Source organism: Homo sapiens, chromosome 3 (assembly GCF_000001405.40).
Source record: "Homo sapiens chromosome 3, GRCh38.p14 Primary Assembly".
In the NCBI taxonomy this organism is placed as follows: domain Eukaryota; kingdom Metazoa; phylum Chordata; class Mammalia; order Primates; family Hominidae; genus Homo; species Homo sapiens.
In genome coordinates this window covers 48,717,428-49,813,121 of record NC_000003.12, presented here as the reverse complement: position 1 = coordinate 49,813,121, position 1,095,694 = coordinate 48,717,428, and the positions used below count along the sequence as shown (strand labels likewise).

Genomic DNA, 1,095,694 nt, shown 5'->3' with positions numbered 1-1,095,694 from the left:
CACCTTGTGTCATAAGCATGGAGTTTGCTTTCTGGCGGCTGACACCCGGGGCCTCGTGGGGTGAGTAAGACTGCCTGCCCAGCCTACCATATTACAGCCAGCAACTGGCCTCATGCTGTCCTCAGCTCCAGGCTTGCTCCAGTGCCCCTCCAACCAGCCTCAGGTCTATCCCAGCATGCCTTTCTGATTCTGGTCCCCAGTCCTGCCCTCTGGTTCCTCCAACCTAGCCTCCAGACCTGCTCCAGTAACCCTCTCAAATTCTAGTTCCCAAGCCTCTCCTTGCATTCCTTTCCCAATTCTGGCCCTCTGGCCCTGCCCTAGTATCCCCTATCCTTAAGTACAATCTGTAAGCCACCTCAGTGACCCCTACCACCCCATCTCAGGCAGTTGTTCTGTGACTTTGGTGAGGACTTCACTGTGCAGGACCCCACAGAGGCAGAACCCCTGACAGCTGCCATCCAGCACATCTCCCAGGTGGGTGCTGAGCTGTAGGCATTCACCTGCTGACCAAGGAGAGGCTGCCAGGGCCTGTGGAAGGCAGGTCCAGGCAACCCTGAGCCAAGCCTCCTCCTACCCAGGGCTCCCCTGGCATTCTCACTCTGAGGAAAGGGGCCAATACCCACTACTTCCGTGATGGAGACTTGGTGACTTTCTCGGGAATTGAGGGAATGGTTGAGCTCAACGACTGTGATCCCCGGTCTATCCACGTGCGGGGTAAGCCAATCCCATTCCAATTCCAGGTGCAGGGCCCAAGCCTCCACTGGAAGTGAGCACAGCCTGGCCCTTGGGATGGGTTTTTCTCCCTCCACCTTCTACAAGGTGCAGCAAGGTCTGGGACACAGATGCAAGATAGGATGGGGTGTGGGAACTACTCAGGCTCAAGGATCATTACTGACTAGACTGGAACTCCCTCAGAGGATGGGTCCCTGGAGATTGGAGACACAACAACTTTCTCTCGGTACTTGCGTGGTGGGGCTATCACTGAAGTCAAGAGACCCAAGACTGTGAGACATGTGAGTGCAAGTGCATCTGAGGTAGGGGAGCTTGGTCGCCTTGAGGGGCCCATAGCATTCTGGACTAGACCCTGAGCCAGGTGCCCTTGCAGAAGTCCCTGGACACAGCCCTGCTCCAGCCCCATGTGGTGGCCCAGAGCTCCCAGGAAGTTCACCATGCCCACTGCCTGCATCAGGCCTTCTGTGCACTGCACAAGTTCCAGCACCTCCATGGCCGGCCACCCCAGCCCTGGGATCCTGTGAGTAGTCCTGTTGCTCCCACCCCCAGCCTCTGTCATTTATTGGGGTCCCACCTGCCAGAGGCAACAATGACCATTCACAAATCCAAGTCTGATCTCCCAACACTGCAGCCTTTAGAGTAGAGACTGGTTCCATGGAAGTGCCAGGCACACATCCTGGGGACTCCTGCTACACCCCGACCCCTCAGATCTGTGCTGGAAGCTGCACTCAGATTAGTGAAGCCTCCTGGACTGCTGTCTGGTACTGGGCATCCTCTGGTGGTGCTGTGCAGGCTGGCAGCAGGGCCAGGCCTTCCCACCCAGGCTTCTGCTTCCTCTTCTGTGGAACAGGGTGGATGGAGGGTGGCTGGAAGGATTTGAGTCAGGAGTAGAGCTCAGGCTGGGGCTACTATGCCCACAGAGTCCTACCAACAGGTTGATGCAGAGACTGTGGTGGGCCTGGCCCGGGACCTGGAACCACTGAAGCGGACAGAGGAAGAGCCACTGGAAGAGCCACTGGATGAGGCCCTAGTGCGGACAGTCGCCCTAAGCAGTGCAGGTGTCTTGAGCCCTATGGTGGCCATGCTGGGTGCAGTAGCTGCCCAGGAAGTGCTGAAGGTGGGCAGAGGCATAGGTGTGGGGGGTACTGGGAAGATGTGGAGATCAGTGTGTGTGTCAGAGGGCACCCAGCGCTAGAGAGCAGCCCTGGAGCCTTCACCAACCTGGGTGAAGCCTCCAGCCAGGATCTGAGGGGGGTCAGGAGGTGGCAGGAGTGCCCAGCCTGAAGTGCTGCCCCTAGGCAATCTCCAGGAAGTTCATGCCTCTGGACCAGTGGCTTTACTTTGATGCCCTCGATTGTCTTCCGGAAGATGGGGAGCTCCTTCCCAGTCCTGAGGACTGTGCCCTGGTGAGAGCCTGGGATAGGGGTGCAAGCCTTGTCCAAAATCAGGACTAGGGGAGAAGCATGAGGAATGCCCTCCAGGTCCTGATTCAGAAAACTCAGTATAAGAAGGAGATGCAGGCCAGTAGCCATCACTGACCCCGTCTCTGTCCCCTAGAGAGGCAGCCGCTATGATGGGCAAATTGCAGTGTTTGGGGCTGGTTTTCAGGAGAAACTGAGACGCCAGCACTACCTCCTGGTGAGCTGTGGGGTGAGACTGGGGGTGCCTTTGGGAGAGCCAGCCCAGCCCCTCTGGCTAAGGCTGTTCCTGCCAACAGGTGGGCGCTGGTGCCATTGGTTGTGAGCTGCTCAAAGTCTTTGCCCTAGTGGGACTGGGGGCCGGGAACAGCGGGGGCTTGACTGTTGTTGACATGGACCACATAGAGCGCTCCAATCTCAGCCGTCAGTTCCTCTTCAGGTCCCAGGACGTTGGTGTGAGTGCTGACCCCTCTCCACACTCCTGCATCCCAGACCGTCCTCCCATACAGCTTCCCACCCAACATCTTCCTGCCTTCTTCCCAGAGACCCAAGGCAGAGGTGGCTGCAGCAGCTGCCCGGGGCCTGAACCCAGACTTACAGGTGATCCCGCTCACCTACCCACTGGATCCCACCACAGAGCACATCTATGGGGATAACTTTTTCTCCCGTGTGGATGGTGTGGCTGCTGCCCTGGACAGTTTCCAGGCCCGTGAGTGCTTGACTTCGGAGGTCAGTCCCTTGCCCACAGCTGTGCCAGTCCCACTTCTGACCCACTGCTCCCTTGCCAGGGCGCTATGTGGCTGCTCGTTGCACCCACTATCTGAAGCCACTGCTGGAGGCAGGCACATCGGGCACCTGGGGCAGTGCTACAGTATTCATGCCACATGTGACTGAGGCCTACAGAGCCCCTGCCTCAGCTGCAGCTTCTGAGGATGCCCCCTACCCTGTCTGTACCGTGCGGTACTTCCCTAGCACAGCCGAGCACACCCTGCAGGTAGGAAGCACCCTGGAGACTCCCACCCCACCCAGCTCAGCCCTCAGCTGCAGACCTGTTCTCCACCTGATACCTCATTCTTCCTCCCTCCTCCACAGTGGGCCCGGCATGAGTTTGAAGAACTCTTCCGACTGTCTGCAGAGACCATCAACCACCACCAACAGTAAGGCCACCAACAGAGGCAGATGGGAGTCCAGGGCTCCAAGCATGAGTCTGCAGGACTCAGTCTCACACTTCCTCCTCTCTCTGCAGGGCACACACTTCCCTGGCAGACATGGATGAGCCACAGACACTCACCTTACTGAAGCCAGTGCTTGGGGTCCTGAGAGTGCGTCCACAGAACTGGCAAGACTGTGTGGCGTGGGCTCTTGGCCACTGGAAACTCTGCTTTCATTATGGCATCAAACAGCTGCTGAGGCACTTCCCACCTAATAAAGTGTGTGGCTAGGGGTTGGGACGCTGGGGGCTCAGGGGGACCAGACTGAGCCCAGCAGCTTCTACTTACCTACCTAGGTGCTTGAGGATGGAACTCCCTTCTGGTCAGGTCCCAAACAGTGTCCCCAGCCCTTGGAGTTTGACACCAACCAAGTGAGTGGGATTCTGTAGGGAGCTCCAAGATAGAGATGTGGCCCCTCAGAGCAGAGGTAGGCATTTCTGCATTCTGCAGAGATGCACAGATGCCCAGAGAGAGCCATGCTTGTGCATATATGGGTGTCTACATGTGAGGCAAAGGCAGGCACTCAAACAGATCCACAAATGGACAGTGACCCCCACCCCATGCACCCATGCCTCTGTTCCTGCTCTTGGTCTGGCTGCAGGACACACACCTCCTCTACGTACTGGCAGCTGCCAACCTGTATGCCCAGATGCATGGGCTGCCTGGCTCACAGGACTGGACTGCACTCAGGGAGCTGCTGAAGCTGCTGCCACAGCCTGACCCCCAACAGATGGCCCCCATCTTTGCTAGTAATCTAGAGCTGGCTTCGGCTTCTGCTGAGTTTGGTGAGGCTCCTGGCCCTGGCCCCTCATGCTGTCTTTCAAAGGCCTGAACCTGTCCTGTCCTCAGCCTGTGCTGCAGAAGGAAGATAGGGCCTAGGGGATCTACAGCCAATTTGCTACCTCTCAGGCCTCCTAACCTCACTCCTCCATAGTTTCAGGCTTATCCTCTGGTCCCTCAGTAGGTCTTCTCCCTGCTGCCTACCCCACATCCCAGTTCTTGTGGCAGATTCTTGGCAAAATAAATAAGTAAATAAATAAAGTCCATTGGTTCCTGGGGAGTGTCTAGCTATGGCCTGCAGGTGAGGACAGGGTCACAGAGGTCATGAGCACACATGGGTGAAGACTGGGGCTTCTAGAGGGGAGATTGTAGCATTAATTAAGGGGGCTTCTTGATTTGATCAGGGAATAGTAAGTGACAGGCTTGGCAAAGACCAAGAATAGGCACAGGGCTCCAAGAAGAGTGCAGGAGACAGGGGCTAAGGACTGCCTCAACATCCCCTCCCCTGACAGGCCCTGAGCAGCAGAAGGAACTGAACAAAGCCCTGGAAGTCTGGAGTGTGGGCCCTCCCCTGAAGCCTCTGATGTTTGAGAAGGTGGGTGCCCAAGTGGCAGTGAGGAGTGGGGCTGGGGAGTTTGTGGAGAAAGGTCAGGAGCTAATAAGGTAGTTTTGGAGCCCCTTGGCCTGAATTCTCCCAGCAAGACCCTGGAAGCAGCTCACATTCCCTGAACCTCAGCCTGTCTGATCAAGAGGAGATGTGGGGCAACCCCCCGACAGAACTGTGTGGAGACTTGTGCAGTGACACGCAGTGGGCCACGGTGAGGGGCACAGCTGCAGTGTTAACACTACTTTGACTTGGGCCTTACAGGATGATGACAGCAACTTCCATGTGGACTTTGTGGTAGCGGCAGCTAGCCTGAGATGTCAGAACTACGGGATTCCACCGGTCAACCGTGCCCAGGTAACCCCACCCCTTGAGGCTTGGGCCTGGAGGTGGAGGGCAAACCCTGGCCCTACGCCTTGGGCCCAGACCAAATCTCTTGTCCTTGGCAGAGCAAGCGAATTGTGGGCCAGATTATCCCAGCCATTGCCACCACTACAGCAGCTGTGGCAGGCCTGTTGGGCCTGGAGCTGTATAAGGTGGTGAGTGGGCCACGGCCTCGTAGTGCCTTTCGCCACAGCTACCTACATCTGGCTGAAAACTACCTCATCCGCTATATGCCTTTTGCCCCAGCCATCCAGACGGTGAGCCCATGATACCCCACCCTTAGCCCTACTAGGCCTGGGTTTCCCCTGCACCTGCCCATACAGGCCCCAATCTAGCTGCCGGCTCTCACTGAAACTCAGACTGTGCAGAAGTCCTGAAGACTCCCTCCAGCCCTCTTCCTGCTATGAAGCCAGGCTGGGACCTGTCAGACACAGGAAGCAGCCGTCAGCCATCCCCACCCCCAATCCTCCAAAGCCCAGGATCTGGGGGAGCTGCAGCTTTAACTCATTAGTGGAGCCAGACATCCCCCACAGTCCCCTCCTTCCTTGGAGTACCCCTGAGGGGTAGGTAGTGGGGAGGGGACCAGGGCATCAGCCCCAGAAAGAGTCTAGCTTCCCCCTGCATGGTACGGGGGCCCTGGCCTACCTCCTACAAGCTGAGTTAAAAGGTAATAGGCTTGCCACTAGAGGTGTGGGGTCTGCAGCCCTGAGTGTATTTGTGTCACAGTTGTGAGTGCAACTGGGGTCTGGGCATCCCCGGAGTGTGGGTATGGAAGGAGCAAGTTTGCACATCTGTGCATCAGATGGGAGTGCAGGGCTCCCATCTTCCTGTGTCCTCAATGTGGGCATGCATGGAGATGCATGTGGGCACACATGTGTGTGTTCCTGGGCTTGTGGGCATTTGTGTTCCTGTGACTGCAGCGCTGTGAATGCCTCCAGCCTTGTGCCCAGGCTCTGCAGTTGGCATTTCCTTGGGGCAAGGATGAGGGTAGAAGGAATGCCCTCATGAGGGGAGAGGGCAGAGGTCATGGGCCAGCACTGGGTTTCTGCTGAGCAGCCTGGGGTCCCTCTGGACTAGCACACAGAGCCCCTTTGTGAGGCACCCTGCCTCTAACCAGCATACAGGCTGCCTTTGTCCACAGAGTGAAGCAGGTGAAGGAGAAGCCCCCATCTCACCTCTAGCCTAGTCTCAGCTTGACCCCAGTGTGTTTTCTCAGGGGCTGATAAGCACCCCCTGTCCTGGTCTCTAGATACCTGCCAGCCATCCTTCTGTCCTTAGCTCTAGGTCCCAGAACCCCAAGACTCTTGGAAGGAAGGAAGGGACAGGAGGAGGAAGCCTCTATGCATTGTATCCCTGCTGGGGTCTCTGGGACAGTGGGGCCCTGGTGGTCACTGTGCCCTTTGCCCCTGTGTCCCAATGAGTAGCCCAAGGCACTGGCAGTACATACAAGATTGGGGGACAGGATGTGCCCCCCAGCTCCCAGCCTTGTCTTTGAGGAACAAGCAGCTTTATCAGAGGCTGCAGGGGCCCTGCTCTGGGTTTCCTCAGGAAGCACCACCCCCTCATCCCCCACTCTCACAACTGGCCCATGTGATGGATCGTCTGTTTCCCTGTGCGGGCCCCATAGCCCCATTTCCTGTGCTGGCCCCGGCCTGGACGGGGAGGGGGCTGAGACTCTGGGCCCAGATCCCACCTCCCCCCCACCCCCCACCCCCTGGCTCCTGTTTCCTGCTAGTCCAGCTCTTCCCCTAGGAAAGGCTGCTGGTAACTGGGATGGGGGTTGGGGGGAGGTAAGAAGTCTCTGACTCCTCCTCTACCTCATCCCAGTTCCATCACCTGAAGTGGACCTCTTGGGACCGTCTGAAGGTACCAGCTGGGCAGCCTGAGAGGACCCTGGAGTCGCTGCTGGCTCATCTTCAGGTGTGCCCTGTTGCTACCCCAACCCCCAGGCTCAGCCCAGCCCGGCCCAGCTGGTGTCTGACCTTTCTCCTCTAGGAGCAGCACGGGTTGAGGGTGAGGATCCTGCTGCACGGCTCAGCCCTGCTCTATGCGGCCGGATGGTCACCTGAAAAGCAGGCCCAGCACCTGCCCCTCAGGTGAGCCCACTTGGGGCTTTAGACAGGCCCCACCAGTCCCTGGAGGCTGGGGCTAGGGACCACACTGCCTTTTGTCTTCCCAGCCCCATTCTGGGCCCCTCACACCTTCCCAAGCATTCTTTCCCCAAATGGAGCCAGCAAACAGGCTGGAGGTGGGGTGAGGGCCGAGAGCCTGAGGAGGAGTCTTCAGGAGCTGCCTATTTGGCCAGCCCCATGGGCTCCCCACATGCTGCACAGCCCCCCTTTCACAGCCCACTCCCAAGGGACCCATAGCTTCCTGCCTCCTGCTTGCCTCATCAGCTGCTCCTAAAATAGTTTCAGATGTTTCCTGTCTTGAGCAGCTCCTGCTCCTGGCTTGGGCTCCTGACGGCCTGCCAGCACCCTCTCTAGTCCATGCCAGGCTGCCTTCTGCTTGCCATGGCTCACCTCTCCAATCTCCCCTAAACCCACCCCTACCAGGGTGACAGAACTGGTTCAGCAGCTGACAGGCCAGGCACCTGCTCCTGGGCAGCGGGTGTTGGTGCTAGAGCTGAGCTGTGAGGGTGACGACGAGGACACTGCCTTCCCACCTCTGCACTATGAGCTGTGACAAGGCAGCCACCCTGTCACCTAGCTCAATGGAGCCCCGGATCCCAAGCCCTGCATTGTAAGCCCACAGTAGGCACTCAATAAATGCTTGTTAAAGGAAGGCATTGCAGAGAGGATGGACGATAGAAAACAGTGCACTAATGCACACGGGTGTGACATGGGCATGACAGGGACCTTCACACAGAGAAAAAAAGCTCTTCAGAAGATTTGTCTCCCTGGGCAGTGCCTCACAGGGCTGGGGCTGCCTCTTAGTGCCTCAGGGGTATGGAGCCAGGACAGTCTAGAAAAAAGGCTTTTATTGTCCCAGGCTGGAGGGCAGGGTCAGAGGTAGCTGACATCATTGCAGATGATGGGCTGGCGGCTACGACAGCTCATGAGAGCTGCAAAGCGTGAGACATCCGCAGGCAGTTCAGGTTCTGGGCGAGGTGGGCATGACAGCCGCTTTCCTGCCATAGCTGTCCGCCGAGCCCTGGCCAGCCGGCGCCGAAGCTGCTCAGAGAGGCCAAGCAGGAACTGAGGGGGCCGAGCACGGGCACGGTGCCCACCTCCGTCACCCCCTTCACTCCCTGTCTCAGGCAGCTCCATCCAGTTGTGCACCAAGTCAGCAAAGCAATTGTCCCCTAGTACCAGGGGCTGGCGACTGCGACCCCTGTTCAGTAGGGCTGCTGTCCAGTCCTCTGCTTCCAGTCCCTGCCAGTGCTCCAGGCAGGCGTCTGGGGTGGACTTGGGCCGTGGATGGTGGACAGGTGGTACACTGGCTACAGGGGCCCTGCTGGGCATGGGGAGGCCACTGACTGAGAGGCACTGCCTACGAAGGGGCTGTGCTGAGGGTGCTGGGCGCTGGGATACAGGCAGTTCTTCCTCTCGCCATGTGCTGCCTGACACCTCCGAGAAGCCAGAGTCCCAGTCCAGGGCATGCTCCCTGGGGCCTCCCAAGGCTGCATCCCTGTCTTCTGTCACCACTGCTTCCTCCTCCTCCTCTTCCTCCTCCTCCACACAGCAGACTGAGTCCTCTTCCAAGGCACCCGAGGCCCTAAGCTGGTGGCTGGGCTGCACATCTGGGCCAGTTTGGGAGGTTGGCTGCAGGGGACCAGGCATTGAGGGTGAGCCTGTGTCCCGACCACACAACTGAGGGGAAGAGAGGGCAGAAGTCGGAGAGGTATCACTTGTCACCAGGCCAGCCCAGAGAACAGAGGGTCCAGGAAGGTTAGATAGGCCTGCTGGCCTGGGCAGCAGGGTGTTAGTGAGCACAGGGCAGGCATAGGGGTGCTGGCACTCGAAGCTGGTGTGGTTCTCATCCACCGACCTGGTGGCAGTCTGGCAGGCTGCAGCATGCAGGGCCGGGCAAGTCGGCACCCGCCACCAGGGCGGGCGGGCAGGCAGGCAGGGTTGCGGGCCTGAACGGGGAAGTAGGTCCTGCCCAGGACTGGAGGGGCATCCCGTGCCTATTGGGGGATTCAGCTCCCAAAGCCCAAAGCGTCTTTCACAGAAAGAGCGCTTGCTAGGTGAGGGGTAGAGAAGGGAGGCATAGGCCAGCCTGAAGTAGGGGGCGTTCACAGCAGCGCCAGCACCTCGTTAGTCCCTTGCCGCCCCATGCCCCGCCCCCAAAGAAGTCCCCCTTCCACTCTCTCCTCCCGCGCCGTTCCAGCAGCACGGCCAGCTGGATGCTGTTATCTGATGCTCAGCTCAGTTCCCAACCGTCCGAAACCCGACGCGGGCCATCTGAGCCATATGCGCCACGCCGCCCCCACCCCGCCTCGGACCGGCACGCTGGAGCCACCCCGCACCCGTCTGTTGTTCCGGCCGGGCGGCAGCCTGGCATCCCGCACGCGTCCTCACTAACCACACCCGCTCCCGAGCCTCACCAGTTCCCAGCGGAGCTGGCTAAGGAAGCTGTCAAGCCGAGCGCTGTGCATGTCCATGCCAGGGCCCCCACCGAACCTACTAGCTCCTCTTGGAACCCCGGCGGAGCCGCGCGGAGAGGGCTGGGAGGGCCGGCCAGCGGCGCCCTCAGCCTCCGCCTGCCTGCGCGACTCCTCGCTCTCCGTAGCTCCCGCCGCCGCCGCCCCGACATCTGGCAGCCGCGCCCCGCCCCGGCCCCGCGGCCAAAGGGGGCGGGGCTAAAGCCCGGCGTCCCTCCCGACTCCGCCGCGGTTCTGGGTGGGAAGGGCGGGGTCATAACTGGAAGCCGGACGGGGCCGGTACGGGGACCCCCCGAGCCCCCAGACTGTTGAGTGGACCCTGCGTTTGCTGCGTGACGCAGGACAGGTCGCCTCCGTGCGGGGGCCTCATCCTCCCCGTTTGTTCAATGGTGAAATAGCGGTCCCTCTCACGGGGCGCCGTGCTGCGTCCGCACATAGGCAGAGCACCCCGGATGGTCGGACCCAGAGAGGTTGTGGACCCTCGGGGCCTGACCCACGGGACCCATTCGTGAGGCTGGCCTTGGCACTCCCTGAACGGGATGGAAGTGGGGTTCAGCCCGTCTGAGGACTCAAGAGAGGGCGGGACTTTGTGGCAGCGCACCGGCGGGGCCTCAGCCGCGTCCCAACCGAGCTAGACGGGACTGCCCTCTAGTGGGGAGTGCTTGGCTAGTCGCGAGTCCAGCGGCGACGCGCGACCGTCGGCATTCCCTTTGCCGGTACCAGGTGCAGACTGAGGGTCGGTGCTGAGGCTGCTCTATCAACACAGGCTAGGCTCAAGGGTAGTGTAGCTGCAGACAGACTGGACATACCAGCAACAGGAAAATACCAGGGAATGAGGGCCGTGGGCTAGCTTGGGGAAAGTCAGTCTCACAGGAGGTGACATCAAGATGCAATCAAGAAGAGGGGCATTCTGGCCGGGCGCGGTGGCTCACGCCTGTAATCCCAGCAGTTTGGGAGGCCGAGGCGGGCGGATCACGAGGTCAGGAGATCGAGACCATCCTGGCTAACATGGTGAAACCCCGTCTCTACTAAAAATACAAAAAAAATTAGCCGGGCGTGGTGGCGGGCGCCTGTAGTCCCAGCTACTCCTGAGGCTGAGGCAGGAGAATGGCGTGAACCCGGGAGGCGGAGCTTGCAGTGAGCGGAGATCGCGCCACTGCACTCCAGCCTGGGCGACAGAGTGAGACTCCGTCTCAAAAAAAAAAGAAAGGAAGAAGAAGCAGGAGGAGGAGAAGGAGAAGAAGGAGAAGGAGAAGAAGGAGAAGAAGAACATTCTAGGCAGAAGGAGCAGCCAGGGAAGAGACCCCGACGGACAGGAGCTGGACAGGGCCAAACATAAAGAAGGCCCAGGTGTCTGTGATTGGTGGTGGTGGCAGGAGGGAAAAGGTCAGCAAAACCAGGCTCTAACGGCCTTAGAGCAGAATGTGGGTTTTGTTCTTGGTGTGATGAGGAGCAATGGGGGCCTTTGAGCAGGAATGACCTGGGCTAGCCCTTGTTTAGATAATCCCAGCTGCTTTCAGAAAAGGATTCTGCAATAAGAGTGGAAGTCCCTGCCCTCATCCAGGCAACGAAGGGGAGGGCCTAGGCCTGGGCAGGGCAGGTGCACTGAAGGGGGTCACTTTGGGGTATGTTTTGGAACTAAAATCAAGTCTTGCTGATGCATGGATGTGGGCAGGAAAAGAGGCATCAAGCATGACTCCTACATTTCTGGCATTAACAGCTGGTTGGATGAAATTGCCATAAACTGATCTGGGAAAGACTGGAGAAGAGTGGGTTTGGAGAGGAAAATCCAATGATCATTTATGGACACGTAACCCTTGAGATGCCTGTTAGACATCCAAGAGGAGTTGCAGAGTCAGCTGCTAGGTGTATGACTCTGGACTTCAGGAGAGAGATCAGCACTGGAGCCTTGGATCTGGGAGGCATAGTGAGTGAATGGATGGTATGTAAGGCCATAGGCCTGGATAAGGTGGGGTGGGAGGAAATCAGTGTAGTCAGAGGGAGACAGCAATCGGGACTGTGCCCTGGGACATTCCATGAGGTGGAGGTAGGGGAGATATGAAGCAGAGCTATCAAAGAAGCTGAGCAGGAACAGCCAGGAGAAATCTGAGAATGTGGGGACTCAGGACCCAAGGGGAGCAAGCATTGAATGCTGCCTAGGCAGTGAGGGTGAAGAACAAACCACTGGATTCGGCAGTGCATAGGTCACTGGGAACCCTGACAAGGGCAGTTTTGTGTAGAGAGGGACAAGCCTGATTAGAGTGTGTGGAGAAGAGAGTGAGGACTGAAGAACTGGAGATGGCAAATAAAGACAACCGTTTTTGTTTTTTTTTTTGAGACAGGGCCTCACTCTGTCACCCAGGCTGGAGTGCAGTGGCATGATCTTGGCTCACTGCAGCCTCCATCTCTGGGGCTCAAGTGACCCTCCTATCTCAGCCTCTCAAGTAACTGGGACTACAGGCATGTGCCACCACACTCAGCTAATTTTTTTTTTTTTTTTTTTTGTAGAGACAGGGTTTCACCATGTTGTCCAGGCTGGTCTCGAACTCCTGATCTCAAACGATCCTCCTGCCTCAGCCTCCCATACAGGCATAAGCCACCGTGCCTGGCCAGAAAACTTAAAAAAACTGACATATAAATACAATAAATAGACAGATCTCAAAGTTACAGCCCAGTAAATGTTAAAATCTGTAGACACTTGTGCAGCTGCCACCCAGATATAGAACATCCTCAGCAACTCCTGGATGCCACCTGGTGCCCTATCCAACTGATATTCCCAACGGTAACCAGTATTTGTATTTCTATCATAAAGGATTCCTTTTGCTTGTTGGATGTAGACAACTTTTTTTTTCTTTTTTCTTTTTTTTTGAGACAGGGTCTTGCTCTGTCACTCAGGTTGGAGTACAGTGGCACAATCATGACTCACTGCAGCCTCGATCTCTTGGGGTTCAAGCAATCCTCCTACCTCAGCCTCCAGAGTAGCTGGGACTACAGGCCTGGATCACCACACCCAACTAATTTTTTGTAGAGATGGGGTCTCACTTTGTTGCCCAGGCTGATATTGAACTCCTGAGCTCAAGTGATCCTCCCACCTCAGCCTCCCAAAGTGCTGGGATTACAGATGTAAGCCGCCACACCCAGCAAGTTTTGAGAGATTTTGTTGACGGTTGGGCTCATTTTTTATAGGCAGATAATGTTCTAATGGAGGGGGTCCAGCTGGAGTTGAGACTCTGTGGGGTAGCAGGTCCTGGGCCAAATTTTCCTGGGTGCTGTGCTTGCTCTATCTCCACGGATTGCATGACCAGTTTCCTCATCTGAACCTTAATCCTCCTCCCCTTCCATGCCCTTAGAGTTGTAATGAATGGGGGCAATGGAAAATGGGATATTCTGAGCCTCTGGAAGCCTGCCAGAGGTCTAGAACTCAGTCACCAGGGATGGGTGGGGATAGAATCTGGGAGGCCCAGGAGTCCCGCCTGCCCAGCTATGTTTGAGCAACTGACCTGGCAACAGGGTGAGTCAGACAAACAGCCTAGCTTTCTGAAGCCTCCTCTGCTGTCTGTGTCTTCAGGTCATCATGGTGCTGCTCAGGCTCCTCGTGTTCCTCTTTGCTCCGGTGGTCTCTGGTGAGGAGGTGGTGGGTGGGGGAACCGTAGTTTTCCCTTGGAGTCCTGACCCTTCCCAGATAAGCTACCATGGAGGACAGGGATTGGGGGAGAGGTAGGAAAGTGTAAGAATCTGAACCCCTGGCCCTCACCCCTTCTCTTGGCCACTTCCTCAGTCAAGTTCTCACTCCCCATCTGTGAAATGCTGGATGCTGGATACAAGGAAAGGCCTTAGCTGCTTGGCCCCATGGCATGGCCAGGCCCTGTGGCAAAAGGACAGGACTATGCTAGTATGTGTGGTTCCATCAGCCTGGGGGCCTCCAGCCTGAATTCTCTGCTCTTCACAGACCTCTGCAGCCTGCCCTGCTTTATAAATGTCTCTGAGAGCCAGGGCCCTGGCACAGTCCTTCAGTTTTTATCCTTCAACTGCTCCTCCTACACGCCCACACCCACCCTGGAGTTGCTCAATGTCCAGCCACCCACCACCTTCTTCAACCCACCCAGCTTGGCCAGGTGGCAAGGGACCTATGTGGGCAAGGTAGGGTCATGTGTACAGCTGGGGACTGTGGGGGCACAAGGGCAGACCTAAAATTTCCAAGCCCCACATGGCACTGTCCACCCACCCCAGTTGACCTTGAGCAGCTCTGCTCAGTTGGATGCCCTGATGGTGAACCACTACAAGGTGCAGCTGAAGTTCACATGTGGCAACCATGTGATGGAGGGCTCACTCTCTGTGGATGTGCAGCGGGACCTTAGCCATATCCAGTGTGCTGGTCAATTTGCCAGCCCAGGTGAGGCCAGGGGCAGCCGGCAGGGTGGGGGCAGGCATGGCCTGAGCAGATCCTCCCTGACCTCCACTCTGGCCAGCTGGGGAAATGATTCAGGTGCCAGAGACAGTCACACCTGGGGCTCGGCTGTACACTCTGCTCCTCCCAGGCCTAGAACTCCACGGAGCGCAGGTAAGCCCAGAACATGGGACGGTGGGTGACAGGATGGGGGTGGGGGGATGGAGAGAATAAATTAACCCCCACCTGGCCAGGCACAGCCTGAAGAGGAACCTTGCAGCAGAGGCATAGATGAGCCTCTACATGATGTATGTTCTTGGAGAGAGCTGCTGAGGGCTGCTCACTCCCCAGTGACCATGGCTGTTCCCACAGGGACATCTCAGGGGCTGAGTTCTTTTTTTTTTTTTTTTTTGAGACGGAGTCTTGCTCTGTCGTCCAGGCTGGAGTGCAGTGGCGCGATCTCGGCTCACTGCAAGCTCCACCTCCCAGGTTCATGCCATTCTCCTGCCTCAGCCTCCCGAGTAGCTGGGACTACAGGCACCCGCCACCACGCCCGGCTAATTTTTTTGTATTTTGTAGTGGAGACAGGGTTTCACCGTGTTAGCCAGGATGGTCTCGATCTCCTGACCTCGTGATCTCCCCACCTCGGCCTCCCAAAGTGCTGGGATTACAGGCATGAGCCACCGCTCCCAGCCAGGGGCTGAGTTCTTTCAAGATCTGCTATGTGTTCTCAGTTCTTTATGACAATTCTGTATCATTTCTGTAATCAAAAAAAAAAAAAAAACAAACATGTAGGTAATGGCCAGGCACGGTGGCTCACACCTGTAATCCCAGCACTTTGAGGGGGCTGAGGCAGGTGGCCTCAGGAGTTCGAGACTAGCCTGGCCATCATGGTGAGACTCTGTCTTTACTAAAAATACAAAAATTAGCCAGGTGTGGTGGCGTGTGCCTGTAATCCCAGCTACTTGGGAAGCTGAGGCAGGAGCATCGCTTGAACCCAGGAGGTGGAGGTTGCAGTGAGCCAAGATTGTGCCACTGCTCCAGGCTGGGTGACAGAACAAGACTCTGTCTCAAAAAAAAAAAAAAAAAAAGTATTTAAAAACAGTAACTGGCTTGAAAGCAAAAAGGATTGAGGACTGCGGCCAGGGCTTGGGCTAGAAGTCAGGGAGCCCAGGCTGGGATAAGGGTCAGTGGTGAAGCATGAGAAAACTGGGTGTCAGGCTGGGCACAGTGGCTCACACCTGTAATCCCGCATTTTGGGAGGCCGAGGCGGGTGGATCACTGGAGGTCAGGAGTTCGTGACCAGCCTGGCCAACATGGCGAAACCCTATCTCTACTACAAATACCAAAATTAGCCAGGCGTGGTGGCGGGCACCTGTAATCTCAGCTATTCGGGAGGCTGAGACTGAAGAATCACTTGAACCCAGGAGGTGGAGGCTGCAGTGAGCCAAGACTGAGCCATTGCACTCCAGCCTGGGCAACAAGAGTGAAACTTTGTCAGAAACAGGAAGGAAGGAAGGAAGGAAAGAAGGAAAGGGAAGGGAGGGAAGGAAATTAGCCGGGTGTGGTGGCACAGGCATGTAATCCCAGCTATTCAGGAGGTTGAGGCCGGAGAATCACTTGAACCCAGTAAGTGGAGGTTGCAGTGAGCTGAGATCGCACCACTGCACTCCAGCCTGGGCGACAGAGAGAGACTCTGTCTCAAAAAAAAGAAAGAAGGAAGGAAGGGAGGGAGGGAGGAAGAGAGAAGGAAAGAAAGAGAGAAAGGAAGGAAGGAGAGAGCGAGAAGGAAAGAAAGAAAGGAAGGAAGGAGAGAGAAGGAAAGAAAGGAAAGAAGGAAGGAAGGAAAATAAATTGGGTGTAGGCAGGTGCCTGCTGGGTTGCTGGAGGGTTGCTGCTGGGTTGTCGATGGGGGTGCTCAGGGCACTGGGGGCTGAATGTGGTTGCCAGCATCTCTGTTCTGTCAGATGAGCATTATCAGTGCCCAGGACCTGCCACACTTCCCTGGACCTTTCTCCATCAATGAGCAAGGTTGGCTGCAGGCACCATCCCAGGGCCTCCTAGGCCAGGCTCAAAAGGTGAGCATGACCTGGAATCTGAGGGTGTTTATGGATTGGGTAGAGTGCCTACCTTTTAGAAATTTGTTTATTCTTGGCCTCCTTGGCCTCCTTGACTAATACTGACTCTCTCAGACCTGGACCTGCTGCTGCATGCTGTCTGTCCTCCCACCTTAGCTTGGTTCTGTGCTGGGCTCTGGAGTTCTAGAAAGAAGAGGAATCCCTCTCTCTGGGAATTCACAAGCCCTCTAATAGAAAGAAAAGTGTTTAGGGCAATCACACAGTAAGAGAAAGTCCTGGGTAATGGCCAGGCACAGTGGCTCACCCACATAATCCTAGCACTTTGGGAGGCCAAGGTGGGCGTTGTCACCTGAGTTCAGGGGTTCAAGACCAGCCTGGCCAACATGGAGAAACCCCGTCTCTACTAAAAATACAAAAATTAGCTGAGCATGGTGGCGCATGCCTGTAATCCCAGCTACTCGGGAGGCTGAGGCAGGAGAATTGCTTGAACCCAGGGGGTGGAGGTTGCAGTGAGCCAAGATCATACCACTGTGCTCCAACATGGGCAAAAAAAAAAAAAGTTCTGAGTAAAATGGTCAGTGCAGTCTGGAGGTGGCTTTCAGCAATTCTAAGATGATAATTCACATTGTCAATGATTCAGATATCACTCTGGGGCTGTTTGTATCCTAATGGAATAATTTATGGCCCAAAGGTATGGGGCTCAAAGGAATACTTGTCAGCAGAGTGACAGGTCATGGGGATCATGGGGAAGAGTGGAAGTTGAAGATCCTTTTGGAGATCCTAAGTGAGGTTGCCTATTTAAGGGGAGGACTGGGCATAGACAAAGAGGTGGACACACACAATCTGGCTCCTTTTCTGTTCTGGGTGCACCACAGGTCTTCCAGCTGCAAATCTCAGTGTCCTTTGGACAAAGGCAAAGCTGCCAAGGGATGGTGATAGTGAAGGTTTTGCCTGTTCCCTCCAGCCAGGTCTCCTTCCTGTAAGGCTCCCCTACCCTGGAACAGTGAGGGAGGAAGGGCCTAGCCCCAGGGAATCAGGTAGGGTGAGGCTGCTGGAGCTGAGTCCCAGCCCTGACAGGAGGGGGCCCAGGGAAGGAAGCTGTGGACCCACAGGTTGAGCAGGAATGGGCAGGAACCAGTGCCCCCCTTTTGGTCCAGCGAGCAGGCTCAGAATATCACCATCCCTGAGAATCTGGCCCCCGGTAGTGAGGTGGTTCAGGTCCAGGCCCGGGGTGTCGACCTGCGCTATGAAATCCTGTCTCCGGTGCCCAGCCCACTCTTCTCCATTGGTCGTGGTGAGAGGTGTTGGGGGGTGGGGGCAGGTACTGGGATGCCTCTGTGGCTGGTCCAGAGGTGACCCATAGTACCTCTTCACCTTCCTGTTTGGGGGCCTGGTCTTGGAGAAGGCAGCAGGAGGGCCAGGCTCAGCGGCCTCCTTTGCCTATGGATCTGGTGGGCTGGCAGGAGTGGGACTGAGCTGGGAGGCGGGGCTGATCTCTGTGTTCCCTGACCCCTGACCTCTGTGTTCTCTCACCCCATGCAGCAGACGGTGTGGTCCGGACCACCACGCCCCTAGAGTTAGCTCGCACCTCAGGCACCGCGGTCTCCAGGCTGCAGGTGAAGGCCTTTGAGCAGGGCCAGCTGTGGGCCAGTGCCAAGCTCAATCTCACCATGAATGTGCAGCTGGTCAACCTCTGGCCTCCACGCTGCCTCCCAGCGCTTCTGGTGTGAGTACCCGGGAACCATACTTGGGCTGCTGGGGTCAGAGCCATGACTCAGGGTACTGCCAGACTCCTGCCTTGCTGCCACTGCATACTCTCAGGTCCCAAATCCCGGAGACTGCACCCGTGGGCACCGTGCTGAATACTCTCACTTGCGAAGATCCGGACTCTGTTGGTGCCACCCTGGACTACAAGCTGTGGTTCCGCAGCTCTTCCAACCCTGCCAGCCTCTGCCTTTATGACAGAGTCCTTGAGGTGCCCAGCCCCAGCTCCCAGACCCACTTGCAGGGTGCTTGCAGTGGGAAGGGGTGGGTGGGCCAAGGGTCTCTGAGACCACGGGAGTGGGGGTGGAGGGATGGCTGTCGAGCCAACCTGTGTTGCAGTCTGGAAAACAGGATCCAGGCAAGATATTTGTGGATGCCCTGGCCTACAGCAGCCCCGTGTGGCTCAGGGCTCTCTCAGGCCCTGGCTGGACCTCACTTTCTAGCCCCTTTGGCTAGGTGAATGCCACACTGGACTGTGACACTCCTGGAGCCTGCTTCCAGCATGCAGCCTCCATCCTGGTGCTCGATGGTGGCCAGCCCCAGATGACCAGTGAGTGACCACACCCGGCCTGGACACCCAGGACAAGGCTGTTCTGTCCTCCCGCTTCCCATGCTCAGGACAGGGTCATCTCTCCTCCTTCAGAATCCAGTAGGGCAGGGTTGTCACCATTTCAGACCCTGAAGATATATCTCTTAGACCCCCAGCAGGGGAAGGCTTCTGCCCTCCCTTTAGACCCTCTCACTCTCTTTTTTTTTTTTTGAGACGGAGTTTTGCTCTGTCACCCAGGCTGGAGTGCAGTGGCACGATCCTGGCTCACTGCAAGCTCTGCCTCCCGGGTTCACGCCATTCTCCTGCCTCAGCCTCCAGAGTAGCTGGGACTACAGGTGCCGGCCACCACGCCCGGCTAATTTTTTGTATTTTCAGTAGAGACGGGGTTTCACTGTGTTAGCCAGGATAGTCTCAATCTCCTGACCTCGTGATCTGCCCGCCTCGGCCTCCCAAAGTGCTGGGATTACAGGCGTGAGCCACCACGCCCAGCAGACCCTCTCACTCTTTAGACCCCCAGGGCAGGGCCCTGTCTCCCTCCTCAGACCCCCAGTTCAGGGATAGTTACCCCAGGCCAGCTCCTTGACTGCCAAATGACTTCCAGCTGAGGTGCCGGTACTGGTGATGGTGACACCCATCAACGAGTTCTCCCCAGCCTGTGCCCCTCGCACGTTCCGGGTTCAGGAGGATGCGGCGCCCCACACTCTACTGGGCTCCGTGGTGGGCACGGATATGGATTACCCTCATGACAACATTGAGTACTACACCTCTGGTGGTCCTACCACCTTTGCTGTGGACCGTCTCAGCGGTACATCCACCCCAGGGCTGGGATGGAAACAGGGAGCCAGAGTTGGCCCTGCAGGCTGAAGCTGTGGTCTCCCCCTCTAGGGGAAGTTCACCTCCTGGGACCTTTGGACTATGAGCAGCAGAGGCTGTACAGGCTCACTGTCCTTGTGATTGACCATGGCCAAGACCAGAACCCCAACCATCACCTCTCAGGCTCCTGTACCATTACCATCGAGGTTGAGGTAATTGCGTCCTAAGGCTTTGGAAATAAATACTTGGAAAGACAGGAGTTCAGATTGCCCTGTGGTGTTCTGCTTTTCCACTCTGTGCCTTGGTTTCTTCCACGAGTTGGCTGGAGAAGAGTGGGGCCTAATTGAAAGCTCTGGAGCCTGTTGTGTGATGACTTCATCACTTGATGCCTAGGCTACGGCTGTGGTGAGAAGAAGTTGAGGGGCTGGCTCAGAGGTTTAGGGGGTGGGTTCCACCCACTCCTAACCTGGTTCCTTTCTGCAGGATGTGAATGACCATGCCCCCGAGTGTGAGCCCCCATTTCAGGAACTCACCATCTATGCTCCTCTGGGCCGTAGCGTGGAGGTGACCAAGATGTCATGCCAGATCCCTCAGGAGCCACAGCGCCTGATCTACTCCTATAGCATCGTGGGAGGTAGGGGACATGGGCACCACCAGGTTGTGAGTGAGGGGCAGGCCAAGGCCAGCAATGGTCTCTTCCTCCTGTCATTCTGCTTTCAGGGAATAGCCAGAACCGATTCATCCTGCAAGGGGCCATCCTGGTGCACAGTGACCTTGTGTTGGGGCCGTTCTGGCCAGAGCAGCCCCGTACCTATGAGCTACTGATCTGTGTGGCCGATGCAGGCCCCTCCACCCCCCACCTCAGCACCACAGCCACCATTATTGTGCATCTAGTTCCCCGGAGGGCCAGCACAGTGGCCACCAGCACCCACAGAACCACAGTGAGGAGGCTCCTTGGGCCCTCAGCAGGGTGGGAAGGGTGGACCTTGGAGAGTGAGGAGACCCAGTTTTTCAGGTGGAACTATGGGGAAGGCAGTTCAGAGGGAAGCGCAGAGTGCGGAGAGCCCAGCAGTGTTGAAGAGCAAATCATGGGTGTGGGGTGGCTTAGCCCGGGGAAGGGTTGGAAGGCTGGATGGTCAGGGCATTTTGGCAAGGCAGTGGTGAGGCTGTGGCCTCCTTTTCAGGTGCCCTCAACGATGACACCCATGCTCGTGACAGACACAGAGGCTTTCTGGCAGCCACAGCCCTGGTTTGTGGTGGTGTTGACAGCAACTGGTGCTCTTCTCCTCTTGGCCCTAGGCTGGCTTCTTGGCAGGCTCCTCCAGGGGTAGGGATCCTATCCTTGTGCTCCCTACTTGCCCCCAACCCACCTATGGACCCCAGTTGTGATGGGTGGTTTCACCCAAGATTAGATGACAATGCCCAAGTAGGTGGGTGACGAACTGATATTGAGGAGGGCTACTCTCCCTCCAGAGGTCTTTAGATTAGGGTCAGAGAGACACTGGGAGGAAGCAACTTCCATCACCGGCAGAATCCAGTCTTGGAATGGGAGGAGGGTAGATAAGCTCAGGGCTTGAAACTGTGAGTCTGTCATACATTGGGCATTTACCCCTATTCCTGACTTCTGCCCTCCACTGGAAAGCTTTCCTGCTCCTGTAGACTCTGAAGTTCCTTGTGGACATAGGACTGAGCCCAGGGAAAGGGGATGTAACAATGTGGGCACTGCATACAGACATTGGTTGTTCCCAATATAAAGGAATGGGTGAATGGTGCTGATTCCTGGAGCCAGTAGGCCTGCTGCCCTCACTGCTTCGTTACTCCTCCTGGCATTTTAGGTTGGCCCAGCTGCTGCAAGCACCCAGCAAACCAGCCCAGGCTTTGCTGCTAAACAGGTCAGTCTCCTTTGCATACTTCTATGCCTGGGATCCCATCTCTTAAACTCAGGTTAGGGCCCAGAGCCTTGCCCTGTACTCTTGCTCGTACTTTGCCCCAGCATCCAGGGAACTGAGGGATCCATCGAGGGTTTCCTGGAGGCACCGAAGATGGAGATGTCCCAGGCACCCAGCAGTGTCATGAGTCTGGTATGTCAGCTCACCATCTCAAGTAGTGGACACCAAGGGTGCTTCAGAGTACTCCCCTGCCCCCTCCAAGCCTTTTTTCCCATGCCCCTTTTCCGATGAATGGGTATCCTTGTGGAAATGCCCACACTAGCACCATCAGAATGGAGGAGGCAGGTGGGCTTCTGGCCCCCTAGGGGCAGGCCTTCATCTGCTCCCCTGTGGGCAGGGTTCAATTCATTGCATCTTTTTTTTTTTTCCCTCAGCAGCATTTTGATGGCAGAGCACAGGACTCCCGTGAGTCCCCCTCTTCCTAAGCTATTCTCTGCCTGGGCCCTCACCCCATCTGAGTATCTCCTCCTCTCTTTACCCCATCTCAATATCTCCTCCTACTCCCAGGAACCCACCATCTATCTGCTTTTTTCCTGAATGGGGTCTGCTCTCATCCCCGCTCACTCTTCATCCATCCTTTGTCAAACGTCTAGGGGGTCAGGAGATGACTCATATCTGGTCTGGTCTCTGCCCACAACGGGAGGAGGGATGATGGTGAGGGGAGAGGCCTCCAGATAGTCCAATGTCACCAGTGATTTATGGGAGAGTAATCTGGTATTGCCTTAGGGAAGCTGGTGTCCAGTGTTGGAGAATCAAGGAGGCTTCCTGTGCATTTGAGTCAGAGTTGAGAGAATTTGCTGAGAAGGGAGGGAGGGGACAGGTTAGATTCCAGCGAAGGTGGGATGTCACACTGAGGGTCCTGGAGGAATAATCTCCTACCCTTAAGTAAGGGGGAGGGAGGCAGTTCTTCTGGGGCCAGCAGCACCCCCTGCTCTCCTCTCTCTCCTACCGGTTTTAGGTACCGGAAGAGACTACCTGTTTAACACACACACAGGAGCCCGGCGCTGGCTCTGAGGCCAAGTAGCTGTCTTACTATGTGTGGAATTTCTTTTTCACACCATCATGGGCTGTATTTTCAAGTTGATTCATAATAAACAAAATTACAAAAAGAAAAGTTCTAGCCTTGTAGCCAACGTGTGGGAGAAGCTCTGAAATCTGTGCCTCCTTGTTCTCACTTGGACAACTCCCTACCTTGTGAGCAGACTCTAGGGAGCAGTAAGGTTTTCCTTTTCTCTTTCAGGGTTTTTTTTTTTTAGACAGGGTCTCACTATGGTGCCCAGGTTGGAATGCAGAGGCTATTCATAGGTGTTATCATAGCACACTATAGCGTCTAACTCCTGGCTTCAAGAGAGCCTCTCATCTCAGCCTCCTGGGTAGCTGGGACGATGGGCGCACCACTGCACCTGGCTTTATTTTTCTTTTAAGAAGGTATTGTGTGATGCTCAGACTGACAGTGTGACTGATGCTCTATAGAAGTAATAGGCTATCATCCTTGTCAGTGACTGAGGGGCCTCCAATCAGCATGTCTCCTCAGGGCCACCTGCTTCCTTTTCCTATCCAGAAGAGAGAGAACAATGCTGCGTGTGTGTGTGTGTGTGTGTGTGTGTGTGTGTGTGTGCGCGCGCGCGCGCGCATGTGTGTGAAGGAGAGAGGGGGCGGGGAGAGGGAGAGAGGGGGAGAGAGAGAGAGAGAGAGAGAGAGAGAGAGAGAGAGAGAGAGAGAGAGAGAGAGAGAAAGATAGGGTCTGGCTGTCTGGCTTTGTTGCCCAGGCTGGAGTGCAACGGTGTGATTGTGGCTCACTGTAGCCTTGACCTCCCAGGCTCAATCGATCCTCCTACTCAGAATCCCAAGTAGGTGGGACTACAGGCATGGACCACCATGCCTGGCTAATTTTTAATTTTTTTGTAGAGATGGGATCTCTCTATGTTGACCAGGCTGGTCTTGAATTCCTGGGTCCAAGCCATCCTCCCCCTTCAGCCTCCCAAAGTGCTGGGATTATAGGTGTGAGCCACCGTGCCTAGCTCACTGTTGCTTTTGTTGTTGTTGTTGTTGAGATGTTTCTCTTTTTAATTTTTTTCTTAATTTTTAATTTTTGTGGGTACATAGGTGTATAAATTTGGAGGTACATGAGATGTTTTAATAAGGCATGTAATGGTTAATAATCACCTCATCGAAAATGGGGCATCCATCCCCTAAAGCATTTATCCTTTGTGTTACAAATAATCCAATTATACTCTTTCAGTTATTTTAAACTGTACAATTAAGTTATTATTGACTACAGTCACTCTGTTGTGCTATCAAACACTAGGTCTTATTCATTTTTCTTTTTTTTTGGTACCCATTAACCGTCCCACCTCCCCACCCCTTCCAGACTCTGGTAACTATCCTTCTACTCACTATCTCCATGAATTCAATTGTTTTGTTTAAATCTTTTTCCTTTTTTTTTTTTTTGAGATGTAGTCTTACTTTGTCACCCAGGCTGGAGTACAGTGGCACGATCTTGGCTCACTGCAACCTCCGCCTCTCATGATCAAGCAATTCTCGTGCCTCAGTCTCCTGAGTAGCTGGGACCACAGGTGTGCACCACCATGCCGGCTAATTTTTTTATTTTTTATTTTTAGTAGAGATGGAGTTTTCCTATGTTGGCCAGGCTGGTCTTGAACTCCTGACCTCAGGTGATCCTCCTGCCTCAGCCTCCCAAAGTGCTGGGATTACAGGCATGAGCCTCCGCACCAGCCAATCTCACAATCTCATTCTTTTTAATGGCTGAATAATATTCCATTCTGCATATGTACCATATTTTCTTTTCTTTTTTTTTTTTTTGAGATGGAGTCTCGCTCTGTTGCCCAGGCTGGAGCACAGTGGCGTGATCTCGGCTCACTGCAAGTTCCGCCTTCTGGGTTCACGCCATTCTCCTGCCTCAGCCTCCTGAGTAGCTGGGACTACAGGCGCTTGCCACCACGCCCGGCTAATTTTTTGTATTTTTAGTAGAGATGGGGTTTCACCGTGTTAGCCAGGATGGTCTCCATCTCCTGACCTCATGATCCGCCCGCCTCGGCCTCCCAAAGTGCTGGGATTACAGGCGTGAGCCACCGCACCCGGCCCATATGTACCATATTTTCTTTATCCATTCACCTGTTGATGGACACTTAGGTTGCTTCCAAATCTTGGCTATTGTGAATGGCACTGCAGCAAACATGGAAGTGCAGATATCTTTTTGATATACTGATTTCCTTTCCTTTGGGTACATACCCAGCAGTGGGATTGCTGGATCATGTGGTAGCTGTATTTTTAGTTTTCTGAGGAACCTCCGAACTGTTATCCACAGTAGTTATACCACTGTTGCTTTTTGAGGGTCCCATCAAACTTCAGGGCAATTTGCCAACTGTATGTGGAGGTTTTCTTGGGAAGGATCTGGAGCTTTTGCACTGCGGTGAGGGGTGATGCAGACTTGAGAATCCTGTGGCATGGCTGGTCCTGGAGGATTAGCAGAATCCCCCTTTTGAGGGTTGTTGGCTTTTCTTCCTGATCTGTTTCTTCTGGTTCCTCTGCTCTCACATCTCCCTGTGTTGACCTGAGCTATTGCATGTAGCCAAGTGGCCTGCAGCAATCTGCTGGTGGGCAGGTCTTGCTGGATGCAGTGTTGGCCCACTCTCCATGCCCAACCTGACATCAGGTCTCAGGCTTCTGCCAGCTCTCCAAGAGGACCTTACTGTGGTAAATCCAAGTTATCACAGTCTTTACTCGTCTGTTGAGTCTGTGGGCCTGAACCCCCTCAGGGTACTGGAGAACCTCCCTTTTTTTTTTTTGAGACAGAATTTTGCTCTGTCACCCAGGCTAGAGTGTGGTGGCGTGATCTCAGCTCACTGAACCTCTGCCTCCCAGGTTCAAGTGATCCTCCTGCCTCAACCTCCTGAGTAGCTGGGATTACAGGCACCTGCCATCACGTCCAGCTAATTTTTGTATTTTTAGTAGGGACAGGGTTTCACCATTTTGGCCAGGCTGGTCTCGAACCTCTGACCTCAAGTGATCCACCTTCTTTGGCCTCCCAAAGTGCTGGATTACAGGCATGAGCCACTGCGCCTAGCTAGGAGGACCTCCCCTTCTGAACCAGTTATGGTATCCCAGGGCCAGGAAGAAGCTGAAAGCCTTCTGTGGGAACAAAACAAAGCAAAACAAAAACGCTTCATGGGGCTTCCACCAAAGTTAGTGTTTTAAGGCACGCCTCAGGAACAGCAACTTGGAAGCAGGTTGTTCCAGGAAGTGGTTGTAGGCAGATTTTTCCTGAGTTCTTCCCCTGCTCTGAGGGCTCATTAAATCTTCCTCTGAGAAGCTCCACTTTTATCTTCATTTTACAGATGGGACAACCAAAGCTAAAGAGAGGCTAAGGCTCAAAAGTCAGAGTTAGCTAGTTGGGGCATTTGGGTGTGGGCCCAGGCCACGTAACTTCATCTGTTGTTCTAAGCCTGAAGCCAAGCCCAGAGTTAGGTGTTCTGTATGGGGAGCAAGGTGTGACCATCTTCCTGGGACCATTAGTCTGCTTGGGAGGCCGGTCATGACAGTCCAGGGCAAAAGATGCTGTCACAGGATCTCAAGACAAGATGCTCTAGGGAAGAGAAAAGGGAGTGCCCGCTGTGTGTCAGGACTTGTGCTAGGCTCTAAACCTCAGGCAGGAAAGCATGGGCAATGAGCCAGAGGCTGCTGTGGCAGCACAGACTGCGGTACCTCGAGGCTAGTAAGGGACAAAGCGTGGGAAGCTGGGATAGAGGCTCCTCACACTCTGAAACCAGCAGGAGGAGGTGCGAGACCCAGCACCTCCATTTCTAGAGGTGGCGTGACCTTGGCTCGGCCTCCCCTCTCTGAGCCTCAGTTTCCTCTCCAGAGTGAACTGGGGGCTGCACCCCCCTTCTCCCAGAGTGGGGGACAAAAAAACGAATAGCACACCGCTGAGATTCCCTGTGTGTGCGCAAGTGTATGACAAGACGCCGCCGGTACCGCACGAGGGCCAGGGACGCAGAGAGGCCAAGGGCGCTCCGGCCTCGTAGTAGCCAGCGAAAACTCCGCCGCCAGCCACTCCGGGAACGAAGCGCATGCGCCAACCCATGCCGTCACAGTCACGTGCCCCACGCTTTCGGCAGAGGCCCTGAGAGGCAGACTCTGACTGACACGTGAGCTGACCTGTCAGCAGGAAGCACTTCCCCTGGCGACGAGCAAAAAGACTGTTGATTGGGGATAGCACCCCCTCGGGGGCGGGTTCTTTGCAGTCCTGGTTACTATGACGCCCGGCCCCCGCCCCCTCGGCTAGCCGCCATCTTGTTGTTGATCCGTACCCAGTGGGCAGCGCCGGGAGCTGGACCAAGCGGCCGGTGAGAGGCCGCTGTAGCGGTGCTCAGCCACCTGTGCTGCCTGCCAGGGGGCGGGCCGAAACCTGGAGGCCCGGGGGGCCCAGCTCCCGTAGGGAGCCGTGGGCGCTCGGTGCCCGGGCCGGGCAGGTGAGTGACAGGAGCCGGGCCGATAGACCGGCCTGACGCCCGCGGGGAGGGCGGTGGCGGGCGCGGGGTTGGAGTGGGCGCGTGTGGGGTCGGGGCTCCGGTGGGGCCATCACTGGAACATCGCTCGAGCGTCCTGACCGGCCGCCCGCCGAGCCTCCCAGATGCTGGCACCGAAGCCGGGGGGACAGCCGGTGTGGAGGACGGAGAGCGCCAGTGCCTGAGGGTTGGCCGGCTAGTAGCGGGAAACCAGCTTCTCTGACCGAAGCTCTGGACTCCGCTGATCCGGAGCGCTAAAGTGTGTCCGGTGCCACCCTGATGCTCTCCTGGGAGTTATGTTGCTCCTGGCTGAGAAATAGACTTACCTCTTTCTTAGATAGCGTTCCTGCGAGTGATTTTCAGGACGCTGGATGCTAAGACTAGACGAAGCAAGCCAAAGCCCCCGCGAGCCAGGCAGGCCGGTGTCACGGCCCTATGATTATGGCAAGGGGGACCCTCTGCCTGGCTGCTGCTTCCTGAGACCCGTTCGGAACCTCACGTGTACCTCGAAGCTCACCGTTTTCCTCGCAAAGAACCTGGTTAAATGTCCATAATGGCTGAGTTTTATTTTGGAACATAATTTCTTTGGTTCTTCACCACCACTTTTTGGAGAGTGGTAATGTCTTCCTCTTTTTGCTTTAGGAGAAAGTGAGTATTATGGTGATGACTTGATTTTATCTCCTAAAGGGATGCTCGCCATAGGAGACAAAGGAAACGTAGGAGTGTCTTAGAATCGGAAAAAGAAACTTGTTTTTGTTGTGGATGATATGGAACTGGCAAATTAACTGTTTTTTTTCTTTTTTTTCTTTTGAGACAGAGTCTCTCGCTCTGTTGCCCAGGCCGGAGTGCAGTGGCGCGATCTCGGCTCACCACAGCCTCCACCTCCCGGGTTCAAGCGATTATCCTGCCTCAGCCTCCCGAGTAGGTAGGACTACAGACACGCGCCACCATGCCCGGCTAATTTTTGTATTTTTAATAGAGACGGGGTTTCACCATGTTGGCCAGGCTGGTCTCGAACTCCTGACCTCGTGATCCACCCCCCTTGGCCTCCCAAAGTGCTGGGGTTACAAGTGTGAGCCACTATGCCCGGCGCAAATTAACTTTTAACAGTACTAAAATTATCTTGCTCAGTGAAAACACCTTCAAGCCCCTTTCCTGTGAATTTGGGCAAGTTGGAGATCCTCAGTAGAGTGTGCAGGTCTAGGAAGAGTTCTCATTGCTCCAAAACACATTTCTCTTGACCTGTGGCCTCTTTGGTTCTTTGTACAGTCTTCTTGTATGTGGTCATAGAATATGCCTGCATGAGATGACTAAGAAGTCAAGCGACAATACTTTGTGCACTTTTTGTTTTGTTTTGTTTTGTTTTGTTTTTTTGAGATGGAGTCTTGCTCCGTTGCCAGGCTGGAGTACAGTGGTGCCATCTCGGCTCACTGCAACCTCTGACTCCCTGGTTCAAGCAATTTTCCTGCCTCAGCCTCCCGAGTAGCTGGGACTACAGGCACGTGCCACCACACCTGGCTAATTTTTGTATTTTTAGTAGAGACGGGGTTTCACTATGTTGGCCAGACTGGTCTCGAACTCCTGACCTCATGATCAACCCGCCTCCGCCTCCCAAATTGTTGGGATTACAGGCATGAGCCACCGCGCCAAGCCTACTTTTTTTTTTTTTTTCTGAGACGAAGTCTCGTTCTCTCACCCAGGCTGGAGTGCAATGGCACAATCTCAGCTGACTGCAACCTCTGCCTCCTGGGTTCAAGCAAGTCTCCTGCCCCAGCCTCCCAAGTAGCTGGGATTACAGGTGCGTGCCACCATGCCCGGCTAATTTCTGTATTTTTAGTAGAGACCTGGTTTCACCATGTTGTTCAGGCTGATCTCGAACTCCTGACCTCCTGATCCGCCTGCCTTGGCCTCCCAAAGTGCTGGGATTACAGGCGTGAGCCACTGTGCCTGGTCACGCGCCTAGCCTACTTTGTGCACTTCTATCAGGATCTTGTCACCTCTGAATGTATAATTTTGAAAGAGGCCAGGTGCGGTAGCTCATGTCTGTAATCCCAGCACTTTGGGAGGCTGAGGCGGGCGGATCACCTGAGGTCAGTAGTTAAGAGATTAGCCTATCCAAAATGGCAAAATCCCATGTCTACTAAAAATACAAAAATTAGCTGGGCGTGGTGGTGCATGGAGGCTGAGGCAGGAGAATCACCTGAACCCGGAAAGCGGAGGTTGCAGTGAGCTGAGATCGCGCCACTGCACTCCAGCCTGGGTGACAGAGTGAGACTCAGTCTCCAAAAATAAATAAATAAATAAATAATAAATAAAATAATAATTTTGAAAGAAACCAGCTCCTTGGTCAGGAGATCCTTTAGGAAAGCAGGTGCTGAACCCAGAGGACGCTGGCAGCTTGTTGCTGTTCGACTGAGTTTATACTGCACTTGTGAGGCAAGGGAGAAGTTGAGTAGTCTTTAGTTATTTATTTCATTGTCCTTCAGGGCCATTTTTTGAATCTTTAGTTCATTATAATCTTGGTAAGACCAGTTCCTTGGGCAGTTCTTGAAAGGAGGGGGATATTAAAATATTAGCTTTTCTTTCTTTCTTTTTTTTTTTTTTTGAGACGGAATCTCGCTCGGTTGCGCTGGCTGGAGTGCAGTGGCATGGTCTTGGCTTACTGCAAGCTCCACCTCCTGGGTTCACGCCATTCTCCTGCCTCAGCTTCCCAAATAGCTGGGACTATAGGCACCTGCCACCATGCCCGGCCAATTTTTTTGTATTTTTAGGAGAGACGGGGTTTCACCGTGTTAGCCAGGATGGTCTCGATCTCCTGACCTCATGATCCGTCTACCTCGGCCTCCCAAAGTGCTGGGATTACAGGCGAGAGCTACTGCACCCAGCAAAAATATTAGCTTTTCAAAATTGTCCCAAGCCCCTGCTTTTTTTTTTTTTCTGAGACAGGGTTTCACCATGTTGGCCAGGCTGGTCACTCCTGACAGGTGATCCACCTGCCTCAGCCTTGGCCTGGGATTACAGGGGTGAGACACCACACTGGCTGTCATTTGCATTTTTAAAAATTACTTATGTAGAGATGGGGTCTCAGTTGCCCAGACTGGGCTTGAACTCCTAGTCTCAAGTGATCCTCCTGTCTTGGCCTCCCAAAATGCTAGGATTACAGGCATGAGCCACCATGCCTGGCCTTTTTTTTTTTTTGAGACAGAGTCTCACTCTGTCGCCCAGGCTGGAATGCAGTGGCATGATCTTGTCTCACTGCAACTTCCGCCTCCTGGGTTCAAGTGATACTCCTGCCTCAGCCTCCCGAGTAGCTGGGACTACAGGAGTGCGCCAGCACGCCTGGCTAATTTTTTTTTTTTTTTTTTTTTTTAGTAGAGCCGGGGTTTTGCCATGTTGGCCAGGCTGGTCTCAAACTCCTGACCTCAAGTGATCCACCCACCTTGGCCTCCCAAAGTGCTGGGATTACAGGTGTGAGCCACCACACCTGGCCACGCCTGGCCTTTTTTAAGAGACAGTCTCTTAAAAACCTCCTAGGCTGGAGTGTAGTGACACAATTGTAGCTCACTGCAGCCTCCAACTCCTGGGCTCAAGTGATCTTCTTGCCTCAGCTTCCAAAGTAGCTAGGACTACACACATGCGCCACCATGCCTGGCTAATTTTCTTTGTCTTAATTTTTTTGTAGAGATGGGGGTCTCACTATGTTGCTCAGGCTAGTCTCAAACTCGTGGGTGCAAATGATCCTCCTGCCTCGGGTTCCTAAAGTGCAGGCATGAGCCACTGTGCCTGGCTTGTGATGGGCATTTTTAAGTGCAAATGTGTCAGACTGTTGTTATAATAGTAGACCCTCCAGGCCGGGCGCGGTGGCTCAAGCCTGTAATCCCAGCACTGTGGGAGGCCAAGGTGGGCGGGTCACGAGGTCAGGAGTTCCATACCAGCCTGACCAACATGGTGAAAAACCGTCTCTACTAAAAATACAAAGATTAGCCAGGTGTGGTGGCGTGCACCTGTAATCCCAGCTACTCAGGAGGCTGAGGCAGGAGAATCACTTGAACCTGGGAGGTGGAGGTTGCAGTGAGCCGAGATTGCGCCACTGCACTCCAGCCTGGGCGACAGAGCTAGACTCCGTCTCAAAAAAAAAAAGAAAAAGCAGACTTTCCATCCACTGTTCTTTATCTTTGCATAATTTATCTGTAAACTTTAGTATTTTTATTTACTTAATTTTTTTTTGAGACAGGTCTTACTCTGTTGCCCAGCTGGAGTGCAGTGGCATGATCATAGCTCACTGCAGCCTCGAATTCCTGGGCTCAGGTGATTCTCCTGCCTCAGCCTCCAGAGTAGCTGGAACTACAGGTGGGCACAACTGTGCTCAGCTAATTTTTAATTTTAATTTTTTTTTTTAATGGACATGATGTCTTGTTTGTTGCCCAGGCTGGTCTCTAACTCCTGGGTTTGAGTGATCCTCCCACCTCGGCCTCCCAAAGTGCTGGATTATGAATGTGAGTCACCTTGCCTGGCCAATTTCAGGAGTTTTTCACACTGTACAGACTACGGAGATCCTGCACTGAAATCAGGAACTGCTACAGGCTTATGGGATGAGATCTGATGTCCTAATGTGGCATTTAAGGTGATATAGTCCAGCTGGCTCCAGGCTACCTCCTCAGGGTTTATCCTAATCCCCACTAACCAAATGGTTTGCTAAACATTCCATACATACTCTTTCTCTGCACAAATCCTCTCATGGCTGAATCCAGTGACCTATGGCCTGTGGAGATGACCTTTTGCTTCAGCTTTTCCCTTGTCCATAGTCCAGCTCCATTTCTACCTACCTTCTTTATAAAACGTCCCCAAAACATTTCTGCTCCTGGGGATATATTTCATACCCTTTGAACTGCAGTTACATTATTGCTCTGAAACAAACATCAAAATAGTATTTGCTCTTTTAAGAATAATTTTTTAGGCCGGCACAGTGGGTCACGCCTGTAATCCCAGCACTTTGGGAGGCCACAGCGGGTGGATCACCTGAGGTCAGGAGTTCGAGACCAGCCTAGCCAACATGGTGAAACTCTGTCTCTACTAAAAATACAAAAAATTAGTCAGGCGTGGTGGCGGGTGCTTGTAATCCCAGCTACTTGGAAGATTGAAGCAGTAGAATCACTTGAACCTGGAAGGCAGAGGTTGCAGTGAGCTGAGATTGCGCCACTGCACTCTAGCCTGGGCAGCAAGAGTGAAACTCTGTCTCAAAAAAAAAAAAATCTTTTTTGTTTCCTCTGGTAGGGCCTAATAATCCTTTTCTGACAGGGACTGTATTTTACACTTTTTGTGTCTTTTTGCGCCTGTACGTAGTAGATGAGGACCAAATATTTATAAAGATGTACTAGATTTGTCTGAGTTGGAAACACCTTTTGTAATTAAACAGGGAAATAGAAGGGAGTGGGCAAGTAGAAGTGGGGATTTGGTGGCTATGAATTTCTGCCTCCACCCTGCCTTGCCTTGAAGTGCTTGCATATGTTAACTCTAGTGCTTTATAGAGGCAGGCCCATCCCTTAGTGCTGCAGAACAGAGACAGAACTTGCTCAAAGGGCAGAACTAAGGCCTGGAAAGAGCCCTTCCTGGTTAAAGTGCCACTTTTCTAGGAAAACATTTCTGTGAGCATGGCACTGGATGCAAACATTTTTAGGCCCTTTTCTTTGTTGTGGCTTGATCTCACTGCCTCCTTGGGCTGCTGTAAATGGCAGTATTTGCTGCCTGCCCTCCTCCCAGTGCAGCCCTGACGCTATAAGGAACAGTGATGGGCAGAGCTGGGGAAAGACGCACAGTACACTCTTGTTTCTGACTTGCAACAAGGAAGCAGTCAGGCATTTTGTGTCTTTGTGGCTCTGGATCTGTGCTTTTGCACTAATTTTTAAATATAGGTTTTCATTTCTCCTACTACAGCAGAATTTGAGCAATAGATTCTGGGTAGGAAAGCCTAAGACTGTGTGTGTGTGTGTGTGTGTGTGTGTGTGTGTATGAAAGATGATAAAGATTCTCGTGTGCTACTGTGGTTTGAAGTTACGTTTATTTAGAAGATGTAACAAATGAGCTTTGATGGGAACACATGTTCACTTCAGTGCTGGATCTCTGTTAGGGACTTTGTTTTGTTGAGTGCCTAGAAAATCTGCTGATCTCTTTTGTAAAATTTTATTTGTGGGTTTAGCTTATTTATTCCTGTCTCATTATATAAAAGGAGGGCAGGGTAGGGGAGCAGGTCTAGGACTGGACTCTTTTCAAGTCTAAAATTCAATGTTGATGAATAAGAGCATCTTATAAATACATAAAAATCTAGGTGTAGGCCAGGTGCCGTAGCTCATGCCCATAATTCCAGAACTTTTGGAGGTTGAAGCAGGCAAATTGCTTGGGCCCAGGAGTTTGAGACCAGCCTGGGCAACATAGTGAGACCCCATCTCTGCAAAAAAAAAGTAAAAGTTAAACGAGCATAGTGGCATTCACCTGTATTCTCGGCTACTTGGGAGGCAGGGGCGGGAGGATTGCTTGAGCCCAGGAGGTTGAGGCTGCAGTGAGCCTTGATTGTACCACTGCATTCCTGCCTGGATGACAGAGCAAGACCCTGTCTCTAAAAAGAAAAGAAAAATTTGGGTGTATTATGATTGAATGAACAATCATTAAACAACTTACTCTGTAGTAAAAAAAATCAGATGATGTCGTATGTTGATGGAAATATGGAGAAATTAGAGACCTCATACATTGTTGGTGGGAATGTCAAGTGGGCCACTTGGGAAAACAGTCTTTATGTGGTTAAACATAGAGTTACCATATGACCCAGCAATCTCCCTCCTGGCTATCTACCCAAGAGAAATGAAAACAAATGTTCACACAAAAACTTGTACATGAATGTTTATGGCAGCATTATTCATAATAGCCAAAAGGAGAAGCAACCCAAATGTCCATCAACTGACAGATAAAATGTGGTGTATACATACAAGGGAACATTACTCTGCAATAAAAAGGAACGAAGTGTGATACATGTTACAACATGGATGAACCTTGAAAACATGTTAAAGTGAAAGAAGTCAGATACAAAAGTTCACATTTACATGATTCCATTTATGTGAAATATCCAGAATAGGCAATTCTATAGAAACAGAAAGTACATTAGTGATTGCTTAGGGCTTGGAGGTGGTTGTAGGGGATAGGGAAAAAGATAGCTTAAGAGTATGGAATCTCTTTTTGAGATGATTAAAACATTCTAAAATTGTGATGGTTGCTCCTATTTCTGAATATTTTATACTTTTTTTAAATTTTATACTTAAAATCATTGAATTGTACACCTTAATGGGTGAACCGTATGATGTGTGAATAATATATCAATAAAGCTGTTAATTAAAAACGTATTGGCTGGACATGGTGGCTCATCCCCGTAATCCTAGCACTTTGGAGGCTGAGGCAGTAGGATCACTTGAGCCCAGGGGTTCGAGACCAGCTCTGGAAACATAGCGAGACCCCATCGATACAAAAAATAAAAAAATTAGCCAGGCGTGGTGGTGCGTGACTGTAACTCCAGCTACTGGGGAGTCTAAGATGGGAGGATCGCTTGTGTCTGGGATTTTGAGGCTGCAGTGAGCTGTGGTTGGGCCACTGCACTCCAGCCTGGGTGACAGAGTGGGACCCTATCTTTTTTTTTTCTTGAGATGAAGTCTCGCTTTGTCGCCCAGGCTGGATTGCAGAGGCACGATCTCGGCTCACTACAACCTCTGCCTCCCAGGTTCAACTGATTTTCCTGCCTCAGCCTCCTGAGTAGCTGGGATTACAGGCACCTACCACCATGCCCAGCTAATTTTTGTATTTTTAGTAGAGACGAAGTTTCACCGTGTTGGCCAGGCTAGTCTTGACCTCCTGACCTCAAGCCATCCACCTGCCTTGGCCTCCCAAAATGCCGGGATTACAGGCATGAGCCACCACACCTTGCCAAGACCCTGCCTTTTTTTTTTTTTTGAGACCGAGTCTCACTCTTGTTGCCCAGGCTGGAGTGCAGTGGCGCGATCTCAGTTCACTGCAACCTCCACCTCCAGGGTTCAAGTGATTCTCCTGCCTCAGCCTCCCAAGTAGCTGGGATTTACAGGCATGTGCCAGCACGCTCGGCTAATTTTTGTATTTTTAGTACAGACGGGGTTTCACCATGTTGGCCAGGATGGTCTCGATCTCCTGACCTTGTGATCCACTCGCCTTGGCCTCCCAAAGTGCTGGGATTACAGGTGTGAGCCACCACACCCAGCTGAGAGACCCCGTCTTAAAAAAAAAAAGTCATTTCACTGTTAAAGAAAATCCCCTGCACACCAGAAATGGCCAGCTGATCTCTGATCTTTGACCTTTATGCTTTATCATTGTTTTTTTTGTTTGTTTGTTTGCCACAGAGTCTCGCTCTGTCGCCCAGGCTGGAGTGCGTGGCGCGATCTCAGCTCACTGCAAGCTCCGCCTCCCGGGTTCACGCCATTCTCCTGCCTTCGCCTCCCGAGTAGCTGGGACTACAGGCGCCTGCCACCACGCCCGGCTAATTTTTTTGTATTTTTAGTAGAGACAAGGTTTCACCATGTTAGCCAGGATGGTCTCGATCTCCTGACCTTGTGATCCGCCCATCTCGGCTTCCCAAAGTGCTGGGATTACAGGCGTGAGCCACCACGCCTGGCCCTTTATCATTGTTTTTAAAGAAATTTCCAACTTTATTGTGGTATAATTTTTCTTTTTTTCTTTTTTTTTTGAGATAGAGTCTCGCTCTGTCTCACAGGCTGGAGTGCAGTGGCGCAATCTCCACTCACTGTAACCTCCACCTCCCAGGTTCAAGTGATTCTCCTGCCTCAGCCTCCCGAGTAGCTGGGAGTACAGGCATGTGCCACCACGCCCGGCTAATTTTTTGTATTTTTAGTAGAGATGGGGTTTCACTGTGTTAGCCAGGATGGTTTCGATCTCTTGACCTCAGGCAATCCATCCACCTCGGCCTCCCAAGGTGTTGGGATTACAGGCATGAACCACTGCACCTGGCCCAACAGATGTCTATTTCACTTCATTGAAAAGATTTCTGTTTTTGGAGACAGAGTCTTGCTCTGTCACCCTGATTGGGGTGCAGTGGTGCCATCTTGGCTCACTGCAACCTCCGCCTCCTAGGTTCAAGTGATTTTTGTGCCTCAGCCTCCAGAGTAGCAGGGATTACAGGCATGTGCCACCACAATGGACTGATTCTTGATTTTTTTAGTAGAGATGGGGTTTTGCCATGTTGACCAGGCTTGTCTCGAACTCCTGACCTCAAGTGATCCATCCACCTTGGCCTCCCCAAGTGCTGGGATTACAGGCATGCGCCACTGTGCCCGGCCCAGTGAAAAGATGTCAGTTAGTCATAGAAGGTACTCTTATTTCCCTTTCCAGTCAACCCCAGCCTGCTTTCTTGGACACAGACAGGTGCCAATCTTTCTATCACTGTAGATTAAATTTGCGTTTCTTAGAAGTTTCACATAAATGGAATCATATTAATATACAGTCGATCCTCATTATTCACAGAGTTTGTATTTTCAAGTTTGCAGACCTGCTAAAATTTACTTGTAACCCCAAAATCAGTACTTTTGGTGCTTTTGCTATCATTTATAGATGTGCACAGAGTGACAAAAATTTTGAGTTGTGTGTTCCTAGCTGAGGTTAAACAAGGCAACATGCTGCTGCCTTCTTTTCAATTATCATACTGTAAATAAGTGTCCTTTTCTTGGTCTATTTAGTACCATGGTTTTTTGCATTTATTTGCTTTTTTTTTTTACTGAGACTGAGTCTTGCCCTGTCACCCAGGCTAGAGTGCAGTGGTGCTATCTCGGCTCACTGCAACCTCCGCCTCCCAGGTTCAAGTAATTTTCCTGCCTCAGCCTCGCGAATAGTTGGGATTACAGACATGCACCACCATGCCTGGCTAATTTTTGTATTTTTAGTAGAGATGAGGTTTCACCATGTTGTCCAGGCTGGCCTCGAGCTCCTGGCTTCAAGTGATCTGCCCATCTCGGCCTCCCAAAGTGCTGGGATTACACGCGTGTGCCACTGCACCTGTCCTGATTTACTTTTTGTTGGTGATTTTTAATGTTTATTTTCATTTTTATTTATTTTACCAGAAAATAAACACTAACTTTATTAATGTAATAGCAACAGAAAGGGTTTCCAATTTCTCAGAAGGAAAATAACATGACAATAGCGCAAGTGTTAAAAGAGTAAATGGCTACATTTCTTGTTCTGATAGCTTCCCACCATACACCAAAGGTTCTTCAAGGACAGCTGCCACCAGAGCTGCTGCAAGATCATGTTTTTCACTGGGTGTAGCTTCACAGTCAACTCCTCAAGCAGAAGACTAAAATATTATTTCTTAGAAGATCTTGGTTGAGGGAGAACATATCAATATGGAGAACAGATCTTTGCTTCTCAAATTCAAGAAAAACCATTAACTAATCTATCAATTTTTCTCCAATACAGTGTGCCAGAGTGCTCTGTGAAGAATCCTTTTCCATCCCTACCACATGTCTGGGTGAAGGGAGGGGAGGGTTGGTAAGCTGCCAGGACACTAGCAGGCACTCCTGGTGATGCTCTGGGCTCTGCTCCCTTTCTGCCGGGAGTAGCAGGCATCTTTTCTAGCCGCTGCAGCAGCTTGATGTTGTGGGGAGGAAGGGGCCACCCACCAATCACCTCTTCTTGAAGCTGCATTTTTTTGTGTTCGTAGAAGAGGTCTGTCTTAGAGCTCCCCAAATTGACAATCTTTGGGCAGCCATCTCTATCCTTCTCCTAGATGGTGCACTCCTTACAGTAATAGGCACCAGAGACCCCAGGGCCTCCACAGATCACACGGCACCCCTGCTAAGATACGTAGTTACACTCATCACATAGCACACCAGAGTGCAGGGACGCACAAAGTCACAAATCACACACTTGCTGTCACATTTTTCACACAATCTTCCAATGACAACACCAGCTGGCTTGCAGCAAAAGATCAAATTAGGATGATGTTTAGCCATAGTTCCCAATGAAGCCGGCCGCTAGAAGCCTATTTTTTTATTTTTTCGAGACTGCTTACAGGTTGTTAGCCACTGCGCCTGGCCTTGTTGGTGATTTTGATGCTTAAAATGGCCCCCAAACGTATTGAAGTGCTGCCTGGTGTTTTTAAACACAAGAAGGCTTTGATTACCTTACAAGGAATGTGTAGGGAAGTTTTGTTCAGGCATGAGTTATAATGCTGTTAACTATAGTTCAGTGTTAATGAATCAGTTATTTATATTAAATAAGGTGTTTTTAAATAGAAACATACCTAAAAGGTTTTATATTGTATGTATGTAGATCTGGAAGGTTGTATATTAATTGGTTAATGAAAATATGACTAGATCATCTTCTACTGGCTGAGAGTTTATTAAACAAAAAAAAAAAGAAATTATGACCAGAGGCCTACAGGAACTTAACCATTTATTTTGTCTAGGTGCAGTGACTCAGTATTCAATAACTCAGTGTACACAATGACTTTATAAAACATAATTACCATCAATAATGAGAATTGACTGTATAGTTTCTTGTGTCAGAGCCCTAGCTAAGTGTTCTAGACTTTAATGTCTGGGAGCCACAGACAGTGCTTTTGTTGATAAGTATTCATCCCTTAAATTCCCTCTCCCATTAAAAGTCATTTCCACAGGTCACCTATTATGCATAGCTGAATTTGTAATATTTCATTGTTTTACCATTAACTTCTTGGGCCATACTGACTTTCAGTTCTCTGAAGGCAGGAATTATTTTTGTCTTGTTAGTAATAATATACTACATGGTCTTACTCTGTAGATACTCAATATGTATTTGATCATGTAAGTACTTAAATTTTTTTTTTCTTTTTTTTTTTTTTTTTTTTTTGAGATGGAGTCTAGCTCTTTCGCCCAGGCTGGACTGCAGTGGCACTATCTCAGCTCACTGCAAGCTCCACCTCCTGGGTTCACGCCATTCTCCTGCCTCAGCTTCTCGAGTAGCTGGGACTACAGGCACCCGCCACCGCACCCGGCTAATTTTTTTTGTATTTTTAGTAGAGATGGGGTTTCACCATGTTAGCCAGGATGTTCTCGATCCTCCTAACCTCATGATCCGCCTGCCTTGGCCTCCCAAAGTGCTGGGATTACAGGCATGAGCCACTGTGCCCGGCCTGCAAATTTAAATTTAATGGTCCCTGACTAATTTGGAGACTTTATAGTTGCAATTCGGACAAAAAATTGGTTTGGTGGTGAGTATTCTGGTTTTATGTGTGTGTTGTGTGTGTGTGTGTGTGTGTGTGTGTGTGTGTGTGTGTTTTAGAGAGAGTCTTGCTAATGTTACTCATGCTGGTCTCGAATTCCTGGGCTCAAGTGATCCTGCTGCCTCAGCCTCCCATGTATACCACCATGCCTAGCTAGTGAATATTCTGAAACTTATTTATAAAGACTTATGCTCAACTTGAAGATGTTGTATGGATCAGGGTCAAGCAGCATGCTAGGCAGGATATACATAGGCTATTTTGGTTTACTGTTTTTGGTACTTTACCTGGAGACAGTGCAGCAAAAATTAAAGTGAGTTCACTAGCATAGAAAATATAATGAATATTAAAAAGCTTCTTCTCTATTTGGGAAGATGTATTATAAAATATGTGGCTATCTTTTTTATTTATTAATTTTTGAGACGGAGTCTTGCTCTGTTGCCCAGGCTGGAGTGCAGTGGTGCGATCTCGGCTCACTGGCTCACTGCAGGCTCCGCCTCCCAGGGTCATGCCATTCTCCTGCCTCAGCCTCCTAAGTAGCTGGGACTACAGGCGCCCGCCACCACGCCCAGCTAATTTTTTGTATTTTTTAGTAGAGATGGGGTTTCACTGTGTTAGCCAGGATGGTCTCGATATCCTGACCTTGTGATCCACCCACCTCGGCCTCCCAAAGTGCTGGGATTACAGGCGTGAGCCACCGCGCCCGGCCAGTATGTGGCTATCTTACATATTTTGCAGGTGTCTCTAAAGTAAGTGCTGACCTTGGTGCCAGGGAGCCCATATTAAGTTTGAGTAATTTCATGAAGCAGAGTGTACCAGGCAGGACCACTTGGACCCTTAAGCATATTAACTTGACTGTTTACAGTATTACTTTTCATTGGTAGAATTGGGACTATATACAAAATTATTAATTGGCCAGGTGCAATGGCTCATGCCTGTAATTCCAGCACTTTGAGAGGCTGAGGCAGGAGGATCAGTTAAGCTTAGAAGTTCAAAACCAGCCTGGACAACCCAGCAAGGCCCGCTTATCTACCAAAAAATAAACAATTAGCTGGGCATGGTGGGACATGCCTAAAATTCCAGCAACTGGGGAGGCTGAGGTAGGAGGATCACTTGAGCATAGGAGTTGGAGGCTGCAGTGAGCAGTGATCATACCACTGCACTCCTGCCTGGGTGAGAGTGAGACTCTGTCTTTAAAAAAAAAAAAAAGCTCAAGAGTTCAAGACCAGCCTGGGCAACGTAGTGAGACCCTGTCTCTATGTAAAAAAAAAAAAGAATTATTAACTGTAACAGAGACTGGAGTAATGAGAAATTGGCTAGTCAGAAGTAGAGAGAGGCTGGGTGTGGTGGCTCATGCCTGTAATCCCAGCACTTTGGGAGGCTGAGATGGAAGGATCACTTGAGTCCAGGAGTTTGAGACCAGCCTGGGCAACATGGTGAAACCTTGTCTCTACAAAAAATAAAAAAATTAGCTGGGTGTGGCAGCATGTGCCTATAGTCCCAGCTACTAGAGAGGCTGAGATGGGAGGATTGCTTGAGACCAGGAGATGGAGGCTGCAGTGAATCATGATCGTGCCACTGCACTTTAGCCTGGGTAACAGAGTAAGACCCTGTCTCAAAAAAGAGAACGCTCTAGAATATAAGAAGACAATATATGTATATATAGCCTTCTATATATATATATTTTATATATTATATAGTCTTCCTATATATTATATATATAAAATATATTAAGTTAAAAAGGAAGACTATATAACATATATATTACATATATATGTGTTACACACACACACACATATATATATATATATATTTTTTTTTTTAAGGGAAAGGGTCTTGTTTTGTCACCCAGGCTGGAGTACAGTGGTGCAATTATAGCTCACTGCCACCTTGAACCCACCTTGGGCTCAAGGGATCTTCCCACCTCAGCTTCCCAAGTAGCTGGGACTACAGGTGTGCACTGCTGCACCCAGCTAATTAAAAAAATTTTCTGTAGAGGTCTTGCCATGTTGCCCAGGTTGGTCTCAAACTCTTGGGCTCAAGCGATCCTCCCTCTTTGGCCTCGCAAAGTGTTGGGATTACAGGTGTGAGCCACCACGCCTGGCCACTCTTGAGTAAGGTTTCTTTCACACAGTGTAGTGTTTTAATTTATACATGCTGTTGTCTGTATCAGTAGTTTATTTTTATTGCTATATAGTATTTCATTGCATTAACACTACAGTTTGTTTATTCTGTTGATAGATATTTGGGCTGTTTCCAGTGTTTGCCTTATGAGTAAAGCTTTTATGAACTTTTTTGCAAAGGTTTTTTGTGTGGACATACACATTCATTTCTCTTGAAGAGACTAGAATTGCTGGGTCATAGGATAGATGTATGTTTAGCTTTATAGGAAACTATAATACCTTTTCCAAAATGGTTGTACCATTTTTACACTCTCACCAGTAATGTATGAGAGTTGTGGTTGTTCCACATTTAGCAACATTAAGTGTGTTGTAGTGTGTTTTTAATTTTAGCCATTTGGGTGAAAGTATAGTGGTAACTCATTGTGGTTTTAATTTTCACTTACCTGAATGCTAATGATATTGAGCACCTTTTCCTGTACTTAATGGTCTTTGTGTATCTTCGTTTGTGAAGTATGTATTCAAATCTGTTGCCCATTTTTTTTTAAAATTGGCTTTTTTATTTTTTAAAGAAATGTATCTTTTAGAGATAGGGCCTCCCTATGTTGCCCAAGCTGGACTTGAACTTCTGGGCTCAAAGGATCCTTCTGCCTCATCCTCTCAAGTAGCTGGGACTATAGGTGTTCACCACTGTGCCTGGCAGGGTTTTTTTTTTTTTTTTTTTTTTTTGTTACTGAGTTTTAGGAAGTTTTTTTGTATTCTGGATACTATATTTTTTGTTTTTTGTTTTGTTTTTTTAGAGACAGGGTCTTGCTCTGTTGCCCAGGCTGGAGTGTAGTAGCGTGATCATAACTTAGTGTACCCTCTAACTCCTGGGCTTAAACGACCCTCCTGCCTCAGCCTCCCTAGTAGCTAGGACTACATGTGCATACTACCATGCCCAGCTTATTTTCTTTTTAAAAATTTTTTGTAGCAACGGAGGTCTCAGCATATTTGCCCAGGCTGATCCTGAACTCCTGACCTCAAGCATTCCTCTTGCCTGGGCCTCACAAGATGCTAGGAATACGGGTGTGATCAAGACTCCATCTCATAAATAAATAATCAGAGGTTTTCAATTTTGATGAAGTCCGATTTATCAATAATTTCTGTTATGGTTATTGCTTTCTGTGTTCTGTCTGAGTGTCTGAGGACACCTTGCCTACCTCTTAAGTGTTGGACATTTCTAGCAAGGCTTGAAGTCAGGTAGTGTAAATCATATAACTTTATTTTTTTTGAGACAGGGTCTGGTTCTGTCACCCAGGCTGGAGTGCAGTGGCATGATCTCCGCTCACTACACCCTCCACTTCCTGGGCTCAAGCCATTCTCCCACTTCAGCCTCCCGCGTAGCTAAGACTACAGGTGAGCTCTGCACACCTTGGCCTCCCAAAGTGCTGGTATTATAGGTATGAGCCACCATGCCCAGCCTAACTTTATTTTTTGTGTTTTCACCTACAAGCTTTCTAGTTTTAGCTTTTACATTTTGGTCTCTGAGTCATCCTAAGTTAATTTTTGTTATTGTGTGAGATTGGGGCTGGTGTTTCTTTTTCCCCCACATAGATAACTGATTGTTCCATTACTAGCAACATTTGTTGAAAAGACTTGTGTATTATCTATTGCTCTGTAACAAATTATTCCAAAACTTAGCAGTTTAAAACAGCAAACAGTTATTACCTCAGTTTCTGAGGGCTAGGAATTCAGAAGTGGCCCAGGCTAGAGTGAAGTGGTGATCACAGCTTACTGCAGCCCTGGCCTCCTGGGCTTGAGTGATCCTCCCAACTCAGCCTCTCAAGCTGGAACTACAGGCATGCACCACCATGCAGGGCTAGTTTTTTCTATGTTTTGTAGAGATGTTGCCCAGGCTGGTTTTGAACTCCTGGGCTCAAGTGATCTTTCCCTGTTGGCCTCCCAAAGTGTTGGGATTATAGGCCTGAGCCACCATGCTTGGCTTAGAGGATCTGTTTTCAAGATGACTTATTCATAAAGCTCTTTGCAGGAAGCCTCAGTTCCATATTGTTTATCTCTACCCAGGGCTTTTGTTTGTTTGTTTTTAAATTTTCCCTACTTTAAAGCTAACAAGTTATACACAGGGCTCTTTGAGTTTCCTCATGGCGTGCAGTTATCTCCTACAGAAATGATCTAAGACAAAGTAAGGAAGAAACCATGAAGCCTCTTATGACCTAGTCATACACTGTCACTTCTGCCATATTCTTTTCATTAGAATGAGTCCCTAAGTCTAGCCTGTACTCAAGGAGAGAGGAGGATTTCACTTTTTAGAGGGAAGAATGTAAAAAAATTTGACATAGTTTAAAACTACCAAAATTTTCTCTCCCCATTGGTTTGCTTTGGTACTTTTGTCGAAAAACAATTGACTGTTATATCCTGATTTGTCGCTGGCAAAAATCCCAAAAACAATTGACTCTGTAGATATGGGCCTGTTTGTGAAATCTGTGTTCTGTTCCATTGATCTATTTGTTTATCCATATGCCAGTACCCCACTACTGTAGCTTTATAGGAAGTCTTGACATGAGGCAGTGTAAATAACCCAACTTTATTGTTTATCAAGATTTATTTGAATATTACAGTTTCTTTTTATTACCATATAAATTTTAGAATTAGCTTGTCAATTTCTGTAAAAAAGTCTCCTGCCATTATGGTTGAGATTCCACTGAATTTATAGATTCATTTGGGGAGAATTGACATCTTAACTATATTGAGCCTTCTAATCCATGTGCTGTGTGAGGCATATTTCTTGATTTATGCCTTCTTTACTATCTTGCTACATTATTTCATTGTTTTTAATGTAGAATTCTTTCACGTTTTGTTAAATTTGACCCAAGACATTTGATTTTTTTGATGCTATTGTAAATGAAATTTTTAAATTGTAGTAAATATACATGAGAAAATGTAGAATTTTAACTATTTTGAAGGGTATGATGCAGTGGCATTAAATACATTCACAATGATGTTTTGAGAACTACTTTCATCATCCCAAATAGGAACTCTCCCCATTATATAGTAACACCCCATTCTCACCTCCCCCAGCCCCTTGTACGTTCTTAATAATCTTTTTGTCTCAATGAATTCGCCTATTTTATTTTATTTTATTTTTGAGACTCAGTCTCACTCTGTCACCGAGGCTGGAGTGCAGTGGCCCAGTCTTGGCTCACTGCAGCCTCCGCCTCCCAGGTTTAAGTGATTCTCCTGCCTCAGCCTCTCAAGTAGCTGGGATTACAGGTGCCCGCCACCACGGCCGGCTAATTTTTGTATTTTTGGTAAAGATGGGGTTTCACCATGTTGGCCAGGTTGATCTCGAACTCCTGACCTCAAGTGATCCACCTGCCTCAGCCTCCCAAAATGCTGGAATTACAGGCTTAAGCAACTGTGCCCAGCCCTGTTTTATTTTATGTAAGTGGAATTATAATTATATAATTTTTTCCCTTTTGTGCCTGGCTTATTTCACTTAGCAAAATGTTTTCAAGATTCATCCATGTTGTGACATGCATCAGAATTTCATTCCTTTTTAAGGCTGAATAATATTTCACTGTATGTATATACCGCATATCTTTATCCATTTATCTGTTGATGGACATGGGTCGTAGACACCATTTGGTTATTGTGAATAATGCTGTGAACATTGGTGTATAAATATCTGTTTTGGATTCCTCCTTTCAGTTCTTTTGGGTATAGACCTAAAAGTGGAATTGTTGAATCATATGGTAATTCTATGTTTAACTTTTTGAGGAATTGCCATACTGTCTTCTTTACATTCTCACCAGCAGTGCACAAGTGTTACAATTTCTTCATATCCTTGCCAACACTTATTTTCTATTTTTTTTTTTTTTTTATAACTTGGATGTGAAGTAGTTTCTCATTGTGGCTTTGATTTGCATTTCCCTAATGACTAATGAAGTTGAGCATCTTTTTGCATATTTTTTGGCCATTTGTAAATCTTCAGAGAAATGTCTAAGGCCTTTGCCCATTTATGAATTGGGTTATTTTTGTTGTTGTCGAGTTATACAAGTACTTTATATGTTCCATGTATTAATCCTTTATCAGATGTATGATCTGCAGATATTTTCTGCTATTCTGTGGGTGATGTTTTCACTCTTTTTAAATTAATTAATCGGTTTTTTAGAATAGAGATGGGATCTCACTATATTGCTCAGGGTGGTCTCAAACTCTTGGGCTTAAGTGATCCACCTGCATCAGCCTCCCAAAGTGTTGAGATTACAGGTATGAGCCACTGTACCCAGACTAATTTTATTTTTTTAAGTTGTTGTTATTATTATTATTATTTTTTGAGATGGAGTCTCACTCTGTCACCTAGCCTGGAGTGCAGTGGCGTGATCTCTGCTCACCACAGTTTCCGCCTCCCGGTTCAAGTGATTCTCCTGTTTTAGCCCCCCGAGTACCTGGGATTACAGGCACGTGCCACCACAACTGGCTACTTTTTTGTATTTTTAGTAGAGATGGGGTTTCACCATGTTAGCCAGGCTTGTCTTGAACCCCTGACCTCAGGTGATCTGCCCACCTCGGCCTCCCAAAGTGTTGGGATTACAGGCGTGAGCCACCGCGCCTGGCCAATTATTATTATTTTTTAAGAGATAGGGTCTCATCCTGTCACCCAGGCTGGAATGAGTGATATGAATGTAGCTCACTGCAGCCTCAAACTCCTGGGCTTGAGTGACTGCCTGCCTGCCTCAGCCTTCCAAGTAGCCGAGACTACTGGTATGAGCCAGTGCAACTCAGCTGATTTTTTAAAAATAAAAAAAAAAATTTTGTGGAGATGGGATCTTGTTAAGTTGCCCAGGCTGGTCTCAAACTGAGCTTAAGCAATCCTCCTGCCATGGCTTCCCAAAACTGTAGGATTTCAGGCCCTTGGATTTCTTTCTTTTTTTTTTTTTTTTTTTTTTTTTTTTTGAGACGGAGTCTTGCTCTTGTCACCCCGGCTGGAGTGCAGTGGCACGCTCGCTGCAACCTCTGCCTCCAGGGTTCAAGTGATTCTCCTGCCTTAGCCTTCCGAGTAGCTGGGATTACAGATGCCCACCACCATGCCCGCTAATTTTTGTATTTTTAGTAGAGACGGGGTTTTGCCATGTTGGTCAGGCTGGTCTCAAACTCCTGACCTAGTGATCTGCTCGCCTCAGCCTCCCAAAGTGCTGGGATTACAGGTGTGAGCCACTGTACCTGGCTGATTTCTTTCTTTTTTTTTTTTAAGATGAGGTCTCGTTCTGTCACCCAGGCTGGAGTGCAATGGCACGATCTTGGCTCACTGCAACCTCTGCGTCCCGGGTTCAAGTGATTCTCCTGCCTCAGCCTCCTGAGTAGCTGGGATTACAGGTGCCCACCACCACACCCAACTGATGTTTTAATTTTTAGTAGAGACAGAGTTTCACCAGGTTGGCCAGGCTGGTCTCGAACTCCTGACCTCAAGTGAGCCACCTGCCTTGGCCTCCCAAAGTGCTGGGATTACAGTTGTGAGCCACAGCGCCTGGCGTTTCTTTTTTTTTAGACAGAGTTTCGCTCTTGTCACCCAGGCTGGAGTGCAGTGGCGCGATCTTGGCTCACTGCAGACTTGATCTCTTGGGCTCAAGTGATTCTCCCACCTCAGCCAGACTCCCGAGATGCTGGGACTACAGGCATCTGCCACCACACCCAGCGAATTTTTGTGCTTTTTGTTTTTGTTTTTGTTTTTGTTTTTTTGAGATGGAGTCTTGCTCTGAAGCCCAAGCTGGAGTGCAGTGGTGCAATCTCGGCTCACGGCAAGCTCCGCCTCCCGGATTGACACCATTCTCCTGCCTCAGCCTTCCAAGTAGCTGGGACTACAGGCGCCCGCCACCACACCTGGCTAATTTTTTGTATTTTTAGTAGAGACGGGCTTTCACCATGTTAGCCAGGATGGTCTTGATCTCCTGACCTCGTCATCTGCCCGCTTCGGCCTCACAAAGTATTGGGATTACAGGCGTGAGCCACCGCGCCTGGCTTTGTGTGTTTTTTTTTTAGATATGGGGTTTCGCTGTGTTGCCCAGTCTGGTCTTGAACTCCTGGTCTCAAGTGACCCACCTGCCCTAGCCTTCCAAAGTGCTGGGATTACAGGTGTGAGCCACAGTGCCTGGGTAATGTAGATTTTTACATAGTTTATGTATCAGTTGACTATTAAGTGGTATATGAAAAAGAGATAAATGATAAACCAAAGGTACAGTGACAGCGGCCCTTTTTTTTTTTTTTTTTTTAAGACGAGTCTCGCTCTGTTGCCAGGCTGGAGTGCAGTGGCGATCTCAGCTCCCTGCAACCTCTGATTCCCATGTTCAAGTGATTCTTCTGCTTCAGCCTCCCAAGTAGCTGGGATTACAGGCACGTGCCACCATGCCCTGCTAATTTTTTTTTTTTTTTTTTTTTTAAGTAGAAACAGAGTTTGACCATGTTGGCCAGGATGGTCTCCATCTCCTGACCTCATGATCTGCCTGCCGCGGCCTCCCAAAGTGCTGGGATTACAGGCGTGAGCCACCACGCCCTGCCTACAGTGGCTTTTATGTTTACTTATGTAGTTACCCTTACCAGTGTTCTATATTTTTTCTTTTTCTTTTTAGCTACTGTCTGGTGTCCCTTCATTTTAGCCTGAAGGACTCCCTTTAGCATTTCTTGTAGATCTGGTCTAGTAGTTAGCAACTCCCTTAGTCTTTATCTGGAAATGTCTTAATTTCTCTTTCATTCTTGGATAGTATTTTCAGATGTAGAATTCTTGGTTGACAGTATTTTCCTTTAGGACTTATATATGTTATCCTACTGCCTTTTGGAGGTTTCTGAGGAGAAATCTGCTGTTAATCTCGTTTAGGATCTTTTGTACTTGAGGCATCAGTTTTCTCTTGCTGCTTTAAATATTCATTCTTGTCTTTTGGTTTCAATAGTTTCATAACACGTTTTTGTTTTATAATGTGTCTCATATGGGTCTCTTTGAGTTTATCCTATTTGGGTTCATTGGGATTCTTTTTTTTTTTTTTCAAGACAGAGTTTCACTCTGTCACCCAGGCTATAGTGCAGTGGTGCAGGTTGCTCACTGCAACCTCCGCCTCCCAGGCTCAAGTGATTCTCATGCCTCAGCCTTCCTAGTGGCTGGGATTACAGGTGTGCACTACCACGCCAGGCTAATTTTTGTATTTGTAGTAGACATGGGATTGTGCCATGTTGGCCAGGCTGGTCTTGAACTCCCGACCTCAAGTGATCTGCTTGCCTTGGCCTCCCAAAGTGCTGGGATTACAGGCATGAGCCACCACACCTGGACTTCATTGGGATTCTTGAATGTATATAGTTGACTCTTGTACAGTGTGGGGGTTGGGGTGTCAACTCCCCACACAGTCAAAAAACCTGCATATAACTTTTGACTCCCTCAGAGCTTAATTATTAGTAGCCTACTGTTGACTGGAAGCCTCACTGATAACATACACAATCAATATATAATTTGTTTGTTGTATATATTTTAAAATTTTTCTCGTTTTAGAGACAGGGTCTTGCTTCGTTGCCCAGGCTGCAGTGCAGTGGTACAATCATAACGCACTGCAGCATTGAACTCCTGAAATTAAGCAATCCTCCCACCTCAGCCTCCTGAGTAGCTGAGACTATAGGTGTGCATCACCATGTCTGGCTATTTTTTTTTTCTTTTGTAGAAATGGGGTCTCACTATGTTGCCCAGGCTGGTCTCAAACTCCTGGGCTCAAGTGATCCTCTCACGTTCACCTCCCAAAGTGTGCAATTACAGGCATGAGCCACCGCACCCAGTAGCTATAGGGTTTTCATAAATACCCTTTATTAAGTGAGGAAGAAGTTTCCTTCTATCTTTAGTTTGTTGAGAGGTTTTTTTGGAAACAGTCTTGCTCTGTTGCCCACACTGGAGTGCAGTGGCGTGATCTTGACTCACTGCAACCTTTGCCTCCCGGGTTCCAGCAATTCTCCTGCCTCAGCCTCCCGAGTAGCTGGGATTACAGGTGCCCGCCACCATGCGCAGCTAATTTATTTTTATTTATTTTTAGTAGAGACGGGGTTTCACCATGTTGGCCAGGCTGGTTTCGAACTCCTGACCCCAAGTGATCCTCCCGCCTCAGCCTCCCAAAGTGTTAGGATTACAGGCGTGAGCCACCACACCCAACCTGTTGAGAGTTTTTAATTATGAATGGGTACTGAATTTTGTCAGGTTTTTTTCCTGTATTTATTGAGATGATTACATCTTATGGCTTTTCTCCTTATTTCTGTTAATATGATGAGTAGTAATACTGATTGATTCTTTAGATGTTTAATCAACCTTGCATTTCCCACTTTGTCATGAGGGATTCTTTCTATATATCATTGGAATTGTTTTGCTAAAAATTTTTGAAGATTTTTGTATCTGTATTCATGAAGGACATTGTTCTAAAATCTTTTTTCTTATTTATTTTGTTAAGGTTCTTTTTTAGGTTTTGTTATTAGAAATAATTGACCTTGGCCGGGCGCGGTGGCTCATACCTGTAATCCCAGCACTTTGGGAGCCCGAGGCGGGTGGATCACGAGGTCAGGAGATCGAGACCATCCTGGCTAACACGGCGAAACCCCGTCTCTACTAAAAAATACAAAAAAAATTAGCCGGGTGTGTGGCGGGCGCCTGTAGTCCCAGCTGCTGGGGAGGCTTAGGCAGGAGAATGGTGTGAACCCGGGAGGCGGAGCTTGCAGTGAGCCGAGATTGCGCCACTACACTTCAGCCTGGGTGACAGAGCGAGACTCCGTCTCAAAAAAAAAAAAAAAAAGAAATAATTGACCTTGGCCAGGCATGGTGGCTCACGCCTATAATCCCAGCACTTTGAGAGGCTGAGGCAGGTGGATCACTTGAGGCAGGTGGATCACTTGAGGTCAGGAGTTTGAGACCAGCCTGGCCAACGTGGTGAAACCCCGTCTCTACTAAAAATACACAAATTAGCTGGGCGTGGTTGTGCGCTCCTATAATCCCAGCTACTCAGGAGGCTGAGGCAGGAGAATCACTTGAACCTGGGAGACAGAGGTTGCCATGAGCTGGGATTGTGCCATGCACTCCAGCCTGGGTCACAGAGTAAGATTATGTCTGAAAAAAAAAAAGCAATAATTGACCTCGTAAAACAAGTTGGGAACTACTCTCTTTCTCTCTCTTTCTGTTTTCTGAAAAAAAATTATGTAAGATTGATATTTCTTTCTTAAAAGTTTGATAGAATTCACTAGTGAAACCTAGTCTGGAGTTTTCTTCGTGGAAAGATTTTTGATCGCAGACTCAGTTTTCTTAATAGATATAGGAGTGTTCAGATTATTATTATTATTATTATTATTATTTTGAGACAGAGTCTCGCTCTGTTGCCCAGGTTTGAGTGCAGTGGCACGATCCTGGCTCACTGTAACCTCTGCCTCCCGGGTTCAAGTGATTCTTCTGCCTCAACCTCCCAAGTAGGGCAAGTAGCTATGATTACAGGCGCCCGCCACCTTGCCAGCTAATTTTTGTATTTTTAGTAGAGACGGGGTTTCACCATGTTGGCCAGGTTGGTCTCAGTCTCCTGACCTCATGGTCCGCCTGCCTCAGCCTCCCAAAGTACCGGGATTGCAGGTGTGAGCCACCACACCCGGCCTGTTCTTTCTTAAAGATGCTTGTGGCTCTTGCCTGTAATCCCAGCACTTTGGGAGGCTGAGGTGGGTGAATCACTTGAGTACAGGAGTTTGAGACCAGTCTGGGCCACATGATGAAATCCTGTCTTTACAAAAAATACAAAAATTATCTGGGCATGGTGGTGCATACCTGTAGTTTTAGTTACTCTCAGGGCTGAGCTGGGAGGATCGTTTGAGCCCAGTAAGCAGAGGTTACAGTGAGCCAAGATCGTGCCAGGCCACTTCAGCATGGGCAACAGTGAGACCCCATCTCACCAGAAAAAATAAATGAAAGAGAGAGAGACAGGGTTTCACTCTGTCACCCAGGCTGGAGTGCAATGGTGCAATCATGGCTTACTGTAACCTCAAACTCCTGGTCTTAAGTAATCTCGGTGCCTCAGCCTCCAAACTGGGACTGCATGTACCACCATGCCTGCCTAATTTTCATTTTTTCTGTAGAGACAGAGTCTTTCTCTGTTGACCAGGGTGCTCTTGAACTCCTGGCCTCAAGTCATCCTCCTGCCTTGGTCTCCTGAAATGTTGGGTTTACAGGTGCAAGCCATCACACCTGGCCTTTTTTCTAAGTTGTTAATGAGAACCTTAGGTTATTAATTTTTTTTTTTTTTTTTTTTGAGACGGAGTCTCGCGCTGTTGCCCAGGCTGGAGTGCAGTGGCACGATCTTGGCTCACTGCAAGCTCCGCCTCCCGGGTTCACGCCATTCTCCTGCCTCAGCCTCTCAAGTAGCTGGGACTACAGGTGCCTGCCATTGCGCCCGGCTAATTTTTTGTATTTTTAGTAGAGATGGGGTTTCACCATGGTCTTGATCTCCTGACCTCGTGATCCGCCCGCCTCGGCCTCCCAAAGTGCTGGGATTACAGGAGTGAGCCACCACGCCCGGCCAGGTCATTAACTTTATAGGTTTTTTCTTTTGGAGATGGAGTTTCACTCTGTCGCCAGGCTGGAGTGCAGTGGCACGATCTCCGCTCACTGCACCCTCCACCTCCCGGGTTCAAGTGATTCTCCTGCCTCGGCCTCCCGAGTAGCTGGGACTACAGGCGCCCACCACCATGCCCAGCTAATTTTTTGTATTTTTAGTAGAGACAGGGTTTCACCGTGTTGGCCAGGATGGTCTCGATCTCTTGACCTCGTGATCCATTCGCCTCGGCCTCCCAAAGTGCTGGGATTACAGGTGTGAGCCACCACGTCCGGCCAGTTTTACAGGTTTTTTGCAATACTTTTAGACTTTAAAACGTTAGCATTGCTTTAGCTGAATCAGTATAGCATATATTTGAAAAGTGTTTTTTCATATATTACCTCACTCTGAGAAGTAGATAAGTAATCTCAAATCTGTTGACAGGGAAAATAGGTGAATTGGCACATTGAAGGGTACATAATTTGTTAATTGTGGCATTGATTTTTTCACATGGTTTCTGACTCCCAGAATCCTGAGAGCTCTGCATGTTCAGGCTGTTTAATTCCTGATGTCACATGAGAGTCAGGAAAGGAAGTTGAGGGAGTGGAGAAATTTGGAGAAATTTGGAAACTGCTCTTAAGGAATGATGTATCTTTGGAACCACCTCTCCGCTTTTTGCTTTTCACTTTTTTTTTTTTTTTTTTTTTTGAGACGAAGTCTCACTCTGTTGCCCAGGCTGGAGTGCAGTGGCACTATCTCGGCTCACTGCAACCTCTGCCTCCCGGGTTCAAGTGATTCTCCTGCCTCAGCCTCACGAGTAGCTGGGATTACAGGTGCCTGCCACCATGCCCGACTAATTTTTGTATTTTTAGTAAAGACGGGGTTTCACCGTGTTGGCCAGACTGTTCTTGAACTCCTGACCTCAAGTGATCTGCCCACCTCGGCCTCCCAAAGTGTTGGAATTACAGGCTTGAGCCACTGCGTCCAGCCTCCACCTGTCTGCTTTTCTAAGTTGGGAAGTTGTTGATGGGTTTGCGTAGGTGAAGGTTAGTCCCCATCTCTCTGAAACTATGGGTTGTCTATGAGGTGGACAGAAGTGCTTTTCTAATATTTAAAGTACTTAACAGTAATAATTAGGCTGGGCATGGTGGTTCAGGCCTATAATTGCAGCACTTTGGGAGGCCAAGGCAGGAGGATCACTTGAAGCTGGGAGATGGAGACCAGCGTGGGCAATAAAGTGAGACCTCATCTCTACAAAAAAAAGGAAGGGAAAATAGCTGGGTGGCCTGTAGTCCCAGCCACTCAGGAAGCTGAGGTGGGAAGGATCGCCTGAGCCCAAGAATTCAAGTTGTAGTAACCCGTGATCGTGCCACTGCATTCCATCCTGGGTGACAGAGTGAGACCCTGTCTCGAAAGAAAGAAAAAACAATAATTCTGGTATTTCACTAGAGGGTTGGAAGACAGCTGGAATCTAATCTGCTTGAAGCAGTCAAACTTGATGGCATTTTGTGAGGCATTATGCTGGTTGTTCACCCCTTGTTATAGGTTTTCTTCACGTATTTACTTCACATAGTCTACTAATTTCCATGTTGCTGATCTGCTTCTGGGTAACCTTTAATAAAGTCGTTTTTTGTTGTTGTTGTTGTTGTTTTGTCCACCTAGTCTAAGACTCTAATAAAATCTTTATCTACATGATGGATGTTCAAATAGATGGTCATTATGTTGCCTCCAGGATGTGTGGTGTCTGAAAGAGGGAGTTTCTGTAGAGTTTGTGCCCTGAAATCTCCTTACACTGTTTTCTAAATGTCTAACTATATAAGAAATATGCTGTTTGGCCCTTGAGATGGAGGTCCAATAGGAACACAGGATGCTAGGAACTTGGTCCTTGGAGGAGAGAACTGGAGCTGGTCCCTGGCCATATGTGGGAGTAACAGCACATTATCTCAAAAGAATAAAACTCATTGGAGTTGTATTTTGTGGTGGACGTTTTGCCTTAGTCTCTAACTGCAGCTGAATACATCTGTGTCTGTGTCTGAAGAATTTGATCTTTGACTATATTTTCAGATAATCTTCAGAGTAGTATAAGCATCAAGGCATTTAAATGATTTCACCCCCAAAGGAAGAGTCCTCCAGATTTTAGCCATATCTGATTTTTAGTGCCTCTCAGAATTCAGTGATTTAAAACTGCTTTGGAGTCCTAACAGTTTTGTGGTGTCATTGAGATACCATAGAAAGATAGAAGGTATTTTTTTTTTAATTGTTTATTTATCAAGATAAACTATTTGCTAGCCCACATATTCATGTTTCATAGTTCAGGAACACAGGTTAGTGACAAAACTAATAGGAAATTCAACCCAAAGAAACTGTTGGGTATTTTTTTTTTTTGAGACAGAGTCTCGCTCTGTCATCCAGGCTGGATCTTGGCTCACTGTAACCTCCGCCTCCTGGGTTCAAGCGATTCTCCTGTCTCAGCCTCCCAGAGTAGCTGGGATTACAGACATGCGCCACCACACCTGCTATATTTGTATTTTTAGTAGAGATGAGGTTTCACCATGTTGGTCAGACTGATCTCAAACTCCTGACCTCAGGTGATCTGCCTGCCTCACCTCCCAAAGTGTTGGGATTACAGGCATGAGCCATTACGCCTGGCCAAAGAAACTCCTTATATTCCAAAATTACTTTGCACTCTGAAAGATACTAGCTTTTCTCATCTAAAATTCTTTCATGAAGTCATAATTTCTGTAGAAATCTGGGTATGCCTTCTTTCTTGGTTCAGCCACAGCAAATTTACAGAGAACTACGGCTCCCAGGGATACAACGAATGCTCCACCAATATGAAACTGCAGACGTGCTGTGGTAGTTACTGTCCTTGATAGGTATGTCAGCCTCATTACCAGTGTTCTTCCTGGCTGATGGAGAAGTGGATGGCCAGCAGCTATTTCATAGTTGTATAATTCCTTACTCTGGAGAGTTTTCTTGTTTAAAGCTAGTAACCTTTTTTTTTTTTTTTTTTTTTTGAGATGGAGTCTTGTTCTGTCACCCCAGGCTGGAGTGTAGTGGTGCGATCTCAGCTCACTGCAACCTCCGCCTCCCAGGCTCAAGCGATTCTCCTGCTTCAGCCTGTCGAGTAGCTGGGACTGACTACAGGCGCCCGCCACCATGCCTGGCTAATTTTTTTGTACTTTTAGTAGAGACGGGGTTTCACTGTATTAGCCAGGATGGTCTTGATCTCCTGACCTCGTGATCCACCTGCCTCGGCCTCCCAAAGTGCTGGGATTGCAGGCGTAAGCCACTGCGCCTGGCCACTAGTAACCATTTTTGATAGGGGGTCCTAAATAAAGCCCCCAGATAATCTAAAAAGGTCAATGCTGTGACCAGAGCTTTGGCTTCACCTTTCCTAGATGTATGAAATTTTATTGCCATGTTTTCCCTTTTTTAATAATAGGACACATGTGAATATTGCTAATATAAGGTAGTAGATTTGTACCTAAGATGAACTCCATGTATAAAACCAGTGTTATAGATAATTGAAATTAGCGTGAGTGACAAGAGCTTTTATTTGTGTTCTGAAATGGAGAGAGAGCAGTTTTTTTATTTTTTATTTTTATTTTTGAGACAGGGACTCACTTTGTTACCCAGGCTGGAGTGTAGTGGCGCAATCTTGGCTCACTGCAACCTCCGCCTTCCAGGCTCAAGCAATCCTCCTGTCTCAGCCCCTCAAGTAGCTGGGACTATAGGCATGAGCCACCAAGCCTGGCTAATTTTTTTTTTGTAGAGACAGTATTTTGCCATGTTGCCCAGGCTGGTCTCAAACTCCTGAGCTCAGGCGATCCACACATCTCAGCCTCCCAAAGTGCTAAGATTACAGGTGTGAGCCACCCTGCCTAGCAGAGATAGTAGAGGTTTTTCAAAAGATAACATGGTGAGGAGTAATTCCCCAGTAGGGAGGTGTGTACACCATTCTCCCAGTAACCTTAGAGCTTGTTTACCTCTGCCTTAGTCCTGTCAACTTGTCCCCACTGTGCTTAACGTTTTCAGTTAAGCTACAGTAGGATAGTGGTGAAGAAAAGGAGTCAGAGTTTACCATTCATGCCAGAAACCTAATGTGTGAGACCAGGCTTTTGCATCTATCTTTCAGTTGTATGGAAGCTTCTCTCTTCAGCTTTGGTCTTCAGTGGGATTGGTGATAGGAAATAAGTCCAGGAGGCTCATCATTTCACATGTGAGCAGTTTAGACAGTTTAATTTTAAGTGCTCTGTGGTTTTGTGTTCCTTTTAGAACCATTTCTCCCATCCTTCTACATGTGTGCTTTCTAGATTTGACCATATTTTCATTCAGTTGTAAATGTGCTAGGTGAGACTTAGCTGATTCAGGGATGGCTCGCATGTACTATTTTGTCACAGCACAGGTAATCCAGTGGCTTCTTATTAAAGCATAATCATGAGCAGAGAATGTTTCAGCACCTTTGTTTCTCCTTTCTTTCTTTTTTCTTTTTTTTTTTTTTTTTTTTTTTTGAGATGGAGTTTTGCCCTTGTTGCCCAGGCGCTGGAGTGCAATGGCGTGATCTCGGCTCACCTAAACCTCTGCCTTCTGGGTTCAAGTGATTCTCCTGCCTCAGCCTCCCAAGTAGCGGGATTATAGGCACCCACCACCATGCCTGGCTAATTTTTTGTATTAGTAGAGACAGGGTTTCTCCATGTTGGTCAGACTGGTCTCGAACTCCTGACCTCAGGTGATCCACCCGCCTTGGCCTCCCAAAGTGCTAGGATTACAGGCATGAGCCACTGCGCCCGGCCCTTCTCCTTTCTTTTTGTGCATTTCATTTTGATTTCCCCTGTATCACTTTGAACGTCAGTTCTGAAAATTCTTCACATATCTCCTTTCCCCCACTTCTTAGTACATTTGACACAGCTGATGTCAAAAGGGTCTTTACTAAAAAATGTATTTAGGGAAGCACATATTTCTAATCTTTAGGAATCCAGTAAAAACAGGAAAGAGGTTCAGTGGACTCTAGATTCTCTCCTTGACCTAAATTAATTCTGTTCTTGCTGTTCGTTGATGGGCTGGCACATCTCAGGTCCCCTGCTAAGTTTCCTTTTTTCCTTGTTCCCTGTTTGTTCTTAGCCAGGTGGCCTCAGGATGCCATGGTTTCCTAGCTCCTGTGATAGGACCCAGGAATCTAAACAATCTTTCATCTCTTCTTTAGAGACAAATGGCAACATAGATTCCCTCTCTTTCTTCTCCCAGATTACTCTAGACATCTATACACATTTCTGGTTTCTGAGGGATGTGCCAGTCCCTAGTAGCTTGGAAGGGTAGGTTCCAAGTAGGGTTGACAGCCCTACTTACATGAAGAACACTCCCTATGTTTCCCTTCTCCTCACGGTACAGGAGGATTGTTCTCTCTCACCCTCATAACTATGCCTAATCTATATCAGTGTCTACAGTCTCATATACAAAGGGAAGAATGGGCTTGAATTTAAGAAATCATTGGATTCCCTTGGTTGTAAGATTTAGAGGACAAACGTGTTTTCATGTTGGTTTTCTGCTATAGTGTTTTTGTCTGTGATTCTTGAAGGTGTTTTGGTATCTTTTCCTGTCAAAGTCCATGTCAATGCTTTTTTATTTCTGAAATTAATTAGAAATTAGTTTTCATAAAATCCAGAGCTGTATAGCCCAAGTTTTATGTGTTGTTCTTTTCTGTTAGAGTGACTTATCAGTTTATTTTCTCTTCAGCTCTTTTCAGTTCAATTAGTTTTATTATTTTTCCTTTGGATTGTATCATACAGTAAAAAACAAATTAAAGACACATTTGCCAAAACCAAAAATACTGTTGCCAGAATTTTACTTAGCATTCCTGACTTACCAAGTTTAACTTTAATTACACAAATTTTATGAATTTTAAAAAGGGTATGATACTTTGTCATGGTACCTATAGTGCTTAAGTGGATATATTTAATTTTAGAAGAGGTAATAGAAATACTGGATTTATAAACTAATTTTTAATGAAATGTTGAGGAAATCTGCAAATATACCTGTGAAATGTGAAGGCACTAAAGGTGCTTCACTTTATTCTATAAAAACATTGCAAATGTGGCTGGGCATGGTGGCTCATGCTTGTAATCCCAGCACTTTGGGAGGCCGAGACAAGTGGATATCTTGAGCTCGGGAGTTCGAGACCAGCCTGGGCAACATGGTGAAACCCTGTCTCTACAAAAAAAAAAAAAAAAAAAAAGCCAGGCTTGGTGGCACACACCTGTGTTTTCAACTACTTGGAAGGCTGATGATATGGGAGGATCACTTGAGCCCAGGAGGTCGAGGCTGTAGTGATGTAGTGAACTGTGTTGTGCCACTGCAATCTAGTCTGGACAACAGTGTGAGACCCTGTCTCAAAAAAAAAAAAAAGATTGCATATCAAACCCAAGTGGTTAATCTGAGGTTGTAAAAATATGTTGGCCAAATAATTTGGAATTCTAACTGAACTTCTTAGAGTATATACCTGCTGATCTGCATTTTTAGTGTGTGTCTGTGCCTGCCCAACTAAAGAATCTGGTGACCAGGTATTGTCTTGCAATTGCTGTAGAGACAGTGCCTTCCTAGCTCTTAAAGTAGTCCTGACCTTGTTCGCCACTATATCTGATTGCAGTCTCTTTTTCCCTGCCAAGGTTTTTTATTCATTGTCACTTTCTAGGCTTGATGTGTTGTTGCATTAAAATAAACACACACAAAAAAAAACTCATATGATTTCTCCTAAATTTGGTTCAACAAGTTCTTTAGTCTGGTTCTTCTCCTTACTATCATTATTATTGTCATTGAGACAGCATCTTGCTATGTTGCCCAGACTGGTCTTGAACTCCTGGCCTCAAGCAGTCCTTCCACCTTGGCCTTCCAAAGTGTTAGGATGACAGGTGTGAGCCACCATACATGGCCTGATTCATCTTTTTTTTTTTTCCCCTGAGACAAGATCTGAATCTGTCACCCAGGCTGGAGTGCTGTGGCATGATTTCAGCTGATTGCAACCTCCACCTCCTGGGCTCAAGCCATCCTCCCACCTCAGTCTCCTGAGTAGCTGGGACTATAGGTGTACACCACCACGCCTGGCTAATTTTTGTAATTTTTTTTTTTTTGGTAAAAGTGAAGTTTTGCCATGTTGCCTATGCTGGTCTCAAACTCCTGGGCTCAAGTGATCCTCCAGCCTTGGCCACCCAAAGTGTTAGGATTACAGGCATGACTACCACAGCTGGCCTGATTAATCTTTTATAGTTGAGATTATTTATGTGTTTGCCTGATTTTTTTCCCCCTTTTTAATCTCTTTTGTATCATTGATAAAAACAGTCTAATTCTCCTCCTCATAGGCTGTCTTTTTCCTTCTGTATTTTGCTTTGATTTTGTCCTTGTTATTGTGGCTATTCTCATTTGGGTGCATTTAAACCTATTTTTCCTTCATATATCAAATCTTAAAAGAGTTAAAACACAATTTTATGTTCTTTTTATTTGCTGACTTCGAATTCTGTCATGTGGCCAACATATTTTGTTTTTCATAAAGCCACATGACCCGTTTGTTCTGGTTTTTGCTAGGTCTAGGTTAGAAATGTAAACTTTTTTGGTTTATAACCCTAATATTTTAAAACAAAAAGAACTTGTCCCTTTATAAACACTTTTTCATATGTTATATATTTACCCTACTATATACATCTGTTATGTATATCATAAACATACATATATTTATTCAGCCAGATTTATTGTGTAGTTACTATATGCCAGGTACTACTCAGGGCACTTAGGATACTCATATAACTGACATCATCATCATAAATAATAAACAGTAGACATTATCAGTAAGTAAAGTATGTAATATGCCAGAAGGGGATAAATGCCTTAATGAAGAAAAGAAAAAGAAGAGCCAATTAAAGGGGGTGGAGGGTGCAGGTGGTGGTGTATTTTAAACTAGGGAGGGTAGGATAGACCTTTCATTGAGAAAGAGACATTTTGATCAAAGACTTTTGAAGGAGGTGAGGGAGTTGGCCATGTGGTTATCTGGGGGAAGAATGTTTAGGCAGAGGGAATGACTAGTGCAAAGAAGCTAGGGAATATATATATGCCTGATGTGTTTGAGGAACATCATGAAGGCCAGTATGGCTGGAGTGGGATAATAAGCAGTGGGGAGACAAGGGTAGGAAGTGAAGGCAGAGAGAAAATGGGGGTGGGAAGGAATGCAGAGCTTGTGGACTTTTTATTTTTTGACAGTCTCATGGCAAAAAGTGAAATGGCGGCCAGGCATAGTGGCTCATGCCTGTAATCCCAGCACTTTGGGAGGCTGAGGCAGGCAGGTCATCTTGAGGTCAGAAGTTTCAGACCAGCCTGGCCAACATGACAAAACCCCGTCTCTAGTAAAAATACAAAAATAAAATTAGCTGGGCATGGTGGGGTGCGCTTGTAGTCCCCACCTACTTGGGAGGCTGAGGCATGGGAATTGCTTGAACCCAGGAGGTGGAGGTTGCAGTAAGCCAAGATCGCACCACTGCACTCCAGCCTGGGTGACGAAGTGAGACTCTGTCTCAAAAAAAAAAAAAAAGGCTAGGCGCAGTGGCTCACGCCTGTAATCCCCAGCACTTTGGGAGGTCTAGGCGGGCAGATCACCTGAGGTCGGGAGTTAAAGACCAGTCTGGCCAACATGAGAAACCCCGTCTCTACGGTAGGAGAATCACTTGAACCTGGGAAGTGGAGATTGAGGTGAGCCGAGATTGCACCATTGCCACTCCAGCCTGAGCAACAAGAGCGAAACTCACACACACACACACACACATGCAAAAGTGAAATGGTTCCTTGGGTTTTTTTTTTTTGAGATGGAGTCTTGCTCTGTTGCCCAGGCTGGAGTGCAGTGGCGCGATCTCGGCTCACTGCAAGCTCTGCCTCCCAGGTTCCACGCCATTCTCCTGCCTCAGCCTCCCGAGTAGCTGGGACTACAGGCGCCCGCCACCACACCCGTCTAATTTTTTTGTATTTTTAGTAGAGACGGGGTTTCACTGTGTTAGCCAGGATGGTCTCAATCTCCTGACCTTGTGATCCACCCGCTTTGGCTTCCCAAAGTGCTGGGATTACAGGCGTGAGGCACTGCACCCGGCCAACCCTGTCTTTAAAAAAAAAAAATTTTTTTAAGTTAGCCGGGCATGGTGAATATACTTGTAGTCCCAGCTATTTTGGAGGCTGAGGTGAAAGGATCCCTTGATCCCAGGAGTTAGAGGCTGCAGTGAGCCATGACCATATCATTGTACTCCAGCCTGGACGACAGACCCCCAACTCTAAAAAGGAAAACAACAACAAAAAATTACATTTCATTAACATGAGAAACTTCTTTTTACTTGAATGGAGACATAATTCCTTTTGGAATTCAATGGTATGTTCAAGGAGTTTGTTATTATAACCAGAAAGTCAACCTAACTATTGTAACTAATATTTTTGCAGTAAAAATTTCTTTCCATTTGTTGCAATTCACCAGTGAGAAAAAAATCAGAATCTCAGCAAGTTCTTTTCATACATAGCGTTCTTTGCATTTTACGCAATAATTATCTTAAAATATGTAACTAAAGTATTACAAAGCAAACAAAGGACAGAGTCTCTATTGTAGCTGAGAGGTGCATAAACTCATAGCAGAGCAATGGAACCCCATAACCTCTTGGGGAGCAGATACTTTGCAGTTGGCTACCTGAATAAGATTGGGGCTCTATTAGCAATGAAGTAGCAGAGAAAGACGTTATGCAGGCAACCAACATCATCATCATCTACGGCCTTCTCAGACAGTAGTTTTCACAGTAGCCTCTGTGGACACCAGACTTCAGGAGTAACCTCTGGTTGATAAAAAAAAAAGTCAGGGTTGGGCATGGTGGCTCATGCCTGTAATCCCAGCACTGTGGGAGGCTGAGGTGGGTGGATCATGAGGTCAAGAGATTGAGACCATCTTGGCCAACATGGTGAAACCCCGTCTCCACTAAAAATACAAAAATTAGCTGGGTGTGGTGGCATACACCTGTAATCCCAGTTACTCAGGAGGCTGAGGCTGAGGCACGAGAATCGCTTGAACCCTGGAGGCAGAGGTTGCAGTGAGCCGAGATCGCGCCACTGCACTCCAGCCTAGCGACAGTGAGACTCCATCTCAACAACAACAACAACAACAAAAAAAAAAGGAGTCAGAGCCGTTGCTATTTCCAGGGATGGGCACTAGGCGAGGCAAGCCCAAGCCCTTTACCTGCATCTGCAAATCCTGCAGGGTTAGGAGTGTGAGGAGACTTGGAGAAGTTAAGTGACTTATGAGGCTCCATCCACACCTTGTAAAGCAAGGCTTCACAGAGCTTGAGAGGGTTCTGGGGTACTTCCACTATTTCAGATTTCAGGGTTATTAAGAAAGTACCATCAAAACAGAGTTACAGATATGTGGTATATTTACTCTTAGGAGACTATTTCAAACACAAAAACAATGCCATGACTTCATGTTGACATCATATGGAAACAAATACCAAATGTCTAGATAGACTGAAGAGTGGACTCTGCCCTCAGTCCTGTGGAAGCTGCAGAAGTTGCCACAGATCTCTCAGAGTCAGGGGAAGGGCTATTTCAATTTTTTTTTTTTTCTTTTTTGAGGAGTCCCGCTCTGTCGCCCAGGCTGGAGTGCAGTGGCGCAATCTCGGCTCACTGAAACCTCTGCCTTCTGGGTTCAAGTGATTCTTGTGCCTCAGCTTCCCAAGTAGCTGAGATTACAGGCATGTGCCACCATGCCCAGCTACCTTTTTTTTTGTATTTTTAGAAGAGACGGGGTTTCGCCATGTTGGCCAGGCTGGTCTTGAACTCCTGACCTCAGGTGATCCGTCCGCCTCGGCCTCCCAAAGTGCTGGGATTATAGGCGTGAACCACTGCACCCGGCCTATTTCCTTGACTCTCCTCCTGCACCATTCTTCTGGGTCACCTGGCACTGTGACCCCTATCTTTTCCCAGCCACCCAATGACTCAGGCTAGAAAATTTAGCACTCTCCTTGTGTCCATAGTCAGAAGCATTCCCAGGGAGAAGCACAGCCAGAGATAGGCCTCCTTCAGCCTGACCGGGGCCAGGGCAGAAGCCAATCTACAGTACTGAACAGGATCCACAGCTGCAATGACCACCTCCAGAGACCCTGACCTGCCCTCCACAATCCAGCAACTCTATTTTTAAGTATTTACTACGTGGTGGAAACTGCCTTGGACTTTTGCTGTGGAAATAAGAGACAATGGTTTGGTGGTGATGACAGTGAGTTAATAGATGACAGCACAGTGGTATATTGATATGGTAGAGCTGGCATAGGGTACCTTAGGAGTCATAGATGTGTGCACTATACTCAGGTTTGGAGAGAATGGAGTCTAGGAATACTACCTGGGGCAGAGTTGCCTTGACCTGAAGGCAGTATTGCCTTGTCCCAGGTAGTATTCCTAGACTTCATTCAGGATAACTAGGCAAAAAAAAAAAAAAAAAAGAAGTGTATGTGCATTAAAATAGTGCAATCTGGGGACTGGGAGTACAGAATAATTGATTTTGGTGATAGCAGTGAAATAAAACATAGCTAGCTGCCTGGGCAGCTTTGGGTTAAGATTTTGCAGTTTTGCAGTAGTTTTTTCTTTCTTTTTGTCTTTTTTGAGACAGGGTCTTGCTCTGTCACCCAGGCTGGAGTGCAGTAGTGCCATCACAGCTCAGCAGTGGTATTTTGTACCCCATTTTGTCCATAATTACAAGATCCAGGAAAAACAACAACAACAAAAAACCCGATGGTTTGTCTCTTACATATGGGACCATATTCCTGCTCTACTAATACTTTTTCTTTTTTGGTCTTAATCTTTCTGATGTATTCTTGCTGACTACATTCCTAATTTAAAAATACACTCAGTGTTAAGAAATTTGCCAACTACTTTAAATATTTTGAGAGAAAATTGACATTATAAAGAGGGAGTTTGAGTACAAGGAGCTTTTCCTTGTCCCACTGGTTGGTATAGAGTCAGACAGAAAGGGAATGGTCATAAATTGACAACCATAGATTTAAAGTAGAAGAAATCTGAAGCCTGAATTCCTTTGGGAAAAGCAAAACCTTAATGATCCTATAGCAGGGGTCCCTGGGTACTGGTCCATGACCTGTTAGGAACTGGGCCTCACAGCAGGAGGTGAGTGGTAGGCGAGCAAGCAAGCAAAGCTTCATCTGTATTTACAGCTGCTCCCCTTGCTTGCATTACCGCCGGAGCTCTGCCTCCTGTCAGACCAGCGGTGGCATTAGATTCTCATAGGAGCATGAACCCTATTGTGAACTGCACATGTGAGGGATCTAGGTTGAGTGCTCCTTATGAGAAACTAATGCCTGATGATCTGTCACTGTCTTCCATCACCCCAAGATGGGACCGTCTAGTTGCAGGAAAACAATCTTAGAGCTCCCAAGGATTCTACATTATGGTGAGTTGTATAATTATTTTATTGTATATTACAATGTAGTAATAGAAATACAATGTACAATAAATGTACAGCCTCAATCATGCTGAAACCATCGCCCCCACACCCGTTCTGTGGAAAAGTTGTCTTCCATGAAACTGGTTCCTGCTGCCAAAAAATTTGGGGACCACTGTCCTACAGCTCAGCAATGAATGGCCTGCCTGGTCCTTGGCACCTTCAGTGGAGAATTTGGGAATCTCATGTGACCTAATTCCTCAGACAGAAACCCTTCCTCTGAGTGAAGGAGAGACCCTTACCAGTACTGGATATCCTAAGGAGTCTGAACAGAACAAATTCCCATTGCCTTCTGTTTTTTTCTGATCTCATCTTTGGGTGTGAAGTAAACCGGGATAGGTGCTTTCCTGATGGTTGTAATGTGCTGTAGCTCTAAAATAAAATCCTTTAGATAACTCAGAAGGGAGGTGGGAACTAGGAAAGGCAGAGAATGTGGGCTTCTGTGCACAAGATAGATGGAAGAGGCCAAGGTTGCATCATTCAGCAAAAATTTAACCAACTGCCTTTCATGTGCCACGTAGTATTGTACGTGCTAGGGATACACATAGTAGGGAACAAAACAAGAGTCCCTGCTCTCACTCATGGAGCTCCAGGGAAATTGTGACTCACCCAGTGTTTTGATTCCTTCTTCCTCTCTTCTTTTCTGTAGGACAGAATAATAAGCTGAATAGAATCTGACCATTGGCTTTCACCTGGCCAGGACCTTCTATGTAGCTCTCCTTTTGTGGCCCATGTGCTGCATCCTCTGCCCTCAGTGTGCAACTGGCCCCCAACGCAATGTGTGTTTGTCAAACCATGGAAGTGGGGCAGTATGGCAAGAATGCAAGTCGGGCTGGAGACCGGGGAGTCCTCCTGGAGCCCTTCATCCACCAAGTAGGCGGACACAGCAGCATGATGCGTTACGACGATCACACTGTGTGCAAGCCCCTCATCTCCCGGGAACAGCGCTTTTACGAGTCCCTCCCTCCCGAAATGAAGGAGTTCACCCCTGAATACAAAGGTCAGTCACTGGCCAGTTTAATGAAAGCAGCAGCCTTGGGCTTATAGACCCCTTGCCACAGTTTTTTCTTGGTTTGTTTGCCATGATATATCATTGTAGGTCTTTTTTCTCAAAGCACGAAGTCACTTTGTTAGATAAAATTAGAGGCTGAAAGCATCAGCAAGGTCTTTAGATCTTGAAAATTGAATTTATTAATAGGTAAAGCTGAGAAAAAGTCATAGCATTAAGTTCCATTGGTGGAAAAGAGCATGCTGTTGTCAGTGAATTTTCCCATTTGCTGTGACACTAGTCTGGGAGAGAAGAGGGAACATTTCTCTCGTCCCGGAGGCGGAATGGATACTTCCAGGTTAAAGCGGTTAGATAGCTGGCAGTGGTGCTGTGTGTATCCTGTGTCTATATGTGCTGGGGCAAAGAATTGTTGGTAAGAAATGCAGGGACTTTCTGGGGCCTGGAAGTCCTGATATTTGAAGGAAAAATAATTTATTTTAAAATATAAGTCAACTTTATAGAAAAGAACCTCATGAATATTAATTATACCAGAATTAACTAACTTTATTTTAAAATCTGATCTTTGTCAGTGTTTATAAATTTTTATGATTGCTCATTGTGTCTAAGTTTTTTTTTTACATTCTGCTTTATAACTTTAAGTTGTATGATTTCAGTCAGGTTAACACTGTCCTTTACTTAGGAGAGTTTCAATTTAGAAAAACCAGTGCTATAGAATTGACTTTTTGTTTCCTTAACTTTTTAAAAAAAATTTTGGTAAAATGTACATAACATAACATTCACCATTTTAAAGTGTATAATTTAGTGGCATTAACACATTCACAATGTTGTATAGCCACTGTCCATTTCCTGAATTTTTCATCATCTGAAACAAACTCGGTACCTATTAAATAATAACTCCCCATTCTTCCATCATCTGATCCCCTGGTAACCTCTTGTTTACTTTCTGTCTCTACAGATTTGCCTATTGTAGATATTTCATAAAAGTGAAATCATTACAATTTTTGACCTTTTGTGTCTGGCTTGGTTCATTTAGCTTAATGTTTACAAGGTTCGTTCATGTCATAGTGTGTATTAAAACTCCATTCTTGGCCGGGCACAGTGGCTCACATCTGTAATCCTAGCACTTTTTTTTTTTTTTTGAGAGTTTCTCTCTGTTGCCAGGCTAGAGTGCAGTGGCGCGATCTTGGTTTACTGCAACCTCCAACTCCCGGGTTCAAGCGAAGCGATTCTCCTGCCTCAGCCTCCCAAGTAGCTGGGATTACAGACATGTGCCACCACGCCCAGCTATTTTTTGTATTTTTAGTAGAGACAGGGTTTCACCATGTTGGCCAGGATGGCCTTGATCTCCTGACCTTGTGATCCGCCTGCCTCGGCCTCCCAAAGTGCTAGGATTACAAGCGTGAGCCACCGTGCCTGGCCCACTTCATTCTTTTTTATGGCTGAATAATATTTAATTGTAAGTGTATACCACATTTTGTTTATTCATTCATCTGTTGATGGACACCTGGGTTGTTTCCACCTTTTGGCTATTGCGAATAATGCTGCTGTGAACATTGTCTTACAAATGTCCATATGAGTCACTGCTTTTAATTCTTTTGGGTATATGCCTAGGGGTGGAATTGTCAGATCATGTGGAAGTTCTTTGTTTACCTTTCGGAGGAACTGCCAAACTGTTTCCCACAGTGGCTGCACCACTTTGCCTTCTTACCAGCAATGTACAAGGGTCCCTATTTCTCCACATCCTTACCAACACTCCTTTTCTTTTCTTTTTGTAGCCATCCTAGTGGATGTGTGTGGTATCTGTGGCTTTGACTTGCTTTTTCCTAATGTCTAACGAATGATGCAGAGGATTTTTTTGTTATTGTCTGTTGGTATACCTTCTTAAAGAAATGTCTATTCAAGTCCTTTGACCATTTTGAATTGGGTTGTTTCTGTCTTTTTTTTTTTTTTTTTTTGAGACAGAGTCTTGCTCTGTCGCCCAGGCTGGAGTGCAGTGGCACGATCTCGGCTCACTGCAATCTCCACCTCCGTGTTCAAGCGATTCTTCTGCCTCAGCCTCCCAAGTAGCTGGGATTACAGGCATGTGCCACCACGCCTAACTAAATTTTGTATTTTTAGTAGAGATGGGGTTTCACCATGTTGGGCAAGCTGCTTTCGAACTCCTGACTTTAGGTGATTTGCCTGCCTTGGCCTCCCAAAATGCTGGGATTACAGTCATGTGCCACCATGCCTGGCTAATTTTTGTATTTTTAGTAGAGACGGGGTTTTGCCATATTGGCCAGGCTGGTCTCAAACTCAACTCAGGTGACCTACCTGCCTTGGCCTCCCAAAGTGTTGGGATTATAGGTGTGAGCCACCATGACTGGCCTGGGTTGTTTCTTAATTGGCAGAAAGAGGTGAACCAGTTTTTAGGACATCTCAAGCTTTTTAAATTTCATTTTTATTTTAATTAACCTCAGGGATTTTACTTATGCTTGGAATGTTCTTTCCAGTACCCTTATCCACACCTGCTCCTCCAACCTTTAGTTTATTAGGTCTCCCCAGACACTTCTTCCCTGATCATCCTATATTATATTCTGCTCTGGAAACCATATTTTCAGTGATAGAACCTTACTTAGTTTCTTCATAGCACTTATCACAATCTGTATTTTTGTCTATGTGTTTGTTTTTCACATTAGTATGGAAGCTCCTTGAAGGTATGGACTTTTTTTTTTGTCTTTTACACTTATGAGTTCAGGGCCTGGCATCTAGTAGATGGTCAGTAAATACTTGATAAATGAATGAGGCAAAGCTTATTTGCATAAATGTACAGAAGCCTTGAACTTCACATTTAGTACTGCAAGCACTAACAGTTGATGATTGTAGCTGGTCATACTAAATAAATGAAAATTTGTTTTTAAACCTGCCAAGATATGAAATATTATTGACACTTTTTCTTAGCTTAATTGAGCTTAAACACCTGTGCTGATAGCAGCAATTAGATGTGTGTATGTGTGTGGGCTAGTAATCATACATGTATTTCTTAGCTCCATGTGCTGAAAGGGCCTAAAAGCAGTGATACTTCAGTAGCAATCAGTATATCTAGTAACCAAATCCTGAGTTTTCTAAATACCATTCTTACAATAAAAAGAAACAGAGCTCCTTGGTGAAATGGTTGGTTCCTGAGTTCGGGCAGGAAAATTATAAGACAAGCCTAGAACATCTTATGGTGACAGATAGTAAAGAAGTGGTCAAAAATCATGTCAGAAGTACGAAGAGCTAACTTTAAAGGAATTGAAGGGCCCAATCTAGAAGAATTTAAATGACAAAATATCCACAAGTCTATACTGATAAATACATGGATATGAAGGGACAACTCTTCCTTATAGAATTCTAATTTCTTTTTTTTTTTTTTTTTTTTTTTTTTTGAGACGGAGTCTCGCTCTGTTGTCCAGGTTGGAGTGCAGTGGCGCAGTCTCGCCTCACTGCAAGCTCTGCCCCCCGGGTTCACGCCATTCTTCTGCCTCAGCCTCCCGAGTAGCTGGGACTACAGGCTCCCGCCACCAAGCCTGGCTAATCTTTTGTATTTTTAGTAGAGACAGGGTTTCACCATGTTAGCCAGGATGGTCTCAATCTCCTGACCTTGTGATCCACCTGCCTCGGCCTCCCAAAGTGCTGGGATTACAGGAGTGAGCCACCGTGCCCGGCCAGAATTCTGATTTATTTTGATTAATAAATATAGAAGGAATGATGGGAATAGAAGTCACCATTAGGCAGACAACACAGTAATACCATTCAGCACACACCATTAGGCATTACACACACCATTAGACATTACAACACAGTAATAATTGTGGCGCATTGTGCAGTGGTGCAATCATACCTCACTGCAGCCTCGAAACCATGGCTCCGCCGGGCATGGTGGCTCATGCCTATAATCCTAGCACTTTGGGAGGCCGAGGCAGGCGGATCACCTGAGGTCAGGAGTTCGAGACCAGCCTCGCCAACATGGTGAAACCCTGTCTCTACTAAAAATACAAAACTTAGTTGGGTGTGCTGGCAGGTGCCTATAATCCCAGTTACTTGGGAGGCTGAGGCAGAAGAATCACTTGAACCCGGGAGGCAGAGGTTGCAGTGAGCAGAGACCACGCCATTGCATTCCAGCCTGGGCAACAAGAGTGAAACTCTTGTCTCAAAAAAAAAAAAAAAACAAAAAAAAAAAACTATGGCTCAAGTGATCCTCCCACCTCAGCCCCCCGAGTAGCTGGGACTATAGGCACGCCACTACAACTAGGTAATTTTTAAAGTTTTTTGTAGAGACAGGGTCTTGCTCTGTTACCCAGGCTAGTTTTGAACTCCTAGCCTCAAGGAATCCTCCCACCTTGGCCTCTCATAGTGCTGAGATTTAAGAGATCGGACCTCACTATGTTGCCTGGGCTAGTCTTGAACTCCTGGTCTCAAGTGATCCTCCTCCATGAGGCATGATACCTCAGCCTCCCAAGTAGCTGGGATCACAGGTGTGAGCCACTGCTCCCAGCTGAAAGGTAAGTGTGTGTGTGTGTGTGTGTGTGTGTGTGTGTGTGTGTGTATTTTGTTTTTGTTTTTGTTTTGAGATAGGGTCTTGCTTCATTGCCTAGGCTAGAGTGCAGTGGTATGAACTTGGCTCACTGCAACCTCTACCTCCTGGGTTCAAGGACCTCAGCCTCCTGAGTAGCTGGGACTTACAGGTGCCTGCCACCATTCCTGGCTAATTTTTGTATTTTTAGTAGAGATGGGGTTTCACCATGTTGGTCAGGTTGGTCTCGAACTCCTGACCTTAAGTGACCCACTTGCCTTGGCCTCCCAAAGTGCCTGGATACAGGTATGAGCCACCGTGGCTGGACTGTGTGTTTTTTTAATATAAAATTTTAGTCCAATTTATTTATTTATATACTATTTTGAGACAGGGTCTCACTCTGTTGCCCAGACTGGAATGCAGTGGCACGATCTCAACTCACCACAGCCTTGACCTCCTGGGCTCAAGTGATTCTCCCACCTCAGCCTCTGGAGTAGCTGGGACCACAGGTGTGCACCGGCTCTTTTTTTTTGTATTTTGTAGAGACAGGGTCTCACCATGTTGCCCAGGCGGGTCTCAAACTTCTAAGCTTAAGTGATCTGCCTGCCTTGGCCTCCCAATGTGCTGGGATTACAGATGTGAGCCACCATGCCTGGCCCTGAAATAGATTAATTTGACTAATAATATCTTCCACTATGCTTCTATTTTTTTTTCTTTTTCTTTTTTGAGATGGAGTCTCACTCTGTTGCCCAGGCTGGAGTGCAGTGGCGCGATCTTGGCTCACTGCAAGCTCTGCCTCCCGGGCTCACGCCATTCTCCTGCCTCAGCCTCCCGAGTAGTTGGGACTACAGGCGTGTACCACCACGCCCGGCTAATTTTTTGTATTTTTAGTAGAGACAGGGTTTCACCGTGTTAGCCAGGATGGTCTCAATCTCCTGACCTCGTGATCCGCCCCCCTCAGCCTCCCAAAGTGCTGGGATTACAGGCGTAAGCCACCGTGCCCAGCCTATGCTTCTATTTTCTTTGACTAAATTGGGCTTCATTTGACTTAGAAAGAAGGGATTAATTTTAGTTTAATTGAATTGTACTTTTGAGCTAGCATATTTATTCTTTCCTAGTGAAAATGTAGCCTAAGCAAAGAAAATAAAGTAGATCCTAAGAATTTACTGTGGCTTTTATTTTTTTATTTTTATTTTGAGACAGGGTCTTGCTGTGTCGCCCAGGCTGGAGTGCAGTGGTACAGTCATGGCTCACTGCAGACTCAAACTCCTGACCTCAAGCAATCCTCTCATATTATGGCCTTTAAAGATACCTGTTACTCAGTTTGAGAGGAGGAAGGTGTGAGGAAATACTGAACCAGTGCTAGAGACTGCCAACCCTTCCCTGGGAGGCACCTTGAAGTTCTAAATTGTCTTGTCCCAGTTCTGATGGTTGTAATTTAGAGAACACCTATCTGGAAGCAGGGCTCATTTACCTTTTAAGGGATTTTTTCCTTAGCATCAGAAGGACTCCATGAGCTGACAGGGCCTATAGTTTTATTTCTGGCTTTGGCATATTTATGGCAGAATGTTTGGCCTTCAGTGTTTTGAATGTGGATGGATAGGTGGCTGAAGCTACATTTATAAAGTGTTTGGGACTGTTAAAGTTTCCTAGCCACTTGGAGAAAGCAGTGTGTTTATTTCTGGCTTTGTTCTTATTTAGCAGCCTTAGAATATTTATTTTTCCAAATTTAGTATTCTTCTGATTATGTTTTGAAAGCAATAAAAATCACCCAGTTTCAAAACTGCACAAAGGGCTTGAATAGAGATTTTTCCAGAGAGGACATACAGATGGCCAGTAGCACATCAACATGATTAGTCATTAAGAAATGCAAATCAAAACCAAAATAAGATACCACTTCATACCAGGTATCTTATTTTACCTAGTATGGCTATAATAGTTTAAAGAAAAAAGGGAAATAACTGTTGGCAAGGATGTGGAGAAATGGGAACATTGCTGATGAAAATGTAAAGTGGTGTAGCCACTGTGGAAAAGAGTTTGGCAGTTCCTCCCAAAGGTGAACACAGAAACCATATGATCCAGCAATTCCACTCCTACATATATATCCAAAACAATTGAAAACAGGGACTGTGGCCAGGTGCAGTGGCTCATGCCTGTAATCCTAGTACTTTGGGAGGCGGGCAGATCACCTGAGGTCAGTAGTTCAAGACCAGCCTGGCTAACATGGCAAAACCCTGTCTCTGCTAAAAAATACAAAAAGTAGCCGAGCGTGGTGGCAGGCACCTGTAATCCCCGCTCCTCAGGAGGCTGAGGCAGGAGAATCACCTCGGGAGGCGGAGATTGCAGTGAGCTGAGGTTGCACCACTGCACTCCAGCCTGGGCGACAGAGCAAGATTCCATCTCAAAAAAAAAAAAAAAGAAAAAAGAAAAAACAGGGATTCAAATGGATTGTTGTAAGCCAGTGTTCACAACAGCATCATTCATAATAGCTAAAAGGTGGAAACAACCCAAGTGTCCATCAATATAGATAATACATAACAGATGTGATATATACTTACAATGGAATACTATTGAGCCATAAAAAAGAATGAAGTTCTGATATATGCTGTGACACAGATGAACCTTGCAAACACTATGCTAAGTGAACTAAGCCAGACACAAAAGAACAAACATTGTATGATTTCACTTATATGAAATATGCATAATAGGCAAATCTGTAGAGATAGAAAGTAGATTTGGTTACTGGGGCTAGGAGGAAGGGAAAATGGGGAGTTACTGCTTAATGGGTACAGCATTTTTGTTTCAGGTGATGAAAAACATTTTGGAAATAGATAATGGTGGTGGTTATTCAGTATTGTCAATGTACTTAATGCCCACTGAATTGTACCTTTAAAAATGATTAAATGGCTGGGCATGGTGGCTCACACCAGTAATCCTAGCACTTTGGGAAGCGAAGGCAAGAGGATTGTTTGAGGCCCGGAGTTCCAGACCAGACTGGGCAACATAGCAAGCCTTGTCGCTACCAAAAAAAAAAAAAAAAAAAAAAGAATTGCAAATTTTATGTTTCTATCGATCGATCTATTGACTGAACACCACAACTTATTTTTATTTTTATATTTTATAGAGACAGGGTCTTGCTGTGTTGCTCAGGCTGGTCTTGAACTCCTGTGTTCAAGCAGTCCTGCCTTGGCCTCCCAAAGAGCTGGAATTACAGTGTGAGCCACTGAACCTGGCCCAAACACCACAATTTTATTTTATTTTTATTTTATTTTTTTGAGATGGAGTGTTGCTCTGTTGCCCAGGCTGATCTTGGCTCACTGCAACCTCCGTCTCCCGGCTTCAAGTGATTCTCCTGCCTCAGCCTCCTGAGTAGCTGGGATTATAGGCACGCACCACCATGTCTGGATAACTGTTGTATTTTTAGTAGAGATGGGGTTTCGACATGTTGGCCAGGCTGGTGTGGAACTCCTGATCTCAGGTGAGGTCCCAGCTACTTGAGAGGCTGAGGCAGGAGGATCACTTGAGTCCAGGAGTTCGAGGTTGTAGTGAGCTATGATGGCACCACTGCACTCCAATGGGACCCTGTCTCTTAAGAAGAAGAAGAATATTATAAAGAACTTTAGGCCGGGCCTGGTGGCTCACGCCTGTAATCCCAGCACTTTGGGAGGCCGAGACGGGTGGATCACGAGGTCAGGAGATGAGACCATCCTGGCTAACATGGTGAAACCCCGTCTCTACTAAAAATACAAAAAAATTAGCCAGGCATGGTGGCGGGTGCCTGTAGTCCCAGCTACTCAGGAGGCTGAGGCAAGAGAATCGCTTGAACCTGGGAGGCGGAGCTTGCAGTGAGCCGAGATCACGCCACTGCACTCCAGCCTGGGCGACAGAGCGAGACTCTGTCTCAAAAAAAAAAAAAAAAGAACTTTAAGCCAATAATTATTCTACAACATAAAAGAAATTGACAAAACATAGGGAGATCCTGTCTCTACAAAAAATAAACCATAAATGCTTCTCACTGATTTTCAGATTATAGAGCCAACTGTGTACATCTGAGAGTATAAAAGCAGAAATGTAGCTGACAGACAAAAGGTGGGATGTGGAAGTGAGACCAAGTTACTTTTTTTTCCCTTCAAAACCTCCTCCTCAAGTTTCTGGATATATGTATTTTTAAATTGTATTAAGAACACTTGAGAGGGGTCTTATTTGTGTTTTAACTCACTAAGATCCAGAAGACACTACAAACAACCCATTTGATTAAAATGGGCACAAAAAACTATTACGGATACAGCACGGCAAACAGAAGGATGTTTTATCTTCGAGATGCCAGGGGTGGAAGTTCTGTGTAGTGAGGCTGGGATAGCCTGATGCTCAGTGTGGGCAGAACACAGATTTTTTTGGACCGTCTTGGAGGGAGAAGTGTTGATGTCCCTTTGGCTGACACTGTCAGGCAGAAGGAAACTAGATCTAAAGGAGGACACACACAGGAAATGGCAGCATAAAGCACTTAAGTAACTAGAGGGTTAAGTGATGCCAGGTGTGGGTGTCACCTAGCGAACACAGTTCTTTTGAATGGTACAAAAAATCAGTAATTGAAAGTGAGAGGGCCAGATAAGAGAAGGGGAAATATAGACTTATCCAGGAACAAAGGTAAGCATCAGATTTAGCTTGGGGATGGACGGTCATCCATTTTCTGGAAGTTACTGTCTGCTGGCTGTTGTTCTGATATTGATCTGTAGTTGGTTCAGGGCAGGTGATGTCTTCATGCTGTGTGGGAAAGTGAGTGCCAACAGTCTGTGCTGCATAGACTCGGCCTGTGTTGACATTTGTTTACCAACTGCCCTTTTTTTAACAGGCGTGGTATCTGTCTGTTTTGAGGGGGACAGTGATGGTTACATCAACTTAGTGGCCTATCCTTATGTGGAAAGTGAGACTGTGGAACAGGATGACACAACAGAACGGGAGCAACCTCGGCGCAAACACTCCCGCCGGAGCCTGCACCGGTCAGGCAGTGGCAGTGACCACAAGGAGGAGAAAGCCAGCCTGTCCCTTGAGACCTCTGAGAGGTAAGAGGTACATGTTTCGTCCTGCTGGTACAAGCACTCAAGACGTCTCCATAGTCCTGACACATCATGGGGAAGCAGGGCTCACAGTCAAGGTTGGATAAGATGACTGGTGTTCTTGGGATACCCACACAGGTGTAGCCTCTTCTCTGTGTCACATCACCCCAGTGGTGCCTCTTTCTGGGTATAGCTGTAGCTGGTTGAGAGAGGAAGTGAAGCTCTCTCAGCCGTTTGGAAGCAGGGACACCCTGTGCTGGTGACAAAAGGTTCTCTGGCTTTTCATTATGTCTTGCCACCCACAGGACAGAAGGTTGAAATACATTAGTTCGTAGCGAGGCTCCAAATGCTTTCTGACCTGCAGGATGTCCAAGCCCAAGGGCTATGAGTCCAACCAGGAGTTCCCTAATGGTTTTTGTGTCAGACCTCTGAGAATCATATCAGTCATTAACGCTTTCCCTGCAACTAAAATTTAGTTTCCGTTGTGTTGGAAATTGATTTTTCTTGTAAGTTCAAATTATGTTTTTTTGTTTGTTTTGAGATGGAGTCTTGCTGTTAGGCTGGAATGCAGTGGTGCCATCTTGCGTCACTGCAACCTCTCCCTCCTGGGTTCAAGCAATTCTCCTGCCTCTGCCTCCCAAGTAGCTGGGATTACAGGCGTGCACCACCACACCCAGCTAATTTTTGTATTTTTAGTGGAGATGTTGTGTCACCATGTTGGCTAGGCTGGTCTCGAACTCCTGACCTCAGGCGATTCGCCTGCCTTGGCTTCCCAAAGTGCTGGGATTATAGGCATGAGCCACTGTACCAGCCTCAAATTATGTGTCTTGATAATTTCATGCAAGAATTAATATGAACTCCCACTAGGATGGGTATAATCAAAAGGACAGACAATAAAAGTGTTGACAAGATGTGAAGAAATGGAACCCTCCTACACTGCTGGTAGGAAGGTAAAGTGGTGCAGCCACTTGGGAAACAATTTAGCAGTTCTTCAAAAAGTTAAACCAGGCTGAGTGCTGTGGCTCACGCTTGTAATCCTAATGCTTCAGGAGGCTGAGGTGGGAGGATCCTTTGAGGCCAGGAGTTTCAGACCAGCTTGGGCAACATAGTGAGACCCCATCTCTAAAAAAAAAAAAAAAAAAAAAAGGCCAGGCTTGGTGGCTCATGCCTGTAATCCCAGCACTTTGGGAGGCCAAGGCAGGCAGATCACGAGGTCAGGAGATCGAGACCATCCTGGCTAACACGGTGAAACCCTGTCTCTACTAAAAATACAAAAAAATTAGCCGGGCATGGTGGTGGGCACCTGTAGTCCCAGCTACTCGGGAGGCTAAGGCAGGAGAATGGCGTGAACCCAGGAGGCGGAGCTTGTAGTGAGCCGAGATCATGCCACTGCACTTCAGCCTGGGCAACAGAGCAAGACTCCATCTCAAAAAAAAAAAAAAAAAAATTAAATCCAAAAGTTAAACCAGTAATTCCACTCCTAGGTATATACCCAAAAGAATTGAATACATATATTCCCACAAAATTTGTACAAAAATGTTCTTAAAATTATTTCTATTAGGGTTGTTTCCAGTTTCTGGCTAACCCAAGTGTCCATCAACTGGTGAATGGATAAACAAAATATGGTATATCCATGTAATGGAATGTTAGCCCTAAAAAGGAATGGAGTGCTGGTACATGCTACAACATGGATGAATCATGAAAACATTATGTTAAATGAAAGAAACCAGACACAAAAGACCACATATGTACAATGCCATTTATGTAAAGTGTTCACATCAGGCAAATCTATAGAGAGAAAAGGTAGGTTAGTGGTTGCTTTCTGTTAGTAGTTAGGAGCTGGAAGTAGTGGGAAATAGGGAGTGACTGCTAATGATGATGGTTTTGATTTTGGGGTCATGAAATGTTCTGAAAATTAGGTAGTGGTGATGTTTTACAATCTTGTGAATTCACTAAAAAACCACAGAATTGTAAAAAATAAAAAAATAATAATAGAATTATGAGCCAGGCATGGTGTCTCACGCCTGTAATCCCAGCACTTTGGGAGGCCGAGGCGGGTGGATCACCTGAGGTCAGGAGTTCGAGACCAGCCTGACCAACATGGTGAAACTCCATCTCTAGTAAATACAAAAAATTAGCCAGGTGTGGTGGTGCGGGCCTGTAATCCCAGCTACTTGGGAGGCTGAGGCAGGAGAATCACTTGAACCCAGGAGGTGGAGGTTGCAGTGAGCTGAGATTACACCATTGCACTCCAGCCTGGGCAACAAGAGTGAAAACTCTGTCTCAAGAAAAAAAGGTTTCAGTAAGATGCTTTTGTGACTTGACTTAGAAGCTGAAATTGGGAATTTCCTTAGATGAGACAGTACATAGTTCATCTGTGATATCAGATCAGTTCACCAATACATGCTACATACCTGTGCCCCTGAAGCTTTGTAAAGGCCTAGGACATTCCAGTTCTCCTCACTCAGTTTGGTGAACAAGGACATGCCCATGTCAAGTACAGTACCCCATGAGACACTGGCTGAGTGGGGTTATGTGTCATTTCCCATGTCCTCAGTCAGCAGATCCTCTTTGGCCAGTCTGCATCTTTCATGCAAGGAGAGAGCTTCATACCCACTTCTTGGTAAGCAGGGTCTTCAAATGTCAAACGTTCTTTGGACAGATGGCTTCCAGTCCACAGAAGCACTTCTTCTAGTGCTTCCCCTTCACTCCCCAAGAGGCTGCTTCTTGACTAATGACTGTGGGACCTAACTTGGTCGTTCAGGTGACAAAGAATGTTCCCCAAGTCTGTAGCTGACAATTGATGGTTCTCTCTGAACAGCGCTTTAGGGTGGGCTTTTCCCCCCACTCTTTTTAGAGACAAGGTCTTGCTCTGTCACCCAGGCTAGAGTGCAGTGGCACCATCAGTGACTCACTGCAGCCTTGAATACTGGGCTCAAGCCTTCCTATCCCCTCTCACCTCAGCCTCCCAAGTAGCTGGGACTACAGGTGCACACCACTGCATTCAGCTAATTTTTAAATTTTTTGTAGAGATAGGGTCTCACTTTGTTGCCCGGGGTGGTCTGAAACTCCTGGCTTCAAGCAGTCCTCCCACCTTGGCCTCCCAAAGCGTAAGGATTATAGGCATGAGCCACTGCGCCCAGTCTAGAGTGGGCTTTTTTTATTGTCCTCCAAAGGTACAGAGGTTGCTTCATGAGTCATCTGGTGAAAAGGTATAGAATAACATCACCTAGAATAACATCACTGTCCGCCTGTGTCCAGGTTCAAGGTCCTGCCCTGAAGGTGACAGCTCTACCTGTACTGACCAAACCTCTGTCTGACCTGTTAGCAGAGAGACCGTCATTCCAGGGGTGGGGCTTGTTTCTTCACAGAGCCAGGGCTGCAACACAAAAGGTGTGATACCAAGTACCGTGGGGGCTTCATCCAGACGCAGAGAACTTCTTTGGGTTTACATGGCAAATAAGTCAACCTTTCTGTTTCCTAAAGGGTTTCACAAAAAAAGGCATCTTTGAATGGCCTCAGCAGTGCTCTCACAGAAGAAAGTAAGGGTTTTATCATTCCGAGAGGCACTGGTGGGCTCCTCTACTTTCAGTTAGGTGGAAATGGGGTCTCTGCCACTACCTCTTCACCAGTGTTGCACAGCTGACCCTTGGAGAGGGTTAGCATTTCCAGCACACACCAGCCCTGGTGTTAGCTTGAATCTGTGCGACTTATGCCACACAGTTAGAGGAGAGGCCTGCAGTTCTGGAGAGGAGAGTGGCATTTGAAGTTGCTGGGCGACAGAGCGAGACTCTGTCTCAAAAAAAAAAAAAAAAAAAAAAAAGAAATTACGGTAATGTTCCACCTCTGCTCTGAGCTGCAGGCTTGCTCTGTAATTTGCAGGGCACATGGCTTCACCAGTAGTTTGGTTTTCTTGGCCTTTCAGTATGATAGACAGTATTGTTGGTTACTTCAAGCAAAGATTTTTATGTTGGGGCATAATGAAATTGTTGGCAAAGTTCCAGTATTTTCAGTTGAAGTTGCTTTCTCACAAAAACTCCTTTGTGGTTTTATTTATTTTATTTTATTATTTATTTATTTTTAAGACATGGTCTATCTGTTTCCCAGGCTGGAGTGTAGTGGCATGATCATGGCTCAGTGCATCCTCAGCCCCCTGGGCTCAGGTGATCCTCCCACCTTAGCCTCCCAAGTAGCTAGCTGGCTGGAACTACAGGCACATGCCACCATGCCCAGCTAATTTTTAAATTTTTTGTACAGATGGAGTTTTGACATGTTGCCCAGGCTGGTCTTGAACACCTGGGCTCAAGTGATCCTCCTACCTTGGCCTCCCAAAGTGTTGGGATTATAGTTGTGACCCACAGTGCCTGGCCTTGACTTATTTTAGAAATAAAATTTCCTTCCTTGGCTGGGCGTGGTTTGGTAGCATTAAGTACATTCACATTGTTGTGCAACTGACTCCCCATTCCTCCTTCCCCCAGCCCATGGCAACCACTTTTCTAGTTTCTGTCTTAATGGATTTGCAGTTACCTCACATGAGTAGAATCATGCAATATTTATCCTTTTGTGTCTGGCTTATTTCACTTAGCAAAATGTTTTCAAGTTCATATATGTTGTAGCATGTATAGGAATTTCATTCCTTTTTATTGCTGAATAATATTCCATTGTATGTATATCCCACATTCTGCTTATCCATTCATCTGTTGATGGATGCTTGTTTCTTCCTTTTGTTTATTGTGAGTAGTGCTGCTGTGAATGTTGACGTAAAGTGTCTGTTTGGATCCTTGTCATTTCTTTTGGGTGTATACCTAGGAATGGAATTGCTGAGTTATATATAAATCTATGTTTAACTTTTTGAGAAACCACCAAACTGTTTGGTGGCTGCATCATTTTACATTCCCACCAGCAGTGTACGAGAGTTCTAATTTCTTCACATACTGGACACTTGCTCCACTTTCTTCTTTGATTGTAGCCATCCTAATGGATGTGAAGTGGTATTTTCATCACATAATTTGACAAAAATGTTATTTTTCAGATAGTTTTAAGAGACATAAGATAGTTTTAAGAGACACAGGAAGAACACTACTCATAACATTTACTCATTTTTATTGGCTCATGGGACCTTAATGCAACCCATTAGCAGGGTCTGTGGGTCTGTCATTGTGGACAGATCTGTGCCCTGTGCAGCGGGACCCCAGAGGATGACTTGCCTGAGTTTCTTAGTGATGTGTATGTTCTTCCTTCTTAGCTCACAGGAGGCAAAGAGTCCGAAGGTGGAGCTGCACAGCCACTCAGAGGTCCCTTTCCAGATGCTAGATGGCAACAGTGGCTTGAGTTCTGAGAAGATCAGCCACAACCCCTGGAGCCTGCGTTGTCACAAGCAGCAGCTGAGCCGCATGCGCTCCGAGTCCAAGGACCGAAAGCTCTACAGTATCCTCGTTGCCCCTCCTTCAGGAGTGTCTACTGGGTCCATAGGTCGTGTGTTGGGGCACCATTCTGCCTATGGCTGAGGTCTTTGTCTAGGGTCCCTCTTCGGTTTAATCTCCCTTTTTCATGGACTCCTCTTCCTTCGTTTACTTTCATCAACATGTTTTTTTCCTGCCTTTTGGATTTGGTAAGGCCGAAGCTTAAAACTTGGCAGTCTAGAACAGTGTTGTCTGATAGAACTGTCTGTAATTCTGTGTGCTTTTCAGTATGGTAGCCACTGGCCACACTGAGTGGCTAAAATGTGGCTACTGTGACTAAGGCAGTTAATTTAAATTTTATTTTATTAATTAAAATTTAAATCATCACATGTGGCTAGTGTGGCTAGTGGTACTATATTGATCATGTCCACAATCACAGATCTGCGTATGTGCCCATATGCGCTTGTGTGCATGTGTGTAGTTTTCCCCTCCCAAGGGATTAATAGTTTAAAGGTGATATATTTGACTTTGGTGAGATTTTTATCTGATGATAAACACCATAAAATAGATTTAAAATGTTAAAGATAGCTGGGCGTGGTGGGTCACACCTGTAATCCCAGCACTTTGGGAGGCTGAGGCAGGAGGATCACTTGAGACCAGGTGTTTGAAACCAGCCTGAGCAACATAGTGAGACTTCATCTCTACAAAAAATAAAAAAATTAGTTGGATGTGGTGGTGTGTGCTTGTAGTAGTCCCAGCTCTGAGGTGGGAGGATTGCTTGAGCCCAGGAAGTCGAGACTGCAGTGGGCCATGATTGCACCACTACATTCTAGCTTCTAGCCTGGGCAACACAGCAAGACCCTGTCTCATCTCCAGAAAAGATAAAAAAGTATTATGGCATAGGAATTCCTTTTTTTTTTTTTTTTTTGAGACAGAGTCTCACTCTGTTACCCAGGCCAAAGTGCAGCGGTGCGATCTCGGCTCACTGCAACCTCCGCCTCCCGGGTTCAAGAGATTTTCATGCCTTAGCCACCCCAGTAGCTGGGATTACAGGCGTGCGCCACCACGCCCAGCCTAGAATGGGAATTCTTACAATTGTTAGTGTTTTGAAGTAGTAGACAAATAACAACTGGATTATTCTAAGAAACTGAGGGAAAGTGTGCTGAACCTTTTGTACGTAGTTAATTTTCACAGCAATCTTTTGAGGAAGGAACTCTCATCATTCCCATGTTATAGATGAGGAAGTGGAAGCACAGGGGGATTAAGTGTTGTGCCTAGAGGTAGTGAGTGGTCAAGGCAGGATTCCAGAGCCCATGCTTCCAGGGTGTTGAGATATTTCTGCAGCCTCCTCCATATTTTACCATCACATGTTTATAGGTAATAGCAGGCAACAGAATTGATTCAGGCCAAATTTAAAAGTTACTTTCAAAAGAATGAAATGTTCATCATCACAGTGATGCTGAGTGTCTATCTGCTAAGATGCGATTGCTCTGTAGCACCCAGAGATGGATTTGAGGGCTGGGCTGTGAAACCCAGTGACTTTGGCAGACATATGATAAGTCTGTACCTTTACACAAAAGTTCAAAGATAAGATTGTTGCAAATAGGATATATTGGAATGAAGACATGTATGTAAATGCCAGGGAGTTAGGACCATAGATCGTTTTGAGCAGAAGGTTATAGAACTATTAAGGGATAAATTTATATTTTATATATAAATATATTTATATATATAAATTTGAAACCAGTGAACGAGATCTCTCTCTCTCATTCACTGGTTTCAAATTGAGTGACAAATGGCAAGACAGAAATATAAATCCAGGCTCATTCCTGTAATCCCAGCACTTTGGGAGGCCGAGGCCGGCAGATCACCTGAGGTTGGGAGTTTGAGACCAGCCTGACCAACATGGAGAAACCCCGTCTGTACACAAAATTAGCCAGGTGTAGTGGTGCATGCCTGTAATCCTAGCTGCTCGGGAGGCTGAGACAGGAGAATCATTTGAACTCAAGAGGCGGAGGTTGCGATGAGCCAAGATTGCGCCATTGCACTCCAGCCTAGGCAACAAGAGTGAAACTCCATCTCAAAAAAAAAAATACAAAAAATTAGTCGGGCATGGTGGCATGCGCCTATAGTTCCAGCTACTTGGGAGGCTAAGGCAGGAGGATCACTTGAACCTGGGAGGCAGAGGTTGCAGTGAGCTGAAATTGTGCTACTGCACTCCAGCCTGGGCAAAGGAGCAAGACTGCATCCTAAAAAAAAAGAAAAGAAATGTAAATCCAGCTTTTTCTAAAGATTCCTATTTGGGAATGTTAGAATCTGGTTTCCTTGTTTTTGTAGTAGTGCTACCAAGATGTCTTCCTTATTTCTTAGGCCTGGGCAAGGTGCTGGCTTGAGTAGGGCCTTGGTTCACTGATGGTGAGGGATGTATCCAAATCTTTAGTTTGCATATTGCCTGCAAGATAGGTCTAAAGATAACATAGGCTGGGTGTGGTGGCCCACATCTGTTATCTCAGCACTTTTGGAGGCCAAGGTGGGAAGATCACTTGAGGCTAGGAGTTCAAGACCAGCCTGGACAACATAGTGAGACCCTGTCTCTAAAAAAAACATTAAAAATTAGGTAGGCGGCTGGGCGCGGTGGCTCATGCCTGTAATCCTAGCACTTTGGGAGGCCGAGGTGGGCAGATCACCTGGAGTCAAGAGTTCCAGACCAGTCTGGCCAACATGGTAAAACCCTGCTCTACTCAAAATACAAAAAATTAGCTGGGGGTGGTGGCAGACACCTGTAGTCTCAGCTGCTTGGGAGGCTGAGGCAGGAGAATGGCTTGAACCCAGGAGGCAGAGGTTGCAATGAGCTGAGATTGCACCACTGCACTACAGTCTGGGTGACAGAGCAAGACTCTGTCTCAAAAAAAATAATAATTAAAAGAAAAATTAGGCATGCCTGTAGTCCTAGCTGTTCCAGAGGCTGAGGGTGGGAGGATCTTTTGAGCCCAGGTGGTCAGTGCTGCAGCGAGCTCTGGATCCAGCCACTGCACTCCAGCCTGGGCAACAGAGTGAGACTCTGTCTCAAAAAAAATAATAAAAAATAAAAATAAATAATAATAATAAGGCTGGGCACAGTAACTCTCGCCTGTAATCCCAGCACTTTGGGAGGCCAAGGCAGGCAGATCACTTGAGGTCGGGGGAGTTCAAGACCAACCTGACCAACATGGAGAAACCCCGTCTCTACTAAAAATACAAAATTAGCCAGGCATGGTGGCACATGCCTGTAATCCCAGCTACCGGGAGGCTGAGGCAGGAGAATCACTTGATACCAGGAGGCGGAGGTTGCGGTGAGCTGAGATAGTGCCATTGCACTCCAGCCTGGGCAACGAGCGAAACTCCGTCTCAAAAAAAAAATAAAATAAAAAATAACAAAAATAAATCAACATAAAAATACCCTAGAGCTTAGGTTAAAAAACCAAAAAACAACAACAAAAAAGTTTGTGATATATACATACAATGGAAAATTATTTAGCCAGAAAAAGGAATGAAATTTTGATACATGCTTACAACATAAATGAATCTTGAATACATTCTGCTAAGTGAAATAAGCCAGACATTTAAAATGACAAATACTGTATAATTCCACTTATGAGATACCCAGGAAAGGTAAATGTATAGAGACAGAAAGTAGACTAGAGGTTCCCAGGGGCTGGGAGGAGGGAAAATGAGGAGTCACTGTTCAGTGCTATTTAATGGGTACAAGCAGGAAAATGGCTTGAACCCCCTGAGACAGAGGTTGCAGTGAGCCGAGATGGCGCCATTGCATTCCAGCCTGGGTGACAGAACGAGACTCCATCTAAAAAAAAAAAAAAAATTAGGCATGCCTGTAGTCCTAGTTGTTCCAGAGGCTGAGGGTGAGAGGATCTCTTTTCATTTTGGGAAGATGAAAAAGTTCTAGCTGGGCGTGGTGGCTCACACCTGTAATCCCAGCACTTTGGGAGGCTGAGGCAGGCGAATCACAAGGTCAGGAGTTCGAGACCAGCCTGGCCAACATGGTGAATCCCTGTCTCTACTAAAAATACAAAAAATGAGCCGGGTGTAGTGGCGGGCACCTGTAATCTCAGCTACTCAGGCAGCCGAGGCAGGAGAATAGCTTGAACCTGGGATGCAGAGGTTGCAGTTAGCCGAGATCACTCCAGGGCACTCCAGCCTGGGTAACAGAGCGAGACTCCGTTTCAAAAAAAAAGAAAAGTTCTAGAGATAGATGGTTGTGAGTAGAGATAGATGGTTGTGATGGTTATACAACAAAGTAAATGTACTTCATGCCACTGAATTGTACACTTAAAAATGGCTGAAGTAAATTTTATGTATATTTTACCACAGTTTTTATTGGTTAAGTAATAAGCCAGTGGTGTGAAACCCATATTTGAGAGTTTGAGACAAGTACATACTGCATTAGGTAAAAGCCCCCTTTTATAGAAAAACTGGGTTGTGCTTTCCTGGCTGGGGCTGATGGTGAGTGTGGTTGTCATTCTCCTTGACCGTGGCCCAGAGTTCCTCCTGCTTGAGAACGTGGTGCACCACTTCAAGTACCCCTGCGTGTTGGACCTGAAGATGGGCACGCGGCAGCATGGCGATGACGCGTCAGCTGAGAAGGCAGCCCGGCAGATGCGGAAATGCGAGCAGAGCACATCAGCCACGCTGGGCGTCAGGGTCTGCGGCATGCAGGTGAGTTACCTCTGCTCAGAGCCTAGGTGCTGCCACTTGCATGATTTGGGTTGTGCTCATACCTGCCTGCCATCTATGCCAAGTGTGTCCTCCTGAGCCCCTCTGTCCTTACCTGTTGACTTTGATATGGGCCTCAGGTGCAGGACCACTGTGAGAGTCTGCTGCCTCGACATTGGGACAAATAAGACTCTTGCCTGTCAACAAGATGTTCCGATGTTGGAGGAGGGCTCCAAAGCTGGGGGCAGGGAACCCATAGGCCTGGTATTGCTTTCTCTTGGTTCTGCAATGGGAAAACCCAGGGTGAATGTGGCCTGCCTGGTTCCACTTAGATAGGTGAGCAGAAAAGCTCAGGTTGGTCAAAGTCCCTTCCAGACAGTGTTTGCCCAGGGCACTGTGAGCTCTTCAGACTTCCCTGGCACTCACCCTGTCTGCCTCCTGGGGTTTCAGGTGTACCAGCTGGACACAGGGCATTACCTCTGCAGGAACAAGTACTATGGCCGTGGGCTCTCCATTGAAGGCTTCCGCAATGCCCTCTATCAATATCTGCACAATGGCCTGGACCTGCGACGTGACCTGTTTGAGCCTATCCTGAGCAAACTGCGGGGCCTGAAAGCTGTGCTGGAGCGGCAGGCCTCTTACCGCTTCTACTCCAGTTCCCTGCTTGTCATCTATGATGGCAAGGAGTGCCGGGCTGAGTCCTGCCTGGACCGCCGGTCTGAGATGCGTCTCAAGCACCTGGACATGGTGCTCCCTGAGGTGGCGTCATCCTGTGGCCCCAGCACCAGCCCCAGCAACACCAGCCCCGAGGCGGGTCCCTCCTCTCAGCCCAAGGTGGATGTCCGCATGATTGACTTTGCACACAGCACATTCAAGGGCTTCCGGGATGACCCCACCGTGCATGATGGGCCAGACAGAGGCTACGTGTTTGGCCTGGAGAACCTCATCAGCATCATGGAACAGATGCGGGACGAGAACCAGTAGGCCCTGTTCTGGGCCCCCAGAACCCCTTCCTCTCCACTGCAGGCAGGGACCATTGTTCTGAACTTGCCGTGAGGACACACAGACTTGCTTTTAAAGGGTTATATTTCTCTTTGGTGTAAACTAAAAGAAATGTTTTTAGCTGTAGCCTGGAATCCATATATATAAAGTGAAGGAGGGCAGACCACACGCCCTCTCAGCCAGGCTCCTCAGCTTTGTGGCTCTGACTGGTGTGTCCAGGCTGCCTTAGGAAGGAAGAGGTGCCCCTGGTGGGCTTGGCAGCAGGGACAGGGTGCCCTTGGACATTGGTTTCTCTTGTCTAGATCTTTGAGATCTGTGGCTGCAGGGCCCTGCTGATTGTAAGGTAAAGCCCTGGGCTGGTGCAGGGCCCCTCCACGCCCACTCTTCCCTTGTTCCCCAGAAGTAGAGGGCTCTGGGTGCCCATTTCTTGGGGGCTTTCCAGTCTTATGCTGTGGGTGTCAGCTAGCTCTTTAATAGGTGCCCTCAGGGCACCACAGGGCTGACTGCACAAAGCTGGACCCATCCTTCGGTCTGACCTTAGCATGGGGCTAGATTAATGAAGCTGGGCTGAGGCCAACTTATGGCAGAGGGCGGCGCCTGGGTTCCCCAGGCACCTGTTGGCACGTGACAGGTTGGCACCTGTCCTATTCCTGAAACAGCCTCTCTCACCAAGTTCCCTTGCCTAAGAAGGCCACTCCCTCCCACCCCACTGAAGTGGGGGATAGTCGGTGTCCTAGCAGGCCTCAGGGCCTCTGGTGGCTCTGGCCCAGACAGTATTTGCAGTTCTTGTGCTATGGGTGGGAGTCTTCTTCCTCAAGTTTCGGCAGCTGTGCTGCTGCTGGATGGGCTGCTCCTCCCAGGGCTCAAGGGCTGTGGTCCGCTCAGGGTCTCATTTCCCCAGGCCAAGTTCAAGGCAGCAGCCCTTTGTGAGGCGCTCTTGGCCCTGGGCCTGGAGGGAGAACTTTAAGCTTTTTTGCTCACAGGGACGTGGTATGGGCCCTGGGTGCAGGTGCCCACATTCTGCTAATGAGAGCTTTGTCTGATCAGTCCTGGGTCCATCAGTTTGTCCATGTGTCCGGCTGCCAGCCCGTCCCTTGGGATCCTTCCCCTGGGGTGTAGCCTTGTTCATTAGTATATACTCATTCCTTCATGCTTTCCTCAGCAGAACACTTCCACTTCTGAGGTGAGCTTTTGCCCCATGCCCTTCCTCCACAGGTGTTGCCTTTTTATAAAGACCTGATAGCAGAATAAATTGGTGTTTCCCTGTTGACCCAGCACCATTTCTGTGGGCCTAGAATATGGCCCTCAACCCTTAGAGTGGGGCAGTGAGGGCTTGAGGAGTGACCCTTCCTTTCTCATGGTTTTAGTCATTTTGGCTGCCAGCCCTTAATGGCACAGATCTGCTGCTTCTAACAGATGGCCAGGAGGTGACACCGATTTCAGCCATTGCCAAGGTTAGCACCCTCTCCTTTGAGCCTAGGGCCACACTGTTCATTGTCACTTTAGGCAAGTGCCTGTTTGGCTTTAAAGGTAAGCCTGCCAGCTGTGAGAAGCCTTGGTAACTGATGGACTCATTTCCTGGTCCTTAAAGATGCAGCCTCTTAAGGGCTCCTTGATGGATGCCATCTCTCCTAGCCCCCAGCCCTGGTGCCACTGGTGGGCAGGTTCCCATTCTTTGGGGCTGGGAGGGACAGCTTGCCTGTTTCTGGTCACAAATTACAGTCTTCTCTCCTGTACCATTCTGTGGCTTCAGCCATGGGGGCAGTAGCCCTTCATTAGTGTAGATAGTCATTCCCTGGTAGGGTGGAGGGTAAGACATAGGGTCTGGAACTGTTTGGGACCTTTTGGGGATGTCCTGTGCCTCCCAGATTCCTCGATTCTGGGAGGAGAGGCTGCCGCATTCTGCTGCTCCTCACAGCGAGCAAAGCTGCACCCACTTACATTCAGTATTTTCCTGGCACTACAAAGAGTGGGAAGGCCTGGGATTTGCTGCTGCTCCCTTAGAGCAGGGCCCCTCTTTTCAGCACTTTGGACACCTGGAGACCCAGCCCTGTTATTTAATGGTAGTGGGCAAGTGTGTGTGCATACTGTCTGCCACTGCTTTCTCCCTGCCCCATGCCAGAGAGCCCTGTCCCTGCCAGGCCCAGCCTTCTTAGCCCCAACTTGGGAACAAAGTGCAACATGGGATCATGGGTTGGGGTGCTCAGGTGAGCCCTCTCTATAGTGCTTCCCTGGGCCAAGCTGACACCAGCCCCTGAGGGTGGGGTGGGACGGGTGGTGCTTAAAAGAGGAAGGGGACCAGTGTAGCAACTTGCCAGGGACCCCACCCCTCCCTCTCTGGGCCTGTGCAGTGAGCATGGGGATTCCCATCAAGGGGCCTGGCACCTGTGCTAGTTACGTAGCCGCTGCTCACGCGCTCACTCCTGACCACATGCACGTTCCCTAGATGCAGACTGCTTTGAACTTTAAAGCTGTACAATTTGGTTATGTTTGTGCTGACTTAAAATATATTTTAATGAGGAAAAAATAATGGAGAACCCTGGGAAGGACCTGGTTCTTTTGCTTCTCGGGGAACTGTAAGCCCTCGCGTTCTGGGAATCGCTCTCTGCTGCTCTTTCCTGGAAGCTAAGCCTGTCTCCACCGCCCGAGGCCTGCGCCGGTGGCTCCCGCCGCAGTTGCGTTTGCTTTGGACCTTGCGTGCGGGGGAGGGGGTGCTCGGTCCGAGCCCGCTCCTTTCTGTACACCTAGCGCTGCCCGCCCCGCTTGTGTCTGAGGTCGTGTATGTCAAAAATAAAGCCGCTAGAAACGGAGGCGAGTCTGTCTTTGTGAAAATCCCGTGGCCCGGGAGCCTTCCCTGGTCACCCTCGGGGCGAGGCCGGGGCCGTGGGGCGGGGCCGGCGGCTGCTGGACCGCGGCGAAGCAGGGAACAAGGCCTCGCCCTTGGCGCCAGTTCCGCCTTTGGATCCGCCAATGGCCAGCTGACCCGCGGGTCCCGGCCCGGGTCTCCATGGCAGCCCGGCGTACTCGGGCGCTCATTGGCTACGTCTGTCGCAGCGCTGCGCTCCAACGTTCCGACGCCGGCGGCCGTGCCACGTACGCGGCAGCCGATTGGCCCGCGGTGGTCGCGTCACTGCCCGCGCCGGGTCCGGCCTGAGTTCGGGGCCAGCAGCCGTCTACCCGGTGTCGCGTTCTGTGTTGTGGCGGCCCTGGATCCGGCGTCAGGGCGACCGGGCGGACGAGGTGGAGCCAGAGTCTGTCAGGCGGGTTGGTGAAGGGCGCGGGGCCGGGCACGGCGTTGGGAGTGCGCGGCAGGGACCGGCCAGGCGGGCTGCAGGCACCTCAGAGCCCGGGACACCCCCTCAACGTCCGCAGGCGCGATGAAGGCACTGATCTTAGTGGGGGGCTATGGGACGCGGCTACGGCCGCTGACGCTGAGCACCCCGAAGCCACTGGTGGACTTCTGCAATAAGCCCATCTTGCTGCACCAAGTGGAGGCGCTAGCCGCGGTAAGACCCTGGGTCGGGATCAGAGTCGCGTTCGGATCTGGCGGGACTAGGGATGGCCAGCGACTAGGGGTCAGGGGCTCCCGTACCTTCTGACTGAGCCCGCCCGTCGGCCTGCGTTCTGACAGGCAGGCGTGGACCACGTGATCCTGGCCGTGAGCTACATGTCGCAGGTGCTGGAGAAGGAAATGAAGGCACAGGAGCAGAGGGTGAGGCACAGACTCTTGGCCCTTATTCTCGGTCCCCGCCCAACTTCCCATCCTGGTAGAACCTGACTGGGGGGGCCTCTTCCTTCCAGCTGGGAATCCGAATCTCCATGTCCCATGAAGAGGAGCCTTTGGGGACAGGTCAGTAGAGGCAGAAAGGTCCCTTGGGGGAGGGTTTAAGGCCAGGAAAAGGGTAAGACCCAGCCTGGAGTGGGCCTGCTGAGCCTGAATCCAGGGACTCAGACCTCCAGCAAGGTGGTGACCTGTCCCCTTCCCCCAGCTGGGCCCCTGGCGCTGGCCCGTGACCTACTCTCTGAGACTGCAGACCCTTTCTTCGTCCTCAACAGTGACGTGATCTGCGATTTCCCCTTCCAAGCCATGGTGCAGTTCCACCGGCACCATGGCCAGGAGGGCTCCATCCTGGTAAGGCGCCAGGTCTTCTCTCTCTTGACACTTTCACCCTCCATGCCCAGCCTCCCATGCCCCCTAGCCTTCATCTGCCTTCGGATGTTATGGATACAGAGCTGTGCAGTATGTATCTTTAAGCACTTGGGGCAGAGTCTCTTGAGATCTGGAACGGCATGTGTATCAAGGCTTAGGAACACTGGACTAGGTCCGAGGTCCCCTTCCTTGCATTCAGGTGACCAAGGTGGAGGAACCCTCCAAGTACGGTGTGGTGGTGTGTGAGGCTGACACAGGCCGCATTCACCGGTTCGTGGAGAAGCCACAGGTGTTTGTGTCCAATAAGATCAACGCAGGCATGTACATCCTGAGCCCTGCAGTGCTGCAGCGCATCCAGGTGTGTAGGAGACAGCTGTTGGTGGGCTGGGGTGGGGCAGGCCATCACCGCCATGACCCTGCTCACAAGCTGCCCACTCCCACAGCTGCAGCCTACGTCCATTGAGAAGGAGGTCTTCCCCATTATGGCCAAGGAGGGGCAGCTATATGCCATGGAGTTACAGGGTGAGGCAGGGAGGCCACAGGGTGGGGGTGGTCTGTGGCTGGGCTGAGGCCCCTGATGCATCCCTCCCTACAGGCTTCTGGATGGACATTGGGCAGCCCAAGGACTTCCTCACTGGCATGTGCCTCTTCCTGCAGTCACTGAGGCAGAAGCAGCCTGAGCGGCTGTGCTCAGGCCCTGGCATTGTGGGCAACGTGCTGGTGGTGAGGCCCTTGCCCAGCCCATCATTAACCCCCTCAGTCTTGGGAGACAAGTGGCCCACTTGTATTTTTCCCACCGCTCTCAGGACCCAAGTGCCCGCATCGGCCAGAACTGCAGCATTGGCCCCAATGTGAGCCTGGGACCTGGCGTGGTGGTCGAAGATGGTGTGTGTATCCGGCGGTGCACGGTGCTGCGGGATGCCCGGATCCGTTCCCATTCCTGGCTTGAGTCCTGCATTGTGGGCTGGCGCTGCCGCGTGGGTCAGTGGGTAAGCCTGTGGGCTGGGCTGGGTGGGGAGAGGGGCGGGGAGTGTGCCTGCCTCCCTGACAAGGCCTATCCTCTCCTGGAGGTACGCATGGAGAACGTGACAGTGCTGGGTGAGGACGTCATAGTTAATGATGAGCTCTACCTCAACGGAGCCAGCGTGCTGCCCCACAAGTCTATTGGCGAGTCAGTGCCAGAGCCTCGTATCATCATGTGAGGGGATGCAGTGGGGCTGGCCGAGCCCCGGTTTTCCCATCAGCAAGGGGAGTGCTGGCCTGACACATCAGAAGACCCTGGACTTGTCATTATTTGTCTGGGGGGCACTGGGTGAAGCTGAAGCTGTTGGACACCTGCCTTCTCATGTGGACATCATCTGGCAGGATCCCTGCTGGGCACACCCCACAAACCCCACTCCCTCAAGAAGGGCCAGGGCCAGGGCTGTATGGAATAATAATTTAATGCTCACTGTGGCCCTGACTGAAAGTCAAGCTCAGGCACAATTAGGGCCATGGCTGGGCTCCCACCAATGAGGATACAGGCAGGCAAGGAGGTTGGATGTGGTGGTGTGGGATACAGGAGAAGGGCAAAGGGAGCTCATAAATAGGGCCCAGCCTGGCTCTGGGTTCAAAGGTGGAGGTTCCAGGATGGCACAGGCTGTGAGGGCTAGGCAGCTGAGGAGGTAGTACTCGTATTGGCTCCCTTCTCCCAGTCCTCTACAGACACGATGGTGGTTTTGCAGAAGAAGCAGTCCTTGTTGTTCATCAGGTGCTGGTTGATACAGGCTCTACAACAGGGGAGGGGATGAGGACTGCCCTGCATGTACCTACTGCTCTCCCCACCACCAAGCTGTGGGGCCCACTTACTTGCAGGACTTGTGGCCACAGGGCTGGAACACAGCAGAGATGGGGTGGGCATAGCAGATGGGGCAGAGGTCCTCCTCACTGGTGGGCTGCAGGGAGGAGAGTGAAGGGTGGGCTGGAGTTGGATGCCTGGCTATGTGGATGTCCGTTGTGCCTGTGTAGGAGTGCACACATATTCAAGTGGCATGGACCTGTGCACCGTGTTCCCACTCACCAGGGAGGCAGCTGCTGCCTGGGCAGATGCAGAGGTCAGGTGCGCCAGCATCTGTTCCACTTGGGCCAGCTCATCGGCACTGATATAATCCGCATCTGGGGAGTGGTAGGTAGTGTCAAGTCAGAGGTAGCTGAGGATGTGATGCCTCTTGAATATTCCCAGCCTAGGACTTTGCTGTTCTTAAGGCTCCTGACCCGACCCAGCCCCAGATTTCCCTGACCTGCCCCACCAGCCCACTCACAGCTCTGCAGGGAGAAGCGCTTCCGGTCAGGGGCTGGCAGAGCAGTGCCAGGTGCTGGGGGCTCTGGCTGTCCCAGGAGATAGCATATTGAGCGTAGCTGGAAGCAGGGATCTGCCAGGAGCACTGATGTGGCTTGCTCTCTCCTAGGTAGGGGAGGGTGCAAGGGCAGTCAGAAGGCTTGGGGCCTGGCTAAAAGTCTCTCTTGGGATTGCCAATGAGGAGTGCCATGGCTCGTACATGATCACCCCCCCTGCATCCTTTCCGTCTCCCTGCTTCCCAAACCCCAAGTCCTGTATTCTAGTAAGGTGCCACACAGCCTGTTTTTTTTTTTTTTTTCTTGAGACGAGTCTCGCTCTGTTGCCCAGGCTGGAGTGCGATGGCACGATCTCGGCTCACTGCAACCTCCACCTCCCGGGTTCAAGTGATTCTCCTGCTTTAGCCTCCCGAGTAGCTGGAATTGCAGACGCCCACCACCACGCCCGGCTAATTGTTGTATTTTTAGTAGAGACAGGGTTTCACCAGGTTGGCCAGGCTGGTCTCGAATTCCTGACCTCAGGTGATCCACCTGCCTTGGCTTCCCAAAGTGCTGGGATTACAGGCGTGAGCCACCGCGCCCGGCCTGGGGTACCACTTTAAGAAGGCTCAGGCGAACCACCTTAAGATAGTGAGAGTCTGCCTGCCCCATAATATTATCAGTCCTTCAAAGTCACTTCAAATAAACACTAACAGCAGCTTGGAGACATTCTTCCAGACTCCCCCTTTTACTCCCCGAGGAAAAACGAGCGGCGGAGAGCTGCCAGCCAAAGGCTGACGGGGACTTTGGGGTTGGCCTTGCTCCCCATCTGGCGGTCATGCGGGGCCATTGGGCACAAAGGGATGTAGCCGCCCCGCCTCCTCAAACGGGAACCAATAGGAGCCCGGGCCCCGCCCCTGGGGGGAGTATTTAGGAGCCGATCAGGAACTCGCTTGGAGAGGGCTAGCGAAGCCGAAGGGAGCGCGGCTAAGAGTGCCGCACCGCCTCACAACCTGGGAACCGGAGAGTAGGGGCCGTCGGCTGGCAAGAACCCGCCGTGCCTCCTCGGCAAGGGCCATCCGGTGCCACCCATGTCGCACTAGAGCAGAAGAGGGTGAGTCCTGGAACTGCAACCTGCACAGAGCTGCTCTGTACTGTCCCTGGTGGTCGCCGCCATGACCTGGTTGGTGCTGCTGGGGACACTGCTCTGCATGCTGCGCGTTGGGTTAGGCACCCCGGACTCCGAGGGTTTCCCGCCCCGTGCGCTCCACAACTGCCCCTACAAATGTATCTGCGCTGCCGACCTGCTAAGCTGCACTGGCCTAGGGCTGCAGGACGTGCCAGCCGAGTTACCTGCCGCTACTGCGGACCTCGACCTGAGCCACAACGCGCTCCAGCGCCTGCGCCCCGGCTGGTTGGCGCCCCTCTTCCAGCTGCGCGCCCTGCACCTAGACCACAACGAACTAGATGCGCTGGGTCGCGGCGTCTTCGTCAACGCCAGCGGCCTGAGGCTGCTCGATCTATCATCTAACACGTTGCGGGCGCTTGGCCGCCACGACCTCGACGGGCTGGGGGCGCTGGAGAAGCTGCTTCTGTTCAATAACCGCTTGGTGCACTTGGACGAGCATGCCTTCCACGGCCTGCGCGCGCTCAGCCATCTCTACCTGGGCTGCAACGAACTCGCCTCGTTCTCCTTCGACCACCTGCACGGTCTGAGCGCCACCCACCTGCTTACTCTGGACCTCTCCTCCAACCGGCTGGGACACATCTCCGTACCTGAGCTGGCCGCGCTGCCGGCCTTCCTCAAGAACGGCCTCTACTTGCACAACAACCCTTTGCCTTGCGACTGCCGCCTCTACCACCTGCTACAGCGCTGGCACCAGCGGGGCCTGAGCGCCGTGCGCGACTTTGCGCGCGAGTACGTATGCTTGGCCTTCAAGGTACCCGCGTCCCGCGTGCGCTTCTTCCAGCACAGCCGCGTCTTTGAGAACTGCTCGTCGGCCCCAGCTCTTGGCCTAGAGCGGCCGGAAGAGCACCTGTACGCGCTGGTGGGTCGGTCCCTGAGGCTTTACTGCAACACCAGCGTCCCGGCCATGCGCATTGCCTGGGTTTCGCCGCAGCAGGAGCTTCTCAGGGCGCCAGGATCCCGCGATGGCAGCATCGCGGTGCTGGCCGACGGCAGCTTGGCCATAGGCAACGTACAGGAGCAGCATGCGGGACTCTTCGTGTGCCTGGCCACTGGGCCCCGCCTGCACCACAACCAGACGCACGAGTACAACGTGAGCGTGCACTTTCCGCGCCCAGAGCCCGAGGCTTTCAACACAGGCTTCACCACACTGCTGGGCTGTGCCGTGGGCCTTGTGCTCGTGCTGCTCTACCTGTTCGCCCCACCCTGCCGCTGCTGCCGCCGTGCCTGCCGCTGCCGCCGCTGGCCCCAAACACCCAGCCCGCTCCAAGAGCTGAGCGCACAGTCCTCAGTACTCAGCACCACACCGCCAGACGCACCCAGCCGCAAGGCCAGCGTCCACAAGCACGTAGTCTTTCTGGAGCCAGGCCGGAGGGGCCTCAATGGCCGCGTGCAGCTGGCAGTAGCTGAGGAATTCGATCTCTACAACCCTGGAGGCCTGCAGCTGAAGGCTGGCTCTGAGTCCGCCAGCTCCATAGGCTCCGAGGGTCCCATGACAACCTAGACTGCCCAGGGCTCCCCCACCCAGGCCCCCACCCTCTTGCTGCTCGCCCTGCTCCCTGCTTCGGTCCAGAGAACTGGCAGATACTGGTGGGAAGCACTGTGCCTGGCCCCCCAGCTTCCTGTATGGGCCTCGAAACACAATGGGCCTTCTCGCTCACTGGTAGAGACAGGGGTTGTGGTCCCCAACCTGCCTTCTGCTCTGCCCCTGCACAGGACCCAAAGGCCCCAGGCCCTGCAAGGTGTGCTAGTTCCTGCTTTCCCGCGGACTTCCTAGTGCCCAAATGCCCTGTGAGGCTGAGAGACCCAGGCCCCTGTGGCTTTCAACACAGCACAGCTGTGGAAGTGGCTGTGTTCTTCTACAGCCTGTGGAAGAACCCCTGTAGCAGAGCCTCCCGTCCACCCTCAGGGGCTGAGACAGCTCTCGAGGAGTGGTGCTCAAGAGCTGACGCAGGGCCACCTCCCCTTCCCAAGGGGGTGGGAGGGAGTGGGCCCACAGGGAAAAGAAGGCGGCTCTGAAGGAAGATCTCGCCCACACCCCAGGACAGAAAGAGGAAACAAGCCCGCCCTCTGGTGAAATGGGACTCCCTCCATCCACCAACACCCAACCTCCTGAAAGCTTCACAACTTCACGCAGAGTCCGGTGGGCAGGCACCAGGCAGGAAAGGCTCCTCAAGAGGTTCCTGGTGGTCTGGCCTAAGCCCCAGCCAGAGGCCCTGCTCTCTCTGGCCTGGGGCATCCACCCGTTGTTCTGAAGGCAGAGCCCATTCTGTGGGCTCACAAGACACAGTGAAGGGGATCATGGCCTGCACCCCTGCTTTTCAGCAGTAAAAAGCCCGAAAAGCCTGGCGAGCATGGCCGAGCTGGGAGGGCCGAGCCGGAACTCCACGTCCCTCGAGAGCAGGAGCCTCTTAAGGGCTGGCACTGGTCTCAGCCTAATGGCTGAGGCGGTACCCTGGCTTCATATGCATCTCACTGCTCCCACTGCAGGGGGGCAGGGAAGGGGGGTCTGGGAGCCCTTCATGTGTGGGGGCCGAGCTGGGGGCCCCCATGGCCATCCTGGACCTCGCTGCTCCAGAGTTTAATAAAGGTAGCACATGCTTATTGCTAGAGCCTTTGCAGACAATGGCGGTCCTCCGTGTGTTCAGCTCTCCTGGCGGCCTGGCCCTGTCCACCACAGGACGGCACACCCTCCGGAGTCCTGCCTCCCATGCCTGGCCTGAGGCATGGCCACAAGCCAGTGGCTCTGTGGGCCAGGGCCACCTGTCCTGCTGGGGTCCCAGATTCTCCTACTTAGAGCAGCTCCGTCTGCCCCCTATTTAGGCCGTTCACACCTCACCACCTTCCCTCTGCCTCAAAACCTGATGCTGAGGTCCATTTTCCAGATGAGGAAACTGAAGTACCAGGAGGCCCTGTCCAGCCCCTCCTCACCAGACACACCCAACTCCCACAGGGGCCCACGGTCCCCAACACTCACTCTGAGGCTGGGCCACGCACCAGGAGCTGCACCAGGATGCCCGTCACTGCCACCAGAATGGGATAGTGGTCCACGCTCTCTAGGCCTGAGGGGAAGGGGAGGAAAGAGATGAGCCACCCACATGCTCCTGCTTCAAGGGCTCCAGGCCTGCCCACTGCCCTCTCTACAGAAGGGTGAGCCGAGACTGCAGAGCACCAAGTCTGGCTGTCCGGGGGCAGAATGTGGAATCAGGCCTCACTGTTCCTAGCAGAGGAACCGAGGCCTGTAGTGTGTTGGGGTGCAGGGCATCTAGGTCCTCACCAGGCAGCCGTAGGGTGACCACACGATCAAACAGGTTCCTCTCAGCTGTCACCCGGTTCAGCACCTGGTTTAGCAGCTGTGAGGGGAGCAGGAGTCCATTGGTGGATGGGGAGCGTCATCAATGGGGCATCCCCAGGGTCCCACCCTTGTTGCCCAGATGGCCACACCTGTGCAAGACGCCGCAGCAGCATCTCAGAGGTAGGCCGGGTCCAGTCAAGGAATATCTCAGGCACCAGTGTGATAGTCATCTCCAAGACACGCAGCAGGCTGACCGAGAGGTCAAAGCAGGTGGCACATACCTTGAGCTGCCGGCTGTCCACAAAGTTCCGCTCCAGGCGCTCAGCAGCCTGCTGGATCTGAGCCACCAACACGTGGGCATGCAGTGGTCAGCACCTGGCTCTAGCCCAGGACCAGGCCTCATCCCTTGCACCACCCTAACCCACGAGGCCCCACCACAGCCCACCTCTTGGATCATGCCAATGAATTCAGAGAAGGCCCAGTTGAGCTGATTGAGGACGCTGTTGAGGAAGCTGGGTGCCACATCAGGACCCTGCTGTAGGAGGTCCGCCATGTGCTGCTGCAGCAGGGTGGAAGGGCAGGGCTCTGCAGGGGGACAGGAGGCGGCATCATCAGGGACTCCACTGCAGTGGCCTCTGCCTGTTTGCCTCTGTCCTCGCCCATTGAGGCTTTGGTATAAGGACAGAAAGATGGCTCCCTAGGAATGCTCAGGTCATGAAAGCAGGGGACAGAGGACAGCTGCCTTGGAGTTAGTTGGGACAGAATCTGTCCCCTCCTTCTACTAGGCAAGCCCCAGGCTGCAGCTGTGTCCAGCCCTGACACCACACCATCCACTCCAGGTCCAGAGCAGCCACACAGCCACAGCCTGACCCTCAGCAAGTTCTGGGTCGCACACCCTTCAGATAGGGTCAGACCTAAACAGGGCGGCTTAGATGCTTCCCCACCGGCACCAAGGCCAGCTCCTCCAAGAGCCTACTCTAAGCCCTGCTGCAAACCTGCTGTCCTCTACTGTCCTCTGCTGCCCTTGGCCTGGCCTTGGCATATGGCCGAGGTGGTGGGCACCAAGTCTGGGCTGGCAGGCAGCAGTAACCGGAGCCCTCAGCTGCAACGGGCCTGGCGCACCTCCCCACCAGCTTGATACAAATCAATAGTTCCCGCAGCAGCAGGACAGGCCTGGCCCCACTGCCGCTCTCCACTTGCAGCTCAGTTCCGCCCTGGACGCAGGACCACGGCAATTGGCAAGGACTTGCTGTGTGACTTAGCAGAAGACACTCAGCCTCTCTGGGGACACCCTTTGGACCAAAACACTGCCCACAAGGGCAGAAACAGACTACATGAGCCAAGAAGAGCCACCATGAAGGGTGAGGACAGTGTGTGGCACACCTGGCACTCTGCAAGGGCCAGGCCTAGGGGAAAGTCCTTGCTGGACCCTGGAGAGAGGGCACAGCCTCTGCTCCCAACTAAATGTCCCTTCCTCCAGGAACTCTCGTGAATACCCTCTGGGGACCTGGCCAACCTCCAATCTGTGCTCCCAGTGGACTCAGGTGTCCAAGGCCTAAGCCAAGGCCAGGGTCTGCCACCAGCAGATAGCAAAAAAGAAGCAGAAGGACATGGTGCTGGGACAAGGCTGGAGGTCAGGGAGCTAGCTTAAAGGGCAAGGGACAGAGTATTCAGTCTGCATGAGCTGTAGCAGGCCAGGAACATGGTGCCGCCTCTCACCATGACCCACATAGAGCATCCAGGCCCAAAGGGCACATGTAGGTAAGACTGTGGGCAAGGCTGGGGAGGGGGAGTCCCATCCCGAGTATCCTTGGGCTGGAAGGAAGCAGGGAAAGTGGAAACCCCAGGGGACACGTAGGGAGTCTGGGACCCAATGGGGGAACCAGAGAGGGGCTGGAAGAAGTGGAGAGTCTGAAAGAACCCATGGGTAGGAGGTAAGCGCCCCCGCCTGCCTTGCCCAGGACTCGCCCAACCCAGATACTCACTCTGGAGGCTGGGCAAATTGGCGTCCTCAAGTTTGGTTTTCAGCAGATGTGGCAGCCGTGTATAGCGGTACCCGAAGCCACAGCCCTGTGGAGGTGGGGGTCAGTGCCCAGGTCAATGGGACAGCGCACCCTCTCCCTCCAGCCAGCCTCAGCCACTTCCCCTCGAGTCAGGCTTACCCTCCAGAGCCGCACCAGGATCCAGTTGGTCTGGGCCCAGGGCCGCTGCTCATAGGGCGCCAGGAGGTTCCTCACCATGGCGATACGCCTGTGAGGGCAAGGAGGGGAGAGACGGGGTGAGGCTGGGCATGGTGCTTGTGGCCAGGGTGTGTGCCCCCCAGGCCCCACTCACTGCTCCTCGGGGATTCGCTCCACAGCCCGCAGGGAGTGTGGGTAGCACACGTAGCTGGCCAGGGCCTGCATCAGTGAGTCTCGGATGTCTGCGGGGACACACCGTGCCTCAGCAGGGGCTTGGCATGAGCCCTGGACCCATACTTCATGCCCACCTGGCCACATTTTTCATAGAAGAAAGCCGACCAGAGGTGCCATCCCATCCCCCTCCCCCTGTACCCTCTGTAGGGGCCCCTCACCAGTGCCCACAATGCGTGCGTCGGCAAAGTGTTTGGCGAGAATGGCAGCCAGGCGGGTCAGGGTCTCTTCATAGCCTGCAAGGGTGGGAAGTGAGACGTGTCGGCTGGGAGTGGGGGCTCCAGAGGCAGGCATGTCAGCAGGGTGGGTGGACTTGGGTAGCAGGCTCTAGAGCTGGCTCCCAAGGCCAGCCTGGACCCAGGGTGGCATCTGGGGACATCGGGCAAAGCATTCATTGGTGGCTGTGCAAGGGCTAAGGCACAGGCTCACTGTGAAGGGATGACAGGCCCTGGCAGGAGCCCTGACCTGGGCTCAAACCCATCTCAGCACACACACCTGATGAGCAGTCAAAGCTCCTTGGGCACTCACAGCTCTGTCTTTGAAGACAAAGCCTGCACTGAGGCCTGTGGCTGGGCAGGGGGCAGGCTAGGGGCCTGACAGCTCACTGCCTGATCCAGACATACACTGCCACGCCCAGCCTGGAATCAGCAGGCTGAGAGGCCCAGGTTCGGATGTGGACCCTAGCAGGGTCCACCCCCTGCTGTGATTTACCAAGACAAACCATTCTGCCCCTGACCAACTGCTACGCTTTGTGACCAGTGCCAGGGAGTCAAGGTGCAAGGCCAGCTGGCTCCTGGACCATGGCAGTTGCTCATAGCACTAGGAAGGAAGTGAAAGCCAAGAGGTCTACACCCACCGTGTTCCATCTTGTCTGTTTTCCTTTGCTAGGGAGCTGTTGGCTCTGTGGCTGCAGGTCCCAGGGCAGGGTGCAGACGTTTGTTTGCTGCAGGGTGAACCACAGAGGAAGCTCCTCCCCTCCCCGCCCCCCACAGAAGTGTGTTGCTGGGCCACAGAGGTCTCAGACCAGGGCTCCTAGGGCTCACACTAGAGACCCCTTTTCTGCTTCTGCCTCAGCCTGAATGGTTCCATCACCTGGGAGCTCCTCCATGCTGTGCACGGGACCAAAGTAATTCTTGAGAGCACTGTAGCTGTTGATGGCCACGCTCAGGTAGAACTCGGGCATGAAGGCAAAGAGAGACCCTGTGCGATCACCGTGCTCAATGGTCCGCAGGCAGACGCGCAGCAGCCAGTAGATGTCCAGCATCTTCTCCTGCAGGAGGCACACGGGGTGCTGCTGGGTTGCGCACCAGTGGGGTCTTGGGGGCATGTCCTGGCCTGGGGATCAGGAAAGGCCTCCCCAGGCCTACGACAGCACAACTGAGACCTGGATTTCAGGAAGCATGAGCAGTAGCTCAAGCAGGGCAATCAAGTCCTCAGCAGGCAAGAGGGACGCACTCAGCCTGGAGGGCGCATTACTGTGACCCAGGCCAGAACTCTGGTCAGCATATTTGTAAGCAAGTTTTTTTTTTTTTTGAGATGGAGTCACCCAGGCTGGAGTGCAGTGACGCCCTCTTGGCTCACTGGAAACCTCCGCCTCCCAAGTTCAAGGGATTGTCTTGCCTCAGCCTCCCGAGTAGCTGGGACTACAGGTATGTGATACCGCGCTCGGCTAATTTTTGTATTTTTAGTAGAGATGGGGTTTCGCCATGTTGGCCAGGCTGGTCTTGAACTCCTGACCTCAGGTGATCTGCCTGCCTCAGCCTGTAAGCAAGTTTTAGGCAAGAGGGTGCTGTGACTGGAAGTCTGTGTGGAAAAGTGGAGTACAAGGTGTGTGAAGGGCCCAAGAGAGCTGGCGATGGTAAGCAGACAGGCAGAAATTTGATCTGGAGTGCAAAGGAGAAGGTGGTGGGAAAGCAGGGGGCAGTGTGACTGGTGGAACAGAGGTCACAGGAAACAGACAAAACCTGCTGAGGGCCCTGCTCCCCACAATGTGGTTTCCACAAAGTCTATGTCAGGGTCTCACAAAGGAGCCCAGGCAAGAATGAGGCCTCAGGCCCCAGCCCAGACCCACAGCACCCGTGTGTCTTGGAGTGCGGTCACAGCACCTGGGCTTCACACCAGCTCTCTGATGTGCCCTAAAGCCCAAGGAACTGAGGAGAAGATGTAAGCAAGAGGTTAGGGGAGGGCCTAGGCGCAAACCTAGGCAGCGATGATCCTGCTGCTACAGAAGGCCAGCGAAGACTGTGTCTGGTGAGGGGCTGGCAATGGCCCCATCAGAGCTAAGGTATCAATGCAAAGGAGATGGAAATGTGCCGGCCGGATTGAGATGGGGGCAGACAGAGACCCTGGTGAGACTATTTCAGAGATGGGGAAGAGCCTGTGCTGGAGGGAGATGAAGGGGAAGATGTAGCAGCTAAGACAGAGAAAGAAGGAGAGAGCATAACTTTTGGGCACATATAGCGTCAAGGCTGGAATGCAGTGGCACAATCACAGCTCACTGTAACCTGGAACTCCTGGGCTCATGTGATCCTCCTACAGGTATGTGATACCACGCCCTGCTAATTTTTGTATTTTTAGGAGAGATGGGGTTTCGCCATGTTGGCCAGGCTGGTCTTGAACTCCTGACCTCAGAGTAGCTGGGACTACAGGTATGTGTCACCATGCCCCGCTAATTAAATTTTGTTTTTTTTGTAGAGATGGGTTGCCCAGGCTGGTCATGAACTCTTGGCTTCAAGTGATCCTCCCGCTTCAGCCTCCCAAAGTGCTGGTTTACAGGAGTGAATCTCTCCATTAATAATGGGATTAGAAAGACACAGGTGAGTTAGTGCTGAAGATGCAGAGAATGAAGGCAGTTCAACATAATAAAGACCATATATGAAAAGCCTCCATCTAACATCACACTCAGTGGTAACAGACTATAATCCCTCCCTCCCTCAGACCAAGAACAAGACAAGTGTGCCACTTTCTCTACTTCTGCTCAGCACAGTCCTGGAAATCCCAGCCAGAGCAACTAAGCATGAAAAAGAAAGGAAACCACACTGGAAAGGATAAAGTAAAATTATCTCTGTTCACAGACATGATTTTATAAGTAGAAAATCCTAAAGATACACACACACACACAAAACCCCAACTAGGATTAATAAATAAATTCAGCAAAATTATAGGATATGGCCAGGCGCGGTTGCTGAAGCCTGTAATCCCAGCACTTTGGGAGGCCGAGGCAGGCGGATCACCTAAGGTCAGGAGTTTGAGACCAGCCTGACCAACAAGGTGAAACCCCATCTCTACTAAAAATACAAAAATTAGCCGGGCGTGGTGGCGTATGCCTATAGTCCCAGCTACTCAGGAGGCCGAGGTGGAAGAATCGCTTGAACCTGGGAGGCAGAGGTTGCAGTGAGCCAAAATCTTGCCACTGCACTCCAGCCTGTGCCACAGAGCGAGACTCCCTCTCAAAACAAAACAAACAAACCAACAAACAAAAGATATGCAAATGGCCAATAAGTGCTTGTAAAGGTACTATTTGTCATAATGTCACTAATCATTAGCAAAATGCAGAACCACAATAAGGTACCATATCCTACCCATTAGGATTTACTATTAAAAAAGTAGAAATTGCCGGGTGTGGTGGCTCATGCCTATAATCCCCGCACTTTGGGAGGCCGAGGCAGGAGGATTCCTTGAACCCAGGAGTTTGACAACTGGGCAACATAGTGAGACCCTGCGTCTACCAAGAAAAAAAAAGGGCAGAAAATAAGAAGTGTCGGTAAGGATATGTATGGAGAAATTGGAACCCTCATGCACTACTGGTGAGAATGTAACAGGCACAGCCACTGTAGAAATGATATGGTAGTTTCCAAAAAATTAAACAACAGAATTGGCCGGGCGCGGTGGCTCATGCCTGCAATCCCAGCACTTTGGGAAGCCGAGGCAGGCGGATCACCTGAGGTCAGCAGTTCAAGACCAGCCTGACCAACACGGTGAAACCCCATCTGTACAAAAAATACAAAAATTGCAGGGCGCGATGGCTCACGCCTGTAACCCCAGCACTTTGGGAGGCCGAGGCGGGCGAATCACCTGAGGTCGGGAGTTCAAGACCAGCCTGATCAATATGAAGAAACCCCATCTCTACTAAAAAAAAATACAAAATTAGGCCAGGCGCGGTGGCTCACGCCTGTAATCCCAGCACTTTGGGAGGCCGAGGCGGGTGGATCACGAGGTCAGGAGATCGAGACCATCCTGGCTAACACGGTGAAACCCTGTCTCTACTAAAAATACAAAAAATTAGCCGGGCGTGGTGGCAGGCGCCTGTAGTCCCAGCTACTCGGGAGGCTGAGGCAGGAGAATGGTGTGAACCCGGGAGGCGGAGCTTGCAGTGAGCTGAGATAGCGCCATTGCACTCCGGCCTGGGTGAAAGAGTGAGACTCTGTCTCAAAAAAAAAAAAATACAAAATTAGCTGGGCGTGGTGGCACATGCCTGTAATCCCAGCTACTCAGGAGGCTGAGGCAGGAGAATTGCTTGAACCTGGGAGGCAGAGGCTGCCGTGAGCCGAGATCGCGCCATTGCACTCCAGCCTGGGCAAGAAGAGCAAAACTCCACCTCAAAAAAAGAAAAAAAAAATCACAAAAATTAGCCGAGCATGGTGGTGCGCACCTGTAGTCCCAGCTACTCGGGAGGCTGAGGCAGGAGAACACTTGAACCCAGGATGTGAGCCGAGATCGCACCATTGCACTCCAGCCTGGGTGACAGAGTGAGACTCCATCTCAAAAAAAATAAAAAATTAAAATTAAAAATAAAATAAAAAACAGAATTACCATATGATACAGTAATTCCACTTCTGGGTATATAACCAAAAGAATTGAAATTAGGGTCTCAAAGAGATCTTTGCAAACCCATGTTCATTACAGCATTATTCACAGTAGCCCAAAGTAGAAGCAACCCGAGTGTCCATCAGCAAAGGACTGGATATATGAAATGTGGTGTCCGTACAACAGAATATTATTCAGCCTGGAAAATGAAGAAATTCTGACACATGCTATAACACGAATGAACCTTGAGGACATTATGCTAAAGCCATACACAAAAGAACAAATAGTGTATGATTCTTCCTAGATGAGGTGCTTAGTATAGTCAAATTCAGAGACAGAAAGTAGGATGGTGGTTGCCAGGGGCAACCTGAGCTAGCCTCAGAACAGGGCCATGGTGGTCCCCTCATGACATGGAAGTAAGGCCCAGCTGGGGGTCTGTGAGCCGCTGGCCAGAGCACTCAGGGACCTGATGCCAGAACCACTGCTCCCCCAGCTGCCAGACCCAGGGATCTGCTGACAGGTGGGGATGGGTGGGAGCTGTCAGGGAAGCTGGGGAAGGGAGGACAGGAGGTTTTGTTCAACAGGCACGGAGTATCAGTTTTGCAAGATGAAATGAGTGTGGAGATTGGCTGCACGACAATGTGAATAGACTTAACACTTAAAAATGGCTATGATGGGTGACCGGGCACAGTGGCGCACGCCTGTAACCCCAGCACTTTGGGAGGCCGAGGTGGCAGGATCACATGAGGCCAGGAGTTTGAGACCAGCCACGCCAACAAAGTGAAACCCTGTCTCTACCAAAAAATACAAAAAGTAGCTGGGCGCGGTAGCACATCTATAATCCAGGAGAACTGCTTGAACCCGGGAGACAGAGGTTGCAGTGAGCCAAGATCATGCCATTGCAGTCCAGCCTGGGCAACAGAGTGAGACTCTGTCTCAAAAAAAACACAAAACAAAACAAAACAAAAAAAACACAGCTAGGATGGTACATTTTATGTCACACATATTTTAGCATAACTAAAAAAAGGCAGAGAGATGAGAGGGCAAGGGTCTTGAGAAGACAGTGTGGGAGAGGGCAGCCAAACTTCTGAGGGAGGTGGGCAGGCAGGAAATCTCAGGGCAGAAGGGAGAGGAAGTTCCCGTCATGGGGCAGTAAGCACGGTCATCCAGGGTAGCAGGAGAGTCACGAATGGGAAAAAGGTGGAGGTGGTTTGGGTTTTGCAAAAGAGCCATGAGAAGAAACAGCAAGCAGAGATGATAGAAATGGGGATACCAAAGGCCTCGATCACCCAGTCATGCAGGGGTATGCCCAAGAAGACAGCAGATACCCTGACCTGGGCACCTGAAGAGACCCTCAGGGCACTCACTGGTTAGGGAAGAGATGCCAAGAGGGGCAGGGAGAGGAAACAAGTCCAGAGAGTCTGAGGCCTGGGGGTGAAACTTCAGTCACAGCAGGAGTGCCCCATCCATCTGTCTGTCCATCCATGTATCTGACCAGGCTGAGTGCCTTCAGAAGGCAGAGGCTCATCTTTCTGACTTATTAATGTGTGTGTGTCCCTAGTTCCAGGACAGCACCTGGCACACACCAGGTTTTGAGTGCATGTTATTGAATGAATGAGCAAGTGAATGAGTGAGTGGGGAACAAGCCAGTGGCCTCGGGTGGTAATGAGTCAGACAGAGGCAGGCACAGATGGTGGAGTGTGCCTCCGGGAAAGACTGCAGAGCCCCTGATGCACTGGGAGAGAAGGACGGGGGCCAAGAAACTGGGAGGGGGTGGGAGCAGGGGAGGCAGACAGACAGAGTTTGTTCCTCGAAGGACAGGTCTATGAGGCGAACTGGAGGTCCAGAAACTGCGCTTCCTCAGTCCACAGAGCATGAGGGGTACAGGGGACATGGCATGGGGTGATGGAGTCTGAAGTGTGGGAAGGGACATGTGTGTGCCAGAGGCCTGAGAGGGTGGGGGCATCAAGGGCCCTGGCACAATCTTGCTAGACCCGTGGCCAGACAGTGAGGTCGGGAAGGGGCAGCTGCAATACCAGCACACCTGGGAGTAGACAGTGGCATGGACCCAGGCAAGACGGCGGCTCAGGTGGTCCAGCTTTTCTGAGAAAACCTTCTGGCTCTTGGTCAACTCTGCAAGGATGTCCTTCCTCTGCCACCCAAGGGGAAAGGAGGACAATCAAGACATGGCCCCATACCCAGGTCCACCCTGATCCTGCAGGCAGCCTAGGAAGGGCCCTCTAGTGCCTGGAGCAGGCAAGGGATTGGGCTCCATTTTTCAAAACCTTCTTCTGCCACTGACCCTCTGGTGACCCTGAGCCAGCCTCAGAACAAGGCCATGGTGGTCCCCTCATGACATGGAAGTGAGGCCCAGCTGGGGGTCTGTGAGCCGCTGGCCAGAGCACCCAGGGACCTGATGCCAGAACCGCTGCTCCCCCAGCTGCCAGACCCAGGGATCTGCTGACAGGTCGGGGTGGGTGGGGGCTGTCAGGGAAGCTCAGCCTGGACACACTGGGCCCCACCTTCCTGGGCTAGGGCAGCTACAGCAGAGGGCTCCGGAGGGTGCAGTGGAGCCAGGCCCTGCTTCCTGCTGACTCTGCAAGTGGCCGAGGAAGCACTCAGGGTCAATGAATAATTGATGAGGAGAGTGGGTGTGCTTCAGCACTTATTGGGCCCAGGGGGTGGGGGGCACCTAGGCACAGGCCACACTGGTGATGGGTGCCAGGCCTTGCTGCCAGCCCCACTCTCACTGGCGTGCTATGGCCAGGGCTAGAGTGGGGATGAGAACTGCCAGGGCAGCCCCCAGAACCAGACTTCATCTGTGGTTACCTGTACGAGTAAGCAAGCTGCCCCTCACCAAGACTATGTGGGCCTTACCCTCTTGGGGCACCGGCGGAGCTTGTCCTCTGTGTCCCTCAGAGCCATAGCGTATTCATTGACATCATCGGAGACACCCACCATCTACACAGCATGGGACCACATGTCCAGAGTGCCCCTTGGGCACTTCATCCAGGCTTCTTCAGACCCAGTCTGGACCCCAGCCCTGCCAAGGTCCCAACCTTAGGCCCAGGGCGGTCCCATTCCCACAACAGTCAGCAGGTCAGACTGAGGCAGCAGGAGCAGAAACCAGCCTCGCTGAGGCATGTGCTCCCATGCACGGTCTTGAACAGGCAGCCCTGCGGGCCCATGTGCACACAGGAATACACACACAACCAAACACGCACAACACCCGCCACCCAATGCGGGGTCCAAGAGTGCACGACCTTGCCCAGCTGCTGGTGTACGCTGAGGTTGTACATCATGACCGCCCCATCCAGGACTTCCAGCAGCGAGTTCTCGGTGAGGGGCTGCTCAGGCTCCTCGGGGGGCCGCCCCAGCAGCAAGCCCTCATTCCAGTGGCTGCCTTCAACTGGGGAGTTGGGGAGGGAAGGGTCAAGGGTAGGGCCATCCCGGCTCTCCTGAGCCTGCCTCACAGCAGGAGAGGAAATCATCTCTCCCATTCCTGTGCCCAAGGAGGGACCCGCGGGGAGCCCATGGGGGCATGGGGGTAGGGGTGGAGTGCAGGGCAAGGCCTGCGGTGCCAGGACCTATTTCTGCGGCATTGATCTCCTGCCCTCGGAGTGTGCTTCCTGCACTCCTGGGATGCTGCCAGGCCACAGGGCTGGGAGGGCATGGGGTGTATTTTGGCTTTGCCCGGATCGGGGACTGTACACTGTGGAAGGGTCCTTCGGGGACCTGCCTGACCCCACCAAGCACCTACTGTCCTCACGGGTCCTCTGCTCCACGCTCAGCGTGCGGACCTTCACTTTCTCCGAGGTGCTCAGAGGCCGCCGTGGGGTCATGAGGCTCACAGCCGCTGTGCTGAGGAAGCGGTTGGCTCGGCCCAAAGTTGGAGAACTGAGCCAGCCGGGCCGGGGCAGGGGCAGTGGCCCCCCAACAGCCAGGGCCTGCATGGGGCGCTGCAGTGAAGAAAGGCGGCCAGGACCAGGGCTGGCTCAGGGTTCCCTTGGCCCACGGGGCTGCAGAATTGTGAGGGAGGGTCCATGCCTCCACCCACAGCAAGGCACCAGCCCAGTGAGAAACCCTTTGCCTGCATGGAGCGGGAAGTGGCCCTGGATGAGACCCCTGCCCATAAGATACAGGATAAGCCCAACACAAATCCCACCGCCTGCCCCCACTGCGGCACCTGGGCCATAGCTGGGGCTGGCTCCTCATCCTCATCTAGGTCATCCATGGCGGTTGACTGGAGCTCCAGTGGGTCGATCACAATGTTGGCTTTGGAAGCAAGGTCATCTGGGAGGAAGAGCAGGAGGGTTCTCAGGCCAGTGGTGGCGCAAGGGGCCACAGTGGAAGTGCCCAGGACGGTGAGAGAGCCCAGCACACTGGGCAGGAGGCCTTGCAGAGCCCGGTTTAGCACCGTATCTGCCCCTCGCCCCTCCGCCTCCTCCACCCAGCCTTCACTCTGCATCTCAAGGGCCCCGTCTAGCTGCCACTCAGTAACAGGAGGCCTTCCCCATCACACCCTTCTTTTTCATTTATTTTCAAATTGACTTTCTTTATTCTACATAGATGTAAGCCCATCATGCCCTTCCTGCTGGTCCCTGGCTTTGTTTCCCAGGACTTCCTGCTCTCCAGGGCCTCCCCCACTCTCTGACTACTCCATAAACAAAAGGAGATGCCAGGGCTGCTTCATTCTGGGCACTCCCAGTGGGAGCCAAGCCTCATCCCAGGCTCATCCCCACCACCGTGCTGACAACTGACCCCGCCTTCGCTGCCCCCCGCCCAGGCCTTGCTCCCCGCTAAACGCGCTGTGTCCAAACAGAATTTCTCATCTCCACCACCTCCTGCAGCCCCTCTCCCTGATGGCACCCCATCCACACAACCTCTGGCAGGAAGCCTGGGGTCATCCTGACTCCTCTCCTCCACCTGTGCCCTCCCCTACCTACCTGGGCAGGCCCTTATCTCCTGTGTGGGGACACCTGGGCTCCCTGTCTCTCAGCCCCTGCACTCCGGCGTATACACTGCGGCAGCCAGAGAGAGGTTCTGACAGCACAGACCCACCCTTGTGCCCGGCTCAGGGCCTTGCTCTCGCTGTGCCCTCAGCCCTGCACCGGGGCAGCTTGTGCTCATCCCTGAAGGCAGCTCCGGCAGCACCTGCACGCCCCATCCACACCTCACCAAGATCCCTGGTCCCCTGCCAGGCACGCCCGACCCCTATGGCGTGGGTGCTGGCGGGAAAGAGAAGCTGCCCAGATGTAGGGCAGGCAGATCAGTGTCTCCCTGCCTGAGTGGGTGGAAAGACTTGGGCACCCTCTGGTGGCCATAGGATGGCTCAGCATCCACAGCAGAGCAGGCTCAGGGACAGTCCCCCACCTGGCCCCAGAACTGCTCCCGGCCCACAGGCCTGTACACACCTTTGAGGGTCTTCCGCAGGTGCGAGAGGAGGCCCCCCAGGCGCTGCAGGTCAAAGTAGTCCACCTTGCCATTATAGAAGACCTGGGGCGGGATGTAGGCCTCTGCGAGGAATTGAGGAGGCTAGGCCAGTGGTCACGGCCCAGTAGGAAGACCCTCCCCACAGCCCTCCCCTCCAATCTGGCCTAGCACAGCCTGGGAATTCTGGCTTTGGCCACTCACCCATCCAGGCAGACAGAGAAACTGTCTCCTGGACCAAGAAACAGACCTCCCCTACCTCTTCTCCACCCCTGCCATTTCAGGTCAGAGCCAGCAGCTGCATAACTTGGGGTGATGGGGGTACTCATGGCAGCCGTTCACTCAGGAGAAGCAGAGAGGCCCAGCCCCAGTCCTGTGGGATATCCCCCAATCCAGGGCAGGTAAGGCTCCCACTGACCCTTGGGGACTCAAACACAGGGCCCCCCAGCACCCACCCAAGGCAGCCCTATAAAGGACGCACAGAGAAATGGGGGGGCAAGGACGGAAGAAAAGAGCCCACAATGGTAGGAGCCCGTGGGACAATCAGAGCAAACACAGGATCGGCAGGCCTGCGGTGCAGGGCTCCTGCTGCCCCAGTGGAGAAGCCGCCTGTGGCTGGGTAGGACTCAACCAGGCAGGATGCCGGGGACAACTCCCCACAGCCCACAGCCTCAGCTCAGCACTCTGCACTAACATTAGGGGCTGCCCTACGCCTGGCTCTGTCCAGCCTCACTGACCTGGGACCCCGGTGCCACTCACCCTCACTGAAGGAAGCATGAGGATTGGAAGCCTTGTATTCATCCCAATAGTAGCGCAGGGCAGAGATCAGCCGGTGTAAGAAGCAGACCATGTACTCAGGGGGGCAGAGCATGGGCATGTTCTGTGGACACCAGGCATGAAACATGCATTGGTGCCAGTCCAGTGCCTTGCCCATTCCTCATCCAAGGCCCTGCCTGAGGGTCGAGGGTTAAGCAGGGAGGGAAAAGCAGCAGAGAAAAGCTTGGGGCTAGGCAGGGATGAGGCAGTCCGAGAAGTGCCAGGTGCTGAGGGCATGGCATGTGTAGTGCAGCCGGGGATCCACAGTGGGCTGGCCTGGAGGACACCTACCCCCCGGCCACTGGCGTTCTCCTGCAGAAACTTGCGAAACTTGGTCAGGAAGATATACCTAGAAGCTTCACCCTTTGAGAGAGGGAAAAGTGAGGCTGTGCTGAGCTGAGAATGCAGGCCCAGACTGGGCTGGCTCAGTGCTGCACCTTCCCCCAGCCCCTGCCATGGGAACCAAACCCAGTTCCCACCCTCTGGGTCTTAAGGCCCAGTGCAGCATCCCTCCCCACAGGGCCCCACCCAGGGCTCCTGGGAGTCACTCACCCCATTGTCATCTTTATTGTCCAGCAGCAGCTTCAGGATCTGGACCTGTAGTTCTTCCACCACTGGAGGTCAGGTGAGGAACATGGCCCTCAGGCTCCAGGAGATGGGGGGCAGGTTTGGGCCAGGGCTCCACCACCAGGGTTCCCCAAGTCCCACCTAGACATGGGCACCTCCAAGCACCCTCATGTGCACACACACACCTCCCACCCTACCCCGTGCCCAAGGCGGGCTGACCTTCGATGCGCTTCCTGAGCCGCTGACAGCCCCGTTCGTAGGCTCGCCGCCGCAGCCGCTCCTCTGCGGTCTCCTCCTTCATCTCCGTGCTCTCTTTGCCCTAGGCAGGGGTAGCAGGTGGAATACAGCAGGGTCACCTGGGACCTAGCCAGGCCTCCTTCACTCAGAACACCCACACTCCATCTCCAGGGCTTCAGGGACCAGGGCCAGTGAAAAGGCCTCATGCTAGATGCCCAGTGGCCAGATGCCCAGGCCAGGGGCCTTGCCATGACCTCTGCCCATCCCACTTGGGGTGCACTCACCTCCCTACTGGAGCAGTGGGGCCACCAGGTGGTGGGAATGAGCTCCTGCAGGCCGGCCTCCTCCACACGCAGGGGGCTCTTGATGTAAAAGAAGACGACGGAGCGGAGCACGTCGAAGCTGGCGGGTGTCAAGGCAGGGCTCTGCTTGCCAAAGGGCACTCTGCACACCCTCAAGAGTCCTTCCCCAGGAGCCCATCCCTGGATGTGCCTACCACAGCTCTCCCACCACCACAGGGGCATGTTGCTGCTATGTGTCTGACCCCCAGGGCATGCTCCCTGACAAAAAGCTGTGGTGGTTAAGCCCACCAGCTCCAGTACCCAGCAGGTGCACGATAAGGGCTTGTCACAGGAACAGATGACTGTGGGACAAGCTGGAGAGAGGGACTGGTGGCCTTTTCTCAGGCCCCAACTCTGACCTCTGTGTCTCCCAGCTTTGTGTCTGCCTCCTGGAGGCTGGAAGACCCCAGACCAAGAAAACGGCTACAAGCTGAGGCTTCCCAGCCAGGGGCTCAAAGCTATGCTCTCACTCACTCATGCAGTTCCCAACAATTCTGGGAAGCAGGAAGAGCTGCCTCCTTAAAGATCTTGCAGGAATCCCCACTGTGGAACATGAACAAAAGTGCTGGGCTGTGGCCGAAGAGGGCAGGCCCTGTGGCCCCTCCCACACCTCTGCGTAGCCCGAGTCTGCAGTCATTCAGAACCCCCTGGCTAGGCTGGCTGGCCAGGCTCAGTCCTTTGCTCTCTCGTCCTTGCTCTGTAGAGAAAATGCCACGTTGGGCAGCTCTGGTCCTCCTGATGCTCCCAGGGGACCCCTGGCCTGATGACACTCCCCTTCCTGGCCTCTGCTGAGTCCAGAGGGCACCCCATGTCTGGCCTGCCAGGCAGCAAGGAAAGGATACAGGACATTGCTAAGCAGAAACTTGCGGGACTTCTCATGCCTCAGGATGGCGATAGTGAGCCGCAGGTAATGGATCTGTGGAGAGGGGGCGTTCAGAGTGGACAGGCGAGTCCCAGGGGGCTCAGGGCAGGGGTAGGGGCTCCCACCTGTAGGCCCAGGTCTGGGACAATGGGTGAGAATCGGTACAGCCGAAGCAGAGACATCATCAACTGCTTGAGGCAATCTTGTACCTCGTAGTCCTGGGGGAAGAGATGCCAAGGCAGCCATGACTGGGGCCTTTTCCAAGATTCTCCCCGTATCTTCCCGACCCCAGTGAAGACTGACAGCCAGGCCTGAGGCCTGAGGTCAGGAGCCTCACCTCCATGAAGAGCCACAAGAGGTCCAGGACCTGGTGCACCACGGACTGTGCCTGTGTGGGTGTGCCCTTCTCCACGATGCCCAGCAAGAAGCTCATGAGCACAGCCTCCACCAGATACACCTTGCGCTGCACCAAGGCCAGGCACTGGTGAGGTGGTGGCCTTCCACTCTGGTCAAGGCACCCCTGCCCTGGCACATGGCCAAGGCACAAGCCTCAGGCACAGAGCCTTGAGCCACTCGAGCAACACCAAACATAGATGACCCCTTCCGGGGTCTGACTGAGGGACAAGAAGGCCATTGCCCCACGGCTCCTCTAAGGCTTGGCACACGCAGTTTCCTTGGCCTGGGATGTTATTATCCTTCAGTCTTCTTTCCAGGACATCCCCTGATGCCCTTGGTTGGCAATGTCCCTGTTTCCCTAGGGGACTGACTGAGGTCTGAGGGCCCTGGTCACATGGGGCCCTCGCCAGGTGATGCTGTGGGACCTCAGCACTGCAGCCCTCAGTGAGGGCACATCTACCACGGGCGTGTCTAGCATGGCCTGTCTCCTCCCCTCCCATGCCCCTCCCAATGCCGCTCACCAGAAGCGGTGCAAAGTGATGGAAGATGTGGGCCAGTGTGAGGAGGACGGTGGGCTGGCCCCGCAACCGCCACTTGGAGCTCTCCTTGTCCAACAGCCGCCCCTCCTGTGTGGAGGGGGAGGAGGGAGAAGTGTGAGGGGCAGGAGGCTGTGGAAGCCCCCCACCCCGCCTGGCCCAGACCCCAGCTCACCACAGGGTCCAGCTCCACACTCAGCACTGCCCGGAAGCAGCCCAGCAACCTCTGTGCCCGCACCAGGTCAGCACTCGGTGGGTCCTGCAGGGGCCGGTAGCCTGCCACTGGGTAGGTGCCAGAGTTAAGCCAGCAACGCCTTATCTGTGGCTCAGACATGCCTACTCCCTCTCCACTGCCCACCCCCCACCCCGGGGCCTGGGCTCTAGGGCAGGGCTGGTTTGCATCACAACTTGCCCACTTATTCTCCCTAGGGAGGATGCTTCACATTCCTCATCTGTTCAGTGGAGACAAGGGCACCCAACCAACCAGGCTGCTGCGAGGAAAGTTTTCTTCGACACTCTACATGGCCCCCCACTAACTCTGCAGCAGCCAGGGCCTGCCACCAGCCCATGGCACCCCTGGGGTAGGGAGCCCCTCATCCCAGCCTCCCCAAGAGCTTCTGAGCAGCCCACAGCCATCTTCACAAAATGATATCGCAGAGGACGGCTGCCAAAGTTGAAGGCCACGGACTCCTTGAAAGAGAGGCTGATGGCTGGGAAGTAGGCCATACCCAGGCCCCTGGACAGGTTCTCAAAGGCAGTGCCCAGTGATACACCGTTCCTGGGGAGAAGGGTGGGTCTGTGAGCCAGTGCTAAGCATGTGGCTGCCCACCCTCAGGCTATCAAACTCAGTCTGGCCCCTTACAGGGCCCAGGAAACTGGGGGCAGTCTGGGGAGGCCCCAGGGGCCAGGCCTGTGCATAGAGATAGGAAACTCACAGGCAGAAGGACAGAGTGCCATCATCCAGGTCAATCAGGCAGCTCACGATGTCCCCCGCTGCCCACGCCTGCCATGAGAGGAGGCCTCACCAGATGCACAGAAGCCCAGCAGCCTGCTGACTCTGAACCCCAGCTGCGTTTCCAGAACCACCCAAGGGAGACTAGCCACAAGGACAAAGGACCTGGGTCCCTGACCCTTCCCTGGTGCCCTGTAGTCCCTTATGGCTGCCCAGTGGCTCCAAATAAGCTGTAGTAACAGTCATGGGGCGGATGACCCACAGGGGCTTGGCTCTCACCTTGCCATAATTCGTTGTGGTCACATTCCACTTGCGCACGCGGTTGCCATCATAGGCATAGGAGTTGTGTGTATCTCCAACCCCCTCCTAGGGAGGAAATGCCTATGAGGTCCCTGGTGAGGCAGGCAGGGTCTGGGCCAGAGCCCACCAATCACCAGCCTTGGATGCATATGGCTCTACAGAAGGGAACAGATGATCTGAGGGAAAGAGTAAGAGGTATTCTCTGAGCTGGGGTGCCTGGGATTGGGTGGGACACGTTTCTTCTCCAGAGGGCAGTCCAGGTTAGTTAGGGTCCTAGGCAGTTCTGAGGGGATCTGGAGACCTGATGAGGCCTGTGGCAGGAGAAGCTCTCCCTGGGCCCAGGGAGGGGTCCCCTCCCCAACGTGTACCTCCTGGTTGAAGCGGCAGCTGATGGTGCACCAGCCGATCTGCATGAGCCCCTGGGAGGAGATGAGGACCTCGTAGAGCCATTTCCCTGGAAAGAGCTGAGTTAGGGCCACGAGGTGGACAAAGACTGCCTCTTGCCTCATGCCTGGGCCCTTAAACTTTCTCCTCACTACCTAGGCCACAGCAGGGTAAGGTCTCACCTTTGTACACGCATGTGGTAGAGCGGATGGTGCCAAAGTTGCTGTGTCCAATCACCTGGGTGAAGAAGAGGGGTGGTGGGCTAGCTCCCAGGCACACAGAGCATCTCCCCAAGGGAAAAAGACCCCATCCCCAACTGAGCCAGCCCTGGTGGTATTTGCCTGTGGCGGCCAACACTGCACTGTGCCTGAGGACGGTGGGAGCGGGTAGGCTTGTATCAGGAAGGATCCTGGGCCAAGGCAGGATGAGAGAGGGACTCAGGGCTGTGCTGGGAAGGGCTGGGGGCTGAGTCCACATCAAGACTGTTTCAGGGCTTTAGTGGGAGAGTTTGAGGACTGAGAACACAATGGTCTGGGGCCACGTCAGGACAAGTTTTGGCTGCAGCCCCATCAGATGAGTAGAGAGACTAGGGCCACATCAGGAGGAGCCTGGGGCTATGTCAGAAGGGGCTGGACCTGGGTCTCCACACCTCACCCTCACTCACCCCCAGCAGGTCATCATCCACCAGGAGAAGCCCCTCAAAGCCGCCTGTGTGGTCCAGGACCACAGTGGATGGGCCAAGCCGCCCTTCAACCTGTCCTGAAAAGAGGAGAGGTGGGGTCAGGCAGGGTGGAGCATTTGACAGGATGCATAGGGTGTCCTGAGCTCACCAGACGTCTCCAGGCCCGCTACGTCCCAGCTCTGCACCTCCCAACCCCACTCCAGAGGTGGCCACATACCCTGGCTTTCCTCCTCCTCATTGTCCACCTGTAGCAACTGGTCCAAATGTTCTGGCAGGTTCTGGAAGTTCAGGGGTTTCCTGGGGAGAGTGAGAGGCTGCCAGGGGTCCACAAGTCCTTGAAATCAGCCAGATGACACTAAATCCCATCCTTTCCCCTGAGCTCACAGGGGGGCTGCCTAGACTCCAGAAAAAGGGCTGTGCCTAGTCCTAGACTCTGGCATGCAGGAGGTCAGAAGGCCGAATTCTCCACTAAACTCAAAAGTATAACCAGTCCAGGCCGGGTGTGGTGGCCCATGCCTGTAATCCCAGCACTTTGGGAGGCCGAGGCGGGCAGATCACCTGAGGTCAGGAGTTCGAGACCAGCCTGGCCACATGGTGAAACCCCATCCCTACTAAAAATACAAAAATTAGCTGAGTGTGGTGGCGCATGCGTATAATCCCAGCTACTCGGGAGACAGAGGCAGGAGAATAGCTTGAACCTTGGTGGGGCAGAGGTTGTAGTAAGCCAAGATCGTGTCATTGTACTTCAGCCCGGGCAACAAGAGTAAGACTCTGTCTCAAAAAAAAAAAAAAAAAAAGTATGTGGCCAGGTGCGGTGGCTCATGCCTGTAATCCCAGCACTTTGGGAGGCTGAGGCGGGCAGATCACGAGGTCAGTAGTTCAAGACCAGCCTGGCCAACATGGTGAAATTGCGACTCTACTAAAAATGCTGGGCGCGGTGGCATGTGCCTGTAATACCAGCTACTTGGGAGGCGGAGGCAGGAGAATTGCTTGAACCTGGGAGGCGGAGGTTGCAGTGAGCCATGATCGTGCCACTGCACTCTAGTCTGGGTGACAGAGCAAGACTCTGTCTCAAAAAAAAAAAAAAAAAGTAGCCCTCTCTAAGTCTTAATTCCTTCATCTGTAAAAACAGAATAGTGACTTATGTTAGAGATGCTGTGAAGAGCCCAGGGAATAACAAGTGCTGTCTGCATAGCACATAACCTGTCCGCTCTCAAAGGTGGCTGTGCTGATGATGTCTGGAAGAAGAAGGCTGGGAGAAATGCTGGTTCCCAAAGTGGTCAGTACCAAGGCCACCTAGTCCAACCCTTGCCCCTAGGCCTGTGGTTCCTTTGGGGCAGATTCCAGTCTCGCCACCACCCAGCCAGGGGAGTCTGTGTTGAATGGGACATGTTCTGGAAGTATGAAAGGCTCAGCCCTCTGAGCTGCTGGATGGCTCTGTCCTGTACCCGCCAGTCCATAAATGGTCAGCGGAGCACATGACCCACCTACCCGAGCCAAAGGAGTTGGGAAAAATCTGTCTGGGTGGCCCCCTCATCCTCTCAACACACAGGCCTAGAGGGAAAAGGGTACTGTCTAATGCCAGTCAGTGCTGTCCTGAGCTCAGCTGCTAAGAATAGCAGGGAGTGAGGTGGTGGTAACCAGCAGGACTCAGGCAGAACAGAGGCCCATTACACACCTGGCTGCCCACAGGGTGCCACCACCTGCTCTTCCACCTTTAATGCCAGTTCTTACCCCACTCATCCACACAGACAGAAAGCTCTGGAAGGGGACAAAGGTTGGACAAGCACCCTGACAAAGTAGCCACTACCCAGGCTCAGGGATCACATATTCCCCAGTGTAAGCCACTCCCAGCCCTGAGCTGTAGGAGCAGAGATGCACAAAGGCCCCTCCCCACTGCTGCTCTGTCCCAGGCCAAGGCCAGGTGGTGGCTATGCAGTCGGGGTGCTCAGCTAGTAGCATAGAAGGCTAAAGCCAACCCCATCTCTGAATACCCCAGTGGGCCCAAGGATAAAGGAGCCTTCCTCAAAAGCAGTTACAGGCCAAGCATGGTGGCTCACACCTGTAGTCTCAGCACTTTGGGAGGCTGAGGTGGGAGAATCACTTGAGCCCAGGGGTTTGAGACCAGCCTGGGTGACACAGTAAGACCCTGTCTCTTAAAAAAAAAAAATTAGCTGGGTGCTGTGGCATGTGCTTGTGGTCCCAGCTATGTGGGAGGCTGAGGTGGGAGGATTCCTTGAGCCTGGGACTTTGAGGTTGCAGTGAGCTATGACTGTGACATAGCGAGACCCTGTCTCAAAAGAAAACAGTTCTTAACAAGCCCACACTTGGAGCAGCTACTCTTGTACCTGACCCCAAAAGTCGTGTGCCTGATCCTGAGAGCAGACTGCACATATCTGTGGGCAGTCGGCCTGAGACAGCCACCACTGAGTGCCTACAGCACTGCCCATTTGGCCAAGACCAGCAACTTCCCTGACCTTTTTGGATCTCCTAGGTCCCAGTTCAGGGCCCTGAATACCCACAACCACTGACTGACAGCCCTACCACCTGCTGTCTCTCCTGGCGGCCACAGCAGCAGCAGCAGCAGTAGGACCATCTCTGGTATCACATGAGGTAGGGATCAGATGGCTCTGAGAACAGGCCAGGACTGAGTATGGGGTGGGGGTGGGCAGGAACTCTCTGCAAGCAGGCACTTTCTGACCACCACAGTTGCTTAAATAGAACAGGTAACGTTGCTGCCTTTTGGACCTGCCTAAAGGGCAGAAGTCGTAAAAGACAGAACAGCTAAGGCTGATGAGGGGGTGAGAGACAGGGACAACCGTGCCTCACTGCAGGGAGGGAGAACCTACTTGATCCTTTGAAGAAGTAATCTGGCAACAGTCTTAAAAGTGACTGCAGTTCAAACACTCTAGCCACACGACTCCAGCCCTGGGCATCCTCACAGCATTGTTTACAAAAGCAAAAGTCCTTCCAAACTAGGGCACTGGTATGGGCCACAGCAGACCCCCTGGCCCTAAAGATGCTCAGTAAGATAAATTGATAATGGGGAAAAATACTCACGGGATAACATTTGATGATAAAAATAGGATGCAAACTTCTATAGACTTTTGGAAGTGAGGGACATGTCCATTACCTTGATGGTAGTGATGGTTTCACGGGTTTTATATATATGTTAACACTTATCAAATTGTACACTTTAAGTATGTGTAGTTTATTGTATATTAATCATAGCTCAATAAAAACGTTTTAAGAAAAGAACTGAAGGTGATAAATTTTTTTAAAGTTTTCTATACAGCATAATCTGAACTACATACATTATAAGATAAACAGACATGAAGTTAAAAAGCTTCTGCATAGCAAAGTAAACGATCAACAAAGTGAAGAGACAGCCCACAAATGGGAGAAAATATTTGTAAACTACCCATCTGACAAGGGATTAATAACCAGAATATACAAAGAACGCAAACAACTCTATAGGAAAAAAACTAATAATTCCATCAAAAGATGGGCAAAAGATACGAACAGACATTTCTCAAAAGAAGACATACGAATGGTAAACAGGCATATGGAAAGGCATTCAACGTCACTGGTCATCAGAGAAATGCAAATCAAAACTACGAGATATCATCTCACACCAGCTAAAATGGCTTTTATCCAAAAGACAGGCAATAACAAATGCTGGCGAGGTTGTGGAACCCCTGTATGCTGTTAGTGGGAATGTAAATTATAATAGTGCAATCACTATCGAGAACAGTTTGGAGGTTCCTCAAAAAACTAAAAATTGGTCAGGTGCGGTGGCTCATGCCTGTAATCTCAGCACTTTGGGACGTCGAGGTGGGAGGATCACCTGAGGCTAGGAGTTCGAGACCAGCCTGGCCAACATGGCGAAACCCCATCTCTACTAAAAATACCAAAATTAACTGGGTGTGGTGGTTTGTGCCTGTAATCCCAGCTACTCGGGAGGCTGAGGCAGGAGAATTACTAGAACTTGGGAGGCAGAGGTTGCAGTGAGCCAAGATCATGCCACTGCACTCCAGGCTGGGCAACAAGAGCAAAACTCCATCTCAAAAAAAAAAAAAAAAAAAAAAAAAAGGCCAGGCACACTGGCTCACGCCTGTAATCCCAGCACTTTGGGAGGCCGAGGTGGGCGGATCACGAGCTCAGGAGATCAAGACCATCCTGGCTAACACGGTGAAACCCCGTCTCTACTAAAAATGCAAAAAATTAGCTGGGCATGGTGGCGGGCACCTGCAGTCCCAGCTACTTGGGAGGCTGAGGCAGAAGAATGGCATGAACCTGGGAGGCGGAGCTTGCAGTGAGCTGAGATTGTGCCCCTGCACTCCAGCCTGGGCAACAGAGCAAGACTCCGTCTCAAAAAAAAAAATTTTTCAAAAAAAAAAAAACTAAACTAAAAATTGAGCTACCATATGATCCAGCAACCCCACTGCTGGGTATATACCTGAAAGAAGGGAAATCAGTATATCAAAGAGATATCTGCATTCCCATGTTTGTTGCAGCACTGTTCACAATAGCCAAGATTTGGAAGCAATCTAAGTGTCCATCAACAGATGAATAAATAAAGAAAACATGGTACATATACACAACGGAGTACTATTCGGCCATAAAAAAGAATGAGATCCTGTAATATGCAACAACATGGATGGAACTGGAGGTCATTATGTTAAATGAAATAAGCCAGGCAGAAAAAGACAAACATTGCATGTTATCACTTATTTGTGACAGCTAAAAATTAAAACAATTGAACTCATAGAGGCAAAGTACTGGATGGTTACCAGAGGCTTGGAAGGGTAGTATAGGGCTTGTGGGGAGATGGGGATGGCTAATGCGTACAAAAAAATTGAATTAATGAGACCTATCTGGTAGCAGAACAGAGTGACTATAGTAAATAATAATTGTACATTTAAAAATAACTAAAAGAGTATAACTAGATTGTTTATAAGACAAAAGATAAATGCTTGAGGGGATGGATACCCCATTTACCATGATGTGATTATTACGCATTGCATGCCTGTATCAAAGTATCTCATGTACCCTATAAATATATATACCTACTACATACCCACAAAAATTAAAAATTAAAAATGTAACACAAAGAAAGAAACAGAAAAGAATCACATTTGAATAGTCATGTTAAAATAACAAGATAGCAGGTGCTTTTCCTTCTTTTTTTAGAGACAGGGTCTTGCTCTGTCACCCAGGCTACAGTGCAGTGGCATGCAGAGGCCAACTCACTGCAGCCTCAACCTCCTAGGCTCAAGTGATCCTCCCACATCAGCCTCCCTAACAGCTGGGACTACAGGTGCACACCACCATGCCCAGGTAATTTCTGTATTTTATTGTAGAGATGGGGTCTTGCCATGTTGCTCAGGCTGGTCTTGAACTCCTGGACTCAAGCAATCTACCCACCTTGGCCTCCCAAAGTGCTGGGATTACAGGTGTGAACCACTGTGCCTGGCCCTCTAAGTTTCTGCTAAAATGTACTTGTAACTTTTATACTGACTACACTTAAAAGTATTAAACTTGTAAAGAAAAGGCCCTGGAGGAGTTTGTTCTTTACAAGGTCAGTCAGAAGCTACAAGGGGCCAGGCTGGGGCCAAGGTGAGGGCAGGTACATGCAGGGGCAGATGCTGGGTATGGAGTAGGTGCCAGGTGCTAGCTGGGCATGAATGTGCACCCGCTCCCTGACCTCTGCTCCCTGACTCTCAGAAGGAACTAGCACTGCCTGGAGACAGGAAGAAGCAGAGTACGGAAGGCAGACTCTCTGGCCAGAGATCTCGCAGCCAGGAGCACAGTGAGAACAGAGCCTAAGCCTATCTGTCCAGAGCCCAGGCTCCCTTTCCCTACAACTGCAGCCTCCTTATTCTGGTCTGGCCCAGCAGAGTGAGGAGGGGCCACCCACCCAGCCATACCTGCTGGTGGCTGCTGGGGGTGCATGTTCAGAAGAGGAAAAGATGCGGTTCAGGTAGTCATTCAGCAGCTTCTCCTGCACAATGCCTGAGCCACAAGTCAGAAGGGAGAAAAGGGCCACATGATCAGTGCAGCTCCTGGCCCCTGCTGGCCCCAGAGACTTCTGGTCCTAGGCCAGCCACAGGTGCAGCAAGGCCTGAGGCCTTTGTCCCTTCCTTCTCCTCCCAACAAGAGGAGCCTCCTTCCTTCCCTGCCAGCTCTTACCTGTGACCCTGGATTTCTCAGCATCTGAGGTCAGCCTATAGCTCTTGCGGGAGAAAGACATGCCGGCCCCCTTGGATGCCATCCTTCATCTCTCATGGGCAGCCAGTGGTCCTGGGGGCTGAGCCAGACACAGAGCCTGTCTACTCAGGGCCAGCCAGGGGCCCCCACACCTGACCTCAGTCCTGCCATGGCAGGAAGGCTTGGGAGCAGGTGAGGCCAGGGGCATGCACACTAACACATAGGGCAGGGGAATGCAGGGGCTCCCAGCTTCCTACACAGGGAGGGTAGCCAGGGTCTAGGCCCATGTAACAGGGACCACTTCTTGTTCTCCAGTGTCCCTGTGCCCAGCACAGGGCTGGGCAGAGAGCAGGTACTAGATATATTTTTGCCGAACCATAACAAAATGTCTCAGCTCTGTGGAAATCAGACCAAAATGTCCAAAGTGAGGTGTCCTAGGGGCAGAGCCCCTGTATCCATCTCAGTTGTAAGCCATACTGAGTCCAGCTCACAACCAGAAGCGACAATCCTACACATTCCCCCAAGTGCAGACCACCACTGGTCTGGTCATCTCTAGCCATAAGTCCCACTTACTCCCCACAAGGCTGGAGCCTCTTTCCTCAGCCCTGGGTTCCTCCCTTCTTTTATCCATGGTCCTGATAGTTTCACCATTCCCACTCACACATGTGGCCTCCCACCTCATCCAAGCACCACCCTTGCCCAGCCCTCATGGCAAACTCCATTGGTCCTCCTAGTGCATCTATCCCTCACATCATGTTGCTGCTGCAGCTGCTCCAGAACCTGCACTGAGTCCCTGGTGCTGGCCTCACTGATGTGTAGCGGTGCTGTCCAACACAGCAGCCGTCATCCACATGAGGTTACTTAAATTTAAAGTTTTAAAAATTAACAATTCGATTTCTCAGTTGCCTTAGCCACATTTCAAGAGTTCAATGACCACATGTGGCTAATGGTTACTCTGTTGGACAGCACAAAGGTAGAACGTTCCCACCATCATATAAAGTTCTATTAGACAGCGCAGGTCTAGAGTTTCGCTCTGCAGCACTGCCTTAGCCAGCACTCCCTACTCTGCAGTTCAGTCTCTTATCTCACCCCAAACAGACCCTCTACTCCCGCCACAAACCCTTGTGGGTCTGCACCACGCCTGCTCCTCGGGAAGGTGATTTTCCCGACCTCGGGCCCTCGGTGGGCGTCCATGATCGGTGCCCCTTCACTACCAGAGTAGTTGAAGATCTGATTAAACTCAGTCATTCATTTGATGAGCAGACCTTCCAGACACCCGGAGTGGGCTCCGGGAGTCAGTTGCTGAGGACCCAGGTGAGAGGCGGACCTTGTCCCCGCCCGGGGACTCCCTGTCACGGCTATCCCGTCCAACCCCGCCGGGGTATCCGGACTCAGAACTGAACCTACTCCGTCTGGGAGCCCAAGGACGGCGAGGGCGGCGCATGGCTCCCCCAAGTCGCCCCCGCCTGGCCCCAAGCTCCACAGGACCTGCCAGACCAGCTTCCGCTCGGAGTTTCGCACCCAGATCCCTGCGCTGCAGGTGCCCTCGCACTGGACTAGCCCGGACCGCGAAGGGAATAGCCGGAACCCGCCAGGCTCAGAGCCCTGCCGCCCCTCACTCACCCGGAGCCTCGGCCGCAGCGACCCGGCTCACAACATCCGCCCAACCTCTTGGCTACGGCGTCCGTTCAGGGCCAAATCACGCGCACGCTTGCGCGCTGAGCCTCCAGCCGCGCACGCGCACTGGCCCGCGCCCAGCCTCCGCTAGGGGACCCCCTCCATGGCTTCCCACCGGGTTGTTCCAGGCCTCAGCTTCGCCGAAAGGCCTCACCACCTCCGACCTCCGCCTGCTCTGGGGATGCTCCCAGCCCTGCTGCGGCAGAACGCGACATGCTAACCGGAATCCCTAGGCCGCCTGTCTCCTACCCATACTTAGAGGCCCCGCTCAGACGGTCCTTAAAACGTCTGAAAGGCCGTTCCTGCCAGAGTCCCTGCTACCTGTTACCTCCACCCCTATTTAGTCCTAGTGGACAGCCTCGCTCACCTTCCCTGGGATGACACTTCTGGCGGCTGAGATGAGCGAGCCTCTCTGGGCTCTGCCGCCGGGTGTGGGCTGACCTGCCTACAGCTGGGGCCTGATAAGGCAGCAGCAAAAGGGTGGAGGGGAGGCAGTGTTGAAGCTGGGGCAAGTAATTTTCCCCAATTTACAGGGAAAAACCGAAATTCAGAAAAGTTTAATGTCACCCAGGGGCTGGAGCCCAGACCTCTGGCAGCTCTCACTTTCACAATGCCCTTGGGCTGACTAGGCTGCAGAGGGGTTTCACCCCAACCCCAGGGCACCTCAAGTGTCCCCACCAAACCTTCCTAACACCTGTCCACTAAGCTGTACTAGGCCCTTGCAACTGACCTATGGGACCTGAGGCCTGGCCCCTCATGGCTCCTGTCACCAGGTCTCAGGTCAGGGTCCAGCAGGCCCTGAGCTGACGTGTGGAGCCAGAGCCACCCAATCCCGTAGGGACAGGTTTCACAACTTCCCGGATGGGGCTGTGGTGGGTCACAGTGCAGCCTCCAGCCAGAAGGATGGGGTGGCTCCCACTCCTGCTGCTTCTGACTCAATGCTTAGGGGTCCCTGGTAAGTGCCCCCAACCCTGATCCCCATCTGCCTTCAGGAGGGGGTTGGCCCCATTCTCCTATTCTAGGATGAGAAAAAAGTCGGGGAGCCAGAGGCTCAGTGGGCATGGGGCAGTGACCTTGCCCTCTTGAGCACAGCTGGGAAGCCCTAGGAACACATAGACATTGCCCACTTAGGCCTCTATTAGCACGTCTGCTCTAGCACTGAAGCAGTGTCAGGACCACACAGATGCACGCACACAGCAGGCAGTGACCCCTCCTGAGCCTGATCTACCCCTCTAACCTAGCATATGCCTTTGTGCAGGTGAGAGCCCAGATTTGGAGTCTGAATGCCTAGCCAGGGCCCCTGGCTGGGTAATGTGATGGCTCTGAGCCTTAGCATTCTCATTTGAGAGATGAGGTGGGGCAAGCTTCATCACCCACTGCTCTCACAGAGCGTATGTGTTAGATCTGAGCCCGGTGCCTGGGCCACTAAACAGAGGCACCGGTGATAACTACCAAGTCTGGGCCTGCTTCCCAGGGGAAATTTTTTTCACAAGTATCTGTGCAGGGGGCTAGACTGGCCCTTGAAAGTGCATACAGGGTCCATCCCAGAAGCCTTGTAGCTTTGATCCCCTGAATGAACAAAGTGTGGACATGCCAATACACATTACTGACATGTATGCCCACCTGACCTGCACCCACTCATGCCTACTCTGCAGGGCAGCGCTCGCCATTGAATGACTTCCAAGTGCTCCGGGGCACAGAGCTACAGCACCTGCTACATGCGGTGGTGCCCGGGCCTTGGCAGGAGGATGTGGCAGATGCTGAAGAGTGTGCTGGTCGCTGTGGGCCCTTAATGGACTGCCGGTGAGTGGCCACTGGGCCTAGATAAGACTGGGGGCAGGGAAGCCTGGGCTGTGGCGTTACCCTGTGCCTTCTTCTCTCCAGGGCCTTCCACTACAACGTGAGCAGCCATGGTTGCCAACTGCTGCCATGGACTCAACACTCGCCCCACACGAGGCTGCGGCGTTCTGGGCGCTGTGACCTCTTCCAGAAGAAAGGCAAGTGGGGGTGGAGAGGGGCAGGGTGGGAGACAGGGGACCTCAGCCCAAGTTGATCTTCTGTCTCTTGCTCCCAGACTACGTACGGACCTGCATCATGAACAATGGGGTTGGGTACCGGGGCACCATGGCCACGACCGTGGGTGGCCTGCCCTGCCAGGCTTGGAGCCACAAGTTCCCAAATGATCACAAGTGAGACAAACACCTTCCCTCCGTCCCGGCCTGGGGCCTTCCCCCAGCACACACTATAGTGATGCTCTGGGCCCTCAGGTACACGCCCACTCTCCGGAATGGCCTGGAAGAGAACTTCTGCCGTAACCCTGATGGCGACCCCGGAGGTCCTTGGTGCTACACAACAGACCCTGCTGTGCGCTTCCAGAGCTGCGGCATCAAATCCTGCCGGGAGGGTAAGCGGCGCCGGGTCAAGCTGGGAGAGTGGAGGGACAAGCCCACGTCCATCCACGAACCCACTGGCTCTTTGTCTCCAGCCGCGTGTGTCTGGTGCAATGGCGAGGAATACCGCGGCGCGGTAGACCGCACGGAGTCAGGGCGCGAGTGCCAGCGCTGGGATCTTCAGCACCCGCACCAGCACCCCTTCGAGCCGGGCAAGTACGCGTAGGCGGTATCGGCGTCCTGGGGGCCGGGCTAGGGAAGGTCCAGGACTCCAGGGGCAGGGCTCCGTGTAGGGCAATTGGGCGGGGCCAGATAAGCCAGAGTCCCAGGGTCTTGTTCACGCCCCATTACCGCCCCCAGGTTCCTCGACCAAGGTCTGGACGACAACTATTGCCGGAATCCTGACGGCTCCGAGCGGCCATGGTGCTACACTACGGATCCGCAGATCGAGCGAGAGTTCTGTGACCTCCCCCGCTGCGGTAGGCGGCGGGGACCAGGCCTGGGAGGGTACCTGGGAACCTTGGGGAGGGGCGTGGCTTGGCCGGGGAGGTAAGAGGGGCTGGGCGTGACCTGAGAGCATACCCCGTGGAGTACCGTACACCTGGGAAAGGCGGGTTTGGTCCCAGCCCCAGAGGGATCTCAGCTCTCGCTCGGGGCCCGACCTATCTCGGTCCATCTAAGGGTCCGAGGCACAGCCCCGCCAAGAGGCCACAACTGTCAGCTGCTTCCGCGGGAAGGGTGAGGGCTACCGGGGCACAGCCAATACCACCACTGCGGGCGTACCTTGCCAGCGTTGGGACGCGCAAATCCCGCATCAGCACCGATTTACGCCAGAAAAATACGCGTGCAAGTGAGGTGGGGGGGGGGGGCGGGCGTTGGGACGTGCTGCTGCGGGTGAGACGGGAGGAAGGTAGTCACGGGCTCAAGGCTGGAGGCTGGCGGGCTAGGGCTGAGTGGAGCGCCTGCTTAGAGACCTTCGGGAGAACTTCTGCCGGAACCCCGACGGCTCAGAGGCGCCCTGGTGCTTCACACTGCGGCCCGGCATGCGCGCGGCCTTTTGCTACCAGATCCGGCGTTGTACAGACGACGTGCGGCCCCAGGGTGAGGCCCAAGCTTGGGGGCTACAGAGCCGGGCTGGAAGCCTGGAACCGGAGGGCCGGGGCGAGGTCTCGGCCTGATGGCTGCCCGCACCCGCCACAGACTGCTACCACGGCGCAGGGGAGCAGTACCGCGGCACGGTCAGCAAGACCCGCAAGGGTGTCCAGTGCCAGCGCTGGTCCGCTGAGACGCCGCACAAGCCGCAGTGAGTCCCTGGTGCTCCCGGCCCCGCCAGGGCCCTAACCCTGGGGCGGCATGCTTTGGTGTCTGGGACCAGAGCCTGGAAATGGTTGAGACTACCCTGCCACGATTTTGCTCCCGCTTCCGCCTAGGTTCACGTTTACCTCCGAACCGCATGCACAACTGGAGGAGAACTTCTGCCGGAACCCAGATGGGGATAGCCATGGGCCCTGGTGCTACACGATGGACCCAAGGACCCCATTCGACTACTGTGCCCTGCGACGCTGCGGTGAGCACTAGTGACGCTTCCCCCATGACCCTGCCTCAGCCCCCACCCAAAGGCTGGCTCCCTTAACCCCAGTGAACTTTGTCTTTCAGCTGATGACCAGCCGCCATCAATCCTGGACCCCCCAGGTTAGGAGTTGGGCCAGTTATGGGTCAGGCCCTTTAGCCCACGACATCCACACAGTCTGGGTTTCATCCAGCCCACCCCATCCTACAGACCAGGTGCAGTTTGAGAAGTGTGGCAAGAGGGTGGATCGGCTGGATCAGCGGCGTTCCAAGCTGCGCGTGGTTGGGGGCCATCCGGGCAACTCACCCTGGACAGTCAGCTTGCGGAATCGGTGAGGCACAACTGCCTGTCTCCCACAGAGAGGAGCTGAGGTTGTGTCCTCTGTGGTTATCCCACTGGGGGCTGGGAATCTATCCCTGCCCCCAGAGGTCCTAGCCAGAAGATGGCAGGTCTAGCATCTGTCCCAGGAGTCTGTTACCTGTCCTAATTCCCCACTCCTCTAGGCAGGGCCAGCATTTCTGCGGGGGGTCTCTAGTGAAGGAGCAGTGGATACTGACTGCCCGGCAGTGCTTCTCCTCCTGGTGAGCCTCCCTTGTGTTTGGGGACCCAGTCTCATCCCACCTTCCCCCTTCCCCAGGCAAGCTAACAAGTGAGCCTTGGGGCAATGGACTGAGAGTCACAAATGACCTAGCAGAGCTTCTCTCCCAGCCATATGCCTCTCACGGGCTATGAGGTATGGTTGGGCACCCTGTTCCAGAACCCACAGCATGGAGAGCCAAGCCTACAGCGGGTCCCAGTAGCCAAGATGGTGTGTGGGCCCTCAGGCTCCCAGCTTGTCCTGCTCAAGCTGGAGAGGTATGTGGACAACCTGGGAGGGTGTGAGGTGGGGCTGGGCCTTGTGGCCTCAGACCCTGAGTGCCCCCATTCTTGCTAAAGATCTGTGACCCTGAACCAGCGTGTGGCCCTGATCTGCCTGCCCCCTGAATGGTATGTGGTGCCTCCAGGGACCAAGTGTGAGATTGCAGGCTGGGGTGAGACCAAAGGTAAGAGCACAGTGCACAGGACTGCTGGTGGCCAGGAGGCCCAGCCCTGGATCTTCCTGCAGGACCCTCTCCCTCTCCCCATTCCCCTCACTGCAGGTACGGGTAATGACACAGTCCTAAATGTGGCCTTGCTGAATGTCATCTCCAACCAGGAGTGTAACATCAAGCACCGAGGACGTGTGCGGGAGAGTGAGATGTGCACTGAGGGACTGTTGGCCCCTGTGGGGGCCTGTGAGGTTGGTGGCAGGGCCCTGGGCCAGCCCTGGAAGGGTATGGGGGGCTAGAAATGAACTATTTTATCATGAAGCAGGCTAGTCATTGCTGTGGCCCGGGGCCCTCATCAGTTCTCCTACCTGCCAGGGTGACTACGGGGGCCCACTTGCCTGCTTTACCCACAACTGCTGGGTCCTGGAAGGAATTATAATCCCCAACCGAGTATGCGCAAGGTCCCGCTGGCCAGCTGTCTTCACGCGTGTCTCTGTGTTTGTGGACTGGATTCACAAGGTCATGAGACTGGGTTAGGCCCAGCCTTGATGCCATATGCCTTGGGGAGGACAAAACTTCTTGTCAGACATAAAGCCATGTTTCCTCTTTATGCCTGTACAGATGCTTCTTAGCCTTTGCTTCCAGGAAATGTGTCAGTGACTCCTTGCTAGGGCTCGGGTGGCTTGAGCCCAGCACACCCTGGGCTAGGTGATCTGTCCAGCCTAGGGGCTTCCCCAACCAAGGCAATGTCCCTGGGACTACTTTTGCCCATGGGTGCCGTGGAAAGACAGGGCCTCACACTAGTCCTCCAGACATACTCTTGGGAAGGGTGGTACAGAGTAGTTGCTAATGGAAGGGGCTGCAGCAGGGAAGCTAGGCTGGTACAGAGTCCTGGTTGCCAGGACAGGCAGAGGCTAAGCCTCTCACTGTTCCCTCCCTTCTCACACTGGAGGCAGATGAAGCCCTTGTGGCTGCCACACCCAGAACCTAGGGTCTCTGCACCCCAGAGTGGGAGGTGGGGTTGGGGATGGTTTGGTACAAAGTACCAGCAGGAACCAGGCTCTGTGTCCTAATTTATTATGACTACATAGCCCACATTCCTCTGCCCACGCATCCGTGGAGTCCAGAGCCCAGAAAGCCTCCTGCTGCCCTGCCAGACCGTTGAGCTCCTCAAGAGCGAAGTGTGGCACAGGCTGATCAGCTCATGCAGAATGGCAGGGCTTCAGCTGCCCAAGTGTGTGCGTAGCCAGAGCACAGCATTCATGAAGCTGTCTGACTCCACCTCCACCTCTGATAATGCGTGGGTGCTTTTGGGATAGAGCAGGAGCCTGTAGGGATTAGTCAGCAACATTTAAGGTTGGAGGGTCCTCCTGTGCTCACCTGCCCACCAGCTGCCAGGGCCTTCATGCTGCACTCACCGAACAGGCACATTCCGGGTCTTGAGGGCACGGTAATACTCCATGCCCTGCTTGAAGGGCACACGCCGGTCCTCCTGGCCCAACATCAGTAACAGTGGTGTCTTCACCTGGGTGTTTGGGGAAGAGTGGGGAGCTGTGTTGAGCTGGGCCCTGGATTCTGGATGGATGGGCAGCACACAGGGCAAGGAGGGGGCTGCATACCTGAGGGATGTATCTGATGGGCGATTTGTCCAGCATCTCAGCCCACACGCTGAGGTCTGGCAGGCAGTCACTGCTGAAAGGAAAGCCAGCCTCCACCACGCACCTGCAAGACACCGAGCTGTTGCAGCCCCAGGAATTCTGGGGCTACGGGGCTCCATGAGAATTTGAGGTAGAGGAGGGAAGGGCAGGGACCTGTGGTGTATGCCTACCAGTCAGGGATGTCAGTGGAGCCCAACATGGAGGCGATGTTGATCACGGGGTTCCGGGCCACGCAGGCCCTGTAGGTCTCTGGGTACTGACCAATCAAGTGGCAGGAAATGAAGCCACCATGGGAACCACCCATAAGGGCCACATGGCTTGCATCAAAGTGTTCCTCCTGGAGCACCTGTTCCACTGCAAACTGCAGGGTGGGACAAAGCATGCTGCAGCCAGCTGCCCGCTCAGCTGAATGGAGGCATCCCCCTGGCAGCCCATGTTTCAGCCTGTCCAGAAGCCCCAGCCCCTGCTACCTGGACATCCTTCACATCCTGGTGGCCCACATTGCCTGGGAGGGAGAGGATGCTGTCCTGGCCAAAGCCCGTGGAGCCACGATAGTTCACTGAGGGCAGGGAGGGACCAGACAGTGTAGTCAGGCAACATTCCCAGCCCCCTCGACGCTCTTTTCACACATCTGTGAAGTAGGCCCTGGGGCCAGCTATACCACAGACTGTCAAGGGGTCAAGGGGAAGGGACTCAGAGATTTGAGGCTGCCACCCAGTGACCACAGCGCCCTTTCCTTGGAAGTCCCGAGTTAGTCCTTGTTATCACTATGCCACAGAACCAGAGGCTGGGCCCCAGCAGTTCCTGGTAGTGGTTACTAGGTCTAGGCTAGAGAAAGTCCTGGAGACTAGAGTGGCACCCATGGTACTTATACAAACCAGGTCCACCCCCGTCACTCCACTGTAGTCCTAACAGAACTGTGGGTCCCTGCTCACTCACCTAGTAGTACCGCAAAGCCCATCTTGCAAAGCATGGCTGGGAACAGCATCCAGGCAGTGACAAAGGATGAATGGGGCCCCCCTGCAGACAGGGAGCGGAGGGTGAAAGGGCCAGCTAGGAAGAGGGCTGGGAGGGCAAGGGCTCTTAACGCCAGATGCCTACCGTGGGGCATGACCACCATGGGCACTTGGGTCTTATCTGGAGGGCTGCCAGGCTGCAGCAGGATTGCTTCAAAGTCAAGGCCAGCTGCAGGGAGAGGGCAGCAGTCAGCAGGGTGAGCCTAGGGGCTTCCCCAACTAAGGCCCCATCTCTAGCTGCAGGTGTGGGGCTGACCTCTGGGTCAGAGACCTGGCCAAGGTAGTCCACACCATGACACATGGACCCCAGAAGGCTCATACTTCTTCTGCCCTCGTCAGGGAACCCCATCCTGCAGCAACAGCATTCGGGATGAGGTGTGGTCACTGAGGCTTGTATGAGGCCTATTTTCTTTGGACCTGGGTCTTCCAACCACAGATGATTTGGCCTGGTGAAGCCCAGGTGATATCCAGAGCAGGCGCTCAGATGTCTAGATGCTACTTCCCATGCCCATCCACAAGAGGAACAGAAAACCTCTTAGAGGTCATCACCAGAAACCCCACAATGTGAGAGAGGAGGTAGCAAAGGTCACCGCAGAGGCTTTGTGCTGGGGAACCTGGAGAAGGCATCCCTCTGCCCCTGGCCCAGCTCACCATACTGCACATTCTCTTGCTCTGGGGGTGGCTGTAGCACCCGGATGCCCCAGTGGATGTCGGGAATGGGCTCGGCCTCCTCCAGGGACACCCACAACACTGACTGCTCCTTCCCTGCAGAAGGCAGGAACCCAACTTTCTGCCAAGGGGAAAGAATGTGTCATAGGTGGCCTGGCTGCCTCCCTGCCCTTCCCTTCTGCCCACAGTGGGAAATAGGCAGCTCTCACTATGCTGGGCCCTCTACCCACCTCCAGAAGGTACAGCATGGCTTCCTGTTGTGGGATGGTATATACCAAGGTATTCATACTCATACAATCACACACAGGCACACCCCTCCCTCCTCAGCTTCTAGGCTCTGCTGTCTCCTTTGCTCTGTAATACCAAGACAGAGCACTTCCCCAGGCACCTTGTTTTGTACGGAGCAGATTCTAGCCTAGTAGTTCGTCCCTGTGAGTGCCAAACCCTCATGGACCATGCCAAGCTGGGCCTGTGTCTTGGCCCGTCTGTATGCTGACCAGCCAGGTCAGACTCTGGGGCCAATTCCCTGACCTGGTGAGCTCTGCCTGCCCAGAACCCCTGCCTCCACAGCCTGGGACCCACCGACACTCACCAGGGTTGGAGGTAGGCTGGGTGTGGAAAACTGTGCCACCATGAGGTCCTGGTCAATTGTGAGCAACTTCCAGCTCCCACCTGACCCTCCTGGAAAAGGCAGATGCCATTAAGTGCTTAGCAGGAGCCATCACCTTTCTTACCTGCTTCTCTGTAACAGAGTCCCAGGCTGGAGACTCTATGGAAAGGTGCCCTTTTCTCCCCGAGAAGTGCCTTTCACAAACACCCAACTGCACATGGCCCCGGGTGAGCCTCCTGCTCTCAGTCTGTTGTTCATCTGACAGACACTGGCTGGGCTGGGAACTGCCAAACCTTAAGACACATCAGACCATGCAGGCACATCTGCCTGTCCCTCGATGGCTGCTGTGTGCAGGGTGGCAGCTGGGACCGGGAAGTTGGGGGTCGGGGAGCGTGCTGATTTGGGGCAGTGGTGTCCAAGCAGTTGTACAATGAGATGTAGCTTTGGAATGATACTTTGGTAGCTTTGTGGAGGAGCGGATACAGTCAGGTCAGGTGGAGGACTCAAAACACATTTCAAAGGCAGAATCACCAGGCCTAAGTATGGGGAAGACGGGGGAGTCAACACTGGGCTTTTCCTGGGCCCTCAGGTGGCAGAGCTGCCTCTGCCTGAGACAGGCACCCAAGGTTTGCAGAGCGAGAAGGATGAGTCTGGCAGATCTTGATAAGAGAGAGTTTTGTGGGTTTTAGGAGCAGAGGTGGGGGCCGTGCTGAGGCTGGGCCAGGACACATGGAACAGAGTTGAGTGCTAAAGGGCAGTAGAGCAGGGAAGCTAGTCTGTTGGTTGGGTAAGGGTCTGCACAGACAGGGGCCTTGGGGACCTGTTAGTAAAGGCTGTGGAACAGTCAGTGGTGCTGAGTGGCTGAGAATGCCATCACTGCCCCACATGTTGGAGCTCCAGTCCCCCGCTGCCTGGTTGGCTTGCTCACCAGCCCTGCCCTTACCCCCATCCCCAAAGCCTTGCTCACCAGCTGTGAGGGAGGTCACAGTGCCCACTTGGGTGTCCACAGCAAACAGGTCCTGAAGCAGAGGCAAGGCCACAGGTGCGACCACATCCAAGAGTACTCCCTCTACCTATGGGTCCCTCCCCTACCTCCTCTCTACCCTCTTGGAGAGCCCTGGCCAGACCAAGGCTGTGGACAGCTATGGTGATGGTTACTCAGTGCAGTAGGGAGTAGTGTGAGGGCCTGGGTTCAAATCCCAGCACCATCACAACTTGCTGGGTGACCCTGGGCAAGGTAAGGAATGGCTTTGAGCCCCTTTGAGTTGGCACAAGGACCAAATATCACACCCAAAAGGAGCCTGGCACACTGTGAGTGGCTTTACTCCATCCCTGGGGGAAGGCCTCAGTCCTGTCCCCATCAGCTGCCATTACAGAGTGTTCAGGGACCCACCCGAGTGGCAGTCCCCTTGACCCCCAGCTAGAAATGCCTGGGAGGGGTTGCATCTCTGCCTCAGACGAAAAGGCCTGAGTTCTGCTGTGGTGCACCAGGGCAGCCAGTCCCCTCCAGGAGAAATGAGTCCAGGATGGGCAGGCAGGGTTTTAAGGGGCTGATGAGACTTTGTGGCTGGGCATTCCACCCAGGGGCATGCACATGCAACCCCCAGGGCTCCTGGGGGTTGACCACAGGGGCTGCCCCTCAACACAATCAGCGTCCCTCACCTGCCGGCTGCGCTGAGCCGAGTCAAAGACCACTCTCTGGCTGTCAGCTGACCAGCATCCCAAAGGCAGAAGGCTGCAGTAGATCCCAGAGAAGTTCTCTGTAAAGATAGGAGGGCTGAGGCTGCATCCAGGAGTGGAGGTAGGGAGGGTAGTCTACAAGGAAGGCTAGGGTACTGGGGAATTCACCCAGGGCCCTACTCAGGCACCAGTCAGGCCCCTGCAGCTTGTAGCACACATGGGGGCACGCTACGCGATGAGGAGCTGCCTGAGTAGGTGGCTGAGGGGCAGAGGCCTCTTGGGACCCAGAGAGGACCCAGAGAGGCAGAGCTCAAGAGCTCCAGAGAGAAACCATGGGTGCTCAGAGGAAAAGCACTTGCTCTCCTGAGTAATTCCAGTTGAACCCAGGTAGGTACCAGGTGCTTTAACCAAGATATCATCTGTCCGTCTTATCTCCACTGTGGTGCTTAGCACAGCGCTTGGCACAGGGGGCTCAGTAAATCCTACCCTTTAATATCATCACTCACTTAACACTCACTATGATCCTATGAGGCAGGCAGACACAATCACCCCTCCATGAAGAAATGGGAGCTCAGGGAGGCCAGGACCCTGTCTGAGGACACAGCTAATTTAGGGCAGAGCTGGGATTCATACTAGGTTCCCACCACTGCATCCCTGCAACCCAAAGAGAAGACAAAGAGGCTATCCCTTGTCCACTGAACTCCTGGAACTGACCGGGTGGCCTGAGAAAACAAGAGACTCATCCTTGAGATGGTCCAGGAGGATCCAAGCAGAGCTATCAACACTCGAGACGGGAGCCTCTCAGCCAAGAGCCACCCTCCTGAAGACCCAGCTGACTTCAGGGCTTAGACTGGACAAAGGTTGCTGGGGTTAGGATGGTGGATGGGATAATATCATGCCCTCGGGTCCAGAGCCTCTCGAGTGTGACATTCCAACCTAGTGCACTTCCTGAGACCCACTTGAAGGAGTCATGGTTTTGGTTTGAACCAGCCATTGGAAAAATAAGAAAACTCTAATTATGACCTGCAGCACAGGAAATAATACATCATCAACTTGGGCCACTCTGATCTCAGCTTGGTCCTACCACTCCTTGCTATTGAACTGTTCCCTACGGTGACAGCCCCGCTCCCTATGGTGACAGCCCCGCTCCCTGAGGATGCTGGGCATAAGGCTGGCCCAGCAGGGAGGTAGGGCCCTCAGAAGGAACCTAGGAAAGAAGAACGGGGCAGGGATGCAACAGACGGCAGGAAAGCAGAGCTACAGGCCCCACTGCACCCACCCAGCCAGGTATGCCTTACCTCCCAGCTGCCGAGGCACAACATCTACCACCACTGAGGTAACCTTGGTATACCAGTCATACTGCAAGAGAACACAATGGTCAGGTCCAGTAGGGGACAGGCAGTTCCCTTAGGGCACAGTGCCCTGTGCCTATCCCCTTTTGCCTCAGGTAGCCCCAGGAGATGGGGGAACTGGAATAAGCCTGATGTATCTCTTTTCTGGTGACCTGGACCAGATGCCCAAGGGGCCTCAGATAGGCATGTCCCTCTGACTTTTACCAGGGGCCCAGAGCTCTTCCTGGGGAGGGTCTGGGATTGTGTAACTCCCCACTATATCCCAGCCCCTTGCAGAGCCTGGCTACATGCAGTTGAGAGCCAAGGGGAGGAGCATTCTTGCAGACGAGCATTCTCTCAAGGTGGAATGCCCCAACAGTGCAAAGCTCTCCATGGCAGCACTCTCAACCTCTAGGCCCTCCTTGAGAGGACAGGCAGAACTCACACCGCTGCTGCATTGAGGACAGAAGGGCACCTACTGAGGGCCTATGGGGAGATGATACTGGCCCTTCAGCTCTCATCCACCATCCCATCTTCTTGCTGACCACCCTCCCATCCCTGCCACCTCCAGCTCACCAGGCACAGCTGGCTGCATTGGTGATGGGGGATCAGAGATGGGTACTGCAGGTAGACAATGCGACATTGGTCTGGGCTCAGCCGGGGAGAAGAGACAGCCAGGGAGTCATCCGAGAGGAGCTCTGGGCCAGATGGAAACATGAGCATCACGCAGGCTGGCAGGGCCAACATGTGTCAGCAAAGCACAGGTGGGCATCAGCCACTTACCACACTTCCCCCCGATGAGGTCCACATAATACAGGGCTGACCTGGAACCACGAGACAGACACTCAGTCTCAAGGCCAGCTGGGCTGCAAGGCCCCTTGCCTTGCCCCACTCCCTCACCTGCGATTGGTGCAAAAGCGGATGCCCAACCGGAAGGGCTCATGCCACCAGCCCACAAACACCACACCAGCATCTCCAGGGGCCCAAAATGCCTGTAAACAGGATCAAAGGGCAGGAGTGAGCAAGGGGTGGTAGCTCAAGAAGGGTCCCAGACTCCAGGGGGGACACAGGCTGTTGCTGCTGACCTGTCCAGGGGACACATTCTCAGGGACCCCCTCAAGCACAGAGATGTTGCCACTCTCGACATCCAGCACGCAGAGCACAGGGATGCTTTTGGAAACCATGTTTTCTCCCCAGTCTTCATAAAACACAAACTGATCCCCCTGAGAACACAAGATACTCAATGCCCAGCCTGTCTATAGGACCTGCTCTGCTTCCTAAAAGCTAGTGCCTCCCCAGGTCTGACAGGCACAGTATGGGAAGGGAGCACACTGAGCCCCAGGGCTGCCCTGCCGGGCCTTCGTGGATTGACCACGAGCACCTTGATGGCTTGGTCTGGCTTCTTCAGCCTGGCTATCTCATCATCGCTGGCACTGACGTCCAAGGCTTTGGTCTGAAAGAAGGACTCGGCCTTGGGGCGCTTCTTCTCTGCCACATACAACAAGTGTGTCTCCGAGTGCGACCAGGACAGGCAGCCAAAGCAGTCTGGGTGCAGGGAGGGCCAATCAGGGGGGGCCCAGGGCTACGGCTACCCCTCCTGTCCACCCTGCCTGCTCACCAGCCAGATGCCTCACCATCCTCATAAACAGGCCCATGTTTCTCCAGCGCTGACAGGTTGAAGCTCTTGAGCTTCCGGTTCTTCTCCCAGACCTGAGGACATCTGGGCATTAGGCTGTTTGCCCGCTAACAGAGCCTTATCTGTGGGGCAGAGCCTCTCTCTTGTCACCCACTACCTGGTCCCATGCAGACTCACCTCCAGGAACTGCTTCTCTTCCCCAGGGCCCGTGCCTCCAGCCTTGCGCAGCACAGCTTTCATGGTGCCTGAAGGAGACTCTCTGCTCAGCAGTCTGTGGACATGGGGTAGCACAGGTCAGGATTATCTTGCAATAACCCCTTCCTGCTCCCTACTGGGCACACCTCTTAGGAGAGATTCTTGAGGCTCTGGCCCCACACCAGCTTCTGGAGCACCTCTAGCCCCACCTTGCCTTTCCTCCCTGAGGCAGAGACTCTACTCTCTGCAACTCCCCAGGCCACCATGGGCTCTAGTCCAGGCTGAGTTTGGAGCAAGCTTCCAGTGCTTATCAGGCCATGTCACCAGAAACTGAATGAGCTCCCAAGGGGGCAAGAACCTGGCTGCTGGCCTCCCTTCTAGGCACATGGTGAGCATTCATAAAAGGCTTGCATTGCGGACGGCTGTGGCCTTGCCCACAAGCTTCCTCCCTCAAACTTACTCCCCCCGGGTCTCCACACTGTTGCCTGCAGGTCCTGCAAACACCACTGAGTCCCCGTCATGGAACACCAGGTATTGGCGGCAGAATCGAATGTTCTCCATGCGTTCCAGGTCCCTCTGGGTCCACTCTGTGAGGGGAGGCATGAGACTGCTCACCTTGTCTTGGCTACTCCTGGCTACTGCCCCCAGCCCCACCTGACCCAGGAAGGCCTAGATCTATCTTCCCCAATCTCTCAATCTGTCTCCAGACACTGACACCCTGGCTGCAGGCTGGACAACACTTGGCCACAACCCTAGTCCAGGCCTCCAGAGCCTGAGCTGACAGCCTCTTTGAGAGAACCCCCTAGTAACCCCAGCATCCACCCTGGAATCTTGAGGGCAGCCTGGCATGTGTATGGGATGGCGTGTTGGTGGAGAGCCCTACAAGGTCCACGCCCTGAGCCCAGGTTTGACTTCTACCCCTACGCCGTCATCTCGTGCACTCATGGCCGCCATTCGATAACGCCCCGCACGCCCCCTCCCCCCCTCCACACACCTGTGTGCAGGGACCTGTGGGAGTGTAACCTCCAAGTCCAGGCCGGCTCCCTATATACCCTTACGCACTGTCAAGCAGCGAGCCCTCCACACCCCCTTCCTTCCCACCCCAGTGCGCGACCCCGTCGCCAGCCAGTTCCCCTTCGCACACACACCAGTGTGCACCGTCCGGTATTGGCCGCCGTACTGCGTGGTGACCTCCGGGCCCAGGCAGGCGGCGCTCAGCGCGGGCTGGCGGCTAAGGCCCCGATACAGAGCCGCCGCCTCCTCGGGCTCGCTCAGCAGCACCTGCGCAGGGGACACACCAGGGTCAGGCCCGGCCCGGGCTGCAGGGACCACGGGGACCGCGGGCCGAGCCCTCACCTGACGTTCCATAGTCTCCTCTCTGCCGCCGGGGCGAGGCGGGGCGTGCTCGCGCCCGGAAGTGAGGCTTCCGGGGGCGGAGCCTGGGACGGCCCGGGCTGTCTCCGCCCCTGCCCTGCGGCAATCTGTGAGGGGCGGGGCCTTCGGCTAATGGGTGAGGACCGTTGGCAGGGGGCGGGCCTTGACGGTGAGAGGACCCGGCCTGGGAGCGAGAAGTCCTGGGTGGGTGAGAGCAGGGGTCTCGCCAGGGGCGGACTAGCCAAGTGGGGGGCGGGGCCGTGGGCTGAGTCCTGGGCCTCTTACCGAGGGGCGAGGCGTTGGATCTCGGAGGAGAGGGGGCGGCCCTGTGGAAGCGGAACCCGGGAGCCCGGCTTCGGGGAGGGTAGAAGGGCCTACGAGAGAAGGGGTTGAGGGGGTGCTGCAAGGCGGAAGCAGCGCGGTCGGACGGGCATGGCCCAAGCACGCGAAGGGCGGGGCCCGAGGGGAATGGGACCAATGAGTCTTTGAGGATGAAGGGCAAGGCGGGCGGGTCCGGATTGGAGCCCTGCGAGGAATGTGGAGCCGGGAGCCTGTGAGCGTGAGCGTGAGCGTGAGCGTGAGCGTGAGCGTGAGGGTGAGGGTTGGGCGGGGCGGAGCCGGCCGCAGCGTGGATCTCCCGCGGCTCTGGGGCTGACTGTAGGGTTCCTTCGGGTCCACCACGAGGCCGACATTCACTACACAGTGCCAGGCCCTGCCCTGGAGGGAGTTCCACGCAGACGAAGAAGAGAAGGGCCAGGGTCCGGGCGGAGGGCGCGAAGCAAAGCCCTGGGGTGCGGGGCAGAGGGGCGGGTGCCAACTCTTAGGGTGCTGCCCGGACTTATCAGTCGCCAGGCCTGCCGCAAGAGCTATCTATCCCCGCAGCCTTTACCCAGCCTTCTCAGTGGCACCTTGTTGGGGACCGTGAGCTGGTGGGTCCCTGCCTTCCTCCCCAGGCCTCACCCTGAGCTCTTGGGTGTGAAAGGCCTGGTGGGCTCAGACTCCACCCAGGACCAGGGAGCTTCCTGTGGAAAAAACCTAGGCAGGCAGGTTCCCTGTGCACGTGGTACAGGATTGGCTGGGCTAAGGTGCCAACAGAGATCAGGAGAGGCTGGACAGTAAGGATGTTCCCTCCATATACCTGAGTCTGGCTGGTCTTCCACATTCAGGGCCCTGGCTCCCTGCTCCATGGCGTGCTTGTGATTGAGAGTCCACTTGTCTGGCCTGTAGCTTCCCCTTTCCCATCAGCCGCATCATTACTTACTCAAGATAACTAGTTAAGTAAAAAAAAAAAAAAAAAAAAAAAAAAAAGTCCCGGCCGGCCGGGCGCGGTGGCTCACGCCTGTAATCCCTGCACTTTGGAAGGCCGAGGCGGGCGGATCACGAGGTCAGGAGATCGAGACCATCCTGGCTAACACGGTGAAACCCTGTCTCTACTAAAAATACAAAAAATTAGCTGGGCATGGTGGCAGGCGCCTGTAGTCCCAGTTACTCGGGAGGCTGAGGCAGGAGAATGGTGTGAACCCGGGAGGCGGAGCTTGCAGTGAGCCGAGATCGCGCCACTGCACTCCATCCTGGGCGACAGCCAGAGTCCATCTTAAAAAAAAAAAAAAAAAAGTGCCAGGCGCGGTGGCTCACGCCTATAATCCTAGCACTTTGGGAGGCTGAGGCGGGTGGATCACCTGAGGCCAGGAGTTCGGGATCAGCTTGGCCAACATGGAGAAACCCTGTCTCTACTAAAAATACAAAAATTAGCCGGGCTGGGTGGCACGCGCCTGTAATCCCAGCTACTCGGGAGGCTGAGGCAGGAGAATCGCTTGAACCTGGGAAGTGGAGGTTGCAGTGAGCCGAGATCATGCCACTGCACTCCAGCCTGGGCAACAAGAGTGAAACTCCGTCTCAAGAAAAAAAAAAAAAAAGAGTCCCAACTTTCTGACGCCACTGCATTTGTCAGTATGTACAGGACTGTATCAAGGCCAGAAACAGGAGTAGAATGAGTGGCCCCAGCCACCAATTTGGGTGGAAAGATTGGAAAATAGGATGTTCATCAAGCATTGTTTATAATAGGAACACTGGGAACATAGTGCCTGTTCCTTAGATTGTGTGTGGTAGACTGGCTATGAACTAATGGTGTATCTCTCTGGAGGTTGAGCACTGGAAGACGAACATTTAAGTACCTGAAATAAACGTGGAAATAAACAGAAAGCTAGAAAACAGGATATATTGCACCTTCTGGCTTCTGTTTAAAATGAAGACTGGAACAACAAACAGGAAAGAAGGACACGCATCAAAATGTTAATTCTGGGGAGAGGGCCAGAGGTGAAGCTGGGATTCCTGTTTATCTGTGTTAAAAAAAAAAAAAAAAAAAAAAAAGGTCTAGCAACTCTGGGTGACTTCGGTAAGGAGGTACTCCTGACCATCTGAGGAAGGCCTAAGGTCTGGCAGCCGGTGAGAGTTTGGGGGTTGGAAAATTCGGAGCAAGGCAGAGAGGTGTAGGGCTTGTTGGCAGCACCAGGGGGCAGCACTTGTTCACTGCCTCCCTGGAACCAGGTCCCAGAAAGCTGTGTATGCAGCCAACACACCTGAAGGCCATGGAGGTGCTGTCCCTCAACAGCCTGCGCACTGACTGCCTGCTCCAGGTCCAAGCTTGGGACCTCCCCTTGGGCACCTTTGTGGAGGGCCCATTGTCTTTGGATGGCTTGGTGTGGACTCAGCCCCGTGCTGTGCCAGCACTTCTGCAACTTTGTCCATCCTTTTCCCTTTAACCATGGACAGGATTGTCGCAAATTTGGGGATTTGCTCCTTCAGCTAAGCCTTCCCACTTGAGAAACCATCCCAGAAACAGTCTGTAGGTTGTTTATATCAAGTCCTTTTATTCTGATACCACAGAATTACCTTGTCACAATACAGGGGGAGGGACACTGAAGTACCACGAGTTCTCACAGAGCACAGAAGGACAGCACACAATTCACAAGGTCATGTGGAGGACTCGGGTCATTGCACTTACAACTGTAAACTTGTTTGTTTGACTTTGTACAGCACTCTTCCCCCCTCAAATAAAGAAGGAGAGAAGGAAAGAAAGGGAGAGAGGGAGGAGGAAGGGGAAAGCAAAAACAAGACATGAAAGCTAGAGGAAAAGGTATTGAGTGGCCACCACTCTCCAGGGTAGTGCACTTGGAGAGAAGGAGCTGATTTGACCCCAGAAACTGAATGAGGCAGAAACACACACACACACACACACGCACGCACGCACGCACATACACACATGATCATGTGCATACACATACAATATCTCACGACTGCCATGGCTCTCCAGTGCCACCCCAGTGCACATGGCAGCAGGGCTGCTGGCACCCAGGGAGACAGAGATGGCATCTCCGAGGAGTTTCAGTTGATTAGGCCTGTCCCTCTAACCCTGTTGGAGTCCATGATGACAAGTATTTACAGCATGGGGGTGGGTAAGAGGAGAGCAGACGGGACAACAGGGCAGGACCATGCTGTCCTGGCAAAGGACCTGCCTGGAAAACTCCCTACAGGCTCCAGAAGGCAAGGCATAGTTGCCACCACTGCTGTTCTTTCACTGTGGGCCCTCAGACCACATGCTCTGCCCAAGGATTGTAGGGGAGGGCTGTCACTGTGAAGTGAGTGCACTGGGCCCTGAAGTGAGCAGAGAGAGGAGGCAATGCCCTTGCTCATGATGCTGGGGAGAGGGGTATGGAGAAGGCCTGGGCTGCATGCTAGAGACTCCTTGCCCATTTGGAGATGTGTCTGTTGCTCTCTACTTTCCAAGGCACCAAGTGCTGGTCCCTCAGCTTCTGGCTGCATTGTCCCCAGAGTCACAACTGCATCCATGCAAGGGCCAGGAAGGACAGTCCATGGACCAGAGGCCTGCTCCAGCCACCTTCACAGAGGGGCGATGATGTATCCTGTGGGTACAGTGGGGGATGAGGAGTGGCAGATGTCAGAATTTCAAACTCAGAGGGCTTGGCCAGAAAGGAAATTTGCTGAAAAGTCAGTACTTTAGAGCCTGAGACTAGGCCTGCTGGAGGCTGACCTCCTAACATTTCCCTGCCTGTTCCCTACTTCTTGTCCCATCCCCTGGCCTGTAGTGGAAAGGACTATTGCCTTGGTCTCCAAGGCACATCCCCACACAGACCTGGTCCTGGGTGGCCAGAGGTGTTAGGTGATGGCTTCCCTCAGCCCTTGCTCAGATGGCTGCATTCAGCCCATACCTGATCTTTGGGATGAGGCAGGTATTCCATGGGTGGGGTGAGGCCAAGTCCCAGAAAGGCAAGGGTGTTAAGTCCAACACAAAGGTTGGCAGCTTCCTGTCCCATCCATAGCTACCAGAGGTGAGCGAGGAGCCCTCTCTGAAGGGGTGTGTAGATCTTATAGAAAAGCATGAGAAATGCGGACCCCTGAGAAATGCATGGTGCAAACCAGAGCACTCTGGACGAAGGTCAGGCCTTGAAGGGTCAGGCAGGTACTGCCTGCCGCACTCCTGGCTCAATGGTAAAAAAGCTGATGAGCAGCGGGACGCTTGGGCTTTGGAGAAGGGGGTGAGCAGGGAGCATAGGTCCTGGGGACAGATGCAGAGAGGGTCACACAGGACCTTCTGTAAGATTTGCTATTGAGAAACTTCACAAGAAACTTAGCTTGAAGCCACTGTTTATATGAACAGTTCCAGATGACCACTGTCAACTGTTCTCACCACAAGTGCCAAAGGCCCAGCTCTTCCTGAGCATCCATTGACCCCCTAGCTCCAGCCCAGATCTCCTGGCTCACAGTCCTTTGAGCCTCCTAGCCACAGAGGAGAGGCATGAAACAGGTGCAGTCAAGAGCTGGGGTCCCTCGGGCACAGCCTGGCTCTGCTCTTGCCTCTGCCTCTCTGGCTGTGGATGCCGCCCAGCTCTGCCCTTGCGTGGTGCCCTCTGGGAAAGGGCTGTCAGATGCCTCTGGCTCAGGGTTGGGGTAGGAAGGGAAAATGACAGACAGACAGATATCCTACAGCAAACCTTCAGAATGTCCATACACACACATCCTGTGCAGGCTCCTACCATTGCGTCTGCTCTGGGGATTCCTTTTTACCTGCTGTCCTGGACAGAGAAAACTGCAGGGTATGTGGGGGCCTTTTACTGCCTGCCCTGCAGCCTGGCACGCTCAGGCAACAATTCTGGCAGGTCCTCACTAGCTTGTGCAGAAGTCAGCTAGAAGTGCTCCTGAAGGAGAGGTTCTGAGGCAAAAAGAACTCCAAGCAAGAGGGTCAAGCATTTAAAATGGATGAAATCGTGCAAAGAGGCTGCGAGCTGTGCATGCTCCACTGCAGGACAGGCGGTGACTCACCTGGCAGCAGCGAGTCCTGCCACAGGTCAAACATGCCACAGACTGAGAATTTCACACACACAATGGGAGCAGGGGTGGGGTGGGGAGGGGTGGGGGTTTTATGAGTGTATCTATCCAGTTTCTCAATTGCATGTTTGCAATTAACTCCTTATACATAACATGGAATTTATTAAATATTAACAGTTGTCATTGAGGGTTTATATTTCATTGCATAGAACGTTAGAGATGAGACTTGTGGCTGTGCCCCAGATGAAAGGAGGCCCCCAAGGGAAGAGCCCTGGGGAGGAATGCTGCCCAGTCCACCGGATGGATAGACAGTGCCACATTCCCCCGCACAGGGCTCTGGGCCTTTCCCTTGGCTGGCAGAAGTCCTGGCCCCTCTGCTCTGAGTACACCCACTGGTGATGGCTTAAGAACGACTGGAATTGCACAGTAAACAGAGGCGGGCTGGGAGGCCTCCCCAGACCTCGCCCTGGGGTTGTGCTCTTGGTGGCCTGCTGCCCCCTATTGCTTCTAAGTCAACATTCTCCCTGTGCTGAGCAGGGGCAGAGCAGAGAGGAAACCAAACCATCAGTCACAAGGTGGTGGTGGAGGGGGAGAGGCAAGGGAGTGAGCCAAGAGAAGAGAGAAAGGGGGAGAGAGAAACAAAAGAAAAATGTTTATGAGGTATACACGTAAATCAAACTGGAATGATTAAGGCTGTTCTTGAAATCAAAAGAAATCCCCAGGTGTACAGACGAGGAGCCGGCTGGTTGAGACAATGGCGGTGCCGCTGGGATGCTCACGATGGCTAGGGGGATGGCTTTGAGATGGTGGCAGTGTGCTAGCACGCTGCCACCCACGGGCTGGGAGAAGCCTCAGCCGGCGCCCACGCTGCTTTTCGGTGCTATGGCCTCTTATTTCAGCGATGAGACAGTGTTAGGTCCTAATGTTTGTAAAGTTCTCCCAACCCCTGGCCACATGGAGGTCTGCTCCGATGTCACCCAGAGGGCATGTGACGGGCAGGGCCCTGTGCCACAGAGGGATCCGGGCCAGCTGGAATGTGAAGGAAACGGAGCCCAGGGCCCCCAGCCCTCAGTCAAAGCCCCTCTCCAAGGCTGTGGAAAAACTTCTGGCATCTCGGAGGGAGGGCAGTGTGTGCCCAAACTCTGTGTATAACGCACGGGAAGCCTGGCCGGCCAGGCCGCAAAAAGGCGGCTGTGGGAAGTACGGCAAGACACCATGGTGGCAGGGTTTCTGGAGAGGGTTCTCCCTCCCAACAAGGGCTGTGCCTTGAAGGTGGTGCCCTGCAGAGAGCAGCATCTCTGGAAAGACAATCAAAGGTCCCCTGGCCAGTGGTCCGACTTGTCCAGCAGATGCTTCACCCAGGCAGCTGCTGTGAGAAAACATCACGTCCTCAACTGAGGCCTGCCTGCCACGTCCCACCTGGTGAGTCTTTGGGCCAAGGGTTTGCCAGATTGTAGATGCTTGAAAGAGAAAAGGAGGGAGGGAGGAAGGAAAGAAGAAAAGAAAGGATTCTGTCAAGAATTGTAGATAGCTGCTTCTCACCCTCACATTCCTCTCAGCCATCTGCCTGTGCTAGCGGCCACCTCCTCACCCACGGGGTGCCATGCCACTCAGGCTTGGGGAGATGGGTGCTTGGGCAGGTTGGAGGTCACAGAGAGGACAGCAAGAAAGAAGAATCAGGTCAGCCAGGAAGGGACACTTCTTTTAATGTAACAAAAGTTCCTTTTTTTTTTTTTTTTTTGGCTTAAGAGTGATGGAGAAGGGATTTGGTTTGAAATGGCAAACCTCTCCAAGCCCATCTCTGAAATTGCCGTAAAGAATTTCAGGAGAGGGATACTCACGGCAGCACTGTCCACTTGACCCAATCATTAGCCGAATGCTAGAACTCAAGGGAGATTTCTTTAACTATAAAGTCAGTGGTCTCAGTGGCCCAACCACACCATGTGGCAGGACGCAGAACAAAGCTGTGTCTGTGCTTCCTTTCCCTGCTCAGGAGCCATACCCTGGCCCCAAACCCAAGGTAGGTACTGTCATGAATCCAGGCCATGGGCTGTCCCTCCTTCCCCCACTTTCAGCACCACTTGTGATTTCACATCTGTTCCAGGGCAACTCCAAGGAAACATCAGCTGAGCGGGAAGCCGCAGGAAGCCCGCTGTGGGAGGGTGAAGGCAGGAAGAACGCTAAGGGCTGCACTATGGCTACTGTAATTAGAATAAATTCCAGGCTCCTTACTTGGCCTGCACAACCCACCCCAGCTGGCTCCCACCCCCTTGGACTTTACCCCTGACCACCTCTCCCCTCCACTGTGGCCCTGGCTATACTGGCCTTTGCCCTGTCCCTGGTCCCATCCCAGCATCCGATCATCCGTCAGTGCTGTTCCCTCCCCTTTTTTCATCCCACCGCAGTCGTCCTCCTCCCTCAAGCTTCCCTCACATATCTTCTGCTCTGAGCACTTTGTCTAGAGCAGACCCCACTGCTTCCATAGCTCTGCTTCTCTGGCTTTATAACACTCATCACTTTCAGAAAGTACCTTTTTAATTGAATTTTATTTTTAAACTTATTTATTCTCTATCTCCTTTAATGGATTGTCAGCTTCAGAGGGCAGGGACTTGGTTTTGTTCTCTGCCATATCCCCAGATCCTGGAAGAGTGCCTGGCACATACCTGGGGCTTGACAAACATTTGTTGAATAAATGGACGGAAGCCTGGGCCTTTCCAGGGCCCCACTGCTTTTCCAGAGAAAGGTAGCCTGTGAGGTATCACACCTAGCTCCTTCCCTCCCACAACCAGTGCTGGCCCGGGCCCAGCATCTGCCAGCCCCAGGGCTCCCTTGAAGTGACCTGCTCACTGACCGCCAGGCCCCGCCATGGATAACACATACATGCTTGTGCACCGTGAGAAGCACCCTGAAGGGGCAAGGAGGGAGAAGAGGAGGGTCCGAGGGCTATGGGATGATGGTCAGTGGTCCTGGCTGTGCACAGAGCTGTACCAACAGCCAGGTGATTCTCCTCCCACCCAGGATGATGCACTTCCTCCTCCTCCCACAGAGGCAGGGCCAAGGCCAGGGCCAGGGCCAGGGCCAGGACAGGCTCCAGGAAGTGGTGTCCCAACCTGCCTTGGCCACTGCAGCCCAGACAGGGTGAGGGCTCCCATCCTGAGGCCCTTCTGCCCTCTCCCTGAGCTGACTTAGTCTGGGGCTGAGACTCCCTTTCCTCTATGTCCCTTCCTGTCTGCCTCTCTACTCCTTCCACTCTTCTATCCTGTGGGCCACAAGCTCAGCCTGTGAAGCCAGGAGTGTTTTGACTTCATTCCCAGAGCTGCAGATGTGACTCTGTGGGGTTTGGGGACTCTAATCTCTTCCAAGTGGCTGGAGCAAAGGCACCAGCAGCAGACATCAGGGAAGAAGCATGTTCCCCTACAGGTGCCACAGACTACCAGGTCCTTCAGGATGACTTTGAACTCAGTGCCCAGCACATAGACTTCAAGTTGTGAGGTGCAGTTAGCCGTGCTGGGCTCTTCTCCAAGGGTGCCACCTGACTTGTCTGGCACCATCTCAGGCAGCTCTGTGGCCCCTGCCTCTGCGGGGTAGAGGGCTGCTGGGCCCATCGCAGCTGAAGGAAACCCAACAGGCCCTTCCCAGTTCACACTTGTCAGAACTGGCTAGCTGTCATCAGCCAGGCCTTGGCCCTTCACCCCTCCTCCGGCCCATCTCACCCTGATCCTGACACTCACTGTTATACGCAGAGTCCAGAGCTGCGCCCAGGCCTCTGACTCCAGAGATTTTTCCACAGCAATGATACCTCTCTTCATTTCTTCAAGAGCCTGTGGAGCATTTAGAGGAGGGCTGGAGAGGAGTTGCATCCCTGGAGGCCTACCTACAACCCAGTGCCAGCCCAGTGCTGTGAGAGCCCTGCAGGGGATGGCAGATGGTTTGAAAGCCAGGGCACTGGCCCTGGCTTTGGCCCCTCCTTTGCTGGGGACCCCTACTGTGTTGGCCCCATGGTAGGGGCTCTGTGCACAGTGTCCCTCCTTTTTCTCCTCCCACATTCAGAGAAGGGAACATTGCAGCTCTGGGTACTGAACCAGCCGAAGACTGGACTCCTCCCAGAGGACCCCTTCGGACTTAGAGCCCCACCCCCACCCCCAGTGCCTCGGGCCTTTCCCAGAAGAGGCAAGGTACAGGCTGCTTGTACTCACCATGCTGGGCATGGTCACCAGAATGAGGAAAATTTTTTGCCAAAAGCAGAGACAGCTGTGACAAAGAAAGAGGAGAGAGCCATCAGGAAATTGGGCCAGACCCCTCCCAGTCAGGGCCACTTGGCATAGTGAAGGCAAGCTCAGCCCAAGGGGCAGAGATTGCCCGGAGAACAACTGGGCATCAGCAGGTGGGCTCTCTGGCTGGCCTCTGCCTGGGTGACTGAGTCTGGAATCATCTCACAGACCCAGCCTGTACCAGAGTAGCCACCCACCACAGACCAGTTGCAGGCAGTGCATACCTTCCGTCAGTTTGCCAGCTTGCTCGGCTGCCCCGCCAGGGAGGATCTTGGAGAACACGCTCTCCCCATCGGCACCTGGCTGGCCGGCGGGAGCCCCTGGGGTTCCTCCAGGCCTGGCTCCAGCCTTCACACCTAGGAGGAAAGAAATCGCCATAATGAGCTATGCACGGCCTGGCTCTTTAGGGTCTAAGAGGGCAAGTACCCACGAGAGAATCTGAACACAGGTACCCTATAAGGTGGGAAGGTGAGAAGGAGGCTAGGGAAATAAAGAGAAGAAGGTAAGAACAGGAAGACAAGGGGTGGGAGAAGGCAGAAAAAAGGAGGTTGAGGAAGGGAAAGAAGAAGAAAGGGAAAAAAAGGCAGAGAAGAGCAGGAAAGGGGAAGGAAGGAGGGAGCAAGAAGCCATGGTCCCCACCCTGTGCTCACCAGTGCCTTCCTGCTTCTCTGCCCAAAGCTGCTTGGGCCCTAAAGCCCCTGTGCTGGTGACCTCATTGGCTTATTCTAACCCCAGGCTTGTTTTCTGCTGGGGAGGTCTACAGCCCCTGGGGCACCTTCTCAGGGATTAGTGAGGGCATGCAGTGTGGGGGAGCTCAGGGCACAGGTGGTATAGAGAGAGAACAGCCTGGGTGCTCTGGGCCACAGCCAAGGGTGTCAAAGGATAGGCTCACCTGCAGGTCCAGGTCCTGGTGCTGGCTGGGCCTGAGGAGCCCTCCCCTGTTGCGGTGCTTTGGCTGTCCCTTTAGAGCCATTTGTCTGTTCTGCCCGTGGCTGCAACACAGAACCTATAGCTAAGATTCTGCCCATGCCCAGCCTGGAACCAAGGGGATGTCCAAGCTTCATTCATAGCATCTTCCCTGGTTACAACCCATGCATGGGAGCTCTGCTTACCGGTCCTGCTGGTTGAGGACCTGTGGCTGTGCTGGGGCCTGGCTGAGGCTTCCCTGCAGGCTGGCTGGCAGCAGGGGCTGAGCCCCGGGTGGTTGGCTGGCTCTGTTGCTGCAGCCGAGCCTGTGTCAGAGCCTGCTGTGGGGGCTGCAGCCCAAGACCTTGCTGCTGCTGCTGTGTCTGTGGCTGGCGTGATGCTGCCCCAGAGGGTATTTGCCTGGATGATGGTGACTGTGACTGCTGTGGTCCTGGAGCTGCCTGCCGACCTTGCAGCTGCGGCTGCGCCTGGGGTTCTGCCTTTGACTGCAGTGCAGCGGGCCCGGAGTGGGCTTGCCGGGAGCCCTTCTTGCTGTCAGAGGCATGATGGTATGCGGATGAAGCACGGGATGGCTGTGAGTACTCAGCAGAGCTGGGATACCCAGGCTGACCCTTCTTCGGCATAGCTGGAGCAGAGCTGGGCTGAGAGTGGGGCCGGGCCTCATGGCGACCCAGGTCCCGAGCGTGTGGTTTGGCAGCACGCCGTCCCGGCTCCTCACCAGTGTGGCGGCCTGAGTGCCGCCCGTGGTCACCGTGCCGGTGTTCCTTGGCTGAGGCATGGCGGCCTGGGCCACCCTCATCATGAGGCCACAGGCCCTCCTCAGGGGGTTCATCGTAGTCATGGTAGCTGTGCCTGGCAGGGCCTCGCTTCTGGGAGGAGGAGGAAACTGCATGGCCCCCGTGGTGCCTGAACCGGTCAGAGCGGGCATCCCGGGGCTTATCAAACCAGTCCGTCTCCTCCTGGCCCAGGTGATACGCTTCAGAGACCAAAAACAGAATACCATCAACCCCCGGGCTAGCCGCAGGGGGAGGCCTAGCTGAAGCCATGCAAAGAAACCAAGAGAGTGGGTGCCACAGCCACAAGCAGATCAGCAGGCCCCCAGCCCACCCTCCCGCAACCACGGACCAGGGCACAGATGGAGCAGGCAAGGGCAGCCTGCCTGCAGCAGGGCCCACCAGATGAGGCGCCAGACCAGACCCTGCTGGGACATCTTAGGGCCCAGGGCCCCACAGGTAGGCAGGCCCCCCAGCTGCTGAGTATCCGCAGAAATCACCCCTGGCTGCCATTACCTTCGCTGTCGGAAACCACGCAATGGGAATCATCCAGGATGTAGCCCTCCTCACGCTTATATGCGTGGGCCCGAGGTCCGTCCTTGACATGTTCCTGGACATCAGGCATGGAGTGGCTGGAGCAGAACTGTGGGCAGGTATCCCCGCCGGGAGGGAGGGGCCCTCCGGCAGGGCGGGGCCTCCCCAAAGGACTGACGGGGCTCTCCTCTTCAGAGGCCTGGCTCCGCATGGGGGGTCGTACCCGGCTGTGGGCCATACTTAGGGATGAGGGCTTGGGGCCCGCTTTTTGAAGTCGCTCCACAGCCTCCCGTTCCCTTTCGTACCCCTTGCCCCAGCCACTGAAGTCGTGGCTGGACAGCTTCTCCCCACTGTATGCAGAAGGTGCCCGGGACCGGCTGCTCCCGCCATAAATGCGGTCGTCCTCCACTGCGTCCCGGCTGGACATCCCATAGTATTTTTGCTGCTCATACACGTTCTTCTTGAGCCCATAGGTGATTTCATCCTGGAACTTCCTGCCCCGAGAGACCAGGCTGCTGCTGACTGCAGGTGGGGGGTAGGACGCCAGGTCTGACTCTACGTCTTTGGCCTCTTCAATAGGCGAGAACTTGGATATCTTTTGCTCCATGCCCTGCTTCCGGTGCTTGCTGCGCTTTGAGGAGATGGCAGCTGGAGCCAGGCTCTTGGAGGGATGCTTGGGCCCCATGGGCCCTGGACCATACTTCTCTACTCGAGCCCCATGCCTGTAGTCACTGTCACCATAGTAGTGGGTACTGGCTGGTCGACCATTGCTCTCCATGCTCCGGAGGTGGCCACCCTTCCCGCGGGGATCGTATGAGTCCTCCTCAGATTCCTCTTCTCCTCTGGCATAGCAGCAGGGCAGTGTGGGCCCGTCAAGGACACCTGGTTCTCCAGGCTCCTTCCCTGGACGCCCACTGCTGCCTGGCCCCAGGGGCTCCAGCCGTTGGCTATCAGGAGCAGTAGAGGTGCTGTCCTTGGTCAGTTCACTGATGTCATCAATCATTACGTAGTTTCGAGGAACGTTCTGCTCCAGACTGGTATAGTGTGAGTCAGAGGGGTAGGTGGGGGCTGGGCTCTGGCTCACACTGCCACGGTCACCAGCCCGGGGCACCTCAGGGACCTTGCCCTGCTCATAGCCGCTGCTCACTGCTGGGCCACTGTAGCTGGTTTCAGATGGGGCTGAAGACATGGGCACAACGGGGCTGGCGATCACCTCATAGTTGGTGGGCACCTTCTGCTCCAAGTCGGCTAGCGATGTCTGGCGTGGCTTCTGCAGTGGGGCACGGCTATCAGCGGGGACTGGAAAAAGGGTGCTCTGTGTGGTTGGCATGGGTGTTTGGCCTGCATAGTGGCCTGTGGGGCGGAAAGCCTGCTGGTTTGGCAGGCCAGGCTCAGCTGGGTAACTGGCACCAGGAGGAAAGGCAGGAGCTGGGTACGTGCTGGGGCCAGGGTAGGTGGGGGCCTGGTGGGCTGGGAATCCGTTCTGAGTTGGCCCACCACTGCCTGCAGAATACTGTGGGGCTGGAGGCTGGAAGCGGGGCTGCTGGAAGGCAGTGGGACCAGAGGGGGTGGCAGGAGCAGCGGCAGTGGCAGGGAAGTCCACAAACTGGCCAGCGGGAGTGGTGCAGCCCTGGAGCCGCAGCTGGTTGAGCTCACTGTCCGATAGGTAGTCACGATGCTCGCCAAGACCACGCAAGGGTGGGTAGTCACGGCCACCCCGGTCTTTGGCCAAAGACTCTTTGCGTTGTGTGATACCCAACTCCAGGTACTTGAGCTTGGCGTCAATCTCCTTCTCCTCCTCATCCAGCTCTGCCTGCTTCTTGCGCAGTTTGGTGGACTCATGCTCCACCAGCCGCAGGTCCCGGTCCAGCTCCCGGAGCAGGCTGGCCTTGGTAGCAGGGACAGTGGTGGGCCCCGTCAGCCCTCGCTGCAGCAGGCTGGCTGCATACAGCTGTGGGGAGGCCTGGCCAGCCAGGGGAAGGTGAGCCTCCTCTGGAGGGGGGCTGGGCAGTGTCCGCTTCACCTTGCGGACCAGGCTGTTGGGTGGCAACGCCGACACCTGAGACAGAGGGAAGGGTGGGCAGCACTGAGACCCAAGGTGTGGTGACTTGATGGGGTGTGGGGTGGCAGAACCCAGGCCTGGGCTGGGGAAGGAGCTGGGTTCCATCTTGCTGGTGCCCTGATTTACCAGGCAGCCTGGAGGCCTACCCTGCCCACCCATAGGCCTTGGTTTCTTTGCCATAGAGGGAAGATCTGTGATTATTTTACAGCCCTTCTCTTTCCCAGAGCTTTGGGAAGCAGGAGGGTACGGGCAGATTCCCTTCATGCCAATGTCCTGTACTGGCCCAGCACATGGCTTTGAGAACCCCTGCACATCTCCAATGGGCCTGCCACCCTCTGCCTCACATTGAGGTAAGAAGAGTACAGCTGTGGCTCTGGGTTTGGGGCCTAGCAGCTGACAGGGGTTGAGATCAGTGGAGTATGAACAGGAGGCATGGAGTGGAGAGGGTCCTGGGCCCGCCAGGCTCCCTAGAGGATCATGGGAAGGGACACATGTAGATTGTATGCCAATCGTGGCAGGCTCTGAGTCATTCTGCATCCTGCCCTAGTCCTCTCTAAAGTGGAAGGCTCCTCAGCTGCCTGCCCACCCTCTTCCTCTAGTGCCCTGCACTGCCCTCTGCCAAACCCTCTGGGCTGTGCTCTTGGCCTGGTCCCCAGCTCCCTCCATGTCCCTCGGTCAACCTGCTGTTCTCTGGAGCCACCAGTGCACCCGTAAGTCCTATCCAGCCCTACCTCCAGCAGCATGGCTTCCTGGTCAAGGTTCCCTAACAGTGCCTACCATGGGGTCCTCCTTGCCTACCCTAGACACTCTGCATTGCCTGAAGGTCCACATTGCCTGGTAGTTCACTCTGTCTTCTCCCTTTTTCTCTCGCTCCTAGCCTTCCCAGAATGCCCCATGCCCTTGGGTTTCATGGACCACCCAAATTCCAATATATACTGGGAAGTGACTCCTATAGGATTCTTACTTTTTACCTTGCCAAGTAACTACCTAAAAACCTCCCACCTACATCCACCATATGTCATAATAAAAATTATAGTGTGCCCTCAAAATTTCAGGGTGGGCCTTTTATGGAATAAATTTAGCCTTTTGAACCCCTCACTCTGTTGTCTCTTTTCTTATTTTGGCCACGCATCATGAGTGCCTATCATGGCCTGGTCTCACATGGCCAGCCCATGGGACCTCTGTGCCTGCAGCCAGGACCACCCTGCCTCTCTGACCTGCCCTCCCTGCCAGCCTAGAGTCCTGATCCCACCCACACCCCTATATGGCCTGCATACACCAAGACTTCACTACCCAAGATTATCACCTCCACAAACCCCATTCTAAGGCTCCACTTTTCTCGTCTCTGTGTCACACCCTGAAAATGGGCAAATCTACCTTACGATGCCTCTGGCTCCTGCCTCCTCTGCCAGGTCTCTTCCTTCAGCCCACCCTCCCACATTCTGCCCAGGAAACTTTCCAAAACATCTGCTTTGTCCCATCTCACATGCCTAAAACCTCCAGAGGCTTCCAGGGTCTTTAGGAAAAGCCCATCCTCCTCAGCCTGGCACTCAGTTGTTGGCATTAGGCCCTCACAACCCTCTATTCTCACTTTGGCTGCAGCCCACAGCCAAGCCACTTCTCACAGTCCCCATCCATCACTGGCAAATAAAGCCACAACCAAGGGTAAGCTTATGCTTCTGAATCCCCTATCTAGGGGAGCAGACAGATGTGTAAACAGATTTACCGAGGGCCAGGTAGGGGCAGAGAACACCCTGGGGCAGAGAGCACACTGCAGCCCGCTGGGATGGGCCTCTAGTGCTAGGCCATAGGGGTGTGGGCTTCCTGTGTGGCAATGGAAACCAGGCCAGGACTGAGAGGACGAGAGCAGCCGCGCCAGGTTCATATGACTGATTTTCTTAGGAAACACCCATAGATTAAGTTTGGAGTGGAAGGGGTCCAGACTAGAAGTGAGAGCTGAAGAGGCCTAAAGGGGGAGGTAGCAGGGGCTGGACCAGGTGTGGGTGGTGAAGGGACAGTGCTGGGAGGAGGCTGAAGCTTCTAGTAGGGTATGTGGCTGGAAGGCTGTGGGGGCCCATGTGTGTGTCTGTATCTGCCAGGCTGTCTGCCGGGCTGCAGGCTCTTTCAGATGTGCACCAGGGAGCATCTGCTCATTGACTCTTTCCCCTGGGCCTCTGGGGCCAGAGATGCCTCTACTCCCACCCCAGAAGAAGCCCCTCCCTGTGGGGGCCCCTCGGGCTAGGCAGAGACCCCTGTCCCACCCTGGAACAGCCCCTGTTCCCATACCTGGCTACCCAGTCCCCCCTGGTGCTGGTAGAGGGAGAATCTCTCTTTGGCAGACTCTTCGGCGGTGGGGCTGAGGGGCTTAGGGTCAGACAGGGACCGCTGCAGGGTCTTCATGGGGCGAGGCAGCGTCTGCTGGCGGAGAGCGCTGTCAGCCGTGAAGTGCTTCTGGGGACTCACGTGAGCTTTGTTCAGCCTCTCACTGGAAGCAAAGGAGGTGTCCAGGAGCCGGTGAGGGGACAGGGGTGAGACTGGTGAGTAGAGGACCTGAGGGGACTTGGGAGGCTGGCGGCTCACAAGCTGTGAGAGAGACTCCGGAGGCAGGTGGGCCTGGTACCCAATCTCCAGGGGATCTGGCTTCTTTTTTTCAAATCTGCCCAGAGGCCCTGGGGTGACGATCTGGATGCCAGGCAGGTAGGGGCTGATGGCAGTTGGCCCTACAAGCTGCGGCCCGGCTACACCCTGGGCCTGCCCATCTGGCTCCGTCTGGCAGGCCAGGCTCTCCCCACGCCCAGTCTTCTCTGGCGCCGATATGTACCTGACGATCTCCACCTTGGGATCGGTGGCAGCTGTGATGTGGATGGCTGGAGAGACCCTGGGCAGCTGGTCAGGCTCCGTCTGCACGGAGCAGTCACTGATGGTCTGGATGCCCACGCTGCTCATGGCCCTCACAGTGGCAGCAGCACTGGATGATGAGGCAGTGGCATCGTGCTTGCTGTCAGAGCCTGAGTCTGAGTGGCGGGGAAGACGAGACCTGCGGCGGCGCACTGGCTGCTCCCACTCAGCACTGTCTTCGTCGTCCGTCTGCACACTGCAGTCAGCACTCCGCCGTGCCCGGCGTCGCCGACTCAAGAGGTAGCGGCTCTCCCCATCCTCATCGTCTGTCTGCACGCTGCTGTCGGCAATCCTCCTGACCACACAGGGCTCAGTCCCAGACTCTAGCTCACAGGCATCCCGCAGGCGTGGCATGGAGTGCCGCTTCTTGATGCCACTACGGCTGGCCTCCCACTGCTCCTCCGTTTGCAGTGACATGTCTGAGGCAGAGCTGGGGAGACCCCGGTGCAGCACAGGCTCACGAGGCTGCCCAAGTCCTTCAGGCCCTGCCATGGCAATGAAGGCTGCATGTGTAAGGGGGGGCCAATACTGGCCATTCTGGGCCAACTCAGCAGCCGCTAGGGGAGGCCCTCGGCCAGGTGCCTCACAGGCTGCAGGAAAGGGAGCCTTCTGCCGCTGCTTCTGCTCCTCTAGCTGCTGCTGCAGCTGCTGCTGCAGCTGCTGGATCTGCTCCAGCTGCAGACGCTGCTGCGCTAGCTGTTCCCGCTGCAGTGCAAATTGAGCCTGGCGTTCCTCTTGCTGCTGCTGCAGCACATGGTGCTTGATGGTCTGCAGCTCCTGCAACTCCCGCTGCACCAGCAGCTGCTCCTCCTCACGGTGCCTCTGCAGCTCCACACGTTCCCGCTCTAGCTCCTCTTGCAGCCGAAGTTGTCGCAGCTTCTCCAACTCCACCCGCTCCCGCTCTAGCTGGAGCAGCTGCTCCTGTTGCTTCCGCTGCCTCTCCTCCTGTGATGCTTCCTCTTTCTCGAACCCTGGCCGGCTGAGGGCCCCACTGCCACCCCCAGGAGCAGCATCTGCTGGTGGCTTCTGGCCAGCTAGTGGGGCAGGAGCTGGGGCTCCTGCAGCCTCCTTGATGGCAGCAGGGGTGGTTGTGGGAAGAGGCTCTTCCCGTGCAGCCCCTACTGGCATCTCTGGCCTTGAAGGGCCCCCAGCCCCAGGGGCCTTGGCAGCAGCAGGTTTCCCCAGATAGACAGGCCCTTCTGCAGGTGGAACACTGGAAGCAATGGGAAATCTACTTGGTGCAGGATAGCGGTACAGCCCTGTGGGTCCAAGAGGTACCCGGGGGGCAATCATGGGCACACGTGTCAGACTGGTGAGTGGCACGGCTGTGATTCCACCAGATGCGTAAGGCCTGTACATGCCACCACGCACCATGGGCCGCAGGACTGAGGCAGGCTGGGTGGTGATGGGCAGTGTTGCAGCAATTGGGGTATTGATAGTCGAGTAGATCATGCCATCAGCTGCACGTACAGTGGCTGTGGACGGCAGCAGCTGTCTGACTGCTGTTCCTTGGCCTGCTGCAGGCCCATACTGGGCCAAGTTCCCAGGACTTGGGTGGCCCTCTGGAAAGGTGGGGTTACCAAGGAGTCCAGGTCTGAGGGGAACCAGACTCTGTGGAGCACTGAGCCCGGGCCCGTGCTGGGGCTGGTACTGCACAAGGTCAGGGCCACCACCACCACTGCCATGCCGCCCACCATACTGGTCCATGGAGTTGAGGGCAGCGCACATGCGACTGATTTCACGGGCTGTGGTGGCACTGTACTGGGCCAGGCTGGCCTCCTGGAAGCCAACTGCATCTCCCCGTGGGCCGTACCTGTGGTCTGAGTAGATGTTCGACACTGAGCTATAGCGCCGCATGGGAAGCGGGTGAGCCAAAAGGTCTGTAGGATGACGCAGGTCCGTGACTGAGCCATACTGCAAGCCCTGCCCTAGGTAGCGTCCATCCGCAAAGCCCAGGCTGTAGGAGTGCTTCAGTGAGCTGAGGTCCATAGCCGAGTCTCGTCCAGGACCCTGGAAGAGCTGCCCGATCCTCTGGGCATGGTAGTTGAGGCCAGCCTCAGCCAAATTGGTGTCAGACATGGAGGAGTACAGCCTACCAGGCAGGCCTTGTGGGTAGGGCCTCTGCTCCTCATGGGGCCCAGGCCCCACCACCCCCTGTGCCCGGTAGGTTGGGGGCTCAGGAGGCTCAGGGTCCCGGGGACCATAGAAGGGGCTGCTGCTTTGGCCAGGTGGGGCAGCATCTGCCATGCTCTTCTCAGGCACACTGGGGGCCGGGTGGAAGGTGCCAGTGCAGCTGCTGCCAAAGGGGAGCTTGTAGACCATGTCACAGCATGCCAGCTGGCTCTCAGGCCTCATCCCGGTAAGGTCCAGGGCACCCGCAGGCTCCTCTGGGAGCAGTGTGGTCACAGTGCCTGCTGTGCCCTCTCCCATCTGCACCACCACTGTGTGTGGCTTCCTGGCACCTGGCAGAGCATGTGACCGCAGCTCTGCAGGGGTGGCCCGGTGGGGCTCGGCACCTGGCTCTGGCACTGGGCCTGGCTTGAGGCCAATGCTCTGGGCGGTGCCCATCTGAGTGATCAAAACGTCTCTTCTGGCCAGAGGAGCTACTTGGTTGGGTAGGTTATATCTGGCAAACTTGGCCTCCCTGGGTCTTCCCCGGGGCCCACTTCGGTATGGGGCTGTCTGGACAGCCTGCTCTACTTGTTTGACCTGGGCCAGGCACACAGGGCTACCCCCACCCTGGCCAAAGTCAAGGCGGCTCTGGTAGGGGTCTCCATAGACCACAGGCTGCTTTTGTTGAGCCATGAACACAGACGAGGCCATGGTGATGCTCACGGTGGTGGCAGTAGCAAGGAAGGTATGCTCCTGGGCATTGAGGTTGATAACCAAGGGCTGCACGGCGGTCGACTGCCGTCCTGGGATTGGATCCAGGGCAAGACCATACTTCCTCGCTTCCACAGCAAGAGAGGTGAGGTCCATGCCCTGGTCAGTGAGGATGATGGGAGTGGGCTTGACAGCTGTACGGAGGTCTACCACTGCAGTGCCAGGGGTCCTGGGGCCTGGCTCAACCCTAGACGTCCCAGGGACAGAGGAGATCCGGCACAGGGAGATGTTCTCAGCAGGGAGGGCACCCCAGCCATATAGTGCCAGGGGCCCATCTGCACCAGCACTGGGCACCCGTGGAAAGCCAGGTGGCCCAGGTGGCTCTGGGGGCAGCTGAGACACACTCGGAGGTGTTGTCTGGCTGTAGCCATGGGTGGTGGGCTGGGTTTCAGTAGGTGAGCAGAGCGGGGAGGTGGAGGCACTGGCATGTACCATCCTGGTCTGGCTGGAGGCGTCAGATGCCAGCGTGATGACCATAAAGGGAGCCTCTTGAGAGGACTCCTGCCACACCAGGCGAGGCGTGCTGGGTCGATGTGGTGTTTGTGTACCCTGGGCTACCATAGGTGATGGAGTGGGGGCACCAGGGCTCCGTGGCATGTCTGAGGCAGGGGCTGGACTTGGCGTCTGTGTAGAGAACTCTGCTGTGGCCCTTGGGCCCATCTTGCCAGGGGAGAATGTGGGACTCTCTGAGGGGGAAGACGGGGAGAGAGGTGGGCTGGAGCTTGCAAAGTAGGAATATGCCCGGGAAGGCTGAGGAGTGCCACCCTCACCGTCACTCGCACTCAAGGGCTTCTCTCTAGCAGCTCGTCCAGCTGCAGCAAGGCCACTGGGGGCCTGGGGTAGATCCTCAGTTTGGGACCCATAGTTTGCAGTGGTTGGGCTGTGTCCATAGCTGTGGGCTGTGGAAGATGGTGAAGGACTACGCTCGGAGCCTGCTGGGGAGGCTGGAGTCATATATCCTCGTGGCAGCCCAGCTGGACAAGGAGCCACAGCTGTGGTGGCTGGGGTCCCAGGGCCCTGGGAAAAGGGCATGCCTATCTCCTTGGAGGCTGAGCTGGGGGAGGCAGGAGAGCTGTGCAGCTTGAGGGGGTCCTGAGTCTCCTTTGCAAAATGCTGAGTGACACGGACATCGGGAATAACTCGGCCCCCGCTGCTGTCTGAGGAGGTGGGGGTAGAGAAGGACACAGGGGCAGCGAGCTGGGTGGGACTGGTACCAGGGGTAAGGGGGCCACCATTTTGCTTCATTGGGTCCATGTATGCACTCTCAGCATTTAGAAACTGCTTCTCCTTCTTTTTGTCCTCAGCAAAAGCCAGGTCTCGTGAGGAGGCCTGCCGCATGCGGACTATGCTCTGTGATGTCTGAAGGATTTCTTCGTACACGGCTGCTCCCAGGCTGGCTGGCGTGCCCTCTGCGGCAGGCTGAGCAGCCTGGCCATACTCACGGTCTGTAGTGTCTTGATATTCGAAGGAGCCCAGGCCCCGGGGGCCTGTGGGCTGAGAGGGGCCGCCATGGGGTCCCCGGGCCCCTGCTGCCTGGCCTTGCTGCCTCTGGAGCAGCTCAGCTTTGCGCATCATCTCCTCATAAGCCTCCTCAGCGCTCTTGAGCGGCCGTCCGGAACTGGGAGTGGTGGAGCTGCCGGAGGGTGTCTCGGTTGGTGAGTAGAGGGACATGAAGGTGGGCAGGTTGTACTCACTGCCTGACTTGTAAAGCCGGCTAGGGCCACCATCCAAGGCCTCAGCCTCAGAGTCAAGGGAGGGTGAGGGTGAGTACTCAGAGCAGGAGGAGCGGTGTAGCTCCTCCATCTCGGCCGCCTGCCTCAGCTCCTCCGTCGGGGAGGCATCCTCGATGGGTGACAAGTTACTGGGTGGTGTCTTGGAGCGCTCTCGCCTCCGCTGGGCCCGCAGTTCTTCCTTGTCCCGCCGGGTCTTGCGGGCCGTGCTGCGGATGCGCTGCTGCTCCACCTCCCGCATCTTCTCTTGCTCACGAAGCAGCTCCTCTTCCTCCCGCAGCTCCTCCTCCTCTGAGGAGTCCTCGATGGTGGGTAGCAGGGGCCCGTGGGAGCGGTGCCGGGCCTTGCGCTGCTGCTTTGCTTCTTCTAGACGCTGCCTGCGGCTGGGGCTGCTGTCACTGTCCTCCTCTAGGGAGGACAGAGAGGTGGGAGAGGTGCCCGAGGTGTAGCTGGGTGTGGAGGCAGGCAATGTAGAGGAGTGCTCACCACGGGAGCGGTCCTCAGGGGAGCCCGTTAGGCTCTCCATCTCCAGCTCAGGCTCCCGGTCCAGACTGGGGTCTGGGCCTTGGCCCAGGTCCAACTCATGACCATAACTTCCCGTGCTGTTGAGCTCAATGGTCTTGAAGCGACGGAGCCCACCCTGCAGGGTCCCACTGCCATCGGTAGCCTCTGCTGAGCCTCCCTCAGGGAGCAGCTCCTCATAGCCCGTGGTGGCATTGTGGGGCAGGCGCCTCTTGGGCAGTGCTGCTGGTTCTTGGCTAGGCTCAGGCCTGGGTCTGGGGCCACCTTTCTGGGTGCCATGTTTGGCCAGGCCACGCCCGGAGGTGGCAGTGTCATCCTCCTCCAGGTTGTCTTCCTCGGCGCTCATCTCGAGAATCTGCCGTCGCATGAAATCCTCATCAGTCAGTTCTGCTGCCCGGGCTGGGGGCTGGGGTGGAAGAGGGGACAGGCCACCCTCACTGCTGTCCTCCACATAGTCGTGCCTCAATTGGCTGCCAAAGTCGTCTGAGGACTCGGCAGTGTCCTGCTGCTCTCTCCGGCGCCTCCACTCAGCAGAGTCTTCGTCTTCCTCCAGGATATCCTCCAGCTCCTCATCAGAGTCAAAGGCCTCAGGCGTGATGGACAAGGAGTGGGGCCGCTGCTTCTGCTCCTCGCCAGTACCGCTGGAGAGTGGCTTGCTCCGCTCACTTGGGGCCAGGCCCTGGGCCTGCAGCAAAGGCCGCATGCTGCTCCCCACCTTGTGGATCTCGGAGGGGCTGGGTGGATGTGGCCCTGTCACCCCTGCACTGTCCAGCTGTTCCACCTCCTGCTGCACGACTCCTGTGATCTCACTCTGGGAGCTAGAGATGCCGTCAGAGGAATAGCCTGTGTCACTGAGGCTCTGTGGGCTCCGAGACGCATCCTGAGAGTAAGGCTTGCCCACCAGGTCCTGCAGCAGGGTGAAAAGCAGACACTGACTCCCCATGGCAAAGCTCGTGGTGGGAACCCAATCCTCCCTGTCAATCCCAGGACCCTGGGGAAGAGTCTGTCCATTTCCCAAGGGTTTAGGGCCCGCCACCCACCCTATCTCCTTCTGGCCTTGAATAACCTGAAGGTTCCATGGCAAGCCCAAACCAGCCCTTGGTCTTCAAAGAGAAACTTTACTAGATCAAAGGGTATCAAAACCCAGCAAAGCATCTGACAAGGTGCCAGACACAGCACCAGTGTAAAACCCACAGTCTCCAAGCGTGCCAGAACCTCATCTAGACTTTCCTTCTACTGTGTCCCTTCCCTCCTGTGTGGCCCCAAGGCACCTGTCCTGAGCCTACAGCCTCAGCCACCCAGGGAGGCAAGCCTTTCCATAGACTGTCCTGTCTGAAAGCTAGGGTCTCTGGGAAGTGAATGGGACTGACCTCCGCCTCCCCACCCTTGGGGGCTTCTGGAACAGCCTTGACGACAGGGGTGGCAGGTTCAGCCCTCCTCACCCCACTCTTTACTTTAGGAGTCGCAGGGGTTGGGGTAGTCTCTGGAGGTGGCTTCGGCATGGGCTCAGCTTTAGTGGGGACTCGGGTCTTCTTTTCCTGGACACTGCTTGGGGTCTTGCTGGGTTCAGAAGCCCTGAGGGGCTTGGCCTGGGGGCTGGCCTTGCTGGGCAGAGGGCTGGCCTTGGTGGATAGAGGGCTGGCCTTGGCAGGCAGGGGGCCTGAAGGCTGGCCCAGCCCCTGTGGCCCTTTCTGCTTCAGAGGGGATGTTCCAGATGCACGGTGAGGGGCCCCTACAGGGGGCTGCTGTGAGGTGGGCGGCGGCAGGGGGGTCGGCTCTCCTAGGCTGCCCTCCAGTAGCCGCTTGGTTTGGCAGTTCAGACAGAGCCACTCTGTTTTCTGCAAGGAAATGGGAGAGGGGGTTGATGAAAATTAAAAAGACACTGAAGTCCTCAAATAATATTTCCATAACTATTTCTGTAACCTTAGGGAGGAGAGAACTTTCAAAGCATAACACCAAAGACATAAGGAGAAAAAGACTGACCAATTTACTGCCCCCAAATAACAAATTCCCCTACCTTTAAGATGAACACACACAAAGTCAGAATGCAAGTAACAACCCCAAAGAAGAGTACTTTCCTTAACCCACAGAGAACTTTTCACCAGGCCAGAAAAGGGGGAGAACTGTGGGGGATGGGAGGGCCTAGCCCTAAGCACAGGGGAAGCTGAGGTCTCAATCTGAGGGAGCAAACGGCTCCTAGTGGGCTGGTATGGAGTCCAGCAGTTGAGAACCCTTGTGGAAGAGGAGTGGCATCCAAGCATGGAGCACTTCCTGGAGGCACTATGCTTCCCCTGCCTCCCAGCTCTCAGGTCTGACTCCATCCTTCCCCACACTCTTTCCCAGGTAAGGGCTATGCTAGATAGGGTGCAGACTCCTGGGGCCAGGGGAGGCTGTCTGGGAGTAACCCTGCTTGGTGGAGGACAGAGGGGCTGAGCAGTCCTCCCTGCTCAAATCCCCAGCCCAAGTCACCTTGTCTAAGGCCAGCAGAGACCCTCAGGTAGAGGCCTCCTCCTGCCCCCAGGGCTCTGGACTGTTCCTCTGATGGGGACTATGTGTGGTGGCCCTTGTGTCAGGGGCCCTGCTCCTTCCAGAGCTGGACTGGGATCAAATTCTCAACCATCAGTCCACCACTCTCAGGATCCTCTACTGTTTCAGGCCCAGTGCTGGGGGCTGAAGACAGCCATGACTCAGCAGACAGACAGGCACTGGCATGCAGCCTTTCTGGAGCCCACAACCCCAAACAGGTCATTTACAAGTATGACACAGGTATCAATGGTGAAGCCCCCAGAACACAAGAAGCGAAGTCCATGTCTCCCAGCCCCAGCTGCTTTGTACAGGCATAGGGTTTGGGCATCTCTGAGGCCTAAATGGGTGATTCCTGCAGCAGGTCTGAGGCTGACAGGGGCATGTCTCCCAGTAGCCTCCTCCAGAGTCAGGGCTCCTCCTTGGCAGGATTTGAAGTCCTTCTCTGGCCCACATGGGATGGAGAATGAGAGTTACAGTGGAGCCCAGAGCAGGGTCCCACAGACACCTGTGCCTGTTCTTACTCTGTGGCGCAGAGCCTTAGTGCTCCATCCGTCCTGCAGGGAACTCACTCATCCCAGGTGCCTGGACATACAGGCTCCCACCAGCAACTCTGCCACCGAGGTGGACCATAAGAACCACAAGGTCACAGAGCCAGAGGACTGGAAAAGGAGGTGACCTTTGGCCCTTGCCACCCCCAGGAAGGCTGACAACCTCAGTACCCTCACTTCACATGCTGCCTCTGGCAGCCTTGGAAGCCTGGTACCCCCAGGGTGCCTGCCCTTAGCCTGGCATCCTAGGGCCACCATGGCAGATAACATGTCAATGATTCTGCCCTGGTTTGCTGTCCACAGAGAGCTACACTCCACTTCTCTGCTCTGGGCTTCAGCAGAGGCTAGGCTGGGCAGGTGGCAGGGCCTTGGTGTGTGTTGAGGGACAGGCCTGCTCCCCAGGCTGGTTACTCAGGGTCGAGACTGCTTCTCTCCCACTGGAGCTTCTGCTCTTCCCCGAGGCCCAACCTCATGCACAAGTCCCAGGCAGAGGAATGGGGCAGTGGCCCAGCTGTGGAGGGGGACCCTTTAGATGCCCTACATACATATACTCACTCTGTTCTCTGCACAGCCCAGCCCTAACACCACTACTGACTCCCTTGAACCTTATCTGATGCTCAATGTGTCTCCACACAAAACCCCACAAGGCAGTAAGTGCTGGCCACTGGCCAGGCCCTGGGCTCACTTGGCCTGGCAGGGTGCACCCCCAGAGGTGCCTGGGGAAAATACAGATAGGTTGAGACCGAGCCCCAGATGAACAGGACATGGGAGAGCACAGAGCCTGATCCAGGAACCCTAGCTCACATGCCCCCAGCATCACCTGTGTACACAATGGAAATTCCCCCATGTCAGAAAGGACTGTGAGATGGCAAAATGACCCTGGAGAGATGGCAGGGCTATAGGCAGAGATCAAGAGAGAGAGCTCTGGAAATGATCAAACAGCCCCTTCCCCAGCCCTATGGTCAGCATGATGGGTTTAGGATCTAGGCCCAGTGGGCTGGCCCAAGGCAATGCTGCCCTAACTCCACTTTGGAGCCCTGTGCACACCCATCCCATGTTAGGCCTCTCAAAGTTTGGATATCTGCCCTGGCCCACCTTGGTGGCCTGGCAAACTCCTAACCCCATCTCTGGCCTGCGAACCCCACACAGAAGCAACAGTCTAAATGAAGCAAGTCACCTTGGAAGGGTAGTCTGGATGGAGGAAGCAGACCTAATGTTAAGTGCTCTGACCAAATGCTGGAGAGGCCAGCTTGCCTGAGCCCAGAGGCCCAGCTCTCAGCAGAGATGTTACCTGTGGTCACATGCTCCCTGGTGCTTTGCTCCTTCACACATTTATTCATGGAGACAGCCAGGTTGCAGGTTGCCTGGCAGGCCCTCTTGCTCCTGGCTCTGCTATAGTAGGCAGTGAGGAAGGGAGAGCAGGCAGGAAGAGGCGTGTGAAGTAAGGGCTAAAAATAAACATTGACCTGGCTGCTGGAGGCCCTTCACAAGCCCTCTGGGAGTGGGGAAGAAGGGTACAGGGCACTGGGGCTGGTAGGAGTAGAGCCAGGGGAGACCTGGCCCAGGCCCAAGTCTTCTGGGGAATGAGAATCGGGTGGAAGGCAGGCCATGTAGAATCTCTGTGCCTGGGGGCTGGGACAGCTGGGGTCCCAATTCCTTTATTCATTCTATTCTCATTTTCTCCAACCCCAACATACCCCTACCTCCATCCCAATCATTCATTCCCTTATTCTTCCGCTCGTTTCCATTCCGCAATTTCAGTGTTCATTCCTCATTCAGCCATCCATTCATTGCACAGCCCTCTCGTACTCTGCCTCACTCAGCCCATGCCAGCTCCAGTCCTTGGGAAAGTGCTGCCTGCTTACCCCTTCGCCTGGCCTCTTTGACAAAAGGGCAGGGGATGGATAATGGGGTGGCTCTGATGACTACTTCTGCCTCATTCCCTCTGTCCAGTTCCTTTCTAGGGCAGGAAGATACAAATTCCCCAAGGACAATCATCAACTAACAGTGGGAGAGGCAGGTGTGTATGCCATCAGATGGCACTCAGTGGTTCAGGGCATCACTATTTAGGGTAAAGAAGGGGAAACGGGATGACTGAGTTAGTGGGGTGCCCTCTAGGCACGTGAGAGCTGCTGCCTTCTGGGACCACTGGCCATTGTGCCTTGTGAGCCAGGACAGATCCTGCACTGTCTGCCATCATCTGAATGAACCTACATTCCACGTAATCTCTTCATGTGTGGAGCTGGCCTGCATGCCAGTATGGTTATGGTGACACCGTTCCAGTCAATGCCCTATGGCCAGCTGCCTGGCCCTAAACACCCTCAGCCCTGCTGCCAGACCAGGGGGCTGTGAATGAGAACTCCAGAGAAAAGGATGCCCAGGGGTCATCTTGGAGGACACTGGACCACAGGGATGGCCATCACTGGTGCTGCTATTCCTCTCCTGACTCTGCGACCCTGAGCCTCCCTGTTGCTGGACATGCCTAAGCTCCTTCTTTCTGGGCCTCTTCCTCCCATAAAATAAACCCACCATGGTGTCCCCAGTGTGTATCCTTGTAGCTGGGCTGTAACCCCCTCACCCCCCAGCACCAAATGTGTTTGTTCCCTGTGGGGCATCCCTCATACCAAAAGCTTACACCAGCCACAGGGTCCATCCACACCCAGATAGGGGCTCATGGGGACGCTTCCTTTCTCACACAGAGACCCTCTTTTAGGATACTCCTGTTCCAAAATCCTGGCTTAAGGGCTGACTGTGTCAGGCCTTGCATAAGCATCTGAGGTACAGCATCTCACCTGGTTCTCACGGAAACCTAAAAGGGAGTATTGTGGTCCCTATTCTACATGGGAGGCAACAGGACCTCTGGCCTGATGCCCCTGCTGCAACCCCTACCCCAATGAGCAAGCCCAGCCCCATGTATCACAGGTGCAAGGGACTTTGCCCAGGGAGGCCCGACTTCTCAAGGGCACAGCTGGAATTTTGGCAATGATGATATAATAAGAGACTGGTAATGTTACTGTCACAATTCCAATTCAACTAATTTCTTCACAAACTCTATTTTGAACTGAACGTCAATTAAAAATTAAGCCAGAGAGTACTATTATCCTTCCAAAAGACAAATAGGTAAAAAAAACTGGAATCAACAACTCTTAATTATGAAATGACTCACTAAATAGCACTATGGTTATTTTTTTTCAGAGGAAAGTTCAAAAGGAAAAAGGATCCAATTCTACTCTCTCCTCTATTGTGTGCTCTGAACTCCCAATCTAGAAAGAAGAAAGATTTCTACAGCTCAGAAATGTTCAGGAAAATTTCCAACCTATGGGGAAAATTCCCAACCCACTGGCCCAGATGGTTGACTGTGGCCTCAGGTGGAGTCCCAGGAGGTCTAACAGGGCTGTGGGAGCTATGAGGGGGGCTCCACGGGTCTGTCCCTTCTTTGTGCACAAAGACACAGCACAGTCGTTCTTAAGCAGGCAAGGTCCAGAGAGAGACAGCCATGGCAGACCCACCCTTAGGACCTGGAGAAGGACCTGCTGGCCTTACCACCACACTCCCAAGGCAGGGTAAGTGTCTCTGGCAAGTGCTGAGAAATCAGAAACCTCTAACCAAGAACACACCAAGTAGGTCACAGAGAAGCACAAAATTGCTCAGGATGCCAAGTGGCCATTGACTGAGGTGAGATCCAAGACAGACCACAGCCTGGTTAGGGGCCTCAGTGAAGAAAAGCAATGCTGAAGGGATGGTGAACATATCAGCACCAGCCCCTTGCAAGACCCAAGGCAGGTGAAGCTGCACAGAGGTTTTGGTCATTGTGTGGGTAAGGGAGGATAAGGACGGAAGGACTAAGGCTGTGAGCATGGGTGGGAGAGAGGCCAGATTCTTGTGACAGTGGGGAGGCAGAGCTGGCAGGGCTTGGTCCATGGAGCAGGTGCAGAGGTTAAAGAGGAGGAGGTGAGGATGACCCCGGGCTGCTGGCTTGCATCTCTGGTGGTGGATGGTGGTACAGTCTCTATGGTGGGAATCATGGGAGAGGCATTATGGCCGCCTATCCACACCTTCCCTAGAATAGCTGCAGGCCCTCTGGGGACAGCAGCATTGATAGGGAGAGCTATGAGAAAGGAGTTAGAGAGACTTCATCACCCCTGACTGCTGTCAGGAGCAGCCTGAGCTGGGGATGAGGTAGGACCAGGACTAGGACCAGGACATCCCCCAGCTTTCTTTCAGGCCCATGGGACCCATCAGACCCTATGGAGATGAGAGTGGTCCTGGCTAAGGAGGGGGCAGTGGGGCAGGACATGGAGACAGCAGGAAATTGAGAGAGGTGTGATGGGGGGAACACCGGCCATCAAGAGACAGAAGCTCCAGGGTCCAGGATAGCCAGAACCAAGCAGCTAATGAGAGGCCTAGGCCAGAATCCAGACGTTTCATCTAGTCAGCGTGTGAACGAAACTCTTCTGTTTGGGCAGAATCAGCACTTCCCGTGGCCTGGCCCAGGGACGGCCAAGAGGAACTGTCAGGAACATTTATGCTCCTGGACAGAGACAGTTTTCCCCTCCCATTCGTGCACATTCTGCTTAATAAGGAAATGTGGGCTGGGAGGTCTCTTGGGGACAGGAGTCCTCCAGGCCAGGCCAACTCAGAAGTCCACTGGGGCTCACAGTCGCTCAGTGTCAGTGTGCCCCACCTGACCAGCAGTGAGCTTGTGCCTGGAGGTCTCTGGGCAGAGCAGCCAGCTAGGGTTCTCCTAGTCTTGTGGTGACACCCTGGTGCACCCCTTTCCCCGAGCCAGTGAGGCAAACTGTCGCCAGTGAGCCACCAGATCTAGAGCTTGGAGAGTTGGCTTCGTGGTGCCTAGAAGACCAGATGGGTGCCACATGAGGAGGTCAGTTGTCTTGCTCAGGGCTGCCCTTCCCTGCATATTGGAAAGTGTGGCCTTTGGTGGCCAAAGTAGTCTTCCTAGTCATGCTGGGGTCCCACGGGGACTCCTGTGGAGTCCTGGCCCAAGGGAAGTCAGAACAAGGTGCCACAGAGGCCATGGCAACATCATGCTCTCCTCTCTTGTCCCATCCTGGGCCAGTGGTGGTTTGCACTCCGCACACCCCTGTGCCACCATCAGCTACAAATGGCTCAGCCCAAGAGACCAGAGGGCTCAGGTGGCTCCCCATGTGCAAGAGGCAGGGCCTTGGCTCGAACATCTCCTAACGTGACACAGCTGGGAAACACATTCATCTATCAAGACTGAGGGCACTCTAAGGAGACACACCAAGCTACGCCCAAGGCAGCATGGTAAGGGTCACATGGGTGACCCTGGGCCAGGGAGAGTGGGCCACAGGACTGAGGGAGGAGCAGAAGCAGCATCTGCTCCTGGCCCAGGCTGGTCTAATTCTGCCAGGGCACCTTCACCTTCTGAGCCTCTTGGGCTGGACTCCAGGCTTCGAGGGAACACTGAACCTTACACTGGGCCTCCTGCTCCCTCCTGCCTAGCACTGCACAGTGCTCAGTGCCCTTCCCTGGAGCAGGGGCTGCGGAGAGAATGGCCACAACCCCAGGTCTGTCTCAAACCTTCCTGTGGGAAAGAGAAGCATCTCTGAGCATCCCCAGTAGCAGCTCTAAGGAGAGCCCAGCCCCAGCCTGGGTAAAACATGTGGACCAAAGGCTGTGACTTTGACAAGTAGACGTCAACACTTATGACCTCAGAAGAGACAATCAAGGTTGAATACCACCTTGCTGGGCTGGAGCCTGGACAGTGGGACATGCCCTGCCCCATTGTGAGAAAGCCTCCCACCCCACCCTGGATGTGGGACGCAACCCTCTGCATCATGGCCATTCGATCCCCACCCCTCTGAAGGTCACAGGTCCATGGCAGTGTGGGACCTCAGGTTCTCCTATCTGAGCAGGGGAGGTTGGTGTCTTTCATCAGGGCCATGCCCATGGTAGCTGGAAATGGGGAGGCCAGCTCAGGGACTCTGGGATCAGCCTTAGGGCACTAGTCTGAGTCAGTAGGCACCATTACCCCCAACTCTGAGTGAAAGTTAGTTCTGAGTAGAACTGGGGCCTGAGGTAGGGACAGGAAAGGGAATGCAGCCCCTCTGCAGCATTAGTTGTACAGGAGCAGCCCCATGGCTGCTGCAGACCCAGAACTCTTTCTGGTTCCCATGACACTCACTACCCAGGCCCGGCCTCTCATCAAGGTTCAAGGGAGCATGCTTGGTCCAGCTCTTACCTCCACCAGGTGGGGTGTTGGGTTGAAGCCACACAGGTTGCACACCTGGAGCCTGCAGGTGGTGCATGTGTTATAGTTGGCTGGGCTCTTGCTGCCCACGTTGAGCTCGGCTTGGCACAGTGGGCAGATGGCCCTTTCCTTCGGCATGGTCTTTGGCTTGGCAGCAGCCTTCGATGCTGCCTGATGTTCTGCTCTGCCATGCTTTGGACTGGTTGTTCCCCCAGTTTTCGGCAGGGCTCCAGGTCCAGATCCAGGACCCATTCTAGCCCCAGGCTCAGTTTTGGCTCCAGGTGCTGGCCCAGGCCCGGGCCCTGAGCCCAAGGGTTTTGGGCCAGCCTCCTTGCTGGCATCATTGAAGACGATCTTAGGTGTCCCCTTGCTGGGGGCAGGCTGGCCCTGGGTGTCAGCCTCGGGCTGCACAGACATGAGGGTGCTCGCCTGGGTTAGCAGTGACGCGCCAAGGCCGAAGAGCTTACCAGTGAGGCCCTCCTGGGTCTGCTCAGTGGCACCAAGCCCAGCGGGCACTGCGGTGGCACTTTTGGCCGGGGCCTCTCCTGCAGGTGGCCTGGGCTCAGCTGTGGAAGGCTTGGTGGGTTGAGGGGGCTGAGGAGACACCCTCCCCACCTCTGGAGGGGCAGCTGCTTGGGCAGGCCCCGGCACTGAGGTGGCCCTGGCTGTCTCAGCCTGGCGGGACCCAGGCTGTGGTCCTCCTGGGCCCCGAGATCTCTCTTGGTCTGGCTTCCCCAGGGGCTGTTTGGCCGGGGAGTGGGCAGGAGACAGGGCTGGGGAGTGCAGCTGCTGCTGGCTCTTGGAGCGAGGTGCAGTGGTCATGTCCATTCCCAGAGCCCTCTGCATCTGACAGTTCAGACAGAGCCACTCCTTCACCTGAGGAGAAAAGCAAAATAGTCAGCAGGGTGGCCAGGATTGGCAGTACTCATGGCCCAGGTCAGTGCAGGCCCCACAGCAGCCAAGGCCACTCCTAGCACAGGCAGGAGCACCAAGCCCTGCTCAGGCATTTCTGGGCTGCCAGGTGGCAGGGCTGAAGGACAGATGGCACTCCCCTGCCCTCTAGGAGTTGCCAGGCATGTGAGGCAGTGGAGGCAGTCCCATCCCCCACCCCACCCCAACCACCAACTCACTGCCTGCCAGACCCTCCTGCTTGAGAGTCCTCCCCGCCACCCCCTGGCAGTGCCTCAGATCTGTGCACCCCAACCTCCCGCTCGGATGAACCCAGTAGCCTTCCCCTGCTTCCCACTTCAGGCCATTTGCACATAGCAGCCAGACTGATCTTTTAAAACCTAACCCAAGAGGAAAGGCATGGCCCTAGAGCAGTGCTTATATGCAATGGGTATTCAGTAAAAACTCACATAATGAATAAATAAGTGAAGAGTAATACGTGGGAGAAGGAGGCATAGAGAATAAAAAGAAACCATGATTCCTATCCTGAAGAAGCTTAGAGTCTAGCTGAAGAAACAAGATACTACAGAATGAAAAATCTTGAGAACAAAATAAGCGAGGGTAAAGTAATGCAATGTAAGTGACTGATGTTAAGTAGAATTTTTTAAAGCCTTTTTTTTTCCCTTAAGGAAGATAGCTTTTTAAAGAAGTGGGATAATTCATGCCTCCAGAGCAAACGAGACATGTGCCGCTATCCATGTGATAAACACATAGTTTCCCTCTGCCATTAGCCCTGTGCAGGGATGGGCACGTGACCTGGCAAACAGAGTCGGTTAGAGCCCTCCACGTTATCTGGTAATGAACAACAGGAGAGAGGGTCTTTATTCGTTTTCCTTTGGATTACTAATCAGAAGGATGTAGCTTTGCAGCAGCAGTAGTCTTCTTTCCCAACATACAGAGAGATGCTAAGAATGATGTCCATAGATGGTAGGAGTCAACGAAAGGAGAAAGGAGTAGATCTGATGACTTCATTCCATTCCCTGGATCTGGCTATGCCCCAAGTCTACCCTTGGACTTCCAGTTACATGACCCAATAATTTTTCTCCAAAAACCCACATGTAAATCAGAGCATCTCACCAATAGGATCAAACACTCTAAGTGGATTTCCACCACACCTTGGGAACTCTTCAGCACAACTCTGTGACCCAACCCAGCCCCACCCCAGCCTCCCCCTCTCTCTGGTCTCTTTTCCTGCCATCTCCCCTTGGCTGTTTCACTGCAGACACTCTAGGCTGTCTGCTCTGCCAAGTGGTCCCCTGAGCTCATTTCTGTACCAGGGCCTTTGTACTCCTTATTCCCTCTGCCCCCTGGCCCAGCTTGTTGTACAGATTTCAGATGAGGTAACACTTTCCCACCAGGACCTCCTCTGGCCACACAATCTAAAATGCTCTCCTTTGGCCAGGTGCGGTGGCTCACACCTGTAATCCAGGCACTTTGGGAGGCAGAGGCAGGAGGATCATTTGAGGTCAGGAGTTCGAGACCTGCCTGACCAACATGGTGAAACCCCATCTCTACTGAAAATAGTAAGAATTGGCCAGGTGTGGTGGCGAACGCCTGTAATCTCAGCTACTTGGGAGGCTGAGGCAGGAGAATTGCTTGAACCCAGGAGGCGGAGGTTGCAGTAAGCCAAGACTGTGCCGCTGCACTCCAGCCTGGGCAACAGAGTGAGACTCCATCTCAAAATAATTAAATAAATAAATAAAAATAAAACACCCTCCGGGTACTCTGTGTCAAATCACCCAGCTTATTTTCTCCATAGTGCTTATTCTTTCCCAAAGTGTCTACTGATTTGTTGTTTACAAGGTGTCTTCTGTGCCCCAAAGCAGCCCATGAGCTCTCGTTGATAGGGTGTTCTCAGGGCTGCACACAACATGTGGTACAGAGCAGGGCTCATCCCAGAGGGGCTTGCTTCATTCATCCTGGCAATTTGGTCATGCAGGTCATAGCTCAACAAGGTGGAAGCCCCGAGATTTGGTGCCTCAATGAAGAGTCTCCTCCTCATCAACCAGAGCTGAGGCTGGAGGCCAAGGTTGTTCTCTGTCTGTGGTTGCAGCCAGAGGTTCTAAATGCACCCTATTGGCCACCCAGTCATCACCAGGGGAAGGTGCCGTCTCATCTCTGGGGCAGAAGGCCCCTTTTATTTACCCACACGTGGCTCCAGCCCTGCTCTCTGCCTTGAGGCCCCAGGGCTACTGCTACAGGTTGACTTGCCAGTTGGGGGACCTGGGCTCAGGTGCCTTATCCCAGCAACCCAAGGGCAGCAGCCAAGAAGAGGGAGAACACTGCACTTTGGCAAGCACCCCCTTGTGCCAAGCACCACATAGGGCATGTTCACAGGCATTCTCTCATTTTGTCCTCACAGGAGAGAAAACCAAGATCTGAGATGTTTTAGCAATGTGTTCTCAATGGTTCCCTGGCTAGGAAGTGTTGCTGCTGGCAAGATCAGCCCTGACAGCTCTGCGTAGCTCCTAAACCACAGCCTGGACAGCCTGGAGCCTGGTGCCTTCTGTAGTCCTGCCTCTTCCAAAGGCCAAGTCAGGCTCTAGAAGTCAGCACTGCAAACCCTGGCAGAGCCCCCCAAAGGCCAATCCCAGTTCTAGAAACTCTAAGAACAGTGATGCCGAGGCAGTGAGGTGAGAAGCCATCCCACTAGCTGGGAACAATTAACCCACCCAAATGCTTTTTAAGAAGCAAGGCAGGCCGTGCACCGTGGCTCACGCCTGTAATCCCAGCACTTTGAGAGGCAGAGGCGGGCGGATCATGAGGTCAGGAGATCGAGACCATCCTGGCTAACATGGTGAAACCCCGTCTCTACTAAAAATAGAAAAAATTAGCCGGGTGTGGTGGCACATGCCTGTAGTCCCAGCTACTTGGGAGGCTGAGACAGGAGAATCGCTTGAACCTGGGAGGCAGAGGTTGTAGTGAGCCGAGATCATGCCACTGCACTCCAGCCTGGGCAACAGAGCGAGACTCTGTCTCAAAAAAAAAAAAAAAAAGAAAAAGAAAGAAAGAAGCAAGGCAGCTTTGTCTATGTTTGGGTAGAGAAAGCCAGAGAGAAAACAATTTCAGTCCCTGAACCCAGTCTAAAGACCTCTTTAGAAAGGTCATTCTTGGGAGGGAGGGGCTTATTCCCATCAAAGTGAGAGTTCCCCAGAGCAGGCCATTTCTACTCATCCAGAGAGGGACCCTGGAAGGGGATTACTCCTCAGAGGGGAAGCTCAGCCTCTGGCCCAGGGTGGCAGCCACAAATTCAGTTCTTCCCGTGGGTGCCCAGCCCACACCCAACGTCCCATCTCTCTCATTCACCTGGGCACTGCAGCATGCCCTGAGGTGAGACTTCTTCCTGGGAAAGGGAATTTAGGAGGTAAGGCTTCTTATCCTGCAACTTTGGGGTGACTGTCCCTGGGGTTCTGAATCAGGCTGAACAAAGGCACGTGCCAAACCGCCTGCACTCACCGCCAGAACTTTCCTTTCCCCAGCCCCTGTCATCCAGGCTGTGGCACAGGCATCTCACCTAAAATAGAACTTCTCCAAGAAAAGGCTGAAACGCCCCTCAGTGACTCATCGCCCAGATGGGTGCAGCTATTTCTATCCAGCCTCTTCCAGACGGTAAGGAACCTTGACCGCACCCTCCCCACAGCCCCTCCCAGGCTCAGGCCCAGCATGCAAGGCCTCCTAAGGAGGACACTGGCTGAGGGAGCTCTCTGAGGCCAGCAATACATCCCCCTCTCTGCCTCCCCGACAGATCCCCAGCAGTTTCCTGGGAGGAGCCCAACCTCAGTCTCTTCCTCCATACTGCAAGGCCCCTATCCCCACACTCAGGGGGATGGAGGCTGTCCACGGGGTAGGGAGAGAGATGATGGCTGTGCACCCCAACCCACCCGCCCACCCAGCCTGGGTATACATGAATAGTTCTGTGGCAGACTCCACTGGCCTGAGTGCCAGTACAGTTAGAGCCTTCCTTAGCTGCACACAGTGATGCCTCCTCATCAAGAGGTTGAACCCAGAAGGCTCCCTGTGGCTCCTAGGCCCTCTCCAAGCTGGCTCTCCATCAGAATCAGAGGGACTATCCTTTTACCAGTGTGACAAGAAGCCTCAGCTAGGGTTCTGCTGTCTAATACCTCCAAGATCCTGATCTGGCACATGGGCAGGAGATGTGCAGGCTACCAGCCACGAGCCTCGTGTCTCAGGAGCCTTCCTGGGGCTACCCTAAGGTGGACAGCTCTGTCAGACATTAGCTTTGAATGAGCTGACTCTTCTTGCTAGCAAGGAAGCCCATCTTGCCATCTCCAAGGACTGGTAGGGACCTCCATGGAAGCCCGTGCACCCCGACCCAGTGGGGGCCTAAGTGGCAGTAAGGATGGGAAGGCTCAGTGCAGTACAAGGTCAAGAGGTGGTTTAAGAGGTGGGGGAAGCAGAAGCTGCAGGAAGCCTTCCTACAGGCTTTGCAGGGAGCCACTGCCACCTGTCTGCTAGGGACTTGGAAACATAGGACCCTGTGGGCTCTGTAGCTCTGAGAGGACTTTCTCCCTGAGAAGAGTCTTTTTTAGCTGCTTCCTTACTCAAACTATTCAGTGTGCAGAAGGGCAGCTAAGGTGGCACTGGCCAAGGATCCAGAGGCTTGGGGCCCAAGCTGGAGGCTGTATGAACTCTAAGTTGAATGAGCAGCTGTGATCTGTCTGCAATGGTCACTCCCTGGTAATTCCTCCACTGGGCTCTGGAGCAAGGAGGGCAGTTCTGGGAAGAGCTTCTACATCTTCCCTGCAGGAACACTGGCTGCACAGAGTGTCTCAGCCCTCAAGGGTGGGACTCAGCCTTGCTTGCCATATCTGGCCCCAAAGGATGCTCACAGGGTGGAGTCTACCTCACGGTCACCTCCATGGCTGTCAGGAAGCTCTGAGAGCCCCCCGAAGTCACATGTTCTCTTCCCACTCGCCTCCTCTCACCCCCCCAGCAGCAAGGAAAAGGAAGGTTGCAGACGTCACTCAGCCTTCTTCCTGTGGAGAGCCCCAGCCCTACCAGGGAGAGCAGGCATTCAGTGTTTCAGATCACTCAGCACTGACATCACGCCTGATGCCGCATTTATGCTTTCCATTTTGGTACAAGTTGAAACATCACAGAAACAGCTCATAAAGGAGCCCTCCCTGCAGGTGCCAAATCTAGAGGTTCCTGGGAGGGCCCCACTGGCCAGTGTGACTATATGCCTTTCTGGGCTATGAGTCACTGGCCAGGTCTCATCAGGAGGAACATACCTTCCCATGCCCCCTGGACAACAAGGACAGGCCGATGTGCAGAAGGGCAGCTAAGGTGGCAGCTGAGAGGGAGGGAGTCAGGCCTAGCCTGGATACTCACCCTGGTACAGCAATAGACATGTTGCCTGCCCCATCTAGCACCTTACTGTCAGCTAGCTGACCTCAGGCTTAGGAAGCAGGTACCACAGGGTCCCAGTGGGCAGGGTCACACTGATCCAGAGCTGGACCAGCCAGGGGAGGCCTGTGCCAATCTATCAGAGCCCTGAGGAAGGTCTTGGGAACCTGCCCAACATCTGAGGTCAGGATCTGGGGAGTGGAGGCTGAACCTAATCGCACCTGGGGCTAGAAGACCTCACTGGCTTGGATCTCCACGAAAGGGAGAGGATCCGTCCCCTTGCTGATCCCTGGACACATCTGTCTCTCTGCCCTCAATATCTCTTAACTCCTCCCACACTGCTCTGGACAGCCCCCCTCCCGACCCAGGATGATCTGGTGTACCCTGTAACACACCCCATCCATGACTGGCCAACTCCCCTGCACCCTCCCCATACACACTCCTCTTAGTCACCAGTAACCCTCTCCAGGAGAGGCTGGACCCTTGGACTAGCCTCAACTTCTCCTTAAAATCCCCAGGACCCTTTGGTTCATGCCCAGCTTCCCCTCCTGGCTTCTGCTGCCCTCCCTCCAGGCCCCTTTATCCTGGCCTGCAAGTCCTTGGCCCTCGCCTCTTAAACTCCTGCTAAATGACTTCCATGGTCACTCCAGATGACCTGCAACCCACATGGGGCTGAGCTGCAGACCACTTCTCAAAGCTCACCGACTGGAATAATTAATTGCTGTACATTGCATTATATGTAAATTTTAGCTAAAAAAGAGAAACCTTAAATAAATACTGAACTCTAGTTAATGATACGCTTGAAGTGCTTAGTGGGAAGTATACTGATATCAGCGATGTACTTTTTTTTTTTTTTTGGAGGGGGACAGGGTCTGGTTCTGAAGTGCAGTGCCATGATCATGGCTCTCTGCAACCTCCACCTCCCAGACTCAAGTGATCCTCCCACCTCAGCCTCCCGAGTAGATGGGACTACAGGCATGGCGCCACCACACCCAGCTAATTTTTGTATTTTTTTTGGTAGAGACAGGGTTTTGCCATGTTACTCAGGCTGCTCCTGAATCCCTGGGCTCAAGCAATCCTCCCACCTTCGCCTCTCAAAGTGCTGGTATTACAGGTGTGAGCCACCATGCCTGGCCCACTGCAATGTACTTTGACATTCAACAAAAAGATGGATGGATAGATGGACAGACAGAAGAACAAATAGATGGTAGAATGGATACGTGATAAAGCCAGGAGAGGAGGGGTTCATTATAAATCCAGATAGTGGCTTTGTGGGTGTTCCTTGTACAATTCTTTCAACAATTTTGTAGGCTTGAAAATATTCATAACTTGAGGTTGGGGGTAAAAATGACTTGTCAACCTGGTTGTTCTGTTTTGCTCCACCCAGCAAGGCATCAAGAGCTCCTGTGATGGGCTCTTGGCAGTTGACTCCCCACTACTGCTCAGATATTCTCCCCTCCTGGATCCCTTGGCCCTCCACTTGCTGGCCTTTCTACTCTTCTTTGCTTATCCTTGCCAGCCACCTTTGCTGGGTTCTTCTCAGTGCTGGGGAGCCCAGATCCTGACACCTCTTCTCTCTGTCCACATCTCTCCTATGGCACTTTAAATGTCACTATATGCTTGTGAATATGAAACAAAAGTCTCCATCCCAACCTGCCTGTTTCATGCCAGGGTCTTAGATTTGTCAGGCACCTTCAACTTGGCAATGGCCCAAACAGAAAAATTCTCTATCTCCATCTCCTACCCTCCACATCCAATCCAATTCTGTCTGTTTAGCCACCCAAACACACCAGGAATCTATCATGGCTCTTCGCAGTCATCATCACCACTACCCCAGCCTCAGCCTCAGCCCCCTCTGCCACTCTGGCTCCCAGAGCCCACCCGCTACCCCTGCAGGCTGTTCTTCACATAGCAGCTGGGCGGGGGAGGGGTGTATATATATGTGTGTGTATGTGTATGTGTTGTTTTAGTGTATATGTATATATATGCACACACATATATAGTGTGTGTTAAAATAAATATTAAATTGTAATTTTAACCATCTTAAAGTATACAATTCAGTGGCATTAATAATTCATAATGTGTAACCATCACCTCTGTCTATTTCCAGAGGGTTTTTAAAATTAGCATTATTTTTGGCCGGACACTGCGGCTCACGCCTGTAATCCCAGCACTTTGGGAGGGTGAGGCGTGTGGATCACTTGAGGTCAGGATTTCGAGACCAGACTGGCCAATGTGGTGAAACCCCATTTCTACTAAAAATACAAAACTTAGCCGGGTGTGGTGGCACATGCCTGTAATCCCAGCTACTTGGGAGGCTGGAGGTAGAGGTTGCCGTGAGCCAAGATTGCATCACTGCACTTGAGCCTGGGCGACAAAGCGAGACTCCATCTCAAATGAACAAATAAAAAAAAAATTTTGCATTGTTTTTATTGTGGTAAAATACACATAAATTTACTACCTTAACCATTTTTAAGTGTACAGGTCAGTGGTATTGTATTCATAATGCTGTACAACCATCACCACCATTCATCTTCGTAATTCTTTCCATCTTGCAAATCTGAAACTGTACCCGTGAAACTCCCCATTCCCCCTTCCTCCAGCTCTTTTTTTTTTTTTTTAAAGGCAGAGTCTTGCTCTGTCATCAGGCTGGAGTGCAGTGGCACTATCTCAGCTCACTGCAACCTCCGCCTCCTGGGTTCAAGCAATTCCCCTGCCTCAGCCTCCCAAGTAGCTGGGACTACAGGCATGGGCCAACACACCCCGCTAATTTTTTTTTGTATTTTAGTAGAGATGGGGTTTCACCATGTTGGCCAAGATGGTCTCGATCTCCTGACCTTGTGATCCGCCTGCCTCGGCCTCCCAAAGTGCTGGGATTACAGGCATGAGCCACTGCACCCGGCTCCCCTCTTCCTCCAGCTCTTGACAACTACCATTCTACTTTCTGTCTCTGTGACTTTGACTACTCTGACCACCTCATATTTGTCTTTTTGTGACTGGCTTATTTCACTTAGCATAATGTCCTTAAGGTTCGTCCATGTTGTATCATGTGTCAGATTGTCCTTCCTCTTTAAGGCTGAATGATATTTCGTTGTGTGTATGTATGTATATACATATATTTTGCATATTTGCTCATTTGTCAATGGGCTGTTGGTTGTTTTCACATTTTAGCTATTGTGAAAAATGCTGCTGTGAACATGGGTGTACAAATATCTCTTCAAGACCTTCCTTTCAATTCATTTGAGTGTATACCCAGAAGTGGAATTGTTGGATCATATGGTAATTCTATTTATAATTTTTTGAGGAACTGCCATACTGTTTTCCAGAGTGGCTGTACCATTTTACATTCCTAAAAACAGTGCACAAGGGTTCCAATTTCTCCACATTCTTGCCAACATTTATTTATTTATTTTTACAGCAGCCATCCTTAACGAGTATGAGATGGTATCTCACCGTAGTTTCAATTTGAATTTCTCTAATGATTAGTCATGTTGAGTATCTTTTCTTTTTTTCTTTTTTTTTTTTTTGAGACAGAGTCTCGCTCAGTTGTCCAGGCTGGAGTGCAGTGGCGTGATCTTGGCTCACTGCAACCTCCACCTCCTAGGTTCAAGCGATTCTCCTGCCTCAGCCTCCTGAGCAGCTAGGATTACAAGTGCCCACCACCACACCCAGCTAACTTTTGTATTTTCAGTAGAGACAGAGTTTCTCCATGTTGGCCAGTCTCAAACTCTTGACCTCAGGTGATCCACCCGCCTCAGCCTCCCAAAGTGCTAGGATTACAGGTGTGAGCCACCATAGCCGACCTATGTTGAGTATCTTTTAGGGAGTTATTAGCCATTTGTATATCTTCCTTGGAGAAATGTTTCTTCAAGTCCTTTGCCCATTTTGTTTTTCAGAGACAGGTTCTAGCTATTTGCCTAGGCTGGTCTCAAACTCCTAGGCTCAGGATACCCTCCCACCTTAGCCTCTCAAGTATCTGGGAAGACAGGTGTGTATCACCACACCTGACTCCTCTTTGCTCCCCCCCACTTTTTTTTTAGACACAGTCTGGCTCTGTCACCCAGTAGTGCGATCTTGATTCACTGCAACCTCCGCCTCCTGGGCTCAAGCGATTCTCCTGCCTCAGCCACCCGAGCAGCTGGGAGCACAGGTGCCCACCACCACGTCTGGCTTATTTTTTTATTTTTAGTAGAGATGGGGCTTCACCATGTTGCCCAAGCTGGTCTCAAACTCCTGAGCTCAGGCAATCTGCCTGCCTGAGCCTCCCAAAGTCCTGGGATTACAGGCATGAGCCACTGCGCCTGGCCTCTTTGCCCACTTTTAATTGGGTTTTTGTTTGTTTATTTCTGTTGTTGAGTTGTAAGACTTCTCTGTATATTCTGGATATCAATCCCTTATCAAATATATAATTAGCAAGTATTTTCTCCCATTCTGTGGGTTGCCTTTTTACTCTGTTAATAGTGCCTTTAGATGTAAAAAATTTTTAAATTTTCATGAAGTCTATTTTGTCTATTTTTTCTTTTGTTGCCTGTGCTGTTGGTGTCATATCCAAGAAACCACTGCCAAATCCAATGTTGTGAAGCTTATCCCCTATGTTGTCTTCTAAGAGTTTTATAGTTTTAGCTCTTATGTTTAGGTATTTGATCTATTTTGAGTTAATTTTTGTATATGATGTAAGGAAAAGGTCCAACTTCATTTTTTTGCATGTAGATATCCAGTTTTCCCAACACCATTTGTTGAAAAGATTGTTCTTTCCCTACTGAATGGTCTTGGCACTCTTATCAAAAATCATCTGACCGTATATGTGAGGGTTTATTTCTGGGCTACGTATTCTACTCTATTGGTCTATATGTCTCTATGCCAGTACCACACTGTTTTGATTACCGTAACTTTGTAGTAAGTTTTGAAATCAGGAAGTGTGAGTTCTTCAGCTTTGTTCTTCTTTTTCACAATTATTTTGGCTATTTGAAGGGCCCTTGAGATTGCATCAGAGGGGTGTTTTAAATGCACATCTGACCTTCCTACTGCCACCTTCCCAAACCTTGGGAGTGCATCAGGAGACCCCAGCAAGCCCAGCAGGACCTGCATGCCTTCTGGTCCTGTCCTGTGGTACAGCTGTCCTGGACCTTTGCTCCTGAACCCTCACATGAACAAAGCACATCCCCTCAGGCCTCCTCTTTTTCCAACTGCCTCCCATCCAGCAATTCTGACATTCTACAGCCTAATGCTCTCTTTGGAGAAGCCCCCAATAACTTTTTTTTTTTTTTTTTTGAGACAGAGTCTTACTCTGTCACCCTGGCTGGAGGGCAGTGGCATGATCATGGCTCATGTAGCCTAGATTTTCCCAGGCTCAAGTGATCTTCTGACCTCAGCCTCCCAAATACTTGGGACTACAGGCATGCACCACCATGTATCTTTGCACCATGTATTTTTTTTGTAGAGATGGGGTTTCGCCATGTTGCCCAGACTAGTCTTGAACTCCTGGGCTCAAGTGATCTGCCCACCTCAGCTGCTCAAAGTGTTGGGATTACAGGTGTGAGCCACCATGCCCAACTACCCCCAGGAATCTTGTCTCAGCATCGTACCAACAGCACCCGCCATAGCCCTCCCCTCCTTGACCCCAGATGTGATTGTGTGTTTGCTTGTGTGGTTCTTGGTGGCAGTGGTGCCTCCTGCACTGGTCTGAAGGCTTCACAGAGCTGAGCAGCACATCTGCTTCATTTCTACCTGTTTCTCCAGTGTCTGGGACAGTTCCCGGCTATCAATAGGACTGAAAAGCACTGTGGAGGGAGGCAAGGACAGGAAGAAGGGAGAGGGCTGCCCTCTGACTCAGTGGGTTAAACATGCCTGTCCAGGCCAAAGGCTGAGCAAAATAAAGAGTAGAAGCAGCAAAACCAACAGGTTACCAGCCAGCAACTGGGAACTTTACCAAGATTTCCTGGTCCCTGCCTCTTCCTGCCTCTGGCTCTCTTTCCATCACCTCCCTTTCCTGCCTCCCCTTCTTGTGCCTTCTTCCACTTCTTCCAACTCCTACTTTATTCATGGATTTCTTTTTTTCTCTACCATTTTTACTGCATTTTCTTTTTATTCTGTTTCCTTTGCCCTTAGATATGAAAACAAGTGTTTTAGGAGTAAAATTTCTTATTTTCAGATCTGAATTAATTTTACATTCATTCTTAGCTTAACTTATGGCCCTCTTCCATAACTAAAAGGTAGAATTCCATGCCTGTTGTCTCCTCACGGCCCCAGTGGCTGTGGCCTCCACCCTGCAGTGGTCCAAGCAAGTAAGCAGGCCAAAGGTCCTGTCTTCTGGGAACATGGACCACTTCGGGGCATGTACTAAGCAACAGGGCTGGCTGCTCCAGAGTGACTAAAGTTTGGAGAGTATTTCTCTATTGACTTGGAGACTGTTTAGGTCAAAGTGGCTACTCTAAAGCAAACTGCCCAAGGACTAGCTATTCGGTGGGAGAAAGGCCTCCTGAAGGGCCTGCCACCTGGAGATCCACTTCCATTTTGTTTGGAGGTGAGCATTGGAAGGCTGGGCAGACACCCTCCTGGGCCCAGGAAAGCAGAAGACACCTTTACCTCCCCTCAGTACACTGCTGGTCCCATGTCCTGAAACCTGCTCCTCATTCCTCTCTGGCCCAGGTGGCAGTGTGGCCAGGAGGGAGTAGAGGGAATGAGACAAGGCTGCTGGCTGTAGCAGAGGGATCTGTACTGAACTCACAGCACCACCCCCGAGCCATCTGGAGCCCTGGCCCTTGCCGGAAAGCAGTGGGATGCAGGCAGGGGAGAGAGAGGCTCGGAGCCACTGCACTGTCTCCCTCCCTTCTCCACGCCGCCCACCCTGGGAAACTGCGTAGGCTCATGGTTTGCCATTGGGTAGGAGTTGGGGATGGTATGGGTTAAATATCCTTGGCTTGGCCTCAGCAAAGTCCAGACCTTGGAATGGATGAGGTAAGACCATGCTTACTCCTCTGTAGTTTTCCTAGAGAGGCTTATAAGTAATTCTGACTAGAGCAAGGGTGGTGGGAGGCAGATGGACCACCTTGGCCTGGAAGGCTGGGGATGGGGTGGCAGCCCTGCTGCTCCCCACAGGGGCAGAGCGTGGGCCCCTTCACTCTAGATGGTGCTCTGGGAGGATTCAGCTGATCAGACTGGAGGCTCGGGCATGCAGGCAACCCTGCCTCTGCACCGCAGTCACTCCTGGGATGCTGTTCTGAGGATGAGGACAGACTGGCATCTGCAGGAGCTCCAGGCCAGGATGTGCTTCTGGGGCTGCTCTGAGTGGGGCATGGAAGTCCCTGAGAAGCCTATAGAAGCAGGCTATGCCTGCCCCAGGCCACGGTTCATATTCCCCAGCAACTCACTCCCATCCCCACTGCCCACCCCAACTGCATCTTCTCATCTTCTACTTAGCAGGCTCAGGCCCATGCCTTGTCTCCCTCCCACCCCCAACTGTCAGAATAGAAGCCTAACAAGGGCAACACGGGCCACCCTTCTGGTGCAGAAAGGGGTGGCGGGCCCACATGTAAGTCACTGAAGAACGGAAAGGTGGACTAGCAGGCCTGAGCAGGCATGGGCATTAGCAAAGGCACTGATGCCAATCCTTGGAATCCTGCTTTTCCTTCAGAGAAATCTGACATTCAGGAAATTCAAGTATTTGTCCAAAACCCCACATCTACAGAGAGAAAAGGAGAATGGTCTTCCTGCCTTCTCCTTGTCAGTAAGGACTGAATGCTAACACCTCTGGCCCCCTGGCATCAGTGCATTGTCAGAGGGAGGGTCTCTTGTGGGTGGTGAGAAATGTTCAGGCCTCAAACAGAAACACCCAGTCTTTCTCTGTGGTTTCGGACAGGTTAAATTACTCGCTTGCCCTGAGCTACGAGGACTGGGGATATCCAGAAAGAAATGGCCTCCACCAAGAAGAGTATCTGGGACTGCCCTATTTGTTCTGAACCAGCTTCAGCCTTAGCAAAATGGACTATGGATGGGGAAAATGAGGCTGCAAATCCCTGGGGGAAAGCTGGAGACCAAGCCACTGGTCTAGATCCACAGCTCTTTTGCTCCAGAATAACCCAGAATAAGCCAAGACTTCCTAAGACTCAGTCTCCTCATCTGTAAACAGGGACTGTGCTCTGAGCTCCTTCCCCAATTTCCATACAGTCTCAACATGCTCTAGGCACTCAGAAACCCAGCAAACTACATGGGCAGGCCTCCTGCTCTCTGCTGGATGGGCAGAATGGTGAGTACCATGTCTGTCTGTGTAAGTGTAGTAGACCTCCAGCAGCCTAGGGCTGATAGGGGAAACTTGGGTCCGCTGGCCAGAAAAACAGTGATTCCAGATCTCAGACACTGCTGCTAGCCAAATGGAGCTAACTGTGTGTGATTCCCATCTCCAGATCTCATCTGCTGTTTCTGCAGCACTCAGCTAAAGTAATAACTCTGACTGATGCCATCATACACAAAAACAAAAACACCAAGTCCTGGTGACCACTGCCCAGTGGGGCCAAGTTCTTTCCCTCCTTTCTGTGCATTTGTCCTCATGCAGCCATTCGGCACAACTGTTCAATCACACTCCAGATCTACACAGCAGCTTGAGTTCCAAACCAGCCAGTAAGTCTCTATTAGTGACACACATGAACAAAGTTCCATTTTCTGCGGTCACATTTCAAAGTTCCAAGCACAGTTTCACTAGTCATCTTGGAGATGCCCTGAAAGCCTCCATGTCACTTGTGTGGCCCACGTCCTTCTCTGGGACTGCTATATCCCTCTGTCCACTGGGAAGCTGAGGAACAACGCATCCTGCCGACACGCCCTGGACACAGCACCCAGGCTGCTGGACCTCCTCAACCAGGCTCAGCGTGACTACACTAGCAGCTCCAGGCATACTACCCAGCCCACACAGGATCCCCAGGACACTCTCCAGTTGCCAGTGTCTGCAGTGCATCTGCGCTGGGACTGGCAGTACCTCTACCTTTTTCTACTCTGATTGGGCCACTCCTGGGAAGTGAGGAACTGAAAAAGAAAGTGAGTGCTGTAGCTGAGTTTCCTGGAAAAGGTCACTCTCTCTGACCCCATCACCCACCCAGACACCTAACTTCAGAACCAGCCCCTTACACATGCCCAGAATCTCAGGCCAGGCAGGAGTTCAGCCCAGAGACACCAGGGCAATCCCAGCCTTCTTGACTGACATAACATCAAGTTAGAAGTGGCCAGGACAGATGTAGTCTGACTAGGACAGATCTAACAGCAGGTGTGTGAGCAAAGCCTGCAAACCTGTTTTCTCATCACATGGAAGCATGACCAGGAAGGTGAACCTGCTCTTAGCAAAGTGACAAAGAGCAACTGCACTGGTTCACGAATTATGCTTTATCACCCCTCAGGAAGATGTGCCAAGGATTATTTTTTCCTTAACAAGAACACCACTGAAAGCCAACTCTAGAGAAGCGAAGGTTCTACCTGAAAACCCCAGCAGAGAAGGGTATTCACCATGTGTGAACTTGGAGAAGGGACCAGGTCAGCAATTCCCAAACTGGGTGCCATGGAACAGCAGCTCCTAAGATGTTCTGTGAAAGCAAGTCTGGGAAAGGCTGCCAACCATAGCCCTGTCCTGGAACTCTGTGATGCCCCTCAGGACACTGAAAATCCTGAGGAATCTCACAGCAAAGAAACATTTCATTTGTCCAGCCCAGCATTTGTTTGAAGTATTTGGCTGAGACCCACTCTTCACCAAACACTATGGATCTGAAGTAAGTGTGAGGCCCCATCTTCTCCTGGCCCTGAGCCTCAGCTTCCTCCCAGCACAATGAGGCAGATGGACTGAGTGTCTCCAAGGTCTTCCTACTCTGCTGTTTTTCCAGGCACAGCCAAAGGCTGGCTCCCTTCCCACCTCATTGAAGGTCCTGGGCTTGGAGAGCCTATAGGCAGGGGCCATGGTTTGGTGAGGAATGGGATGCCCACCAGGAGCCTGGGGCCACCATGTGTGGCTCTTCCTTATCCCCACCCACCTCACTCGGAGTTGTCCAGGTGCTGTGCTGCATCTCAAGGGAGCTGGAACCCAGAGGGGCAAGGCCAGCATGAGGAGGGGATGTCCCATAGCGGTACAGTCCACCTGCCAAGCCTCCCTGTTCCTGTGAGGGGCTTCTGGCTTCTCACTGGCAGAAACACACAGGTGAGCTTCCCTGGCCTTAATCGTATTGTTCCAAATTCTGAACAGCAAGCACTTACCTAACTGAACAGTGCAGGATGGCCTGTTTCTAATCACAGATGCAATAATCACGAGCATGCACGCCTCTTCAGGAAGCCCCCACACTCCAGGAGCAACTCCAAAGGCACTGAGTCATCTCCCCACACCGACAGCTCCTTCCTCAGAATCTCACACTTACCTCTCACAAACCACACGTCCCACACCCACAGCACCTCATGGCATATATAGACCCTGACCTGTGAACAATTATTCTCACTCAGCCCCCTCCCACATGGTCCAAACGGCTCCAGCTGCTGTTAATCCCAGAGGCAGCCATGCCCGTGCCTGCAGCCAGCCTCTCTCCATCCTATCCAAAGACGGATTCTTGTGGGGAGAAACAGAGGCTTCTACTCCCAGAGGAGTAGGAGGAAATCAGCAGACCTACTCTGTTCATTTTAAAGCGATGGCCCCAACTCATTTGGTGAGACATCCCACAGTCATTCAAAGCATCCTGAACAAAGCCAGGCTGGGGCTGTGGACCCAGAGTCCTCTTGTCCTCTTGGGCGAAAAAGAAGCCAAACTCACAGAAATGGTCCTACAGTGGCCTCTTGGTGAGTGTAGGACACTGTCATCCTTGGTGAATGCTTGGTTCCCAGCCTGGTTCTTTACCCCAAGGTCATTTCTTTAGGGATGGGGTAGCTGCCCCACCACCTCAGGTCCCCAGCTGACTAGAACTAAAGCCAAGAAGAGGTGCTTCCCAGAGCCCAGCTGGAAGGCAGTTTCCTGCCTCCCCTGAAACTTTTCTCCCCTCACCAGCATCCCCATCTAGGGCCTGCTGTCAAAGACAGAGGCCTCCTGGCCTAGATCAGGGAAATTTGCCTCCCTCTGTGTCCTAGAGCTGCTCATGGCCCACTCCAAATGAGTTCCATTGGGAAAAATTGTTCATAAGATTGTCTTTGGTCCTCTCGAAGGCCATTTTTCCAGACCAAACTTGGACCAGGTTAGAAAGTATCTTCTACTCTCAGACTCTACCCAAGCTTTCAGGGGATGCAGAAATCCCTTGGGAGATCTGGGGCCAGGCCCTGTTCTTTGCTGCCACATCCTGGAACCAGGACACATCCCTGCAGGAGGACACAAATGCTGGTGGTCAAGGGAAATGACCAGGAAAAGAGAGTTGGTGAAAGAGGGGAAGGGAACCAGGGGAGGTATGGTAATGAGGTAGCAGGTGAGTGGGGAGCCGGCGCAGAAGTGGTTACCTGGGTGAGATGAGGGTTGGGGTTGAACCCACACTGGTTGCAGACCTTGTTGTGACACTGGGTGCAGGTGTTGAAGTTTGGCTGGCTGGGGGTCGACGTGAGGTCCGAAGTCTTGCATATGGGACACAGCGTGCTGCTGGGAAGGGGGGCGATCTGAGGGACGGAGTAGGGTGATGTGGGGGTGCTGCCTCTGTCCGGTGACACTGAGGGGGACCGCCCTGATCTCTGTGTCCTGCTGTCTACCTGCAGCGTCCTGCGGGGACCATCAGCCTCCTGGCCTGCTGGTCCCTGTGCCCTTGTCTCTCGGGGGCTCTCATGGCCAGGAGTGGTAGCAGAAGCCTGCTTCGGAGTTGGGGAAGCTGCTCTCTGGTTACCCAGGGGTTCCTTGGGGTCCAGTCTCCGGGAAGTGCTGAAATGACATTGAAAATGACTGTTAGAGATACAGCTTAGAGAAGCAGCTTGCGGAGGTCTCTACCAAGCTAGGTGACCCTGCCAAGCCCCATCACCACCCTCTTCCTCCTGCCCAGAAGAATCATCATGGCCCTCATTTGCTGTGTCCTGTGCTGAGCCTTGACAAGCATCTCCAACTTGAACCCTTGGCACCAGGGCATGAGGCAGGATTAAAACATGTCCTCTCACATTCTGATAAAGTACAGACTCTGATTCAGTAGATCTGAGTAGGGCCTGCATTGTAAGAAGCTCTAAGGTGATGCCAATACTCTCATCTGAGGCCCATGCTTTGAATACCAAGATTCTAAACCTACATGTTAGAAATAACTGGGATGGGCCAGGTATGGTGGCTCAAGCCTGTAATCCCAGCACTTTGGGAGGCCAAGGCAGGTAGATCACTTGAGGTCAGAAGTTCAAGACCAGCCTGCCCAACATGGTGAAACCCCATCTCTACTAAAAATACAAAAATTAGCTGAGCTTGGTGGCGCACACCTGTAAACCCAGCTACATGGGAGGCTGAGGTGGGAGAATCACTTGAACCCAGGAGGCAGAGGTTGCAGTGAGCAGAGATCGTGCCACTGAACTCCAGCCTGGGCAACAGAGTGAGACCCTGTCTAAAAAAAAAAAAAAAAAGGCTGGGCACGTTGGCTCACGCCTGGAATCCCCGCACTTTGGGAGGCCGAGGCGGGCACATCAAGAGGTCGGGAGATCGAAACCATCCTGGCCAACATGGGTGAAACCCCGTCTCTACTAAAAATACAAAAAATTAGCCAGGTGTGGTGGTGGGCGCCTGTAGGCCCAGCTACTTGGGAGGCTGAGGCAGAAGAATGGCGTGAACCCGGGAGGTGGAGCTTGCAGTGAGCCAAGATCGTGCCACTGCACTCCAGCCTGGGCAACAGAGCGAGACTCCATTTCAAAAAAAAAGAAAAGAAAGAAATACCTAGGGTGATTTTTAAAATTCCGACTCCCAGACTGCACCTCAGTCGAATTACATAAAAATCTATGGAGGCAGGACCCTGGCATTAGTATTTTTTCCTCCCTAGGTGATTCCAACATGAGCCCAAGTTACTATATTGAGATACCATACTGGCCAATCTGCTATATCCTGCCTTGAACCCCTTCAGAGGCTGACCCTAGATTGCTGGGGATGGGGGATACTGCAATGCCTAGTTAATGCCATCTCCTGTATCAGGGGCCTGCCTCTACACAAAGGAGCCTTCCTTCTGGTAGCCCTCTGGCAAGCCTGATGCCAGACCAAATCTACCAAGATGGGATAAAGTGTTACTTTTCCACTAGTGTGAAGCTGGGTGGGGCTGGAGTTCCAGGATCCAGCCTTGAGGAACCACTGAGTGAGGTCCAATGCATCTAACCCTCACCTCCATCCCAATCTGGCTGCAAAGGAGCCAACAGTGTTGGGTAGTTCCATGAGGTAGAAAGCAAACTGTCAGGCTAAATGTCAATCATATATTCCTTCTCCTTTGACCCAACTTAAGTTCATCTCTGCAATTTTCCTCTTTTCCAGTTTGAAAGAGGATGAGCACAAAAAGCCAAAGACAATGCTTTATACTGCTTCCCTGAAATTCTCTCCCTGCTTTAGTCTGTACTCATTGGGGTGAATGCTGGCACTCAGGAAACAGGGCTGACTTGCTGAGAGCAGTGTGGAGGCCCAGCCTGTGCAGGAGACTGCCCTGGTAGCTGCTGCCTCAGTGCCCCAGGAGAAGATTCTAAGTTTGCTGCCCCCATCTGAAGGCCATCTGCTTGCCAAAAAGATTTAAGAGCCAACTGATAGGGCAGCTTAGAACAAGCCATTTCAGGGGGAAGATGAGGAGCCCGCCTGGGGACACCCACCCCAAGATACTCTGCAATCCTTCCTCCCTTCTGAGGAACTGGCGGGTAGAGAAACATATCCTTGGTCTAATAAAGACTCTCCTAAAAAAAAGAAACACTATTAAATAGTGTTTAACATTCCTGTCATCAACCATCAGTGGCACAGACCTAACTATCCAGTCACAGACCCGCCAATTGCTTCTTCAGCAAGACAACCAGAGTTTGAGTCCAACCCCTCAGGGCCATCTTTGCCACCAGCTGTGAAGCCTAGCATGGTGGTGGCCACAGCATCAGTGGCCCACACTGGGAACCTGGGCTTCTCTGGGCCCTTTCAGTATACTAATTTCTAGGTATCCTAAAGAAATATTTCCCACTTGTCCAAATTAATAGTTTCATTTTTTACATAAATTATTTAAGACTGGAGTTTAAAGGCAGCCCTTGAAAGCAAATCAGAAGCTACTGAGAGCTTTTTACAACATGTGAATGGGCTGTGGCCCCCTCTCCAGGTGGTGCAAGCCTTCTGAGAAATGTAGCCATTTCTATTGTATTTGTGTTGCCCAATAAGTAGCAGGCAATCTATATATACAGTGACTTTTTAAATCAATGTTGTATCACAATATAGTCTTTCTGGAGACATTTAGGGTTCTAAACTCAGCTGTGGTGACAGTGAATAAACAAGCAATGTCTTCTGCACCCAGCAAAGTCTGCATGCAAGGGCAGTGTTCCTGGCATTGATGTGCACCCACACACCTCATGGTAGCCATCATGACACCTGGAGATCGCGATATATGTCCACGGTCTTTGTATTCTCCCATCTTCCTAGATGCTTCCTTATATCCTCTCCTTGATCTTCAAGCTTCCAAACACCTCCTTTTGTCTCTTAACTGCCACTGATGACCTGCTGACCATCTCACAAAAAAAGTGGGACCCACCAGAAGAAACCTGCACAACCTCAGCCTCCCTACTCCTGTCCCCCAGTGTTCACCTGCCTCCCAATCCCAAGGCCCACTTCTCACCTTCACAAATTCTCCCCTATCCTTCATCATCCATTTCCCCCTCTCTATTGGATCATTTCAATTATCATACAAACAAGCTTCTCCCATCCTAAACAACAAAAAAGTAGAAGCAGCAGTACTTTGCTCCACTACTCCTTCAGCTACTGCCCCATTTCTCTCCTCTTCTTTACAGCAAAACTCCTTAAAATAATTATCTCCACTTGCCTGGCAAGGTGACTTGCCAGGTTGCCAAGTCATAATCCCAACTTGGGAGACTGAGGCAGGAGGATCTCTTGAGCCCAGGAGATCAAGGTTACGGTAAGCTAGGACGACGCTGCTGTGCTCCAGCCTGAGTGACAGAGCAAGACTCTGTCTCTAAAATAAATAATAAAAGAACTGCCTCCACTCACTACCTCCCACTCCTCTCCTCTCTCCCTCTCAACCTACCCCTCCAACCTGGCTTTTGCCCATCACTCCACAGACATTACTCAGGTCACAGTCAGTAGGGACCTCCACATCATCAAATCCGACAGTCACATCTCAGTTCCTCATCTCATTTGACCATCAGCAGCACTTGATCCTGGGTGATCACTCCCTTCTTCCTGAAATAAGTTCACTATTTGCCTTCGGGAATACCACCTTCTCCTGAATTTCCTCCTCCTGCCTGGCCACACCTTTCTAATCTCTTCTGCAGATTCTTCCTCATCTGCCAACCCCAGAACACCACTCCTTACACTGGAGAGACCCAGGGCTCAGTCTTTACACAAACGTGCTTCTGTGAGTACTCACAATCCCTAAGTCTCAAGACTTACCCAGTCTCAGGGCTTTAAATCCACTTTCCACTGATACCCACCAAATGTCTATCTCTGGCCCAGAACTCTGCTCTGAACTCTTCACCTGTCTAACTGCCAACTCCACATCTTCACAGAGATGCCCTGTAGGCATCTCCACCTTGATACACCCAAGCTGAGCCCCTGATCTTCCCCCTAAATGTGGGCCTCCTAGTCTCCCCCTTGGTGCCGTCTCTGCCTCCCTTCCTGTCTCATCCTAAGTCAATCCAGCAGTATATCTTGTTGGTTTCTGAAGCTGGCCACTACTACCTACTCCCTCCTCCTCACCCCACCTGGTTTGAGCCATTCTCAGTTGCCAGGATAAGTCTTTTTGTGTGTGTGTGTGTGAGTCTCCTTCTGTTGCCCAGGCTGGAGCGCAGTGATGCAATCTCGGCTCACTGCAATGTAGCTGGGACTACAGGCGCACACCAGCATGCTTCGCTAATTTTTTGTATTTTTAGTAGAGTCGGAGTTTCGCCATGTTGGCCAGGCTTTGAACTCCTGACCTCAAGTGATCCGCCCACCTCAGCCTCCCAAAATGCTGGGATTACAGGCATGAGCCACCAAGCCCAGCCCCAGAATAAGGCTTTAAATACACAAGTCAGGCCACTTCTCTGCTTTGCTTAAGCCTTGCACTGGCTTCCTTTCCCTCCCAAAGGAAAAGCCAAAAGTCTTACAATGGCCCATAAGGCCCCATGAGATTTTGCCCCTTTCCCTCTGGCCTCATCTCTGATTATCCTCTCCCTGATTCCACTTCCCTTATGCCAGGCCCACTCCTGACATGTGCATTTGGCCATTGGATTTGCTGTTCTTTGTTTTTTTTTTCTTTTTTTTTTCTTTAGTTTTGTTTTGTTTTTGAGACGGAGTCTCACTCTGTCGCCCAGGCTGGAGTACAGTGCTGCGATCTCAGCTCACGGCAACCTCCGCCTCCCGGGTTCAAGCAATTCTTCTGTCTCAGCCTCCCAAGTAGCTGGGACTACAGGCATGTGCCACCATGCCCAGCTGATTTTTGTATTTTTAGTAGACACGAGGTTTCACCATATTGGCCAGGTTGGTCTTGAACTCCTGACCTTGTGATCCGCCCGCCTCGGATTTGCTGTTCTTTCTGCAGACACTTGCTCCCTCTCAAGTTTTTGCTCTGGTGGCATCCTTTCAGGGACACTTACCCTGAATCTATTTAAAACTGTGCTTGTCTCCCCTGCCTCTTTGTTCTCTGTGGCACTGAGCACCTTCTGACCCATCATATAACAAATTTATTGCTTTTGTATATCCTTTGGGATCCCTGCATTAAACTGCCAGTTCTGTGTGGGCACAGTCTCCGTGTGCTTTCCTCACAGCTGTGTCCCAGGGCCTACCACAGTGCCTGGCACAAACTGGATGCTCAATATTTATTTCCTGAATGGGGTGACTGTAAGCACTAAATGACTCAGAGCAGTAAAATGTGGCCCCAAAGTTTTAAAGCTGAGGAAACACGGCAAGTGCCTGGCATGACACTCGGCCCTTCTCTGGGTCTGACTTCATGCAGGAGAGAACTTCAGGAACAATACCTAAAGTTCCTCCCTATAGCAGTTGGCTACACCCCCAGCCGTACCATAGAAGGCTCTGCTGACAATAATTGTGGTAATGCTGACCGAGCCCTCACCATGAGCCACCTGTCACATAGTAACTGCTTTAAGCCTCACAGCAAATTCACTGGATAGGATCTATTTTGCCCATTTTACAGATGAGAAAACTGCCACACATAAAAGTTAAGTAACATACAAAGCCATCATGACTTGCAAATGGTGGAGCTGGGATTCCAATATCTAGGCCACCAGTCCATGTCCTTAACCACATCCCACACTGCCTTTCTAGGGTAGCTGTAGAGGGGGTAGAAAGCATTGCAGTTTGGGTTCTTTGGATTATTTTTTCTGAAGAGCTGCTTACGTGGAAGCTCCCTGGGAAGAGGTTTCACCATTTTGCTCCCCACTATATCCTTAGGACCCAGCGCCACGCTTGGCATTGAATGGACACTCAGTAAGCACATGCACAACAACCAGAACAATGTGTGAACAGTAGAATGAGCTCACAGAGTGGGGCTGGGCTAGGGCCATGACACCATTCACCTGGGACTTAACTAGCAACGCTGGGAGACTCAGAGAGAAAATGACTCCAACAATAGATATTTATTCATTCATTCATTCAGGAATTCACATTTACTGACCCCTGGATTAGTTCCAGGCCCTATAATAGGTATTGATGGTATAAAGGAATGATATCTCTTCAATGGAAGGTGGGTCCACAGGTGTTCATATTTTATTCTTCACATCTTATACATGTTGTATAGGTATTCTTATATTCTTTATAAAGTCATTTAATATTTAATTAAAATATTTTTTTAAAAAATGATTCATATAGGAGTCCAGTCCTCCAAGAGCCTCTGGTCTAGAGTAGAGACAGATGTGCAAACAAATCCCTGCAAGACACACTGCTGCATGGTCCAGTGATGGACAGAGGCAGAAGTCTTTGAGGATGAGAAGACATTTAAACTGGGTCTTAAAAGATGAGCTGTTCATGCCAAGGTGACAGGGCATGCTAGGCAGAGGCAACAGCATGCACGAAGACCCAGAGGCACAGCAGAGCATGCTCAGTCTGAGTAGCTACGCAGGATAAGCTTGGAAGACGTAAGTCATTGGTGCTCCCAGCACCTAGAACAGCTCCCAGCAATCGTGTGATAGTGTGTGTTGAACTACCTGAGCTAATTGGGAAGCTAAAAGCTAAAATGAGCACAGCCTGTAAGGTTTTCACATAGGGGAATGTTTAGGGTCTCTTCAAGGAGAAGAAGATGATGAGGTAGGAAACCAGTGAGAATAAGGCACTGGCCCAGGAGATAGTCTGTGTGGCAAGAGGAAGGGAAGGTACAGCAGCAGGTATTCTGGCTTTGGCTCCAGGGAGGAGTGTTCCTTTTAATTGAGATGGGGAATCCAGGGAGAGAAGTCAATTAGTGGGTAAGAAATGGGAAGCGAAATCACAAAATCACAAGTTTGGGTTTGGTTTGGTTGTGTTGAGGTGGGGGTAGGGGGTAAGAGACATTAAGAGATGGGTCACAGCTTCAGTTCAATTCAGATAAGTGTAGATATTTTTATCTGGGAGAGTTACAGGTCTTGTTCACAGACAATTCTCAGGCTAGAAATCACCCAGAAAGCTTTGTGGGGAGGACCAAAGTTCATAGGAGTAGAGGAGATGTCAGAACCAGAGAAGTCAGGGAAAGGAGAAAAAAGAGAATGACCCCACAGGGTTATAGAAGTTCCCATGAGGAGGAGCACTCAACAATGCCCCATGCCATGATGAGTCTACGTATGTGAAAGCCGAGAAGTCACAGGAAGAAAGGCTACACCTATGAGTGCCACACACCATAAATGCCCAAGCCCTGTCCCAAACCAGTCCAGCTTGGGAGGGGCCAGTTCCTTCTCCAGCTGAACACAAGGGCCCACCGTGGCAGGAGCTCCAGGGGTCATAACTGTCTGTACCACACACCTGAACACACATTCCATGAGAGCCACAGTGACTACACCCGTCCAAGGCCTCCTCAGGAGGGAAGAGGTAAGCCCTCCAGGAGGCTCTTCTTAAGAGACACAAACAAAGGTCTCCGCCAAAATATGGCCGCTGGGCAGGAGAAAGAAGGGAATGAGGAAAAAGAGAGGGAGGTGTCCACAGGCAGGACCCAGCCCACCCCAAGGAAGACTTGGTCTTGTGGATGTGGCCTCATCAGCAGAGAGGCCCCTTGAGGCCACTGCTCCTCCCAGCAGCCATGGGAGTCCTATTGCTGGGGAGGGCCAGGGTAAGGGTGTGTAAGCAAGGAGGGGAGAGGGGTGCCGCCATAAAGGAGACACAAGAGACAGGAAGGGCAGAGAGATGAAGGAGTGGCTAGAAGTCAAACAGGGAAGACTAGAAATGCCTTATCTAGGGACAAATTATAAAATTATATATATATATATATATATATATATATATATATAATGTATTTTATTTTTTATTTTACTTTAAGTTCTGGGACACATGTGCAGAACGTGCAGGTTTGTTACATAGGTATACATGTGCCATGGTGGTTTGCTACACCTATTAACCCGTCATCTAGGTTTTAAGCCCCACATGCATTAGATATTGGGACAAATATATTTTTAAGATGGCCAAGAAAGGTAAACAATGTACAAACAGCCAGATTTCTACCAGCTTTTCTTCCTTTCAGCATTTAAGGCTATTAGCTGATCAGAAACAATCTTAACTCAGAGCTGTTTGCCAAGGCAGGAAGGAGCCCCCTGGCCACAGGAGGGCTGCTGGGAACGGGAACAGAGAAAATTCAGTTAGCCTCTCCCCCACCAATCCTTAGTACCCTGTGGCCTCCTGTCCCATCCCAGGACCACTGCTGGGAGACATAATCCTGATTGCACTGGTGAGAGGCTGGGCTCCCCTCTGTCAGAAGCCCCCAGAAAGGCACGAGGCCAGCGTCAGTGACTAAAAAATGCTTCAGACACCAGTGACGTCCATAATGGCAGAACCACCAGGAGAGATGTGGCTGCCCTGGTGCACAGTGGGAAGGAGGGCCTGACCAGGCTGATTCAGACCAGACGGAAAAGCAGCCAGGCATGGAGCCAGTGCAGGCGCCAGAGGGAAAACCAAGCTGGGCCCCACAAGGCAGCATTCCAGAGCATGCCCCCCACCGCCTTCAGTTGAGGATTTGAAAGAAATGTTTTCCATTAATAAATGGCTGTCTTTGCTCACCAGGAGGGGAGTGAACTTAAAGAAACTGTTTCTCTAAGTCAGAGTGGCCAGAAGAGCCCCACAGCTTCAAAAGAGGTTTTGATGAATTCATGGCTGACCTTTCTGTAATGGGCAATTAGGGATGGGCAGATGCTGTGGGAGGACCCTCTCCTTTGAGTCCCAGGGCAGGAAGGACTACTGGGCCACGCCAGTGGTTCCTGTGCACCCAGGCAGCAAAGCAGAGGCTGTAGAGCAGTGGGTGCTGGGGCCAGGTCCAGTGTCCTAGAGCTTCTCTCTCAGGAATGGATATGAGAATCTAGAAAGTTTAGGCTTAGAAAAAAATTCCAGTTTTTGCACAAGAAAACATATCCTGGCCTGCCCAGCCTTCAAGCCAGTGGCCTCCTGCCTTTTTAATCATGTGCCTCTATCAATACAACATGTTTCAGCATCTCCAACATATGAATATTCATCTACCAATTATATAAATGCATATTTTTTATAAAACCCACCTCCCCAAGTGGAAAAGTTTTAAAAGATGAGATAGACAATAAATATAAACAGAAATTTCCATATGTTCTGCCTTGTCCCTCCCGTATTCCTCAACCCCTTGGCATATGTGTCCTAGTTGAGGCCACTGCTAAGAAAATTCTTACACTCTTAATCGCCAGTCCTTAAAATAGTCTCTGTTGGTTTCCCAGACCAGATTCAGTCCTACCCTCCACCAGGCTCCATGGAAAGTGTACTTAGGTCAGTGACAGGGAGGCCCCCAGCCATCAAGGGCTGGCCTCATCAGCTTCCTGATTGTCCTAGGGGCCAAAAAGAATTTGCAGTGCTGACGGCAATAGCACAAAGGTAAGGATCTCCATAAAACGCAGCCACAGCCACAGAAAGAGCCTGTGATTGCCCAAGAAGATGGCATCATGGGCTCAAAGCCTCTAAGGTGCTGTCTGCTGGCTGGAGAGGGAAGGTACCACACCCAGGGTTCCTGGGCAGGGTGAGAGGTCATGCCATAGGCAGAGCTCCCTTGAGGCCGACATCTTCTCTTCCTAACTTCCCAGCCCCTTTATGTTGTAGTCCCACTCTGATGGTAAGTTTCCAAGACTCAAAAGACCCCAGAGTAACCCAGAGAGCTAGGTCCTTGGTAGAGCTGGGGACAAAGCACCATGGTGGCCATGCATCAGTATACACCAGTGACGCCAGGTGTATACTGATGCACTTGGGCAGACATGCACTCAACACCCCTGAGCAGACAAACCCACATGAAGGAACCATCAGTGTTACCAGGTACCTGCCACCTCCACTCATCCTTTCCACTCAGAAATGTCTGGCAGGTGGGACTCTTCCTGTGGCCAAATAACAAGGCTCAATTTGTTCCAGGCCAGCCTGTTTGGGCCAGAAGAGAACATGTTTAAGGCAGTGAGCTCTGACTGCTCTGATGTTGCTGAGAGAAAGAGTCCAGCATGAGACTGCAGGTGGGTCAGCAAGGGGAGAATGTGACAAGAGGGACTGGTAGGAACAAGACTTGCTGCCATTAAACATAGGCTAGAAGAAGCTGCCAGCATCAGACGGGGAGACCACCAGGAGTCTGAAAGCAAGGGGAATCCAGGCCACAAATGCCACAAAAGTAAACCTTGGGGACCTCATTCCCCAGCCCTGGGGCCTGAGTGGGTCTACTAGATTGAGAACATCTTTCAGGGAAAATTGATTTGCTTTTGGTTTCCTCTGGGACCAGCTAGTCTCCAGAATCCAGAGCAAGGATAGGAAATAAGGGTAACATAAGGGTAACTTTCCTTTAACCCCAATAAATTGGTAGTGACCGCCTGGGAAGTGGGCTTGGGAAGGATTCATGGGAAAGATTGTCACCATCAATTAAGCACAAAGGCCATGGACTTGTCATCCATGATGTAGAACAAAACCAAACCCTTAGACCTGCCTCAAGTGACATCCATATTCTTGTAGTGTCTCACTAAGAATTGCACCAGGCCCACCTCAGGCCAAATTCTAGAAAGAGACCAGTAGGTATACAGTAGTGGTTCATGTGGCGTTTACCTTTGATCTTCCCCTCAGTCCCATTTTTACCTCTATCCCATGGCTTTTCCAGAATAGCAAGAGCTATATGTGGCCACCAGTCAGCTGACGTGTCAAATGCCATGAGTTCAGTATAACTTTAAAGACTGAATGTCGGCCGGGCGCGGTGGCTCACGCCTGTAATCCCAGCACTTTGGTAGGCCAAGGCGGGTGGATCACGAGGTCAGGAGATCAAGACCATCCTGGCTAACACGGTGAAACCCTGTCTCTACTAAAAATACAAAAAATTAGCTGGGCGTGGTGGCGGGCATCTGTAGTCCCAGCTACTTGGGAGGCTGAGACAGGAGAATGGCATGAACCTGGGAGGCAGAGCTTGCAGTGAGCCGAGATCAAGCCACTGCACTCTGGCCTGGGCGACAGAGCGAGACTCCGTCTCACAAAAAAAAAAAAAAAAAAAAAAAAGACTGAATGTCTCTTGCACCATGGTGCCGGTGACAAGCACTGTGTGAATGACGGCTCATCTGAGGGCAAGTAAGTAGTGGTGAGGTTACTACTCCTTTAATCACAGCATCTCCATGTATGTCTTAGGGAATTTATCTCTAGAAGTTTTTATTCATTCATTCATTTAAAAAGAACTCATAGAAACCACGTTTCCTGAGTTCTTGAATGTCTGAACGCATCTTCATGACCTTTACACTTGAACTACAGCTGGGCATGGCGGTTCATGCCTGTAATCCCAGCACTTTGGGAGGCCAAGGCAGGTGGATCACTTGAAGTCAGGAGTTTGAGACCAGCCTGGCCAACATGGAGAAACCCCATCTCTACCAAAACTACAAAAAAAAAAAAAGAAAATTAGCCAGGCCTGGTGGCACACACCTGTAGTCCCAGCTACTTGGGAGGTTGAGGCAGAAGAATCGCTTGAACTCAGGAGGTGGAGGTTGCAGTGAGCTGAGACTGCACCACTCCACTCCTGCCTGGGCAACAGAGCAAAAACTCTGTCTCAAAAAAAAATAATAATAATAATAATAATAAAAACTTGAACAACAGGTTGGCTGGATATAAATTCTGGGTTTACACTTTCTCTCCCTCAGGACTTCAGAGATATAGCTAGCCCCTCTGTTTTCTGTCGTTGATTATTACTGTGGAGAGCTCTGGGCCAGCCCTTCTCTCTCTCTCTCTCTCTCTCTCTCTCTCTCTCTCTCTCTCTCTCGCTCTGTGTGTGTATATATATATATATAAACTTTTCCCCTCTGGATGCAATAGAGCTATTTTTTTCTCTTTGGAATTGAGTGACACCACCAAGATACGTTTTTGGGTTGAATATGTGTGTTTTTCAAAATTCAGTCTGGCCTTTTTTGTTGTTGTTGTTGTTGTTTTCTTTAGATGGAGTTTCACTCTTGTTGCCCAGTCTGGAGTGCAATGGCACTATCTCTACTCACTGCTACCTCCGCCTCCCAGGTTCAAGCAATTCTCCTGCCTCAGCCTCCCAAGTAGCTGGGATTATAGGCATGTGCCACCATGCCCAGGTAGTTTTTGTATTTTTAGTAGAGACGGGGTTTCTCCATGTTGGTCAGGCTGGTCTGAAACTCCTGACCTCAGGTGATCTGCCTGCCTTGGCCTCCCAAAGTGCTGGGATTACAGGTGTGAGCCACCATGCCTGGCCCCTGGCCTTTCAAACAAAAGATTTATGTGTTCTTTTATTTCAGGGGGAAAGTTTTCTTCCATTATATCTTTGAATATTTTTGTGTTCCTTTTGTTTTGTTCTCTTCTCCAGAGATACCAATTATACCCATTTTGAATTTCCTTTGTTTTTCTATTGTCTGAATTGCTGGCAACCCATAGTTTTCCCCTCACCTGCCACACCCTGCTCAATTCCTTGGGTAATTCCACCTCCCTAGTAACTCCTTGGCATCACACAGGGCTCAAAGATACTCCCTAAGCTTATCCGCATATGTTGGCTTTGCTAACCAGTCCAATAGATCATAATTTGTTTTGGCCCTCTGGACTCTGACAAGTGTCCCCTCCTAAAATCCTCCATCCTGGACTGATTTTGATCCTGGACTTGAAAAATCATTATTTGGCCAGGCGTGGTGGCTCACGCCTTTAATCCCAGCACTTTGGGAGGCCGAGGCAGGCAGATCACAAGGTCAGGAGATCGAGACCATCCTGGCTAACACAGTGAAACCCCATCTCTGCTAAAAATACAAAAAATTAGCCAGGCATGGCGGCATGCGCCTGTAATCCCAGCTACTTGGGAGGCTGGGGAAGGAGGACGGCGTGAACCCGGGAGGCGGAGCTTGCAGTGAGCCGAGATTGCACCACTGCACTCCAGCCTGGGCAACAGAACGAGACTCTGTCTCAAAAAAAAAAAAAATCATTCTTTGTTTGTTGTATTTCAGGTTACAGGTGTTTGTTATTTTTGTTGAAGGTAAAGTTTTCTTTTCTGTTTCTTATTCCTCTTGCAGTTTTTGGAAGGAAAAAATGTCTTTTTTCCTACTTAGTCATCAGACTTGGGTAATAGCTCATCAGCAGGAAATTCCTAGGGGAGCTAGGACAGGTGGGAGCCCATGCTGGGAGCCAAGAGAAATAGAGGGAGGGAAGAGAAGGCAGGCAGATGGCCAGGCCAGAGTCACTACCCAGAGCCAAGACCTAGGTCAGCAGCTCCTTGAGGAGCTCCCCCTATGATCTCCTAGACTCTCCAGATGACCCTGGCCTGGGAAACCAAAAGAACCCAAGACATTGACATTTCTCTGAGAAGTCACAGTGCATTCCTGCACTAAGACCTTCCTGGCCTTTCCAGTCTACAGTGACTGGGGCACTTTTTAAGAGTGTTCTAGGCCAACCAGGTATCTCCATGTGTTCCCCTACTAGGCTCGGCTTTCTGAGGGAACGTCTAACTGGACAGGTAAATTCTCAACCACCTTTCCACAGACTTCTAAGGAGCTTTGGCCCCAGTGCCAGCCCTCTTCACATTTCCCAACCTCGTCTTCTGGGAGTACCATGGCTCTCAAGTATAGCCCAGGAGTTCTGATGCAGCCCAAGTCACGGAGGCTCCTGCTCCCCAGCCAGCCCCAGGCTTATAGACACCTGCATTAGGACCCCGCATGATACAACTTTGGGTTGTGCAGCATCACAGTGTTCTGACCTAGGTCAGCTCCTAAAGCTAGGAAGCTCAAATCGGGAGACTGAAGTCATTACATAAAGCTGAGCCAGCTTTTCCCAGGTTCCAGCTACTGCAAATCCTACTACTACAGCCTTTTACCAAGGGGACAATGCTGTGCTTGTCAGCTCTCTTCAAAATTTTGCTACAATCTGGAAGTCAAGACAAACTAAGAGAAAACTGCAAGCCTTTGTGACTAGGGAGGAAGCAAGCCACTTCCCATAGTCCTGCCCCAAACAGGGCAGAAGCCAGGACTTTGACCCAGAAACCTCAAGTTCCTGACCAGTCATCAGACCCAATACTGATGAGAGACTCAGCACTCAGCCTGCCCTTAGGGGCTGCCTGGACACATCTTTAGCCCACAAAGATGGCTAAGGGTCTACTTCACACTCAGCCCTGCTCTAGGCACAGGAAGAGAGATACAGGCCAACAATGCAGTTGGCAAGATCACCCAATGTCTGCATCACTATGCAGACACTAAATGCATGCATGAATTTGCTGAACATCTGCTGTGCTCAGGGGACTGGACTGGCCCCAGAAACATCCCAGTGTATGAGGCATCCCAGAGCCTCCTGTTTGAGACTTCCAGGGAAACCCTGCCTGGGACCCCTTAATACCTTTCTAATGGGAAGTCAGTGGAATTAAAAAACAATGCCTATTGTCTATTTTGTGGGAGAAAGAAACACCAAGCTAATATCTATTCATCCCATGTTAAAAACTTCTCTGTCCAGAAATCAGGCCTACTTGTTTTTTTTTTTTTTTTTTTTTTGAGATGAAATTTCGCTCTTGTTGCCCAGGCTGGAGTGCAGTGGTGTGATCTCGGCTCACTGCAACCTCCACCTCCCAGGTTCAAGCAATTCTCCTGACTCAGCCTCCTGAGTAGCTGGGATTACAGGCCTGAGCGACCACACCCAGCTAATTTTTTGTATTTTTAGTAGAGATGGGGTTTTGCCATGTTGGCCAGGCAGATCTTGAACTCCTGATCTCAGGTGATCCACCCGCCTAGAAATAACAGGTAGTAAAATAAGAATGAAACCCTCTGAACTCTACCTTTGCCTTGCAATTTCAAATTTATTACAATCAAAAGAATACAAAGCAAGTGTTCTCACACACAAAACTCCATCTATCACATACAAAAGCATGGGAACTTGAACGTGCATGTGTGTGTTTGGTGGGAGGGGTCAGTGGTCTGGGGGCTCCCAGAAGGAGAAATCAATGTGGACTGGCAGAGTCTCAGAAAACCCTGGAGGAAGCCATGGGGAAGAGGGGTGGTTCCAGAGAAAAGTGGGCCATCTGGCTTTCCTCTACACACAGTGACCACAGAGTCCTCAGAGTTTGGCACAGGGCCTGGCCCAGAGCAGGGCTCAGTGAATGTTTGTGGAATGAATGACCCACGGGCTCGGGTGATTGATCAGAGAAGCAGAGGCTCTGTGTGGTAGCGGTGGCTGGCACACTGGGCATAGAACACAGAGGACCCACTGCAATAATCCCGGGGCCTGCAAGGGCATCCCAGGCTGACGATAGACAAGTCTGGGGGAGAAAAGACTCTGAAGTCTGGTACAGAGACATGAGAGTAGGCCCTGCTTAGGAGTCTCACTCAGACAGCCTGTTTGAAAAAGGCCTGGCTTTCCTGTGGTAGCTGCCACAATCATAGTCACATGTGTGAACGCTCATACCAGTTATATTGTGCTAAGTGCTCACTCTTCCCACCTAATCCCACCATATGCATGTCAGGCACAGCAGCATATGCAGGGTTACCACCCGACCCTGGACACCCTTGCCCACAGCCTTCAAAGCACTCTACCATGTGGCTCCTCCTATCCAGGCAGTTTTTCCTCTTCCTGCAGTGCCGTTGGCAGGGATACCTGAGGCTCCTCATCTGACCCCAACTTCTAACAGCTCATGCTCTATTCTCTTTCTACAAGGCAGTTTCCTTAAAAGCCAATTCAGGCCAAGCGTGTGGTGGCTCACACCTATAGTCCCAGCACTTTGGGAGGCTGAGGTGGGAGGATCGCTTGTGCCTAGGAGTTTGAAACCAGCCTGGGCAACATAGGAAGATCCCATCTCTACAAAAAAAAAAAAAAATTAGCCAAGCATGGTGGCATGTGCCTGTGGTCCCAGCTTCTTGAGAGCCTGAGGCAAATGGATCCCTTGAGCCTAGGAGGTTGAGGTTGCAGTAAGCTATGATTGCACCACTGTGCTCTGCAATCCAGTCTATGTGACAGAGTGAGACCCTGTCTCAAAAAAAAAAAAAAAAAAAAAAAGTCAATTTAACCTTCAAAACCTGGTTTAAGCATCCTGCCGTCTATGGGCCCTCACCAGATTCCTCAGTTCCCAGAAATCTGCTATGCCTTCCTGCAGACTTTTCATGGCCTCATGCAGGAGGGCTCCTTGTGTGCTTGTGGGCCCCCTTTGGCCTCCCTCTCTCTCCTCACCTGCATGCAGCATGAAGCTAAATGCCCAGACAGGGCTGATGCTAAGGACGTATTGACCTACTGAATGCAATTCTTTTTTTTTTTTTTTCCCGAGACGGAGTCTTGCTCTATCACCCAGGCTAGAGTGCAGTGGCACGATCTCGGCTCACTGCAACCTCCGCCTCCTGGGTTCAAGCAATTCTCCTGCCTCAGCCTCTCAAGTAGCTGGGATTACAGGCGCCTGCCACCATGCCCAGCTAGTTTTTGTATTTTTAGTAGAGACAGGGTTTCACCATGTTGGCCAGGAGGGTCTTGAACTCCTGACCTCGTGATCCACCCACCTCAGCCTCCCAAAGTGCTGGGATTATAGGCGTGAGCCACCACGCCAAGCCTGAATGCAATTTTTTATAAGGCTTATGAAAGACGTTGAGACTGATTTAAAAATGCCATCTCAAGACAGTAACTGAGACTCAAGATTCCAGCAGGAAAAACATCTCCTCTTCTAAATAATACCCACTGCAACATCAAAGGACATTTAAAAAGGAAAGCCATCCACCACTTTCCAGCCTTTGACATTACCGTGTCCATGGTTCCACATGCCTGTCAGCCTAGTTGCAAAAAAATGTACATAGATGGTGGTCTGTTTTCCTTTCTTGCCAACTATGCAGTCTTTCCTCTGTGGTTTCCTTGTTTTTCACTTCTGAAGGGTCTAACTCAGAAGGAGAAATCTAATACCTATCTGTGGCACTTTGGCTCCTGCCTTTCCTTCTCTCTCAGCCCGTGAGAGTCAGGAAGGTGCTGGGGGTTCATTTCTAGATTCTCCCTGTGGACAATTCCACTATTGGCCACTTGGGGAGATTGCCTCCCGCTGGCAGAGACCACCCAGTGAGAGGCTTCCCGCAGGAGAGGACCTCTATCCCTCCATACCCTCCTCCCATTCTTCCCTCCCACCTCAGAGATTGATTCTCAGTCCCCCTCACTGTTCAGCCTGATGTGGGGTAACAGCCACGAAGGCCTGGCCTAAGGCCAAAACCTCCCATCCAAGGAGCCATCAATCCCTTTCAGGTGGCTGGACCCACCCTTGACGAGAAGAGGCCCTCCCTCTGGTATACTGACCACCAGGAGCTCCCTCCTCTACTCTCTTCCCCTTTCCAGGGCTCAGCGTCTAGGGAGCACAGATTCAGGGATGCCCATGTTCCTACCTGACGTGTGTTCACACATTGAGAGCATTAAATTCAGCTACTGTGGCCTAAATTCCATCAAGACAGATGCTGTCATAAAGGAAATATCTGCCTGAGAGTGGTGATTAAGACCTGAGAAAAAAGTGTGATGAACTACTGTGTGCACACGTGCATGTGTGTGTAGTGTGTGCTCACACGTGAGTGTGCACATGCACTGTGTGCATGTGTGTGTGAGCATGTGACAGCATATGTGATCACACCCTACATGGCACGTTGCTAGCCACTGACTAATGAGTAATATACTGCCAAGCAGTCCTGCTCCCAAAGAGAAGGGCAAGTGCTCTGAGGGACTAGCCCAGCCCTGAATCACCACACCCAGAATGCCTGGGCCAGACTGAGCCAACAGAGGGACCAGGGCCACCCCAGCATGAGGAAATACAGTGCCAAATGCCCAGTAGGCACTGAGAAAAACATTAGCCTTGCCTTCCTCCCTTTCTTCCTTCCCTGGCTTGACAACAAGTGGAGTGGGCAGGAAGCCTGGATTCTGATGCCAAAATCTTCAGAGTAGTAGGAAGTAATGAGAAGTCCAGGCAGCAGTGCTAAGGGAGAGATAATGGTAGAACTGTATGGCCTGTGTCTGACAAAAGAGGAGAGACCAGGGTCTGAGAGCCAAGCTCATGCAAAGGTCCGCTGGCCCAGATGATCAGGCAAGTGCATGGGGGTCTGCACAGCCCTGCTGAGGGAGTAAGGAGAATATTGCAAACTGAGGCGCCCACCACCATGTCCGGCTAATTTTTGTATTTTTAGTAGAGATGGGGTTTCACCATGTTGGCCAGGCTGGTCTCCAACTCCTGACCTCAGGTGATCCGCCCGCCTCGGCCTCCCAAAGTGCTGGGATTACAGGTGTGAGCCACCGTGCCCAGCCTGCAAATAATATTTTGGCATGGTCAGGTTTTTACCCAGCAGAAGGAATGTCTGGGGAAGGTGCTGGGGACTCAAGGTAGCTTGATAGTTCCAGAGAACAGAGTGGGGTACCTGGGATGGAGGATGTGAATACAGATCCAAATACAAAAGGGGGAGGTGGAAGGGGTCAGGGCTCCAATGGTGGCCAGAGCACCACAAGTGTGTGGCTTTACTGCATGTCAGGTCCTCACTGGGAGCTTCACGGTCCCTGGCACTGGGCTGCACTGCAGATGCTGGCTACCTCGTAGTGAGCAAGGCACACAAGGCCACTCAATTCATAGGACTTGCCTTATGGTGCAGGATATAAGCAAAGATCAAGAAGACAAATAGGTAAGTCCAATTCATTCAGAGTATGATAGGTGCTTAGAAGAACAATATGAATGAGAAAGGAGAGAAACTACCCTGGTGGGTCAGGGGGCACTTCTGAAAAGGAGACACCAGAGCAGAGTCATGCCAAAAATATATATATATTTTTAATATATATTATATATATTTTTAATATATATAATATATATTTTTAATATATATTATATATATTTTATATATAATATATACATATATAATATATGTATATATAATATATACATATATAATATATGTATATATAATATATATACATATATAATATATGTATATATAATATATACATATATAATATATGTATATATAATATATACGTATATATTATATATTATATGTTATATATAAAAAATTATATATTTTTATATAATATATTTATAATTATATATAATATAATATATTATGTATATAAATATATATTTCTATGTATATATAAATATATATTTTTTATTTATATAAATACATATATTTTATTATATATTTATATATATTTATATATAAATAGATTTTATATCTATTTATATCTATTTATATAGACATAAATATATTTATATCTATATATAAATAGATATAAATATATTATATATAAATATATATATTTATATCTATTTATACAAAATATATTTATATATATAAATATATTTATATATTATATATTATATATATTTTTATATATATTTATATATTATATATATTTATATATTATATACATTTATATGTTATATATTTTATATATATTATATATAATATATATTACATATATGTAATATATATTATATATAATATATATTACATATATGTAATATATATTATATTTATATATAATATATAATATATATTATATATAAATATATAATATATATAATATATAATATATATTATATAAAATATATATAATATATATTATATATTATATATATATTATATAATATATATTATATATAATATATATTATATAATATATATTATATATAATATATATTATATAATATATATAATATATATTATATATAAATATAAAATATAAATTATATAAATATATAAAATATATATTTATATATTAAATATATATTTATAAATATATATTTATATATTATATATATTTATAAATATATATATATAATATAATATATAATATATAAAATATATATGTATATATATGTATATATATATTTTTTTGAGACAGAGTTTCGCTCTTGTTGCCCAGGCTGGAGTGCAATGGCATGGTCTCCACTGCAACCTCCACCTCCCAGGTTCAAGCAATTCTCCTGCCTCAGCCTCCCAAGTAGCTATGATTACAGGCACCCACCACCATGTCTGGCTAATTTTTGTATTTTTAGTAGAGATGGGGTTTCACCATGTTGGCCAAGCTGGTCTCAAACTCCTGACCTCAGGTGATCTGCCCACCTCAGCCTCCCAAAGTGCTGGGATTACAGGCGTGAGCTACCGCGCCCAGCCTGCAAATATTAATATATTGGGAGAGGCCATGCCAAGGCCCTGGGAAGGACATCCCAGAGGAAGAAATGACAGGGTCTTAGGCTTTGAGGCGGGGTTGTGGATTGCAGGTAGGGAGCAGCAAGCACGCCAGTGTGGCTGAAGGGGTGTAGTCAGGGGAAATATGGGGAGGGGTGGGGGATGTAGGTGTGGGAGGCCTGGGAAATGGGAGCAGACTGTGTTCCTGGACCCATTCTGAAACCTCAGCATCTTGTCCAGTGCTCAAATGTATGTCCCTGCTCCAGCTGTCCACCAGGCTGTTGCAGTACTCAAGAATCTATGCATCATTCACACTAGCCAAAAGGTGAAAGCAACCATGTCCACTGATAGATGAATGGGTAAAAAAAGTGTGTTATATATATGCAATGGAGTATTATTCGACCCTTAAAAGGAAGGAAATTCTGATACATGCTACAATATGGATGAACCTTCAAGAAACGATAAGTGAAATTTGCCAGTCACAAAAGGACAAATACTGTAGAATTCCACTTACACGAGGTACCTAGAATTGTCAAATTCATAGAGATAGAAACTAAAACAGTAGTTATCATGAGCTGGGGGAAAATGGGGAGTTACTACTGTTCAATGGGTACAGAGTTTCTGTTTGGGATGATGAAAAAGTTCTGGAGATGGATGGTGGTGATGGCTAAACAACAATGTGAATGTATCTAATACCACTGAACTGTACACCTAAAAATGGTTAAAATGACACATTTTGAGCTGGGCACAGTGGCATGTACCTGTAGTCCCAGCTACTCAGGAGGCTGAGGCAGGAGGATCACTTGAGCCCAGGAGTTGAAGGCCAACCTGGGTAACATAGTGAGACCCCATCTCTTTAGAAGAAAAAAAAAAGGTACATTTTATGTGACATATATTTTACCACAATAAATAAAACAAAACAAGATAAAACAAAAGCAATGAAGTACTGATACATGCATACTACAATGTGGATGAACCTTAAAAACATTAGGCCAAGTAAGAGAAGCCAGGCACAAAAGGATACCTATTTTATGATTCCATTTATATGAACTATCCAAAATAGATAAATCCATAGAGACAGAAAGCAGACTAGTGGTTAGAAGGGGAGGGGAAAATGGGGAGCAACTGCTTAATGAGTGTGGGGTTTTCTTTTGGGGTGGCAAAAATGGTTTGGAACTAGATAGAGGTGATGGTTGCATAATATTGTGAATGCATTAAATACCACTGGATTGTTCACTTTAAATTGGTTAATTTTATATGATGTGAATTCACAGAGAAAGAGAGAATCCCCGTGTAAGATCAGAGAACCCTTCTAATGGACTGCAGAGATCCTCACCTTGTTCCTACCATGAGGTAGGCTTCACCTAACACACCCACAAACCTGCAGACCTTCATCCTCTTCCTGACCCATAGGGTCTACTCAGCACTCCTCATACATGAGGGCCCTCTTAGACAAAGCTCCAGTCATTTGCTCATTCAATAATCATGGTATAATCTAACAGGCCTACACTGCCTAGGGTGGCAACCTCAGCAGGCAACTCCTAAGATACACCCTAAGAAGTCAGGAACCAAAGAAGGAATTGGGCAAGGCTGGTGACATCTGCTCACCACCACTTCAACTGGCCCCATAGGAGGAACAGTTTACCTAGGTTCCACAGTAGCCAGGTAGCAACCACCAACAAGAGGTGGGTGAGTCACAGAGGCAAGCACACTTCCTGTGACAGCTCAGAGGCTTTCCCCAGGCCTAGCGCAAAGCAGGAAGGCATCAGGGTGGGACCTGCGGCCCTCAAGTTTCCAGGCTGGTTGTCCTTGAGGGGCCAGCAGTGGAGGGGCATGACTTGAGGGGCCCAGCCCTGGCCACAGATGTGGAAGACCAGGCCCCAGCTGCCCAGTGAGAGGCAGGTATGGCCAAGTGGGTCAGGCTGAATCTGCTGGCCAAGCATGAAGTGCCAGGAGCAACACTGCAGGGAGCTGCGTGGGATGTCAGCATCTTCCGTGCCATGCCCTGACTCACAGCACACCTCTCCCTTCACTCTGCCCATGAGCGTGATCTGAAGAAGGGGCAGAGTGTGCAGAAGAGAGGAGGCCAGACTATGGGAGAAGATCAGAAACTGGTCGTTTCTTAGCATGCGACAGACATTTTACACCCATCAGTTAATCATCCTCATAACAGCACTGCACTGGAGGTCTAGACGAGGAAATTGAGATTTAAAGAGAGGGCCAGCTGCAGTGGCTCACGCCTGTAATCCCAGCACTTTGGGAGGCCAAGCGGATGGATCACTTGAGGTCAGAAGTTCAAGACCAGCCTGGCCAACATGGTGAAACCCCATCTCTACTAAAAATACAAAAATTAGCTGGGCGTGGTGGTGTGTGCCTGTAATCCCAGCTTTTCATGAGGCTGAGGCAAGAGAATCACTTGAACCCAGGAGGCGGAGGTTGCAGTGAGCCAAGACAGTGTCATTGCACTCCAGCCTGGGAGACAGAGTGAGACTCTGGCTAAAAAAAAAAAAAAAAAAATTTAAAGAGAGGAAGTGACACATATAAGGCAGAGCAAGGCAGAGCAAGGATTGGTACCTAGGTCTCTCCTTCCCCCAGCTGGTGCCCTTTCCCTTGTATTGTTTCATGCTCCATGACCCTTCCTGACCTGAGGCACTGCCAGTTGCCCTGGGGCGAATTCAGTCAGAATGAGTTGTCCTGCTGCCCCAGGGACACAGAGGAGAGCATCAGAGCACAGCAGGTCAAGAGGACCTGAGGAAATCACCCTGCAATGGATGTTCCTCTTTCTGATCCAAGGGGCAAACTCAAGGGCACTCCAAGGAAAGAGCTGGTGGAGTTCAGTGGATGAGGAGCCCTTGGCTCCAGCCCCTACCCCAACTCACCCAAACACAGTAGGCTAATTAAAGGGGTCCCAAGTAGAGAGGCTCTCAGGAAACAGGGCCCACTTTCCCACATCTCTACTAGGGCAAGGCTTGTGTCAGACAGGCAGGGCCAGTGATGGTGAGCTCAGGGAACACCAAGTTCTCCTGCTTCTCTTATAGCTCAGTCATAGAACAGAACTGGGGACCACGCAAAAGCAACAGATGGAGTCCTCTCTATTTCAGCCAAATGCTGTGACTCATTTAAACAAATCCTACAGTTTTCAGAAATCTAATAACTACCTCCTTTTGAAAAATAAAAGAATAAATACTTCAGAAGCAAACCATGCTAGTGATACATACAAAAACTGGAAAACTGTTCTGGTGTCATTCTGAGACTGGATATAAACCAGGTTACACTCAAAATCAGCCTTCACTCTGAAAGCGACACCATGGAGCAGCTTCAGTAAGAATGACGGCCTCCAGAGAAATCAGCTCCTGGTCCTCCCACCCAAGCCTTGGGCTCTATTTGCCAGACTTGGCTTCACCCTCAACTTTTTGGCCAAGACACAGAGCCACAAGCTGGCACTGGAGGGAGGTGCTATACTCAGAAGACGAACCTCAAAGAAGCCATGCTCTTATTCAGGTCTCTCCAGTCTTCCAGGCACTGGTACACCCCATGAAACCTTGGAAAGGAAGGGAGAGCTGAGCACATGGGATGCTGTCACGCCCAGAAGTACAAGAACCTCCTTAACTCCTGCACAACCTTATAGGGGAAGGTCTCACATGTGACATCCAGGTGGCTCTAACGATTGCCACCTGCACTGCAGACCACTTACTCTGTCCCTCCAGTTTTTCTGGCCATATTTCTAAGCCACTAGCTGCCTTTCTCTGGAGCCCAGGGCACTCCCTACTTGCCTTCCTCTTGGAGAACCAGTTCTCCTGTCTGTTCCCCTAGAGGGGTTTCTCTGAGAGAGCTGATATCTACCACTGGCCACTGACCATATCGCAGGAGCTAAGGATAAAAAACTGGGGCTTCTTGCCCTGCCTTGACTAAGCCTTGGGGATGGCTCCTCACCTACTCCTTCCTCATTCCTGGGGGGCCATTCTTCTGTCTCAGTCACCTCTGTCACTGGCTCCAAGATGAGGCCTCTGGGTTATGACTACAGCCTCCACTCATTCCCAGGGCTACAGGCTCCCCTCCTCCATGCATGCCATACACAGGAGCCAGAAGAATTTCCTTAACAAACCTCAGCAATCTTCAAGGGTTCCTCTGCCACCTTTATTTACTTATTTATTTTTTAGAGATGGGGTCTTGCTCTGCCACCCAGACTGGAGTGCAGTGACATGACTGCAGCTCACTAGAGCCTCGACCTCCCTGGCTCAAGCAATCCTCCTGTCTCAGCCTACAGAGCAGCTGAGATTACAGGCACGCTTCACCACAACCGACTAATTTTTTTTATTTTTATTTTTACCTTTGTGGAGACAGGGTCTTACTGTGTTGCCTATGCTGGTCCCAAAATCCTGTGCTCCAGCCATGGAGTTTGGCTTGAGCAGAAGATCCTTCCACCTCAGTCTCCCAAAGTGTTAGGATTACAGGCATAAGCCACTGCACCTGGTCCTCTGCCACCTTTAGACTCAAGTCTAAATGCTTTAGCCTGACATTCCAAGCCCTTGGCTTCTGGTCTCACCACCCTACTCAACCTCATGTACGGAAATCCCTTAGTCCAGCCTTCCTTTCCAGCCAGGCTGGCCTCCTCACAGCCCCTGCACGCTCCACAGATAATTATCCTTTCGCTGACTTCCTCACCTGGACCCCCATTCCCTAAACACTCCCCCATTCCTCTGCCAACATCCCAGCCCCAGGCCCAGGCTCAAGGCCTGGTTCTTCAAGGCCTGGGCTCAGGCTGCCAATTCAGGATCTGCCTCTGAACTCCTCTCTCTCCTCCTCCTGAACTGACACAGCATTGTCGTGGGAATCATCGACCCACCATTTCATCCCCAATTCATACATTACACAGCAAATTACTTGATGATGAGCTGCTTGCTTGCCTCCCACTGAGGTTTCTTCTGGCTCCTTGAATACAAAGGGCCTATCCCTGTGTAGGCCCCAGAAGCAGGCCAGGGCCTAAGCACACAGCAGGACTCCCTCACTGCTTATACAGGGAAGCAAATTCAGGATGTTTTGCTTCTTTTTACTCCACTGGACAAATCCTTAACGACAGAGTCCATGTTACCCACCCAGGAAAATTCCTAGGGCTGTGCATGGAGTAAATAAGAATTGATAAGGAAGAACATTTGGCTTTATACTGAGGAGTTACAGTATATTTTAAAATAACTTAGGAAACGACTTCTAGAATGGTGGAGAGAAGGGGCTGGTGTACACTTTCTCCAATAAAACAACTTAAGTAGAGGAAATTATAATGAACAATCATTTAAAGTCTCTGGAAATTGTCCTAAGGGCATACAGCAAATGGAAAAATATTCAATCGAGAAAGTCTACTAAATCTTGGTAAGAACAGTGAGAGTCTGTGGTGTTTGGACAACAACTCATTCCCTCCCCCATCCCTAGCTCTGTCTTATGAAAATGCTATTCCAGATGCTCTACCCCCAGCAGGTATGGCCAAGAAGATGGGGTCCCCTTTCTTCCCAGTTTCCAGTTTAAGACTACAATTTCACCCCAAGAGAGGCAGACCTCCAGGTTTCTCAACATCCACCCTCGAAAAGGTTCATGTTGCTGAAGCTCTATTCCAGGGAAAAATATATCCAAGAAGATACCTCTTGGGGTCACTGTCAACCCCAGGGATTAGGAAGGCTGTGGACATGCACTAGGCCACATTCACTCATGAGCAATCAGAGCAGGATGTAAGGCAGATTTGAAAACATTCCCCAAGCAACAAACGGCTCCATCAATAAAATGAGGAAGCCTCACCAGTACGAAAGACCTCAGCACAACCTCTGGCCAAACACTGATGGAGCAATAAAGCTACTCAGACCCAGGGGCAAACAGGCTTAAAAGCAAAATTACACACATCCTTAGCTGCCTGGAAGACTCTATACATACCCAAGGCTCCAACCTCTCAGAAGCAATCAAAATCCAACCTGCTAGTTTCTGGCTGAATGTGGGGCAAAAATGTAAACTCCTTGAACTGTGATAGCAGCCTCCAAAACATGTGCATATCCAATACATTAAATATTAAAAAAAGAAAGAAAGATGTAGTTTTATTTCTTCTTTTCTAATCTATATGCCTTTTATTTCTTTTTCTTATTTTATTTGCCTTATTGCAGTGACTAGAACTTCCATTACTATGTTGAATAACAATAGTGAGAGTATATCTTTGCTTCGTACACAGTTTTATGGGGAAAGCATTCAGTTTTTCACCATTAAGTGTAATGGTGGCGGCCGGGCACGGTGGCTCATGCCTGTAATCCCAGCAGTTTGGGAGGCCGAGGTGGGTGGATCACTCCAACCTGGGCAAAATAGTGAGACCCTCTCTAGAATTTACAAAAAGGCCAGGCATGGTGCCTCACACCTGTAATCCCAGCACTTTGGGAGGCCAAGGCAGGAGGATTGCTTGAGGCCAAAAGTTCAAGGGCAAAAATCTGACTGGTCAAAGAGGCTTAAGCACAAGATTTCATCAATTGTTGACCTTTGATCTCTCACCCAGGGGTGACCCCTAGGATAAAAAATTAAAACAAGAAAAAAATCTGATATCAGAAGTTACACACTTCAGGGAAAACAGACTCCATAGAGTCAGTTTAGCTAGAGTCAGTTTAGTCACATCACTAAACAAATGACCAAGCAAACAACAGCAACAATATCAAACCCTGAAAGAGGACAGAATCAATAACAAGTTGTACAATATATTCCTTAAAATGTCCAGTTTTCAACAAAAAATTATGAGACATGCAAAGCAACAGGAAAGTGTAACCCATTCATACACAGAAAACCAAGTAAGCAATAGAAACTGTTTCTGAGTCTAGATGTTGAACTCAGCAAAGACTTCAAAGCAACAATTACAAATATGTTCAAAGAACCAAAGAAAATCACATCTAAAAAATTAAAGGAAACTATGATGACAATGTCTTATCAGATACAGATTATCAATAAAGAGAAATTATAAAAATAAACTAGAAATTCTGTTGTTGAAAAGTACAATAATGAGGCTGGGCGTGGTGGCTCACGCCTGTAATCCCAGCACTTTGGGAGGCCAAGGCAGGTGGATCACGAGGTCAGGAGATCGAGACCATCCTGGCTAACAGAGTGAAACCCCATCTCTAATAAAAAATACAAAAAATTAGCTGGGTGTGGTGGCAGATGCCTGTAATCCCAGCTACTGGGGAGGCTGAGGCAAGAGAATGGTGTGAACCCAGAAGGCGGAGTTTGCAGCGAGCCGAGATTGCGCCACTGCACTCCAGCCTGGACGACACAGTGAGACTCCGTCTCAAAGAAGAAGAAAAAAAAAGTACAATAATGAACCAAGTGCAGTGGCTCATGTCTGTAATCTCAGCACTTTGAGAGGCCAACGCAGGAGGATCACTTGAGGCCAGGAGTTCAAGAACAGCCTGGGCAACATAGTGAGACCCTGTCTCTACAAAAAAATTTAAAAATGTGCTGGGTGTGGTGGGGCACACCTGTAGTCCCAGCTACTGGCAGGTGGGGAGAGGGGGCTGATGAAGGAGAATTGCTTGAGCCTGGGAAGTCGAGGCTGTAGTAAGATGTGAACATGTCACTTCACTCTAGCCCAGGTGACAGAGCAAGACCCTGTCTCTAAAAACAGAAAAGAAAAGTACATTAATGGAAATGAAAAAAATCCTACATTTGAGCTGGTAGGAGAAAGAAACAGAGAACTCAAATATAGATCAGTAAGACTGGGCAATCTGAAGAACAGAGAGAAAAAAGAATAAAGAAAAATGAACAGGGCCTCAAAGAAATGTGGGACACCATTAAGTATATCAACATATGGGAATACAAGGAAAAGACATAAATTAGGAACATAAAAAATGTTTGAAGAAATCATGTCTGAAAAGTTCCCACATTTGATGAAAACATTAATCTAAACATTTAAGAAGCTCAACTGTCAATCAAGAGTTTAACATCCAGCAAAACTATCATTCAAAAATGAAAGCAAATGGTTTAACTTTTGAAAATCCATTATTGTAAACCACCGCATCAACGATATAAGGAAAACAATATAATAATCTTATCAACTGACACAGAAAAAGTATTTGACAAAAGCTAACACCCATTCATGATTTAAAGAAAAAAAAAAGTTTCAGCAATCCAGGTGCAATGGTGTAGGCCTGTAGTCCCAGCTACTTAGGAGGCTGAGACAGCATGATCACTTGATGTTGGGAGTTCAAAGCTGTAGTGTGCTATGATCACGTCTGTGACTAAGACTACACTCCATCCTGGGCAAAATAGTGAGACCCTCTCTAGAATTTTCAAAAAAGCCAGGCATGGTGCCTCATGCCTGTAAGTCCCAGCACTTTGGGAGGCCGAGGCAGGAGGATTGCTTGAGGCCAAAAGTTCAAGACCAGCCTAGGCAACATAGTGAGACTTCATCTCTACAAAAAATTAAAATTACAAAAACTTTTTTAATTTAAAAAAGTCTCATCAAGTAGGAATAACAGGGAATTATTGCAACTTCATAAAGAGCACATACAAAAAAACTATAGCCACCATTATACTTTTTTTGTTTTTGAGACGGAGTCTCGCTCTGTCACCCAGGCTGGAGTACAGTGGTGCAATCTCGGCTCACTGCAAGCTCCGCCTCCTAGGTTCACGCCATTCTCCTGCCTCAGCCTCCCGAGTAGCTGGGACTACAGGCACCCGCCACCACACCCGGCTAATTTTTTATATTTTTAGTAGAGACAGGGTTTCACCGTGTTAGCCAGGATGGTCCCAATCTCCTGACCTCGTGATCCACCCACCTCGGCCTCCCAAAATGCTGAGATTACAGGCATGAGCCACCACATCCAGCTGCCACCATTATACTTAATGGTGAAAAACTGAATGCTTTCCCCATAAAACTGTGTACGATGCAAAGATATACTCTCACTATTGTTATTCAACATAATAATGGAAGTTCTAGTCACCACAATAAGGCAAATAAAATAAGTAAAAGAAATAAAAGGCATATAGATTAGAAAGGAAGAAATAAAACTACATATTTCTTTTTTTTAATATTTAAACACAACCACTTGGAAAAACTATATATTTGCAGATGACATAATTGTCTATGTAGAACATCCTAAAGAACCTACCAAAAAAATGTAAAATTATTAAGTCAGTTCAGCAAGGTTGCAGGATACAAAATAAACACATAAAAGCCAATGACACATCTACATACAAACAATGAAGGTGAAGAAATCAAAATAAAAATGTAACACCACTTACAATAATTCCAAATAAAATGAAATAGGAATACACTTAAAAAACATTTACAGGGGCTGGGTGTGGTGGCTCATGCCTGTAATTTCAGCACTTTGGGAGGCCAAAGTGGGAGGATGCCTTGAGCCCAGGAGTTCAAGGCTGCGGTGAGCTATGATTATGCCACTGCACTCCAGCCTGAACAACAAAGCAAGACACTGTCTCTTTAAAAAAAAAAAATTGTGAGGCCGGGCGCAGTGGCTCACGCCTGTAATCCCAGCACTTTGGGAGGCCAAGGCGGGTGGATCACCTGAGGTCAGGAGTTCAAGACCAGCCTCAACATGCAGAAACCCTGTCTCTACTAAAAATACAAAATTAGCCAGGGGTGGTGGTGCATGCCTGTAATCCCAGCTACTCGGAAGGCTGAGGCAGGAGAATTGCTTGAACCTAGGAGGTGGAGATTGCAGTGAGCCGAGATCGTGCCATTGCACTCCAGCCTGGGCAACAAGAGCAAAACTCCATCTCAAAAAAAAAAAAAAAAATTGTGGCCAGGCGCAGTGGCTCACGCCTGTAATCCCAGCACTTTGGGAGGTCAAGGCAGGCAGATCACAAGGTCAGGAGATCGAGACCATCCTGGCCAACATGGTGAAACCCTATCTCTGCTAAAATACAAAAAATTAGCCGGGCATGATGGTGCACGCCTGTGGTCCTAGCTACTTGGGAGGCTGAGCCAGGAGAATCACTTGAACCTGGGAGGCAGAGACGGCAGTGAGCCGAGATTGTGCCACTGCACTCCAGCCTGGTGACAGAGCAAGCAAGACTTGGTCTCAAAAAAAAAAAAAAATTGTAGGATCTGTACGTTAAAAATTATAAAATGCTGATGAAAGAAATTTTAAAAAAACTAAATAAATGGGAAGATATACTATGTTCATGGACTGAACATAGTCAATGTAGAAAAGATGTTCATTCTTCCCAAATTAATCTGTAAGTTTAATTCAATTCCTATCAAAATCTCAGTAATTTTTTTACAGACATAGAAAAACTCATTCTAAAATTTATGTAGAAAGGCATGGACCCTGGAATACTAAAATAATCTTCTCAAAAAAGAATAAAGTGGGAGAAATTATTCTACCCAATTTAAGACTTCCTGTGTAGCTACAGTAATAAAAACAGTATACTACTGGTGGAAGGATAAACACATAAATCAATAGAGGATTTAGAATAGAGAATTCAGAAATACATCCACACAGCTATACTAAATTGATTCTTTATAAAGCTGCAAAACCAACTCAAAGGATGAAAGACAGCCTTTTCAACAAATGGTGCTAGAACAACTGGATATCCATATTTGTTTTAAAAAATAAATTTTGGCCTAAGCTTGAAACCTTATATGAGAATTAACTAACAATGGCTAATAGACTTAAATGTTAGGAAAAATTTCAGGATCTACAACTAGACAAAGAGTTCTTAGACTTGATACTAAAAGCATAAGCCATTACAGGAAAGACTGACAAATTAGATCTCATCAAATTTAAAAGGTTTTGCTTTGTTAAAGCCCATGTGAAAAGAATGAAAAGAAAAGCTACAGACTGGGAGAATGTATTTGAAACTACATATTTAATTTTTAAAAACTAGTATCTAGCGGCCGGGCGTGGTGGCTCACGCCTGTAATCCCAGCACTTTGGGAGGCCAATCGCCAGATCAGGAGATCGAGACCATCCTGGCTAACACGGTGAAACCCTGTCTCTACTAAAAATACAAAAAATTAGGAAGGCGTGGTGGCGGGTGCCTGTAGTCCCAGCTACTCAGGAGGCTGAGGCAAGAGAATGGCGTGAACCTGGGAGGCGGAGTTTGCAGTGAGCCAAGATCACGCCACCGCACTCCAGCCTGGGCGATAGAGCGAGACTCCATCTCAAAAAAAAAAAAAAACAAAAAACAAAACAAAACAAAAAAAAAACTAGTATCTAGAATATATAAAGAACCCTCAAAACTCAACAGAAGAAAAAAATTTAGAAAACAGCAAAAAACATGAACAGACACACTGAAGAGGATACACACATGGCAAAAAGTGTATGAAAAGATGTTCAACATCATTAGCCATTATGGAAATACAAATTAAAACCACAACAGGATTCACTACAGACCTATAATGATAACTAAAATGAAAAAACAACCAAATACTTACAAAGATGCAGAGAGACTGAATCACTCTTACATTGCTGGTGGAAATATAAATGGCACAATCAATCTGGAAAAGCTTGGCAATTTCTTTAAAAACTAAGCATGCAACTACCAAATGACCCAGCGATTTTATTTCTGGACATTTATACCAGAAAAATGAAGACTTGTGTTTGCACAAAAATCTGTGCATCAATGTTCATAAAAGGTTTATTTGTAATAGACCAACACTGGAGTCAGCCCAGATGACCTTCAACAGTGAATGGTTGAACAAACTGTGATACATGCATACCATGAAATACTACTCAGCAATAAAATGGAATGAACTATTGACAGATACAACAAGTGGATGAATCTCTAGGGAATTACACTGAGTGAAAAAAGCCAACCCCAAAAGGTTACACATTGTATTATTCCACTTATACTACATGTTTGAAATAACATATTTTGCTTTAATGGAGGATAGATTTGTGGTTGCCAGGGATTAGGGATGGGGTGGAAGGGTTGGGCAAAACGAGGTGAATACAGTTGTAAAAAGACAACACAAAGGATCCCTGTGCTTGGAACTGCTCAGTATCTTGACTGTGGTCATAGATACACAAACCTACACAAGTGATAAAATTGTATACAACTTAAGCACACACAAATGAGTACAAGTAAAACTAGAAAAATCTGAGAAAGATTGGTGGATTTTATGAATATTGGTTATAATATCATACTGCACCATTTTGCTAAACATTACCACTGCGAAAAATTGGGCAAAATGTAAAAGGAATCTCTCTGTATTATTTCTTTTTTTTTTTTTTGAGATGGAGTCTCGCTCTGTCACCCGGGCCAGAGTGCAGCGGCGCTATCTCGGCTCACTGCAAGCTCCGCCTCCCAGGTTCACACCATTCTCCTGCCTCAGCCTCCCGAGTAGCTGGGACTACAGGCGCCCGCCACCACGCCCGGCTAATTTTTTGTTTTTAGTAGAGACGGGGTTTCACCGTGTTAGCCAGGATAGTCTCCATCTCCTGACCTCGTGATCCGCCCGCCTCAGCCTCCCAAAGTGCTGGGATTACAGGCGTGAGCCACCGCGTCCGGCCCTCTCTGTATTATTTCTTACAGCTGCATGTGAAATTCAATTTTTAAAAAATTGAGAAATAATTGGTCGGGCACGGTGGCTCACGCCTGTAATCCCAGCACTTTGGAGGCTGAGGCGGGTGGATCACCTGAGGTCAGGAGTGCCAGACTAGCCTGGTTAACATGGCGAAACCCCGTGTCTACTAAAAATATAAAAATCAGCCAAGCATGGTGGTGCGTGCCTGTAATCCCAGGTACTCGGGAGGCTGAGGCAGGAGAATCGCTTGAACCCGGGAGGCAGAGGTTGCAGTGAGTGGAGATCATGCCACTGCACTCCAGCATGGGACAGAGTGAGACTCCATCTCAAAAAAATAAATAAATAAATAAATAAATAATTGAGAAATAATAATCACAATTTTAAAAAAATCAACTGTCTCTCTCAAATTATCCTATCCCATTGGTTTGTCAGTTTTTAAAAATTGTGAATGAGAGATGTGTTGATATTTCATCATTTTATAATATTACTCTGTCTTTGGCTCTCAACTTTATCAGAGCCAGTGATCTTTTAAATAACAAATATAAAGGCAGTTTGAAAATCTCTGGAAGAGGCTGGGGGCGGTGGTTCATGCCTGTAATCGTACCCTTTGGGAGGCCAAGGTGGGTGGATGGCTTTAGCTCAGGAGTTCCAGACCAGCCTGGGCAACATGCCAAAACCCCATCTCTACATAAAATACAAAAATTAGTTGGGCATAGTGGCACACATCTGTAGTCCCAGCTACTCAAGAGGCTGAGGTAGGGAGGATGGCTTTAGCCTGGGAGGTCGAGGCTGAGATCATGCCACTGCACTACAGCCTGGGTGACAGAGTGAGACCCTGCCTCAAAAAAAAACAAAAACAAAAACAAAAATCTGGAAGAAATAGATTAGTTTTAAATAAAGGCAAAATAAAGATATTACCAGATAAACAAAAGCAGGAAAAAAAATTGTTGGTGGCAGATTGCCTTACAAGAAATAACAAAGTTATTTAGGCAGAAAGCAAGTGACACCACACAATACCATAATTTGAATCCACACAAAAAGACAAAGAGTGCTGGTAAAGGTAATTAGGTAGGTAAGTACAAAAGAAAGCATAATTGCATATTTCATCTCTTTTACTCTCTTAACTGAATTAAAAAGCAATTCCATAAAACAATGTGTGTATGTGTCTGTATTGTTTCTATGTAACATATAGAAGTGTAATATGTTTGACAAAAAGAGCACAAAGGAGGTAAGTGGGAACAAAGCTGTATTGAAGTAAGGAAATGATCAGATAGTAACTTGAACCCACAGGAATGGTAAATAAGAGGGCCGATATACAACAAACTCTACAAATATACACTTGCTCTCCTTTTATTCCTCTCAGCTTCTTTTTTTCTTTTTTTTTTTTGAGATGGAGTCTCACTCTGCTGCCCAGACTGGAGTACAATGGTGTGATCTCAGCTCACTGCAACCTCTGCCTCCGGGGTTCAAGGGATTCTCCTGCCTCCCAGGGCTAATTTTTACTATTTTTGGTAGAGACGGGGTTTCACCATGTTAGTTAGCCAGGCTGGTCTCAAACTCCTGGTCTCAAGTGACCCACCCACCTCGGCCTCCCAAAGTGTTGGGATTACAGGCATGAGCCACTGAACCTGGCCTCTCTCACCCTCTTAAAAAGATCATATAAGGTTATATAACATTATATAATATTACATAAAGTCACAATTATAACTATATAATTATGTGTAATAATTATTATGCTTTATTGGGTTTATAACATATGTAGATATAATATATATAACAATAGCACAAAAATGGGGGAAGTAACGTAGCTGTATAGGAGTAAAGTTTCTATATTTCACTGGAATTAAGTTAGCATTAATTTGAAGTAGATTGTGATAAATTAAGATGTGTATTGTAAGCCCTAAAGCAACCACTAGGCACATAATTTTAAAATATATAATTAAAATGTTACACTAGAAAATGCCCACTTAATAAAAAAAAGTAGTAAATTACAGTGGAAGAGATAAATAAAAAAGCATGAGACAAATAGTAAAAAACCAAAATGCCAGATATAAATCCAACCATATTAATAATGTTAATTAAATGAAAATGGATTAAATAATCTAAAGGCAGAGATTATCAGATTTGTTTTTTTTAAAGAATCCAACAAAAGGCTATCTAAAGGACATATTTTAGATTCAAAGAAACAAATAGGTTGAAATTTTTTTTAATGGGCAAAGATTATCATGCAAACAGCAACCACAGACAGCTGTAATGGCTATACTAATACCAGACCAAACAGACTTTACAACACAAAACAAATGTTATTGAAAATGAAGATTTGGCGGGGCGTGGTGGTTCACACCTGTAATCCCAGCACTTTAGGAGGCCGAGGCGGGCAGATCACGAGGTTAAGAGATCAAGACCATCCTGGCCAACATGGTGAAACCCCGTCTCTACTAAAAATACAAAAATTAGCTGGGCGTGGTGGCACACGACTGTAGTCCCATCTCCTCAGGAGGCTGAGGCAGGAGAATCACTTGAACCTGGGAGGCGGAGGTTGCAGTGAGCTGAGATTGCGCCACTGCACTCCAGCCTGGCGACAGAGTGAGACTCCATCTCAAAAAAAAAAAACAAAGAAAAAGAAAGAAGGAAAAATAAAATGAAGATTGGCCAGGCATGGTGGCTCATGCCTGTAATCCCAGCACTTCAGGAGGCCAAAGGCTGTTGGATCGCCTGAGCTCAGGAGATTGAGACCACCCTGGGTAACATGGTGAAACACCGTCTCTACTAAAATACAAAAAATGAGCCGGGCGTGGTGGCATGCGCCTGTAGTCACAGCTACTTGGGAGGCTGAGGCAGGAGAATCGCTTGAACCTGGAAGGCGGAGGTTGCTGTGAGCTGAGATTGCGCAACTGCACTCCAGCCTGGGCGACAGAGTGAGACTCCATCTCAAAAAAAAAAAGAAAGAAAGAAAGAAAAAGAAAATGAAGATTGAAGATTGATAAAGAGGTCAATCCATTAGAAAGATATAACATTTGTAAACATATACACATACATAGACCTAAGAACAGAGCCCCAAAATTCATGATGCAAAACTGACGGAATTGAAGGGAGAAATAGACAATTCAACAACAGTAATTGGATACTTCAATACTTTATAATAATGGATAGAACAACTAGGCAGAAGATCAACAAGAAAATAAAAAACTTGAGCAACACTATAAACTAATTAGAACTAACGGGTATTTAAAAAACACTCCACCCGGCCGGGCGCGGTGGCTCACGCCTGTAATCCCAGCACTTTGGGAGGCCGAGGCGGGCGGATCACAAGGTCAGGAGATCGAGACCATCCTGAAACCCCGTCTCTACTAAAAAATACAAAAAAAAAAAAAATTTAGCCAGGCGTGGTGGCAGGCGCCTGTAGTCCCAGCTACTCGGGAGGCTGAGGCAGGAGAATGGCGTAAACGCGGGAGGCGGAGCTTGCAGTGCGTGGAGATCGCGCCACTGCACTCCAGCCTGGGCGACAGAGCGAGACTCTGTCTCAAAAAAAAAAAAACACTCCACCCAACAACAGCAGAATGCGCACTCTTCTCAAATGTACACGGAACACCCTCCAGATTAGGCCATAAACTAGGCCACAAAACAAACCTCAAAAAATTGAAAAGACTTGAAATCATACAATGAATGTTTTCTGAACACAATATAATTAAATTAGAAATCAATAACAGAAATAAATTTGCAGAATTCACAAATAAGTGTAAATTGAACAACACATTCCTAAATAACTCATGGGTCAGAGAAGAAATCACAAAAGAAATTTTAAAGTACTTTGAGAGGAATTAAAATGAAAACACTGCATATCAAAACATTGGATGTAGTGATAGCAGTACTCAGAGAAATTTCTAGCTGCAAATACCTATATTCAAGAAAAGAAAGATTCATTTCAATTGATGCTGAAAAAGCATTTGAAAAAATTCAACATCCCTTCATGATTTTAAAAAAAACCCTCAAAAAACTGGGGATAGAAGGAACATACCTCAAAATAATGAAAGCCATATACGACAGACCTACAGCTAGTGTCATACTGAACGGGGAAAAATCGAAAGCCTTTCCTCTAAGATCTGGAACATGACAAGGATGCCCACTGTCATCACTGCTATTCAACATAGTGAGGCAGGAGAATAGGGTCTGGAGGAAGGGAACCTAAGGTCAATTTGCACTGACTTCCTAGAACTGAATCAAAAGGAAAATCCCGGCCGGGTGCAGTGGCTCACACCTGTAATTCCAGCACTTTGGGAAGCTGAGGCAGGCAGATTACCTAAGGTCAGGAGTTTGAGACCAGCCTGGCCAACATGGTGAAACCCCATCTCTACTAAAAATACAAAAATTAGCCGGGCGTGGTAGCAGGCGCCTATAATCCCAGCTACTTGGGAGGCTGAGGCAGAAGAATCGCTTGAGCCCAGGAGGCGAAGGTTGCAGTTAGCCGAGATTGCGCCACTGCACTCCAGCCCAGGCGACAGAGCGAGACTCTTGTCTCAAAAAAAAAAAGAAAAGAAAAGAAAAGAAAAGAAAAGAAAAGAAAAGAAAAACCCCAACTTTCCCTGCCCAAGTAACAAAATGACAGAAGTTACTCCTTTTGCATGGCAGATGAGAAACAGAAAGTACCCCTGATTGGTCCTCTCCCGCAACCAATCAGACATTTGCATAGGGTGTAACTTTGTAACTTCACTTCAGCCTCTGACTGATCGCCTTCCACAACCAATCATACTGGTCACAGGCTACCACTTCATCTACACAGGGAGCAAATCAAGCAACCAATAGGAAACATCTAAAGACTATTTAAACCCCAGAAAATTGTGTAAGCAGCACTCTTGAGCTGCTTGCTCTAGCCTGCTCGCAGTCTGTGGAGTGCACTTTCATTTCAATAAATCTATGCTTTCATTGCTTCATTCTTTCGTTTGTTTTGTGCGTTTTCTCCAATTCTTTGTTCAAAATGCCAAGAACCTGGACCACTTGTAGTCAAGACCCTCCACCAGTAACAACAGTACTTAAGTCCAATCAGACAAGAGAAAGATATAAAGGGGATCCAAAGGGGAAAGGAAGAAGTCAAATTATCCCTGTTTACTGATGATATGGTCTTATATTTGTAAAAACTGGAAGATGCCACAAGAAAACTATTAGAATTGATAAATTCAGTAAAGTTGCAAGATACAAAATCAACATACAAAAATCAGTAGTATTTCTATTACTATATGCCAACAGTGAACAATGTGCAAAAGAAATATAAAAAGTAATCACATTTACAATAACCACACATAAAATTAAATACCTAGGAATTAACTTAACCAAAGAAGTAAAAGATCTCTATAAGGAAAACTATGAAACACTGAAGAATTAAATTGAAGAGGACACCAAAAAATGGAAAAATATTCCATATTCATGGATTGGAAGAATCAATATTGTTTAAATGTCCATACTACCCAAAGCAATCTACAAATTAAAAGCAATCCCTATCAAACTATCAATGACATTCTTCACAGAATAAAAAAAAATCCTAAAATTTATATGAAACCACAAAAGACCCAGAACAGCCAAAGCTATCCTAAGCAAAAAGAACAAAGCTGGAAGAATCATATTACCTGGCTTCAAATTAGACTACAGAGCTATAGTAACCAAAACAACATTGTACTGGCATTTTAAAAAGGCACATACACCAATGGAACAGAATAGAAAACCCAGAAACAAGTCCACACACCTACAGTGAACTCATTTTTGACAAAGGTGCCAAGAACACACACTGGAGAAAAGACAGTATCTTCAATAAATGGTGCTGGGGGTAGGGTATGGTGTCTCACACCAGTAATCCCAGCACTCTGGGAAGCTGAGATGGACGGATTGCTTGAGTCCAGGAGTTCAAGACCAGCCTGGGCAACATGGTGAAACCCTGTCTCTACTGAAAATACACAAAATTGGCTGGTGTGTGCCTGTAGTCCCAGCTACCCAGGAGGCTGAGGTTGAGGCTGCAGTGAGCCATGATTGTGCCATTGCACTCCAGCCTGGGCAACAGAGTGAGACCCTGTCTCAGAATAAATAAATAAGTAAATAGATAATGATAGATAGATAGATAGATAGATAGATAGATAGATAGAGCTGGGAAAACTGGATATCCATATGCTGAAGAATGAAACTAGACCCCTATCTCTCATCATATACAAAAATAAAATCAAAATGGATTAAGGACTTAAATATAAGTCCTCAAACTGTGAAACTACTATAGGAAACCATAGGGGAAAATCTCCAGGCAAAACTTTCTTGACCAATACCCAACAAGCACAGGCAACTAAAACAAAAATGGACAAATGGAATCACATCAAGTTAAAAAGCTTCTGCACAGCAAAGGATACAATCAAAAAAGTGAAGGAACAACCTACAGAATGGAATAAAATATGTACAAACTAACCATCTGACAAGTGATTAATAACCAAAATATATAAGGAGCTCAAACAACTATATAGAAAAAAATCTAATAATCCGATCAAAAATGAACAAAAGATCTGAATAGACATTTCTCAAAAGAAGACACACGAATGGCAAACAGGCATATAAAAAGGTATTCAACATCATTGATCATCAGAGAAATGCAAATCAAAACTAAATGAGGTATCATCTCACCCCAGTTAAAATGGCTTTTATCCAAAAGACAGGCAATAACAAATGCTGGCAAGGATGTAGAGAAAAGGGAACCCTTGTACACTGTTAGTGGGAATGTAAATTAGTACAACCACTATGAAGAACAGTTTGGAGGTTTCTCAAAAAACTAAAAATTGGGGTTAGACGCAGCGCCCAGGGGCGGCTGAAGAAACGTGAGGGGTGTGGACAAATCCTCCAAGATTTAACTTCCAAGGAAACCGGCGGCGGACCGGGTGGAGGAGGCAAGGATGTGTGGCCAGTGCACACGGAGTGCAAGGCCGCCTAGTTGGGAGCCGCAAGAGCCTGCCTGGTGTGGCAGGCACACGAAACCCAATCCCTGTCTGTCCGCTGCGGCCTGGGAAGGGAGCGCCGGCCTCACCAGAGGAAGAAGCACGAGGGGAGGAGTTCCGAGAGGAAATAATTAGTGAAATATGTGCAGAAGATACTGGGATGTGGATTTAATTCCGGATGGACAGTGGTGCTTCTGATTCCCTCAGTCTGTTTCCCCACCCACGATCTCCTCTTTCCTTGACCTAGACACACCAAAAATAATTCAATAAAATAAAAATTAAAATTAAAAAAAAAACAACTAAAAATTGGGCTACCATATGATCCATCAATCCCACCACTGGGTATCCACCCAAAAGAAAGGAAATCAATATATTGAAGAGATATCTGCACTCCTGAGTTTGTCGCAGCACTGTTTATAATAGCTAAGATTTCGAAGCAACCTAGGTGTCTAACAACAGCTGAATGGATAAAGAAAATGTGGCACGTATATACAGTGGAGTACTACTCAGCCATAAAAAAAGAATGAGATACAGTCATTTGCAACAATACGGCCAGAACTAGAGATCATTATGTTAAATGAAATAAGCCAGGCACAGAAAGACAAACATCGCATGTTCTCACTTATTCGTGGGATCTGAAAATCAAAACAATTGAACCCATGAACATGGAGAAGAGAAGGATAGTTACCAGAGGCTGGGAAGGGTAGTGGGAGGGTGGTGGAAGAGGTGAGGATGGTTAATGGGTACACAAAAAAATAGTTAGAAAGAATGAATAAGACCTACTATTTGATAGCACAACAAGGTGACTATAGTCAATAATAACTTAATTGTATATTTTTAAATAACTTAAAGAATGTGATTGGATTGTTTGTAACTCAAAGGATAAATGCTTGAGGGGATGGATACCCCATTCTCCATGGTGTGCTTATTTCACGATGCATGCCTGTATCAAAACATCTCAGGTACCTTATAAATATATACACCTACTAAGTGCCCAAAAAAATGAAAAATAGAAAATAAAACAAAAAAGAGAAAAGACCTCAAACCAATAACCTAAACTTCCGACTTAATACTTAGAAAAAGAAGAGCAAACTAAACACAATGTAAATATAATGAAGAAAATAATAAAGATTAGAGGTGAAATACAGAATAGAAAATAGAGAAAGACAATAAAACCAAAAGATGGTTCTTTCAAAAGATAAAAAAAAAATCAATAAGCCTTCTTTTAACAAAGAAAAAAAGATTCAAATGACTAAAATCAGAAATAAAAGAAAGGATGTTACTACCAATCTTAAATAAATTAAAAGGATTGGCCGGGCGTGGTGGCTCACGTCTGTAATCCCAGCACTTTGGGAAGCCGAGGTGGGTGGATCACGAGGTCAGGAGATCGAGACCCTCCTGGCTAACACGGTGAAACCCCGTCTCTACTAAAAATAAAAAAAATAAAAATAAAAATTAGCTGGGCATGGTGGTGGGCACCTGTAGTCCCAGCTACTCAGAAGGCTGAGGCAGGAGAATGGAGTGAACTCGGGAGGCAGAGCTTGCAGTGAGCCGAGATCGCGCCACTGCACTCCAGCCTGGGCGACAGTGCGAGACTCCATCTTGATAAATAAATAAATAAATAAATAAATCGGATTGCAAGAGAATACTATGAACAACCACACATCCTTAGGTAATTTAGATGAAATTGACAAATTCCAAGATGCAAACTATCAAAACTGACTCAGGAAGAAATGAAAAATCGGAATAGACCTATAACACATAAATAAACTGAATAAGTAATTTTAAAACTTCCCACAAAGAAAAGCTTATGCTCAGTTGTCTTCACTGGTGAATCCTACTAACCATTGAAAAAGAATTTATTTTTTAAAAATTTTATTTTATAACAGACAGGGTCTTGCTCTGTCATCCAGGCTGGAATGCAGTGACACAATCATAGCTCACTGCAGCCTCGAACTCCTGAGTTCAAGTGATCCTCCCACCTCAGCCTCCCACAGTGCTGGGATTAGAGGCATGAGCCACTGTGCCCAGCCAAAAATAAATTAATATCAACAAAGATACTACAAGAAAACTACAGATCAATTTTCCTTATGAAAAGAGATGCAAACATCCTTAAGAAAATACTAGCACACTGAATTCAGCAGCATATTAGAAGTATTGTACATCCTTCTATTGGGCTTTATTTCTGGAATGCAAGGTTGACTGAACATCCAAAAATCAATCAATGTTCCAGACACAGTGGCTCACACCTGTAATCCCAGCACTTTGGGAGGCCGAGGTGGGCAAATCACTTGAGGCCAGGAGTTTGAGACCAGCCTGGCCAATATAGTGAAACCCCATCTCTACTAAAAATACAAAAATTAGCCAGGAGTAGTTGCACGCACCTGTAATCCCAGCTACTCTGGAGGCTGAAGCAGGAGAATCTCTTGAACCTGGGAGGCAGAGGCTGCAGTGGGCCAAGATTGCACCACTGCACTCCAGCCTTGGGAACAGAGCAAGACCCTGTCTCATAAATAAATAAATAAATAAATAAATAAATAAATGTAATACACCATATTAATAGAATGAAGGGAATGAAGGGAAGAAACTATATGTTTACCTCAATTGATGCAGAAAAAGCATTTGACAAAAGTCAATACACTTTCATGATTCAAAAGACTTAAGCTAGAAATAGAAGGGAACTTTCTCAATATGATAAGGACTATTTATGAAAAGTTCACAGCTAACATAATACTCAATAGTGAAAAATTAGAAGCTTTCCCTTTACAATCAGAAACAAGACAACGATGTGCAAGGAAGTTTTACCATTTCTATCTAACATAGTACTGGAAGTCCTAGTCAGAGCTATTGGGCAAGAAAAAAAATAAATAAAGGACATCCAAATTGGAAAAGAAGAAGTAAAATTATCTCTACCTGCAGACCACATGATCTTACATGTAGATAACCCTAAACAGGCCACAAAAAAGTTAGAACTAATAAACAACTTCAGCAAAACTGAAGGATATAAAATCAACACACAAAAGGCAGTTCATTTCAGCTGGGCCTGTAGTTCCAGTTCCTCAGTAGGCTGAAGCAAGAGGGTTGCTTGAGCCCAGAAATTTGAGCCTGTAGTGTGTTATGACTGCAAATGTAAATAGCCACTGAACTCCAGCCTGGGCAACACAGCAAGACCCTGTCTTGAAAACAAAAATAGGCAAAGGACTTGAACAGACATTTCTCTAAAGATTTACAAATGGCCAATAAGCCATTGATTAGAAAAATGCAAATCAAAACTACAATAAGATACCACTTCACACTCTTTAGGCTATTACTAAAAACAAACAAAATAAACAGAAAATAACAAGTGTTGACAAGGACGTGGAAAAATTGGAACCCTCATACAATGATGGTGGAAATGTAAAACGGTACAGCTGCTACAGAAAAATTTTTGGCAGCGCCTCGAAAAGCCTAACATAAAATTACCATATGATCCAGGAATTCCACTCTTAGGTTTATATCCAGAGGAAGTAAAACCAGGGACTTGAACAGATACTTGAATGCCAATGTTTATTACACCATTATTCACAATATAGTAGCCCCCACTTATCCTCAGGGGATATGTTCCAAGACCCCCAGTAGATGCCTATATACACAAAGTTTGTTTTTTTTTGTTTTGTTTTTTGGGTTTTTTTTTGAGACAGAGTCTTGCTCTCTCTTCAGGCTAGAGTGCAGTGGCGCGATTTCGGCTCACTGCAACCTCTGCCTCCTGGGTTCAAGCAATTCTCCTGCCTCAGCCTCCCAAGTAGCTGGGACTACAGGCGCGTGCCACCATGCCCAGCTAATTTTTGTATTTTTAGTAGAGACAGGGTTTCACCATGTTGGCCAGGATGGTCTCGATCTCCTGACTTTGTGATCCGCCCACCTCGGCTTCCCCAAGTGCTGGGATTACAGGCGTAAGCCACCATGCCCAGCCTTGTTTTTTCCTACATATACAAACCTATGATGAAGTTTAATATATAAATTAGGCACAATAAGAGATTCACAATAACTAATAATAAAATAGAACAGTTATAACAATATACTGTAATAAAAGCTATATGAATGTGTTCTCTCAAAATATGATTGTACCATACCGTGGGTAACTAAAACCACAGAAAGCAAGACCGCAGATAAGGGGGGACTACTGGAGTCAAAAAGTAGAAACAACCCAAGTGCCCATCAATAAATGGATAGGCCAGGCGCAGTGGCTCATGCCTGTAATTCCAGCACTTTAGGAGGCTGAGGTGGGCAGATCACTTGAGGTCAGGAGTTCAAGACCAGCCTGGCCAACATGGCGAAACCCAGTCTTTACTACTAAAAATACAAAAATTAGCCTGGCATGGTGGCACACTTCTGTAGGCCCAGCTACCTGGGAGGCTGAAGCATGAGAATCACTTGAGCCCGGGAGGCAGAGGTTGCAGTGAGCCAAGATTACACCACTGCACTCCAGCCTGAGTGATGAGAGCAAAACCCTGTCTCAAAAAGAAAAAAAAAAAAAAGTTAACAGGCGCTGAAGAAAGGGGTCAATGGGGAGGTGCTGGTTAATGGTCAGAGTTTGGGGTGATTAAAAATTTTAGAAATAGATAGTGGTGATGGTTGCACAACATGAATCATGAATATACAGTAATTAATGCCACTAAATTGTACACTTAAAATGGTTAAAATGGCAAATTTATGATATTTATATTTTATCACCATTTTTAAAAGATTAATAATGTGACCAGGCACAGTGGCTCATGCCTGTAAATCCCAGCACTTTGGGAGGCAGAGGCAGGAGGATTGCTTGAGTACAGTAGCTCGAGACCAGTCTAGACTATATAGTAAAACCTGATATCTACAAAATATTAAAAAATTAGCCAGACATGGTGGTGCATGACTGTAGTCCCTTTGGGAGGCTGAGATGAGAGGACTGCTTGAGCCCGGGAGGCTGAGATGAGAGGACTGCTTGAGCCCAGGAGGCTGAGGCTGCAGTGCGTCATGATCGCACCACTGCACTCCAGCCTCGGTGACAGAGCAAGATCCTAAAAAAATTTATAATGTAATACGTAATAAACCACTGAATTATACTCTTTAAATGGGTAAATTTTCTGGCATATTAATTATATCTCAATAAAACTGTCTTAAGATTTCATATTAATCTTTCACAAACTCTTCCAAAAAATAGAACAGGATAAAACACTTCTCAACTCATTCCATGAGGCCACAATTACCCTGATATCAAAACCACACATAAATTGGATGTGGTGGCACATGCCTGTAGTCCCAGCTACTCAGGGGAATAAGGTGGGAGGATCACTTGAGCCCAGGAGTTTGAATCTAGCCTCAGGAACATAATGAGACCCTGTATCTAAATAAAATGAAATAAACAAAATAAAATAATCAAATTAAATTTGTAAAAAAACAGACATAAACATCACAAGAAAACTTTAGACCAATATATCTTGTTACTATAGATGCAAAAATTATAAACAACTACTAGCAAAACAAATCCGGTGACATATAGAAAGGATTTAATATAATAACCAAATGAATTTTTCTCAGACATGCAATTATGGCTTAACATCTAAAAAATCAATTAATATAGCATATTAATAGAATGATGGACAAAAACCATCTATCAAGATTACAAAAACTACATGATCATCTTGATAGATGCAGAAAGCATTTCATACCTTTTCCAATTCAATACCTTTTTATGCTTAAAAAAATTTAACAGACTAGAAATAGAAAGGAATTTCAATTTTTTAAAGCGCATCTAGCCAGGTGCGGTGGCTCACACCTGTAATCCCAGCACCTTGGGAGGCCGAGGCTGGTGGATCATGAGGTCAGGAGTTCGAGACCAGCCTGACCAACATGGTGAAACCCTGTCTCTACTAAAAATACAAAAAAAAAAGAAAGAAAGAAAAAATCAGCTGGGCGTGGTGACGGGCGCCTGTAATCTTAGCTACTTAGGAGGCTGAGGCAGGAGAATTGCTTGAACCCTGGAGTCGGAGGCTGCAGTGAGCAGAGATCCTGCCACTGCACTCCAGCCTGGGCAACAGTGCGAGACTCCGTCTCAAAAAAAAAAAAAATTGTAAAGCGCATCTATGAAAAACCCATACCTAAAATCATACTTATTGATAAATGGATAAAATGTGGTACATCCATACAATGAAATATCACTGGGCAATAAGAAGGAAAGAAGTAACTGGCTGAGTGCAGTGGCTCATGCCTGTAATCCCAGCACTTTGGGTGCCTGAGACAGGAGGATCACTTGAAGCCATGAATTTGAGACCAGCCTGGGCAACATAGGAAGATTCTGTCACTTAAAAAAAAAAAAAAAATTAGCCAGGCATGGTGGTGCATGCCTGTAGTCCTAGCTGCTTGGGAGGCTGAGGTGGGAGGATCTCTTGAGCCCAGGAGTTTGAGGTTACAGTAAGCCATGATCATACCACTGTACTCCAGCCTCCATGTCCTCTGGGTGACAGAGTAAGATTCCCTCTCTAAACAAATAAATGAATAAAGGAATGAAGTGCTGATACACACTACATCTTACATCCTGGATGAGCCTTGGAAAACACACTAAGTGAAAGAAGCCAAACCCCCAAAACACACATTGCATGATTCCATTTATATGAAATGTCCAGAATAGGCAAATCTAGAGAGGTGGATAGTAGATTAGTGGTTACCTTAGGCCTGGAGGATAGATAGAGGGGGGAAGAATGGAAAGTGACATTTTGGGTATGGGGTTTCTTCTTGTGGGTGATGAAAATGTTCTCAAATTGTAGCTTTGGGCCAGGTGCGGTGGTTCACACCTGTAATCCCAGCACTTTAGGAGGCCGACACGGGTGGATCACGAGATCAGGAGATTGAGACCACATGGCTAACACGGTGAAACCCCATCTCTACTAAAAATACAAAAAATTGGCCGGGCAAGGTGGTGGGCACCTGTAGTCCCAGCTACTCGGGAGGCTGAGGCAGGAGAATGGCGTGAACCCAGGAGGCGGAACTTGCAGTGAGCTGAGATCGCACCACTGCACTCCAGGCTGAGCGACAGAGCGAGACTCCGTCTTATAAAAAAAAAAAAACTGTAGCTTTGGTTGTAGAACTCTAAGTGCACTAAAAACCATTGGATGGCACAGTTAAAATGAGTGAATTCTATGGTAAGTGAATTATATCTCAGAAAGATATTTTTAAAAGAGTAACTAGCCAGGCACAGTGGCTTGTGCCTATAATCCCAGTTACTTGGGAGGCTGTGGCAGCATTGAGGGCAGGAGTTTGAGACCATCCTAGGTGGGCAACAAGGACGGTCCTGTCTTTAAGAAAAGGATAGCCGAGCCTACAGCCCCCAAATATGCAATATTCGTTTCTAAATTGTAAGCATGTATTAGTGTGCTAATGTATTAAGCATCCACAAAATTAGAAAATAACAAGTGATGTTTAAAATGAAAAAAGAAAACTTAGGTGTGAAACCTGTAATGATTTAAATGCCTTTCACTGCTGGGAATCAGGACAGTAACCCCGCTACCCCCAGCAGTTCTCAGCTCACTCTATGTAGCAGGCTCTTCCTTTACATAATACCTGCCTAACAACCACACAGGTGGGTATTCTTATCATTTCCATTTTTTCCAAGAAAACTAAAGATTAAAGAAACAAAGCAAGCTGACGCGTTGGCTCATGCCTGTAATTCCACCACTTTGGGAGGCCGAGGCGGGTGGATTACTTGAGGTGAGGAGTTTGAGACCAGCCTGGGCAACATGGTAAAACCCCATCTCTACTAAAAATACAAAAATTAGCCAGGCATGGTGGTGCATGCCTGTAATCCCAGCTACTTGGGAGGCCGAGGCAGGAGAATCGCTTTAACCTGGGAGGTGGAGGTTGCAGTAAGCCATGATCATGCCACTGAGCTCCAGCCTGGGCGACAGTGCGAGACTCTGTCTCACAAAAAAAAAAAAAGAAAGAAAAGAAAAGAAAAAAGAAACAAAGCAGCTGAAGGTCAACAGAAAAACAGGCAGCAAGGCTAGGACCTGGCCTGGGAACTCCTGGCCTCCAAGCCCTGCTCTCACAATCTCAACCCTCTGAAATGAAGTGCTTCCTCTGAAATGCACCAAGAAGGCCAGTTCCTAGGAAACATGTCTCCTAGCTGTTTGCCATTTCATAGAAGATAAAAAATGTTCCCAGTAGGGTAGAATTTGAGTTAAAACCCAGGAACAAACTCTTGTAATTTGATTGCCTAGAAATTCAAAATTCATATTCCTGGGGTAAATTTAGAGGCAGAAGCCTCTCACAAGCCATAGGGAAACAAGCAAGATAGCGAAGAAATTCGGGAGCAGGACATAATTAGTAGCCAACATTAAGTACTGCCTAGAACAGTGTTTGGCATGTAACAGGTGCTCAATACATATTTGTTGAATAAATGAATGACTCCAAGCACTATCGTGCCCTGGAAAGGAGGTCTGACCCAAGGTGGAGATGGACTGCACTAGAAAAAAATTTCAAATTCCAAACACCAAAACCTTTGGAGAAGAGTTCCAGAGAGATGGGAACCACCCTCCTTCCGGATTGGGGTTGAGTCTCTGAAGGGACACAGGCAGCATATACCAATGTAGGGCACCATCTGGCATCAAGAAGAAAGGCAGGATGCTGGCTGCAAATGACTACTCATGCTGCAATGGCCCTGCTCCCAGGGAACCTCTGAAAGCAGTCTTCTGCTCAGATGAGTATGAGCCTGAGCAAGGCAGACTGCCCAGATATGAGGGTATGAATAAAGAAAGTGAGGCCATGCTCAGTGGCTCACGCCTGTAATCCCAGCACTTTGGGAGGCTGAGGTGGGTGAATCACCTGAGGCCAGGAGTTCAAGACCAGCCTGGCCAACATGGTGAAACCCCATCTCTACTAAAATTTCAAAAAATTAGCCGAGCATCATGGTGGGTGCCTGTAATCCTAGCTACTTGGGAGGCTGAGGCAGAAGAATCACTTTAACCCAGGAGATGGAGGTTGCAGTGAGCTGAGATCGTGCCACTGCATTCCAGCCTGAGTGACAGAGCAAGACTCTGTCTCAAAAAAAAAAAGAAAAAAGAAAAAAGAAAAAAAAAGAAAAGTGAATTCACACCTCTTACCAAGGAAGAAACAGGGAATTTCCCAGATATTCCTGCATTCAAGAGACAGCCCTGGCCAGAAAGGGAGACAAGAGCCTGGAAGCTCCCTGGAATCCAAAGGCAGAACCTAGGTGACAAGGCCACTGTCCTCCCCAAGCAGGATGCTGCTGCAGCTCACAGTGCCCTCAGAGATGGAGCAAGTAGGAATCCAGCTAGAACAGAAGATATAGTGGTTTACTTGGAGATTCACCTGGGACACAGGAGTACCCAACAGCCCCAAAAGGCACCAGCGGTTACTCTAATTCAGTAAGAGACAACACCTTGTCTCTTACAAAAGTTATCTGGGACCAAAACAGCTAATTCTCTGAAAAGTGGGAGGGTGGGGAGAAGTATCTCCCGTATTGTTCAGTGAAAAAAGCAAGGTGCAAAGCAATGCATTTAGTATGATCTTTCTTCAAAAAAGTATGCGTGTGTATATTCACAATAGGTTCACAGATATAAATGCATATTTCTAGGATCTTCTAAAAAGATCCTATAATCTTCTAAAAAGATCCTAGAAATATGCCCAGAAAAGTAATAATGCTGGAAAAGGAAGGGGCAGTGGAAGTTGACCCAAGGTGGAGATGGACTGCACTAGAAAAAAAGGGGCAGTGGACGTTGTACTTCAATATATGACTGAATTGTTTGAATATTACTCCAAGAATGTGTCTGTGTCTTACTTGTATATATATATATATATATACACACACACACACATATATATACATATATATACTATATATATACACATATATATGTATATATATTTGACTCTGTCTCAAATATATATATACGCATATATATTTACATCTATACACACATATATTTACATATATACACACATATATTTACATATATATACACACACATATATATTTACATATATACACATATATATATTTACATATATACACACATATATATTTACATATATATACACATATATATATTTACATATATATACACACATATATATTTACATATATATACACACACATATATATATTTGAGACAGAGTCTCACTCTCTTGCCCAGGTTAGAGTGCAGTGCTGCGATCTCGGGTTACTGCAACCTCTGCCTCCCGGGTTCAAGTGATTCTCCTGCCTCAGCCTCCCTAGTAGCTGGGATCACAGGTGCCCACCACCACGCCCGGCTAATTTTTGTATTTTTAGTAGAGATGGGATTTTGCCATTTTGCCCAGGCTGATCTTCGGCAACTCAAGCCTGACCTCAAGTGATCTGCCCGCCTTGGCATCCCAAAGTGCTAGGATTACAGGCGTGAGCCATCACGCCCGGCCTTACTTGTATAATTTTTTAAAATTTTAAGCCAAAAGAAAAAATTCCAGAAGAGTCTCATCAACATAGTCAAAACTCAAAAGTACTGACATACCAGAACTCAGAAGAGTAATATAAAAAAGGGACACCAGCTGGGTGCGGTGGCTCATGCCTGTAATCCCAGCATTTTGGGAGGCCAAGGCAGGCGGATCACTTGAGGTCCGGAGTTCAAGACCAGCCTGGCCAACATGGTGAAACCCCATCTCTACTTAAAAAGAAAAAAATAAAAATTAGCTGAGCATGGTGGCACACGCCTGTAGTCCCAGCTACTCGCTGGGGCAAGAGAATCACTTGAACCCAGGAGGTGGAGGTTGCAGTGAGCCGAGATTGTGCCACTGCACTACAGCCTCGGTGACAGAGTGAGACTCTGTCTCAAAAAAAAAAAAAAAAAAAAAAAGAAACCCCACCTCTACTAAAAACACATAAATTAGCCAGGCATGGTGGCAGGCGCCTGTAATCCCAGTTACTAGGCAGGCTGAGGCAGGAGACTCGCTTGAACCCAGGAGGCAGAGGTTGCAGTGAGCCGAGACCACGCCATTGCACTCCAACTGTGGTCAGGGGTGTCATGGTCACCTGAAAAAAGCTACCATGTGCAGGCTTTCCTGCCCCCACCCCTGCAATGCACTTCCTGTGGGGAACCTGCCAGAGTATGATCCCTGGTCAGCAGTCAAACCTGACTGTACCTCTAGTCCTGATGACTCCTGGGAAAGAGATAATAATTTCACTATGCATCCAAAAACATGTTTTTAAAAGTACTATTAGCTGGTCACAGTGGCTCACGCCTATAATCCCAAAACTTTGGGAGGCTGAGGCAGGCAGATCGCTTTAGCCCAGGAGTTCAAGACCAGTCTGGGCAACATGGCGAAACCCCATCTCTACAAAAAAAAAAAAAAAATACAAAAATACAAAAATTAGCCAGATGTGGCGACGCACACCTCTAGTCCCAGCTACTTGGGAGGATGAGGTGAGAGGATTGCTTGAGCCCGGGAGGCTGAGGCTGCAATGGGCTGTGACTGCACCACTGCACTCCAGCCTGGGCAACGGAGCAAGACCCCATCTCAAAAACAGAAAGGCTGGGCGCAGTGGCTCATGCCTGTAATCCCAGCACTTTGGGAGGCCGAGGCGGGCGGATCACCTGAGGTCGGGAGTTCGAGACCAGCCTGACCAACATGGAGAAACCCCGTTTCTACTAAAAATACAAAATTATCCGGGTATGGTGGCACATGCCTGTAATCCCAGCTACTCAGGAGGCTGAGGCAGAAGAATCGCTTGAACTTAGGAGGCAGAGGTTGTGGTGAGCCAAGATTGCGCCATTGCACTCCAGCCTGGGCAACAAGAGCAAAACTCCGTCTCAAAAAAAAAAAAAAAAACCAGAGAGAAAGTACTGCTGCTACCTCTCTACCTCTCCTCATGGGGGCAACAACTATTTTGGTGCCCTCTCATAGTGGCAGGAGCAACTAGCTGGACAAACAACCCCAAAGCAGGGAGGGGCAGTGAGCTCCTGTTGGAGCCCAGAGGAAAAAGCTGGGGAGGAGTTAGAGGGGACAGGAAAGACAGAACAACCAGTCCCAGCAATCATAGCAGGAGGATGTCCTGGCTAGAAGTAGGCTGTGTGTACCATTGCCAGAACATGTCCCTTTGCTCCCCTCCATCTTTCTGGTCCATCTTCCACTGAAAAGGCATGTCCTATTTCTTTGATCATGAGCCTCAGGGCCTTTGCATGTGTGGTTCCACCTGCCTAGAAGGCTTGACCCCCCTTTCCTCCCCACCTACCTATTTCCTTGACTCCTATTCACCCCTCAGACACACATCACACATGTCTTCACCTGGCATCACTGCCTCAGGGCATTAGTTCTCATGGCTTCTGGTCCTACTCCTTCAATAGAATTTTGATTTGTATGTGATTAAAGTTAGTCTCTCCCATTAGGCCCTTATCTCCTTGAGAATAGGGCTGCACCAGCTTTGCTCACCGCTACATCCAAGACCCTGGCATTGCACCTAGGAAAGACGGAGTGGAGAAGTCTCCATGAGCCTGGGTCCCTCAGGTACTCTGAGACTTGGCCTCCCCCAGTCTCGGAGTACCTGAGAGTCATCCCCAAAAGAGGTACTTGGCAGAGGCTGCCTATTCACCGGCCTTCCTCCTTTCTTCTGCACACACAGCTGAGGGATCTGAGGAGCCCATGAAAATGCAAGGTGGCTGGGCGCGGTGGCTCATGCCTGTAATCCCAGCACCTTGGGAGGCTTAGGCGGGCGGATCACAAGGTCAGGAGATCAAGACCATCCTGGCTAACATGGTGAAACCCTGTCTCTACTAAAAATACAAAAAATTAGCCGGGCGTGGTGGCGGGTGACTGTAGTCCCAGCTACTCGTGAGGCTGAGGCAGGAGAATGGCGTGAACCCGGGAAGCGGAGCTTGCCGTGAGCCGAGATCGCGCCACTGCACTCCAGCCTGGGCGACAGAGCAAGACACCGTCTCAAAAAAAAGAAAGAAAGTAGATACAGGGGATGGTTTCCCTGATTCCTCATTCTTGTCCAAGACCTGGCTGCAAACTATCCTTGAGTTCCAAAGGATACCACTCTGATCTTATAATATCACCCACTTTCGACCTGAGGCTGTCCAAGTTGGATTGTGATATTTTCCCCTAAATGTGTTCCTTGATCCATCACCCACTCCCTACTCAGCTGCTCCCACTGACTTCAAGGCCCTAGGGAGCCCAAACCTGGGTTTGAGTAGAGGTTCCATTCCCAAACAAAAGACTTTTTAAGATCTCTTATGGACAATAAACAAAATCATTTATTTTTGTCCCAAAAAGTTTTTATGTCAGATTAATTCAATCTCCATCATGTTATAAACTAAAGTTTTCCCAAGAAAAGAGCTCCTACAAGTCCAATGGTCAACACTGTTTCAGTATTCAATGCTATATTCAGACTGTGTTGTGCTCATACAGTCTGTGGGATCCAACCTGCTGACTGTTGTGTTTCCGCTGTGAACTCAGAGCCTGCGCAGACTCTGATACACAGCAGGGGCTAAATGCTTGTTGAATGAATGGACAAAGAAACAATATTCTCAAAATGATATGTGCTCTGGGGAGCAAAGCCTTCTCTGAGGATAAAGCAGGGTCTCTGGAAAAGCTAATTTATTGGGGTATGGGGAGTTGGTGTTGCTACCTCTATCCCTTATGCCTAAACCCACCCCCACTGCATGCCATCGAATAATAATCAGTACACGTTACCAGAATCACTTACATGGTGTGGGTCTTACTCCTGATGGCTGTGTGCTCCATATGCATCTAGAACATGTCGGCTTGTTTACAGAGTTATCCCCCATGTCCATGGCAGTTGGAGGAAGAAAGGGATGAACAATCTCTGTCCTCATTCCCTACTATACCCTGAGGCCTCTGGGGCCTGGCTCAGAGTGAGTGCACTACCAAAGTGGGCTGTTCCAAGTAGTCTCACTGTGGCAGAGGCTTTGCCACCAAACTCCATCCTATGAGTCCTGGGCTCTTCTGGCCCTGGAGCCTTATACCCCAAAGCTACTTGAAGCTGCCCACCCCCGTCTCCCCAACCCCAGTCTACTCTACCCAGAGGCCTGTGCCCTGCAACAGGGGCAGGAAGTATGCCATTCTTACCCACTGGATGCCCTGACCCTTCACTGGACACATGAAAGCTTTCTTATTCCAAAGTAGCCAGGGAGATTCACCAAGCAGAGGCTGGAGCTAGGAAACCCAGGCTCCTCTTCCCTGTCCTGCCCCTGACTTGCTGTGGGATGCTTGGAAATGCCCACTACCTCTCTGGAATTAGTATTTCCATCCCACCAGTGCTCTTAACTCTCTATTGGCCAGAGCTACACAGAATTAAAAAAAAAGCACAGTGTATTTTTAAAATTCCTCAGTTACTACTAAGTACTGTTACTATCTTTTCAAAAGCAATGCCTGTCGCTATCTGAACTTCTTGTTTTTTCCTGAGCCACTAGTAGGGACTAAGGAAAAGGAAGCTGAAGGAGTGTGACTGAGGCCCACATTCCCTGCCAAACTTTGCTGGAAGGCTCAGCTCTGGTACTCCTGGGGTCACTTCCACTCCATTTCACAGGCCTGGGAGCCCCAGAGTCAGTGTTCATGTGGGACTGCAGGTAGCACAGGATGCTTTCCAAAAAGGCAAAACTTCTAGTTTCCTCTTTCTTCTTGCCTCTGAAAACAAGTTATTTGCACTACCAGGCAGGCTCAGAGGAGTGAGCCTGGAAGGGGAGGTATTGCCTTGGCATTGGAAGGGAAGGTGTTGCCCCCAAGAGTCCCCACCAGGCTCTCTGGCTAATTTGAATACAGGGAGAACATGTTTGCTTTCCTCACTCAACACTCAGGGGTGTAGAGGTTTTTCTTTGTTTCTTACTATCTAGAAAAGGAGGTGATTGTGTAGCTCTGGCGTCTGCCCCTGGAACTTTGGATGGTCTTCCCAGGGCTCCTCACCCCCAACTGGGGGCCTGAGTAGGGACAGCACAGAGGCTGGTGCCTGCTGCTCTTCAGTCTCTGTTTCCACGGCTCAAACCAAAGTAAACAACAGAATGGCCATGTAGGTGCAAAGTACCAATGACAGCATGGACCCTTGGGTGGGCTCCAACACTCACCCTAATAAAGCTGGGGAGGAAGGGGCGGAGTGGAGGCAGGCAAAGTGGCAAACCGGGTCTGTTGGGAGCACCAGATCAAGCCTCCCTGTTCTGTCTGCTCCCTTCCTCCCTTTCTTCCACTGGCTTAGCCTGCATCATAGCTCCCCAAAAGTGCCCTGGCAGGAAACCCCCTTCTGACTCTGCTCTATGGGTGGTGTATCTTAGGCTGCCAGGCAATCAGTGCTAAGTACCATCATTTGCAAAAAGTGCTTTCAGCACAGGAGGGGAGCAGAGATGAGTGCTTGGCCATTGGGAAAGTCCTATTCCAGTCTGTTGGCTTCCGAGCCAGCTTCGTGTGCTACAGCCTGCATCCTGATCCCTAAGTCCAGAGAAATATACATCCCAAAGTCAAATTATGATATCTCTGCTCAGCTGCCCAACAGCAAATCACAACCCCAGAGCAGCAGCCCCAGACCTGGAACTCCCTCCCTCCTGCCCTCTTCCCAATACTCAAAATCTGTCAAGGGGCGCCTGTCCCACACGACTGTCACTCCAGCTGAAGGCCAACACCCTCCACCTGGCTTCATGAAGTTTACTGAACAGGAGTGAGGGCTAAAGAGTCAAAGTGACACTTTTCCTATAGTGAGAGACTTTTCTCTGTGGCTCTGGTGGCCTGAGCTTCATCTCTGACTAGCTGCAGATTCTAGAGCCAATAGAATGAGCCAGGCCTTTCAAGTGAACTGCCCAGTCTGAGCCTTAAATTCTATAATCTGTTTTAGCAGCTGTCTGTGAAGATGAGGATGGACGACAGTAGGCCCCTGAGCCCTCCAAGCGTCCCCCACTGAGTCAGAGCTCCCAGAGGTCAGGAACTATACCCTCAATCAAGTTTAACTCAAACATGATCTAGGGTAATAAATAAGGGCATAATCTACCTGTTCATCTTTCTATCCTCAGCCCTGGGCATGGAACCTGACATCAACTAGTAGGCACTTAATGGCAGGCCTCATGCTGAGTGCTTTCATTTCCAATGTTTCATTTGATAAGGTAAATATTTGTTTAATTGAATGCACTTGATTCACTCTCTTGGAACCCTAGTATTGCCTCAATTTCCTCCTCTCCCTTATCTCTTTTTCAGGGTACTTGTAGGAACCAGGTGGCATTAATATTAAAGCACTTGCAGGTGAAGTGCTACTTTATTTTTCCAACCCAGACTTGAATACCCAGCTGCCTACCTAACATCTCACTTGGGTGCCTCTAAAAAACAACTTGTCCAAGAACAAACTCCTGGTCTAGGCCCATTCCTCCTCCTCCCTGTGTACACCAGATGCCCAGGCCAAAACTCAGAGCTCCTCCTGACTCCTCTCTTCAACTCTTCACAGCCAACCATTCAGCAATCCTTCTGGCTCAATTTCCAGAATATATTCAGAAGTTGAGCACTTTTCATCACTCTTACTACTCAGCCCCTTCCCACCTCCCTGTCCTGCAAAACCCCGCACCCCACCATGATCATCCTCTCATGCCTGAATATTATTGCTTCTGCCTTTGGCTCTCAGTCTTAGCAACACAGAGAAAAACAACTTATACATTTACCATTTTGCTTCAGCAATCCTACTTCTAGGAAACTATCGCACAGACACACTGGTAAAATTACAAAATGCCACATTTTCCAGATTCCTCACTGTGCTTCTTTTTGTAAGAGCAAAAGACTGGACACAGCCCAATGTCCATAGATAAACCATGGCATATCCACATGGTGAGGCACAGTGCAGATGCAAAAAGGAATCAGGAGGATTTCTATATTCTGCTACAGGGTGATCTTCAAGATTGATTACATGGAAAAAAGCAAAGTACAGAAGAGTACTTAGAGTCTGCTACCTTTTACATAAAAAAGAAAGGTAAACAAATATATTTTTCCCTTAAATTTGCAAAAAGAAACAGTGGGAAAAATCTGATAAAAACTGTTTCTTATCAGAAAGGCAAAGAGAATAAAGTAGAGGGAACAAGATGGAATTAGACTTCTCTCAATATATCTTGTTTTATTTGGAATCATAGGAAAGCTTTATATAATTTTTAAAAATTAAATTTTAAAAAAGTACGGTATATGCCATTGTTGTTTTCAATTCTTTACTTTCCATCGATTTCTGTTCTCTGCCATGTGTCTTTGCAGTTCCTCCAACTAGAGGCAGAATATATTTTTTCCAGCTGTGGCAGACTGTATTTTCCAAAAATGGTCTCAGCAAGATTTCCAGTCCCACATGTACTGACAGAGTCCACGTCCCCTCCTTTTAAACCTAGGCAGGATCTTGTGACTGTGTTAGTAAACAGAATGTGGCAGAAGTGACACTGCATGTCTCTTAAGACTAAATCATAAAAGTCAGTACGGTCTTCCACCTGTCTCCCAACCCCTACCTTGCCCTCTCCCCACCCTTGGAACTCAGCAACCATGCTATGAGGCAGCCCAAATGAGCCCACATGGAGAAATCATATGGAGAAGCCCTGGGGCTCCCAGCTAACAGCCAGCATCGACTCTCAAACATATAATTGATGAGCCTTCAGAAGATTCTAATCTCTGGCCTTCAAGTCTTCCAGCTGAAACTCCAGACATTGTGAAGTAGAAACACACTCCATTCTACTGTGCTCTGCCCAAATTCCTGACCTGCAGAATCTGTGACCAGAATAGTGGCTGTTTTCCACTACTAAGTTTTGGGTTAACATGTTACACAGCCATAGTAACTGCAATACAACTCCTTGACTTGGGCTTAACCATGAATTGCTTGACTACAGGAATGTTAGCAGATGTGTCATCAGGTCAGAGGCTTGAAATGTGCTGTGAGGTTAGGCACACCCTCTTGTGTGTCTCTCATCTCCGTAAGAAGAACATGCCCCAGCTAGACTGCTGTCCAGGGAAGATGAGAGACACACTGATCTGACCTGGACCCAACTGCAGCCTGGAGCCCGGTCTAGATCAGTGAATTCTAGCCAGCATGCAGATGCATGAGTGAGAATAAAAAATTGCTATTTGAAGCTACTGAGTTTGGGCTGGTTTATTGTGCAGAATGACGGTAACAACAGAAAACTGATCAAAAAGTAATCCTTACAAATTAAAGGCAAACTGGGAAAAAAGAGCTTAATTTTATATCCTCTTAATCAGATAACCACAGAGTAGAATCATTTCTAATAACTCTAAAACAGAGAACTATATATCCCTGAAAAGGGATAACCTAAGGGCAAAGGGAACCAGAAGGAAGTCTTAAACTACATTCATGAGTATTATCATTAATAAAAATATCTACATTATTATTTAAAAACAATCCATTGAAAGGAGCATCAAGCATGGAGATTCAACCCAGTTTGGAGGGCATCTTCAGGGTAGGACTGTGTCTTTTTCCTTCTTGTGTTCCTGCTATTGACTGCAATGTTTAATAAATGTTTGGTGCATTAAAAAAAAGGTTGACAGATAATTTTTATAGAAGAATTTCAGCTAATTTTGCAACCTGTTATGAAATAATGGATCTAGCTAAGGATCATTAGTGAATGCTAAATTCATCAGGCAAAAAAAAAACTGATAAGGACTTTATAATGGATTAATCACTGATACTACCTGAATCCCCTAATCCTTTTTTTTTTTTTTTTTTTTTTCCTGAAACACAGTCTTACTCTGTCACCCAGGCTGGAGTGCAGTGGCACGATTTCAGCTCACTGCAGTCTTGACCTCCCAGTTTCAAGTGATCTTCCCACCTCAGCCTCCCGAGTAGCTGGGACCACAGACATGTGCCATTATGCCTGGCTAATTTTTTTGTATTTTTGTAGAGATGGGGTCTCACTACGTTGTCCAGGCTAGTCTCAAACTCCTGGGCTCAAGCAATCTGCCCATCCCAGCTTCCCAAAGTGCTGAGATTACAGGGGGGAGCCACTGCACCCAGGCCTGATCCATCTTTTCATCACTAAAGTAGGTCAAGGAGACAGACATACTGCCTCCTTCTGGGATACAATAGGAAGTACACAATACCAATGAAGTGTTCTTTCCAAAAAGATTGAATCTATTCTGATCTAGATCTAACTACCAGTTTATAGGAAATAAAAGGACACTAGGAAGCAAGAAAATAACTTCAAGAGGATGTGCTTAGGCAAAACCAAAATGAGAGATAGTCTAGGATAAATGTCCTGATGTCTTCACCAAATAAATGGATTTGAAAACAAAAGGAGCAAGGAGACTGTTAGAAACTTACAGAACATATCAACCAAATGCAATATGTAGACGTTGTTTGGATACTGTTTGAACAAACTAAAATGTCATTTTTGGGGCCAGGCACAGTGGCTCATGCCTGTAATCCCAACACTTTGGGAGGCCGAGGTAGGCAGATCACCTGAGGTAAGGCGTTCAAGACCAGCCTGGCCAACATGGCAAAACCCCGTCTCTAGTAAAAAAATACAAAAATTAGTCAGGAATGGTGGTGTGCACCTGTAGTCCCAGCTACTCGAGAGGCTGAGGCAGGGAGAATTGCTTGAACCCGTGAGGTGGAGGTTACAGTGAGTCAAGATGGCGCCGCTGCACTCTAGCCTAGGCAATAGGGCGAGACTCCGTCTCAAAAAAAAATACATTAAATAAAATAAAATGTCATTTTTGGAACAATAAAGAAAAATTAAATATGGACTGGGTATTGGGTTATAGTAAGAAATTAAAGTTAACTTTGTTGGTTGTGATAAATGCCATTGAATTAAATAGTAAAGCACCCTCTAACTACTAGAGGTACATCCTAAACTATTCATGAGTGAAATGATATATTTCTATTTTGAATGAAAATCCTGGCCGGGCGCGGTAGCTCACGCCTGTAATCCCAGCACTTTGGGAGGCCGAGGCGGGTGGATCACGAGGTCAGGAGATCGGGCCCATCCTGGCTAACACGGTGAAACCCCGTCTCTATTAAACATACAAAAAATTAGCTGGGAGTAGTGGCGGGCGGCTGTAGTCCCAGCTACTCCGGAGGCTGAGGCAGGAGAATGGCGCGAACCCAGGGGGCAGAGCTTGTAGTGAGCTGAGATCGCACCACTGCACTCCAGCCTGGGCGACGACAGAGCGAGACTCTGTCTCAAAAAAAAAAAAAAAAAAAAAATTAGCTGGGCGTGGTGGGTGGGTGCCTGTAGTCCCAGCTACTCGGGAGGCTGAGGCAGGAGAATGGCATGAACCCTGGAGGCAGAGCTTGCAGTGAGCCGAGATCCCGCCACTGCACTCCAGCCTGGGTGACAGAGTGAGACTCCGTCTCAAAAAAAAAAAAAAAAAAAGAAAATCCTCTAGTCCAAAAAAAAAAAGTGGAGGAATATAGATAAAACAAGTTGGCAAAATGCTAATCATTGTTGAAGCTACGTGGTAGGTTTGCAGGAGAGACTTCAGCCTACCATCCTTTCTTCTTCTTTTCTTCTTTTTTTTTTTTACCTTTCTCCTTTTATGTGTGTTTGAAATTTTCATCTGCAGAGCACTTGCTGCTCCTAGAGATACCTACCCTACAGAGCCAAAGGCCAATGCACCCCAAAGACAGGCCAGCATAACATGGCTGACCAGGAAAGGACAAATCTGCACAAGGGTTTCCTCTGCAGAGCACAGGGGCTGCCATGGCTAGGGTGCAAGGGGTGGTTGCCTCTCCAATCCAACCGTAGCTGTCATGTCACCTGAACTATGAGTGACATAGTCTGAAGGACAAGGGGCATTCCTCTTGCAGCATGAGAACACCCTTCCTACACATTTATGAGAGTTTTCAGGCAGCTACTCCCACTACTCAGCCATCATCACTCCAAACCTGAGCTGGCAAGGCCTTGGCCTTGAGCATCCAACACTGGCCACCCCACTCCAGGTCAGATGCAGGGGTTTAGAAAGTAGGCTCACAGGGCCTAGGAAGGGGAGAAGTTCTCACAGTATGGTTCCTGAAACAAGTACATTGCCTTAGTTATTACCCCCAGTTCATGGAACACAGTCAGGTTCCAAAAGAGTCTCACTAGGTTGGAAAGGATCTCTAAGTATAACCAGAGAAAACATAGCAGAGACTCATGCAGGCCTCCACAGATTCACACTTGGGCTGTGTAAGTCCAGGATGGAAGGCCCCAGACTTCGTGTGAAGATGCCCAGCATGAGGCTGGATAAGTGTGGGAGTAGCTGCCCAAAAGCTCTCATAAAGGTGTAGGAAGGGTGTTCTCATGCTGTGAGAGGGAAGGCCCCGCATCCTTCAGACTATGTCACTCATAGTCCAAGTGACATGCTGAGCCCTGGACCCTGTTCTCTAAGGCCTCTCTGTACTTTTAGGATACTGACAGCCTTGGGCAGGGCAGTCCAGGCTGGCAAGGGTCTCAGAGTCCCATCACAGCCACAGGAGCTGGAGAAGTGAAGTCCAGAGAAGAAAATCAGGATTGAGGAAGTAAGCGCAGGGACCTCAGCCCTGGCACGTGGCAGGTACAGTGAGCGCCTGCTAAACCTGTGAGCAAAAATAAGTCAGCGGTGCTGGAGAGCAGAGCCAAGACCAGCAGATAGGAGGTGTAAGGAAACCTGATTCAGACAAACAGGAAAAAAGAACTCTCCAGCAGTAGAATCATCTGCCTGAGAAGAACCAAAGGCCACTGATCTTGGGTGTTCACACCAAGGGAGAGCTGTAGCCCCTACAGAGTATGACAGCAGACATTCTGGCATTTGTTGGGGGTTGGATACAATGCTCAAAATAAAAGGATATCAGAGCAAACATATAACCTACTGAAGCCAAACCACACTTCGGAAGGAAGCAGCCTCACATACCGGACTTTGACATTGGAGGAGATCTGGCCTGAGCCCACAGAACCCACACAGCTGCAGAAGCTGCAGAGAGAACCACATGTATCTCTTCATTCTACAAATGAAGGAGTCTGCCCAAACTGGAGTCTGAAGATCTAAAGTCTCTTTCAGGCTAGCCCTTCCCATGCCCCACCCTTCCCCATCACAAAGCGTTTGCCAACCCCAGCTCCCCTGGAAATCATGGCCCACTGGCTGCTGCCAGAGCACCTGTAGGAAGTAGGTGGAACAACACTCAGGAGATAAGCAGCCGAGCACAGCTGAGAACAGGGAGCCTGCAGCAGGCTCTGCAGGTCTGGGTAGGAGCCTTGCTGGCTGGCCAACCAACCCAGCACAAGGAGGCCATCAGTTTTCCGAGAGCCCCTGCCTACCAGAAGCAACCCAGAGGTGGGTTGCCAGCCAGCCCCGCCCCTGGCTCCAGGCTTGAATGTGCAGTCATCTTGTCCATTCTGAAAAATCTCTGCCACACAATGGAAGAGCAAGCCTCTTCATTTAGAGCTGCTACAAAGTAAACTAAAAAGTGCACAATGTACTTTTGATTTAGACCTTGTTTTCTATGCTCAATAGAGCTGAAGAAAAATGGGAAGCATCACCCTTCCTTTTTACACATTTCACAGAAATCAGCTGTCAGAGCTGGAAGGGACTGTGGAGATCATCTAGTTAAATCTCTCATTTTACAGATGAAAAAACCAAGGACATACCCAACGTGCATAGCCAAGTTTAGGCAATGCCAGGATTGATTAAAACCTGAATTTCTGACCCCCAGCCAGCATGCTTCCACTATTCTTCTTCCTCCACATCATCCTACCCTGCCCTTTGCTCAAATGTCCTACTTTCTGACCCTTTCCCACTCCTCAAAGCCTTTCCCATCATCTTGCTAAATCTCCCATCTTCACAGAGGAGGAGGCGGGGAAGTGACACAGTTCTCCACAGCATTCGGCATTTTGGTTTGCTAAAGTCTGCTAGCTGGCTGTTCTTCTACATCACTCCTCTTAGGCCTTTGGAGCTTCCCAACAGAATACGTGAATGTTATGAATGTGTTTTGTAAGCTGTAAAATACCATACAAATATATGCTCTACTATTTTAGAACATGAAATAATGCAACCCCTTTTAATCATACTCTCATTTCTCTTACCTCTGTGAGACAAAGAGAAGGCAGGAGCAAACTCTAATTTAAGGAAGAAGAAGTTGAGGCTAAAGATCTGGACAAGAGTTCTCTCTCCCCACACCATGGGCCCCTTTAGGGCAGAGCCTATTTTATGCTCCTTCTTTTATTCCTCACACTTCACCCAGGGATAGGTATCCAAAAGATGTTCAGCAGAGTTTCCTGAATACATGGATAAAATTTCACTTTAAAATTGTTCCATTTCTATGTAGAATCTAACTGTAAAAATCCCCACAAACACTCCCATACACAAAAAAGTGTAGGTGACACAGTAGGAGGTAGAAGGGAAGGTTGAGGAGATGTTTCAGTTAGATAGGAGGAATAAATTCAAGAGATCTAGGCTGGGCATGGTGGCTGGCTCACACCTGCAATCTCAGCACTTTGGGAGGCTGAGGCAGATGGATCACTTGAGGCCAGGAGTTCAAGACCAGCCTGGCTAACATGGTGAAACCCAGTCTCTACTAAAGATGCAAAAATTAGACGGGCATGGTGGCACACACTTGTAATCCCAGCTACTCGGGAGGCTGAGACATGAGAATCACTTGATCCCAAGAGGCAGAGGTTGCAGTGAGCTGAGATCACGCCACTGCACTCCAGCCTGGGCGACAGAGTGAGACTTTGTCTCAAAAAAAAAAGAAAAGAAAAAATAACAACAACAAGAGATCTACTGTACAACACGGTGACTATAGCTAACACCAATGTATTGCATTCTTGTAAATTTCTGCTAATAGATTTTAAGCATCCTCACCACAAAAATGGTAAGTATGTTAAGTCATGACTATGTTAATTCACTTGACTTAGCCATTCCATAATATGTCATAATATGTACATATTTCAAAACATCAGGTTGTATATAATAAATATATAGTGCATAATTTTTGTCAATTTAAATAATTAATTAAAAAAATTTTTTTAATGGGAGTGACCCTTGTTACCTGCCTGCAAACACAAATGTAACAGTGTAACTATTAGGAAATTTCCTCACCTACCCTTTCTCCCAAGAACCCAAATGCCTTAATGGTTCTTCCAGCATCTTTGGGAGGTTTGGCTCCCCACACAAGCCAGTGGCATTGAAGAGCTCGGGCTCCTCTGGATACAGGGGTTAGTCCCAGATAGGACTGGGTGGGGTGATCCTTGCTGCTGAGGCTCTTGGATCTCCTCAGTGTTTGGGACCAAGATCCAAAAGCCATCCCTTCTATTTCCCCTCAGGGAAAATCTCTTCTTCACCGTTGGCCCTGACAGCAGCCTCACCCACTTTAGGGGCAACCAGGCCTCTCCAGGCCATTCAAGATTTGATCTGATCCTGGGGTGATCTAGAGCTCCCTGGAGGCTTCCCATGTGCCTCCATGTGACCCTCTTGTTAGAAAGAAGTAGGGGCCCCAGGTCTCTGCTAGAGCAAAGCTCTCTTTAGAACCCTATGTGCCCGTAAAGACGAATAATAGGAAGGAGAGATCACAGCAGCCCTGTGGCCAGCCTGGGAGCCCAAGGCACAACACAGATGTGTCAGGGAGTATCCCATTCCACAGCAGAGCTGACCAGAACCTAAAATATAAGACAAATGGGCCAAGAGAATGCTAGGGGGCAACAGACCCCCACTAGAAGCCCGATCTGTACAGAAGGAACCACAGAGAGTGAGACACCAAAATTCTATCACCCCTACCACAGGCAGGAGCCCACAGGCCAGTGTCCCAATTCACTCCACAGCTTCAACCACTGTGCTAGTGAGAGGAGATGGCAGAGGTCCCTCCAGAAAAGGAGCTCGGGCAAGTGCTACAAATGCAGGATCAATACCAGCATGACATGCTCCTGGCACCAAATGAAAGGACTGAGCAGGAGTCCCCCACAGCTAGATTGTTCACCAAGTCCCAGCTTACCCAGAGGGCCTCATGTCCTAAAGTGACAGTCAGCCCTTGCTGTAGGCATGCAGGGCTTAGCCACCATTTTACCATTTAAAAAGTCAGTCCCCAGGCAGTAAGTAAAGTCAGGACAGGCAGGGCCTGCAGAAGCTGAATGGCCAAGCAGGTGGAATAAGAAATAAAACACCTAGCAGAATGTCTGTGATGAGGCAGTCATTCAGTAATGGTAGTCATAACTGCTATTACAGTGTTGCCAACCTACCTTCACAGTTAGCCCCAACTTACTGCACATGGCCCACAGGCTCCAGCAACAGGTTCCCCTCACATAGCCCACACATAGTAGGTCTGGCCTTCCACACCCCCACAACTAACAAGAGGAAAGGGCCCAATTCAGAAATGCAGGACCTGTGATAAGGGGAAAGATTTATTAAGCCCCCAAATGTGAGTAGGAGGCTTCCTACTCACATATGCAGGGAGGGCTCCCCCACACTGGGGTGAAAGGCATGACTTTTCTGGGGGAAAAAAAAAACAACTTTCCTCTGAAAGCTTTGACTTCTTAAACTCAGAACCAAACTGACTCAGAGGAAGGAGATCTTTAGAAAAGGAACAGAAAAGTGGTCCACTGCATTGTTCTTTGGCTCCCAATTAGCCCAAACCCTGGTTCTGCTTTCAGTGAACTCTCAGCCTCTCCATGTCTGAAGCCTTCAATAAACTCTTTTTTAAAAAGCTAGAATTTCTTGACCAAAAGAATAAAATTTGAATCTGATTAGCTTCTAGACAGAATTCTCAGTTTACAAGAAAAACATGGGACAGAGGAACATCTTAAATGACACCACAGGGATGCAATCAGCATAATCCTGAATATGAGAAACCACAGGACAAATGTCATAGTTCTCTAATAATAAACTGCAAGGAGCAAAAAGGAGAGAAAATACATAAAGAAACTAGACAGATGCATCAGACAAATTCAATGTGTAGACCCTGTTTAGATCACAATTCAAACCAATAATAAAAGTAAATTCATAAGACAATCAGAAAAGTAGAATCCTGACTGAATATTTGCTGAGTTTAAGAAGAGATCATTATCTTATTTAGATGTGGCTGTGGTGCTGTGGTTATGTTCATGCAAAGCCCTTATTTCTTGGAAATACAAACTGAAATACTGATGATGAAATTTTGGGATGTCTGGAATTTGCTTCTCTAGGGGGTAGGATGTGAGAGAGATAAATTAAACTCAATTGGCCATAAGTTGATGATGGCAGTGGCTAAGCAATGGGAACACAAAAGTTCATTAGACCATTTCCTCTACTTTCATGTATGTTTGAAATTTTCCATAGTAAAAAAAAAATGTTTAAGATAGCATTTCTCGGCCAGGCACAGTGGCTCATGCCTGTAATCCCAGCACTTTGGGAGGCTGAGGCGGGCAGATCACCTGAGCTCAGGAGTTTGAGACCAGCCTGGCCAACATGGTGAAACCCCGTCTCTACTAAAAATACAAAAATTAGCTGGGTCTGGTGGTGGGTGCCTGTAATACCAGCTACTCAGGAGGCTGAGGCAGGAGAATCGCTTGAACCCGGGAGGCAGAGGTTGCAGTGACCCGAGATCGCGCCACTGCACTCCAGCCTGGGCGACAGAGCAAGACTCTGTCTCAAAAAACAAAAAACAAACAAACAAAAGACAGTATTTCTCCTCCTAATGTCTCCATTACATTTTTACATTTTTTAAATCAACAGCACCTTATTAGTCTTAATGATGCTGTGAGCAACTGTATTATCAAAAGTAGCCTGCTTTCCCTGGAGAAATGCAAAAATGGTTGCCCTCTGGGTAAAATTTTGACATCGTCACCATTCAGATGTAAGGTCACTTTAATTCACACTCCATGACATACCCTCTGTGAGATCCAGCCACTGGGGACAAAGAAGATCTCTAAGTGACAAAGGAGCATTATTTCCAGACCTGGCAATTATGTCCTTTCATTTTATCTTTACAAGTTAGTGCCAGATTTTTCTAGAGGCTGAGTTGGCTGATATAATGTAACAAGTCTGACTAATCCCAGACCAGAGATACTATGCCTGACAAATCCATTTTGAAAAAGGAATTCGGGGTATGGTTCTCAGAGCAGCCTTGCCCACCTTCCAGTAAACAACCAGGTTCTCTGTGCCTAGCTGCCTTTGGCTTAGGGTGTCTGTCTCAATAACATATGGGCCAGGAGTGAAGAGAGGCGACTTTGGCATTGATTACGCATTCTGATGGGCAATGATGGAGAAGGGCCTCTGTTGGCTTTGCCCTGGCTTTCCCCCACCACCCTGCACTCAGCCTCATTCTCTGCTCACTGTCCCTGCCTGTGTAGACCACATTCTTTATGCCATTTATCTCTATCTCTACCTCTCTTAACCCAGTCATTTTTCCAGCCTTACATCTCTACCTCTCCTAAAGCTTAGCTGTGCCTCTCCACTCTTCCCAATTAACAACCCTGTAAGCACTGCTTATTTGACATTTCTCAGATACTGAGCTGCCCACAGTGTCTCTCTTAGGGTTCTTCCATGATTTGGCTCTTCAAGAGCTATCTGACCAACCAGTCTGTGAGGTGCTGAAGGACAGGGAAGCACTATATATCCTTTCCATACCATCCACAAAGCCAATAACTGTGCTTGCTCTTGACAGCTGACAAATACACCTTAGCTGATCGACTAGATATCAATTTGCAAACATCAAAACATGTGCAAGTTGGGCCGGGTGCAGTGGCTCCCGCCTGTAATCCCAGCACTTTGGGAGGCCGAGGCAGGTAGATCACAAGGTTAGGAGATCGAGACCACGGTGAAATCCCATCTCTACTAAAAGTACAAAAAATTAGCTGGGTGCGGTGGTGGGCGCCTGCAGTCCCAGCTACTCGGGAGGCTGAGGCAGGAGAATGGCGTGAACCCAGAAGGTGGAGCTTGCAGTGAGCGGAGATCGTGCCACTGCACTCCAGCCTGGGCGACAGAGCGAGACTCCAACTCAAAAAAAAAAAAAAAAAAAACTGACAGGTGCAAGTCCACAGAGCTGGTGTAAACTAGACAGGCTGCCACTGGTCTACATGGCTCCTTCGTGTAATTATTTTAAAAAGTACTTTCTGGGGTACTGATAAAGTTCTGTCTTGATCTGGTAGTGTGTCACGAGTGTATGTATAAATAAAATCCCATCAATATGTGTGTTCCACTGTACATTAGGCATATCTCCATAAATAAGTAAATGAATTAACGAGTGAATGATGCCCCTTCATCTAAGAGGATGCAGCCTACACCAGGGCACACAGCTTGGAGAGTGGAGCCTGGGTTAGAGTTCAGCTTTCTCCCAAACCAGCACTCCTTGGAAAAGGCACAGATTATATAATTGTACATGGCCACCCTGACACCAGAAGCAGAGAGCCCTTCCTTGAGGGACTCTCCAATGCCCAAAGCTCCACATCATCCCGACGGGCTAAGAGGCACCACTATGGGTGTGGCAGCACTGCTACTCATGGGATTCAAGTCAGGCTCTTCAGCAGCAAATGCTGGAGCCACCCCCTCACAGAGTCCAACTCAGCTCAGTATGAGGATGAAAAGACTAATTCAGCCTGGGATGACAAGGTAATATGGCAATAGCATTTAACTCCCCCAGAATCATCTCCCTTTTACCTGGCCTTCTACCCACCTCTATGAGGTTTCTGACTGCCCCGAAATTCAAAATCTTACTGAAAGCAAATATGTCTTTGTGCTAATGCTCTTTCCTGAATGCCCAGAAGCACATTCACAGGGCTTTTTCCCCATCAATGGGCCAATCTGTTCAGCAGCATCTTAGAACATGCTAAATTTGGCATCAGGTATCTGAGATGCTCTAGTGAGAGGAAGTAGAAGCCATTGCAATACTAAAGGAGAGATAAGCCATGGAGCTGCTGCTCAGCTGAGGTGCTATGATAAAATGAATATCAGCTGGAGGAGTAAATCCCACCTCCTAATGGTCTCTGGTTCTGAGCTTTGGGGACAAATAGCCAGCTCACCTCCTGAGTCTGATAGTCACAGGACCTCAGCACCACAGGCTCAGGTATGAGCCTTGCCCACAGCCAGGTAAGAGATTGTGTGACTACTAAATCCATCAGGAGTCCGTGGTTCGCCTCACCCACAGCAGTTCATGGGTCTGCCTGCAGCAGAATGTACAGATGAAGTACAAATGAAACACTAAAAAGGCATATGAGCAATAGACATCAGCCTCCTTCCGGTCCCTCTGAGCTGCCCAGGTCTTTCCAGAATTTCATATGATTGGCTCTGCAACATCTGATAAACTACAAGCAGAGCAGCCTGTTTGGTTATCAGAAGAGAAATGACAAATTCCCCATACAGGGAACTCTCAATAACAAGGTGTTTTTCCATTCAGCTACAGAAGCTTTCCCTTGGAAGGAGAACACTAAAGCCTGGGTGAGCCTCCCTCAAGCTAAAACCCAAACAGCAACTCAACATGCAGCAAAATGGACAGTGTTTGCAGTGCTAAGAGCTGTGTGCTATCCAACTGCATTACTATTATAGCTAGTATAAAATGGACAAATCCCACCTCTAAAAAGGATGCTCACAGGCTGACCTGTCTGCCGCAGGTTTCAAGCTACTAACAGCCTTTCATTACTGTTAGTTGTCTAAGAAATGACTTCTGAGGAAATAAACACACAAGAGGCACAGTCGGGCAGCCAAAGAATAAAAAATTATGCGTCCTCAGTTTATGTGCTTCCACACAGAAAAGCCAGGGCAACATATATCAGCAGACCCACATGGAGCTGGAAGCACCTCCCTCCCACCCCCTGGGGGTTTTGCTACTCCCCAAGCCTATTTGGTGCAAAGATAATGCCTTCCATTTTATCGTGTCATCTCTTAGTAGTTTTCCTGAGTTTTCAGTCTACTGACTTATTATATATTGGCATTCCCTTACAGCCTTCATTGCCACTTGACTGTTTTTGCAGGACCTGGGTTGGCATACATTTAAAACAAACTGGTTTCACAGTATTTAATCAGATATGTTCTGTTTAAAGCATTCTGTGTGGGTTTCAGCTTTTCCACTGGTTTGATCTAAATCATAAGGTAACGAGAACATATCTGGTGCTGGATGACTCAATAGCATTTTTGCTTCACCCCAAAATGTTTCCCTAAACCTTGGTGAAAGCACATGATCCTATTAGTATTGTTGGGCCTAAATAAGCACCTCTTGGTGTCCAGTGGGCAATTTTCCTTTCCCCCAAAGGTGATTACAGCCACTAAATGCCCAAGGAAAGCCCAAGACCAAGTTCATGGTTCAACTATTTTCATCTCTCTGTTCCTCGCAGTGACACTTATCTTCCCTGACAGCCACTCCCATTGTGCTGTTTTCTCGGCCCAGCACAATGGACACATGCAGACACCAGCAGACAGGGAGGACGTTTTCCATCCCATTGCTCTCCTGTGCGGAGGGACCAGGTTAAGGTTACATAAGCCCCTCCTGAGCAGTCAGGCCCGAGCGTTGGGGAGAAGCGAATTTGGGGTTCGTGACGGAGTCACGGTCTGCAGGCCCCGACTGACCCTGCGCTCGTCATCCTGCCACGCCAAGGCGGGGCAGCTGGAAAGGAAGGGCCGCTTCCCGCGACCACCCAGTTCACGCCAATCCGGCAGGGTTCAGAGTGCGGCCGGACGTCGAACCTCGCTGTCCACACTAGATCGCGGGATCCTGGGCCCGGGTCCCGGCCTCAGGCTGCAGCTCACCGCCCCCCGGGCGCCGAGACACGCGCTTACCTGCCCGGGCCAGGGCCGGGACCGGGGCCGGGGCCGGGGCCAGGGACCGGTGGTACCGCGGTCGACCGCGCTGCTCCCGCCGCGGGGAGCTGTCCGCCACCGGCCGGTGCTGAAGGCGGCTTTCCTGCGCCGGGGCCGGGGCCGGGGCCCGGGCCGGGGCCGGCGCCGCCGGGCGGCAGCGGCCCGTCGCCAGCGCCGCCCTCCAGGCTGACCTCGTTGCCCATGGCGGGCAGGCGGGCGGGCGGGGTCGGGGTCGCGCTGCGCCCGGGCCGGCGGCTCCCGGGCGGTGCTCACACTCTCGGCGCCGCCGCTGCCGCCGCCATCTCCCAGCTCGGCTCGCGCCGCCGCCTGCCGCTGCGCATGCGCGTCTCGCGCCCCCTTCCCTGCACACGCCCCCCTTCCCCTGTGCGCGCTCCCGCCAGCCTCGGGGTCGCTGGGAAACAGCCGCCGGCGCCCGCGCATGCGCTGTCCAGGGCCGACGCGGTTGTATCATGCTGAGAAGGAGCCGGGCGGGGGCCGGCGGGGCTGCGAGGGCCCTGTGAGGAGGGGCACCTGCCACTAGAAGCGGCCTCTGGGACGTCGCGCTGAGCCCTGCTTTGGAGTCAGAGGGGCTTTCCGCCTCGGTGAACTCGAGAGTAGCAACTCTCCTCCGGGTAACCGGAGTGCCACAGCGGGCAGGCGTCATAAGGACAGGCCTCGGAGAGGAGAGGGGCTACCCGAGAATGGCCTCAAAAGTATGCATAGGAGTTGGGAAGGCAGAGGAACAAGTGTATTCAGAGACGCAAGGTCGTAGAGGGAAGGAGAGGGAGGGTGCTGGGTGGTCGGGCCGGATTGTGAGGGTCTTTAAGGCCAGCTGGGGAGTGGAGCCTTTATCCAGATGGCGATGGGAACCATCTGGGATTCACACTGAGGAACTGGGAGTCTCAGGAAGCGCCCCGGGCACAGATGGAAGGTGTGACAGGGCTGTGTGAAGCCAGCTGGGAGGCCACCTCAGTCAGCCCTGGGAGAGTGACCTTGGGGATGGAAAAGAGGACTTGATGGTTCTCAGGCCTGGAGCTGTCTCGATGCGGGGCCGCAGGTTGCCTCTGCATTACCCTGAGAGCTTTCCAAATTACTTCCCCGCTCCCTCACATTTACAGCCGGTTTCTGCCCGCTACTCAGGATTGTCTGCCGTGGTGGCTTCTCACACAAGCCTGTACTTTCCTGTGGGAGAATATTTCCTAGGAGCCTATATTCCAGTTCATCTCTGACGTCATAAATCATGACTGTGTAGAAAGGCGTGAGTAACTTGAACCCATTTTACAAACCCATTCAATTCTCCTAATGTTGCGAAATATATCACATAGGGTGTTAGCAGTTCTAACTGAACCTAGAATAATCCAGGGATCCCAGTGAATGCTGATAGCCAGCCTGCTGGACAGACCGGTGGCTGTGTCAGTTCTTGTGAGGAGGGGCCAGGACCCTCCCTGGGCCTTCCCCTGTGCACTCCGAGCTGCTCCTCCCGACCTCTGGGATGGAGCAAGTAAGAGAAAGAGGAAATGCAGAGCCCCCACTTCCTGATATTTTCTCCTGACTTCATACCTCCCGTTTTCACGCTAAACTGCCTGGCCCCTCTGGGATGACCTAGGATGAAGAGAGCCTCTCTTCCTGCAGATGATGGTCCTTGCTGTGTTTCCTCCTGTGCTGCAGGATGTTTGATACAGCTTCGTGAGTGGTGACTACATGTGCACATTTAGGCTCCAAAAGAGTCTGCACCTCAGCCCCGATAGGACCCTTGGCAACTGACTTAGGCTCACTGAGCCTCCATTTCCTATTCTGCAAAGTTAGAATCTTAGTAGCTCCTCGAATATGGGGGATTGTAAGGGTAGAGTGGCTGATGTAGATATTTTATTTTTTATTCATTTTATTTTTTTTATTTTTATTTTTTGGAGACAGACTCTCGCTCTGTCACCCAGGCTGGAGTACAGTGGTGTGATCTCGGCTCACTGCAACCTCCACCTCCCGGATTCAAATGATTCTCCTGCCTCAGCCTCCCTAGTAGCTGGGATTACAGGTGCCCACCACCACACCTGGCTAGTTTTTGTATTTTTAGTAGAGATGGGATTTCACCATGTTGGCCAGGTTGGTCTTGAACTCCTGACCTCTGGTGATCCTCCCACCTCGGCCTCCCAAAGTGCTGGGATTACAGGCATGAGTCAATGCACCCAGCCTGATGTAGGTAAAACACCAGGACAAGTGCCTGGTATACTTATGACAACTCTGTTATTAGTTGTCTCCCTGGTGATGGTCTGGGATGTGGCGGTCTTGTGCCATATATTTCCTCCTGGGGAAGAATATGCTCACAAACACTATGGGCAGGCCAGTGGCCTGACCTTGTCCCAACCCAGGCTGTTATAGCTTCACAGACCCCAGTCAGTGTGGGTTGGGCTACTTGAAACAGGGGAAAGGATGTTTATTTTTTTGTTTTTGTAGAAACCACAGGAGCTATGGCTTTCCACAGATTTAAATCAACATGCCTCTGGTTCCTGTGTGGTTAATTAGCTCTACCCAGCCTGCAGGCTTGGGGAGTTGCCCTCCTCAGAGTGGATTCCTGGCTGTTAGCAGACCTCCAGGGTCTTTGCTGCCCTGGTGACAAAGGGCACAGCACAGTGGACCCAGGAGACCTGAAAATGTGGGTTAGAGGTGCCCCTCCTCTCCTCTCAAACTCTCCCAGTTCTGTTTCCTTTGAGGAGCATCCCCAGGAACATGCCTGCCCTGTGTTCATTCACCCTTGACATTCAGCCCAGGGACTCTTGTGGACCATGGGATGGTATTGGCCTCTGGTTATCTGGGGCTCTGATTCAATCTCCCATTTCCATTCACTGTCCCAGAGGCTGTTTACCTCCTTTTGATCTAGACTGGGGCTCCTCAACAGCAGGACCTTGTCTGACTGGTCCTATCCCCTGGGCTGGCCTTCAGCAGGCCCTCTGGGGCTCATGGTTGTGCTGGCTTCTCCATGACGCTCTGAGCATTTCCCTCACCTGCGCTTCTAAAGGGCCCACCAATCACCAGGCTTAAAAGCACTCAGAGAGATCTTTGGCTTTAGCTGCTGAGCTAATAAGTAACAGGGAGAGTGCTGGGATTGCATCTGGTTTCTCCTCATGGAGGGGTTGTTGATGAGCTCTCTTCACTCATCCAGGAAAATTCACTAGGCTTGACTATGCTTTATGACAAATGAATAAACAAATCTTTCAGTTTATGCAAGCCAGCTGTGTGGTGTGTCAAGTATCATGTCCTCCTGGGTCCAACTGCTGCCCCACCAGGGACAGGATAGACCTAGAGACCCTGCAGGAGTTTCCCAGTCCCCTAAGCTTCACTTGCTGAAATATCTTCTTCCCACTTCAGCATAACATGTGACACATGGCAGCCATTTTGGAGATGGCCAGATGAGAGGACAATCAATCCACATGCCTAAATGGAACCAACAGACATGTGCCAGCTTGCTTCTCCAGCCTATGTTCTCAGACACTTGTAGAAGACCAGAGGGAAAATGGAATCAGAAAAAACAGCAACAACAACAAAAAGCCATCCAGGGCCATGCACAGTGGCTCACTCCTGTAATCCCAACAGTTTGGGAGGCCAAGGCAGGTGGATTGCTTGAGCTCAGCAGTTTAAGACCAGCCTGGGCAACATGGCGAAACCCTTTCTCTACTAAATACAAAAACTAGCTGGGTGTGGTGGCATGCACCTGTAGTCCCAGCTACTCGGGAGGCTGAGGTGGGAGGATCACCTGAGCCTGGGAGGTTGAAGCTGCAGTGAGCTGTGATGGTGCCACTGCACTCCCACCTGGGTGACAGAGCAAGACCCTGTCTCAAAAAAACAAAACTAAACAAAAAAATCCATGTGGGAAAAGGCCCAATCAGAGCCAACTCACTGCTGGGATTAGTAGAAATGATTAGTCACCAGAAGGCAAATCGTGGAAGAATGAAGAGATGACAGGACCTCAGGAACTACACCCAGAGGTGTAGTTGTGCCGTAGGCAAAGCATCATGCCGGTCATCCCCAAGAAAGGGAGAAGGGGTAGAGCTCAGACTCTTCCCTGCTTCCCCATAAGTCCAGTTTACCCTGGGCTGATCCTTTCAGCATGGCAGCCTCCGTGGGGAGGCACGAGATCCAAAGATGAAGATGTCTATGGGGGTGAAGAAGAATGGCAAACTTTGCAGGCAAGAGTAGGCATTAGAGAGATCAGAGGAGGAAGACAATAGAGAAGGATGACACAGGACAGGCTGTATCTAGAGGATATAATGCCATGGACTTTGGACTATTCCAGAGAGGCTGAGAGACCTGTCTCCTGCCTACAAGGCTCCTTGAACTCTGCACCCTTCTTTTTGCTAAAGTGCTGCTGAGGCCTGTCTCACTTCCCAATGAAAAGCAACTCAGGAAATTGGCTTCCTGCCCCACTCCTTCTTTGGGAGAGAGAAACAGAACTGAAGAGGAAGGAAGGAAGCCCAAAGAAACAGAGGCTTTCTTTCCTGGCTGAGATTTGTTGGCACTGCCCACTAACATAGAGAATAAGGTGGTTCCCTAAGCGAGCCTTAAGCTGGCATGAGGCTACAAACAAGTGATTGTATCTTCGTTCTGCTCAGCAGCCTACCTGGGCTGGCCTGGACAACCTCAATTGTATACTGAGGTCTTAAGCTGGCCATGGCCCTTGGTAAAGCAGGAGAAAGGAATAAGGCTGGAAGGTACAGAATTTGCTTGATGCCTTGCCTACATAATTCCTTTGCTGTTGCAACTGGCAACTCTTTGCTTGCATTATATGAAAAAAAGGCGGTAAAAAATTGTCAGAAATGTTTGCCACCAGCCTAACCCCACTGCCCATGCATTGCTCCCAAGAAAGCTAATTAAGGCCCATTGCTATTAGAGTTACATGATTCTGAAGGCTTGTTATGACAAGAAAAAATAATGAAGACATGGTTCCTCCAAGTCATAAGCATCCAAGTCAAAACATACTGCATCCCAGGCGAGTGTGGTGGCTCACGCCTGTAATCCCAGCACTTCGGGAGGCCAAGGCAGCCGGATCACGAGGTCAGGAGTTCGAGACCAGCCTTGCCAAGATGATGAAACCCCGTCTCTACTAAAAATACAAAAATTAGCCAGGCATGGTGGCGGGCGCCTGTACTCCCAGCTACTCAGGAAGCTGAGGCAGGAGAATCGCTTGAAACCGGGAGGCGGAGGTTGCAATGAGCCGAGATCACACCACTGCACTGTACCCTGGGCGTCAGAGCAAGACTCCATCTCAAAAAAAAAAGAAAAAAACATCCTGCATCCCTTGTTCCTTTGTGTTCCCCTAGACAAGCCTCTGGGCTGGCTTTGCCTATCTCATGCATGCAGGCAGTCATCCTCCTTTGGCCAGTGCATACCTGACTCCTACTCAGTGCCAGGCCTGGAGAAGACTGTGAGACCTGCCCTTGAGGAGTTCTGTTTGCAGGAAGAGAGTGATAGGCACACAAATTATTTCCAATAAACTACAGAAAATGTCACCAGAATCTCTATTGTGATCATGTCCCCCACCCATGTCTGTTTCATAGATTGGGGGAGAACAGGCCCGGGTGGAAAGTCATGCACTTATGCCCTCTCCTGACCAGCCCACATGTCCTACCCCAGCCAACAGTGGTTCAGGCATGACTCTGACTGCTCATGGGAAAGAGCAGCTTGCTCAGCCCCTCCATCAGACTCAGTTCTGCATGTCTTTAGGGAAGTCTCTCAGAGAGGTCCTTACCTCCCGACTCCTCTGTGGCTCTTCTACTGCAAACCCAAGGACACTTCTGAGAATCACCCTTTACCATCAGGAATCTCAGGCCACGGGACATAGCCACTCTCTCCACTGAGCTCTATCTCTGTCCTAATCAGAATGGATTGTAGTAGGGGCTTGTTTGTTCTATCATCTTTACCAAGTGCCCAGGGAGCTCCCAGAAGCCACTGGAAAAGCTTCTGCCTTCCAGGAAAGATAGAATGGGGTAGGGAATGAGTCCCTGATAGTGAAGCAAGAGCCTTGTGGCAAGGAGAAAGGTCCATAGTGCCAGACACGGTGGCTCATGCCTGTAATTCCAGTAATTTGGGAGGCTGAGGTGGGCAAATGGCTTGAGCCCAGGAGTTCAAGACCAGCCTAACAACATAGTGAAACCCATCTCTACAAAAAATACAAAATTAGCCAGGTGTGGTGGCATAAGCCTGTAGTCACAGCTACTCAGGAGGCTGAGGCGGGAGGATCACTTGAGACTGGCAGGCAGAGGTTGCAGCGAGCTGAGATCGTGCCACTGCACTCCAGCTTGGGCAATAGAGTGAGACTCTGTCTCACAAACAAAAAATTGGCACTTTTTGAGCTCTAGGATGAGGACAGCACTGTGCCAGGCCCACAGGATACAGCAGAAACCAAGACTGCTAAACTCTTCTGCCCTCACTGAGCTTGTGATCTCGAAGTCTGGTCTTTGCCTGTCTGCTGCTCAAACCAGGCCCTGAACCTGGAGAGCTTGACTTCTGGCCCTCAGTACAGGACCACTACCCTGCCCTATAGTGGTGGGTGTAGTCACAGCATCACCAGGCCAGGCCATGAGCACTAAAATCATACTCAGGCATCAGGGTTGTCTGAGGAGAACCCCTCTTGGCTCCTCCAGGTTCTGGGCTGGGTGGTAGCAGGTATCAGTCAGGTAGCCACATCTGGGTTACCACAGCTATGTATGTATTAAAAAACCCCTCCAGCTGGAAGGCCTGGCATGGACATCAGCTTTCTGAGAAGGCAGTCTTTCTGACAATGAGCTGACAGTACAGACTGAAAATTCCTTTTAAGGCTGGGCAAGGGACATCATCTGCTACCAAGAGAACAAGAAAGGTCACATATTCAGCTGAGATTCCAACCAGGCCCACCTTCCATCTCCAGCTCTGCTCCAGGGATCTTCTTGGGGCTCACAGGGTTGGCACATTCGTCTCCTAGCCCTGCATGATCATGAGCCTCTCTGAGGAGGATGGAGTTCCAGGAGTAAGCTCATGTGCTGCCTGAACCCAGGGCAGGGTTTGGGGCACAGTGATTGCTGAGTCAGAGCCACTGGGGTCACACTCAGTACCTTTTCAGCCTCTCATATGCATTCTAATCATTACTTTGGACACAGGAAGGCAGAGTTACCCCCTGCCCCAAGCATACCATGTGCTCCTCAAAGAAGTCCAGGAATACACATCTTCAGCATCCCCCAGGAAACTGTTAGGAAGATGCATAGGAAGAGAGCAAGAGACAGGAGGAAACTCAACAGCCAAACAGGTTTATTTACAGGAATAAGCCTGCGAGGCGTCCCAGTCAGGAGTCTGCCTGAGACCCTGATCGATTACAAGCTGAGGCTTTTATAATAAAGTTTCTACTGGGGAGGGGTTGGGGAAGTGCTGGCTGGCTGGGACTGTTGCGGACTTTTCCAGCTGGGGGTAGATGTAGTTAGGGCTGTTATGCTCTGTTGAAGCTATAGGCAGGGTTGACATTTGCTTTGTTTCTGAGAACACAGTAGCCAAGGTTGTAAAATGGCATAACTATTGTTAGTCCTCATATTCTCCCCCTCTTTGTTTTAATTATCTCTTTGGATAGGGTTTTTAGCAGAGGGGTAGCTACTCGTTCTGACTGCTTCCTGCTGGTTTAGGGGTGATGGTGTGGGGGGAGGTAGCCTTCCTCTGGTGATGAAGTCATTCACTCTTTCTGTGGCAGGAATGCCACCTTTATATGTCCCATTGTGGTGGCCTGAGCAATTGAAGTAACTCTTTCTAAAATGAACTTTTGAAAACAATTTAGTGGCCGGGCGCAGTGGCTCATGCCTGTAATCCCAGCACTTTGGGAGGCCGAGGCGGGTGGATCACGAGGTCAGGAGATCGAGACCATCCTGGCTAACACGGAGAAACCCCATCTCTACTAAAAATACAAATAACTAGCCGGGCATGGTGGCAGGTGCCTGTAGTCCCAGCTACTTGGGAGGCTGAGGCAGGAGAATGGCGTGAACCTGGGAGACAGAGCTTGCAGTGAGCCAAGATCGGGCCACTGCACTCCAGCCTGGGGGACAGAGCAAGACTCCATCTCAAAAAAAAAAACAAAAAGACAACAATTTATCAAGCAGGGTAAAAACAATGAAAGGACTGATGAAAGGGAGTACCCAAGGGAGGAAAGAACTGAAAAAGTCATTGGCGGGTTGTTTGCGTAGACGTTCTGCAATCTTTCTAAGTTTGGATATTCCTTCTTTTACCAATCTAGATTTGTTTGTAAAGAAACAGCATTCTTGGCTGGGCGCGGTGGCTCACGCCTGTAATCCCAGCATTTTGGGAGGCCGAGGCAGGCAGATCACCTGAGGTCGGGAGTTTGAGACCAGCCTGACCAACATGGAGAAACCCCATCTCTACTAAAAATACAAAATTAGCCCAGCGTGGTGGCTCATGCCTGAAATCCCAGCTACTTGGGAGGCTGAGGCAGGAGAATTGCTTGAACCCAGGAGGCAGAGGTTGCGGTGAGCTGAGATCATGCCATTGCACTCCAGCCTGGGCAACGAGCAAAACTTTGTCTCAAAAAAAAAAAAAAAAAAAGGAAAGAAAAAGCATTCTTCTTGCAGGAAGAGGCATAGACCTCCCTTTTTTGCAGTGAGGATGTCTAGTCCCCTATGGTTTTGAAGTACTACTGCTGCAAGGGAGTTTATTTGATCTTGTATGTGATCCAGTTGAGTTGCTATTTCCATTAGTCCCTCTTTTAGTTGGCTAGACAGGGAAACTGAAAAAGCTATAAAGTTGTGGAACTAAAGCCTATTGCAGAAGAGATTCCGAGAGCAGCGAGGATTGGAATTACCTGGATTGCCCTTTTTGTTTTGGGGTGTGTGTGTGTGTGTGTGTGTGTGTGTGTGTGTGTGTGTTTGTGTGTGTAGTGGCAGGAGAAATTCTTGGTCTTTTGTGGCAACAGACAAGGGAGGCATAACTAAGCTAAAGTGCAAGTTCCAGTCCAATTAACAGACAGGCAGTTGTAGAAATTATGTCCACATGAGAAGAAATAAGGGCTGGAGGGGGCTACACAGGCAGCAACATCTGCTTGAAATAATATGTGGTAGTTTGAGGCATCCCGACCTGATCCTCCTTCCCATTCAAATGACACAAAAGAGGAAGCTAGGTGGTCATCGGTTAATAGTTGGAGAAGGGGGTAATGAGTTACCAAAGGTATTTCTGAGAATAGTCTGTGTTCAGATGAATCAAGAAAGAATTGGGTTGGACCCGGAAGGGGAAGAAGTTGGCATTTGGATTTTTCATGTCTACCATAGATATTGAATAAAGGCAATGTATTAGCTGGCCCTCACCCACTGCAAAAATCTGACCCTTGAGGCTGGGTGCAGTGGCTCACGCCTGTAATCCCAGCACTTTGGGAGACCGAGGTGGGTGAATCACTTGAGGTCAGGAGTTCAAAACCAGCCTAGCCAACATGGTGAAACCCCATCTCTACTAAAAATACAAAAATTAGCCAGGAGTGGTAGTGGGTGCCTGAAATCCCAGTTACTTGGGAGTCTGAGGCAGGAGAATTGCTTGAACCTGGGAGGCAGAGGTTGCAGTGAGCCGAGATCTCACCACTGCACTCAAGTCTGGGCAGCAGAGCAAGACTCCGTGTCAAAAACAAAAAAAATCTGACTCTTGGTTACATTCATAAGCATTACTACATATAGGGAGAGAAAATCTTAAGGGGTAAGAGGGCGTGGCTTTGGCTGATGAGTTGGGTCACTGATGAGAATGGGTCACTTGCTCCTGTTGTAGAGGAATAACTACAATCTGTTGTGTGAGAGAGAGAAAGAGGCAGGTTACAGTCCGAGCATTTTAAAGACCCTTCTGGAACTCTGTTTAAGGAGCAGGTGAAACATATAGGGGCCTGAGTAGTGAGTGGAGTGGTGGTTCCTATAGGTCCTGTAACCATGAGGCTTTGGATAGGGGATAAAGTTTTTAGTTGTTTGAGAACGGCCTGATGCACCTTTTTGGCTATGGCTGTGGCAGGATCAGTACTTGGTTCCCAGAATGCAGATCCTAAGGTAGTTTTAGTAATGGTGAGGGTTGCCAAGGAATTGGTCCAGGCTTCTAAAGGTCCAGGGAGATAATGGTATATTGGGAACAAAGGGGGCATGCAGACCCAACAGAGTTCTGTGGAGCCTAAGTTGGCCTGTTTTAGTAAGTTGTAAGACAGCTGCAAGGTATGGTTTAAGTAAGGGGAAGAGTGGTACTAGAAGGAGACAAAGAACAAAAGAAAAAAAGGACATTTGAGATGGAGTGCAGTCTGCAAAAGTTTCCTGCAGCCATATCTCATAAAAGGAGGAGAAATAAATTATGGGGGGTGGGGGGAGCCTGGATACCAGGAAAGGTCTTCTACAAGGCAGCAAATAAAATTACTGAAAGAGTTGGTGGTTAAAGAATTGTGGGGAGTCAAGTGATCTTGAGTTTGGTGGGTCCTGTAAGAAAACAAGAAAATTGAGACAGGTTGGGATTAAGAGGAGGAGCCCTTTTAAGTTTTGAGAAATGTATCCAGGGAGCTATGCCCTTTAATTTTGCTGCAGTGGGGGGAATTGGTGGTTGTTAAAATGCCAGCTTTTAGTAATCTGGTGATGATGGGTTTTATTCCCTTAAGTCCAGCCTGACTGAGGGGATATTGGGGTTGTGAAACAATTTGGGAAGGGGCCTTAAGTTTTATTAGAAACAGCTGGTGGTATATGGCAACAGTGGGCTGAGAAGTGTCCCATACCATTGGGTTAACTCCTTGGATTGAAATTGTTGAGGACTGGGTTTGGGCTTCATTGTTTTCTGGCTGGCAAAGGAGCAAGTATGCAGGCACCTACGGTAAGGCATTCAATTGTAATGTGGCCCCAAATTTGTTGATTATATCTCTTCTAATAAGGAGTGTAGGACACTGTGGAATTACTACAAATGAGTGAGTAAAGGCAGTATTGAATAAGGTGCAGTATAATGGAGGTGTTTGAGAGTGAGCGGTAGGGTGGCCATCAACCCCAACAACAGAAATAGAGGAACAATTTAGGGGTCCATAATACTCTGGAAGAACTGAGAAACTTGCCCCAGTATCCAATAAGAAGGAGACTGGCTTACCAGATGCCATCCCAATTACCCCGGGTTCTGGAGACTCACATGGCATGGGTACAAGCAATCCCGGGCACCGTCAGTCTTCAGCTGCTAGTGTCAACAAAGAGGAGAGGTGTCCCTGTGGTGGGTTTGGGGACTGACTGGAGGATGCTGTTGAATGGGAAGGGCATTCTTGTTGAGAGCAGTCCATTTTCCAGTGTCCCCATTTGCCACATATAGGGCAAGGCTTTGTTGGAGGCCATGGGTTTGGGCAAGCCTTTGCCCAGTGTCCCGGATTGCCACGTCAAAAACAGGTGCCGGGGCCCTGAGAAGGTGATTTCTCCTTGGAACCTCTCTGGAGGGCAATGGCCAGCATCTGGTATTTAATCTTAGCCTGTTTCTCCTTTGGCACTTTATGTTCTTCCTCCCTGTTGTTGAAGACCTTGAAGGACAGATTTAAAAGGTCCCTTTGTGGGGTTTGGGGTCCCTCCTCTAGTTTTTGCAGCTGTTTCCTGATATCTGGTGCTGATTGTGAAATGCAATGTAAGTGAAGATAGGTTTGACCCTCTTGTGATTCAGGGTCTAGTTTTGTGTATTTGAGCATAGTCTCTAATAACCTTGATAGGAAAAGAGCTGGATTTTCATTTGGGCCTTGGGTTATTTCTCTAATTTTTTCATAATTTACTACCTTATCGGCATGGGCACATTTTTCCATGCCAGCCACGAGACAAGTGACCATATGGTTACGGCATTGGGTGCCAGGGTCCCCCTGTTGTTAAGTCCATTCGGGGTCGGCTAGGGGAACAGCAATGGCCGCAACAGGATTATGGACTGTATCCTGCTGATGAAGTGTGTCGGCATGGGCTTGAGCAGCTAGCCAAATATGCTCTTTCTCATCTAGGGTGAGAGTGGCTGACAGGATAACATAAATGTCATGCCAAGTAAGGTTATGTGACTGAGTAATATAAAGAAATTCCTTCTGGAAGTGGGATGGGCCAGTGGAAAAGGAGCCAAGGAGCCTCTCAACCTCCGACATGTCTGAGATTGAAAAGGGAACATGAACCCTGACTATGCCTTCTGCCCCAGCTACTTTGCAAAGGGGAAGGGTGGCCGGGGTCTGATTTTTTTTTTTTTTTTTTTTTTTTTTGAGATGGAGTTTCACTCTTGTTGCTCAGGCTGGAGTGCAATGGTGCAATCTCGGCTCACCGCAACCTCCGCCTCCTGGGTTCAAGAGATTCTCCTGCCTCAACCTCCCAAGTTGCTTGGATTACAGGCATGTGCCACCATGCCCAGCTAATTTTGTATTTTTAGTAGAGACGGGGTTTCTCCATGTTGGTCAGGCTGGTCTTGAACTCCTGACCTCAGGTGATCTGCCCGCCTTGGCCTCCCAAAGTGCAGGGATTATAGGCATGAGCCACCGCACCCAGCCCTGATTGTTTTTTGAATGAGTGACAGGTGGATAGGGGAATGAGAGAGATGGCAATGGTGCTGGCGGCTCTTGGGGAGCCTGGGGCTGGAGATATGGTGGACATTCCTCAGCAGGGTTGAAATTCCTTTCAGGGGCTGAAGGGGAGGGGTGAAAAGGGGACTGGGAGTTTTCGTTTAGCAATAAAACTTGATGAGGGGAGCAAGACTGATAGAGGGAAAGTTTTGAGTGTAAATACATGAAATCTTGGATATAAGGGACCTCGGACCAGTTGCCATTTTGTTGTAAGAAATTGTTAAGATTGCTCGGGCTGGGCCGAGCGCGGTGGCTCATGCCTGTAATCCCAGCACTTTGGGAGGCCGAAGTGGGCAGATCATGAAGTCAAGAGATCAAGACCATCCTGGCAAACACGGTGAATCCCCTTCTCTACTAAAAATACAAAAATTAGCTGGGCGTGGTGGCACGTGCCTGTAGCCCCAGCTACTCGGGAGGCTGAGGCAGGAGAATCGCTTGAACCTGGGAGGCAGAGGTTGCAGTGAGCCGAGATTGTGGAGTGCACTCCAGCCTGGTGACAGAGCGATACTCCATCTCAAAAAAAAAAAAAGATTGTTTGGGCTGGGCATTGTGGCTCACGCCTGTAATCTCAACACTTTGGGAGGCCAAGGCGGGCAGATCACCTGAGGTCAGGAGTTTGAGACCAGCCTGGCCAACATGGCGAAACCCCATCTCTACTAAAAATACAAAAAACTAGCTGGGTGTGGTGGTACACACCTGTAATCCCAGCTACTAGGGAGACTGAGGCAAAAGAATCTCTTGACCCTGGAAGGCAGAGGTTGCAGTGAGCTGAGATTGTACCACTGCACTCCAGCCTGGATGACAGAGCGAGACTCCGCCTCAAAAAAAAAAAAAAGAAAAAAAAAAAACGATTGCATTGAAGTTGGGGCTTGAAAGTGCCACTTTCCGGCCAGTAACTCAGTAACTGACATTATCCAGTTTGTACTGTGGCCAGGCCACGGTGCAGAAGAAAATTAACTGTTTAGGTTTTATAATGTCAGTAAGTCCCAACTGAACGTTGATTTTGTTGTTTTTGTTTTTGTTTTTGTATGACAGAGTTTCGCCCAGGCTAGAATGCAGTGGCGAGATCTCGGCTCACTGCAACCTCCACCTCCCGGGTTCAAGCGGTTCTTCTGCCCCAGCCTCTCGAGTAGCTGGGACTACAGGTGTGCACCACCACACCTGGCTAGTTTTTGCATTTTTAGTAGAGACGGGGTTTCACCATGTTGGCCAGGCTGGTCTTGAACTCCTAACCTCAGGTGATCCACCCGCCTTGGCCTCCCAAAGTGCTGGGATTACAGGCGTGAGCCGCTAGGCCCGGCCTCTCTCAAGACCTTTTGCAACGGAAGTGGGAAGTGATCCTAGACTACTGGCTCCAATTCCCTAGAAAGGGAGCTGGTCTGGCGTGAGCTCTGGACCATTTTGGCAGGCTCCAAACTTGGTTTTGCCCTCTATAGCCTAAGGATGCGACACCATGCGGACAGAAGACAACAGCACCCTCAGCCCTGGCCCTGGCCAGCTCCCAACTGGATGTCCCTGCTGTTCCAATGCATGCCTAGAGCTGTGAAGACTGCTTTGGGAAAGGTGTTTCCTGGGGTTTCAGGGTACCCCCACTCAGGGAAAGAGTAAGTCGCCAGCAGCCTCATCCCACGTCTGCTTCTAGTGCCAAGCAGGGGGACCCAATCACACAAGTGGAGGCACCTCATCTCCATCCAGTACCCTCCCAGATCTCACAGTACCCTATCAGGCTACCCCCTTTAGGCGGTGCCCTCAGGAGCTCTCTGGCTGGAGGAAGGAGAGACAGAGAGGCCCTGCAAGCGCTGAGCTCTATCTATACCGTGTGCAGGTCCCGCGCTGGCTCCGCGGGGCACGGGGCCTGGAGGCAGGCAAACGCTAAGGCGAGGGAGTACGCACAGGAGGGCTCCTTATTGGTTCCCCACCTCTGAATTAAAGGTTTGCTGACTGGGGTCTCGGTAGCGGAAGCCTGGGCCCCAGACTCGCCCCTCTTATTGCCTGCTCGCTTCCCTTGCCTAGGGAGAAGGGCACTGGCGAATCACAGGCTCCCCAGTTGCAGCTACACTCGCCCCGATGCCCTCAGGGACTGTGCGGCAGTGGTGGAGAGAAGACAAGTCTAGTTACACCACCAGCTAGCGGCCGCGCTCGGACTGGCTCCCCGCGGTTGGGCTACTCGCGGGCTTCGCCCCGCCCGCCCGCCGGCCCCACGGCCTTAGCCCTGCCCACAGCCCCGCTCGGCCCCGCGCTGCCGGAGATTTTCGTCCGCTCCCGAGCGGCCTCAGCTCGACCCACGGCCGGCCTCCGGAGGCTAGCGCTTTCCGGGAGCTGGCGGCGTTATTAGCCCCGCCCACAGCCCGACTCTTCAGCCCCGCCCACCGCTGGCGACTTAATCCTCTGGCGCCACCTCCTGGGAGGCCGCGGACACTGTCTCCCTCTTCGGCCCAGAGCTGCTCCTGGCAGTCCACTCTGCTGGGCTCACCTGGGGGGCATCTGGAGCCACTACCAAGGTTGGGAGCTCTCCCTATCCCCAGCCCGAACCTGCCCAAGGCCCTGCGTCTCGCCACACGGAGCCTTCACAGGGACATGGACAGAACAATTCGTCTGACCCGAACTGAGACTCTAGGATAATCGCCACCAAAACTGGGGGTAGTGGGGCTAACCAGGGCCCCAGCAACCCGGTCTTCATGCTGCCCATGCCCTAGGCTGTCCTTAGGAGGGCCCCTCCTGCAGGAGCACCCGAACTCCAGCTGATGGGAGCCCCCACTTTGAACCTCTTGCCGAACCTCCTCTAGATCTTCTAGGGTCCCCACAGGGAAATGGTACCCAGCATTTCTCCATAGGTGCTTCAAATAATTCTTTGCTGCTCTACAACAGGAACAGAATTTCATCATCAGAATTAAACCTGGCCGGGCACGGTAGCTCACGCCTGTAATCCCAGCACTTTGGGAGGCCGAGGTGAGTGGATCACCTGAGGTCAGGAGTTCAACACCAGCCTGGCCAACATGGTGAAACCTTGTCTCTACTAAAAATACAAAAATTAGCCGGCCGTGGTGGCGGATGCCTGTAATCCCAGCTACTCCAGAGGTTGAGGCAGGAGGATCGCTTGAATCCGGGAAGTGGAGGTTGCAGTGAGCCGAGATGGTGCCACTGCACTCCAGCCTGGCCGACAGAGCAAGACGCTGTCTCAAAATAATAATAGTAGTAGTAGTAATAATAATAATAATAATAATAATAATAATAATAATAATAATAAAACCTAAAGTGTTTGGGTCATATTTAGAACTGAACACGCCTCACACTAGCCACAAGACCCAGACCAATAACTCCCTTGCCCTCTCTGGGCCTCAGTGACTTTGCCTCAAGGTAGTTGTGAGGAAGGTGAGCAAAACAGGGAAAGAGTCACCAATGGATTTGGATTTTTAAGATATTGAAATCCCAGGCCAGGCGCGGTGGCTCACGCCTGTAATCCCAGCACTTTGGGAGGCCAAGGCAGGCGGATCACAAGGTCAGGAGATCGAGACCATCCTGGCTAAAACGGTGAAACCCCGTCTCTACTAAAAATACAAAAAAATTAGCCGGGCGTGGTGGCGGGCACCTGTAGTCCCAGCTACTCGGGAGGCTGAGACAGGAGAATGGCATGAACCCAGGAGGTGGAGCTTGCAGTGAGCTGAGATTGGGCCACTGCACCAGTCTGGGTGACAGAGCAAGACTCCATCTCAAAATAATAATAATAATAATAATAATAATAATAATACAAAAAATGAGCCAGGCGTGGTGGCACACACCTGTAGTCCCAGCTACTTGGGAGGCTGAGGCAGGTGAATCGCTTGAACCTGGGAGGCGGAGGTTGCAGTGAGCCAAGATGGCACCACTGCACTCCAGCCTGGGTGACAGAGCGAGACTCCGTCTCAAAAAAAAAAAAAAAAAGGAAATCCCAGCGCTTTGGGAGGCCAAGGCGGGAGGATCACTTACTTGAGGTCAGGAGTTCGAAACCAGCCTAGCCAAGATGGCGAAACCCCATCTCTACTAAAAAAAATACAAAAATTAGCTGGGTGTGGTAGCACGTGCCTGTAGTCCTAGCTACTTGGGAGGCTGAGACATGAGAATCGCCTTAACCCCGGAGGCAGAGGTTGCAGTGAGCCAAAATCACAACACTGCACTCTAGCCTGGGCCATAGAGCAAGACTTTCAAAAAAAAAAGAAAAAAAGAAAAAAAGAAATAGGCCGAGTGCAGTGGCTCATGCCTATAATCCTAGGACTTTGGGAGGCTGAGGTGGGTGGACTGCCTGAGCTCAGGAGTTCGAGACCAGCCTGGGTCACATGGTGAAACCCCATCTCTACTAAAATACAAAAAATTAGCCAGGCGTGGCAGCATGCACCTGTAGTCCCAGCTACTCAGGAGGCTGAGGCAGGAGAATTGCTAGAACCCAGGAGGCGGAGGTTGCAGTGAGCTGAGATTGTGCCACTGCACTCCAGCCTGGGCGACAGAGCAAGACTCAGTCTCTAAAAAAAAAAAAGAAAAGAAAAGAAATAGAGAAATGAAGCTCACTCTTGAAAGACTGATGCTTGAATTGGGCCTTCTTTGCTTTAGGGGAGCTAGGAAAGGGCCTCTCCTAGGAGCTTGTTCAACCTGTGGGCAACAAGGGGAGGCGAGGCTGTGGGCTACAATGAGGTAAGTAGTGTGGAGCCTCCAGCCCCCCCAAGACTGGTGGTATTCTTTTCTTTTTTTCTTTTTTTTTTTAGACAGAGTCTCAGCGTTTCGCTCTGTTGCCCAGGCTGGAGTGCACTGCAGTGGTGCAATCTCAGCTCACTGCAAGCTCCACCTCCGTGATTCATGCCATTCTCTTGCCTCAGCCTCCCGAGTAGCTGGGACTACAAGCGCCCACCACCACGCTCAGCTAACTTTTTTATATTTTTTAGTAGAGACGGTTTCACCATGTTGGCCAGGATGGTCTCATCTCCGGACCTCGTGATCCGCCTGCCTCGGCCTCCCAAAGTGCTTGGGATTACAGGCGTGAGCCACCGCGCCCGGTCCCAAACTGGTGGTAGTATTCTAGAGGCCAGGCTGGCCTAGACACACCACAAGATTTTCCAGCTAACAGCCCTTATCCCAAGACTAGCTCAAAGATCTAGGCCTAAGGCAGTGCCTTTATGACAAGAGAAAATGCAGATTCCTCTAGCATTTTCTAGAGACCAGCACTGTCTCCAAGCCAGGCCAGAGTCATTCCAAGTCAGAGGAATGTGGGAAGGCAGATTCCTGTAGGTCTGATGTTCCTTCTTTCCTACTCTCCTGTCTACGACCCTCTAACCCCAGCTTAAAAGACCTGAGCAGTCCTCATCCAAATCAAGGAACAGGGATCTGGCAGGAGTGCCAGGGGTCAAGGGTCTGCTGGGCTAAACAGCGGATACTACCCCATCCCCCAAAAGAGGCAGGGCAGAGCTGAGGCCAGAGGTCCTTCTGGCCTTAATGTTCTCTGCCAAGACCAAGTATTCCCTTACTTGAATTCAGAACAGTGAGTCCACTCATTACCCAGTGGCTTCAGGTTAGATGTTAAGCAAAAGTTCCTGAGGTCAAGAGAATAACGACGGGGTCATTTCCTGGGCCCCTGCTGCTAGGCCTAGGGAGTGAAGTGTGTGCTGGGGACAGCCTTTCCTGGCACTTAGCATGGTGCACATTCAGGTCCTAACTCCAAGTAGTTGTTGGACCTTCAACAACCCCCCCACCCTGGGAATCAGCTCTTATCTGCAATATCGGACCAGCCTCTGTGGGTCTTTGAGCAGAGGAGCAGGGGTCATGGTAAGGAGCCAGGGATGGCAGAGTTGAGCCCAGAAGAGGCACCAGTTGTTCTGTGACCAATCACTCGATTCTGCCCCTTTGCCCCTTGAAACACAGCTGCTGCATCTCCTGCCGCCCACACTCCGAGCAGTGTCCTAGGACAACCCATCTGCCCCTTCCTGGGCACTGAGTCATGATCAGCCTACCCAGCTGGACTGTCCATCCCAAGCCAGGGACTGAAGGTCACCCCCCAACCCCCAGAACCTACAGGCCAACCAAGGCAGAGCAGCCTGGCCAGAAACCATTGTTCCCACCCCAAGGCCAACACAAACCTGCCTTGAGACTACCTGGGAGACTAGCCAGTCCCAAGCCCACAAGATAATGCAGGCAGGAGGTGGGGTAGAGCTGCAGCCAGAGGTATCCCTAGGTCCCCATCTTCACAGAGACCTGGCCTGAAGGAACCCTACCCAGGAGGTACAGGGGCTGACACACTCTGGGGCAGAAAACCCGTGACACTTTCCCACCATCCTCCTTCCCAGCCAGTCTCACTGGTTTCTCTGCTATCCCCCACCCCTTACAGAGGAGGAACTGAGGATGTAGGAGACTTGTCTTAGCTGATTCACAGGCAGAAGAGGGGTGAAGGGGGCATTACATGTTGGCAGAGTTTCTGGAGTGCACACCCAGCCCTCCCAGCACAGAAATGGTAAGGCTTACATGGAGGCCACTGGGCCAACCCCAAGTGGACCTGGCTGAGTCTCCTCTTCCCCGTCACATGAGCCCCCAACCCCTCATGTCCAGGAACCTCTCCAGATGCCAGGGAAACAGATGCCCAGATGCAACGGCGTTGTAATAAAGACACTGCTTTTATTTAGTTTGATATGTTTCTTTACAGAATGCAGAAAACACATCTTAAAATCATATAGAAGGAAATAAAAACACATCAGTGGTTGGTGAACACTTGAATGTGAGATTGGCTCTCCATCTCACAGAGTCCAACGACCATCACCAGCCCAGCGCTCAGGGGAGCAGGCTGCCTGCAAAGGCATTGTTGCTGTTGTTATTCTGTTCACTGCCCCATCGCCTCCAGTTGCTATGGCAACAGGCCATTCTGGGCCAGCCACGTCTCTGCATGGCAGTGCCCAATGGTGGAGTTGCTAGGGGCGACGGAGCTGTTTGGAAGGCCTTTCAAAGCCCTCACCTGGAACATTGGGAATTGTTTATTTTTTGATGAGGTCATCAGAAATAATCTCACCAGGTCAGATCCCACTTGTGCTCCTGTCTCTGGGGCACCAGGGAAACTCTGACTTGGAGGCATGAGCCCAGTCACCAGTGGTCCACTGAGCCCGCATTTACAGGCTCCCCCACAGGGGCACTGCTCACTCCAGAGTACCCCCTGGGGACTGGGGCAGGGGAGAGGGGCTGGGCCCTGTGGGAGAAGGCGCAAGGGGAAATGCCCTCTGGAGAGCAGTAGGACAGAGACCTCTCCCCCCCTCCTACCAGCCCTCCCCTCCTGAGGCAGCACACACAAATCCTCTGCAAAACAGTCGATATGGCTTAGAAGTAGCTGCTCTGTGTGCAAAGGGAGCCTGGGTCCACCCACCCACCCTCAATCAGGGAATGGATACATTATTGCGAAAGGCATTCCTCCCTAAAAAGTACCCAAAATAACGCTTCAGACATCAAGAAAAGTCATGCTCAAAATGGTTTCTTCCACAGGAGGAGAATCGAAGCAGAGTGGGCGCCCCTGAGTCATGGGACAGAGATGCAGATGGACGGACGGATGTTCTGCTAAAAAAGGCAAAAGAACCCCAGTGTAATTCCAGAATTTAAACCATTAGGAAAAGTAGGGGGAAAAGAATCAAAACAAGCAAAGCCGTCAGTTCCATGGAATCAACACTTAAGAGCTCGTACAAACTGCTGTAAGCATCACCATTTTAAATCTTTTTTTTAATAAAACAATTTGAGGCTGTATAAAAACTTTAGTAAAAAATTAGCTTTGAGAGCTAACAGATTTTTATTATGAACTATTGCTGGCACTCCTCCCCAGCCGCCAGACCTTTTCCAGTAGTTCAGGCCCAAGGCCTGGGACTGGAGTGCCAGAGAAAAGGGATGGGGTGGGTCGGGGCAGGACTGTGGACTGTTAGGACAAAGCGGCCAAGGTCAAGTGAGGAAAGAGCATCACATGACATAAAAATATTGCATCTTCACCAAAATGTCCCCCACTGAGTGTTTCAAAAAACCGTGATATTCCTTTTAGGAGGAAAAAAAAAAACAATGCACAGAAAAAGGGTAAAACAAAATAGGTTGATGTGGTGGAGACCTTTGACCTCCCAGGTGCCCCCACAAGCAGCTGGCCCACCCTGGAGCACCAAAGTTGGGGGCCACAGCCACCACTGCCTCTTGGAGTCCCTTTTTCATGGAAATGAAGACCCCTTGGTCGTGGGCCACTAGTGTACATGGGCTGGAAGTGGGGATGTCCATGGCCCAAGAGACCCCTCCAGCTTCCAGCCCCTGGCAACAGCGGGAGAGCAAACCCAGCACCAGGGACTTGGCGTGAGCCAGGGCCGGGAGGCCCCCAATCAGGCTCTGGGGTATCAGAGCAACCAAGTTGACGTAGTGTGAAAAAATAGTATTCCTTTGATAAAAAATACTGTCCCTTGGTCTTCTCTAAGTTTGAAACACCCTGGGAGCTTATTTTTAGCAAAGCAATTCCCCATACCCACCCAAAAATTATACATACAAGTTTAGGTAAACAGCAGATTAAACGTAAAAACTTAACCTTAACTTCTGAAAGTCCTTTGAATTTAATCTTTAGTTACTGTTTTCCATGTTACATCCTGCAGCTAGACACACGTGAATAGAAAAAACAGTACAGTTAGTGTTAAAGGCAAAACGCAGAGAGCCAGGGGGCCGCCCGGCACTGCCTGCGAGTTCATTCATGGTTCCTCGCTCCCTCCACCTCCACTCCACATGGTGCTTTCAGAGCCAGCCATCAAAAATGAAGCGAAGAATTCTCTATGAACAAACCAAAAGCTGTTAGGCAAAAAATAAAAATAAAAAAGTCCCCAAAGTCTCTCCAGCTGCTTTGGGGTTTGGGAGGACCAGAGAGGGCGGGCTTGTCCAGGCCCCTGTGTCAGTGTGTGCTAGGTCAGGTGTCGGCTCCCGGTGGGCAATGGTCTGCAGGCCACCGGTCTCCACAGACAACACCATGTCGTCTCCAGGCCCCTGCCCTACCCTGCCTCCACCCAGGCGCTTGCGGGTTAAGGTGGGACATAGGGAGGAGGTGACCGGTATGGGGTCATGTTCTTGGGACGGGAGCCCTTGCCCTCCATGGGTGCTGTGAAGGGCGGTGGGGGCTGGTAGGGAGGCGCATTGGGATCCTCATCCCGCAGGGGCGTGTACTCTCCCATGGTGTCCTGGTTCAGAGGAGTGGTCTCGGGCACACTCTGGTTGGGGTACTCAGGAGGGGGTAGGGGAGCCTTCTCCTCCTGCAGAATGAGTGGCATGCTGGAGGAGGGTGGGGGCTTGGAGTCGTCCAGTTCGTCTGCAAAGATGATAGGCACCCCCTTCTTGATGAAGGTGGCCTGGTCCTCAAGGGTAAGCTTGCCCTTCCGCTTCTTGCGGTAGCAGATCATGGCAATGATGCCAGCAATGAGCAGGATGGCTGCGACCACCACGGCCGGAATGACTGTGTGCAGGTAGACATCATCCTCACTGCTCTTCTCAGGGTCCCTGTCAGGCACTTCTGTGGGCGGCGCCTCTGAGGGCACTCTCCTGGGTGGTACCACAGGGATAAACTGTAGGTGCCGACAACTGCCAGAGCCCGTCACAGTGATGCTTGTGGCCTTAAAGTCAGGCTCTAGGGCGTTGGAGAAGGCAGGCCGAGGTTTTCCATCATCCTCAGCGATCCGGCGGCTCAGCCCAGCGATCTGCTCCTTGGGGCAGGGCTCCAAGGGCAGTGTGTTGTTGGTCCATTCCACCACGATGGAGCCCCGGGTGATATTCTGCAGGGTGATGGTGCTACAGTTTCGGTCTCCAAAGGCGAAGGCCAGTTTCTTTACCAAGGCAATCTTCTTGTGGATGTCATTCAACACCAGTGCCGGGTCACCCACAAACTTGGCCTTGAACCTTGCAGGAGCCCTATCCCCTTGGGGGCGCCTGTGGACGTGGATCTCGAAGGCATCCACAGCCGACAGGCCCCCCTTGTCTGTGGCATGCATGAAATACTCGTGTTTGCCCACGTGGCTGCTGTCGGGAAGGCCATACATGAGCTGGCTGTTGCTGTTGAACTGTACCCAGGACTTCTCGCCCACCAGCTGCTGCTCCCGCAGTTTCAGGGTCAGCTTCAGCTTGTCAGTGGTGGTGTCCTCATGGTCATAGAAAGTGTCTGACGGGATCTTCACCTCAAAGTAGGTGCCAACCCAGGCATCTACCCTGTCAATATGGTTCTTGAGCTCTGGGCGCTGGTTGGGTTCTCCGCCACGGGGCACTCCACTGGTGGTGGTGCGAATACGAGTAGGCGGTGAGGCAGTTTCCAATCTGGTGATGGAAACTTTGGTGGTGACCCGGGGCACTGGCCGGGGTGTCCGTGGTTTCTTGGTTGGCCTGCGAGTCGTGGTGGTGGTGGAGTCAGTTGAAGGCGTTGCTGGTTTTGGTGTGGATACTCGTGGCTTCTTGGTGGTGGTTGTGGGAGGGGTAGCAACTGCAGTAGGCTCCACATAGCCAGGAATGGTCATCGTTGGGCGAATCTGGCCAGGAACTGTGGTGCCAGCTTCTGACACCCGAGTAGGCTGGATGGGGCCTAGGGTTGGGGTTTGAATAATGGCGCCTCGAGTCCGGATGGTGACCGTGGGTTTCCCAGGAACAGGATCCCTGACTGGAGGAGCCATGGTCTCTGTTGGAGGAGCAATGGCTGGAGATGTGGGGGTTGGCACGATCCTGGATGGGGGCTCCTGGATAGCCGTGGTTGGGGGCCCAATGGCAGTGACAGGTGTGGGTGTAGCATGGATCTGCCTCCGGACGCGTTTGGGAAGAGGGGGCTTCTTATTGGCGATGTGCCAACCCACCACAGGGTAGCCAAGCTGAGCAGACATTGCGCCCTCCCTGGCAGGGGCCTCTACACCATGAATGTCAGGCACACTGTTCTGGTTCAGGGAGCAGCCCAGCTTCCAGGAGAGAAGGGCCCCATTCTCCACCACCTTTTTTGCATTTCCCGGGCCAGCCATGAAGGCCGACATGTCAAATAGTCTGTTATTCACCACCGGCACTAATTTCATGTTGTGAAGCTCTACTTCTGAGAAGCTCCGCATCCTGTGCAGGAGGTCAATCCTTTGCTTTGGGGTCATCTTGGTGAGGTCGGCATCCAAAATCACCGTCAAAACAGTCACAGGTTCATCCGCAGCACAGGCAGATGATACCACCTCACCAGGGTCTGGGGAGGCTGTCCTCACCGACTGCAGCTCACTGTGGTCTTCAGGGTAGACCTCGATGGAGAACACACTGGAGGTCTGGGGGATGTGGCTCCCGTTGGCCCCCAGCCGTGTAGCGCTCACTGAAATGTAATGCACACCCTTATCAGTGTCAAGGGGGAGGCCCTCCAGGGTGTGGCTCTGTGAGTCCCAGTGCAGCCAAGATGGCAAAGCCTCCTTCCCTGCCGCTGATACCTAGAAGAGACACAAGCATAAATTAAAAATACTATTGTCACTGCATAACCTGAATATGATCACAACAGTTAACCTGAATTGTGTGACAGGTTTAAGGTATAATTCAGAATGCCTGCTGGGGAAGCTGATTCCTCCCCCCTAGAGAGACACAACTGAGTTTATTTACCTGTCACAAGACTAGGGCTATGAGATGGGCTAACTTGGGAGGCAAATATCTCACCCAAGGCCACACAGTGGGGAGACAGCAGTGCTGGCACTCAAGCACATGTCTCATTCCCAAGAACTGATGCCATGGAGCTCACGACTGTTGTGGATTTTATAACAGTGACACGCCCTGCCACCTACTTGCCCATTCTACCTGAAGAATCAAGTCACATTCCAGCCCTCAGCATTCCTTTCCACCCTTGCCTCAGACTTCTCCCCGGCCCTCTGCAGACACCACATCTTTGCTCAGGTCACATGCCTGGCCTGGAGGACCATTCCTGCCCCAAAGTGGAGATGCACACAGGTCTGGGTACAAGGGAAGGCTCAACGCTCTGAAGGACTCACATTACAACATCACGTTACATTCAAGTGTAGTGGGGCACATTTGTGTAGCAAAGAGAGTTAGTTGTATCTAATGTTTTCATTTACCCTGCTTCTCAAATCTCAAGACAAACTGTGGTACCCAGGGAGCAGAGACTAGAATCAACTATTCTAGAATAGTGCTTACTAAAGGAATCCCAAGGAGCTCTGGTCTCTCTAAAAGAGAGAGGTTCTACAGTCAATCAAGTACAGGAAATACACAGAGACCTCTTCTGCCCTTGGAGAGACCAGGCACAGAAGCAGGCCTAAGGAGCTCATCACCTTATTCCAACTCAACAGCATCTCCCAGACTTCTTTTGTTGTGGAAGTCCCTTTCCACAGAGATATAACTGGTCATACTCAGAGCACCCAAGGAAATGCCACCATAGAAACCTCCACCAACAGCTGACAAGAGGAAAATATGACTTAGCTCTTGCCCCAGCCCCATCTGTGGCTCCTTTCACTTTTGGGAAACACCTACTCCTGCCCCAATGCAAGAAAAGTGACACCCCCCATTCTCTGGTTGGCCTGAAGGCACTCTCATCTCCATTGTCCTATAACAAGTACCAGAGACAAATTGGCCAAAACACAGTACATCACACTCCCAGACTCAGCTTAGGACTGCCCTTCATGACCACTGCTTATCAATAGGGGGACCCTAAAATGCTTCCCCCTCCCTGTGGCAGGAAAGCTAAAGCCACTGACTGCTGGATTCCCCAGTGCCTCTGGTTCCCTGGGCTTCCTCCTGCCAAAAAACAAAGTACTTGAGTGATTTGGAAAGGAGACCCCAGGCTTGTACCCAGGTGTCCAGGCAGCAGCCTTATCAGAAACTAGATAATTTCCCCCCTTTAAACTAATTTAAACAGGTTTCCTACACCCAGCAAAAATGTATGAGAAAGCTGGGCATGGTAGCTCATACCTATAATCCCAGTACTTTGGGAGGCCAAGGCGGGAGGATTGCTTGAGGCCAGCAGGCATTAGAGACCACCCTGGCCAACACAGTGAGACCCCCATCTCTATTTCAAAAAAAAAATTTTTTTTAACCATGAGATTACTGACATTGTTAGGAATTATTATTATTGGGCCAGGCATGGTGGCTCACCCCTGTAATCCCAGCACTTTGGGAGGCCAAGGTGGGCAGATCACCTGAGGTCAGGAGTTCGAGACCAGCCTGGCCAACACGGCGAAACCCCATCTCTACTAAAAGTACAAAAATTAGTCGGATGTGGTGGCAGGCACCTGTAGTCCCAGCTACTCAGGAGGCTAAGGCATAAGAATTGCTTGAACCTGGGAAGCGGAGGTTGCAGTGAACTGAGATCACGCCACTGCAACCCAGCCTGGGTGACAGAGTGAGACTCCATCTCAGAAAAAAAAAAAAAAAAGGCGTTATTATTATCAGGGTTATCATTTCCTAATTGCTCTCTGAGCCACTCATTAAGGGTTAGCAAATAGTGTTTCTTTTGTGATACCACATTGCATCAACTCTAAGATGTGCCATCATCTAATTAAGAATCTCCCACCCTGTCACTCACCATCAAACATCAGAAATGTTAAAACATCTGTAAACATGGGTGTCTTCAAATTCATGAAAAATGCTAAATATATTTTTCTTTAAAAATATTTTTTAACCATAAAAATCACACTTATTGGCTGGGCGTGGTGGCTCATGCCTGTAATCCCAGCACTTTGGGAGGTTGAGGCGGGTGGATCACTTGAAGTCAGGAGTTTGAGACCAGCCTGGCCAACATGGCAAAATCCCGTCTCTACTAAAAACACAAAAATTAGCCAGGCATGGTGGTGCACACCTGTAGTCCCAGCTAGTCGGGAGGCTGATGCACAAGAATGGCTTGAACCCAGGAGACAGAGGCTGCAGTGAGCGGAGACCACACCACTGCACTCCAGCCTGAATGACAGAGTGAGACTCTGTCCCAAAAAAAAAAAAAAAAAAAAAAAAAAATCACACTATTTCAAATGTTTTGGCTGAAAAATCTAAGCTTTACATTTTTCAGTTCATTTATATTAAATAAAACTGCCACATCCGTATATAAACACATAAAATAAAGGTTGAATGCTCTTGTTTTGCAAAAACAAACAAACAAAAAACCACCATGAAGCAAATAAGTAAGGCCCATGAGATGTTTTACAGGAGTGGGATAGAAGTAGGGGTCCTGAGAGGTGGAGAGTAGGTGAATTAGGGTGTGGACCCCGGTTTTTGGTCACCTGAGGGTTATTTCCTAACTCTACTCCATCCCAATGGCCACCAGTAGGACACGAGCTCACATGGCAGAGGGAGGATGAAGAAAGGTGACAGGGAAGGCCTGGAATAGAGGTCTGGGTAAAGCCAACTAAGGAGAAGCCAACTGCAGAGGAGACTGAACAAGGTTGAGAGGGACTAGAAGAAGGGAGCCAAATGGCTGGCTAGAACCATGGGACATTCCTGAGTGGCTAGGCGCTCCATCAGTGTTGATAAGTCAGCAACCTGTTGCCTCTCCAAGTCTGTCTTCAACTATACAAGGGCACTTTTTTTTTTTAGACAGCGTCTCACTCTATCACCCAGGCTGGAGTGCAGGGGCGTGATCTCGGCTCACTGCAAGCTCCGCCTCCCGGGATCACGCCATTCTCCTGCCTCAGCCTCCCAAGTAGCTGGGACTACAGGCGCCCGCCACCACGCCTGGCTAATTTTTCGTGTTTTGTTGGTTTTTTTTTTTTTTGAGACAGAGTCTCGCTCTTTCGCCCAGGCCGGACTGCAGTGGCGCTATCTCGGCTCACTGCAAGCTCCGCCTCCCGGGTTCATGCCATTCTCCTGCCTCATTCTCCTGTAGCTGGGACTACAGGCGCCCGCCACCGTGCCCGGCTAATTTTTTGTATTTTTAGTAGAGACGGGGTTTCACCGTGTTAGCCAAGATGGTCTCGATCTCCTGAGCTCGTGATCCGCCCGCCTTGGCCTCCCAAAGTGCTGGGATTACAGGCGTGAGCCACCGCGCCCGGCAATTTTTCGTATTTTTAGTAGAGACGGGGTTTCACTGTGTTAGCCAGGATGGTCTCAATCTCCCGACCTCGTGATCTGCCCACCTCGGCCTCCCAAAGTGCTGGGATTACAGGCATGAGCCACCGCACCCGGCCACAAGGGCACTTTTTAACAGAAAATAGAGAAGGGCCCTGCCTTCTCAAGGCTTCCCAGCCTGGCTCACTTCCTATTCTGCTGACCCCAACAGCCAAAGTTCTGCTATCAGGCAGTTCCTACAGAACAAACTCAGGCCATTCTATAGGAAGGCTCCCACAGCGAAGCCATCCTTGAAAGCCATACACTTATTTTAACTATGCCAAGTAACTTAAAAACATGTTAATATTATGTAACAAACAATAAACACTAAAGAAAACGTCAGGTTTCACCAAAGCAAGTTATAATGCTCAATTTCAAATTGGGAGATGGGAGATGAGAAATGAGCTTTATTTTGACTACTGAGAACAAATTCTTTCACAATTTATTTAATTTTATTTATTTATTTATTTTTTGAGACAGAGTCTCACTCTGTCACCTGGGCTGGAGTGCAGTGGCACGATCTCAGTTCACTGTAACCTCTGCTTCCTGGGTTCAAATGTTTCTCCAGCTTCAGCCTCCTGAGTAGCTGGGACCACAGGTGACTGCCACTATGCCCGGCTAATTTTTTTTTTCTTTTTCTTTTTTTAGAGATGGGATTTCGCCATGTTGCCCAGGCTGGTCTCAAACTCCTGGCCTCCAGTGATCTGGCTGCCTCAGCCTCCCAAAGTGCTGGGATTACAGTTGTGAGCCACTGCACGTGACCAAATTCTTTTACTATTGTCTACCCATGGCTTTGCAGCCATGTAAAGTTTACCCATGTCTTTGGGGCAAGTCATGTCAGAAAAACAGAGCTTATATGGTTCACATCTGTGTCACTGCCCAAATCTCATGTCAAATTATTATCCCTAGTGTTGGAGGTGGGGTCTGGGGGAGGGGACTGGATCATGGGGGTGATTTCTCATGGATCGTTTAGTACCACCCCCCTAGTGCTGTTCTCATGACAGAGTTCTCACAAGATCTGGTTGTTTAAAAGTGTGTAGGCCGGGAGCAGAGGCTCACGCCTATAATCCTAGTACTTTGGGAGGCTGAGGTGGGTGGATCACTTGAGTTCAGGAGTTCAAGACCAGCCTGGTCAACATGGTGAAACCCTGTCTCTACTAAAAATACGAAAATTAGCTGGGCATGCTGGCAGGCGCCTATAATCCCAGCTACTCGAGAGGCTGAGGCAGGAGAGTCGCTTGAACCCAGAGGGCGGAGGTTGAAGTGAGCCGAGATTGCACCACTTCACTCCAGCCTGGGCAGAAGAGCGAAACTCCATCTCAAAAAAAAAAAGGCCGAGCGCGGTGGCTCACGCCTGTAATCCCAGCACTTTGGGAGGCTGAGGCAGGCGGATCACGAGGTCAGGAGATCAAGACCATCCTGGCTAACATGGTGAAACCCCGTCTCTACTAAAAATAAAAAAAATTAGCGGGGCGAGGTGGCGGGCGCCTGTAGTCCCAGCTACTCGGGAGGCTGAGGCAGGAGAATGGCAGTGAACCCGGGGGGCGGAGCCTGCAGTGAGCCGAGATCACGCCACGGCACTCCAGCCTGGGCGACAGAGCGAGATTCCGTCTCAAAAAAAAAAAAAAAAGTGTGTAGCACCTCCCCCAGCCTTCCTCCTGTTCCGGCCAGCCGTGTGAAGCGCCAGCTCTCCCTTTGCTTTCCACTATGATTGGAAGCTTCCTGAGGCATCCCCAGAAGCAGAAGCCACTATATTCCCTGTATAGCCTGCAGAACCATGAGCCAATTAAAACTCTTTTCTCTATAAATTACCAGTCTCAGGTATTTCTTTATAGCACCACAAGAACAGACTAATATAAGAGCCAAGTCTCTCCAACCTAGTCACCTGCTTTCCCCTCTGCAAATTTTGGCTCCCCAGGGTCCTGAAGTCCCGGCCACTACCTGGCTGCAGGACAGGTGTCTAGATCTACAGCCCTGAAGCAGGCAGTCACTCCAGGATCATGGGTACTACTCAGGAAGAAAAAGTACTAACCTGAATGTTCTAAAACCCCTGCATCTCCAGTCTTGGTACTGGTGACATCAGGCCCAAGCAGCACTTTGAGTGGTACTGGTGACATCAGGCCCAAGCAGCACTTTGAGTGGTACTGGTGACATCAGGCCCAAGCAGCACTTTGAGTGGCAATGATTCTTTATATACATATATGTATATGTATATATAAGGGTCTCACTCTGTTGCCTAGGCTGGAATTCAGTAGTGTGATCATGGCACATTGCAGCCTCAACCTCCCAGGCTCAAGCAATCCTCCCACCTCAGCCTCCCAAGTAGCTGGGACATAGGCACGTGCCCGGGTATTTTGTGTGTGTGGGTGTGTAGAGACAGGGTCTCATTATATTGCCCAGACTGGCTTTAAACTTCTGGGCTCAAGCAATCCTCCTGCCTCAGCCTCCCAAAATCCTGGGATTACAGGTGTGGGCCACCATGCCCAGCCCTTAAATATACATTTTTTTGAGCCAGGGTCTCACTCACTGTCACCAGACTGGAGTGCAGTGGTGCAATCACAGCTCACTGCAACCTCAAACTCCTGGGCTGAAGTGATCATCCCACCTCAGCCTCTTGAATAGCTGGGACTACTTGAGCCAGGTGTGTACAACCAGGCCTGGCCAATATTTACTTTTTTGTAGAGATGGGTCTTCCTATGTTGTCCAGATTGGTCTTGAACTCCTAGGCTTCAGTGATCCTCCTGCCTCAGCCTGCCAAAGTGTTGGGATTACAGGTGTGAGCCACCGTGCCCAGCCATGATTCATTTTAATAGAAGGGCTACAGGAAGCAAAACAAACCTAATTTCCACAAGGAACCTGGCCAAGTCACAGGCACACTGGCACTTCTGCATTTTCAAGGCCATTTGGGGAAAGCCCCTACCTGGAAAGTCTGAACATGCCTGAAGGTTTGGCAGTGTCCACAGTCCCCAAAGGATTCCACTAGGAGCCCCACCCTCCCAAAGGGACTCAGCTCAGGGCTTAGCTCATCCCGGAGGTGCTAGGGGATAAAGCACCTGCTCTACCCTAACAAAGCAGGAGGCCCTCAGTCCACGGGAACTCTGGATACCTCCTCAGCTTTCAAAACTTATAGGCTCTGGATCACTTCTCTTCTTCTCAGATCCTAAGGGTGAAACAGGATATGAAAGTTCCTTCTCACAGATGCAGCCCAATGACAAGCCAGGACTCATCCCCATAACAATGGGGATAACAATCCTCATTCTTCTACTCCATGAGAAGGCCCATCTTTCACTGCGAATCCCAGCTCCAGGCTGGCTGGCGCTTGACCCAACCTTGGCCCCAGTGTCATCTGTAAAATCAGGGAAACAATCCCAACCTCATATGATTATAGTGCCAGGCACATGATGGACTCTGCCAATAATGGTTCCTATGGCTCCCATGGGCTCTGAGAAGAACCAGTAAGTAATTTGAGGCTACTGCACAAAGGGGCCCAGGGCATGTCCAGGCTCCTCTCCCTAGTTCTCCTTCCCAACTGACCTTGGACCCAGTGCACAGTGGGGTCCTGTCTCCCTGTTCATACCACAAAACAGAAGCTCAAAGCATCTAAGGTAAGTGGGGAGGCAACAGGCAATGAGGGAGCCAAAATCATATAGAGAAACAAAGCTGAGGCTGGGGAAGCTCAGAGAGTTGCCTGTCAACACTTGTCTACCAGAAGTAGATGAAAACACTAAGGGGCATGGGGGAAGTGGGGGACCTGCTGCAGGTGAGAACCCAAAGACCTGCTTTCACCTCTTCAACCTAAAACAGGTGGACTAGGCCAGGCACAGTGGCTCACACCTGTAATCCCAGCACTCTAGGAGGCCAAGGCGAGAGGATTGTTTGAGGCCAGAAGTTCAAGACCAGCCTGGGCAACATAGTGAGACTTTGTCTCTATAATTAATAAAATGGGTGCACTAGATCCTGGCACATTTACACATGGGATTTTGACTATCCTTAGAGTCCTTGGTTTGCCTGGTATAAAGATTTCTGCCTACTATACCACAGCCACCCACAACTAATCCTCTAAGGGCTGCCAGGCCAGGAAGGGCAGAAAAGAGGCAGGAATTGGGGCTCTGAGGTCCTTAGCAGCAGAGGCACAGAGGCACATGAGTTTGGGGTGACAAGCTGGTCCCACCGTGGAACTCCTCCAGCATTTCAGGTCTCTCTACCAGCCAACACCAAACACCAACACTGCCTTGGAGCTGGGAGAGGCAAGGCCTGCTGACCTTACAGTTGCTGTCTTGAAAGAAGCCTTCAGACAGTTACTAGGCACATCTGCAGGAGGCAGAAACTGCCCAAGAAAGCCTGATTTAAGGAGATCACAGGCTGTAGCTCACAGGCCACCAAAAAGGCCAGAAAACTTTCTGGTTTCGGCAACCCTTAGAGACGATGTGCTTCTGAGATAGAAAGTAAGTCTAGCATTAAGGAAAAAAAGATCTTGAAAAGCCTATAACCAGCTTCTGAAATCCTGACCCACAAAGTGCATCCCAAAACATTAAGAATCAAAACCACAAAACCTGGGCAGATCCACAAAAAGTTCCAAAGACTGAGCTGGGCATGGTGGCTCACACCTATAACCCCAGCTACTCAGGAGGCTGAGGCGGGAGGATCACTTGAGGCCAGGAGTTGAGCCCAGCCTGGGCAACATACCATGATGCAGTCTTAAAAAAAAAAAAAAGGGGTGGGAGGGGGGCGGGCGTGGTGGCTCAAGCCTGCAATCGCAGCACTTCGGGAGCCGAAGCGGGTGGATCACGAGGTCAGGAGTTCAAGAGCAGCCTGGCCAACATGGTGAAAGCCCATCTCTACTAAAAATACAAAAAAAAGCCAGGCGCAGTGGCTCACGCCTGTAATCCCAGCAGTTTGGGAGGCTGAGGTGAGCGGATCACCTGAGGTCAGGAGTTCAAGACCAGCCTGGCCAACATGGTGAAACCCCATCTCTACTAAAAATACAAAAAAATTAGCTGGGTGTGGTGGCAGGCACCTGTAATCCCAGCTACTTGGGAGGCTGAGGCAGGAGAATTGCTTGAACCCGGGAGGCGGAAGTTGCAGTGAGCCGAGATCACACCATTGCACTCCAGCCTGGGGGACAAGAGTGAGACTTTGTCTCAAAAAAAAATAAAATAAAGTAAAAAGAAAATTAGCCGGGCATGTTGGTGCGCACCTGTAATCCCAGCTACTTAGGAGGCTGAAGCAGGAGAATTGCTTGAACCCGGGAGGTGGAGATTGCAGTGAGCCAAGATCGTGCCACCGCACTCCAGCCTGGGCGACAGAGCGAGACTCCATCTCAAAAAAAAAAACAAAGGTCTAAAACTGTGATGCCCACAATAAATCACCATGACCAATGACCAGGGAACTGCCAAATTTGAACATTTTGGTCACTCCTCAGTCTCTGGGACACTCCCTCCAGCTGCTTTACTGATGCCCTCTGCACACAATAGACCATCAAACACTGACTTTGATAAAGATACAGCACCTGTAGGCACTAAACACCATCAGCCTGGGCAACACGGCAAAACGTCGTCTTTACAAAAAAGAAAAATTAGCTGGGCGTGGTGGTCCCAGCTACTCAGGAGGCTGAGGTGGGAAGCCTGCTTGAGCCTGGGGAAGTCAAGGCTGCAGTGAGCTATGATTGCGCCACCGCACCTTGGCCTGGGTGACAGAGCAAGACCTGTCTCAAAAAAACAAAGACGGCCGGGCGCAGTGGCTCACGCCTGTAATCCCAGCACTTTGGGAGGCTGAGGCGGGTGGATCACGAGGTCAGGAGATCGAGACCATCCTGGCTAACACGGTGAAACCCCGTCTCTACTAAAAATACAAAAAAAATAAGCCAGGTGTGGTGGCGGGTGCCTGTAGTCCCAGCTACTTGGGAGGCTGAGGCAGGAAAATGGCGTGAACCCAGGAGGCGGAGCTTGCAGTGAGCCGAGATCGCGCCACTGCACTCCAGCCTGGGCAAAGAGCGAGACTCTGTCTCAAAAAACAACAACAACAAAAACAAACAAAAAAACAAAACAAAAAAAAACACCATGAAACTCAAGCAAAGTCTCTCACCCCAAGCCAGTACCATTCCACACCTGAAGAAAGAGCAAATGGCTGGAGGAGCTTCTATTACTTAGTTCTCATAAAAGCAGGTTTCCACCCATAGTCTGAGTCAGTTATGCATAGCTGAAAAACAAAACTGAAGAATTAGGCTCTCTCTAGGGCCAAATAATTATAATTGGCTTATGAAACCAAGAAAACACAAGCTGTATCATTCAGGGCCCACAAGATGATGTCTTATCCATGCAGGAGTTGCAGGACTTAGAAATGGCAAGCAAAGACTCTAGACAGATGTACGAGCACTTTCACAGCTGATGATGGCCAGTAAAGAGGGATCCTAAGAATAACATAATCGAGAAACTGATTTGGTGAGCATTCCTTCTCACTACAAATCTTTTGGAGGGAACTTTGGGCCTTGGTGGTGGCACCTTCCATCAATACCTCTGGACATGTCAGCCCTTAAGGTGTGGGCTGGGCCCTTCCCCGTGTCCCCCAACAGATCCATTTCAAAGTGATACAGACTGCTGCCCCGTGACATCCCAATGCTGGACCTGCAGAGGCCTGCGTTGGCAAAGTCCCTGCTTTCCTTCAGACCTGGTCATCAATTCCCGACCTTTCAGCTCCCTCATCCCTAGTCAGGCTGCAGAGCTGGGCCAACCTGCAGCCATCTATGGCTGGGTACCATAGACAACACCCTGGAGGCACTCCCACATGAGGCAGTCAAGGCCTCCTCATTGCAAGCTGACTGTGTGTCCTCTGCTCAGGGAAGCAGGAGATGGACCCTCTGATGGAGTATCAGCCTTGGTGCTGACTCACACTCAGGGTTATCCTGTGTCTGTGCCATGGACTAAGACAATGAGATAAATCTGCTCTGTGGCCTTCTGCTAATGAGGAACATGGGCAGTCACATGGCTGTGCTGCAGGGAGATGGCACAGACCAACAGGAAGAGCCTCTAGCTTAAGGTCAGAGGGCCAGGCCTTTGTCCCCACCTGAGGTAAAAAATCATGAGGGAAGTTAAGTACATGCGGCCTTAGCAGAGTCACACCCACAAGGGATCATCATTGGTCCTGCTGTTAGACATGCAAACCTCAAAGCAGAACCTGGCCCCTGCCACAAACACCAACGCCACAGGATCAATACTGAACACACTGTTCAGCCCAGTCAATGCCCTTCTGGTCTGAGCTACAAAGCATTTTATCTCATGTTCACTGTTCTCATCTAAAAGCAAAAATTAGTCTTTTTCCCCAAAAAAGTAAAGGGCAGCTTAACATAGTTAGAGCCACTAATAAAATCCTCAGAATCAGTCCTTCAATCTGGAGCCCTGACATCATCTATTTTACTTTGTCATGTTCTCTTTCAGTCTTTGTCAGTGATTTTTTTAAACATAGAAGCCTATATTTTCACTAAGTATTTGAGTTGATGAATCTGGGCAAATGCCATTCTGACAGCCCACCCCCAAGGATGCCTTCCATCGCCAACCCGCATTTCCCGGTGTGCTTTGTTCACAAGGGGTCCATTCAGAAATGCGGAACACCCACTCAAGGCAGGAAGAAACTGCAGCTCATCTCACACAGGCGGGGCTGCCACAAAGCTCTCAAGCATCCAAAGAAATGCTCCTTTCATGAACTCCCCTTCCTAGCCAAAGAGAGTGCCCATTGTTCTCAGGGGAACAATTGGGGGCCCGTGCCAGCAGCTGAGAGCACAGTCCCAGGAAGGGCTGCTCCCAGCCTGCCAACATCTTGGGCTGAGGGAAGGTCCACATTGTCTGCAGGCAAGAAGGCTAAAGGGAAGCAGGGATGAAAAGCCATCCTTGCAGGCTCTACCAAAATGAGACATCTGAGGGGCAGCCTGGGCATTTCATGAAATGTAAAGATGTCTCTCCCTGACCACCTTCGAGGAGAGGTTAGAACATCTCCTGGCATATAATCACATTTCTCAGCCAGTCCCACACTCAAGTCAGAGGAGAGGTGCCTGCAGGGATCCAGCACCAAACCCAAGGGAGACAAGGGTGGCTCATACTGTTGCCAGCCCAGGACAGGCCAGGATCCACTGAGTGAAGGCCAGGTTGGCTTCTGTGGGACCCATCCCCACAGACCCTGATAAGGAGAAAGGGTCCTCTCAGCTCCAAAAGTAGCTGTGAGAGCCAAGGACAGTCAAGAGCTGGGCTGAGCTTTGTATACAGGCATCCAGTCTGATTCAAGGGAGCAAACATCAAGACTATCTGCTTTAGGGTTTCCTAAGGCCACAAGAGAGGAGACAGGGGCCCCATGGCACAGGTCTCTCAAAAAAGCTATGCTGGCCATGAGGACCTTGAGGGAGCCCATAGCCCCTTCTCACACGTCTGGTCAAAGCAGTCCATGTGTGAGTTAAGCTGGGGTCAATAACAGAATATCAATTCTCAAGGCAGAACTGGAGAACAGCATTGGTTAAGCAACAAGTGCTGGCCAGGCTGAGACTGGACAAGAGCTGTCAGAACATGAAGGAGTGTCAGGTGTGGGGCAGAGCAGAAGAGCCAGGATCTTGGGGCTATACCCTCTGCGCAGGCAGGTCCCTTCTTTATTCTCCTGACCCTGCAGACTGACGTGTAAAGTATACACCAATATAAAATGTAGCGAAGCATTTGCTTCAGGCGCTTTGTTGGGTATATCAACAGACTGACACCAGGCAGCACAACCTCCTGAAATAAAGTAACCAGAAGCCCACACAGGTCAGGCCAGGCTTTTCAGGCAGTCAACACAGCTCACTTAGAATGAGAACTTAATTTTCTAGCCCTTCAACAGACCAGCATCTAAGTGTGCTATAAACACTGGATTATTCTACCGTCAACCCCCATGCATATCCCCTAACCAATCAGCAAGTATGACAACTATGCCATCTAATCTCACCAGGTCTTGGGACAGACCATGCAGATCACGTTCCACCTGAGTCTTCATTTGGCAACTCAGCCCTGCCCAAATAGACCAACCCTCATCTGGACATCCCACATGGGGCTTAGGAGGAAGCAGGCCAGGCTCAGTACCTCCTACCTCAGTTCTTCACCAGCTTCTTCTTCCTCTGATACTTGGGGAAGAAAGCCTTTGAAAAGCCCCTTACGGACCCACTTCTCTCTCCATTTACTTTCACTCAAATTGACAACCCTGCCACATGTGGGCACTGGCCTTTCTCTGCTGAGGAGCCCAACTCCATGTGCTCCCAACAACTTCTCAAATTCCCCACATGGAGCTCTGCAACCCACCACTGTCCCACATGTCTTACCGTTGTTGCTCCACCTCTGTTAATGCTTTATCACATAGCAAGCCTTTAATTAGGCATCTACTTCGAAACAGGTCCTATGCCAAGTATCTAGAACCCTACACAGGGAACAATGATAGCTTACCAGCCAGACATCACCTTTCACTCAGACTCTCCTTTCACTTTCATCAAGGTTGGCCCTGATCTTCCAAACCTGTGGTCCTGCAGCCTTCATTCCAAAAGCCAGAACTGTAAACCAGCCATTTACTTAGCAATCAGTTTTGGGCCCAATGATAGGTCAGCTTCTGCTCTGGCTCAAAGATGCCCACATGCATGGCAGGTTGTACAAACCCGTCTCATCACATGTGACACCATCCATGTCAAGGCATACCCAGTGTGTCTCTCTCTTCCACAGCCCTGCAGTGTCAGAGGTCAGAGGCACGGTAACAGACAACTACGAGGGAAGTCTTCTAAAACTGACTAGAACAAAGCATTAAATTATAATTCCAAAGCATGCTGACACACAAAATAAACACAGGTCAGTTACCTGAAGATAAGACCTTATATACTACAGGCTCAAGAAGCCTCTTGGGGGCTGGGTGCGGTGGCTCTCTCCTGTAATCCCAGCACTTTGGGAGGCCGAGGCGGGCGGACCACAAGGTCAGGAGATCGAGACCATCCTGGCTAACACAGTGAAACCCCGTCTCTACTAAAAATACAAAAAATTAGCCGGGCATGGTAGCAGGCACCTGTAGTCCCAGCTACTCAGGAGGCTGAGGCAGGAGAATGGCATGAACCTGGGAGACGGAGGTTGCAGTGAGCCGAGATAGCACCACTGCACTCCAGCCTGGGCGACAGAGCGAGACTCCGTCTCAATTAAAAAAAAAAAAAAAAAAAAGCCTCTTGGGTGCTCCCTACAAACTAACTCTGTCCCTACAAGCTATGTGCTCCGAGATAAGTCACTTAGCTACCACTTTGTCATCTAAAAATGGAGCCACACTATCTGCTGAACGGCTCAAAGAAGCAAGGAAATCCCAGTGGCAATGAACTCACCTAGCACCCAGATCTGAACCCCCAATAACATTCACCACAAAAAGGAATCAGGCTCCTTGAAGAAATGGCTGAGGGAGGGTGAATACAAGACAGGCCTGGAGCATCTTATCCCAGAAAGTAAGGAAGCACTTAATGATTGACAGGGGCATATCACAAGAATACAGGAACCAACTTAAAGGGGCTCCCAATGGTCAAATCTGGGACAATTTGAACACCACAATAATTAAGATGAGCAATAAACTATTGAATATTAGGAAACAGTGAGTTTGTACTAATAATGGATCAATAAACACACAGTCAAGTGTTAGAGGGACAGGGTGGGGCCACTTTCCAATGTGAAAATACAACAAGAAGTCATTTGAAAGTGTGTGTGTCACAGGGCCTGAGGCCTCAAAACACGGCAAGACCATAGTACACTGTGGGGCAGCAGGTGAACTTAGTCTCTTGCTGCCCCAGCACAGGCTAGCATTTCTCCCTGCATACAGCAAGGCAGGCTTTGACAATCCAAAACAGGTTTGCAGGTGCTAAATGAGTCCTCATTCCCTTTGCCAGCCTACAAACATTTGAGGGCCTACTATGTGATGGAAGGCAAACATGACTAACAAAAAACAAGAATTTCAAATACAGAAATCTGCTAAGAAGAAGATGACACAGAGTTTTGTGGGAAAGCTGCTTTTACCAGGGTGGAAGGAAAGGGCTCCAACAGATGATGTCCAAGTTGAGCCTGAAAGATATGGCTGTACCCATGACAAAAGAAGAAAGAATCAAAAGCTTGGGGTGGACCCTAAGCTAGGTGTGTTCACTGGGCAGAAAAGGACCAGTGTGGCTGGGACAAAGTATACAAAGAAAAAGATGTGGGAGAGGAGGTCACAGGCCAGATCATATGGGGTTCGATTCTTGGTGCAGCTCAGTAAAAAGGGATTTTGAATAGATTTAAGCTTTAGAAAGATAAAGACATCTCTTGACTCAATATGGAGAACAAATTGAGAGGTCAAGAACAAAGGCAGGGGGAGCCTAGGAAGAAGTAAGCAAGCAGTAGCTTGGATGAAGGGCAGTACCAGTGGGCCCAAGATGACTGGGGTCGCCTCAACAAGCATCCTTAGGACCAATATCTGAAATGTTCCTCACACACTCAAGAATAGTGGGCAGGCTGGGCGTGATGCTCATGTCTGTAATCCTAGCACTTTGGGAGGCTGAGGCAGTAGGATCACTTGAGCCTAGGAGTTCAAGACCGGCCTGGGCAACAAAGTGAGACCCATCTCTACAAAAAAATTTAAAAATTACCTGGGTGTGGTGGCCCACACCTATAGTCCCAGTTACTTGGAAGGCTGAGGTGAGAGGATTGCTTAAGCTAGGAGGTGGAGGCTGCAGTGAGCCATGATAGTGCCACTGCACTCCAGCCTGGGCAACAGAGCAAGACCCTGTCTCAAAAAAAAAAAAAAAACAACACAAGAATATTAGGCAGCCATTAAAAGTTACATTCCCACATAACATTTAATGACTACAGGTAAAAAAATACTCAAGCTACAGTGAATGAAAAATGTTAAAAAAAAAAAAAAAATAGGCCCGGGACAGTGGCTCATTCCTGTAATCCCAGCACGTTGGGAGGCCGAGGCAGGCAGATCACCTGAGGTCAGGAGTTTGATACCAGCCTGGCCAACATGGTGAAACCCCATCTCTACTAAAAATACAAAACGTGGGCTGGGCAAGGTGGCTCACCCCTGTAACCCCAGCACTTTGGGAGGCCAAGGTGGGCGGATCACGAGGTCAGGAGTTTGAGACCAGTCTGGCCAATATGGTGAAACCCTAGCCGGGTGTGGTGGCGCATGCCTGTAGTCCCAGCTATTCAGGAGGCTGAGGCAGAAGAATAGCCTGAACCCAGGAGGCGGAGGTTGCACTGAGCTGAGATCACGCCACTGCATTCCAGCCTGGACGAAAGAGCAAGATTCCATCTCAAAAAATATATATATATGTGTGTGTGTGTCTATGTATGTGTACACACACACACACACACACACACACACACATATGCCAGGAGTGGTGGTTCAAGCCTATAGTCCCAGCTACTCAGGAGGCTGAGGCAGGAGAATCGCTTGAACCCGGGAGGCGGAGGTTGCAGTAGGCCAAGATCACGCCATTGTACTCCATCCTGGGCGACAAGAGCGAAACTCCATCCCCCCAAAAAAACACAAAAATTAGCCAGGTGTGGTAGCGCATGCCTGTAGTCCCAGCTACTCGGGAGATGGAGGCAGGAGAATCATTTGAACCCGGGAGGTGGAGGTTGCAGTGAGCCGGGACTGTGCCACTGCACTCCAGCCTGGGCAACAAAGTGAGACTCTGTCTCAAAAAAAAAAGGTTAAAAAATATATCCACTATGATCCTAGGTCTGTCTAATATGTTAAGACGTCTGTGTGTGTATGTGGCATGACCATCTCTTGATGAGCATAGAAAACGGTAGAGGACTTCACTCTGAATGGTAGAAACCACAGATTTTTTTTCCCTTTCTATATTTTCCACAATGTACATTTATGCATCATTATTATAATAAGAAAAAAATTCCTTTAATATAAAGACTTTCTAAATCCTGCTTTACAGATGCAGAAACCAAAGCTCTAGGAACAAGATCAGGCTTTCTGACCTTCTGACTCCCCAACCCATATAATCCCGGTGGTTAAGACTGGAACGAAGAGTCACACATCTTCATCTGTTTTTCTACAAGCTCATCAGCTACTAAATGGTCTGCTTTCCACAGATAAATATGCTCAGATAAAATCCTGTTTTCTCAGTAAAATCTCTTCACCCCCTTGGTAAATAAGCCTGTTAAACATCTCTCTGCCAAATACAACAAATATCTAGTTTGCTGTATCAGTTCAAGGCACTTCTGGCCAAGATTAATCCACGTAAAACATTCCAATGGCTACTGGAACAAAGGCAACCAATGCAGGGTATGGATATTCAGGATTAAATCTGAAGCTGAGCAAGAAATGTACCTTCCAGAGCCACCACTCTGTATCTAATGGTCAGATTAGCATCTAGCTTGCTGGGATATTACAAAGATGACAAGGAAACTTTATGCAAACACTCTGCAAACTAGGAAGAGCTCTGTGAACTGCTACATGTGAGCTGCTACATGGGCCAAGATCTTCAGAAATACGGTTGCCCCAGAGACCACAAGGTCACTCTGAGAACAAGCCACGGCTTAAAAAGAAGGTGACCAACAGGGAAAAGGAGGCGAACACAAGAAGGGAGCAGGCTGAAGGGGAGGTCCACCCAGATTCAGGGAAAAGGGCACAGACTCACCTCTGCAAGGAAAGAGTGGCATAGAACTTGTGGCCATTTCTAATCTAGAAGCCTGGGGCTTACGGGTCACGGGGGCAAGCTGGTAAACACCCATCAGAGTCTATATGTGCTTTGACCAATGGAGTAAAATGGAAGTGTTGTTGGGCAAGTTCTGGGCCTTAAGAGATTGGGCAGCTTCCTTTCCTATTTCTTGAAATACCTAATCTTAAAATCCATCTATCGTGCTTTGAGGACACCTAAGCAGCCCATGGAGAGGTCTACATGAAGAGGAATCAAGGACACTGACCAACAGCCCCAGCTAAGCTCCCTGTCAACAGGCAGCATCAACTTGCCAGCCATGAATGAGCCAACTTAGAAGTGAATTCCCCAGCCCCAGGTGAGCCACTCTACCTAGTACCATGTGAAACAGAGATAAGGTTCCTTATCTCTGAATTCCTGGCCAAAAAATGTTGAGTAAAACAAGCTGGTTGAGTTAAACCACTGTTTTGGTGGTTTAAACACACCAACAGAAAGCCAGAGCACTAAATGTATGTAGAAGTCTGAATGCAGAGATCATACAGAAAATACCTAACAAAGTATAGGTCTCAGAATACTTTTAGTTCACATGTAGGCCACACCTCTAGAGAAGGAATGCTGTAGGGCAGGAACCAGAAGTTTGAGACCAGCCTGGCAGACAGAGTAAGACCCTATCTAAAAAAAATTTTTTGTAACTAATTTTTGTATTTTTTGTAGAGTTGGGGTTTCACCATGTTGCCCAGGCTGGTCTCAAACTCCTGGGCTCAAGCAATCTGCCTCCCTCAGCCTCCCAAAGTGCTAGGATTACAGGTGTAAGTCATCACGCCCAAACTAAAAAAAAATTTTTTTTTAATTAGCTGGGTGTTGCGAGGCTGAGGCAGACAGATCACCCGAGATAAGGAGTTTGAGACCAGCCTGGCCAACATGGTGAAACCCCGTCAGTACTAAAAATACAAAAATTAGCCGGGCATGGTGGTGCGCACCTGTAATCCCAGCTACTTGGGAGGCTGAGGCAGGAGAATCACTTGAATCTGGGAGATGGAGGTTGCAGTGAGCTGAGATTGTGTCATTGCATTCCAGCTTGGGTGACAGAGAGAGACTTCATCTCAAAATTAATTAATTAATTAAAATAAATTAAAATTTAAAAATTAGCTGGGCGTGGTGACGTGCGCCTGTAATCCTAGCTACTGAGGAGGCTGAGGCAGGAGAATCACTTGAACCCAGGAGGCGGAGGTTGCAGTGAGCCAAGATTGTGCCATTGCACTCCAGCCTGGGCGACAAGAGCGAAACTCTGTCTCAAAAATAAATAAATAAATAAATTAGCTGGGTGTGGTGGTGCACACCTGTAGTCCCAGCTACTTGGGAGGCTGAAGAGGGAAGAAGGCTTAAGCCTGGGAGGTTAAGGCTGCAGAGAGCCATGGCTGTACCACTGCACTCCAGCCTGAACAACAGAGCAAGACCCTGCCTCAAAAAAAAAAATTGTAAAAGAATATTTCTTTCTTGACATATGAAATTCAAAAATCTGTTTCAAGTCAGAATGGGACTATAAGTGTAAAAAATTAAAAAAGAAAAAGTATCCACCGTAAAGTTTTATTGCCCATTGATTTATATATTGTAAAGGCTACTTTAACACTACACAGGCAGAGTCGAGGAGTTCTGACAGAAACCATATGGCCTGCAAAGCCTAAAATATTTACTGCCTGGAGCTTGGTGCAGTGGTGCATGCCTGCAATCCCAGCACTTTGGGAGGCCAAGGCAGGAAGATGGCTTGAGCTCAGGAGTTCAAGACTAGCTTGAGCAACATGACAAAACCCTATCTCTACAAAAAGTACAAAAATTAGCCAGGTGTGCTGATATGTGCTTATAGTCCCAGCTACTTGGGAGGCTGAGGTGGGAGGATCACTTGAGCCTGGGAGGTCAAGGCTACAGTGAGACATGATCATGCCAGTGCACTCCAGCTTGGGTGAAGTGTGCTGACTTCTGCTCTAGAAGATGTTCATAACTTGAGGGGTACATCCCACCCACCTGTCCATGAAACAAACTCATTTAAGATCTAGGGGAAATTCCATGGTTCCACAAACTCAGACAGAGAGATGGTGCTTCATCACACAAAAGCTTCCTATTTCACCTGATTTCTATCCTGGGTCAACCAAGACACTCTTCTCTACACGGGCCTCAGATTCCATTGTTCTCTGGATGGCTTCTCCAAAGGATATGGGGCAAGGCTGAAGTTTGGGTACTAATTTTGGTTCTTAAGTGATCAATTACATTAGCCAACATACATCAGCAAATCAGAGCAGAACTCCTATATTTATTTATATCTTATTTTAAAAAGTAAGTTCAAAGCATAAAAGTCCTATTTTTTGGGGTTTAACTCTGTGTTTTATTAAAGGTAACCTTTCCCTATACACGTGACAGACCTTTCCAACAAATCCCTAAATCAGTGTTCAGTAGAACTTCCAGAGTAAAGGCTATTACATGGTGATGCCCTCAGAATAGGAACAAGAATACAGTTTAGGATGCTATTCTGAGTATATAGGGATTCTCTTATGAACATCAGTGGCTGTCCCTCTTCTAAGGGGGTACTGGAAGAACTGAGCTCAGAATTGGTGAAGCTTAGACTTGAAAAGGAAAAGCCACCAAAACTAAAATGGAAAATGAGAACTCTTCCTCATTTATGCTTTATATCCAGTCTCACCTTGATGATATCTCCACTGGAGGCAATCAAATCTGTTGGAATGGTCACTCGAAATGAGCGCCCGACGACAGCCGTGCCATCAGGAATGCCAACCACTGTGGGAACAGCCTCGTGGAGGTCTGAGAGCACTGAGTGCATGGATGCCTCAAGCTGGTTTTCCCAGTCCCTGACAGCCTCTGAGGGTTCACTGGGCCAGTGGGACTGAGCCATAACCACAGAGAGCAGGAGGAGAAAGGTCCTCCCCGAGAGGGGCAGCAGCAGCGAGAGGCCCACAGACATCCTCATCCCAGGTCCAAGTTTGCTCAAGTCGATAGTCTTGCTAAGTAAGGAAGCAAGTGACTTGGTCCCAGAGCTGGGTTCTCACCCTCTGCACACCTGCTCCATCCCGGAGCACACAGAGCCTGAAAAAAAAAGAAAAGCAGGTTTAGACTTGAGCAATTCCAGTGGTTCAGTCACATACTATCCTCCAGGAGTTACTGTCAAAAACATCTACCCCGAGTTGGATCAAGCCTCTTACCCCCATGGTCTCTTATACAGAAACCAACAGTTTCGTGCAACTCCTTAGCACTGGAAATGTAGCTGATCCATTAAATATAAAATATACACTGGATTTTGAAAACTTCATAAAAAATGAATGTAAAATGCCTCATTAATACTTTTAAAATATTGATTGCAAACTGAAATGATATGTATTAGTAATATTTTGAATACAGTCAGATACATTCAATAAAATATATTAAGTAAACAATAAGTATTAACAAAGAATAAATAATAAAGAAATGTATTAAACAAGACGGGCACCGTGGCTCACGCCTATGATCCTGGCATCTTGGGAGACTAGGGTGGGTGGATGACTTGAGGTAAGGAGTTTGAAACCAGCCTGGCCAACATGGTAAAATCCCATCTCTACTAAAAATATGAAAATTAGCCGGGCATGGTGGTGGGTGCCTGTAATCCCAGCTACTGAGGAAGCTGAGGCAAGAGAATCACTTGAACCCGGGAGGTGGAGGTTGCAGTGAGCCGAGATTGCACCACTGCACTCCAGCCTGGGTGACAGAGTGAGACTCGACCTCAAAAAAAAACAATAAAATATTAAGTAAAATATATGATTGAAATTAATTTAATCTGCTTTTCTTCATGTGGCTACCAGGAAAATTTAAGTGACATATGTGGCTCATGTTATATTTCTGTTGGGTGGCACTGCTTTAGACCTAACTTCCAATTTACAGGAAATATGGGAGCTATGCAAAGAAAATCACACAAATCTAGAATGTGGGATCTTCTGCCAAACAACTGGCCTGGTCTCTCCAAATGCTGACATCCCTAAACATAAGATGACTGTTCTCGATTTAGAGACAGCAACCAGACTTGATGTGTGTATCTTTCTAGGGGTAGGGGAGTGGGGACAGAGAAGGTTCTTGCTCTGTGGCCCAGGATAGAGTACAGTGTCATGTTCATAGCTCAATGTAACCTTGAACTCCTGGGCTCAAGTAAATAGCTGGGACTTCAGGTGCACACCACTCCACTCAGCTAGTTTTTAAAAATCTTTTGTACAGACAGTGTCCCACTATGCTGCCCAGGCTGGCCTCAAACTCTTGGCCTCAAGTGATCCTCTCACCTCAGTCTCCCAGGATTAGAAAGGTAAGCAATCTTGCCCAGACAATGTGTATCTCTTGACTGGATTCTGGATTTACTTTTTAAAAAAACCCATGAGTCCAGCTCCCAAAGGGGTAATTGAGGAATTTTGCGTGTAAACTGGAAATGGGATTTACTGTTATTTTTCTTAGGTGATATGATGGTAGTAAGACTCTATAGGGAATCATCCTCAATCTTATGAATTGTATTTTGAAGTACTTAGGGATGAAGTGTCAAACACTCTGCAACTCACTTCAAAATGATTCAAAGAAAAAAAATGTATACATGTATATATAGAGATACATTCATGTGGCAACTGTAACAATGAGGCTTAGAAAAATGCTTTGAGGCCTGGCGGGCGGGTGCAGTGGCTCATGCCTGTAATCCCAGCACTTTGGGAGGCTGAGACAGGAGGTTCACTTGAAGTCAGGAGTTCAAGACCAGCCTGGCCAGCATGGTGAAATCTTGTCTCTACTAAAAATACATGCCAGGCATGGTGGCTCACGCCTGTAACCCTAGCACTTTGGGAGGCCAAGGCAGGCAGATCACCTGACGTCAGGAGTTCAAGACCAGCCTGGCCAACATGGTGAAACCCCGTCTCTACTACAAATACAAAAAATTAGCCAGGCGTGGTGGTGCACGCCTGAAGTCGCAGCTACTTAGGAGGCTGAGGCAGGAGAATCCCTTGAACCTGGTAGGCAGAGGTTGCAGTGAGCGGAGACTGCACCACTGCACTCTAGCCTGGGTGACAGAGCAAGACCCTGTCTCAAAAACAACACATACATACATATACACAAACAAATACAAATACAAAAATTAGCCGGGTGTGGTGGCAGGCACCTGTAATCCCAGCTACTCGGGAGGCTGAAGCAGGAGAATTGCTCGAACCCAGGAGGCAGAGGCTGAAGTGAGCTGAGAATGCACCATTGCATTCCAGCTTGGGCAACAAGAGCAAAACTCCATCTCATTATTAAAAAAAAAAAAAAAAAAGCAAAATAAACCAAAAGCAAGCAGAAGGAAATAATAAAAAGCAAAAAACCCCAATGAAACTGAAAACAAAAACAGAGAAAAACCATTGAAACAAATAACTAGTTATTTGAAAAGATTAATAAAATTGATCTCAAGAATGATACAAGAAAAAAGAGAAGACAATTACTAACATCAACAATGAAGCAGGAGATATCACTAGATATTGCAGACATCAAAAGAAAAATAAGGAAACACTATAAACAACTCTACACAGACAAATATGAATCAAACTAAACGAACAGATTCCTCTCAAAAAATACAAACTACTACAACTCATCCAATATGATATAATTTCTATTAAGAAAATTATTTTACAGAGGCAGAAAGGATAAAATTTTTTTTTAAGACAGAAGTCCCAGGTACTCAGGAGGCTAAGGAAGAAGGTTGGCTTGAGCCCAGCAGTTCAAGGCTGTAATAAGCCATAATCACACCACTGCACTCTAGCCTGGATGACAGATTGAGACTGTCTCAAAAGAAAAGGAAAAGATAAAGGAAAGGAAAAGAAAAAGAAAAAGAAAAAAAAAGAAAAAAAAGAAAAGAAAAATATTAAGGAAATTGAATTTGTAATTTTTTTTTAAATTTATTTATTTATTTGAGATGGAGCCTTGCTCTGTCACCTAGACTGGAATGTAGTGCACAATCTCGGCTCACTGTAACCTCCGCCTCCCAGGTTCAAACAATTCTCCTGCCTCAGCCTCCCAAGTAGCTGGGATTACAGGCTCCCACCACTACGCCCAGCTAATTTTTGTATTTTTAATAGAGACGGGGTTTTGCCACGTTGACCAGGCTGGTCTTGAACTCCTGACCTCAGGTGATCCGCCCACCTCAGCCTCCCAAAGTGCTGGGATTACAGGTGTGAGCCACCACGCCTGACCCTGAATTTGTAATTTTAAAACTCCCACAAAAAGAAATCTACAGGCCTGAATGACATCAGCGGTAAGTTCTACCAATCTTTTCTTTTTCTTCTTTTTCTTTTTTTTGGAGAAGGAGTTGGCCAGGCTGGTCCTGAACTCCTGACCTCAAGTGATCCACCCGCCTTGGACTCCCAAAGTTCTGGAATTACAGGCATGAGCCACTGCCAGGCACAAACTCTTCCAGAAAGCAGACAAGGAGGAAACACATCCTGATTCATTTTGTTTTAATATATTGAATTTTCTTTATTTAACTTTTTACTTATTTTTCTTTTTTTTTTTTCATTTTTCTTTTTTAGAAATGGGGTCTTGCTACATTGCCCAAGCTAGATTTGAACTCCTGGGCTCAAGCAGTCCCCACCACCTCAGCCTCCTGAGTAGCTAGGACTATAGGCATTTGCCACCATACTTGGCTCCAATTCATTCTATTAAGGTAGCATTATCCTGATATCAAAATCAAACCAAGATATTACAACAAAACTATAGACCAGTATCTATCATGAAAACAGACACGAAAGTCTTTAAGAAAACATGATCAAACAGAATTCAGCAATATATTAAAAGAAATATATACCACGACCAAGTGGTACTTATTCCAGAGATGCAAGGAGAGCTCAATATTTGAAAATTAATCAGCTCAATATTTGAAAATTAACCATATTAACAGGCTACAGAAAAAAAATCACATGGTCATACCAATTGATGCAGAGAAAGTGTCTGACAAAATTCAACACTGATTCATAATAAAAAAACTCTCAGACAAATAGGAACAGAGGGGAACTTCTTCAACTTGATAAAGAGCATCTACCAAACACCCCTACAGCTAACACTGTATTTACTGGTGACAAACTGAGTGACTTATCCTTAAGAACAGAAACAAGGCAAAGAATGTCCACTATCACCATTCATATACAACATAATGCTAGAAGTTCTAGCTAGTGCAATAAAGTGAGAAAAAAAGTATAGTGGCCAGGCGCAGTGGCCCACGCCTGTAATCCCAGCACTTTGGGAGGCTGAGGCCGGTGAATCACCTGGGTCAGGAGTTCAAGACCAGCCTGACTAACATGGTGAAACCCCATCTCTACTAAATACAAAAAATTAGCCAGGCGTGGTGGCGGGCACCTGTAATCCTAGCTACTCAGGAGGCTGAGGCAGGAGAATCGCTTGAACCCAGGAGGCGGTGGTTGTAGTGAGCCGAGATCAAGCCACTGCACTCCAGCCTGGGCAACAGGAGTGAAACTCTGACTCAAAAAAAAAAAAAAAGAAAAAAAAATAGGCCGGGCGTGGTGGCTCACGCCTGTAATTCCAGCACCTTGGGGGGCCGAGGCAGGTGGATCACCTGAGGTCGGGAGTTCGAGACCAGCCTGGCCAACATGGAGAAACCCCATCTCTACTAAAAAAAAAAAATACAAAATTAGCCGGGCATGGTGGTGCATGCCCAGCTACTCAGGAGGCTGAGGCAGGAGAATTGTTTGAACCTGGGAGGTGGAGGTTGCGGTGAGCCAAGATGGCGCCATTGCACTCCAACCTGGGCAACAAGAGCGAAACTCCGTCTCAAAAAAAAAAGTTTGGCATACAGATTGGAAAAGAAAAAATAAAATTGCCCTTATTTGCAGATGACATAATTGTCTATGTAGAAAATGCCAAAGAATCCATAAGAAAACTCCTTATAGTCCTATATCAGTTCTATAATAAGTGAGTTCAACAAGGTCACAGAACACAAAAACATTCAAAAATCAATTGTATTTCTATATACTGCAACATGTGGACACCAAAATTAAAAATACAGTATCATTTAAACTATTCAAAAAAATTACTTAGGTGCAAATCTAACAAAACATGTACACAATTTGTATGCTGAAAACTATGCATACACCTGTGATCCCAGCTACGCAAGAGGCTGACGGAGGAACCCAGGAGTTTGACACCAGCCTTGGCAACATAGTAATTAAAAAAAAATAAGGGCGGGGTGCAGTGGCTCATACCTATAATCCCAACAATCTGGGAGGCTGAGGCAGAAGCATCACTTGAGCCCAGGAGTTAGAAACCAATCTGGGCAACACAGTAAGACCTCATCTCTACAAAAATTTTAAAAATTAGCCAAGTGTGGTGGCATGCAGCTGTGGCCTCAGCTATGTGGGAGGATCGCTTGAGCCCAGCAGGTCAAGGCTCAGTGAGCCACATTCACACCACTGCACTCCAGCCTGGGCAACGGAGCAAGACCCTGTCTCAAAAATAACAATAGTAATTTTAAAATTAAAAAAAAAAAAAAAGAAGAAGACTGTAATGGTGGAGGGACAGATACATAGACCAATGGAATATAATAGGGAATACAGCTGGGCACAGTGGCTCACACCTGTAATCCCAGCACTTTGGGAGGCCGAGGCGGGTGGATCACGAGGTCAGGAGATCGAGGCCATCCTGGCTAACATGGTGAAACCCCGTCTCTACTAAAAATACAAAAAAAAAAAAAAAAAAAAAAATTAGCTGGGCGTGGTAGCGGGCGCCTGTAGTCCCAGCTACTCAGCTACTGGGGAGGCTGAGGCAGGAGAATGGCATGAACCCAGGAGGCAGAGGTTGGAGTGAGCCGAGATCGTGCCACTGCACTCCAGCCTGAGCAACAGAGTGAGACTCTGTCAAAAAAAAAAAAAAAAAAAAAAAAAAAAAAAAAAAAAAAGACTGTATTGGTGGAGGGACAGATACATAGACAAATGGAATATAATAGGGAATCCAGAAATAGACATACACAAATATACCCAAGTGATTTTTGACAACAATGCAAAAGCAATTCAACGGGGAAAAAATTGCCTTTTCAACAAATGGTACAACCCAGATGTCCTTCAATGGGTGAATGATTAAACAAACTATGGTACATGCATACCATGGAATACTAATAAACAATAAAAATGAATGAACTATGGATACGCTCAACAACTTGGATGAATTTCCAAGCAATCTTGCTAAGTGAAAAAAAAAAGCCAACCCCAAAAGGTTACATACTATACTATATAGTTTCATTTTTATAACATTCTTGAATGACAAAATTATAGAAACAGAGAACTGATTAGTGGGTGCCAGAAGTTACAGAAGGGGGTCAGACTGTGAAGGAGGTAGATGTGGCTATAAAAGGACAACATAAAATATCCTGTGGCAATGGAAATGTTCTGTACCTTGACTATACCATTTCCAATATCCTGCCTGTGATATATATTGTACTATATAGTTTTGCAAGATGTTACCATGGGGGGAACTGGGTAACTGTACATAGGATCCCTCTTCTAACAACTGTGAATTCACAATTATCTCAAAAAATCTTTTAAATCTTAAGATAAATTTGAATTTGAATTTTAAATCTGACACAGTAAGACTCTGTCTCAAAAAAAAACCTTTAAATTTCTTTTTTCTTTTTTTTTTTTTGAGACAGGGTCTCACTCTGTGGCCCAGGCTGGAGTACAATGGCACAATCACAGCTCACTGCAGCCTCGACCTCCCGGGCTCACGCGATCCTCCCACCTCAGCTTCCGAAATAGCTGGGACCACAGGCATGTGCTACCACACCTGGCTATGTTTTTGTACCTGTAGAGACAGTGTCACCATGTTGCCCAGCCTGGTCTCAAAATCCTGGGCTAAAGCAATCCACCCACCTTGGCCTCTCAAACTTCTGGGATTACAAGCATGCGCCACCAGGCCTGGCCAATAATTTTTAATGACTAAAGGACACCTTAAAGAAAGAAAAAAATGGCTAACCACAGGCTGGGAAAAAGCTTTTTCAATGCATGTGATAGGTAATGAATCCTTATCAAAAAATATCAAGCAACCTAAAACAATAAAAATGGGCTGAAGATAGGAAGAACGAACCAACAAGTAATTCACAGAGAAGAAAACCTGAATAGCAGTAAACTTACAAAAAGGATGCTCAACCTTACCAATAATCAGGGAAAAGAAAATTAAAGTAACAGCAAAAACCTTTCCACACCAATCAGATGGGCCAAAATGTTCCAATGTGACACCACTGAGGGAACAGGACCACATGGCTGTTGGTGGGAGCTGTGAGCTGCCCTAGCACCCTGGAGAAGACTCACCATGTAGCTGGGCCCTTCCACTCCTAGGCACACAGACAGGAAAGTGCAAACATATATGGAGAGATGGCATACGCATGTTCACTGCAACACTGGAAAGTTAAAAACAATCCTAATGTCCATGTACTGGAAAATATATCAATAGGCTTTCATGGAATATCATGGAACTCTGTAGGACAATTAAAAAAACTAAAACAAGTATCAACATGCGTAAATCTCAGAAAGTGCTGGCCGGGCGCGGTGACTCATGCCTGTAATCCCAGCACTTTGGGAGGCCAAGGCGGGCAGATCACAAGGTCAGAAGTTCGAGACCAGCCTGGCCAACATGGTGAAACCCCGTCTGTACTAAAAATACAAAAATTAGCCAGGTGTGGTGGCGGGCGCCTGTAGTCCCAGCTACTCGGGAGGCTGAGGCAGGAGAATGGCGTGAACCCGGGAGGCGGAGCTTGTAGTGAGCCGAGATCGCACCACTGCACTCCAGCCTAGGCGACAGAGCAAGACTCCGTCTCAAAAAAAAAAAAAAAAAAGAAAGTTAAAGATGTCTTACAATTTAGCACGATATAGTTTGATTGATTCCTGTCATCAATGTGAGATAAGTAATAGGTAAAACATTGTCCTCTTTCCTCTCTACTACCTTGTTCCACACTCCAAGGCCCATGGGACCAGGTGGCTCACAGGATTTCAGACCCATTCCTCCGCAGGAACCTTCCCTCCCTGCCATCAGTAGATGGCTGGGTCACTTTTGCCCACCACAGGCTCACCAGCAATGTTAAGTGCCACACTCAGCAAAAGGGACCAAATGACCATGTACATAGATGGAGGAGCCCTATGGGCATCAGTTCCAAGAACCATTTAACTTCCAGTGATGTCTGAGGGGTCCTCCACCAGGAACTCCTTCTCAACAACCAGCAGTCCCAGTACTCTGGTGAGGGTCTTCTCCTCAGATCTCTATAAAGTGCTCCAAGTTGAAGGTTTTTCTTCAACTCTTTTCTGTGTAGTTTTTGTTTTGGTTTTTTGGTCACCCAGGCTGGAAATGGTGTAATCACAGCTCACTGCAGCCTCAACCTCTGGGCTCAAGAAAACCTCCTATCAGCCTCTCAAGTAGCTGGAACTACAGGTGTGCGCCACCACACCAGGCTAATTTGTAAATTTTGTTGAAGAGATACAGACTATATTACCCAGGCTGGTTTCAAACTCATGGGCTCAAGCAATCCTCCTGCCTTGGCCTCCCAAAGTGTTGGGAACAGGCGTGAGCCACTGTGCTTGGCCTACAGTTTTCTTTACTGTTGCATAGTGTTTTCTTTACTGGCCTTTTCCTTTCTTATGCATTTTAATCCTTTTTTTTTTTTTTGGAGAGGGAGTCTCACTCTGTCACCCGGGCTGGAGTACAGTGGCATGATCTCGGCTCACTGCAACCTCTGCCTCCCGGGTTCAAGCAATTCTCCCTGCCTCAGCCTCCCAAGTAGCTGGGACTACAAGCACCTGCCACCACGCTTGGCTAATTTTTGTATTTTTTAGTGGAGACAGAGTTTCGCCATGTTGGCCAGGCTGGTCTTGAACTCCTGACCTCGGGTGATCTGCCCACCTCGGCCTCCCAAAGTGCTGGGATTACAGGTATGAGCCACCATGCCCAGACGCATTTTAATTCTAATTTAGTAAATGGCTCAGCTCAACCAACACCCCCACAAGACTATAAGTTGTGGGAGAGCAGGGATACATCTGTTGCAATCACTAATATGTGCCCAGCACTCATCCAGTGCCAGACATACACCATACACCTAATGAATGAATGGGGAGACACAGGACCTTTTTTTCAGGTTCTTCCCATCATCTTTAGTCTTTACTTCACTTATTAGATCCAGCTGATCTTTCACTATTCCAATCTCATTCTCAATTTTAAAATTCTCAGCTTATTTAAAAACAGTCAGTTATGAGACACACCCTGCCCTACCAGGAACTTAAGCTGTCTGCTATCTGCGGACACATGACGACATGGGGTGTCTGTTTCATGGGCATGACTAAGTGCTCTGCATTTAGCAGGCAGGCGATGTTCAGGGCACAACTCCAACTACTATGTGTTGGTTTTCCATGCTCTAAGGAGAAAAATTTTTTGCAACTTGGTAATAAAACACCCTTTTGTCTTTCTGATGCTGGCTTCCTATAAGCAAGGGTCATGTCTGCCTGTGCTAGGAATCTGATAGGCTGCATCCATATACTTGTATCAGAATGTCCCTCTGGAAGTTTTTTTTACACAGTCTCATACTCATACACTCAGTCATTCAGATAGAGACGCTACAGAGATCCTCCTCCTCGTGGTTCAGAGACCAAGGTCCAAACAGAGGTAAATACTCAGTCGTGGTCACATACAGCTTGGTGGCCAGAACTTGTGGGAGAAAAGAGTGCTTGGGAACCACAGAAAGATTCTGGCAAGATTCTGGCCACAGCCACCTAGTCTTCCTGACACAGCTACCCAATTTAACACCTCACACTCATTCACATTATATCCTCTAAAAGAGAGTAGGAAGTGCTCAAGGCAGCCCAAGAACATGTCTTAGCTGGATTCACCACTGGCTGACAGGAGCTACAGAAGCTCTTTTTCGAGTAGTGGGAATGGGAACCTTATTCCTCTGTGCCAGCACCCAGTGCAGTACCCACAACTGAGTCTAAGCTCTCAGCACTGCCCCAGACCCCAGACCCTGAGACTCACTGCAGATAAACACCCTCAGCCAGAAGAACCAGAGCTAGTTGGGGTAGGGCCAGTAAGTGGCTCGCATCTGCCAATGACCAGGCACTCCCTTCCTCCCAGTTGTGATATGTGGGACTCTCAAGTGATGGGCAGAAGTAAAATGTCAGGCCAGGTAGGTGCAGTGGCTCACGCCTGTAATACCAGCACTTTGGAGGCTGAGGCGGGCAGATCACGAGGTCAGGAGTTCAAGACCAGCCCGGCCAACATGGTGAAACCCCATCTCTACTAAAAATACAAAAATTAGTCGGGCATGGTGGCGGACACCTATAATCCCAGCTACTCGGGAGGCTGAGACAGGAAAATTGCTTGAACCCGGGAAGCGGAGGCTGAGACAGGAAAATTGCTTGAACCCGGGAAGCGGAGGCTACAGTGAGCCAAGATCACACCAGTGCACTCCAGACTGGGCGACAGAGCAAGATTCTGTCTCAAAAAAAAAAAAAAAGAAGAAGAAGTAAAATGTCAAGTTATCAATAATACCTAAAAGGTAGTGACCTTTGTAGCCAAAATATATTAAAGCTACCCTAGAGGCAGGTATATTTAAAGTTTATCAGATCAGTCATCAGGGATATAACTAGGAAATCAAAAACATTATACAGTAACTGGCAAGGACACCAGGCATCCAAGGGTAAGGTTCAGCAGGTAAGGATCCCACTGGCCCCTCCCATCACCACCACCAATACCATCCCCCAGGAAGATGCAACCAAAGGATGTTGCTTGGTGGGAGGAAAGGGGAGATGCCCATGAGGAGCCAGGCCCTTATGACCCCATTCTGTCCAGACAGCCTTATGGAACAGGCGGCTCTGTTCCACTCAGGCTGCCTCCCCAGAGCTATGAGTGCCCACGCACACAGGGAACTCAGTTAATAAATGCTTTCCACTCAACAGATGTGAAGAACAAATGCACATGGGGCACCAACTCAATTTGCCATAAACTTAATGTTTCCTCATCCATAGAAAAACTCACAGTGAATGAAACTTTCAGATATATATATTTTTAAGTACCTCTGTTTTTAGTTTTAAGACAGGGTCTCACTATGTTGCCCAGGCTAGTGTGCAGTGGCTATTCACAGAAACAATTATAGCTCACCAGCCTTGAACTCCCCAGTGATCCTCCTGCCTCGGCCTCCCAAATAGGAGACTACAGGCACAGGCCACTGTACCCGGCTCTGAAACTTTCACACATCTTAACCTAAAAACTCTGAAACAACAGCTCTCTATTAGTTTTTGCTTCCCAAGAATAAAAGAAAAGTTGGGAGACTCAACCCATTATTAACCACACAAAATTTGGCAGAGGTAGCCCATCCCACCACTCCTAGGAGCCCCTACTCCCAAATAGCTACGCTACCTAAAAATAGTAGTTAAGCTGTTAAATTGCTATCATTTGCCACAGTCATTAAAACATTTAAGGAATGGCCAGGTGCAGTGGCACACACCTAGAATCCCAGTACTCTGGGAGGCCGAGGTGGGCAGATTGCTTGAGCTGAGGACTTCAAGACCAGCCTGGGCAACGTGGCAAAACCCTGTTTCTACAAAAAAGTACAAAGTTCAGCCAGGCATGGTGGCGCATGCCTGTAATCACAGCTACTTGGGAGGCTGAGGTGAATGAACTGCTTGAACCCAGGATGGTGAGATTGCAGTGAGATTACAACACTGCACTCCAGCCTGGGTGACACAGCAAGAACCTATCTCAAAAAAAAAAAATTAATTAATAATAATAATAATAAAGAAAATGGGATATTCATTTTGAAACCAGATTAAAATAATAAAATACCATGTTCCTATTTTAAATGGTTTTGGAAAACATAAAAAGCAGAAATATTAACCACTTCAGGTTCAATCTAGCAAAAATCACTTTGACAAGTTAAATATTAACTGTCAGTCCAACATTAATATAAAGTTTCTGAAAGGTTAACCAGTTTAAAACTGCTCAATATCATGGCCAACAGGATGTACTCAACACAGTGGAAAACAGTGGTGTGAAGTCATTGTTTATTTGAGCTCCAAATATTAAAAAAAAAAATGGCAAATGTCTCTGCTTCTAGTTAAAAACAGGCCTTTTTGACTCCTTGGCGTCAGATGAGAAAGGTCTGAAGTCAAGTGACTGGTGAAGATTCAAGGTATCACCCTAAAATTAAAAGTGCTCAGTTCAGGGGACAGATAGGGTTTCCCTGACATGGGACAGGTTCCTACCTAAACTGCAGGCAATGTGGAAATACCACCAGTGATATGGAGGGAGCCCCAGGACCATCAGGGAGCTGGAGGACCAACCAAAGGGAGCCAGGGTCACATATACAGCAAGAGATTTAAAGGTAAAAATACGTGGGAGAAAAAATACCACCCCTGAGAGGCAAGCACTACACATTCTATCAAACATAAAAGCTACTTTGAACACTTCTCTCACTTGGAAAATTCTTACAAATTCTCACTTATCACAGATAAACAAAGGGCAGTGGCTTCTGCTGGCGGTGGTTTGGTTTTTTCCAACAAAGACAGAAGCAAAGGTTTAAAACCTAGGTATAAATCCACCCAGGTGCAGACATGTTCTAGGGAAAGGGAAGAAAAGCAAGGTTCAAAACCCAGAACAGTCATTCTCCACTGAACCATGGCTTTTAATCTGAGTAGATTTTAACATGGTACGTAATGGGGCTCACTGAAAGAATTCCTTCTACATTCCACTGAAGTCCATACACTGCGTTAAACATTATTTATTACCGAACAGTATACTTGACTTTGAAGATGGTTAAGTTTTATATTGTGTTTTTCACAATTTAAAAAGGTGGGTTTGGGGTTATTTTTATTTTTTTTTTGAGAGACAGTCTCTCAATCTATCCCCCAGGGTGGAGTACAGTGGTACAGTAATAGCTCACTGTAACCTCAAACTCCTGGGCTCAAGTGATCCTTCTGCCTCAGCCTCCCACAACTGGGACTACTGGTTCACAGCACCATGCCTGGCTCATTTTTTAATTTTTTTTTTTTTTTTTTTTGAGACGGAGTCTTGCTCTGTCACCCAGGCTGGAGTGCATCAGCACAATCTCGGCTCACTGCAACCTCCGCCTCCTGGGTTCAAGAGCTTCTCTCGCCTCAACCTCTCCAGTAGCTGGGATTATAGGTGCCCACTATGACGTCCAGCTAATTTTTGTATTTTTAGTAGGGATGGGATTTCACCATGTTAGCCAGGCTGGTCTTGAACTCCTGATCTCAGGTGATCTACCCACCTCGGCCTCCCAAAGTGCTGGGATTATAGGTGTGAACCATCATGCTCGGCCATTTTTTAGTTTTTATTTTGTAGAGACAGGGTCTCACTATGTTGCCCAGGCTGGTCTCAAACTCCTGGTTCAAACAATCCTCCTGCCTCAGCCTCCTCTAGCACTGGGACTATAGGGACAAGCCACTACAGCCAGCCCCTAAAAAAAACATTTTTAATGGTTAAGATGGTATATTAAAATATAAGCCTGGACAACATAGTGAGACCCCCATCTCTACAAAAAAAAATTTAGGCCAGGCATAGTGGCTCACACCTATAATCCCAACACTTTGGGAGGCCGAGGTGGGTGGATCACGAGATCAAGAGATGGAGACCATCCTGGCCAACATGGTGAAACCCCATCTCTACTAAAAATACAAAAATTAGCTGGGTGTTGTGGTGCATGCCTGTAGTCCCAGCTACTCAGGAGGCTGACACAGGAGAACTGCTTGAACTTGGGAGGTAGAGGTTGCAGTGAGCCGAGATTGTGCCAAAAAAAAAAAGAAAAAAAAATTTAGGCCGGGCACAGTGGCTCATGCCTGTAATCCCAGCACTCTGGGAGGCCAAGGCAGGCGGATCACAAGGTCAGGAGTTCAAGACCAGCCTGGCCAATATGGTGAAACCCTGTCTCTACTAAAAATACAAAAAAAAATTAGCCAGGCGCAGTGGCACACGCCTGTAATCCCAGCTACTCAGGAGGCTAAGGCAGCAGAATTGCTTGAACCTGGGAGGTGGAGGTTGTGGTGAGCCGAGATCGCGCCACTGCACTCCAGTCTGGGCGACAGAGTGAGACTCCATCTCAAAAAAAAAAAAAAAAAAAAAAGTTAAAAATTTAAAAAATTGGCCAAGTACGTAGGCATGGACCTGTAGTCCCAGCTACTTGGCCTGAGGTGGGAGGACTGCTTGAGCCTGGGAGGTTGAGGCTGCCATGAGCCATGACTCCACCACTGTGCTCCAGCCTGGGTGACAAAGCAAAATAAATAAATAAATACACCATCTTTATGTTATGTATATTTTGCCACAATATTTTAGAAAACATTACTTAGTTACACCAATTAGACTTCAGAAGAAAATACTTTAGGAGGCTTTTAGGGGCATATCCCCGTGATGACATGGTCCAGTACTTTAATCACCAGTGCCCAGGTAAGACACTGAAGACAGAAAAGGATAAACTGAGGCCAAAGATAAGGACCAGGCCAAACCATCCATTTGGGGTTTTTTTTTTTCTGTTTTTTTGTTTTTGTTTTTGTTTTTTTGAGACGGAGTCTCGCTCTGTCGCCCAGGCTGGAGTGCAAGTGGCACGATCTCGGCTCACTGCAAACTCTGCCTTCCGGGTTCAAGCAATTCTCCTGCCTCAGCCTCCTGAGTAGCTGGGGTTACAGGTGCCTGCCACCACGCCCAGCTAATTTTTGTATTTGTAGTACAGACAGGGTTTCACCGTATTGGCCAGGCTGGTCTCGAACTCCTGACATTGTGATCCGCTCGCCTCAGCCTCCCAAAGTGCTGGGATTACAGGCATGAGCCACTGTGCCCGGCCCTAACTGTCCATTTGGCTGCAGCAGCTAGAGTAGGAGGTGGAGAGGTGGTGGGGGAATAAGTCTGAGAGGTGGGTGGCCAGCCTCAGCAGAATCCAAGTGGGAATGAATTACCACACCCTTGCACCCGCGTTGCATCAAAAAATGCAATTAAAGCAAACTACAATTCTCTGAAGACAGCCCAACAATTAACACTTCAGCACATGTTTACCAACTACCTACCCTGTGCTAGGTGTGAGGCTTTATTTGCTATAGATGCAGTCTTTCCAAGTTTCACACAAAAATATTCAATTAAGATTTATATACATTACTAAATCAGGAAACACAAGTGGTAACAAACCAAGTATTTATACTAATACATTATAAACAGACATTTTCCAAGTGCTTACTCTAATAGAAACTGAAAGTTGCCTTCTGACTTCCCCAAACTCCCCCTGGCTATCCCATCCCCTCACCAACTCAGTACAAAGGTACAGTGGGGCTACCCTGTGGGGGCTGGATGATCAGTGTCTACTGGGGGTCAAGGCTGGATGCCAATGGTTCCCTTGAGAGAAAAGGGGGAGAAGAGGTCCACTGCAGGGGTCTTGACAGCATTGACTCTGCTGCTTTCTCTCCCAGTAGATGCCTGGCACCAAGCAGGTACTCAGCAGATGCCCACAGAGTACAGGAAAGGAAATTCCACTAAATCCCCTAAATAATTCCCCAAGCAGCCAAGCGCCGGTGGCTCACACCTGTAATCCCAGCACTTTGGGAGGCTGAGGCGGGTGGATCACAAGGTCAAGAGATCGAGACCATCCTGGCTAACATGGTGAAACCCCGTCTCTACTAAAAATACAAAAATTAGCTGGGCGTGGTGGCAGGCACCTGTAGTCCCAGCTACTCGGGAAGCTGAGGCAGGAGAATCGTTTGAACCTGTGAGGCGGAGGTTGCAGTGAGCCAAGATCACGCCACTGCACTCCAGCCTGGATGACAGTGCAAGACTCTGTCTCCAAAAAAAAAAAAATAATAATAATAATTCACCAAGCATAAAGGCAATGATCACTTGATTTCACACTTTGAAGTTCAATGCTGAGCTTTCTGGTATTTTTTCCATTACACTACGAAAGATTAAAAATAAGTGCCATAGCTCAAAATTAATATGCTAATCTAGCAATGATGAATTAAATTTAGAAAAAGTGTGCTGGCTGGTGGCCTTTCTGACCTAATTGGCCAATTAGACTCCAAAACAGAGGAGTGAGGCGAAATGTCAGGGAAGCTCCAGGCAACCCAGCCCTTGACCCTGCCAGCAGCCCCTGTAATAAAGGCCTGGGACCCTAAGCACAATGCCTCAGGAGCCAAACAGGTATGTGGGAATTCTGGCATATTCACTGCAGAATATTTATCTAGGCAAATGCTTCAATCTTCAGTGTTTAAAGTGGTGACTTGCTTTTAGCCACATTCTTGTTTTTGGCTACATTCTTAATGCTCAACCATCAAAAATATTTCACCCATGCCAGGAACTGCCATATCAACACACTGTGTTTATAAAAGAACAAGACAAAACTACCACCCACTCCCTTTGCTCAGGTTTTCCTTCCTGCTAACAGAATTCCTTCCCTCCCACAGATGGTTCTAATTGGCCCTTTTACCTGCTTCAGCCTTGCCACAGCTACAAATTCTAAAAAATCACAAACTTCTCTGACGTACTTCCAAAAGCTAGAGCAGAAGAGCCAAAAGACATTCTTCCATTCTCGCAATCCCTGCTCTGCAAAGCTACAGCCATTCTATGACCAGTGAAATGGTGGGCCAGGCCAACACTATGGACAGGGATGCCCACCACATCTGACTTCAGAATCAGGCTTGCATAGAGGTGCATCAGAAAGCACCAGTTCCCAGTGACCTGGTGAACGCAAGGCTCCTGGGCTAGGCCCCACTAGCTCCCACATTGCTGGCCTTCCCCAGCAAAGGATGTTGGGCTGCTTGTTAAAGACCACAGCACATACCTGGAGATATGTCCAGTTCAGGCTCTTCTATACAAAGTAAAATCAAGTAAATCCATTACTCTCAAGCGCTTTCCTCCTCCTCAAAACTTCAAGGGATCCTCAGAGGCTGTCAGCCACACAGAATTTACACCCAGATTAACAAGACTGAAGAAATCCTTAAAGATGCCCTTGCTCTCAGCTTCTTCTGTCTCCATCTCTTTTCTGTGATCTTTGATCATTCTCTCAGCACACAGGAAAAAGTGGGATTCCATTCCATACTAATTATTTGGAAATTAATTCTTGCATTTTAGAACCCAAGGATTAAAAATGAAAAGCAGGCAAGGCACAGTGGTTCATGCCTGTAATCCTAGCACTTTGGTAGGCTAAGGTTGATGGATTGCTTGAGCCCAGGAGTTTGAAATCAGCCTGGGCAACACAGGGAGACTCTGTCTCTACAAAATATGAAAAAATTGGCTGAGTGTGGTGACGCATGCCTATAATCTGAGCTACTCAGCTACTGAGGTGGGAGGATCGCTTGAGCCTGGGAGGTTGAGGTTGCAGTGAGCCATGATCATGCCACTGCACTCCCGCCTGGGTGACTGAGCAAGACCCTGTCGTCTCAAAAAAAAAAAAAAAAAAAAAAAGAATAAAAATAATGATTTGCACAAAGATGGGAAAGAAATTCTGCAGGGCATTTATGTGCTCACATTAGAAGCCAACTGAAGATACATGAGAAATGAAGATAAAGCATCTGAAGAATTAAGCTGTGGGTTGGTGGGATCTCCATCCGCCTGAACTGTAGGAGTCAATCCATGCCTGAGTAGCCCAACCTGGAAATTCAGGAGATCCCAGGGCTATCTGGAAGAAGAACACACCTTCCATGCATCAGCAGATTAAGGCCACCACTGAAAAGTACCTTGGAGCTGCTACTCCACCTCCCCATCCAGTACTTAAAAATATATAAATTATAACAGCACCCTTTTGATAAGATGGAAGATCTCCTGCATTTATCTCTTTTTAAATTTTCCTTTAAAGATGCAGGGTCTCACTCTGTTACCTGGGCTGGAGTGCAATGACACGATGATGGCTCACTGCAGCCTCACCCTCCCAGGCTCAATTGATCCTCCTACCTCAGCCTCCCAAATAGCTGGGATTACAAACATGGCACCACCACACTTGGCTAATTTTTTATCTTTTGTAGAGATGGGGCCTTACCACGTTGCCCAGGCTGGTCTCAAATTCCTAGGCTCAAGCAATTCTCCCACCTCAGCCTCCTAAAATGCTGGGATTACAGGCATAAACCACCACATCCAGTCCAAATCATTATTTCAACTGGCAGCTAACTACTTAAAGGTCTTATTTTGTAAATAAAACATTTATTTTATGTATTGTTATGTATCTGTCCAGTGAATCTTAAATCAAAAGTTCTGTGGTCTTAAGAATAGACTTGGAGCCAGGCGGGGTACGGTGGCTCACGCCTGTAATCCCAGCACTTTAGGAGGCCAAGGCAGGCAGATCACAAGGCCAGGAGTTCGAGAACAGCCTGACCAACATGGTGAAACCCTGTCTCTACTAAAAATACAAAAATTAGCTGGGCTTGGTGGCCCATGCCTATAATCCCAGTTATTCAGGAGGCTGAGGCAGAAGAATTGCTTGAACCCGGGAGGCAGAGGTCGCAGGGAGCCGAGATCTCACCACTGCACTCCAGCCTGGGCAACAAAGTGAGACTCCGTCTCAAAAAAAAAAAAAAGAATAGACTTGGGGCCAGGCGAGGCAGCTCACGCCTGTAATCCCAGTACTCTGGGAGGCCAAGGCGGGAGGATCACTTGAGGTCAGGAGTTTGAGACCAGACTGGCCAATGTGGCGAAACCCCGTCTCTACTAAAAATACAAAAATAGCAGGACAGGCCGGGCGCGGTGGCTCACGCCTGTAATCCTAGCACTTTGGGAGGCCGACGCGGGCGGATCACGAGGTCAGGAGATCGAGACCATCCTGACTAACACAGTGAAACCACATCTCTACTAAAAATACAAAAAATTAGCCAGGCGTGTTGGCGGACGCCTGCAGTCCCAGCTACTTGGGAGGCTGAGGCAGGAGAATGGCGTGAACCCGGGAGGCAGAGCTTGCAGTGAGCAAGATCGCGCCACTGCACTCCAGCCTGGGCAACATAGCAAGACTCCGTCTCAAAAAAAAGAAAAAAAAAATAGCAGGACATAGTGGCAGGTGCCTATGATCCCTGCTACTTGGGAGGCTGAGGCAGGAGAACTGCTTGACCCAGGAGGCAGAGGCTGCAGTGAGCCAAAAACACGCCACTGCATTCCAACCTGGGCGAAAGAATGAGACTCTGTCTCAAAAAAAAAAAAAACAACTTGGCTGGGAGCGGTGGCTCATACCTGTAATCCCAGCATTTCGGGAGGCTGAGGCAGGAGGATCACTTAAACCCAGGAGTTTGAGACCAGCCCCGGCAACATAGTGGGACCCCATCTCTATTAAAAATAGAAAAAAATGCCAGGCGTGGTGGCTCACGCCTGTACTTTGGAAGGCTGAGGCAGGCGGACCACCTGGGTCAGGAGTTCGAGACCAGCCTGGCCAACATGGCGAAACCTGTCTCTACTAAAGTACAAAAATTAGCCAGGCGTAGTAGTGCGCGCCTGTAGTCCCAGCTACTCAGGGAGATTGTGGCAGGAAAATCGCTTGAACCTGGGAGGCAGAAGTTGCAGTGAGCCAAGATCGTGCCACTGCACTCCAACCAAGACAACAGAGTGAGACTCCGTCTCAAAAAAAAAAAAAAAAAAAAAAAGAATTTAGGAGTAGGCCAGGTTGTGGCTCATGTCTGTAATCCCAGCACTTTGGGAGGCTGAGAAGGGCAGATAGCTTGCACTGATGAGTTTGAGACCAGCCTGGGCAACATGGTGAAACCCCATCTCTACAAAAAAATACAAAATTAGGCCAGCATGGTAGCCTGCACCTGCAGTCTCAGCTACTCGGGAGGCTAAGGCAGGAAGATCGCTCAAGCTTGGGAGGCGGAGGTGGCAATAAGCCAAGATCTCATCACTGCACTCCAACCTAGGTGACAGAGCAAGACCCTGTCCCAAAAAAAAAAAATAAAAGAATAAAAAAATTAGGAATAAAGAGGCATGATTTCTGTCAATTACTCATAGATGGTTCAGAAAAAAAGGTATAGATAGAAAAGAGAATGACAGAGCAAACACAGCAAAATGCAAACAAATGGTGACTCTAGATGGAGTATTTGGGAGTTTCTTGAATTATTCTTGCAATTTTTCTGTAAATTTAAAGTTATATAAAAAAAAAAAACTTTTTTTTTTTTGAGACAGAGTCTCACTCTGTCGCCCAGGCTAGAGGGCAGTGGCGCGATCTCGGCTCACTGCAAGCTCCACCTCCCGGGTCCACATCATTCTCCTGCCTCAGCCGCCCAAGTAGCTGGGACTACAGGTACCTGCCACCACACCTCAGTAATTTTTTCTATTTTTAGTAGAGACGGGGTTTCACCGTGTTAGCCAGGATAGTCTCGATCTCCTGACCTCGTGATCCGTCTGCCTCGGCCTCCCAAAGTGCTGGGATTACAGGCGTAAGCCACCGCGCCCAGCCAAAATGGAAAAAAACAAGTGGTAAGAGAAAGGAACACGGGTCATGGTCCAAGCCCCCTCTCAGGACGTCCATGCCAAAGCAGGTGTATGTACCAACAATTGTGAAGCAGTCAGCAGGTAAGCTCTGTAATCTGTGACAGCTATATAACCCTCCCCCTACCCCACCCCACTTACCTCAAACCCCAGCGCTTTGTCCAGTAGGAATCTGGATTCCAGGCACTAATCCCCCAGACAGCATGATTCAAAACACATACCCCACCAGGTCCCAAGCCCTCCCAAGTTTACGAAGGGAAGTGAGGATACTTTAAAAGCATTTTCCTCTAGAAACATTACAAACACAAAATATACAAAAAAAGGATTTTGTTTTAAAAGTGACTTGGGTTATAATGGAAGAAAATGTCACACTAGGGCCCAAAATTACTACATTGAGCTATGTTTTCTTAAGATTAAAAATAGATTCTATCTTCCCTTCCCAGGAACCTTCCCTCCTAGAGGAAAAAAAACCCAAATCAGATCATTACCAAGTTAAGAGGTCCCAGAGCTAAGGGCAAAATGTGGGCACGCTGCATCCAGTGTTTCCCAGTATCCGATTCCCTACTATTGGTTCCCAGTCTATCTCACAATGATGTCATCAACTATCTGGTCCTCCCCTTTGACTTAATGCAATAAAAGTAATTCAAGGGCCAGGCACGGTGGCTCACACCTGTAATCCCAGCACTACTGGAGGCAGAGGTGGGCAGATCACCTGAGGTCGGGAGTTCGAGACCAGCCCGACCAACATGGAGAAACCCCTTTTCTACTGAAAATACAAAATTAGCCAGGCGTGGTGGCACATGCCTGTAATCCCAGCTATTCGGGAGGCTGAGGCAGAATCGCTTGAATCCGGGAGGCAGAGGTTGCGGTGAGCCAAGATCACGCCATTGCACTCCAGCCTGGGCAACAAGAGCAAAACTGTGTCTCAAAAAAAAAAAAAAGGTAATTCACATGGAGGTAAAATAAATTCCAACACCACACTAGGACACAAATGAAAAGCAGGTCTCCTTCCCAGGTCCTCAGGTGAGCAGACTGAGTTTCTTCAGTAGCTCTCCACAAATGACACATTGAATGTATATCTCTAAACACATAAACAAGCACATCTCTTTTAATTTCATTCTTAAAGTTCAAATGAAATCAAATTCTTCAAAACTGTTCCTTTTTTGCCGGGCGCAGTGGCTCACACCTGGCAAGCAGATCATAAGGTCAGGAGTTCAAGGCCAGCCTGGCCAACATGGTGAAACCCCGTCTCTATTAAAAATATAAAAAATTAGATGGTCATAGTGGCACGCACCTGTAATCCCAGCTACTCAGGAAGCTGAGGCAGGGGAATCGCTTGACCCTGGGAAGCAAAGGTTTCAGTGAGCCAAGACCGCGCCACTGCACTCCAGCATGGGAGACAGAATGAGAATCCCTATCAAAAAAAAATAAATAAATAACCGTTCCTTTTTCTAATTTAGCAGAACTGAGAGACCTCAGCCCCAGTGGGTAGATCCTTCTTCTCATTCACCCCTATTGTGTGTGGCACATCTAAATGTCTAAGTATCTTGCATATCTTGCTCTCCAGGGTGTTCTCACACTCATCCTTGCATTCTTCTTAGAACATATCTAAGGATATAATCCTAGATGTGGAATTGCTGGGTCAAAGGATATGTACATTGGAATTGTTAGATTTGGCAAAATGTCCTTCAATTTACACCCTCACCTAAAGATACAAACGACTTTTCTCTTATTTTCACTAACATTTAAGTATTGTCAAACTCTTTCATTAATAACATAAGATGGAAGAGGAAGGAGGTGGGGCAGTTTGAAACAACATGAGACAGCAGTTTGCCCTGCCCTTATTGTTTGATTAATGGGCATGGTGGGCAGCAGGTGTCATAAATTCAATCTGGGAGTAATGGTACTTAATAGTTAGCCAGAATGATAATACAGGAGGGTGAGCATCTAGACAACTAATGAATCAAAACATGATGCTATGTTTTTCTAGTAAAACTTGAGTACCTCAGGAAAATTGCTATCAAGAATTTATGGGGCTGGCCGGGCGTGGTGGCTCACGTCTGAATTCCCAGCACTTTGGGAAGCCGAGGCGGGCAGATCACGAGGTCAGGAGATCGAGACCATCCTGGCTAACATGGTGAAACCCCGTCTCTATGAAAAACACAAAAAATTAGCCGTGTATGGTGGCGGGAGCCTGTTGTAGTCCCAGCTAATGGGGAGGCCGAGGCAGGAGAATCGCTTGAACCCGGGAGGCGGAGGTTGCAGTGAGCCGAGATCACGCCACTGCACTCCAGCCTGGGTGACAGAGCACGATCCCATCTCAAACAAAAAAAAAAAAAAAAAAAAAGAATGTATGGGGCTAATTACTCCAAATAATAACAAATATGTAGTACTGTTGTTGATTCCATGTGGTTTCCTCCCAGGTATCTCTCTGAACCAAGGCACCTCCTGGGCCAACCCCAGAAGAACTCAGGGCTCAGGGGTAGTGAGAACACAGATACAAGTGCTGAGCACATGAAGGGCAGAAGAGGGAAGCTAGAGAGTAACTTTGGTTCTCAAGTCTAACCTTTATATTGTAGTTTCACTGTTCTGGAAAACATTAACATTTTCTAAATTCATATTACCAAATTTAAGTTTGTTGCCTGTTGTCCTACTGAAGACAGGGTCTGGGAGGAATGCAGGAGCCCAGCTGTTCTGTAGCTTGCACCCTCCAGGGTCTTGACGTACTGGGGGAAGAACCGTCTGTCCTAGGCCAGTGCAGCCATCTGGGATAGACAGTCGTGTGCCTAGGCAAAGAGGAAGAACCCCATCTCTACAAAAAATACAAAATTCTCAATAATTAAAACATCAGGCCGGGCACGGTGGCTCATACCTGTAATCCCAGCACTTTGGGAGGCCAAGGCAGGTGGATTGCTTGAGCAATCCAGGAGTTCGAGATCAGTCTGGGCAACACAGAGAAACCCCATTACTACTAAAAATACAAAAATTAGCCAGGCATGGCACACGCCTGTAATCCCAGCTACTGGTTAGGCTGAGACAGGAAAATCACTTCAACCTGGGAGGCAGAGGATCCAGTGAGCCAAGATCACACCACTGCACTCCAGCCTGGGCAACAGAGCGAGACTGAATCTCAAAAACAAAGCAAAACAAAACAAACAAAAAAAATCAAATACTATATATCTAACAGTTCACTCTTAGGTATATACCCAGAAGACACCGTCAAGAATATTCATATCAGGCTGAGCGCAGTGTCTCACGCCTGTAATCCCAACACTTTGGGAGGCTGAGGTGGGCAGATCACCCGAGGTCAGGAGTTCGAGACCAGCCTGGCCAACAGGGTGAAACCCTGTCTCTACTAAAAATATAAAAATTAGCCAGGCGTGGTGATGCACACCTGTAATCCCAGCTACTTGGGAGGCTGAGTTAGGAGAATCACTTGAACCCACGAGGTGGAGCTTGCAGTGAGCCGAGATCATGCCACTACACTCCAGAGTGAGACTCTGTCTCAAAAAAAAGAAAAAGGGCCGGGCGCGGTGGCTCACGCCTGTAATCCCAGCACTTCAGGATACTGAGGCAGGAGGATCACAAGGTCAGGAGATCGAGACCATCCTGGCTAACACGGTGAAACCCTGTCTCTACTAAAAATACAAAAAATTAGCCGGGCGTGGTGGCATGCGCCTATAGTCCCAGCTACCAGGGAGGCTGAGGCAGGAGAATGGCGTGAACCTGGGAGGCGGAGCTTGCAGTGAGCCGAGATAGTACCACTGCACTCCAGTCTGGGCGACAGAGCAAGACTCCGTCTCAAAAAATAAATAAATAAATAAATAAATAAATAAATAAATAAATAAATAAAAGAAAAAGAAAATAGTGGTATAAATCTCTCTTGCAGAACATTCAGCCCTCCCCTCACCACCCTGGCTTCTGCTGGCAGTCTGACACCACTCCTACAGGCAGTTCCAGAGCAGTGCCTCCCCAGGCCTCTCCCAGAGCACAGCCCATGCCTCCCTGACTCTGGAATTCCTTACATTCTCCTCCTAAAGGACAACCCTCAGAAAGCTTGGATTCAAAACAAGAAAACAGGCTGGGCATGGTGGTTCACACCTGTAATCCCACCACTTTGGAAGGTTGAGATGAGAGGATCACCTGAGGCTAGGAGTTTGAGACTAGCCTGGGCAACATAACAAGACCATGTATCTACAAAAGGAAAAAAAAATAGGCTGGCATGGTGGCACATGCCTGTAGTTCCAGCTTTGCAGAAGGCTGAGGCAGGAGGATTGCTTAAGCCCAGGAATTCAGACTGCAGTGAGCCATGATCATGCCACTGCACTCTAGCTTGGGTGACAGAGTGAGACCTTGTCTCAAAAAAAAAAAAAAAAAAAAAAGAAAGAAAACAAAAACAAAACCTGATCTACCACATTAGGTCTAAGCAACCTAAGTAGACATAAAGATGAAAAATCTGAATTTGGCTTCAAAATTATTTATTTACAAAAATGAAATTAAATGTGAAATAATAGCAAAACAAACAAAAGTACCACAGGCACATGTTAAGTGTCCCAGTACTAGAGAAAGGCTTGATAAATTCTGGTATATTACATGACATTTCTAGGGCAACTTCCACCTCAAAGACTCAGGCCACGGTTTCAGGGTCATTACAACAAAGATAAAGGCCAGACACAACAAAGGCCTTTTGTCTCCAAAAGGTTGCAGTGAGCCAAGATCGCACCACTGCACTCCAGCCTGGGCGACAGAACAACACTCCGTCCTTGGCCGGGTGCGGTGGCTCACGCCTGTAATCCCAGCACTTTGGGAGCCTGAGGCGGGCAGATCACGAGGTCAGGAGATCAAGACCACGGTGAAACCCCATCTCTACTAAAAATACAAAAAAATTAGCCAGGCGTGGTGGCAGATGCCTGTAGTCCCAGCTACTCCGGAGGCTGAGGCAGGAGAATGGCATGAACCCGGGAGGCGGAGCTTGCAGTGAGCCGAGATTAAGCTACTGCACTCCAGCCTGGGCGACAGAGCGAGACTCCGTCTCAAATAAAATAAAATAAAATAATAACAATAAAAATACAAAAATTAGCCCAATGTGGTGGCGCGCATCTGTAATCCCAGCTACTCGGGAGGCTGAGGCAGGAGAATTGCTTGAACCTGGGAGGCGGAGGTTGCAGTGAGCAGAGATCGTGCCATTGCACTCCAGGCTGGGTGACAAGAGCAAGACTCCGTCTCAAAAAAAAAAAAAAAAGCAGCAATGGCTTCCTGAGCTCCCAACCCCTTGGCACCCAGTGACCACAGCAAACTGGGCACAGAGACCACAGTAAGCCTGACACTGAGGCAGAGGACTGTGCCTTTGGGTACAGCCCACAATGGACCCCATTCTTCCTGGAAGCCCATAGCAGGATGGAAGTGAGGAGGCCAGGACATTCCTCCACCCCCTCACACAGATGTAAAGGGCACAGGCAGCTCAGGGCAGCAGAGCCCTCCACAGGAAGAAAGCATACGGAGCCATTTTTATCTTCAGCTATTAGAATCAAAAGGAGACTCTCTTCTCCAAAATAACAGAGGTACCATCTGATTAAATCAGGTAATCAGGTGGCCTACATAGGATATCCCTCTCTAGTCAGCAAAGTCCAACTAGAAGGGAAAAAGGCTCAGGGCTCTGAAGAGACAGGGGTCCCCACAGGACCTGTCAGGTTAGGGCTGGCACTACAAGCAGAAGAACCAACGTCTCCTGCTAAGATTTCTCCCCTACATGAAAGAATCTGGTCACTTTCTAACTACTTTTAAAATTGGAAAAAGCACATCCTCAGACTTGCAAACACAATGTTTTAGGACCATACTGTTGACCCTTCTGACAAAATATTATTCTATTTTCTAGGTAAGCAAACGCAACAGCTGGTAGCACAAACCCAAAGCAGAAGAGAGTCAGACAGGAATCCTACTGTTATCTATTTGTGACTTTAATGAATTCTATTTTTAGGTCTTTAATAAAGAGCCTCTCTTCTACTCTCTTCCTACCAAATTTCTCCACTCAGGCAATTCAATCGTTCCAACACTGCTCAAAAGTCTAAAAATATAAGACACTTCTGGGCCGGGTGTGGTGGCTCACGCCTGTAATCCCAACACTTTGGGAGGCTGAGGCAGGAGGATCCAGCCTGGGCAACATAGCCAAGACCACATCGCTACAAAAAAATTTAAAAATTAGCTGGGCATAGTGGCACGTGCTAGTAGTCCCAGCTACTCAGGAGGCTGAGGTGGGAGGATTGCTTGACCCTAGGAGGTCAAGACTGAAGTGAGCTATGATTATGCCACCACACTCCAGGTAGGCAACAGGGCAAGACCCTGCCTCTCAAAAAACAAAGAAAACACAATTTCTTCAATCATACCTCACATAAGAGGTAGAACTTACTCATTTTCTCCAAGACTTAGAATCCAGTCCCTGCTCAAGGGCTACTCATCAGACTGGTCTCCAATATAAAAAATCCTAGACGGCAACGTATCCCTGACCTCTGGCAGATTGGACACAGAGGTGACCTACAGTCCAGGCATGGTGGCTCACGCCTGTAATCCCAGCACTTTAGAAGGCCGAGGCAGGCAGATCATCTGAGGTCGCAGTTTGAGACCAGCCTGACCAACATGAAGAATCCCCATCTCTACTAAAAATACAAAAATTAGCCAGGTGTGGTGGCGCATGGTGTATCATTCCAGCTACTTGGGAGGCTGTGGCAGGAGAATCACTTGAATCTGGGAGGCAGAGGTTGCAGTGAGCTGAGATCACGCCACTGCACTCCAGCCTGGGCAACAAGACTAAAACTGTCTCAAAAGAAAAAAAAAAAAAAAAAGATGACCTACCAGCCCAAGCAGGAGTGTTTACAGGACATTTACAGTAATCACATGCATGTTTTATGGAAATATTCCATAGTAAAATCAGGGCCCAGAAAATGGATGTTATCCCAGGTTCTGATTAATAGCCAAATAAAAAGGAAATCTTATTTGGAATTCCATTATTGACTGGATCATTTTTCTTGGCAAAAGCTAGCTAGAGAATCAATCTATCCCTGGAGAACAACTGAGCTAATTAACAGAGGTGTTTATGACAACCAAGGCAGAACTGGTTCACTTCTGCCCTAGACAGCCTTGGGAATCTTAAGTAAATCTCCCATCAACCCCTAGGATGCCTGGGGGGGAAATCTTCACAGCACAGTGAAAAGGCTAAACACAGATACCTACAAAATCAAAAGAATTTGATTCCAATTCCACTACTTTGTTTTAATACATTTACAAACTCTTCCCTCGGTATCCATGAGGGATTGGTTCCAGGATATCAAAATCCACAAGTGCTCAAGTCCCTTATATAAAATGGTGTAATATTTGCATCATAATAAGGACAAAAACATGTAAGCAATAGAATCTACGTCATAATTAAGTTTAAGGGAAGGTACTGTGACTGGATGGACGTACACATAAGCCAGATTTATGTTTCTCTCCACCCAAACATCTCAGTGGAGTAAAGAATAACAAGGCAGCATTGCTGCAAACATGTCTCGCCTCCCCCCATAGGGCAGTTTTTCTCCTATCTCAGAATTGAACAAATGTACAATCAGGTTTTACACGGAGACATTCAGTTCCCAAGGGCAGGCAGGAGACAGTGGCCTTCCTCTATCTCAACTGCAAGCGGCTTTCCTCTTTTACTAATCCACCTCAGCATAGACCCTTTACAGGTGTCGGGCTGGGGGAAGGTCAGGTCTTTCTCATTCCACGAGGCTATATTTCAGACTATCACATGGGGAGAAACCTTGGACAATACCCCGCTTTCAAGAGCAGAGGTCCCTGTGGTTTTCCGCAATGCACTGTGTCCCCAGTTTATTGAGACTAGAGAATAGCGATGACTTTTACCAAGTATACTGCTTGTAAACATTTTGTTAACAAGGCACGTCCTGCACAGCCCTGGATCCCTTAAACATCTTCCTGTATACTTTAAACATCCCTGGATTACTTATAACACATAATACAATGTAAATGGTATGAAAATAGTTGTTCTAACATTTAGGAAATGATGACGATGATAAAAGTTTATTCATGTTTCATACGGACGCAACCATCCTTTTTTCCCAAATATTTTCAATCCATAGTTGGAGGAATCCACAGATGTGGAACCTATAGATACAGAAAACTGTGTACCGATTAGGAGAAAGAACTCTATAAGAGGTGCTTGTTTGTAGATTCTCATACCTCATATACAAAAACAACATCTATAGAAATGAAGAGTAAATGCCAAAACAGGGAATCAAGCTGGGCACTGGCTACTGTTTCCCTGAATACGACATATCCTTCCAAGTGCTTCATTCATCCTTGAGCTCCCCACAACTGGCACACTCCCCTATACTTAGGGTATCCAAGGGCCATGACTGCCTCAGCAAGAATGAATCTGTGGCTCCTCATGTCCCCAAGGGCAGGGAACACTGAGACTAGGTCTCCACATGGCTATAAAAATCACAAATCCATGCAAGTCACAGAAAAGGGACTACAGAAAACGTGCACAATACTTAAAAATAAAAATCAGTACAAATCTGCCTTACTTGACATTGATAAATGTGCTTCTACAAAACTGTAAATCACAATTCACTTTTTTTTTTTTTTTTTTTTGAGGCAGAGTCTCACTCTGTCGCCCAGGCTGGAGTGCAATGGCACTATCTCAGCTCACTGCAAGCTCTGCCTTCCAGGTTCACGCCATTCTCCTGCCTCGGCCTCCAGAGTAGCTGGGACTACAGGCGCCTAACACTACGCCCGGCTAATTTTTTTTTTTTTTGTATTTTTAGTAGAGACGGGGTTTCACCATGTTAGCCAGGACGGTCTCCATCTCCTGACCTTGTGATCCGCCCGCCTCAGCCTCCCAAAGTGCTGGGATTACAGGCGTAAGCCACTGCGCCCGGCCACAATTCACTTCTTATGATACAAAAAACTTTTAAAAAACTTTATGCAGGCCGGGCGTGGTGGCTCACGCCTGTAATCCCAGCACTTTGGGAGGCCGAAGCGGGCGGATCACGAGGTCAGGAGATCGAGACCGTCCTGGCTAACAGGGTGAAACCCCCTCTCTACTAAAAATACAAAAAATTATCCAGGTGTGGCTACAGGCAACTGTAGTCCCAGCTACTCGGGAGGCTGAGGCAGAAGAATGGCGTGAACCCGGGAGGCGGAGCTTGCAGTGAGCCGAGATCGTGCCACTGCACTCCAGCCTGGGTGACAGAGCGAGACTCCGTCTCAAAAAAAAAAAAAAAAAAAAAACTTTATGCAGAGATGTTAATTGCAACATTATCTATTACAACCAAAGTAAGAAATAACCTCCTTCCTGTAGGAAATAGCTAAAACAAATAATAAGAAGAAAAACAAAAAAAAAGAACCAAACTGTCTAAGAATTAGGGACAGATTAACCATTAGAAATGTTATATGCGCCGGACGCAGTGGCTCACGCCTGTAATCCCAGCTCTTTGGGAGGCCAAGGCGGGCGGATCACGAGGTCAGGAGATCGAGACCTTTCTGGCTAACAGGTCTCCTGGCTAACACAGTGAAACCCCGTCTCTACTAAAAAAATACAAAAAATTAGCCGGGCGTGGTGGCAGGCACCTGTAGTCCCAGCTACTCGGGAGGCTGAGGCAGGAGAATGGTGTGAACCCAGGAGACGGAACTTGCAGTGAGCCGAGATCGCGCCACTGCACTCCAGCCTGGGCGATAGAGCGAGACTCCGTCCGTCTCCCAAAAAAAAAAAAAAAAAAAAGAAATGTTATATTCATGACCAGGCACAGTGGCTCACGCCTGTAATCCCAGCACTTTGGGGGGCCAAGGCAGGTGGATTACGAGGTCAGGAGTTCGAGACCAGCCTGACCAACATACTGAAACCCAGCCTCTACTAAAAAAAAAAAAAAAAAATAGCCGGGTGTGGTGGTGCGCACCTGTAATCCCAGCTACTCAGGATGCTGAGGCGGGAGAATCGATTGAACCCGGGAGGCAGAGGTTGCAGTGAGCAGAGATCGAGCCACTGCACTCCAGCCTGGGTGACAGAGCGAGACTCAGTCTCAAAAAAAAAAAAAAAGAATGTTATATTCAGGCTGGCGCGGGGGCTCACGCCTGTAATCCCAGCACTCTGGGGGGCCGAGGCAGGTGGATCACGAGGTCAGGAGTTCGAGACCAGCCTGACCAACACACTGAAACCCCGTCTCTACTAAAAATACAAAAAAAAATTAGCCGGGTGTGGTGGTGCGCGCCTGTAATGCCAGCTACTCAGGATGCTGAGGCAGGAGAATCAATTGAACCCAGGAGGCGGAGGTTGCAGTGAGCAGAGATCGAGCCACTGCACTCCAGCCCAGGTGACAGAGGGAGACTCGGTCTCAAAAAAAAAAAAAAAAAAAAAAAAAAAGAAATGTTATATTCAGGCCGGCGCAGGGGCCTGAATCCCACGCCTGTAATCCCAGCACTTTGGGAGATCAAGACGGACGGGATCACCTGAGTTCAGTTCGAGACCAGCTTGGCCAACATGGTGAAACCCAGTCTCTACTGAATATATAAAAATTAGCTGGGTGTGGTGGCACGCACTTGTCGTCTCAGCTACTCAGGAGGCTGAGATAGGAGAATCACTTGAATCCAGGAGGTGGAGGTTGCAGTGAGCAGAGATCGAGCCACTGCACTCCAGCCTGGGCAACAGAGAGAGACTCTGTCTCAAAAAAAAAAAAAAATCTATACTCAAACTTGGTAAGAACACTGCCAAGGGCCATCTCTGGAGGAGACCCCAGGAATCAGGGGGGATCACAACTGTCTCTGGAAAGGTGAACAACAGGCTGAGGGGATAGATGGAAGGAAGGTTTCTTTCCCTCCTTTGTATAACCCTTTTGAACTTTTAATCAAGTTAGTACCATGTGTTGTATTCCCTATTTACAGAAAAAATAAAATGGGATGCCTCACGCCTGTAATCCCAGCACTTTGGGAGGCTGAGGTGGGAGGATCACAAGGTCAGGAGACCAGCCTGGCTAACATAGTAAAACCTCGTCTCTACTGAAAATACAAAAACTTAGCTCGGCGTGATGGTGGGCACCTGTAATCCCAGCTACTCAAGAGGCTGAGGCAGGAGAATCGCTTGAACCCGGGAGGCAGAGGTTGCAATGAGCCGAGATTACGCCATTGCACTCCAGCCCAGGCAACAGTGCAAGATTCTGTATCCAAAAAAAAAAAAAAAAAAAAAAAAAAAAGGGAGGGGACGACAAGAGACTTTTCATTTTTTTATTTTTTGAGCCAGGGTCTCACTTTGTCACCCAGTCTGGAGTGCAGTGGTGTGATTTGCTGTGATGAAAGCTCACTGCAGCCTCAACTCCTAGGCTAAGGCCCAGTGGCTCACATCTGTAATCCAGCAGTTTGTGAGGCTCAGGCAGATGAATCGCTTAAGCTCAGCAGTTCAAGGCCAGCGTGGGCAACATGGCAAAACCCTCTCTACAAAAAATTTAAAAAAAAAAAAAAAAAAAAAAAACTCTTGGGCTCAAAAGATGCCCCCACCTCAGCTTCCCGAGTACCTAGGGAACGTGCCACCACACTCAACTAATTTTTTTTTTTTTTTTTATTTTTTGTAGAGACAGGGTCTCTCTTTGTTGCCCAAGCTGGTCTCAAACTCCTGGCTTCAAGTAATCCTCCCACCTTAGCCTCCCAAAATGCTGGGATTACAGGCATGAGATCGGGCTCCTTTTCTCTTTTCTTTCCACTTTTTTTTCTTTTTTTTTTTTTTTTGAGACAGAGTCTCACTCCATCGCCCAGGATGGAGTGCAACAGCACGATCTCGGCTCACTGCAACCTCTGCCTCCCAGATTCAAGATTCAAACAATTCTCCTGCCTCAGCCTCCCAGGTAGCTGGGATTACAGGCGCACACCACCACGCCTGGCTAATTTTTGTATTTTTACTAGAGACAGGGTTTTACCATGTCGACCAGGCTGGTCTTGGACTCCTGACCTAAAATGATGTACCCGCCTCGGCCTCCCAAAGTGCTGGGATTACAGGTGTGAGCCACCACGCCCAGTCCTTTTCTTTCCACTTTTTTTTTGAGATGCAGTTTCACTCTTGTTGCCCAGGCTGGAGTGTGATGGCAGGATCTCAGCTCACTGCAACCTCCACCTCCCATGTTCAAGTGATTCTCTTTTCTCAGCCTCCCAAGTAGCTGGGATTACAGGCACCTGCCACCACGCCCAGCTAATTTTTGTATTTTTATCAGAGACAGGGTTTCGCCATGTTGGCCAGGCTGGTCTCAGACTCCTGACCTCAGTTGATCTGTGCACATCGGCCTCCCAAAGTGCTGGGATTATAGGTGTGAGCCACCGCACCCAGCCTCTTTCCACTTTTATCTTCCACACTACTTAAATGTATGTATTATCCAATAGAGCTTTTCCTCCACTATTAATGTTTTAAAATTCTAAGTCAGGTGCGGAGGCTCATGTCTATTAATCACAGCACTTTGAGAGGCTGAGGCGGGAGGATCGTTTGAGCCCAGGGGTTTGAGATCAGCCCAGACAACATAGTGAGTTCCCATCTCCACAAAAAGTTACAAAAATTAGCCGGGCATGGTGACATGCCCCTGTAGTCCCAGCTACATGGGAGGCCAAGGTGGGAGGATGGCTTGAGCCTAGGAGGTCAAGGTCTGCAGTGAGCTGTAATCATGCCACTGCACTCCAGCATGGGTGACAGACAGAGATCCTGTCTCAAAAACGAATAAGCTGGGCAGCGGTGGCTCACCCCTGTAATCCCAGCACTTTGGGAGGCCGAGGCGGGCAGATCACCTGACGTCGGGAGTTCGAGACCAGCCCGACCAACATGGAGAAACCCCGTCTCTACTAAAAATACAAAATTAGCTGGGCGCGGGGGCACATGCCTGTAATCCCAGCTACTTGGGAGGCTGAGGCAGGAGAATTGCTTGAACCCGGGAGGCAAAGGTTGCAGTGAGCCAAGATCACACCATTGCACTCCAGCCTGGGTGACAGAGCAAGACTTTGTCTCAAAAAAATAAATAAAAATAAATAAATATAATTCTGTGGTTATCATTTTGGCCAGTATGTGATTATTCCTCAACTTTCTTTTGCAGAAATGTCTCTTTTCAAGTACCTTACCTCACCTTCTAGTGCTAGGCTGCTTTAAAAGCCTTATCTTCCTGGAGAGCAGTGGCCCTGCAGGAAAAGGAGGAAACAATATTGGTGAATGCCCACAACTGAAATAGAATTATACCACACTGACCAACTCCAGAGGAAGTGGGGAATGCCACTGAGTCTCCTGCCCACACCACAAATTACTCACCCTTCTTTGTCAAAGGTCACAGTAAGAAAATGAAACATTTTCTGTACAGTCAATCCAGAACCAAAAATTATAAATAGTAAAATTAATTTCAGTGTATTTTAGACAGTGGTATTTTTTAAAACGATTAGCTCAAAAAGGTATAACTGAGAAGAAAAACCTCAACACTGCAAAACCTCAAACTTGGCTCACTGCAACCTCCACCTCCCAGGTTCAGGCAATTTTCCTGCCTCAGCCTACCAAGCAGCTTGGATTACAGGTGTGCGCCACCACGCCCAGCTAATTTTTGTATTTTTTAGTAAAGAAGGGGTTTCACCATGTTGGACGGGCTGGTCTCGAACTCCTGAGCTCAGGTGATCCACACGGCTCGGCCTCCCAAAGTACTGGGATTACAGGTGTGAGCCACTGCGCCCAGCCCAAAACCTCAACACCATTAAATGTATCTCATGACAAGCAAGATAAAAGACATTTGGTCATAAAAGTAATTTTTTAAATATGCAGCTGATTGTTCCAGTAGAATCCTGCTTTTAAAACATAAATATAAATTAAGTCAACATACTGCTAAAGTTCGTTCAGATTTAACCACTTCAACACAGAACACAGACCAGCTTCACCAACTTTGACACCCTCAGTTTATGATCTTCTACTAATGCATCTCATCCATCTTTCTACCCTGGACCCTGAGTAAAACTAAGAAAATGCTTAGCTATGGCCGGGTGCAGTGGCTCATGCCTGTAATCCCAGCACCTTGGGAGGCCAAGGTGGGCAGATCATGAGGTCAGGAGATCAAGACCATCCTAACACAGTGAAACCCCGTCTCTACTAAAAATACAAAAAATATATATATACATATATTAGCCAGGTGTGGTGGCGGGCACCTGTAGTCCCAGCTACTCGGGAGGCCGAGGCAGGAGAATGTCATGAACCCAGGAGGCGGAGCTTACAGTGAGCCAGGATCGCACCACTGCACTCCACACTCCAGCCTGGGTGACAGAGCAGACTCCGTCTCAAAAAAAAAAAAAAGAAAAAGAAAATGCTTAGCTATCAAACCTAAGAAATTGGAAAACAGAGAACCCTATTCCTTAAGGCTAAATTAAGTCTTCTGGCTGGTGTAATTTTGTAAGCTACTCTAAATTCCTATTTATAGAAATTGCTGGCTGGGCACGGTGGCTCATACCTGTAATCCCAGCTACTTGGGAGGCTGAAGCAGGAGAATCACATGAACCCAGGAGGTGGAGGTTGCAGGAGCCAAGATCGCGCCATGCACTCCAGCCTGGGCAACAGAGTGAGACTCCATCTCAAAAAAAAAAAAAAAAAAGCTGGCCAGGTGAGGTGGCTCACGCCTGTAATCCCAGCACTTTGGAAGGCCGAAGCAGGCGGATCACTTGAGGTCGGGAGTTTGATACCAGCCTGACCAACATGGAGAAAACCTGTCTCTACTAAAAATACAAAATTAGCCAGGCATGCTGACGCATGCCTGTAATCCCAGCTACTCGGGAGGCTGAGGCAGGAGAATCACTTGAACCCAGGAGGTGGAGGTTGCAGTGAACCAATATCGCACCATTGCACTCGAATCTGGGTAACAAAAGCGAAACTCCATCTTAAAAAAAAAAAACCGGGCACGGTGGCTCACGTCTGTAATCCCAGCACTTCGGGAGGCCGAGGCAGGCAGATCAAGAGGTCAGTAGATCGAGACCATCCTGGTTAACACAGTGAAACCCCGTCTCTACTAAAAATACAAAAAAATTAGCTGGGCGCGGTGGCGGGCGCCTGTAGTCCCAGCTACTCGGGAGGCTGAGACAGGAGAATGGCATGAACCTGGGAGGCGGAGCTTGCAGTGAGGCGAGATCATGCCACTGCACTCCATGCAGCCTGGGTGACAGAGCGAGACTCCGTCTCAAAAAAAAAAAAAAACTAATTAATTAATTAATTTTAAAAAAAAGGCCAGGCATGGTGGCTCAGGCTTGTAATCCCAGCACTTTCGGAGGCTGAGGAAGGCAGATTGCTTGAGCTCAAAAGTTCGAGACCAGCCTGGGAAACATGGAGAAACCCCACCTCTACAAAAAATACAAAAATCAGGGCGGTGCGCAGTGGCTCGTGCCTGTAATCCTAGCATTTTGGGAGGCCAAGGAGAGTGGATCACCTGAGGTCAGGAGTTCGAGATCAGCCTGGGCAACATGGCAAAACCCCATCTCTACTAAAAATACAAAAATTAGCCAGGTGTGGTGGTGCATGCCTGTAATCCCAGCCACTTGGGAGGCTGAGGCAGGAGAATCACTTGAACCCAAGGGGCAGAGGTTGCAGTGAGCCAAGATCGCACCACTTCACTCCACACTGGGCAAAGGAGCGAAACTCCACCTCAAAAAAAATTAGCCGGGTGCGGTGGCTCACGCCTGTAATCCCAGCACTTTGGGAGGCCGAGGCGGGCAGACCACAAGGTCAGGAGATGGAGACCACCCTGGCTAACATGGTGAAACCCCATCTCGACTAAAAATAAAAAAAATCAGCCGGGTGTGGTGGCATGCGCCTGTAGTCCCAGCTACTCGGGAGGGCAAGACAGGAGAATCACTTGAACCCAGGAGGCGGAGGTTGCAGTGAGCCGAGATCATACCACTGCACTCCAGCTTCGGCAACAGAGCAAGACTCGGTCTCAAAAAATATATACATATATTAGCCAGGAGTGATGGCGTGCGCCTGTGGTCCTAGCTACTCAGGATGCTGAGGTGGGAGGATTGCTTGAGCCAGGGAGGCTGGTCGAGGCTGCAGTGAGCCAAGATCCCACCACTGCACTCCAGCCTGGATAACAGAGTGAGACTCTGTCTCAGAAGAAAAAAAAAAAAAGGCCAGGCGCAGTGGCTCACGCCTGTAATCTCAACACTTTGGGAGGCTGACGCGGGCGGATCACCTGAGATCAAGAGTTCAAGATTAGGCTGGCCAACATGGTGAAACCCCATCTCTACTAAAAATGCAAAAAATTAGCCTGGCGTGGTGGCAAGTGCCTGTGATCCCAGCTACTCGGGAGGCTGAGGCAGGAGAATTGCTTGAACCTGGGAGGCGGAGGTTGCAGTGAGCCAAGATCACGCCACTTTATTCCAGCCTAGGTGATGTGACAGAGCAAGACTCCGTCTCAAAAAAAAAAAAGGAAGAAAAGAAATGAAATATGCTCTCAACTGCCTCCACAAGGATGAACACACATTGTCTCTCACGGGTTAAGATGCCTGCTGTGCGCAAGAGGAAATGCAGTACCCCAGGTTCAAGTAGGAGATAAAGTTTTGTGTTTTTTTTGTGTTTTTTTTTTGTTTTGAGACGGAGTCTCGCTCTGTCGCCCAGGCCGGACTGCAGTGGCGCTATCTCAGCTCACTGCAAGCTCCGCCTCCCGGGTTCACGCCATTCTCCTGCCTCAGCCTCCAGGAGAATGAGTAGCTGGGACTACAGGCGCCCGCCACCCCACCTGGCTAATTTTTTGTATTTTTAGTAGAGACAGGGTTTCACCGTGTTAGCCAGGATGGTCTTGATCTCCTGACCTCGTGATCCACCCGCCTCAGCCTCCCAAAGTGCTGGGATTACGGGCGTGAGCCACCGCGCCTGGCCAGTTGTTTTGTTTTATTTTTTATTTTTTTTGAGACCGAGTTTTGCTCTTGTCACCCAGGCTTTCAGCTCACTGCAACCTCCGCCTCCCGGGTTCAAGCGATTCTCCTGTCTCAGCCTCCCGAGTAGCTGCGATTAAAGGCGCCCGCCACCATGCCTGGCTAATTTTTGTATTTTTTAGTAGAGACGGGGTTTCACCATGTCGGCCAGGCTGGTCCTGAACTCCTGACCTCAGGTAATCCACCTGCCTCAGAATCCCAAAGTGCTGGGATTACAGGCGTGAGCCACCACGCCCTGCCTGGAGATAAAGTTGTTTTTTGTTTTGTTTTTGAGACGGAGTCTCGATCTGTGGCCCAGGCTGGAGTGCAGTGGCTCTATCTCAACTCACTGCAAGCTCCGCCTCCCGGGTTCACGCCATTCTCCTGCCTCAGCCTCCTGAGTAGCTGGGACTACAGGTGCCCACCACCACGCCCGGCTAATTTTTTGTATTTTTAGTAGAGAGGGGGTTTCACCGTGTTAGCCAGGATGATCTCGATCTCCTGACCTCGTGATCCGCCCGCCTCGGCCTCCCAAACTGCTGGGATTACAGGTGGGAGCCACCATGCCCGGCGATAAAGTTTTTAATAATCAAATGCCAGGCCTCCTTTCCTATGCATCGACGGCAGTCTAAGTGGTCCCTAAGTGGTCCCTCCAAATCCCACCATCCTCAACACTAACCAGACACAAGCAACTCTGTAGGTCACTATACCAGGTAGTCAACAAGGAATTTAAATCCTTGGTTATGCTTGGTCTTCTGGCCCATGCATTCCAGAATGTAGCTCCTCCCCCATCATGGCAGGACATCCCCTCTGTACTACCTTTTCAGTCTCTCTTTTCTGATGGCTCCTTCTCCCTCCCCACCTCTCCTCTGTTAGCTGACTTAACTGCCAGAGGTCCTGACCCCCTCCCTCTTCCTGCCACTCCACCAGCAATATCTTTCTAAACACAGGTCTGGGTCACACCACTCTACTGATTAAAAGGCTCCCCAGACTCCTGCACCCCGCATACAAAGTTGGAACTCCTGAGCACAAGGCAGGCCCAGAGCTCGCACCTGCCAAGCTGGAGGACTCCCAAGCACTATTTTAGGTGCTCATGTACATGTGGTTCCCTGTGTCCAGGCCTTGATGTCCCCCACTAATTCCTGCTGGCCCTGAAAACCACAGCTCAGGAATTCCCTCTCTCCTCAGGCTACTATGTGAGCACGCTTAGCGGGCAGACACTATTAATCATGGGTTCCCTGGTCCCCACTGCCCCCTAAACTGAATTCCTTAAGGGCAGAAGCAGACTCTTTTACATGGGTCCCTAGGATCTACCACAGAATTTGGCAGGTAGTGAATCAAAATATTTGTTCAAATGAATAAATGCATTTTGCAAAATCAATTTTTAAGAACAGTGAGGATTTGCACTGTGCCTCTTTTAACAAAAGCACATGTCAGCACAAGCTTTTATATCCCATAGGGTCTTCACATGATGGATCCAACTCCCTACTGAAATCTGATTTCTCCAAAATACAGGACACAGGCCATGAGCTCTTCTTCCTTAGTTCACAGCAAAAAAAACCCACAAAAGTTCAACTAAACTTCTCCATACTCAAACTATGGATTTTTATGCCTCCAAAATGTAGTACGGTTGAATTCTTTTTTAGAACAGGAACATTCCAAAATAATGTCTCTGAACTTAACTAAGCATAGAACCTGATAAAACTGCAATACCCCATCTACACCAGACTTTGCAAAACACCTGAAAGCACATCCAGCTCTTTATCTGGAATTATGTCCTATAAACACCACCTTCCCTTCACGGAGTCTGGCTTCTATGCCAGGAGTCACTTCTACTCGCTTATTTAGGGAAGCAGCAGGCTAGAATCTTAAGTTAGACTCTGCGCTATGAAGGTGCTGTCCCAGGCTCTTGCCTCAACCAGTCAAAACTTCATCGTCACCATTAAAACTAATTCTGAAGCAACTCGATTTACAAAAATAAGAACTTTTCAAGTTATAGAGATTAAAGGATGCATTTTAAGTTACCAGTTGAGTTTGTAGGAAACTAACTTAGAATTTATGGCAAAAAGATTCCAAGCCGAGACGACATTTTCTGTGGAGACACTATCCAAATACACTCGCAGGTGAACCAGGTCTGCCAAATACAAAGTGAAAAGGTAGTAAGTAAACAAGCTTCCAAAGGAGCTCAAGTAAGGATGACGGAACCCACCAAGGCTCTGAGCAGCTCTGACAGAGCAGTGGCGGCAGCGGTGCCCTTCCCTGCCTCTAGCGGGGCTCGACTCCCCACAGTCGGAATCCGGCCCAACTGGGCCACAACCCCTATTGGAAGCCAGGGAGGCGGCCCGCAGGCGGCTCACGACCGCGGCCAAGGCGCAGGCTCCACGTTCCCGGGAGCGCGGGCCGAGCTAAGGCCTGGCCCATCGCCGCGGCGCGCGGCCCGGGCCTTGCAGCCGAACGCTCCGAGCCTTTGCCTGCGGGACCCAGAGCAAAGGGGCGGCTCCGCCCGGGCGGCACCGCCTCCTCACCCACAAGGACGTCCGCGGCCGTGTCCCCGCCCCGGGCCGAACAGCGAGCAGCAGCAGGTGTTCCGCGGAAGGCTCAGCCGGCAGCAGGGATGGGGGCCCAAGCAGCCAGGCACAGCGGATAGGGCGGGCGGTGCACTCACCCAGCGCCGGCGGGAGGACCGCGGCAGGTGTTCGCTCCTCCTGGCCCCAGGACGCCGCCACCGCCGCTCCCCGGGGATTCGGCGCGAAGCTGCCGCCGCCGCCACCGCCAAGCCTAAGAGGCGCGAGCGCCGCGCCGCAGCCTTCGCGCGAGCACGTACCGGGCGGTGAGAGGGCGCTGAGCGCAAGGGCGGGGCGCGCGGCCGGAGCCTAGCAACCGCCTGACACGCGAGTGTTGCAGCCAATCCAGCGGCCAGCTCCGCGCGGCGCCGACTGGCTGTCCGCGCGCCGCCGGCTTCTGCCTGCGTCGGCCGCTCCGCAGCGCGCCGCACCCGCGCGCAAGCCCCGCCCCGGCCAGCACCTCTCTGCTCATTGGCTAGCCACTCCCCCGCCCTAAAAGTCACGCCCCATTATGGAAGCCTCGCCCCCACGGCCAGGGAAGTCCGTCCCGGGACACACCCCGGCGGTCGGTCCCGGTCACTCGGAGCCTTCAGAACCAGTAGTGTGGGGGAGGGGCTCCCCGCCCAACTTCAGGCCTTTGGGCCTCTAAGACTAATCAAGGGACAGTCAGGACTGCGAACTGGCCCAGCAACTGGCCACCCGTCGACTGCGTTCAGCCCTCCTTATTTCCTTCGAATGCAAATCAAGGGGTATTTCTAAGCCATGAGAACAATCAGGAAGCGTTCTCTCAATTGCAAAGGATGAAAGCCTTGCTGCCCGGCCCTTACACGGATGGGAGACTGAGGCCAGGGACAGGAGGAGCGGGAAGCTAGCTCATCTCCTAGAGCCTCGCCCACAGCAGGCTGGGGAGTCGGAAAGCGCCTCAGGCCTAACCCTCGTCCCCTCCCCCTGCCTGGAACACTGGAATCCGACGCCTGCTCTCCTGCCCAAAATAGCTCTAACTCGCAGGCGCTGGTCACTCACTCCTAGTGGCCTGCATTCTTTTGGTGGGGGAAGAAATAAGAGAGGGGGGTTGCTGCCTGGAACATTCAAGGGGAGGGTCCTAAGGTAGCTCTAGCTCTCCCCAGGACTTAACCTGCAGCCCCCCACCCCAAAAGCCCCAGACTTCACAGTTACTGAAACTGACAGTTACCGGATGGGTCTGGGAATGAGACCCGTGGTGGGCTCTGCTTCTCATCCCCACACCATGCGCAGGATGGGTCCATTCCCTCCTTGGCCTGTGGCCAGGCTGGAATTCCAGGCCTGCACTCTTGACAGCAAGCACATTCTGAACACAGAACTGGCTGCCACCAGCCATGGTTTCCTCCCTGGATCCCGGAGAGCTCTGGGGCTCCCTGGCTTTCCCTCCCTCCTCAGGAGCGTCTGGGAGATGCAAGTTGCAGAGATAAGAAAGGAATGCCCCATCTCCCAAAAACATACCTTTTTGCAATTATCTATACTTCAGTGTCTCGGCTCCAAACCTCATTCACAGAGACAAGAAAAGGAAGGGGCTAGGTGCTGTGCTCCCGCCTGTAGTCCCAGCACTATGGGAGGCCGAGGCAGGTGGATGGATAGCTTGAGCTCAGGAGTTCAAGACCAGCCTGGGCAACGTGTCGAAACCCCGCCTCTGCAAAAAAAGTACCAAAAAAAAAAAATTTTGACCAGCCGCGGTGGCTCACACCTGTAATCCCAGCACTTTGGGAGGCCAAGGCGGGTGGATCACCTGAGGTCAGGAGTTTGAGACCAGCCTGACCAACAACGTGAAACCCCGTCTCTACTAAAAATACAAAAAATAGCCGGGCATGGTGGCAGACGCCTGTAGTCCCAGCTACTCGGGAGGCGGAGACAGGAGAATCACGTGAACCCAGGAGGCAGACGTTGCAGTGAGCCGAGATCATGCCACTGAACTCCACCTGGGCAACAGAACAAGACTCTGTCTCAAAAAATAAAAATTAAAAATAAAATTGGCCAAGCGGGGTGGCACATGACCTGTGCTCCCAGCTACCTGGGAGGCTGAGGTGGGAGGATTGCTTGAGACCAGGAGGTTGAGACTGCAGTGAGCGGGTGTTCACACCACTGCACTCCAGCCTATGCAATAGAGGGAGACCCTGTCTCCAAAAAAAAAAAAGGGGGGGCTAACCATGCAGAAAATTATTTATTTGGGTTTCTAAGCAAAATATATTCTATTCTCTCATTCACTCCTTTGGCTCTGAGAGTGCACCACCTACCCCACCACCGTGCACTGCTTTGCAGCCATACGTTCTGCTGCATATTTTAGTGTCTGACTATATAGTTTTACATCTCAGGTCTGTAATTCCAGCACTTTGGGAGGCCAAGGAGGGTGGATCTCTTGAGCCCATGATTCAAGACCAGTCTGGACTATATAGTGAGACAGCATCTCTACAAAAAAATTTTTTAAATTAGCCAGGTGCTTGAGCTTTGGAGATTAAAACTGCAGTGAGCCATGATCACACCACTGCACTCCAGCCTGGGCAACAGAATGAGACCCTGTCTCAAAAAAAAAGAAAGAGGCCAGGCGTGGTGGCTCACGCCTGTAATCCCAGCACTTCGGGAGGCCAAGGCGGGTGGATCACGAGGTCAGAAGATCGAGACAATCCTGGCTAACACGGTGAAACCCCGTCTCTACTAAAAATACAAAAAAAATTAGCCGGGCGTTGTGGCATATGCCTGTAATCCTAGCTACTCGGGAGGCTGAGACAGGAGAATTGCTTGAACCAGGGAGGCGGAGGTTGCAGTGAGCCGAGTTCACACCACTGCACTCCAGCCTGGGCAACAAGAGGGAAACTCTGTCCCCCCTCAAAAAAAAAAACGGCAGGAGGCTTGGCTGACCAGACCTGAACAAGCCACTTAGGAGGCCTAACCACCTCCCACCAGAACCCAACCAGCCCCCACTGGAGTCCATACCAAAGATGACACAGAAATAGCTGTCTTCATGGTCCCCTAGACTGGCTAGGGGCTGTAAAGTTAAGGCCTTGTTACTCTCTTTAGTTCTAAGAGTCAAAGCCTTTACCCTCAGTGGGAACTGCACAGCCTACTCTAGAGTTCAGCACAAGGTCCCCAGTAACTCACCTTCCAAACCCCAGCAGAGCCTAGGCCACTCCAGGCCAGGTTTGGTGCTCACAACCAGTTGGAGGGCAGAACCAAAAATGAGGTCTGGGCCAGGCTCAGTGGCTCATACCTGTAATCCCAGCACTTTGGGAAACTAAGGCAGCTGGATCGTTTGAGCTCAGAAGTTCAAGAGCTGTCCATGGCCATACCACCCTGAATGCACCCAAGCTCGTCTGATCTCAGAAGCTAAGCAGGGTTGGGCCTGGTTAGTACTTGGATGGGAGAAGTTTGAGACCAGACTGCGCAACATGTTAGCAAGACCCCCATCTCTACAAAAAATTAAAAAATTAGCAAGGCATATGGCACCCACCTGTGGTCCCAGATACTCAGGAGGCTGAGGTGGATCACTTGAGCCTGGGAGGTGGAGGTTGCAGTGAGCTGCAGTCATGCCACTGCACTCCAGCCAGGTGACAGAGTAAGATCCTGACTCAAGAAAAAATAAAAAGGCTGGGCGCGGTGGCTCATGCCTGTAATCCCAACACTTTGGGAGGCTGAGGTGGGTGGATCACGAGGTCAGGAGTTCCAGACCAGCCTGACCAATATGGTGAAATCCCTTCTCTACTAAAAATATGAAAATTAGCCAGGCGTGGTGGTACACACCTGTAATCCCAGCTACTCAGGAGGCTGAAGCAGGAGAATCACTTGAACCCAGGAGGCAGAGGTTGCAGTGAGCTAAGATTGCACCACTTCGCTCCAGCCTGGGCAACAGAGTGAGACTCCGTCTCAAAAAAAAAAAAAGAAAGAAAGAAAGAAAAAAAAAAATGAGGCCTGGGTTACTCCCAGGAGCAGCTACTCAAAGGACCCATGTGGTATGGAATGGGGAGGACTGATCAAGAGGCAAAGAATGAGGATCTTCGGGCCTGTCAGTCCCCAACTCTCTTGGGCCTTCAGCCCCCAGTGTTTCATCCACATAGACCCTCAACCTGAGGATTCAGGAAGATTATCTGATTAAGGTTTGTCTCCTCCACTGAAGTATGAGCCCTTGATGCTAGAGACCAACTTGCTTGGCCCCACATAGCAACCACCACCTAACAGCAAGTGGCAGATAGCAGAGGCTCAATTTTGGTTTTGGAAGGAAGGAAGCAAGTTGCTACTCCAAAGGTCCATGCCCTGTGCAAAGCCCAAGGCAAATGTCCTAGTGTTTGCTTGGGGCTCATGTGACTTAAACTAAGACCTTGATTTTAGTTAGAACAAATCCAAGGGACATTACGTGGACCAAACTTTCTGATGGTCCTAGGATTCCAGGGCTTTTTACCCTGGCGTGTTTCTGAGAAGCTGAGGGTCAAGGACCAGTGCTCATCCTCAGATTCTTCCCAGGGGAGGGAGGCCTCTGCTGCTGATTCCTCTCCAGGCCTGACAGAGAGGGGCAGGGGCTGGTGCTGGTCAAGGGTGGAGGCTCCTGACCCAAATGCCAGGCCCACAGGCCTGCCTGAGGCAGAGGGCTAGCAAGCAGGGCCAGCCAAGTCACGGCAAGGGAGGAGTCCCTTTTGTCTGGATTTAACAGAAGGCTGATTGTTTGGCAGCTCTGGCAGAAAGAAAGGACTGATAAGTTCATCCGAGATAAACTGCCAGTAGGCGTGTTTGTGGGTCACCACCAGCCTTCCCAGAAGCCAGTTCCTCCCCTTGCAGGGCCCTCCACTCCAGCACTTCCACCAGACCCCTCCATACATGGCTGGCAAAGAGCATTCCTCCAGTCAACTGGGCCACAGCTTCCACACCTGTCCCTCTAGGAACAGAGAGTCCTATGGGGCAGGAACCCCATAGCAAGGGGGACTGTTGGTTGAATAAATAAAAGACACCTTTCTTTTTTTGAGATGGAGTTTCGCTGTTGTTGCGAACTCCCAACCTCAGGTGATCCGCCTGCCTCAGCCTCCCAAAGTGCTGGGATTGCAGGCGTGAGTCACCGCACCCGGCCTATTCTTTTTTTTTTTTTTTGTGACAAAGTTTCGCTCTTGTTCCCCAGGCTGGAGTGCGATGGCGCAATCTCGGCTCACTGCAACCTTCGCCTCCCGAGTTCAAGCGATTCTCCTGCCTCCACCCCCAGAGTAGCTGGGATTACAGGCGCCTGCCATCACGCCCAGCTAATTTTTGTATTTTTAGTTGAGACGGGGTTTCACCATGTTAGCCAGCCAGGCTGGTCTCAAACTCCTGACCTCAGGTGATCCATCCGCCTTGGCCTCCCAAAGTGCTGGGATTATAGGCGTGAGCCACCGCGACTGGCCTTCTTTATTTTTATTTTATTTATTTATTTTTTTTAAACATTCTCCCTCTGTCACCCAGGCTGGAATGTAGTGGCGCAATCTTGACTCACTGCAACTTCTGCCTCCTGGGCTCAAGTGATTCTCCTGCCTCAGCCTCCTGAGTAGCTGGGAATACAGGCGCAGGGCCTGCCACCATGCCTGGCAATTTATTTATTTATTTATTTAATCTTTTTTTTTTTTTTTGAGACCGAGTCTTGCTCTGTCGCCCAGGCTGGAGTGCAGTGGTGCGATCTCGGCTCACCGCAAGCTCCGCCTCCCGGGTTCACGCCATTATCCTGCTTCATCCTCCCGAGTAGCTGAGATTACAGGCGCCCACCACCACGCCCAGCTAATTTTTTGTATTTTTAGTGGAGACAGGGTTTCACCGTGTTAGCCAGGATGGTCTCGATATCCTGACCTCGTGATCCACCCTCCTCTGCCTCTCAAAGTGCTGGGATTACAGGCGTGAGCCACCGCGCCGGGCCAATATTTATTTATTTATTTATTTATTTATTTATTTATTTATTTATTTATTTATTTGAGACGAAATCTCACTCTGTGGCCCAGGCTGGAGTTCAGTGGCTCCATCTCTGTTCACTGTAACCTCCGCCTCCCGGGCCCAAGCGATTCTCCTGCCTCAGCCCCCTGAGTAGCTGGGATTACAGGCGCCCGCCACCACGCCCGGCTAATGTTTTTTTTTTTTGAGGCGGAGTCTTGCTCAGTCACCCAGGCTGGAGGGCAGTGGCGCGATCTCGGCTCACTGCAACCTCTGCCTCCCAGGTTCACGCCATTCTCCTGCCTCAGCCTCCTGAGTAGCTGGGACTACAGGCACCCGCCACTATGCCCAGCTAATTTTTTTTGTTTTTTTGTATTTTTAGTAGAGACGGGATTTCACCGTGTTAGCCAGGATGGTCTCCATCTCCTGACCTTGTGATCAGCCCATCTTGGCCTCCCAAAGTGCTGGGATTACAGGCGTAAACCACCACGCCCGGCTTCTAATTTTTGTATTTTTACTAGAGACGGAGTTTCACCATGTTAGCCAGGCTGGTCTTGAACTCCTGACCTCAAGTGATCCGCCCACCTTGGCCTCCCAAAGTGCGGGGATTACAGGCATGAGCCACTGCACCTGGCCTCAGCAGGGGCTTATTCTTTACATGTACACACTGGAGAACGTGACTGATTAGCTAACATTCACCTTTTATTCCTTTATTAGTTCACCTCAAGATGGCCGGAGGACTGCTCTCATTCATCCCAGAAATGTCGAGGATTCCCTACACTAGAGATAGGGCTCTCAGAGGCCCTTCCTGTCTCTGTCAGCACTCAGCCTAGAGGCAAAAGCTATATTTTCACCTGGATCCAACACTTTCCAGTGTTTCAGGGGCATACTCATCAGCCATGACAGCAGGGTCAGAGTCAGTGTTTGCTTGGTGGCCCATCAATGTCTCTGACTAAAGGGCCACTGAGGGGTGCCCAGGCCAATGAGAAGGACAGGCCCAAATAAGATCTAGCCAGCTCTGAAAGAGGTGTTTCTGCCCTAGAAAAGCCCCTGATTGACCCCTGAGCCAGATTTGGACTGACATGTGATGGAGAAGAGAACAATTCTGCTAAACTGGACGAATATGGGTGGTGTCCCCCACGACTTTGGGTTTAGGGGCTAGCTGGTCAGTAACTGAAGAGAATGAACAAACAGACCCCCTACCTTTGCTTGCTTCCACTGACTGCCTGGCTAGACTAAACCTAATCTAGTGTTTAGTCCAGCGCTCAAGGCCACAGACACAGTGTTTTGGGAATAGCCATGCAAAGTCAGTCTTGGGGGACTATCTTATCCCAGAGCCAGCAGGGAGCTGAATGTAGCTAAGGGAGGGGGCATTGGACATGTATGTCCACCCACGGGGAAAGGTGTTTTTTGGCCAGGTGTGGTGGCTCATGCCTGTAATCCCAGCACTTTGGGAGGCCGAGGCGGGCGGATCACCTGAGGTCAGGAGTTCGAGACCAGCCTGACCAACATGGAGAAACCCTGTCTCTACTAAAAATACAAAATTAGCCGGGCGTGGTGGCCTATCCCTGTAGTCCCAGCTACTTGGGCAGCTGAGGCAGGAGAATCGCTTGAACCCAGGAGGCAGAGGTTGCAGTGAGCCGAGACCACGCCACTGCACTCTAGCCTGGGCACTGGGCAACAAGAGCGAAACTCCATCTCAAAAAAAAAAAAAAGAATAAAGAATAAGCCCCTGCTGGCTAGGCACGGTGGCTCACGCCTGTAATCCCAGCACTTTGGGAGGCAGAGGAGGGTGGATCACGAGGTCAGGAGATCGAGACCATCCTGGCTAACACGGAACACGGTGAAACCCCGTCTCTACTGAAAATACAAAACATTAGCCGGGCGTGGTGGCGGGCGCCTGTAGTCCCAGCTACTCAGGAGGCTGAGGCAGGAGAATGGCGTGAACCCGGAAGGCAGAGCTTGCAGTGAGCCGAGATCATGCCACTGCACTCCAGCCTGGCGACAGAGTGAGACTCCGTCTCAAAAAAAAAAAAAAAGAATAAGCCCCTGCTGAGACTCAGAGCCGAGTTCACTGTATGACTTTGCAAAGCTGCTTGCCCTCTCTAAGCCCCTTGGTCACCTCATCATCAAGTGACCTCATATGTGGGCTGTGGCCCTGTCTGCTCACTAAAAATGACAGAAGACCAGATTATGTGACTGAGTCACGGCCAGGGTGAAACATCCATCCATGCCTTGTTGAATCCACAGATATTTACTGAGTCTATTGTATGCTAGGAACACAGGAAGAAATAAAAGGGACAAGCCCTTCCCTTGTGGAGCCCAAATTCCAGACAAATAAGACAGTAAATAAAATAAGTAAATACAAATGTAATAATCAGGTAGTTACAAAGGGGATGAGAGGGAAGGGGGGAACCAGGGTGTACTGTGTGGTGCAGAACATTTGAGAAATCCACTCTTTGAAGGCAGAGCCTATAGGAGGTGAACACGGAGGAAACCCTGGGGTTTTCTGGAGAGTGAATGGAATAAGCCTAGAGAAAGGCCACAGTGAAGGCTTAGGAGAAAGTGGGCAGGGCAGGCCTGAAAGATCTTGGAAATCCCCAAGGCCTGAGCAGTGAATGGAGTGGTGATAAAGGAGAGAAAGCAACAGATGGGAGAGCAGGCACCAGCACTATATTTAACCAGGCTGGGCTTTGCCAGAAAGGTAGGATCCCAGGAGCAAGGGGCATGGTAGCTGAAAGATGGGAGCAAGGAGGAGGAGGAGGAGGAGAAGGAGGGTGGGAGGGCCAGGGCAGGCAGTGCCCTCAGGCCTCCAGGAAGGAATGCAGTTGGGTGAGGGGTGAGGGGACAGCAGCTGAGCTCCAGGCTTGCAGCCCTTCTTTCCCCTGTAGGTGGGAAAAGAAAGGTGGGAGCACAGAGGAGGGGTTGGGGAGGAGAGAGCAGGCAGAGTGGAGGCAGAGATGGGGGTCATGTGGAGGAGGGGCAACAGGCATCAGGGAAGTCAAGTCAGAACAAGCATTTAGAGAGAAAATTTCTCACTTGTCCTTCCTCCACCTTCCCTGGAATGCAGAGAGGCCACTCCCCTCCTTCCAGCCCCAGGAGAGAAAGGTCAAAGGGGAAGGGACATGGTGGAGGAAGGGCTCCCTTGGGCCTGGATATACTCCTGGTATACTCAGTATGTAAGGACTTCAGGGGAGACCCAGCATGGCCCATCAGAGAGGGCCCAGCGTCAACTGCCTGGGGAAAGGAAACCCATGGACTGGGCCAATGGCAGAGGTGGGAGAAAGGAGAGAGTGGAGAGGAGAGGGTAGCTGGGGAGCAGGGAGCAGTTGGGGAAGGTCCTGCCTTAAGATGGATTCCAGGGCAAACCCCCACCTACCTCCCCCAGAGCTACTGCTTGACACAAGCATGCTGGAGGCCTTCAGGACAGGTGTAGGGTCACCTGGTAGGCACAAAGCCCAGGCCAGCTGTCCCATCCATCTCTGGGATGCTCTGGGCCGGTGACCCTCAAACGTCCCTCCCAGCAGCTGTCACTTAACCAAGCTGGACAGAATTTCTGGCTGGGGTCGCCCACGAATATGTGTGACCCTCAGGAAAAGGTCTATGTCCATCAGATGAGTTAACTATGCTGGACCTGGCAGGGGACCCCAGGGACTAGGAAGGCCTGGAGTGGGAAGTATTAGGGGCTGAGCTCAGAACTGGCGTTTAAGGTAAGAAAGAGAGAGACCCCAGCTTGAAGCCCAGGTTGTGGGCCTTCAGGGGTGGGCATGACTGGCTATAGCATGGTAGTGGCTCTCTGCAGAGGCACTCACATGTCCCCAGTGCCATACAAAAACCCATTCATGGTGTGTGGAGGGTTTTTCTAGAAAAGGTTAAAAGAAATATTTCATCATCTCCATGCCCTGGGATACTTAAAAGAATGTAGCAGCTGATATAAAGGTGAGGACATGTAGGTGTGAGGAAGGCTGCTCCAGGGCCCAGCAGCTGCTCCTCCTACCTTGGGGAAATCCCAGGGAGAAAGCCTGGTCTCAGCTGACCCCCTATTCTTCCTCTGCCCAAAACCCCCCTATACTCACTCTGCTGCCTGGGGCTCTCAGCAATTTGTTCAAGGTCAGCAGCACTGAGGCCCTGGCCGGCAGAGAAGTGGGAAATCTCAGGCCTCCTCAGGACACCTACAACCACTGGGAACAGACTTGTTTCTAGTAAGCCCCACTGAGCTCACAGGAGGCAGAGCTCAGGGATGCCCAGGCCCACTTGCTGTCACAGTCAAGGTCTTACCCAGGGTCAAGGCCCCAAGGGCTGGGTGTGCACAAGCAGGTGCGCTGGTGCCTGCCTCTGACTGACTGGGGCCTTGGGCAAAGACTTCTCTCTGTATCCTTTCCCCCTCTGACTCCTGTGGACCAGAGCTTTCCAAAGGGCCCTTAGGAATCCTAGGTTCTGTTTGTTTGGTTTTTTTTAGAGGGTGTCTCACTCTGTCGCCCAGGCGGGAGTGCAGGCACAATCTCGGCTCACTGCAACCTCCACCTCCTGGGTTCAAGCAATTCTCCTGCTTCAGCCTCCCGAGCATCTGGGATTACAGGTGTGTACCACCACACCCAGCTAATTTTTGTATTTTTAGTAGAGACGGGGGTTTTGCCATGTTGGACAGGATGGTCTCAATCTCCTGACCTCAGGTGATCTGCGTACCTTGGCCTCCCAAAGTGCTGGGATTACAGGGGTGAGCCACTGTGTCTGGCCTTCTGTTTGCTTTTCTTCCTAGGAATAGGATCAAGCCACAGGAGTGAATAAGGAAAGAGGAGGGTGGGGAAAGAGAAAATTCAACCCAGGAATGAGGAGTCGGGGGGAGTCCTGAGGTGGGGCCGAGCAGCCTAGGAGGATAGCCTTTGGGGGAACCTCTGGAAGGAAGAGGAGAGCACTTGGTTCCCTCCCTACTCCCAATCCCCCAACCCCACACATTCTTTCCCTGAAGAATTCCAGCTGCATTTGCATGCATGAGAACCAGGCAGTCCCTTTGGCATGGACATGCTTCCGTCCCCGTTTCCTGGGTACCCTCCCTCAATTCCCTCCCACCCGCACCAGCTCTCCTTTCCCATGCTTAGGCAACTAGAGAGCTTCCTCACCTGCTGCTGCCAGGCCTCCTCCCTCCCTCTTCCTGCAGCTGTTCCCAGACAGCTGGATGAGGGTGGGACACTGTCCCTGGCTGACCTGCCACAACCTCCCCCTCCCCTGTCTTGATGGCTTTGCTGCCCACCCTTGCAGATGTCCTTGGCCTCAAATTCTGGAGACCCTCCCCCACTGGCCACCACAGACGTGGGCTGCCTACCCGCTTGCCTTGCCAGCAGCAACAGCTGCTGCTGTTCCCAGGCTCCTCTAGGGCCAAGGTCCCCCTGCCTCCTATCGGCCTGAGGTGCCAGCCTCTACCCTGCACCCCCCGTGTCTTCTTGGGCCTTGGTCGTCTGAATACCTTCTCCCTCCTAAGAACAATGGTCTGCAGAAGGAGGGGCTACAGGGCCCTGTCCTCAGCTGGAGACTCTGCGTGCAGCACACTGCTAATCCAGTCCACTGTGGCACCAGCCAGAGCTAACTTCCAAACCCAAATCTACCTATGATCCTGCTCTGCTCAGCATTCTTCCTGTCTTCCAGCTGCTGGAGGACAAGGATCCCTCACGTGCCCCCTGACCAGCCTCCTGGTCCTATCCCCTCCACTTTACCTCACCTCTTCCTGCTTCTTCACCCTCCACTTCTCCCCATGCCTCTCCACTTCCACATCTTTCTTTTTTGAAACGGAGTCTCGTTCTGTCGCCCAGGCTGGAGTGCAGTGGCATGATCTCGGCTCACTGCATCCGCCTCCTGGGTTCAAGCAGTTCTTCGCCTCAGTTTCCCAAGTAGCTGGGACTATAGGCACCCGCTACCATGCCCAGCTAATGTTTGTGTTTTTAGTAGAGACGGGGTTTCATCATATTGGCCAGGCTAGTCTCGAACTCCTGACCTTGTGATCCGCCCACCGGCCAAAGTTTTGGGATTACAGGTGTGAGCCATTGCGCCCGGCCATGAATGAAATTTTGATTGAAAATTAGGCCTCTAGCCAGTCGCGGTGGCTCACACCTGTAATCCCAGCACTTTGGGAGGCCCAGGTGGATGGATCGCCTGAGGTCAGGAGTTTGAGACCAGCCTGACCAACAAGATGAAACCCCATCTCTACTAAAAATGCAAAAATTAGCTGGGCGTGGTGACCGGCACCTGTAGTCCCAGCTACTCAGGAGGCTGAGGCAGGAGAATCGCTTGAACCTGGGAGGTGGATGTTGCAGTGAGCTGAGATCGCACCACTGCACTCCAGCCTAGGTGACAAAGCGAGGGTCTGCCTCAAAAAAAAAAAAAAAGAAAAGGAAAAAAGAAAATTAGGCCTATTGCCGGGCATGGTGGCTCGTGCCTGTAACCCCAACACTTTGGGAGGCTGAGGCGGGTGGATCACCTGAGGTCAGGAGTTCGAGACCAGCCTGGCCAACGTGGTGAAGCCCCATATCTACTAAAAATACAAAAAATTGGCCAGGTGCGGTGGCTCACACCTGTAATCCCAGCACTTTGGGAGGCCAAGGCTGGTGGATCACCTGAGGTTGGGAGTTCGAGACCAGCATGACCAACATGGAGAAACCTTATCTCTACTGAAAAATACAAAATTAGCCAGGCGTGGTGGCACATGTCTGTAATCCCAGCTACTCTGGAGGCTGAGGTGGAAGAATCGCTTGAACCCAGGAGGCAGAGGTTGCGGTGAGCCAAGATCTCTCCATTTGCACTTCAGCCTGGGCAACAAGAGCGAAACTGTGTCTCAAAAAAAAATTAATTAATTAAAAATACAAAAAATTAGCTGGGCATGGTGGCATGTGCCTGTAATCCCAGCTACTCCGTAGGCTGAGGGAGGATTGCTTGACCCCGGGGGGCGGAGGTTGCAGTGAGCCTAGATTGTGCCATTGCACTCCAGGCTAGGCAACAAGAGTGAAACTCTGTCTCAAAAAAAAAAAAAAAAGAAGAAAAATAGGCCTCTTGGATATTTTAGTCTGTGCTGGAGACCTGTAGCTTTCTGGAAAGACCTTCCACAGAGTCCCATTGGCAATTTTGAGCCCAAATTCCACAAGCCCACACACTTTCAAGGACATGCAAGGATGTCCAGCCTCCTGCAGGATAAATTAAGCCCCACCCTCACCCTACCCTAAGCAACAGGGACCTCCATGTGAGAAGGCCACATGGAGGAGGAGTTGGTCAAGACTTACCAGTCTCCTCCTCTCTCCTCGACCCCCATAGATACTCTCACTTGTGAAGGTTCCTCTTCCACCTACCCAAGTTTTGCCCACCCCACTCAAGAACAACACCCCCAAGCCTTCCTGACATCTGACTCCTCATTGTCTAGGAAACCTCAAGCTTCTAGAGGGCAATGATTGCCCTTGATAATAAGTTACCATCGGGCCGGGCGCGGTGGCTCACGCCTGTAATCCCAGCACTTTGGGAGGCCGAGGCGGGCGGATCACGAGGTCAGGAGATCGAGACCATCCCGGCTAAAACGGTGAAACCCCGTCTCTACTAAAAATACAAAAAATTAGCCGGGCGTAGTGGCGGGCGCCTGTAGTCCCAGCTACTTGGGAGGCTGAGGCAGGAGAATGGCATGAACCCGGGAGGCGGAGCTTGCAGTGAGCCGAGATCCCGCCACTGCACTCCAGCCTGGGCGACAGAGCGAGACTCCGTCTCGAAAAAAAAAAAAAAAAAAAAAAAAAAAAAAAAAAAAAGTTACCATCACTGAGCGCTGTCCTATATCTTTGGCACACGATATCTCACCATGCCTTCCAGCAACCCTCTGTCACAGTTATTATTGGCCCCACGTTACAGATGAGAAAACTGAGGCCCAAAGGTTAAGTCACTTACTAAAAGTCCCATAGCCAGTAAGTGGCCAAGCTATGGATCTGTGCTTATCTTTGTAACCTTTACTGGGCCTGGCCCAGAATAAGAATTCCACTAATGCTTGCTGAATGAGTCAATGAATGGATACAATTCCATCAAAACTATAGCTACCAGGACCTATCCAACCCTAGGGCCCAGGACACAGAGGCCTTGGAGCCATGTAAGGGGCTTCCAGACCAGTCCAGGAAGAACAAGGCTAGGTTTCTGTCCCTCTCCCACCTTGGGCATGTGGCCAGCAGCTACTTTGAACTTACCTTGGTGGAGTCTTGACACTGTTGAATTATGGGAGTAGTTAGGATCCAGAGACAGAGAGAAGAGGTTGCAGGGCAACATCAGTAAGGAAGAAAAGGCAGAGGCCTCCAGGTTGGCTCACCCCCTTAAAAAAGCAGCAAAAAGGCTGGGTGCAGTGGCTCAAGCCTGTAATCCCAGCACTTTGGGAGGCCAAGGCAGGTGGATCACCTGAGGTCGGGAGTTCAAGGCCAGCCTGAGCAACATGGTGAAACCCCGTCTCTACTAAAAATACAAAAATTAGCCGGGTGTGGTGGCGTGCACCTGTGATCCCGGCTACTTGGGAGGGTGAGACAAGAGAATCGCTTGAACCCGGGAGGTGGAGGTTGCAGTGAGCCAAAATAACACCACTGCACTCCAGCCTGGGCAACAAACAGAGCGAGACTTCCTCTCAAAAAAAAAAAAAAAAAAAAAAAGCAGCAAAAAGGCCTAGGGCCCATTGGATGAACAAAGATATTCTCAGGGTGGCCTGATTATAGGGTCTTCTGCAGTTCTGGGGTTTAGTCTAAGCCCACTTCAGTCGTTATTTGTACTCAGGGTAAGGAATTGGGAGGAGGGCAGGGAAGTAGCCAAATCAAATCATAAAGCCCTTTATTGAGCACCTACTCCATTCCTAGACATTCAAGAAGGCAAAAAGCTGAGAAATAGAAGTCATAGGCAGGGCAGCTGAGAAGCATGTGTTTCTGCTCTTGGGTAGCAAAAGCTGCACCCAGGAAACAAGGAGGTGTGAGGGCCTGGTCTGAGAAGGCCACATGGAGGAGGGATCACTGTAGTGGAGTCTTTGGAGAGGGGAGCAGCTGAATTTCCTACTGGCTTGGTGAACTCCCAGGAAGAGTTCAGCAGTAGCAGGACATGTCCAAGCCTGGTCAGATGGACAAGAATGGTGCAGAGGTGATTGTCCCAGCAGGCCTTGACCAGGCATCCTAGACTTTGCTGGAACTTGCCTGACTCTGAGCAGAATGATCTGGAGTATGGGTCAAGCAGGGGGAGCACAGGGAAAAAGATAGGGGAACTGACAAGAGAGCCATCTGGGCAGCCTCCTGCTGGGCCTTGCATTGCCCCACACAAAGGTCATCTCATTCCTGATTCCTTTCATAATGAAATAAAAGGTGCCCATAATGAGGCCCATGGTGGGACGTGGTGGGACCTGGTGGGGCCCAGTGACTTCAGCAGCAGGACATGGGTCCCAGGAAATCCAGGGAAGCACAGGCATTCTTTGGCTCCCTGTTCCCAGCAGCTGCAGGAAGCTGTTCCAAGCTGCTGGCTCTCCCAGCAGTCCCCAAGGACCGGAGAAAATCTTGTTTCCTGCCATCCCCCCTAATTGGACACAAAGAGTCCTGGATGGGGGCAGCTGAGTACTCCATGGCATGCCCCAGGGAGATCATGGGCTGCCAGACTACATTTAGGAAGGCAGTGTGGAGCCTGTCTCGAGACCAAGCCAGGGAAGGGGATACCATGGATTTCATAACTTATGGTAGGGTCTCCAACCTTCCTTATCTCCATTATCTGAAAAAGCTATAGACAATTTTTCCAGAAACACACCCTCTACACACACCATATTGCTGCAATTTAAAAGAGTCCCTGAAAGTTCTGCAGTACTAGGAGCCCCTGCAATGTGCTTAAGGTCAGAGAAATTCCAGTGTGGTTCTGTCTCAACTGGCTGTGAGCCCTGGGCCCACCCTTGGCCACCTTGACTTGCACTGCCCTCTAGAGCCTGAGGGGTTGGGCTAGGAAAGCCTTGAGAGACTCACCTGCTCTGCCACCTGCTTAGAGCTACTTCAAATCATCCTACAAGAGACAGTGGAAAAGAAATGGCAGCTTCTGGCTGGGTATGGTGCCTTGCGCCAGTAATTCCAGCGCTTGGGGAGATCTAGGTGGGAGAATTGCTTTGCTTGAAGCCAGGAGTTCAGACCAGCCAGGGCAACATAGCAAGACCTTATCTATAAAACAAAAAAAAAAAAGAAAAGAAAAAAAAATTAGCCAGACATGGTGGCATGCATCTGTAGTCCCAGCTACTCAAGAGGCTGAGCTGAGAGGATCCTTTGAGCCCAAGAGGTCGAGTCTGCTGTGAGCTGTGAACATGCCATTGCACTCAAGTCTGGGTGACAGAGACCGAGTTTCTTATTTATGTATTTATTTATTTTTGAGACAGAGTCTCACTCTGTCACCTAGGCTGGAGTGCAATGGCTCAATCACAGCTCACGGTAGCCTCAACCTCCCAGGCTTATGCAATCCTCCCACCTTACCCTCCCAAGCAGCTAGAACTATAGGCACATGCCACCACGCTTGGCTAATTTTTTTGTTTGTTTGTTTTGTTTTTTTACAGGCAGCCTCCTGAGCCAGAGTAGACTCCGAAACACCCCTTGCTAATTTTTGTAATTTTTGTCGAGATAGGGTTTTGCTATGTTGCCCAAGCTGGTTTCTAACTCCTGAGCTCAGGTGATCTGCCCGCCCTGGCCTCCCAAAATGTTGGGATTTCATGCATGAGCCACCTTGCCTGGCCAAGACCCTGTCTGTCTCTGTCTGTCTGTCTTTCTTTCTTTCTTACTTTCTTTCTCCCTCTCTCTCTCTCTTTCTTTCCTTTCTTTCTTTCTCCCTCTCTCTCTCTCTTTCTTTCTTTCCTTCCTTCCTTCCTTCCTTCTTTCCTTCCTTCCTTCCTTTTCTTTCTTTCTTTCTTTCTTTTTTATGGAGTCTTATTCTGTCACCCAGGCTGGAGTGCACTGGTGTGATCTTGGCTCACTGCAACCTCCGCCTCCGCAGGTTCAAGCAATTCTCCTGCTTCAGCCTCCCGAGTAGCTGGGATTACAGGCTCCTGTCACTGCGCCAGGCTAATTTTTTTGTATTTTTAGTGGAGACAGGGTTTCACCATCTTAGCCAGGCTGATCTTGAACTCCTGACCTTGTGATCCACCCGCCTCAGCCTCCCAAAGTGCTGGGATTACAGGCGTGAGCCACCGCTCTTTCTTTTTTGTTTTTTTGAGACGGAGTCTTGCTCTTGTCACCCAGGCTGGAGTGCAATGGGCTCACTGCAACCTCTGGGTCCCAGCTTCAAGCAATTCTCCTGCCTCAGCCTCCCCAGTAGCTGGGATTACAGGCGCCATCCCTCCCAAACCACGCCTGCTTAATTTTTGTATTTTTAATAGAAACGGAGTTTCGCCATGTTGGCCAGGATGGTCTTGAACTCCTGAACTCAGGTGACCCACCCGCCTTGGCCTCCCAAAGTACTGGGATTACAGCCGTGAGCCACTGTGCCCGGCCAACCCTGTTTCTAAAAAAAAAAAAAAAAAGAAAAGAAAGAAAGAAAGAAAGGTAGTTCCAAACTCAGTTGAGAAGCTAGGCCTGCACTTGTGAGTACAGAGCAGTCCACGCCCAATAGATTTGCCTAGACTGTCAACATTGCTTCCTTACCTTCTGCCCGTCCAGATGGGTCTGGCTGCCAGTTTGTGGACTCCTGGAGGCTTTTGAGGCTCTGAGCTCTCATCCACAAACACACACATCCATCACTAATCCTTCTGTTTTTCCTTTTATTTATTGGCAGTATCAGTCACTCACTACATTTATATGTGTGTGTGTATGTATGTATGTGTGTTTGTATGTGTGTGTGTGTGTGTGTGTGTGTGTGTGTATATATATATATATTTTTTTTTTGAGACAGAGTCTCACTCTGTCATCCAGACTGCAGTGCAGTGGCGTGATCTCAGCTCACTGCAACCTCTGCCTCCTGGTTTCAAGTGACTCTCCTGCCTCAGCCTCCCTAGTAGCTGAGATTACAGGTACAGGTACAAGCTGACACATCCAGCTAATTTTTTTTTTTTTTGGTTTTTCTTTGAGACGGAGTCTCACTCTGTCGCCCAGGCTGGAGTCTCATGGTGCGATCTCAGCTCACTGCAACCTCCGCCTCCCGGGTTCAAGCAGTTCTCCTGCCTCAGCCTCCCGAGTAGCTGGGATTACAGGCATGCACCACCACACCCAGCTAATTTTTGTATTTTTTTTTTTTTTGAGATGGAGTCTCGTTCTGTCACCCAGGCTGGAGGTGCAGTGGTGCAAGCTCGGCTCACTGCAAGCTCCGCCTTCCAGGTTCACGCCATTGTCCTGCCTCAGTCTCCCGAGTAGCTGGGACTACAGGCGCCCGACACCACGCCCGGCTAATTTTTTTGTATTTTTAGTAGAGACAGGGTTTCGCTGTGTTAGCCACGATGGTCTCGATCTCCTGACCTCGTGATCTACCCGCCTCGGCCTCCCAAAGTGCTGGGATTACAGGCGTGAGCCACCGCGCCCGGCCAATTTTTGTATTTTTAATAGAGATGGGGTTTCACCATGTTGGCCAAGCTGGTCTCGAATTCACAACCTCAGGTGATTCTCCCGCCTCGGCCTCCCAAAGTGCTGGGATTACAGGCATGAGCCACTACGCCTGGCCAATTTTTTGTATTTTTAGTAGAGACAGGGTTTCCCTATGATGGCCAGACTGGTCTTGAACTCCTGACCTCAGGTGATCCACCCACCTTGGCCTCCCAATGTGTTGTGATTACAGGCATGAGCCACCATGCCTGGCTTTTTGTTTTGTTTTGTTTTTTTGGACAGATCTTGTTTGGTGGCCCAGGCTGGAGTACAGTGGGGCGATCACGGCCCACTGCAGTCTTGAACTCCTGTGCTCAAGCAATCTTCCCACCTCAGCCTCGCAAAGAACTATTTTATTTTATTATTATTATTATTTTTTGAGACAGAGTTTCGCTTTTGTTGCCCAGGCTGGAGTGCCATGGCGCAATCTCAGCTCACCGCAACCTCTGCCTCCCAGGTTCAAGCAATTCTCCTGCCTCAGCCTCCCGAGTAGCTGGGATTACAAGCATGCACCACCATGCCTAGCTAATTTCGTATTTTTAGTAGAGATGGGGTTTCTCCATGCTGAGTCTGGTCTCGAACTCCTAACCTCAGGTGATCTGCCCACCTCGGCCTCCCAAAGTGCTTGGATTACAGGCGTGAGCCACTGCGCCCGGCCTATTTTATTTTATTTTATTTTATTTTTTTGAGACATAGTCTTGCTCTGTGGCCCAGGCTGGAGTGCAATGGCGCAATTTCAGCTCACTACAAACTCTGCCTCCCGGGTTCAAACAATTCTCCTGCCTCGGCCTCCTGAGTAGCTGGGATTACGGGCGCCTGCCACAACGCCCAACTAATTTTGTGTGTGTGTTTTTAGTAGAGATGAGATTTCATCATGTTGGCCAGGCTGGTCTCGAACTCCTGACCTCAAGTGATCCACCCACCTCTGCCTCCCGTAGTGGTGCTGGGTTTACACTGCACTCCAGCCTGGGAGACAGAGCGAGACTCCGTCTCAAAAAACAAACAAACAAACAAAAGCTCTATGAGAGGAGAACCTTTGCTGTATGTTTCTGTGAGAAAAGTGTTCAGTAAATAATAGTTTTTTATTTTATATATATATATATTCGTTTGTTTTTTCTTTTGAGACAGAGTCTTGCTCTGTGGTGCCCAGGTTTGAGTGCTGTGGCGCGATCTTGGCTCACGGCAGCCTCTGCCTCCTGGGTTCAAGCGATTCTCCTGCCTCAGCCTCCCGAGTAGCTGGGACTACAGGTCATCATGCCTTGCTAACTTTTGTATTTTTAGGAGAGACGGGGTTTCACAATGTTGGCTAGGCTGGTCTCAAACTCCTGGCCTCAGGTGATCCACCCGCCTTGGCCTCACAAAGCATTGGGATTACAGGTGTGAGCCACCGTGCCAGGCCTATATTTATTTATTTTTTTTAGAGACAGGGTCTCACTATGTTGCCCAGCCTGGCCTCAAACTCCTGGGATCAAGCAATCCTCCTGCCTCACCCTCCCAAAGTGCTGGGATTACAGGCATGAGCCACTGTACCCAGCAAAATATTTGTTAAATAAAAAAAATCATAAAGCTGAAACTAGATCTATATACAATTTGGCAGAAGGATTCTATGACCACTCATCAGCTGTGTGGCTTTGAGCAAGTTATTCAATCTTCCTATTTTTCCATTCAGTTTTCTTACCTTTCCACTCAGTTTCTTTTCTTTCTTTTTTTTTTTTTTTTTGAGACGGAGTCTCGCTCTCGTCGCCCAGGCTGAAGTGCAATGGCTCGATCTCAGCTCACTGCAACCTCCCCCTCCCAGGTTCAAGGGATTCTCCTGCCTCAGCCTCCCGAGAAGCTGGGATTACAGACGCATACCACCACGCCCGGCTATTTTTTGTATTTTTAGTAGAGACAGGGTTTCCCCTGGCTGGGCATGGTGGCTCACGCCTGTAATCCCAGCACTTTGGGAGGCCGAGGCGGGCGGATCATGAGGTCAGGAGATCGAGACCATCCTGGCCAACATGGTGAAACCTCTTCTCTACTAAAAATACAAAAATTAGCTGAGCGTGGTGGCATGCAACTGTATTCCCAGCTACTCGGGAGGCTGAGGCAAGAGAATCGCTTGAACCCAGGAGGTGAAGGTTGCAGTGAGCCGAGATCACATCACTGTGCTGCAGCCTGGCAACAAAGCAAGACTCCGTCTCAAAAAAAAAAAAAGAGCGAGACGGGGTTTCACCATGTTGGCCAGGCTGGTCTCAAACTCCTGACCTTGTGGTCCGCCTGCCTCGGGCTCCCAAAGTCCTGGGATTACAAATGTGAGCTGCCACGCCTGACCCATTTACTACAAGTTTATGCATACATCCTCTGAGGGCAGGAGTTCTTACCTTGAAGGCTGTGGGCAGTCTTTATGGGTCTCTGGAAAGAAAGAGAGAGAAGGAAGGAAGGAGGGAGGGAAGGAAGGAAGGAGGGAAGGAGGGAGGGAGGAAAAGAAAGAAAGAAGAAGGGAAGGAAGGAAGAAAAAAAAAGGGCTGGGCAGAGAATGAATGGGCTTGCAAAATACTCTTTCAGCCAGCCATTTCCAGAATTCAGGTGTGGACCATACAAAAGGGAGCCTGGCACAGTGTTGTTATTTTTCATTGTCTTGGTAATGCTAGGACATAAGAGCAGAGAAAAACCTTTGGAAAGTTGGGGATCCGAGGTTAAGGTAAGGAATATCATTCCAGGCCCCATCAGCCTTGGATAGATGAGCTTGATTCTCAGAGGCAGGTGATGCTCCATCTTCCAGCAGATGGCGCTAACTGTCCTTATTATATCTGAGGGTTGCCAGGTTAGAGACTGTTCTCGGAGACCTGAGATAGGGACTGGTCGCAGGAAATGGTGCCAAGGAAACGGAAGGTCATCATTCACTAATTAAACACCAACTAAACACCTATGTGCCAAGGCCTATTCTAGACACTGAGAATTTGGCCATGAACAAGACAAAGTCCTACTTTTACAAGGGGTGCATTTTAGAGATGTGTTGTCAAATATGATAGTCACCAGTTTACACATGGCTACTGAGCACTTGAAATGTGGCTAGTCCGCGGGACGCGGTGGCTCATGCCTGTAATCCCAGCACTTTGGGAGGCCGAGGTGGGCAGAATACGAACGAGGTCAGGAGTTCGAGACCAGCCTGACCAACATGGTAAAACCCCGTCTCTACTAAAAATACAAAAATTAGCCGGGCGTGGTGGCGGGTGCCTGTAATCCCAGCTACTCAGGAGGCCGAGGCAGGAGAATCGCTTGAACCTGGGAGGCGGAGGTTGCAGTGAGCCGAGATCGCGCCACTGCACTCCAGCCTGGGCGACAGAGCGAGACTCCATCTCAAAAAAAAAAAAGGGCCAGGCGCTGTGGCTCACGCCTGTAATCCCAGCACTTTGGGAGGCCAAGGCGGGCGGATTGCCTGAGCTCAGGAGTTCGCGACCAGCCTGGGCAACACGGTGAAACCCCGTCTCTACTTAAATACAAAAAATTAGCCGGGCGTGGGTGCCCCTATAGTCCCAGCTACTTGGGAGGCTAAGCCGGAAAATCGCTTGAACCAGGAAGGCGGAGGTTGCAGTGAGCCGAGATCGTGCCACTGCACTCCAGCCTGGGCGACAGAGCGAAACTCCATCTAAAAAAAATAAAAATAAAAATAAAAGAAATGTGGCTAGTTCAAATTGAGATGTGCTGTAAGTGTAAAATATACACCAATGTCAAATATTTCGTATGGAAAAAATGACCTAAACTAATATTTTAAACATTAATTTTTATGTTGAAATGATCATCTTTTATATACAAGTGAAATATCCTATTAAAATAAATTTAACCTATTTCTTTCTTTCTTTTTTTCTTTTTTTTTTTTTTTGAGACGGAGTCTTGCTCTGCTACCCAGGCTGGAGTGCAATGGCATGATTTTTGGCTCATTGCAAACTCCACCTCCTGGGTTCAAGTGATTTTCCTGCCTCAGCCTCCCAAGTAGCTGGAATTACAGGTGCCCACCACCACACCCAGCTAATTTTTGTATTTTTAGTAGAGACGGGGTTTCACCATGTTGGTCAGGCTGGTCTTGATCTCCTGACCTCAGATGATCCACCTGCCTTGGCCTCCCAAAGTGCTGGGATTACAGGCGTGAGCCACCGTGTCTGGCCTCACTATGTCGCCCAGGTTAGAGTTTAGTGGCATGATCATGGCACACTGCAGCCTCCACCTCCCAGGTTCAATCGATTCTCATGTCTCAGCCTTCCCGAGTAGCTGGGATTTACAGGCAGATGCTACCACACCCAGATAATTTTTTTTTTTTGAGATGGAGTCTCGCTCTGTCGCCCAGGCTGGATGGAGTGCAGTGGTGCAATCTCGGCTCACTGCAAGTTCCACCTCCCGGGTTCATGCCATTCTCCTGCCTCAGCCTCCCTAGTAACTGGGACTACAGGCGCCCGCCACCACGCCTGGCTAATTTTTTGTATTTTTAGTAGAGACAGGGTTTCTCTATGTTGGCCAGTCTGGTCTTGAACTCCCGGCCTCAAGTGATCCACCTGCCTTGGCCTTCCAAAGTGCTGGGATTACAGGCATGGGCCACCTTGCCCAGCCGAGACTTTTTATTTATTTAGTTATTTTGAGATAGGGTCTTGCTCTGTTGCCCAGGCTAGAGTGCAGTAATATAATCATGGCTCACTGCAGGCTAAAACTCTCCAGCTCAAGCAATCCTCTTGTGCCTCGGTCTCCCGAGTAGCTGGGACTACAGGCGTGTACCACCATGCCCACCAATTTTTTTTTTTTTTTTTTTTTTTTTGGTAGAGATGAGGTTTCCCTCTGTTGCCAAGGCTGGTCTTAAACTTCTGGGTGCAAGTGATCCTCCTGATTGGGCCTCCCAAAGTGCTTGGATTACAGTTGTGAGTCACCTCGCCCAGCCTAAGGGAGACTTTAACTATGAGTTATATCTATCTATGTTTATGATATTAGAAATTAAAACTGAGAAAACTTTAAACTATTTCTTTTTGTTTGTTTTCTTTTTATTGAGACAGGGTCTCACTCTGTCACCCAGGCTGGACTGCAATGCTGAGATCATATGTCACTACAGCCTTGACCTTCTGGGCTCAAGTGATCCTCCTGCCTCAACCCCCTGAGTAGCTGGGACTACAGGTGTGTGCAACCACACCCAGCTAATTTTTCTTTTTTTTTGCAATGTTTGTGGAGATGGGGTTTTGCCATGTTGCCCAGGCTGTTCTCTAACTCCTGACCTCTGGTGACCCGCCTGCCCTGGCCTCCCAAAGTTTTGGGATTACAGGTGTGAGCCACAGCACCCGGCTACTATTTGCCTATAAACAATAGGCCGGGTGGGTCACCTGAGTATTAAATCATATTTATAGCAGGCCATTGGTTTGGGTAGAACTCCTGTACTAGGCCCAAAAGACCAAACCAAAATTGAGTTACTTGTGCTGAAGTGCCATTCCACGAAGCTGCAACTAAATTATTTATCTAATCTTCCAAGAAATTAGGAGAGAGAGGCCGAGTGCAGTGGCTCATGCCTGTAATCCCAGGACTTTGTGAGGGCGAGGCAGGCGGATCACTAGAGGTCAGAAGTTCAAGACCAGCCTGACCAACATGAAGAAACTCCATCTCTACTAAAAATACAAAATCAGCCCGGCGTGGTGGCGCATACCTGTAATCCCAGCTACTTGGGAGGCTGAGGCAGGAGAATTGCTTGAACCCAGGAGGCAGAGGTTGCAGTGAGTGAAGATCATGCCATTGCACTCCAGCCTGGGCAACAAGAGCAAAACTCCATCTCAAAAAAAAAAAAGAAAGAAAGAAAAAGAAAAGAAATCAGGAGAGAGAGAGATAATAGCCAAATCTCCAAACAAGTCAATTTTAGACAACATGATAGAGAAATTCCCTCTGCTTTAACCTCTACAAAGAACATACTTTTGAAAGAACCAATCCCCTTTTGTTCACTGTTTCTGCTTTCCTCAACCCTTTTCTGCCTACGCAGCCAAACTGCTCTGCTCAGTTCATCAGAACACTCACTGTATTTTATTTTATTTTATTTTTTTGAAACAGAGCCTCACTCTGTTGCCCAAGCTGGAGTGCAGTGGCGCAATCTCAGCTTATTGCAACCTCCACCTTCCGGGTTTAAGAGATTCTTGTGCCTCAGCCTCTGGAGTAGCTAGGATTACAGGCATGTGCCACCACACCTGGCTAATTTTTGCATTTTTTAGTAGAGACGGGGTTTCACCATGTTGGCCAGGCTGGTCTTGAACCCCTGGCCTCAAGAGATCCACCTGCCTCAGCCTCCCAAAGTGTTGGGATTACAGGCGTGAGCCACCACGCCCAGCCTCATTCTATTTTATAGAATGAAGTGTTGCCTGATTGTGGAATCATAGATAAAAGCCAGTTAAGATCCTTAAACTAGCTGGGCACTGTGGCGTGCACCTGTAGTCTCAGCTACTCAGAAAGCTGAGATGGGAGAGTCACCTGAGCCCAGGAGTTCAAGGCTTCAGTGAGCCACTCCACTGCATTCCAGCCTGAGCGACAGAGATTCTATCTCAGAAAAAAAAAAAAAAAAGAAAGAAAAGAAAAAAGGAAAAAAAAGGAGATCCTTGCTGGGCACAGTGGCTCACGCCTGTAATCCCAACACTTTGGGAGTCCAAGACAGGTGGGTCACCTGAAGTCAGGAGTTCAAGACCAGCCTGGCCAACATGGTGAAACCCTGATTCTACTAAAAATACAAAAATTAGCCAGGTGTGGTGGCGGGTGCCTGTAATCCCAGCTACTCAGGAGGCTGTGGCAGGAGAATCATTTGAACCTGGGAGGTAGAGGTTGCAGTGACCTGAGACTGCGCCATTCCACTCCAATCTGGGCAACAAGAGCAAAATTCCATCTCAAAAAAAAAAAAAAAGCGATCCTTAAACTAAATTTGTTGTGATTTTGTTTTTGACAAGATTGGAAGATGGATTAAAAGAGACAAGATCCAGCTATATGCTGCCCCCAAGAGTCTTACTTTAAATATAAGGACACTTTGGGAAGTTGAGGTGGGCAGATTGCTTGAGCTCAGGGTTTCGAGACCAGCCTTGGCAACACCATGAAACCCAGTCTCTACAAAAAATACAAAAACTAGCTGGGTAGGGTGGCCTATGCTTGTAGTCCCAGCTATTCAGGAGGCTGAAGTGGGAGGATGGCTGAGATAGGCCACTGCACTCCAGCCTGGGCAACAGAGCCAGACCTTGTCTCAAAGAAAGAATGAATGAATGAATGAATGGCCGGGCGTGGTGGCTCACACCTGTAACCCCAGCTCTTAGGTAGGCAGAGGCAGGAGAATAGCTTGAGCCCAGGAGTTCCAGACCTGCCTGGGCAATATAGCGAGACCCCATTCTCCACCAAAAAAAAAAAAAAGACAATAAATAAATAAATGAACACAAAGAAATTATAAGAAATGGCCAGGCCCAGTGGCTCACGCCTGGCACTTTCAAAATCCTAGCACTTTGAGAGGCTGAGGCGGGCAGATCACATGAGGTCAGGAGTTCGAGACCAGCCTGGACAACATGGGGAAACCCCGTCTCTACTAAAAATACTAAAAATTAGCCAGGCGTGGTGGTGGGCGCCTGTGATCCCAGCTACTTGGGAGGCTGAGGCAGGAGAAGTGCTTGATCCCAGGAGGTGGAGGTTATAGTGAGCCGAGATCATGCCACTGCACTCCAGCCTGGGGAACAGAGCGAGACTCTGTCTCAAAGAAAAAAAGAAAAAAAAGAAAAAAATTGTAAGAAAAAATAGCTCAGAGCAGTCTGAATTATGTGTGGTGTGCAGGCACAGAGAGACTTCCGGTATGAAACTTCAGTCATGCTCCCTCCCTCAAGCCCATGCCTGGGGGCAGTTGCTTAAGGTTATTTTGGGTCAGGCACAGTGACTCATGCCTGTAATTCCAGTGCTTTGGGAGACAGAGGCAGGAGGATCCCTTGAGGCCAGGAGTTTGAGACCAGCCTGAACAACATAGTGAGCTCCTGTCTTTACGAAAAAAAGTAAAGAAAAATATTCTTGCTGTAGCCTGAGCCTGCAGTCCTAGTGCTAGTCCCAAGAGGAGTGCTTGAGCCCAGGAGTTTGAGGCTGCAGTGAGCTATGATTACACCACTACACTCCAGCCTAGGTGACAGAAGCAATAGCTTGTCTTGAAAAAAAAAGTCATTTTGTTCTTGACTGCCTCACCCATTATCTTCATGCTCCTGGAATTTGTGATATAAAGAAGCAATGGGGCCTGGGCAGGGTGGCTCACACTTGTAATCCCAGCACTTTGGGAGACTGAGACTGGAGGATTGCTTGAGTCCAGGAGACCAGCCTGGGGAACATAGTGACACCCTGTCTCAATTAAAAAAAAGAAAAAAGAAACAATATATAAGCAATCAATGGCTTATGTTATTTTAATATAAGTTATTGGTAACAACTCAGGAATTGCTTCTTCTTTCCTTTAAAAATCCACCTGTACAGCCAGCATGGTGGCTCATGCCTATAATCCCAGCACTTTGGGAGGCCGAGGCAGGCAGATCACCTGAGGTCGGGAGTTCGAGACCGGTCTGACCAAAATGGAGAAACCCCATCTCTACTAAAAATACAAAATTAGCTGGGCGTGGTGGCACATGCCTATAATCCCAGCTATTCCAGGGGCTGAGGCAGGAGAATCGCTTGAACCTGGGAGGCAGAGGATACAGTGAACTGAGATCTCGCCATTGCACTCCAGCCTGGGCAACAAGAATGAAACTTCATTTAAAAAAAAAAAAAAAAAAAGACCAGGCTGGGCTCAGTGGCTCACGCCTGTAATCCCAGCACTTTGGGAGGCTGAGGCGGGTGGACCACGAGGTCAGGAATTCAAGACCAGCCTGGCCAAGATGGTGAAACCCAATCTCTACTAAAAATATAAAAATTAGCCAGGTGTGGTGGCAAGCGCCTGTAATGCCAGCTACTCGGGAGGCTAAGGTAGAGAATTGCTTAAACCCGGGAGGCAGAGGTTGCAGTGAGAAGACATTGCGCCACTGCACTCCAGCCTGGGCAACAGAGTGAGACTCAGTCTCAAAAACAAAACAAAACAACAACAAAAAATAAATGGCTGGGCACTGTGTCTCACACCTGTAATCCCTGCACTTTGGGAGGCCGAAGGGGGCGGGATGACGAGGTCAGGAAATCGAGACCATCCTGGCCAACATGGTGCAACCCCATCTTTACTAAAAATACAAAAATTAGCTGGGTATAGTGGTGCATGCCTGTAATCCCAGCTACTCAGGAGGCTGAGGCATGAGAATCACTTTAACCCAGGAGGTGGAGGTTGCAGTGAGCCAAGATCACACCACTGCACTCCGGCCTGGTGACAGAGCAAGACTCTGTCTCGGCCGGGTGTGGTGTCTTACACCTGTAATCCCAGCACTTTGGGAGGCTGAGGTGGGCGGATTATCTGAGGTCAAGAGTTCGAGACCAGCCTGGCCAACAAGCTGAAACCCCATCTCTACTAAAAATACAAAAATTAGCCAGGTGTGGTGGTGGGCACCTGTAATCCCAGCTACTCAAATGACTGAGGCAGGAGAATCGCTTGAACCTGGGAGGTGGAGGTTACAGTGAGCCGAGATTGAGCCATTGCACTCCAGCCTGGGTGACAGAGCGAGACTCCGTTTCAAAAATAATAATAATAATAATCCATCTGTACTTGCTACTAATCAGCATATATATATATATATATATATATATATATTTTTTTTTTTTTTTTTTTTTTTTTTTTTTTTTGAGACTCTGTTGCCCAGGCTGGAGTGCAGTGGTGTGATCTCAGCTCACTGCAACCTCCACCTCCCGGGTTCAAGCGATTATCCTGACTAAGCCTTCCAAGTAGCTGGGATTACAGGCACCCACCACCATGCCCGGCTAATTTTTCTATTTTTAGTAGAGACAGGGTTTCATCATGTTGGCCAGGCTGGTCTTGAACTTCTGACCTCAGGTGATCCACCCACCTCAGCCTCCCAAAGTGCTGGGATTACAGGCATGAGCCACTGCACCCGGCCATCAGTGTATTATTATTATTTTGTTTGTTTGTTTGTTTGTTTGTTTTTTGAGACGGAGTCTCACTCTGTCACCTGGGCTGGAGTGCAGTGGCGAGATCTTGGCTCACTGCAACCTCTGCCTCCCAGGTTCAAGTGATTCTCCTGCCTCAGCCTTCCGAGTAGCTGGGATTATAGGCGCCCGCCACTACGCCTCGCTAATTATTTGTATTTTTTTTAGTAGAGACAGGGTTTCATCATGTTAGCCAGGCTGGTCTCAAACTCCTGACCTTGTGATCTGCCTGCCTTGGCCTGCCAACGTGCTGGGATTACAGGTGTGAGCCACTGTGCCTGACTTTTTTTTTTCTTTCTTTTTTTTTTTTTGAGACGGAGTCTCACTCCATTGCTGAGGCTGGAGTGCAGTGGCATGATCTTGGCTTACTGCAACCTCTGCTTCCCAGCTCCAAGCAATTCTCCTGCCTCAGCCTCCCAAGTAGCTGGGATTACAGGTGCGCACCACCACACCCGGCTAATTTTTTGTGTGTTTTTAGTAGAGACGGGGTTTCACCATGTTGGTCATGCTGGTCTCGAACTCCTGACTTGTGTTCTGTTCACCTCAGCCTTCCAACGTGCTGGGATTACAGGTGTGAGCCATGGCACCTGGCCCAGTGTATATTATTAAGGACAACACAATAGTATGTTCTTGGGTAGAATATTAATCTATGTTCTTGGGTAGCAATCCTCAAGCTTGGCCCAAATAAACTCTCTACTTATATTAATTTTGCCTCAGCTTCCTCTTTTTAGCTTTACATAAGAAAAGGGTGGAAAAATATATTCCATGCAAATAATAACCAAAAGAGAGCTGGAGTGGCTATATTATTGTAAGTGAAAATAGACTCAAATCAGGTTACAAGAGGCAAAGACATTATATGTGTGTCCTTATATATCTGGACAGACACACACAGACACACATGCATATTTTTTCAAGATAGGTCACCCAGGATGGGGTGCAGTGGCATGAATACAGCTCTCTGCACCCTCCACCTCCCAGGTTCAAGTGATCCTCCAACGTTATCCTGAGTAGCTGGGACTACAGACATGGACCACCACACTCAGGTAGTTTTTTTTTTTTTTTTTTTTTGAGACAGAGTTTTGCTCTTGTTGCCCAGGCTGGAGGGCAATGGTGTGATCTTGGCAGCTCACTGCAACCTACGCCTCCTGGGTTCAGGCGATTCTCCTGCCTCAGCCTCCTGAGTAGCTGGAATTACAGGGGCCCACCACCACGCCTGGCTAATTTTGTATTTGTTTTTTTTTTTAGTAGAGAAAGGGTTTCTCCATGTTGGTTAGGCTGGTCTCCCACTCCCGACCTCAGGTTATCCGCCCGCCTCAGCCTCTCAAAGTGCTGGGATTACAGACATGAGCCACCTTGCCTGGCCAATTTTTTACTTTTTGTAGAAATCGGGCCTCCCCAGAGGTTGCAGTGAGCCAAGATTGTGCCACTACACTGCAGCCTGGGTGACAGAGTAGGACTGTCAAAAAAGAAAAGAAAGGGCCGGGCACAGTGGCTCACGCCTGTAATCTCAGCACTTTTGGAGGCTGACATGGGCAGATCACCTGAGGTCGGGAGTTCGAAGCCAGCCTGACCAACATGGTGAAACCCCATCTCTACTAAAATTATCAAATTAGCTGGGTGTGGTGGCGCATGCCTGTAATCCCAGCTACTCGAGAGGCTGAGGCAGAAGAATCGCTTGAATCTGGGAGGTGGAGATTGCGGTGAGCCAAGACCGCACCATTGCACTCCAGCCTGGACAACAAGAGCGAAACTCTGTCGCAAAAACAAAACAAAACAAAGCCGGGGGTGATGGCACGCTCCTGTAGTGCCAGCTACTTGGGAGACTGAGGCAGGTGAATCGCTTGAACCCAGGAGGCAGAGATTGCAGGGAGCCGAAATCTTGCCATTGCACTCCAGCCTGGGCGACAGAGCAAACTCTGTCTCAAAAATAAATAAATAGGCTGGGCGCGGTGGCTCACGCCTGTAATCCCAGCACTTTGGGAGGCCTAGACAGGAGGATCATGAGGTCAGGAGATCAAGACTATCCTGGCCAACATGGTGATACCCCGTCAAAAATTAGCTGGCCGTGGTGGCGTGTGCCTGTAGTCCCAGCTACTTGGGAGGCTGAGGCAGGAGAAACGCCTGAACCCAGGAGGCAGAGGTTGCAGTGAGTTGAGATCATGCCACTGCACTCCAGCATGAGGTCAGAGCAAGACTCTGTCTCAAAATAAAAAAATAAATAGGCCCATGCCAGGTGCAGTGGCTCACGCCTGTAATCCCAGCACTTTGGGAGGCCGAGGCAGGCGGATCACCTGAGGTCAGGAGTTCGAGACCAACCTGACCAACATGGAGTAACCCCGTCTCTACTAAAAAATACAAAATTAGCAGGGTGTGGTGGTACATGCCTGTAATCCCAGCTACTTGGGAGGCTGAGGCAGGAGAATCGCTTGAACTCAGGAGGCAGAGGTTGCGGTGAGCCGAGAATGCGCCATTGCACTCCAGCCTGAGCAACAACAGTGAAACTCCGTCTCAAAAAATATATAAATATAAATATAAATAAATAAATAGGCCTGGCGTGGTGGCTCACACCTGTAATCCCAGCACTTTGGGAAGCCAAACAGGGTGGATCATGAGGTCAGGAGTTCAAGACCAGCCTGGCCAAGATGGTGAAACCCCGTCTCTACTAAAAATACAAAAATTACCTGGGTATGGTGGCAGGTGCCTGTAATCCCAGCTACTCAGGAGGCTGAGGCACGAGAATCGCTTGAACCTGGGAGGTGGAGGTTGCAGTGAGCCGAGATCGTGCCACTGCACTCCAGCCTGGGCAACAGAGTGAGACTCCAACTCAAAAATAAATAAATACATAAATAAGGCCGAGCACGGTGGCCCACGCCTGTAATCCCAGCACGTTGGGAGGCCGAGGTGGGTGGATCACTTTAGATCAGGAGTTCGAGACCAGCCTGGCCAACATGGTGAAACCCTGTCTCTACTAAAAATACAAAAACTAGCCAGGCGTGGTGGCACGTGCCTGTAATCCCAGCTTCTTTTGAGGCTGAGGCAGGAGAATTGCTTGAACCTGGAAGGCAGAAGGTGTAGTGAGCCAAGATCATGCCACTGCACTCCAGGCTGAGGGACAAGAGTGAAACTCTGACTGTAACAAAGAAAATAAATAAATAAATAAATAAATAAAGCCAGGCACGGTGGCTCACACCTGTAATTCCAGCACTTTGGGAGGCCAAGGTGAGTGGATCACTTGACATCAGGAATTTGAGACCAGCCTGGCCAACATGGTGAAACCCCGTCTCTACTAAAAATGCAAAAATTAGTCAGGTGTGGTGGCACACACCTGTAATCCCAGCTACTCAGGAGACTGAGGCAGCAGAATCTCTTGAACCTGGGAGGAGGAGGTTGCAGTGAGCTGAGATTGTGCAACTGCACTCCAGCCTGGGCGACAGAGCAAGACTCCATCTCAAAAAATAAAAATAAAAAATAAAACTATGAAAAGGACAGTGGTAGGCCGGGCACAGTGGCTCACGCCTGTAATCTCAACACTTCGGGAGGCCGAGGCGGGTGGATCACCTGAGGTCGGGAGTTTGAGACCATCCTGACCAACATGGAGAATCCCTGTATCTACTAAAAATACAAAATTAGCCAGGCGTGGTGGCGCATGCCTGTAATCCCAGCTACTAGGGAGGCTGAGGCAGGAGAATCGCCTGAACTCGGGAGGCGGAGGTTGCAGTGAGCCGAGATCGTGCCATTGCCCTCCAGCCTGGGCAACAAGAGCAAAACTCCGTCCAAGAAAAAAAAATAAAAGGGCAGTGGTAGTTATATGTATATAAACAATTTGTTTTTGGAGAGTCAGGGTCTGGCTATGTTGCCCAGGCTGGAGAGCAGTGGCTATTTACAGGTGTGATCAGGTATGTGCAATCTCTTTTGGCTGACTGGTAATTTTGAAATGAATGCCAAACATTGTAAATTTTACCTTTTCAAATGCTGGATAGCATTGTATTCCTATAGATATTTTTGAGCATTGTTCTTTAATACATTTAAACATTTGATTATTTTGAGGCTTGATTTTAATCTTTGTTAGGTAGGATCAGAGTAGATTTTAGCTTCACACAAATTTTCATCCATAATGTATGGCAATACCCTTTTTTTTTTTTCTGGAGACAGAGTATTGGTCTGTCGCCCAGGCTGGAGTGCCCTGTCACGTTCTTGGGTCACTGCAACCTCTGCCTCCTGGGTTCAAGCAGTTCTCATGTCTCAGCTTCCCAGGTAGCTGGGCTTACAGGTGTGCACCAACAATACACCTGGCTAATTTTTGTATTTTTAGTAGACATGGGGTTTCCTCATGTTGATCACGCTGGTCTCAAACTCTTGGCCTCAAGTAATCCACCTGCCTCAGCCTCCCAGAGTGCTGGCCAGCAATACCCTTTTTTTTGAGAAGGAGTTTTGCTCTTGTTGCCCAGGCTGGAGTGCAATGGCGCAATCTTGGCTCACCACAACCTCTGCCTCCCGGGTTCAAGCGATTCTCCTGCCTCAGCCTCCTGAGTAGCTGGGATTACAGGCATGTGCCACCACGCCCAGCTAATTTTGTATTTTTAGTAGAGATGGGGTTTCTCCGTGTTGGTCAGGCTGGTCTCGAACTCCCGACCTCAGGTGATCTGCTCACCTCAGCATCCCAAAGTGCTGGGTTACAGGCATGAGCCACCTCACCTGGCCTTTTTTTTTTTTTTCTGTTTTTTTTTTTGAGATGGAGTCTCACTCTGTTGCCCAGGCTGGAGTGCAGTGGCGCAATCTTGGCTTACTGCAACCTCTGCCTCCCGGGTTCTAGCGATTCTCCTGTCTCAGCCTCCTGAGTAGGTGGGACTATAGGCACGCATCACCACACCTGGCTAATTTTTTATATTTTTAGTAGAGATGAGGTTTCATCATATTAGCCAGGCTGGTCTCGAACTCCTGATCTCATGATCCGCCCCCATCGGCCTTCCACAGTGCTGGGATTACAGGCATGAGCCACCGCACCCGGCCCAGCAATACCCGTTTAAGCATGCTACACAATGCCCCATGAATTAGGAGGGCTTTAGCTATGGCTGGTGGAAACACAATTTCTGGCTCAGACTAAGAGTTGCTGATTGTTATTTTTACTCTTTTTGGGTAATTCTTTCACTGGCTTGGGTAGTTTCCTCACATACTCGTAAGATTTGGTGATAGTTATCTTATTCTTTTTTGTTTGTTTGTTTGTTTTTTGAGACGGAGTTTCACTCTTTTTGCCCAGGCTGGAGTGCAATGGCACGATCTCGGCTCACTGCAACCTCCGCCTACCAGGTTCAAGCAATTCTCCTGCCTCAGCCTCCCAAGCAGCTGGGATTACAGGCACCCACCACCATACCTGGCTAATTTTTTGTATTTTTAGTAGAGACGGGGTTTCACCATGTTGGCCAGGATGGTCTTGATCTCTTGACCTCGTGATCTGCCCACCTTGGCCTCCCAAAGTGCTGGGATTACAGGTGTGAGCCACCGGGCCTGGCCTAGTTATCTTATTCTTTTTGGGTAATTCTCTCCCTGGGGTTGGGTAGTTTCCTCACATACTTGTGCTGATTATCACTCAGCTGAAGCCTCAAGGAACCGCCTTGGAAATCGCCTGTTATCTCTCTATGGAGTTCTGTCCTCTCTAATCTCTAATCATTTTGCCTCTCCAAATTGCCACTTTGTTTCTCTTATTTTTTATTTTTCTTTTTTTAAGATGGAGTCTCCCTCTGTCACCGAGGATGGAGTGCAGTGGCGCGATCTCAGCTTACTGCAACCTCTGCCTCCCAGGTTCAAGAGATTCTCCTGCCTCAGCCTCCCAAGTAGCTGGGACTACAGGTGTGCACCACCACGCCCAGCTAATTTTTGTATTTTTTTTTTTATTTTCAAGATGGAGTTTCACTCTTGTCACCCAGGCTGGAGTGCAATGGCGTAATCTCGGCTTACTGCAACCTCTGCCTTCCGGGTTGAAGCGATTTCTCCTGCCTCAGCCTCCCAAGTACCTAGGATTACAGGCTCATGCCACCATACTGGACTTTTTTTTTTTTTTTTGAGACAGAGTTTCCCTTTTGTTGCCCAGGCTGAAGTGCAATGGCTCGATCTTGGCTCACTGCAACCTCCACCTCCTGGGTTCAAGCGATTCTCCTGCCTCAGCCTCCTGAGTAGCTGGGATTACAAGCATGGGCCACCATGCCTGGCTAATTTTTTTGTATTTTTAGTAGAGACGGGGTTTCTCCATGTTGGTCAGGCTGGTCTCAAACTCCCGACGTCAGGTGATCCGCCCGCCTTGGCCTCCCAGCATGCTGGGATTACAGGTGTAAGCCACCGCGCCCGGCCTTTTTTTGTATTTTTAGTAGAGATGGGGTTTAGCCATGTAGGCCAGGCTGGTCTCGAACTCCTGACCTCAAATAATCCGCCTGCCTTGGCCTCCCAAAGTGCTGGGATTACAGGTGTGAGCCACCTCACCTGGCCTAATTTTTGTTTTTGTTTTTTTTTTTTTGAGACGGAGTTTCGCTCTTGTTGCCCAGGCTGGAGTGCAATGGCGCGATCTTGGCTCACCGCAACCTCTGTCTCCCGGGTTCAAGCAATTCTCTTGCCTCAGCTCCAAGTAGCTGGGATTACAGGCATGCACCACCACCCCGGCTAATTTTGTATTTTTAGTAGAGACGGGGTTTCTCCATGTTAGCCAGGATGGTCTCGATCTCCTGACCTTGTGATCCGCCCGCCTCTTCCTCCCAAAGTGCTGGGATTACAGGTGTGAGCCACTGCGCCCGGCTTTATATTCTTATTTTTTGTGATCTTGGCTCACTGCAGCCTCGAACTCCTGGCCTCGGTGATTCTCCAATGTCAGCCTCCTGAGTAGCTGGAACTACCGGCATGAGCCACCATGCTCGGCTAATTTTTGTATTTTTTGTAGAGACGGAGTTTCACCATGGCTGACCTCAAACTCCTGGGCTCACACAATCATCTTGCCTCAGCCTCCCAAAGTGCTGGGATTGCAGGCATAAACCACTGTGCTCAGCCTTTTTTCTTCCTTTTTTTTTTTTTGAGACAGATTCTCACTCTGTCACCTAGGTTGGATTGTGGTGGTGTGATACAGCCGTGACTCAGGCTCAAGAGATCCTCCAGCCTCAGCCTCCTAAAGTGCTGGGATTATAGGCATGAGCCACTGTGCTTGCCTATCTGGTTCTTTTTTTTTTCTTTTGAGACGGAGTCTCACTCTGTCACACAGGCTGGAGTGCAGTGGCGTGATCTCGGCTCACTGCAACCTCTGCCTCCCAGGTTCAAGCAATTCTCCTGCTTCAGCCTCCCAAGTAGCTGGGACTACAGGTGCGTGCCACCACGCCCGGCTAATTTTTTGTATTTTTAGTAGAGGCGGAGTTTCACAGCGTTAGCCAGGATGGTCTCAATCTCCTGACCTCGTGATCCACTCGCCTTTCCTCCCAAAGTGCTAGGATTACAGGTTTGAGCCACGGTGCCCGGCCGCATTTTTGAGATGAAGTCTTGCTCTGTTGCCAGGCTGGAGTGCAGAGGCGTGATTGTTGCTCACTGCCACCTCTGCCTCCCGGGTTCAAGTGATTCTCCTGCCTCAGCTTCTCAAGTAGCTGGGACTACAAGTGTGCACCACCATACCCGGCTAATTTTTGTATTTTCAGTAGTGACAGGGTTTCACTATGTTGGCCAGGCTGATCTTGAACTCCTGATCTTGTGATCCACCCTCGTCAGCCTCCAAAAGTGCTGGGACTACAGGCTTGAGCCACCGTCCCAGCCTCCATCTTGGTTTTAAGTGGAAGTTCCTAACACCAAGCAATATGGGCATGGTGGCTCTGGGATGAAACCTCAGCAATTAGGGAGGCAGAGGTAGGAGGATTGCTTAAACCCAGGAGTTCCAGACCAGTTGGCAACAAAGTAAGACCCTTATCTTTTTTTTTTTGAGACAGATGGAGTTTCGCCCTGTGGCCTAGGCTGGAGTGCAGTGGTGTGATTTAGGCTCACTGAAACCTCCACCTCCTGGGTTCAAGCCATTCTCCTGCCTCAGCCTCCCTAGTAACTGGGACTACAGACGCGCGCCACCATGCCCAGCTAATTTTTGTATTTTAGTAGAGACGGGGTTTCACCATGTTGGCCAGCATGGTCTGGATCTCTTGACCTGGTGATCTGCCCTCTTCAGCATCCCAAATTGCTGGGATTATAGGCGTGAACCACCGCGCCTGTCCTGTTTTGTTTTATAGAGATGTGTGTCACACTATGTTGCCCAGGCTGGTCTTGAACTCCTGTGCTCAAGCAATCCTTTCACCTTGGCCTTCCTACATGTTGTGATTATAGGTGTGAGCCTCTGTGCCCTGCCTTATTGAGAGCTATTGGACATGGCTGTAAAACAGAGAGAATCAATGAGGATTTCACATTGAAAAACCTGCCTGCCACAATTGGGCAATGTATTGAAGGGGCTGGAGTGAAAGTGGCTGTTTACCAGCAAGCTAAGAGGTGAAACTCATCTGTAATGAGGGGCCATACAGTTCTGTGTCTGCTGGTGGCTGTGCTCACAGAGATGGGACCTAAAGCCAGAGCTTGTCTGGATCCTCCTGATGCCCAGGGGGTCCATACTGTAATCCATGGGATTTGGGAAGGGCTCTGCTTCAGCACGGGCAGGCTTCCTATAGGGGAATATCTCAGGAACATGGAGGGAGCTACACAGTGAATCATTAGCCTGGGTCAAAATGGAGATGGCAATGATCAGACCAGTCCAACATTAGAAATTGTCTTCCCCTGACAACACCCAAGGAGGAGGCAGGGAATGTTTTCTGTTACTTAAGTTCACCAGGCCTGGAGTGGGAAGGCACAGCTCCTCTAGGCCATTCCTTGGGATGGCCTGGAATCATGTGCCTGGGCTTGTTTGACCTCACATCATGAGAGCCCCATAGGCTGTGCAGGATCTGTGTCTCTGGGGCCCCTCAATATAGAGTAGACACAGGTTAACTGAAGCTGACCATTGCCTGGGGGGTTCTGACCTGTGAGATGGGAGCCAAAGGGAGGCCAGGGTTCCAGCTTTACTCCACGCTGTTTTCCTGGGTTGGGGAAATCACTGGACATCTTCTGTCTGAGCTTTGCCATCTATAAAACAGGCTTGGCTGGGCGTGGTGGCTCATGTCTGTAATCCCAGCACTTTGGGAGGCCGAGGCAGGCGGATCACAAGGTCAGGAGTTCGAGACCAGCCTGAGCAACATGGAGAAACCCTGTCTCTACTAAAAATACAAAAATTAGCTGGGCGTGGTGGCACACGCCTGTAATCCCAGCTACTCAGGAGGTTGAGGCAGGAGAATCTCTTGAACCCGGGAAGCGGAGGTTGCAGTGAGCTGAGATCGTGCCACCGCACTCCAGCCTGGGTGACAGAGCAAGACTCCGTCTCAAAAAATAAATAAATAAATAAATAAATAAATAAAACAGGCTTAACTGAAAATCTCTTGGACATTTTTTCCACAAGTATTTGGAAGAATGGTGATGATAAATATGATGGTTAAATTGTGTGTGTGGTTTTTGCTTCTGTTTTGTTTTTGAGACAGGGTCTCACTCTGTCACCCAGGTTGGAGTGTAGTGATGCAATTTCAAGGCTCACTGCAGCCTTGACCTCCCAGACTCAAGTGATCTTCCCACCTCAGCCTCCCAAATAGCTGGGACTACACAGGCACACACCCCCACGCCCGGTTAATTTTTGTATTTTTTGTAGAGATATACTTTCACCATGTTGCCCAGGCTGGTCTCGAACTCCTGAGCTCAAGCTATCCACCTGCCTCAGCCTCCCAAAGTGCTAGGATTACAGACATGAGCCACCGTGCCCGGTCAATATTTACTTTTTTGCTTTACTTTTTCGTTTTTTCCCCCCACAACCACTCCCTCCCCCATCCCCTTCTCGCTGTTTTTTTTTTTTTTGAGACGGAGTCGCCCAGGCTGGAGTGCAGTGGTGTGACCTCGGCTCACTGCAACCTCTGCCTCCCAGGTTCGAGTGATTCTCCTGCCTCAGCCTCCCAAGTAGCTGGGACTACAGGTTCGTGCCACCACGCCTGGCTAATTTTTTGTATTTTTAGTAGAGATGGAGTTTCACCGTGTTAGCCAGGCTGTTCTCGATCTCCTGACCTCAGGATCTGCCTGCCTTGGCCTCCCAAAGTGCTGGGATTACAGGCGTGAGCCACTGCGCTCGGCCCCTTCTCACTCTTAAGATCATGTTTATTGAGGTATAATTTAGATACAATAAAATGAACAAATCATAAGTATTCAGTTTATTTGTTTGTTTTTTTAGAGACAAAGTCTCACTTTGTTACCCAGGCTGGTCTCAAACTCCTAAGCTCAAGTGATCCTCTCACCTTCATCTCCCAGGGTGATGGGATTACAGGCCTGAGCCACCCTGCCTGGCCTATGCATTTCTTTATATTGATGAGTAGTATTCCATTGTATTGATATAGCACAATTGGTTTATCTGTTCATCTGTTGGACATTTGGATTATTTTCAAATTTTGGTTATCATGAATAAAGGACTTTGGTTTTGTTATGCTTTCATTTACCTTGGGTAAATACTTATGAGTGCAATGGCTAGATCATATTGTAGATATAAATTAAGAAAGACCCTGTTTTTCAAAGTGGTTGGAGGCCAGGTGTGGGAGGCAGGAGGATTATTGGGACCCAGGAGTTTGAGACCAGCTTGGGCAACACAGGGAAAAATAAACAAAACTAGGCCAGGCACGGTGGCTCAGGCCTGTAATCCTAGCACTTTGGAAGGCCGAGGTGGGCAGACTGCCTGAGCTCAGGAGTTCGAGACCAGCCTGGGCAACAGGATGAAACACCATCTCGACTTAAAATACAAAAAATTAGCAGGGTGTGGCGGCATGCACCTGTAGCCCCAGGTACTTAGGAGGATGAGGCAGGAGAATCCCTTGAACCCGGGGACTCAGGAGGCGGAGGTTGCAGTGAGCTGCGATTGCACTGCACTCCAGCCTGGGCAAAAAGAGCAAAACTCTGTCTTAAAGATTAAAAAAATAAAAAGGCCGGGCGCGGTGCCTCATGCCTGTAATCCCACCACTTTGGGAAGCCAAGGCGGGCAGATTACCTGAGTTCAAGACCAGCATGACCAACATGATGAAACCCCGTTTCTACTAAAAATACAAAAAATTAGCCGGGCACGGTGGCTCACGTCTGTAATCCTGGCACTTTGGGAGGCCAAGGCGGATAGATTGCAAGGTCAGGAGTTCGAGACCAGCCTGACCAATATGGTGAAACTCCGTCTCTACTAAAAACAAAAAAATTAGCCAGGCGTTGGTGGCGCATGCCTGTAATCTCAGCTACTCGGGAGGCTGAGGCAGAAGAATTGCTTGAATCCGGGAGGCGGAGGTTGCAGTGAGCCAAGTTGCGCCACTGCACTCCAGCCTGGGTGACAGAGACTCCGTCTCAAAAAAAAAAAAAAAAAAAAGGAAAAAAAGAAAAAAAAATTAGCTGGGCGTGGTGGCGGGCGCCTGTAATCCCAGCTACTAGGGAGGCTGAGGCAGGAGAATCGCTTGAACCTAGGAGGCAGAGGTTGCAGTGAGCCGAGATTGCGCCACTGCACTCCAACCTGGGCGCGACTGAGCGAGACTCCGTCTCAAAAAAATAAAATAAAATAAAAATAAGAAATAAAATAGACAAATCTAGCAGGACGCAGTGGCGTGTGCGTGTAGTCCCAGCTACTCTGGAGGCTGAGGTGAGATCACTGGAGCCCGCGAAGTCGAGGCTGCAGTGAACCGTGATCGCAGCATTGCACTCTAGCCTGGGTAACTGAGACCCTGTCTCTAAAACAAACAGAAAACCCCAAAGTGGTTGGAAATCAGCAATGGATGAGGGTTCCAAGCACTCCACATCTTTGTCAGTCTTTAATTTTAGCCTGTCTAATGACTGTGTGGAGGTTCTAATTTGTATTTCCTCTATAAATATTAAGTATCTTTTCATGGGTTTATTGGCTGTTTATCTACTTTTGCAAAGCGCGTGTTCAAATCCTTTTTTTTTCCAACGGCTAATACGTATTTTTGAGGTTAATCTAGGCTAATCACTGCTGATTTGTGTTTATGTATTTATATGCCTTTAACAGACTACCGCCCTAAGCAGTGAAAGAAACCCAAAGGGAGCCGAATGGCTTGCATACAGAAAGGCTGGGCAGTTGCTGGGCGCGGCTCGCGGGTAGGCTCTAAGCCTCGAGCAGTGATTGGCTGAAGAAGAACTTCAGTGGGAGGGGCGCGGTGACCCACGCCTGTAATTCCGACACTTTCGGAGGCCGAGGCGGGCGGATCACTTGAGGTCAGGGGTTCGAGACCAGCCTGGACAATATGGTGAAACCTCGTCTCTACCAAAAATTAAAAAAAAAAAAATTAGCAGGGCATGGTGGCGGGCACCTGTAATCCCAGCTACTAGGGAGGCTGAGGCAGGAGAATCGCTTGAATCCCGGAGACGGAGGTTGCAGTGAGTCGAGATAACGCCACTGCACTCTAGCTGGGGCGACAGAGCGAGATTCCGTGTTAAAAACGAAAAAGAAAAAAACTTCCGCAGGCACTTCCGACTCCCGGCCGATCCTGAGCTTCGGTGATTGGCTGGGCTGGCCGTACGCGGGGCCTCCCGGGATTTGTAGTTCTTGAGGCTCGGCTGAGGATGCCGGGAAGGGCTGGTGGTCGGGGGCCTAGAGCGGCGGTTGCACTTAGTTGCGGCTGCTGTCACCATGTCCCGCGTTTTGGTGCCTTGCCATGTGAAAGGCTCCGTAGCCCTCCAGGTGGGCGACGTGCGGACCTCCCAAGGCCGGCCTGGCGTGCTGGTCATCGATGTCACCTTCCCCAGCGTCGCTCCCTTCGAGGTGAGCAAGCCTGGTGGGCGCGACCGAGGCTCCCGGGCGGGGCCGACCTGGAATCTCGGTCGTTTCCCAGGCATTTAATCTTTTATGGGAAAGCCTCTGCCGTCTTCCTTGCCCTTGCAAATTAGTTAATCATTCATTTATTTAGTCCTTCAGTTAACACATTTTTCCTAGAATTGAGCTTCCTGTCTTGTTCTCTGCTATGTCTCTTGCCCACATCCAGGACAGCGCTGGCATGCAGGTGGCGAGAGTGGGCTAGGTTTTGCTGGAAATACCAAATAGTGAACCAAAATAGAAGTTAGGGGTCATTTTGTCCCTGGCCACAGTTGGGGATCGCTAAGCAATGATTTACCCCAAAACCTGCCTCCCCATTTTTTTTTTTTTTTTTTTGAGACGGAGTTCACTCTTGTTGCCCAGGCTGGAGTGCAATGGCACGATCTCGGCTCACCGCAACCTCTGCCTCCCGGGTTCAAGCGCTTCTCCTGCCTCAGCCTCCCAAGTAGCTGGGATTACAGGCATGCACCACCATGCCCAGCTAATTTTGTATTTTTAGTAGAGACAGGGTTTCTCCATATTGGTCAGGCTGGTCTGGAACTCCCGACCTCAGGTGATCCGCCTACCTCGTCCTCCCAAAGTGCTGGGATTACAGGCTTGAGCCACCGCACCCGGCCACCCCTCCCCATTCTTATAGTCCCTCCCAGAGGTCACTTACCTCATCACCATACCCCCAATGACTCGAGTTGCCAATCTCCAGTTGCACTTCCACATCAGTTGATAGAGTGACTGGACACTGTATGACTCAACAAAGAGGGCAAAACCCACCTCCAATGGCGTGGCATTGAGAGCCCTCTGTGTCTGTGCCCCACCTGTTTCTGTCTCTTTTTTTTTTTGAGATGGAGGTTCACTCTTGTTGCCCAGGCTGGAGTGCAGTGGCGCGATCTCGGCTCACTGCAACCTCCGCCTCCTGGGTTCAGGCAATTATCCTGCCTCAGCCTCCCAAGTAGCTGGGATTACAGGCACCCACCATCACGCCCGGCTAAATTTTTGTATTTTTAGTAGAAACGGGGTTTCACCATGTGGGACAGGCTGGTCTCGAACTTGTGACGTCAGGTGATCCACCCACGGCATGAGCCACCGTGCCCAGCCCTGTCTCTCTTGTCTCAGGAGCTTTGTGCTGTGGTGTGTGGTTCTCCCCCAAGCTGTTCCTTACCATCAAATGGGAAACTTAATTAAAGAGCCCAACCTTGGAAATCCTGACTTAGTAGACTAAGGTGAAGCCAGGACAATTTATTTGGTAACACATTTTCTTGGGTAATTCTGATGAGTATCCAATGACAAGATCCACTGCAGTAGTCAAGCTGAATCACTGGCTGTTCCAGTGGCACACCAGGTTCTCTCACCCTTTGGTAATTATTTGTATATGCTACTTTTACATTATCTACATTTCTTTTTTTTTTTTTTTTTTTCTGAGAGGTAGCCTCGTTTTGTCACCCAGGCTGGAGTACAGTGGCTTGATCTTGGCTCACTGCAACCTCCACCTCCTGGGTTCAAGCAATTCTCCTGCCTCAGCCTCCCGAGTAGCTGGGATTACAGGCATGCGCCACCACGCTCAGCTAATATTTTTGTATTTTTAGTAGAGATTGGGTTTCACTATGTTGGTCAGGCTGGTCTCGAACTCCTGAACTTAAATGATCCACCCGCCCCAGCCTCCCAAAGTGCTGGCATTACAGACAGATGTAAGCCACTGCACCCAGCCTACGTTTTCTACATCTCTTTTTTTTTTTTTTTGAGACCGTGTCTTGCTCTGTCGCGCCCAGGCTGGAGTGGAATGGCGCGATCTCAGCTCACTGCAAGCTCCGCCTCCTGGGTTCACGCCATTCTCCTGCCTCAGCCTCCCGAGTAGCTGGGACTACAGGTGCCCGCCACCAAGCCCGGCTAATTTTTTGTATTTTTAGTAGAGACGGGGTTTCACTGTGTTAGCCAGGATGGTCTCAATCTCCTGACCTTGTGATCCGCCCGCCTCGGCCTCCGAAAGTGCTGGGATTACAGGCTTGAGCCACCGTGCCCGGCCACGTTTTCTACATTTCTTAGTCCACTTGGTGAACTCTTCCTCCTTCAGGCCTCATATGTACATTTTCTGCCTCTTCCAGGGTTAGAGCGCTGCTCTCTAGCAGCATCTTGGACGTGTGGCAAGATCTGCAGTCGTGGTTTGTTTCCAGGACCTACTCATTTAGACTGTGAGCACCTTTAGGAAGGCAGAATTGTCTTTGGGCCCTAGTGATACTTGTTGAAATTGTTAGTTTAGTAGAAGAGTACATTGAAAGGGGAAGAGGCAGGTGGATCACCTAAGGTCAGGAATTTGAGAGCATCCTGGCCAACATGGTGAAATTCTGTCTCTACTAAAAGTACAAAACAATTAGCTGGGCGTGGTGGCACGTACCTGTAGTCCCGGCTACTAGGGAGGCTGAGGCAGGAGAATCGCTTGAACCTGGGAGGTGGAGGTTGCAGTGAGCTGAGATCACGCTACTGCACTCCAGCCTGGGCAAAAGAGCAAGATTTCCTCTCAAAAAAAAAAAAAAAAGAAAAGGTGGGGAGAAGGAAGAGGTGGCACCTTTGATCTTTGAGCTTTTCAGGCCCCTGGGCCTGGGTCTGACTTGTTGTAATGGGTTGTATGTGTTCTAGTTGCAGGAAATCACGTTTAAGAATTACTACACAGCTTTTTTGAGCATCCGTGTCCGTCAGTACACCTCAGCACACACACCTGCCAAGTGGGTGACCTGCCTGCGGGACTACTGCCTAATGCCTGACCCACACAGTGAGGAGGGAGCCCAGGAGTATGTATCGCTGTTCAAGCATCAGGTCAGCTGGGCCTCAGGATGGCCAGGGCAGCCCAGATGAGGACTTACCAGAGGTGGGGGGATTGGATCAATATACCAAGAGGGAAGAGGGGGCCAGTCTGGCCTGAACTGTGACTTCCAGGGAAGTGCCTTGGAGGGACTACTGTTCCTTCCTTCCCAAGGCCTGTGGGGTGGGCAGCATTCTGGCTCATTGCTGGTTGGGAGGCTTCTGGGCAGTGAGCTGGATCCTTGCTGGGTCCTTGTGTGTGTGTGTCAGATGCTGTGTGACATGGCTAGAATATCGGAGCTACGCCTGATTCTGCGGCAGCCATCACCACTGTGGCTGTCTTTCACAGTGGAGGAGCTGCAGATCTATCAGCAGGGACCAAAGGTAAGTGACTAGCTCAGCTGCTGGCTGGCCCTTTCCCCAGAAAGCTTCTATGACTGGGAAAGCTAGGTGGTGGGGTGGGTAATGGGTGAAGATTGTGAATGGGGCCTTCATGGAGGTTAGCTGGGTGTGAATGCTGGAAGCTCACAATGAGAGGTGAGGCCATGTCCCCATATCCCCTGACCTTTGGGGCCACCTGCTACTTTCAGAGCTGGAGCCTTTAGGTGCTGGGAGACACTTTTGAGCTTGTGTTTCTGAGGACTCCGTCTGCACAGCAGGAGAACTTAGGTAGTCTGACTGCCTCTTTAGGTCTCTGTGGGCTCCCTAAACAGGGTTTTCCCAGTGTCTGAGGCCCAGCGGCCCTTCTCTCTGCTCCTAGGACCTTGGAATCTGGTCCCAGAGCTGTCCACTTTGTCTCACTCAGGGCAGTACATCTTTGCTTTGCAGAGCCCCTCCGTGACCTTTCCCAAGTGGCTCTCCCACCCAGTGCCCTGTGAGCAACCTGCACTCCTCCGTGAGGTAAGCCCTCACCCTAGGTAAGAACCATGTGTGAATGGCTCTAGTGTCCAACACAGGCCAGGTAGACCCCTTCCTGTAAAATTCTGGGGCTGGGCCCAGGGCCCTTGGGTGTTATCTTCCTCCTGGGTATTCTGTGGGATTTGAGGCATCTCTGTTGTGGGGCTACATCAGGCCCTAACCTCATGTTTCATAAGCCATCTGAGAATGTTGTTGGTCTCAGCTGGAGGGCCCCTAGCCCAGGTTGGCCTCTCTGGAGCCTGAAGGGCACTGCTGGGGAGAGACCCATGGCCACTGACCCCTCCTTCTGGAGCAGGGTCTCCCAGACCCCAGCAGGGTATCCTCCGAGGTGCAGCAGATGTGGGCACTGACAGAGATGATCCGGGCCAGTCACACCTCCGCAAGGATCGGCCGCTTTGATGTAAGTAATCGCTTCCTTCTGCTTGGCTTGCTTTGCCCTGAGCAGATCAGACCTGATGGTCTTTTGTATTTCAGGTGGATGGCTGTTATGACCTGAACTTGCTCTCCTACACTTGAATGGTTGCTCCTAGCCAAGATGTTGGCCTTTCTGTGCCCACCCAGACTTGGTTTGGGCCACCAGAGGCTGAAGTGTATTTCCTGTGCATTCCAAGTGTTGCCTGCATGCCTGTTCTGTCTGGGCCACATTCACAGATTCAGGATTCTCAGGGGCTTACCGTGTTACTTCAGCATGAGCTCCTGGCATGGGGGTGCTCTGTCTTCGCCTGGCTGCAACTCAATTCTTCCTTCTACCCAAAAACACTCCAGTCAGTTGTACTTACTGAGAATCCCTGAGTGCCCTCTGCCCCTTCTGGCAACATGCACATTCCTGTCTTCTGCCTGCTCCCTCATGTCAGTGCAGTTGGGCTGGGCTGACCTACTAAAACCTGCTCCATGTATGGACCTGGAAGGCCATTGCTGCCATGGCACTTGGGACACTTGAGGAAGAAACAGAAACCTTATTTCTTCCTGTGTGTCCCCTAGTGGTTTTCTTTCCATTTGTGTTATGCCACAGAGAGAAATTTCCTGTCTGAACTCTTCTGCTGCCTGCCTAGGAAGGAAACCTGAAGATTTGGGCAGCCTGAGTCTCTTGGTTTCTGAGCTGGCTCCTGAATATATGTTCAAGTGGGTGTGCCCATAGGGCCTGGGCACGTGTCTCTAGCAAAACCAGGGCCTGAGCATAAGAACTGGGACCCTTCTAGGCAGGGTGCAGTGGCTCACGCCTGTAATCCCAGCACTTTGGGAGGCCCAGGCAGGCGGATCACCTGAGGTCAGGAGTTCAAGACCAGCCTGACCAACCTGGAGAAACCCCGTCTCTACTAAAAATACAAAAAATTAGCTGGGCGTGGTGGTAGGCACCTGTAATCCCAGCTACTTGGGAGGCTGAGGCAGGAGAATCTCTTGAACCCGGGAAGTGGAGGTTGCGGACCTGAGATCATGCCATTGCACTCCAGCCTGGGCAAGAAGAGCGAAACTCCATCTTAAACAAACAAACAAAAAAAAAAGAACTGGGACCCTTCTGCCATCTGACATAGCCCAAAGCACATCTCTATCCTTTCTCCCAGTTGCCCCTCTCCTTTTTTGTTGTTTTTTTTGAGGTTGAGTTTTGCTCTTGTTGCCCAGGCTGGAGTGCAATAGTGCAATCTTGGCTAACTGCAACCTCCGCCTCCCAGGTTCAAGCAATTCTCCTGCCTCAGTCTCCCGAGTAGCTGGGATTACAGTCATGCATCACCATGCCTGGCTAATTTTGTATTTGTAGTAGAGATGGGGTTTCTCCATGTTGGTCAGGCTGGTCTCAAACACCTGACCTCAGGTGATCTGCCTGCCTTGGCCTTCCAAAGTGCTGGGATTACAGGCATGAGCCACCGCGCCCGCCCTGCCCCTTTCCAAGAGATATGCTCAGCATAATGAGAGATCAACCGTGGTGGGGAGTGGGTCCAAGTAAGGGTTCTCATTGTTGCCTTTTAAGAGGCCTAAGTCCTGCATTAACTCAGTCCAACCATTAAGTGATGCAGGCTGCTCTTCCCTCATGTGAGAAAAACCTGTTTCCCTCTGGTTCTTCCTGGCTTTGCACCTGGTGGCTATTACAAAGCAGTACTGCAGTATGTCTTGGACCTGGAAAGTTGGACATGTGTGTGGCTCAACAGTTTTCTCGGGGGAGTTCAGTGACCTTTTGGTGGCCACCCTCTGTTCTCACCTGTGAGTTCTTGCAGGTGGCGACTTCATCTGCAAGGTCACTTACATAGCCCCACTCAGCTGCTTCGGAAAGCGTGACGAAGCAGTAGTCCTCAGTGTGTGTGTAAGTGAAGAGGACCTTGTGGTAGCAGGGACCATGCTTCATTCGTGGCTGTGTCCCCATCTGAGGGCCTGGTATGCAGTAAGATCAATAAATACTTGTGGAATGCATGACTGCTGGCTGCCTGTGTCTGCCTGGTGGGAGAGCTGTGGAACTAGGGGTCCACATGAGGACAGACTACTGTGGTGCTGCCTACCTGCCAGGCTGGCCCACCTTCCCCACCCCCACTTGACCTTACTCTCTTGAGGTCCTAAAGGTATGATTCAGACCTTTCAGCCCTTTCCAGAACTTTGACCCTCTGGAGACAGGGCGGTTCTGCAGGGGGCGGTCTAGCCCCTAGCTTTGTTCTGGGCAGCCCAATCAGCTCTGGATTGCCCGAGCTGCCCTGAAGAGTCAGCCGAAAGAGCTGGAGGCTTCTTCCCTGTGGTTGCGGGTTCCTGCATTCTCTGCTCTAAATCCCAGCCTGCCCTTGGGGCTGCCCACGCCCCCTTCAGATCCTTTGCTCCGGAGAGAGACCTGTCCGAGCAGAGGCCTGGACTACATCTCCCGGCGTGCCTGGCAGTGTGGTGGCCTCTGTGCGCCGTCTGCACTCGTTGCAGGCGACGATGCAGAGGGCTGTAAGTGTGGTGGCCCGTCTGGGCTTTCGCCTGCAGGCATTCCCCCCGGCCTTGTGTCGTCCACTTAGTTGCGCACAGGTGGGATAGAGGGTGCTGATCTTGGAGGGTGGGGGAGGGAAGCGGCTGGGGGCTAGGGCCCTGGTGGCACTAAGCCCAGCCGCCCACAGGAGGTGCTCCGCAGGACACCGCTCTATGACTTCCACCTGGCCCACGGCGGGAAAATGGTGGCGTTTGCGGGTTGGAGTCTGCCAGTGCAGTACCGGGACAGTCACACTGACTCGCACCTGCACACACGCCAGCACTGCTCGCTCTTTGACGTGTCTCATATGCTGCAGGTGAGCCAGGGGAGCACACTGGCCATCTGATCAGGCCTTCCTCCCTGTTTACAGTGGTCCACTCCTTGGCTTTGTTTGCTGTGAACTGGATTCCAAGGACAGCCTTCTCAGAAGAGCTAGAGGTCATGGGGGTGTCATGGATAGGTCAATGGCCCCAAGGAAATGAGCTCAGAGGGTCTCATCATCTCATCCTTCTAGCTTGCCCCCATTAAATGGTGTGCCTTAATGTCCCGGGTTTTCCAGGGCTGACACCCACTCTCATGTATTGGGCTGGATGTTGGTTTGAAAAGGGGTTATTTCAGGAAGGTGCTAGGTCCTGTCCAGTTCCCTGGCAGTCCCCCCACACAGAGTGACTGGGGGAGGTCAGGAAATCAGAAGGTGGTCCTTTGCCACGTGTAGAACCAAAAGACTGGTTAGTCACTTTGGGTGGGCTGGACTGCACTGTGGATGGCAGGGAGGATGCATCCTTGCTTAGTAGCCTTTTGGATTGTAGCTGTTGCAATGGCCTGAGGCTTTCAATCTCTTCCCCAGACCAAGATACTTGGTAGTGACCGGGTGAAGCTGATGGAGAGTCTAGTGGTTGGAGACATTGCAGAGCTAAGACCAAACCAGGTGGGCCCTTTTATTTCTGCTCTATGAGTTTTCTTAGTCATGAGCCAGCAAATGGGCTGAGTCCCTACCTCAGGCTTAGGGGCACAGAGATGAGTCAAACACAGCTTCTCAGGGCTTGCAGTCTTGGACAGAATCCCTGAGTCATTTCCAGAGACACAGACATTTGTAGGGAGGGGAATATCCCAGTCTTACTACATCAGGCTAGGAGGCCAGAAACCAAGGTTAATATGCTGCTCTCTGGCCATCCCTTCTGCTTAACCCCTCTCTATTCAACATGTGGTCCCTGGCCAGGCGACGTGACTCAAACACCTGTAATCCTGGCACTTGGGGAGGCCAAGGCGGGTGGATCACCTGAGGTCAGGAGTTCGAGACCAGCCTGGCCAACATGGCAAAACCTCGTTTCTACTAAAAACACAAAAATTAGCCGGGCGTGGTGGCGCGTGCTTGTAGTCCCAGCTACTCGGGAGGCTGAGGTTGCAGCAAGCTGAGGTTGCACCACTGCACTCTGGCCTGGGCAACAGAGTGAGACTCAGTCTAAAAAGAAAAATAACAACAACAAAGTGTGGTCTCTAAACCAGCATCTTTGGAGCTTGTTAGGAATATAGTCTCAGGCACTGCTGCAGACCTGCTGAATCAGAACCTTCATTTTAACAAGATCCCCAGGTGATTCATGTGACCCCCTCAACCTCAGGCTTTTTGTCCATCCAGTGGGGAGGCTAAGGAAGTTTTTTGGGGGCATTGCTATGGAGTACTTAGGAGAGCCTGCGATCATCAAGATGACCTTTGAAGCTTTTGTCCTGTGGGTTGCCACATGGGCTAAGTCGTCCCAGGTTTGGGTAGGTGAAGCAGCAGGTCCTAGGTGTCATAGATTAAGTGTCAGATGGGACTCTCAGTACAGAGTGGGGAGGGGTGCAGAGGTTGCACCAGATCAGGGAAGCACCCCAAGGTAGGGAGGGGATGAAAACTTACTTGATGCATGAGGATCAAAGACCTTGGACTTGGGCCCAGACTTGTACCTTGCACACCCTGAGTCCTTCACATTAGGGTTCATAACCTTTTGGTAACTAAGTGGGTCCAGGGTTGTGTCTGGCTCACCCTTGGCCTTGCCCTCCTGGACCTGGAAGCCAAAACGCTCCACTTTGGTCCTAGGGGACACTGTCGCTGTTTACCAACGAGGCTGGAGGCATCTTAGATGACTTGATTGTAACCAATACTTCTGAGGGCCACCTGTATGTGGTGTCCAACGCTGGCTGCTGGGAGAAAGATTTGGCCCTCATGCAGGTATACCCCCTCTGTGTTCTAGACACCTTGTCTTCCTTGTTCATAGAGCAGTATCCTTGTTGTCCAAGACAGGGTTGGCACAGACAAGGGACCTGGAAAATGGCTCTTTCAGTGAATGAACAGCTATGAGACTCAAGAGCAGGCCCTCTCTGGAGCACGCCAGGGTTTGGTGGTGGGGGATTACCAGGCATGGGGAGGGGGTCTTGGCCCCTCTGGTGTGAGGTGGCAGAACTGGGCTTGGGTCATCTCTATCACTTAGTAGCTATGTGACCTTGTAAGATGGGAACCAGCCTACTACCTTTTTTTTTCCTCCCTCCTCCTCCTCCTCTCCACTGTCCTACTACTGTCCAGCTCTGCAGCGTCCAGCCCATGGTAGCTGCTCAGTAAGTGGCCCCAGATGCTCTTGTGTTTCTGTCTTTTAGGACAAGGTCAGGGAGCTTCAGAACCAGGGCAGAGATGTGGGCCTGGAGGTGTTGGATAATGCCCTGCTAGCTCTGCAAGGTGAGAGGGCTGGGCTGGGGTTGGAGCCAACCTTTGCCTTCCTGGCTTCATTGACTGCTTAGCACAGAGGCCATACCAAGAAGAATGTGTGGAAGGTGTGATATTTGTGTGCCATAATTTTAAGTTTTGTATCTTGCCCTCCTCCTACCTACCACAAGGCTCCATGGGCTAGGGACAAGGGCATCTTCTCCCACTTGCAGAGTAAGACATGCTCAGGGCTTGTTCTGGTCCCTGAATAAGGCTTTAGTCCAGCTTTGAGGGATGCTGGGACCTGGATACTTGGTCACTGGCTCCCTGGGCCCAGGCCCCACTGCAGCCCAGGTACTACAGGCCGGCGTGGCAGATGACCTGAGGAAACTGCCCTTCATGACCAGTGCTGTGATGGAGGTGTTTGGCGTGTCTGGCTGCCGCGTGACCCGCTGTGGCTACACAGGAGAGGATGGTGTGGAGGTGTGTCAAGAAGTGGTGTGGGGGCAGTACAGGGCACAGGATGCATGTGAGGGGTTGGGGGTATGTGGTACAGGGAGCTTCCCATCTGCCCTCTGGTGTTTCATACAGATCTCGGTGCCGGTAGCGGGGGCAGTTCACCTGGCAACAGCTATTCTGAAAAACCCAGAGGTGAAGCTGGCAGGGCTGGCAGCCAGGGACAGCCTGCGCCTGGAGGCAGGCCTCTGCCTGTATGGGAATGACATTGATGAACACACTACACCTGTGGAGGGCAGCCTCAGTTGGACACTGGGTGAGCTGGGCCAGCACTAAAGGATAGGGTCCTGGAGGTCAGGGTGACCCTTGATAAGACTAGCCAGCCCATGACTCATCCAAAGGTTATGTAGCCTGAAGCCTTCCTGAGCCTCCCTTCCCTGAAGGTGCCACTGTGCCTTTGCCCATTAGAAACTGCAGATGTTGGCCGGATGCGGTGGCTCACATCTGTAATCCCAGCACTTTGGGAGGCCGAGGCGGGTGGATCACGAGGTCAGGAGATCAAGACCATCCTGGCTAACATGGTGAAACCCCGTCTCTACTAAAAATACAAAAAAAAAATTAGCTGGGCATTGTGGCGGGCGCCTGTAGTCCCAGCTACTCGGGAGGCTGAGGCAGGAGAATGGCATGAACCTGGGCGGCGGAGTTTGCAGTGAGCCGAGATTGCGCCACTGCACCTCCAGCCAGGGCGATAGAGCGAGACCCCGTCTCAAAAAAAAAAAAAAAAAAAAAAAAGAAACTGAAGATGCTGCCGGGCATGGTGGCTCACACCTGTAATCCCAGCACTTTGGGAGGCCAAGGTGGGTGGATCATGAGGTCAGGAATTCGAGAATAGCCTGGCCAACATGGTGAGACCCCGTCTCTACTGAAAATATAAAAATTAGCCAGGCGTGGTGGCGGGTGCCTGTTATCCCAGCTACTCGGGAGACTGAGGCAGGTAAATTGCTTGAACCTGGGAGGCAGAGTTTGCAGTGAGCTGAGATCGTGCCACTGCATTCTAGGCCTGGGCGACAGAGTGACTCCATCTCAAAAAAAAAAAAAAGAAACTGAAGACGCTCGGCAGGTGGGCAGCATGGCCTCCAGGGGATAGGAGGTGGTTGGTTGGCTGACGGCAGTGAAGGGAGGAATAGAGCCTGGAGTAGCCCAAGCAAAGGGGCCTTGATGCTAGATAGTGTGTTACTTGAGGACCTCATAAGGACCTCCTGTGGCCAGGGCTTCTATGGGCTGTGGCTTATGTCTCATGTGTCATTCTCCAGGGAAGCGCCGCCGAGCTGCTATGGACTTCCCTGGAGCCAAGGTCATTGTTCCCCAGCTGAAGGGCAGGGTGCAGCGGAGGCGTGTGGGGTTGATGTGTGAGGGGGCCCCCATGCGGGCACACAGTCCCATCCTGAACATGGAGGGTACCAAGATTGGTAGGTGGACCAGGGAAGCTGGGAAACCCTTGTCTCTTCCCAGGAGGGTGGGGGCACTGGCAGGGTGGTGCTGATGCGTGGCTTATGCTTGCTTGACAGGTACTGTGACTAGTGGCTGCCCCTCCCCCTCTCTGAAGAAGAATGTGGCGATGGGTTATGTGCCCTGCGAGTACAGTCGTCCAGGGACAATGCTGCTGGTAGAGGTGCGGCGGAAGCAGCAGATGGCTGTAGTCAGCAAGATGCCCTTTGTGCCCACAAACTACTATACCCTCAAGTGAAGCTGGCTCAGGGTGGGGCTGTCCCTTCCAGGAGTTTTGCCCCTACAAGGGGTTAGTCAAGAAGCTGAGGCAGAACTCACTGGGGGTGGGCAGTTAAGGTGGAGGCTGATTCTAATTGTCTGGTTGAGGGGCCACACCACCTATTCCCCCCACCTAACTCATGCCATTCCAGCTTCCTTCAGGACCCTGCTTCTGAGTGACGGACCAGCTCACACAATGTCTTGTTTCAGTCCATGATCCCACTGACCTACTCTTGCCTGCTGGAGGGTAATGAGAAGCTTTGGTTCTGCCATCTCTCCCACTCTGCCAGGTGCTGGCTGTGGAGCAAAGGCTCACCTTTGTGGAGAGGATAAAACCTGCCCAACCTACCTCACCATGGTTTTTCACATTGCAAAGGGTAATAACATGGGCAGTGCGGACTTAGGCTACCCCCTCCAGTTTGCTTTCCGTAAATGCAAATTGTCCTTACTGCAAGTCAGGAATGATTGCTGACTCACAGTAGGGCTGCTATGCCTGTGTGTAAACTTGGGGATGGCTGAGGGAACATAGACTCACTCTTCCACATTCCCAAGTTGGTCTAGTGTGCTGCCCAGTAGCAAACCATGGCAGACTCACCACCTATTCTGAGTTCCAGGGCTGCTGTAGGGCAGGGTGGGCTTCCTCCCAGACTTGCCTTACCCTGGGCTGATCTTTGCCCCTGGTATGCATTAATGGACTCCACTGAATCCTGAAAAAAAAATTAAACTTCCTTCTTACTTGCCAGTCTCTAGCTTCATTGTTCTCTGTTCACAGGGTTCCTGAAATGCCAACCCAATGCCTGCCTTCCTGGCCTCCAAGACAAGCTTGGAATAGGTTCTCCTTGAAAGGGGCCAGTCTATAAAAATGGAGATATTGCCCCTGTTGGGCACCCCATCCCTGCTCCTCCAGGGAGCTGCATCACCTCTCCCCTCCCTGCAAGTTATTGCATCTGGGTCCCAAGGGGCAACAGCTTCCAGGATGTTCCCTCTCTCACTGCCCCTGTGCATGCACACCCTTGTTCTGTCTGAATAACCACAACAACCGATGCACTTCCGTGTTTAATAAGCCACATCCTCAGTTGAGCCTGGGGTGAAATGTGAGATCCTGACTCTGTGCAGTAGTATTAGTGGGTGGGCCAGGGGCTGTGAATAACATCATCCTCAGTACAGCTGCAATTCCAGGGCCCCTCTACCACAAAGATGGCTTAAGCAAAGGCAGCCAGATGGAAGTATGATATCCAACAGGAAGGAAGTAGGCAGGGGTCACTAAAGTGGCTGGTGGCCCAGCAGATGGAAACAGAAGTATGGCCCCGAGGGAAGGAGGCAGGTCCAGGGCTACAGTGCTTTCAGGTACTGGTGTTTCTATAGGGGCATTTGCCACCCACATCTTTGGAAACTCCCCTGGCCTATTGTGACATGGCAGGGCTGCCTGGTTCTTGAAGGTAGAGAAAATGCTAGTGGGGAGGAGCTGAGCCTGTGACGTGCATTTGTACCAGGTCCAGATGGGAAATGATGAGGCTGCAGGCTATGATGGGGCCACTGTGCACTAAATGCTTGGTACCATCCTATGAGGGGACAAGGTGCAGACCCACATTCCCATAGGCACTTAAGCAGTGGTGGATAGGAGGCTACCCCAGGGGTTCAGCTGTCCTTCAGGTAATCAGCTTACCCCCAAGAAGGACTGAGAGGAATATGAGTAGGACAGTTGGCAGATGACAATTTCCTTTGCCTGGCTCACGGGAGAAGTCTGGTTGGGCCAGGTATGTGGGTGTTTGGTGCCTCCATCTGGATAGTGCCAGCAGGTACACCACCCTGCCTTATACCTGAATGGCCAGCTAAATAACCATAGAGCTTAAGGTCTGGCTCAGGTCAGGATTCCCTGGCTCCTTGCCAACAAAGCAAAACCAGAGATTCAGAAAACTCAGGGCCTAGGAGAAAACAGACCTGCCTTACAAACCCCAGAGCTGGTCAACCTCAGGCTTCCTCTCAGGAAAAAAATTTTTTTTTTGAGATGGGTCTTGCTCTGTTGCCCAGGCTGGAGTACAACGGCGCAATCTTGGCTCACTGCAACCTCTGCCTCCCAGGTTCAAGCAAATCTCCTGCTTCAGCCTCCTGAGTAGCTGGGATTACTGGTGTGTGCCACCACACCCGGCTAATTTTTGTATTTTTAGTAGAGATGGGGTTTTCACCATGTTGGTCAGGCTGGTCTCGAACTCCTGACCTCGTGATCTGCCTGCCTCAGCCTCCCAAAGTGTTGGGATTACAGGCGTGAGCCACCATGCCTGGCCAACTCAGGAAAAATTTTTATGGGGTCACATCTTGGGGATGGAAGAGGGACAGGAAAAGAAACCTAAGACAAAAGAACTGATGGTCTTCCCAACCCAGAGGCTTCCTGAGTTATCACCCCTGAGAGAGGAAGAACACAATCTCTCTCCTTAAGGCACCCAGATAAGAGTACAGGCAAACTCTTCACTTGCCCAGTGCCTGGGTGAGGGAGCAGGCTTAAGAGGCAGAAGAGGCCCAGCCCTGTAGGCACTGGGTACTCCCTGCTACCAACCCTGAACCCCCGGCAGTTGTCCCTGAGGTCTGGGGAGTAGCAGAACCCAGTGTAGAAGCCAGCAGACCCAGTGATGCCCTTGGAGACCCTCTGCTGCCTTCCCTTATTCTCTGTGGGTTTTGAGAGGTTCGTTTGCTGCCATTTCCCTGAAAGTGATGGAGAGAGAGAAGAGAGAGTGGTTATTCCATGGGCAGAACAGTTGCTGAAATTGGCTCTCCCAAGCTCCTTCTTGGGGGCTGAGCTAGGCTCAGTAAGGTCACATAACAATCTAGACCTCTCTGCTGGTCTCCCACAGCCCACCCTGGGCCCAGCACCTTCTCCCTGCAGACTCATTCTTCTTCCTGGTTCTCCATGTTAGTACGGCATTGCCATCCTTCTCTAGTTTTTTTATTCTTTTTATTTATTACTATTGTTATTACTTTTCTTTTTTTGAGACGGAGTTTCACTCTTGTTGCCCAGGTTGGGGTGCAATGGCAAGATCTCAGCTCACTGCAGCCTCCACCTCCCGGGTTCAAGCAATTTTCCTGCCTCAGCCTCCCAAGTAGCTGGGATTACAGGCGCCCGCCACCACACCCAGCTAGTTTTTGTATTTTTAGTGAAGACGGGGTTTCGCCATGTTGGCCAGGCTGGTCTCAAACTCCTGGCCTCAGGTGATCTACCCTCCTCAGTCTCCCAAAGTGCTAGGAACAGGCGTGAGCCACCATGCCCGGCCTGTTATTTTTTTTGAGACAGAGTCTCACTCTGATGCCCAGTCTGGAGTGCAGTGGCGTGATCTGGGCTCACTGCAACCTCTGCCTCCTGGGTTCAAGTGATTCTCATGCCTCAGCCTCCCGAGTAGCTGGGATTACAGGCGTATGCCACCATGCCCAGCTAATTTTTTCTATTTTTAGTAAAGACGGGGTTTCCCTATGTTGGCCAGGCTAGTCTCAAACTCCTGACCTCAAGTGATCCGCCCATCTCAGCCTCCCAAAGTGCTGGGATTACAGGCATGAGCCATGGGGCCTGGCCTCTTCTCTAAGACAGAAACCTGGGCAGTGGCAGCCTTTCTAACCTCTAGCCCTAACTCTTGGACCCCTTTATCTACTTGCCATGAAGTAGGCATTTATAAAGGCAAATTAGATCAGACCACAGCCTTGCTGAGTTAGTCTTTCAATGGCTCCCAGGGTCCAACAAGCTCTCACGTTCAAGCTCCAGCATCACAGTCTTACCTATTCTAATATGTCACCCGTATTCTTCCCTCTTAGCCTTGCTCAATCCATTCCCTTTGCTTGGTACACTTTGTCACCCTGTGGCATTTGATCTCGGCTTAGGTGTCTTTCTTGGGAGAAGCCTTCCCTGACCACCCTTGCCCCATGCACTGCCGCCCTCCCCTAATAAATCCCTGGCTCCCCATGAGCAGGGCCCGGGTTGTCTTTGTTCTCTGGGCCTCGTGTGGCCCCTATCACGTGATAGGGGCCCAGAGATTATCTGAATGAATGCCCTGATTAGTGAGCGCATGTTTTGCAGAAGAGGAGGCTGACCCTGATGAGGTCAATGTGCTCAGGACAGAGATTACTGCCTTCCCAACTGAGGGGATTGTGCAGAGTGGAATCCAACAAACCTGTCATTTCATCTCTCTGAAATTATGACAATACCACCACCTATCCTACAGGCTGCTGAACAGCATGATGATGGACTGTCCAGACCTTGGTGTCACCCTAACTTGAAGCCTGAGCTCTACGTGCAGACTTGAAGCTTGCTGCAAAGGCCATTAAGCTGGTGGGCTTAAAGCCTGAGAACTCCCCTCTCTGTCACCAGCACAGGAGTGTCCTTGGAATGCCAAGCATGGGGTTGCGGTATGGACAGATTTACTCACCACGAAGGGAAATGCGTGGAGCCATCAGGCGTGGATCCATTCTGACCACCCAGACCTGGAGGCAGAAACACATCCAGAGCTGCAGAAGGCTGGGGTGGGAATCTGAGCAGGCATCAGCCCAGGTCAGGTTAGAGACCACTGGTATTGTTTGGTGAAGTCTGGTGAGGGTCCTAAGGGACTAATGGTATTGCCAGGTGAGAGTTCTGAGGAACAGATACAATGTGATGGGTGGACTGGTGGGGATTCTGGCGTAAAATGGTATGGTGGCATGAGTCAGGGCACAACGTTAAGTTCTCCCATCCAAGTACCTGGCTTAGCTTCCGAGGTCAGATGCGTTCAGGGTAGTAAGGCCGTGAACCAATGTTAAGTTCTGATGAGCCTCTTGCAGGATAGTGGGGAACCCAATGGTACAGTCGGGAGAGGGTGGGGGCGGGGGCGGCCAGCCCACGGAGGTTCGTAGGAAGCCTCACCTGGACGGTGATACAACCCGGTCACTGTATTCCCGTAGAACCCCCACGCCAGCTGGATGCCCAGGAGACTTAACACCAACCACAGCAGCAGCAGCTTGAAGAGGGTCACGCGCATGTCCTGCGCCTCCCACTCCCGCAAGAACTCGCTGCCCAGCGCGCCCAGCACCGTGGCCGGCAGAGCCTGCAAGGCCTGCCCAGACCAGGACTCCGCCATGACTGGCCCTCGCCCCACCCGGGGTACTGTCACCGTAGTCCCCACCACGCACGCGTGTGGTCTTCCGGGACCAGGCCCGTTAGTGCGCACGCGTAAACCCAGCCAGGGTGGGGCCTACTTCGCGTGCGTGAAGAGTTGGCAGTTCGGGGAGGAGTATTAAAACCGCGCACGCGCACCTAACCCCACCCTGCTTGCTTAAGGGATGAGTGACTCCGGGAGTACAAAATAGCAACCAGGTCTTTTATAGCCCCGGAGTTCCCGTGATGCCCCACGCGGCTGCAATGATTGGTTAAGGGTTTTGCTTTTAGGGCGTGGACGGGCTCCTGAGCAATAGTGGATGAGCTGTGAGTGCGCGCGCGTGCGCGGGGCCGCGACCTGTGCCGGCTCGAGCCCGCTGGGCACTCGGAGGCGCGCACGTCGTTCCCCGCCCTCCCGCCGCCGCCCGCCCTCGCTCTCTCGCGCTACCCTCCCGCCGCCCGCGGTCCTCCGTCGGTTCTCTCGTTAGTCCACGGTCTGGTCTTCAGCTACCCGCCTTCGTCTCCGAGTTTGCGACTCGCGGACCGGCGTCCCCGGCGCGAAGAGGCTGGACTCGGATTCGTTGCCTGAGGTGAGCGGAAGGGTTCCCTCCAGGCGCCGCGGGGCCCCAGGCCCGCCAGCCCGGTACTCTTCCGGCCGGCAGGCCGCCGCACCGCCGCGGCCGCGCCCCACCGGCTGCTCGTGGCCGAGCCGCCCCTGGCCCCTGACCCTTGACCTGACTCCCAGCCCGGGCCCCGCGCCCCAAGCGGCGACCCCGCCCGCGCAGTCCCCGGAAGCGCGCCCGGTAGTCTCCTGTGCCCCTTCCCCCGCCCGGCCGGGCCTGGTGGAGCCCAGGCTGCCCGCCTGCCCGCCCTCGGTCCCCGGAGCTTCCTCTCCCAGCGGCGCCGGGCAGGGCGGGGGCTTTGGGCCGGGCCCCGCGACCGCGCAGTGTAGCCGGCCGCTGAAAGCGCGCGTGGCTGTCGGAGTTGAAATGGGAAAGAAACTCTTTACAACTCCATTTTGCTTTTTACGTTTAACGAGAAACGACAATCACTGTTTCATATTGATTAAAGTCCAGTTACACTTTGGGTAGGTTTTCTTTTAATGCAGACTTGTTGGAGACTGTGTAAGTAAGTAAAAGATTGTATTGAACGCTTAGGGGTATGATCTACGGCCATACCACCTGGAACGCGCCCGAACTCGTCTGAAAGCTTTGGGGTCTGTTTTGAGTGGAAAAGGGGTATTTTCCATTTGGAAAAAAAAAACAACACACAAAACTGTAAATGATTTAAGCGATGTTGCATGAAAATAGATGCAATGTTGCTTAGTCGAAGTCGCTGTATTGATTAGGAATGATCTAAATATCTGTACCTTAGTTACTGATTGGATCTACAGTTACGGGTCGTCTTCATTGAATAGCGCTATTCGCATCCAAGTTGATTTGTTCACAAACCTTGTTTAGTAGTTTACGGTGGAAAATTGGAATCCTTTTTACCTCAAAGTTGGTTCCACTTGTGTTTTTTAATAGTTCTGATTTTAAATTTTTACCTCTGTTGTTGACTTGTTTGGTTCTGTCTTGAAGAAAGTCTTAAACGTTTCTTGCAGGTGTGTAAGTAGATATTTCACTCTGCCTTTCTGAAGGAGAAAAATTGAAAAACCAAAAAACTTCCATAATTTAAAATGTTGTATGTGGAGAGAATTTTTCAACCACTTAGTATCACCCAGATGTGTAATGTGTACCATGCGGATGATTGTCACCTTAGATGTGGCTAGATTGGCGGAGATACTGTTTTGAGCATTTGGCACAAGTGACATTGGACTGAAAAACTAGTTTTTAATTGTAAAGAATGACTTATTGAAGGATCTCTGGATAACTTGTCTTAATTGGTTCCATCTACTTTTGTGGAGCACTGATGGCTCTTGGGGACATTAAATATATAAGGTGCACCTTGGTTTGAGTTAAAGTCTAGTGCTAGATTTATCCTCTCTGTTCTCATAAAAATCTGTGTTGGAGGGAAGAAGAGAGTAGGAATACTGTGTAGTTCTTGAGTTTTAGATCTAAGAGGAATCTTTCAGGACTGGTTGTCCAACCCCATTTGCAGATGAGCAAACTGAGTCCCAGAGACTTAAGTAAATTTCCCAAGGTTACCTATCTAGTCAGGAGCAGACCAGAACTGTCTGCTCTGTTAAGGTATTCTCCATTTACTCCCAAGCAGTTGGCCTCCAGAGTCAGCTAAAATTCAGGACTTCTAGCTTATTCCATTGTTTCTTCTTTTAAACCTTGTTGATGGTGAATAGTTTGGGAGAAACTGTTCATTTGCCAAAAAATTTCGGTTCATTAGCTTACACAGCACTCTCCCCTTGTTAACTGGATGGTCCTGCCTTCAATTGAGGGAGATAGATGAATGTACGAGGGTCCCTGGTTGGCCTAATCATGGCTTTGTTTGGATTTTTTTTTAAGGGACCAACTTCTAGAGCAAGGCCTACACTTTACTGCTTCAAAACCAAGATATTTAGGTCAGGCTAAGATATTTTTAGTTAACTGTGGGCACTTTTGACTGTTGATTTGGGGTACTGCGTGTATCAAGTAAACAATTCCCTGTGCACATGCATGTGGTGGTGGTGGAGTATTTTCGTAGTCCTGATTTCTTTCCATTTGTCAGTTAACTGCTTTTTAAAAGTTTATTCTGGTCATATGGGGGTGTAAGTTATTAGGAGAGTAAAAACAGGTAGCTCTTCAGGTGTTTCTTGTCCATGGGGTGGAGTCCATGCAGTGACTGGAGAAGGTGCTAGTTTGCGTCTTTTTAATTGTCTTAGAGAGCTGAGAGATATATGTTAACTCTGAGAAGAAAGACTGATCAGCTTCTAAGAGAGCTAATTTGAAGCTGCTGGCCTTCTGTAGACAGCACCTTGGGTTTAATTGCATTGTGGTTACTAGTGATTATGATAAATAGTACATAGTCACTGGATTTTAAAATTGGCCATATAGTTGTAGTTTTATATTTATTTTTATTTTTGAAATGGAGTCTCACTCTGTTGCCCAGGCTGGAGTGCAGTGGCGCGATCTCAGCTCACTGCACCGTCTGCCTCCTGGGTTCAAGTGATTCTCCTGCCTCGGCCCCTGGAGTAGCTGGGACTACAGGCACCCACCACCATTCCTGGCTAACTTTTGTATTTTTAGTAGAGATGGGGTTTCACCGTGTTGGCCAGGCTGGTCTTGAACTCCTGACCTCAGGTGATCCGCCTGCCTTGGCCTCCCAAAGTGCTGGGATTACAAGGGTGAGCCACCACGCCCACCCATATTTGTAGTTTTAAAAGGATCCTGGCAGGGCGCGGTGGTTCATGCCTGTAATCCCAGCACTTTGGGAGGCCGAGGCGGGCGGATCACGAGGTCTGGAGACCATCCTGGCTAACACGGTGAAACCCCGTCTCTACTAAAAATACAAAAAAAATTAGCTGGGTGTGGTGGCGGGCGCCTGTAGTCCCAGCTGCTCTGGAGGCTGAGGCAGGGGAATGGCGTGAACCCGAGAGGCGGAGCTTGCCGTGAGCTGAGATCGCGCCACTGTGCTCCAGCCAGGGCAACAGAGCGAGACTCCGTCTCAAAAAAAAAAAAAAAGGATCTTAAGTATTTTGTCTGACTCTGCCATTTAGTTTATTCCTTTGTTTACCTGCCCAATGGAACTGTTTGCTTGTAACTACACATTAATATAACTAAATTTTGAACTTAATGTTACATGCCTTGCTATACATGGGGCTCTTTGGGGACATGCTCATTTGTGGGATTAAAATTTCCAAGACGGTTTGAAGTTTGTAATTACTATAAAATCCCTCATCTTTAATCTGTGGAGCTGTAGTATTAAGTGAAGGCCTTGGTATGTTCATAATTACGATAGTCATGTGACTGAAAATCAGGCACTGAAGCTGCTCGTTCTGGGTGTTGGTCTCAGTTTATTGATGCTTCATCCAAATACATTTTTATAGCTAATAATAAAGAAAAACATCAAATACTCTTGCTAAATTGCAATCAGTATGCAGTTTATGCCAAACTTAGCTTGATTTTATTTTTTGAAGAGGATGAGTATGTATATTTAAGCATATGTGTGTGTGTGTATATGTATATATACTTGTGTATACGTATATACGTGTATACGTATATATATGTGTACATATACGTGTATACGTATATATATGTGTACATATACGTGTGTGTATGTGTGTGTGTATATATATATATTTTTTTTTTTTTCTCTTTTGAGACTGAGTCTCACTCTGTCGTCCGGGCCAGAGTGCAGTAGCGCCATCTCGGCTCACTGCAACCGCCGCCTCCTAGTTCAAGTGATTCTTGTGCCTCGGCCTCTGGAGTAGTTGGGAGTACCAGCATGCGCCACTGTGCTCAGCTAATTTTTGTATTTTTAGTAGAGACGGGGTTTCACCATGTTGGTCAGGCTGTTCTCGAACTCCTGGCCTTGTGATCTGCCCCCCTTGGCCTCTGAAAGTGTTGAGATTGCAGGTGAGAGCCACTATGTCTGGCCATATTTAAGCATATTTATGATAGTATCTTAAATTTAAGTGAAGGGAAAGAGGAAAACATACACAGCCAATGAAGTAAGTTTGAAGTGGAGTGAAAGGAAAAGTTGGAGGTAAAAAGAGGTTAGAGAGGTGGGCAGGGGCCAAATCATATAGGGCCTTTAGGACATGGGAAATTCTTTGGATTTGTTCTGAGATTAGAAGTCATTTAGATATTCTTTAGAAAGGGAATGACATGATCTGATATTAAAAAAAAAACTAGAATCACTGTGAGTAGGAGTAGATCTAATTCCATTCTGACTAAATAGTAAACTAATATGATAATTTGGACAAATATAAAAAGGAATTCCTGGCTGGGAGCAGTGGCTGATGCCTGTAATCCCAGCACTTTGGAAGTGCTGGGCAGGTGGATCACTTGAGGTCAGGAGTTTGAGACCAGCCTGGCCACATGGTGAAACCCTGTCTCTACTAAAAATACAAAACATTAGCTGGGCGTGGCAGCAGGCGCCTATAATCCCGGCTATTCAGGAGGCTGAGATAGGAGAATCACTTTAACCTGGGAGGCGGAGGTTGCTGTGAGCAGAGATCGAGCCATTGCACTCCAGCCTGGGAGACGGTGCAAGACTCAAAAAAAAAAAAAAAAAAAAAAAAACGGAAAGGATTTCATAATATTAATTTCCTTGACTTAGTGACTTCTGCCTATTTTATTTGAAGTCATTGGTTCTTCTCTTCTCTTCTCTTGAGACAGGGTCTCACTGTCACCCAGGCTGGAGTGCAGTGAGTGATCTTTGTTCACTTCAACCTTTGTTTCCCAGGTTCAAGCGATTCTCGTGCCTCAGTCTCTAGAGTAGCTGGGACTACAGGTGTGTGTGTGTGACCATGCCCGACTAATTTTTGTATTTTTAGTAAAGACGGGATCTCACCATGTTGGCCAGGATGGCCTTGATCTCTTGACCTCGTGACCCCGTGACCCACCCACCTTGGCCTCCCAAGGTGTTGGGATTACAAGCATGAGCCACTAAGGATTTGTTTTTAAAATTTTTTTGCTTTATTTTTTTCTTCTCTTTTTTTGTACTAGAGATGGTGTCTTGCTATGTTGCCCAGACAGATCTTGTACTCCTGGGCTCAAGTTGTCCTCCTGCCTCAGCCTCCCAAAGTGCTGGGATTAAAGATGTGAGTCAAGCGATTCTCGTGCCTCAACCTACCCACTAGCTCGATTACAGGTGCCATCCACCACCTGCCCACCACCCTTGGCTAATTTTTGTATTTTGTATTTTAGTAGAGACAAGAATTTTACCATGTCGGCCAGGCTGGTCTCAAATTCCTGACCTCAGGCAATCCACCCGCCTCAGCTTCCTGCTGGGATTACGGGCGTGAGCTACCCTGGCCAAGATTTTTAATTTCTGAAGCTTATAGCTGCTCTAAAGCACAAGGATTCAGTCCCATGATTTAAAAAAGTTGCTTGTTTTGACTTCAAGTATATGGTTGAGCATTCTAACTTTTGTTATGTATACATTTTTATTTTACTGTATTCTTCTAGCCATTGTATCCTAGTCTGTATGTTGCAGATGAGTTGTGATTCTCTGGTGTCTCTTCCATGGACCTAGAGATCATATGCTCTACTACTGGGATTTTTTTTTGTAACTTTGTTTGGGATATAGGCTTTGAGAGGTTAAGGAAGTAAATTTAAGATGGATATTTAATGTTGTAACACTTTGTTAATGCTTTTTTCTACAAGATAATTTTATTATGTGATATGGCAGCTTTGTTGGAAATACCTGTTTTTTTGTGTGTGTGGAAAATTTCTTTTCTGGATGAAATCTCTTGTTTAACTTTTCCAGTTATTCATAATGAAGCTCTGTTTATCTTTTGAAGATCTTAAGTTCAGAAACAGAAGGCAGGCTGCGTATGGTGGCTCATGCCAGTTATCCCAGCACTTTGGGAGGCCGAGGTGGGTGGGTCACCTGAGGTCAGGAGTTCGAAACCAGTCTGACCAACATGGTGAAACCCCATCTCTACTAAAAATACAAAAATCAGCCGAGTGTATTAGTGAGTGCCTGTAATCCCAGCTACTCGGAAGGCTGAAGCAGGAGAATCCCTCGAACTTGAGAGGCGCAGGTTGCAGTGAGCCAAGATTGCTGCACTCCAGCCCGGGCAACAGAGCGAAACTCCGTCTCAAACATACACACAAAAAAAAGAAGGAAAGAAAAGGCAGTAGAGTATCTTATTTAAGAGCATGGATTCTGGAGAGAAACTGACAGTTAAATACTAGCTCTGACACTTGATGGCTTGAGACCCTTGGCAGTAGTATGTCTCCTTTGTAATTCAGTTTTTTTCTTCTGTAGAAAGGGAATGGTAAGGAAGCGCCATGAGATTTCAGTGAGAGAGAAGCACTTACCTCAAGTGCCAGACATGTAGCCCTTCAACTAACTTATTTTATTTATTTATTTTTTGAGATGGAGTTTTGCTCTTGTTGCCCAGGCTGGAGTGCAATGGCGTGATCCCAGCTCACTGCAACCTCCACCTCCTGGATTCAAGTGATTCTCCTGCCTCAGCCTCCCCATTAGTTGGGGTTTACAGGCATGTCACCATGCCCAGCTAATTTTTTTTTTTTTTTTTTTTTTTTTGAGACACAGTCTCGCTCTGTCACCCAGGCTGGAGTGCAGTGGCGCGATCTCGGCTCACTGCAACCTCCGCCCTCCGAGTTCAAGCAGTTCTCCTTCCTCAGCCTCCTGAGTAGCTGAGACTACAGGTGCCCGCCACCACGCCCGGCTAGGTGTTTTTTTTTTTTGTATTTTTAGTAGAGACAGGGTTTTACCGTGTTAGCCAGGATGGTCCCGATCTCCTGACCTCAGGTGATCTGCCTGCCTCCGCCTCCCAAAGTGTTGGGATTATAGGTGTGAGCCACCGCGCCTGGCCTACTTTTTTTATTATTTTTTTTTTTGGAGACAAGAGTCTCGCTCTGTCGCCCAGGCTGGAGTGCAGTGGCGTGATCTCGGCTCACTGCAAACTCTGCCTCCCGGGTTCATGCGGTTCTCCTGCCTTAGCCTCCCAGGTAAACTGGGACTACAGGTGCATGCTGCCACGCCTGGCTAATTTTTTTTTTTTTTTGTATTTTAGTAGAGACGGGGTTTAACCATGTTGCCCAGGCTGGTCTCCATCTCCTGAGCTCAGGCAATCTGCCTGCCTTGGCCTCCCAAAGTGCTAGGATTACAGCCGTGAGCCACCGTGCCTGGCCTTCTGGCCTTTTTTTTTTTTTTTTTTTTTTTTTTTGAGACGGAGTCTTGCTCTGTTGTCTAAGCTGGAGTGTAGTGGCACAATCTCGGCTCACTGCAATCTCTGCCTACCAGGGTGCAAGCGATTCTCCTGCCTCAGCCTCCCAAGTAGCTGGGACTACAGGTGCGTGCCACCATGCCCGGCTAATTTTGTGTGTGTGTGTGTGTGTGTGTGTTTTACTAGAGACGGGGTTTTACTTTGTTGGCCAGGCTGGTCTTGAACTCCTGACCTTGTGATCCACCTGCCTTGGCTTCCCAAAGTACTGGGATTACGGGTGTGAGCCACTGCGCCTGGCTTTTTTTTGGAGAGATAAGGTCTTGTTTTGTCATCTAGGCTGGAGTGCAGTGGCACAGTCATAGCTCATGGTGGCCTCCAACTTTTGGTGTCAAGGTATCCTTACGCCTCGTCCTCCCTAGTAGCTGGGACTACAGGTGTATGTGCCACTGCGCCCAGCTAATATTTTTACATTTTGTAGAGATGGAGTCTTGCTGTCTTGCCCAGGTTGGGTCTCAGACTCCTGGGCTCAAACAGTCCTCCCACCTCAGACTCCCAAAGTGCTGCAAGTACGGGCATGAGCCACTGAGTCCAGCTATCTTCAACTTTCACTATTCAGGTTACAGTTTGTAGTACCTTTTTTCGGGGGTGGTGGGAGGGTAGTGGGAGTAGCACCCTAAGATTTCTTGGAATAAAACAGGGCTTACTACTTGGTTCCTGGTACTTAAGAACAGTGGTTCCTAGACTCCACTGTTCCCAAACTTGGAATCCAGTTCCCCAAATTGGAATCACCTGAGGTTTAATTACCTTCATGGAGGTTTAATTTGCATACAATAAAATGCACATACTTTAAATGATAGTTTGATAATTTTTTTGTTCTTATTTTTTTTAGACATAGGGCCTTGTTCTGTCACCCAGCTGAAGTGCAGTGTCGGAATCATGGCTTACTACATCCTCGACCTCCTAGGCCCAAGAATTCTCTGCTTTAGCCTCCCGAGTAGCTGGGACTGCAGGTGTGCACCACCACGCCTGGCTACATTTTTATTTTGTAATTTTTTTTTTTGTAGAGAGAGGGGTCTCACTATGTGCTCAGACTGGTCTTGAACTCCTGGCCTTAAGTGATTCTCTCGTCTCAACCTCACAAAGCCCTGGGATTATAGGCATGAGCCACCACAAACCGCCAGTTTGATAAATTTTGATGAATGTGTATACCCAAGTAATTGCCACTCAGTCGAGTTAAAGAGCATTTCCTCAAGGCTTTAAATTTTTATTTTTATTTTTGAGACGGAGTCTTATTCTGTCATCTAGGAGTGCAGTGCCGCAATCTTGGCTCACTGCAGCCTCTGCCTCCCGGGTTCAAGTGATTCCCCTGCCTCAGCCTCCTGAGTAGCTGGGACTACAGGTGCGTGCCACCACACCCAGCTAACTTTTTGTATTTTTAGTAGAGATGGGGTTTCACTCTGTTAGCCAGGATGGTCTCGATCTGATCTTGTGATCCGCCTGCCTCTGCTTCCCAAAGTGTTGGGATTACAGGCGTGAGCCACCGCGCTCGGCGGGTTTCTTTTTTTTTTTTTTTATGAGATGGAATCTCGCTCTGTTGCCCAGGCTGCAGTGCAGTGGCACGATCTCAACTCACTGCAACCTCCGCCTCTCGGGTTCAAGCGATTCTTCTGCTTCAGCCTCCCGAGTAGCTGGAACTACAGGCACCCGCCACCACGCCCGGCTAATTTTTTGTGTTTTTAGTGGATACGGGGTTTCGCCATGTTGGCCAGGCTGGTCTCAAAGGCCTGACCTTGTGATCCTCCTGCCTCGGTCTCCCAAAGTGCTGGAATTACAGGTGTGAGCCACTGCTCCTGGCCTAAAGTTTTTTAGACTAGTTTTTTTGTTCATTCGTTTTATTTGCTTGGCTTCCTAGAATATGACAAGTTTTGGTTTGTTTTTGAGACAGAGTCTTGATCTGTTTCCCAGGCTGGAGTGCAGTGGTGCTATCGTGGCTCACTGCAGCCTCTAACTCTTGTGCCCAAGTAATACTCCTGCCTCAGCCTCATGAGCATCTGGGACTACAGGCAAGCACCACCATACCTAGTTAATTAATTTAATTTTTATAGAGATGACGTTTTGCCATGTTGTCCAGGCTGGTCTCTAACTCCTGAGCTCTGGCCTCGCAAAGTGGTGGGATTATAGGTGTGAACCACTGCACCCGGCCTAGTTTTTTATTTTAAGAAATATATATACTTGGTAAAAGTAAACTCCTGCAATAAGGTTTACAATAAGCATATATAAATTCTTAGCCAGCTCACTGGGAGGTACCTAATGGTTCATTTTTCTTTGTCAGTTTTACTAGATACGCATTGTCTTAGAGGCAATGTAAGTTTGGAATTAGGCCAAACAAAGTCAAATCCTGATTCTGTGCATCCATTGAAGGTTAACCTTATAATATTTACATTTTGAGATAAATGATTTCATGCTCTTATTTAGGAAACTTGACGGTATGTTACCTCAGGGATTGTTCCTTGCCTGTCTTTCCCCAAAGAACTTGAGTTTGAAGTGATTTTCACTTGGCAGTAAATTGAAGGTTTTCTTCATTGCTTACCACCATGTGCCTTATTCCTGCTGCTCTTGATCTCCAAGTGCCCTTACTGCTACAGAAAGGAAAGCTCTTGAACTAAGAGCTTGGCAGCCACTTGATCAGGATGGCCAAATAATGGCAGTACAGGTTGAGCATCTGAAATGCTTCAAGATGGGCGCTGGCATGACATTCAAAGGAAATGCCTAGTGGTGCCTTTCAGACTTTCAATTTTTGGATTTGGGATACTGAACCAGTAAGTATAATGCAGATATTCCAAAATCTGAAGAAATTCTGAAATCTGAAACACTTCTGGGCCCAAGCATTTTGGATAAGCAGTACTCAACCTATACCAGGCTCAAGTTCATTATGGACAGATGGATGGATGGTAGTTTGGCCCTTTCATCAGGAATTTCCCATGCAGTCAGTAAACAAAATAAACAGCTCTATGTTTTCAACTTCATTTCCCCAATTTTTTTTTTTTTTTTTTGAGACAGAGTTTCATTCTTGTCGCCCAGGCTGGAGTGCAGTGGCCCGATCTCCACTCACTGCAACCTTTGCCTCCCAGAGGTTTCGCCATGTTGCCCAGGCTGGTGTCAAACTCTTGGGCTCAAGTGATCCATCCGCCATGGCCTCCCAAAGTGCTGGGATTATAGGCATAAGCTACCTTGCCTGTCCGTTTTCATATTTTTTTGAGAGATGAGGTCTCACTGTATTGCCCAGACTGGTCTCCACCTCTTGGCTTCAAGCAGTCCTCCTGCCTCCCAAAGTGCTGGGATTGCAGTTGTGAGCCACCACACCTGGTCAGGAGTTTTACATACTATGCGTTGTTACTTGTAGGTCTTGTTTGGAAAGAAGTAACTTCCTAAGGTCAATTCAGAAAAGAAGGGTAGTAACTTAGAGGAAGTAAATTTGAAGGCCCTAGTGTCTAATATTAGTAATTTGGGCTTTTGAAAGTTTCCTTTCTAAAAGGTAGGAAATTAACTCTTTTTTTTTTTTTTTTTTTTGAGACGGAGTCTCTGTCGCCCAGGCTGGAGTGCAGTGGTGCAATCTCAGCTCACTGCAAGTTCTGCCTCCCGGGTTCACGCCATTCTCCTGCCTCAGCCTCCCGAATAGCTGGGACTACAGGCGCCCGCCACTATGCCCGGCTAATTTTTTTGTATTTTTAGTAGAGACGGGATTTCACCGTGTTAGCCAGGATGGTCTTGATCTCCTGACCTCGTGATCCGCCCGCCTCGGCCTCCCAAAGTGCTGGAATTACAGGCGTGAGCCACCGTGCCCGGCTGGAAATTAACCCTTTTATATACCATCCCCCCACCTCACCTTTTTGGCTACAATCTTGCTCTGTCACCCAGGCTGGAGTGCAGTGGCATGATCATAGCTCACTGCAGCCTTGAACTCCTGGGCTCAAGGGATCCAGCTACCTCAGCCTCCTGAGTAGCTAGGATTACAGACGCATGGCACCAAGTCCTGATACAGTCTTCTCTGTACCAGAACAAAGTATTCAGTGATTCAAGCTCACATAGGCATGAAACAGCACTGAAAGACGAAGTGCTGTAGGAGTTCAGGGATAAAGAAGAATTTAGAGTAGCCAGGAAGCCACTGAGGCCTCTGGTGGTGAGGGTGTAACTCTTGGCCTTTAAAATGAGGTTTAGGGGAAATGTTATGAGTAGTGGGAATCAACCCTTGGCCTGAACACAGATAATCTTGTTTTATCTCCTTATAGAAACAGGAGGTGGTGGGGGGTGGCCAGTTTTGGTTAGACTAGGGAAGATGTTGGGGGAGAGGGGGGCAGTATGCTTCTGTAGTTTCGTTTTTTTTGTTTTTTTTTTTTTTTGAGATGGAGTCTCGCTCTGTCACCCAGGCTGGAGTGCAGTGGCGCGGTCTCGGCTCACTGCAAGCTCCGCCTCCCGGGTTCAAGCGATTCTCCTGCCTCAGCCTCCCGAGTAGCTGGGATTACAAGCACGTGCCACCATGCCCAGCTAATTTTTTTGTATTTTTAGTAGAGACGGGTTTCACCTTGTTGGTCAGGCTGGTCTCGAACTCCTGATTCGCCCACCTCGGCCTCCCAACGTGCTGGGATTACAGGCGTGAGCCACCGTGCCCAGCCGTTTCTGTAGTTTCTTGAGTTCAGATTCCAAGATGGATTTTTGCATATGTATTGCTTTATTTCTTACCCCCTTGATGTAATCTACTATATAAATCTTTTAAAGTCCCTACATTTAAAAATTTATCTTGTTCGAAAACATAATAGTTTTATTTGGTAAATTCAAACAGTGCAAAAGGATATATGGCCCCTAGAGGTACCTGTTGTGTTTCTTGTAGACCAGTGCATGTAATCCCAGCACTTGGGGCAGCTGAGGGGAGCCCAGGAGTTCTAGGCCGCAGTGAGTCATGATCACTCCACTGCACTCCAGCACTGCAGCCTGAGTGACAAAGCAAGACCCTTTCTGGGGGAAAAAAAAAAAAAAGCTCCTGTGTACTATTCTAGAGACAGTCTATACATATACCAGTGTCTATTGGTGAATATTGTACACCTCTGTCAAGCCCTGTTTTGTATATCTATGTATCCCGCCATTACACTATGGTATGATAGCATATGACATATTTGGCACATCACTTTTTTCATTTAATAATCTTGTCTCAGAGATCATTTGTTAACACACTTTTTTTTTTTTTGAGACAGAGTCTCGCTCTGTCGCCCAGGCTGCAGTGCAGTGGTGCGATCTCGGCTCACTGCAAGCTCCGCCTCCCAGGTTCACGTCATTCTCTTGCCTCAGCCTCCCGAGTAGCTGGGACTACAGGTGCCCGCCGCCACGCCCAGCTAAGTTTTTGTAGTTTTTAGTAGAGACGGGGTTTCACTGTGTCAGCCAGGGTGGTCTTGATCTCCTGACCTCGTGATCTGCCTGCCTCGGCCTCCCAGAGTGCTGGGATTACAGGCATGAGCCACCGTGCCCAGCCTTTTTTTTTTTTTTTTTTTTTTTTTTTTTTTTTGAGACGGAGTCTTGCTCTGTCACGCAGGCTGGAGTGCAGTGGCACAGTCTCAGCTAACTGCAACCTCTGCCTCCCGAGGCAGCAATTCTCCTGTCTCAGTCTCCCAAATAACTGGGATTACAGGCGTGAGCCACCAGTATTAAAGCCCTGTAATAATACTGTAATACTCAGACAGCAAAATTCTTTTTTTTTTTTTTTTTTTTTTTTTTTTTTTTGAGACGGAGTCTCGCTGTGTCGCTCAGGCTGGAGTGCAGTGGCATAATCTCGGCTCACTGCAAGCTCTGCCTCCCGGGTTCACGCCGTTCTCCTGCCTCAGCCTCCAGAGTAGCTAGGACTACAGGTGCCCGCCACCACGACCAGCTAATTTTTTGTATTTCTTTTTTTTTTTCTTTTAGTAGAGACGGGGTTTCATGGTGTTTTAGCCAGGATGGTCTCGATCTCCTGACCTCGTGATCCACCCGCCTTGGCCTCCCAAAGTGCTGGGATTACAGGCGTGAGCCACCGCGCCCTGCCAGCAAAATTCTTTAAGCCCCCACTGGGGCTTAACATCTATTGATGCTACTGCCTACCCTTTCACTGCTCCTTACCTTTAGTTTATCACTGTAATTACCCCCTTTTATGTATTCTCCATTTCTTGTTCTGTCTCTCATTTTATGTTACCTGGCAAAATCTCAGCCCTGGTTTAGATCTTACTTTTTTTTTTTGACAAAGTCTTGCTCTGTTACCCAGGGTGGAGTGCAGTGGTGCGATCTCAAGGCTCACAGCAACCTCCGCCTTCTGGGTTCAAGCAATTCTCGTGTCTCAGCCTCCTGAGTAGATGGGACCACAGGAGCGCGCCACCACACTTGGCTACTTTAGTAGAGATGGGGTTTCACCGTGTTGGCCGGGGTGGTCTCAAACTCCTGACCTCAAGTGATCTGCCCACCTCAGCCTCCCAAAGTGCTGGGACTATAGGTGTGAGCCACCACGCCTAGCCTAAATCCTACTCTTTACCTATTCTGTGCTTTTGACTGAATGTAGCGAAAGAAAAAATTCACTGACTTGTCTCTCTTTGAACTCATGGACCCTTGACCTCAAAGGTGGCTGCTTTTAGCACTGCCTAGCAGTCCCGCTAAGATTCCTTAGTCCGTTTATTCTCCTGCTTTTAGGATAATATAGCACCATGTCCTTTGGCTCAAATCTCCTGTTCCCTTTCCTTGCCTCTATCAGCTGTTATGATCTTGCTTCTTACTTATTTTTCTATTCCTGTGGATCAGTCCCTTGGGAGTCCATTGTTCTATCTAAGGTCAGCCCTTCCACTTGCAAGCGAAATCTCGTTCCCCTCTAATCTCGTAATGTTGCTCTAGCAGTTCTCTGCTCTCCTGCATCATCATTTTCTGCATACAGTCTGTTGGTCAGATCTTAATACCCCACCTAGCTGCAGTGAATGCTGGGAAATGTAGTCTTTATAACTGGCAGCCATGTGACTATGAAGGGGAAAGCTATTGAGGCAGATAAGCAGGCAGTCTCTGCCATACTTTCAACGCTTATTTTTTTTAAAAAAACAAAAACCAACTCTTTTGGTAACAATTTTACTGAGATATAATTCATATATCACACCATTCATTTGAAATGAACAGTTTGGTGGGTTTTAGTATATTCACAGAGTTTTACGTGTATCACTACAGTCAATTTTAGAACATTATTATCACCTCAAAAAGAAACCCTATGTTCTTCAACTGTCATCTTCAATCTCCCTATCACCACGCCCAGCCTTAGGTAACCACTAATCTACTTTGTGTCTCTATAGATTTGCCTATTCTGGATATTTCGTGTAATGGAATCATATATTGTCTTTTGTGACTGGCTTCTTTCATTTATGCAATGTTTTAAAGGTTCATCCATGTTGTAACATTTATTTTCTGACTTTTTTTTTTTTTTTTTTTGAGACAGGATTTTGCTCTGTCACCCAGGCTGGAGTGCAGTGTCTCGATCACTACTCACTGCCACTTTGCCCTCCTGGGCCCAAGCGATCCTGCCACCTCAGCCTGCAGAGTAGGTGGGACCACAGGTATATGCTACCACGCCTGGGTAATATTTTTATTTTTTGTAGAGACAAGCTCTCACCATGTTGACCAGGCCAGTCTTGAACTCCTGGGCTCAAGTGATCCTCCCACCTCAGCCTCCCAAAGTGCTGGGATTATAGGCATGAGCCACCAAGCCCAGGCTGACTACTTTAAAAAAATTTTTTTTAGTAAAGATGTGGTCTCACTATGTTGCCCGGGCTGGTGTTGAACTCGTGCTTAAGCAGTTCTCCCACCTCAGCCTCCCAGAGTGCTGATAACTGCACCCGGCCTGACTTTTTTTGTGTGTGATGTTTTGCTCTTGTTGCCCAGTCTGGAGAGCAGTGGTACGATTTTGGCTCACTGACACCTCCACCTCCCAGGTTCAAGCGATTCTCCTGCCTCAGCCTCCCGAGTAGCTGGGATTACAGACGTGTGCCATCATGTCCGGCTAATTTTTGTATTTTTAGTAGAGGTAAGGTTTCACTATGTTGGCCAGGCTGGTCTCGAACTGCTGACCTCGTGATCCGCCCACCTTGGCTTCCAAAGTACTGGGATTACAGGTGCGAGCCACCGCGCCCAACTAATTTTTTGTATTTTTAGTAGAGTCAGGGTCTCACCATGTTGGCCAGGCTGGTCTCTAACTCCTGATCTCAAATGATCCATCCTCCTCAGCCTCCCAAAGTGCTGGGATTACAGGCGTGAGCCACCAGGCCTGGCCCCGGGCTGACTTCTTGAAAGAACATTTTCCACCACATATCTCAGTGCCCACGTTTTCTCAATTCACTGCCATCTACTCTTGCCTGTGGCTATATGAAAAGGTTTTCTCCTGTTGCTGGACACCTCCTCATAGACCTGTGTTCTTTTTGCAAGCATGTAGTTTGGACTCTTTTCTTGTAATGTGTTCTTCCTTTTTTCTTGGTGTTCATTATCATCATACCTTTTTGAGCATTTCAGTTATTTCTGGCTTCTTCATGACCACCACTTCCTTTGTGTTGGTGGCACTCTTTGGCTAGATCACTGCCCCTCTCCATTCCATACACTGGAAGACTATGCTGTTTTTACCTGTAATAACAGCTTACCTGGGCACTGATATTTTTCAGCTGACTGTGGGGAAATGTTTGTGAGGTTTGGAAAACGCCTCCTTAGATTGTGCCCATTCCACCTCCCCTTCCATTAGGGTTCTTTCTTTTGGGCACCCTCATACCCTTGCCATAGTTTTCTCATCCCTATCCAGTTAACCACTCAATCACTTTTCGTGCCCTGCCAAGGCTCTGTTTCTTCCTCTTCTTTTTTTTTGGAGACAGAGTCTCGCTCTGTTGCCCAGGCTAGAGTGCAGTGGTGTGATCTTGGCTCACTGCAACCTCCGCCTCCTGGGTTCAAGCGATTCTCCTACCTCAGCCTCCCGAGTAGCTGAAATTATAGGCGCCCACCACCACGCCTGGCTAATTTTTGTATTTTTAGTAGAGATGGGGTTTCACCATGTTGGCTAGGCTGGTCTTGAACTCCTGACCTCAGGTGATCTGCACCCCTCTCAGTCTCCCAAAGTGCCGGGATTACAGGTGTGAACAGCCGTGCCCGGCCAGGCTTTGTTTCTCTATTAATTACAGACCTGATTGTGCTGGTCCAGTGGCTTTCCCTTCCTTACAGAATAGAATGCAGATTGCTCTGCATGACATACCATATCCTCTGGTCTAACCATCGCCCCATCTTTCCACCCTTATTTTCAAAAATCTCCTTTCTGAATTCTTTTTTTTTTTTTGAGACGGAGTCTTGCACTGTCGTCCAGGCTGGAGTGCCGTGGTGCGATCTCGGCTCACTGCAAGCTCCGCCTCCCGGGTTCACGTCATTCTCCTGCCTCAGCCTCCCGAGTAGCTGGGACTACAGGTGCCTGCCACCACACCCGGCTGTTTTTTTTTGTATTTTTAGTAGAGACATGATTTCACCGTGTTAGCCAAGATGGTCTCGATCTCCTGACCTCGTGATCTGCCCGCCTCGGCCTCCCAAAGTGCTGGGATTACAAGCGTGAGCCACCGCGCCCGACCGCCAAATTCTTGTGTTACTGGTCATTGAGGTTATTTGCTCAAGCTGTTTCCTCACCTTAGAAAGTATTCCTGAACCATCGTTACCGCTCTTTCCAGGGGACTTGTCCTCCTTCTTCAAGGTCCATCCAGGTCAGATATCATCTTATCTGAAGCTCTCTGGCAGAATCACTTGCCTTTTCTCTGAGTTCATACCAGAGAAGATAAGCTTTTGTTACAGCACTTAATTACATTGTGCTGTTTTCCCTGAGTGTTTTCCAGATAAAGCTGTATCTCTAGTAGCTAGAACAAGGAATGGCCCATAGAAGACAGTGGTTTGTGGCCGGATGCAGTGGCTCACGCCTGAAATCCCAGCATTTTGGGAGGCCGAGGCAGGTAGATCACTTGAGGTGAAGAGTTTGAGACCAGTTTGGCCAATATGGTCAAACCCCATCTCTACTAAAATTACAAAAATTAGCTGGGCATGGTTGTGCGCACCTGTAATTCTAGTTACTCATGAGGCTGATGCAGGAGAATTGGTGGAACCCGGGAGGTGGAGGTTGCATTGAGCCAAGATCATGCCACTGCACTTCAGCCTGGGCAACAGAGAGAGACTCTATCTCAGAAAAACAAAAACAAAAAAGTGGTTTGTATGAGACCAGTCGGGGCAATAAGAATTGAGACAAGGAGCTGGATGCAGTGGCTCACGCCTGTAATCCTAGCACTTCGGGAGGCTGAGGCAGGCAGATCGCGAGGTCAGGAGTTCGAGACCAGCCTGACCAACATGGTGAATCCCTGTCTCTACTAAAAATACAAAAATTAGGCCGGGGGCGGTGGCTCACACCTGTAATCCCAGCACTTTGGGAGGCTGAGGCAGGCAGATCACGAGGTCAGGAGATTGAGACCATCCTGGCTAACACGGTGAAACCCTGTCTCTAATAAAAAATAAAAAAATTAGCCAGGCGTGTTGGCGGGTGCCTGTAGTCCTAGCTACTTGGGAGGCTGAGGCAGGAGAATGGCGTGAACCCGGGAGGTGGAGCTTGCAGTGAGCCGAGATCATGCCACAGCACTCCAGCCTGGGCAACAGAGGAGACTCCATCTCAAAAAAAAAAAAATTAGCCAGGCGTAGTGGTGCATGCCTGTAATCCCAGCTACTCAGGAGGCTGAGACAGGAGAACTGCTTGAACCCGGGAGGCGGAGGTTGCAGTGAGCCGAGATTGCACCACTGCACTCCAGCCTGGGCGACAGAGCGAGATTCTGTCACACACACACACACACACACACACACACACACACACACACACACACACACACAGAGAGAGAATTTGAGACAAGGGACCTGTGGTCCTAACTGTTCTTGAGGCTGAGCCTCTTAAAAAAAAAAAAAAAAAAAAAAGCCAGTGCAGTGGCCTACACCTGTAATCTGAGCACTTTGGGAGGCCAAGGCAGGTAGATCGCTTGATCCCAGGAGTTGGAGACCCGTCTGGCCCATATGATGGAACCCCATCTCTACAGCAATTAGCCAAACGTGGTGGTGTGTGCCTGTGGTCTCAGCTACTTGGGATACTGAGGTGGGAGAACTGATTGAGCCTGGGAGGTTGAGGCTGCAGTGAGCCATAATTACGTCACTGCACTCCAGTCTGGGTGACAGAGGCAGACCCTCTCTGGAAAAAAAAGTTGACACAAGGCCACTGGGCCTGGCAAGGAGAAGATCACCATTATACTGCAGTAGTAGGTGGCAGAGTGACTAAGAAGGAAGCGTAAAAGATGGATGGGAGCACTTAGAATTTATCTTTAAAATACCTGATTTTTTTATTTTTTGAGACAGAGTCTTGCTCTGTTGCCGAGGCTGGAGTGGCGCGATCTTGGCTCACTGCAGCCTCCGCCTCCCAGGTTCCAGCGATTCTCCTGCCTCAGCCTCTCAGGTAGCTGGGATTACAGGCACGCTCACCATGCCTGGGTAATTTTTGTATTTTTAGTAGAGACGGGGTTTGACCATGTTGGCCAGGCTGGTCTTGAACTCCTGACCTCAGCTGATCTACCCCCCTTGACCTCCCAAAGTGCTAGGATTACAGAAGTGAGCCATCACGCCTGGCCTCTAAAAGACCTGATGTTTGTGGTGACCATTTTCTGGAAAAATTTGTGACATTAAATTGTGGATATGTCTTCTTTGACCAATCCAGCAGCTGTGGGAGACATGTTTAGAACAGCGTTGTCTTTCTGTGATGGTGGACGTGCTGTATATCTGCACTGTCCAGTACCATAGCTCCCAGCCACATGTGGCTATTGAGCATTGAATATGGTCAGTGTGGCCAAGGAACTGAATTTGAAAATGAAAAATTTTAGGCCAAGTGCAGTAGTTCACACCTGTAATCCCAGCACTTGTGGAAGGCTGAGGCAGGCAGATGACTTGAGCTCAGGAGTTTGAGACCAGTCTGGGTAACATGGCAAGACCTGTCTTTTATTCAATACTTTAAAATTTTTACTTACTTGATAAAAAGGAAGAATATTTTAAAATTTAAACATCAGTTTTTTGTTGTTCTTGTTTTTGACACAGGGACTCACTCTGGCACCCAGGCTGGAGAGCAATGGTATGATCATGGCTCACTGTAGACTTTACCTACTGGCTGAAGCTGTCCTCTCACCTCAGTTTCCCACCCTTACCCACCCAGTAGCTGGGATTACAGACACTCACCAACACGCCTGGCTAATTTTTATTATTTGTAGAAATGAGGTCTCACTGTATTGCCCAGGCTGGTCTCGAGCTCCTGGCCTCAGACATCCTGGGATTACAGGTGGGAGTCACTGTGCCTGACCAGCATTGTTTTTTTGTTTTTGTTTGTTTTTTTAAAGATAAATTAATTGGCCATGTGTGGTGGCTCACGCCTGTAATCCCAGCACTTTGCGGGGGCTGAGGCTGGTGGATCACTTGAGATAGGAGTTCGAGACCAGCCTGGCCAATAAGGCAAAACCCTGTCTCTACTAAAAATACGGAAATGAGCCGAACATAGTGGTGGATGCCTATAATCCCAGCTACTTGGGAGGCTGAGGCGGGAGAATCACTTGAACCTGGGAGGCAGGATTGTAGTGAGCTGAGATCGTGCCATTACACTCCAGTCTGGGGGACAAGATCGAAACGCTGTCTCAAAAAAAAAAAAAAAAAAAAAAGATAAATTAATTAGGCCGGGCACAGTGGCTCACGCCTGTAATCCCAGCACTTTGGGAGGCTGAGGTGGGCGGATCACCTGAGGTTGGGAAGTTCAGACCAGCCTGACCAACATGGAGAAACCCCGTCTCTACTAAAAATACAAAATTACCCGGGCATGGTGGTGCATGCCTGTAATCCCAGCTACCGGGGAGGCGGAGGTTGTAGTGAGTTGAGATCGCGCCATTGCACTCCAGCCTGGGCAACAAGAGCGAAACTCTGTCTTAAAAAAAGAAAGTCACAATGTGGCTAGTAGCTACCACGTTGGGCAGTGAAGCTGTGACATTACCAGTTGTAGGATTGAATGCAATCCAGACTTTTTGTCTGTTGTGTTCACACTTGAAGCAGTGACTCTGCTGCCTAAGTATGTATAATTTTTACTTTTTTTTTTTTTTTTGACGGATTCTCACTCTGTCGCTCAAGTTGGAGTGCAGTGGTGTGATCTTGGCTCACTGCAGCCTCTGTCTCCTGGGTTCAACTGATCTTCCTGCCTCAGCCTCCCTAGTAGCTGGAACTACACGTGTGTACTACCACACCTGGCTAATTTTTGTATTTCTTTTTTTTTTTTTTTGAGACGGCGTTGCTCTGTCACCCAGACTGGAGTGCAGTGGTGCGATCTCGGCTCACTGCAACCTCTGCCTCCCGGGTACAAGCGGTTCTCCTGCCTCATCCTCCCAAGTAGCTGGGACTACAGGTGCATGCCACCACGCCTGGCTAGTTTTTTGTATTTTTAGTAGAGACGGGGTTTCACCGTGTTAGCCAGGGTGGTCTCGATCTCCTGACCTCGTGATCCTCCTGCCTCAGCCTCCCAAAGTGCTGGGATTACAGGCATGAGCCACTGCATCCAGCCTAATTTTTGTATTTTTAGTAGAGACGGGGTTTCACCACGTTGGCCAGGCTGGTCTCGAACTCCTGACCTCAAGTAATCTGCCCGCCTCAGCTTCCCAGAATGCTGAGATTATAGGGGAGAGCCACCACACCTGGCCCCGTACTCTTTTATATTAATATCCATGACGCCTTTTACCTTTTCTGAAATAGATTTTTTCAGTTTCTCTACTGTCACTCTATCAAAATTTGTAAATTTTCCTTGGAATATTAGACAGAGGATTAAGCCACGTGTTTTTCCAGTCCAACTTTTGTTACATCTGTATTTTCCTTTTACATGTTGACTGGTTCAAACTGGCTAGCATCCCAAGTAAGGTGTGAATTAAATCCTGACATGGGGCTGGGCGTGGTGGCTCATACCTGTAATACCAGCACTTTGAGAGGCCAAGGCAGGCGAATTACCTGTGGTCAGGAGTTCAAGACTAGTCTGGCCAACATGGTGAACCCGTCTCTACAAAAAATACAAAAATTAAGGCTGGGTGCAGTGGCTCACGCCTGTAATCCCAGCATTTTGGGAGGCCGAGGCAGGTGGATCACAAGGTCAGGAGTTCAAGACCAGCCTGGCCAAGATGTTCCCCGTCTCTACTAAAACTACAAAAATTAGCTGGGCGTGGTGGCGGGTGCCTGTAGTCCCAGCTACTCAGAAGGCTGGGACACAAGAATCGCTTGAACCCGGGAGGTGGAGGCTGCAGTGAGCTGAGATTGTGCCACTGCATTCCAGCCTGGGTGACAGAGTGAGACTCCATCTTAAAGAAAAAAAAAAAATTCCTGACAACGGACTGTCAAAGCTATTTGCTTCTCACAGTCTGTGGGTATTATAGATGGACGGGGACCCGCCAATAAAGGAGGGGAAGGCTCCTTTTGTGAAACTGATTTGCTTCTGTCTTCTAAATCAGTATGTGTACTTGGGCCTACTAATCAAGTCTTACTGTTTTGTCTGTAACTTTTTTTTTTTTTTTTTTTTTGAGGTGGAGTCTCACTCTGTTGCCCAGGCTGGAGTGCAGTGGCACCATCTCGGCTCACTGCAAGCTCCACCTCCTGGGTTCATGCCATTTTTCTGCCTCAGCCTCCCAAGTAGCTGGGACTACAGGCACCTGCCACCACGCCCGGCTAATTTTTTGTGTGTGTGGTAGAGACTGGGATTCACTGTGTTAGGATGGTGTCAATATCCTGACCTCGTGATCCGCCTGCCTCGGCCTCCCAAAGTGCTGGGATTACAGGCGTAAGCCACCGCGCCCGGCTTCTGTAACTTTTATTTATTGTAAGTTGTTAGCTATTGGAATTCTGGACAGAACAGAGCTCCTGAGTCTGTTCACTGCTGTAAGAAGTAAGAAGTGTCATGACTCTTTTTCAGCAGAGGAATTAGTCTATTAATGACATGTGGCTGGAAATAGACCTGCCGCTCAGAACCTGTTCTGGAGTTAAGTCCTTCCAAGATGGGCCTAGGGAATCTGAGAAGCACAGCAGGTTCCTCTCAGCAAGTGCTGCTGAACCCCAAACTAAGCTCACACATTCTTCTTGGGTTCTGCCTGGAGAGTCCCTATTAGCCTCATCCCTAAGCAACCACTATGCTCCTTTTTTTTTTTGGAGATGGAGTCTCGCTTTGTCGCCCAGGCTGGAGCGCAATGTCACAATCTTCACTCACTGCAAGCTCAGCCCCCCGAGTAGCTGGGATTACAGGTGGACGCCACCAGGCCTGGCTGATTTTTTTTTTTGTATTTTTGTAGAGATGGGGTTTCACCAGGTTGGCCAGGTTGGTCTTGAACTCCTGACTTCAGGTGTTCCACCCGCCTCGGCCTCCCAAAGTGCTGGGATTACAGGCGTGAGCTACCACGCCCAGCAGCTGCTTTCTGTCTCTGTAGATTTACCTATTCTGGATATTTCATACAAATATGGTATGAAACATGTGGTTCTTTGTGACTGGTTTCTTTTACTGAGCATAGTATTTTCAAGATTCATCCATGTTGTAGCATGTTTCAGTACAGTACTGTACTTCGTTCCTTATTGTTGCTGAGTAGTACTCCACTGTATGGCTATAACACATGGTTAGATATGTAGCTTAGATAGGATTGTTTTGTTAATTAAAAGCTAATGAACAAAGATTTCAAAGTGTGAGATATTAGTCATTAGTAGGCTGGCCATTGAACAGCTCCACATTTCAAAATGTGAGATACTAAATTAGTTATTAGTGGGCTGGCCCATTGAACAGCTCCAGAAGGCCTTCAGGAAGTTGTCCAGACAAATGTGAGTAAGCATCATGGTCACACAAATGTGAGAAAATTACCAAAGACTGCTATGTGAAATGCGGAGAGTTGCTCATTAATGCATGGTTTTAATTTACCTACTGAAGCATAGTCAGTAGCCACTGTAGCATCTGAAGAACATATGATGGACACACCACTCCCACACTCAGCACCCAGATAAGCAAGGCAGGCAGCAATGCAGATGAGCTATAGTTATCCCAGGAAATCACTTTGACTTGTAAAGTGTGAAAAGGACTGGCCTTCACCTATCATTCTTTCTATAGCAGAGCTCCCTAAAGCTCAGAAAGCCACAGCTGGCTGGATGTCATGGCTCCACCTATTATAATCCCACCACTTTGGAAGACAGAGGCGGGTGGGTCACTTAAGCCCAGGAGTTCATCACTGAGCCCAGGAGTTTGAGACCAGCCTGGGCAACATGGCAAAACCCCGTCTCCACACACACACCCACACAAATAGAAAAAAATTTAGTCGGGAATGGTGGCACACACCTATAGTCCCAGCTACTCGGGAAGCTGAGGTGGGAGGGTCACCTGAGCCCAGGAGTTTGACGCTGCAGTGAGCCTTGATGACAGCACTGCACTCCAGCCTGGGCAACAGAGTGAGACCTTGTCTCCAGGAAAAAAAAAAAAAGAGAAAGCCATCCCCTTCCTTGACATCATCTGTAATGAGTAAACAGACATTAAAACAGTAAGAGTAAACAGGTGTAAGACATGCTAGAACCAAAGAACCAAGAGTTGATGATTTCAGAGTGACTCAAACATATGTGACATTGTTATTATTTCTTCCTCTGGTGTGTACAGAAAAAAGATACACACATCTAAAAGAAATGTATGCAAAAACATCATAAAAGCATAGAAAACAAACATAATAGGGTTTTTTTTTTTGTTTTTTTTTTTTGAGACCTGGAGTCTCGCTCTGTCCCCCGGGCTGGGGTGCAGTGGTGTGATCTCACTGCAACCTCTGCTCCCGGGTTCACACCATTCTCCTACCTCAGCCTCCTGAGTAGCTGGAACTACAGGTGCCCGCCACCACGCCTGGCTAATTTTTTTTGTATTTTTAGTAGAGACGGGGTTTCACCGTGTTAGCCAGGATGGTCTCTATGCTGACCTCGTGATCTGCCCACCTTGGGCCTCCCAAAGTGCTGGGATTACAGGCATGAGCCACCGCGCCCGACCCTTTTTTTTTTTTTCCCCCGAGATGGAGTCTCGCTCTGTCACCTAGGCTGGAGTGCAATGGCACGATCTCGGCTCATTGCAACCTCTGCTTCTCAGGTTCAAGCAATTTTCCTGCCTCAGCCTCCCAAGTAGCTGGGACTACAGGTGCGTGCCACCATGCCTGGCTAATTTTTTGTATTTTTAGTAGAGATGGGGTTTCACCATATTAGCCAGGATGGTCTCAATTTCCTGACCTCATGATCCGCCCGCCTCGGCCTCCCAAAGTGCTGGGATTACAGGTGTGAGCCACCACGCCCGGCCTGTTTTTTTTTTTTTTTTTTTTTTTTTTTTTTTTTTTTTTTTTTTGAGACGGAGTTTCTCTCTTGTTGCCCAGGCTGGAGTGGAATGGCGTGATCTCGGCTCACTGCAACCTCCGCCTCCCAGGTTCAAGCGGTTCTCCTGCCTCAGCCTCCTGAGTAGCTGGGATTACAGGCACCCGCCACCATGCCTGGCTAATTTTTTTTTGTATTTTTAGTAGAGACGGGATTTTGCCATGTTGGCCAGACTGGTCTCGATTTCCTGACGTCAGGTGATCCATTTGCCTCGGCCTCCCAAAGTGCTGGGATTACAGGCGTGAGCTGCCACGCCCGGTCATGTAACAGTTTTAAAAAGCCCATACGGTCATACTGAATATAGACATAGACAGAGTTAATCAAATACATCAGAGACTGAGTTTGTGAAGTTAAGGAAAAATATTCAAACTAGTTAATCGCCCTAAGTTGCATATTAATTAATCGAGTCTTTCAGTGTCACCAAGGTTTGCCTGAGTAGGCAAAGGAGAATAATACGCTAAAGCTGTAGAATCACTTCTCTTGACACGGGGAAGGAAGGAGGGTAAGACAGTGGAATGTTTAGAAATGTGTACTCTGAAACGGATTGCTTAATTTACTTCAGTGTCCAATTCTGCCTCTTACTGGCTAGCAGTGCGACTGACGTTGAACAAATTAGCCTTTCCATACTCAGTTTCTTCATTTGTAAATGAGAGTATTAGAACTTACAGGAGGACTGTTGCGAGGATTGTTTGTTTAAAGTTTATAACTGCATTATTTGTTAGCTGTTTCTTATATTTTTCCTCTTCTACAAAGTAGTGGTGGGAGACAAGGCTTCCCTACATTTAGTTTGATGCCTGTGGTTCTAAGTATAAGGAGAAAACGGAAGGGAGGAAAGAGGAAGTAAAAAAATGAAAGATGACCTAAATAAATGGAAAGGCGTCCATGTTCATATGTCAGAAGACTTAACATTGTAAAGATGACAGTACTCCCCAAATCGATCTGTAGATTCAGTGTAATTCCTATCAAAATTCCAGCTGGCTTTTTTGCAGAAATTGACAAACTGTTACTAAAATACATACCAAAATTCAGGGGACCCAGAATAACCAAAATAATCTTGGAAAAAAACAAAGCTGGAGGACTCACACCTCCAGATTTTAAAACTTACTGCAAAGCAACAGTAATCAAGACTGTGGTACTAGTATAAAGGTGGACAATATAGACCAATGGAATAGGATTAATCCAAAGTAAACCCTCAGTTGCTAATTAGTTGATTTCTCAAGTGTGCCAGGACCATCCAGTTGGGGGGAAAATAGTCTTTTCAGTAAATAATGCTGAGGTGACTAGATTTCCAAATGAAAAAGAATGAAGTTGGACCCCTTACCTCATATCATGTATGAAAATTAACTCAAAATGAATCAAAGGCCTAAAGTGTAAGACTTAAAACTATAGAAAGAAGCATATATATTTTTTTTACGACCTTGAATTTGGCTGTGGTATTTTAGATATGCCACCAAACCATCAGTAACCAAAGGGAAAAATAGATAAATTTGACTTCAACAAAATAAAAAACGTTGTGCCCCAAAGGGCATCATCAAAAAAATAAAAAAAACAACTGAGTTTAAAAATGGGCAATGGGGGCTGGGTGCGGTGGCTCATTGCTGTAATCCTAGCACTTTGGGAGGCCGAGGCAAGTGGATCACCTGAGGTCAGGAGTTTGAGACCAGCCTGGTCAACATGGTAAAACCCCGTCTCTACTAAAAATAAAAAAATTAGCCAGGCGTGGTGGCAGACGCCTCCCAGCTATTTGGGAGGCTGAGGCAGGAGAATTGCTTGAACCTGGGAGGCGGAGGTTGCAGTGAGCCAAGATCGCGCCACTGCACTCCAGCCTGGGCGACAGAGTAAGACTCTGTCTCAGAAAAAAAAAAAAAAAGGTAGGGGGGCAATGGACCAGGCGCAGTGGCTCACCCCTGTAGTCCCAACACTTAGGGAGCCAACACGGGAGAATCACTTGAGGCTAGGAGTTTGAGACTAGCCAGGGCAACACAGCAAGACCCTGTCTCTACATAAAAGATAATTAAATTTGTTTTTCCCCCGAGACAGTCTTGCTGTCACCCAGACTGGAGTGCAGTGGTGCCATCTCAGCTCACTGCAACCTCCGCCTCCCAGGTTCAAACAATTCTCCTGCCTCAGCCTCCCGAGTAGCTGGGATTACAGGTGCCTGCCACCACGCTAGGCTAATTTTTGTGTTCATAGTAGAGAATGGTTTCACCATGTTGGCCAGGCTGCTGGTTTCGAACTCCTGACCTCAAGTGATCTGCCCATCTGAGCCTCCCAAAGTACTTGGATTACAGGCGTGAGCCACTGCACCCAGCCAAGATAATTAAATTTTTAGAAAGTGGGGGCATCACTTGAGCCCAGGAGTTTAAGACCATCCTGGGCAACATGGTGAAACTCCATCTTTACAAAAAAAACACAAAAATTAGCTGGGCGTGGTGTGTGTGCCTGTACTCCTAGCTACTTGGGAGACTGAAGTGGGAGGATTACCTGAGCCTGGGAGGTCAAGGTTGTGGTAAGCCATGATAACACCACCTCACTCCAGCCTGGATGACAGTGAGACCCTGTCTCAAAAAAAAAAAATTAAAAGTTGTAAAAGAAATACTGTTATTTGTGTATTGTTACTGGTGACTTAATTAGATATAACTGACTTTTGGTTAAATAAACCTCTACTCCAAACTTATAAGTTATTTCTGAGACTAAACCTAGCCTGGAAAATGACACGTCTGGGAGAGCTAAGCGTGATTTCCTTTCTTGACAAACCATGTACTTGTAAAGAATGCTGCATTATAGCAAAGTGGAAAGGAGAGATAATTCTGCAAAATTTCTCCTGCGTTTTTCAAGGAGAAAACAGCAAGTTTGATTTTCTGTGCTTGTACTTTTTACTTCTCAACTTCTGTGTATTGCCGCACTCCCAGTATCCCAGAAATCACTTAGGCTTTCATTTTGTCCGATAATCACTTGTAATTTTTGTCTTTGTCACCATTAGTGGCTAAATGATTTTATTCTTTTTCTGGGCCAAATGTTCTTTATCAGATATTTTTCTTTTTCTTTTCTTTCTTTTTTCTGAGACACAGTCTCACTCTGCCGCCCAGGCTGTAATGCAGTAGTGCAATCTCGGCTCACTGCAACCTCCACCTCCCAGGTTCAAGTGATTCTCGTGCCTCAGCCTTCCAAGTAGCTGGGATTACAGGCAGATGCCACCATGCCCGGCTAATTTTTGTATTTTCAGTAGAGACGGGGTTTTGCCATGTTTGCCAGGCTGGTCTCGAACTCCTGACCTCAAGTGATCCGCCTACCTCAGCCTCCCAAAGTGCTGGGATTATGGGCGTGAGCCACCGTGCCTGGCTGGACTAGGGTCTTTAAACGTGAATTCCCTCCCTATAAGCAAAGGTGGAGACAGAGTCTGGACATTCTAGGAAGGGAAGGCACAAACAGAATAGAAGACACATGCAGTAATCTCAGACACACCAGAGCACCCGGAAGGAATGGAGTGCAGGCTGAAAGTGCAGAGGGGAAGGTGGGGCTGGAGAGGGCCCAAGGACAGGCAATGATTTATTCCCCATCTATAAGGAAACTTTTCAAACCATAACAGAAGATTTAAGTCAATACTGGAACAAATATTGTGGGCATGTTGAACTATAAACAAAGCAAAGATAGCTCTTTTTTTTTTTTTTTGAGATGGATTCTCGCTCTATAGACCAGGCTGGAGTGCAGTGGTGTGATCTCAGCTCACTGCAAGCTCCACCTTCCGGGTTCACGCCATTCTCCTGCCTCAGCCTCCCGAGTAGCTGGGACTACAGGCGCCTGCCACCATGCCCGGCTAATTTTTTGTATTTTTAGTAGAAATGTTAGCCGGGATGGTCTCGATCTCCTGACCTCGTGATCTGCCCGCCTCGGCCTCCCAAAGTGCTGGAATTACAGGCGTGAGCCACCACACCTGGCCGAAAGAGATTATTTCTCAAGAATTGAATGTCTTCTAGGTAGGGTGCTACGCAAAGGTGGCAGCCTTTTCTTTTTCTTTTTCTTTTTTTTTTTCTGATACGATGGAGTTTTGCTCTTGTCGCCCAGGCTGGAGTGCAATGGCGCTAACTCGGCTCACTGCAACCTTTGCCTCCTGTGTTCAAGTGATTCTCCTGCCTCAGCATCTCAGTAGTTGGGATTACAGGTGCCCACCACCACGCCCACCTAATTTTTGTATTTTTAGTGGATATGGGGTTACACCATGTTGGTCAGGCTTGTCTCGAACTCCTGACCTCAGGTGATCCACCCACCTCTCAAAGTACTGGGATTGCAGGCATGAACCCCAGCACACTCGGCCAAAGCAGCCTTTTCTTGAACTGGGGAATTCCTGTTGACGTTTCTTTGCATCCCATAGGGTCCTGGTTGTTTGACTTTGGGCAAAAGCCCATGCAGATTAGGCCTTATGAGAGATGTAAAGTTTATTAAATCTTTATTTGGTGAGACAGGGTCTTACTGTGTCACTCAGGCTGGAGTGTAGTGGCATGATTTCAGCTCACTGCAACCTCTGCCTCCTGTACTCAAGTGATCCTCCCATCTTAGCCTCCTGAGTAGCTGTGACCACAGATGCGCACCACCACAGCCAGCTAATTTTTTGTATTTTGGGTAGAGATGGGGTTTCACTGTGTTGTTTAGGATGGTCTCCAACTCTTAGGCTCAAGCAATTTGCCTGCCTTGGCTTCCCAAAGTGCTGGGATTACAGGTGTGAGCCACCACGCCCAGTGTCTATTTTTTTATTTTATTTATTTATTTATTTTTGAGACGGAGTCTCTCTCTGTCACCCAGGCTGGAGTGCAGTGGCACGATCTTAGCTCACTGCAAGCTCCACCTCCTGGGTTCACCCCATTCTCATGCCTCAGCCTCCTGAGTAGCTGGAACTACAGGCGCCCTTCACGACGCCTGGCTAATTTTTTGTATTTTTAGTAGAGACGGGATTTCACTATGTTAGCCAGGATGGTCTCGATCTCCTTACCTCGTGATCTGCCCACCTCAGCCTCCCAAAGTGCTGGGATTACAGGTGTGAGCCACCATGCCCGGCCAATATTTTTTTATTTTTATGAGATAGGGTCTTGCTATTTTGCCCAAGCTGGTCTCAAACTCTGGACTCTAGCTGTCTTCCCACCTCAGCCTCCTGAGTAGATGGGATTACAGGCATGAGTTGCCACACTTGACTCTAACTGGGGAACTTCACTCTCTGTCTTTTTTTTTTTTGAGACGAATTTTCGCTCTTGTTGCCTAAACTGGAGTGCAGTGGCACGATCTCAGCTCACTGCAACTTCCTCCTCCCGGGTTCAAGTGATTCTCCTGCCTCAGCCTCCTGAGTAGCTGAGATTACAGGTGCGGACCACCATGCCCGGCTAATTTTTCTATTTTTAGTAGAGATGGGGTTTCACCATGTTGGTCAGGCTGGTCTCGAACTCCTGACATCGTGATCCACAGGCCTCGGCCTCCCAAAGTGCTGGGATTACAGGCGTGAGCCACCATGCCAATCCTTTTTTTTTTTTGACAGAGTCTCACTGTGTTGCCCAGGCTGGAGTGCAGTGGCGCGTTCTCAGCTCACTGCAACCTCCGCCTGCCTAATTCAAGTGATTCTCATGCCTCAGCATCCTGAGTAGCCTTTCAGGGGTTACAGGTGCCTGCCACCAACCCAGCTAACTTTTTTTTTTTTTTTGAGACGGGGTTTTTCTCTTGTTTCCCAGGCTGGAATGCAATGGCGAGATATCGGCTTACTGCAGCCTCTGCCTCCTGAGTTCAGGAGATTCTCCTGCCTCAGCCTCTCGAGTAGCCGGGATTATGGGTACATGCCACTACGTCCAACTTATTTTTATATTTTTTGTAGAGACGGGGTTTCACAATGTTGGCCAGGCTGGTCTTGAACTCTGGACCTCAAGTGATCCGCCTACCTCAGCCTCCCAAAGTGCTGGCATTACAGGCATGAGCCATTACTCCTAGCCTTGACTGCATGCTCTTGTTTGAAGATATGCATTGAGCACATTTCCCTATCATCGATATGCTTCTTATTGTGCTTTCATGATTAGTAGTATCTTCAATTTACTCCCTTTTTGCAAAAAAAAAAAAAGTTACTAGATTTTGTAGATTTGGATAAAATTCTATAATATCTGTATCTATATATATACACACACACGTATTCACTGCTGTATGTAATATTGTCCTGAGAATTCACAAATGAGTAATGGCAGCACTGTCAGCCCTCTGAGTTTTTTTGTTTTGTTTTCATTGTTTATTTTTGTCGTTGTTTGCCCTCTGAGTTTTCTTCTGGTACCCCTGTGGATTGTCTTATCCATTCTGGTTGGGGAACATACCCTTTAGACAATATAGTTTTGATAATGAGTATTTATTATTATTATTATTATTATTATTATTATTATTATTATTATTATTTTTGAGACAAGAGTCTCTGTCACCCAGGCTGGAGTGCAGTGGCATGATCTTGGCTCACTGCAACCTCCACCTCCCAGGTTCAAGCGATTCTCTTGCCTCACCCCACCACGCCTGGGTAATTTTAATATTTTTAATAGAGATGGGGTTTCATATGTTGGCCAGGCTGGTCTCAAACTCCTGACCTCGTGATCTGCCCGCCTCGGCCTCCCAGTGTGCTGGGATTACAGGCGTGAATCACCATGCCCAGCTGAGTGTATATAATTTAGGATTAGTTTGACTATAGGTAACAGAGACTTGAAAAATACCACCTTAAATAAGACAGTCATTTATTTCTCATTCATATGGAAGAAACATGGAAGGTAGGCAGTCTTGGGGCTGAGATGGTGGCTCCCAAGATCACCTGAGATCCAGGCTCCTTTTTACCTTTTGGTTCTTCCAGCCCCACGGTATGGCATTCATTCTCACATACCAGGATGGCTGCTTAGAAACCAGCCCTTACTTTAGATTTAAGCAGCAGGAAAGGAGGAGGATAATAAAGACTTCCCTTTAAGAAAGACTTTCTGGAAGTCCCACAACATACTGCTGATTCTCACATCTCATGGTACATGGCCATGTCTCCAAGGGAAGCTAGGAAGTGTAGTCTACAACAAAGTACATAGCTAAAAATCGAAGTATGGTCTAGGAGGGAAGGGCGGGAATTGGGATGGTTGACCATCACTGTCTGCCAGATGGAAGGAATCTGCAGATTTCTCTCTTTTTTCCCCCCACTGGGGGCGAGAGTGGTGGTAACAGCTTTATTGAAATATAATCCACATATCTTACAATTCACCTTTTTAAAGTGTGAATTATATATACTGTGGGCTGGGTGCGGTGGCTCACGCCTGTAATCCCAACACACTGGGAGAGACAGGCAGGAGGATCGCTTGACCTCAGGAGTTTGAGAGCAGCTGGGGCAACGTGGTGAAACCCGGTCACTACTAAAAATACAAAAAATTAGCCGGGTGTGGTGGCATGCACCTTTAGTTCCAGCTACTTGGGAGACTGAGATTGGAGGTTCACTTGAGCCTGGGGAGGCTAAGGTTGCAGTGAGTGGAGATCGCACCACTATACTCCAGCCTGGGCAACAGAGTGAGACCCTGTCTCAAAATAAATAAAATGTGTGAATTATATATACTATAATCAATAGTTTATAGTATATTCATAGAGTTGTGCAGCCATCACCACAATAATTTTGGAAAAATCTTTTTACCTGAGAAACTCCAGTATTCCATTAGTCATTTTCCATTTCTCTCCACCCCCAAGTCCCTGCCCTAGGCAACTACCAGTCTATTTTCTCTTTCTGAATTTGTTTATTCTGGACAATTTTATATAAATGGAATCATGCATGTTGGTTTTTGTGACTGGGTTCTTTCACTTATATAACATTTCCAAGATCTATCCATACTATAGCATATATCAGTACTTTATCCTTTATCGCTGAATAATATTCCATTCCATTGTATGGATATATTATATTCATCAGTTGTTGGATATTTGGGTTCTTTACATTTTTTGACAATATATTATGAATAATCCTGCTATGAATATTCATGTAGAGGTACAAGTTGTTATGTGGACATATGTTTTTGTTTCTCTTAGATATATACCTAGGAATAGAATTGCAGGGTCATACCTACTCACATCCTTTGCTCATTTTTTAATTGGATTAGATTATTTGTCTTTTTATTATTGAATTGTAAGAGTTCTTTATTTTTTAATTTTTTCTATATACTGTATTTAGGCCTGGGGAGGTGGCTTATGCTTGTAATCCCAGCACTTTGGGAGGCTGAATCGGGAGGATTGCATGAGCCCAGGAGTTTGAGACCAGCCTGGGTAATATAGTGAAACGCTATCTGTATAAAAATTAGTCAGCTGTGGTGGCAGGAGCCTGGTAGTCCCAGCTACTGGAGAGGTTGAGGTGGGAGGATCGCTTGAGTTGAGCCTGGGAGGCAGAGGCTGCAGTGAGCCAATATTGCACCACTGCATTCCAGCCTTGGTGACAGAATGAGACCCTTTCTGAAAATAACTACATAATAGAGAAACACATAGATAGGTTAGATAGGTACATAGATTGGATAGATGCGTAGATAGATGGGCAGTGGCTCACGCCTGTAATCCCTCAGCACTGTGGGAGGCCGAGGCGAGTAGATCACTTGAGCTCAGGAGTTGGAGACCAGCCTGGGAAACATGGCAAAACCCTGTCTCTGCCAAAAATACAAAAATTAGCTGGGCGTGGTGGCGCATGCCTGTGGTCCCAGCTGCTGGGGAATTTGAAGTGGGAGGATCACTTGAGCCTCGGAGGTGGAGATTGCATTGAGCCAAGATCACGCCACTGCATTCCAGCCTGGGTGACAGAGTGAGACCTCATCTCAAAAAAAAAAAAAAAAAAAAAAAAGATAGATGGATAGATAAATAGCGTACTTCATGTCAGAAGGAGTTCTCTCTTTTTTTTTTTTTTTTTTTTTAAGACACAGTTTCACTCTGTTGCCCAGGCTGGAGTGCTCTGTTGCCCAGGCTGGAGTGCAGTGGTACAATCTGGGCTCACTGCAACTTCTGCCTCCTGGGTTCAAGCGATTCTCCTGCCTCAGTCTCCCGAGTAACTGGGATTACAGGTGCCCACCACCACACCCGGCTAAGTTTTGAATTTTTTGTAGAAACGGGGTTTTGCTGGGTTGGTCAGGCTGGTCTCGAACTCCTGACCTCAAGTGTTCTGCTTGCCTCAGCCTCCCAAAGTGCTGGGATTACAGGTGTGAGCTACCGTGCCCAGCCCAAAAAGAGTTCTTTATGATTTCAACCTTGCAAGAGATCCTGAGCCAGACCACCAACCTAAGCTGCTTTTTTGTAGTTGAGTCATAAGAGTTTGAGACAAGGTTCCACTCTGTCACCCAGGCTGGAGTGCAGTGATGCAATCATAGCTCACCACATCCTCCACCTCCTGGGCTCAAGCAATCCTCCCACCTCAGCCTCCTTGGTAGCTGGGACTACAGGTGCATGCTACCACAACTGGCTGATTTTTTTTTTTTTCTTTTCCTTCTTTTTTTAGAGACAGTGTCTCACTGGGGTTCCCCAGGCTGGAGTGTAGTGATGCAATCTCAGCTCACTGCAGCTTCCACCTCCAGGGCTCAGGGGATTATCCCACCTGAGCCTCCCAAGTAACTGTGATTAGCATGCACCACCGCTCCTGGCTAATTTTTTGTATTTTTAGTAGAGACAGGGTTTCACTATGTTTCCCAGGCTCGTCTTGAACTCCTGGACTCTCAAGCAGTCCACCTGTTTCGGCCTCCCAGATTGCTGGGATTATAGGCGTGAGCCACTGCGCCCGGCCCTTTTCTTTCTCCCCTCCCCTCTCATGCTTCCGTCCGTCCTTCCTTTCTCAGTGTCTCACTATGTTGTCAGGGCTGGTCTCTTAACTCCTGGGCCTGAGCATTCCTCCTGCTTCAGTCTCCCAAAGTGTTGGGATTACAGACATGAACCACTGTGCTCGGCCTCAATTGATTTTTCTTTTTTGAGACGGAGTTTCGCTCTTGTTGCCCAGGCTGGAGTGCAATGGCATGATCTCGGCTCACCACAACCTCTGCCTCCCGGGTTCAAGCGATTCTCCTGCCTCTTGCTCCTGTGTAGCTAGGATTATAGGCATGTGCCACCACGCCTGGCTAATTTTGTATTTTTGGTAGAGATGGGGTTTCTCCATGTTGGCCAGGCTGGTCTCAAACTCCTGACCTCAGGTGATCTGCCTGCCTCGGCCTCCCAAAATGCTGGGATTATAGGCGTGAGCCACCGCGCCCAGCCAAGAATGCTGTTTCTTTACAAACAAATCTAGATTGGTAAAAGAAGGAATATCCAAACTTAGAAAGATTGCAGAATGTCTACCCAAACAACCTGCCGATGACTTTTTTGGTTCTTTCCTCCCTTGGGTACTCCCTTTCATCAGTCCTTTCATTGTTTTTACCCTGCTTGACAAATTGTTTCCTTTTTTTTTTTTTTTTTTTTTGTGAGATGGAGTCTTACTCTGTCCCCCAGGCTGGTGTGCAGTGGCCCGATCTTGGCTCACTGCAAGCTCTGTCTCCTGGGTTCACGCCATTCTCCTGCCTCAGCCTCCCAAGTAGCTGGGACTACAGGTGCCTGCCACCATGCCCGGCTAGTTATTTGTATTTTTAGTAGAGATGGGGTTTCTCCGTGTTAGCCAGGATGGTCTCGATCTCCTGACCTCGTGATCCACCCGCCTCGGCCTCCCAAAGTGCTGGGATTATAGGCGTGAGCCACTGCGCCTGGCTCAATTGATTTTTTAATGTTAATATTGTATCCTGCAACCTTACTGAACTTGTTTATTCTAAAAGTTTTCTTTAGGATTTCCCACATTACAAAATCATCTCATGTGTGAATTGAGATAGTTTTACTTCTTCCTTTCCAATTTGGATGTCTTTTATTTCATTTTCTTACCTTATTGCCCTGGCTAGGACCTCCAGTATCCTGCTGGATAGAAGTAGCAAGAACAGGCCAGGCGTGGTGGCTCACGCCTGTAATCCCAGCACTTTGGGAGGCTGAGGCAGGTGGATCACCTGAGGTCAGGAGTTCAAGACCAGCCTGGCCAACAAGGTGAAACCCCATCTCTATCAAAAATTAGCTGGATGTGGTGGTACGTGCCTGTAATCCCAGCTACTTGGGAGTCTGAGGCAGGAGAATTGCTTGAACCCGGGAGGCTGGAGGTTGCAGTGAACTGAGATTGGGCCAGTGCACTCCAGCCTGGGCGACAGAGTGAGACTCCGTCTCAAAAAAAAAAAGAAGTGGCAAGAACAGACATTCTTGTCTTGTTCCTGATCTTAGGGGGCAGACCTTTTTTTCAGTCTTTTACCATTAAGTATAATGTTAGTTACGAGTTTTTAATGTATAACCTTTTGGTGCCAGGTGGATCGGCGTACTAGAAGTTTGAATTTGAGTATGCTAATAGAGGTTTATGCCCCATGGTTACCAAAGCATGTGTCATCCTGTAAGCTACCTATGACTTCTTGTGCATTGCAGGTAATATCTGTGTTTTGTGTTTCAGCAATGGCTGCCATCCGGAAGAAACTGGTGATTGTTGGTGATGGAGCCTGTGGAAAGACATGCTTGCTCATAGTCTTCAGCAAGGACCAGTTCCCAGAGGTGTATGTGCCCACAGTGTTTGAGAACTATGTGGCAGATATCGAGGTGGATGGAAAGCAGGTGAGTATACTTTTCATAACAACTGATGCCATTTTCCATGTTAGAATATTTATGGAGCATGTAGAGAATTAGAGCTTTTTGCCTCTTCAGTATACCATATAACAAAAATGTTGGAAAGAAGAATCCATTCTCATCCTGCCATCTTAGTCCAAGTTTGTTCTTTTTTTTTTTTTGGAGACGGAGTCTCATTCTGTTGCCCAGGCTAGAGTGCAGTGGCTCGGTCTTGGCTCACTGCAACCTCTGCCTCCCAGGTTCAAGTGATTCTCCTGCCTCAGCCTCCCAAATAGCAGGGATTACAGGCATGTTGCCACCATGCTGAGCTCATTTTTCGTTTAGTAGAGATGGGGTTTCACCAGGCTGGTCTCAAACTTCTGACCTCGGGTGATCCACCCACCTCAGCCTCCCAAAGTGCTGGGATTACAGGAGTGAGCCACTGTGCCCAGCCTTCCCCCAGGTTTAAAGGATTCTCCTGCCTCAGCCTCCCCAGTAGCTGGGATTACGGGAATATGCCACCACACCTGGCTGATTTTTGTATTTTTAGTAGAAATGGGGTTTCACTACGTTGGCCAGGCTGGTCATGAACTCCTGACCGCAGGTGATTGGCTGTTTTTTCATTTTTAACTGCTACTCATCCAGACTTTGTTTACATTCATATGTATTTGACATGGTGTCCTTAGCATATGTGTTTTTTTTTTGTTTTGTTTTGTTGTTTGAGACAGAGTCTCGCTCTGTCGCCCAGGCTGGAGTGCAGTGGTACAATCTCAGCTCGCTGCAACCTCCACCTCCCGGGTTCAAGCAATTCTTTTGCCTCAGCCTCCAGAGTAGAGTAGCTGGGATTACAGGCGCACGCCGCCATGCCTGGCTAATACTTGTATTTTGTAAAGATGCAATTTTGCCATGTTGGCCAGGCTGGTCTCAAGCTCCTGACCTCAGATGATCCACCTGCCTCAGCCTCCCAAAGTGCTGGGATTACAGGCGTGAGCCACCTTGCCCAGCCATATGTGCTCTTTTCAAGTTTACGTATATTTGAAGTTTAGTTCATTGCCATATAGATAATGCTCAGATGAACTTCTTTGTATGCTTGGACTTTGACAAAAATTCTGTCAAAGTATTTAATCAGATGTCCCAGTATTAGATTACTAGTTCAAGCTCTGCCTCCTGGGTTCACGCTGTTCTCCTGCCTCATCCTCCCAAGTAGCTGGGACTACAGGTGTCCACCACCAGACTGGCTAATTTTTTGTATTTTTAGTAGAGACGGGGTTTCACCGTGTTAGCCAGGATGGTCTCGATCTCCTGATCTTGTGATCTGCCCGTCTCGGCCTCCCAAAGTGCTGGGATTACAGGCATGAGCCACTGTGCCCGGCCAAAAGATTTTTTTTTACTTTAACATAAAATAGCCTGCCACAGTTGTTTTATTTTATTGTCATTGATGGTGAGAACAGTGCTTCCCCATTTCTGTCCTAAAAGCCCTCTGGCAAGACTGGAACAAAGCTCTTGTGAAATTGGAGGGTTTTTTTGGGTTTTAATTTTGGTTTTGGTTTGTTTTTGTTTTTTTTTTTAATCTTCTGCTTCCTTTTGTTGTCTAAGTAATGCTTTGCTTGGCCTCTCATACTTTTTTTTTTTTCTCTTAAATAAAGAGACAGGGATTGTACTTTGTCTCCCAGGCCTGCAGTGCTGTGACATGATCATGCAGCCTTGAACTCTTGGGCTCAAGTGATCCTTCCACCTCAGCCTCCCAAATAGCTGGCACTGTAGGTATGTGCCACCACACCTGGGTAATTTATGTTTTTAGAGATGAGGTCTTGTGTTGGTCCAGCTGGTTTCAAACAACTGGGCTCAAGTTCTTCCATCTCAGCCCCAAGTGGCTGGGCTTACAGGCGCAAGCCAGCGTGCCCAGCTCTCCTATACATCTTTTGAAGTGGGTCAGCTGAAAGGAAAAAACCCCTAAAACTAGAATGAGGTGCTCTTCTCCAACATTCTCATTTTTCTTGAGCATTCAGTTATATGTCTCATATGCTGCTAACACTTGATATATTAGCTTCCATTCATCCCCTTTCTCCTTTCTTACTTTGTTTTTGTTTGTTTGTCTAGAGACAGAGTCTCCCTCTATCACCCAGGTTGGAGTGCAATGGCATGATCTTGGTTTACAACAACCTCCGCCTCCTGAGTTCAAGCAATTCTCCTATCTCAGCCTCCCGAGGAGCTGGGATTACAGGTGCCTGCCACCAAGCCCAGCTAATCTTTGTATTTTTAGTAGAGACGAGGTTTCGCCATGTTGGCCAGGCTGGTCTCGAACTTTTGACGTCAGGTGATCCGCCCGCCTTGGCCTCCCAAAGTGCTGGGATTACATGCATGAGCCACCGTGCCTGGCCACTTCTACTTGTCCACATTACTTATTTCTTTCTGTCCTAGGGCCACCTAGCCTCCTTTTGTGGCACTGTGTGAGGAATGTGGGTTAGATCAGCTGCTCAGAACTCCAGGGTCCCTCATTGTAGGGCTTCCTGATAGTTGTTTGACCATCAGTAAGCTCCTGACCTTTGAGCCTTCCTCATTTGTAAAACGGTTTTTATAGGTGACATCAAGGTTCTGTGAAGTAACGGAAAATGTTTGGCAGCACCAAAGCGCTTTCTAAGAGATGAATACTGCCATGTTCAAAACCCTCTTTCATAGTTTGTAGTCCTTTTTTTTTTTTTTTTTTTTGAGACAGAGTCTCGCTCTGTCGCCCAGGCTGGAGTGCAGTGGCGTGATCTCTGCTAACTGCAACCTCTGCCTCCTGGGTTCACGCCATTCTCCTGCCTCATCCTCCGGAGTAGCCGGGACTACAGGCGCCCGCCACCACGCCTGGCTAGTTTTTTGTATTTTTAGTAGAGACAGGGTTTCACCGTGTTAGCCAGGATGGTCTGGATCTCCTGACCTCGTGATCTGCCTGCCTCCCAAAGTGCTGGGATTACAGGCGTGAGCCACTGCGCCCGTCCTATAGTTTGTGCTCTTTTTTATTCAAATACAGAGTGAGCCACGATGATTGCTCTTATGCTAATAGGAACTCTAAGATACTTTCTGGCCCAAGTATAGATGGAAAAAATACAACAAATACCAGCCTAACAGAATTTTGGGATGTACCCTGAAGGTGGCAAACCAATACAGAGGGTGTTAATTCAGCCTCAGCCAAGCATGGATGCTTGGACATAGGTGTTTTTGTGGTCCTGATAGGAAAACTGGTTTTATATGGACACAGGGCCCAGTTGTGACAAACTAGGTAGAAATGTGATGACATCTTCAGGATTGGTGTCAAGTTATAGCCCTCTTACCTAACTTAGATTGATGCACCATACATAGAAAGATCCATTGGCTTGGGGAAGCAATGTCAGGTTGGCATTTTCATAGCTTATTTCTCAAAAGCCTAGTAGTGAATGTATATTACTGGTTGTATCCTAACATTTTCTCCAGAGAGTGGCTGTTAATTGCTGCATGTCTGTAAGCATGAACTGGAAGGGTCTTTTCCATCTGTGGCAGTATGTATGTTTTGGAAGCAGCTCTTTGGTTCTCTTGGAAACATTATTTCTGCCTGGGCATCTTGGAACAACCAGAATCTTGCCCATAAGAAATTTAGAGACCTTGACTTAAAACCTTGAGGCATGGTCTGTGAGTATTTTTCTTGTGCTGCAAACCTTGGACATCACTGACCCTCGCAAGATAGGGGGAGGTTCTCACTTGAGGAGAGTCCCCTGGAATAAAAGTGTTTGATTGAAGAGCATATTACAGGCTACCTGCCTGCCTCAGAGCAACTCAAGAGTCCCCAAGATGGGAGAGGGTACTGTGTAGGAATATTCATTTAACAGTATGCAATAGTATAAGGCCAGACGTCGTAGCTCACACCTGTAATCCAGCACTTTGGGAGGCTGAGGCAGGAGGATCACCAGAGGTCAGGAGTTTGAGACCAGCCTGCCCAACATGGCAAAACCCAATCTCTACTAAAAATACAAAAAATTAGCTGGGCGTGGTGGCAGGCACTTGTAATCCCAGCTACTTGGGAGGCTGAGGCAGGAGAATCACTTGAACCTGGGAGGCAGAGGTTGCAGTGAACTGAGACTGCGCCACTGCACTCAAGCCTGGGCGACAAGGGCGAAACTCTGTCTCAAAAAAAAAAAAAAACAGTAGGCAATAGTACAGCCTAGGGAACCATACAAGATTGTAGGTGATCATGGTACCAAGAGTAGGCCTGCTCACAATGAAAAGGCCCCTTTTGATATGAGACAGACTCAACATCTTGGAAGCATTTTATCAAGCGCCAATAGAGGCTGGATATATGACTAAACACCGTGGGGTGGAGGGGGCCGGGAGAGTGGGATTTGCCAGGGAGTAAATGAGCTCCATTATTGTGAGGGCAGACAGATTGTGATAATTGGGCATCAGTATATCTTAGTTACACATGCCAGAATGATGGTTTGCATGACAGAAGTACAGTGGGCCTTGTGGAGGTTATTTGTGATGCATCCTGGGGCAAAAGTTCGGGGGTGGAAGAGCCATCAATTTTAAGGAAGAAATCATTTAGAAACTGAAATTTGGGCTGTGAAGGTGCTAAGAGAAGAAAGATGTGTTCCAAGTATTGGAGGGAGACCTCTTGGGCCTCAAAGGGCCTCTGTACAGAGGATGTTTAACATGGAGTCTGGTGATAAGAATGGGGTAGCAGAGCTGGGTGCAGTGCTGGGCAGTGTTGAATGGGACTTGTATTCAGAGCCCAGGCATCAGTTTACCCTTCTACCACAGGAGGGTGAGGATGTACCCGGATGTGAAAGGAGTACTCTCTCACCTTACGTGATGCATTATTTCAGACATTTCTTGAGTAGTAAAGGCACAGCCAAAAGGGCTTTCCTGTCATCTCAGGCCTTGCCTAACAGCCAGCATGGTGTCTTTTCCTACCTACCAACTCAAAATACAGATTTGTTTCCATGGTTTCCACATTATAGCAGAAAATTTACTTAGTCTTGTATCTTCCTCTCTCGCCTGTATGCCTGGTAGGATGTTATTTAAAATTTGATTTCTTCCCTCCTGTCTGCTTTCTTTCCTAGTAGAATGTTATTTATAATTAAACACTTTTATAAGCTACAGAGTTATTTTTGACTTGACATTTTGAATTATGCCACTTGGTTCAGTTCTAGTATCTGTTTTGTTTTTTTGTTTTTTTCCTAATTGAGTCAAGGTCTCACTGCCTAGGCTGCAGTGCAGTGGCACAATCTCTGCTTACTGCAACCTCCGCCTCCCGGGCTCAAGCAGTCCTCCCACCTCAGTCTCCCAAGTAGCTGGGACTACAGGCGTGCACCACCACAGTCAGCTAATTTTTTTTTTTTTTTAAATGGAGTTTCGCTCTTGTTGGCCAGGCTGGAGTGCAGTGGTGCAATCTCAGCTCATTGCAACCTCCACTCATTGCAACCTCCGCCTCCTGGGTTCAAGCGATTCTCCTGCCTCAGCCTCCTGAGTAGCTGGGATTACAGGCATGCTTCACCACGCCCAGCTAATTTTGTATTTTCAGTAGAGATGGGGTTTCTCCACATTTGTCAGGCTAGTCTCGAACTTCCGACTTCAGGTGATCCGCCCGCCTTGGCCTCCCAAAGTGCTGGGATTACAGGCGTGAGCCACCGCACCCAGCCCACACTCAGCTAAGTTTTATTTTATTTATTTTTTTTTTTTTTAGAGATGGAGGCTCGCTTTGTCGCCCATGCTGGAGTGCTGGAGTGCAGTGGCACGATCTTGGCTCACTGCAACCTTTGCCTCTCGAGTTCAAGCAATTCACCTGCCTTAGCCTCTCCAGTAGCTGGGACTACAGGCGCACGCTGCCGTGCCTGGCTAATTTCTTTCGTATTTTAGTAGGGACGGGGTTTCACCATGTTGCCCAGGCTGGTCTCGAACTCCTGAGCTCAGGCAGTCAGCCCGCCTCAGCCTCCCAAAGTGCTAGGATTACAGGCATGAGCCACCGCGCCTGGCCACACTCAGCTAATTTTTAAGGTGTTTTTGTAGAGGTGGGTTCTCAGATTTTCAATTTTGAGAAATTTCAACCTAAAATAATTTAAATATACTCTCATTTGAGCTTGATGCTCATAAAAGTGAATACTCGGCCGGGTGTGGTGGCTCATGCCTGTAATCCCAGCACTTTGGGAGGCCGAGGCAGGCGGATCACGAGGTCAGGAGATCAAGACCATCCTGGCTAACATGGTGAAACCCCGTCTCTACTAAAAGTACGAAAAATTAGCCAAGCGTGGTGGCGGGCGCCTGTAGTCCCAGCTGCTCAGGAGGCTGAGGCAGGAGAATGGCATGAACCCGGGGGCAGAGCTTGCAGTGAGCCAAGATCTTGCCACTGAACTCCAGTCTGAGCAACAGAGTAAGACTCCGTCTCAACAAAAAAAAAAAAAAAAAAAAAAAAAAAAAAAAAGGCCAGGCGCGGTGGGTCACGCCTGCAATCCCAACACTTTGGGAGGCCGAGGCGGACGGATCATGAGGTCAGGAGATCCAGACCATCCTGGCTAACACAGTGAAACCCCGTCTCTACTAAAAATACAAAAAATTAGCCGGGTGTGATGGCGGGCACCTGTAGTCCCAGCTACTTGGGAGGCCAAGGCAGGAGAATGGTGTGAACCCGGGAGACGGAGCTTGCAGGGAGCAGAGATCGCGCCACTGCACTCTAGCCTGGGCGACAGAGCAAGACTACATCTCAAAAAAAAAAAAAAAAAAGAAAAAAGAAAAAATGTAAATACTCCTGTGTTTTACTGTTTTAGACCGTCTGCCATTTCAATGGTCTGCCATTTCAATGTACTATGGTAAGTGTCACTTTTTCTAAAAGTGGGTGGGGGGATTAACCTTGCACTCTTGTGGTTGTTTTTCCCATTACAGGTAGAGTTGGCTTTGTGGGACACAGCTGGGCAGGAAGATTATGATCGCCTGAGGCCCCTCTCCTACCCAGATACCGATGTTATACTGATGTGTTTTTCCATCGACAGCCCTGATAGTTTAGGTGAGTGGCCCTGCACCCTGATATTTGTCACTGCCTGTGTAGCTAGTTGGCATCTGGTTTCTGGGCATCAAGTGGCTGAAAAGCAGACATGAACTTCAGAGAAGCAATCATCGTCAGTGGCCGGAGTCCTGGAGTTTGGGATTGTAGAGCGTGGGCCTTGGGTCCCTTTCAGCCTAGGTCTCCCATGGGTACTGTATTTAAAATGTATCCACCTAGGCAGGGCACGGTGCCTGACACCTATAATCCCTGCGCTTTGGGAGGTCCAGACGGGTGGATCACCTGAGGGTCAGGAGTTCAAGACCAGCCTGGCCAACATGGTGAAACCCCGTCTTTACTAAAAGTACAAAAAAATTAGCCAGGCATGGTGGTGCACGCCTGTAGTCCCAGGTACTTGGGAGGCTGAGGCAGGAGAATCGTTTGAACCTGGTAGGTGGAGATTGCAGTGAGCCGAGATTATGGCACTGCATTCCAGACTGAGCAACAGAGCAAGACTCTATCTCAAAAATAATAATTATTATTATTATTACTAAATAATATTAAATGTTATTTAAAAATCTAACTGCCTTGTAAACTAGATGAATTCCAGATACAAAGATGAGTAAACTAAGGCTGGTGCGGCGGCTGACACCTGTAATCCTAGCACTTTGGGAGGCCGAGGCTGGCAGATCACCTGAGGTCAGGAGTTTGAGACCAGCCTAGGCAACATGGTGAACCCCTTGTCTCTACTAAAATACAAAAATTAGCTGGGTGTGGTGGCGTGCACTTGTAATCCCAGCTATTCCAGGGGCTGAGGCAGGAGAATCACTTGAGCCTGGGAAGCAGAAGTTGCAGTGAGCCAAGATCATGCCACTGTACTGCAGACTCCATCTCCCAAAAAAAAAGATGAGCAAACTAGATGAGTTCCAAATGTAAAGCCATCTCTTTTGGGGAAAGACTTTCTTTTTTTTGGTTGCCCTGTCTTAGCCTTTTTCTGAAGTGTCTTAGCTGATAGAAGCTTGAATGTGATCATTTCATTAGCCTAAACACAGCCACATAATTCAGAAGTCAGTAAGTCAGTATTCTTTTTTTTTTTTTTTTTTTTTTTTGAGAGGGAGTCTTGCTCTGTCTCCCAGGCTGGATTGCAGCAGCTTGATCTCAGCTCACTGCAAGCTCTGCCTCCTGGGTTGATGCCATTCTCCTGCCTCAGCCACCCAAGTAGCTGGGACTACAGGTGGCCACCACCACGCCCGGCTAATTTTTTGTATTTTTTAGTAGAGATGGGATTTCACCACGTTAGCCAGGATGATCTTGATCTCCTGACCTCGTGATCCGCCTGCCTCGGCCTCCCAAAGTGCTGGGATTACAGGCGTGAGCCACTGCGCCTGGCCCAGAAGTCAGTATTCTTTAGAAAAAGACTGAAGAATGCTAACCTGACATTCTGTGAAACCAGGCTTGAAAAAACTTGCTTTAGGTTTGTGCTGAAGATGATGAGGTATCTATTAATAAACTTGTGCTGCAGCCCTCCCTGTCATGACAGGGCAGCAGGTGGGTCAAGGATGTTGTCGTCATTACCACAAACAGCCTTTGAGGGTCTGCTTGTGGCCTCGGGTTGCCTGGATAGTTAGTGTTAGAGTGATTGTGTTGTTATGGTTGTCCCTACCTTAATGATGATAACTGGGGTTGCTCCAAGATATTGAGCCACTTGTTTAAGGTCATGCTGGCCCAAGGAGCTGAGCTAAGATTGAGTCCTCTGTGCAGTATGTCCCAGGACAGAGAAAGAGCACGTATTCCATGCCGTTGGTTCACTTAGATCATTTTCAGCAGTTATGATTGATTGATTGATTTAGAGGCGGGGTCTCGCTCTGTTGCCCAGGCTGGAGTTGAGTGGCACAATCTTGGCTCACTGCAACCTCCGCCTTCCAGGTTCAAGCAAATCTCCTGTCTCAGCCTCCCAAGTAGCTTGGACTACAGGCATACGCCCCCACGCCTGGGTGATTTTTGTATTTTTAGTAGAGACCGGGTTTCTCCGTGTTGGCCAGGCTTCTCTCAAACTTCTGACCTCTGGTGATCCACTCACCTTGGCCTCCCAAAGTGCTGGGATTACAGGTGTGAGCCACCACACCCAGCCTAGTTTTGGTTTTCAAACTAATATGACTTCCTTTTGTGAAGCTGCTGGAAGGCCCTGGAGGCTGGGCAGAGCTTTAGGCCACAGAGAAAATTTGAGCTAGTTGACACTCTCCTATCAGATACACACATAAATAACTTCACCTAGATCCTATTGGAATGAGAAGGACTGTGTGCCTTTGCCCTCGTTATCTAGTGTATAATTCTTGAGGGAAAAAACTGCCTCCAGAGCAAAACATTTTGTCTCTTCAGTCTCACTTTTTTCTTTTTGAGACAGGGTCTCGCTTTCTTGCCCAGTCTTGAGTGCAGTTGCAGATTCAGTTTACTGCTGCCTCGACCTCCTGGGCTCAAACAATCCTCCCATCTCAGTCCCCACCCAGTAGTTGGTACTACAGGCACACACTGCTGCGCTTGGTTAATTTTTATATTTTTTAGGCCGGGCATGGTGGCTCACGCCTGTAATCCCAGCACTTCGGGAGGCTGAGGTAGGCGGATCACCTGAGGTCAGGAGTTCGAGACCAGCCTGGCCAACATGGTGAAATCCTGTCGCTACTAAAAATACAAAACTTAGCCAAGTATGGTGGCATGTACCTGTAATCCCAGCTACTCAGGAGGCTGAGGCAGGAGAATTGCTTGAACCTGGGAGGCAGAGGTTGCAGTGAGCCGAGATCGCATCACTGCACTCCAGCCTAGGTGACAGAGTGAGACTCTTGTCTCAAAAAAAAAAAAAAAAAAAGTTTGAAAATTTATTCACCAAAAGTGGCGACAGTCAATTTATTCAAATTCTATGTACCTCAAACTCCAGGAAGGGGGTAGACTATTGGTATAATTTCACATATTCAGGAAATAACTACAGCACCTACTAACAGAACATCTATTCTAGGCCAGGCACTGTGGCTCACACCTGTAATCCCACCACTTTGGGAGGCCAAGGTGGGTGGATCCTGAGGTCAGGAGTTCAAGACCAGCCTGTCCAACATGGTGAATCCCTGTCTCTACTAAAAATACAAAAAAATCATCCGGGCGTGGTGGCGAGTGCCTGTAATCCCAGCTACTCGGGAGGCTGAGGCAGGAGAATTGCTTGAACCCGGGAGGCAGAGGTTGTAGTGAGCTGAGATTGCGCCACTGCGCTCCAGCCTGGGCGACAGAGCAAGAGTCCATCTAAAAAAAAAAAAAAAAAACTTCTGTTCTAGATGAGGGAAGACAGAATAGGCTCCCCTCAATGCCCCCAAAAAAGTAAATCAGAAAATAACAACAGTAAACCCAGTAACAGTAAATATTACAAATAACATTTGTAGAGGTGGGTCATGGTTGTATGCTGTTTTGTTTTATTTATTTTTATTTTTGTTTTTTTGAGACAGACTTTTGCTCTTGTCACGCAGGCTGGAGTGCAATGGTGCGATCTCAGCTCACTGCACTCCGCCTCCCGGGTTCAAGCACTTCTTCTGCCTCAGCCTCCCAAGTAGCTGGGATTACAGGCATGCACCACCATGCCTGACTAATTTTTGTATTATTAGTAGAGACAGGGTTTCAACATGTTGGCCAGACTGGTCTCAAACTCCTGATCCACCTGCCTCGGCCTCCCAAAGTGCTGAGATTACAGGCCTGATGAGCCACTGCACCTGGTCTATTTATTTTTATTTATTTATTTATTTATTTATTTTGAGACGGAGTCTCGCTCTGTCGCCCAGGCTGGAGGGCAGTGGCACGATCTTGGCTCACTGCAACCTCCACCTCCCTGGTTCAAGGAATTTCCCTGCCTCAGCCTCCCTAGTAGCTGGGATTACAGGTGTGCACCACCATGCCCAGTTAATTTTTTTGTTTTGTTTTGTTGTTTTTGAGACGGAGTTTCGCTCTTGTTGCCCAGGCTGGAGTGCAATGGCACGATCTCGGCTCACTGCAACTTCCGCCTCCCGGGTTCAAGCGATTCTCCAGCCTCAGCCTCTCAAGTAGCTGGGATTGCAGGCATGTGCCACCACGCCCAGCTAATTTTGTATTTTTAGTAGAGACGGGGTTTCTCCATGTTGGTTATGCTGGTCTCCCAACTCCCGACCTGAGGTGATCCACCCGCCCCGGCCTTCACAGTGCTGGGATTATAGGCATGAACCACTGCGCCTGGCAATCTTTTTGTATTTTTAATAGAGATGGGGTTTCACCATGTTGGCCAGACTGGTCTCGAACTCCTGACCTAACGCGATCCACCTGCCTCAGCCTCTCAAAGTTTTGGGATTATAGACGTGAGCCACTGCGCCCAGCCTATTTATTTGTTTTTAAGAGATGAAGTCTCACTTTGTCACCCTGGCTGGAGTGCAGTAGTAGCGTGATCATAGCTCACTGCTACCTTGAATCCTGGACTCCAGTGATCCTCCCACCTCAGCCTCTCAAGTAGGTGGGAATGCAGGCACATGTACCACTGTAAACTGCTAAGTTTTTGTATGTTTTTGTGGAGATGGGGTTTTTGACTTTTTTGATACAGAGTCTCACTCTGTTGCCCAGGCTGGAGTGAGTGTAGTATTGCGATCTCGACTCATCACAACCTCCACCTCCTGGGTTCAAGTGTTTCTTCTGCCTCAGCCTCCCAAGTAGCTGGGACTATAGGTGCACACCACTGCGCCCGGCTAATTTTAGTAATTTTAGTAGAGATGAGGTTTCGCCATGTTGGCCAGGCTGGTCTCGAACTCCTGACCTCTGGTGATCCACCCACCTAAGCCTCCCAAAGTGCTGGGATTACAGGCACGAGCCACCACGCTGTCTGGAGATGGGGTTTAGCCATGTTGCATAGGCTGTTCTTGAGCTCCTAGGCCCAAGCTGTCTACTTGCCTTAGCCTCTCAAAAGTGCTGGAATTACAAGTATGAGTCACCACGCCCAGCCTCTTTTGGTTATTTTCAAAAGTCACTTTTTTTTATTTGAGACGGAGTCTTGCTCTGTCGCCCAGGAGTGCAGTGGCGCGATCTCAGCTCATGGCAAGCTCTGCCTCCCGGGTTCACACCATTCTCCTGCCTCAGCCTCCTGAATAGCTGGGACTACAGGTGCCCACCACTACACCCGGCTAATTTTTTTTGTATTTTTAGTAGAGACGGGGTTTCACTGTGTTAGCCAGGATGGTCTCGATCTCCTGACCTCATGATCCGCCCACCTTGGCCTCCCAAAGTGCTGGGATTACAGGCATGAGCCACCGCTCCCGGCCAAAAGTCACTCTTCAGCCATTTGAAATACCAGTAAACCCCATAGGGTAGAAGTTATGCTGAGAGTTGATGAACAAGTTAGAAAAAGAACATGTGGACCCTGGGTCAGCTGCTGCCCTAGAATGGGGACCCCTTCTGTAAGCTATGTCAGAATCATCTACCAGCAGTGACAGATGTCCTGTAAAGTGCCTGCCTTTGTGGGGCAGGAAGTGCCCCCCGTGAAACTACCTTGTGTTGTGGATCTTTTGCTCCTCCAGAGCCCTTACTCGGGCCCCACCTACAGAGATGCTCAGCACCACTCTTGGCTGGACTGAGAAAAAGCTGTTGGTTCTCTGTTTAAAGGAAAGGGATTATATTTCCTTTTTATGGTTTTGAAACTAGTGAGTTTCATTAAATGTCTAGCATTTTTCTGAAGCCACAAAGAAAGTGTCTCTGCAATTTCACTGAGGTTCTTGGAAAGTCTTCAAGATAGAATTGTATGTATCCCCAAATTCTCTACATTTTTCTTTCAGAAAACATCCCAGAAAAGTGGACCCCAGAAGTCAAGCATTTCTGTCCCAACGTGCCCATCATCCTGGTTGGGAATAAGAAGGATCTTCGGAATGATGAGCACACAAGGCGGGAGCTAGCCAAGATGAAGCAGGCATGATCTGGGGCAGGACTGTCTTGTAGTATTCTTGAACTAGGGCCCCAAGTTTGGAGGTTTGGGGAGCCCAGCAGGAACCTTCACAGGCCAGGTTGTTTTAGAGGCTCAGAAGCCCCTCTGTGGCCCTCTGACCCTCATTAATTGGGATCTTCACAGAAGATCCCTAAGATAGTTCACCAGTCCTGTGAGATGGAATGTTTTTTTATGAGGTAGTGCTATGCCCATAAGGACTGCTGGCCTGAGAATGAACCATTTCATTAGTAGCTAGTAATCAGTGGCTCTAGATGTAGGAACTTTCTTTTTTTTGATATGGAGTCTCATTCTGTCACCCAGGCTGGAGTGCAGTGGCGCAATCTCAGCTCACTGCAACCTCCGCCTCCGGGGTTCAAGCGATTCTTCTGCCTCAGACTCCCGAGTAGCTGGGACTACAGGCACCCTCCACCATGACCGGCTAATTTTTTTTTTTTTTAATAGATGGGGTTTCACCCTGTTGGCCAGGCTGGTCTTGAACTCCTTACCTCAAGTGATCTGCCCACTTTTGCCTCCCAAAGTGCAGGGATTACAGGTGTGAGCCACTGTGCCTGGCCTCTGTTAGACTCTTTATTTTTATTTTTTGAGACACAGTTTTGCTTTTGTCACCCAGGCTGGAATGCAGTGATGCTATCTCGGCTGCAACCTCAGCCTCCAAGGTTTAAGTGATTCTCCTGCCTCAGCCTCCCAAGTTGCTGGGATTACAGGCATGTGCCACCACGCCTGGCTAATTTTTGTATTTTTAGTAGAGACGGGTTTTCTCCATGTTGGTCAGGCTGGTCTCAAACTCCTGACCTTAGGTGATCTGCCCGCCTTGGCCTCCCAAAGTGCTGGGATTACAGGTGTGAGCCACCACGCCCGGGCCTGTTAGACTCTTGATTGCCTTCCCCAGCTATTACTTTGGTACATGTGAGGCCAAAGATAAATTAGTGGCAACTGAAAGATAAGGAAATCTTGAAGGCTGGGAGTCCAGATAGAAAGCCCTAATGCCTTCCCTCTCCTCCACTCCCAATGCCTTTTTAAAAGTGATGATGGATGTGGCATCTTGGCCTCTCAGAAACCAGCTGGCCTAATGGCAGGGCTTCCTCACTGGAGGAGAAGCATTGAGATCTTCAACCTAAGTTCTCTTACTCAGGTTTCTCTGTCTGAATGTCAAGGGTAGGCTTTATTTCCTTCAGGGCATTTAGTCCTGGATTGGTAGCTTGAGTAATTTTGCTCTTGATTGACTCCTTAACCTTCCAGGGCTCCTCTGACCTCTTCCCTCTACTTCCCAGTGAATACCATGTTTATTAGAGATTTTATGTTTGGTAGGGGGTAGTTACCATATGTCAGTTTAAAAATTTCATAAGTTTAGCAGTTTGTTGTTTTTTTTTTTTGTTTTGTTTTTTTTGAGAAGGAGCCTCACTGTGTCGCCAGGCTGGAGTGCTGTGGCACGATCTTGGCTCAACTGCAACCTCCGCCTCCCAGATTTAAGCGATTCCCCTGCCTCAGCCTCCTGAGTAGCTGGGGTTACAGGCGCCCACTACCACACCCAGGTGATTTTTTGTATTTTAGTAAAGAGGGGTTTCACCATGTTGGCCAGGATGGTCTTGATCTCCTAAACTCGTGATCCGCCCAGCTCAGCCTCCCAAAGTGCTGGGATTACAGGTGTGAGCCACCACACCCAGCCAAGTTTAACAGCTTTTGAAAGTCTTTTTTTTTTTTAGGCTGGGTACAGTGGCTCATGCCTGTATCCCAGCACTTTGGGAGGCCGAGGTGGGCAGATCACTTGGTCAGGAGTTCGAGACCAGCCTGGCCAAAATGGTGAAACCCCATCTCTACTAAAAAATTACTTGGGCGTGGTGGTGGGCACCTGTAGTCCCAGCTACTCGGGAGGCTGAGGCGGGAGAATCCCTTGAACCCAGGAGGTGGAGGTTGCAGTCAGCTGAGATCATGCCATTGCCCTCCAGCCTGGGCGACCGACGAGCAAAACTGTCTCAAAAAAAGAAAAAAAAATCTTTTAGATGAATTTGAATACTTTTTACTTACTATATGTATGCCACACTATTAGCTAAAAGGACTATTTTTTTTTCTTTGCTAGGAGCCGGTGAAACCTGAAGAAGGCAGAGATATGGCAAACAGGATTGGCGCTTTTGGGTACATGGAGTGTTCAGCAAAGACCAAAGATGGAGTGAGAGAGGTTTTTGAAATGGCTACGAGAGCTGCTCTGCAAGCTAGACGTGGGAAGAAAAAATCTGGGTGCCTTGTCTTGTGAAACCTTGCTGCAAGCACAGCCCTTATGCGGTTAATTTTGAAGTGCTGTTTATTAATCTTAGTGTATGATTACTGGCCTTTTTCATTTATCTATAATTTACCTAAGATTACAAATCAGAAGTCATCTTGCTACCAGTATTTAGAAGCCAACTATGATTATTAACGATGTCCAACCCGTCTGGCCCACCAGGGTCCTTTTGACACTGCTCTAACAGCCCTCCTCTGCACTCCCACCTGACACACCAGGCGCTAATTCAAGGAATTTCTTAACTTCTTGCTTCTTTCTAGAAAGAGAAACAGTTGGTAACTTTTGTGAATTAGGCTGTAACTACTTTATAACTAACATGTCCTGCCTATTATCTGTCAGCTGCAAGGTACTCTGGTGAGTCACCACTTCAGGGCTTTACTCCGTAACAGATTTTGTTGGCATAGCTCTGGGGTGGGCAGTTTTTTGAAAATGGGCTCAACCAGAAAAGCCCAAGTTCATGCAGCTGTGGCAGAGTTACAGTTCTGTGGTTTCATGTTAGTTACCTTATAGTTACTGTGTAATTAGTGCCACTTAATGTATGTTACCAAAAATAAATATATCTACCCCAGACTAGATGTAGTATTTTTTGTATAATTGGATTTCCTAATACTGTCATCCTCAAAGAAAGTGTATTGGTTTTTTAAAAAAGAAAGTGTATTTGGAAATAAAGTCAGATGGAAAATTCATTTTTTAAATTCCCGTTTTGTCACTTTTTCTGATAAAAGATGGCCATATTACCCCTTTTCGGCCCCATGTATCTCAGTACCCCATGGAGCTGGGCTAAGTAAATAGGAATTGGTTTCACGCCTGAGGCAATTAGACACTTTGGAAGATGGCATAACCTGTCTCACCTGGACTTAAGCATCTGGCTCTAATTCACAGTGCTCTTTTCTCCTCACTGTATCCAGGTTCCCTCCCAGAGGAGCCACCAGTTCTCATGGGTGGCACTCAGTCTCTCTTCTCTCCAGCTGACTAAACTTTTTTTCTGTACCAGTTAATTTTTCCAACTACTAATAGAATAAAGGCAGTTTTCTAAACTTCCTGTATCCTGTTGTTTGTGTTGCTCTCTCCAGGGCTGGGGGTAGGAGGATGCAAGGACTTCCTGGCCTAGCTCACCCTGGAGAGGTTTGTTGAGTGCAAAGGACTAGCTTGTGCCCCACCTCCCACCCACCCAGCAGCTAATCTGGTCCCTCCCAACAACATGGAAATGATTACCCTGTACCGCATTCTGGTTCAGATTTGGGGGTAGGGTGAATGCAGCCTGAGGAGGCCAGGGAGGGAGGACTCCGGCAGCGTTTCCTTGGCCTCGGCGAGCTACTGGGCTCCACTTAAGGAGGCTGGGGCAGAGCTTCCAGGACTCTGCCCGGTTAGAAAACCCGCACGAGGGCGGTGCCGCTTTGGAGACAGGGAGGAGGGAGACCGGAAGCCTAGATCCCTCTGGCTGTCCCCTGCACTGCCGGTAACATGGCACAGGAGAGGAGGGCTGTTTGTGCACGGGCAGCTCCTGCAGCTGCTGCCGTCGCCCACCAGCCTCCTATGCCAAACCCCACATCCTAACTCAGGAACCTCTGAGAAAAAACGGAGCCCTCGAGGGCCCCAGCCCTTGGAAGGGTAACCTGGACCGCTGCCGCCTGGTTGCCTGGGCCAGACCAGACATGCCTGCTGCTCCTTCCGGCTTAGGAGGAGCACGCGTCCCGCTCGGGCGCACTCTCCAGCCTTTTCCTGGCTGAGGAGGGGCCGAGCCCTCCGGGTAGGGCGGGGGCCGGATGAGGCGGGACCCTCAGGCCCGGAAAACTGCCTGTGCCACGTGACCCGCCGCCGGCCAGTTAAAAGGAGGCGCCTGCTGGCCTCCCCTTACAGTGCTTGTTCGGGGCGCTCCGCTGGCTTCTTGGACAATTGCGCCATGTGTGCTGCTCGGCTAGCGGCGGCGGCGGCGGCGGCCCAGTCGGTGTATGCCTTCTCGGCGCGCCCGCTGGCCGGCGGGGAGCCTGTGAGCCTGGGCTCCCTGCGGGGCAAGGTACTACTTATCGAGAATGTGGCGTCCCTCTGAGGCACCACGGTCCGGGACTACACCCAGATGAACGAGCTGCAGCGGCGCCTCGGACCCCGGGGCCTGGTGGTGCTCGGCTTCCCGTGCAACCAGTTTGGGCATCAGGTGCGCCGGGCGGAGCGGGGCGGGGCGGGGGCGGACGTGCAGTAGTGGCTGGGGGCGCCGGCGGTGTGCTGGTGGGTGCCGTCGGCTCCATGCGCGGAGAGTCTGGCTACTCTCTCGTTTCCTTTCTGTTGCTCGTAGCTGCTGAAATTCCTCTCCGCCCTTGGGATTGCGCATGGAGGGCAAAATCCCGGTGACTCATAGAAAATCTCCCTTGTTTGTGGTTAGAACGTTTCTCTCCTCCTCTTGACCCCGGGTTCTAGCTGCCCTTCTCTCCTGTAGGAGAACGCCAAGAACGAAGAGATTCTGAATTCCCTCAAGTACGTCCGGCCTGGTGGTGGGTTCGAGCCCAACTTCATGCTCTTCGAGAAGTGCGAGGTGAACGGTGCGGGGGCGCACCCTCTCTTCGCCTTCCTGCGGGAGGCCCTGCCAGCTCCCAGCGACGACGCCACCGCGCTTATGACCGACCCCAAGCTCATCACCTGGTCTCCGGTGTGTCGCAACGATGTTGCCTGGAACTTTGAGAAGTTCCTGGTGGGCCCTGACGGTGTGCCCCTACGCAGGTACAGCCGCCGCTTCCAGACCATTGACATCGAGCCTGACATCGAAGCCCTGCTGTCTCAAGGGCCCAGCTGTGCCTAGGGCGCCCCTCCTACCCCGGCTGCTTGGCAGTTGCAGTGCTGCTGTCTCGGGGGGGTTTTCATCTATGAGGGTGTTTCCTCTAAACCTACGAGGGAGGAACACCTGATCTTACAGAAAATACCACCTCGAGATGGGTGCTGGTCCTGTTGATCCCAGTCTCTGCCAGACCAAGGCGAGTTTCCCCACTAATAAAGTGCCGGGTGTCAGCAGAACTGTGTGTATGTCCTGTGTCATTGTCATTTGGGAATTCTTTTTCTTTTCTTTTTTTTTTTTTTTTTTTGAGACGGAGTTTTTTGCTCTATTGCCCAGGCTGGAGTGCAGTGGCGCAATCTAGGCTCACTGCAAGCTCCGCCTCCCGGGTTCACGCCATTCTCCTGCCTCAACCTCCTGAGTAGCTGGGACTACAGGTGCCTGCCACCACGCCCGGCTAATTTTTTGTATTTTTAGTAGAGACAGGGTTTCACCGTGTTAGCCAGGATGGTATCGATCTCCTGACCTCGTGATCCACCCGCCTCGGCCTCCCAAAGTGCTGGGATTACAGGTATGAGCCACCGCACCCGGCCTGGCGATACTTTTTCTAACCTCATTGTCATAGTGGTGGGAACTTAATCCTCCTTCCCTTATCCTAGCCAAGTCTGAACTTTCTGTCCTTTTGTCTGCAGCGTGTAGGATCCACTCTTTCCTTTGTGGGAAGTCTGGCTCCTGGCCTGCATTTCTGCCTTCACCAGAACATGCAAAGGGCCATCTCAAGACCCAGTTACAACAAAGTCCTTACTTCAAAAAAGACACAAGGCAATGGTTGACTGCCTAACTCAAATGATAGACTTCTGACTACTTGCTGCACGCTGAAATGACTGTCACAAAATAACATGAGCCCCCACTCACATTTGGAGTCATGGCCTCTCCAATTGTTAGGTCCACACAATCCCATTTTACACGGAAGCTCATGCAATGTTATAAATTCTGTTATCTGGCTAGATCTTTCCATGTTGCTACCAAGTGCCTGTATCTGCTGTGACGATGATCTTACAAGTTTCTGCCTCATATATTCAAGAGTGAGAAAACTATAATTTAACTGGCCCTTCTGACTATGCCCTGCCCAACACTTAACGTGCAATTAATTGCACATTCAGGCCCAGGATAAGGGCTTGTCTTTGAAGCCAGCTGCTGCTTCTCGGGCACCACTCAGGTCCAGCCTCTCCATCTGTTGACCCTGCTGCCAATAATCTTTAATTTTTTTTTTTTTTTTTTTTTTTTTGAGACAGTCTTGCTCTGTTGCGCAGGCTGGAGTGCAGTGGTGTAATCTCGGCTCACTGCAAGCTCCGCCTCCCGGGTTCACGCCATTCTGCCTCAGCCTCCCGAGTAGCTGGGACTACAGGCGCCCGCCACCACGCCCGGCTAATTTTTTTCTGTTTTTTAGTAGACGGGGTTTCACCGTGTTAGCCAGGATGGTCTCGATCTCCTGACCTCGTGATCCACCCGCCTTGGCCTCCCAAAGTGCTGGGATTACAGGCTTGAGCAGCAATAATCTTTCAAGACAGATTTGGAGCCATTTCCTAACGCAGTGCAGGGGACTGCAGGGCCTGGGTGTAGCTTCCGCTTGTGCAAACAGGTACCCAGAGACATGGTAGTGCTGTTCACCCGCTGACTGTGGACCAGAGGTTCTGGAGTCCCAGCATTTGTGTTCAAATTCGTGACTCAAGGTCCTTCTTAGTCTGAACCAACTCTCAAGGACTTTTCCTCTTGCCCTAAGCAGTGATCTTTGCTGCTGCTTTCCCCCTTTGTCTGCCCTTAGGTCACTAAGGATTGTAGGGCCTTCTGGACCTGCTCTGGCTCCATCCTGAGAACTCCTGAACAGGCCCACCTCCCTCTGGTTCTCTCTGCCCCAGCCTTTGAGTCCCCCTTGGGGTGACCCAGGTAGAACTATCAGCTTCCCCTTTGGACCTCACTCTACTTGTGTTGTTCCTTGGAACTCTCAGGAGTCTCACTCTTGCCCAGGCTGGGGTGCAGTGGCATGATCTCAGCTCACTGCAGCCTCCACCTCCCAAGTTTAAGCGATTCTCCTGCCTCAGCCTCCCCAGTGGCTGGGATTACAGGTGCCTACCACCATGCCTGGCTACTTTTTAATATTTTTAGTAGAGATGGGATTTCGCCATGTTGGCCAGGCTGGTCTCAAACTCCTGACCTCAGGTGATCTGCCTGCCTAGGCCTCCCAAAGTGCTGGGATTACAGGCGTGAGCCACTGCGCCCTGCCAGAATGGAATGTTATTATATTAATAGATCAATATTTGTGATGAATATCATATGCCGGGCCCTGTGGGCCCTGAGATGGCTAGCCCCTGTACCCCTCCTAGACTGTTAACTTCTGGGGAAGAAGATTAGTCATTCATAAATGCAATCAAGGCTCCTGAGTGGCCATTCATGGACGCTCACGCCTATAATCCCAGCATTTTATAATCCCAAGTAATCCGAGGAGGGCAGATCACTTGAGGCAAGGAGTTGGAGACCAGCCTGACCGACATGGTGAAACCCCCGTCTCTACTAAAAATACAAAAATTAGCCAGGTGTGGTGTCGGGCGCCTGTAATCCCAACTACTCTGGAGGCTGAGGCAGGGAGAATTGCCTGAACCTGGGAGGCGGAGGTTGCAGTGAGCCGAGATTGCGCTATTACACTTTAGCCTGGGCAACAGAGCGAGACACTTTCTCAAAAAAAAAAAAAAAAAAAAAAAAAAAATCCACTCAAATGGTACCAAGGCTTTTTGACATTTGTAGACTTCAAATCTGACTCCTGGAATGGAGAATAGCAACCTGTAAATCTGGGTGGACCCAGATTGCCTGTGACCCCTAATGTCCTACATGTCTCTTCCCCAAAAGCACTTTGCTCCCTCATTCATTCATAATCCAGTCCTGTGCCGTGTGCTCTGCCAGGTGCCTGAAGAAGTCAGAAGGACAGTATATAATTATCAAAAAAGCATGTTTTGTGCTTTGAGAATAGGAAAAAAAGACAAGAAAAAAATTGTGCACCTTACACTAGTTAAAAAAAAAGAATAGGCCGGGTGCGGTGGCTCACGCCTGTAATCCCAGCACTTTGGGAGGCCGAGGCGGGCGGATCACGAGGTCAGGAGATCGAGACCATCCTGGCTAACAAGGTGAAACCCCGTCTCTACTAAAAAAATACAAAAAATTAGCCGGGCGTGGTGGCGGGCACCTGTAGTCCCAGCTACTCGGGAGGCTGAGGCAGGAGAATGGCGTGAACCCGGGAAGCGGAGCTTGCAGTGAGCCGAGATTGCGCCACTGCAGTCCGCAGTCCGACCTGGGCGACAGAGCGAGACTCCGTCTCAAAAAAAAAAAAAAAAAAAAAGAATAAAGAAGAGGACCAGGCCCAGTAGGGAGGCTCATGCATGCCTCCTGGAAAAAGTGACAGTGAGGCTGGGTGCGGTGGCTCACACCTGTGATCCCAGTACTTTGGGAGGCCAAGGTGGGCAGATGGCTTGATGGCTTGAGGTCAGGAGTTTGAGATGAGCCTGCCCAACACGGCGAAACCACGTCTCTATTAAAAATATGATAATTAGCTGGGCGTGGTGGCGGGCACCTGTAATCCCAGCTACTCAAGAGTCTGAAGCAGGAGAATCACTTGAACCCAGGAGGTGGAGGTTGCAGTGAGCCGAGATGGTATCACTGCACTCCAGCCTGGGCAACAGAGCAAGACTCCATCTCAAAAAGAAAAAGTGGCTGGGCGCGGTGGCTCACACCTGTAATCCCAGCACTTTGGGAGGCCAAGGTGGGCGGATGACAAGGTCAGGAGATCGAGACCATCCTGGCTAACACGGTGAAACCCTATCTCCACTAAAAATACAAAAAATTAGCTGGGCGTGGTGGCGAGCACCTGTAGTCCCAGCTACTCGGGAGGCTGAGGCAGGAGAATGGCGTGAACCTGGGGGGCGGAGCTTGCAGTGAGCCGAGATTGCACCACTGCACTCTAGCCTGGGTGACAGAGCGAGACTCCCTCTCAGAGAAAAAAAAAAAATTGAGACTGAAAAGAAGTCAAGAAGCAGTTGGTTAAAGAATAAGCTGATGGCGGGTGAGCAGGCAGGGAGTATAGTGTGTGAGATCCTGAGATGGGAAGGTGGCATTCTTGACTAAGTCAGCAACAGGAGGAGCAGGTTTTGGGGGTAGGTGGATGTGTTCAGATTCAGCTATACTGCATTAGACATCCAGACAGAGGTATCTGGGGCAGGCAGTTACAAGAGGCGCAGAAGAAGAGAATGTTGAAAGGCAATGGTCTAGCCACGGGAGCAGTAGCCACTGGAGAGGATGAGGTCACGTGGGGAAAGTGGCAAGAAAAAGATTAGGGGACCTGGGCCTGAGGCCTATAGATTCACAATCCTTCCAGATGAGATGGCAGAGAGAAATAGCTGGGGAGGAACAAGGTTGGAGCAAGGAGCCAAGGGAAGGGACAGTTCCTAAAGAATAGTTAGCTGGAACCCATGCTTCTGGACTGCCTGCAGTCTCGGGGCAGCTGGAACCAAAGCTAGAAAGCCATGTGTCTAGGAGGTACCAGGTCCTATTCTAGGAGATGAATATACAGTGCCCAGGAGTCACCCAGGTACTTGTGAAAATATATGTTCCACAACCCACCTCCAGAGACACCAAAGTGGAAAGTCTAGGGACCTAGGGTCCTACTCAGTGTTCTACCAGCTGGACCTGTGAGAAGAGACATCCCACTTCAACTCTCCCCTTTCCTGTACAGGGTCAATGTGGCCTAGGCCACACTCTCTGGTTAGGCTACAGGATAGGAACCCAGAACTTTCCAATAAACTCCAACTTCTCTCCAGGATGCCTGGTGATTGACCCCTCCTTGCCCCATGCCACCCCCACCATCTCAGTTTATGCCTTGGACTACGAGTGAAGGGAACTTTTTTTGGTTTCCCCTGAAATTACTCAGCTTCAGTAAAGGGAACTTCTGAACTCCCAGTATGCCTGATCCTGGCTGGAGAACATTTCTCCTCAGACTTTAAGCTGTATGCCTCCTCTCTCAACTAGAAGTCATTTCTTTCTTTTTTTTTTTTTGACAGGGAGTCTCGCTCTATTGCCCAGGCTGGAATGCAGTGGTGCAATTTCAGCTCACTCCAACCTGTCTCCCGGGTTCAAGCAATTCTCCTGCCTCAGCCTCCTGAGTACCCGAGACTAATTTTTTTGTATTTTTAGTAGAGGCAGGGTTTCACCATGTTGGCCAGGCTGGTCTTGGACTCCTGACTTCAAATGATCCACCCACCTGGGCCTCCCAAAGTGCTGGGATTACAGGCGTGAGCCACCATGCCCGGCCAGTCCTTTCTAACTCTCTCTTCTCCAGGAAGTTTCAGAGTAAAGCCAGTTAAGACTTCACTGTCTTCCCCCAACACACACAGACACACTCTCACACATACACATTCTTTTCATTCAACCATGCAACTGCTGCTGCTCTGACTGGTACCCACCCCACCCCATTGTGAATCAGCAGCTCAAATAAACAAGTAAAAGAGTAGAAATCACATTCAGCCTATGTGAAGTCCTGGCTTTAAAAGCAGAAATGGCTGCAGAGCATTGCTTGCACAGAAAACACATACAGCATTTAGGCCACTGACCTAGGTTCAGAAACTTCCATTTCAGCAGTTCTTACAGAAGGGCTGCTTTTGGGGTTTTTTTTCAAACATTAAATCTGATAAAATTAGGTCAGGCATTTCTTGCACAATTAGCAGTTGATCAAATGACTTCCTTATTCTGACTCAACGTAGTCCTAAAAACAACATTTAAAACAAGTTTATTTTCAGGCTCAGTGCAGTGGCTCACACCTATAATCCAAGCACTTTGGGAGGCTAAGGTGGGCAGATTGTTTGAGCTCAGGAGTTTGAGAACAGCCTGGGCAACATGGCGAAACACTGTTTCTACAAAAAAATACTGGCCAGGCAAGGTGGCTCATGCTTGTAATCCCAGCACTTTGGGAGGAAAAGGCGGGTGGATCATGAGGTCAGGAGTCCAGCCAATATGGTGAAACCCCGTCTCTACTAAAAATACGAAAATAAGCTGGGCATGGTGGTGTGCACCTATAGTCCCAGCTGCTCCAGAGGCTGAGGCAGGAGAATCGCTTAAACCTGGGAGGTGGAGGTTGCAGTGAGCTGAGATTGGGCCACTGCACTCCAGCCTGGGTAACAGAGCAAGACTCTGTCTCAAAAAAAAAAAAAAAAAAAAAAAGAGCCAAGCTTTGTGGCACATGACTGTGGTACCAGCCAGCTACTTGGGCAGCTGAGGTCAGAACATTGCTTAAGCCCAGGAGATCGAGGCTGCAGTGAGCTGATTGCGCCACTGTACTCCAGCCTGGAAGACAGAGTGAGACCCTGTCTCAAAATAAATAAAACAAGTTTATTTTCAGAAAAGCATTCCTGGCCTGATAAGTCTAATAAATCTCTTACATTTTAACTTTTGGATAAGATAGAGTAAAAAGTACTGGCTAAAGATCTCCCCAAGGGGCCAGGCATGGTTGCATGTACCTGTAGTCCCATCTACTCAGGAGGCTGAGGTGGGGGGAATCACTTGAGCCCAGAGGGTCAAGGCTGCAGTGAACTGAGATTGTGCCACTTCACTCCAGCCTGTGCGACTCCAGCCTGGGCTGTCTCAAAATAAACAAACAAAAAACCCCCCAAAAAACCAACCTGGCCAACATGGTGAAACCTTGTCTCTACCAAAAAATACAAAAATTAGACGAGTGTGAGGCGGGCGGATCATTTGAGGTCAGGAGTTTGAGATCAGCCTGGCCAACATGGTCAAACCCTATCTCTACTAAGAATACAAAAATTAGCTGGGCATAGTGGTGCCCTCCTGTAATCCCAGCTACTTGGGAGGCTGAGGTAGGAGAATTGCTTGAACCTGGGAGATCGAGGTTGCAGAAGCCAAGATTGTGCCACTGCACTCCAGTCTAGGTGACAGAGTGAGACTCCATCTCAAAAACAGAAACAAAATTAGTCGCACATGGTGGCGTGTGCCTGTAGTCCCAGCTACTTGGGAGGCTGAGGTGGGTGACTCGCTTGAACCCAGGAGGCGGAGGTTGCAGTGAGCTGAGATTGTGCCACTGCCCTCCAGCCTGGGCAACAGAGACAGACCCTGTCTCAAAAAAAAAAAAAAATTTTTTTCCCAAGAAAACACAGCATGGGTTTATAAAGAGCAGGCCATGATCCCTATCAGAGTACTCTGAATTGACATGTTTTTGTTACTGCACTCACGAAGTAAGCGGGAAGAGTATGCATTCACATACAGGTGTGACACACCTGGGCGGGCACTGAAATAAAGCCCAGCTCCAGCCAGCCACAGAGATTAATGGGTATCTGCCTCACATCAGACACTGACTGATTGGGAGCTGAGGGGGACAAATGTCAGAAGTCCTTGTCCAAGAAATGAGGTCTCATAGGCCTTGGCCCTGAAATGGTGTAATTCTCACTGCCTCTCAGAGAGGCTGTGTACAGAGACATTGCTTATCTCTACTCAACAGCCATTCCCAAGTCCTTCCTCCTGGCTGGCTGGCAGAATCTACTTTCCTGCTGTAAAGATAGGGGCAGGTGACCTAATCTTGGCTATGAAGAGATGCAGAGGCTCCTGGGAAAGCCCCCATGATCCCAGGAAACAGGATCTTGTTTCCTCTCTCCCTTCTCACTGGTGGGTGTTGTTGAGGGTACCCAAAATTCTGGGAGCAAGGCAGCCACGTTGGAGCTTTGAAGGCAAAGAACTAGAAGGCCCCAGATAAACAAACTGATGTCTTTCAGCTTTGACCTTCCCAAGAACTCAACTCCAGACGTGTCATGTGAAAAAACAAGAACCACCAAATAGGTGGGCCAATTGCTGCTGGGGATTCTGTTAGTTGCATCTAGAAGCATTGAGACTGACATGACATGACAGTGGTGTACTGGGCAGGGGTGCTAGGCAACTTGTTGGCCCTAACTGGCTGGCAGAATATTTTCCTAGCCAGCCTTACCTGTTGTAAATGTAAGGGCAGGTGACCTGATCTTGGCTGTGAAGAGACGCAGAGGCTCCTGGGAGACCCACTTTTAGTGCCCCTCACAGGTCCAGTGTAATTGTGGCCCTCAAGACCAGTAGAGGAGACCACAAAGCAAGCCCACTTGATCCAAATTCCTAGAGCTCTAGCAGCATTCAGGAACACATGTAGCTTACCCTCAGTGGTGTCCTACAGTTCTGAAGACCACCTGGCTTCATAGGGAAGCAAGTGAAGGGAATCTAAATCTCCCTGCAGCAGAATACCCCAGTCACCTTTGTCCCCAGCACATGACTGTGTGTGTGTGCATGTACATGTGAGTGAATCTAAAGTCCAGGTCTCATGCCAGGTACAGTGGCTCACGCCTATAATCCCAGCACTTTGGGAGGCCGAGGCAGGTGGATCACCTGAGGTAAGAAGTTCAAGACCAGTCTGGCCAACATCCAACATGGCAAAACCACATATCTTTTTCTTTTCTTTTTCTTTTTTTTTTTTGGAGTTTTGCTCTTGTTGCACAGGCTGGAGTGCAGTGGTGTGATCTCGTCTCACTGCAACCTCCACCTCCCAGGTTCAAGTGATTCTCCTGACTCAGGCTCCTGAGTAGCTGGGATTACAGGCGTCTGCCACCATGCCTGGCTAATTTTTTGTGTTTTTAGTAGAGATGGAATTTCACTATGTTGGCCAGGCTGGTCTTGAACTCCTGACTTCAGGTGATCCACCCGCCTCATCCTCCCAAAGTTATAGGGTTACAGGCGTGAGCCACCACGCCTGGCCTGGCGAAACCACATCTCTACAAAAAATACAAAAAAAAATTAGCTGTGTGTGGTGGCGCACGCCTGTAGTCCCCAGCTACTGGGGAGGCCGAGGCATGAGAATTGCTTGAACCCAGGAAGTGGAGGTTGCAGCGAGCCGAGATTGTGCCACTGCACTACAACCTGCGTGACAAAGTGAGACTCTGTCAAACACACACAAAAAAAAGTAATAAAAAAAATAGGCCGGGCATGGTGGCTCACGCCTGTAATCCCAGCACTTTGAGAGGCTGAGGCCGGCAGATCACCAGGTCAGGAGATCGAGACCATCTTGGCTAACATGGTGAAACCCCATCTCTACTAAACAAAATACAAAAAATGAGCCGGGCGTGGTGGCGGGAGCCTGTAGTCCCAGCTCCTCGGGAGGCTGAGGCAGGAGAATGGCAGGAGCCTGCGAGGCGGAGCTTGCAGTGAGCAGAGATGGCGCCACTGCACTCCAGCCTGGGCAACAGAGCGAGACTCTGTCTCAAAAAAAATAAATAAATAAAAAAATAAAGTCGGCTGTGTGGGGTGGCTCACGCCTGTAATCCCAGCACTTTGGGAGGCCGAGGCGGGCAGATCATGAGGTCAGGAGTTCAAGGCCAACCTGGCTAACACAGTGAAACCCTATCTCTACTAAAAATACAAAAAAAAAAAAAAAATTAGCTGGGCGTGGTGTCAGGTGCCTGTAGTCCCAGCTACTCAGGAGGCTGAGGCAGGAGAATGGCATGAACCCGGGAGGCGGAGCTTACAGTGAGCCAAGATTGCGCCACTGTGCTCCAGCCTGGGTGACAGAGTGAGACTCTGTCTTAAAAAAATAAATAAAAATAAAAAATAAAGTCCTGGTCTCCTGAGCATCCTTTGTGGATGTCATCATATACCCCCAAAGGCCAAAAGGAATATTAAGTATGCCTTTGCTTTCTACACTAGTTGCTTAAGTTTCCTTCCCAGGGAAGTATCTGCAAGCATGACCCTTCATGTTCTTGTGACACTTTTTTTTTTTTGAGGCAGAGTTTTGCTCTGTTGCCCAGGCTGGAGTGCAGTGGCTCGATCTCGGCTCACTGCAAGCTCTGCCTCCCGGGTTCACACCATTCTCCTGCCTCAGCCTCCCAAGTAGCTGGGACTACAGGTGTCCACCACCACACCGGGCTAATTTTTTTGTATTTTTAGTAGAGATAGGGTTTCACGGTGTTAGCCAGGACGGTCTTGATCTCCTAACCTCGTGATCTGCCCACCTCAGCCTCCCAAAGTGCTGGGATTCCAGGCGTGAGCCACTGCACCCGGCCCCTGTGACACTTTTACCACACAACATACAATACTGTATTACATATGTAACCATCCTTCATCCCTAACCACACTGTGAACCCTGGAGGGTAGGGACCATGAGCACATAATACTCAAGTACTATTAGTCCAGTGAAGAAATGACTAATAGCCGGATCATTCTTTCTTTCATTTATGCAAGAAATGCCTACTGAGAATTCGCACTGTGGAAAGGGCAAAGGATACACGCAAATTAACGTTAAATACTGGTTCATGGTTAAGACTGTGATGGTAATAGAATTACAGGAGGAAGACAAGACACTGGCGGCACCTGGGCCCAGGCTGCCACACCCTCTGCCCGAAGAGGGCTGGCCATCAACACAAGTGGCATAACCAGAATGGAATCTGTCCATTGGCACAACTCCTCCATATAAAAAAAGTGATCCCACTTCCTCTCTGTGAGACTTGTTCAGTTTTTTGCCTCTATTATCTTCTGCAAGAACCTAATCCTTATATAACAGAGGTTAGAAATCACTGAGAAGACATTTAATTCTTCTAAAGTGTGCTTCTAGAATCTTTTTCTTTTCACAGTCCCCTGGGCAGGTTAAGGAGGCACAGGTGAGAAGGAACCAAAAATATTTCTCCCCTGTTGCCACCTCCAATTAAAATATGTCTAATATTTGTGAATACTGCCACGTGTGCTCTGTTAGTGCTGGCCAAGTGTGGACCAAGAATAACTTGGGAGAGCCAAGTCCTATCAGGTGTAAAGAAAACTGTGGTAGCAGCTAAGACAAAAACCTTATGATTTGGAATAAAATAAAGCTTAAAGGCCAGGCGTGGTAGTTCAAGCCTGTAATCCAAGCACTTTGGGAGGCCGAGGCGGGTGGATCACCTGAGGTCAGGAGTTCAGGAACAGCCTGGCCAACATGGTGAAACCCCGTTTCTACTAAAAATACAAAAATCACCTGGGCGTGGTGGCCGGTGCCTGTAATCCCAGCTACTAGGGAGGCTGAGGCAGGAGAATCCCTTGAACCCAGGAGGCGGAGGTGGCAGTGAGCGGAGATTGCGCCACTGCATTCCAGGCTGGGTGACAGACTAAGACCTTGTTTCAAAAAAAAAAAAAAAAAAAAAGCATAAAGTTCACACACCCAGACATTATTAATCTTTTTTTTTGAGACGGAGTTTCGCTCTTGTTGCCCAGGCTGGAGTGCAGTGGTGCAATCTTGGCTCACTGCAACCTCCGCCTCCTGGGTTCAAACTATTCTCTTGCCTCAGCCTCCCAAGTAGGTGGGGCTACAGGAATGCACTACCATGCCCAGATAATTCTGTATTTTCAATAGAGATGGGGTTTCACCATGTTGGTCAAGCTGGTCTCAAACTCCTGACCTCAGGTGAACCACCTGCCTCGGCCTCCCAAAGTACTGGGATTACAGGTGTGAGCCACCGTGCCCGGCCTGACATTATGAATCTTTTTTTTTTTTTTTTTTTTTGAGATAGGGTCTCGCTCTGTCACCCAGGCTGGAGTGCAGTGGCGCAATCTTGGCTCAGTGCCAGCTCCGCCTCCCGGGTTCATGCCATTCTCCTGCCTCAGCCTCCTGAGTAGCTGGGACTACAGGCACCCACCACCACGCCCGGCTAATTTTTTGTATTTTTAGTAGAGACGGGGTTTCACTGTGTTAGCCAGGATGATCTCGATCTCCTGACCTCGTGATCCGCCCTTCTCGGCCTTCCAAAGTGCTGGGATTACAAGCGTAAGCCACCGCGCCCGGCCAACATTATGAATCTTTAATTAGACATCACAGTCCAAGATCAACTAGTATGTGACCAATAAGCCAGGTTTTCTTCTAGCTCCCTTCCTGGTTTCTCTTCTGTTCTTGTGGCCCAAGGTCCTCTGGTAATGGATGGATTGTCCACTTCTGGGATCTTGGTGTCCTACCGGGCCTATGGTTCTCTCTAGGATAAAGTGGCTCAACATAGAACACAGCTCTGGTGCCAAGATGTCTCTGAGCTGAATCAGTCACCCTTGTCATTTCCTCCCAAGTCCCTAGGTCACTACCACAACAGGAACACGCAGGCAGATGTTCATTGTTTCCAGTTCTCTTTTTTGTTTTATTTTTGAGACAGGATCTTGCTCTGTCACCCAGGCTGGAGTGCAGTGGCACGATCATAGGATCACAGCTCTCTGCAACTTCAAACTCCTGGGCTAAAAAGATCCTCCCACCTTGGCCTACTTAATAGCTGGGATTACAGGTGCACGTCACCATGCCAGGCTAATTGTTTTATTTTAAATTTTTAAATTTTTTTTTCCTTTTTTTGAGATGAAGTTTCACTCTTGTTGCCCAGACTAGAGTGCAGTGGCGTGATCTTGGCTCACGGCAACCTCCGCCTCCTGGGTTCAAGTGATTCTCCTGCCTCAGCCTCCCAAGTAGCTGGGATTACAGGCGAGCACCACCATGCCCAGCTAATTTCTATGTTTTTAGTAGAGACTGGGTTTCACTAGGTTGGCCAGGCTGGTCTCAAATTCCTGACCTCAAGTGACCTGCCCACCTCAGCCTACCAAAGTGCTGGGATTGCAGGAGTGAGCCGTGCCTGGCCCTGGTTTTTTTGCCTCCTAAGTAGTTGTGACTACAGAATGAGATTCTGTCTCAAAAAACAAAACAAAACAAAAAACGGCTCAGCGTGGTGGCTCACACGTGTAATCTCAACACTTTGGGAGGCAGAGGTGGACAGAGTGCTTGAGCCCTGGGGAACAGGGCAGAAGTTGCAGTGAGCCAAGATTGTGCCACTGCACTGCAGCGGGGATGACAGAATGAGACCCTGTCTCAAAAACAAAACAAAACAAAAAACCCCACCATTTATTTATTTATTTATTTATTTATTTATTTATTTATTGAGACGGAGTTTTGCTCTTGTTGCCCAGGCTGGCATGCAATGGCACGATCCTGGCTCACCACAACCTCTGCCTCCCAGGTTCCAGCGATTTTCCTGCCTCAGCCTTCTGAGTAGCTGGGATTACAGGCCCATGCCACCACGCCCAGATAATTTTTGTATTTTTAGTAGAGATGGGGTTTCGCCATGTTGGTCAGGCTGGTCTCGAACTCCTGACCTCCTGATCCGACTGCCTTGGCCTCCTAAAGTGCTGGGATTACAGGCATGAGCCACTGCGCCCGGCCACCCCCACCATTTAAATCAAACAAACTGGCTAACAAAGTTTAAAGACTTTGTAAATAATGGTGACCTTGTAGTCCGGGCACGGTGGCGCATGACTGCAATCCCAGCACTTGGGAGGCGGAGGATCACTTGAGGCCAGGAGTTCAAGACCAGCCTGGGCAACATGGTGAAACTCCATCTATACTAAAAATATGAAAATTAGCTAGGTATGGTGATGCAGACCAGTAGTCTGGTTAGCTAGGCATGGTGATGCAGACCAGTAGTCCCAGCTATTTGGGAGGCTGAGGTAGGAGGATCACTTGAGCCCAATAGGTCGAGGCTGCAAGTGAGCCATGATTATACCACTGCACTTTAGCCTGGGCAACAAAGACTCTGTCTCAAAAAAAAAAAAAAAAAAAAAAAAGGTGATCTTCCAACTATGGAATTCACTTTATTCTTCACATTTCAACTACCAGCATTTTGTAATCTTTTATTTATTTATTTTTCTTTTTTTCCCTCCAAATACCCAGATATCAAGAAGAATATTTTGCAATCCTAATATTAATTTTTAAGGGCTACCAATAATTAGTGCGCTATTTTTATAGCTATTAAAAGCACTAAATTCCTGACTTAAAAATATTGTCCAAATTTTTCATTTTTATAATTAGGTTTTGTCCCCTTTTCTAGTGGTGCTGAGGACTTGTCCTACTTGTCTTCCTTAAGACTGCCATAAATGGTTTGGTGAAACTGCTAAAAAAAGAAGAGGGAAGCAGACACCCTGAAATGTAGATTCTGAACCGATGTCAGTAACCAACTTTTTTTTTTTTTTGAGACAGAGTCTCTCTCTGTCACCCAGCCTGGAGTGCAGTAGTGCGATCTTGACTCACTGCTACCTCCATCTCCCAGTTTCAAGTGATTCTCCTACCTTAGCCTCCTGAGTAGCTGGGATTACAGGTGCTCGCCACCATGCCCAATTAATTTTTGCATTTTTAGTAGAGACAGGGTTTCACCACATTGGCCAGGCTGGTCTCGAACTCCTGACCTCAGGCGATCCGCCTGCCTTGGCTTTCCAAAGCCAAAGTGCTGGGATTACAGGCGTGAGCCACCACGCCTGGCCTCAACTTTCTTTTTCCATAAATAACAGGACTAAAGGTAGTGTTTCTTTTTTGATAACATTTTTAAGAGTTTCAGCCGGGCACGGTGCCTCACACCTTTAATCCCAGCACTTTGGGAGGCTGAGGCCAGTGGATCATGAGGTCAGGAGTTTGAGACCAGCCTGCCCAACATGGTGAAACCCCATCTCTACTAAAAATACAAAAATTAGCCAGGCGTGGTGGCGCACACCTGTAATTCTAGCTACTCAGGAGGCTGAGGCAGGAGAATCGCTTGATCCAGGGAGGCAGAGGTTGCAGTGAGCTGAGATTGCCCCACTGCACTCCAGCCTGGGGGACCCAGCAAGACTCCATCTCAGAAAAAACAACAAAACAAAACAAAACAAAAACGAGTTTCAAAGAACTTTCATAGAAGGGGACTTGTTAGGGTTGGCTCTGCAGATGTAGAATCATCATGTGGTGGTGGTAACTCTTATCTACAGGGGATTAATTACTATGTGGTTATTTAAGGCAGTTTTAATTCCATATTTACTTTCTCCTACTATCTACCCAATTGCCAAGAGGCCTTTCTTATCAGATGGTGTGTGATGGATGACCCAGGGAGTGCAAATTAATTTCAATTGGCCAAACCCAACATAAAAATAGTAAATCTGTTCAAATGACCTACCGTATTTTCACTGGGCCAGTTCCCCTTCCTTCACCCCCGACACAAAACATAGCTCATCTTTTCAACAGGAATAGGTAGAAAAATAAGAATAATAAAATAAAATAGACATGGCTTCTCTGTTTCTCCTCTTCTCCCTCACAGCCACCTCCATAGTGAGAGGTTCCTAATGGTTCTGTGTCTGAGTTACACCACCGTGGGCGTGAAGCACCCTCAGCCATTTTGTCTCTGCTTCAAAACTTCCTATAATGCCTGCCTGCCTTTTAAGGCAGGATATATGGTCTGTCTGGCCTCCTTTCTAGCTTTAGATCCCCTTAGGCTGTTGTAGCGTTGTAGTGCCCGCCTCAACTGGCCTAATCCCCACTCTCTGATCCTGTCCTGCCTTTTCCAGAAATTATCTTCTGGTCCCTTGAGTCTCCCCTCCTGTAACATGCATCCTCATCTTTATTCTGCCAGCATTTTTTTTCAATACCACACTCAAATGTTACTCAAGTCAAAGGCTTCCTATGAGAGCAGGGGTTGTGCCTGGCGTTCTACAGCCTTTGGTTCACACCCCCTTTTTTTTTTAGAGGGGGTCTTGCTCTGTTGCCCAGGCTGGAGTGCAGTGGCGCAATCTCGGCTCACTGCAACCTCTGCCTCCCAGGTTCAAGCGATTCTTCTGCCTTAGCCTCCCGAGTAGCTGAGACTAGGTGTGGGCCACCACTAACGGCTAATTTTTTTTTTTTTTTTTGTATTTTTAGTAGAGAAGGGGTTTCACCATATTAGCCACGCTGGTCTCGAACTCCTAACCTCGTGATCTGCCCGCCTCGGCCTCCCAAAGTCCTAGGATTACAAACATGAACCACCGCGCCGGACGCCCGGTCTTTTTTTTTTTTTTTTTTTAAGACATTTCGGTCTCCACGTTGGTCAGGCTGGTCTCGAATGCCCGACCTCAGGTGATCCTCCTGCCTCGGCCTCCCAAAGTGCTGGGATTACAGGTGTGAGCCACCGCGCCCGGCCGGTTCACACCCTTTATTTGTATTTATTTTTTTTTTTTTGAGACAGGGTCTCACTTTGCCGTCCAGTCTCAAGTGCAGTGGCGCCATCTCGACTCACTGCAACCTCGACCTCCTGGGCTCAAGGGATCTTCCTACCTCAGCCTCCCAAGTACCTGGGACCACAGACGCGAGCCACTGCCCGGCTATTTTTTGTATTTTTTTGTAGAGACGGGATTTCGCTATGTTGCCGAGGTTGGTCTCTAACTCCTGGGCTGAACCTATCCTTCCGCCTCAGCCTCCCAAAGTGCTGGGACGACAGGCTTGAACCACCGCGCCCGGCCTGGTTCACACACTTTAATGGCACTTACCACATACTGCTAGGCATTGAGGTTATTTCTGTAACATCTCTTCTTTTCTACTAGATTCTATGAGGGCAGGAACTAGGTCTTATTTTTCTCTGAGGACAAGGACTGTTAGACAAGTGTATGGAGACGCATCTAGACCAACTGCCTGACTTCCTCTTTCCTCTGGGTTTACTTCTCCCTCCAAGAGGAGGGTTGTGTGTGTGAGCGGGGCGACTGGAAAACATAGTGTTCAGGACGTTGTATCTTGTTCCAGGAACTAAGTACACGCCTGGGTAACTAATGTGGAGTACCTCTCCTTCCCCTGTTGCTATCGCCCCTCTGTGGCTGCTTGGCAAGTAGCTCAGTATGAAGAGCTGACGGAATTCTGCGGTGGGCCAGGTGGCTCTGGCGTCGACTGTTTAAGGCGACTGTTAATGACTACAACACACCATTGAGTCTTGGTCCCAAGGCGCTGGTGCACATGGTACTTCCCGAAATCCCTGTAGGGCCGCTGGAGCAGGAGCCCCGATCCCACGTTTGGGCAGCTGACTCGCCTAAGGCCTCCAGCTGAAAGCGGAATTGCAGGGGTGAGAATGAGCAGACCTAACTACCGGGCTTCTCGCACCTGGCCTGCATTTATTTAGGACCACGATAACCTCGAAGGCCAGGCTGGGGTGCCCGATGGGTCGTGGGCTTGCTGCCTAACTCCCTGAGATCGGCGGGCTGAACAGAGCTTCGAAGTGTAGCGCCATCCTGAGCAGAGGAAGGGGCGCCCGAAGGCCGCGTAGCGGGCGGCAGGGCGGGAGGAAGTAGCAGCTGCTGCTCCCCGCCCACCCCTCTCGCGTGTGCCTTTCCGCTCCACTGTTCGCCGGTGAGCTAGGTGGCGCGAGAGCGGAGGGGAGAAAAGACAGCGGCTGCAGGAGCCGAAGGCCGCGGCTCGAGGTGGGGCAGGGGCGGGCACGCGAGCGTGCGTGCGTGGGCGCGGTCTATAGCACGCCGCGCGCGGGGCGGATGTCCGGGCCGGCTGGGCCGGGGCCGCGGAGGAGATGGCGGAAGGTGGAGGCTGCCGTGAGCGACCGGATGCGGAGACTCAGAAGTCCGAGCTTGGACCCTTAATGAGGACCACACTCCAACGCGGGGCGCAGTGGTGAGCTCCCGGCTCGCTCTTCCTCTATGCAGAACCAGGGGCCGAGAAAAAGGGGCCTCCTTTTTCTCGGCTAGAGTAGGGGCTGGGCGGGGATGGTATGTAGTGACCCTGGAAGAGTAGCCTGACACCTGCCCCTCAGGAGAATAACTCCAGGATCAGCTCTGGGAAAGCGCAGGCGGGGCCTGAGTGTCGTCTCAGTTCATTTGGAGCCCTAGGGGGCGGGCCCGGCGGGGGCCAGGAGGAGGGATGTGGAGAAGGGGAAGGTTGGTGGGGACCCTAAGGGTGGGGAGAGCCCTTTACCATGAGGACTCGCCGTGTGACCTTGGGCGAAGGTGTCACAGACCTGGATTCCTCACTGTTAAAACCAGGATAGCAATATTTGGCTCACCGACCTCAGTGGGTTGAGGGGAAAATCAGAAGTAGATACTTTGTAACTTGTAAACTGCCAACAGATGTCAAGGTCAGAAGCTGAACAAATGTCTGAGAACCCCGATTATTTTGGTAGCAAGTGTCAAAAATATTTGCGGCAGCAGTGTCTTGGAGTGGGAGAGGAGGATAGCCTAGGTCCTGGAGCTAGATAGAAGATGAAGGGTCCAGAATTTAGAAGACCCAGGCTGAGTTATTAGGCATCTTAATAGATTGTTTAGTAGAGGGGACAATACTTTGTACTACTGGAGAGATTCCTGGGTGGTGTAATTGTGTAGGAGTAGAAAAACTAAGGCTAGACTTTGCATCGAGTATGATTGTTACCCATCTTGTTTGTTTTGTTTTGTTTTGAGATGGAGTTTCACTCTTGTTGCCCAAGCTGGAGTGCAGTGGCGTGATCTTGGCTCACGGCAACCTCCGCCTCCCGGGTTCAAGCGATTCTCCTGCCTCAGCCTCCCGAGTAGCTGGGATTACAGGCTCACGCCACCACACCCAGCTAATTTTTTGTATTTTTAGTAGAGACCGGGTTTCACCATGTTGGGTAGGCTGGTCTCAAACTCTTGACCTTATGATCCACCCGCCTCGGCCTCCCAAAGTGCTGGGATTACAGGTGGGAGCCACCGTGCTCGGCCCGAGTGTTACCTATCTTTAAGAAATCATTGTGGTGATGATCTGCCGAGGAATTGAGCAGGAGAATAGAAAAATTGGGGTTAGGAGGAGTACAGATAACAGCTTATGTATTCACCTTGAGCTAACCAGTTTGTGAAAGGCAGGGTAAACAGAGGTACTTTTTTTGTGTTTTCTTTTCTTTTCTTTTCTTTTTTTTTTTTTTTTTGAGAAGGAATTTCGCTCTTGTTGCCCATGCTGGAGGGCAATGGCGCGATCTCGGGTCACGGCAACCTCCCCCTCCCATGTTCAAGCGATTCTCCTGCCTCAGCCTCCCCAGTAGCTAGGATTACAGGCATGCGCCACCACGGCCGGCTAATTTTTTTTGTATTTTTAGTAGAGACGGGGTTTCTCCATTTTGGTCAGGCTGGTCTCGAATTCCAGATCTCAGGTGATCGCCCGCTGTGGCCTCCCAAAGTGCTGGGATTACAGGCGGAAGCTACTGCGCCCGGCCTAGCAGAGGTACTTTTTAAGTTAACCTCTATAGGGTTCATAAAGAATACTCAGCAGAAGTAGAGGAAGTTTAAGATAGACTAAAATCATACAGTAAAATTGTATGGAAGGTATTGCTCAAGGGATTTGGAAGAAAAATAGCATTTTAGAGATGGATGTGTTTATGGATCCTTGTGACCTCTGGGAAGCTGCCTGACCTCCTCTCACATTTGTTGGTTATAAAATTTTAAGGATGCACCAATATAATTGTTGATGCTTTGTTGCTCCACAGAGATTGTTTTAATTGTAAAACAGCATAGAGATACTTTTTTTTTTTTTTTTTTTTTTTTTTTTTGAGACGAAGTCTCGCTGCATCACCAGGCTGGAGTGCAGTGGCGCGATCTCGGCTCACTGCAATCTCTGCCTCCCGGGTTCAAGCGATTCTCCTGCTTCAGCCTCCCGAGTAGCTGGGATTATAGGCATGCACCACCATGCCCCGCTAATGTTTGTATTTTTAGTAGAGACAGGGTTTCACCATGTTGGCCAGGATGGTCTCGATCTCCTGACCTCGTGATCCACCTGACTCAGCCTCCCAAAGTGCTGGGATTACAGGCGTGAGCCACCGCTCCCGGCCAGCACAGTGATACTTTAAAAATATAAACAGGTCTGGTGCAGTGGCTCATGCCTGTAATCCCAGCACTTTGGGAAGCTGAGGCAGGAGGATCACTTGAGGCCAGGAGTTCAAGACCAGCCTGGGCAACATAGCAAGAGCTAGCCTCTACAAAATAAAAATAAAAAAATAAATTAGCCAGGCATGGTGGTATGTGCCTATAGTCACAGCTACTCAGAGGCTGAGGCAGGAGGATCACTTGAGCCCAGGAGTTTGAGGCTACAGAGAGCTATGATTGTGCCACTGCACTCTAGCCTGGGTGACCCTCTCTCTAAGGAAATAAATAGGTAAATAAAATACCACATTTGCTTACATTTAAGTAAAAAAGTGGTAAGTTGAATATGAAGCACAAATTAATGCTTTTTGACAAGATGAACAATAGGCACTATTATATGTACATGTGTATGTGTATATTTATATATGTACACGCATGTTATGTACTTTTTTTTTTTTGACAGGGTTTTATTCCTGTCACCCAGGCTAGAGTGCAATGGCATGATCTCAGCTCACTGCAACTTCTGTCTTCCGGGTGCAAGTGATTCTTGTGCCTCAGCCTCCCGAGCAGCTGGGACTACAGGCATGTGCCACCACGCTCAGCTAATTTTTGTAATTTTAGTAGAGATGGGGTTTGTTGCCCAGGCTGGTCTTGAACTCCTGAGCTCAAGTGACCATCCACCTCGGCCTCTCAAAGTGCTGGGATTACAGGTGTGAGCCACTGCGCCTGGCCTTGTGTGTACATTTTTGGAACTCCTTTGGTCCTTAAAGGAAAACTGAAGTGGGTGGTGTTTCTAACCCATTTTCAGAAAGAGCATTAGTTTAGTGCTGTTCATGTCAAGCAAAACAGTGTAACCAAACTGTCTGCCTGGAGTGGGACTTCTGTAAAGATCATTATGAAATTAATGACTTGTGGCCGGGTGCGGTGGCTCACGCCTGTAATCACAGCACTTTGGGAGGCCGAGGTGGGCAGATTACCTGAGGTAGGGAGTTTGAGACTGTCCTGACCAACATGGAGAAACCCTGTCTCTACTAAAAATACAAAATTAGCCAGGTGTGGTGGCACACACCTGTAATCCCAGCTACGGGAGACTGAGGCAGGAGAATCACTTGAACCCGGGAGGCGGAGGTTGCGGAGAGCCGAGATCACACCATTGCACTCCAGCCTGGGTAACAAGAGCGAAACTCTGTCTCAAAAAAAAAAGAAGTTAATGACTTGTTTATTAGCAAACATGATTTTACCCATGAAAAGACTCCATTTAGACTGAGTGTGGTAGCTCATGCATGTAATCACAGCACTTTGGGAGGCCAAGGCAGGAGGATCACCTGAGATCAGGAGTTCGAGACCAGCCTGGCCAACATGGTGAAACTCCATCTCTACTAAAAATACAAAAAAATTAGCTGGGCCTGGTGATGCATGCCTGTAATCCCAGCTACTTGGGAGGCTGAGGCAGGAGAATTGCTTGAACCCAGGAGGTGGAGGTTGTAGTGAGCCAAGATCATACCACTGCACTCCAGCTTGGGCAACAAGAGCGAAAACTCCGTCTCAAAAAAAAAAAAAAAAAAAAAAGAGGCCAGGTGCAGTGGCTCATGCCTGTAATCCCAGCACTTTGGGAGGCCGAAGTAGGCGGATCACCTGAGGTCAGGAGTTTGAGACCAGCCTGCCCAACATGGTGAAACCCCGTCTCTACTAAAAATACAAAAATTAGCTGGGAGTGGTGACAGGTGCCTGTAATCCCAGTTAGTCAGGAGGCTGAGGCAGGAGAATCGCTTGAACCTGGGAGGCAGAGGTTGCAGTGAGCCAAGATTGTGTCACTATACTCCAGCCTGGGCGACAGAACAAGACTCCGTCTAAAAGAAAAAAAAAGAAAGACTGCATTTAAATAAGCATTTTGAAACCACTTGTTTTCTTTCTTTTATTCACTCTTTGAACAATCATTTCACTTAATGGATGCATACCCTGGGCCAGACTCTCTGTGCCATGTGGGGCCTGGGCCCTGCTCTTGCTCTTGTGACAGTGTTTTTTAGTGGGTATTGCATATGCCCCAAGTGGAAGGACCATAAAAAAGATTAAGGAAGCAGCTGCAGAAATTTATAATCTCAGCTTTTCTGCTACAGTAAATTTCTGTCTCTCTCTAGGTATCTTATTGACAGCCGGTGGTTCAAGCAGTGGAAGAAGTATGTGGGCTTTGACAGCTGGGACATGTACAATGTGGGTGAACATAACCTATTTCCTGGCCCAATAGACAACTCTGGGCTATTTTCAGGTATAGTAAATGTTGCTTTTCTAGCTAAACATTCACCTGGGCAGTGGCCTGATGTTATGTGCATCTGTAACATGGACGTTGTGAACTTTCCTAGTGTGAGGAGATAGAAACAAGTATCCTCATTTTGCATCTATAGCAGAAGTCTTTGCAAACCCTTAATGAGAAGTTAAGCTACTTTTTTCCCTTAAATTAACTGCATCTGATAAGAGTATGCTTCTAACATTTTAACTTTCTCTCTTTGCAAATTAGTTCTGCTAGCTATTTCACATTTTAAGTTAGTATATGGAATGGAAAGAAATAGGATGTCATTTTGAAATTGTATCTAAAATTTAAGAACCAGAATTTTTTGTTACCTTTGCAGTGGAACAAATTGTAAACCTGTGAACTTTCATCAAGAATTCCTGTGATGGCTGTTTTTATCATATAACTAGTGTGAGGAGAGGTTGAAGGTCAGTAGACAGAGTTATGACTGTAGTCAGCTCCCAATGGGAACTGTGGGAAAAGCGACATGTAACACACTAGAGCTTGCTTGCACTTGTACATGCACTGAGATGACAGAGTCAGCTTTTCCCAGGCTTTCTTTTGCCTGACTTCAGACCTCTTTAAAGTCATGATAGAGGTGATCTGTCATGGGTGTCAAAAATCAGGGCAGTGCCAGGAGTGGTGTCTCACGCCTGTAATCTCAGCACTTTGGGAGGCCAAGGCAGGTGGATCACCTGAGGTCAGGAGTTCGAGACCAGCCTGGCCAACATGGTGAAACCCCGTCTCTACCATGTTGGCTAGGCTGGCCTTGAGCTCCTGGGCTCAAGCTATCTTCCTGCCTCAGCCTCCTTAGTCACTGAGACTACAGTGTTCTACCACTCTCAGCTGTTTTTTAAGTTTTTTGGTAGAGACGGGGTCTTGCTATGTTGCCCAGGCTGGTTGAACTCCTGGCCTCAAGCCATCCTCCCACCTTGGCTTCCCAGAGTGTTGGTGTGAGCCACTGTGCCTGGCCTAACTTGGATATTTTTAAAACTGAGCAATGCTTCAGCTCAGACCTTGTTTTAGGAGAGGTCTACATGGTATAAACAATATCATTTACTTTGTTTCCTGAAATAGGTCAAATGGTGGCACTATGCCACGAAGTTGCCCTAAGGAATCATTTCATTATGTTCACATTTTGTTCTTTTTCTCATTTTTATGAAATGGAGAATTCTTAAGGTTTTAAATTCAGGCATACTTTGGCTTATTGTGCTTTGCTTTATTATATGTTGCAGATACTGCATTTTTAGCAAATTTTGTAGGTATTTGGCAACGCTGCCTTGACAATCTGTCAGTTCCATTTTTACAACAGCATGTGCTCACTTCATGTCTCTGTTACCACATTTTGGTAATTCTCAAAATACTTCAAAGTTTTTCATTATTATTTGTTATGGTGATCAGTGATCAGGGAGCTTTCTTTTTTTTTTTGAGACGGAGTTTTGCTCTTGTTGCCCAGGCAGGAGTGCAGTGGCATGATCGTGGCTCATGGCAACCTCCACCTCTTGGGTTCAAGTGATTCTCCTGCCTCAGCCTCCCGAGTAGCTAGGATTACAGGCATGTGCCACCACGCCCGGCTAATTTTGTATTTTTAGTAGAGATGGGGTTTCTCCATGTTGGTCAGGCTGGTCTTGAACTCCCGACCTCAGCCTCCCAAAGTGCTGGGATTACAGGCATGAGCCACCATGCCCAGCCAACAGGGATCTTTCATGTTGCTATTGTAATTGTTTTGGGGCATCATGAAGGGAGCCCATGTAAGACAGTGAACTTAATTGGTAATTATTGTGTGTATTCTCGCTGCTTCACCAACCAGCCATTCCATCTCTCTCTCTCTCCTCAGGCTTTGCTATTGCCTGAGACACAATGACACTGAAATTCGGCCACTTAGTAACCCTAACAACGTCTTCTAAATGTTCAAGTGAAAAGGAGAATTGCATGTCTCTCACTTCAAATCAAAGCTAGAAATGATTTGAGTTTGGTTAAGGAAGCCGAAATAGGTTGTAAGCTAGGCCTCTTGTGCCATATAGCTAGCCAAGTTGTGAATGTAAATGTAAACCTCCTGGACTTAAGTGATCCTTCCACCTCAGCCTCCTGAGTAGCTAGGACTACAGGTGCTTGCCAGCATTCCTGGCTCATTTTTGTATGTGTTTATTTTTTCTTTTTGTAGAGATGGAGTTTTGTCATGTTGCCTGGGAGATGGAGGAACCCAGGAAATGGTGGTTTCAGTGAGCTGAGATTGCGCCACTGCACTCCACTCCAGCTTGGGCGACAGAAGTGAGACTCCATCTCAAAAAAAAAAAAAAAAAGTGCTACTCTAGTGAACACATGAATTATAAGAGGCTGAAACAGCCTTATTATTGCTGATATGGAGAAAGTTTATTCATTTATTTTTTTTTTTGAGACAAGGTGCCATCTTGTCTCAAAAAAAAAAAAGGTAGCTACTGCTACCTCGTGCAGTAGCACAATCACACCTCACTACAACCTTGACCTTCCCAGGCTCAGGTGATCCTCCCATCTCAGCCTCCTGAGTAACTGGAACTACAGGCCCCACCACACTCGACTAATTATTGTATTTTTTGCAGAGATTTTTTGTGGGTTTTGTCATGTTGTTCAGGTTGATCTTGAATTCCTGGGCTCAAGCAATCCTCCCGCCTTGACGTCCCAGAGTGCTGGGATTACAGGTGTGAGTCACTGTGCCCAGGCTAAACAACAGGTTTTATTTTATTTTATTTTTATTTATTATTATTATTTTTTTGAGACAGAGTCTCACCATGGGGTTTCACCATGTTGGCCAGGCTGGTCTCAAACTCCTGACCTTAAGTGATCCGCCTGCCTCGGCCTCTCAAAGTGCTGGGATTACAAGCATGAGCTACTGTGCCTGGCCTAAACAACAGATTTTAAATGTAGACAAAACACCCTTCTATTGGGAAGATGCCATCTACCTCTTTGCTGCTAGAGGGGAAAAGTCAGTGCCTGGGTTCAGAGCCTTTTTTTTTTTTGAGACAGGGTCTTGCCCTGTCACCCAGGCTGTAGTGTGTGATCACAGCTCACTGCAGCCTTAACCTCCTGGGCTCAAGTGATCCTCCCACCTCAGCCTCCTGAGTAGCTAGGACTACAGTTGCTTGCCACCATGCCTGGCTGATTTTTATATGTTTGTTTGTTTGTTTGTTTTGTAAGACAGAGTCTCGCTCTGTCGTCTAGGCTGAAGTGCAATGGCACAATCTTGGCTCACTGCAACCTCCACCTCCCAGTTTCAAGTGATTCTCCTGCCTCAGCCTCCCAAGTAGCTGGGATTACAGGTACCTGCCACCACACCCAGCTAATTTTTTTTTGTATTTTTAGTAAAGACGGGATTTCAGCACGTTGGCCAGCCTGGTCTCGAACTCCTGACCTCAGGTGGTCCACCCGCCTTGACCTCCCAAAGTGCTGGAATTACAGGTGTGAGCCACTGTGCCCAGCTTTGTATTTTTTTTTTTTTTTTGTAGAGATGGGATTTTGCCGTGTTGCCCGGGCTGGTCTCCAACTCCTGGGCTCAAGTGATCTGTCTGCCTTGACTTCTCAAAGTGCTGGGATTATAGGCATGAGCCACTCTGTCCGGCCAGATTCAGAGCCTTGAAGGACAGGCTGACTCTCTTCTTAAGGGATACTGCAGATGGTGACTTTAGTTTGAAGCTAGTGCTCATTTATCATTCCAAAAATCCCAAGGCCCTCAAGAATTATGCTAAATCTGCTCTGCCTGTGCCCTACACATGCAACAACAAAGCCTGCATGATAGCATATTTATTTACAGCATGGTATACCGAATATTTTTGTTTTTATTTTATTTTTCTGGGACAGAATCTCGCTGTGTCGCCCAGGCTGGAATGCAGTGGTGCAATCTCGGCTTACTGCAACCTCTGCTTCCCGGGTTCAAGTTATTCTCATGGCTCAGCCTCCCAAGTAGCTGAGATTACAGACATGCACCACCAGTTCTGGCTAATTTTTGTACTTTTAGTAGAGATGGGGTTTTGCTATTTTGGCCAGGCTGGTCTCAAACTCCTGGCCTCAAGTGATCCACCCGCCTTGACCTCCCTAAGTGCTGGGATTACAGGCATGAGCCACCACAACAAGTTTACCGATTTTTTTTTTTTTGAGTCGGAGTTTTGCTCTTTTGCCCAGGCTGGAGTGCAATGGTGCGATCTTGGCTCACCACAACCTCTGCCTCCCAGGTTCAAGCGATTCTCCTGCCTCAGCCTCCTGAGTAGCTGGGATTATAGGCGTGCGCCACCACGCCCAGCTAATTTTGTTTTTTTAGTAGAGACGGGGTTTCTCCTTGTTGGTCAGGCTGGTCTCGAACTCTCGACCTCAGGTAACTGCCCACCACGGCCTCCCCAAGTGCTGGGAGTACAGGTGTGAGCCACCACGCCCGGCCTCCCAATATTTTTTTTTTTTTTGAGACGGAGTCTTGCTCTGTCACCCAGACTGGAGTGCAGTGGCGCGATCTCGGCTCACTGCAAGCTCCGCCTCCCGGGTTCACACGATTCTCCTGCCTCAGCCTCCTGAGTAGCTGGGATCACAGGCGCCTGGTGCCTGCCACCACACCCGGCTACTTTTTTTGTATTTTTAGTAGAGACGGGGTTTCACCATGTTGGCCAGGATGGTCTCAATCTCCTGATCTCGTGATCCACCCATCTCGGCCTCTCAAAGTGCTGGGATTACAGGTGGGAGCCACCGCGCCCGGCCTCCGGCCTCCAGCCTCCAGCCTCCCAATATTTTTAGCTCAGGGTTGAGACCTACTGCTCAGAAAAAGCACTGAGCTAATCTTATCAAAATGTTACTGCTGCCAGGTGCAGTGGCTTACGCCTGTTATCCCAGCACTTTGGGAGGCCAAGGTGGGCGGATCACGAGGTCAGGAGATTGAGACCATCCTGGCTAACATGGTGAAACCCTGTCTCTATTAAAAATACAAAAACAAAATTAACCGGGTGTGGTGGCGGGTGCCTGTAGTCCCAGCTCCTCGGGAGGCTGAGGCGGGAGAATAGCATGAACCCGAGAGGTGGAGCTTGCAGTGAGCCGAGATGGCGCCACTGCACTCCAGCCTGGGGGACACAGCGAGACTGTCTCAAAAAAAAAAAAGTTACTGCTCCATTGCAATGTACCTAGTTACCCAAGAGCTCTGATGGAGATGCATGAGGAGATTAATGTTGTTTCATGCCTACTAAAAACATCCGTTCTGCAGCCTGTGAGTCAAGAAGTAATTTCAACTTTTTTTGTTTGTTTGTTTGTTTGTTTGTTTGTTTTGAGACAGAGTCTCACTCTGTTGCCCAGGCTGGAGTGCAGTGGCTCAGTCTTGGCTCCCTGCAACCTCTCCCTCCCAGGTTCAAGCAATTCTCCTGCCTCCTCCTACCAGGTTCAAGTAATTCTCCTGCCTCAGCCTCCTGAGTAGCTGGGATACAGGTGCCCGTCCCTCCACCTGGCTAATTTTTGTATTTTTAGTAGAGACCAGGTTTCACCATGTTGGCCAGGCTGGTCTCAAACTTCTGACCTCAAGTGATCCTCCCGCCTCAGCCTGCCGAAGTGCTGGGATTACAGGCCTGAGCCAGCGTGCCTGATTTGATTTCAACTTTCAAGTCTTATTATTTAAGAAATACATTTTATAAGACTTTATCTGCCATAGATAGTGATTCTCCTGAAGGATCTGGGCAAATTAAATTGAAAACCTTTTGGAAAGGATTTACCATTCTAGATGCCATTAAGAATATTCATGATTCCACCTGGTGCAGTGGCTTATACCTATAATCCCAGGACTTTGGCAGGCTGAAGTAGGTGGATCCTTTGAACCCAGGAATTGGAGACTAGGGTGGGCAACTTGGCAAAACCCCATCCCTATAAAAAATACGAAAATTAGCTAGGCCTGGTGGCATGCACCTGTAGTTCTAGCTACTTGGGAGACTAAGGCAGGAGGATTGCTTGAGTCTGGGAGGTCGAAGCTGCAGTGAGCTGTAATCATGCCACTGCACTTCAGCCTGGGTGATAGAGTAAGGCCTGCCACTCCCACCTGCCCACACACACACACAAAAATATTCATGATTCATGGGAGGTCAAAATCAACATTAATAGGAGTCTGGAAGAAGTTCATTCCAACACTTACGGATGACTTCAACGGGCTCAAGACATCAGTGGGAGAAGTAACAGCAAAAGTGGAAATAGCAAGAGAACTAGAATTAGAAGTGAAGCCTGAAGATGTGACTGAATTGCTTTATTTTTTATTTTTACTTTTATTTTTATTTTTTTTGAGATGGAGTTTCGCTGTGTCACCCAGGCTGGAGTGCAGTGGCGCAATCTTGGCTCACTGCAACCTCCGCCTCCTGGGTTCAAACAATTCTCCTGCCTCAGCCTCCCAAGTAGCTGGGCTACAGGTGTGCACCACCATGCCCAGCTAATTTTTGTGTTTGTAGTAGAGACGGGGTTTCACTACCCTGGCCAGGCTGGTCTTGAACTCCTGACCTCATGATCTGCCCACCTCGGCCTCCGAAAGTGCTGGGATTACAGGTGTGAGCCACTGCGCCTGGCCTATTTTTAATTTTAATTTTTATTTATTTTTATTTCTTTTGAGACAGAGTCTTGCTCTGTCACCCAGGCTGGAGTACAGTGGGGTATCTCGGCTCACTGCAGTCTCCACCTCCTGGGTTCAAGCAATTCTTATGCCTCAGCCTCCCGAGTAGCTGGGACTACAGGCATGCATCACCATGCCCAGCTAATTTTTGTATTTTTACTAGAAATGGGGTTTCACCATGTTGGCCAGGCTGATCTTGAATTCCTGACCTCAAGTGATCTGCCTGCCTCAGCCTCCCAAAGTGCTGGAATTACAGGCATGAGCCAACATGCCCGGCCTGAATTGCTTTAATCTTATGATAAAACTTGAATGGCTGAGGAGTTGCTTCTTATGGGTGAGCAAAGAAAATGGTTTCTTGAGATGGAATCTATGTCTGGTGAAGATGTTATGAGCATTGTTGAAATGACAACAAAGGAACCCTGCCCTGAAAAAGGTGTGTAAACTAGTCGGAGGGATGGTGGGAAACCATAACCACCTCATGTATGATTTATTTATTTTTGAGATGGAGTCTTGCTCTTTCACCAGGCTGGAGTGCAGTGGCGTGATCTTGGCTTACTGCAACCTCTGCCTCCCGGGTTCAAGCAATTCTCCTGCCTCAGCCTCCCGAGTAGCTGGGACTACAGGTGCCCGCTACCACACCCGGCTAATTTTTATATTTTTAGTAGAGACGGGGTTTCACCATGTTGGCCAGGCTGCTCTCAAACTCCTGACCTCATGATCCAACCGCCTCAGCCTCCGAAAGTGCTGATTACAGGTGTGAGCCACCACACCCAGCCTGGAGTTTTTCTTTTTTATCCTCTTCTCTCCCTCCAATTATAGAAGAAATACAAATTCCTCATAAAATCTTCATGGATAAAGAGAAAACATGGATAAAGACAAAAGTCTGCTCTGTATAATGACCAGTGACAGAATTTTGGAATTTCATTCCTGTTTCTTTCTGTAAATAATTTTCTTATTTCTGAAAAGTACATGGAAATCATGTAAAACCATCATTTCTGGGGTAAAGAGCAGTGACTTATGTGCTCTTTTCCTTTTTTAGATCCTGAGAGTCAGACCTTGAAAGAACACTTAATTGATGAATTGGACTATGTATTGGTCCCTACCGAGGCGTGGAATAAACTACTAAACTGGTACGGCTGTGTAGAAGGCCAGCAACCCATCGTCAGAAAAGTGAGTTATGTGAATTGTCCCACCTGCTGGTCACTGTCTGCAGGTGCTTTCTGTTGGACACTGACTAGTGTTTGCTAGGAAAATGAACATACCTCAGTGGTTGAATAGTGGTGCTTGAGGCCTTGTTTCTGGATCTCTTTTTTTTTTGAGATGGAGTCTTGTGCACTTGTCGCCCAGGCTGGAGTGCAACGGCACGATCTCGGCTCACTGCAGCCTCTGGCTCCCAGGTTCAAGTGATTCTCGTGCCTCAGCCTCCTGAGTAGCTGGGATTACAGGCGCCTTTCACTACGCCTGGCCAATTTTTGTATTTTTAGTAGAGACGGGGTTTCGCCATGTTGGCCAGTCTGGTCTCAAACTCTTGACCTTGTGATCCGCCCGACTCGGCCCCCCAAAGTGGTGGGATTACAGGCGTGAGCCACTACGCCCAGCCTGTTTCTGGTTCTCTTTAGGAAATTGTGGTTGTGAGTGAAGTTGCTCACCCAGAATATTATCATGAGTGGCCTCTAAACATCAGAGCTGCCCAGTGGCTTGGAATGTGCCCAGCAGCGCTGTGAGAGAACTTTCTGGAAAATTCTATGAGAGAAAGTTCACTGGGGGCATATGGACATATAGCTAATGTCCTGCATCTTGTTTATCTTAAAAAACCTTTATGATACTGCTTTTCCCTCTATGCTTAAGAGTCTTTGAGCTAGGCGCAGTGGCTCACATCTGTAATCCCAGCACTTTGGGAGGTTGAGGCGGGTGGATCACGAGGTCAGGAGATCAAGACCACCCTGGCCAACATGGTGAAACCTCGTCTCTGCTAAAAATCCAAAAATTAACTGGGTGTGGTGGCACATACCTGTAGTCCCAGCTACTCGGGAGGCTGAGGCAGGAGAATTGCTTGAACCCAGGAGACGGAGGTTGCAGTAAGCCGAGATCACCCCACTGTACTGCAGCCTGGCAACAGAGTGAGACTCGGTTGCAAAAAAAAAAAAAGAGTCTTTGATCAGGCCGTGCATGGTGGCTCACGCCTGTAATCCCAGCACTTTGGGAGGCTGAGGCAGGCGGATCACGAGGTTAAGAGATCGAGACCATCCTGGCCAACATGGTGAAATCCTGTCTCTACTAAAAATACAAAAATTAGCTGGGCATGATGGTGGGCCCCTGTAGTCCCAGCTACTCGGGAGGCTGAGGCAGGAGAATCTCTTGAACCCAGGAGGTGCAGGTTGTAATGAGCTGAGATCGCACCACTGCACTCCAGGCTGCTGACGGAGGAAGACTCCATCTCAAAAACAAAAAACAGTGAAGAATAGGCTTCTCTCTAATATCATCAAGATGCTCTTGGTCTTAGTGGGTAGAAAAAAAATATATATATATTTTTTTGCGGGGTACAGAGTCTCGCTCTGTCGCCCAGGCTGGAGTGCAGTGGAGCGATCTTGGCTCACTGCAGCCTCCACCTCCTGGGTTCAAGCGATTCCCCTGTCTCAGCCTCCTGAGTAGTTGGGATTACAGGCACATGCCACCATGCCCGGCTAATTTTTGTATTTTTCATAGAAATGGGGTTTCACCATGTTGGTCAGGCTGGTCTCAAATTCCTGACCTCAAGTGATCCACCCACCTCGGCCTCCCAGAGTGTTGAGATTACAAGCGTGAGCCACCACACGCGGCCAGAAAAAATATTTTTAAACTCTTTGTCCAGGTACTGGTAGCTTTAAAAATCTGTTCTTTTGATCCCTTGATCAGTAAAGGAAATGGATTATCATGAGTTTTCTGCTTTTTGCTTCTGATAAGATATGCTACATCCAAGACTGCCCAGCTGCAAAACCGCTATGCCCTCACCCCTGCCTCTTGTTCATAGGTTGTGGAGCATGGCCTGTTTGTCAAGCACTGCAAAGTCGAGGTGTATTTGCTGGAACTGAAGCTCTGTGAGAACAGTGACCCCACCAATGTGCTGAGTTGCCATTTCAGCAAGGCAGACACCATTGGTGAGAGGCTGGGCTGGGGTCCCTGGTATGTGGTGAGAGAGTGTAGGACATTGTGGCTGATGGGAGGGAAGAGGGCATTATTTTATATGCCCTCTTTAGATTTGTTACCCAAATCATCTCGAGCTGTAGTTGCCAGTCCTGACCTGGGGGCCTATTCCTCCAGGAATTCTTATGGAGAGAACACTGGGCCTGCTCCTTGCCCATTTGTCTATGATAATGAAGATAAGGAAATGTAGATCCAAAGAAGTTTAAAAATAACTTATTTAAAAATCTCAGCAAGGTTTACAGTGAGCTACGATCCCACCACTGCACTGCAGCCTGGGCATCAGAGCAAGATCCTGTCTCTTAAAAAAAAAAACAAATCGCAGCCAGAAAATGGTGGAGCTAGCTTTTGAAGCCATATCTGAGTTAACTCCAAAGATAAGCTTTCTCGCTTTCTATGTTGCTTTTGCGCCATAAATGAGAGACACACGTTAGCAAAGAAGCATAGGGATACTTTCCAGGCATATGAGTGCAAGAGGCCACCCATGGGAGATGATTGATTTTAAGAGGTATCAGGGGGTTGATCCAGAGCACCTGTGAGCATCTGACAAGAAAGAGGATGAGCATTAGTTTGCCATGGCTGTCTTTAGCCTTGCATGTGGACAAAGCCCCAAGTGATATTTCTGCCTGTTCCTAGCAACCATCGAGAAAGAGATGCGGAAGCTATTCAACATCCCTGCGGAGCGTGAAACACGGCTCTGGAACAAATACATGAGCAACACCTACGAGCAGTTGAGCAAGCTAGACAACACTGTCCAGGATGCTGGGCTATACCAGGGTCAGGTAGGAGGGCCCTGGCCATTCCCCAGCAGGTAGCTCTGCCCAGGGTGTGTGGCCAGATACTTTTTGCTTCTAAGCATGTTGGAAGTGCGGTGGTTTGAACTCTCCTCATTTGGTTTCCCCTTTCACTCAGGTGCTAGTAATTGAGCCTCAAAATGAAGATGGCACATGGCCCAGGCAGACCTTGCAGTCAAAGTAAGTGAATTTTTTCTCCCTTGTTGTAGGCTCACATGTGCAAAAGAGACAGTCTTTCCTAAGGCAGTACTTGTACTAAGAAAAATTGTTCTGATTCAGATGAACAATGCCTATTTTGTATATCCAGAGTTCATGCTTCTGGATGAAGACCGTGGCTTTTGGTAGCAGGGCAGCATCTAAGGGAAGCCTGTCAGGATATCTCAGCAAGGTGGCGAGCCTCTGCTCGTGGAGAATGAGAAAAGGAGGAAGGGATATGAGGGATCAAGTCTAAGGTTGCTGCTCTACCAGGAGGTTGCTTTGTTTTTGTCACGCTTTTATTTTCTCCACATGTAGTTAGAGGCCTTGATGGATAAGAGGAAGGCTAAGGCATGGGGTTTTATATGACTTAAAAGTGATAGTTGAGGCCTGAGCATGGTGGCTCATGCCTGTAAGCTCAGCACTTTGAGAGGCCGTGGGAGGTGGCTCACCTGAGGCCAGGAGTTCGAGCCCAGCCTGGTCAACATGGTAAAACCCTGTCTCTACTAAAAATACAAAAATTAGCTAGGCATGGTGGCAGGTACCTGTAATCTCAGCTACTCGGGAGGCTGAGGCTCAAGAGTCGCTTGAATCCAGGAGGTGAAGGCTGCAGTGAGCTGAGATCGCACCATTATACTCCAGCCTAGGTGACAGTGCAAGACTCTGACCCAAAAAAAACAAAAACAAAAAAAAAGTGATAGCTTGATTCTACCTGTTTCTGCCCAGTGGCCTGTTACTCATTGTTGCCCTGGGAGCTTGCTGGGTGAATTGTTCAGCTACAAAACTTGGACTAAGGACACATCTGTTTCAAGAGATGTTCATGTGGTATGTGGAACTGTGCATGTTCTTAGGGAGATAAAGAAGTGATTAATTTTCGTTATGGTATAAGTTTTGGAAATTATATCTGTGTTCCAGTAGTTATGGGAATAATGTTGCGCTCTGTCCTTTTCCCTCTGTCAGGCCTTGGACTGTGACCATTACATAGTAGTGGGCTCCTAGGTCATTTGAGAACCATGAAAACTATGAGTTCTTAAGAGAAGAACTGTTAGAACCCCTGAAGTCCAGTCATGGACTCCAGTTTAAGAAACCCCGGTTGCCAGTTGTTGACAAGATAAATAAAATAGCTGTGGTAGGCATAGCTGTGCTCATCTTCACCCTGAGATATCCATATCCTAATTCCCAGAATCTGTTTCAGAATCTGTCATTATGTCAGGTGACATGGCAAAAGGGACTTTGCAGATGGGATTAAGCACAATGGTGAGTGCCTGTAGTCCCAGCTACCTGACAGGCTGAGGTGGGAGCATTGCTTGAGTCCAGGAGTTTGAGGCTGCAGTGAGCTATGATTCTGCCATTGCCCTCCAGCCTGGGCGACAGCAAGACCCCATCTCTTTTTTTTTTTTTTTTTTTTTTTTTTTAAAAAGGCCAGGAGCAGTGGCTCATGCCTGTAATCCCAGCACTTTGGGAGGCCGAGGTGGGCGGCTCACCTGAGGTTGAGAGTTTGAGACCAGCCTGACCAACATGGAGAAACCCTGTCTCTACTAAAAATGCAAAATTAGCCAGGCGTGGTGGTGCATATCTGTAATTTCAGCTACTTGGGAGGCTGAGGCAGGAGAATCGCTTGAACCCGGGAGGCGGAGGTTGCAGGGAACTGAGATTGCACCATTGCACTCTAGCCTGGGGAACAAGAGCGAAACTCCATCTCAAAAAAAAAAGAATGTCTGTTCACCAGTGAGTGAAGACAAGCCATAAGCCATACAGTGAGAGAAGAGATTTGTAATCCATGTCTGACAAGTTGTGTCCAGAATTTTTTTTTCTTTTTTTTTTTTCCCTGTGACGGAGTCTTACTCTCTTGCCAAGGTTGGAGTGCAATGGTGCGATCTCAGCTCACTGCACCCCCACTCCCGGGTTCAAGTGACTGATGCCTCAGCCTCCCGAGCAGCTGGGACTACAAGCTCCCACCACCATGCCCAGCTAATTTTTGTATTTTTAGTAGAGACAGGGTTTTACCATGTTGGCCAGGCTGGTCTTGAACTCCTGGCCTGTAGTTATCTGCCTGCCTTAGCCTCCCAAAGTGCTGGATTACAGGCATGAGCCACCACAGCTGGTCGTATATCTAGAGTTGCAAAGAAATTCCTACTAGTCAATACAAACAAGTCAGGCAACACTAGTAAAAAAAAGAGGCAAAAATGTAGAATTATATGCACATTCTGCTACTCAACAATCCTGTTGTTAGGCATATAACCAATAGAAATATATCCCATGTTCTCTTAAATACATATTTCAGGATGTTTGTGCTAGCACTGCTTGTCATAGTTACAAACTGGAGCTAACCCAAATGTCCATCAAAAGTAAATGGATAAACTGCAGTAAGTGTAAGCACACAAGGAAATTCTGTCCAGCTTTGCACAACAGTGATGAGTCTAATGAAAAATGATGAATGAGAGAAGGTAGACACAGAGCAGGGCATAATGATTCTGTTGACTTAAAACTTTATAACAGGCAAAATTAACCTTGGGGATTCATGGTCAGAACTGGTTAGTGTTGGGAAGAATTGCGACTGAATCGTGAGAAGGACACCTAGGGGTCTGGGGGTGTCCTGTTTCTTGGTCAGGGTAGTGGTTACATGGATGTATCACTTGGTGCAAATTTCTTGATTTTATACACTCAGGGGTTTTGTTTTTTTGTTTTTTTAATAGACGGAGTCTTGATCTGTAGCCCAGGCTGGAGTCCAGTGGCATGATCTCGGTTCACTGTAACCTCTGCCTCCTGGGTTCAAGCAATTCTGTGCCTCAGCCTCCTGAGTAGCTGGGATTACAGGTGCATGCCACCCATGCACAGCCAATTTTTGTATTTTTAGTAGAGACGGGGTTTCACCATGTTGGCCAGGCTGGTCTCGAACTTCTAGCCTCAAGTGATCCGCCTGCCTCGGCCTCCCAAAATGCTGGGATTACAGGCATAAGCCACGGCGCCCGGCCAAAAAAAATCAATAATAGGCCAGGTGCGGTGGCTGGCCAACATGCTGAAACCCCATCTCTTAAAAAATAGAAGAAAATTAGCCCGGTGCAGTGGCACATGCCTGTAATCGTAGCTACTGGGGAGGCTGAGGCATGAGAATGGTGGTGGGGATTGCAGTGAGCCTAGATCGTGCCACTGCACTCCAGCTTGGGCGATACAGTGAGACTCTGTCTCAGGAGAAAAAAAAAAAAAAGGTACAATAATAATCAAGGTTTAAGAAAGCAACTAGTATCTATAATATTCCAGAGATAAATTCTGGGTAATTCCAACATAGGTGAGGAATTAGTATAGAGCAGAGAGAGATGAGAATGTCCAGAACTACTATTCTTGAGGATGAGAAAGGTGAACAATTGTAAGTTTATGTAATTTATGGGGAAAAATAAAAATAGAGATCCTAATAAGTTAATGGAACAACTAACAGAAACGGAAAATTGAATGTATAACTTTGAAACATACTACGTCAGTTAGGAAAGGCTTGCTGGCAGGTAAGAAAAATCTGCAAATTAGCGTATTAAGCAAGATGGAGGCTTACATCTTTCTGAAAAGAATTTCTGACGTAGGCAGTCAATCCATTGCTGACGTAGCAGCTCCATGGCAATATTAAACCCAGCTGACCTACCCCTTCCTTTTTAGGACATTTCTCAGATATCATACATCAAACCTCCTTTGTATCTCATTGGCTAATCATATGACAATACCTGGCTTTCAGGAAGGCTGGGATGTACTGTATAGCAGGACTGCATCATGTCCAGCTAAAAACTGGGGTTCTCAAACTAAGGAAGGAGGGGAAAATAGCTAGCAGGAGGCGACTAGCAAACTGCCACACCTGCAAAAGGAAAATTAATGGAAGGCAAAAATGAAGGGGGGAAAAAATAAGAAGTATGGTAATTAGAAAGCATGTTAGAACATGTGGAAAAAGGGGGAAAAAAAAGAAACCTGAAATAAGGAGGCTGAATTAAATTCAGTGAAGTCTAATAACAGCATTAGAATCACTGTAGATGAGTTAAATTTACCAAACTAAAGACAAACTCTCAGATCAGACTTTAAAAGACAAACCACACCAGGGATACAGTGGTATGTGCCTATAGTCCTAGCTACTCAGAAGGCTGAGGGAGGAAGCTTGCTTGAGCCCAGGAGTTCGAAGTTACCGTGAGCCACGATTGCATCATTGCACTCCAGCCTGGACGACAGAGTGAGATGCTGTCTCTTTTTCTTTTTCTTTTTTGTTTGAGATGGAGTTTCACTCTTGTTGCCCAGGTTGGAGTGTAATGGCGCGATCTTGGCTCACTGCAACCTCTGCCTCCCAGGTTCAAGCAATTCTCCTGCCTCAGCCTCTCGAGTAGCTGGGATTACAGGCATGCGCCACCACGCCCGGCTAATTTTGTATTTTTAGTAGAGACAGGGTTTCTCCATGTTGGTCAGGCTGGAGACCCTGTCTCTTGGAAAAAAAGAGTCAGGCATGGTGGCTTATACCTGTAATCCCAACATTTTGGAAAGCTGAGGTGGGAGGATTGCTTGAGGATAGGAGTTTGAGACCAGCCTGGTCAACATAGCAAGACTCCTGTCTCTACAAAATTTTTTTTAAAAATTAGCTGGGCATGGTAGCTTGTGCCTGCAGTTCCAGCTTCTTGGGAGGCTGAGGTGGGAGGATCCCTTGAGCACAGGAGTTTGAGGCTGTAGTGAGCTATAATTGTGCACTGCACTGCAGCCTGGGTGACAGAGCAAGAGCTTGTCTCAAAACACAAGAAAACAAAACAAGGCTGGGCACAGTGGCTCATGGCCTGTAATCCCACTTTGGGAGGCGGAGGTGGGTGGATCACTTGAGGTCAGGAGTTCAAGACCAGCCTGGTGAACATAGCGAGACCCCCCTATCTACTAAAAGTACAGAAAATTAGCCAGGAGTGGTGGCGTGCACCTGTAATCCCAGCTACTTGGGAGGCTGAGGCAGGAGAATTGCTTGAACTCAGGAGGTGGAGGTTGTAGTGAGCTGAGATGGCACCATTGCACTCCAGCCTGCGTGACAGAGCAAGACTCCATCTCAGAAAACAAACAAACAAACAAACAAACAAACATGTTTAGTAATACATTGTGTGTCAAAGACACAGAGAAGTTGAAATTGAGGGAATGGAAATAGTGGCTTATGCCTGTAATCCCAGCACTTTGGGAGGCAGAGGCAGGCACATCACGAGGTCAAGAGATCAAGACCATCCTGGGCCAATATGGTGAAACCCCGTCTCTACTAAAAATACAAAAAAATTAGCTGGGTGTGATGGCATGCTCCTGTAGTCCCAGCTACTCGGGAGGCTGAGGCAGGAGAATCTCTTGAACCCGGGAGGCGGAGGTTGCGGTCAGCCGAGATCGCGCCACTGCACTCCAGCCTGGGCAACAGAGCAAGACTCCGTCTCAAAAAATAACAAGAAAACGTACATCAAGGGAATATGTCATCGAAGGAAGGTCACTAGTTGGCTTAATAACTTTTTTAAAACCTACCAATAGAGTCAGTTTTATATATTTCTTTTTTTTTTTTTTTGAGATGCAGTCTTGCTCTGTCACCCAAGCAGGAGTGCAGTGGCGCAATCCCTCCCAAGGTGGTGGAATTACAGGTGTGAGCCACCATGCCTGGCCAATGTATTTCTATTTATTTATTTATCCCTCAACAGTCCTCCCTCCAATTTAATATATTTCTTGGCAGAGGATAGTAAATGTTTCCATGGATGGATTCCTTGGTGGTGGTGATGGTGGTTTGTTTTTTTTTTTTTTTTGAGGCAGAGTCTTGCTCTGTCACCCAGGCTGGAGTGCAGTGGCACGATCTCGGCTCACTGCAACCTCTGCCTCTCAGGTTCAAGCGATTCTCCTGCCTCAGCCTCCTGAGCAGCTGGGATTACGGGTTCGTGCCACCACGCCCGGCTAATTTTTTGTATTTTTAGTAGAGATGGGATTTCACCACGTTGGCCAGGCTGGTCTCGAACTCCTGGCCTCAGGTGATCCACCCGCCTTGGCGTCCCAGAGTGCTGGGATTACAGGCGTGAGCCACCACACCTGGCCGGTTGTTTATATTTAATTGTCTTTTTTTCACTAATGAGGACCACCTTGTAAATTCTGGGCATTTTCAGAGTTTTCTCTTCCATGTGAATTGCTCCAGCTAACTTAATATTAGTTTCTCAAGGGTTTGTGTAGACCTGGCTTTGTCTCTTTCCATCTGTTTCTCTCTTTCCCTTTAACGTCACTTGCCTGAGGTCTATAAGGCCCTTTAAGGTTGCCAGCCCAGAGCCAGAAGAGATTGGTGTCCCTGAAGTTAAGAAAGCCACCTTTGCCTACAGATGGTGTTCACAGTGTTGGTGTGGAGTCACAGCTTGACTTTTGGTAAGGCAGCAAGTATTCTGACTGTTAAGAGTTTATTGTAGCTGGGCACTGGTGGCTCATGCCTGTAATCCCAGCAGTTTGAGAGGCTGATGTGGGAAGATTGCTTGAGCCCAGGAGTTTGAGACCATCCTAGGCAACATAATGTGACCCTGTCTCTTAAAAAAATAAAATTAGGTCAGGCACGGTGGCTCATGCCTATAATCCCAGCACTTTGGGAGGCCAAGGCGGGCGGATCACCTAAGGTCAGGAGTTCAAGACCAGTCTGGCCAACATGGTGAAACCCTGTCTCTACTAAAAATGCAAAAATTAGCCAGGCGTGGTGGCGTGTGCCTGTAATCCCAGCTACCTGGGAGCCTGAGGCAAGAGACTCGCTTAAACCCAGGAGGCAGAGGTTGCAGTGAGCTGAGACTTCACCATTGCTTTCCAGCCTGGGCAACAAGAGTGAAACTCCATCTCAGGCTGGGCGCAGTGGCTCATGCCTGTAATCCCAGCACTTTGGGAGGCCGAGGCGGGCGGATCACGAGGTCAGGAGATTGAGACCATCCTGGCTAACACAGTGAAACCCCGTCTCTACTAAAAATACTTAAAAAAAAAAAAAAACACCACGGGCATGGTGGCAGGCGCCTGTAGTCCCAGCTACTCGGGAGGCTGAGGCAGGAGAATGATGTGAACCCAGGAGGCGGAGCATGCAGTGAGCCGATATCACGCCACTGCACTCCAGGCTGGGCAACAGAGTAAGACTGTTGTCTCAAAAAAAAAAAAAAAACAAACAAACAAAAAACAAAACAAAACAAAAAAAGAGTGAAACTCCATCTCAAAAAAAAAAATAGGGGGCCCCAGGAGATGTTGACCCAGCAGGGCATGGCGCTGCAGAACTACGACAACAAGCTGGTCAAATGCATAGAGGAGCTATGCCAGAAGCAGGAGGAGCTGTGCTGGCAGATCCAGCAGGAGGAGGACAAGAAACAGCGGCTGCAGAATGAGGTGAGGCAGCTGACAGAGAAGCTGGCCTGCGTCAACGAGAAGCTGGCCCGCGTCAACGAGAACCTGGCACGCAAGATTGCCTCTTGCAGTAAGTTCTACCAGACCATCGCGGAGACGGAGGCCACCTACCTCAAGATGCTGGAGAGCTCCCAGACTTTGCTCAGTGTCCTGAAGAGGGAAGCTGGGAACCTGACCAAGGCTACAGCCTCAGACCAGAAAAGTAGTGGTGGCAGGGACAGCTGACCAGACCATGGGCAGGGCCTGCCTCTGTGCGCCCCTCAACTCAGCCCCAGCAAGTCTGTCCACAGAGCGTCTTCTTCATGGCAGCAGCTGCCTTCTTTCACTGTCTCAGGTGCTAAGAGGGGCAGCTGCCAACCTCCACTGGCATCAGTGACAAGCCCGGGGCACAGCCTGTGGGTCCTGGCTTTGTGCTCACACAGGCTATGGGGAGGGTGGGCTCTAGGTCAGCTCTGCAAGGGGCCTGTCTCTGCGGCACCCACACTCCTGGGCTGCCAGGGAGGTCCTGGTTGTAGTCTGAGCACCATGGAGGTCCCCTCAGCCAGCAGAGGCCCAGGGCAGGGGGCAGGGGTTCTCCTTCATCCCAGAACCCAAACCTCAGGGCTCACCCCTGTGGCCTGTGACTGTCAATAAAGATTATCTTTGTAAAAATAAATAAATGATTGAATGAATGAATGAAAAATAAGTTAACCGGGCTTGGTGGCTTACGCCTATAATTCTAGCACTTTGGGAGGCTGAGGCGGGCAGATCACTTGAGGCCAGGAGTTCGAGACTAGCCTGGCCAACATGGTAAAACCCTGTCTCTACTAAAAATAAAAAAATAGCCAGGCATAGTGGCATGCACCTGTAATTCCAGCTACTCGGGAGGCTGAGGCATGAGAATTGCTTGAACTGGGGAGGCTGAGGCATGAGAATTGCTTGAACTGGGGAGGTGAAGTCTGCAGTGAGCTGAGATTGGACCACTGCACTCCAGCCTGGGTGACAGAGTGAGACACTCTCAAAATAAATAAATAAAGTTAAATTAAAAGAGTTTATCATTATCTTAATTATAATTCCAGGTACCAGACGCTGGATACTTGAGGTCAGTCTTTATTTTATTTTTTTTAGATGAAGTCTCGCTCTCATTTCCCAGTCTGGAGTGCAATGGCGCGATCTCGGCTCACTGCAACCTCCACCTCCCGGGTTCAAGTGATTCTCCTGCCTCAGCCTCTGAGTAGATGGAATTACAGGCATGTGCCACCATGCCTGGCTAATTTTGTATTTTTAGTAGAGATGGGGTTCCTCTGTGTTGGTCAGACTGGTCTCGGACTCCCAACCTCATGTGATCCGCCCACCTCAGCCTCCCAAAGTGCTGGGATTACAGGCGTGAGCCACCACGCCTGGCCTAGTCTTAAAGGATAGGATAGATTCATCCTCAGAGCAGCATTCAGTCTGGAGAACATCTGAGAAGCAAGTGGAGTGCAGTAGATTAAGGAGGGCAGGGATGGGCTTTGCCTGGTTTGTCCAGAGCCTCACTTTGGGCCTGGGCACAGGGATGTTACAGGGTCCCACCATGGTATCAGGCACACGTTTGAGTTGTAATTGATAATCACGTGACATGCCTGGGGAGCAGGACTTACCAGTAGAAAGGTGCCTGGGAGTCCAGAGGCTTGACTACAGTGTCTCTTAGGAGCAGAGGTATCCTTGTTTGGAGGCATAGTGTCTGTTTTCAGAGTGTGGCATGAGACCCAGTCACAAATCAGAGTGAGATCTTGCTTACCTAATATATATGCCTGAGATTCAGACATTTCTCCTGGCTTCCTATATTCCAGCCTGTAATGCCCAGGGTTTGTTCCACAGTTGCCTGAAGGTCTGGAGACAAGTCCCTGCCCTAGTGCTCAGCATTTCCCAGATTATAGTAAATTTTCTGAAGAGAAGTTTTGCTTCTGACTTGTCTGTCAAAGATAGAGTATTTTTTAATAGATAGGGTCTTGCTTTGTTGCCCAGACTGGAATGCAATGGCATGATCATAGTTCACTGCAACCTCAAACTCCTGGGATCAAGGGATCCTCTCGGCTTAGCCTCCCGAGTAGCTAGGACTGCAGGCACGTGCTGCTATGCCTGGCTTTTTCTGTTCTGTAAAGAGAAGTTCAGCCTCCCAAAGTGCTGGGATTGTAAGCATGAGCCACTGCACCCAGCCTAAGGATAGAGTTTTTTTTTTTTTAAATCTTACTGTGTTAATTTTCAAGCATATAAAAAGTATCCTTATATGCCCTTAATTTGGTTTCTTTTTGATTGAATTTACTATGAAAACTGGCAGTATTTTCTAGAACATTTTAAACATCAAATAAAATTTTTCTTTAATTTCTATCACCCTGAAATGTTGTCTGTTTAAGAAATTGACAGGTCTTGGATATCTCAAATGATTTGTATGGATTTTTGCCCTTTTTAAAAATAAATAAATAAATAGAGACAGGGTCTTGCCATGTTGACCAGGTTGATCTTGAACTCTTGGCCTCAAGCAGTCCTCCCACCTTGGCCTCCCAAAGTGCTAAGATTACAGGCATGAGCCATCAGGCCCGGCCGATTTTTGCCCTTTTAAGCTCAAGAAAATAGATAAGTTATCAATGAATAGTTACTGAGAAGAGGAGTGCCATACTATATATCTTGAGGTTCTGTGCATCAGAATTTGAATTTCAGTATTCTGTCTTACCTCCCTCAGTGCTGAGATGACTGAGTCTGCCATTGCATATCAGACCAGCCTTGGGCAGCAGACTTTCTTTATGCATAAGAGGCTAGGAAATCACATTGGACATCTCACTGGACAGGATTGAACACATGCATGCTTAAGTCTCCCATGTGGTGAATGAGAGTACCCTTGGCTGTGGTGAATCTCACTTAGTGCAGCTGCTTGAGTTCTTGGACTCCTTTGCAGCATGAGGATGAAGCTGTGTGAACCAAATCCTCTTTAGGATTAGAGAAGGGTACATTTCCTTATGGGAAGGTGAGAGACTGAGGAGCCCTCATTCTCCCTTACTGTGACTGCATTGTGGAGCAAACCTCAGTTCAGGTACCTGCTTAGGCCCTATATAATTTCTTGATGTGCCCATTGCTGGTATACAAGATCATACTTGTTTTTGCTGCCATGTTTTTCTTCTCACAGGGAAGCCAAGTTGAGATCAGATCCCATGAGGGTGAACACTGTGTGGGAACAGTACATCTTCTTAGTCATTTTCTGTATTCTAAAAATAACCCAGTATTCTATAAGGGAAATACCAGTTTTATATTTGAAACAATGGAGGAGGATTCACTTTCTTCTTTGGCTGAGCGCAGTGGCTCATGTATGTAATCCCAGCCCTTTGGGAGGCTGAGGCAGGAGGGTTGCTTGAGTCCAGGAGTTTGAGACCAGCCTGGGCAACATAAGGAGACTGTTGCTATGGATTACCAAAAAAAAAAGGTAAAAATTAAAAACTTTAAAATAAGATTTACTTTCTTCCTTATGTCCTTATATAGATTCTAGCAGATTGATGAAATTGATAGCAATTTAAAATTTGGGCAATTAGCCCTTGAATTAATTTGAAAGTAGAAATCTAAAATAAGAGCCTGAAAAATATTAAAACATGAGTTTGAAACAGAGAGGTTACACTGGCAAATTTGAAGAAACAAAATTCTCCATAGAAGGCGTAGTGAAACCAAATTGCCATTTTTCTGTTCTCATGTCCTTATATCCAGCTATTTAATTTGCATCCAGCCTTTTTGGGGAAAGTCATCTCTTATTGCCATTTTTCTTTTTTTTTTTGAGATGGAGTTTTGTTCTTGTTGCCCAGGCTGGAATGCAATGGCACGATCTCGGCCCACTACAACCTCCGCCTCCTGGGTTCAAGCAGTTCTCCTGCCTCAGCCTCCCAAGTAGCTGGGATTACAGGCATGCGCCACTAGGCCTGGCTAATTTTTTTTATTTTTAGTAGAGACGGGGTTCCACCACGTTGGTAAGGCTAGACTCGAACTCCTGACCTCAAGTGATCCACCCACCTCAGCCTCCCAAAGAGGTGGGATTATAGGCGTGAGCTACCTCGCCTGGCCTTATTGCCATTTTTCTTTGCCTTTCACTAATAATTTTTAAAATTCAGGGAAGCAGTCCAGATGTGGTGGTTCACACCTATAATCCCAGCACTTTGGGAGGCCAAGGCAGGCAGATCACAAGGTCAAGAGCTTGAGACCATTCTGGCCAACATGGTGAAACCCTGTCTCTACTAAAAATACAAAAAAATTAGCTGGGTGTGGTGGCACGCGCCTGTAGTCCCAGCTACTCGGGAGGCTGAGGCAGGAGAATTGTTTGAACCCGGGAGGCGGAGGTTGCAGTGAGCCAAGATTGTGCCACTGCACTCCAGCCTGGCGAGAGAATGAGACTCCGTCTCAAAAAAAAAAAAGAAAAAAAAAAAGAAAAAAAATGTAGGGAAGTTTATGATTTGTAAATCAAACCAGGATGCTTGAAGATGAACCTTGTGGGGTTTTTTTTGTTGTTTTTTTTTAAGAGACAGAGTCTCACTCTGTCACCTAGGCTGGAGTGCAGTGGCACGATCTCGGCTCACTGCAACCTCCGCCTCCCGGTTTCACGCAATTCTCCTGCCCCTCAGCCTCCCCAGTAGCTGGGACTACAGGCACATGCTGCCATGCCTGGCTAATTTCTTTATTTTCTTTTTTTTTGAGACAGAGTTTCGTTCTTTTTGCCCAGGCTGGAGTGCAATGGCGCGATCTTGGCTCACTGCAACTTCTGCCTCCCGGGTTCAAGCAATTCTCCTGCCTCAGCTTCCCGAGTAGCGCCATCACATCTGGCTAATTTTTTTTTTTTTGAGATGGAGTCTCACTCTGTCACCAAGCTGGAGTGCGGTGGTGCAGTCTCGGCTTACTCCCGGGTTCAAGTGATGCTTCTGCCCCAGCCTCCCGAGTGGCTGGGATGACAGGCGCCCGCCACCATGTCCAGATAATTTTTGTATTTTTAGTAGAGATGTGGTTTCACTGTGTCTTGAACTCCTGACCTCATGGCCAGGCTGGTCTTGAATTCCTGACCTTGTGATCGTGACCTCATGATCCGCCAGCCTCGGCCTCCCAAAGTGCTGGGATTACAAGGGTGAGCCACCTCACCCAGCCTAATTTTGTATTTTTAGTAGTGACGGGGTTTCTCCATGTTGGTCAGGCTGGTCTCAAACTCCTGACCTCAGGTGATCCGTCTGCCTCGGCCTCCCAAAGTGCTGAGATTACAGGCATGAGCCACCACGCGCGACCTGGCTAATTTCTTTTGCATTTTAGTAGAGACAGGGTTTCACTGTGTTGCCCAGGCTGGTCTCGAACTCCTGAGCTCAGGCAATCTGCCTGCCTCAGCCTCCCAAAGTACTAGGATTACAGGCACGAGCCACTGCGCCTGGTCAGCCTTGTGGTTTTTCACACTGAAAGGGTATGTGGTGGTGTGGACTGATGTGACAGGAAGACCAGTTAATTTGTGGACTCTCACTTAAATAAAGTTTACCTTGAAGTAGTATGAATACAGGCTTTTTGTAATTTATTTTAACTTAATATGAAGAATATTTATTCCTTGAGAAGCAACCTAAGGCATTAAATAGGGCTTGCTCTTTGCAAAAAGTCAGTAGCATTGTTTCTGCTTCTCTCTCCCAGATCAAGCACTGCGCCTAGCAGAAATTTTACTACCTCTCCAAAATCATCAGCAAGTCCCTATTCCTCAGTGTCTGCCTCTCTCATTGCAAATGGTGATAGCACTAGCACCTGTGGGATGCACAGTTCCGGTGTCAGCAGGGGGTAAGAGCAGGTCCTTTCACTCTGCTTCCTTTCCCGTGGTCCTTTCCCAGGCTGTATCTTGAGAGCTCATCTGCTGCTCCACTAAGCATAGTGGGGTTAGAGTTCCTCATGGGAACATGCTACATGTAGTTTCTCACTCCATTTCATACCTACAGTAAAGTGTGCTTCCAAGTTCTGATCTGTGTTGCTTGTCCTCCTGTGAGCTGGTGTTTTCCCCACAGCCTACATCACAGGTAGTCTCGGAGGGTGGGGGGGTCACTGCATTTGTTTATGAAGGGATGGGCTGGCCCGTATGGCAGAATAGTTGTGAAGGGACAGTGCTCAGCTGTGGATGGCCGTGATCCTTTCTCCAGGCATTTCAGGCACACCTGCCACATGGCATAGATGTGGGGAAGAGGGTGAATGGGGTGAGGAAGTGTGCATGAACTTTCAGGGCCAGTCAAGCCTGGGTGTGGCCTGGTGGGTAGTAGCAGATGCAAGCTCTTAATAACTAAAATGGTCTTCCCTAAAGTCACCTGGCAAAATTAGCATTTGCCAAAGCCTAACAGAGGAAAATTCAAGTAGTGTTTCTTTCCTTAAGGATGTGCTTACCAGCTGCTAGTGTGTCAAGTAAAGGGTGGGGCAGGTCTGGAGGGCAGGGGAGGGAGTAGAGGGAATTTGCATCATGGGCTTACTACCACACAAGTTCTAGAGGCCCCCATAGGAGCCTCAAAAAGCATCTTGAGGGCATGTGTTATGCACTTGCTTTTATTGCTGATGTGTGTTGTGTTTTCCAGTGGATCTGGCTTTTCTGCTTCGTATAATTGTCAGGAGCCACCATCCTCTCATATACAACCTGGGCTCTGTGGACTTGGAAACCTGGGAAACACCTGCTTCATGAACTCCGCTTTGCAGGTAGAGGAGAGAACTTCCATTCAAATAACACAGCATCTTGAGGTTTGGGTGGAAGTGGCCTGCAAAGGTACTGGGTGGATCCTCTCCCAGGAGTCCCTGCCTACCCCTTGTTGGTGCTTCAGTAGTCTCTGCTAGGGCATCTCCCACTAGGTGGTATAGAATGGCTTCATCAGTGTTTGTGGACCCCAGATGTCTTTGTAGTCAGCTCTGTGTTTGGTTTTATAGTAAGATTATTTTGAATTTTACTGACTGTTGAGGTATGATCTCTCTAGAAAATATTGGAGTGCATCCCTGATTGGTCTCTGATGGGATGAGGAAAACTTACAGCAGGTGATGCCAAGCTCAATTATGCTTTGCTGAAGGCTGACTACCTTTTCACTAAAAATAGCTGTCCCAGCCGGGCGCAGTGGCTCACGCCTGTAATCCCAGCACTTTGGGAGGCAGAGGCGGGTGGATCACCTGGCCAATGTGGTGAAACCCCCATCTCTACTAATGATACAAAAATTAGCTGGGTGTGGTGGCATGCATCTGTAGTCCCAGCTACTCAGGAGGCTGAGGCAGGAGAATCACTTGAACCTGGGAGGCGGAGGTTGCAGTGAGCTGAGATTACGCCACTGCACTCTAGCCTGGGCAACAGAGTGAGACTCTGTCTCAAAAAAAAAAAAAAAAAAAAAAAGATTAAAAAAAAGTCCGGGGGCAGCACTGTGGCTCACGCCTGTAATCCCAGCACTTTGGGAGGCTAAGGCGGGTGGATAACCTGAGGTCAGGAGTTCGAGACCAGCCTAGCCAACATGGCAAAACCCCATCTCTACTAAAAATACAAAAATTAGCCGGGTGTGGTGGCACACGCCTGTAATCCAAGCTTCTTGGGAGGCTGAGGCAGGAGAATCGCTTGAACCCAGGAGACGGAGGTTGCAGTGAGCCGAGATTGCGCCATTGTATTCCAGCCTGGGCAACAAGAGTGAAACTCCGTTTCAAAAAAAAAAAAAAAAAAAAAAAAGCTGTCCCGCCCCATGCTCCTTACTAGAGAAAATCCAAAATCCCCTCTTTGAAACTTGCTTATTGGCCAGGCGCAATGGCTCACACCTGTAATCACAACTCTGGGAGGCTGAGGGGGTAGTATTGCTTGAGGCCAGGAGTTTGAAGCCAGCCTGAGCATCATAGCGAGACCCTGTCTCAAAATGGAAAAGAAAATAAACCTTGTTTATTAATTCATCAAATATTTATTGGGCATATATTATGTGACAGCACTGTAATAGTCATGGGCTGCAAGGAGTTAAAGTCCAGCTTCAAAGTTAGGAGGGCACAGTTCCCAAGACTGCCCTCATTTCCGAAACCAACTGCAAGTTTGCAGGTTTCCAAGACCACCCTTAGTTTTGGTAATTTGTTTAGAAGGAGTCACGGAATTTACTTAAAGTTATTATACTCATGATGATGGTTTACTGTAGTGAGAGGATGTAGACTAAAATCAGCCAAGGGAAGAGGCATATAGGGCAGAGGTCAGGAGGATCAAAATGTAGAGCTTCTGTTGTTTTCTACCTATGGAGTCAGTACATGGTACTTTCCTTTTTTTTTTTTTTTTTTTTGAGACAGCATCTCTTTCTCTGTTGCCCAGGCTGGAGTGCAGTCGCGCAATCTTGACGCACTGCAACCTCCACCTCCTGGGTTTAAGCAATTCTCATGCCTCAGCCTCCCGAGTAGCTGGGATTACAGGCACACACCACCACGCCTGGCTAATTTTTGTATTTTTAGTAGAGACAGGATTTCACCATGTTGGCTAACCAGGCTGGTCTCAAACTCCCGGCCTCAGGTGATCCACCCACCTCAGCCTCCCAAAGTGCTGGGATTACAGGCATGAGCCACCGTGCCTGGCCAGAACATGGTGATTTCCTGGCATTGATGTGTAATGATGCATATGGAGTACTGCAAACTATGGAAGCTCACGTGAGCTTCAGCGTCCAGAATTTTTACTGGGGCTTCATTATATAAATATGATTGACTGGCAGGGTGTGGTGGCTCACGCCTGTAATCCCAGCACTTTGGGAGGCCAAGGCGGGCGGATCATGAGGTCAAGAGTTTGACAACAGCTTGGCCAACATAGTGAAACCCCGTCTCCACTAAAAATACAAAAAATTAGCTGGGCATGGTGGCGGGCGCCTGTAATCCCAGCTACTTGGGAGGCTGAGGCAGGAGAATCTCTTGATCCCGGGAGGCGGAGGTTGCAATGAGCCAAGATCATGCCACTACACTCCAGCCTGGGTGACAGTGTGAGACTCTGTCTCAAAAAAATATATAATAAAGTATAAATATGATTGACTCATTACCTAGGTGAACTGATACCATGTGACCCAAAGCCCCCACCGTAAGTCACATTTTTGGTTTTTCTGGAGTGGCTAGCCCTTCTCACCCTAGGACTAGACTGTACAGTTCTGATCAGCCTCTTCTCCACCTCCAAAATTGTATTGTTAGGTTATCCAGTATGACCCAAGGCCCACCAGGCAAACAGACAGTCCTATCAGGCATAACATTCCAGGGGCAAATAGATTACCTCCCAGAAGCCAGGGGCAAAGCTAGACCTTCTGTTTGAGCAGAGCAAAATTCATTTTTTTTTTTCTTAGAGACAGGAACTCTCTCTGATGCCCAGGCTAGTGTGCAGTGGCATGATCATAGCTCACTGTAACCTTGAACTCCTGGGCTCAAGTGATCCTCCCACCTCAGCTTCCCAAATAGCTGGGACTACAAGTGTGTACCACCAGGCCTTGCTAATTGTTTTTTCTTTTTGTTTTGTATGTATGTTTTTTGTTTGTTTGTTTGTTTTGTTTTGTTTTGTTTTGTTTTGTGGAAACGGGGTCTCACTTATGATGCCCAGGCTGGTCTCAAACTCCTGGCCTTAAGCAGTCTTCCTACCTTGGCTTCCCAAAGTGTTGGGATTACAGATCTGAGCCACTGCACTTGGCCCAATATTCTTTACATAGGGACTCAGTGGTAAGCAAACCAGCAATGGTTTTTGTCCTCATAAAATTGATAATCTGGCTGGGCACAGTGGCTCACACCTGTTTCCCAGTGATTTGGGAGGTTCAAATGGGAGGATCACTTGAGCCCAGGAGTTTGAGACCAAGCCTAGCTAACATAAGCAAGACCCTATCTCTAAAAATTAAAAAAAAATTTTTTAAAGACTTACATTCTCACTTTTTTTTTTTTTTTGAGACATAGTCTTGCTCTCTTGCCCAGTCTGGAGTGCAGTGGTGCAATCTTGGCTCACAGCAACCTCTGCCTCCCGGGTAGCTGGGATTACAGGCATGTGCCACTACGCCCAGCTAATTTTTTGTATTTTTAGTAGAATGGGGTTTCACCATGTTGGCCAGGAAGGTCTTGAACTCCTGGCCTCAAGTGATCCACACTCCTTAGCCTCCCAGAGTGCTGGGATTACAGGTATGAACTACCACACCTGGCCTACAGTCTAACTTTGAATTTTTTTGTAGTGTGAGCAAAAACATAAAACATTTGTTAAAAGATTAGATAACCCTTGGGTTTTGAAATTATTTTCCGGCTGGGCGCGGTGGCTCCCAGCACTTTGGGAGGCTGAGGCAGGCGGATCACCTGAGGTCGGGAGTTCCAGACCAGGCTGACCAACATGGAGAAACCCCATCTCTACTAAAAATACAAAATTAGCTGGGCGTGGTGGCGCATGCCTGTAATCCCAGCTACTCGGGAGGCTGAGGCAGGAGAATCACTTGAACCCAGGAGGTAGAGGTTGCGGTGAGCTGAGATTGCGCCACTGCACTCCAGCCTGGGCAAAAAGAGCAAAACTCTGTCTCAAACAAAACAAAACAAAAAAATTATTTTCCTCTTGTGGTGAGGTGGAAGTAGCCTAGTACTGAAGAAGAGGTGTGATTTGGCTTCTCATGGGCAAGTTTTTCCAAGTCTTTGTACCCTCAATTTTCCTTAGCTATTATTGAGCGAGGATAATGATGAGTTTTATAGTTCTAAATGTAAATATTAGGGCAAAAAGGGTTAAAATTTCATGATTTAAGCTTCTATCTCATGATGCTAGGAAAAAGAACCCAAAGGAAGTAGGAGAGAACTAATAGCGTTAAGAACAGAAACTAATGAAAAAGGCTGGGCGCGGTGGCTCACGCTTGTAACCCCAGCACTTTGGGAGGCCAAGGTGAGCGGATCATCTGAGGTCAGGAGTTTGAGACCAGCCTGGCCAACATGGTGAAACCCCATCTCTACTGAAAATACAAAAATTAGCTGGGTGTGGTGGCCGGTGCCTGTGATGTCAGCTACTCAGGAGGCCGAGGCAGGAGAATCGCTTGAACTCAGGAGACAGAGGATGCAGTGAGCCAAGATCGCACCATTGCACTCCAGCCTGGACAAGATCGAAACTGTCTCAAAAAAAAAAAAAACAAAAAAAAACACTTTTTTCATTAAATAAGAATTATGCAATTATTCAGCTTTTTTCCTAAGGTAGTTTTTTTCAGAGACAAAGTCTTAGCCAATGCATATGCGGTCCTCTAAGACCACGTCCCTCCGAGATTAGCTGCAAGGGGTCCACCTTGCAGCTTGGCCTCCTTGAGGCTGTGCTTTACTGTCGTGAGCCTTCAGAGAATCTCCTGAGTGCCTCATTTTGTTGGCGTTGTCCCTCAGTGACCCTTTAGAACTTGATTTATCTTGTATCTCTGGTACTGTCTAGAAGGTGTGTAAAGCCCTCATCATGTTCTGTTTCAGTGTTTGAGCAACACTGCACCACTGACTGACTACTTTCTCAAAGATGAGTATGAAGCCGAAATCAACAGAGACAACCCTCTGGGGATGAAAGGGGAAATTGCAGAAGCCTATGCTGAACTCATTAAGCAGATGTGGTCTGGAAGGGACGCCCATGTGGCACCTCGCATGTTCAAAGTAGGTAGACATATATATATATGGGTTGGGTATCCCTGTATATAGATGCCTGGGACCAGAAATGTTTCGGGACTTCAGGTTTTTTAGGATTTTTTTTTATGGTATTTACATTATGCTTACTAGTTCAGCATCCCCATTCCAAAATCTAAAATGTTTCAGTGAGCATTTCCTTTGAATATCATGTCAGTGTTAGGTTATGGATCTTTAAGCATTTGGATTTCAGATTTTTGGATAAGGGATACTCTCCCGTACTTCCTTTTTCCCACTTTGGGGAGAGTGGTTTAGTGTTGTTATGAGGCATTCCTTTCGTTGCATTTTGGGATTAAGATGGGATCTGGGCCAGGCGCTGTGGCTCACGCCTGTAATCCCAGCACTTTGGGAGGCTGAGGCGGGCGGATCACAAGGTCAGGAGATTGAGACCATCCTGGCTAACATGGTGAAACCCCGTCTCTACTAAAAATACATAAAAAAAAAATTAGCTAGGTGTGATGGCAGGCGCCTGTAGTCCCAGCTACTCGGGAGGCTGGGGAAGGAGAATGGCGTGAACCCGGGAGGCAGAGCTTGCAGTGAGCCGAGATTGCGCCTCTGCACTCCAGCCTGGGTGACAGAACGAGACTCTGTCTCAAAGAAAAAACAACAACAACAACAAAAAAGTCCAGGCGTGGTGGCTCATTCCTGTAATCCCAGCACTTTGGGAGGCTGAGGCGGGCAGATCACGAGGTCAGGAGTTCGAGATCAGCCTGACCAACATAGTGAAACCCCGTCTCTACCAAAAATACAAAAATTAGCCAGGCGTGGTGGTGCGCACCTGTAATTCCAGCTACTCAGGATGCTGAGGCAGGAGAATTGCTTGAACCTGGGAGGTGGAGGGTGCAGTGAGCCGAGATCACGCCACTGCACTCCAGCCTGAGCGACAGAGTGAGACTCTGTCTCAACAACAACAACAACAACAACAACAAAATTAGCTGGACATGGTGATGTACCTGTAGTCCCGGCTACCAGGGAGGCTGAGGTGGGAGAATTACTTAAGCCTGGGAGGTCAAGGCTGCAGTGAGCTGTGATTGTGCCACTGTACCCAGCCTTGGCGACAGAGACCCTGTCTCTAAAAAAAATGAAAATTCAGTTTAATTTCTAGTATCATCTGAAGGCTGTTTCCAGGTTCTCTGAGCCTGGATTCTACAGGCTTCGTGGTTTGAGTTGGGACCCCCTAAGTCAGGAATTGGGCTCACATTCTTGGAAGGTGATGTGAGGGGCAGTTATCACTGGGGTCCCTCAGCCAGGAAGGTTTAAGGAGAAGACATGGATACACTCGGAGCAACTTGGGCTTTCCATTGCCCCAACTGCTTTTTCCTGCTGAGGTGGAGGTGCTTTGCTCCCTCCCGCTCAGCAGATTTAAGCTGAAATCTGAAAGATCCTATTTAGCCTGTACCACTGGGATTCATGGAGCTTCATGAAGCATATGATAAGAAAAGACATGCATATTTATGATTCAGAGAGGAAAAAAAATAGCACCTTAGCTCAGTGAGAAAACTAAAATCTCAGGTGGTTTGTTGAAATTGAAAACTAATTATCTTTCATCCCCTTGGTCACATGAATCCCTGGGAAATATATAAATGACTGTTCACATACTAAGTCACAAAGAAACTAGAATTGGGTGGCAACGGCTGGGTGCGGTGCCTCACACCTGTAATCCCAGCCCATGGGGAGGCCAAGGTGGGTGGATCACTTGAGGTCAGGAGTTCAAGACCAGCCTGGCCAATATTGTGAAACCCCATCTCTACTAAAAATACAAAAATTAGCCAGGCGTGGTGGCATATGCCTGTAATCCCAGCAACTCGGGAGGCCAAGGCATGAGAATTGCTTGAACCTGGGAGGCGGAGGTTGCAGTGAGCTGAGATTGCGCCACTGCACTCCAGCCTGGCAACAGAGTGAGACCCTGTCCCAGAAAAAAAAATAAAAAAGAATTGGGTGGCAACACACTGTGCTGAAGCTAATGTAAATAAACAACTGGAAGGTAGTGTTTAGGGGTATTAGGGAAGTGTGGAGCTTCCTCAGTGATGGATGTGTTATATATCTGCACTGTGTTTTGGTAGCTACCAGCTCAAGCACCTCTGAGCACTTGAGATGTGGTTCATTTGACCGAGGAACTGAATTTTTAATGGTTTTTAATTGTAATTAATGTAAATTTCAATTGCCATATGTGGCTAGTGGCTATGGTATTAGAGAACAGGTGTAGAACAGTGGTTCTCCTTTTTTTTTTTTTTTTTTTTTTTTTTGAGACAGCCTTGCTATGTCGCCCAGGCTGGAGCGTACTGGCACAATTTCGGCTCACTGCAGCCTCCGCCTCCTGGGTTCAAGTGATTCTCCTGCCTCAGCCTCCTGCGTAGCTGGGATTACAGGTGTGCACCACCATGCCCAGCTAATTTTTGTATTTTTAGTAGAGACGGGGTTTCACCATGTTGGCCAGGCTGGTCTTGAACTCCCAACCTCAGGTGATCTGCCTGCCTCAGCCTTCCAAAATTCTGGGATCATAGGCATGAGCCACCGTGCCTGGCTGGTTCTCCATAGGATGCATCACAATCTCTGGGAGTGCTTAATACAACACAGACTGCTAGACCCATCCCCAGAGTTTCTGATTGAATAGGTTTGGTGTGGGGCCTGAGAATGTGCTTTTCTACTAAGCTCCCAGGTGATACTAATGCTGCGACTGGGGACCATACTCTCAGAATAACTGGTGGAGAGTATTACTGGACAGACAGTATTTAGGGACCTGAGGGCTGTTATGTACAGGAGGATTCCTCCAGCTGATGAAAGTATTGTTTGTAATGTCCTTATGGAGTTTAAGACTCTGAACCAAAGAAGGACATGTTGGAGAGGGATTCATGTCAGTACTTGGGTGTGGTTACTCAGGGTACTCCACCCTTCCTCCTTAGGACTTAGGGCAGTGGCCCAGGTTCCAGGTTCATCCTCCTGGCTCTCTGATCTAGGCCTTCTTTCTGGTGGGAACCACTGGCCTCCTGTAGGCTCTTCAGGAGTTAATTGGACTACTCAACCAAGTGTTCTCTCTCACTGCCCCAGCTAACTCCTCAGAGCTATTTTTGATGGCAATTCTTTTTTGATTTAACTAGTTCTTTACGTATTATGCCTTCTGATACAGTTGCTTTTGTTGTAGACTCAAGTAGGACGTTTTGCTCCTCAATTTTCTGGCTACCAGCAACAAGATTCTCAGGAGCTGCTGGCCTTTCTTCTAGATGGATTGCATGAAGATCTGAACCGGGTAAAGAAAAAGCCCTACTTGGAGCTGAAGGATGCCAATGGGCGGCCAGATGCGGTATGCCATTAATGATGTCTGAATGATAATATGCCAAAGAAGCTGCCTCCTATTGAGAGTGCAGGGATATTCTTCTGGTCTTTGAGTGTTGTTGCCAGGGCCCTGGTTGCTTCTCACTGTAGCTAGTTATAGGGATATGGTCTCTGGTCAGAAAGGGGCTAACTGTAGTTACTGCTTTTTTTTTTTTTTTTTTTAAATAGAGACAGAAACTTGCTGTGTTGTCTAGGCTGGTCTCCAGCTCCTGAGCTCAAGCAGTCTTCTCACCTCAGCCTCCCAAAGTGCTGGGATTACAACAGGCGTGAGGCACTGTACCCTAGTTACTCCTAAGGCTTCCTCTTGGGCTTTTTCAAATTAGAGTGAGCTTGTTTGATATTTCACTGGTGAACTAGGGACTAAGAACACTCTGAAAACTGTAAAGTACCTATAGTGAGGACCCCTAAGATTGTTATTGCTCACAATAAAATCCATCCATGATTACTTAATTTGTTATTAGTATCATTAGGACATTTATACCTTTTGCCTTGATTATCTGATCAGTGCAAGAGGATTTTAGTATTTCAGCTACCCTATCACATTGGGATAATCAATATGAATGCTTTAAAGTAAAATTTAGATCTTCTTAGAAAAACTATGAGTTAGCTGAGCTGTAGTATAGATAAAAACTTTATTTTTAAAATTTATTTATTTATTTTTTTTGAGATGGAGTCTCACTCTGTTGCCCAGGCTGGAGTGCAATGACGTGATCTTGGCTCACTGCAACCTCCACCTCCCGGGTTCAAGCGATTCTCCTGTCTCAGCCTCTCAAGTAGCTGGCACTACAGCCACGTGCCACCATGCCCAGCAAATTTTTGTATTTTTAGTAGAGAGGGGGTTTCACCATGTTGGCCAGGCTGATATTGAACTCCTGACCTCTGGTGATCCGCCTGCTTCGGCCTCCCAAAGTGCTGGGATTTCAGGCGTCAGCCACCGTGCCCCGCCAAAAACCTTACTTTAGATCACTGGAAACATATAGGGGGGCTTTCCTTGCCCTGGCCATGTCTCTGTACCGATAGTGTTCTCCGGGCTTCTGTTTCTTATCAGGACACACAGACCCCTAGTTTCCAATAGGTCCTATGTTGCCAACCTTATTAAGTGTGAGGATTAGGGCGAGGCGCAGTGGCTTTCCCCTGCGGTTCCAGCACTTTGGAGGCTGAGGTGGGAGCATCACTTGAGGCCAGGAGCTCTAGAACTGTCTGGTCAACATAGTAAGACCCCCATCCCTACCAAACCTAAAAAAATTAGCCAGGCATGGTGATGCATGCCTATAGTCCTAGCTACTTGGGAGTCTGAGGCAGGAAGATCGCTTTGAGTCCGGGAGGTTGAGGCTGTAGTGAACCATGATCACGCCAGCCTGAGCGACAGAGCAAGACCATGTCTCAATCAATCAATATAATATATATTTGAAATATGTATATATATAAACATATATGTGAAATATATATATGTGTGTTGGGGTGGGGATTGGGCGTAGAGCTGGCATGTGGTATGAGTATGATACACTAAGAGTAGTCCTGGCCTTGTTTGTCCTGGATCAAGCTCTTGGCTGTACAGATTGCCACCTGATTCATCTCCAGGTTTGCTGTGAGTCATTCTGGATGCAGGGGCAAGGGGCTGAGAGGTGTTGAGAATGTCCTGTTTATCCCTTTGACGCAGGTGGTGGCAAAGGAAGCCTGGGAGAATCACAGGTTGAGGAATGATTCTGTGATTGTGGATACTTTCCATGGCCTCTTCAAATCTACTTTGGTTTGCCCAGAATGTGCTAAGGTTTCTGTGACCTTTGACCCATTTTGCTATCTAACGCTGCCACTGCCCTTGAAGAAAGATCGAGTTATGGAGGTTTTCCTGGTTCCTGCTGACCCTCACTGCAGACCTACTCAGGTGACAGAATCCACACCCTTATGGCACCCCTCACTGCAAGTGGTCTCCAGATCCCAGTGGGACTGCTCCTATCTGCTGCATTGGCTGCCTCTGAGTCCCCTTGGTACTTGCCTGGGTATGGGCCCTTGGCCTCCATCAGACCTTTGTCTAATCCCATATCATTTAAGGCCTATTGTGAAGGTCTTTGCAGCTTCTTTGCTTCTCTGTCACTTTTTTTTTTTTTGAGACAGAGTCGCTCTGTTGCCCATGCTGGAGTGAAGTGGCATGATCTCAGCTCACTGTAACGTCTTCCTCCCAGGTTCAAGCGATTCTCCTACCTCAGCCACTCAGTAGCCGGGATTACAGGCGTGTACCACCACGCTCAGCTAATTTTTGTATTTTTAGTAGAGACATAGTAGAGACAGGATGTTACCTTGTTGGCCAGAACTCCTGACCTCAAGTAATCTGCCCATCTTGGCCTCCCAAAGTGTTGGGATTACAGGCGTGAGCCACCGCACCCGGCCTCTGTCACTTTTTTGGCCACACTTCATTCACGCGACTAAAGTAACCTGATCTACTAAGTGGTTCTTGAATCTGAATGTTGGGGAACCAGAAGCACGGTTCTTTTCGTACTCAGATATACCCTCACATAACCTAGGACAGCCTGTACAGAAGATTAGGCCAGATGAGAGGTGTGAGCAGCAGGTCTTAGTGTCTTACCCTGCTGATGGCTCACTGAGTAATTGTATTGCTTAGCCTTCTGGTTTTGGTTTCTTTGTCTCTAAAGAAAGTTGAGGGCCGGGCGCGGTGGCTCACGCCTGTAATCCCAGCACTTTGGGAGGCCGAGGCGGGCAGATCACGAGGTCAGGAGATCCAGACCATCCTGGCTAACACGGTGAAACCCCGTCTCTACTAAAAATACAAAAAATTAGCCAGGCATGGTGGCGGGCGCCTGTAGTCCCAGCTACTCGGGCAGCTGAGGCAGGAGAATGGCGTGAACCCGGGAGGCGGAGCTTGCAGCGAGCCAAGATTGCGCCACTGCACTCCAGCCTGGGCGACAGAGCGAGACTCCGTCTCAAAAAAAAAAAAAAGTTGAGGCAGGCTGGGCACGGTGGCTTACCCCTGTAATCCCAGCACTTCAGGAGGCCGAGGCGGGCAGATCACGAGGTCAGGAGTTCGAGACCACCCTGACCAACATGGTGAAACCCTGTCTGTACTAAAAATACAAAAATTATCCAGGCGTGGTGGTGCGCGCCTGTAATCCCAGCTACTCAGGAGGCTGAGGCAGGAGAATCGCTTGAACCCGGGAGGTGGAGGTTGCAGTGAGCCAAGATCGCGTCACTGCGCTCCAGCTTGTGTGACAGAGCAAGACTGTGTCTCAGAAAAAAAAGAAAAAAGAAAAAAAAGAAAGTTGAGGCCGGGCTTGGTGGCCAACACCTGTAATCCCAGCACTTTGGGATGCTGAGGCGGGAGGATTGCTCGAGGCCAGGAGTTTGAGACCCTGTCTCTACAAAAAATAAAAATAAAATAAAAAGGTAGGACCAGATGGCAATTTGAATTTGTATAATTTCAGCAGTTCTTCAGAAAGTACTCTAAAGAATTAAGAATAAAATGAAGCAATGTTTGGAAGAGAAAGAGATGGCCTAGCCCCCATGCTGCTGCCTGTGTATTGAGGAGGATGCTGACATAGAGGTCCTGCTTATTTGCTCTGCTTCTGACTCATCTGTACCCTGACCTCACCATACATTGTTTCTAGAAGGGCTCCTCTGCCCCTAGTGATGCCTGCTTCTCCTAATGCATTTCGCACCCTTTGTGGGGCACCCCTGTGACCTTGACCATCTCTGTCTTGCAGTACCGTGTGACTGTGCCGCTGATGGGGGCTGTGTCCGACCTGTGCGAGGCTCTCTCCAGGCTGTCTGGCATTGCTGCAGAAAATGTAAGGCGGGGTGATCAGTGGCACTCGGTCTATTTGGGATACTTCATAGCATTTGGAGTTTACTTTCAACCTTGAAGCCACTTTTTGGGGTTGTTGTTATTGCCAGCACAAATGTGATTATTTGTGTGTGTCTGGATGCCTCACTCACTATGCACATTGTGACTGAGACTGTCCCTTCCAGCTCCAGGAAACACTATCTTTCCTTCATTGGGTTCACACTAGCCGTGGTCAAAGGACCAGGAGTAGGGCTCTGCTGTCAGATCTGTGCACTGAGGGTGGCATAGAGACTGCAGACTATGGAATACTCCAGAGGCTCTGGACAACTGCTGGTTTCTGGTTAGCACCACACTCCTCGCCCTTCCTGCCAGTCGAGGGCAGATGCTACCAGCATGTTCAATTCTGATGGCAGCCATGCTGCTCCCCCTTGGGCCTTGGCCCTCAGCTCTCTGGGGCTGTTTGTGTGGTGGTTTCTCTAGAGGCAACATTTGAGTATGAGTATTTTTTTTTTCATTTGTTTCTGGGTTTTAAGCAGTTAGTAGGGGCACTCTTAGCCATTCTGTGGTCTTTCTGTTACTGTTCATTCTTAGATGGTGGTCGCAGATGTGTATAATCACCGATTCCACAAAATTTTCCAAATGGATGAAGGTTTAAACCACATCATGCCTCGGGATGACATTTTCGTGTGAGTACTCAGCAGTTTCTGCTGCAGGTCAGGTCAGAGGACACATTCTAGAGACTTTGCTGCATTCATATCTCCAGAACAAAAATGTGGGCAGTCATTGCTCATGTGGATTGGCCCTGACCCCTGGGTGCAAGAGATGGGTATTGAGGGCATCGTGGGCAGCCATCAGTGCTCAACCCCTCCTGCCCTGCAGAGCTAAACATTCTGATAACTCTCCTCAGCACAGCCACAGCCTTTTTTCAACAGTTTTGCCTATGAAGAAGGCCAAATCACTGCTCCTACAGATGGTCCTACCATCAGAGATGCCTTTCTTAAGAGGAATCCCAGCTGTGTGATGGGAAGATGGTAGTAGGGGTGTGGTACGGAAGGATCTTGTCCTTTCTCTGCCACAGGCTGTAGCTTCTCAGCGAGTACCATGATACTACCATCCCCAATGCAGAAATGACAGGGCTGATTTAAACAGCTGTTTTCAGCTCAAACATTCTGTAAGCTCTGAGACTGAGTTTCTTCATCTCTGTGAGGACAATACAAAGGCCTCCTCTGCCTTCCCACATGCTGCTTCATGGCTGCTCTGTGTAATTGTGTGTGTGTCCCTCTTCCAGGCACAGTGGTGTAATAACTTGCCGGCTGCTCCCATACATGAACTTGCCTGCTGCTCCCAGGCAGCCACTTGCCCAGGAAGTATGGAGCACAGCCGTACTGTCCCTCCCTCTTTACCTCTCACTCAGGAACTTGCCTCTGCTGAGAAAGGGTTTTAGGATTTTGTTTTGGTTTTTGTTTTTGGCTGAGGAATTCAGTATGTAAAGGAGATAGTTCCTTCCCTTTACATTTTTGGGCCTATGACTTCTAGATCTCTCTAAAAGGAATAGTTCCTAGCCACACCCAAGATCTATTTCTGTTCTCACTTGCACAGACACAGCCAAGAGCTGACACTGTGCCAAGGGCTAGAACATGGGAAAGTCCACTTTCACATATAACCCCAAGCCCTTAACATGGTCTCTGTAAATTCCAGAAAGTAGTGTTTTCACACACCTGAGCTGAAAGGAACTGGAGGATTACCCTGTGGGGAGCTTAGCAGACCACCAACAAAGGAATTTTCAGAGGGCCTATGGGCCAACCATTGGAAAAACAAATTCTTTTATAGATGAATTTGAATTGACAATTGTTTTATGAAAGCAATAGTAGCATCTGGTATTTTTATTTTATTTTATTTTATTTTTTTAGACGGAGTCTCGCTCTGTCTCCCAGGCAGGAGTGCAGTGGCGCAATCTCGGCTCACTGCAAGCTCTGCCTCCCGGGTTCATGCCATTTTTCTGCCTCAGCCTCCCGAGTAGCTGGGACTACAGGCACCCGCCACCACGCCTGGCTCATTTTTGGTATTTTTAGTAGAGCCAGGGCTTCACCGTGTTAGCCAGGATGGTCTCAATCTCCTGACCTCGTGATCCACCCGCCTTGGCCTCCCAAAGTGCTGGGATTACAGGCGTGAGCCACTGTGCTCGGCCAGCATCTGGTATTTTTTATTTTTTATTTATTTATGTTTTTGAGATAGAGTCTTGCTGTGTCACCCAGGCTGGAGTACAATGGTGTGATCGTGGCTCACTGCAAGCTCCGCCTCCCAGGTTCATGCCATTCTGCCTCAGCCTCCTGAGTAGCTGGGACTACAGGCGCGTGCCACCACACCTGGCCAATTTTTTGTATTTTAAGTAGAGATGGGGTTTCACTGTGTTAGTTAGGGTGGTCTCGATCTCCTGACCTCGTAATCCGTCCCCCTCGGCCTCCCAAAGTGCTGGGATTACAGGTGTGAGCCACTGTGCCCGGCCTGCATCTGCTACTTTTTAATGTGTTGTACACTGTGCTACTAAATTATTTAATTCTTACCACACCTTTTAAAGTGGGTAATCCCATTGTCCACCGAATAAATAGACTAAGAAGTTAGGTGCTTATTACTAGCAGCCAGAAAATGGCAATGTGGACCTGGAACCTGGGGCAGGTGCACTCCAAGGCCTGGTTCTTTACCACTATGCTGGACCACAGTATTTACTCGAGAGCACACCTTGGACATTTTTATGTATTAGAAATTCCTCCTTCATAAACTTCAGTCAGGACTGTTTGCTAGGCATTTGGGGAGGGGGGGGTGTGTGTGTGTGTGTGTGTGCGCGCGCGCGCGCACACGTGCATATGTTTAGTTTCAAAATTTGAATCAGTAAGTTTGTGTCTCCCCCTATAGGAAGAGGGAAAGACTACAGTCGGTTGCCAGCAATTTTGGTAACATCTGTTCCAGGATAAAACATCTATAAATCTCCTCAATCCCATGTATTCACTAAGTAAGACACATTTTTCAAAATCATTGATTTGTATCTAGCAGTTTCTTTGGTTATCTCTGATGTTTTTCAGAATTAGATACGATTCTTTCACTTCAGTGTTTTTGAACAAAGATGACAATTACTTTTATAAATTTGCTTGCTCATTTGGAAAAAAAGAGTTTGGCTAATATCCTAGGTGTACATCTTTGTACAATATTTGGTCTTATTAAAGGGCAGGGCACTCAATGCTTTTTTTTTTTTTTTTTTTTTTTTTTTTTGAGATGGAGTCTCGCTCTGTTGCCCAGTCTGGAGTGCAGTGACAAGATCTTGACTCACTACAAGCTCCGCCTCCTGGGTTCACACCATTCTCCTGCCTCAGCCTCCCGAGTAGGTGGGACTGCAGGTGCCCACCACCATGCCCGTCTAATTGTTTGTATTTTTAGAAGAGATGGGGTTTCACCGTGTTAGCCAGGATGGTCTCAATCTCCTGACCTCGTGATCCGCCCGCCTTGGCCTCCCAAAGTGCTGGGATTACAGGCGTGAGCCACCGCGCCCAGCCAACTCAATACATTTTTTAAAGATGAGCTCTTTGATGACAAAAGATGAACTTGGTGGCTGGACCCAGCTGTGTGCCTTTGTGTTCAGAGTGATGATCTGAATGATGGCTGTTATCTGTGTTGGGTCCCAGTTGAAGGACCACAGAGTTTGAGGCCGTGGTTGGAAGAAGGAGTATCACGGTTAGCCCTCAGCCCCAGGTTGTATAGGTTCACATTGTGCTGACAATGGTCCTTCTAGGGATTCCTGACTCAACCTCTAGAAACGTCTTGGCAATAGTTATAGCCACCTTTTCTACTCAAATATGCTCTGTCCCAGTAATCATAGCCCTGGCCACCACATAGCTTCAGCTCAGATCTCTGTTGTTCACAAGGACCTACTGCTAAAAGTGCCCTCTTGTGTGATTGACGCAGGTACGAGGTCTGCAGCACTTCCGTGGATGGCTCGGAATGTGTCACGCTTCCAGTCTACTTCAGGGAGAGGAAGTCCAGGCCATCAAGCACTTCCTCCGCATCAGCGCTATATGGGCAGCCACTATTGCTTTCTGTCCCCAAGCACAAGTTAACCCTTGAGTCTTTGTACCAGGCTGTTTGTGATCGTATCAGGTTGGTGGCAGGAATGTGATTTGGTTGTTATCTGAGATGAAGATATACCCAGTAATAGTAGTGGCAACTCCTGCCAAGTGGCTGTGTTGATCCTACATGCTCACCTCTGTAAGAAATGCATTTGCCGGGTGCAGTGGCTCATGCCTGTACTCCCAGCACTTTGGAAGGCCAAGGCGGGCAGATCACCTGAGGTCAGGAGTTTGAGACCAGCCTGGCCAAGATGGTGAAATCCCGTCTCTACTAAAAATATAAAATTAGCCAGGCATGCTGGTGGGTGCCTGTAATCCCAGCTGCTCGGGATGCTGAGGCAGGAGAATCGCTTGATTCTTGATTCTCCTGGGAGCTAGAGGCTGCAGTGAGCTGAGATCGCGCCACTGCATTCCAGCCTGGGTGACAGAGTGAGACTCCATCTCAAAAAAAAAAAAAAAAATGCACTTGTGCCAGCCCCTGGATGGGCCAGGGCAGGTGCTATTGGGATGAGCCACCTGGCACATCTTAGGTACCGTGATCCTAGGAGTCCAGTCCTCTTAGAATCATGTTAGGGAGGCTAGCGCTTTGATGGCATTTGTATTTTATTTCTGAAGTGTTCCACTATCGTTCTGAAGCTGGAAATTAGGATTATTGGGAAATACCTTCAAAACTGATGGTGCCACATGACTTTCACATAAGACTCGAGACAAACTTTCTTAAGAGTCTTCATTGGCTAATTTCTTGTGGGTTTTTTTTTTTTCCTTCCGAGATGGAATCTTGCTCTCTCGCCCAGGCTGGAATGCAGTGGCACGATCTCGGCTCACTGCACCCTCTACCTCCCAGGTTCAAGTGATTCTGCTGCCTCAGCCTCCCAAGTAGCTGGGATTACAGGCATGTGCCACCACGCCCGGCTAAGTTTTGTGTGTGTATGTTTTTGTTGTTGTTGTTGTTGTTTGTTTGTTTGTTTGTTTTTTTGAGATGGAGTTTCACTCTGTTGCCCAGGCTGGAGTGCAGTGGCACAATCTCGGCTCACTGCAACCCTCACCTCCCAGGTTCAAGTGATTTCCAGCTAATTTTTGTATTTTTAGTAGAGAGGAGGTTTCACCGTGTTGGCCAGGCTAGTCTCAAACTCCTGACCTCAAGTGACACTCCCATCTCAGCCTCCCAGAGTGCTAGGATTACAGGCATGAGCCACCGTGCCTGGCCAAACTTTTGTATTTTTAGTAGAGATGGGGTTTCACCATGTTGGCCAGACTGGTCTGGAAATCCTGACCTCAGGTGATTGCCCACCTCGGCCTCCCAAAGTGCCGGCATTACAGGTGTGAGCCACCATGCCTGGCCATTTGTGTTTTTAATTTCTTAAAATATTGAGCCACTGTGTTATTTTATTTTATTTTATTTATTTTTTGAGACAGAGTTGCTCTCTGCCCAGGCTGGAGTGCCTAGTGGCATGATCTCGGCTCACTGCAACCTCTGCCTCCCACGTTCAAGTAATTCTCCTGCCTCAGCCTCCTGAGTAGCTGGGATTACAGGCATGTGCCACCATGCCCAGCTAATTTTTTTAGTTTTACTAGAGATGGGGTTTCACCATGTTGGCCAGGCTGGTCTCGAACTCCTGACCTCAGGTGATCCACCTGCCTTGGCTTCCCAATGTGCTGGGATTAGCCACCACACCTGGCCCAGTGGATAATTCTAAAGCACTTCTATTTACATAAATTGCTTTGTCAGTAGCTATCATCCATATAAATTATGAACTACTTCTTAGCCGCATGGTGGAAAAAATAGATAAATGTTACAACTAACAATCTTTTTTTTCTTCTCTTTTTCTCTTTTTGAAGCCGCTATGTGAAACAGCCTTTACCTGATGAGTTTGGCAGCTCACCCTTGGAGCCAGGGGCCTGCAATGGCTCCAGGAACAGCTGTGAAGGTGAGTATGCACCATGCTCTGTGGCTGTGACTGACCAAATACCTCCTGATTTCCCTCTTCTTCTAAAGGTGTTACACACATGGGAGAAGGGGGTTGGGACTGGGTTGGGGCTCTGCCTACAGCAGCAGAGTTAGGAGTTAGGTCTACAACATTCTACTCTGCCAGTGCCTGTTGTCCAACTTTGCTACCTTGTGGAATCTTCCTTTTTTTTTTTTTTTTTTCCAGATAGGGGTCTCATTCCTGTCACCCAGGCTGGAATGTGGTGGTGCAATCATGGCTCACTGTTACTTCAGACTCTTGGGCTTAAGTGATTGTCCCACCTCAGCCTCCAGAGTAGCTGGGACTACAGGTGCATGCCACGACACCCAGCTAATTTTTAAATTTTTTGTGAAGACCAGGGGTTGGCCGGGCGTGGTGGCTCACGCCTGTAATCCCAGCACTTTGGGAGTCCGAGGAGGGCGGATCACGAGGTCAGGAGATCGAGACCATTCTGGCTAACACAGTGAAACCCCGTCTCTACTAAAAATACAAAAAATTAGCCGGACATGGTGGCGGGCACCTATAGTCCCAGCTACTTGGGAGGCAGGAGAATGGCGTGAACCCGGGAGGTAGAGCTTGCAGTGAGCCAAGATCGCGCCACTGCACTCCAGCCTGGGCGACAGAGTGAAACTCTGTCTCAAAAAAAGAAAAAAAAAAGGACCAGGGGTCTTGCCATGTTGCTCAGGCTGGTCTTGAACTCCTGACCTGAAGCAATACTCCTGCCTTAGCCTCCCAGAGGGCTAGGATTACAGGTGTGAGCCACCCCACCTGACATGTCACTCTTCTTTTTGGGACTTACGTGACTCAGTGGCTTTCTGTAAAACCATATATGTCTTTCAAGCTAGTGCTGTAAATTTTTTCTTTTCTTTTTCTTTCTTTCTTTTTTTTTTTTTTTTTGAGACGGAATCTTGCTCTGTCGCCCATGCAGGAGCGCAGTGGCGCGATCTTGGCTCACTGCAACCTTTGCCTCCTGGGTTCAAGCAACTCTCTACCTCAGCCTCCCAAGTAGCAGGGATTACAGGCGCATGCCACCATGCCTGGCTAATTTTTGTATTTTTAGTAGAGATGGGTTTTCACCATCTTGGCCAGGCTGGTCTTGAACTCCTGACCTCATGATTCACCTGCCTCAGCCTCCCAAAATGCTGGGATTACAGGTGTGAGCCACTGTGCCCAGCTTTTTTTTTTTTTTTTAAGAGTAGGGTCTTGAGGCTGGGTGCGGTGACTCACACCTGTAATCCCAGCACTTTGGGAGGCTGAGGTGGGTGGATCACGAGGTCAGGAGATCGAAACTATCCTGGCTAACACAGTGAAACCCCATCTCTGCTAAAAATACAAAAAATTAGGCGTGGTGGTGGGCACCTGTAGTCTCAGCTACTTGGGAGGCTGAGGCAGGAGAATGGCGTGAACCCGGGAGGCAGAGCTTTCAGTGAGCCAAGATCACGCCACTGCACTCCAGCCTGGGCGACAGATTGAGACTCCGTCTCCAAAAAAAAAGCGTAGGGTCTTGATTATCACCCAGTCTGGAGTGCAGTGGTTCAATCATGGTTTACTGCAGCCTCAACCTGCCAGGCTCAGGCTATCCTTCCACCTTGCCCTCGTGAAGTGCTGGGATTACAGGTGTGAGCCACTGCGCCCAGCACATAAATTCTCAGTTGCAGACGGGTGCGATGGCTCATGCCTGTAATCCCAGCACTTTGGGAGGCCAAGGCAGGCAGATCATCTGAGGTCAGGAGTTCGAGACTAGCCTGGCCAACACGGTGAAACCCTGTCTCTACTAAAAAATACAAAATTAGCCAGGCATGGCAGTGTGTGCCTGTAATCCCAGCTACTTGGGAGGCTGAAGCACGACAATCTCTTGAACCCAGGAAGCGGAGGTTGCAGTGAGCTGAGATTGCATCATTGCACTCCAGCCTGGACAACAGAACAACATTCCATCTCAAACAAAAACAAAAACCAGCAAAAACAAAAAATTATCAGTTGCAAAACCAAATGTCCAGATTCCTCCAAGACATGCAGTCCTAGAAAGTGAGAACTGACTTTAACTAATTAATTTATTTCTATATGGAGTCCACTTTGTTGGCCAGGCTGGAGTGCAGTGGCACAATCTTGGCTTACTGCAGCCTCAGTCTCTTGGGTTCAGGGGATTCTCCCACCTCAGCCTCCCAAGTAGTTGGTACTATAGGTGTGCGCCACCACACTTGGCTAGTTTTGTATTTTTAGTAGAGACGGGGTGTCTCCATCATGGCGAGTCTGGTCTCGAACTCCTGACCTCAAGTGATCTGCTCACCTTCGCCTTCCAAAGTGCTGGGGTTACAGGCCTGAGGCTGTCATCAAGAGATACTCCAAATTATTTTTGGTATTTTAGGGTTGAATATGGCTGGAATACAGTGGCGCAATCATGGCTCACTGCAGCCTTGACCTCCTGGGCTCAAGCAATCCTCCCACCTCATCCACCTGAGTAGCCAGGACTACAGGAATGTGTCACCATACCCAGCTAATTTCTTTTTCTTTTTTTTTCTTTTTTGTGGAGACAAGCAAGGTTTTCCCATGTTCCCCAGGCTGGTCTTGAACTCCTGAGTTCAAGCAATCCACCCACCTTGGCCTCCCAGAGTGCTGGGATCATAGGCGTGAGCCGCCACACATGGCCAATATTTGGATTCTCTTTTTTTTTTGAGACTGAGTCTCACTCTGTCACCCAGGCTGTAGTGCAATGGTGGGATTATAGGCGCCCACCACCATGCCCGGCTAATTTTTGTATTTTTAGTAGAGATGGGGTTTCACCATCTTGGCCAGGCTGGTCTCGAATTCCTGACCTCAGGTGATCCATACACCTCGGCTTCCCAAAGTGCTGGGATCACAGGCATGAGCTACTGCACCCGGCCTCAATATTTGGCTTCTTATTCTTGCCCGAAATGTTATGTTCATTTCCCGCTAGGGATAAGTAGGAATACATTTTGTTTATAGGTCCAGCAGCAGAGGTGTTGGAATGGTAATAGGTCTCTGAACAGCCCCTGGGTGATCTGTGGTACTCTGGAAGCTAAGGCACTCTGATCCCCAGCTCAAGGTGTGGGGTGGACTTGAACAAGTCACTTCATCCCTCTGAACCTTGGTTTACCTGTCTGCAAAAGGATATCTGCTTCACAGATCTGCAATTACAATTTGAGGTCATGCGATTAAAGGACAGGGCACATGAAAGGCACTCAATCAGTAACAACATCTTGTGAGTGTGTTTGCTATTTTTACTCCTAACCCTGTTTCTTAGGCATGTCCGGGACAATGAGTGTCACCTTTTGAATCCTACAGGTGAATCTTGGTGTGTAGACTTCAGACCTTGTTTAAGCACAAAGGTTTTTTTGTTTGTTTGTTTTCTTTTGCTCTGTCGCCCAGGCTGGAGTGCAGTGGCACAATCTCAGCTCACGGCAACCTCCGTTCCCTGGGTTCAAGCAATCCTCCCACCTCAGCCTTTTGAGTAGCTGGGAACTACAGATGTGTGCCACCACGCCCAGCTAATTTTTCTTTTTTTTGTAGAGACAGGGTTTCTGCATGTTTCCCAGGCTTGTCTCGAACTCCTGGGCTCAAGCAATCCATCTGCCTCAACCTCCCAACGTGCTGGGATCATAGGCGTGAGCCATTGTGCCCGGCATAACCACAAAGCATTTTTAACCTCTACTGACATGGCTCCTTGTTAGGCCTGTGACTGCTGACCTTTAGGTCCCCTGCTGATTTTCTGAGTGACTTTGGGTAGCTGCTTTCAGTGGATCCTGCTTTTTCTTTTTCTTTTCTTTTCTTTTTTTTGAGGTGGAGTTTTGCTCTTGTTGCCCAGGCTGGAATACAATGGCGTGATCTCAGCTCACTGCAACCTCCGCCTCCCAGGTTCAAGTGATTCTCCTGCCTCAGCCTCCCGAGTAGCTGGGATTACAGGCACCTGACACCATGCCTGGCTAATTTTTGTATTTTTAGTAGAGATGGGGTTTCACCATGTTGCTCAGGCTGGTCTTAAACTCCTGACCTCAGGTGATCCACCTGCGTCAGCCTCCCAAGGTGCTGGGATCATAGGCTGCTTTTTTTCTCATCCTGTGAAATACAGTCCATGGCATTTAATTCTGACTGCATTGGCCCAAGGCTCCTGGCATTATCCAGGTAACTGGCAGCCAGTGGCATGGGCCAGGACAGAGTTCTTATAAGTATGAGGGCACTGCTCATTTCCTGAGTGGGATAGAGGCAGTTTTGGGTTCTGCCCTTCTCCGAGAGGCAGCAGGCAGGGCAGGTTTTTTCTTGCCAGTGTAGGAGGGGGACAGGCTTATTGTGTGTAAAGGGACAGTGTCATATCTCAGGAATTAAGCAAGTTCGGAAAGGAACCTCCATGAGAGCCAGGGGTTGTGGGCTCTTAAATAGCACATTCTCCTTTTCTCAGAATTTCCATTTTTACTGATCAAGTATGTAGATTCTTTGTTTTAAATCTGCTCTTCTCTGTTACTTTTACACCACCTTTTGGAGTGGTCCCCATCTTTGCTAAAGTTACTTATTTGATACTTTAACTTTCACTTTAGACTGTGTGCTCCCCTTATGGAGCCCTGGAACCTAGCATGGTACCTGCACCTAAGAGACCTTTAGTAAATACTAAAGGAAAATTCATGATAGGTTTTTTTCTGGAGGAACGGAATACTTAATATTTGTGTTTATTATAATATTTGAAAATAGCTGGGCCTGGTGGCTGACGCCTGTAATCCCATCATTTTGGGAGGCCGAGAGGGCAGATCACTTTAGGGCTGGAGTTCGAGACCTGCTTGGCCAACATGGAGAAACCCCGTCTCTACTAAAAATACAAAAATTAGCTGGGCGTGGTGGTGCGTGCCTGTAATCACAGCTATTCAGGAGGCTGAGGCAGCAGAATTGCTTGAACCTGGGAGGCGGAGGTGGCAGTGAGCCGAGATTGCACCAATGTACTCTAGCCTGGGCAACAGAGTGAGACTCCACTTCAAAAAAAAAGGCAATTGACCTTTAAGTTGTGTTTCTTGGCCGGGTGCAGTGGCTCGCACCTGTAATCCCAGTACTTTGGGAAGCCGGGGCGGGCGGATCACGAGGTCAGGAGCTAGAGACCATCCTGGTGAACATGGTGAACCCTTGTCTCTACTAAAAATACAAAAAAGTAGCCGGGTGTGGTAGCACGCACCTGTAGTCCCAGCTACTTGGGAGGCTGAGGCAGGAGAATTGCTTGAACCCAGAAGGCGGAGGTTGCAGTGAGCTGAGATCACGCCATTGCATTCCAGCCTGGACGAAAGAGTGAGACTCCGTCTCAAAAAATAAATAAATAAATAGGGCCAGGTGCAGTGGCTCACGTCTGTAATCCTAGCACTTTGGGAGGCCAAGGCCGGTGGATCATCTGAGGTCAGGAGTTCGAGACCAGCCTGACCAACATGGTGAAACCCCGTCTCTACTAAAAAGATATAAAAATTAGCTGGGCATGGTGGCGCACACCTGTAATCCCTGCTACTCAGGAGGCTGAGGTAGGAGAATCGCTTGAACCTGGGAGGTGAAGGTTGCAGTGAGCCGAGATCGTGCCATTGCACTCTAGCCTGGGTGACAGAGTGAGACTCCATCTCAGATAGATAGATAGATAGATAGATAGATAGATAGATAGATAGATAGATAGAGTGGCTAGAGTGAGACTGTCTCGGATGGATAGATGGATGGATGATGGATGGATGGATGGAAGGAATGGATGGAATGGAAGATAGATAGTGTTTCTTACCAAGCTGTCTTCTTGAGTGTTGAGTGTGCGTTTCATTTAAGCCCTTTTCTCTCTGTGGGCCTAATGGTGAAGTTGCAAGAGTGAGAGACCATGTGCTGTGATGGCCAGTAGACAGGATGGCAGGGCTTCTGAATCTCATTGTGCCTGCAGGTGGCTCATTTAAGCTCTCTGAGACTGCCTCCTCATCGTGGAATAGCAGTGCCCAGTCTGCCTGTCTTGCAAGGGTGTGGTGAGAGTCACATGTGAATTCAAGTTAAATGCAAAGGAATAGATTTAACTTCATATACACAGAACAAAATCTGGAAGGAAACACCATAGTTATGTATTAAATAAAATTTTTAACATTGAAATGGTAGGAAATTATATACATATTGTTTTCCATTTATGTGCCAGGAGAAGATGAGGAAGAAATGGAGCATCAGGAAGAAGGCAAAGAGCAGCTTTCAGAAACAGAAGGCAGTGGGGAAGATGAGCCAGGAAATGACCCCAGTGAGACCACCCAAAAGAAGATCAAAGGCCAGCCCTGCCCAAAAAGGCTTTTTACCTTCAGTCTTGTGAACTCCTATGGAACAGCTGACATAAATTCACTTGCAGCTGATGGAAAACTACTTAAACTCAACTGTAAGCACTTTTTCTGACCTTTCAAGCTGGGCTTTAGGGTCTTAGGATCTGTTTGAAAATCCTTACACTTGACACTCACTGCATTGGGCTTTCACAGTCTCTGTGCCTCCAGGAGCAGCACTTGTATGACCCTTGGCTTGAAGCCCCCTAAGGACTGTTTCAGAGATCCCCCTACCTTTCAGGCTTTTCTCCTCAGTCCTCGATGACCTCAGAGGAAAGTAGGTCTCCCTCCACTCCCTCTGCGGGAATTTGCTGTGGGTCGATAACCTTTCCTGTGGCCACCCTTGGCAGCAACATTTCCCCATACTTGCTCACTTATAAGAATAAGCGCATATTTATTTTGTTCATTAATACTCACGAAATGTACCCATTCAGAGGATGGTCATGGATTTTGTAGCCTCACCGACACATGGAGGTTGTAATGGGGACTGCTCTACAGACAGGAAGAGGCATTCTGAGGGGTTGTGTGAAAAGCACAATTGGCCAGTGAGGACACCTTTGCCAGTTAGGGGAGGAGAAGCATCTCTGTCTTTCAGCTCCCTTCCCACCTCACCCTCCTGAGTAGCTGAGACTACAGGTGTGCACCACCACACCCAGCTAATATTTGTAGTTTGTGTAGAGACAGGGTCTCACTATGTTGCCCAGGCTGGAATGCCTTGCAAATTCTAGCCATCTTCTCAAACTCCAGTCTTTGACTTTTCAGCTTAATCTTCCCCTCTCTCCCCTATGCTAAGTCCTGGAAACTGCCTGCAGGCAATAAGCTAGGGCGATGTAGGGGTCTCTTTTTTTTTTTCCTTCTGTCAGGGATCTCCTTCCTGCTCTATCCAATGTCTGAAAACAATTGTTTCATCCATTTTGTCAGTTTTTTTGTGGTTTATGGTAGGATGATAAATCTGGTCCCTATTACTCCCATCTTGACCTGTGCCCTTTCAGAATTCTCCACAGTTAGTTCCTTCGTAGCTTATCTGTATCACTGAGGAAGTCTTTGCCAAAGGCTTTTTGGGGCTGGGGGTCAGAAGGGCTGGCCCATTGCAGAGCATTGCTCTTGACACTGGCTGCTGATGGGGGAGAAGGTGTTGATGGTGTGGCCTGAGTGTGGTCCTTCTCACTCCTGTCACTTGGAGAGCCTTTCCTGTTGCTTGCCATTCCATAACAAGTGACATTTTGGTCCTCCTCAGCTCGATCTACACTGGCCATGGATTGGGACAGTGAAACTCGGAGACTTTACTATGATGAGCAAGAATCTGAGGTAGGTCCCTCGGGGTTCGTGGTCGGTGGTGTCTGCTGGTTTCTGCTCTGGATGTGGACTGCGATCACTTTCACCAGTTGGACAGCAATTTAGCAAGTTATATTTAAGACTGAGAAGGAAAAGCACTTCAAGATTTTGTCATTTTATATTCAGAGGCTCTAGAAAGTGTACTACATTCCAGGTGGGAGAGCCTCTGTAGGCCTTCATGTCTTAATGCAGTAAGATCTCTTTCTCCAGCAGAACTGAGTGCTTTGATTCCCATAGGCCTACGAGAAGCATGTGAGCATGTTGCAGCCTCAGAAGAAGAAGAAGACCACAGTGGCCCTGAGAGACTGCATCGAGCTCTTCACCACCATGGAGACCCTTGGGGAGCATGACCCCTGGTACGCAGCTCCTCACTGTCTGGGCAGAGGCCCCATGCACCCCAGGACTCAGATCTGCTAGGGCCATCTGTGCACATAAACCCCTTTGTATTTGGATGTGTCACTTCTTTATATAGCTAACCCTACAACATAATCCTCTGTGAGTTGAGGTTTCCAAGGAAAGCCGTCACCCCATTTTGGAAGACAGGTCCCTGGCCAGAAGCAGTAGTGTTGAGTGCTGACCGAGAGGATGGCAGCTATCAGGGGACTGCAGCTGTGCCTCCATGCATGAGTGCCCAGGTGGCACTGGCTGCCGGCTTGCCCTGCTAAGTGGAGGTTTCTCTTTTTAGGTACTGTCCCAACTGTAAGAAGCATCAACAGGCCACAAAAAAGTTTGACCTATGGTCCTTGCCCAAGATCCTGGTGGTCCACCTCAAACGTTTCTCCTACAACAGATACTGGAGGGATAAGCTCGACACAGTCGTAGAATTCCCAATCAGGTGGGTCATGGTGACTACAGTGTTAGGAACATTTAAAAACAGGCAGAAAATCTTGGCACTGATTGGCTGAGTGGTTTGCCACCAAAAACTTTTCTGAGTAAGGATGTGTGTTGCCGGGGTCTAGGAGGTCAGAGTTTAGCTGTAGTTACCCCTTCTGTCCCTATCCTCCCATCTTTGGGGAAGAGACTCTCCAGTGGAAGCATTTGCCCAGACACAGGCTGCTGCCAGTCACCCCTGCCACTGCTAGTTTCCCTCTCGAGTCACTTAGGCCACCTAACTGGCCTTCCTGTCCATCATCTGTCACAGGTAGCCTCACCTTAGCAGAGGCAGCACAACAGGGGACAAGGCAACCAAGAATAGCCTGTCAGGTAGAGTTGGGTTATTATTGGGGGCTGCAGGTGGGCTGCACACCTGCCATGATCCTGTCCCTGGGGTAGGGATTGGGACTGGCTGTCTACTCATATCCTCTCAAGCCCCACAGTACAGACTGTAACTAAGAACAGGAAAGTAAGTTAACAGATAGATGTTCCCTGGCTGGGCACAGTGGCTCACATATCATCAATTTGGGAGGCCAAGGTGGGAGGATCACTTGAGCCTAGGAGTTCAAAACCAGCCTGGACAACATAGAGAGACTTCCTCTCTACAAAAAATAAAAAATATATTTAAAAAAATAGGCTGGGCACGGTGGCTCATGCTTGTAATCCCAGCACTTTGGGAGGCCAAGGTGGGCAGATCACAAGGTCTGGAGATCGAGACCATCCTGGCCAACATGGTGAAACCCCATCTCTACTAAAAATGCAAAAGTTAGCTGGATGTGGTGGCGCACACCTGTGGTCCCAGCTACTCAGGAGGCTGAGGCAGGAAAATCGCCTGAACCTAGGAGGCAAAAGTTGCAGTGAGCCAAGATTGCACCACTGCACTCCAGCCTGGTGACAGAGCGAGACTCTATCTCAAAAAAAAAAAAAAAAAAAAAAAAAAGAGGCCGGCACAGTGGCTCACACCTGTAATCCCAGCACTGTGGGAGGCCAAGGTGGGTGGATCACTTGAGATCAGGAGCCGGAGAGTAGCCTGGCCAACATGGTGAAATCCTGTCTCCAGTAAAACTACAAAAATTAGCTGGATGTGGTGGTGCACGCCTGTAATCCCAGCTACTAGGGAGGCTGAGGCAGGAGAATTGCTTGAACCCACTAGGCGGAGGTTGCAGTGAGCCAAGATTGTGCCACTGCACTCCAGCCTCAGCAACAGAGCAAGCCCCTGTTTCCAAAAAAAGAAAAAAAAAAGGGAGTTGCCCACAAAATGTAGATTTTAAAATGCTTTCTGGGGGAAAGAATAGATACATGAAGTATAGCATGTCAGCAGGAGACGCCAGGTGATGGATAATAAGTATTTGTTGTAAAAATTCTTTATCTTGGCTGGGCGCAGTGGCTCACACCTGTAATCCCAGCACTTTGGGAGGCTGAGGTGGGCAAATTACGAGGTCAGGAGTTTGAGACCAGCCTGACCAACATGGTGAAACCCCATCTCTACTAAAAGTACAAAACAAAATTAGCTAGGCATGGTGGCGCATGCCTGTAATCCCTGCTACTTGGGAGGCTGAGGCAGGAGAATCACTTGAACCCAAGAGGCAGAGGTTGCAGTGAGTCAAGATCGCGCCACTGCACTCCAGCCCGGACGACACAGCGAGACTCCGTCTCAAAAAAAAAAAAATTCTTTATCTTTTCTGTGTGTTTGAAAATTTTTAAATAAAATATTGGAGGAAGAAAGCTTTCTGGGGCCTGTTTTGGTTGAGTTTAAATTATTATGGCACCAACTGTAATTCTGTTAAGAACAGCCATTTCTGCATACTTGCTGAAGCCCTCTGTGTGTATCTCTAGACCCTCATCACCATTTTGTCTGGTGCTGGAGTTACCCAGAAAGGTTCTCCCATTTTCTTTTGTTGTTGTTGTTGTTTTTTTTGTTTTGTTTTTGTTTTTTTTTGAGACCGTGTCTCACTCTGTCGCCAGGCCAGAGTGCAGTGGTGCGATCTCGGCTCACTACAACCTCTGCCTCCTGGGTTCAAGCAATTCTCCTGCCTCAGCCTCCTGAGTAGCTGGGACTACAGGCGCCTGCCACCATACCCAGCTAATTTTTGTATTTTTAGTAGAGACGGGGTTTTACCATGTTGGCCAGGATGGTCTCAAACTCCTGACCTCATGATCCACCCACCTTGGCCTCCCAAAGTGCTGGGATTACAGGCATGAGCCACTGTGCCCGGCCTTTTTTTTTTTTTTTTGAGACGGAGTTACGCTCTTGTTGCCCAGGCTGAAGTGCAATGGCACGATCTCGGCTCACTGCAAACTCTGCCTCCCAGGATCAATCGATTCTCCTACCTCAGCCTCCCAAGTAGCTAGGATTACAGGTGTGTGCCACCATGCCCGGCTAATTTGTGTGTGTGTGTATATATAAATGTATATATGTGTGTGTGTGTGTGTGTGTGTGTGTGTGTGTGTGTGTGTATATATATATATATACACATACTTTTTTTCTTTTTTGAGACGGAGTCTCGCTCTGTTGCCCAGGCTGGACTGCAGTAGTGCGATCTTGGCTCACTGCAAGCTCCACCTCCCGGGTTCACGCCATTCTCCTGCCTCAGCCTCCCGAGTAGCTGGGACTACAGGCGCCCACCACCACGCCCAGCTAATTTTTGTATTTTTTAGTAGAGACAGGGTTTCACCGTGTTAGCCAGGATGGTCTCAATCTTCTGATCTCGTGATCCGCCTGCCTTGGCCTCCGAAAGTGCTGGGATTACAGGTGTGAGCCACCGTGCGCGGCCTAATTTTTGTATTTTTAGCAGAGACGGGATTTCACCATGTTGGTCGGGCTCGTCTCGAACTCCTGATCTCAGGTGATCCACCTGCCTTGGCCCCCCAAAGTGCTGGGATTACAGGCATGAGCCACCACACCCAGCCCCATTTTCTAGCCTGAATATGTCAGTGGTCAGAACATGGATCCTAGAGTCCCTTCCATCTTGGTCTCTCTCGAATAGTTTGAGTGCCTCCCTGTGTTCTGCCCTGTTGCATAACAGAGGTTGCTGGGTTACTCTTAACTACTTTGTTTGGGTTTAACATATTCAATAACTATTTTTGTGTTTTGTGCTCAGAGGGCTGAACATGTCCGAGTTTGTCTGTAACCTGTCAGCAAGGCCTTATGTGTACGACCTCATTGCCGTGTCCAATCATTATGGAGCCATGGGGGTTGGCCACTGTAAGTATTGACATCTGCTTCCTTCTGAGATGTTGAAATGTGCTCGGCCATCATCTCTCACCAGTGGACCAGGCATTGCCCTAAATGCTTTGCTTATGCAGTTTCACAGGCTTCATGCTGCACGCTTTCTTCATACTGATTCCCCTCTCTGTTTTTTTTTAATTCTTTTTTTTTTTTTTTTTTTGAGACGGAGTCTCGTTATGTCACCCAGGCTAGAACACAGTGGCGCAATCTCACTCACTGCAAGCTCTGCCTCCCAGGTTCACGCCATTCTCCTGCCTCAGCCTCCTGAGTAGCTGGGACTACAGGCGCCCGCCACCACGCCTGGCTAATTTTTTGTATTTTTAGTAGAGACGGGGTTTCACCATGTTAGCCAGGATGGTCTCGATCTCCTGACCTCGTGATCCGCCCGCCTCGGCCTCCCAAAGTGCTGGGATTACAGGTGTGAGGCACTGTGCCTGGCTGGTTTGCTCTTTTTTTGAGACAGATTCTCACTCTGTCACCCAGGCTGGAAAGCAGTGGCGCAGTCTCGGCTCACTTGCAACCTCCACCTCCCGGGTTCAAGCGATTCTCGTGCCTCAGCCTGCCGAGTAGCTGGGATTACAGGTGTGCGCCACCACACCTGGCTAATTTTTGTATTTTTAGTAGAGACAGGGTTTTGGCATGTTGCCCAGGCTGGTCTTGAACTCCTGGGCTCAAGCGAACCACCCTGCCTTGGCCTCCCAAAGTGTTGGGATCACAGGTGTGAGTCACCGTGCCCTGCCTGTGTTCATTTTTATTTGCTAATTTTTGCACACAAACATACCATTTGGGCAAGTTTCTCATCCTCAGTTTTCTCATCCATGAGGTTAGGCTGGTTGTGTGAGGGTCCACATTGGGCCTACAGTTGGAACTTCAAAATTGAAAGCCACCGTTGCTGCTATTGTGTCAAGCACAGACTGTGTGAACTGGCCTTGGGCACCTTCTCTGTTGCCCTTTCCCATGATCCTCACCACCACTTTGTGCAGTCAATGCTATAGTGAGGAAACTGAGGCTGAAGTGTTAAACACCTTACCTAAAACCACACAGTAAGTTGACACTGGATATCAGATCTCCATTGGGTTCTGTAGTTTCTGAGAGTCTGGGTGGAGCAGGAACTGGGCTGGGATTGCTGTAATAAACACATCCTGCTTGGGAATAGTGTAAAGTCAAGACAAGAAGCATTGCCTCTGGGAAATGCTTGAATCATTGTGGGAAACTGTTACCTAACCACAGACTCTGGACTCCTAGTTTTAGAGAAAGATAAATTTTTTTTTTTTTGGATATGGAGACTAAGGTATGTTGTTCACATCCCAGCTCTGCAAACCCAAACACCCAATGTTCCTCTAACTGGGATTATTCTGTAGGCTCCCGAGGCACTAAGCATTCTGTTGATGTTAGTAGCCACCTGCCTAGATGCAATGGGGGAGACTGACTTGGCATGTCCTTGTGAGAGCTATTGTTTTGCTTAAATCTTAGAAGTTTCAGCTCCTTTTATGGGTTCCCTGGTTTTGGATTATTGCACATAGCCATCCTGAAGATTGGCACTGAATAGCTCTGTTTTTTCTATTAGTTTCCCAAAATTATAGTTTAAAATCTTGGTCCCTGACAGCTCCATTTTTAGCCTTTTGATCCTTTTTGAGAAGGAACAGATTAGAAAAGAAGGTGAGTTGTTTTTTGGTTGTTAAGACACACACTGTAAACTTTTTTAATTTCAGGGGTTTTGTTTTGGGGATTTTTGTGTTTATTTAGTGCAAGCCTAATAAGCTAGCCAGATTAATTCTCTGGAGACCGCTAGAGTATTTTCTTTGTTGACTTGGCAGACACTGCATATGCGAAGAACAAACTGAATGGTAAATGGTATTACTTTGATGATAGCAACGTGTCCCTGGCCTCTGAGGATCAGATAGTGGTGAGTAGGCCATGATATGTGGTTCTTCCTCATGTCGTTATGGATTAAAGCTGGGAAGAGCCTCTATCAGGCTAGTTGGTTATTTCATCATCCTGATGTGATAGTGGGAGCTAGGTGTGACAGAGCTGGCTGGCATTCCTTCAGGGACCTTCATAAATGAGAAGCTCAGCTCTCCTCAGAGTTCTCTGCACAAGGCTCCTTCCATTTCCTGCTGCCTGGCAGGGGCAGCCATCCTCAGGTGGAAGGGTCTCCTCTGTGTGGATATGGCAGATCCTTGAGGGTTTTGGACAGCTAGAGAAAAGCTGGGGAAAATGGGTGATTTTTCCAAGCACTGAATGGTCTTTCCCCCTCTTGTATTTCAGACTAAAGCAGCTTATGTGCTATTTTACCAACGTCGAGATGATGAATTTTATAAGACACCTTCACTTAGCAGTTCTGGTTCCTCTGATGGAGGGACACGACCAAGCAGCTCTCAGCAGGGCTTTGGGGATGATGAGGCTTGCAGCATGGACACCAACTAATGCTGACTCCACGATCCTGCCACCCTGTAGCGCCAGTGTAATCCCCCAGGAGAACATCTTTGACACTCTGCAGACTGCTAGTGTTCTGTCTAAAAACCAGACAAGGAAATACCCTTCTTTTATGAGCAGAAGGAAACAAAAAAAAAAAAAGAAGACCGTTTACCTAGAAGAAGCTATGTCAAGAGGCTGAATTATTTTTATTTTTAAACAGGTGGTGAGAAATTTCTGTGAAACCTGTGAAGCTGAAAAGGGGGTGGGATGGGGGTACTCAATGGAGTATGTCTGATGGATCCCGAAGAATGGAGAGGAACACAGGCGCTGAGTATGGAGCAGCCTGGAGACCCACCCCACCTGCAGGGCTGCCCTGAGCGCCTGGATTTCTGGTTCTGATGCCAATACTAGTCACCCCAAGTAGTCTGCTCACAGTAACCCAAACCTCAAGTAAACTCCCCTTTCCCTCGCTATGTGCACTGATATGGGTTTATAATTTTCTGAAAGTTACCCACTGAAGCCCATTTCTCCGTTGAGTCATCTTGTAATTTCCAGCTTTCTCCCCGCTAAGGAAGATATCTAGTGTTGGGGATCCTGGCCCCTCAACCTCCTGTGGAACCCAGCAGTTCTGTTATATCCCCTGCTACCCTAGATGAATTAAGACGGTTAAATACTGTGTGGAACTTTTATTAGATAACACACTTTTTATTAGATAACGCTTAAAGGAAGTCAGTACATAAAACTGCCCGGTGCTGTGTCCCGTCTAGTTGTTTCCATGTTGGCTTGAGAACAGAAATCTTTGTGGGAGTTAGCCGGGAAAGGGCTCCAGTTCATGGCGATTTAGGGTAGTAATACATTTTGGTGTTACCCAGATGCTTTCTAGAACGGGTTCTTTCCTCATCCCTGCCAAGACTCTTCCCGGGGCCCCCATTCGAAAGCCCCGTCCCCACTCCCACCGCGGGGCCAGCCGCTGCGTGTGGGCAAGGCCTTAAGGAACCGGACGTATGGGTCCGGGATTTTTTGTCTGACCTTCAACCTAATCCGTGGGGGTTTGGGGCCTGCGCGGGGCACGCGCATGCGATGACCGTTGGATGGGTCGGCGTCACTGCGCTGCGGGTGAGGACAAGGACGTGGCTGCCGACTCGCCAAAGGGGGGGTGCCGGTAGGGCCAGCGGCCTGGGAGCCGCGGTGGGGCGGGAGGCAGCGGCGGGGCGGGCCAGGAAGCTGTGGGAAGTGGGGCGGGGCGTCTTTGGGGCTTCTGGCAGATGGCGGGTTCCTCCGCGAGAGCCGAGAACCGCCTACTCCAGGAGGAAAGCCCGAGGGTTGTGGGTCCTGCTATAGCCAGGGCCAAGCTCCAGGAAATCGTGGCCATTCAGGGGTAGTTTGCAGCCTCATTTGTAACATTATTGTGTTGTCCTGTGCATTTCCAATGCATTACATAAAGACATGGTCGCTTTTAGGAGAAATGTCTGAAAAACTAAGAAGATGCAGAAAGGAACTGACTGCAGCCATTGACCGGGCCTTTGAAGGAGTTAGTTATTCCCAGGAGTGCACAGGCCAGCAGAGGCTGGAACTGAGCGCCGCGCCGCTCTCCTTCTCGCTGCCCGTGCACAGGCTCCTCTGCAGAAGACATCCTCTGGCAGCCTGCTCTTCTGCTGCTCCTTTTGCTGCTGTCCCATGTGCTCCTGAGAATGAGAACCCTGCCTTTGCAACAAACCATGCCCCGGTAAATGCAAAACCACATGCTCTGTGCCCCGAGAGAAAACCTCTAACCAGCAAGGAAAATGTATTGATGCATTCCTCCATTTTGGCACCTGAAAGAGAGTCTTGGAGAACTGCAGGAGAGGGGGAAAACTGGAGAAAAGAAAATTTAAGGTGATTCTAATTTTGATGGTTTAACAGCTACAATTAAGGGGATTCTTGTTTCTGAAAAAGTTGTTGAAGATCCTAGATTTAGTTCATGACAGTGCTCTTGCCTCCTCTTGGCAGCTCTGTGACTGCATTTGGGGAGTTGACAGACATTCTTCAGAATCTGGCCTAGGAAACAGTTATATTTTGTGTATATGTTCCAGTTGAGGGGCTAGTTGTCAATCGTTGATGTCAAAAACCAGTCATGGAAACCACTTTGCAGTACCCAAAGGGGTAGTGGATGTAAAATAACCGGGTTTTAAAAATAACCTTATTTTTTAAGTTGCAGAAACAAAAGTCTTAATTCCATCTTAACTCCTGTGTTTGAATCTGGACACTGGGGCCTTTGATACCCTCCTTTGCCCACATTAGGGAGAGGCTTAATTGAAGGCTGGGCCCTACTTCCTGGCTTCATCTTTGCCTCTGCTCCCCGCTCTTACCCCAGATCTTTTTGGACCATCACCAGGTCTCTTCTAGACTTTTTCTTCTCCCGAGTAACTTGAAATTGCCTGGTCCCAGGCACCTTGACTTGGAGAAGGGATGAATGTATGAGATGAAACTTCAGGCCGGGCGCGGTGGCTCACACTTGTAATCCCAGCACTTTGGGAGGCCGAGGCGGGCAGATCACGAGGTCAGGAGATCGAGACCATCCTGGCTAACACGGTGAAACTCTGTCTCTACTAAAAATACAAAAAATTAGCCGGGCGTGGTGGCGGGCGCCTGTAGTCCCAGCTACTCGGGAGGCTGAGGCAGGAGAATGGCATGAACCCGGGAGGCGGAGCTTGCAGTGAGCCGAGATCACGCCACTGCACTCCAGCCTGGGCGACAGAGCGAGACTCCGTATCAAAAAAAAAAAAAAAAAAAAAAAAAAAAACTTCAAAGTTCTGCCATCTTGGCTGCTTCATAGGAAGGGGATAAAGAGGCCATTTAATTGGTTCAACTCCACAAGAATTTTTTTCCTTTCAACTCCACAAATATTTATATTGGTACTCATAAGCAGTGCAGGCCTTGCCGGGTGTGGTGGCACGCCTGTAATCTCAGCACTTTGGGAGGCTGAGGTGGGTGGATCGCTTGAGGTCTGGTGAAACCCCGTCTCCACTAAAAATACAAACATAAGCCGAGCGTGGTGGCGCGCGCCTATGATCCCAGCTACTTGGGAGGCCGAGGCAGGAGAATTGCTTGAATCCTGGAGGCAGAGGTTGCAGTGAGCTGAGATCTTGCCATGGCACTCCAGCCTGGGCAACAGAGCAAGACTCCATCTTAAAAAAAAAAAAATGCTGGGCACAGTGGCTCACGCCTGAATCCCAGCACTTTGAGAGGCTGAGGCGGATGAATCACCTGAGGTCAGGAGTTTGAGACCAGCCTGGCCAACATGGTGAAACCCCGTCTCTACTAAAAATAGAAAAATTAGCTGGGTGCCGTTGCGGCCGCCTGTAATCCCAGCTGCTCCAGAGGCTGAGACAGGAGAATCGCTTGAACCCAGGAGAAGGAGGTTGCGATGAGCCGAAATTGCGCCCTTGCACACCAGCCTGGGCGACAAGAGCAAGACTCTGTCTTTAAAACAAACAGGCCAGGCGCGGTGGTTCACTCCTGTAATCCCAGCACTTTGGAAGACTGAGGCGGGCAGATCACCTGAGGTCAGGAGTTCGAGACCAGCCTGGCCAACATGGTGAAACCCCCATCTCTACTAAAAATACAAAAATTAGCTGGGCGTGGTGGCAGGCGCCTGTAATCCCAGCTACTCAGGAGGCTGAGGCAGGAGAATCACTTGAACCTGGGAGGCAGAGGTTGCAGTGAGCCGTGATTGCGCCATTGCACTCCAGCCTGGGGGACAAAGCGAGACTTCATCTCAAAAAAATAAATAAAAAATAAAAATAAATAAATAAGTAAACAAATGCAGGCTGGGTGAGGTGGCTCATGCCCGTATTCCCAGCACTTTGGGAGGCTGAGGCGAGTGGATCGCCTGAGCCCAGGAGTTCGAGACCAGCCTGGGCAACATGGCTAAACCCTGTCTCTAAAAAAGAAAAAAATTTAATACAGTCTGCGATGCTCGTGAGTCATTATGGTAAAGCTGTTAGTCAATTTCTCCACTGATGTAGCAGTTTCCAATTGTCCTTTAATCAAAGCATAAATGACAAGGTCACCAGTAAGTTTTTGTCTTTGAGATTATCTAAAACTGAGTTTCCCTTCAATATTTTCTTGAAAGAGAATCTAATTCCCCACCTTTTCTTCCCCCCCACCTGGGGGCTGCAGGAAAGATATGGAGAGAGATTTGAAGGCTGACTCAAACATGCCACTCAACAATTCTAGCCAAGAGGTCACAAAGGATCTGCTTGATATGATTGGTGAGTACAGTGGGCAAGTCCATCCTGTCCTTGGGAAGATAGGTCCTTCACATGGGTCTGAGTCAGCAAATATCTCAGATATAAGAAATGCTCTCGGCCAGGCACGGTGGTTCATGCCTGTAATCCCAGCACTTTGGAAGGCCGAGGAGATCGAATCATGAGGTCAGGAGTTCAAGACCAGTCTAACCAATATGGTGAAACCCCGTCTCTACTAAAAATACAAAAATTAGCCAGGCGTGGTGGTGCACGCCGGTAATCCCAGCTACTCGGGAGGCCGAGGCAGGAGAATTGCTTGAACCCGGGAGGCAGAGGTTGCAGTGAGCTGAGATCTTGCCACTGCACTCCAGCCTGGGGGACAGAGTGAGACTCCCATCTCAAAAAAAAACAAAAAACACTCTCTTCTAGCTTGGGTACCATACATAGCGAGATCTGTCTCTTAAAATTTTTTTTAATTAGCTGGGCACAGTGGTGTGTGCCCATAATCCCAGCTACTAGGGAGGCTGAGGTGGAAGGATCACTTGAGCCCAGGAGTTCAAGCTATGATCATACCACTGTACTGCAGCCTGGGCAACTGTGCGAGACCTCATCTCAAAAGAAAAAACACCACCACCACTTTTTGGGGGGAGAGACAGAGTCTCATCATATTACCCAGGCTGGAGTGCAGTGGCACGATCACAGTTCACTGCAGCCTCAACCTCCCTGGGCTCAGGTGATCCTCCCAGCTCAGCCTCCCAAGTAGCCATAGTACTACACTAGTACTACAGGTGCACGCCACCATGATTGGCTAATATTTGTATTAGGGTTTTGCTGTGTTGTCCAGGCTGGTCTCGAACTCCTAGTCTCAAGTAATCCACTTACTGTGGCCTCCCAGTGCTGGGATCAGGCAAGAGCCACCACTCCCGGCCAAAACACTCTTATCTTTTTATTTGGTAGATGTTTTGCTCAGACTCTGCATTGATTAGGGAACTGAATGTTAACAAAACCTGTCCCTTCCCTCATACAACTGATTATCTTGTGAGGTGATAGATACATCAATCAGGTCATGTCATCAATGTTTAGATGCACTGAGTCCCTGAAGGCAAGGGATGGTGGCCACTAGGACATGGTGATTGAGCTTAAATTTTTAGGAAACAGGACATAGGCAAAAAGGAGAGAGTAATTTAGCTGGGGTCAGTAATTAAAGATTAGGAGAAAAGGGCTGGGCACAGTGGCTCACACCTTTAGTCCTAGCACTTTGGGAGGCTGAGGCGGGCAGATCACTTGAGGTCAGGAGTTCGAGATCAGCCTGGGCAACATGGCAAAACCCCTTCTCTACTAAAAACACAAAAAATTAGCCAGGCGTGGTGGTGCACACCTGTAATCCCAGCCACTTGGATGGCTGAGGCATGAGAATTGTTTCAACCCAGGAGGCAGAGGGCAGAGGTTGCAGTGAGCCGAGATCGCACCACTGCCCTCCAGCCTGGGTGACAGAATGAGACTCTGTCTCAAAAAAAAAAAAAAAAAAAAAAAAAAAAGATTAGGAGAAAAATTAGAAGTCAAAAGCTTTCCTATAATTCTACCACCCAGAGATAACCACTGTTAATATAGATATAGTATAGCATACATCCTGTCAGACTTTTTTTCTACATACAAATCTGAATGTCCTGTATGTGAACTACATGTGCTCTATTTTTTATTTTGTCTTTTTATTATTAGTAGTAGTATTTTTTATAAATAGAGACAAGGTCTTGCTTTGTTACCCAGGCTGGTCTTGAACTCCTGGTCTCAAGTGATCCTCCTGCCTCAGCCTCCCAAAGTGCTGGGTTTACAGGCAAACCATGCCAATGTGCCCTGTTTTTAAAAAACTCATACTACAGCTCCTAGTAAAGGGATGTATAACCGTGGGTGCTGCCTGAAGCTGTTGTTTCTGAAGGATCTCCAGGTTATGAGGGAGGAAAGGGAGGCCTGGTGAGGGTAGGGTACACCCCCTGGGCCACAAAGTAAAATCCCTGCCAGCCTGTGACTTCAGTGGCCTGAGTCTCCTCCAGTAGCCCCAGGAGGTAAACTGAAGTCATTACTGCCTCTACCCACCATCTTCCTTGGCTTTCACCAACATCAGGGAGGTTTTTTTGTTTTTTTTTTTTGTTTTTTTTTTTTTTGAGACAGGGCCTCACTCTGTTGCCCAGGCTGGTCTCAAACTCCTGGGCGCAAGTTATTATTCTACCTCAGCCTCTCAAGTTGCTGGGATTGCAGGTTACACACCACCGCTCCTGGCTGGGCAGCAGTTTATTACCCTAAAGACCTTGTTTCCTTGTTTTTTTTTCACATTGTGTCTTGTCATCCCTGAGAGCCAGGACAACCATGTACATTTCTATACCCTCCCACTTATACCTTTCTTGGGGACTGGCATATAGTTGGAACTCACTAAATGCTTGGGCCTGAAAGGAAGGTACCAAACCCACCTTAATTTGGCAGTCTGGCAGCCTGCCTGTCCTGGGGCAGGAATGCCTGCTTTTACACAATCCCTGATAAATGACAACCCATTCATGGTTTTTAACTTGCACCTGAAATGTCTTCAGAAACCTTCCACTGGAATTGTAAAGCTGAATGTTCTTATTTTTAAGACCATACAAGCATCCGAACTATTGAAGAATTGGCTGGAAAAATAGAATTTGAAAACGAATTGAACCACATGTGTGGTCATTGCCAAGATTCACCCTTCAAAGAGGAAGCCTGGGCCCTGCTCATGGACAAGAGCCCTCAGAAGGCCACAGATGCTGACCCTGGCAGCCTCAAACAGGCTTTTGATGATCATAATATTGTTGAGACTGTTCTGGACTTGGAAGAGGACTACAATGTGATGACGTCTTTTAAATACCAAATTGAGTAAGGACAGTTATCTAAGCTTTGATTCCTTACAGCAGGAGGCTGCCCTTGAGCCTGAGCAGAAGCAGCTACAATGGCCGTCAGGGGCCACATTTCTCAAAAGGTTGGCAGAACCTGAATTACCAGACCCTTTTTAAATCCCAGTTGTGTCCCTTTTTAAGCTGTGAGACCAGTTTTTTGAATTCCATTGCTTTGAAATGTTTCCTATTACTGATTTTTTTTTTTAACTTTCCTTGACATCTTGAATGTGTTTTTTTGATTGATGTTCAATATACCCAGTACCCATGGTAGGTGTGGGTCATGGGCCTCTGCTGTGTCTCTTAGTGTTCTTTTCCACGGGCCCCTAAAAAAGTACAGGAGTGGCCAGGCACAGTGGCTCACGTCTGTAATCCCAGCACTTTGGGAGGCCAAGGCGAGTGGATCACTTGAGGTTAGGAGTTTGAGACCAGCCTGGCCAACATGGCGAAACCCCATCTCCACTAAAAATACAAAAATTAGCCAGGAGTGGTGGTGTGCACCTGTAGTCCCAGCTACTTTGGAGGCTGAGGTAGGAGAATTGCTTGAACCTGGAGGCGGAGGTTGCAATGAGCCGAGATGGCACCGCTCCCCTCCATCCTGAGTGACAGAGCAAGACTCTGTCTCAAAAAAATAATAATTTAGCTGGTCATGGTGGTTCGTGCCTGTAGTTCCAGCTACTTGGGTAGGGACTGAGGCGAAAGGATCACTTGAGGCCAGGAGGCAGAGATTGCAGTGAGCTGAGATCACGCCACTGCACTCCAGCATGAGTGACAGAGTGAGACCCTGTCTCAAAAAAAAAAAGAAAAAAAAAGGGAAGAAAGGAAACTGAATCTCAGGGAAGTGCCCACCTCCTGAGCTAATAAGAGGAAGGAATATGGGGGTGAGGCAGAGCTGGCAAAAGGCTGTTTTTTGTTTTGATTGTTTTTAAAGACCAAGTGAAGTATAGTATAAGAAGTGGGGAAGGAGTGGAACAAGGAGTTAGATCTGTAACTGTGAGTAGTCAATTGAGATAACTCAATACCTTTGGACCTGATTGTTTTTAAAGACTGAGGGTAGTATAAGAAGAGGGGAAGGAGTAGAACAAGGAGTTAGATCTGAAACTGTGAGTAGTCGATTGAGATAACTCACTACCTTTGGACCAGCCAGGGCTGTTTATAAGTGCTAAAGCCCGAACAAACCAAAGAGTTGGGGAGAAAGGCCTAACTAACAGCTGAGTGATTGTCTAACAGACTGTCTTTTAGGCCAGTGACTCTGGCATAGGGCAGGCTGCATAGCCAGCAACATCCCTTACCACAGGTCTAGTGATTCCTCTGGGCTCAAATGTGGAGGCTACACACCCACTCCTTAGCAGAGGTTGGCCTGGCACCTGCTGGTGCCCCAAGAACTATGGCATGGTTAGACCCTGGCCACTTGATTGCATGTGCCTCCCCAGTGGGCGTGCCCTGGTTCCCAACCAGTTGTGGCCACTGCCACTGCCCTGCCTGGGGCAGGAGTTGAGGTTAAGGCTAACTACAGGCTCCTTCCAGGCCACCTACCACTCAGACCCTGCAGGAGGTAGCACAAAGCATTCACAGCCTGTGGAGTCAGAGGCCAATTTCTTCTCCCTGAGCAAGAAGAATGGAAGCAAATGAAAAGTGCTCACAGTATGCTCAACTGCCCCTGCTCAGGTGAAGAATAGCCTGTCTGGATGGAGAGATGTCAGGCTACTTGATACTCAGAAAAACAGGTCTCAAAACAGTGCCTTCCAAATAATACATGTGGATGTGGACACTCTTCTATAGACGAGGTGGAGCTTAATTCCTGTCCTTACCCCCATATTCCCACCTCATTACCACCCTTTGAAGGTGAACTAGACTTAATGATACTTCCCACGACTAAAGTAGGGAAAGGGAAAAGTCACAAACTTATAGTGGGGAAGCCTGGCAGACACCTAACCAAGTGATGTCATGTATATGTCATGAGAGGGGTGCATCACTTCCCTGGTATTCCTACCAAAAACCCAAATTCCCAGTGTATGATCTTGAGACAAATGTTAGACAAATCCAGACGTGGGGTACATTCTACAAGATACCTGGCCAGAACTCAAGACTGTTGAGATGGCCGGGTGCAGTGGCTCATGCCTATAATCCCCGACACTTTGGGAGGCTGAGGCGGGCAGATCACTTGAGGTCAGAAGTTCGAGACCAGCCTGGCAAACATGGTGAAACCCCATCTCTGCTAAAAATACAAAAATTAGCCAGGCATCATGGCATGTGCCTTTAGTCATAGCTACACAGGAGGCTGAGGCAGGAGAATTGCTTGAACCCAGGAGGTGGAGGTTGCAGTGAGCCAAGATCGCATCACTGCACTCCAGCCTGGGCAACAAGCAAGACTCCACCTCAAAAAGAAAAAAAAAGACTGTTGAGGTCATGAAAAATAAGGAAAGACTCAAAAACTATCAACAGACCACTAAAGACCAAGAAGACACAATGGCTAAATGCAACATGGAATCCTGGAGTGCATCCTGGAAGAGAAAGAGAACATTATTGGAAAAACTGATAAAACTTGAATAAAAACTAGTGTTTAATGTATTGATGTCAGTTTCTTAGTTTTGACAAATGTGTCAGAGTTATGTAAGATGTTAACATTGGAGAGGCTGAGTGAAGGATATATATGAAGTACATTTTCTGTAAATCTAAAGTTATCCCCAAACTTAAAATGCATGTAATTGCACTTTGGATCAAGTGCAACTGATCTCAAGTTTGTGAAAATGTGTATGAGCTCATGTGCAAAAAAACTTTTGGGGGTGATGGATAGGAGGGTATAGTCTTTTTTTTGTCATCTGTATTTTCTAATTGACCTGCAGTGGACATGTATCACTTCTGTAAAGACAAAAGCAGTTAGTTTAAAAACCCTCATCTCCAGTCAACTAGCCATGGACATCCTTCACAAAGTACCTGTCCAGACCCAACTTTCAGTTTCTGGAGTGGAGCCTAGGGGCCACACCAGGAGGGCTTGGCAGGACCCTGACACGAGGGCAGTCCTTTTCTGGGGGAGCTAGATCCTCAGGAGCTGGGTTATCTAGGTCTCAAAGAGCTGTTTCTCAGGAGCTCAGTTAGTTCACTGGTTTACTACTGGTCAGGGCCTGGCCCCTCCCAGGTGGGGCTTTGCAGCCGTGGCTGTATTAAATAGGGATCTAGCCAGGCAGGGTGGCTCACTCCTGTAATCCCAGCACTTTAGGAGGCTGAGGCGGGTGGATCACTTTAGGTCAGGAGTTCAAGACCAGCCTGGCCAACATGGTGAAACCCTGTCTCTACTAAAAATACAAAAATTAGCCAGCGTTGTGGCGCATGCCTGTAGTCCCAGCTACTTAGGAGGCTGAGGCAGGAGAATTGCTTGAACCCAGGAGGCAGACATTGTAGTGAGCTGAGATCGTGCCATTGCACTCCAGCCTGGGTGACAGAGTGAGACTCTGTCTCAAAATAAATAAATAAATAAATAAATAAATAAATAAATGGGGATCTATCTATCCCTTACTCTAGAAGACTTTGAAATTTATTTATTTTTCCTACCTGGAGTAGAGACGGGAATGAGGGCCCAGCACAGGGTGGGGGTGAGGAATGAGGGAGAATACAGGCTCTCCCTGGCCAGAGAGACAGGTATGTCTTTGCTTAAGCAAAGCCTTTATTTAAAAATTCAGATTTTCCAAACAGGCAATTCATCCTGGAATCCTTGAATGTGGAACTTTTCCTCACTAGAAATGCAGCTGTACAGTCAAGCAGGTGAGTCCTGAGCCTCTCCATGCCAGTCCCAGATTAGCAGGGAGTGGGCACATAGGCCTCCTCATTTCCCTGGTGACACGATCTACTCCCGTCTCTGCATCTCTGGCTCCCTGAGGTGCCCAAGAAGAACTTCCCGCCTTCGTCATCTGAGTCTATACAGTGAGCAGATACACGCTCATTTGCTCAGAACAGGGTTTGGGGAGCTGTTCTCCAGGGATTTAGTTGGAGGGGGAACAAAAGCCCAGAATTTTAATAAAACTTCCTCAGGTTTTTAAGGAGCTAGGACCAAATCCTTCTCAGGGAGACTTGATAGTTGACTTTGATCATGACTGAGAAACTTTAAATATTTTACATCATTCAGTTCTCTCCCCCACAGTTCATCTTGGCAAGCCAAACAATCACTGAATTGTTTCCGTGGAAACACCAAACTGCAATTTGGATTACCAGAATCAAAATAGAAACAAGACAGCTTCAAAAATAAATAGCTTTGGAACTTGCTAGTTGCAAACTGCAAATTCAAGCCATAGCACAAGGCATATGAGAAGATGGACCCATCCAACCCTATGACAAGAGATTTCCAGGATCCATGGCTGCATCCCACCAGTGTTCATGCCAAAGCCAGTAGAAACCAGGGTTGTAAGCCAACTGATGATAAACTTCGTAACAATACTTAAGGGAGGAGCTGGTCTTTAGAAGCTTCTAGAAAGAGAGATTTAAGAGCTGGAAGGGAAGGCTGAGAAGAAAGGGCAGGAACAAGGAGAGAGATAAGTGAATGGTGGAGTGAAGTTCCAGCAGGGAACACAGAGTCACAGCTGAGGCCTGGGAGAAAAGCAGCAATTCTTTTTTTTTTGAGACAGAGTCTTGGTCTATTGCCCAGGCTGGAGTGCAGTGGCACAATCTCGGCTCAATGCAACCTCCGCCTCCCAGGTTCAAGGGATTCTCCTGCCTCAGCCTCCTGAGTAGCTGGGATTACAGGCCTGTGCCACCACGCCTGGCTAATTTTTGTATTTTTAGTAGAGACTGGGTTTCACCATGTTGGTCAGGCTGGTCTCGAACCCCTGACCTCGTGATCCACCCGCCTCGGCTTTCCAAAGTGCTAGGATTACAGGCGTGAGCCACCGTGCCTGGCCAGCAATTCTTTCAAAAGGGAAATTAAAAAGGGCTGGCTGCAGGCTGGAAATGACCCGGCCCTCAGTTCATTCTGATTCCTGTGTTCCCCACACTCACAGGCATCACGCCTGTGTAGTCACGTGGATCTGGTTCTACATTGTGAACTCTTGCCAGTTGAGCTCTGGGAGCACTTACATTAGCACACCTCTGCCTCTGTGAGGCTCAAGCCACCACAGTTGGGCACTGGGACCTACCTTCTCATCTCTAGGACTCAGGGTTCCCCTTACCCATCTATCTGCTGCTCCCCTCACTCTTAGGATAGGGGAGCCAACTCCTGGCACACCTGCCCTGATTCCTTGGCATTCTCCTGGGCCCACCCCACCACCGTCTCTTTCAATCCCAGAGATGATTCCAACAGCATCCACAGACCAGAAGGAAGGAGACAGACAACCTGGAGGCCTGTGTCCCTCACCTTTTCACTCAGGAATGCAGTGATAAAGTAACACCATTCTGCCAACTGGTGAAATTGTGAGTTGTCAATGTTCAAAGGTCAGTGAAGAAGATTTGCAAAAGGGGCCTAGCTCAGGCCAATCTCCCTCCTGAAATGGCTAGACCAGGGGCTCACCTGGTATTAGAGTGCTGTTTCTTTTCTTTCTTTTTTTTTTTTTTTTTTAAGACAGAGTCTTGGCCGGGAGTGGTGGCTCACGCCTGTAATCGCAGCATTTTGGGAGGCCGAGGCAGGCAGATCACGAGGTCAGGAGATCAAGAGGTCAGGAGATCAAGACCATCCTGGCTAACACGGTGAAACCCTGTCTCTATTGAAAATACGAAAAAATTAGCTGGGCGTGGTGGCAGGCGCCTGTAGTCCCAGCTACTCTGGAGGCTGACGCAGGAGAATGGCATGAACCCAGGAGGTGGAGGTTGCAGTGAGCGGAGATCACGCCACTGCACTCCAGCCTGGGCGACAGAGATAGGGTTTCACCATGTTGGCCAGCCTGGTTTCGAACTCCTGACATCAAGTGATCTGCCCGCCTTGGCCTCCCAAAGTGCTGGGATTACAGGCATGAGCCACTGTGCCCGGCCCAGAGTGGTACTTTTTTTTTTTTTTTGAGACGGAGTCTTGCTTGGCCTCCCGAAGTGCTGGTATTACAGGCATGGGCCACTGCGCCCAGCCTCAGAGTGGTACTTCTGATTGAGCCACAAGATGTTTTAATGTGGTAGCAAAGACCAATGAGTCATGCAAACCATGGGAGGACTTGGGAAGCCAATACACCTGATTATAGATGATTATTGAAAAGGCTCTGGGCCAGGTGCAGTGGCTCAAGCCTATAATCCCAGCACTTTGGGAGCCCAAAGCAGGAGAATCACTTGAGCCCAGCAGTTCGAGATCAGTCTGGGAAACAGGGAGACACCATCTCTATTTTTAAATTTTGTGTGTGTATGGCAGGGTCTCACTCTGTCACCCAGGCTGAAGTGCAGTGGTGTGATGTCGGCTCACTGCAACCTCCGCCTCCAGGGTTGAAGTGATTTCCTGCCTCAGCCTCCCAAGTAGCTGAGATTACAGGGGCCTGCCACCACACTTGTTTAATTTTTGTATTTTTTGTAGAGATGAAGTTTTGCCATGTTGGCCAGGTTGGTCTGGAACTCCTGACTTCAAGCGATCCACCTGCCTCGGCCTCCCAAAGTGCTGGGATTACAGGCGTGAGCGACCACGCCCGGACTATATTTAATTTTTGTTTTTGTTTTTTTGAGACGGAGTTTTGCTCTTGTTGCCCAGGCTGGAGTGCAATAGTGCGATCTCTGCTCACTGCAACCTCCGCCTCCCAGATTCAAGCGATTCTCCTGCCTCAGCCTCCCGAGTAGCTGGTATTACAGGCAGGCACCACCACGCCCGGCTAATTTTGTATTTTTAGTAGGGACGGGGTTTCTCCATGTTGGTCAGGCTTGTCTCAAACTCCCGACCTCAAACAATCCGCCTACCTCAACCTCCCAAAATGCTGGGATTATAGGCGTGAGCCACCGTGCCTGGCCCTTTTTAAAAAAATTTTTATAAAAAAAATTAAAAGCTGGGCACGGTAGCTCATGCCTGTAATCCTAGCACTTTGGGAGGCCATGGCGGGTGGATCATGAGATCAGAAGTTCAAGACCAGCCTGGCCAAGAAGGTGAAACTCCATCTCTACTAAAAAATAAAAAAAAACTAGCCGGGCGCGGTGACAGGCACCTGTAATCCCAGCTACTTGGGAGGCTGAGGCAGAGAATTTCTTGAACCCGGGAGGCTGAGGCAGAGAATTTCTTCAACCCGGGAGGCAGAGGTTGCGGTGAGCTGAGATTGCGCCACTGCACTCCAGCCTGGGAGACAGAGCGAGGCTCCGTCTCAAAAAAAAAAAAAAAAAAAAAATTAAACAAAAAAGGCTCTGTCATCCAGAAACAAGATGAGGCTCAGGCTATTTGCATTATCCTTGGAATGTGTGGGAGAATATTAATATTTTAGGTTCCAACTAAATATCTAGAGGGAACAAAGGTTTACTCAGGAAATCTATTTGACAGTGGATCCCAGCCATAGTGGGGAAGGACTCTGTGTTCTAGGCTGTCTGGAAAATGCCTGATTTGACAAAGAGTTTTGGCCTCAGGCCTGGCATAAGCTTGGCTCATGCCTGTAATCCCAGCACTTTGAGAGGCTGAGTAAGGCCGATCACTTGAGCCCAGGGGTTCAAGACCAGCCTGGGCAACATGGTGAAACCCCATCCCTACAAAAAATATAAAAATTAGCCCAGTGTGGCTGGGCCTAATGGCTCACGCCTGTAATCCCAGTACTTTGTAAGGCTGAGCCAAGCAGATCACTGGAGGTCAGGAGTTTGAGACCAGCCTGGCCCACATGGCCAAACCCTGCCTCTTCTAAAAATGCAAAAGTTAGCTGGGTGTGGTGACGGGCGCCTGTAATCCCAGCTACTCTGGAGGCTAAGAAGATGGCTTGAGTCCAGGAGGTCGAAGCTGCAGTGAGCTGAGATCGCACCACTGCACTCCAGCCTGGGTAACAAAGTGAGACTCTGTCTCAAAAAAAACAAAAAAAAAGTCAAAACTAACTTCTAGGAAGCAACTACCATTTTTTAAAATAGAGGCAGAGTCAGACCTGGCGTGGTGGCTCACGCCTGTAATCCCAGCACTTTGGGAGGCTGAGGTGGGCAGATCACAAGGTCAGGAGTTCGAGGCCAGCCTGGCCAACATAGTGAAACCCCATCTCTACCAAAAATACCAAAATTAGCTGGGTGTGGTTGTGGGTGCCTGTAATCCCAGCTACTTGGGAGGCTGAGGCAAGAGAATCGTTTGAACCTGGGAGGCAGAGGTTGCAGTGAGCCAAGATTGCACCATTGCACTCCAGCCTGGGCAACAAGAGTGAAACTCCGTCTCAAAAAAAAAAAAAAAAAAAAAGAGGCAGAGTCTCACTGTGTTGCTGAGGCTGGTCTCAAACTCTTGGACTCAAGAGATTCTCCCTCTTCTGCCTCCCTAAATGCTGGGATTACAGGTATGAGCCACCGCGCCAGGCTGCAACTATCTTTTTTGAGAGTAGACAGGCTGTTTTCTGGGCACTTTGGGTGAGAGGAGTTGCTGGGAACTGACCTGGGAAAGAAAGCATCTTGTAGGAGGCCCCTCAACAGGAGCCCTTTGGAGCTTCTGAGGCAAAAACACGAAAAAGAGAAATTGGCTGGGCATGATGGCTCATGCCTATAATCCCAGCATTTTGGAAGCCAAGGTGGGCAGATCACCTGAGGTCAGGAGTTCGAGACTAGCCTGGCCAACGTGGTGAAACCCCATCTCTACTAAAAATACAAAAATTAGCTGGTGTGGTGGCGGGCGCCGTAATCCCACCTTCTCTGGAGGCTGAGGCAGGAGAATTGCTTGAACCCGGGAGGCGGAAATTGCAGTGAGCTAAGATTGCACCATTGCACTCCAGCCTGGGCCACAAGAGCAAAACACCATCTCAAATAATAATAAATAAATAAATAGATAGATAGATACCTGTGAATGTCAAGAAAATTAGGTACTGCAATCAGCTTCATTTCCATCCTTGGGCTGTAGCCAGAGTTGTATCAGAGGGAGAAGCCCTTGGGTGGCTTGTTTGTTTGTTTTGTTTTTTTGAGACAGTCCTGCACTATTGCCCAGGCTGGAGCGCCGTGGCGCGATCCCAGCTCACTGCAACCTCTGCCTCCCAGGTTCAAGTGATTCTCCTGTCCCAGTCTCCCAAGTAGCTGGGATTATAGGCACCTGCCACCATGCCCAGCTAATTTGTTGTATTTTTAGTAGAGACGGGGTTTCACCATGTTGGCCAGGCTGGTCTCGAACTCCTGACCTCGTTGATTCGCCCGGCTCAGCCTCCCAAAGTGCTGGGATTACAGGCGTGAGCCACCACGCCTGGCCCTGTGTGGCTTTTTGGGCCTCAGGCCCATAGGCCTCCCACCACATCTGCCCCTGGGTAGCCACATACAGTTCCAGGAACATCTGAGGAGCCAAAGATGTTGATTGTTCCAGGGACATGCTTGGATGCTTGGGCTGTGTCACCCTCACCAAACCTGGCAGGAACACAGTAGTTAATTTTTTTTTTTTTTTTTGAGATGGAGTCTTGCTTTGTCGTCCACGCTGGAGTGCAGCGGCGTGATCTCGGGTCACTCCGCCTCTTGGGTTCACGCCATTCTCCTGCCTCAGCCTCCCGAGTAGCTGGGATTACAGGCTCCTGTCACCATGCCCGGCTAGTTTTTTGTATTTTTAGTAGAGATGGGGTTTCACCCTGTTAGCCAGGATGATCCTGATCTCCTGATCTCATGATCCACCTGCCTCAGCCTCCCAAAGTGCTGGGATTACAGGCATGAGTCACTGCACCCGGCCTAACTTTTTTTTTTAAGCCTTAGGAATAAATTAAGAAACAGTATCTTTTTCTGATGATCCCCAGAGACAGGCAGTGTAATTGTAATTAACGCAGAATTATTAGGAGATAAGTTTACTGTTCATTCTACAAAGACACTTAACTCATGGAACACTGAGTCACTCTAACCCTTGACTTCATTACACAAAATGAAACACTTCTGAAGAAATACAGAATTTCTTAACTCACGGCAGGATCAAAGAACAAAGGCTCCTGCTTTGGCATTTCAAAGTTGAACAGAGTTCTCAATAAGAAGGCCACAGTCAAATACTAATGGAATCTCAACTCTAAATTAAAATGACTAATCATTAAACTGTTCAACTTAGAGTAATAAAAGATTTCTAGATACAGACCCCGCTGGCCTATAGTCAGTCTGGGAAGGGCTAGAAAGAACCAACCCATTGTGTGGCTTCCGTATCTTCCTTGCACAAGCAATGAAACCCAGCAGGGAAAGCAGTGGAGCTGGCAGAGGGCAGGGTGAGAAGACACCCAGTGAGGACTGACGGGAGAGGAGAGGCCAGGGCAGCCTCAGGTACAGCTCATACCTGAACTTCCTTGGCCTCAGAGAGGGTTGCTGTGATTGCCCATGGCTCCCTACAGGCCACCAGAGGCCCTTGGTCTGGAAATGAGAGTGAGAGCAGTTTAGGCTGGTGTCTGGCAGCCCTGCCACAGGTGTCCCGGGAAAATTCAACTCCTCCATAATGAGACTTTGATGGGACACACATCCCTGAAAATAATGTAAAAAATAAGAAACAAGAACCATTGCTTTCTACAGTGGTCCACTCAGCGGCCCCAGTGTCATTTACTGTACTGGCTTGGAAATGGGCAAATTCTGGAAACTATCCATCCCATGAGGATTTTCCCCTTCATATAATACAGGAAAGGGAAAAACCAGTTTGAATGGGTGGTGTTTATTCAAAATAATCTTGTGAGAGCCTTAGGAACTAAAAAGATGGTATGTATCTGATTTTCATATCTTCTTTTTTTTTTTTATTTTTGAGAAAGAGTCTCACTCTGTCGCCCAGGCTGGAGTGCAGTGGCATGATCTCGGCTCACTGCAACCTTTAACTCCCGGGTTCAAGTGATTCTTCTGCCTCAGCCTCCAGGACAGCTGGGACTACAGGCACGTGCCACCAGACCCACCTAATTTTTGTATTTTTAGTAGAGACGGGGTGTCACCATATTGCATATTGGCCAGGCTGGTCTCGAACTCCTGACCTTTGATCCACCCGCCTGGGCCTCCCAAGTGCTGGGATTACAGGCGTTAGCCACTGCGCCCGGCCCTGATTTTTTTTTTTTTTTTTTTTTTGAGACGGAGTTTTTCTCTGTCACCCAGGCTGGAGTGCAGTGGTGCGATCTTGGCTCACTGCAAGCTCTGCCTCCCGGGTTCATGCCATTCTCCTGCCTCAGCCTCCCGAGTAGCTGGGACAACAGGCGCCCGCGACCATGCCTGGCTAACTTTTTCTGTTTTTAGTAGAGACAGGGTTTCACCATGTTAGCCAGGATGTTCTCGATCTCCTGATCTCGTGATCCGCCCGCCTCGGCCTCCCAAAGTGCTGGGATTACAGGCGTGAGCCACCGCGCCCGGCCTTTTTTTTTTTTTTCTTTGAGATGGAGTCTCGCTCTGTCGCCCAGGATGGAGTGCAGTGGTGCGATCTCGGCCCACTGCAAGCTCTGCCTCACTCTGTCGCTCAGGATGGAGTGCAGTGGCACGATCTCGGCCCACTGCAAGCTCCACCTCCCGGGTTCTCGCCATTCTCCTGCCTCAGCCTCCCAAGTAGCTGGGACTACAGGCACCTGCCACCACGCCCGGCTAATTTTTTTTTTTTGTATTTTTAGTAGAGACAGGGTTTCACTGTGTTAGCCAGGATGGTCTCAATCTCCTGACCTAGTGATCCGCCCACCTCGGCCTCCCAAAGTGCTGGGATTACAGGCATGAGCCACTGCGCCCGGCCTCTCATTTTAATTTTTAAGAGACAAGGTCTTGGTCTGTCACTCAGGCTGGAGTGCAGTGGCACAATCATAGCTCACTGTAACCTCAAACTCCTGGGCTCAAGTGATCCTCCCATCTCAGCCTTCCAAGTAGCTGAGACCACAGGTGCACGCCACCATGTCCAGCTAATTTTTTTTTTTTTTTTTTTTTGGTAGAGATAGGGTCTCACAGGCCGGGCGTGGTGGCTCACATCTGTAATCCCAGCACTTTGGGATGCTGAAGCGGGCAGATCACCTGGGGTCGGGAGTTCGAGACCAGCCTGACCAATATGGAGAAAGCCATCTCTACTAAATATACAAAATTAGCCAGGTGTGGTGGCGTATGCCTGTAATCCCAGCTACTTGGGAGGCTGAGGCAGGAGAATCGCTTGAACCCGGGAGGTGGAGGTTGCAGTGAGCTGAGATCACGCCATTGCACTCCAGCATGGGCAACAAGAGTGAAACTCCTCAAAAAACAAAAGGGCTGGGTGCGGTGGCTCACGCCTGTAATCCCAGCACTTTGGGAGGCCGAGGCGGGCGGATCACGAGGTCAGGAGATCGAGACCATCCTGGCTAACACAGTGAAACCCTGTCTGTACTAAAAATACAAAAAATTAGCCAGGCGTGGTGGCAGGCACCTGTAATCCCAGCTACTTGGGAGGCTGAGGCAGGAGAATGGTGTGAACCCGGGAGGAGGAGCTTGCATTGCAGTGAGCCGAGATCGAGCCACTGCACTCCAGCCTGGGTGACAGAGCGAGACTCTGTCTCAATAAAAAAAAAAAAAAAAAAAAAAAAAAAAAAAAGAGATGGGGTCTCACCATGTTGCCCAGGTTAGTCTTGAGCTCCTGGCCTCAAGCAATCCTCCTGCCTCAGCCTCCCCAAGTGCTAGGATTACAAGTGTGCCTGGCTTCTATTTCATTTCCTAAGTAAACTTAAAAAATTAAACCGGGACATCAGTTTGATAAACTTGAAAGAAAAAATAGGCCAGGCGCAGTGGCTCATGCCTGTAATCCCAGCATTTTGTGAGGCTGAGGCAGGCAGATCATGAGGTCAGGAGTTCGAGACCAGCCTGGCCAACATAGTGACACTCCCATCTCTACTAAAAATACAAAAATTAGCTGGGTGTGGTGGTGGGCGCCTGTAATCCCAGCTACTTGGGAGGCTGAGGCAGAATTGCTTGAACCCAGGAGGCAGAGGTTGCAGTGAACTGAGATCACACCACTGCACTCTAGCCTGGGTGACAGAGCAATACTCCATCTCGGTTGGGGGTGGGGGTGGAAAGAAAGAAAAAAAATATATGCTTTTAAATGTTTTATCTTATTTCTGATAACAAAAAATACTTGTGTTGCAAAAACTCAAAAACTTCAGCAAGATAAAAATGGAAAGCCAAAGTCCCATATAAGCCCACTGCTCTTCAGAAATACAAGGTCTACAATATTATTAGTTTTAAGAAAGTGCTTGAAAAACAGGACAAGGGAAAAAGCAACCAGGAAGAAAAATGGCTTGTGAGCAGTGATATGCTCTGGACATTTGCTAGTGAATGTCACCTCTTTCACTGGCAGGCTTATCATTTTATTTTCTCTGTTCACAAGAAGATTTAGGGTGTCCTGTAATATGTCTACTGATCAAAAAATGCAAACATTCTGGTAGCATAAGTGGCTAAAAATAAGAAAGAAAAAAATCCTGAGGCCTGAAAATGTATTGGTCATGTGTAGGGAATATTTTAAAGACCCAAAAATGTTGTTTGGAGTCATGCTGCCACCGCAACAGTTTTATGAGAGCCCTTCTGCTACACAGTATTCCATAAGGAGGCCTGCCTGCCTTTCGCCAAAGTACAGGCACCCTGCTCCAGATGCCCCACAACCAGGCTGCTGCCTCAGTTTTCATCAGCACCATTTTCACATTTCATTCCAATAAATAAGGATGCACTTAATCCTTGTCAGGGGCAGCACCTGGTACCCAGAATGCTGGACCTTCCCTGCCCTCGTGCTCATTGCCCCACCTCAGCAGGGCCTCTGACCCTGGGTACTTGGCAGGCTTCAGGGACTTTCTGCTGTTGGCCAGCCCAAATGTCCTGCAATTTCTCTTTCTAGCTGAGACCAATAAATCAACTGTGGACTGGTCAGAAGCCATCATCATCACTGCTATCAAAACCCAGGTCATAGAGCAAATTCTTTCCTGCCTCCTTGCATAGAGGGGTCTCTGAACATCCGAGATTGAGGTCACTGAACCAGCTCATCTGGTGGTCCCCCTGGGAACTGCTGGAAAGTAGCCAGTTGTCTTGGGAAGAGCACCTGCTGAGCTGCAAGAGTCTTCCCTGCACTGCCCTTACTGTCTTATTGGGCATGACTGTTCCTCCCAGAATAGGGCAGACTGGTTTTCTGGGGCTCCTGGGACACTGCAGATGCAGAGGCTGAGCACGGGGTTCCTGCTGCCCCAGGAAGGGGCTTTGAGGGACAGAAATTGCAGGCTGAGGACTCTGATATTTGGAATTGAATTTACAGGTCTGGATTGGGATTTGTTTTTGCTTGCTGGCTATGAGCCTGCCTCTGTGGGCCCTGTGGGCCTTCCTGGGCTGCTGCTTCTTGTCTTTCCCCCGCATTTCTACAGTCCCATCTTTCTGTTTAATCACCAAATGTTCACGTGGGTCACACAAAAACATACTTTGGGCTTGATATTTTTGGCAGGCATTCTTAATGCTGGTTGAAAAGTTTATCTCCAATGATGTGAGCTGTGAGGCTCCTTGGGAAACCAGGTCCCTGTCACTGGGAATCTTATGGCCTGGGACGCTGGAACCATGGTTCTTGGCACCTGTTTTAGTAACAGCCCAGTTCTTGCAGTTAGTCTGCACCACCTTGTCCTTTACATGCCTATTTCTTTCATGGGACCCAAATGCTGGCAGTGCAGCCTCTTCTTGGAGATCATCATTCTTTGCTCCTTCACCCCAGACATCAAATTCTCCAGGCTGTAGGGAGCCCATACCAGGATTCCATGCAGCAGGGAGGGCCTGGGCCTGCCATAAAACTGGTTTCTCAGAGGTGTATTTTTCCTGCCTGGTGAGATTGAGGCTCTGGGCCAAAGGTGGCGACGTCTGAGAAGCACTGTCTTTCACTGGAGGCACTGAGATCAATCTCTTCAGCTCTGCTAGGACACTGGGCACATTCAGCTGGCCTAGCTGCTCACACAGCTGCTGGAATTCCTGACTCTGCTGAGCAACTAAAACTTCAAGGTGCTTCAGGTTGGACTTCATTTCTATAAACTCTCCTTGTCTCTGGGGAGAGAGGCAGTGAGAAAGACAGTGATGGACAGTGCAAGTCAGAAAGCACAATAAAACATGAGAACAGACCAATGGATGTGACAGCAGAACCAAGGCTTGCTCCTTGTAGGGAACCTCTCAGGGTAAGCACAATTACACTCGGGAGTTGAACCCCTGGGGCCCACATCATGTCAAGGAACCTTGGGGAAGGAAGCTAGTCTATATGCTGGCCCCTTTCCAAGTGGCCTGTGCTGGCCTCTTGTCTTAGCTGAAAATTTGCAACTTTAAAGGTTTCTCGGCCGGGCGCAGTGACTCACACCTGTAATCCCCAGCACTTTGGGAGGCTAAGGCAGGTGGATCACAAGGTCAAGAGATTGAGACCATCCTGGCCAACATGGTGAAAAACCCCCTCTCTACTAAAAATACAAAAATTAGCTGGGCGTGGTGGTGCACACCTGTAAGTCCTAGCTACTCAGGAGGCTGAGGCAGGAGAATTGCTTGAACATGGGAGGCGGAGGTTGCAGTGAACTGAGATTGCACCACCGCACGACAAAGCGAGACTCTGTCTCAAAAAAAAAAAAAAAAAAAAAGTTTCTCTCTGGGTCTAGTTCAAAGCCCAAAACACACTTAGAAAGAGGTTGGGGTTTACACTTACAGCTTCAAATCTTTTCTTCATCTCAAGGATGGCCTGCTCCATGTTGCCTTTGTCCTGGACTGCCTCAAACACCAGGTCATTCTGGGCCTGTATAGTCTCTTGTACTAAATACAAAACAGTGACAGTTCACCTCCTGAAGACTATGTATGGTATGTCCCATCTGCCCAAACCACAGAACCACAGCAGTGAAAAGGGAGGAGCTGGATGCAGACCGGAGTGGTTCCTCCAGGCTCTCCTTCCCTCCCTCCTTGACAAGATCCTGGCTAGGGCAGACCCAACCTCAGCACCTGCTGGGGACTCTGAGAATCAGTTGCCCAGACAACAGCACAAAAGCTTCTGTGGCCTTCCTTCTTGGCCCTCTCATCAGAGTGATCTTAGTAGAATGCACCCTCTGAAACCTTCATTGAAACTTTTTTTCTTTTTTTTTTTTTGAGACGGAGACTAGCTCTGTCACCCAGACTGGAGTGCAGTGATGCGATCTTGGTTCACTGCAACTTCCCCCTCCTAGGTTTGAGCGATTCTCCTGCCTCAGCTCCTAAGTAGCTGGGATTACATGCGCATGCCACCATGCCCTGCTAATTTTTGTATTTTTAGTAGAGATGGGGTTTCACTATGTTGGCCAGGCTGGTCTTGAACTTCTGACCTCCGGTGATCTGCCCGCCTCGGCCTCCCAAAGTGCTGGGATTACAGGCGTGAGCCACCATGCCCAGCCCGTTGAAACTTTCGATGGCACCCCACTGGCCACTGAACAAAATCTAAATCTTTAAATTGGCTAACAAGATCTGGGCTCACTTCCCTTTACCCATTTGTCCTCCTCCATGTCTCTGGACTCTTGTTTTCTCTCTCACCACTGGCCTTTGTGCAAAGTCTTCCCTTAGCTTCAAGTACCCTGTTTCTGTCCCTGTCATTCCCCCCGCCCCCCGCAACCAATCACCACCTTAGTCCAGCTAATTCCTATTCTTCCTTCTACTTTCAGCAGTCACCTCCTCAGAAAATACCATTTCCACTCGGCTAGGGTGTTGCTTCTCTCTGCAGGTAGCACCGTGTATGTGCCCTACCATCATTTATTGCCCTCCACTTATTTATCCCATACTTACACTTGGACCCAAATAGACTTGGGGACCTAGGTGCTAACTACATCAGGACTGATTGATTTTCCTCTTTTGCACAGTGAGATTCTGCATGCACACACACACACACACATTTATTTAATGACACATTGTGTTGCAATTTATTGCCATCCTCTTGCTAGACTACAGGTCATATGAAGATGCTTTTATATTTATTCAACGAATGTTTAATGAGCATATACTATGTGCCAGGCACTATGGATATAGCAGTTATCAAGACAGATAAAGCTAGCTGGGCGTGGAGACTCACGCCTGTAATCCCAGCACTTTGGCAGGCTGAGGCGGGCAGATCACCTGAGGTCAGGAGTTCGAAACCAGCCTAGCCAACATGATGAAATTCTGTCTCTACTAAAAATACAAAAATGAGCCAGGCGTGGCGGCGGGTGCCTGTAGTCCCAGCTACTTGGTTGGCTGAGGCATGAGAATTGCTTGAACCTGGGAGGTAGAGGTTGCAGTGAGTTGAGATCCCACCATTGCACTCCAGCCTGGGTGACAGAGCGAGACTTCATCTCAAAAAAAAAAAAAAAAAAAAAAAGACAAATAAAGCCCTCTTGAAATTGCAATCTTAGGGAAAACAGGAGGTAGTTAATGACTAATTATACAAATAACTATAAATGTAATAACTGCTCTAAAGGAAAAGCGTACTGTGCTTGAGACCATGTAACTGTAGACTTAGTCACTCTCAGGGGTAAGATTTCCCTAAGAAACTGATATTTAGCTGAATTGTCATAAAACTGTAAGGGAAAGAATATTACCAACAGAAGAAAGAGCACGTTCCAAACAGAGGAATTGAGATCAGCATGGCTGAAACATGGTGAGCAAGGGGCCCAGGAGCAGGCCACAGCTGAGGGGAGGCAGGTCACAGTTACACAGAGGGGTGAATGAGCCATGGCAAGATTGGTGGACTTGAATTCTTTTTTCTTTCTTTCTTTCTTTTTTTGAGACAGAATCTCATTCTGTCGCCTAGCTGGAGTGCAGTGGCACGATCTCAGCTCACTGCAACCTCTGCCGCCTGAGTTCAAGCAGTTCTCCAGCCTCAGCCTCCGGAGTAGCTAGGATTACAGGCATGCACCACCATGCCCAGCTATTAATTGTATTTTAATAGAGATGGGGTTTTGCCATGTTGGCCAGGCTGGTCTCAAACTCTTGACCTCAGGTGATCCACCCGCCTCAGCCTCCCAAAGTGCTGGGATTACAGGCATAAGCCACCATGCCTGGCCGAAATATACACCTTTATCTGAAAGTTTATTGTCAGACACTGTGCTAGGAGAATGGAAAACAATTTTGAACAAAACTGTCTACCTACATGATTTTTTTTTTTTTTGAGACTGAGTCTCATTCTATTGCCAGGCTGGAGTGCAGTAGTGCAATCTCAGCTCACTGCAACCTCTGCCTCTGGGTTCAAGCAATTCTCCTGCCTCAGCCTCCCAAGTAGCTGGGACTTTAGGCACGCAACACCATGCCCAGCTAATTTTTGTATTTTTAGTAGAGACAGGGTCCACCATGTTGGCCAGGATGATCTCGATCTCTTGACTTCATGATTCGCCCACCTCGGCCTCCCAAAGTGCTGGAATTACAGGAGTGAGCCACCATGCCCGGCCGAATTCTACAGTCTAGAAGAGGGAAAAAATAATAAACAGGCTGGGCACAGTGGCTCACACCTATAATCCCAGCACTTTGGGAAGCCACTGAGGCGGGAGGATTGCTTGGGCCCAGGAGTTCTAGACCAGCCTGGGCAACATAGTGAGATCCTGTCTCTACAAAATGAAAAATAAAAATTAGCTGGGTGGGGTGGTATGTGCCTGTGGTCCTAGCTACTCGGGAGGCTGAGGTGGGAGAATTGCTTGATCCCAGGAGGTCAAAGCTACAGTCAGCTGTGATTGTGCCACTGCACTCCAGTTTTGATGACAGAGGGAGAACCTATCTCAAAAATAAAAAAAAAGAAAAGAAAAAAGCAGTAAGAAATGGTACATTTTATGTTATGTGTATTTTTACCACAATTTTTAAAAAGTGGGTCCAGGGCTGTGCCACCCCACTGGCAATGCTGGCTGCCTTCTGGAAACTGCATATGCCTCACTCCCTCAGTGTGTAAATTCACAAACACTAATGGATAACAACAGAAAATGGCATGAAAACAGTAGGAATCAGCAATTTTGCACAGGAAGTTTTGGGAAATGTTTACTGTAGTCTCCCTGCAGTTGGGAAAAAATTGAACAAACAAGATGAATTTGGTGGCAGGGCGTGGTGGCTCACGCCTGTAATCTCAGCACTTTGGGAGGCCGAGGCGGGTGGATCACCTGAGGTCGGGAGTTCGAGACCAGCCTGACCAACATGGAGAAACCCGGCCTCTACTAAAAATACAAAATTAGCCGGGTGTGGCGGCAGATGCCTGTAATCCCAGCTACTCGGGAGGCTGAGGCAGGAGAATCTCTTGATATAATCTCGTGATATAAAAACTAAGTAGGCCAGGCACGGTAGCTCCGCCCGTAATCCCAGCACTTCGGGTGGCCGACGCGGGCAGATCAGCTGAGATCAGGAGTTTGAGAACAGCCTGACCAACATGGAGAAACCCCGTCTCTACTAAAAATACAAAAATTAGCAGTGCGTGGTGTCGCATGCCTGTAGTCCCAGCTACTCGGGAGGCTGAGGCAGGAGAATCGCTTGAACCCGGGAGGCAGAGGTTGCGGTGAGCCGAGATCGCGCCATTGCACTCCAGCCTGGGCAACAAAAGCAAAACTCCATCTCAAAAAAAAAGACAAAAAAACCAACAACTAAGTAAAGTCTGAGCGCAGCAGCTCACACCAGTAATCCCAGCACTTTGGGGAGGCCAAAGCTGGCGGATCACAAGGTCTGGAGATCAAGACCTTCCTGGCCAACATGGTGAACCCCGTCTCTACTAAAAATACAAAAATTAGCTGGGCATGGTGATGCACGCCTGTAGTCCCAGCTACTCAGGAGGCTGAGGCAGGAGAAACACTTGAACCCAGGAGGCAGAGGTTGCAGTGAGCTGAGATTGTGCCACTACACTCCAGCCTGGCGACAGAGAGAGACTCCACCTCAAAAAAAAAAAAAAAAATTAGCCAGGCATGGTGGCATGTGCCTGTAGTCCCAGCTACTCAGGAGGCTGAGACAGGAGAACTGCTTGAACCTAGGAAGGGGAGGTTGCAGTGAGCTGAGATCGCACCACTGCACTCCAGCCTGTGTGACAGAGAGAGACTCTGTCTCAAAACAAACCAACCAACCAACAAACAAAAACTAAGTAAAATATATTGAGACGTGAAAATGGAACCGCTAAACTAACATGAAACAATTTAATCTAGCATAGTTTTTTTATTTTTTTGAGATGGAGTCTTACTCTGTCGCCCAGGCTGGAGTGCAGTGGCGCGATCTTGGCTCACCGCAACCTCTGCCTCCAGGGTTCAAGCGATTCTCCTGCCTCAGCCTCCTGAGTAGCTGGAGGCATGCGCCACCACGCCCGGCTAATTTTTGTATTTGTAGTAGAGACGGGGTTTTACCATGTTGGTCAGGCTGGTCTCCTACTTCTGATCTTGTGATCTGCCCGCCTCGGCCTCCCAAAGTGCTGGGATTACAGGCGTGAGCTGCTGTGTCTGGCCCAAAGAATTTTTTAGAAAGCAAATTTTCCCATATTTCTCACCACAGGTACAAGTTCAATTCCATGTGTCAATCAATTAGAAAGAGGCTATTTACTTAGGTATTGGATTCCTGCTCCTAAACCCAATTAGTCAAATATTCTTCAGACATCCATGTAGATATTTATAGTAGAGAGCAAATGTAATTATCCTTCCATAGAGAAGTTCCTAAATAGTAATGTTTCTTAGCAACAGTGGGCATTACTGACCCTCACAAAAGCAGAGCATGAGAAAGGCAAGCAAAGTGTTTGATTCTGGATTAAGTGCTCAGAAAGCATCCATCTGAGGTCCCATACATTCAGTTCTTGTCCCCAGGGCAACATATGTTTGGCGTCTTCTCTTTTATAGGAGCTTTTGTATCAAACTCATTACATTCAAAGTCTATCCATATTTTTTCTTTTAAAAAAATTTAGTTATGAAAATAACTGAAAACCATAATAGTATAAAAAGGCATACATTGAAAAATGATTGAATCTCTCCTCTGCAAACCTTGGTCTCTCTTCCTGGATTTAACATTATCATCGGTTTCTGGAATTTTACATTAATACGTGTGCATATCTGTATATACATTATAGGTCCTGTGTTTGTTTGTGTATGTGTGTCTAGAAGAGTATTTATTTCATTTTTGCTTTGACTATAAACATTAGATATTTTTAGCTTTTATGTAAAAATGCCATTTAAAATCCATTTCCATATTCTGGACAATATCTGTTTTCCTGTTAAGATGATTTTTAAACAATTTGTTTTTATTTTAGCAACTTGGTAAGGCCTCAATTGAGATGAGATCAGATTGTGATGCAAGCTTTTCCCCGGATGGCCAGTGATTTTCCTTTTACTCTGTAGTTTTATTCTCCCTCAGGTGCTGATGAGAGCCTAACAAAAGATCTGGCAGCCTCCTTGTATAAGATGAGACCACCTCCAACTTTTTTAGGGATACTCTTCCCAGTTTTCACTGGCTGGTCACACTTTCCAACAAGATGTATCCTGGAGCACGCGAAGAGCACCTTTTTGTTGTTTTAATTTAACAATGAACAGATATTTCCATTCTACCATATTCATATAGATGGATCTCACTCTTCTTAACAATTATATCTATTTTGCTTAGAAAGGCTTTTCCCATTCTAAAATTATAAAAATGTTGTCCATGGCCGGGCGTGGTGGCTTACACCTATAATCTCAGCACTTTGGGAGGCTGAGGTAGGTGGATATGAGGTCAAGAGTTTGAGACCATCCTGGCTAACATGGTGAAACCTTGTCTCTACTAAAAATATAAAATTTAGCTGGGCGTGGTGGTGTGTGCCTATAGTCCCAGCTACTTGGGAGGCTGAGGCAGGAGAATCGCTTGAACCCGGGAGGCAGAGGCTGCAGTGAGCCAAGATCACGCCACTGCACTTCAGCCTGGGTGACAGAGCGAAACTCCATCTCAAAAAAAAAAAAATGTTGTCCATGTTTTCTTCTAGTTCTTTTTATAATTTATCACCAGACTTAACATATGAGGTAAAGTAGTATACAAGAGGCTTTGGTAATTAACTTTATTACTGTGGTCCTTAGTGTCCTCAGCTGAAGAACAGGAAGAGTTAGATTAGATGGCCACAGTGACCCTTCTGGCTGGGCAGGCTGACTGGGAAAATATTTAATGACCTCATCTGTGAAGGCACCAATTACATAACAACACAGACAGCACTTTCACACAGTATCTTTACTTCCCTATTCCCTGATGAGCACATGAGTAGAGACTGAAAGCTTGCAGAATGCACTGAGGTGGAGTTCAATGCTCTAGAATAGCTGGACTGGACCTGGCCATATGCTAGAGGATTTGTCTGGTTCCTCTCTCAATGATTAATTTTCTGCTCATCATCATTTCCTACCAAGAAAGAGAATTATTCTGGATAGGCTACTTGTGCTCATTTTCAAGAATGACCTGTCCTAATTCATGTGATACTGCTGTGTCTGTTACTGAGTCTTTTTTCTTTCTTTTTCTTTTTTGAGACAGAGTTTCGCTCTTGTTGCCCAGGCTGGAGTGCTATGGCGCAATCTCAGCTCACTGAAACCTCTGCCTCCCAGGTTCAAGTGATTCTCCTGCCTCCCAAGTAGCTAGGATTAAAGGCCTGCACCAGCACGCCTGGCTAATTTTGTATTTTTTTTTTAGTAGAGATGGGTTTTCACCATATTGGTCAGGCTGGTCTCAAACTCCTGACCTCAAGTGATCCACCCACCTCGGCCTCCCAAAGTGCTGGGATTACAAGTGTGAGTCACTGTGCCTGGGCTTTTGTTTTGTTTTGTTTTGTTTTGTTTTTGAGAGAGTCTGGTTCTATCGCCCAGGCTGGAGTGCAGTGGCAGGATCTCGGCTCACTGCAACCTCCCCATCCTGGGTTCACGTCATTCTGCCTCAGCCTCCTGAGTAGCTGGGACTACAGGTGCCCGCCACCACGCCCAGCTAATTTTTTGTATTTTTAGTAGACATGGGGTTTCACCGTGTTAGCCAAGATGGTCTTGATCTCCTGACCCCGTGATCTGCCCGCCTTGGCCTCCCAAAGTGCTGGGATTACAGGCGTGAGCCACCACACCTGGCCTTTTTTTTTTTTTTTTGAGATGGAGTCTCACTCTATCGTCCAGGCTGGAGTGCAGTGGCGCCATCTCGGCTCACTACAACCTCCACCTCCCAGGTTCAAACGATTCTCCTGTCTCAGCCTCCCAAGTAGCTGGAATTACAGGCTCCAGCCATCACGCATGGCTAATTTATGTATTTTTAGTAGAGACGGGTTTTCACCATGTTGGACAGACTGGTCTCAAACTCTTGACCTCAAGTGATTCACCTGCCTTGGCCTCCCAAAGTGCTGGAATTACAGACATGAACCACCACGCCCACCCTTGAATCTATTTTTTTTTTTCATTTTATTTATTTAGTTTTAGTTTTAGTGTTTAGAGACAGGGTCTTGCTCTAGCTCCCAGGCTGGAGTGCAGTGGCACCATCTTGGCTCACAGCAGCTTCGACGTCCCAGACTCAAGCGATCCTCCCACCTCACCCTCCCTAGTACCTGGGACTACAGGCATATGTCCCATGCCCTGCTGGTTTTGTTTATTTTTTGTAGACACAAAGTCTCCTTATGTTTCCCAGGCTGGTCTCAAACTCCTGGACTCAAGCAATCCACCCACCTTGGCCTCCCAAAGTGCTGGGATTAGGCTGGGCGTGGTGTCTCACGCCTATAATCCCAGCACTTTGGGAGGCCGAAACAGGCTGATCACCTGAGGTCAGGAGTTCAAAACCAGCCTGGCCAACATGATGAAACCTTGTCTCTAGTAAAAATACAAAAAAATAGCCAGGTGTGGTGGCATGCACCTGCATGAGACTGGTGCAGGAGAGACTCATGCAGGAGACTGGCTTGAACCCGGGAGGAAGAGGTTGCAGTGAACCGAGATCGTGCTACTGCACTCCAGCCTGGGTGACAGAGCGAGACTCCATCTCAAAAAAACAAAAACAAAAACACAAAGTGCTGGGATTATAGGCAGGAGCCACCACGCCCGGCCTCTCTTCTGAGTCTTACCCTTTGAAAATTAAGGAACCTGCCAGGCGCGGTAGCTCACGCCTGTAATCCCAGCACTTTGGGAGGCCGAGGTGGGCAGATCACCTGATATTAGGAGTTCGAGACCAGCCTGGCCAACATGGTGAAACCCCGTCTCTACTAAAAATACAAAAATTAGCCAGGCATGGTGGCAGGCACCTGTAATCCCAGCTACTCAGGAGACTGAGGCAGGAGAATCGCTTGAACCTGGGAGGCAGAGGTTGCACAAGTTCGCGCCATCGCACTCCAGCCTGGGGGACAAGAGTGAGAGTTCGTCTCAAAAAAAAAAAAAGAAAAGAAAAAAAGAAAAGCAAAAGAAAATTAAGGAATGGATCCCTTTGCCTACTCTAAGCCAGATGCAGTTTTAGTTCTTTCTCTGCCTTGATCTTGTGTTGGGGCCTCAGGCACTTCCTTTCCCTTTTCTGGGATTTAAACGCCATACTTTTGCTGCAATCCTCCTTTTTTGTACTTCACCCAGTTTTATTATTATTATTATTATTTGATACAGGGAGTTTCACTCTGTTGTTCAGGCTGGAGTACAGTGGCACGATCTCAGCTCACTGCAACCTCTGCCTCCTGGGTTCAAGCGATTCTCCTGCCTCAGCCTCCCAAGTAGCTGGGATTACAGGTGTCTGCCACCACGCCTGGCTAATTTTTTTTGCATTTTTAGTAGAGACGGGCTTTCGTCATTTTGGCCAGGCTGGTCTCGAACTCCTGGCCTCAAGTGATCCTCCCGCCTTAGCCTCCCAAAGTGCTGGGATTATAGGCATGAGCCACTGTGCCCGGCCCACCCAGTTTTAAATGTAAAACAAAAACAGAGTACTTTCCTTGGGTACTTATAAATGACTTACTCTATCATGTTATACAAAGGAAGCATCCCTGATTTGCTTCTGCCGTCTGTCTTGCTACTTCTTGTGGGGTTAACAGTTTCAAGGCTTCCAGAACAAGTTTTTTTTTTTTTTTTTTTTTTTGACGGAGTCTCGCTCTGTCGTCCAGGCTGGAGTGCAGTGGCGCCATCTCAGCTCACTGCCACCTCCGCCTCCCAGATTCAAGCAGTTCTTCTGCCTCAGCCTCCCGAGTAGCTGGGACTACAGGCGCCCACCACCACACCCAGCTAATTTTTGTATTTTTAGTAGAGATGGGGTTTCACCATATTAGACAGGCCAGACTTGAACTCCTGACCTTGTGATCTGCCCGCCTCGGCCTCCCAAAGTGCTAGGATTACAAGTGGGAGCCACTGTGCCCGGCCCCAGAACAAGTTTCTAAACAGATGCATATGCCCTGTGTGTGGGATGCCCAGGTTGAAATCCAGCAGACAGTACAGTGCTTCTATGCAGACAGTTGGGGATTAATTTTTAGGCCACAAAAAGGCATTAATTTTTGTAAATTATGAGCAGTCCACCCCATGGCATTTGTGTAAGTTGATTTCAACTTGTTTATAAAATAAACACACAGACAAATGCAAACAAGTACAGATGCATAGTCATCAGCTCATCGTTTTGCTAGGAAACAGGTGGTTCTAGAGAAGTATTCACCCAAGGAGAACTGTATATTTACTCTCTTCTGTTTATAGGGCAAGGGCCATGGTTTCATCTAAATGTAAACCACTAATTGGTGGAGCACAGGATTTTATAAACCACAAACTATAAGTAAAATTGAGAATGGGGCTGGGCGTGGTGGCTCATGCCTGTAATCCCAGCACTTTGGGAGGCTGAGGCGGGCAGATCACGAGGTCAGGAGATGGAGACCATCCTGGCTAACACAGTGAAACCCCGTCTCTACTAAAAATTTTAAAAATTAGCCAGCCGTGGTGGCAGACGCCTGTAGTCCCAGCTACTTAGGAGGCTGAGGCAGGAGAATGGCGTGAACCCGGGAGGCGGAGCTTGCAGTGAGCCGAGATTGCGCCACTGCACTCCAGCCTGGGTGACAGAGCGAGACTCTGTCTCAAAAAAAAAAAAAAAATTGAGAATGATGCTGTGATTCACAACACAGCTCTCACTGAAACCAAGGCAGCAAGAAGAGCAGCAGGTACTACAGTATTTCTAACTCCTAAGGGGGCAGTCAGTGTCTATAGACAGCACAGGCAGCAATTTGAGACTCAAGGATGTTGCTGACTCACTTCAGGCAGTGAGATGAGAAACCTAGCAGAGCTACCTGCCCTGAGGCAACATGGTTACCAGGTGGGGGATTAGTGCCTCACAAAAGGCATCATGGGACCAGAGCATTGTCACATAGAGGTGGGCCTCACTACCCAGCTCAGTGTGCTCCACATCTCTTCAGGACTAACCCTATATACCCATCCTCTCATCTGAAACCCTGTGAGGAACCTCACCACTGGAAACCAGGCTGGGGTCAGAAAGTTCATGTTCATCATTCACCAGTGCCCTCTGCTGATACCTCAAACATGAGGCACTCACATGTCTTGGCCACAGTCTCCAAAGAATCCAAAATAGATTGGCTTCTTGAACTGAGATGGTCCTCAGACTTTTCCACAGACGTCTGCAACTAAGAAACCCAAAATTATGAAATAATTCACAGGCTATTGCCTTATTCTACTATCTTAGAGAATTGTCATTTCATGATAAATAGGGATAGTTAAAATATTGCTATTCTACATTAACTAAAGCCAATACAATATAAATATTAAACTTCTTAAAATATAAGATGTTCTAACTCCTTGAAAAGTATCTGTACTTACCCTGAGAATGCTTTCTCTAACATTAGAAACAAAGTTGTATAGAGTCTCACTAGAATAGGAGGGAAAAAAGAAAACAAATCTTTATGAAATATTGAAGTGATAAGTAACATAAATGATTCCATAAATATGGCAGATCTCTACCTAGCATAGCATCAAAACATTGCTTGATTAGATCTGAAGACTTGACCCTGAGAAACCTTAGTGCCCAGCAGGGAAAAAAAAAGAGAGTCCCAGCATCTTGGGAGGCTAAGGCAGGTGGATCACAAGGTCAGGAGTTCAAGACCAGCCTGGCCAAGACAGTGAAACCCCGTCTCTACTAAAAATACAAAAATTAGCCAGGCGTGGTGGTGGGCACCTGTAATTCCAGCTACTGGGGAGGCTGAGACAGGAGAATTCCTTGAACCTGGGAGGCGGAGGTTGCAGTGAGCCAAGATCATGCCACTGCACTCCAGCCTGGGAGACAGAGCGAGACTCCACCTCAAAATAAAATAAAAAGTTAAAAAAAAAAAAAAGAGAGAACACAGACTTCCTATGACCACTGCTAAGGCAAATCGCATTTTTCTTTTTAAAATCCATATTCATATACATATTTATATGTAAATATTAATATGAAAATATTCATTTCTAATGAAAAAGAAGCTATCACAGTTATTCCTCAACTATACATACTACTCTTTTTTTTTTTTTTTTTTTTTGAGACAGAGTCTCGCTCCGTCACCCAGGCTGGAGTGCAGTGGCACGATCTCGGCTCACTGCAAGCTCTGCCTCCTGGATTCACACCATTCTCCTGCCTCAGCCTCCCAAGTAGCTGGGACTACAGGCTCCCGCCACCACGCCCGGCTAATTTTTTGAATTTTTAGTAGAGACGGGGTTTCATCGTGTTAGCAAGGATGGTCTCAATCTCCTGACCTCGTGATCCGCCTGCCTCGGTCTCCCAAAGTGCTGGGATTACAGCCGTGAGCCACCGCGCCTGGCCACATCCAGTTCTTAAAAAAAGACTCACACATGGGCTGGGCATGGTGGCTTACACCTGTAATCCCATCACTTTGGGAGGCTGAGGCCGGTGGATCACCTGAGGTCAGGAGTTTGAGACCAGCCTGGCCAACATGCTGAAACCCCGTCTCTACTAAAAATACAAAAATATTAGCTGGGCATGGTGTCACGCGCCTGTGGTCCCAGCTACTTGGGAGGCTGGGGCACTTGAATCGCTTGAACCCAGGCGGCAGAGGTTACAGTGAGCCAAGATCTTGCCACTATACTCCAGCCTGGGCAACAGAGTGAGACTCCATCTCAATAAACAAAACAAAACAAAAGCCAAAGAATTCATGCATTGTATGATGAAAACTCATGGACATGAACAGAAGATCAACAGACACTGGGGCCTAGTTGAGGTGAAGGGTGGAGGAGGGAAAGGATCAGAAAAAAAAATAGCTATTGGGTACTATGCTTAGTACCTGGGTGATGAAATAATCTGTACAACAAACATCTGTGACAAGAGTCTACCTATGTAACAAACCTGCACATATACCCCTGAACCTAAAATAAAAGTTTAAAAAAATTCAAAAAAGTTTTTGAATGTAAAATTTAAACGATTTCATGCATTCTATTCTTTTTTGTTGTTGTTGTTGTTTTTTTGCTTGTTTGTTTGAGATGGAGTTTCACTCTTGTCTCCCAGGCTGTAGTGCAATGGTGCAATCTAGGCTCCCTGCAACCTCCGCCTCCTGGGTTCAAGTGATTCTCCTGTCTCAGCCTCCTGAGTAGCTGGGATTACAGGCACCCGCCACCGTGCCTGGCCACATTCTATTCTAGACTCTAAAATAAATAATGTTGTCCAACTTCCTAATCCTGATGATCTGAAAAGAAAAATCAGGGGGCAGATGTTTAGGAAAAATAAGTGTAACATTACTTGAATATTACATTTCTCTTAGAAATCCTCTAGTTTTTATTTTTCAGAGAGAAAAAAATTGTGGTATGTAAATCTACCACAAATCATATTGACAAGAAGGCAATTAAGAATAACTAGGAGGCTGGGTATGGTGGCTCATGCCTGTAATCCCAGCACTTTGAGAGGTCGAGGTGGGACGACTGCTTGAGCCCAGGAGTTCAAGACCAGCCTGGACAACATAGTGAGACACTATCTCTGAAAAAAAAAAATTAGGTGGCCACAGCTGTGTGTGCCTCTGATCGAAGCTACTTGGGAAGCTAAGGTGGGAAGACTGCGGTGGCTCATGCTTGTAATGCCAGCACTTTGGGAGGCCGAAGTGGGCAGATCACCTGAGGTCAGGAGTTCGTGACCAGCCTGGCCAACATGGCGAACCCCGTCTCTACTGAAAATACAAAAATGAGCTGGGCATGCTGGCATGCGCTTGTGATCCCAGCTACTCGGGAGGCTGTGGCAGGAGAATCACTTGAACCCAGGAGGCGGATGTTTCAGTGAGCCGAGATTGTGCCATTGCACTCCAGTCTGGACAACAAGAGTGAAACTCCATCTCAGAAAAAAATAATAATAAAATAAATAATAATAATAATAATGGCCAGGCACAGTGGCTCACGCCTATAATTCCAGCATTTTGGGAGGCTGAGATGGGTGGATCAACTGAGGTCAGGAGTTTGTGACCAGCCTGGCCAACATGGTAAAACCCTGTCTCTACTAAAAATACAAAAATTAGCCAGGCATGGTGGCAGGCGCCTGTAGTCCCAGCTACTCAGGAGGCTGAGGCAGGAGAATCGCTTGAACCTGGGAGGCAGAGGTTGCAGTGAGCCAAGATTGTGCCACTGCACTCCAGCCTGGCGACAGAGCAAGACTCCGTCAAAAAAAAAAAATCAATCTATAATTCTCTCTCTCCCTCTTTCTCTTTCTCCCTCTTTCTCTGTGTGTCTGTTTGTGTGTCTGTGTGTGTGTGTGTGTGTGTGTATGTGTGTGTAAGTCCTATGGTTTGGTTTCTCTGGAGAACTCTAATACATGCTATTATGCTAAAATTGAATTATTTAATTACTGACACTCTATGTCTTGTTTTACTCAGAAAAGGTGAGTTCTTTCATCCATTTGAAAGGTTTACATACCTGTCACATTTGTCTTTTGCCCTTTTCTTTTTCTCCTCAAACTGTTCCAAGAGGCCTTTTGATTTTCCAACTGACAAAGGAGGAGGAAATAAACCTCCATCTTTTATATCTCCTCCGAACAGCTGGGGCTTTGTCTGGTACTTTGTGAAAATGCTAGGTTCACCCTGTTAAATGAAAAAAATATATAGCATTTCACACATAAAAATATTTATAGCATTCACTATTTTCTGTACAATGCAGAGTCACATTTAAGTGCAAACCATATTGCTGTAACGTAACATAGCAAGTAGTATTTCCATTTTATCTTTGTATACACCAGAAAATTATATTTAAAATAAAGCAACTGTTTTTATTAATATAGATTTTTGCCTTACCAGCCCAGAGATATTTTAAATGTCAACCAAAATAGCTTAGAATCAATTGCATAAATTTAAAGGCAAGAACAGAGAACCATTTATGCTATTTCTGACATGATGTGTTAAAGTTTTCATAATCATAATTTTAACTCAAATTGCTGTTGCTCAGCTGCTAGTGAACTGAACTCATATTGGTAAGTTTGATGTGGACTGGACAGTGGGCATGCTGACAAATGGTGAGCCACTTTCTGCATTCTTTGGCAAAATTCTGAAACATTCAGGGAGGTCATTTATTCCTTCATATCACTAGATACCAATTTTTGTACTGAAATACTTATTTCAGAGCATACTTTACTAACTTAAAGCACCGACTGGCTGGGCATGGTGGCTCACCCCTGTACTCCCAACACTTTGTTTGGGAGGCCGAGGTGGGTGGATCACAAGGTCAGGAGTTTGAGACCAACCTGACCAATGTGATGAAACCCCGTCACTACTAGAAATACAAAAATTGGTCGGGTGTGGTGGCTCATGCCTGTAATCCCAGCACTTTGGGAGGCCGAGGCGGGCGGATCACCTGAGGTCAGGAGTTTGAGACCAGCCTGCTCAACTTGGCGAAACCCTGTCTCTACTAAAATACAAAAAATTAGCCGGGCATGCTGGCAGGCGCCTGTAATCCCAACTACTCAGGAGGCTGAGGCAGGAGAATTGCTTTAACACAGAAGGAGGAGGTTGCAGTGAGCCAAGATTGCACCACTGCATTCCAGCCTGGGCGACAAGAGTGAAACTCCGTCTCAAAACAGAAACAAAAACAAAAACAAAAATTAGCTGGGCGTGGTGGCACACACCTGTAATCACAGCTACTCGGGAGGCTGAGGCAGGAGAATCTCTTGAACCTGGGAAGAGGAGGTTGCAGTGAGCCAAGATCGTGCCACTGCACTCTAGCCCGGGTGACAGAGTGCGACTCTGTCTCAAAAGAAAAGAAAAGAAAAGAAAAGAAAAAAAAGCACCAACTTAATCTTATTTGTTAAGTCCCTATTTGATGCATGTAAGTTTATATATAAAACTTGAGCCCAGGCTGGGCACAGTGGCTTACGCCTATAATCCCAGCACTTTGGGAGGCCGAAGTGGGCAGATCACCTGAGGTGGGGAGTTCAAGAACAGCCTGACCAACATGGAGAAACCCCGTCTCTACTAAAAATACAAAATTAGCCAGGCGTGGTGCGCATGCCTGTAATCCCAGCTACTCAGGAGACTGAGGCAGGAGAATTGCTTAAACCTGGAAGGCAGAGGTTGTGGTGAGCCGAGATCGTACCATTGCACTCCAGTCTGGGCAACCAGAGCAAAACTCCGTCTCAAAAAAAAAAAAAAAATCCCTTGAGCCCAGGAGTTCAAGACCAGCCTGGGCAACATGGCTAAACCCCATCCCTACAAAAAATATAAAAATTAGCTGGTGCAGCTGGGCACGGGGGCTCACGCCTGTAATCCCAGAACTTTGGGAGGCTGAGGCAGGTGGGTCATGAGGTCAGGAGATTGAGACCATCCTGGCTGACATGGTGAAATCCTGTCTCTACTAAAAATACAAAAATTAGCTGGGCGTGGTGGTGCACGCCCATAGTCCCATCTACTCAGGAGACTGAGGCAGGAGAATCGCTTGAACCCGGGAGGCAGAGGTTGTAGTGAGCTGAGATCATGCCACTGCACTCCAGTCTGGCAACAGTGAGGCTCCCTCTCAAAAAAAAAAAGAAAAAAATTAGCTTGGTGTGGCCAGGCATGGTAGCTCACACCTGTAATCCCAGCACTTTGGGAGGCCAATGCAGGTGGATCACTTGAGGTCAGGAGTTTGAGACCAGCCTAGCCAACACAGTGAAACCCTGTCTCTACTAAAAATACAAAAATTAGCTGGGCATGGGGGCAGGCGCCTATAATCCCAGCCACTCAGGAGGCTGAGGCATGATAATTGCTTGCACCCAGGAGGCAGAGGTTGCAGTGAGCTGAGATCACACTGAAGCAGGAGATGTAAAGAGAAAAACAAGTTTTCTCTTGCTGGGCTGACTCACTCCAAGACCTAGCAATAGGCAGCAGAGCTCTGGCAGGGCTTTGATAACACTATGTGCAAAACCAGAGCCCTCAAGGAATGTGCTCCAGAGTCCCCTCTCCTCCCATTCCCAGGCGAGGGTGGGAAAGCAGGTTTTTCTCTTTTCCCAACTTCCCCCTCCCCTTTGATAATCCTTCCTTAGTGATACTCAAGGTTACTTCACAGAGTTTTACAATTCCTGTTTCTCTTCTGTGCAACATGACAAGGTCACAAGACGAGCTTGAGTAAGATATGTACCAGATGCAAAGCCTGCTTTAGTTTGATAAGTTCCTGTTTTCCTTCCAATGCAGCTGCGAGGTCACGAGCTATGCTAGGATGATGAAACCTGTCACTGTTTGATTAACTGCCTTTGTTCTGCTTCTGTATGCCCACTTGCCTGCACTATACACTTCATGCCACCAAATTCCCTCCACGCCATTCAAACTGGCCAATCCCCTTTCAGAAATGTGTATAAAAGTCAAGCCCTGTTTCTGTTCAGGTCTCAGCCTTTTGGATGCGAATCCGCTGAGCCGGTGCACACCTTAATAAAATCCTCCTGTTTTATCCATTTGGTCTCTCTGGTCCTCTGATTCCTGCCACAGCACCACTGCACTACAGCCTGGGTGACAGAGGGAAAAACTCTGTCTCAAAAACAAAACAAAACAAAACAAAACAAAACTACATTTAGTTATAGGTGCCTCCAAAATCAAAATGTTTTTGACTCACAAGAAAACACAGATTGATCTCAAAGAATCAGGCTGGGCATGGTGGCTCACACCTGTAATCCCAGCACTTTGGGCAGCTGAGGTGAGCAGATCATCTGAGGTTAGGAGCTCAAGACTAGCCCGCCAACATGGAGAAACACTGTCTCTACTAAAAACGCAAAAATCAGCCGTGTGTGGTGGCACACACCTATAATCCCAGCTACTAGGGAGGCTGAGACAGGAGAATTACTTGAACCTGGAAGGCGAAGTTTGCAGTCAGTGAACTGAGATCATGCCACTGGACCTCGGCCCAGGTGACAGAGCAAGACTCTGTCTCAAAAAAAAAAAAAAAAAAAAAAAAAAAAAAAGGAAAAGACAGGTTAATCTCAAAACATCAAGGATTCAAGAGACTCTGTTCCTCATTCTGGCCTTTACTCACTAACCTAGGCCTCAGAATCCTCATCTCCTTCTTCTTCAAGGACATAATGTAGTATAGTTGACTAAAGTATACAGATTACATGAAGTTTATTATTTAAAAAAGTCTGTCTAAAATAAAATTTGTTATTTTATTTCTATTTTATGAAAACTATTTTTACTTATAAATTCTCACAAACAATAGTATGACTAGCCTTAGGCAAATATATATGTATATATATTTGCCTCTCCCTAGGATTGGTCAAGGAATTGACACTATTTTACGTTGCTTTGTAATAGAAGAAACCGCAAATATAAATGTTGCCATTTCAGACTATTAAGTCAAATGAGTCACTAATCAAGCACAAATCCCTTTAGGAGAGTAATCCTTACAGATGTACAATTCTAAAACATATTCCAACAGAATAAGTAATTTTTTTAAGGCTAGAAACTAAGTATTGGTTGTCGGGTTTTTTTGTTTTGTTTGTTTGTTTTGAGACAGAGTCATGCTCTATCTCCCAGGATAGAGTTCAGTGGTTTGATCTCGGCTCACTGCAACCTCTACCTCCTGAGTTCAAGCGATTCTCTGCCTCAGCCTCCCGAGTAGCTGGGATTACAGGCGCCTGCCACCACACCCGGCTAATTTTTGTATTTTTAGTAGAGGCGGGGTTCCACCATCTTGGCCAGGCTGGTCTTGAACTCCTGACCTTGTGATCCACCTGCCTCGGCCTCCCAAATTGCTGGCATTACAGGCATGAGCCACAACACCTGGCCTTGTTTGTTTTTTTTTTGAGACAGGTTCTCACTCTGTCACCCAGGCTGGAGTACACTGGCAGAATCATGGGTCACTGCAGCCTTGACTTCCTGGGCTCAAGCAATCCTCCTGCCTCAGCCACCACACTCAGCTAATTTTTGTACTTTTTGTAGAGATGGGGTTTTGCCATGTTGCCCAGGCTGGTCTCAAACTCCTGGGCTCAAGGGATCCACTTGCCTCAGCCTCCCCAAGTGCAGGGATTACAGGTGTCAGCCATTGCACCTGGCCAGAATAAGTATTCTTTATAGTTTATCTCCATAATGACTGTGAAATGTGTGCAGATCAATTCTGGAAACCAGACTCACCTCCAGATAGTTCTGTTGTGACTGTTTTGAATGTCTCAAGTGGGCACCAAAGTCCAAGGGTGCTGATAGGGTTTCTGAATTTTCTGGACAGAACTGAGATCCAAAGAGGAACTGGGAATCACTGAGACTGGAATAATCATTTTGATTATTATTCCAGTTGGATGACTTCTTGTTCCTGAAATTTAGCAAAAAAAAGTGTATCAAATAGACAAATATCCTGAACAAATGAAATCATAGTTCACAGCTGTCCATTTCAGAACATTTTGGGCAGAATGATAGCTTGTTCTGACCTTCAAGTCCCCTGTATATTGTCAGTACAATGAAACACAAGGAAATTCTGAATACCACACATTTTTATTACTATCTGGGAACAACCAGATGGAAACTCAAACAGAAAGGATTGACATCATCATTCTTTGTATAACAGCATTCTGGGCTACAACACCATATTGGAAATTACAGTTCATAAAATTGTAGAGATTAAAAGAATGTTATCATTTTATTTTATTGTTTTGAGACAGGATCCTACTCTGTCGCCCAGGCTGGAGTGCAGTGGCATGATCTCGGCTCACTGCAGCCTCAGCCTCCTGGGTAGCTAGGACTACAGGTATGTGCTACCACACCAGGCTAATTTTTGTATTTATAGTTGAGATGGGGTTTCACCATGTTGACCAGGCTGGTCTTGAACTCCTGACCTCAGGTGATTCGCCCATCTCAGCCTCCCAAATTGCTGGGATTACAGGTGTGAGCCACCGTGCAGGGCCAAGAATGTTATCTTTTTTTTTTTTTTTTTGAGACAGAGTCTCACTCTGTTGCCCAGGCTGGCATGCAGTGGTGCAATCTTGGCCCACTGCAACCTCCACCTCCCGGGTTCAAGCCATTCTCCTGCCTCAGCCTCCTGAGTAGCTGGGATTACAGGCATCTGCCACCACATGTGGTCAATTTTTGTATTTTTAATAGAGATGGGGTTTCACCATGTTGGCCAGGCTGGTCTCTCGAACTCCTGACCTCAGGTAATCTGCTCACCTCAGGCTCCCAAAGTGCTGGGATGACAGTCATGAGCCATTGCACCCAGCCAAGAATGTTATCTTTTTAAAAGATCAATCTGTTCATCATTAAAATAGATAAATAAAATAAGGTACATGCATTAGCTGATTCAGCAGCCAGAAGCATTAAGTTAGATTTATATATAATCGGCCGGGTGCGGTGGCTCACGCCTGTAATCCCAGCACTTTGGGAGGCCGAGGAGGGTGGATCATGAGGTCAGGAGATCGAGACCATCCTGGCTAACATGGTGAAACCCCATCTCTACTAAAAAATACAAAAAAATTAGCCAGGCCTGATGGTGGGTGCCTGTAATCCCAGCTACTTGGGAGGCTGAGACAGGAGAATGGCATGAACCCAGGAGGCGGAGCTTGTAGTCAGCCAAATTTGCACCACTGCACTCCAGCCTGGGCAACAGAGTAAGACTCCTCAAAAAAAAAAAAAAAAGATTTATATATAATCACATGGGATTTTGAGACTTCTCAAAAACATAGTTTTGAGTACAAGAAAAGGTAAAAATTGGATGAACTTGGCCAGGCACGGTGGCTCACGCCTGTAATCCTAGCTAGCACTTTGGGAGGCGAGGTGGGCAGATCACAAGGTTAGGAGTTCGAGACCAGCCTGACCAACATGGTGAAACCCTGTCTCTACTAAAAATACAAAAATTAGCTGGGTATGGTGGCAGACACCTGTAATCCCAGCTACTTGGGAGGCTGAGGCAGAAGAATCACTGGAACCCGGGAGGCAGAGGTTGCAGTGAGCCGAGATTGTGCCACTGCACTCCAGCCTGGGTGATACAGTGAGACTCAGTCTCAAAAAAAAAAAAAGAATTAACTCTATTACAGTTCATTTATGTAAATTTTTAAACCTACATTATACACACCAAACAATTATGTAACTGAGTGTATAGAAAGTAATTGGAGGGTACACATTAATTTTAGTGTGTGTGCCTACAGGGAAGGAACAGAGCAGGGCTGAAGGGAGAGAAGGAGGCATAATAAAACAATCACAGATAGGCCTTGTTATGGACTGGATGTGTCCCCCACAAATTCATATGTTGCTATGATGGTATCATTGTAACAACCCTGATGTGATAGTATTTGGAGATGGGTCCTTAAGGAGGTAATGAGGGTTAGATGAAGTCATGAAGGTAGGGTTCTTATGATAGGATTGGTGTCCTTATAAAAAGGGACACCAGAGCCTGGGCGTGGTGGCTCATGCCTGTAATCCTAGCACTTTGGGAGGCCGAGGTGGGCAGACTACCTGAGCTCAGGAGTTCGAGACCAGCCTGGGCAACACTGTGAAATCTCATCTCTACTAAAATTAAAAAAAAAAAATTAGCTGGGCATGGCGGTGTGTGCCTGTACAGTCCCACCTAATCAGGAGGCTGAGGCAGGAGAATCACTTGAACCAGGGAGCTGGAGGTTGCAGTGAGATAAGATTGTGCCACACTGCACTCCAGCCTGGTGAGAGAGTGACTCCGTCAAAAAAACCAAAAAAAAAAAAAAAAAAAAAACAACAACAAAAGACATCTGTGTAACAATTTGTGTTACTTAACTGTTGCATAACCTGAGAAAGCATGCTTTTCCTTTTTTTTCTCAGCCCCGAACAGAGTTTGACCCACATATTTATTGACAACAAGCCAGTGATAAGCATTATTTCTATAGATTATAGATTAACTAAAAGTATTCCTTATGGGAAACAAAGGGATGGGCCGAAACAAATGGATGGGCTCTGGCTAGTTATCTGCAGCAGGAACATGTCCTTAAGGTACGGATTGCTCATGCTATTGTTTGTGGTTTAGGAATGCCTGGAAGTGGTTTTCCGCCCTCGGTGGGCCAAGTGTTCCTTGCCCTCATTCTGGTAAACCCACAACCTTCAGCATGGGCATCATGGCCATAATGAACATGTCACAGTGCTGCAGAGATTTTGTTTATGGCCAGTTTTGGGGCCTGTTTATGGCCAGATTTGGGGGCCTGTTCCCAACATGTCCCCCTTTTTTGTTTTGCAAAACGATAAAAGCAAAGGTAGCTTTGTCATGGTGAGCTACTTCTCGCAGGAGTTGGGATCTGCATCTGCAGACTATACAAAGACAAACAACACAGATTAAAAGCACAATCATCATTGAAATCACAGGGCCTCCAAGTGTCTTTATCTATTTCAATGGGTTAATAGCTGCTAATCTGTCTGATGCTCCTTCAAACCCTCCAGTTCCTGGCATTAAGGTCAGGTGTGCCTGGGATGCTTTAAATATTTGTTCTTTTAATTTTGCAACATCCAAAGACAAGTTTGTAGAGTGTCCTTCTAGATGCTTTTTTATTCTTTTCCAAATTTCAATCTTATTTAAGAGCCATTAATAGTTTCCACAAATCCTTATGTTTAGCTCCTACAGCAGGCCATAACATTTGAGGGTGAAGTGCCACTATACTGCCATGTTTCCAGATAACAGGAACTCTTGCCATATTTCTTACAATTTCTACCATCTGACCGTTTTGTTTAAACCAGCTGAACATAGTGTGGCCGTGGCACGCTGACTGAGAGGTGCAATTCAAGCTTGGTCCCTTAGGGGACCAATCAATAACGATTCCACAGGAATCGTTACGCAGCACCTGTGCCTATTCTGCAATGCAATCTTCCCAAACAAGTACATTCATTATTTCTGACCAGGTCCAATTCTGTTTACAAATAGGTTTTTGAGGGCTGTATGCCTCAATTATAGGAGCAGATTTATTATGGTAAATACTGAGACCAGAAAGCATGTGTAAATGTGTCATAGAGTCATTACATCCAGGCGTTATTGCCAGCCAAGATTGATAAATACGCCCAATAAATATAATTGTTCTCTGTGTCAGCCCTTGTTGAAGGAATACTCATGGCAATGGTGATCACCGCTATCATAACTATCATTAAATTACAATTGTGACTGGTTGTCCTGCTTTCCTAAGGTTTTCTTCCACCATCTGTGACAGCTTCTTGATCTGTCCCCAGGTAGGTGGCTGTGTTCGATGGGTGTTGCTTGTGACAGTTGGGGTTCTCCTCAGCATCAGTCTCAACATGGCTGCAACTGGTGGGTCTTTGGGATCCTCCCAAAACCTTTTCCTGGGTATCTGGCTCATAGTTAAGGCTTTAAATGTCTTGATGGCACCCAAATTGGCTGTTGATTCCGTCTTGGAGAAACACAAGCATAACCACTACCCCAAGTTATTATTTTACCTATTTACCAACTTTTTGTTATCAGATCTCTCCACCAAACCAGTTGTTCTGCTTCTGTCTTTGTAGCTGGTTTCTGTAGATGCTGTTCAGCTGCTGATAGCATCTGGCCTTTAGGCAGGCTCCAAAAATTTAAAGTCAATCATGCTAGATTCAATTGTATATGGGGTGTCCTGTAGTCCCTGTTTCTCCCCTTTTGCTTTTGCCACTACTGTTTCAGGGAGAGATTCATCCTTTCTACTATGGCTTGTCCTTGAGAATTATATGGAATGTCAGTAATGTGTTTAATATTCCATAGAGAGAAAAATGTAGCTAGAGCTTGGCTAGTACAGCCTGGGGCATTATCTGTTTTAATAGAAGCTGGAATATCCATCACTGCAAAACACTGCAAAAGGTGACATTTAACACAGGCAGAAGACTCTCCTGATTGGCATGTAGCCCAAAGTAAGAAAAGGTGTCCACGCATACATGTACATAAGCTAGTCTCCCAAACGACGGAACATGTGTGACATCCATTTGCCAAAGAGAATTAGGTTCCAATCCTTGAGGATTAATTCCTCCTGTAAAAGATGAGGAATGCACCATTTGGCAAGTTGGGCATCGCTGGATGATAGCTTTAGCTTCTTTCCAGGTAATGCTGTATCTGCGTTTGAGACCAGAGGCATTAACAAGGGTTAAATTGTGAAAATGTTTGGCATTAGATATTGCAGTAGCAACTAGGCAATCAGCCATTTGATTTCCTTCAGTTAAAGGTCCTGGAAGAGGCATATGAGCCCTAATATGAGTAATGTAAAAAGGGTGCATTCTACTCCTAACTGCTGTTTGCAATTGGGCAAATGAAGTCATCAGTTGTTCATCTGTATGAAATCATTAACTGCACATTTTCAATTAATTGTGTGGAATGAACCATGAAGAATCCAAAATCACATTAATAGGCATATCAAAAACAGTCAATACCTCAATTACAGCTACAAGCTCCACTTTTTGAGCTGAAGTATAAGGCATCTGAAAAACTTTACCTTTCAAGCCAGAATAAGAAGCTTTACCATTTGTAGACCCATCTGTAAAAACATTCTCAGCACCTTCAATTGGTTTAAATTTCGTTATTTTAGGGAGAATCCAATTAGTTAATTTCAAAAATGGAAACAGTTTTGTTTTAGGAAAATGATTATCGAGAATACTCACAAAGTCAGCTAAATGGGTTTGCCAAGTAAGACTATTTATAAAAGCTTGCTGTATTTGTGCCTTCGTGAGAGGGACAATAATTTTTCCAAGATCATATCCATGTAATTTAACAATCCAAGTTCTCCCATTTCCTATCATAGTAGCGATTTGATCCAAATAAGAAGTTAGAGTCTGTGAATTAGTATTTGGAAGAAAAAGCCATTCTACTAAGTCCTGCTGTTGGGCAATAACATCAGTAGGTGAATGATGAGCTGGAAAAATTAGCAAATCTAGAGTCTTCTCTGTATCTATTCTATTTATTTGAGCCTTATGGACTTGCTTTTCAATCAGCTGTAACTCTGCCTCAGCCTCCTTTGTTAATTGTTGAGGGCTAGTGAGACTAGGACCTCCTCTAAAGATAGAAAATAGATTACTCATGGCATAGGTAGGAATGCCTAGAACAGGTTGTATCCAATTAATGTCCCCTAGTAATTTTTGAAAGTCATTTTATGTTTTCAATTGATCCCTACATATGGTTACTTTCTGTGGCACAATAGTAGTGTCATTTACCAAGGTCGCCAAGTAGGAGTAAGGAGTATTAGTCTGAATTTTGTCAGAAGCTATAAATAAACCAGTGTGAGAAATCGAATTTTGCAAGTGGTCATAACATTGGAGCAATATTTCTTGAGTGGGGGCAGTACAAAATATATCATCCATATAATGAATAATGTAACACTGTGAAAATTTTTTACAAGTAGGTTCAATTGCTTGCCCTACATAAGTCCGGCAAATTGTTGGACTGTTTAACATGACTTGTGACAACACTTTCCAGTGAAAATGCTTAGCAGGCTGCAGGTTGTTTACTGCAGGAATTGTAAATGCAAACCATTCACAGTCTTGCTCAGCTAAGGGGTAGTAAAGAAACAGTCTTTTAAATCTATGACTATTAAAGGCCAGTTTTTCGGAATCATAGCAGGAGAAGGCAATCCTGGCTGTAATGTCCCCATAGGTCGTGTAACTGAATTAATCAGTTAACATTCTCCATTTACCTGATTTTTTCTTAATAACAAAGACTGGAGAATTCCAAAGGGAAAATGTTGGAGCTATGTGTCCTTTTTCTAATTGTTCAGTAAGTAAGTACTCTAAAGCCTCCAGTTTCTCTTTACTTAGCAGCCATTGTTCTATCAAAATTGGCTTATCTGTTAACCATTTTAAAGGTATAGGTTCTTGAGGCTTAACAATGTCCGCCATCAAAAATGATATCCTAAACCTTGGCAGGAACTTTGTCTTTCCACTTGAAGCGGTTCCTTCAAACCTTGCAAATTTTCTCCTAGTCCCATACCAGGGACATACCCTATTTCATGCATCATATGTTGACTTTGAGGGCTGTAAAACTGCTCAGGAATTAGAACTTGTGCTCCCCATCGTTGTAATAAATCTCTTCCCCATAAATTTATAGGTACAGAAGTTATAATTGGTTGAATAGTCCCAGGTTGTCCATCAGGCCCTTCACAATGCAAAATATAACTACTTTGATATACTTCAGGGGCTTTACCAACTCCAACTATGTTAAATTAAGTGGGTTGAATTGGCCATGTTGACGGCCATGCTGAAGAGAAATGATTGAAATGTCCATTCCTGTATCTACTAAACCTTTAAATTTCTTTCCCTGAATAGTTATTTCACAGGTATGATGTTTATCAGTAATTTGATTCACCCAATAAGCTGCTTTGCCTTATCTGTGCTTCCAAATAATCCTGTTCATTTAATTTCACTTTCCCCATTTCTACATACGGCACAATCAGAAGTTGTGCTATGCGCTCTCCTGGCTCTGCTTTCCAGGGAACAGAAGTAGATATAACAATTTGAATTTCCCCATTGTAATCTGAATCAATGACTCCTGTTTGTACTTGCACTCCTTTTAAATTTAAAGTAGATCTACCTGGAAGTAATCCTATCATCACCGCTGGCAAGGGTCCACAGACCCGTTGGAACTTTTGCGGGGTTTCCCCAGGCAGAAGGCTCACAGCTTTTGTGCAGCATAAAACTGAGAGGTGAAGCCAGCTGGACTTCCTGGGTCTAGTGGGGACTTGGGAGAACTTTTCTGTCTAGCTAGAGGATTGTAAATGCACCAATCAGTGCTCTGTGTCTAGCTAAAGGACTGTAAATGCAGCAATCAGCACTCTGTAAAAACGCACCAATCAGCGCTATGTGTCTAGCTAAAGGATTGTAAACGCACCAATCAGCACTCTGTAAAAACGCACCAATCAGCACTCTGTGTCTAGCTATAGGATTGTAAATGCACCAATCAGCACTCTGTAAAATGGCCCAATCAGCACTCTGTAAAATGGACCAGTCATCTCTCTGTAAAATGGACCAATCAGCAGGATGTGGGTAGGGCCAAATAAGGGAGTAAAAGCTGGCCACCCCAGCCAGCAAAGGCAACCCGCTCAGGTCTCCTTCCACACTGTGGAAACTTTGTTCTTTTGCTCTTCACAATAAATCTTGCTGCTGCTCACTCTTTGGGTCCACACCACCTTTAAGAGCTGTGACACTCGCCACAAAGATCCATGGCTTCACTCCTGAAGTCAGCAAGACCACAAACCCACTGGAAGGAAGAAACTCCAGAGACATCTAAACGTCTGAAGGAACAAACTCCGGACATACCATCTTTAAGAGCTGTAACACTCATCGCGAAGGTCCACAGCTTCATTCCTGAAGTCTGCGAGACCAAGAACCCACTGGAAGGAATACATTCTGGACACATTTTGGCGCCCAATGTGGGGCCTTCACCAAGCAGTGAGTACCATCAGACCCCTTTCGCTTGCTATTCTGTTCTATTTTTCCTTAGAATTCAGGGGCTAAATACCGGGCACCTGTCGGCCAGTTAAAAGTGACTAGCGTGGCCGCTGGACTAAAGACATGGCTGTCAGGCTTTCTAGGAAAGGGCTCTCTAACAACCCCTGACTCTTCGGAGTGGAGAGCATTGGTTTGCCTGGAACCAGCTTCTGCTTTTCCTGTACTTCCGGGCTGAGATAAAGGTTGACAGAGAGGAAAGCCATTCAGTTCTGGGGTCCCGACAACAAGTTGGTTGACCCTGCGGCTGTGAGTAGAACTCTCAAAGTCATGTCACCCAAGGGAGACTCACCCATCTATCCTATCTATCCTGACACTTGCCTCCTGGGTCCTAATGCTTGTCAGATAAACTTTCTCTCACCTCTCTTCTCCGAGGCTAGTCCTGCTTCTAAAAACCACTCCTTGTCTGGTGCTTTTCTAGTTTCTCTTGTAATAATGATTTCTAGTATAAACTCCAGGACTCTATTCCCTTCTTTAGGCACCTGGGCTCACCAATAAGAAAGACATAATTTTTGCCCAAAGCTCCGTCGTAGGGGGGACTATCTGGAATTTTAGGATCCCTCCTCAGACTAGCAGGCCTAACAAAAGCTATTCCTGAAGCTAGGATATGGGGAGCTTCAGAAATGATATCCTTCCTATTCAAGTGAGGATAAAAGGTGTCACTCTACCAACCCTGGAGATCCCTCCCCTCCCTCAGGGTATGGCCCTCCATTTCATTTTGGGGGCATAACATCTTTATAGGACGGGGCAAAGTCCCAGTACTAACAGGAGAATGCTTAGGACTCTAACAGGTTTTCAAGAATGCATTGGTAAGGGCCACTAAATCTGATTTTTCTCAGTCCGCTTTGTGATCTAGGAAGACAGGCAAGGGTGCAGGTTTTCGAGAATGTGTCAGTAAGGGCCACTAAATCTGATCTTCCTCAGTCCTCCTTGTGGTCTAGGAGGAAAACTACTGTTTCTGCTGCTGCGTCGGTGAGTGCAATATTCCAATCAGCAGGGTCCAGGGACCATTGGGGGTTCTTGGACTGGGGGTAGAAACAAACAAACCAAAACCATGGGCGGTTTTGTCTTTCAGATGGGAAACACTCAGGCATCAACAGGCTCAGCCCTGAAATGCATCCTAAGCCATTGGGACCAATTTGACCTGCAAACCCTGAAAAAGTGGTGGCTCATTTTTTTCTGCACTATGGCCTGGCCCCGATATTCTCTGATGGGGAAAAATGGCCATCTGAGGGAAGTATAAATTACAATACTATCCTGCAGCTTAACCTTTTCTGTAAGAGTGAAGGCAAATGGAGTGAAATATCTTATGTCCAAGCTTTCTTTTCATTGAAGGAGAATACACAACTATGCAAAGCTTGCAATTTACATCCCACAGGAGGGCCTCTCAGCTTACCTCCATATCCTAGCCTCCCTATAGCTCCCCTTCCTATTAATGAGAAGCCTCCTTTAATCTCCCCTGCCCAGAAGAAAACAAGCAAAGAAATCTCCAAAGGACCACAAAAACCCCCAGGTTATCGGTTACGTCCCCTTCAAGCTGTAGGGGGAGGGGAATTTGGCCCAACCCAGGTACATGTCCACTTCTCCCTCTCTGATTTAAAGCAGATCAAGGTAGATCTGGGGAAGATTTCAGATGATCCTGATAGGTATATAGATGTCCTACAGGGTTTAGGGCAGACCCTCGATCTCTCTTGGAGAGATGTCATGCTATTGTTAGATCAAACCCTGGCCTTTAATGAAAAGAATGCGGCTTTAGCTGCAGCCCAAGAGTTTGGAGATACCTGGTATCTTAGTGAAGTAAATGACAGAATGACAGCTGAAGAAAGGGACAAATTCCCTACCGGTCAGCAAGCTATCCCCAGTATGGATCCCCACTGGGACCTTGACTCAGATCATGGGGACTGGAATCACAAACATCTGTTGACCTGTGTTCTAGAAGGACTAAGGAGAATTAGGAAAAAGCCCATGAATTATTCAATGATGTCCACCATAACTCAGGGAAAGGAAGAAAATCCTTCTGCCTTCCTCGCGCGGTTACGGGAAGCCTTAAGAAAATATACTCCCCTGTCACCTGACTCACTCGAGGGTCAATTGATCCTAAAAGATAAGTTTATTACCCAATCAGTTGCAGATATCAGGAGAAAGTTCCAAAAGTGAGCCCTGGGCCCTGAACAAAATCTGGAGGCATTATTAAACCTGGCTACCTCGGTGTAGGGACCAAGAGGAACAGGCCCAAAAGGAAAAGTGAGATCAGAGAAAGGCTGCAGCCTTAGTCATGGCACTCAGACAAACCAACCTTGGTGGTTCAGAGAGGACAGAAAATGGAGCATGCCAATTACCTGGTAGGGCTTGTTACCAGTGTGGTTTGCAAGGACACTTTAAAAGAGTGTCCAATGAGAAACGAGCTGCCCCTTCACTTATGTCCATTATGCCAAGGCAATCACTGGAAGGTGCACTACCCCAGAGGACAAAGGTCCTCTGGGCCACAAGCCCCCAACCAGATGATCCAACAACAGGACTGAGGGTGCCCGGGGCAAGCGCCAGCTCATGTCATCACCCTCACTGAGCCCTGGGTATGTATAACCATCGAGGGCCAGGAAATTGACTTCCTCCTGAACACCGGCACGGCCTTCTCAGTGTTAATCTCCTGTCCCGGGCGACTGTCCTCAAGGTCTGTTACCATCCAAGGAGTACTGGGACAGCCTGTAACCAGGTATTTCTCCCACCTTCTCAGTTGTAATTGGGAGACTTTGCTCTTTTCACATGTCTTTCTTGTTGTGCCTGAAAGTCCCACACCCTTATTAGGGAGGGATATATTAGCCAAAGCTGGAGCTATTATCTACATGAATATGGGGGAATAAGTTACCCATTTGTTGTCCCCTACCGGTGGAGGGAATCAACCCTGAAGTTTGGGCATTGGAAGGAACAAACTCAAGCTCCAGCCTTAAGCCTTCCCACAGGACAAAACTTTTCTTTTTTTTTTTTTGAGACGGAGTCTCACTCTGTCACCCAGGCTGGGATGCGATGGCGCAATCTCTGCTCACTGCAACCTCTGCCTCCTGGGTTCAAGTGATTCTCCTGCCTCAGCCTCCTGAGTGGCTGGGATTACAGGCACCCACCACCATGCCCAGCTAATTTTTTATTTTTAGTAGAGACGGGGTTTCACCATGTTGGTCAGGCTGGTCTTGAACTCCTGACCTGATGATCTGCCCGCCTCAGCCTCCCAAAGTGCTGGGATTACAGGCGTGAGCCACTGCGCCCAGCCAAAACTTCTCTTTATACATCACAGAGAGAGCAGGGATAGCTCTTGGAGTCCTTACTCAGACCCGCAGGACAACCCCATAACCAGTGGCATACCTAAATAAAGAAACTGATGTAGTAGCAAAAGGCTGGCCTCACTGTTTACGGGTAGTTGCGGCAGTGGCCGTCTTAGTGACAGAGGCTATCAAAATAATACAAGGAAAGAATCTCACTGTCTGGACTACTCATGTAAATGGCATACTAGGTGTCAAAGGAAGTTTATCGCTATCAGACAACTGCCTACTTAGATACCAGGTGCTACTCCTTGAGGGAATGGCCCTTCAAATACATACATGCGTAGCCCTCAACCCTGCCACTTTTCTCCCAGAGGATGGGGAACCAATCAAGTGTGACTGCCAACAAATTATAGTCCAGACTTATGCCGCTCAAGATGATATCTTAGAAGTCCCCTTAGCTAATCCTGACCTTAACCTATATACCGATGGAAGTTCATTTGTGGAGAATGGGATACGAAGGGCAGGTTATGCCATAGTTAGTGATGTAACCATACTTGAAAGTAAGCCTCTTCCCCCAGGGACCAGCGCCCAGTTAGCAGAACTAGTGGCACTTACCAGAGCCTTAGAACTGGGAAAAAGAAAAAGAATAAATGTGTATACAGATAGCAAGTATGGTTATCTAATCCTACATGCCCATGCTGCAATATAGAAAGAAAGGGAGTTCCTAACCTCTGGGAAGAACCCCCATTAAATACCACAAGGAAATTATGGAGTTATTGCACACAGTGCAAAAACCCAAGGAGGTGGCAGTCTTACACTGCCAAAGCCATCAGAAAGGTGAGGGAGAAAAGGCAGAAGGAAACCGTCAGGCAGATGCTGAGGCCAAAATTGCTGCCAGGTGGAACCTCCCATTAGAAATACCTACGGAAGGATCCTTGGTATGGAACAACTCCCTCCACGAGATTAAGCCCCAGTATTCCCCGACTGAAACAGAATGGGGACTTTCATGGGGGCATAGTTTTCTCCCCTCGGGGTGGTTAACAACAGAAGAAGGAAAGGTACTTATGCCTAAAGCCAGACACCAGAAAATACTTAAAACGCTCCACCAAACTTTTCATATGGGTATTGAAAACACTCATCAAATGGCCAAATCCCTATCTACAGGGCCAAATCTCTTCCGGGCCATCCAACAGGTAGTCAAAGCCTGTGAGGTGTGCCAAAGGAAGAATCCTTTGGTCCATCGTAAGGTCCCTTTGGGGGAACAAAGAATAGGTCACTATCCTGGAGAGGACTGGCAGTTAGACTTCACCCATATCCCTAAGTCAAACGGATTTCAATACTTGTTGGTCTGTGTTGATACCTTTACAAATTGGATAGATGCTTTTCCCTGCAAGACAGAGAAGGCTCAGGAAGCAATTAAAGTCCTAATACATGAAATAATTTCTAGATTTGGGCTTCCCCAAAGCTTACAGACCAACAATGGTCCGGCTTTTTTTTTTTTGAGACGGAGTCTCACTCTCTCTCCCAGGCTGGAGTGCAGTGGCGTGATCTCGGCTCACTGCAAGCTCTGCCTCCCGGGTTCGCGCCATTCTCCTGCCTCAGCCTCCCGAGTAGCTGGGACTATAGGTGCCCACGACCACACCCAGCTAATTTTTTTTATTTTTAGTAGAGACGGGGTTTCACCGTGTTAGCCAGGATGGTCTCAATCTCCTGACCTCGTGATCCGCCCGCCTCGGTCTCCCAAAGTGCTGGGATTACAGGCATAAGCCACACACCTGGCCAATGGTCAGGCTTTTAAAGCCATGATAACTCAGGGAATTTCGAGGGCACTAGGGATACAATATCACCTTCACTGTGCCTGGAGGCCACAATCCTCAGGGAAGGTCGAGAAAGCAAATGAAACACTCAAAAAGCACTTAAGGAAACTAACACAAGAAACTCATCTCCCATGGCCTAGTCTTTTGCCCATGGCCTTGTTAAGAATCTGAAATTCTCCTCACAATATGGGGCTCAGTCCATATGAAATGCTGTATGGACAACCTTTTATCACAAATGACCTCCTACTTGATCAGGAAACGGCCAACTTGGTCAAATACATAACTTCTTTGGCAAAATATCAATGAAACCTTAAAAACCTACCTGAAGGATGTCACAGAGAAAAGGGAACAGAGTTGTTTCAACCAGGAGATCTAGTGTTGGTCAAATCTCTCCCATCTACCTCTCCATCTATGGATTATTTGTAGGAAGGACCATACTCGGTAATCCTTTCTAACCCCACTGCAGTTAAGGTGGCAGGAGTGGAATCTTGGATTCACTACAATTGAGTTAAATTTTGGACACCCCCTGCGGAACCTGCAGGACCGTCAGTTCAGGAGTCCCAAGATCACCCAGACCAGCCTCAATAAACTTGCGAACCATTGGAGGACTTGCATCTCCTATTTTGAAAGGAAATATCCCAGACTAAAAAGGCTCCTACCACTGATCCTGAGGAAAAACCCTTTCCTCCTTAAAAAAGATAAGTGAAAACCTACATAATCTTTAATACCTCTCCTTGCCCCTTTAATGGAATCCTTTTACTATTTCATAATATTATTAAGCAGCATACTAACCATACTCTTTACGATAGGACTACATACTATAGCTCCTGCTGGGATGCAAATCCTAATCACATCAACCTTTTTTCTATCTTCCTTCCTTCTGACAGCAATTTACTCCCACCTTTAACTCAGACTGGATAAAATGATCTCGTGTTCCAGAGCACCCTCCTTACCTTCCTATTTACTCTTTGCCTATCTATCCCTCCTGCTTCCTTGGACACCTCATACAATTGCCCCTCCCCTTCCCCTAGCTCCTAATTACCTGTACAAGACTCTCAACTTAACCCACTCTCTGTTAAACCAGTCCAATCCTTCCCTGGCAAATGACTGTTGGCTTTGTAGCTCTCTATCCGTCAGCGCAGAGCCATACAACTAATACCCCTACTTATAGGGTTAGGAACAGCTATGGCTACAGAAACCAGAATAGCCAGTTTATCTACTTCATTATGCTACTACCACAGACTCTCAAAGGATTTCTCAGACAGTTTGCAAGAAATGACGAAATCTATCCTTACTCTACAATCCCAAATAGACTCTTTGGCATCACTAACTCTCCAAAACTGCTGAGACCTAGACCTCCTCACTGCTGAGAAAGGAGGACTCTGCACCTTCTTAGGGTAAGAGTGCTGTTTTTACACTAACCAGTCAGCGATAGTACAAGATGCCACCCGGCGTTTATAGGAAAAGGCTTCTGAAATCAGACAGTGCCTTTCAAACTCTTATACCAGCCTCTGGAGTTGGGCGACAAGGCTTCTCCCCTTTCTAGGCCTCCTGACAGCCATCTTGCTATTACTCGCCTTCGGGCCCTGTGTTTTAACATCCTTGTCAAATTTGTTTCCTCTAGTATCGAGGCCATCAGTCTATAGATGGTCTTACAAATGGAACCCCAAATGAGCTCAACTAACAACTTCTACCAAGGACCCCTGGATTGACCCACTGGCCCTTTGGCTGGCCTAGAGAGTTCCCCTCTGGAGGACACTACCACAGCAGGGCCCCTTCTTCGCCCCTAACCAGCAGGAAGTAGCTATAGCGGTCATCACCCAATTCCCAACAGCAGTTGGGGTGTCCTGTTTAGAGGGGGGATTGAGAGGTGAATCCAGCTGGACTTCCTGGGTCGAGTGGGGACTTGGAGAACTTTTCTGCCTAGCTAGAGGATTGTAACTGCACCAATCAGCGCTCTGTGTCTAGCTAAAGGATTGTAAATGCACCATCAGCACTCTGTAAAAAACGCACCAATCAGCACTATGTGTATAGCTAAAGGATTGTAAACGCACTAATCAGCACTCTGTAAAAATGCACCAATCAGTGCTCTGTGTCTAGCTAAAGGATTGTAAACGCACCAATCAGCACTCTGTAAAAATACACCAATCAGCGCTCTGTGTCTAGCTAAAGGATTGTAAATGCACCAATCAGCACTCTGTAAAAATGCACCAATCAGCACTCTGTAAAAACACACCAGTCAGCACTCTGTGTCTAGCTAAAGGATTGTAAATGCACCAATCAGCACTCTGTAAAATGGCCCAATCAGCACTCTGTAAAATGGGCCAATCAGCTCACTGTAAAGTGGACCAATCAGCAGAATGTGGGCAGGGCCAAATTATGGAATAAATGCTGGCCACTGGAGCCAGCAGCGGCAACCCGTTCGGGTCCCCTTCCACATTGTGGAAGATTTGTTCTTTTGCTGCTGCTCACTCTTTGGGTCCACGCCACCTTTTATTTTTTATTTTTTGATGGAGTCTTGAACTGTCGCCCAGGCTGGAGTACAGTGGCGCTATCTCAGCTCACTGCAAGCTCTGCCTCCCAGGTTCATGCCATTCTCCTGCCTCAGCCTCCTGAGTAGCTGGAACTACAGGTGCCCACCACCACGCCCGGCTAATTTTTTATATTTTTAGTAGAGATGGGGTTTCACTGTGTCAGCCAGTATAGTCTTGATCTCCTGACCTCATGATCCGCCCACCTCAGCCTCCCAAAGTGCTGGGATTACAGTCATGAGCCACCATGGCTGGCTGGGTCTGCACCACCTTTAAGAGCTGTGACACTCGCCACAAAGATCCATGGCTTCACTCCTAAAGTCAGCAAGACCACAAATCCACTGGAAGGAAGAAACTCCAGACACATCTTAACATCTGAAGGAACAAACTCCGGACACACCATCTTTAAGAGCTGTAACACTCACCACTAAGGTCTGCGGCTTCATTCCTGAAGTCAGCGAGACCAAGAACCTGCTGGAAGGAATAAATTCTGGACACAAATCTACTGCGGCACTACCAGCTGTGGTGGGGGACAGGCATTGTACACAGATGAGGGAATTGCCTGAGCCGGAAATGCCCCAGTTTGGAACAGGGCCCGGGACGGGACCCTCATGGCATTTCCCGAATTTAAAAGGAAAAGGCTCAAATGTAGCTATAATATTTCCCTGTTGATCTGTGGGGTGTATCCTAACAGAGAACTGCCAAGCCTCTATATCACCCTCTTGTCTAGCTTGCTGAATTCCTGCCTGAATAGAACTGAGAGCAGTTGCTCAAGGTGCTGCTCAGTCACTGGGGCAACCACTTTTCACCCAGTGTCCTCCGGAAAAGAAAGATCTGGAGGCTCAGGCCACTCTTTTTCTTCAAAATAAGGAGGGGGTGCAGAAGGGTAGGGATGAAACTCTTCCTCCTTTGCCACTTTAGCTTTAGCTGGCAAGCAAACCTGCTCCATTACCTCTTCTATTACTTTGTTATACTTTCCTTCCTCCTCATCATTAGTATGAAAGGTTCCAAGGTGGAACGAACCAGAGCCCACACTTGTCCCATTGTTACCCTGATGCTTCCGAGCTCCCCTTCTTACTCACCACAGGGATTGCTTAAGAGTACTCAGGTGTCCTCCAGCTTAGCTCTACGTTTTCCAACCATTGCTCTGGTGACCCTTCGGCCAGGGTTCGAGCCCCACGTATGGGCACCACTTGCTGAGACCAGCTCGGTTGTGGAGACCCTAACCCAGCGGCACTAGAAGAATTAAAGACACACACACAGAAATATAGAGTGTGGAAAGGGAAATCAGGGGACTCACAGCCTTCAGAGCTGACAGCCCCGAACAGAGTTTGACCCACATATTTATTGACAGCAAGCCAGTGATAAGCATTATTTCTATAGATTATATATTAACTAAAAGTATTCCTTACGGGAAACAAAGGGATGGGCCAAAACAAAGGGATGGACTCTGGCTAGTTATCTGCAGCAGGAACATGTCCTTAAGGCACAAATCATTCATGCTATTGGTTGTGGTTTAGGATTGCCTTTAAGCAGTTTTCTGCCCTGGGTGGGTGAGGTGTTCCTTGCCCTCATTCCGGTAAACCCACCACCTTCAGCGTGGGCGTCAAGGCCATCATGAACATGTCACACTGCTGTGGAGATTTTGTTTTTGGCCAGTTTTGAGGCCCGTTTATGGCCAGACTTGGGGGCCTGTTCCCAACAATGGGGTTTCACCATGTTGGCCAGGCTGGTCTCAAACTCCTGACCTCAAGTGATGCATCCGCCTCAGCCTTCCAAAGTGCTGGGATTACAAGCATGAGCCTCTTATTTTTTATTTATTCATTTTTTGAGACAGGATCTTGCTCTGTCACCCAGGCTGGAATGCAATGGCATGATCCCATCTCACTGCAACCTCTGCTCAGGTGATCCTCCCAACTCAGCCTCCCTAGTAGGCATGCATCACCACGCCCAGCTAATTTTTTTATTTTTTGTAGAGACAGGGTTTTGTCATTGTAAGGTACACGGATGTGCTTTAGTCAAGGAATAGGCCGAGGCAGATATCCAGGCCTGCATGACTCAGCAAGTTTGGCATGCAAGCACATAACTCCACTTGTTATATAACCTGTTTGTGTAAGTTCATACTTGGCTCTATGCCACTATTGTCTGAAAAAGGTATAACTGCAGCCAAGAGCAGTGGCTCACGTCTATAATCCCAGCACTTTGAGAGGCCAAGGTGGGCGGATCATAAGGTCAGGAGTTTGAAATCAGCCTGGCCAACATGGTGAAATCCCATCTCTACTAAAAATACAAAAATTAGCCGGGTGTGGTGGCATGTGCTTGTAATCCCTGCTACTTGGGAGTCTGAGGCAAGAGAATCACTAGAACCCAGAAGGCAGAGGCTGCAGTGAGCCAAGATTGCATCCACTGCACTCCAGCCTGGGCAACAGAGCAAGACTATCTCAAAAAAAAAAAAAAAAAAAAAAAAGGTATTAACTGTCCTGCTGACACTGTACAGGGGTCTCTTGGGGGCTTGGCTTGGCTCAGCTCAACATGGCTTGACATGGTGGGCATGCTGGCACCCAGAGAAAGAGAGAGAGAGAGCCGGAGCTGTCCTTCTTTGCAGACGGAGAGGTGGGAACCAGGATACACCTCAGCTTGCTTGTGCCCAGAGAAAGAGTTAAGCTGCTGACCCTGAAGGGAAGGGAGAGCCAGCTGCGCAGCTGCTCATGGGGGCAGCCAGCTCAAGCAGCCAAGACAGCAGGGCGGAGAGTGTGAGAGTAAGCTGCTAATAAGAAAGCCAGTGTGAGAGTAAGCTGCTAATGAGAAAGCTGCAGAATAAAACCATATTCATCTGCCTACAGACCCCCAAATGTTCTTTCTGCTTATCCACCCACTCCCCTTGGACTTCAGCATGGGCTGGACCCAGACCCGGGAACTGACAGTCATGTTGCCCAGGCTGGTCTCTATTACCATCTGAGCTCTGCCTTCTGTCAGATCAGTACCAGTATTAGATTCTAACAGGAGCACAAACCCTATTGTGAACTGCACATGCAAGGGATCTAGGTTGTGCGCTCCTTATGAGAATCTGATGCCTGATGATCTGTCACTGTCTCCCATCACCCACAAATGGGACCGTCTAGTTGCAGGAAAGCAAACTCAGGGCTCCCACTAATTCTACATCACAGTGAGCTGTATAATTTTTTCTTTTTTTTTTTTTTTATTATACTTTAAGTTCTAGGGTACATGTGCACAACGTGCAGGTTTATTACTTAGGTATACATGTGCCATGTTGGTTTGCTGCACCCATCAACTCCTCATTTACATTAGGTATTTCTCCTAATGCTATCCCTCCCCCAGCCCCCCAGCCCCCCACCCCCCAACCAGCCTGGTGTGTGATGTTCCCTATCCTGTGTCCATGTGTTCTCATTGTTCAACTCCCACTTGAGTGAGAACATGTGGTGTTTGGTTTTCTGTCCTTGTGATAGTTTGCTTAGAATGATGGTTTCCAGCTTTATCCATGTCCCTGAAAAGGACATGAACTCATTCTTTTTTATGGCTGCATAGTATTCCATGGTGTATATGTGCCACATTTTCTTAATCCAGTCTCTCATTGATAAACATTTGGGTTAGTTCCAAGTCTTTGCTATTGTTAACAGTGCCACAATAAATATACATGTGCATGTGTCTTTATCAGTTAATGATTTATAATCCTTTAGGTATATGCCCAGTAATGGGATTGCTGAGTCAAATGGTATTTCTATTCCAGATCCTTGAGGAATTGCCACACTGTCTTCCACAATGGTTGAACTAATGTACACTCCCACCAACAGTGTAAAAGTGTTCCTATTTCTCCACATCCTCTCCAGCATCTGTTGTTTCCTGACTTTTTAATGATCGCCATTCTAACTGGCTTGAGATGGTATCTCATTGTGGTTTTTGACTTGCATTTCTCTGACGACAAGTGATGATGAGCATTTCTGCATATGTCTGTTGGTTGCATAAATGTCTTATTTTGAGAAGTGTCTGTTCATATTCTTTGCCCACTTTTTGATGGGGTTTTTTTTCTTGTGAATTTGTTTAATTTCTTTGTAGATTCTGGATATTAGCCCTTTATCAGATGTGTAGATTGCAAAAATTTTCTCCCATTCCGTAGGGTGCCTGTTCACTCTGATGATAATTTCTTTTGCTGTGCATAGCTCTTTAGTTTAGTTAGATCCCATTTGTCTATTTTGGCTTTTGTTGCCATTGCTTTTGGTGTTTTAGTCATGAAGTCTTTGCCCATGCCTATGTCCTGAATGGTATTGCCTAGGTTTCCTTCTAGGGTTTTTATGGTGTTAGGCCTTACATTTAAGCAATTCTCGTCCCTCAGCCTCCCGGGTAGCTGGGATTACAGGAGCCCACCACCACACCCGGCTAATTTTTGTATTTTTTGGTAAAGACAAGGTTTCGCCATGTTGGCCAGGCTGGTCTCAAACTCCTGACCTCAAGCAATATGCCTGCCTCGGCCTCCCAAAGTGCTGGGATTACAGGTGTGAGCCACTGTGCCTGACCATAATTATTCTATTATATATTACAATGTAATAATAGAAACAAAGTGCATGATAAATCTAATGCACTTGAATCATTCTGAAACAATTTCTCCGTATCCTGGTCTGTGGAAAAATTGTCTTCCACAAACTGGTCCCTGTTACCAAAAAGGTTAGGGACTGCTGCATTAAAACACATACACAAATCATTCCTTTATCAAATGTTAAATTCAAAGCAATTAGATAACATATAAGTACATATTGTGAGCCAAAGAAGCCTTTATAATATTAATACTACTTGTTTCTATTTTGATATAAACATTATTATTAAAACAGAAAGAGACTCTAATAGTTCAGGATAGAGAAGGGTGATTATTTTTACTCAGAAATGAAACTAGCCCTAGTCCCATAGACAGTTGTTTTTGGATAAATGTAGAAATTGACCCTTCTCCTGTTAAAGCTTGAAACTTGCATTTGTTTATCTGAGTTTCTTCCTCAGAAAAGGACCTTCAGGCCTCTCAAAAAAGTATCAAATAACTGAAACTCACCAGATCACTGCACTAGATGCCTCCTTGCCCCTCCCTAGTTCTTGTTTTCTTACAAATTGTTACATTTCCTCCCTGCTAAATAAACCCTTAATTTTAGTCAGGGAGATGGATTTGAGGCTAAGCTCCCATCTCCTTGGCTGTAGCACCCAATTAAAGCCTTCTTCCTTGGTAATACTCCTCATCTCAGTGATTGGCTTTCTGTGTGGCGAGCAGCAGGACCTAGACTGAACCCCTGGTGTTTTGGTAACAGAAACATTCCCTGAGATAAACTAAGTAATGGGTTACAAACATATAATATGGGTAACACCATCATTGCTCAAAATAGTTCTCTATGATTTTCCTCTTGGGCCAAAGAGAATAATTAGCTAGGCTTGGTAGGCTGGGAACAGTTTTGTGAGCCTACTGAAATTATGTAGGATTTATATCTTAAAACTATGAAGGCCAGGCATGGAGTCATGCCTGTAATGCCAGCATTTTGGGAGGCTGAGGCGGTTGGATTACCTGAGGTCAGGAGTCCCAAGACCAGCCTGGCCAACATAGCGAAACCTCGTCTTTACAAAAAAACAAAAATTAGCTGGGCATGGTGGTGCATGCCTGTAATCCCAGCTACTGGGGGCGCTAAGGCAGGAGGATTGCTTGAACCTGGGAGGCAGAGGTTGCAGTGAGCCGAGATCGTGCCACTAAACTCCAGCCTGGGCAACAGAGTGAGACTCCATCTCAAAAAAAAAAAAAGAGAGAAGGCAAAAGCTTCATGACATTGGATTTGGCAATCTTGGATATGATACTGAAGGAACAAGCAGCAACAAAAACAAAAAAGTCCAACAGAGGAATTGGACTTAATGAAGATTTGCTGGGCGTGGTGTCTCATGCCTGTAATCCCAGCACTTTGGGAGGCTGAGGCGGGCAGATCACCTGAGGTCAGTTGTTTGAGATCAGACTTTCCAACATGGTGAAACCCTGTCTCTACTAAAAATACAAATATTAGCTGGGTGTGGTGGCAGGCACCTGTAATCCCAGCTACTTGGGAAGCTGAGGTGAGATAATTGCTTGAACCCAGGAGGTGAAGGTTGCAGTGAGCTGAGACCACGCCATTGCACTCCAGCCTGGGCAACAAGAGTGAAACTCCGTCTCAAAAAAAAAAAAAAAAAAAAAAAATATATATATATATATATATATATATGATCTAGAAATAAAGATAGTTTTTCACTACTCCCTATCAACTGTAAGCATTTTTTTTTTTGAGAAATTAAAAAAAACAGTGCTCTAGGTTTCTGATCGATTGATAACTTCAGGAAGGTGTTAAAGAGGAAAGAAACTATCCAGTGATAAGAGCATATAATAAGCAATTACAAATCCCTTAAATATACACTACTTCTCAGGCATACTCACTAAGTTAGCAGTGGCAAGCTTATTGCAGGATGGTAGACACCAGTGTAAGTACCTTAGTGGAGTAGTTGAGAGGACAATACCTCAATGAGCCTTGTCAATACCTAGAGTGCCTCTTAATCTCCACAGTACCCATAAACTGCACTGTACAACTGAACATATATCTGAACATCATCTCGATTTTGCTCCTTGCTATTTCAGTAGCAGTTGCCGCAACTGGACTGAGTGTCCAGATGTTGGACCTTCTCTGACACTAACAGGCCCAATGCTAGATACAAAGTCATTCCTCAGTTAACACACAGAGCTGGATTCATACCACTTTTGTAATGGACAGAATAAAAAAAGCACAAGAAGATACAGCAGATACAGAAGAGATGAAGAGAAGAAGAGTCTGTATGAGGTACCTCTGAGAGGTGACAGCATGCTGGCAGCCCTCGCTTGCTCTCGGAGCTTCCTTGGCCTTGGCGTCCACTCTGGCCATGCTTGAGGAGCCCTTCAGCCTGTCGCTGCACTATGGGAGCCCCTCTCTGGGCTAGCCGAGGTCAGAGCCAGCTCCCTCTGCTTGCAGGGAGGTGTGATGGAGAGGCACGGGCAGAAACCAGGGCTGCGCATGCACTTGCGGGCCAGCTCGAGTTCCAGGTGGGCATGGGCTTGGCAGGCCCTGCACTCAGAGCAGCCAGCCTGCGCCGCTGGCCCCAGGCAGTGAGGGGCCTAGCACCTGGGCCAGCAGCTGTGGAGGGTGCACCGGGTCCTCCAGCAGTGCCGGCCCACCATGGGCTCCTACGTGGCCCCAGCCTCCCTGACTAGCACTGCCCCCTGCTCCGTGGTGCCCGGTCCCATCGACCACCCAAGGGCTGAGGAGTGTGGGCACATGGTGTGGGACTGGCAGGCAGCTCCGCCTGCGGCCCCAGTGCAGGATCCACTAGGTGAAGCCAGCTGGGCTCCTGAGTCTAGTGGGGACTTGGAGAAACTTTATGTCTAGCTAAAGGATTGTAGATACACCAATCAGCACTCTGTGTCTAGCTCAAGGTTTGTAAATGCACCAATCAGCACTCTGTATCAGCTAATCTGGTGGGGACTTGGAGAACCTTTATGTCTAGCTAAGGAATTGTAAATACAACAATCAGCACTCTGTGCCTAGCTCAAGGTTTGTAAATGCACCAATCAGTGCTCTGTGTCTAGCTAATCTAGTGGGGACTTGGAGAACCTTTATGTCTAGCTAAGGGATTGTAAATACAACAATCAGCACTCTGTCTAGCTCAAGGTTTGCAAACACGCCAATCAGCACCCTGTGTCTAGCTCAAGGTTTGTAAATGCACCAATCAGTGCTCTGTGGGGACTTGGAGAACTTTTGTGTCTAGCTCAGGGATTGTGAACACACCAATCAGCACCCTGTCAAAACGGACCAATCAGCTCTCTGTAAAACAGACCGATCAGCTCTCTGTAAAATGGACCAATCAGCAGGATGTGGGTGGGGCCAGATAAGGGAATAAAAGGAGGATGCCCGAGCCAGCAGTGGCAACCAGCTCCGATCCTCTTCCACACTGCGGAAGATTTGTTCTTTCACTCTTTGCAATAAATCTTGCTCCTGCTCAATCTTTGGGTCCGCACTGCCTTTATGAGCTGTTAACACTCACCGCAAAGGTCTGCAGCTTCACTCCTGAGCCAGCAAGACCCCAAACCCACCAGAAGGAAGAAACTCCAAACACATCCAAACATCAGAAGGAACAAACTCTGGACATGCCGCTTTTAAGAACTGTAACACTCACCGCAAGGGTCTTTGGCCTCATTCTTGAAGTCAGTGAAACCAAGAACCCACCAATTCTGGACACACTTCCATTATTATAACCTGATGGGAAGGGAACCCTCTTTTTTTTTTTTTTTTTGAGATTGAGTCTCACTCTGTTGCCCAGGCTAGAGTGCAGTGGCGCAATCTCAGCCCACCACAAGCTCCGCCTCCCAGGTTCAAGCAGTTCTCCTGCCTCAGCCTCCCCAGTAGCTGAGATTACAGGTGCACACCACCTTGCCTGGCTACTCTTTGTATTTTTTTTTTTAGTGGAGATGGGGTTTTGCCACGTTGGCCAAGCTAGTCGTGAACTCCTGATCACCTCAGGTGATCCACCCACCTGGGCCTCTCAAAGTGCTGGGATTATAGGCGTGAGCTACCATGCCTGACCAGGAACCCATTTTCTATGAAATCAATGAAACTGGAAAATCCTTTTTTTTTTTTTTTTTTTTGAGACGGAGTCTCGCTCTGTCGCCCAGGCTGGAGTGCAGTGGCGCAATCTCGGCTCACTGCAAGCTCCACCTCCCAGGTTCACGCCATTCTCCTACCTCAGCCTCCTGAGTAGCTGGGACTATAGGCACCCGCCACCATGCCCGGCTAAATTTTTTTGTATTTTTAGTAGAGACGGGGTTTCACCGTGTTAGCCAGGATGGTCCTGATCTCCTGATCTTGTGATCTGCCCACCTTGGCCTCCCAAAGTGCTGGGATTACAGGTGTGAGCCATCATGCCCGGCCAGAAAATCCTCTTAAGGATCAGACAATATAACCAGAAAACTTACCCAGAGCCTGAAGGAATACTGAGCATCTCTTTGATATTCCAGACATTAAAATTCATTTCTTATAGTTATACCTATTAGAAAGAATAGGTGAATATTAAGAAAGTTAACAGTATAATTTTTTCCAAAGATTACTAGTGACTATTATATGTACACGAAGACATTCCAGCAGCTATATTCCCATCCAATTAGTGAAAATTTCTGTTTTTTTTTTTTGAGACGGAGTTTTGCTCTTGTCACCCAGTCTGGAGTGCCGTGGCTCGATCTTGGCTCACTGCAACCTTTGCCTCCTAGGTTCAAGCAATTCTTCTGAGTAGCTGGGATTACAAGCACCCGCCACCACACCTGGCTAATTTTTGTATCATGCCACTGTCTCAAAAAAAATAAGTAAATAAATAGAAACACAAAACCATTTATATTTGCACCCCCAAAAAAGAAATACTTAGGTATAACTGTGACAAAATATATACAATATCTATATGAGGAAAACTACAAAACTCTGATGACAGAAATCAAATTAGAACTAAATGGAAGCCGGGCGCAGTGGCTCACGCCTGTAATCCCAGCACTTTGGGAGGCCGAGGAGGGCGGATCACTAGGTCAGGAGATCAAGACCATCGTGGCTAACAGGGTGAAACCCCGTCTCTACTAAAAAATACAAAAAATTAGCCAGGCGTGGTGGTGGGTGCCTGTAGTCCCACCTACTCAGGAGGCCGGGGCAGGAGAATGGCATGAACACAAGAGGTGGAGCTTGCAGTGAGCCGAGATCGCGCCACTGCACTCCAGCCTGGGCGACAGAGCGAGACCCCAGCTCAAAAAAAAAAAAAAAAAAACTAAATGGAGAGGCCAGGAGCAGTGGCTCACATGTGTAATCCCAGCACTTTGGGAGACCGAGGCGGGTGGATCACTAGGTCAGGAGATCCAGACCATCCTGGCTAACATGGTGAAACCCTGTCTCTACTAAAAATACAAAAATTACCTGGGTGTGGTGGGACGTGCCTGTAGTCCCAGCTATTTGGGAGGCTGAGGCAGGAGAATTGCTTGAACCCAGGAGGCAGAGGTTGCAGTGAGCCAAGGTCACACGACTGCACTCCAGCCTGGGGCGACAGAGTGAGACCCCATCTCAAAAAAAAAAAAAAAAAGCCGGGCGCAGTGGCTCACGCCTGTAATCCCTGCACTTTGGGAAGCAGAGGCAGGTGGATCATTTGAGGTCAGGAGTTTGAGAACAGCCTGGCCAACATGAAGAAACCCTGTCTCTACTAAAAATACAAAAAAATTAGCTGGGTGTGGTGGCGGGTGCCTGTAATCCCAGCTACTCAGGAGGTTGAGGAGGAGAATCACTGGAACCGGGGAGGCAGAGGTTGCAGTGAGCCAAGATCGTGCCACTGCACTCCAGCCTGGGCGATCGAGTGAGACTCTGCCTCAAAAAAAAAAAATTAGCAGGGTGTGGTGGCACAAGCCTATAGTCCCACCTACTTGGGAGGCTGAGATGGGAGGATCACTTGAGCCCAAGAGGTCAAGGCTGTAGTGAGCTAAGATTGTGCCACTATACTCCAGCTTGGGCGACGAAGAAAAAAAAAATCTCAAAAAATTATCTCTCAAACTATGTCAAAAAATTAAAAATAAAAAATTTAAATAAATAAACAAGCTAGGCATGGCAACATACACCTGTAGTCTCAGCTACTTGGGAGGCTGAGGCGGCAGGATCACTTGAGCCCAGGAATTCAAGGCTTCTGTAAACTGTGATCCCACCACTGCATTCCAGCCCAGGCAACAAAGCAAGACCCTGTCTCTTAAAAAAAAAAAAAAAGAAAGAAAGAAAGAGGCTGGGTGCGGTGGCTCATGCCTGTAATCCCAGCACTTTGGGAGGCCAAGGCAAGTGGATTACGAGGTCAGGAGATCGAGACTATCCTGGTTAACACGGTGAAACCCTGTCTCTACTAAAACAATATAAAAAATTAGCCGGGCATGGTGGTGGGCTCCTGTAGTCCCAGCTACTTGGGAGGCTGAGGCAGGAGAATGGCATGAACCCGGGAGGCAGAGCTTGCAGTGAGCCGAGATCACACCACTGCACTCCAGCCTGGGCGACAGTGCAAGACTCCTTCTCAAAAAAAAAAAGACATGTCATTTGCTTTTTGCAAATACATATAAACCTCAAAATACCTTATACTCATGGAATTAGAAATACAAGCCTTTTTTTTTTTTAGATGAAGTCCCACTCTGTCACGCAGGCTGGAATGCAGTGGTGTTATCTTAGCTAACTGCAACCGCTGCCTCCCGGGCTCAAGCTATTCTCCTGCCTCAGCCTCCTGAGTAGCCGCAATTACAGGCATGTGCTGTCACTCCTGGCTAATTTTTTTTTTTTTTAAGTAGAGACAGGGTCTCACCATGTTGACCAGGTTGGGCCGAACTCCTGACCTCAAGTGATCCACCTGCCTTGGCCTCCCAAAGTGCTGGGATTACAGGCGTAAGCCACTGTGCCCAGCCAGAAATGCAAGCATTTAAAAGGCCCTTATAGTTCCAGGTATCTGACAGTGTGCCAGCATCAAAGGGGTGAGTCTAAGGAGGTCCTGTATGACTAGAAGGTAAAAAAGGTAGTCTCTCTCAGTCTACATGACCAAACTCCCCCCTTAATGTTGAGAATGAAACCAGCAACTCCAGTTAACTGGATTAAACAGGAGAGATTCAATATATGTGTGGTAGAAGATGAAGTAACATTTCTTCCTTTTGATTAGTTATCCTGCCTTTACTTGTGCAGCATGTCTGTGTTTACCACATGGTTTACCCAAGCCTGAGATGTCCATCTTCCCAGAATTCAACCAGAAGAAAGATGTCCTACAAAGGTCAGGAAGCTGTCAATTATATTCAGTCATGACTGTTCAACCCCTACCACACAAGAGGTCTTTAGATCATCCAATTTTATACTTTCTATGAAGTATGGAGTTTTCCAATGGTTTACATAAAAAGTACACTGTTCCTTGCTCTTGAGTGGATCAAGCCCCATGTACCCTCTCTGTTGGTAGTGGATTTTGAGATGTCGATGTTTAGATTTACAAAGGTTGCAACTCTGGACAGCATAAGTGGGGAAAACAGAATAGGAGCAAAGTAAGCAAGTTCTTTGTTAGCTGAATAAAGATAAAAAAAACACATAGAGGTGATTATGGGTCAAATTAGCAAAATATGGCTAAGGGTGATTTCTCAGGATGGAAAGCAAACTCTCTTCCCTCAGGCATTAGGTCTCTGACCTTGAGTCCTAGGGCAGCAGTTCCCAACCTTTTTGGCACCAGGGACAAGTTTTGTGGAAGACAATTTTTCCATGGACATTGGTTGCGGGTGGGGTTGGGGATGGTTTCAAAATGAAATTGTTCCACCTCAGATCATCAGGCATTAGAGTCTCATAAGGAGTGCACAACCTAGATCCCTTGCATGTGCAGTTCACAATAAGGTTCATGCACACTCCTATGAGAATCTAATGCTGCCACTGACCTGACAGGAGATAGAGCTCAGGCTGGCCCACTGCTCACCTCCTGCTGTGTGGCCTGGTTCCTAACAAGCCATGGACTGACTGGTACTGGTCCGGGGCCTGGGTGTTGGAGACCCCTGTTCTAGGGAACTAAATTGCATTGTAATGGAGGTCTGCTTATTCCACAGTGGCAGAAAGAAATAACTGTGTGCAGAGCAAGAACACACAGAAAAGCATGTTTCCCTTAAGAGATACAAGTTATTGCTAAACCCAAACTGATTTAGAAATATTATATGTAGAAATTTGGCCGGGCACAGTGGCTCACGCCTGTAATCCCGGCAGTTTGGGAGGCCGAGGCGGGCGGATCAAAAGGTCAGGAGATCGAGACCATCCTGGCTAACGTGGTGAAACCCCGTCTCTACTAAAAATACAAAAATTAGCCAGGCGTGGTGGCAGGCGCCTGTAGTCCCAGCTACTCAGGAGGCTGAGGCAGGAGAATGGCATGAACCCACGAAGCGGAGCTTGCAGTGAACCGCGATCGCACCACTGCACTCCACCATGGGTGACAGAGCGAGACTCCATCTCAAAAAAAAAAAAAAGAAATATTATATGTAGAAATTAATAAAGGAATCATGAGGACTATTTTTATTTAAGGAAAAGGCTAGAAATTTTTAAACGTTTACAAGGGCTGAAAAACAGACATTTCTTTAGAAACAATCACAATTTTGAATAATGGCAGACTAAGGTATGCTACAAATTATATTGCAGAATACCTGGTTAATATTCCAGTATTAAATCGGCAGCTTCTAAAATATGCAGCATGAGTTACAAGGACTAAAACTCACCAGATCACACCTGTAATCCCAGCACTTTGGGAGGCCGAGGTGGGCAGATCACAAGGTCAAAAGATTGAGACCCTCCAGGCCAACATGGTGAAATCCTGTCTCTACTAAAAATACAAAAATTAGCTAGGCGTGGTGGCATGCACCTGTAGTCCCAGCTACTCGGGAGGCTGAGGCAGGAGAATCCCTTGAACCTGGGAGGCAGAGTTTGCAGTGAGCCGAGATCACACCACTGCACTCCCACCTAGAGACAGAGTGAGACTCCGTCTCAAAAAAAAAAAAAAACCTCACCAGAAAGAAAAAAATGCTCCGAGAACACAGGGCTGGCTGATGCATGATCTAGTTTCAACATGAAACAAGGTAATAATATAACCGGTCATCAAGTAACAAACTAAAGCAGATGAGCTTGGCTTTTCCTACCCACTCTCATCTGTCCACCTGTATTCCACACATTTTTTGTCAGAGGCTTTTTTTTTTTTTTTTTTTTGAGACAGAGTCTTGCTCTGTCACCCAGGCTGGAGTGCAATGGCACGATCTCGGCTCACTGCAACATTTGCCTCCTGGGTTCAAGCAATTCTCCTGCCTCAGCCTCCCAAGTAGTTGGGATTACAGGCATCTGCCACCACACCTAGCTAATTTTTGTATTTTTAGTAGACACAGGGTTTCACCATGTTGGCCAGGCTGGTCTTGAACTTCTGGGTCTTGAACTTCTGACCTCAGGTGATCCACCTGCCTTGGCCTCCCAAAGTGCTGAGATGACAGGTGTGTGCCACTGCATCCAGCCTGTCAGAGGCATTTGAACCAGAGCAACTCTATCTTGAGTAGGGGCTAGGTAAAATGAAGCTGGGACCTGAGCTGCATTCTCAGGAGATTAGGCATTCTTAGTCACAGGATGAGATAGGTCAGCAACGATACAGGTCACAAAGGCCCTGCTCATCACAAAAAATGCAAGAAAGTAGCTGTTCAAAACCCGCCAAATCCAAGATGGCAATTAAAGTGACCTCTGGGCCGGGTGCAGTGGTCATGCCTGTAATCCCAGCACTTTGGGAGGCCGAGGTGGGTGGATCACTTGAGGTCAGGAGTTCGAGACCAGCCTGGCCAACATGGTGAAACCCCATCTCTATTAAAAATACAAAAATGGCCGGGAGCGGTGGCTCACGCCTGTAATCCCAGAACTTTGGGAGGCCGAGGTGGGCGGATCACGAGGTCAAGAGTTCAAGACCAGCCTCACCAATATGGTGAAATCCCATCTCTACTAAAAATACAAAAATTGCTGGGCGCAGGGGCTCATGCCTGTAATCCCAGCACTTTGGGAGGCCGAGGCGGGTGGATCATGAGGTCAGGAGATCGAGACCATCCTGGCTAACATGGTGAAACCCCGTCTCTACTAAAAATACAAAAAAATTAGCCAGGCATGGTGGTGGGCGCCTGTAGTCCCACCTACTCGGGAGGCTGAGGCAGGAGAATGGCGCGAACCCAGGAAGTGGAGCTTGCAGTGAGCCGAGATCGCGCCACTGCACTCCAGCCTGGGAGACAGAGCGAGACTCCGTCTCAAAAAGAAAAAAAAGAAAGAAAGAAAAGAAAAAAAAATACAAAAATTAGCTGGACGTGGTGGCACGTGCCTGTAGTCCCAACTACTCAGGAGGCTGAGGCAAGAGAATTGCTTGAACCCAGGAGGTGGAGGTGGCAGTGAGCCGAGATTGCGCCACTGCACTCCAGCCTGGGCGACAGAGCAAGACCCCATCTCACAAAAAAAAAAAAAAAAAAATTGCCCAGGCGCAGTGGCTCACTCCTGTAATCCCAGCTACTCAGGAGGCTGACGCAGAAGAAAAGCTTGAACCAGGAGGTGGAGGCTGCAATGAGCTGAGATTGTGCCACTGTACTCCACACTCCAGCCTGGGTAACAGAGCAAACTCTGTCTCAAAAAAAAAAAAAAAATTACGGCCAGGCATAGTGGTTCACGCTGTAATCGCAGCACTCGAGGTCAGCAATTCGAGACCAGCCTGGTCAACATGGTGGAACCCCATCTCTACTAAAAATATACAAAAATTCACCAGGCGTGTTGGTACGCGCCTGTAATCTCAGCTCCTCAGGAGGCTGAGGTAGGAGAATCGCTTGAAACCAGAAGGCAGAGGTTGCAGTGAGCAGAGATTGTACCACGGCACTCCAGCCTGGGTGACAGTGTCTCAAAAAAAAAAAAAAAGTGACCTCTGGTCGCCCTCACCGCATATCATAGCTAATTATAACGCATTAGCATGCTAAAAAGACACTCCAACCAGCGCTATGACAGTTTACAAATGCCATGGCAATATCCAGAAGTTACCCTATATGATCTAAAAGGAAGAGGAAACCTGTTCTTGGAAATCTCCACCCCTTTCCCAGAAAATTGATGAATAATCCACCCCTTGTTTAGCATATGATCAAGAAATAACCATAAAAATAGCCAACCAGCCGCTTTTGGGACTGCTCTATGGAGTAGTCATTCCTTTCGTTCTTTTTTTTTTTTTGAGATGGAGTCTTGCTCTGTTGCCCAGGCTGGAGTGCAGTGGCACGATCTCGGCTCACTGCAACCTCCGCCTTCCGGGTTCAAGTGATTCTCCTGCCTCAGCCTCCTAAGTAGCTGGGACTACAGGCACCTGCCACCACGCCCGACTAATTTTTTGTATTTTTTTTTAGTAGAGATGGGGTTTCACCATATTGGCCAGGCTGATCTTCAACTCCTGACCTTGTGATCTGCCCACATCAGCCTCCCAAAGTGCTGGGATTACAGGCGTGAGCCACCACGCCCGGCCCAGTTCTTTACTTTCTTAATAAACTTGCTTTCACTCTACTCTGTAGACTTGCTCCAAATTTTCTTGTGAGACATCCAAGAACCCCTTCTTGGAGTCTGGACTGGGACCCCTTTCTGGTAACATCTTCCCCAACAAAGCATCATTTCATCTGCCTTACTTTCCTCCATAAGCTCTCAGAAAAAGCCCCTTTCAGATTACAGCTCCTCATCACCAAAATTCTTTCAGAAGGAAAGTATAAAATTTTGGGGGGATCCCTTCACATAACTAGTAATCATTAACCTCAGTTAAGGGAACTACAGTTGTCCCTCTGCATATGTGGAGGATTGGTTCCAGGACACAGCCCGACCCCAACAATATACCAAAATCCACATACACTCAAGTCCAGAAGCCAGCCCTGCAGAACTAGTATATATGAAAAACTGGCCCTCCATATATGCAGCTTTCACATGCTGAACCCACGTAGCTGAATGCTATGTTTTAAATGTCCCCTCCAAAAACTTATGTTGAAATTTAATTACCATTGTGATAGTATTAAGAGGTAGGACTGTTAAGAGGTGATTAGGCCATGAGGACTCCAGCCTCATGAATAGATTAATGTAAGTGGGTAAACCGGAGTGCATTCAGAAGTGAGTTCATTATCACTAGAGTGGGTTGTTATAAAAGTGAGCTCCAGATACTGGTACCTTGATATTGAACTTTCTAGCCTCAAAAACTGTGAGAAATAAATTTATTTAAATCACCTAGCTGTGATATTCAGTTATAGCAACACAAAACGGACTAAGACAATGTTCAAAGCCAAGATCCTCATAACTTCCCCTAAGCACTCTCCTCCTGTGGTCTTCCCATTTTATTTAAGGACACTTCCATCTTCCAGGTGCTCAGGCCAAAATCTAAGTCCTCCTCAATTCCCTTTTCTTAGTCTCACATCCAATCTGTCAGCAAATACTATACTAATTCCTTCAAAATATATCTAGAATTTGACCACTCCTCACTCCCTCCTTTCTGGCAACTGGAGGTTGCCAGATAAAATAGAATACCAAGTAAAATTTGAATTTCCCAATGTTACATGAGACATACAAAAAATATTGTTTACCTTAAATTCAAATTTAACTGGGTGTCCTGTATTTTTATTTGCTAAATGCGGCAACCCTACTCCACTGCCACCAGCCTGGATTATTGCAATGGCCTCCTAACCACTCTCCCTGATTTCACCCTTGTCCCACTCCAGTCTCTTCCCTACAAAGCAGCCAGAGTTACAGTAACCTTAAGTCAGATCACATAGTCCTTCTGCTCAAATCCTCCACTGCTCTTACCCTACACAAAATAAAAGCCAGAATTATCTATGATTACCTACAGGGGCATCTGTAATCTCCCCATAGCCCTCCACCATTCCCATCTATACCCTGTTGCATGCCTCTTATGGGGCTCCTCACTGTTGTTTTCCCTTGCTGGGCACAAGCAGTTTCATGTCGCTTTTGCGTGCTGCACCCTCATTTTGGTGCACTCCTCCCTCAGATATCAGCATGACAGACAACTCTATCTCCTTCAAATTACTTATTCAAACTTGTAACCTCTAGGCCAGGAGTGGTAGCTCACACCTGTAATCCTAGCACTTCGCGAGGCTGAGGCAGGAGGATTGTCTGAGCTCTGGAGTTCAAGACCCACCTGGGCAACATGGTGAAACCCCATCTCTACTAAAAAAAATACAAAAAATTGGCCGGGCGCGGTGGCGGGCGCCTGTAGTCCCAGCTACTCGGGAGGCTGAGGCAGGAGAATGGCGTGAACCCGGGAAGCGGAGCTTGCAGTGAGCCGAGATTGCGCCACTGCGGTCCGCAGTCCGGCCTGGGCGACAGAGCGAGACTCCGTCTCAAAAAAAAAAAAAAAAAAAAAATACAAAAAATTAGCTGGACGTGGTAGTCCACACCTGTAGTTCCAGCTACTTGGGAGGCTGAGGCAGGAGAATCGCTTGAACCCAGGAGGCGGAGGTTGCAGTGAGCCAAGACTGCGCCATCGTACTCCAGCCTGGGTGAGAGAGCGAGACTCTATCTGAAAAAAATAAAAATAATTGGCTGGGTGCGGTGGTTCACGCCTGTAATCCCAGCACTTTGGGAGGCCGAGGTGGGCAGATCACGAGGTCAGGAGATCGAGACCATCCTGGCTAACACGGTGAAACCCCATCTCTACTAAAAATATGAAACACACACACACACACACACACACACACACACACACACACACACACACACAAAATTAGCCGGGCATGGTGTCAGGCACCTGTGGTCCCAGCTACTCAGGAGGCTGAGGCAGGAGAATGGCGCGAACCCAGGAGGTGGAGCTTGCAGTGAGCAGAGATCGCGCCACTGCACTCTAGCCTGGGCGACAGAGCAAGACTCTTCTCAAAAAAAAAAAAAAAAAAAAATTAAAAAGAAGTAACCTCTTGACAATCACTATGGCTCTCCCCTGCTTTTTTCTCTGCAACACATCATCATTCTAATACACTATTACACTATTCTAATAGTGTAATACTACATCATTCTAATGTAACACTACATCATTCTAATACACTATTAACTTGTCTTTTCTGTCTCTACAGATATCCATGTTTACTAGAATGTAATATTAAGCTCTTTTGAGGACAATAATTTTTTCTTTATTTACTACTACAGCCCTAGAACCTAAAAATCATTCCTGGAACATAATAGGAGCTCTGAAAACATTTCTTGTTTAATGAGTTAAAAACTTAGGAACTAAATTACAACTAGATTTTGTGGAGCAAAACATGCCAAATAGTCACAAATTTAAAATATATGGTTTTCTTTCCTTTTGAGCTGGGGCTTCACTCTATTAACCAGGTTGGAGTGCAATGTTGCGATCTTGGCTCACTACAACCTCCACCTATCAGGCTCAAGCAATCTTCCCAACTCAGACTCCTGAGTAGCTTGGACCACAGGTGCACGCCATCATACCTGGCTAATTTTTTGTATTTTTGGTAGAGACAGAGGTTTACCATGTTGCTCAGGCAGGTCTCACGCTCCTGAGCTCAAGTGATTCACCCGCCTCGGCTTCCCAAAGTGCTGTGATTTACAGGCGTGAGCCACCACACCCAGCCCAATTTTTTTTGGGATGCAGTCTCGCTTTGTCGACCAGCCTGGAGTGGAGTGGCGCGATCTTGGCTCACTGCAACCTCCATCTCCCAGGTTCAAGTGATTCTCCTGCCTCAGCCTCCCGAGTAGCTGGGATTACAGGCGTGTGCTACCACACCTGGCTAATTTTTGTATTTTTAGTAGAGACAGGGTTTCACCATGTTGGCCAGACTGGTCTTGAACTTCTGGGTCTTGAACTTCTGACCTCAGGTGATCCACCCGCCTTGGCCTCCCAAAGTGCTGGGATTATAGGCATGAGCCACCGCGCACAGCCAACTCGGCCCAATTTTTAAAAATTGTGGTAAATGGCCGGGTGCGGTGGTTCATGCCTGTAATCCCAGCACTTTGGGAGGCTGAGAAAGGCGGATCACGAGGTCAGGAGATCGAGACCATCCTGGCTAACACGGTGAAACCCCGTTTCTACTAAAAATGCAAAAAATTAGCCGGGTGTGGTGGCGGGTGCCTGTGGTCCCAGCTACTTGGGAGGCTGAGGCAGGAGAATGGCGTGAACCTGGGAGGCGGAGCTTGCAGTGAGCAGAGATCGTGCCACTGCACTCCAGCCTGGGCAACAAAGCGAGACTCCGTCTCAAAAAAAACAAAAAACTGTGGTAAGTACACCCTTATTCTCAATATGTCTAAGAACCAGCTGGGGCTTGATGTACTCAAACTCAGGTTCATCTCTCTTTTGTACATGTATTTATCTCCATGCTACCTGTATAGGCTTTTAAATTCCCAGAGGATGGAAATCCCATCTCTCTAAAGCTCTCCTTGAAGATGCTAGTACAGCACTAGTAAGGAAGAGGTATTCGTTCTAAGGTGGAACACGGTCATTCCAAGGTAAATGAAAACTGAAATGCACAGATTAAAAACTTTCACCTCTCACTCTCTTTCCTATTAAAGGAAGCATAAAAGGGGAGAAAAAGTTGAGTGCATGCAAGGAATGGAACTATATACAAGGGAAGGGCCCTGGCAGGGTGGGTACACAAGGGAGGAACACGTGAGGGGGAGAGGACCGCCCCGATTGGCATGGACTACCTCATCTGACCACCGTCGTCAACTCTACTGCGACAATCTTTTTTCTTTTCTTTCTTTCTTTCTTTCTTTCTTTCTTTCTTTCTTTCTTTTTTTTTTTTTTGAGACCGAGTCTCACTCTGTCGCCCAGGCTGGAGTGCAGTGGCGCGATCTCAGCTCACTGCCACCTCCGCCTCCCAGGTTCTAGTGATTCTCCTGCCTCAGCCTCCCAAGTAGCTGGGATTACAGGCATGCGCCACCACGCCCTGCTAATTTTTGTATTTTTAGTAGAGACGGGTTTTCGCTATGTTGGCCAGGCTGGTCTCGAGCTCCTGACCTCAGGAGATCCGCCTGCCTCAGCCTCCCAAAGTGTGGCGTGAGCCACCGCAGCCGGCCTACTGCGAGATTCTTGAGGCTGCGATGTGAGGCCCTCCAGGTGCCCCTCCCGTTCCTCCACTGCAGAAAGTTCTAGCAGAAAAAATCAGGTCTCTTACTCAGACTTCAGGCCCCCTGTGGCCACCGGCCCGCCTCAAACACTAATGGCCGGCCGCCTCTCTCATTTTCCGCCTCTTCTCCACCTGGAGACACGCTCTGAGCTCCTAGACTAAATCCTTCTGATGTCTTTCCAGAGGCCTCACAGGGTTTTCCCTACTCATAATCAAAGAGAAATCCCAGCGGGCTTCTCTGGGTCTCCGCTCACTCTGGCTCCCGGGGCGTACCCGGTCTCACTCCTCAACTCCAGGCGGGGATCTGGGATAGGAGGTCGCGGACCCCTGCGAATCGGATGAAAACTGCTCTCCAAGGATAAGCGCGGAAGTGAAGCCTCCTTCAAGAGCCAGAGCGGCCATCGCCATAGGGAAAGAAAGGGCAGGGGAGGGACTACAAGACCAACGTCCCGGGAAAGCCCGGGAGGACCGCTGGTATCCTGAACCCAGACCCACGGCCCCATCCGGCTCCTCAGCCCCTCCCCCCGCCTTTCCCCAACCCACCCTGCCCAAAGCCCTCCTGTCCCCACCTCTGGCTGCTGGCACGCGCCCGACCTGGGGCTGCCCTGACGTGGCTTCGAGGTGGCCGCGTCCCGCTGCCTCTGCAACGGCACGCGCGGCCCCGCCCCCAGGTCCTCTTCTGACCAATAGGGATTCCGTCCTGTCCCAGGGCCCCGCCCCGCCACGACAGGCAGCTAACGGTTTTAACTGTCCTAACGGCAACTCGCGCGGCCCCGCCCCCAGGGTCTCCTCTGACCAACTGGGATTCCGTCCAGTCCCCAGGGCCCCGCCCTCGCCGCGACAGGCAGCTAACGGTTTTAACCGTACTAATGGTCTCAACCGCGCTGATTGTGGGCCCCGCCAAGCTGCCTGCCTGGCGCCACACCGCTGCACGCCACACCCAGCCCACGTGCACCCCATGCAACGTTCCCTCACACCCCCACACTCACGCCGGAATGGCCACCCTCGGCCCACCTGGCATGCAGATCTACTCACTTGTCGCTCGACCTACACTCCACTGTGTATGACCAGAACAAGGAGGCCCTGGTCCCCAGGAATGGCAAGGCGCCACCTGTGAGGACAGCATGTGGGGTGGAACTGGTGGCCAGGGGCCAGAGCACAGATGATACTTGGGTGGTCTGAGCAAGGGCAGGACAGGCGGAGCAGCTGGCACGAGAGGCGCCGTGGGCAGATGGGGACATCGAACCGGGCCCCTGGAGGAAAGAGAAAGGAGGCAAGAAATCTTCTGAGGTTTCTGGCCTGCTGGATGCTGGAGTGGCCTGAGGGCAGGGACAGTGCGGGTAGGCAGGAAGGATCTATGTAACTCTGCCTCTGGTGCTTATAGATGACTTAGAAAGCAAAAAACATGCTTGAGACCAGCCTGGGCAGCATGGCGAAACCCCAGCTCTACAAAAAATTAGTCCGGCGTGGTAACACATGCCTGTGGTCCCAGCTACTCGGAGGCTGAGGCGGGAGGATCGTTTGAACCTGGGAGGTAGAGGTTGCAGTGAGCCGAGATCGCGTCACTACACTCCAGCCTGGGCGACAGAATGAGACCCTGTCTCAAAAAACAAACAAAAACAGGATGCAATCACCAATGGAGTATAAATGGAAAGGAGATTGGATTCAGCCCCAGGACACACCAGTTTAGAGGACTTTGGAGATGAAGGAAAAGCAGCCAAGGAGTTGGAGCAAGCCTGGTCAGGAGACGGGGAAAGACACCAGGAGAATGAGGCATTCTGGAAGGCACTTGGAACTGCTTCAAAGAGGAGGCAGAGATCAGCTATGACAAATGCTGCGGATGTGTTCAGGGAAGATTAGTTAGAATTAACTTTGAGTGACCTTGGTAGGAGCAGTTACAGTGATGTAGTGAGGATGAAAACCTGATTTGTGTATGGATTCAAAAAATCAAGAGGAGAGATTTGGCATATCCATACAATGGACAACTACTAAGCAATAAAAAGGAATGAACAATGGATACAACAACATGAATAAATTTCAAAATAATTACGCTGAGTGAAAGCCAAACACAAAAGAATACATACTGTATGATCCCATTTATATAAAATTCGAGAAAATGCAAATTAATCTATAGTGACAGAAAGCAGAGGTGTGGCATTGCCTGAGGCAAATGAGTGCCATAAGGAAAGATTACGACTAGGCAGAAGGAAACTTGGGGTGATGAACATATTTACTATCTTCTTCTTCTTTTTTTTTTTTTTTGAGATGGAGTTTCACTCTCAGGAGTTTCACCCAGGCTGGAGTGCAATGGCACAATCTCGGCTCACCACAACCTCCACCTCTGAGGTTCAAGCGATTCTCCTACCTCAGCCTCCCAAGTAGCTGGGATTACAGGTGCCTGCCACCACACCCAGTTAATTTTGTATTTTTAGTAGAGACAGGGTTTCTCCATGTTGGTCAGGCTGGTCTCAAACTCCAGACCTCAGGTGATCCACCCACCTCAGCCTCCCAAAGTGCTGGGATTACAGGTGTGAGCCACCACGCCTGGCCATATTTACTCTCTTGATGGCAGTGTTTCAGAGGTGTATACATATATCGAAATGCATCAAATTGTACATTTTCAATATGTGCAGTTTATCATGTATTAATTTTACCTAAATAAAGCTATAAAAATTAAAACATGGCTGGACACCATAGCTCATGCCTGTAATCCCAGAACTTTGGGAGGCCAAGGTGGGAGGATCCCTTGAGTCCAGGAGTTTGAGGTTAGAGTGAGCCATGATCATGCCACTGCACTGAAGCCTGAGCAACAGAGCGAGACTGTCTAAAACACATTTTTTTTAAGTAAAAATGGCCTGGGCATGGTGGCTCATGCCTGTAATCCCAGCACTTTGGGAGGCCAAGGTGGGCAGATCACGAGGTCAGGAGATTGAGAACATCCTGGCTAACACGGTGAAACCCCGTCTCTACAAAAAATACAAAAAAAAAAAAAAAATTAGCCGGCTGTGGTGGCACGAGCCTGTAGCCCCAGCTACTCGGGAGGCTGAGGCAGGAGAATCGTTTGAACCTGGGAGGCGGAGGTTGCAGTGAGCCGAGATGGCGCCACGGCACTCCAGCCTGGGCAACAGAGCGAGACTCCATCTCAAAAAAAAAAAAAAAAAAAGTAAAAACGTGGCCTGGCGCAGTGGCTCACTCCTGTAATCCCAGCACCCTGGGAGGCCGAGGCGGGCAGATCACGAGGTCAGGGGATGGAGACCATCCTGGCTAACACAGCGAAACCCCGTCTCTACTAAAAATACAAAAAATTAGCCAGGCGTGGTGGTGGGCGCCTGTAGTCTCAGCTACTTGGGAGGCTGAGGCAGGAGAATGGCGTGAACCCAGGAGGCAGAGGTTGCAGTGAGCTGAGATCGCACCACTGCACTCCAGCCTGGGTGACAGAGCGAGACTCGGTCTCAAAAAAAATCAATCAATCAATCAATAAAAATACAAAGCATTAGCCAGGTGTGGTGGCGCACGCCTGTAATCCCAGCTACTGGGGAGGCTAAGCCACAAGAATCACTTGAACCCAGGAGGCAGAGGTTGCAGTGAGCCGAGGTCATGCCATTGCACTCCAGCCTGGGCGACAGAGCAAGACTTCACCTCAAAAAAAGAAAAAAAATAGCCGGGCGTGGTGGTGGGCGCCTATAGTCTCAGCTACTTGGGAGGCTGAGGCAGGAGAATGGCGTGAACCCGGGAGGTGGAGGTTGCAGTGAGCCGAGATCGCGCCACTGCACTCCAGCCTGGGCAACAGTGAGACTGTCTCAAAAAAAAAAAAAAAAGTAAAAACGTTACAGATAGAGTTGAAGCTCCATTCGGTCCTCCCTGATACCATTCCCCTTGCTCCCCTCCCCAGGTGATTTTTTTTTTTTTTTTTTGTGACGGAGTCTTACTGTCGCCCAGGCTGGAGTGCAGTGGTGCGATCTTGGCTCACTGCAAGCTCTGCCTCTCGGGTTCATGCCATTCTCAGCCTCCTGAGTAGCTGGGACTACAGGCACCTGCCACCAAGCCCAACTAATTTCTTTTTGTGTTTTTAGTAGAGATGAGGTTTTACCGTGTTAGCCAGGATATTCTCGATCTGCTGACCTTGTGATCCGCCCGCCTCGACCTCCCAAAGTACTGGGATTACAGGCATGAGCCCCCACACCTGGCCTGTATTTTTTTTTTTTTAGTAGAGATGGGGTTTCACTGTGTTAGCCAGGATGGTCTCATCTCCTGACCTCGTGATCCGCCCACCTTGGCCTCCCAAAGTGCTGTGATTACAGGCGTTAGCCACCGCGCCTGGCCCCCAGGTGATTTCTATCCTGTTATTTGTTTCCCATCATTCCTATGCACACTTTATTTATATATTTATTTATTATTTATTTATTATTTTTGTTGTTGTTGTTGTTTTGAGATGGAGTCTCACTCTGTGGCCCAGGCTGGAGTGCAGTGGCGTGATCTCAGCTCACTGCAAGCTCGGTCTCCTGGGTTCACACCATTCTCCTGCCTTAGCCTCCTGAGTAGCTGGGACTACAGGCGACTGCCACCACACCCAGCTAATTTTTTTGTCAAGTAGAGACGGGGTTTCACCGTGTTAGCCAGGATGGTCTCTATCTCCTGACCTCATGATCTGCCCGCCTTGGCCTCCCAAAGTGCTGGGATTACTGGTGTGAGCCACCACGACTGGCCTCTTTTTTTTTTTTGAGATGGAGTCTTGCTCTGTCGCTCAGGCTGGAGTGGAATGGCGTGATCTCAACTCACTGCAACCTCTGCCTTCCAGGTTCAAGCGATTCCCCTGCCTCAGCCTCCCAAGTAGCTGGGATTACAGACGCATGTCACCACGCCCAGCTAATTTTTTTGTATTTTTAGTAGAGACGGGGTTTCACCATGTTGGCCAGGCTACTCTTGAACTCCTGACCTCAGGTGATCTGCCCGCTTCGGCCTCCCAAAGTGCTGGGATTACAGGCAAGAGCCACTGCAGCCAGCCCATGCTTTTTATTTTTAATTATTACATTTTTAAAATTATTTATTTATGTAAAAATAGAGACAGGGTCTCATATTGACCAGGCTGGTCTTGAACTCCTGGACTCAAGCAACCTGCCTGCCTTGGCCTCCCCAAGTGCTGGGATTACAGGAGTGACCCATCACACCCAGCCAGTTCATATGTTTGTATCCATAAATCATAGCATTGTTTTGTATATTTGTATTATTTTATTTATTTATTTATTTGAGACGGGGTCTCATTCTGTCTCTCAGGCTGGAGTGCAGTAGCACAATCATGGCTCACTGCTGCCTCGCCCTCCCGGGGTCAAGCAATCCTCCCACCTCAGCCTCTCGAATAGTTGAGACCACAGGTGCACGTCACCATGTCTGGCTAATTTTTGTATTTTTTGTAGTGATGGGGTTTCGCCATGTTGCCCAGGCTGGTCTGTAACTCCTGGGCTGAAGCAATTCGCCCACCTCGGCCTCCCAAAGTGCTGGGATTACAGGCATGAGCCACCATGCCATGCCGATTTTATAAATGGTATACTTTGGGCTGGGCACGGTGGCTCACGCCTGTAATCTCAGCACTTTGGGAGGCCGAGGTGGGTGGATCACGAGGTCAGGAGATCGAGACCACAGTGAAACCCCCTCTCTACTAAAAATAAAAAAAATTAGCCAGGCGGGGTGGTGGGCACCTGTAGTCCCAGCTACTCAGGAGGCTGAGGCAGGAGAATGGTGTGAGCCCGGGAGGCGGAGCTTGCAGTGAGCCGAGATCACACCACTGCACTCCAGCCTGGGCAACAGAGCAAGCCTCCGTCTCAAATATATATATATATATATATATATATACACTTTGTACTTTTTTTTTTTTTTGAGATAGAGTTTCCCTCTCATTGCCTAGACTGGAGTGTAATGGCACGATCTCGACTCACTGCAACCTCTGCCTCCTGGGTTGAAGCAATTCTCCTGCCTCAGCCTCCTGAGTAGCTGGGATTACAGGTGCCTGCCACCGCACCTGGCTAATTTTTCCATTTTTAGTAGAGATGGGGTTTCACCATGTTGGCCAGGCTGGTCTTGAATTCCTGACCTCATGATCTGCCTGCCTCAGCCTCCCAAAGTGCTGGGGCTACAGACGTGAGCCACGGCACCCAGTCTGACTCAACTTCTTTTTTTTTTTTTTGAGATGGATTCTCACTCCGTCACCCAGGCTGGAGTACAGTGGCACAATCTCGGCTCACTGCAACCTCTGCCTCCCGGGTTCAAGCGATTCTTCTGCCTCAGGCTCCTGAGTAGCTGGGACTACAGGCATGCGCCACCATGCCTGGCTAATTTTTGTATTTTAAGTAGAGACGGGGTTTCACCATGTTGGCCAGGCTGGTCTCGAACTGCTAACCTCGTGATCCACCCACCTTGGCCTCCCAGAATGCTGGGATTACAGGCGTGAGCCACTGCACCTGGCCTTTTTTTTTTTTTTTTTTTTTTTTTTGGTAGAGTCTCGCTTTGTCGCCAGGCTGGAGTGCAATGGTGTGATCTCTTCCTCCTTGGCCTCCCAAGTAGCGTAGCTGGGACTACAGGCGCCACCACACCCAGCTAATTTTTGTATTTTTAGTAGAAATGGGGTTTCACCATGTTGGCCAGGCTGGTCTTGATCTCTTGACCTTGTGATCCGCCCGCCTCAGCCTCCCAAAGTGCTGGGATTACAGGCGTGAGCTACCGCTCCCGGCCAACTCAACATCTTTACGGTTTTTGTTTTGTTTTCTTTTGTTTTTGAGATGGGGGTCTCATTCTGTCACCCAGGCTGGAGTACAGTGGTGCAATCTCCATTTACTGCAGTCTCCACTTCCCGGGCTCAAGTGATCCTCCCTCCTCAGCCTCCCAAGTAGCTGGGACCGCAGGCGTGTGCCACCACACCCAGTTAATTTTTTGTATATTTGGTAGAGACAGAGTTTCACCATGTTGCCTAGGCTGGTCTCAAACTCCTGAGCTCAAACATTCTGCCCACTTCAACCTCCCAAAGTGCTGGGATTACAGACGTGAGTGACCGCACCTGGCCAACATTTTTAAGATTTACCTCTGTGGATTCTAATATCTGTAGCCCATTTATAGTAACGCTAGTAATTTCATTGTGTGACTATAGCCCAATTTTCTTATTGTCCCGTTGGTCAACACTTGGGTTGCTTACAGTTTTTCCTTTGTATAGATGCTACAGTGAATATTCATTCATTCATTCATTCATTCATTTATTGAGATGGGGTCTCATTCTGTCACCCAGGCTGGAGTGCAGTGATGTGATTATAGCTCACTTCAGCCTCAATCTCCTCAGGCTCAGGCAATCCTCCCACTTCAGTCCCCCAAATAGCTGGAACTACAGGTATATGCCACCACACCCAGCTGATTTTTGTATTTTTTGTAGAGACCAGGTTAGCCATTTTGCCCAGACTGGTCTGGAACTCCTGGGCTCAAGCGATTTGCCCACCTCGGCCTCCCAAACTGCTAGGATTACAGTTGTGAACCACCAAGCCCAGGCCAATGAACCTTTTAATACCTGTGAGTTCGCATGAGAGGGGCTCTCCAGGGTGACTACACTGGGGCAGACATTCTGGATATTAGGGCTTGTGCCATTGACACTAGCAGGGTCTTGGGTGTTTTACTGGCACATGTTTAGAGGCTGATTGTCAATTTCTTTTGGTTGTTAAAGGGGGTGAACTGTTCAAGTCCCTCTTTTACAAATAAGAGAGAATTCAGTCAAAAATTTGTCAAAGGGTAGCTCAGAATGGAACCATAATGTCAAATCTTTGCATGTTCCTTCTTCTGTTCTGTTATGCCCTATTCCTTTACTTGGCCCTTGTAACATTTCACCTGTCATGATTAGCATTCCTGGTCACCACAAACTCCTAAGAGATAAATTGTTAGAGCCTATTCTGAAGCAGTAATTTTATCCTAAAAGCCACCAACCTCTTTAACATTTCTTCTGACTCCATGAAATGCTTTCTAAATTTATATTCCTGGCAGTATGGATGCATAGGTTTTTAAATGCAGGATTTGCCTGCATTTAAAATGTTCTTTGAATATTTCATTGGCTGCGAATCCATTAGACTCTACCATGGAGCCCTGTGTGTTTCTATATATAAGGGCTCTTCAGGCTGTTAATGCCAAGGGGCAGGTTTTTCTCACAGAGAAGAACTAGGGCAGCAAGGACAAAGGGGCAACAGGTCATGTACTGTCTCAACAAACAGCAGCAGCATTGTGCAGTCACAACCTTCCCTTGTCACTAAGCAACAAAAAATTGACCTCCAGAGATTCTCTTTCCTGAAGATACCCTCCAAAAGACAAGAGGAAAGTTTGCCTTTTCTGCTCCCTTCTTGGAAAGATGCAAAGTGCTTTAGTAGGCTCCTGGGTAAGAGTGCACTTTATGTTAATCCTGGCCCCTGGCCCTCTGGTTGTACCTGAAATCTGACTGAGTCATGCCGGTGAAGTGAAAAGGTTTTCATTTGGCATCCAACCTGGAATAGGACCCTGAGCCGCCCACTTCCTCTCCACCATCTTGAGGTCACCCCTGGAGGCTGCCTAGTCTTCCTAACACTTTGCCCCCTTCCATGCATCATGGTCTCCTGAAAGCCAGTGGAAATTCCTAGTCCTCTAGCCACCCCATTTATTCCTAGTTAATTGTTTGAGCCTCCCAAGCTTTTGGAGTTTGGCTGCTCTCTAGTCTGGGAACATTTTGAGGGCAAAGATTGTGTTTTTGTCCATCTGTATTTCCCATGCTCAGCCCCACGCCTGGAAGACAATAAAGGTCTGATAAATACTGTTGAGCTAACCTGAATAGAGAGTGAGGGGTTCCTGACAGAGAAGGATAGACAGACAAAGTGATCCACGTCTTCAGTGGGATGGAAAGATATGAGGCTTTCTAGTCCTGTTAAATAGCCCATTGTGATGGCCAGAGGGCAGGCTTAGGATGGGTTCTTCTGCTCAGTGTTATAATTGTGGAGGGCCAGACACACCCATCGTCTCCAGGGAGAACTCAGGACAAAGAGGTTGGGCCATAGGAGTTCCCAGACATGATCATCCACAGAGTGTACACGTAATGACATCAGCACAGTACAGCCCCTTTCTTGGACCTCTGATAGTTGCTTATTTCTGTCTCCTGACAGTTCCTCTCTCTGAAATTCTCTCCAGGCCAGGCGCAGTGGCTCACGCCTGTAATCCCAGCACTTTGGGAGGCCAAGGTGGGCAGATCACGAGGTCAGGAGTTCGAGACCAGCCTGGCCAACATGGTGAAACCCTGTTTCTACTAAAAATACAAAAATTAGCCGGGTGTGGTGGCGGGCGCCTGTAATCCCAGATACTCGGGAGGCTGAAGCAGGAGAATTGATTGAACCCGGGAGGCAGAGGTTGCAGTGAACCAAGATCGCACCACTGCACTCCAGCCTGCAGACAGAGCAAGACTCCGTCTCAAAAAAAAAAAAAAAAAAAAAAAATTCAGCCTGGCATGATAGTGGGCGCCTGTAGTCTCAGGTACTTGGGAGGCTGAGGCAGGAGAATGACTTGAACCCGGGAGGCGGAGGTTGCAGTGAGCTGAGGTTGTGCCACTGTACTCCAGCCTGGGTGAAAGAGCAAGACTCTGTCTCAAAAAAAAAAAAAAAATTGTGGAGAGAACAACAAAGGGGATTTCTTCTCAGGCTCTTTAGGGAAGGACCACACCCCTGATCAGTGGCCCTGCCCACAAATCTCTGCTCTAAATGAATGGCACTCCTTCCCTACACATGCATAGCCCAGGTGGGTCATTACAGCTGAGGTCAACTGTCCCAATGATGGATGAAGACACTTCTATACTGGCCCATCTCCAGGAGTGTCCTAACTCCTTAGATTCTTTCTATTCTGTCAGGAACTTCCATGAGGGGCTTCTGGTCTGGCTTTCCTGGAACCCTCAGTTGGGGCCCTGAGGTCTAGGATCCATGGTGGAGATTTGAGTGAGTTTTATCCTCATTCCTGTCTTGTTATAGCACAACAATGGCTTCTATGGGCACTACAGAAGCCAATTCAAGAGTGAAAGTGCTAGAGAATACCACCTTGCAGCCAAGCCCCAGCCTCCAGCAGTGTTCCTGCAGCGATGTCAGGTACAAGGCAGACCTGAAGGCAGCGGGGGTGACTAGACCAGTTCTTGCCTCTCCCAGAACCCAAAAGCATCATCCCAGCCCTTCCATGGCTGTACTGACACCTATCCCTGGGACAGGCTTTACCTTTCTTCTCTGAGATGTCAGATCTTTCCCCTACAGACAGGGTGGAAAAGAGTGAGTGCCAAACTGAACCATATTGCTCACTGCCCCTTCTAGATGGACAAAGGGTAAGGGCCTAGCCGGGGTGGGTAGCTACAGGCAAAGAGCCTCTAGAACCCAGGAAGTAAGCCTTGAGTTTTGCTGACAACTACCTTCACATTCAGATTCCTTAATGCTAAGAAAGCCCATGGTCCATTCCACAGCCAGCTTCACAGTCCAGGTCCTTAGAAATTAGTAGGAGGCCTCCTCTGGTCAGGGAAGTAGTACAGGAGGCAGCTGGTTACTGGCCTACACATTTGGCCAGGGAATACTGGAAAGGAGTGATGGCTGAGATAGCCTGGAGTGGCTATAGCAGGCTTCTGGAGAATGGGAAAGGGATACAGGGCCCTAGGCCCTTTACTACTTACAAGCCTGGAGACAAGGAAGGGGCACTGTGTATCATAAATCAGGGTCACAGCTGGGCGAGGTGGCTCACGCCTGTAATCCTAGCACTTTGGGAGGCCAGGGCAGGTGGATCACTTGAGGTCAGGAGCTCGAAACCAGTCTGGCCAACATGGTGAAACCCCATCTCTACTAAAAATACAAAAAAAAAAAATAGGCAAGGTGCGGTGGCTCATGCCTGTAATCCCAGAACTTTGGGAGGCCGAGGTGGGAGGATCACCTGAGGTCGGTAGTTCAAGACCAGCCTGACCAACATGGAGAAACCCCATCTCTACTAAAAATACAAAATTAGCTGGGCTTGGTGGCGCATGCCTCTAATCCCAGCTATTCGGGAGGCTAAGGCAGGAGAATGGCTTGAACCCAGGAGGTGGAAGTTGCAGTGAGCCAAGATCAGATAGCGCCATTGCATTCCAGCCTGGGCAACAAGAGCAAAACTCCGTCTCAAAAAAAAAAAAAAAAATAACCGGGCATGGTGATGCACACCTGTAATCCCAGCTACTCAGGAGGCTGAGGTAGGCAGAATCGCTTGAACCTGGGAGGCAGAAGTTGCAGTGAGCCAAGATGGCACCACCACACTCCAGCCTGGGTGACAGAGTGAGACTCGGTCTCAAAAAATGAAATAACATAAAAAATAAATAAATAAATCGGAGTCACAACAGTAACAAGCATACTCAAAACAGCAGAACTCGGAAGGGTATGTTTACAAAAGATTGCTTGTGACAGCCTCAGATAAAGGCATTCCCACAGGCTGGTAACAACCAAGTGGTTAGTACTACTGAGCCCAAAGGGGGACAAGGGGGAGGCATGGCTTCTGGAATCGAGAAGGAGATAAAGGTATGAAAAGGGTCACCCTGACAGGATCAGTGATCCTAGGTACAGAGACATAGCCAGGTGGGATGTGGCCTAGGAGGGAGCCAAGAGAAGAAACACCTCCTCTCTCTTTTCCTCCATGTCCTCCCAGGGTTCCCTGGTGGCCAGAACAAAGGGAGCCTAGTGTGGGGTGCAGTCAGGTCAGCCTCCGGAGCAACAACTGGGTAGAAGAAAGGCCCAGAGGGACCTGAAGGGGTGCCTAAAACAGGTACCACCCACTGCACCTTCTTGCTTCCCAGCCTTTTGCCAGGTCCTACTTGATCTGCCATCTGGATTTTCTATGAATTGCTTTCCCAGGCTGAGACCAGGGTCCTGAAGGCTGCTATTTTATGGAAACTGAACTTCCTTAGCATATACACTTGCAAGGGCTGCCTGCTACAGCCTACCAAGCCAGGCCCAGATGCAGCTCCATACTGCCCATCCAGGGCCACCTCCCTTTTGAGAGTGAAGGGATCTGGGAAGTACAGAAAGAGAAGCAACACAGAGACTTCCTGCTGTATGTTTGTCATTGCCCTCAGTGGCAGCTCTCCTCCCAGAGACTGGAACATCCTATCAATCTGTTAAACTCATTCCTCAGAAACAGACATGTAAGGGGCATGTTTTGGCTGCTGATCAATGTAAGGACTTGCTACATAAAAAATTTACTAGCATTATCAGCAGCCCCAAGTAGCATAATCTGTGTCTTGGATTCAGGTTATATAAATGTCAAATCTCACAGTTCTTTCTAGGTCTAAAGCTGTTTTAATTAATAGGACTGCTCAGAGAAGTTGCACATTTTCTTTTTGCACTGGCTGAGAGGTACCAGGTTTCAGCTGGCAGATTCTAGCTATTGTTTAAAGCCTTTCCAAGATGTAGCATCCACTCTCCTTTGGTTTGTAAAATTTTTGTCCATGACATACAGATGCAAGAAAATTATGGGTTTTTTTTTCATTTTTTTTCTAAAGCAGATTAATCTATTTCCAGCCGTCAACTGCCTGATTCTTGGGAAATATAATTCTGGTTCTCTTAGTTCCTCAGGTTGGACAGGAATCCTGTCTGGTTGGGTGCATGTTCTTCACCTGTGGTGCCATGATTGCTGGGCCCTTGCTGCCATCCCATCCCTCAGTTTGCCAAGGAGCTTCCTCTCTTAGTGCAGACTGCCCAGCCTCCACAGGGGCCCTTAGCCCTCCCACATGCAAATACTGCCCCTTCCAAAGAAGCCCACTTCTCTTCCAAGTCCTCTTAAGATGGAATCCCAGTCCTAGCTCTACCTGCTCAGAAACCATGGATTTTACCACCTCGTTGGAAAAGGAGCCTTGAATGATTAAGAAACAAAGATGCTAGTGATCATTCTTTGCAGGGCAAGAATACCCAGAATTGCCTGGGTAGAGAGGAAATGACTGTGCTTCTCACCAAGCTCCCACAGTTTTGAGAGAACAAAACTCATTGGGCGTCAATAAATTATCCTGCCACTATAGGAATAGTGAATTTCCAGTCAGAGGTGCCTCCGACAGGAAAGACATGTACATTCTAGGGCTAAGTGTAATTCAGTAGCTGAGGATAGACAATGGGAGAAATTTGGGGGTCAATTGAAACTTGCCCCAGACTCCTAGATTTTATTTTAATTGAAACTTTCATTGAAATAATTATCAATTCATAAGCAGTTGTAAAAAATAATAGAGATTTCTTTTACACTTTGCCTGGTTACCTTCAATGGTAACATCTTGCAAAGCTATAGTATAATATCACAACAAGGACATTGACATTGATTTAATCACTAAAGTTCATTCAAATTTCCTTAGTTTTACTTCTGCGTGCGTGCGTGCGTGCGTGTGTGTGTATTAAGAGCTATGGGCGGGGCGTGGTGGCTATAGGCTGGGTGCGGTGGCTCACGCCTGTTATCCCAGCACTTTGGGAGGCCAAGGCAGGCGGATCACGAGGTCAGGAGATCAAGACCATCCTGGCTAACATGGTGAAACCCCATCTCTACGAAAAATACAAAAAATTAGACAAGCATGGTGGCGGGCGCCTGTAGTCCCAGCTACTTGGGAGGCTGAGGCAGGAGAATGGTGTGAACCCGGGAGGCGGAGGTTGCAGTGAGCCGCGATCGCACCACTGCACTCCAGCCTGGGCGACAGACTGAGACTCCATCTCCAAAAAAAAAAAAAAAATTAGCCAGGTGTGGTGGCAGGCGCCTGTAGTCCCAGCTACTCAGGAGGCTGAGGCAGGAGAATGGCGTGAACACGGGAGGTGGAGCTTGCAGTGAGCTGAGATCGCAACACTGCACTCCAGGCTACACCTGTAATCCCAGCACTTTGGGAGGCCAAGGCGGGTGTATCACCTGAGGTCGGGAGTTCAAGACCAGCCTGACCAACATGGAGAAACCCTGTCTCTACTAAAAATACAAAATTAGCCAGGGTGGTGGTGCATGCCTGTAATCCCAGCTACTTGGGAGGCTGAGGCAGGAGAATTGCTCGAACCCGGGAGGCGGAGGTTGTGGTGAGCCGAGATTGCGCCATTGCACTTCAGCCTGGGCAACAACAGCAAAACTCTGTGTCAAAAAAAAAAAAAAAAAAGAGCTATAAAATTATAGCCGGGCGCGGTGACTCACGCCCATAATCCCTGCACTTTGGGAGGCTCAGGCGGGTGGATCATGAGGTCAGGAGTTTGAGACTGGCCAACATAGTGAAACCCCATCTTTACTAAAAATACAAAAAATTGGCAGGGAGTGGTGGCTGGCACCTGTAATCCAAACTACTTGGGAGGCTGAGGCAGGAGAATAGCTTGAACCCAGGAGGCAGAGGTTGCAGTGAGCTGAGATCGAGCCACTGTACTCCAGCCCAGGCAACAGTGCGAGACTCCGTCTCGGGGAAAAAAAAAAAAAAAGCTTTAAAATTTTATCACCTGTGTAGTTTTGTGTATCTAACACCACAGTTGACTGTGATGGTAGACCAACATCACAAGGGATCCCTGGTGCTGCTCTGGTTTTTTTGTTGTTTTTTTGTTTTGTTTTTGGAGTTCCGCTCTTGTTGCCCAGGCTGGAGTGCAATGGTGTGATCTTGGCTCACTGAAACCTCTGCCTCCCGGGTTCAAGCAAATCTCCCACCTCAGCCTCCTGAGTAGCTGGGATTACAGGTACCCACCACCGTGTCCAGCTAATTTTTTTTATTTTTAGTAGAGACAGGGTTTCACCATATTTCCCTGGTTGGTCTCAACCTCCTGATCTCGGGTGATCCACCTGCCTTGGCTTCCCAAAGTGTCAGGATTACAGGTGTGAGCCACCCTGCTTGGTCTATGTAATTTTTTTTTTTCTTTAAGACAGAGTCTTGCTCTGTCACCTAGGCTGGAGTGCAGTGTCGTGATCTCGGCTCACCACAACCTCTGCCTCCCGGGTTCAAGTGACTCTCCTGCCTCAGCCTCCTGAGTAGCTGGGATTACAGGCATGCACCACCACACCCGGCTAATTTTGTATTTTTAGAAGAGATGGGGTTTCTCCATGTTGGTCAGGCTGGTCTTGAACTCCCGACCTCAGGTGATCCACCCACCTCGGCCCCCCAAAGTTACAGGCCTGAGCCACTGCGCCTGGCCCCCATTTCTAAATCAATCAATCTTCCATTTCTAAAATTTTGTCACTTAAAAATGTTATAGGTCGGGCGCAGTGGCTCACGCCTGTAATCCCAGCACTTGGGAGGCCGAGGTGGGTGGATTGCTTAAGGCCAGGAGTTTAAGACCAGCCTGGCCAACATAGTGAAACCCCATCTCTACTAAAAATACAAAAAATTTGCTGAGGTTGGTGGCTCACGCCTGTAATCATAGCTACTCGGGAGGCTGAGGCAGGAGAAGTGCTTGAATCTGGGAGGCAGAGGTTGTGGTGTGCTGAGATCACGCCACTGCACTCCGGCCTAGGTAAGAGAGCAAGACTCCATCTCAAAAAAAAAAAAAAAAAAAATTACATAGGCCAGGTGCGGTGGGTCATGCCTGTAATCCCAACACTTTGGGAAGCCAAGGCAGTGGACTGCTCAAGGTCAGGAGTTCAAGACCAACCAGGGCAATATGGTGAAACCCTATCTCTGGTAAAAATACAAAAATTAGCCAGTGTGGTGGCACATGCCTGTAATCCCAGCTACTTGGGAGGCGGAGGCATAAGAACCTCTTGAACCTGGGAGGTGGAGGTTGCAGCAAGCCAAAATCACACCACTGCACTCTAGCCTGTGCTACACGTGAGACTCTGTCTCAAAAAAATAAATTAAATTAAATAAAATTGAAATGTTATATAAAGCTGGGCACAGTGGCTCATGCCTCTAATCCCAGCACTTTGGGAGGCCAAGGCAAGAGGATTGCTTGAGCCCAAGAGTTCAAGATCAGCCTGTGCAACATAATGAGACCTCATCTCTTAAAAAAAGTTAAACAATTAGCCAGGCATGATGGCATGCACCTGTGGTACCAGCTACTCCAGAGGCTGAGGTAGGAGGATTGCTTAAGCCCAGGAGGTCAAGGCTGAAGTGAGCCATGATTGTGTCACCGCACTCCAGCCTGGCAACAGAGTGAGACCTTGTCTCAAAAACAGTTATATAAATAGAATAATACAATATGCACCCTTTGGAGACTGGCTATTTTTGCAGCATAATTTCCTAGAGATTCATCCAAATTATTGTGTGTATCAATAGTTCATTTATTTTCATTTACTGAGTAGTATTTCCTTGGTACCAATGTACCAGTTTGTTTAATCATTCATCTGTTAAAGGATATCTGACCTGATTCCAGTTTTTGGCTCATACAAATAAAGCTGTTAAGAATATTTGTATATAAACTTTTGGTTGAACATATGTTTTTGTCTCTCTGGGATAAATGCCCAGGAATACAATTGCTGGGTCATGTGGTAGTTGCATGTTTAGTGTTTTTGTTGTTTTGTTTTGTTTTCGAGACAGAGTCTCACTCTGTCGGCCAGGCTGGAGTGCAGTGGCACGATCTCAGCTCACTGCAACCTCCGCCTCCCGGGCTCAAGCAATCTCATTACAGGTGTGTGCCACCATGCCCAGCTAATTTTTGTATTTTTAGTAGAGACAGGGTTTCACCATATTGGCCAGGCTGGTCTTGAACTCCTGACCTCAGGTTATCCACCCACCTCAGCCTACCAAAGTGCTGGGATTACAGGATGAGCCACCGCGCCCGGCTGCATGTTTAGTTTTTAAAAGAAACTGCCAAACTGTTTTTGAGAGTGGCTTTACCACTTTATATTCCTACCAGCAATGCATGAATGATCTGGTTTCTCTGCATTCTCACCAATACCTGATGTTGTCTCCATTTTCAATTGGAGCCATTCTGATAGATGTGTAGTGATATCTTATTGTGGTTTTAATTTGCATTTCCCTGATGTTTAATGATGAATATCTTTTTGAGAGGTGACAGCGTGCTGGCAGCCCTCACAGCCCTTGCTTGCTCTCGGCACCTCCTCTGCCTGGACTCCCACTTTGGGGCACTTGAGGAGCCCTTCAGCCCGCCGCTGCGCTGTGGGAGCCCCTTCCTGGGCTTGCCGAGGCCCGAGACGGCTCCCTCAGCTCGCGGGGAGGTATGGAGGGAGAGGCCAGAGGGGGAACTGGGGCTGCGCGCTGTACTTGCCGGCCAGCGTGAGTTCCGGGTGGGCATGGGCTCAGCGGGCTGCACTCGGAGTGGCTGGCCCCCCCGCCCCGGGCAGTGAGGGGCTTAGCACCTGGGCCAGCAGCTGCTGTGCTGAATTTCTCGCCAGGCCTTAGCTGCCTTCCCGCGGGGCAGGGCTCGGGACCTGCAGCCTGCCATGCCTGAACCTCCCCCTTCACTCCCTGGGCTCCTGTGCAGCCCGAGCCTCCCCAACAAGCGCCGCCCCCTGCTCCATGGCATCCAGTCCCATTGACCACCCAAGGGCTGAGAAGTGTGGGCACACGGCGCGGGACTGGCAGGCAGCTCCACCTGCAGCCCCAGTGCGGGATCCACTGGGTGAAGCCAGCTGGGCTCCTGAGTCTGGTGGGGACTTGGAGAACCTTTATGTCTAGCTAAGGGATTGTAAATACACCAATGGGCACTCTGTATCTAGCTCAAGGTTTGTAAACACACCAATCAGCACCCTGTGTCTAGCTCAGGGTTTGTGAATGCACCAATTGACATTCTGTATCTAGCTACTCTGGTGGGGGACTTGGAGAACCTTTGTGTCCACACTCTGTATCTAGCTAATCTGGTGGGGAAGTGGAGAACCTTTGTGTCTAGCTCAGGGATTGTAAACGCACCAATCAGTGCCCTGTCAAAACAGACTACTGGGCTCTACCAATCAGCAGGATGTGGGTGGGGCCAGATAAGAGCATAAAAGCAGGCTGCCCCAGCCAGCAGTGGCAACCCGCTTTGGTCCCCTTCCACGCTGTGGAGGCTTTGTTCTTTCACTCCTTGCAATAAATCTTGCTGCTGCTCACTCTTTGGGTCCACGCTGCCTTTATGAGTTGTAACACTCACCACGAAGGTCTGCAGCTTCACTCCTGAAGCCAGTGAGACCACGAACCCACCCGGAGGAACGAACAACTCCAGACGCGCCGCCTGAAGAGCTGTAACACTCACCGCGGAGGTCTGCAGCTTCACTCCTGAGCCAGCGAGACCACGAACCCACCAGAAGGAAGAAACTGGGAACACATCCGAACGTCAGAAGGAACAAACTCCGGACATGCCGCCTTTAAGAACTGTTAACACTCACCGCGAGGGTCCGCGGCTTCAGTCTTGATGTCAGTGAGACGAAGAACCCACCCATTCCGGACACATTTTCATGTGTTATTTGTCGTCTGTAAATCTTCTTTGGTTAGATGTCTTCATGTTTGTCCATTTTCTAATTAGACTGTGATTTTACTGTTGAGTTGAGAGACTTCCTTATATATTCTAGTCCTCTGTTGGATATATGGTTTATAAATATTTTCTCCCAGTCTGTAGCTTGGTTCGCAGTGGCACGATCATGGCTCATTGCACCCTTGACCTCTTAAGCTCATGTGATCCTTCCACTTCAGCTTTCCTAGTTGCTGGGACCACAGGTATGCACCACCACGCCTGGCTAATTTGTTATTTTTTGTAGAGACAGTGTCTGGGAGCCTTTCCACACTGCCCAGGCCGGTCTTGAACTCCTGGGCTCAAGCAATCTTTCCTCCTTGGCCTCTCAAAGTCCTGGGATTACGGGTGTAAGCCACTGCACGGCCTCAGCTTGCTTTTTTTTTTTTTTTTTTCTTGGAGATAGAGTCTCTCTGTTGCCAAGGCTGGAGTGCAGTGGTGAGATCTCGGCTCACTGCAACCTCCACCACCCAAGTTCAAGCAATTCTCCTGCCTCAGCCTTTCGAGTAGCTGGGATTACAGGCGCCCACCACCACACCTAGCTAATTTTTGTATTTTCAGTAGAGACAAGGTTTCACCATGTTGGCCAGGCTGGTCTCGAATTCCTGGCTTCAAGTGATCTATCCGCCTCTGCCTCCCAAACTGCTGGGATTATAGGCATGAGCCACTGTGCCCAGCCTCAGCTTGCATTTTGAGGAATGAAAGCTTCCCACCTTCTTGGAGTTTTCATTCTGCTTGAAGACTACCATCAGACTGTCTAAGGCAGGCGGTTCTAAAAAGGGAACTCTTTTTTTTTTTTTTTTTTTTTTGAGACGGAGTCTCACTCTGTCGCCCAGGCTGGAGTGCAGTGGTGTGATCTCAGCTAACTACAAGCTCCACCTCCCGGGTTCACGCCATTCTCCTGCCTCAACCTCCCGAGTAGCTGGGACTACAGGCGCCCGCCATCACACCCAGCACATTTTTTGTATTTTTAGTAGAGACGGGGTTTCACCATGATAGCCAGGATGGTCTCGATCTCCTGACCTCGTGATCCGCCCGCCTCGGCCTCCCAAAGTGCTGGGATTACAGGCGTGAGCCACCGCACCTGGCCTAAAAAGGGAACTCTTAAACACACATACAATAAGCTCTACTCTGAAGATTCTGGTTCAGGGATGGAGCCAGCCCCTGTATTTTATCTGGGGACCTGCTGTCAGCCATTACCTATACTCCCAAGCCAGCCAAGCCTGACCTCACCAGATCTGGCCACTTCAGGTCTACAGCAGGAGAAACTGAGTGACTGGAGAGGGAATGGCTCTGCAGGCAGAAGCCAAGCACAAAGGCAAGAAGGTGTTCTTGGGACAGATTCCTGCTGAAGTCTGGAGGCCTAAGAGATGGGCTTTCTCTGCATGGGAGTGGAGCAAGGCTCTCTAGCTCCAACTGAGCCAAAGTAAATGCCCTGGGGCCAGGACCTTCTGTCCCTGTTCATTAATTTTTTTTTTTCTGTTGCCCAGGCTGGAGTGCAGTGGCTCAATCTTAGCTCACTGCAACCTCTGCCTCCCAGGTTTAAGCAATTCTCCTGCTTCAGCCTCCTGAGTAGCTGGGATTACAGCCAAACACCATCACACCCAGCTAATTTTTTTGTGTGTTTTAGTAGAGACGGGGTTTCACCATGTTGGCCAGGTTGGTCTCGAACTCCTGACCTCAAGTGATCTGTCCGCCTCGGCCTCCCAAAGTGCTGGGATTACAGGCATGAGCCACCAAGCCCGGCTAATTTTTGTATTTTTAGTAAAAACGGGGTTTCACTATGTTGGCCAGGCTGGTCTCAAACTCCTGACCTCAGGTGATCCACCCGCCTCGGCCTCCCAAAGTGCTGGGATTACAGGTGTGAGCCACCGTGCCCAGCCTGTTTATTGATTTAACAGCAACATTTATTGAGCTGTGTCAGGCATTATTCTCAGTGCTGAAGTTATAGATGTGAGCAAGACAGACCGCCTTTGCCCACAAGCAGCTTATGTTTAATGGCGGGGCATGAGATGTTCTAATCAGTGGGGGTAACATCACATAGAACAATATAGTATGTTAGCAGGTGAAAAATGCAGGGTTAGGGTGATGGAACTATTGGCCTAGTGCTCAAGGAAGGAAAAGAGGGAGGTGTGAGGGAATTATATGGCCAGGAGAAGGAACAGGTGGTGCAAAGCCCTAAGTGGGAGCACCTGGTGTGTCTGAGGAGCAGTGAGGAAATCAGTGTGGCTGGAGGTAACAGAAGGACCAATATCATGTGGGTCTCACAGACCACTATGATGACTTTGGCTATCACAAATAGGAGGAACTGTTGTGGATTTTCAGCAAATGAGATGTGATCTCATTTATGTACTAACAGAATTATGCTGGCTGCTAAGCAGACAGCAGACTGGAGGGGTAAGTTTGAAAGCAGGGACACCAGGCAGGAAGCTCTTGCAATAATTCAGGCAAGAGAGTAATGTGGCTTGGATCGGGGAAAAGAGTGGGCATGCTGAGATGTGGTCTGGTCCTGGGCACATTTTGACCACAGTATCAACAGGATACTTGCATATTCAATGTGGGGTATGAGAGAAGAGAATCAAGGGGACTCAAGGTGTTTGACAGGATCTGGCTGCCGTGGTCTGAGCTGGGGGAGGCTATAGGTGGAGTGTGTCTGGGGATGACCCAAAGCTCAGTCATATGTTTGGAGATGCTCAATTAGGCATTTACATGGAGATGTGGAGTAGGCAGTTGTCTACTGAACCCAAAGTTCAGGAGAAAGTTTGAGCTGGAGATAGAAATTCCAGTTTTCAGATGGCATTTAGAGCCAAGAGGCTGGGTATGTTGATGGGGGAGTAAGTGTGGATGCAGGGGAGGAGAGGACTAGAGTCCTGGGCAATCAAGAGTTAAGGCCCAACTTGAAACTTGGCCACTGCTCCCCTGATGGGAGGATGTTCTAGCAGATGCCTCCTTATTGAGGACCCTCCTCAATAAGGGTTCCACGGGCTTCTGCTTCAGGGCAAGTCCCAGGTTGAGATATCCCAGGACTGAAGTGTTGCTTTAATTAGTCTCTGCCCTCTGTCTGTTGGCAGTTTAGCAGCTTAGGGGCAGTGGCTCCTGGTGACTTCCCTCCATTAAGGACCCTGAGGCAGTGATCCAGGTAAGGGTGGGTAAATAAGCATCATTTTCCCCATTCACCTTCTTTCTCACTGTCTTTCAAGGAGCCGGCGCAGCGACACTTCTTCTCCAAGCACGACAACCGTACTTCCTTTGACAAAGTGAGTGCCGAAGACAGGAAGAATGGCAGGCAGTCCCCCAGCCTAAGCTGAAGTCTGGACAGAGCAGATGGTAGGGTGGAGGGGATGACACTGAGGGAGGGCTCCTTATGAAGGCAGAGGAGTGGCTGTCTTCCCCCACAAACTTTCTCCTCTGGGAAACAGCCTATTCCCCCAAACAGAGACATCTCTATGTTGGTTTCCTCTGCCAACTTGCCAGACAATATGCAAGTATCCTGTGGGCCACTAACTTTCTGGGTGCTTCACCTTAGAATGAAAGACATCACTGGGGAGGCAGGCCAAGGAGGCCAGGGTACAGGCCAAGACAGCCAGGCATAGGACAGGTATCACCAAGCAGACTTGGGGTTAGGAGGGGCCCAAGAAGGTGCTTGGTGCCAGGAATGTGGGCCAAGGGCCCATACCGTTGAGGAGGGTCCCTATTGCCTGCTGCAGGGAATCGGAAGGCGGAAGGACCTGGAGCGCCTGTGGCAGCGGCACACCTTCCTGCGCTGGGCACCCTGTGAGATAGAGTTGCGCCAGCAGGGGCCCCTGGAATCTTCTTACCAGGCTGATTTCAGGCCAGGCCCAGGACTCAGTGGCCTCCCCCAGCACCTCATCCACTTTGTGCAGGTCCAGCCTTCCCATACCAGGACCACCTACCAGCAGAACTTCTGCTGCCCATCCCAGGGTGGCCACTATGGCAGCTACAAGGTAGGGCCCCAGGCGCCGGTCACTGACGTACTGCCTGACCTCCCAGGGATCCCAAGACCCAAGCTGCTGCAGCACTACCTTCATGCTGGGGTCTCTGAGTGTCTAAACTGGTCCAGAGCATTAAACAAGGACAGCTGACACAGCAGCCTGTCTGTGCTTGCAGCCCACAATGGGATGTAGCCCAAGAGGCTGAAAGGTAGTAGTAGGCTGCCAGGTCCTGTGCCTGTCTCCCATGGCACTTGTGCCCATGGTGTGTTTCTGTGCTGGGCATGGGAGGTGCTGCTCTGGGATCCCTGCCACTAAGTGAGAAAGGGTAAGGCCTGCAGGAGGCTAAGAGTCCAGGAGGATTGCTATAGCCACATCAGGTGGGTTCCAGGGCCCCAAGTACTACTCTGTTCTTGCAGTAAACCCAGCTGTAGAGAGGAAGATTAGAGGGCAGTCCCCAGCCTAAGTTGAAGTCAGGACAGAGCAGGTGGCAGGGTGAAGGGGGTGACACTGAGGGAGGGCTCCTTATGAAGGCAGCGGAGTGACTAACTTCCCCACAACCTTTCTCCTCTGGGAAACAGCCCATTCCCCCAGAGACATCTCTGTGTTGGTTTCCTCTGCCAGCGTGCCAGACAATGTGCAAATATCCTGTGGGCCACTGACTTTCTAGGTGCTTCACCCTAGAATGAAAGGCATCACTGGGGAAGCAGGTCAAGTACTCAGTTTAGCTATGGGGAAAGCAGACCCCAGAGACCAGTACTAGTGGGCGACAAAGGCTGGAAGAAGGAAGAGTTGGCAGCTTTCTCAGGAGGCAGCTGCCTTTGAGGGGTTTGTTGGGTGGCCACACAGTCCTGTCCAAGAGACGGCTGCCCCACAGCTGAGACAGAAAGAGACTGCCCTGGGCCACAGAACCCACTGCACCACCCCTCCCTGTGGGGGTGAGCAGAGACCCTAAGGAGACACTCTGTAACTTGGATCTGGAGGTCTTCCTAACCTTGTGGTATTCTGTTGTTTTCTGAGCACTTCTCTGGTCATCTTATCCTGCCATCCTTTGGTGACATGTGACAGCCCTTCCTTACTGCCCTAGTGCTCTCTAATCCCCAGGACAGTAAGGAGGCGCTGTCATCACATGTTGCCAAAGAATAAGCTGAGGCTCAGATGGAACAGAAACACCAAATCACTTTGGGAACACCGACCAGATCCAAGAGGCTCCTTCTGGACCCTCATCCCTAGGGGCATTGAGACCCCCAAAGGAAGGCAGGGGCAGTGGAAACAAGGGAGTTCACACCAGGGTCCACACACTAGGTTTTAGCAGCACTTTTACTTCCACATCCAAACTCCCTGGGTCCTCACAACAGCCCTGTGAGGTAGGTAGGGTAGGAAGGTTTCAGAGATCCCCATTTATAGATGAGGATGCTGAGGCACAGAGAGGTGAAGTGACTTGTCCAAGGTCATACAACCAGCAGTGTAGAGGGCTCAAAGCCAGCATTCCTCCACTTGAACTCCTGCGCTCCGGCCCTCTGGCAGTTCCCACATCCTCTCTATTCTCTCTGTGTCCCCCACCCTCTCAACTCTCCTGGGTCTGCAGGGACCCTAAAGGCAGCCTGGCAGCTGAGATTTTTCAGGAATGGCAACTGGGGTAGGCCTGGTCAACTCCAGATAGGAACTGACCCTGAAGAGCATGAGGCCAGCTTTGCTTCTCCCCATTTCCCAGTTGGATGGAAGGCCTAGTAGGTCCCAGGGCAAGGATGGAGCTAGGCATGATTCATGAACGAATGGTGATAAAGGTAGGTGTAAGCATATGTGTGTCCTGCACTAAAGACAAAGGCTCCCCTAACCCAAGGCCCCAAGGCAGTGTTTCAAGTGCTCACCCCCATGCCTCTCTCATCCCACAGAGCCACAGTGAGTGTCCTCAGCAGCAAAAGGAGCCATAGAAATAGCTGCCTCTGGCAATGAGCTGCTCCAGTGGACAGCTCCCACCAAGCCTTCAGACCCCATCACGCAGACACAGTGCCTCCACGGCTTGACTGGGGCCCTGGGCCACACCCCCAATAACAAACAGCCGGGGCCCAGCCTGCAGACTAGAGCAGGAGCAGCGGGCAGTGGGCATGGCAGGCAATGCCTCCCAGCGCCGCCGTGCAAGGCTAAAGCTCTCCACAGAGCCCAAAGGACATGGCTGGTTTCCTGCAAGAAGGAGAGAGAAGGCTGTGAGAGGCACAGGCCGTAGGGACTCCAGGCCCTTCTGCTCCCTAAGCCCAGAGAATAGCCCAGTAGTTATCACCCCAGGATGAGCTATCAGGGCCTTGCTCCTCATTGCCTATGTTCATCATTTGTTCATTCATTTATGTTTCTATATGTTCTCTTGACTGTGCATACAGTGGTCATTTGTCCTGCTGCTGTCTCGTAGACCCTTGCTGGTGCTTGACAGAGCCCCCAGTCACTGAGGAACACCCTGAGTGCTGGGCCAGGCAGACCACATCCTGCCTACTTCATAGATAGGGAAAAGAGCTCACAAAGCCCTGACCCCTGGAGTGCCTGGAGATGGGCAGAAGGTGACACACATGCTGGGGGCTAGTCTTTCCTGTCTTGGGACTCCCTCCTCTCCCCAGCCCCATAGAGACTTACCAAGGCCCCCAATGGCCACAATGTGGCCCCCAAGGGACCCAACCACAAAGTCTGCCCTCTTATCCCTCATGCGCAGGCTGCGGGGCAATTTGGTCCAGGACCCTGCAGGAGAGGGGAGGTCAGATCTAGTCATGTACACACTATGCCCCTCCATCCCACAGAGAGCGGGAGGACAGCCCAGAACAGCCACTGCTCACCATGCTCCAGGTCAAACATCTCCACAGTGTTGACAAAGTGTGGGCGAGAGTAGAAGTTGTGGGGCCCAGGCTGCTGCAGGCCACCCAGGCTAAAGACGCTGCCTTCAGCCATGGCGCAGCCAGCAAAGGCCCGACGGCTGGGTAGGCTTGGATGCCGGGTCCATGTACGGGCCTCCAGATCAAAGGCTTCAAAAGCAGTCACCGGGAGCTTGCCCTGGCGGCCCCCTGTCAATGGAATTGGGGTACCTGGGAAGGAGCCCAGGAGGCTTGGTGGGCTCCTTGCTCACTAGGTTGCTAATCTGCCTGCCTCAGCCTCCCACATCCTGCTGTGTGCACACTTGCACATGAATCATCCACCCTACAGTCCCTCAGGTACTGGGGTTTGGTTTTCCAACCACAGCAAGACCACCAGGGGTCAGAGCCTCAGAGCAGGCATGGATCACCCCAACAAAGCTTCTCTTGTTTTGCCATCCTGGACTGAGCCTGATCCCTATCCCAGCCAACCTATGAGGATGAGGATTTCTAGACTCTGAGCCCCCTTCCCACATTCCCCAGGCCCTTACCCAGGACATAGATCTTGTTCCCGTGCAGGAAGGTGGAGGCCCCATAGCAGGGTGTGGGCATGGAGGGTAGCGAAAGCCAGCAGTCCCGACGGGGCTCATACACACGTACCTGGGCCTGGGGGGCCGTGTCAGGGCCCATTCCCCCCAGAGCATACACCATACCATCTGCATAGAAAAGAGTAGTTCAGATTGTACCTCAGCCTGCCAGGGTACCCCACCCTGACAGCTGCCCTGGTAAGTCCTGGGGGTGGCTGGAGACCCATGTGTTTATAGCATCCCTCCCCAGCAACAGACACTCTACTACCTGCCTGCAGTGGGGGCTGGGAGATCTGGGATTCCTACTCTGGCCAGGGCCCCTCCGAGTAAAGAGCAGGAGGCAGCCGATCTAATTATAATCCGACTCTGTCTCCCTGGAGATGCTATGGCAACAGAGTCTGGCATCCAAGCAGGGCTGGCCTGGGCTGGTGGTCAGACCTGGAGGCCACAAGGTGGGGACTCCCCTCGGGGAGGAAGATGGGGGGATGGCTTAAGCCAGGGGTAAGAAACATGGGGATCTGCTTAGCACAGAGCTCAGTCTGGGGAGGAGGACTGGGGACCAGCTGGAGTTGGAGATGGGGCTGGGAGAGGAATGGCTTGGGTCTGCTGGGTAAAGATACTGTCCACAAGCCTTCTGCCCCAGGATCCCTGCCAGCACCTCTGTGTGACACTCTTTCATTATAGTAGGTTCTTGCCCTCTGTTAAACCCTCAGAGTCAGCTACGACATGTCTGGGGGCCTTAGGGTAATGGGCCAGTCAGCTGGGGGCTTCCATGGCAACCATCCCAGATCAGCTTGGCCTTTGTCCATATCAGGCTCCCTGGCGTGTGGGAAGGGTTGGGGGTGGGGCAGGAAGTCTAAGCACAGGCTCTGAGCCAAGGCCCTACTCCTCTCCCCCACCCCAGACTATTTATAACCCTGGGAGTCATTAGGCCATCCCACCCCCATCTCTTAGAAATGAGGAGTGGGGCAGGAACATGGCTGGGGTCTCCCATCATCCTGGGATCGGCTTGGGCTCTGCCTCCCACCTTAGCCAGAAAAGGCAGTTAATAGAAGGCAGCAGCTCAAATCTAGGTTGGAAAGGATACAGGGGACAAGGCCACATCCTGGGCACCCATGTAAAAATTACAGCTCTTGTTCAGTCTCTGAGGGTAAGGGACTAAGTCAGGAAATAATAAAAGGTGTTAGGGTACCTGAAGTGCCTTCCTTGGGAGGCCACTCACCTCTCTCCACAGTTGCAACCCCCATGGCTGCTTGAGGGAGGGTGGCCCGACGCTCCCAGCGGCCCTCATCCATCAGGAAGGCCTCTACAGCAGCTACCGGGCTCTGGACCTCATCCACACCACCCACCACTAGCACCTGCTTGCCCAGAACTACCGCAGCTGCACCAGCCCGGGCAGTGGGCAGGGGTGCCAGTGCCAGCCATGTGTGCGAGGCCATGTCCAGTGTCTCAGCAGTGTCCAGGGGCAGTCCAGCCCGGCCACAACCCCCCAACACCAGCAGGTGCCCATCTTGGTGTGCCACTGTGCCATAGACCCGGCAAGTGGGCATGGGGGGGAACACTTGCCAAGCAAAGGCCCGGCCACCTCCTGCAGACATGGTGTTCACTGCCAGTGGCAGGCCATGCTGTCTGCTCAGACTGTAGGCCTCACTGGGGAGGCATGACAGGGCCTCATCTTGATTCTGCCAGGGCCACAAGAGGTATATGACCAGTCCAGGGACCTTGCCTTCACCTGGAGGAAAGAGGGAAAACAGGGGTCAGGGCACTGACCGGCCCCTCAGGAAACAAATAAGCAGCCTGTAGCTAAGGGCAGGGCTGGCCCAAAATCACTGGTGGGAAAGGCAGGGGGAGAACCCAACCCCTCTGGCTAGCACACCACTGTGGAGGCCCTCCTGGAGTGGGAAGGAGGGCAGGCCCCAGGTACCCAGGAGCCTTTCCCCTTTCCCATGGAGGCATGAAGGATTCTCCTTCTCACCCACTACCCAAACCACTCAGCAACTGGGTCAAATCTGGGTCTAGGAGGGCAGTAGTAAGGTGACTAGAACAGGACTCTCCATCCAGGACCCTTCCTTTCCCCTCAACAAGCCTCACGCTGGTCCTGCATGAGGGGAGTCCTTACTGGCTTCCAGGGTGCCCTGGGCAGCCTGGGGGTCCCCACGCCTGCTGTCAGGGGTCAGACTCCAGAGTATCCTTACAACATCCTGGGGGCCATTCCACAGGGTTAATTTAAACCATTCCCACTAGTAAAAGACCAGAGTCAGGGTGTGTTTCAGACTAGGGGGAGGACTAAACACCAGGGTTCCACACTCTCCTCTCGAGGTCCCCCCTCAGGAGTTTGCCCATTCCAAACCCCCCCAGAAGCCAGATTCCCTGGTGTCCAGAAGTGGGGTTGGGGCGGGGGGCCGTTGGAGAAATCTCATGACCACAGGACTCCAGGGTCTGAGTCCAGGGCGTTTCCACCAGGAATGGGCAGCTGGACTTCTGGGTTCCCTCGCAGGAGATCCCCAAGTTCTCCAGCCACCCCTTTCTCTTGGTGGCTACACTCCTGGACCCCTGGCAGGAGGGCCTCTTGGCCCCAAACTTCCAGCTCAAGGATGTGGGGGGCGGGTCTGGGCTAACGCGCTTGGGGTTCTACACCCCGCGCCCCAAACTTCCCCTGAGCGCGGTTCCCGCGGGACTCACCCGCCGGTGCTCCGATGCTGCCAGGGTACGGGGTCCGCCGTTCCGCCTCCGTTGACGCGGGATCTGGCTGGGGCTGAAGTCGGGCTCTGGCGGGGCTCCGGCACTGCTCCGGCGCGGGGCGGGGCTGGGCCAGGTCCGCCCCTCGCCCCCCTCCCCCTCCGACTCAGGGAAACCTCCTCTCGCCTTAACCCTGCACATGCCGCAGCTGGAGCAGGGCGTGCCGATCTACGGTCATATGCAAACGGACAGATAAACGGACACTTGGACACTGGGCCTGACAGAATTTAGCGTCCGACCTCGGGCAAGAGTAGAAATGAGGCAGCGGCGAGCGACACAACACGTGTATGGCAAGGGGCAGTTCTGAGCCCGACCCAGCCTGGGTGCGCAGGCTGTGTCGAGCAGGCCAGCCGAACCCGAGGGCTTGAGGGGCCGGCGCCTGCCCACCTCCGCGGAGCTCCCAGGAGCCCAATTACAGGCTTCCCGGCGGCGCCCCCTGGAGGCCACTGGGGACATGGCCTGGGCCTCTGTCGTGTGGGGGCAGCCTGGGGCGCCCTTACCTGGGCATAAAGCAGGAATAGGTCTTACAGTGTACACTGAGGCTAGCGGGGGTGGAGGAACAGAAGGCACTGGCCCTTCTACAAACCTGGGTGGGGAGAATTCCTGGAAGGAGTGATACTGAGCAGAGAATGTGCTGGAAGAGTCAGAGGCCAGGGGACCTCCCAGTGGGTCACTCTGGCCTCATCCTGTAGGGCCTGAGAGACCTGGGCTACTCTGGGACCCAAGGCACATTATAACTATCAATTTTTAGTATCCTGAGCTTGCCTCTAACCAATTCTGGGGTCAAGCAAGAGCAAACTAGTGTGACAGGGGCCCACCTACCTCAGGCCCAGACCTTGGCCCTGCCTATCTTCTGAGCATTCAGAGTATTAGCTAAGTCTTCAAGCTGAGGGCCCATTTGTACAGGTCAGTGGTACCTGTGGGAAGAGGTCCTTGCAGTTGTCTGTGTCTGCTCACTGCCTTGTCCCCCTTTCATGGACAGTGCTTATCTTAGTTTCCCCCAAAGCAGACCTGGACAAAGATATACATGCATATAGTTAGTATGGGAGGTGAGGCCAAGAAACACCAGCAGTGGCAAGGAGACAAGGAAAGCAGCCAATAAAGGAAGTGTCATCAAGCAAGCTACCACTGTGGGCCATTGGGACCAAATCCTGCTGGGGATTCTGGGAGCCAGCGTAGAACATAGGCCTTACATCATTGCTGCCCCCAAGAACAAGGGGAGCTGAGATACTCATTCTCAAATCTCCATTAGTCATGGGTTGAGAGCTGTTTGGGGGCATTACCTATTAACTCCCTGGCCTCCCTCACATCTGGCCTTCCCAGAAGTCTATGGGTAGACCCTCCCGCATGACCGGAGAAGAGAGCCTTTGCTCTTTTCAGGGACTGTCAGTTGGATTCAGTCGGCCTGCACAGAAATGGTGGTGCCAAGGCTGGTTACAGACTGCACAGACCCTGACTTGAAGGCCTCAATCCTCCTTGTCCCACTTCACCTTGGACTTGCTCCTCAGTGCCCTCACTTGGGGCACTGTTTCCACCCTCTTGTGATTGCCAATAGGCTTCCAAGAGGCTCACACTGCTCTGCAGCCCCCTTCACATTTGCTACTGTTCCCTTTCCAAGCTCCCTCCTCCTCCTTTCCAGCAATTAAACACTTACAAGCCACTTGCCTTTAGATACCTCCCAACACCCCAAGTCTCTCTAGTCTCCCCTTCCTCCACTCCAGTCAAACTCTTGAAGCCATCTGTCCTCACAGGCTCCACCTCCTTGTTACTTGTCACCTCAATGTGCTGCCACTCCTCCCCAAAAATTGTTCTTGGAAAAGTCATCATGAAATACCATATAGCTAAAACTATATGTGCCTGTGGTCCTTAACTAAATCTTGCTAGCATCTTCAAAGTTTTGCCCCTTGTGACCTCAACTCCCTCCTGCTGTTTGTCCTGCCTCTGAGAATCTTTATTTTTTATCTATTTATTTTTTTTTTGAGACGGAGTCTTGCTCTGTCACTCAGGCTGGAGTGCAGTGGTGCCATCTCCACTCACTGCAAGCTCCGCCTCCCAGGTTCATGCCATTCTCCTGTCTAAGCCTCCCGAGTAGCTGGGACTACAGGGGCCCGCCACCATGCCCGGCTAATTTTTTTTTTTTTGTATTTCTAGTAGAGATGGAGTTTCACCGTGTTAGCCAGGATGGTCTCGATCTCCTGACCTCGTGATCCGCCCACCTCAGCCTCCCAAAGTGCTGGGATTACAGGCATGAGCCACCGCGCCCAGCCCACCTCTCAAAATCTTTTTTTTGAAACGGAGTTTCACTCTTGTTGCCCAGGCTAGGGTGCAGTGGCGTGATCTCAGCTTACTGCCACCTCCGCCTTCCGGTGGTTTCAAATGATTCTCCTGCCTCAGCCTCCCGAGTAGCTGGGACTACAGGCACGTGCCACCATGCCCAGCTAATTTTTTGTATTTTTAGTAGACATGGGGTTTCACCATGTTGGCCAGGATGGTCTCCATCTCTTGACTGCGGGATCCGTCCGCCTTGGCCTCCCAAAGTGCTGGAATTACAGGCATGAGTCACCGCGCCTGGCCTAGAATCTTTTGCAGGCTCTGCTTCTTCTCCATCACCAGGAATTGGCTCCTCAAGATTCAACCCTGGCTTTTCTCCCTGGCACACATATTTCCTCTTGGGGCAGTCCCTCCCAGGCCACTGCCTTCATTCACATCTAAAGCTCCATCACATCTCTCTGCTCAGATAGAGCTGGGTCCAGGATCCACTGAGAACCATATAAGGCTGGAGGGGCAGGTGGCTCACACGTGTAATACTAGCACTTTGGGAGGCTGAGGTGGGCAGATCACCTGAGGTCAGGAGTTCAAGACCAGCCTGGCCAACATGGTGAAACCCCAGCTTGACTAAAAATACAAAAAATTGGCCAGGCACAGTGGCTCACGCCTGTAATCCCAGCACTTTGGGAGGCCAAGGTGGGTGGATCATTTGAGGTCAGGAGCTTGAGACCAGCCTGGCCAACATGGTGAAACCCCACCTCTACTAAAAATACAAAAATTAGCCAGGTGTGATGGCAGGCGCCTGTAGTCCCAGCTACTCTGGAGGCTGAGGTAGGAGAATTGCTTGAACCTGGGAGGCAGAGGTTGCAGTGAGCTGAGATCACGCCACTGCACTCCAGCCTGGGCAACAAAGGAGACTGTCTCAAAAAAAAAAAAAAAAAAAAAAAAAAGGAAGAAGAAGGAAAAAAAGAACCATATAAGATGCCAAATGGAAAGCAAAGATTGGGTCCTGGGATCACCCTGTGTTCTCTCCCATCTCATCCTGTCTGGTCCCAGTTGTGCCTGTAGGCTCAGCAGCCACTAGAGTCCAGGTCAAGTCAGACTGCACTCTGATGAGCGCTCCCAAAGAGTTCCATCTAGGGCATACTGGGCACCAGGAGGCAAAAAGTTCGGCCCTACCACCCCCAAAGGGAGCTAGGTACCCCCATGATCCTTATCCCTAATCTCTATCATTTCCCCAGTTCTCATGTCTGGAAGGGACACAGCACAGCCGGAGGATGGACCTACCCTTCCTGGTTTTCCATTTGCCCTAACTTCTGAGCTGAACATCACCAGAGAGGGGTCTGGATATAACTGTACTGTTGCTATCCCTGGAGGATGGGCTCTGGCTCTCCATGGAAGGGGTTTCTGTTTGCACAGCCATGGCCCACCTGCACACAGGAGGCCAACACTGCCGGCTTTGGAGAAGCTGCAGAAGGTAACTGGTTGAATCGGTCCTGAATAAGTGAACAGTCAATCTTCAACCATGGACGGCCAGAGACTGGACTCACCCACAGCTGGGGACTGGGGGCACCAAGGTGGGGCTTCCTGACTGCACCCCATGAGATCCTGGCCCCTGGGACCCTACTCTTGCTTTCTCTCCACCAGGAAAAAAAGGCTAGAAGCACTGACCCCAGAGGAACAGGAGATTTTGCAGTTCCTGCTAGATACCTTGGCTATACTTAAAAGCAGCGAGGACCTCACCATTAGTGCTGAGGCCCTGGGAAGCTAAGAGGCACCAGATGAGGCCTATGGCACTGCTGGGTGGACTAGGCACTTGTCTTTAGGAGTGCCTGGACCCCTCTGTATAAGCAGGGAAAATACAGAGCAACCAGAGGATCCTGGTTGGAAAAAGGGCAGGAAAAAGGGCTAGTACCCAGTCCCTAAATGAAGCATCCCGCCACCCTCCTGTGATTGCCAATAGGCTTCCACCTGACCCCAACTACCAAATAAGGCACCACTGCAAGGGTCAGAGTCCAAGAGTTGTGGCAATATTTCTGCCTCCTGGCTCAGGCTCTGACCCTAGTGCAAATGCCCCCACTACCTCATCCATGAAACCAGGGCTCCCAGGATGGTTCCCAACCTGGACTTGCAAACCTCTGACTAATGGGACCTTTGGTCAGAGCTGTGGAGACCACTCTGACCTCTCACTGAAGTCACAGACCCCTAGGGTTGATTTTGACCTGTGTCCTATAACCACCACCCCGTACTAGCCCAAGAGCATGGATAAAAAGACTGAGGTCCCAGACTCCTAGGCAAAAGGAAAGGGGTTCTGGGCAGTGTTAAGACTGGAAGCAGGACTTCCTTCCATTGAGGGGCTGAGGCTGGGCCAGTGACTATACCTGCCCCCACCTGCCTGAGCAAGTATACTCAGGCCCACAGTGGTATACTGGAGCCCCCAGACTCCATGTGCGCTTGGGCTTGCGTGCACCACTTGTGATCACGTGCACACCAGCCTTTCATGCCATGTGCCACAGGCCCTATTCTCAGGAAGAGAGGAAGGCCTGCTGTCCTCGGAGAAGATACCCTTACTGCAAAACAAAGGAGATCACCTGAGACTCCCTGTCAGGAGGCACTCCTCTTTCACCCTCTGGTCAGGTGTCTGGGACTGAAGTGGGCATTGTCAGTGGCTAAAGATAGATCAGAGGGTGGAAGATGGCCTGAACCTTGTCAGGAGCCCCTCCCAGATGTCAATGCACCACTAGCTCCCCTCAGAAAAGGTGTCAGATGACCCCTAATCCAGTCTTGGCCGGGCTCTAGTGAGTCCTTGCCTGGGGCCGCGTCAGAGGGCACCTCTGTTCTTCAGACTTCTGCACAGGGCCGAACGGGTTTGGAGCAGTCACCGCGGCCACCACCTCCAGGCAGTCCTCCTTGGTACCCAATCTGCTCCGCCCCCAGACTTTGTGGGGAAATGGGGTCTCAGGGGTCAAGGGTCGGTAGGGCGGGCTGGGTCCCGGAAGCGGAAGCGCAGTGCACTTCCGGCGCGCAGCGGGCGGCCATGTTGGAGCAGCGGAGGCGGCGCAGAGGCGCGTCTTGGGTCCCCGCGGCGGCGCCGGTAGGTTGGAGCCGCGGGCCTAGCCGCGCCGCGGAGGGGCGGCCCGCGAGGCGGCAGGGCGGACGGGCAAGCGGCCAACTCTTCCCGGACCCGCGTCCTCCGCCGGCCTGGCCGAGACCCCCCACCCCACCCCCACCCCGCGCCCAGCGACCCCACCCTGGGGCTGTGCGGTCCCGGTAGGGCTAGCACCGTTCACCCTGTACATTTCGCTGCCTCAGTGACCCCCGCCTCACGGCTTGGGCCCTAAGGACGTGCATTCCCAGCCTGAGGGCCCCGATCTGCCCCCTCCCCCGGTCTGCCTGTGTGGCGCCTCTCTCACGCCCTATCTTCCGTCAACTTCTCCTGCCTTCCCCGGGGGCACGTGTGAAGGGAAGTCGGAGGCCGGGCAGGAGCCTCTGTTTCCGAAGCTTCTCGAAAGCCCAGAAAACCCCTCCCAAGAGCCCAGCCTAACCTGGGTGGAAGAGCCCCCAGGTCACCCCAAATATTTGCGCTGGGGCGCGTGTGAGGGTGGGAAATAGGTCCCTCTCTCTTCTACAGTTCACAGCTCTGGGAACTACATCCCTTCAAAAAACATTAATAAAGAACTAAAGTCATGTGCAAGGATTGTGCTTGGAGAACGGTCTCTGGGGAGGGGAAGTGCCCAAGACACCTGAGGATCCAAGAATGTTTCCAAACAAAGAGCCCTAGGGCATTTCCTCCAGGGTATTCTGAAGACTTCATCTGCTGCATTAGAGCGGTGGGAAGAAACTACACAGACGGGCCTCATGGCCCGAGGGACCTGCCTGATCCTGGCTGATCTTTTAATGCTCTGGTGCAGCTGGGGAGCTGCCTCTTGCTTCTGGGAACCCTCAGTGTTGGGTTGGGTATTAGATGTTAGTTATGATTGATGTCCACAGCTTCTTTAAAGAAGTCTGGGAGTAGTTAGGTGTTCTCAGTCACCTCCATCTGGGCTGTACTGAGGTCTGTGGCCCTCCAAGTCTTAGGTAGGACAGTGCATACCGCTAATGTCCCCTTGACTCACCATCCTACTTGCAGCCTTTGGCTCCCATTGTCCTTAAACTTTGGGATCTTGGTCTGGCTTCCTGGTCCCTGGTCTGCCTGGTTGCCTAGAGAGATGTCATTGGCACCTGCTACTCATCAGCTTTTTAGTTTCTGTTGAAGAAAAGTCCGACTCTTGATTAGGTCTCCATGCCTCTGGAGCTAGAAAATGGGTTGCTGAGTACCCTGTCTAGAGACTGAAAACAGAACTTCTGGTGGGCAGGGAGATTCCCCCACCCCACTCCAGCTCCACACATGAACAGCAGCAGCTGGAGAAACAGATGGGCATGGACAGTGGGTGTAAGTCTGGGCCCTTTGGCTAACATTCAGGGTTCTTTGTTGCTCTATCCTCGCCTGTTTTTTCACCTAGATCCCAGATCCCACACCAAGTATGCCTTAACCCTTTCTCACTTTGGAGCCATTGCATTAGCTATTCCCCTTTTTGTTCCATTTCCATCTAATCATTTTTCATTCATCACTCATATCCTAGCTAGGTGTTGTCTCTCCCAGGAATCCTTTCCTGACCCATTGGCAAACTGAGCTGAATGCCAGCATTCACTCCCAAGAATCTTAACAGTGTCTTTTTCTGGCCTTCTAACCTAGGTTCCTTGAGGACAGGGATATTGCCTGTATTCCCAGAGCTGAGTAATTCTAGGTTTCTGGCTTCAGAAAATACAGAGTTGAATTAAAATGTACCAGGCTCAAATCTTTTCAGGGACCCGGCAGCAGGTTGGATGGCTCTGAGGTATTTCTGAGCATGTATCTTGAAGAAACTCCCTGATCCTTAGCCTCTCCTCCCACCCCAGCATGGTAGAGGGTCAGGAGACCAGGGTTTTACACCAGGAAGTGTCTCACTCTGGCCAGATTCCTCAGTGTCATGGAGATTGGGGCACTGATTGACTTGTCTATGTGTTCTGGCCCCTTGTCTTAGTGCCATTCTTATTGACTCTTTTCCTCTTGTCTTGGAGGTGCCAAGCGCTGGTTTGCGGATACCCAGGCAGATCTGCAGTGCCTAATGCCATGAGTGTGGTGGTTCAGCATGTGGAGGAAAAAGCTGTGCACTCCTGGTCGCGCATCTCCACGGCAGGGAAGAAGGCCCTGGAAGAGGCACTGCTTGTCTTTAACCCAATGAGCCAGGATCTCAGTGCCACAGAGGCCCAGCTTGTGGCCTTCCTGCAGGGCCTGCGAGATGATGGCTTCCAACCTACCATCCTGCGCAGTGGTGATGTCTATGGCTATAGTTCATGCACAGCTAATCCCCCAAGCCAGACGAAACTGCAAGCTCGTGCCCCTAACCCAACTGCCACATCACCTCCAGCCAGTGCTCCCCGAACTGCCATGCGGTTGCCTGCAGGTCGGGCCACACTGCTTCCCATGCCGCTATCTGGCAGACTGGCCAAAGCATCCACACCAGCCCTTGCCAAGCATGCTACCACCAACCTGCTGCTGAGCTCTCTGAAGCAATCAAGTGCCAGCCATGCCCGGGGTGCAGCAGTGGGCTTCCCCACCCACCTTTATCCAGGTGTCTACCCTGCCATGCGGCTCTCTGTTGTCCTTGAGGCCCTGGTTCCACTTAAGACTCCCATGCCCTGCTTGGGTGCCAAGCACAAGGCACAGTCACTGCAGCTCTCACTTGCAGACTCTCCTCTGAAACTGCGGAAAAGTTCAGGGAAGGGTCCGGGGAACCCTCGGCCCAAAGCTCCCAGAAAAACCACAAGCAAGGGCCCCAAGTGTCTGACTCGCAAAGGCCCTGGGGCTGGACCCCGACGAGGCTCTGGGCACCAGAGCAAAACCAACAGAGCCACTGGGTCCCCCAGTGTCCGGCGAATGAAAGGGGGCTCTGCCCTGGGCACCAAAACAGCCCAGGCCAAGGTAGCTCGAACACTGGCCAAAGCTGCTCGTGCCCAAGCCAAGGTGGCTCGAACACAGGCCAAGGCTGCTAAGGCCCGGGCCAAGGCCAAGGCAGCACAGGTCAAGGCTAAGGCCAAAGCTAAGGCAGCACAGGTCAAGGCCAAGGCCAAAGTCATGGCAGCATGGGCCAAGGCCAAGGCTAAAGCCAAGGCAGTACGGGCCAAGGCCAAGGTGGCTCGGACCCAGCCCAGGGGCAGAGGCAGGCCAAAGGGATCTGCTAAGGCCAGAACTACAAGGAAGGGCCAGAAAAACCGCCCTGAGACTGTTGGGCAGAAGAGGAAAAGGGCTGAGGAGGCAAAAGATCTTCCTCCCAAGAAGAGAACACGGCTTGGGCCCCGATCTCCTAAGGCATGGCTAGGGCCTGGAACAGCAAAGCTGCTGAAGTTCCGTGCCATAAAGGTAGATAGGCGGTCCTCGGATGATGAGGTGCGGCAGCGGGCTCAGCGGATCCTCCGCGTGAACCTGTCACCTGTAATACGGCTCCAGCCATTGCTGCCATATTCAGCAGTCTGATTCCTTCACACGGCAATGTTTGGGGAAACTAAGCCCAGCTGTCTGTGTGGCTAGTGGCACAGTGTGCTATGTCCGTGGACTCCACAATCTTGAGGACTCCCGGTGCCTCTCTAGGGCCCTGGTGACCACCAGCCTCCTTTCAGAAACCAGAGTGGGTGGGGTACGGTGGGGTGGGTGGGCGGGAGGGGTGTTTTCATGGCGCGATGCACTGTGACTTGTTATTCAAGTTGTATGTCTACTGTTCCATCTATCACGTTTTATACCTTTCCACCTTCCAGTCTCCCTGCCCACCCTCCATGGTCTTCTGTGTGTGTGTGGCTGCTGGCAGGCCAGCTTGAAGATATAGGGAAAGTGGTCCCAGAAATAGGCCTGCCTATTTCCGGGGGTTGTGGGAGGAGGCAGCTCCTGGGCCCCTTTGGAGAGATGAGGGGAAATTGGCTTCTGTGGTTGTCTGAGAGGCATCCCCTGAATGCAGAAGCAGAGCCACTGTGAAGTAAGACACTTCCCTTTGAGGCTGCTCTGGTTTGTGATCCAGACAGGCCCCATTCAGGACAGTAGGCCCCATGCAGGACAGTAGGTTCCATGGGGAACCTTGCAGCTAGTGGGTTTTTAGGTCCTGGAATGGAGCCTTTGTGGTACTTCCCTAGGGACCAAACAGACAGCCTGGCTAAAATCTTGGGGCTTAGCCTGGGCTTTTCTGGTGTGGGTCCAGGCCCAAAGGGGTTGAGGTGCTTCTCCCCACTCTGCTCTCGTGGCAGAGAGTAACTATCCTCAACTTCGATTGGTGGCAAGGTACTGGTGGTTGAGTCAGGACCACAGAGCTTGCCCTCAGTGACCAAATAATTTTCTCCTTGGTTGGGTGAGGTTTTCCATGACTGCCTCATCAGCAGTGCTTTCTGTATGAATCTTAAGTGCTCTCTCTACTCCCAGGTCCAGCCTCATCATGCCCTCCAACATGGTCCATATGTTAAAATACATTGTCACCCTTCCTGCTTTAGAGAGGGGGCTGGGCCCTGGGACCTGAAGGAGGTAACTGTCCTGCCCATCTGTAGTCCATCACTGGCTGCCCAGGCTGAATGGCAGTGCCTGGGGTTGGCAGGGAGGGGCACACATTCCCCCTCCCTGGGGTAGGGGCATCATTTCAGTGAGAATCAGATGTTTTCTGTTTCTGGGTTTGGGCCCCACAAGCTGCCAGCTGCCCTGGGTGGTGGACCTGTGGAGAAGCTCTGTGCTTCTTGGTGCCCTCCTGCCCCTTCTGCATCTTGTGGCATGCTTCCCCTGGGTGTGTCCTCCCTTGGTTTCCCAAGCTCTGGGACCTTGCTCCCAGCTGTGCTGTCGCCCCACTACCTTACATGCTACTTGCCTCTGACAACTCTTTCATTCATGATGTGAATATGGGGAATGACCTGAGAGCCACACTCAGCTCCTCAAGGGCAGCCCAGCTTGGGGCTCACGCCTGTAATCCCAGCACTTTGGGAGTCCAAGGCAGGTGGGTCAGTTGAGGTCAGGAGTTTGAGACCAGCCTGGCCAACATGGTGAAATCTCATCTGTACTAAAAATACAAAACAGCCAGGTGTGGTGGCACACACCTAAAGTCCCAGCTACTTGGGAGGTTGAGGCTGGAAGATCACTTGAACCTGGGAAGCAGAGTTTGCAGTGAGCCAAGATCTCGCCACTGCACTCCAGGCTGGGCGACAGAGTGAGACTCTGTCTCAAAAAAAAAAAAAAAAAAAAAAAAAAAGAAAAGAAAAAAAGAAATCAAGGTTCCCTGTGGGGTGGGGTGGAGAGGGGTGGGTATTCCTAGGATCTCTAGTCAGATGCTGCCCCTCCTAGTCCAGGCTCCTAGAACAGTTTCCCAGGGAGTGCCAGATATCCCTTCCCGATCTGGCTGCATCAGCATCCTGGTTGTTGGCTGGGGCCAGAGCCAGAGCCTTCGAACTTCATCCAGTAGGCCCTGAGCCCTACTTCATTGGCAGTCACCTGCAGGTGAGGGCTCTGGAGGCTGGTTTCTTTGGGTGTCCTGGGCTGGTTCAGCCCTGTTGGGGGTCTGGGTCATTGCTGGGAGCTAGAGGCATGTGCTGTGAAATTTTGGAGTAGAGATCTGATGATTAACCTCTCTAGTCAGTTTCCTTGAGTCCTAACCCAAAACTCAGAATTGCCCCTGTCTGGCCGGGCGCGGTGGCTCACGCCTGTAATCCCAGCACTTTGGGAGGCCGAGGCGGGCGGATCACGAGGTCAGGAGATCGAGACCATCCCGGCTAAAAAACGGTGAAACCCCGTCTCTACTAAAAATACAAAAAATTAGCCGGGCGTAGTGGCGGGCGCCTGTAGTCCCAGCTACTCGGGAGGCTGAGGCAGGAGAATGGCGTGAACCCGGGAGGCGGAGCTTGCAGTGAGCCGAGATCCCGCCACTGCACTCCAGCCTGGGCGACAGAGCGAGACTCCGTCTCAAAAAAAAAAAAAAAAAAAAAAAAAGAATTGCCCCTGTGACTCTTGCGACCAGGGAGGCCATGACATTAAGAACGTGATCTCCCAGAGTGGCCGTGGTGGCAACAAGACCTGGTAGGCAGAGAGTGGTGAGGGTGCAGTGTGCCTACGTGTGGAGGTACGGGGTCAGGGCCTAGTCACTCACTAGCCCTATGGCTGCAGGTGTTGAAAATGTCACCATCAGCCGGGCGCAATGGCTCATGCCTGTAATCCCAGCACTTTGGGAGGCTGAGGCGGGCGGATCACAAGGTCAGGAGATCGAGACCACCCTGGCTAACACGGTGAAACCCTGTCTCTACTAAAAATACAAAAAATTAGCTGGGCGTGGTGGCGGTCGCCTGTAGTCCCAGCTACTCAGGAGGCTGAGGCAGGAGAATGGCGTGAACCAGGGAGGCAGAGCTTGCAGTGAGCTGAGATGACACCACTGCACTCCAGCCTGGGCGACAGAGCAAGACTCCATCTCAAAAAAAAAAAAAGTTACCATCAAGGCCGGGCACAGTCGCTCATGCCTGTAATCCCAGCACTTTGGGAGGCCGAGGCGGGTGGATCACGAGGTCAGGAGATCGAGACCAACCTGGCTAATATGGTGAAACCCTGTCTCTACTAAAAATACAAAAAATTGTCCGGGTGTGGTGGCTCACACCTGTAATCTCAGCACTTTGGGAGGCCGAGGTGGGTGGATCACAAGGTCAGGAGGTCGAGACCATCCTGGCTAACACAGTGAAACTCTGTCTCTACTAAAAATACAAAAAATTAGCCAGGCATGGCGGCGTGCGCCTGCAGTCCCAGCTACTCAGGAGGCTGAGGCAGGAGGATGGCGTGAACCCGGGCTGCGGAGCTTGCAGTGAGCCAAGATTGCGCCACTGCACTCCACCCTGGGCGACAGAGCGAGACTCTGTCTCAAAAAAGAAAAATATAAAAAATTAGCCAGGCGTGCTGGCACATACCTGTAGTCCTAGCTACTTGGGAGGCTGAGGCAGGAGAATCGCTTGAACCTGGGAGGTGGAGGTTGCAGTGAACCGAGATCGTGCCACTGCACTCCAGCCTGGGCAACAGAGCAAGACTCCATCTCAAAAAAAAAAGAAAAAACATCACTATCCAGCTGGACCTAGAGGGTGCCTTCTACTTCACCCACCTCAAGACTTTCCCAGTGCCCCAGCCTGAAGGCTTGCTTAGCAAGTGCTGACCCTGTGCTTCCCTATTTGATGGCCACCAGTGATGCTTGTCCCTAGTGACTCCCCAGACATTCCACCTAGCAGCTGTGCTCCTTGAGCACTCAGTGGACCATGCCGCTCCTGGCACATGTACAGATACTTTGTTCACAACTGCCCAAGCCTCTTTCTTGGGATCCCTCCTACCCCTAGCCACAGAGTCAGTGACCTCGTCTGTGACCAGCATTACTCAGACATCAAGCCTTCCACTGAGGGCAAGGTCAGGCCCAGGGAAAGGGGGGTTGGGCCCTGAGGTGAAATAGGATGCTCAAACCTGCTTCTTTCTCCCAGGTGATTTTCAAAGTTCTGGACCCAGCCATTCCAGTAGAGGATCCAAACAACCCTGAGATTCAGGGTAATCATCCCCAGAGGCAATCCTGTACCATTTGTGTGTCAGGACAGAGCTTGTAGATACTGGGGGAAACAGGCCCTGCCCCGAGTGGGCACCGGTGGGACAGGGCAAGTAGGCAAGCTCAGTCTTCCAGGGCCGTTCCCCAGCCCTGCCCCATCATGGTCCTTTTTGTGGCCTCCCATTTATACCCCATCACTGTTCCCCATACTTGTACCCAGTGTATAGGGACTGGCATGGGGAACAATTTCAATAATGACTCTGCCCCATTATTGAATCCCTTTGTGAGGCCCCATCATAGTTCCTCATTTCCTCATACCTGTCCCCCGTCTCTACTATCACTGCCCCTCATAACTCTTCCCTTTGTGGGCCCCCATCACTGCCCCTGTCATAGTCTACCTGTCATTGCTCCTCCAACTCCATTCATGACCCTGACCTTTGCCCTTTGTCCCTGCAGCTGCCTCTAGGTGGCACCAGGGCATCTCTGGATGTAACACCTTCCTTGTAAAGAAGTCTTTGTTAAAGACTCCTAGTAGGAGAGCCCAGAATCAGGCCAGGAGGGTACCAGAGCAGGACAAACGCCAAACTAGTTTTTTCTCTACACCCAATGGGCACTCCTTGCCCCCCTTAACTGCAGTTATTACCAGCTGCTCACCTTGAGCCCTCATGGTAGGTCTGCAAGCTGCTGTTGTTTTTCACCTCAGATCAGAAAAGAGGAGAGGCCTGCAGAGGAAAGATACAGGAGGTAGCGGACCTCCTGTATCTTAGTAATGGACCTAAGATGTGGAGCAGGGAGAGGAGCCATGGACCCATTCCTTTACCTATGTATTCATATAACAAGCACCCATTGAGCTGTACACTCTGTCAGGCATCTTCTGGGCAGTGTTTGATGGGAAGCAGCAGAAAAGGTATCTGCCTTCTTGGAACGGACATCAAGTCAGAAAGACAGTTGATAAATAACCCATCTGTGACCATGCATTGTTTAATGATGGGGATACATTCTGAGAAATGTGTCATTACGCAGTTTCATCGTTGTGGAAACATCTAGAGTGTACTTGTATAGCCTACCACACTTCTAGACTATCTGGTATAGCCTATTACTCCTAGGCTACAAACCTGTACAGCATGTGACTGTACTGAAAACTGTAGGCAGTTTTAACACAATGGTATTTGTGTATCTAAACATAGAAAAGGGACAGTAAAAACATGGTATAAAAGATGATAAATGGTACACCTGTATAGGGCACTTACCATGAATGGCACTTGGAGTGAGTCAGTGAGGAGTGGTGAGTGAATGTGAAGGCCTAGGACATTACTGTACACTACTGTAGATTATAAACACTGTACACGGGCTATACTAAATGTATAAAAACAAATTTTTTCCTTCTTCAATAGTAACCTTAGCTTTCTGAACTTTTTTTACTTTACAGACTTTTAACTTTTTACAGCTTTTATAACACTTAGCTTAAAACACATGTAGAGCTGTACAAAAATATTTCCTTTCTATCCGTATTTGATAAGCTTTTCTCTGTTAAAAATTTTTTTTTTACATTTTAAACTTTTTTGTTAAAAACTAAGACACTGCCAGGCGCGGTGGCTCACTCCTGTAATCCCAGCACTTTGGGAGGCGGAGGTGGGCGGATCATGAGGTCAGGAGATTGAGACCATCCTGGCTAACACAGTGAAACTTCATCTCTACTAAAAATACAAAAAAATTAGCCAGGCATGGTGGCCTGCACCTGTTGTCCTAGCTGCTGGGGAGGCTGAGACAGGAGAATGGCGTGAACCCAGGAGGCGGAGCTTGCAGTGAGCCAAGATAGTGCCACTGCACTCCAGCCTGGGTGACAGAGCAAGACTCCGTCTCAAAAAAAATAAAATAAAAACTAAGACACAGACATACACATTAGCCTAGGCCTACATAGGGTGAGGATCATCAATATCACTGTCTTCCACCTCCAGATCTTGACCCACTGAAAAAGATCTTTAGGGGCAGTAATATGCATGGAGCTGTCATCTATGGTAACAATGCCTTCTTCTGGATACCTCCTGAAGGACCTGCCTGAGACTGTTTTACAATTAATTTTTTTTTGAGACAGGGTCTCACTAGGTTGCCCAGGCTGGGGTGCAGTGGCACCATCTCTGCCCACTGCAGCCTCTGCCTCCCAGGCTCAAGTGATCCTCCCACCTCAGCCTCCCGAGTAGCTGGGACCACAGGCCTGTGCCACCATGCCTGGCTAAGTTTTTTTCTTTTTTTCTTTTTTGAGATGGAGTTTTGCTCTTGTTGCCCAGGGTGGAGTGCAATGGCGAAATCTTGGCTCACTGCAACCTCTGCCTCCCGGGTTCAAGCAATTCTCCTGCCTCAGCCTCCTGAGTAGCTGGGATTACAGGCACCCGCCACCACGCCCAGCTAATTTTTTGTATTTTTAGTAGAGACGGGGTTTCACTGTGTTGGCCAGGCTGGTCTCGAACTCCTGACCTCAGGCGATCTGCCCGCCTCAGCCTCCCAGAGTGCTGGGATTACAGGCTTGAGCCACCGTGCCTGGGCTTTTTTTTTTTTTCTTTCTTTTTTTTTTTTTTTTTGATGGAGTCTCGCTCTGTTGCCCAGGCTGGAGTGCAGTGGCGCTGTCTCGGCTCACTGCAAGCTCTGCCTCCCGGGTTCACGCCATTCTCCTGCCTCAACCTCCCAAGTAGCTGGGACTACAGGCACTGGCTACCATGCCTGGCTAATTTTTTGTATTTTCAGTAGAGACGGGGTTTCACCATATTAGCCGGGATGGTCTCGATCTCCTGACCTCGTGATCCACCCGCCTTAGCCTCCCAAAATGCTGGGATTACAGGCATAAGCCACCGTGCCCAGCCTAATTTTTGTATTTTTTTGTGGAGACAGGGTTTCACCATGTTGTCCAGGCTGGTCTTGAATTCCTGAACTCAAGCTAGCGCCCACCTTGGCTCCCAAAGTTCTGGAATTATAGGCGTGAGCTACAGTGCTCGACCATGTTTTACAATTACTTTTTTTAAAAAGTAGAAGGAAAGCTGGGCATAGTGGTACATGCTTGTAGTCTCAGCTACTCAAGAGGCTGAGATGGGAGGATTGCTTGGGTCTGGGAATTCCAGTCCAGCCTGGGCAACATAGAACTTTTCTCTAAAAAAAAAATAAACATTGGCCGGGCACAGTGGCTGACACCTGTAATCCTAGCACTTTAGGAGGCCGAGCGGGCGGATCACCTGAGGTCATGAGTTCAAGACCAACCTGGCCAACATGGCGAAATCCCGTCTCTACTAAAAATATAAAAATTAGCCAGGCGTGGTGGTGCACACCTGTAATCCCAGCTACTCGGGAGATTGAAGCACGAGAATCACTTGAACCTGGGAGGTGGAGGTTGCAGTGAGCTGAGATCGCCCCTCTGCACTCCAGCCTGGGCGATGGAGCTACACTCCATCTGAAAAATGTTTTTAAAAAGATTAAAAAAAAAAAACTAGAAGACACACACTCTAAAATAATGATAAAAAGTATGGCATAGTAAATGCATAAACAAGTAGTAGTCATTTATTATCATGAAGTATTATACACTGAACATAATTTTTTTTTTTTTGAGACAGGGTCTCACTCTGTTGCCCAGGTTGGAGTGTAGTGGCATGATCTTGGCTCACTGCAACCTCCGTCCCCCAGGTTCAAGTGATTCCCCTGCCTCAGCCTCCAGAGTAGCTGGGATTACAGGCACCCGCCACCATGCCTGGCTGATTTTTTGTATTTGTTTAGTAGAGACGGGGTTTCGCCATGTTGGCTAGGCTAGTCTCGAACTCCTGACCTCAGGTGATCCACCTGCCTTGGTCTCCCAAAGTGCTAGGATTACAGCTGTGAGCCACTGTGCCCAGCCTACTGTACATAATTGTATGTGCTGTACTTTTATATGACTAGCAATGCAGTAGGTTTGTTTACACAGTATCATCACAAACGTGAGTAACGTATTGTGCTACATACAACATTATGACAGCCACCATGTCACTAGACAATATGAATTTTTCCTCTCCATTGTAATCTGATGGGTGCACGATTGTAGTACCTATGTGGTTTAGCTGAATGATAGTAGATTTTTAGTTTGGACTATGGGATGACAAGCAGAATCCTTTACTGCATTAGGGAAGCAGGTTTCAGATACCTGATGATACCATGGTGGGGTGTCCAGGAAGTAGTGGGATGTGCAGGTCTCAGTTCAGGAGTAAAATCAGGATTGGAGAAAGGGGATCCTCACTACAGAAGTGGAATTATCACCATGGGGAAGGCTGTGGTCATCTTAAGACAGCATTCCCAGGGAAGCAGGGATGACAGAACCCCATAGCATGAGGGCAGGAGGAGTGGATACAAGGATGTGGAGAGGGGAAAGACTCCCCCATTCCTTTCCCTCCTCCCTCGTCATAGAAAGTGAGGACCAAGGCACCCAAGGTCTGACCATCTGTGTCTCCAGAGCTCCTGCATGTGACTAACCTCTGTGTAAACTTCTCCAAACTGCACACCCTGGGTGACAGGCCCCTGGGAGGCCTCAAGGGACACCCCTTCTACTACTATGCCTTCTATGAGCTTGTAGCCAAAGGCAGTTGCCTGTGCCTTGGGCACACCTCTAAGTGCAGGTCTGCACCTGGAACCCCAGCCAATGTGGTGAGGACAATGGGAGGGGCATTCTGTTGCTGGTGGGGTGGGCAAGCTGGGACTCCAGAGCAGGCCTGCCTTGCCCTCCTCCCTATCAGGTACATGGGCTTTGCATCTGTCCCCACCAGTCGGTGCACACTGTGAGTGCTGCCAAGACCTGCACCAGGATCATCCATGACATGCAGCAGAGCCTGGGCACCCCCATGCCTGCTGGGATGAATGCCATGCTCTACTCTGCCTGGCCATACCTGCCACAGGTCCGCCCACCCCATATCTACCTTTCTGGTTCTGCCTCAGAATGTGAGTGCCATGGGCATGTCTACAGTTGTCACTTTGACACAGCTGTGTGTCTGGTTATGTGAGTGGAGGTGTGTGTGATGTGTGTCAGCACAACACAGCTGGGCGCCACTGTGAGTTCTGCTGGCCCTTCTTCTACTGTCATCCCTGAGAGGATCCCTGTTCCCCTCGGTCCTGCAGACATGAGTCCTTCAACCCCTAATCCCAACACTGACTCTTATCCTTCAGCTCCATGGTGACCTCTGACCTAATTCCATCCTTAACCTCTGACCTCTGATCTAGCCTGTGACTGTGACCCTGTGGGTGTCTGGAAGGGGATTTGTGTGATGCTCACATTAATGAGATCCATGGCCTCCTCTCTGGGCAGTGTTGCTGCAAAGTGTGTGTATGGGGTCAGCACTGTGACTCCTACTGGCCTGGTCACTATGGCCTGAGCTCCACCCAACCTCAGAGCTGCCAGTGTGAGTGACACTCAGGGTGGGCCCCCGCCTCCATGTCCTCCTGGCTCTGCCCCCAGTTACTGCCCTGATAACACACGCACCTACCCACCTCACTGCAGTTCCATTAGCAAGCTAAGAGCCCTAAGCCTTCGCCTGCAGGTGTGACCCCAGGGTTCAGGTCCCTGGTACTCATGTCTGTTATCCCTCCAGTGGTACCTGTCACTGCAAATGCTTTGTCTCTGGGCAGGACGGTAGCCATTGTCTGGTGAGGCTTGGCCCACCTTCTGATTTAACCTTGACCTTTGGCACTGAGCTTCTTGGAGCTATAGCCTTATAATGAGTATAAGGCTATAGTTATCATGACTGTGGACTGAGCCTTGTACTTGGGTGGGTGCCGCTCACTGACTTGGTCACCAGGGTCAGCATCACTTTGGCTAGCTGAACCTGTATATGCCCTCAGGTGGGAGTTTCGGAAACAAAAGGGAAATTGATTAAACTTGTATTATACACTGGATTTAAAGGCTTTTGTCTTTGTTTTTGTTTTTGAGACAGAGTCTTGTCTTGCTCTGTCACCCAGGCTGGAGTGCAGTGGTGCAACCTCGGCTCGCTGCAACCTCCACCTCCCGAGTTCAAGCGATTCTCATGCCTTAGCCTCCTGTGTAGCTGGAATTACAGGCACACACCACCACACCTGGCTAATTTTTGTATTTTTAGTAGAGGCGAAGTTTTACCATGTCAGCCACGCTGGTCTCCAACTCCTGACCTCAAATGATCTGCCCGCCTTGGTCTCCCAAAGTGCTGGGATTACTCGTGTGAGCCACCACACCCGGCCAAAGGTGTTTTTTTGTTTTGTTTTGTTTTGTTTTGTTTTTTTTCCAGCAAACTTGTTTAGAGGAAGACTTAGTCCAAGGAATAACTCCATCCTCTCTTTGCCTCGAATGTTACAAACTCTTTGCTTAACTTTTTTTTTTTTTTTGAGATGGAGTCTCACTCTGTCACCCAGGCTGGAGTGCAGTGGCGCAATCTCAGCTCACTGCAACCTCTGCCTCCTGGGTTCAAGTGATTCTCCTGCCTCAGCCTCTCGAGTAGCTGGGATTACAGGCAACCGCAACCACGCCCGGCTAATTTTTTTTTTTTTTTAAGTAGAGACGGGGTTTCACCATCTTGGCCAGGCTGGTCTCGAACTCCTGACCTCGTGATCCACCCACCTTAACCTCCCAAAACGCTAGGATTACAGGCGTGCGCCACTGTGCCCGGCCTCTTGGCTTAACTTTTATTTAACCCTGGTTGTGTCCTCATCTCCTTCTTATGTCTCTCTGTGAAGTTACTCAGGAGTGCACCATGATCTTCTCTCTCACTTTCAGATGCAGTCAGAGGAACATTCAGGCCCTTTCTCACCCCTTTTCCCACCATAGGCAGACCCAATATAAGACTTATCAGGCCCCTCCCCTCCTCTTCCTGTCCAGATCTTCTTGCCTTCCCCAACCCAACTACAGTCTCCTACAGCCTGAGTTCTAGGGTCTGGGCAGTGACCCCGCCCCCACCCAGGCTGCTGGCCCTGTGACTTTAACTTTGCAGATGCTACAGTAACAGGTACAGGGCGGGGCCTGGAATTCATGGTCAAATGGCAAGAATCAAGACTTCACCCTGACCCCTCCTCACCTCTGTGCTCCCTCAGGTATTCTGCAGTGGTGAGTCTCTGCATATCCCACCCCCACCTCTGTGGCTGCCACTGCCATGAGCACTAATCTGGGTATTTCTTTTTCTTTTTTTTTCTTTTTTTTTAATTTGAGACAGCGTCTTGCTGTGTCGCCCAGGCAGGGTGGCATGCAATGACACAAACTCAGCTCACTGCAACCTCCGCCTCCCGGGTTCAAGCGATTCTCCTGCCTCAGTCTCCCGAGTAGCTGAGATTACAAGCATGCACCACCACACCTGGCGAATTTTTGTATTTTTAGTAGAGACGAAGTTTCACCATATTGGCTAGGCTGGTCTCGAACTCCTGACCTCAGGTGATCCGCCCACCTTGGCCTCTCAAAGTGCTGGGATTATAGGCGTGCCACATGGCGCCTGGTCTAATCTGGGTATTTCTGTGCTGCCCTTGGCCACAGCTGAAGCCAAACTTGGCCAGGTTCTCCAGCAAGTATAAGTATCAGGAGGGTCAGAAGCAGAAAGAAATCAAAGCTCAGACACTGGGGCTCACTGGAAGAAGTGAACGTCCAGATAACTATTTGGAGGAAGAGTCTGAGCAGGGTTGGAAAGACTTGGAAATCCAGGTATGGGTGTCAGCATGGTCAAAAGTTCAGTGTCTTGGACAGAGGCCATATTATTCCCAGGACAGTATGGGAAAGGACTAGGACTCCCACTTCCTTCGAGGGAGCCCCCTGGCCTGCTCCTTTCCACTGTACAGAAGCCCCAGGGACTGCCTCTGACTGGCTTCAGCCCCGACTTCAGAGATAGCATCACGCTGTTTTTTGTTTTGTTTTGTTTGTTTGTTTGTTTGTTTTGAGATGGAATTTCACTCTTGTCGTCCAGGCTGGAGTGCAATGGCATGATCTTGGCTCATTGCAACCTGTGCCTCCTGGGTTCAAGCTATTTTCCTGCCTCAGCCTCCCAAATCACTGGGATTACAGGTGCCTGCCACCACACGTGACTAGTTTTTGTATTTTTAGTAGATACGGGGTTTCACCTTGTTGGCCAGGCTGGTCTCGAACTCCTGACCTCAGGTGATCTGCCCGCCTTGGCTTTCCAAAGTGCTGGGATTACAGGCATGAGCCACCACACCTGGATGATAGCATGACCCTTGATGTGCCCTCCACCCTGTCTGGCAAGACCATTACAGGCACCAGCTGCCCAAAGTGAGGAGTCTGGGGAACAAGATGAAGTCACAGGTCACTAGGATCTTAAGAGGGATAAGGGCCTGGGAATACAGATCCTTGGGTTCTTGAGGGAATGGGAGTCTAAGCCCTGAGGGTCGTAGGTCCTGGAATGGGAAGTCTGTGTCTCACATGCAGGCCCCAGAAAAGCCCTTTCCCCTGCATGGGCAGCTGGTCCTGTATTTTGGACTGGCTTGACTTTGCCCATGTGGTCAGTGAGGGTTGCCCTTCTCTCCTGGTGCCCATTGGTGCCTCATGCCCTGTAGTATGACATTGTCCTGCTCTATGAAACCTAGGTCAGTGGTGTGGATGTCAGGAGTGTGGATGGGTGGTGGTAGGGATGGATAGGAGTGGCTCTGTGACTGCTGACCCCTAACCCCAGGAACCTGAAGACTGTCAGGCATTAGTCAGTGTCTGTGCCCAATTCCTGCCCAGCAGCACCCACTGTGCCCATCTGCTGCCCTCAGAGCAGCTGTTTCAGGTGGCCCTGCTTCGTGCACACAGCTAGGCAAGACCCTGTGACCCCCAACCCTGTCACTCCCAATACCAGGACCCCATTATGCTGCCCACACATTTGAAACACACCAAACCGTCAGTATGGCATATCATCATGTCGTAAAACAAGCAAAACAGGTACTTAGTTTAACAATAAAGCAGGATTTAAGAAGTTGGTCTTTTTCCATTCATGATGAAATGTTGGGCTCACTAAGTGCACAATAGAAATGAGGCATCCCAGCTGGGCACAGTGGCTCATGCCTGTAATCTCAGCACTTTGGGAGGACAAGGTGGGCGGATCACCTGAGGTCAGAAGTTCCATACCAGCCTGGCCAACATGGTGAAACCCTGTTTCTTTTTTTTTTTTCTCTTTGAGACAGAGTTTCGCTCTTTTTGCCCAGGCTGGAGTGCAATGGCACGATCTTGGCTCACTGCAACCTCCGCATCCTGGGTTCAAGCAATTCTCCTGCCTCAGCCTCCCCAGTAGCTGGGATTACAGGTGCCCGCCACCACGCCCGGCTAATTTTTTGTATTTTTAGTAGAGACGGGGTTTCACCATGTTGGCCAGGATGGTCTCGATCTCCTGACCTCATGATCCGCCTGCCTCGACCTCCCAAAGTGCTGGGATTACAGGCGTGAGCCACCGCGCCCTGCTTTTTTTTTTTTTTTTTTTTTTGAGATAGAGTTTCTCTCTTGTTGCCCAGGCTGGAGTGCAATGGTGGGATCTCAGCTCACCGCAACCTCCGCCTCCCGGGTTCAAGCAGTTCTCCTGCGTTAGCCTCCTGAGTAGCTGGGATTACAGGTACGTGCCACCACACCCAGCTAATTTTGTATTTTTAGTAGAGATGGGGTTTCTCCCTGTTGGTCAGGTTGGTCTCCAACTCTCATCATCAGGTGATCTGCCCGCCTCAGCCTCCCAAAGTGCTGGGATTACAGGTGTGAGCCACAGCGCGTGGCTTTTTTTTTTTTTTTTTTTGAGACTTTGAGACGGAGTCTCACTTTGTCACCAGGCTGGAGTGCAGTGGCACGATCTCGGCTCATTGCAACCTCCACTTCCTGGGTTCAAGCGATTCTCCTGCCTCAGCCTACCAAGTAGGTGGGACTACAGGCGCGTACCACCATGCCCAGCTAATTTTTGTATTTTTAGTAGAGACGGGGTTTCACTATGTTGGCCAGGATGGTCTCGATCTCTTGACATTGTGATTGTCCCGCCTCAGCCTCCCAAAGTGCTGGGATTACAGGCATGAACCACCGCACCCGGCCGAAACCCCATTTCTACTAAAAATACAAAAATTAGCCTGGCGTGGTGGCACACACCTGTACTCCCAGCTACTCGGGAGGCTGAGGTGGGACTGAGCCGAGATCGCGCCACTGCACTCCAGACTGGACGACAGAGCGAGCCTCCATCAAAAAAAAAGAAGAAGAAAAAGGAAAGAAAGAAAGGACGGAGGGAGGGAGGAAGGAAGGAAGGAACGAAGGAAGGAAGGAAGGAAAGAAGGAAGGAAGGAAGGAAGCATGGAGGCATCTCTGGGACCACATGATCATTGCAGCATCACCTCACCTCTTCTCCTCTCCCCATTCACTGCAGGGTTGTGGTTCTATACAGACTTTCTGCTTTGATCCAGGAACATGCTGCTACTCCACGACACAGGCTATGGCAGACCAAGAGGGAGTGTGGAGGACTGAGGGAAGCTTCATCCATCTGCATTCAGTGATGTCCTAGGGGCTGCACCCTACATCTGGCAGAGACATAATTTTTTTTTTTTTTTTTTGAGAGGGAGTCTCGTTCTTGTCACCCAGGCTGGAGTGCAATGGAGCAATCTTAGCTCACTGCAACCTCCGCCTCCCAGGTTCAAGCAGTTCTGCCTCAGCTTCCTGAGTAGCTGGGATTACAGGTGCCCACTGCCACACCCGGCTAATTTTTTTTTTTTTTTTTTTTTGAGACGGAGTCTTACTCTTTTGCCCAGGCCTGAGTGCAGTGGCGCTGTCTCGGCTCACTGCAAGCTCCGCCTCCTGGGTTCACGCCATTCTCCTGCCTCAGCTTCCCGAGTGGCTGGGACTACAGGCGCCCGCCACCATGCCTGGCTAATTTTTTGTATTTTTAGTAGAGACGGGGTTTCACTGTGTTAGCCGGGATGGTCTCGATCTCCTGACCTCGTGATCCGCCCGCCTCGGCTTCCCAAAGTGCTAGGATTACAGGTGTGAGCCACTGCGCCTGGCCTTTTTAAAATTTTTTTATATATTTATTTATTTTTTGAGATGGAGTTTCTCTCTTGTTGCCCAGGCTGGAGTGCAGTGATGTGATCTCTGCTCACTGCAACCTCTGCCTCCCAGGTTCTAGCGATTCTCCTGCCTCAGCCTCCTGAGTAGCTGGGACTACAGGCGCATGCTACCATACCTGGCTAATTTTTTTTTTTTTTTTTTTTTTAGTAGAGGTGGGGTTTCACCATGTTAGCCAGGATGGTCTCAATCTCCTGACCTTGTGATCCGCCCAACTCGGCCTCCCAAAATGCTGGGATTACAGGCTTGAGCCACCGCACCTGGCTACCCGGCTAATTTTTGTATTTTTAGTAGAGTTGGGGTTTCACCATATTGGCCAGGCTGGTCACGAACTCCTGACCTCAGGTGATCTGACCACCTTGGCCTCCCAAAGTGCTGGGATTATAGGTGTGAGCCACTGCGCCTGGCTCAGAGACATAAATTTTATTTTATTTATTTTAATTTTTTTGAGATGGAGTCTCACTCTGTTGCCCAGGCTGGAGTGCAGTGGCGCAATCTTGGCTCACTGCAAGCTCCGCTTCCTGGGTTCATGCCATTCTCCTGCCTCAGCCTCCTGAGTAGTAGCTGGGACTACAGGCGCCCGCCACCATGCTTGGCTAATTTTTTTGTATTTTTAGTAGAGACGGGGTTTGACTGTGTTAGCCAGGATGATCTCCATCTCCTGATCTCATGGTCCGCCCACCTCGGCCTCCAAAAGTGCTGGGATTACAGGCATGAGCCACTGTGCCTGGCCAATTTTATTTTTTTATTTTATTTTATTTTATTATTATTATTATTTTTTGAGATGGAGTCTTGCTCTGTCACCCAGGCTGGAGTGCAGTGGCGCTATCTTGGCTCACTGCAAGCTCCGCCTCCCACGTTCACACCATTCTCCTTCCTCAGCCTCCCAAGTAGCTGGGACTACAGGTGCCTGCCACTGCGCCCAGCTAATTTTTTGTTTTTGTATTTTTAGTAGAGATGGGGTTTCACCGTGTTAGCCAGGATGGTCTCGATCTCCTGACCTCATGATCCACCCGCCTCGGCTTCCCAAAGTGCTGGGATTACAGGCGTGAGCCACCACGCCTGGCCTATTTTATTTTATTTTATTTTATTTTATTTTATTTTATTTTATTTTATTTTTTGAGATGGAGTTTTGCTCTTGTCACCCAGGTTGGAGTACAGTGGCACAATGTTGACTCACTGCAACCTCTGCCTCCCAGGTTCAAGCGATTCTCTTGCCTCAGCCTCCTCAGTAGCTGGGATCACAGGTGCTGGCCACCTTGTCTGGCTAGTTTTGTTTTATTTTATTTTATTTTATTTTTGTGTTTTTAGTAGAGAGAGGGTCTCACCACATTGGCCAGGCTGGTCTTGAACTCCTGACCTCAGGTGATCTGCACGCCTCGGCCTCCCAAAGTCCTGGGATTACAGGCATGAGCCACCTGCACCCGGCCTCTTTGTTTGTTTATTTACTTATTTATTTTGAGACAGAGTTTCGCTCTTGTTGCCCAGGCTGTAGTGCAATGGCACGATCTCGGCTCACTGCAACCTCTGCCTCCTGGGTTCAAGCGATTCTTCTGCTGCAGCCTTTGGAGTAGCCGGGATTATAGGCGCCTGCCACCATGCCCAGCTAATTTTTTTTTGTATTTTTAGTAGAGACGGGATTTCACCATGTTGGCCAGACTGGTGTTGAATTCCTGACCTCAGGTGATCCACCTGCCTCGCCCTCCCAAAGTGCTGAGATTACAGGCGTGAACCACTGCGCCCAGTCTCTGAGACATAAATTATAGCAAGACAGGATTGGTGCAGTGAGGCTGGGAGGCAGGGGATCATAGAGGCCTGGAGTTGCAGCAAGAGGATTAAGACCTACATAGATGGAGAGTGTAGGCAGAGGAGCCCAGGCAGGGGAAACAGCTCATGCAAAAGACAGAAGATAAGAATAGGCAAGTGCCAGATCTCATAGGACCTTTTGGGCCAGGAGAGGGGCTTAACCTTTATCCCAGGGGAAGTGGGGAACCATGGAAGAGATTTAAGCAGGGAAGAGATGTGGGGAGAATTTATTGTTTGGTGGAAGGCCCAGATGCAAGCTCCCGAAATGATTCTGAGTGAGAGATGGCATTCTCTCTACTAGATTGGGGCCACTGGAGATGGAGGAAAAATTGACTCAAAACAGATTAGGGGTTCAAGGGGCCGGGCATGGTGGCTCACGCCTGTAATCCCAGCACTTTGGGAGGCCGAGGTGGGATCACCTGAGGTCAAAAGTTTGAGAGAAGCCTGGTGAACATGGTGAAACCCCGTCTGTACTAAAAATACAAAAATTAGCTGGGCGTGGTGGCGGGTGTCTGTAATCCCAGCACTTTGGGAGGCCGAGTTGGGCGGATCACAAGGTCAGGAGATTGAGGCCATCCTGGCTAACATGGCGAAACCCCACCTCTACCAAAAAAAAAAAAAAAAAATTAGCCAGGTATGGTAGCATGCACCTGTAGTCCCAGATACTTGGGAGGCTGAGGCAGGAGAATTGCTTGAACCTGGGAGGTAGAGGTTACAGTGAGCCAAGATCACAGCATTACACTCCAGCCTGGACAACTAGAGCAAAACTCTGTCTCAAAAAAAAAAAAAAAAAAAAGAGAGAGATTAGGAAACAGAAGGGGGGCTGAGGGGTGGGGGTAGGGATGTCCCCCTTGGATGAGGGCCAATCCAAGAAAGGTGGCAAGTAAGTGTTAATGAGTGGGGCTGATTGCCTCTTGCTGGCTTCCCTTGACCCTCTTGCTAGCTTGTGCACCTGCCATGGGTGAACACGTTGCCTGGGCTGGGGTCTTTGTACCCTGGGGCCTCAGGCATTTACAGGAGTTCCACCAGGCAGGCTCATGGAGGCAGCAAGGCCAGGCCTCTCCAGCACGATGCCTGAAGCCTGTGCCTGCCTGTTCTGCAGCATCTCAGCTCTGCTCCATGGGGATGGGCCTCAGTGAGTGTATGTGCCAGGCTTGAAGTGGCTTCAGGGTAGGGGTTGCAGGAGCACCATGAGGTTCATCTAATCTTTCCCTTCCTCTGCCAGCATGTGTGCCATCTGCAAGGTTCACTGAGCACTGAGTGGGGCCTGCTATGTGGGCAGTATCCCTGCCATCTTCATATCATTGGTCATACTTGTGACCACTGTGTGCCTGGAAAGCAGGCTTTGGGCCTCTGGCTGCAGTGATGAGCCTTCAGGGCCTGTAGGCATGAGGTTGGGGGCCAGCTGTCTCCTGTCCTTGCATGGCTTGATTGCTTTGTCATTCTCCACAGAGTGCCACTGATATGCTGAAGGTACCACCAGTGCCATCTATAACCCTGTGTATGGGCAGTGCATGTTCCAGGAAGGACTTGCTGGTTGCTGCCGTGACTACTGCCTCCCTGGCTACTGAAGCTTTTGGCAGTGCCAGCCCTGTGCCTGCAATGGGCATGCTGAGTTGTGCCACCCCCTTATATGTATCTGCCAGGCCTGCCAGGCTGGCACTGTAAAAGGTGAGCACTGTCATTGGATGGGTTGAACAGGCCCCATACCATGTGCTACTGCCCCCAGGTGCTTGGATGGCTACTATGGAGACCCCACTCTAGGCTTGGGCCAGCGGTGCTGGCTCTGCCTTTGTCCTGGGCACCCCAATTCCAGCCTCTATCATGGGAGTTCCTGCCATGTGGACAGCATGAGTGGGCATATCCTAGTCTTCTGTTTACCTGGCTATGCAGGTGAGGCATGGTTGGCAGTGACAAAGCCACAGCCCTGGTCAATTGTTCACAATCCCATCAGGTCCACATGACAAATCTTCCCAATGCCACCTGTATGCTGAGCTGGGCACCATCTTCAAGGAGTTCCTGTTCTGAGGAAGGAGGGCTGAATGGGGGGAATTATAGGTATAGACCTTGAAAGCCAGGAAGATGGGCTATAATATACCTATTGTGTCCCTCCTGGCCAGACCTCAGACTTTCTGGCTGCATATCTGAGACCCACAGGCCCCCAGGGTACAGGAAGACACATATACCCCAGTCCTCTCCAGGCCTCAGCTGTGACCACTGCTTCTGTGGCTATTTTGGGCACCTGGCCAGGAGGATACCCCAGAAGAGTCCATACCGGTCTGCCAGTGTGGCAATATCAATCTCCATGATCCTGCTGCCTGTGACCCCCACAGTGGGCACTGCCAGCATTCTGTGCACCACAGCCATGTCCCTGCCTATGCCCACGGCAAGCCTGGCTTCCGCAGCAGTGACCTGTGTTGCGGGAAGTCAGGGACCCCAAATGGAGGGACCGGCTGAAGCCATGGCAGAAGAACGTGGATTGTGAAGATTTCATGGACATTTATTAGTTCCCCAAATTAATACTTTTATAATTTCTTATGCCTGTCTTTACTGCAATCTGTAAACATAAATTGTGAAGATTTCATGGACACTTATCACTTTCCCAATCAATACCCTTGTGATTTCCTATGCCTGTCTTTACTTTAATATCTTAATCCTGTCATCTCGTAAACTGAGGAGGATGTATGTCGCCTCAGGACCCTGTGATGATTGCATTAACTGCACAAATTGTAGAGCATGTGTGTTTGAACAATATGAAATCTGGGCACCTTGAAAAAAGAACAGGATAACAGCAATGTTCAGGGAACAAGAGAGATAACCTTAAACTCTGACCGCTGGTGAGCCAGGCGGAACAGAGCTGTATTTCTCTTCTTTCAAAAGCAAATGGGAGAAATATCGCTGAATTCTTTTTCTCAGCAAGGAACATCCCTGAGAAAGAGAATGCGCCTCTGAGAGTAGGCCTCTAAAATGGCCCCCTTGGGTGTGGCCATCTTCTGTGGTCGAAACTGTAGAGATGAAATAAGCCCCAGTCTCCCATAGCGCTCCCAGGCTTATTAGGATGAGGAAATTCCCGCCTAATAAATTTTGGTCAGACAGGTTGCTCTCAAACCCTGTCTCCTGATAAGATGTTATCAGTGACAATGGTGCCCGAAACTTCATTAGCAATTTTAATTTTGCCCCAGTCCTGTGGTCCTGTGATCTCGCCCTGCCTCCATTTGCCTTGTGATATTCTATCACCTTGTGAAGCATGTGATCTCTGTGACCCACACCCTATTCATACACTCCCTCCCCTTTTGAAAATCACTAATAAAAACTTGCTGGTTTCACGGCTCAGAGGGCATCATGGAACCTACCGACATGTGATGTCTCCCCCAGACGCCCAGTTTTAAAATTTATCTCTTTTGTACTCTGTCCCTTTATTTCTCAACCTGGCCGATGCTTAGGGAAAACAGAAAAGAACCTGTGTGACTATTGGGGGCAGGTTCCCCTATAGACCTGGGCTCAGAGGGCTGCCAGCATGAGTTTGTGGGTGGGGACATCCCAGGGTGACCGGGTAGGATTTTCACTCCCCAGATTGGCCAAGCCTTCCTCTCCCCAGGCTACAGTTGTGACCCTTGAGACAATGTCCTCATGTGGTGCCCATCTGAGGCTGAAGCCTGTGCTGCCCCCGCACTCTGGGGCAAGACTGCAGCCACTGTGCCCCCCTCTTCTGGAACCTGGGAGACCCCTGGGGCTGTGAACTCTGTGGCTTTCATGCTCAATACACTTTGCAATCAATGTGCCACCCAGTGAGTAAGCCCATATTGTACATAGCATGTGGTCATAGCCAGGTGTGAGTGAACTTGCACTTGCCTATGACACAATGTGACTTATGGCTGCTGTGAGTGAATGTGACCACCAGCACCAGTACTGGTACATGGGGCTGCAAACAGCTGTGTGAGTCTCTGCTCTCATGTGGCGTTAACTATAAGGTGGTGTCAGGGTGTGGGGGAGTATGGACACGAGGCTGCATGTCCCCAGTCCCACATGCAGCCATGCACTAATTTGTGAGTGAACCACTGTGAGTAGGTCATGGCAAGCAGAGTGAGCGTGATGAGGGGTGGAGACAAGAGTGGGGCTGGAAGGAGAAGGAGACTGAGGAGGTACAGGTGGAGGGTTAGGATTGAGATCTGGTGCAGGCAGAGAGAGATGGCCATGGGAAGCAAGCGTTTCTGGGAGGAAAGTGGTCAGAGACTGAATGAGATGAAGCTTGAAGTGTGTTCCTGTGTCCTTGGCAAGGAGAGGGGTGGGAGTCAGACTCAGGGAGTGAGTGAGGCATAGGAGGAGGGGCATGGAAACAGTGGGTATGCAACTCAGGACATGGGGAAACTAAGGGCAACAGATCAGGAGATGAGAACTAGTGGGTCCATGGGAAGCAAGGGCTGGCAATGTGGGAAGGTGCAGATTGGCCAAGGCAGCAGGCCAGAGTATCAAGGGAACCAACCCCCAATATTTCAACATAGATTCTTTCTATTTTCCCTAAGTGTCAGCAGGTCTAAGAAATAAAGAGAAAGAGTACAAAGAAAAATTTTACAGCTGGGCCTCCGGGAGTATCATCACACATTGGTAGGACCGTGATGGTGACCCCAAGCCACAAAACCAGCAAGTTTTTATTAGGGATTTTAAAAGGGGAGGGGGTGTACAAACAGGGAGTAGGTCACAAGGATCACATACTTCAAAGAACAATAAAGATCACAAGGCAAAGGCAAAATTAGAATTACTGATGAGGGTCTATGTCCCATTGTACACAGATTGTCTTGATAAACATCTTAACAGGAAACAAGGTTTGAGAGCAGACAACCGGTCTGACTAGAATTTACCAGGCTGGAATTTCCCAATCCTAGTAAGCCTGAGGGTACTGCAGGAGACCAGGGCATATTTCAGTCCTTATCTCAACCACATAAGACACAAACTCCCAGAGTGGCCGTCTATAGACCTTCCCCCAGGAATGCATTCCTTCCCTAGGGTATCAATTATTAATATTCCTTGCTGGGAAAATAATTCAGCGATATTTCTCCTACTCGCACATCCATTTATAGGCTCCCTGAAAGAAGAAAAATATGGCTCTATTCTGCCCGACCCTGCAGGCAGTCAGACCTTATGGTTATCTTCCCTTGTTCCCTGAAAATTGCTGATATTCTGTTCTTTTTCAGGGTGCACTGATTTCATATTGTTCGAACACACATATTTTACAATCAGATTTCATATTGTTCAAACACACAAGTTCTACAATCAATTTGTACAATAGTGGTCCTGAGGTGATGTATATTCTCGGCTTATGAAGATAACAGGATTAAGAGATTAAAGACAGGCATAAGAAATTATAAGAGTATTATTGGGGAAATAATAAATGTCCATGAAATCTTCACAATTTATGTTCAGAGATTGCAATAAAGACAGGCATAAGAAATTATAAAAGTATTAATTTGGGGAACTGATAAATGTCCATGAAATCTTCACAATTTATGTTCTTCTGCCTCGGCTCCAGCCGGTCCCTCCAGTCAGGGTCCCTGACTTCTCACAACACCAGAGAAAGCAGGAAGGGAGAGGCTCTCAGCCAAATGCAAGTGTGGGTGCTGCCTTGGGCAGGAACACAGCTGGGAGGAAATACAAGTATGTGTGTGCCATGCATGTCTAAGCACTCAAGTCCTTTTCCCTCTCCCAGAGAAGGGTCTTTGGCCCTGCTGACCAGGCTATGCTTTCTTCCTTCAGGTCACAGGTCAGTGCCCCTGCTGGGCAGCGTCTGGGAGCTGCAAATGCTCCCAGTTGCAGAATGGGTATTGGGGTGACCCTGAGCAGGAGTGCAGAGGTGAGAGGGGCACTTGCACATTCCACAGCCAGGGGTGAGGCTGCCCTGCAGGGGCTGCTCAATATGGAGTAGCAAGGGAGTGTTTGGGGTTTTCCTGAGGGAGAACACAGCACGTTTATTGCTGTTTCCCCAAAGAACTTAAAGAAATACTTGTGAAAACAGCTGAAGGGAAACAGCAAGGCTAGGCGAGGGATGCCTATAGAGAGGACACATCAGGTGGCTCTTTCCTCACCCTGCCTGCCAGCCCTTGACTCTGGTTGACCCCTGACAGGGCTGTAGAGCCCCTGGAACCCTGTGCTGTTTTCCTGCCCAAATACTGCCATGCAGTATGGCCTCTCTGTCCAGGGTAAATGCCAGTGCCCATGGCAGTTCTGAGCAGTGGCTTAGGCAAGGGTTGGTGTGCACCCTCACACCTACACAGGGCCATTCTCATCCTTCAGTATTTTTTTTTTTTTTTGAGACGGAGTCTCGCTCTGTCGCCCAGGTTGGAGTGCAGTGGTGAGATCTCAGCTCACTGCAAGCTCCGCCTCCCAGGTTCATGCCATTCTCCTGCCTCAGCCTCCTGAGTAGCTGGGACTACAGGTGCCCGCCACCACGCCCGGCTAATTTTGTTTTTGTATTTTTAATAGAGACGGGATTTCACCATGTTAGCCAGGATGGTCTCAATCTCCTAACCTCGTGATCTGCCCGCCTCAGCCTCCCAAAGTGCTGGGATTACAGGCGTGAGCCACCGTGCTCAGCCCCTTCAGACATTTTTTTTTGAGACGGGCTCTCACTCTGTCACCCAAGCTGGAGTGCAGTGGCACAATCTTGGCTCATTGCAGTCTCAACCTTCCAGGCTCAAGGGATCCTCCCGCCTTATCTCCTGAGGAGCTGGGACCACAGGTGTGCCCCACCATGTCCAGCTAATTTTTGTATTTTTTGTAGAGATGGGGTTTTTCCATGTTGCCCAGGCTGGTCTTGAACTCCTGAGCTCAAGTGATCCACCCACCTTAGCCTCCCACAGACCTATTATTTTTTCAGAAATAGGGTCTCATGGGTCAGGCACAGTGGCTCACGCCTGTAATCCCAACACTTTGGGAGGCCGAGGCGGGTAGATCATGAGGTCAGGAGTTTAAGACCAGCCTAGCCAATATGGTGAAACCCCGTCTCTACTAAAAATACAAAAAAAAAAAAATTAGCCAGGCATGTTGGCGGTTGCCTGTAGTCACAGCTGCTCAGGAGGCTGAGGCAGGAGAATTGCTTGAACCTGGGAGGTGAAGGTTGCAGTGAGACGAGATCGCACCACTACACTTACAGAGCGAGACTCTGTCTCACAAAAAAAAAAAAAGGAAAAGAAATAGGGTCTCACTCTGTCACCTGGGCTGGAGTACAGTGGCATGATCTTAGCTCACTACAGCCTCAACCTCCCAGGTTCAAGTGATCCTCCCACCTCATCCTGCTGAGTAGCTGAGACTACAGCACACGCCGCCACACCTGGCTAATTTTTAAATTTTTTTGTAGAGACAGGATCTCCCTATGTTGCTCAGGCTGGTCTCAAACTCCTGAGCTCAAGTGATCCTCCTGCCTCAGCCTCCCAAAGTGGTGGGGTTACAGGTGTGAGTCACTGCACCTGGCCCATCCTTCAGGTCTCTCGAAGGTAAGGCTAGAGCTAGTGTCATCTGCTCTCTACCCTGACCCTATCTCTCCTCTGCAGCCTGTGCCTGTGACCCACAGGGCTCCATCTTGCCCAGCTGTGATTCACACATGGGCACCTGCTTCTTCAGAGAGGGCATCTTAGGGCTGAGGTGCCAGGCATGTGCTCATGGCTCCAGAGGTGCCTTCCCACACTGCACCTCCTGTCCCACCTGCTTCACCTTCTGAGACCAACTCCTGGCTCTGCTCCCACTGCAGCTGGAAGCTGTGGCCCAAGAGGTGGCCACCCTATGCTAGGGGATGCCTGGTGGGGGTGTTAGGGGCCAGGGTGGACACCTGCAGGTCCTAGATTGGGTACTGTAGCAGGCACAGGCTGCTCCCTCCAACCTGGGACCCTGCCCACTGTTCAGTGGGCTCTTGTTGCCTTCCACAACTCCTCCCATAGCCTGGACATAGAGTCACAGCCTTGGAGCAGCATCAACAACAGGTACACAGCCAGGGGGACTGTGGGTGGGAGCCATGGGGGAGTCACAGGAAACCATGGCTTGGACATGGTGTTGTAGGCAACATATTCCACATCTGACCCACGCCCACCAGCTGCAGCAAATCCAGGCCATAGCAAGCTCCACAGGAATCCAGGCACAGGAGACATGGTATTGGGAAAGGGGACCTTGGGGCATGACTGCCATGACCCACATGCAAGCAGCCGTGCAGATCATCCAGCGCTTCCTCATGGGTACATATCTGCTTGTTGCATGTCTGTTCACAGCCAAGGGCAGGGTTAATAGGGTATGCAGGACACTATCATGATACTCCTTCCAGAATGAGGAATATTCATCAGGGCTGACCAGGGGTCAAGTGGGAACACTAGTGTGTGCGTAAATTTTTTTTTTTTTTTTGAGAGGGAGTCTTGCTCTGTCACCCAGGCTGGAGTGCAGTGGTGCAATCTCGGCTCACTGCAACCTGCGCCCCCCGGGTTCAAGCGATTCTCCCACCTCAGCCTCCCAAGTAGCTGGGATTACAGGCACACTGTAATTTTTTTTTGTATTTTTAGTAGAGACGGGGTTTCACCATCTTGGCCAGGCTGGTCTTGAACTCCTGACCTCATGATCCACCCGCCTTCGCCTCCCAAAGTGCTGGGATTACAGGCGTGAGCCACCGCATCTGGCCATGTGTGTAGATAAATTTTTAACAACTGGCTGTGAGTCAGGGGAAACTGATTTTTAGCATTTGTCAATATCCATGATGTAAGTAATGCTATCATGATTGATTTCAGTCCATACCATTTGACAACTTATTTGCAAAATTCCTGAAAATTTAACAATTGGCTCTTTTTATTTTAGTATTATTATTATTATTTTTGAGAGGGAGAGTCTCGCTCTGTCACCCAGGCTGGAGTGCAGTGGCGTGATCTCGGCTCACCACAACCGCCACCTCCTGGGTTCAAGCGATTCTCCTGCCTCAGCCTTCTGAGTAGCTGGGATTACAGGCACCCGCCACCACATCCAGCTAATTTTTGTTATTTTTAGTAGAGATGAGTTTTCACTACATTGGCCAGGCTGGTCTCAAACTCCTGACCTTGTAATCTGCCTGCCTTGGCCTCCCAAAGTGCTGGGATTACCCTTTTTTTATTATCATTTTATTTTTTATTTTTTTTAGAGACAGAGTCTCGCTCTGTCACCCAGGCTAGAGTGCAGTGGTGTGATCTTGGCTCACTGCAAGCTCCGCCTCCCGGGTTCAAGCAATTCTCCTGCCTCAGCCTCCTGAGTAGCTGGGAGTACAGGCACATGCCACCATGCCTGGCTAATTTTTTGTATTTTAGTAGAGATGGGTTTTCACCGTGTTGCTCAGGCTGGTCTCGAACTCCTGAGCTCAGGCAATCTGCCTGCTTCGGCCTCCCAAAGTGCTGGGATTACAGGCGTGAGCCACTGCGCCCGGCCAACAATTGCCTCTTGTAAGCCTCCAGCACACCACTGGATAGTTGTGTCTAAGGCAGGATCAGTGAGAGGCTAGGGTCAGGGTTTGTTGGCTCAGAGTTCAGGGTTCAGGCCTAAGATCCCTACCCTCTTCCCCACAGACAAAGGTGTGGACACCACAAGTGTGGAGCTGGCTGTCAGTGCCCCTTCCCCAAGGTGGGGGCAGTAGGCATTGCTCTTCTGCTGGGTCAGATCCAGGGTGCTCTCCCTGTACCGGATGCCATGGGCCAGAAGCTGCCCAAAGCTGAAGGCATCCTCCATCAGGCAGAGTGAACCAGGTGAAGGGCCAGGAGGCTGGAGGTGGAAGTCAGAGGGTGGCCAGAAAAGGGATGCCTAACTGAACACCTGTGTTCTTCAAGGAGGGTACAACCTGGGCCCAGCACCAAGCACTGGATGTTCAGGGGGTGCTGGCTGAGGGGGGAATGGAACTCATGCAGGGGCCGCAGAGCAAGGGCTACAGGAAGTGAAGCTGGCACTTGAAGGCCTGGAGGGCACTGTACAGGAGGTGATACCCTACTTGTACCCTCAGCTCCTTTACATCCCTTGTTCAATGACTGCTGTGATTTCCATTCTCCCTGAGATCCTTGACTCACTATGATACCACAGTGCTACCAAGTACCTTGACCGTGATAACACTCAGCCTAGTTGCTACTGTGCTGTGTCCTCTCTGTGACCCCCTAACCTTTGCCCCAGGTAGTAGGGCGCCTGGCCCAGATGGCACTGGCAGTTGAGGTGACCCCAGTCCCAGGGCGTCTGTCCAGTGTAGCTAAGGTGCTCAGGGCATGTTTTGTCCTGAGTCAGCAGCAGGCCCAGGAGGCAGAAGAATGGGCAGCATGAGTCGTAGGCAGGGCTGAGGGCCTGGGCAAGATGAAATGGGGAAGAGTGGGCACTGGGGTCTCAGGGACCCCTCTGGAACAGTGGAAAGTGGGGTTTGGGCTGGGGCTGGGCTATACTGGACTGAGGCGGGATCTCAGTTCTAAATTCTCCTTTTCTCCAGGAACCTTAGGCAGTAATATATTTGAGGCAATATATTCTGGGTGGGGTGGGGATTCAGGTCCAGCCCTGCCCTAGGAGTTGTAGGTGGCCCCTTTGGCTGTGGCCGAGCTGCAGGAGGACACATATGGCCTGGTAGCCACTGTGCAGGATGCAAAAGAATGGGTGCAGCAGGCTTGAGCTGAGGCCCAGGAGCTCCTGAAGAAGGCATAAAGCAGCTTCAGCTGCCTGCATGGTGCATGGCTGGCCTGCAATAGGGCAGGCACAGGGAACGGCTTAGGGTCAGATGGAAAGGTCAGGGCCAGAATAGGGATGTTGTGGAAGGGTTAAGGCTGGGTCCAGATCAGATCTTGACTCATGTAGGGATCAGGGCTAGGGTCAAGGTTTAGACCAGGGATCAAGTGTTGATTAGGTTCAGGGTTTATTTAAGGTTAGGGCTGGGTCAGGGTCAGGGTTGTGATAGAGACTGGGACCAGGATCAGAGGTTAGAGCCAGGGGTCAGAGCCTGGCTCAGATGACCTGACCCCAGGGTTGGAGTGCCGCCTGACACAGAATGCACAGGCACTGGGCAAGAAGGCAGCCACCCTGCAGGCCCTGGAGCAGCAGGCAGCTGAGCTGCTTGGGCACATGATGTGCTTTGCCACCAATAAGTATGCCACCTGCTAATTACTGTCTATGGAAGCCATTAAGAAGGACTGTGGGATCACCTGGGTAACTCAAAGTGGCCCTAGAGTGATCCAGGAATCTCCTGGCCTTGGGAGACCAAAGATCCTACTGAGTGCCCACTGACCCTGAGTGACCCCCCCATGTGGCCCCACGATGTCCCCCAGTGGCCCTCTGACCTTGAGAAAGCAGACAGATCATGTAACTCCCTGAGGCCATCTAGTGTCCCAGACCTTGATACACCTTTATCTCTGAGTGATCTAAAACTGTGAGACTACAGTGCTGGCATTCTCCACTCAAAATAAATAGATGGGGCCTGGCACTATTTACTGGCTCATGCCTGTAATCCCAGCGCTTTCGGAGGCAGAGGCGGGAGGATCACCTGAGATCAGGAGTTCAAGACCAGCCAAGCCAACATGGTGAAACCCCATGTCTACTAAAAATAGAAACATTAGCTGGGCGTGGTGGTGGGCGCCTGTAATCCTAGCTACTTGGGAAGCTGAGGCAGGAGAATCGCTTGAACCTGGGAGGCAGAGGTTGCAGTAAGCGGAGATCTCGCCACTGCACTCCAGCCTGGGTGACAGAGCGACACTCTGTCTCAAAAAAAAAAAAAAAATTAAAATTCTCAGTAATTTCTAGTATCCCTGATCCCCCAGGTTGACTACATGATCCTCAGGGTGACTGGAGACCTCTACTCCGGATATCCAGAATAACTCCCAGCGATGCCTAAAGTCCAACGGATTGACTGACCCCCACCCAACCCTCACCCAACCCCCACCCCCGCCGCCCCCATGCTCCTTTGTGAAGTGGGGTGATTCCCCTGAGGAACTATCATCAGCTTTCTTCCCTGGATGGCAGCTCAGGGCACTCCCTGCCGGGACTGTGGAGGCGGCAGGCCAGACCCAGCCCTAAAGACCGGAGGACCCCATGTTTCCCCCAGCTTCCCGTTCCCAGGGCCCTGGGTGGGGCGCGCCCCATATCCCCCACCCACTTTCCTCCTTCTCTCCCCCTCCACGCCGCCGCGCACATTCCAACCCCAGGCTCCTGCGATCCCGGCAGGCCAAAAAGTCTGGAGCGGATAAATAGCCACAAGATCCGGAGTCGCTCGCCGTAGCTCTGGTCCACCACCCAGAGCCTATTTCCATACAGGGAAACCCGCAGCACTTCTCGTGCCTACTTACCGTAGTGACTAGTGGGGGAGGCAGTGACCCCCCTGGAGCTGTGCTTCGGGCTGGGTGTGCACTTTCCCCATCTCTCCCCCAGCCCCATTCTGTCCAGTCCCTAGGACTACCCGAGAGCCCCCCACAGCCCTGAATAGGGGCATGTGTTGCTCCTGCTTGTGCCCTCCAGCCTCTCTGTTGATGCTGGAGCCCTGGGATCAAACGGCTGAGTTGATGGTAATTTCCACGGCGCCCATGACGCTGAGGGGAAAAGGCTACGGTCTCCTTGGTCCAGAGTTGGAGATCCCGAAGATCTCTCATTTGCTCCTGCCATGCCCCCAACTTCGTGAGCCCTCTTCCAAGGATAGTTTAAAGCACCAAACCCCTTACCTTCCCCTGGCCCTCGTATAGGTGTGGGCTTGGGGGCACAATAAAGATTTGTGGGTGAAGTGGTCTGTCTCTGGTTCCTGGGGCGAAGGCAGTTTCCGGAGGGAAGGGGTAGGGTTGGGGTGGGGGCGCTCTCCGCCCGGTGTTGCGCTCCTTCCCAGAATCCGCTCCGGCCTTTCCTTCCTGCCGCGATTCCCAACTTTGCTCAAAGTCGCTGGACTCTAAGCTGTCGGAGGGACCGCTGGACAGACCTGGGAACTGACAGAGGGCCTGGAGGGAAACAGGCCAAAGACCCACAGGCAGAGTTGACACGGAACCCCAAAGCAAGGAGGAGGGCTCGGGCCCGAGACCGTTCACCTCCCCTTATCCCTGTTCCCCTCTTCAGGATGGAGCTGACCTCAAGGGAAAGAGGGAGGGGACAGCCTCTGCCCTGGGAACTTCGACTGGGCCTACTGCTAAGCGGTGAGAGGGCCTGGTGGGGGCTGGGGGTTGTGGAATGTGATGGTAGGTCCTGGTAGTTGCCCTTGGGGCACATGAGGTGGAGCCACTGGATAGGAACTCAGCGGAACTGACTGAGCTACTGTCCCCAGTGCTGGCTGCCACACTGGCACAGGCCCCTGCCCCGGATGTGCCTGGCTGTTCCAGGGGAAGCTGCTACCCCGCCACGGGCGACCTGCTGGTGGGCCGAGCTGACAGACTGACTGCCTCATCCACTTGTGGCCTGAATGGCCCCCAGCCCTACTGCATCGTCAGTCACCTGCAGGTGTGGCTGGGGACAGGGTGTGACGCCGAGTCAGGGTGGGGCTGGCACTGCCTGAGGCACTGATTCTAATCCCCATCCAACCCAGGACGAAAAGAAGTGCTTCCTTTGTGACTCCCGGCGCCCCTTCTCTGCTAGAGACAACCCACACAGCCATCGCATCCAGAATGTAGTCACCAGCTTTGCACCACAGCGGCGGGCAGCCTGGTGGCAGTCAGAGAATGGTGAGGCCATGGGTGGGGCAAAAGTGAGCAGGGCTGCCCACCAGTAGCTTTGAGTCCTTGACTTCCGATTCCTGTCCCAGGTATCCCTGCGGTCACCATCCAGCTGGACCTGGAGGCTGAGTTTCATTTCACACACCTCATTATGACCTTCAAGGTGCCTGCATATCTGGGAGCCTGCCCGAATCACCCTGCTTGGCTCTCCATTGCCCCTGGACAGAGCCTCAGCTCCTTAACACAGCCTCCTTGAGCATGGATGCAGGAGGCTCCTTCATCCCTTCACACCTTCCATTTGCCTCCAGGCCTTTGCACATGCTCTTCTGCCTTTCCAATCCCAGGCTGGGTCAGGCGCTGTCTCCCTGAGCCCCATGAACCCTGAGTCTCCCCATTAGAGGTGGCTACCTTTGCTGGTCATTATCTGGCTTCCACCAGTCACCCCCACTCTCTGTGAGCTATTTGAGGGCAGTCTTGGGCTGAGCAGGGCTCTTGATGGCTCTGGGTTGGGCTTGGGTCCTGGTGCCTGCTGATCAGCTATGCCCCCCTACCCAGACATTTCGCCCTGCTGCCATGCTGGTGGAACGCTCAGCAGACTTTGGCCGCACCTGGCATGTGTACCGATATTTCTCCTATGACTGTGGGGCTGACTTCCCAGGAGTCCCACTAGCACCCCCACGGCACTGGGATGATGTAGTCTGTGAGTCCCGCTACTCAGAGATTGAGCCATCCACTGAAGGCGAGGTGAGGGCTGGCATCTGGGCTGGGGGCTGGAAGCTGGGGATGATGGGCCTGAGGCAAGGTCCAGTGTGACTATGAACTCCCTGCTTCTCCAGGTCATCTATCGTGTGCTGGACCCTGCCATCCCTATCCCAGACCCCTACAGCTCACGGATTCAGAGTGAGTGCTCCACCCTTTGAGTCTGGCACAGTCCGTGTCCGGCTAGGGACTATTTGGGGCCTCAGTAACTATTTTGGGTGCTTCCTAGGGCAGGTGCCAAGCCCAGTTTAGCTCGGGTGGCAGTGTATAGGAGGTCTTTCAAGGTGACCTTGGCAGCTGAGCCCCTGGGTGGACATGGGGCAGCAAGGGCCTGCCTGGTCAGTTGGCCCCCCTTCCCCCGCCTCAGACCTGTTGAAGATCACCAACCTACGGGTGAACCTGACTCGTCTACACACGTTGGGAGACAACCTACTCGACCCACGGAGGGAGATCCGAGAGAAGTACTACTATGCCCTCTATGAGCTGGTTGTACGTGGCAACTGCTTCTGCTACGGACACGCCTCAGAGTGTGCACCCGCCCCAGGGGCACCAGCCCATGCTGAGGGCATGGTAAGGGGCTTCAGACGGTTGGGATAGGGCTAGGGGCAGGGGCGGACATGGCTGAGCAGTGCTGACAACCTACCTGCCAACCTCTATAGGTGCACGGAGCTTGCATCTGCAAACACAACACACGTGGCCTCAACTGCGAGCAGTGTCAGGATTTCTATCGTGACCTGCCCTGGCGTCCGGCTGAGGACGGCCATAGTCATGCCTGTAGGAGTGAGTGAGATCTTGGCCTCCATAGCTCCAGCACTCTGCAGCCTGGCTGTGCCCTGGGTAGAACCTAGAGCTAGTTGGTCAAGCCCCTAAAACCCAGGCTGTATCCAAAGAGTATGCAGACCTTGATGCCCCTTGGGACCCCCTCAATCCTCCTCTGCAGTCTGCTCTGGGTAGGGAACCAGTATGATGCTGAGGCCTTGAAGTCCCTGAGCCCCTACCCACAAATTCTGGCCTGTGATAGGGATCTAAGGTGGCCTACTTCTTACCCTTGTGACCTGGTTCCTCATGTGGCCTTTGCCCTGCCCTTCCTCCCCTGCCAGAGTGTGAGTGCCATGGGCACACCCACAGCTGCCACTTCGACATGGCCGTATACCTGGCATCTGGCAATGTGAGTGGAGGTGTGTGTGATGGATGTCAGCATAACACAGCTGGGCGCCACTGTGAGCTCTGTCGGCCCTTCTTCTACCGTGACCCAACCAAGGACCTGCGGGATCCGGCTGTGTGCCGCTGTGAGGCTGGGATTGGGCACGGGGAGAGAAAGCTGAGCCTGGGGCAGGAACTAGAGAGCTGGACTGCTGTCTAAATTGCAGGAAATTGGGGTTAGGGGCTTGGGATAGAACTTGACCAGGGATCCAGGGTGGGATCCCTTAGGCTTAGGAGAGGACTGGCAGTGAGCTAGTTGAGATAGGGTGAGTGACCCTGTATCTCTTTTTGCCGTCAGCCTGTGATTGTGACCCCATGGGTTCTCAAGACGGTGGTCGCTGTGATTCCCATGATGACCCTGCACTGGGACTGGTCTCCGGCCAGTGTCGCTGCAAAGAACATGTGGTGGGCACTCGCTGCCAGCAATGCCGTGATGGCTTCTTTGGGCTCAGCATCAGTGACCGTCTGGGCTGCCGGCGTATGTGTCTCCTGCCCTAACTTCTATGCTGACCTTTAACCCCTGTCCTCTTACTCCTGACTCAGCTGAACATGAGCACTGCCACAGTTTCCCAAAGTGCTGATGGTTCTCCTTCCCTGCAGGATGTCAATGTAATGCACGGGGCACAGTGCCTGGGAGCACTCCTTGTGACCCCAACAGTGGATCCTGTTACTGCAAACGTCTAGTGACTGGACGTGGATGTGACCGCTGCCTGGTGCGACTGGAAGGGGCTGGAGTTCTAGGGGCATGATTTGTCCTTAGAGCACAGGGCTGGGGTGTCACATCTATGCCAGTGGGTGGGTGCTGAGAGCTTAGGATCCAGTCCTGGCTGAGAAGCCTCAGGTCTGGGAGGCCAAGGATGTGGGCCAGTGGTCTGGGGGGCATGTTTTCACTGAGGGGTGATTGAGGCTAAGACGTGTGGTTGGGATTTCCTGCTGGGTGGTGATGGGGTCTGGAGGTCTGTTTCTGGCCCCCAGCAACTCCTTTCGTGCAGCCTGGCCACTGGGGCCTGAGCCACGACCTGCTCGGCTGCCGCCCCTGTGACTGCGACGTGGGTGGTGCTTTGGATCCCCAGTAAGTGTTGTAAAGGGGGCCTGGGAAGGGATGGGGAAAGATCCTGAGCAGAAGAGAAGGTTCTTCTTGAGTAACCACAGAGTTCCCTCCAGGTGTGATGAGGGCACAGGTCAATGCCACTGCCGCCAGCACATGGTTGGGCGACGCTGTGAGCAGGTGCAACCTGGCTACTTCCGGCCCTTCCTGGACCACCTAATTTGGGAGGCTGAGGACACCCGAGGGCAGGTGTGGGGCCTCCCCCTAAGCAGAGGGCTGGATGTGGGTGGACACGTCTATGACTGGAGAGGTGGGGTTATGGGCAGTACCTTGTTGAGGGGATAGGGGTGATATCTAGCTTTGGCAGGAGAAATGGGGTTTGGGGCTGGCTGTGGCAGAAGAGGCAAAGCCTCACCTGAGCCTCCATCCCTGGCTGCATTATCTCCCAGGTGCTCGATGTGGTGGAGCGCCTGGTGACCCCCGGGGAAACTCCATCCTGGACTGGCTCAGGCTTCGTGCGGCTACAGGAAGGTCAGACCCTGGAGTTCCTGGTGGCCTCTGTGCCGAAGGCTATGGACTATGACCTGCTGCTGCGCTTAGAGCCCCAGGTTAGACCCTGTTATCTAATCTGGGGCTGAACCTCTGGGTGTGGGAGCATCTCCTCCATCATCCCGTTTTCCCAGGTCCCTGAGCAATGGGCAGAGTTGGAACTGATTGTGCAGCGTCCAGGGCCTGTGCCTGCCCACAGCCTGTGTGGGCATTTGGTGCCCAAGGATGATCGCATCCAAGGGACTCTGCAACCACATGCCAGGTGAGGGCACTGGTGGTAGCACTCACAATGGCAGGGGGTTGTGGGGCCAGCCCTAAGCTCCCTGCAGGGCACCTGGAAGACCCCACAGCTCATTCATCTGTTCCTTCTTTCAAATACCTCCAGAATGCTGGTTGCCAGGCCCTGTTGGGCATGGCTCTGTTCACAGAAAGGAAGTAGACAGATCAAGGCCTGCTCTCTCAGGGGTCTAAGGCCCAGAGGCCAAGGCAGGAATTAATGGGAAATCACCTGGTGTCACTATCAGGAGGGTCCACAGTGGTGGTGGTAGAGGGTGGTAGTGGTGGGGTTGTGGCATCAGAGCACTCTGAGCAGGGATGTGCCTGGTCTGATTAATGTTTTATTACATTTTGGGTAGTATTTGTTTCATGTTTCATGTTTCTTTTTTTTTTCTTTTCTTTTCTTTTTTTTTTTTTTTTTTTTTGAGACGGAGTCTCGCTCTGTCACCAGGCTGGAGTGCAGTGGTGCGATCTCGGCTCACTGTAATCTCCACCTCCCGGGTTCAAGCAATTCTCATGTGTCAGCATCCCGAGTAGCTGGGACTACAGGTGCACGCCACCACGCCCAGCTAGTTTTTTGTATTTTTAGTAGAGATGGGGTTTCACCATGTTGGCCAGGATGGCCTCGATCTTCTGACCTTGTGATCTGCCCGCCTTGGCCTCCCAAAGTGTTGGGATTACAGGTGTGAGCCACCGTGCCCAGCCCTGTTTCATTGTTTCATGTTTTGTTTGTTTGTTTGTTTGTTTTTGAGATGGAGTCTTGCTCTGTCGCCCAGGCTGGAGTGCACTGGCGCGATCTCGGCTCACTGCAAGCTCCACCTCCCAGGTTCACGCCATTCTCCTGCCTCAGCCTCCCAAGTAGCTGGGACCACAGGCACCCGCCACCATGCCTTGCTAATTTTTTGTATTTTTAGTAGAGACGGGGTTTCACCATGTTAGCCAGGATGGTCTCGATCTCCTGACCTTGTGATCCACCTTTCTCGGCCTCCCAAAGTGCTGGGATTACAGGCGTGAACCACTGCACTTGACCTATTGCTTTTAGTTTTTGACCATGTAAATATTCAAACAGAAGGAAAGAGAATAACATATTGAACCTGGCTGTGCCCATTATAGACATTTTGCCAACTGTGACTTGTGTTTAGAAAAAAAATTCCTCTAGACCAGGCATGGTGGCTCATGCCTGTAATCCCAGCACTTTGGGACACTGAGGCAGGAGGATCACTTGAGCCCAGGAATTCAAGACCAGCCTAGGCAACATGGCGAGACCCTGTCTCTACAAAAAATAAAATAATTAGCTAAGCATGGTGGTGTGTGCTTGTGGTTCCAGCTGCTTGGGAGGCTGAGGTGGGAGGATATCTTGAACCCAGGAGGTCAAGGCTGCAGTGAGCCAAGGTCACGCACTGTACTCCATCCATCCTGGGCAACAGAGACCGCATCTCAAATAAACAAATAAATAAATAAATCAGAAAATAAAAAGAAAAAAGATGAGGGATTGAAGAACAATTTTTGGGATGGGATAAAAGAACCCAAGTATGAGTTTGCAGCACAATGGGAAAGGAAAGCCTTGGAGACAAAGAGAGAGGGGGCGACATAGTGTTGATGAAGAGGAGCAGCCATTGTAGGTTGTAGGTCGGGGTCAGAGGAAGCGTGAGGTGGTTGTTGAGGAGAATTGGCAAGTTCTTGGGATTTCCAGGCTTTATGAGTATTTCCAGTGAGTCTGCACAGGTGGATGTATGATTCTAGAGGGCCACCTTTATGAGACTATTCTGTGCAGATTCTTTGTTGGGCTGCCCAGCTGTTTGTTGGCCTAGCGCAGCCCAACGCAACCCAGCCATAGTCTCTGCTTTGGCCAATGGCCTGGTTGCTGGGAGAAGGATGGGGGAGGCCCAGATGATTTGTACAGGGCCCCTAGATGACCCACTGCACCTGTCCCCACTCGCCCCCAGGTACTTGATATTTCCTAATCCTGTCTGCCTTGAGCCTGGTATCTCCTACAAGCTGCATCTGAAGCTGGTACGGACAGGGGGAAGTGCCCAGCCTGAGACTCCCTACTCTGGACCTGGCCTGCTCATTGACTCGGTGAATAATCTCCTCTTGCCCACACCAACCAAGATGGCAGGGCCCGTGGTGTGGGACTTGAGGGATAGCAGGGGTCTGTGGCAGAAGAGGCAGGCCCATGGTGGTGCCAGGGTGGGCAGGCTTGTGGCAGTGCTAAGGCAAGTGCTCTGGCAATGCCTACGTGGTCCCAGGTCTGAACTGCGATCTTCCTTGCTCACTCCTTCAGCTGGTGCTGCTGCCCCGTGTCCTGGTGCTAGAGATGTTTAGTGGGGGTGATGCTGCTGCCCTGGAGCGCCAGGCCACCTTTGAACGCTACCAATGCCATGAGGAGGGTCTGGTGCCCAGCAAGACTTCTCCCTCTGAGGCCTGCGCACCCCTCCTCATCAGCCTGTCCACCCTCATCTACAATGGTGCCCTGCGTGAGTGTCTGTGATGTGGGTTGATGGGGCAGAGGTGGGGACCCAGCCTGACTTGGCCCAACCCTCCTCCCCACAGCATGTCAGTGCAACCCTCAAGGTTCACTGAGTTCTGAGTGCAACCCTCATGGTGGTCAGTGCCTGTGCAAGCCTGGAGTGGTTGGGCGCCGCTGTGACCTCTGTGCCCCTGGCTACTATGGCTTTGGCCCCACAGGCTGTCAAGGTACTCTTCTGCCCCTTGTTCCCTCCTATGCTTCTCTCTCCTTCCCATTACTGTTCTCTCTCCTCCTTCTGGACCTGCTGCTGGTTTCCTCAAACTAAGTCTTGGACCCTCTACTCTCAACCTGGGTCAGTTGTAGTTCTCTTCCATTTCCTGACCTTCCCACCTAGACTCCCACTACTCACACTCCCCTGAGACCCTCCCCCACCCACACTCCCCTCAGACCCCCTCCCCTGGCTCTGGCTCAGCTCTGCCTTGCTCCTAGCCTGCCAGTGCAGCCACGAGGGGGCACTCAGCAGTCTCTGTGAAAAGACCAGTGGGCAATGTCTCTGTCGAACTGGTGCCTTTGGGCTTCGCTGTGACCGCTGCCAGCGTGGCCAGTGGGGATTCCCTAGCTGCCGGCCATGTGTCTGCAATGGGCATGCAGATGAGTGCAACACCCACACAGGCGCTTGCCTGGGCTGCCGTGATCACACAGGGGGTGAGCACTGTGAAAGGTGAGACTGGAGCAGCTATGAGTGGGTTGGTTGGTGGGCAGGCTTCCCAGGGATGACACATTTCTTCTTCCTCCTCCCTGCAGGTGCATTGCTGGTTTCCACGGGGACCCACGGCTGCCATATGGGGGCCAGTGCCGGCCCTGTCCCTGTCCTGAAGGCCCTGGGAGCCAACGGCACTTTGCTACTTCTTGCCACCAGGATGAATATTCCCAGCAGATTGTGTGCCACTGCCGGGCAGGCTATACGGGTGAGTGGATGGGGGCAGGCGTGGGATCAGGGTGAGTTGGCTGGGCTGAGCACTCACAGCTTCCTCTTAACCGTGGGCAGGGCTGCGATGTGAAGCTTGTGCCCCTGGGCACTTTGGGGACCCATCAAGGCCAGGTGGCCGGTGCCAACTGTGTGAGTGCAGTGGGAACATTGACCCAATGGATCCTGATGCCTGTGACCCCCACACGGGGCAATGCCTGCGCTGTTTACACCACACAGAGGGTCCACACTGTGCCCACTGCAAGCCTGGCTTCCATGGGCAGGCTGCCCGACAGAGCTGTCACCGTGAGTATGAGTGTGGGAGGGCATGGCTGAATTGGGGTTCTGCTTCTTGGCCTCCTCTTGACTACTGTGCTCATCTTGGTTGGCACAGGCTGCACATGCAACCTGCTGGGCACAAATCCGCAGCAGTGCCCATCTCCTGACCAGTGCCACTGTGATCCAAGCAGTGGGCAGTGCCCATGCCTCCCCAATGTCCAGGGCCCTAGCTGTGACCGCTGTGCCCCCAACTTCTGGAACCTCACCAGTGGCCATGGTTGCCAGCCTTGTGCCTGCCACCCAAGCCGGGCCAGAGGCCCCACCTGCAACGAGGTATGGGACCCTCCTGCAGATCCCTGGTTAGATGGGGCCAGGTGTCTGTCTTATCTCCAGGGCTTAGCCTCTTATAGAGGCTCTGACCCTGCCTTGTTCCCACCCCAGTTCACAGGGCAGTGCCACTGCCGTGCCGGCTTTGGAGGGCGGACTTGTTCTGAGTGCCAAGAGCTCCACTGGGGAGACCCTGGGTTGCAGTGCCATGGTGAGGGAGCCAGCGGGGCCAGGGTAGATGGAGGACTTCCCAGAATGCCCCACAGTGACCCTAACTCTGTGCTCTGCTCTTTCTTGCAGCCTGTGATTGTGACTCTCGTGGAATAGATACACCTCAGTGTCACCGCTTCACAGGTCACTGCAGCTGCCGCCCAGGGGTGTCTGGTGTGCGCTGTGACCAGTGTGCCCGTGGCTTCTCAGGAATCTTTCCTGCCTGCCATCCCTGCCATGCATGCTTCGGGGATTGGGACCGAGTGGTGCAGGACTTGGCAGCCCGTACACAGCGCCTAGAGCAGCGGGCGCAGGAGTTGCAACAGACGGGTGTGCTGGGTGCCTTTGAGAGCAGCTTCTGGCACATGCAGGAGAAGCTGGGCATTGTGCAGGGCATCGTAGGTGCCCGCAACACCTCAGCCGCCTCCACTGCACAGCTTGTGGAGGCCACAGAGGAGCTGCGGTGCGGAAGGGCCTAAGAATACATGGTGGGATGGGGCAGAGGCCCAGTGGACCAGGGCTGAAGCCTCTCTAAACACCCCCCTCTCCATCATTGCAGGCGTGAAATTGGGGAGGCCACTGAGCACCTGACTCAGCTCGAGGCAGACCTGACAGATGTGCAAGATGAGAACTTCAATGCCAACCATGCACTAAGTGGTCTGGAGCGAGATAGGCTTGCACTTAATCTCACACTGCGGCAGCTCGACCAGCATCTTGACTTGCTCAAACATTCAAACTTCCTGGGTGAGTTGTTAGCCAACTAGGCAGGTGGACCAGGGTCAGTCTTCAGCTGACTGTCTGCCTCTGCCCAATTTAGGTGCCTATGACAGCATCCGGCATGCCCATAGCCAGTCTGCAGAGGCAGAACGTCGTGCCAATACCTCAGCCCTGGCAGTACCTAGCCCTGTGAGCAACTCGGCAAGTGCTCGGCATCGGACAGAGGCACTGATGGATGCTCAGAAGGAGGACTTCAACAGCAAACACATGGCCAACCAGCGGGCACTTGGCAAGCTCTCTGCCCATACCCACACCCTGAGCCTGACAGACATAAATGAGCTGGTGAGGTTGAAGTGTTGGGTGGGGCAGGTGGGTGTAGATGTTCCTCTCACAGGGCCCTGACTTGTTCTGTGCCTGGCAGGTGTGTGGGGCACCAGGGGATGCACCCTGTGCTACAAGCCCTTGTGGGGGTGCCGGCTGTCGAGATGAGGATGGGCAGCCGCGCTGTGGGGGCCTCAGCTGCAATGGGGCAGCGGCTACAGCAGACCTAGCACTGGGCCGGGCCCGGCACACACAGGCAGAGCTGCAGCGGGCACTGGCAGAAGGTGGTAGCATCCTCAGCAGAGTGGCTGAGACTCGTCGGCAGGCAAGCGAGGCACAGCAGCGGGCCCAGGCAGCCCTGGACAAGGCTAATGCTTCCAGGGGACAGGTGGAACAGGCCAACCAGGAACTTCAAGAACTTATCCAGAGTGTGAAGGACTTCCTCAACCGTGAGCCTCCCACGTGTCCCAGGCCATGTGGTTGTCCCCTTTGGCAACTCCCGGTGTCTGTATCTCCCTTGGTTCATACTTGAGCCTCAGGGACTACACTGGATTAGTGTTTATGATCCCTTGACTGGCTCCTGAGTTATTGCCCATATGTGGTCCCAGGTCCATGTTCTTGAGTCTGAGCCCCTTGTATAGTCCCTGTCCTTGTGATTATATCCTTATGCCTGGTAACAAACCCCTATCCCATGTACATGTCCTGAGTCCATACCCCAAAACTGTATCCTCATGCCCATGCTGGAGAATCTATGTTCTTAAGTTCTTGCTGTGTCCCTATAGAGGAGGGGGCTGATCCTGATAGCATTGAAATGGTGGCCACACGGGTGCTAGAGCTCTCCATCCCAGCTTCAGCTGAGCAGATCCAGCACCTGGCGGGTGCGATTGCAGAGCGAGTCCGGAGCCTGGCAGATGTGGATGCGATCCTGGCACGTACTGTAGGAGATGTGCGTCGTGCCGAGCAGCTACTGCAGGATGCACGGCGGGCAAGGTCTGACCCCATCCCTGGCCCCTATCCCTGACACCTGGTTTTGATACCTCCAGGTTCTGATTCCCCCTTCTCCCCAGGAGCTGGGCTGAGGATGAGAAACAGAAGGCAGAGACAGTACAGGCAGCACTGGAGGAGGCCCAGCGGGCACAGGGTATTGCCCAGGGTGCCATCCGGGGGGCAGTGGCTGACACACGGGACACAGAGCAGACCCTGTACCAGGTGAGGTCTTCCTAGGACATCAGTGGGACAAGGTTATGGGCATGAACCGTAGATCTGTGTAACCTTTGGCTCACCCATGGCAGGTACAGGAGAGGATGGCAGGTGCAGAGCGGGCACTGAGCTCTGCAGGTGAAAGGGCTCGGCAGTTGGATGCTCTCCTGGAGGCTCTGAAATTGAAACGGGCAGGAAATAGTCTGGCAGCCTCTACAGCAGAAGAAACGGCAGGCAGTGCCCAGGGTCGTGCCCAGGAGGCTGAGCAGGTGGGTTGAGGCAGAGCCAGCTGGAGAAGGTAGGGGTGGAAGATGGGCCTCCACTGAGCTACCACGCTAACCTAACCCTCTACATCTGCAGCTGCTACGCGGTCCTCTGGGTGATCAGTACCAGACGGTGAAGGCCCTAGCTGAGCGCAAGGCCCAAGGTGTGCTGGCTGCACAGGCAAGGGCAGAACAACTGCGGGATGAGGCTCGGGACCTGTTGCAAGCCGCTCAGGACAAGCTGCAGCGGCTACAGGGTAAGAAATGGGGCACCAGAGACACAAGACTGCGGGAAACCCCCCCTAAACTGACACCTGCCCTTCCTAGAATTGGAAGGCACCTATGAGGAAAATGAGCGGGCACTGGAGAGTAAGGCAGCCCAGTTGGACGGGTTGGAGGCCAGGATGCGCAGCGTGCTTCAAGCCATCAACTTGCAGGTGCAGATCTACAACACCTGCCAGTGACCCCTGCCCAAGGCCTACCCCAGTTCCTAGCACTGCCCCACATGCATGTCTGCCTATGCACTGAAGAGCTCTTGGCCCGGCAGGGCCCCCAATAAACCAGTGTGAACCCCCACTGTGTTGTCTGGACTCTGATTTGGGGCGGGCGGGGGAGTCTCCAGGGGAACCTCGAGGTTGCCCCCAGCAGAACCCATGCACCGCTAAGCCACCCGAGCACCGCCTCCTTCCGCTCGGGCCCGCCCCGGAGCTGCGGGTCGCTCCGAGCCCATTCCCGCCGGAAGTGCGTCACCAGCTTGGCGCTCCGCCTCCCTCGGCCTTAGCTAGAAGTCGAAACAAAACAAGCCGCTAAGGCGGTGGCGGCGGCGCCGGGACGGGGGAGGGGCGCGCCGGAACCGGAACCGACCTGCGCCGGAACCGGAACGGAGAGCGGGTTGCCAGGGCCCGAAGAGGGCTGGCTGCGGCGGTCTCGCTCGGTGAGTGGAGCAGGCTGCAACTCGCTGGCTTGGCCGCAGCGGGGAGGCCGCAACGCGCGGCCGCGGCGGCCTGTTCAAGGTCACGGGCCGTGCCAGTCCCTACCCCTAGTGCCCCGCAGCGTGCCAGCCCACTGATGCCGGCAGGGCCGTTACGCTATGCCTGTGGCCAGCCTCCCACCTGGGAGAGGACTGGCGGCCAGCGAGGGCAACTTCGTGGGAGAGGTGGTGGCGGGCTCGGGGTTCAGAGGCTGAAGCTGGGTCGCAGCTCGACCGGGGCGCTGATCTGTGGTCAGTAACCCCGCGCTGCCATTTCAGGCCGGCTCGGGTCTCTAAACAGCCCCTTACCCGCCTCGACGTCCCTGGGGCATGGGGGAGGGACGCGACCTTCGGCTGGGGCCTGGGTGCAAGAAGGAGGCGCCGGTGGCAGGTGTCATTAAAGATCCAGCCCACCAGTACCACATCTGACCTGTAGAAGGGTATCCTGCCATCCCTCCTTCCTCCTTTACACACTTAGGGGAACACAGACTAGTCATTATCTGTCCTGCTACTGGTTCAGGCCAGGCTTGAGGCTGCCAGGAGTCCTGGATCTGTGGTCCTCCCCAGCCTCATCTCAGTATCTAGTTTCAAGACCTTCATTTTGGAGGAGGAAACAGTCCAGAATCCACTGGTGGGTCTGTGGGAAACTGTAGTGGTCCTTGTGGCTCAGAGCTCATGAGTGAAGGCATCTGGGAAGGAAGGTGATAATTTCTGTTCCAGTCTCAAACTGGATGCCCATCCTGCCTTAGTACTGGAGCAGGGTTGCTGCTGAAGAGGTAGCGTGACATCTAGATACACTTTTCAGTCCCTTTCTGCTTGGGACAGCAGCTGGGGAGAGGACTTTCTCTTGAAATGAAGAAGGACCAAGCAGTACATAGGAGCAGGTTCTTGCCAAGGGTGGGAGCTGGCAGGAGGCAGGTGGAGTGCCTTAGCCCCAGGACTTTTTCTGGGCAATGGTAGAACCTGGGTTGAGCCTGTTTACAGCCACAGAGCCTGGTTCTCCTGCGGCTTGTCTCCTGTCCTGCCTTCCTCCTCCACCTTCTATTTCTCCAGTGGTGACTAAGCAGCCAGTGAGAGTGAAGGAAAAGTGAGCACCCTGCTCGGAGTGCCAGCCCTGTGGGCTGGAGCCGTGGCTCCTCTCCAGATTGGTGGAGTAGCCTGGTCCCAGGCCATGACTTCCTTGACCTGGTGCCCCCTCAGTGAGGCTTTCACCTGTGTGGGACTGTTATGGTGGGTATCTATGAGGCTTGGCCAGAAGTGGTTGCTGCTACTTGCATTATTTATTACCTCTTCAGAATATCCTGAGAGTGTCCAGGGGTACTTAAGAGATGAGAAGATACAGCTCTGTAGCATTAGTGTCCTGTGTTGCTGAGCCCTGGGTGTAGCTAAAGAGCAAGTTGTTGGGTCTTGGCAGTGATCACTGGCTTCTTTCCATTAGGCTGTCCGTTCCTTGCTGGAGAATTTGGCCACAAAGAGTTGCCAAGATAGCTGGGCCAGGAAGAAAGCGCCGCAGCCCTGACCCAGACGCTGTTGCCGACCCCGGGGCACTCTGGCTGTCGACCAAGCGGCTCAAGATGTCTGGCGGGGCCAGTGCCACAGGCCCAAGGAGAGGGCCCCCAGGACTGGAGGACACCACTAGTAAGAAGAAGCAGAAGGATCGAGCAAACCAGGAGAGCAAGGATGGAGATCCTAGGAAAGGTGGGAGTGGCATTCCCAGAGTAATTGTGGCCTTCTCTGCCTCCCATCTTATTGGTATACAGATTGGGGTTTGGGAGATGACTTTCTTGTTCTTCTCTCTGTCCTGGTTTGATGATGAGAGAAGAAGGACCCATGATAACCTCAGTAGAGCCTCAGCTTTGAAGCCTGAGTACTTGGCTAAGATCCAGAAGATGGTGCTGTTGGGGGGCTTGCCTTCTTTCCTTTTTAAACTTTTTTCTTTTTTTTGAACCTGTTCTTTTTTTCCTTTTTTTTTTGAGATGGAGTCTCATTCTGTAGCCCAGGCTGGAGTGCAGTGGTGCAATATTGGCTCACTGCAACGTCCACCTCCTGGTTCAGGTGATTGTCCTGCCTCAGCCTCCCAAGTAGCTGGGATTACAGGTGCATGCCACCACGCAAGGCTAATTTTTTTTTTTTTTTTGAGACAATGTCTCACTCTGTCATCCAGGCTAGAGTGTAGTGGCGTCTTGGCTCACTGCGGGCTCTGCCTCCCGGGTTCAAGTGATTCTGCTGCCTCAGCCTCCCAAGTAGCCTCAGCCTCCCAAGTAGCTGGGATTACAGGTATGCACCACCACACTCAGCTAATTTTTGTATTTTTAGTAGAGACGGGGTTTCACCATGTTGGCCAGACTGGTCACAAACTCCTGACCTCAGGTGATCCACCCACCTCGGCCTCTCAAAGTGCTGGGATTGCAGGCGTGAACCACCGTGCCTGTCCCTTTTTTTTTTTTTTTTTTAAAGGCAGGGTCTCACTCTTGCACAGATTGGAGTGCAGTGCAGGTGTGATCGTAGCTTACTGCATCCTCAAAGTCCTGGGCTCAAGCAGTCCTCCTACCTCAGCCTCCTCACCATGCTTGACTAATTTTTCTTATTTTTTTTTTAGAGACAGGGTCTCGATATGTTGCCCAGGCTGGTCTTGAACCTCTGGCCTCAGGTGATCCTTCTGCCTCAGCCTCCCATGCAGCTGGGATCACAGGCTCACGCCACCGTACCCGGCTGTTCTTTCCTTCATCGTCAGGGTCAGCATCCACTCCTCAAGAGGAGCAGACCAAAGAGGGTCAGTAACGAATGGGCTTTTTGTTGCTAGGGAAGGGGAGGGGGCACTTGCAATTTGGCTCCCATCTGAAGCAGTTTCATTAGGCTGGGTCTCTGTTACCTGCTTATCACCATCAGGAGCTTGTGAAGACCCTCATGATCTCTTGGCTACTCCCACTCCAGAGTTGTTGCTCGATTGGAGGCAGAGTGCAGAAGAGGTGATTGTCAAGCTTCGTGTGGGAGTAGGTCCCCTGCAGCTGGAGGATGTAGATGCTGCTTTCACAGATACAGACTGTGTGGTGCGGTTTGCAGGTGTGTCCATCTGCCCTGAGCACAGTAGTATGTTTGAATCTTCTGATATCTCCTATCCTACCTCATGGACCCTGCTCTGTCCCCAGGTGGTCAGCAGTGGGGTGGTGTCTTCTATGCTGAGATAAAAAGCTCTTGTGCTAAAGTGCAAACCCGCAAGGGCAGTCTCCTGCACCTGACACTGCCCAAAAAGGTGCCTATGCTCACGTGGCCCTCCCTCCTGGTGAGTTCTAGTAGTACAGGGTTGGGTAGGGATACCAGTGTAGTCGACAGGGCCTGACTGCTGTATCTTTGGCAGAAGAAACCTCTAGGGACCCAGGAGCTGGTGCCGGGGCTGCGGTGCCAGGAGAATGGGCAGGAACTGTCTCCCATTGCCCTGGAGCCAGGCCCTGAGCCCCACCGGGCTAAGCAGGAGGCCCGGAACCAGAAGCGGGCCCAGGGCCGTGGTGAGGTAGGCGCAGGGGCTGGCCCCGGGGCCCAGGCAGGGCCCAGCGCCAAGAGGGCTGTGCATCTCTGCAGAGGGCCAGAGGGGGACGGGTCCAGGGATGACCCTGGACCCCGGGGTGATGCCCCACCCTTCGTGGCTGACCCAGCCACCCAGGTGAGAGCTGGGCACCTGTTTGGGTGTTAGGAGATGGGGGGAAAGGGTGTGCACTGGAGTGGGAGCCACCTGGCAGACCCAGGGCTGATTCTTTCCACAATCTTGCCATTAATAGGTTGAGGCTGATGAACAGCTTTGCATACCACCGCTGAACTCCCAAACCTGCCTCCTGGGCTCAGAGGAGAATTTAGCCCCTTTGGCAGGAGAGAAAGCAGTGCCTCCCGGGAATGACCCAGTCTCTCCAGCCATGGTCCGGAGCAGAAACCCTGGGAAAGATGACTGTGCCAAGGAGGAGATGGCAGTGGCAGCAGATGCTGCAACCTTGGTGGATGGTAAAGGTGGGGGTGGGCAGGCAGAGCCCTAGGTTGGGTTGCAAAGTTTGTAGGTGGATAGAGAGTAGCAATAGGCTGGAACCTGTCCTGGTTGGGGCTGAGCCATGGTCTCAATATAGAGCCCGAGTCGATGGTGAACCTGGCGTTTGTCAAGAATGACTCGTATGAGAAGGGCCCGGATTCAGTGGTGGTGCACGTGTACGTGAAGGAGATCTGCAGGGACACCTCAAGAGTACTTTTCCGTGAGCAGGACTTCACGCTCATCTTCCAGACCAGGTGGGTGGGTAGATGATGGGGCAAACAATGCCTCAGGTGGGACAGTATGTCTCATGCTCTTCCTCTTGTCCTTCCTCCTATCCTGCTGTGCCTCTGCAGGGATGGAAACTTCCTGAGGCTGCACCCGGGCTGTGGGCCCCACACCACCTTCCGTTGGCAGGTGAAGCTCAGGTGGGTGGTGCCCGGCCCCACCACTGTGCCTGTCCTACCCCGTGGGCTCCATCTCCCTGGCTCATCTATCCTGATGCTCATTCCTCCTAAGTCCCTGAGTTCAGCCTTTTCCCACAGGAATCTGATTGAGCCAGAGCAGTGCACCTTCTGTTTCACGGCTTCTCGCATCGACATCTGCCTTCGTAAGAGGCAGAGTCAGCGCTGGGGGGGCCTGGAGGCCCCGGCTGCACGAGGTCTGCACACGAGCTCCCTTCATTGCCCAGTTCCACGTGACCAGGACCCAAACCCCTGTCACATGCTGCTAACCACCAGCCCTCTCATTCCCCCTTTTTAAGGTGCAGTGGGTGGTGCAAAGGTTGCCGTGCCGACAGGTCCAACCCCTCTGGATTCAACCCCACCAGGAGGTGCTCCCCACCCCCTGACAGGCCAGGAGGAGGCCCGGGCTGTGGAGAAGGATAAATCCAAGGCACGATCTGAGGACACAGGGCTAGACAGTGTGGCAACCCGCACACCCATGGAGCATGTAACCCCAAAGCCAGAGACACACCTGGCCTCGGTGAGAATTCTGGGGTGGGAAGGACGAAGAATGGAGGCTGGAGAGTCTTGGGGCTGTTCTCTCATGTCGTCTTTGCTCCTGCAGCCCAAGCCTACATGCATGGTGCCTCCCATGCCCCACAGCCCAGTTAGTGGAGACAGCGTGGAGGAGGAGGAAGAGGAAGAGAAGAAGGTGTGTCTGCCAGGCTTCACTGGCCTTGTCAATTTAGGCAACACCTGCTTCATGAACAGCGTCATTCAGTCTCTGTCCAACACTCGGGAACTCCGGGACTTCTTCCATGGTGAGGGCAGGGCCTGGAGCCTGGGTTATGGGCAGAGAGAGTGCCTTTGTTCCTCACACCTTTGCTCGGCTACTATTCCTAGACCGCTCCTTTGAGGCTGAGATCAACTACAACAACCCACTAGGGACTGGTGGGCGTCTGGCCATTGGCTTTGCCGTGCTGCTTCGGGCGCTGTGGAAGGGCACCCACCATGCCTTCCAGCCTTCCAAGTTGAAGGTGATCTGTGACCACTGTCACCCTTGGCTGGAGGGGGCGGGGAGGGCCAGCCAGCTGGGTGTGCAGTGGGTGCTAGGGCTTCATGTTCACACCTTGGCTCCTGTATCCAGGCCATTGTGGCGAGTAAGGCCAGCCAGTTCACAGGCTATGCACAGCATGATGCCCAGGAGTTCATGGCTTTCCTGCTGGATGGGCTGCACGAGGACCTGAATCGCATTCAGAACAAGCCCTACACAGAGACCGTGGATTCAGATGGGCGGCCCGATGAGGTCAGGGTTAGGGACAGAGGGTGGGCATGTCTCATGAGCATCCCAGCCCCTGGTACTCTTTGGTTCTCACCACTCTGCCTCTCAGGTGGTAGCTGAGGAAGCATGGCAGCGGCACAAGATGAGGAATGACTCTTTCATCGTGGACCTATTTCAGGGGCAGTACAAGTCGAAGCTGGTGTGCCCTGTGTGTGCCAAGGTGTGATGGGCTCCCCTGGAAAGAGACCCCCTAGTTCAGCTCAGCTATTCTGGTCACATTAGGTTCAGAGGCATGTGCATCTTAAGGTGCTACAGGGCAAGGTTTGGGCAAAGAAGCTGGCAGGGAGGCCTTAGGATTCTATTTGGGCTGAAGAGCCCACTCAGGGTAGGCTTCCTGACTGAGGGAAAAGTGATGTTAGAGCTCAAAGGTGTTGTAGCAGGGTTGTGGGCACATGGGGTGCAAGTGTGAGGCCAATTCGTAAAGTGGCTAAGCTGAGTAGGGCTTTGAGTGCCAGAAAGAAGGATTGTTATTTCCTGGTGGTCCTCCTGCCCTGTCTAGTGTCCTGAAGCCTGAGAGTTTGCTGGTTGGCTGTGGGGGCCCTGAGAGCCATCAGAAGCCCCGGAATGGGCTCTCTGAGCATGAGCATCTTATCTCCCACTCTGTGTGCAGCTACCCAGTGCCACCTCTACATCCACAGGTCTCCATCACTTTTGACCCGTTTCTTTATCTGCCGGTGCCCTTGCCACAAAAGCAAAAGGTTCTCCCTGTCTTTTATTTTGCCCGAGAGCCCCACAGCAAGCCCATCAAGGTGAGGAGTAAGCCCCTACCCTCTGGGCTGTTCTAGAGAACGTGGCCCACCTCCCTCACTGACTGCCCTTTTTGCCACAGTTCCTGGTGAGCGTCAGCAAGGAGAACTCCACTGCGAGCGAAGTATTGGACTCCCTCTCTCAGAGTGTTCATGTGAAGCCTGAGAACCTGCGTTTGGCGGAGGTATCTTTGTCCTTCCTTGGGCTATCACATGTGTGGATGTGTGTGTGTACTCACCACAGACGTGTGTACAGTCATTGGCATCTACAGACATACACATGGGCTGGGCACAGTGGCTCATGCCTGTAGTCCCAGCACTTTGTGAGGCCGAGGTGGGCAGATCACTTGAGCCCAGGAGTTTGGGACCAGCCTGGGCAACTTGGTGAAACACTGTCTCTACAAGAAATAAAATTAGCTGGGCATGGTGGTACGTGTTATAGTCCCAGCTACTTGGGAGGCTGAGGCAAGAGGCTCACTTGAGCCCGGGATGTGGAGGTTGCAGTGAGCAGAGATTGCACCACAGCACTCCAGCCTGGGTGACAGAGTGAGACTCTGTCTCAAAAATAAATAAATAAATAGATAAAAAAATAAAAATAGGGCCAGGCGTGGTGGCTCATGCCTGTAATCCCAGCTCTTTGGGAGGCCAAGGCTGATGGATCACAAGGTCAGGAGATCCAGACCACCCTGGCTTACATGGTGAAACCCCACCTCTACTAAAAATACAGGAAAAGTTAGCCGGGCGTGGTGGCACATGTCTGTAGTCCCAGCTGCTCAGGAGGCTGAGGCAGGAGAATCGCTTGAACCTGGGAGGCAGAGGTTGCAGTGAGCCGAGATCGCGCCACTGCACTCCAGCCTGGGTGACAGAGTGAGACTCTGTCTCAAAAATAAAATAAAATAAAATAAAAATAGACATACACATGAGTATGCCTGTGACTGTACAAAAACAGGCGATGTGCTGTTATTTTTTCTGTGCAACAGAAGTGCCCTCAGTTCCTAGCCATTATCAGGGTTTATTCCCCTTTGTGGTGGTGGATCCCAACTGCATTTCCCTTTTTAGACAAGGAGCTTGAGCTGCAGGACTATCCCTATGTTCGCTCTGCCTCTCCCTCTATCCTGCTGCTCTCTCCTTTTATCCCAGTTGTGTGTGCTAGCTCTCCCCAGGGGTTCCTAGCCTTTAGCCTGACAGTGTTGGTTTTCTTAGGGGTAAGAGTGGGGAGGAGGCTCTTTGAATGTGGACCCTCCATGATAATATGTTACAGTCTTATAAGGCTATGCTAGTTATAGCAGGGCAGAGTCCCTCAGTGTGGAGAGCTGGTGTGGTTGATATCTGCCTCACACCTGGTCTTTCAGGCCCTCTGATGCACCAGGCTCCTTATGGCATTGGGCACTGAGACAGGTGCCAGCAGAGGCATAAGCCTATTTGGGCCTACAGACCTCACCACTGCCCACATAGACCCAAGGCAGGGCCAAGCCTTCTTAAACTCTGGGGCAGGGCTAGGGAAAGGGCTTATCCTCACGTGGGATCTGTGTGTTCTCTGTCCCCAGGTAATTAAGAATCGTTTTCATCGTGTGTTCCTACCCTCCCACTCACTGGACACTGTGTCCCCATCTGATACGCTCCTCTGCTTTGAGCTGCTATCCTCAGAGTTGGCTAAGGAGCGGGTAGTGGTGCTAGAGGTGCAACAGGTGAGTGGGGGCCAACCTGATGGCACAGCGCCCTGGTGGGTGGGGCACTTCTTCCTGGTCTTGCTGAGCCAGACGACCCACCCTAGCGCCCCCAGGTGCCCAGCGTCCCCATCTCCAAGTGTGCAGCCTGCCAGCGGAAGCAACAGTCGGAGGATGAAAAGCTGAAGCGCTGTACCCGGTGCTACCGTGTGGGCTACTGCAACCAGTGAGGACCCCCATGGTCTCCCCTACCCTTTCTTTCCACCTTCCATGTGCCACCCTGCTCCTTCCCTTCACACCAAGGCACATATGCTTAAGCTTTCTACTTGCCACCCTACTTTACCAGGCTCTGGGGGAGGCAGGGCTGGCGTACCCAGTTCCCAGGGACTATGACTAGCCCCCAGTATGGAGTCATAGGAGATGGGGCTAAGGGCCTATCCTTGTCTTCCTCTTCCCGTCAGGCTCTGCCAGAAAACCCACTGGCCTGACCACAAGGGCCTCTGCCGACCTGAGAACATTGGCTACCCCTTCCTGGTCAGTGTACCTGCCTCACGCCTCACTTATGCCCGCCTCGCTCAGTTGCTAGAGGGCTATGCCCGGTAAGTGCCCAGTGGTTGGACTAGAGTGGTGTAGGTGGGGGCAGAGGTGCTAGATGGGCTGGTCAGGAGTCTTACTTGCGTTGTTCTCTGTTGCCAGGTACTCTGTGAGTGTATTCCAGCCACCCTTTCAGCCAGGCCGCATGGCCTTGGAGTCTCAGAGCCCTGGCTGCACCACACTGCTCTCCACAGGTTCCCTGGAGGCTGGGGACAGCGAGAGAGACCCCATTCAGCCACCTGAGCTCCAGCTGGTGACCCCTATGGCTGAGGGGGACACAGGGCTTCCCCGGGTGTGGGCAGCCCCTGACCGGGGTCCTGTGCCCAGCACCAGTGGAATTTCTTCTGAGATGCTGGCCAGTGGGCCCATTGAGGTTGGCTCCTTGCCAGCTGGCGAGAGGGTGTCCCGACCCGAAGGTAAGATCCAGTGAAAGGCTCTAGAAGCTGGGGAGGAGGATAAGGGAGGATGGAGGGGGCTGTTGTTTAGGGCCTGGTGGGCCTGGTGAGGCCCTGATGGGCAGGGAAGCTTTGATTATCATGTTCTCACACAGCTGCTGTGCCTGGGTACCAGCATCCAAGTGAAGCTATGAATGCCCACACACCCCAGTTCTTCATCTATAAAATTGATTCATCCAACCGAGAGCAGCGGCTAGAGGACAAAGGTGTCTGAGGCTGTGGGTGGGAGCCATGGGGTGGGTTGAGCTGGCTGTTCTCCACAGCTGCATGACCTCTCTCCCTGCGAATCTCCAGGAGACACCCCACTGGAGCTGGGTGACGACTGTAGCCTGGCTCTCGTCTGGCGGAACAATGAGCGCTTGCAGGAGTTTGTGTTGGTAGCCTCCAAGGAGCTGGAATGTGCTGAGGATCCAGGCTCTGCCGGTGAGGCTGCCCGGGCCGGCCACTTCACCCTGGACCAGTGCCTCAACCTCTTCACACGGCCTGAGGTGCTGGCACCCGAGGAGGCCTGGTGAGAACAGAGCAGCAAGTAGATAAGGGGGCAGGATGGAGAAGAGAGAGACTTGCTGGTCCTGACCCAATCTCTGTCCCCACCAGGTACTGCCCACAGTGCAAACAGCACCGTGAGGCCTCCAAGCAGCTGTTGCTATGGCGCCTGCCAAATGTTCTCATCGTGCAGCTCAAGCGCTTCTCCTTTCGTAGTTTTATCTGGCGTGACAAGATCAATGACTTGGTGGAGTTCCCTGTTAGGTAAGCAGTGGACCTTGGTAACTGTGGGTGGGGTGTGAGGACCAGGATGGGCATCCTGAGCGCCTGTTGCCTGTCTCACCCCTCCCTGACTGGACCTGACCTGCAGGAACCTGGACCTGAGCAAGTTCTGCATTGGTCAGAAAGAGGAGCAGCTGCCCAGCTACGATCTATATGCTGTCATCAACCACTATGGAGGCATGATTGGTGGCCACTACACTGCCTGTGCACGCCTGCCCAATGATCGTAGCAGTCAGCGCAGTGACGTGGGTGAGGGCACACACAGCCAGCAGGATAGGTGGTAGGGGTGGTGGTGCAGACTTTGTTCACACTCTTCCCACCCTGCTGTAGGCTGGCGCTTGTTTGATGACAGCACAGTGACAACGGTAGACGAGAGCCAGGTTGTGACGCGTTATGCCTATGTACTCTTCTACCGCCGGCGGAACTCTCCTGTGGAGAGGCCCCCCAGGGCAGGTCACTCTGAGCACCACCCAGACCTAGGCCCTGCAGCTGAGGCTGCTGCCAGCCAGGTGAGGCATGTGGGAGGCTTTACAGAATACTGGGGGACAGTTCACAGACTGGGGCCGGGTTGGGGGATATAGCTTCCTCTCCTCCAGCCACAGGCCCATTGAGCCTTGGGATTCATGAGAATTGCAGAGTTCTCTTAACATCAAAGCTTTAGCCAGAGGCATCCCCATGCCTTGGGGACACTAACAAACATACAAGTACACTAACATGCTGCCACTGGCAAGCACATTGGCACCTACTTGGCACAGGTCAGGCAACTGCTCTGAACCTCACTGGGCACTATGCTGTGAATGAACTATACCTGACACTCTCCTAGATTTCCTCTGCACATTCCCCACATGCTGGCCCACACACCCTCACTTGTGATGTCCCTGAGTTCTAGTGTGCACTCAAGACAAGGCCTATTTGGGCTGGCCATGGCCTCTGGTGGCTGTTATACTCTTTGAGGTAAGCATCTGTCTTTGCTGAGCCTTCAGGATCTTCTCTTTAGTGACATGGTGTGCCATAGGCCCAGTTAGTGGGCGTAGGCACATCTCTTTTCTGGACTGGCCGTCTCCTTTCTGGCTCCATCCTCTCTTGAGCCTTCTCTGTCAAGCTTAGAGAAATCCTTGCAGAAGACTGGTCAGGATCTGGGTATGGGTGGGAAGGAGCAAGGAGATTGCTCTGGGATTGGCAGTCCTGTTCTCTATGAATCGGTGTCCTTTGGGGAGGCCTGGACTGAAATACTAACCAGATAACTCCCCTCCCACCTCCATGCGGAGCTGCATGTGGATTGAGAGCTGTTTAGGGTAGGCCAAAATGCTGTCAAGATTCTCTTACCCTTGTGCTCTTACTCTGGACAGCCCTGAGGTTGGCTGCCTGCCTTCCTCCTTGCTGTTTGATCTAGAATGCAGGGTGTTAGCCCCAGTCACCCCAGGTGGGACTGTCATGGCTAAGGGTCTCAGGGACACTGGGTCCTCCCCACCCCCGGGGTGCTGATGGCCGTTTCCACATACCCTAGGCTTCCCGGATTTGGCAGGAGCTGGAGGCTGAGGAGGAGCCGGTGCCTGAGGGGTCTGGGCCCCTGGGTCCCTGGGGGCCCCAAGACTGGGTGGGCCCCCTACCACGTGGCCCTACCACACCAGATGAGGGCTGCCTCCGGTACTTTGTCCTGGGCACCGTGGCGGCTTTGGTGGCCCTCGTGCTCAACGTGTTCTATCCTCTGGTATCCCAGAGTCGCTGGAGATGAGCTCGCCTGCAGGCAGCTGCTGTGAGCTGGCCTACCTGCCTGCCCCAGGCCATGCCTGCCTTTGTTGTGGGGAACACCTCTGGGCTTTGGGCCTCAGCTTATGCATCTGGTGGGAGAGGGTGGGGAGGTTGTGGCCCCTGCAGGGGCAGAGTATCCTAGGGTGTGTATCCATCTGGCTGTCTGTCCATTCATCCTGCTGCTCTGACCCTTGGCCTCAGGCTTGGCCCTGCCCAAGCTACTTCCTGTACTTAAAAGTGTTAATAAAACCAGACTATTCAGGCCCAATCTCGTCTCTCTGTCTCAACGCCGCTGCTGTCTGCGCCTGCCTTGGGACCCTCCCTTGGGTGCCAGGGCTCCAAGCCAGCACCCCCGGGATGCCAGGCGGCATGCTGGGCAGCCCCCAACCCCTGTCCTCGTATTCTGTTGCAGGGACTAGGCCCTGGCCAGGCCCCCGAGGTGGCCCCCACGCGGACAGCCCCTGAACGCTTCGCCCCCCCTGTGGATCGGCCAGCCCCCACCTACAGCAACATGGAGGAGGTGGATTAGCAGGTCCCTGGCTGATGGGGGGGACTGGGTTTGGGACACCCACACAGAGGGCCAGCTCCTTGCCGCTTCTCCTTCTCTAACCCAGAGGACACTGGCTCTGTCAATGGGAAGCTGAGGGGTATGATTTGGGTGTGGAGACCTCTCAGGTTGGGACTTCTTGTCAGCTTGGACCCCTGACCAGTGGGCTTTGGCTTCTCCAGCCGCCTCCAGTGCTGCGTGATTTGATTCTGTTGTACCTTCAATTCTTCTGACCCGCATTATAAACATTATAATTTTATTCTAAAAATTGTAATTTTTTTTGCATTTTGGAAGTGACTGCTGCTGTTTAAATATATTTTAAAAATAAATAATAAGTAAGTAGACTTAGTGACTGTGATCCACCACATGCTGGGGCCACCTCCCCTCCCCATCATTTGCGGTGTGTATGTGTGTGTATGTGTGTTTATATATGAGAGACCCTGAAAGTGCCCTAGTCTGAAGGGAGATGATGGGGTCCCAGCTCATGTCCTATGGGTCATGAAGCCCCCAGTGCTATCAGCTTTTTGGAGCCTACCTGCTGCTCTTTCATCCCACTGGTTCTGGATCCTACATAAGAGGCAGCTTGGTAGGCATCGTCAGGATCTCAATATAGCCAAGGGACAGAGGAGTATATGAAGCACTGGAGCTGACAGCGTGGAGTAAAAGGTGCATTCACCAGAGCAGCCTGGGGCTGACAAGTCAGGGAGGACTTGGGGGACAGAAGTACTGGGAGATCTTCCTCCTCCTCTCCTGTCCTCAGCTTTTTCTTTGCTGTAACTTGAACACTAACTGCATCCCTGCAGGTAACAGAGCAGGAGGAAAACTGCTGTGGGGCAGATCTTGCTGCCCTGAAAAGAGGACAAGCAGAGAGGACCAGAGTGAATCTTGTCTGACTTCTATTGGAGGGAGGGTGCTGGGGCCTGCCAGCCTGAAGAGTCTTCCCTTAAGAGTTCCTGAAGCCTTCCTTCTTTGGCCAGGCATGGTGGCTCACACTTGTAATCCCCGCACTTTGAGAGGCCGAGGCGAGTGGGTCATGAGGTCAGGAGTTCGAGACCAGCCTGGCCAAGATGGTGAAACCCCGTCTCTACTAAAAATACAAAAATTAGGTGCAGTGGCGGGCACCTGTAATCCCAGCTACTTGGGAGGCTGAGGCAGGAGAATCGCTTGAACCTGGGAGGCGGAGGTTGCAGGGAGCCGAGATCGCGCCACTGCACTCTAGCCTGGGCGACAGAGCAAGACTCCGTCTCAAAAAAAAAAAAAAAAAAAAAAGTTGCTGAAACTGGCCAAGTGTGGTGGCTTATGCCTGTAATCCCAGCACTTTGGGGCGAGGTGGGAGGATAGCTTGAGCCTAGGAGTTCAGGACCAGCCTGGGCAACATAGTGAGACCCTGTCTTTACCAAAAATATAAAAATTAGCTGGCTCTTATGGTATGCACTTGTAGTCCCAAATATTTCAGAGGCTGAGATGGGAGGATCGTTTGAGCCCAGGAGGTTGCTGGACCCTACCTCTGTCCATTCCACGACTGGGCCTTGCTGGCTGCTGCCTGGTTTTTCCACTTGGTCATCTTTGTCTTGACTTTTCCTGGAAGCAGTGCCAGGGGCTTATGCAGGCAAGCTAACCTCCAGACTGGGCCCATACAATTTAACATTTCTGCTTTGTGCAAGTCGTAGACATCTAGGGCACTAGCTGGATATCGACTGGTATGCTACCACTTGTGGCATTCTTGGTGACACTGGTGGGGCTACTGCCTCATTCTATGACTTGTAGCCATGGCGTCCACAGTGTACCATGAAGTAACCAGGGAAGGGAGTGCAGATCTTGATCTCATTGAGGGAGCCATCACTAGACCTGTAGGACTTGGTGATGGTGCTACAGTGAATCTATTGGCAGCATCAGGTACTGAGGAAATAGTGGCAGTGGCAGGCACTCTGCATGGCTTTGCTCACCATGGGCACCTTTATGGTGGGCTGGGTACTTGCAGCTTCAAATTTGGTGCACGGCTGGTGTGGCTATGGCTCTGCTTCTTGGTACCTGTCCTTAGCACCACTGGTCTGCATCCCCTGCTTAATTCCTGCACCTGGCCTTTCTCATGCAGTACACTGCAGGGCTAGGCATCTGGCTGGGGCCACGGGGCCATGGAGATGTGGGAAGCCCCAGGACAGCATTGGACCTGGATAGCGATACAGCATGTGGCCCTGGTCTGCACCTGGCATGTGATCATTAGGTGGTATCCAGATGTAGGCCCAGACTTGGAGGTTGGTCATTAATAATGGGATGTGGGCACAAAAGACACAGAATATAGATAAAGACTAGTCAGGATCCTGCCTATTCCTTGAAGGTCCAGAAGTATGAGCATCACCAATTCCTGCAAGAGCTCCAATCTCAAATGTGGGGATTTCCACCATCCCACCACCAGCTGCTCATTCTCTGCAACCCCCTACCTCAGTCCCTTACTACCTTAGTCCCTTTTCTCACACACACACAAAGTCTCTGTTCTGTTTCAGCCAGCAGGTCCTGGAAGTCCAGTGAGACTGTGGAAAGATCCCCAAGCACAACAGCTATAATCATGAAGCTATAACCATCTCATTTGTCCCACCCTCTCACAAGCTCAATAAAATATCCTCTCAAAGGCCTGCAGAGGGATTTCAAGGTCTAATTTGCTTGTGGTTTTCCTGATAATGCTTTGGCAAGAGGGTAAGTGTGGGATGAGATTTTTTTTTCTTTTCTTTTTTTTTTTTTGAGACAGTCTTACTCTGTTGACCAGGCTGGAGTGCAGTGGCACAATCTCGGCTCACTGCAACTTCCGCCTCCCAGGTTCAAGCGATTCTCCAGCCTCAGCCTCCTGAGTAGCTGGGATTACAGGCGTGCGCCATCACGCCCGGCTAATTTTTGTATTTTTAGTAGAGACAGGGTTTCACCATGTTGGCGAGGCTGATCTCGAACTCCTGGCCTCAAGTGATCCGCCCGCCTCGGCCTCCCAAAGTGCTGGGATTAAAGGCCTGAGCCACTGCGCCCGGCCAAGATTTTAAACCAAATCATCATAGAACTTATGTGAGGTCCCTCCTGGCCCAGACCCGTCCCTTCCCTTTCCTGGCCAGCTGTGTCCAAGTGGGCACCTGAAAACCGGCGGACTTATGGGGCCCCTGGATCGGTCATTCCACACATTCTCTACGATGGAGTCTGGATGAGGGATTTCCTGGGCTTCATTTGTTCAACTGTTTCCATGACAACTCCAAAGCTGTGGCGTCAAAAGCGTGACAGGGACTCGCATTTGCCCCCGAGGACAATTACTATATTGAGATGGAGTTACCAGGGCTGAAGTAGAAAAGTCAGAGCAAAACCACGCCTGTGTCTTCCTCCTGCCTCAGGGACGAACACCTTCCTTCCAGGTCCGTGGCAAATATCTCCAAAAGCCCTGCCGCCTGCCAACACCCCTTCAAGTTCCCAGTTCCACGGAGGCGGAAGCAAAGCCCCCGGAAAGGCCGGTTTGTCCGCCCTGTGTTGTTTAAAGGGGATAGACGACCTTGGAGCGCCCCGCCCCCTCCCGCCAAGGAAGGACCCCATTGGCTCTCCCCGGAGGCTTCACTCTCATTGGTCAGCGAGTGAATGCCGACCTGCAGACTGGGGCCTAAGTTTCTTTTAGTTTCCGGTGTCTCTGCAATGGCGGCTCTAGACTCCCTGTCGCTCTTCACTAGCCTCGGCCTGAGCGAGCAGAAGGCCCGCGAGACGCTCAAGAACTCGGCTCTGAGCGCGCAGCTGCGCGAGGCCGCTACTCAGGTGCGAGCCCCTCTGCCCCCGGCCTGGTTTGCAGACCATGCTGCAACGCAGCGCGGGGCGGGGTCCAGATCCCGACCTGCCCCGTTTGTCCCGCCCTTTCCTCTCACTGAGCGCGGGGCTTCTCTCTTGACCCCTCTGACCTCAGGCTCAGCAGACCCTGGGTTCCACCATTGACAAAGCTACCGGGATCCTGTTATATGGCTTGGCCTCCCGACTCAGGGATACCCGGCGTCTCTCCTTCCTTGTAAGCTACATAGCCAGTAAGAAGATCCACACTGAGCCCCAGCTAAGCGGTGAGACCCCTACCTGTCCTGCCAGTTCGCACCAATGCCTCCCTTCAGCCAAGACCCCTGTCTTCCCTTTTTGCCAAGTCCTCCAGTTTCTTTCTAGACACCTAGTTCTGCACAGGCACTGAGGCATGGAAGGGGTGGCCTATGGTGAGACTGACACGGGAACTGTCAGGGTCTGAGGGGGGATCCACTCTCGACACGTGCTTCTTTCTTCCCTGTGTTCTCTAGGGTGGTGGTGCCAGGGCTTAACTTTTCAGGAGGCCAGACTATCCTTGGAGTTTCATGAGATTAGGACCCTGTCTGTCCACTTCTTGGAGCAGAGATGCCACAAACTCACGGGCTCTTTCTTCTCAGCTGCCCTTGAGTATGTGCGGAGTCACCCCTTGGACCCCATCGACACTGTGGACTTCGAGCGGGAATGTGGCGTGGGTGTCATTGTGACCCCAGAGCAGATTGAGGAGGCTGTGAGTCTTTCCCCAGGCATCGTCTGCCTCCCCAGTCCTGGCCATGGAAAGGAGTGGCTCAGTTTCCCTCCTCAGGAAGACCCAGAGTGAGGGTGTGGGTTCCCAGAATATCTCTAAAGGTGGCTTTCCTGAACCACATGGTTTGGCTTTCTGCAGGTGGAGGCTGCTATTAACAGGCACCGGCCCCAGCTCCTGGTGGAACGTTACCATTTCAACATGGGGCTGCTGATGGGTGAGCAGGGCCTGGAACGGGGCTATATTGTTCTCTCTGGTCATGCCTTTTCTTCTGGGCACGAGTGAGAAGGAGGTGGGGGAAGGAACAGGAGTGACTTAAAGTGGTCTGGCTGGGCTCAGGCTCTGGTTCTGGTGGTCAGCCAGGACCTTTCCTTGGGAAAGAGGTGGGGGGAGTACTCTTTTTTGCCTTTCTGCAGCTCCTTGTGCCTATGCTTCTAGGAGAGGCTCGGGCTGTGCTGAAGTGGGCAGATGGCAAAATGATCAAGAATGAAGTGGACATGCAGGTGAGCGTGCTTCACTAAGCTGAAGCTGGCAAAGACTCTGGCATGAACAGAGCCTGGAATCCACTAAGGGATAAAAGGCAGGAAGAGGGCTGGGCATGGTGGCTCACGCTTCTGATCCCAGCACTTTGGGAGGCTGAGGCAGGAGGATTACTTGAGCCCAGGAGTTCAAGACCAGCCTGAGCAACATATTGAGAACTCCTCTCTACAGAAAATTTAAAAATTAGCCAGACATGGTGGTGTATACCTGTAGTCCCAGCAATTTGTGGGGCTGTGGTGGGAAGATTGCTTGAATCTAAGAGATCAAGGCTGCAGTAAGCTCTGATTGCACCACTGCACTCCATCCTGGAGTACAGAATGAGACCCTGTCTCAAAATCAACAACAATAAAAAAAGGTGGGAGGGGGCTGGGCATGGTGGCTCACACCTGTAATCCCAACACTATTGGGAGGCTGAGGTGGGCAGATCACCTGAGGTCAGGAGTTTGAGAACAGCCTGGCCAACATGGTGAAACCCCATCTCTACAAAAAGTACAAAAATTAGCTGGGTGTGGTGGCGGGCACATGCAGTCCCAGGTACTCAGAAGGGCTGAGGTAGGAAAATCGCTTGAATCCAGGAGGCGGAGGTTGCAGTGAGCGGAGACTGTGCCATTGCATTCCAGCCTGGGCAACATGAGCAAGACTCCAGTCTGGGCAACAAGAGCAAGAGCATTTTAAGCTAGCAGACCCACATGAGAAGAGATGGGATGGGCTAGGTAGGTTTTTTCAGTCAGTGCTGGTAGATAGGCCAGGAAGCCTTGGGTTGGTGGGTAGGATCAGTCAGGGGCTCCTTGAAAGAGGATACTCCTGCCTCTGCCTGATTCTGGTCTCTGCTCAGGTCCTCCACCTTCTGGGCCCCAAGTTGGAGGCTGATCTGGAGAAGAAGTTCAAGGTAGGGATGGGCATGGCCCTGAGTCCCTGAGGGTGAGGTGAGGTATGGTGAGACTTCAGGCTGGGGAAGGAAGTGTCTGACCACAGGGATCCCAAGACCCTATCCAAGAGAAAATTTGATGCCATTTTCTGAAGCACCTGGGGCTTCTTTCAGGTGGCAAAAGCTCGGCTAGAAGAAACAGACCGGAGGACGGCAAAGGATGTGGTGGAGAATGGTGAGAAGCTTGAGACTCCTGTCACAGCATTCAGCTCCCTGACTTCTGAACCTCCTCAGAAGAGTCCTTACAGGCTCCTCAGGCCCTTGGCTTACTCAGTACCCTGACTTCTGTCTCAAGACTGGGATTCCTGGTGTTTCTTTTGTTCCCTTTGCCCAGAGACTGGCATGAGAGGCCTCAGATGTCTGGCTCTAGATATCTTGTCTCTGGAATTGAGGGAATAGGGGTCTACTCAGTTCTGTTCTGGCTGTAGGATATGGTAAATGTATCTAGAGGACAAGTTTTCCTTGTTTTGTTCCCCACAGGCGAGACTGCTGACCAGACCCTGTCTCTGATGGAGCAGCTCCGGGGGGAGGCCCTTAAGTTCCACAAGCCTGGTTAGTGGGCATGTCAAAACCCTGGGGAGGGCTGGATCTTGGCAGCAGCTCCTATAGTCAGGCCCCTGGGGTCAGAGGCTTTGGCTGCAGCCTGGTCCTTAGGCTTATTCTGGTCCTGGCAGGTGAGAACTACAAGACCCCAGGCTATGTGGTCACTCCACACACCATGAATCTACTAAAGCAGCACCTGGAGATTACTGGTGGGCAGGTGTGTGGGGATGTGGCCATGTGAGCTTGTGCCATCAAACACCTGCCTGAGTGCCTGGGCTGCGTCCATACTGCCCCATCTCACCCATCACCATGGCCTTCCTGGGAGGGAACATCTGTTTCTTTAAGGTCATCTGAGCTCAGACTTTATTTCTCTTTTCCCATCCCCCTTATTTTAGGTACGTACCCGGTTCCCGCCAGAACCCAATGGAATCCTGCATATTGGACATGCCAAAGCCATCAATTTCAACTTTGGCTATGCCAAGGTAAGCATGTGTCTAGGGACCTGGCAAGCAAGATGACCACTTGCTGTTCCCATGAGTGGATACCATATCCCTGCCTTGCTGTCTGCTCCCAATAATGTACCCAGGTGGGCAGAGGCCATGGAAAGGAACCACATGTGTGACAGATACCTAGGAATCTATTGAGCTTATTGGAATAAATAGCTCCCTCCCTCTGAGGAGTCAGTGAGTTCAAATTTGGGGGAGTTGCCAGTGCAGTCCCTAGGCTTAGAAAGATGCTAGGTTAGATACAGGAAGGTGAGAGAAGCTCTTGAAGACATTTTTAATTCTGACATGAGTCCGGGTTGGGTGGCTCACGCCTGTAATCTCAACACTTCGGGAGGCTAAAGTGGGTGGATCACTTGAGGTCAGGAGTTCGAAACCAATCTGGCCAACATGGTGAAACCCCATCTCTACTAAAAATACAAAAGTTAGCTGGCCATGGTGGCACACGCTTGTAGTTTCAGCTACTGGGAAGCTGAGGCAGGAGAAACCCAGGAGGTGGAGGCTGCAGTGAGCCAAGATGGTGCAAGATAATCAAGACTCCATCTCAAAAAAAAAGAAAATTCTGACATGAGAGTGCTCTGTGAATATCCTAGTTTGATAAACAGGATTGTGGGGCTGATGGATGATGTGGGAGTTCACAGATGGTGCAACTTTCCTAGGCCAACAATGGCATCTGTTTTCTGCGTTTTGATGACACCAACCCTGAGAAGGAGGAAGCAAAGTTCTTCACGGCCATCTGTGACATGGTAGCCTGGCTAGGTATGGACTAGGCAAAGCCTAGAAGGGCTGGTGGTTAGTGGGCCTCTCCTTGGGCCATGGCCTGCCCACTGGGTGTTTGTGGCTGGCTGCTCATACTTTGTTTCATTTTGCCCCAGGCTACACACCTTACAAAGTCACATATGCGTCTGACTATTTTGACCAGCTATATGCGTGGGCTGTGGAGCTCATCCGCAGGTAAGGCCAGGGCCATGACGTAGAGCCAGGCAGACTGACTAGGTCACAGCCATGCTGGGCACTCACACCGCTTCCCCACAGGGGTCTGGCTTATGTGTGCCACCAGCGAGGAGAGGAGCTCAAAGGCCATAATACTCTGCCTTCACCCTGGAGAGACCGTCCCATGGAGGAGTCACTGCTGCTCTTTGAGGTGGGGTCCTAGAGGAGCATCTGGGTTTGGGTGGGCCAAGGTGCTGAGAATGAGATGCTCCTGTGCTTAGAGACAGCCTGAGTCCTTGTTCCCCTCAGGCAATGCGCAAGGGCAAGTTTTCAGAGGGCGAGGCCACACTACGGATGAAGCTGGTGATGGAGGATGGCAAGATGGACCCTGTAGCCTATCGAGTCAAGTATACACCACACCACCGCACAGGGGACAAATGGTGGGTGTAGAATGGGGTGGGGTGGTGGGGCTGCCGAGCAGGGCGATGGGCCATGGGGTAGGGCAGAGTAGGGCTGGATGGTAGGGCCCACTGCCTATGCCCCACAGGTGCATCTATCCCACCTACGACTACACACACTGCCTCTGTGACTCCATCGAGCACATCACTCACTCACTCTGCACCAAGGAATTCCAGGCCCGGTGAGGGAGCTGGGTCCATGGGGTGGTAGGGCCAGTGGAATTCCAGCAGCCCTTCCTGTGGTCTCTGCCTGGTTCCAGAGCTGGCCAGTGCTAACCCTACTCTCCCACCCCAGACGCTCTTCCTACTTCTGGCTTTGCAATGCACTGGACGTCTATTGCCCTGTGCAGTGGGAGTATGGCCGCCTCAACCTGCACTATGCTGTTGTCTCTAAGAGGAAGATCCTCCAGCTTGTAGCAACTGGTGCTGTGCGGTAGGTGCGGCTGTTTGGCTTATGAAAGGTTAATGGCATATGCTCCCAAAGGCCTTCTCACCACCTTCTTATCCACAGGGACTGGGATGACCCACGGCTCTTTACACTCACGGCCCTGCGACGGCGGGGCTTCCCACCTGAGGCCATCAACAACTTCTGTGCCCGGGTATAGCCCAGCAGGTTGGGTAGATACATTGGGGGTTGAGTGTGGCAGTTTGTGATTGTAGCTGTGACTGATGCTGAACTTTCCTGCCAGGTGGGAGTGACTGTGGCACAAACCACAATGGAGCCACATCTTCTAGAAGCCTGTGTGCGTGATGTGCTGAATGACACAGCCCCACGAGCCATGGCTGTGCTGGAGTCACTACGGGTCATCATCACCAACTTTCCTGCTGCCAAGGTGGGCCTGCCTCAACATGTGTGTCACATGTGTGTGTGTAGCTGGGGGTACACTTGGCTCTGGGCATGGGGGTCCTAATGCTGAGTATGACTCATACCTGTCTCCTGTCTCCTGCTATAGTCCTTGGACATCCAGGTGCCCAACTTCCCAGCTGATGAGACCAAAGGCTTCCATCAGGTTCCCTTTGCACCCATTGTCTTCATTGAGAGGACTGACTTCAAGGAGGTAAATTGTGGGGGTGGAGGGTCCCGTTTGCTGCTGAGTCTGGTACTGGGAACCTTTCATCTCCTCATCTCTGTCAGTCCATCTACTTCCTGCTTCAGATGAACCAATCTTTGCCAGACACGGGGGTAGGGAAGCTTCCCCACTTGTTTGACCCTTGCAGCCTCATGTGTCTACCCCACTTCCTATCTCTAGGAGCCAGAGCCAGGATTTAAGCGCCTGGCTTGGGGCCAGCCTGTGGGCCTGAGGCATACAGGCTACGTCATTGAGCTGCAGCATGTTGTCAAGGTGAGAGCCAGCTGCAGCCTTCCTACTGCAGTGCCTGCTGGGGCCAAGATGTGAGTATAGCCTGCAGTCCTGGTTGTGGTTCCCGGGTCTAATTGCTGCTCCCCTCCCCCCACTTCCAGGGCCCCAGTGGTTGTGTAGAGAGTCTGGAGGTGACCTGCAGACGGGCAGATGCTGGAGAGAAGCCAAAGGCCTTTATTCACTGGGTGTCACAGCCTTTGATGTGTGAGGTTCGCCTCTATGAGCGACTGTGAGTGAACAGAGCTGGGGTGGGGGCAGGTACAAGATGCACATTGCCTGCTATGGCTGCCCAGCTGGGGGTATGACCTTCACTTTGGCTGCAGATTCCAGCACAAGAACCCTGAAGATCCTACTGAGGTGCCTGGTGGATTTTTAAGTGACCTGAACCTGGTAGGTTCATGAGGTTTGGGGTGAGGGAGGTAGGCCTCCCTGGTTGGATGGTTGCCTGAGTTCCCTGCCTGCAGGCATCACTACACGTGGTGGATGCAGCATTAGTGGACTGCTCTGTGGCCCTGGCAAAACCCTTCGACAAGTTCCAGTTTGAGCGTCTTGGATATTTCTCCGTGGATCCAGACAGCCATCAGGGAAAGGTGCTTGACTTTACTCACCTGCCCTCATCTGCAGCAGTGACAGTGGCTGCCGTTCATTGTGCCAAGTGCTCTGCATACATTCCCTTAGTTAATCCTCACCACCTGAGGGAGTTGGTATTCATATTCTACTAGTGAGGAAACTGGCACTGAGGATAACTCCAGGCACAAAATTTTGTATGAAGGCTGCCTTTTTTTTTGAGACAGTCTTGCACTGTCGCCCGGGGCTGGAGTGCAATGGCACCATCTCGGCTCACTGCAACCTCTGCCTCCCAGGTTCAAGTGATTCTCCTGCCTCAGCCTCCCGAGTAGCTGGGATTACAGGCGCCTGCCACCACACCCGGCTAATTTTTTGTATTTTTAGTAGAGATGGGGTTTCACCATGTTGGCCAGGATGGTCTCGAATTCCTGACTTCATGATCTGCCCGCCTCGGCCTCCCAAAGTGCTGGGATCACAGTCATGAGCCACTGCACCCGACCTCTTTTTTTTTTTTAATTATTATTTTTTGAGGCAGGGCATGGTGGCTCACACTTGTAATCCCAGCACTTTGGGAGGCCAAGGCAGGCTGATCACCAGAGGTCAGGGCTTACCACCAGAGGTCAGGAGTTCGAGACCACCCTGGCCAACATGGTGAAACACCCGAAAGATATTATTTTTAATATCTTTCGTTAAGGCAGCTAATAACCTTTCTTTTTATTTATTTTAGAGACGGGGTCTTACTCTTGCCCAGGGTGGTGTGAAGTGGTGCAATCATAGCTCACTGTGGCCTCAAACTACTGGGCTCAAGCTATTCTCCTGCCTTAGCTGAGACTACATGTGCACACTACCATGCCTGGCTAATTTTAAAACTTTTTGTAGAGGCAAGTTCTCACTATGTTGCCCAGGTTGGTCTTGAATTACTGGCTTCAAGCAGTCCTCCTGTCTCAGCCTCCTAGAGTGCTGGGATTATAGGCATGAGCCACTGTGCCCAGCCACCCTGCCATCCTTTTTTTTTTTTTTTTCTTTTTTTGAAACAGTATCTCGCCCTGTTGCCCAGGCTGGAGTACAGTGGCACGATCTCGGCCCACTGCAACCTCCGCCTCCCAGGCTCAAGCCATTCTCCTGCCTCAGCCTTCCAAGTAGCTGGGATTACAGGCACATGCTACCACGCCCGGCAAATTTTTTTTTTTTTTTTTTTTTTTTTTTTTTTTTTTTTGAGACGGAGTCTCACATGTCGCCCAGGCTGGAGTGCAGTGGCACAATCTCGGCTCACTGCAAGCTCTGCCTCCCGGGTTCACGCCATTCTCCCGCCTCAGCCTCCCAAATAGCTGGGACTACAGGCGCCCGCCACCACTCCCAGCTAATTTTTTCTATTTTTTAGTAGAGACGGGGTTTCACCGTGTTAGCCAGGATGGTCTCGATCTCCTGATCTCATGATCCGCCTGCCTCGGCCTCCCAGAGTGCTGGGATTACAGGCGTGAGCCACTGCGCCTGGCCTAATTTTTGTATTTTTAGTAGAGACGGGGTTTTGCCATGTTGGCCAGGCTGGTCTTGAACTCCTGACCTCAGATTATCTGCCTGTCTCAGCCTCCCAAAGTGCTGAGATTACAGGCGTGAGCCACTGCACCAGCCCACCCTGTCTTTCTTACTCCTTAAAGTAGGGGGCAAACATGGTGGTTGTTATAATCCATATAAAACTATACCCTGGACCCCCACGGTGGTTGTTATGGTCCATATAATACTATAGCCTAGAGCCCCATTCAGTCCCTTACCCAAAGTCACAAAGTTATTGAGGACCCGGGCCTCCTGACCCTTAGTCCCTCGGCTTCTTTGGCTTAAGAAGGATGTTAGGGGGAGGTGTCTGTGGTGAAACCTGCCCAGGCCTCCCTGGCCTTGTTCTGGGTTGGTGGTCATCCTTTTCCCTCTGCCCTCCAGCTTGTCTTTAACCGAACTGTCACACTGAAGGAAGACCCAGGAAAGGTGTGAGCTGGAAGCACTGAACCTACCTCATCCTCCTGGAGGGTGTGGCTACCCTCGCCACCCCAAATTCCATGTCAATAAAGAACAGCTAAATTCTCCTAGAGTCTGTGTGTTATCTCTGCACTTCTAGCATCTGAAGGCCCTGAAGACATGCTGGTGGTGGTGGTATGATTGGGGGATGGAGATGTGCCTTTTGCACATTTTGTCTGTGAGAATGGACTTTCCCAGAACAGAGTGGTACTGACAGCTTTGAAAGCACCGGTGCACTTTTTGGTGCTTAAAGGCAGGGGCCTGGGTAGGATTCATACCCTCCGCACCTGGTCTGAGAGAATGGAGGGCCCTGGGGTGTTTGTCCATGGTTAGGACCCCTGTGCCAGAGGGATCTAAAAGGTTTGTTTCTGCTGGTGTGGAGAGGCCTAGCTCCCAGTCTGATCATTCAGCATATAATTTTTTTTTTTTTTTTTTGATACGGAGTTCCACTCTAGCCCAGGCTGGAGTGCAGTGGCTCAATCTTGGCTCACTGCAACCTCTGCCTCCCGGGTTCAAGCGATTCTCGTGCCTCAGCCTCCCAAGTAGCTGGGATTACAGGCGGGCGCCACCACTCCTGAATAATTTTTGTAATTTCAGTAGAGACGGGGTTTTGCCAAATTGGCCAGACTGGTCTGGAACTCCTGACCCCAGGTGATCTGCCCGCCTCGGCCTCCCAAAGTGCTGGGATTGCAGGCGTGAGCCACTGCGCCCAATCAGCCTATAATTCTTTTTTATTTTTGAGACGGAGTCTCACTCTTGTCCCCCAAGCTGCAGTGCAATGGTGTGATCTCAGCTCACTGCAACCTCTGCCTCCCAGGTTCAAGCAGTTTTCCTGCCTCAGCCTCTTAAGTAGCTGGGATCACAGGCATGCACCACCACACTCGGCTAATTTTGTATTTTTAGTAGAGACGGGGTTCACCATGTTGGCCAGGCTGGTCTCAAACTCCTGACCTCAGGTGATTCACCCGCCTCGGTCTCCCAAAGTGTTGGGATTACAGACTTCAGCCACCGTGCCCGGCCCATTCGGCATATAATTTTTGAGTGCCTACTACGTGCCAGGCAAAGTGAGATGGGGCATACGTGCTGTGGTGGCCTTCCAAGTTCACGGGAGGGGAAATGGGTGACCAAGCACTGTATGGGAGCGGTCTCCCTGGGGCCTGTGCAAGACTGGAAGAGGTTCCTGACCCAGCCTGGGCCTCAGAAAACATTACTCTAACGAAGTGACTTCTGAAGGGAATCACGAAAGACTACGGGGAGTTTGCCAGGATAAGAGGAACAAGGGCAAAAGCTCCGAGGCAAAAAGAGTCTACAGCAGGCTGGAAGCCCTCTGGGGGCAGTGTAGGCTGCTGCTGAGGCCCGAGTGTGCCTGCAGCTTTAACGCCTTCCACATTTTCCCTGTATACAAACACTAGGCTACCCGGGGGCCCGCTTTAAGGTGGACCCAACTGCGGAAGGCTGAACTCAGATGGCAGCAGACAGCGGGAGTACCAGATGCTGACTCCTCCAGGAGGTGAGCAACCTAGAGGCTTCCCAGGCAGGGCACGGCTGGGGACGCCAGGCCCAGGACAGAAGTTTGTGGGGTCCACCTTAAGCGAGAGGCCGAGCCTGGCCAGGCCCCGCCCCGCGTGGGCGTGCTCGACCAAAGGAGGCTCTGGCGGGCGACGGAAGGTGGGTCCAAAGAGCTAGCTTGGAGCCCTAGCCTTCCGAGACTCCACTACTAGGCCAAGCCACGGCCCTAGCTCCGCCCCACATGGAGAGGCGTCCATGGGCGGAGCGAGCCGCTCCATACCCTAGGATCCACTATCCGCTCTAGCGGCCAGAAGCGCGGCCACCTTCCCCTGCTGAAGCGTTCACTTTAATTTTGGCCGGTAGGCAGTCCCAGATCTCGCGGGATCCGACGCCCCGATTATCGCGAGAGGAGCAATCGGCTCCTATTGGCTGTGAGGGTTGAATGTAAGATGGCGCCCAGGGAGCTGTGAGGAGAAAACCCTGTCGGTCTTGGAGCGACGACGGCAGAACCAGGGTCCCTGGCGGTGCGGCGGGGCCGGCGGGTGCAGCGGAGGCGGCGGCGGCGGCGGCAGTGACGTCGCCGGGTGAGGGCTCCAGTGCGGGTGGGGATGCGGCGAAGCTGTAGGCCTGAGACGGGGGGCCCACCCCACACAACGGCGGGCGGGGGCGGGCGGGCCACTACCGCTGGGCCCTGGAGAGTTCGGGGCGGCTCCGGAGCCGAAAACGTTCCTGGGCTAGCGCACCCCGCCCTGTGGATGGGGGAGGGGTGGCCCGGGGATTTGGGTGGGCGCGGCGCGAGATGGCGCGCCGGTGCGGGCGCGCGGCTGAGCCTGTTTTTACGCGCGCGCGCTGTGCGGCTCTCGGTGCGCGTGGCCGCCGACGTGCGCGTTCCCGGCCCGGATATCTCTGCTCTAGGAGCTGTGGCCCGTGGGCAACCGCGGCTTTCTGGAGCGCGCGCCCGTGACGACCCCCAGTTTTGGGGCGCGCGCTCTGATATCGGGTGGCGGTGCTGCCTCGAGAGCGCGCAGGAGGCTTCTGCTGAGCAGAGGGCCGGCCGCGGCTCGTTGCGCTGGGAAGGTTGAGGATTGGGTCCTTTCTGGTCTGGTGACGTTCCCGGGCATCCGTGGCCTCGGCCTGGAGAGAAACCAACCAGCTTTGCTGTCTGGCTTGCGGTTCCGCTCCTCTGTGAGGGGGGCGAGATTGCCCGTTCTCCTCGAAGAATGCCGTTACTTGAGGCCCAAGTACGGTGCGGGTGCTTGGGTAGGGTGTTTCTCTGCTTCGGAAACCAAGCCCTCTTGGTTTGAGAGGGCAGTGAGCCCCTTCGGATTTCCTCACCTTGTACTGGGCTTTCTGCCGGGCAGGGAAGGTTAATATTAGAAGGCCCTTGAGTGGTACCTGCTTATCTTTCATTAGAAACTAATACGTCCATAAGCGTAATTCATACACGTCACCTCTGTGCGCTCCGGAAGGGAATTCGCTTATGTGGCCCATGTGAACTCCGAGCTCTAAAATGCCAGTTTAAATCCTTAAACGCAGCTTTTCTTTTGCGTAAGTGGGAGGGGCTTACTTTATTATATTAAAGGCCCACCTTTGCCTCAGCCAAAAAGTTGGCCTTAAACAAAATGGAACAACCTGAGAATCAGTGCTTTACCTTTTTTGAAATTGCAGAAATCCCAGCAGAAATTACTAAAATCTGATAGTGTATCACTGTAAAAGTCACTTTTGGTGTAGGATTTCAGTCCTTTTCAGCTCTTTTTTTGACCCTGCCGCTGTGTTTTGGTGTCAAGGAAGTTCTAGGTTTGTTCTAGAGAAATAGGCACCTCTTTTTTCTAATACAAAACATCTGCTAGTTTGATTTACAGTCTTGCTCAATTAAGCTTAAGGAATAGGAAGCTAAGAGGAAGTAAAATTAGCCATCAAATTTGATAATGGTGGGGTAGTTCTTTCTAATGTACTGTATTGTTTTTAAGAACAAAGTTAAAATTATTAATAAAAAGAGGCTGAGGATGGAAGGAACTTTTTTGTTCTATCTTCTTCAGAATATTAGAAGTCTTAAGAACTCAGGACAAGCAGCAGAAATACATGCAACATGGTGACTGGTGAGTTAAAATTGTTCATATCCTGGAAGTATCTGTGCACAGTTTTTTTTCTGGTAATACTGAAGCATTACAAATCCTGTCAATTCTGGGTGCTGTCTTCCAGAAACTATTAGGTGCTGTAAAATGAAGATGTGGGAGAACGGCATCTTTGAATTCAGCCACAGTTCGCTACTTGCTCAGTTTTCTCCTCTTAGGATATAAGTCAGTGGAACCCGCAGATTTAAGCGTTTGCAGGCTCAGCTTTTAAACGGACCTAAATGGTTCAAAGAAAAGCTGTAAAGTTTTTCTAGGATACACTTAAAATTTTGACTTTTTTTTTTTTTTTGAGACGGAGTCTCACTCTGTCACCCAGGCTGGAGTGCAGGGGTGTGATCTCGGCTCACTGCAACCTCCGCCTCCCTGGTTGAAGCGATTCTCCTGCCTCAGTTTCCCAAGTAACTGGGATTACAGGCATGCAGCACCACACCTGGCTAATTTTTTGTATTTGTAGTATAGACGGGGTTTCACCATGTTGATCAGACTGGTCTCGAACTCCTGACCTCGTGATCCACCCGCCCTCGGCCTCCCAAAGTGCTGGGATTACAGGCGTGAGCCACCGCGCCCGACCAAATTTTGATTAATTTTTTAGGCTTGCTTGTTCTGGGTTATCTTTATTTTTAACTATTAAGCTTGAGATCTTCCTTTTAAATTGGTGTTTATAAATACTTTTTCTCCAAGTTTGTCAACTAAGATTTACTTATTAGATGTCTTCCTTCGGGTCCTCTCTGATGAATTTTTCCTATAACTCTTCGAGAACCTCTGCAGTTCCACATCCTCTCTCCAGCTTATGTTGCCATTTCAAACTAAAGATCAAATAGTGGTTTAATTTTCTTGTAAATTTGAATTGCTCTAGGAAAGTAACCAAAGTCAGGGGCTCTGGATGTGGCTGCCTTTCTTTAAGGCAGCTTCAGAATCAGGGATGTCTTTCCTTACTTTGGATATGCTTTTTTTTTTGGATATGCTTTCTTTTAGTTTAATTAGTTGTGGTTTATACTTCATGTGCCATATTTCTTTCTTGTCTGCTTTTTAAATGGCCACTCTTGATCTGTAAGGGTCTCTGATTTCTGAATTAGCCTTAGAATTAGGTGTTACATGAATACCTGTTCTTTTCTTTTTATTTTTATTATTATTTTTTGAGACGGAGTCTCGCTCTGTTGCCCGGGCTGGAGTGCTGTGGTGCAATCTTGGCTCACTGCAACCTCTGCCTCCTGGGTTCACGCCATTCTCCTGCCTCAGCCTCCGGAGTAGCTGGGACTGCAGGCTCCCGCCACCATGCCTGTCTCATTTTTTGTATTTTTTAGTAGAAACGGGGTTTTACTCTGTTAGCCAGGATGGTCTCAATCTCCTGACCTCGGGATCCTCCCACCTTGGCCTCCCAAAGTGCTGGGATTACAGGCGTGAGCCACCGCGCCTGGCCTATTACCTGTTCTTTTCTGTTATTCTGTTGTACTGCATTTTGTTCCAGATGTTTTAAGTCCTCTTCAGACTTCACTTAAATGCTTCCTTTGTATTTTTTCCTAGTTATTACATTAGATTGTGATTTCTGTTATTAAATTGATGTGGCTGCATGAAGAAATGGTAGATTAATTTCTTCCTTTGCTGAAAGAGGGAAGGAGTGCTCCTTTGGTCTCACTCTTCAGGCCAGGGCAAAACTGTAGGTAGAAATGGTGGCTGTGTCAGAAGGCTAATATTTTTCTCTTTTTCTCTTTTCTCTTTTTTTTTTTTTTTTGAGATGGAGTTTCACTCTTGTCGCCCAGGCTGGAGTGCAGTAGCACGATTTCGGCTCACTGCAACCTCCACCTTCCGGGTTCAAGCAATTCTCCTGCCTCAGCCTCTGGAGTAGCTGGAATTACAGGTGCCCGCCACCACGCTGGGCTAATTTTTTTTTTTTTTTTTTTTGAGACGTAGTCTCGCTCTGCTGCCCAGGCTGGAGTGCAGTGGCACGATCTCGGCTCACTGCAAGCTCCACCTTCTGGGTTCACGCCATTCTCCTGCCTCAGCCTCCCGAGTAGCTGGGACTGCAGGTGCCTGCCACCATGCCCGGCTAATTTTTTGTAGTTTTAGTAGAGACGGGGTTTCACCGTGTTAGCCAGCATGGTCTTGATCTCCTGACCTCGTGATCCGCCCGCCTCGGCCTCCCACAGTGCTGGGATTACAGGCGTGAGCCACTGTGCCCGGCTGATGTCTGGCTAATTTTTTGTATTTGTAGTAGAGACGGAGTTTCACTATGTTGGTCAGGCTGGTCTTGAACTCCTGACCTCGTGGTCTGCCTACCTTGGCCTCCCAAAGTGCTGAGATTACAGGCGTGAGCCACTGCGCCCGCCCATGTTTTTCTTTGTTTTAAAATTTGTGAAATATTTATCCATCCATGTAAATTTAGGCGATCTCTGTACAATTTAATGACAAATTATAAAGTAAATGCTGGCGAAAGTACTACTTTTTCAAGAAATAAAACGATGCCAGTATCTCTGAACCCTTCGTGGGTCCCTTCCTGATCACAGCTTCTCAAGCCGTACAGACAGCTGTTATTCTGTGATAACATTCTTCTTCTTTTTACATTTACCATCTCCGTAGCCCTTAACCTAGTTTAGATTTGTTTCCTTATGAGTTTTGTATAAATGGAGTCATGCTGTATTATGTTGTCTTAGCATAATGTTTCTGAAATTTGTTCACATTGTGTGCAGCTGTTCATTTCCATTTTTTATGTAGTATTCTGTTGTATGAATACACCATAAGGTATTTATCTATTCCACTATTGATAGATATCTGGGTTGCTTCCAGCTTTTGGCTCTTAACAATGCTGCTGTGAACATTCTTGTATTAAGTACCCTTGTTTAAAAAAAAGTTCCTTCATATATACTGATGGGTAAAATTGCTCAGGTTCGTGGAATGGATATTTTCAGCTTCACTAGATAATGCAAGTGGTTGTGCCAGTTTACAATCCGTCAATATTTGGGAAAAATACAAATTTTAGTTTCCTGATTGAAAATAGAACCATGGCCGGGTGCAGTGGCTCATGCCTGTAATCCCATTACTTTAGGAGGCCAATGCGGGCGGATCACCTAAGGTCAGGAGTTCCAGACCAGCCTGGCCAACATGGTGAAATCCCGTCTCTACTAAAAATACAAAAATTAGCAGGGCATGGTGATGGGCGCCTGTAATCCCAACTACTCGGGAAGATGAGGCAGGAGAATCGCTTGAACCTGTAGGCGGAGGTTGCAGTGAACTGAGAGGGCACCATTGCACTCCAAGCTGGGGGACAGAGCGAGACTCCATTTAAAAAAAAAAAAAGAAAAGAAAAAAAGAAAATAGAACCGTGATGAAAATGCCCCTAAACCAGGGACTCCTCTGGCATGGGGCATATAAATGGCCTAATGGGATAACTTCTATCACAAACCCTGCAGTTGGCTAGTATCCTTAAAAATCGAAATATGGGTGGAACACAGTGCCTCATGCCTGTAATCCCAGCAGTTTGGGAGGCCAAGGTGGGAGGATTGCTTGAGCCCCGGAGTTGGAGACCAGCCTGGGCAAGATGGCAAGACCCCATTTCTACAGAAAAATAAAAATAGCTGGATGTGGTAGCATGGACCTGTAGTCCCAGCTACTCGGGAGGCAGAGGCAGGAGGATTGTTTGAGCCCAGGAGTGTGAGGCTGCAGGGATCTATGAATGCACCACTGCATTTTATCCTGGGTAGTGGAGCAAGACCTTGTCTCATTAAAAAAAAAAAAAAAAAAAAAACAGACAAAAGCCTGGTGCAGTGGCTCAGGCATGTAATCCCAGCACTTTGGGAGGTCGAGGGGGGCCGTGGAAATGAACTCCTCACCTGAGGTCAGGAGTTCGAGAACAGCCTGGCCAATATGGTGAAACCCCGATTCTACTAAAAATACAAAAAAATTAGCTGGGCTGGGTGGCGTGCGCCTGTAGTTCAAGCTACTAGGGAGGCTTGAGGCAGGAGAACCACTTGAACCTGGGAAACGGAGGTTGCATTGAGCCGAGATGATGCCATTGCACTCCATCCTGGGTGAGAAAACGAGACTTCGTCTCAAAAAAATAAAAATACAAAGAAACAAAACCCAGGCAAAAGAATAGAAATACGTCAATTCTGGTCGGGCACGGTGGCTCACGCCTGTAATCCCACCACTTTGGGAGGCCGAGGCGGGCAGATCATGAGGTCAGGAGATCGAGAGCATCCTGGCTAGCACGGTGAAACTTTCTCTCTACTAAAAAATACAAAAAAATTAGCTGGATGTGGTGGCGGGCGCCTGTGGTCCCAGCTACTTGGGAGGCTGAGGCAGGAGACTGGCGTGAACCCGGGAGACAGAGCTTGCAGTGAGCCGAGATTGTGCCACTGCATTCCAGCCTGGGTGACAGAGTGAGACTCTGTCTCAAAAAAAAAAAAATAAATGAAATAAAATGAATATATTCACATGGAAAAAAAATCAATTTCCATTTTAAGGAGTCATGTCTGTCTTATAAACATATGGAGTTATTTCAAAGAAGCATAGAAGACATTGTTCTTTTTTTTTTTTTTTTTTTTTGAGATGAACCTCCGCCTCCTGAGTTCAAGCAATTCTTCTGCCTCAGCCTCCCGAGTAGCTGGGACTACAGGCGCATGGTACCCCGCCTGGCTAATTTTTGTATTTTTAGTAGAGATGGGGTTTCACCATGTTGGCCAGGCTGGTCTTGAACTCCTGACCTCGTGATATGCCCGACTCGGCCTTCCAGCGTGCTAGGATTACAGGCATGAGCCACTGCACCTGGCCTATTTTTTTATTTTTATTTTTTTTAAATTTATTTTTCTTATTATTTTTTGAGATGGAGTCTTGCTCTGTTGCCCAGGCTGGAGTGCAGTGGTGCGATCGTGGCTCACTGCAACCTTCGCCTCCCGGGTTCAAGTAATTCTCCTGCCTCAGCTTCCCTAGTAGCTGGGACTACAGGCACCACACCTGGCTAATTTTTGTATTTTTAGTAGAGACAGGGTTTCACCATATTAGCTAGGCTGGTCTCAAACTCCTTGTGATCTGCCTGCCTCAGCCTCCCAAACTGCTGGGATTATAGGCGTGAGCCACTGTGCCTGGCCTATTTTATTTTATTTTTTTGAGACAGAGTTTTGCTCTTGTTGCCCGGGCTGGAGTGCAGTGGCGCGATCTCGGCTCACTGCAACCTCCGGCTGCTGGGTGCAAGTGATTCTCCTGCCTCAGCCTCCCGAGTAGCTGAGGTTACAGGTGCCCACCACCACGCCTGGCTAATTTTTGTGTTTTTGGTAGAGATGGGATTTCACCACGTTGGCCAGACTGGTCTTGAACTCCCAACCTCAGGTGATCCGCCCACCTCAGCCTCCCAAAGTGCTGGGGATTACAGGCGTGAGCCACTGCACCGGGCCCCATATGAATGTATTCAAACTGGACTAAGCTATGAAGAGCCATTGTTGGAGTAGATGTGAACCTTGAGGGGCCTCAAAGCCCAAGGAAGAGGTAAGGTTCTGAGGCAGTTCAGACTTCTTTTAGTCCATCACGGATTGAAGACTCACTCTGCAGAGCCATACAGGGGGCCCAAAAGAGGTATCAGGGATAAGAAACCCAAGAAACAGTGATTGCAATAAGATCTTCCCTTGGTACCTAAACGGAAAAAAGAAAAAAATTAGCAAACAGACCTATAGAAATGTAATAGATTGTTGTTTTGGAGTAACCTTTGTCCATGGTACCATCTTATGTTCTAATAATAAAATAATAAAAATAATAACTCATGTAGTGAAGAATTGCTGTGCATCAGGCACTATGCTAAGCTCCAGTAGGAGGAAATACAGAGGAGCCAGGCGCAGTGGCTCACACCTGTAATCCCAGTTTTGGGAGGCTGAGGATCACGAGGTCAGGAGATCGAGACCATCCTGGCTAACACGGCGAAACCCCGTCTCTACTAAAAATACAAAAAAATTAGCCGGGCGTGGTGGTGGGTGCCTGTAGTCCCAGCTACTTGGGAGGCTGAGGCAGGAGAATGGTGTGAATCCAGGAGGTGGAGCTTACAGTGAGCCGAGATCGCACCATTGCACTCCAGCCTGGGCGACAGAGTGAGACTCCATCTCAAAAAAAAAAAAAGAAAAAGAAAAAGAGGGAGATACAGAGGAGATACCAGTGAACAATTTGATTTTATACCAGCAAAAATGTCCAGGGTCTGTTTAAGGGAGGGCTGGCTTTCCTTTATTGTTACTTATTTTTTTTTTTTTACAATGCAGCTATATTTAAAAGCGTTTAGAAGTAAATGCTTGTTTACAGACCTCATACACCCCAAGAGCATTAGAGTATTTTCTTTTTTCATTATTAGTCTCATCAGAGTCCCAGAAATTGGGAACACTCAGATATCCTCATGGCTGCATGTTTTTCAGAAATACTTTAATTAATTTCTTTATTGCTTCTTACTAAGTCTTTTACTTGGAGCTAATTAAGAATCTTTTGTCTCTTTTAGAAGTTTCTCCATTTCTCTTTATTACGAAGGCTCAACTTTTGTGTCTTATGTGCAGCATCTTGAAGTTAAGTCTTCATTATTTTGTACAAGTTTTTGGTATTTTATGGTTTAGTTTCTTTTTCTTTTTTTTTTTTTTGAGATGGAGTTTTGCCCTTGTTGCCCAGGCCGGAGTGCAGTGGCATGGTCTTGGCTCACTGCAACCTCCACCTCCCAGGTTCAAGCGATTCTCCTGTCTCAGCCTTCCGAGTAGCTGGGATTACAGGCACGTGTCACCACACCTGGCTAATTTTTTTTGTATTTTTAGTAGAGGCGGGGTTTCATCATGTTGGTCAGGCTGGTCTCAAACTACTGACCTCAGGTGATCCACCCACCTCGGCCTCCCAAAGTGCTGGGATTACAGGTATGAGCCACCTCGTTCGGCAGGTTTAGTTTCTTTCAGATTTTGAAAGAAAATCGTACTATGATCAACCAGAATTACGTGTCTGTTACCATTACTACACTATAACCACTTGTATTTTTAGTAGAGATGGGGTTTCACCGTGATAGCCAGGATGGTCTCGATCTCCTGACCTGGTGATCCGCCTGCCTCGGCCTCCCAAAATGCTGGGATTACAGGCATGAGCCACCTCTTTCGGCCGGTTTAGTTTCTTTCAGATTTTGAAAGAAAATCATACTATGATCAGCCAGAATTATGTGTCTTACCATTACTACACTATAGCCACTGTGTAGAAAAAGATGATTTTTTTTTTTTTGAGACGGAGTCTTGCTCTGTCGCCCAGGCTGGAGTGCAGTGGCACGATCTTGGCTCACTGCAAGCTCCACCTCCCAGATTCACACCATTCTCCTGCCTCAGCCTCCCGAGTAGCTGGGACTACAGGCGCCCAACACCACACCCGGCTAATTTTTTTGTATTTTTAGTAGAGACGGGGTTTCACCGTGATAGCCAGGATGGTCTCGATCTCCTGATCTGGTGATCTGCCTGCCTCGGAAAGTGCTGGGATTACAGGCGTGAGCCTTAGATTAATACCACTTGTGGAAAATTCAGAAGAGTGTTTAACAGAAGAAACTTAATTACTCTGTGGTTCCATCATCTAGGCATAACTACTGTTAGCATTCCTTTTTATCATTTTTTGAGGTGGAGTCTCACTCTTTCCCCAGGCTGAAGTGCAGTGGCGCAGTCTCAGCTCACTACAACCTCCGCCTCCCGGATTCAAGCAATTCTCCTGCCTCAGCCTCTAGAGTAGCTGGGATTACGGGTGGCTGCCACCATGCCCTGTTAGTTTTTGTATTTTTAGTGGAGATGGGGTTTCACCATGTTGGCCAGGCTGGTCTCACAATCTTGGCTGGATGTGATGGCTCACGCCTGTAATCCTAGCACTTTGGGAGACCGATGCTGTGGATCGCTTGAGGTCAGGAGTTTGAGTACATCCTGACCAACATGGCGAAATCCCGTCTCTACTAAAATACAAAAATTAGCTGGGCATGGTGGCGGGTGCCCGTAATCCCAGCCACTTTGGAGGCTGAGGCAGGAGAATTGCTTGAACCTAGGAGGCGGAGGTTTCAGTGAGCCAGGATCGTGCCACTACGCTCCAGCCTGGGCGACAGAGCAACACTGTGTCTCAATAAAAATAAAAATAAAAAAGAATTTAGGCTGGGTGTGGTTGCTCATGCCTGTAATCCCAGCACTTTGGAAGGTGGAAGCGAGTGGATTACCTGAGGTTAAGAGTTCGAGACCAGCCTGGCCAACATGGCAAAACCTCATCTCTACTAAAAATATAAAAATTAGCCGGATGTGGGCCGGGTGCGGTGGCTCATACCTGTAATCCCAGCACTTTGGGAGGCTGAGGCGGGTGGATCATGAGTTTAGGAGTTCAAGACCAGCTTGGCCAAGATGGTGAAACCCTGCCTCTACTAAAAATACAAAAATTAGCCAGGCACGGTGGCAGGTGCCTGTAATCCTAGCTACTCGGGAGGCTGAGGCAGGAGAATCGCTTGAACCTGGGGGGCACGGAGGTTGCAGTGAGCCAAGATTGTGCCTCCTGGGTTCAAGCGATTCTCCTGCCTCAGCCTCCCAAGTAGCTGGGACTACAGGTATGCAGCACCACACCTGGCTAATTTTTTTTTTTTGAGATGGAGTCTCACTCTGTCACCCAAGCTGGAGTGCAGTGGCATGATCATAGCTCATTGCAGGCTCAAACTGCTGGGATCAAGCCATCCTATCCTCCTGCCTCGGCCTCCCAAGTAGCTGGGACTACAGGCGAGAACCACCATGCCAAGCTTAGTATTGATATTTTCTAATGGTTTTATGGAATTTTTCCTACCTCAAGCTTGTTTGTCTTTTAAATTATTACTATTATTTCTAAGAGATGGGATCTCACTGTGGTGCCCAGGTTGGAGTGCTGTGGCTATCCACAGACAGGATTCTACTACTGCAGTATGGAAGTTTTGACCTGCCCCATTTCCAACCTGGGGTGGTTCACCCCTCTTTAGGCAACCTGGTGATTCCCTGCTCCCTTGAAGTCACCATATTGATGCTGAACTTAGTGTGGACACCCGATTGGCATAGAGCACTATAGCCCAGAACTCCTGGACTACTCAAGCAATCCTCCTGTTTCAGTCTCTTGAGTAGCTGGGACTGCAGGCATGCACCATCATCCCAGGCTCCCCCCCCCCCTTTTTTTTTTTTTTTTGAGACAGAGTCTCACTTTGTCGCCAGGCTGGAGTGCAATGGTGCGATCTTGGCTCACTGCAACCTCCGCCTCCCAGGTTCAAGCGATCCTCCTGCCTCAGCCTCCCAAGTAGCTGGGATTACAGGCATGCTCTACCATGCCCAACTCATTTTGTATTTTTAGTAGAGACGGGGGTTCTCCATGTTAGTCAGGCTGGTCTCGAACTCCCGACCTCAGGTTATCCACCTTCCTTGGCCCCCCAAAGTCCATAGTGCTAGGATTACAGGCGTGAGTCACCACACCTGGCCTTTTTTTCTTTTTTTTTTTTTTTGAGACGCAGTCTTGCTCTGTCGCCCAGGCTGGAGTGCAGTGGTGTGGTCTCGGCTCACTGCAAGCTCTGCCTCCCAGGTTTACGCCAGTCTCCTGCCTCAGCCTCCCGAGTAGCTGGGACTACAGGCGCCTGCCACCACGCCAGGGTAATTTTTTGTATTTTTAGTAGAGACAGGGTTTCACCGTGTTAGCCAGGGTGGTCTCGATCTCCCGACCTCGTGATCCACCCACCTCAGCCTCCCAAAGTGCTGGGATTACAGGCGTGAGCCACCGTGCCCGGCTTTTTTTTTCTTTTTTTTTAAATGGAAGGCTTAAAGAATGGATTTTGATGGTTTATAGCAAGTAACTTTTTGAAGCTTTTATTTTTTCTGACAGCTGAATATCTAGCTTATTTGCCTTTTTGCTCAGGAAATAAATGTATATTTGGACTAGAGTTTCTTATAGTAACTTTTTAAAGGTACTATTCTAGAAATACTGGCTGGTAGGATTTATTTGGAGATGACATAGGCAGCAGAATTGTTTTAATCATATCTTTGGAACCTTGATTGACAAAAAATATGTTCTGGACTTTGGTATGAAATGTATTCTAAAACTAAAATATTGATTAAATAGAAGTTATATTCACTTAGCTAAATGTTTGTCAAAAATAGAGGACACCTTGCTGGGCGCAGTGGCTCATGCCTGTAATCCTAGCACTTTGGGAGGTTGGGCAGATCGCTTGAGGTGAGGAGTTTGAGACCAGGCTGGCCAACATAGCAAAACTCCATCTCCACTGAAAATACAAAAATTAGCCGGGTATGGGGGCAGGTGCCTTGTAATTCCAGCACTTTGGGAGGCCAAGGCCAGCAGATTACAAGGTCAGGAGTTCGAGACCAGCTTAGCCAACACGGTGATACCCTGTCTCTACTAAAAATACAAAAATTAGCTGGGCATGGTGGCGTATGCCTGTAATCCCAGCTACTTTGGAGACTGAGGCAGGAGAATGGCTGGGACCCGGGAGACAGAGGTTGCAGTGAGTAGAGATGACGCCACTGCACTCCAACCTGGGCTACAGAGCAAGACTCTGTCTCAAAAAAAAAAAAAATAGAAGGCTTCGGCCAGGCATGGTGGCTCACGCCTGTAATCCCAGCAGTTTGGGAGGCCGAGGTGGGCAGATCTCTTGAGCCCAGGAGTTTGAGAACAGCGTGGGCAACATGGCAAAACCCTGTCTCTCTAACAAATACTGTAATTAGCTGGGCGTGATGGTACACGCCTGTAGTCCCAGCCGCTTGGGCGGCTCAGGTGAGAGGAACAATTGATCCCAGGAGGTTGAGGTTGCAGTGAACCAAGATCTTACCACTGCACTCCATCCTGGGTGATAGAATAAGACCTTGTCTAAAGAAACCAACAACAAAAAATCAGGGGTGTGGAACTTTAATTTCCTGATCTTACATAGTGAGAACTCCATAGATACTCTGAAATTTTTTTTTTTTTTTTTTTAAGATGGAGTCTCACTCTGTTGCCTAGGCTGGAGGGCAGTGGTGCAGTCTCGGCTCACTACAACCTCCATCTCCTGGGTTCAAGTGATTCTCCTGTCTCAGCCTCCTGAGTAGCTGGGATTACAGGAATGTGCCATCATGCCCGGCTAATTTTTATATTTTTAGTAAAGGCAGGGTTTCACCATGTTGGCCAGGCTGGTCTCGATCTCCTGCCCTCAGGCGATCCACCCAGCTCAGCCTCCCAAAGTGCTGGGATTAGAGGCCTGAGCCACCGCACCTGGCCAATACTCTAAAATTAATGAGTCTGCAAGTAGAGGCTTAAAGGTATGAAAGTAATCATAACAAAACTAAGAATAAAAATGTGATTGGCAGGGTTTGGTGAGAGGAGGGTGATTTTTAGTTTTTTATTTATAATTTTTTTAGGCTTTTTTTTTTTTTTTTTTTTTTTTTTGAGATGGAGTTTCGTTCTTGTTGCCCAGCCTGGAGTGCAATGGCATGATGAAGAACTAGAGGTCAAAGCATACTTAGCTGTTTTTACTTTTTATTTTATATCTTTTTATACTATTATAATGGTTTTTCTTAGTTGAGTTTCATATCCCTGTCCCCAACCCCCCAAGAAACCTCCAAAAACAAAACAAAAACTAGGTGGAATTCTATACTGAATACTGAAGAAAGCTTGTTTCTAGGAAGAAAAGAAGAAAAGTCGGTGAAATTATCCTTTACACTTAATATCAGAGTTGAGGTGAGGCTTAAGCTGCCCCTTCTGAGTTTCTGAAACTTGAAATACAAGAGTGAGGAGAAATAGGGTTACTAGGAGGATCATAGAGACTGGCTTTACTGGGCAATAGTCACGAAGGTTTTTCAGTTCTGTAAACTTTGTTTGAGGTGTTTCTTTTTTCTTGTTTTTTTTTAAATTATTTTTTGTTGTTGTTTTTGTTTTGTTTGATATTGAATTCCCATCTACTCCGTTGGGAAGCAGTGTTTCTTTGTATTGGTGTTTAGTCATTTGTTTTTTCCCAGACTTCAGACAAAACAGGTTTTTGCTGCATGTAAAAACGCTTTACTTTTGTACCTTAAAAAAAAAATTGCTTTTTATAGTAGCTTTGAAAATTTAATCAGTCTCAGTATATTATGTGAATGCAACTGACAGTTGAAGAAAATACATTTCAGGAAATGTAAATTCCAGCTGACCTCTGCTGCTCTTTTATAATGGAGATGAAAAACTGAAATTATGTACCAGCATGGTAGAGGACCTGTTAATGGCTGCTCATATAATCTCTCCTTTGTCCCCTTTTGAGCAGAAGGGTATATGTGATTAGATATTAGAGTTTCATAACTTTCTAATGTTACCGGATCTCTATTATGAAAGATGCCTTTTTTTTTTTTTTTGAGATAGAGTCTCAGTCTGGCGCCCAGGCTGGAGCGCAGTGGCACGATCTCGGCTCACCGCAACCTCTGCCTCCTGGGCTCAAGCAATTCTCCTGCCTCGGCCTCCCGAGTAGCTGGTATTACAGGTGCCTGACACCATGCCTGGCTAATTTTTGTATTTTTAGTAGAGACAGGGTTTCGCCTTGTTGGCCAGGCTGGTCTCAAACTCCTGACCTCAGGTGATCTGCCTGCCTTTGCCTCCCAAAGTGCTGGGATTACAGGCGTGAGCCACCGCACTGGGCTGAAAGATGCCTTCTTAAGGAAATCGCTACTGTGCTATTAACAAAGGGGAACTTTGATACATTCTGTGCAAGTGTGGCAAATGAGTGCTCTCGGATCACCTAAGCCAAGTAGCCTTCTCTGAATCTGTAGTTAGGCAAAGTGTGCTTGGCCTGATGCTCTCTTTATGTGTGATGTGGACATCGTTGACCACTTAATTATTATTATTTTATTATAGTATTTTATTATAATTGTTATAATATTTAATTATTATAATTATAATATTTTTATATTTATGTAAAAATTATATTTATATTACATAATTGTAATTATTATAATATTTTATTATAATTATTTATTTTATTTTATTTATTTATTTCTTTTAACAGATGAAAGTCTCTCTAGGTTTCCCAGCCCAAAGACCTGGTCTCAAGCAATCCTCCACCTCAGCCTCCTGAGTAGCTGAGACTACATGTGTGCACCACTGTGACCAGCTGATAACTTAATTTTTTTGTTTGTTTGTTTGTTTGTTTTTTTTAGACAGAGTTACGCTCTGTCGCCTAGGCTGGAGTGCATTCGAGTGATCTCGGGTCACTGCAGCCTCGATCTCTGGGCTCAAGCAATCCTTCTACCTTAGCCTCCGTAGTAGCTGGGACTACAGGTGCATACCACCATACCCAGTTAATTTTTATATATTTTTTGTAGAGATGGGGTTTCTCCATGTTGCCTGGGCTGAGGTGGAAGGATTGCTTGAGTCCGTGGAGCTATGGATATTACAGAAACCAATTGGGTGGCTCACGTCTATAATCCCAGCACTTTGGGAGGCCGAGGCGGGAGGGTCACCTGAAGTCAGGAGTTTGAGACCAGCCAGGCCAACATGGCAAAACCCAGTCTCTACTAAAAATACATAAATTAGCTGGGCATGGTGGTGGGCACCTGTAGTCCCAGCTACTCGGGAGGCTGAGGCAGGAAAATCACTTGAACCTGGGAGGCTGCAGTGAGCCGAGATCGTGCCACTGCACTCCAGCCTGGGCGACAGAGGGAGACTCCAACTCAAAAAAAAAAAAAAAAAAAAAGGACAGGTGTGGTGGCTCACGCCTGTAATCTCAGCACTTTGGGAGGCTGAGGCAGGCGGATCACGAGGTCAGGAGATCGAGACCATCCTGGCTAAGATGGGGAAACCTCGTCTCTACTAAAAATACAAAAAAATTAGCTGGGCGTGGTGGTGGGCGCCTGTAGTCCCAGCTACTCGGGAGGCTGAGGCAGGAGAATGGTGTGAACCCAGGAGGTGGAGCTTGCAGTGAGCCAAGATCAAGCCACTGCACTCCAGCCTGGGCAACAGAATGAGACTCCATCTCAAAAAAAAAAAAAAAAAAAAAAAAAAGGAACCATAATTCTTCGTTTTCCACATTGAATTTCAAATGCAGCAGGTATATATGAAGCAACTACCATGGGTGAGCTATTCGGAGAGAACCAGGACATAGTCTTGTCTACCAAGAACTTAGAGCCTAGGTAGAAGAAAGGAGACGTTTACCCACATATTTTATATCTGTAACATAAGGTAGAGCATCTGGTCAGTCTAGTGTATCTATCCTGATTGCTCAAGGGAACAAATCACCTTTCCAGACATTCAGAATTGTCTGATAATCCTTTTTGGCAAAAACGTTCGCTTGTTTTCTGTTACTCTTTCATCCTGCTGCTACTTTTGTTCTGGAGGTCGGGCTGTTGAAGGGAGGATGGTACAAAGGTAGCAGCGACAGGGGTCAGCAGTCCACAGATTGCACACTTTTCCCTCAGATGATGAGAGTTAACTGTACGTCTGCAGGTTAATTCTTAAGGTAATTAAATACCTGATGAAAACTTGTAGAATTTATTTCTGAATTTTAGTAGTGACCTGGATATTTAAAGCACTATTTACCTTTTTTCCAGAATTATTTTAATAGTATTAGTTACATTTCTGTAGTGCTATCTATGTGCTAGATGATTTTCTAAATGCCTTATTTAATCCTTATGTCAACTGTGAGGTAAGTACTATTGTGTCCCCATTTACTCACAAGAAAACTAAGGTTAATTGACTTTTCTAGAGTTACATAATAAAGGAGACATAAAGTTGGGATTTGAACCCAGGCAGCCTGGCTCCAGAGTCCATGCTTTTAACCAGTAGTAAGCTGTGTTGCAAAAGAATGTGAGCACCACATGGCAAAATAGGATTTTTGGTTTTTCTGATGGGAGATGAAGAACATATCCTCTGCCTCTTGTGTCTTGCCACAACTAGGTGGCATACCTATCTCTGCTGTAGGAAATACTTGGAAATAAAACATATCCATAGGAATCCCTGCCCCTAGCTTCCTCCTTGCTTGGTGTCCTCTCTGTGATGGTCACAGAGCAGTTTTGCATGTGACATTTACTGTCCAGTGCTTGGCTCTGCAGAGAAGATGGGATTGACCTAGTGCTGGGTAGGAAGTGTGTTTTCAGCCTGTTTCATCCAGTATTGTGAAGCATGTGTTTGTTTTTTTGTTTTCAGTGTGATAGTTTTATTTAAGAAATGTTAATAGAAATAATTTTCAAACATCCATTAATTGAAAAAATAAGGTGGTATAATAAAACTTTATTTTTTGATTCTATATGTATACAGCTGCCCTGAATATATTCCACTCTTGTGCAAGGGTAATTGCTTCTGGGCATTTCCTGCTAAAAACAGTAACATAATTTTGACTTCTGTTTATTTCTAGGAACCCTAAGGACTCTGCAATATGAATAATTCCCTAGAGAACACCATCTCCTTTGAAGAGTACATCCGAGTAAAGGCACGGTCTGTCCCGCAACACAGGATGAAGGAATTTCTGGACTCACTGGCCTCTAAGGGGCCAGAAGCCCTTCAGGAGTTCCAGCAGACAGCCACCACTACCATGGTGTACCAACAGGGTGGGAACTGCATATACACAGACAGCACTGAAGTGGCTGGGTCTTTGCTTGAACTTGCCTGTCCAGTCACCACCAGTGTTCAGCCACAAACCCAGCAAGAACAGCAGATCCAGGTTCAGCAGCCGCAGCAGGTTCAGGTATATGGGAAATGCTGAGGTGCAGCCTGTTTAATGTACTTTATTTGTTGTCAGTGTTTTAGTTAGTGGGCTCATCACATCTATGTGGATGTTATAGGTTATTTAACACTAAGATTTTCAAAGTTAATGTGGACTAAAAGTTTTTTCTTTCTTCTCCTTTTTCTTTAAGCTTTTTTTTTTTTTTAAACAAACCCCAGTGTCAAGGACTGACTTTGAATAGATTGCAGCCAGGGATCTGCTTAGCTACCTAGGAAACCCCAACCCAGAAGCGGGTCATCTATGATTGGTTTAGCATCAGGTTCAACGTGACTTGCGTGATGAGTGAGGGGGCGCCACCTTTCTGGCAGCACCTTTTCCCAGGATGAGGGGCTCTCCACACCGGAACCCGGTCCCGGCACGTGACCCCGCCGGCGGCGATGTCAGTGATGGTGGGGGACTGGCTTTCCGAGGCTGACCAACACTGTGGTGCTGCCATGTCATTGTACTTGGGTTGTTTTCTTTGTTTGTTTCTTCTTTTTTTGAGATGGAGTCTTGCACTGTGGTCCAGGATGGATTCTCCTGCCCCAGCCTCCTGAGTAGCTGGGATTCCAGGTGCCTGCCAACACACTCGGCTAATTTTTTATACTTTTAATAGAGACGGGGTTTCACTATGTTGGCCAGGCTGGTCTTGAACTCCTGACCTCATGATCCACCTGCCTCCTTATCCAAAAGTGCTGGGATTACAGGCATGAGCCACCGCACCCGGCCACACCTGGGTTGTTTTTTTCTTTTCTTTTTTGAGACAGAGTCTCATTCTGTCACCCAGGCTGGAGTGCAGTGGTGCATTCTTGCCTCTGTCCCCCGGGTTCAAGCTATTCTCATGCCTCAGACTCCTGAGTAGCTGGGACTACAGGTGTGCACTACCACCCTCAGCAATTTTTGTTGTATTTTTAATACAGACTGGGTTTCCCCATGTTGGGCTTGAACTCCAGACCTCAAGAGATCTGCGTGCCTTGGCCTCCCAAAGTGCCAAAGTGCTGGGATTACTGGTGTGAGCCACCATGCCCAGCCTTTTTTTTGTTTGTTTGTTTTTTCTTTGAGTTGGAGTTTCGCTCTTGTTGTCCAGGCTAGAATGCAATGGAGCCATCTCGGCTCACTGCAACCTGCACCTCTTGGGTTCAAGCGATTCTCCTACCTCAGCTTCCTGAGTAGCTGGGATTGCAAGCATGTGCTACCACGCCCGGCTAATTTTTGTATTTTTAGTAGAGACTGGGTTTCACCTTGTTGGCCAGGCTGGTCTCGAACTTCTGACCTCAGGTAATCTGCCCTTCTCGGGCTCCCAAAGTGCTAGGATTACAGGCATGAGCCACGGCGCCTGACTTTTTTTTTTTTTTTTTTTGAGGGACAGGGTCTTGCTCTGTCACCTAGGCTGGAGTGCAGTGGCACGATCACTCCTCACTGCAGCTTTGACCTCCAAGGCTTAAGCGATCATCCAGCCTCAACCTCCAAGTAGCTGGGACCACAGGCATGTACCACCACGTGCAGCTAATTAATTAATTTTTTTTTTTTTTGTAGAGATATAGTCTCCCTATGTTGCCCAGGCTGGTCTTGAACTCTTGGCCTCAAGATATTCTCCTGCCTTGGCCTCCCAAAGAGCTGAGATTACAAATATGAGCTGCCATGCCTGGCCTTAAAAATATTTTCGAGTACTGTAAACTAAAAACACCACAGATATTTGGTCTTTTTTATTTAAGATGGAGTCTCGCTCTGTTGCCCAGGCTGGACTGCAGTGGTGCAATCTCAGCTCACTGCAAGCTCTGCCTCCCAGGTTCACGCCATTCTCCTGCCTCAGCCTCCCAGGTAGCTGGGACTACAGGCAGCTGCCACCACGCCCAGCTAATTTTTTTGTGTTTTTAGTAGAGACGGGGTTTCACCATGTTAGCCAGGATGGTCTCGATCTCCTGACCTCGTGATCCACCTGCCTCGGCCTCCCAAAGTGCTGGGATTACAGGCATGAGCCACTGCGCCTGGCCCAAATATTTGATCTTTGCTGTGGAGAGCTGAATAGTTTTGAAATTAGAGATCTTTTGGTACTGGGTTTAGGTGTGATAGCTTCATATGACTGAGGCTTCCTTTCTTTTCTTTTGTATTTTTTCCTGAGATGGAGTCTCGCTCTGTCCCCCAGGCTGGAGTGCAGTGGTGTGACCTTGGCTCTCTGCAAGCTCCGCCTCCCGGGTTCACGCCATTCTCCTGCCTCAGCCTCCCGAGTAGCTGGGACTACAGGCGCCAGCCACCATGCCTGGCTAATTTTTTGTATTTTAAGTAGAGACGGGGTTTCACCATGTTAGCCAGCATGGTCTCGATCTCCTGACCTCATGATCCGCCCACCTCGGCCTCCCAAAATGCTGGGATTACAGGTGTGAGCCACCACGTCCATCTGAGGCTTCCTTTCTATTTGTGTCATCCTGAATAGAGACAGAACACAGGAGGGCTGGTCTTGGCTGATTACTGATAGTGTAACATTTGAAATTAATTTAAAAATGGAAAGGCTGATGTATTTCAGTGATCTTCATTAACTTGTGTGATTCCATAACTCAGATTACGTATGGATTTCTGGGTCTGTGTTTGTTGTTTCTAAACCACAAAACGGCTAAGTGCATTTGTGAATGCCTGTAATCCCAGCACTTTGGGATGCCAAGGTGGACGGATCATTGAGTCCAGAAGTTTGAGGCCAGCCTGGGCAACATGGCAAAACCCCGTCTCTACAAAAAATAAAAAAAAATTACCCAGGGATGGTATGTACTTGTAGTCCCAGCTATTTGGGAAGCTGAGGTGGGAGGATTGCTTGAGCCCAGGAGGTTAAAACCAGCCTGGGCAACATGGTGAAACCCTGTTTCTACCAAAAATAAGAAAAAATTAGCTGGGTGTGGTGATGCACGCCTATGGTCTTAGCTACTAGGGAGGCCGAGATGGGAGAATCGCTTGAGCCTGGGAGGTGGAGGTTACAGTGAGCTGAGATCGTGCCACTGCACTCCAGCCTGGGTGACAGAGTGAGATCCCATCTCAAAAAAAATAAAAATAAAAATTGTAAGGCACAAAAAAATAATGCTAATTGATGATAAACTTTCTGAAAGACGAGAAACTAGTACATTTGTTGAGAAGGTAAAATGTTTTCCTTTTTTTTTTTTTCGAGATGGAGTCCCACTGTGTCACCCAGGCTGGAGAGCAGTGGCGTGATCTCAGCTCACTGCAACCTCTGCCTCCTGGGTTCAAACGATTCTCCTGCCTCAACCTCCTGAGTAGGTGGGATTCCAGGCACCTGCCACTGTGCCGGCTAATTTTTGTATTTTTAGTAGAGACAGGGTTTCACCATGTTGGTCAGGCTGGTCTTGAACTTCTGATCTCAGGTGATCCACCGGCCTTGGCCTCCAAAGTACAGGTGTGATCCACCGTGCCTGGCCAAAGTTTTCCTCTTTAGAGGTCTTTATGTGAGATAACAGGCTCCTCTAGTTGCAAATGCAGTTTTCTTGCCATTGTCTATTATGGTTTAATTTCATTGTATTCTGGAAGTCTTTTTATACTAAGAGGATAGGAAAGGGACTGAAACATGCTGGAGAGGCAGGAGTATGGAGAGGTGTGCCTGGTGAGATAGAAGGTTTCCCTTTCCTTCATTTTTTCTGTTTTTTTTTTAAGAGACAGGATTTCACTTGCCCAGGCTGGAGTGCTGTGACATGATCATGGCTCACTGCAGCCTCTACCTCCTGGGCTCAGGTGATGCTCTCACCTCAGCCTCCCGAGTAGCTAGGACTACAGGTGCGTGCCACCATGCCCAGCTAATTTTTTCATTTTTGGTAGAGATGGACTCTCGCCATGTTGCTCAGGCTGGTGTTGAACTCCTGGCCTCCAGCAGTCCTCATGGCTCAGCCTCCCAAAGTGCTGGGATTATAGGCATGAGCCACTGTTCCCAGCTGAAGTAGGTTTCACTGTAGCTCCTCAAAAATGCAGACGAGTATATTGGAAGGACATAGCCTCTGAAGCTTCAGTACTGGGTTTAAATTTGACTTGACCACTCAATTGTTGGCATGAGCTTATTAATCTTTACCTCCAGTTTGTTCATCAGTTAAATAAGGATAATACCATTTAATGAGACTGAATAAGATAATAAAGTATCTGGCATATGGAGAGTTTTTTTTTTTTTGTAATGGAGACAGGGTCTCATTCTGTCACCTAGGTTGGAGTGCAGCGGTATGATCTTGGCTCACTGCAACCCCAGCCTCCCAGGCTCAAGCAATCCTCCCACCTCAGCCTCCCGAGTACATGGGACCACAGGCGCACACCACCAACACCTGCCTAATTTTTTGTATTTTTGATAGAGCCAGAATTTCACCATGTTGCCCAGGCTGAGATTTACTCATTTTTTATCTTTATATTTATTTACTTACTTTTTGAGACAGAGCCTCACTCTGTTGCCCAGACTAGAGTGCAGTGGCATTATTTTGGCTCACTGCAACCTCCATCTCTGGGGTTCAAGCTAGCACGCCCGACTAATTTTTATATTTTTAGTAGAGATGGGGTTTCACCATGTTGGCTAGGGTGGTCTTGAACTCCTGACTTTAAGTGATCTGCCAACCTCGGCCTCCCAAAGTGCTGGGATTGTAGGCATGAGCCACCACGCCCAGCCTTGTTTTGTCTTTGTAAGGAAGAAAAGGTACAGGAAAGGTTAAGTAAAAGAAGGCTGGCCCAGGCATGGTGGCTCACACCTGTAATCCCAGCACTTTGGGAGGCTGAGGTGAGTGGATTCCTTGAGCCTAGGAGTTTGAGACCAGCCTGGGCAACATGGCGAAATCCTGTCTGTACAAAAGTACAAAAATTAACTGGGTATGGTGGCTTGCTTGTGTGATCCCAGGTACTGGGGAGGCTGAAGTGGGAGGATCACCTGAACCTGGGAGGTCATGGTTGCAGCGAGCTGTGATTGTGCCACTGCACTCTAGCCTTTTACACTAAGGACAGGAAAGGTGTCTCAAAAAAAGAGAAAAGAAGTCTGATTTTCTGGCTCAAATTATTCTGCTGTTTTTTACAGCTTTGACCTCCTCTTCCTTACCACGCCTGGCCAATTTTTGTACTTTTTTCAGTAGAGGTGGGGTTTCATTCACCATGTTGGACAGACTGGTCTTGAACTCCTGACCTTAAACGATTCACTTGCCTCAGCCTCCCAAAGTGCAGGCATGAGCCATTGCACCTGGCCCCTAGGCTGGTCTTGGGACTCCTGAGTTCAGCTGAGCCACCCACTTTGTGGGTGTTTGGATTACAAATACAAAGTGTTTGGATTACAGGCACAAGCCATTACACCTGGCCCCGCTTTCTCATAAGATTAAAGAGTTTGGGGCTGGGTGCGGTGGTTCATGCCTGTAATCCCAGCACTTTGGGAGGCCGATCAGGAGATTGAGACCATCCTGGCTAACACAGTGAAACTCCGTCTCTACTAAAAATACAAAAAATTAGCCAGGCCTGGTGGCGGGTGCCTGTAGTCCCAGCTACTCGGGAGGCTGAGGCAGGAGAATGACGTGAACCCGGGAGGTGGAGCTTGCAGAGAGCCAGGGTCACACCACTGCACTCCAGCCTGGGCGATAGAGCAAGAGTCTGTCTCAAAAAAAAAAAAAAGTTTGGGGATTTAAGTTTGGAGTGTTTTTTGAGACTTTATGTTCAAGATAAACTGATGAATGCTTGAACTTGGAAGGTAGAGGTTGCAGTGAATCAAGATCACACCACTGCACCACAGCCTGGGTGACAGAGCAGACTCTGTCTCAGAAGAAAGAAAAGCCACTGACCGAGATCACTATTAACGTTCGTCTTTCTCCCTAAACTCTATGTAAATGAAAGAAGAAACAAATATAATGACATCCATGAGATAGATTCAGTGTGATAGAATCATAAGAATGTATGTTTTCCCTAAGTGACTAAAAAGATACTTTTAAAAAATAAAGAATTCTGGCCAGGCCAGGCATGGTGGCTCACACTTGTAATCCCAGCTGTTTGGGAAGCTGAAGTATGTAGATGACTTGAGCCCAGGAGTTTGAGACCAGGCTGGGAAACATGGTAAAACCTCATCTCTACAGAAAAACACAAAAATTAGTTTGGCATGGTGGTGTGCACTTGTAGTCCCAGCTACTCAGAAGGCTGAGGAACTCCTTGGGCCCAGGAGTTCGAAGTTGCAGTGAGCTGTGATCACGCCACTGCACTCCATCCTGGGCAAAAGTGCAAGACCCTGTCTCTATAAAAAACAGAACAACAAAGCATTTTTAAGAGTGTTGGAAAAAATGAATACCATTTAAAAACCACTAAATCTAAGAAATTGATAAAAGAGAATAAGTAGACAGAATTAGGTGATGAAAGGCCAGGCGTGGTGGCTCATGCTTGTAATCCCAGCACCTTGGGAGGCTGAGGCAGGCGGATCACCTGAGGTCAGGAGTTTGAGACCAGCCTGGCCAACATGGTGAAACCTCATCTCTGCTAAAAAATACAAAAATCAGCCGGGCATGTTGGCAGGTGCCTATAGTCCCAGCTATTCGGAGGCTAAGGCAGGAGAATTGCTTGAACCTGGGAAGCCAAGGTTGCAGTGAGCTGAGATCGTACCATTGCACTCCAGACTGGGCAATGTGAGCGAAACTCTGTCTCCAAAAAAAAAAAAAAATTTGGTGACAAATGCGTGTAGGAAAGAACTTTTGGGGAAAGTGGGGCAGTTCTTAGAGTGCCCTAAGCTGAGAAGTAGAGGATACACAGAGTAGAGGTCCACTGGGGTAGCTTTAGAACTAAAGGTTGGGAATTGACTAGAGACTTCAAAACACACACATACACATATGTATACTTACAGCTCACATTACCTTGATGAGCAAGTTAGAGATACATTAGTTTGATGATAATTGTTACTGCTCTTTTGAGTAAGAATCATAGGCTGGGTGCAGTGGCTCATACCTGTAATCTCAGTACTTTGGGAGGCTGAGGCAGGAGGATCCTTTGAGTTCAGGAATTCAAGACCAGCCTGGGCAACATAGTGAGACTTTGTCTGTACTAAAAATAAAATTAGCCAGATGTAGTGGTACACACCTGTAATCCCAGCTACTGAAGAGGCTGAGGTGGAAGGATCGCTTGAGAATACTTTATCTCAAAAAAAAAAAAAAAAAAAAAATTCCCCCCCATGGATCTGTATTTTCGCCAGCCTTTTAGAGTGCTCTTTGTGGTCCCCTCGCCCACACAGATTATCAACTATTAATGCAAGTTATAAGTGTAATTGGAGGAAACGTCCTTTTTTTCTGTAAAAAATAATTTTCAGCTGTGTGTGGTGGCTCATGCCTCTAATCCCAGCACTTTGGGAGGACAAGGCGGGTGGATCACGAGGTCAGGAGTTCAAGATCAGCCTGGCCAAGATGGTGAAACCCCGTCTCTACTAAAAATACAAAAAAGTAGCCAGGTGTGGTGGTGGGCACCTGTAATCCCAGCTACTCGGGAGGCTGAGGCAGAGAATTGCTTGAACCCGGGAGGCGGAGGTTGCTGTGAGCCAAGATTGCGCCACTGCACTCCAGCCTGGGCGACAGAACAAGACTATCTCAAAAAAAAAAAAAAAATAATAATAATAATAATAATAATAAATTTTCTACTTGAGGCTTTTTTGCCTTATTCAAGTAGTTCTAAAAGTCTTATCACAAATTTCTAACCTACAGGATGCTAGAGAGATGGTTTGTGCTATATGATACCTGCAAGAGTAGTTTTATTCCTTTCTACTTTAAATTTTAGCCAAGTTTGGCCGGGTGTGGTTGCTCATGCCTGTAATCCCAGCATTTTGGGAGGCCAAGGTGAGTGGATTGCTTGAGCTCAGGAGTTCTAGACCAGCCTAGGCAACATGGCAAAACTCCCATCTCTACCAAAAATACAAAAAATTGGCCAGGCATGGTGGTGCATGACTGTGATCCCAGCTACTCAGGAGGCTGAGGCTGGAGGATCACTTGAGCCCAGGAAGCGGAGGTTGCAGTGAGCCGAGATCGTGCCACTGCACTCTAGCCTGGGCAATAGAGCACAGACCCCATCACAAAAAAAAAAAGAAAGAAATTTTAGCCAAGCTTGGCTCTGTCATCCATGCTGGAGTGCAGTGGCATGATCACGGCTCGCTGCAGTCTGGACTTCCTGGGCTCAAGTGATCCTCCTGCTTCAGTCTCCTGAGTAGCTTGGACTACAGCTACTACGCCCAACTAATTTTTTTTTTTTTTTTAATTTTTTTGAGACGGAGTCCTGCTCTGTCACCCAGGCTGGAATGCAGTGGTGTGATCAGAGGCTCACTGCAACTTCAACCTCCCATGCTTAAGGGATCCTCCCACCTCAGCCTCCTGAGTAGCTGGGACTATAGGCTACAGAGTAGAGTGGCACAATCATAGCTCAGTGCAGCCTTGAACTCCTGGGCGCAATTGATCCTGCCATTTCAGCCTCTGGAGTGGCTGGGACTACAGGCATGCACCACCACGCCTGGCTAATATTTTTACTTTTTGTGGAGAGAGGGGTGTTGCTATGTTGCCTAGGCTGGCCTCAAACTCCTGGCCTCAAGTGATCCTCCTGCCATAGCCTCCTGATTTAGGATTACAGGCATGAGCACAGCACTTAGCACCTCATTTCATTTTAATTTCAAGTAAAATGTAATACTTTTTTTTAAAAAAGGTGTTGAGAGTTGTTATATCTGAATGAAAGAATTGTGGGTTGTTTTTTTTGTTTGTTTCCAAATTTTTTTTTTTTTGAGACGGAGTCTCGCTCTATCGCCTGGGCTGGAGTGCAGTGGCATGATTTAGGCTCACTGCAACCTCTGCCTCCTGGGTTCAAGTGGTTCTCCTGCCTCCGCCTTCTGAGCTAATTTTTTTTGTATTTTTAGGAGAGACAGGGTTTTACCATGTTGGTTGGCCAGGATGGTCTCAATCTCTTGACCTCGTGATCCGCCTGCCTTGGCCTCCCAAAGTGCTGGGATTATAGGCCTGAGCCACCGCGCCTGGCCTTTTGCCAGATTCTTAATATGATTATTTAGTAATTTTCTACCCAGTGAAAAAGCTTGGCTCTTATATAAATTAAAAAAATTGAAGGGAAGTAATATAAATAACATTTAATTTCTTTTTTGTTTTTTTTTTCGAGACAGAGTTTTGCTCTTTCACCTAGGCTGGAGTGCAGTGGTGCTATCTCGGCTCACTGCAAGCTCCGCCTCCTGGAATCACACCATTCTCCTGCCTCAGCCTCCCAAGGAGCTGGGACTACAGGTGCCCACCACCACACCCAGCTAATTTTTTTGTATTTTTAGTAGAGACGGGGTTTCACCATGTTAGCCAGGATGGTCTTGATCTCCTGACCTTGTGATCTGCCTACCTTGGCCTCCCAAAGTGCTGGGATTACAGGCGTGAGCCACCGCACCCAGCCGTTAAATTTACTCTTAACTCTTATTCCCCTAATTTTAAATTCTTACTATTTTGGATATAAAGTGACATCAGATTATTTGTAATTTTGTTTATTTCTGGAGTGACGGACAGGTGCCACCACTTAGGAGGTGGATTGGGAGGTTCTAACTCCCTAGTATTTCTGCTAACAATAGCCATTAGCCACATTAGCCATTTAATTGTTTATTTTGGAAGCTTGAGCATTGATAAGTAATTTCTCTCTCTCTTTTTTTTTGAGACAGAGTCTCTGTCGATGAGGCTGGAGTGCAGTGCCATGTTCTCGGCTCACTGCAACCTCCGCCCCCCAGGTTCAAGCTATTGTCCTACCTCAGCCTCCTGAGTCGCTGGGATTACAGGTGCACACCACCACGTCTGGGTAATTTTTGTATTTTTATTAGAGACGGGGTTTAACCATGTTGGCCAGGCTGGTCTCGAACTCCTTACCTCAGGTGATCCACCTGCCTTGGCCTCCCAAAATGCTAGGATTACAGGCATGACCCACCTCACTTGGCCTTTTAAATGATTTCTAAGAAAAATCAATTGATCAGATAATAACTCATTTTAAAAGAAGAAAAATCATCTGGGTGCAGTGGCTCATGCCTTTGTGAAACCTTGTCTCAACTAAAAATAAGAAAATTAGCCAGGCACGGGTGGCAGGTGCCAGTAATCCCAGCTACTCAGGAGGCTGAGGCAGGAGAATTGCTTGAACCCGGGAGGAGGAGGTTGCAGTGAGCCAAGATTGCGCCACTGCATTCCAGCCTAGGCGACAGAGTGAGACTCTTGCCTCAACAAAAAAAAAAAAAGAAAAGTAAAGTAAATTAAGAAATACAGTAAAGCATGAAGCATATGAGCTATGATTCAGTGATAGTAACCAGATTTTTGACATTTTGTTTTAAGCAAGCCGTATTATAATTTAAAAACATACTATGTGTTTAACCCAATAGTAGTGGTTCTTTTTTTTTCCTTACCCTTATTTTTTTCTGAGATGGAGGTCTCACTGTCACTCATGCCAGAGTACAGTGACATGATCTTGTGTCACTGCAACCTCTGCCTCTTGAGTTCAAGTAGTTCTCCCACCTCAGCCTCCTGAGTCGCTGGGACCACAGTTGGCTCACAACCACGTCTGGCTAATTTTTTTGTATTCTTGGTAGAGACGGGGTTTCACCACATTGCCCAGGCTGGTCTCGAACTCCTGAGCTCAAGCAGTCCACCAGCTTTAGCCTCCCAAAGTGCTGAGGTTACAGGCATGAGCTACCATTCCTGGCCAGAAGTGATTCACAAATGGTAGTTCAAGAGACTCGTAGGGGCCTGTAATCCCAGCACTTTGGGAGGCCAAGGCAGGCAGATCATGAGTTCAGGAGATCGAGACCATCCTGGCTAACACGGTGAAACCCCATCTCTAATAAAAATACAAAACAAAAATTAGCGGGCGTGGTGGCGGGTGCCTGTAGTCCCAGCTACTTGAGAGGCTGAGGCAGGAGAATGGCGTGAACCCGGGAAGTGGAGCTTGCAGTGAGCTGAGATCACACCACTGCACTCCAGCCTGGACGACAGAGGGAGACTCCGTCTCAAAAAAAAAAAAAAGAGAGAGACTCCTGGTAGCCTCCAAGCACCTTTTAGGGTTCCTCAAGGTCAAAGCTGTTTTTATTACAATGCCAATGTATTAATTTGCCTTTTTCACTTTCATTCTCTCCTGACCATGTACTGGAGTTTTGCAGAGGCCATGTGTGATGTATAATAGCACAACAGATTGAGTGCGGAAGCAGATAGGAGAATTCAGCTACCTTATATTAAGTCAGCCATTAAATAGGTTTGCAAAAATGGGTCAGGCGCAGTGGCTTACGCCTGTAATCCTAACACTTTGGGATGCCGAGGTGGGCAGATCACTTTGAGGTCAGGCGTTCGAGAACAGCCTGGCCAACATGGCAAAAACCTGTCTCTACTAAAAATACAAAAATTAGCCGGACATGGTGGCATGCCCCTGTTATCCCAGCTACTTGGGAGGCTGAGGCAGGAGAATTGCTTGAACCCAGGAGGCAAAGGTTGCATTGAGCTGAGTGAGCCAAGATTGCCTCACTGTACTCCAGCCTGGGCAACAGAGTGAGACTCCATCTCCAAAAAAAAAAAAAAGAGGTTTCCAAAAATGTAAAACAATGCAATTCTTATTATAATTATTTTGGCAAATAGTTATTTTTCATGAGAATATGTTATTTATGTTAACATATAATGGCTTTATTTTTGTTTGTTTTTTTCTAGAACAACTCTTGCTCTGTCCCCCAGGCTGGCATGAGTGACACGATCTCCGCTCACTGCAACCTCTGCCTCCTGGGTTCAGGCTGTTCTCCTGTCTCAGCCTCCTGATTAGCTGGGATTACAGGCATGCACCACCACACCTGGCTAGTTTTTGTATTTTTAGGACAGACAGGGTTTCACCATCTTGTCCAGGCGGGTCTCGAACTCCTGACCTTATGTGACCCTGCCTGCCTTGGCCTCCCAAAGTGCTGAGATTATACGCATGAGCCACTGCATCTGGCTTTATCTGATTTTTAATTAATTTTTTTTGTTTTAGTATAGACGGGGTTTCACCGTGTTAGCCAGGATGGTCTCGATCTCCTGACCTTGTGATCCACCCACCTTGGCCTCCCAAAGTGCTGGGATTACAGGTGTGAGCCACTGCGCCCAGCATGGTTTACAATTTTTTAAATTCCTAGTTTTGGGCCAGGCGTGGTGGCTCATGCCTGTAATCTCAGCACTTTGGGAGGATGCGGTAGGTGGATTGCTTGAGGATATGAGTTCAAGACCAGGTTGGCCAACATGGGGCAACCCCATCTCTACTAAAAATACAAAAACAAACAAAAAAACAGCCAGGCATGGTGGTGGGCACCTATAATCCCAGCTACTCGGGAGGCAGAGGTTAAGAGAATCGCTTGAACCCGGGAAGACAAAGTTGTACTTCCAAGATCACACCACTGCACTCCAGCCTGGGCGATAGACTGAGACTCTTGTCTCCAAAAAAAAAAAAAAAAAAAAAAAATTAGGGCCAGCCATGGTGGCTCACGCCTATAATCCCAGCACTTTGGGAGGCCGAGGCAGGCGGATCACCTGAGGTTGGGAGTTTGAGACCAGCCTGACCAACATGGAGAAACTCCATCTCTACTAAAAATATAAAAAACAAAAAACAACAACAAAAGAAAACCAGCCAGGCATGGTGGCGCATGCCTGTAATCCCAGCCACTCAGGAGGCTGAGGCAAGAGAATCGCTTGAACCCGGGAGGCAGAGGTTGCGGTGAGCTGAGATGGCACCATTGCACTCCAGCCAGGGCAACAGAGTGAAACTCCATCTCAAATAAAAAAAGAATTAAAAAATTAAATTCCTAGTTTTAATTTAGAGTACAAGTAAATATTACTAGATATAACCTATGTAAACAAGTTCTTTTGGGTCTTCAATATTTTTTGGCCAAATTCAAGTTTTTTGGTGTTAGAGTTTCACTTTGTTGTCCAAGCTGGAGTACAGTGGCACGTGCCGTTCATAGTTCACTGCAGCCTCAATCTCCTGGGCTCAAGTAGTCTTCCTTCCTCAGCCTCCCAGGTAGCTGAGACTACAGGTGTGTGTCCACGCCCAGGTAATTTTTAAAATTTTTTGTAGAGATAGGGGTGTCACTATGTTGCCCAGGTTGATCTCGAACTCCTGGGCTCAAGCAGTTTTCCTGCCTTGGCCTCCCAAAGTGCTGGGATTACAGGCATGACCACGATGCCCAGCCCCAAATTCAGGCTTTGACTAAGAAATCTTGAAAACTGCTGTTCTGCAGTAATTGGCTACATAGTTTCCTCTTATGTCTTTGGCATATAGCCCTAGTTCTTAAATTTGACCATGTAATTACACTGGAGGACTTGATAAAACCACTTCTTAGAATTTCAGAGTTAGTAGGTCTGGAGTGGTACCTGACAATTTGTATTTCTGAGTGCCTGGATGCTGCTGCTGCTGTTGGCATGGAAACTACATTTTGAGAACCACTGGTGCAAGGAAATAATATTTTACTTCATGGAGAGAAATAATAAACCTACTTATTTGAACACCTATTATCTGTAACTAAATATTATTTTATGTTTAAAACACTGTAGGGAAGTAGACATTCTCCCCTTTTATACTTACTGTACCTAAAGAAACTGTTTAGAGGTTAAATTTCCCCATGGATTCACAGGCAGAAAAGTGCAGCATCAATTCACATTGAAGTCTGTGATCTCAAAACCTGAGCCTTTTTTTTTTTTGAGACGGAGTCTCGTTCTGTCACCCAGGCTGGAGTGCAGTGGCGCGATCTTGGCTCACTGCAAACTCCGCCTCCCAGGTTCACGCCATTCTCCTGTCTCAGCCTCCCGAGTAGCTGGGACTACAGGCACCCGTCACCACGCCTGGCTAATTATTTTAATAGAAATGGGGTTTCACCATGTTAGCCAGGATGGTCTTGATCTCCTGACCTCATGATCCGCCTGCCTCGGCCTCCCAAAGTGCTGGGATTACAGGTGTGAGCCACAGCGCCCGGCCTTTTTTTAAAAAATATACTTAGTAACAGCTTTATTGAGATATAAGTTACCCATTTGAAATGTATAATTCAGGCACACTGGCTCACACATGTAATCCCAGCACTTTGGGAGGCCAAGGCAGGTGGATCACTTGAGGTTAAGAGTTTGAGACCAGCCTGGCTAACATGGTGAAACCCTGTCTGTGCTAAAAATGCAAAATTTAGCTGGGCATGGTGATGCGTGCCTGTAATCCTAGCTACTCAGGAGGCTGAGGCAGGAGAATTGTTTGAACCAGGGAGGCGGAGGTTGCAGTAAGCTGAGATTCCACCACTGGGCAACAGGGCAAGACTTTACCTCCCAAAAAAAAAAAAAAAAGCGACTACACCAATTTTTTCTTGTTTTTTTTTTTTTCTGAGATGGAGTCTCACTCTGTCCTTGACTGGGCTGGGTATAGTGGCGCCATCTCGGCTCACTAGCTTCCACCTCCCAGGTTCAGGCAATTTTGCTGCGTCAGCCTTCCGAGTAGCTGGGATTACAAGCATGTGTAACCACGCCCAGCTAATTTTTGTATTTTTAGTAGAGACAGGGTTTCACCATGTTGGCCAGGCTGGTCTGGAACTCCTGACCTTGTGTCCACTGGCCTCAGCCTCCCAAAGTGCTGGGATTACAGGTGTGAGCCACCGCATCTGGCCAACTACACCAATTTAACATGCCCACCAGCAGTTTCAAGTTGTCTATATCCTTACCTATACTTGTTATCTGTCTTTTTTAGATATAACTTATTAGATATAAAGTGGTTTCTCATTGTGGCTTTGATTGGAATTTCCTTCACAGCTAGTATGATATGGAGCAACTTTTTATGTGGTTCTTGGCCATTTGCATATATTCTTTTTTTTGGGAGATAGTTTCACTCTTGTTGCCCATGCTGTGGTGCAGTGGTGCAATCTCGGCTCACTGCAACCCCCACCTCCTGGGTTTAGTAGTTCACCTGCCTCAACCTCCCAAGTAGCTGGGATTACAGGCATGCACCACCATGCCTGGCTAGTTTTGTATTTTTAGTAGAGACGGGGTTTCACCATGTCGGTCAGGCTGGTCTCAAACTCCTGACCTCAGGTGATCCACCCACCTTGGCCTCCCACAGAGCTGGGATTACAGGCATGAGCAACTGTGCCTGGCCTCATTTTCTGCCTTCTTGTTTTCTACCTTTCTAATTCCTACTTGTGGTTAGGGTAATTTATCTATGTGTCTGATGGTAAAAGCTGTTTTTTAAAAGTTGCATACTATGTATTTTTTTCTTTTCATGCTCTTTTGCATGCTGACATAATAATAAGACAGTAACTGTATTGTTATCAGAAACATGTCATCCAGGTTATGGTAATATTGCTCAGATTAAATTATTGGGATTCTGTTTATTTAAATGCCTTTCCCATTAAACATATGTTAAGTAAGCACTCTAAAGCAGTGGTCCCCAACGTTTTTTGCACCAGGGACTCGTTTTGTGGAAGACAGTTTTCCACAGACATTGATGGGGGTGGTGCTTTGGGATGAAACTGTTTCACCTCACATCATTAGGTGTTAGATTTTTTTTTTTTTTTTTTTTTTTTTTTTTTTTTAAGATGGAGGCTCACTCTGTCACCCAGGCTGTGATGCAGTGGTGCTCTCTCTGCTCACTTCAACTTCCGCCTCCTGGGTTCAAGCTATTCTGCCTCAGCCTCTCAGGTAATTGGGATTACAGGCATGCACCACCATGCCTGGATAATTTTTTATATTTTTAGTAGAAGTAGAGGTGGGGTTTCACCATGTTGGCCAGGCTGGTCTTGAACTCCTGGCCTCAAGTGATCTGCCCTCCTCAGCCTCCCAAAGTACTGGGATTACAGGTGTGAGCCAATGCACCTGGCCAGGCATTAGATTCTAATAAGGAGCATGCAGCCTAGATACCTCACATTTGCAGTTCACGATAGGGTTTGTGCTCCTACAAGAGTCTAATGCCACCATTGATCTGACAGGAGGTGGAGCTCAGGTGGTAATGCTCACCTCTGTGCTGTGTCGTTCGCCTACGGACCAGTACTAGTCCTTGGCCCCAGGGTTGGGGACTTCTGCCCAAAAAATCAGGCTGGGGGCTGGGTATGGTGGCTCACGCCTATAATCCCAGCACTTTGGGAGGCCAAGGCTGGTGGATCACCTGAGGTCAGGAGTTTTGGACCAGCCTGGCCAACATGGTGAAACCCCGTCTCTACTAAAAATACAAAAATTAGGGCTGGGTGTGGTGGCTCACACCTGTAATCCCAGCACTTTGGGAGGCCAAGGCAGGCAGATCACGAGGTCAGGAGATCAAGACCATCCTGGCTAACACGGTGAAACCCTGTCTCTAATAACAATACAAAAAATTAGCCAGTCGTGGTGGCGGGTGCCTGTGGTCCCAGCTACTTGGGAGGCTGAGGCAGGAGAATGGCATGAACCTGGGAGGCGGAGCTTGCAGTGAGCTGAGATCACACCACTGCACTCCAGCCTGGGCGACAGAGCGAGACTTGGTCTCAAAAACATATATATGTATATATAAATTAGGTCTGGGCGTGGTGGCTCACGCCTGTAATCCCAGCACTTTGGGAGGCCGAGGTGGGCGGATCATGAGGTCAGGAGATCAAGACCATCCTGGCTAACACGGTGAAACCCTGTCTCTACTAAAAATAAAAAAATCAGCCGGGCGTGGTGGCACGCACCTGTAGTCCCAGCTACTCGGGAGGCTGACACAGGAGAATCGCTTGAACCGGGGAAGTGGAGGTTGTAGTGAGCCGAGATCGCACCACTGCACTCTAGCCTGGGCGATAGAGCGAGACTCCGTCTCAAAAAAAAAAAAAAAAAGTTAGCTGGATGTGATGGCAGGCACATGTAATCCCAGCTACTTGGGAGGCTAAGGCAGGAGAATAGCTTGAATCCGGGATGCAGAGGTTACGGTGAGCCGTGACTACCATATCACTCCAGCCTGGGGAACGAGCGAAACTCCATCTCAGAAAATAAATAAATAAGGCTAGGCATGGTGGCTCAAGCCTGTAATCCCAGCACTTTGGGAGGCCAAGGTGAGCGGATCACAAGGTCAAGAGATCGAGACCATCCTGGCCAACCAACATGGTGAAACCTCGTCTCTACTAAAAATACAGAAATTAGCTGGGGGTGGTGGCATGCGTCTGTAGTCCCAGCTACTCAGGAGGCTGAGGCAGGAGAATAGCTTGAACCCAGGAGGCGGAGGTTGCAGTGAGCTGAGATCATACTACTGCACTCCAGCCTGGTAACAGCGAGACTCTGTCTAAAAAAAAAAAAAAAAAATTAGCTGGGTGTGGTGGTGGTGTTCCTGTAGTTCTAGCTATTTAGCAGGCTGAGGTGGGAGGATCACTTGAGGAGTTTGAAGTTTAAAGTGCCCTATCATCTTATCACGGTACTCTAACCTGGGCAACAGAGCAAGACCCTATCTTTAGAGAAAAAAACGGTCCCTTGTGATGGCTCACGCCTGTAATCCCAGCACTTTGGGAGGCCAAGGCGGGCGGATCACGAGGTCAGGAGATGGAGACCATCCTGGCTAACATGGTGAAATTCCATCTCTACTAAAAATACAAAAAAAAAATTAGCCGGGTGTGGTGGCAGGCACCTGTAGTCCCAGCTACCCGGGAGGCTGAGGCAGGAGAATGGCGTGAACCCGGGAGGCGGAGCTTGCAGTGAGCTGAGATGGCACCACTGCACTCCAGCCTGGGCGACAAAGCGAGACTCCGTCTCAAAAAAAAAAAAAAAAAAGAGTGAAACTCCATTTCAAAAACAATTTTTAAAATGCTGGCCGTGGTGGCTCACGCCTGTAATCTCAACAGTTTTGGAGGCCAAGGTGGGCGGATCACTTGAGGTCGGGAGTTCGAGACCAGCCTGACCAACATGGAGAAATCCTGTCTCTACTAAAAATGCAAAATCAGCTGGGCATGGTGATGCATTCCTGTAATCCTAGCTACTCAGGAGGCTGAGGCAAGAGAATTGCTTGAACCCAGGAGGTTGAGGTTGCAGTGAGCCAAGATCATGCCACTGCACTCCAGCCTGGGCAACAAGAGCAAAACTCCGCCTCAAAGAAAATGGAAATAAAAATGCCGGCCGTTTCGGCTCACACCTGTAATCCCAGCACTTTGGGAGGCCGAGGTGGGTGGACCAGTTGAGGTCAGGAGTTCAAGATTAGCTTGGCCAACATGGTGAAACCTCGTCTCTACTAAAAATACAAAAATTAGCTGGGTATGGTGGCACATGTCTATAATCCCAGATACTCGGGAGGCTGGCTTCAAGAATTGCTTGAGCCTGAGAGGTGGAGATTGCAGTGAGCTGAGATGGCACCACTGCATTCCAGCCTGGGCGACACAATGAGAATTTGGGGAAAAAAAAAAAGAACCAAAGTTTTGATATTTCCTTGTTAGACTCCAGCATGTCTGTAATCCCAGCTACTCTAGGAAGCTGAGGCAGGAGAATCGCTTGATCCCAGCAGGCGGAGGTTGCAGTGAGCTGAGATTGCGCCACTGCATTCCAGCCTGGGCGACAGAGCGAGTCCATCTTAAAAAAAAAAAATTTTTTTTTTTGGTATTTCCTTTTTAGGCCCCAGTTAATTGTCTTGCTTGCTCTCTGGGGTGGATATATGTCCCTGTTATTGTAATGTGCTGCTGGACAATCCTGGATCTAGTCTTACGTATTGTGTCCTTCTCAGAAGCCTTGAGTATGCCAGTGTTTTCTCACATTTTGCAGGTCCCCTGTCTGGGATCTCTTTTCTTTCTTTCCTTGGGTACTGGATTTTCAGTGCTGCCTGGTTCACTCACTGATGAATCTTGTTGCTTACAGGTCCAGGTGCAGGTACAGCAGTCTCCGCAACAGGTCTCGGCTCAGCTCTCCCCACAACTCACCGTTCACCAGCCTACTGAGCAACCCATCCAGGTCCAGGTGCAGATCCAAGGCCAGGCACCACAGTCAGCAGCCCCCTCCATTCAGACCCCGTCTCTGCAGAGTCCCAGTCCCTCGCAGCTGCAAGCAGCTCAGATCCAGGTGCAGCACGTGCAAGCAGCCCAGCAGATCCAGGCTGCAGAAATCCCGGAGGAGCACATCCCACATCAGCAAATCCAGGCTCAGCTGGTGGCTGGCCAGTCTCTTGCTGGTGGTCAGCAGATCCAAATCCAGACCGTGGGTGCCCTTTCCCCACCACCATCCCAGCAGGGCTCACCCCGGGAAGGGGAGCGGCGGGTTGGCACGGCCAGTGTCCTCCAACCAGTGAAGAAGCGCAAAGTGGACATGCCCATCACTGTGTCCTACGCCATCTCAGGGCAGCCGGTGGCCACCGTGCTGGCCATTCCACAGGGCCAGCAGCAGAGTTATGTGTCTTTGAGGCCAGACTTACTGACAGTAGACAGTGCCCACCTGTACAGTGCCACTGGGACCATTACTAGCCCTACAGGAGAAACCTGGACCATCCCTGTTTATTCTGCCCAGCCCCGGGGGGACCCTCAGCAGCAGAGCATTACCCACATTGCCATTCCCCAGGAAGCCTACAACGCAGTTCACGTCAGTGGCTCACCCACAGCCCTGGCAGCTGTTAAGCTGGAGGATGACAAGGAGAAGATGGTGGGCACCACATCTGTAGTGAAAAACTCCCATGAAGAGGTAGTGCAGACCCTTGCAAACTCTCTCTTTCCAGCACAGTTCATGAATGGCAACATCCACATTCCAGTGGCTGTGCAGGCTGTGGCAGGCACGTACCAGAATACGGCTCAAACTGTCCATATATGGGACCCCCAACAGCAGCCGCAGCAGCAAACTCCCCAGGAACAGACACCACCACCACAGCAGCAGCAGCAGCAACTCCAAGTTACTTGTTCAGTAAGTGAAGACTTATCAGTAGGGCAGGCAGCCTGGTCCCTCAGGGCCCAGTGCAGCACAGAGCTTGCCTCGCAACCTCTGGCTTATTTACTGCTGTTACTCTTACAGTGATGCAGTATTTAGTATTTGGGAGAAGAGGGGGAGAAACATCACGTGAGGCTATGCAACAGAAAAAAGAGTTTATCCTGGTACCTGGAGGTAAATGAGATGGCCAGGAATTGCTTTGGAGTTTTGGAGACATTTTGGGTTTAAGTACCATGGACACTTCTTTGTAATCTCTTCTCAGGAAGAGTAAAGTTACAGGTGTAGATGAATGGGACACCTCAAGTGTGTCCCAGTGCTGTTTCCTTGTATCATAAGTAAATGGTTTTAGCAAAACACTTGTAGTTTATCACATAGATTACAAACTCATCACTGGAGAGGCTGTGAGATTGTTCATTCTGTTTTTCATCTTTGGGCACACAGTGTGGGTGAATTAGAAAAGCTAAAATAACTCATAAGGAGCCTGTTAAAAGTGATCACCATTGGGAGGCTTGAATATGCCGTCTATGTGGTGGGACCTCCCAAGAGTTTTTGTGTTACGGGGGCGGCCGGGCGAGGTGGTGCACTTCTGTAATCCCAGCACTTTGGGAGGCCGAGGCAGGCGGATCACAAGGTCAGGAGTTTGAGACCAGCCTGGCCAATATGATGAAACCACGTCTCTACTAAAAATACAAAAATTAGCTGGGCATGGTGGCAGGTACCTGTAATCCCAGCTACTCGGGAGGCTGAGGCAGGAGAATCACTTGAACCCAGGAGGCAGAGGTTGCAGTGAGCTGAGATTGCGCCATTGCATTCCAGCCTGGACAACAGGAGCAAAACTCTGTCAAAAGAAAAAAGTAGGGGCCAGGCACGGTGGCTCATGCATGTTACCCCAGTACTTTGGGAGGCCAAGGCGGGTGAGTCACCAGAGGTCAGGAGTTTGAGATCAGCTTGGCCAACATGGTGAAACCCCGTCTCTACTAAAAATACAAAAATTAGCCGGGTGTGGTGGCACACACCTATAATCCCAGGTAATCCTACTCAGGAGGCTGAAGCAGGAGAATTGCTTGAACCTGGGAAGCAGAGGTTGCAGTGAGCTGAGATCGTGCCACTGCACTCCAACCTGGGGCAACATAGCAAGACTTTGTCTCAAAACAAACAAACAAAAAAACTATTAGTGCTGGGTGCAGTGGCAGTTGCCTGTAATCCCAGCAGTCTGGGAGGCTGAGGTGGGAGGAATGCTTGAGCCCAGGAGTTTGAGATCAGCCTGGGCAATATAGGAAGACCCTATCTCTACAAAAATTTAAAAAATATAGTCTAGTGTGATGGCACATACCTGTGGTCCCAGCGTAGATGCGAGGGTTGCATGAGCCTGGGAGGTTGAGGCTACTATGATCATGCCATTGCATTTCAGCCTAGAGAACAGAGTGAGACCCTGTCTAAAAGAACTGATTGGTAAAATATCTGGTCCCGTTAGAGTGGGATATAGGGCCTCTGGTCTTATGGGACTGATGAAGGTGCTATGCCTCGGTGGGCATAGGCTCCTGAGCATGCATATGTTTGTGGGAGCTGGTACAAACAAGTTAGATAAGGGACTGCACTTGGAAACATGGGCTGTAAGTGATTAATTAAGCAAAGGTTGACCAGGTGGTTTCATAGAGGCAGTATCATATTATCCTAGGTGACATTGTTAAGGACCTGCTAAATATCTAGCTGTTGGGCCTAGAAATAGAATAAGAGAAGGTTTTTTGCTTCATATAGCTTAGAGTCTAGTTGTGAAAAGTAAGAACTCAGGATTTCTTTTCCTTCGAATTATTTATAAGGCAGAATAATTATGACATATACACAAAGACAAACTGGGAATTTAGAAATTCTAGGTTAAGAAGTCAACAGAGGTCTTTGTGGACAAAATGACGTTTGAACTGTAGTTTATTTATTTTTGAGACAGGTTGTTGCTTTGTTTCCCAGGTAGGAGTATGGTAGTGATCATAATTCACTGTAGCCTCTAACTCCTGGGCTCATAAAATCCTCCCGCCTCAGCCTCCCAAGTAGCTGGGACTATAGGCACAGACTACCACACTCGGCATATATATATATTTGTAGAGACAGGGTCTCACTGTGTTGCCCAGGCTGCTCTTGAACTCCTGGCCTCAAGTGATCCTCCCACCTTGGCCTCCCAGAATGTTGGGATTACAGGCATGAGCCACTGCACCCTGCCTTGAACTGTTGAACTGTAGTTTATAGTTTAGATAAACAAAAGAATGGAACAGCATAAATACAGAGCCAAGGATGGACAGAAGGGACATGCCCTAATGCAACTTGAGAAGGGAACTGTGAGAATGGAGTTAGTATTGAGGGGTGGGGGTGGGGTTGTTGCCTTCCCAAAGTAGAACTGAGTTTGATCTAATCTGTGGTAGGAAATCAGGAATTTCCTAGATTTGTGGTAACAGGAGGAATCAAGTAGATGTGTGTAGAATTGACTGCATATAGGAGAAACTAGCCAGTAGATTTGTAACAGGTCTCTATGCTCAGCTTTTGTTCACAGAGATGGAGCCCATTAGGCCTCCCCTAGCTCTCCTGGGCCTGATGGTCCAATTGCAGGTCAGTGCCTCATTTGGTACTTAGTGGTCTCTGTTTATAATTTCCATGTCTGGGTCTTCAGCAGGAGAAGATCCTTTCTGGAGTTCATTTTAGTGGGCCAGTGTTCTTCAGAGGCTGTATCTGATTTGGGAAAGTCTTAGAGTGATTTACATGAAGTTATTATTACCAGAAATAGAAAAATTGTGAAGAATCCCGATTTTCCATCCCAAGGGAAAGATGCCAAGGGAAAGATGAGTTTGTCTATATATACCACAAACATCCCTCTCCCCTCTTATGCAGGCTCTGTGCTAGGAGCTGGGGAATAGAGATGAATAAGACAGTCTTTTCTACCCTTGGACCACTTTACAGCACATGCAGAAGACAGTCAAGTTGAACCCTAAGGGGAGCTAGTGACAAAATGTGTTCCTTCATCTGCCACAGGTTGGAGAGGGCCATACCTTTTATGAAAGCTATCATATCTTCTGTCTTTAAAACCAGATTTATGGTGAAATCTCACTTCCTCACACCAACCGCCATCTGTGGCCCCATTTTTCTGTTCTACTTTATTGCCAGAACTCTAAAGAAACATTATCTACACAAGCTGGGCTCTAGATGCTGTAAAAATTTCCCTTCAACTCATGACTAAATCTGTTCTTGTCAAGGTCAGCAGTGACCCCCCTATAGCCAGTTCAGACCAGCAAGTATGTTTTTATCCTACAGCAACATACAACACAGCAGCCCATTGTTGAGACTTGTTTTTTTTTTTTTTTTTTTGAGACAGGGGGTCTCATTCTGTCACCCAGGCTGGAGTGCAGTGGTGCGATCTCGGCTCACTGCAACCTCCGCCTCCCGAGTTCACACCATTTTGCCTCAGCCTCCCGAGTAGCTGGGACTACAGGCGCCCGCCACCACACCCGGCTAATTTTTTGTATTTTTAGTAGAGACAAGGTTTCACCATGTTAGTCAGGATGGTCTCGATCTCCTGACCTCGTGATCCACCTGCCTCGGCCTCCCAAAGTGCTGGGATTACAGGCGTGAGCCACCGCGCCTGGCCGAGACTTTCTTTAGACTTGCATGTTATTACACATTCCTGATTTTCCTCCTACCCATCTGAATCTTCTTTATTCCCAGGAGGCTTACCGGTGCCTTCTCCTCCTCTCTCTGAATCATACATGTTGATGTTCCTGAGGGTTCAGTATTTGGCCCTCTTCTCCCTAAGGGATTTCTTTCCATTGCCATGGTTTTCAGCATCCTCCAGATGATTCTTGCTGCTGCTGAAGATGATAATCACTGATACTATCTGCCAGTACTACTGTTCTTGATGTTTAACATATTCTTCTAATTTTCACATTAACCTTATGAAGTATGTACTGATACTTCTGTTTTACAGATGAGGAAACTCAGGCACAGAGAGATTAAGTGACAAGGCCAAAGCCATGCTTAAAAAGTGGCAGAATTGGCCAGGCGTGGTGGCTCACACCTATAATCCCAGCACTTTTGGAGGCCGAGGTGGGTGGATCACGAGGTCAGGAGTTAAAGACCAGCCTGGCCAAGATGGTGAAACCCCGTCTCTACTAAAAAATAAAAAAATAAAAAAATTAGCTGGGCATGGTGGTGGGCGCCAGCTACCTGGGAGGCTGAGGCACAGAATTGCCTGAACCTGGGAGGTGGAGGTTGCAGTGAGCCGAGATCGCGCCACTGCACTCCAGCCTGGGTGACAGAGCGAAACTCCATCTCAAACAAACAAACAAAAAAGGGGCAGAATTGAGATTCAACCCTGCATGGGCTGGCCCTGGAGCCTGTGTCTTAATCCCTGTGCTGCACTGACACATAAGTCTCTCGGCCATGCCTTCCTCTGTTTGGAACCTTTTCCACATATTCAGCTGCCTACTTAGCATTTACTTGGACTTATTGACAATACCTCAGATCTTCATTGGCACCATTTCTAAAACTGTCAAACTTCCTTGTCTCAGAAAGTAGTGCTGCTCTCCGCCTAGTTGTTCAAACCAGAAACCCAGGAGTCATCTTTGTGTCTGCTTTCCCTTACTCCCCACAACCAGTTCATCAACAAGCCATGTTGGTTCTACCATCACACCTCTCAAAATCTCTTATATCATCTCCACTGCCACCACTATAGTCTAGGCCACCAGTACTTGCTTCCATTCTTGTTCTTCAATTTATTCTTCATAGAATAATCATAAAATACAAGATTATGTCACTTCCTAGCTTAAAACTCTCCAAGGCTTCCATTATATGTAGGAACAAATTTACACCACAATGTACAATACTCTGTATGAGTAGCTTTCAACCTGGGTTGCATTATTGCCTCCTCCACCCACTGATAGACATTTGGACACGTTTGGAAGAATTTTTGGAAGATGCTTGGGAATGTTAACTGACATTTAGTGTTTGGAAGCACACAGTGAAGGGGGCCTGCTACAGAAGCACTGCCTCCCATGCTCTAGCCACTGCCTACTTGTTCAGCCAGACTCCTGGATTTCCAGTTTGGGTAAATGATGTTGCCATTGAACGAAGGAGAGAGGTAACTCAGGAGAATAGATCTGGGCAGGGAAGCTAATGAATACTCTTTGTAGATGTTAGTTTGAGGTGGCTATGAGTTGTTCAGTTGGAGATGTATAGTACCCACTAGGTATATTAAGCGGAGGGGGGGGGGGGCGCAGGGGGGGTTCTAGCTTGGAGGTACATAGTGGTCACTTTGACAAATATGGATATCCAAACTGGAAAAGTGGGTGAGACTCACCAGGGAGAACATGTAGTTGAAATGAGAAGTGGGTCTATAGAGGAGCTCTATGGTTGACAAACACGTAAGGGCCTGGCAGAGAAAAACCCAAAGCATACAGAGAAATAGCTGCTAGATAGCTGAGGGAGGTCCGGGAGGATGATATATCAGGAAGCCGAGCAGAGTGCAAAGGACAATGTTGTGAGTGACATTGTTGGATGTGCCAGAAAGGTCCAGTAGGTTAAGGCCAAAGCATCCATTGCATTTGACCCTTTCATTTCAGGTGTATGTGACTGGGGAGTACAAGGAGGGTGGTATTGCTGGTAGTGGTGGCAGCAGCTACTACAGGCCACCAAGAAGAGATTGCTCATTTCTGGGGTAGACAGAATAGTGATTGGAGCTCTGAATGCAGCATCTGGATCAAAGGTCTATGGAAATCAGAGAATGAGTCCTCAGATTAAAAGTAGAAGAAAGGGCAAGAATGTCTGGGCCCAGCTAGAGACTTGGCTTTGAGCAAGACGGTAATTGGTGACAAACTTTTTAATAAAACAGTGGGGGAAAGATGGGTTGCTCCCTGAGCTAAGAAAGTACTTATTGACTAGGTAAAGGGAGGCTTGGGCCTGTGGGTGGTGGGGAGGAGGGGATGTCTGCATGGGTCACTCAGCGGCTTCTGTTGCTATTGGGTCCTCTGGCCCTGAGCTCAGCTGCCCTCCTGGTCTGTGCTAGATGTCTTAGAGGGGCATGATGGTTGGCAGTTCATGGAACTGTTTCAAAGAAATTGTTTGAGTAATAGGTTTTTGTTGTTGTTGTTGTTGTTGTTGTTGTTTTTTGTGATCCTTGGATTAGTCAGTGCAGTTAAGGAGAAAAACTGATGCCAAAGATTTTCTTCACAACGCTGCAGATTGAATCAGCTCTTTGCCCTGGACTGTAATTTAATATATCGCAGTATTCTGGGCCTGATGCAAAACTTTGCACATGTTTTTTGAATTTAGTGAGTGAGCGAAACTAGGGCTTTGGGTGATTTGAATTCATTTTTTGCCATTTTATAGCACCTTTGAGAATCCAAGCACATTCTTTTTTTTTTTTTTTTTTTTTTTTGAGACAGAGTCTGGCTCTGTCGCCCAGGTTGGAGTGCAGTGGCACCATCTTGGCTCACTGCAACCTCTGCCTCCCAGGTTCAAGCGATTCTCCTGCCTCAGCCTCCCAAGTAGCTGGGATTACAGGCGTGTGCTACCACACCCGGCTAATTTTTTTTTTTTTTTTTTTTTTTTTGAGACGGAGTCCCGCTCTTTAGCCCAGGCCGGATTGCAGTGGCACAATCTTGGCTCACTGCAAGCTCCGCCTCCCAGGTTCACGCCATTCTCCTGCCTCAGCCTCCCAAGTAGCTCGATCTCCTGACCTTGTGATCCGCCCGCCTCGGCCTCCCAAAGTGCTGGGATTACAGGCGTGAGCCACCGCGCCCAGCCTAATTTTTTATATTTCTGGTAGAGACAGGGTTTCAGCATGTTGGCCAGGCTGGTCTCCAACTCCTGACCTGAAGTGATCTGCCTGCCTCGGCCTCCAGAGTGCTGGGATTATGTGTGAGCCACCGCGCCCAGCTCAAGCACATTCTTTGAACATGTGGTGACTCAGTTCTTGCCTTTCAAAATCAGAGTCCAAACTAAAAAAATGGAAAATCTTGGAATTTTAATATTTTTAGGGTATAAAGATCTCTTCAGAATCTGGCCGGGTATGGTGGCTCACGCCTGTAATCCCAGCACTTTGGGAGGCCAAGGCAGACGGATCACCTGAGGTCGGGAGTTTGAGACCAGCCTGGCCAACATGGTGAAACCCCGTCTCTACTAAAAATACAAAAATTAGCCGGGCATGATGGCAGACACCTGTAATCCCAGCTACTCGGGAGGCTGAGGCAGGAGAATGCCTTGAACCTGGGAGGCGGAGGTTGTGGTGAGCCAAGATCATGCCACTGCTCTCCAGCCTGGGTGGTAGAGCAAGACTTTGCTCAAAAAAAGAATTTTAAAAAGTTGGAAATATTTTAACATTATTCAAACATTCACTTTTTTATTTTTATTTTTTGAGCCAGAATCTTTCTGTGTCACCCAGGCTGGAGTGCAGTGGCACTGTCTCAGCTCACTGTAACCTCCGTCTCCTGGGTTCAAGTGATTCTTATGCTGCAGCCTCCCAAGTAGCTGAGATTACAGGCATGAGCCACTATGCCTGGCTAATTTTTCTATTTTTAGTAGAGATGGGGTTTCACCACTTTTTTTTTCTTTAAATGATGGCTCAACTGTGGCTGGACATTAAAATCACCTGGGAAGGCCAGGCACAGTGGCTCATGCCTGTAATCCCAGCACTTTGGGAGGCCAAGGCGGGCAGATCAGTCGAGGTCAGGAGTTCGATACCAGCCAGCAAGATGGTTCAATAACAGCCGTCTCTACGAAAACTACAAAAATTAGTTGGGCATGGTGGTGCATATCTGTAATCCTAGCTACTCGGGAGGCTGAGAAAGGAGAATCGTTTGAACCTGGGAGGTGAAGGTTGCAGTGAGCCGAGATCGTGCCACTGCACTCCAGCCTAGGCGAAAGAGCAAGACTCCATCTCAGAGGGAAAAAAAAAAAATCACATGGGAAGCTTTTAAAAATACTGACAATGTGCCTCTACCTTACAATGGCTGGAGATAAGGCCCAAGTGTGAGGTTTCTTTCTTTTTTTTTTTTTTTGGTTTTTTTTTTTGTGAACAGAGTCTCACTCTGTTACCCAGGCTGGAGTACAGTGGTGCGATCTCGGCTCACTGCAAGCTCCGCCTCCTGGATTCATGCCATTCTCCTGCCTCAGCCTCCTGAGTAGCTGGGACTACAGGCGCCCGCCACCACACCCGGCTGATTTTTTTGTATTTTAGTAGAGATGGGGTTTCACCGTGTTAGCCAGGATGGTCTCAGTCTCTTGACCTCGTGATCCACCCACCTCGGCCTCCCAAAGTGCTGGGACTACAGGTGTGAGCCACTGCACCCGGCCAGGGTGGGTTTTTTTTTTTTTTTTTTTTTAAAGCAATCCAGATGATTTCAAGGTGAGACCCAGTTTAAGAATCAGTGCTCTCGGCCGATGGCCCAAGCCTGTAGTCCCAGCACTTTGGGAGGCTGAGGAGGGCGGATCACCTGAAGATGGGAGTCAAGACCAGCCTGACCAACATGGAGAAACCCCATCTCTACTAAAAATACAAAATTAGCCGGGCGTGGTGGCACATGCCTGTAATCCTAGCTACTTGGGAGGCTGAGGCAGGAGAATAGCTTGAACCCGGGAGACAGAGGTTGAGGTGAGCCGAGATCCTGCCATTGCACTCCAGCATCCAAGAACAAGAGCGAAACTCTTTCCCCGCCAAAAAAAAAAAAAAGAAAGAAAGAAATGTTGTCTCAGTTCCTACCCTTTTCAATCAGAATATGCATTTTGATAAAATCCCCAAGTGATTTGTTTGCACATTAAAGACTGTGGGAGCAGTGCTTTGAGCCAGTAGTTCTCAGTGGTGACCAAACATTAGAATTACTTTTTTACTTGAGGAGTTTTTTTGTTTTGTTTTGTTTTTTCTTTTTTCTTTTTTCGAGACAGAGTCTCGCTCTATCACCAGGCTGGAGTGCAGTGGTGCAATCTTACTCAAGGAGTTTTTAAACAATTGATACCTTGGCTCCCCCTCAGAGAGATTCTGGGGTAAGTCTGGCTATTAGTGTTTTTAAATAAAAGATTTGACCGGGCACAGTGGTTCACGCCTGTAATCCCAGCACTTTGGGAGACTGAGGCGGGCAGATTACCTGAGGTTGGGAGTTCAAGACCAGCCTGACCAACATGGCGAAACTCCGTCTCGACTAAAATTATAAAATTAGCTGGCCGTGTTGGTGCATGCCTGTAAACCCAGGTACTCGGGAGGCTGAGACAGGAGACTCACTTGAACCCGGGAGGCGGAGGGTGCAGTGAGCTGAGATTGCGCCATTGCACTCCAGCCTGAGCAACAAGAGGAAAACTCCGTCTCAAAAAAAAAAAAAAAAAAAAACATTTAAAAGTGCAGCCAAGGCTGAGAAGCACTGCACTAGCCCAGTTGCAGTGCTGCTTTTGCTGTCCCTGGGGCAAGAGGTAGAACTCCAAAGCTTCTTAAAAGTAGGACAGCAATGAGTAGAGAAATATTTTCTTAAATAAATGAACTATACATAACATTTTTCTGGCAATTTTGCAGAAGGATCTAATATAAAACAATATTGACACATTTTCATGGTTTCTCTCCTATAGGCTCAAACTGTCCAGGTTGCTGAAGTTGAACCACAGTCACAGCCACAGCCTTCCCCAGAACTTCTGCTTCCAAATTCTTTGAAGCCAGAAGAAGGGCTTGAAGTATGGAAAAACTGGGCCCAGACCAAGAATGCTGAACTAGAGAAGGATGCTCAGAACAGATTGGCACCCATTGGGAGTGAGTGTCTTGGAAGAAGAGTGGGCTGTGTCTAAAATGCAATGGTACTAAAGTAACAGGAGGACAAAATGCCAGAAAAGTGGTGTCTCCTGTCTTGGGGACAAGAGAGCAACATCTGTAATAGTATGTTGAATTCAAGCCTAGTAACAAGCAGTACTGACCTTGTGTACATAATAAGCAGGATATGTGGGGTTTGCCCAAAACCAGGCATTTTTAGACATACGGGTTTCAGGAGTTGACCCTACCAGACCTAAGCAGAGTGGCTTCTGGGAGGAAATGGGAACCAGGGATAGGCACTCAAGCCCTTCTTTCTTGGCATTAGGCTCATATACTCATGTTATAGGCCAGTTCTGACATTACAGGCATGAAACATTCTAGTAGATACAAGTGAGCATTTCTATCCCAGCACCCTGATGGGCAGTATCTGTTCTGAGCCTTCCAGATATGGACCCCCAGGACCTTCATTCATTTTTGAGGCTTCCGTTGCAGGGCGCCAACTGCTGCGATTCCAGGAAGATCTCATCTCCTCTGCTGTGGCAGAGTTGAATTATGGGCTCTGTCTAATGACACGGGAAGCTCGAAATGGAGAAGGTGAACCCTATGACCCAGATGTGCTCTACTATATTTTCCTGTGTATTCAAAAGGTAGGAAACAGATCTTCACAAGAACATGTTTGAGCTGTGTTCCTATTGGATGTTTGCTAGTTTAGTTAATAAATTGATAAGCAAGAAGTTAAAATAAGGAAGTTCTCTTTCAGGTATACAGTGAGTTTTAAAATACACATTTGTTGTTTTTTTTTTTTTTTTAAGTTTTAAAAACCTACACGTTCACTTTAGAAAATAACAGCCGGGGCCGGGCGCTGGTGGCTCACGCCTGTAATCCCAGCGCTTTGGGAGGCCGAGGCAGGTGGATCACTTGAGGTCAGGAGTTGAAGACGACCAGCCCAGCCAACATGGTGAAACCCCATCCACTAAAAATAGAAAAATTTGCCAGGTGTGGTGGTGCACTGCCTATAATCCCTGCTATTTGGGAGGCTGAGGCATGAGAATCGCTTGAACCCGGGAGGTAGAGGTTGCAATGAGCTGAGATCACAGCATTTTACTCCAGTCTGGGTGACAGAGCGAGACTCTGTCTCAAAAATTAAAAAAAAAAGAAAAGAAAAGAAAAAAAATAAGAGCCAGGCAAGATGTCTCACACCTGTAATCCCAGCACTTTGGGAGGCTCAAGGCAGGAGGATCGCTTGAGCCCCAGGAGTTTGAGACCAGCCTAGGCAACATAGTGAAACCCCATCTCTACAAAAAATTAGCTGGGTATGGTAATGCATGCCTGTAGTCCCAGCTACTTGGGAGGCTGAGGTGGGAGGATTGCTTGAGCCCCAGAGGTTGGGGCTGTAGTGAGTCATGATTATGTCACTACACTCCAGCCTGGGTGACAGAGTGAGACCCTGTCTGAAAAACGAAAAGAAAAAAAATTAGCTGGGTGTGGTGGCACACACCTGTAGTCCCAGCTATTTGGGAGGCTGAGGCAGGAGGATCCCTTGAGCTCAGGAGTGCGAGGCTGCATTCAGCTATGATTGTGCCATCACACTTCAATCTGGTCTACAAAGCAAGACCTTGCCTCTTAAAAAATAAATACATAAAATAAATAATAAAATAGGAAAACAAACATTATTCATCCTACTACCTAAACTTCTATTACATTATTGGTAATTACCTTGACTTTTTTTTTTTTTTTTTTTTTTTGTAATTCACAAAGCATTTATGTAACACTTTTCTTTTTGTTAAACCTGATTTTCATGAAGGTAATTTATTCAAAACAGAGTCTTGTGCCAGCATAGAGGTTTTCTTCTCATTGTTCCCTGCACTAACTACTTATTTGAAGGAGTCTAGCTAGAATAATATACCAATGTAGTTAGGTTTTCAGGACATCTGTGGTGAAGCATAACAGAAATTTGCAGACTGGCAGTTCAAGGGAGCAGAGGTGGATTTCTTAGTGTTTGAAGGCTCTTGAGGAGAAACCCACAGTATAATAGAATAGGGCTTACTGGTTGGGACTTATTCTGTTGCCTAGTCTTGAGAAATGTCTGCCTCCTAGTTTTTTCCTCTCTTGGTGGTCCTAACCTAAGTACTATGTGAATTGCTTTACATGCTTTCATTCTTTGCTCTCCCAGTCCTGGAAGGCAGATACCATCATCTCCATTTACAGGCAAGGAAACTGAGTCTCAGAAATTAAAAGACTTGCACATGTTGTTTAACTTATACAATATCTAATGGAAGGCTGACCCCAGAGCCTATTCATGATTTTTGCTAACACAAAATAATGCCTTTCTTGGGTGAAATAGCATTCACAACATCTGCCTTATTTACCCAACTCTCAAGAATGTCATGAGAATCAGTCACATGAGCTTAGGCATACTATGGAAGTGTCACATGCTGGTGCCTTGGTTTGTTGAGGTGTGAATGGGTAGGGAAGGATAGTAGTACTGGTAGAAAAATATATTTATTTCCCCTGAAATCCTTGTTCAGGAGACTACCAATAACTTCTATTAATTGTTTTTCTTTTAGTATCTTTTTGAAAATGGAAGGGTAGATGACATTTTCTCCGATCTTTATTATGTTCGGTTCACGGAGTGGCTACATGAAGTTCTGAAGGATGTTCAGCCCCGGGTCACTCCACTTGGTAAGAGTCTCCCTTGTCCTTGGATATCTTTCCTACCTGGATTTAAGAAAGATCAATAGCTTCTGTGGTTGGCTATGAAAAGCATGTGAGTGAGGGGGGATATAAATCCCAGACTGCAGCAGCATTGGCCACTGTGCTACTTGCCCTGATAGGGAAGAGGCACTGCTCACCAGAGAAGCCTGCTGGTTCCAGTGTGGGAAGGACACAGGAACAAGCAGAACTAGTGGGGTAGTTACTATCTTTTTTTTCCTATTAAAATGTATTGATTAAAATTAGAATCATAACAATTAAGGATTATGGACAGTTTTATCTGTAGAGCATAATTTTTGCTTTACTCACAGGCAGCCTTCTGGACAGCATGTTCTATTGGAACAAAAGCATAGGTTATTCAGTGTTTTTCTTTGTTTGTTCTTAAAAAAACATGGTCTTGGTATGTTGCTGAGATGGGCCTCAAACTCCTGAACTCAAGCGATCCTCCTACCTCAGCCTCCTGAGTAGCTGGAGCTATAGGCATGCGCTACTGTGCTCAGCTATTTTTGTTTTGTTTTGTTTTGTTTGAAACGGAGTCTCACTCTATAGCCCAGGGTGGAGTGCAGTGGCACGATCTTGGCTCACTGCAGCCTCCGCCTCCCAGGTCCCAATTCAGGCAATTCTCCTACCTCAGCCTCCTGAGCAGCTGGGATTACAGGCATGTGCCATCATGCCCTGCTAATTTTTGTATTTTTAGTAGAGACAGGCTTTTGCCACATTGGCCAGGCTGGTCTCAAACTCCTGACTTTGTGATCTGCCCACCTCGGCCTCCCAAAGTGCTGGGATTACAGGCGTGAGCCACCACCGTGCCTGGCCTATTTTTGTTTTTAATAGACTTTTTTTTTTTTTTTTTTTTTTTTTTTGAGACAGAGTTTTGCTCTTGTTGCCCAGGCTGGAGTGCAATGGTGTGATCTTGGCTCACTGCAGCATCCACCTCCCAGATTCAAGTGATTCTCCTATCCCAGCCTCCCAAGTAGCTGGGATTACAGGAGCATGCCACCACGCCTGGCTAATTTTTGTATTTTTACTAGAGACAGGGTTTCATCATATTGGTCATGGTGGTCTCGAACTCCTGACCTCAGGTGATCCGCCCACCTCGGCCTCCCAAATGCTGGGATTACAGGCATGAGCCACCACGGCCAGCCAATAGACTTTATGTTTTAGAGTACTTTTAGGTTTCCAGAAAAATTTAGCAGTAAGTACAGAGAATTTCCATATAACTCCTTAAGTATATACCCTCACACACAGTTTCTCCTATCAATAACATGTTGCGTTAGTATGGTACATTTGTTATAATTGATAAACCAATATTGATACATTATTGTTAACTATAGTTCATAGTGCTATGAACTATATTATTGTGTTGTACGTTCTGGTTTACATTCTGTATCTGTTGTACATTCTGAGTTTTGATGAATGTATGATGACATGTGTCACCATCATGGTGTCATATAGAATGTTTACTGCCCTAAAAAATACCTCTTCTGGGCCAGGCATGGTGGCTCACACCTGTAATCCCAGCACTTTGGGAGGCAGAGATGGGCTGATCACTGAATATTGGGAGTTCAAGACCAGCCTGGCTAACATGGTGAAACCCCATCTCTACTAAAAATACAAAAATTAGCCAGGTGTGTTGGCAGGTACCTGTAATCCCAGCTACACGGGAGGCTGAGGTAGGAGAATCGCTTGAACCAGGGAGTCGGAGGTTGTGGTGAGCCAAGATTGCGCCACTGCATTCCAGCCTGGTGACAGAGCGCGACTCCGTCTCAAAAAAAAAAACAAACCTTTTCACCTGTTTATCCCTCCCTCCCCCAGATACCCTGAAAACCACTGATGTTTTTACTATCTTCACAGTTTTGCCTTTTCCAGAATGTCATATAGTTGGAATAATTCGGCATGTGGCCTTTTCAGATTTGTTCCTTTCATTTAGCAATATGCCTTTAAGATTCCTGTGTGTCTTTGGCTGGGTGCAGTGGTTCATGCCTATAATTCCAGCACTTTGGGAGGCCGAGGCATGTGGATCACAAGGTCGGGAGATCGAGACCATCCTGGCTAACACGGTGAAACCCCGTCTCTACTAAAAAATACAAAAAAATTAGCCGGTTGTGGTGGTGGGTGCCTGCAGTCCCAGCTACTCGGGAGGCTGAGGCAGGAGAATGGCATGAACCTGGGAGGCAGAGCTTGCAGTGAGCTGAGATCGTGCCACTGCACTCCAGCCTGGGCGACAAGAGCAAGAGTCTGCCCCGTGCCACCCCCGCCCCCCCGCCCAAAAAAAAAAAAAAACACAGTCTGGGCGCGGTGGCTCACGCCTGTAATCCCAGCACTTTGGGAGACCAAGGCAGGTGGATCACTTGAGACCAGGAGTCCGACACCAGCCTGGCCAACACATAAAACGTTGTCTCTACTAAAAATACAAAAAATTGGCTGGGAGCTGTGGTTCACACCTGTAATCCCAGATAATCCCAGAGCTTTGGGAGGCTGAGGCAGGTAGATCATGATATCAGGAGATCGAGACCATCCTGGCTAACACTGTGAAACCCCGTCTCTACTAAATACAAAAAATTAGCTGGACGTGGTGGCATGTGCCTGTAGTCCCAGCTACTCGGGAAGCTGAGGCAGGAGAATTGCTTGAACCAGGGAGGCAGAGGTTGCAGTGAGCTGAGACCACGCCACTCCACTCCAGCCTGAGTGACAGAGTGAGACTCCGTCTCAGAAAAAAAAAAAGGAGTAGCAGCTGGTTGCAGTGGCTCACACCCATAATCCTAGCACTTTGGGAGACCGAGGTGGGAAGATCAGTTGAGCCCAGGAGTTTGGGACCAGCCTGGTCAACAAAGTGAGACCCCCATCTCATTCATAATAAATATCTAGGCTGGGCCTGGTAGCTCACACCTGTAATACCAGTATTTCGGGAGGCCATGGTGAGAGGATTGCTTGAGCCCAGGAGTTCAAGACCAGTCTGGGCAACATGGTGAGATCCTATCTCCACCAAAAAATAAAACACACACACACACACACACACATATTAAATATCTGACCAGATACCTCACCAAAGAAAATGCATTGATGGCACATGAGTATATGAAAAGATGGGCTGGGTGCGGTGGCTCACGTCTGTAATCCTAGCACTTTAGGAGGCCAAATGTGGGTGCATCACTTGAGGTCGGGAGTTCAAGACCAGCCTGGCCAATATGGGGAAACCCATATCTACTAAAAAAAATACAAAAATTAGCTGCGTGTGGTGGCACGTGCCTGTAATCCCAGCTACTTGGGAGGCTGAGGCAATAAAATCACTTGAACCCAGGAGGTGGAGGTTGCATTGAGTTAAGATCACTTGCCACTGCACTCCAGCCTGGGCAACAGAATGAGATTCTGTCTCCAAAAAAAGATGCTCTCATCAGGTGTCATCAGAGAGTTGCAAATTGAAGTAATGAAATACTACTGTACATTTATTAGAATGGCAGAAATTCAAAACACCGACAGCACCAAATGCTGACACAGATAGGGAGTAACATGTCATTTATCACTTGTGGAAATGCAAAAAGACACAACCACTTTGGAAGACAATTTGGCAGTTTCTTACAAAAGTAAACATTGTTGCCTTATGATGCAGCAGTTGCATTCCTTGACATTCAGAGAAGTTTAAAACTTGTGTTCACGCAAATATCCGAGTTTTAATCCCTGTTTAATTTAATAAAATACATTTATTAAAATGTATGCTGCTTTACCCTTAAAAAAGAAACTTACTGGTTAGACAAATTTTTTGAGTGCCTACTATGTGCCCAGCAGTCTGCTAGGTGCCGGAGAATATAATATAGCAGTGAAGAAAATGGAGCTTGCACTATAGTAAGGCAAGACAGTGTATAAATAAGTAAGTTAACTCTAGTACTTTGTCTTTTTTTTTCCCCTCCTTTTTTGTGGAGAGCAAGGTCTTGCTGTATTGCCCAGGCAGGTCTCCAACTCCTGGGCTCCAGCTATCCTCCCACCTCTGCCTCCCTAAGAGCTGGGATTACAGGTGTGAGCTGCTGCGCCTAGCAATTTAAGTACTTTGAAGAACAGAACACAAAGGAATGGAAAGTGTTAAGAGTATTACAAGGGAGGGCTATTGTTGGAACAGAGACATGAGTGACTACATCACTCTACATAATTTGGAAGTTTTCAAGCCAAGTATGGATATGCAGACTTCACTTTTCAGTCTGTTATTATGGAAGTTTCAAACATAAATAAACAATAGATTAATGAATTCCCCCATGTACCCATTTTCCATGGCAAATCTTTTTTTGTTGCTGTTTTTTGGCTTTTGAGACGGAGTCTCACTCTATCGCCCAGGCTGGAGTGCAGTGGTATGATCTCGGCTGACTTCAACCTCCGCCTCTGGGGTTCAAGTGATTCTCGTGCCTCAGCCTCCCAAGTAGCTGGGAATACAGGCATGTGCCCCACGCCCAGCTAATTTTTTTGTATTTTTAGTAGAGACAGGGTTTCACCATGTTGGCCAGGCTGGTCTCAAACTCCTGACCTAAAGTGATCCGCCTGCCTCAGCCTCCCAAAGTGCTGGGATTACAGGCATGAGCCACCGAGCCTGGCCTGTTGCTGTTTAATTCCTTTTTGTTTGTTTTTGTTTGTTTTTAAGTTTATTTTTTCCATTTTAAACCTTATGTATACCACCACCTGTTTCCCCTCTCCTGTATTGGAAGTAAATTCCAGATACTTTATCCATACTTTTTTTTTTTTTTTTTTTTTTTTTGAGATGGAGTCTCTGTGTTGCCTAGGCTGGAGTGCAGTGGTGCAATCTCAGCACACTGCCACCACCTCCTGGGTTCAAGAAATTATTGTGCCTCAGCCTCCGAGTAGCTGGGATTACAGGCACCTGTCCAGGCTGGTCTCAAACTTCTGGCCTCAAGTGATCGGCCCGCCTCGGCCTCCCGAAGTGCTGGGATTTCAGGCATGAGCCACCGGGCCCAGCCTATCATACTTACTTACTTATTTATTTATTTACTTATTTATTTGAGACAGATCCTCACTCTGTCGCCCAGGCTGGAGCGCAATGACACGATCTCGGTTCACTGCAACCTCTGTCTGCCAGGTTCCAGCAATTCTCCTGCCTCAGCCTCCCTAGTAGCTGGGATTACAGGCATGTGCCACAACACCCAGATAATTTTTATATTTTTAGTAGAGATGGAGTTTCACCATGTTGGCCAGGCTGGTCTTGAACTCCTGACCTCAGGTGATCCACCCGCCTCAGCCTCCTAAAGTGCTGGGATTATAGGCGTGAGCCACTGCGCCTGGCCCGGTTATGTCTTTTAATATTTACTTTTTATTTATTTATTTATTTTTTTGAGATGGAGTCTCACTTTGTCTTCCAGGCTGGAGTGCAGTGGCACGATCTTGGCTCACTGCAACCTCTGGCTCCTGGATTCAAGCAGTTCTTCTGCCTCAGCCTCCCAAGTAGCTGGGACTACAGGTGCATGCTGCCACACCCGGATAATTTTTTGTATTTTAGTAGAGACGAGGTTTCACTGTGTTGCCTAGGCTTGTCTTGAACCTCTAACCTCAGGTGATCCACCTGCCTCAACCTCCCAAAGTGCTAGGATTACAGGCGTGAACTACGGAGCCCGGCTCATACTTTAAAAAATAATTTAAAAAAATGGCTGGGCACAGTGGCTCACGCCTGAATTCCCAGCACTTTGTGAGGCTGAGGTGGGCCGACCACGAGGTCAGGAGTTCAAGACCAGCCTGGCCAATTATGGTGAAACCCCATCTCTACTAAAAAAATTACAAAAATTAGCTGGGTGTGGTGGTGGGAGCCTGTAATCCCAGCTACTCGGGAGGCTGAGGCAGGAGAATCACTTGAACCCAGGAGAGGCGGGGTTTGCAGTGAGCCGAGATCACACCATTGCACTCCAGCCCAGGCAACAGTGCAAGACTCAGTCTCAAAAAAATAATAATAATTAAATCAACAAAAAAGGTAAATCCATAATGTAATTAAAATCTACCCTTTATTAGGCTGGGCGCAGTGGCTCATGCTTGTAATCCCAGCACTTTGGGAGGCCGAAGCGGGTGGATCATGAGTTCAGGAGATCGAGACCATCCTGGCTAACACGGTGAAGCCCTGTCTCTACTAAAAATACAAAAAAATTAGCTGGGCGTGGTGGTGAGTGCCTGTAGTCCCAGCTATTATGGAGGCTGAGGCAGGAGAATGGTGTGAACCCGGGAGCTGAGCTTGCAGTGAGCCGAGATCGCGCCACTGCCCTCTAGCCTGGGCAACAGACCGAGACTCTGTTTTAAAAAAAAAAAATCTACCCTTTATTAAAATTTTTAATAGTCTTATAAATTTCATTATTTTGATTTATCTGAATCAAGGTCAAAATTAAGTCTACATATTGAAATTGGCTGTTGTGTTTTTGTTTTTGTTTTTTCTTGAGACGGAGGCTTGATCTCGGCTCACTGCAACTTCCGCCTCCCAAGTTCAAGCAATTCTGCCTCAGCCTCCTGAGTAGCTGGGATTACAGGCGCGCACCATCACACCCAGCTAATTTTTATATGTCTGGTAGAGATGGGATTTCACCAGGTCAGGCTGGTGTGGAACTCCTGACCTTGTGATCTGCCCGTCCCCTGCCCTTTTTTTTTTTTGGATACAGAGTCTCTCTCTCTTGCCCACGTTGGAGTTCAGTGGTGCAATCTCGGCTCACTGTAACCTCCACCTCCTGGGTTCAAGTGATTCTCCTGCCTCAGCCTCCCGAGTAGCTGGGACTACAGGCGCCTGCCACCACACCCAGCTAATTTTTGTATTTTCAGTTGATACGGGGTTTCACCATGTTGGCCGCGCTGGTCGCGAACTCTTGAGCTCAGGCAATCCACCTGCCTCAGCCTCCCAAAGTGCTAGGTTACAGGTGTGAGCCACCTTGCCTGGCCTTAATATTTACTGTTCATCTTAATTGCCCCCCTCCCTTTTGTCTTACAGTATATTCATGGAAGAAACTAGCCTTTGAAATTGTCACACAGTCTAATTTTTGCTGATTGCACTCTGTAGTGTAGTTTAACATGTTCTTTTTTCCCCATGTATCTACAATTGATTGGTAATTGAATATACAGATTGATTCCGGATTTTTTGTTTTGTTTTGTTTTTGGCAAGATTACTTCATAGTTGGCCTTTCTTTGATCACAGTGCCCATAATGTCTGAATCCATTGATTCTTTATGGGTTGCAAAACAGTATTCTAATGTTATTATTACTTCATAATTACTTGGAATATAAAGATAAACTTTCCTTTTTTTTTTTTTTTTTTTTTTAAGAGACGGGGGTCTCGATTTATCACCCAGGCTGGATTGCAGTGATGGGAACACGGCTCACTGTAGCCTGTAGCCTCAACCTCCTGGGCCCAAGCGATCCTCCCACCTCAGCCCTCCATGTAGCTGGGGGCCATAGGCACATGCCATCATGCTTGTTTAATTTTTGTATTTTTTGTAGAGATGGGGTTTTGCCATGTTGCCCAGGCTGGTTTCGAACTCCTGAGCTTAGGCATTCCGCACACCTCGGCCTCCCAAAGTACTGGGATTACAGGCATGAGCCACTGTTCCTGGCCCTAACTTTCCCTCTTTAACTCTTTGGGTTCATGATGGTATAGATTGTATAGAAGAGGAAGGGTTAACGGCTGTTTTTTTTTTTTGTTTTTTCTTTTTTTCTTTGCTTAGCCAGTTTTCACAAAAATGAGTTAGTTCATCAGCTTCTCTCAGTGATGTCCAATTAAGGTTTTCTTGTTTTAAGAGTCATTGTGAACTTACAGATTTAAACGTATTTAATGAGATTCAGCTGTTTGCAGTCATCTTTACTGATGCACAAATGTCCCATCATTGGCCATTAGAAGCCTCTTTAAATTGACCCCTAAGTCCTTTTGACATGACCCTAGTTGTCTTTCTTGATTTCTGATTTCACAGAATGTTTCAGTCCCATCTTGGACATTTCTTGTTCTAGTGTAGAATCCTTCAGTTCTGGAGCCTGGTTCCTTTTATTGGGGAATGGTATTTCAGTGCCTTACTCTGTATGCCAGGGGTGCTTATTGTTCCTAGATTGGTCTTGTTTCTAGGATCTTCAGTGGGCAGAACTAGAAATTGTTTTTAAAGATAAAATACATCATTTTGGTGCCTGTAGTTCAGATTCAGAACTATAAGGCTAATACCTAGGTTTTTTTTATCTATAGCCCCTTACTTCCATGCTAGGAGCCCTGGCCCTCAGTCAATAGAGTCTGTTTTATTTTATTTTGATTTATTTTTTTATTTTGAGACAGGGTCTTGCTCTGTTTCCCAGGCTGGAGTGCAGTGGCACAATCTTGCCTCACTGCAACTTCTACCTCCTGGGCTGAAGCAATCCTTCTACCTCTCAGCTTCCCAAGTAGCTGGGACTGCAGGTGCATACCACCACACCTGGCTAGTTTTTGTTTTTTTTTTTTTTTTTGTAGAAATGGGGTTTTGCCATGTTGTCTAGGCTGGTCTCAAACTCCTAGGTTCCAGTGATCCACCTGCCTTGGCCTCCCAAGGTTACACCCATGAGCCACCATGCCCAGGCTATTTTAGTTTTTCTTACAGGGTCTTGCTTTGTCTCCCAGGCTGGAGTACAATGTCATGATGATAGTTCACTGCTGCCTCACCCTGTTGGGCTCGGGCTGGGACCCAGGCTCAAGCCATTGCACTCAGCTGTTTTTTTTTGTTTTTTTTTTTAAGGTTTTTGTATTGACAGGGTCTCCCTATGTTGCCCAGGCTGGTCTTGAACTCCTGGGTTCAAGCAGTCCTCCTACCTTGGCTTCCCAATGTGCTGAGATTATAGACATGAGTAACCACACCCAGCCAAGTTTATTACAAATTGTAGAGAAGAGAATAAAATTAGGGAAGTGACATCAGAGGGAGCAAGTGACAGAGCGAACCCAGAGAAGTGGAACATGCCAAAGTATGGCAATAATTGTTCCCAGGAGAAAAATTATTTTTTTAAGAAAAGGAAGGCCAGGCATGGTGGCTCCCGCCTGTAATCCCAGAACTTTGGTAGGCCGAGGTAGGAGAATTGCTTCAGCCCAAGATTTGAAGACCAGCCTGGGCAACATAGCAAGACCTCATCTCCACTAAAAATCAAAAAAAATAATCGAGTGTGATGGTGCACACCTGTGATCCCAGCTACTAGGGAGGCTGAGGTGAGAGGATTCCTTGAATCCTTCTTTGCTGAGAAGGGCTGTTTTCTGCTCATCCTGGATCTTGGGGGCTTCAGATATGTCTAAGAGCAGAAAAGCTTTTCCCATTGCCACTGGGTCACAAAATAGCCGAAAAGTAGACAAAAAATAGAGTCAGAACTGCCTTAAAGAGATGGAAATGCACTATTAGAGAGCCAGCTTTGTTTTGGCAAGAGCATAGAACACAGAAGAGGAGTGTATCGGGCAGAATGTTCTTTTTTCTGCTTCCAGGAAGTGTCACACACTGTGCTTGCTTGGAGAATCCCGAAACCCTGCAGGAGAATACTGTTGCCTGCTCCTATCTCATTATGCACCCAGTGCACAAACATGTGCATACTGACTGACTTCAGCACATGAAGGGGCTTGGTAGTCATTCAAATGTCATCTTTCTTTGGTGCAGACCTGGCTGACCAGGGCTCTTATTCAAATTATTGACCTTTGCCTGTACCTAGCTCTGGGCTCACTTATGAACCAGGGTCTTACAGTAACACCAGCCCTGTGGGGGGGATCTTGTAATAGTTCAAATACTGGCATATTGGCTAGGCGTGGTGGTTCACGCCTGTATTTCTAACTGCTCAGGAAACTGGCAGGAGGAGTCTTTGAGTCCAAGAGCTCAAGGCTGCAGTTAGCCATGATTGTGTCACTGTACTCTAGCTTGGGTGACAGAGCGAAACCCCATCTCTTTTTTTTCCCTTTTTTTTTTTTTTGAGACAGGATCTCACTCTGTCACCCAGGCTTAAGTACAGTGGTGCGATCACGGCTCACTGCAGCCTTGACCTCCCAGGCCCAAGGAATCCTCCCACCTCAGCCTCCCTGGTAGCTGGGATCACAGATGTGCACCATCACACGACTAATTTTTTTGATTTTCAGTGGAGATGAGGTCTGGCTATGTTGCCCAGGCTGGTCTTCAACTCTTGGGCTCAAACAATTCTCCCACCTCCGCCTCCCAAAGTTCTCGGATTACAGGCGTGAGCCACCATGCCTGGTCTTCCTTTTTTAAAAAAAGATAAATATTGTAGAAGAGACCCTGTATCTTAGCTAATAATAATAATAATAATAATAATAATAAAATCCCCCAAAGAGTATCAGTCTCTTTATCTAGAGAAGAAATGACAATAGCCGTTTTTTTTGTTTTTTTTGTTTTTTTGTTTTTTTGTTTTTGAGATGGGAGTCTCGCTCTGTTGCCGAGGCTGGAGTGCAGTGGTGCAATCTCGGCTCACTGCAAGCTCCACCTTCTGGGTTCACACCATTCTCCTGTCTCAGCCTCCCGATTAGCTGGGACTACAGGAGCCCGCCACCACACCCGGCTATTTTTTGTGTTTTTAGTAGAGACGGGGTTTCACCATATTGGCCAGGATGGTCTCAATCTCCTGACCTCGTGATCCACCCGCCTCGGCCTTCCAAAGTGCTGGGATTACAGGCATCAGCCACTGCGCCTGGCCGGCCTTGCTTTTTAGAGACAGTTGAGATGAGAGAAGACTTGGTAAGGGCAAACGGGCGTGCATGCCAGTTCTTTGGGTCCTGGACCACCTTTGAAAATATGCAAAGCTCTGTACACTCTCAGAGAATTATGCATATATGCAGAGTTTGGTTTATAGTTTTCTGTACTTCACTGTCTCTGAGGGCAGTCTTTTTGCCCTGTGTTAGCCTTGGATTAGAGGGTAACAACAATCATGTAAGGCTGTGGTTCTCAAGTGTGGTGTTAGAAGTGCTCATCATCAGGTTCCACCTCAGAAACAGATTGGGACCCAGCTATCTGTGTTTTAAGAAGCTTTCCAGATGATTTTTGCCACACTTTAGGGAGAGTCCCCTGATGAAATTTATACTCCTGTGTGGTCCTTATGCTTCACACATCCCATATTGTACCTTTGAGAGACCACCTGCCATCCTCTTGTTGTGACAGTACTCTATTCCTCCTAGGCTATGTCTTGCCCAGCCACGTGACTGAGGAGATGCTATGGGAGTGCAAGCAGCTTGGGGCTCACTCCCCCTCCACCTTGCTGACCACCCTCATGTTCTTTAATACCAAGTAAGTGTTCTAGAGGCTCCACTGCTGGCATCTGTCCAGTGAAGAGTGTGGAAGCTATCCAAGAGGCCTTCTGAATTCCTCTGACATATATTTGAGAAACTGGGCTACTGAAAGCCCTAACCCCACTTGGCTGCATTTTATTTGGTAACCAGTGAGGCAAACACCCTTGCCAGACCCCTACCATCCATCTTGATGTGGTTCCTGCACTGGACACTGCTTGGGTACGGGCCTGCCCAGATCTTGGGAATGTGGGCAGTGGCTCCTCTGAAGCACCAGTGGGCAGAGGATGAGTCATGGTATCCTCCCGGCACCCCTCCCTCTGCCTTGCATTTTACTTGTGATCCAGGTACTTCCTATTGAAGACAGTGGACCAGCACATGAAGCTGGCCTTCTCCAAGGTCTTGCGACAGACAAAGAAGAACCCCTCTAATCCCAAGGATAAAAGCACGAGTATCCGGTACTTGAAGGCCCTTGGAATACACCAGACTGGCCAGAAAGGTAGGGAAAGGAGGCAGGGATGGCAAAAACAGGTGCTACTTGTCCTGCCCTGTCCTGCCCTTGTGCCTGTGAGGCTAGTGATAAGTGTAAAGGTTGGGATTTGCTGGATAAAATTCTCCACTCCCTTCTCCCCAGCCAAAAATTCCAAACTTTCCTCCTAGAAGCAGAGAAGCCCCAGACAGAATAGCTGCCTCTTCCCTTAGTAGTCACTGCCCATGCCTCATACCTTCCCTCCCCCGACCCTGTATTTCCTAGTTGGGCTGGCTGAAAGCCTAAGTTTCCTGATCTGGGCCTGAGGTAAGGCAGTCTGATGCCAGGTCTGTGGTGGTGGGGATGTGTGTTTTATAGTTACAGATGACATGTATGCAGAACAGACGGAAAATCCAGAGAATCCATTGAGATGTCCCATCAAGCTCTATGATTTCTACCTCTTCAAATGGTGAGGCTTTATTGTGACTTGCTGTCCATGTGTGCGCATGTGTGTGTATGCGTGTGCATGCTCACTTGTGTGATCACTTATCATAGGGGAGAGGCATTCTCTAGTCCCAAACCAAGTAAAAACACTTCCAGAAAGCTAAATTTAGAAGCAGCCTTGCTCTGGCTTTCCAAAGGTGTGTGATGTGCCTAGCACTGATAGAAAAAGGGGTCCCGGGTCCCTACAGTCACCTTTCATGAAAAGGGTATGAAGGTACAGAGAATCTACCTTCATCACATATTGAGCATGGCCCTGCTTCCTGACCTTGACCTTTTGTCACTGCCATCATTAATCTAGGTGAGACTCCTCTCAGCTTTTTCTCCCTTTTGCCCCTTCAATGGTTTCTCATTACATAGTAATTCTTTTATGGCAGACAACTCCTTTGATGCACTCCCCCTTGCTAACCTCATGTCTGTGGAGCTCTTAGTTCCCTAGCCACACTAGCTCCTCTCCACTCAAGGACATCATATTATGCCTCTTCTCAACTTAAACACAGCTTATCAGGGAAGCATTTCCAGATTCCCCACCTCTTCCCTGTGACTGTTTCCTCGGTAGCACTTATCACTGTTTTTTATTTTGTATTTGTTTAACTTTAATTGCTACCTGTGTCCCCTCCTATCTGTAAGCTCCATGGGTAGGAAATACTTTTCCTGCCCATTTTTTTAAATATCAGCACCTAGTGCTGACCTGGCACTAGTAACCCTTGAATAAATCTTGAATGGATGGATGAATAACTGTTAGAGGATACAGCATGCCAAGTACTTAATAGAGGTACAGCACAGTTCGGGGGAGGGGGGTGAACCCAAGTTTAGGGCCCCACTGTAATGGCCATCATTATTGGGTAGAAAACACAACATGAGGCTGGGCACCGTGGCTCACGCCTGTAATCCAAGCACTTTGGGAGGCCAAGGTGGGTGGATCACCTGAGGTCAGGAGTTCGAGACCAGCCTGGCCAACATGGAAAAACCCCATCTCTACTAAAAAATACAAAAATTAGCTGGGCTTGGTGGCTCGTGCCTATGGTTCCAGCTACTCCAGAGGCTGAGGCAGGAGAATCGCTTCAACCAAGGGGGCGGAGGTTGCAGTGAGCTGAGATCACCTCACTGCACTCCAGCCTGGAGACAAGACGCCATCTCAAAAAAAAAAAAAAAAAAAGCGCAAAGACTTGGAGATAGACGCTTTGAGCAGTGAAGCTGGCTTCAAGTAGGATAAGGATAGACTCACATGAGTCCATGAGAGCCCTAGGCTGGTGCAGTCAGTGATGGATCACAGCTGGTTTGTGGGAAGGAGGGGCAGAGGGGAAGTAACCCAACATTTGGGGGATTTGCAGTAGTCCCAAAGGAGGACCAGGATGTAGTGTGTGGTGGCTGCATGGAATTCAGTAGCTGTGCCACAATAACTTGGGGCCTTACTGTTTGCAGACAGCATCTGTCTGGGAAGTTCAGGGTGGGAGGGTTGAAGTTATATTGGTGGTACCCAACTTTTATCCGCATATTCTTCAGCCCCCAGAGTGTGAAAGGCCGGAATGACACCTTTTACCTGACACCTGAGCCAGTGGTGGCCCCCAACAGCCCAATCTGGTACTCAGTCCAGCCTATCAGCAGAGAGCAGATGGGACAAATGCTGACGCGGATCCTGGTGATAAGAGAAATTCAGGAGGCCATCGCAGTGGCCAATGCAAGCACTATGCACTGAGATGCCTTGGCCATGGCACAAGAGAAACCAGCCAGGAAAAACCAGACAGACTTTCACACTAAAGAAGAGGCCTCCATTTTTTTTTTTCTTTTTTTTATTGGTGTAGTTACGAAGCCTTTCAGGCTGCTTCTGTTTAAAATATAAAAGAAAACTTTGCCCCCTTTGCATCTTCATAAACCTGCTGCGGCAGACTCCTCAGCCGATGGTGGCTCTGGGTTTCCTTGAGTGTCATATGTCCTAGAAAGTTGCTGGCTGACTCTTTTTTGTCTGGGGCCTGGGGAAAGGGCTTGGACTGTGAAAAGAAATGTGGCCCCTTTCCATCTTCAAGAGAGATGGAATTAATGATGGATGGACCCTGGAGGGAATCTCCCCAGCCGACTTCCACTGGGCTGACAGACTTTGCTGACCACAGGGGAACGATGTTCTTTTCTTTCTTCATGATCAGACATAAACTTAGCATCTTAATGGAAGAAAAATGAGGGGAACTTCAATTATGATTTATTAAAGACAATTTCTATTACACCCTCCTTTATGACAAGTGACATTTTAGATGTAAAAGTAAAAACTTTACCATGCCTTTTTTTTTTTTGTTGGCCTAACATTGAGGCCTTAAAACCTGAGGCTCCTGTGCCTGATGGAATTCTTGTAACATACACTTGTGTATCATATAAAGATACCACTCTGTTTCTCTTATGTATTCTTACTCTAGTTGTTTATTAAGAATGACAAGCACGTCTTTTCAACATGTTAGTGAACAACGTCTCTTTATTTTGGGGAGGAGCCCGGCGGGACAGTAGAAGTAAACCCTTGCCTGTTAATTGAACTGGCCGAGGTCCTGCGGGGAGTGTGGGGTGGGACGTGAAGTGGCAGCTCCTCAGTGACAAGGCCACTATGTGCTATACGCATGCGCTGTTTCTTCAGCGCCAGCTCCGCCCCCGCCGCAGCGAGGCGGGTAGGTTCCGCCCGCGCGCACTACGCCCTGACGTCAGCGTCGCGCGCAGCGCAGTGACGAAATCGGCTGGTTTATATTGGCGCGGCCCAGACGGCAGAGGTCTCTGCGGCGCGGTCCTCGGAGACACGCGGCGGTGTCCTGTGTTGGCCATGGCCGACTACCTGATTAGTGGGGGCACGTCCTACGTGCCAGACGACGGACTCACAGCACAGCAGCTCTTCAACTGCGGAGACGGCCTCACCTACAAGTGCGGGCCTATGGGGCTCACCTGGGCGAAGAGAGGGGCGGCACCCTGGGGAAAAGGCCAGATGGGGGCTTCCGAGAGCCGCCTTGGGCGTGGGCGTGGGGGACAGGTTTCGGGAATTGGCCACCCACCTCCGGGGCTCACTTTGAGACATCTGGAGCGGTGCTTGGGGTACGGAGAAGCATCTCAGTAGTGCTTGGAATCTCAGGCCGGAGATTCCATGCTCCAGACACATGGAATTGTCAGGGTGCCAGGAGCACTGATGACAGCTCGGTGGCAGAAAAGGTCCCCTGTACCCATTTCCACCTTGTGCTGTGCCTGTGACACACAGACTCTGTCAGTGCCACTCTCTGCTCACATGCGTTACGGGTTGATTGGTACATGGGGATGGAGTCTCATGCTGCCCTAAGCTGAGAGCTTTACTCCCAATTCACTCCCTTCCCTCGCAGTGACTTTCTCATTCTCCCTGGGTACATCGACTTCACTGCAGACCAGGTGGTGAGTATGATCAGGAATTGGGTCCTGAACATCAAGGTGAGCTAAGGTGCTACTATCACCTGGTCTCTGGGCTAACTCACCAGATTGGGCTTGGGGGTGGATTTTATAGGATCATGTTGCTTGTTAGCATGCAGGTCATACAAAAGTGCCTTTTTGTGGGGGACTCAGTAACACCTTGAGGTGTAAGGGATGCTTTCCCACACTGGTTGACGTTTGTCTCCTCAGGACCTGACTTCTGCTCTGACCAAGAAAATCACTCTTAAGACCCCACTGGTTTCCTCTCCCATGGACACAGTCACAGAGGCTGGGATGGCCATAGCAATGGCGGTGAGCCCCATGGGGTGTGGGGGAAGGAGCAAGGACTCCATCGCCTTTCCCCAAAGGCATTCAGTCCTGCTTCTTGTCACTTAGTAGTAGTCTCTTTTTATCCTGTAGCTTACAGGCGGTATTGGCTTCATCCACCACAACTGTACACCTGAATTCCAGGCCAATGAAGTTCGGAAAGTGAAGGTCAGAAGGGCAACGATCATTAGCAAGCGCTCCTGGGAATTGCACTGAGGTGGGGTGGGGTGGGAGTAGGGGTTTATTCTAATTTAGTATTCTTTCTTCCCACCATGGGGTTCAGTTACTGAGAAGACCCTGAGATTCTGTTTCTTAAAGCAGCAGCAATAGACCAGGTGTACAGTGCCTCCAGCCTACCCATGTCTCTAAGATGTGTTGGTGTGATTTGGTCTTGTGGCACTGCCAAAGGGATCGATAAGCAGAGACCCCATGCTTCAGATCAAGAGCCTGATGAAAGTAGTTCAAAGATGCGATGCCCTTTCTCACCATCCCTTTCCAGAAATATGAACAGGGATTCATCACAGACCCTGTGGTCCTCAGCCCCAAGGATCGCGTGCGGGATGTTTTTGAGGCCAAGGCCCGGCATGGTTTCTGCGGTATCCCAATCACAGACACAGGCCGGATGGGGAGCCGCTTGGTGGGCATCATCTCCTCCAGGGACATTGATTTTCTCAAAGAGGAGGAACATGACTGTTTCTTGGAAGAGGTGGGTGCCACTGGCAGAGTAGATCCAAGCTCTAGCAGCCCAGGTTGAAGACAAGGGGCTTCTGTTGTCTAAGACATCTCTGATAGCCTCTTCTCTCTGGGAAAGGAGTGTCAAACCAAGTTTCTGACTCCTTTATTGGGTTCCTGCATCCTTTCCCCACCAGAGGCTTTCAAACTGCCCAAATGCTTGCTAGTATTCATGCTTTGTTCTTTTAAACCCCTAAGGTAGGGGCAGTGCTTGAGGTCTGCCCTGATTTTCTTGCCATTGTTCCTGTGTTGTCCTCCTTATTCCATAGTGTAAGAGGGTGCTCCCTGTGCCATGTTGTCCTTTCTACTCATCCCTCACTCAATACCATACTGCTAAGAATTATTGGGATCCCTTGAGGAAGGGTGTTTTGGGTGTGAATGTATGAACGTGGTGGTCCATAGAACTTCACCCCTGTAATCTCAGTACTTTGGGAGACTGAGGCAGGCAAATCATGAGGTTAGGAGTTTGAGACCAGCCTGGCCAACATGGTGAAACCCCGTCTCTACTAAAAATACAAAAAATTAGTTGGGTGTGGTGGCGCGTGCCTCTGAGCTCAGCTACTTGGGAAGGAAAGAAAAGAGTTAACTGGTCATAGTCGATGACTGGCCCTTCTTCACATCTCACCTCCCACGTAGATAATGACAAAGAGGGAAGACTTGGTGGTAGCCCCTGCAGGCATCACACTGAAGGAGGCAAATGAAATTCTGCAGCGCAGCAAGAAGGGTAAGTCCTAGAGCTGGGAAAGGGCCTGGAACTAATGCCTAGGGTCCTGATTCATGTCCTGCCCTGACCACAGGAAAGTTGCCCATTGTAAATGAAGATGATGAGCTTGTGGCCATCATTGCCCGGACAGACCTGAAGAAGAATCGGGACTACCCACTAGCCTCCAAAGATGCCAAGAAACAGCTGCTGTGTGGGGCAGCCATTGGCACTCATGAGGATGACAAGTATAGGCTGGACTTGCTCGCCCAGGCTGGTGTGGATGTAGTGGTTTTGGTGAGCTGCTACACAGGTGGGTTGGGGCAATAGGGGCAGCTGCCACATCACAGTCTGAGACTTACTTCTTGTCCTAGGACTCTTCCCAGGGAAATTCCATCTTCCAGATCAATATGATCAAGTACATCAAAGACAAATACCCTAATCTCCAAGTCATTGGAGGCAATGGTAAGGCAAGATTGTGCCCTGAAGGATGTGTGGTGGGAGTGGGTAAGCTGGGCTCCCACCTTAACCTTCACATGAGCATTTTCCTTTCCTTCACCATAGTGGTCACTGCTGCCCAGGCCAAGAACCTCATTGATGCAGGTGTGGATGCCCTGCGGGTGGGCATGGGAAGTGGCTCCATCTGCATTACGCAGGAAGGTAAGAATATACTTTGATAGGGCCCACAGAGACCCCAGTTTCAGGCCCCACATACCTTGGAACCAAGCACTCTTATGGGGACAATAGAGCCCTCCAATAGGGGCAACCCTGGGGCCAAATTGGCCTCTTGGATGGGTGACATGGCTGGAAGCAAGACAAGGTCTTGTCATCCATCACCTGCCACTCCCTTGCCTAGCCTGGCCTTCTTGCTCCTGCTCTGCACCTTCTCTAAACTCTGGTCTGTTTGTTTTATTTAGTGGCTCCCAAGATCCCTCCAGACATAAAGTCCCACAGCCCCAAATGCCCTTCTACTGTCACGGGTTGCTATAGTAAGTCCAGCCCGGCCCACTGGCCCGGCCCAGCTGCCCACTGCCCGGCTGCTTGGTTGACGTAGCTGTAGCTCCCGGGGTTTGTGGTGCTGATGGGTGGGCAAGGCCAACTGATACACAGACCATGGTTTGGGGGTGGTGCTCAAGAACATAGCTCCCTCTTCCTTCTGGGGTGCTGATAGGGCAGGACCTTCTTCCCTAGGCAGGACCTTTTCTGCCCACATCTTCTGCAGTAGGCATAGTTCAGGGACCAACTCCTTTGTGTGGTCCTTGCTCTCCCACACAACCACTGCCTGCTCCACACAACCACAGCCTGCTCTCCTACACAACCACTGCCCTTATCTTGCCTGAGCTGCCCACCATTCAGGGAGGAAGGGCTGGGCCTGACCTCAGTGCCTCTGGGGACTAACTGCACGGTGACTCCTGCCCCATCTGATACCAGCTGGACGGGGGCTTTCCCGGCTGCTAAGACTGCATGTGCCTGAGGCTGCCCTGGGCACTGCACACATGCACGTGCACATGTGGGGGTGAGTAGAGGTCAGCACAGCTGTTTGTACTATTTAAGGCAGATGTGGCAGCAGCCATCCCAGACACGTCTGTTCCTCAGCCAAGCTGCAGTCCTGATGCAGATGTAGCCAAAAGCTCCTGGGTCCTAAATATGGCCACAGGGTCCACTGCCCGTCCCCATTAACCCTATCCACCCATGTGTTCCTCCATCTCAACAGTGCTGGCCTGTGGGCGGCCCCAAGCAACAGCAGTGTACAAGGTGTCAGAGTATGCACGGCGCTTTGGTGTTCCGGTCATTGCTGATGGAGGAATCCAAAATGTGGGTCATATTGCGAAAGCCTTGGCCCTTGGGGCCTCCACAGGTGAGGCCCAGTACCCGTGAAGGCCAGTGGGACCCCCTCCCTAGTGCTGCTTAGGCTCTAACCCAAGCACTCCATCTGTCCGCAGTCATGATGGGCTCTCTCCTGGCTGCCACCACTGAGGCCCCTGGTGAATACTTCTTTTCCGATGGGATCCGGCTAAAGAAATATCGCGGTATGGGTTCTCTCGATGCCATGGACAAGCACCTCAGCAGCCAGAACAGATATTTCAGGTGGGACAGGCAAGCCAGTTACCCCACCCTAATCCTGCACTGACAGTCTCATCTCTGCTGTGACCTTGCCCGTGTCTCTGCCTCTCCCTGCAGTGAAGCTGACAAAATCAAAGTGGCCCAGGGAGTGTCTGGTGCTGTGCAGGACAAAGGGTCAATCCACAAATTTGTCCCTTACCTGATTGCTGGCATCCAACACTCATGCCAGGACATTGGTGCCAAGAGCTTGACCCAAGTCCGGTGAGCTTGGGGAGCTGGGACATGGGTAGAGGGGCTGGTCCAGGGCCAGCTACCCACATTTGACCTCTGCCCTTCTTCAGAGCCATGATGTACTCTGGGGAGCTTAAGTTTGAGAAGAGAACGTCCTCAGCCCAGGTGGAAGGTGGCGTCCATAGCCTCCATTCGTAAGTCACCCTGTCCTTGGTGGGGCCTCTGCCATACCTCATGCCTCCTTTCTCCTGCCCTCACCTCACAGGTGGTCCTTCTGCCTGCAGGTATGAGAAGCGGCTTTTCTGAAAAGGGATCCAGCACACCTCCTCGGTTTTTTTTTCAATAAAAGTTTAGAAAGAAAAAAGTGATGCCTGATCTTTCAACAGACAGGTGGGGCTCTGTAGCTGCCACTACCACAGATGCACACAAAAACAGCACCCTCATTTCCAGGGGGAGCCTCAGGCCCCGAGATAAATGTGCTCCATGGACCTGGAAGCGGGTAGTTCCAGGTCCAAAAAGTTCCTCCTGAGGCTGCTCACAAAACAGCTGACTATAGCTATAGCTATGGCTCTTGGGGTTTCAGTCTCACACTGAGCATCTGACTCTGGCTCCCAAGGGGTCAAAGAACAAGCCCTGGGACTGGCATACACAGGGCATCCTGCTAGCCCATAGCTTGGCCATATAGGACCAGGTCAACACACATATATATTCCCTAACTTGAATCTCTCTCGGCCAGGCACATTGGCTCACGTCTGTAATCCCAGCACTTTGGGAGGCAGGTGGATCACTTGAGATCAGGAGTTCGAGACCATCCTGGCCAACATGGTGAACCCTTTCTCTACTAAAAATACAAAAATTAGCTGGGCGTGGTGATGCATACCTCTAGTCCCAGCTACTCAGGAGGCTGAGGCAGGAGAATCACTGAAACCCAGGAGGCGGAGGTTGCAGTGAGCTGAGACTGCGCCACTGCACTCCACCCTGGCGAAAGAGCAAGACTCATCTCCAGAAAAAAAAAAAAAAAAAAAAGCCCAGTGTAGTGGTAGGGGCCTCTAATTCCAGCTACTCAGGAGGCTGAGGCACGAGAATCGCTTGAATCCAGGAGGTGGAGGTTGTAGTGGGCCAAGATCACGCCACTGCACTGCAGCCCGGGCGACAGCGAGACTCCATCTCAAAAAAAGAAAAACAATCAGCGATTTTGTGAGAAAAGCCGTTGAGGTCCTCTCAAATCTGCATGTGAGCAAGTAGGTCTACAACAGGCAAACATACTGCTTCCCGACTTCTGAAAAGTCAAGGAATCCTAAGTAATCTAGATGAAAAAGTGACTCCTTGGTTTCTTCACATTCCCCTCCAAGAGCCCAGTGAGCCATCAGCTCCTGGCCAGCAACACACCTGATACAAAATGGGAGAAGTGTATAAATTATTATGTTGATAAGCAAGATAAGTGCCAAAGGGTAGATAAGAGTGAAAGCATTGGGAAGCCTGGCAGAGTGCAGTCAGCAGGTCAGTTCCTGGCGGTTCATTGAGCAGCTTGGCCCAAAGATGTAAGTGAAGTCCCTCCTGGTGGAGGGATGAGAGCAGCTCCAGTTACTCGGCCTTCATGACACAGGAAGTTGAAGGTGGCACAGGCATTGGGCTGCAAAGAAAAGGCCAGCATCAGCCTGTCTAGCGCCAGGCCTGTGCTCCCCGCAGCATGCCCCAGTCCCGGGACTCACCGTGTCCTGCACTTCCACAGCAATGCCCCGCTGCCTCATGGCTTGAAGCACCTGGGACTGCAGCCTCTCGGTCCGGTCTCCAGTCCCCACCACCACGATCTCTAGGGAAGGGTGGGTGTGGCTAGTCTACAGTTCTGTTGAGAGGCTGCAGTGGGGGTCGCCTTCTGGGGCCCAGAACACCTCTGTTCTCCCTCCCCTTCCCCAGTACCTATCCGGGGCTCCAGCAACCAGAAGAGGGAAAAGCTGTCTTCGGTGATGTCCTGGTGGGATCCCACCTGTGCAGGGAGGAGGCACATTTAATACGACAAATCCACGCAGCCTCTCCCCATCTCCATCCACTGCAGGAGGAGACAGAGGAAAGCCAAGTTTGCAGGGACCAAGCAGGGTGAGGGCCTGTGACTCTGGGCCTCAGTTTCCACACTGCGGGCCAGGACTCACGTTCCACTGCACCACCGAGTGCGGGAGCAGAGCGCAGGGGCCGAGCACGCGGTTTCCGTTTATCATGAAGCCGCGGCTGTTGTAGCTGTCGATGTACATTGCCTGAGCGGCCTCGCGTTGCAGCAGAGAGATGCGCGTCCGCTGATACAGCTCGTCATCCGCCGGCGAGAGCCGATGCCCTCGCCGCGGGGCCCTGCGGAGGGAAAGGGTCAGGGGCGCGGGGCCGGGCCGGGCAGCCCGAGAGGCCGGAAGGTGCTGGGCTGGCAGTCGCCGGCCCTAGGGGGCTGGATGGTCGAGGGCGCGGGGTCCAAGCTCACCAGGGAAGCTCAACGGGCGGACAGCGCAGCGAGGGTCGCGCTCGGTACAAGCTACGTAGCGCGAGAGCGGTGGCCATGGCTGACCAACGCGCGGCGAAGTCGTCACCGGCGCCGTTAGTCCCCGGGTTGGGAGGGCCCTGCGGAGCCTGACCCAGCGTGGCTGCAGCGCCCCCTGCGTCCCGGAGGGCACCGCACAGCTCGACCGGCCCAGCAGGCGAGTGTCCTCAGTCTTAGGAGGCCGAGTTCCCCGACCTCCGGCGCAGCTCCAGTGTCAGCACCTGCCGCCCTCCCCGCCCCGGGCCCTTGCCCATAGTCCCGGGGGAGTGGAACACCTGGCAGCGTGGCCACCCTCAGGGCGTTGCCTGGGCCGCAGCCGCGGCCTGGCCCCCGGGCTCTCAGCTATTAAGCCGCGCTCCCGGGGCGGGGCGACCGCCCACCTGGTCGCGTCCCGAACACCTGGCCAGGCGGTGGGTGCCAGACTTCTAGCCCCTAATTCCAGCCTTTGGGGCTTCGGGCACCGTGGGCGGGGCAGCCGGCTCAAGTTTCTCCGGCTAGACGCGGAAGCACGCCCCGCCCTAACCGTCACCCGCGCGACCGTTGGCCTCTCCGCAGCGCGCGGAGAGGGGCGTGGCCGAGCGTGGATTGGCTTCTCGGGTTCTCTAGGGGGCGTGGCCAGGTGGTTTCTCCTTAAAATGGCTCCAAGTCTGCAGGCAGCCAGAGCAAGCGGAAGGGCAAGCTGTGATAGTGTTTGGGTGGCTGTTCGGCTGGCCCAGACCAGGCCGAACCGGACCAGACTTGAAGTAGAAGCGCGTGGAGCATCACCTTGTCCTCGTTCACTCTGCTCGCGTCCTGGGAGTCCCCCGTCCCCCGTCTTGATCCAAGTCAAGGGCCTACTGGCGCGAGAGTCGCTGGCCCCCGCGCGGGGTTTGGGCATCTCGGCACGCCGGCTCTGTCGTGGCCTCAGGGGAACATTGTCGCTTTCGCTACCCGCGGGGCCGGGCGAGCGGGAAGCTCGGCACAGTGGGAGCCTGGTGGTGGGTCTCCTGGGGCCGGTCGCAATGGGTTTCCGGGGGTCCCGCGGCTGCTCTGTGGACCCCTTCGGCCCCTGGTGCTCCGGGCGCTGGCAGCGTCACCGGACAAAGGCCACCGAGCGCGGGGGTGTCCCCGAGGTGGACGCGCGGGTTTACTTCCTCTCCGGCCCCACGGGCGCGCTTCCCTCCTGACGGATTCCGAAGCCCGCCCCACCACCGTCACCGCACCAGTGGCCCAGGCTTCGTGGGACCAACAGGGCTAATCCTGCCCCACGGATCTAATCCGGATCGGGACCCGGTCCCAGGGGAGGCCCCCACCTCCCCTTCTATTGTTCTGTGGCCCAGGTGAGCGTCTTGTTCCCTCTAGACTCCGTTTCACAACCTACTCCCGGGTCTTCCTCCTGGGACTGGGGATGGGCGGGTTCTGATGTGGCCCCAGGGCGAGTGACCTGGGGGCAGGAGCTCCCCCGCCCCCCGCCAACGGCTGGACAGCGGGCAACGGAATCCCAAAAGCAGCTGTTGTCTCCAGAGCATTCCAGCTGCGCTTGGATTTCGTCCCCTGCTCTCCTGCCTGAGCAGCGCCCTGGCCCAGATGGGGTGCCCCTGACCCCCAGACATACTTTACTGAGCTGCTTGGGTCTCAGTTCCTCTCAGTTGCGCCCTCAGGCTGGAGGTGATGGGTGTAGACGTGGGAGAGCCGAGGCTGGTGGCCATCTCTGGAACCCTGGGGAGGATTGGCGAGGGAGGGTGGACCCAGGACCTCTGGGTAGGGCTGCAATGGTAGTGACTCCCCCAGGGCTGCCTCAGCCCGCATCTCGCTAAAGATAGCCCTCTTACTTCCTGGGGAAAAACCACCCCAACCGTCTTCGTGGATGAGAGTATCTGAAGTCCTCAGTTTGACTGAGGGTTCCCAACCCTGCTAAGCAGTTGTCTCCAGGTCATGCACCTTCAGAATGGAAAGCGCTTTGGAATGACACGATCACTCCCGTTGAGTGGGCACCCGAGAAGCCATCGGGAATGTCGTGTCCGCCCAGTGCTCTTTCGGCGCCTCCCAGCAGGGCCTCAGCCCTGGCCCAGAAAGGGGCCTTGCCAAGCTTTTCCTGCCCCTGGGTTTCCCTGCTCTCCGGATTTCCCAACTCTCTCTACTGAGTTAGCTTCTCTATTAAAAGGAATGGGGGTGGGGTGGGGGGTGAGTAAGTTACAGTGAAATGAAGACATTTGGGAACCTTTGTGGGAGAAAGAAAAAGACCTTTCCTATTGGTAGAGGAGCAAGATACTCCAACTGAGGCCTATTTTCTATTATGGTCGCATTATTTGGTTGGCCCGTAAATGGCTGTTGCCTAAAACAGGAAGCTTTAAGGATCGTTGTTAAAGCACACCAGGTTAAAGGAGTCACATTAAAAGCTGGTCATTCTGAGCCGGGCGCGGTGGCTCACGCCTGTAATCCCAGCACTTTGGGAGGCCGAGGCAGGCGGATCACCTGAGGTCGGGAGTTCGAGGCTTGACAAACATGGAGAAACCCCGTCTCTATTAAAAATACAAAAGTAGCCGGGCGTGGTGGCGCGTGCCTGTAATCCCAGCTACTTGGGAGACTGAGGCAGGATAATCACTTGAACCCGGGAGGGGGAGGTTGCGGTGAGCCAAGATCACACCACTGTACTCCAGCCTGGGCAACAGGAGCGAAACTCCGTCTCAAAAAAAAAAAAAAAAAGTCTGGTAATTCTGGAAGCCATCATGATGGTTGTGATTTCTCAGGTATCAAGAGAAGAAAACCGCCAACTGTATCAGAGTGCTTATTTATTGGGCATAAAGACCACCCGGGCTGGGTGCAGTGGCTGATGCCTGTAATCCCAGCACTTTCGGAGGCCGAGGCGGGCAGGTCACGAGGTCAGGAGTTCGAGACCAGCCTGGCCAACATGGCGAAACCCCGTCTCTACTAAAAATACAAAAATTAGCCGGGCGTGGTGGCGGGCGCCCGTAATCCCAGCTACTCGGGAGGCTGAGGAGGAGAATCCTGTGAATCCGGGAGGTGGAGGCTGCAGTGAGCCGAGATCGTGCCACTGCACTCCAGCCTGGGAGACAAGAGCAAGACTCCGTCTCAAACAAACAAAAAAACACCCATATCTCAAACGAGAAAATGCTTGCAAATAACCTGAAACCGCGGAACACTATTCTTTTTAAAACGAGATATTTTAAGTAGGTCGTGAAAGTGGCCTTAATGTTATACTGCCTTATTCCAGTGACGAATATTCATCATGTGTAAAATGGGAGAAATGAAATGTTATTAAAACAAACATGTGAGACTTCGATGAGAAGAGACGGTACCCGGTCTAAGCGCCCACCGGGTCGCGAGGATCCTTTTCCTGGTTAAGGCCTGGGTCACAGCGAAAGAACCCTAGGCCCAGGGAGGGCCCCGAGATTTCAGATCCGGGGCCCGGCTGTGCAGGTGGACCACGCGGAAGGGGCGCTGGGGGCGGTAGGTCGAAAGCAGCCGACAGGGCTACCACTGGCGCACCTGTCCACTTACGGGGACCACCGCCGCATCCCCGCCCCAGCTAGTCGGTCCTTTCCGGAAGTTCCACCTCCCTAAATTTTTTTCCGGTTCCGCTTACTCCTTCCGGTCACCATGGCGACCAGGCGCCTTGGGGTCGGGGAGACGCTGGGGGCCCTCAACGCGGCCCTGGGGCCAGGCGGTCCGGTGTGGATCAAGGAGACGCGCACCCGCCACCTGCGTTCCCGAGACTTTCTGGCACCGCACCGCGCGCTGCAGGCGCGCTTCGATGACGGCCAGGTGGGCGTGAGCCGGGCGGGGCCGTGCGGCCGGGAGATGGGCCCCGTGCCGTGGCTCTTTTACACGCCCGTTCTCCCGCAGGTTCCGGAGCATTTGCTCCATGCCCTCGCCTGCCTGCAGGGCCCCGGTGTGGCCCCGGTGCTGCGCTGCGCGCCGACCCCCGCGGGTCTGTCTCTCCAACTGCAGCGGTCCGCCGTCTTCGAGCGCGTCCTCAGCGCCGTGGCCGCCTATGCCACGCCCGCCTCGCCTGCCTCGCTGGGCCAGCGCGTCTTACTACACTGCCCAGCACTGCGCAGCTCCCCCTGCGCACTCCGCTTGAGCCAGCTGCGTACGGTGCTCGTGGCCGATCACCTGGCGCGAGCCCTGCGCGCTCACGGGTGAGCGGGGCCGCGGGGCCGGAATGGAGAAAGTGGGACTGCCGGGTACCTAGAAAGCGAGCGGCGCCGCCCGTGGGGACTGCGGCTGGAGGTGGGAAGTCGTGGCGAGCTGGACCAGGTGCTCAGACTGAGGCGGCCGCCCTCCCTTCGCAGGGTGTGCGTGCGCCTAGTGCCAGCTGTGCGGGATCCGCACATGCTGACCTTCCTGCAGCAACTGCGGGTGGACTGGCCCGCTGCCTCGGAGAGAGCTTCCTCCCACACCCTGAGGAGCCACGCCCTTGAAGAACTTACCTCTGCTAATGACGGGAGGACACTGTCCCCTGGCATCCTAGGCAGACTGTGTCTGAAGGAGCTGGTGGAAGAACAGGGCCGCACAGCTGGCTATGACCCCAACCTGGACAACTGTCTGGGTAGGACCTGAAGCCTAGCAGGGCCAGAAAAGGCAGGAGGGGGTTAGGGGCACATCTCTGCTTCTTGTCAGTCTCAGCACCTGTCTGTTCTCTTTTCAGTGACTGAGGATCTCCTCTCTGTGCTGGCTGAGCTGCAAGAGGCTCTATGGCATTGGCCCGAGGACAGCCACCCAGGCCTGGTTAGTGACTCCCAGCCCTGTAGGTTCTCCCAAACCAAGTATACTGTACTTCCACAGTTATGATTGTCCTCCCTTAGGCTGGGGCCTCAGATACTGGTACAGGCGGCTGCCTGGTTGTACATGTTGTTAGCTGTGAGGAGGAGTTCCAGCAACAGAAGTTGGACCTGCTTTGGCAGAAGTTGGTTGACAAGGCTCCACTCAGACAGGTAGGTTAATAATGATGGTGGAGCTCCCCACCACCTAACCCCCAACCTCAGAGGGCCCTTGAAAACCCACCGAGGGGCTTGTTAGCTGACAGAAACCAACACTTGACCTTGGGGGAGTTGCTGGACTTGAGAGGGCATGTACAGCAGGTGCAGAGGCTCTGGGGAAGGGGGGTCTGTAGACACATCCCAAGAACACTGAAGACCAGGTTGAGAAGGATGAACCATGCGTAGCCTGAGTGGCTGGGTAGACGGAGGCACTCAACCTGGCAGTTCCAATTTGAGGGAGTCTGGGCTGAGTAGAGGCACCAGATTTGGGCTCCTCAAGGGACTTCCTGGAGAGTAGCGCCAACTAGGCTGAGCCCCTGACATCTTTCTGACAGAAGCACCTCATCTGTGGCCCTGTGAAAGTAGCTGGTGCACCTGGCACTCTGATGACTGCCCCTGAGTACTACGAGTGAGTGAGGCTGGGAGGAACACCAACCTAAGCCAGGGTAATGAGGGGGGACTCTTTACCCAGGACCCTGCCCACTGGCCTTCCTCTCTTCCAAACACAGGTTCCGGCATACCCAGGTGTGCAAGGCCTCAGCACTGAAGCATGGTGGGGATCTGGCACAAGGTGTGCCTGGGAAACCCTGGCTATGTTCTGGGTTAGGGGCAGGTTTTTTGCATCCCTGCCCTTGCCTGCAGACTGACTGACCAACCCTATACTCCCTCAGACCCAGCCTGGACAGAGATCTTTGGTGTTCTCTCTGTGGCCACCATCAAGTTTGAGATGCTGAGCACAGCCCCACAGAGTCAGGTGAGCCTGGGAGCCTGACAGGGCCAGTGTTGGGGCACAGGGTGTGGTGGCTGCCTTCTCTCTCTGCAGCTGTGCTTCTATTCCCCAGCTCTTCCTGGCTCTGGCTGACAGCAGTATCTCCACGAAGGGCACAAAGAGTGGCACCTTTGTCATGTATAATTGTGCCCGTCTTGCCACACTCTTTGAGAGTTACAAGTGTAGTATGGAACAAGGTCTGTACCCCACTTTTCCTCCTGTGAGCAGTCTGGACTTCTCACTGCTACATGATGAGGTGAGTGTCCCTCCTGGTAGCTGGCACAAGGAGGCCTGGACTTCCCCTCCCAGCACCTTTCTCCCCAACAGGGTGAGTGGTTGTTGCTCTTCAACAGTATCCTCCCCTTTCCGGATCTGCTGAGCCGGACAGCAGTGCTGGACTGCACAGCCCCGGGGCTCCACATTGCTGTACGCACAGAGATGGTGAGGCATAGACAACCAGGACACTCTACACTCTATTCTTTATTCTGGCCTGGGGCACAAGAGCAAAGAGATGGGCCAGTGACTCAGTCTCTGTCTCTAGATATGCAAGTTCCTGGTACAGCTCAGCATGGATTTCAGCTCCTACTACAACCGGGTACACATCCTGGGGGTGAGCACACAGCAAAATGGGGTGGGACGTGCAGAGAGGTATAGGGTAAAGGCAAAGGAAGCAGAGGATGAGACCAGCAGGCCCTTTCTCTTTCAGGAGCCTCGACCACACCTCTTTGGTCAGATGTTCGTCCGCCTGCAGCTTCTGAGAGCTGTGCGTGAGGTGCTCCATACTGGCCTGGCTATGCTGGGTCTCCCTCCACTGAGCCACATTTAAGGCCACAGAGGCTCCAATACCTGGGAATGTTCACAAAGTCATCAACTGGAAAAAAAGCAAAAACCCACGGCCAAAATAAATTGGTACTGTTTGTTACAAAGTTCTGTCTTGTCATGGGGAGTCGGGCATATTCTTGGCAGCACTCCACTCACCTTCAGCTCCTGCACCGACATCAGGAACCCACGGCCACCACCTCCTCCCCTCAAGGCATGCTGAGCATGGGCACAGACAGCCCATCCCTGCTCCATGCTGTCTGTGAGCAGGCCCCATGCCCAGCACGCCAGCCACCGCAGGATACCTCAGTCATACCAGTTGTAAACCTCAAGCCCCTGACCCCCAAGGGCACAACGGTGGCCAAACTCAGGGCTCACAGGCCAGCAGTCCATGTCAGCCACATCAGGCACATGGAACACAGTGCTATTCATGAAGGTGGGTTCACCATGCCCCAGACGCCAGAAGGTCAGCCGTTGATCAATGGAGGCTGAGACCATGATGCTTGGGCTTAGGATCTTGAGGCCTGTCACATGGGCAGCATGTGCACAGGGGACAGAGTATTCCTCTAGCACACGCAGCTGGGGTACCAGCCCAGCCTCTCCCACAGCCTCTTCTAGCTGTAGCATCTCCACAGCAAGCACGAAGACATGGAGGGATCCATCTTCACTGCCACTGGCCACGAGATGGTGGCCCTCACGGGTGGGCAAGGTGTGCAGGCTGTTGATACCACAGCTGTGGGCCTGGAGAGTCAGGGAGGGGGTGCCAAGCCCTGAAGGAAGAGGAAGAGGGTAGTTGTCAGGGCCCCGCCTGCCACATGTGTGAGGGCTATGTGACAGGTGAGGAGGGGTAGCCATGGTTGCACATTAGCTACTCACGGTAGGGAAGCCCAGGATCCACTGGAGGCTCCAGGACAGTGGAGTCATGGTCTAGCATGGTGGTGAGATCCCAGAAAGCCAGGCTGCCATCAGTAGCTGCGCTGCACAGGAGGAGCCTCCTGAGAGCCAGGAAAAGACAGCCTGGTCAATAACAGAGATGAAGCTCAACAGGAACCCCCCAACCCAGCCCATGCAGGACCATCATCCAGCCCCTCTCACCGCCTCTGGTTGGGTGCCTCGTGTGTAAAGGAGTGGACCTTGAGGACACATCGCTTATGGTGGAAGGTTTCAGCAAGGAGCTGCAGAATCCGCCCAGAATCCTGCAAAAGAAAGAGCCTGGGGGGCGGGGGGTGGCCCAGCTCAGAACGCATCCTAGACAACCTTACTTCCTTTGTCTCCTGTCCCACTGGGCCCTATGCTCTCACCTTACGGCCCCATCACTACAGGCTGCAGCCACAAGGGGGCCAAGGCCGGGCTGGTCAAGTTCACACACAGCAAGGGACATGTACCTGCAGAGACAACATGCAGCTGTCAGGTGGAGCCTGCAAGCCTGGGAGCATCTGCATGACCCATACCACACCCTGCCCAGGAGCATATATTACCTGGTCTCTGGGTCTACCTTAACCATCCGATGCCGATTGCGTTGCCGGTCCCAATACTCATCTAGCCGGTGGGACGAAAGGTGCATGACATGGCAGGCGAGGCGGCTTGGGGTGCTGGGGTCCGGAGTAACCATGATGCTGAAGCAGTGCATCTCAGCCCGCCCCCCCGCAGACACCACATGGGCAGTCAGGCCTGGCTGAGGATCCTGAGGGCCACCTGGGGTGCCAATGCCCCACACAGCCACAGCACGTACCGAGGAGATATGGTTACAAACAGCTGTGAGTGCGTGGGCTGAGCCTGTGGTTGTAGGGAGTGCTAGGACACAGACAGTAGTGTCCTCACTACATGTGATCACAATGTCAGTCAAGTCGGGCCCCTCACTGCCAGGCTCCAGGTCATCAGGCTGCATGAAGCTGGGCACTCCATATTCAGGCCCCAGGGTAATGGTGCCCACACGCTTTACACAAGTGATCTCACGGCCATGCAGACCCTCCCGGAGAATCACGTGTGGCCGGGTGCAGCCACCCAGAGCCCTGTACAGCATGACATCCCCATCCTTGAGGTAAGCAAAGGCCATGGCCGCCTCAGTATCAGAGAATGCCCACGAACGGTGCCCTCCACCACAGTTGACGATGTGCAGCTTCTCGTGTGACCGAGGGTTCCACACCACAAACTCATTGGCATGGAAACCCAGGATAACCATGCTCCCATCGGGCACTATACGGAGCCCAGCTAGCCAGTTCATGCCTCGACAGGACTTCTGCCTTAGGACTGGCTGGAGCTGGCCGTCTCGTACAAACAGCTGGTAGTAGGCTCCATCACGCCCTGTGGTATACACATAGCCACCATGGCATGTGACTGAGGTCACACCCTGCTTCCCGTGCAGAGAGGGCAGGGTAGACACTGGGCCCAACCCAGTGAAAGCATTCCCACCCCCACTACTACCACTACCCACTACAGGTGCCCCAGCACCAGCCCGAGCCTTGCCTCCCACCCCAGGGTCCTTGAGCAGACCTGGTCTGGAGGGGAATAGCAGCACAGAGCCCCGGCGGTCACCACACACCAGGAAGTCACCTGGGGGTAGGAAGGCACTGCATGTGTGCCATCTCTGCTTGCTTGGGGGCAGCAGGTACCGACAACGTTCCTTGACAAAGATGGCCTTGCCAGAGGGTGCGGCTGAGATCTCTAGGCAAGCTACTACCCCGCCAGGGCCCGATGCCAGCAACAGGAGCTCCTCATAACCACGCAGGGCCCAGCTCAAGCTGTGCACCTTCCCAGGAAACAGGGTCTGGTCCACAGCAGCAGTTGGAGTGTTGATGGGGACAACCTTGACACGACCTTCCCCATTGGCCATAGCACACAATCCGAAGCCCTCGGGACCAGGAGCTGCCTCCAGCAGGCAGTAGGACTGGAAATGTTTATCCTCTAGCAGCTGCTCCCAGCACTTGACCTCGACGTCATAGAGATACAGGGCCCCTGTATCAGTCACTGCCAGCAGTCGCCAAGAGCCAGCCAGAGTCACAGCCTTGAGTGTACCTGGCCTACTACGGGACTTGAAGCAGAGAGCCGAGACCCCCAATCCCCGGTACCCACGCCCTACCAAGTGCCACAGCCGAATGCCTGAGTCATCACCCCCAGTGATCACCCAGGCCTGCCTCTCATGGGCAGCTATGGCCCGGATCCCACGTCCCTGGTGTCCCCGAAAGGCCTGGAGGATCTCACCTTCATGGCTCCACACCAAGCAGACACAATCCTCTCCTGCACTGATAAGGTAATTCTCTAGAAGCTTGACCTGCCACACACGGGCGCTGTGCCCAAAGCAGTGCCCAATATTCTGCACCCGACCCCCAGGCACTCGCAGGTCGCCCACCTTCCAGATACGAACGCTTCGGTCTTCTGAAGCTGTAGCCAGCAATCCCTTGCTTTCCAGGTATGACATGCTGAAGATGATGCCCACATGCCCACTGATTCGTCGGTCAGGTGCTACAGGTTTGTTGTCTGCTAAGGCAGTTGCTGGGTACCAGACCAAGAGCTGGTTGGAAACAGCACCTGCCACTATGGTCAGCTCCTTCCAGGCGTCTCCAATCAGGCAGGCTGAAGAGAGGGTGCACCTGTCTGTGCAGGGCACCTCTTGCAGGATGCACCCTACTACAGGGTCATATAGCACCACTGAGTTGTGGCCCAGGGCCAAGGCTATATTTCCCTCAAGCCAGCGTGCATCCCAAATCCAGTCAGACATGTTCCACAGGCCAGAGCGCCAAAGCTCCCAGAAGTGGCCCTGTCCCCAGCTAATTTTCACAACTCGGAGTCCCTTGCTTCCAAACACAGCCACCATGGCCTCCAAGTCAAGGTCTCCATTAGGCTCTGGCCGTACCCGGAAGCCATGGATAAGATAGTGGCCAAGCAGGTTCTGCACTCGCTTTATCATCCGCAGATGCCCACCAAAGTCCAAGCTGTACACCAGGACATCGGGACCCTCACCTAGATAGAGGCAAAGAGCCATGTCAGAGCTAGGTACCTAACTCTGATGACCCACAGGGAAGAGATGGGGATCAGGGAAACTTCTCGGCATGTAGCCTATGAATGCATCAGGACACACAATCCTGCAGCTTGAATCTTAGAAAATCCTTGGTCTCGGCCGGGTGCGGTGGCTCACGCCTGTAATCTGGGCACTTTGGAAAGCCAAAGCCAGACTCTGTCTCAAAAGAAAAAAAAAAAAAAGAAAATCCTTGGTCTCGGCCAGGCACGGTGGCTCACGCCTGTAATCCTAGCACTTTGGGAAGCCCAGGCGGATGAATCACCTGAGGTCAGGGGTTCAGGACTAGCCTGGCCAACAAGGTGAAAACCCCATCTCTACTAAAAAATTAGCCAGGTGTGGTGGCACGTGCCTGTAATCCCAGCTACTCAGGAGGCTGAGGCAGGAGAATCGCTTGAACCCAGCGGGTGGAGGTTGCAGTGAGCCAAGATCATACCACTTCACTCCAGCCTGGGCGAAAGACTCAAAAAAAAAAAAAGAAAAAAGAAAATCCTTGGTCTCAGCTTCAGCTGGACTTTCAGTGCTGACTTTGTGCTTCCCTCATCAGTCATTCTTTTTTTTTTTGAGACAGAGTCTCATTCTGTCGCTGAGGCTGGAGTGCAGTGGCACCGTGCAGCTCACTGCAACCTCCATCTCCTGGGTTCAAGCAACTCTCCTGCCTCAGCCTCCCAAGTAGCTGGAATTACAGGCGCCCACCACCACACCTGGCTAGTTTTTTTTTTTTTTTTTTGAGACGGAGTCTTGCTCTGTAGCCCAGGCTGGAGTGCAGTGGCACGATCTCAGCTCACTGCAAGTTCCACCTCCCGGGTTCAGGCCATTCTCCTGCCTCAGCCTCCCGAGTAGCTGGGACTACAGGGGCCTGCCCCCATGCCCGGCTAATTTTTTGTATTTTTAATAGAGACAGGGTTTCACCGTGTTAGCCAGGATGATCTCGATCTCCTGACCTCGTGATCTGCCCGCCTCAGCCTCCCAAAGTGCTGGGATTATAGGCGTGAGCCACCAAGCCCGACCAGTTTTTATATTTTTAGTAGAGACAGGGTTTCACCATGTTGGCCACGCTGGTCTCGAACTCCTGACCTGCGGTGATCCACCCACCTTGGCCTCCCAAAGTGCCGGGATTACAGGCGTGAGCCATTGTGCCCGGCCCCCTCATCAGTCACTCTTTTTTTTTTTTGAGACAAAGTCTCACTCTGCCGCCCAAGCTGGAGTGCTGTGGCGCGATCTTGGCTCACTACAAGCTCTGCCTCCCAGGTTTACGCCATCCTCCTGCCTCAGCCTCCCAAGTAGCTGGGACTACAGGCATCCGCCACCATGCCCGGCTAATTTTTTGTATTTTTAGTAGAGACGGGGTTTCACTGTGTTAGCCAGGATGGTCTCGATCTCCTGACCTCATGATCCGCCCACCTCGGCCTCCCAAAGTGCTGGGAATACAGGCGTGAGCCACCGCGCCCAGCCTCATCAGTCACGCTTGATGTTCACTTCAACCACAAATTTCTCAAACTCAGAGCCTCCTCCTCACCTCACTTTTTTTTTTTAATTAAAAAAAAAATAGAGATGGGGCCTGGCACAGTGGCTCACACCGATAATCCCAGCACTTTGGAAGGCAGGAGGCTCGCTTAAGCCCAGGAGTTTGAGACCAGCCTGGGCAACAGGGCAAAACTCCACCTCTAAAAAAATTATACAAATGAGCTGGGCATAATGGCGCATGCCTGTAGTCCCAGCTACTTGGGAGGCTGAGGTGAGAGGATCTCTTGAGCCCAAGAGGTGGAAGTTGCAGTGACCTGAGATTGCACCACTGCACTCCACCCTGAGCAATAGAGCAAGACTCTGTCTCAAAAAAAAAAAAAGTAAAATAAAATGAGAAGGATTTTGACAATGCAAAAAGAAAATAAAAGATGTAAAATGAGAAAGTCTAATCCAGTGGTTCTCCACAGGGGGCAACTTTCCCCACAGGAGACATCTAGCAATAGCTGGAGACACGTACGGCTGTCTCCAGGGGTTGTGCTACTGGCAAGTAAGGCCAGGGATGATGCTAAACATCCTACAATGCACAAACAGCATTCCAACAAAGAATTATCTGGTCTAAAAGGTCAATCGAGGCAAGATTGAGAAAACCCTGGTCTAATCTAACAAGACTGGGTGAGTGTAAGGGGAGGCCAACTTGAGGACACAATATTTAGAGTTAGGATTCAAGGATAAGCAGCAGTTAGCCAGAGGAAAGGAGGCGGAAGAGGGGGACTGGGAAATGTTGGGGCGGGGGGGGGGGGGTGGGGAGCAATGGGAGGGTTTGCAGCTTTCTTGGTGGAGAAAACAGCATGTATGATTGCCCTGAGATGGGCAAGAGCATTGAGTATGGTGGATGGAACAGGAAATGAAGAGCTCAGGAAGAGGCTAGAGAGGCCGGGTATGGTGGCTCATGCCTATAATTCCAGCAATTTGGGGGGCTGAGGCAGGCGAATCACTTGAGGTCAGGAGTTTGAGACCAGCCTGGCCAACATGGTGAGGCCCCATCTCTACTAAAAATACAACAATTAGCTGGGCATGGTGGTGGGCACCTGTAATCCCAGCTACTCCGGAGGCTGAGGCAGGAGAATCACTTGAACCTGGGAGGCGGAGGTTGCAGGGAGCCGAGACCGTGCCACTGCACTCCAGCCTGGGTGACAGAGGAAGACTGTCTCAAAAACAAACAAACAAACAAACAAAAAACACACACACACAGAATTGTAGCTATATAAAAGTCACTTTGGAAGCCACAGAAGTAGGTGAATTCACTTGCAGAGCTTCTTAAACTGCATTTCCCAAGTTATTCCCCACCTTAAAACCCTTCAATAGGTTCTCCCCACTGCCCTTAGGGATAAAGTCAGATCAAGGCCTGAAACAATGTGGCCTCTGCTCGCTTGTCCAGCTTCCTTTCCTCCCAGACTCCATTCCTGCTCTAACTTCACAAGAATTCCCTCCTTCCCCCAAAATGACAGATTCTTCCAGCCTCAAGGCCTTTGGCATGCTTACCCTCTTGCCAGGAACTCACCCCTTTTCCTAGTTCACTCTTGTGGTTCTTTGAGTTTCTGCTTCGTTGTTCCCCCTCAAGGAGCCTTAGGAGTTTAGCTCGCGGTAGGAACTCCGCGCTCCAAGAACCCCCACACCAGATCAAAACTGGATCATCCCCACCCCATACACACACCCTCTTAGGACTGGTGGCAACTCACTCAAGGCCTGACCGCCAAGGCCCTGCCTCAGGACCCTTATACAACTCAGCAGCACCAACATGGGTCATTAGTGGCTTCATGTAATGACTGTTCGAGACCAGCCTGGACTCTGACACCTCAGGTCCCAGGCCTCGCCTGTCCTTTGCGACCCGGTTCTCCTTGGAGGGACCTCCACACCTGATTTCCTGGACCTCAACCATCTCAGGAGGGGGTCTCAGCCCCTGCTTCCCCGGGCACCGCCCCCTACTCGGAAAGGTCTTATCCGCCGTTTTCCGCGACGCCACCCTCCTCAGAGGATCTTCACCCCCACCTTAGGGGGAAGAGACTCATCCCGCCCTCGAGAGGCCACACCCTTGCCCTCTCCCGGCCCCGCCTTCCCCAAGAGGCCACACCCCCTGAGGGGCCGGGGCCGCCTCCGCCTCCTCCTCCTCCTCCTCCCTCCGCCCCCCCCAGCTCGGCCCCGTCTCCTTCGGAGAGGCCAAGCCCCCGCCCATCTCCTAGAAGGGAGCACACCCCCTCAACCCTCAGCTCCCGGGCCTCCGCCTCCGCCTCCGCGCGGCCGCGTTCCCCTGCACCCTCCCGCGGTTCCACCCGCCCTTTCCACGCGGGCTGAAGTTTATGAAGCGCCGCGGCGGCCACATCAGCTTTGTCTCTCGGGCCCCGCCCTCTTCAGGTTGGCCCTCGTCCCCGCCATCTCCGGGGCTCCCTTCCCACCTCCGATCGGCCTCAACCTGCTGCCCGTCCTTCTCCTCAGGGCACCCCTTTTGTCCCTGTGGCACCGCCCCTGGGAGGCGCTGTTTCTTTCCCCCTTTCCACCAGGCGTGCCTCAAGCCAAGCCTCACCCGCCAACAGCCGGTCCCCCACGCACTCCAGACCCGTCACTGGGAGGAGTATAAGCTCCGAGGTTGCCCGCGGCCAAACGTAGTCCTCGAGAGCGTCCATGTCGATCCTCGAGGTGCTGAGGCAGCCACGGCTAAGAAGGGAGCTGAACTCTCGCGAGAACGAGCCTTCCCAGCGCGCCGCGCTGCCCATCAACAGCGCCCTCAGCTACAGGTAGCAGAGACCAGGGCGCCCGCGGCGGTTGTCCAATGACGACCCTTCGTCCCACGCAATCCAGCTCATCATTGGCGGGGCCCGCGGAGGGGCATCCCGCCCCTCGCCCCCTCACGTGACGCTTGCGGGGCGCTCCCAGCTGCCAGCCCGCTGCACCTATCGCGGACTCTGTTTCGCCGACCCGGAGTTTGTCGGGCCCGGCGGCTCGAACCTTGTGGTTTTTTATTTGACGGGGCAGATGGAGTCAGTACACAATAAATAACATGAATATAGGAACTGCGCCGTATCGCGGCTGGCGGGGTGGGGCAAGACATTGGCCAGACCTTTAGTCTGCAGCAGGACAGAAGGACAGCCGGACCCCTGATCTTGGGCAACTGGCGACCCGCGGCTGGGAACCGGGGCTAACTCTTCCCTCAGAGTTCCACGCGCGCATCGCGGTAGGCCCGGTCCAGAGCCCACTCGGGCTGTGAGTCGGTGCCCCCTTCTCGGGCAAGGCGGGCCATCTCCTGTTGGAACAGCGCTTGCCGCGCTCGGCTGGGGTCCACATTAATCCAGTTGTTGGCAATCCACTTGGTGCCGCGCGTGACCAGGCAGCCCCCGTGCAGCGAGTAGTCGTCTACGTCACCCACCCAACCTAGAAGAGGAGGGTGACGTGAGATCCTAGGCTGGGCTGGCCAGAGCTTGGCCTCATAGGCACCAAGAGCATGACCAAGGTGGGTCCAGCTATGCATTCCTTGTGTAGCAAACACCCAGACCTAAAGCTTCCTTGGAGGCTCCTCATCTCAGCCCACTAATGTATAGTCAACACTACTGGCCCTCTGAAACCAGCTTTCTTGCTGTTGGGCCTGTCCATATCCCTTCCCATCCTGGGTTAGCAAGGGACATGTGTCCCAAGCCCCAGGGAGTAGGAAGGCTGGGGCATCAGGGAATGATAGGGATGGATATAACCCAATAAGCAGTACAGGTCCTGGGGCAGTCTGCTAAAGTCACTAAGGATGGCCTTTGGGAGGCACCAGGAGCAGAAAACTATTTGGAAAGCAGCCAGAAACAGCCCTCCATTGTGGCAGACGGGGGCTGGGTAAAGGGAAGCTGTACTCAGGGCACCCCCCCCAGGCCTGGCCATAGGCCCTCACCTTGCCCATCAGGCAGGTAGTTGTACCAGAAGACTGCTGTGCCCTGTTGGGGCTTGACACGCAGGTTTCCCTTGTCACAGTGCCTCCGTGTGTCACGGAGGTCCACGTCATCCTGAATCAGACTCTGTGGGCAGCAGGGTGGTGGGGTGTTCAACCTGTCCCCACTCTATGGCCAGGCCAGCCAAGGGTGACCAAAGGGAAACCAACCAGATATGCCCAAGGAATAATTTGGGCCCACATCCTTAGACCTGGAGAGGTGTGTACTTCACTTGTCTAAGCCCCTGCCAGCCCACAAGAGTAATAGCCCAGTTGACCCTTACCATTTCATCGTAGGTTCTGTTATCTGCTACAGGGAAAACAGTCTCGCCCCCACCAGTGACGTTGTTCAAATAAAACAGCACTGTCATGTAGCTGTAAGGCAGGGGGGGCACTGAGCAGGTCCCCAGTTGTGGATGCTCCCAGGGGCTTACCTGTGGGCAGGATAAGCTGCCCAGGTTCCTGTTGCCAGGGACCAGGACAGACTAGGATGGGAGACAATAGGGCAGGCCAGTGCCAAAATGTCCCTAGCCCCTCCTTCCCCGAAACCCAGTCTCTTACTGTGAGTTGCAATGGTTTTTTGGCCAAGATCACAGGTGCACTTAGTTAAATGCCATGGCCCTGAGCAAGGGCCTGGCAGGGAAAGGTAGGCTAGCAGAAGCAACAGGGCGCGCTGAAGGGCTCCTTGGGGATGGGAAGGGGCTGGGCCAGAACAGCCACCTGAAGAGGAAAGAACTGGCTTGACAGGGGAGGGAGGCACAGCTTCAGCTTCTCTAAGTGGAATCAAGATCAACACCTGGAGGAATGGGCAGGACAAGCTAGGGGCCCAGCCTTGCCCCTTGCTTCAGAACTCAGGGGGCAAGTTTTGGTGTCTGTGGGTACATCAGTCTGTGTTGACTCCAGTGGTCACGATGACCAGTAGCCACCCCTTTCCAGCCATTGGGTAAACAACTTGTGGGGAGAGGTGAGGGCATCACTAACCGGGATAACCCAGTGATCTCCTGGCCCCATGCCAAGGGGCACGCCCACAGTGCAGGGCTGTGCCTGTGTCATGGGTGTTCCTGGTCTGAGGATTGAAGGCAGCCCCCAGTTGGGAGATACTTGCCGGCAGGAGGTCTCGAAGGGTACAGACTCGTTGGCTACCAGCTTGGTATGGGAGCAGATGGTCTCTGGGTACACAGGCCCACTGTCCACGTGGGCATGGTAGTGGCCCCCCTCACCATATCGAACAACCTGCAGCGGCTCGCTGAGCTCCACGATCTCAGGCGACAGGCGAGTGAGGCGCAGCACCCTGGTGGGCAGCAGGCATTTGGCTGGGCAGCCCCAGGCAAGGTGGTGATCTGAAGGAGCTGGCCAAGGTGGACCCTAGGCCTGCCACAAGCTTTGCCCCTACCCACCTCCCCTGGAAGTCCCTTAAGCCATCTCAGACTGGCCCTGTAAGAGCAGGAGGGGGTTACTCATGATGATCCTTCTCCCTCAGATGCCAAAGACAGAGACACCTGCTATGTGGAAATGTTGACATTTCCACTAAATAAAGGGGGCGGGGAGTCCTGAGGTCCTCCTCCCTGGAAGAAAGTTGTTTATTTAAAAACCCTTTTCCTGCTGTGACGGGGTCAGATAAGGGGTCAAAGATAAGAGGTCATTTATCTAATCAGAAAGAAGTGCTCAATCTCTATCTAACCCCAGTTGCCCATTGTGTGCCTGCAAGGAGGGCTAATTTGCCTTTGTTAATTGCCTGTCTTTCAGTGGGTCCCAATCCTGGTCTAACAAATGGAACTTAATCCCAAATGGGTTAATCCATTCTGTCCTCTTGGCCCCAGACAAGGACTTCTGTGGAGGCCCTGCCCAGTCTTCTCCCCCTGCTCCAGTGAGAACAGCTTCAGGTGCTCACCTCTGGCGGATGGCACGCATGATGTGGTGGGCACCCTCACCCTGGTAGAGCCAGGTATGGTGGCTGTTCCGCACCAGCTCACTGGACTCTGCCTTGTGGCTCCTCATGTACTTGTGGAAGTCCCGAAGGTCCATGTTGGAGAACTCCTGCAGACTCAGCACTCCTGCACAGGGCACCCACCATCAATGCCCACCAAGCCCATATTGGGAGGCAACAGTGGCAGGCTGCACTTCCCTACCTACCCCAAAGGCAGCAGCAGCCCCTGACCTCAGGCACTGAGGGGCCTTGTACACTTGTCCCCCACCTGGACTTTTGGGTCAGATGAACCTGGTTTCTGTCACATCAGGCCTTACAGGAAGACCCAGAGCAGTTCCTTTTCTCAGTTTAAGCCCTAATTTGGCCCTAAGAAGAAAGAGGCCCACCCCCTATTAGAGTGGCCAGAGAAGGTTCTCCAAAGGAAGCTTGAGCCATATGGCCAGGACCCTGGCCTTCCAGCCTGGCTATATAGAGTGGTGGCCACTCTCCGGCCTGTGGAGGGTGAGGAGAGAGCAGGCAGTGCTGGGCCTCATCCAGGGCCTTACATACATACGCCAGGGTGCAAGCAGGGCCAGCCCCCGGGGAGTTCCTCATGACCCCAGGTTTCATCCTGGGTGGAACCTACTTCGCCAGCCCTGCCTACTGCGTTACCAGCCCACCTTAGCAACGAAAGTCAGGCCACCCCCTCTCATGAGAACATTCTCCACTGTCCCTGCTCAAACCATTAAGCAGGGGTTCTACCCTCTTGGGGTTCTGGAAGAGTAGTTGGTATCTTTGCTCCATGTTATTCTGGCTGACCCAAGGACATCACCTTCCACTCTTTGGCCCAGATTCCTCTGAGGGTGGGGGACATTCAAGGGCTGTGAGACTGTCACCACCTCTGTTCTGGGGCCTATAGCAGTGTGGCAGCCATCCAGCCACAGGTCACGGCCAGATTCTTCACTCTGGTTCACCAGCCGCAAAGCCACTGTTCCAAGTCCTTTCTAACTGCTGTATCTTCCTCTCTTGGTCCAGAATTTGGGCATGAGGGTGATGACCACACCTCAGAAACCTCCTGAGAGTTATTACCAGAGGGGGCACCACTTGCATGACAGCTTCCCTGCCCACCCCTCCCCAGCAGTTAGCACAGGTAGCAGCACTACCATTTTAGGCGCTTCGGCATGACTCCAGGTGGACAAGAGGAAGGCAAGGGAGATCTCACTTAGACCAGGGAAGCTGTCTGCTGGGGTGGACCTCGTGTCTGGCTGGAGAGATGGATGGAGCAGGGTAAACAGCCAAGCTCTAGCTGGCCTCACTGTCGCCTTGCTCCTGCTCCACCCACTCTGTTCTCTGCCAACTAGCAGCCCTACTTCCTGTCCCCAGGCTCTCAACTCTGCCTGATGTTATCAAAAGGGTCTCCAAGAACTGCCCTCGAGACCATCACCAAGGGGAACGGGGGGCCTGGCTGCCTGCCTACTTCCCAGGGGTAAAAAGCAAGGCTGGATCTTCACCTCCCCATCTCTGGCCACTATAAAGGGGTGCAGAGAGGCTGCCTGGCTGTGGGGGAAGGGCCCAAGTTTTCAAAATTGTGCACCTGGGAGTGGGCAGGAGGCTCACGGGGATAGGACTGTGCAGAGGTGTGAGCTCACCGTCACCATCAGGGTCAGCCTTGATCGCGGCGTACATCTCCTGAATGCTCTCTGGAGTCATCCACCATCCATTTCCCAGGCGAGTCTGGGCCAGAACCTAAAGCATAAGAGGGTCCCTCAGTGGGTGACCCCAGTGATGGAGAGCCAGCAGAGAACAGATGGCCCAGTGCTTGTTGTGGAGCAAAGTGTTCAGGTGAGGGCATGGATGAGGACACAGGGCAGAGCCCATTGGGCCAAAGTGAGTGCAGGTAGAAAGGTACAGAGCATCTGAGGAGAAGGCCGGGGGCTGGGGGTCAAGAGGCGTAGGCCATTTGCATTCCCGGACTAAGGCCCCGTGGCCTTCATGGAGAGCACTGTTGGTTGGAAGCAGAGTGAAGGACAGGCCTGTGTCCCACTCAGATACTCCGGGTGAGATGGGGAAAGCCAAGTCCTGGGTGTTAAGGGAGAACAGGCACCAGGGGGAGACCTGGTTAGGGCATGACCACCAGATCCCTCAGAAAGACCAGGCTCAGTGGGGTGTTCTGTGTGGGCAGTGCCCCGCACCACCACCCTGCCAGACTTCTCTCAGAAGCTTGGCCCTCCAGCCTGGCTGTAGAGTGTGTGAGAGTTATGCAGAGAGAGAGGCAGGCTGCTGGCCACCTCAGAGCTGCCACCCCATCCACCATGAGTTCTGTGGGGCCCCCAGCCATGAGAGCAAGGAATGCAGGCTACAGAGGTGCATCCCTCCAAAACTATGGTGATAAATGCCATCACCCCCAGGTGGATTCTCCTGCCATCTTCTGAGGTTCCCAGGGTAGCCAAGAGCTCTCCAGAGGGAAAGGGGACCTCCTGGGTCTGGGCATGCCCAGGCAGGTCTGGGTAGTATCTGACTTTTGGGACCAGGCCTGGGCTGGACAAGTGACCTGGCCACCAGAAAGGTGATTCTGGGCACTCCCACCCTGAGCCTACTCAGGTCCCAGGATTCCAACCTCACGGAGCTGAAGGTGCCCATCACGGTTCTGGTCCAGCAGCCGGAAGAGGTCCAGCTGGCTGACCTGCATAGTGCTCATTGCCTCTTCATACTCTTCAGTAGGCAGGATCTGGCTGCGCTGTAACCCCTTCATCTGCGCCAGATGGATGATGAGCCGACACTCTTCATCAGTCAGGAAGCCGGGGATTTCTGCCAGAAGAGGAGGTGGGTGAGGCCAAGGACTGAGCCAGGGCGCTGGTGCACCCAGTACCTTCCTCCCTTCAGGGTTCCTGGGGTACTGCATGTCCCTCAGTGGCCACCAGGTCTGGAGGATGGAGGATTTTACAGACCCCTTGATTCTGACTTGTCAAGATTGAGTTGTCCTGCAAAGGCTGGCTGGCGTTGGAAATGTGGGACCTCTCTTGATGATGAGAGCACACATTTTCCAGGAGAGCCCTGGGAGGTGAGCCAGAGCTAACCTGGATATGGGCTGACCCATCTTTGGGTTGGGACTGAAGGCTAGAGAGTGATCCTGAAGGGCAGAGGCTTGATTGCTACTTTTTACTGGGTATAAATATTTAAAGTGGGGAGATGGTGGCTGCTTCTTGCTTTCATTTTAACTTTTCAGCATTATTCAAATAAAAACAGCACAAGACATCCAATGTTTCAGGCCAGTCCAAGGGCCTTCCCCTCCAATTTCCTGCAAAGATGGGTGCTGGCCATCTGACCAGGGCTGAGTTGCCCAGTGCTGGAAGATCAGTGAGGGTTACTCAGGTTTTGGGCAGATACTGGTCTCTGAAAAGATGTCCCAGGTGTCCTTTGCTTCCTTGATTCCTTCCCTGGTACAAATGTTCACTTAGTGCCTACTCTATGCCTCTACACCCCTGAGTAAAGATCAGTCAGGCCTGGGGCTTGGCTTCAGTGGCTGGCTGCCTGCACACCAGGCACAGCTGGTAGGTGGCTTGGTGGAGCTAGAACCTGAGCCTCACATCTAGGGAGCCCACATTCTGGTAGCCCCAGACACTTCCAGAGCAGGAGCATGGGCCCTGCTTCCTTCCCTTGTTCCTGGGAGAGCGGTCTTCACTGGAGGACAAGAAGCACGCAGAGGAGCTGACTGGAGGAAGGGCAGCACTGCTACCTGCGGAGTGGCCTGCCGCTTCTCTCAGTTACACTTCCAGCACAAAGTTCCAGTCATTGCCAAGAGGAAGGAAAATGGTCACTCAGCACCAGGGTTGGAGCTTTTTTTATTTTTTTATTTTTTGTAGAGATGGAGTCTCCCTATATTGCCCAGGCTGGTCTCAATTTCCTGGGTTCAAGCTATCCTTCCACCTCGGGCTCAAAAGTGCTGGGATTATAAGCATATGCCACCACACCTGGCCTGGAGTGGTTTTTAATAGTAATTACAGCAGAAAATACTTAGGTAGCACAGACTCTGCCCAAGGCACTGTCCTAAGCACTTCATACACATCAACTCCTTAATCCTTATACTTACCCTAGGAGGCCAGGCCCCATTAATTCAACCTTCCTATCTAAGAGGAAACCCAAGCACAGAGAAATCAGTGCCTTGCCACTGGCCACCCAGCCTGCTGTGTTCCAGAAACCATGCTCATGACCAGATTCAGCTACTAGGAGCAGGTGACCCTGATGTGATAACACTGAGGATAGGACAAAGGCCCCCACTCTTGGCCTGCATGATCCCGTGACCCCAGCAAACCCAGAAAGGGTGTGATCCAAGGGGAGACAGCCCTGTGGAACAATGGATTAGATCAAATTGCAAATCAACAGAGTCACCTCTTGATTGCTTAACACACAAAATTTAAAAAGAAAGAAAAAGGAAGCCAGAAAAAGAAAAGAAAACACAGGCCCAGGTTTCTTCAGTTTATTAGGTGCCAGTAATCTGCAAGCCCAGTGGAGGTGCCTCCAGCCTCTACAGTCCCCTGCTGTGTGCTAATCAAAAACAAACAGCCCAGTCAGCATGTTGGGGCCTCACCAGGTGGGTCCGGGCACCTCGGAGCTGTGCAAACCCCTGCAGGATCTCCTCTGTTGGCTCCCTGGGTGCAGGAACAGCCCTATAAAACCCTCAACCTCAGTTCATTAAGGCCAAGGCACAGAAGGCAGTGATGGAGCAGGGGCTGTGGCTGCTGGTGACACTGGTGATGCTGTGGGATGACAGCAGGGTCAGGGGCTCCCTGGGGCTGCATGAGGTGCATGCCCATTCCCCAAGCCATGGCCCTATGCCACGACATTGGCTACACAGATGCGTCTGCCCAACTTGCTGGACCACATCACAGCAGCTGAGGCCATCCAGCAGTTGGTCAGCTGGCTGCTCCTGCTTGCCTGGGAGTGCCACCCCGATGCCCGCCTCTTCCTCTGCTATTTACCCCTGTATGCCTTGACAGGTAGGACAGGGGCTTCCAGGTGCAGGGCCCTGGAGGGCTCCCTCAGGGCCCTGCTCTGGTGGCTCAGGTCTTCAGTAATCCTTGCTGAGCACCTGAGCACCTATCAGGGCTGGGCGCTGACAGGCACAGAGAGGAAAATGGATCGTTTTGTTAGAGTGTTCCAGACAGAGGGAACCAGGTGCCCTTAGGCAGGAGACCATCAATGGTGGTCAAGGGCTCTTGAATGTCAAGATAGGGCAGGTGGACAAGTCGCTTCAGGCTGGGGGTTGGGGGCAGGCGGGCTGGAACCTCCTCTCCAATGAGGCGTGGAAGCTATGTCTGTCCAAAGAGACCCTGGCAAGAGATGGAGCAGAGGCCCTTCTGGTGGCCTTTTCTCCCAGAGAGTCCAGAGATCCCAAGGCTGTTTCCTCTTCCCCAGCCTAACCTATCCTGTGAACAATGGTTTCTCCCAAGAGCCTCTGGGTGGCCATGTCAGCAGAACTCAGGATCAAGCCCTTGAACTGTTTGCCAACCCCAGCCCTGGCTGCGGTGCCCCGAAGGCCTTTCAGGACAAGAGGGAGGGCCCTGTTTCCTCACTTTAAGATGGAGAGTAAAGGCCCAAGGTGCAGGCCACCTCTTGCAGACAATGGATGTCCACAGAGCCGGAGGGAGAGGTGCACTGGAAAGCTGGCAAGGCACCTGAGTGGGAGGGCGGGAGTGAAGAGGCAGAGCTGAGGGCTGAGATGTGGGGCAAGTGGGAAAGCCAGGCTACGGGGCTGTTGCTAGGCGACCAGTGTCGTTGCCCAGCAACCAGAGAGTTCCAGGCCACGAGACAGGGGTAGGAACATGGAGAGGTTCCAGCTGATCTGGGTGCTCAGCCTGTGGCGGTGCAGCCCCCGACCCTTTCCCCCAAAGGGTCATCTACCCCTCCTACAGCCTGTGCGAGGCCATGCAGGCCAGCTGCGAGCCCATCATGGCCTGCTACAGCTACCCCTGGCCAGCCATCCTGCATTGTGGACGCTTCCCCTTGGGCCATGATCTCTGTATCACTGCTGTGGCCAACAACGGCTCCCGCCTGGACCGCCCATGTGAGTCTGCACATGGCTGGTCTCCACCTTGCTCGGCCCCACCCCTTTCAAATCATTCAAATCATACAGGGATCAGGTAAACTGTACTCAATGTCACCTACAGCAGGCATCCGTCTCAAAAAGGGTAAAAAAGGGGGAAAAGTGGAGGGATCAGCCCCCTCCACCCCCTCCTCACTCCACCCCCAACCACACTGGCCAGTGCCTCGCCTTGCCCCTCTTCCCAGCGCTGCATGCCAGCTGCAGGGACTGCGAGTTGCAGGATGCAGGCTCCTCCAAGGAGGTTCTGGACACTCTCTGCACCAGTGACTTTGATGAGTCCTGGGCCTGTAGCTTTACACACCCCTTCCAAGTGCCTCCATTGCAGCTCCTGGCTCGGGGCTGAGGCAGTGTAAGAGGGAATATCCAAATGCTATGCCTGGTTGGAACAAAAAGAAAAAATTCCTTTACAAGCATAGGACATTGCTAAAACAACAAAATGAAACCAAAAATTCTGCTAAGGAAGGTGGCAGACTGATTCTAAGGGCAGAGCATCAGACAAAAGGGTTTAGTCTACTAGGTGGAGGGGACTGATGGACTAAACACTCTTGGGGGTTTAGGGAGGACTCCTAGAGGCCCATCTCCTCACCGGCCCCTCTGTTCCCACTCAGCAGTGAAGGTCAGGTTCTCCAGGACCAACAGTACTTCCTCTGGCCCCTGGGACTGCAACCTGTACTCCAGACTAGAGGTGCTGAAGACAGGACCACTGCCCCCTGCAGAGCTGGAGCCCACCCTGCAACGCTGGCTGCAGCTGGATGTCACATGTGTGTACAATCTTTTTCGAGGAAGGCACACAGGGACCTATGTGTTGAGTGGGAAGATGGAGGCCTGCTGGCTGTTGGTAACCACGGCCTATGCCTGGAGCCAGGGCCACCAAAATTTTCGACTGGCTGTGCGCCATTGGCACCCTCACCAGTGCCAAGAATAGGGGCTAACCCCGCCAGGGAGAGCCTGGGACTTTGTAGCCATGGCCTCTGCAGTGGCCATGCAAATTGTGTGTGCTTCCATGGAAACACATACAACCCTCTTTCTGCCGCCCCCCAAGGAGATTTACAAACCAGAATCCAGAGAGGCACAAGTCTCAAACAGGGTGGAAGTACACTTTCCATGGACACAGCTAGGAACTGCTTTTTGAGCAGGTAGTCCTCTGTCTGGCCAAGAGGACAGACAGGCTCCCAGGCAGCTGTCTATGCTGGGTAGGGAAAACCACCTTCTGTCCTTCCCAGGCCTAGGATGACAGCCTGGCTAGTGGCCTGCTACTACTGCCCACATGCCTCGGAACCCCAAGCTGAGTCTCCGGGCAGGCACATAGCCTTGGGCTATGCTCACCTTGGACAAGATGCTGTTTGTCGAACCCCGGACAGACTTAATTATACCTGATTAACCTTTACCGGTCCGTAGCTTTGCCAAGCAGCAGGCCTATGAAAGAGCAGGGGTGTGTGTGGCAATGCAGCAGCCTGAGCTAAATTCCTTAAAAACTCGAACTAGCCAGGCGCAGTGGCTCACACCTGTAATCCCAGCACTTCGGGAGGCTGAGGCAGGCGGATCACGAGGTCAAGAGATTGAGACCATCCTAGCCAACATGGTGAAACCCCATCTCTACTAAAAATACAAAAATTAGCTGGGCGTGGTGGCGGGTGCCTGTATTTCCAGCTATTCGGAACGCTAAGGCAGGAGAATCACTTGAACCCAGGAAGCGGAGGTTGCAGTGAGTCGAGATGGTACGCACCTGTAGTCCCAGCTACATGGGAGGCTGAGGCAGGAGAATTGCTTGAACCCGGGAGGCGGAGGTTGCAGTGGGCCAAGATCGCACCACACTGCACTCCAGCCTGGCCATAGAGCGAGATTCCGTCTCAAAAAACAAAACAAAACAAAACAACAACCTTGAACTGATACGCACACTAAAATTGTTTCTCTACTTTTGGGCCTCCAGTGTTTGTCATGAGGAGGACTATGGTCTGATGTAGCTGCCTAATTGTTTTCTTAAGCTGAAAAAGAATACATTTAGAAATCCTAAGATAAAGCAGTCATGATTTTAAAATAAATTGTTTTGTATACTGGTGGCAATTACTCATTTACCTCAAATTGTTAAGAAAAATGGATTAAAACTCTTGCTGGCCACTGGTAGTACCCCCTGCTGCCTTTGAAGAGGGTGCCAAGTCAGAAGGATACGTGGAGGATGCTCTAAGCCAGCAGGCAGATGCTGGACTGGGCTGAGAGCACCCAGTGAACTCCTCCAGCCAGCCAAGAATTAGCGGGAGGCTGGGCACGGAGGCTTATGCCTGTAATCCCAGCACTTTGGGAGGCTGAGGCAGGCGGATTACTTGAGGTCAGGAGTTCGAGACCAGCCTGGCCAACATGGTGAAACGCTGCCTCTGGTAAAAATACAAAAATTAGCTGGGCATGGTGGCAGGCGCCTGTAATTTCAGCTACTCAGGAGGCTCAGGCAGGAGGAGAATGGCTTGAGCCCAGGAGGCGGAGGTTGCAGTGAGCCGAGATCACACCACTGCACTCCAGCCTGGGCAACAGAGCGAGACTCCATCTCAAAAGAAAAAAAAAAATCAGCAGGAGATACAACTCTGGCCATTGGACACACAGCTGAGACAAATCAGTCCTCTTACATATGCAGCTCACCTTTGTGGGCAGAGGTACAAATGACACAAATAAATACGGAAAATAGTTTCCAGCAGTCCTAAGCATTTGAGAACAAAACCCAGCAGGCTGATGCAACAGGGTGCCTGGGAACCTTTTAAGATGGGTTTGAGGACAAGAGGTCTCTGAGGATGGGATGTGTGAGCAGAGGCCTGCTGGAGCTGAAGGCACGCTCTGTGGGAAGAGCCAGGTCTAAGCCTTTTAGTGAGGGAATAGTACATACAAAGGCCCTGAGGCAGTAGTGAGCTTGTGGTGTCTGAGGATCAGCAGGGAGTAAATGGAGTCGGGGGTGGGGGCAGGAGATGAGTCTAAGAGGCGAGAGGGCTTTTAGGCATCAAATGAGACTTAGAAGTGAAATGGAAAATGTTGGAGACATTTAAGAGAGTGATGAGCGGCTGGGCACGGTGGCTCATGTCTGTAATCCCAGCACTTTGGGAGGCCAAGGTGGGTGGGTCACCTGAGGTCAGGAGTTTGAGACCAGCCTGGCCAACATGGTGAAACCCCATCTCTACTAAAAATACAAAAAATTAGCCAGGTGTGGTGGCGGGTGCCTGTAGTTCCGGCTGTTTGGAAGGTTGAGGCAGGAGAATCACTTGAACCCGGGAGGCGGAGGTTGCAGTGAGCCGAGATGGTACCATTGCACTCCAGCCGGGGCAACAAAAGTGAAACTCCATCTCAAAACAAAAACAAAACAAAACAAAACAAAACAAAAAGAGAGAGCCATGAGATCTGATCTGCTATGACAGAATCAGTGTGGGGTGGGGTAGGACAGCGGGAGAAGTGGGCCACATGTAAGAAAGCAATGTCCCCAGAGAGGTGGCAATGGTTCAGAAATGGAGCACTTCTGTTCTGAACAGGATGGTGCCCTCAGCTGACACCCAATATTCCAAATCCTTTATTTCCCTACCAAGGGAAAATGACCTACCAGTCATGGAAGTATTTGCCAGGAGCTCAAGCGTGGGCCTTTTGTGGCCCAGGTCCCAGTTGCCAAGTGTCTTTAGAAACAAGGGTGGGAAACAGGAAATATTTCTCAAGGAGAGACTGGGGGCTGCACGGGGTCTTCCTTGAGAAGTGCTAGGGTTCCCTTCTACAGAGATGGAGGCACCTTGGGGTGGACCCCAGTTCCCTTGCCCCAGCTCACATCTTTAGCATCCACTCTTCGATCCCAGGTATCTTGGGTCCCTGAAGCTGGCAGGTCACAGGTTTAGATCCAAGAACAGCATGGCAGAGGGGGCAGAATCTATAGCAGGTCCACTCTTCTTGGGCCCTGCTTGCCCATTTAGAATAACTGGGTAGCAGACCAATGGACAGAGGGACAGGCAGGCCCAGAAGACAGACACTGCTCCTGCTGGGGATGAGGCATCCTTCTTTGTAGTCATCCAATACCACAGTATTCAGGAACTGCCCCACCATGACCACCCTCTTCCCTCTCACACATCTGGACTTCCTGTAATCATTGATTGCAATCTCTTGGTTATGCCTTTTGAAGTTCATCTGCAGAAACAGAGATCCATCTGATGGCTTAACCAGAACCAGTTTACCTTTTGTCAAATCTCTTCTGCTTTTCATAATTTGCCCTTGGTGACTTTAGATCTGGGTTTCTCATTCTATGCTTTTTTTTTTTTTTTTTTTTTGTGATGGAGTCTCACTGTCACCCAGGCTGGAGTACAGTGGCACGATCTTGGCTCACTGCAACCTCTGCCTCCCGGGTTCAAGCAATTCTCCTGCCTCAGCCTCCCGAATAGCTGGGATTACAGGCATCCACCACCATGCCCAGCTAATTTTTGTATTTTTAGTAGAGACGGGGTTTCACCATGTTGGTCAGGCTGGTTTCGAACTCCTGACCTCAAGTGATCCACCCGCCTCAGCCTCCCAAAGTGCTGGGATTAGAAGCATGAACCACCAAGCCCGGCTCATTCTCTGCTTTATAGGACAAGCTGTTTATTAGGGAGACTTTGGCTTCATGGCTTACTTAACCTAACATCAATATGAATTAGATATATACAGATCCCAGGAAGGCTGCTGAGAGAAAACAGTGCCTCCTCAGATGTGTCTGTTCATAGTAGTCGTTAGTAGTGTAGTAGTAATGGGGTGAGTATTAGTTCCTTCCTGGACCCCTCTTTCCTGACAGTCATCTGGCTTTATCCCATACTTCCCACAAGTCGTTGCTCAGATTTTTTTTTTTTTTTTTTGAGATGGAGTTTCATTCTTGTTACCCAGGCTGGATGCAATGGCACAATCTTGGCTCACCACAACCCCTGCCTCCTGGGTTCAAGCGATTCTCCTGCCTCAGCCTCCCAAGTAGCTGGGATTACAGGCATGTGCCACAACGCCCTGCTAATGTTGTATTTTTAGTAGACGGGGTTCCCCCATGTTGGTCAGGCTGGTCCCGAACAACCTGACCTCAGGTGATCCACCCGCCTCGACCTCCCAAAGTTCTGGGATTACAGGCGTGAGCCACCGCGCCCAGCCTTGCTCAAATATTTTTTTCAGGCAGGTCCACCTTGGCTACCTTATTAAGGGTTCCAGCCAGGCATGGTGGTTCACACCTGTAATCCCAGCACTTTGGGAGGCTGAGGAGGGCAGATCACCTGAGGTCATGAGATTGAGACCATCCTGGCTAACACGGTGAAAGCCCGTCTCTACTAAAAATGCAAAAAATTAGCCGGATGTGGTGGCGCATGCCTGTAATCCCAGCTACTTGGGAGGCTGAGGCAGGAGAATCACTTGAACCCGGAAGGCGGAGGTTGCAGTGAGCTGAGATCATACCATTGCATTCCAGCCTGGACAACAAGAGAGAAACTTAGTCTAAAAAAAAAAAAAAAAAAAAAGAGTTCTAATCCCAGCTGAACTTCTGCCTTACTGTCTGCTATTTTTTTTTTTCTTTGAGATAGGGGTCTCTCTCTGTTGCCCAGGCTGGAATGCAGTGGTGCGATCTTGGCTCACTGCAACCTCTGCCTCCTGGGTTCAAGTAATTCTCATGCCTCAGCCTCTTGAACAGCTGGGATTACAGGTGTACACCACCACACCCGGCTAATTTTTGTATTTTTAGTAGAGATGAGATTTCACCATGTTGGTCAGGCTGGCCTCAAATTCCTGACCTGAAGTGATCTGCCTGCCTCAGCCTCCCAAAGTGCTGGGATTATAGACATGAGCCACCACGCCCGGCCCTGTCTGCTATTTTATGTTGGCAAAAAAGAAAAAAGAAAAAAAATCTGCCTTACTTGTTTGCAATCACATATCACCATCTGACACACCAATGTATATATTTATTTGTTTGTTTATTGTCTGTTTCCTCTTCATTTGAATGTCAGCTTCAGGGTTTTGTTTCATTGTTTATATTTAGTTCAATGCTGTGTTCCTGGCACCTAAAATAGTGCCTGGCACAGACTTCAACGTTACTCAATAGTAATAGTAATAATAACAACAACCAGCTTTGGGTGCCTCTCCCACAACAGGACTGACAGCATAATCTATTTCCCTACAAACAGCATGCATATGACATCATTCTGACAGGTCTAGGCATAATCCCCAACCAGGACCCTCTGCCTTGGAGGTAATGACTTGTGCTCAGATGTTCTACTTTGGCCCCAGCTCCTAACCCATTCCATCCCCCGGCAGGCAGGAATGGCCCTGGGTTTGCAAATATGTTTGTCACGGAGGCCAGGTACCCAGGGCTGGGCTACACAAACACCCTGGACAATGTCCATGGGACTAGGGGTCCCCACCCAGTTGACACTGGTGGTCTTTGAAGGACTCTGGGGTCTTCACAGCTCGCACTGTGGCTTTACTGCATAGGCCTTAGAGGCAGGCTATGTGGGTTCTAATCCTAGCTTCACCACTGAAGTAACCGTGTCAGCCTGGCCAAGCCACAGCAGCTCTCTGTCCCTAACTTTCCCCCTCACTGGCCTGAGTAGGATCTACACCCACTTCACAGAGGGGTTGCAGGAATTAAATGAAATAATCATATGAAGGCAAGCACATAACTAGAGCTCAGAAACGATGAGCTATGTTGTGGCTCCAACTGGAGTCACCCTAGAAAGCTTTGCCCATGATGGCTGAACAAAGACTTCACCTTAAGAAGAATCTCAGAGTGCTGGCAGCAAAAGCTGAGCCTCTGACTGGTACTCCAGTGGAGGAGGCTGGGGGGGTACCAGTTTATCTACATTTGGACGGCCTGCTTCTCATCAGACCACAAGGCCCACTTCGGCAGTGGGATTTTCCCCAGAGGTCCTGAGGTCGGCAGAAAGCTGGTTATCAGTCTCCCACCTTCCTCCCAGTTCTAGAAGGTGACAGAATTAATGGTGGCACGGAAGACAGGTGCAATGAAACGTTTAGACACCAGCCTCAGGCTCACCCTGCCAGCCCTGTGATGGAAGAATGGACTGCAGGGAGTTGGGATAAGAGGGAGTGTTACCCTATTTCGAGGACGGGGAAGGTCCTTCACTTTGGTAATCCTCTGGAAGGGCTGCTCTGAAGCAGCCATTTTCAAAATAGAGGTCACGTGGTCACAACGAGCCTCAAGGTGGCCACCAAACCGCAGCCCCTGGCCCTTCCCAGGAGTATCTGGCGGACTTACCGAAGAGCAGCGGCTTGAGGCTGAGGGTTCGGATGAAGTGATCCCTGTCGGTGACCAGCTGGACCTTACGCTCGTGCCCCACCTAAGGAAAAGGCGCACAGCGGGCAGCTGGGGCGCCAGACCGCGCTGCCCAAGAAGGGCCAAGTCGCCCCGGCCCGGAGAGCGACAGCAGGCGAGTGAGTGGGAGCGCGCGGGACCGACGCAGAGCAGCGCCGGGGGCAGCGTGGGGACCCGGGCTGAGCGCCGGTCCTCTCGGGCTCAGCCGTGCAGGGCCTGGAGCGCGGCGGGGCAGGGAGGTCCTCACCTTGATGCCCTCCAGCCGGGTGAGGGGACCTAAGGTGGGCTCGGGCCCGGGGCCCTGGGCACGGTGTTGGGGCCCGGGATCGCTGCTTTCGTCGCCGTTGCTGTAGTGCACGAAGAGCAGCAGCGCCAGCACGTTACCCAGGTACAGGTGCACGAACACCATCAGCACCAGGAAGTAGGCGCGCGAGCAGATGCCGCGGGGCTTGCACAGCGGACGCACCGGTGCGTCCTCGCCGTCGCCCAGCCCGGCCGCCGCCTGAGCCTGGCAGTGGTCTGGCGGCGCCCACTGCGGCCTCGAGGCCTCCTCGGCCGCCGCGGTCTCAGGCCGCTGGCCTGTCACCGCCGCTGCCGCCATGGCACCCAGGTCGCGCGCGCGCCCAGGGGAGGGGCCGCGGGGGTGCCCGCGCTGCGCAGTCGCCCGGACAACGGCCGCCAGGCCCGCGAGCGCCGCGGTCACTAGGAGACGGTGCCTGGGGGTGCTGAGCCCGCCCGGAGCCGCCTGCGTCCGCGCCGGGCTCGGCCTTCCTGCGCCTTGAGCCCCAGCCCACGCTGGGGCTTCTCTTCCCAAGCTGGGTTGCCGTCGGGCAGAGCTGTACACTCTCCAAGTCAGAAGCCAAGGTCCCAAGCGTAGACGCGGACAAGAGCGGCACCATTAAGGCATACACTAGTGGGAGCTTCTCGGTGCCTGCGTGAAGACGCCCTCTTGCCTCCGGGAAAAGTATCGTCTGCATCTTCTTGCTCCAGGAGCGGGGGTGGGGAGCGCAGCGCGGAGGAGGCAGCGCTGAGATGACTCAACAGTGCGGCATTTGGGGGCGCCGCGGAGGCTGGGACTGCGTAAGCGGCGATAGGGTAGGACCCACAGCCTCCTCGCAGGCATTCTTGGAGCTCGGTTCCGCGGTCGGTCCGGATCTCCCGGGAAGTCTCGCCGGAGTCAGGCAGGCCTTAGGAAGAAGCTGCCTGATGTGCAAGGTTTCATAGGCCGTCAGAGGGGGCATCCTGGAGGAGCCCTGGCATCAGGAAAGTGAGCCCCCCATGGCAGCCCGCAGGAATGAACCAGTGCTCAGGTATATGGAACACTCCTTGCATCAAAGCTGGCACGTGTGAAGAGGCGGGAAGGGACTCTTCCATAACTGAGACACCATTACCTCAGAGAAAAATTAAACAGATTATCACCAAAAACGGGGGTGGGGGGAGGACATACCTACCAGTGGTCAAGTGCCAAGGCATCCCTGCTCTTCTAGAGCTGGTTATCCTCAGGAAGAGATTACTACACGCCCTCAGGGCAGAAGCTGACCCCCCTCCCCGAGGTGGACTTGCAGGCAAGAGCAACACTTTTAAGGCAGGTCACACTGGTGGTTTCTCCCTACCCTGGTTAAGACCCCCACTACCTCTACTCCCATCTCCTCTCCCTTCCCCATAGCAAAGCATAGTCTGCATTTTCTAGTCCCCTCAAGTCAAGGCAGGCCAGGGGCTCCAAGGGCAGGCCCACCTCTTTCTTCTAAGATTTTTTGTGTGTGTGTGACGGAGTCTCACTCTGTCGCCCAGGCTGGAGTGCAGTGGCGCGATCTTGGCTCACTGCAACCTCTGCCTTCCGGGTTCAAGCAATTCTCCTGCCTCAGCCTACCAAGTAGCTGGCATGCGCCACCATGGCGGGCCAATTTTTTTTTTTGTATTTTTATTTATTATTATTTAGTTTTAATTTTTTAATTATAATTTTTTTTTTTTTTTTGATACAGAGTCTCGCTCTGTCGCCAGGCTGGAGTACAGTGGTGTGATCTCAGCTCACCGAAAGCTCCGCCTCCCGGGTTCAAGCAATTCTCCTGTCTCAGCCTCCCAAGTAGCTGGGACTACAGGTGCCCGCCACAATGCCCGGCTAATTTTTATATTTTTAGTAGAGACAGGGTTTCACCATGTTGGCCAGGCTGGTCTCAAACTCGTGACCTCAGGTGTTCCACCCACCTTGGCCTCCCAAAGTGCTGGAATTACAGACATAAGGCACCACACCCAGACCAAATCTCCTAAATTCTTAAATATAATAAACCAACCAACAGAACCATAATTTTACCAAGGATCTCATGGCTTTCTCATACCTTTTCTGGAATGAAGTTGAGACTATTTCCCTCTAGCCTTTTTTTTTTTTCCCCGAGACAGAGTCTTGCTCTGTCACCCAGGCTGGAGTGCAGTGGCTTCATCTCGGCTCACTGCAACCTCTGCCTCCCGGGTTCAAGCAATTCTCCTGCCTCAGCCTCCCAAGTAGCTGGGATTACAGGCACGTGCCACCACGCCCAGCTAATTTTTATATTTTTAATAAAGATGGGGTTTCACCATGTTGGCCAAGCTGGTCTCAAACTCCTGACCTCGTGATCCGCCCGCCTTGGCCTCCCAAAGTGCTGGGATTACAGGCATGAGCCACCGCGACCGGCCCCTCTAGCCTTTTAAAAACTAGAATTTGATCACCATAAAATCTGTACTTTGCTTAACCTATTTTCCTGAACTCCATTCTTACACCTATTACCTGAACTAGGCCTACCACTAAGCACAGGTACTGATAGCTCATTGCCAGACAACAGAAAGCAAGCAGGTTGCAGGGCTGCTCCACCTGCTGTCAGCTGTGGGAATTTCACAACCACATCAGAAACCAGAATTTCTCAGTCTTTTAAAAGCCTGGCCCTTTGATGCCATGACAATACATACTACCAAATCCAGGCCTTCTATTGATCTGTATTCTTTTTTTTTTTTGAGGTGGAGTCTCGCTCTGTCGCCCAGGCTGGAGTGCAGTGGTGCCATCTCGGCTGACTGCAAGCTCTGCCTCCCGGGTTCACGCCATTCTCCTGCCTCAGCCTCCTGAGTAGCTGGGACTACAGGTGCCTGCCACCACGCCCGGCTAATTTTTTTGTATTTGTTTTTTAGTAGAGATGGGGTTTCACTGTGTTAGCCAGGATGTTCTCGATCTCCTTGCCTTGGCCTCCCAAAGTGCTGGGATTACAGGAGTGAGCCACTGTGCCTGGCCTTTTTTTTTTTTTTTTTTTTTTTTAGACAGTCTCGCTCTGTCGTGCCCAGGCTGGAGTGCAGTGGCGCGATCTCAGCTTACTGCAACCTCTGCCTTCTGGGTTGAAGCTATTCCCCTGCCTCAGCCTCCAGAGTAGCTGGGATTACAGGCACCTACCACCAGGCCTGGCTAATTTTTTGTATATTTTAGTAGAGGTGGGGTTTCACCATGTTGGTCAGGCTGGTCTCAAACTCCTGACTGCAGGTGATCCGCCCCCTCGGCCTCCCAAAGTGCTGGGATTACAGGCATGAGCCACCACGCCTGGCCTGTTTAAGACAGGGTCTTGCTCTGTCACCCAGGCTGGAGTGCAGTGGTGTGATCACAGCTTTCTGCAGCACCTACCCCCAGGCCCAAGCAATCCTCCTAGCTCAGCCTCCCAAGTAGCTGGGATTACAGGTGTGCAGCACCACGCCCAGCTAATTTTTATTTTTTATTTTTGTAGGAAGAGATCTCCCTGTTGTCCAGGCTGGTCATGAACTCCCAGGGCTCAAGCAGTTCTCCAGTCTCAGCCTCCTGAAGTGCTGGGATTATAGGCATGAGCCACCACGCCAGGCCCCTAACTCATTTTAAATGGCTGTGTAATGTGGATGATGACAGCACCTACCTCAAGGGGCTGCTGTGAGGACTAAATGGGTATGTTCTCAGTTAACATTAGTGTGATTGTCTTTGTGAGGTCCCACTTCTATCACTTTCTATCCCGCCCCAAGCAGAGCCTGTTATACAGGAGATGCTCAGATGCTTATTGTGTAAACCCCTGTGGGCTACATGGAAAATCCCTCCTGACTTCGCTAGAAGGTGCTATCTTCTCTCTTTTTAGGATTGCCAAAGGTATGGTGCCAAGGCCATAGTACCCTGGCCCCACTGATCTGCAGGAGTGGCCCTGAGCATGGGTGGTCCTTTGCTCCTGGCCTTGCTGCTCCAGTAAAAACATTCACTAGTGGGCTGGGTGTAGTGGCTCATGCCTGTAATCCCAGCACTTTGGGAGGCCAAGGCAGGAAGATAGCTTGAACTCAGGAGTTTGAGACCAGTCTGGGCAACATGGCAAGACCCTGTCTCTACAAAAAAAAATACAAAAATTAGGGGAGCATGGTGGCACACACTGGTCCCAGCTACTCGGGGAGCTGAAGCAGAATAATTGAGCCCAGGAGTGGAGGCCGCAGTGAGCAGAGATCATGCCACTGTACTCCAGTCTGGGCGATAGAGCGAGACTGTCTCAAAACAAAAAACAAACATTCACTAGTGATCAATTCCTTCTATGTTCCCCATGGATTGGAAGCTCCTGGAAGCTAGAGCACGTGAATCACTTGCATACCACTGTATGCCCAGGTGCCAAGCGTGGGGCTTGGCACACCTGAGGTCCAGAGGAAGAGCTGCGGAGTTCAGACTGGCAATGTATGAGGCCTCTTCTAGCCACAGGTGCCCTGTGCATGTTGCCCACAGCTATGGAGCCTCCACTCTACCCCTGAGCTACTTATCACTGACACTACTGCCACTTCTGACACCACAAATGTGGACCCCCTTAATCAATCCAAACCTCATTTCCTGTCCTTCACCCTTGAGATTAGACTCCACACTTGTTTCTGCCCCAAGTTGTCTCTTCATAACCCTTAGGGCTCCCGTGAAGCTGGAGTTCACCCTGCCATATTCCACAGCCCTACATTCCCATGTCTGCTTTGGAGGGGTCCGGAGGTCTCAGAATGGGGGGGTTGGGACATTTATATCAGTACTCTACCACAACCCTGGGATCTATCTGTGGTGGGGAATGATTCAGCCTGTACTGAGGGAGAGGAGAGCGGAAAACTGGCAGGATTTTCTACTTCATTCCACAGGGATCACTTACAGGTGCCCTCTCCCCCAACAGCCAGAAAGGGAAAACAGAGCCGAGTTTGGCCACTGGGGCCTCCACAGCCCTCTGGAAGAAGGGGCTGACTGATAGGAAGGCACTCCTCTGGTGTTCACTGGCCAGACCCCTGTGGGCTCAGAAGACTACCTAGACCCCATGAAGAAAGACTCTAGACACATTTTTATAATCAGAAACTTACAGTTTATTGTGAATAAACCACTCAACTTTGAGCAGATGACATTGCCTCAATTAACTTTTTCGTTGAAGAAAAACAAAGATATATGGTAAATTCATGAAAATACTGTGTCCTTTCTCTTCCACCCTTTGTAGGGCAGAAAAATTCTGCCTGACCTTTCCCATCTTCCTGATGATGTTAACAAACGACAGCCACTGAGGGCACAGGAGGGGGCTCTACACAGGCCAAGAGCTACAGGCTACAGTCTGAGCACAGAAAACCCTCCAGCTCCAGCATCCAGGGCCACAGCTGGACACAAGTACAGAACCTGGCAGCCCTGCAGCCCAGACAATGCCCAGGGTGTGATTTAGGGTGCAGAGCTGCAACTCAGATCCTGTGCCATGGCAGTATCACAGGAAGGACTTGACGGAGAGGTGAAGGCTCCAGACGCCAGGATATTTATTCCCTGTGCCAATACAGCATTCACACCTGACCTCCAGGTCCTGCAGCAGGTACTCTCCTCATTCACAGTTAGCTCCCCACTGTTCCATTCTGGGTTCATTTGCTATACTCCTAATCTGTTCTCCCAATCCACCCCACAGTCTCTCCCTTGCTGGGGACAACACAGGAAGAGACAAAACCTGAGGAAGGAAAAAGGGAACCTGCAACCAGCCATGGACCTCATGATCCCATGAGTCACAGCTATCCTCTGTCTTTAAGAATGACTGTTTTATAGCTTACATGGTACCTGGGAAATTGCTGACTTGCAGCTGAAATGTATGAATACCAAAGAATTTCTATCACAATATTCACAGATCTCTGTATCAGCTCTACTTGGAGGTCAAGCAGGCTTGGGAGAGTATAGACTGCTCTGCCTGCCCTAGAGTGGAAGCATTGAACAAAGCCACAAAAACCCCAGAGATCACAGATCTAACTTTTCAATGGCCCACAGGACCAGGTTCAGGACAGGTAGGACACCAGGCAAACCACTTGTTCCCTTGCGCTTCATTGTGCAAAAGCTGGTCTGTTCCTCTGGCCAGACCCTCCTTAGTACAGGATCTCGGACCACAAACCAAGGAGTCTCGTGGCCTTGGATTCCCAGACCCTAGGATGGTATCCCTCTGACAGCTGGAACCAGGCAAGGGGGAACACACCTCAGCCTCAGAGCAGCCTCTGGACACTCTCCAGGTAACATGAAAATAACTTGTGCAAACACAGCCCCCATGCCAGAAAGTCCAGTGCCCTAGGAAGGGCTATCCTGAATTCTGACCCTGATGTTTGCCAAAGGAGAATGCAGCAAGACAGTGTCAGGTTTGGCCAAATGTGACCCTGCTCAGAGCTATACCACTTGAATACTGGCACAAAAGAAAGGACCAAGGTAAAGCAAATTTATTTGGGAGGAACAATTCCCTTCAAAAGTAGATCCCTATCTTTAGGAGACAAAAGGCAACACTGTGATGAACCCACACCCCCTAGTTTGGGGGGCCACAGGCCCAACCCCATTCTGCTGTGGGCTCTAGCCTCAGTAGCCAGATCCAGGTAAACCTCAGTTTCAAGAATAAAGGTGAGCCACAGACATGCAGCACCACCAGAGACAACAACACCCCGTGGCAAGAAGACCATGTTCTGGACTGTCTCCGTACTGCCACGGTAAGGCAGGAGGCATGCTGTGACCCCTTGTGCTCCATGCCCATTGCACAGGCCAGTTCAATTCCCTACCATCTGCCACCCATGCTCTTCTTTGGGACTACAACTCTGGCCAAACGTGAATATGGAAAGCAGAGGCCCAGGGCCCTCTTGCAGTACAGACATTTTGAGGTGGGTAGGCAGCATATGTTACATTCTAAGTAAAACAGCTAGAGGGTAAAACACTCCAATGCCAATTTATTTTCAAAAAGGGCTCTGTGTTATCCTATAGTTTGCCTTTTTTTTTTTTTTGTATAATTGTACAACCTTTGAAAGTTACATAAGTTGTAATGATCTAATACTATTAATAGCCATTCAGAAAACACTTTCCCTCCCTCCCAACAACCATCCAGGGGGAAATAAAAGTCCTGAAAAGAGGCCAGTTCAACATGGCCTCTACCCTGGTAGAAACAAAAAGTGAAAAGAGAAGAAAACAGAAATCAACTAAGAGGTGTTGCCAGTGTCTCTCAGGAGTGGGGCCCTGGCTGTTGCCTGGGGTCATGAAAGGCAGAGCCTGCAGCATGCAGTATGGCAGCCGGGAGACCTTGCAGCCACATCTTCCTCACCCCGGCACATCCACATCCCAACTTAGGTGTCATGGAAATCTTTCAGCAGGGTTCTCCTCCGCTGCTCCGCTATATGCATCTGGTTCTCCAAGTCCTGCATCAGAGAAACAAGGTGTGTGCTTGCATGGCCCAGGCCTGGGAGCAAGGAGTAGCCAAAGCCACAAACACCCTCCAGGACCTCCAAGGAGTCAAAAACACTGCCCTTCCCATTCTTAGCAGCAGCTACCAGTGCACAAGCCAACAACGCTGTCACCTATTACCATGCCAGTCCTCTACCTGCAATATAGAATCCAAGAGGACAGTAGGCACTTACCCCTCTGTCATAGCTGTCTGCACGCTCCACTTTCCATGAGAGGTTTTCGATCTCAGCCTCCAGCTGAGCCTGCTGGTATTCAAACTGTATAGGCAGAGCAGGAGGGTCAAAAGGTGAGTGGGCTGTGGCTGGGGCAGGGCCTGTACACGGGGGTGGGCACATGCAGCACCTCAGGCTCACAGGAACTACAGACAATCCTGATACTGTCCTCAGAAAGTAGTGTTATTCCCTGTGCCCAGAGCCAGAATCCAAACAAAAGGCTATCCAAACAGCAAGGCCACATTCACCCTCGACCCTCAAAAGGTCCACTCCACCCTCCACACTCCCAAAGGCAGGCAAAGAATTTAAGCCACTAAAGAGAACACTCCCAACATGAAAGGGAATGGATGCTGTAAAAAATAAGTCAAATGAATATTCTCAGACACTATCACTTCATTTTTTTCAGTCCTCCAGCAAATCAAGAGCCTTAAAAATATTCAAACTTAAATACTTAGTAATCATACATCTAAGAAGATATACAGCTTTATGCACAAAAATATTCCTCAATGTCCTATTTATAGCAGTGAAAGAAAGAAAGAATAAATGTCCCAAGTGATGGTACAATCATGTAATGACACATTTATGCAACCATTAACAAAATGGTATTTACCAGGCAGGTAAATCATAACAGCTATAACAATAAACTGTTATAACAATAAAATGTTATATATAACCTTGATTATATATACACAATGTTAATTTTAAAAGGCTGGAAAATGCTGACAGTGGTAATTTCTCTCTGGACAATGTAAATGCTTTTCTGTTTTCCAGCATTTAAACAAAAATGTTAATTACTAGTTTATTAACACTATTGGTAATAACAATAAATTCATATTCAAATTCAACTCTAAGATGAAGAATTAAACAAGGTATAAAACAGTCAAATATATCTTAAGGACATGCATGCTAAATATCCCTCCCAAGCATGGGCACTACTGGCCTCCCACTGGCCACAGACCTTTTTAGCCAATCGCCCTTTAAATACAGTTGTTCAGAGGATTAGGTGCATGTGCCTTATATGACACAAAATAATAGCACCTGAGATCTATTTTGGAGGTGCCCAGAGCAGAAGTGGAATTTTGCAATTAGAGTTTTGTTTTAACTTTGCCCTCCCAATGACCAAGGTCTGGTCCTCACTCTCCTGCAAAGTGCTGGTAGAGAAGGGCACCTTTGAGGCTAACGGGACAGAGTAGAAAAATTGCTTTGCCTTACCAGCTTCTTCCTGGGTCCGGACTCCATGTAATATGCATATGGGTAGGTGTATTGCAGGGTGTATCGACACTGCAACAGGAGAGAAGAGAAGGAACCTGTGTCTGTGATTCTAAGCTACCTGCATCTCAGGTGGCTCTTACAATTCCTACCCTCAACATGCAAATTAGCCCAGCTCTATAGATATAGGCCTGAAAGAAATGATACTAGGCCAAATAGAGGATGAATTGGGAAAAGACATGAGGGAAAAAACAAACAACGATGGTCACAGAACACCCACAGTTTCTTTTACAAACTGATTATCAGCAGCTGCCTCAATGGATTTTCCCTCTTGAGTAGGACATCAGAGTCAACACATCTATCTCAATGCTTAGCCAAAGACAACCTTTTTTTTTTTTTTGAAACAAGGTTTTGTTCTGTTGCCCAGGCTGGAGTGCAGTGGTGCAATCCCCACTCACTGCAAACTCTGCCTCCCAGACTCAAGCGATCCTCCCACCTCAGCCTTCCAAGTAGCCAGGACTACAGGTGTGCATCACCACACCAGGCGAACGTTTGTATTTTTTTTGTAGAGACGGGGTTTTCTCATGTTGCCCAGGCTGGTCTCAAACTCCTGGGCTCAAGCAATGCACCTGCCTTGGCCTTCCGAAGTGCTGGGATCATAGGCGTGAGACACTGCACCCTGCCCAATCTTTTTTTTTTTTTTTTTTTTTTTTTTGACAGTCTTGCTTTGTCACCCAGGCTGGAGTGCAATGGTGTGATCTCGGCTCACTGCAGCCTCTGACTCCCAGGTTCAAGCAATTCTCGTGCCTCAGCCTCCCAAGTAGCTGGAACTACAGGCATGCACCACCATGCCCAGCTAATTTTTGTATTTTTATTAGAGACAGGATTTCACCATGTTGGCCAGGCTGGTCTCAAACTCCTGACCTCAAGTGATCAGACAATCTTTTATTTTCCTTTGAGTGATACATAAACAGGACAAAAGGAGAAGAAAAGTGCTCTAGTTTTCCCTGCAGGCAGAGGCAGTGCAACACTCTTATAAATCCCCTGGACATCCATCAGAGGACTGGGTCCTTAATGGGCACAGCACATGAAAATGTGGATCCACAAGCAGAAGCATGAAAGGCTGCACAGGGTGCTAAAATACCCTCTTTCAACAGAGCTTCCCACTATCAGAGGTCTGTGCCTGACGGAGCCAGGCACTGGACCAGGGATAAGATGAGTGAAGTGGTAGATACCTTGGCCAAGAGCTTGGCAGCATTCTGTAGGTACTGCCAGTCGATCCATGTCCCCAGATTGTTCATGACCCTCTCCTGAATCTTCTCGTGAATCCGCTGGTATGTCTGTGCCTCTAGCTGCAAGCTTTTATTGTGGTTTTCCCACTACAGGGCACAGAAGAAGAAGAAAACCACAGGAGTCCCATGAAGGTGCAGAGGTCTACACAGGAGTTCAGGATAGACACCTTGCTGGCAGGACATGGCCACAGACTCCTCTAACTTATTCCCCAAAGTGCAAGAGCAGGTCTTCTTCAGTCCATCCTTCTAACCTGTCCAGAGCAGCTGTATGCTTACTGCCAGATCGCTCTACCCTTCTGGGGCAACAGGACTCGAGCCCTGAGGACTCTGCAAAGCTAGGCCCCTGATGGTCTACTATGCTTAGAGACCATTATGCATGGGGCTCTTTGGGCTTCTAAAGGGCTCCCTGGGAGAAACTGCCTTCCAAATCTGACTACTAAGATGATACTATGGGAACAGATTGTGAGGACAGAAAGAAAAAAATAAATAAAAATTAAAAACGTAGAAAAAAGAAAAAAAAAAAAAGATGGTACTAGATGGAAAAGACTGTCTGATGGCCCTTCATTGTCCTTCAATCCATCATTCAACCAAGGTCAGTACCAGGTCCTTCCCTGTTGGCTGGGGATATACCCTATAGAGCTTGAAAGGCACATCTATAGAGGCAGCACCAGGGATACTGCAGGAGCTCCATTCACTGACTTCTATGTGCACAGGCTAGCTCTGTCTACCAGTCCCTGGGAATCCCACCAGCAGGCCAAGTGGAAGAAGCCTACCCTGTAGGGGAAGGTACAGGAGAGGACACCTACCCTCTCAAAGTAGAATAAGTACTTCTTGAGGGCTTCCCTCGCCTGGGCTTGTTGGCTCTGGTTCACGATGTCAGGATTCTCCTTGTAACGACTGCACTCATAGTATTCACTGCCATGAGTCTTCCAATCTCCTAGACACATCCAGCAGAAGTCTGTGCAGAACAGAGGAAGAGTCATTTACATCTACAAGACAACTCCACTTTCCTCCATAGGCAGAGGAGTGAGACAGACAGACCCTGCTCCCAAAGGGGTCACCTGAACACAACTTCCCAAGGGTGCCTCTTTCCCGAAGGAATGTGCACCTCTCATCCCTGTCACATCCTACTGTCCTTGTAGCCTGTACTTGCTGATAGGAACAAAAGCCTATGGATAATTTCTATTCCATGAGCACATGTGCCATGCGCCTTATTAATCTAACACAGGCAGATGCTGACCATACAGACTACTGGTCTGCTATGTCAATGCCACTATAAGAAGGAGGAACTAGTCCAACTGAGGCCGACCTGACTGTCTTAAACGCACATCATCAGTACAAACTGACCTCCCTACTGCTTCCTACCCTCACACTTGTCCTAGAAAGATTTTTGTATATGAAACTAAGAATAAAGGCTTTCCCCCTTTTTCTTCTATTTTAAAAAACACATTTCTTATTTTTCTTTTTCTTTTTTTTTTTGAGACAGAGTCTCACTCTGTCACCCAGGCTGGAGTGCAGTGGCGCGATCTTGGCTTACTGCAACCTCTGCATCCCAGGTTCAAGCGATTCTCTTGCCTCAGCCTCCCGAGTAGCTGGGACTACAGGTGCCTGCCAACATGCTGGCTAATTTTTGTATTTTTAGTAGAGATGGGGTTTCACCATGTTGGCCAGGCTGGTCTCGAGAACCCCCAGTGTTCAGTGATTCGCCCATCTCTGCCTCTCAAAGTGCTGGGATTATAGGCGTGAGCCACTGCGCCTGGCAAATAACACATTTCTATAAAACCTAGAGCTATCCAATGGTTCATAATCAGAATTATGATTCTGCTTTTGCGGTAGCTCACACCTGTAATACCAGCACTCTGGGAGGCCAAGGCGGATGGATCACCTGAGGTCAGGAATTTGAGACCAGCCTGGCCAACATGGTGAAACACCCGTCTCTACCAAAAAAAAAAAAAATATATATATATATATATACACACACACACACACACACACACACACACACACACACACACACATACACAAATTAGCCAGGTGTGGTGGCACATGCCAGTAGCTACTTGGGAGGCTGAAGCACGAGAACTGGTTGAACCTGTAGGGCGGAGGTTGTGAGCCGAGATTACACCACTGCACTCCAGCCTAGGTGACAGAGCGAGACTGTGTCTCAAAAAAAAAAAAAAAAATCCCCTATATGTTCAAAAAATTATTGTTAGATGCTCAAAGAATTACTGCAGTCTAATGGAGAGAAGCCAACCACAGTTTTGTTGGATGAACAATGGCCTGTTGATATTCTGCATTCCATGAGCACATGGGCTATGTGCCTTGTTATATCTGTGTCAAGGCTGCTATGAGAAGCAAAACTTGTCTGAAGTCCTCCTGGTTGTCTAGAACACACATTGTTCTAATAATACCTTATTAGATTTTATATCTGGCCTATTCTGCCTCTTCCAGACCCTGACAATGGTAAATCCTGTTTCCCAGGATTCACTCTCCAGGGATAACTTGGCTTACTGACTTCCCCAAAAATGAGGCTCTTGAATCATTTTAGGGAAGCCAAAGCAAAACCCGGAGACCCAGAGGTTGTTCAATTTTTCTCCTCCTGGGAGCCTTCACCTAATAGTGGCAACAATGCCCTCTCCTTAATTAGCTAGGTGTGCTTGCTACCATTTTAAAGAACAATACAGGCCGGGCACGGTGCCTCACGCCTGTAATCCAAGCACTTTGGGAGGCCAAGGTGGGCTAATCATGAGATCAGGAGTTCACAACCAGCATGGCCAACAAGGTGAAACCCCGTCTCTACCAAAAATACAAAAAATTAGCTGGGTATAGTGGCGGACGCCTGTAATCTCAGCTACTTGGGAGGCTGAGGCAGGAGAATCGCTTGAACCCAGGAGGCGGAGGTTGCAGTGAGCCGAGATCGCACCACTGCACTCTAGCCCAGGCGACAGAGTGAGACTCTGTCAAAAATTAGCTGGGTATGGTGGCATGTGCCTGCAGTTCCAGCTACTCAGGAGGCCGAGCAAGGATAATTGCTTGAACCTGGGAGGTGGAGGTTGCAGTGAGCCGAGATCGCACCACTGCACTCAGCCTGTCAGCCTGGGTGACAGAGTGAGACTCCATCTCAAAAAACGAAACAAAACAAAACAAAAAACCACATTCCCTACGGTTGCCCATATAGGTGGTATAAAACATACAGCAAAGAAAGAGATGGCAGTTTTTTGTTTGTTTGTTTGTTTTTGAGACGGAGTCTCACTCTGTTGCCCAGGCTGGAGTGCAGTGGTGCGATCCTGGCTCACTGCAACCTACACCTCCCTGGTTCAAGCGATTCTCCTGCCTCAGCCTCCCGAATAGCTGGGACTACAGGAGTGCGCCATTGCGCCTGGCTAATTTTGTATTTTTTTTTAGTAGAGATGGGGTTTCACCATGTTAGCCAGGATGGTCTCGATCTCCTGACCTCATGATCCGCCCACCTCGGCCTCCCAAAGTGCTGGGATTACAGGCGTGAGCCACCGCGCCCAGCCAGTTTTTTTTTTTTTGAGACAGAGTCTCGCTCTATCGCCCAGGCTGGAGTTCAGTGGCACAATCTCGGCTCACTGTGACCTCCACCTCCGGGGTTCAAGTGATTCTCGTGAGATGGCAGTGAACTCTGGGTGTCAAGGGATATGGACACCCAGGGGGCTTCTTAGGCACTAGGAATGTGGTGGGTGCTGGGATGTTTGTCATTATTCTTTAAACTCTGTGTCTTCTGCATTGTTCTAAGTGTATGATACACTTCTCTCTCTGATATATACAAAGAAAAAGAGAGCGAAAGAATGTGGCCCCACAGAAGAAATATGCCACTACCCATGGCCTATCTTCGTTTGGCACTGCAGAGTCAATGTTGCTGTCTAAGATCCTGGCATGACCACTCTGATTGAGAGGGCTCCTGGGGCCGGGAGCGGTGGCTCACACCTGTAATCCCAGCACTTTGGGAGGTCGAGGCAGGCGGATTGCCTGGGGTCAGAAGTTCGAGACCAGCCTGGCCAACATGGTGAAACCGCATCTATACTAAGAATATAAAAATTATCCAGGTGTGGTGGTGGGCGCCTGTAATAGCAGCTACTGGGGAGGCGGAGTGAGAATCGCTTGAACCCAGGAGGTAGATGTTGCATTGAGCCAAGATCACACCATTGCATTCCAGCCTGAGCGACAAGAGCAGAACTCCATCTTTGGAAAAAAAAAAAAAAAAGTACAGGCTCGGTGGCTCATGCCTATAATCCCAGCACTTTAAGAGGCCAAGGTAGGCGGATCACCTGAGGTCAAGAGTTGGACACCAGCCTGGCTAACATGGTTAGACCCCGTCTCTACTAAAAATATAAAAAAGTAGCCAGGTGTGGTGGTGAGTGCCTGTAATCCCAGCTACTCAGGAGGCTGAAGTGGGAGAACTGCTTAAACCCAGGAGGTGGAGGTTGCAGTCAGCCAAGATCACACCACTGCACTCCAGCCTGGGCGACAGACTGAGACTCTGTCTCAAAAAATAAAGAAAAGAGGGTTCCTGGAAATAGCATTTGCATAGGCCCTTACAAAGCAAAATTCTCGGTCGGGCACAGTGGCTCACTCCTGTAATCCCAGCACTTTGGGAGGCCAAGGTAGGGAGATCACCTGAGGTCAGGAGTTCGAGACCAGCCTCGAACATGGCAAACCCCCATCTCTACTAAAAATACAGAAATTAGCCAGACGTGGTGGAAGATGCCTGTAATCCCAGCTATTTGGAAGGCTGAGGCAGGAGAACTGCTTGAACCCAGGAGATGGAGGTTGCAGTGAGCCAAGACTGCGCCACTGCACTCCAGCCTGGGTGACAGAGTGAGACTCCTTCTCCCAAAAAAAAAAAAAAGAAACTGTCAGGGGCTCCTGTTGAGCATCAAAGCAGCTGCGTAGAAGACCCACTTGGACATATTTTCTACTTGAAGGGATTCTGTTTCTTCAGTTGACCTGGCCGGATGGCATACATGGGTTCTAGCTATGTAAATTATTCCTGATGGATGAAGGAGGTCTGAAAGGCTAAATCAAAACCCCCACTAGAAACTTTGTAAAACGGCAAGGGAAAACCATTATTTTACTACTTCTGGTAAAGGTATCTACAACGTAGCACAGATAAGCCCCAAGCTACTTACCTGCCTTGGCAAAAAAATGAAAGCAACACCCTGAAATCATCTTCTTGGATAACTGAGGATCATGAGGTTTATCCCAAACTTGACTTCTGACTATATGTGTTAGCAAGATAGCAGTGGGATTATAAGAGGGACCAAAAAACAGAAAATAAAAATAAAAAGCTACTTTATGCCAGTTACTGTGACTGTTAAGTGACTGAGGTTCTTCTATGTTTTGTCATTTCATGGCAGAAGTACTCACTTAAATAGTAACGGAGACCCAACCACAAGAAAGTGCCACTGGGCCTTACACACCAAGCTTGGAACTCACCGTGTTTACATTTGGAGCATTGCTGTCAGAGGGAAACAGAAGAAAACACGTTAAGGGCACACTGACCAAAGCTTCCATGTCACACATGCAAACTGCAGAGGCTTCTGCTCACCATGTGATTGCAGCCTCCATTCTTCTCAATGCAGATGTTGCACTTGGGACACTGAGGAGACAGAAGGGTGCCATTAGGCTCACACACCACCAGGTTGGTTTTAAGACAAATTACACAAAGCTCCTGGCACCTGTGCCCAGTTGCTCATGGTGTGAGCACTTCTGGGGAGGAGCACCTCACTTAAATGTGGCAGGTCGCTGAGGCTGGAACAGCAATTCAAGGAAATGAGGTCAGCACATTTAGCTTTGAAATGCTTCAAGCACCAGCTGAACCCCACTAAGTCTTCCACCATCTGCCCCTGCCATGAAGCTACTCAGATTAAGCACAAGTTGAATCAGCAGAAAGCCTGCCTTCTTGAGAGGACTGCCAAAGAAGCACAGGAGCTGCCACAATGGATTCAGTCCTGGTCAGCTTGCCTGAACTTCTGCTTCGAGAAGAGGGCAAGGAAACCACATCTAAAGCTCATCTCTCCCATTTGAGAGATGCCAGCAACCTGAGGCAGCAATGAAGACACCAGTCTGATGCTGTGATCTCCCACTGCCGTGAAGTCGACTATGTTTAATAATGTCGTTATCGTAACTGTGCTTGTGAGTGCACTGACTCGGCGAGTGACTGACAAAGGGTACAGTGGCCCCTAGAGCCCACAGGCCATACTTTCCCATGGGAGACTTCAAAATGAGTATCGTGCAGGTCTGGGCTTGCATTACAGCCTTATATGTATCAAGTGTGGCTATTAACCACCTCCCTTTCAGGGCTGTTAAAGGCTGGTAGGCGTTCAATCATAATTAGTTCTCTTCTAATTAGCTCCCCCTTTGGGTCCCCCTTTCCTGGCATTTTGGCATTTCATCATAATAAAGAAAATATGCACCCAATGCATCCTATAATAAACTGCTACGAGCTGCCAACTCTGTGTGAGGGTCCCCAAACCCCCAGTCCTCAGGAAGGGTCCTGGGGCTCTGGGTATTCTGCTCTCAGATGGCAAATCTCCAAGGCAAGGCCCTGGGCAGCACTAAGGAGGGCAAATCCATGAGAGGTAAAATACGGTCCTTACGTCTTTAGTGTGAGCACTAATGTAGTTGGCTGTTTCAGAGTCGTCTGCACACTTCGTGAGCCATTTCCGGATTGTGGCACAGTCTGTGGGTGCGTGATACATCTGACGACACTTGAAACTTAAAATTGGAAAAGAAAAACATTCAAATATTCATTAAGTCAGGGTCCCATGTTCAAAATTTTCCTTTTATCCAAGCCAACAAATCATGAATTAGAGCTTTTTTCTTTTTTTTTTTTTTTTTGAGACAGAGTCTTGCTCTGTCGCCAGGCTGGAGTGTAGTGGCGTGATCTCGGTTCACTGCAAGCTCTGCCTCCCGGGTTCATGCCATTCTCCTGACTCAACCTCCCGAGTAGTTGGGACTACAGGTGCCCGCCACCATGCCCGGCTAATTTTTTGTATTTTTAGTAGAGACGGGGTTTCACCGTGTTAGCCAGGATGGTCTCGATCTCCTGACCTCGTGATCCACCCACCTCGGCCTCCCAAAGTGCTGGGATTACAGGCGTGAGCCACCGCGCCCAGTCTAATTTTTGTATTTTTAGTAGAGATGGGGTTTCACCATGTTGGCCAGGATAGTCTTGATCTCTTGACCTCGAGATCTGCCCGCCTCAGCCTCCCAAAGTGCTGGGATTACAGGCGTGGGCCACTGTGCCCGGCCTAGAGCTTTTCAAATAGGTAAAGTTATCTCTCAAGGCTTGTGGAACCTTTACCTACCCAGAGTTATACTGAAATACTGCATGAATGTCTCTTCAACTTAAGCCTTTGTAAGACATGCTCTAACACGCACAAATAAAATATTTCTGTAGGCCGAGTGCAGTGATTCATGCTTGTAATCCTAGCACTATGGAAGGTTGAGATGGGAGGACTGCTTGAGCCCAGGAGTTTGAAACCAGCCTGGGCAATATGGTGAGATCCCATCTCTACAAAAAATGAAAAAATTAGCCAGGTGTAGTGCTATGTGTCTGTAGTCCCAGCTACTAGAGAGTCTAAGGCAGGAGGATTTGCCTGAGCTCTGGAGGTCAAGGCTGCAGTGAGCTGTGTTCGCATCACTGTACTGCAACGTGGACAACTGAGAGAGACCCTGTTTTTTAAAAAAAGGATTGCTTTAGACCAGGAGTTTGAGACCAACCAACCTAGGCAACATAGGAAGACCCTGTCTCTACAATTTTTTTTCTGAAATGGAGTTTCGCTCTTGTCACCCAGGCTGGAGTGCAATGGCATGATCTTGGCTCACTGCAGCCTCTGCCTCCCTGGTTCAAGTGATTTTCCTGCCTCAGCCTCCTGACTAGCTGAGATTACAGGCTCCTGCCACTATTCCTGGCTAATTTTTGTATCTTTAGTAGAGACATGATTTCACCATGTTGGCCAGGCTAGTCTTGGAACTCCTGACCTTAGGTGATCCACCCGCCTCAGTCTCCTAAAGTCACAGGGGTCCTAAAGCTGGGGTCACAGGTGTGAGCCACCACACTTGGCCCCTACAACAAATTTAAAAAAATTAGCTGGGCATCTGTAGTTTCAGTTACTTGGGAGGCTAAGGCAGAAGGATCACTTCATCCCAGGGGTTTGAGGCTGCAGTGAGCTATGATATGTATGTTAAATACCTTGTTTAAACATCTTGTTTACCAACTCCCAAGATGTCAAACACAGAGCTATGACTCTCAAAGGGCATGGTGAGGTGCTCTGAGAAGGACTCCTTAGCTCAGACCTAAGGCAGGATTGAGACCCACTTCCGGGAGTCTCATCGGATCTCCCAGTCAGATATGCACACAAGAATGCACAAATGCCAGAACGTGCAAAATCTGTAGGGTCATGATACATCTGATGACACTGAAACTTAAAACAGAAAAAAAAGACACTCCAATATTCGTCGGGCTAGGCTTCCATATTTTGAAATTTTCTTTTGTGGAGGCCAACAGTACTTTGTGGCTAGAAAAGGCCCTCAGGCAAATACCCAGGGAAAGAATTTCATAAAGTGGGACACAAGGATAAAGAACAATTACAAGGAGTCTTCTGAATCTGCTGTGATCCTGGGGGCTGCCGGATTTAAAATGAAAGAACCACTGCATTAGTGATTCTTAACCTTTGGTGTCAATAATGTCTTGAAATGCAGGCATGTGCGTACACACACACATCACATTTTCCATGTAGTTTCTCTGAAGCCCCACCATGAATATTCCAGGGAGGTATGATTAGGACAGATCTGGGCCTAAATTATGGCTCTACGATTTACTAGGTTTACCTTGTACCTTGATTTATTCATAGAATATAAGGGTCATGGCTAGGCGCGGTTGGCTCAATCCTGTAATCCCAGCACTTTGGGAGCCCAAGGCGGGCAGATCACGAGGTCAGGAGTTTGAGACCAGCCTGGCCAACACAGTGAAACCCTGTCTCTACTAAAAATACAAAAATTAGCTGGGCATGGTGGCACATGCCTGTAGTCCCAGCTACTCAGGAGGCTGAGGCAGGAGAATCACTTGAACCTGGAAGGCGGAGGTTGTGGTGAGCCAAGTATGTGCCACTGCACTCCAGCCTGGGCTACAGAGAAAGACTCCGTCTCAAGAAAACAACAAAAAAAGAGAGAATATAAGGGTCATATACAGTTGTGATAATGCAGGGTAAGTGATCAGGATAGTGCCTGTCACCTGGTAAGCCTTCGGTAAACTTTAGTTATTCCCATGGTATCTACTGAATGAAGTGAACCTTGAGTAGATGTAGAATATATTTATGACTTAGTTTAACAAAAATTAGCCAAGTAAGGCCAAGACAGAGAAAGATTAAAATGTTCAAGTTTATATCTTTCAAACACAGTAATATGTGATTAGCTATGCAGGCAGATACATCCCACACAATCTCTGGGCCATGAGACCTAGTAGCATAAGCCACAACACATTTTCCAAGAACCTGTGTCACTTCCTTGCCTCCAGACTGAGCATGTATTGAAGACCTAGTGGAATATGAGATGCTGGACATAAACCTACCCACTTGGAGCACAGCTGTTCTGTTGGCTCAGAGACCCTGCCTCTTCCAGTGCCGCCCTCACATGGAGCAACAGCAGTGGTGCTTTGGAGGATGGGGCATGAGCCCAGGGCTGCTCAGCACTCACACTCACTCTTACCAGAAGACCTCGTTGCACCGATTGCACTGTACTCGGCGAGCTCTAGGCTCCTGTACCCGAATAACCATGGGGCAGTCTGCACCAGGGCACAGCTGGAGCTGGTAATGACTCTGTGAACACACCAAGAGGAAACAATGAGGACATCTCTTAGTTGCTGTCTAAAAATCAGAACCCCCTGAATATTCAAACACTTTCTGTTCTCCCAGCTGATGACTTATACGAAGGGGCTATATAAATTCAGAAAGGATGTGAAGACCAAACGTAAGCCAGATATTAAAGAGGAATTTAGAACGTTTAGCTTAAACCAGGTAGCAACTCACTGGAATGATCTAAGTTTATATAGAATTGCACCAGGCATAGTGGCTCCTGCCTATAGTCCTAGCTACTCAGGAGGCTGAGGTGGGAAGACTGCTTGAGGCCTGAAATTTCAGGCTGCAGTGAGCTGATTGCACCGATGCATTCCAGCCTGGATGACAGTGAAACTCTGTCTCTGAAAAAAATAAAAAATAACAAGGCCGGGCGCGGTGGCTCATGCCTGTAATCCCAGCACTTTGGGAGGCCGAGGCAGGTGGATCACCTGAGGTCAGGAGTTTGAGACCAGCCTGGCCAACATGGTGAAACCCTGTCTCTACTAAAAAACACAAAAATTAGTTGGGTGTGGTGGCGCGAGCTTGTAACCTCAGCTACTCAGGAGGCTGAGGCTGCAGAATCGCTTGAACCTGGGAGATAGAGGTTGCATTGAGCTGAGATCGTGTCCCTGTACTCCGGCCTCGGTGACAGAGTGAGACTCCATCTCAAAAAAAAAAAAAAAACATATATCTGAGGAGCTCAATGACCCTCAAAGGCAGCAAACAGCATAAAGAACAAGGCCTTCTGTTTATCCTGCGGCATGTGCATGACAAGACCCAGACCATAAATTAATCTGAAAAGCTTAGGCAAAAAAGACAAAGATGAAAGTTATGCTGCATCGGGTGAATGGCTTGAGCTCAGAAGTTCGAGACCAGCCTGGGCAAGATGGTGAAACACCCATCTTTACGAAAAATACAAAAATTAGCTGGGTTTGGTGGTGCGCGCCAGTAGTCCCAGTTGCTCGGGAGGCTAAGGTGGGAGGATTGCTTGAGCCTGGGAGGTCAGAGGCTGCAGTGAGCCATGTTTGTGCCTCTATACTCCAGCCTGGATGACAGAGTAAAACCCTGTCTCCAAAAAAAAAAAAGAAGAAAAAGAAAAAGAAAAGAAAATTATATTGCATGGAATCAGCAGGCCTAGCAGATGGCCTAATAGAGGGAAAGGACTCCAAAAGTGACCACGCTGAATCCTGGACAAGTTTTCCAATTACTCAAAAAGCAATACCCCTTCTCTCTGCTCAACCACACAGGAAACTGAATCTAACAGCAGCTCCTAAATATGCCTAATTTGTATTCACCTGCTGACACACAATAGCTTCTTTAAGCAACTATGTATAAGGTGGGGAGGTCTGTCTATGGAAGAGAAAATCAAGACTCAGAGGTTAAAAAAAAAAAAAAAAAGAAAGAGGCTGGGTGCAGTGGCTCACGCCTGTAATCCCAGCACTTTGGGAGGCCGAGGGGGGCAGATCATGAGGTCAAGAGATCAAGATCATCCTGGTGAAACCCCGTCTCTACTAAAAATACAAAAATTAGCTGCGAGTGGTGGTGCATGCCTGTAGTCCCAGCTACTCGGGAGGCTGAGGCAGGAGAATCGCTTAAACCTGGGAGGCGGAGGTTGCAGTGAGCCAAGATTGCGCCACTGCACTCCAGCCAGGCAACACAGCAAGGCAGTCACACACGCAAAAAAAAGAGTGGTCACAAAGAAAGGAAGTATCCAAGTTTCACACAATGGTGTGTCTGATTCTAAGGCCTGTACTCTTCACTATCACTCCAGTGGTTTTCAAACTTTTTTTAAAGCCATGGAGCGCTTTCTTTGAACACTATCACTTAATGTCAGCCTAGTCTACAAAGTAAGTAACTGTGGTGACCCTCTGATGGAAGGTAGGCCCGGGAAGACAGAGGGCAGAACAAAGGCTGGCCATACCTCCACATAGTCCCTGAAGAGGTAGCGCCTGTATTTCTCTCTCAATTCTTCATTGGGAAGCAATGGAAACACAAAGTCCTCTGGTGTACGGAGTGGACAGTCCTGAGCCATGCAAGAGACTCCTGTTGAACAAAAACAACCTGATGGGGCCAGGTGCGATAGCTCATGCCTGTAATCCCAGCACTTTGGGAGGCCAAGGCAGGCAGATCACCTGAGGTCGGGAGTTCGAGACCAGTCTGACCAATATGGAGAAACCCAGTCTCTACTAAAAACACAAAAAATTAGCCGGGCGTAGTGGCGGGCGCCTGTAGTCCCAGCTACTTGGGAGGCTGGGGCAGGAGAATGGCGTGAACCCGGGAGGCGGAGCTTGCAGTGAGCCGAGATCCCGCCACTGCACTCCAGCCTGGGCGACAGAGCGAGACTCCGTCTCAAAAAAAAAAAAAAAAAAAAAAAATTAGCCAGGTGTGGTGGCACATGCCTGTAATCCCAACTACTCAGGAGGCTGAGGCAGGAGAATCGCTTGAACCCGGGAGGCAGTGGTTGTGGTGAGCTGAGATCATGCAATTGTACTCCAGCCTGGGCAACAAGAGCGAAACTGTCTCAAAAAACAAACAAACAAACAAACAAAAAAAAAACAAACCCAAAAAAGTGATGGACAAGCATACTGCAGAAGACACAACTTGCCCACCTAGTTCTGTCAACAAATCCAAGTTGCATAAAAGAAACTCTTCAAGCAACAGAATTTATTCAAAGAGAAGAGAGAAATTAGCATATTTTCACAGCAATGAAACTAAAATATTATCCCAAATTGTATCACTAACGGCACCATTAAATAACAAAACCATTTAAAAAATCCTTATATAGGTTCTTGACTAACAATTGAGTTTTGTGATGTTTAACATTATTTAGAGGTGATTATCACCAATTGTGGGACTTTGCAGATATCAATTAATGCGATGCTAATGTGTTTCAGTATCATCAAATCACAGTATAACAAATACTTCTGTAACTAATCATCAAATTTGATTTGTGCTATGTTACCTAAATAGCAGCAAACTCTTGTGGGCATTTCTGAGTTATGGCTGCCACTTGTGGAATCAAGGTAGGCAGCTTAAAGGATCGTTCTCCCAAAAGGTGAGAGAAGGTAGCTCTGCACTCACGCCAACATTTACAACAGTATATTTAGTTTTCTCGTTTTGCTGAGGACTGGGGAAAACTTTGTCACTGTTTGTATGGATGTATTTGAAAATCACTAGTTCTGATGATAAAAACCCCAATCAGGCTCAGAAGAAAATACTCAGTTTACTTGAGTACATGAAAAGGCAGAGTCAAAGATAAACACTTCATGCCAGCTTTTTATAAGTTTTGTGGCAGACTCACCCACGCCCACGCCGTCCTTGACGAGAACTGAGCAGTGCTGCTCCCAGCAGCTGCGGCAAAACTGGTGCTGACAGGCCAGAGAGAGTAGGTTTTCCTTTCGCACAAACTGCATACACACTGCACAGTGGTGAGGGGGATGGGATGTGGGAACCTGGAGAGAAACAGAGCCACATGAGCCAAAGAGGAGTCAGGTCCAGAAGGCCATAAGGGTACCTCATGCAGCCGGGTGCATGGAAAGTGATCCTCACCCTGCAACAAGTATCAGAGCTCAACTGCAATGTGTGGACTCTGAGTCCCAAGGGTACTAAGCTAAAAGTATATACCAGGAAGGCTTCCTGAAGGAGGTGGCAGCTGGGCTGGGCTTGCAAAATCACCAGGATTCAGAGGCAGAAACAAGGCTGAAATGAGAACTTACAGTGGTTTATAATGGCAGACTGAAAAACTCAGGGTTTCAGAATTGCCAAGGTCCTTAGAAGTCACTTAGTCCAAATTCTTTTAGAAGCTATCAGGTTTCTTTTGTAGACTACCCCTGTTAAGCACAGCAGAGTTGCCCCTCACAACTACTAGAAACCTAGTCACAAAGGTTATTAGAGGATGAGTTTATAAATCTTCTAACAGCCAACACTGTAGTTTTACTTGTCAAGGACAGTGGTTTCACTATATCGACGTACCCAAACCACAAAATACTACAGCCTTTACCAAGTTACAACTCATCCTTAATACACCAGATGTCACATGTAATTAATATTGGCGGGGGGGATGTGGAGACACCAACTAGGGGAAGAAACTCTTCTAGAATGTGTGCAAATAACTGTATAGCATGAACTCCAGAATCCACATCATGCTACACAAACTGGCAGAGAAAGACAATCTGGGGACCTTGGCTAAAACCACAAACCAATGGAAAAGTCCACTTACAAGAACATTAGGTTCTTTTTAGTTAACTGGGAATATAAAAAAACAAGTTGAGAAAAAGAACTGGATTCTCATGTTTATCCATTTTGCTTCTGGAAACCTTTGTCTTAAGAGGCTGCAGAAATTATGTGGTGATCTGAGCCCCAATTCTGCCTTCCAAGATCTATTTTAGCATGGCCCTCATTCAAAAAATATTCGACATATGTTCGTTTAGCTCCTAGATAAACAGGAAATTGCTATGCATTGTTAAAATACAGCTTCTATGGTAGGGGTGGTAAAATGATATGAGTTAATCACTATAACACACATGTAAAAGTTTATAGATATAATTAGGTGAGTTTCCAGGGGAATGATCCAGGAGACAGGCTTTGTCAGAGGTGGCTTAGATTTTTTTTTTCTTCTGATGGAGTGTCTGTCGCCCAGGCTGGAGTGCATGCAGGGGTGCGATCTTGGCTCACTGCAACCTCCACCTCCCGGGTTCAACCAGTTCTCCTGCCTCAGCCTCCCAAGTAGCTAGGATTACAGGCATGCGCCACCAGGCCTGGCTAATTTTTGTATTTTTAGTAGAGATGGGGTTTCACCATGTTGGCCAGGCTGGTCTCAAGCTCCTGACCTCAAGTGATCCGCCCGCCTCGGCCCCCCAAAGTGCTGGGATTATGGGCGTGAGCCACCGTGCCTGGCCGGACTGGGGTCTTTAAAGGTGAATTCCCTCCCTATAAGCAAAGGTGGAGCCAGAGTCTGAACATTCTAGGAAGGGAAGGCACAAACAGAAGACATATGCAGTAATCTCAGACACACCAAAGCACCCAGAAGGAATGGAGTGCAGGCTGAAAGTGCAGAGAGGAAAGTGGGGCTGGAGAGGGCCCAAGGACAGGCAATGACTTAGTCCCTATCTATAAGGAAACTTTTCAAACCATAACAGAAGATTTAAGTCAATACTAGAACAAATATTGTGGGCATGTTGAACTATAAACAAAGCAAAGAGAGCTCCTTTTTTTTTTGAGACAGAGTCTCGCTCTGTCGCCCAGGTTGGAGTGCAGTGGCATGATCTTGGCTCACTGCAAGCTCCGCCTCCCGGGTTCACGCCTTTCTCCTGCCTTAGCCTCCCGAGTAGCTGGGACTACAGGTGCCTGCCACCACATCCGGCTAATTTTTTTTTTTTGTATTTTTAGTAGAGACAGGGTTTCACCGTGTTAGCCAGGATGGTCTCGATCTCCTGACCTCGTAATCCACCCGCCTCAGCCTCCCAAAGTGCTGGGATTACAGGCGTGAGCCACACCGCACCCAGCCAAGTAAAGATAGCTCTTAAGGACACTGCAAGCCAAAGCAAGAACCACATGCAATTAGGAGAAGCCTCATTCAAGTAATAGACACTCACATGTTTTGATGGATTAGGCTGAACTCGAGCCTCAACAAGCAGTTGAGCAGAATTGGACTTGTATCTACAAAACAAAAAGCAGAAATGAAGGCAATCAGAAGCTAAAGACATTTTTACCCCTGAACAATAACAGGACAGAGAAAGATGTTTAGAGCATCTTTGTCTCTACTTTCTCACAGAACTAAGCTTCCTTTTATCTCAGTACAAAGACTTTTTTTCTCAAGACAGAAAATGCAAAATATAAAGGAATAATAAAAAATATAAAGCCCAATAAATCATGCTACATTTAAGAACCTCAATTCATCAGAAGACACCAAAGTCAAAAGCCAAGCCATAAGCTGGAAGATAATTCAATATATAAACTTCTAGGCCAGGCGCAGTGGCTTACTCCTGCAATCCCAGCACTTTGGGAGGCCGAGGCGGGCAGATCACTTGAGGTCAGGAGTTTGAGACCAGCCTGGCCAAGATGGTGAAACCCGTCTCTACTAAAAATACAAAAATTAGCTGGGCATGGTGGCACGTGCCTATAGTCCCAGCTACTTGGGAGCCTGAGGCAAGAGAATCGTTCGAACCCGGGAGGCAGAGGTTGCAGTGAGCTGAGATTGTGCCATTGCACTCCAGCCTGCAAGACAGAGCGAGATTCTGTCTCAAAAAAAAAAAAAAATTCTATATATATGGCTGGGCGCAGTGGCTCACACCTGTAGTCTCAGCACTTTGGGAGGCCGAGGTGGGTAAATCACTTGAGGTCAGGAGTTTGAGACCAACCTGGCCAATATGGTGAAACCCTATCCGGGAGTGTTGGCTCATGCCTGTAATCCCAGCTACTTGGGAGACTGAAGCAGGAGGATCGCTTGAACCTGGGAGGTGGAGGTTGCAGTGAGCAGAGACTGCACTACTGCACTCCAGCCTGGGAGACAGAGCAAGACTCTGTCTTTAAAAAAAATAAAAATAAAAATAAAAATAAAAAAAATAACTGGCAAAGGATCAGTATTCAGAGTAAACAAAACTCCTAAAAATCCATTTGGTTCTAGGAACTGGACATGGGAGAAGGGGGAAGGATCCATTTGGAATAACAAAATAACTCAATAAAAAATGGGGAGAAGACTTAACAGGCATTTCAAAGGAGGAGGCAGCACAAATGGCCATTAAACATATGAAAAGATTCTCAACCTCCTTAATAATACAGGACCATTGAAACAATTAGATGCCATTTACATCCACCAAACTGCAAAACTTTAAGTCTTACAATATCAGGAACACCTATATACCACTGCTGAGCGTGTAAAGTGGTAAATCACTCTGGAAAACAACCTGGAATTATTTAGCAAAGACAAAACTACACGTATGCTATAGCCAATAATTCCTTTTCTATATTTAACTCCAGAAAAATTACGTGACAGTAAGAGTTACCTACAATAATTTTCCATTTATAACAGAATTATCAAGTGGCAATAAAAGTGCCACACAAAGCCCAGGTCAACATATTTCCAAGATACCAGGAATTGGAGCAGAAAAGAATTATGTCTCATCTATGTGATTTCTACCTAGTCAGAATGCTTCCCTCAGCTATCCTTATTGAGGGGCCCGTTTTATTCCTAATTCCCACAGTAATATTTTAAGTATCTTTTGCCATCCAAATCTCCACTCCTGAGTTATGCTGAAAGAGTGTGGGCAGTGAGAGATATCCTATTGCCAGAACCTATGTGGTTCCAGAGTTTTGGGCAGTAGTATAATAATAAGGCAGCAGCAGTTCATCTGCAATTCCATCTAAATATATTCCGTTCTTGAGTACACAGGATGAGTGCAGTTAGTGAATCAGGAACGAATTTGCTCTTTCCTGACTGTGCTGAGCTGCTCCAGCTGGTATGTCCTTCCCAGTTGTGTTCAGCCCGGAGAAGGAAAGGCACGATCTTCCTCTGTAGATAAATTCTACTAAAAATACAAGAATTAACCAGGCATGGTGGCAAGTGCTGGTAATCCCAGCTACTTCATAGGCTGAGGCAGGAGAGTTGCTTGAACCCTGGAGATGGAGGTTGCAGTGAGCCAAGGTTGTGCCACTGCACTCCAGCCTGGGTGACAGAGTGAGACTTTGTCTCAAAAAAATAAAAATAAAAAAAAACATACCATACGAGAAAGGAAGATTCACTGCAGTGTGAAAGAGTAGGAATGGTAACAAGTGCTTCTCACCAGAGGGAATTTTGCTCCCCACGAGTTATTTGACAATGTTTGGAGACATTTTGATTGCCAAGGACTTAGAGGTGTGGCTTCTAATAGAGCCCAGGGATGCTGCCAGACATCCTACAATTCACAGATCAGGCCCCCCACAACAAAGAGTTATCTAGTCTAAAATGTCAATAATGCTGAGGATGAGAAACACTGTGCTAGACAGGGGCACACGCCTCCGAGGGTGAGCATAGGAGATCTCTACAGAGGATGCAGAGGAGGAGGTGCCCCTTTTCCTGACAACTTGTAAGACATCTTGAGACTCTAAGGTCTGTATCTTAAGATCTCTAGTTCTGGAGGAGGTGGAAAGAAATACTCAAATACACTGCTGGTAGAGGTGGTGGGTGGTAAAGTAGCCTATATTTTCTTTCTGTTTTTTTTTTTGAGATGGAGTCTCACTCTGCCACCAGGCTGGAGTGCAGTGGCACAATCTCGGCTCACTGCAACCTCTGCCTCCAGGGTTTAAGCGATTCTCTTGCCTCAGCCTTCTGAGTAGCTGGGACTACAGGAGTGCACCACCACGCCAGGTTGATTTTCATATTTTTAGTAGAGAAGGGGTTTCATCATGCTGGCCAGGCTGATTTCAAACTCCTGACCTCAGGTGATCCGCCCGCCTCAGCCTCCCAAAGTGCTGAGATTACAGGCATGAGCCACCACGTACAGCCAGCAGCCTACATTTTCTAAAGGAAATACAACTCGTACTATGATACAATCCTCAAGTTGACGTATCCAAAAGAAGTAAAAGATGTTGGCGCGTGTTACCTAGAAAGGCACTGATTAAAAATTAACAATGGGAAAGAAAATCTGAATTCACTGTCCAACAACAGAGGTTTGGAAAAAGTATGGAATATCTATGATAGAATACTGTGCTAGTATTAAAACTGGGGTAGAAGAATATACTGAAGACATGGGGAAAGTTCACAACATATTAAGAGAAGAGGATGTAAAATAGAATCCAATGTTTTAAAAATATACTATGCACATTGGAATATAGTCGAATATGGTCCAAAATGTAAACAATAATCACCACGGAGAGGGGAGCTATGGGCAATGTTCTCTCTCCTCCCCCAAATACCTTACCTGTCCAATATCTCTGAAACTTGCCAGTGGAAATTAACTAATATAAGTTTAGCAACTGAATGAGATACCTAGAAAGAAGAAAGAAAAAAAATCGAATTATAACTGCATTTTCTTTTAAAGTGTTTCGCATTTTGAGAACTGTATACATTCATGTCTATTATGCCAAGCCCAGGCTGGATTACCAAATTCCTCCTCTTGGTTCTCTGCTTTGTCTTTTAAGTTTAGACTCTTACAATCTTAGTGATTTCATGAATCTCTTGATTTTCAATCTTTGTTTTCATTAATAAATCTTTCAAGAAAATTAATTTTATCTGAAACTTAAAGACACTCATTTTACAGTAAATAACAACCTAGCATCTATTAATAATATAAGCAACAGGGCTGGAGTTTCCTTCATGTCATATATGTTCCCTCAAGCTGCTGTAGGAGGTTGTACGCCGGAAGCACATCTCTAGTTAGGCCTGTTACTTGTAGAAAATCCCCAGGCCTGGGTTTGCATAAACCCTACAGAAACACCAGAAAACAACAAACAAAATATAAAAACCCAAAACTCAGTTTAAAATCACTGAATTCCCAGCAGCCAATCAGTCCTAGTTGCAAGGACAGTTTCGAAATTTGTGGGCAGCCTTTCTGGCCTCTATATGCTCTCAGGGGACATTTAAAGCACATAGTTATAGCTACTAAAGAACCTCAGAAGGTGCATTGAGCTCGCAATTCTATTTCTGTAAAGTCTCCCTGAGGAAATGACAGAGGATATGTTTACCACAGGATTACTTACAATAGTAAAAAATTAGAAATAACCTAAATATCCAACAAAAATGAGTTAAATAATATATGACAGATCTATGCAATGGACTACTACATGGTTATTTTAAAAGATTGAGAAGTTTATTAACATAGAAAGACTTTTTTTTTTTTTTTTGAGACAGTCTTTGTCACCCAGGCTGGAGTGCAGTGGCATGACCTCGGCTCACTGCAACCTCTGTCTCCCAGGCTCAAGCGATTCTCCTGCCTCAGCCTCCCGAGTAGCTGGGATTACAGGCATGCGCCACCATGCCCAGCTAATTTTTGTATTTTTAGTAGAGACAGGGTTTCACCATGTTGGCCAGGCTAGTTTCGAACTCCTGATCTCAGGTGATCCGCCTGCCTTGGCCTCCCAAAGTGCTGGGATTACAGGTGTGACCCATTGTGCCCGGCCAGGTTTTTTTGTTTTTTTTTTTTTTAAATAATGAGCTGCACTACGGTTGTCTAGGCTGGAATACAAGGCTGTTCACAGGCATGATCATTGCACACTACAGCTTTGAACTCCTGGGCTCAGGTGATCCTCCCACCTCAACCTCTCGGGCACTACAGGTGCATACCACTTCACCCGCCTTAGAAGTTCACATTTTAATGTTAGGTTAAAGAAGCAAATAAGCATCTACATGTTATAATCGTAATTGGGAAGTTAAGCTAGTTACAAAACACCCTAAGTGTCAAGACTTGGGTGAGATCACAGAAGATTGGGATGTGTTTGGAAGCCTTAGATCAGGCTTCCCAGAGAGAGCAATACACACCATGAGGGTACTACTAAAGCAAGGAGAAAGTAGGAACATATTTACGGCTAGAGAGACAAGAAAACACACAGAACATTGTCTGCTCACTGGACTGAGTCCTTAAACAAGAGCTACCATGGACCTGTAAGGTAGTATGTGCCTGGTCCACAGATAAGAACTGCAGCAGAGGGAAGACACACAGTGAACACCACATGATCCCTCCTTCTAGCGCTCAAGTCACTCCTGAAAGGAGACAAGTGCGCACCTACTAAACAAGGGCACATCCCAGCATATAATGAGTGTCAAAGGCTATGCAATCAGTGAGTGCCTTCCTGTCCTACAGTCCAGGTACATCTGGAGAAAAATCAAGGACTCAAGACAGCTTACTTCACTCAGGATGGGGGTCTCTATTTTCCTTCCAAGGTAAGTGGCATCTGACCCGTGCATGCTGCCACTGTATTTTCTTTTCTTTTTTTTTTTTTTTTTTTTTTTTTTGGTATTTTTTAGTAGAGACGGGGTTTCACCATGTTAGCCAGAATGGTCTCGATCTCCTGACCTCGTGATCCGCCCGCCTCGGCCTCCCAAAGTGCTGGCTGGCCAGCCACAGTATTTTCTTGCAGAGGCCCACATAGACTCTAGGCCTAGGTTTCCCAAATTATGGCTGATATTTCTTCTGTGTCCTTAACAAAGCTATTCGTCCCCAACAGACACTATCACAAAATGAAAAGAGAGACAAGACATCTTGTTTAAACTTTAACAACTGCTGAAATACAGTCTTTGATACAAACAGCTTTTTTATTTATTTTTTATTGTATTTTTTTTTTTTTTTGAGATGGAGTCTCGCTGTATTACCCAGGCTGGAGTGCAGTGGTGCAATCTCGGCTCACTGCAAGCTCCACCTCCCGGGTTCACGCCATTCTCCTGCCTCCGCCTCCCTAGTAGCTGGGACTACAGGCGCCCACCACCACACCGGGCTAATTTTTTGTATTTTTAGTAGAGATGGGGTTTCACCGTGTTAGCCAGGATGGTCTTGATCTCCTGACCTCGTGATCCACCCGCCTTGGCCTCCCAAAGTGCTGGGATTACAGGCGTGAGCCACCGCGCTCGGCCTATTTTATTATTATTATTTTTGAGACAGGATCTCACTATGTTTCCCAGGCTGGAGTGCAGTGGCATGATCTTGGCTACTGCAATCTGCACTTCCTGGGCTCAAGTGATACTCCCAGCTCAGCCTCCTGAGTAGCTGGGACTACAGGTGCAAGACACCATGTCCAGCTAATTTTTTTATATTTTGTAGAGACATGGTTTCTCCATGTTGCCTAGTTCAGTCCTGAACTCCTAAGCGCAAGCAATCTGCCTGCCTCAGCCTCCTCCCGAAGTGCTGAGATTACAGGTGTGAGCCACTGAGTCCGGCCTTACCTTTTTTTCTTTTTTTTGAGATGGAGTCTCCTTCTGTTGCCCTGGCTGGAGTGCAGTGGTACGATCTCGACTCACTGCAACCTCTGCCTCCCGGGTTCAAGCAATTCTCTGCCTCAGCCTCCCAAGTAGCTGGGATTACAGGCGCCCGCCACCACGCCCAGCTAATTTTTGTATTTTTAGTAAAGACAGGGTTTCACCATCTTGGCCCGGCTGGTCTTGAACTCCTGACCTCGTGATCCACCAGCCTCGGCCTCCCAAAGTGCTGGGATTACAGGCGTGAGCCACCGTGCCCGGCCTATCTATTTTTTTAAATAGAGATGAAGTCATGCAGGCTACAGTGCGGTGCCTGTTCACAGACACGATCCTACTACTGATAAGCACAACAGTTTTTTGTTCTGTTTTTTACAGACAGGGTCTTGTTTTGTTGTCCAGGTTGGAATGCAGTGGCATGATCATATCTCACTGTAACCAAGAACTCCTGGGTTCAAGCAATACTCTCACCTCAGCCTCCCAAGACACTAAGACTACAAGCCCACACCACCACTCCCAGTTGATTTGTTGTTGTTGTTGAGAGAGGGTCTCATTATGTTGCTCAGGCAGGTCTCAAACTCCTGGTCTCAAGTGATCCTCCTGCAGCACGGGAGTTTTGACCTGCTCTGTTTCCAACCTACGTCAGTTTACCCCTCGAATAGTTTTAAAAAACATGAAGTGGGGCCAGGCGCAGTGGCTCACACCTGTAATCCCAGCACTTTGGGAGGCCAAGGCAGGTGGATCACAAGACCAGGAGATTAAGACCTGTTTGGCTAATATGGTGACATCCCGTCGCTACTAAAAATACAAAAATTAGCTGGGTGTGGTGGTAGGTGCCTGTAGTCCCAGCTACTCGGGAAGTTGAGGCAGGAGAATCGCTTGAACCCGGGAGGCGGAGGTTGTAGTGAGCTGAGATCGCGCCACTGCACTCCAGCCTGGGCGACAGCAGAGTAAGACTCTGTCTCAAAAACAAACAAACAAACAAACAAACAAAAACAATGAAGTGATACTGTTTTAGATGAACTCCCTGCTGGAACCTTTTCTTTCTTCTCATACCCAGTGGGGCCCAATCAGCCTTACACCATGCTTTCTGTTCTGACTTCTACATGTCTCATTATGCATGACCACCAAGTCCTAGCAAAGATACTATGCCACCTAGTAACTCAGAGGAATTCTGACCATGTCCAACAGCTGCCGTCTTTTTTCACTACAGATGGGCCCTTTACACTAAGAACAGGGGTCAGGGTTGACTCACAGATCCACAAAGCCCAGAAATGGACTGGACACTGGGTAGCCATTCAACAAATGCTGATTATTAAATGGTATGTCTTTAAGCTGTGGATTTAAAATAAAATTTTGTTGTTTCATTAGAAAGGTCAAGAAGGTTTAACACTGATCTCTTGATTTCAACAGCACCAACAGCCACAGTGAAGCCTCAGAATTAACACACTAGGTAGTGCTCACCTACAGATAACAACATAACCCTCTACTGAAGCCAAGAATTTCCTAATGATTACAAGTCTGATAATGACCAACTCAGAATATCCCAGCAGAGCTGAGTTCTGGTGAGAACAAACAATGTGAAGGGAGATATGCCTACCACTTTATAAAATGGACAGTGGTGAGGTGTAAATCTATTCTTTTAATGGCAACAGCCAAGAGGACATCAATACGTATAGGATAGGCCAGGCACAGTGGCTCGTGCCTATAATCCCAGCACTTTGGGAGGCCGAGGCGGGCAGATCACTTGACGTCAGGAGTTTGAGACCAGCTAAGTTGTGGCCAACATGGTGAAACCCCGTCTCTAATAAAAATACAAGAATTAGCTGGGCGTAGTGGCGGGCGCCTGTAATCCCAGCTACTTGGGAAATCAGGAGGCTGAGGCAGGAGAATCGCTTGAACCCGGGAGGCAGAGGTTGCAGTGAGCCGAGATCGTGCCACTGCACTCCAGCCTGGGTGATAGAGCAAAACTCCATCTCAAAAAAATAAAAAATAAATACACACACACACACACACACACACACACGTCAGCTGTATGCATCTCCCAGCAGCCTTCTGTAAGAGACACTACTGGGATCCCCACATCAAGGTGGGGGTGACTGCCAGGCACAGTGGTTCATGCCTGTGGTCCCAGCTACTCAGGAGGCTGAGGCGGGAGAATTGCTTAGCCCAGGAGTTCAACACCACAGCCAGCCTGGCAACACAGCAAAACCCTGTCTCTTAAAAAAAAAAAAAAAAAAAAAAAAAAAAAAAAAAGTGCCGGGCGCAGTGGCTCACGTCTGTAACCCCAGCACTTTGGGAGGCAGAGGCAGGCGGATCACCTGAGGTCAGGAGTTCGAGACCAGCCTGGCCAACACGGTGAAACCCCGTCTCTACTAAAAATATAAAAATTAGCTGGGTGTTGTGGCGGGCGCCTGTAATCCCAGGTATTCGGGAGGCTGAGGCAGTAGAATTGCTTGAACCCAGGAGATGGAGGTTGCAGTGAGCCGACATGGTACCACTGCACTCCAGCCTCGGTGACAGAGTGAGACTCCGTCTCAAAAAAAAAAAAAGTAAAGGAGATAATTACACATATTAGGTTGATAGTACACAGAAGATTGGAGACTCTCTCTCTCAAAAATCTACTACAAACCTGATGAGATTCTGAGACCACTAATTAAGGGAAAATGTAGTGTCACTGCACCTCATCCAGTAATGGACACCAGGAAGGATCTACAGGAAAGCCAGATTCCCCAGAGTCCTCTGAGCAAAAGCAGCACAGAGATGGAGAAAAACAGTGAGAAAATGATACTCTAGAATAATATATTCTAAAAGGTAGTCTCAGCAAGGAGGCTACCTTCTCCCTGATTTGGGTCACAAGAGAGAACTGACTGAACCCCCATCTCAACTCCCCAGCAGTTTTCCAGAGGAAGCAGTGGCCACCTTGAGCCATCTTGGCCTCCTGGCAGGAGGGCCAAAACAAATCTTCTAAACAATATTAAGCCAGATTAAAGGTAAAAATCTGTCTGAGTACAAACAGCTGAGCTTTCTAAGGAACGAACTAGTATTCACACCATTAGTCTTTAATGCTTGAAAGAGCTCAACAATCCATTTAGAATCTATCACAGTCAACACTTTCATAACTGAGTCCTTCACCCCCTGTCCCCTTGTTACCCTTTATAATTTGTTCAATTGTGAAGAGAAAACCTTTCAGTAGAATCAAGAAGAGCTCTTGCTGGGCTGTTGTAATGAAGGAGCTAACAACCTGTTGGTAGTTAGGATTAAGTATTATCAAGACAACTTATAAAGAAAAGGCCAAATCTTTTCCAAAAGAAAAATGGATCCAGGGTAGTAAACAACCAATGTAAGCCAAAAAAAAAAAAAGACTAATGACTTAGAAGGAACACATGTGACCAATGTGGTGTTCAGAAGAAACTTGCAGTTCTATTAGATCAACATGTAACCAGAGGATTAAAAGTCCTATTTATTTATGAATGCTTTTTCTTTTTCGTTTCTGTTGAGATGGAGTGTCATTCTGTCGCCCAGGCTAGAGTACAGTGGCGCGACGCTGGCTCACTGCAACCTCTGCTTCTCGGGTTCAAGTGATTCTCCTGCCTCAGCCTCCCAAGTAGCTGGGATTACAGGCACTCAACACCACGCCCAGCTATTTTTGGTATTTTTACTAGAGATGGGATTTCACCATGTTGGCCAGGCTGGTCTCGAACTCCTGACCTCAAGTGATCATCCTGCCTCGGCCTCCCAAAGTGTGGGGATTATGGGCATGAGCCACCACACCCGGCACTATGAATGCTTTTTCTATTTCTAGAAACATTAACTGAGGAAAAAACTAGAAATTAAAAACTAGAAAGTTTCTTGTCCAAAAGGAGTCTCAAGATAATTACTGAGTAATCTGAGTCTCTAATCAGAGATAAAAAAGGTATCTATTGTTCCCTCCATATCAAGGGCCAAAAAGGGTACCATTCATTAGGTTACTGTTTCCAGCAAACCCATTCTCCAATTCATTTCCACTATTCCCCAGAGGAAATCTCATCCCTGTTTAAAGAGCAAACCCTAAGATGGTGGAATCTCTTTGACAGTCATTTTGTACATTCACAAAACCATGAGTAAAGAATACTTACAGGCTGGGTGTGGTGGCTCAAGCCTGTAATCTCAGCACTTTGGGATGCCAAGGTGGCAGGATTACTTGAATTCAGAAGTTTGAGACCAGCCTGGGCAAATAGTGAGATCCTATACGTAGAAAAAAACTTTTTTTTTTTTTTGAGACAGAGTCTCACTCTGTTGCTCCGACTGGAGTGCAGTAGTGCGATCCTGGCTCACTGCAAGCTCTGCCTCCCGGGTTCACGCCATTCTCCTGCCTCAGCCTCCTGAGTAGCTGGGACTACAGGTGCCCACCACGATGCCTTAGTAGAGACGGGGGTTTCACAGTGTTAGCCAGGATGGTCTCGATCTCCTGACCTTGTGATCCGCCTGCCTCGGCCTCCCAAAGTGCTCGGATTACAGGCGTGAGCCACCAAGCCCGGCCTTTTCTTTTTTTTGCGACAAAGTCTCGCTCCTGTCCCCACGCTGGAATGCAATGGCGCGATCTTGGTTCACTGCAACCTCCGCCTCCCAGGTTCAAGCGATTCTCCTGTCTCGGCCTCCCAAGTAGCGGTGATTACAGGCACCTGCCACCACTCCCGGCTAATTTTTGTATTTTAGTAGAGAGTGTTTCACCATGTTGGCCAGGCTGGTCTCAAACTCCAGACCTCAGGTGATCCACCCGCTTCGGCCTCCCAAAGTGCTGGGATTACAGGTGTGAGCCACCACGCCCAGCCAAAACATTTTTTTTTTAATTAGCTGGGCATGGTGGCATGTGCCTGTAGTCCCAGCTACTCAGGAGGCTAAGGTAGGAGGATCGCTTGAGCCCAGGAGGTAGAGGCTGCAGTGAGCCATGATCACGCCACTACGCTCCAGCCGGGGTGACTCAGCAAGACACTGTTTCAAGAAAATGAATAATGGCTGGGCGTGGTGGCTCACACCTGTAATCCCAGCACTTTGGGAGGCCAGGTGGGCGGATCATGAGATCAGGAGATCGAGACCATCCTGGCTGACACGGTGAAACCCCGTCTCTACTAAAAATACAAATAATTAGCCGGGCGTTGTGAGGCACCTGTAGTTCCAGCTACTCAGGAGGCTGAGGCAGGAGAATGGCGTGAACCCGGGAGGCGGAGCTTGCAGTGAGCCGAGGTCGCACCACTGCCCTCCAGCCTGGGAGACAGAGCGAGACTCCGTCTAAAATAAAAAATAAAAAAAAGAAAATGAATAATCATGTTTAATAACTATAATACTTTTCAAAGCTTATGGGGTCTAACTGCCAAAATCATAAATTAAAAATTCACAGATTATTCCTGATTTTAATTCAGTTTGGCTCATAATTTGATAAGATGTTGATTTCAATTGATGAATTTCAATCTACTCAGAATTGCTGGCCAGGCGCGGTGGCTTACACCTGTAATGCCAGCACTTTGGGAGGCCGAGGCGGGCAGGTCACCTGAGGTCGGGAGTTTGAGATCAGCCTGGCCAACATAGTGAAACCCTGTCTCTACTAAAAATATAAAAATTAGCCGGGCATAGTGGTGGGCACCTGTAATCCCAGCTACTTGGGAAGCTGAAGTATGAGAATCGGTTGAACTCGAGAAGCAGAGGTTGCAGTGAGCCAAGATCGCGCCACTGCACTCTAGCTTGGGTGACAAGAACGAGACTGCGTTTAAAAAAAAAAAAATTGCTGACAGTAGAAATACTAAGATATTCTTTCTTTATGCACATATACCAGGCAATATAAACTCCCTTGTTGCCAAATTCAAACATTTCTCATACCTTATCTTGCTGACAGAAATCAGACACTTAACTTCCTTCTGCCTTAATGACCCCCTCTTGATCTCTATGATGTCTTTTGCAGCACCTGTTCAGGTACTCTGTGCTCTTCCTCTTGTATCCCCATCTTGCCAGTGGGGGGCACCACATTCCCACTCCTCTCAAGGTAGGACTGTTGGCCTTTTCCTCCACGTCTCACTCTTCCTTAACCACTTTACCCTCTCCCATCATCACCACTCCAGTGTCCAATCTCTAGTTCTTCCTCTCCTCAGCACTCCCATCAGAAGGGCCTCACTCACATGGAAAGGCATCTTAATGTATATCCCTTCCACTCCATCATCCTCAGGATGAGCTTCCTGACACCCTTATGCAACAGTAATAATAACACAATTCTTGCAGATCCCTTAACTCTTGCCAGGATCAGTTCCTACCTTGTTTAAAACCCATCACTGCTCTCCAGTATTGACAGGACAAACTTTATATGCCTTAGTAGAAGAGAGTCTTCAGGACCCATCACCTAATTCCTCCCCACAGCAATTCACTGAATGATTCCAGAACCCCCATATGTTTCTCTTAACTGTCAGCTACCAATAATGCCCTTCTTTGTAGCATACATTTAGAAATTAAAGAACATACTTCTATAGAACCCCTGTGTCAAAGCAGGAATCAAAAGAGAAATTAGAAAATGTTTTGAACTGAATAACAAAAATACTACATAATTTGTGAGATGCAGCTAATATAATGCCTACACAAAAATTTAAAACTATAAATGTATATATTAAAAAAGGTCCAAAAATCAATGACATAAAGATCTAACCTAAGACGCTAGAAAAATTTAGTCACTGCCGTGTATTACAGCTAAAAAAGGGAAGCTAGAAAAAGATGACTAAGTTAAAACGAAGTAAAAAGAAGAAAATAGTAACAATTAAAAAGAGAAAGAAATAAAATCCAAGTAACAGCAAAAATTAACGAAGTCTAAAAATGGATTCTTTAAAAATATCAACAAAGTTGATAAAACAGAACAATTAGGAAAAAAGAGAAAACAAATTATCCATAACAGAGGTAGAAGATGGACCACCCCCTACAATTCTTATAGACATTAAAGGGAAAATAAGAAAATGTTATGAATAACCTAATTCTAATAAAATTGACATCTTAAATGAAATTAACATGTTCTTTGAAGAATACTTACCAACAATGACACAAAATGAAAAAGAAAAACTGAGCAGCTCTTTATATAGTAAAGACATTGAAGTCATGATCGAAACCCTTCCCACCAAGTTCCAGGCCCAGGGATTTTACTGATGAATTCTATCAACACTAATTTTACATAAACACTTTTACAAACTAGAGAAGAAAGGGACATTTCTTCCAAACTCATTTTATGAGGTTAGCATAACCATGATAAAACATAACCAAGAAAAAAAACCCCAATATTCCACAGACATAGACACAAAAATCCTTAATTTAAAAATTTGCCATTGCACTGAAGCCTGGACAAGAGTGAAACTCCACAGGGGGAAAAAAAACACTAATAAATGAATTTATGAATTTACTAAGGTAAAAAAAATACAAAGTTGGCCTGGTACACTGGCTCACGCTTGTAATCCCAGCACTTTCAGAGGCTAAGGCAGGCAAATCACTTGAGCCCAGGAGTTCAAGACCAGCCAAGGCAACATGGCAAAACCCTGTCTCTACAAAAAGTACAAAAAATTAGCTGGGCATGGTGACATGAACCTGTTGTCCCATCTACCTGGGAGGCTGAGGTAGAAGGATCACTTGAACCTGGGAGGTTGAGGTTGCAGTGAACCATGATAGCTCTACTGCACTCCAGCCTGGGTGACAGGGCAAGACACTGTCACAAAATAAAAATTAAAAAAAAAAAAAAAAAGAAGAAGAAAGAAAATACAAAGTCAATATATACAAAAACCAAATGTTAGAATTCAAAGAAAGAGCCATAAAAGTATTTCTATATAGCAGCAAATTGAAAAATTAAGTGGGTGAATTTTAATAATTTATTTTATTTAACCTAATATATCTGAAATTGTATTATTTCAACATGTAACACATAAAAAAGCATTGATAATCTATTTTTATCCTTTGTTTCATTCTAAGTCCAGTCTGTATTTTAGACTTACGGCACATCTCAATTCAAACTGACTGTATTTCAAATGAGCAATGGCCACACATAGCTACCATACCGGGCAGCACAGCTACAGATTTTGAACACAACAATCAAAACCAATCAAAATGAAAATCCCAATCAAAATCACAAGCTTTTTAATAAAATTAATAGTTGATTGCAAAATCTGTAGAAATGTAAAGGATCCAGAATATCCAAAGCAATCTTGAAAGAAAAGAGCAAAGTTGAAAGACTTACACCATCTGACTTCAAGACTTACTATAAAGCTACATACGGTAATCAAGACAGTGGAGATACTGGACTTCATCAAAATTAAGCTTTTACTCAACAGACATCATTTAGAAAATGGAAAAGTAGGAAGCAGAACTAGATGGAGTAAAAAAAGGAAAAAAAGAAAATGGAATAGACAGACCTATAGATCAATAGAACAAAACAGAGTCTAAAAGGAAACTCATACATGTATGGTAAATTTTCAACAAAGGTGCCAATGTAATTCAATGGAGAAAAAAAGTCTTTTCAACAAAGGGTTCTGGAACAACTGAATAATTGTTTATACATAACAAACAAAACACAGAACACAGACCATTACTTCATACCACACAAAAATTAACTCAAAAGAGTTCACATATCTAAATGTAAAACCTAAAACTATAAAATTGCTAAAAGAAAGCACAGAAGAAAATTGTGCCTTAGTTTAGGCAAAGATTTCTAGATATGACACTAAAAGCACAATCCTTAAAAGAAAAATTTTTTAAAAAAAGAAAATAAAGATAAACTGGACTTCATCAAAATTAAGCTTTTACTCTTCAAAAGACACCATTTAGAAAATGGAAAAGTAGGAAGCAGAACTAGATGGAGTAAAAAAAAGATTAAAAAAAAAAGATACAGGTAACAGGATGGGAGAAAATATCTGCAAATCATACATCTGATAAAATAATTCAAACTATGTAAAGAATTCTCTCTTAGAACTCAGTAAGGCACAAAATGCAATTTTTAAAAACAGACAAAGTATTTGAACAGACATTTCACCACAAAAAATAAATGTATGAATAGCAAATAAGCACAAGGAAAGATCATTAATTACATTAGTGGTTAATGACACTAGTCATTAGGGAATGCAAATTAAAACCACAAGGTATTACACACTCACTAGAATGATTATAATCCAGAAGACCTAAAATACCAAGTGCTAACAAGGAAGCAGAGAAACTGGAACCCTTACATAATGCTAGTGGGAATGTAAAGTAGTAGAGCCACTTTGGAAAACAGTTTATTTCTTAAAATGTTAAACACGGCTGGGCACGATGGCTCACACCTGTAATCCCAGGCCAAGGCAGGCGGATCACGAGGTCAGGAGATAGAGACCATCCTGGCTAACACGGTGAAACCCCCGACTCTACTAAAAACACAAAAAACTAGCCGGGCGTCACGGCGGGCGCCTGTAGTCCCAGCTACTCAGGAGGCTGAGGCAGGAGAATGCCATGAACCCAGGAGGTGGAGCTTGCAGTGAGCCGAGATCGTGCCACTGCACTCCAGCCTAGGCAACAGAGCACGACTCCGTCTCAAAAATAAATAAATAAATAAATGTTAAACATACACTTACCATGTGACCCAGCAATCCCACTCCTAGTTATCTATACAAGAGAAATGAAAACACATGGCTATATTAAGCCCTGGCCATGAATGGTCACAGCAGCATACTGCGTAGTAGCCCAAAATTAGAAACAACCCAATGTCCCTCAACTTACAAATGAATGGGTAAACAAAATGTGGCATATCCATACAATGGAAAATCATTATTCAGCAATAAAAGAGAACACACTACTGATGCATGATACAATATGGATGAACCTCAACCATTATGCTAAGAGAAAGAACCAGGTAACAAAAGATTACATATTGTATAATTCAAATTGTATGAAATTTCTAGAAAAGGCAAAACTACTGAGACAGAAGATCAGTAGTCACTTGGGAACAGGGATCAACTATAAATGAACACGGGAATTTTTTAGGTGATGAAATGTTCTAAAACTGGGACTATGGTAATGACTACATAGTTGTATACATTTAATAAAACTCAAATAATGGTACACTTTAAAATGGATGAGTTCGGCCGGGCGCGGTGGCTCACATCTGTAATCCCAGCACTCCTGGGAGGCCGAGGTGGGCGGATCACCTGAGGTTGGGAGTTCCAGACCAGCCTGACCAACATGGAGAAACTCCATCTCTACTAAAAATATAAAATTAGCACTAAAAACACAAAATTAGCCGGGCGTGGTGGCACATGCCTGTGATCCCAGCTACTTCAGAGGCTGAGTCAGGAGAATCGCTTGAACCTGGGACGCAAAGGTTGCGGTGAGCCGAGATCGCGCCATTGCACTCCAGCCTGGGCAACAAGAGCAAAACTCCGTCTCAAAAAATAAAATAAAATAAAAAGGAGGCCGGGCGCAGTGGCTCACGCCGGTAATCCCAGCACTTTAGGAGGCCGAGGCGGGCGGATCACAAGGTCAGGAGATCGAGACCATCCTGGCTAACATGGTGAAACTCCATCTCTACTAAAAATATAAAAAAATTAGCCAGGCGTGGTGGTGGGCGCCTGTAGTCCCAGCTACTCAGGAGGCTGAGGCAGGAGAATGGCGTGAACCTGGGAGGCGGAGCTTGCAGTTAGCCGAGATCACACCACTGCACTCTAGCCTGGGTGACAGAGCAAGACTGTCTCAAAAAAATAAATAAACAAAATAAAAATAAAAATAAAATAAAAAGATAAAATGGATGAGTTTAATGGCATGTAAAACTTTAATAGAGCTGCTTCAAAAATGAGTTGACTGATGGACAGATAAATGATGAAGCAAATGCAGCAACAGATTAGCAATTATATAATCTAGATGGTATAGTATATGAATGTCCACTGTACAATTATTTAAAGCTCTTTCTTTTAAATTTTTCATAATAAAAGGGCGGAAAGTTTGTCAAATTTAATTCAACGGCAATCACTCACATAATCATACGTCACAATATACAAAGGGTTGACCCTTATATTACTGCATCAAACAGTATACTTTGACTTTTTATTTATAATCCTCAAAATAACAAATTCCACTTTACAGTTTTAACACAGTTTTCACTAAGGTTAACTGACTGTATACACTATAGAGTACAGTATAATAGTGCTAGTATAAAGTCATTTCCATATAGGCCTATAATGCTGATAACTTTACAATATTCTCTGGCTTTTTTTTTCCTTTTTTTTTTTTTTTTGAGACAGAGTTTTGCTTTTGTTGCCCAGGCTGGAGTGCAATGGCACGATCTTGGCTCACCACAACCTCCACCGCCCAGGTTCAAGCGATTCTCCTGCCTCAGCCTCCCGAGTAGCTGGGATTATAGGCATGCGCTACAACGCCCGGCTAATTTTGTATTTTTAGTAGAGATGAGGTTATCTCCATTTTGGTCAGGCTGGTCTCAAACTCCCGACCTCAGGTGATCCCCCCGCCTCGGCCTCCCAAAGAGCTGGGATTACAGGCGTGAGCCACTGTGCCTGGCCTTCTCTGGCTTTCTTGATCTCCCTGACCAAGGCTTCTGAGTATTTCACCGGATGTTCTGCTCCCATTCAGCCAGCTCCTTACCAACATCACTTTTCCACAGGCACAGCTTTTAGGCCTGCCTTCTCACTCCCTGGACTGTCTTTGGGCAATCACATTTGTGCCTGCCCCTTAGTATGAACATAAGCCCCAAAGATAAGAACTCTCTCATTTTACCGGGAGCTAGGGAAGGAAAGTGTATGAGCAAGGTAGAAAAGTGGGGGCAAGCATAAAGTTTATTGTGAAGAGTGAAGGGTACCCTCAAGTTTCTGGGTAGTCCAGAGAAGGCTTTCACAGAGTCAAAGATGGGGTCTGAGCAGAGACCAAGCGCAGCCCATGCTCCCACTTTCCCTGAGTCCTCCAAACCTGCACCACAATGGGTTAGACGCTACTGGGGAGCTTTCTTTCCAGCTTGAAATGAGCTCTCTCTCCTCTGTTCTCATTTACCCTACACATTGCTCTGCATTACCCGTAGCCCTCAATCCAATATGGCTTTGTTTTGCCATTGCATTTACAATGTCAATACTCTCAGATGGTTTCCAGATCTTTATTTCAGGAAGCATGTGCTACATGCATGTCAAAAAGGACTTTGTTTATGGTCATTTGTATTTTCCAAAGGTCATGAGCAAACACCTTCTGTCATCCTCTATAGTCTGTTTTTGACTGAAACTCTAAAATGCACAGACTATAGTGGATGACAGAAGGTGTTTGCTCATGACCTTTGGAAAATACTATCTGACACAGGCCCTCAAAACATGTTCAGTAGTTACCACTTGGTTACACTGGCCTAGAAACCTAGAGTAGATGGCTGCTTGGGAGTCAAGTTCTCCTTTCTGTTTTTTAAATGAATAACATAGTAAATGTGTCACACAGTTCTATGCCTGCTTCACAAGCAGGACTGAGGAATGGAGGATGAAGACCAGGGGGAAATTCAGGCTGTGGGCCAATAATGCTAAGATTTTCTCACAGAGATGTAATGAAGTGAATATGAATGCTTTAGTCGCTGTTACTGACGTGGTTAGCAGCATGCAAATCTACAATCTCAGCATTTTGTTCTGGAGGCACTTTCTTCCACAGTCTAAGGGTGTTAGAGACTAGAGAACTGAAATCAAACTGTCAGCTTAGAATGGAGACTACCTTATAAGATAAAACTTTGAATCTCTGTGTCCTCTGACCCGCTTGCTACAAGGAGACGGCTGCAGGGTTCAGGATCTTAAGTAAGGCAATTCCAATAGCAATTTGCTTGTGGGTTTAGACTAGCAATTCTGTGACTTGCTGCCCTACTTCTGTTTCAGCTTTATTCAGTGTAAGCAGATTGTGATATCATTTTTCAGATCACAAATTGCAAGTCCACCTGAAGTTTGTTAATAACAGCCACAAACTTATTTTCTGATTTCTACCAAGTCCCTTCCCCTCCACCGCATTCAAGCAAGTCTTCTATCAGAAGTTTAAATTAGTCATTGGAACAAACATTTGAGTCCCCTGACCACAAAGAACTTAAAATACCAGAGAGAGATCAATTCCTGCTACTGAAGGAAATGGTAAGCACATATGACATTTAGGACCCTTTCTAGCACACAACCAACATCTATCTTCAAAAAAAAGGTTTTGCGAGTTCCAGGAAATTTAACAGTTATTATTTGACACCCCAGAGCACTTGGATAGTACATGTTTATTACTCAAAATAGTGCACAGAACATACTAATTTTATATACGGATCAAGGCACATGCTAAAATAGCCCCTGCTCCTGACAACAGTTCCCCAAGGATATCCATGAACGTGATCAGTGGCTTCTTTATCTTTTTAGTCTCCTCTAGCTGGCTGAAGCTCTCCAGCCCTCAAGGACAAGTTAACAACATAGCTTGCAAATAGACTTTTCCCCCAGAAAAAAGAAATCCAGCAGCCCACCAAAACTGTCACCAGCCCTTCCCACACTTACCAGTGCCATAGGGAGGATGCAGCTGATGGCAGTGAGCATCAACGGCCTGAAAAAATACAGGTGGTAGTTTCAATTTTTATTTAGAATTCTTACTTGCCAACTGCCTGAAATCTTTTAAGGCTACATGAATGGGTCTTCATGCCTCAGCCTGCCACTTCGTGGTCCAATCACTTTTGTTAACAAACACTAGTGGTCACTCACTAAAAAGCAGAAATGAAGAAAGGTAGTGAACTGTGGGCCAGCTTCTGGGCCTGGGCTAGAATGGCTAGAATGGGACATGATATAGGAAAATCAGCCTAAAGAGATCAAGACAGATGGATTTGGGTCCGGGGGACAAGGGATGATGTGGAGGGAGGCAAGAAAGTACTAAAGGGACAAGAGGAAGAAAGAAGGTTAAAGCACAGAGACAAAGGAGTAAGTAAACACCAGCCTACGATGGGGCAAAATTAGCATCAGTAGTGGTGGTGGTAGTGGGGTCTCATAGGGCTTCTGACCCTAAACCAGGCTCACCCCTGAATCTAATTTAAGTGGTAGGATTTCATTTCTCCCATACTTCACACCTAAATATTCTCAGCCTCTAAAAGGCCCACTCTCTGGCACCTGATCATAACTTTGCCCATTCCACTTTTCTTTACAGGGACATGGAAGGAGGGTTGACTTGTAACTGAGGTACCCAAATGTTATATATGTTTTTAAGTCTGATTAATAAACACACATTTGAAGACTTCTCACCAGCCTAACCTTGATTCAGTTCTAATTGCTATGGACTCCAATCATTAAAATCAATACCAAAAAAACCAAAGACCTCACTCAATATAAGGTTATTTATACAAAATATAATAATGTAAAAATACTAACGTAATCATTCCTTGACCATAAGGGTATTTTTTTTTAATTATGAAAAATTTCAAACATCTACCAAAGTGAAGAGTATAATGAAACCCATTAACCAGCTGGTGGCCAGACCCACTATGTCTCCATTCCAGCCCTCCCCTCCTCCCTTCAGATTATTGTGAAGTAAATCCCAGCCAGCATATCTTTTAGGGTGCATTTAATGGAAACTTTTTGAGAAGGACTCAGTACAAAGAGCTGGTTACTGCCCCTCCTAGAACTCTTAACAGACTTCCAGGGGAATGCCACATAGGCAGATCATGTCCAGCAAACCCAACCAAAAGAAATGCAGATGGGAGCTGACATCAAATGAACTGCACAGAGTAGGACTAAAAGCTGTGTCCATTCCTGCAGCCACAGCCCATCCTGTCCAAAAGTTATTTGAAACAATGCTATGTCTCAGCTACTGCTACTGTAAGGAGGCAAAGACAGGGAATGCCAAATAACCAGCTAGGTAGTACCATCCAAGTACTACCAATAAGATGGTAGTACCATCTTCTCCAAAAGGAGGGTACTTCAGAGGCCAGCACATCTTAATGAAAAAGCCAGATTCCAACAGCATGTTTCAATGACAGAGCTACTACCTCATCGACTGCTTTCCTTAGCTACCCCTTTTTGCTAGAAACATATAACCCTATTTTTATAACCTTTCTGTTTATATAAAACTATATAAACAGGAAGAGAATGAAAGCCCATTGAGGGCAGAAATTTTTTGACGGATTCCTTCTCTGCCAAACCCAAGAACCTGGAACAATACCTGTGCTAGCATTAGGTCCCATACGCCAAGACCATTCTCTGTCTGTCTCCGGTGGTCCAGCCTTGTCACCACACCCACATCCACCACAAGAGCGTATGAAGGTGCCCAAGGTCTTCCAAGCCCTCAGGAATGCACAGGGATACAGGAGAGGTCAGACACAGCTTCTCTGAGACGGGTTAAAAAAAGTTGGAGGGCTTAGCAGTCTCTCGAGGGTTGCAAGAAGGGCGGAGATGCTGACAATAGGTTGGAGGAGGTTAAAATCAAGTATATGAGTTAGGGAGAGGAACAATAAGGAAATCAGGCTGGAGCCTGAAGAATCCACTTTAAATTTTTCAACAGAGCAAAATAAAGTGGTACTTTTAGTGGATGTATCAGAAAAACAAAAAGTAGAAGTAAAGGAGGGGGCAGATATTAAAGGCAGAGAGATCTTTAAGTTATTTGAAAAAGAAGAGGTTGGCGAGGCGCAGTGGCTCATGCCTGTAATCCCAGCACTTTGGGAGGCCGAGGCAGGTGGATCTCCTGAGGTCAGGAATTCAAGACCAGCTTGGCCAACATGGTGAAACCCCATAAATACAAAAATTAGGGCCAGGCACGGTGACTCACTCCTGTAATTCCAGCACTTTGGGAGGATGGGGCGGGCAGATCACCTGAGGTCAGGAGTTTGAGACCAGCCTGACCAACATGGAGAAACCTCATCTCTACTAAAAATACAAAATTAGCTGGGTGTGGTGGCACGTGCATGTAATCCCAGTTACTCGGGAGGCTGAGGCAGGAGAATGGCTTGAACCTGGGAGGCGGAGGTTGCAGCGAGCTGAGATCGTGCCATTGCACTCCAGCCTGGGCAACAAGAGCGAAACTCCATCTCAAAAAAAAAAAAAAAAAAAAAAATTAGCCGGGCATGGTGGCAGGCGCCTGTAATCCCACCTACTCAGGAGACTGAGGCAGGAGAATCACTTAAACCGGGGAGGCGGAGGTTGCACTCCAGCCTGGGCAACGGAGACTCCGTCTCCAAAAAAAAAAAAGTGAAAAGGAAAATAAGAGATCAAACTATCTTTTTCCATCTCTCCCAACATCTACCTGAAAGCTAAAATGACATCAGAAATTCAGGAAGTACTTGTTTACTGGGAAATAATTATTAAACCTATCCTAATGGCCAATGAACAAAGAAAATCAGTTGAGGCTTGGCTGGACGTAGTGGCTCATGCCAGTAATCCCAACACTTCAGGAGGCTGAAGCGGGCAGATCTCCTGAGGTCAGGAATTCAAGACCAGCCTGGCCAACATGGTGAAACCCTGTTTCTATTAAAAATACAAAAATTACCTGGGCGTGGTGGCGGGCACCTCTAATCCCAGCTATTTAGGAGGCTGAAGCAGGAGAATTGCTTGAACTCAGGAGGCAGAGGTTGCAGTGAGCTAAGATAACTTAACTGCACTCCAGCTTTGGTGACAGAGTAAGACTCCGCCTCAAAAAAAAAAAAAAAATTAGCCAGGTATGGTTGCGTGTGCCTGTAATCCCAGCTACTCGGGAGGCTGAGGCAGAAGAGTCACCTGAACTCGGGGGGCGGAGGGTGCAGTGTGCCAAGATCATGCCACTGCATTCTAGCCTGGGTGACAGAATGAGACTTCATCTCAAACAAAAAAAAAAGAAAAGAAAAATCGGGCGGTGGCTCACGCCTGTAATCTCAGCACTTTGGGAGGCCGAGGCAGGGTGGATCACGAGGTCAGGAGATCGAGACTATCCTGGCTAACCCCGTCTCTACTAAAAATACAAAAAATTAGCCGGGCGTGGTGGCAGGCACCTGTAGTCCCAGCTACTCGGGAAGCTGAGGCAGGAGAATGGCGTGAACCCGGGAGGTGGAGCTTGCAGTGAGCCGAGATTGCGCCACTGCACTCCAGCCTGGGCGACAGAGTGAGACTCCATCTCCAAAAAAAAAAAAAAAAGAAAAGAAAAGAAAAATCAATAGTTCATAAAACATAAAAGGCTCTTTGATGGAAAGGAACAACACTGCGACCTCATTCCTTTTTACCACTACCACCACCAGGTCTTCCTATCCAGGAGAAATCTTTTCCAGTCATTTGTCTAAGGTTCTTCTGGTTGTCACCAACATCACTGAGTATAACCCTAACTCTCTATGACATGTAACTTACTTAAATTGCTCCCTATCTCCCACTTTCAAGTCCCAACTTTTTGATATATAAAGCACTATTTTTAGTTCCTCCATCAGTTACTTTTGTAGCTTTAGGATGCTATTTGTAGGACCAGAATTGCATTTTCTTCACTGTGGTTCCAATGTCAATAACCCTTTGGGCCATTCAAAGGAGAATGTTCATACATCAGGCACAAATTTTTTTTTTTTTTTTTTGAGACGGAGTCTTGCTCTGTCACCCAGGCTGGAGTGCAGTGGCACGATCTCTGCTCACTGCAAGCTCTGCCTCCTGGGTTCACGCCATTCTCCTGCTTCAGCCTCCCGAGTAGCTGGGACTACAGCCACCTGCTACCACGCCCGGCTAATTTTTTTTTGTATTTTCAGTAGAGACGGGGTTTCACCATGTTAGCCAGGATAGTCTTGATCTCCTGACCTCGTGATCCGCCTGCCTCCGCCTCCCAAAGTGCTGGGATTACAGGTGTGAGCCACCGCGCCCAGCCTGCACAAATATATTTTTTGATTGCCACCAATGACTCATACTCCTGCCATGTATGTGGCTATATATATATATATATATATTTTTTTTTTTTTTTGAGACGGAGTCTCCCTTTATCACCCAGGCTGAAGTGCAGTGGTGCAATCTCAGCTCACTGGAACCTCTGCCTCCCAGGTTCAAGCAATTCTCCTGCCTCAGCCTCCCGAGTATCTAGGATTACAGGCACGCGCCACCATGCCTGACTAATTTTTGTATTTTTAGTAGAGATGTAGAGATGGGGTTTCACCATGTTGGCCAGGCTGGTGGAACTAATAAATGTCCATGAAATCTTCACAATCCATGTTCCTCTGCCATGGCTTCAGCCGGTCCCTCCATTTAGGGTCCCTGACTTCTCGCAACACTGACCTCAAGTGATCTGCCCGCCTGGGCCTCCCTAAGTGCTGGGATTACAGGAGTGAGCCACCGCATCCAGACTTGGCTCACTTGTGCGCTCTCTCTCTCTCTTTTTATCTATCTAATCTATCTATCTATCTTTTTAAAATCAATCTATCTATCTATCTTTTTTAAAATCTGGGCTCACCACAACCTCCACCTCCCGGGTTCAAGTGATTCTCCCACCTCAGCCTCCCGAGTAGCTGGGATTACAGATGTGTGCCACCACGCCCAGCTAATTTTTTTTCTTTTTTGAGACGGAGTCTCGCTCTGTTGCCCAGGCTGGAGTGCAGTGGCGCGATCTTGGCTCACTGCAAGCTCCGCCTCCCGGGTTCACGCCATTCTCCTGCCTCAGCCTCCCGAGTAGCTGGGACTACAGGCGCCCACCACCATGCCTGGCTAATTTTTTGTATTTTTAGTAGAGACAGGGTTTCACCATGTTGGCCAGGCTGGTCTCTAACACCTGCCTCGGCCTCCCAAAGTGCTGGGATTACAGGCATGAGCCACTGTGCCCAGCCTGGGGGTTTCTTTTTGAGGTAATGGAAATGTTCTGGAACAAGATGAAGATGATGGTTGCATAACAATGTGAATGTACTAAATGCCACTGAATTGTATACTTTAAATGGTTAGTTTTAGGTTATGTGATTATTACTTCAGTTTTTTTTTTTGTTTTTTTGTTTTTGTTTTTTTTTTTTTTTTTTTGAGATGGAGTCTTGCTCTGTCACCCAGGCTGGAGTGCAGTGGCACAATCTCGGCTCACTGCAAGCTCCTCCTCCCAGGTTCACGCCATTCTCCTGCCTCAGCCTCCCGAGTAGCTGGGACTACAGGCGCCCACCACCACACCCGGCTAATTTTTTTGTATTTTTAGTAGAGACAGGGTTTCACTGTGTTAGCCGGGATGGTCTCTATCTCCTGACCTCATGATCCACCCGCCTCGGCCTCCCAAAGTGCTGGGATTACAGGCGTGAGTCACCGCGCCCAGCTAATTATTACTTCAAATTTTTAAAGGGAAGAAGGGTCAGGAAAATGCATCCTAAGCTCTGTGTACATAAACAGAACCTGTCATTTTAGGGTGATCCATGAGAGACAGCTATTACTCCAGACTCAAGGGCCCCCAGATGATAAATGAGATCAGCCAAATCTCACACTCTAAGGGTCCTATTTCTCTGCAGTTTATCTCATTTCTTAAAAATAAAGGTTTTGGCCAGGCGCCCCCGTAATCCCAGCACTTTGGGAGGCCGAGGCAGGCAGGTCACTTGAAGTCTGGAGTTCAAGACCAGCCTGGCCAACATGGTGAAACCCCACCTCTACTTAAAATACAAAAATTAGCCAGGTGTGGTGGCAGGCGCCTGTAGTCCCAGCTACTCAGGAGGCTGAGGCAGGAGAATTGCTTGAACCTGGGAAGCAGAGGTTGCAGTGAGCTGAGATCACGCCACTGCACTCCAGCCTGGGGGACGAGCAACACTCTGTCTCAAAAAATTAAATAAATAAATGGGTTTCTTTTGTTTTTATGTAGTTGGTTTTTTTTTTTTTTTTTTTTTTTTTTGGTCTAAAGACCCAGTGGGGACAGGGATGACTAGTCTATATACAGCTGTTTTATTAATTCCCCCATTTGCAGCACACTTATCTCTTCCAACATTCATCAGTCAGATCAGAGTCCACGGTCTTTTCAAAATTTAGATAAACTGGCTTACATTTTGTAATGATGTCCCCAGACAACACCCCACTCCAACCCATTCTGTTTGTTACTATTAGTTTACAACATGCATGTGCCTTTACTTTCATTTTCATAGTATTTAAAAATGGAAGGGCACTCCCAAATTTACTTTAACCCCTTTAATAATCTCTCTCCTCCTGCTCTCTCTGGTCCTCCAGACAACTGTTGATTTACTTTCCTTTATGATGGATTAGTTTGCATTTTCTAGAATTTTATATGACTGACATATAAAGTTTTTATGTTTCTCCCCTTTGGGTTTCTTCATGTGGCATTTTTTTTTTGAGGTTTATCAATGATGCTTATATAAGTAGCTCATTCTTTCATACTGCTGAGAAGTATGCAGTTCTATGGGTATGCCACTGTTTGTTTAGTGAGCTGCTTCCAGTTTTTGGCCATTGCAAATAAAACTACCACAGACATCTGAATACCAAAACAAACAGAAGAAGCAGAGGTAGGGCAAAGGCATGTGCAGCCAACCATCTTGAAGTAGCAGTGTTAATAAATTTGTAAAAGAAAATTTGGTGTATTCTACTACAGTATCATAAAATTCAAAACTTTTAAACCACATTGTATTTATGACTAAAGATGCCATCAGTCATCTCTACATCATCAAAAAGGACAGCCTGGCCAACCTGGTGAAACCCCATTTCTCATCATCAAAAAGGACATAGAACCCATTTTTTTTTTTTTTTTTTTGAGACGGAGTCTGGCTCTGTCGCCCAGGCTGGAGTGCAGTGGCACAATCTCGGCTCACTGCAAGCTCCGCCTCCCAGGTTCACGCCATTCTCCTGCCTCAGCCTCCGGAGTAGCTGGGACTACAGGCGCCCGCCACTACGACCGGCTAATTTTTTGTATTTTTAGTAGAGACGGCGTTTCATTGTGTTGGCCAGGATGATCTTGATCTCCTGATCTCATGATCCACCCGCCCTGGCCTCCCAAAGTGCTGGGATTACACGTGTGAGCCACCGCGCCTGGCCAGGTTTATACCATCTTTATTTGGAGGTCAGCTGGCTTCATGAAAAAGTCCTTTGAAGAGAATGTCTTCTGTTTACAAATTGAAGCACACAGAAGTAGAGGTTTGGAGTCAAATTTTCAACTGTGCATTTATTGGCCTGGGCTTAGACATATTAAAAAGCAACACTTACTGAGAACATAACATAACCAGACATTTCTGCCAGGTGCTGTTAGGTAAAGAAAAAATATGGACCTCTATCTCAAAGAGTTTATATCCTAGTTTACAACTAATTGGCAAACACTGTAAGCACACACCAAGAAGAAGCACAGTGGTACAGAGGCAAGAGTGACAGACTCTGTCTGGGGATCAGGGAGGGATTCATGTAAACAAGGGGTAGAGGGTCAATCCTCTATTTCCGGGTTGGTGGATGGTGGTACCAACAATTAAGATAGAGAATCCAGGAAACCAAGCTTGATGGCATTAGAAAGATTTCTTGTAAAAAGAGGCAAGGTTATCTACAGACTCCTGGAAAGGATGGTGACAGAATTGAAGAGACTGTTAGCTTACCAGGAAAAGAAACTGCTAGTCAAAGAGAATAACTTTTCCAGATATAGACCACATTTTGTTCACAATTATAAGAACAGCTCTGTTTTCCTTTTAAAATCTCCAAACAAACCCCTTGCTCATCCTGCCTGTATTTTTCTCTATTTATGATCAATAACATGGTCATCACTGTGAAATCATTCATGTTTTTTTTTTTGAGACGGAGTCTCGCTGTGTTGCCCAGGCTGGAGTGCAGTGGTGCCATCTTGGCTCACCGCAAGCTCCACCTCCCGGGTTCACGCCATTCTCCTGCCTCAGCCTCCAGAGTAGCTGGGACTATAGGCGCCTGCCACCATGCCCGGCTAATTTTTTGTACTTTTAGTACAGACAGGGTTTCAACGTGTTAGCCAGATGGTCTCGATCTCCTGACCTCGTGATCCGCCCGCCTTGGCCTCTCAAAATGCTGGGATTACAGGCATGAGCCACAGCGCCCGGCCTGTTTTTGTTTTTTTGAGACAGAGTCTCGCTCTGTTGCCAAGGCTGGAGTGCAGTGGTGCAATCTTGGCTCACTGCAACCTCCGCTTCCCAGGTTCAAGCGATTCTCGTGCCTCAGCCTCCCAAGTAGCTGGAACTACAGGCATGCACCACCATGCCCAGCTAATTTTTGTATATTTAGTAGAGACAGGGTTTCACCATGTTAGCTAGCTGGTCTTGAACTCCTGACCTCAGGTGATCCGCCTGCCTTGGCCTCCCAAAGTACTGGGAATACAGGCATGAGCCACTGTGCCTGGTGGAAATCATTCATGTTTATAAAGATTTAAACTTTATAAAAGTTTAAAGTTTAGATAGAAAAGGAACTTCATGTTTGACAGTTCATGTCAGTTTAAGAAATAAAGTTAGAGGGCAGATACATTTCAGGAGGAGCAAAATACTCCTCATTCTGCACCTTTTTCAAATCTTTCCTACAATTCTTCCCTCTTTGGGGAAGACAAATCTAATCCTTCAAATTTTTCCTAGAGCAGCAAGGGCAAAGAAAAAAAAAAAGATAATTAGATTGGAGCAAGGCAAAATTAAAGTACGGAGGTGTCTCAATAACAAGAACCCCCAAAACAAGTAAACACTAAGTAGTGCTATTAACATAGGCATAAGACCAAACATTGCAGTCAACCACAAATACAGGTACAAACAAGCTATTATTTCCCTGTATCTTTTTCCCGGCTCCAATTCAAAGTTCATTTTGTGTTGTTTTTACTTTTCTTTTGGTGGGTCCCAGGAGAAGAGAACCAGAGGCTCTAGGGGAAGGTAAAATAATCCAAAGTATATGACCCAATATCATACGCACACTCAGACGCACCAGTCAGCAATACATTGCCCAGAACCATCCTCAATGTGTAGGCTCCTACCCTATGATTCAAGACACACAACCCTGAGAATGTGTTTTAAGGAACCAAGACAAATAACACTCCCATCCTTCCACTTTTGCCCCGCTTCTACCATGACCAAGCAAAATCGATTTGAACATTCATGTTCCAGGCACTTTATCTGCATTATCATCACATTTAATGTTGTGAAGGAGGTGTTATCATTATTTTACAGATGAGGAAACTCAAGCATAGAGATGCTGACAGACTTATCTGAGGTCATATTATATTAAATGGAAAAAATGGGACTGGAACCCAATCATCTGACCACTAGCCCAGACTCTGGACAAGGCCCAACAGACATAAAAGTCATATCCATAAAGACATTCACAACAATGTAACCAGTCCCCCAACAACTGTAATACATAGGTACTCACTTAAATGCCCAATGCAGAAAGCTTAAGCAAATTACAGTTCAAAAACAAGATGGCATGCTACACAGCCATTTAAAGTATTTATGAGGACAAAGTAAAAATGGGGAAATGTTTGAAATATACATGAAAAAAGCAGAATGCATAAAATACATATATCTACTGATTATTATAATGCAATGTCTACCAGGGCAGAGATTTTTGTCTGTTTTGTTTACAGTTATTTTTCCTGTTATGTGCCTGGCACAGGAACATAACAGGAGGCGTAGTAGGTTCTCAATAAATACCCAATATTGGTTGAATGAAATACTGAACAATAATGCTATGTATGAATATGGACAAGAGCTGAAGGATGATAAGCAAGCAAGAAAACTTATTTTAGGTTAATGAAAACATGAATGATATTATTTTCTTAAATACTGTAGTAACATCTTGACAAAAAAATTTATAAACTCAAGATTAAAATATAAATGTCAAAAAAAAACAAACACACACAAATACCGTATCACCCCTTGATTACACATGACTTCCATGTTTCCTGAGGTAGACAGAAAGCACAACAAAAAGACTAGAATGAAAGCTGGCCTTGAATCTGATGAAGAGCTTCTTTTCTGGAAGATGATGAGCATGTTTTGTATGGTATCAGGTACACAGCGATGACAATAACTTTTCTAAGCTGGCAAGACAAGGACATCTTTGCACCATTTGTATTTAGGCCATTCTCAATGTCACTCTGGACATTTCTCATCGCCTTTTAAAAATGAATTTACACATCAGTAAACACACCTCAGACTTCTGGACTAAAACACTGTGAAACATGTTAACAAACCTATTAACGGCCAGCTATTTGAAACGCAGGAATTTAACCTAAGTTCTACTTAGATAGAGGCATGCAAAGACAGCTCACATCAGATCACAAAAATAGAAATCAGAGGGCTGCTCAGCACACAAACACTCAGTGTAACCAGGCCCAGCTTGAAGATACTTTCCCATGAGTAGTAGCAACAATAATAACAACAACAACAACAAACCATTATTGGTCAATTAATGACTGTAAGTAAATAAAAATAGAATGATCTTAAAATTCAGCTATATCAGAATAAAAGAAAATTGATTTAATAATTAAAGTTTTCACCAGATACTTGTTATCTTTTAACTTGGCATTATATAAGTATTTAGTACCAATTAAGAAAATGGCTAAAATAATGTATTTTGTTGTTATGAACACCAATTGATCACGTTACAAGTGAAAAAGGCAAAAAAGCCAGGTTGTTTTGAACACAGGACTATAAAGACTTCGGCACTTAAGAGTCAGAAGCCCTGACAACTCATTACTATTCATCTACAGAGGGGAAAAATTATCCACAGCAGAATCTTAGAGAGATTTTCCAGTCACATTTTGCTAAAGAGCAAACACCAGATTTTTAAAAAAATTCACAAAAGAGTATGGCAGAATAGAGTGTTCTAGGAAATATTTTCATAGCTTTACTGCAGTTAATACAGCAATTCATAAAGCAAGAAGAAATGTAGTAAAAACATTTGTGATAATTGGCATATTTCTCCAATCCTATCTGGGGAACAGGCTTAAAAAGTGAGCAATAGGGACAGGCGCGGTGGCTCACACCTGTAATCCCAGCACGTTGGGAGGCTGAGGCGGGTGGATCATGAGGTCAGGAGATCGAGACCATCCTGGCAAACAAGGTGAAAGCCCGTCTCTACTAAAAATACAAAAAAATTTAGCCGGGTGTGGTGGCGGGCACCTGTAGTCCCAGCTACTTGGGAGGCTGAGGCAGGAGAATGGTATGAACCCGGTAGGCGGAGCTTGCAGTGAACCGAGATCGTGCCACTGCACTCCAGCCTGGGTGACACAGCGAGAGTCCGTCTCAACTAAAAAAAAAAAAAAAAAAAAAAGTGAGCAATATACTTCACTATGCCACACATGTGCTGAATAAGTTTTAAAAATCTATTTAAATACCTATTTAAAATCCTAGGCTCAGTGTGGTGGCTCACGCCTGTAACCCCAGCACTTTGGGAGGCTGAAGTGGGTGGATTGTCTGAACTCTGGAGTTTGAGACCAGCCTGGGTAACATGGCAAAACCCCGTCTCTACCAAAAACACACACACACACACACACACCCCCGGGCATGTGGTGCGCACCTGTGATCACACACACACACACACACACACACACACACACACACACACACACACACACACCCGGGCATGTGGTGCGCACCTGTGGTCCCAGCTATTTGGGAGGCTGAAGTAGGATTGTTTGAGCCTGGGAGTTGGAGGCTGCAGTTAGCCAACATCGTGCCACTGCACTCCAACCTGAGTGCCAGAGTGAGGCGCTGTCTCAAAAACAAAAAATCCTATTAAAAACCTATTCCTATAGTTTACAAAACCTATTCCTTTCCACCAACAGCAAAGATGCTTGAGGCTACAATCATAATATTCCTTTCTACCTATACATCTTTGACCCTCATTCCAGCCCAGAAGATAACCCTCCCACTCCCATGCCCATTGCCCTGTGGAGCCAGGACTTCTATAACCTGCATTGCCCTTCTACACCACCTTCAAGGTCCTCTGGCCTCAACACAAAGCTCAGGTAGCTCACTACACCTCCTGGACTAGATCTAGCTCAAAGTGGCCTATTTCTTTCCCCTCCTGAAGCAATGGGGTGGGTCCCTGAACAACATTCACTTCTCCTGCCCACACCCCTAACATGATGCTAAGATGAGGGCACTAGGAGAAAAAGACTCTTGACCCATCACAAACCAAAGCCAGCTCCACAGTCATGATCCTGCCTGGGCTTTGTCTGGGGCTCTGGCTGAGCCTCTTCCTGAGCAGCTTGTCAGCAAATATCTCAAGAGTTCCATGGAATGGTAATTAAAAGGACTCACTGAATAACTGAAAAAAATTATTGGCTAACTACTGCACATTTTGTAATAAAAATGCTTATGGTTACAAGAAGGACCTCTTTCATCTATAAAGACAAAATAATCTTTGTATAAGTCTCATATAAAAATACACTGTAGAAAAAGGTAACTTTGTTTTCTTTAAAGACTCATACATGATCACTAAAATTACTTATTCCCCAGAGATCCCCTCCTCCTACAACACAACACCTCACTTGGCAATCATTTCATCTCATTTGACTATTCCATTTGTGATTTGTGTAGGATAGTTCATTCTCAAATAATGCTTCTGTTTTGCCACTATTTGAATGCCAGCAGCTTCCCCACCACACTAACAGATAAGCATTTTCTCTGTTCTCTATCTTGAGCCCTTGATCTGATTTTCTGGGCACCTTCCTCTCTCAATAATGACTTTACTCATAGACTGGTCCCAGAACATATACAGGAAGTTACCCTCTGACATCAGGGCCCTCATTAAACTAAAAGCCCAGTGTCCCAGACAATTGTGATTTTTCTTTTTCTTTTTTAGACAGAGTCTTGCTCTGTCACCCAGGCTGGAGTACAGTGACACGATCTCAGCTCACTGCAAGCTCCGCCTCCTGGGTTCACGCCATTCTCCTGCCTCAGCCTCCTGAGTAGCTGGGACTACAGGTGCCCACCACCACGCCTGGCTAATTTTTTGTATTTTTAGTAAAGACAGGTTTTTCACTGTGTTAGCCAGGGCTCTCCTGACCTCGTGATCCACCTGCCTTGGCCTCCCAAAGTACTCGGATTACAGGCGTGAGCCACCGCACCCGGCTGAAAATTGTGATTTTTCTACTTAAGACACTTTACTCAGCTAACTCAGGAGGCTGAGGCAGGAGGATCACTTGAGGCCAGGAGTTTGAGATCAGCCTGGGCAACATAGTGAGATTCTGTATCTTAAAAAAAAATTTTTTTTGCAGCTTTTTGAGTCCACTTAAAAATTTTTTCTCTTTTTTTTTTTTGAGACAGAGTCTCACTCTGTTGCCCAGGCTGGAGTGCAGTGGTGCGATCTCATCTCACTGCAACCTCTGCCCGCGGGTTCACACCCATTCTCCTGCCTCAGCCTCCTGAGTAGCTGGGACCACAGGCATGTGTCACCACACCCGACTAATTTTTTGTTTGTATTTTTAGTAGAGATGGGGTTTCACCGTGTTAGCCAGGATGATCTTGATCTCCTGACCTCGTGATCCACCCGCCTCGGCCTCCCATAGTGCTGGGATTACAGGCGTGAGCCACTGCGCCTGGCCAAAATAAATTTTTGTTTAATTAGTTGCACGCACCTGTAGCCCCAGCTACTTGGGAGGCTGAGATGGGAGGATAGCTTGGAACCCAGGAGTTTGAGGGTACAGTGAGCTATGATCATGCTACTGCACTCCAGTTGTGAGACAGGGCAAGAGCTCATCTCTAAAAAAATTTTTTTTTAAATAATAATTTTTAAAAAGAGACTTCAAATCCCAAATGGCAGTAAAAGGCTTAATTTTATGCTATACTATAAATAATCCACATGCAACTGCCTGGACACAACAAAATGAGTACACAGACATGAGAATCAAGTGAAAAATTTAAGCCACTCCTCAAACTTGGATAGTTTTTACTCATAGACTAGAATTCGTAAGGCTATAATTTTCAATTACATACACACAACATTTTCTACAAGCCACAGAACTTAAATTACATTAAAAAATTAAATGTTTCAATATGCCACAGAATTGTGCAATCAGCACTACGACCAATGGGATATCAGTAGTGATCTGGGTGACTATCACTATCAATCACACTTTCAGAGACATGTGCAACAAGACAACCAGAGTAGCCGGAACACCATTGGGTAAACTAAGCACTTAAATTATTCCCTCTCATCCTCAAAAAATATTAATTACAAAAATAAAAACAGGCCAGGAGTGGTAGCTCATGCTTGTAGAGGAATTTGGGAGGCTGAGGTGGGAAGATGGCTTGAGGCCAGGAGTTTAAGACCTAGGCAACATAGCAAGACCCCATCTCTACCAAAAAAAAAATTTTTGTTGTTTTGAGATAAGGTCTTGCTCTGTAGCCCAAGCTGGAGTATAGTGGGGGCAATCTCAGCTCACTGCAACCTCCGCTCCCAGGCCCAAGTGATCCTCCCACCTCAGCCTCCTGAGTAGCTGGGACTACAGGAACATGCTAGCACGCTCAGCTAATTTTTGTATTTAAAATATAATTTTAAAAATATAAGTAAATAAAAACAATGCTAGCTTGTATCTTGCCTCAAAGAAAAAACTTTGTATATGATTCCTTCTCCTTTACTCTTAAGCAAGCTGCTTTTCTGTCCAGTCTCTTTGGTCAAGTTTCTGAATCACTTAAAACACCAGAGTCCCTTTAGGTACAGTCAACCCAACCAAAAGAGCCACAACCTTTTTTTGCCCAGCCCCAGAAAGTAAATGGTGTTAACATATTTCTCAGTGAAGTGCAGAAGGGAAAAAATAAACTCTCAACATCTAAATTTTTGTGGATTATTTTCCTCTTTGCTCCATTTTCTCTTTAACCCTTTCATACTGTTTCAACTCTCTTCCTTCTCTTATTTATTCCCTCATCTCTGCTACAAGTTCTTTTTGCTCTTACTCTTCTCAGTCTTAAAGGCCAGAACAATGCCCTTTCATTTCATTTCCAACAGGAAACAAAATGTATCAGGGACTAGGAAATCTAGCTCACACCCACAGCAGCAGCTGCTACTATCACCAACAATCAACAAAATCCACAAGTATCCAAGCAATTATTCAATACCTACTGTAGATGAAATAGTGTGACAAGAATGATGGAGGAGATAAGGTACAAGACAGTTATTGCTCTCCAAGAACTGACAATCTAGTTGGAGAGATCATGCCAAAATGTGTGAACAGGTAAAACATAAAGCAGTCAGAAGACTGCAGTACATAACCTAAAAAAATAAACGAGCTGTATTCTTTGGACACAGACCAAAGAAGGCATGGCCACTGTGCTCTAGGGTCTCTCAAGGAAACTCACTCAGAGAAAGCATGAGCTAGACTCTGAGGACTCCTAAGGGCAGTAAGAGATGAGGCGGCGAAGGGAAAGCTTTCCAGGAGGCTGACCATGTATAAGAAGGAAGAATGTAAAACAGTAAATTTTATGTTACATATATTTTACCACAATTAAAAAACAAAAAAAAAAAGGAAGGAAGGAAGGACGGACGGACGGACGGACAGGTGCTTGGGCCCCTCAGCTGTCTCTAGCAGGGCAGAAAAAGCCAGCACAGAGGCTTGACAATCTGAGAATTCTTGTGTATAGACAGGAACATCCTCATGAACTTGGTCAACTGACACTGTCCAGAGCATGGTTACACACTACATAATTCCTAATATTATTTTTTCTAACCTAACATTATGAACATATCCTTTTCTTATTTTAAATACCAACATTGTATATAACCTGACAGTATGACTAAAGCAAAAGAAAACTATTGATCAACAAGGGAGAGGTGTGCATGGTGAGGAAGAGAAACCCGATTATTGTTTTCTACCAGGGAAATGCCCTCTGGAGGCAGGGGTCCAGCAGCTTTGTTATAGCCATAGTGCAGAAATCCCAAACCCAGAGGATCCATAGGTCCTCATTCTTCAGAGTTTTCTGCTCAGCACAAGACAGGAAGTCTACAATCACTTCTAGAAATTAGTCACACAAAAAAAAAAACAACTTAGCTTTCAGCTTCCAGCCAGTTGCTAATAAAGACCTGAGTATCTAAATTCAAGGTATTAGCCTTTGCCAACCATCTGGGGAAAAAAAAAAAAATCCCTAAACTAGTAGATAAAGCAAATTTTATAGAAATCATACAAGGCACACCTTAGTTATTTCTGTTTAAGTTCCAATAAAATTTATTTGGTTGACATCATGCCAAGGTGCCCTTTTGACCTCCAATTTAATCAGAAACAAAATCCAAGTAACAATTCATGAAAAAAGATTAGTGAAAACACTAAAGAGAAATATTTCCAATTTCCCATAATGGCCAGTGTTAGAGAAGGAAACATGCTTGTTGGGAAACTGTCAAAATGATCATAAAAAATGTAAATAGGATAATAACTGGCCTAAGGTACAAGACATCCAAAGGTATGTTTTAGCTTATGTGTTAAATAAAATGCTTGCTGATGGGGTAATCAACTTTGTTCATTCTTTACAATTTCCATACTAACACCCCCTAAATCAATGAAATACAAGCATAAGAAAGAATTATTATTAAAATCAGTACATGAAACAAATGAGCTCATTAGCCCAAAGGCAATGACTATTCAGGGCAAACCAGAGGGATCTGTATACTCTCAAGACATTTATCAGTCACTCACAGTCGTACAGAAGATGGTGATTCTGATGCTTATTGTATCAACCTCATAAAATTCTGAAAACTCACTTCCTGAAACGTGCAAAGTTGTGCAATTCTGCTACTACACATTTCTGGTATGGTACATCTTTCTTGAATCTGTCCCACCCCTACTTTCTAATTCTTACTAATTTGGGAATCTGAGGACCTTAGACATGCATATATTAGAAAACAAAGTAAATGTAACAAAATGTCCAAATGATGTTGACATACACTTAAATTTGGTTTCAAGCTACAAGGCCATTCAATTAGTCTGGAGGAGACATTAATTAACAACAGCTCATCCTTAGATTTAACTGGGGGGGATTACACTGGAGTTTACAACACTGCTCACCTTTAGGACAGAAGCTAAGCTGGTCATGTGCTCATTGAGGGCACCCTCAGATTCCTTGTAGGTCAAGCAAGTGAACTGGTACTCCTCGGGATCAAAGGCATCAGCCCCCTGCTGCTCCACATCGCTGGCTACTCCCACGTAATAGTCCTCTATGTCCCCAGGGTCGTCTTCTTCTTCTTCTTCCTCTTCCTCACAATTTGGGTCATAGTCCTCTTCATTGCTGTCAGACCCCTGGCTATTCATGTCCACTGACATCTTAGCATCCAGCCAAGTTGCAGATCAGGAAAGCAGTTGCTTTTTCCCCCTCCCCCCAAAACTACCGCTTTCTCAAATGCATTAGTATTTTTGTCTTCTAAGGGAGGAAAAAAAAAATAAGTGTTACTTTTTCCCCATGACAAGTTGTAACAGAAACCATTCAAGAATCAAAATGGGACAGTCCTGGCCCTAATCTCACTACAGCCTATTCCAACTCTGGTATCACATGGGGAATCTTACTATCATCCCCCTGGCCCAGGCTTATAAAAGGGAAATCCTTCCCTGGAGAGACAGAAGCAGCTAATAAATGGTAACTTCACATGAAAGGCCTGGCATGACAGGGCAAGGCTGTCTGCTCTATGTCAGAAAGTCAAATTCCAATGAACTTGTTATTCTTGCCAAAGTCCTTAAGGGAGAAGCACATCCCCACAGCTGGCAGCCCAGAGGGGAGGCAACATAAAGGTTTAACTACCAAAGTTTAAAATTTTGCTTATCATGCCCCGTTAGTATTGATACAGACAGTACATAAATAGGAACACTTCCTGCTGTAATATGTAGAAAAAGAAAACCACTGTTTCACAGACATTACTTTTAGGTGTCTGAAAAATAGGTGCATAGTTGGTAAAGAAAAAAAAAACACACATAGGTGTTCAACATCCTCCTCTAGTCTGCAAAGTTGACTGATTTTTCAGGTTTAAAGAGTTCTACTGGCCGGGTGTGGTGACTCATGCCTGTAATCCCAGCACTGTGGGAGGCTAAGGTGGGTGGATCACTTGAGGTCAGGAGTTCAAGACCAGACTGGCCAACATGGCGAAACCCCATCTCTACTAAAAATACAAAATTAGCCAGGTGTGGTGATATGCACCTGTAATCCCAGCTACTCGGGACGCTGAGGCAGGAGAATCACTTTAACCCGGGAGGCAGAGTTTACAGTGAGCCAAGATTGCGCCACTGCACTCTAGCCTGGATGACAAGAGTGAAACTCCATTGGCCGGGTGCGGTGGCTCACGCCTGTAATCCCAGAATTTTGAGAGGCTGAGATGGGTGGGTCACCTGAGGTCAGGAGTTCGAGACCAGCCTGGCTAATATGGTGAAACCCTGTCTCTACTAAAAATACAAAAAAATTAAGCAGGCGTGGTGACAGGCACCTGTAATCCCAGCTACTTGGGAGGCTAAGACAGGAGAAACGCTTGAACCCAGGAGGCGGAGGTTATAGTGAGCTGAGATTGCGCCACTGCACTCCAGCCTGGGCAATAAAAGCGAAACTCCGTCACACACACACGTACACACATACACACACACACACACACACACACGAGGGAAACTCCATCTCAAAAAAGAAAAGCCCGCAAACAGCGAAATGTTACTTAATTACATATAAACGAAAAGAGAATACTAGTTGAGAAAGTGAAACAGTCACAAACCCTAACTTCAACTCACAGAAGATTGTGGCAAACACCCATTAACTTTTCTACACAACTACCATTTCAACTGATGAGCTGAAAGGAACAATATCAACTAGCGATTTAAATCTAAAACTAGGCCAGGTGCGGTGGCTCACGCCTGTAATCCCAGCACTTTGGGAAGCCAAGGCGGGTGGATCACGAGGTCAGGAGATCAAGAGCATCCTGGCCAACGTGGTGAAACCCCATCTCTACTAAAAATACAAAAATTAGCTATACGTGGTGGTGCGTGCGTGTAATCCCCAGCTACTCAGGTGGCTGAGGCAGGAGAATCACTTGAACGAGGGAGTCGGAGGTTGCAGTGAGCCGAGATCCCGCCACTGTACTGCAGCCTGGCAACAGAGTGAGACTCCATCTCAAAAAAAAAAAAAAAATCTAAAACTAATAGAACCTTAAAGTGTAAGAGCATTTGGATTTAACAGTACATAAACAATTTATATAAACAAATCTTGATTAAATACAAAAGCAAATATAAAGTCTACTTGAAGTAGGTAATCTGTCTGAAAAAAAACAACCAACCATAATCTAAAACAAAGACTGAGGGTGTGGCTCACAACTATAATCCCAGAACTTTGGAAGGCTGAGATGAGAGGATCCCTTGAGGCCAGGAGGTCAAGATCCACCTGAACAACCTAGTGAGACCATGTCTCTACAACACATTTAAAAAAAAAAAAAAAGAAATCAGCTGGGCGCGGTGGCTCATGCCTGTAATCCCAGCACTTTGGGAGGCCGAGGCAGGTGGATCACGAGGTCGGGAGATCGAGACCATCCTGGCTAACATGGTGAAACCCCGTCTCTACTAAAAATACAAAAAATTAGCCGGGCATAGTGGCAGGCGCCTGCAGTCCCAACTACTGGGGAGGCTGAGGCAGGAGAATGGTGTGAACCCGGGAGGCGGAGCTTGCAGTGAGCCGAGATCGCGCCACTGCACTCCAGGCTGGGCGACAGAGCGAGACTCCGTCTCAAAAAAAAAAAAAGAAAAAAAGAAAAAAAATCCCGGCACTTTGGGAGACCAAGGTGGCCAGATCACCTGAGGCCAGGAGATTGAGGCCAGCCTAGCCAACATGGCAAAATCCCATCTCTACTAAAAATACAAAAATTAGGCTGGGCGCAGTGGCTCACACCTGTAATCCCAGCACTTTGGGAGGCCGAGGCAGGCAGATCACGAGGTCAGGAGATCCAGACCATCCTGGCTAACACGTGAAACCCCATCTCTACTAACAATACAAAAATTAGCTAGGCATGATGGCATGCACCTGTAATCCCAGCTACTCAGGAGGCTGAGGCAGGAGAACTGCTTGAACTCGGGAGACGGAGGTTGCAGTGAGCAGAGATTGCACCACTGCACTCCAGCCTGGGCAACAGAGCGAGACTCAATCTGAAAAAATAAAAAAATAAAAAATAAAAAATAAATTAGCTTGGCAGGGTGGTGCACACTTGCAATCCCAGCTACTTGGGAGGCTGAGGCAGGAGAATCACTTGAACCAGGGAGGAGGTTGCAGTGAGCCAAGATCATGCCACTGCACTCCAACCTGGGCAAGAGTGAGACACTGTCACACACACAAAAAATAAACAAATAAATAAAATAAGACAGGCATAGCGGTCATGCGTCTGTAGTCCTGGCTACATCGAAGAACTGCTTGGGCCTGGAAGGTCAAGGCTGCAGTGAGATCGTGCCACTGCACTCCAGCCTAGGCAACAGAGAGATTCTGTCTCCAAAAATAATAATAATAATAATAATAATTCAGGTAAATAATCTTCTACTTAAAAAAAAAAGGCCCACGTACAGTGGCTCACATCTGTATCAGTGGCTCACGCCTGTATCATAATCCCCACACTTTGGGAGGCTGAGGCTGGAGGATCATTCAAAACCAGGAGTTCCAAACCAGCCTGGGTAACATAGTGACACTCACGTCTACCAAAAGGAAAAAGAATTTGTAACCAGTCTAAAAGACTATGGAGTACTGAGACATAGTATCACTCTGTCACCCAGTCTGAGATATAAAAACATGATCATGGCCCACTGCAGCTTCCAACTCCTGAGCTCAACAGATCCTCCTGCCTCAGCCTCCTGAGTAACTGGGACTACAGGCATATGCCACCCCCATACCTAATTTTATTTTTTGTATAAACAGGGTTTTACTATGTTGCTCAGGCTGGTTTCAAACTCCTGGCCTCAAGCGATCCTCCTGCGTTGGCCTTACAAAACGCTGGGATTATAGGCAAGAGCCACTGTGCCCAGCCTACAGTCACATTTTTATATAATAAAAATATTGGCGAGGCGCGGTGGCTCACACCTGTAATCCCAGCACTTTGGGAGGCCGAGGCGGGTGGATCACCTAAGGTCGGGGGTTCAAGGCCAGCCTGACCAACATGGAGAAACCCCGTCTCTACTAAAAACACAAAATTAGCTGGGCGTGGTGGCACATGCCTGTAATCCCAGCTACTCAGGAGGTTGAAGCAGGAGAATGGATTGAACCCCGGAGGCAAAGACTGCAGTGAGACAAGATTGCATCATTACACTCCAACCTGGGCAACAAGAGGGAAACTCTATCTTAAAAAAAAAAAAAAACACTCACTATATCTAAGTTGATATGTTAACTATAAATGCTCCCATTTCTAAAAATTAAAAAAAAAACCCTATTAATTGTGGGGCAATAAAAATAATGTTTGCAGTCTGACCTTTTTTTTTTTTTGAGACAGAGTCTCACTCTGTCACCCTGGCTGGAATGCAGTGGCACGATCTCAGCTCACTGCAACCTCTGCCTTCCGGGTTCAAGCAATTCTCCTGCCTCAGTCTCTCAGTAGCTGGGATTACAAGCACATGCCACAATGCCCAGCTAATTTTTTTTGTATTTTTAATAGAGATAAGGTTTCTTTTTTTTTTTTGAGACGGAGTCTCGCTCTGTCGCCCAGGCTGGAGTGCAGTGGCGGGATCTCGGCTCACTGCAAGCTCTGCCTCCCGGGTTCACGCCATTCTCCTGCCTCAGCCTCCCAAGTAGCTGGGACTACAGGCGCCCGCCACTACGCCCGGCTAATTTTTTGTATTTTCAGTAGAGACGGGGTTTCACCGTTTTAGCCGGGATGGTCTCGATCTCCTGACCTCGTGATCCGCCCACCTCAGCCTCCCAAAGTGCTGGGATTACAGATGCAAGCCACTGTGCCTGGCCAGCAGTTTGACTTTTAACAAACTCTTCTGTATGGTAGAGCCACATAATCACAACTAAACTTAACGATGGTGTTTTTTCTTTAGGAGAAAAAGTTAATCTTTAAATTAAAGATACCTGTAATTCTTGGAGATCTCTCAGGCAGATGTCACCCAAGTATTCTACATAATATGATTTCCATCTAAAATGAAAAGAATTATATTTATATTTTTAAAGCTGGTATACTGCTTTTGCAAGTTTATTTTTTTTTTAAAGCAAAGGTATTTTAAAGGACAAGTAACAAGGGACAGAGTAACTATTAAATTAATTATCTTCTTTTAAAGTGCCAACAAAAAAAATCCATGACATAATTATATTGACAAGAGTTACATGACCTTCTAAAAAAAGAAAGTATTCAGCTGGGTGTTGTGGCTCACGCCTGTAATCCCAGCACTTTGGGAGGCCAAGGCAGGTGGATCACCTGAGGTCAGGAGTTCGAGCACCTGTAATCCCAGCTACTCGGAAGGCTGAGGCAGGAGAATCACTCCAACCAGGGAGGCAGAGGTTGCAGTGAGGTGAGATCGCGCCACTGCACTTGAGCCTGGGTGACAAGAAAATTCGTCTCAAAAAAAAAAAAAAGAAAGTAATCTAAGTAAACAGGTAGCAATAATTTAATCTCAATTCTCTCTCTCAGTTTGAAAGACCACTTCTTTTTTTTGTTTGTTTGAGACAGGGCCTCCCTCTGTCACCCAGGTTGGAGTGCAGTGTTGCCATCTCAGCTCACTGTAACCTCCACCTCACCCAGCTGAAAGCCTGCTTCTTTACTCCAGTATTTCTGTCCTTCAGATTCTCAACTACCACAATTTCAATCCTAAATGTTATGTAGATGTTGACCAAGCAAATTGTAACTGACTTAAAATTTAACTTTTACTACAAAATCACCTCCACTGTGGTAATCTAACACAGAATAATGCTAATATTTCAGATCTCACTTTACTCATGCTGTCGTGGCTCATTTATGTCACATTACTCATAAATGTCGTGGTGGTGCATGCCTGTAGTCCCAGCTACTTGGGAGGCTGAGGTGGGAGGATTTCTTGAGCACAGGAGGTTGAGGCTGCAGTGAGCCAAGATCACGCCACTACACTCCAGTCTAGGCGACAGAGTGAGACCCTGTCTTCAAAAAAGAAAAAAAAAAAGAAAAATTCCAGGACCACGTGTGGTGGCTCATGCCAGTAATCCCAGCACTTTGGTTTGGGAGGCCAAGGTGGGTGGACGGCTTCAGCTCAGGAGTTCAAAACAAGCCTGGGCAACATGGTGAAACCTCACTGCTACAAAAAACACAAAAATTAGCCAGGAATGGTGGCGCATACCTGTAATCCCAGCTACTCGGGAGGCTACGGCAGGAGAATTGCTTGATCTGGGAGATGGAGGCTGCAGTGAACCGAGACTGCACCACTGCACTCCAGCCTGGGCAACACAGTGAGACTCCGTGTCAAAAAAAAAAAAAAAAAAAAAGAAATTGCCCACAGGCTTTTCACCAACCAAATATTTAGGTGGGGAAAACTCCAGGCTCCTCCAAAAAAAAAAGAGAGAGAACTCCATTTCATACTAAATGTTCTAGGTGCAGATTTAAATGAAAATTTAATTTTTAATTATCTCAAAGTTAAATACCCAAATTCTACTTGAAAAAGTGGGCCGGGCACGGTGGCTCACGCCTGTGATCCCAACACTTTGGGAGGCTAAGGTGGCAGATCACAAGGTCAAGAGTTCGAGACCAGCCTAATCAACATGATGAAATCCTGTCTCTACTAAAAATACAAAAATTAGCTGGGCGTGGTAGCATGCGCCTATAATCCCAGCTACTCAGGAGGCTGAGGCAGGAGAATCGCTTGAACCCAGGAGGCGGAGGTTGCAGTGAGCCGAGATCGCGCCACTGCACTCCAGCCTGAGAGACAGAGCGGGACTCAAAAATAAAAATAAATAAATGAAAGAAAGAAAAAGTGCTGATCTTGTTCCAAGGGGACAATATTTCTTTTCTTTTCTTTCTTTTTTTTTTTTTTTGAGAGTCTTGCTGGAGTGCAGTGGCGCGATCTCGGCTCACTGGATTACAGGCGCCCGCCACCATGCCTGGCTAATTTTTTGTATTTTTAGTAGAGATGGGGTTTCACCGTGTTAGCCAGGATGGTCTCGATCTCCTGACCTCGTGATCCGCCCGCCTCGGCCTCCCAAAGTGAGGAGGATTATTTGAGTCCAGGAGATTGCAGCGAGCCATGATCACGCCACTGCCCTCCAACCAGCCTGGGTGTAATCCCAGCTGTAATCCCAGCTACTCGGGAGGCTAAGGCAGAACTGCTTGATCTGGGAGATGGAGGCTGCAGTGAACCGAGACTGCACCACTGCACTCCAGCCTGGGCAACACAGTGAGACTCCGTGTCAAAAAAAAAAAAAAAAAAAGAAATTGCTCACAGGCTTCTCACCAACCAAATATTTAGGTGGGGAAAACTCCAGGCTCCTCCAAAAAAAAAAGAGAGAGAACTCCATTTCATACTAAATGTTCTAGGTGCACATTTAAATGAAAATTTAATTTTTAATCATCTCAAAGTTAAATATCCGAATTCTACTTGAAAAAGTGGGCCGGGCACTTTTTCAAAAAAAATTTTTTTAAAGGTCATGCACAGTGGCTCACGCCTGTAATCCCAGCACTTTAGGAGGTCAAACCGGGAGGATAGCTTGAGCCCAGCAGTTCAAGACCAGCTTAGGCAACCTATTAAGATCACGTATCCACAAAAAATTTTACAAATTAGCCAGGTGTGGTGGTACGTGCCTGTGGTCCCAGCTACTTAGGAGGCTAAGAAAGGAGGATCACTTGAGCCCAGAAAGTCGGGGCTGCAGTTAGCTGTGATCGCCGCCACTGCACTCCAGCCTGGTGACAGCAACTTTGTCCCGCCCACCAAAAAAAAAAAAAAAAAAAATTTCCTCCAGAGCCAAAGTCACATGTTCAGGGGACCTAACAACCAACCATCCTGGGCTTGCCCACCACGCACAGAACACGTAAGTTTTAGTGAGTCTGAAGACGTTTACTCCAGATATGATCACTAGCGCTGAATTCAGGTCATTTACTAACTACACCTCCGAAGAAAAACGACTTGGCACAAAACTAGAAATCAGCAATTTCGTTTCAAAATCCTACACTTTGTATCTGTCTTTTCTAATACGGTGACCACTAGCCACATGTGGTTATTTAAATTTAATTACACTTAAAAAGTAAGTAAAATTTAAAATTTAGTTTCTCAGGTGCACTAGCCTACAGGTCAAATGCTTAACGGCCACGTGTGGCTAGTAGCTACCATGCTGAACAGCAAAGGTAAAGAACATGTCGCTATGACAGAAAGTTCTATGGGACCAGGCAATGAACAGTACTAAGGAGAAGTCATCCAAGAACGCGGCTGCCCAACCAGCTTCTGGCGAGGCGGCGGCACAGCTCCGGGGCCGCACATCCCTAGGGGCGCCGCGGGCTCCGGGATATTCGCGCGGACGCGGAGCCCGCGAGCTGGGGATACCCTCCACAGGCGGGCGTTAAACCGCGCGGGCAGCGCTGCGAGAGCTCCCAAAGATGACTCGAGTGGTGAGCCCCGAGGCGGCGCGTTTCCCCGCCGCGCCAGACAGGGAGAGAGGGCCTAGATGTGCCGGCGCCGGTTGGTCAGAGGCGGTGGCCTCTGACCTTTCCGAGAGCTGAGAAGGCGGCGGGAGGAAAAAAGGCAGACACACGCTGGGCGCCCGGCCGCTGACGGCGGGTAATGCTCGGACAACGTGCCGGCGACGGGGAGCGCCCGGGCCTCCCGGGCGACGGCGAAGGCGGAGTCCCGGCCCGGCCAGGGAGGCGCGCGGAGAGGCCCCCCCAGCGGCCAGCCAAGGTAAACAAGGCCGTGACGTGCGCCGCGCACTTACCGGGAGCTGCGGCCTCGCGGCCGCTGAGCCCGAACAAGCCAGACCGGGTCAGGCCGGGCCAGAGGGACCGGATTGGGGCGAAGCGGCAGCGGAGGCGGCGGGCCGACGCCGGTCAAGCCCGCGCTGCTTCCTCCAGAAGAGTCGTCCCCACAGCTCCGGAAGTGCTTGGCGCCGTTGCGTCACTTCCGGATCGGGGTCGACCCACGGTCGCTCGGGTCGCGACAGGCTCCCGGCTAGAGGGCCTGTTTAGCGCCGCCTCCTTGAAACTTAGCGCTCTGACCCAGAGTCTGACCAGGGTACGGCAGGCGCCGACCGCGTCTGGAGCCACTATTCGCCTACCAGCGTCTCCCGTCGAGATGTTTTTAACCAGCGCGTTTCTCACCGGCTTCTCATTTCACTGTTTGTACTCCGGGATCGGGCACGGAGAAGACATCCTGGCGTCAGTGGAGCAGATAACCATTGTTTCTCGGCCGCTATCTGGTCAGAGGGGAGCTGGGCCGGGAAATTCTGCCTACACCCCGAGGCGGTCGCAGGGTGGCCCCAGAGCCGCAACCACACCAGGCTTTCGCTTCCCCTGCCGAGGCCTCGTTCGCCGCGCAGTTCTCCGACTTACGGTCACCGTGCAAGATTGCATCTTAACTGCCTTGCTTGCAGTTTCTTTTCACAGTATAGGAGTTGTCATCATGACTTCCAGTTACCTTCTGGGACCGGTTGTCAAATGATGTGGCTAGAGACGGAGGCTCACTCAGATTGTTGCTGCACCACAATGGAAATGCCAGTATGAAGCCGCTGATGTTAGGAAGGCTCCAGGTTGTGCAATTCCATAGACAACAAATCAAATCATTTCCAACCATACTGGAGTCGCGTATATACATATTCAAGACACCTGTGCAGGCCGGGCGCGGTGGCTCAAGCCTGTAATCCCAGCACTTTGGGAGGCCGAGGCGAGTGGATCACGAGGTCAGGAGATCGAGACCATCCTGGCTAACACGGTGAAACCCCGTCTGTACTAAAAGTACAAAAAAATTAGCCGGACGTGGTGGCGGGCGCCTGTAGTCCCAGCTACTCGGGAGGCTGAGGCAGGAGAATGGCGTGAACCCGGGAGGCGGAGCTTGCAGTGAGTCGAGATGGCGCCACTGCACTCCAGCCTGGGCGACAGAGCGAGACTCTGTCTCAAAATAAAATAAAATAAAATAAAAAATAAAACAAATAAAGACACCTGTGCTGGCTGGTCGCTGTGGCTCATGCCTGTAATCCCTGCACTTTGGGAAGCCGAGGTGGGAGGATCGCTTGAGCCCAAGAATTTGATGTAGTGAGACCCCCCTCCTTTCTACAAAAAAATTAAAAATTAGCTGGGCGAGGTGGCACACACCTGTGCATCCCAGCTACTCAGGGGGCTGAGGTGATATAGGATCGCTTGAGCCGAGGAGGTCGAGGCTGCAGAGTGCCAAGATCGCACCACTGCAGTCCAGCATCGGTGATAGAAGGAGACCCTGTCTCAAAACAACAATAACAAACCATACAATGTAGAAAGCCATTAAAAATCATGCCGCGTGGCCGGGCACCGTGGCTCACGCCTGTAATCCCAGCACGTTGGGAGGCCGGAGCCGGCAGATCACGAGGTCAGGAATTCGAGACTGGCCTGACCAGCATGGTGAAACCCTGTCTCTACTAAAAATTTACAAAATTTGCCGGGCGTGATGGTGGGCGCCTGTAGTCCCAGCTACTCGGGAGGCTGAGGCAGGAGAATTGCTTGAACTCGGCAGGCGGAGGTTGCAGCGAGCAGAGATCGCGCCACTGCACTCCAGCCTGGGGGACAGAGCGAGACTCTGTCTCAAACAACAACAACAACAAAAACCTTGTCGGGTGGACTGCTCTGCCTATGGAGTAGCAATTACTTTTTTTTTTTTTTTTTTGAGACGGAGTCTCGCTCTGTCGCCCAGGCTGGAGTGCAGTGAGAGAGCCGCTATCTCCGCTCACTTCAACCTCCGCTTCCTGGGTTCAAGTGATTCTCCTGCCTCAGTCTCCCGAGTAGCTGGGACTACAGGCGCGCACCACCGCGCCCAGCTAATTTTTTTTTTTTTTTTTTTTTTTTGACGGAGTCTCTCTCTGTTGCCCAGGCTGGAGTGCAGTGGCGCGATCTAGGCTCACTGCAAGCTCCGCCTCCCGGGTTCACGCCATTCTCCTGCCTCAGCTTCCCGAGTAGCTGGGACTACAGGCGCCCGCCACCACGCCTAATTTTTTTTGTATTTTTAGTAGAGACGGGGTTTCACCGTGTTAGCCAGGATGGTAATTTTTGTATTTTTAGTAGAGACAAGGTTTCATCATGTTGGCCAGGATGGTCTGGATCTCTTGACTCCTTGATCCGCCCACCTCGGCCTCCCAAAGTTCTGGGATTACAGGCGTGAGCCACTGCTCCTGGTCTCCTTTGTTTCTTTACTTCTCTAATAAACTTGCTTTCACTTTACCAAAAAAAATGAAATAAATCATACTGGGTGGCAGGGCATGGTGGCTCAAGCCTGTAATCCCAGCACTTTGGGAAGCCAAGGTGAGAGGATTGCTTGAGCCCAGGAGTTGGAGACCAGCCTGGGCAACATAGTGAGATTCCATGTCTACAAAAAAAAGAAAAAGTTTTGGCCAGGTGTGGTGGCTCACGCCTGTAATCCCAGCACTTTGGGAGGCTGAGGCAGGTGGATCACTTGAGCCTAGGAGTTCAAGACCAGCCTGAGCAACATGGTGAAACCCCGTCTCTACAAAAAATACAAGTTAGCTGGATGTGCTTATAGCTCCACCTACTTGGGAGGCTGAGGTGGGAGGATCACTTAAGACCCAGGATGTGGAGGCTGCAGTGAGCAAGAGATCGGGCTACTGCACTCCAGCCTGGGGGACAGAGCCAGAACCTGTCTTCAAAAAAAGAAAAAAAAATGCTGTACTAAGGCACCTATTGACAAGGAAAGGTTATTTGTGATATACTCAAGTGATAAGAATAGGATAGGGGCCGGGTGTGGTGGCTCACACCTGTAATCCCAGCACTTTGGGAGGTGGAGGCGGGCGGATCGCCTGAGGTCAGGAGTTCCAGACCGGCCTGACCAACATGGCAAAACCCTGTCTCTACTAAAAAATACAAAAATTAGCCAGGCATGGTGGTGCATGCCTGTAATTCCAGCTACTCGGGAGGCTGAGGCAGGGAGAATAACTTGAACCCGGGAGGCGGAGGTTGCAGCGAGCCGAGATTGCACCACTGCACTCCAGCCTGGGCAACACAGTAGCTCTGTCTCAAAAAAGAAAAAGTAAATAAAATATGAATGCATATAAAATATACAAAGTCTCTCATGGTTTCTTTGGAACAGGAATCCAGACAAGCCACAATGGGAAGGTTTATCTCAGCTCCACAGCTGAGGGGGCCTCAGCAAGAAGACTCAAAGACTGGGGAGTGGAATCATAGGCAAAGTTGTTTACTCATACTTCTGGTGGGTGATGTCAGCTGGGGGCCTAGCTGGGGCTGTCAGCCAGAACATACACATGCATGATCTCTCCATGTGGCCTGTGCTTCCTGGTAACATGGTGGCTGGATTTGAAGGGCAAAGGTCTTTTTTTTTTTTTTTTTGAGACAGAGTATCACTCTATCGCCCAGGCTGGAGTGCAGTGGCATGATCTCAACTCACTGCAACCTCCTGGGTTCAAGTGATTCTTGTGCCTCAGCCTCCATAGTAGCTGAGATGTCAGGATGACAGGCGTGCACACCATGTTCAGCTATTTTTTCTGTTTTTTTTTCTTTGAGATGGAATTTTGCTCTTGTTGCCCAGGCTGCAGTACAATGGTGCGATCTCGGCTCACCACAACCTCCGCCTCCCGGATTCAAGCAATTCTCCCCGCTCAGCCTCCCAGGTAGCTAGGATTACAGGCATGCACCACCATGCCTGGCTAATTTTGTATCTTTAGTAGAGACGGGGTTTCTCCATGTTGGCCAGGCTGGTCTTGAACTCCTGACCTCAAGCCATCTGCCTGCCTCGGTCTCCCGAAGTGCTGGGATTACAGATGTGAGCTGCCAGGCCCAGTCAATTTTTGTATTTTTAGTAGAAATGGGATTTCACTGCCAGGCGCGGTGGCTCACACTTGTAATCCCAGCACTTTGGGAGGCCGAGACGGGCAGATTGCCTGAGGTCGGCAGTTCGAAACCAGCTTGCCCAACATGGTGAAACCCCGTCTCTACTAAAAAATACAAAAATTAGCCGGGCTTGGTGGTGGGCACCTGTAATCCCAGCTACTTGGGAGGCTGAGGCAGGAGAATTGCTTGAACCTGGGAGGTGGAGGTTGCAGTGAGCCAAGATCGCGCCACTCGTGCCACTGCACTCCAGCCTGGGCGACAAAGTGAGACTCTGTCTCGAGAAAAAAAAAAAAAAAAGAAAGAAATGGGGTTTCACCATGTTGGCCAGGCTGGTCTAGAACCCCTGGTCTCTAGTGATTTGCCTGTCTCAGCTTCCCAAAATTCTGGGATAACAGGTGTGAGCCACTCTGGCCGGCCAAGGGCAAGGGTCTTAAGAGAGTGAGAGCCAAGTGGAAGCCATGTTGCCCTTTGTGGCCTAACCTTCAAAGTCACACGGCATTACATCTGCCACATTTTATTAGTCAAAGCAGTTACAAAGATCCTCTCAGGTTCAAGGGGAGGGAATGCAGCTCCACCGTCAATGGAGAAACACCAACACTGCATTATAAGCAAAGCATATAAAATGAGATACAGGTTGGTGTAGCCATTTTTGGAAAATATGTGTCACAAAGCACATATTGCATATATCAGTATATCTCTCATCTTATTCATCTTTGTTTTTATTGAATTTAATTATGCAACTAATGTAATGATAACATGAAGTTGTAAAAATGTAATACAAGAATACTGATAGCAGCTTGTGAATACTCCCGTTAATATACTCCACCTTTCTTTTCTCCTATTTGGGGTTGTTGCCACTGTCCAGAGTTTGGTGTGCATCCTTCTAGGACACTTTCTATGCATCTAAATACAGTACATGTCGGCCGGGTGCAGTGGCTCATGCCTGTAATCCCAGCACTTTGGGAGGCCGAGGCAGACGGATCATGAGGTCAGGAGTTCGAGAACAGCCTGACCAACATAGTGAAACCCTGTCTCTACTAAAAATACAAAAATTAGTCAGGCATGGTGGCACATGCCTGTAATCCCAGCTACTCAGGAGGCTGAGGCAAGAGAATTGCTTGAACTCGGGAGGCAGAGGTTGCAGTGAGCCGAGATCGCTCCACTGTACTCCAGCCTGGGCAACAGAACAAGACTCTGTCTCAAAAAAATAAAAATAAAAAATAAATAAATAAATTCAGTGTATGTCTATATTTATAGCTACCCACACACACATTTACACAAAGCTTTTCATTAGTAACCTTTTCATTAGTAGCAGGCTATTGCAAATATCATTCTGCTGCTTTTTTCACTTAGTAGAAGCTGCTATTATTATCCCCATTTCACAAACAAGTGATCAAACTAAAGTACTTTTTTTTTTTGAGACGGTGTCTAGCTCTATTGCCCAGGCTGGAGTGCAGTGGCACAATCTTGGCTGACTGCAACCTCCACCTACCGGGTTCCAGCGATTCTCCTGCCTCAGCCTCCCATGTAGCTGGGATTACAGGCACGCACCACCATGCCTGGCTAATTTTTGTATTTTTAGTAGAGACAAGGATTCACCATGTTGGTCAGGCTGGTCTCGAACTCCTGACCTAAAGTGATCCACCAACCTCTGCCTCCCAAAGTGCTGCAATTACAGGCATGAGCCACCATGCCCATCCAAGCTAAGATTCTAACCCCAGGCATCTGAATCCAGAGCCTACCCTTTTGACAGTGCTGTAACCCTTCTGAGTATATAACAGTATAAATGTATTATATTTGAGCAGTCTCCAATTGCAAGTCATCTGTTTCCAATTTTGTTTTGTTTTGAGATAGAGTCTTACTCTGTCACCCAGGCTGGAGTGCAGTGGCGCTATATCGGCTCACTGCAACTTCCGCCACCCAGGTTCAAGCAATTCTCCTGCCTCAGCCTACCGAGTAGCTGGGACTACAGGTGCATGCCACCATGCCTGGCTAATTTTTGTATTTTTAGTAGAGATGGCGTTTCAGCACATTGGGCAGGTTGGTCTCGAACTCCTGACCTTGTGATCCACCCGCCTCAGCCTCCCAGTGCTGGGATTACAGGCGTGAGCCACTGTGCCCGGCTATCTGTTTCCAATTTTTCACAATTATAAAGAGTGTTTCAGTGAACACCCTTGGATGTAGTCCTTTTTTTTCCCTTTTCTTTCTTTCTTTCTTTTTCTTTTTCTTTTTTTTTTTTTTGAGACAGAGTTTCGCTCTTGTTGCCCAGGCTGGAGTGCAATGGCATGATCTCAGCTCACCACAACCTCTGCCTCCCGGGTTCAAGCGATTCTCCTGTCTCAGCCTCCGGAGTAGCTGGGATCACAGGCATGCACCACCATGCCCAGCTAATTTTGTATTTTTAGTAAAGACAGGGTTTCTCCATGTTGGTCAGGCTGGTCTCGAACTCCCAACCTCAGGTGATCCACCCGCCTAGGCCTCACAAAGTGTTGTGATTACAAGTGTGAGCCACCGTGCCTGGCCCTCTTTTTTCTTTTGAGATGTAGTCTCTCTCTGTCACCCAGACTGGAGTGCAGTGGTGCAGTCACTGCAGCCTCAATCTCCTGGGCTCAAGTGATTCTCCTGCCTCAGCCTCCCAAGTAGCTGGGACTATTATAGGCATGCACCACCATGCCTGGAGAATTTTTTTTTAATAGATATGGGGTCCCATTATATTGCCCAGGCTGGTCTCAAACCGCTGGGCTCAAGCAATTCTCCTGCCTTGGCCCCACAAAGTGGTGGGATTATAGGTGTGAGCCACAGCCTGTAGTTCTTTTTGCATAGTTGTGAACACGTTTTTGATTTTATTTCTAGAAATGGAAATAGAGGAATTGCTCAGTCAACTCCTATGCTCATTTTACATTGTAATGGATACTGCCAAATCACATTTCTTTTTTTTTTTTTTTTTTTTTGAGATGGAGTCTCGCCCTGTCACCCAGGCTGGAGTGCAGTGGCGCGATCTCGGCTCACTGCAAGCTCCACCTCCTGGGTTCACACCATTCTCCTGCCTCAGCCTTCCGAGTAGCTGGGGCTACAGGCGCCTGCCACCATGCCTGACTAATTTTTTTGTATTTTTAGTAAAGACGGGGTTTCACCCTGCTAGCTAGGATGGTCTCCATCTCCTGACCTCGTGATCCGCCCACCTCAGCCTCCCAAAGTGCTGGCATTACAGGCGTGAGCCACCACGCCCAGCCCAAATCACATTTCTTAAATGCTTTGTTCTTTCAGACTGGTTAAAGGCCAGGCACCAAGTTGTTATAGATGGTAAGTAAAGAGGACCACAATATCTGTGGTCAAGGAGCTTTGTTCTAATAGGAGATGCAGAAATTAGTAGAATAATTCAACAATAAGTATCAAATTACCACTGTGAGTGCACTGGATGGAAATACAAGAAAAATAAAAATAAAAATTATCACCGTGAGCCGGACACGGTGGCTCATGCCTGTAATTCTAGCACTTTGGGAGGCTGAGGTGGGCGGATCACGAGGTCAGGAGATCAAGACCATCCCGGCTAATACCGTGAAAACCCGTCTCTACTACAAATAATAAAAAAAAAAAAATTAGCCCGGCGTGGTGGCAGGCGCCAGCTACTTGGGAGGCTGAGGCAGGAGAATGGCGTGAACCCGGGAGGCGGAGCTTGCAGTGAGCCGAGATCGCGCCACTGCATTCCAGCCTGGGCAACAGGGTGAGACTTCGTCTCAAAAAAAAAAAAAAAAAAAAAAAAATTATCACCGTGAGGAGTGCTGCATAGGAGAGTTGGTAGACTCAATCCTCAGCCTCTCTTCCATCTACGCTCCTTCCCCAGTGATCTCATTCAACCTCTTTGCCTTAGGACCTCCCGTATACTGATGACTTCCAGGTTTTCATTTCTAATCCTACCAAATTTCCTATACTTCACACTCAGTATATGCAGTTGTCCATTCAATACCTCCATTTGGATGTCATATCGGCACTCGAATTTAACATGTCTTAAATAAAACAAAATTCTCAAATTTACCTCCAAACCTGCCACTCCCCCAATATTTCCCAGCTCAATACCACTCTCTCTCCATTTACTCAGGCCAAAAATTCACAAATTTGGCCAGGCATGGTGGCTCACGCCTGTAATCCCAGCACTTTGGGAGGCCGAGGTGGGCAGATCACCTGAGGTCAGGAGTTCAAGACCAGCCTGGCCAAGATAGCAAAACCCTGTCTCTACTAAAAATACAAAAATTAACTGGGCATGGTGGTGGGCACCTGTAATCCCAGCTACTCGGGAGGCTGAGGCAGGAGAATTGCTTGAACCCAGGAGGTTGCAGTGAACCAAGATTGCACCACTGCACTCCAGCCTGGGCGACAGAGCAAGACTCTGTCTCAAAAAAAAAAGAAAGAAAGAAAAAACAAATCACAAGTTTTCCATGAGCTTTCCTCTTCCAAATTTCACATTCAGTCCACAAGCAATTCCCATGAGCTATACCTCTGAGATATGTCCTGACTTTAGCACTTACCACTACCTGCAGCTCTATTCCAAGCCACCCTCAATGTGTCTTTGGATGTGAGCAGTAGTCCCTTAACTAGTCGCCCTGCTTTAAAATATTTTTTACTTTTGTAGAGACAGGATCTCACTCTGTCACCCATGTTGGAGTGCAGTACATTTTATTATTTATTTACTTATTTATTTATTTTTATTTTTCGAGGCAGAGTTTTGCTCTTGCCGCCCAGGCTGGAGTGCAATGGTACAATCTCGACTCACTGCAACCTCCACCTCCCAGGTTCAGGCGATTCTCCTGCCTCATTCTCCCGAGTAGCTGGGACTACAGGCATGCACCACCATGCCTGGCTAATTTTGTATTTTTAGTAGAGATGGTGTTTCGCCATGTTTGCCAGGCTGGTCTCAAACTCCTGACCTCAGGTAATCTTCCCACCTTGGCCTCCTAAAGTGCTGGGATTCCAGGCGTGAGCGACCGTGCCCGGCCCAGTACATTTTATTTTTATTCTTTTTTTAAAAAAGATTTATTTTTTTCAAGATAGAAGGTGGGATTTTTCTTTTTTTTTTTTTTTTTTGAGACGGAGTCTCGCCCTGTTGCCCAGGCTGGAGTTCAATGGCATGATCTTGGCTCACCGCAACCTCTGCCTCACAGATTCAAGCGATTCTCCTGCCTTAGCCTCCTAAATTGCTGGGATTACAGGCGCCTGCCACCACGCCCGGCTAATTTTTGTTATTTTTAGTAGACATGGGTTTTCACCATGTTGGCCAGGCTGGTCTGGAACTCCTGACCTCAGGTGATCCACCCACCTCAGCCTCCCAAAGTGCTGGGATTATGGGTGTGAGCCACCTCAGGAGATCAAGACCAGCCTGGCCAACCTGGCAAAACCCCGTCTCTACTAAAAATACAAAATTAACGGGCGTGGTGGCACATGCCTGTAATCCCAGCTACTCGGGAGGCTGAGGCAGGAGAATCGCTTGAACCTGGGATGCAGAGGTTGCGGTGAGCCAAGATTACACTATTGCACTTCAGCCTAGGCAACAAGAGCGAAACTCTGTCTCAAAAAATATATATATTTTTAAAGTACAAAACATATCATTTTTCTTTTCAACATCCTCTAAAGCTCTATCACAAGCTTTGGCCTTACGGACCAACAAAGCGTAGTCTAGAGCCAGACAGCTAGGATTAGAAACCCTTGACCGGGTACAGTGGCTCATGCCTGTAATTCCAGCACTTCAGGAAGCTGAGGTGGGATGATTGCTTGAGTCCAGGAGTTCGAGACCACCCTGGGCAACATAGGGATACCCTGTCTCAAAAATAATTAATTAATCAAAATTGAGGCTTGGGAGAGTGGGTCACTCCTGTAATCCCAGCACTTTGGGATGCCAAGACAGGAGGATCACTTGAGCTCAGGAGTTCAAGACTAGCCTTGGCAACATAGGGAAACCCCATCTCTACAAAAAATACAAAAAGTAACCTCGGCCGGGACGGTGGCTCATGCCTATAATCCTAGCACCTTGGGAGGACAAGGCAGGTGGATCACCTGAAGTCAGGAGTTTGAGACAAGCCTGGCCAACATGGTGAAACCCTGTCTCTACTAAAAATACAAAAATTAGCCAGGCGTGGTGTCGGGTATTTGTAATCCCACCTACTCAGGAGGCTGAGGCAGGAGAATCGCTTGAACCTGGGAGGCAGAGGTTGCAGTGAGCTGAGATTGTGCCACTGCACTCCAGCCTGGGTGACAAGAGCAAAACTCCATCTCAAAAAAAAAAAAAAAAATTAACCAGGCATGGTGGTGCACACCTGTAGTCCCAGCTACTAGTGGGGCTGAGATGGGAGAATGGCTTCAGCTCAGGAAGTGGAGGTTGCAGTGAGCTGAGATTGTGCCACTGCACTCCAGCCTAGGTGACAGAGCAAGACCCTGTCTCAAAAAAATAAAACTAAAATTAAAATAATACTTTAAAGAGAATCCCAACTCCACATCTTCCTGTCCATGTGACCTTGGGCAGGGAACCTTAACCTCTCTGTGACTTAGTTTGCTCATTTGTGAAATTAGGAGAATAATAGCAGCCTCTACTGAGTGAAAAAAGCAAACTGGTATTTACAATATAGCCTTTTATCAATGAAAACAGTTTGTGTAAGTGTGTGTGTAGGTGTGTATAGCTGTATATATAAATATGTATGTTAACTCATTGAAAGGGCCCTGAAAGATATGTACAAAATGCTAATATTTTATTTATTGATTTATTTAATTTTTTTCTGAGGCCTAGCCTAGGAGACAAGCCTAGGTAACAGAGCAAGACCCTGTCTCAAAAGACCCTAGGTGATGCTCTGTCACCTAGGCTGGAGTGCAGTGGTGCTATCTTGGCTCACTGCAACCCCTGCCTCCTGGGTTAAAGCAATACTACCTCAGCTGGGCACAGTGGCTCACGCCTGTAATCCCAGCACTTTGGGAGGTTGAGGCGGAAAGATCACCTGAGGTAAGGAGTTCAAGACCAGTCTGGCCAACATAGTGAAACCCCATCTTTACCAAAAAATACAAAAATTAGCCAGGCGTGGTGGCACGTGCCTGGAGTCCTGGTTACTTGGGGGAGCTGAGACAGAAGAATCACTTGAACCTGGGAGGCGGAGGTTGCAGTGAGCCAAGATCCTGCTACTGCATTCCAGCCTGGGGGAAAGAGTGAGCCTCTTTCTAAAAAAAAAAAAAAAAAAAAAAAAAGCAATCCTGCCTCAGTCTCCCATGGATTTGTTATCTGGGCTCTTCGTTCTGTTTTGAAGGTCTGTTTGCCTATTCCCAGTCCAATACTACAATGTTTTAATTTCAGCTTCATGGTTTCTTTTTTAAAAATTGTTTTCTATTTTATTTATTTATTTATTTTATTTTTGAGATGGAATCTTACTCTGTCACCCAGGCTGAAGTGCAGTGGCACGATCTCAGCTCACTGCAATCTCTACCACCTGGGTTCAAGCAATTCTCCTGTCTCAGCCTCCCAAGTAGTTGGGAATACAGGCACCCGCCACCATGCCAGGCTAATTTTTATATTTTTAGTAGAGACAGGGTTTCACCATGTTGGCCAGGCTGGCCTCACACACCCAACCTCAAGTGATCCGCCTGCCTCGGCCTCCCAAGGTGCTGGAATTACAGGCATGAGCCACCGTACCCGGCCAATTTTTTATTTAGAGATGCAGTCTCGCTCCGTCACCCAGGCTGGAGTGCTCTGGTGTGATCTCGGCTCACTGTAACCTCCACCTCCCGAGTTCAAGCAATTCTCCTGCTTCAGTCTCCCGAGTAGCTGGGACTACAGGCGGGTGCCACCATGTCCCGCTACTTTTTGTATTTTTAGTAGAGATGGGTTTTCGCCATGTTGCCAGGCTGGTCTCGAATTCCTTACCTCAGGTGATCCACACGCCTCGGCCTCCTAAAGTGCTGGGATTACAGGTGTGAGCCACCATGACTGGCCGGTTTCTTTTTGCTGTATGGTAGAACAAGATGCCTTCGTTGATTTTTTTTCTTTCAATCAGCTTTCTCAGGTTGAAGCCCTTATTGGTCTTTTTCAAAAATTTCTGGCCAGGCGCAGTGGCTCACGCCTATAATCCCAGCACTTTGGGAGGCCGTAGGTGGGCAGATTCACGAGGTCAGGAGATCGAGACCATCCTGGCTAACATGGTGAAACCCCGTCTCTACTAAAAATACAAAAATTAGTTGCCACTGCACTCCAGCCTGGCGACAGAGCAAGACTCCGTCTCAGAAAAAAAAAAAATTTCTTAGACAATCTCATACAAAAAAAAAAAAATTAGCCAGGCGTGGTGGCGGGCACCTGTAGTCCCAGCAACTTGGGAGGCTGAGGCAGCAGAATGGCGTGAACTCGGGAGGCAGAGTTTGCAGGGAGCTGAGATCGTGCCACTGCACTCCAGCCTGGGCGTCAGAGTGAGACCCCATCTCAAAAAAAAAAAAAAACCCTTAGATTCAGTTTGATGTTTTGTTTTGTTTTTTGTATTTTGTTTTGGCAATGGAGTCTCACTCTGTTACCCAGGCTGGAGTGCAGTGGCACAAACACGACTCACTACAACCTCAACATCCTGGGCTCAAGGGATCCTCCCACCTCAGCCTCATGAGTATCTGGGACCACAGACATGCATAACCATGCCAGGTTAATTTTTTTTTTTTTTTTGAGACGGAGTCTCGCTCTGTCGCCCAGGCTGGAGTGCAGTGGCGCGATCTCGGCTCACTGCAAGCTCCGCTTCCCGGGTTCACGCCATTCTCCTGCCTCAGCCTCCCGAGTAGCTGGGACTACAGGCGCCCGCTACCACGCCCAGCTAATTTTTTGTATTTTTAGTAGAGACGGGGTTTCACCGTGTTAGCCAGGATGGTCTCGATCTCCTGACCTCGTGATCCACCCGCCTCGGCCTCCCAAAGTGCTGGGATTACAGGCGTGAGCCACCGCGCCCGGCCAATTTTTTTTTTTTTCCTTTTGAGATGGGGTTTGGCTCTTGTCTCCCAGGCTGGAGTGTAATGGTGCGATCCTGGCTCACTGCAACCTCCGCCTCCCATTTTCAAAGGATTCTCCTGCCTCAGCCTCCAGAGCAGCTGGGATTACAGGCATCCGCCACCACGCACAGCTAATTTTTGTATTTTTTAGTAGAGACAAGGTTCCACCATGTTAGCCAGGCTTTTCTTGAACTCCTGACCTCAGGCGATCCGCCCGCCTCAGCCTCCCAAAGTGCTGGGATTACAGGCGTGAGCCACCTCTCCCAGCCAATTTTTTTTTTTTTTTTTTTTTTGTAGAGACGAGGTCTCACTATGTTGTCCAGGCTGGTCTCGAACTCCTAGTCTCAGGCTATCCTCCCGCCTTGGCCTCCCAATGTGCTGGGATTACAGGGGATGAGCCACCACACCTGGCCATGTTTCTTTTTTTTATTGTTTTTTATTTTTGTAGAGACAGGATCTCACACTCCCATCCAGTCTAGAGGACAGTGACATTTTATTTTTTATCCTTTTTGTTTTTTAAAAATTAATGTTTTCTGGGCTTGGCGCGGTGGCTCACGCCTGTAATCCCAGCACTTTGGGAGGCTGAGGCAGGCAGATCACAAGGTCAGGAGTTCAAGAGCAGCCTGGCCAACATGGTGAAACCCTGTCTCTACTAAAAATACAAAAATTAGCCTGGCGTAGTGGCACCCGTCTGTAATCCCAGCTACTCGCCAGACTGAGGCAGGAGAATTGCTTGAACCCGGCAGGCGGAGGTTGCGGTGAGCCGAGATCTGGCCATTGCACTCCAGCCTGGGAAAAAGGAGCAAGACGTCGTCTCAAAAAAAAAAAAATTTAATGTGTTTTTCAAATAAGAAAGTGGAGGAGGCTGGGCACAGTGGCTCACGCCTGTAATCCCAGCACTTTGGGAGGCTGAGGTGGGCGGATCAGGAGGTCAAGAGTTGGAGACCAGCCTGGCCGACATGATGAAACCCGTCTCTACTACAAATACAAAAAGTAGCTGGGCGTGGTGGCGAACGCCTGTAATCCCAGCTACTTGGGAGGCTGAGGCAGGAGAATCCTGTGAACCCGGGAGGCAGAGGTTGCAGTGAGCCCAGATGTCGCCATTGCACTCCAGCCTGGGTGACAGGGCGAGAGTCTGTCTCAAAAAAAAAAAAAAAAAAAAGAAAAGAAAAAGAAAAAGAAAGTGAAAGCTTGGCCAGGTGCAGTGGCTCATGCCTGTAATCCCAGCACTCTGGGAGGCAGACATGGGTAGATCATGAGGTCAGGAGATCGAGACCATCCTGGCTAACATGGTGAAACCTTGTCTCTATTAAAAATACAAAAAATTAGCTGGGCGTGGTGGCAGGCACCTGTAGTCCCAGCTACTCAGGAGGCTGAGGCAGAAGAATTGCTTGAACCCGGGAGGTGGAGGTTGCAGTGAGCCGCGATCGCGCCACTGCACTCCAGCCTGGGCTACAGAGCAAGACTGTCTCAAAAAATAAAAATAAAGAAGAAAGTGGAGGCTGGGCACGGTGGCTCATGCCTGTAATCCTAGCACTTTGGAAGGCTGAGGCAGTTGGATCACTTGAGGCCAGGAGTTTGAGACCAGCCTGGCCAAGATAGTGAAACCCTATTTCTACAAAATACAAAAATTAGCCGGATTTGGTGGTGCATGCCTGTAGTCCCAGCTACTCAGGAGGCTGAGGCAGGAGAATCGCTTGAACCCAGGAACTGGAGGTTGCAGTGAGCCAAGATCACACCACTGCACTCAGCCTGGGTGTTGGAGTGAGATTCTAAGGAAAAAAAAAGTTGCCAGGTGCGGTGGCTCACGCAGAGGTTGCAGTGAGCCGAGATCACGCCACTGCACTCCAGCCTGGGCAACAGAGCCAGACTCCGTCTCAAAAAAAAAAAAAAAAAAAAAGCCAATTTTTTTTTTTTTTAAAGATGTGGGGGGGTCTTGCCATGTTTCCCAGACTGGTCTTTAACTTGAGAATTGCTCAAGCAATTCTCCTATCTTAGGATCCCAAAGTGCTGGAATTACAGGCCTGAGCCACCATGCCCTTCCCACATATAGCAAACTTTAACATCAATGATCGTAAAGATAACTACAGGTTTCAGATTTCACAAATTTATTTGCTTGCCATGTTTTCTTTCTTGGTTTTGCTTTTTGCTTTTTAATTTTTATGTGTTTTTTTTTTCACCTTGGCCTCCCAATGAGCTGGGATTACAGGTGTGAGTGACCATGCCCAGCCATGTATAGCAAACTTCCTACTTTTTTTGTTTTGTTTTGTTTTGTTTTTGAGACGGAGTCTTGCTCTGTCCCCCAGGCTGGAGTGCAGTGGCACGATCTGGGCTCACTGCAAGCTCCGCCTCCCGGGTTCACACCATTCTCCCACCTCAGCCTCCCGAGTAGCTGAGACTACAGACGCCCACCACCATGCCCGGCTAATTTTGTTTTTGTATTTTTAGTAGAGACGGGGTTTCACCATGTTAGCCAGGATGTTCTCGATCTCCTGACCTTGTGATCCGCCCACCTTGGCCTCCCAAAGTGCTGGGATTACAGGCATGAGCCAACTTCCCACGTGTCTGTTTGCATAGTTGAGTGATACTGTTTCATCCTCCTGCTTGGATGCTAGTTTGGCTGAGTATGAGGATCAATTTTTTTTTTTTTTTTTTGAGACAGAATCTCTCTCTGTCACCCAGGCGGGAGTACAGTGGCAAGATCTTGGCCCACTGCAACCTCTGCCTCCTGGGTTCAAGCAATTCTCATACCTCACCTCCCAAGTAGCTGGGACTACAGGTGCCTGCCATCACACCTGACTAATTTTTATATCTTTTTTTTTTTTTTTCAGAGATGGAGTCTTGATGTTGTTGCCTGGGCTGGAGTGCAATGGCACGATCTTGGCTCACTGCAACCTCCACCTCCCGGGTTGTAGAAATTCTCCTGCCTCAGCCTCCCGAGTAGCTAAGATAACAGGTGCCTACCACCACGCTCAGCTAATTTTTGTATTTTTAACAGAGATGGGGTTTCACCATGATGGCCAGGCTGGTCTTGAACGCCTGACCTCAGGTGATCCACCCGCCTCAGCCTCCCAAAGTGCTGGGATTACAGATGTGAGCCACTGCACCTGGCCAACCCTGTCTCTACTAAAAATACAAAAATCAGCCAGGTGTGGTGGCGGGTGCCTGTAATCCCAGCTACTCATGAGGCTGAGGCAAGAGAATCGCTTGTACCCTGGAGGTGGAGGTTGCAGTGAACCAATATCACACCATTGCATTCCAGCCTGGGCCACAGAGCAAGACTCCGCCTCAAAAAAAAAAAGTATATATATATAATGTGTTCTGATTCTTTTTTTCTTTTTGAGACAGAGTCTCACTCTGTCAGCGATCCCTGCTCACTGCAATTTCTGCCTCCTGGGTTCAAGCAATTCTCCTGCCTCAGTCTCCCTTGTAGCCAAGATTACAGGCACCCACGACCACACCAGATAATTTTTTTTGTATTTTTAGTAGAGATGGGGTTTCACCATGTTGGTCAGGCTGGTCTTGAACTCCCGACCTCAAATGATCTGCCTCTCTCGACCTCACAAATTTCTGGGATTATAGGCATGAGCCATGGTGCCTGGCCCTGATGATGATGATGATGATTATTGAGACAGAGTCTTGCTCTGTGGCCAGGCTGGAGTGCAGTGGTGCCATCTCAGCTCACTGCCACCTCCCACTCCCTGGTTCAAGTGATTCTGTTGCCTCAGCCTCCCTAGTATTGGGATTACAGGCACATGCCACCATGCCCAGCTAATTTTTGTATTTTTAGTAGAGATGGGGTTTCATTATGTTGGCCAGGATGGTCTTGATCTCCCGACCTCACGATCCACTCACCTTGGCCTCCCAAAGTGCTGGGATTACAGGTGTGAGCCACTGCGCCTGGCCCCTCATTCGAATGAGAATGCTTGATTGCCTATTTTTTCCTGTGTGAAGGCATTTATGAATCCCTTTCTAAAAATTTGCTCCAATGCATATAGTTGTTTTTTTGTGGTTTTTTTTTTTTTGAGACGGAGTTTTGCTCTGTCACCCAGGGTGGAGTGCAATGGCGTGGTCTCGGCTCACTGCAACTTCTGCCTCCTGGGTTCAAACGATTCTCCTGCCTCAGCCTCCTGAGCAGTTGGGATTATAGGTACATGCCAGCACGCCTAGCTAATTTTTGTATTTTTAGTAGAGAGAGCATTTCACCATGGTGGCCAGGCTGGTCTCGAACTTTGACCTCATGATCCGCCTGCCTGGGCTTCCCAAAATGTTGGGATTACAGGTGTGAGCCACTGTGCCCGGCCCATAATTCTTTTTTTTTCTTTTCTTTTTTTTTTTTTTTTGAGACGGAGTCTCACTCTGTTGCCCAGGCTGGAGTGCAGTGGCGCGATCTCGGCTCCCTACAAGCTCCACCTCCTGGGTTCTTGCCATTCTCCTGCCTCAGCCTCCTGAATAGCTGGGACTACAGGCTACTGCCACCACGCCCGGCTAAGTTTTTGTATTTTTAGTAGAGATGGGGTTTCACCGTGTTAGCCAGGATAGTCTCGATCTCCTGACCTCATGATCCGCCCACCTCGGCCTCCCAAAGTGCTGGGATTACAGGCGTGAACCACTGCGCCCAGCCCCGGCCCCATAATCTTAAATCTTCTTTGACACCCTTTATATCCTTTTTATATCCTTTTTATTTATTTATTTATTTTAATTTATTTTATTTTTTTTTGAGAAAGAGTCTCACTCTGTTGCCAGGCTGGAGTGCAGTGGCGTGATCTTGGCTAACTGCAAAATCCACCTCCCGGGTTCACGCGATTCTCCTGCCTTAGCCTCCTGAGTAGGTGGGACTGCAAGCACTGTGCCATCACACCTGGCTAATTTTTTGTGTTTTTAGTAGAGAAGGGGTTTCACTGTGTTACCCAGGATGGTCTCGATCTCCTGACCTCATGATCTGTATGCCTCGGTCTCCCAAAGTGCTGGGATTACAGGCGTGAACCACTGTGCCTAGCTGCTTTATATCCTATTAATTGACAACTTAAAATTTTTTTTTCTTTAGACTATATCCAGAATCTGGCCACCTCTTTTTTTTTTTTTTTTTTTTTTTTGAGACGGAGTCTTGCTCAGTCACCCAGGCTGGAGTGCAGTGGCACGATCTCAGCTCACTGCAACCTCCGCCTCCCAGGTTCACGCCATTCTCCTGCCTCAGCCTCCCGAGTAGCTGGAACTACAGATGCCCGCCACGATGCCCGCCATGATGCCCGGCTAATTTTTTTGTTTGTATTTTTAGTAGAGACGGGGTTTCACCATGTTAGCCAGGATGGTCTCGATTTCCTGACCTTGAGATCCACCCGCCTCGGCCTCCCAAAGTGCTGGGATTACAGGCGTGAGCCACCACGCCCGGCCGAATCTGACCACTTCTTACTACCTCCTCTGTTATGCCCTGGCGCAAGTCAACATCTCTGGCCATGGCTTTTAGCCTCCTTAAGGCTCCTTGTTTCTTCTTGCCCCCTGGAGTCTATTTTCACCCAGCAATCAAAGGGGGATCCTGATAACGATGTCAGACTATGTCGCTCCCCACTCAGTACCCTGCAATGACTTCTACGTCCTTCAGAGGAGAGACAGTGGCAAGATCTCGGTTCACTGCAAGCTCCGCCTCCTGGGCTCAAGCGATTCTCCTGCCTTAGACTCTCGAGTAGCTGGGATCACAGGCATAGGCGTCTGCCATTACGGCTGGCAAGTTTTTGTATTTTTAGTAGAGACGGGGTTTGACCATGTTGGCCAGGCTGGTCTTGAACTCCTGACCTCAGGTGATCCACCTGCCTTGGCCTTCCAAAGTGCTGGGATTATAGGCATGAGCCACTGCGTCGGGCCTTTAACTTTTTTTTTTTTTTTTTTTTTTTTTTTTTGTAGAGACAGTGTTTCGCTCTTTTTGCCCAGGCTGGAGTGCAATGGCACGATCTGGGCTCACCGCAATCTCTGCCTCCCAAGTTCAAGTGATTCTCCTGCTTCAGCCTCCCAAGTAGCTGGGATTACAGGCATGCGCCACCATGCCCCGCTAATTTTGTATTTTTAGTAGAGACGGGGTTTCTCCATGTTGGTCAGGCTGGTCTCAAACTCCTGACCTCAGTTGATATGCCTGCCTTGGCCTCCCAAAGTGCTGGGATTACAGGTGTGAGCCACTGGGCCCGGCCTAACTTTTTTTTTTTAGAGACAAGAGTCTCGCTATATAAGTCAGGCTGGTCTCAAACTCCTGGGTTTAAGCAATCCTCTCGCCTTGGCCTCCCAAAGAGCTGGGATTACAGACATGAGCCATAACACCAGGCCCAAACCTGTCTTCTAGTGCCTCCAAAACCTCTGTCGCCTCATCAGCTACTACCCTCCCTCTTCCTGTGGTTTCTCAAACATGTCAGGCACAGACCATCTCAAGGCTTTTGCATTTTCTTTTTCTTCTGGGTGGAAGGTTCCTCACCCTTGACCCTGTTATGTGTGAACAGAACTCCCTCTCTCATCTTCTCAGGTCTTGAATCCTGTCACCTTTTCAGTTAAACCCTCCCTTATTCAACGAACTAAAATTGCAAATCACTTGTCCCACACACCCTCTAACTCTCTTCCTGGATTTTTCTCCGTAGTACTTATTACTACTTGATACACTATGCATTTTTTAGTTATTTATCTTTGTTATGGTCTGTAAATTCCAGGAGGACAGGGACCTGTGTGTTGTACTACCAGGGGTGCCTCCAGCACCTAGAAGGACGCCTGGCATATGGCAGGGCGCAATTGATCTCTCTGGAGTGAGTGGATGAATGGGAGCTCAGAGGAAACATGGAAGTCTGGGAAGGCTTCCTGGAGGAATAGGCCCGCTGGCCCACACTCCCAAACCCCGCCCATGCGGCTTTGCGCTCTGCCACGCCCATCGAAGCGGGGCCGAGGCCGGAAGCAGCCCCGGGCGGAAGCCCTACCGTGCCAACTGGGCCCTCCTCCCGACCTGCCCCGGGCTCGTGCCCCGCCCACCCAAAAGTGGGTGAAAGGTCGGCGGCGCCGGCACTGCAGCTGGGGCTGAGAAGCCAGGACGGCCCGAGAACTGACAGACGGAGTGACAGACGGACTGACCATGGCCGACCAGCCAAAACCCATCAGCCCGCTCAAGAACCTGCTGGCCGGCGGCTTTGGCGGCGTGTGCCTGGTGTTCGTCGGTCACCCTCTGGACACGGTCAAGGTGCGGGAGGCTGGGTCGCAGGCTTTGGGGAGGAGGCCCGGGCGGGGCGCGGAAAGCATGGTCCCCCGCGAGGCGCGGACGCTGGGCAGAAGAGGGGCATGTGTGAGCTTCCGTGAGAAGTCTAGGGAATCTCTCTTTCAGGGGTGGGCAGGAAGCTGTACCTTGCGCCCCAAAGAGCCAGGCGGCGGCGCAAAGTGAGCAGCCTCTAACTGCCTGTCAAGAGCTCTGATGTAAAGTTCCCTGTCCCGCAGTCTCTTCTGACCCTGCGCCACTTCTTTAGGGATGGGAAGGAATAAACGTCTCTCCATAGTTTTGGTTTCAGCCAACACTAATATTATCGTTAAGGTTGAAACAGGTCCCCTGTAAAGCCTGCCCCAGGAAGACAACTAAAGACAGAGCGGTACGGTTGTTCTGGAGGTGTCCTTTGATACATTCCCCTGGGGCAAGAGTACCCATCTCTTTCGCACCTTTCCCGGCCCGGGGAGATACTTGACACTCTTCGGCCTGTCACCCAACGGTGGCCTGCTCAGCCTCCTGGGCAGAGGCATCCCTGTGAGAAGCAATGATGACCTCAGTGACCGAGCCCCTTCCACGGAAAGCAAGGTGATCAGCTTTGCACAAGGCCAGCCTCATTCTCACAACTCCCAGATGAGGAAGCTATGGTCAGACTGAGGCTTGGGAGGGAGGACGTTCATCAGGAATTGTTCTCTGGTCTTCCTCATATCATATCTCAACTATTCCCCTTGCAACACCTTCATTAATGCTTTGCTTGGGGACCAAAGTCCATCCCCCATGGCTTAGCACTCGAAGCTGCATCCAGTTTTCTCACTTTTTTTCTAGACGTAGACGTGAAGGAAATTGACAAGTCATTGCCAGGGTGGGCCTGTGGGGAGCAGACATGAGTTTTAAAAGATTGGAAGCCCATGTGAGGGGGTTTGTTAGGATGTTGGGTCAGATTTCTTCCACAGCGAAATAGTTTTGTGGGCACTTCCTCTTGGCCAGCTTGGGCAGCAAGCTCTTTGCTGCCTTTCATCCAAGAGAGGAGCTGCCCTGAAGTAGAGCTCATACTGGGGTCATTCTATAGGAAGACCAGGGTTAAAGTAGCTGGACTGGCTAGGTCATTGTGCAACATGAAATCAAATGTTTATTTAGCTGGTGGTAAATGCCATGTGTTAGTGCTTCCCAGACTGTGGTCATTCCAAGCGGCACTGTCTACTGAGGGACGATTGTCTGGCCTTTCTTCCTGCTCTTGGTCCATATAGGCAGATATCTTATTAGTTCTAGGCCTCTGGGGCCGCCCTTAAAAAAAAAAAAAAAAAAAATATATATATATATATATATATTCACACACACACAAATATTGCTCCTACCTCCATATCACCTTTGTCCTTGATGTCACTCCCAAGAAGGACTGGATGACCTCTGCACTGAAGTGCAAATAACTGAAATGCTCACTGGCATATTTAGCAACCAGAAAGCCTCTTTTTAGCTTAAACCAAAACCACAAATTGCTGACTGCTGTGTTTTTGGCCTTAGTGAGCTGGGTGGGCTCCAATCAAAGCCTGACCTTAAGGTACTTTCAGAGTTCCAAGGTTAAAAAAAAAAAAAAAAAAGGAGAAGAAGAAAAAAAAGAAGTCCAAGATAGTGTAACTGAGCTGTGGGCTGTGTGTCCTGACAAGGCAAAAGCTGCAGCGCTTCAGAGTGGGTCATGAAAAGGCTCTATGGAAGGTGGTGCGTTAGAACAGGCATTCAAGTGCTGGGTGAGTTCAGACTGAAGGAGTAGGGAGACCCAGACAGTCTGATGGGAAGGCAGGAGTGAAGGTGAGTGTGGCTTGCAAGTGGGGATCATATTATAAAATAAGACAACCTAGGCCGGTCACGGTGGGCTCATGCCTGTTAATCCCAGCACTTTGGGAGGCTGAGGCAGGTGGATCACCTGAGGTCAGGAGTTCGAGACCAGCCTGGCCAACATGGTGAAATCCCATCTCTACTAAAAATACAAAAAAAAAAAATTGGCTGCATGTGGTGGCAGGTGCCTGTAATCCCAGCTAATTGGGAGGCTGAGGCAGGAGAATCGCTTGAACCCACAGGGCGGAGGTTGCAGTGAGCTGAGATTGTGCCATTGCACTCCAGCCTGGGTGACAGAGTGAGACTCCTTCCCAAAAACAAAACAAAACAAAACAAAACAAAACAAAACAAAACAAAAACCACCTGCAAAGGACTTTAATGTTCTTGCTGGTTTGGATGGCTGATATCCTGTTGAGACAGGTATGAGGTATGAAGTGTATATAAAATCACAAAAAGGCAGCCTTGGCAACATGGCAAGACCTCATGTCTATAAAAAATACAAAAATTAGCTGGGCATGGTGGTGCACATCTGTAATCCCAGCTACTCAGGCGGCTGAGGCTGGAGGATCGGTTGAACCTAGGAGTTTGAGGCTGCAGTGAGCCTTTGCACTCCATTCTGGGCAACAGAATGAGACACTGTCTCAAAAGAAAAAAAAAATCACAACAAGGTATTAGTCAGAATTTTTTTTTTTTTTTTTTTTGAGACAAGACTCTCCCTCTGTCACCCAGGCTGGAGTACAGTGGCAGGATCTTGGCTCATGGCAACTTCCATCTCCCGAGTTCAAGCAATTCTTTTGCCTCAGCCTCCTGAGTAGCTGGGATTATAGGTGCCCACCACCATGCCTGGCTAATTTTTGTATTTTTAGTAGAGATGGGGTTTCTCCATGTTGGGCAGGCTGGTCTCAAACTCGTGGCCTCAAGTGATCCTCCGGCCTTGGCCTCCTGAAGTGCTGGGATTATAGGTGTGAGCCACTGTACCTGGTCTAGTCAGAAGCTTTGATCCATTTCTCTCTCTCTACTAACTAGGGGAGGTTATGCCTGACTATGGGAGATCTGAAGGACAATATGAGGGATTTTGGATGTAAAGGTATGGTGGCCTCTGGGCATTTCTATTGTGTCCCATAAACCCCTCAGACTTACGTGTCACCTCTGTTGCCCAGAGAGGGACTTCCTTGGTTTGATATGGAAGGCCCTGACAAATACAAGAATAATAAATTCTAAAGAAATTATTAAAAAAATGGTAAAAATGATGATATAGAAGGACCTGACAAATACAAGAATAAGAGATTCCAAAGAAATAAAGAAACAACATGGTAAAAATGATGTTTTGGAAAGGTTAGTATAATAGCAACCTTGAGAAGGATTTGGAAGCAGAACAGTGAGCAGGAAAAACATCCAGGAAGGGCTGGGCGCGGTGGCTCACGCCTGTAATCCCACTTTGGGAGTCTGAGGCGGGCAGATCACCTGAGGTTGGGAGTTCAAGAGCAGGTGACCAACATGGAGAAGCTCCGTCTCTACTAAAAATACAAAATTAGGCCAGGCATGGTGGCTCACGCCTATAATCCCAGCACTTTGGGAGGCTGAGGCGGGCAGATCACCTGAGATTGGACGTTCGAGACCAACCTGAGCAACGTGGAGAAATCCCATCTCTACTAAAAACACAAAATTAGCTGGGCTTGGTGGTGCATACCTGTAATCCCAGCTACTTGGGAGGCTGAGGCAGGAGAATCGCTTGAACCCAGGAGGCAGAGGTTGCGGTGAGCCCAGATCGCACCATTGCTGTGCAGCCTGGGCGACGAGTGAAACTACATCTCAAAAAATAAATAAATAAATAAAAATAAATATACAAATGCAAAATTATCCGGGAGTGGTGGCACATGCCTGTAATCCCAGCTACTTGAGAGGCTGAGGCAGGAGAATCGCTTGAACCTGGGAGGCAGAGGTTGCGGTGAGCCAAGATCATGCCATTGCTCTCCAGTCTGGGCAATGAGTGAAACTCTGTCTCAAAACAAAACAAAACAAAACAAAATTCAGGAAAAAGACTGCAGAAGTAACTGGATATATCAGTTATCTATTGTGGTTTACCAGTTTCCTCCAATGAGGCAGGAGGATCACTTGAGCCCAGGAGTTTAAGGCTGCAGTTAGCCAAGATGGCACCACTGCATGCCAGCTTAGGTGACAGAGCAAGACCTTGTCTCAAAAAAACCCAAAAAACCAAACCAACTTACCCCAAAACTTAATGGCTTAAAACAACAATAAACATTTATCAGGGCCGGGCCGGTGGCTCATGCTTGTAATCCCGGCACTTTGGGAGGCCGAGGCGGGTGGATCACCTGAGGTCAGAAGTTCGAGACCAGTCTGGCCAACACAGCGAAACCCTGTCTCTACTAAAAAAAAAAAAAAAAATGCAAAAGTTACCTGGGTGTGGTGGCACGCACCTGTAATCCCAGCTACGCGGGAGGCTGAGACAGGAGAATCACTTGAACCCAGGAGGCTTGTGGTGAACTGAGATTGAGCCACTGCACTCCAGCCTGGGTGACAGAGCAAGACTCTGCCTCAAAAAAAAAAAAAAAGACAATCCAATTAAAAATCGGCAAAGACTCCAGCCTGTAAGACCCTGTCGAGAGAGAGAGAGAGAGAGAGAGAGAGAGAGAGAGAATCTTCTTCTTTTTTTTTTTTTTTTGAGAAGGAGTCTCACTCTTGCCCAGGCTGAAGTGCAAAGGTGCGATTTTGACTCACCACAACCTCTGCCTCCCGGGTTCAAGCAATTCTCCTGCCTCAGCCTCCCAAGTAGCTGGGATTACAGGTGCGTGCCACCACACCTGGCTAATTTTTGTATTTTTAGTGGAGACAGGGTTTTGCCATGTTGGCCATGCTGGTCTTGAACTCCTGACCTCAGGTTATTGACCCACCTCAGCCTCCCAAAATGCTGGGATTACAGGTGTGAGCCACCGCGCCTGGCCTCCTTTTTTTTTTTTTTTTTTTTTTTCTTTTTTAAAGAGACTGGGTCTTGGCTGGCCATGGTGGCTCATATCTGTAATCGTAGCACTTTGGGAGGCTAAGGCAGGCAGATTGTATGAGTCCAGGAGTTCCAGATCAGCCTGGGCAACATGGTGAAAACCCATCTCTACAAAAAAACCAAAATTAGCCGAGCATGGCATGCACCTGAGGTCCCAGCTACTTGGGAGGCTGAGGTGGGAGGATCACCTGAGCCTGGGAGGCGAAAGTGGCAGTGAGCCAAGATCATACCACTGCACTCCAGCATGGGCGAGACAGTGAGACCCTGTCTCAATAAATAAATAAAAAGAGACCAGGTCTTGCTCTTTTACCCAAGCTGAAGTGTAGTGGCACCATCACAGTTTTCTGTAATCTTGAACTCCTGGCCTCAAGTGATCCTTCCACCTCTGCCTCCCAAAGTTCTGGGATTACAGATGTGAGCCACCACACCCAGCCATGGACCTAAATAGGCATTTCTCTGAAGATGGGCTAATAAGCATGTGAGAAGTTGTTCAGTGTCATTATCCATCATGGAAATGCAAATCAAAATCACAATGACATACCACCTCATACCCAATATGATGGCTTAAAAAAAAAAGTTAGATATAGAGCAATATAGTGAGATTCTGTCTCTACAAAAACAATAAAAATTAGCCTGGCATTGTGGTGTGCACCTGTAGTCCCAGCTGCTTGGGGGGCTGAGGTGGGAGGATTGCATGAGCCCAGGAGGTCAAGGTTGTAGTGAGCTATTGACCACACCGCCGCACTCCAGCCTGAGTGACAGAGTGAAACCTTGTCTCCAAAAAAAAAAAGTATATATATATAAAGATAATAAGTATTGAAGATATGGAGAAATTGGGACCCTCCTAGACTGCTTATGGGAATATAAAATGGTGCAGCCACTTTGCAAAACAGTCTGGCAGTTCCTCAAAAGGTTTAAACAGAGTTGACATATAAGTTAGAAATTATGCCAGTGGATAAATACCTGTGATGGTTAATTTTATGTGTCACCTTGACTAGGCCACAGAGTACCTAGGTATTTGGTCACACATTATTCTGAGTGTGCTTGTGAGGGTGGTTTTGGATATTAACATTTGAATCTGTGGACTGATTAAAGCTAATTGTCCTCCCTAATGTGAGTGGACCTCATCCAGTTGAAGGCCTAAATAGATCAAAAGGCTGACTGACACTTCCTGCAAGTAAGAGGGAACTCCTGCCTGAATACTTGAGGTGGGACATTAGTCTTTTCCCGCCTTCAGACTTGAACTGAATCATTGGTTCTTTTTGGGTCTCAAACTTGCCGACTACAGATCTTGGGACTTCTCAACCTTTATAATTGTATGAGCCAATTGCTTATAATAAATCTCTTGATATATATCTCCTGTTGGTTCTGTTTCTCTGGAGAATTCTGACCAATACAATACCGAAGAGAACTGAAAACATATATCCACACAAAAAACTTGTACACAAATGTTTATAGCAGCATTATTCATAATAATCAAAAAGTAGGAAAAACACAAATGTCTATGAACTGATGAATAGGCAGGCATACAAAATGTGATTTATTCATACGATGGGATATTATTTGCCAATAAAAGGAATGAAGTACTAATGAAATGAAAGAGAAGTTTGAATCCAGCAGGTTAAGTGAATGCCAAAGACATGTACAAGGGTACAGCCTTCCCTGTTCAGTTTGGCAGACAGTTGGGCCATTGCTGCTGACAGGCAGTTCTGATTCTGGTAGGTGACTGCATTTTAACTTCTGTTTTCAGGTCCGACTGCAGACACAGCCACCGAGTTTGCCTGGACAACCTCCCATGTACTCTGGGACCTTTGACTGTTTCCGGAAGACTCTTTTTAGAGAGGTTGGTATATGGTGCTGGGCATTCCTCTTACTCAGAACACATTCACGGGGTTGATTTGTTACCCCCAAGGAGAGTAGGTTAACTGTGTGGTTCTGCTGGACAGCTAGCTCACAGCTGCCGCTCCTTCACCACGCCACCCTGTGCCCCCCTGTTGTCATCTGCTTTGGAGTCTCTGATAGTTCTAGCTACTGTTTTATACAGATGACTAAGGCTAATAAAATGGTTCTCTCTTTTGGAAGATGGAATTTAGACGACGGAGAACTAGTGAGTAATAATTGAGATGTGAAATGGAAGAAAATGTACATCTGAGCTGGGTGTGGTGGCTCACGCCTCTAATCCTAGCGCTTTGGGGGCCAAGGCAGGTGGATCACTTGAGGTCAGGAGTTTAAGACCAGCCTGGGCAACATGTAGAGAGTGTCATCTCTACAAAAAATGCAAAAATTAGAGGGGCATGGTAGCGCATGTACATCTGTAGTCCCAGCCACTCAGGAGACTGAGGTGGGAGGATCACTCCACCAGGAGGTAGAGTTTGCAGTGAGCCAAGATTGCACCACTGCACTCCAACCTGGGTGACAGAGTGAGACCCTGCCTGAAAAACAAAAAAAGGCCAATCATGGTGGCTTACGCCTATAATCCCAGCACTTTGGGAGGCCAAGGTGGGTGGATTGCCGGAGTTCAGGAGTTCAAGACCACCCTGGCCAACATCATGAAACCCCGTCTCTACTAAAAATACAAAAATTGGCTGTGCACGGTGGCATGCGCCTGTAGTCCCAGCTACTTGGGAGGCTGAGGCACGAGAATCGCTTGAACCCAGGACGGGGAGGTTGCAGTGTAGGGTCCAGCCCTACGGGGCTTAGCGGATGTTTTCCCCATGTGTGGAGATGAGAGATCATAAGAAATAAAGACACAAGACAGAGATAAAGAGAAAACAGCTGGGCCGGGGGGACCACTACCAAGACATGGAGACTGGTAGTGGCCTTGCATGGCTGGGCGCGCTGATATTTATTGAATACAAGACAAGGGGGTGGCTGGGCGCGCTGGCTCACGCCTGTGATCCCAGCACTTTGGGAGGCTGAGGCGGGTGGATCACGAGGTCAGGAGATCGAGACCATCCTGGCTAACACGGTGAAACCCCATCTCTACTAAAAATACAAAAAATTAGCCGGACGTCGTGGCGGGCACCTGTAGTCCCAGCTACTCGGGAGGCTGAGGCAGGAGAATGGTGTGAACCCAGGAGGCGGAGCTTGCAGTGAGCTGAGATCACACCACTGCACTCCAGCATGGGCGACAAAGCGAGACTCTATCTCAAAAAAAAAAAAAAAAAAAAAGACAAGGGGGCAGGGTAAGGAGGGTGAGTTATCCAAGTGATTGATAAGGTCAGGCAAATCACGTGATCATGGGATAGGGAGCCCTTCTGTTTTAGGTAGCCGAAGCAGAGAGGGAAGGCAGCATACATCAGCATTTTCCTCTATGCACTTATAAGAAAGATCAGGCCGGGCGCGGTGGCTCATGCCTGTAATCCCAGCACTTTGGGAGGCTGAGGCAGGTGGATCACAGGGTCAGGAGATCAAGACCATCCTAGCTAACACGGTGAAACCCCGTCTCTACTAAAAAAAATACAAAAAATTAGCTGGGCATGGAGGTGGGCGCCTGTAGTCCCAGCTACTCAGGAGGCTGAGGCAGGAGAATGGCGTGAACCCAGGAGGCGGAGCTTGCAGTGAGCCGAGATCCTGCCACTGCACTCCAGCCTGGGTGACAGAGCGAGATCAAAGAGGAACCAGGAGTATGGGAGGAACATGAAAGTGGACAAGGAGCGTGATCACTGAAGCACAGCGTCACAGGGAGGGGTTTAGGCCTCTGGAAAACTGGGCAGGCCTGGATAATATCCAGCCTCCCACAAGAAGCTGGTGGAGTAGAGTGTTCCCTGACTCCTCCAAGGAAAGGAGACTCCCTTTCATGGTCTGCTAAGTAACGGGTGCCTTCCCAGGCACTGGCGTTACTGCTTGACCAAGGAGCCCTCAAGCGGCCCTTATGCGGGCGTGACAGAGGGCTCACCTCTTGCCTTCTTGGTCACTTCTCACAATGTCCCTTCAGCACCGGACCCTATACCTGCCGGTTATTTCTTGTTTATATTAGTAATACAACAAAGAGTAATATTAAAAGCTAATGATTAATAATGTTTATACTAATGATTGATAATGTCCATGATCATCTCTATATCTAATTTGTATTATAACTATTCTATTTTCTTTATTATAGTGAAACAGTTTGTGCCTTCAGTCTGTTGCCTCGGCACCTAGGTAATCCTTTGCCCACACTGCAGTGAGCTGAGACTGCACCATTGCACTCCAGCCTGGGCAACAAGAGTGAAACTCTGTCTCAAAAAAAGAAAAAGAAAAAAGAAAATGTACACCTGCATCTGGATCAGTCAGTTTGATAGGGATCCATGTCAGAAGCGCATATGAATAAAGTCTGAAGGAAAAGTCAGCCAGTCCTAGAAACACTGAGAGAAGCTATCAGTCTCCAGTTCCCCTAGACAGGGACATTAAATTGGTTTGGAGTTATTATTATTATTATATATATATATTTTGAGACATGGTCTCACTCTGTTGCCCAGGCTTGACTACAGTGGCATGAACTTGGCTCACTGCAACCTCTGCCTCCCAGGCTCAAGAGATTCTCCTGCCTAAGCTTCCCGAGTAGCTGAGATTACAGGCATGTGCCATCATGCCTGGCTAATTGCACTCCAGCCTGGGCAAAAAGAATAAAACTCTGTCTCAAAATAAGAATAATATTAATAATAATAATAAATAACTTCATTAACACAGGTCTTAAAGACCTCATTGAGATCTTTTCCTTTGCTTCCTAAAATATAACTTTTTTTTTTTTGAGACGGAGTTTTGCTCTTGTTGTCCAGTCTGGAGTGCAATGGCACAATCTTGGCTCACCGCAATCTCTTGAACCATCTCCTTGGTTCAAGTGATTCTCCTGCCTCAGCTTCCTGAGTAGCTGGGATTATAGGCATGCACCACCATGCCTGGCTAATTTTGTATATTTAGTAGAGACAGGGTTTCACCATGTTAACCAGGATGGTCTCGATCTCCTGACCTCATGATCCACCCGCCTCAGCCTCCCGAAGTGCTGGGATTACAGGCATGAGCCACCACGCCTGGCCCTAAAATATAACTTTCATATAAACACTCTATTATAGTCTCTAAATTTATAGCCTTGATTAAATATACAGAAACTAAGTAGTAGTCATCCAGATAAAAAGGGAGTGATAGTAAGTGATGGACTCAGCCTTGGCGAAGTTGTTCCCAGGATTCCTGTAGGACTTGGGTGCAGAAGGAAGATCTTTTTAAACTATTTATTTATTTATTTATTTATTTATTTATTTATTTATTTATTTTGAGACAAGAGTCTTGTTCAGTTGCCCAGGCTGGAGTGCAGTGGCGCAATCTCGGTCACTGCAAACTCTGCCTCCCGGGTTCAAGTGATTCTCCTGCCTCAGCCTCCCGAGTAGCTGGGATTGCAGGCACCTGCCACCATGCCCGGCTAATTTTTGTGTTTTTAGTAGAAATGGGGTTTTACCATGTTGGCCAAGCTGGTCTCAAACTCCTGACTTTGTGATCTGCCCGCCTCAGCCTCCCAAAGTGCTGGGATTACAGGCATGAGCCACTGCATCTGGCTTAGGAAGATCTTGAGGCAGTGCCTGCCCAACCGTCCTTGAGTGAGGTGGTGCTACCCTTCTTTTTTTTTTTTTTTTTTTTTTCGAGATGGAGTCTTGTTCTGCCACTCAGACTGGAGTGCAGTGGTCCGATCTTGGCTCACTGCAACCTCCACCTCCTGGGTTCAAGTGATTCTCCTGCCTCAGCCTCCCAAGTAGCTGGGATTACAGGCACCTGCCACAATGCCCAGCTCATTTTTATAATTTTAGTACAGATGGGTTTTGCCATGTTGGCCAGCTGGTTTTAATCTCCTGAGCTCAGGTGATCTGCCTGCCTCAGCCTCCCAAAGCGCTGGAATTACAGATATGAGCCACCACGCCTGGCCTGCCCTTTCTTCTTCTTCTTTTTTTTTATGGAGTCTCATTCTGTCACCCAGGTTGGAGTGCAGTGGCACGATCTCAGCCCACTGCAACCTCCGCCTCCCGGGTTCAAGCAATTCTCCCTGCCTCAGCCTCCCGAGTAGCTGGGACTACAAGCGTCTGCCACCATGCCCGACTAATTTTTGTATTTTTAGTAGAGATGGGGTTTCACCATATTGGCCAGGCCGGTCTTGAACTCCTGACTTCGTGATCTGCCCTCCTTGGCCTCCCAAAGTGCTGGAATTACAGGCGTGAGCCATGGCACCTGGCCTTGTTCTTTCTTCTTTAAGCTCCTCCTCCTTACATCTCTAGTGCCCAGGGTAGAGTCTGAGCAGTGTCTGATGGAGGTTCTAGGCTTCAGGTCCACTTAGAGTCCTCTGCCCTTACAGAAGGAAGGTAGGCTTACCTGCCTCTTGGTCATTAGACGTTATTGAACACCTGCCTAGGGGTGGGCAATGTGCTGGGTCCTGGAGTTGTGGTGAGAATGTCTTGTATAAACCCAAGTCTTTGAAGAGTTGAATAGGCTTCCTTAGTCCATATTTGTGCATGTCCTGGTTTTTCCTGTGCCAGATTTGAGCTTTCTGCTTTCTGGAGCTGCCAGGCAGGGGTCTGTAGGTTGTGAAACATGGAACTGGGTTGGCCATTCTAGTGGAAGGAAGACTAGACAAGTTGTTCAGGAGGAATGGGCTTGACCTCTCAGGACCTGGTCATCCTTTTAGCTCATGTAGGGAGCTGTGGGAATGGCTTTGAATGGACTTTGTCATATGCTACTTTTGCAGATCCTCCTCAGATCTCTGTCCTTTTCCCATTTACTGCCTCTGTACTTTGTTCTTGGAGTCCACCTGCAGCCTGCAGCAGTTTAGGCTTTTGCAGGAATTAGGAGGAATGCTGACAGGTACAGTTGTGCCACTTTGATTCTGAAAAGAAAGTTTGGATACCCAGGGTCTGCAGTGAGGCAGGTTCTTCAGCCTGGGTCTGTGGAGCCCTGCCAGTGTGCAGCCTCACCCTGATTCTCCTGCTACTCTCTATAAGGAGAAACTTTAAAATTTTTTTGTATTTGTTTTAAAAAAATGGTTTTGAGATGGGGTCTTGCTATTTTACCCAGGCTGGTCTTGAACTCCTGGGCTCAAGTGATCCTCCCGTCTCAGCCTCCTGCGTACCTGAGATTATAGGCCCTGATACAGGCACTTCATTTGTTACTGAGAAGCTTATGACAAAGTAACAAAGTGATATTTATCTCTTTCCTTCATTCTCCAGAGGCAACTACTTTCAATTTTTTCAGTTGTTTATGCTGTTTCCACCTATCTACATAATATACATTTACTATTATATTTTATTTATTTATTTTTATTATTATTATTTTTTGTTTGAGACGGAGTTTTACTCTTGTTGCCCAGGCTGGAGTGCAATGGCGCGATCTCGGCTCACTGCAACCTCCGCCTCCCGGTTCAAGCGATCCTCCTGCCTCAGCCTCCTGAGTAGCTGGGATTACAGGCATGTGCCACCACGCCTGGCTAATTTTGTATTTTTAGTAGAAACAGGGTTTCTCCATGTTGGTCAGGCTGGTCTCGAACTCCCGACCTCAGGTGATCCGCCCGCCTTGGCCTCTGAAAGTGCTGGGATTACAGGCATGAGCCACCGCACCCGGCCATTACTATTATATTTTATACATTTTTATATTTTTTAGCTACCTATTTGTGGTACATTATTTTATATTTTAGCTCTTAGTCTCCCTATCCCCTCCTTCTGCCCTGCCCATCCATATGATTTTATCACCCTTTGTGGTTTAATCCAATTCACCATTTTCATGATTACAACTTTATATATATTTTTTCTCTTAAGTAAGTATGAAGTATGATGTGCATTCCATTCCTTGTGTAACTTCTTGTTTCCCTTGGGATTGGGTTAATAATTGTGTTAAATCTTTTGTTTTGTTTGTCTTTGAATCACTGTCTCTGTCATTCTGTACCCTAAATGCTCTGTAGTGTACCTTTCTGTTTGGTTTGCTACACACTGCCTAAGGAGTTATTTTCTGTTGTTCTAGTGTGTATTGTTTTGTTCTGTTTTTGTTTTAGTTTAGTTTTGTTTTTTTGAGATGGAATTTTGCTGTGTTGCCAGGCTGGAGTACAGTGGCACAATCTCGGCTCACTGCAACCTTTGCCTCCCAGGTTCAAGCGATTCTCATGCCTCAGCTCCTGAGTAGCTGGGATTACAGGCATGCACCACCACACCCAGCTAATTTTTGTATTTTTAGTAGAGGCGGGGTTTCACCATGTTGGCCATGATGGTCTTGATCTCCTACCTTGTGATCCGCCTGCCTTGGCCTCCCAAAGTGCTGGAATTACAGGCATGAGCTACTGCACCCAGCCTTGTTCTGTTTTTCTTGGAAACATCGCTTTTGGAGTCCTCTACTGCCCTGTGGACTGACTGCTTCCCAGGTCCACTGCACCCTGTGCCATCCTAGAAACGCATTTCATCTCTCTTGGACTGGCCCCCTGGTCTCCCAGGTCCTGAATCTTCCTCGTTTACCACCTTGTTTGGCAGGGTATTTATGTATGTATTTGTCTGTCTGTCTAATTATTTATTGGTTACCACATAATTCACTTTCTTTTTTTTTTTCTAGAGATGGGGTCTCACTCTGTCACCCAGGGTAGAGTACAGTGGCAAGGTCATAGCTCACTGCAGCCTTGAACTCCTTGGCTCAAGTTATTCTCCCAACTCAGCCTCCTGACTGCCTAGGACTACAGGCACACACCACCACGTCTGGCTAACTTTTATTTTTTATTTGTTTTTGTAGAGACAGGGTCTTGCTATGCTGCCCAGGCTCATCTTCCCTTTCATTACTAAACTGTGCTAGTGAAAATTGCTGTGCAGTTCTAACAAAAGTCCCATCTTAATACCTGGAAAATATAAAACATTTTCTTAATCACTTGTAATCTTACCCCAAAGAAGGTAGATCACGTTGTGTATCCTGTTTTGTAGCTTTTTTTTTTTTTTTTACTTAATAATCTCTTCTCATGTTATAATGTGATTTCTTGGCCATGTGACTCCATTTATGGAGTTTATAATTTGTCTTCTATTTGGCAGCTTTTGTTTTTTTCCCCAAAATTTTGGTACCTTATAAGTGCCTGAGGTTATTCTTTTTACACCTCTGAGTATTTCCCTAGAATAAATTCCTTGCAATAAATTTTCCACACAAAATATTTCCAGGTGAAAGGGTATGCTACATATTGGCAGATTGCTGGCCGGGTGCAGTGGCTTATGCCTATAATCCCAGCACTTTAATAGGCCAAGGCAGGAGGATCACTTGAGCCCAGGAGTTCGAGACCAGCTTGGGCAACATGGCAAAACCCTGTCTCTACAAAAAATACAAAAATTAGGTGGGCATGGTGGCGCACGCCTGTAGTCCCAGCTACTTGGGAGGCTGAGATGGGAGGATCACTTGAGCCCAGGGGATCAAGGCTGTGATGAGTTGTGATCGCACCACTGCACCCCAGCCTGGGCGACAGAGTGAGACCCTGTCTGAAAAAAAAAGCCCCCAAAACAAAAACAGATTGCCTTTGAGAATGGAAACTGCCTTCAGTTTCTCCAGCATAATAGGAAAATTATTTCTGATAAATGTGGGAGATTTTCTTCCATTTAAAGTTCTCCTTGCTTCAAGAAGAGGTGAAGGAAGCCACAGTTTGGAGGACACACTGCTTTCCTCTTTCAGTGATTTAAAAGGTGGTGGTGTCTGTAAACAGCTTCTGCTTCTGTGATTCCTTGCAGGGCATCACGGGGCTATATCGGGGAATGGCTGCCCCTATCATCGGGGTCACTCCCATGTTTGCCGTGTGCTTCTTTGGGTTTGGTTTGGGGAAGAAACTACAACAGAAACACCCAGAAGATGTGCTCAGGTGAGTACTTACAGGTCAGGAGCACTTGCTGTTCTGCCTGGTAGCGTGACATGGGTTAAAATAAAGAAACTTGGGCAGGGCGCGGTGGCTCATACCTGTAATCCTAGCACTTTGGGAGACTGAGGCGGGTGGATCACCTGAGGTCAGGAGGTCGAGTCCAGCTTGGCCAACATGGCAAAACCCTGTCTCTACTAAAAATACAAAAAAATTAGCTGGGTGTTGTGGCAGGCGCCTGTAGTCCCAGCTACTTGGAAGGCCGAGGCAGGAGAATCGCTTGAACTTGGGAGGCAAGAGGTTGCAGTGAGCCGAGATGGCACCACTGCACTCCAACCTGAGCAACGGAGCAAGACTCCATCTCAAAAAAAAAAAAAAAAAAAAGGACCTTGGTGGGTCTTCCTGGGCCCCTAGGCCTGACTCCTGGGAGTTTTTTTTTTCTTTCTTTTTTGAGACAGAGTTTTGCTCTTTTTGCCCAGGCTGGAGTGCAATGGCACAATCTCGGCTCACTGCAACCTCCGCCTCCCAGGTACAAGCAATTCTCCTGTCTTAGCCTCCCAAGTAGCTCGGATTACAGGCATGCACCACCACACCTGGCTAATTTTTTTGTGTGTTTAGTAGAGAGGGGGTTTCACCACATTAGGCTGGTCACGATCTCCTGACCCCAGGTGATCCACCCGCCTCGGCCTCCCAAAGTGCTGGGATTTCAGGCGTGTGCCACTGTGCCTGGCCCAACTCCTGGGAGTTATACATGAAGGAGTACTTGAGTTTTTAATTTTTTTAATTTTAAATTTTTTTTTGTTTGTTCGAGACTGAGTCTTGCTCTGTCGCCCAGGCTGGAGTGCAGTGGCGCAATCTCGGCTCACTGTAAGCTCCACATCCCAGGTTCACACCATTCTCCTGCCTCAGCCTTCCAACTAGCTGGGACTATAGGCACCCGCCACCACGCCCGGCTAATTTTTTTTTTTTTTGTATTTTTAGTAGAGACGGGGTTTCGCCGTGTTAGCCAGGATGGTCTCGATCTCCTGACCTCGTGATCCGCCCCCTTTGGCCCCCCAAAGTGCTGGGATTACAGGCATAAGCCACTGTGCCCAGCCCAAGTACTTGAGTTTTTGAGATGGGGTCTTTCTTTGTCACCCAGGCTGGAATGCAGTGGTGCAATCACGACTCACTGTAACCTTGAACTCCTGGGCTCAAGTGATTCTTCTGCCTCAGCCCCCCAAGTAGCTGGGACTACAGGCACACACCATCACTCTGGGCTAATTTTTAAATTTTTTTTAGCAATGGTCGGTGTGTGTGTGTCGGGGCGGCGGGGGGTGCTCTCATTATCTTGCCCAGGCTGGTCTTGAACTCCTGGAGCCAAGCAATTCTCTTGCCTTGGCCTCCCACAGTGCTAGGATTACAGGTGTAAGCCACCACACCTGACCAGTTTTTCGTATTTCTTTTATAAGGTAGTATCAATTACTGGAGAGATTTGTAATACCAACCCCAGGAGGCTGTTGAGAGGTCTGAATGCTTAAATATATGTGACATGTCATAGGCAGCACCTGGTGCTGCCCTAAAGACAAGAACAGCCTTGCTTTCTATCACCTGATTGAGAGAAGAGAAGGTTCCAACTTTTGTTGTGCTTCATTTTTACAGCATGCTAATATGACTATAAAGATTTCAGGTATTAGTTTCTCTGTTAAAGTGGAATAAGTTAATGTGTTTTCCTTTAATAAACTTTAAGAAGTTGGATTTGGGTATGAAGAGTCACCTGAGACAGAATTATAGTTCAGAATTTACAAAGTAGTTAATGAAAACAGAGGCTTCTCAGGAGGCAGGGAAATTCTGAGTGGAAATATTGGGTGAAAAGGTATCCACAATCTGAGCTGTGCAGGATGCCAGCCCCTGGGAGGGGCTATAGGCAGTACAGGAGCCACAGAGGCTGGCCTGCCCTCAGATCCAGGAGCTCAAGGGAGGAAGCCCAGGGCGCCATGCGGTTGTATTCTGTCACCACTTCAGGCCACAGCAGGCTGAGTGAGGGTCTAGGATGTAGATGGAGGTGCTTGTAGAGTGAAACTCTATTTCTGGGATCCTTATGACTCTCTGAATGTCCCTAGATTCTATAAATAGCTGCAAGTGTCCTGAAATGTGGATGGGGTTGTTTTGGAGCTGCATTTGCCCATTGATAGTCCTTGTGTCCCACAGACACATGCCCTCTTTGAGCGCCTGGTCTTTTAGCATGTGTGCCAGCTCACGGATGTATCAGGGCCATGCATGACCCCCGTGGGGTCACTTCTGGTACTTTGGACTATGGGCTGTGTTCCTGTACAGTCACATCAGCACTCAGAAAAACAGTCTTCCTGACTGAACAAAGTTAAGACACTCAGGACCCCACTCCCACAATCCTGTCAGCCCTGCTGTGTTCACCTCCCTGGAATGGTGTTTGGGGGTGATATGGAAAGGAGTGTTACCAGGGCCTTGGGGTGGAAGTCCAGGAGAGTCTAGCTCTCAAAGATGCCTCCCTGGGATGGAGATGGGGGTGGGGAGTGGGAGAATAGGCCAGGCAGCCATTGAGTGTCCACATGACACCCTGTGCACACACAGAGATCCTATTCAGAGACAGTCTCCAGTCCCAAGAGATGAGGTTTGCTGAGCCTAGGGTTGGGCATTATGGGGAAAATGGAACATGTTGGTCTCATAGGGAGAATTTAGTTGCTGAGAGGACTCCTCAGGGATAGCCATGTGAACTGGGACTGTGAAGATGGCCGTGTTGGAAAGCAAGTCTCTTGACTGTTTGACAGTCAGCTTGGCTGTGTGCCTGAGGTAGATGCATGAGCCCTGCCTGGGGTGAATGCAGGGAGAAATCGCGCTGTTGAAACTGGTGCCCTGCCTGGAGTGAACTCTTTACAGTGGATGTCCCTCTAGCCCCATTTGGCATCTGTTCATAAGCTCCTTGTTGGATGGGACTGACCTGAAGGCTCAGTTGTTGGAGGCTTGGGGTCAAGAGTGCACCGAAGCTTAGGACAGTAGGTGAAGTTTTTCAGTAACATTTGCTAAGTTGTGGAACTCTGTTGAAATGCTAAATGTAACTTTGTGCCCCATTGCCTCCAAACCGTGCTGGTATTGCTAATCCCAGAAAGAAAAGGAGGTAGCCAGGCACAGTGGCTCACACCTGTAATTCCAGCACTTTGGGAGGCCAAGGCAGGAGGATCACTTGAGCCCAGGAGTTTGAGACCAACCTGGGCAACATGGCGAAACTCTGTCTCTACAAAAATGCAAAAATTAGCCCGGCTTGCCTGTAGTCCCAGCTACTCAGGAGGTTGAGGTGGGAAGGTCACTTGAGCCCAGGAGATGGAGGTTGCAGTGAGCTGAGATTGCACCACTGCACTCCAGCCTGGGCAACAGAGCAAGACCCTGTTTCAAAAAAAAAAAAAAAAAAAAAAGCCGGGCACAGTGGCTCATGCTGTAACCCTAGCACTCTGGGAGGCCGAAGTGGGTGGATCACTTGAGGTCAGGAGTTCGAGACCATCTTAGCTAACATAGTGAAACTCCGTCTCTACTAAAAATACAAAAATTAGCTGGGTGTGGTGGCAGGTTCCTGTAATCCCAGCTACTCGGGAGCTGAGGCAGGAGAATCATTTGAACCCAGGAGGTGGAGGTTGCACCGAGATCGCTTCACTGCACTCCAGCCTGGGGACAGAGTGAGACCGTGTCTCAAAACAAACACAAACAAACAAAAAGACGAAAGAAAAGAAAAGAAAGGGAGATGCCAGAGGTGGCACAGACAGCTGTGGGTGATAGATGGTAGGAGCCTCAGACTGCTCTTTATACTCAGGGTTGTTCATTCTGTGGGGGCCAGAGTGAAGACCCATACCTCTTGACACTGGGGGACTATTTCCCTGTACAGGGTCCACAGGACCTGTCATGCCTGCCTGGGTATCATCCCTGTCTGGTCCTTTCTCAGCGTCTTACAGCACGTTGCATGCAGTTGCCTTGGCTATCCCTTAGCCTTTAGAGGTGGCCACAGCCATCCTCCTTGGCCTTGAAGCTGTCCTGCTTGAATCTTGGCTTAGAGTGTTCTCAGGCCCTTGGTAATCCAGGGGAAGTGAGACTGGAGGGGAACTACTGGGGGAGATTAAAGTCCAGATCCTGGGTTAGAGACTTCCCCCACAAAAACCCCAGCATGTTAACTAGGGAGAATTGAGGCTCAGAGAGGCCTGGAAACTTGTCCATAGTCACTGTGCCTGGCAGGCGCATGGATGGAAGCCATGTTTTACTATATAAAACTTCTCTTACAGGTGAGGGATTCTGAGCGTGTACCACATGGGGTGGGCCTTGTGGCCAGACTCCCATTGCTCTTGCCACTGAGACCCTTGCTCTGGGAAATTTGACATTAAAATATACCTAGAACTGAGTTTTTGTGCGAAATCTGATTCATTTGTGGCTAGGCTTCTACCCAGTCCAAGTACTTATTTTTTTTCTTACAAAACTGTCCTCTTTGCTGGGATTGGCCTCTGTCCTCGGTGGTTAGTCACAGGTGCTTGCTTCTGCTTTTTGTTTTCAATGCAGCTATCCCCAGCTTTTTGCAGCTGGGATGTTATCTGGCGTATTCACCACAGGAATCATGACTCCTGGAGAACGGATCAAGTGCTTATTACAGGTAAGGTTGTGATTGGAGGGGAAATAGCTTTTTCCTTTCAGTTTATAATTTCGTGTGCATGTTTATGTCCTTTCACCCTTAATAAAGGCTTCAGGACTGGGTGCAGTGGCTCACACCTGTAATCCTAGCACTTTGGGAGACCAAGGTGTGAGGATTGCCTGAGCCCATGAGTTAAAGACCAGCCTGGGGGCCAGGTGCAGTGGTTTACGCCTGTAATCCCAGCACTTTGGGAGCCGAGGAGGATGGATCACTTGAGGTCAGGAGTTTGAGACCAGCCTGGCCAACATGGTGAAACCCCGTCTCTACTAAAAATACAAAAATTAGCCAGGTATAGTGGTGGGCACCTGTAATCCCAGCTACTTGGGAGGCTGAGGCAGGAGAATCACTTGAACCCGGGAGACAGGTTGCAGTGAGCTGTGTCACGCCACTGCACTGCAGCCTGGGCATGAGAGCAAGACTCTGTCTCAAAAAAACAAAACCAAAACAAAACAAAACCAAAAACCAGCCTGGGCAACATAGTGGGATCCCATCTCTACAAATTTTTTTTTTTTTTTTTTTGAGATGGGGTCTTGCTGTGTTTCGCAGGCTGGAGTGCAGTGGCACGATCTTGGCTAACTGCAACCTCCACCTCCCGGATTCAAGTGATTCTCCTGCCTCAGCCTCCTGAGTAGACGAGATTGCAGGCGCCTGCCACCATGCCAGGCTAATTTTTATATTTTTAGTAGAGACAGGGCTTTGCCATGTTGGTCAGGCTGGTCTTGAACTCCTGACCTCCAGTGATCCACCTGCCTCGGCCTCTGAAAGTGTTGGGATAACAGGTGTGAGCCACCACGCCCAGCCCCAAAAATTTTTTAAAATTAGCTGGACTTGGTGGTGTGCATCTGTGGTCCCAGCTACTCAGGAGGCTAAGGTGGGAGGATCACTTGAGCCTGGATTGTTGAGGCTGCACTGAGCCATGATTGTGCCACTGCACTTCAGTCTGGGTGACAGAGTGAGACCCTGTCTCAAATAAACGTAAAGTCTTCACATCCGGTGTACAAAACAATTTATATATATACATATATATATATATATATATATATATTTTTTTTTTTTGTGGAGATGGAGTCTCGCTCTGTCGCCAGGCTGGAGTACAGTGGCATGATCTTGGCTCACTGCAACCTCTGCCTCCCGGGTTCAAGCGATTCTCCTGCCTCAGCCTCCTGAGTAGCTGGGACCACAGGCATGTGCCACCACGCCCACCTAATTTTTGTATTTTTAGTAGAGATGGGGTTTCAACATGTTGGCCAGGATGGTCTCTATCTCTTAACCTTGTGATCTGCCCGCCTCAGCCTCCCAAAGTTCTGGGATTACAGGCGTAAGCCACCGCGCCTGGACTATTTCAAGGTTTTCAGAAACAAAAGCAATCGTAGTAGAATCAAGAACTAGTACATTATAACAAACCAACAAAAATGTCACAAGTGTAACGCGTCAGCCTGGGCCTACCCACCCTTATTAGCAACCATTTCAGGAACTCTGAAAGGTGAGTCATGTCTTAACAAATTTAGAACGGAGGCTGCTTCTGCCTGAGATGTCATGTCTTTCTTTTTTTTCTTTCTCTTTTCTTTTCTTTCTTTATTTCTTTTTTTTTGAGACAGAGTCTTGCTCTGTTGCCAGGCTGGAATGCAGTGGCATGATCTCAGATTATTGCAACCTCCGCCTCCTGGGTTCCAGCTATTCCCCTGCCTCAGCCTCCTGAATAGCTGAGACTACAGGTGTGCGCCACCACGCCCAGCTAATTTTTTGTATTTTAGTAGAGACGGGGTTTCACCATGTTGGCCAGGATGGTTTCGATCTCCTGACCTTGTGACCCACCCACCTCGGCCTCCCAAAGTGCTGGGATTACAGGAGTGAGCCACCGTGCCCAACCCTCTTTTCTTTTTTTCCTGTATTTTTGGAGATAGAATTTCGCTCTTGTTGCCCAGGCTGGAGTGCAGTGGCGCCATTGCACTCCTTGGCTCACCGCAACCTCCGCCTCTTGGGTTCAAGCAATTCTTCTGCCTTAGCCTCCTGAATCGCTGGGATTACAGGCATGCGCCACCATGCTCTGCTAATTTTGTATTTTTAGTAGAGATGGGGTTTCTCCATATTGGTCAGGCTGGTCTCGAATTCCTGACCTCAGGTGATCCGCCTGACTCAGCCTCCCAAAGTGTTGGGATTACAGGAGTGAGCCACTGTGCCTGGCCTGTGAGCCACCGTGCCTGGCCTCTTTTCTATTTTTTTGAGACAGGGTCTCACTCTGTTGCCTAGACTGGAGTGCAGTGGTATGATTTCGGCTCACTGCAACCTCTGCCTCCTGGCTTCAAGCGATTCTCCTGCCTCAGCCTCCCTAGTAGGTGGGACTACAGGCGCCCACCACCACGCCTGGCTAATTTTTGTATTTTTAATGGAGACAGGATTTTGCCATGTTGATCAGGGTGGTCTTGAGCTCCTGACCTGAGGTGATCCACCCACCATGGCCTCCCAAAGTGCTGGGGATACAGGCATGATCCACTGTGCTCAGCCATGTGTTTCTAACATTTGTCCAGAATCTCAGAGCCCTTAGAGTGTAATCATTTCTATAATTTTTTTTAAATTTTAAAAATATTATATGAGACCAAATGCAGTGGCTCATGCCTGTAATCCCAGCACTTTGGGAGGTCGAGGCGGGTGGATCACTAAGGTCAGGAGTTCGAGACCAGCCTGACCAACATGGTGAAACCCCGTCTCTACTAAAAATACAAAAATTAGCCAGGAGTGGTGGTGCATGCTTGTAATCCCAGCTACTCGGGAGGCTGAGGCAGGAGAATCACTTGAATCCAGGAGGTGGAGTTTTCAGTGAGCCAAGATTGTGCTATTGCACTCCAGCCTGAGCAACAAGAGTGAAACTCCATCTCAAAAACAAAAAGAAAAACAAAACAAAACAGAAAAACAATGTTATATGAATGGAATTGTACAGTATGTAAAGTCTTTGGATTGGCTTTTTTTTTTTTTTTTGAGATGGAGTCTTGCTCTTGTTGCTCAGGCTGGAGATCAGTGGCACGATCTCAGCTCACTGCCACCTCTTCCCCCTGGGTTCAAGTGATTCTCCTGCCTCAGCCTCCCCAGTAGCTGAGATTACAGCGCTTGCCACCACGTCTGACTAATTTTTGTATTTTTAGTAGAGATGGGCTTGCACCATGTTGGCCAGGCTGGTCTCAAACTCCTGACCTCAGGTGATCCACCCACCTCGGCATCCCAGAGTGCTGGGATTATAGGCGTGAGCCACTGTGCCTGGCCTGGATTGGCTTTAAAATTTTTTTTATTTATTTCTTTATTTTTGAGACAGGGTCTGGCTGTCTGTCACCCAGTCTCTGTAGTGCAGTGGCTGGATTCAGCACACTGCAATCTCTGCCTCCTGAGATGAAGCCATTCTTACCTCAGGCTCCTGAGTATCTGAGACTACAGGTGTGCATCACCATGCCCTGCTAGTTTTGTTTATTTTTTTAGAGATGGGGTTTTACCACGTTGCCCAGGCTGGCCTTGAAACTCCTGAGCTCAAGCGATCTGTCTGCCTTGGCCTCCCAACGTGCTGGGATTACAGGCATGAGCCATCATGCCCAGCATGGACTGGATTTTAAACTCAGCATTGGCCAGGCACAGTGGCTCACACCTGTAATCCCAGCAGTTTGTGAGGCCAAGGCAGGTTGATCACCTGAGGTCAGCAGTTTGAGACCTGCTTGGCCTATATGGAGAAACCCCGTCTCTACCAAAAATACAAAAATTAGCCAGGTATGGTTGTGCACGCCTGTAATCCCAGCTACTCGGGAGGCTGAGGCACGAGAATTGCTTGAACCTGGGAGGCAGAGGCTGCAGTGAGCCAAGATCGTGCCACTGCACTCTAGCCTGGGTGACAAAGCGAAAAACTAAATCAAAAAATAAATTAAAAAATAAATAAATAGGCTGGGTGCGGTGGCTCACGCCAGTAATCCCAGCACTTTAGGAGGCCGAGGGGGTGGATCACGAGGTCAGGAGTTCAAGACCAGCCTGGCCAAGATGGTGAAATCCTGTCTCTACGAAAAATACAAAAATTAGCCAGGTGTGGTAGCAGGCGTCTGTAATCCCAGCTACTTGGGAGCCTGAGGCAGAGAATTGCTTGAACCCGGGAGGTGAAGGTTGCAGTGAGCCGAGATTGCACCACTGCACTCCAGCCTGGGCAACAGAGCAAGACTCTGTCTCAAAAATAAATAAATTAATTAAATAAATAAACTCAGTATAATTTTTTTTTTTTTTTTTTCTGAGACAGAGTCTCGTTCAGTTGCCCAGGCTGGAGTGCAGTGGCACGATCTTGGTTCACTGCAACCTCCGCCTCCTGGTTTCAAGAGATCCTCCTGCCTCAGCCTCCCGTGGGATTACAGGCATGCACCCGCAAGCCTGGCTAATTTTTGTATTTTTAGTAGAGATGGGGGCTGTGGTGGTGGTGGGGGGGTCTCACCATGTTGGCCAGCCTGGTCTTGAACTCCTGACCTTAAGTGATCCTCCTGCCTCTGCCTCCCAAAATGCTGAGATTACAGGTGTGAGCCACCATGCCCAGCCCTCAGCATAATTTTCTAGAGATTCATTCGTATTATCACATATATGAATACTGCATTCATTTTTATTGCTGAATAGTAGTCATGGTATGGATTATCATAATTTAACTATTCTTCCACCTAACAGCATCTGTGTTGTTTTTAGTTTGAGGTTTTTAGGAATAAAGATGCCATAAACATTTGTACACAGAGGCTTTTGTCAGAAAGTAAGTCTTCATTTCTCCATTTCTCTGGGATAAATGCCTAGGAATGCAATTGTTGAGTTTTACTGTAGTTGTATCTCTAGTTTAGTTTTTTTTTTTTTGGACAAGGTCTCACAGTGTTGCCTAGACTGGAGTGCAGTGGTGTGATCATAGCACAATGTAACCTTGATCTCCTGGGCTCAAGTGATCCTCCTGCCTCAGCCTCCCAAGTAGCTGGGATGACAGGTGTGTTCCTCCATGCCAGGTTAATTTTTTATTTTTATTTATTTATTTAGAGATGGAGTCTTGCTCTGTCGCCCAAGTTGGAGTACAGTGGCACAATCTCAGTTTACCACAACCTCCTCCTCCTGGGTTCAAGCGATTCTCCTGCCTCAGCCTCCCAGGTAGCTGGGATTACAGGCATGCGCCATCATGCCTGGCTAATTTTTGTATTTTTAGTAGAGACAAGGTTTTGCCATGTTGGCCAGGCTGGTCTTGAACTCCTGACCTCAGGTGATTCACCCGCCTCCTCGGCCTCCCAAAGTGCTGGGATTATAGGAATGAGCCATCATGCTCGCCCTAAGTCTAAGAATTCTTTTTTTTTTTTTTTTTTTTTTTGAGATGGAGTCTTGCTCTGTCGCCCAGGCTGGAGTGCAGTAGCGCAATCTCAGCTCGCTGCAAGCTCCGCCTCCCGGGTTCACGCCATTCTCCTGCCTCAGCCTCCCGAGTAGCTGGGACTACAGGCGCCTGCCACCGTGCCCGGCTAATTTTTTGTATTTTTTTAGTAGAGACGGGGTTTCACCGTGATCTCGATCTCCTGACCTCGTGATCCGCCCACCTCCGCCTCCCAAAGTGCTGGGATTATAGGCGTGAGCCACTGCGCCTGGCCAGTCTGAGAATTCTTTACTTAAACCTAGATCCTGAAGATTTTCTTGTTTTTTTTTTTACAAGTTTTATTTTATTTTATTTGTTTTTTTTAAGGCATTATCTCACTCCGTTGCCCAGGCTGGAGTGCGGTGGTGCGATCTCTCCTCACTGCAGCCTCTGCCTCCTGGGTTCATGCCATTCTCCTGCTTCAGCCACCCAGGTAGCTGGGACTACTGGCACACACCACCACGCCCAGCTCATTTTTGTATTTGCAGTAGAGACGGGGTTTCACCATGTTGGGCAGGATGGTCTCGATCTCCTGACCTCGTGATCCCCCCTCCTTGGCCTCCCAAAGTGCTGGGATTATAGGCATAAGCCACTGCGCCCAGCCGCCAGTCCGGTCTTGAACTGGCCTCAAGCGATCCACCTGCCTTGGCCTCCCAAAGTGGTAGGACTACAGGCGTGAGCCACCACGCCTGGCATATTTTATTTTTTTGAGACGGAGTCTTGCTCTGTTGCCCAGGCTGGAGGGCAGTGGCGTGATCTTGGCCCATTACAACCCCTGCCTCCCAGATTCAAGCGATTCTCCTGCCTCAGCCTCCCCAGTAGCTGGGATTATAGGCACACACCACCACACCCAGCTAGTTTTTGTATTTTTAGTAGAGACAGGGTTTTACCATGTTGGCCAGGCTGGTCTCCAACTCCTGACCTCAGGTGATTTGCCCATCTCGGCCTCCCAAAGTGCTGGGATTATAGACATGAGCCACCGTACCCGGGCCTTCTATAGGTTTTATTTATCATTTTATGTTTTACATTCAAGCCTGTGACCTCATTTGAGTCAATTTGTTTTTGTTTTTGAGACAAGGTGTTACTCTATTGCCCAGGCTGAAGTGCAGTGGTAAAATCATGGCTCTCTGCAGCCTCAGCATCCTGGGCTCAAACAGTTCTTCTGCCTCAGCCTCCTGAGTAGCTGGGATTACAGGCATGTGCCACCAAAAACAGCTAATTAAACACCTTTTTTTTTTTTTTTTTGTAAGGATGGGGTCTTGCCATGTTGCTCAGGCTAACTTCGAACTCCTGGGCTCAAGCATTCCTCCTGCCTTGGCCTCCCAAAGTGCTGGGATTACAGGTGTGAGCAACCACGCCTGACCAATTTTTGTATAATATATGAGTAGTAGGACAGAGTTCTTTTTTTTTTCTTTTACCTTTGACCTCCGCTTATATCATTTATTGAAAAGACTGTCTTCATTCCACTGAACTGTGTTTGCACCTTTTAAAAAATCAACTGGGGGCCGGGCATGGTGGCTCATACCTGTAATCCCAGCACCTTGGGAGGCCAGGATGGGTGGATCACTTGAGGTCAGGAATTTGAGATCAGCCTGGCCAACATGGTAAAACCCTGGCTTTACTAAAAATACAAAATTATCCAGGCATGGTGGCGTGCACCTGTAATCCCAGTTACTCGGGAGGTTGAGGCAGGAGAATTGCATGAACCTGAGAGGTGGAGGTTGCAGTGAGCCAAGATTGTGCCACTGCACTCCAGCCTGGGCAACAGAGCAATACTGTCTTAAAAAAAAAAAATCATTGGGCAGGCCAGGCAGAGTGGCTCACACCTGTGATCCCAGGACTTTGAGAGGCCAAGGGTGGTGGATTGCTTGAGCCCATGAGGCTGAGACCAGCTTGTGTGGCACGGCAAAACCCCATCTCTAAAAAAAAAAAAAAAAAAAAAAAAAAAAATTAGCTGGGCATGGTGGTATGCACCTGTAGTCCCAGCTACTTGCGGGTGGTGAGGTGTGAGGATCAGCCCAGGAAGTTAAGGCTGCAGTGAGTGAGGATTGTGCCACTGCACTAAACCCTGGGTGACGGAGTGAGACCCCGTCTCAAAAAAACGAATCAATTGGACATATTTGTGTGATTTGTTTCTCTCTCTCTCTTTTTTTTTTTTTTTTTTGAGATGGAGTTTCGCTCTTTGTTGCCCAGGCTGGAGTGCAATGGTGCGATCTTGGCTCACCACAACCTCTGCCTCCCGGGTTCAAGCGATTCTCCTGCCTCAGTCTCCTGAGTAGCTGGGATTACAGGCACGCGCCACCATGCCCGGCTAATTTTGTATTCTTAGAAGAGATGGGGTTTCTCCACATTGGTCAGGCTGGTCTCGAACTCCCTACTTCAGGTGATCCGCCCACCTCAGCCTCCCAAAGTGCTGGGATTACAGGCGTGAGTCACTGCGCCCAGCCTTGTTTCTCTATTCTACTCCATTTATCTATATGTCTATCTCTTCACCAACACCACACAGTCTTGATAACTATAGCTGTGTATAATAAACCTTGAAATTCAACAGACTTATTCCTCCCACTTGATTCTCTTTTTTTTTTTTTTAAATTGTTCCAGCCTCCTAGAACAATTTTCTACTCCTTTGTCTTTCCACGTAAATTGTAGGATAATTTAGAAAATTTAGAAAAATCTTGGTGAGATTTTGATAGGAATTATGTTAAACGTACAGATCAATTCGGGCAGAATTGACACCTTTATTATTTTGAATCCTCCAATCCAGGAAGAATGGTATATCTTTCCATTTATTTAAAAATCCAATTTCTGGCCGGGCATGGTGGCTCACGCTTGTAATCCCAGCATTTTGAGAAGCTGAGGCAGGTGGATCACATGAGGCCAGGAGTTTGAGACCAGCCTGGCCAATATGGCAAAACCCCGTGTCTAATAAAAATACAAAAATTAGCCGTGCATGGTGGTGCAGGCCTGTAATCCCAGCTACTCTGGTGGCTGAGGCACAAGAATCACTTAACCCGGGAGGTGGAGGTTGCAGTGAGCTGAGATCACGCCACTGCACTACTGCACTCCGGCCTGGATTATAGAGTAAGACCCTGTCTCAAAAAAAAAAAAAAAAAAAAAATCTGATTCCTGGCCAAGCTTGGTGGCCTATCATCCTAGCGCTTTGGGAGGCCAAGGCAGGTGGATCGCTTGGGCTCAGGTGTTTGAGACCAGCCTGGGCAATATAGCGAAACCCCATCTCTTAAAAAAAAAAAATTAGCTGGGCATGGTGTTGCGTGCCTGTAGTCCCAGCTACGTGGTGGGCTAGGGCAGGAAGACAGCTTGAACCCAGGAGATGACAAAGTCGAGATACTGTCTCAAAAAAAAAAAAAAAAAAAGAAAAAGAAAAATTTGATTTCTTTCATCAGCATTGTGTAGTTTTCAGGTTTTCTTACATTTACACCTAAGTGTTTCTTTTTCTGTTTGCCTTGTAAAATGGTGTTGTAAATGATATTATAATTTTATTTGGTTGTCCACATGTTCATTGCTTGTTTGGGAAACACGATTGATTTTTGTATAATCTTGTATTCTACAACCTTTCTGAACTTCCTTACTGCAACCTCCGCCTCCTGGGTTCAAGCAACTCTCCTGCCTCATCCTCCCGCGTAGCTGGGACTACAGGTTCATGCCATCACCCTTGGCTAATTTTTGTATTTTTTGGTAGAGATTGGGTTTCACCATGTTGGCCAGGCTGGTCTCAAATTCCTGACCTCAAGTGATCCGTCTGCCTCGGCCTCCCAAAGTGCTGGGATTATAGGCGAGAGCCACCATGCCAAGCCTATTTCCTTTTTTTTAAGACAATGCCTGGACTAAAGTGCAGAGACATGCATCACAGCTAACTGTAGCTTGATCTCCCAGGCTCAAGCGATCCTCTCACCTAGCCCCTGGGTAGCTGGGCCTACAGACATGTATCACCACACCTGGCTAATTTTTTAGTTTTTTGTAGAGACAGGCTCTTCCTTTGTTACCCAGGCTGGTCTCAAACTCCTGGGATCAAGCAATCTGCCTACCTTGGCCTCCCCAAGTGCTAGAATTACAGGTATGAGCCACCATGCCTGGCTTCTTTTCTTCTTTCTCTTTTTTCTAGAGACAGAGTCTCACCCTGCTGCATGGCTGGAGTGTAGTGGTCTGATAACGGCTTACTGCATCCTGAAACTCTGGGGTTCAAATGATCTTCCTGCCTCAGCCTCCTATTAGCTGGGACTACAGGTGTCACCCGGCCTGGCTAACTTTTTGTAGAAATGGGGTCTTGCTTAATTGCCCTCGCTGATCTCCAACTCCTGGGATCAAGTGATCCTCCCACCTTGACCTCCCAGAACGCTAGGATTATAGCCATGAGCCACTGTACCTGGCCTATTTAAAAAAAAGGTTTTTCGGCCGGGCACAGTGGCTCATGCCTGTAATCCCACTTTGGGAGGCTGAGGTGGGCATATCACCTGAGGTTGGTCACCTCAATCTCCTGACCTCGTGATCCAGCTGCCTTCGCCTCCCAAAGTGCTGGGAGTACAGGTGTGAGCCACCGTGCCCAGCCAAAAAATTTTTTTCAAGCATGTTCATAATTGCTCATTGAAGGATTTTTATCATGGCTGCTTTAAAATCTTTGTCAGATAATTCTAATGTCTCTGACATCTTGGTGTTGGCAAATATTGCTAGTCTTTTTTTCTTTCAGTTTGAGGTCTTCCTTGTTTTGAATATGACAAGTGATTTTTCAATTGCAACCTGGATATTTACATATTGAGTTGAGGGTTTTTCTGATACTGCTCCAGCAGGAAGGGAAGGATGCAGCCTCATTACAGCTAGGTGGAGGTAGAAATCAAGGTTCCTATTTGGCCTCTGTTGACACCTGACGATGGGGTGCTCATTTTTATTGCTAAGTAAGTGTGGGAGTTCCAGTGTGTCCACTAGCACTCTAGGGTGGCAAGGTGCTGGTACCAGCTGTCAGGGATGCAAGTCCTAATTCCTTTTTTTAAAATTTAATTTATTTTTAAACAGAAGGGTGCAGGGCTGCACAAGGCCTTGGCTGCAGCCCTTCCCCTAATTTCTTACTTGGCTTTCTCTGACTCCACGCTGGTAACATGTTGGGTACTTCATTACAACTCCATAAAGGTGAAAGTCTATGCTTCCCACTAAGTCTTTGCTGGTGTGGGTGGGGGCCACAGCTTTTTAAATGGTGTTTGGCTGGAGTAGAGGACCTTTCCTGGTCCTTTTTGTAGAGAATGCATGCTTTTGTTGGGGCTTCTTTTTGGTTTGTACCTTTTGATATTTTTGGATTGTCAGCTTTTTCAGCTGACATATGCAGGGTAAAAGGAAAACCCAAGGAACTCACCACTATCTCATTCCTCAGGTCCCAAGGTTTCTCTGCTGCCGTTGGTCCAAACTTTCAGACCCTTCATATGTTTATTTTAAATATAACATCCAGAGTTTTTTGGTTGTAGTTAGCAGGAGGAATAGGGAAAAGTACATCTACTCCATCTTCCCAGAAGTAGAAGTCTATCTATTGATTTTGACCTAGGGAATGTTTGTGTTCAGTGGCTTTGTCCATCGCTCTTTTCCCTTATGGCTTCTTCCATTTTGTCTATGCCTGAAGTCCTTTTCTACTCCTACATCAGACATTCACTTAGTCCTACTCTTTTCTTACACCCTCCTACTCTGCTGTGTGACCGCTTCGTACCTCTCCTCTTCTCAACCCCCCACCTTCTCAGTGGATGAGCTGGTTTCTGACTTCACTGAGAAAATGGAAACCATCAGAAGAGGATTTCACCAGATGCCTTCTGCTACCTCCATGTACCTACCTGCTGCCGCCCTGCTTGTTTCTTTTCTTTTCTTTTTTTTTTTAGATGGAGTTTTTGCTCTTGTTGCCTAGGCTGGAGTGCAGTGGCGCCATCTCGGCTCACCGCAACCTCCGCCTCCCAGGTTCAAGTAATTCTCCTGCCGCAGCCTCCCGAGTAGCCGGGATTACAGGCATGCACCTCCACGCCTGGCTAATTTTTGTATTTTTAGTAGAGACGGGGTTTCTCCATGTTGGTCAGGCTGGTCTCGAACTCCTGACCTCAGGTGGTCCGCCTGCCTCGGTCTCCCAAAGTGTTGGGATTACAGGCATGAGCCACCATGCCCGGCCACCCTGCTTGTTTCTACCAAGGATGGCCTGTGCTTCCGCTTGATCCCAGGCCTCTTTGTGCACTGGATCCCATCTCCTCTTGCCCAGCCACAGACATTATTTGTTTTTGTTTTTTTTTTTTCCCTCAGCCACTGACATCAGTTTTTGCTCTCCACTTGATCATTCTCATCAGGAATAAAGGCATAAACATGCTTGCATTTTTCATCTTAAAAATACAAACTTTGGGCTGGGTGCGGTGGCTCACGCCTGTAATCCCAGGACTTTGGGAGGCCATGGTGAGTGGATCACCTGAGGTTAGGAGTTCAAGACCAGCCAGACCAATATGGAGAAACCCCATCTCTACTAAAAATACAAAAAAAAAAAAAAATTACCCAGGCATGGTGGCGCATCCTGTAATCCCAGCTACTTGGGAGGCTGAGGCAGGAGAATCACTTGAATCCGGGAGGCAGAGGTTGTGGTGAACCGAGATCTCGCCACTGCACTCCAGCCTGGGCAACAAGAGCGAAACTCCATCTCAAAAAAGAAAACAAAAACAAACTTTGGGCACAGTGGCTCACACCTATAATCTCAGCACTTTTGGAAGCTGAGGTATATGGATCACCCAAGCCCAGGAGTTTGAGACCAGCCTGGGCAACATGGCAAAACCCCATCTCTACAAAAAAATACAAAAATTAGCCATTCATGGGCCAGGCGCGGTGGCTCACACCTGTAATCCCAGCACTTTGGGTGGCCGAGGCGGGTGAATCATCTGAGGTCAGGAGTTCAAGACCAGCCTGGCCAAAATGATGAAACCCCATCTCTACTAAAAATACAAGAAATTAGCCAGGCATGGTGGCAGGTGCCTGTAATCCCAGCTACTCGGGAGTCTGAGACAGGAGAATTGCTTGAACCTGGGAGGCAGAGGTTGCCGTGAGTCGAGATCGCGCCATTGCACTCCAGTCTGGGCTAGAAGATTACAACTCCGTCTCAAAAAAAGAAAAAAAAAATAGGTGTGGTGGCATGCACCTGTAGCCCTAGCTATTCAGGAGTCTGAGGTGGGAGGATCGTTTGAGCACAGGAAGTTGAGCCTGCAGTGAGCAGAGATCATCGGGAACCTGTCTCAAAAAAACTTCTGTCCAGTCTTTTCCACACCAATTTCTATGCTTCATGACTTTGCTCCCTCTTACACAAAAACTCTTTGAAAAAGTTGTTTCTTGTTTTTGTTTTTGTTTTTTGTTTTTTTTTTGAGATGGAGTCTTGTTCTGTCACCCAGGCTGGAATGCAGTGGCATAATCTCGGCTCACTGCAACCTCTGCTTCCCAGGTTCCAGCAATTCTCCTGCCTCAGCCTCCCGAGTAGCTGGGAATACAGGTGCACACCACCACGCCCTGCTAATTTTTGTACTTTTAGTAGAGATGGGGTTTTGCCTTGTTGGCCAGGCTGGTCTTGAACTCTTGACCTAAGGTGATCCACCCACCTTGGCCTCCCAAAGTGCTGGGATTACAGACGTGAGCTGCCACACCAGCCTGTTTCTGGTTTTTTTATACCTGCCATTTCCAGTTCCTCTCCTCTAATTGTTAAACCTGCTCCAATCTGGCTTTTGCCTCACAACTGCAAATAAAGTGGTTTTATCAAGGTCACTAGTGACTTTTTTTTTTCCTTTTTTTGAGACAGAGTCTCGCTCTGTCGCCAGGCTGGAGTGCAGTGGCATGATCTCAGCTCACTGCAACCTCCGACTCCCTGGTTCAAGCAATTTTCCTGCCTCAGCCTCCCGAGTAGCTGGGATTACAGGCACACGCTACCAGGCCCAGCTAATTTTTTTTTTGTATTTTTAGTAGAGACGGGGTTTCACCATGTTGGCCAGGATGGTCTCCATCTCCTGACCTCGTGATCCACCTGCCTCGGCCTCCCAAAGTGCTGGGATTACAGGCGTGAGCCACCATGCCCAGCTGGTCACTAGTGACTTTTACACTTCAGTGGTTAGTTCTCAGTACTTATCTTTCTTTTCTTTTCTTTTTTTTTTTTTTGTTTGAGACAGAGTCTCGCTTTGTCTCCCAGGCTGGAGTGCGGTGGCGCGATATCAGCTCACTGCAACCCAGGCCTCCTGGGTTCAAGTGATTCTTGTGCCTCAGCCTCCCAAGTAGCTGGGACTACAGGCACACACCCAGCTAATTTTGGGGGACTTTTTTTTTTTTTTTTTTTTTAGAAACAGGGTTTCACCATGTTGACCAGGCTGGTCTGGAACTCTGGCCTCAAGTGATCTGGCCACTTCAGCCTCCCAGAGTGCTGAGATTACAGGAGTAAGTCACCGCACCCAGCCTTGTCTCATGACTTTTAGACACCATTTTTATGCTGATGACTCAAATTTATATCTCTGTGGGCGCTGTGGCTCACGCCTGTAATCCCAGCACTTTGGGTGGCCGAGGCGGATGGATCACGAGGTCAAGAGATCGAGACCATCCTGGCCAACATGGTGAAACCCCATCTCTACTAAAAATACAAAAATTAGCTAGGTGTGGTGGCACGTGCCTGTAGTCCCAGCTACTTGGGAGGCTGAGGCAGGAGAATCACTTGAACCCAGGAGGCGGAGGTTGCAGTGAGCTGAGATTGCACTACTGCACCCCAGCCTGGTGACAGAGCAAGACTCCGTCTCAAAAAAAAAAAATTATATCTCCAACTCAGACTTTTCCTGAACTCCAGACTAGTTTATCCAACATTTCTATGTGGATGCTAATAGGTGCCTCAAAGTCATCATGTACAAAACTGAGCTCCTGGTCTTCCCTGTACCTCCTCTACTCTCAGCATTTTCCAGTTCAGTTGGTAACAATAGCATCCTTGTAATTATTCAGGATTATAGCCCAGGAGTCCTCTTAAATTCCTCTTTTTCTCCCACGGTTTAGATTCCATCTGTTGAGCAATTAGGCTGGCTTTCAACATTATCCCAAATCCATCCCTTCACACCATCTCCATTGTGGCCATACTACTTCAGGCCACCTTCATCGCTGTCCTGGATGACAGTGAGGGCCTCCTTACTTGTTTCCCTTCTTATAGTCTGTACATACATAACAATGATAGGATTCTGTAAATATGTTATTCCTATGCCCAATCCTCCACGGCCCCCCAGGTCACTGTGAATTGGCTCCAGCATTCTCAGATAACATGACCTTCCTTCTGTTCCTCAGACATACCAGGTACATATGTCTGGATACTTTGGGGAAGTTATACCAAAAAAAAAAAAAACCATTGATACTCAATTGACATTATCTTACATTTATTATTTTTAGAAAAATAGAAATCTTTCTTATTGAAAACTTTTCCCAACTAGAATTAGGACTCTTTTTATTGACCTCTTATTTTGTAATCCTCAGATATTTTAGAGTTTTATTTATACAAAGCCTATTGCTTAATTCACATATTTGTTGCTTTTTTTTTTTTTTTTTTTTTTTTTTTTTGAGACAGAGTCTTACTCTGTCACCCAGGCTGGAGTGCAGTGGTGCAATCTCGGCTCACTACAACTTCCGCCTCCCAGGTTCAAGTCATTTTCCTGCCTCAGCCTCCTGAGTAGCTGGGATTACAGGCATCTGCCACCACGCCCAGCTAAGTTTTGTATTTTTAGTAGAGATGGGGGCTCTCACCATGTTGGCCAGGCTGGTCTCGAACTCCTGGCCTCAGGTGATCTGCCTGCCTTGGCCTCCCAAAGTGCTGGGATTACAGGCGTGAGCCACCGTGCCCGGCTTTTATTGCTATTTTGAATGGGATCCATTTCTTGTATTGATTGATTGATTGAGATAGAGTTGTGCTCTGTCTCCCAGGCTGGTGTGCAGTGGCACGATCTCGGCTCACTGCAAACTCCACCTCCTGGGTTCAAGCGATTCTCCTGCCTCAGCCTCCTGAGTAGCTGAGATTACAGGCATGTACCACCACGCCTGGCTAATTTTTGTATTTTTAGTAGAGACAGGGTTTCACCATGTTGGTCAGGCTGGTCTCAAACTCCTGACCTCATGATCTGCCCGCCTCAGCCTCCCAAAGTGCTGGGATTACAGGTGTGAGCCACCGTGCCCGGCCTTTTCTATTATTTTTTAACTGGTTAATCCTGATATGTAAGAAAGCTATTTGGTTTATGTATTTGTAAGTGTTTCTCTTTGGAACTGTTAAAGCTGAACTCCCTTTCCAGCTTTAATTATTGTTTGGTTGATGCTCTTGTGTGTTCTGACTCCTCTTGGTCCTGAACAAGCGGGATCCCTGTGTGGATCCTGCATGGAGCTGTCTTTCAGATCTTTCCTGGGATTACCCCTGCCTACCCCCAGGTTCTTGGCTCTCAGGGGCGGGGTAGGAGCCTCTCTTTGGCCCTCCTCTGGCTCTGCATAGGAGCCCTCTCTGAACAGGACCCCTGTCTGGGAACTTAGAGCTTTGAGTGAAATTTTCTGTTCACCTTTTCTTAACCAACTCTCATGACCAGGTAGGCTTGGAATGCAGTTGGTCTTCAGGGGATATTTGTTGAAGGAATAAATGAATGACTAAAGTATTTGTCGCTTCCTTTTTAGACCTTCCAAATAGCTTTATTGTGTTTGACAGATTTCCTCAACTTATTTTTTATTTTTAAATTTTGAGACAGTCTCACTCTGCTGCCCAGGCTGGAGTGCAGTGTGGTACGATATGTTTTCTAACTGCAACCTCTGCCTCCCAAGTTCAGGCGATTCTCCTGCCTCAGCCTCCTGAGCAGCTGACTACAGGCGCCCACCACCATGCCCAGCTAATTTTTGTATTTTTCGTAGAGACAGGGTTTCACCGTGTTGACCAGGCTGGTTTCAAACTCCTGACCTCAGGCGACCTGCCTGCCTCGGCCTCCCAAAGTGCTGGGATTATAGGCATGAGCCACTGCACCCGGCCTCCTCAACTTGTTTTTCAAATTTTCTGTTGGTTTTATTTCTAGTCAATGTGAATGTTTTCTGATATTTTCACCTAGCCTTATTTCATAGTACCTGCCCCAAGATCACACATTCCAGATACTTATCAATTTGACAGTGAAGTCTTTTATTGCTGTAACACATAATGGCCATACTTACTTTGTAGTCTCCTGTAACCTGCTGGGTCTGTGACTCTGATGTTTCTGACTTAATGATCCTCTCCTCCCTCCCAGATTCAGGCTTCTTCAGGAGAAAGCAAGTACACTGGTACCTTGGACTGTGCAAAGAAGCTGTACCAGGAGTTTGGGATCCGAGGCATCTACAAAGGGACTGTGCTTACCCTTATGCGAGGTAACCTTTCAGGCCTCCACTTGAGGTCACCTGGGGAGGTCACCTGAGGTGGGTCTGCTGCAGAAGGTCTTGCCTGGATTGCCAGATTAGCCTTGGCACCATGCATGTCACATCTCTGACAATACTGGCAGTAAGCATCTCCCCCTGGCCAGCATGGACGTAGATTAGGATGAGGGGACCTTCCATCTTTCCCAGGTGTCTGCAGGGGTAGAAGTCATGGCATCACAGTTGGAGGGGAGTGGCAAGTAGATAGAAATCATCTCTGGAGGGAGGAGTGGGAAGAAAGTGTGACTTGGGGACAGTGGTGATCTCCCTGGTTTTGAGAAGTATGTCCTGTTATAGTGGCAGTAGGAAAGGCAGAGACAGTCTCACTCTTGTCCTGAGCTGGCAGCTTAGAGGAAGGCCAGATACAACAACTGTGCTTATAACTGTGGGCATGTCACTTGCCCACATGGACTTTCACACTGAGAGAAAACCTTATTTATTTTTTTACTTATTTTTATTTTATTTTTTGAGATGGAGTTTCACTCCTGTTGCCCAGGCTGGAGTGCAATGGCACAGTCTTGGCTTACTGCAACCTCTGCCTCCCAGGTTCAAGCAATTCTCCTCCCTCAGCCTCCCAAGTAGCTGGGATTACAAGCACATGCCACCATGTCTGGCTATTTTTTTGTATTTTTAGTAGAGATGGGGTTTCACCATGTTGGCCGGGCTGGTCTCAAACTCCTGACCTCAGGTGATGCACCTGCCTCGGCCTCCCAAGGTGCCGGGATTACTGGTGTGAGCCACCGCACCCGGCCTTATTATTATTATTTTTTGAGACAGAGTCTTGCTCTGTCACCCAGGCTGGAATGCAGTGGTGCATTCTCAGCTCACTGCAACCTCCACTTCCTGGGTTCAAGTGACTCTCCTGCCTCAGCCTCCTGAGTAGCTGGGGTTACAGGTGTGTGCCACCATGCCTGGCTAATTTTTGTACTTTTAGCAGAGATAGGGTTTCACTATGTTGGCCAGGCTGGTCTCGAACTCCTGACCTCAGATGATCCACCTGCCTTGGTCTCCCAAAGTGCTAGGATTATAGGCGTGAGCCACTAAGCCCAGCTGAGGGAACTTTAATGAAATTATATCATGTGTGTTTGTACTCACTTACACCAGTGCTTGGCCCAGAGCAGCATCCCATAGCTGCAAAGTGATTGTTGCAAATAGGATGTGGCTGCTAAGGAACTTCTCAAGAATCCCTGAAGGGTCTAGTGCCAAGCTTGGCTTTTCTACATTCAAGAAATCTGTGGGGGCCGGGTATGGTGGCTCACACTTGTAATCTCAGCACTTTGGGAGGCTGAGTTGAGAGGATCACTTGAGCCCAGGAGTTTGAGACCAGCCTGGGTAAAATAGTGATACCCTGTCTCTATTAAAATAATAATAGCTGGGCGTGGTGGCTCACCCCTGTAATCCCAGCACTTTGGGAGGCCGAGGCGGGCGGATCACGAGGTCAGGAGTTCAAGACCAGCCTGACCAATATGGTGAAACCCCATCTCTACTAAAAATACAAAAATTAGCCGGGCGTGGTGGCGCATGCATCCCAGCTACTCAGGAGGCTGAGGCAGGAGAATTGCTTGAACCCAGGAGGCAGAGGTTGCAGTGAGCCGAGATTGCACCATTGCACTCCAGCCTGGGCGAGAGAGCGAGACTCCGTCTCAAAAAAAAAAAAAAAAAGTAAAGTAATAATAATAATAATACTATATTCTTTTTCTTTTTTTTTTGAGACAGAGTCTTGCTCTGTTGCCCAGCCAGGAGTGCATTAGTGTGATCTTGGCTTACTGCAACCTCCACCTTCTGGGTTCGAGTGATTCCTGTGCCTCAGCCTCCTGAATAGCTGGGATTACAGGCATGTGCCACCAGGCCGGGCTAATTTTTGTATTTTTTGTATTATTATTATTTTTTTTTGAGATGGAGTCTTGCTCTGTCACCAGGCTGGAGTGCAGTGACTCGATCTCAGCTTACTGCAACCTCCACCTCCTGGATTCAAGCGATTCTCCTGCCTCAGTCTCCTGAGTAGCTGGGACTACAGGCATGCACCACCATGCCCGGCTAATTTTTGGTAGAGACAGGGTTTCACCATGTTGGCCAGGATAGTCTCAATCTCTTGACCTCGTGATCCGCCCACCTCGGACTCCCAAAGTGCTGGGATTACAGGTGTGAGCCACCACGCTTGGCCATTTTTGTATTTTTGTATTTTTTTTTTTTTTTGAGATGGAGTCTCACTCTGTCAGCCAGGCTGGAGTGCAGTGGCGCAGTCTCAGCTCACTGCAACCTCCACCTCCCGGGTTCAAGCCATTCTCTTGCCTCAGCCTCCTGAGTAGCTGGGATTACAGGTGCCCGCCACCACGCCTGGCTAATTTTTATATTTTTAGTAGAGACGGGGTTTCACCATGTTGGTCAGGCTGGTCTCAAACTCCTGACCTTGTGATCCGCCCGCCTCGGCCTCCCGAAGTGCTGGGATTAAAGGCATGAGCCACTATGCCCGGCCCATTTTTATATTTTTAGTAGAGACGAGGCTTTCGCCATATTGGCCAGACTGGTCTCGAATTCCTGGCCTCAGGTGATGTGCCTGCCTCAGCCTCCCAAAGTGCTCGGATTACAGTTATGAGCTACCATGCCTGGCATTTTTTTCTTTTTAATGCTTTTTTAGTCTACATAAATTACTACCATACGCTAATGTTTAGAAAGCAAATAAATTGAACCAAATCTGGTCACCCAATTAAAAAACAATTTTACTAATAATTCAGGCCAAGCGCGGACCTCCTGGCCTCAAGCAATCCCCCTGCCTCAATCTCCTAAATTGCTGAGATTACAGGTGTGTACCACCATGCCTGGCGAAGAGTTTATGTACTTTAATTCACCTTTTTCTTGCCACTAACAGATGTCCCAGCTAGTGGAATGTATTTCATGACATATGAATGGCTGAAAAATATCTTCACTCCGGAGGGAAAGAGGTGAGGAAAACATAACTTGGAAGCCACTTTCCCCAGTCATGGGTGCGTTGCCCTCTCCTGTGGGTGAATCTGAAAGCAGAAGTAGTTGTTGTTCCTGGCTCCATGTCTGCTTTCCTCTTGTGGCTGCTGAGGTCCAGCTAGCTCTTCTTACTCTGTGCCTCAGCCAGTGGAGCAAATATTTGAAACAGGTGCATGAAACCTTCTCCAAGGAGTGCCAGCAGCACTGGCCTTATACCTCCTCCCTCCAACCAGTTTCTGCCTGTCTGTAACTGCCCTGTCTGCCACAGGCAGGATAGTCTGAATGCCACTCTCACAGCCTTTGTCTAACTGGGGCTGTGGTTGGTGTTATACAGGGTCAGTGAGCTCAGTGCCCCTCGGATCTTGGTGGCTGGGGGCATTGCAGGGATCTTCAACTGGGCTGTGGCAATCCCCCCAGATGTGCTCAAGTCTCGATTCCAGACTGGTGAGTGGAAGGTAGTGGGGTGGACAGGGGGAGAGTGGGTCCCCAGCACTGGCTAATCCTGGGGTGCAAAGCTCATAAGGCCCTAGGGATACTCACTCTCCATGGCAGCACCTAGCATCTGCCTGACCAATATTCTCCCTCACAGTCATTTGCATTCTAGGAACCCTAGATTCATTTTCATGACAGCCTAAACACAAGGTAAGTGTGATAAGAAGTCAAGTCCACTCTTCCTCCCCCACATGAACAGAAGGGCTGTTTCATTCTTCTTCCCTCGTTTCTATTCCCTTGGCACAAGTAATTCAGGCATTTGTGCATTTGTCCCAAGGTGAACTGTTGTCTATGGACTGGTCCCACATGACCTGCAAGGTGTCCTTTCCCTGTGCTAGTCCTGACCCTTCAGGAAGACTTAACTGCTAGTTTCTCCTTCCTGAAGCCTTAAAAATTGGGTTCTGCCCCACAGCACCTCCTGGGAAATATCCTAATGGTTTCAGAGATGTGCTGAGGGAGCTGATCCGGGATGAAGGAGTCACATCCTTGTACAAAGGGTTCAATGCAGTGATGATCCGAGCCTTCCCAGCCAATGCGGTGAGTAGCTGGCAGGGCTGTGCTTTCCCTCTGGGGCTCAGGGCAGGGTGCATGTGGTTTGACTTTTGCTTGTTCCTGGGATAGGACTGGGGTCTCAGTTTTCCCAAAGCCCTATCTTCAGCCAGAGCATTCCTTATTTGCTCCCTTCCTTGAAGCTGTCAGGAGGATTTGCCTTTGGGGATCTCTGAGGTGAGGGGCTTTGATTTCCTGACCTGGCCATTAGAAGTGGGCAGTTGTGAGGCCAGGCATGGTGGCTAGTGCCTGTAATCCCAGCACTTTGGGAGGCTAAGGCAGGTGGATCATCTGAGGTCAGGAGTTTGAGACCAGCTTGGCCAACATGGGGAAACACCGCCTCTACTAAAAATACAAAAATTAGCTGGGCGTGGTGGCGGGTGCCTGTAATCCCAGCTACTCAGGAGGCTGAGGCAGGAGAATTACTTTAACCTGGGAGGCAGAGATTGCAGTGAGCCGAGATTGTACCATTGCACTTCAACCTGGGTGACAAGAGCAAAACTCCATCTCAAAAAAAAAAAAAAAAGAAGTGGGCAGTTGTGGAATATAAATTTTCTTCTCCTCTTAAAAATGAGAGAGTAGAGCTTGCATCCTTGATGTGGAGTGGGTGTGGGGTTAGGGAGGGGCTCTGGTCCTGACAGGGCCAGCAAAGCATAGTGCTTTGAATAGTCTATGAATAGTTATTCCTGCTGGCTTTTTTCTTCCTCCCAATCCCTTCTTAGGCCTGTTTCCTTGGCTTTGAAGTTGCCATGAAGTTCCTTAATTGGGCCACCCCCAACTTGTGAGGCTGAAGGCTGCTCAAGTTCACTTCTGGATGCTGGAAGCTGTCGTTGAGGAGAAGGAGTAGTAAGCAGAACTAAGCAGTCTTGGAGGGCAAGGGGAGGGGAATGGTGAGATCCGAGCCCTGTGCATGGACTTGGTGAGACTGTTGCCTTAATGACATCCTGCACCGTGTATAACTTAGTGTGTCATTTTGAAACTTGAATTCATTCTTATCAATTTAAGGGATCTTAAAAGGATTTGGAAATGGAACAAGTAGCTTCCAGACCAGATACTACCTGTGGCAAGAATGCTGCCTACCAGTTAACTGCTGGTCCTACCACAGTCAAAGTATTCCTCATTAAAGAGAGAATCTCAGGTTCTCACTGGAGGCACTGTGCATATTTTCAACCAGATCACCAGGAGCTGAGATCTTCTTCAGTCCCTAGCCAGGAATACCCATTTGATTTCCAGGGTGCCATCTAATCCTGGGCTGTACATGTGGATATGGACTTGAGGCCCACCTCTGTGTCCAAGTGGATTGAGCATATATGCCTAGGAGGAGATAGACTGTTAATCGTTGGATTTTGATTTTTTTTTTTTATGCCTGCAAATAATCAAAAGTAAAACTGGAGTAGCCTAATTTTCTGGGAGCAGGTGGAGAACTTTCCCTCCTACACAGTGAGGACAGTCCCAGTCTGCTGGGATAAGTGAGAAAGCCCAGGGTGTAGGAAGGCCCTTTTTACATACTCTTTTCTCATGAGAGCTCACTATTTTAACAATAAACAATAAACGTTGTTTCTAATTTTTGCATTGTGTTATATTTTCTTCTTTTGATTCTGGGACATTTCAGCAGGCAGCCTGTAGCCTTGGTGGAGGCTTTCAGGGATCCAGTATTCTTCCCTGGGAACCTTAGGCTGGGGATCCAGCAGGAGGAGGTGGAGGAGGAGGAAGTTTTGGCTGGCTCTGCCTTCTCTGACTGCCCTAGCCCCGGCTGCTCTAGGGAGGGTGTGTGGGGTGGTGTGACCCGACTGGTAATTGTTCACACAGGCCTCAATGCAAGCCTGGCAGACAGGCCCTCCCAAGGCCCAGCCTGCAACCCATCCCTTCATTTATTCCCCTCTCTTCCCTGAGCACCATGGGTGTCTGAGCTAACAGATGGAGAGTCAGTTGTTCTAAAAGGACAAAAGCAATCTCGGGTTTTCATGTGGGCTTTGGAGTTGCTGTGCGATCTGAGGTAGCTAGCTTAACTTTACTAATCAGGCAGATTATGCTATCCAGGTGTGTCCAGAAAAGGTGAGGGAGTTGGAGAGTCATAAGCTAGATTATTACTTTCTGGTGGAGGGGAGAGCTTGCTGAAGCTACTGGAGCTGGGCTTTTCTGGCATTATCCCATCTGGTGGTCACAGTTACAGTTACAGTTCCACTGGCACTTCCTGTCTCACTGCAGCTGCATAGAGACTCCTGGACTTTGGCTTTAGAACCATCACTCTGTCTCTAGTTTTGAACTGTTAAAAAAAAAAAAAAAAAAAGCTGGGAGCACTGGATCATGCCACGCTTGTAATCCCAACACGTTGGGAAGCCAAGGAAGGAGGATCACTTGAGTCCAGGAGTTCAAGACCAGCCTGGGCAATATAGTAAGACTCTGTCTGTACACAAAATTTTTTAAAAATTAAAAAATTAGTCAGACATGGTGGTGTGTGCCTGTAGTCCCAGCTACTCAGGACGCTAAGGTAGGAGGATCACTTGAGCCCAAGAAGTTGAGGCCACAGTGAGCCGAGTGTGCATCACTGCACTCCAGCCTGGGCAACAGAATCAGACCTGGTAAGAAGGGAAGGGACACACCCCTATCTGGGAGTTGGGGCTGTGATCAACCCAGCAGGAAGTTGAAGACTTGGGACTTTAAAGGAGGCTTTATAGCTTGGAATATGTTTCTAAATGACCAGATAGGAATTATGGCCGAGGAGAAAATAACATTTTTGGCCGGGCACAGTGGCTCACGCCTATAATCCTAGCACTTTGGGAGGCCGAGGCGGGTGGATCACTTGAGGTCAGGAGTTCAAGACCAGCCTGGCCAACACGGTGAAACCCCATCTCTACTCAAAATACAAAAATTAGCCAGGCATGGTGGGGCATGCCTGTAGTCCCAGCTACTCGGGAGGCTGAGGCAGGAGAATCACTTGAACCTGGGAGGCAGAGGTTGCAGTGAGCCAAGATCGCCTTACTGCACTCCATGCTGGGTGTCAGAGCGAGATTCCATCTCAAAAAAAAATTTATTTTTTGTTAATTAAATTTTTTAGAGACAGGGTCTCACTTTGTCCGCCAGGCTAGAGTGCAGTGGTGAGATCAGAGCTCAGCTCATTGCTGGGCTCAAATGATCCTCCCACCTCCACCTCCCAAGAAGGTGGAACTATAGACACTTATACAGTACACCTGTAGTGTACTGCTGTGCCTGGCTATTAAAAAAAAATCTGTAGAGATGATGTCTCACTATGTGGCCAAGGATGAACAGTTTTTAAAGATGAAAATTGTGTATCCTCTGTCTGGCAAGGTTAATTAAATGTTAAGCCTGCTTCCTCTAACGCTGCAGGATGTCTTTGTTTAATATCTCATTGATTTGAAGATGGCCATATATGTGTCTCCTGAAGCTCTTCTTTTTAAATCTTATTTTATTAGAAAAAAATTTTTTGAGATAGGGTTCACTCTGTTACCTAGGCTGGAGTGCAGTGGCATGGTCATGGCTCACTGAAGCCTTGACCTCCTGGGCCCACGTGATCTTCCCACCTCAGCCTCCTGAGTAGCTGGGACCACAGGCATGTGTTACTATGCCCAGCTAATTTTTTATATTTATTTTTTGTAGAGATGGAGTCTTCCTATGTTGCCCAGGCCGGTCTTGAACTCCTGGGCTCCTGCCTCAGCCTCCTAAGTGCTGGGATTACAGGCATGCACCACTGTGCTCAGCCTGAAGCTCTTCTTGATATCACCCAGTCCTGAGACTGTTCTGAATTTTAAATTTAAATTTTTTTTTTTTTTTGAGATGGAGTCTCGCTCTGTCACCCAGGCTGGAGTGCAGTGGCATGATCTCAGCTCACTGCAACCTCCACCTCCCGGGTTCAAAAGATTCTCCTACCTCAGCCTCTGGGTCTACAGGCACCTGCCACCACGCTCAGCTAATTTTTGTATTTTTTGTAGAGATGGGGTTTCCTCATGTTGGTCAAGCTGGTGTTGAACTCCTGACCTCAAGTGATCCACCCACCTCAGCCTCCCAAAGTGCTAGGATTACAGGTGTGAGCCACCACACCCGGCTGAGACTATTCAAAAACCTCAGCTTTTGCCTAGAAGCCCCTGTAAATGTATTTGCATTTCAGCCAAATGCCAGCCATTCCCATGGCTTAGGATCACTTTTACAGTCTGTGCCTCTGGATAATTTGCCCTTTGAAAAATTTTCCATTTTAAAATGGAGTATTTTGGTTCTTTGATGTTAGTGATGGTAGATTATTTTAGTCCTTTGGGTGTTCAATAGATGTTAAGTCAAATAGGGAAGCCCCTGGAGGCATATTTGTGATGGGAGCAGAGCAGATGTTGAGTAACTCCCTCCTGGCTGGTGCTTCCTTTTTATGATGCACTTTGAAATGCCACCTGTTCCTGATATATCTCTTCTCTTCCTGACAGGGGTAAGGAGTAGGGGAAAATTGGGGCCTCCCTAGCAATTTCTCTTTCACAGACAGTCACAACTGGGAGCCAGACAGTGATTTTTTTAAACAACCAATTGGTGATAAAAGCCTCACCCAGGCATCAAGAAGCATATAACTGGGCCAAAGGTGAGGGAAGGAGCACAGGTTGTTGCAACAGTGATTGTTAAAAGCACAGTAGCACCATTTCAGCTATAAAGTCATACTATCTCTACCCCACAGTTGTTTCCCTACAGCCTTTTTTTTTTTTTTTGAGACAGAGTCTTGCTCTGTCACCCAGGCTGGAGGCAGTGGAGCGATCTCAGCTCACTGCAACCTCCGCCTCTTGGGTTCAAGTGATTCTCCTGCCTCAGCCTCCCGAGTAGCTGGGACTACAGGTGCACACCACCACGCGTGGCTAATTTTTGTATTTTCAGTACAGACGGGGCCAGGCTGGTCACGAACTCCTGACCTCAGGCGATCCGCCTGCCTTAGCCTCCCAAAGTGCTGGGATTATAGGCATGAGCCACCGTGCCCAGCCTCCTTACAGCCTTTTGAGGCTGGAACCCCTTACATCTTTTGTAACCTCCTTATAAGTTTATTCTCTTATTTCTTTATCCCCTTGTAACTCAATGTTTAATGGGTAGGGATTTTTTTTTTTTTTTTTTTTTGAGATGGAGTCTCCCTCTTTCACCCAGGCCGGAGTGCAGTGGCACGATGCTGGATCTTGGCTCACTGCAACCTCTGCCTTCCAGGTTCAAGTGATTCTCCTGCCTCAGCCTCCCGAGTAGCTGCGATTACAGGTGCATACCACCACGCCCAGCTAATTTTTGTATTTTTAGTAGAGATGGGGTTTCGCCATTTTGGCCAGGCTGGTCCTGAACTCCTGACCTCAAGTCACCCACCCACCTCGGCCTCCCAAAGTGTTGGGATTACAGGTGTGAGCCACTACACCTGGCCTTAATTTTTGTATTTTTTGGTAGAGATGGGGTTTTACCATGTTGGCCAAGCTGGTCTCAAACTCCTGACCTCAGGTGATCTGCCTGCCTTGGCCTCCCAAAGTGCTGCGATTACAGGCATGAGCCACTGCACCAAGCCTCTGAGTAGGGATTTTGACTTCCACTTTCAGATGTGGATGCCAAGGCTCAGACAGGGTAAACTGATCTGCAAAGGTCATTGGCAAATTGATAATAAAGTGGGGATTGTCTGGGTCTCCTGAAGAAAGACTTGTGATGCTATCAGAGGCTTGATCCAGGCTCCAGGAGACCTGTCTGTACCACCTGGTCCAAGCTTAGGTACTTGGCCTGTGAGTCAGATCAGGAGTGGCACACAGAGTCCTGACAGCACTGGGAAGGCCCCAGGGCCAGGTGTCCCTGAGGGGTCCCTTTTCTGCTTTCTCTGCTATGGTAAGCATGCAGACCTGTGATTTTCTAGCCAGCTTCCCTGTGCTTTCTAGGTTCTGTCCTTGCCCTGAGGTGTCTCAGATGCAGACCCTGGGTCCACTGCAGAGACTGACATTTTCTCAGGACATAGTGTCTCAGGCGTGGGGATGGCTCACAGGTACACAAACGTGGCCTGGGAGCTAACTGCTCCCTGGAGCATGGGCACTTGTTAAAACAGATTAGATTTCCTGGGCAAAAGGCAATGGCCTCGCTGGAGGAGCCACAGTAGAGGCTGAAAGACAGCTTGGGTAAGGGCCGAGAAAACATAGCCCACTTCCTCAATCTCTCTTGCCAACTAAAGGCTCATGAACACTTCTAAGGCAACATAGAAGCTGTTGCTTGTAGGAACTAAGTGAGCTGGGAGTACTAAATCCAGGAGGGCCTGGCATGTAGAGGTGGTCAGGTGACCAGCGGATCCCAGGAAATGGGTGGGGGACTGGAATGGCTTAGAAAAGTGGTCCCTTGATCAAGTAAGAGGGAGGTTTTCCTGCTGGACCTGAGTCCTGCAAGTATGCAGAGGGCATAAGGTATTTAAGCTGGAGGATCTGAGCCAAGAGCAGGCCTTCAGAGGAGTTCGGGGAAGTTTAGGCCCCTCTCTTCATCTTGGAGAGACAGACAGAAACGTTTGAATAACAAACCTATCAAGAGCACACAAAATTCATTGTTTCATTGGAAACAGCAATGGTACCCTACCCATTTTCGTTTTCACCAAGACCCGTTGCTTTTGGGCTAAACAACATGTGTCCCACCTGTGCTACTCTGCATCCATAGTTGCAAACATCTCTGCAAATTGGCCCCATTGTGTCCATATCTGTGCCTCTGGTTGGTGATATGGCAGTTTGTGCAAGACGTTGACTGCCTGCTGAGTTGTGAGTAGGATTAGATTTGAGTGTAGCACCCTCAGGGTTCTGGGGCCTCCTCCTGTGTACTTCTCTTCCTTCTAAGAGTCTCTGCTGTTGGCCTTTTCCACCATCAGTTGCTCTTGGCAGCTGTATCTCAGTTACCGGCTGCCTCTGGGTTTAGTTGCCATGGTAACCTCCAGTGGTGCAGCTGGACAGGCTTGAATGCAGGCAGGATAAATGCAGGATAAGGGTAGAAGATGCGGGGTTCAGGCTCCTGGTGTTCTGTCCTGTTACAGGGCCCTCTTCTTTAGCCAGTTCAACTAGATATTCATGAAGACCCTGGGGGCTCTACTTGTTACTGAAGGGTTGACCAGAAGTGGGAGAGATGCACCCCTGCTCTGGGGACCAAGTGCTGGGGGAGAGTGCCAGGTTAAACCTGGAGGCTGGCTGCCCATCCTTGCTCTAAGACTAGTCTATGGAGACCCATGAGGAGCAGCTGTAGGACTCCTGCTTTCTGTGGCTATATGGCAGACACACCTGTGTATGGTAGCTGCACCTGACAGCAATAACTTAAGCATACTCTGAGAATGACCCTGTATGGCAGATGCACCTGAATGTGTTAGGAGTTCCAAGTGAGGACAAGCCAGAGATTCATTACTTACCCATGAGGAATATCTGAGCCCCCATTCTGTCCTGTGGATGTACAGGGGATTTAGCCCCTTTGTTTTGGGTTAAATCAAAGTTGTTAGGGGGAGGGTGTTAAGTGAAAATGCTATATATACTGCATACTTTCTGCAGGTGGGGCAGTTCTCCTATCTAGCCCACCTCCACTGGACTGCTCTGTATGCAAATTCCCCTCAATCAAACCTAAGTCTTGTTTGCTGGCTCTGGATCTCTTTTGGCCTCTCAAACCTGGTGCCATCCCTACTGAAGTTAATGGGGGTCTGGTGGCCAGGTGCGATGGCTCACACCTATAATTCCAGCACTTTGGAAGGCTGAGGCGGGTGGATCGCCTGAGGTCAGGAGTTCGTGACCAGTCTGGCCCTGTCTGTACTAAAAATACAAAAATTAGCCAGGCGTGGTGGTGTGCGCCTGTAGTCCCAGCTACTCGGGAGGCTGAGGCAGGAGAATGGCTTGAACCCAGGAGGTGGAGGTTGCAGTGAGCAGAGATTGCGCCACTGCACTCCAGCCTGAGCGACAGAGCAAGACTCCATCTCAAAAAAGAAAACAAAACAAAATATGGGTCTTTCTTGGCCGGGCGTGGTGACTCATGCTGGTAATCCCAGCATTTTGGGAAGCTGAGGCAGGCGGATCACCTGAGGTCAGGAGTTCAAGACCAGCCTGGCCAATATGGTGAAACCCCATCTGCACTAAAAATACAAAAAATAAGCCGGGCGTGGTGGTGCGCACCTATAATCCCAGCTACTTGGGAGGCTGAGACACGAGAATCGCTTGAACCTGGGAGGTGGAGGTTGCAGTGAGCCGAGATCGCGTCACTGCACTCCAGCCTGGGCAACAGAGTAAGACTGTGTCTCAAAAAAACAAACAGGCCAGGCGTGGTGGCTCACGCCTGTAATCCCAGCACTTTGGGAGGCCAAGGCAGGCGGATCATGAGGTCAGGAAATCCAGACCATCCTGGCTAACATGGTGAAACCCCGTCTCTACTAAAAAATACAAAAAATTAGCTGGGCATGGTGGCGCACGCCTGTAGTCCCAGCTACTCTGGAGGCTGAGGCAGGAGAATGGCATGAACCCGGGAGGTGGAGCTTGCAATGGGCCGAGATCATGCCACTGCACTCCAGCCTGGGCAACAGAGCAAGACTCCATCTCAAAAACAAACCCAAACAAACAAAATGGCCAGGTGCAGTGCCTCACGCCTGTAATCCCAGAACTTTGGGAGGCTAAGGCGGGCAGATCCCTAGGTCAGGAGTTCGAGACCATCCTGGCCAACATGGCAAAACCCCGTCTCTACTGAAAATACAAAAATTAACTGGGCATGGTGGCAGGTGCCTATAATCCCAGCTACACAGGAGGCTGATGCAGGAGAATTGCTTGAACCTGGGAGGTGGAGGTTGCAGTGAGCTGAGATCGTGCCATTGCACTCCACCTTGGGCGACAAAAGGAAGACTCCATCTAAAAGAAAAAAAAAAAGCCAGGTGCGGTGGCTCACGCCTGTAATCCCAGCACTTTGGGAGGCTGAGGCGGGTGGATCACGAGGTCAAGAGATTGAGACCATCCTGGCCAACATGGAGAAACCCCATCTCTACTAAAAATAGAAAAAATTTGCTGGGTGTGGTGGTGCACGCCTGTAGTACCAGCTACTTGGGAGGCTGAGACAGGAGAATCGCTTGAACCTGGGAGGCAGAGCTTGCAGTGAGCAGAGGTCATGCCATTGCACTCCAGCCTGGGCGACAGAGTGAGACTCCTCTCAAAAAAAAATAGGGGCCTGGCAGAACGGTCGCCCTCATTCCTTCCAGATGCCTTTTGAATGCTCTGCTGGATGGGTGGTTGGCTGAGCCGTGGGGCATCTGAGAACAAGTCAGTAGACCTTCTCCAAGAGTATGCAATAAGGACTGAGCAGGAAAAAAGTTGGAGACTGCCTGTCCCCTCACAAAGTTGATGGTCTAACATTCTTCTCAGGGTCAAGAAACTTGTCCAGGGAGACACTGCTGTTTATAATCACAGGCCTGCTTAGCCTAGAACCTGGGCTGGCCTCTTCATCAGTGGGGATGAGGGCTCCTTGCTCCCAGCTGCTCAGCTCCCAGCAGCATTGAGCTCCTGGGTGTGTGCCAAGCCTGTATGGGAGGTGATAGGGAGGATTTTAATTAATACTGAGTAATTACCAGGCGGTGTTTAAGCATCCCAAATGCCCTCAGGTTCCCAAACCTACAGCTACTCTCTTCCTGGCTAGGCCTGTAAGGAGAGGGGGACTCTGCTCTATGCCCAGTGGGCCTTTGGTTAGCACGTAGGCTGTAGACTGGACATCCCAGGAAGGTCTCCACCTTTTTCAATACCCTTCCAGTTTGGTAGGAGGAGGAGGGCAATTTGGGAAATAGTCTGGCCTCTACAGTTCACCTATACCATCTTCCCAGGGGCAAAGGATAACAATGCCTGTGGTCTGCTCAACTTCATCAAGCAGTGTTGACCTAGGGCCCAGTGTAGAATGTGGGGAGAGGAATGGGCAGACCTAGATCTGGGGACCCTGGTGAAAGTGCTCCAGGAGGAACAGGCACAGAGGTCTTTGCTGCTTTTGGCCTTATTTCCCTTTCTCACTGTACACATTTGGCTGAGTGAACTCTTTCAAATTTATTTTTCTGTCTGTGGCTCTCAAATTATGATCTCATTCAAACGCCTACTTCCTACAAGGCCTTACCCGTTTGACATCTCAGAGACCTGACAGACTCCTGAGTTATTCCACCATTCCACCTGGCAGCCAAGGTGGTCTTGACTCCACCAGGCCTTTGCTCTTGTTGTATGTTCAGATGGCTTTCCTCCAGATCTTCCCCTGGGCGGGTCCTGCTCAGGCCTCGGGGCTAGCTTGAATGTCACGCCGGAAAGTGAGCCCTCTCTTGCCCTTCATCACAGCAGAATCACACTGATGTGCTCGTATGCTTCTGCTTCTCGCTGTGTCTCTGGTGCTTAGTAAGTGCTGGCCAAAAAGAGGCTCTTGGCATCAGCTGAAAGAATAATTTAAAGGTCTTCAGGACCAGGCGAGAGGCACTAATCGGTCCCCTTCATGGGTAGACCGTTCATTACCTAATTCCCTGGATTCCCTCCGTGAGCTGGCATCAGGAACACTCCACTGTCTCGACCCCCCGACAGCCCGAGGGGGCGGGTCATCTAGTGGCGCAAGCGCACTGAGGGCCGGTGCTAAGCGGGGACGCGCACGCCCGCGGTGGCGTGCGTCACAACCAGGACGCCTGCCCCGCCCGTCCAGCTCGCCTGCCCGTCGGTCCCCGCGGCGGCGGCGGCTGCCCAGTGACAGCGGCGGCGGTGCCAGGTCGGCCGTGGTAGCGTAGGGTTGCGCGGCCCGGAAACGCAGAGCCGGCCAAAGAGCGGCGCGACGTGAGCCGGGGCCGTGCGCGAAGAGACCTCGCGGGCGCGGAGCGAAAGGCCGGCGTGAGTGAGCGCGGAGACAGTGGCCGCCGGCGGCCCAACCCGTCTATCCCTTCGGCCGCCGCCGGCATGAGCCACATCCAGATCCCGCCGGGGCTCACGGAGCTGCTGCAGGGCTACACGGTGGAGGTGCTGCGACAGCAGCCGCCTGACCTCGTCGAATTCGCAGTGGAGTACTTCACCCGCCTGCGCGAGGCCCGCGCCCCAGCCTCAGTCCTGCCCGCCGCCACCCCACGCCAGAGCCTGGGCCACCCCCCGCCAGAACCCGGCCCGGACCGTGTCGCCGACGCCAAAGGGGACAGCGAGTCGGAGGAGGACGAGGACTTGGAAGGTAGGCTGTGGGCGGGGCCCTGGGGAGTGGTGCAGGAGGTCTCCAGAGGTCTAGAGGGGTGGCAGGGAGCCAGGTGTCGCGCCGCAGCCAAGCCGACCGCAGGCTGGGATTGGGAGCTCTGTAGCCGCGTTTCTAGCGTTTCCCTGAGACACCGGCGTGAGCCCGCGTGCGCCACTTCCAAATTGAGCTCCGCGATCCTGCGAGCCCTAGAGCGCACCGAGTGATTTGTCAGATCCAGCCTTGAAGGAAACGTGCGCGCTGTCGGCCCTGCTAGAGGATCCCTCGCCTTTGCTTAAGACCCTTCACCAGTTTTGGCTTCGAAGACAACAGCGTTCTCATCCAGTGACTTGTGTTTAATTGATAGGACAGTAAGTTTGTTTGGAAATAATAATTTTTTTTGAAAAGTTACTGTGAAAACTTTTAAGCATAGACAAAAGAGGAAAGGTGAGATGAATCCCTATATGCCATCACCTACATTTAACAGTTGCGTTTGTCACAAAGTTTCATCCATACCTTTTTTCTTTCTTTGCCGAAGTGTATTAAAGCAAATCTCTCAGGTCATTTCACCTCTGCTTACTTGAGTTTGTATTTCTTCAAACATGGTCCCTGGGAATATTCCTATTTTTAAAAACTTGGCCAAAACGATTGAATCAAATTTGGTGAGAGTAAATAATTATCTTGCCGGCCGGGGCAGTGGGCCCCTATAGTCTATACCAGCTACTCTGGAGGCTGAGGAGGAAATATCGCTTGAATCCAAGAGTTCGAGACCAGCCTGGGCAAAATAGACACCCTACCTCATTTTTGAAAACGAAAAACCTGGCCGGGCGTGGTGGGTCACGCCTGTAGTCCCAGCACTTTGGGAGGCCGAGGCGGGTGGATCACCTGAGGTCAGGAGTTCGAGACCAGCCTGGCCAACATGGCGAAACCCCGTCTCTACTAAAAATACAAAAATTAGCCGGGCGTGGTGGCGGGCGTCTGTAGTCCCAGCTACTTGGGAGGCTGAGGCAGGGAGAATCGCTTGAACCTGGGAGGCGGAGGTTGCAGTGAGCCAAGATCATGCCACTGCACTCCAGCCTGGGCGACAGAGCGAACTCCGTCTCAAAAAAAAAAAAAAAGAAAAAGGAAAAACCCAGTAACTATATTCTTGTTTAGTGGGTGGGTTGTAGCTTTAAAGGAAAGGATCCCAGCAGAGACTGAGATCAGGAGAGCAGCTTCATTGGCTCTACTTGCTGTGTCAGGATTTATCATTTAGTAATAGTAAACCTTCTCCAAGAGTTTGCAATAAACTCCAAGAGTACGCAATAAGGACCGAGCAGGAAACAAGTTGGAGACTGTCCCTCCCCTCACAGATTTGGTGATCCAAGATCATCACACCTTTTTTTTTTTTTAAAGTCAGGATCTCGCTCTGTCACCCAGGCTGGGGTGTAGTGGCACAATCAGGGCTCACTGCAACCCCAACCTCACAAGCTCAAGGTATCCTCCCACCTGGGCCTCCCAAGTAGCTGGGACTAAGGGCATGTGCCACCATGCCTTACTAATTTTAAGTGTTTTATAGAGACGGGGTCTCCCTGTGTTGCCCAGGCTGGTCTTGAACTCCTGGCCTCAAGTAATGCTCCTGCCTTGGCCTCCCAAAGTGCTAGGATTACAGGCATGAGCTACTGCTCCTGTCCAAAATAACACTTTCTACATCTGATCTACGCAAGAGTGTTAAGAAGCTATTACAGTTTCCTTGGTTGCTTCAACATATGCTTTGTCAATTTAACAGTAGAATTGGCCTACTTTTGAACAACTAAAATTTAACAAAACAATGAAACCATTTGAGAGGCCAAGTTAGGATCTTAGTGTTATTAGATCACACACACACAAAACTAGTTCTGAGTTGTATCTGGTCTGGCCCAGTATTCAAGTCACGGCAGGGAAGGAGTTAATTAACGGTCATTGCTGTGGGAGGTCACAAGCTTCAGTGCACTGGGCAATCTCCCTAAGTGTATTCATGCTAAAGGAGTAACAAGGGCTCTTCTGGGTTTCCCTTGATTTATTGCACATTACATCATGGGTTTTTGGGAAATCAGAAATTATTTTCTAAACTCTGCCACAGGTTTGCTTTGTGGTCTTGGACAAATTCTCAAACCTGTTTGATCTCAGATTTTCTTATCTTTAAGTTGAGGACAGTGACAACAATCTTCCAGGGACAAATTTGTTTTTAAAAGCTTTATTTCAGGTTTGTTTCACTGTCATCTCTGTAAATCACAAAGCAGTAACCTGCTTTGAGACAATTTTTATTTACACAACACTTTAGGATTTTAGAAATTAGCCTCAGATGAGTAAAAGTTTACAAGTTTTTTTTCTTTTTTATTATACTTTAAGTTTTAGGGTACATGTGCACAATGTGCAGGTTAGTTACATATGTATACATGTGCCATGCTGGTGTGCTGCACCCATTAACTCGTCATTTAGCATTAGGTATATCTCCTAATGCTATCCCTCCCCCCACCCCACAACAGTCCCCAGAGTGTGATGTTCCCCTTCCTGTGTCCATGTGTTCTCATTGTTCAATTCCCATCTGTGAGTGAGAACATGCGGTGTTTGGTTTTTTGTCCTTGCGATAGTTTACTGAGAATGATGGTTTCCAATTTCATCCATGTCCCTACAAAGGACATGAACTCATCATTTTTTATGGCTGCATAGTATTCCATGGTGTATATGTGCCACATTTTCTTAATCCAGTCTATCATTGTTGGACATTTGGGTTGGTTCCAAGTCTTTGCTATTGTGAATAGTGCTGCAATAAACATACGTGTGCATGTGCCTTTATAGCAGCATGATTTATAGTCCTTTGGGTATATACCCAGTAATGGGATGGCTGGGTCAAATGGTATTTCTAGTTCTAGATCCCTGAGGAATCGCCACACTGACTTCCACAATGGTTGAACTAGTTTACAGTCCCACCAACAGTGTAAAAGTGTTCCTATTTCTCCACATCCTCTCCAGCACCTGTTGTTTCCAGACTTTTTAATGATTGCCATTCTAACTGGTGTGAGATGGTATCTCATTGTGGTTTTGATTTGCATTTCTCTGATGGCCAGTGATGATGAGCATTTTTTCATTTGTCTTTTGGCTGCATAAATGTCTTCTTTTGAGAAGTGTCTGTTCATATCCTTTGCCCGCTTTTTGATGGGGTTGTTAGTTTTTTTCTTGTAAATTTGTTTGAGTTCATTGTAGATTCTGGATATTCGCCCTTTGTCAGATGAGTAGGTTGCGAAAATTTTCTCCCATTTTGTAGGTTGCCTGTTCACTCTGATGGTAGTTTCTTTTGCTGTGCAGAAGCTCTTTAGTTTAATTAGATCCCATTTGTCAATTTTGGCTTTTGTTGCCATTGCTTTTGGTGTTTTAGACATGAAGTCCTTGCCCATGCCTATGTCCTGAATGGTAATGCCTAGGTTTTCTTCTAGGGTTTTTATGGTTTTAGGTCTAACGTTTAAGTCTTTAATCCATCTTGAATTAATTTTTGTATAAGGTGTAAGGAAGGGATCCAGTTTCAGCTTTCTCCATATGGCTAGCCAGTTTTCCCAGCACCATTTATTAAATAGGGAATCCTTCCCCCATTGCTTGTTTTTCTCAGGTTTGTCAAAGATCAGATAGTTGTAGATATGCGGAGTTATTTCTGAGGGCTCTGTTCTGTTCCATTGATCTATATCTCTGTTTTGGTACCAGTACCATGCTGTTTTGGTTACTGTAGCCTTGTATTATAGTTTGAAGTCAGGTAGCATGATGCCTCCAGCTTTGTTCTTTTGGCTTAGGATTGACTTGGCGATGCGGGCTCTTTTTTGGTTCCATATGAACTTTAAAGTAGTTTTTTCCAATTTTGTGAAGAAAGTCATTGGTAGCTTGATGGGGATGGCATTGAATCTATAAATTACCTTGGAAGGAAATAGAGACACAAAAAACCCTTCAAAAAATTAATGAATCCAGGAGCTGGTTTTTTGAAAGGATCAACAAAATTGATAGACCACTAGCAAGACTAATAAAGAAAAAAAGAGAAGAATCAAATAGACGCAATAAAAAATGATAAAGGGGATATCACCACCGATCCCACAGAAATACAAACTACCATCAGAGAATACTACAAACACCTCTACGCAAATAAACTAGAAAATCTAGAAGAAATGGATAAATTCCTCGACACACTCTCCCAAGACTAAACTGGGAAGAAGTTGAATCTCTGAATAGACCAATAACAGGATCTGAAATTGTGGCAATAATCAACAGCTTACCAACCAAAAAGAGTCCAGGACCAGATGGATTCACAGCCAAATTCTACCAGAGGTACAAGGAGGAACTGGTACCATTCCTTCTGAAACTATTCCAATCAATGGAAAAAGAGGGAATCCTCCCTAACTCATTTTATGAGGCCAGCATCATCCTGATACCAAAGCCAGGCAGAGACACAACCAAAAAAGAGAGTTTTAGACCAATATCCTTGGTGAACATTGATGCAGAAATCCTCAATAAAATACTGGCAAACTGAATCCAGCAGCACATCAAAAAGCTTATCCACCATGATCAAGTGGGCTTCATCCCTGGGATGCAAGGCTGGTTCAATATACGCAAATCAATAAATGTAATCCAGCATATAAACAGAACCAAAGACAAAAACCACATGATTATCTCAATAGATGCAGAAAAGGCCTTTGACAAAATTCAACAACCCTTCATTCTAAAAACGCTCAATAAATTAGGTATTGATGGGATGTATCTCAAAATAATAAGAGCTATCTGTGACAAACCCACAGCCAATATCATACTGAATGGGCAAAAACTGGAAGCATTCCCTTTGAAACCTGGCACAAGACAGGGATGCCCTTTCTCACCACTCCTATTCAACATAGTGTTGGAAGTTGTGGCCAGGGCAATTAGGCAGGAGAAGGAAATAAAGGCTATTCAGTTAGGAAAAGAGGAAGTCAAATTGTCCCTGTTTGCAGATGACATGATTGTATATCTAGAAAACCCCATTGTCTCAGCCCCAAATCTCCTTAAGCTGATAAGCAACTTCAGCAAAGTCTCAGGATACAAAATCAATGCACAAAAATCACAAGCATTCTTATATACCAATAACAGAAAAACAGAGAGCCAAGTCATGAGTGAACTCCCATTCACAATTGCTTCAAAGAGAATAAAATACCTAGGAATCCAACTTACAAGGGACGTGAAGGACCTCTTCAAGGAGAACTACAAACCACTGCTCAATGAAATAAAAGAGGATACAAACAAATGGAAGAACATTCCATGCTCATGGATAGGAAGAATCAATATAGTGAAAATGGCCATACTGTCCAAGGTAATTTATAATTCAGTGACAAGTTTTTGTATTATATCGTCATTCTTTGTCATCTTTGATACCTTTTTCAAAATTGAGTTGACTTAAAATCTTTGTACCCTATTTTATTGGTATTTAAGTATTTTTGGTGTCTCAGGTGGCTGCGCTACATAATTATAGAAATCACTACAAGGTGGATTTCTATTTACAAATAATAAATGAAAAATACATTGCATACAATGAGATACTTCATACCTGTTAGGATGGCTGGTATTAAAAACAGAAAATAGCCAAGATGTGGAGATGTTGGAACCCTTGTGCATTACTCATGGGAATGTAAAATGGTTCAGCTGCTGTGGAAAACAATTTGGTGGTTCCTCAAAAAGTAGTTAAACATAGAATTATCATAGGTAGAGCAATTTCACTCCTAGGTATATAACCAAAACACCTTTTTTTTTTTTTTTTTTTTTTTTTGAGACAGAGTCTTGTTCTGTCACCCAGGCTGGAGTGTAGTGGCGGGATCTTGGTTCATTGCAACCTCTGCCTTCTGGTTCAAGCAATTCTCCCACCTCAGCCTTCCGAGTAGCTGGGATTACAGGCATGCGCCACCACACTTGGGTAATTTTTTGTATTTTTAGTAGAGATGGTGTTTCACCATATTGACCAGGCTGGTCTCAAACTCCTGACCTTGTGATCTGCCTGCCTCAGCCTCCCAAAGTGCTGGGATTACAGGTGTGAGCCACCGTTCCCGGCCTACCCAAAATAATTTTAAGCAGGGAGTTAAACAGATAGTTATACTCCAGTGCTCATTGCAGCATTATTTACAGTAGTCAAAAGGTGAAAACATGGCACGTGCCTGTAATCCCAGCACTGGGGGGCCGAGGCGGGCGGATCACCTGAGGTCAGGAGTTTGAGACCAGCCTGACTAATATGGTAAAACCCCATCTCTACTAAATTAAAAAAAAAAAATTAGCTGGGTGTGGTGGTGTGCGCCTGTAATCCCAGCTACTCGGGAGGCTGAGGCAGGAGAATCTTTTGAACCCAGGAGGTGGAGGTTTCAGTGAGCGGAGATCACGCCATTGCACTCCAGCCTGGGCAACAAGAGCGAAACTGTCTCAAAAAAAAAAAAAAAAAAAAAGGTGGGCCAGGCCCTGTGGCTCATGCCTGTAATCCCAGCACTTTGGGAGGCCGAGGTGGGCGGATCACGAGGTCAGGAGATTGAGACCATCCTGGCTAACACAGTGAAATTCCGTCTCTACTAAAAATACAAAATATAAGCCGGGCGTGGTGGCGGGTGCCTGTAGTCCCAGCTACTCGGGAGGCTGAGGCAGGAGAATGGCGTGAACCCAGGAGGCAGAGCTTGCAGTGAGCCGAGATTGTGCCACTGCACTCCAGCCTGGGCGAGAGAGTGAGACTCCGTCTCAAAAAAAAAAAAAAAAAAAAAAAAAAAGGTGAAAACAAACCAGGTATCCAGGTATACATCCATAAATGAATGGATAAACAAAATATGGTATATATATACATAAGACCGAGTGTTGCTCTGTCTCCCAGGCTGGAGTGCAGTGGCACGATCCTGCTCACTGCAACCTCCACCTCCTGGGTTCAAGCAGTTCACTTGCCTCAGCCTCCCGAGTAGCTGGGATTACAGGCGTGTGCCACCATGCCTGGCTAGTTTTTGTATTTTTAGTAGAGACGGGGTTTCACCATGTTAGCCAGGCTGGTCTCAAACTCCCAACCTCAGGTGATCCACCCGTCCCGCCTCGACTTCCCAAAGTGATGGGATTACAGGCATGAGCCACCATACCTGACCATCCTTAAGAAGGAATGAAATTCTTATTCATGTTACAGCATTGAAAATATTATCCTAAATGAAATGAGCCAGATACAAAAGGACAAATAATGTATGATTCCACTTACAGAAGGTAACCAGAGTAGCTAAATTCATAGGGACAGAAAGTAGAAGAGAGCTAACCGAGGGCTTGGGGGAAGGTGTAATAGGGTGTTATTGTTTAATAGGTACAGAGTTTCAGTTTGGGATAATGAAAAAGTTCTGAAGTTGGATAATGGTGATGGTTGCACAATGTATGTACTTAATGACACTGAATTGTACACTTAAAATGGTGAAGTGGCACATTTTATGTACATCTTACCACAATTTAAAAAGGAAGAAAAAATGAATTGTATACCCAATGACATTAGAATAAGTCTACACTACTTAAATTAGAAATAGGATATGTTTCAACTCCAGAGCCAATAAAAAAAAGAACAAGAAGTATCATATGTAATAACTGTATATAGCAAGGAAGCTTTGCTTAGTGAGGTCCTTGTGACTAACCACCAATTCAGTTTATAAAATTGTATCCTATTGGAAAGAGTCAAAAAACTTACTAGCTGTTATTTTAATAACAGCTTTAATATCAAACAGGACATAACTTCAAAGTATAAAGTATTATAATGCGTATTTAATGTTGAGAGATGCCTGAAGAGTATAAACTTATTAATAAATTACTGTAGCTGCATACAAACAATAAATCGACATTCAGAATTGTTTCACTTCTGTAATTACCATAAAGCATTTATACTTGCCGGTCTCTCAGCATTTTTTTTTTTTTTTTTTAGGTAACAGCTTTATAGAGATATGCTTCACATACAAGTCAACTATTTAGAATGTATAATTGGTTTTTCATATCTGTGTGCAGCCGTCACCATAATAATTTTTTTTTTTTTTTTAGACGGAATTTTGCTCTTGTTGTCCAGGCTGGAATGCAATGATGTGATCTTGGCTCACTGCAACCTCTGCCTCCCGGGTTGAAGCAATTCTCCTGCCCCAGCCTCCCGAGTAGCCAGGATTACAGGCGCGTGTCACCACGCCCGGCTAATGTTTGTGTTTTTAGTAGAGATGGGGTTTCATCATGTTGGCCAGGCTGGTCTTGAACTCCTGACCTCAGGTGATCTGTCTGCCTCGGCCTCCCAAAGTGTTGGGATTACAGGCATGAGCCACTGCACCTGACCAACCATAACAATTTTTTTTTTTGAGACGGAGTCTTGCTCTGTCGCCCAGGCTGGAGTGCAGTGGCGCGATCTCGGCTGACTGCAAGCTCCACCTCCCAGGTTCGTGCCATTCTTCTGCCTCAGCCTCCCGAGTAGCTGGGACTACAGGCGCCCACCACCATGCCTAGCTAATTTTTTGTATTTTTTTTTTTAGTAGAGACAGGGTTTCACCGTGTTAGCCGGGATGGTCTCGATCTCCTGACCTCGTGATCCGCCTGCCTCGGCCTCCCAAAGTGCTGAGATTACAGGCATGAGCCATCGCGCCTGGCGCCATAACAATTTTTAGAACATTTTTCCTCACTCCAAAAAAAGTCCCATATACTGTTTTGTTTTTCTTTTCTTTTTTCTTTTTTTTTTTTAAAGATGGAGTCTCTCTCTGTTGCTCAGGCTGGAGTGCAGTGGTGAGATCTCAGCTCACTACAATCTCTCCCTCCTGGGTTCAAGCAATTCTTGTGCCTCAGTCTCCTAAGTAGCTGGGATTACCGGCATGTGCCACCATGCCCAGCTAATTTTTGTATTTTTAGTAGAGATGGGGTTTCACCATGATGGCCAGGCTGGTCTCGAACTCCCAACCTCAGGTGATCTGTCCACCACGGCCTCCCAAAGTGCTGGGATTACAGGTGTGAGCCACTGCGCCCGGTCACCATACACTTTAGTCATCACCTCACCAACACCCTCATTCCCCTCATCCCTAGGCATCCTCTAATCTACTTTTGTCTCTACCATTTGCCTATCCTGCATATTTCATATAAATGGAATCATATAATATGTGTTGTTGTTGTTTTTTTTTGAGCGGAGTCTTGCTCTGTCGCCCAGGCTGGAGTGCAGTGGCGTGATCTCAGCTCACTGCAAGCTCCGCCTCCTGGGTTCACGCCATTCTCCTGCCTCAGCCTCCCGAGTAGCTGGGACTACAGGCGCCCGCCACCACACCCGGCTAATTTTTTGTATTTTTAGTGGAGATGGGGTTTCCCTGTGTTAGCCAGGATGGTCTCGATCTCCTGACCTTGTGATCCGCCTGCCTCAGCCTCCCAAAGTGCTGGGATTCCAGGCGTTAGCCACCGTGCCCAGCCAATATGTGGTCTTTTGCCGCTGGCACTTAGCATAATGTACTCAAGGTTCATCCATGTTGTAAGCATGTATCAGTACTTTTTTTTTTTTTTTCCTTTTTCCACTTGTTCTAAATAAACTTCATTTCTTTTTATTGCTAAATACTATTCTGTTGTCTGGAAATACCATTCATTTCTGGATATACCATTTATCCATTCATATGTTGATGGACATATAGATTGTTCCCACTCTTTGACTATTATGAATAATGCTGCTACGAATATTTGTGTGTACAAGTTCTGTGTGGAGCTGTTTTCATTTCTCATAGGAGTAGAATTGCTGGGCCATATAGTAGCTCTGTTTAACCTTTTGAGGAATTGCCAGTCTGTTTTCCAAAGTGGCTGAACCATTTTACATTCCAACCAGCAGTGTTTTGAGGATTCTAATTCCTCTACATCCTTGTCTGAACGTATCTGTCTTCTAAAATTATTATAGCCAAACTAGTGGGTGTGAAGTAGTACTTCATTGTGGTTTTGATTTGCATTTCTCTAATGACTAATGATGTTGAGTGGACATCTTTCCATGTATTTGTCAGTTGCATTTCTTCTTATTTTTTAAGATAGGGTGTCACTCTGTTGCCCTGGTTGGAGTGTATTAGCAGAATCATAGGTCATTACAGCCTTGAAATCCTGGGCTCATGCCACCATAGCTGGGCTCCTGGGCTCATGCGCCACCATAAGTGGCTAATTTTTTTTTTCATACCTGGCTAATTTTTATTTTTATTATTATTATTTTTGAGACAGGGTCTCTGTCACCCTGGCTGGAGTATAGTGGTGCAATCATAGCTCACTGCAGCCTAACCCTTGCAGGCTCAAGCGATCCTTTCACCTTAGCCTCCCAAGTAGCTAGGACTACAGGCATACACCATGCCTGGCTAATTTTTGTATTTTTTGTGGAGATGGGGTTTCACCATGTTGCCCAGGCTGGTCTCGAACTCCTGAGCTCAGGTGATTTGCTCGCCTCATCTCCCAAAGTGCTGGGATTACAGATGTGAGCCAATGTGCCTGGCCTCTGGCTAACTAAACAAAATTTTTTTTTTTTTTTTAGTAGAGATTGGGTCTCACTATGTTGCCAGCGTTGGTCATAAACTCCTGGCCTCAAGGGATCCTCCTGCCTTGGCCTCCCAAAGTGCTGGGATTATAGGCATGAGCCACTGTGTCCAGCCTTTTCACTTTTTTGGTGTCCTTTGAAGCACAAATGTTTTTAATTCTGATGAAATCGGATGTGTCTTTTTTCTTTTCTTGTTTGTGCTATAGGTGTCATATTTAAGAAACCGTTGCCAAATCCAAGGTCATGAAAATTTACCCCTGTATTTTCTTCTAGAAGTTTATAGTTTTATCTTTTGCATTTAAGTCTTTGGTACATTTTGAGTTTTTTTTTTTTAATATATATATATTAAAAAAGCTTTCTTCTTCTTTTTTTTTTTTTTTTTTTTTTTTTAGACGGAGTCTCGCACTGTCGCCCAGGCTGGAGTGCACAATGGCACAATCTTGGCTCACTGCAACCTCCGCCTCCTGGGTTCAGGCGATTCTCCTGCCTCAGTTTCCCGAGTAGCTGGGATTACAGGTACCCGTCACCACGCCTGGCTAATTTTTTGTATTTTTGGTAGAGACGGGGTTTCACTATGTTGGTCAGGCTGGTCTTGAACTCCTGACCTCGTGATGCACCTGATTTGGCCTCCCAGAGTGCTGGGATTACAGGCATGAGCCACCGTGCCTGGCCGAGTACTTTATTCTTTTACATGTAAATATCCAGTTGTTCAGCACCATTTGTTGAAGAGACTATTCTTTTCTCACTTAATTGTCTTGGTACTCTTGTTGAAAATTGATTGTTATGCATGGACTCAGTAACATGGGGAAAAAAAAGAAAATGGATTGACTGTAAATGTGAGTCAGTTTCTAGACTCAGTTCTGTTCCATTGATTTATATGTCTGACCACATGCTAATATCACATTGTCTTGATTACTATAGATAACTCTAGTAGGTTTGGAATCAGGAAGTATGAGTTCTCCAAGTTCATTCTTTTTTTAGAATTGTTTTGGCTATTTTGGGTCCCTAGAATTTTTTTTTTTTGAGACTGAGTCTTGCTCTGTCACTCAGGCTGCAGTGCAGTGACACGATTGGCTCACTGCAGCCTCCGCCTCCTGGGTTCAGTAATTCTCCTGCCTCAGCCTGTAGGCATATAAGCTACCACACCTGGCTTTTTTTTTTTTTTTTTTTGAGACGGAGTCTTGCTCTGTCCCCCAGGCTGGAGTGCAGTGGTGCAGTCTCCGCTCACTGCAAGTTCTGCCTCCTGGGTCACACCATTCTCTTGCCCCAGCCTCCCGAGTAGCTGGGACTACAGGCGTCTGCCACCACGCCCGCCTAATTTTTTGTATTTTTAGTATAGATGGGGTTTCACCGTGTTAGCCAGGATGGCCTCGATCTGCTGACCTCATGATCTGCCCGCCTTGGCCTCCCAAAGTGCTGGGATTAGAAGCGTGAGCCACAGCAACCGGCCACACCCTGCCATTTTTTTTCAGTAGAGATAGGGTTTCGCCATGTTGGCCAGGTTGGTCTCGAACTCCTGGTTTCAAAAGTTATCTGCCAGGCCAAGCATAGTGGCTCACGCCTGTAATCCCAGCACTTCGGGCGGCCGAGGCAGGCAGATCACTTGAGATCAGGAGTTCGAGACCAGTCTGGCCAACATGGGGAAACCCCGTCTCTACTAAAAATACAAAAATTTGCAGGCGTGGTGGTGTACATCTGTAGTCCCAGCAACTCTGGAGGCTGAGGTGGGAAGACCACTTGAACCCGGGAGGCGGAAATTGCAGTGACCTGAGATCGTGCCACTGCACTCCAGCCTGGGTGACAGAATGAGACTTTGTCTCAAAAAAAAAAAAAAAAAAAAGTGATCCTCCTGCCTCAGTCTCTCAAAGTGCTGGGAATTTGTGAGTTACTGTGGCCTGCCCCCATTTGTATGTTTTTTTGGTAGAAAAGTCTATTCAAGTCTTTTGTCTATTTTTTATTAGTTTATTTGTCTTTTTGTTGTTGAAACTTTTTGTCTGGAAACTCGTTCCTTATATGATAAGTGATTTGCAAATATTTCCTCCCATTTTGTGAATTGTCTTTTCACCTTTTTTTTTTTTTTTTTCTTGAGACAGGTTCTCACTCTGTTGCCCAGGCTAGAGTGCAGCGATGATCATGGCTTACTGCAGCCTTGACCTCCCAGGCTCAAGTAACCCTCTTGCCTCAGCCTCCCAAGTAATTGGGACTACAGGCATGCACCACCACGCCTGGCTAATTTTTGTAAAGGTGGGATTTTGTCATGTTTCCCAGGCTGGTCTTGAACTCCTGGGCTCAAGTGATCCATCTGCCTCAGCCTTCCAAAGTGTTGGGATTACAGTCATGAACCACTGCGCCCAGCCTTCTTTTCACATTCTTAAAGCATAAAAGTTTTTAAAATTTTTATGAAGTACAATTTTAGCTCTTTTTTGTTTGTTATTGTTTTTTTTCCGTGTTGCTGTGCTTCAGGTGTCACATACCTGAAGTACAGTCTGATTTATGCCTCTACCTCACAGGAGAGCTACTCTCCTCCTTTGCTTGGTTCACACTGAAGAGGTATGAAGAGGTATGAGAATATGGGATTTCTGCTCCGTATGGACCCTGACCTCCACTTATTTAGCTAAAAATGTATGTGGCCTATTTTTCCTCTCCTTCTGAGCTTTTACTGCTGGACGGCAGTAAACTTTTGATTGTGTTGCCCTTTTGTAAAGTGGCTATGAGAGTATGGCTGGGTGGAAGAAACCATTTTCTTTTTCTTTTTTTTCTTTTTTTTTTTTTTTTAAGACGGAGTCTTGCTTTGTTGCCCAGCCTGGAGTGGAGTGACGCGATCTCAGCTCACTACAACCTGTCTCCCGGGTTCAAGCGATTCTGCTGTCTCAGCCTCCCAAGTAGCTGGGATTATAGGTGCACACCACCATGCCCGGCTAGTTTTTGTATTTTTTAGTAGAGAAGGGGTTTCACCATGTTGGCCAGGGTGGTCTTGGTCTCCTGACCTCAGGTGATCCACCTTCCTTGGCCTCCCAAAGTGCTGGGAATACAGGCGTGAGCCACTGCGCCTGGCCGGAAGAAACAATTTTCTTTCTTTCTTTCTTTTTTTTTTTTTTTGAGACCAAGTCTCACTCTTGTCGCCCAGGCTGAAGTGCAATGGCGCGATCTTGGCTCACCACAACCTCCGCCTCCTGGGTTCAAGCAATTCTCTTGCCTCAGCCTCCCGAGTAGCTAGGATTACACAGGTGCCTGACACCACATCCGGCTAATTTTTGTGTTTTTAGTAGAGATGGGGTTTCACCATGTTGGCCAGGCTGGTCTTGAACTCCTGACCTCAGGTGATCCACCCGCCTCGGCCACCCAAAGTGCTGGGATTACAGGGGTGAGCCTCTGCGCCTGGCAAGAAACAATTTTCTAAACACAAGAGGAACCGTGGGCTGTTTATATGGTGACGCTTCTTAAGGAAATATGATTATTTTAAGAAATTAGCCTGAGTGCAGTGGCTCACGCCTATAATTTTGGTACTTTGGGAGGCCAAGGTGGGAGGATTGCTTGAGCCCAAGAGTTCAAGACCAGCCTGGGCAATATGGCGAGACCCCCCATCTTTTCAAAAAATTAAAACAATTAGCTGGGTTATGGTGATGTGCACCTGTATTCCCAGCTACTTGGGGGGCTGAGGAAGGAGGATTCTTTGAGCCCAGGAGTTTGAGGCTATGGTGAGCTGTGATTGCGCCAGTGTTAATACAAAAAGTGAGCTTTGCTAATTCATTTTCAATAACCTACAAGCAGCTTTTGAAATGTTGTCATTGGAAGGATCAAATGCACTTGGGGCTCTTGGACAAGCTACAGACTCATAATATGTGGGCAAGGTCAGATTGGATGTATTTGCACAATCTGGAGACTGTATGAGGAACTTGTTTTCATTGTCTTTGGCACACAGCAGCCTTAGTTTTTAGCTCTGTCAAAGAATGGAATTATTTCAAGACTGTTTGCTCAGCAAAAATCAATCAAGGGTTCCTACTCAAGTAAAAAGCAACTTGTAGGAAAATAATAGGGGATATATTTTGCTCATTAAGGATCTTTTTATAGTGGCTCTTGGTGCACTGCCTGTGAGTTAGCCCTTATCCTCAAGGAGCAGCTTAAAAAATTAAAAAAAAAATCGTTTTGTAATAATTTTAGATGATGTACTTTCAGGAATCATTACAGGTGTTGGGACAGCTGTTTTGTGTCTCTTAAAGCATGTGTCTTGCTAGGACTGTTCTTGTATATTGTATATTCACTAAGTTTTTCTTGTGTAATTTTTCCTCTTTGGAGTAAAATTTAGTATATGTTTCTTTGGAATTAAAAGAAAAAATGTGCGTGTTCAGAGGCTGGTAACTAAAACTTTTAGCTTATTTATTTTGCATTTGAGGTGCCATTTAAATGAATTTTAGATCTGAAAATAAATGGCTTGAGTTTTTCTTGGTCCAAGCCCAGATAGCTGCCTGGAAATTTGTCAGCAGTTTTGTTTTTTTTTGTTTTTTTTTTTTTTGAGATGAAGTTTTTCACTCTTGCTGCCCAGGCTGGAGTGCAATGGCATGATCTCGGCTCGCTGCAACCTCCACCTCCCGGGTTCAAGCGATTCTCGTGCCTCAGCCTCCTGAGTAGCTGGGATTACAGGCGCCCGCCACCACGCCCTGCTAGTTTTTGTATTTTTAATAGAGATGGAGTTTCACCATGTTGGCTAGGCTGGTCTCGAACTCCTGACCTTAGGTGATCTACCTGCCTCGGCCTCCCAAAGTGCTGGAATTACAGGCGTGAGCCGCCCCACCCGGCCTAATTTGTCAGCAGTTTTAAGATGTGATGACCACAAGATACGTGTGCAAAGACAGTTACTAACGATGTAGAAATTCGGATGAAGATTTTTTGGAGGCCAGTTGTGGTGGCTCACACCCGTAATCCCAGCACTTTGGAAGACTGGGACAGGTGGGATCACATGAGATCAGGAGTTTGAGACCAGCCTGGCCAGTATGGTGAAACCCCGTCTCTACTAAACATACAAAAATTAGCCAGGTGTGGTGGTGCACACCTGTAATCCCAGGTACTTGGGAGGCTGAGACATGAGAATTTCTTGAACCCGGGAGGTGAAGGTTGCAGTGAGCCAAGATTGAGCTACTGCACTCCAGCCTGGACAACACAGTGAGACTCTGTCTCAAAAAAAAGAAAAAATATTTTTTCGAGGCAATCCGCTTGAGGCCAGAGGCCTAGGACCAGCCTGGGCGACATAGCAAGACCCCATCTCTACAAAAAATATAATAGCCAGGTGTGGTGATGCACGCCTATAGTTGTAGCTACTAGAGAGGCTGAGGTGGGAAGATAACTTGAGCCCAGCAGGTCAATGCTACAGTGAGCCGTGATCATGCCATTGCACTCTAGCCTGGATAAGAGCAAGACTCTGTCTCTAAAAAAAAAAAAAAAAAAAAGATATTTTGGATAAACCAGTGGCTAGAGAGTTATTGTTCAGTTTGCAATGTTATACAGTCTTGCACTGCATAATGATGTTTTGATTAATGAGGGATTACATTATAAAATGGTAATCCCCTGAGTATAATAGAGCTAAAAAATTCCTATCGCTTAGTGACATTATGATGTTGTGTTACAACACATTACATGTTTGTGGTGATGCTGGTGTAAACAAACCTACCCTGCTGTCAGTTGTATAAAAGTATAGTACATATAATTATGTATAGTACATCCCGGGTCCCCACCCCCTGGGCCATGGACCAGTATTGGTCTGTGGCCTGCTAGGAACTGGGCCGCACAGCAGGAGGTGAGCAGTGGGCAAGCAAGTGAAGCTTCATCTGTGTTTATAGCTACTTCCCTTGCTTGTATTACCGCCTGAGCTCCATCTCCTGTCAGATCAGTGGTGCGTTAGATTCTCATAGGAACGTGAACCGTTGTGAACAGTGTGCATGCCAGGGATTTGGTGGTGCTCTCCTTATGAGAACCAAATGCCTCATCTGTCACTGTGTTTCATCACTCCCAGATGGGACTGTCTAGTTGAAGGACTGTCCAGTTGAGCTCAGGGCTCCCACTGATTCTACATTATGGTGAGTTGTATAATTATTTCATTATATATTACAATGTAATAATAATAGAAATAAAGTGCACAATAAATGTGATGCACTTGAATCATCCTGAAACCATCCCCCAACCCTTCTCCAATTTTCATGGAAAAATTGTCTTCCATGAAACCAGTTCCTGGTGCCAAAAAGGTTGGGGACTGTTGTAGTACATGATACTTGATAATAATAATTATGTTATTGGTTTATGTATTTAGTTATACTGTACTTTTAATCATTATTTAAGAGTGTATACCTTCTACTTACTAAAAAAAGTTAATTGTAAAACAGCCTCAGGCAGGTCCTTCAAATGGTATTCCAGAAGAATTCATTGTAATCAAAGGAGATGACAGCTCACAGTTCCATGTGTGTTTTTGCCCCTAAAGACCTTCCAGTGGTACAAGATGTAGAGGTGGAAGACAGTGATATTGATGATCCAGACCCTGCTTAGGTCTAGGCGGTCCTGACCCTGTATAGGACTAGTCTAATGTATGCATTTGTGTCTTAGTTTTTTTTTTTTTTTGAGACGGAGCTTCGCTCTTGTCGCCCAGGCTGGAGTGCAATAGCACGATCTTGGCTCACTGCAACCTCCGCTTCCCAGGTTCGAGTGATTCCCTTGCCCCAGCCTCTCGAGCAGTTGGGATTACAGGTGTGTGCCACCATGCCCGGCTAATTTTTTTTTTGTATTTTTGGTAGAGATGGGGTTTCTCCATGTTAGCCAGGCTGGTTTCAAACTCCTGACCTCAGGTGAGCCACCTGCCTCAACCTCCCAAAATGCTGGGATTATAGGCGTGAGCCACTGTGCCCGGCTTGTGTCTTAGTTTTTAACAAAAAAGCTTAAAAAAAAAAAAAAAATATATATATATATATATATATATACACACACGCATATATATGTATGTATATACATACATATATATGTATATATACGCATATATTTTATATACATGCGTATATATACGTATGTATATAAAATATATGCGTATATATAAACGTATATATAAAATATATACGTATAAGAATATATACACACGTATACACACACACATTTATGTGTGTGTATACACACGTATACACACACACATTTATGTGTGTGTATACACACGTATACACACACACATTTATGTGTGTGTATATATACACACATATATATTTATGTGTGTATATATACACATATATATTTTTTTCTTATTTATTTATTTATTTTTGAGATGGAGTCTTGCTCTGTTGCCCAGGTTGGAATGCAGTGGCATGATCTTGGCTCACTGCAACCTCTGCCTCCCAGGTTCAAGCTGTTCTCCTGCCTCAGCCTCCTAAGTAGCTGGGACTACAGGTTCGTGCCACCATGCGCAGCTAATTTTTGTATTTTTAGTATAGACAGGGTTTCCCCATGTTGGCCAGGCTGGCCTCGAACTCCTGACCTCAGGTGATCTGCCCACCTGGGCCTCCCAAAGCGCTGGGATTACAGGCGTGAGCCTCTGCGCCCAGCCTTCATTTTCATTTATTTCTGTTTTAATAGAGAGGAGATTTTGCTCTGTTACCCAAGCTGGTCTCAAACTCTTGGGCTCAAGTGATCTACCTGCCTCACTTGAGCTGGGTGCGGTGGCTCACGCCTATAATCCCAGCGCTTTGGAAGGCCAAGGTGGGTGGATCACTTGTGGTCAGAAGTTCGAGACCAGCTTGGCCAACATGGTGAAACCCCGTCTCTACCAAAAAATATAAAAAATTAGCCGGGTGTGGTGATATGTGCTTGTAGTCCTAGCTACTCGGGAGGCTGAGGCAGGAGAATTGCTTGAACCTGGGAAGCAGAGGTTGCAGTGAGCTGAGATCGCGCTACTGCACTCCAGCCTGGGTGACAGAGCAAGGCTCTGTCTCAAACAAACAAAAAACAAGAAAAAAACAAAGTGCTGGGATTATGGGCATGAACCACTGCACCTGGTAAAAAAATAAAAAAAAGGCTTAAAGGATAAGAATATAAATCAATTTTTCTTTCTTTCTTTTTTTTTTTTTTTTTTTTTGGAGACAGGGGCTCGCTCTGTTGCCCGGGTGCGATCACAGCTCACTGCAACCTCAGCTTTTTGGGTTTAAGCAAGATCCTCCCACCTCAGCCTGGAGTAGCTGGGACCAGAGGCGCTGGCCACCACACTTAGCTAGTTTTTTTCTATTTTTTTGTAGAGGCGGAGTCTCACCATGTTGCCTTGGTTGGTCTTGAACTTTTCGGGCTCAAGCAATTCTCCTGCCTCAGCCTCCCAAAGTACTTGGATTACAAGTGTGGGCCACCATTCCCATCCAGCAAAATATTTTTGTGTACCTGTACAGTGCGTTTATGTATTAAGGTAAATGTTATTACAAAAGAGTCAAAAAGTCAAAAGAAGAGCTGAGTGTCTGTAGTCCCAGCTACCCTGAGGCTGAAGCAAGAGAATTGCTTGAGCCCAGGAGTTTGAGGCTGTTGTGGGCCATGATCACGCCTGTTTGTAGCTGCTACACTCTAGCCTGTGCAACATAGGAACACCTAATTTCTTTAAAAAAGAGAAAAAAAGTTAGAAAAAAGTTTAAAGTTGGGCCATGTGCGTTGGCTCACGCCTGTAATCCCAGCACTTTAGGAGGCAGAGGTGGGTGGATCGCCTGAGCTCAGGAGTTCGAGACCAGCCTGACCAACGTGGTGAAACCCCATCTCTAGTAAAGATACAAAAATTAACCAGGTGTGGTGGCGGGCGTCTGTAATCCCAGCTACTTGGGAGGCTTGAGGCAGGAGAATCACTTGAACCCGAGAGGTGGAGATTGAGGTGAGCTGAGATCGTACCATGATTGGACTCCAGCCTAGGTGACAGGGCAAGACTCCATCCCAAAAACAAAAAAAAATTAAGGTTTATAAAGTAAAAGTTACAGTAAGCTAAGGTTATAATTGAAGAAAAAACGTATTTTTTATAGATTGTGTAGCCTAAGGATACAGTGTTTATAAAGTCTACCTTAGTGTACAGTAGTGTCCTAGACCTTCACATTCACTTACCACTCACTCACTGACTACACCCGAAATAACTCCAGTCCTGCAAGTGCCATACACAAGTGTAAAATTACTTTTATACCATATTTTTACCATACGTTTTCTATGTTTAGATATACAAATAGCCTAGGAGTAATAGGCTTTACCATATATTCTAGGTGTGTTGTAGGCTGTACCATCTAGGTTTGTGTAAGTACACTCTGTAATGTTTGCAGAATGATGAAATTGCCTAACAAATTTCTCAGAATGAAGTGATACATGTGCTTTTGTTTTTTCGAGGCATCCAATATTTTAAAAGTAAAATTATAATTCAAAGAGTTTACTTCATGCTATCAGCAGACATACTTATGTTCTTTCTTATTCTGTTCTTTTTTTTTTTTTTCATCTTAAACTCAGTGGTAAGAATTGTCATGTTCTTGAGGGTTCTTTTGGGGAAGATTATTGGAGCTTTGTTTTTGGTGACTCCATGATTTTTAACAGGGCAGGTGATTTGTCTTGGCATTTCTAGACCAAGCATCCAATGCTCAACTAGTTGGTTGGTTTCTCAGCCCAAAAAAAAGAAGCCCTATGTTGTTGGCGGTACTCCAGGGCTTTTTTTGTAGCCATCATCAGAGAATTCTGGATATGGTTAACTTTAATGCACACCAAATTTTAAAAATGGTTAGTAGATAAGTGGTATCTGAAATCCTAATAATTTTCAGCAAGACTGCTCTTACTTCAGAGTGGAGTTTAGTGCCCCTAAAATGAGTGGGCATCAGTGGCCTTGGATATCTTTTTCTATGTTTATCTTTATTTTTGTAAGTTGAGAGGTTTTTTTAAGTTTACTTTGTTTTTTTTTTTTTAAATTTACAACCCTATTCACCTGGAGTAGAGAGTTTTAAGTTTGTTTTTTGGTGTATAATAAAGAATGTGACTAGCCTTTTTCCTGGGGTTCCTGGCATAATGTGTCTAAAACCTTTGGAATTTTCCAAGTGATAGAAGTATCTTTCTTTGTTATTCATGAGCCTTTTGGATCATAACTGAGTTTATGTTAATGAGATGATTCAGGATGGGGGCTGGTCACCAGAAAGACCAACCATGTGATAGGAGGGCTGATGCTTGAGGAAGTCTAATCTCTGGGGAGAGAAAGGGGGCTGGAGGTTGAGTTTAGTTATGTGGCCAATGATTCAATCGTGTCTATGTTAGGAAACGCCAGTAAAAACTCTCAACACAAAATTGGTGGATCATCCTGGTAGGTAAATCCATTGATGGGCTGGGAGGGTGATTCCATGGGGAAAGGGGACAGAAGTTTGTGTTCAGGACCCTTACAGACCTTGCCGTATGTCTCTTCATTTCACTGGCCCAAATTTGTATCCTTTATAATAAAACTATAATTGTAAATACAGTGCTTTTCTGAGTTCTGTGAGTTCTAGTGAATATTGAACCAGAGGGGTCATGGGAACCCCTGAATTTTTTTGAGACAAGGGTCTTCTTCTGTCACCCAGGCTGGAATGCAGTGGTGCGATCATAGCTCACTGCAGCCTTGACCTCCCGGGCTCAGGCAATCCTCCTACCTCAGCCTCCCTAGTAGCTAGAACCAGAGGTGCGTGGCACCACACCTGGCTAATTTTAAAAAATTATTCATAGAGATGGGGGTCTCTCTATGTTGCCCGGGCCGATCTCAAACTCCTGGGCTCCAGTGATCGTGCTGCCTTAGCCTCTCAGTGCTGGGAGTCACCATGCCCTGCTGGAATCCCTGAATTTGTAATGAGTTGGTTAGAAGTACAGGTGGCCTGGGATCCCCAAAGTATAACTACCATCTGAAGTAAGGGCAGTCTTGTTGGGCATCTTGCCTTTTAACTTCTAGAGTCTGATGTTAACCACCTAGTGTTAGCATCAGAATTGTATGGAAGTATACCAGTTAGTGACAGAATAGTTTTATATTCCTATTATATATAATTCTACTGAAATTAGGGGCCAGATGTGAACTGATGAGAAGACATACACCAGAAGGGGGATGTGGCCTTTGGTCCTTTCCAGCTTGGGTAATAGGAAATCATTCTTTCAGTCTATTTTTTAATTTAATTTAATTTTTTTATTTTGAGACAGAATTTCTCTCTTGTCCAGGCTGGAGCACAGTGGCGCAGTCTTGGCTCACTGCAACCTTTGCCTCCCAGGTTCAAGCAATTCTTGTGCCTCAGCCTCCCAGGTAGCTGGGATTACAGGCGCATGCCACCATGCCCAGCTAATCATTTACGTTTAATGTCTATGTGTGCCAGGGTCTGTACTCAACAAAAGGTAGCAGGAAAGTCTCCATCCCTACTCCTTAAGAGTCCTTAGTGTGATGCAGTAGACATGTGGATCGTGTCTGTGAATAGCCACTGCACTCCAGCCTGAGCAACCTAGCAAGACTGTTTCTTAGAAAAAGAAAATCAGGCCGGGTGTGGTGGCCTCATGCCTCTAATCCCAAGGAGGCCAAGGCGGGCAGACTCCTAAGGTTGGGAGTTTGAGACCAGCCTGACCAACATGGAGAAACCCAAATTAGTTGGGTGTGGCAGTGTATGCCTGTAATCCCAGCTACTTGGGAGGCTGAGGCAGGAGGCATCGCTTGAACCTGGGAGGCAGAGGTTACGGTGAGCCGAGATTGCGCCATTGCACTCCAGCCTGGGCAACAAGAGTGAAACTCTGTCTCCAAAAAAAAAAAAAAAAAAAAAAGAAAAGAAAATCAGTATAAATTCAAGAACTTAACCATATTTGATATGTTTGAGTTCATTGCCTTTTTTTTCTTTTTCTTTTTTGAGACGGAATTTCACTCTGTCGCCCAGGCTGTAGTGCAGTGGTACGATCTCGGCTCACTGCAACCTCCGCCTCCCGGGTTCAAGTGATTCTCCTACCTCAGCCTCCTGAGTACCTGGGATTACAGGTGTGTGCCATGATGCCTGACTAATTTTTGTGTTTTTAGTAGAGACAGGGTTTCACATGTTGGCCAGGCTGGTCTCAAACTCCTGACCTCAAGTGATCCTCCCGCCTCGCCCTCCCAAAGTGTTAGGATTACATGGGCGTGAGCCATCATGCTTGTCCTCATAGCCATTCTTATTCAACTTTTATTTTAGGTTCAGGAGGTACATGTGCAGGGTTCTTTCTTTCTTTCTTTCTTTCTTTCTTTCTTTCTTTCTTTCTTTCTTTCTTTCTTTCTTTCTTATGATTTTGGAATGTACAGGTTTGTTACATGTGTAAATTTCATGTCACCTGAGGTTTGGGATATGAATGATCTTATCACCCAAGTAATGAACATGGTACCTGGATAGGTAGTTTTTTCAACCTTTACCCTTCTCCCCTTTTTTTTTTGGAGACAGAGTCTCGCTCTGTTACCCAGGCTGGAGCACAGTGGCATGAACTCAGCTCACTGCAACCTCTGCCTCCTGGGCTTAAGTGATTCCCCAAGTAGCTAGGATTATAGGCATGTGCCACCATGCCCAGCTAATTTTTGTATATATTTTTTTAGACGGAGTTTTGCTCTTGTCGTCCAGGCTGGAGTGTGATGGCGTGATCTCAGCTCACTGCAACCGCCTTCTCCCAGGTTCAAGCGATTCTCCTGCCTCAACCTCCCGAGTAGCTGTGATTACAGGTGCCTGCCACCACGCCTGGCTAATTTTTGTATTTTTAATAGAGACAGGGTTTCGCCATGTTGGCCAGGCTGGTCTTGAACTCCTGACTTCAAGTGATCCACCTGCCTTAGCCTCCCAAAGTGCTGGGATTACAGTGCTGGGATTACAGGCGTGAGCCACCATACCCGGCCCTGGCCCTTGTTCTTATTTGATGTTCATATTATCCTGTCTTTTTGTAGTGGTAACCTCTTCAAATTTCCTCCTGATTTCCTTTTGCTACGGTCCTAGTAGACTTCCGTAGTGTCCTTGATTTCTGGTAGAAGATTTTTTTTCTTTTTTTTTTTTTTTTGGAGACGGGGTATTTCTCTGTTGCCCAGGCTGGAGTGCAGTGGTGTGATCATGGCTTGCAGCAGCCTCGACCTCCCAGGTTCAAGCAATCCTCCCACCTTGGCCTCCCCAGTAGCTGGGACCACAGACGTGCGCCACCATACCCAGCTAATTAAAAAAAAATTTTTTTGTAGAGATGGAGTCTCCCTATGTTGCCCAGGCTGGAAGATGTTCAAGTCTTATGACATTTTTGGTTTTAGACTTGTGATTAGAAAAAACTCTCCAACTGTATTTTTCTTCTCCTCTCACCATACCACAACAGACATCAACATGGAAGACTTCTGTGACCAAATATGTGTTTTTTTTTCCTCCACACACCAAGCAGCAGACACCAGCTGGGTATTCTCACATTTATTTCTGACTGTCTTCCTGGAGACAGCAACAGATCTCACAGGTTGAGGGCTCAACCCGTAAGACAGCACCCCCCCGACACCCCCTTTAGACACCAGTCCCAAGTATGAGTTCTGAAAAAACTGCAGATTTTCTTGAGTTCTTATCTTTAGAATATACCCTATTAGGATTTCCAGTTAAAGTCACTTGAAGGGCCAGGCACAGTGGCTTACACCTGTAATCCCAGCACTTCAGGAGGCTGAGGCGGGCGATTGCTTTGAGCCCAGGAGTTCAAGACCAGCCTGGACAACATGGTGAGACCTCGTCTCTATGTTAAAAAAAAAAAAGTCACTTAAAATAGTCCTTTGTGTGATTCTCTTTCCAATTCAGTATGCAGTACGTTTGCTTTATGCTTTAGGGATTGCTTTTTCTAATTTAATTTCATAATTGTTTAAAATATTTGTGATTCCAAAGCCAAATCTATAAAACAAGGTATATTCAGAGAAGACTGGCTTCTACCCTTGTAGCCTCCACTCAATTCTTCCCTTCCCCTATAGCAGTGGTTTTCAGCCTTGGGAGCTTTTAAACAATATTGATAATGGCCCCACATCAAGTCAAGGCCATGATTGCACCACCACACTCCAGCCTGGGCAACAGAACGAGATCTTGTCTCAAAGAAAAAAAAAAAAAAAAACAACATCCTGGGGCATCATGAACACATTTGACTTGGGATCTGCATATTATTGCATGATTCAGATGCACTAACTAGCCTGATTTGTTATTTTCATTTGATTACTAGTCTGTGACATGTGTCTTGTGTTTTAATTACAGAATATGTGAAATTGTGTTCTTAGGAAAATGAAAATGGCTTAATTTTGCTAATTTGCTTTTTCTTTTATTAGAGTATAATTTTTTTCTTTTGGCATCAGTTACCGAGGCCATTTTTTCCTTCTCTTTGCTCTAATCTAAGCATATAGATTCAATTTAGTAGATATTGTGAGTGCTAGCTGGTGTTCTATCAATTTGAAATGGTTCTGTGGCCATGGAAGTTTGGGAGATGCTTCTACAGGCCAGGGACACATTAAACAGCTTTATAAAGGGAAGGAACATCACCATATTTATACCCCATGCAAGCTGTGTGAAGAACTGGTCTGAGGCAGTGCCAGGCTGGATGCTGGGAAACTCCATTTTTTTTTTTTTTTTTTTTTGAGACAGAATCTTGCCCCGTCACCCAGGCTGGAGTGCAATGGTGCAATCTTGGCTCACTGCAACCTCTGCCTCCCTGGTTCAAGGGATTCTCCTGCCCCAGCCTCCTGAGTAGCTGGGATTACGGGCATGCGCCACCATGTCCAGCTATATTAGAGATGGGGTTTCGCCATGTTGGCCAGGCTGGTCTCGAACTGACATCAAGTGATCTGCCCGCCTTGGCCTCCCAAAGTGCTGGGATTACAGGCGTGAGACACTGCGCCTGGCCCTGTTTTCATTCTTTTTTTTTTTTTTTTCTGACATGGAGTGTTGCTCTGTCGCCCAGGCTGGAGTGCAGTAGTGCAATCTCGGCTCACTGCAACCTTCACCTCCCAGGTTCAAGCGATTCTGCTGCCTCAGTCCCCTAGTAGCTGGGACTACAGGTGCACACCACCATGCCCGGCTAGTTTTTGTATTTTTAGTAGAGACAGGGTTTCACCATGTTGGCCAGGCTGGTCTCAAACTCCTGACCTCGCGATCCGCCCGCCTCGGCCTCCCAAAGTGCTGGGATTACAGGCGTGAGCCACTGTGCCTGGTCCTGTTTCCATTCAAAAGGGAGTTCTTGACTGTCTTTCAAGGGTGTGGTAAAACTTAAAGATAATGTATGCTAAATATCTAGTGTCTGGTGTGATAACTGTAATTGGTTGTTTAATCATTTCTATTGATCCTAGAACTCATATCTCTCAAGAACTCATATCTCTAAAAACCAGGGAACTTGCATATTTAAAAATTCTTGGGAAATTGGATTATCAGTAAGAGTTTTGATTGGAAAATACAGAATTGTAACAGGAAAAATAGCAATAGCTGGAAGGGAGTGGGGATGGGTAGGAGGAGGTATTTCCCTAGTTCTGGGAGCATGAAGCAAAGCTGGTCTTTACAGCAGAGAATGATCCTTTTAGGTCTGGATAGCTGGTGTTCCTAGAGTTGAAGTTTCTGCCCCTGGGTAAGTAGTGCTCTGTGTCATCTCTGACTTGACCCACAATCCCCACCACTCCTTGCTCTGATCTTGCCACAGTCAGATCCTATACTTAGGGAGACGTTCTTTCTCTTTCTGTGAGGCATGGCTTACGCTGGACTAATCATTCCACCCTTGTCCTACTGTTACAGTCTGTGTTTAGGAGTAAATGGGGGAGTAATTAAAACTGTGTGATTGGAGATGGTCATGGCATTGCCCCTGACATAGGGAGCCTGGAGTAACAGGAACTGTGAAGTTTATTGGTTCTATTCTGGACCTATTGAATTTCAGGTCCAACTCAGGGAGTTGGAGTTCCAGCTGGCATTTAGCCAACATTGGGAATGTGGGTCTGGAGAGCACAATGGTCATGAGTCAAGCTCACTTTTTCACATTTCTTTTCCTTTGCATATGCCTTCCCTTCTGCCTGGAATGCTGTCCTCCCCTTCTTGTTTCTCTGCTGAACTGCTACTTGTCTTTTATCAACCAGTTCAAGGGTTTCCTTTTCTGCACAGCAGCAACCCTATGAGGTAGGTGCTATTATTATCCTGGTTTTATAGATGAGGAAAGTGAGGCACAGAGGTTAAGTAACTTATTCAAGGTCACACTGCTAGTAAGTGAGGTGACTGGATTTGAACCCAAGCAGCCTGGCTCAGAATCTATGCTTATAACTACTTCATTCTTACTGGTTTCTAGGTACTTGGTAAGTACTTATCATATGAATCGAGTGTTCACAGTAGTCATCTATGTGCAAGAGAATTAAGGAGTCAGGTTCTCTGTTTTAGGACAGTATTTCCAGTGAGACAAAAGGCAATCCCCAAATGTTTCCTAATGTGTTCCCTTTTCTCCATTCCCGTTACCATTCAAGCTTTCTTCATTTTTTTGTCAGGAATATTACAGTAGGCCCATTACTGGTCTTCCCACTCCGTGTCTTATTCCATTGGTGATACTATTATTAGAATAATCTTTCCAAAATGCATGTATGACCCTCTTATTCCCTTGCGGTAGATCTACTCCATTGGCTCCACAGTGCCTAAAGCAGTTCCTGATCCAAACTAAAGAGCGAGCTATTCTGTATCCCCAGTTTAGAATATTCCAGAGAAGGAATGGCTTGGGTTGGGTCATATTCCGTTTTTGGAATAAGTTACCATGAATGTTCTATGCTTGTTCCAAGCAAGTTACCATGCTTAAGAACACTGATTTGCCTGGCTTGGATCATGCACCCTATCCTATGACCAAATTGGAAGTAGTAGGCAGAGTTGGGAGTGAAGTCCCACAAGGACTTCACATCTGTGAGAGGCCACTCCTAAAGGATAACTCTGGTTACCTAACTAGGAGAAGGTAGGGGTTTGGAGTAGTGTCACAGGAGGTGGGTTGACACAGTGGTATGGCTGAACACTGTTGTGGCCTTCAGCCTCCCCACTGCCTTCCTGTGTTATTTCAGCAGATGTCCACTCTGGTCAGCACTGGGACAGGGGAGGATAAAAGTGCACTTGACTATAGGAGCTTATCATCTGTCTGGTAGGGGCAGCAGTAAGCAAACAGGCAACATGATCCTTCCACAGGAAAAAGCTGGGGGGATTCTAATAAACATTATATTGCTAAGGATCCATAATTAAATAATGGAATGGTGGAATTTATTTCAAAAAATGTAAAACAAGTATTTTATTGATTCACACTTTTACTTTTCCTCAGTTGTCAAATTTAGATGACTCAGATTCTGGCTTGACCACTTCCTAGCTGTGTGACCTTGGGTACAATTCTCTGAGTCTCAGTCTCCTCAGCTACAAAATGGGATGGTAATAGGGTTGTTGTGAAGGGTATATGTGATGATGCATTTAAAATGGTTGGCATAATACTTGCACGTAGTGGGACTCAAAAATTGTAACTAACAAAAAATGTTTGAGGGTGGGCGTTGTGGCTCATGCCTGTAATCCCAGCACTTTGGGAGGTCAAGGCTGGCGGATCACCTGAAGTCAGGAGTTCGAAACCAGCCTGGCCAACATGGTGAAATCCTGTCTCTACTAAAAATACAAAAATTAGCCAGGTGTGGTGGTTGGCGCCTGTAATCCCAGCTATTTGGGAGGCTAAGGCAGGAGAATCGCTTGAGCCCAGGAGGCGGAGGTTGCAGTGGGAGGTTGCAGTGAGCAGAGATTGCACCACTGCACTCCAGCCTGGGCAACAAGAGCGAAACTCTGTCTCAAAAAAAAAAAAGTGTTTGAACAGGGTATACGTGGCAGAATAGCAGCTGTGAAAAAAAATGTGAAACTGCAGTATTTTAAAGATAGATAATTTTGAAAAACCAGCAAACAAACCCTCCACAAAACTATGATATCCCTAACATTTTACTGTCTCAGTACTTCTATACATAGGGTCATTAAGTCTGCCCTCGGGTCATTTGTGGTAAGTAGTACTACCCTTATTGAATTTGTGAGAATACTGAGGCTCAGAGAAGTTTAAGTTCTCTTTTCTTTTTTTTGAGACAGGGTCTTGCTGTGTCACCCAGGTTGGAGTGCAGTGGTGTAATCACAGCTCAAGCTCCCTGGCTCAAGCCATCCTCCCACCTCAGCCTCCCAAGCAGCTGGCACTGTAGGTGCACACCACTGTGCCTGGCTAATTAAAACATTTTTTTTTTGTAGAGACAGGGTCTCACTCTGTTGCCCAAACTTGTCTCGAACTCCTGGGCTCAAGCAGTCCTCCCTGCCTTGGCCTCCCAAAGATTATGGGTGTGAGCCACTGCACCTGGCCAGGTTTAAGTTCTGAAGCTAGAATGCAAACCTGTCTTTTGTGGTGAAATCTTATTACTGTTACCCTTGCTTTGTTCTCCAGAGTGTTGTCAGATATTAAAAATGAATGGCTTATATTGTAAAATGACAGACTAAAGATTAGTGGTATAGTTTTGATTATTTGAAAATATAGCAGATAATTCTTGTACAAATAATTCGGCAGGGCAGCTCTTCGGCTTTTGGTTTCTTAATAGGCTGATTTTTGCTTTTAACAGGATGCCTTGGGTATGGTTGGAAGTGCCTACCTGCCTGGCTGGCATGTAAATGATAGAGAAATCTGATCTGCCTCTTTACAACTTTGCATCAGAGCAGAGGGCAGCTGAGATAGTAGAGTTTGTTAGATGGTACCTTTTGGCTGTAGAGAGTGTTAATATTTATGTATAATTAATTAGCACATTTGGGAATGGAAAACAATTTCTCTCCTCTGCTGGATTTCTCCCCTCTTGTAGATTGCAAGATTTATGTGTTTGGAGGAATAAGAATCTTCCACTTTCTCAGTGGCATAGCAACTCTACATGCTAATGCTTTCAAAAGAAACAAAAATCTTAAAATGGAGTTTGTTTTTTTTTAATTGATATGTCATTTCTTATTTGGGGCTCACAGCTCTTGTGCTGTAAAGAGCATACCAAATCTTTTTTTGCTTGGTTAAGATGTCTCCATTGTTTTTGTTTTTAAAATATGAAGTGTTTTTTCTCTCTCTTTTCTCCCTCAGTCCTTACTTGGTTTATTTTATTATTATTATCTTATTTTTTATTTTTATTTATTTATTTTATTTATTTATTTATTTTAAGATGGAGTTTCGTTCCTGTTGCCCAGGCTGGAGCGCAATGGTGCGACCTTGGCTCACTGCAACCTCCACCCGCCGGGTTCAAGCAATTCTCCTGCCTCAGCCTCAGCTGGGATTACAGGCGCCCGCCAAAATGCCTGGCTAATTTTTTGTATTTTTAGTAGAAATGGGGTTTCACCATGTTGGCCAGGCTGGTCTCGAACTCCAGACCTTAGGTGATCCACCCACCTTGGCCTCCCAAAGTGCTGGGATTACAGGCGTGAGCCACCACGTCTGGCCTATTTATTTATTTATTTATTTATTTATTTATTTATTTATTTATTGAGACGTAGTCTTGCTGTGTCACCAGGATGGAGTATGGTGGCGCAATCTCGGCTCACTGCAACCTCCACCTCCTGGGTTCAAGCAATTCTCCTGCCTCAGCCTCCCGAATCGGTGGGACTACAGGCATGTGCCACCATGCCCAACTAATTTTTGTATTTTTAGTAGAGACGGGGTTTCACCATCTTGGCCAGGATGGTCTCAATCTCTTGATCTCGTGATCCACCTGCCTCAGCCTTCCAAAGTGCTGGGATTACAGGCGTGAGCCACTGCGCCCAGCCTATTACCTTATTATTATTATTATTTTTTAAAGAGATAAGATCTTGCTATGTTGCCCAGGCTGGTCTTGAACTCCTGGGCTCAGGTGATCCTCCTGCCTCGGCCTCCTAAGGTGCTGGGGTTACAGGCATGAGCCATTGTACCCAGTCTCCTTAATTGGTTTAATGCTAAATGTTTAAGCTTATAAACTTAAGAAGGAACCTCATAATACTTTGGGTTTACAGTGGAGCTCTCCTTTTAAACTTGCATTGGGTGGGTAAACTTGCTCTGTGGTTGCCCTGGAAAAAGAGGGGCTTAGGTGAGGTGAACATTGCTTTGATTCCATACTGTACTGCTGTTGAGAGACTATCTGCAGGCTGAAGTTTGGATAGGATAATTTGTATACCCAGTTAGTAAATTTTTTCTTTTTTTTGAGATGGAGTCTCTCTCTGTCGCAAGGCTGGAGTGCAGTGGTGCGATCTCGGCTCACTGCAACCCCCACCTCCCAGGTTCAAGCAATTCTCCTGCCTCAGCCTTCTGAGTAGCTGGGACTACAGTCACGCGCCACCACACCCGGCTAATTTTTGTATTTTAGTAGAGATGGGGTTTCACCATGTTGGCCAGGATGGTCTCTATCTCTTGACCTTGTGATCCGCCTGCCTCGGCCCCAGTTAGTAAATTTTAATCCGCCATGTGCTGAGCACTGTGCTAGATGCTAGAGATTTAGAAATGAGTCTGACAAAATGCCAGTCTTCTAAGAGTTCATGGTCTATACTCTAGACAGACAATGAACCAGTTTCAATGTGCCTAGGGTGTTTTCACTTATAAATGTACAGGATTCTAGGGGAGGGATATAGGAACTGCCTGGAAGAATGAGAAGGAGGGTATCAGTGGATGTACACACACAGGCTGTGAAAATATTCCTTTTCTGGGCAGAAGGAGGGTTTTAGATGGTCAGATGGGAACAGGGGAGAGAGGTATAGGAGGCAAGGTTGGAGAAGTATTAGTAATAAAGCCAGCTTCTAGCTTCTTTTTTTTTTTTTTTTTTTTTGAGATGGAGTCTCGCACTGTCACCCAGGCTGCAGTGCAATGGTGTGATCTTGGCTCACTGCAACCACCACCTTCTGGGTTCAAGCGATTCTCCTGCCTCAGCCTCCTGAGTAGCTGGGATTACAGGCGCGTGCCACCACGCCCAGCTAATTTTTTTATTTTTAGTAGAGATGGGGTTTCACCATGTTGGTCAGGCTGGTCTCAAACTCCTGGCCTTGTGATCCGCCTGCTTTGGCCTCCCAAAGTGCTGGGATTACAGGCGTGAGCCACCACGCCTGGCCCTGTTTTCATTCTTCTTCTTTCTTCTTCTTTTTTTTTTTTTCCGCTGAGACAGAGTCTTGCTCTGTCACCCAGGCTGGAGTGCAGTGGCGCGATCTCGGCTTACTGTGACCTCCGCCTCCCAGGTTCAAGCGATTCTCCTGCGTCAGCCTCCCGAGTAGCTGGGACAGGCGCCCGCCACCACGCCTGGCTAATTTCTTGTATTTTTAGTAGAGACGGGGTTTCACCCTGTTAGCTAGGATGGTCTCAATCTCCTGACCCCGTGATCCGCCCGCCTCAGCCTCCCAAAGTGCTGGGATTACAGGTGTGAGCCACCGTGCCCGTCCAGCTTCCTTTTTAAAGCATAATAAAGCTGACTTACTTTTTGTCAGGTATGAGCTAAGTCATATATATATATAATATATAAAATATGTATGTATATCATATATTTTATATGTATGTGTATGTGTGTGTATGTATGTTTGTACATAACAAAACCATGCCAGCACTGTTTGAATATCAAGGGGCTTTAGAACTGGTAAATTGAAGGCTGGGTGCAGTGGCTAACGCGTGTAATTCCAGCACTTTGGGAGGCCGAGGCAGGCAGATCACCTGAGGTCGGGAGTTCAAGACCAACCTGGCTGACATGGCGAAACCCTGTCTCTACTGAAAATACAAAAATTAGCCAGGTGTGGTGGTGGGCGCCTGTAGTTTCCCAGCTACTTGGGAGGCTGAGGTGGGAGAATCACTTGAACCTGGGAGGTGGAGGCTGCATTGAGCCGAGATTGCACCATTGCATTCCAGCCTGGGCAACAGAGCGAGACTCTGTCTCAAAAATAAAACAAAACAAACAAAAAGAACTGGTAAATTGAAACTGCAGCCATTTTCTTTATATCCTGAAAAATCTGTTGAAATTAATAACTAAATATTTATAAAGCACAAAGCTTGAGATTAGAAAATAAAAATGATCTGCTTGTTTCCTATTAGAGCTGTGCTGTAAGTTGCTGGAGGGCTTCCCCAATTTCAAGGCTGAATAAACTCTGAACTCCTCTGATTCTATGATATGTTTTCAATTTGTAGCAATGATTTTCTACTCTGGTGCATGTCAGACTCATGGAACTTTCTGGAAATACAAATGGAACAAGGCATTACAGAATGTTTAAAATCAGCAAAATGGCCAAACTTAGATCAAGATTCAAAAAATATTTTTCTTAAAATGTTGAAAACCTGTTAACTTTCTGTGTGGATAGAAAGGATTGTTAAAGTCAGTTGAATATCCCACTCAGTGACCCTTCTCTGTTAACGTTAATAACTTTCCTCCTTGATTATTTATTTTTTGTTTTGAGATGGAGTCTCACTCTTGTTGCCCAGGCTGGAGTGCAGTGGCAAAATCTTGGCTCACTGAAACCTCCACCTCCGTGGTTCAAGCAATTCTCTTGCCTCAGCCTCCTGAGTAGGTGGGATTACATGTGCAAGCCACCACGCCAGGCTAATTTTTTTTTTTTTAATCTTTTTGAGACGGATTCTCGCTCTGTCGCCAGACTGGAGTGCAGTGGCACTATCTCAGCTCACTGCAACCTGTGCCTCCTGGGTTCAAGTGATTTTCCTGCCTCAGCCTCCTGAGTAGCTGGGACCACAGGCGCGAGACACCACGCCTAGCTAATATTTGTATTTTTAGTAGGGACAGGGTTTCACCATGTTGGCCAGTATGGTCTCCATCTCTTGACCTCGTGACCCACCCACCTCGGCCTCTTAAAGTGCTGGGATTACACTGCGCCTGGCCCTAATTTTTGTATTTTTAGTAGAGGTGGGGTTTCGCCATGTTGGCCAGGTTGGTCTTGAACTCCTGACCTCAGGTGATCCACCCGCCTTGGCCTCCTAAAGTACTGGAATTACAGGTGTGAGCCAACACATCCTGGCCCCACTTTCCTCCTTTATCTTATCTGGCTTTACTTAGGATCTTTAACATGGCTCATAGCAGCTACCTAAATTATATAAAATTTTCTGGAGACAGTAGACAGCTTTTAGCGTTTTTGTTTTGTTTTGTTTTGTTTTGTTTTGTTTTTTTGAGATGGAGTCTCGCTCTGTTGCCCAGGCTGGAGTGCAGTGGCACAATCTCGGCTCACTGCAACCTCCGCCTCCCGGGTTCAAGTGATTCTTCTGCCTCAGCATCCCAAGTAGCTAAGACTACAGGTGCGTGCCACCACGCCTGGCTAATTTTTTGTATTTTTAGTAGAGACAGGGTTTCACTGTGTTAGCCAGGATGATCTCAATCTCCTGACCTCGTGATCCGCCGCCTCGGCCTCCCAAAATGCTGGGATTACAGGCGTGAGCCACCATGTCCAGCCTTTTTTTTAAAGAGACAGGATCTTACTCTGTAGCCCAGGCTGTAATGCAGTGGCTTGATGATAGCTCACTGAAACCTCGAACTCCTGGATTCCAGCAATCCTCCTGCCTCAGCCTCCCAAATATCTAGGACTACACGTGCATACCATCCTGCCAGCTAATTTTTTTTTTTTTTTTTTTTTTGGTAGAGATAGGGTCTTGCCACCTTGCCCAGGTTGGTCTCGAACCCTTGGTCTCAGCAGTCCTCTTGCTGGGATTACAGGTGTGAGCCCCTATGCCCGGCGGACAACTTCATTATACCCAAGGAAGAATTAAGGCTCTCTTGCCCAAATTTCTATGCAAATGGACTTTTGTCTTCTGTATCCAGAAACTAGAAGAGGTACCTCCTATTCTTTTCCAGTCAGAATTATTTGCCTCTTATCTTTAGTTCTTTGTGCTTCAATATGTACGGAGCATTATGTCTAATTTGACCATGTGACTAACACAAGTTTAGAGAAGCTTTTGCTGTCTGTAGAACACAGTTGTGTTTACAAAGTTCTCAGAGTTTAAAAAATCCACGTGTATTTCAGAACTAAATTTTTTCAAGTTTAATTAGAACATAAGGTATCAAATAAAGTAGTAAAAGTTTTTTCTGGCCAGGCGCAGTGGCTCACGCCTTGTAATCCCAGCACTTTGGGAGGCCAAAGCGGGCGGATCACAAGGTCAGGAGATTGAGACCATCCTGGCTAACACGGTGAAACCCCGTCTCTACTAAAAACACAAAAAATTAGCCAGGCGTGGTGGCAGGCGCCTGTAGTCCCAGCTACTCAGGAGGCTGACGCAGGAGAATGGCGTGAACCTGGGAGGCGGAGCTTGCAGTGAGCCAAGATTGTGCCACTGCACTCCAGCCTGGGCGACAGAGTGAGAGTCTCGAAAAAAAAAAAAAAAAGCTTTTTCTGCTCAAAGTTGCCTGTAACACCAAATGAATAAAGGATGTGGTAAATTATTTTCTTCCTGTTACTACACCTCAGAACCTACTGCGTCATTGCTGCATTGTGTTATAGGATGTGCTTTTTTATTGTTAGTCACAATTAGATTATAAGTTCCATGAGGACAGATGGTTTGTTTTGCTCCCTCCCTAATCTCAATGTCTAGCATATAGTAAATATTTACTAAATGAATGAAAAATGTCCTAGTTTTTTCCTGCTTATTTCTGCATCTCTTTGTTTCTTTTCCTTCCTATTTTCGTTGTACTTAAAATTTACATGACTCATGTTGAAGGACTTTCAATAGTTTTTTTTTTCAGAGCTTTATTGAGATATAATTTATATATCATGAAATTCACCCATTTTAAGTGTACAATTTATTTTTAGTAAACTTACAGACTTGTACAGCTATCACCACACTTTGAGAACATTTTTCACCCCCAAAAGTTCCCTCTTTTGTGTCTATTTGCAGTCACTCCCCATTCCCCCTGCAGCCCCAGCCTACCGCTCATCTACTTTGTGTTTTTCTGGTTTTAACTTCTCTGGGAATTTTACATAAATGGAATCATTCAATATGTGGTCTTTTTTGAGCCTGGCTTACTTTTTACTTTGCATAATGCCTTTTTTTTTAATTGAGGTGAAATTCGGATAACATATAATTAATCTTTTAAAGTGTATAATTTTGTGGCATTTAGCGCATTCACAATGTTATGCACCCACGGCAGCTCTCTAGTTGAAGAATCTTTTCATTCCCTCAGAAGAACAACCTGTACCCAATAAATAATCACTTTTCATTCTCCCCTCCTTTCATCTCCTGGCAACCATCAGTTGGCTCTATGGGTTAACTATTCTGGATATTGCATATAAAAGAAATCATACAATATGTGATTTTTTTGTGTCTGGCTGCTTTTATTTAAATGTTTTTGGGGTTCATCCAAGTTGCATATGTCAGTAATGATTCCTTTTTATGGCTGAAGACAGGGTCTTTTGCTCTGTCACCCAGGCTAGAGTGCAGTGCCATGATTGCAGTTCACTGCAACCTTGACCTCCCAGGCTCAAGCCATCCTCCCACCTCAGCATCTGAAGTAGCTGTGACAACAGGCATTAGCCGCTGTGCCTGGCTAATTAATTTTGTTTGTTTGTTTTTGTAGAGACGAGGTCTTATTATATTGCCCAGGCTGGTGATCATTCCATCTTGGCCTCCCAAAGCACTGGGATTACAGACATGAGCCACTACACCTGCCCCATTTTTTTTAATTTTTAAAGTTAAAATTAAGAGATAGTCTCCCTCTGTTGCGCAGGCTGAAGTGCAGTGGTACAATCATGGTTCATCACAGCCTCGACCTCCTGGGCTCAATGGATCCCCTACCCCAGCCCCCTGAGTAGCTGGGACTCAAGTGCATGCCACCTCGCCTGACTAATTTTTAAATTTTTTGTAAAGACACGGGGTCTTTCTATGTTGTGCGGGCTGGTCTCAAACTCCTGAGCTCAAATGATCCTCCTGCCTTGGCCTCCCAAAATGCTGAGATTATAAGCATGAGCCACTGCACCCGGCCCCTTGTCAATTCTTATAGGACCATTGCATTCATTTAAATGGCTACATAGAGGTTTGTACTATAACTGTACCAATATTCCCTTAATTTCTTTTTCTAGGCAATTTGTTTCTCCCTTTTGAATATTATATATGATAATATAATGATTATGGCGTTTGCATATACACATGTATGTACATATGCACATATACATATATATGTATTTACTGTCAGCCCTTTGTATCCGTGGGTACCACATCTGTGGATTTTTATTTTTTTAATTTAAAAAATTAAAAAAACATTTTTTTAAGAGACAGTTTTACTCTGTCGCCCAGGCTGAAGTGCAGTGTTGCCATCATGCAAATACTTTCAGGAAAAAAATTCCACAAAGTTCCAAAAAGCAAAACTTGAATTTGCTGTGTCAAGTACTACATTAAATCCACAGGAATGAAGTAGTGTATAGGCATATTAGTAGGTATTATAAGTAATCTAGAGATGATTTAAAGTACACAGGAAGATATGCATAGGTTATATGCAGATACTGTGCTATTTTATATTTTTGAGTATCTTCAGATTTTGGTATCCATGGGGGTCTACGGAACCAATTCCCCATAGATACTGAGGGATGATTGTATACACAAATATATGTATATATTCATCTATACGTGTGTGTGTGTGTACACACACACACACATTTATTTCTCTCCACATGTGAGTTTTGTTTAGAACATATTCCTAGAACTGGAATTGTTGCTGGGTTAAAGGCAGTTTACATTTAAAATTTTGACAAAGGCTGTCAAATTATCCTTCTCAATGTTAAGATCACTCTGATAAGTGTGAAGAGAATTGATTGGCAATGGGAAAAAAGGTTTGGAGGCTACTGCAAGTCATCCAAGCAAGAAATGATGTGCCTCAGACTAGGATGATAGTGGAGATCAAGGTAGGTAGACTGATTTAAGAGATGAAGTGGGAGGGAGAACAGATGGAATTGTTAATGAAGTAGATGTGAGTAGTGAAAGGAAGGAGTCTAGAATGACTCAGGTGGATCTGTGACTTCAACTAGAGTTGCTATGTGAGATGAAGCCTACTTGTCATGGCCAGACCAGATGACTTCACAGATACTCTGTAACTCTGACATTTTATGATTTTAGAATTTATGACAGCACCCTTATTTATAGATTGAATGAGATCCATATTGAATACTGTGTCTTTTATAGCAGTAAAGATATAATTTCATTTGATTGGCATTTGTAGAGCAAGCACTGACACATTAAGTCTGTCACTAAACTATATAGTTTTTTTTTTTTTTTTTTTTTTTTTTTTGAGATGGAGTCTTGCTCTGTCACCGAGGCTGGAGTGCAGTGGCGCAATCTTGGCTCACCACAACCTCTGCCTCCCAAGTTCAAGTGATTCTCCTACCTCAGACTCCTGAATAGCTAGGATTACAGGAGTGCGCCACCACGCCCAGCTAATTTTTTTTTTGTATTTTTAGTAGAGACAGGGTTTCACCATGTTTGCCAGGCTAGTCTCGAACTTCTGACCTCAAATGATCCAGCCGCCTCGGCCTCCCAGAGTGCTGGGATTACAATAGTAAGCCACCGTACTTGGCCTAAACTGTATAGATTTTTTCTCATCTCTGGAATCTATTTGTTTTCCTTCTGTTCATAAGCCACACATCTAACCTAAGCCACTACCTTTGTCTATCAACTATAGCCAAAGTGATCTTTATACAATCTAATTTGCAATGACTCATTTTCTCCAGGTACTTTATATTGTAACAGAAGTGCTATGTCCGCTGCTGATCCACTCACAGGGAACATTTCAAAATGGTTCTGCTTGGCCAGGCGCGGTGGTTCACACCTGTAATCCCAGCACTTTGGGAGGCCAAGGTGGGTGGATCACTTGAGGTCAGGAGTTCATGACCAGTCTGGCCAATGTGGCAAAACCCTGTCTCTACTAAAAATACAAAAATTAACAGGCCAGGCACGGTGGCTCACGCCTGTAATCCCAGCACTTTGGGAGGCTGAGGCAGGCGGATCACCTGTCAGGAGTTCAAGACCAGCCTGGCCAACATGATGAAACTCCATCTCTAAAAAAATACAGGCCAGGCGCGGTGGCTCACGCCTGTAATCCCAGCACTTTGGGAGGCCAAGGTGGGTGGATCACTTGAGGTCAGGAGTTCATGACCAGTCTGGCCAATGTGGCAAAACCCTGTCTCTACTAAAAATACAAAAATTAACAGGCCAGGCACGGTGGCTCACGCCTGTAATCCCAGCACTTTGGGAGGCTGAGGCAGGCGGATCACCTGTCAGGAGTTCAAGACCAGCCTGGCCAACATGATGAAACTCCATCTCTAAAAAAATACAGGCCAGGCGCGGTGGCTCACGCCTGTAATCCCAGCACTTTGGGAGGCCAAGGTGGGTGGATCATGAGGTCAGGAGATCGAGACCATCCTGGCTAACACGGTGAAACCCCGTCTCTACTAAAAATACAACACATTAGCTGGGTGTGGTGGCGGGTGCCTGTAGTCCCAGCTACTGGGGAGGCTGAGGCAGGAGAATGGCATGAAGCCGGGAGGCGGAGCTTGCAGTGAGCCGAGATGTCACCACTGCACTCCAGCCTGGGCGACAGAGCGAGACTCCGTCTCAAAACAAAACAAAACAAAACAAAAACAAAAAACCCATCTCTTAAAAAATACAAAAATATAGCCGGGCATGGTGGCGGGCGCCTGTAGTCCCAGCTACGCCGGAGGCTGAGGCAGGAGAATGGCGTGAACGTGGGAGGCGGAGCTTGCAGTGAGCCGAGATCGCGCCACTGCATTCCAGCCTGGGCTACAGAGCGAGACTCCGTCTCAAAAAAAAAAAAAAAAAGAAAGAAAGAAAAAAAGAAAATTTCACTACTTTATATCATAACATTATCAATAAATTTGGTAGACTTCTTATTCAATTGGAATGATACAAATTAGATGGAATATAGATGTGGGCAGAAATAAAATTGCCAGGTTGAATATATTGAAGGTATAGTTTGTTTTCAAAGAAATACTGTATTTCCTATATTGTCTTAATATTATCACATTGAACAACTATTTGTGATTGAGTGTGGAAGACTATGAACTGACCCACTGCTTGGTTTTGAGGGGCTTAGGTCTATTGTAAAAGACTTTTGCAAAAAGGGAGGATAAAAATGCGGCCTGGTGACATAATAATGACTAAATGTTGCTTCTTTATTTTGCAGTTCCAGTTCCTAGCAGATTTAATAGACGAGTATCAGGTATGTGTTCTATTTCATAACATACTTCTAAAATGTTATTTTAAGATAGGAATATATTGAAAAAACAGATATTTTGAATAAAAAGATAAGCTCCCATCACAGAACATTATCTAAAAGTAAAATTACCTATGGTTTCTTTATTCTGTTTTTATTTTAAGTTCTGAGTATGTATGTACGTATTTTATACTATAATTGGTACAGTTTGTCTCTTTGCGTTTATGTCATTACTGTTTTTTCATGTTTATAATTACAGCTTCAAAAAATGATTTTTCATATTCCTTTTTCTGGTATTCTGGCTTATGCTGCCATTAACTCTTACATATACCTTTTTGAGCCACTTGAATTATTTCCTCAGTTTTGGTGCTGGAAGTGGCATTCTCTGGTCAGAGACTGAGCATTGCCTTGGCTTTTTCTGTCTTGTTTTGTAGAGAGAGTCCACAGATTAGGCTACTGGGAGAAAGGCACCCTGTACCTGCCTCTTTTCCACCATTATCTTAATAATATGGAATTTAAATGTAAAATAGTACTTCACATCATTTTATATGGCATTTCTTTTGGTTGTTAAAAAAATGAATGCTGTCCAGGCGCGGTGGCTCACACCCATAATCCCAGTACTTTGGGAGGTCTTGGCGGGTGGATCACGAGGTGAGGAGTTTGAGACCAGTCTGGCTAACATGGTGAAACCCCGTCTCTACTAAAAGTACAAAAAAATTAGCCAGGCACAGTAGCGCGCCCCTGTAGTCCCAGCTACTTGGGAGGCTGAGGCAGAGAATCACTTGAACCCAGGAGGTGGAGATTTCAGTGAGCCAAGATCACGCTACTGCACTCCAGCCTGGGCAACAGAGTGAGACTCTGTCTCAAAAAAAAAAAAGAATGCTTTCCAAATATGAGAAATCTATTTGTATTTTCTTATATGGTACTAGTTTGGTAATATTTTGCCCTTTTATCTGGTATAGTCCATATTATTTTAAAAATAAGTTTGGGTAAACTTTCTATCCAAGTTTTTGACCTTTTGAAATTTTCAATGCAAAATTTCCCTAGGTGGTTATGCTATTTTTTTAATTGAGTTAGAGATGTTAATATATGACTGATAACCTCAAACACTGCTGGACACATAGGCACTCAGTAAATATTTATTGAATATGCACATCATCTTTTTTAAAAAAAAAACAATGATTGTTCCTGAGAAGGCTCCCCTTTTTTCCATAGAGCTGGTAAATATATTTTATGAAAGTTTTTCTTAAAGTGTTTGACTTTTTGATAACTCTGGAATTTATTTGGGAGTACAGTGGAATGTTAATGTGTTTTAAAATTGCTAGGCAAATGGTATGTTCTTTCATATTTCCTTGTTTTAGGAAGGTTTCTTGATTTGAAATTGTCATCTGGCCTATTATAGGGCTAGGAATTGCTTTTCTATCCCTCAATCCTTGTCTTTGAGAAAATCGGCTCATTTATGTTTTCAGAAAGCGTTTATCATTCCACATAAAAATCTGTTGAAAGGAGGTTGAAGAATATGTTATGTTAAGAGAGTCAATATCCTGAGAGTAGGGATTAAGGTTAGTTTGATACCCATGAGCTATTATCTTCCATTTTTGTTCATGTCTGCCCTGCACCTTTTTTTCCTCTGAAAGATTAGTTAAATCCCTTGACATCTGTAGGATAGGTCTGGGAGATGGAGACTATAGTGATACCTCCTCCTGAGGTCACAGTTGGTGTTAGTTTGTTTGGCCCTCTGCCATTGTTGTTCAAATCTTGAACCTTGTAGAAGACTCAGACAAGTACATGGTATTATCCCTCCTCCTTAGATTTTATAATCTTAGGATTTAAAACCTTTTCATATCATTGAAATGTTAAATGAAAATAAAAGATTTTTCAAATAATTCAATAGGATGATACAGGAGAGAAAGTATCCTTTAATAATACGTAACATTTTTTAAGTGCAGACCGTGTGCCAGGTGCACAGTTATAAGGACTTTCTAAATGCCTTCCTTGTATTGTTGAATATAATCTTCAAAATAACACTTTGAGTGAGGCCCATACCATGATTATCCCCAATTTACAGACAAGGAAACTGGGAACAAAGCAGAGGTTAAGTAACTTGCAATAGGTGAGGTGAGCATATGCCCATAGGTAGCATGGATCCTAAGTACCACCCTTGCTATCTCTAAGATTCTTTCTTGCACCCTCTGGAACTCTTGGTTAGTCTTCAGCTAAATCCGCCAAATTCTCACCCTGTTCTCTCAGTGCAGCTTTCACTTTCCAGCTGTAGCTGAAGCTTGGCTTGCCCTGTAGGCTTCTCAAACAATGGCTCTGTCCTCTTCTACCTTCCTTGTAACACTGACAGGAAATGGGTGAATGTCTCTATTGATTCTCTTGGCTGCTTCCAGAGCATTCTCTCTCCCTTCTCCCTGAAAGCTTCTTAAAACTTCGCATTATGGCTGGCCATCGTGGCTCACACCTGTAATCCCAGCACTTTGGGAGACTGAGGTGCGAGAATTGCTTGAGCCTAGGAGTTTGAGACCAGCTGGGGCAACACAGTGAGACCCCATCTCTCAAAAAATTAAAAAAAAATAGCTGGGCATGATGGTGCACACATGTAGTCCTAGCTATTCAGGAGGCTGAGTTAAGAAGATTGCTTGAGCCTGGGAGGTCAATGCTGCAGTGAGCTGTGATCGTTCCACTGTACTCCAGCCTGGGTGACAGAGTGAGATTCTATCTCAAAAAAAAAATTAAAATTAAACTTAACATTATTATATTTTACCAGCCACTGCTTCTCCTTGTTTTAGTCATCTAACAATCCCCAGGTTGTTCCTTCTTATTTCCACATATAGATGATTCTTCCAATGTCTGGCCTTCCATTCTTTGACCTCCTCTCCTCCAAGGATCTTGTCCTCCAGTTGTCCACCCTACTTCAGCCACTCATTCCCAATGGTAATACTCTGGTATGACAAGCATTGCAACTCTTTGTCATTTCAGTGAGTGGTCCCATTCTGCAACCACTGCCTGCTGTCTTCTCACCTCCTTTGCTGTCCTACCCAGACCTGGATAACTTGTTGATTCTGCCGTCTTTTTGCTATTCCCCACTTCTTCCTTACTAACCTTAAATTCCTGAGTCAGTGATTATAATCACTCCCTGGCACATACCCTCAATTTGCTTTCCCTGTTTTTAAATTTTTAATTTTTTTTTTTGAAACAGGATCTCACTCTGTACCCATGTTAGAGTGCAGTGGCATGATCACGGCTCATTGCAGCCTCAACTTCCTAGGCTCCAGTGATCCTCCTGCCTCAGCCTCCTGAGTAGCTGGGACCACAGGTGCACGCTACCATGCCTGGCTAATTTTTGTATTTTTAGTGGAGACAGGGTTTCGCCATGTTGCCTAGGCTGGTCTTGAATTCCTGAGCTCAAGCAATCCACTTAGCTTGGCCTTCCAAAGTGCTGGTTTTACAGGTGTGAGCCACCACACCTGGCCTTACTTTTCCCTTTTTATTTGCTTTGCTAAACCGACTTTGTTAAGTTCAATTCTCCACTTCGTGCCTGTACCAATAATAGCTGAACCTGATTGGAGGAAAATAGATAGCCTTATTGACTGATCTTACTTTCAGTTCATGATTATTAACTTCTAGTAGGCTCTTGATACCAGCAATCATGCTATATTCTCATGCTTTTTTTTTAATAAATTTTTTTGAGACAGAGTCTTGCCTTGTCGCCCAGGCTAGAGTACAGTGGCACAATCTTGGCTCACTGCAACCTCCACCTCTTGAGTTCAAATGATTCTCATGCTTTAGCCTAATTTTTGTATTTTAGTAGAAACGAGGTTTCACCATGTTGGCCAGGCGGGTCTTGAACTCCTGGCCTCAAGTAATCTGCCTGCCTCGGCCTCCCAGCGTAAGCCACTGCGCCTGGCCTTTTAAAATAAATTTTAGGCCAGGCATGGTGGCTCACGCCTGTAATCCCAGCACTTTGGGAGACTGAGGCGAGTGGATCACCTGAGGCCAGGAGTTTGAGAGCAGACTGGCCAAGATGGTGAAACCCTGTCTTTACTAAAAATACTAAAAATTGGCTGGGTGTGGTGGCAGGTGCCTGTAATCCCAGCTACTCAGGAGGCTGAGGCAGGAGAATTGCTTGAACCTGGGAAGCGGAGGTTACAGTGAGCTGAGCTTTCGCCATTGCACTCCAGCCTGGGTGACAAGAGCAAGACTCTAAATAAATAAACAAATAAACAAATAAATAAGAAAGACAGTGTCTCCTTCTATTGCCCAGGCTGGGCTAGAGTGCATTGGTACAATCATAGGTTACTGCAGCCTTGAAATCTTGGGCTTAGGGGATCCTCCTGCCTCAACCTCCCAAGTAGCTGGGACGACAAGTGTGCACCACCATGCCCAGCTAATTTATTTTTTGTAAAGACAAGGTCTCCCTTTGTTGCCCAGGCTGGTCTCAAACTCCTGGTTTCAAACTATCCTCTTGTCTTGGCCTCCCAGTGTTGGGATTACAGGTGTGAGCCACATGCTCCATGCTTTTTTCACTCTTCTGTTCTCCTAGATAAGTCTTTCATACCTTCCCCTTCTCAAAACCTCCTATACCTCCTTCCTCATCCTTAGCAGATGATCTTGTTCTCTATTTAACCAAGGAAATAGGAAAACAGAAGAGAATTTCCAGAATCCCATCACCATATATATTCTTCACTTGCCTGTGAGTTTACGGTATCCACCTGTGCGAGATCCCATCCCTTCATCCTTTTAGCTGTTAGCTCCTCTCCTGCATAATCTTTGATCTTTTAACTCAATTCTTTCAGCAAAGAAACATATCGTTGGCTCTATTTCTTAAAAAATGAACTTTTTTTTGACTGTTGTTGTCTCTCCAACCTTTTTCTCTCCATACCTTTAAAACAAAACCGCGTGAAGTAGCTGTTTGTATTTGTTGTTTCTAGTTGTTCTACTTCTATTCTGAGACTGAGTCTGGCTGTGTCACCCAGGCTGGAGTGCAGTGGTGTGATCTCGGCTCACTGCGACTTCCACCTCCCAGGTTCAAGTGATTCCTGTACCTCAGCCTCTGAGTAGCTGGGATTACAGGTGTGCGCCACCATGCCTGGCTAATTTTTGTGTTTTTAGTAGAGACAAGGTTTTGCCATGTTTGCCAGGCTGGCCTTGAATGCCTGGCCTCTTAAGCCTATTCTAATCAGACTTTTTTTTTTTTCCTTTTAAACTCAGTGGTAAGAATCTAATCAGACTCTTGCTTCTGTATCTCACCAAAATTATCTTTGTTGTTTGCTCACTCACATTCTTCAGACCTTCATTTAAAGGACACCTTTTTCAGGCTGGGCGAGGTGGCCTGTAATCCCACCACTTTGGGAGGCCAAGGCGAGTGGATCACTTGAGGTTGGGAGTTTGAGATCAGCCTGGCCAACATGGTGAAATCCTGTCTCTACTAAAAATAAAAATTTGGCCAGGTGCGGTGGCTCACACTTGTAATCCCAACACTTTGGGAGGCCGAGACAGTGGATCACCTGAGGTCAGGAGTTTGAGACTAGCCTGGCCAACATCGTGAAACCCCATCTCTACTAAAAATACAAAAATAGATGGGCGTGGTGGCAGGCGCCTATAATCCCAGCTACTCAGGAGGCTGAGGCAGGAGAATCGCTTCAACCCGGGAGGCAGAGTTTGCAGTGAACCGAGATCGTACTGTTGCACTCCAGCCTGGGCGACAAGAGTGAAACTCTGTCTCAAAAAAATTAAATAAATAAATAAATACACAAAGTTAGCTGGCACATGCCTGTATCCCAGCTTCTTGGGAGGCTGAGGCAGGAGAATCGCTTGAACTCTGGAGACGGAGGTTATAGTGAACTGAGATTGTGCCATTGCACTCCAGCCTGGGCAACAAGTATTAAACTCCGTCTCAAACAAACAAAAAAATACAAAAATTAGCTGGGCGTGGCTGAGGCAGGAGAATCGCTTGAACCCAGGAGACGAAGGTGGCAGTGAGCTGAGATCGCACCACTGCATTCCAGCCAGTGCTATAGAGCAAGACTCAGTCTCAAAATAAAACAAAATAAAATAAAATAAAGCTGGGCATGGTAGCTCATGCCTGTAATCCGAGCACTTTGGGAGGCTGAGATGGGCTGGTCACCTGAGGTCAGGAGTTCGAGATCAGCCTGGCCAACATTGTGAAACCCTGTCTCTACTAAAAATACAAAAATTTGGCTGGGCATGGTGGCTCACACCTGTAATCCCGGCACTTCGGGAGGCTGAGGTGTGCGGATCACCTGAGGTCAGGAGTTCAAGACCAGCCTGGCCAACATGGTGAAGCTTCGTCTTGACTAAAAATACAAAATTTAGCTGGGTATGGTGGCAGGTGCCTGTAATCCCAGCTACCTGGGAGGCTGAGGCAGGAGAATCACTTGAACCTGGGAGGCAGAGGTTGCAGTGAGCCAAAATCCTGCCATTGTACTCCAGCCTAGGCAACAAGAGCGAAATTCCGTCTCAAAAAATAATAAAAATACAAAAATTAAGCCAGTGTGGTGGCCCACGCCTGTAATCCCAGCTACTTGAGAGGCTGAGACATGAGAATCACTTGAACCCAGGAGGCAGTTTGCAGTAAGCCAAGATTGCGCCACTGCATTCCATTCTGGACGATGAGTGAGACTGTCCGCCTCAGCCAACAAAAAGAAAAGCCGTGCCTGGCTGGGCACGGTGGCTCATGCCTGTAATCCCAGCACTTTGAGAGGCTGAGGCGGGTGGATCACGAGGTCGGGAGATGGAGACCATCCTGGCTAACACGGTGAAACCCTGTCTCTACTAAAAATACAAAAAAAATAGCTGGGTGTGGTGGCGGGCGCCTGTAGTCCAGCTACTCGGGAGGCTGAGGCAGGAGAATGGCGTGAACCCGGGAGGTGGAGCTTGCAGTGAGCCGAGGAGATTGCGCCGCTGTACTCCAGCCTGCGCGACAGAGCAAGACTCCGTCTCAAAAAAAAAAGAAAAGAAAAGCCATGCCTTCCAATTTCTACATTCTAGCAAAACAGTCCCTCTACATCAAGTGATAGAGTAAATGAAGAGTTCATGAATTCCTTAAATGCGGCTTTCTTATGTAGTCCCAAATTAGTGTGTGTGTGTGTGTGTGTGTATATAGTTTTTTTTTTTTTTGAGACGGAGTCTCGCTCTGTTACTCAGGCTGGAGTCAGTGGCACGATCTTGGCTCACTGCAACCTCCACCTCCTGGGTTCAAGCGATTTTTCTGCCTCAGCCTCTCTAGTAGCTGGGACTACAGGCATGCACCACCACGCCTGGCTAATTTTTGTATTTTTAGTAGAGACAGGGTTTCGCCGTATTGGCCAGGCTGGTCTTGAACTCCTGACCTTGTCATCTGCCCGCCTCGGCCTCCCAAAGTGCTGGGATTACAGATGTGGGCCACTGTGCCCAGCCCTCCCAAATTAGTATTAATTATCTTTGAGTTGGAAATGTTAGTATGATTTTATTTAATTTAAAAACCTCCTTTGTCGGCCGACGTGGTGGCTCACGCCTGTAATCCCAGCACTTTGGGAGGCCAAGGCGGGTGGATCACAAGGTCAGGAGTTCAAGACCAGCCTCACCAACATAGTGAAACCCTATCTCTACTAAAAATACAAAAATTCACTGAGTGTGGTGGCAGGTGCCTGTAATCCCAGCTACTCGGGAGGCTGAGGCAGGAGAATTGCTTGAACCTGGGAGGTGGAGGTTGCAGTGAGCCAAGACTGTGCCATTGCACTGCAGCCTGGGCAACAGAGTGAGACTCTGTCTCAAAAAACAAAACAAATAAAAACCTTCTTTGTCAAAAAAAGCCCAACTTTTATTTATTAAATACATGTCGAAACATCAAAGCACATTAATCAGAAATGGGTGTATTGGCATCATGCCACATTTAGGAACAGAATATTTTGACTCTAGTGATGACTGTGACAGGCAGCAGAACAGTCCACTGAGAACCTGGTGCCATGTCAGTCACCTACTTCTGCATTGCAGGTGCTCTTCAGCAGACATCCCTGCCCTTTAAGGCTTATGTGCTTACTATATAATAAAATACTGATTTTTGTCCTTATATTCTTTCATAGTATGCAATATTTTTTTCATCTATAGCTACCTTCAGCTGAAATATTACTAAGTATTGCTTAAAATAATTTAGAAATCCAGTGTTGTGGACTACTTGGTTTCCCCCAAATTCATATATTGAAGTCCTAACCCCAATGTGATTATATTTTTGAGACAGAGCCTTTAAAGAGGTAATGAAGGTGAAATGAGGTCATAGGGTAGAACCCTAATCTAATAGGACTGATGTCCTTCTAAAGTGATCCTCCCATCTAGGCCTCCCAAAGTATTGGGATTACAGGTGTGAGCCACCATGCCAGGCCACTGTGTTGCTATTTTAATCTTCATTTCCTGTAGGTCTTGAGTATTTCATGACACACAATATAATGTTTGAGGTTGCGTAGGGGATCACACAGATTCTGGACCTTCTCCAGGTAACTTGTGTACTGTGGCAAGCAGCCAGATGTGCAGAACCCTTGGGGCAGCAACAATCAAGTAGGTACTGTAAAATGGATTTTTTCCTAGAAAATAAAGGAAGTAATTTAGGACCAGGACTAAGGAGAAGTAAAGAGATTGAGGGGAACAGAGGAAGAGGGCAAAGAGAGGTAAGTCCAGGGTTCAAAAGAAAAGGGAGGCTGGACACGAGGGCTTACGCCTGTAATCCCAGCATTTTGGGAGACCGAGGTGGGCAGATCACTTGAGGCCAGGAGTTCGAGACCAGCCTGGCCGACATGATGAAACCCCATCTCTACTAAAAATACAAAAATTAGCTGGGCCTGGTGGTGTGCGCCTGTAATTCCAGCTACTCAGGAGGCTGAGGCACGAGAATCACCTGAACCCGGGAGGCTTAGGTTGCAGTGAGCTGAGATTGTGCCACTGCATACCAGCATGGGTGACGGAGTGTGAGACTCTCAAAAAAAAAAAAAAAAATTAAAAAGGAAGATTTCATGCACAAAAGTAGAGAAAGTTAGTATAATACCCATGTACCCATTTATTTCCTGAAATGAAGTTTTTTTTTAATGTATTATTCTAAGTAGTTGTTTTGAACTCTTAGACCAAGGAGTAGCAATTGGAATACACTGAATTAAGGTCAAATATGAGAATATTTCTGAAGCAGAATTTGATGTATTCATTGGACAAGAGGTGAGAGAAGAAAGTCTGATTAATTCCAAATTTCTAGTTTAGAAAATTAGTCTGATAATGGCATTAATCAAGAGCACAGAGAACCAAGAAACTTGAAGTTTGACATAGTGTCTGGTTAGATGCCTTTGATGCAGCTTCCCCAGTTTCCTACTAGAATACCCAAGATGATGCAAAAAGTGACAATAGAAATGTCTAGGAGGCTGGGCATGGTGGCTCACACTTGTAATCCCAGCACTTTGGGAGGCCGAGGCCAGTGGATCACCTGAGGTCAGGAGTTTGAGACCAGCCTGGCCAATATGGCGAAACTCCATCCCTACTAAAAATACAAAAATTAGCTGGGTGTGGTGGCGGGCACCTGTAATCCCACCTGCTCAGGAGGCTGAGGCAGGAGAATTGTTTGAACCTGGGAGGCAGAGGTTGCGGTGAGCCAAGATGACGCCATTGCACTCCAGACTGGGCAACAAGAGCAAAACTGTGTCTCAAAAAAGAAAAGAAAAAAGAAATGTCTAGGAACTAAGATAGGTGTCTGCCTTAATCATTAGGGAAGAACTGAGATAATGCACCCTGGCCTCATCTCCTGGAAACAAAAATGCTTGGAGAAAGATAGTGAGTCATTACCTATATCCCATTGTTACTTTCCTGGCTCAGTAACCCAAGGCCCACATTAGCCAGAAACTGGGCCAGCCCTCTGCAGAGCATCACCTAATGCTATTTCAGAGACTAGAATGGTGTATCTTTTCTTAACTCTATCCCCCCTAATTTTTCTCTTATGTGTTTTAGGATATAGGGTCCCTGTTGGGCACTTGGTATCGATGGCATTACTGCACAAGTGGCATGGGCCACACAAGTAGAGTATTATTTGCTAAGGCAGGGATGGGAGAGTCCTGGGTATAGGACACAATGGAAGCCATCATTTCTCAGATCTTTTATTGGTTTAGAGAATCGATGAGGAAAGGGAAGCTGGGGTGTACCTAGACCAGGACTGCAGTGAGTGTCTCTAAGAAACTGGGAAATAACTGGGAGTGGGGCTGGGCGTGGTGGATCACTTGAGGTCAGGAGTTCAAGACCAGCCTGGCCAACATGGTGAAACCCCGTCTCTACTAAAAACATAAAAATTAGCTGGGTGTGGTGGCTTGCACTTGTAGCCCCAGTTACTCAGGAGGCTGAGGCAGGAGAATCACTTGAACCTGGGAGGCAGAGTTTGCAGTGAGCTGAGATCATGTCAACTGCACTACAGCCTGGGCAAGACAGCGAGACTCTGTCTCAAAAAATATAATAATAATAATAATAAAAATAAATAAATTGGGAGTGGTATGTATCAGCCTGTCCCGTAGTTGTAGATACATGGAGTCTTTTAGCCATCACACATAGATTGAGAGTAGGGTCAAGAACTGTTTGTTGCCTGTTAACAGATGATAAATAAATCCTAATAAACAATACAGGGCCTATGAGTGAACTCAGCTGGTTAAGGATATAAGAGGAGTGAAGACTAGAAAGGTCCACTACAAAATGCTCAGTAAACTATAAGAAATCATTGCACTTATGAATTCTGAGCAAAAAGCCAAGGATAAAATTGGCTGAGATGAAATAGAAAATGAGTGTGATAAGATTATAAGGAAACTAAAAAAAAATGAGCAAGAATTAAATACATAAAAAGAGTTGGCCGGGCGCGGTTGCTCACGTCTGTAATCTCAACACTTTGGGAGGCCGAGATGGGCAGATCACTTGAGATCAGGAGTTCGAGACCAGCCTGGCCAACATGGCAAAAAAAAAAAAAAAACCCCGTCTCTACTAAAAATATAAAAATTAGCACTTGTAATCCCAGCTACCTGGGAGGCTGAAGCAGGAGAATCGCTTGAACCTGGGAGGTGGAGGTGGCAGTGAGCCAAGATTACACCACTGCACTCCAGCCTGGGTGACAGCGTGAAGCTCTGTCTTGGGAGCGGGCGGGGCAAACCGTAGAGAAAGCAAAAAGAGCAAAGTTGTAAGGGTAGAAATATGTGATGGAGGTTAGCTGGGAAGAAAGGACAGTTGTTAAAGGAGCTGAAATAGAGAACAGAACCAACATAACAATAATTCTTCTAAAACCCAGAACAAATGGAACCAAGATAATAATGGTAATAGTTCAAGTTGCCTCCTTACTGTGCCTGACACCTGTCTACTTGAATCCTTACAACAGTCTTCAGAGAGAAGTCACCACTGTTCATGCCATTATGCAGAGGAAGGGTGGACATAGGCAATAAATTACCTCTGGTCACACAGCTGTTACAGATCACTGATGATTTATTAGAAGAAAACTTTTCCCAGCTGTAATGGCCTGTATTGTGAAGAGGCAGTAGGTTTGCTTCATTCTGAGAAACAGTAATCACAACTAGTTCATTCTTGGTAAAACAGTTTTCTTAGTAAGTACAAAACTCTTTATTCAGTAGATAATTTATTGTCTCTTTGCAAATAACACATGGGGTGAGATTTTAAAATAATGATTTGTATCGATATCTCCATTTCTAATTCTTCCTCCAGTCCATATTTGTATCCCCCTTCTCACCAGTAAAAAAAATATCTGTGTGTTCGTTTATTTACTCCCTACAGTAATACACATAGAGTTTTGGAATTACAGGTCAGGCGCGGTGGCACATGCCTGTAATCCCAGCACTTTGGGAGGCCAAGGCAGATGGATCACAAGGTCAGGAGATTGAGATCATCCTGGCCAACATGGTGAAACTCCATCTCTACTAAAACTACAAAAATTAGCTGGGTGTGGTTGCACATGCCTCTAGACCTAGCTACTAAGGAGGCTAAGGCAGGAGAATAACTTGAAACAGGGAGGTGGAGGTTGCAGTGGGCCAAGATTGCGCCACTGTACCTCAACCTGAGCGAAGGAACGAGACTCTCTCAAAAAAAGAAGAGTTTTGGAATTGCTATACCATCACCAACATCAGTTGTTTTTTGTTGGAATGCAGTATATCCCACTGAGGGTGGATGGTCAGATTACTATGTTCAGAAGCTACTTAGAATCTGATTCTTTCCTTCTCTAATTATGTTATCACCCCGATATATGGGTAGGTTTTTTTTCTTTGTACTTCGTTTTAGGGTCCTTCTTATCTATCTAATTTTTAAAATATGTGAAAAATTAACATGACTTAAATGTCAAAACTTTTTATATAAAAATGTTTCCTCAGGCTAGTCGCGGTGGCTCACGCCTGTAATCCCAGCACTTTGGGAGGCCGAGGCGGGTGGTTGAGGTCAGGAGATCGAGACCATCCTGGCTAACACGGTGAAACCCTGTCTCTACTAAAAATAAAGAAAATTAGCCTGGCATGGTTGCAGGCGCCTGTAGTCCCAGCTACTCTGGAGGCTGAGGCCGGAGAATGGTGTGAACCTGAGAGGCGGAGCTTGCAGTGAGCAGAGATCACGTCATTGCACTCCAGCTTGGGTGACAGAGCGAGACTCCGTCTCAAAAAAAAAAAAAAAGTTTCCTCAGAGAAGTTTCATTCCTTTCCCTATCCCTTCTTTCCTGTTTCTTTCTATACACTAGAAAATAATTTCATTACTTTCCGGTTTATTCTTCCCAAATTGTTTCCTTTTGGAAAAATTAACCAGTAAAAGTATATTATATTTATTTTCCCTCCATTCTTAGCTCTCCTTTCTCATGGAAGTCCTTTCTTCTGCAAGGGATAGCATGCCATATATACTCTTCTTCACCTTGCTTTTTTTCCCTTTATGTCTCCCACAACTTACCCTCTTTTCATTTTTTTTGAGACGGAGTCTCATTGTGTCAACCAGGCTGGAGTGCAGTGGCATGATCTCGGCTCACTGCAACCTCCGTCTCCCAAGTTCAAGCGCTTCTGCTGCCTCAGCCTCCCGAGTAGCTGGGACTACAGGCGCACACCACCACGCCCAGCTAATTTTTGTATTTTTAGTAGAGATGGGGTTTCACCATGTTGACCAGGATGGTCTCGATCTCTTGACCTCATGATCCATCTGCCTCAGCCTCCCAGAGTGCTGGGATTATAGGCATGAGCATTTATATTATACATCAGGTGGATATACATCAGGTGGATCACCTGATGTCAGGAGTTTGAGAGCAGCCTGACCAACATGGTGAAACCCCATCCCTACTAAAAATACAAAATTAGCCAGGCATGGTGGTGCATGCCTGTAATCCCAGCTACCTGGGAGGCTGAGGCAAGAGAATCGCTTGAACCTGGGAGATGGAGGTTGCAGCGAGCCGAGATTGTGCCACTGTACTCCAGCCTGGGCAACAAGAGCAAAACTCTGTCTCAAAAAAAAAAAAAAGAAAAGAAAACAGTGAATAAAAGAAAATTGAGTTCACTTCCTATTTTTCCTAAAGCCACACATCTGTTAAATTCATTCTTTTTGTTTTTTTCTCTCCAATTTTAGTCTGTGCTGAGACCTATAACCCTGATGAGGAAGAGGAAGATACAGATCCAAGGGTAAGACCCAAAGCAAAGATGTTAGGTAGAATTGTTCTATTTCTCATTAACTCCCCTTCTCTACATACCAAAAACTCATCATGCTAATAATTAAATACAAATTAAAATATCACTGAAGTGACATTTTTAATCTAACAAATTGAAAGTTGCATTGGTTGAGGGTATGTGAGCAATGCCTAGCTGTAGCTGTCAGAAGCCTTAAACAGGCTGGGCGTGGTGGCTCACACCTGTAATCCGAACACTTTGAGAGGCTGAGGCAGGAGGATTGCTTGAGGCCAGGAGTTCAAGACCAGCCTGGACAATATAGCAAGACCCCATCTCTGTGGGGAAAAAAAAATTAGCTGGTTTGGTGGCATGTGCCTGTATTCACAGCTACTTAGGAGCCTGAGGCAGGAGAATTGCTGCTTGAGTCTTAAAAAAAAAATGCTGGGCATGGTGGCTCACACCTGTAATCTCAGCACTTTGGGAGGTTGAGGTGGGAAGATCAGTTGAACCCCAGGAGTTGAGACTAGCCTGGGCAATGTAGTTAGACCTCATTTCTGTTAAAATAACAACGACAACAACAACAAGCCTTAAATACTTACAGTCAGGCCAACTGATTTAGCATTTACCTAAAGGAGAATTTATCCCCAATGAAAGTTGGATCCTTCCTGAGGATGTACAAATGGAGTTTATCATAGTATTATAACAATGAAAAATGGCAACAACTTAAATGACCCAAAATATGGGATTACCAGGGCCTAAATTATGGTACATTCAAATGAAGAGAATCTGTAGCCATTGAAAGTGATGGTACAGGACAGTATGTAATGGCATGGGATGTATGTTTGTGTGAGGTGTATTTTATAGAGCATTTCGTAAATTAAAAAATTTGAAATATATATATTTATTTGTATATATGTATGTATATATAGAAAATTCTGTCTGGAAGGATATACCCCAGATGTTAACAGTGGTTGTGGCAAGACCATGTTTGATTTTTGGGTGCTTTTAAAAAAAAAAAAAAACTTAGTGTTTTAAACTTCTGTACAATTGACATAAATTACGTTTGTTTGTTTGTTTGTTTTTGAGACAGAGTCTCGCACTGTCGCCCGGGCTGGAGTGCAGTGACGTGAATTCGGCTCACTGCAACCTCCGCCTCCTGGGTTCACGTGATTCTCCTGCCTCAGCCTCCCAACATAAATTACTTTTATGAGGGCATATATGAGCTATCATTTTTAAAAGATTGATGTTATAGGTTGGGTGTGGTAACTCACGCCTGTAATCCCAGCACTTTGGGAGGCCGAGGCGGGTGGATCACCTGAGGTCAGGAGTTCGAGACCAGCCTGGCCAACATGGCGAAACCTTGTCTCTACTAAAATACAAAAATTAGCTGGGTGTGGTGGCAGGCGCCTGTAATCCCAGCTACTTGGGAGGCTGAGGCAGGAGAATCGCTTGAACCTGGGAGGCCGAGGTTGTGGTGAGCTGAGATCACGCCACTGCACTCCAGCCTGGGTGACAGAGTGAGACTCCATCTCAAAAAAAAAAAAAAAAAAAAAAAAGATTAAACCTTTAGTGGGCCAGTCACGGTGGCTCACACCTGTAATCCCAGCACTTTGGGAGGCCGAGGCAGGCGGATCATGAGGTCAGGAGTTCGAGACCAGCCTGACCAATATGGTGAAACCCCATCTCTACTGAAAATACAAAAATTAGCCAGGCGTGGTGGCACCCGCCTGTACTCCCAGCTACTCAGGAGGCTGAGGCAGGAGAATCACTTGAACCTGGGAGGTGGAGGTTGCAGTGAGCCAGAATTGCGCCACTGCACTCCAACCTGGGCAACAGAGCGAGACTCCATCTCAAAAAAAAAACCAAAACTTTAGTGATCTATTATGTTACCCTTAAATCAAGTTACTCTTAAAATGAGTAACTTATGAAAGATTTCTGAAGTATTCTAATAAACGCTACCATTTTTGTGAATGTAAAAATCATGTAATTTTTTTATTCTAGTTATTGTAAAATTATTGATGACTGTGAAACAGTTTTTTTCTAATTTAATATCACAAATTAAAAATATTTAACACTATCTTTTTTTTTTTTTTTTTTTTTTTTTTTTTGAGACAGAGTTTCGCTCTTGTTGCCCAGGCCGGAGTGCAATGGCCTGATCTTGGCTCACCACAACCTCTGCCTCCTGGGTTCAAGCGATTCTCCTGCCTCAGCCTCTCGGGTAGCTGGGATTACAGGCATGTGCCACCATGCCCGGGTAATTTTGTATTTTTAGTAGAGATGGGTTTCTTCATGTTGGTCAGGCTGGTTTCGAACTCCTGACCTCGTGATCCACCCACCTCGGCCTCTCAAAGTGCTGGGATTACCTGGGATTACAGGAGTGAGCCACCATGCCCAGCTTTTTTTTTTTTTTTTTTTTTTTGAGACGGAATCTTGCTCTGTCGCCAGGCTACAGTGCAGTGGTACGATCTTGGCTCACAGCAACCTCCAACTTCCTGGTTCAGACGATTCTCCTACCTCAGCATCCCGAGTAGCTAGGATTACTGGCATGCGCCACCATGCCCAGCTAATTTTGTGTTTTTAGTAGAGATGGGGTTTATCCATGTTGGTCAGGCTGGTCTCAAACTCCTGACCTTGTGATCCGCCTGCCTCAGCCTACCAAAGTGCTGGGATTACAGGCGTGCGCCACCACGCCCAGCCCTTTTTTTTTTTTTTTTTTTTTTTTTTTTAAGATGGAATCTCTCTCTGTCGCTAGGCTGGACTGCAGTGGCACAATCTTGGCTCACTGCAACCTCCGACTCCATGGTTCAAGCGATTCTCCTACCTCAGCCTCCTGAGGAGCTGGGATTACAGGCACGCGCCACCATGCCCAGCTAATTTTTCTATTTTTAGTAAAGACAGGGTTTTACCACGTTGGCCAAGATGGTCTCGATCTCCTGACATCGTGATCTGCCTGCCTCGGCCTCCCAAAGTGTTGGGATTACAGGCATGAGCCACCTCGCCCGGCCAACACTTTTAACATCTATTATTTCTGGTCAGATTAAAAGATGTACTTTTTCTTTTTTTTTTGAGTCGATGCTCAATATTTGTTTAATGAACAAATTTATAACCCTCTGCTTTATGGATGAAGATCCTGAGACTCCCAGGGAACAGCTGACTTGCTGCCAGCCATGTAGTCGGCAGGTAGCTTCAGGGTTGGTGCTTTTCACCCCTATATTACATTGCCTCTCCACCTTTAGCATGCAGCTTGATATTTATGTAAAATTAAAATAACAGAAACCATGCTCTTTATTTTTCCCACTTTTTGGAGAAACAAATATACCAATCTTTAAGTGGTTATTTTAAAATGGAATAAAACAGTTTCCATGGTTTTATTTGGATTGGCAGGTGATTCATCCTAAAACTGATGAACAGAGATGCAGACTTCAGGAAGCTTGCAAAGATATTCTCCTTTTCAAAAATCTTGATCAGGTAACATTGATTTCTAAAGTATTTTTATTATAATGATCTTTTAGCTTTGCTCCTATTTGTCACTTAAACTTTAATTTTTAGCACCCTAGCCACAGCCGTGTTAAGCATAAAACCTTAGATTCATCTTACATACAGATGTTTTCATTGTATTGACCACTTTAACCCAGGCATGATCTTTCAGATGCCTTTTAGTGTGGTAGTCCCCCTTATCCTTGGTTTTGCTTTCCAGGGTTTCAGTTACCCATAGTCAATGACAGTCCAAAAATACTAAATGGAAAATTCCAGAAATAATTCCTAAGTTTTAAAAGGCATGCCATTCCGAGTAGTGTGATGAGTCTCATGCTGTCCTGCTCTACTGCCACCCAGAACGCAAATCATCACTTTGTCCCCGTGTATTCATGCCATATATGCCACCTGCCCATTAGTCACTTAGTCACCATATAGCAGTACTCATATTCACGTAACCCTTATTTTACTTAATAATGGCCCCAAAGCACAAGAGAAGCAATGCTGGCAATTCGGATATGCCAAAAATAAGCCATAAAATTCTTCCTTTAAGTGAAAAGATGAGAGAAACTTAAGGAAAGAAAGGAAGAAAGAGAGAGAGAAAAGAAAGAAAAGAGAGGGAGAGAGGGAGAGAAAAAGAAAGGAAGAGAGAAAGAAAAGGAAGAAAGGAAGGAAGGAACAAAAGGAAGGGAGGGAGAGAGGGAGGGAGGGAGAAAGAAATTGTATGCTGAGGTTGCAAAAATCTATGGTAAGAATGAATCTTCTGGCTGGGTGCGGTGGCTCATGCCTGTAATCCTAGCACTCTGGGAGGCCGAGGTGGGTGGAGTTCAAGACCAGCCTGGCCAACAGTGAAATTCTGTCTCTACTAAAAATACAAAAATTAGCCAGGTGTGGTAGTGTGCACCTGTAATCCCAGCTACTCAGGAGGCCGAGGCAGGAGAATTGCTTGAATCCAGGAGGCGGAAGTTGCAGTGAGCTGAGATCGCACCATTGCACTCCAGCCTGGGTGACAGAGCAAGACTCTGTCTAAAAAAAAAAAAAAAAAAATAGAATAAGAATGAATCTTCTATCTGTGAAACTGTGAAGAAGGAAAAAGAAATTTATGCTAGTTTTGCTGTTGCACCTCAGACTGCACAAGTTACAGCCACAGTGCGTGTTAAGTACTTGGTTAAGATGGAAAAGGCATTACATTTGTGGGTGGAACAGAAATGTGTTCCAATTGACATCAGTAGGGTTCAACACTATCTGTGGTTTCAGACATCCACATATCCCCTTGGAACATACTCCCCATGGATAAAGGGAGGACTGCTGTATTTTTCTGAGCTGCTTTGGCACTTTCTCCAAGACAATACTGATAATTTGAAGAGCATGCGGTTTTGTCATGTTGCAAGGAAATGCTCAGATTTGCATGACCCTGGCTTAGTTAGGAGGGTCTGAATTTATCCTACAAAGAGATTGATTTTTCTGAAGATGCTGGTATGTAGTTCCCTTCATTGATAATAGTTAACTCACTGGCTTACCACAGTGTGTAGTAAGTGCTTCTTAGGAATGGTGTGTTTCTGCAGGGCCTAGCATAGGATCTATGACCTGGGCCTGTCCTCCCTCTCTTGGTGGTAGAAATAAAGAACAAGGGCTATCTCCTGATAGGTGTCCTAGTACATTTGGGCTGCTATAACAAAATACTGTAACCTGGGTGGTTTATAAACAGTGGAAATTTCTCACAGTTCTGGAGTCTGGGAAATCCAAGCTCAAGGTGCCAGCAGATTTGGTGTCTGATCAGGAGCCCACTTCCTGGTTCGTAGATAACCATCTCTGTGTGTTCTCACATGGTGGAAGGAGGGAGGGAGCTCTCAGGGTTTCCTTTATAGGGGAACTAATCCCATTCATGATCATGTAAAGGCCTTACCTTCTAATACCATCACATTGGGAGTCAGGCTTTAACATGAAATTTTGGGGTGACATAAACATTTAGTTCATAGTAACAGAGAATCTTCAGATTTCCTGTTTCTTCTCTATTCTTCTCTACTGTTTCTTCTCTACTTTGAAGGCCACACATTAAAAGAATGAGGCCAGGCATGGGGGCTCACGCCTGTAATCCCAGCACCCAGCACTTTGGGAGACTGAGGCAGGCAGATCATTTGAGGTCAGAAATTCAAGACCAGTCTGGCCAACATGGTGAAACCCCGTCTCTACTAAAAATACAAAATTTGGCAGGGCACGGTGGCTCACACCTGTAATTCCAGCACTTTGGGAGGCCGAAGTGGGCGGATCATGAGGTCAAGAGATGGAGACCATCCTGGCTAACATGGTGAAACCCCGTCTCTACTAAAAATACAAAAATTAGCTGGGCGTGGTGGCGCGCACCTGTAGTCTCAGCTACTCGGGAGGCTGAGGCAGGAGAATTGCTTGAACTGGGGAGGTGGAGGTTGCAGTGAGCTGAGATCATACCACTGAACTCCAGCCTTGGCGAGAGAATGAGATTCCATCTCAAAAAAGCTAAAAATTTAAAATTAAAAACATTTAAAAATTTAAAACCGCATGAATGGCTAAGGTGCTAGGCCTATTGAGGAGTCCCAGAATGTGCAGAGACAGGAAGGCTGGAATTAGATTTCCTCTGTTACCCAGCTCCTACCAAAAAGGCTTCTGAAGACATTTCCACAGCCCTCCTTAGGAATCTGGGCTGGTCAGATATGAGCTTACAATGCATCAGTCAAAGGAGTTAACTAACCTTGGTGTCTGTAAACCAGACTAATAACTGTGTGGTTTACAGTAATAGCCAGAGCTTTACTCAGAGCTTGTTAGTTTGAGACTGAATGAGACAAGGACCATGAGCTCAAGGAAAGGCTGGTTATGAGAAACAGTGGTCTGTGTTAGCTGTTTTCCCTGGAAGACCCATCCATGTAAATGGAAAAGGGGCTTGCTTCTTTATCTGTGAATAAAACCTCTTGTAAATTTTATACCATTAAAGTTACTATAAGGAAAGTTTCTATGTCAATCTAACAGTTTTCTTAGAGTTGGAGAATACCATTTGAGTGTTGAAAAGTTATAACTTGGACGGGCACGGTGGCTCATTCCTGTAATCCCAGCACTTTGGGAAGCCAAGGAGGGAGGATCATCTGAGGTCAAGAGTTTGAGACCAGCCTGGCCAACATGGTGAAACCCCATCTCTACTAAAAATACAAAAATTAGCCAGGCTTGGTGGCAGGTGCCTATAATCCCAGCTACTTGAGAGGCTGAGGCAGAAGAATCGCTTGAACCCAGGAGGCAGAGTTTGCAGTGAGCTAAGACCACACCATTGCACTACAGCCTGGGCAATAAGAGTGAAACTCTGTCTCATTAAATAAATACATAAATAAATAAATAAATAAATAAATAAATAAATAATTACTTTTCTCAATAATGTCTTTTTTCTGGTAGAGGATCCAGTCCAGGATCCCATGTTAGATTTAGCAGTTATTTCTTCTTAGTCTCCTCCAATCTGTGGCAGTTTTCAGTCTTTACTTGTCTTTCATAATCTTGACACTTTGAAGAGTACTAGTTAGTCATTCTATAGAATGTCTCTTCATTTGAGTTTGATGTTTCCTCATGATTTTGGAATATGGTTATATATTTTTGGCGAGACTACCACAGAAATTATATTGTGTCCCTCTGAAAGCATCATATCAAGGGGCCCATGATGTCAGTATGTCTTATTGCCAGCAATGTTAGTTCATTCCTTTTTATTGCTCAGTAGTATTTCATTGCTCAAAAATACCAATTTATCCATTTTTCTGTTAGCGAATACTTGGTCTATTTCTAGTTTTTAGCTATTATGATTAACACTATCAACATTTTGTACAAATCTTTTTGTGACCTTTTCCCCCAAGTTATCTTTTTTAAAAATTTTTTTTTATTTTTTATTTTTAGTAGAGATGGGGTTTCACCATGTTCGCCAGGATGGTCTCGATCTCCTGACCTCGTGATTCGCCCGCCTCTGCCTCCCAAAGTGCTGGGATTACAGGCATGAGCCACCGCGCCCGGCCCCCAAGTTATCTTGAGTAAAGTACCTGAGAGGAAGATTACTGAGTCATAGGATAGGTATATGTTTGACTTTGTAAAAAAATCTGCCAGATCAGCCGGGCGCGATGGCTCATGCCTGTAAACCCAGCACTTTGGGAGGCCGAGGCGGGCAGATCACCTGAAGTCAGGAGTACGGGACCAGCCTGGGCAACATGGTGAAACCTCCTCTCTACTAAAAATACAAAAATTAGCTGGGCATGGTGGCACACACCTGTAATCTCAGCTACTCGGGAGGCTGAGGCAGGAGAATCACTTGAACCTGGGAAGCAGAGGTTGCAGTGGGCCGAGATCATACCACTGCACTCCAGCCTGGGTGACAGAGCGAGACTCTGTCTCAAAAAAAAAAAAAACAAAAAAAAACCAAAAAACTGCCAGATATTTTTCATAGTAGTTTTACCAGTTTGCATTCCTGTCCACAACATATGAGATTTCAGGTTGCTTCATACCCTTACTAACATTTTATAGTGTCAGTATTTTTTCTGATTAGTATATTTGTTTCAAATTTTAAATTTATTTCCCAAATTTCTATTTTTAAATTTTCAAAATTACAGAAAATTCAAAAGAATAATAACATGAATACCCAGATGCCCTTTACTTAGACTGGCCAGTTGTTAACATTATACCACATTTGCTTTTTCTCTTGTGTGCAAGTTTATGTACAGAGAAAAAGAAAAGAGGAGTATATATAAAATGCTTTTCTTTTGTTCTGAGCCATTTATGACATCATGACCCTTCACCACTAAATATTTAGGATGTATTTTCCAGGAACAAGAATATTTTCTGGCTAGGCAAGGTAGCTCACGCCTGTAATCCCAGCACTTTGGGAAGCCGAGGCAGGTGGATCACTTGAAGTCAGGAGTTCAAGACCAGTCTGACCAACATGGTGAAACCCTGTCTCTACTAAAAATATAAAAATTAAGGCCGGGCCCGGTGGCTCACGCCTGTAATCCTAGCACTTTGGGAGGCCAAGGCGGGCGGATTACCTGAGGTCAGGAGTTCAAGACCAGCCTGGCCAACATGGTGAAACCCCGTCTCTACTAAAAATACAAAAATTAGCTGGGCATGGTGGCACATTCTGTAATCCCAGCTACTCAGCAGGCTGAGGCAGGAGAATTGCTTGAGCCCGGGAGGCAGAGGTTGCAGTGAGCCGAGATCGTGCAACTGCACACCGGCCTGGCCGACAGAGCGAGACTCTGTCTCAAAAAAAAAAAAAAAAAAAATTATCCAGGCCTGGTGGCATGCGCCTATAATCCCAGCTATTGGGGAGGCTGAGGCAGGAGAAATCGCTTGAACCCAGGAGGCAGAGGTTGCAGTGGACCAAGATCGCGCCACTGCACTCCAGCCTGGGTGACAAAGTGAGACTGTCTCAAAAAAAAAAAAAAAAGAATATTTTCCTATGTTAACACAATACCATTTAATAAACCCAAGAAATTTAATGTTGGTATAATATAAAATCACCTAACAACAGTCCATACTCAGATTTCCCGTTTTCCCAGTAAAGTTCTGTATAGCTTTTTGTTTTGTTTTTCAGTCCTGAATCACATACAATAAGTCTTCACCTAACATCATGAATCACATATAGTAAGTACTTCAACATTGTTGGTAGTCTTGGAAACTGCAACTTTAAGCAAAACAACCTATAATGAAACCTTTTTTTCCCCTCATCAGTGTTATAACTGTGTTATTTGAGGACCTTCTATACATTGTTTTGCTTAAAGTCACAGTTTTCAAGAACCTATCAACCACATTGAGGACTTACTGTATTTCATTTGGTTGTCATGTTGTTATTTTAGTCTCCTCTAACCTAGAAATGCTCCCTTTCCGCCCCTGTTATTCTATATCTCATGACACATGTGTTTGAAGAGTCCAGACTAGAAGAAGAAAAGTGACTCAGAACAAGCGGCTTCCAGCAGGCAACCCACAGGCTAGGTACAGATGTCTGTGTTTGGTCTGTATTGAACATGAAAATTTAAATTTATTGCCAGTGTTTAAATAGGAGATTTCTGGCAACACTGGGCTCACATTCCAGTCAGTGTGGGTAACACGTCAGTTGCAAGCCATCCTTTTTAGTATTTGTTAGCTTATACAGTATTCAACGCACGTGGAACTAAATACACTTTTTGGTGATACTCAATTATCTTGGTAGTACAGTCACTCTGATAGAACATAAAATCACATGGAATTATGCAGTCATAAAATTATTCTCTTTTCAGGTCTTCAGTCTACATTTCTCCAAAGAGAAAGTCTCTTTTTTTAATTGAACCTGGTATTCTTTAGTGACTTCCTAATAATTACTGATCTCCCTGACAGGGATGCTGGCCCCAGACTGAGACCATTGTTTCATTAGAATTTAATAGTATTATTTTCTTTTCATTATACTTATTGACATAGTTGATGTCTGGTTATGGCAGGCAATATTTGTAAGTAATTGTATGTGCTGTATGCAAATGAAGCAATATTAGCTGTCTTATAATATATCTCATTTATTGAGTATCTGTTGTTTCATAAATACTTTCCTAGGTTTTTTTCCTTTGGTCATAAAAATTGATGACCTGGAATCTTTGTTATACCCTTTTTACATATGAAGAAACTGGAGTTCACCGGACGTGGTGGCTCACGTCTGTAATCCTAGCACTTTGGGAAGCCAAGGTGGGTGGATTACATGAGGTCAGGAGTTCGAGACCAGCCTGGCCAACATGGCAAAACCCTGTCTCTACTAAAAATATAAAAATTTGCCAGGCGTGGTGGCACAGGCCTGTAGTCCCAGCTACTCAGGAGGCCGAGGCAGGAGAATCGCTTGAACTCGGGAGGTAGAGGTTGTGGTGAGCTGAGATCACACCACTGCACTCCAGCCTGTGTGACAGAGTGAGACTCCGTCTCCAGAACAAAAAAAAACAAACAAGATACTGAAGCTCAGTGAGGTTAAGTGACGTGTTTCGCTAGTCAAAAGTTGTGCTGTTCCAAAAGATAACCTCTAAGGCCATAGCAGCCCTTTAGATCTGATGCTCCTGTTAAGGTCAACAGCTGTAGGAAGGTGGGAGCATATGACTTTACACATGACATAGTGGAGCCATCAGGCAGGTGACAGTCATGTGGGTGTGGCTGGGAGAACATGGACCATAATTTAGATAATATTTTTGTGTAAATTTTGGGAAGCTTTTTCAAAACAATACTGCCTCAGAAGACTTGCCAGTTTGCTGTCTGCTGAGGTACATGGAGGTGCAAAGCTGAATGGTCCCAGGAAAGCATTTGTTTCAGACAACCTTTAGGTTTCTGCTTGAATGTGGGGACTTCTGTTACATAGTCACAAATTGAGATAATTATGGTCACTGCTTTTTTTCAGCATATGTAAAGGCTATTTTTTTCTTCTTGTGCATACCCTGCAGGAACAGCTTTCTCAAGTTCTCGATGCCATGTTTGAAAGGATAGTCAAAGCTGATGAGCATGTCATTGACCAAGGAGATGATGGAGACAACTTTTATGTCATAGAACGGTAGGAGATGGAGCTTTGAAATTGTGTGGCCACACTTAATCGGATTCATGACTCAGGGCAGATGCTTTATCCTATTCTGTATTCAGCCCAGAGAGGCTAAGGGCCAGGTGAACAAGCTTCCCAAAGCCTTGTGAGAGTCCACAGCTTGTCCCTCTCTACCAGTGCTGTCCTGAGTCCTCAGCACAACTCATATTTGAAGAGCAATCATTTAGAGTAGAAAGTCTCCTTTAGGCCAGGCGCAGTGGCTCATGCCTGTAATTGCAGCACTTTGGGAGGCCAAGGCCGGTGGATCGCTTGAGGTGAGGGGTTTGAGACCAGCCTGGCCAGTATGGTGAAACCCCGTATCTACTAAAAATACAAAAATTAGCCGGATGTGGCAGTGCATGCCTGTAATCCCAGCTGCTTGGGAGGCTGAGGCTGGAGAATCACTTGAACCTAGGAGGCTCACGCCTGTAATCCTAGCAAAGGTTGTTGCAGTGAGCTGAGACCCCGCCACTGCACTCCAGCCTGGACAACAGAGCAAGACTCCATCTCAAAAAAAAAAAAAGAAAGTCTCCTTTACAGTTAGTAAGGAGTGCAGGGTGTGCTTTATAAACATGTTATTTGCCAGTGTCAAGTGAATTGATTCCTTGAAGAATTAGCCATGGTACTATAGTCATTTGAATGTTTGTATTTGAGCCTGATTTTACTCATGAATACACTGCCCTGACCTTAACCCCTCTGGCTCAGATCTAAGTATTAGGAAAAGATTAAATATTTGGGCTTGACCTGCTCACCCTACTGTGTCCTAACCTCTTGAGTTTAGTATCCTCTGGCTGGTGGCAGTGAGGTGGGTGTCCTTCTGATCTCCTTAGTCCTGAAAGAAACACTCTCACTAGAGTTTAACACCAATAAGATATTGCTTCACCTGATATCTTCCATTAATTTAAAATAAAATGGTTTTTGGAGCTAGATAATAAAAAGGAAACAAAAATAGTTTTTTTATCTTAAAGTAATTTCAGAGTTACAGAAAAGTTAAATAGTGCAAAAAATTAATCATAGGCCTGGTGCGGTGGCTCATGCCTGTAATCCTAGCACTTTGAGAGGCCGAGGCAGGTGGATCTCTTGAGGTCCGGAGTTCGAAACCAGCCTGGCCAACGTGGTGAAACTCCCTCTACTTAAAAAATACAAAAATTGGCCAGTCGCAGTGGCTCATGCCTGTAATCCCAGCACTTTGGGAGGCTGAGGCGGGCAGATCACGAGGTCAGGAGTTCGAGACCAGCCTGGCCAACGTAGTGAAACTCCGTCTCTACTAAAAATACAAAAATTATCTGGGCATGGTGGCACGCGCCTGTAGTCCCAGCTACTCGGGAGGCTGAGGCAGGAGAATCGCTTGAACCTGGGAGGCAGAGGCTGCAGCAAGCTGAGATCGCCCCACTGCACACCAGCCTGGGCAACAGTGTGAGACTTTGTCTCAAAAAAAAATAAAAATAAAAAAGTAACCGGGCGTGGTGGTGTGCACCTGTAATAGCAGCTACTTGGGAGGCTGAGGCAGGAGAGTTGCTTGAACCTGGGAGGTGGAGGTTACAGTGAGCCAAGATAGCGCCACTGCACTCCAGCCTGGGTGATAGAGTGAGACTCAGTCTCAAAAAAAAAAAATTGTAAATACAGGTTCCCTAGGTTAGCGTTCTACTCCCTTTGCTTTATTAAGTTGTTGGCAAGGCTGGGCGTGGTGGCTCACACCTGTAATGCTAGCATTTTGGGAGGCTGAGGTGGGTGGATCACTTGAGGTCAGGAGTTCAAAACCAGCCTGGCCAACATGGTGAAACCCCAGCTCTACTAAAAATACAAAAAAAAAAAAAAAAAAAATTAGCCAGGCATGGTGGTGCACGCCTGTGGTCCCAGTTACTTGGAAGGCTGAGGCAGGAGAATCACTTGAACCCACAAGGCAGAGGCTGCAGTGAGCTGAGATTGTGCCATTACACTCCAGCCTGGGTGACAGAGTGAGACTTCGTCCCCACCACCAAAAGAAAAAAAAGTTGTTTTAAGTTGCACATATAATGCCCCTTTATCTCTGAATACCCCAGTGTGCATTTCCTAAAAAGGATATTCTCTTACTTTACTACAGAACAATTATAAAAAACACAAATTAACATTTATACAATACTACATCTAATGTATGCACCTTATTCAAATTTTTCTAATTATTCTCCTCATTTTTAAGATTCTTTTAATCTCCATCAAATAGCTGTACTAGATACATTGGTTGCCTTTCTTCTTGAGCCTTTTCTTATTTAGATTCTTGAACAGAAAATACTCTCCCTCCTTGAGTAACCTTTGGGTTCTTGCTACCTGTGACAAATTATTACACTCAGAGGAAATTTTTTTTTTTTTTTTTTTTTTTGAGACGGAGTCTTGCTCTGTCGCTCAGGCTGGAGTGCAGTGGCGCGATCTTGGCTCACTGCAAGCTCCGCCTCCCAGGTTCACACCATTCTCCTGCCTCAGCCTCCCGAGTAGCTGGGACTACAGGCGCCCGTCACCATGCCCGGCTAATTTTTTGTATTTTTAGTAGAGATGGAGTTTCACCACGTTGGTCAGGCTGGTCTCGAACTCCTGACCTCGTGATCTGCCCGCCTCAGCCTCCCAAAGTGCTGGGATTACAGGCGTGAGCCACCACCCTGTCCAAAGGAAATGTTTTCTTTACTCTAAATGCTGATTTAGGGTAAAGATGACATAAATAATATCTTCTCAGAGAAAAGACTTTTGTCTTCATCTTTTATGCTAATACTTCTTACACAGAAATTCTACAAGTAATGACAGAATAGGTTTTTTTGTTTTTTTTTGGGGGGGGTACGGAGTCTCACTCTGTCGCAAGGCTGGAGTGCAGTGGCATGATCTCAGCTCACTGCAACCCCCGCCTCCCAGGCTCAAGTGATTCTCCTGCCTCAGCTTCCTGAGTAGCTGGGACTACAGGTGCCTGCCACCAAGCCCAGCAATTTTTGTATTTTTAGTAGAGATGGGGTTTCACCATGTTGGCCCTGATGGTCTCGATCTCTTGACCTCGTGATCCACCCACCTCAGCCTCCCAAAGTGCTGGGATTACAGGCATGAGCCACCGCACCCAGCCCAGAATAGTTTTAAAATAAAATTATAAATATAATACAAAACTATATATTTTATTTATTTATTTATTTATTTATTTATTTATTTATTTATTTATTTATTTTGAGACGGAGTCTTGCTCTGTTGCTCAGGTGGGAGTGTAGTGGTGCAATCCTGGCTCACTACAACCTCCGCCTCCCGGGTTCAAGCGATTCTCCTGCCATAGCCTCCTGAGTAGCTGGGATTACAGGCACCCACCACCACTCCCAGCTAATTTTTGTATTTTAGTGGAGATGGGGTTTCACCGTGTTGGCCAGGCTGGTCTTGAACTCCTGACCTCAAGCAATCCACCCGCCTTGGCCTCCCAAAGTGCTGAGATTACAGATGTGAGCCACCATGCCAGGTCTATATTTATAATATAATAAAATTATATTACCACCTCCAGCAGCCACCTTTCCCCTTTGCCCTGCTGTGTACTCCCCTACCAAGACAGAGGTCCCATTGGGCACTTATGATCTGGGAAATAAGCATCCACCTGTACATGTCCACAACTTAAAGACTGAAATGCCTTTGTACAGAAGGAATGATTTATTTCATATGTAAACAAAAGGGGTTATTCTTTGTACAGTGAAAGTGGTGAATAAGAGCCTGGCACAGTGGTTTGCACCTGCAATCCCAGCACTTTGGGAGGCCAAGGTGGGAGGATTGTCTGAGCCCAGGAGTTCAAAACCAGCCTGGGGAAGATAGTGAAACCTCATTTTTACAAAACATTTTTTTAGGCCGGGCACGGTGGCTCACACCTGTAATCCCAGCACTTTAGAAGGCCCAGGTGGGCGGAGCACTTGAGGTCAGGAGTTTGAGACCAGCCTGGCCAACATGGCAAAACCTCATCTCTACTAAAAATACAAAAAATTAGCTGGACATGGTGGTGGGCGCCTTTAATCCCAGCTACTTAGGAGGTTGAGGCAGGAGAATTGCTTCAACCTGGGAGGTGGAGGTTGCAGTGAGCCGAGATCATGCCATTGCACTCCAGCCTGGGCAACAATAGTGAAACTCCATCTCAAAAAAAAAAAAAAAAAAAAATGCAGGCCGAGCACCGTGGCTCACGCCTGTAATCCCAGCGCTTTGGGAGGCTGAGGCGGGCAGGTCACAAGGTCAGGATGTCGAGAACATCCTGGCTAACATGGTGAAACCCCATCTCTACTAAAAATAAAAAAATTAGCTGGGCATGGTGGCATGTGCCTGTAGTCCCAGCTACCTGGGAGGCTGAGGCAGGAGAATAACTTGAACCCGGGAGGCAGAGGTTGCAGTGAGTGGAGATCATGCCACTGCACTCCAGCCTGGGTGACAGAATGGGACTCCATCTCAACAAAACAAAACAAAACAAAAACACACAAAAAAGCATTTTTTAAAAAATTTGCCAGGCATGGTGGCGCATGCCTATAGTCCCAGCTAATTGGAAGGCTGGGGTGGGAGGATCACTTGAGCCCAAGAGGTTGAGTCTACAGTGGGCAGTGATCATAACACTGCACTCCAGCCTGGGGGACAAAGTGAGACCCTGTCTCAGAATAAAAAGAAAAGAAAAAAGAATGTGGTGATAAACAAATAGGAAAGAGCTGAGCACAGTGGCTCACACCTGTAATCCCAGCACTTTGGGAGGCCGATATGGATTACTTGAGACCAGGAGTCCGAGACTAGCCTGGGCAACATAGTGAGACCCCTGTCTCTACAAAACAAAAAAGAAAGATTGTCGTTCAAGTAAAAAGGTACAGTTCCTGACCTCAAAAAATTCATGGTCAAGTTGGAGAGACAGACCTTTCAATAGATAATTATTACATAATGTGGTGGTAACAATGATAAAAACATATGCCCCATTATATAGAGGATGACCTGAATGGGAAAGGTCGAGAGGCTCTCTGCAGTGCTGCTGCCTGAAATGAGTTCATGTCACTTCCAAAGTTAAATGCTAGTGTCTGGAGGAGACGCTAAAAACACTGAATTCTATGTTTCCTATTTATAAGCTTATTTTGCCTTGTCTATAAAGGCCTAGGACAGGTCAGCTTCCCTACTGAGTGGTAAGCTCCCCTGAGAGCAGGGTTGGTGGCACATTCTCTGCTTTTCTTTTAATACATGATATTTAGTGATTTTGTCAGACAGTTGGAAGTTCTTTGTAGGAAATTTAGAATATAAAAAAATAAAAGGCCTGGCGCGGTGCCTCACACTTGTAATCCCAGCACTTTGGGAGGCTGAGGTGGGTGGATCACAAGATCAGGAGATCGAGACCATCCTGGCTAACACAGTGAAACCCCGTCTCTACTAAAAATACAAAAAATTAGCCGGGCGTGGTGGCGGGTGCCTGTAGTCCCAGCTGCTCGGGAAGCTGAGGCAGGAGAATGGTGTAAACCCAGGAGGCGGAGCTTACAGTGAGCCGAGATCATGCCACTGCACTCCAGCCTGGGCAACAGGGCGAGACTCCAACTCAAAATAAAATAAAATACAAACAGGATAGAAATTAATTTAGGCATAATCTGATTACCAGTGTATGATTCCATTATTTTTTCCATGCTTTACTGTTGAGATCAGACACCTCACCCAAAATTTGGTTAAGATGTCAAGACTGATGACACTACATATACAGTAAAAGGGTATGAAAAGGTTTATTACTCACATATAGAGCCTTTTTAGAGAGAGCAGGGCAGGCTCCCAGGCAGATCCAAAAATGACTTCAGATAGCAGGCGAGATGACTGTCTTGGGATTTATGGTGGTTAGAAGGTGGGATTAAGTGAGGGTACTCTTACACAGGGGCTGGCATTTGTGTTGATTGAACTCCCCGTCAGCACCGAAGGAGGGAGCACTCAGGCTTTCTTATCAGCTTGCCCAGATATGGGGCAGAAGAGGAAGGGTTTGAAAGCTGTCAACAATCAAACATCAAAAATGGAGTCGACTAATGGAATTATCTTTACATAATTTTTTTTACATTAAATCATACATTGTTGTGTGATTTAATTTTTTTAATCTGTTTTAAGCATGTTATGGAATATAGCATTCTGTTATTATTATTTTGAGATAGAGTCTCACTCTGCCACCCAGGCTGGAGTGCAATGGTGCGATCTTGGCTCACTGCAACCTCTGCCTCCCAGTTTCAAGTGATTCTCCTGCCTCAGCCTCCCGAGTAGCTGGGATTACAGGCACATGCCACCACACCCAGCTAATTTCTGTATTTTTAGTAGACACAGGGTTTTACCATGTTGGCCAGGCTGGTCTCGAACTCCTGACCTCAGGTGATCTGTCTGCCTCAGCCTCCCAAAGTGCTGGGACTACAGGTGAGCCACTGTGCCCAGCCATACTCTGTCATTATTATTATATATATATACACACATACACAGGCGTGAGCCACCATGCCTAGCCTCTGTCATTATATTTAATGACTCCATGATATATATAGAAACATGTATTTGACCCATCTCCTATTATTAGCAGATGAAATTACATATAGTTTTTACTATTATAGATATTACCTGGTGAAATCCTGGCAATTACATCTTTTGCAGTATCTTTGATTATCTCTTTTGGAATGACTAGAAATGGAATTGCTATATCAAAGGGTCTTTTTAAGGCATTTGCTATAAGCTTTAATTACCTTGCAGAAACTGAAAAGTTTATGTTTCCCTCAGTGGTATGTTGAGAGTGCCTATTTCTGCAAATGCTTGTCAGTTCTGAATATTTTTTCCTTAGCAATTATTGCCAATCAATAGATAAATAATTGTATCGTTTGTTTGTTTGTTTGTTTGTTTGTTTTGAGACTGAGCCTCTCTGTTGCCCAGGCTGGAGTGCAATGATGCGATCTTGGCTCACTGCAACCTCCACCTCCTGGTTTCAAGTGATTCTCCTGCCTCAGCCTCCCGAATAGCTGGGATTACAGGCACCTGCCACCCGCCCAGCTAATTTTTGTATTTTTAGGAGAGACGGGGTTTCACCAGGTTGGCCAGGCTGGTCTCGAACTCCTGACCTCAGGTGATCCACTCACCTCGGCCTCCCAAAGTGCTGGGATTACAGGCGTGAGCCACTGCACCCAGCCTCTGTCATTATTTTTAATGACTCCATAATATAGATAGAAACATGTATTTGACCCATCTCCTATTATTAGCAGATGAAATTACTTATAGTTTTTACTATTATAAATATTACCTGGTGAAATCCTGGCAATTAAATCTTTTGCAGTATCTTTGATTATCTCTCTTGGAATGACTAGAAATGGAATTGCAATATCAAAGGGTCTTTTTAAGGCGTTTGCTATATGTTTTAATTATCTTGCAGAAACTGAAAAGTTTATGTTTCCCTCAGTGGTATGTTGAGAGTGCCTATTTCTGCTTGTCAGTTCTGATTTTTTTTTTTTTTTAGCCATTATTGCCGATCAATAGATAAATAATTGTATCGTTTTGTTTGTTTGTTTGTTTGTTTGTTTTGAGACAGAGCCTCGTTCTGTCGCCCAGGCTGGAGTGCAATGACATGATCTCGGCTCACTGCAACCTCTGCCTCCAGGTTTCAAGTGATTCTCCTGCCTCAGCCTCCCGAGTAGCTGGAATTACAGGCACCCGCTACCCGCCCAGCTAATTTTTGTATTTTTAGTAGAGACGGGGTTTCACCAGATTGGCCAGGCTAGTCTCGAACTCCTGACCTCAGGTGATCCACCCACCTTGGCCTCCCAAAGCGCTGGGATTATAGGCTTGAGCCACCGTGCCCGACCTGCTTTGTTTTAATCTTTGTTTTAACAGACTATGAAAGAAAACCCATGCATTCATATCAATACCTACAGCAAAGCATTTGACAAAATTCAACATCTTTTTGTGATGAAAATGCTCAGTAAACTAGCAACAAAAATAACTTTCCCTAACTAGACTAAAGGCATTTATTAAAAACCTACAGCTAACATCATATTTAATGGTGAAAAATTGTTTTTTCTTACAACTCAGAATAAGGCAAGGATGTTTGCTTTCACCACTTCCACTTAATATTGTACTGGAGGTTATAGTCAATGCAATAAGGCAAAGAAAGGAAGAGAGGGAGGGAGGGAGGCAAGGAAAAAAGGAAGAAAGAAAGAAAGTGTGGCATAGTACACAATGAAATACCATTTGACCATAAAAAAGAAAGAAGTCATGTCATTTGTAGCCACATGGAGGTTGCTATATTAAGGTAAATAAGATAGGCACAGGAAGACAAATACCACATGTTCTTGCTCACATGTGAATGCTAAAGAACATTGATATCGTAGACATAGAGAATAGAATGATATATACCAGAAACTGAGAAGGGTGGTGGGTGGATGAAGAAAAGTTGGCTAATGGGTACAAACACACAGTTAGATAGAAGAAATAAATTTTAATGTCTTTTTTTTTTCCTTTTTGTGGAGAGAAGTCTCCATACGTTGCCCAGGATTGTCTCAAACTCCTGGGCTCAAGCAACCCTCCCAGTTTAGCTTCCTAAAGTGCTGAGATTACAGGTGTGAGCCACTGCACCTGGCAAGTTCTAATGTTTTATAGCATGATAAGGTGACTATACTTGGGTGACAATATTTAGCATATTTCAAAGTAACTATTAATAGAAGAGAGGACATGAAATGATACTGACACATAGAAAGGACATATATCCAAGGTGATGGATACCCCAGTTACCCTGACTTAATCATTACCCATTCTATGCATGCAACAAACACTCACATGTACGCCATAAATTATGTAAAATATTATATATTAATAAAAGAAAAAAAATTAGGCCGGGCATGGTGGCTCATGCCTTTAATCCCAGTACTTTGGGAGGCTGAGACAGGAGGATTGCTTGAGCCCAGGAGTTCCAGACCAGCTTGGGCAACATAGTGAGACCCCATCTCTACAAAAATAAAATATTAGCCAGGTGTGGTGGCACACGTCTGTGGTCACAGCTACTCGGGGCTGAGGTGAGAGGATTGCTAGGGGGCTGAGGTGAGAGGATTGCTTGGGGCCAGGAGGTGGAGGCTGCAATGAGCCATGATTGTGCCTCTGCACTCCAGCCTGGGTGACAGAGCAAGACCCTGTCTCAAAAAAATATATATGTCAAAAAATGTATATATGTGTATATATATATTTATGTGTATGTATATATGTGTGTGTGTGTATATATATATATGTTTAAGTTAAAGATGGGGGGAAAAAAAGGAAGGGGCATATAGATTGGAAAGGAAGTATTAAAACTTTGTTTCAGGTGACATGATCCTCTATGTAGAAAATTCTAGCCGGGTGTGGTGGCTCACACCTGTAATCCCAGCACTTTAGGAGGCTGAGGCGGGCGGATCACGAAGCCAGGAGATCGAGACCATCCTGCTAACATGGTGAAACCCTGTCTAAAAATACAAAAAAATTATCTGGGCCTGGTGGCGCGTGCCTGTAGTCCCAGCTACTCGGGAGGCTGAGGCAGGAGAATGGCGTGAGCCCAGGAGGTGGAGCTTGCAGTGAGCTGAGATACCGCCCCTGCACTCCAGCCTGGGTGACAGAGCGAGACTCCGTCTCAAAAAAAAAAAAAAAAAAAAAAGAAAAGAAAATTCCAAGAATGCCACAAAAAGGCTACTAGAATTAATAAGTGAGTTTAGCAAGGTTATAGGACACAGTACAAAGTCAAAATACAAAAATATGTTTTTTTTATATACTAGCAAAGTTCCATTGGAAATCTCTTAAAACAACATTTTCTATTATATGTACCTGCCAGTTCTTAACATTTATTATCAGAAGTAACTAATTAAATTATTCTTTGTCATTCTTCTAGGGGAACTTATGACATTTTAGTAACAAAAGATAATCAAACCCGCTCTGTTGGTCAATATGACAACCGTGGCAGTTTTGGAGAACTAGCTCTGATGTACAACACCCCGAGAGCTGCTACCATTGTTGCTACCTCAGAAGGCTCCCTTTGGGGACTGGTGAGTGAGAGAAATCGTTCCCCTTGCAAGGCACAGTATTAATTCCCTTTCTGTGTCTCTGTCCTTGGGCTGTTGATTTACACTATATCTTACAGCCATCCTGGCTAACACGGTGAAACCCCATCTCTACTAAAAAATACAAAAAAAATAGCCAGGTGTGGTGGTGGGCATGTGTAGTCCCAGCTAGTTGGGAGGCTGAGACAGGAGAATGGCGTGAACTCGGGAGGTGGAGCTTGCAGTGAGCCGAGATCGCGCCACTGTACTCCAGCCTGGGCGACACAGCGAGACTCCGTCTCAAAAAAAAAAGCACTTTATTGTGACATCCTGATGTTAAATTAAGAGTGCTCCTGAAAGAGATACAGTGACTTAAGGATAGGTCACACACTTGGGGACTCAATGATTGAAAAACTCAAGAATAGATTTGTATAGGGGAATAATAAATAATGGGGGCCAGGCACGGTGACTCACACCTGTAATCCCAGCACTTGGGGAGGCCAAGGCGGGAAGATCACTTGAGGTCAGGAGTTCGAGACCAGCCTGAGCAACATGGTAAAACCGTGTCTCTACTAAAAATATGAAAATTGGCCAGTCATGGTGATGGGCGCCTGTAGTCCCAGGAGGCGGAGGTTGCAGTGAGCCAAGATCACGCCACTGCACTCTAGCCTGGGCGACTGAGCAAGACTCCATCTCAAAAAATACAAAATCAAATAATAAGCCTTGGTGCTAACTACTGGTTCAGACCAAGATGGAATAGCCCTATTCCATGCTAGTGTTCTCACTTAAAAACTTAAACACACACACAAACAACTATGGACATAATAGAGCAAACATAGGAAGACTCTGAAAGGTGGAAAGAAGAAGGCAGACTATCTAGGGATATTGGGGCTTGAGGAAAGACATGACAGTGAGTTCCCAGGTTCCCATATATCCCAGATGGGGTGCTGGAAAGCCTGAAATCCAGATCTTCTAACAGGTATATTCAACAAAAGCAAAACTCCATCTCAAAAACAAAACAAAACAAAAGAACGAACAGCTAAACAGAAAATCAGCTAGTGTCAGCTAGGATATAGAAGAACTTAACACCATTAATTAACAAAAGCTATCTGAAATTTATAGAACACTGCACACAGCAACAACAGAATGAACATTTTTTTCAAGCCCATGGAACATTCACCCAAATAGGCCATATCCTGGAATATAAAATAAAACTTAAAAAATGTAAAAGATTTGAAATCAGGCCAACCACAGTGGCTCAAGCCTGTTATCCCAGCACTTTGGGAGGTTGAGGTGGGAGGATTGAGTCCAGGAATTTGAGACCTACCTGGGCAGCATAGTGAGACCACATCTCTATTTAAAATTTTAAGAAATAATGAAAATTTAAAGAAAAAATGAAATCAGAATGTGTTCTCTAACTACAATTGAAAGAAAGAAACTAAAAATCAATAACAGATCTCCAGACACTTAGAAATTAAATAACATTGTTTTTGGTGTGAGCAGGGGCTAACTGCAGCCTTGACCTCCTGAGCTCAAGCAATCCTCCCACCTCAGCCTCCCAAGTAGCTGGGACTACAGGTGTGCACCACCACACCTGTCTTTTTGTTGTTGTTGTTGTTGAGACAGAGTCTCACTATGTTGCTCAGGCTGGTCTTGAACTTCTGGGCTCAAGCAGTCCTCCTGCCTTGGCCTCCCAAAGTGCTGGAATTACAGGCATGAGCCACTGTGCCCAGCCAAATAACACATTCTTTCTTTTTTTTCTTTTTTGAGATGATCTTGGCTCACTGCAACCTCTGCCTCCTGGGTTCAAGCGATTCTCCTACCTCGGCCTCCTGAGTAGCTGGGATTACAGACGTGTGCACATGTGCCACCACGCCCAGCCAATTTTTGTATTTTTAGTAGAAATGGAGTTTCACCATGTTGGCCAGGCTGGTCTCGAACTCCTGACCTCAGGTGATCTGCCCACCTCGGCCTCCCAAAGTGCTGGGATTACAGGCAAGAGCCACCGCACCCGGCCAAATAACCCATTCTTGGATAATCTCTAAGACCAAGTCTCAATGAAAATTGAAAACTGTATATTGAGCTGTAAAACCACCTGCTTTGTGGCTGGGGTATGAGGATTAAATACATGGGCATAAGAGAAGTGACTCCCTTAGTGCCTGGTACAAGGTGGGTGTTCACAGAATGATGGCACAAGCTCCCCATGGCCATGGTGCTACTCACCACCCTTCTTTTCCTGAGACTTCCTTTCCTAAGACTCCTATTCTTTCTATTTCCTTGCCTTTGGCAGTCATTTCCTCTTCTCCTTGCTTTCTTAGGTCAGTGACCTATCAAGATATCCTTTTGGCCTCTACTTTTCTCCTGTTAATTGACTTGCTTTGCAAGCCCAGACTCTTCCAAAGCTTCAATACCACCTCTAGGAAAGTAACTCACAGAAGGTCCTCTCCAGCCTGACTTCTTCTTTGGCCTTGGAAATGCCTTCTGAGGTTGAAGTAGGGAGGATCTGGTGTCGTCACTGAGTTTTTCAAGTTGGATCCTACATTCCTGCTTTTATAATGGGCAGCTGCCATCACGGCCCCTATACGTAGTCTCTTTTGCTTTCTCTTGCTTTATTGAAAGTCAATAGAAGGTTTCCTGGGAAATTCCTGCAGTCACAGGAGAGAGTAGCACTCCTTTTCTCTTTTGAACTTCAGGGGTGTTTGCTTGCCTCTGACCACTTGCTGCCTGTGGGAATTTCCTCTTCACTGCTCGATTGGATGCTCATCAAAGGCTATGTTGATGTCTGGTGCTTTTTTTATATTCTCCACAGCCATGGGAACTGGCCTTGCACCACATGAAAAGAGAGTTTTGGGAAGTGTTAAAGCATGCGTAAAAAGGGGTAGAACCAGCTGGGTGTGGTGACTCATGATGTAATCCCAGTACTTTGGGAGGCCACGGTGGGCAAATCACATGAGCCTAGGAATTCAAGACCAGCATGGGCAACGTGGTGAAACCCTGTCTCTATGAAAAATAAGAAATTAGCTGATGTGGCGGCACATGCCTGTAGTCCCAGCTACTTGGGACGCTGAGTTGGGAGGATCACCTGGGCCTAAGAGGTCAAGGCTGCAGTGAGCTGTGATCATGCCACTACACTCCAGCCTGCTGAGTGACAGAGTGAGACTCTGTCTCAAAAAAAAAAAGTCGCTTGCCGGGCGTAGTGGCTCGTGCCTGTAATCCCAGCACTTCGGAGGCCAAGGTGGGCAGATCACCTGAGGTCAGGAGTTGGAGACCAGCCTGACAAACATGGAGAAACCCTGTCTCTACTAAAAAATACAAAATTAGCTGGGCATGGTGGCGCATGCCTATAATCCTAGCTACTCTGGAAGCCAAGGCAGGAGAATCACTTGAACCTGGGAGACGGAGGTTGCGGTGAGGCAAGATTGCGCCATTGCACTCCAACCTGGTCAACAAGAACGAAACTCCATCTCAAAAAAAAAAAAAGTCGCTGTAAGAGATATTTGTTGTGGTCGGGCACAGTGGCTCACGCCTGTAATACCAGCACTTTGGGAGGCCAAGGCGGGCGGATCATGAGGTCAGGAGATTGAGACCATCCTGGCTAACACGGTGAAACCCCGTCTCTACTAAAAATACAAAAAATTAGCCGGGCGCGGTGGCAGGCGCCTGTAGCCCCAGCTACTCAGGAGGCTGAAGCAGGAGAATGGCGTGAACCAGGGAGGCGGAGCTTGCAGTGAGCCGAGATTGTGCCACTGCACTCCAGCCTGGGTGGCAGAGCGAGACTCTGTCTCAAAAAAGAAAAAAAAAAAGAAAGATATTTGTTGTTTTCTCTTTAGTTAGAAATCTGTTGTTGTTGTTGTTGTTTTTGAGATGGACTCTTGCTCTGTCATCCAGGCTGGAGTCCAGTGGCATTATCTCGGCTCACTGCAACCTCCGCCTCCAGGATTCAAGCAATTCTCCTGCCTCAGCCTCCTGCATAGCTGGGATTATAGGCATGTGCCAACAGTACTGGCTAATTTTTTATATTTTTGGTAGAGATGGGAATTCACCATGTTGGCTAGGCTGGTTTCGAACTCCTGACCTCAAGTGATCCACCCACCTCAGCCTCCCAAAGTGCTGGGATTACAGGCGTGAGCCATGCGCCCAGCCGAAATATTGTTTGCTATTGCAATTGTACTAATCTTTGTTACACTGTAGGTGGATTTGTAAAATATTGGGAGTTAACTTTGCTGCCCTCTGTGTATTTTTTAATATTTATTTATTTATTTATTTTGAGACGGAGTCTCTGTTGCCCAGGCTGGAGTATAGTGGTGTGATCTCGGCTCACTGCATCCTCTGCCTCCAGGGTTCAAGTAATTCTCATGCCTCAGCCTCCCAAGTAGCTGGGACTATAGGTGTACACCACCATGCCCAGCTAATTTTTGTATTTGTAGTAGACACGAGATTTCACCATGTTGGCCAGGCTGGTCTCGAACTCCTGACCTCAAGTGATCCACCCACTTTGGCCTCCCAAAATGCTGGGATTATAGGTGTGAGCCACTGTGCCAGGCCTTTTATTTTATCTATCTATGTATCTATGTATGTGTGTGTGTGTGTCTGTCTGTCTGTCTCTCTGTCTGTCTATATCTATCTATCTATCTATCTATCTATCTATCTATCTATCTATCTATCTTTTGAGACGGTCTCACTCTGTTGGCCAGGCTGGAGTGCAGTGGTGCTCTCACACCTCACTGCAACTTCGCCTCCCAGGGCTCAAGCAATCCTCCCACCTCTGCCTCCCCAGTAACTGGGACCACAAGTGCACGCCACCACGCCTGGCTAATTTTTGTATTTTTTGTACAGATGGGTTTCGCCATGTTGCCCAGGCTGTTCTCAAACTTCTGGGCTCAAACAATCCACCCACCTCCCCACCTCAGCCTCCCAAAGTGCTGGGAATACAGTCGTGAGCCACTGTTCCCAGCCTGTATGGGTTTTTTTTAAATAAATAAATAAAATATTGGGGTTTTCTGTTTTTGTGGGGTTTTTTTGTTTGTTTTTTTTTTTGAGATGGAGTCTCGCTCTGTCTCCCAGGCTAGAGTGCAGTGGTGTGATCTTGGCTCACTGCAACCTCCACCTCCCAGGTTCAAGCGATTCTCCTGTCTCAGCCTCCCTAGTAGCTGGGACTGCAGGCGCGTGCCGCCATGCCCAGCTAATTTTTTGTATTTTTAGTAGAGACGGGGTTTCATTGTGTTAGCCAGGATGGTCTCGATCTCCTGACCTTGTGATCCACCCGCCTCAGCCTCCCAAAGTGCTGGGATTATAGGTGTGAGCCACTGCGTCCAGCCTGTTTTTGTGTTTTAAATAGAGTTGAGGTCTCATTGTGTTGCCCAGGCTGGTCTTGAATTCCTAGCCTCAAGCGATCCTCCTGCCTTGGCCTCCCAAAGTGCAGGGATTACAGGCATGAACCACCACACACAGCCTAAAATATTGTTTTGTTTTTGTTTTTTTCGAGGCAGGGTCTCGCTCTGTTACCCAGGCTGGAGTGCAGTGGCATGATCTCGGCTCACTGCAACCTCTGCCTCCCAGGTTCAAGTGATTCTCCTGTCTCAGCGTCCCAAGAAGCTGGGATTACAGGCGCCCACCACCATGCCTGGCTAATTTTTGTATTTTTAGTAGAGATGTGGTTTCACCATATTGGCCAGGCTGGTCTTGAACTCCTGACCTCAAGCGATCCGTCTGCCTCGGCCTCCCAAAGTTCTGGGATTACAGGCGTGAGCCACTGCGCCCAGCCCATTATTATACTTTCTGACAAAATGTATATATGTATAGTCCTGACAGCCTGAGGTGGAAGAAAGGTAGTTAACTTAGATACAAATAACTGCTTGCCCATTTAGGAATCTAAGACTAAGCAATTAACATTCTCACATGTATCTCCCTGCACATGTGTACACATATCTGAGAAGTGCCTGGTTTGGTTAACTGTCTTCTGATCAGAATCCATTACTTACTAAGCCAGGCACAGTGTTGTGTACCTGTAGTCCCAGCTACTTGGGAGGCTGAGGTGGGGAGATCACTTGACCCCAGGAGTTCAAAGCCAGCCTGGACAACATTGGGGGACCCTATCTCAAAATAAAACAGAAGGAATCCATGACTTGCTAGAGTCAAGGTATCTTTCATATGCCTGCCTTCCATCTTGCGTATTCCTCCCGTGTCTCTCCATTAACTTAAATCCTACCTCTCTTTCAGGTCCTAGACATTTTTGCTGCAAAATAATCTTTGATCACTCCTGCCTACTGTGATCTCCCCTTCTTACCTTGAAATTTATGTGGCACTTGTCTTCTGTAGTTTCATCAAGCACATTTCATATGCTCATATGCTGTCTTGAACTGTAGACTTTTTATTTTTATTTTATTTTTTTTTGAGACACAGTTTCAACTTATGTCACCCAGGCTGGAGTGCAGTGGCGCAATCTCAGCTCACTGCAACCTTAGCCTCCTGAGCTCAAGTGATTCTCCAGCCTCAGCCTCCCAACTAGCTGGGACTAGACAAACGCCACCATGCCCAGCTAATTTTTGTATTTTCTGTAGAGATGGGGTTTCACCATGTTGCACAGCCTGGTCTTGAACTCCTGAGCTCAAGTGATCTGTCTGACTCAGCCTCCCAGAATGCTGGGATTACAGGTGTGAGCCACTGCACCTGTCCTTGAAATGTAGACTTTTTATTCCTATGTATTTTGTTGTTGTTGTTGTTGTTGTTGATATTGTTGTTTTTGGGACATAGTGTCACTCTGCTGCCCAGGCTGGAATGCAGTGGTACAATCACAACTCACTGCAGCTTTGACCTCTCAGGCTCTGGTGAGCCTTTCACCTCAGCCACCCAAGTACAGACAAGTGCCACCATGCCCAGCTAACTTTTTTTGTGTATTTTTTCGTAGAGAGCGTGTTTCACCATGTTGCCTAGGCTGGTCTCATACTCCTGGGCTCAAGCAATTTGCCCACCTTAGCCTCCCAAAATGCTAGGAGTACAGGCAGTGAGCCACTGCATTCAGCCAACCTTCATATTTTGATATTTTATATTATCTCCCCATTAAGATTGTAAACTTTTTTAGGGTAAGAACAATCTAATTGTTCTTTTTTTAGGCAAGAACAATCTAATTGTTTTGGATTTTTTAAGTTTTTTTAAATCCTGGATTCTAAGGATTAAATGATTGTTTTATTCTCTCTTTTGGTGAGGTGTCTCTTTTTTTTTTTTTTTTTTTTTTTTGAAATGAGGGTCTCACTCTGTCACCCAGGCTGGAGTGCAGTGACATGATCTCGGCTCACTAGAGGTGTCTTTTTTGATATTGAACAGTGACAGTGAGCTCATAAATGTTTAGGTGTTTTCTGTTTTGGGTTCTATTTATGACCCATAGGTGGCACCTATTGAGTGCTAGATAGCAAGCAACAGCATGTGGGCATCTGGCTGGCTCAGGCTATAGGTCCTTTACTTCCAGTGATGACTCAAGATTGAAGTATCATTAAACACTTAATTAACACAGTAACTTACATATTCCTCTAATATTTGCTTTGGCCAGTTAATTAAACCATAGATGTTCCTGTATATAGGCATTTACTAGAATTTTCATATTCTTTCTTGTAGGACCGGGTGACTTTTAGAAGAATCATAGTGAAAAATAATGCAAAGAAGAGGAAGATGTTTGAATCATTTATTGAGTCTGTGCCCCTCCTTAAATCACTAGAGGTAAAGTGGCTTGAATAAGAATCTGTTCATGGGGATCAGGAAAAGCTTTTAAAACTATTCTGTTGTTAGGTTTTCAAATCATACTATTCTAATCCTATTTCTGTGCTGCATAGCTATTGTGACTTTCAATTAAGGTCTTTTCCTTTTATTTGTGAATTTGTTGTTTCAGGTGTCAGAACGAATGAAGATTGTGGATGTAATAGGAGAGAAGATCTATAAGGATGGAGAACGCATAATCACTCAGGTGAGTGAGGGCTTTACGCAGCTCCTTTCCTGGAAGTCACCCCTGAAGAACTAGTACATCATTTATCTCAAAAACTTCTTGCCGGACGCAGTGGCTCACGCCTGTAATCCCAACACTTCGGGAGGCTGAGGCAGGTGGATCACTTGAGGCCAGGAGTTCAAGACCAGCCTGGCCAACATGGTAAAACTCCATCTCTACTAAAAATACAAAAATTAGCTGGGTGTGGTGGCCCATGCCTGTAATCCCAGCTACTTGGGAGGCTGAGGCGGGAGAATTGCTGGAACCCAGGAGGCAAAGGTTTCAGTGAGTCGAGATTGCGCCACTGCCTCCAGCCTGGGCAACAGAGCAAGACTCCATTTCAAAAAAAAACCAAAAAACCTTCTATGTTCTCCCACTGTTGGGAGCTCTTATTACCAGGTAATAGATCATACTTCAGAGGACTATTATGTAGTCCTCTGAAGCTTATTGACGTCCGTCTTACTGACACGTGCAGATCTCTTGCTTCCTCTCACCTTTCCTTGGCTTCTAGTGTTTGTTCTTTTGATGTCATTTTCTTTTGACCTTAAGTAAGTTTCATCCATTGCTATTAGAACCTGGGGAAGGTTAAAGAGTTCTGTCCTCTAACTTTCTATATTTGACACAAAGGCATCCTTTTGGCTAATCTAACACAAATCAGAGTTCACAGTCTTCAGTGATTAACCAAATTTGTAAGATGTAAAGATTACTAAACAGTGGGCTAGATCATTGTAATGAGTACTGTCTGATAATTTTCTTTGTCCGCTGTGTTTGTATTTTTAATTAAACATAAATAGTATTGGACTTTTCCAGGTATAAGCTTATCTGCCTATGGTTCTGGCTCAAGAGCACGGAGAAGATACATGGTTGGTCTAGGTTGGGTGATATGCTTATCCTAGAACCCAGTACTGAGACTACGAGGAGGAAAGGCTCAGATTGGTCAGGTGTGGGTCCTGTGGGTGGAGTTGGCCCCACTAGAACACAAGGACTAATCAGACTTACCATAAAAGGGGAGAAAAAAGCTCCCTTGGAAGAGATAAAGGACTAACAAAAATATGATGTCTACTCTGAGTCACATCTCTAAATGTATTTGTTTTCTAGGAGCCGTTACTATTAATAATTCTTTTAATTAGAAATTGGAATATTCTATAAACATTTATTAAGATAGGTAGGACCAGATATGATAAGCACTATAATGAAGGAGAGTATGAACGACAGTGAGAACATAGAAATGGAAGTAATACATATGGTTTCATTGAGGAAATGCCATTTGAGATGGGCTTAAAAAACAAGTGCAATTTCAATGTTTGGGATCAGGGAAAGGTCCTTCAGAGCAAGAAAACAATATTAGCAAAGGCCAGTGGTGTGAGCTGTGTTTCAGAGCAGGTATCCTGGTATGGTAAGAATGTAGTGCTGAGATTCAGAAATGGGAGATGTTAACTGGCCACATTTGCTTCTGAACCTAAGGTGCTTTAAGTAACATTCAAAGGACCTTCAAGTCATCCTGAAGGTTCTAGGCCTGTCTCATACTGGGTTTTCAGGAAGTATGTCAGGAGATGTGAGAAGTCAATAGTGTTTTCTTCATGGTCTGTGCTCTTGAAGATAGAGTGCTATCTATCTTCAAGGTAGATAGGTAGTGGTACAGAATGGACATTAATTAAGATGATATTAAAAGGGGCTTATTGTAGGTCCCTTTTGTCAATGTCTCTCACTGGACCAAGGCTTCTCAAAGTGAGGTCCCAGGACCAGCAGCAATCAGCATCATCTGAGGATGTTAGAATTGTTAGGAATGCAAGTTCTGGAGCCCCCCACCAGACCTGCTGAATCAGAAACTACATTTTATGTTGTTTCATTTGTTTTGATCAGCTTTGTTACAGTGTATTTTACATACAATAAAATTACTAAGTTTAAGTGTACAAATCGGAAGAGTTTTGTAACCATCCCCAAGTGGTATTTCCATCACCCATACAGTTCCTTGTTTTGTATTTGCAGTCAGTACCCTCCCCCACACTCACATTCCTGGAAACCATTGATGTTTTCTGTCACTGTAGAAATTCCTTTCTACAATTTAGTATAAATGAAATCATGTAATGTATAGTCTCTGTGTCTGGCTTCTTTCTCTTAGCATAATATTTTTGAGATTTATTCGTGTTGTATGTATCAGTAGATCGTTCCTTTTTATTGCTAATAATATTTCATTGTACAAATGTAATTTTTTTTTCTTTTTGAGACGGAGTTTTCCTCTTGTTGCCCAGGCTGGAGTGCAATGGCGCAATCTCAGCTCACCATAACCTCCACCTCCCAGGTTCAAGCTATTCTCTTGCCTCAGCCTCCCATTACTTTTTCTTTTTAATGAGATACAGTCTTGCCCTGTTGCCCAAGCTGGAGTACAGTGGCATAATCTCAGCTCACTGCAACCTCTGCCTCCCAGGTTCAAGCGATTCTTGTGCCTCAGCCTCCCGAGTAGCTGGGACCAGAGGCACGTGTCACTCTGCCCAGCTAATTTTGTGCATGTGTGTGTTTTTTTAGTAGAAATGGGATTTCACCATGTTGGCCAGGCTGGCCTCCTTAGTAAATACTTAAGAGTGCAATTGCTAAATTATATTTTAACTTCATAACAAACTGTTTCTTAAAATGGCTGTACTGTCTTGTATTCCTACCAGCCATGTATGAAAATTCCAGTTTCTCTGCATTCTCACCAATAAATAGTATTTACAGCCTTTTTTAAAAAAATTACAGTCAGGGTCTTGCTATATTGCCCAGCCTGGTCTCGAACTCCTGAGCTCAAGCCATCTGCCCGCCTTGGCCTTCTAAGTGCTGGGATTATAGGTGTGCACCTCCGCACCTGGCCTTCATTTTCTTAATGGTATCTTTTGAAGAGAAAATGGTTTTAATTTTGACAAGTCCAGTTTATCATCTTTTCTTCTTTGTAGTTGTGTACTTTTGCTGCTGTATTTTAGGAAATCTTTGCAAAATCAATAATATGTTCTCCTAAGTTTACTTCTAAGACCAGCACTATTCAATAGAAATAATATGTGAGCCACATATGTAATTTTAAAAATTTTTGGTCAGGCAGGGTGGCTCACGCCTGTAATCCCAGCACTCTGGGAGGCTGAATAGCTTGAGGCAGATAACTTGAGGCCAGGAGTTCGAGACCAGCCTGGCCAACATGGCGAAACCTCGTCTCTACTAAAAAGTAATAAAAAAAATTAGCTGAGTTTGCTGGTGCACAACTGTAATCCCAGCTACTTGGGAGGTTGAAGCACGAGAATCGTTTGAACTTGGGAGGCAGAGGTTGCAGTGAGCCAAGATCATGCCACTTGCATTCTAGCCTGGGGGACAGAGCAAGACTTGGTCTCAAAAAAAATAAATAAATAAAAACTTTCAGTAGATATTTGAAATGGTGAACTTAATTTTAATATATTTCATTTAACTCAGTATATCTAAAATGTTGTTTCAACATCTAAGTGATATAAAACTTTATTAATGAGATATTTTACATTTTTAATACTGTCTTCAAAATCTAATGTATGTTTTCCATCTATAGCACATCTAAGTTTATACTAGCAACATTTCAAGTGCTCAGCCACATTTGACTCGTGGCTAATGTATTGAGCAGTACAGCTCTAGACAGTCAGAATTTTAGCTCTTACCTTAGGTCTGTGATCCATTTTGAGTTATTTTTATTGTTTTTGTTTTGTTTTTTTGAGATGGAGTCTCCCTCTGTCACCCAGGCTAGAGTGCAGTGGTGTGATCTCGGCTCACTGCAAGCTCCGCCTCCTGGGTTCACGCCATTCTCCTGCCTCAGCCTCCCAAGTAGCTGGGACTACAGGCGCCCGCCACCACGTCCGGCTAATTTTTTGTGTTTTTAGTAGAGACAGGTTTCACCGTGTTAGCCAGCATGGTCTCAGTCTCCTGACCTCGTGATCCTCCTTCCTCTGCCTCCCAAAGTGCTGGGATTACAGGTGTGAGCCACTGCACTCAGCCTTGTTTTTGTTTATTAGAAGCAAGGTCTCACTCTGTCTTTCAGGCTTCAGTACAGTGTGCAATCATAGCTCACTGCAGCCTTGAACTTCTAGGCTCAAGCAATACTCTTCCCTTAGCCTTCCAAGTAATGCCACCACACTAAGCTAATTTTTTTTTTTTTTTTTTTGAGACGGAGTTTTGCTCTTGTTGCCCAGGCCAGAGTGCAATGCCACGATCTCAGCTCACCACCACCCCCGCCTCCTGTGTTCAAGCGATTCTCCTGCCTCAGCTTCCTGAGTAGCTGGGATTACAGGCATGCACCACCATGCCCAGCTAATTTTTTTTTTTTTTTTTTTAGTAAAGACAGGGTTTCTCCATGTTGGTCAGGCTGGTCTGTGAACTCCCTACCTCAGGTGATCCGCCCACCTCAGCCTCGGCCTCCCAAAGTGCTGGGATTACAGGTGTGAGCCACTGCGCCCGGCCTACACCCAGCTAATTTTTAAATTTTTTGTAGAGACAGGGCCTCTCTATGTTGCCCATGCTGGTCTTGAACTTCTGACCTCAAGTGATCCTCCCACCTCACCTCCCAAGTAGCTAAGATTACAGGCTTGTGCCACCATACCTGACTACATTTTTGTGTTTTGTTTTGTTTTGTTTTGTTTTTTGAGACAGAGTCTTGCTCTTGTTGTCCAGGCTGGAGTGCAATGGCACAATCTCGGCTGACTACAACCTCCACCTCCCCAGTTCAGGTGATTCTTCTGCCTCAGCCTCCCGAGTAGCTGGAACTACAGGCATGCATCACCATGCCCGGCTAATTTTTTTTTATTTTTAGTAGAGAACAGGGTTTTTGCCTGTTGGCCATGCTGGTCTCAAGCTTCTGACCTCAGGTGATCTGTCCGCCTTGGCCTTCCAAAGTACTGGGATGGCGTGAGCCACCACACCTGGCCTACATTTTTGTTTTTTAATGACTTGTATAATTTTCACAAGTAATTTTCATGATTGATAGAATATTTAGCTTATTCTTAGAGTAATGTAGACAGAAGGTGGCTTTAGTTTTACAAAATCATGTTTTATGTTTTTGCTATTAAAGTACCATTGCATTAAACCAAAAAGATTCCCATATCCTGAAAATTAGGGCTTCAGTCATTCTTATGGTGGAATGTGGATCTTATATTATCTGTTGTGAAAAAGAGACATATAAGAACCTGATGACATGTTCACAAAGACCTAAAATGCAGTACAGTCTGGCTTCTTTACTGTTGAATGTAGAATGGAATGTTCTTTCTGTGAGATGTGTACACAGAGCCTATTAGTGAACTTGAAAAGCAGGATACTTGGCCGGGCGCAGTGGCTCATGCCTGTAATCCCAGCACTTAGGGAGGCCGAGGCAGGCGGATCACCTGAGGTTGGGGGTTCGAGACCAGCCTGACCAACATGGAGAAACCCTGTCTCTACTAAAAATACAAAATTAACTGAATGTGGTGGCACGTGCCTGTAAATCCCAGCTACTCAGGAGGCTGAGGCAGGAGAATCACTTGAACCCAGGAGGTAGAAGTTGTGGTGAGCCAAGATCGCGCCATTGCGCTCCAGCCTGGGCAACAAGAGTGAAACTCCGTCTCAAAAAAAAAAAAAAAAAAAGGGGCAGGATGCTCTTCCAGTGAGCTCTCTTTTCCAACTGGGTAGTCATCTCATTCTACCCTGCAAAATGACAGCAGTCCTACAAAGCCTGAACAGCCAGTATACCCAGAATATCCACCACTGGACAGCATGGAAACAGGAAATGTGTGTCTTGGCCCACACATTTAGCCTGTCCCAGCCTAACCAGGCTGTTTCATGAGATTGGAAATGCAAAAGAGTGCATCCCTTAACTGCCACAAAGATCAACTGTTTTCAGCTGATGGTTAAAATCATCAAAACATGGTTTTATTTTAAATTTTATCCCCTTGCATTGTTTCACATTATCATAATCCATTGTAGTGAAGTATTACCAAATCAGTAAAATTTAATGGACCAAAGTCCTTTCACTGTCCTTCATTTGGTCCAGAGGAAGAGGTGAACCAAGGCTTTTTGTTTCTCATGTATTCTAGATGACATTCTTTCCCATCTCCTCTCAACCCTGAATCTACCAACTACTCACGCTACCTGCTAGGGAAAGATTATTTATCCCCCAGGCTTCTGAGGAAAGTCATCCACAAAATTGGATAGTAATAGTACCTACTTTCTTAGACTTCTTTGGCAAAAAAAATGAAATGATACACATAAAGTACTCACCAGAGAGCCTGCTGGGAGTGAGCACACAGCAACATTAGCAGCTTCTATTCTATATGAGCTCCCCTGTTCATTCTCCTCAGGCCCTAAGTCATTCTTATCCTGTACACATACCCTAGTCTCTGCTGTCTTCTTCATTTTGTTTTCCTTTTCTCTTTTTTTTTTTTTTTTTTTGAGACAGTCTTGCTCTGTCGCCCAGGCTGGAGTGCAGTGGCACAATCTCGGCTTACTGCGACCTCCACCTCCTGGGTTCAAGCGATTCTCGTGCCTTAGCCTCCTGAGTAGCTGGGATTACAGGCACACACCACCACGCCTGGCTAATTTTTTGTAGTTTAGGTAGAGATGGGGTTTCGCCGCCATGTTGCCCAAGCTGGTCTCGAACTCCTGAGCTCAGGCAGTCTGCCTGCCGTGGCCTCCCAAAGTGCTAGGATTATAGGCATGAGCCACTGCACCAGGCCATTTTTTTTTCCTTTTTTCTTTTTTTCTTTTTTTTTTTTGAGATGGAGTCTGACTCTTTTGCCCAGGCTGGAGTACAGTGGTGCAACCTCGGATCACTGCAACCTCCACCTCCCAGGTTTAAGTGATTCTTGTGCCTCAGTCTCCCAAGTAGCTGGGATTACAGTTGTGCACCACCACTCCTGGCTAATTTTTGTGTATGTATGTATGTATGTATGCATGTATGTATTTTATTTATTTTTGAGACAGAGTTTCGTTCTTGTCGCCCAGGCTGGAGTGCAATGGCGTGATCTCGGCTCACTGCAACCTCTGCCTCCCGGGTTCAAGCTATTCTTCTGCCTCAGCCTCCCAAGTAGCTGGGATTACAGGCATGCATCACCACACCTGGCTAATTTTTGTATTTTTAGTAGAGATGGGGCTTCACCATGTTGGTCAGGCTGGTACCAAACTCCTGACCTCAGGTGATCCACTCACCTCAGCCTCCCAAAGTGCTGGGATTACAGGCGTGAGCCACCACACCTGGCCTGTTTTTGTATTTAGTAGAGACAAGGTTTCACCATTTTGCCCAGGCTGGTGTCGAACTCCTGGCCTCAAGCAATCCACCCCCCTCAGCCTCCCAAAGTGCTGGGATTACAGGTGTGAGCCACCGTGCCTGGCCTTTGCTGTCTTCAAAACACACGTACACTCCTTCCTTCAGTTTGTTTCTATTTTAGCTACCAGCCTAATTTCTTGCATAGCCAGAGACTTTCAAAGTGTGATCTAACAATATGGACTAAAATAAGCCAGATACAAAAAATATATGATTCCATTTATATTAAGTTAAGGAATGGCCAAAACCTACAAGGACAGAAATTAGATATAGTTACTTCATGGGTGGGAATGTGGTAGTTTTGACTGAACTCCGGAGGGAGCCTTTTGAAGAACGGATATATTTTCTATTTTGATCTAGGAGGTGGTTATACAGGTTTATACATTTGTAAAAAGTCATCAAGCCTTGAAATGTGACCACTTTAAATGGTGGATGTTATACACCTATCTAAACAAAAAGGGCTCAAGCACTATCCTTCACCACCTATCACTTGCAGATCTTTCCTACCACACAGATCTTCCCTTTTCACCACCCTCTTCTTGGTGAAGTACCTCTCCCTCTTTGTGACTCTGCCTCTGGCTCCTACTAAGTTTCTTTCATGGCTGTTCATCCTTTGTCAGCTCCTATCATGAAGCTGTTTGTGTAATGCTAGAACTTCATGGTGATTTGGCTCTGCTGGTTGTTAAGATACCTACCCAACATAGCAGGGCAGAAACCCACAGGCACCCCTTTGTAAAGCTGTGGCATTTACTCATATGGGGCAGTGATACGTCCTGGGACTAGATTAACTCAGAAACATCAGCCTAGCTGTGTATGGTGCCCACTTGGGGCTCTGTGTGATGGTCAAAGGGCATGAAGTTTGTGAAAGCCTCAGAAGTAGATTCTCAGTGAAGACAAAAGACCCACACAGAGTGAGAGTGCATGAGTAATAATGCGTTATCTGATGTAGATGGTGTTTGTTCCACAAGTTAATAGTGAGGGGTCAGAAACTGAAGTGTGCCTGAAAGCTGCTTCGCGTATATCTGCATGCCTGACTCAGACGTCCTCCCAATATTTGCTCAAATCTCACCTTCTCAAGCTCTTTTTTTTTTCCTTTTCCTAAGAGGCAAGGTCTCATTGCCTGCTCTGAATTTGTTTACTATTGATTCATTTGCAGAGTTAAAAAATAAATACAAATCAGAGCTTAAGCAGTGAAAAAGCAATCTATTTCTTTATTCCCCTTCAATACTACTTATGGCTCTGACCTGACCTCTCTTTTCTTTCAGGGTGAAAAGGCTGATAGCTTTTACATCATAGAGTCTGGCGAAGTGAGCATCTTGATTAGAAGCAGGGTGAGTTTATCAGTTTATATGTGATGGTGTACACACAAAAAGTAACTATTTGTTTTAAATAATGTGAAGTGTGTTGAATACACCAAACCATCATTGTTATGTGAGGTGTGTGACTGGCAAAGACCCATGTTTAAGCCCATTTAGTATAGATTTAGCATATTTAGATTAGATTAGATATAGATTTAGCATATTCTTATTCTTGCTCCCTTTGCCTCTGCTGTGTAATTAATGATTTAGGGAATATTGGCCTACAAATCAATAAGAAAAAGATAAAAACCCTAATAGAAAATGGGGGCTGGGGCCGGGCACAGTGGCTCACGCCTGTAATCCCAGCACTTTGGGAGGGCAAGGCGGGCGGATCACAAGATCAGGAGATTGAAACCATCCTGGCTAACACGGTGAAACCCTGTCTCTACTGAAAATACAAAAAAAATTAGCCAGGCATGGTGGCGGGCGCCTGTAGTCCCAGCTACTCAGGAGGCTGAGGCAGGAGAATGGCATGAACACCGGAGGCAGAGCTTGCAGTCAGCTGAGATCGTACCACTGCACTCCAGCCTGGGCGACAGAGCGAGACTCCGTCAAAAAAAAAAAAAAAAAAGGAAATGGGGGCTGGGCGCAATGTCTCACACCTGTAATCCTAGCACTTTGGAGGCCTAGGCAAGAGGATCTCTTGAGCCCAAGAGATTGAGGCTGCAGTGAACCGTGATTGTGCCACTGCACTCCAGCCTGGGTGACAGAGCAAGACCCTGTCTTTAAAAAAAAAAAAAAAGGAAAGAAAATAGGGAAATTATATAATAAAAAGAGATTGGAAGGGATGAACATGAAGAAAGCTTCCTTGTTAGAGCACTGTTAGAAGAGGTCTCTAGGATAACTGTGGTCATTTAATGGATGGTGTGACCTAGAAAACTGAGGAGCTGTAAGTAGGAGGAATGACTGTTACTGGTAAATCTGTCATCACCAGATTTTTCGGTTTCTTTTTTTTCTTTTTTGAGAATACAGAGTGTGTTAAAACAGTTATATATAATACTAAGTCGAGTTAATATGAAAACTTTAGCAAAATATATTGAGTAAAAGTTAATAAGTAGCCGGGCACGGTGGCTCACACCTGTAATCCCAGCACTTTAGGAGGCTGAGGCGGGCAGATCACGAGGTCAGGAGATTGAGACCATCCTGGCTAACACAGTGAAACCCTGTCTCTAATAAAAATACAAAAAATTAGCCAGGCATGGTGGCGGGCGCCTGTAGTCCCAGCTACTCGGGAGGCTAAGGCAGGAGAATGGCGTGAACCCGGGAGGCAGAGCTTGCGTGAGCTGAGATCACACCACTGTACTCCAGCCTGGGCAACAGAGCAAGACTCTGTCTCAAAAAAAAAAAAAAAAAAAGTTAATAAGTATGGAAAAAGAAGAATATTACTGTCTGTAAGATAGCTGGATTTGTTTTCTCTCTCTCTCTTTTTTTTTTTTTGAGTGAGTCTTGCTCTGTTGCCCAGGCTGGAATGCAGTGGTGCAATCTCAACTCACTGCAACCTCCAACCCCCTAGTTTCAATCGATTCTCGTGCCTCACCCTACTGAGTAGCTGAAGGTAGCTTGATTCTTTTTTATTTTAAGCTAGAGTGTCGCTCTTGTTGCCCAGGCTGGAGTGCAGTGGCGTGATCTCAGCTTACTGCAACCTCCGTCCCTGGGTTCAAGCGATTCTCCTGCCTCAGCCTCGCAAGTAGCTGGGACTATAGGCTCCCACCACCAAGCCCAGCTAATTTTTTGTACTTTTAGTAGGGACAGGGTTTCCCCATGTTGGCCAGGCTGGTCTGGAACTCCTGACCTCAGGTGATCCTCCTGCCTCTGCCTCCCAAAGTGCTGGGATTACAGGCATGAGCCACCGGCGCCCATGTGATAGCTTGATTCTTAATTAAAAGTAGATCTTTGAGACCAGCCTGACCAACATGGAGAAACCTCATCTCTACTAAAAATACAAAATTAGCCGGGCGTGGTGGCACATAGCTGTAGTCACAGCTACTCAGGAGGCTGAGGCAGGAGAATCGCTTGAACCCGGGAGGCGGAGGTTGCAGTGAGCTGAGATCGCACCATTGCACTCCAGCCTGGGCAACAAGAGCCAAACTCTGTCTCAAAAAAAAAAAAAGAAAAAAGTAGATCTGTTGTTTCAACTGAAAACAATAGTTTTGGCCTGGCATGGTGGCTCACGCTTGTAATTCCAGCACTTTGGGAGGCCGAGGCAGGCGGATCACGAGGTCAGGAGATCGAGACCATCCTGGCTAACATGGTTAAACCCCGTCTCTACTAAAAAACACAAAAAATATTAGCCAGGTGTGGTTGCGGGCACCTGTAGTCCCAGCTACTCAGGAGGCTGAGGCAGGAGAATGGCATGAGCCCAGGAGGCAGAGCTTGCAGTGAGCTGAGATCACACCACTGCACTCCAGCCTGGGCAACAGAGTGAGACTCTGCTCAAAAAAAAAAAAAAAAGAAAACAATAGTTTGAAATGTCTGTGTCATTTTACTTACAGTTTTTGGACTAGTGATGTTTGTAGATTTCTCAGATATTCATTGACACCTGCTATGATCACAGCATAGTGTTAGGTGCATAAGATCAGCAGCAGCATGGCACTGGGATATTGGGGATGGGTGGTTTGTCAGAAGTTCAGAGTCCTGGCTTTTCCCCAGATTTACTGAATCAGAATGTGCATTGCGAGAAAACCTGCGTAATACGGGAGCTGGTGTGTATGTGACAGTGTGATAAGTCCCTTCTGTTTTAGAGAAGGGACTAAGTGGGCACGAATATGGCTGCAACTCCAGAGAATACTACTGAAATTGGAAAGGGAAAGTTGGCTCAGATGAAACAGACCAACTTCAGAGCAACAGGGCAGAAGTGTAGAAGGAAGAAGGGTCAAACCGTGTAAGCTAGTGTAGCAGTTTTGTTTCTTTTAAAAATTAACCAAAAAGGAAATTATCTTTCTGCCTACAACATAAAGTGGTTCTTAGAGATTGAGACTAATTCTTACTAATAAATTCTAAACAATTATTTACTTAAATTATCACTTTGGTTAGCAGTTGGATTTGTTAAAAAAAAAAACCTCTAGATATTAATATAATGTAGTATATTATCTTAAATTTAGTTACTTAACTCTTATTTTAAAAAATGGGAGGGGGGAGTGCCTATAATCCCAGCACTTTGAGAGGCCGAGGCGGGCAGATTATGAGGTCAGCAGATGGAGACTATACTGGCGAACATGGTGAAACCCTGTCTCTGCTAAAAATACAAAAAAATTAGCCAGGCGTGGTGGCGGGCGCCTGTGGTCCCAGCTACTTGGGAGGTTGAGGCAGGAGAATGGCATGAACCTGGGAGGCAGAGCTTGAAGTGAGCGGATATTGCGCCACTGCACTCCAGCCTGGGCGACAGAGCGAGACTCCATCTCAAAAAAAAAAAAAAAAAAAAAAAAAAAAAAAAAAGGAGGAGGGAACCACTAACTTAAGGTACAAATAGTACTTAAAAAGAAATTTGTTGGCCAGGAGCAGTGAATCACTCCTGTAATCCGAGCACTTTGGGAGGCCAAGATGGGAGGATTGCTTGAGGCCAACAGTTGAAGGCTGCATGAGCTGTGATCATTCCTCTGAACTCCAGCCTTGGTGACAGAGTGAGACCCTGTCTCTTAAAAAAAAATGTGGGGGGCATGGGGGATTTTGTCACTGTAAAATGTTGTTCAAGGCGCAGTCTCAAATCAGAGAAATAGCCCAAGTTTGTGGCTCATTACCTAAGAGAAGCATTGTCCTTATTTAGACAAGATTGGGCATGTTCAGAATGGTATGGCTGTAGATTACCTTGAAAATGTTAGGACTCCGAGCTCTAGGTAAAAAGCAGACTTTTCTGATCAAACCAGACCACTGAGATTAGTCCATGGAGTTTACATGGTACAGTTAGTGAATTTTCTGCAAAGTGAATTCCTCAGTAATTGTGTAGAGTATGCTGAGAACAGTGTATGTGTGTGCAACTGGACATGCCCAGCTGTGATCCTGGAGTCAGCCTAGGTCATGTTCTTTGCCTGCTGTAGACTAAATCAAACAAGGATGGTGGGAACCAGGAGGTCGAGATTGCCCGCTGCCATAAGGGGCAGTACTTTGGAGAGCTTGCCCTGGTCACCAACAAACCCAGAGCTGCCTCAGCTTATGCAGTTGGAGATGTCAAATGCTTAGGTAAGAAAAGTTCTTTATGCATTAATATTCTTTTTCTAACATGTAATATTTTTTTCCCATCAGCAAGCCTTGACATATTCTGCCATCTTTTACTGCTGTCTAGGCCTAGGCAGTTTATGTGACCAACCAGAGATGGATGAATGGATGCTTTCAGCAAACATTTCTGAGTACTGATGACAGCCTGTGAGCAAGACAGGCATGCAGGTTCTTTAGCCGTATGAAAAGAACTGATGTCCAGGGCTGTGGGAGAATGGGGAGAACAGGAGCTGCTGGACTCTGTAAAGTCTCTAACCTGGATGACAGTCTTCTGAATTCATATAGAAACATCCCTTTTTGCAAGTGGCTGGTGTCCCAAGGCGTAATCTCATACAACATGAATGGGTATGTTTAGGAAAAGGTTTGCATGAGGGAAATGGCTTGAATTCATTCTCTCCCTCACCTCTTTTTAACAATGCAGTTATGGATGTACAAGCATTCGAGAGGCTTCTGGGGCCCTGCATGGACATCATGAAGAGGAACATCTCACACTATGAGGAACAGCTGGTGAAGATGTTTGGCTCCAGCGTGGATCTGGGCAACCTCGGGCAGTAGGTGTGCCACACCCCAGAGCCTTCTTAGTGTGACACCAAAACCTTCTGGTCAGCCACAGAACACATACAGAAAACAGACATGACAGAACTGTTCCTGCCGTTGCCGCCACTGCTGCCATTGCTGTGGTTATGGGCATTTAGAAAACTTGAAAGTCAGCACTAAAGGATGGGCAGAGGTTCAACCCACACCTCCACTTTGCTTCTGAAGGCCCATTCATTAGACCACTTGTAAAGATTACTCCAACCCAGTTTTTATATCTTTGGTTCAAAACGGCATGTCTCTCCAACAATTTAAGTGCCTGATACAAAGTCCAAAGTATAAACATGCTCCTTTCCTCTCTTGCTGCTACTCTTGCTTTTGGAAGTTACCACAGGGTCTGCAGAAACCTGTTGTATAACTGTAGACACTCTCTAATGGTTCTCAAAGGAGGAAATGTAGCCTTCAGTCTCCTCATTTGTCCTTTGAGGAAGTCCACATTTGTTCACAGTTGCAGCCTTTGGTTTTACAGTGGGAAATGGTGGTGGATGATATGGACATATGTAGCCCAGTGGCATTGTACTTTCTGCTGACAGCTGCACACATTACAGCTGTCTCCAAACCCACAGTGATGCTTAGGGAAAGACCCTGCTCAGGACCCAGCAGGTCAGCACCCCAGAGCAGACTGATAGGTCCGTGGGACCCATGTTAGAGCAGAAAATTTGGGCTCAGCACATTTTACTGTTAGTAGAGAGCCAGGAAACGTTTTCTGGGTTGGGGATTTTGTGGGATTTTTTAATTTTTTTAGTAGGTTTTGTTTAACCTCTGTGCAGTTTGTATGAATGAATTGCTATACATTTATAAGGAGCCAGGGTCTGGAGGGTTGCTATCACTTTGTCCAGCCCAAATACCTTCCTGGGCAACTCCTACCATTTGTTTGCAGTTGCCTCTACTAGCTGATGGCAGTATGCTGGAAAGAGGTTGTACTATAAAGAGAGTTCTTTCCTTCTACTCCAGAGTTGTTGTGTAGCTTTGCCATTGAACCGATCAATTTTTAAACTCTTTAAAGAAGCAGCAGCTATTTTTTTGAAATTAAAGAAAATTCTCAGGCCAGGCTCAATGGCTCATGCCTATAATTGTAGTGCTTTGGGAGGCTGAGCTGGGAGGATCGCTTAAGACCAGCCTAGGCAACAGAGTGAGATCCTGTCTCTACAAAAACAAAAATTTTTTTTTTGTTTTCTTTTTGAGACGGAGTTTCGCTCTTGTTGCCCAGGCTGGAGTGCAATGGTGCGGTCTTGGCTCACCGCAACCTCCGCCTCCCAGATTAAAGTGATTCTCCTGCCTCAACCTCCTGAGTAGCTGGGATTACAGGCATGCGCCACCATGCCGGGCGAATTTTGTATTTTTAATAGAGACAGGGTTTCTCTGTGTTGGTCAGGCTGGTCTCAAACTCCCAACCTCAGGTGATCCGCCCACCTCAGCCTCTCAGAGTGCTGGGATTACAGATGTGAGCCACTGCACCTGGCAAAAAAAAAATTTTTTTTTAATTTGTCAGGTGTGGTGATGCATGCATGTAGTCCCAAATACTTAGGAGGCTGAGGTGGAAGGATCACTTGAGCCCAGGAGGTCAAGGCAACAGTGAGCTGTGATCATGCCACTGCACTCCAGTCTGGGTGACACAGTGAGACCCTGTCTCTTAAAAAAAAAAAAAGAAAGAAAAAAAATTATTCTTTAGGTAATTTCACTTGGACATATTCATGTATATGGAGTTTGTCAGCTGACTCAGGCATTTACCCTAAAGATCAAATCTGTTTTCAAAAATTGGCATTGGCCAGGCACGGTGACCCACACCTGTAATCCCAGCACTTTGGGAGGCCGAGGCGGGCGGATCACGAGGTCAGGGGTTCAAGACCAGCCTGGCCAACATAGTGAAACCCCGTCTCTACTAAAAATACAAAAAATTAGCTGGGCATGGTGGTGGGCGCCTGTAATCCCAGCTACTTGAGAGGCTCAGGCAGGAGAATCGCTTGAACCTGGGAGTGGAGGTTGCAGTGAGCCGAGATTGCACCATTGTATTCCACCCCGGGTGACAGTGCAAGACTCCATCTCAAAAAAAAAAAAAAAATTTGGCATCATTTACAATTTCATAGAATTACTGTGAAGGCCTTTCTAGTTGAGATGTTGGGGTATTTGGGATTCTAATTGTTAACCCCAGAAGAAGGTAATTTAGCTTGTATTTATTTAAAACCCATTTAGCCTTTTACTTATATCTGGTAGAATTCCAGTGATCATCCTAATAAGGTATATTTCAGAATAATTTTTTTTTCCTTCAGAATAACTTAGAATCAGATGCTATAAGGGCTCCTAGGAGCAGTGTGAAATTTCCGTAAAGATAAATTTGAATGTTGTAACCAAGTTTATATTAAACCAAGAGGCCATTTCCAATATGATTTTTTGTTTCTTTTTAACTTGTTAAGTCCCTAAGAGATTACATGCTAGGGCTTGAGTCATTTCTATTGTAGATAATGATGGCCCACACAGTCACCTTCAACTATCCACATAAGCTAGGCTTTCCGCTTTTGCCACGGACAGTGTGACCAAGATATTTCCAGAGTAAATAACCCACCACAACCTTGGTAATTCCTCTTTTCTTCTTAAGCTCCAGGAAGCGAAAGCAGAAGGACTCTTTTCAGACTGCCCTCTGTAGCCTACATTGCAGCTTTCCAAAACAGGCAGCTAGCACTGGGAAAGCCCATGTGGTGACCCCATATTTTTCTGAGGTTCTTCTTTTCCATGGTGTTACTTTATTATCAGAAAGTAAATTCAGAAAACAGGTCTTGCCCTTAGCAGACAAGAACCACACCAGTTTCTTGTAAAGGTAACGGATACATTGGGATTCAGGAGTGACACAGAGGTCCAGCCCCAGAACTTGTAAGGATTTTGTTTGAACACTGAGCAGATGCCTCCTCCCTGCCACCCATCACACTAGTTAGGGCTGGCCATGAATTCTATGCCAGAGTCACTCCTGCAGTCTGCTAGGGATGGGCCTTCTTATCCCACTCTCGCACACATCCCAGTCTAGTCTTTGCCTTCACAGAGTCCTCCTTGACACCCCTGACTTAATGATAGTTGCTGTTTTGGAGTAGAATTGATCAGGTTTAAGTCATCCTGCTCAGGTTGGGCATAGTGGCTCATGCCTGTAATCTCAGCACTTTGGGAAGCCAAAGTGGGAGGATTGCTTGAGCCCAGGAGTTCCAAACCATCCTGGGCAACAGAGGGAGACCCTGTCTCTACCAAGAAAAAAAAAAAAAAAAAAAGTTAAAAAAACAATTAGCTGGACCTGGTGGTGCACACTCAGTAGGCTGAGGTGAAAGGATTCCTTTAACCTGGGAGACTGAAGCTGCAGTGAGCCATGATCGTGCCACTGCACTCCAGTCTGGGGGACAAAGTGGGACCCTATCTCAAAAAAAAAAAAAAAAAGTCATCCTCCTCCAACTACTGATTGACATATGGATCATCAGTTCAGACCCTCACTGCATACAGGATCCCTAGAGGGTTCTATTTAATAGCTTGAGGAAGGGAGACTTTAAAAGGACGTGTGTGAGTGAAATAGGATATAGCCATTACCACGGTGCCAGGACCTGACAGCGTTCCAATTCTTTTTGCAGCATGGGGAATCAAAGGTGGCATGCCAAGTTCAACTCAGGGCTGAGGTATCCACATTGTCCACATCAGGCAAGCCCTGCACTGACGGTTGAGCCTCATGGAGAGGAGCATGTGTTGGAAAGAGATCCCTTTGTTAACTGTTTTGTGGTGTTCTCTTCAATGAATTAGAGCTCATGCCCCTTTTCTGGCTTTGCTGTTGATTTTGGATGGTAGAGAATATTCCTGAGAGCCTTCCTTTTGGCCCCCAGCTTATGCCACCCACTCTCTTCTCTTGGTTGAATTCTCTGAAGGAAAGGTTCATGTGCTATTGTCCTGTTAGTCAATAGTCTTCATATATAATTGTGTTACATATATTGCTGTAGACTCTCAGAAATCAGGGTAGAGCTTTTCCTTTGAGCAGTTTAATGAGTGAATTCAGCAGCAAAGTCGCAAGAAATGGTTCTCCAGCCAGGAGAGGTTATGTTTATCCTCTGATTGCCCGTTTTCTCTGCACACAGTGATATCGTATTCAGTGAGAGGTGCTGTTGGCACCCAGCAGCACCCTGGGCACACAGCATTTCATGTCATGTCACAGTGTACAAGCTACCCTCTAATTCAGAAAGAAGAGCATTTTGCACAGAGAAAAATAAAAAGATCCATGAATGTCATCTTTTATCTTTTATTTTCAGTTGGCTGATGTTGGAATTTTTGTTCTTGTCATGAACTTGTAAACCAATCTTGCCAAGATACAAGTTGTTTTGGTTTTTCACTACAATGACCTCTTGTTCCTCCTGTCTTGACTGCTGACGTTCCTCAATGATTCTATTGTCTATTTTATGGGAAGCAGCCTTCCCATAGGTTTCCTTTTACACACTGCAGGGCTATCTTTATACTTTAAAAAAAAAAAAAAAAAAAAAAAAAAGGACAAGAACTGTCACTAACCTCATGGAGGGGTTTGCGTAAAACCATTTAGCCCACCTTGAGCAAAGGGTAGATTCCGTGTTGTTTTTTTAAGCTCACTGTAATAAAATAAATCTAATTCAGCATTATTGTGCTACCTCAAAGGTAAAAAATGTTTTAAGGTCTTCTTTTGGTCCTGAGTTCTATATACAGTGTTTGAAATGTCCTTCATTTGGAATTATTTTTTAAATTCTTGGAGTGAATTTTATTTTAATCTGTTTTAATCTTGTATTTTAATCTCAGAAGAATAAGTGATTGAAACGTGATCAATTCTTGCTCTGTGGTGTTAAACATATAATGAACAGTCATTAAGAATTAAGTCACTGTTTGCCATAAACAAGGTTGATGTTCTTTTTGTTGTTGTTAAGGAAACCCTAGGGCTCGGCTTTACTCTTGATTAATAAAGGCTGACAAATCATGTCTGACTTTCTGGTGCAGTCTTATGTTACGTGTTTGCCATTTTGCTTCAGGGCTCCAGGCCGTCATAGCACTCCTTTGGCAGATTCATTCTTCTGGTAGATCTGGGATTAGGGTATGAGCCCTTGAAAATTAGGGACCCCTTGTACTAGTCAGGGTTCTCCAGAGAAGCAGTCAGTAGGGTGTGTGTGTATGTGTATAAAGATTCTTTTTTTTTTTTTTTTTTTTTTTTTAGTGACAGGATCTCACTATGTTGTCCAGGCTGGTTTCAAACTCCTAGGCTCAAGCAGTCTTCCTGCCTCAGCTTCCAGCTTCCCAAAGTGCTGGAATTATAGGTGTGAGCCACTGCACCCAGCCTAAAGATTTATTATAAGGAATTGGCTCACACAGTTATGGAGGTGGGCAAGTCCCAAGATCTGCAGGGTGAATTGGCTAGCTGTAGACCCAGGAGAGCCAATGGTTTAGTTCCAGTTCAAATGTGAAGGCCTGAGATTCAGAAGAGCCAATGTTGTTGTTCTTGTCCAAAAGCCAGCAGGCTCAAGACCCAGGAAGAACCAGTGTTTCAGTTAGCGTCCAAAAGCAGGAAAAAAGACAACATCCCAGTTCAAAGGTGGGCATTCTGTCTTACTTGGGGAAGAGTTGGCCTTTTTGTTCTATTCACGCCTTCGACTGATTGGATGAGGCCCACACACATTAGGGAAGGTCATCTACTTTACTTCTATACCAAATTAAATGTTAATCTTATCCAGGCTGGGCACGATGACTCAGACCTGTAATCCCAGCACTTTGGGAGGTGGAGGTGGGCGGATCACCTGAGGTCAGGAGTTTGAGACCAGCCTGGCCAACATGGTGAAACCCAGTCTCTACTAAAAACACAAATATTAGCCAGGTATGGTGGCACATTCCTATAATCCCAGCCATTTGGAAGGCTGAGGTAGGAGAGTCACTTGAACCCAGGAGGTGGAGGTTGCAGTGAGCCGAGATTGCATCATTCCACTCACTCCAGCATGGGCGACAAGAGTGAAACTCAGTCTCAAAAAAAAAAAAAAAAAAAAAAAACCTTATCCAAAAACACCCTCACAGAAACATCTGGAATAATGTTGGATCAAATATCTGGGCACACTGTGGCCCAGTCAAGTTAACACATAAAATTAGCAATCACAACATGGTATTTGAATGGTTGTGGATGATGTGCAAGGGTATCCTGTATATCCCTTGCCAGGAAGACAAACTCACCAATGAAACCCAGCAGAGCTGGGTATGGTGGCTCACACCTGTAATCCAGGTGCTTTGGGAGGCTAAGGCAGGAGGATCATTGAAGTTTGAAACCAGCCTGGGCAACATAGTAAGACCCTGTCTCTACAAAAAATAAAAAATAGCCTGGCACGGTGTCTGAAAAAAAAAAAAAAAAAGGCTGGGTGCGGTTGCTCATGCCTATAATCCCAGGACTTTGGGAGGCTGAGGCAGGTGGATCATTTGAGGTCAGGAGTTTAAAACCAGCCTGGCCAACATGGTGAAACCCCGTCTCTACTAAAAATACAAATATTATCCAGGTGTGGTGGCGGGTGCCTGTAATCCCAACTACTCAGGAGGCTGAGGCAGGAGAATTGCTTGAACCCAGGAGGTAGAGGTTGCAGTGAACCAAGATTGCGCCACTGCACTCCAGCCTGGGCAACAGAGTGAGACTCCGTTTAAAAAAAAAAGTAGAAAACATCTGTCACTCAATATTATTTACATAATTTCCTTCTCTGTGACATGGCTATAACCAGAACTAGCAAGGATGCTGTGACAGCCCACTGTACCTACAATTTCTTTTCAGGTGACCAAAGGAAGCGCCTTGTTGCAGTTTGATCTTGCCCACATTTGGACAGAGACACCTGCCTGTACCAAAGGGCCAACTGTGGGAGCATATGAAATCTAGGACCCAAGCAACTGGTAGATGGAAATCTTGGGACTCACTAGGGCCCAATAAACTGGTAGCTGAACCCTCTAAAAACCAAAGTGTCTTTGTTTGAAAGCTTTAAAAATTAAATGTCAGCCAGGCATGGTGGCTCACTCCTGTAATCTCAGCCCTTTGGGAGGCTGAAGTGGGAGGATCGCTTGAGCCCAGGAGTTTAAGACCAGCCTGGGCAACATAGTGAAACCGCATCTCTCGCTCTTTTTTTTTTTTAAAGACAGAGTCTTGCTCTGTCGCCCAGGCTGGAGTGCAGTGACGTGATCTTGGCTCATTGCAAGCTCCACCTCCTGGGTTCATGCTATTCTCCTTGCCTCAGCCTCCCGAGTAGCCAGGACTACAGGCGCCCACCACCATGCCCGGCTAATTTTTTTTTTTTTTCAGTAGAGACAGGGTTTCACCGTGTTAGCCAGGATGGTCTCGATCATGAAACCGCATCTCTAAAAAATTTTTTTTAATTAAAAAAAAATTGTGGCTGGGCACAGTGGCTCACGCCTATAATCCCAGCTCTTAGGGAGGCAGAGGCAGGAGGATAGCTCGAGCCCAGGAGTCCGAGACCTGCCTGGGCAACGTAACGAGACCCCATTCTCCACCAAAAGGAAAAAACAAAATTGTGGTTTTGTTTTCGTGGTAGTACTGCTATGACATAAGACATTCCAGGACAATGTCAAGATCATATCATCCGTAGTCTCAGCCTTGAAGAGGGAACATTACATGAGGACTATGTTAGTGTGTCCTAACAGGAAGCTAGAAATTTGTCCCATCAAAGTTACCTGAATATATTACCTGAGTATATAGTGATAGGGAATCACTTAATTTTATAACAACAATTAAAACAGTATTAAAAAGTGGGAGGAAATTGGGGTCACTTAACAAAGCATCATATTAAGTATAAATTTTGCTTCCTTTACCCATTCTCTCTAGAGACAAATCATGGCCAGTGATACATACTGTTACCTGATTGTTTTCTGATATATAAATAAAATGTGGAGTGTTGGCCAGGTGCTGTGGCTCACGCCTGTAATCCCAGCACCTTGGGAGGCCGAGGCAGGCGGACCATGAGGGTAAGAGATCAAGACCATCCTGGCCAACGTAGTGAAACCCCGCGTCTACTAAAAATACAAAAATTAGGGCGGGCACAGTAGCTCACACCTGTAATCCCGACACATTGGAAAGCCGAGGTGGGCAGAACATGAGGTCAGGAGTTCGAGACCAGCCTGACCAACATGGTGAAACCCCGTCTCTACTGAAAATACAAAAATTAGCCGGGTGTGATGGTGTGCAGTAATTCCAGCTACTCAGGAGGCTGAGGCAGGAGAATCACTTGAACCTGGGAGGCGAAGGTTGCAGTGAGCCGAGATCGTGCTACTGCACTCCAGCCTGGGCAACAGAGCAAGACTCCATCTCAAAGAAAAAAATAAATAAAAGTACAAAAATTATCTGGGCGTGGTGGCATGCGCCTGTAGTCCCAGCTATTCGGGAGGTTGAGGCAGGAGAATCGCTTGAACCTCGGAGGCGGAGTTTTCAGTGAGCTGAGATCGTGCCACTGCACTCCAGCCTGGCAACAGAGTGAGACTCCGTCTCAAAAAAAGAAAAAAAAATGCTGAGTGTTGACCAGGAACCTACTAATCAGTTGTGAATTCAGACAAGTATTACCAAGTTCTAACTTGGAATGTTAGAAGTTAGGTCTGCCTAAGCTCATTTGTTCATTGAATAAATCCTGATGACCAGCTGTGAATGTTTCTAACCCTGTGTTTAAACCCCAAGAATTAGCAACAATAATGGTACTGAGATCTATCAGGTGATTCCTGGAGCTTTCATCCAGTGCCCGTGGAGTTTATCCTCCATGTTTCTCTCTTTTTTTTTTTTTTTTTTTTGAGTGCAGTGGCACGATCTCAGCTCACTGCAAGCTCCGCCTCCCGGGTTCAAGTGATTCTCGAGCCTCAGCCTCCCGAGTAGCTGGGATTACAGGCGTGTGCCACCATACCTGGCTAATTTTTGTATTTTTATAGAAATGGGGTTTCACCATGTTGGCCTGGCTGGTCTCAAACTCCTGACTTCAGGTGATCCGCCAGTCTCAGCCTCCCAAAGTGCTGGAATTACAGGCGTGAGCTGCCGCTCCGGGCCTGTTCCTCCACATTTCTGGACTCATGCAGATAGCAGCCCCTCTCCTATCTCAAGGATGATTATGCTTCTAGTGTCTGTTGTCCTTAGTCATGCTACTCTTTTCTCTCTGGGCTGCTGTTGTGTCTTCATAAAATGAGTAACCTAGACACGCAAGCATGTGATGTCCCTTGCTGCTCTACCTTGCATCATACAATTCTGTTTATAGAAGCATTCTGGGGGAGCAGTGAAAGGAGAACAGCTAGTTTTTTGTTTTGTTTTGTTGTATTTTGTTTTGTTTTTTGAGACAGAGTCTCACTCTGTTACCTAGGCTGGAGTGCAGTGGTGTGATCTCAGCTCACTGCAACCTCCGCCTTCCGTGTTCAAGCGATTCTCCTGCCTCAGCCTCCCAAGTAGCTGGGACTACAGGCATGCGCCACCACGCCTAGCTAAGTTTTGTATTTTTAGTAGAGACGGGGTTTCCCTATGTTGGCCAGGCTGGTCTTGAACTCCTGACCTCATGATCCGCCCTCCTTGTCCTCCCAACGTGCCGGGATTATAGGCATGAGCCACTGCGCCTGGCCAAGAACAACTAGATTTAAGATTTGAAGGACTCCCCCCAGGTAGGGACTCCTCAGAAACTGTCATCTTTTTTTTTTTTTTTTTTGAGACAGAGTTTCACTCTTGTCGCCCAGGCCAGAGTGCAGTGGCACAATCTCGGCTCATTGCAACCTCTCTGCCTCCTTAGTTCAAGTGATTGTCCTGCTTCAGCCTCCCAAGAAGCTGGGATTACAGGCACCCACCACCATGCCCAGCTAATTTTTGTATTTTTAGTAGAGACAGGGTTTCACCATGTTGGCCAGGCTGCTCTGGAACTCCTGAGCTCAAATGATTCGCCCGCCTCAGCCTCCCAAAGTGCTGGGATTGCAGGCGTGAGCCACTGCGCCCAGCCAGAAATTGTGATCTTTATGCTAGTTATTCTAAACATCATGAGAAAGTTTGGCCAGCAATGCATTTCTGGCCTCAATTGCCTTCTGTGAGGTCAGGTGCTAGGAATCAAATTTTTCTGAAGGTGTCTCTTTTTTTTTGAGACAGAGTCTCGCTCTTGTTGCCCAGGCTAGAGTGCAATGGCGTAATCTTGGCTCACTGCACTTCGCCTCCCGGGTTCAAGCAATTCTTCTGCCTCAGCCTCCTAGTGTAGCTGGAATTACAGGCATGTGCCACCACGCCCAGCTAATTTTGTATTTTTAGTAGAGACCTGAGGTGATCCGCCCGCTTCGGCCTCCCAAAATGCTGGGATTACAGGCGTGAGCCACTGCGCCCAGTTGAAGGTGTCTCTTATGTGTGAATTTTTTTTTTTTTGAGACAGTCTTACTCTGTTGCCCAGGCTGGAGTGTGCAGTGGCGTGATCTTGGCTCACTGCAACCTCCTCCGCCTCCCGGGTTCAAGCAATTCTCCCGCCTCCACCTCCCGAGTAGCTGGGATTACAGGCATGCGCCACCACGCCCAGCTAATTTTTGTATTTTTAGTAGAGATGGGGTTTCACCATGTTGGCCAGGATGGTCTCGAATCCCTGACGTCAAGTGATCCACCCATTTCGGCCTCCCAAAGTGCTGGGATTACAGGTGTGAGCCACCGCGCCCAGCCACTTACAACATTTCTAACCCTCCCTCTCACTTCTTCCCAACCAGAATCCTTGATCTTGTGGGCATTTCTTTCTGTTCTATAAAACCATTTATCTGGCATGTCTTTCAGTACACAAAGTTAGGCGTGCCCAGCCCATTTGTACACCACAGGGCAGGAGGCTAGCCAGGCTACAGTATGAGACCAGAGGATTGGCACTACCCACTAGGAAAACCAGCAGGACTCTTCACCAGTCAGTCTATGCTGATAGGCAGACAAATGCACATTTGACAGGCAGCTATTGGGGAAGGCTGCTGAAACAGAAGATACCAGCCAAATCCCCTGTAGCCTTCTTGGCCATGGGCCTACCCCTTCCTCCCTCTGCAGAACTGCACTGAGCCAGGGGACAAAGGTCACTGTGTACTCTGCTATAAGCCAGGATCCAGCAATACCCTTTCTGGCTAGGTCCTCCAACTCCCGGAAGGAGGGGAGGTGTGTGCAGTTGTTTTTTGTCTGCTAAACAGATAAAAAGGAGCTAAAATCTAGACCCACCAGATAAGCAAACCAGCACTTTAGAGTATAACATCCAGTGATGGTCAAACTGTTCACTTTCATTCTGAAACTGCTGGCGTGGGCACGAGTGGACAGCTGCAGTACACACTCCCATGTCTGCTGTGAGCTGAGTCTTGGCCTGTGGCCAGGTAGGGAGAAGGCCTTTGGGACGGGTAAGCCTGGGACGCGGGACATGCTGGAAGCACGCGTGAGTGGCAGTACTGCATTTTGCCACTTTGGCCAGCAGGGGCCGGGCTGTCCTGGAGCTCCCAGCATCCTGCCCCAGAACTGTGCAGCCGGCCCCAAGCCCAGGGTGACAAATGAGGCTGCGCGCTGGCTCAGGGCCCCCGCTGACCTTCCAAGTCTCAGCCCAGACCCCACACGAGGGGTTGTTCTCCAGGAAGCTCCAGCCTTGGTGGCACTGGGTCCCTGAGCTCTTTTCCAACCAGAGCATAGCTGGGTGGAAGAGCATGTGACCCTCAGACTCTGAGCTTGGGGCGCTGCACCTCCCTCGGGACTCAAGATGGTTCCACCTGGCTGACAGCTCCTGTCTCAGTCTAGCCAGACAAAAACGGGTTGGGACCCTCATCCTGGGCCTCCGCTTGCAGCTGTGTACGAAGATGGCAGGCTTATGGGAGGATGTCCACTCCCACTGACCCTGGCATTGCCTGAGTCCCTTGCCTACCTGGGCTGGGCCAAGACCCAACTGCAATCAATTGTCTGGGGTCCACTCGCTGCTGTGGTCTCTGCCTTTGTGCTCACCTCAAGGTTTGTATCTCTGGCTTACAGCAAAAGCAGCCCCCACCCCTAACGCAGAGCTGGCCTCACAACTGAAAACCGGGAAGGCCCTCACTTGGCACTGGGGAACTAGTTCAAGGGCCAGGTGCATGCAAGGGCATATTAAGAGTGCAGGGGTGGGGCCCACTGACACTGGGCGGGCTTCTAGCACAATGGGAATACCTCAGCTGGCCCCTCCAGCTTTGTCCTGCCTGGACGTGCTGGGGACAGGGTGTGTGTGTCCAGGATATACTAGGAACCCTCCCAACCCTGGCCTTGTGGGATCCTTTTCTTGGTAATTTTCCTGTCTTTTGTTCTGGAAAAAAAAAATCTAGGAATTATTTGCCACCAACCCCTCTCTGCATGGCCCACGTCCCAGGGCTGTGGGTGCAGCTGAGGGTCATCAGAGACCTTAGCCCCACCTCTGCCCGAGTGGGACCATTGTGTTCCCAACTCCGAGCTGAGCTGCCTGTCCAGTTCTTCAGCGCTGGAGGCCCTGGGCTGACTCCAGGCAGGAGGGAGTGGGGGTGAGCAAGAACAGCCAGCGGGTTTAAGGAATGGGCAGGAAAAGGAACCTGGAGTGCAGAAGCACCCCTCTACCTCCTCATCAGACTCTTGCCCCCTCCACCTTTGGAGGTCCTCTTTGGGGATCAGAGGCCCATCTCTGCCAGGGGCCTGAAGACCTACATCCTGGAGGTGAGGTCTGTGCTCAGCATCTCACCTGTACCCTTCATCTCCAAAACCATTGCAGTGCTTGCTGCCTGGCCCTAGAGCCCTGTCCTCCAACCTCTCGCACCTCTGCCTCCCTCAGCAATGACTTGCCATGGGTCAGAAACTCCGGTCTCCCTCTTTGCTCCCCACCATCCTCCTCTAGCTCCTGCCCCATTCTGAAACTTGCCTGTGGTTGCCATTACCCTTCCTCACCTCCCATTCTTGCCACAGCCCATGGCACAGTCCCCAGTGACTTCCGCTGACAAAACCAGTGCACATACTAGCTCTCTGGAATCCCAGCAAAATTCACTGGGATTGACTTCTCCCTCCTGCTTCAAGGACCACATTCTCAGGAATCATTCAGCCCTCCTGGTTTTCCTTCCAGCTCTTATGATCATCCTCATCTCTGTTGCCACCTTTAACTACACATAGTTAAATGTTGGAGTGACCCAAGACTGTACTCTGGGCTCTTCTCCCTCCCTCCCTCCTTAGGGAATTTTGTCAGGAACAGTGTGGCTTTGAGTGTTATCACCATGCTGCTCTCTCTGAATTTATACTTCCAGCTGGGACACTTCACCCTGAACTAGTTGTCCCACTGCTTGACATCTCCACTAAGGCTATGAAACAGCTGTCCCAAATATTGTCTTTTTTTTTTTTTTTCTTGAGATGGAGTCTCGCTGTGTTGCTCAGGCTGGAGTGCAGTGGCACGAGCTCGGCTCACTGCAACCTCCACCTCCCAGGTTCAATGGATTCTCCTACCTCAGCCTCCTGAATAGCTGGGATTACAGGTGCAGGCCACCACGTCCTGCTAATTTTGTATTTTTAGTAGAGACAGGACTTCACCATGTTGGCCAGTCTGGTCTGGAACTCCTGATCTCATGTGATCCGCCCGCCTTGGCCTCCCAAAGTGCTGGGATTGCAGGCATGAGCCACCACACCCGGCCCATCCTCTTATTTTTCATCAGTACTCCCTCTCCAGTTGTACCACCCTTCTGTCCTGAAGAAGTCTCCAACTGCCATCACCTCTAATCTGTCCACTCTCAGATCCCAACTCTTCTTTAAAATCCCTCCAGTGCTTTCCCCTCCTTGGACTTAATACTTGGCTTTAGTCCCAGTCTTAATTACCCTCTAGGATTAACAGCCAGAGTCTTATTTTTGAAATGTGACTTTTGCCACATTAGCCCTCGGCTGAGTGCTCATGTAACTTCCTTCCAGCCTTGCAAAGGCGTAAATGGTCCAGGCCAAGGCCTATCTACTGTCCCTTCACTGCAACCACTGGGAACCTTATGCAAATTTTGCTTTGCTTTTGGTTTTGTTTGTTTTTTGAGACAGAGTCTTGCTTTGTCACCCAGGCTAGAGTGCAATGGCACAGTCTCAGCTCACTGCAACCTCCATCTCCCAGATTTAAGCGATTCTCCTGCCTCAGCCTCTCGAGTAGCTGGCACTACAGGTGTGTGCCACCACACCCAGCTAATTTTTTGTATTTTTAGTAGAGACGGGGTTTCACCATTTTGGCCAGGCTGTTCTTGAACTCCTGTCCTAGTGACTCGCCTGCCTCAGCCTCCCAAAGTGCTGGGATTACAGGTGTGAGCCACCATGCCCAGCAGGTTTTGTTTTTTTAATTTAATTTTTTAAAGTGTAGGATATAACAAATACATAAAAGTACATAAAACAAAGATGTTTTGCTCAATTATTTTTCACAGACCAAACAGAAACCCAACACAGATGAAAAACATTCCCAGTGCCCTGCAGCACCCCCTTGTGGCCCACCAGTCACCCCTCCCTACCCTATCCTGAGTTTTAAGATAAGGAGGTCATCACTTCCTTGATTTTCTTAATCTTTCTGTCACCTAAGGATGCCTCTCTAAAGAATTTCTTCGTTCCTCCAGCTAAATATATACCTATAATTAATTGCATAAGAGAGAACCCATCATAACTGCTGTCCTTTAAATCTTTTATCTTTTCCTCTTTTCCTTTCCCTCCCTTCTATCACCATTTTCTGCAACCCATGTTTACAAACTGTATGTTCCCTACTTTTCTCCTGGCTTATATAATTATAAAAGCATACACACGGCCAGGTGCAAGTGGCTCACGCCTGTAATCCCAGCACTTTGGGAGGCTGAGGCAGGTGGATCACCTGAGGTCAGGAGTTAAAGACCAGCCTGCCCAACATGGCGAAACCCTGTCTCTACTAAAAATACAAAAAATTAGCTGCGCATGGTGGCAGGCGCCTGTAATCCCAGCTTCTTGGGAGGCTGAAGCAGGACAATCACTTGAACTCAGGAGGCAGAGAGGTTGCAATGAGCCGAGATTGTGCCACTGCACTCCAGCCTGGGTGACAAGAGCGAAACTCCATCTAAAAATTAAATAAATAATGTTTTTAAAATACAAAAAATTAGCTGGATATGGTGGTGCATGCCTGTAGTCCCAGCTACTCGGGAGGCTGAGGCACAAGAATCGCTTGAAACTGGGAGGCGGAGGTTGCAGTGAGCTAAGAGAGATCACGCCATTGCACTCCAGCCAGGGAGACATCATGAGACTCTGTCTCAAAAAAAAAAAAGCATACACATATTCACACAAAGTGGTTTGTCTTTGTTGTACACATTTAGGTTATTTTGTACATACTTTTCTGCATCTCACTTTTCTTACTCATTCCAACTTTGTGGCAGGCCCTCCAAATGAAGTGGCATTATCCCAGTTCCTTCTTTTTGATGATAATATAAAACCTGTCCACAAATATTTTTATACTCTTCCCACAAAAAGTGGAATCTAAGCTCCCTCTCCTTAAATATGGGCCAGCTTCAGTGACTGCTTCTATTGAATAGAATGGGGCAGAAATTATACTGTGTGATATCTGAATCTAGGTTAGAAAAGTTGATAGAACTAAAACAGGATCCAGATACAGTGACTCACACCTGTAATCCCAGTACTTTGGGAGGCCAAGGTGGGAAGATCACTTGAGCCCCGAAGTTCAAGACCAGCCTGGGCAACATATAGACCCAGTCTCTATTTAAAAATAAAAATAAAAAAAGAACTTAGGTAGGAGGTGGGTACTTGACTCCAGAGGTGGGGCTCGGACGCTGCACTAGATTGAGGACTAGCTAAAACAGGGCCTGGGGAGGAAGAGGCTTTCAATCAGACATACCCACCAACGTGCTTTCAATTTACCATTGCCATGGCAACACCCAGGACTTACTGCCTCTTTCCGTGGCAATGATCCAATGACCCAAAAGTTACTACCTCTTCCCTAGAGATTTCTGCTTAAACAGCTCCTTAATCTGCATGCAATTAAAAGTGGATATAAATATGACTGCAAAACTGCCCTGAGCTGCTACTCTCTGCCCAAGGGATAGCCCTGCTCTGCAGGAGCAGTCACAGAGCCCTAACACCGCCTCTTCAACAAAGCTGTTTTCTTTCTTTTTTTTTTTTTTTATTGATCATTCTTGGGTGTTTCTCGCAGAGGGGGATTTGGCAGGGTCATAGGACAATAGTGGAGGGAAGGTCAGCAGATAAACAAGTGAACAAAGGTCTCTGGTTTTCCTAGGCAGAGGACCCTGCGGCCTTCCGCAGTGTTTGTGTCCCTGCCTACTTGAGACTAGGGAGTGGTGATGACTCTTAACGAGCATGCTGTCTCCAAGCATCTGTTTAACAAAGCACATCTTGCACCGCCCTTAATCCATTTAACCCTGAGTGGACACAGCACATGTTTCAGAGAGCACAGGGTTGGGGGTAAGGTCACAGATCTACAGGATCCCAAGGCAGAAGAACTTTTCTTAGTACAGAACAAAATGAAAAGTCTCCCATGTCTACTTCTTTCTACACAGACACGGCAACCATCCGATTTCTCAATCTTTTCCCCACCTTTCCCCCCTTTCTATTCCACAAAACCGCCATTGTCATCATGGCCCGTTCTCAATGAGCTGTCGGGCACACCTCCCAGACGGGGTGGTGGCCGGGCAGAGGGGCTCCTCACTTCCCAGAAGGGGTGGCCGGGCAGAGGCGCCCCTCACCTCCCAGACGGGGCGGCTGGCCGGGCGGGGGGGCTCCTCACTTCCCAGTAGGGGCGGCCGGGCAGAGGCGCCCCTCACCTCCCAGACGGGGCGGCTGGCCAGGCGGGGGGCTGACCCCCCCACCTCCCTCCCAGATGGGGCGGCTGGCCGGGCAGGGGGCTGACCCCCCCACCTCCCTCCAGGATGGGGCGGCTGGCCGGGCGGGGGGTTGACCCCCCCACCTCCCTCCCGGACGGGGTGGCTGGCCGGGCAGAGGGGCTCCTCACTTCCCAGTAGGGGCGGCTGGGCAGAGGCGCCCCTCACCTCCCGGATGGGGCGGCTGGCCGGGCGGGGGGCTGACCCCCCCACCTCCCTCCCAGACGGGGCGGCTGGCCTGGCGGGGGCTGACCCCCACCTCCCTCCCGGACGGGGCGGCTGGCCGGGCGGGGGGCTGACCCCCCCACCTCCCTCCCGGACGGGGTGGCTGCTGGGCGGAGACACTCCTCACTTCCCAGACGGGGTGGCTGCCGGGCGGAGAGGCTCCTCACTTCTCAGACGGGGCGGCTGCCAGGCGGAGGGGCTCCTCACTTCTCAGACGGGGCGGTTGCCAGGCGGAGGGTCTCCTCACTTCTCAGACGGGGCGGCCGGACAGAGACGCTCCTCACCTCCCAGACGGGGTCACGGCCAGGCAGAGGCGCTCCTCACATCCCAGACGGGGCGGCGGGGCAGAGACGCTCCCCACATCTCAGACGATGGGCGGCCGGGCAGAGACGCTCCTCACTTCCTAGATGGGATGGCGGCCGGGAAGAGGCGCTCCTCACTTCCTAGATGGGATGGCGGCCAGGCAGAGACACTCCTCACTTTCCAGACTGGGCAGCCGGGCAGAGGGGCTCCTCACCTCCCAGACGATGGGCGGCCAGGCAGAGACGCTCCTCACTTCCCAGACGGGGTGGCGGCCAGGCAGAGGCTGTAATCTGGGCACTTTGGGAGGCCAAGGCAGGCGGCTGGGAGGTGGAGGTTGTGGCGAGCCGAGATCACGCCACTGCACTCCAGCCTGGGCACCATTGAGCACTGAGTGAACCAGACTCCGTCTGCAATCCCGGCACCTCGGGAGGCCGAGGCTGGCGGATCACTCGTGGTTAGGAGCTGGAGACCAGCCCAGCCAACACAGCGAAACCCAGTCTCCACCAAAAAAATACGAAAACCAGTCAGGCGTGGCGGCGCGCGCCTGCAATCGCAGGCACTGGGCAGGCTGAGGCAGGAGAATCAGGCAGGGAGGTTGCAGTGAGCCGAGATGGCAGCAGTACAGTCCAGCTTTGGCTTGGCATCAGAGGGAGACCGTGGAAAGAGAGGGAGAGGGAGACCGTGGGGAGAGGGAGAGGGAGAGGGAGAGGGTGAGGGTGAGGGTGAGGGTGAGGGTGTTTTCTTCTACTTCTGGCTTGCCCTTGAATTCTTTCCTGGGCAAAGCCAAGAACCCTCATGGGCTAAGCTCCACTTTAGGGCTCACCAGCCCTGTATCAGAACTTCCACTTTACTTGCTCTCACTTAGTATAATCATCCTTGGAATCTATCTACCATGTTGTGAGGAAGTCCAGGAGAGGCCACATGCAGGTTTTCAGCCCTGGCTAAATTCTCAGATGACAGCCAGCCTCAAATGGCAGACTTCAAGTGAGGAGCCTTCAGATGATTCCAACCCCAGCCTGCAAGCTTCCCCAGCTAATGCATCAGAGAAAAGTTATCTCCATTGAATCTTGCTCAAATGGCAGATTTGTGAGCAAAATAAGTTGTTATAAGCCACCAAATTTGAGGTAATTTGTTACACAATGTAGTAGCCATAACACTTTAGAGGTCCCAAAATGTCTTTAACTATGCCCTTGTGGATGGGCCATCACTTTGCAGGCTTTTTCTCCCACTACATGTGATATAGCAATAAATATCCCTGACTATATTGTTCATATCTCAGTGCTTTTTTTTTTCTTTTTTGAGACGGAGTCTTGCTGTGTCGCCCAGGCTGGAGTGCAGTGGCGCAGTCTCAGCTCACTGCAAGCTCCGCCTCCCGGGTTCACCCCATTCTCCTGCCTCAGCCTCCCAAGTAGCTGGGACTACAGGCGCCCACCACCACGCCTGGCTAATTTTTTGTATTTTTAGTAAAGATGAGGTTTCACCGTGTTAGCTAGGATGGTCTCGATCTCCTGACATCGTGATCCGCCCACCTTGGCCTCCCAAAGTGCTGGGATTACAGTCGTGAGCCACTGCACCCGGCCATCTCAGTGCTTTTATTTCTATAAGTGAGAATCCCAAGATTGGAATTACAGGACCCAGAAGTATATGCATTTTTATTTTACTGGAGTTTGCCAAATTGCTTTCCAAAAAGGCTGTAGCCAGTCTTACCTCTGTCAACAATGTTTGGAAGCATCCTTTTTCTCACATCCCTGAAAGCAAGAGTTGGTGCAGCTCTGTTTTTTTTTGTTTGTTTGTTTTTTGTTTTTTGTTTTTGAGACAGAGTCTTGCTCTGCCACCCACCCAGGCTGCAGGCTGGAGTGCAGTGGTGCGATCTCGGCTCATTGTAACCTCTACCTCCTGGGTTCAAGCAATTCTCCTGCCTCAGCCTCCTGAGTAGCTGGGACTACAGGCGTACACCACCACGCCCAGCTAATTTTTGTAGTTTTAGTAGAGACGGGGTTTCACCATGTTGGCCAGGCTGATCACGAACTCCTGACCTCAGGCAATCCACCCGCCTCAGCCTCCCAAAGTGCTGGGATTACAGGCGTAAGCTACCACGCCCAGCCTGGTGCAGCTCTTTTTGATTTTTGCTAGTCTGTTGGTAATAAAGCAACTTATATATTATGTCATATATATATGTGTGTCATATATACATATATATATAGAGAGAGAGAGAGAGAAAGATAGTCTTGCTCTGTCACCCAGGCTGGAGTCTAGAGGCATGATCTTGGCTCACTGCAACCTCTGCCTCCCGGGTTCAAGCAATTCTTGTGCCTCAGCCCAGTAGCTGAGATTACAGGCATGTGCCACCACAAAGCTATTTTTTTTTTTTTTTGAGAGGGAGTCTTGCACTGTCACCCAGGCTGGAGTGCAGTGGCGCGATCTCCACTCAATGCAACCTCTGTCCCCTGGATTCAAGCAATTCTCCTGCTGCAGCCTCCCGAGTAGCTGGGATTACAAGTGCCTGCCACCATGCCTGGCTAATTTTTTGTATTTTTAGTAGAGACAGGGTTTCACTATGTTGACCAGGCTGGTCTTGAACTCCTGACCTCATGATCCACCTGCCTTGGCCTCCCAAAGTGCTGGGAATACAGGCGTGAGCCACTGTGCCCAGCCAATTTTTGTAATTTTTACAGTTTTTTTCCCTCTTTTTGTGGAGAATGGTGTCTCGCTATATTGCCCAGGCAAGTCTTGAACCCCAGGGCTCAAGCTATCCTCCCGCCTCTGCCTCCCTAAGAGTTGGGATTACAGGCGTGAGCCACCATGCCAAGCTGTATTTTTTAGTAGAGCCAGGGTTTTGCCATGTTGGCCAGGCTGCACTCACACTCCAGGCCTAGTGATCCACCCGCCTTGGCCTCCCAAAATGCCTGGCAACTGTTATTCTTTTGTTTTTTAAGACAGAGTCTCGCTCTGTCGCCCAGGCTGGAGTGCAGTGGTGTGATCTTGGCTCACTGCAACCTCCTCCTCCCAAGTTCAAGCAATTCTCCTGCCTCAGCCTCCCGAGTAGCTGGGATTAAAGGTGCGCGCCACCACACCCGGCTAATTTTTTTTTTTTTTTGTATTTTTAGTAGAGACAGGATTTCACCGTGTTAGCCAGGATGGTCTTGATCTCCTGACCTCGTGATCTGCCCACCTCGGCGTCCGAAAGTGCTGGGAATACTGGGATTACTGGGATTACAGGCATGAGCCACCAAGCCTGGCCTTTTTTTTTTTTTTTTTGAGACGGAGTTTTGCTCTTGTTGTCCAGGCTGAAGTGCAATGGCATGATCTCGGGTCACTGCAACCGGGTTCAAGCGATTCTCCTGCCTCAGCCTCCTGAGTAGCTGGGACTACAGGCATGCACCACCATACCTGGCTAATTTTGTATTTTTAGTAGAAATGGGGTTTCTCCATGTTGGTCAGGCTGGTTGCGAACTCCCGACCTCAGGTGATCTGGCCGCCTCAGCCTCCCAAAGTGCTGGGGTTACAGGCGTGAGCCCCTGCACCCGGCCCTGTTACTCTTCTCTTTTTTTTTTTTTTTTTTTTTGAGACAGTGTCTCACTCTGTCACCCAGGCTGGAGTGCAGTGGCATGATCTCAGCTCACTGCAACCTCCATCTCCTGGGTGTCAGGCCTCTCAGCCCAAGCCTACAGGTATACATCCAGATGGCCTGAGGCAACCAAAAAGTACAAAAGAAGTGAAACAGCCAGCTCCTGTCTTTCTTTTCTTTTTTTTTTTTTTTTAAATGAGACAGAGTCTTGTTCTGTCGCCCAAGCTGGAGTGCAGTGACGTGATCTTGGCTCACTGCAAGCTCCACCTCCTGGGTTTACGCCATTCTCCTGCCTCAGCCTCCTGAGTAGCTGGGACTACAGGCGCCCGTCACCACACCTGGCAAATTTTTTGCATTTTTAGTAGAGACAGGGTTTCACCATGTTAGCCAGGATGGTCTCGATCTCCTGACCTCGTGATCTGCCCACCTCGGCCTCCCAAAGTGCTGGGATTACAGGTGTGAGCCACCGCACCCAGCCTCCAGCTTCTGTCTTAACTGATTAACCAACCTTATGACATTCCATTATGACTTGTTTCTGCCCTGTCCCAACTGATCGATAGATCGACCTCGTGACATTCTTCTGGACAATGAGACTTATGATCTCCCCACCATGCACTTTGTGATCCCCACCCCTGCCCGCAAGAGAAAAACCCCCTTTAATTGTAACTTTCCACTGCTTACCCCAGTCCTATAAAACTGCCCCATCCCTAACTCCCTTTGCTGACTCCTTTCTCAGACTCAGTCCACTTGCACCCAAGTGAATAAATAGCCTTGTTGCTCACACAAAGCCTTTTGGTGGTCTCTTCACATGGACACGTGTGACATTTTGGTGCCGTGACTCGGATCAGGGTACCTCCCTTGGGAGATCAATCCCCTGTCCTCCTGCTCTTTGCTCCATGAGAAGGATCCACCTACGACCTCCAGTCCTCAAACCAACCAGCCCAAGGAACATCTCACCGATTTTAAATCGGGTAAGCAGACTCTTTTTACCCTCTTCTCCAACCTCTCTCGCTATCCCTCAACTTCTTTCTCCTTTCAATTTCTGCGCTACCCTTCAATCTCTCCCTTCCCTCAATTTCAGTTCATTTCCTTTTCTGGTAGAAACAGAGGAGATGTGTTTTATCTGTGAACCCAAAACTCCGGCACTGGTCAAGGACTCGGGAAGACAGTCTTCCCTTGTTGTCTAGGTGTCTAATCACAGCGGGGATGCCTGCCTGATTATTCACCCACGTTTCAGAGGTGTCTGATCACCACGGGGATGCCTGCCTTGATCCTTCACCTTGGTGGCAAGTACCACCTCCTCTGGGTGGCAAGTACCACCCCCCCACCCCCCGAAGTGTCTCTACCCTCTCTTTTCTCTAGGCTTGCCTCCTTCACTATGGGCAACCTTCCACCCTCCATTCCTCCTTCTTCCCCCTTAGCCTGTGTTCTCAAGAACTTAAAACCTCTTCAACTCTCGCCTGACCTAAAACCTAAGTGTCTTATTTTCTTCTGCAACATGGCTTGGCCCAAATACAAACTTGATAATGGCTCTAAATGGCAAAAAAAAAAAAAAAAAAAAAAAAAAAAAAAAAAAAAAAAACCACGGCACTTTTGATTTCTCCATCCTACAAGATCTAGATAATTTTTGTCAAAAAATGGGCAAATGGTCTGAGGTGCCTTACATCCAGGCATTTTTCACACTTTGTTCCCTCCCTGGTCTCTGCTCCCAATGTGACTCGTCCCAAATCTTTCTTCTTTTTCTCCTGTCTGTTCCTTCAGTCTCCACCCCAAGCTCTTGAGTCCTTTCAATCTTTCTTTTCTACCTACCCATCTGACCTCTCCCCTCCTCCCCAGACTTCTCCTCTTCAGGTCGCTCTCCGCCAGTCTGAATCAGGCTCAAATTCTTCCTCAGCCTCTGCTCCTCCACCCTACAACCCTTCTATCACCTCCCCTCCTGATACCTGGTCTGGCTTACAGTTTCATTCTGTGACTAGCTCTTCCCCACCTGCCCAACAATTTCCTCTTAGAGAGGTGGCTGGAGCTGAAGGCATAGTCAGGGTACATGTGCCTTTTTCTCTATCAGACCTTTCCCAAATCAGCCAGCTTTTAGGCTCTTTCTCATCAGACCTCACTAAATATATACAGGAATTCCGATATCTAACTCTGTCGTACAATTTAACCTGGAGTGACTTAAATGTCATCCTAACTTCTACCCTCTCCCCACATGAACAGGAAAGAGTTTTTTCTCTAGCCCAGTCTCATGCTGACAACTGCTGGTGTCATGAGCCAGACCTCCAAGAAGGCAGTAGAGCAGTTCTCTAAGCGGATCCCCAATGAAACTATCAGGCAGATTCCCCAGGTATAGCTAGGCAAGATTACATGGTTTCCTGCCTAGTTGAAGGGCTTAAAAAGGCAGCATACAAAGCTGTTAATTACGATAAACTTAAAAAAAAAACCTACCCAAGGTAAAGACGAAAACCCAGCCCAGTTCATGGCTCATTTGGCAGCAACCCTGAGACACTTTACAGCCCTAGACCCTGAAGGGTCAGAAGGCCGTCTCATTCTCAATATACATTTTATCACCCAGTCAGCTCCTGACATGAAAAAAAAAAAAAAAAAAAGCTTCAAAAATTGGAATCTGGCCCTCAAACCCCACAACAGGAATTAATCAATCTCACCTTCAAGGTGTACAGTAATAGAGAGCAGGCAGCCAGACGGCAACACATTTCTGAGTTACGATTACTTGCCTCTGCTGTGAGACAAAATCCAGCCGCACCTCCAGCACATAAGAACTTCAAAATGCCTAAACCACAGTGGTCAGGCATTCCTACAGGACCTCCTCCATCAGGATCTTGCTTCAAATGCCAGAAATCTGGCCACTGGGCCAAGGAGTGCCCACAGCCTGGGATTACTCCCAAGCCGTGTCCCATCTGTGCAGGGACCAACTGGAAATCAGACTGCCCATCTTGCCTGGCAGCCACTCCTAGAGTCCCTAAAGCTCTGGGCCAAGGCTCTCTGACTGACTCCTTCCCAGATCTGCTCGGCTTAGCGGCTGAAAACTGATGCTGCCTGATCACTTCAGAAGCCCCCTGGACCATCACGGATGCCGAGCTTCGGGTAACTCTCACAGTGAAGGCTAAGTCCATCCCCTGTTTAATCGATACAAGGGCTACCCACTCCACGTTACCTTCTTCTCAAGGGCCTGTTTCCCTTGCCCCCATAACTGTTGTGGGTATTGATGGCCAAGCTTCAAAACCCCTTAAACTCCCCCACTCTGGTGCCAACGTGGACAACATTCTTTTATGCACTCCTTTTTATTTATTTCCACCTGCCCACTTTCCTTATTATGTCAAGACATTCTAACTAAATTATCTACTTCCCTGACTATTCCTGGGCTAGAGCCACACCTCATTGCTGCCCTTTTCCCCAATTCAAAGCCTCCTTCACATCCTCCCCTTGTGTCTCCTTACCTTAATCCACAAGTATAAGATACCTCTACTCCTACCTTGGTGACCAATCATGCACCCCTTATGATCCCATTAAAACCTAATCACCCTTACCCCACTCAATGCCAATATCCCATCTCACAGCAGGCTTTAAAAAAGTTAAAGCCTGTTATCACTCACCTGCTACAGCATGGGCTTCTAAAGCCTATAAACTCTCCTTACAATTCCCCCATTTTACCTGTCCAAAAACCAGACAAGTCTTACAGGTTAGCTCAGGATCTGCACCTTATCAACAAAATTGTTTTGCCTATCCACGCTGTGGTGCCCAACCCATACATTCTTTTGTCCTCAATACCTTCCTCCACAACGCACTATTCCGTTCTTGATCTTAGAAACACTTTTTCACTATTCCCCTGCACCCCTCGTCCCAGGCCCTCTTTGCTTTTACCTGGACTGACCCTGACACCCATCAGCCTCAGCAACTTACCTGGGCTATACTGCCGCAAGGCTTCAGGGACAGCCCCCATTACTTCAGTCAAGCCCAAATTTCTTCCTCACCCAATTACCTATCTTGGCATAATTTTTCATAAAAACACACATGGTGTTTATGTCTGGTGATTATGTCTGGCTAATCTCCCAAACCCCAACCCCTTCTATAAAACAACAACTTTTTTCCTTTCTGGGCATGGTTGGATACTTTCACCTTTGGATACGTGGTTTTGCCATCCTAACAAAACCATTATATAAACTCACAAAGAAAAACCTAGCTGACCCCATAGATCCTAAATCCTTTCCCCACTCCTGTTTCCATTCCTTAAAGACAGCTCTAGAGACTGCTCCCACACTAGCTCTGCCTGACCCATCCCAACCCTTTTCATTACACACAGCTGAAGTGCAGGGCTGTGCAGTCAAAATTCTTACACAAGGACTGGGACTGCACCCTGTGGGCTTTTTGTCCAAACAAATTGACCTTACTATTTTAAGCTGGCCATCATGCCTCTGTGCGGTGGCTGCCACCACCCTAATAGTTTTACAGGCCCTCAAATTCACAAACTATGGTCAACTCACTCTCTACAGTTCTCATAACTTCCAAAATCTATTTTCTTCCTCACACCTGACGCATATACTTTCTGCTCCCTGGCTCCTTCAGCTATACTCACTCTTTGTTGAGTCTCCCACAATTACCATTGTTCCTGGTCTGGACTTCAATCTGGCCTCCCACATTATTCCGGATACCACTCCGACCCCCATGACTGTATCTCTCTGATCCACCTGACATTCACTCCATTTACCCATATTTCCTTCTTTCCTGTTCCTCACCCTGATCATACTCGGTTTATTGATGGCAGTTCCACCAGGCCTAATTGCCACTCACCAGCAAAGGCAGGCTATGCTATAGTATCTTCCACATCTATCATTGAGGCTACCACTCTGCCCAGCTCCACTACCTCTCAGCAATCTGAACTCATTGCCTTAACTCGGGCCCTCACTCTTGCAAAAGGACTACACGTCAATATTTATACTGACTCTAAATATGCCTTCCATATCCTGCACCACCATTGCTGTTATATGGGCTGAAAGAGGTTTCCTCACTACGCAAGGGTCCTCCATCATTAACGCCTCTTTAATAAAAACTCTTCTCAAGGCTGCTTTACTTCCAAAGAGTCATTCACTGCAAGGGCCATCAAAAGGCATCAGATCCCATCGCTCAAGGCAACAGTTATGCTGATAAGACAGCTAAACAAGCAGCTAGCATTCTAACTTCTGTCCTTCGTGGCCAGTTTTTCTTCCTCTTATCAGTCACTCCCACCTACTCTCCCACTAAAACTTCCACCTGTCAGTCTCTTCCCACACAAGGCAAGTGGTTCTTAGACCAAGAAGAATATCTCCTTCCAGCCTCACAGGCCCATTCTATTCTGTCATCATTTCATAACCTCTTTAATGTAGGTTACAAGCCGCTAGCCCATCTCTTTTGTTTTTGTTTTTGTTTTTGAGACAGAGTCTCGCTCTGTTGGCTAGGCTGGAGTGCAGTGACACGATCTTGGCTCACTGCAAGCTCCGCCTCCCGGGTTCACGCCATTCTCCCGCCTCTGCCTCCCCAGTAGCTGGGAGTACAGGCACCCACCACCACGCTCAGCTAATTTTTTTGTGTTTTTAGTAGAGATGGGGTTTCACCATGTTAGCCAGGACGGTCTCAATCTCCTGACCTTGTGATCTGCCCACCTCGGCCTCCCAAAGTGCTGGGATTACAGGTGTGAGCCACCACGCCCGGCCCTAGCCCGTCTCTTAAAACCTCTTATTTTGTTTCCATTGTGGAAATCTATCCTCAAAAAAGTCACTTCTCAGTGTTCTATCTCCTGTTCTACTACTCCTCAGGGATTGTTCAGGCCCCCTCCCTTCCCTACACATCAAGCTCAGGGATTTGCCCCTGCCCAGGACTGGCAAATTGACTTACTCACATGCCCTGAGTCAAAAAACTAAAATACCTCTTGGTCTGGGTAGACACTTTCACTGGATGGGTAGAGGCCTTTCCCACAGGGTCTGAAAAGGCCACCGCGGTCATTTCTTCCCTTCTGTCAGACATAATTCCTCAGTTTGGCCTTTCCATCTCTATACAGTCCGATAACAGACTGGCCTTTATTAGTCATATCACCCAAGCAGTTTCTCAGACTCTTGATATTCAGCAAAACCTTCACACCCCTTACCGTCCTCAATCTTCAGGAAAGGTAAAATGGACTAATGGTATTTTTTTTTTTTTTGAGACAGAGTCTTGTTCTGTCTCCCAGGCTGGAGTGCAGTGGCCCAGTCTCTGCTCACTGCAAGCTCTGCCTCCCAGGTTCACACCATTCTCCTGCCTCAGCCTCCCATGTAGCTGGGACTACAGGTGCCCGCCACCACACCTGGCTAATTTTTTGTATTTTTTTTAGTAGAGACAGGGTTTCACCATGTTAGCCAGGATGGTCTTGATCTCCTGACCTCATGATCCGCCCGCCTCGGCCTCCCAAAGTGCTGGGATTACAGGTGTGAGCCACCGCACCTGGCCAGACTAATGGTATTTTAAAGACACACCTCACTAAGCTCATCCTTCAACTTAAAAAGGACTGGACAGTATTTTTACCTGTTGCCCTTCTCAGAATTAGAGCCTGTTCTCGAGATGCTACAGGGCACAGTCCATTTAAACTTTTATATGGACGTACTTTCTTGTTCAGCCCCAGCCTCGTCCCAGACACCAGCCCTCTAGGTGACTATCTTCCAGTCCTCAAGCAGGCTAGACAGGAAATTCGCCAGGCTGCTAATCTTCTCTTGCCTACTCCAGATTCCCAGACATATAAAGACACCCTAGCTGGACGATCAGTTCTTATTAAAAATCTGACCCCTCAAACTCTACAACCTCGATGGACTGGACCCTACTTAGTCATCTATAGCACCCCAACTGCCATCCGCCTGCAGGACCCTCCCCATTGGGTTCACCATTCCAGAATAAAGCTGTGTCTGTCAGCCAGCCAGCCTGATCTCTCTTCTTCCTCCTGGAAGTCGGAAGTACTCTCCCCTACTTCCCTTAAACTCACTCGCATTTCTGAAAAACAGTAATAACCCTTATGAGCCTAATACATCCCTTCATTCTTTTAAGTCTATTCATCCTTACCCTACTTTTTGCAACAGGGCTATACGCAGTCACCCCCACTACTTGGACTATGCCCCAAAAACTTGTCATCCCTACTATCTTCTGTGTAGTCATACTCCTATTCACCATTCTCAACTACTCATAAATGCCCTGCCCTTGTTTACACTGCCAGTTTACACTTTTCCTCCAAACCATCATAACTGATATCTCCTGGTTTTATCTCAAACTGCCACCCTTAAATCTCTCTTGAAGTAAATAAAAGATCTTCAGTGGCAAGGTACACTCCAATACTTTCACCCTGATGAAGTCCTATTCTCTCCATAGTTTTGTCGTTGCTATATTGCTTACTTTGATGACCATTCCTTGCCTTCTGATGAGTTTCAACGTCTTTTCATGTTGTGAGGTTCTGTCCATTGCCTCTTAATACCCTTTTCTCCTTCTTTGCTAACAAACCTCAATTTTGTCCAGGAGGGTAAGTGTCCAGTCCCAAGTAATAGACAAATCCTGACCCATTCTCTGACTTCTCAGCCTCCTTGTGAGCCTGAGAAGCCTGAGTCACTGGTCAATGAACAATAAATGGAAGTCTGCTGGGGCTTCTGGGAAAGCATTTGCTTACCTGATAAAGGGGATAGATGTGGCTGGTGCCAGCCTACCTCCTACTTTGAATACTGATATGATGTTTGGAAAGGATGCAGCTATCTTTCAATGCAAGGGCCATAAGCCTGAGGACAGAATCCAACACATCAAGGATGATGGTGGAAGTATCCAAATAGCCTGAGTTATATGCAACAGAAACAAATGGTGTGTCCACCAAAAGACATGTAAAAGAACATTTGGCCACGCACGGTGGCTCACGCCTGTAATCCCACCACTTTGGGAGGCTGAGGTGGGTGGATCACCTGAGGTCAGGAGTATGAGACCAGCCTAACCAACATGGTGAAACCCTGTCTCTACATAAAATACAAAAATTAGTGGTGGTGCACGCCTGTAGTCCCAGCTACTCAGGAGGCTGAGGCAGGAGAATCGGTTGAACTTGGGAAGAGGAGGTTGCAGTGAGCCGAGATCATGCCACTGCACTCCAGCCTGGGCGACAGAGAAGACTCTGTCTCAAAAACAAAAACAAAAACAAAAACAAAAACAATATTTTATATTTTTGTTCTTAAATATTTGAAATTAAATATTTTTCTCATTTTTATTCATTTCTAGGGGCCAATTTGTAGCAAATGCTATTATTTTTAATGTATTTTTCTTGTATTTATCACCTTAACATTTTATCTTATTAATTGTAATAATTTTCAAGAAAGTCCTTTGGATTTTCTAGATTTGTAACCACGGCATTAACTAAAGAGATAGTTTAATGTCTTTCTCTCCAATATTTATAACATGCCATTTTCTTTTCTTATTATATTCGTTAGGATTCTTTTTTTCCCTCCAAAGCCAAATGCTTTAGAAATATTTGCTAGAATTCTAAGGCAATGTGTTATAATAGTGTTGCCATCATCCCTGTCTAGTTCCTGATTTAAAAAAATGTTTTGCATATCTGGTGTACCTGAACTTATTATTATATCGTTTATGTATAGTTTATATCTGTTTCTTTTTTCTTTTCTTTTTTTTGGAGACAGAGTCTTGCTTTGTCACCTAGGAGTGCAGTGGTGTGATCTCAGCTCACTGCAACCTCCACCTCCTGGGTTCAAGTAATTCTCGTGCCTCAGCCACCCAAGTAGCTAGGACTATAGGCATGCACCACCACGCTCGGCTAATTTTGTATTTTTGGTAGAGATGGGCTTTCACCATGTTGGCCAGGCTTGTCTTGAACTCCTGGTCTCAAGTGATCTGCCCACCTTGGCCTCTCAAAATGGTGGGATTACAGGTGTGAGCCACAGTGCCTGGCCATGTCTGTTTCATAAATTGTCTGTTTCTATGTTAGACAGTGGCCCTGTTTATTTTGCTCAATGCCTATCACCTTAAATCCTACCTTTTCTCATGTCATGTACTCCTGTTCTCTTCTAGTTTGTGCTGGCCTGATCTCTCTGCCCACTCCTTTATTTTTCAGCCTTTTCTGTTTGTGTGGTCTCAAATATCCTATAAATAGCATGTGGCTGGGTTTTGTCTCTCTAATCCAGTCTCTATGCCTTTAAAGGGAGTTCAGGATTTATTTACTGTGATAAAGATGTTTAGTTTTGCTCATTCCATAAATTCCTTTTTTTTTTTTAAAGACACAGGATCTCGCTATGTTGCCCAGGCTGGACTTCAGGTCCTGGGCTCAAGTGATCCTCCTGCCTCAGCCTCCAGAGTAGCTGGGATTAAAGGTGACAGCCATAGTGCCCAGCCCCATAATTTAGGTTTATTATTATTATTATTATTATTGTTATTATTTTGAGATGGAGTCTCGCTCTGTTGCCCAGGCTGGAGTGCAGTGGCACGATCTCAGCTCACTGCAAGCTCTGCCTCCCAGGTTCACACCATTCTCCTGCCTCAGCCTCCTGAATAGCTGGGACTACAGGCGCCCGCCACCACGCCCAGCTAATTTTTTTGTATTTTTTTAGTAGAGACCGGGTTTCACCGTGTTAGCCAGGATGGTCTCGATCTCCTGACCTCGTGATCCGACCGCCTCGGCCTCCCAAAGTGTTGGGCTCACAGGCGTGTGCAACCACACCTGGCCTAGGTTTATTATTTTTTACTTTGTAGTTTTATATTTTTATTTAGTTGACCTATATGAAACTACTGTTTTTGTAGGTTTAAACAGTTAAATATTAGCAGTTTCACAGGGTCAACCTAATATTTTCCTCTTTCTCTTTGCTGTCTTTGATTAAACTGTCATTCATTTAATGTTTCCCCTTGGTAATTTGGACATTCTACTATTTTTTCCTCATTCCATTTATGGTTATTGTTCCTCTCCAGGCATGACAACTGTCCTTTAGCTGGGTCTAGGTGGGCAGATAGTGCACCTGTGTTACGGGTAAGAGTTTGAGGCCAGCTGGCCCTTCTTCCTTGGTATGTAATTTGTTTTATCTATCTAGAAGCTTGTATAATGGTCTCTTTCTCCTTGGAGTTTAAGAATTTTACTGTAGTCTTTCTCTTTCATCCTGCTTGGGAATGTGGCCAACCCCTCCCATCTACACACAGCTTTTTCTTTTTTCTTTTCTCTTTCTTTTTTTTTTTTGAGAGGGAGTCTTGCTCTGTCACCCAGGCTGTAGTGCAGTAGCGTGATCTTGGCTCACTGCAACCTCTATCTCCTGGGTTCAAGTGATTCTCCTGTCTCAGCTTCCGGAATAGCTGGGACTACAGGTGCACTGAGACTACACCACGCTACACCTGGGACTACAGGTGTAGCTGGGACTACACCACGCCCGGCTGATTTTTGTATTTTTTAGTAGAGACAGGGTTTCATCATGGTGGCCGGGCTGGTTTCAAACTCCTAACCTCAAGTGATCTGCCTGCCTCAGCCTCCCAAAGTGCTGGGATTACAAGTGTGAGCCACTGCACCCGGCTGACACAGAGTTTTCTTCATGTCATGAAAGTTTTCTTCTGTAGTTTGACTAGCTGGTGCCTCCATTTCAGCTGTCCCTTTTTCTCCTTTTAGGACTCCTGCTGTCTGCACATCAGAATTCTTGGACTTGCCCCCCAGATCTGTGGTCTATTCCTTCATCGTTTTCAGCTCTGTGCATCTTTCCCTTAAGTTCTGAGCTATTTCTTCCATTAGACCCAAGTGGCTTTTTCATATTCCCTCAAAATATCAAACTTCTTCTTTCCTCGGGGTCTTTGTACTTGCTGTGCTTTTGTCAGAAATGGCTTCCTCTAGATCTTTCCATGCTCAGCCAGTGCCTTTGGGCTGATCTTAGCTCAGATGTTCCCTTCTCAGATCTACCTCTCCTGCTGCCTTAGACATAAACACCATACTCTGCACTTTTGCTTGGTTCCTTTTCTCCATTGTAGTCACTCTGCCTATAATTATGTTATTTGTTCTTTTACTGTCTGTTGCCTCTCACCCACCTCCGGACAAATAAATCATTTGAATTCTTGCTGTGTTTATTCACGCTGCATCCCTGGTGTCTAATCTAAGTCAGACCTTGATAAGCACTTGTGAAAGGAATGGAAGAGTGAATTAATGCTAGGGCGGCCCCAAGGTGGTAACTGCTATGAAGCGGCCGGGTACGGTGCCTAATGCCTGTTATCCCAGCACTTTGGGAGGTCAAGGAGTGTGTATCACTTGAGGCCAAGAGTTTGAGACCAGCCTGGCCTGGATAACATGGTGAAACCCCGTCTCTATTGAAGAATAGAAAAATTAGCCGGGTGTGGTGGCACACGCCTGTAATCCCAGCTACTTGGGAGGCTGAGGCATGAGAATCGCTTCAACCCTGGAAGCGGAGGTTGCAATGTCATAGCACTGCAGCCTGGGTGACAGAGCAAGATTATGTCTCAAAAAAAAAAAATTCTGAGAAGGTGGTAACTGCTATGGAAACATATAGAGCCAGGATGAGGGGATAAAGGTGGTACTGAGTGCTGGGGGCAGAGTGGGGCAGGTTACAGTCTGAAATGAGGGGCTCTGAGAGCTGGGGTGCAGCTCTTTGGAAATCTGTGCAATCCAGGCATGGGAACAACCATAACTCATACACTGTGCAGGAGAGTGCATGGGGTGTGATGTGTGAGGAACACTGGGAGATTGAGCAGCAAGGCCAAAAGCTGGCCGGGGAGATACAGTCGGGGGGGTGATAGGGAATTATGAAGGTCCTGATGTCTCTGGTTTTCCCTTGGGGAGGAAGTACTCCAGGGTTCTGAGCAGGGAATGGGAGGATCTGACTCATGTATTCACAGGCTGATGTGTGCAGAACAGACTGAAGGCATCAGGGGCAGCAAGAGGAGACCAGGAGGCAGCTGTGACATTGCACTCAAGAGAAATGGTGGCAGTTTGGACTCAGTGAAAGGTATGGAGGTGGCAAGAAGTGATTTCATTCTGGGTAGATGATGCTGATGGAGACAGCAGACCTTCCTGGTGCACTGAATATAGATGGGAAAGAGAGTAGTCAAGGGGTACTTTGAGGTGTTTGACTTGAGCAATAAGAAGGGCTGAGATGCTATCACTCAATTTGGGGAAAGTGGGGTGAAGTAGGTTTGGCGGATGAGCCAGTGTTAGGGTAGCACAAGTTGCGTTTGAGATGCCAGCAACTGGAAGTCAGAGTGCAGATGTCTAGTTGACAGTGGGACTAGTGAATCTGCCACTCAGGAAGGGTCTGGACTGGACAAACACTTTTAGGAGTGATTGACATGTAGGTGGCATTTGAAGTCATGAGCCTGGATAAGATTTTGGAAGAGTGAGTGTAGACAAAGAGAAAACACACAGATGAGAAACTGGTGAGACTGGAGGAAACCAGGAGGACATGGAGCCCTGGAAACCACATGCTAAGGTGAGAGGAGCTGCTCACAGAAGTCTCTCCTATCCACTGTTATAAGGTCAGGGATATTTATTTATTTTCCTTTTTTGTTCACTGCTGTATTTCCAATACCGAGTGTAAGTGCTTAATAAATACTTGTTGAATTAAAAAGTGTATGAGTGAATTTACACCTTTGCAAATGCCCAGTACACAGGGCTGCAACATTGTTCTCCTTTACAGAAAGAGCAGAGATCAGGTAGGAGGCTCTGCCCATTCTCAGTGGCACTAACCCTCTCCTTTGCCTTTCACAGCTATGCTGACATTCACTCAGGTGAGAGCCCTTCTGTCCAACACAGGCCCAAGACAAATGAGCCTCAGACAAGCCCTGTGGTGTGGTGCTTGGTGGGAGCTGGGTTGGGCACTGGGTCATCCACCAGTCCCCAGAAAACTCTATGGCCACTTCTCTGTCCACCCTTCCATATCTAATAATCTGTCTGTCTGTATCTATAACCATTTCTTTGTCCACCGTCTACAGGCACTCTTTTGTCCCTCTTTCCGTCTATTCACATCCAGTCTTCTGTCCATCTGCTAGAGTGACCAACTTCCCAGTTTGTAGTGGACTGTCTCTGTGTTAGCATTGAAATTCCTGCATCCTGCGAAATCGCTCACTACTGAACAAACCAAGACTGTTGGTCAATCCATCTGTTTCCCAGGTATCCTGCTGTCCATCGGCCCGCAGCTAGTCTATCCACCCAACCGCCCGTCAGACCTCC

At 48.6% G+C, this 1,095,694-nt stretch overlaps 35 protein-coding genes, 6 long non-coding RNA genes, 5 other non-coding genes and 6 pseudogenes across 309 annotated transcripts in view, besides 153 other annotated features; 33 read left to right on the top strand and 19 right to left on the bottom strand.

The window, feature by feature from the left end:
- UBA7 (ubiquitin like modifier activating enzyme 7) overlaps positions 1 to 7,913 on the top strand; it is an 8,745-nt gene extending 832 nt beyond the window's left edge. Inside the window, exons 4-24 of the mRNA NM_003335.3 lie at positions 1 to 60; positions 384 to 474; positions 579 to 714; positions 916 to 1,013; positions 1,106 to 1,252; positions 1,667 to 1,849; positions 2,031 to 2,138; positions 2,290 to 2,370; positions 2,450 to 2,605; positions 2,694 to 2,859; positions 2,939 to 3,144; positions 3,243 to 3,307; positions 3,397 to 3,580; positions 3,658 to 3,732; positions 3,963 to 4,146; positions 4,654 to 4,736; positions 5,010 to 5,102; positions 5,195 to 5,386; positions 6,957 to 7,049; positions 7,125 to 7,225; positions 7,685 to 7,913. The exon at positions 1 to 60 is cut by the window's left edge and continues 47 nt beyond it. Of these exons, the coding sequence (NP_003326.2) occupies positions 1 to 60; positions 384 to 474; positions 579 to 714; positions 916 to 1,013; positions 1,106 to 1,252; positions 1,667 to 1,849; positions 2,031 to 2,138; positions 2,290 to 2,370; positions 2,450 to 2,605; positions 2,694 to 2,859; positions 2,939 to 3,144; positions 3,243 to 3,307; positions 3,397 to 3,580; positions 3,658 to 3,732; positions 3,963 to 4,146; positions 4,654 to 4,736; positions 5,010 to 5,102; positions 5,195 to 5,386; positions 6,957 to 7,049; positions 7,125 to 7,225; positions 7,685 to 7,814 (2,632 nt within the window). The 3' untranslated portion in view covers positions 7,815 to 7,913. The remainder of the gene's footprint in view (positions 61 to 383; positions 475 to 578; positions 715 to 915; positions 1,014 to 1,105; positions 1,253 to 1,666; positions 1,850 to 2,030; positions 2,139 to 2,289; positions 2,371 to 2,449; positions 2,606 to 2,693; positions 2,860 to 2,938; positions 3,145 to 3,242; positions 3,308 to 3,396; positions 3,581 to 3,657; positions 3,733 to 3,962; positions 4,147 to 4,653; positions 4,737 to 5,009; positions 5,103 to 5,194; positions 5,387 to 6,956; positions 7,050 to 7,124; positions 7,226 to 7,684) is intronic.
- Positions 1,163 to 1,662: an enhancer, noted in NCBI's record as "H3K27ac hESC enhancer chr3:49848893-49849392 (GRCh37/hg19 assembly coordinates)". NCBI's record gives its function as "activates a minimal SCP1, AML or CMV promoter by ChIP-STARR-seq in primed H9 embryonic stem cells {active_cell/tissue: H9 hESC(primed)}" and the evidence as "EXISTENCE:reporter gene assay evidence [ECO:0000049][PMID:30033119]".
- Positions 4,820 to 5,716: an enhancer, noted in NCBI's record as "H3K4me1 hESC enhancer chr3:49844839-49845735 (GRCh37/hg19 assembly coordinates)". NCBI's record gives its function as "activates a minimal SCP1, AML or CMV promoter by ChIP-STARR-seq in primed H9 embryonic stem cells {active_cell/tissue: H9 hESC(primed)}" and the evidence as "EXISTENCE:reporter gene assay evidence [ECO:0000049][PMID:30033119]".
- Positions 5,086 to 5,145: an enhancer, noted in NCBI's record as "active region_19879". NCBI's record gives its function as "activates an Ori minimal core promoter by ATAC-STARR-seq in GM12878 lymphoblastoid cells {active_cell/tissue: GM12878}" and the evidence as "EXISTENCE:reporter gene assay evidence [ECO:0000049][PMID:35858748]".
- Positions 5,296 to 5,345: an enhancer, noted in NCBI's record as "active region_19878". NCBI's record gives its function as "activates an Ori minimal core promoter by ATAC-STARR-seq in GM12878 lymphoblastoid cells {active_cell/tissue: GM12878}" and the evidence as "EXISTENCE:reporter gene assay evidence [ECO:0000049][PMID:35858748]".
- Positions 5,446 to 5,615: an enhancer, noted in NCBI's record as "active region_19877". NCBI's record gives its function as "activates an Ori minimal core promoter by ATAC-STARR-seq in GM12878 lymphoblastoid cells {active_cell/tissue: GM12878}" and the evidence as "EXISTENCE:reporter gene assay evidence [ECO:0000049][PMID:35858748]".
- Positions 6,346 to 6,625: an enhancer, noted in NCBI's record as "active region_19876". NCBI's record gives its function as "activates an Ori minimal core promoter by ATAC-STARR-seq in GM12878 lymphoblastoid cells {active_cell/tissue: GM12878}" and the evidence as "EXISTENCE:reporter gene assay evidence [ECO:0000049][PMID:35858748]".
- Positions 6,612 to 6,906: an enhancer, noted in NCBI's record as "tiled region #10954; K562 Activating non-DNase unmatched - State 5:Enh, and HepG2 Activating DNase matched - State 8:EnhW". NCBI's record gives its function as "activates a minimal TATA promoter and a strong SV40 promoter by Sharpr-MPRA in K562 cells, with weaker activity in HepG2 cells {active_cell/tissue: K562 | HepG2}" and the evidence as "EXISTENCE:reporter gene assay evidence [ECO:0000049][PMID:27701403]".
- On the top strand, positions 6,877 to 6,985 carry MIR5193 (microRNA 5193). Its single transcript, NR_049825.1, has one exon. It is a non-coding gene; the product is annotated as a microRNA 5193 (primary transcript).
- Positions 7,914 to 8,091: 178 nt separating the features above from the next.
- Positions 8,092 to 9,861, bottom strand: INKA1 (inka box actin regulator 1). 2 transcript variants are annotated; one of them, NM_203370.2, is made up of 2 exons: positions 9,679 to 9,861; positions 8,092 to 8,941 (listed from the first exon to the last, which is right to left on the bottom strand). In NM_203370.2, exons 1-2 carry the CDS (start codon positions 9,727 to 9,729, stop codon positions 8,135 to 8,137), a joined length of 858 nt encoding a protein of 285 aa, NP_976248.2. In that variant the 5' UTR covers positions 9,730 to 9,861; the 3' UTR covers positions 8,092 to 8,134. The 2 variants fall into 2 exon arrangements, with proteins under 2 accessions (NP_976248.2, NP_001353210.1); NM_001366281.1 differs by having other exon boundaries at positions 9,759 to 9,861.
- Positions 9,585 to 10,024: a silencer, noted in NCBI's record as "silent region_14375". NCBI's record gives its function as "represses an Ori minimal core promoter by ATAC-STARR-seq in GM12878 lymphoblastoid cells {active_cell/tissue: GM12878}" and the evidence as "EXISTENCE:reporter gene assay evidence [ECO:0000049][PMID:35858748]".
- Positions 10,208 to 22,390, top strand: CDHR4 (cadherin related family member 4). 11 transcript variants are annotated; one of them, XM_017006367.1, is made up of 21 exons: positions 10,968 to 11,085; positions 11,456 to 11,677; positions 13,304 to 13,358; positions 13,685 to 13,875; positions 13,966 to 14,128; positions 14,205 to 14,296; positions 16,090 to 16,200; positions 17,076 to 17,179; positions 17,358 to 17,494; positions 17,743 to 17,926; positions 18,022 to 18,175; positions 18,421 to 18,514; positions 19,116 to 19,319; positions 19,400 to 19,539; positions 19,811 to 19,961; positions 20,048 to 20,268; positions 20,512 to 20,654; positions 21,163 to 21,219; positions 21,321 to 21,408; positions 21,651 to 21,681; positions 22,235 to 22,390. In XM_017006367.1, the coding sequence occupies exons 2-21, from the start codon at positions 11,528 to 11,530 to the stop codon at positions 22,288 to 22,290; spliced, it is 2,526 nt and encodes an 841-aa protein (XP_016861856.1). In that variant the 5' UTR covers positions 10,968 to 11,085; positions 11,456 to 11,527; the 3' UTR covers positions 22,291 to 22,390. The 11 variants fall into 11 exon arrangements, 9 of the variants coding, with proteins under 9 accessions (XP_011532003.1, XP_016861856.1, XP_016861858.1 ...); XM_017006369.1 differs by having other exon boundaries at positions 10,968 to 11,121; positions 11,456 to 11,662; XM_017006368.1 differs by having other exon boundaries at positions 10,968 to 11,121; positions 21,654 to 21,681.
- Positions 10,415 to 10,464: a silencer, noted in NCBI's record as "silent region_14374". NCBI's record gives its function as "represses an Ori minimal core promoter by ATAC-STARR-seq in GM12878 lymphoblastoid cells {active_cell/tissue: GM12878}" and the evidence as "EXISTENCE:reporter gene assay evidence [ECO:0000049][PMID:35858748]".
- Positions 24,727 to 24,936: a silencer, noted in NCBI's record as "fragment chr3:49825619-49825828 (GRCh37/hg19 assembly coordinates)". NCBI's record gives its function as "represses an EF-1alpha promoter that drives an FKBP-Casp9 reporter gene in an ReSE screen in phorbol 12-myristate 13-acetate-treated (for megakaryocytic differentiation) K562 erythroleukemia cells {active_cell/tissue: K562(+PMA)}" and the evidence as "EXISTENCE:reporter gene assay evidence [ECO:0000049][PMID:32094911]".
- Positions 25,717 to 25,881: a silencer, noted in NCBI's record as "fragment chr3:49824674-49824838 (GRCh37/hg19 assembly coordinates)". NCBI's record gives its function as "represses an EF-1alpha promoter that drives an FKBP-Casp9 reporter gene in an ReSE screen in K562 erythroleukemia cells {active_cell/tissue: K562}" and the evidence as "EXISTENCE:reporter gene assay evidence [ECO:0000049][PMID:32094911]".
- Positions 26,057 to 26,126: an enhancer, noted in NCBI's record as "active region_19875". NCBI's record gives its function as "activates an Ori minimal core promoter by ATAC-STARR-seq in GM12878 lymphoblastoid cells {active_cell/tissue: GM12878}" and the evidence as "EXISTENCE:reporter gene assay evidence [ECO:0000049][PMID:35858748]".
- Positions 26,213 to 26,902: an enhancer, noted in NCBI's record as "H3K27ac-H3K4me1 hESC enhancer chr3:49823653-49824342 (GRCh37/hg19 assembly coordinates)". NCBI's record gives its function as "activates a minimal SCP1, AML or CMV promoter by ChIP-STARR-seq in primed H9 embryonic stem cells {active_cell/tissue: H9 hESC(primed)}" and the evidence as "EXISTENCE:reporter gene assay evidence [ECO:0000049][PMID:30033119]".
- Positions 26,213 to 26,966: a biological region, named in NCBI's record as "H3K27ac-H3K4me1 hESC enhancer GRCh37_chr3:49823653-49824342".
- IP6K1 (inositol hexakisphosphate kinase 1) lies at positions 26,580 to 88,828 on the top strand. Of its 5 annotated transcripts, XM_047449323.1 has the most exons (7): positions 26,580 to 26,768; positions 42,485 to 42,602; positions 64,954 to 65,304; positions 74,700 to 74,910; positions 80,150 to 80,331; positions 84,844 to 85,019; positions 85,467 to 88,828. In XM_047449323.1, exons 3-7 carry the CDS (start codon positions 65,082 to 65,084, stop codon positions 85,998 to 86,000), a joined length of 1,326 nt encoding a protein of 441 aa, XP_047305279.1. In that variant the 5' UTR covers positions 26,580 to 26,768; positions 42,485 to 42,602; positions 64,954 to 65,081; the 3' UTR covers positions 86,001 to 88,828. The 5 variants fall into 5 exon arrangements, with proteins under 5 accessions (XP_047305279.1, NP_695005.1, NP_001006115.1 ...); NM_153273.4 differs by lacking the exon at positions 42,485 to 42,602; NM_001242829.2 differs by lacking the exons at positions 26,580 to 26,768; positions 42,485 to 42,602 and adding an exon at positions 26,876 to 27,452.
- Positions 26,617 to 26,966: a silencer, noted in NCBI's record as "silent region_14373". NCBI's record gives its function as "represses an Ori minimal core promoter by ATAC-STARR-seq in GM12878 lymphoblastoid cells {active_cell/tissue: GM12878}" and the evidence as "EXISTENCE:reporter gene assay evidence [ECO:0000049][PMID:35858748]".
- On the bottom strand, positions 36,941 to 37,866 carry PHF5AP3 (PHF5A pseudogene 3; annotated as a pseudogene).
- Positions 54,466 to 54,639, bottom strand: COX6CP14 (cytochrome c oxidase subunit 6C pseudogene 14; annotated as a pseudogene).
- Positions 88,678 to 89,127: a silencer, noted in NCBI's record as "silent region_14372". NCBI's record gives its function as "represses an Ori minimal core promoter by ATAC-STARR-seq in GM12878 lymphoblastoid cells {active_cell/tissue: GM12878}" and the evidence as "EXISTENCE:reporter gene assay evidence [ECO:0000049][PMID:35858748]".
- Positions 89,171 to 93,206, top strand: GMPPB (GDP-mannose pyrophosphorylase B). Of its 2 annotated transcripts, NM_021971.4 has the most exons (9): positions 89,171 to 89,524; positions 89,650 to 89,730; positions 89,820 to 89,868; positions 90,008 to 90,150; positions 90,368 to 90,526; positions 90,612 to 90,690; positions 90,764 to 90,891; positions 90,975 to 91,157; positions 91,239 to 93,206. In NM_021971.4, the coding sequence occupies exons 1-9, from the start codon at positions 89,396 to 89,398 to the stop codon at positions 91,368 to 91,370; spliced, it is 1,083 nt and encodes a 360-aa protein (NP_068806.2). In that variant the 5' UTR covers positions 89,171 to 89,395; the 3' UTR covers positions 91,371 to 93,206. The 2 variants fall into 2 exon arrangements, with proteins under 2 accessions (NP_068806.2, NP_037466.3); NM_013334.4 differs by having other exon boundaries at positions 90,975 to 91,623.
- Positions 89,768 to 89,867: an enhancer, noted in NCBI's record as "active region_19874". NCBI's record gives its function as "activates an Ori minimal core promoter by ATAC-STARR-seq in GM12878 lymphoblastoid cells {active_cell/tissue: GM12878}" and the evidence as "EXISTENCE:reporter gene assay evidence [ECO:0000049][PMID:35858748]".
- RNF123 (ring finger protein 123) lies at positions 91,593 to 123,565 on the bottom strand. 2 transcript variants are annotated; one of them, NR_135218.2, is made up of 39 exons: positions 123,516 to 123,565; positions 121,875 to 121,992; positions 121,613 to 121,697; positions 115,900 to 115,979; positions 115,665 to 115,759; positions 115,183 to 115,237; positions 114,985 to 115,070; positions 114,596 to 114,682; positions 114,300 to 114,367; positions 114,017 to 114,142; positions 113,540 to 113,654; positions 113,350 to 113,454; positions 112,770 to 112,895; positions 112,558 to 112,650; positions 112,413 to 112,486; positions 111,514 to 111,631; positions 111,212 to 111,311; positions 110,978 to 111,039; positions 110,717 to 110,788; positions 110,369 to 110,489; positions 109,594 to 109,695; positions 108,366 to 108,472; positions 107,936 to 108,138; positions 107,443 to 107,588; positions 107,057 to 107,140; positions 106,224 to 106,331; positions 100,230 to 100,643; positions 99,535 to 99,609; positions 99,297 to 99,384; positions 99,125 to 99,212; positions 98,948 to 99,032; positions 97,408 to 97,547; positions 97,112 to 97,300; positions 96,945 to 97,020; positions 96,645 to 96,729; positions 92,469 to 92,611; positions 92,228 to 92,322; positions 92,017 to 92,102; positions 91,593 to 91,937 (listed from the first exon to the last, which is right to left on the bottom strand). NR_135218.2 is itself a non-coding variant. In NM_022064.5 (39 exons), the coding sequence occupies exons 2-39, from the start codon at positions 121,954 to 121,956 to the stop codon at positions 91,817 to 91,819; spliced, it is 3,945 nt and encodes a 1,314-aa protein (NP_071347.2). In that variant the 5' UTR covers positions 121,957 to 121,992; positions 123,516 to 123,565; the 3' UTR covers positions 91,593 to 91,816. The 2 variants fall into 2 exon arrangements, 1 of the variants encoding a protein (NP_071347.2); NM_022064.5 differs by having other exon boundaries at positions 100,466 to 100,643; positions 107,940 to 108,138.
- Positions 91,902 to 92,079: a silencer, noted in NCBI's record as "fragment chr3:49758476-49758653 (GRCh37/hg19 assembly coordinates)". NCBI's record gives its function as "represses an EF-1alpha promoter that drives an FKBP-Casp9 reporter gene in an ReSE screen in K562 erythroleukemia cells {active_cell/tissue: K562}" and the evidence as "EXISTENCE:reporter gene assay evidence [ECO:0000049][PMID:32094911]".
- Positions 93,074 to 93,303: an enhancer, noted in NCBI's record as "active region_19873". NCBI's record gives its function as "activates an Ori minimal core promoter by ATAC-STARR-seq in GM12878 lymphoblastoid cells {active_cell/tissue: GM12878}" and the evidence as "EXISTENCE:reporter gene assay evidence [ECO:0000049][PMID:35858748]".
- AMIGO3 (adhesion molecule with Ig like domain 3) lies at positions 93,438 to 96,293 on the top strand. The gene has a single exon (NM_198722.3). The coding sequence runs from the start codon at positions 93,657 to 93,659 to the stop codon at positions 95,169 to 95,171; it is 1,515 nt and encodes a 504-aa protein (NP_942015.1). The 5' UTR covers positions 93,438 to 93,656; the 3' UTR covers positions 95,172 to 96,293.
- Positions 93,665 to 94,472: an enhancer, noted in NCBI's record as "H3K27ac-H3K4me1 hESC enhancer chr3:49756083-49756890 (GRCh37/hg19 assembly coordinates)". NCBI's record gives its function as "activates a minimal SCP1, AML or CMV promoter by ChIP-STARR-seq in naive H9 embryonic stem cells {active_cell/tissue: H9 hESC(naive)}" and the evidence as "EXISTENCE:reporter gene assay evidence [ECO:0000049][PMID:30033119]".
- Positions 94,074 to 94,183: an enhancer, noted in NCBI's record as "active region_19872". NCBI's record gives its function as "activates an Ori minimal core promoter by ATAC-STARR-seq in GM12878 lymphoblastoid cells {active_cell/tissue: GM12878}" and the evidence as "EXISTENCE:reporter gene assay evidence [ECO:0000049][PMID:35858748]".
- Positions 95,518 to 96,018: an enhancer, noted in NCBI's record as "H3K4me1 hESC enhancer chr3:49754537-49755037 (GRCh37/hg19 assembly coordinates)". NCBI's record gives its function as "activates a minimal SCP1, AML or CMV promoter by ChIP-STARR-seq in primed H9 embryonic stem cells {active_cell/tissue: H9 hESC(primed)}" and the evidence as "EXISTENCE:reporter gene assay evidence [ECO:0000049][PMID:30033119]".
- Positions 109,272 to 109,566: a silencer, noted in NCBI's record as "tiled region #3541; K562 Repressive non-DNase unmatched - State 18:Pol2". NCBI's record gives its function as "represses a minimal TATA promoter and a strong SV40 promoter by Sharpr-MPRA in K562 cells {active_cell/tissue: K562}" and the evidence as "EXISTENCE:reporter gene assay evidence [ECO:0000049][PMID:27701403]".
- On the top strand, positions 123,648 to 129,175 carry MST1 (macrophage stimulating 1). Of its 13 annotated transcripts, none has more exons than XM_017006460.3 (18): positions 123,648 to 124,524; positions 125,225 to 125,372; positions 125,454 to 125,566; positions 125,644 to 125,758; positions 125,837 to 125,973; positions 126,055 to 126,171; positions 126,320 to 126,438; positions 126,641 to 126,809; positions 126,930 to 127,060; positions 127,160 to 127,262; positions 127,390 to 127,526; positions 127,616 to 127,651; positions 127,740 to 127,900; positions 128,033 to 128,110; positions 128,238 to 128,384; positions 128,466 to 128,572; positions 128,669 to 128,751; positions 128,933 to 129,175. In XM_017006460.3, exons 1-18 carry the CDS (start codon positions 124,431 to 124,433, stop codon positions 129,092 to 129,094), a joined length of 2,157 nt encoding a protein of 718 aa, XP_016861949.1. In that variant the 5' UTR covers positions 123,648 to 124,430; the 3' UTR covers positions 129,095 to 129,175. The 13 variants fall into 13 exon arrangements, 12 of the variants coding, with proteins under 12 accessions (XP_016861949.1, NP_001380510.1, XP_047304114.1 ...); NM_001393581.1 differs by having other exon boundaries at positions 128,669 to 128,808; XM_047448158.1 differs by having other exon boundaries at positions 126,055 to 126,175; positions 127,740 to 127,860; positions 128,466 to 128,516; positions 128,725 to 128,808.
- Positions 123,735 to 124,294: an enhancer, noted in NCBI's record as "H3K4me1 hESC enhancer chr3:49726261-49726820 (GRCh37/hg19 assembly coordinates)". NCBI's record gives its function as "activates a minimal SCP1, AML or CMV promoter by ChIP-STARR-seq in naive H9 embryonic stem cells {active_cell/tissue: H9 hESC(naive)}" and the evidence as "EXISTENCE:reporter gene assay evidence [ECO:0000049][PMID:30033119]".
- Positions 125,811 to 126,524: an enhancer, noted in NCBI's record as "H3K4me1 hESC enhancer chr3:49724031-49724744 (GRCh37/hg19 assembly coordinates)". NCBI's record gives its function as "activates a minimal SCP1, AML or CMV promoter by ChIP-STARR-seq in naive H9 embryonic stem cells {active_cell/tissue: H9 hESC(naive)}" and the evidence as "EXISTENCE:reporter gene assay evidence [ECO:0000049][PMID:30033119]".
- Positions 126,137 to 126,256: a silencer, noted in NCBI's record as "silent region_14371". NCBI's record gives its function as "represses an Ori minimal core promoter by ATAC-STARR-seq in GM12878 lymphoblastoid cells {active_cell/tissue: GM12878}" and the evidence as "EXISTENCE:reporter gene assay evidence [ECO:0000049][PMID:35858748]".
- Positions 126,525 to 127,238: an enhancer, noted in NCBI's record as "H3K27ac-H3K4me1 hESC enhancer chr3:49723317-49724030 (GRCh37/hg19 assembly coordinates)". NCBI's record gives its function as "activates a minimal SCP1, AML or CMV promoter by ChIP-STARR-seq in naive H9 embryonic stem cells {active_cell/tissue: H9 hESC(naive)}" and the evidence as "EXISTENCE:reporter gene assay evidence [ECO:0000049][PMID:30033119]".
- Positions 129,151 to 140,005, bottom strand: APEH (acylaminoacyl-peptide hydrolase). 6 transcript variants are annotated; one of them, XM_047448065.1, is made up of 22 exons: positions 139,865 to 140,005; positions 139,012 to 139,100; positions 138,709 to 138,926; positions 137,335 to 137,428; positions 137,156 to 137,231; positions 136,903 to 137,066; positions 136,607 to 136,744; positions 136,422 to 136,513; positions 136,305 to 136,345; positions 136,098 to 136,219; positions 135,489 to 135,549; positions 134,173 to 134,270; positions 133,478 to 133,529; positions 132,493 to 132,581; positions 131,883 to 132,021; positions 131,317 to 131,400; positions 131,155 to 131,235; positions 130,686 to 130,774; positions 130,386 to 130,576; positions 130,177 to 130,279; positions 129,976 to 130,082; positions 129,151 to 129,885 (listed from the first exon to the last, which is right to left on the bottom strand). In XM_047448065.1, exons 1-22 carry the CDS (start codon positions 139,911 to 139,913, stop codon positions 129,780 to 129,782), a joined length of 2,283 nt encoding a protein of 760 aa, XP_047304021.1. In that variant the 5' UTR covers positions 139,914 to 140,005; the 3' UTR covers positions 129,151 to 129,779. The 6 variants fall into 6 exon arrangements, with proteins under 6 accessions (XP_047304021.1, XP_011531960.1, NP_001631.3 ...); XM_011533658.4 differs by having other exon boundaries at positions 138,709 to 138,910; NM_001640.4 differs by lacking the exons at positions 139,012 to 139,100; positions 139,865 to 140,005 and adding exons at positions 137,813 to 137,939; positions 138,501 to 138,633 and having other exon boundaries at positions 138,709 to 138,771.
- Positions 138,477 to 139,086: a silencer, noted in NCBI's record as "silent region_14370". NCBI's record gives its function as "represses an Ori minimal core promoter by ATAC-STARR-seq in GM12878 lymphoblastoid cells {active_cell/tissue: GM12878}" and the evidence as "EXISTENCE:reporter gene assay evidence [ECO:0000049][PMID:35858748]".
- BSN (bassoon presynaptic cytomatrix protein) lies at positions 139,992 to 258,645 on the bottom strand. Of its 5 annotated transcripts, none has more exons than XM_047449150.1 (12): positions 258,296 to 258,645; positions 187,739 to 188,147; positions 169,970 to 170,854; positions 162,043 to 162,510; positions 154,926 to 161,579; positions 150,560 to 152,636; positions 149,456 to 150,246; positions 149,236 to 149,335; positions 148,568 to 148,699; positions 148,269 to 148,323; positions 147,804 to 147,893; positions 139,992 to 140,900 (listed from the first exon to the last, which is right to left on the bottom strand). In XM_047449150.1, exons 1-10 carry the CDS (start codon positions 258,517 to 258,519, stop codon positions 148,283 to 148,285), a joined length of 11,781 nt encoding a protein of 3,926 aa, XP_047305106.1. In that variant the 5' UTR covers positions 258,520 to 258,645; the 3' UTR covers positions 139,992 to 140,900; positions 147,804 to 147,893; positions 148,269 to 148,282. The 5 variants fall into 5 exon arrangements, with proteins under 5 accessions (XP_047305106.1, NP_003449.2, XP_047305105.1 ...); NM_003458.4 differs by lacking the exon at positions 139,992 to 140,900 and adding an exon at positions 141,573 to 145,532; XM_047449149.1 differs by lacking the exon at positions 139,992 to 140,900 and adding an exon at positions 141,573 to 142,649.
- Positions 146,232 to 146,526: a silencer, noted in NCBI's record as "tiled region #2684; K562 Repressive non-DNase unmatched - State 23:Low". NCBI's record gives its function as "represses a minimal TATA promoter and a strong SV40 promoter by Sharpr-MPRA in K562 cells {active_cell/tissue: K562}" and the evidence as "EXISTENCE:reporter gene assay evidence [ECO:0000049][PMID:27701403]".
- Positions 146,232 to 146,526: an enhancer, noted in NCBI's record as "tiled region #2684; HepG2 Activating DNase matched - State 5:Enh". NCBI's record gives its function as "activates a minimal TATA promoter and a strong SV40 promoter by Sharpr-MPRA in HepG2 cells {active_cell/tissue: HepG2}" and the evidence as "EXISTENCE:reporter gene assay evidence [ECO:0000049][PMID:27701403]".
- Positions 167,937 to 168,120: a silencer, noted in NCBI's record as "fragment chr3:49682435-49682618 (GRCh37/hg19 assembly coordinates)". NCBI's record gives its function as "represses an EF-1alpha promoter that drives an FKBP-Casp9 reporter gene in an ReSE screen in HepG2 liver carcinoma cells {active_cell/tissue: HepG2}" and the evidence as "EXISTENCE:reporter gene assay evidence [ECO:0000049][PMID:32094911]".
- Positions 173,931 to 174,430: an enhancer, noted in NCBI's record as "H3K4me1 hESC enhancer chr3:49676125-49676624 (GRCh37/hg19 assembly coordinates)". NCBI's record gives its function as "activates a minimal SCP1, AML or CMV promoter by ChIP-STARR-seq in primed H9 embryonic stem cells {active_cell/tissue: H9 hESC(primed)}" and the evidence as "EXISTENCE:reporter gene assay evidence [ECO:0000049][PMID:30033119]".
- Positions 174,431 to 174,932: an enhancer, noted in NCBI's record as "H3K4me1 hESC enhancer chr3:49675623-49676124 (GRCh37/hg19 assembly coordinates)". NCBI's record gives its function as "activates a minimal SCP1, AML or CMV promoter by ChIP-STARR-seq in primed H9 embryonic stem cells {active_cell/tissue: H9 hESC(primed)}" and the evidence as "EXISTENCE:reporter gene assay evidence [ECO:0000049][PMID:30033119]".
- Positions 258,258 to 258,467: a silencer, noted in NCBI's record as "silent region_14369". NCBI's record gives its function as "represses an Ori minimal core promoter by ATAC-STARR-seq in GM12878 lymphoblastoid cells {active_cell/tissue: GM12878}" and the evidence as "EXISTENCE:reporter gene assay evidence [ECO:0000049][PMID:35858748]".
- Positions 258,538 to 258,837: a silencer, noted in NCBI's record as "silent region_14368". NCBI's record gives its function as "represses an Ori minimal core promoter by ATAC-STARR-seq in GM12878 lymphoblastoid cells {active_cell/tissue: GM12878}" and the evidence as "EXISTENCE:reporter gene assay evidence [ECO:0000049][PMID:35858748]".
- Positions 258,756 to 263,816, top strand: BSN-DT (BSN divergent transcript). Its single transcript, NR_038866.1, has 3 exons — positions 258,756 to 259,081; positions 259,435 to 259,574; positions 261,680 to 263,816. It is a non-coding gene; the product is annotated as a BSN divergent transcript (long non-coding RNA).
- Positions 272,930 to 273,159: a silencer, noted in NCBI's record as "silent region_14367". NCBI's record gives its function as "represses an Ori minimal core promoter by ATAC-STARR-seq in GM12878 lymphoblastoid cells {active_cell/tissue: GM12878}" and the evidence as "EXISTENCE:reporter gene assay evidence [ECO:0000049][PMID:35858748]".
- Positions 275,366 to 275,866: an enhancer, noted in NCBI's record as "H3K27ac hESC enhancer chr3:49574689-49575189 (GRCh37/hg19 assembly coordinates)". NCBI's record gives its function as "activates a minimal SCP1, AML or CMV promoter by ChIP-STARR-seq in primed H9 embryonic stem cells {active_cell/tissue: H9 hESC(primed)}" and the evidence as "EXISTENCE:reporter gene assay evidence [ECO:0000049][PMID:30033119]".
- Positions 277,386 to 278,384: an enhancer, noted in NCBI's record as "H3K4me1 hESC enhancer chr3:49572171-49573169 (GRCh37/hg19 assembly coordinates)". NCBI's record gives its function as "activates a minimal SCP1, AML or CMV promoter by ChIP-STARR-seq in naive H9 embryonic stem cells {active_cell/tissue: H9 hESC(naive)}" and the evidence as "EXISTENCE:reporter gene assay evidence [ECO:0000049][PMID:30033119]".
- DAG1 (dystroglycan 1) lies at positions 277,507 to 344,174 on the bottom strand. Of its 55 annotated transcripts, NM_001438880.1 has the most exons (9): positions 342,689 to 342,855; positions 342,073 to 342,157; positions 336,217 to 336,273; positions 325,955 to 326,024; positions 325,707 to 325,868; positions 324,377 to 324,496; positions 320,149 to 320,299; positions 302,303 to 302,703; positions 277,507 to 282,325 (listed from the first exon to the last, which is right to left on the bottom strand). In NM_001438880.1, the coding sequence occupies exons 8-9, from the start codon at positions 302,585 to 302,587 to the stop codon at positions 279,923 to 279,925; spliced, it is 2,688 nt and encodes an 895-aa protein (NP_001425809.1). In that variant the 5' UTR covers positions 302,588 to 302,703; positions 320,149 to 320,299; positions 324,377 to 324,496; positions 325,707 to 325,868; positions 325,955 to 326,024; positions 336,217 to 336,273; positions 342,073 to 342,157; positions 342,689 to 342,855; the 3' UTR covers positions 277,507 to 279,922. The 55 variants fall into 55 exon arrangements, with proteins under 55 accessions (NP_001425809.1, NP_001425810.1, NP_001425816.1 ...); NM_001438881.1 differs by lacking the exon at positions 325,955 to 326,024; NM_001438887.1 differs by lacking the exon at positions 325,955 to 326,024 and having other exon boundaries at positions 336,222 to 336,273.
- Positions 342,437 to 343,176: a silencer, noted in NCBI's record as "silent region_14366". NCBI's record gives its function as "represses an Ori minimal core promoter by ATAC-STARR-seq in GM12878 lymphoblastoid cells {active_cell/tissue: GM12878}" and the evidence as "EXISTENCE:reporter gene assay evidence [ECO:0000049][PMID:35858748]".
- Positions 345,894 to 346,007, top strand: RNA5SP130 (RNA, 5S ribosomal pseudogene 130; annotated as a pseudogene).
- Positions 347,869 to 348,369: an enhancer, noted in NCBI's record as "H3K27ac hESC enhancer chr3:49502186-49502686 (GRCh37/hg19 assembly coordinates)". NCBI's record gives its function as "activates a minimal SCP1, AML or CMV promoter by ChIP-STARR-seq in primed H9 embryonic stem cells {active_cell/tissue: H9 hESC(primed)}" and the evidence as "EXISTENCE:reporter gene assay evidence [ECO:0000049][PMID:30033119]".
- Positions 351,169 to 351,924: an enhancer, noted in NCBI's record as "H3K27ac-H3K4me1 hESC enhancer chr3:49498631-49499386 (GRCh37/hg19 assembly coordinates)". NCBI's record gives its function as "activates a minimal SCP1, AML or CMV promoter by ChIP-STARR-seq in naive H9 embryonic stem cells {active_cell/tissue: H9 hESC(naive)}" and the evidence as "EXISTENCE:reporter gene assay evidence [ECO:0000049][PMID:30033119]".
- Positions 353,437 to 354,192: an enhancer, noted in NCBI's record as "H3K27ac-H3K4me1 hESC enhancer chr3:49496363-49497118 (GRCh37/hg19 assembly coordinates)". NCBI's record gives its function as "activates a minimal SCP1, AML or CMV promoter by ChIP-STARR-seq in naive H9 embryonic stem cells {active_cell/tissue: H9 hESC(naive)}" and the evidence as "EXISTENCE:reporter gene assay evidence [ECO:0000049][PMID:30033119]".
- Positions 363,998 to 364,137: an enhancer, noted in NCBI's record as "active region_19871". NCBI's record gives its function as "activates an Ori minimal core promoter by ATAC-STARR-seq in GM12878 lymphoblastoid cells {active_cell/tissue: GM12878}" and the evidence as "EXISTENCE:reporter gene assay evidence [ECO:0000049][PMID:35858748]".
- Positions 368,625 to 368,974: an enhancer, noted in NCBI's record as "active region_19870". NCBI's record gives its function as "activates an Ori minimal core promoter by ATAC-STARR-seq in GM12878 lymphoblastoid cells {active_cell/tissue: GM12878}" and the evidence as "EXISTENCE:reporter gene assay evidence [ECO:0000049][PMID:35858748]".
- NICN1 (nicolin 1, tubulin polyglutamylase complex subunit) lies at positions 383,798 to 390,789 on the top strand. The gene is made up of 6 exons (NM_032316.3): positions 383,798 to 384,014; positions 386,694 to 386,870; positions 387,126 to 387,239; positions 387,684 to 387,755; positions 388,069 to 388,173; positions 388,248 to 390,789. Exons 1-6 carry the CDS (start codon positions 383,883 to 383,885, stop codon positions 388,287 to 388,289), a joined length of 642 nt encoding a protein of 213 aa, NP_115692.1. The 5' UTR covers positions 383,798 to 383,882; the 3' UTR covers positions 388,290 to 390,789.
- Positions 383,868 to 384,067: an enhancer, noted in NCBI's record as "active region_19869". NCBI's record gives its function as "activates an Ori minimal core promoter by ATAC-STARR-seq in GM12878 lymphoblastoid cells {active_cell/tissue: GM12878}" and the evidence as "EXISTENCE:reporter gene assay evidence [ECO:0000049][PMID:35858748]".
- Positions 390,268 to 391,021: an enhancer, noted in NCBI's record as "H3K27ac-H3K4me1 hESC enhancer chr3:49459534-49460287 (GRCh37/hg19 assembly coordinates)". NCBI's record gives its function as "activates a minimal SCP1, AML or CMV promoter by ChIP-STARR-seq in naive and primed H9 embryonic stem cells {active_cell/tissue: H9 hESC(naive and primed)}" and the evidence as "EXISTENCE:reporter gene assay evidence [ECO:0000049][PMID:30033119]".
- Positions 390,649 to 396,344, top strand: AMT (aminomethyltransferase). 5 transcript variants are annotated; one of them, NM_001164712.2, is made up of 10 exons: positions 390,649 to 390,761; positions 390,851 to 391,018; positions 391,550 to 391,630; positions 392,780 to 392,911; positions 393,334 to 393,412; positions 393,717 to 393,862; positions 393,971 to 394,151; positions 395,149 to 395,304; positions 395,404 to 395,507; positions 395,755 to 396,344. In NM_001164712.2, the coding sequence occupies exons 1-10, from the start codon at positions 390,672 to 390,674 to the stop codon at positions 395,776 to 395,778; spliced, it is 1,161 nt and encodes a 386-aa protein (NP_001158184.1). In that variant the 5' UTR covers positions 390,649 to 390,671; the 3' UTR covers positions 395,779 to 396,344. The 5 variants fall into 5 exon arrangements, 4 of the variants coding, with proteins under 4 accessions (NP_001158184.1, NP_000472.2, NP_001158183.1 ...); NR_028435.2 differs by having other exon boundaries at positions 390,865 to 391,018; positions 395,404 to 396,344; NM_000481.4 differs by having other exon boundaries at positions 395,404 to 396,344.
- Positions 391,022 to 391,774: an enhancer, noted in NCBI's record as "H3K27ac-H3K4me1 hESC enhancer chr3:49458781-49459533 (GRCh37/hg19 assembly coordinates)". NCBI's record gives its function as "activates a minimal SCP1, AML or CMV promoter by ChIP-STARR-seq in naive and primed H9 embryonic stem cells {active_cell/tissue: H9 hESC(naive and primed)}" and the evidence as "EXISTENCE:reporter gene assay evidence [ECO:0000049][PMID:30033119]".
- Positions 394,746 to 395,464: an enhancer, noted in NCBI's record as "H3K27ac-H3K4me1 hESC enhancer chr3:49455091-49455809 (GRCh37/hg19 assembly coordinates)". NCBI's record gives its function as "activates a minimal SCP1, AML or CMV promoter by ChIP-STARR-seq in naive H9 embryonic stem cells {active_cell/tissue: H9 hESC(naive)}" and the evidence as "EXISTENCE:reporter gene assay evidence [ECO:0000049][PMID:30033119]".
- TCTA (T cell leukemia translocation altered) lies at positions 396,646 to 400,699 on the bottom strand. Its single transcript, NM_022171.3, has 3 exons — positions 400,482 to 400,699; positions 400,012 to 400,066; positions 396,646 to 398,302 (listed from the first exon to the last, which is right to left on the bottom strand). The coding sequence occupies exons 1-3, from the start codon at positions 400,693 to 400,695 to the stop codon at positions 398,260 to 398,262; spliced, it is 312 nt and encodes a 103-aa protein (NP_071503.1). The 5' UTR covers positions 400,696 to 400,699; the 3' UTR covers positions 396,646 to 398,259.
- Positions 396,891 to 397,100: an enhancer, noted in NCBI's record as "active region_19868". NCBI's record gives its function as "activates an Ori minimal core promoter by ATAC-STARR-seq in GM12878 lymphoblastoid cells {active_cell/tissue: GM12878}" and the evidence as "EXISTENCE:reporter gene assay evidence [ECO:0000049][PMID:35858748]".
- Positions 400,487 to 400,896: an enhancer, noted in NCBI's record as "active region_19867". NCBI's record gives its function as "activates an Ori minimal core promoter by ATAC-STARR-seq in GM12878 lymphoblastoid cells {active_cell/tissue: GM12878}" and the evidence as "EXISTENCE:reporter gene assay evidence [ECO:0000049][PMID:35858748]".
- Positions 400,487 to 401,999: a biological region, named in NCBI's record as "Sharpr-MPRA regulatory region 7935".
- Positions 400,832 to 401,126: an enhancer, noted in NCBI's record as "tiled region #7935; HepG2 Activating non-DNase unmatched - State 1:Tss, and K562 Activating non-DNase unmatched - State 1:Tss". NCBI's record gives its function as "activates a minimal TATA promoter and a strong SV40 promoter by Sharpr-MPRA in HepG2 and K562 cells {active_cell/tissue: HepG2 | K562}" and the evidence as "EXISTENCE:reporter gene assay evidence [ECO:0000049][PMID:27701403]".
- Positions 400,967 to 401,266: a silencer, noted in NCBI's record as "silent region_14365". NCBI's record gives its function as "represses an Ori minimal core promoter by ATAC-STARR-seq in GM12878 lymphoblastoid cells {active_cell/tissue: GM12878}" and the evidence as "EXISTENCE:reporter gene assay evidence [ECO:0000049][PMID:35858748]".
- Positions 401,025 to 401,999: an enhancer, noted in NCBI's record as "NANOG-H3K27ac-H3K4me1 hESC enhancer chr3:49448556-49449530 (GRCh37/hg19 assembly coordinates)". NCBI's record gives its function as "activates a minimal SCP1, AML or CMV promoter by ChIP-STARR-seq in naive and primed H9 embryonic stem cells {active_cell/tissue: H9 hESC(naive and primed)}" and the evidence as "EXISTENCE:reporter gene assay evidence [ECO:0000049][PMID:30033119]".
- Positions 401,146 to 453,977, top strand: RHOA (ras homolog family member A). 7 transcript variants are annotated; one of them, NM_001313943.2, is made up of 6 exons: positions 401,146 to 401,302; positions 437,531 to 437,688; positions 444,574 to 444,694; positions 450,496 to 450,626; positions 452,056 to 452,194; positions 452,740 to 453,977. In NM_001313943.2, exons 2-6 carry the CDS (start codon positions 437,533 to 437,535, stop codon positions 452,754 to 452,756), a joined length of 564 nt encoding a protein of 187 aa, NP_001300872.1. In that variant the 5' UTR covers positions 401,146 to 401,302; positions 437,531 to 437,532; the 3' UTR covers positions 452,757 to 453,977. The 7 variants fall into 7 exon arrangements, with proteins under 7 accessions (NP_001300872.1, NP_001300870.1, NP_001300874.1 ...); NM_001313941.2 differs by lacking the exon at positions 452,056 to 452,194 and adding an exon at positions 406,316 to 406,410; NM_001313945.2 differs by lacking the exon at positions 452,056 to 452,194 and having other exon boundaries at positions 401,146 to 401,277; positions 437,629 to 437,688.
- Positions 401,327 to 401,606: a silencer, noted in NCBI's record as "silent region_14364". NCBI's record gives its function as "represses an Ori minimal core promoter by ATAC-STARR-seq in GM12878 lymphoblastoid cells {active_cell/tissue: GM12878}" and the evidence as "EXISTENCE:reporter gene assay evidence [ECO:0000049][PMID:35858748]".
- Positions 401,617 to 401,706: a silencer, noted in NCBI's record as "silent region_14363". NCBI's record gives its function as "represses an Ori minimal core promoter by ATAC-STARR-seq in GM12878 lymphoblastoid cells {active_cell/tissue: GM12878}" and the evidence as "EXISTENCE:reporter gene assay evidence [ECO:0000049][PMID:35858748]".
- Positions 423,621 to 424,390: an enhancer, noted in NCBI's record as "H3K27ac-H3K4me1 hESC enhancer chr3:49426165-49426934 (GRCh37/hg19 assembly coordinates)". NCBI's record gives its function as "activates a minimal SCP1, AML or CMV promoter by ChIP-STARR-seq in primed H9 embryonic stem cells {active_cell/tissue: H9 hESC(primed)}" and the evidence as "EXISTENCE:reporter gene assay evidence [ECO:0000049][PMID:30033119]".
- Positions 425,601 to 426,154: an enhancer, noted in NCBI's record as "H3K27ac-H3K4me1 hESC enhancer chr3:49424401-49424954 (GRCh37/hg19 assembly coordinates)". NCBI's record gives its function as "activates a minimal SCP1, AML or CMV promoter by ChIP-STARR-seq in primed H9 embryonic stem cells {active_cell/tissue: H9 hESC(primed)}" and the evidence as "EXISTENCE:reporter gene assay evidence [ECO:0000049][PMID:30033119]".
- Positions 426,155 to 426,709: an enhancer, noted in NCBI's record as "H3K27ac-H3K4me1 hESC enhancer chr3:49423846-49424400 (GRCh37/hg19 assembly coordinates)". NCBI's record gives its function as "activates a minimal SCP1, AML or CMV promoter by ChIP-STARR-seq in primed H9 embryonic stem cells {active_cell/tissue: H9 hESC(primed)}" and the evidence as "EXISTENCE:reporter gene assay evidence [ECO:0000049][PMID:30033119]".
- Positions 453,876 to 454,484: an enhancer, noted in NCBI's record as "H3K27ac hESC enhancer chr3:49396071-49396679 (GRCh37/hg19 assembly coordinates)". NCBI's record gives its function as "activates a minimal SCP1, AML or CMV promoter by ChIP-STARR-seq in naive and primed H9 embryonic stem cells {active_cell/tissue: H9 hESC(naive and primed)}" and the evidence as "EXISTENCE:reporter gene assay evidence [ECO:0000049][PMID:30033119]".
- Positions 453,876 to 455,093: a biological region, named in NCBI's record as "H3K27ac hESC enhancers GRCh37_chr3:49395462-49396070 and GRCh37_chr3:49396071-49396679".
- Positions 454,247 to 454,576: an enhancer, noted in NCBI's record as "active region_19866". NCBI's record gives its function as "activates an Ori minimal core promoter by ATAC-STARR-seq in GM12878 lymphoblastoid cells {active_cell/tissue: GM12878}" and the evidence as "EXISTENCE:reporter gene assay evidence [ECO:0000049][PMID:35858748]".
- Positions 454,485 to 455,093: an enhancer, noted in NCBI's record as "H3K27ac hESC enhancer chr3:49395462-49396070 (GRCh37/hg19 assembly coordinates)". NCBI's record gives its function as "activates a minimal SCP1, AML or CMV promoter by ChIP-STARR-seq in naive and primed H9 embryonic stem cells {active_cell/tissue: H9 hESC(naive and primed)}" and the evidence as "EXISTENCE:reporter gene assay evidence [ECO:0000049][PMID:30033119]".
- Positions 454,737 to 454,796: a silencer, noted in NCBI's record as "silent region_14362". NCBI's record gives its function as "represses an Ori minimal core promoter by ATAC-STARR-seq in GM12878 lymphoblastoid cells {active_cell/tissue: GM12878}" and the evidence as "EXISTENCE:reporter gene assay evidence [ECO:0000049][PMID:35858748]".
- On the top strand, positions 454,769 to 455,946 carry GPX1 (glutathione peroxidase 1). Of its 5 annotated transcripts, none has more exons than NM_001329455.2 (2): positions 454,769 to 454,957; positions 455,375 to 455,946. In NM_001329455.2, exons 1-2 carry the CDS (start codon positions 454,844 to 454,846, stop codon positions 455,732 to 455,734), a joined length of 474 nt encoding a protein of 157 aa, NP_001316384.1. In that variant the 5' UTR covers positions 454,769 to 454,843; the 3' UTR covers positions 455,735 to 455,946. The 5 variants fall into 5 exon arrangements, with proteins under 5 accessions (NP_001316384.1, NP_000572.2, NP_001316432.1 ...); NM_000581.4 differs by having other exon boundaries at positions 454,769 to 455,095; NM_001329503.2 differs by having other exon boundaries at positions 454,769 to 455,095; positions 455,356 to 455,946.
- Positions 460,583 to 460,662: an enhancer, noted in NCBI's record as "active region_19865". NCBI's record gives its function as "activates an Ori minimal core promoter by ATAC-STARR-seq in GM12878 lymphoblastoid cells {active_cell/tissue: GM12878}" and the evidence as "EXISTENCE:reporter gene assay evidence [ECO:0000049][PMID:35858748]".
- Positions 463,176 to 463,320: an enhancer, noted in NCBI's record as "145 bp enhancer 295 fragment used in the MPRA reporter construct; PK_construct_4569". NCBI's record gives its function as "activates an SV40 promoter by MPRA in K562 cells {active_cell/tissue: K562}" and the evidence as "EXISTENCE:reporter gene assay evidence [ECO:0000049][PMID:23512712]".
- Positions 463,239 to 463,256: a transcriptional cis regulatory region, noted in NCBI's record as "GATA motif; enhancer activity is reduced when this motif is scrambled". NCBI's record gives its function as "necessary for full MPRA enhancer 295 activity {active_cell/tissue: K562}" and the evidence as "EXISTENCE:site-directed mutagenesis evidence [ECO:0005528][PMID:23512712]".
- Positions 463,912 to 464,206: a silencer, noted in NCBI's record as "tiled region #2568; K562 Repressive non-DNase unmatched - State 6:EnhF". NCBI's record gives its function as "represses a minimal TATA promoter and a strong SV40 promoter by Sharpr-MPRA in K562 cells {active_cell/tissue: K562}" and the evidence as "EXISTENCE:reporter gene assay evidence [ECO:0000049][PMID:27701403]".
- Positions 467,408 to 467,497: an enhancer, noted in NCBI's record as "active region_19864". NCBI's record gives its function as "activates an Ori minimal core promoter by ATAC-STARR-seq in GM12878 lymphoblastoid cells {active_cell/tissue: GM12878}" and the evidence as "EXISTENCE:reporter gene assay evidence [ECO:0000049][PMID:35858748]".
- Positions 467,588 to 467,707: an enhancer, noted in NCBI's record as "active region_19863". NCBI's record gives its function as "activates an Ori minimal core promoter by ATAC-STARR-seq in GM12878 lymphoblastoid cells {active_cell/tissue: GM12878}" and the evidence as "EXISTENCE:reporter gene assay evidence [ECO:0000049][PMID:35858748]".
- Positions 472,399 to 472,898: an enhancer, noted in NCBI's record as "H3K27ac-H3K4me1 hESC enhancer chr3:49377657-49378156 (GRCh37/hg19 assembly coordinates)". NCBI's record gives its function as "activates a minimal SCP1, AML or CMV promoter by ChIP-STARR-seq in naive H9 embryonic stem cells {active_cell/tissue: H9 hESC(naive)}" and the evidence as "EXISTENCE:reporter gene assay evidence [ECO:0000049][PMID:30033119]".
- Positions 472,449 to 472,508: an enhancer, noted in NCBI's record as "active region_19862". NCBI's record gives its function as "activates an Ori minimal core promoter by ATAC-STARR-seq in GM12878 lymphoblastoid cells {active_cell/tissue: GM12878}" and the evidence as "EXISTENCE:reporter gene assay evidence [ECO:0000049][PMID:35858748]".
- Positions 472,599 to 472,768: an enhancer, noted in NCBI's record as "active region_19861". NCBI's record gives its function as "activates an Ori minimal core promoter by ATAC-STARR-seq in GM12878 lymphoblastoid cells {active_cell/tissue: GM12878}" and the evidence as "EXISTENCE:reporter gene assay evidence [ECO:0000049][PMID:35858748]".
- Positions 472,939 to 473,128: a silencer, noted in NCBI's record as "silent region_14361". NCBI's record gives its function as "represses an Ori minimal core promoter by ATAC-STARR-seq in GM12878 lymphoblastoid cells {active_cell/tissue: GM12878}" and the evidence as "EXISTENCE:reporter gene assay evidence [ECO:0000049][PMID:35858748]".
- Positions 473,069 to 535,978, top strand: USP4 (ubiquitin specific peptidase 4). Of its 3 annotated transcripts, NM_003363.4 has the most exons (22): positions 473,069 to 473,198; positions 477,526 to 477,653; positions 485,306 to 485,436; positions 487,277 to 487,403; positions 488,083 to 488,228; positions 488,359 to 488,420; positions 501,468 to 501,608; positions 502,385 to 502,502; positions 507,234 to 507,407; positions 510,580 to 510,738; positions 512,431 to 512,655; positions 514,487 to 514,570; positions 515,158 to 515,252; positions 518,524 to 518,715; positions 520,524 to 520,612; positions 526,797 to 527,024; positions 528,203 to 528,273; positions 528,538 to 528,656; positions 528,986 to 529,135; positions 532,275 to 532,378; positions 534,220 to 534,308; positions 534,671 to 535,978. In NM_003363.4, the coding sequence occupies exons 1-22, from the start codon at positions 473,098 to 473,100 to the stop codon at positions 534,827 to 534,829; spliced, it is 2,892 nt and encodes a 963-aa protein (NP_003354.2). In that variant the 5' UTR covers positions 473,069 to 473,097; the 3' UTR covers positions 534,830 to 535,978. The 3 variants fall into 3 exon arrangements, with proteins under 3 accessions (NP_003354.2, NP_955475.1, NP_001238806.1); NM_199443.3 differs by lacking the exon at positions 501,468 to 501,608; NM_001251877.2 differs by lacking the exons at positions 501,468 to 501,608; positions 502,385 to 502,502; positions 507,234 to 507,407; ... (11 more) ...; positions 534,220 to 534,308; positions 534,671 to 535,978 and adding an exon at positions 500,509 to 501,337.
- Positions 494,060 to 496,470, top strand: LOC124906236 (Sjoegren syndrome nuclear autoantigen 1 homolog). Its single transcript, XM_047449404.1, has 2 exons — positions 494,060 to 494,813; positions 495,644 to 496,470. Exon 2 carries the CDS (start codon positions 495,657 to 495,659, stop codon positions 496,038 to 496,040), a length of 384 nt encoding a protein of 127 aa, XP_047305360.1. The 5' UTR covers positions 494,060 to 494,813; positions 495,644 to 495,656; the 3' UTR covers positions 496,041 to 496,470.
- Positions 495,629 to 496,128: an enhancer, noted in NCBI's record as "H3K4me1 hESC enhancer chr3:49354427-49354926 (GRCh37/hg19 assembly coordinates)". NCBI's record gives its function as "activates a minimal SCP1, AML or CMV promoter by ChIP-STARR-seq in primed H9 embryonic stem cells {active_cell/tissue: H9 hESC(primed)}" and the evidence as "EXISTENCE:reporter gene assay evidence [ECO:0000049][PMID:30033119]".
- Positions 496,129 to 496,630: an enhancer, noted in NCBI's record as "H3K4me1 hESC enhancer chr3:49353925-49354426 (GRCh37/hg19 assembly coordinates)". NCBI's record gives its function as "activates a minimal SCP1, AML or CMV promoter by ChIP-STARR-seq in primed H9 embryonic stem cells {active_cell/tissue: H9 hESC(primed)}" and the evidence as "EXISTENCE:reporter gene assay evidence [ECO:0000049][PMID:30033119]".
- Positions 498,551 to 498,600: an enhancer, noted in NCBI's record as "active region_19860". NCBI's record gives its function as "activates an Ori minimal core promoter by ATAC-STARR-seq in GM12878 lymphoblastoid cells {active_cell/tissue: GM12878}" and the evidence as "EXISTENCE:reporter gene assay evidence [ECO:0000049][PMID:35858748]".
- Positions 509,218 to 509,267: a silencer, noted in NCBI's record as "silent region_14360". NCBI's record gives its function as "represses an Ori minimal core promoter by ATAC-STARR-seq in GM12878 lymphoblastoid cells {active_cell/tissue: GM12878}" and the evidence as "EXISTENCE:reporter gene assay evidence [ECO:0000049][PMID:35858748]".
- Positions 535,867 to 536,066: a silencer, noted in NCBI's record as "silent region_14359". NCBI's record gives its function as "represses an Ori minimal core promoter by ATAC-STARR-seq in GM12878 lymphoblastoid cells {active_cell/tissue: GM12878}" and the evidence as "EXISTENCE:reporter gene assay evidence [ECO:0000049][PMID:35858748]".
- Positions 535,890 to 544,526, top strand: C3orf62 (chromosome 3 open reading frame 62). The gene is made up of 3 exons (NM_198562.3): positions 535,890 to 536,695; positions 538,982 to 539,073; positions 541,677 to 544,526. Exons 1-3 carry the CDS (start codon positions 536,250 to 536,252, stop codon positions 541,940 to 541,942), a joined length of 804 nt encoding a protein of 267 aa, NP_940964.1. The 5' UTR covers positions 535,890 to 536,249; the 3' UTR covers positions 541,943 to 544,526.
- Positions 536,207 to 536,276: an enhancer, noted in NCBI's record as "active region_19859". NCBI's record gives its function as "activates an Ori minimal core promoter by ATAC-STARR-seq in GM12878 lymphoblastoid cells {active_cell/tissue: GM12878}" and the evidence as "EXISTENCE:reporter gene assay evidence [ECO:0000049][PMID:35858748]".
- On the bottom strand, positions 538,936 to 539,002 carry MIR4271 (microRNA 4271). The gene has a single exon (NR_036233.1). It is a non-coding gene; the product is annotated as a microRNA 4271 (primary transcript).
- Positions 544,527 to 555,015: 10,489 nt separating the features above from the next.
- Positions 555,016 to 621,813, bottom strand: IHO1 (interactor of HORMAD1 1). 9 transcript variants are annotated; one of them, NM_178173.4, is made up of 10 exons: positions 614,662 to 614,694; positions 614,460 to 614,580; positions 614,015 to 614,232; positions 601,286 to 601,356; positions 576,400 to 576,574; positions 571,733 to 571,896; positions 568,670 to 568,718; positions 568,389 to 568,476; positions 557,629 to 557,732; positions 555,016 to 556,988 (listed from the first exon to the last, which is right to left on the bottom strand). In NM_178173.4, the coding sequence occupies exons 4-10, from the start codon at positions 601,339 to 601,341 to the stop codon at positions 555,840 to 555,842; spliced, it is 1,785 nt and encodes a 594-aa protein (NP_835467.2). In that variant the 5' UTR covers positions 601,342 to 601,356; positions 614,015 to 614,232; positions 614,460 to 614,580; positions 614,662 to 614,694; the 3' UTR covers positions 555,016 to 555,839. The 9 variants fall into 9 exon arrangements, with proteins under 9 accessions (NP_835467.2, XP_011531974.1, NP_001128669.1 ...); XM_011533672.3 differs by lacking the exons at positions 614,460 to 614,580; positions 614,662 to 614,694 and adding an exon at positions 621,799 to 621,813; NM_001135197.2 differs by lacking the exons at positions 614,015 to 614,232; positions 614,460 to 614,580; positions 614,662 to 614,694 and adding an exon at positions 613,549 to 613,624.
- On the top strand, positions 560,858 to 560,993 carry GCSHP6 (GCSH pseudogene 6; annotated as a pseudogene).
- Positions 563,955 to 564,004: an enhancer, noted in NCBI's record as "active region_19858". NCBI's record gives its function as "activates an Ori minimal core promoter by ATAC-STARR-seq in GM12878 lymphoblastoid cells {active_cell/tissue: GM12878}" and the evidence as "EXISTENCE:reporter gene assay evidence [ECO:0000049][PMID:35858748]".
- Positions 579,519 to 579,719: a silencer, noted in NCBI's record as "peak4647 fragment used in MPRA reporter construct". NCBI's record gives its function as "represses an SCP1 promoter by STARR-seq MPRAs in K562 erythroleukemia cells {active_cell/tissue: K562}" and the evidence as "EXISTENCE:reporter gene assay evidence [ECO:0000049][PMID:32103011]".
- Positions 620,237 to 620,420: a silencer, noted in NCBI's record as "fragment chr3:49230135-49230318 (GRCh37/hg19 assembly coordinates)". NCBI's record gives its function as "represses an EF-1alpha promoter that drives an FKBP-Casp9 reporter gene in an ReSE screen in K562 erythroleukemia cells {active_cell/tissue: K562}" and the evidence as "EXISTENCE:reporter gene assay evidence [ECO:0000049][PMID:32094911]".
- Positions 621,264 to 635,488, top strand: CIMIP7 (ciliary microtubule inner protein 7). 3 transcript variants are annotated; one of them, NM_001080528.3, is made up of 4 exons: positions 621,264 to 621,377; positions 622,984 to 623,097; positions 634,584 to 634,640; positions 635,070 to 635,488. In NM_001080528.3, the coding sequence occupies exons 1-4, from the start codon at positions 621,351 to 621,353 to the stop codon at positions 635,484 to 635,486; spliced, it is 615 nt and encodes a 204-aa protein (NP_001073997.2). In that variant the 5' UTR covers positions 621,264 to 621,350; the 3' UTR covers positions 635,487 to 635,488. The 3 variants fall into 3 exon arrangements, with proteins under 3 accessions (NP_001073997.2, XP_011532317.1, XP_011532319.1); XM_011534015.3 differs by having other exon boundaries at positions 635,067 to 635,488; XM_011534017.3 differs by lacking the exon at positions 622,984 to 623,097 and having other exon boundaries at positions 635,067 to 635,488.
- Positions 636,636 to 641,524, bottom strand: KLHDC8B (kelch domain containing 8B). 4 transcript variants are annotated; one of them, XM_006713015.4, is made up of 6 exons: positions 641,437 to 641,524; positions 639,947 to 640,486; positions 638,719 to 638,883; positions 638,156 to 638,401; positions 637,959 to 638,060; positions 636,636 to 637,517 (listed from the first exon to the last, which is right to left on the bottom strand). In XM_006713015.4, the coding sequence occupies exons 2-6, from the start codon at positions 640,350 to 640,352 to the stop codon at positions 637,321 to 637,323; spliced, it is 1,116 nt and encodes a 371-aa protein (XP_006713078.1). In that variant the 5' UTR covers positions 640,353 to 640,486; positions 641,437 to 641,524; the 3' UTR covers positions 636,636 to 637,320. The 4 variants fall into 4 exon arrangements, with proteins under 4 accessions (XP_006713078.1, XP_006713079.1, XP_005264995.1 ...); XM_006713016.4 differs by having other exon boundaries at positions 638,156 to 638,380; XM_005264938.4 differs by having other exon boundaries at positions 639,977 to 640,486.
- Positions 641,509 to 641,608: a silencer, noted in NCBI's record as "silent region_14358". NCBI's record gives its function as "represses an Ori minimal core promoter by ATAC-STARR-seq in GM12878 lymphoblastoid cells {active_cell/tissue: GM12878}" and the evidence as "EXISTENCE:reporter gene assay evidence [ECO:0000049][PMID:35858748]".
- Positions 641,829 to 641,998: a silencer, noted in NCBI's record as "silent region_14357". NCBI's record gives its function as "represses an Ori minimal core promoter by ATAC-STARR-seq in GM12878 lymphoblastoid cells {active_cell/tissue: GM12878}" and the evidence as "EXISTENCE:reporter gene assay evidence [ECO:0000049][PMID:35858748]".
- Positions 646,510 to 646,629: an enhancer, noted in NCBI's record as "active region_19857". NCBI's record gives its function as "activates an Ori minimal core promoter by ATAC-STARR-seq in GM12878 lymphoblastoid cells {active_cell/tissue: GM12878}" and the evidence as "EXISTENCE:reporter gene assay evidence [ECO:0000049][PMID:35858748]".
- Positions 646,650 to 646,719: an enhancer, noted in NCBI's record as "active region_19856". NCBI's record gives its function as "activates an Ori minimal core promoter by ATAC-STARR-seq in GM12878 lymphoblastoid cells {active_cell/tissue: GM12878}" and the evidence as "EXISTENCE:reporter gene assay evidence [ECO:0000049][PMID:35858748]".
- CCDC71 (coiled-coil domain containing 71) lies at positions 646,791 to 650,587 on the top strand. The gene is made up of 2 exons (NM_022903.4): positions 646,791 to 646,855; positions 648,862 to 650,587. Exon 2 carries the CDS (start codon positions 648,914 to 648,916, stop codon positions 650,315 to 650,317), a length of 1,404 nt encoding a protein of 467 aa, NP_075054.3. The 5' UTR covers positions 646,791 to 646,855; positions 648,862 to 648,913; the 3' UTR covers positions 650,318 to 650,587.
- Positions 646,870 to 646,949: a silencer, noted in NCBI's record as "silent region_14356". NCBI's record gives its function as "represses an Ori minimal core promoter by ATAC-STARR-seq in GM12878 lymphoblastoid cells {active_cell/tissue: GM12878}" and the evidence as "EXISTENCE:reporter gene assay evidence [ECO:0000049][PMID:35858748]".
- Positions 646,970 to 647,029: a silencer, noted in NCBI's record as "silent region_14355". NCBI's record gives its function as "represses an Ori minimal core promoter by ATAC-STARR-seq in GM12878 lymphoblastoid cells {active_cell/tissue: GM12878}" and the evidence as "EXISTENCE:reporter gene assay evidence [ECO:0000049][PMID:35858748]".
- Positions 649,265 to 649,765: an enhancer, noted in NCBI's record as "H3K4me1 hESC enhancer chr3:49200790-49201290 (GRCh37/hg19 assembly coordinates)". NCBI's record gives its function as "activates a minimal SCP1, AML or CMV promoter by ChIP-STARR-seq in naive and primed H9 embryonic stem cells {active_cell/tissue: H9 hESC(naive and primed)}" and the evidence as "EXISTENCE:reporter gene assay evidence [ECO:0000049][PMID:30033119]".
- Positions 650,588 to 658,720: 8,133 nt separating the features above from the next.
- Positions 658,721 to 660,263, top strand: LAMB2P1 (laminin subunit beta 2 pseudogene 1; annotated as a pseudogene). Its single transcript, NR_004405.1, has one exon. The product of NR_004405.1 is annotated as a laminin subunit beta 2 pseudogene 1 (transcript).
- An 11,560-nt stretch (positions 660,264 to 671,823) lies between these two features.
- Positions 671,824 to 680,254, bottom strand: LOC124909377 (uncharacterized). Its single transcript, XR_007095905.1, has 2 exons — positions 679,503 to 680,254; positions 671,824 to 672,842 (listed from the first exon to the last, which is right to left on the bottom strand). It is a non-coding gene; the product is annotated as an uncharacterized LOC124909377 (long non-coding RNA).
- Positions 676,592 to 676,886: a silencer, noted in NCBI's record as "tiled region #3170; K562 Repressive non-DNase unmatched - State 23:Low". NCBI's record gives its function as "represses a minimal TATA promoter and a strong SV40 promoter by Sharpr-MPRA in K562 cells {active_cell/tissue: K562}" and the evidence as "EXISTENCE:reporter gene assay evidence [ECO:0000049][PMID:27701403]".
- Positions 678,419 to 678,632: a transcriptional cis regulatory region, noted in NCBI's record as "candidate enhancer chr3.2093 targeted for multiplex CRISPR interference". NCBI's record gives its function as "positively regulates PFKFB4 gene expression with high confidence in K562 cells {active_cell/tissue: K562}" and the evidence as "EXISTENCE:mutant phenotype evidence [ECO:0000015][PMID:30612741]".
- Positions 679,166 to 679,981: an enhancer, noted in NCBI's record as "H3K27ac hESC enhancer chr3:49170574-49171389 (GRCh37/hg19 assembly coordinates)". NCBI's record gives its function as "activates a minimal SCP1, AML or CMV promoter by ChIP-STARR-seq in naive H9 embryonic stem cells {active_cell/tissue: H9 hESC(naive)}" and the evidence as "EXISTENCE:reporter gene assay evidence [ECO:0000049][PMID:30033119]".
- Positions 680,072 to 692,008, top strand: LAMB2 (laminin subunit beta 2). Of its 2 annotated transcripts, XM_005265127.5 has the most exons (33): positions 680,072 to 680,167; positions 680,254 to 680,330; positions 680,459 to 680,631; positions 680,717 to 680,852; positions 680,933 to 681,006; positions 681,399 to 681,587; positions 681,680 to 681,743; positions 681,970 to 682,172; positions 682,262 to 682,382; positions 682,703 to 682,891; positions 683,104 to 683,283; positions 683,406 to 683,518; positions 683,798 to 683,877; positions 683,970 to 684,102; positions 684,303 to 684,461; positions 684,537 to 684,664; positions 686,625 to 686,757; positions 686,963 to 687,155; positions 687,232 to 687,375; positions 687,638 to 687,869; positions 687,953 to 688,116; positions 688,197 to 688,421; positions 688,510 to 688,727; positions 688,836 to 688,932; positions 689,022 to 689,394; positions 689,491 to 689,675; positions 689,749 to 689,990; positions 690,070 to 690,418; positions 690,752 to 690,959; positions 691,037 to 691,178; positions 691,262 to 691,438; positions 691,530 to 691,689; positions 691,760 to 692,008. In XM_005265127.5, exons 2-33 carry the CDS (start codon positions 680,255 to 680,257, stop codon positions 691,894 to 691,896), a joined length of 5,397 nt encoding a protein of 1,798 aa, XP_005265184.1. In that variant the 5' UTR covers positions 680,072 to 680,167; position 680,254; the 3' UTR covers positions 691,897 to 692,008. The 2 variants fall into 2 exon arrangements, with proteins under 2 accessions (XP_005265184.1, NP_002283.3); NM_002292.4 differs by having other exon boundaries at positions 680,072 to 680,330.
- Positions 680,799 to 681,614: an enhancer, noted in NCBI's record as "H3K27ac-H3K4me1 hESC enhancer chr3:49168941-49169756 (GRCh37/hg19 assembly coordinates)". NCBI's record gives its function as "activates a minimal SCP1, AML or CMV promoter by ChIP-STARR-seq in naive H9 embryonic stem cells {active_cell/tissue: H9 hESC(naive)}" and the evidence as "EXISTENCE:reporter gene assay evidence [ECO:0000049][PMID:30033119]".
- Positions 684,143 to 685,060: an enhancer, noted in NCBI's record as "H3K4me1 hESC enhancer chr3:49165495-49166412 (GRCh37/hg19 assembly coordinates)". NCBI's record gives its function as "activates a minimal SCP1, AML or CMV promoter by ChIP-STARR-seq in primed H9 embryonic stem cells {active_cell/tissue: H9 hESC(primed)}" and the evidence as "EXISTENCE:reporter gene assay evidence [ECO:0000049][PMID:30033119]".
- Positions 687,643 to 687,782: an enhancer, noted in NCBI's record as "active region_19855". NCBI's record gives its function as "activates an Ori minimal core promoter by ATAC-STARR-seq in GM12878 lymphoblastoid cells {active_cell/tissue: GM12878}" and the evidence as "EXISTENCE:reporter gene assay evidence [ECO:0000049][PMID:35858748]".
- Positions 691,022 to 692,010: an enhancer, noted in NCBI's record as "H3K27ac-H3K4me1 hESC enhancer chr3:49158545-49159533 (GRCh37/hg19 assembly coordinates)". NCBI's record gives its function as "activates a minimal SCP1, AML or CMV promoter by ChIP-STARR-seq in naive and primed H9 embryonic stem cells {active_cell/tissue: H9 hESC(naive and primed)}" and the evidence as "EXISTENCE:reporter gene assay evidence [ECO:0000049][PMID:30033119]".
- Positions 692,011 to 693,000: an enhancer, noted in NCBI's record as "H3K27ac-H3K4me1 hESC enhancer chr3:49157555-49158544 (GRCh37/hg19 assembly coordinates)". NCBI's record gives its function as "activates a minimal SCP1, AML or CMV promoter by ChIP-STARR-seq in primed H9 embryonic stem cells {active_cell/tissue: H9 hESC(primed)}" and the evidence as "EXISTENCE:reporter gene assay evidence [ECO:0000049][PMID:30033119]".
- Positions 692,119 to 692,438: a silencer, noted in NCBI's record as "silent region_14354". NCBI's record gives its function as "represses an Ori minimal core promoter by ATAC-STARR-seq in GM12878 lymphoblastoid cells {active_cell/tissue: GM12878}" and the evidence as "EXISTENCE:reporter gene assay evidence [ECO:0000049][PMID:35858748]".
- USP19 (ubiquitin specific peptidase 19) lies at positions 692,299 to 705,072 on the top strand. Of its 59 annotated transcripts, none has more exons than NM_001400299.1 (27): positions 692,299 to 692,366; positions 693,841 to 694,100; positions 695,002 to 695,175; positions 695,337 to 695,465; positions 695,552 to 695,655; positions 695,761 to 696,063; positions 696,179 to 696,395; positions 696,515 to 696,671; positions 696,771 to 696,842; positions 696,960 to 697,075; positions 697,178 to 697,398; positions 697,483 to 697,678; positions 697,761 to 697,894; positions 698,005 to 698,163; positions 698,249 to 698,359; positions 698,838 to 698,948; positions 699,029 to 699,130; positions 700,493 to 700,633; positions 700,720 to 700,838; positions 701,074 to 701,211; positions 701,309 to 701,622; positions 701,757 to 701,867; positions 701,956 to 702,172; positions 702,259 to 702,411; positions 702,518 to 702,678; positions 702,760 to 702,938; positions 704,594 to 705,072. In NM_001400299.1, exons 2-27 carry the CDS (start codon positions 693,977 to 693,979, stop codon positions 704,708 to 704,710), a joined length of 4,080 nt encoding a protein of 1,359 aa, NP_001387228.1. In that variant the 5' UTR covers positions 692,299 to 692,366; positions 693,841 to 693,976; the 3' UTR covers positions 704,711 to 705,072. The 59 variants fall into 59 exon arrangements, with proteins under 59 accessions (NP_001387228.1, NP_001387227.1, NP_001376528.1 ...); NM_001400298.1 differs by having other exon boundaries at positions 695,552 to 695,685; positions 695,764 to 696,063; positions 697,184 to 697,398; NM_001389599.1 differs by having other exon boundaries at positions 695,552 to 695,685; positions 695,764 to 696,063.
- Positions 707,191 to 707,840: an enhancer, noted in NCBI's record as "H3K27ac-H3K4me1 hESC enhancer chr3:49142715-49143364 (GRCh37/hg19 assembly coordinates)". NCBI's record gives its function as "activates a minimal SCP1, AML or CMV promoter by ChIP-STARR-seq in naive H9 embryonic stem cells {active_cell/tissue: H9 hESC(naive)}" and the evidence as "EXISTENCE:reporter gene assay evidence [ECO:0000049][PMID:30033119]".
- Positions 708,034 to 708,193: an enhancer, noted in NCBI's record as "active region_19854". NCBI's record gives its function as "activates an Ori minimal core promoter by ATAC-STARR-seq in GM12878 lymphoblastoid cells {active_cell/tissue: GM12878}" and the evidence as "EXISTENCE:reporter gene assay evidence [ECO:0000049][PMID:35858748]".
- On the top strand, positions 708,365 to 717,190 carry QARS1 (glutaminyl-tRNA synthetase 1). Of its 4 annotated transcripts, none has more exons than NR_073590.2 (24): positions 708,365 to 708,505; positions 708,651 to 708,749; positions 709,150 to 709,259; positions 709,416 to 709,491; positions 709,713 to 709,777; positions 710,650 to 710,703; positions 710,857 to 710,917; positions 711,223 to 711,294; positions 711,417 to 711,502; positions 711,681 to 711,767; positions 712,448 to 712,547; positions 712,664 to 712,742; positions 712,824 to 712,932; positions 713,031 to 713,161; positions 713,269 to 713,361; positions 713,475 to 713,612; positions 713,691 to 713,778; positions 713,869 to 714,012; positions 714,133 to 714,237; positions 714,430 to 714,522; positions 714,642 to 714,769; positions 714,864 to 714,930; positions 715,005 to 715,130; positions 717,043 to 717,190. NR_073590.2 is itself a non-coding variant. In NM_001272073.2 (24 exons), exons 1-24 carry the CDS (start codon positions 708,389 to 708,391, stop codon positions 717,091 to 717,093), a joined length of 2,295 nt encoding a protein of 764 aa, NP_001259002.1. In that variant the 5' UTR covers positions 708,365 to 708,388; the 3' UTR covers positions 717,094 to 717,190. The 4 variants fall into 4 exon arrangements, 3 of the variants coding, with proteins under 3 accessions (NP_001259002.1, NP_005042.1, XP_016862454.2); NM_001272073.2 differs by having other exon boundaries at positions 708,651 to 708,765; NM_005051.3 differs by having other exon boundaries at positions 708,651 to 708,798.
- Positions 708,404 to 708,593: an enhancer, noted in NCBI's record as "active region_19853". NCBI's record gives its function as "activates an Ori minimal core promoter by ATAC-STARR-seq in GM12878 lymphoblastoid cells {active_cell/tissue: GM12878}" and the evidence as "EXISTENCE:reporter gene assay evidence [ECO:0000049][PMID:35858748]".
- Positions 709,143 to 709,793: an enhancer, noted in NCBI's record as "H3K27ac-H3K4me1 hESC enhancer chr3:49140762-49141412 (GRCh37/hg19 assembly coordinates)". NCBI's record gives its function as "activates a minimal SCP1, AML or CMV promoter by ChIP-STARR-seq in naive H9 embryonic stem cells {active_cell/tissue: H9 hESC(naive)}" and the evidence as "EXISTENCE:reporter gene assay evidence [ECO:0000049][PMID:30033119]".
- Positions 712,268 to 712,768: an enhancer, noted in NCBI's record as "H3K4me1 hESC enhancer chr3:49137787-49138287 (GRCh37/hg19 assembly coordinates)". NCBI's record gives its function as "activates a minimal SCP1, AML or CMV promoter by ChIP-STARR-seq in primed H9 embryonic stem cells {active_cell/tissue: H9 hESC(primed)}" and the evidence as "EXISTENCE:reporter gene assay evidence [ECO:0000049][PMID:30033119]".
- On the top strand, positions 713,208 to 713,268 carry MIR6890 (microRNA 6890). Its single transcript, NR_106950.1, has one exon. It is a non-coding gene; the product is annotated as a microRNA 6890 (primary transcript).
- Positions 718,477 to 718,816: an enhancer, noted in NCBI's record as "active region_19852". NCBI's record gives its function as "activates an Ori minimal core promoter by ATAC-STARR-seq in GM12878 lymphoblastoid cells {active_cell/tissue: GM12878}" and the evidence as "EXISTENCE:reporter gene assay evidence [ECO:0000049][PMID:35858748]".
- On the top strand, positions 718,749 to 783,415 carry QRICH1 (glutamine rich 1). 10 transcript variants are annotated; one of them, NM_017730.4, is made up of 11 exons: positions 719,051 to 719,210; positions 720,666 to 720,725; positions 736,084 to 736,413; positions 755,232 to 756,260; positions 765,876 to 766,053; positions 766,543 to 766,697; positions 768,618 to 768,732; positions 779,894 to 780,002; positions 780,349 to 780,500; positions 780,849 to 780,939; positions 782,478 to 783,415. In NM_017730.4, the coding sequence occupies exons 3-11, from the start codon at positions 736,105 to 736,107 to the stop codon at positions 782,668 to 782,670; spliced, it is 2,331 nt and encodes a 776-aa protein (NP_060200.2). In that variant the 5' UTR covers positions 719,051 to 719,210; positions 720,666 to 720,725; positions 736,084 to 736,104; the 3' UTR covers positions 782,671 to 783,415. The 10 variants fall into 10 exon arrangements, with proteins under 10 accessions (NP_001307513.1, NP_001307514.1, NP_060200.2 ...); NM_001320580.2 differs by lacking the exon at positions 719,051 to 719,210 and adding an exon at positions 719,512 to 719,867; NM_001320581.2 differs by lacking the exon at positions 719,051 to 719,210 and adding an exon at positions 719,512 to 719,886.
- Positions 718,927 to 719,046: an enhancer, noted in NCBI's record as "active region_19851". NCBI's record gives its function as "activates an Ori minimal core promoter by ATAC-STARR-seq in GM12878 lymphoblastoid cells {active_cell/tissue: GM12878}" and the evidence as "EXISTENCE:reporter gene assay evidence [ECO:0000049][PMID:35858748]".
- Positions 719,167 to 719,416: a silencer, noted in NCBI's record as "silent region_14353". NCBI's record gives its function as "represses an Ori minimal core promoter by ATAC-STARR-seq in GM12878 lymphoblastoid cells {active_cell/tissue: GM12878}" and the evidence as "EXISTENCE:reporter gene assay evidence [ECO:0000049][PMID:35858748]".
- Positions 719,415 to 719,927: an enhancer, noted in NCBI's record as "H3K27ac hESC enhancer chr3:49130628-49131140 (GRCh37/hg19 assembly coordinates)". NCBI's record gives its function as "activates a minimal SCP1, AML or CMV promoter by ChIP-STARR-seq in primed H9 embryonic stem cells {active_cell/tissue: H9 hESC(primed)}" and the evidence as "EXISTENCE:reporter gene assay evidence [ECO:0000049][PMID:30033119]".
- On the bottom strand, positions 729,590 to 729,889 carry RN7SL182P (RNA, 7SL, cytoplasmic 182, pseudogene; annotated as a pseudogene).
- Positions 752,887 to 753,386: an enhancer, noted in NCBI's record as "H3K4me1 hESC enhancer chr3:49097169-49097668 (GRCh37/hg19 assembly coordinates)". NCBI's record gives its function as "activates a minimal SCP1, AML or CMV promoter by ChIP-STARR-seq in primed H9 embryonic stem cells {active_cell/tissue: H9 hESC(primed)}" and the evidence as "EXISTENCE:reporter gene assay evidence [ECO:0000049][PMID:30033119]".
- Positions 783,387 to 783,988: an enhancer, noted in NCBI's record as "H3K27ac-H3K4me1 hESC enhancer chr3:49066567-49067168 (GRCh37/hg19 assembly coordinates)". NCBI's record gives its function as "activates a minimal SCP1, AML or CMV promoter by ChIP-STARR-seq in primed H9 embryonic stem cells {active_cell/tissue: H9 hESC(primed)}" and the evidence as "EXISTENCE:reporter gene assay evidence [ECO:0000049][PMID:30033119]".
- Positions 783,724 to 783,933: an enhancer, noted in NCBI's record as "active region_19850". NCBI's record gives its function as "activates an Ori minimal core promoter by ATAC-STARR-seq in GM12878 lymphoblastoid cells {active_cell/tissue: GM12878}" and the evidence as "EXISTENCE:reporter gene assay evidence [ECO:0000049][PMID:35858748]".
- Positions 783,724 to 788,797, top strand: IMPDH2 (inosine monophosphate dehydrogenase 2). Of its 4 annotated transcripts, NM_001410759.1 has the most exons (15): positions 783,724 to 783,869; positions 784,316 to 784,364; positions 784,590 to 784,691; positions 784,800 to 784,874; positions 785,206 to 785,412; positions 786,075 to 786,162; positions 786,236 to 786,435; positions 786,513 to 786,603; positions 786,703 to 786,798; positions 787,056 to 787,127; positions 787,853 to 787,996; positions 788,082 to 788,226; positions 788,320 to 788,463; positions 788,544 to 788,627; positions 788,718 to 788,797. In NM_001410759.1, exons 1-15 carry the CDS (start codon positions 783,772 to 783,774, stop codon positions 788,737 to 788,739), a joined length of 1,617 nt encoding a protein of 538 aa, NP_001397688.1. In that variant the 5' UTR covers positions 783,724 to 783,771; the 3' UTR covers positions 788,740 to 788,797. The 4 variants fall into 4 exon arrangements, with proteins under 4 accessions (NP_001397688.1, NP_001397689.1, NP_000875.2 ...); NM_001410760.1 differs by lacking the exon at positions 784,800 to 784,874; NM_000884.3 differs by lacking the exon at positions 787,056 to 787,127.
- Positions 783,989 to 784,591: an enhancer, noted in NCBI's record as "H3K27ac-H3K4me1 hESC enhancer chr3:49065964-49066566 (GRCh37/hg19 assembly coordinates)". NCBI's record gives its function as "activates a minimal SCP1, AML or CMV promoter by ChIP-STARR-seq in naive and primed H9 embryonic stem cells {active_cell/tissue: H9 hESC(naive and primed)}" and the evidence as "EXISTENCE:reporter gene assay evidence [ECO:0000049][PMID:30033119]".
- Positions 787,715 to 787,854: a silencer, noted in NCBI's record as "silent region_14352". NCBI's record gives its function as "represses an Ori minimal core promoter by ATAC-STARR-seq in GM12878 lymphoblastoid cells {active_cell/tissue: GM12878}" and the evidence as "EXISTENCE:reporter gene assay evidence [ECO:0000049][PMID:35858748]".
- Positions 789,627 to 792,670, bottom strand: NDUFAF3 (NADH:ubiquinone oxidoreductase complex assembly factor 3). 4 transcript variants are annotated; one of them, NM_199074.2, is made up of 5 exons: positions 792,552 to 792,670; positions 790,584 to 790,776; positions 790,354 to 790,420; positions 790,146 to 790,246; positions 789,627 to 790,066 (listed from the first exon to the last, which is right to left on the bottom strand). In NM_199074.2, the coding sequence occupies exons 2-5, from the start codon at positions 790,680 to 790,682 to the stop codon at positions 789,950 to 789,952; spliced, it is 384 nt and encodes a 127-aa protein (NP_951056.1). In that variant the 5' UTR covers positions 790,683 to 790,776; positions 792,552 to 792,670; the 3' UTR covers positions 789,627 to 789,949. The 4 variants fall into 4 exon arrangements, with proteins under 4 accessions (NP_951056.1, NP_951047.1, NP_951033.1 ...); NM_199073.2 differs by lacking the exon at positions 792,552 to 792,670 and adding an exon at positions 791,723 to 792,038; NM_199070.2 differs by lacking the exon at positions 792,552 to 792,670 and adding an exon at positions 791,338 to 791,472.
- Positions 790,611 to 790,660: a silencer, noted in NCBI's record as "silent region_14351". NCBI's record gives its function as "represses an Ori minimal core promoter by ATAC-STARR-seq in GM12878 lymphoblastoid cells {active_cell/tissue: GM12878}" and the evidence as "EXISTENCE:reporter gene assay evidence [ECO:0000049][PMID:35858748]".
- Positions 790,721 to 790,840: a silencer, noted in NCBI's record as "silent region_14350". NCBI's record gives its function as "represses an Ori minimal core promoter by ATAC-STARR-seq in GM12878 lymphoblastoid cells {active_cell/tissue: GM12878}" and the evidence as "EXISTENCE:reporter gene assay evidence [ECO:0000049][PMID:35858748]".
- Positions 790,881 to 790,980: a silencer, noted in NCBI's record as "silent region_14349". NCBI's record gives its function as "represses an Ori minimal core promoter by ATAC-STARR-seq in GM12878 lymphoblastoid cells {active_cell/tissue: GM12878}" and the evidence as "EXISTENCE:reporter gene assay evidence [ECO:0000049][PMID:35858748]".
- Positions 791,145 to 791,914: an enhancer, noted in NCBI's record as "NANOG-H3K27ac-H3K4me1 hESC enhancer chr3:49058641-49059410 (GRCh37/hg19 assembly coordinates)". NCBI's record gives its function as "activates a minimal SCP1, AML or CMV promoter by ChIP-STARR-seq in naive H9 embryonic stem cells {active_cell/tissue: H9 hESC(naive)}" and the evidence as "EXISTENCE:reporter gene assay evidence [ECO:0000049][PMID:30033119]".
- Positions 791,201 to 791,390: a silencer, noted in NCBI's record as "silent region_14348". NCBI's record gives its function as "represses an Ori minimal core promoter by ATAC-STARR-seq in GM12878 lymphoblastoid cells {active_cell/tissue: GM12878}" and the evidence as "EXISTENCE:reporter gene assay evidence [ECO:0000049][PMID:35858748]".
- Positions 791,427 to 791,629: a silencer, noted in NCBI's record as "fragment chr3:49058926-49059128 (GRCh37/hg19 assembly coordinates)". NCBI's record gives its function as "represses an EF-1alpha promoter that drives an FKBP-Casp9 reporter gene in an ReSE screen in K562 erythroleukemia cells {active_cell/tissue: K562}" and the evidence as "EXISTENCE:reporter gene assay evidence [ECO:0000049][PMID:32094911]".
- DALRD3 (DALR anticodon binding domain containing 3) lies at positions 791,617 to 797,634 on the top strand. 10 transcript variants are annotated; one of them, XM_017006723.2, is made up of 13 exons: positions 791,617 to 792,276; positions 794,569 to 794,722; positions 794,804 to 795,099; positions 795,253 to 795,509; positions 795,609 to 795,688; positions 795,766 to 795,894; positions 796,275 to 796,348; positions 796,449 to 796,510; positions 796,611 to 796,693; positions 796,782 to 796,964; positions 797,062 to 797,149; positions 797,250 to 797,318; positions 797,415 to 797,634. In XM_017006723.2, exons 4-13 carry the CDS (start codon positions 795,293 to 795,295, stop codon positions 797,477 to 797,479), a joined length of 1,050 nt encoding a protein of 349 aa, XP_016862212.1. In that variant the 5' UTR covers positions 791,617 to 792,276; positions 794,569 to 794,722; positions 794,804 to 795,099; positions 795,253 to 795,292; the 3' UTR covers positions 797,480 to 797,634. The 10 variants fall into 10 exon arrangements, with proteins under 10 accessions (XP_016862212.1, XP_047304394.1, XP_047304393.1 ...); XM_047448438.1 differs by having other exon boundaries at positions 797,036 to 797,149; XM_047448437.1 differs by having other exon boundaries at positions 793,687 to 794,722; positions 797,036 to 797,149.
- On the top strand, positions 792,413 to 792,504 carry MIR191 (microRNA 191). Its single transcript, NR_029690.1, has one exon. It is a non-coding gene; the product is annotated as a microRNA 191 (primary transcript).
- On the top strand, positions 792,888 to 792,974 carry MIR425 (microRNA 425). The gene has a single exon (NR_029948.1). It is a non-coding gene; the product is annotated as a microRNA 425 (primary transcript).
- Positions 794,995 to 795,766: an enhancer, noted in NCBI's record as "H3K27ac-H3K4me1 hESC enhancer chr3:49054789-49055560 (GRCh37/hg19 assembly coordinates)". NCBI's record gives its function as "activates a minimal SCP1, AML or CMV promoter by ChIP-STARR-seq in primed H9 embryonic stem cells {active_cell/tissue: H9 hESC(primed)}" and the evidence as "EXISTENCE:reporter gene assay evidence [ECO:0000049][PMID:30033119]".
- Positions 795,312 to 795,546: a silencer, noted in NCBI's record as "fragment chr3:49055009-49055243 (GRCh37/hg19 assembly coordinates)". NCBI's record gives its function as "represses an EF-1alpha promoter that drives an FKBP-Casp9 reporter gene in an ReSE screen in K562 erythroleukemia cells {active_cell/tissue: K562}" and the evidence as "EXISTENCE:reporter gene assay evidence [ECO:0000049][PMID:32094911]".
- Positions 796,052 to 796,121: an enhancer, noted in NCBI's record as "active region_19849". NCBI's record gives its function as "activates an Ori minimal core promoter by ATAC-STARR-seq in GM12878 lymphoblastoid cells {active_cell/tissue: GM12878}" and the evidence as "EXISTENCE:reporter gene assay evidence [ECO:0000049][PMID:35858748]".
- WDR6 (WD repeat domain 6) lies at positions 797,171 to 805,731 on the bottom strand. 4 transcript variants are annotated; one of them, NM_001320546.3, is made up of 6 exons: positions 805,591 to 805,731; positions 799,006 to 801,701; positions 798,829 to 798,912; positions 798,623 to 798,739; positions 798,404 to 798,522; positions 797,171 to 798,297 (listed from the first exon to the last, which is right to left on the bottom strand). In NM_001320546.3, exons 2-6 carry the CDS (start codon positions 801,507 to 801,509, stop codon positions 797,834 to 797,836), a joined length of 3,288 nt encoding a protein of 1,095 aa, NP_001307475.1. In that variant the 5' UTR covers positions 801,510 to 801,701; positions 805,591 to 805,731; the 3' UTR covers positions 797,171 to 797,833. The 4 variants fall into 4 exon arrangements, with proteins under 4 accessions (NP_001307475.1, NP_060501.4, NP_001307476.1 ...); NM_018031.6 differs by having other exon boundaries at positions 799,006 to 801,487; NM_001320547.2 differs by lacking the exon at positions 805,591 to 805,731 and adding an exon at positions 805,463 to 805,517 and having other exon boundaries at positions 799,006 to 801,487.
- Positions 798,692 to 799,529: an enhancer, noted in NCBI's record as "H3K4me1 hESC enhancer chr3:49051026-49051863 (GRCh37/hg19 assembly coordinates)". NCBI's record gives its function as "activates a minimal SCP1, AML or CMV promoter by ChIP-STARR-seq in naive H9 embryonic stem cells {active_cell/tissue: H9 hESC(naive)}" and the evidence as "EXISTENCE:reporter gene assay evidence [ECO:0000049][PMID:30033119]".
- Positions 798,768 to 798,897: a silencer, noted in NCBI's record as "silent region_14347". NCBI's record gives its function as "represses an Ori minimal core promoter by ATAC-STARR-seq in GM12878 lymphoblastoid cells {active_cell/tissue: GM12878}" and the evidence as "EXISTENCE:reporter gene assay evidence [ECO:0000049][PMID:35858748]".
- Positions 805,057 to 805,236: a silencer, noted in NCBI's record as "silent region_14346". NCBI's record gives its function as "represses an Ori minimal core promoter by ATAC-STARR-seq in GM12878 lymphoblastoid cells {active_cell/tissue: GM12878}" and the evidence as "EXISTENCE:reporter gene assay evidence [ECO:0000049][PMID:35858748]".
- Positions 805,777 to 805,826: a silencer, noted in NCBI's record as "silent region_14345". NCBI's record gives its function as "represses an Ori minimal core promoter by ATAC-STARR-seq in GM12878 lymphoblastoid cells {active_cell/tissue: GM12878}" and the evidence as "EXISTENCE:reporter gene assay evidence [ECO:0000049][PMID:35858748]".
- Positions 805,965 to 806,953: an enhancer, noted in NCBI's record as "NANOG-H3K27ac-H3K4me1 hESC enhancer chr3:49043602-49044590 (GRCh37/hg19 assembly coordinates)". NCBI's record gives its function as "activates a minimal SCP1, AML or CMV promoter by ChIP-STARR-seq in naive and primed H9 embryonic stem cells {active_cell/tissue: H9 hESC(naive and primed)}" and the evidence as "EXISTENCE:reporter gene assay evidence [ECO:0000049][PMID:30033119]".
- Positions 805,969 to 823,214, bottom strand: P4HTM (prolyl 4-hydroxylase, transmembrane). Of its 5 annotated transcripts, none has more exons than NM_177939.3 (9): positions 822,512 to 822,881; positions 822,208 to 822,289; positions 811,494 to 811,684; positions 810,526 to 810,622; positions 808,862 to 809,024; positions 808,076 to 808,261; positions 807,255 to 807,345; positions 806,935 to 807,058; positions 805,969 to 806,435 (listed from the first exon to the last, which is right to left on the bottom strand). In NM_177939.3, exons 1-9 carry the CDS (start codon positions 822,863 to 822,865, stop codon positions 806,215 to 806,217), a joined length of 1,509 nt encoding a protein of 502 aa, NP_808808.1. In that variant the 5' UTR covers positions 822,866 to 822,881; the 3' UTR covers positions 805,969 to 806,214. The 5 variants fall into 5 exon arrangements, 4 of the variants coding, with proteins under 4 accessions (NP_808808.1, XP_047304324.1, NP_808807.2 ...); NM_177938.2 differs by having other exon boundaries at positions 805,973 to 806,435; positions 807,255 to 807,404; positions 807,952 to 808,261; positions 822,512 to 823,214; XM_047448368.1 differs by lacking the exons at positions 811,494 to 811,684; positions 822,208 to 822,289; positions 822,512 to 822,881 and having other exon boundaries at positions 810,471 to 810,559.
- Positions 813,339 to 816,537, bottom strand: LOC124906235 (uncharacterized). The gene is made up of 2 exons (XR_007095904.1): positions 814,450 to 816,537; positions 813,339 to 814,206 (listed from the first exon to the last, which is right to left on the bottom strand). It is a non-coding gene; the product is annotated as an uncharacterized LOC124906235 (long non-coding RNA).
- Positions 821,909 to 822,470: an enhancer, noted in NCBI's record as "H3K27ac hESC enhancer chr3:49028085-49028646 (GRCh37/hg19 assembly coordinates)". NCBI's record gives its function as "activates a minimal SCP1, AML or CMV promoter by ChIP-STARR-seq in primed H9 embryonic stem cells {active_cell/tissue: H9 hESC(primed)}" and the evidence as "EXISTENCE:reporter gene assay evidence [ECO:0000049][PMID:30033119]".
- Positions 822,638 to 823,017: a silencer, noted in NCBI's record as "silent region_14344". NCBI's record gives its function as "represses an Ori minimal core promoter by ATAC-STARR-seq in GM12878 lymphoblastoid cells {active_cell/tissue: GM12878}" and the evidence as "EXISTENCE:reporter gene assay evidence [ECO:0000049][PMID:35858748]".
- Positions 823,035 to 823,597: an enhancer, noted in NCBI's record as "H3K27ac hESC enhancer chr3:49026958-49027520 (GRCh37/hg19 assembly coordinates)". NCBI's record gives its function as "activates a minimal SCP1, AML or CMV promoter by ChIP-STARR-seq in primed H9 embryonic stem cells {active_cell/tissue: H9 hESC(primed)}" and the evidence as "EXISTENCE:reporter gene assay evidence [ECO:0000049][PMID:30033119]".
- Positions 823,128 to 823,287: an enhancer, noted in NCBI's record as "active region_19848". NCBI's record gives its function as "activates an Ori minimal core promoter by ATAC-STARR-seq in GM12878 lymphoblastoid cells {active_cell/tissue: GM12878}" and the evidence as "EXISTENCE:reporter gene assay evidence [ECO:0000049][PMID:35858748]".
- On the top strand, positions 823,250 to 827,637 carry LOC124909376 (uncharacterized). Its single transcript, XR_007095903.1, has 2 exons — positions 823,250 to 823,574; positions 827,389 to 827,637. It is a non-coding gene; the product is annotated as an uncharacterized LOC124909376 (long non-coding RNA).
- Positions 823,598 to 824,161: an enhancer, noted in NCBI's record as "H3K27ac hESC enhancer chr3:49026394-49026957 (GRCh37/hg19 assembly coordinates)". NCBI's record gives its function as "activates a minimal SCP1, AML or CMV promoter by ChIP-STARR-seq in primed H9 embryonic stem cells {active_cell/tissue: H9 hESC(primed)}" and the evidence as "EXISTENCE:reporter gene assay evidence [ECO:0000049][PMID:30033119]".
- On the bottom strand, positions 826,740 to 894,280 carry ARIH2 (ariadne RBR E3 ubiquitin protein ligase 2). Of its 40 annotated transcripts, NM_001349225.2 has the most exons (19): positions 894,124 to 894,280; positions 890,311 to 890,374; positions 888,283 to 888,404; positions 885,309 to 885,660; positions 867,941 to 867,986; positions 864,026 to 864,056; positions 851,443 to 851,510; positions 848,140 to 848,203; positions 845,847 to 845,997; positions 844,467 to 844,588; positions 842,418 to 842,527; positions 839,306 to 839,423; positions 838,255 to 838,305; positions 838,143 to 838,164; positions 833,489 to 833,640; positions 832,626 to 832,769; positions 831,394 to 831,462; positions 830,143 to 830,226; positions 826,740 to 829,923 (listed from the first exon to the last, which is right to left on the bottom strand). In NM_001349225.2, exons 6-19 carry the CDS (start codon positions 864,026 to 864,028, stop codon positions 829,852 to 829,854), a joined length of 1,230 nt encoding a protein of 409 aa, NP_001336154.1. In that variant the 5' UTR covers positions 864,029 to 864,056; positions 867,941 to 867,986; positions 885,309 to 885,660; positions 888,283 to 888,404; positions 890,311 to 890,374; positions 894,124 to 894,280; the 3' UTR covers positions 826,740 to 829,851. The 40 variants fall into 40 exon arrangements, 36 of the variants coding, with proteins under 36 accessions (NP_001336154.1, NP_001336139.1, NP_001336149.1 ...); NM_001349210.2 differs by lacking the exons at positions 864,026 to 864,056; positions 867,941 to 867,986 and adding an exon at positions 890,654 to 890,773; NM_001349220.2 differs by lacking the exon at positions 864,026 to 864,056 and having other exon boundaries at positions 867,941 to 868,140.
- Positions 848,933 to 849,580: an enhancer, noted in NCBI's record as "OCT4-NANOG-H3K27ac hESC enhancer chr3:49000975-49001622 (GRCh37/hg19 assembly coordinates)". NCBI's record gives its function as "activates a minimal SCP1, AML or CMV promoter by ChIP-STARR-seq in primed H9 embryonic stem cells {active_cell/tissue: H9 hESC(primed)}" and the evidence as "EXISTENCE:reporter gene assay evidence [ECO:0000049][PMID:30033119]".
- Positions 853,089 to 853,289: a silencer, noted in NCBI's record as "peak4646 fragment used in MPRA reporter construct". NCBI's record gives its function as "represses an SCP1 promoter by STARR-seq MPRAs in K562 erythroleukemia cells {active_cell/tissue: K562}" and the evidence as "EXISTENCE:reporter gene assay evidence [ECO:0000049][PMID:32103011]".
- Positions 866,842 to 867,011: an enhancer, noted in NCBI's record as "active region_19847". NCBI's record gives its function as "activates an Ori minimal core promoter by ATAC-STARR-seq in GM12878 lymphoblastoid cells {active_cell/tissue: GM12878}" and the evidence as "EXISTENCE:reporter gene assay evidence [ECO:0000049][PMID:35858748]".
- Positions 886,129 to 886,188: an enhancer, noted in NCBI's record as "active region_19846". NCBI's record gives its function as "activates an Ori minimal core promoter by ATAC-STARR-seq in GM12878 lymphoblastoid cells {active_cell/tissue: GM12878}" and the evidence as "EXISTENCE:reporter gene assay evidence [ECO:0000049][PMID:35858748]".
- Positions 887,962 to 888,462: an enhancer, noted in NCBI's record as "H3K4me1 hESC enhancer chr3:48962093-48962593 (GRCh37/hg19 assembly coordinates)". NCBI's record gives its function as "activates a minimal SCP1, AML or CMV promoter by ChIP-STARR-seq in primed H9 embryonic stem cells {active_cell/tissue: H9 hESC(primed)}" and the evidence as "EXISTENCE:reporter gene assay evidence [ECO:0000049][PMID:30033119]".
- Positions 888,463 to 888,963: an enhancer, noted in NCBI's record as "H3K4me1 hESC enhancer chr3:48961592-48962092 (GRCh37/hg19 assembly coordinates)". NCBI's record gives its function as "activates a minimal SCP1, AML or CMV promoter by ChIP-STARR-seq in primed H9 embryonic stem cells {active_cell/tissue: H9 hESC(primed)}" and the evidence as "EXISTENCE:reporter gene assay evidence [ECO:0000049][PMID:30033119]".
- Positions 890,966 to 891,466: an enhancer, noted in NCBI's record as "H3K4me1 hESC enhancer chr3:48959089-48959589 (GRCh37/hg19 assembly coordinates)". NCBI's record gives its function as "activates a minimal SCP1, AML or CMV promoter by ChIP-STARR-seq in naive H9 embryonic stem cells {active_cell/tissue: H9 hESC(naive)}" and the evidence as "EXISTENCE:reporter gene assay evidence [ECO:0000049][PMID:30033119]".
- Positions 893,150 to 893,900: an enhancer, noted in NCBI's record as "H3K27ac hESC enhancer chr3:48956655-48957405 (GRCh37/hg19 assembly coordinates)". NCBI's record gives its function as "activates a minimal SCP1, AML or CMV promoter by ChIP-STARR-seq in primed H9 embryonic stem cells {active_cell/tissue: H9 hESC(primed)}" and the evidence as "EXISTENCE:reporter gene assay evidence [ECO:0000049][PMID:30033119]".
- Positions 893,737 to 895,334, top strand: ARIH2OS (ARIH2 opposite strand lncRNA). The gene has a single exon (NR_161301.1). It is a non-coding gene; the product is annotated as an ARIH2 opposite strand lncRNA (long non-coding RNA).
- Positions 893,901 to 894,652: an enhancer, noted in NCBI's record as "H3K27ac hESC enhancer chr3:48955903-48956654 (GRCh37/hg19 assembly coordinates)". NCBI's record gives its function as "activates a minimal SCP1, AML or CMV promoter by ChIP-STARR-seq in primed H9 embryonic stem cells {active_cell/tissue: H9 hESC(primed)}" and the evidence as "EXISTENCE:reporter gene assay evidence [ECO:0000049][PMID:30033119]".
- Positions 893,901 to 895,403: a biological region, named in NCBI's record as "hESC enhancers GRCh37_chr3:48955152-48955902 and GRCh37_chr3:48955903-48956654".
- Positions 893,958 to 894,037: a silencer, noted in NCBI's record as "silent region_14343". NCBI's record gives its function as "represses an Ori minimal core promoter by ATAC-STARR-seq in GM12878 lymphoblastoid cells {active_cell/tissue: GM12878}" and the evidence as "EXISTENCE:reporter gene assay evidence [ECO:0000049][PMID:35858748]".
- Positions 894,108 to 894,207: a silencer, noted in NCBI's record as "silent region_14342". NCBI's record gives its function as "represses an Ori minimal core promoter by ATAC-STARR-seq in GM12878 lymphoblastoid cells {active_cell/tissue: GM12878}" and the evidence as "EXISTENCE:reporter gene assay evidence [ECO:0000049][PMID:35858748]".
- Positions 894,378 to 894,847: an enhancer, noted in NCBI's record as "active region_19845". NCBI's record gives its function as "activates an Ori minimal core promoter by ATAC-STARR-seq in GM12878 lymphoblastoid cells {active_cell/tissue: GM12878}" and the evidence as "EXISTENCE:reporter gene assay evidence [ECO:0000049][PMID:35858748]".
- Positions 894,653 to 895,403: an enhancer, noted in NCBI's record as "H3K27ac-H3K4me1 hESC enhancer chr3:48955152-48955902 (GRCh37/hg19 assembly coordinates)". NCBI's record gives its function as "activates a minimal SCP1, AML or CMV promoter by ChIP-STARR-seq in naive H9 embryonic stem cells {active_cell/tissue: H9 hESC(naive)}" and the evidence as "EXISTENCE:reporter gene assay evidence [ECO:0000049][PMID:30033119]".
- On the top strand, positions 914,240 to 956,196 carry SLC25A20 (solute carrier family 25 member 20). The gene is made up of 9 exons (NM_000387.6): positions 914,240 to 914,432; positions 921,050 to 921,142; positions 928,998 to 929,125; positions 933,674 to 933,764; positions 950,463 to 950,580; positions 953,495 to 953,567; positions 953,921 to 954,030; positions 954,491 to 954,615; positions 955,350 to 956,196. Exons 1-9 carry the CDS (start codon positions 914,328 to 914,330, stop codon positions 955,410 to 955,412), a joined length of 906 nt encoding a protein of 301 aa, NP_000378.1. The 5' UTR covers positions 914,240 to 914,327; the 3' UTR covers positions 955,413 to 956,196.
- Positions 914,500 to 914,689: a silencer, noted in NCBI's record as "silent region_14341". NCBI's record gives its function as "represses an Ori minimal core promoter by ATAC-STARR-seq in GM12878 lymphoblastoid cells {active_cell/tissue: GM12878}" and the evidence as "EXISTENCE:reporter gene assay evidence [ECO:0000049][PMID:35858748]".
- Positions 915,270 to 915,319: an enhancer, noted in NCBI's record as "active region_19844". NCBI's record gives its function as "activates an Ori minimal core promoter by ATAC-STARR-seq in GM12878 lymphoblastoid cells {active_cell/tissue: GM12878}" and the evidence as "EXISTENCE:reporter gene assay evidence [ECO:0000049][PMID:35858748]".
- PRKAR2A-AS1 (PRKAR2A antisense RNA 1) lies at positions 961,140 to 965,185 on the bottom strand. 2 transcript variants are annotated; one of them, NR_109997.1, is made up of 3 exons: positions 965,097 to 965,185; positions 964,714 to 965,017; positions 961,140 to 964,135 (listed from the first exon to the last, which is right to left on the bottom strand). It is a non-coding gene; the product is annotated as a PRKAR2A antisense RNA 1 (long non-coding RNA). The 2 variants fall into 2 exon arrangements; NR_109996.1 differs by having other exon boundaries at positions 964,714 to 965,185.
- Positions 965,106 to 965,435: a silencer, noted in NCBI's record as "silent region_14340". NCBI's record gives its function as "represses an Ori minimal core promoter by ATAC-STARR-seq in GM12878 lymphoblastoid cells {active_cell/tissue: GM12878}" and the evidence as "EXISTENCE:reporter gene assay evidence [ECO:0000049][PMID:35858748]".
- Positions 965,248 to 1,068,531, top strand: PRKAR2A (protein kinase cAMP-dependent type II regulatory subunit alpha). Of its 9 annotated transcripts, XR_002959546.2 has the most exons (13): positions 965,248 to 965,787; positions 1,005,438 to 1,005,473; positions 1,019,073 to 1,019,125; positions 1,022,495 to 1,022,578; positions 1,030,030 to 1,030,136; positions 1,040,014 to 1,040,167; positions 1,047,773 to 1,047,874; positions 1,048,044 to 1,048,118; positions 1,056,678 to 1,056,743; positions 1,060,805 to 1,060,946; positions 1,061,404 to 1,061,537; positions 1,067,064 to 1,067,145; positions 1,068,355 to 1,068,531. XR_002959546.2 is itself a non-coding variant. In XM_011533942.4 (12 exons), the coding sequence occupies exons 1-11, from the start codon at positions 965,526 to 965,528 to the stop codon at positions 1,061,535 to 1,061,537; spliced, it is 1,215 nt and encodes a 404-aa protein (XP_011532244.1). In that variant the 5' UTR covers positions 965,248 to 965,525; the 3' UTR covers positions 1,068,355 to 1,068,531. The 9 variants fall into 9 exon arrangements, 8 of the variants coding, with proteins under 8 accessions (XP_011532244.1, NP_001308911.1, XP_047304499.1 ...); XM_011533942.4 differs by lacking the exon at positions 1,067,064 to 1,067,145; NM_001321982.2 differs by lacking the exons at positions 1,067,064 to 1,067,145; positions 1,068,355 to 1,068,531 and adding an exon at positions 1,065,182 to 1,066,536.
- Positions 1,016,439 to 1,016,639: a silencer, noted in NCBI's record as "peak4644 fragment used in MPRA reporter construct". NCBI's record gives its function as "represses an SCP1 promoter by STARR-seq MPRAs in K562 erythroleukemia cells {active_cell/tissue: K562}" and the evidence as "EXISTENCE:reporter gene assay evidence [ECO:0000049][PMID:32103011]".
- Positions 1,043,295 to 1,043,946: an enhancer, noted in NCBI's record as "H3K27ac-H3K4me1 hESC enhancer chr3:48806609-48807260 (GRCh37/hg19 assembly coordinates)". NCBI's record gives its function as "activates a minimal SCP1, AML or CMV promoter by ChIP-STARR-seq in naive H9 embryonic stem cells {active_cell/tissue: H9 hESC(naive)}" and the evidence as "EXISTENCE:reporter gene assay evidence [ECO:0000049][PMID:30033119]".
- Positions 1,048,999 to 1,049,199: a silencer, noted in NCBI's record as "peak4643 fragment used in MPRA reporter construct". NCBI's record gives its function as "represses an SCP1 promoter by STARR-seq MPRAs in K562 erythroleukemia cells {active_cell/tissue: K562}" and the evidence as "EXISTENCE:reporter gene assay evidence [ECO:0000049][PMID:32103011]".
- Positions 1,075,487 to 1,075,576: a silencer, noted in NCBI's record as "silent region_14339". NCBI's record gives its function as "represses an Ori minimal core promoter by ATAC-STARR-seq in GM12878 lymphoblastoid cells {active_cell/tissue: GM12878}" and the evidence as "EXISTENCE:reporter gene assay evidence [ECO:0000049][PMID:35858748]".

Coding starts and splice junctions, on each gene's coding strand:
- INKA1 (NM_203370.2), bottom strand. CDS start 9,729: ATGCACAGCGCTCGGCTTGACAGCTTCCTTAGCCAGCTCCGCTGGGAA. Junction 8,942..9,678: donor GCCAGCTCCGCTGGGAACTG/GTGAGGCTCGGG, acceptor TCTTCCCCTCAG/TTGTGTGGTCGGGACACAGG.
- CDHR4 (XM_017006367.1), top strand. CDS start 11,528: ATGATCATTTATGGACACGTAACCCTTGAGATGCCTGTTAGACATCCA. Junction 17,927..18,021: donor TGCCTCCCAGCGCTTCTGGT/GTGAGTACCCGG, acceptor GCATACTCTCAG/GTCCCAAATCCCGGAGACTG. Junction 18,176..18,420: donor TTTATGACAGAGTCCTTGAG/GTGCCCAGCCCC, acceptor CCCTTTGGCTAG/GTGAATGCCACACTGGACTG.
- IP6K1 (NM_153273.4), top strand. CDS start 65,082: ATGTGTGTTTGTCAAACCATGGAAGTGGGGCAGTATGGCAAGAATGCA. Junction 74,911..80,149: donor TCCCTTGAGACCTCTGAGAG/GTAAGAGGTACA, acceptor CTTCCTTCTTAG/CTCACAGGAGGCAAAGAGTC. Junction 85,020..85,466: donor TCAGGGTCTGCGGCATGCAG/GTGAGTTACCTC, acceptor CTGGGGTTTCAG/GTGTACCAGCTGGACACAGG.
- GMPPB (NM_013334.4), top strand. CDS start 89,396: ATGAAGGCACTGATCTTAGTGGGGGGCTATGGGACGCGGCTACGGCCG. Junction 89,525..89,649: donor AAGTGGAGGCGCTAGCCGCG/GTAAGACCCTGG, acceptor GCGTTCTGACAG/GCAGGCGTGGACCACGTGAT. Junction 90,527..90,611: donor CAGTGCTGCAGCGCATCCAG/GTGTGTAGGAGA, acceptor CCACTCCCACAG/CTGCAGCCTACGTCCATTGA.
- AMIGO3 (NM_198722.3), top strand. CDS start 93,657: ATGACCTGGTTGGTGCTGCTGGGGACACTGCTCTGCATGCTGCGCGTT.
- RNF123 (NM_022064.5), bottom strand. CDS start 121,956: ATGGCATCCAAGGGGGCCGGCATGTCTTTCTCCCGCAAGAGCTATAGG. Junction 114,683..114,984: donor GCTGCCGCTTCAACCAGGAG/GTACACGTTGGG, acceptor TTTCCTCCCTAG/GAGGGGGTTGGAGATACACA. Junction 112,896..113,349: donor ATCACTTTGCACCGCTTCTG/GTGAGCGGCATT, acceptor GCCTTGGTGCAG/CGCAAGGTGTATCTGGTGGA.
- MST1 (NM_001393581.1), top strand. CDS start 124,431: ATGGGGCTGTGGTGGGTCACAGTGCAGCCTCCAGCCAGAAGGATGGGG. Junction 127,652..127,739: donor ATCAATCCTGGACCCCCCAG/GTTAGGAGTTGG, acceptor CCCATCCTACAG/ACCAGGTGCAGTTTGAGAAG. Junction 127,901..128,032: donor TCCCACAGAGAGGAGCTGAG/GTTGTGTCCTCT, acceptor CCACTCCTCTAG/GCAGGGCCAGCATTTCTGCG.
- APEH (XM_011533658.4), bottom strand. CDS start 139,980: ATGATGCGGCTGATGGGAAAGGGGAAGCTACAGGCCAGACAAGTGGAC. Junction 137,067..137,155: donor TGGGCCTGTTTATGAGGATG/GTGAGGCATCTG, acceptor CCCTGCACCCAG/ACTGCTTTGGCTGCCTGTCC. Junction 136,220..136,304: donor CCTCATCGGGGGGAAGTGTG/GTAAGTGGCTGA, acceptor CATCTGGCCCAG/AGCTCCTCTCGGATGACTCC.
- BSN (XM_047449150.1), bottom strand. CDS start 258,519: ATGGGCAACGAGGTCAGCCTGGAGGGCGGCGCTGGCGACGGGCCGCTG. Junction 149,336..149,455: donor GTCCTCAACCAGCAGGACCG/GTAAGCAGAGCT, acceptor TCTGTGTTGCAG/CCACGGGCAGAACAGACAAA. Junction 148,700..149,235: donor ACCAGGACCTGGACCTGCAG/GTGAGCCTATCC, acceptor CTTTCCTCCTAG/GTGTGAAGGCTGGAGCCAGG.
- DAG1 (XM_047447546.1), bottom strand. CDS start 302,587: ATGAGGATGTCTGTGGGCCTCTCGCTGCTGCTGCCCCTCTCGGGGAGG. Junction 282,326..302,302: donor CCAGTGGAGATATCATCAAG/GTGAGACTGGAT, acceptor TGTCTCTTCTAG/GTATCAGCGGCAGGGAAGGA.
- NICN1 (NM_032316.3), top strand. CDS start 383,883: ATGTCCCGCGTTTTGGTGCCTTGCCATGTGAAAGGCTCCGTAGCCCTC. Junction 384,015..386,693: donor CCAGCGTCGCTCCCTTCGAG/GTGAGCAAGCCT, acceptor TATGTGTTCTAG/TTGCAGGAAATCACGTTTAA. Junction 388,174..388,247: donor CAAGGATCGGCCGCTTTGAT/GTAAGTAATCGC, acceptor TTTGTATTTCAG/GTGGATGGCTGTTATGACCT.
- AMT (NM_000481.4), top strand. CDS start 390,672: ATGCAGAGGGCTGTAAGTGTGGTGGCCCGTCTGGGCTTTCGCCTGCAG. Junction 391,631..392,779: donor CAGAGCTAAGACCAAACCAG/GTGGGCCCTTTT, acceptor CTTTGGTCCTAG/GGGACACTGTCGCTGTTTAC. Junction 393,413..393,716: donor TGCCCTGCTAGCTCTGCAAG/GTGAGAGGGCTG, acceptor CCCTGGGCCCAG/GCCCCACTGCAGCCCAGGTA.
- TCTA (NM_022171.3), bottom strand. CDS start 400,695: ATGGCGGAGTCCTGGTCTGGGCAGGCCTTGCAGGCTCTGCCGGCCACG. Junction 400,067..400,481: donor CGGGTTGTATCACCGTCCAG/GTGAGGCTTCCT, acceptor TTCTGCCTCCAG/GTCTGGGTGGTCAGAATGGA. Junction 398,303..400,011: donor TCCACGCATTTCCCTTCGTG/GTGAGTAAATCT, acceptor CATCACTTTCAG/GGAAATGGCAGCAAACGAAC.
- RHOA (NM_001664.4), top strand. CDS start 437,533: ATGGCTGCCATCCGGAAGAAACTGGTGATTGTTGGTGATGGAGCCTGT. Junction 437,689..444,573: donor TCGAGGTGGATGGAAAGCAG/GTGAGTATACTT, acceptor TTCCCATTACAG/GTAGAGTTGGCTTTGTGGGA. Junction 444,695..450,495: donor CGACAGCCCTGATAGTTTAG/GTGAGTGGCCCT, acceptor TTTTTCTTTCAG/AAAACATCCCAGAAAAGTGG.
- GPX1 (NM_001329455.2), top strand. CDS start 454,844: ATGTGTGCTGCTCGGCTAGCGGCGGCGGCGGCGGCGGCCCAGTCGGTG. Junction 454,958..455,374: donor TGGGCTCCCTGCGGGGCAAG/GTACTACTTATC, acceptor TCTCTCCTGTAG/GAGAACGCCAAGAACGAAGA.
- USP4 (NM_003363.4), top strand. CDS start 473,098: ATGGCGGAAGGTGGAGGCTGCCGTGAGCGACCGGATGCGGAGACTCAG. Junction 529,136..532,274: donor GTCGTAGAATTCCCAATCAG/GTGGGTCATGGT, acceptor TTTTGTGCTCAG/AGGGCTGAACATGTCCGAGT. Junction 534,309..534,670: donor CCTCTGAGGATCAGATAGTG/GTGAGTAGGCCA, acceptor CTTGTATTTCAG/ACTAAAGCAGCTTATGTGCT.
- LOC124906236 (XM_047449404.1), top strand. CDS start 495,657: ATGTTGACCCAGCAGGGCATGGCGCTGCAGAACTACGACAACAAGCTG.
- C3orf62 (NM_198562.3), top strand. CDS start 536,250: ATGCATTACATAAAGACATGGTCGCTTTTAGGAGAAATGTCTGAAAAA. Junction 536,696..538,981: donor TGGAGAAAAGAAAATTTAAG/GTGATTCTAATT, acceptor TGGGGGCTGCAG/GAAAGATATGGAGAGAGATT. Junction 539,074..541,676: donor GGATCTGCTTGATATGATTG/GTGAGTACAGTG, acceptor CTTATTTTTAAG/ACCATACAAGCATCCGAACT.
- IHO1 (XM_011533670.3), bottom strand. CDS start 599,201: ATGGCCAGAGTGGACGCCAAGGCCAAGGAAGCTCCGAGAGCAAGCGAG. Junction 568,719..571,732: donor GCAAAAGACAAATGTGACAG/GTATGTAAACCT, acceptor CTCCTATTCTAG/TGAGACTCTATACAACTTTG. Junction 557,733..568,388: donor GGAGACTGTGGCCAAGACAT/GTGAGTGCCTCA, acceptor TTTTGTATTTAG/TACAAGAGACTATACAGGCC.
- CIMIP7 (XM_011534015.3), top strand. CDS start 621,351: ATGCAAAGTGCTTTAGTAGGCTCCTGG. Junction 623,098..634,583: donor TGTTCCTGCAGCGATGTCAG/GTACAAGGCAGA, acceptor CTGTCTTTCAAG/GAGCCGGCGCAGCGACACTT. Junction 634,641..635,066: donor ACCGTACTTCCTTTGACAAA/GTGAGTGCCGAA, acceptor CATACCGTTGAG/GAGGGTCCCTATTGCCTGCT.
- KLHDC8B (XM_006713015.4), bottom strand. CDS start 640,352: ATGTCTGCAGGAGGTGGCCGGGCCTTTGCTTGGCAAGTGTTCCCCCCC. Junction 638,402..638,718: donor GAACAAGATCTATGTCCTGG/GTAAGGGCCTGG, acceptor GCTCCTTCCCAG/GTACCCCAATTCCATTGACA. Junction 638,061..638,155: donor GATGTTTGACCTGGAGCATG/GTGAGCAGTGGC, acceptor CCTCTCCTGCAG/GGTCCTGGACCAAATTGCCC.
- CCDC71 (NM_022903.4), top strand. CDS start 648,914: ATGAGTGTGGTGGTTCAGCATGTGGAGGAAAAAGCTGTGCACTCCTGG.
- LAMB2 (XM_005265127.5), top strand. CDS start 680,255: ATGGAGCTGACCTCAAGGGAAAGAGGGAGGGGACAGCCTCTGCCCTGG. Junction 686,758..686,962: donor CTGGCCTGCTCATTGACTCG/GTGAATAATCTC, acceptor TCACTCCTTCAG/CTGGTGCTGCTGCCCCGTGT. Junction 690,960..691,036: donor CAGGATGCACGGCGGGCAAG/GTCTGACCCCAT, acceptor CCTTCTCCCCAG/GAGCTGGGCTGAGGATGAGA.
- USP19 (XM_005264823.4), top strand. CDS start 693,977: ATGTCTGGCGGGGCCAGTGCCACAGGCCCAAGGAGAGGGCCCCCAGGA. Junction 696,402..696,514: donor AACCTTGGTGGATGGTAAAG/GTGGGGGTGGGC, acceptor GTCTCAATATAG/AGCCCGAGTCGATGGTGAAC. Junction 700,839..701,073: donor CGTGTGGGCTACTGCAACCA/GTGAGGACCCCC, acceptor TCTTCCCGTCAG/GCTCTGCCAGAAAACCCACT.
- QARS1 (NM_005051.3), top strand. CDS start 708,389: ATGGCGGCTCTAGACTCCCTGTCGCTCTTCACTAGCCTCGGCCTGAGC. Junction 709,260..709,415: donor CAGAGCAGATTGAGGAGGCT/GTGAGTCTTTCC, acceptor GGCTTTCTGCAG/GTGGAGGCTGCTATTAACAG. Junction 714,770..714,863: donor GTTCGCCTCTATGAGCGACT/GTGAGTGAACAG, acceptor CTTTGGCTGCAG/ATTCCAGCACAAGAACCCTG.
- QRICH1 (NM_001320584.1), top strand. CDS start 736,105: ATGAATAATTCCCTAGAGAACACCATCTCCTTTGAAGAGTACATCCGA. Junction 766,054..766,542: donor CAGATTGGCACCCATTGGGA/GTGAGTGTCTTG, acceptor CTTCCGTTGCAG/GGCGCCAACTGCTGCGATTC. Junction 780,940..782,477: donor GATTTCTACCTCTTCAAATG/GTGAGGCTTTAT, acceptor CATATTCTTCAG/CCCCCAGAGTGTGAAAGGCC.
- IMPDH2 (NM_001410759.1), top strand. CDS start 783,772: ATGGCCGACTACCTGATTAGTGGGGGCACGTCCTACGTGCCAGACGAC. Junction 787,997..788,081: donor GGCCCTTGGGGCCTCCACAG/GTGAGGCCCAGT, acceptor ATCTGTCCGCAG/TCATGATGGGCTCTCTCCTG. Junction 788,628..788,717: donor GGCGTCCATAGCCTCCATTC/GTAAGTCACCCT, acceptor TTCTGCCTGCAG/GTATGAGAAGCGGCTTTTCT.
- NDUFAF3 (NM_199069.2), bottom strand. CDS start 790,977: ATGGCCACCGCTCTCGCGCTACGTAGCTTGTACCGAGCGCGACCCTCG. Junction 790,777..790,900: donor CCGCCCGTTGAGCTTCCCTG/GTGAGCTTGGAC, acceptor TTCCCTCCGCAG/GGCCCCGCGGCGAGGGCATC. Junction 790,247..790,353: donor GTTGCTGGAGCCCCGGATAG/GTACTGGGGAAG, acceptor ACCCTTCCCTAG/AGATCGTGGTGGTGGGGACT.
- DALRD3 (XM_047448436.1), top strand. CDS start 794,558: ATGGCGACCAGGCGCCTTGGGGTCGGGGAGACGCTGGGGGCCCTCAAC. Junction 795,100..795,252: donor CGAGCCCTGCGCGCTCACGG/GTGAGCGGGGCC, acceptor CTCCCTTCGCAG/GGTGTGCGTGCGCCTAGTGC. Junction 795,689..795,765: donor AGGACAGCCACCCAGGCCTG/GTTAGTGACTCC, acceptor GTCCTCCCTTAG/GCTGGGGCCTCAGATACTGG.
- WDR6 (NM_018031.6), bottom strand. CDS start 805,690: ATGGACGCTCTCGAGGACTACGTTTGGCCGCGGGCAACCTCGGAGCTT. Junction 798,740..798,828: donor TGTAGTGATGGGGCCGTAAG/GTGAGAGCATAG, acceptor CCCGCCCCCCAG/GCTCTTTCTTTTGCAGGATT. Junction 798,298..798,403: donor GGATCCTGGGCTTCCCTACC/GTGAGTAGCTAA, acceptor CTCTTCCTTCAG/GGCTTGGCACCCCCTCCCTG.
- P4HTM (NM_177938.2), bottom strand. CDS start 822,865: ATGGCGGCAGCGGCGGTGACAGGCCAGCGGCCTGAGACCGCGGCGGCC. Junction 807,405..807,951: donor GAGATCACTGGGTTATCCCG/GTTAGTGATGCC, acceptor TCCTGCCCACAG/GTAAGCCCCTGGGAGCATCC. Junction 807,059..807,254: donor ACAGAACCTACGATGAAATG/GTAAGGGTCAAC, acceptor TGCTGCCCACAG/AGTCTGATTCAGGATGACGT.
- ARIH2 (NM_001349213.2), bottom strand. CDS start 885,563: ATGTCAGTGGACATGAATAGCCAGGGGTCTGACAGCAATGAAGAGGAC. Junction 833,641..838,073: donor GGGTCTCCGTTACTATTTAA/GTGAGTACTTCT, acceptor TGTTCTGCACAG/ACTTCTGCTGGATGTGTCTA. Junction 830,227..831,393: donor CCGGACCCAGGAAGAAGCTG/GTAAGGCAAAGC, acceptor CTGCCTATACAG/TTTGAATACCAGCAGGCTCA.
- SLC25A20 (NM_000387.6), top strand. CDS start 914,328: ATGGCCGACCAGCCAAAACCCATCAGCCCGCTCAAGAACCTGCTGGCC. Junction 921,143..928,997: donor GGAAGACTCTTTTTAGAGAG/GTTGGTATATGG, acceptor GATTCCTTGCAG/GGCATCACGGGGCTATATCG. Junction 954,031..954,490: donor CAAGTCTCGATTCCAGACTG/GTGAGTGGAAGG, acceptor TCTGCCCCACAG/CACCTCCTGGGAAATATCCT.
- PRKAR2A (XM_011533942.4), top strand. CDS start 965,526: ATGAGCCACATCCAGATCCCGCCGGGGCTCACGGAGCTGCTGCAGGGC. Junction 1,019,126..1,022,494: donor AGGAAGATACAGATCCAAGG/GTAAGACCCAAA, acceptor TTGGATTGGCAG/GTGATTCATCCTAAAACTGA. Junction 1,048,119..1,056,677: donor GAGAACGCATAATCACTCAG/GTGAGTGAGGGC, acceptor CTTTTCTTTCAG/GGTGAAAAGGCTGATAGCTT.